Raw genomic sequence first — 1,142,208 nt, 5'->3', positions numbered from 1 at the left:
GGTATTTTATCCTTTTTGATGCAATTGTGAATGGAATTGTTTTCCTGATTTCTATTTCTATTGATTCATTGTTAGTGTATAGGAAAGCTACAGATTTCTGTGTGTTAATTTTGTATCCTGCAACCTTGCTGTATTCTGATATCAGTTCTAGTAGTTTTGGGGTGGAGTCTTTAGGGTGTTTTATGTACAGTACCATGTCATCTGCAAATAGTGACAGTTTAACTTCTTCTTTACCAATCTGGATTCCTTGTATTTCTTTGTTTTGTCTGATTGCCATGGCTAGGACCTCCAGTACTATGTTAAATAGCAGTGGGGAGAGTGGGCATCCCTGTCTAGTTCCCGATCTCAGAGGAAATGATTTCAGCTTCTCGCTGTTCAATATAATGTTGTCTGTGGGTTTATCATAGATGGCCTTTATTATGCTGATGTACTTGCCCTCTATTCGCATTTTGCTGAGAGTTTTTATCATGAATGGATGTTGAATTTTGTCAAATGCTCTTTCAGCATCTATGGAGATGATCATGTGGTTTTTGTCTTTCTTTTTGTTGATGTGGTGGATGATGTTGATGGATTTTCGAATGTTATACCATCCTTGCATCCCTGAGATGAATCCCACTTGGTCATGGTGTATGATCCTTTTGATATACTTTTGTATTTGGTTTGCTAATATTTTATTAAGTATTTTTGCATCTACATTCATCAGGGATAATGGTCTGTAATTCTCTTTTTTGACGGGGTCTTTGCCTGGTTTTGGTATTAGGGTGATGTTGGCTTCATAGAATGAGTTTGGGAGTATTCCCTCCTCTTCTATTTTTTGGAAAACTTTAAGGAGAATGGGTATTATGTCTTCTCTGTGTGTCTGATAAAATTCTGAGGTAAATCTGTCTGGCCCGGGTGTTTTGTTCTTGGGTAGGTTTTTGATTACCGTTTCAATTTCTTTGCTCGTAATTGGTTTGTTTGTTTAACGTTTGTGTTTCTTCCTTGGTCAGTCTTGGAAGGTTGTATTTTTCTAGGAAGTTGTCCATTTCTTCTAGGTTTTCCAGCTTGTTGGCATATAGGTTTTCATAGTAGTCTTTAATAATTCTTTGTATTTCTGTGGAGTCTGTCGTGATTTTTCCGTTCTCATTTGTGATTCTGTTGATTTGTGTTGATTCTCTTTTTCTCTTAATAAGTTTGGCTAGAGGCTTATCTATTTTGTTTATTTTCTCAAAGAACCAGCTCTTGGTTTCATTGATTTTTGCTATTGTTTTATTCTTCTCAATTTTGTTTATTTCTTCTCTGATCTTTATTACGTCCCTCCTTCTGCTGACTTTAGGCCTCATTTGTTCTTCTTTTTCCAATTTCGATAATTGTGATGTTAGACTATTCATTTGGGATTGTTCTTGCTTCTTCAAGTGTGCCTGGATCGCTATATACTTTCCTCTTAAGACTGCTTTTGCTGCATCCCACAGAAGTTGGGGCTTTGTGTTATTGTTGTCATTTGTTTCTATATATTCCTTGATCTCTATTTTAATTTGTTCGTTGACCCATTGATTATTTATGAGCACGGTGTTAAGCCTCCATGTGTTTGTGAGCCTTTTTGTTTTCTTTGTAGAATTTATTTCTAGTTTTATACCTTTGTGGTCTGAAAAGTTGGTTGGTAGAATTTCAGTATTTTGGATTTTGCTGAGGCTCTTTTTGTGGGCTAGTATGTGGTCTGTTCTGGAGAATGTTCCATGTGCACTTGAGAAGAATGTATTTCCTATTGCTTTTGGATGTAGAGTTCTATAGATGTCTATTAGGTCCATCTGCTCTACTGTGTTGTTCAGTTCTTCCGTGTCCTTACTTATTTTCTGCCTGGTGGATCTATCCTTTGGGGTGAGTGGTGTGTTGAAGTCTCCTGGAATGAATGCATTGCAGTCTATTTCCCACTTTAGTTCTGTTAGTATTTGTTTCACACATGCTGATGCTCCTGTGTTGGGTGCATATATTTAGAATGGTTGTATCCTCTTGTTGGACTGAGCCCTTTATCATTATATAGTGTCCTTCTTTATCTCTTGTTACTTTCTTTGTTTTGAAGTCTATTTTGTCTGATATTAGTACTGCAACCCGTGCTTTCTTCTCGCTGTTGTTTGCCTGAACTATGTTTTTCCATCCCTTGACTTTTAGTCTGTACATGTCTTTGGGTTTGAGGTGAGTTTCTTGTAAGCAGCATATAGATGGGTCTTGCTTTTTTATCCATTCTATTACTCTGTGTCTTTTAATTGGTGCATTCAGTCCATTTACATTTAGGGTCAGTATTGAAAGATATGTACTTATTGCCATTGCAGGCTTTAAATTCGTGGTTACCAAAGGTTCAAGGCTAGCCTCTTTAGTATCTTACTGCCTAACTTAGCTCGCTTATTGAGCTGTTATATACACTGTTTGGAGATTCTTTTCTTCTCTCCCTTCTTATTCCTCCTTCTCCATTCTTCATATGTTGGGTGTTTTGTTCTATGCTCTTTCTAGGAGTGCTCCCATCTAGAGCAGTCCCTGTAAGGTCCTGTAGAGGTGGTTTGTGGGAAGCAAATTCCCTCAGCTTTTACTTGTCTGGGAATTGTTTAATCCCGCCATCATATTTAAATGATAGTCGTGCTGGATACAGTATCCTTGGTCCCAGGCCCTTCTGTTTCATTGCATTAAATATATCATGCCATCCTCTTCTGGCCTGTAGGACAGAAGTCTGATGTTAGCCTGATGGGTTTTCCTTTATAGGTGACCTTTTTCTCTCTAGCTGCCTTTAAAACTCTTTTTCTTGCCCTTGATCTTTGCCATTTTAATTATTATGTGTCTTGGTGTTGTCCTCCTTGGATCCTTTCTGTTGGGGGTTCTGTGTATTTCCGTGGTCTGTTCGATTATTTCCTCCCCCAGTTTGGGGAAGTTTTCAGCAATTATTTCTTCCAAGATACTTTCCATCCCTTCCCTTTTCCTCTCTTCTTCTTCTGGTACCCCTATAATACGGATATTGTTCCATTTGGATTGGTCACACAGTTCTCTTAATATTGTTTCATTCCTGGAGATCCTTTTATTTCTCTCTATGTCAGCTTCTATGCGTTCCTGTTCTCTGGTTTCAATTCCACCAATGGCCTCTTGCATCTTATCTATTCTGCTTATAAACCCTTCCAGAGTTTGTTTCATTTCTGTAATCTCCTTTCTGGCATCTGTGATCTCCCTCAGGACTTCATCCCATTTCTTGTGCGTATTTCTCTACATCTCTGTCAGCATGTTTATGATTCTTATTTTGAATTTTTTGTCAGGAAGACTGGTTAGGTCTGTCTCCTTCTCTGGTGTTGTCTCTGTGATCTTTGTCTGCCTGTAGCTTTGCCTTTTCGTGGTGATAGGAATAGTTCGCAGAGCTGGGACGAGTGACGGCTGGAAGAACTTCCCTTCTTGTTGGTTTTTGGCCCTCCTCTCCTGGGAAAACAGCGACCTCTAGTGGCTTGTGCTGCGCAGCTGCGCGCAGACAGGGCTTCTGCTTCCTGCCTGGCTGCTGTGGAGTTTGTCTCCGCTGTTGCTGTGGGCGTGGCCTGGCTTGGACTGCTGCTCCAAAGTGGTGGAGTCGCGTTGGACAGGGAGCCCCTTCGCGAGGCGCTGGGTTCTCGCAGGTGTGGATGTGGTCTGGACGTTGTCCTGTGTCCTCTGGTCTTTATTCTAGGAAGAGTTGTCTTTGTTATATTTTCATAGATATATGTGATTTTGGGAGATTTCCGCTGCTCTACTCACGCCGCCATCTTGGCTCCGCCTCTCTACCCCTAATTGGATTGTTTGCTTTTTGTTTGTTGAGGTGCGTGAGCTCTTTGTATATTTTGGACGTCAACCCTTTATTGGATCTGTCATTTATGAATATATTCTCCCATACTGTAGGATGCCTATTTGTTCTGATGGTGTCTTTTGCTGTACAGCTTGATATAGTCCCACTTGTTCATTTTTCCTTTTGTTTACCTTGCCCAGAGAGATATGTTCATGAAGAAGTCGCTCGTGTTTATGTCCAAGAGATTTTTGCCTATGTTTTTTTCTAAGAGTTTTATGGTTTCATGACTTACATTCAGGTCTTTGGTCCATTTCGAATTTACTTTTGTATATGGGGTTTGATAGTGATCCAGTTTCATTCTCTTACATGTAGCTGTCTAGTTTTGCCTGCACCATCTGTTTGAAGAGACTGTCATTTCCCCATTGTATGTCCATGGCTCCTTTATCATATATTAATTAACCATATATGTTTGGGCTAATGTCTGGAGTCTCTATTCTGTTTCTCTGGTCTGTGGGTCTGTTCTTGTGCCAGTACCAAATTGTCTTGATTACTTTTGCTTTGGAGTTGAGCTTGAAGTTGGGGAGCGAGATCTCCACTTTATTCTTCCTTCGCAGGATTGCTTTGAATATTCGGGGTCTTAGGCGTTTCCATATGATTTTTTGAACTATTTGTTCCAGTTCGTTGAAGAATGTTGGTGATTTGATCGGGATTGCATCGAATCTGTATATTGCTTTGGGCAGGATGGCCATTTTGATTATATTAATTCTTCCTAGCCAAGAGCATGGGATGAGTTTCCATTTGTTAGTGTCCTGTTTAATTTCTCTTATGTGTTCCTTATAGTTTTCAGCGTATAGGTCTTTCACTTCCTTGGTTAGGTTTATTCCTAGGTATTTTATTCTTTTGGTGCAATTGTGAATGGAATTGTTTTCCTGATTAATCTGCCTTCTTTTGCAGTGATTCAATACTTTTTATCATTCCATTTCACCATCTTTGTTTTACTAGCTATAAGTCTTTGTTTTAATTTTTAAGTGGTTTTAAGGTTTATTATGTATTTTGATCTATTAACAATCTACTTTTAAGTAATATATCACTTCATGTATATGACCCTTACAATAATATTCTTTCATTATCCCTCTCCCAGTTTTGTACTGTTTTGTCACGCATGTCACTGCATTTACATAATCAGTATAGTAAAATCCCCACATTATCTTATTTTTGCATAAACAGTTAATTTAAAGAGATTTTAAAGGAGTAGAAAAAGGCGTCACATTAATCTACAGATTTACAATGTATGGTGCTCGTCATTCCTTTGTATAGATTAAGATTTTTACTTGGGACTATTTTCCTTCTTCTTGAAGACACCTTTTAACATTTTTTTATAGTTCAGGTCTGCAGGTGATGAATTCTTTCACCTTTTGCATCCTGAAGTTTTTAATTTCAATGTAATATTTCAAAAATATTTTTTGCTGGATATAGACTTCTACAGTGCGTTTTTTTTTTTTTTTCAGCACTTTGAAAGTGTGTCTCCACTGTCTTGGTTTACTTTGTTTCCAAGGAGATGCCTGATGTCATTCTTACCATTGTATCTCTATACAGCCTGTAGCCTTTTTCTTTTGGTCACTTTTAAGGTTTACTCTTCTTTTCATTGATTTTAGTAAGTTTGACTGTGATGTCTCTTGGTGTTTCATTCATGCTTCATGTCCTTGTGGTTCCTGGAGCTTCTTGGGTCTGTATGTTTAAAGTTTTTGTTAGATGTGGAAAATACCCAACCATTATTTCTTCAAATATGTTTTCTTCTCTCCACTTTATCACCTCCAGTTACATGTATATGGTTGCTTGACGTCCCACAGCTCTCTGATGCTGTTTTTCTTTCCAGCATTTTTCTTTGTTTCACTATGGAGAGTTCCATTCTACTATCTCTGAGTTATAAATGATTTTTCCCTATAGTCTAATCTCTTCATTTTATCCAGTGTATCTTTTAAAAAATAGTCTTAGTACTGTATTTTGTAACTCTACAGAAGTTCAATTTTATGTGATCTCTGTCTCTATTTTACATGTTAAAACATAATGTAATTTAAGCATTAAGTGTAATTAGTGAATTTCACCTTTTTGGGGTACTGAATATTTTTGTATGTTACAGGTGTTCTTGTATTTTTGAACTTTCTTCTGACATGAACTTAAATTACTTGGGAACTGTTAGGGCTAATTTTGCTCCACTACTGAAGCAATACTCTTCTAGTACTTATATGCCCCCCCCCCGCCCACCCCCAATCCCTACCCTGGCCCATAGGAACACAATTTCCAGTCCCGTTTAAGTTAAGCTTGGGGGATTCTTCCCGTTGATTCTTTGTGATATTTTTTCCTGATCCTTGGGTAGTTTCTTCACATATATATGCTGATCATTACTCACTTGAAGACACAAATAGCCTTATGTACAGATCTTCAGAGCTCTTCCTGTGAAGCTATTTAATCTGCACTATGCCCTGTAGATCTGTGGCGGTCCTCAGTGGATTCCCAGCTTCATCTCAACTCAGACCAGCCTTGGTTACCCTTCCTCTGCTTCAGCCTGTAACCTTTTCCTAGGCAGGATGCTGGGGCAGTCATAGGGCTCACTTCATTATGTTGATCAAGGATCACTGATTTGTACTGCCTGATGTCCAGTGTCTGAAAACGATTGTATATATTTTCCCAGTGTTTTGTTGTTTCAAGTGAGATGGTAAACATAGTTCCTGTGATTGCATCTTGGCCAAAAGTGGACATCTCCTGTAATACTTTTTCACCTACATTTTTGGCTACATTTTGCTGATAATACATACTACTCTCTACAAACAAATTAAAAATGACCAGAATCTTGGAAAGGATTGGTACAAGTGATGGGTCCTGAAGGTTGAACTGTATTCATATTAAATACATCTTTGGATCTTATTTAAGAAAGAGGAAGGATAAGATATGGCAGGAGGGAAACTAGCCTGATTAGACTCTTTGCAAGTGTAACATGGCCAGTGACAACCAATGAAGGAAGAAGTGTTTATAAAGACTGATTTCTTGACAGATCAGAGCTTCAAAGGAGCCACTCAGCTAGAAGCTGTACCCAGTGGATTTACCTTTGCCACCAGGGTAAGACAACCTGGAGTCTTGTGGTTCCTGAGCAGATTGGTGAAGGGATGGGGGTTGGGGTTCATCCATCCAAGAGGTTGCCTGTTGCATGGGAGAGCTCTCCTGTTCCTGCATCTGTGAATCTGTGTTGTATGACTTTTATCTTTGCTGTTCTAACTTCACGCTCCTATAATTGGCATGATGTGAGAGCAAGTTAATAATAGGAAACTTGAATAGAGGTTAAACATATACACCTGAATCAGGATAATGTGGTTATATTGGTTTCAAATGTACAGGTCCAAACTTCACATTATAAAACAAATGGTCATAGGAATGGAAGTACAGCATAGAGAATATAACCAGTAATATTGTAATATCTTGGTATGGTGTTGGGGGGTAACTACACTTAAATGGTGCACATTTAGTAATGTATGTAATTCTCGAATCACTGTGTTGTACATTTTTGGTGTTTTTGTGTGAATTGGGAAAAGGTGATGCAACCTGTGAATACATTGCTTGGCAAATGGCTCACTTTGGGGTTCGGGCTCCCTTGTCTCCTGGACTAGGCATCTTGGTGCAATAAATAAACTACACCATTGTCCATGGTACACCAGTGGCATGAGGCTGTTTGAACAATTCTCCTTCCAGCCCTAGCTAGCTTCTGGCTTTTCTGTTTGGCAAATAGAGGGCCTGGAGATCAGTGAAACATTTTTTAACTTTAAAAAAGGATGAAAATCTAACTGAAATCTTGAGCCAATATAAATATGCTGCAGAGGAATAAAAATATAATGTCCACAGACAACAGTCTTTTAAAGCTCGAAAGTATTTTGGAAATGATACAGTTCTTCCCTTCCCGCTCTTTAACTTTGGGACCCTGAGGATCCCAAAGCTTGGGGGAAGTTATAGCCCCAGGTCCAATTTAGTAAGGAGCCGAGTCTGGACCAGACTTGAATGCTGTGATTCGAGGTTTGTGTCCTTGCCATGACCCAATACTTGAGCACCAGCAATTTGCTTTCCAATGTTTAACTACCATTTGATTAAACTCAGATTTTTTTCCCCTCAAAATGCTTACATCAGAACCCATCTTGAAAACACAGATAAGTTCTCTGATTTAATGATTATTGGACTTACAAGCATCATCATTTTTAGTATTTGGAAAAATAACAATTTTCATTTCTATGGAATCATGGCTTCCAGAGGAAAAAATTTATTACTCTTGATGAACAAGATAATCTGAGTTAATGCAATTTGTGTTAAAAATGTTCTAAAAGTCCAATGTAACTTCATTGTCAGTGTGTGACTTTTAAAAATACTGCAGCCATTAAAACAGTGAGAACATCTACCATCACTAATAATGATTTTCTTTTCTCAGATCAGGTGGCAAAAGTTTAATGTGCAATTTAATTGCTTGATGATTACAATATGTCTTTTATTTTTTGCTCAAAAGGTCAGGGAGACATTGGTTTAGATGAAATATTAAGAATTTTGGTCAGAGTATTTTACCTTCTAGGAATAAAAGCTGCTTTAGAAATCATCTGGCTCTCCAAATCCTACATTGTGCCTAACTTCACACCCTTACTAATACAATTCATAAAATCCACAAACCTTAGTGCTAGATTTCATTTCAGACATCACTACTATCTCATTTTATTCAAATGTCAGACAACAGGGTTGCCATAACAACTACAAACGGACTGACTTTAAACAAATTCATTCTCAGTTCTGGAGGCTAGATGCTGAAATCAAGGCTTTGGCAGGGCCTTGCTCCCTCTGAACCCTCTGGGGGAGAATCTGTTGCGTGACATTGCTGTACCTTCAGGTGCTGCTGGCAATCCATGGCATTCCTTGGCTTACAGACACATCATTCCAGTTTCTCTCATTGTCACATGACAGTCTCCCTGTATGTATCCGTGTATCTCTTCTTGTAAGGACACCAATCATGGATTAAGGGCCCTAATTAGCCCAACATGACTTCATCTTAACTAATTGAATCTGCAGCAATCCTGTTTCTAATTAAGGTCATATTCACAGGTACAAGCAATATTTGAACATATCCTTTTAGGGGACACGGTTCTATGCATGACAGCATGCAGCCCTACTACTTCCTTGATACAGGCAGTCATTAATTACCTACCTTCCTGTGGGGCTCTTTGAGTTAGATCAGAGTGCGTGCAGGGGCACATCGTTTACAAAAACCATTCTTGTCCTTGCAAAGCTTATAATCTCATGGGAAAACTGATGGTAAGTCAAGGGATTTATATTCCTTACAAAAAATGAATATGAATAGGACATGGTCTACACAGAATGGTCAGGGGAGGCTTCTCTGAGGATAGTACATTTAAATGGACTTGAAGGATAACAATGAGCCAGCCATGGAAAAGACAAGAAGAATGATCCAGGTGGAGGGAAAAGCAAATACTGAGGCTTAGGGGAGACAGAGCTTAAGACTCTCTACGGACTGAAGGAACAAAGATGGGAGAATGATAGAAGATGAGGTCAAAGATGAGATGGGGTCATAACCTGATGGGCAATGAGTGGCTTCCAGATTTTTTTTGACTGCAATCCTACAGCCAAGAAATATGGGTACATAAATGCATGTATGTACAACTGGATGGTAAAAGAGGGGAGTGGGTAGTAGTTAGTTTTTTTAATATATTTTTTATTTTTTTAAATTTGGTATCATTAATCTACAATTACATGAGGAGCATTATATTCACTAGACTGCCCCCATCAAGTCCCCGCCACATACCCTATTACAGTCACTGTCCATCTGCGTAGTAAGATGCTATGGAATCACTAATTGTCTTCTCTGTGTTGTACAGCCCCCCTGTAACCCCCCCATCATTATGTCTGCTAATAGCAATGCCACCTTTTTTTCCCCCCATATCCATCCCTTCCCACCCATCCTCCCCAGTCCCTTTCCCTTTGGTAACTGTTAGTCCATTCTTGGGTTCTGTGATCCTGCTGCTGTTTTGTTCCTTCAGTTTTTTCTTTGTTCTTATACTCCACAGATGGGTATAATCATTTGATTCTTGTCTTTTTCCACCTGGCTTATTTCACTGAGCATAATACCCTCTAGCTCCATCCATGTTGCAAATGGTACGGTTTGTTTTCTTCTTATGGCTGAATAATATTCGATTGTGTATATGTACCACATCTTTATCCATTCATCTACTGATGCACACTTAGGTTGCTTCCATTTCTTGGCTATCGTAAGTAGTGCTGCAATAAACATAGGGGTGCATCTGTCTTTTCCAAACTGGGCTGCTGCATTCTTAGGGTACATTCCTAGGAGTAGAATTCCTGGGTCAAATGGTATTTCTATTTTTAGTGTTTTGTGGAACCTCCATACTGCTTTCCATAATGGTTGAACTAGTTTACTTTCCCACCAGCAGTGTAGGAGGGTTCCCCTTTCTCCACAAACTCCAACATTTGTTGTTGTTTGTCTTTTGGATGGTGGCGATCCTTACTGGTGTGAAGTGATATCTCATTGTGGTTTGAAATTGCATTTCTCTGATGATTAGCGATGTGGAGCATCTTTTCATGTGTCTCTTGGCCATCTGAATTTCTTTGGAGAAGTGTCTGTTCAGATCCTGTGCCCGTTTTTTAATTGGATTATTTTTGTTGGATTTTGTTTGTTGAGGTGCGTGAGCTTTTTATATATTTTGGATGTCAACCCTTTACCGGATCTGTCATTTATGAATATATTCTCCCATACTGTAGGATGCCTTTTTGTTCTATTTATGATGTCCTTTGCTGTACAGAAGCTTTTCAGCTTGATGTAGTCCTACTTGTTCATTTTTGCTTTTGTTTCCCTTGTCCGGGGAGATATGTTCATGAAGAAGTTGCTCATGTTTATGTCCAAGAGATTTTTGCCTATGTTTTTTTCTAAGAGTTTTATGGTTTCATGACTTACATTCAGGTCTTCGATCCATTTCAAATGTACTTTTGTGTATGGGGTTAGGCAGTGATCCAGTTTCATTCTCTTACATGTAGCTGTCTAGTTTTGCCAACACCAGCTGTTGAAGAGGCTGTCATTTCCCCATTGTATATCCATGGCTCCTTTATCATATATTAATTGACCATATATGTTTGGGTTAATGTCTGGAGTCTCTATTCTGTTCCACTTGTCTGTTGGTCTGTTCTTGTGCCAGTACCAAATTGTCTTGATTACTTTGGCTTTGTAGTAGAGCTTGAAGTTGGGAAACGAGATGCTCCCTGCTTTATTCTTCCTTCTCAGGATTGCTTTGGCTATTCGGTGTCTTTTGTGGTTCCATGTGAATTTTAGAACTATTTGTTCCAGTTCGTTGAAGAATGCTGTTGGTACTTTGACAGGGATTGCATAGAATCTGTAGATTCCTTTAGGCAGGATGGTCATTTTGACGATGTTAATTCTTCCTAGCTAAAAGCATGGGATGAGTTTCCATGCTCTTTCTCTTAAGAGTGTCTTGTAGTTTTCAGGGCATAGGTCTTTCACCTCCTTGGTTCGGTTTATTCCTAGATATTTTATTCTTTTTGATGCAATTGTGAACGGAATTGTTTCCCTATTTCTCGTCTGCTAGTTCATTGTTAGTGCACAGGAAAGCAACAGATTTCTGTGTGTTAATTTTGTATCCTGCAACTTTGCTGAATTCCGATATTCTAGTAGTTTTGTAGTGGAGTCTTTAAGGTTTTTTATGTACAATATCATGTCATCTGCAAAAAGTGACAGTTTGACTTCTTCTTTACCAATCTGGATGCCTTGTATTTCTTTTTTTTGTCTGATTGCCGTGGCTAGGACCTCCAGTACTATGTTGAATAACAGTGGGGAGAGTGTGCATTCCTGTTTTGTTCCCGATCTTAGAGGAAAAGCTTTCAGCTTCTTGCTGTTAAGTATGATGTTGGCTGTGGGTTTGTCATATATGACCTTTATTATGTTGAGGTACTTGCCCTCTATATCCATTTTTTTGAGAGTTTTTATCATTAATGGATGTTGAATTTTGTCGAATGCTTTTTCCACATCTATAGAGATCATCATGTGGTTTTTGTCCCTCTTTGTTGATGTGGTGGATGATGTTGATGGATTTTCGAATGGTGTACCATCCTTGCATCCCTGAAATGAACCCCACTTGTTCATTGTGTATGATCCTCTTGATGTATTTTTGCATTTGGTTTGGTAATATTTTGTTGAGTAATTTTGCATCTATGTTCATCAGGGATATTGGTCTGTAATTTTATTTTTTGGTGGGGTCTTTGCCTGGTTTTGGTAGTAGAGTGATGCTGGCTTCATAGAATGAGTTTGGGAGTATTCCCTCCTCTTGTATTTTTTGGAAAAGTTTAAGGAGAATGGGTATTATGTCTTCTCTATATGTCTGATAAAATTCAGCAGTGTATCCATCCTTCCTGGGGGTTTTGTTCTTGGGTAGTTTTTTGATTACTAATTCAATTTCGTTGCTGGTAATTGGTCTGTTTAGATTTTCTGTTTCTTCCTTGGTCAGTCCTGGAAGGTTGTATTTTTTAAGAAGTTGTCCATTTCTTCTAGGTTTTGCAGCTTGTTAGCATATCGATTTTCATAGTATTGTCTAATAATTATTTGTATTCTGTGGGGTCTGTCGTGATTTTTCCTTTCTCATTTCTGATTCTGTTAATGTGTGAAATTCTCTTTTTCTCTTAAGTCTGGCTAGGGTTTGTCTATTTATTTTCTCGAAGTACCAGTTCTTGGTTTCATTCATTTTTTTCTAGTGTTTTATTAATCTCAATTTTATTTATTTCTCTGATCTTTATCATGTCCCCCATTCTGCTGCCTTTGGGCCTCATTTGTTCTTTTTCCAATTTCAATAATTGTGACTTTAGACTATTCATTGGGGATTGTTCTTCCTCCTTTAAATAGGCCTGGATTGCTATCTACTTTCCTCTTGGAATGGCCTTCACTGTGTCCCACAGAAGTTGGAGCTTCGTGCTCTTCTTGTCATTTGTCTCCATATATTGCTTGATCTCTGTTTTAATTTGGTCATTGATCCATTGATTATTTAGGAGCATGTTGTTAAGCCTCCGTGTTTTTGTGAGCCTTTTTGTTTTCTTTGTACAATTTCTAGTTTTATACCTTTGTTGTCTGAGAAGTTGGTTGCTAGAATTTCAGTCTTTTTGAATTTACTGAGGCTCTTTTTGTGGCCTAGTATGTGGTCTATTTTGGAGAATGTTCCATGTGCACTTGAGAAGAATGTGTATCCTGTTGCTTTTGGGTGTAGAGTTCTATAGATGTCTATTAGGTCTATCTGTTCTAGTGTGTTGTTCAGTGCCTCTGTGTTCTTAGTTATTTTCTGTGTGGTGGATCTGTCCTTTGGAGTGAATGGTGTGTTGAAGTCTCCCAGAATGAATGCATTGCATTCTATTTCCTCCTTTAATTCTGTTAGTATTTGTTTCACATATGTCGGTGCTCCTGTATTGGGTGCATAAATTTGTAACGGTTATATCCTCTTGTTGGACTGACCACTGTATCATACTGTAATGTCCTTCTGTATCTCGTTACTTTCTTTTGGTTTGAAATCCATTTTGTCTGATACAAGTACTGCAACACTTGCTTTTTCCTCTGTATTGTTTTCATGAAATATCTTTTTCCATCCCTTCACTTGTAGTCTGTGTATGTCTTTGGGTTTGAGCCTCTTGTAAGCAGCATATAGATGGGTCTTGCTTTTTTATCCATTCTATTATTCTATGTCTTTTGATTGGTACATTCAGTTCATTTACATTTAGGGTGATATTGAAACATATGTAATTATTACCATTGCAGGCTTTGGATTTGTGGTTACCAAAGGCTCAAGGGTAGCTTCTTCACTATCTAACCATCTAACTTAACTCTCTGATTAAGCTATTATAAACATAGTCTGATGATTCTTTGTCTCTCTCCCTTCTTATTCTTCCTCTTCTGTTCTTTATATGTTAGGTGTTTTATTCTGTACTCTTTTGTGTTTCCTTTGACTGCTGTTGTGAATAGTTGATTTTATTTTTTGCCTTTAGTTAATATTTGGTTGGTCTGCTTTCTTTGGTGTGATTATTATTTTCTCTGGTGACATCTATTTAGCCTTAGGAGTGCTTCCATCTAGAGCATTCCCTTTAAAATATCCTGTAGAGGTGGTTTGTGGGAGGCAAAGTCACTCAAGTTTTGCTTGTCTGGGAATTGTTTTATCCCTCCATATTTAAATGATAATCGTGCTGGATACAGTATCCTTGGTTCAAGGCCCTTCTGTTTCATTGCATTAAATATATCATGCCATTCTCTTCTGGCCTGTAAGGTTTCTGTTGAGAAGTCTGATGATAGCCTGATGGGTTTTCCTTTGTAGGTGACCTTTTTTCTCTCTCTGGCTGCCTTTAATACTCTGTCCTTTTCTTTGATCTTTGCCATTTTAATCACTATATGTCTTGGTGTTGTCCTCCTTGGGTCCCTTATGTTGGGAGATGTTTGTGCTTCCATCATCTGAGAGACTATTTTCCTCTCCCAGTTTGGGGAAGTTTTCAGCAATTATTTCTTCAAAGCACTTTGTATCTCTTTTTTTCTCTCTTCTTTTTCTGGTACCCCTACAATGCAAATATTGTTCTGTTTGGATTGGTCACACAGTTCTCTTAATATTCTTTCATTCCTGGAGATCCTTTTATCTCTCTCTGCCTCAGCTTCTCTGTATTCCTGTTCTCTGATTTCTATTCCATTAACAGTTTCTTGTACCTCACCCAGTCTGCTCTTAAGTCCTTCCAGAGATTGTTTCATTTCTGTAATCTCCCTCCTGACTTCATCCCTTAGCTCTTGCATATTTCTTTGCAGGTCCATCAGCATGGTTATGAGCTTTGTTTTGAATTCTTTTTCAGGAAGATTGGTTATATCTGTCTCCCCAGGCCCTCTCTGTGGAGTTGTCTGTGTGATTCTTGACTGGACCTGATTCTTCTGCCTTTTCATGGTGATAGAGGTGGTTATAGGCTGGTGGTGTGTGTCAGGCTGGTGGAGGAGGACAAAGTGCCTTCCTACTTGCTGGTTGTCTTGCCCTTCTCCGCTGCCTGTGTAAGGTAGCCACACACCAGGAACAGCCTCTGGGTTAATCCCCTGAGCTGCAATGGGCAGGGCAGCCCTTGCGGTGGCCCAGAGCCATGCGGGGAGTGGCAGGCACGCTGGGTGTACTGTCCTGTGAGAACGTCACCCCCTTCATGCCTTGCCCTGGTGTCCTCTGTCTGTGCCGGGGAGCTGCACGCTGTCGTCATCCTCTGGGTCTGTGCCAGTTAGCCATGTGCAGGGAGGAGACTCTAAACAATTGCTGTGGGCATGGCCGTTTTCCGGCTGCTTCGTTGCTGTGGTGGGGCCGCGCCCACCAGGGGAACGAATGGCAGACTGCTTATCGCCATGAGGGGCTTCAGAACTGCGTTGCTACCCAGGTGGTTGGGGCACCTGAAGTTCCTCAGGATTTCCAGCCTGCTGGGCTGAGTTTGCCGGGACAATTCCGTCCAGCTTTGAAGCCCCTGTCCCTTTAAGACTTTCAAAAAGCACTTGCTTTTCTTTTGTCCCAGAGGACCCAGCTGTGGGGACCGGCTTGCAGATTTTACTTTTCCGTTTCTCTAATATCCAGCACACCGTGCAGTGTGTGTCTGTGCTCCTGGTGCAGATTACTAGGGCTGGTTATTTAGCAGTCCTGTGCTTCCACACCCTCCCCGCTCTTGAGTCCTTTCCTGCCGCCAGTGAGCTGGGGTGGGGGGAGTGCTCAGGTCCTGCCGGATCGCTGCTTTGTATCTTACCCTTTTCATGAGATGCCAAGTTCTTGCAGATGTAGGTGTAGCCTGGCTGTTGTACTGTATCTTCTGGTCTCTCTGTTAGGCATAGTTGTATTTGTGGTATTTTAAAAAATATATATGGTTTTGGGAGGAGATTTCCACTGCCCTACTCATGCTGCCATCTTAAGCCTTGACCAGTAGTTAGGTTTTTAATTCTATTTTGCAGGTAGCATCTCAAGATGCTGAATTATCATTTGTGGAGGAAGTTGGTGAAGGAATTGAAGGTGGTACTCAGCATAATGGCTTATGCAATAGGGTCAAAGGCAGTGCCAACAAGTGGAATGGTGAGGCCTGGGGAAGGAAAAGGATTTTATTGAAGAGGGACAGGATGTAAATAAATAGTTCAGTGTTTGACATACCCAAATTTCAGACACTTCTAAGTAGTCCAAGTGGATATGTCTCTTAGTGGTATTCCTCTGAAGCTCAGAGACAAGATATGGCCTGATAATACGAATTTGGAAGTTGATGACTATGTATGGATAGAATTTAAAGCCATGGAAATAGATGAGACTTGAAAAAAGGAAGTGGAGAGGGGAGGGTATGATTGGGGTAAGCCTTAAGAAACTGAAAACAAACCATGTAATCCTAATCATGTTAGTTTCCATCATCATTTTGTGCAGAGCACAGATGCTGCAAGGTGTAGTGAGTTAAGGCTTAGAATCCCAGCCCCAGTTTGTTGTAGCTGTGTGACTAGAGCAAGTTATTTAATCTCTCAGCTTCTGTTTCTACATCTGCACAATGGGAACAATGCTACCTCCTTTGCAGGTCCTCGGTAAGTGTTGGGTTTCTGTCCCTTTCCCTACAGGCATGTATTTCAGGGCGGGGACAGTGGGGAGGAGAGAAGATGTTTTAGAACAACCTAAACTTTAGTGCTTTGCTTAAAGCCATCCAAACAAAAATCACATTATGTAGGTACTTAACAGTGCAAGGCTTCCCCCTCTGTTAAGGGAATGTGTGTTCCTTTACTCCTCTGTTGGTGTGAATTGGGAGACTCCATTTGTTGCCTTCTGAGTCAGTCTCATTTTTGCTGTGCTGTATGCCCATGGGGATTCTGTTTAAGGATATTTATTTCTCATTTAAGAAAGCTCCTAAATGCAAGTCAGTTTCTTCATCTGGGACCCAATTGAGAAAAAAGCCATCAAAGACAATTTGGACTATTCTGGACTTCTGCTTTATATGCTTCAAGTACCTGAGGGAGACATGCGATTTTGCATGTTTATTTAAAAGCCACCAGTGATAAAATAGATCATGGCTATTGTTTCTATTTGGCAGGTCTCCATTGCGTTCACACTAGAGAGTAAAGTTCATACAGTAACTGAGTTCTTGCTCAGGTACTTAACAAAACTATGGACCTGCTGAGTCAGCATGGGAGCTGTGGGTGGGATGGAAAGAGATGGGAATGCAATTTTAACAGATTTCCCTGGTAATTCTTATGCAGATTATAATTTGAGAACCATTTCTGTATGCCAAAAAAGAAAGTTGTTATCCATAGTAGATCTCTCAAACAATAATGCATTCAATCACCTATTATTACTAAATAAAGCTGGCATGTAGAGCTCATGTTCCACAGAAGGCAGTGGGTTGCCCTGCCTCTTTTGACTCCAGCTTATCAACCGCAAGTTCCTAACATTTTTTGAACTGTGAGAAACTGGGCACAAATTAAATCTCGGTATATAAAATACAGTAATAACATCACATTTTCAACCTAAAAAACAAAGATTATTATTTAAGAAAAGTCTTATTTTTTGAAATGTGAATTACCCATTAAGATTTTTGTTCTGAAAAGGCAAGAGAGATGTAATGTGTGTGTATTTTACAAAGGTTTTTCTAGAAGGCGGGCAATCCTGCCTCCATTTAGTAGTCACAGATGCCTCAGCAGGCTCCCTGCCACCTACTCAGAGTTGTGCTCTCCAGCCATAAGTGGCTGAACATGTGGATTGCACAGCTCTGGGGGACGCCATTCACAGGGCAGTCATCACAGGTGTGACCATTTTTGGCAGACATCAGGCAAGTGCCTTGAGGAAGGAGTGCTATTTTTTTCTTAATTTTTTTTGTTGATCGTATTACATTGGTTTCAAGTATACAAAATAGTTATTCTACAGGTATCTACATTATTAAATGCTTACCCCCCACTATCATATCAACATAGAAAGATATTACAGAATTATAGAATATATTCTCTCTGCTGCAGGAGTGCCACTTGATCACACTGGGCTCTGTATGGGCCAGAAGGGGTGCCACCCCTGGGCCTCTAACACTTGAGTCTCAGAAGTTATTTTCCCTCAAGGATAACCTTGGTCTCAGTGTAAGCAGGTACTCAGATAAACTTCTGTTTTGGGGTTTGGCATGTTGTTTGAGCGGGACTTAACTCAAATGCCTGGTCTGTCTGTACCCCCACACCTTCCTTGTGACTTCTGTGAATTTCTGACCTTCTCGCTCAAGGTCTCCTCAAATCAGCTACTCTGTCCAAGTATGCTGCCTCAGTTTGACCCCATACCAGCCAGTTGTTTAGCCTTGCTCTTTACCCCATTTCATTTAACAAAGTCGATTTATGCTCATGATTCTGTGAATTCAGAAATGCTACTGAAGGTCGAAGGGGTTCTGTAGTTCCACACTACACTGTAACCATTTAGCACTACACTGGTTTCCCCACTTCTCTGGCTCCACCTTCTCCCAGAGGTCCATGATCCTGACATGTGACCCTTGGGCCTTCCTCTGTTGCAATCTGTAGACCAATACTCTCCTGGCAAGTACCTTTAAGCCTACCTTACCTAATCCACCTTGGAATTCTGGTGAATAAAAGTGTTCTAAAACAAATAGTGTATTCTAAATTGTGTTTTAATTTCTTCATTTTGAATAGGTTAGTATATTTGTATTGAAAATTCAAAGGCCACAAAAGCATAGTTTCCCTCAGAGGCAATGTAATTCGTTTCTTTTGTATCCTTCCAGAGACATTTTATTTATATGTAAAAAAGTTAATGTATATTCATTTTCTCTTCTTTTCATATAATTAGTAGCTTACCATATATACAGAGCTCTGAAATTTTGCTTTTTTCACTTAATATTAGGGTGACGTTTTTCTCACCTACTTTTTGTCATGGACTGAAGGTTAAGTTGTTCTGCCTTCAGTGGCCGACCTTGGGAAGGCATCAAGCTGCCTGTGGACGCCAGGGTCACTGGGTGAGCACAGTGGTGCCCCAGCAGGATGGGTGTGTGTGTGTGAGCCAACAGGCGCAGGGGTTCTAACATCCGAGAGGACTGGGTTGGTTTTTTAGAAAGGCCCAAGGAGAAGGTGGGACTTGACTGGAGACTTAAAGAAACTGGGGAGGGAACATACCTTTCACTGTCCTCTTGCCCATCAGCAGGTGACAGACACGAGCTGGAAGGTAAGATGGCTAATTTTCCCGAGGAAGTGGGCAAGCCACTTGGCAGGAGATTCAGATTCAGGCACTCTCTGGTGAGCTCTGGGTTGGAGCACTTGAAATATTGTAATTGTTCAAATTCTTCATTTTTGGGTTTGAAAAAATATAGACCAGTGGGGAAATGAGGTATTTCAGGTATAATTGTCTAGTGTTAAGTGAGGGCACCAGGAGATGCTTCTGGAATTTTTCTCTTTCTCCTGAGATTCAGTAACCCAAAATGTTTCCTAAAAATCCATCTTGCAGGACTGGGTAGGTCATTCCGCCTAAGACCTTTCCAGAAGATGTTAAGGTGCTGAGATCAAAACCACAGAGATGATCACTTAAATAAAAGGATGCAAGCTTCCTTTGCTTCTTTCAGGCTGAATAGCTCTGCAAGTGTCTGCCTTCTGTAAGCGTTTGTGTGTGTCCGTGCTGTGCAGAAGGGCTTGTCTGAGGTAAAGTGAAGTTCATGAGTCCAGACTGAGGTAAGCTGTCCAAAAGGGTGTCAGTTTGACCGCCTTTGTTGGTGGAGGTCACATTCCTGCTGTCTTGTAATTTTTTTTCATTTTCTTCTGAATTCATTTCTTGAGCTTGGGACTTCAAAAAGTAACAAGCTTTTAGAATGGCTGAGTATGCCTGTGGGCTCCAGAGAGCCCGACTTCCCCCTTTCATGCTCTAAACAAGACTCTGGGTCCTCATTTTCCAGGCTAGGTCCCATTAAACAGGAGCCAGGTCTGTTAATGCTCTCAGATGGTGGGGGAGGGAAATGAGGTTGAGAGAGCAAGAGAAGGGAGGTGACAGGGTGGGTCAGGGGCGTGGGGCAATGCTCATCAATAATGGCTGAGTTCTGAAGCATTCTTGAGCAATGTTAAGATTGTGCTTCAGTTTGAAAGTGCTGGCAAGTACCTTTGGTAATAGACATCTTTATACTGTGGCTCAGGTGCCCTTGGCCCAGGGATGGGCACCTGCAGGAACCTTCTGGGTCTTATGGAGGCTTGGCCTCACAAGCGGGCTCCATCTCCCTCCCGGTCTGCCCCACTGAGATTTGTTCTAGACCAGAACCGGTGTCACAGTGGAGCATAACCCAAGGGCCCAGAGGAAATACTGCAACGCTGAAGGATGGCAAGAACTAAGTCACGAGTGTCCTTGGACCTGGGGGGCCCACGTGCAGATGGATCAGGAGGGATTGAACTGAGGGTGGGAAGAATATGAGGATGGAAGGCGAGAGGTTATTGATAGGGGAGCCTTCCTGGCAGAGACATCTGGGCCTGTCCTGACACGCTGCTGGCTCGTTCTTCGAGACAGGGACAAGAGTGGTGGCTGACAGACAGCCAGGTGCAAAGCAGACTGCCTGGGCAGAGTGCGGGGCAGGGCTAGGGATTTATTGGTGAGGCTAGAGATCCTACCACTGACGCAGTTCCTCGAGAGAACCAGAGCACGCTCCCTCCAGCAAGGCGGTGAGGAGTGCGCTGGTGGGAGGCGTGAGCACTTCCGAGCAGCTTGGGTGGCTGCAGAGGACAGTATGCATGCTGCCCCCAGTTGGCCTCCCTAGTATCAATGGGGAAGATAGATCTTCTAGTGGCAGTTGCAAGGCAGATATAACTAACCTAATAGGGGAGGAAAAATGTCAGCGCTGGTTTATAATAATAACAACCTATATAATGTGGAACTTTAGACTTGACCTTAAGCAAGCTTTCCACTTCCTGTAGCGCAACATGCAGCAGCATTCCGGATCAGACTAACTAATCAGTAGCCCTGATTCCTACCCCCACTCCCACCACGTCCTGCTGAGCTGGCAAGCACTCTTCACAAATGTGCAAAATCCTCTCCATCCTTACTGCTGCTGCCTTGGTTCAGGCCTTCATCTGCTCTGGTGCGGGTTATCCAGGAGCCTCCTGTCTCTCCCCAGTCACCAACCTTTGTGCACAGTGGTCTTTCTAAACTCAGAGCTGCTCATTCCACGACCTGTGAAACCTTTCAGTGGCTTTCTGTTGCCCTCAGAGCAAAGCCCCTACCCTGGGGTGTGGCATGCAAGCCCGGCAGTTGAGTGGGCCTCTGCCCCGTCTCCCTGGGGGGGGTCAAAACTCAGACAGGAACCTGTGGGGCTGGATGGACCCTCGCCCACCCCTGACCACTGCAGTCTGCCACTCAACTCCTCTTTCTAACTCACATTCTGATTATGCCTCACCTTCAGAGCATTCATTGTCCCTGCCATTAGTCTGAAAAATACAGCCCTAACCTGGTACTCGGACTTTCAAGGCTCTCCTGATCTAGCCTGGTGGTAGACTGTGTTAACTGTTGGTTTTGTCTCCCGTTCCCTTTCTTCTGGTTACAGTTCCTATTCTATGGCAACAGGGCATGTAATTCTATGGGCAGGTAACCCAGGCCTGAGCAACCATTGCAGCCCATAGACGAGGACCCAGGACTGGCCCAGTGGGAAGCACATGTATTGGATGCCTTTGGTGAGACTGACCTACGGCTTCAGGCAAGAGAGCTGCTGAGGGGTGTGTACCTGCAGGGGCTGTTGGCTGTCTCCCTGACTATCTGGAGGAGGTTGGCCTGCACAGGGTCAGAGTGAGGCCAGTGTGCATTGCTGAGTATGGTGGAGGGAAGGGAAGAAAAAGAAATGGAGGCTATTTTTAGCACTCGGCTCTAGCCGTGCCTGAGGCTGGCAGCATCCCTGATACTTCAGCTATGAAAGCCAGTGAATTCTTTTTTTTTTTTTTTTTGAGTCAGCTAAATTCAACCGGCATTCAATTACTTCCATTGGAAGAATCCTTCCTAATGCAGGTCCCATCCATCTTTATGACCTATATTCCCTTTTCTTCCTTTGAATATATGGTCTGTGCTCTAACAAAACTCTGCTCCCCTCTGCTTGGCCCCCTTTCTTGCCCTTGCCTCCTCAGCTTAGATCACCATCTACTCATCCCCTCCAATCCCATTTCTGTATGTGCAAATGCCACTTCTCCTTCAATGCCCAATGCAATGGACCTCCTGCATGGAAAGTTCCCTCAGATATGTCTTAGTCTGTTTGGGCTGCTAGAACAAAATACCGGACTGGGTGGCTAATAAGCACCTAACTTACGGCTCATAGTTCCAGAGGTTGGGAAGTCTAAGACCAAGGTGACAGCGTGGTTGGGCGAAGGGCTCCGTCCTGATTTGCAGCTGGTGCCTTCTCAAGGTGGCAGGAGCTGCATCTCCCTGGAGCCTCTATTACAAGGGCACCAATCCCACTCATGGCCTGCGCTCCCTCCTCATGGGTTAAGCCCCACTTCCTAACACCATCATCTTTGGAGGGTAGGATTTCAACATATGAATTTGGCGGAGACACATTAAGCCCATAGCAGAAACCATCACAGAATAGATACTATTTCTTACCCTTTGTGTTGCAGCTTGGCCCTAAAGAGTCCAAGGTCATGGGCACTCCCGATGCTCAGGGAGCTGTGGCCTTGCAGGAGTGGGTACGCTGTGGTCCACCAGGGCTGCCCACACAGCCCCAGGACAAGACAAGCACCACACCATTTATCATAGAAATTGATTTTTTTCCGACGTGTATTACTAAGCTATATCCATCTTACTTTGAACTTGGAATGTGCTGCAGCACAAAAATCACAATAAGCATTCAGCAGCAAGGTCATTCAAAGGTACTGATTCTTGGAAACGTAAATCGCTTCATTCTGATCTCAAGTGAGAATCAAGAAGGGCTCTGCAGTTTGCACAAAACTCCCTCCAGCCATCTCAGCTTTTTGTTGCATGTTATTTGGTAGGAGGCCTAAGAGTCATAGTTAAGACCTCCCAGTTCACATTCTAGGCCTGTCCTTTTTTGGGGTCTATGAGTCAAAATCAATTTTGAAATAAACCAAATCAGCCCAATTTTGTCATCTCTCTTTTGTAAAGGGGGGGATAATAACATCTACCTCACATGGTTTTTGTTAAGAATTAGAAATAACCCTTGTAAAGCATTTAGTACTGTATCTGATAGACAGAAGATACTTAATAGATGGTTGCTGCTATTACTATTAATATTAGTAGTTATTGTTTATAAATCATAAGAACACTCAGATAGTTATAAACCAAGTGCTCAGAGGTTATCATGGAAGGAAGTGAGAAAGCTTCATGGATTTAGAAGGAAGGAAGAATGGGTAATGTTGGATTTCAGTAAGTGAACATGGGGACAGGCTTTTTGCTTACAGGGCTTGCTGTGGTCTGGAGAATATTCTTCCTGTCCCAAATTCACATCCAGAGCATGAATGCCTTTCCTGTTAATTAAGTTCTTTTTCTGACATCACCACATAGGTTCCCTGACCCTCCCGTTTAGGCTACAGTGATCTTATTCTATATTACATTTACATACAACAAAAACCCCATCAGACTGTTATAATTTTTGTTTTCAACTTCCATGCATATTTTAAAGAGCTCAAGAGGAGAATAATAGTTTCTTAGCTTTACCAGATACTTACCAGGTTTGTTTCTCTTCCTTTGTCCCTGGAGATTCACATTTCCTTCTGATACTGTTTCCCTACTGTCAGAAGAACTTCCTCCAGCAATTCTTTTAGAGCAGATCAGCTTGCAGGGAATTCTCTTAGTTTTTCTTCATATGAGAATGTCTTCCATCCTGAGGTGTATTATTCTAGATATAGAATTCTGATGGTTCCTTTCTTTGAGCCTTAAAAATTATTGCTCTCTTCTTTCCAGCCTGCATGGCGTCTGAGGAGAAATCTGCAGTTATTCAAGTTGTTCCTTGTAAGTAGCGCATCATTTTTCTCTTACAGCTTTCAAGACTATTTCTTTGTCTTTAGTTTTAGCAGTTTGATTACGAGGTGTCTGGGTGTGGATATCTTTGAGTTTATCCTGTTGGCGTTGCTGTGCTTGAATTGGTAGGTATTATGCTAAGTAAAATAGGCCAGGCAGAAAAAGACAAATACCATGTGACTTCATTTACATGTGGAATCTAAAAACAAAAATAATACAGAATTTTATTGTTGTGAACAACCATTTGATCAATAAATATGAGAGATGCCCTCTCAAAAAATAAAAATAAAAATAAAAGCAAAAACAAAACAAAAAATGAACAAACTAGTGGATTCATAGACACTGAGAAGTGACTAGTGGTTATAATGAGGCAGGGGTTGGGGGTGGGTGGGTGAAATAGGTGAAGGGGATTAAGAGGCACAAAACCTCAATCATCATATAAATTAGTCATGGGGATGAAGAAAAAAATTTAAAAAAAGAAAGACAGTACCTATTTAAAATATTACTACATCCCTATACCTATGCCAAATAGGTAATATCATTTAAAATATATATTCCAACATGAGAGATTAAACTAGGCCATTAATAAATACCATTTACTTACTATTTTGTATGTTATTGAAAGTATTTTATGATTGACTAATATTTCACAATGTGGATGGACATACTTTTATCATTGGACATTTTTTGTGCTAATTTATGTAATTGTGTCATAAATGTATGTCTCTATAATTATATATCTATATCTAGCATAACTTTTCCTACAATTCTATTTTTTAAAATTGGAATATAGCTGATATGCAATATTACATTGGTTTTAGAGGTACAACAGAGTGATTCGACAATTATATACATTACCAAATGTTCACCACAGCAAGTGCTACCCCTGCTACCAGAGCAGGGCACTGCGACATTCCTGGTCATATTCTTCCTGCTCTATTTCCATTCCTGTGACTGATCTATTTTATAGTCTGAAAGAACTCTATTTCTTTTCTATAGATTTATGGAATGAAGTTACTGGGTCAAAGATTATTCATGTTTTTCCTGTTGCAAATATATATGTATATGTGTATATAGTGTATGTATTTTGTCTGTGTGTGTGTATATGTGTGTGTGTATGTGTGTGTATGTGTGTGTGTGTGTGTGTATGGATAGAGAGAGAGGGAGGGAGAGTGAGCTGTGTGCAAGAGCACGCCAGATGGAAGTCTATCTCAAAATCTAGAAGAGAACACAGTGACTGGCACAGAATGGTGGCAGTGTCTGTAGGGAAAGAAGTGAGAATTTAGATGCCTTTGAAATAGTCCATAGAATTTCCTGATGGACTGGATATGGGAGTGATGAGAGAAAGTCTTCACAGTGTGGATAGACAGAACTTTGCAAAACGTAAATCTAAAATGTAAATAGTTTAAAGCCCTGCAATAGCTCCCCCTCGTGCTCCATAAGTAAACATCAAACAAATAACACTAACAACATATTGGGCTCTCCATAATCTCTCCCACGGCCAGTCTCATCGCACCCTTTTGCATTTTACATGCCACTCATAACCAAGCATTGACTTTCCACCTTTCATCCCCATACCCTCTACATCTCAGCTCATGCATTTTTTTTCCCCTCAAAAGTCTTTTCCAATTGTTGGTATATTTGTTTCTTGTGCCTGCTGGACAAATGGCCACAAACCTGGTTGCTTAGAATAATATAAATTTATTCTCTCACAGTTCTGGAGACTAGATTCTGAGTCAAGGTGTCAGCAGGGCTGCATTTCCTCTGGGGAGAATCTCTTGCTTGACTTTCCCAGATGCTGGCAGCCTCTGGCACTCCTCGGCCTGCAGCTGCATCACTCCAGTCACTACCTGTGACTTCATATCACCTTCTCTTCCGTGTATCTGTGTCAAATCTCCCTCTACTTGTAAGGATGCTTGTGATCACCAGAAAGTCCCGCCAGGTCAAGATCTTTAACTTAATCCCATTGGCAAAGACCCTCTTCCATTATAACGTTTACAGATTCCAGGGATTTTAGGCCCTGACATCCTTGGATGGCCATTAGTCAACCTCCGCACTTGTTAGATGCCCTTAGAAGTGCATGTTCCAGTGTGGTGTTCATTCCCATTCATAGCACGTGCACACTCAGAACCACCTATTTTTTTTTCTTTTTTTCTTTTTAAGGTATTGATATACACTCTTATGAAGGTTTCACATGAAAAAACAATGTGGTTACTACATTTACCCATATTATCAAGTCCCCACCCATACCCCAATGCAGTCACTGTCCATCAGTGCAGCAAGTTGCCAGAGATCCACTATGTCCCTTCTCTGTGATACACTGTTCTCCCCGTGATCCCCCACACAATGTGTACTAAACATAATACCCCTCAGTCCCCTTCTCCCTCCCTCCCCACCCACCCTCCCACACCCCTCCCCTTTGGTAACCACTAGTTCCTTCTTGGAGTCTCTGAGTCTGCTGCCATTTTGTTCTTTTCAGTTTTGCTTCGTTGTTATACTCCACAAATGAGGGAAATCATTTGGCATTTGTCTTTCTTTGCCTGGCTTATTTCACTGAGCATAATGTCCTCCAGCTCCATCCATGTTGTTGCAAATGCAGAACCACCTATTTTTGAGCATGTGTTCACACACAGATCTTCCCTCTATACTGGGCTTTCCAAGGCCTGGAATTGTATCTTATTATTACTCCTTGTTTTCCCCACCACAGTGAAGTTTGTAGTTCATAGCTGATGGTCAGGACATACTGGTAGGTTCATGAAGCAGAGTTTGTAACTGCTATGTGCTATTGGGACTTAATCATTTTATGAAAGTTAAAATAGGATTGGAATCTCAGACATCTGCCCAGGGGCTTTTCTGTTTGTTTACCTGTCCAGCTGTTGTATGAGACTATTTCCATTCAACAAACTGTTCGATCTGGTCTCAAGCCCAGTTAAAACCCTTGATAAACATAGCTATAGTTGGATAGAAGAAGAATAGAGCTGATTCTTGAACAACTGGAGGTTAGGGGTGCTGACTCTGCTATTGAAAATCTTCAGATAACTTTTGACTAATTAATTTAACCAATAGCCTACTGTTGACTGGAAGCCTTACTGTAACATAAACAATTAACACCTATTTTGTATGTTATATGTTTTATACACTTTATTCTTATAATAAAGGAACCTAGAGAAAAAAACTTTTTCAAATTTTTGCAAACCTCCAAAAATTTTTCCAATATATTTATTGAAAAAAATTCATGTAAAAGTGTACCCATGCAGTTCAAACCTGTATTGTTCAGAGGTCAGTTGCATATGTTTTCTTTTAACTGTCATATTAAATCTGGAATTTAGTAACTTTGAGGTTATCTGCTTTGCTAAAGAGGTCGATCATGCTGCCTATTTGGGACATCAGATCTCAGGATTATAATGAGGGTAGCAGGACCACCTACAATGGTCCTTCCTTTGCCATGTGGGCAGTCCTGGTATTGTGTCAGGAGGTGGGAGGACTGCCAGGGAGGGACTTGGAAGTTACTGTGACTTTGGCCTATAAAAAAATCTGTGCAATCCCTTGTCTATTTGGGTTATGATTTAGCTGAGCATTGGTTGGCTTACATGGTATGGGAGGAGGTCAAAATAATCTCCCAAGATTCTACTTGCCAAATGGTTTCTAATTTATTGACATTATCCTAGGACTTAGTTCTGCATGGCTGCAAGGAGAATAGGTTCTTGTGGCTGAAAAACAGATCAGTGTTGTGCTTATGCCAGCAGGTTTTATCAGTTAAGAAAAGGCATAGAATTTGATTTTCCACCTTTAAAATTAGTTTCCCATCATATTCTCTCTATGGTCTTTTGATTATTGTGAGCAATATTTGCACACAACAGTGCTCTACTTTGCTACATTTAGTAAGTCAAACTTATTAACCTACCTTGGTAGAGACTAGACACATTCAAACATTACACTGGTTAAAATCATATGTACTTTAAGATCTCTATGGGGCAAACTGTGGCACATTTAAAAATTCTTGAGTAAAGACTGGGTAATAGAAAAATTAATTTCCCCAGCTGTTACAGAAATGCGATGATTTGTAGTAATGATCTGCTGGACACAGAATCCTCTTGAATGAACTCTTTTTACTTATATCCTTCCTTGTGTACTGGCAGCTTGTCCTGAATATCCATTAGGTAGCCCAAGCCTGGGGAACACAGATCTCATTTTTATCAGTGAGAAAATCCTAAATGTGTTGACCATGAGGGATTAGACGGAGAAAATTGAAGTTGAAGAGGAGAGGGAACATGGAGAGAGCTGTAAGAAAGCTCTTTCAGCTGTGACATCTGTGACACCTTTAAACTTGCTGTCAGTTCTCCTGACAATTTTTGCAGCGACTCTCAGTAAAAGAGGCCTGTCCAGACTCCCCTCTGCTGTGTGCTGGGTGGCTTAGAGGGCCAGGAAGAGCAGGAGGCTGCTGTGTGCTCAGTCAGAGGCGGGGAGCAGGGCCTGAAGGAACTGGGTAGCAGAGAACAGTGTGGAGCCAACGGTGCCGAAGCTGCTTTTGCTGTAAACGAGGGTCGGCTGCTCACTGGCATCTTCTGCTCTAGCGGCCAGCAGCAGAGCTGGCAGGTGCCTGTGGGTGCTTTCTGAGCCCTCCCCGTCTGCCTACCAGAGCTGCGCCCCCTCAGGGCTGCGTGCTCTCCCCTGGCTCTCAGCCCACACCAGCTATTTCCTCTTCAGGCGAGACCTGGGATGGGTTAGAATGAGTATCTCCCGGGAGGCATTTGCATTTTAATAGGGAACACTAAAACAAATCTATTTTTACTATTATTTTGTAAGTACTGTTACTGAAGTGTAACACAGCAAAGTGCCCAAGTTTTAAGTGTAGAGTGTGAATTCTTACAAGTTACAATTTTTAAAGGCACAACCCAGATCAAGGTTAGTATGTTAGCAGCATCTTGTGCTACATCTGGATCACCCTGTTGTCCAAGGTAACTGCTCTTCTGATTTCTGTAACCACGAGTTAATTGTACACACATTTGATGTCATGATAAGGTAAATACTGTTTGGATCTGGTATCACTTGCTCAACTTTGTCTGTTAGGGTTATCAAAGTTGTTGCTAATAGCAGTATTTCCCTTTTTCATTGCTGTGTAACATTCCACTTTGTGAAAAAAAGCTCACAATTTATTCTGTTGTTGAACATTTAGGTTGACTTTGGCTATGATAAATATACTTCTGTGAATATTCTTGAGCATGTCTCTTTGGGCACATTTGTGCATTTCTTTTGGGTAGATACCTAGGAGTGGAATTGCTGGGTCTTAGAGCATGCATATGGTCCATTGAGTAGATATGGACAAGTTCCAGAGTGGTTCTACCAACTTCATTCCTACCAGCAGTATATGAGTTCCAGTAACTCCATATCTCACCAATATATGGGATTGTCAAGTTGTCGGTTTTTAAAAAAATTTTAATCATTCTGGTGGGTAGGTAATGGTGTCACATCATGGCTTTAATTTGCATGTCCATGGTAACTAGTGATATTGAACATATTTTCATAGACTTTTTGGCCATTTGAGTATTCTCATCTGTGTAGTGCCTGTTAATTAAGAATAGATTTCTGTGGCTAGTCTAGCTATCCATATATCATATGTAGGTGTATATATATATATATTACAGATAGATACACATAATTTTTAAAGCATAACTGGGATAACATACTACATGCTTATGGTAGATTGAAAATTGGCCCCCAGTTCTCTACCTCTTTGCAGCATGATTTTTCAAGTTCTCCCATCAAGAGGCAGAGACAACTCCTAAAACCTATGCTAGCTTTGTGACTACTTTTGGCGAATAGAATGCAGTGGAAGTGATGGTGTGCTAGTTCTGAATCTGGCCTCAAGAGGCCTGTGTGTTTCCACTCTCTCTTAACCCCTGCCTCTGTCATGGTAACAAGCCTGTTAGTCTGCTGAGGAATGAGGAGAGCTGAGGAACCTCACCTGCTAGCCAACTTAATAGGGTGGTTCTCCCTTAATAAGATAGTCCTTTCCTTTAGTCCTATTTAAGGAAAAACAACAAATTCAAACTTGGCAAATGAACACAGTATTATATTTTTAATTTGTATTCCTTTGATTACTAGTAAAATTGAATATTAAAAAACATTTAATGGCCATTGCTTATTCATATCCTTTGCATATTTTTCTCTTGAGGTATTTTCCTATTTGCAGAACTTCTTATATCGAAAGGACATTTTTGTATTGTATGCAGAAACATTGTTCCCTAGTTTATTGTTTCCCTTTAAAGTTTGTTTATGGTTTTTATGTAGTTAAATATATTGATATTTTCCTTTAGAAATCATTTCTTTTTGTGCAATACTAGGAAAAGTAGTCCCCTCTCTAAGGTTGTATAGTCATTTACTGATTACTTTTAAGGGAACATAAAAATTCAAAGGAATAAATCTCTGTGGAACATGGGACTTGGTAATAAGCTATTAAAGAAGACAATTTGGGCAGGGAGCCAATATCAATTAAAATGCTTTTATATGTCAGTGACAGAAACTCTGACTTAAGTAAGTTAAAAATAAAGACGCTTTATTTCATGTAACAAGAAATTCAGAAATACAACAGTTTCAAAAACTGGTAAAGTTAGCAGTGCAATGTTTTTTTTCCCACAGACCCAGTTTTTTTCCATCTTGCCACAGTGCCATTCTTGGGTGTTGGCTTTGTCTTCATGTGGTGCTTTTCATGGTCTCAATATGACTGCCAGGCAGCCAAAGGGCAACACACTTCCTTCTTTATTCTATCTAGAAGAAAGAGAAGAGATCTCCCTGGGTATTGAATAAATGCTTCTCCCTTCAGCATATACTGAGTATACACTGAGTTGTCTAAGGTCAATATAACTGAGCTGTCTAAAGTCATATGCTCATCCCTAGGTCAGTAATAGTGGCTAAGAGAATGCCAGCTAAGGAGTCTCTTATTTCAGTCAGTACTCTCCTTTGGGAGTTGGAAGTTGGATGAATAAATATATAACATAATTGAGGTTTGGATGGAAGGAGGAACGGGGGAGGGGATGTTGGACAGGTCACCAATAGTAGTCACTCCAGGCCCGTCCATGCATATTTCATATTGTATGCCATTTCCCAATTTGTACTCTTAAGAAATTTGTAGCCCTTTTCTTTTCCACGTAGTCTAAAGAATTATGGGCTTTGGATTCAGCTCAACCTTGTTTTGGATTGAGGCTCTACTTTTTATCATCTGTGGCATCTGCTGTATGTTATTCAATCTCTATAAGCCCCAGTTTCCCATCTGTAAAATGAGAATAATATCTCTCTTGATTGGTACTTAATAGATCCTCAATAAATGGTGTTTATCATTATGACCATTCATAAATCAGCTCATGATTCCAATTTCCTTAGCTCTATTTTGCTTCAACAAGACATTTGAGTCAATCTGTGGTTACTGTACTCTACATTATTTGCTTTGAGGCCAGTCCAAGAACTGACCTGGCTTTTCTTTCCAATAACATTTTCATTTGCCCTTCCCCCATCCTTCTATTTTTGTGGTATGCTTATGAGTTTGGGTGTTTTCTGCACTTCATACATGAATGGCATTGATATTGATTCTCCCTACCTGCCCCTCCCCTCTCCCCACCCCCACTCAGTAAATGATGTCTGACTTAAAGTTTTGAGGGCTATCATTTACAAAATGATATTTCCATCTATGGTAAAGTTGCCAACACTTGTTAAATCATTCTTTGGTTTAATAATAAAAACCAACTGCCTTTTCACATTTGAAGCTAATGTAAGCAGAGTTCTTTAATTTACATTACCTCACGCTTATCAAGTGAAGCTGAGCTCCTTTCAGGCATCGCCTGCTTTTGTGTGTGCTTGTGTGCCTTTCCCGGGCATGACACAAGGCAATCTGTCATCCTGGCAATGAGGAATGAGTCTCATAGAAAGGAGGATTGAGAAGCAGAAAGTCTCCTTGTACTGCCTGTCTGCTGATGACCTGGGGTCTCTGCACATGCCAAAGCAGTCAGCACTGACGCAAGGGTCATGACCACATGAGGTGTTTCTGCGGCTGGCAGCCATGAGGAGCTATCTGGAGTTGAGGCGTAATTTTGCTTTCCCTTCCACTGGTGGCAGTGACTGCCTCCCCATTTATCAAAACAGTGTATGAGCCATCTGGACCACCGTACTATACCCCAAAACATGCCACCCCATGGGTATATGTAGTGATTGTTGCTCATGGATTACCTTTACACAGAGGCAGTGTGGCCCCTACAATGTTTTCAGAAGCATCTGGATATTCCTGTCATCATTGTGTTTATTTTCTTCTCCAGGGAGTTGCCCCATTAAGCCATAGATTGGAAGGCCGCATAGACTAATGATTAAACTTACAGGCTCCAATCAGCCTATCCTAACTAGGTTACTGGCTATGTGACCTTGAATGAGTTACTCTCTCTAGGCTTCAGTTTTCCTATCGTGCAAAAAAGAGAACAATACCCAGTTGAGATATCATAGAAAACGATTTGTTCTTTGTCCCAGGTTCCTCAAACAGAGCTCCTAAAACCCTCATAAGTTCCTGAGTGATGAGGATGTTGGAGTGCCTTTTATTCTAATGAGGCAACTCTTGATGGACCCATAGACAGCTGCAGGATGGGGATCAGTCTCCAGGAAGACCAAGGCTTGATTAGAGGGTTGGGGATTTCACTCCCATCCTCCAAGCTCTGGGACAGGGAGAGGGGCTAATGGTTGAGTTCATTCACCAATGGACAACGATTTGCGCATGCTTGTGTAATTGAACCTCCATAAAAATGTCTAAAAAATGGGGCTTTGGAACTGGTGAACACATCTATGAGCCAGGACAGTGGTGCAGCCCAGCTCTACAAGGACAGAATCTCCCATGCTTGGGATCCTTCCAGACCCTGCCCTTTGCATCTCTTCATCTGACTGTTCCTTTGTATCATTTATAATAAACAGGTGCTACTGAGTAAAGTGTCTTCCTGAGTTCTGTGAGGTGTACCAGCAAATTGTTGAACTTCAAAGAGGGGGTTATGGTAACTCCTGACTCGTAGCCAAGTCAGACAGAAGTGTGGGTACCCAATATTTGCAACCTGCATTTGCCATGAGGGAAGGCTGTGGGACTGAGCCCTTAAACCTGTGGAGTCTGGTACTAACTCTGGTTAGTGTCAGATTGAATTGAATGGTAGGATCCCAGCTGGTGTTGGAGGGTTGGTGTGGAAAGGCCCACGTATTTGGTGTCAGAAGTGTAATGAGTAAAAACAGCTCCTACCACCACAGAGGACTGTTTTGAAAATAAGTGAGGAAATCCTGAAAAGTGTCTAGCATGGTGCCTGGCCCACAGTAAACCCTCAGCAAGGGGTGGTGTTGATAAGGGTTAGGATTTTTTCATCACAGTTGGAACAATTTATGGAAGGGTTATATCTGCTTATTCACTTGGAAATTATTGCTTTATTTCATTTTTTCCAATTTTAAAGTATTGTTCAAACATTCCACGCCCCATCCAATTTTTGATGCTGTGTTTTAGAGACCAGTCAACAACCACTCATTTCTCTATGGGATGGCATTGATACTTGTAAATAAATTAAGGAGAAACACAGCTTTGTAGATAAAGAGAGAAAAATAACCCATCTAATTAGTTGAAGGACTTTTCGGTTTGTTCATAATTTCCATTTTCCTCTCCTGGAAAGTCTTCTAGGGAAAAACCTCAGGCCTGATGTGGTCGTCTCCTGCAGAGTTACATGAGATCCTACATGCTGGGTAGCCCCTGCAGCAGGCAGGACTCAGAGGGAAGGCGGGGCATGGGTGGGAGGGTAGCCGTTACTTCCCTCAGAGTCTCTCTGGACTAGGAACAAAGTGTGTATGTGAGGAGGCTGGGTGGCCGATGGAGTTGACCATCCAGACACAGGCAGCTTGATCACCATAAGGCAATGAAGCTGGGTTTGGCATATGGCCTGCATATTCATCTCATCATGTGGGCTCTGAGATGAAATTAAGTGGTGGAAATCATGCTTGTTATGCCTCTAAAATGTCCAGAGGGCTTTTAGGTTGGCTGCGTTGTGTTCTTCTTGAGCAGTAGCTTTGCAGACTGGGCATTTCTGGGAAGGCCTGACAGAGATGGAGGAGCCGTGGGGCAGAATCTCCAGCCTGGTGCTGCTGAGGGGCTTTGTCCAGAAGGGGGTCCAGGCTTCTGCCTCTGTGTGTGGTCAGGACGATGTAACTCAGCAGCACTGTTGAGAAGACAGCTTTGCATGGGCTGTGGAAACATGCCTAAGGAGAGAAAGAGGTTCCCTGCTGCTTGTCACTTGGAGGCTGTGGCTGAGTCCCCTCTTGTCATGGGTGGGGTCTTCCTCCTATCCCCTGTCCCCAAGGCCACCGAGAGGGCACTGTCCTGCCTCAGCATTGTAGGGCCAGGTCTTGGAGGGGAGCTCTTGGGTGGCCTGTGTTTAGGGGAAACATCTCAGCATGCTGGGGTAAAGGCTCTGGACATCTAGAGCAGGGTTCTCCAGCTGCCATGTGGGTACATGTGCTCCTGGGGCTCTTGTGAGAGCTTGGAGTCTGCTTCAGTAGGTCTGGGGCAAGCCCAGGATCCTGCATTTCTAACAAGTTGCAGAGGGACGCTGATGGTGCTGGTTCTGGGACTCTTAGGTTGAGCCCTAGGGCAGAGGCTCTTAAAGTGTGGTCCACCCATCAACAGCATCAATACCCCTAGGAACTTTTTGGAGATGCATATTCTTGGACTTGATCCCAAATGTACTGAAATGGGAACTCCAGAGGTGAACCGAGCAATCTGTGCTTTAATAAGCCTTCCAGGTGATTCTGATGTTTGCTCAAATTTGAGAGCCACTGGTCTAGTATTCAGGTCCACTTTATTATTCTGAGGTCACCAATGTGTGTTTTCTCAGAAGTAACAGAGGGAAAACTTTCAGAACATTAATGTGTCTGTGTGACAGCCGAGTGTGAATAGAAAGTTCCTTTGGCAGATCACATTTAACAGCTGCTGATGTTAGCCGCCCACAGCCGGCTTTTTCCATTAGGCTAATAGTGGTGAAGAAAGGATGCAAAAATAAAATTTTAATTCACGAAAGAAGTCCATGTTCACTTTTTAAAACTCACACAATACTGAGCAGTATAATTGAAAAAGTGAAGTTCCCCCCTTTGAATCCCTCCAATTTCCTATGGGAAGTAACCACTACTCACAATTTGACATGTAACATACCAATTTTTTTTTTCACAAGTAAAGATTTGTACACAAATACAGAGAGCCCATTTTAAAATACATGAACTGTAGACTCCTGCATATTGTTCTCCATTTGTTCATTGCATCCACCTTCCATTGGTGTGTGGAAATTTCTGAAAACCTCAAGGACACAGGGGAGCCAAGTCTGTGATCGCCCCATGTTGGTGTGGAGGTACCCTGCCAGGGTCCTGCCCAGCGCTGAACTCCCAAGCGGGGAGCAGGGCTGCACTCCATGTAATATGCCTTCTCTCTGAATGTTAACCCACAGAGGGGCGCTTAGAATGCATGTGCATCACCATCTCCTTCCTCTTCTGACCTTCCTACACCCCACTTGTCTTTTCTTATTCCTGTTTAATAGGAACCAGTCTGGGCCTTATCTTGAGTGTGTTCTACACTATGAAAGAAACCTGCTGATCTCAGTTGGCTGGCTAGGCTCCTCAGAAAGGGTCAGTATCAGTTCCAGCTGGCAGCAATCCCTCTGCTTAGTTTTAACATAAACAGATTGCATACATTTTGTTGGACAGGCTACTCTGTATGCAACGTAAACAGATTGCATACATTTTGTTGGACAGGCTACAGGAGGCGGCTCTGGGATGAGCTTCCACAAGTTCTAGAACAGCACTGCAGGGTTAGCTCAGCAAGGGTGTGCTGCCTTTCCTGGGAAGTCAGGAAACCTCTGTCTCAACTGCAGGGCTGCCCAGCCTCAGCCAGCATGTAAGCCAGCAAACTGTGTGTCCTGTGTCCTGCCAGAGGAAAAGCCACCTCACCAAGGATTTGCAAATCTCTTGTGGTATGTCTGCTTGGTGGAAGCCAGGTGATGGGGGGAGCCTGAGATCTCAGGGAATCAGGGAAAAGTTGTCTTGTTTTCCAGCCTCTACTGTGTGCAGCAAGGCTAAGAGGGATTGGTGGGGGTGGTGGAATGGAAATGCATGAGACAATCTGCATTTAGTATTCCCCCAATACTGTTCTCATCATAGTTCCACAGCCGCCATGTCCTTAATCTTCATGGATTTAAACTCTTCTAGAACTCTTTGACTTGAAGTCCGTGTTACTTCTTGAGTTCAGAAATTTACCAGACATCATGTAAGGTGATGAGTTCTTTCATTTGTTCTCCACCAAATGCTCAGTACTGATATCTCCAGGCCGGAGTAGGTGCTAAAGGGACCTTGAAATGAAAAGGGAGAGACGCCTGACCCTAGGGAAGGTACAGTCTAGTGGGGAGTCATAGAAATAATAACAGTCACTACTGAGCAACTACTATATACAACTAATGGCTGCTGAATACACATTGTTTCATTTATACCTCATAACAGCCCTGCGAGGTAAGGGTGAGTTATCCTTTCTGACAAATGAACAATCTGAATTTCAAAGGGGTTGGGTAGTTTGCTCATGTCACAGTTAGCACATGGCAGGACTGGAATTTAGACCCAGAACTGGTTGCAATAAAAGCTGACATTCTTTGCGCTTTATCTCACTGTCTCCTGTAATTGCATAAGATTTGTAACACAAGGACACAGTCAGCTTAATTTCATTTTTATAGATTTAAACCAGGGGTTAGCAAATTATGGTCTGTGGGTCAAATCCAGTCCAACACCTGGTTTTTGTAAATACAGTCTTACCGGAGTATGGCCATCCTGTCTGTTGACATTTGTCTAAGGCTGCTTCGGTGCTGCAATGGCAGAGTTGAGTAGTTGAGACAGGCACCAAATAGCCTGAGAAACATGAAATATTTACTATCTGGCCTTTTGCAGTTTTTGCTGATTTAAACAATTCCAAGCAGACTCCTTTTTATCCTTAATCTTTTGAATAAGGTAACAAACTCATCATTTGAAGATTTATCATTTCTGACTATGCCTGTCTGTGAGCTCTCCCAAGCATCCAGGGTTTTGTGCAGGGAAGTCCATTAGTGGAGTGTACGTGGCCTTGGGTAGATGTGTGCTTGAGTACTGGTTCTGCCACTAATTATCTCCATGGCTTTTGAGAAAGTGCTTAATCTGCTTAAATCTATTTGTTCTCATTTATTCACTCACTAATTCAAAAATATTTATTGAGTACCTCCTACATGCCAGACAGTATTCTGTGTGTTGAGGACATAGCAGTGAGCAGAACAGCAAAATCCCTGTCCTGGTGGAGCTGGCATTCCACCAGGTGGAGGCAGATTCTAAGAAAAGAAGTAAGTATTTATAGCATGAAGGTGACAAGTGTCACGAAGAAAAATGCAGCAAAAAAGGGAACAGGATATTTCACGGTAGGGAAAGAGGGCAAAGAGAGGCTGCAATTTAAAAGGCTACCCTCAATGAGCAGGTGATGTTTGAGTAAAGACTAAAGTAGTGAAAAATCTATAAGAAAGAACATTCTAGGTTGAGGTGAGAGAAAGCACAAGACCCCAAGGCAGAAGCATGTCCAACATATTGAAGAAACAGCAAGTTGGCCAGAGGGACTGGATTGGGATTAATGAAGTGGCAGAGTAGGTGAGGGGGTCCAAGAAGTTCTGGGATCCCTTATCTCTGAGGTTTTGACTTTAAAGGTAAAGACTGTGGCTTTTACTTTTAATGTGATGGAAAGCCAGTGGGATTTTTTTGAGGAACAGATACCATTACTTGATATACATTCTAAATGGTCCATCTGGATTCTGTGTTAGGAAGAGACTGCAGGCGGGAGAGTGACCGAGGTGGCAGTGGGGCGCCCGGCGGGAGGTGACAACAGTGACCTGGAGGGGGTACGGTGGCGGCTCTGCCAGACGGTCGTGGTGAGCTGGTGAGGTGTGCTTGGCTTCTGGAAGTATTTTGAAGGTGGGTCCAACAAGATTTCTCAACAGACTGGGTATAGGGTGTGAGAAAAATTAAAGGTTTTGGTCCACATACCTGGCAGGATGGGGTTCTCCTTACCTGAGATGGGAAGACAGCGGTTGAAGCAGGTTGGGGGGGAAGATCAGGAGTTTGATGTTGGATGTGCTGAGTCTGAGAGGGCCAGTACAGAAGTGGGGATATTAAACAGGCACCTGGATGTATGAATGGAATAGTTGAAGTCAGTGTTACGGAGGGGATGCTCTTCTTGGTAATGACAGGCCCAGGGCATGACCCCAGGAGTGAGTGGCTGAGGAAAGGTGGAGGACAGGAGTGCAACAACCCAAAAAGCAGAATATTGGCAAGATCTTCCATGTGGATATTTAACCACCAGGAATTTTGATAAGACTACTGTTGGAGAAAGGGGCAGTGAGCCAGAACAAAAATCTTGGGGAACTGAGGGGAATGAAACTGGGCGGGGTGTCAGCAGACATCTGCCACAGGCGGGGCAGCGGGTGGGAGCAGTGCAAAGACTGGAGATACACCCCTGGGGGTGTAGGGTTTGGGGAGAAGAAAGGTCTGGAGTGGCAGTGAGGAGCAGAGGGTGGCTACCCCATCTCCAGCCTAGTGGCCTAAGGGTGTGAGGAAGAAAATGGCCATCACTCAGAAGGGCTACAGGACAAGTGGTGTCCTTGGGTTTTCGTCAGAGCACGGGGGAAGGAAATGGTCGTGGAGGAGGCCGAGGATAGCAGAGATTTTGCCTAGGGCTGGGTATGTCATCTGGCAGGGGCAATAGGGGATTCCAGAAACGGGGTTGGCAGACATGGGTCAGTAAAGAGGATGATGTGCAGATGCCTCAGAGCCCAGAGCTTCCTGCAGTGGCTCATGTAGCAGGGGTAGGGGACCAGAAGGTCGCCAGAGCGTGAGTAGCTGGCAGAGGGAGGGTGGGGTGTCTTGCCAGAGCATGCCAAGTTCTGGGGTTCCCTCTTGGCTCCAGCTAACGGAAGTGCCAAGGCTGAGGGAATGAGCCTGCCTTCTGTGTTTGGAGCTCCCTCCTAACTCCTGCCATCAGGGGCATGGAGGGAGGCCACAGCAAGGCACAGCAAGAACGCAGGCTCGCTTGGGGAAAAGCAGCTTGCTGGAAGGTCGTCCTGGGCTCTGAGGCCTCCCTGGACAGTAGCAATGGGAGTTCACGACTCTTATGTTCAGTTTCTGCTGCTAAGACTTGGTAACCAACATTCAGATTCTCTTGCTCTCAGCTCAGATTTGGGATTTAGACTTGCTCAGCTGACAGAATCAGGTGATACCAATGTGTCTTCTGGGAGCCACCTCTCTGGATTGTGGGGAGAAGATGGGGAGTTCAGAGGTGAGAAAAAGAACATGAATGTTCAGAACTTGCTGAAATGTCTAATTCATCAATCTTAAGATACTCATCTATAAAATGGGCAATAATAATAATTTCCTCATTCAGGTGAGCTGAAGATTAAATGAGATCATATATAGACAGCAGTTAGCACAGTGCCTGGGATCCAGCTGGCACCCCGTACATAATAGCCATTATTTTTATAATCATGACATTTAGTAATTTATTATAGTACTGAGGGAAAAATTTGAATTCTTCCTGCATGTGAATCATTCAGCTTGTGAAGAAGCTGGGGAGAAGGCATGTGTATGCTGGACAAGAGCAGGGCACTGGGGTCTGCCTAGGTCCCCACAAGCGCTCCCAGCTATGGGCATTGACATTTCAGTGGGGTGTGTTGTTCTTTACTTGGGTCTTAAGGGGCATTGCATTTCTATTTGTATTTTATTGCTTTGTATTGAGGACTCCTATGCTATAGAGGATTGCTTGAATATGGGGACCCCTGATGGTCTGGGGACTCATTCTCAGCTAATGCCGAGGGTCTTGGCTCGACTCCTTTTGGTGCCGCCTGCTGCGGCAGCCCCTTCATCTCCCTGACCTTCACAGCTGACCTCCACTAGCTTGCTTTTGTTTGGTCTCTCACTCAGTTTCTATTAGGACAGACCTTGAATGTGAGCAGCCATGCATTCACCCCTTGGAAAAGAATTCAGTCGATTCTTTTATTTAGTTATTTAGAATTTATTGGCTTATGTATCTATCTGAGCACTTGAGGATGAATGTGGACATGATGCAGAGGTATGCCCTCTATTGTGTGCTGTAAAGATCATAAATGTATTGATGGAAGCTGGGTGATAAGAAAAATGTGGTGTGTGCTGGAATAATTTTGGTTCCTACAGAGAAATCCTGAGGATGCCTGAGCGTAGTGAGTCTGTAATGGATTATTGAAGAGGAGACCATTATAATTCAGATCACAATGATTTGCAGCTACTGCAAGGTCACCGAGACCCTTTCTGTGATCTCCTTTGAACTGTCCCAGGTAGCAGAGAATGCTAAACTGTGAATATCAAATGCTGATTTTTCTGATTTCTTGCTTTATTGCTGTGGATCTTCCTGTAAAACATGGGCACAATTTTGGGGAATAAGCAGCTGTGGAATTGAGGAGCAAAAGCTCCACAGCATTTTTGACATGAGTCATAAATAACACATAGTTGTAACTTGGGAAACATACGGCTATAGAAATTCTTTGGGCATGTTCCTGATGATATTATTTGATCAGTTTCTTCCAATTTATCCTATCAGATGTCTGAGAAAAGTAGATAAGTGACTAAAGACAGGTGTTTTAAAATAGATGATTTAAAAAATATTGGAGTTTTTATGCCTACTCTCTAGTGCAGACCAACTCTCTGAAGCCAAGTGACTTTTCCTCATTATTATGGATAACAAATGATGAATCTACCATAAAAGCTTGTAACAAGATGACTCATGTTCAATCACGACTGCTCTTGAAGCGGGCATGGAATATACTGGTTGGTCCTCTTTAGAATATCATAGTTCTTTGTAACTTCACTCTTTTTCGTTGTAAAGGATTTCATGGCAAAATACATACCTTAGTACTCTAAGTGGATTTAAAGATACATTGTGAAATATTGCGTGGATATTAAAAAATGAAGTACATTGATTCAACTTTCCAGATTCTTAGAACAAGAAAATTTAAAAAGTTATCTGAAGTCATCAACCTGAGTTGTGAAGAACTATCTTTTTATCATGTTGGGCAATGTATTAGGGTAAATATGATATAAATGCCGGGTGTCATATAAGGGAAAAGATTTCGATTGCCACAGACCATAAAATGTAACACCCAGAGTATCTTATTAACTTAACTCTTGGTTGAAAAATAGAGTGAGCCTGCTTTATTCCCCATTCTCTGGCCCTGTTTCTCAGCCACACTGGGTCATTGCAGTTTAAACAGGCCACACTGGGGTGACTTACTAAGCAGCTTTCTCAAAAGACATCAAAAGAGAATAGACAGTGTTTATAAATGTATGTTTGGTGCTGGATCCAGCCCAGGAATCAGGATGCCCCTTCACCAGTCCACATAGGCACTTGTCAAAGCTGGTGTCCACGTGCACACGGAGGCTCCAGTAACTCCTGGGATTCAGCAGCCACTTGGCCCCACAGAGAGACCCCAGTCTACCCCCAAGCAGGCAGCATGGGCTCCTGCTGTAAGAACACAGCTGCCATTTGTGAGGCTTGAGATCCCTTCCCCACAGCCAGGGCGTTCCATCCCCAGGGATAGTTAATGTCCACCTGGGGGGCTTCAGGACAATGACCTTCATTTCCTCCAGCCGACTCACCTCCACCTTTGCAAGGCCCTCTGCCTGTCTGGAGCACCCCTCCCGCCAGCCCTTCTCCTGGCTGATCTCTACTTGTCTTTCAGAACTCAGCTGAGAGGCCAGTCCCGGGGAGCCCCAAGGCCTGCCTCAGAGGCTCTTGTGTGCCCCTGCTTCCTCTGGTGCAGCCCTTCCCTCTCCGCACTGGAACTTTGCTTTGTACTAACTGCCTCCACCACTAAGCAATAGACTATTTTCTTAGTTCTTTAAAAAATTGTTTCGTGTTTTACATTTAAATCTTTAATTCACATTGATTTTATTTTGGTATAAAACGTGAGGTAGGGGTCTAACGGTCTAACTTTATGGCCCTAACATTTACAGAACAATCCTTCCTTTAACCACTTTCTTACCGACTCTGAGAAAATCACAACCTATTCATTCAATGTTGATTGAGGGACTGTTATGTACCAGCCACAGTGGTTGATGCTGGGGGTGAGAAATGATTCTGCTCCTGACTTCAAGAACCTTTTTTTAAAAAAAAATTATTATTTTATTATTTTTATTTTGGTATCATTAATCTATAATTGCATGAGCAACATTATGGTTACTAGACTCCCCCCATCATCAAGTCCCCCCCACATACCCCATTACAGTCACTGTCCATCAGTGTAGTAAGATGCTGTAGAATCACTACTTGTCTTCTCTGTGTTGCACTGCCTTCTCCGTGGTCCTCCCCTACATTATGTCTGCTAATCGTAATGCCAAGAACCTTATATTCTGGTGGAAGAGACCTAAAAAGAAGCAGATAACAATTAGTCAGTTTATATGAAAATGCCATTTTTGTAGGTCAAGAATGGTCAAACATTAGCAGTTTCATAGAGTTTAATCCAATTCAATATAAAGTAAGCACAATGTCTCAGCTTGAGTGTCTCTGAAGATGGAGCCTGAGACAAACACGCGCATGTTGGTAGTTTATTTGGAAATGATTCCAGGGAGCAGGAGTAAGGGAGGGACCAAGGGAGTGCAGAGGGAAGGAGAGAGAACCAGTTCATGAGGATGCTTTCGGACGGGGTCACTGCTCAAGCCATTGGTGCTTGATCCTCTGGGACCTCTGAGGAGCTTTATGAAATGTGAGTCAGAACTGTCTGCACAGGGGACCGAGTGGGAAACCACCCGTGGGTGGAGGCACAGGGGTCACCTTCCCTGCACTTCCTCTGGCTGGCCATGGACGTGTCCAGTGGGTGTCTGTGGATGTTCTGGTCTTGGCACCAGAGAAAGTCTGGGCCAGGAAGCGGGAGGAGGCATGTGGTGTGGGCTGAGGAGAGGGGCCGTCAGATCACACCTGGCGAGGCTGGTTGACGTGGGCCTGGGTCTAGTCATTGCAGCAGCGGCTGGAGTTGAGGTGGGGCTGAGGCAACGGGAAGGGAAGTGGACGCAAACAGCAGTAGTGGTGTATCTAAGGAGGAAGGGCTACTTTTGTGGAAGTTGGGCTGGGAGGGAGCAGGACATGGTGATGAGGGAAATAGAAGAAGGGAGGGTTCAGCTGAAACTTCAGGTGGAAGGGGGCTGGGAAGTGAGCATTCTAGGTAGAGGGAGCAGCCTGGGCACAAGTCCAGAGGCACAGCTAGCACAGCACACCTGGGGAAGTTGAAGTAGATGGATTGGCTGGATTATAAATCCTGAGGGGGATGGGGCCGGGGGAGGAGGTGGGGTGTGCCAGGCAAGATAGGCAGGGCTCAGGTCAAGAAACTGATCTGGGAGGTGCTTTAGTTTGCTAGGGCTGCCACAACAAAGCACTGCAAACTGGGTGTCTGCCGCAGCAGAAATGTGTTGTCCCACGGCTCTTGGGGCTAGAAGGCCCTGGGCATGGGGTACTGGCCAGAAGTGCCAGGTACCGGTTCTGGGGCATTGGCAGGGTTGCTTCCTTCTGTTGGGGGTGAGGGGGAGCCTGTCCCATGACTCTTCCCTAGTGTCTGGTGCTTGCTGGCAGTCCTCGGCAGTCCTTGGCTTGAAGAAGCATCACCCCACCTCTGCCTCCATCTTTACGTGGTGTCCTTCTGTATGAGGGCCTGTCTCCAAATTCCTTCTTTTTATAAGGACATCAGTCATATTGGATTAACGCACACCCTGATGAGCTCATTTTAACTTGATTATCTATGTAAAGACCTCACCTAAAAAAATAAGGTTACATTCTGAGGTACTGGGAGTTAAGACTTCAACACGTGAATTTTAGGGGGATGCAATTCAACCTGTAAGAGGAGGTAATTCGGAGCATGTGTTGGGAGTCTGAGGTTGACTTGAGCAGCCTCTACTGGGTTCTGCTGAGCTGTCATCTCTCCTTCTCCCTACACTTTGCAGTGGGTATTTAAGAGTTTTGTTACTTCTTACACTTGAACTAGTTTCCCTCCCAAATCTCTCTGGTGCAGCAGTTATTTAGGGGTGTATATTAGAGAGAGGGTTTTAGAAAATGTCTTTAAACATCTGAATTTGCAACATCTTTCCAAGGCCAGATCACGCTTTTGTTCAAATTGTATCCCTTGGATTTGTCATAATCCCTTTATTAGAGAGAGAGAGAGACAGAGAGAGAGAGAGAGAGAGAGAGAGAGAGAGAGTGTGTGTGTGTGTGTGTGTGTTGTTGTTGTTGTTGAAGGTTGGCATTACTGAACAGCTCAGGTTTTACTAAGCACTGAGGAGGTACTGATGAGTTTTAGGCAAAAATGGCATGATAAAATTTGTATTTTTAAGATTATTCTGAAAGCAGGATGAAGAGGGAATTGAAGAAATCAAAGCAGGAGGCAGGGGATGCAGGCAGATGACTTGTGCAAGGATTCAGATAAGCAAGAATGACAGCATGAACTAAGGCTTGACTGCACAGTAGAACCCCTGGGAGTTTTCAAATATCCATGGTCAAGCCCAGACAAGTTAAACCACAATCTCTGGAGGCAGGACCTAGTCACTGGTACAGTGTTGTTAAAGCTCTCTAGGTGATTCCAAGGACTTATAAGGTCGAGGCTGTAAACCACTGAACTAAGGCAAGGCAATGGGGAAGGTCAACGGCAGGTAGGGTCAAGAATTAATGAAGTAGAACCACGGTTCTTGGCAATTGATTCAGTGAAAGAGTGATGGGCAGGAAAGATATTAAGGATGGCCTGGTGTTCTTGCTTAACTGGGCATTACTATAGCTAACAGTTGTACATTACATATTTCTAAAGGATTAGAATATTCTGAGGTACACTTAACACCAACACTATATTAAACATGGCTTAATCTTTCTTTTATTCTGGAGGCATTTGGGGATCTACCAGTATCTCTAGGGCATTGTTATATCCATAACGAAGTTTGTTCAGCATTATGCTAGATGTACACATAGAAGAAAGGGTCTTGGATGAAAAACCACTGCTATCACCATCTTCCTATGACACATTTCACTCACACTAATGTTCTGTTGAGAAACCTTCAGGGACCCTGATGTTTACATAACTAATTCCACATTCTTTGCCTGGAACTCAAATCTAGTGCATTCACCCATTCCCTAAATAAACCCTCCGCTCAGTCAAACAATTTTCTATGAATATTTCACTATAATAATTAGTATCAGTATTGGATTTGCGAAATGCATCAGGCACTGTTCAAGGCACTTAATATTATACTCCTTTTAGATCTCATAAGAACACTGTATGGTTGACTTAATTAGCTATCTTAGATGTGAGGAAACATAGGCTCGGTAATGTTACGTTGCTCTACAAAGTTTGCACTGGTAAGTAGCAGAACTGGGATTTAAATCCATGAGTATAGCCCATGTTATTTCTACGACACCACAGTGTCTCCTTTACTATGAGTGATTCTGCTTCTGCTATCTTGCATGTGTTGCTTCTTTATGATGTGGTCTTTCTCCAGTGCTGTGCTGGTAAATGTGTAATGACTGGCTTTCTCATTGTAGTTCTGACATGAAGGTTTGTTCATATTTTTATTTAGATTAATGAACATGTCACAATTTCACTGTTTGTCAGTGACATGAGGGACTTCTGTGCTGAATCAGATAGTCATTTTCAAGTGCTGGAAGATTTCTTCTAATTTCTGGTATCATTCACAATGTAACAACTACTGACATAATATATTTTAAAGTTTAATCTGCATTGTTAATATTTTTCCATTACTTTATTAAACCTACATAACCAACAAAATAATAGATCAAGCCCTGATTCATAGTGTTTCCAGATTTCTGCTGTGATGCTCCCAGCATATTGATTTATCTGTTATAAATGTAAGTTGATTTAGAAATATATTTATTTAATTGTAAATTTTTATTATTTAGTTTTTAGTGATACATGTAACAATTGGCTGACATTATTCCTGAAAAGTACAACAAAGAGATCTGATGAGACAGCTCAAACTGGGTCCTGCACATCCCTGATTTTCCTCTTCCTCTCCAACCAAACTCAGCCCATCTTCAACATTCAGCCAAAATTCTAACTTGGTACAAAACCTTCCAGCTACACCATCAGGTCTTCCTTTCCATAAATCCTTCAGTCCTTTTAGTTGATACCTGTCCTTAACACCTAACTTAGACTGTTGCTTCATTCTGTCTTTTGTTTTTAGTTGATCTGTTTCACCAATATAATCAACTCAGTGAGGGCAGGGACCTTGCTTAGTAACCTTTGCACTTTCTGACAATACTTAGCATCATCTTCACACACGAGGTACTTGATATTATGCTGTGAATTTAGTTGCTTTTTGGATAACTTACCCATGTGCAGTTGTATAATCTCCATTTGTCCCCATTTCATAAAGATGAGCACAAAAACACAGATCTGGCTTCAGGCACATGGGAGTTTATTGTGTTTGCATAGCTCAGACTCCACTGACTTTAGGGGTTCTTGCAAAATTAGCTTAGTGTGACCTTGACATGCACTGTTCACATCCCCAGACTCAACTTTTTTTTGGTGAAAAGATCATCTCTTGGGCCTCAGAGCCCTGGCAGCCCACAGCCAGGCATCATTGCTATATGGTATTACTTGCCTCCCATGAGTCACCTCATCCTTTTCTTATGCGGGAGTTCTGTCTACCTGTTGAATTTTGAATGAAAACCCAATGAACAGAAGCACTGCACTGAATTCTCTATTTTGTTCCTTGCTGAGCTTCCATGAATATAAAACACCAGCACAAAGGGAGAGTCAGCAGGTAGAGATCAACACTATCCATATTTAATGGAAAGGGACTCTGAATTCATTGATGGGAAAACTGTGCTAGAAGGCCAAGTTCAATACTTGCTTACTGAGTGGGCTTCTAGCAAAAAAGGAATAAACATCTTATAACAAATTTTCACGATTTCTGCTTTGAAGTAGTACTATTTTAATTCAAGGAGAAAAATCATCCAGTAGGTAAGGGATTAAGTAGTGCATGGGAAATTTCCCTAACTTACAGTGGAGTACAAAAGCAGGGACAGGGACCATGTACTTCACCAGGAATTTGAGCTCTCTGTGCCTGAGCTGGCCCAGATCCCCACCATTCTTTCCTAAGGAGGAAGACACTGAAACACCCACAATCTCTACCTTCTACCACAAAGAGAAAGGTTGCAAGGCAGAGAGGCCTGGACCCAGCGGCACAGTGGTCACCCTAGCCCCCATGTGTGGGTCCCCATGTGGAACCCGCAGCGGCTCTTGGCAAACTCTCCCAGTGAAAGCATGTCCCAGCACAGTTTCTGTCCTGGTCCTCAGTGGTTTTCAGCATCTTTCTGAGGAGACTCCTCCAGTGGCAACATGATCAGTAGCAGTGGCTTCAGTTACAGTACCTGAAGCTCTCAACAGCTATCGCTTCCAGAATCCTATTCAGGGTTCCTGGGATCTCTCCTTTGTCTCCAGACTAACAGGTGCCAGGTCTGTCTGTAGCTGGGCAGCCATCATCACTGCTTCAGCATCAATTATACAATTCAACACATTCTTACAACATCAACAAAGAAAATACGGAGTCTCACTGTCCCCCCCATTCCTACCACAAACACTCCTTAGTGGACGTGGAAACACCAATGAATATCTTGCCAGAAAGATCAGCAAATTTCAACCTACACTCAGTGGGACCATAGATTGCATTCTTGTTCTTATGGTGGCTTGCTCACTGAGATAGTTGTCCATTTATTCACTCATTCAACCACCCACCTGATATTTATTGAGCACCTACTATATGCCAGGCACCATGGCATGCAGAGTTGGACCTAGTGCTCCTCTTCAAGATGCTCATGGTCTGATAATAATAATAATAATAATATTAATAGCAGAAAATATTTATAGAATGCTTAGTATGTACCATGAGATAAATGCTCTTATTCTTCTCTGCTTTACAGGTGAGCAAACCAAGGGACAGAGAGTTTTAGTTGCAGCTAAACAAGTAAATAGGTAATTACCATTTCATGTAGCAGCCTGGTGATGCACGGAAGCCCGATGTGTGGGGATATTCTCAAGAGTCAGGTGTGATTCTAACCTACCCTGGCTATATAGTTGTACCCAGCCTAATTCAAAGATTTTCCAGAGGTAATAAAATCTTTAAAAGAAAAAAAAAAACTGCTTTTAGGAGAAACCAACAGGAAGGCAGTAACAATAAAACAAAGACATGTTCAGAAATGGAAAAAGCGTTCCATTTTACGATTAGAGTGACCTTTAATTTACATGTGTCTTCAGTGCTTCTGGCAAAACAACTCAATTCTTGGAGAAATGGTCTTTACAGTGATAAATTAGAAGGGGTCAGAAAGATGTGTGACTGCTAAAGAACTCTCAGGAAACCTTTTCAGAGTAGAAAAGAGCAGACATGGGGCCAGTTTCTCTCCATCTGGAAGAAGGCCTTCTGCAGACACAGAAGGGAGAGACTTGCAGCAGCCAAGCCGCCACCCTCCACACTGTGGGCTCTGCTGAATTTCATCTCCTGCTGAATTTCATCTCCTGCCGTGTAGGTCTCCAGCCGCCTCTGGTAGGTCTGTGTGTGAAGAGACACCAGGACCCCTTGTGCTGAGTTTTCAAGCACTGAGAGAGAGCATTTGAGTTCTGATCATGACCAATGAGATATTTAGAAAATACACACTCTGGCTATCGCCACATGATACCAAATCTCTTTCCTCAGAGAAGAAAAAAATGTGTGCAGTGTAAACCCCACCCCTCAGCTTCATGAGGTTGAAAGAAGTCCTTAGACCAACATATTTAGCCATTTGTTTTGTTGTCGTGTAGAGATAGTGGTTTAGTTTCTGTCTTTTGGTTGTTATTCTGCTTTGGTGATCAGCTAAGAGCACTCGTTCTGACAGCTGAATCCTCTTGGTGGTATTTTTCCACACCAGTTTGGGGCATGACAGAAATTTTTCCTATCAGTAAGAACTGAAGGTGATGCCAAAAGAAAGCAGCTTAATGAGCGATTGACAGTGATTCTACACTTATCTCTAGAAGAAAAGGGCTAGGATTCAGTGTAGTTTTGCAAGGCAGTAATTCTTTGTTGACTTTTTCCCTAACTGAAGAAACAGTTACAGTTAATCTCTTTCAGTAATAAAGGACATTTAACAAAAATATTTGTTTTATGCTAAGTGATTTTGGAGAGCTTGGCCAATTATTTTTGCCCTTATTTCTTCAAATACCCTTTCCTTCCCTTTCTCCCTCTTTCTTCCAGGACTCATTATGCATATGTTGGTATGATTGATGGTGCCCAATAGGTTTCTTAGATTTTCAGTTTCCTTCATTTTTTTTTCTTTTTCTCAGATTGGATGATCGTAGTGGACTTTTCAACTCCAAAATTCCTATTTGATTCCTTCTAATAATTTCTCTCTTCATTGATACTCTGGTGAGATGTTGTTCTCATGATTTCTTTAATTAGGCATGGTTTCCCTTAGCTCTTTGAACATAATAAAAATAGCTGATTTCAAAATCTTTCTCGAGTAACTCCAGTGTTGGGGTACCTTGGGGACAGTTTCTATTGATAGTTTTTTCAATCAATATGGTGTGTGGACCATATATTCTTGTTTCTTTCCATACCTCATAATTTTTTGATGAAAACTGGACATTTTGAATATTATAATGTGGTGAGTCTGGAAAATATTCTCCAGCTTCCCCAGGGTTCTTTGTTTCTGCTTGTTTTAGTTGTGTGTTTTTTCCTGACTTTTCTAAACCAATTTTTGAAGGTCTGTATTTCTGTCCTTTGTGCCCACTGAAAGTTTCTGTTCTGTTGCCTAGTGGTCAGTTAATAATTGGATACAGCTTTCCATGAATGTTTGGAAACAAACGATCTCCCTGTTGTGGCCAAGGGTCTCTCCGAGCATGTTGGGGTGCACCCTCGGTGATCAGCCGCAGGCTCCACTTGCTGCTCGAGCAGAAAGGCCAGGTCAGTTGGCGTGAGAGTGTTAGGCCTTCTCGGTCTTCTCTGAACAGGAGCGAATTCCTGTTTGTCTATGCGACCTTCTAGATTGCTTGGAGTATGTTGAAGCTTGCCAAAGCCCTTATTCCCAAACTATAGCCTTTCCTCCAAGCTTTTAGTTATTGTTGTTCCAACTGTTACCATTTCCGGAGAAAGAAGTAACTAAAACATTTGACTGTAAACGTTTTTGACAGATGGTCCTTGAGTAGAGGCTATAGTGCTGGGTGCGTTCCATTTAGGTGAGAGAAAACGTGTCGTTTGAGCTGGTCTTCCATGGAACCACCAGGCAGATTAGCTGAGGACAATTACTTCTCCTGAGGTGGTTCCAGCTCCCTCTGGGGCAGTTCTGGTACTGGGAATGTGGACTTTTACTTTTGAGGCTACCAGTAAGCTGAGGAACAGGCAACAGGCCTAGGGTAAGCTGTTGTGCCACGAAGGTCACCATGCTTACCGAGAGTCAGCCTTTTCTGCTAAGCATCCCAAAGTTTCAGCAGGCTTTCGGCCTGTTTCCAAAATAAGTTGGTTGTAACCATTTTGCCAGTGATTTAGTTATCTTTATGGATGACTGGACACTGGCAGTGCCTTACCCTGACATTTTCTTTTTTTTTTTTTTTTCCTTGATAATTATTTTTTATTGAAGGGTAGTTGACACACAGTATTACATTAGTTTCAGGTGTACAACACAGTGATTCGCCATTTATATACATGATAATTCTAGGTACCAGCTATCACCATACCAAGTTGTTACAATATTTTGACTATATTCCTTATGCTATACATTACATCCCGGTTACTTATTTATTTTACAATTGGAAGTGTGTTTATATATATATATATATATAATTTTTTTTTTTTTTATGAGGGCATCTCTCATATTTATTGATCAAATGGTTGTTAACAACAATAAAATTCTGTATAGGGGGGTCAATACTCAATGCACAATCGTTAATCCACCCCAAGCCTAATTTTCGTCAGTCTCCAATCTTCTGAGGCATAACGAACAAGTTCTTACATGGAGAACAAATTCTTACATAATGAATAAGTTACATAGTGAACAGTACAAGGGCAGTCATCACAGAAACTTTTTGGTTTTGCACATGCATTATGAACTCTAAACAGTCAGTTCAAATATGAATACTCATTTGATTTTTTTTTTTTTAAATAATTATTTTTTATTGAAGGGTAGTTGATGCACAGTATTACATTAGTTTCAAGTGTACAACACAGTGGTAGAACATTTATATACATAATTCTAGGTTCCAGCTATCACCCTACCAAGCTGTTACAATATCTTGACTATATTCCTTATGCTATACATTACATCCTGGTTACTTATTTATTTTACCATTGGAAGTCTGTCCTTTTTTTTTTTTTTTTTTTTTTTTTTTGTGAGGGCATCTCTCATATTTATTGATCAAATGGTTGTTAACGACAATAAAATTCTGTATAGGGGAGTCAGTGCTCAATGCACAATCATTAATCCACCCCAAGCCTAATTTTCGTCAGTCTCCAATCTTCTGAGGCATAACAAACAAGTTCTTACATGGAGAACAAATTCTTACATAATGAATAAGTTACATAGTGAACAGTACAAGGGCAGTCATCACAGAAACTTTCGGTTTTGCTCATGCATTATGAACTCTAAACAGTCAGTTCAAATATGAATACTCATTTGGTTTTTATACTTGATTTATATGTGGTTACCACATTTCTCTCTTTATTATTATTATTTTTAATAAAATGCTGAAGTGGTAGGTAGATACAAGATAAAGTTTAGTGTTGTAAGAGATAACATAGTTAAGAAAAACATAGTTTAGTGTTGTAAGAGAGCAAATGTAGATGATCAGGTGTGTGCCTGTAGACTATGTGTTAATCCAAGCTAGACAAGGGCAATAAAACATCCACATATGCAGAAGATTTCTCTCAGAACAGGGGGGGTGAGGTTCTAAGCCTCACCTCTGTTGATCCCCAATTTCTCACCTGATGGCCCCCCTGCGACTGTGCCTGTCTTAGGTTGTTCCTCCCTTGAGGAATCTTACCCGTCTCTGGCTAACCAGTCATCTTCCGGGGCCATACAGGGAAATGTGAAGTTGGTAAGTGAGAGGGAAGCCTTATTGTTTGAAAAGGTTAGCTTTTCACTTCTTTGCATATTTATGCCCTGTGGCTTCTATGCCCAGCATTTGTCTTGAGGTATCTTTACCACTTGGAGGAGTTATGATACTCGGTAAATTTGATATGAGGCACGAATTCTATTTAAGGGTTGTAATTAGGAAGGAAGAAGAAAAGCTATAAAAGTAGCAGGCGGAAGAAAACATGGGAAGATTGATTATTTCTTTGACAAATCTTCTTGTAGAGTAACTTCAGCATATATAGGTTTTAAGCTACTACTTAAATTGCGCACACACATTAACATAATAGGAGTATAGTTACATAACCAAAGCATATCTGTATTACCAGCCATCTCCAGTGAAACCAAGAAAACCATTAAGGCACCTTAGGCATTTGTGGAAGCTTATCTATGATATGGTGGATATTGTCCAACTGAACTTGAACAGTCTGAGAGAAATCAGACAAATTAAAACAACCCATTCCTGGGGACTGTTCACATGCCATATGTTCTTTTAACAGTAAATAGTCTGTAGTTGTAAGAGTTTGGAGCGCTACAATTTGCACTTCTCCAAATTCTTGGTTGAGTTCCAACAGTATAGATCCAGTCAAATTTGTTGTTTTACTGTATGCACAGGCCAGCTTAGATATCTCCTTCCTCATTCCCATGGCAAGTCCAGGAACTGGTGGGATGAGTGCATCTACAGCTGTAGCAGTGCGTGGATCTTTGTTGGGGTTTTTTGATGATCATCTTCGGGCATGAGTCTTCCAGAGAGTGCTGATGTTGGAAGTTCTTTTTCATATCGTATCTTAGTTCATTTTCGGGGTAGCCCAATTAGGCTTTGATCCTCTGTATAAACACAAACAGACCCTTTGCCTACAGTTTTATATGCCCTTTATACCCTTGCGTAGAACTCGTTGGAGGTTACCACACAGGAACTGCCCTTTTTTTTTTTTTTTTGCTTTGTTTTTGGTATCACTAATCTACACTTACATGACGAATATTATGTTTACTAGGCTCTCCCCTATACCAGGTCTCCCCTATAAACCCCTTTACAGTCACTGTCCATCAGCATAGCAAAATGTTGTAGAATCACTACTTGCCTTCTCTGTGTTGTACAGCCCTCCCTTTTCTCCTACCCCCCCATGCATGTTAATCTTAATACCCCCCTACTTCTCCCCCCCTTATCCCTCCCTACCCACCCATCCTCCCCAGTCCCTTTCCCTTTGGTACCTGTTAGTCCATTGTTGAGTTCTGTGATTCTGGTGCTGTTTTGTTCCTTCAGTTTTTCCTTTGTTCTTATATTCCACAGATAAGTGAAATCATTTGGTATTTCTCTTTCTCCGCTTGGCTTGTTTCACTGAGCATAATACCCTCCAGCTCCATCCATGTTGCTGCAAATGATTGGATTTGCCCTTTTCTTATGGCTGAGTAGTATTCCATTGTGTATATGTACCACATCTTCTTTATCCATTCATCTATTGATGGACATTTAGGTTGCTTCCAATTCTTGGCTATTGTAAATAGTGCAGCAATAAACATAGGGGTGCATCTGTCTTTCTCAAACTTGATTGCTGCGTTCTTAGGTTAAATTCCTAGGAGTGGAATTCCTGGGTCAAATGGTAAGTCTGTTTTGATCATTTTGATATACCTCCATACTGCTTTCCACAATGGTTGAACTAACTTACATTCCCACCAGCAGTGTAGGAGGGTCCCCCTTTCTCCACAGCCTCGCAAACATTTGTTGTTGTTTGTCTTTTGGATGGCAGCCATCCTTACTGGTGTGAGGTGATACCTCATTGTAGTTTTAATTTGCATTTCTCTGATAATTAGCGATGTGGAGCATCTTTTCATGTGTCTGTTGGCCATCTGTATTTCTTTTTTGGAGAACTGTCTGGTCAGTTCCTCTGCCCATTTTTTAATTGGGTTATTTGTTTTTTGTTTGTTGAGGCGTGTGAGCTCCTTATATATTCTGGACGTCAAGCCTTTATCGGATGTGTCATTTTCAAATATATTCTCCCATACTGTAGGGTTCCTTTTTGTTCTATTGATGGTGTCTTTTGCTGTACAGAAGCTTTTCAGCTTAATATAGTCCCACTTACTCATTTTTGCTGTTGTTTTCCTTGCCCGGGGAGATACGTTCAAGAAGAGGTCACTCATGTTTATGTCTAAGAGGTTTTCGCCTATGTTTTCTTCCAAGAGTTTAATGGTTTCATGGCTGACATTCAGGTCTTTGATCCATTTTGAGTTTACTTTTGTATATGGGGTTAGACAATGGTCCAGTTTCATTCTCCTACATGTAGCTGTCCAGTTTTGCCAGCACCACCTGTTGAAGAGACTGTCATTTCGCCATTGCATGTCCGTGGCTCCTTTATCAAATATTAATTGACCATATATGTCTGGGTTAATGTCTGGATTCTCTAGTCTGTTCCATTGGTCTGTGGCTCTGCTCTTGTGCCAGTACCAAATTGTCTTGATTACTATGGCTTTATAGTAGAGCTTGAAGTTGGGGAGTGAGATCCCCCCTACTTTATTCTTCTTTCTCAGGATTGCTTTGGCTATTCGGGGTCTTTGGTGTTTCCATATGAATTTTTGAATTATTTGTTCCAGTTCATTGAAGAATGTTGCTGGTAGTTTCATAGGGATTGCATCAAATCTGTATATTGCTTTGGGCAGGATGGCCATTTTGACGATATTAGTTCTTCCTAGCCACGAGCATGGGATGAGTTTCCATCTGTTAGTGTCCCCTTTAATTTCTCTTAAGAGTGACTTGTAGTTTTCAGAGTATAAGTCTTTCACTTCTTTGGTTAGGTTTATTCCTAGGTATTTTATTTTTTTTGATGCAATTGTGAATGGAGTTGTTTTCCTGATTTCTCTTTCTGTTGGTTCATTGTTAGTATATAGGAAAGCCACAGATTTCTGTGTGTTATTTTGTATCCTGCAACTTTGCTGTATTCCGATATCAGTTCTAGTAGTTTTGGGGTGGAGTCTTTAGGGTTTTTTATGTACAGTATCATGTCATCTGCAAATAGTGACAGTTTAACTTCTTCTTTACCAATCTGGATTCCTTGTATTTCTTTATTTTGTCTGATTGCCGTGGCTAGGACCTCCAGTACTATGTTAAATAACAGTGGAGAGAGTGGGCATCCCTGTCTAGTTCCCGATCTCAGAGGAAATGCTTTCAGCTTCTCGCTGTTCAATATAATGTTGGCTGTGGGTTTATCATAGATGGCCTTTACTATGTTGAGGTACTTGCTCTCTATTCCCATTTTGCTGAGAGTTTTTAACATGAATGGATGTTGAACTTTGTCAAATGCTTTTTCAGCATCTATGGAGATGATCATGTGGTTTTTGTCTTTCTTTTTGTTGATGTGGTGGATGATGTTGATGGACTTTCGAATGTTGTACCATCCTTGCATCCCTGGGATGAATCCCACTTGGTCATGGTGTATGATCCTTTTGATGTATTTTTGAATTCGGTTTGCTAATATTTTGTTGAGTATTTTTGCATCTACGTTCATCAGGGATATTGGTCTGTAGTTTTCTTTTTTGGTGGGGTCTTTGTCTGGTTTTGGTATTAGGGTGATGTTAGCTTCATAGAATGAGTTTGGGAGTATCCCCTCCTCCTCTATTTTTTGGAAAACTCTAAGGAGAATGGGTATTATGTCTTCCCTGTATGTCTGATAAAATTCCGAGGTAAATCCATCTGGCCCGGGGGTTTTGTTCTTAGGTAGTTTTTTGATTACCGCTTCAATTTCGTTGCTGGTAATTGGTCTGTTTAGATTTTCTGTTTCTTCCTGGGTCAATCTTGGAAGGTTATATTTTTCTAGGAAGTTGTCCATTTCTCCTAGGTTTCCCAGCTTGTTAGCATATAGGTTTTCATAGTATTCTCCAATAATTCTTTGCATTTCCGTGGGGTCCGTCGTGATTTTCCCTTTCTCGTTTCTGATACTGTTGATTTGTGTTGACTCTCTTTTCTTCTTAATAAGTCTGGCTAGAGGCTTATCTATTTTGTTTATTTTCTTGAAGAACCAGCTCTTGGTTTCATTGATTTTTGCTATTGTTTTATTCTTCTCAATTTTATTTATTTCTTCTCTGATCTTTATTATGTCCCTCCTTCTGCTGACCTTAGGCCTCATCTGTTCTTCTTTTTCCAATTTCGATAATTGTGACATTAGACCATTCATTTGGGATTGCTCTTCCTTTTTTAAATATGCTTGGATTGCTATATACTTTCCTCTTAAGACTGCTTTTGCTGTGTCCCACAGAAGTTGGGGCTTAGTGTTGTTGTTGTCATTTGTTTCCATATATTGCTGGATCTCCATTTTGATTTGGTCATTGATCCATTGATTATTTAGGAGCGTGTTGTTAAGCCTCCATGTATTTATGAGCCTCTTTGCTTTCTTTGTACAGTTTATTTCTAGTTTTATGCCTTTGTGGTCTTAAAAGTTGGTTGGTAGGATTTCAATCGTTTGGAATTTTCTGAGGCTCTTTTTGTGGCCTAGTATGTGGTCTATTCTGGAGAATGTTCCATGTGCACTTGAGAAGAATGTATATCCCGCTGCTTTTGGATGTAGAGTTCTATAGATGTCTATTAGGTCCGTCTGCTCTACTGTGTTGTTCAGTGCTTCCGTGTCCTTACTTATTTTCTGCCCAGTGGATCTATCCTTTGGGGTGAGTGGTGTGTTGAAGTCTCCTAGAATGAATGCATTGCAGTCTATATCCCCCTTTAGTTCTGTTAGTATTTGTTTCACATATGCTGGTCCTCCTGTGTTGGGTGCATATATATTTAGAATGGTTATATGCTCTTGTTTGACTGAGCCCTTTATCATTATGTAGTGTCCTTCTTTATCTCTTGTTACTTTCTTTGTTTTGAAGTCTATTTTGTCTGATATTAGTACTGCAACCCCTGCTTTCTTCTCACTGTTGTTTGCTTGAAATATGTTTTTCCATCCCTTGACTTTTAGTCTGTACATGTCTTTGGGTTTGAGGTGAGTTTCTTGTAAGCAGCATATAGATGGGTCTTGCTTTTTTATCCATTCTGTTACTCTGTGTCTTTTGATTGGTGCATTCAACCCATTAACATTTAGGGTGACTATTGAAAGATATGTACTTATTGCCATTGCAGGCTTTAAATTCGTGGTTACCAAAGGTTCAAGGTTAGCCTCTTTAGTATCTTACTGCCTAACTTAGCTCGCTTATTGAGCTGTTATATACACTATCTGGAGATTCTTTTCTTCTCTCCCTTCTTGTTCCTCCTCCTCGATTCTTCATATGTTGGGTGTTTTGTGCTGTGCTCTTTCTAGGAGTGCTCCCATCTAGAGCAGTCCCTGTAAGATGTTCTGTAGAGGTGGTTTGTGGGAAGCAAATTCCCTCAGCTTTTGTTTGTCTGGGAATTGTTTAATCCCACCGTCATATTTGAATGATAGTCGTGCTGGATACAGTATCCTTGGTTCAAGGCCCTTCTGTTTCATTGTATTAAATATATCATGCCATTCTCTTCTGGCCTGTAGGGTTTCTGTTGAGAAATCTGATGTTAGCCTGATGGGTTTCCCTTTATAGGTGACCTTTTTCTCTCTAGCTGCCTTTAACACTCTTTCCTTGTCCTTGATCTTTGCCATTTTAATTATTATGTGTCTTGGTGTTGCCCTTCTTGGTTCCTTTCTGTTGGGGGTTCTGTGTATTTCCGTGGTCTGTTCGATTACTTCCTCCGCCAGTGTGGGGAAGTTTTCAGCAATTATTTCTTCTAAGATACTTTCCATCTCTTTTCCTCTCTCTTCTTCTTCTGGAACCCCTATAATACGGATATTGTTCCTTTTGGATTGGTCACACAGTTCTCTTAATATTGTTTCATTCCTGGAGATCCTTTTGTCTCTCTCTATGTCAGCTTCTGTGCGTTCCTGTTCTCTGATTTCAGTTCCAACAATGGCCTCTTGCATTCTATCCATTCTGCTTATAAACCCTTCCAGAGGTTGTTTCATTTCTGCGATCTCCTTTCTGGCATCTGTGATCTCCTTCCGGACTTCATCCCATTTCTCTTGCGTATTTCTCTGCATCTCTGTCAGCATGTTTATGATTCTTATTTTGAATTCTTTTTCAGGGAGACTGGTTAGGTCTGTCTCCTTCTCTGGTGTTGTCTCTGTGATCTTTGTCTGCCTGTAGCTTTGCCTTTTCATGGTGATAGGAATTGTTTGCAGAACTGGGACGAGTGACGGCTGGAAGGACTTCCTTTCTGGTTGGTTTGTGGCCCTCCTCTCCTGGGAGAACAGCGACCTCTAGTGGCTTGTGCTGGGCAGCTGCGCGCAGACAGGGTTTCTGCTTCCTGCCCGGCTGCTATGGAGTTAATCTCCGCTGTTGCTGTGGGCGTGGCCTGGCTCGGGCAGCTGCTCCAAAATGGTGGAGTCGCGTTGGAGCAGGAGCTGCTGGGAGGCTATTTATCTCCGTAAGGGGCCTCCCTGCTCCCTGCAGCCCAGGGGTTAGGGTGCCCAGAGATCCCGGATTCCCTACCTCTGGATTAAGTGACCCGCCCTGCCCCTTTAAGACTTCCAAAAAGCACCCGCCAAAACAAAACAACGCCCACAAAAAAAAAAGAAAAAAAAATTTTTTTAATTAAAAAAAAAAAGAAAAAAGTTTTTAATTAAAAAAAAAGGTCATCGCTCGTTTTTCTTTATTCTCCGGTGCCATCCTCAGGCCTCTGCTCACCGGTCGGTCTTTCTGCCCTGTTTCCCTAGTATTGGGGTCCCTATCCCTTTAAGACTTCCAAAAAGTGCTCGCCAAAACAAAACAGTAAAAAAGCAAAAAAAAATGGTCGCGCGCTTTTCTTATGTCCTCTGTCGCCCAGCCTCCAGTGCCTGCTCACTGTTCTTGCTGCCCTGTTTTCCCAGTATCGAGCGCCCTGCACTCTGGCCCGGATGGCAGGGGCTGGGTGTTCGGCAGCCCTGGGCTCCGTCTCCCTCCCGCTCTGCCTGCTCTTCTCCCGCCGGGAGCTGGGGGGAGGGGCGCTCGGCTCCCGCCGGGCCGGGGCTTGTATCTTACCCCCTTCGCGAGGCGCTGGGTTCTCTCAGGTGTGGATGTGGTCTGGATATTGTCCTGTGTCCTCTGGTCTTTATTCTAGGAAGGGTTGTCTTTGTTATATTTTCATAGATATATGTTGTTTTGGGAGGAGATTTCCACTGCTCTACTCACGCCGCCATCTTCCGCCCCTCCCTCTATTCATTTGATTTTTATACTTGATTTATATGTGTATACCACATTTCTCTATTATTATTATTATTTTTAATAAAATGCTGAAGTGGTAGGTAGATACGAGATAAAGGTAGAAAACAGAGTTTAGTGTTGTAAGAGAGCAAATGTAGATGATCAGGTGTGTGCCTGTAGACTATGTGTTAATCCAAGCTAGACAAGGGCAATAAAACATCCATGTATGCAGAAGATTTCTCTCAGAACGTGAGGGGGGAGGTTCTAAGCCTCACCTCTGCTGATCCCCATTTTCTCACCTGATGACCCCCCTGCAACTGTGCCCGTCTTAGGTTTTTCCTCCCTTGAGGAATCTTACCCGTCTCTGGCTAACCAGTCATCTTCCGGGGCCATACCCTGACATTTTCATGGACGTCACCTTGCCCATTTTTCTTACTGGGTTCTTTGACCTTCATTATTGTATTTTTAGAAGTTCTTTATAAGTTAGATCTATTAACACTTTTGATCATTGGTGCAAACAGTTTTGCTCAGTTCATCATTTGGTAGTTTACTTTGTGGTGTTTTGACCTATTCAAAAGGTTTTGATTATTATGTTATCAAATTGATTAATATTTTCTCTTCTGGATTTTGATGCATAGTGAGAAAACTTTTCCCTCTGTCTAATTTTAGAGCAATTTACTTATGTTTTCATATGGTATTTGTAGAGCTTCAGGTTTTATATTTAAATCTTTAATCCATTTGGATTTTAATATAGTTTATGGTATGAGAAATGGATACAATTTTATCTTTTTCATATAGCTAGCCAGCTATATGCTCAGCACTTACTATCTTTTCTGATTTGAGATGTCTCCTTTATTGTATATTAACTTTCCATGTGCAATTAGATTATGTCTGGATTTTCTATTTTGTACCATTGGTTTTCTAGTCATGTGCCCATCACATGCTTTTTAATTAGGAAGCCTTTGTTTTATACAAGCTGGTTCCCTGTACTCCTCACATTGCTTTTCTTTTTTCTTAGGGTTTTTTTCCCTGATACTACTGCTTATTTGTTTTTTCAAATGAACTTTATAGTAAACTTGTTTTGTGCCAGAAAAAAATTCTGATGATATTTTATATTGGGATTGTATTACATTTATATTATTACCTTCATGATAACTGACATGCCAAAATAGGGTGCATCTCTGTATTCATTCAAGTCTACTTTTGGGATTTAAAGGAGTGCTTTGTAGTTTTCCTCTTACAGGTTTTGGGCATTTCTTACTAAGTTTTCACATAGGTATTTTATTTCATATTTTGATGTCATAAATGGAGCATTCTCTTTCATTTTAACTGGTTTGTGTTTGTCTATGTAAGACTTACTACTTTTCATACTTTAATTCTATTATCTGCTATTTTATTATTCTTTATAGTCATCTCTATACAGGTTTGGGTATCTAGATAGAAAATAACATCAGCTTCTGGGACATTATATTTTGGCAGTTTTAGCAGGGATTGTGAAAGCCCCATGGTAACAAAGTTCTGGACATAAGTATTCAGAAATAAGACCCATAAACCATGTTGTTTTCTTAAACATCCAGCATTTCTTGTGACGTTACTTTGACTTTAGGCCTAAGTCATACTCCAGAAGAGAAATAAAAAATGTTATCAGGACCCTTTGTGTCTACAAACACTTATATGTACACCCACGTGTCTACAATCATTTTGCTTTTGAGAAATAACTGTATGTACAGGGCCGAGTTTGTTCTACTCAATGGGGTCACTATGTAAGTTGGTGTGCCCTAGTGGGGAAAATGACATCAGAGCCCTCACCCGAGAGGATCATTCTGTGAACCTTCTTCAATTTTTACATGCAGTTTTGTGCTTACTGCTTTTTACACTCATGATAGACCTGTGGCCACTAGGTGGGGAGGTGGCCGTCTTATTCTAATACCCCAGAAAACAGGTACCGAGGCTAGTCACCTGGCTAAAAGAGGAGCAAAGAGCAGAAGTCAGATATCCTGTCTTAATGTCTGTTTTTTCCAACATACTCCTAGACCTGCAAAGCCTTTTTTCTGCTCTTAAAGCCCATTCCTCAGGAATCAGGAGCCGCTGCTCAGCATTCCCTATTATAACATCCCTCCGTATGGACGAATCCTGTGATTTTGTTCCCTTCTAGCTTCCCCTTCTGCAGGTTAAATAGCCCTGATTTTGCTCCTCTTAGAGTTTATCCCCCACCTCTTTTGTCAGTTTTAACAAAGAGGTTATGACTCTCGGGGTCCTGCCCAACAGAGCTCTTCCTCATTATTTTGTAACCTTTCTACCTCTTTACAGAGAGAGTTAAATAGAGCCTGTGGATCTTTGATAGGAGCGTCTGGCGGGCGTGCGCGCACACAGACGTTTCCCGGGGGCGCACCGAGGGCCCCGCGCCCCCGCCGCCACCGCAGGTGAAGGCGGCTGCGCCCGGCGTGTTCCCTACCCGCGCGTGCGAACGGCGCCCATGCGCGTCTGTGCCCCAGGGCACCACCCACCTGGGCTTCGAGAGCGCAGCTGCGATCAGAGTGTTTAGAGACGAGGATCTACTGGCTGATTACTGCAGGTGAACAATTCATTTTTTGGAAAGGCACTGTTCTTTCAGCTTGTTAATCATGTGTGAAAGTTATCCCTGACCTAGAATTTCGTTACTGCACCTGAGCCAGCCTGAAAATTAGAGAAATTAAATACGATAAAATGTGAGTAATAAAAAGAATAATCCTTGAGAGCTAAGTGGTGTTCGGGATGTTACAGCAGGAAGCATGTCAAGCATGCTTCAGTGGTTTTTAAAAAAATGAGACCAGATGCCAGTTTTCCTTCAGCACTCTTGGGTTCTCTTCCTGGCCACTCCTCTCTGTACCCACAAAAAAAGGTGCCAGATTTGGTGATGGGAGGGCCCTTCATCCATGAACCAGATTACTTTGCTTTTTCTCTTTTCGGGAGTGGTGTCACTGCCCTTCAGAGAACCTTGATCTGAGTTAGAGAAACGAGATCACGTTTTGCTGGAGCAACCTTTCCCTGTTCATGGACCAAGTCCCTCGGCGGCGGAGCACCTGCCCCTCTCTTGGGTCCCCTGGTTATCCTGTTACTAAGCCCGTTAGGGAAATGCAAGAACTACTAGCTTTTGAAAGGAAGACTCTCTTCAAGCTTAGTGTCATCTCAGGTCAAGAAGAGGAAGGAGGGGTTTGAGGAGGCCCCTTTGTGTTTCTCACCTTAGACTGAAGAACTGCGACTGCTACTGCTTTGTTATTTGCTCATAGAGAATTTGGATGAGTGGGGAGAAGTTTCCAGAAGGGAGAAGTGTGGGGACCAAAGGGAGAGGACTGATGAGGTTAAGTGGGCACCTGGAGGCCCCTGCCCCGGGCCAGGGCCGTTTGATGTGGGCTGTGTGCGGCCTGCTTAGAGAAGTCTTCATCTGTTTGAGGAAGCAGGTGGGCCTCTGCTGCTCCCTGACCAGGGAAGGGACATGGTACTTGTAGTGTTTAGATGATGATGGTGTAGAGCGCAGTCCGAGTGGCGGCAGGGACAGCGACAGGCGAGGACAGCACTGTCATCTATTACAATGGGAATTTTTTCTGACCTTTGACAGAAGGAAGTGGGGTTCAGTGTGGAAAATACTGGTCTGAGAATTAAAAAGTCTAAGTTTGAATTCTTGCTCTGCCTTTAACTAGCTGGATAATCTCTAGAAGCACTTCTCTGAGTCTCTTCAGAGTTTCAAACTGCATCTGGCTTGTACATCAGTTTTCAGCTGCAGACATGTTTATTTGGGCTAACTTTTCCACAGTCCCCACCACTTTGATCACATATAACTTGCTTCACACTTTTAACATCACCAACCACGCCCCTCTAGGTATACAATATCTGCTCTAAATCTTGTCAAAATAACTGTATTTGTGTTTGCCTAGGTTACTGTTGCCTACCTTAGGTTACAAGTTCTTAGAGTCAGGAAACTCTTCAACTTAGTTTCTTCTGGCAGAACATTTAGGGCAAATTAGTAATTTATAATTACTAGTTGATAATATTCAAGTTCTGAACATAGGCCCTCTTCTCTTTCCTTGTTTCTCTGTTTTCTGGGAAAACCTGCAATAGTTAGAGTATGTTTGGGGGACTTGTCATAAGGTTAGATTCTATTTTATTTCCCTGCTTAGTTTAGACAGTTTGTAGATTTAGAGCCACAACTTCACAAGGACTTGTGTTTGGAAGGAAACTGGTTCTGGCCCCCTTTGTTAATTTAGGACAGAACTTTGGGGATTGTCCTGAAGAGAGACTTGATGTAAAAGCAGTGCAGAAGAGGATCCCAGAGATTCTTAGGCTCAACACCTTTATTTTGCAGAGGTGACAGCTAAGCCTCTAACAGAACAAGGGACTTGCTTAGTGGCCCATATACAGAGCCCAGTGCGCCCTCTGTTGAACTCATGGCTTCTCCAACTCAGTGTTCACAGAATGTTCGTAAGAGGCTGTATTCTGCTTGGAGTTTGGCTCAAGATATTCATCTAAAGTTAATTAAATCTTGTGGATTGAATACCTATACTGAGTTACTAAAATTGCATTTTAAAAAACGGGGGTAATGATGTGTTCTTCTAGAACTAAAAATCTGTACACTAGGTTTATTTTCCCAAAGGCTAAGGTTTATTTTCCCAAAGGCTAAGTGTTAACTCACAGAAACCAGATAATTTAAAAAAATGTGAAGAGTAATTCAATTATCATAGAATTCCAAGCATTTAATCACATTTTGAGATAATCATTTAGTTATGGTAAATGCTTTTTGCTTCTGTTTTCTTTTCTTTATTTTATTTAATATAAGTTATTTTATTGTTCCTAAGAGGGTGTAAGTTTAAAGTGAATTAAAATGTTACATTGCATTTTCTTTAATAAAATGAAATTTAATTATATTGCATTTAATTCACTAAAGTGTTCATCTGAAGATGGGATTTTTAAGTGTTTTTTGAGTTACTAGAAATAGAACTTCTCTTTTTCCACTCACTCTCTTTTCCTTTCCTTTGCCCCCTCTTCTTCCTTCTCCCTCTTTCTCCTAAAGTAAATTCTCCAGTATTATCACCTGCTCTTGGGTTTACAAAGTTGTAGCATATTAGTGCTGGAAGGGGCTCTGGAGATCCCCTTGTCTAGGAGCTCCTGATCTGTGGTTCCCTTACACATGTGAAGTCCTAGGTAAGCTTTTGTGGGGAGCCCAAGAACCTTGAAATTTGTGTGCAAATTCTGTTTCTTCTGGGAAAAGGGACTATAACTTCATCAAATTCTCAGAGGGGTCTTTGACTCTGAGGTTAAATAAGTATCAGTGATGAGAAAAATACTGCCCAAGAAGTCAAAATAACTCATTCAGGATCACATAATTATAGAGTGGTAGACTCAGGTGTAGAAACTAGGTCTTTTAGCTTCCAGCACGAGGCTTTTTCTGCTACAATAAGAAAGCAGGCTTAGTTTCAATTTTAATGGAGTAGTTCATGTACAGTTGTTACATCTTCTTGAATCTGTATTCCAGGAATGGCTAAGGAATTAGAAATCAATTAGTAATAAAATCAGATTAATTAAAACATCCACCAATCCAAACCAACATGCTCTCTAAATTCCAAGTGCTCAAATTCCTTTCGTGTAAAATTTCACACCCTCTCGTGTGCCTGATGGCAGGTATGTGTGACGGCGAGTGAAAGAGGGACGAAGGGAGAGAAGTGAGGGGTGGGTCACGAGAACTGGGGTGTGAGGTGGGGTAGGTGAGGGAAAGAGTAGGGGGAACTTCCTAGTAAGCAAGTCATTTCCCCATTAACTTGTAAAGGTTGATGAGGGGCACCCTCCCTCAGAAGAACCCAGGGTTTCTTGACATTGCCAAAGTATTAGCCCTGCTATTGCTCCCATTCAAGAAAGCGGATCAGAAGGGAGAATTGCGACGTCCCCGACCACTAACTGAATGTCAAGAGTAAGGACCCTGGATGCCACTGCAAGGAGCACCAGGCCTCTGAGCACTCATAGAGTCTCCCAGCAGCTGGGAGAAGACAGTGTTTTCCATGGAACTCAGACCACTGCCCCTCCAGCCCTCCTTGCTGACTCCTAATGTGGGTGCTGTGAGCCCTCCTGTAGGCCGAGTGACCCAGGAAGGATCCTTTGTCGTGGTTTCCATGTTTCATTTTACTTGTTTCATCAGGTGGTAAAGAATTCTCACTCCCCTGTCCACATTAATGTAACTCATCATCTTTCAGATACAAATATCAACTCCTTCCCAAACGCTCTCATTGCGGGCAGCTCACTGATTAACAACTATGAATGGATTTTAAACTTTTCTCTGAGCAGAGAGGTGCAGTCTTCAGTACTCAGGGAGAATTGCCAATGGTGATAAAGATGATGGTTTAATCCTTTTTTTCTCACGCTCCAGTAGAACAAAGGCGAATCACGCCCAGGCAGTTTAATTATCCCTGTCATAAAGGAAGCTGTAATTCTCTGGATTCTGTTTTATTAGCAGTATTTAAAGATCTGCAGCGCCTCAGATTGCTCAGTTGCCAAACAGCTTGACATCATTTTCCAAAAAAAAGTTAAATAAAATAAAGAAAGGAAGCAAGGAAGACAAACTTAGCAAGTCCATGACAAGGCTGTCCCACAGCCCTGAGGGAAGGGCTCCGGAGACCTCAGATAGGTTCCCAGGGGGATGCTGAGGGAGGCCTCCTCTGCCCCCACCCTCCCACCCCAAGCCCACGGGGATCTCAGGCCTACGACCTCCATGGCTGCCGGCCTGGGTGGGTTTAACGCTGATGGGCCCTCAGGCCATCCTCTCCGTCTGCGATGGGAAGGGCGGGTGACTCCGCCACACTCCTTCGCTAGATTCATCCTCCTCTGGGCTTTCAGGGGCAGGCAGTGATTTTTGGCAAGACTGAGGCCTCAGCAGCAGAGGCATCTCTTCCAATTGTCTGCATTTTAGCAACATTCACTAAGCCTCTGGCTATGGTGGCAAGCATATGGTGGTGTGTTCTGGAGCACACAGCATTTGGTGACAGCCAGCCATTCTCAAGGTGGGAGCTGGGATGAGTTTTTAATAAACTGAGACCAGGATTTGGTCCATGGGAAAGACCATCTACCAGCATCCATTTTCTAGGTGGAGGGAGGAAATAGGGGACTGTACATAGCAGGCAAGCTTAAGCAGTTGTATATCCTTGGCATGTGAACTTAGAATCTGAATTGAAAAGGTAGGTATCACCCTGTGAACTCCCAACATGTGGACGGCCATTGTTATATGTGAGTAAATCAAAGCCCCTGATGGCAGAAACTTCTTTGAGTGACTTCCAGAGATTTTGTTTTTTGGCAGAAGCTTCTTTGATTGATTTTCAGAGAGTTTTTGCTTCATTGACATCAAGATTAGATGGAAGGGAATCCTAAATAGCCTTTCAGTAGTAGTATGTGTGTGTGTGTGTGTGTGTGAGAGTGCACATGCATGTGCATTTGTGTGTGTGTGAAGAGCCTTGCACCTTGATTTTGAAAAGACAGCCCTGCAACCTGTCAGGGCAGTGGCTGCGGGAAGGCCTCTGAGTGGTTAAGTAGACTTCTGGCTTATTTCTTACAAAGGTATCCACACAGATCAGTACAATATGACCATTCATACCATCACCCAAAACTAGACAACCCACTGATAGAATCTGGGAGGATGACAGTAATTACAAGGCAGATGGGGTTGGACTAGAAAAAATTACTCAAGCTTTAGAATTGTTTCCAAAGCAGACTGCCTGAAAAAAAGTCGAGAGATATTGCATATCCCATCATTTTGTCTTCTTGCTGTGACAACGTGGGTCCTCTGTAACTTGAAAATAATTATACTTCTTGGGTTCTTGTCTTTGAAACTAGAGGAGTATATTCTTTTTCCCAGGTGCCTCCCTTAACAATTTTCTATATCTAGGCAGAAACTAAAAATCTCAAAAATCATCTGAGCATGATGTGTGTGTGTGTGTGTATATTTACAATAGCACCATATATTCTGGGAGATGCAGTCTCATGAATAAAGCACTAGTTTAGGAGCAGAGACAGGAAATCCTTGGCAGCAATGCAGGCTGGGAATTCCAGTCTCACATGTACTCTGTTGGTTCAAATATGAGAGAATAAGGAAGAGGTACAAAGAAGGTATTTTGCTGTAAATCAGAGGTCATTACATGGAAACCCACACAAAACTGAGAATTAGTCTGGGAAATTGGCACATCACTCTGTTGAAAAACTCTGAGGCTAGTTAGATGTTTCTTTCAAGGAAGAGAAAACAATAATGTGGGCACATGAAAAAATCCTGCAGAACAAAGGAAAGAATAGAAGACCTGGGAAACTCAGAGGAAAAGCATACCTTTAGAAATTATCTTCCACAGAACCCAGAAGAAAATTTGGCAAAATTTTTTGACATTCTTAAAATGATTCAAGAAGACTTGACATCTGTGGATCATGAGAGAAAGCCAGAAGTAAAAAAGAGCAGAAATGAAAAAGCAGTTGGGTAAGATAAAAAGGGAGTTAAAAGAACTGAGAGAGGGTTGCTCACAGATAGAATGCAATTGCAGAATAAACAATTAAATTGAAGGCAGCAAAAGCAGAACTGAGGTGAAAAAAAGCTAAATGCAAGTGTCCCACAATCTATTTTAAAGAGAATATATAAAATGAAATCAACAATAATCTGAATTTCAAAGTCCAGCTTGCATCAAAAGTAACAATGAAGCAGAACTAAAAGTGGATAAGAGACTGGAAGAAATGTGCTTGTTAATTTCTTATCTCAACTATGGAAACTGTGAAAATACAATATTTTATTGGTTCTGACAGAGAAATATAGGCTAAAGAATTATTTATAGGTATTAAGTTATTTAGAACAAACTAATTTCCAGAACCCTGCAGAATATAAATCAAAACAAACTGAACAAGCATTAAAAAAAGAGGAATCTAGATAGTAAAACATATAAAACTAAATTAGAGTCAAGAAAGCATCAAGAATACTGTGATAAAAATAAGAACAACCAGATCAGTGGCAATCATAAATATAAATGGATAATATCCTTACTAAAACAAGTAGAGTTATCACATTGAACCAGAAATCAGAGTCCAACTTTATGCTATTGAAAAACAGTAGACCTAAAACAAAGTGAAGCAAATGTTTAAATGCAAAAGGACGGGTTGTAGGTATGTCAGATAATGAAAAAAAAGCATGTAATATAAATTGATAATGTAGAATTTAGGGAACAAATTAAGGTTATAGGAACTTTTAAGCTGATAAAATGAATTATTGCCAAAAGTATATAACTGTCACAAACTTTTATGAAACAAATAATATTGCTGCTAAATATAGATAGTAGATAGTGTTAGAAATCAAAAGAGAATCTGAACATCAATAATAAGGGTTACTCTCATATATATATATAGCCATATATAGTGTGTGTGTATATACATATATATACTACATATATATGTATGTGTGTGTGTATACACACATACACACCCTGATGTTTTTAGCATCCATGGAAATATTAAAATGACCTAGAATAGATCTTAAGGAAAAGAAAATAGATTTTCTGAAAACTAAAAATCAATAGAACAGAAACTCCAACCAATAATAGAAATTATAAAACACTTTCCTTAATAACTTTTGAGTCCAAGTAGAATTAAAAATTATAAATAAAGGTGGAATAAAAAAAGCACTGTTCCAGAGCCTCATTATAGTCTTGATTAAAATGTCACACTTTAGGAAATTGTGGAATCTTTTTTTCTGAATATCATTAAAAAAATACTCGAACAACCACATTTTTAGAATAGTTTAAATAAGACTTCTTATCTGTAAGGGTCTTCTGAGGTTTCTAAATAGATCTTCCAACCTCAGTAGGCTGCAGTTCTGCCACTTCCCCCAATTCAGGGAATTACTCCTTCCAGTGCAAAACGGAAACAGATAAAACTCAATCTCCAAAACAAACAAAAGCAAAAACCATAACAGTAAAACAAGACAAAATAGAACAAAACCCCAAAAAACCCTGAAACACAACATGTCAACAACACACTGTCATTACCACCATGATACCCCTGTGCTCTGGCACGGGTGCGAAAGCTTTTTCAAATGTACATCCTCTCCAGGTCTCCTTTGCCAGAGCCCAGTCCCTAATTTTTTTACTTATTTGCATCACTGGCCTGGCATTTAAATTTGCAATCTTATATAAAGCTGACAGCTTTTAACAAGAGATTCTTACTATCTTCATTTGGGCTAACAGCTATTATGCTGGAATTTGCATTCACAGAATCTGCTGGCGTAGGGCTGGGGCACTCTCCCAAAGCAGAAAGTTCAGTTGAAGGCTTCATTGGAAAGGCTGAGCAAGGCTCTGCCAAAATTCCAACAAAGGGTGGCTGTTCAACTTTGATTGAGAGGTAAATTAACTGTATCTTCCTAAAGCAAAATAGGGAAATGGAAGAAGCTTAAGCAATGACTGATAGCAGCCGTAGATTGGTTTTAATAAGATTTCCTATAAACAATTGTTTTCTGAGGTTTCTAAATATGTCTTCTAGGTATATTTATTTTCATTCATTTATACTTGCCTTGTTTAAAAATAATTTTAAGTAGTTACCAAGACTGGGGCATACCAATGGGTGAGGAATGGTCTGCCCCAGAGACGAGCAGAAAGGCTTAAGATCAGTAATAAAGTGAACTAACAGCCAGTCTGCTTTTTATTAGTACCTGCACTAGTAATTCTAAACAATATCAGTGATAAAGTCTTCCTCCTTGCCAATGTTGACCACTCCATTGTTTATTTAAAATGCAAACAGTATTTGTATCTATTTAAAATAGGTGTTTGCATTTATTTTAGATCATGCTTCAAAACTGTATCACTTCCTGTAAATTGGCATGGAGTTAGTGTCAGTGCTTCATGTGTAATACGAATTTATTTTCAGTGAAAAATATGTGTGAGATGCCTATAAAATAACGGGTCGGATTTCTGTGGGACTCAGCCCGTGACTGGCTTAGCTGAATTGCCTGGGTAAGCTGCCTTTCTCTTCAGACCATTGATCAGTCATCACCATTAGCCTTGTCCTACTTGCTCACTTTAAAGCAGAAATAGGAAACAATAAAATTATTGGCATGTGCTAGTGTTCCAAGCCCACATTTTTAAAAAAGACAGGGAACACCACACTAATTTATGTTTTAGTTCAAAAATTGCCCTGTGTATCCAGTGTGTAGCAGAACTGACATCATGTCACATTTAGACTCATAGCAAAATATTTGTTGGAAGGATTTTTCCTAAAATGGTGCACACCTATAACTTACTGTCTGTGTGTACTTAGACCACTTTAAATTAGACCTCAAGCCAACTCCATGTATCTATGTATCTCCTCATTGGTTCCTCCGCATCACACTGGGATTTTTACCTTCACTTGAAGTGAGCAAATGTCACCTTCTCATAAATACAGGATTTGCTACATGTTTCATTTAAGCTCTCTCTTGCCTTGAGAGGAAGGGGAAGCCTGCAAACTGGAAACTTTATTCTTTGGTGTCTTGTATTTTCAAAAGTCAGGAAGCAGGCTCCAAGAAGGCAGGATAACATAGTCACTTGGCGTGGAAGTACTAGTCATCTGCTTAGGTGGCTTCCTCAGGAAGGGGGTGAGCTCTTGACTATTCTTTGGGGAAATTAAGTAAAGTAAGCATATTTTAACGAAATACAGTGCATTCTATACAGCGTTCTTTTCGTTTTGAGCTACGGGCCTAGTGATATCTTATTTCTCCAGGAAGTTACAGTCCATTGCTCAACTTTCAGGTAGGAAACGACCCTCTCTTGCAGGAGTGTCTGCCTGTCCTGTGGGCAGTGGTGTGCATGTGACCGGGGCTGGCGGTGAGGAGTGATACTGTGCCACAGGGAGAAGAGTGGCAGATTTAGGACTGGACTGAAGATGTCACACTCATCAGCTGTACAAGCTGAACAGGTTTGCTCCCTTGCTGTCAACTCAGTGCCCTTCTATTGAGTTGGTCTGTCACCATCAGGTGATGAAAGGACTCAGGATAAAGCAGAAATGAGATCTGACCACTCAAGGTCCTTGTGTGTGGCCTCATTCAAGCTAGTGTTGCAAGGAGGAATGAGATTTTTGCTTGGCTCAGACTCAGAGCATGAGGACAAGTGCGGCCCAGATTCACTCCAGCACTAAAGGGAGGCTGTGGGCTGTGCTGGTGCTCATCCTTGCCAGCCTGCCTGTCGGGCTTATCATGCTCGCCACAGGTAGGGGGTTTTGACATCTGAGCCCAGTTGTTAATGCATAACCTATATAGATTGTTCAAAAGGGCTTTGGAAACACAAGGGCTGCAAGGAGAGTGACGCATCTGAGGAAGGAGATAGATAGGGATGCAATTTCCTATTCTACAAGCTTTCCTGTTTCCTGCCTTATCTTTTGAGAAAAAAAAGGAAGACAAAAATCCCAGACATTTTATAGATTGTGGTGGATTGACCTTGACAAGTTTTGAAGGACCACGAAGGACTGCATTGGAGTATAGAAGTGGCCAATTCTCAGAAGGCAGAAGGCGGCTAAATACCTTTTTAAATACCTCTTTACGGTGCAATTATGAGTATGACTTGGTATATCTAATATATCCTTATAGATATATTCAATTCCATAAATTTTCCTTGGTCACCTCTCCTTTCTTAATGCTCATGTCAGAACTCTTGAAAAATTGGTTCCCTCGTGTTCTCACACAGCCAAATACTCAGGCAAACGGCACAAGGGTTTCATTAAAACTGTTTAACAAGTGGTGGTACAGGCACCAGCTGGTCGACCTGGAGCCTGGATGACTCAATGCAGATGTACGGAGCTGGCACAGCTGCCTCGGGGTGCACCGGCGGGGCATCAGCCCCGGGGTGATGGGGCATGACCTGGGAAACTAGAATTCCTTCCTTAGCTACTCCTCCCCAACAGAAATCCTGAAACAAACAAACACTCTATCTCATAGGGTTGTGAAGGTAAACCTCAATACTCATTAATTCCCTTCTCCTTTGAACTCTTTGAAAGGAAAATGATTCATGCCTCTAAGCTGGCTTCCTGTTTTTTTTTTTTTAAATGAAAATGATCCATTCTATAAAGAGATGAACTGAAATTACTGAAATTTTAATAGTTATATCAGAATGTGTAGCTTGGACCTCACCACGGAGCATTTGCAGTTCATGCCCAGGGCCAGCCAGCTGTGAGTTGCGCACAGCTAAGGCGGTGTGCCACACCTTGACCTCTTTATTCTTTTCTCCACACGCACAGGCAGTCAGTTCCAAACATTTTCCAATGAAAGGGCAGCAAACAGGGATTGCTGAAAAGCACAAGCTGCTAAGTGAGCCCTCGTTCAGCTTTTCTTAGCAGATGACAGGCAGGGAGTTGTGTGGGCAGGGAAGGCCAGGAGAAAGACCCAGGGTGCAGGCTTCCTACAAGACCCAGTGGTTCCTGATTGTCCAGCAATCCCATAGGTATTCAGACTGAAGATAGCATCGTCTGGGACAAATATTTAGTAAGCCCCACTCTACCTTTGTGTTCTAGGTATAATAAATGGGGTGGCAGAAGGTTTTAGGTTAAGAGACCTAAAATCCATTTAACGCCTGGATGGACATCAGAATTAGGTGACAGATGAATCATGTGAGAGTCAAGGCCAGAAACGGTCTCTTGCTGAAGTGAAGATAAGCACTGATTTGCCAGTCTCTGGCTCATTTCTTACACTTCATAGTCCCCACATTTCTGGGGACTTTTTAAGTACCTACCTGGTAAATGCTCGTTAATTTATTGTGTTGAGGATTTTAGAATTGGATACACTGTTCTCTAATTTAGAAACATGCAGAACACATTATGCATGGGGATAGTGTATAAAGAGGTCTGCATCTGTGGGTTGGAAAGGAATTTAGAGGATTAAGGACAACTGTCTGTGAACAGCCTGTTCAGATGAGGGACAAAGGTAGTCTGTCCTCAGGCGCTGGGGCCTTGGTGTAGTCTGAGTGTGTCCATGCCTGCAGGGCCGAGAATATAGTAGTGCTTCAAGTCTGGGCATAAATAAACAAAAGCAGAGAGGCCTAGGCTTTGGCTTAAGTTTGCTGAAAGACTGATTGATGCCTATTAGGATTTCTAGACTCTTTCATCATGGGAGGGGGTAGGGGAGGGGATGAAGATGACAGTCCTGCCTTCTGTAAGTGTTCTTACCTGTGAAATGTAGGTGTTGGACTGTGCGGTTTGCGCTCAGGGCCCCTTTTCCATGACTACTTCCTACCCTGGCTATTTCCTATTTATTCATTCAACAACCATTACATAGTGCTGAGCACTACACAGAGCACTGTGGACAGGCCCTGCCCAGCCACCCCATCCCTCCATCCCCAATGTGCCACCAGCTCATTGGAGAGACAGCTAAATAAGCAGATGGTTACAGTCCAGCAGGGGCAGTGACATGCAGGTGGAGACCTGAAGGATGGTGCAGGGTGCTGGGCAAAGGGCCTGAGTGGGAGCACTGGGGGCAGCTGGAGAGAGACGAGCATGCCAGCAGAGGCCTGGAAGTAACCGGGCCAGCACAACATGTACTAAGGTCCTTTTGTTCTCTAATCCACAACCCAGGGAGGGTGTGGTGGAGAGCAGTAAAAAGAAGCCCCAGCTGAACAGACACTTCTCCAAAGAAGAAATTCAGATGGCCAACAGACACATGTAAAGATGCTCCACATTGCTAGTCATCAGAGAAATGCAAATTAAAACCACAATGAGATATCACCTCACACCAGTAAGGATGGCCACCATCCACAAGACAGACAACACCAAATGTTGGCGAGGCTGTGGAGAAAGGGGAACCCTCCTACAGTGCTGATGGGAATGTAAATTAGTTCAACTATTGTGGAAAGCAGTATGGAGGTTCCTCAAAAAGCTCAAAATACAAATACCATTGACCGAGGAATCCCACTTCTAAGAATTTACCTTAAGAATGCAGCAGCCCAATTTGAAAAAGACAGATGCACCCCTATGTTTATTGCAGCACTATTTACAATAGCCAAGAAATGGAAGCAACCTAAGTGTCCATCAGTAGACAAATGGATAAAGAAGAGGTGGTACATATACACAATGAAGTATTATTCAGCCACAAGAAGAAAACAAACCCTACCATTTGCAACAACATAGATGGAGCTAGAGGGTATTATGCTCAGTGAAATAAGCCAGGTGGAGAAAGACAAGTACCAAATGATTTCACTCATCTGTGGAGTATAACAACAAAGCAAAACAGAAGGAACAAAACAGCAGCAGATTCACAGAACCCAAGAATGGACTAACAGTTACCAAAGGGAAAGAGACTGGGGAGGATGGGTGGGAAGAGAGGGAGAAGAGAGGGGAGAAGAAAGGGAGCCTTACCGTTAGCATGTATAATGTGGGGGGGGCACGGGAAGGGCTGTGCAACACAGAGAAGACAAATAGTGATTTTACAGCATCTTACTACTGTGATGGACAGTGACTAATGGGGTAGGTGGGGGGGACTTGATGAAGGGGGGAGTCTAGTAAACATAATGTTCCTCATGTAATTGTAGATTAATGATACCAAAATAAAAAAAAATTAAAAAATAGAAAAAAGAAGAAAAAATTTAAAGTGCTGTGCAAATTAGAACACCAAGCATCATGCAAACAAAATCTATTTGATCTGTTAGCTTCTGCAAAAATCCACTAAGAGGGTTTTAAAAAACTAATTCTATATACACATTTTACACAACATATATTTATGCTATAAATATTTTAAAGAATGGCTTTTATGTAATTATTTCAATATAGTATCTTATTGATTTAATTGCAAGTAATGCAAATGTAGTCTTTCAGATTTATTATTGAAAATTATTCTCTACATGACTTAGAAAATGGTTAATTTCTTGGATAAAACATAGCATATTTAGAAGTCCAAAAGCCAAGTAAATCCCTTATTTCATTTCGGAATTTTGACAGATCTTGGCACAGTTCATTTAGATTTTCCACAGTTGCCTGATCTGTACTTTGTATCTTCTGTCTCATGGACGTCAGGTAACGATGTACTAGGCAGCACATCACGTTTTGGTAGTTTTAATCTCTTTTCTGTTTCAAGTTTCTCCATTCCTTCAAAACAAACCAACAGTATATTAACAATGAGCATACAAATATTTAAAGAGGTACATTTAAAAAATATTCACAAATTACAAACATTAATGCTACATTAAGCTACATTTTGCCACCATGTGTTACAAAATAATACTCAACACTTGTTTAAAACAAATATAGCCTTCATACTTGTTTTAGTCATTCACCTGTATGCTTACCTTGATTTATGAATAGTCTTAAGAATCCTCAGTTTATAAGAGGGATAAGCCAATTACAACCCACTGGCCAAAGGTGGCCCACTGCTGTTTTTTTTATGGCCTGTGAACTAAGAATGGTTTTTACAGCTGAACTTTTGTAATTAATTTGATGATAGGAAGCATTAATTTTGAACCCCAAGTAAACAAAATGTTATCTGTCCCATTAGAATTCCATTCTTTTCATTAATTGACTTGTAGTAGGAAAAATTATTACTCAATTACTGTTACACTGTTAATTTTATCAATAAAATTTTTGTGGGAAAAAAAAGAAAAAAAGAAGCCCCAAACAGGCAGGAGACCGGAGGTGGTTCTTTTCCTTTTTTTCTTCCTTCTTTCCATTCTATCCTCCTCCCTCCTTCCTTGCCCCCCTTCCCACTTCCTTCCCACCTTCCTTCCTTCCTTCCCACCTTCCTTCCTTCCTTCCCACCTCCCTCCCTCCCTCCCTCCCTCCCTCCCTCCCTCCCTTCCTTCCTTCCTTCCTTCCTTCCTTCCTTCCTTCCTTCCTTCCTTCCTTCCTCCCTCCCTCCCTCCCTCCCTCCCTCCCTCCCTCCCTCCCTCCTTCCTTCCTTTCTCCCTCCCTTCCCTCTTTCCTTCCTTCCTTCTTTGAAACCTCTCAATTTATATGCACTTTCTCTAGCATGGAAATGTGAGGACTTGAAAGAACCAGACAAGTGCTCCCCTAGCCAAGCACTCTCAGACAGGGCAGGTGGGAGGACGGGTGGCAGTTTGCTACCACCTTGCAGAGTGGCTCTCCACTACTCTAGCAGTGATCTAGGGAAGAGGGTCTTAGAGAGCGGACCACCCATCGGCAATATCAACAGTCCTGGGAACTTGCTGGAATCCAAGTTCTTGGGCTTGGCCTCAAATATGCTGAAATAGGAACTCATAAGTGGGCCCCACAGTCTGCATTTTAATAAGCCTTCCTGGTGATTCTGGGCATGTGCAAGTTGTTGCCCCCTCCCCTGCCTCTTTCCAGGAGGCTCTGGGAGAACAGCAGGTGTCTGGACAGAGAGGGAGAAGCCCAAGTGGAGCTCATGATCCATGGTGCCCCTTGACATGCAGCCACACTCCTGCCATGTACTGCTTCATGGTTCCTGGTCCCTCTCTCTGATGGAGTGGGTCTGGATCTGCATGCTGCATCTGTTGTGTGAGACTGGCTAAGTAGGGTTTTATTTTCTGTGAAGTGAGTCTCTTAGGGGTCAGAGGTGAAATAAGCAGGGAAGGTATCATGCTTGCATTTTACCATCTTTACTCACCATTGGCCTCTAGAAGAGAGTGGGAGTTGAATGAAATATTCATGATCACCCACACACTGGCTTTAGCATCCATTACCTTGGAGATGATCCTCGAATAACACAACTTTAGTGCTTTGGCTTAAATTCCCAAGCGTTTGTACAGAAAGCAGGAAGAGAGGGCGGTATTTGATTGGAACTCACTGCTGCTCAGGGACAGGGTGTTAGTGTGAGGATGCAGATGAGCAAGACGCTTCCAGGGATGCAGGTCCTGGACACCTCAAAGCAACACATTCAGAAATAAAAGGTATGGTTTGGAGCAACTTGACGTCTTTCCAAACCAAGTCTGGTAACCAGACTTCCTCTAGCATCTTCCCTCTCATACCTTGGAAGGTAGGCTTAGGAAAATGAGGGGAAATACAGCTTCTATTCGCATAGTAACACTGTGCTCTTGTTACAAGAGTGGTTAGTAGTGACAAGAGGAAGATTATTTGACTGTTTGGTAAGGAGGCTCAAAATACCCAAGCCTGCCCTTCAAGAGATCTGTGGAGGGGGATAGTGGGGAGACATCGTAGGATTGGTTAAAAAAGATGGGGGTGGGTGCTGGGGAAAGAAAAGAAGGCTGGCTAAATGGAAGGAAGAAAGATGGTGGGACTGGAGAGCAGTGGGAAGGGAAAGTGAACAAATCTGAGTGCTCCTTTAAACTCCATGCATTTGTGGGACTGCCTCACAGTGAGGACCCGACTGTGGCTTCCACCCTTGAGATGCCATCTGCGTGATTTGACTCTGGCCTCTTTATAGTTCTGAGCTCCTCTGCTTGGGTTATATGATCCCCTTGCACAAACACATGACATGGCCTTGAACATTCCTCTGCCATTTTGTCATTCTCAGTTTAATTCTTAATGGCGTGGGTGGGAAAGTGCCGCATGCACCCTTCCACATTCTGGCCTCTTTCTTCCGCGGGAGTTTGGAGTCTGTCAAGCGCATTCTCTCCCTGTTGGGCTGGGTGGCCCTCCCACCGAAGGAGGCTGAAAGTTGGGAGGAGGATGGGAGCATCTCCTTGACGGCAGCGGCACCTCTGGCTGCAGTGAGTGCTAAGTGTGACTGCAGGCAGCTCGGATTCCAGCCGCTTTGTGGCAGCTCCGTGGTACCAGCAGGCATGTGGGCTCCGTGGCTGCCGCCCACCAGCAGCGGTGGGAGCAGCTCCTGCAGCACGAAAGCCGAGTGTGCTGGCTCCCAGGTGGTGCCACCAGCAGCTTCCTATCTTTGGGTACAGCCCCCTCCTCCTGCCGGCTCCAAAGCCACACCACCCGGTTTCTCTTCTGTTCTTCCAGTCCTTCTACCACTTTTATAACAGGTTCCCTGCATTAGATCTTTTCCCCTTACAATATCCGCCAGGGGGTTTGTTTTCCTAAGTGAATACTGATCGAGGCAGTTATTTTGACCAATCCAAGACCATTCTGAGCTGAGAGCCCACATATACTTGTTTTTACTCTCTTAGCTTCCAAGTTCAGTATGGACTCTTCCTTTCATGGTTAAGAACCACAGATGTTATTATTGCAGGCTTAAATTTTTTTAAGGCAACCAATGAAAAGAGTGATGGACGTACCACTAAACTATAGTAATTAATCCAGGGAAGAAAGCGTAGGGCAGTAAACAGTGAGGGAAATTTGAACCTGAACTCAGTCCTGGCCTACCTCTGTCCTTATAATCACCAGGAGGTCAGCTATTAGACAAGCTTTGTCAAAATGTGAATGAATCTGTCAGCTGATTTATTGTGGAGTGGACTTGAGCCAACACCAGTTGCTCTACCAGTTCTCTTCATCTATACTCCATTTCAAAGTCAGATGGGATGGGTGATATGAGTATGGTTTAGTTTTGGAGAATCAAGCAGGACATGAGTGATTAAGCGGTAGTTTTCAAACACACAGGCACATATATTACTTTGTATATTCCAGGTGAGATTTTTTTGTTATTCAAGTAATGTTGATATACAATCTTTTATATTGGTTTCAAATATACAACACAGTGGTTCAGCAGTTCCCATATAATTAAATCCTCACCCCCACTAGTGCAGTTATTGTCTGTCAACATAGGGAGATGTTACAGAATCATTGTCTGTATTCTCCTTGCTGCACTCCCATCCCCGTGACCAATTTATATTGTGATTGAGAATTTTTATGTCCCTTTATCCCCATCACACTCCCAGCCACTCACCCCAACCTCTCCCCCATAGTAACCACCAGTCCCTTCTCAGTGTCTATGAGTCTACTGCTGCTTTGTTCATTCTGTTTTGCTTTGTTTTCATATTCCACAAATATATGAAACCATACTTTAAGAAGTATGGATACTAGCTCTTCCTTAAATGTTTGGTAGAATTCAGCTTTGAAGCCATCCCATCTTGGAATTTCATTTGTTGGGAGTTTTTTGATTACCAATACAGTTTTCTTGCTGGTAATATCATGTCAATTCAGATTTTATGTTTCTTCCTGGATCAATCTTGGAAGGTTGTATTTTTCTAGGACTTGGTCCATTTCTTCTAGGTTGCTCAGTTTGTTGGCATATAATTTTTCATAGAATTCTTTAATAATTCTTTGTATTTCTGTGGTGTTGGTTGTGACTATTCCGTTTTCATTTCTGATTTTATTTATTTGTGTACTTTTTTTCTTGATAAGTCTGGCTAGGGGTATGTCTATTTTGTTTATTTTTTCAAAGAACCAGCTCTTGGTTTCATTGATTTTTTTATTGTTTTATTCTTATCTATTTTATTTATTTCTGCTCTGATCTTTATTATGTCCCTCTTTCTACTAACTTTGGGTTTCATTTGTTCTTCTTTTTCTAATTTCTTTAATTGTGAGTTTAGATTGTTTATTGAGATTGTTCTTGTTTCTTGAGGTGGGCCTGTATTGCTATGTACTTCCCTCTTAGAACCACCTTTGCAGTTTCCCACAAACTTTGGACTGTTTTCATTTGTCTCCATGTATTGCTAGATTTCGGTTTTAATTTATGTATTGATCCATTGATTATTTAAGAGCATGTTTAGCTTCCGTGTATTTTTAGGGTTTTTTGTTTTCTCTGCATAATTTATTTCTAGTTCCGTACTATTGTCTGAGAAGTTGCTGGATACAATTTCAGTCTTTTTGAATATATTGAGGCTCTTTTTGTGGCCTGGTATGTGATCATGTACACTTGAGAAAAATGTATATCCTGCTGCTTTTGGGTGGAATGTTCTTTAGATATCTGCTAAGTCTATCTGATCAAATGTATTGTTTAGCACCTCTGTTTCTTTATTTATTTTCTGTCTGGTTGATCTATCTATTGATATGAGTGGTGGGTTCAAGTCTCCTAAAATGAATGAGTTGCACAACATGGATGGAGCTGGAGGACATTATGCTCAGTGAAATAAGCCAGGTAGAGAAAGACAAATGCCAAACGATTTCCCTCATTTGTGGAGTATAACAATGAAGCAAAATTGAAGAAACAAAATAGCAGCAGACTCAGAGACTCCAAGAATGAACTAGTGGTTACCAAAGGGGAGGGGTGTGGGAGGGCAGGTGGGGATGGAGGGAATAGGGGACTGAGGGGTATTATGTTTAGTACACATGGTGTGGGAGATCACGGGGAGAACAGTGTACCACAGAGAAGGGACATGGTGGATCTCTGGCATCTTGCTGCACTGATAGACAGTGACTGCATTGGGGTATGGGTGGGGACTTGATAATATCGGTAAATGTAGTAACCACATTGTTTTTCATGTGCAACCTTCATAAGAGTGTGTATCAATCATACCTTAATAAAAAATTTAAAAGAAAATGAATGAGTTGCAATCTACTTTCCCCTTTAATTGAATTAGTATTTGTTTTACATATTTAGGTATTCCTGTGTTGGGTGCATAGATATTTATAATGGCTATATCCTCTTGTTAGACTGACCCCTTTATCATTATATAATATCCTTCTTTGTCTCTTGTTATTTTCCTTGTTTTGAAATATGTTTTGTCTGATATAAGTACTGTTACTTCTACTTTTTTCTCTTTATTATTTGCATGAAATATCTTTTTCCATATCTTCATTTTCAGTCTGTGTAAGTCTTTAGGTCTGAAATGAGTCTCTTGTAGGCAGCGTGTAGGTGGGTCCCGTTTCTTTATCTATTTTGGCATGCTACGTCTTTTGTTTGGTGCATTCAGTCCATTTACATTTAAGGTAATTATTGATAGGTATGTACTTATTGCTGTTTTATTAATTAGTTGCTTTTATAATTCCTCTCTGATCCCTTTTCCTTACTTATAGACTTCTCTTGTTATTTGATGGTTTTCTTTAGTATTGTGATTGGATTTCTCTTTTTAAATTTTTTGTGTATCAATTATAGGCTTTACGGTCCCTGGTGTCCAGCCCTGCTAATCACCAGAACCCAATGCAGTGTGGGCTTGTGCTCCTGGAGCAGATCTCCAGGGCCAGGTTTGCAGAGTTCCTGAGTACCTATTCTCTACCAGCTCCATTCCTCTCCCTCCTATCTGTGGGCTGAGATGGAGGAAGGGCTTGGGTCCTGCTCCATTGCGGCTCTGCACTTTACCCTGCTCTGTGTGGTCTTCTCTTCTTCACCAGGTGCAGGTGGTCTGTTCTGCAGTCTTCAGGTTGTTTTCAGAGTTAGTTGTATTTGCTATAGTTGCTTCCTTGGTGTGTGTGTGTGAGGAGGTTTCCTCCTTGCTTCCTACTTTGCCACCTTCTTTTTCCCAATTGAGATGGTTTTTATTATGAATAGGAACAACAGTATAAAGATATCAAGAGGACTTAAACAAGAAAGGTGTTTATTGGGCTGTATCATTGGAAGTCCAGAGGTAGGGCAGGCTTCAGTGCTGGCTTAACCCAGGGGCTCTTGTCCCATTTTCTTGAGATCCTCTTGGCTTTTCCAGCATCTGTGGGTGGCCTTCTCCTGGAATTGTAGCAGGTGGACATGTCTAGAGAAAGAGAACAAGGGTTGCTTCTGGAAGCTCAAGAAGCCCCCAGGAAACCTGTTCTCATGTCACACATGTCCATATTTAGTCATATGTCCTTCTGTGACACATCACTGAGAAGTGATGGGAATAACTTTACCTTTGGAACATTCTGGAGCAGAGAATGAGGTCAGATTTCCTATATGGGCTGCTTGGAGGAGGGGTATTTCCTTGAAGGAAATGAGGGTTCTGTTAGGAAATGAGAAGAGGGGGAGGAGATTCTTGAATAATGAATACAGTGGGGCAGCAAAGCAGTGTTCCGTCCTTTTACTGCTCTAATTCTGAAAAACCTCTTATTGCTGTTGATTTAACTGATGCCTTACAATTTTTATTCATTCAGCAAATGCTTACTGAACCAGTAAATGTATGCTTGGTATTATGACAAATGCTGGAGATATAAAGAATAGTAAAAATATTGTCCTATCCCTTGAGGATTTTACAGTCTAGTGGAGGAGATATATAGGTGAACAAAACTATTATGAGAAATAAATATATGACAACATTGTTGAATAGAGATAACGCAAAGTTTTATGAAAACTCAAAGGAAGGAGCAACTAAATCTATGGGGAAGGAGGCTGAGGAGGAGAGTGGATGTCTGGGAAGATGGGGCACAGTCAGAAGGAGCAGCATGTGCATTGCTACAAAAGCATGGAAGAAAGTGGTGGAATGTTCTAAAATGTGCAATTACCTGTCTGTGCATGAAGCAGTGAACATGTGGGGGATGGCAAGGGATGAGGCCCTAGGATCCAGGTTGGAGAGACTTGGATTTCACCATATACATGGTAGAGATTCTGAAATTTACTAGGTAGAAGGTCACAGAATAGGGCTAGAAAGACTGGTCCAGTTTGGTTTTCAGAATGAATTGGAGGAGGCAAACCTGAAGGCAGAGAGGTTATTTCAATGGCCAAATGAGAAATAAAAGACAATGAGAACCTGAACTAAAAGGTAAGGGAAGAAGGGCCTAATCAGGGGAATGCACAGGCCTGGAGACTGCCTGGATGGGGGGCGGTGGTGGGGTGGGAGGTTGAGAGGGAGGTGAGAGAGGAGGGGCCGAGGATGAGATGAGCCCAGAACATCTGCTTAAGTGTCCAAGTGCTGACAGCATCCATTGAAATGGGGAGCACAGGAGGAGGGGAAGGCTGTCTGGAGGGAAGACGATGAGTTCAGTTTGGGATATAGGATGAAGTGTCTGCAGCACACCTAGGTGGCCATTCCAGCAGCATCCTGGAACAGGAGTGCAGGTTAGGAGAGGACCCTGGCGGTGAGGAGGACAGGGAGGGTATTTGAGACACACGTCAGGAAAGTGCTTCCTGACGAGGAAACATTCAAACAGATACTGGAATGAAATCGTGGAGCAGGCCATGGGACTATTTCATGCAGGTAGCCGGCCAGTTCTCCAGGCTGCTTTACCTAATAGCTATGGAGCTATGGCACCAAGGCTGGGAGGAAGATGCTCACTGACAGACACATAGCCTCCCCTCTCCTGTGGGTCTGTGGGTAGCCGTCTGTCCACCCATGAACTTTGGTGAGGCTTCTGGCCCTGACGTTGAGTGTGCTCGAGCCTGAAGGATTCTCCAGCCTCCAGCTATGCCTCCTCCTTTTCCCTCCTCCTGCTGATTCCTGCATGAGCCACTCCAGGTCTTCCCTAGGGCTTGGCAGTCGGCTAGATCTAGCTGGAGCCCACTTGGTGCAGATCCTGCTCCTGATCACTAGGGGGCTCTCCTGAGAACCTGAATCAGCCTGGAGGGCATCTAGGGCAAGGTGTCCTCTGAGGATGGTTTCTTGTCGGAATGTCATGCAAGGGATTGAAGCATTATACAGCTTATTCGAGCTCAAATCACATTTTTAATACAGGATTAAAAGACATCTCATCCAATAAATTAAATAACTAAGACAAAATCTCATAAAGGTCTTATTTCTCTACTGATCTTGGTCTTAAATTCTTTGTTGCATGAATGAATGAATGAATGAATACAATCCCAGAAATTTCAAAAGGGGTGAGAATGAGAATAAAGCAATTGCTGAGGCAATTGAAGCAAGTTCCATCTGAGTGTTATTCTCTCTCTATTTGAAAGGATCCTTGCTCCTGTCACTACTGATTTATACACAGTCCTTCACTGGCTTGATAATAATGGCCTCATAGGAAAGAGTGTCTCAGAAACTCAAGCTTGTGGCCATTTGAACACGCTGAGTTTTTGAAGACACACCGAAAAGGTATTGTCTTGCTACTTCACTGTCAGGGAATATGCTAGACCTGTAAGATGGGGTTTATACTAGCCAGGTTTGAATTATTTAATATAAAAGAACTGTAAGTCCAATAGGTAAAATTGGTTATTATTTTTGGATAAAAAGCGTATTTTTGAAGTCTTAATGATTTAAGCAGGAATATGCTGTTCATTCCTTTAACAAGGTTATTCTTGGTGCCTCCATCTCTTTAACATACTGGCTGCTAAATCAGGCCTGTTCCAGGCAATAAGCCTTGGATTATTGGTCTACAAATGCCATATTTTTGCTGCTACAGTCATTTAGTGCATCTCAAGGAAGTCATTGAGTGCATCATTCTTATATTAAGCACTGATTTAGATAAAAATGAAAAATACAACACGCCTGAAGACAGTCTATTCTTGCTGTTTCTGCTGTTACGTTTGTGCCATTGGCTGTCATCCCTCAAGACCTGGCCCTGGAGAATGGGCACATGAAGACAAGAACTGCAAGAAAGCTCTGCTCTGACCAACAGGCAGATTTGGTGAACTGATTGTTTTGCCATCCTAAAAATAACATCCTAAAAATATGATGCCACTAGATGTCACTAAATAACAAGCTTCTTAGAGCAGTCATGTTGGACCATTTAACAACCCCTGCTCCCCTGTTCTATTAATATGTTTGTACTGTATACACTTCCCACATCATTTTTTTCTGAATCTTTTACATTTAGTGTGACATCATTCCTGGGAACACAGCTTCATCCTATCCAGTGCCTGCTTATTCTTTGGATGCGATAACTCCTCCAGCCCCGCCTGTGTGGCAAGTGAATTCACATTCCACCTGCTCGTGAAGTGTGGTAAAAATGGGCATGGTTCTGTTCTTGCCATTGTGGGGTACTTGTTCTCTGATGTGTTTTGGCTGATTGATTACAATGTGCAAAAACGGGAAGCTCGATTCCCTGGCTTCTCATTTAGCCTCCTCAGAAAATGTGACGCTCTCCCAGAAATCACTGTGGCCATTTGTGGCAACCGTGTAAACTGTCTCAGGAGAGTGAGAGGCCTGTTCTGGTTTAAAGACATCTGTAGAAAAGGTCTTTGCTAAAACAAAACCCCTTTCTTTGATGCCCCTTAATCCCTTTATCTTTTTCTAGGCTTTCTTGTCATGTTTTCTGTGACAGCTCTCAGGGGACCAAAGCCAGCAGAATTTTCTCTGCCTTGGGAATATCTTCCCCCATCAGTAATTCAGACAGTAGGAAGGGGAACTTGTCATGTGTCCCAGAGGGGCCCTTTGATTGTGCATTTGATGTTGACAGCTTTCTTTGTCATGAAGAATGAAATTCAGGGGTGCGTGGATCACACAGTCTAAAGTTTGGAGTTATATCAGTCTGTACAGTTTACAGGTTGCTTTCAATTCTGTCACCTCAGTTTATTCTCAAACAATTAAGGAAGGCAGGCTGGGTGCATTTATTTCTCTTTCACAGAAGAGTAAACAGAAGGTCAGAGAGGCTTAAACAGCTTGCCCAAGGTCATCCAGATATAAAGTGGAGTTGTACCGCTCACTTGCATCTCTAGGTTCCTGGGCTCTGACATAGACCTCCCTGATTCCCAAGACACCAAAGCTGTTTCTTGCAATGGAATTGTTCAAAGCAACAAGAAAGAGACTTCCAGCAAAGCTGCTTCTACAAAGCTGGCAAAGAATCAGAGATCTGGGGCTAGAGATCTGGGGTTGGACCATTTAACAACCCCTCAGGGCAAGAGTAGAGGAGTCCTTGGTCCCTCTGCTGCCTGCTGTCCACCAAGGCCCTTATCCCAAGGCACACTATCATCTGGGGGATTGCTCGGTTGGCATGGCTTGCTGAAACTGCTATGTAAGAGAGATGCAAAAGATGGAGGATACAGAGAAAGCCTATAAAAATACCTCCCCAATTACAGGATACTTTGGGAAGAACAAGGATTCAAGATGCAGAGCTTGTTTTATTTAGAAAAGCAAAATTAAGGGGAATTTGAATATTGCTGTCAAGTCGAAAGCCACAATTTATCTTTTCCTTGGAGTGTAAGAGGTGGAAAGGGTGGAGTTGATGGAGGTGATGGAAACAGTGATACCATGCTTGAAATGCATTTTCTGCCTTCTTTCAAGTCTCTTTCTTGTTTCTTCGAACAATTCCATTTCTGCGAGGGTTGGGCATGGGTGGGGAGAGGCTGCTGGGGACTCCTTTCATCAGTATGAGGGCTACGGCTTGACCGAACTACATCTATAAAGCATTTTGCCAACCTGATAAAAAACACTAGCTGATCACTAAAATACTCTGTTCATCTGTAGAGAGTTGGGGTTCCTTTCCTGCTAAATAGAGACTTTGAAAAATACCACTTAATCAATGACGACGACTCAGCTAACTTTCAACTGCAGCTGATACTTGAGAATGAACCTGAAATCTCCTACTTATAAGCTGTAGGATGCTAGAAATAAGATTTGTTGAATTTTTTTCCCCCAGGGTACTTTCTGAAATACTGGTCTTTCCTCCAGATGCCTCAGTATTTCTAAGGTCCGGGCTGAGTGCCGTTTGAGGACTGGCAGTCGTGTTTGCCTTTGGTTTCTGGGGCTGGCTTTGCAGAACAGCATCTCCATTCTCCGTAGAGCCAGGGGTCCTTGACCTTGGCTGAACATTAGAATTGCTTGGTTGTGCTTTTTAAAATTGCTGATACCTGGGCTCCACCCTCAGATGTTCAGATTTAATTGGTTTGGGGTGGAGCCGGGCACTGCTATTTTTCAGGGCCTCAGAGGATTCTAACGGGCGGAGTTGAGAACCCCAGTGGTGGAGAAGCTCCGCTGGAGAAGTTGCTTTAGATGAAGTCCTCTCAGGTGGGGGTAACGAGAATCCTAGTCAGCATAGCTTTCCATTTTATTTTTTTAATCCAAATAGCTAAATGCAAGCATCCACTAATCAGGAATTATTTTATTAAAAAGCTCAATCACATTTTAGTGCTCAGTTGAAATACATACTATCACCTAGATATAATTTGTTCCACTATTTAATTCAGTGTTTCTCAAAGTGTATTTTATGACAATTCATATCAGGGGTGCTTGTTAACATGCAGGTTTCTGGGCCGCATTCCAGACCTACTGAATGAGGTGCTCCAGGTGGAAGCCCAGCAATCTGCACTGTGGCAGTTGCTCCAGGGGATTTGGGTGCAAGTTAGCACTAATGCTTAACTGGTTTTAATTAGTATTGATCCTGTTTGTCCTGAGGGCATTTGTAAATCTTAGTATTTATACTGCTTTTTTTTTGGGTTTGTTTGTTTTTTTTAAATGCAAGGCTTCAAACCTTGTAGCCCTCCATTGACTTCTCCATCAGAACCGTAAGCTTTTTCTATTCAGGCTGTTTGCTGATAGGCGGATTGCCTGATAATAATCTTTCTGGTATTCCTTACCAACTAAAAGTTTCCTTGTATCTTTCCTCAATGCTGTCACAAAGCGGAAAAATAAAATGAAGTAGCAGCGTGATGTCACTGGTCTGCTTAAAAATCCCATGACTGTCTATTTCAGTTGGTGGTTTCCCTGCCTTCTGGTGTCAAGTCTCTCCAAGTTTGCCCTGGTATCAGGAATCCCGTTGCTTAGTGTTTGCTGGTTTATTTGCATCAACCAGTCCCTTAATAACTATCTCTTACAGGATCAAACACCTCAACTTTTTAGCACAGCTTACTCACAAGAGTTTGGTGTCACAAAGCCAAGCTCTTTCCATGATGTTGAAAACTGAATTTGAGAGAGCACAATGCCATTGCAAATTAGCTATAAAACGGTTCCTCCATTCAGATGAAATCTTTCAGATTTCTGCTTTGCTGATGTCCCTCTCCTAGTTCTGGTTTTTCTAGCAGATTCTAGGTTCCTTCCTCATTCTTCTACTGTCATCCTTTCCTGAAATCAAGCTGCTTTGGATCTAATTCCCAGTTACACTGAAAAAGTAATATGATGACTTCCAAATCAAAGGGTCAAATTGAGCATGTGCTAAGAGACCCTATTCCCACATCAAACATATAGAAATGCCAGAAGAAAAATTATTCTAAGTCAAATTAAAAGAAGTCAAAGCAGAAATCTTAAAAATGAGAAATGGAGTCATTGAAATGAGAAGCTCATGGTGGGTTATATAATAGTTTTGACACAGATAAAGAGAGAAATAGTGATTTGGAAAATAGAATTGACATAGTTTTCCCTATGCAGTACAGAAAGCCCAAGAGATAGAAATATGGCAGAAATTAGGATACATGGAAGATATGATGAGAAACCCCAACTTCTATCCAATAGGATCTCAGCAATGACTATTTTCTAAATGTAAGACATATTGTTCTAGAAAGAAAAAGTTGGAATGCCAAGGATTAAAAAAGAAAAAAATCCTTTAGTAGATTCCATTATAGTAGAATGGCAGAATACAAAATCCTAAAGTCTACTGAATTACTTCCAAGGCAATGAATGGCCATCAGAATGACAACAGACTTCTCAACAGCAGATGCCAGAGGACAATTGTTACTACTCTGAATTTCGTTTCCAGAACTTTCATAGTCCAGAATTTCAGCTATTAAGAACTAACCTTAGCCTATTCAATTATCACCTTCTTTTTCTTTTCTGATTTAGAGAATCATTTATTTATATTCATTTTTTAAAGATCTGATTCTTCAAAGATTTCCAGTTTGAGTAAACATAATTTTTATTCAGAACAGACTGAAGCATGGTTTATATATTTATTTATTGCTGACCCACCAAAACTTGTATCTTTTTTTAATTGATGTATGGTTGATATAAAATCTTATGTTGGTTTCAAATATATAACAGTAGTTAAACAGTTACCCATATTATTAAATTTTCATCCCCTCTAGTGTGGTTACTATTTATCAATGTAGAAAGATGTTACAGAATCATTGACTATATTCTCCATCCTGTACTACCATCCCAGTGGCCAACTTATATTGTGATTGAATTATTGTGCCCCTTTATCCCCCTCCCCCTCCCCCTACCACCTGCCCCAACCCCTCCCCCTTGGTAACCACAAGTCACTTTTAAATATCTATGAGTCTACTGCTGTTTTGTTCCTTCTGTTTTGCTTTGTTTTTAGATTCCACAAATAAGTGAAATCATATGGTATTTGTCTTTCTCCACCTGGCTTATTTCACTGAGCATAATACCCTCTAGCTCCATCCATGTTGTTGCAAATGGCATAATTTCTTTTTATGGCAGAATAATATTCCATTGTGTATATATATGTACCACATATTCTTTATCTGTTCATCTTTTGATGGACACTTAGATTGCTTCCATATCTTGGCTATTGCAAATAGTACAGTGATAAATACAGGGGTGCAAATATCTTTTTGAATCAGGGATTTTGTTTTCTTTGGATAAATTCCTAGGAGTAGAATTACTGACACCATCTTATTCTTTAATAAATTGTGGTGGCCTCCAGTGATTAGTGGTGAGTGAGGTTCCCTTCTGCACAATCTTATCACCAGGTAGGATGTTATAATGAAAGCAAGTCTCACATCAAGTTCTACTACGCCCACAAATGTTTTTGGTAAGAAGGCACAGAAAGTACTCACACCTGTTCTTATAAAGTCGAGGAAGTTCTGATTCTGCTTCCTTTAGGCAATTCTACCATGCCTTGCATAAAATATTTCCTAGAGGCAGATGTGGCAATATTCTAGAAGGAGGATATTCCTGTTGGATCAAATGGCAGAGTCCTCTATTAATTTTTGGAACACAGGTCAAGAGGGAGCCCACTGCTCTGTAGGGAGGTAAGCTGTTGGGCTGGCCCAGTTCTATACCCTATTCATGTAGGAGCAGAGGAGGCATTTGTACAATATTTCTAACCAGTCCACCTAGCTTGACCACCAATTATTTTGACAATGAAAAGATATTTCTATAAAATTATGCTAATTAACATGCTCACTTTGTGGTTTTACATATCAGTATTTACAGTGTTTGCAGAAGTTGCCTCTAGGGAGTGAGTCTTGAATGGGATCTTTCAAGTTCTAATGAACCACTTTTAGAATGTTTATTATTGATTAGGGTATTTCTAATCTCAACCAACCATGACCATAGATTAAAACTAGCACACATGCATAGATATATGTCATGCTAATCTCTGCTGAAATATTTTTAAGTAAATTATAGTCTATATAACACCAGCCAAATGATATTTTTAAGAGTGAGGGCGAAACAAGGACATTTTTAAACATAAAAGAACTTGGAGAGATTACCACCCACAGATAGAAAGAACTAATAAAGGATATCCTAAAGCAGGAATGCAAGTGAACCTGGAAGGAAAGGATGGGATGAAAGAGTAAAGCAATAATTTATGTGTATGTTTAAAACCAAAATACAACTAAAATTCTGGTCATAAAACACAAAGATTTGAGACTAGATTAGTTTGGGAGGGCAGTTAAAGCAAGCCAAGATTTGGGAGGTGGAATATGGATATCAAGTAACTCTAGATTTAGTTGCAAAAATATAAAGATAAATATGTATTTGAAAATCTAAAGGGTAACCACTGAAAAATAGAAAGTGAAATCAAGAATGGAAAATAAAGGATTGTGAAAATTGTTTGAAAAAATGGACTGAAAGGCATACACTAAAGTCATAGTGATTCTCTTGGGTTAGAGGGTGAGGGTAGAGAAGGGGACATGAGGCTCATGAGAAAAGAGTGAACAAAATCATTAATTCTGCATCGGGGGCATGCGGACTTTTAAAATATTACGTGCCATTTTTTGGTATTGTTTAAAAACTAAGTCTTCAAACAAGAAAAACATATGTTGCAACTTTGGATCAATTTACATGTAGCTGCTAGGAGGCAATCAAGTGCTTGGGTGAAGAATGAGCCTGTCAGGCAAGGACCAAGTGTTTTAATTGTTGTATTAAGCTCATAGTAGGGGCTTAATTAATGCTGTAGGTGCAGATTTGACTCTGAAAACTCACCTGCTTTATTCCTGGAATTTCAGCCCCTCTGAACAACTTCCTTTCTCAGAAGGTCTGTTTGGTCTTGTCATTCTCTGCTGTTTATCTGCCCTTCCTGAGGCCCCTGCTCTAGCACACCCCAAAGTGATACAGCTAATCTCAGAATATCAGTTGTTTTCAAATTGTTTGGGTCCATGCAACCTTATAAACCCCTGTAGCGAAGGCTATAGAAGTTGGAAAGATTTGAGGGACGTACCCTCAACACTACTCCTTTCTAGCACTGACCTATGCCTGAGATGAGAGCACACATCCTTTACTTTTGCCTATCTGGAGGTGAGTTCCCTGCCTTCCTGGATGTTTGCGGTGGCTGTCATCTCTCTTTGTGAAGGTGGTATTATCCCGTTTTCTTAGAGGACTGACTAGGGTTCCCAAAGGGCCCTTCTCCATGACTACAACAGACCCTTCCCTACTGGAGGAAGAATTTTCTATCACAAAGGGTACTGCACAAAGAAATGGGCTACTGCAGGCAGTGAGCTTCAGGTTAGGTGATCAAGCTGGATGGCCACCTGTGAGAGATGGGGTTAGGCTGGAAGTCATAGAAGGTTCTAGCTCTGAGATTTAAGGATTCTGGGATCATTGATACTAACCCATAGAACTGGGTTTTCCCCTTGAAAACCTGTGTTTTTGTTTGTTTTTAGGGGATCTCTAACTGATACATGCTTGATGCAAAAAAGTAACTATTGGTGGAGATTCTGAGCTTAGATACCTTTCGGGGATATCTTGACAGAATGGTGAGGTGTTTCCCAATGCTTCTGAGAAAAGTGTGGTATAGACAATCATGTATGTCATCTGGGTAAAGCTCTGCTGCTGAAGTTTCTCCTTGTATTGCAGAACTGGCCAGGGACTCCTTTGGTGGAAAGCCATTTGTTTTGCACTTAGCAAAGGGAACGAAATTCTTTCTGTACTCTTTGATGAACTAGCCACAAATTAAACTTATTCCACTGTTCCTTGAAATTGAAAGTCACATGGCATTCATTTAGTATTTATTACCTGCCACCTTGCTTCATGAGTTATTTTTAGGTGCACAGGTTTTGTTTCCTTAATTCACTTATAAACTTCTAGAAGGAGGAACAGTGTCTTATGCTTTGTATCATCCATAGTGTCTTAACAGATTATTCTATACATACAGGTGCTGTGATCATTCATTGACTCTTTGGCAAGTACCAATATAGAACTTAATAGAGACGATCAGGGTTAGCCTTGTTTTAAAGAGGACTGTGTGACTGCATAAGAGGTCTGGTTTTATTTGTCAGTGCTTCTTGGCTTCTGTATCTCCACAGTCTACTTCTATGTGTTGTCCTGTGTATCACAGTGTTGTATAGTTGCCCATGCAAAATACAAATTGGAATGATATTCAAGAAGGAATTGTGCTAAAACAGCCCCCAAACAGTCAAGAAGACAAACGCAGTGCAGAAGAAAAAGTCAGAGTAAAATTAAGTATTCAAAGTCATGTCCCTCGAGTAGATTCCAAGACAAGGATTTGAGTGCATATAGCTTTTCTGGGAAGCCACCCAGGAACCTGAAAGAGAGAAGTGGAGAAGTGATGGAGAAGGGAAGGGAGGGGTGCGTGAAAGCCAGTCACCACCAAAGGTCCCCGGAGCTCTGTCTTGCAGGAGAATGGGAGCCAGCCGAGGATTTCCTTGGAGTTATCCCCCTGGGCGAGGGAGCTGGTATTGATTCACCAATGTTCCTCCATTCTTGGTTTGGGCTACTTGGGGCATTCATCCACTGGCTCGTCCTGCTTTCCCTGGGGTCAGCTGAGCATGCTCCCAAGGTCAGAGTAGGAGCCTCTCTCAGTCAATCACAGGGGGCTCCCCGAAGCAGCATTTGTCAGATGTGCGAGTGCAGCCAAGGGAGTGTGGCAGGCTGTGACAGGGCCCCTGCTGGTGTGTGTGCTGTGCTGCCCCCTAGGGAATTCTAGTGTGGAGATCCGGGGAAGACTCCTGCAGTCTTGGCCCATGGCCCACCTCTCTTTGAGAACTCGTTTGTCCCTGTCTAACAGCTCCACACCTCAGCAAGTTAGCTTTGGCTCAGAGACGGCTCCCTGTGCTGCTCTTTCCTGGGCCGAGGCACCCCGCTCTGCACCTGCCTCAGGCCACTTGACAGCACACTGGGGCAGCTGAGGGGAGATGGTGAGAAGGCTGTGTGGCTCTGACAGCTTCACCCCTGCTGAAGTGGACTTGAGGACGCGCAGCTCCCAGGACATTTGCATTCTAACTGGTGGTCCTCAGTCTCAGAAAAGCCTGCAGGATTCAGGAGAGCATGTCTTTACAGTGCAGTCTGGGCTGTTTGAGTCCAGAGGGTAAGGAGGCATTTGTGGCAGAAGCTGCAGGGTCACCCTATGCAAGCTGGTGGCTCTGGCCCTGATGCACACAGCCACAGCCCTCTCAGGCAGGGCACTTTAGGAACCCATTCTCAGACCATATAGGCATAACAGTCCCTGTCCAACCTGTCCCCACCCTGTCCCATTGACCTGCCGCAGTTCATTTTTCCTTACTGCTGTGAGTCCAGGCTTTAGTCCATACACAATACATAAATTAGTATGTTGAGCTCATTCTCACCTCCTAAAAACAGACAGACCTTCAGTTCTTTCTGAGATAATAAAGTTTAAAAGAAAATAAAAAGCCAACACAGCTTGTGTGTGGGTCCCGGACCTTGTTCTAATACAGGCCCTGTTCCTGAAGTGGGAACCATGGTTGACTGCTCAGCTTTCCTGCCACTAACGGGTCAGGACTGACGGCGCTTTCAAGGTCTAGAAAGGACTAGGCCGGGGCATTTGGATCCACGCTGCTGATTAAATACAGCTGAAAGGAATTTCTTTCTGGGGAATGTGTAAGGGGAGAGGCAGAGAGAGAGGTGTGTGAGATTTTTCATGTGTGCAGTGCTTCCTCTGAACCATAGCTGTGCCAGGGGCTGACAGACTTTCCGTGGGGGACAGCGGAGATGAGATCACACATATGACATTAAAGGAAAAATAACCAAAGAAGAAAACAGCAATAACTCAACACAGTCAGAAACAGCAACTACAATATCATCACCCACTGGCCCAACCCAACATGCGGAAGAACTACCCACTAAGACCCAGAGCTGCTGCCAATCCACACGGCACTTTGGTGCGAAATGGGAACAGGCAGCTTTTTTGGGCATGCAGCTCTACCTGGGCTGCATTTCAGGCCCCTTACCCCCCCTCCACCAAGCCCCCTGGTGCAGGGAAACCCCTATAGCTGTATTTGGGCCCCTGAAGGTCCACAGGTCAAATTTTCAGCCTTTTCTCAGCTTTTCCTTTTGATAAAGGCTCAGTAGCTACTTTTTCTTTTCTTTTGCTTTTTTAAAGGACTATGAAGCTGCAGCCTCTGACATGATATGTAGATAAAAGATGTTGATGTCACGGGTATAAGAGCTAGAGAAAGGTGTAATGAGAAGAGCTTAGACGATTTTCAAAGCTCCTCGGCAGTGCACGGAGGAACCCAGAGCTGGCCGAGTGCAGGGTGACGCGCCACGGCCGTGGGCTCCTGTTCGCGCTCAGGCCTCGCTCGGATGAGTGGGGCAATTGGGGGACTGTTTGAACAGACCAAAGGAAAATATCAAAAGGCAAATTGGAGCCAGAGAGAAAATGAATAGCCCATGATCTCCAAGGGAGATTACAGAGGTAATGAGAAAGCAGTCAGGTTTTAAAAGGCGCTGTTATTCCAAGAAAGGTAATTTTGCTCAACTTTTTTTTTTAATGGAAAAGAGGATGAAGAGATCAGCACCAGCTAAATCATCACTGTCAGATGAAAGATCAATCTTTTATTAGGAAACATTTCTTTGCATGCCCTTTTGACATTGAAGAATCTATGTGCTGTAAGGATTTAGGGCTTTATCAAAACTGTAATATGCTAAAATAAACAAAACCACCACATGCTGTTTTATTGGAGAAGAGCAGCCATAAAGAAAAATGGAAGAAAACTTTCAAGATGAATAGTGAGTTTCCCTATAGGAGCTTTGCTTTTTGTAAATCAGTTTTAAGATCCATACTCACGAATGTCTGCATATTCAGCAAACGCAGGCTTGGATAACAAGAGGGGCTGCCTTGACCCCTAGAGATTCAGGTATAAAATCCCATTCAGAGTCTCTCAGTGCCTGTAAAGCTTGGCTCCCCAGATAGGCTTCTTGCCGCGGACCACTGCTGAGACCTTGCCTCTGTCCTCAGGAGTCCGTCGTGCCCACCACACCTGCCTCTGCCTTTCCTGTTCCCCACTCCAGCCAGATGTCTGCAGGCTCAGGGTGCTCTTCATTAGGAGACCAAGTAAGAGGGACAAAAGAAGCCCTCACCAAGAGGACACAATCTGCCCGAGGCTTCCACTAGGCTCCTGCCTGCCTTCTGCCTTCACACCTCTCCTTTATCTCCCTTCACCAGGCCAGGACTACACGCCCGCCAGGTCTCCTTGTGACTGACGTATGTCACATCATGACCCCCACCTCTGACTTCCTTAAAGCTGTCCTGACTCACCCATGCAGTCTATTCCCATCCCTCTAGCAAGAGTTCTGCCACTTGGCAGGATCCCACTCCTGACCCTGGCTGTAATTCTGTGTCCACCACCTTTCATCAGCTCCCAGCCTCTCTATGCACGTCTGCTGACTGCTAGCTTTTCTCCACCTGCCTGCAGCTGTGTACACACCTCAGGGTCTGCCGTACTCTCATGGACAAACATGTTCCCCAGGTTACCAACCCCCTGGTCTCACTTATAAAACTGTCTCAGTAGGAAGCGTTCATGGTTCATTTCAGAACCCTGCCATTGACACAACTCTGCATTTGCTGGTGGCTTAGACCCCTTATATTCCACTCAATATTTTTTCTCTACCAAGTATCTTTATTACTCATAGTGTATACTCCTTTGTAATTTCAATTTATTCATGCACTGTTTAGCCTGTCTTTCTTCTCAATCTCTTTCTGCATGTTTGTAGCTTTCTTTGTCTCCCTGTTTCTGCCTGTCTGTCTCTATATATAGAGAGACACACACATATAGACATATATTTACATAGACATTATATATATTTTTTCTGGGGCTGGGGTAGACACTTTACTAGGCCCTGCCCAGATCCCTTTTACTGACTGGTGGGCCCATACTCCAGGTGGTCTGAGCACTGTCTGCTAACTCTCACAACTGCATTTCTCCAGACATTATCCACTGCTGATAGGCTAGCACATCCCACATCCCAGGCGAGGCCCATAGCCAGAGCCCTTCAGGCCAGGACTAGACTTTCCTGAGGTCACATCTTTGCTCAGCACTTTCCTTTCATAAACTGCTTCACTTGCTCCTTCATAGATTTTTCTTGATGAGCACTCCCTCAATAAATGATGTATGTCTGAATCCTTGTCTCAGGCTCTGCTTTTAGGGAACACAGCTTAGACAGAAACTCAGTTACTTCTCTCTGAAATGAAGTAGGAAACTGGATTAATGAGCTTTGATGTTCCTCCCTACTTGATAATCCTTGGTTCTTTCATTGTGCATTGTCTCATGTATCTTAGACAGACAAGGCTTAGAAGAACGTTAGTGATAAAATTGGAATAGCTGTGTTTCCATGTAGCTTACTAGGTAGTTGACATAAGCTAAGGGCTGTCTTAGCCAGTTGGATTACAACATTTACTTTGGTTACCTCTGGCAATAGGATTAAGACAAAGTGACTAGGTGGAGTGGTTTTTATTAGCATGTATACACAAAGTTCTTGACTTGCTGAGCCATGCATACATTTCAGGGTGCCAAGTTCCTGGAATATGGATCTAGTCAGTCACTCATATCAGCCTGACTTGGTACCTGTTGGTACCTAGGCAGACATTTGGAAGTCGTGTATGATGTTCTTCACATAGAGCAATTTTTAAGTCATTCAGAACATTAAGCAAGCTGTGTTCCAAATTATTTAGATCTAAATAATCTTAGCTGCTCATGATTATATTATTGACTATTTTCGGTCTTGGCTTGGATCATGGAAAAACTGAAGGTAGATTAGATCATCAAAGTTAATGGCACAAAAAATCCTACAAAAGAAAGTATCTTACCCCAAATCAAAACTCCTATAGTTCCTCCAGCATGATTGTTCTAACCATCCAACATCTCCCTTTTCTGTCCTTAAAAGCTAATGATACTTGCCAGAACTTTATTGCACTACCATTGTCAATGGTCAAGTAGCCATGAGTTACTTTTACTTTGGAAATCTTATTAAACTAAATTACTGGATGTAGGCTTTTGGTCTGGAATTTAAGACCTGACCGCTCTTTCTTCTACTGACTTCACCTCCTTAGCATAACAGACACTCAACACTCATGTGGCTGAAGAGTTTAGCCATCAATGGGAGAGAATTTTTTCTAATGGGTTCTATAAGTTGCTTAGAGAATACTCAGAAAGTGCTTGCCACACCTTATACATAGGGCCCCAACCCACAGTGTCCCCCCAAACACACATATCTAGTTGGCATTATAGCAACATTGAATTCAGAAGTAAATGGTACTGAGGTGCTAATGGCCCCAGATCTGCACACAGTCCCAGGCAGGGGCCTCCCAGGGAGCTTCTTCTGCCATGGGCTGCATTTTGAGCTCTGATTGGGGCTCTGGTGGAAGAAGGAAGGATTGTGAAGAATTGATGTCTGCCCAAGGGCTTTATACTAACAGCAGTGCCCTTTGCCAAAGGGAGCCAAGAAGAGGTCTAGGCTGTTTTTGCCCTTTTCTATGTAATCTCTTCAGGTCATTTTTCTAATATCCAGAGCCATCTATTTCCCAGGGCCCAGAACAAGCATTCTGGAATGTTCAGTGGAGCTAGGACCAGGAAGCAGAAGATCAGGCTCCAAAAACCAGTGTGAGCTTGGCTGAGTCAGCGTCCCTCCCAGCACATAGGTTTCCTCAGCTGCAAGAGAAGAGGTTTAAGAAGAATGTCCCGTTTGGCCAGAAAATTGTGTCATTTTAGAGATGGTAAAGCCCAAGAAATCAAGATAAACTTCCTCAGTTGGATGAAAACGGAGCCAGTCACTTCTCCAACTCCCAGGTCTGCTCAGAGTCACTCACCAGTGTTGCCTTCATCACCATAACTGCTTGGTGAGCACCTGCCAGGCTTGGCATACTTGGCCAGGCCACCGACCCTCAGATTTGATGATGTTGGCAACCCAAAGTCAGGTGAAGGATTTAGTTTGAAAGTAGACTTTGGGGCCCTTTAGACAAGTCCTGGTACCTAATTTGCATGTATATCTTATATATTGTGTGGTTTGAGTGCATGTGTAAAGGGAAATTAAGAAGTTTTGGAGTTCCAAGTTCCTTACATACCCAAAGGGAAGGGAAGGGGTTTGGTTGGGGTGGCAGTGGGCACAGACACCCTGGGACCTTCGCGCTGGGCCTGCTCTCTGCTCAGAGCACACAGTGGTGGAGATGGCGAGGGGGTGAGGAGTATGGCACCAGCTAGGTGATAGAAGGATGTGATATTTCCTAGTGGACATTAAAGGGCTGTGGACTACTTCCTTAAAAAAGCAGTGTGACCATTAGGCAGGGACACTACTGTAAATTGTTGCCCAGAGGTGAGAGAATACTTAATTCCCTACCAGGATGGAGTACAGAGTAGAGACCTGGGGAGAATCTTTCCAAAGGGCTTGGAGGGAATCACTTCTGGGTGCAGGGATGTGGAGGGAAAAGGAGAGAAGAACAGAGAAACAGAAACCTGACCAGAGTTTGAGGAGAACTTCATAAGTGAAGCCTTCCACCATACAAGGGTTAGTATGTACCTTTATGGGAGAAAGGGGCTAGCTCCCATTCAGTCTGCACTTCCCTTTGGGGCAGATAGCAGAGTTTTCTACCAAAAGGTCTAGGAATTGGAAGATTCATAAATTCTAAGTGGGAATTCAAGTTCATAGTCAGGCCCTTAAATTACAACTTGAATTCAGAGTCTCGGTTGTGATGGATGGGGTGGGGTATGAGGAAGACGTGAGCAGCTCACCTGAACAGATGAGTCATGGGAAAGACCGTAAGTCATCTGTCGCTCCCCTCCCTCCCGCCACAGACATCCCTCACATGACAGCCCAGACAGGTGATCATAGAGCCTGTTCCCATTCTTCCATTAAAAGGAAACTTACTCACCAAACCTCTTAACAAAGACAGACTTGAACATTCCATTTTGAACAGACTTAATTGTTAGAAACTGCTTCCTTGTGTGAAATTAAATATGCCTCCCCTTGGTCATAATTTTGTTCTCTAGACCTAAATGTTCCAGTATATTGACTTTCAACATATTGTCTTCAAATTCCCAAAGACAGCTATTAGCCCTCAGCCTCCCCCTTAACTCTCCCCCACCAAATGTGGGGATTTTGGTCCATTCAGTTGTTGATCATATATAATCGGATTCCTTCCTGTTTCTCTAGATGTTCTCTGGTTTGTCAGTGTGAGCTATGTCCTTTCTCCTTTCTTATCTTCATGGTCGAGGAGGGTGATAACACTGGGCTTTCCTGCGTGTGGACTTTAGGGGTTTTCTGAACATTTCTGAAGGATTTTCTGGCACAGGCTGGCCTCTTCTGTGCCTAGCAACCATCTGTGGCTGCCCAAAGGTGGGAGCTTTGCCCAATGGGAATACTGAGGCCTGGGAAGTTGAGTGTTCCCACCAAGTATGGAAGAACTAGGTTGGTAAAGACTTGCCTGTCCTTTCTGGGGATCTGCTACTCTCCAGAATGGTCCACTCTTCTCATTTTATCCCAGACTATGGTCTCCTAAAGCCCGAGGTTACAGCATACAATTAACTTTAGCCTAAAGAAGAGTAAATCATGCTGGCTTCTCTTACCTCTACTCATCCATCCACCCATCCACATATGTAATCATTAACCAACACGCATTGAGCACTGACTGTATCACAGGCATAAACTAGGCATGGAGGCAGCACCTGGGAGATGGGAGTTCCTGCCAACTAACCTCTCTTCTCTTCCTGAGCCCCACTTCTACTGTGAGTGACCAGAGATCCAAAAACCATTTAAGAAGATTCAAGATTAAGGCAGAGCCTCAAGAAGGCCACAATCTGAAGTATATAATCAATAGTTGGAGGACAAAAGGGAGCATCTCAGGCATGGGTAGGAATGGGAATAGGGAAATTGGCAGATAGGGCAAAATAGGAAACTTAGTTCAAAAACATATGTTTAGATCACCAATATGCCCTTTACTTAACTGAGATAGATATTCTGAATTTACTTCAAATTTATACAGTACTAAAAAGAATGAGAAGTTTTCACATTTTTCTTTACAAGGGGGCATGAATTTTAAAAATGCCAAGCACCCCTGGCTTAAAGCCAGTTTGGAAGGGTAGGCCCTTCTCTCACTATTTCTGTTCTCCCTTCCTCCTGAGATGGATGTAGCTATTTTTACTGTCATTGCTCATGGCTTACAGTTCACTGATTCTGATGAATGGGGAATCTTTTCCTGGCACACCCTATAGATCAGCTTCTGGGACCTTCTTTCCTCTGGGTCTCTGGATGCTCACAGTGGTGGGACTCTTGCAGAGGAAGAGAAGAGACCCTGTGTCTCCCTCCTGTGCCTCTACCCACTATCCAGCCATTCTGCAGACCACTGTCTCCAGGAGGTCCTTAAATTCTTGCTGCTCCTGTGACTAGGAACACCCACTGCTCTTTGGCCACCCAAACCCTTACCCTTAGAGAAAGTGAGTCCCGGTCTGGATGGCCAACCCAAACACTACTAACATTTCAGAGCATCATGCCCTGGATGCAGACACCCGGCAGCAGGGCAGCTCGTAGCAGGTAGGACGTGTTTAACAGTGGGCAGGGAAACAAGCAGGATTTGCAGGATCTCATGCAGCTGTCTTGCACCAGCTGCTGAAGTCAGAGAGAACACACCCTCCCTCCACGTTCCCACTTCTACTCCCAGAATGTGCTCTTTCTTCCAGGCAAAAGTTTCCCAGGTCAAATCTTAAAGATTTATCTTACTCTAGGTCCTGGGGTACATTGTTCCTTTAGCTAAGTAGCTGTCAGTTCTGGGTGGGATTTGCCTGTGACAAGGAAGACAGGGGTCAGTCCAGGCCAGCTGAATATTGAGTAAGCATTCAATAAATGTTGGTTGAATGGAAGGTGGACAGACAGCAATGGTCTTTGCCGATAGGATTCTTGAATTCTGGAAACGGTTTTCATGGAGGAGAACATTTCCTTGTATATTGAGAGTGATAACCTGGTGCAGAGGACTTACCTACTCAGGTAACCCCAGAGAAGCTGGGTGGGTGATGTGAATTAAGAAGTCTGGCATACCTACTGTGCCCATACACCAGGGTATCAGAGGAGCATCTGAGGTCTGAGCAGCTCATGAGGCCTCTGATAAGGTGGTGCGCTGCCATGGAAGAGGTGGTTAGTTAAAATGCCATCAGTTTCAGTAAATAGGAGCTGGGCTGGTTATATAACTTGCAGGGCCAGCTAAAAATGAAAATGTGGGGCCTCTTGTTTAAAAATTATTGAGAACTTTAAGACAAAGACAGCAGAACACTAAACTAAGCACAAAGCCTTCTAAATGTGAGACCATATGCAGCAACTCAGGTCACATGGCCATGAGGCTGCCCTGGGTAAGAGTCACGGCCTGTCCCTGTGTGGCTTCAGGAGGAAGGGGGTTCCCTGCCAAGGGGCAAGTTCTCTACAAATCTGGTGAGACCAAAGGAAGACAAGGGAAAGGGTTGGTTGGAGATCAGAGGCTTTTTTATTTCTCAGGGCAGTCTCTTTCCTAGCACGCTCCTCTTTCTCCCCATGCTCTCCACCCCTCCTTGTTCAGCTCTGCTCCCCAGCACTCTCTCTCTCTAGTAGCAGTGGCCCCTATCTCCTGGAGGAGCTCCATGAGTATGTCTCCGGTGACTGGCAGGTGCTTGACCAATTACATACCAGGAACAGAGGGGAGGAAAGAATGGCTGTTGCTCTTCACCCCTTACCCCAGCCCAGCGGTTGCGTGGAGGGACCCGCAGCTCTGCTCCAGTAAACATCACATTGTTGTGCAAACAGGCTCTTATGTGCATGTCACTATCAAGGCCAGGCAGAATTCTGGTTGAAAACTTCCATTTACCCATCACCCTGTTTTGAAGGAAGCTGAGCCAGCTCCTCTGTGCCACAATCTCTTTTTCTTCTTTCCTTGGCCCATCTGCATTAAGCCCACTTTGCTCTGATTCGAATCCAGTGTGTTCTGTCTTACTCTTTTGTTCCATTTTTAGCTGCGTACAATCTGAGGTTCTCCACAGCTGATAATGCAGTTGCCGTTTATGTAAGTCTACATTGCTCCTCTCAGAAGTGCATTATATATATTTAATCCTTTCCGAAACACTTGGTGGTAAGTACTTTTACCCCCATTTTATAGAGACACAAAGTGATTTGGTCAAGGTCACACAGTTTATAAATGACAGAACCAAAATCAGTATGGCTTAAAAAACCCAAGCCTTTTCCATTTTCCAACTGGTCTTCCAGGGCAAATTGTATCTTGTTAATTTGTGTCATCTGCAGGGCCTTGTACAAAGCAGGCCCTTAGTATGTGTGTGTGTATGTATATATCTGTATGTTTGTTTGTTTGAATGCCAGGGTTTGTGACGGGAGAAGCAAGCAGAGGTGAAACTAGAGAGAATTAGTGTCTGGACTTCTAGGTAGCACTCTACTTACTACACCATGGTGCTATTCTGCCTATTTCTGCTACTGTGTGCTAGGGGTTTCCTGGATTTTGGGGCTCTCTGACTTGCGTCTGATTTGCACATCTTCCTGCCTTTCAAGGGCACTGAGCTCATTCCAACCAAATGCATTCTCCCAGGTGATCTTCTGCCTAAATCTTATCTTTTCTCCAGCCTGGGAGGGATCTGGGCTGACAATGTAGAACTAAGAAACTTGCTGTCCTCTCTTTTCCCAAAGATTCAGCCAGAGCAGGTATGTATCAGTCATCTATCTGCTCACTCTCAGCCTCCCAGAGGGGCTGTGTCAAGCAGAAGGCAAGCCAAATTGCTACCATCTCTCCAGGAAAGAGGAATAAGAAAGGTGATAATTTTTCAATGATGCTAATGCTTCAGCTTGCCCACCCTTGTTAGGCAGAATGAACATAAGAGGTGAGGAGTATTTTAGGTAAGGCCACTGTGCATGGCTGAGGCCTTATTTTATGCTTCATTGGAGCCCCTTCTTTTGGGGAGCCTGCAGGTAATTGGAAGGGCAGGTTTGGCCAACACTATAGAATTCATGTGAAATAAAGCCTCATTGCCATCCTGCTTTCTGCAGCAAGAAACACACACACACACACACACACACACACACTTTGCCGGGCTTAACACACCTACCCCACCATGGTGTGGGCCAAAGGTCTTTGCCTTGGAACATTGCTGTGGCCTCTCAGGCCCCTCAACCAGACGCTTCATTAGGCCTGGTCCTTTGTGGCTTTGACCTCACTGTTACCCGGATTCTCTAAGACCGCCTGCATCTCTGAGTTTGCCCACAGATTTAAGAGTTCCTGGTTCAAACTCTCTTCTTGTTTTCCTTTGGATGGGATTAGGTTAGTGCCTTTGTGCAGCCTGAGATCTCACTGGCTTATGATGGAGAATAAATTGAGAGGACTCAGAGGAACATTCTGCCCAGTCTTACCGTTTGGGGAAAAGGAGGTTGTATTAGCAAATCTCTTTTCGAAACCTTCACTTCTGTATACAGAATATTCAGCAGGACAGGTTTTTACATAAATAATGTGGACAACTGACTATGTGCCTGCTGGACCAGAGGGGATTTCCTCTTTGGAATCACAGTTTAAATGATGCAATTATGAGAGCACTGCAGCCAACTGGAGCTTCCATTCAGAAGAGCTGTTCTCTTGAGTCCTTCTGCATGAGCTGGTTCAGGTCTCATGCTGTTTTACTCATCTCTGTTGCCATATTTAGTAGCAGCAGAGGAAGGGGAAAAAAGTGCACTTCTGATGTTTATTTGACCTTTGAGGTTACTTGTTCATCTGCTGAAAAGAACAAATCAAAGACCAAGGGTCTGTAAAATATTGCTCAGTGTATGTGGGTGAATATATGAGTATTTTTGTATGTACATGAGTGTACACTTGCTTTTGTGTGCTCTGTGTTAGAAGACGAGATGTGAGCACTAAGCTAAAAATAAAGACAAAGACATTTTATAAAGAATATTTCCCCTTTTCTTTTCTTTCCTCCCAAAACGTGCCACCTTTCAGCTTTAATTATACCTCCCGTGTACCGCTTGCTGAGAATCAATTACGTATGTCCACGCATACTGTTGCATGGCCTGGTTCATCTTCCAATAAATAATTGTGGTTAAAAGACAGAAGGGATGATCTGATTTCAGGAGTATGAAGGATGACAAGTGAGCTGAAATTTGGGTCACAGCTCTCTATAAATGTCTGGGGAAGGAGAATTCTGTCTACTGGACTTGTTGCTCAGACAATGCCTCAAAACCCAGGCAGGCAGCCACAGGCCATTAGAAAATCCATTTCTCCGGAATATGTGTCCATATAGGGAGGATGAGGACAAGGTGGTAAACGACTGCCCAAGATTGTAGCCACCAGAGACTGCTGATGAAAATTGTTCATAGTTGAAAGAGCAAATCGTTCTCATTTTTCAGTGATTGCACTGGATTTAGAAATTAAACCCAGTGGGGAGACTGTACCTGCCTGAGCTTTCAGAGAGGTGCTGGGCTTGTGTGCCTGTGAGCTGAGGGCATCTATTTTTCAAGCTCTGGGTCTCCGTGCCTGCCCTGCTATAGCTTCTATGTGACAAGCCTCAGGATTGGTGATCTCTTTTTAGCCCTACTTCAGGCAGAGAGGGAGCTAATTTTACCTTGGGCGGGGGAGGAGAAGGAGAGAGAAAAGATACTCAGATAGTAAATCCCAGCTCCCTTTTCTGGTTTGTCCACATCTGGGGGCTTTAATCCTACTTGTCAGGCTACACTTAGGGGTGATTTAAACTGTCCGAAGTAAAGACCAGCTCTCAGAAAGCCTTAAAGATTTCTAATTCGATTACAGTTTACTGAGTGCTAACCTGACAGAGTTGCTAGGGCACCTCCTTTTTAGCAAGGGTTGGGTTCTAAAGTCAGTGTGCATGTAGTCATAATTATGCTTGAAAGTCCCTTAACTTCCTTACAAAGTATGCTTCAAGATGCTTAGGCCAGGCGAAGCTGGGGAAGTGTCCACATTGGAGGGAAGGGCATGCATTGCCTTCTCCTCACAAGCTCATTTTGGGGCCTGGGCTCTTTGATGGAAGAGTGAGAGGTCTAGTAAGTAGGATTTACATTGTTCTGCTCAGTCTCATCCAGCCAGGTGGGCATTCTTGAATTTGCTTAAGGTAATTCCATGTAGAATGTAGTTTTATTGCACCAGTGGGTACTGCAAAAAATATGCATTTGCCTTGCATGCAAGAGAGGAGAAGGGAAGAGATGAGAGAAAGAGGGTTGTGGGGAGAGAGAGAGAGAGAGGTTGAAAACCTGGGTCTTATTATCCTCAGACTGAACTTGGACCTTCTGGCTTCACTCTGACACATTTACAGGGCCCCCAGCTATACTAATGTCTAATAATAGTGCACTGAAAATATGCTGAGCTCTGGGCTAAGTAAGCACTTTACGTATATTAACTCATTCAGTACTATAACTCCAGGAGGAAAATATGTTGCCAGCCTGGGGCAAATTACCTTTGAAGCCGAAATCAGTGAAAGGGAGAAATAAAGTGGGAGAGAACTTTTTTTTGCTTACAAGCAGTTACCCACTTCTGCTTGCCCATTTCTTTCTCAACCTGGCTGCAAAAAGGAACTCCACCAAACCTCTCTGGTCCAGATATGCTCTTGCTCTCCCTTGTAATCACCTATTGATATGGAGATGGAGTACTTCTCTCCACTCCTTGAAAACACCTGTTGTTATAGAGGTACACTAAGGCCAGGCAACAGATTCTGGAAATACTGCAATCTTACCCACAAGTACTTACAGTAACTCCAGAAGGTGAAGCTTTATCCCATTTTATAGATGAAGAAACAAAGTCTGAGAGCCCATTCACAGTTTTGTCCCTGCCATAGCTTAAGATGAAGATAGGTGTCAGGAACAAGTGAGCAGAGCTGCTGAGAGGAACTGGAACGTCTGATTTCTCCCACAGGGTGCAGTGGGAGGACTGTCTGCTTGTGCCCTGGGGCTCCGTGATGCAGCCAAACTTAGCTGCAGTGCCCTCCTGTCTCTGGGCTTACACAGAGGCCGTTCCCTCTGCCAGGCACTCCCGCCTCCTTTCACTGCAGGGGTTTGTCTCATCCCTCCTGGCTCTTGTGGCTGGAGCAGCGTCCCCACCCCCTCCCAAGGGCCCCCTTACTCTGCCTCAGCCTCTGCCCACATCCCGAGGCTCTGCATGGTGGGCATGCTGGCTTCTTCACTGTTGTCTCCACAGCGTGCAGCACAATGCCTGCCTCACTGTGCTTATTCGATGTTTGTTGAACAGATGTTGCGTAAGAGCTACAGTGCATCACTTCCTGTCCACTTTCTAAAATACAAGCACCTCCCACTCAACATCAGTAATCTGCTTCTAAAAATCAGATGTCCTGCACGAAAATGCTAATCAGAGCCTGTTCCCTACTATTTGAAATGGGAAAAATTATACTATGTTACACACTAATTCCAAATCCCTAACCAATTTCCTAAAATGTAACTGAAACACAGTAAAAGACCTAAATGTAAGTAAAAGGTTTCAGATTAGGATGTAAAATGCTTCAAACAGTCCTTCCTAATATCAGATTAATAATGTGGTTGTTGACAAACGGCGGCTCTGTGTGAGGTTTTCCTGGCTTTACATTCTTCAAGTTTTTCTTTAATACTTTCTCAAATTTTGGGGGGACCTGTACAACACTAAGCAAAAATTTGGGCAAATTATCTAAGGCTTGTGGTGATATGCTTAGGGTGAGGACACAACAGGCAGAGAATGGCTCACACTGAGTATGAAATCTTACCAACTGAATTTGAAATGTAACTTAAATCTTTCTTCGCACATTATTTTGTTAAAATGATGCATTGAACAACATGGATGGAGCTAGAGGGTATTATGCTCAGTGAAATAAGCCAGGCGGAGAAAGAAAGTACCAAATGATTTCCCTCATTTGTGGAGTGTAACAATGAAGCAAAACTGAAGGAACTAAACAGCAGCAGACTCACAGACTCCATGAAGGGACTAGCGGTAACCAAAGGGGAGGGGTGGGAGAGAGCGGGTGGGGAGGGAGGGAGAAGGGGATTGACGGGTATTAAGATTGGTCAGCCTCAGCCTCAGCTGAGCCCCAACATGATGTTGGGGGTGGGGTCGCAGGGAAGACAGTGTAGCTCACAGAAGACAAGTAATGACTCTGTGGCATCTTACTACACTGATGGACAGTGACTTCAGTGGGATGTGGGAGGGACTTGATTATATGGGTGAATGTAGTAACCACAATTTTTTCAAGTGAAACCTTCATAAGAATGTATATCAGTGATACCTTAATACAAATAAAATAAAATGATTCATTGAGTTTGGGTGTCCCGTCCAGCGGGACCTAGTTATTTGTGGGGACGAGGGAGATCCGACCTGAAAGAAAATGGGGGCGAGAGAAGAGCGAAGGCAAGACAATGTTCTGATCAAGCCTTCAAATTTTATTGTAAGACGGGGGTACATATATACTAATGTTCAGGGGCAGAGTGGGCCATAGGATACTTGTAAGCAGGGGATTGGCTGCACAGCAGGGATGGCGCAGCGAGTTACATTCTGATGGGCATATGATAATGGGGAAGGAGGGGGAGAAGAGTATCTCTTGGCGCGCGCGGGCTTTCTTGTTGGCGCGCGCGGGCTCGCAGCTAATCTCCAGGAAGTGAAGCAGGAACCTCATGAACTGTGGCCATCTTGTTGTCTTTGTGTGGCTCCCAACATCTCCTCCCTTTCTATTTATTTCAGAAAGGTGGGCCTTAATCGAGTGAGGGAATAGAGGCCTGGCTCCTCCAGTAAGGTAACATCTTGCGAATGTCTACCTATATGCTCTCGGTATCTTTTAGGGAGGAGAGGCAGAGCTGAAAGCCAAATTGCTAGCTGATATTAAGGCTTTATGTACATATGGATACCAACCTCTATGCAAGCCAGGCATATTCTCAGGGAGGACCAGAGAGGTTCTAGGAAGAACCCTCCCTTGCGGTACTTTGTCTCGCACTCATCTCGATGCCCATACCCTCATAAATGGTAATGGGGTATGTCTGGTTCTGGCCGACCAGCATATGGGCCACATTAATTACGGTGCCAGAATCGATGGTACCATGGTTGAGGTGCCTGTAAAGTTGAGAACTGGAGACCGGGAGCGTTGGTTGGCTCGGTATTAGACTCTTCATCACAGGCTGTAAGTCTGTGATAATGAACAGCAACTGCTGGCTTGACGAGCTGGTCAACCTGCTCTCGAATAAAGGCTGTTAGTTTTCTTAAGGCCCAAGGGCCAAAAGACACTAAAAGGAGGAGTCCTGCTAAGGGTCCAAGGATGGTGGGGATCAGAGTTGTGAGCCATGGGGACTTAGTGAACCAGGACTCAAAGGGACTTTGGCTAGCTTCTCGCTCTCTCTTTCTCTGGTCTAGCCTTTCTCTAAGCTTTGACATTGAATCTCTTATTATTCCGGAGTGGTCTGCATAAAAACAGCATTCTTCTCTTAAAGCTGCACACAGACCTCCATCTTTTAGGAGCAGTAGATCTAGCCCCCGTCTATTCTGCAAGACGACTTCAGAAAGGGAAGTCAGAGATTCTTCAAGTTTGGTAATAGATTGTTCTATGGTTTTTAGATCGTCGTCAATGGCGATTCTCAGCCCTTCATAGTTTTGGTTCCCCTGGATGATGGCAGCTGTCCCTGTTCCCACTCCTGCTGCAATTCCTACTCCCACTAATGTGGCTAGGGTCAACGAGACTAGTTCTCTCTTGTACCTATTTTTAGGGTCGAACTCAGTGACAAATGAGGAATCATCATGATATATAAGCCTTGGTACTAGTTGAACCATAACACAGAAATCATGGGAGGAATTGAAAACAGAGGTGGAAACACACGGTGTTAGTCCAGTGTTACAAGCCCACCATCCTTGACGGGGAGGGACTAGATACCTGTTCTCGCCTGAGGAAACTATAGGTAGGGTGTGATTACACAGACTTTTATGGGTTGAGGGAATTGTTCCTAAACATGTAGCTTTTCCAGTTACCTCAGTCAGGGTTAACTTTTGCGAGCCCCAGCTACAGGCTTCGTGGCTGGTCGTATTATTAAAATTGCCTAACAATCCTAGTCCTTCATAGTAAGGAGGTGAAGAGGAAAAGCATAACCAACAGGATTCGGTAGAATTTGGGTTGGTGGTATTTAGAACTCGGAAAGCTCCTTCAAGGAGGTTGAGAAAGCGCCGTCCGGTGCTAGGAAGGAAGGTGGGTCGGTTAAGAGTGGAGGCGAAGGAAGGGGTGGCAGCGTCTGCAGGTGGGGCTAGGGTTGGCGCGGGCGGGGCTGGGAGACGCGGCTAGTCTCGCAAGACAGCGTTGGGTCCTACTGGGACAGCTGGAAGAGGCTCTGCTTTAAGCTTGATTGTAAACGAGACTCCATTATCATAGCCACTCTGGTAGAGTCTCAGTCCCCATGTGGCCCCCGTTGTCCAACTAGTACTCCGTTTCCCAGGATTGGTGAATTCGATACGCAACGGGTGACACCATGTATTGCACGTGCCATCGTTGCCCCGATTTGAGTGGGTGTAATTAGCAGTGACTTTAATAAGGTCCCATGAGGAGGAGGGCCGCCAGTAGGTGTCACCTGAGGTCTCACAACTCCAGCTTGCACAGTAAAAATCTGATAATCCTTGACACTTCCAATTAAGGGCCTGGCTACGATGGTAACCAGGGCAGACATAGAAAGTGAGGGTTTTCAACTCTCTCCTCTTGCTGGGTTCTCCGCATCCTCCCCAAGGGGGCGATCCTAGGCTCCCAGGGGAGGAGGGGGGTTTTTGGAAGTCTGTGTGTCCTTCCAAACTCCAATTGGCTGCATCTATTGCTAATGTACACAGGTCGGGGTACAGGTCTGGCCACCAGGAATAGGGGTGTGCTATTTTTGACACACTCCAAACTACGTTCCCTGTCCCACTGATCACCTCCCAGGTCAAGTTGTGAGACTGCTGTGGGCTGGAACATCTGCCTGGGGGAAGGGAGCACAGTACCAGTACAATGGCACACAGTTCGAAGGCGATCATCTTAGGGGCGTTCTGCTGATCTTGAGCTGGAGAGGATTCTTGGTAGATTGGGCTCTCCACAACAGGTTTCACATGAGATGCGTGGATCCACTTCTTGCCTTCTGAAATTAAACAGAAAGGGAAGGCTTCTCAGGGGTTAACATGCCCTGGACTAGAGTTATTGTTTTTGCTTTTATTTGTGTCTAGAAGTTTAATGAGCCTATCTGGGAGCCATCGGGCATTTTGTGCCTTAGCATCATATATACAAGCATGTCCTTTCCCCCATATGAGCACAGGGTCAGGCCCGTGCCATGTGTTGGTCATCGGATCTCTCCACATAGCCTGTGCATAATTATCTGCCGTGGAGGGATGCCAAAGGCGATCAGCAGCGGTTTTACCCGCGGAGTCATAAGTAAGGAAATTAAGAACAAACAGTGCATGATTTAGGAGTGTCTTTGCATTACCTGTTTTCGGATAGAGTACTTCTCCCCCCGACTGAAGTTTGAATAACATGTTTTTAAGGGTTAAGTGGGCTCTTTCAACAATGCCTTGGCCTTGGGGATTATAGGGGATTCCTGTTATGTGCTTAATACTTAACTGCGCACAGAACTGTTTAAAGCTAGAGCTGGTGTATCCAGGCCCATTGTCAGTTTTTAAGATTTTAGGTGGTGGTAGATATGCCAGGCATGAGAGAACATGGGTAATAACATTTTTAGTTGCCTCTCCCGTTTGCAAGGATGCACATAGGAAACCACTACATGTGTCAATAGACACATGGATATATTTTAATTTACCAAAAGAAGGGTAATGAGTGACATCCATTTGCCATATCTCTCCTGGAACTAACCCCCGGGGGTTGATTCCGTTATGAGGCTCTGGGAGGAGAGTTAGACATCCTTGACATTGCCGAACTATTTGGCGGGCTTGTTCTCGGGTGATTGAAAATTTGAGTCTAAGAGTGTGAGCATTGAGATGATGTAGTTCATGAGCCCGTTGGGCTGCAGCCAAGGGTGAGTCTGACGTGACAGAGGCTACTAATTGAGTCGCCAGATCAACTCTGTCATTGCCTTTGGCAAGCGGCCCTGGAAGGCCAGTGTGAGCGCGTATGTGCCCGATGAAAAAAGGGGCATCGCGGTTTAGAATTAATTTTTGCAATTTTGCGAATAGGGGGGAAGCATTTGTAGAAGGACGTATATAAGGCACTGTCTCTAATAGGGGAACAGAGGTTGCTACATAGGCACTGTCAGTGTAAAGGTTAAAGGGGGCATCTATTAAAAGCTCAAAAACTTTGATTATTGCAGTTAGTTCAACAAGTTGTGCAGAAGAGAGGTCTGTCTGTATTCGAGTAACTTGCCCATTAATACTGAAAGCGGCTATACCGGAGGAGGACCCATCAGAGAACACTATCACGGCCCCAGCAATTGGCGTGGTTTTAGTCCTTTTGGGAAAGACAACCGGGGTCTTTTGAAGGAACTGGACTAATCTGTCTGCAGGGTAATGATTATCTATTGTCCCATGGAAGGAGGTGCAGCTAATTGCCCAATCATCATCATGTTGAATAAGCCATTGTAATTGAGATGTATTGTATGGGAGGGTTATAACTTCAGGGTCTCTCCCAAACAACTTGAGAGCTGCTTCTCGGCCTAAACGTAAAAGGGCAGCAACTAATTGAGGATAGGTAGCTAAGACTCTAGGGGGGGAGGCTGGCAAATGAACCCAAAATAGTGGATGGTTTTGCCAAAGGACTCCTGTAGGGGAGAAGGGGGTAGGGAAAATGAGCAGCCACAAACTTAGATGTGGAGAGAAGTAGCTAATGGTCTGTTCAGAAATAGCCTGCTCTACAATGGTTAATGCCCTTTGTGCTTCTGATGAAAGCGAGCGGGGGGAGGAAGGATCAGGGTCTCCACGTAGGACATCAAACAAGGGCTTTAACTCTCCGGTGGTCAGCTTTAAATAAGGCCTGAGCCAGTTGATGTCTCCTAGCAGACGCTGAAAATCATTAAGAGTGTTTAAGGAGCTTCTCTTTAACTGAATTTTTTGAGTGAGGATTTTATTAGAAAATAATTCAAAGCCTAAAAATAGTTGGGGGGGGTGGACCTGGACTTTTTCTGGGGAAATTTGTAGTCCTCGATCTCGGAGGGCAGTGACTAGCTGTTGACTGGCCGCATAGAGCTGTTGCTGGTCAGGACCGGCAAGAAGAATATCATCCATATAATGGATAATATACAAAGTGGGGAAGAGCAACCTAAAGGGGTCTATAGTCTGGGCTACAAACTTTTGGCAAAGAGTGGGGCTGTTGGCCATTCCTTGTGGGAGAACTCTCCACTGAAACCGGGGAGAAGGCCCTACACAATTGGTAATGGGTATACTAAAGGCAAAACGTTTGCAATCATCAGGATGCAAAGGTATGGAGAAAAAACAATCTTTTAGATCAATTACTAATTTGACATGCCCTTTAGGGATGGCTATTGGAGAGGGAATTCCCGGTTGTAATGCGCCCATAGAGACCATAGTCTTATTAACCGCCCTGAGGTCTTGTAGGAGCCTCCACTTGCCTGATTTCTTTTGGATTACAAAGATTGGGGTGTTCCAAGGGGATGTAGAAGGTTCAATATGTCCAGCAGCCAGCTGTTCCTGCACTAACTCTATGGCTGCATTTAATTTTGTAGTGGTAAGGGGCCATTGATCGATCCAGACAGGAACATCACTTTTCCAAGTAATCTTGTCTGCCTGGAGTGCAGGAGGAGCAACGGCCCTTACGAAAAATGTTTTTCAAACCCTAAACCTGAGCGGTCTATCTTAGGCGTGGCCAGTATCGGGTTGGGATCTCCCTGTTTTAGTTTGCCCAACCCCTGACCAGGGAGGTAACCCTGTGAAAGCATCTGCTGTGTTACAACTTCATTAGGGCTGCACATGATGACTTTCATTTGAGAGAGGATATCTCTTCCCCAAAGATTTACCGGCAACCCAGGAACTACGAAGGGTTGAATGAATCCGGTATTTCCTTCTTCATCTTCCCAGTTTAATAACTGTGAGCTCTGTAAGGTGTTTCTTGACTGCCCAATTCCTTGTAGATGGGTCAAGGAAGCGTGTAAGGGCCAGCTGGAGGGCCATGAAGCCTGAGATATGACCGTAGAGTCGGCCCCCGAATCTAAAATTCCTTCAAATACTTTTCCTTGGATCTTAAGTTTAAGAGTGGGGCGTTCTTTAGTAATAGCTTGGATCCAATATAAGTCTGAAGAACCTGGGGTAGAGGAGCCTCGCTGCTTATGAATAGCAGGGTGAGATGTACTTAAAGGGAGGGGGAGCGCCTGCGCAAGGCGCTGACCTTTCATAATGCTGACAGGGCACTGGGGGGCACTAGCAAGAATTTTTATTTCTCCAGTATAGTCATTGTCAACTAAGGAAGGGTGGACAATAAGGCCGTTTATTGTGGTGGAAGCTCGCCCTAAAATTAGAAAATAAATATCTTTGGGAGGTGGGCCATAAATTCCTGTGGAAATAATTGTAATTCCCTCCTCAGGCGTTAATATTGTTGAGGAGGAGGCACAGAGGTCAAGTCCTGCACTCCCGGGTGTGGCCCGATAGAGGGCGGGAGTGCTACAGCTAGGCTGTTCCCCGAGGCCGGCTGAAATGGAATTGGCTGGGGGGCCCGGGGCTGGCCCCTCAGCCCGTTTCCCTGAAAAGGGGGGGTGAAAGGATTTGTGGTACTGTAAAAAGGATTTGTTGGATTGTTACGGCACTCTTTGGCCCAGTGCCGCCCCTTATGGCAGCGAGGGCAAATACCGGGGACTGACCCAACTCTAGGAGGAGGAGCTGTGGTAGGGCATTGGCGAGCGAAATGGCCTGGCTGTCCACATTTAAAGCAGTTACGCATAGGCGGTGCGCCCCTGGGGAAGGAAGGAGGATAAGAAACCGGGGGAGTTTGAACAGCGGCACCTACAGCTAAAAGGGCTTGGACTTTGGATGTAAAAGGATCGACATCTCTACACATTCTCAGCATTTCATCAAGAGTTTTGTCTCGAGTCTTACCGCGGAGGACGGCTCGACATGCCGAATTGGCGTTTTCATAGGCTAGCTGTTTTACAATCTTATCATTGGCAGCCGCGGAACCAAGGGTCCTTTCGGCGGCCTCTAACAGTCTGCTAACAAATTCGCTATAGTCTTCTTGCGAGCTTTGAGTGATCTTAGTTAGAGGAGTGTTAGCAGTCCCGGAAGCAGGAAGTGATATCCAAGCGCCCAAAGCGGCATCTTTCACTTGAGATAAAAGACCAAGGGGAAGGCGCTGCTGCCTGGTTTCAGAGATATATCTGCCCTGTCCCGTAAGCTTATCAAAAGTCCAGGACGCTGTTGGGGAATGAGGGTCTTTTACATTGGCAGCAGCGATGGTCTGACAACGGTCAGCAAAATCTGCCTTCCAAGTTAAAAACTGACCACGGGTAAGCACAGCCTGGACTATACGCAGCCATTCACCTGGGAGTAAATGTCCTCCTCGAGACAGCGAATCAAGAACAGAAAGGGTAAAAGGGGCATTGGGGCCATAAGCTTTAACGGCCGCGTTCAGCTCTTTTAAGCTTTTGAAATGGATTTTGTGAAATTCTCTAGGGCCATCAGCAGGCTCGGCCGGCTCTGGCTCAGCCTGCTCCTCTCCCTCACTTTCTATTTCCTGAGCAGCAGGGGCGTCTTCGCCGTCGCTTTCAAGATCGCCCTCCTCCGGGCTATGTGTTGTGGAGGTGGGGCCAGAGCGGGCGGAGGCCCGGGTAAGAACAGGAAAGAGCAGTTTTTTAGGTTGTTTTTTAGGTTGTGTGGCTGTAAGCGGTTTCTTAGAGAGGCCCCTTTGCGAATATAATGCGGGACGAACTGGTTGGGAGACAACTAATTTTTGGAGATGGCAAGTTATTCTTTGTTCTACTATCTGTGCTATTAGGTCTTCAGTGCTGGTAGGGGGGCCAACAGGACCGGGAGCCGGAGGGGGTAGCGGAGGGGCCGACGGGGGCAAAAAGGCCGGGGCGCAAACATTGGGAGGCCGAATAGGGGGAGTGTGAGAGGCTCTTTTCAAAACTGGGGGTGTGTAAGAAGGGGGGTTAAGCGACGGGGCGGCAAGGGGCCAATCTGGGTTGTGATACTTGGCCGCCTCGTCTTCTAGTTCAGCTGCGTCTCCCGGATCTAAAGGCTCGCCATTTTGGCTCTTAGTCACGACTGGAAAAACTTTTTGTGTATCGACAAAGTCCGAATCTCGAGGGAGAGGCGGATAAATGCAACATTTGGGAGGGGTATCATGGAGGGCACCGAGCAAAGATGGTGTCGGGCTAGGGGAGGGGGATTTAGCTGATTTTGGGGCAGGGGGATCACTCGAAAGAGACGATTTTGAGGCCGCCCGAGATAGGGGGCGGAGGCAATATTCTGCCACTGACAAGAGTTGACGTTTATCAGGGTCAGTATTTTCAACAATATCTCTGATAAGACCCCAATAGGAAAATACTGAAACAGGAACAGAGTCAGGGCCGTTTTTGATAAGATAATCATTTAAATCTCTACCTACTTTCTGCCATTTTTTAGGATGAATTTCGGGGCCATTAATGATAAACCACGGACAGACTTCATCAACAAAAATAAAAAACTTTACCAAGTCTTTCTTTTTAACTCGAACTCCTCTCTCCCTAAGTGAACTTTTTAGGTCTCTTATGAAGACCGCTTCTTTACTTAATTTAGTTCCCATTTTCTTGTAAGGCGGCCGGTACTCACCAGGGACGACGACCTCCGTGAGCGGCGAAAGGCGTCTCCTATTGTTTCATCAAGAAGGGGTCTGCGCAGACGATATCTCACTCGGGGGTCCGCCTGTGAAGGATCCGCGCCTCGAGCCCCACGTTGGGCGCCACTTGTCCCGTCCAGCGGGACCTAGTTATTTGTGGGGACGAGGGAGATCCGACCTGAAAGAAAATGGGGGCGAGAGAAGAGCGAAGGCAAGACAATGTTCTGATCAAGCCTTCAAATTTTATTGTAAGACGGGGGTACATATATACTAATGTTCAGGGGCAGAGTGGGCCATAGGATACTTGTAAGCAGGGGATTGGCTGCACAGCAGGGATGGCGCAGCGAGTTACATTCTGATGGGCATATGATAATGGGGAAGGAGGGGGAGAAGAGTATCTCTTGGCGCGCGCGGGCTTTCTTGTTGGCGCGCGCGGGCTCGCAGCTAATCTCCAGGAAGTGAAGCAGGAACCTCATGAACTGTGGCCATCTTGTTGTCTTTGTGTGGCTCCCAACATTTGGGGAATGTAAATATAATTTTTTCTAAAATTAATACATTGCCTGAAAAATATTTTGTTATAGCCAATACCTGCCTGCTTTCCTTCTTTTCATTTATCCCTCCTTTGTAATTGGTTCTATAAAATTTTGGTATGACCTGTGAAGGGTCCAGAATATGCCACTGTGGCATAAGGATTATTTTGAGCTGAAGGAATCTGAAAAATCAAACGATTAGAAAGAGGATTTCTTTGCACTCCCCTTATCTGCCTATAGGGAAAATGGCAATTCCATGGCCAGAATCCTCCCCTGATACCCACTGTGTACATGCAGTGATGGGATACTGAGCCTACTGCGCAGGCGCATGCTTGCATACCTGTTGGTGATGAGCCATTATTGCCTGCGTTGCTATATAAAGAGCTTTGCCCAGTGCTAGAGCGGATCCCGAAACAGAAGCAGAGTCTGGAAATCAGAGCAGAGCATGGAGCAGAGCAGAGGGAAGCAGCAGAGCAGATCTTAGAGAAAAGAGCAGAGGCTGGAAGCAAGAGAGCAGTGCCTGGGGTAGAGGCTGAGCCGGGGGAACAGAGACTGAGTTGGGCTTCTACTTTAGACTGCGAGTGCAGACATGATCTAGCACTTGACCTGCTACTGTGAGAGTAAAGCTTGGTATGAGCCTGTTTTTGCCTCCAGTGTTCATTTGCCACTTTTCGGTCTCAGCGAATCCACAGCTTTGCCCAGAGCTGAAACCCTCAGGCAAGACAGTGCCTACAAGCAGAACCTTTCAAAAATTCAGCTGTCCTACCTCCCGCTTTTAGGAGGCTTCCCATAGTAGGAGGGAAGAGTGAATCCTGTCACAGAAGTCAGCACCAGATGCATAAACAGACCTTAGTGAAGCAAACCATACCTTCTGTTAGATTTCCCATACATTTCTTAGTCATTCCTCAATATTTATTGTCCCTTGAAATCCTAAGCCTCTGCTCTTATTAAGATGTATATAAGCTCCAAATTCTAACCACTTCTTTGAGCCACTTCCTTTTTCAGCTCCCACATAATTAGTGAATAGACTTTGTCTTTTCTCTTGTAAATTGGTGTTTTGTCAGTTTAATTTGCACAGCCCCGAACACTAAACCCAAGAGGGTAGAGGAAAAATTTTTCCTCCCTGATACCAAGAGATGTTGTAGTAGGAAAACATAAACCAGAAATAATTCTGCACTGTGTGCACTTATTTTTAAACTTTAAAAATTTCCCCATGTTCATGAATAGGACAGAGAACTGTCTTTTCTGAGGTTTGTATGAATGGTGATGCCTTGTGGTTCATCTGTCTGTCCTCTAGGGCCTGAGATCTGTACCTAACTCCAAGGCCATGGCTTTGAAGTAGGGCTGAATGCCAGTTGAGAAATCTGCCTGCATAGCTCTCAGTTCCTGGCCATCCCTCCATCTCTTTGGTCTGTGGAGATGCCCATAATTCTTGCCTCCTCAGTTTGATTAGAACACTACAGCCTTTGCTACAAAAGCAAATATCTTATGATAGCAGAGACACGAATGTTGGTTTTCCTCTTCTTTCAACTGGTAATAAAATCCGTAAATTTTAGCTTGGTTTAAAATGAAGACCCTGTTTCCCAGTTTCCCTTGCAGATAGGTGTGGCCATCTGACTGTCACCAACAGAAAGTGAATGAAAATGGTTGTCTTGTTAATGGGTTTCAGCCCGCGCAAGTTCGCTATGGATTCAGTGTGACCAAAGAAATTGACCGCAAAATGCTCTTTGGGGTAAAAGTCTTACAAAACTGCCATCCGGCCCATCTCTCTCTCCTGCCCAAGCAGGAACCACCGGCCCCCTCTCTCACTTCTCCGGTACAGAAAAGCCCTCTGTTGCCCAGGTAATTACCCATTGATATGGAGATGAAGATGCAAACGCACTAAAGCCTACTTCTTTACACCTCTGAAGGCCTCTTGATATGCAGATGTACCAAATCCAGGTGAAATATTCTGGAAATATTACAATTTTACCCACAATGGTATATGTCACTTCTGGGCTGGTAGTACCTTTGGAAGAGGTCAACAAAGATTCCTAATTTTGTCATTTTGAACAGTTTTGGCCAAGATGGGGCCTGGGCAAACTCCTGAGAGCTCAAAGTTGCACAGCTTCCTTTTAGTGAAACCAGAAACATGCTTGACTCAGTGCCTGGCATGAAGTAAGTGCCCAACAAATACATATGTACTGAATGAATGAGTGGATAAATAAATGACTAGACTACACAGAGACCTACGTGTTTAGGCTGAATGGCAGTCCTCTTTCATTAATGTTAGGCAGGAAAATAGATATGAGTTGGGGGTGGAAAGAGAACAAGGCCAGTAAAGCCCACTTAGAAAGGACTCAGAGTTAACCAGTTAAAAACAAAGAGCTCAGAAGGCCAGGAGCAACTTGACCTAGAATGTTGAATACTCCCCAGATAAAGAAAAGTACCTCAGCATAGTCTATGTTTTCACTGTGTCAATTAGAACATACCACTGTAAGATTTACTTTAGCACCTGCTAAAAGGCCCAGCTTATTCAGGAAGAATTCTATCTTGAAGCTAAGATTGCATTTTAATCAAACGGACAGTGGCTCAGCCCACCTTGGAGGCATGGCAGGCAGTCTTGATTGATAGGCTTTCAGACAAAAACTGATATCCTGGAAAGGAATCAAAGCAGTATATTGTGTTAAGTTAAAAAAAAAAGAAATTTAATGTCTTAACGAAGATGAACATTCTGGGACAATTTGGCCAGTCTGCACCTGGCCCTTTGTCACATTCCTGAAAATCTTCAACCGCCTATAAAACCCCAGACCCTAAACCTTAGGGGCACACCTCTGTCTCTGAGGTCACCTGCACTTTCTAAGTGCATAGCCTTTCCCCAATCTTTCAGCCCCTCTTCTCTGAGGTAGTCCACACTCCCCTTTCTCCTAGTGTGCACCTTTTTGCTTTAAATAAATGTCTCACTGCTCAACTTACAAAGTTTTGTCTCTGTGCTTTCCTGGTGATAACTGTCTTTGTTACTTTTTCTTTGTCATTCTAATTATCCATATTTAAGCCCAAACCTTCACTCCGTCTGTCCTATTTCAAGACAAGTAAGGAGGGGCTGGTGAGGGCTCAGATCTGGGCTTGCAAATTTACCGTCTGCCTGGGTGCCCTGGAGAGAATGGAAGTTTACAGTCATGCTCTTTAGTAGCCTGCCTGAAAGTCTCCTTTCTTTGTCTCTAGCAAGTTTGCAGAACATAATCTCACTCCATCCAGTGCTCTGGGGCTCCCCCAAATCCTGGGGTGGTAGGGACTCAGTTCCCACGCAGTGCAGATCCAAGCAGACACTGAACACCGGGTGACACTGGCTTAAGCACTTAGCAGGGGATGTTCCCCACGCTGAGTAGCAGTTCAATGAACTTCCTTTATTATTCTAATCTGTCATTCCCTGACACTCTTGCTTTAATAAATTCCTTCCGTACTTTTACTCTGACTTCCCTGCATCTCCAAACTGACCTGTCCCCCCAACAACTATGCGGGATGGACAACCTAGGAGCCACTGCAGTCCTAGTTCAGCTTGCAGTGGCCCCCAGGCTGGCTACTGCTGCCACCCACACCTCTCCATTACCTGTACAAGACCCCTCTAGCTCAGTCGTGGTAGCACCCTTCTTCTTTTGTGTGCCCGTGAATGATGCCATCCTACCTCCTTGTGATGTTTTGGGGCCTATGAAGAAACAGGGTTGAAACTAAGGCATGCTATTTTGTGGAATTTGCCAACTTGTTTTGTATCATAGCTAGATTCTTTATTTTAAAAACTTATTCTCTGGACCTTAGTGTAGATTATCAAATAAAGGAACATAAACCCATTCCTGGTATACCAAGAGGTGAGTACAATGCCAGGAGGGTAACAATCTTTTCCCTCTTAAGATAAAGTAGTCAGGCCCTCTCTGAAGCCTTCCAGGCCAGTTACTAAGAAGTGAAGGAGTTTTCAGATGTTGATTTCCTTGTACCTGGTGTCTACTGGGCTTGAACTTTGCTCTCAGTAGAATCTGGCATTAGGGTGAACAAACCTTTGGCATTGTGGCTGCAGGCATCCAGGGAGAGAAACCAGCCTGATGCTGGTAAAAAGAGGCCTGAGCAGCTGGCCTGCATCCTTAGCGCTCTGTCCTTGGATTTTATCTTTATTATTTGGAAACGAATATCACAAGGACATGGGGCCTAACAGCATTGATTGTCTTGATAGTTTGTTGATTAAGTCCAGGAGATGCTGGCATCTGCAAATATATCTTATTAGGTGTGATTGGGCAAGTAAATTGTCCCTGCCCTCCAGCATGGAACAATAATGAACTCTAATACTAACAACCAAAAGTTAATCACAGCACGTGCCAAGCCAGGCACTCTTTGTCTATGTGCAAAAGCTCTTTCCCACCATGGCTTCAAGGTGTTCAGCTCTGAGACTTGGAATAGGTGTTTTGAAAAAGAGCCTTCCTTTTAGGAAAACTGTTCCACATATTATTATTTTAATTTAATTAGGTTTTAAAAAGGTTAACCATGACATTTTAATAGCTTAAGCTCACATTAATATTCTGAGAATACTATTAGCCCAGCCACGTGTAATTCAAAAGGATGTTTTTCCAGAAAAGGAATTGGCTCTTAGGACAGTTATGAAAAAATAGCTTTCATTTGATTAAGATGGGTATCACACTATGCAAAGGCAGTTACTGAAATAAAATAGACATAAGATACTAAAATATGTTAAAGCCTTAGCTTGATGTTATTTATCTAGGAGAAAGGGAGACTGGGCAGTGTGTGTATGGAGATTAGTCCAAAGGCCACTAATTTCCTTCAGGCAATGATCAAATTAGCGAACTGATCTTGTGATGTGCTGTGTGTTGTCAACCTAATGTTTTATTTATTTGCCTGAGAGCTGCTATCTTCATTAGGGAGTTTAGAGAGCAAAGCAAGATGATATTTACTAGCCTGGCAAACTAATACACTGCTTATGTTTCTTCTTTTGCTACCCTGGTTAATCGTTTTTTAAAAAACAGCCATTCTCTATGCTAATGGATCCCATGGGAACAGGAGAAACCCATAACTTCCTCTAGAGGGAGGCAGCGCAGAATGGTTAAGTGCCTATGGCTACTATGTGCCAAGCATTGTGCTTGCCCTGGGGGTGCAGAGATGCTGAAGCTGCAAGCCAGCCCTCCAGACACACAATTAGCGGGGAGCTGGCATCAATTATGCGACTAACTCGCATCATACAGTGTAATAGGCACTGTTCTCTCCCCATAGCAGCACAGGGGACAAGTAATTAGATCAGCTTGGTGGGACTGGAGCTGGCTGCAAAGGTAGGGAGGAGCAGGGCTTGAAGGGCTAGAAAGATTTTGTCCGGAGAAGGAGAAGGGAAGGCCCACAAGGCAGACTGCTGCTTCAACCACTGGTTCGCCATTTGGGGTCCCCGACCAGTGGCATCGCCACCACCTTGGGCTTGTTAGAAAATGTTCTCAGGCCTCACCCAGGCCCTGCTGGATCAGGTCAGCACGAGAGTGTGTGTATGTCAGCAGTCTGTTTTAACCAGCTCTCCAGTGATTCCCATGTTTATGCAAGTTAAGAACATTTGTATTCATGCCCCCTCTGGTCAACTGTGAAAAGCATGATTGGACTAGAGCATTGAGTTTACTGCGGTGTGGGGTGAAGAGATGGGGTAACGCGTGATGACGTGGGCACGGTCAACTGGGATCGATTATGCAGGCAGGAAGGGAAGGACATTAATATTTATATTATCTGTATGTGGGATTATTTTTTTTAAATAATGACAGTTCTGAAGCCAGGTGACAGGAACTGACTCAAACTAGCTTAAACAAAGAGGAAATTTATTGAAGAGATACCATGATATCTCATTGCTGTCCATGGGAGAATTCAATATCAGGTCTCAGAAGATAGCTTTTTCTTTCTCTATTTCATATTATTTCCCCAGGATACATTCCCAGATGTAATACTGCTTCAAAGAGCGTGAACAATTTCATGGCTCCTGATGTGTATGGCCAAACAGCTTCTAAATGATTGTAGCAATATACGAGGCCACTGACATTAAACATAAACCCCAGTTTTACTGCATCCTTATCAACATCAATTCTGTTGTTCCTAACTTGATAAAGGGAAATGGTGCACTATTGTTGTTTGCAATTGATTATTAATGAAATCAAATATTTAAAACCATGCTTATTTACCAGTTGTATATCTTACTTAAAAAGGAATTTTTGTCCTTATTTTAGCAGGAGAGGATCCTTTCCTCTCCAAGGATTCAGGATAAAAAAATAATTCTAGCAAAATAAAGAGGAAGTCATATCAGTTTTGTGGCTATGGGGACTGTCACTGGGTACACCCTCATTACTTCCTCACTAGCAGCTGAAAGGTCCAAGGAGTGCTGAAACTGTGTCCAGATCCCAGCCCTGCCACATACTGGCCTTGTGATTTGCTGTAAGTTTCACACTCCTGTGAGCCCTCGTTTCCTCATCCAGAAAATAGGGATTATCTGCCCTACCTACCTATGTAACATTTTAAAGATCAGAATGAGGTCAGGTATTTGAAAATGCTTGATAAACTAGAAAGCACTATAAAAATGTAAGCTATCACTATGGTAACATTGGGTTACCTAAATGGAAAGCTCCAGGAGGTCACGCCAAGTCAGGACCTTTGCTGTTGACTTAAAGCAGAAGCATCCCTAGTCTAGTTCAACTTTGTCACTTTTCACACAAATAGGACTCAATTCATAGATGCAAATTCAGGAAAGACATGGGTGATGTTTCAGGTATTTTTGCTCCCACCAACAGGTAATGGGCTTCACAGATATGTGGAAGGACCTGGTATTTCCTTCCTTTCTTCCAGTGCCAAGCACTGGGAGTAAATAGTGAGCAAGAGCTGACTGAGTCCTCACTTTGGTGGAGCTTGTGTGATTATTCAGAAAGGTACGCTGCTCATGTGTCCCCAGGTTGACATGGGTCTTTGGTACACTGAACAGTGCTTTACAGTTTATAAGGTATGTTTATAGCAATGAATGCATTTGATTCTGCCACCTATGTTATGAGAAGAACTGAGAGACATAATCTTCTGAAGTCAGAGAGGCTGGGTTACTTGTCTAAGATCATGAGGAGAAAAAGTTGTGGGCTTGGCCCTGGGCCAGATCCCCCGTGCCTAGATTAGTGCCTTTTCTTCTGTATCACATTCATCAGTCCTTTGCTTTCTGATGTTTGCAGTGGGTTAAACTTAGCTCTGCTTTGATGAGGAAATGGAAATGATGAGATTCCCCTGCAGAACCCTAATTCACCTGGAAACTGGCTTGGCTTTTGTTGTGTGAAATGCAGTTCTGCATGTAATTAAGAAAAGAGAGGCCACAGCTAGAAATTAAAAAGTTGAAGGAAAATGAGGTGCTGTCTAGGAAGTCCCCACTCGCCTAAGAAGCCAGGCAGTGGGGTCAGAGGGGCTGCAGGGGCCAAGAAGGGGCCACTCCAGCTCAGCCCTGCTCTCTGACAAAAAAATGTCCCTGCCAGTCAATGGGATTACAGGAGATGCTTCTGAGGGATAAAGGGAGATAAGTGAGCCAGATAGAAAAGCTTGCAGAAAATTGAACAAAACCAGAAGATAAGATGGGCTAAAAAAAGAAGCGTGGGGAACCTGGGCAGGAGAATCAGTTTGTGATTCTTAGCCTCTTTTTGCTGTGGAGGGAGAGAAAAGGTGCTTTAGCAGGCTGTCTACACAGCCAGTCAGAGGGTAAGAGTCAGTCTGAGCCCTGGGCTGGGGATGGCAGTTTCCCTCGCTCTTACGCGCATCTCGCACACTGTGGTTGTACAGCAGATGAGTCACTGAACTGACAGACTCCGGACCCACTGGACTCTGTACCTCTGGTTAGCCAACTCACGTCACGGTATTGTGCTAAGCAGTGCCTGCTAAATTTCTGGTCAGTGTATGAAGGACCTCAAGCCACTGAGATACTTTTAACACAAAATAAAAAATGCCGTTACATGCCAGATATTCCCTGACTCCCAGTAAGTAAGGAGCTTATAAGTGGACTTTGGGGGAATTATTCTGTAGCATGAATCCACAGGTGAAACAGAGAGGTGTGGCAATTACCCTATAATTCAGGCAAAAGTGATTTTTAAAAAAAATCCAAATTTCTGAGAAATTGCTTCATTGTCTGCTGTAATTTTAAGGAAGAAAGGTTTGATTGTTGTCTCTTGAATCCCACATGCACTGTCATAAGTTGCCTTCCTGCAGGCAGAAATAGCCAGTTCTTGGGCTTCACCTTCTGATACCTGAAATAGGAAAGTACAAGAAGGGACCACTGTGCCCCATATCTCCAAGAATTGTAGATAGCCCCCATGTTTCTTCTCTACTCCGAGGTTCCTGCTTCCAGTGAATTCTTTCCGCATCTCTTCTAGTCTCTCTCCGGTACACACTGTCCTTTCTGCACATCATCTCCTGCACGTGGGCCCAGCTTCCCTCCTTCAGTTATCCATGGCAATGGTACACCTAGGCCATGATGTATGGCAGCCTTTAGTGAACCAGAGCTACTGAAGCAGGTTACACTGACCTACCACATAAGAGGTGATTTTCATGAAATCAGAAAAAATGGGTATTAGACACCTGTGTCAGTGGGCAGTCCTTACTCTCATTTCACAGTTCTGTTTTGGTCTTGCAGTCCCCTTCTCCTTCCTCACACCTCTTTTTTTCTCCCCTCTCCCCAGGCCCCTCCCTTGCACAACATCTTTGGAAACTGATTCCGAGGAGGAAGGAGTGAGACACCCGAGCTGAGTCAGCCTCAGTTACTCTTTTGCTTTTCACCAATCATGAGACACTCTGGGGAAGAGTAACTCCCAGAAGGAGGAATGAGACCCAAGGTGGAGAAAGGCCAAGAGTATTTCTCATCTTGAAAACTATCCTAAGCCTGTTGTCATTCTGTATTCTCAGCCTAGCCTGACCAGCTTTCATATCAAAATGTAAAACAGTGGCCAAAAAAGAGAGTCTGTGATTTTCAATGCTTTAGTTCTCAGATCATTTCATTGAGTAGAATCCTTTTGCTTCCACCTTTCTTTAGATGTCAAGTGTTACATGTCAACCAGTCGGCATCTTGAACCTTCACTGTTGGCTTGTATTTTCCTCTTATTTCATGACAACTGTAATTTAAGATAAACATTTATTGAGCATCTAATATTGATAGCTATGGGCTAGAAATGGTGGAATATACAAATATGATTAAAACATTCTTCCTGCCCTCAAGGGACTTCATTGTCTAGTAGAAAATAAATATAAGGTTGTGCTATAACCTTTAATGTGCTTCTGAAAACATTATCATACAACACCTGTGAAGTAGAGAAGGCAGATGATGATCTGACATGAAGAATGATGAAACAGAAACTCAGAGCTGTTAAGTTCAAGTTTGCACAGCTAATAAGTGATAGACCATAACTAGAACTGGGGCTTTGACTTCTGGACTAATTTCCTTTTTACTTCCTACACCACGCTGGGTGCATTATTTCCACTATAAGGACAGAAAGAGAAAGGAGTATTCTGAGAATTTTTGGGTTGGTTCTAGGTAGGGGGAAAACTCATCCACTCTTGGGGAAAAGAATACGGTATGGTAGGTGGGAGCCTTTCTCTTAAAAGGCAGTGTCCAGAGCTTCCTGGGTGGCTGAGCAGGAGGGAGGAAGAGATGGCAGATGAGACTGCCAAGCCTCAGGCTGCCTTCATTCTTAGGGAAGATCATTCACAAAGAAATCCCAGCCAGAATAATCTTTTAGGATGACTAGTGTCTTGCTTTCCATTACATTTCCCCTCAAGTACCAACACATTTTCTGGTGATACCTAAGAAACATATAGCCCAGATTTCTGTAGCAGAAGAAGATGATGAACTTTTGGATATTTAATGATTGCTGGCAAGAAATATGCTGCTGATCTGGGTCTGAAGAAGGTTATTGAATAGTGGTGAATGAAGGTCCAGATGGGGGACAGTGTGTGTATCAAGTTCACCTCCATGTTCTTGGAGGTGGGCAGATGAATTGGCCTCCTGGTTAAGTGTGTTTTAGGGATAATTTTCCCTTCTCTAGGCAATGATCAAGTTTGCAAGTTCCAATATGTTAAACAGTACCCCTATTTTTGCCTGTGTATGGAGTGATTGAGGAAATAATTTCAAAAACCCATACATAATAAAGGACAATGTTGAATAGTTAAAAAAAAAAGAGGCAGTGTCCAAATCCATGTCGGCCCCAATAAATCACAGCAGATGATTTTGAGGAGAATTATACCCCAAAGGATGTTTACATTTTTTTTCAGGTTAGCTAGATGTAAGTTCTTGTTTTATGAAGGTTGTTATCCTGTTCTTGGGAAGATTTGGTGGGGTGGATTTTAAAGCAAATCTTAATTGTGAGAGCTGAATAGTTGTTGACACCCCAGAGGTAAATAAATGTTTACTGGATGCACATTATTAGGCAAATTATTTAATGAAGTCTATTCTGACACAATTCACTATGTTTAAAAGTTCCTGTTGACTTCTCCCAGGAGGGGAAAGCCCTGTGACAAAGATATGAAAGATATGAAGATACGTATATGAATATACAAATCCTGTGAGGTGGTGTAATCCTAGAAAACAGAAAGGTAGAACAGATACCAAATTGCTCACCACTTCCTGGATCAGGTTTTCTTAGCAGCCTCATTTTCTTTATTCAAGGCTTTGCGTGTTCCAGAGTAGCCATCAGCCATATTGAAGTATATGGGTACTTCTGCATCCAGAGCCGCAAGGCAGAGAAATGGAGAGAACCTTTATGGCATTCTTGAGCTACCGAGCAGACAGCTCCCGAAGACTGCCCTACTTTTGGATTGGCTTCCTTATTGTTGGATCAGATTGATTTGAGGCTTTCAGTTATTTGCACAAAAACCAAACTAAAGTCAATAAGAGAACATTTATCTAATTGCCTCTTTTACTTGACTCTGTCATTAGCACAGATAATCGAGAGTTGGACAGCTCTGGGATTTCTGTCTCTGACAGTGCTGAAGTTCTACAGTGCTGTATACGTATTATCAAACGTGGGGATTCTTTCTCTGCTCTGGTCACAGACAGACGTCATGAAAATTGTGTGTATTAGGTTGTGGCAAAAAATTATGGTGTTTAGTATAAATTAACCAGCCTCTGGTATGGTGCCTGACGTGAATGCTCAGTAAATATTTGTTGACTGTCTGATCATAGGTCTCTGATGAATGTAATTCGCATTATCATCTCTCTCTTCAAACCATCACCATGATATCAAATACTATCCTCATATGGCTTACTGGGTTTAAAATATGTCCTATCATACTACTCAGTATTGTTTGAGAAATAATAGCATTGTTGTTTGAGAATAATACTAGTTACCATTTGCATTCTCTTTGTGTTGGATTTGTGCTAAGGGATTTTTTACACATTATTTCATCTCATCTTATTATAATTTGATAAGGTATTATTATCCGACTTTATAAGTGAGGAAATTGAAGCTTTCTCTTGAAGAAAACATTCTTAATTTTAATATTTTCAAAATTTTTAGTATTTTAATTCAATAACCAATGATGTCTGTGTTTTCTTTAAGAAATCTTTCCCTACCGTGAGGTCTAAAATACATTCACCTAGGTTCTCTTCAAAAAGTTTTAGCGGCCTTTGCGGTTCCAACATGGCGGAGCTGACGGTGGAGGTTCGTGGCTCCAATGGGGTTTCTACAAGGGGTTTATCAAAGATGTTCATGAAGACTCCCTCACAGTTGTTTTTGAGAACAACTGGCAACCAGAACGCCAGGTTCCATTTAATGAAGTTAGATTACCACCACCACCTGATATAAAAAAAGAAATTAGTGAAGGAGATGAAGTAGAGGTATACTCAAGAGCAAATGACCAAGAACCATGTGGATGGTGGTTGGCTAAAGTTCGAATGATAAAGGAGAATTTTATGTCATTGAATATGCTGCTTGTGATGCCACTTAAACGAAATAGTCACATTTGAACGACTTCGGCCTGTCTATCAAAATAAAACTGTCAAAAAAAATACTTTCTTTAAATGCACAGTGGATGTTCCTGAGGATTTGAGAGAGGCGTGTGCTAATGAAAATGCACATAAAGATTTTAAGAAAGCAGTAGGAGCATGCAGAATTTTTTACCATCCAGAAACCACACAGTTAATGGTACTGTCTGCCAGTGAAGCAACTGTGAAAAGAGTAAATATTTTAAGTGATACGCATTTGTGAAGTATTCATACAAAGTTGATGCTTATGTCCAGAAATGAAGAGGCCACTAAACATTTAGAATGTACAAAACAACTTGCAGCAGCTTTTCATGAAGAATTTGTTGTGAGAGAAGATTTGATGGGTCTGGCAATAAGAACACATGGTAGTAACATACAGCAAGCTAGGAAGGTTCCTGGAGTTACAGCTATTGAGCTAGATGAAGATGCTGGAACATTTAGAATCTATGGAGAGAGTGCTGATGCTGTAAAAAAGGCTAGAGGTTTCTTGGAGTTTGTGGAGGATTTTATTCAGGTTCCTAGGAATCTTGTTGGAAAAGTAATTGGAAAAAATGGCAAAGTCATTCAGGAAATAGTGGACAAATCTGGTGTGGTTCGGGTGAGAATTGAAGGAGACAATGAAAATAAACTACCTAGAGAAGATGGGATGGTTCCATTTGTATTTGTTGGCACTAACGAAAGCATCGGAAATGTGCAAGTTCTTTTAGAGTATCATATTGCTTATCTAAAGGAAGTAGAACAGCTAAGAATGGAACACCTGCAGATTGATGAACAGCTACGACAGATTGGTTCTAGGTCTTATACTGGAAGAGGCAGAGGTCCTCGGGGCTCTAATTACACCTCCGGTTATGGTACAAACTCTGAGCTATCTAACCCCTCTGAAACAGAATCTGAATGGAAAGATGAGCTGAGTGATTGGTCATTGGCAGGAGAAGAGGATCAAGAGAGCCAACATCAGCGTGACAGTAGGAGACGCCCAGGAGGAGGAGGCAGAAGTGTTTCAGGGGGTCGAGGTCATGGTGGACCACGTGGTGGCAAATCCTCTATCAGTTCTGTGCTCAAAGATCCAGACAGCAATCCATACAGCTTACTTGATAATACAGAATCAGATCAGACTGCAGACACTGATGCCAGTGAATCTCATCACAGTACTAACCGTCGTAGGTGGTCTTGTAGACGAAGGACTGATGAAGATGCTGTTCTGATGGATGGAATGACTGAATCTGATACAGCTTCAGTTAATGAAAATGGGCTAGTCACAGTTGCAGATTATATTTCTAGAGCTGAGTCTCAGAGCAGACAAAGAAACCTCCCAAGGGAAACTTTGGCTAAAAACAAGAAATGGCAAAAGATGTGATTGAAGAGCATGGTCCTTCAGAAAAGGCAATAAATGGCCCAACTAGTGCTTCTGGTGATGAAATTTCTAAGCTCCAACGTACTCCAGGAGAAGAAAAGATTAATACCATAAAAGAAGAAAACACTCAAGAAGCAGCAGTCCTGAATGGTGTTCCATAAACTGAAGAAGTTCCTAGTTTACAGTTCTTTCACATTACATTTTACAATAGTGCTTGTACAAGCTTGCCAAAGATAGAATATGGATCGCCAGTCTTTACATCGCACTTTCAGTTCCTCCATTTGGAATTCAGAAAGGGGAAGGATCCTGAAGAAATCATATGTTAAAACATACTTTGACACCTACTGTGTTATAAAATATATAATCAGATGTGCCTTGAGAATAGTATATGTAACATTAAAAAAAGTTGCTGGCTAAAAAAAAAAGTTTTAATGTTTTGTTTTTGACCTGTAAGACTCTAATTCATCTGGAGTTGATTTTTAAATATGGGATCGCTTAAGGATTCCCTTTTATCTTACTCCATATGGAAAATTATTTTATTTTCCAGCTCTGTTTAATTGACTTTCTCTTTTTCCCACTCATGTCTTAAACTCTGACATACATCAGTGATTCATGTATGTATTCACATAAGATATCATAGAGTAGCTTAAAATATGGCACTATATGCAACAATATGAAAGAATCTTTGCAATGTGATGGACTAATGAAGAGAATGTGTCATGAACCAAGGGCCATGATGAGCTGAATTCTGTCCATCTGAGGTCCTAGGAGAAAAGAAACAAACCCAAAGCTAAAAGAAGTTAAATGATTTGCCCAAGTTCACTTGGCTGGGAAAGTAGTAGAACTGGGACTTCAAACCAGTTTATCCAACTCCAGATGCCAACTTTTCCATTAGACAGTGTGGCATAGTCAGTTCACAACCTAAAAACAAACATATCGTTCTTTGTGAAGATTTTAGCATTTGAGACAGATCTACAAGTCCTGCTGGTGAGCAGGATACCACCCAAAGTTAGAAGTCTCTCTGTCTCGCTCCCTTGCAGGATCCTTGAGGTCCTCAGTCCATTTGTTATCCCCTCTCCCTGTGGCAGTATTCTGCCTCTGTCTCTTCCAGGCTCCTTTCCATCACTGAATATGCTTGGATATGCCCGCATCTTTGCATCTTGATTGAAGAAACACAAAAACCCCTTTGATCTCTTCCCCTTCCCCTCTCAGAGCTTGAAATACCCTGCCACAGTTCTTGCTTGGTTGTATTCCTCTTTACAGAAAACTCTGTAGGAGAAGGGTCAGCTGCCTTATTCACTTTTGTACCTAGTACCCAGCACAGTGGCCAACATACAGGAGGCCCTCAATAAATTTTGATCTAATGAATGAAAAAAAGGTGATACACTTACATACTGTTTACTTCTTAATGCACTATTTTAAATTTCTGCCTCACCCCAGGCTCTCAGAAAGGTCCTGTTGTGAGGCGAGGGAATTTAAAGTTACTCTGCACTGGGTAAGTGATAATTCAATAAGCCAGTATTGTTGCCAGGCACACAGTGACCATATGCTTCTGTTCTAGTGCCTGGGTTCTTGCTTCATTCTTGGTTAATAAGCTTCTGCCTCTCATCTCAGTTCCAGAAGATAGGTCCCTGCTCAGGTCCTCTGGCGGTCCTCCAGGGCACAGACCCAGCAATGAGCCTCGGTCGTCCTGTCTGACTTGCTGCCCCTTTCACCGCTGACGCAGTTTTGTTCTTCAGTCGACAGTCTGTGGATTCTTTGTGCAGCCCAAGCCCAGATGCCCTGACACACTAACCTCATTTTCATTCTTGTCTCCTGCCGGGGCCTTCCAGAGAGCTGCCAGTCTGAGTCCAGCTCACTCTCCTCCATGCAGCCAATCTGAGATGTTGCTGAGCCTCAGAGGGACCCAGCCACCATTTAGGATGTCCTTAGAATCACCTTAGGCAGAACGCTGATCCTCAGATTCTTGCGTTTCAAGGATAGAAGGGAGGGAGTGGAAGGTAGGAGAGTGGCCGAGGGGAAGCCCCAGGAGTTTTTAGCCTCAGTGTTGCTCTAGGTCCCCACCCTGACCCAGAGGACATTGTGTCATGGTGGGAATGGGTGGCCCAAACTGGGGAGGGTATGTGTTTGGGCTGGGGGGAGAATGTCTTATTTGTCTTCTTTTCCCCAACACCCACCCCAGAGCCTGACATAAACAGGGAGTCAGTCAATAGATGTTATTTAATGGTGTGAGCACATCCCAGTTCAAGCTGTGCCCCTCACACCGTGGGTGACACTGAACTAGTCAATACGTCTCTGAGCCTCAGTTTTCCCATATGTTAAATGTAGATCACAGTGACTCTCATGTTGTTTTAAAGATGGAGTAATTTAATACATTTAGGAAATGTGACATCAGTAACCTCCAATATTTCTCCGCATGTTCTCCTATTAGTAGGAAGTTCTAAATATGCATTCCATTATATGTGTGTGTGTGTATGTATACACACATATACTTTTAAATGACACATGTTCTATTATATATTTACATGGTATATATTTTTAATGGATGAGGCCAAAAATAAATAGACATTCTAATATATTCTTCCTATAACCCACTGGATGGTCTTGTGTACCCTTGGGGTTGTGTTTGTCTTACTGTGAAGATCATGGCTTTAAAGTCTGATATACAGTTAAGGGGAAAATGATAAGACGTTGAGCTGTTTTTACTCACAACACTTCTGACATCAAATGCATGGTGTTCTAACACCACTCCCTGACACTGGCTGGGTGTCCCACAGTTACATTTAATTTTGATACTATCTGTCAGGAGTTAGCATCAGACCCCATGGGTTAAGGGCATAGTCACACAAGACTGCACCCATATCTGATGCCAGTCACAAGTCCCAGACTGTTACTGGTACTTCTGACCAACCAACTATAAATTCATGGGGTTCCCACAACCCTCTTTCTAGGTTCAATAATTTTCCAGAATGACCCACAGTGTTTAGGAAAGTGTTTTACTTACTATTACAGGCTTATTTGCTGTTACAACTCAGGAACAGCAAAATGAAAGAGATGCATAGGGCCAGGTATGGGGGAAGGGGCAAGGAGCTTCCGTGCCCTCTCTAGGGACGTCGCCTTCCCAGCAGCGTGATGTACTCCTCAGATTGGGAACTCTCCAAACCCTGTTGTTGAGGGTTTTTTTCTGGAGGTTTCAGTACATAAGTATGATTCATTAAATCATTGCTCATTGGTGATGGAACTCCAGATTTACTCACTTTCTCCTCCCCGGAGGTGGTGGTTGGAGGGCTGACCTGTCCAGCCCTCTGATCACATGCTCGGTTCTTCTGGCAAGCAGCCCCCATCCTGACGCTGTCTAGGGAGCCATCCAGTCACTTCATTAGCATGAACTCAGGTAAGGTTGAAAAAGGCTCGTTATGAATAGCAAAAGATGTGCCTGTTACCTCTATCACTCAGGAAATTCTGAGGGTTTTAGAAGCTCTGTGTCAGAAACCAGGGACAAAGACCAAATATATATTTCTTGCTGTATTACAGATGTCTATGAATTGCTGTTTGTATTAGCATTTTAGTGACTAAAAAGTAATTCCCATTGCCCACTGGTATTTGATCAATGAAGTATATTATCTCAATAGTAAAAATACATACCATCCCATAGGATTCAGTAAAGTTACGTTCATATTAAATTTCGAAATGCTGATCATAAACATTTGTGTTTTTCCTGAGTTGGCTTTCAGACAGTAAAGGTTGCTCACCACTAACTTAATGTCACTAGTAACCCCTTGTGTTTCTCACAGATGTAAATTCTTGGCTTGTTAAAGCAAAATGCTCCCTAGGGTACTCTAAACAGATGTTGTGGAGGCATTAGCAACATCAGCTAAGAAAATGTCCCTCCTTTTTGCTCCATCAAAGAAGTTACATTGACAATAAGCTGGGGTTCACTCATTCTTTCATTTACAAATACTTGCCTAATGCCAGGCACTGGGCTGGTCCTTGGAAGCAGTCGGTTAAACACAAGTGATATGGTCTTTACTTTCATGGGGTTTACACACCAAGTGAGGTGAAAGACAGCAAACAGCAAATGAAGCAGTTATAGAGAGGGAGCGCCTCTGCGGGAAACACTCCCAGAGCTGAGATGCAGAACTGAGGGTGTGGGTATGCATGGGGCCTCCTGAGAGTCAAGGAAGTGTCTCCAAGGAGGTGCTGAGTCAGCCAGTCTGAAGGGTGAGAATCCCTCGGACAGGTGTCTAGGCAGCCATGGGACAGAGTGTTGGAAGGCATGGGGTGGGGGGACGGGTTTGGTGAGCTTGGGAAATGAAAGAAGGCCGGTGTGGTTGGACAGCGGTGCGCTAAGGGGAGAGGTGAACAGGCACAGCTGGGGAGGAAGACAGGAGCCATGTGCAGCAGGAAGGTGGAGGCCATATCATGGCTTACCTTCTTGAGGCATGGTATAGAATTGGGGTTTTATTTTAAGTGTAATGAGAGGTCACTGAAGGGCAGGGGAGGCAGTATGTAGGGAATATGCTACAAGTAATGAGCTGCAAGCACGGGATTGGGGGCATGATCCCTGTTAGCAGGTATGGTGGGTATGGGTCAAACCTCAAGTATGCTGTAGAAATTTAACCTAATTTTTTTTTCCTATAACAATTTAGCTTTTAAACTCCCATTCTTTTGGGCAGTGGAAATTTCATCTAGAGTCTAGATTGTGTAGGTTCTAGACAATTCAAGATAAATACAGTCACTTCAGTGTTTCCTTTATCATTTTAGGATTCTGCTCCGCCTGTTTTTTCTTCTCTTCCCCCCAGGGGTGCTCTGAGTTCTGGGGTTTATTAACACACCTTCATGGTCTTGAGGAACTGGGTTCTGCCCCATGGGCCTAGTCAGCCTCTGTACCCTGTGCTTCTCTGAGATGAACACTCCCTGTTGGACCTTTACCATCCTTTCTCACCCTTGTCAGGTTCTTGCAAATCAAAAATGCCTTGCTATTGAGACTATTACCTCTACTACGAAATTTTAGAAATATACTTAGAAACGTGTTGACTCCTGTCTTCTCCTTCCAAGAGGTAGGTGCAAATGCTTGACCCTCAGAGCAGGAGTGAGTGCAGTGCTCTCCCCAGGCCTGCGGGAGGAAGAGAGGAACAGCACAGACACAAAGAGAAGAAACACTGGCCTACAACTTCAGCTGTTCTCTCTACATTTTTTCCTAGTAAAGCTTTGAATAACTTTATGCCCCTCACTCAGTCCCCTCCCTCCACCTCCCAGCTATTGGTCTACAGTGGGGAGCTGTGGCAGAGTGCTAGCAAAGACATTCTTTTTGTGGGTAAGGTCTTTTCATGAAAATATTCCTCAGAGGCTTTCATTGCCTAAGGGACTAGGATGTTAGTGAGGAACACAGAGACAAAGAGGCAACCCAGGCTCTGCTTTGCAGTATCAAAATAAGATCTTGAAGAGTTGGGGTGGATGGGTAGGGAGGGTGAGGGGTATAAAGGAGCACAAAAATTCTCGATCATAATATAAGTTGGTCACGTGGGCCTCCAGAAGGAGCCCTGACCGGAGAGCCAGGGATTCCCACCAGCAGCCTCTTTTGCCTGAAGGAGCATTTATGAGATTGTGGTCCTGTGATGAAAATAACTGTCATAGGCAATGCCAAGCATTGTATCCCCCAGACATCCTTTGCTTTATGTAGTTCCTGCTAGGCACTTGGAAATGTGTGATGAATGAATAAAAATGTGCCTTCCCATTGTATGAGTTTTCTGGGACTGCCTCACCTGGTAGCTTAAACAACAGACATTTATCTCACAGTTCTGGAGGCTGGCTGTCAAAACCAAGGGGTTCACAGGGTTGGCGCCTTCTGGGGGCTCTGAGGGACAATCTATTCTGTGCCCTTCTCCTAGCTTCTGGCATGTGCTGGCATGTCAGGACATTGCCTTGACCTCTGCCCTCATGTTCAACAGCATTCGTCCTGTATTCTGTCTTCACAAGGGCATCTTCTTGTGAAGCCACTAGTCACATTGGATTAGGGGCCCCCTTCATCTTAACTAATTACATCTGCCATGACCTTAGTTCCAAGTAAAGTCACATTCTGAGTTCCTGGAGGTTAGGACATCGGCATTTGAACTTCTTGGAAACACAGTGCAACCCATCACAGCCATCTCTTTGAAATCCAACCTATCACAATGTCCCATAAATGCTGTCCCTGATACATGACTTAAAGCCACCCACTTCTCCCAGCTCCTCTTCTGCTCCTTAGTCTAGGCCGCCGTCAACATTCATCAAACTACCGTAGCCCATGGAGTTGGATCCACACTTCATATGTGCAGAAATGTAGCTTAAAAAATTTTTTTTTAGCTTTACTGAATTTCTACTTCCAGTCACCATGGTGACTGGTGCAGGAAGCTCTTCTGGTCATGCCCAGGCCAACTCAGTGAAAGTTCTCACTTTACTTGGAACTAAGCTCAGTCATATTCCAGTATTTCTCTCCTTGGCAAGACTTCCTGTTGAGGGGGTGTCATGGTGCCATGGCCTGTAAGAGGCACCTGGTTTTGGGGTCACTCTGGGCTGGCGTCCATATTTCACAGTGCTGTCTGGTCTTTATCACTGGCTCCTGGTGAAGATCCTCTGCTGTTATTTGCTGATACAGCCTGGCCCACATCTCAGGACTGAGCTGTCATCCATAGCTGCCTCTCATCCTCATGTCTGCAATACTCATCAAGCTGTTTCTCTGGAACCTGGAGAATTTTGTTGCTTTCCCTGCAGCTTCTGGGATCTCCAGGACCCCAGAAAGCTGCCTCCTGATCCGGTGGTCTGGATATTTAGCATAGCGACTGGTCCTCTCTGGGTTTATCTGCGTGGTCTGCCAGTGTCCCAGAGCTCCAGGTGGAAAGTAAGCACCAGCCTCTTTTATTCCTGAATTTCCTGAAACCTAATTGAGGTTTCCATTGACTGTTTTCACAGGAGGCACTGTTGATTATTATCTCCCAGACCCTTAGCTTCCTGTTCACCCTTGTATTCCCCGTACTCAGCACAGTGGCTAACATGTAGGTTCTTCACACAATGTGTGTTGAATGAATGATTCTCCAGCTATCTTCTGGCAAGAATGTGTGACATCTTGGGGGATGATATATCCCAGGAACCACAGTGTGGATAAATCTGCGGCTTTGGGGACACAGCAGACCCTCGTTCAGATCTGAACCCCACCTTTTACTAGTTGTGTCACTTTGGACAAGTGACATTTGCTCTAGAACCCTTAGCTTTCTCAGACATAGATGGGAAAACGACTTCATCAGGTGAGATTGGGTGTAAATCAGACAGTGTATATAAGGCACTTAGCATGGTTCCTGCTGCTTAATGCCCTATAATGGCTGCTTTTATGATTGCTGTGCTTTTTGTAGCTTCTGTGAACTCCTTGGGGCTTTCAGATAAAATGATTATTGTGAGCTCTACAGGAGGGATGAGTGCTGGTTAGTATCAAATCCACACTTGGCTGACGGTGGAGTTGAGTTCATCAAGCTGAGTTTATGAAGGCTCTGGAAAGGAGGGTGTGAGAGTGGCCAGGACTGACATCTCCATCCTGGGCACCCTGAGAACACAGGTTATCCTGGGTTTGACCTTCACACATTAACCAGAAGGATCCATGATTCTGGTATCTGTTCACATATTTAGATAGAGGGATGAAAAAATTATCCTGGTTAAAACAGGAGAACCACTGTTTTCTGTAGAAGGCACCTAGTGGATCTGAGCTTTATTTCAGGTTCTGGAAGCAGCAGAGATAGTTTGGGAGATTCTAGACTGTGGGGGAGGAAAGAGATATATTTTCCTGGCAGGAGTTTCTTTGGGGATTTAGGGTATAAGCTGCTCTGTGAACATTGGTCATGTGCTGTAATTACTGTAATAAAACTGGGCTCTTGTTACCTTCTCTTACTTCTTTCCTTCACCAGCTATGCTGAGAAGGTCCAGCGTGGGTGGGGAAGTGATGGCATCAGGTTTCTGTCTCTGGATCGAGCAGGTGCCAACTTGAAGGCCTGCTTCTGTTTTCCACAATTAGGTCTCCCTTCACCCGGGACATTTTCCAATTTGGCATTCTATTGTGAGCCCTGCACTTTTATTTTTACAGAGGAAACTGAAAGGAGTCTAGCAAATCTGAAATGGTAGGTGAGCTGGCAAGAATCCTGACCTCCTTGTTTCTAAAATGCACCAGAGGAAAATAAAATTGCACAGGAGCGGTACCCACTCACCAAAAATTGGTGTTGTGTTTATGGTGGAATTTAATGGAATGAGCAGTGAAGCAGAAGGCTGAGCTCCAGATGTGACTCCAACAATGACTGGCTGCCTTGGTTTGCTTGCTTTTAAAACAGGAGCAACAGTCCCAGATCATCATCAGGTAATTAAGCTCCTAATAGAAATAGTGGATAGCGTTTTTGTGAGCAGGATATGCTGGTGCTCTTCGTCACAGCAACCCTTGGAGGCAGGGTTTCTTACTTCCATTTTAGAGGGAGAGGAAACCAAAGCAAAGGGAAGCCTAATAATTTGCCCAAGTCTGTGCAGCCAGGAGGCCCTGACCTGGGCGGTGCTCTGCCCTGAGTCTGCCGGGCCCTGACTGTACCCTCACCCAGCCTCAGTCGTTAAGAGCTTCCCAGGCCATGGCGAGAAGTGTGAGGCCTGCCAGCAGTGACACGAGCTGGGGCTGTAGAAGGGTTATTTTCTTGATAAGGCAAACTTTACTCCATAAGGATCTGAATCTGATGTTAGCCATTTGTTGAGATCTTCCCATAACCATTTCTCTTCTCTTCTACTCTTAAGCAGAGTATACAGGAAAAGGACCTAACTGTTTTAACCTAATGTATGTAGCCAACATGCATACTCTGGGCCAACGCTGGCCCAGGTGCTTTGCCTACATTATTGAACTTTAGTCTCCTACCACCCAGGGAGACAGGAGTGATACTGACCTTTCTTTGTGATAATAAAACTGAGGCACAGAGAGGTTAAGAGACTGGCCCTGGGTCACAGAGCTGGGACCAAGCCTGGGTTTGAACTTGGGAAGTCTGGCTGCAGGGCCTGACCAAGAGTTCTGTGTTCCGACCCAGTGGAGCCTGCACAGTGGCATGACGGGGGCAGGTGCCCCTGCTGTGTATTGATCCCTGAGTCTGTGCTAGGACTCCACGAGCCTTCGCTCCCGTCATCCTCTCCCCAAGCTGATGAGTTCTGTGCAGCTGTCACCCCATTTTATAGCTCAGGGAAGCAAGACTTATAGACGTTAAATAATTTGCTCAGTATCATAACTCATAAGCAGCAGAGCTGAGGATCAAATTAATGTCTGTAGCATCTGTAGCACCCAGACTCATGCTTTTCCAGCCATACAACCCTCCCATTCCATCCTGGCTTCAATAAGAAGACCTTTAAAGGGTGCTGGTGATTAGAGTGGGGTTGCCCTCCTGGGGGGCTGGGTACAAGCTCCCTGTGTGCCATCATCCTGCTCAGCTGCTGTGCCTTCCACAGTCACATGTCTGGGCTCACAGTTCCCTGTCCAGAAAGGGTGAGCAGAGGCTGAGAATACTGTTGGCGTTACATCCTTTTCATCATCAGACTGAGCCCATCACTGGGGACATGGCACCACACCAGAGAGCAGAGAGACTGAATTTGGGGCTTGATACAAGCTCAAAGGACCAGTCCAAAGGGAGTCAGCTGGCTACAGCGCAAGGTCAAGGCAGGTGGGACCCAGAGGTACCCAATAATCATCTGAGGCAGGAGTGGAGCCGGATGGTGTTAGGCATTCCAACTCACAGACATTCTGTTCTGCTTGTTGCCTGCTGGCAAAGCCCTCCTCCCACAGCAAAGGCTGAAAATGCCAGAGGATCACCTTTCCAGACTCCTTTGCAGCTAAAGGTAGCTCCCAGACATAGTCCTCACCAGTGAGATATTAGAGCAAGTCCACTGGAAAGATTTTCTCTGATAAAAAGAGGGAGATATGTGAGGACAGCTCTCTCTCTATTGCATTTTTCCTGTTCAGAATTTTGTTGCATGAGGTAGAGCTTGTGACCATGTGGGACAAGACTTGGAGTAAAAGCTGAGCACAGCACCATGGAAGAGCAGGAAATGGTGACATAGCTAGGGTGCTGAAACAGTGTTGGAACCAACTACTTCTGCATTTTATGCTCTGCAGAAAAATATGTTTATGCCACTTTTATATTAAAGCCCTCTCAATGCCACGTTGCCTCAGATGGCCTCTCTGTATCTGTCACTGGTGCTGTTGGACCACTGACACCACCACCTGGCCATGGCCTGCAACGGGTTGCAGGTGAACAAATAGAAAAGGACCCATATGGGGAGAATGGGAAGGCTGGTCACACTGTGGGCCTCTCCCTCTCTCAAGGTCCTCATCAGGCTCTTTTGCAACTGAGTTGGGTTTCAAAATTTTTGGTTAAATCACATTCTTTCCTTTCTTGTAGCCTTAAAGCTATGTCTGGCTCAAAGACCATTTGTCTCTCAGACAACGTCCTTTGGCAGTAATTGGTTTGTTTTGCTGCTGCTGAGGCAGTCGTAACCTTGACTGACGGACATCAGGCAGCCTTGCGTGATTGCAGGCCATCAGAGGCCACAAGAGCTGAGCCCCTTGCACGCTTCCTCCCCATGCTGGGGTCCAGGCCAGAGCCACCGTGAACAGCATGGCTGCCTGCTGACTGCTTGAAAGGCAGAATTAGCATTCAGTAATTTGGAAGATGACCAATACCCAGTCCCCATTCTCATCTCTACTCTCTCATTGGAGCAGCAATTTGGTGTTCAAAAGAAATCTTTTAGTCGCCATTAATAGATAGCACAGTTCACAGGTAAGGCAGGGACCCCAAGAGTAGCCAAGTGCTCCAAGCAGTCCTTGGGGACTGGGCCACCCAGGTGTGGCTTGTTGTGACCCCACCATCCTGGTTCTTATGGCCCTTAGACCATAAGAAATACTACAGAGCAATATTCCTTTCGTTTATATGTGCTTCCTGGGAATGTGGCTGCTAAGCCTCAGGTTGCAGCTCTTGCTGCTGGGGAGACGTCTGTGTGCTCCTCCGCGTCCCGAGACTCCAGCCGAGGCTTCTCCTTTGGAGTCTTCCAAGCGTGAGATGCTGGAGTTTATCACACATAAGAAGCCAGTGGGTGCCTGGGGGCTGGGGCTTTTTTCTCATTTGGTGGGGCTAGAGTTTACTGAGGGCAAGATTGGGTTCTGGATGCAAGGAGCTTCAGAGGGAGCTGTGACAGGTGGTTGGGATGGTGGAATTGAGAAGAGGTGATGAGATGGGACTTTTCATAGGTACTTCCTGCCTGAGGTCTGAGATTCTGGTGTTCATGGAAGGAAGGCCAAGTCACACTGTCTGCTCTTCTACAACGTACTGTTCTGAGAGCTCTGTCTCAGCCAACGCTTGCTGTGCCTTTGGTCCCAGAGAGTCGGGGAAATCCTGGGGTGCTAGGGTGGGGGAGCATGGTGACAGCTTCCTGGTCTCCTCATGGGAACCAGCCAAGACATAGTTGGAAGAACGTCCGTCACCACTGGTTGCTGGTGGGGGTGGTGGGGTCTGTGAGCCAGTTACGGTCAGGATGAGCTCTCATCCCTTGAGACCTCATTAAGACCGAGGTCACTGATGTATCTCACTCCCATGGGTGGGCAAACAGCCTAAAGGACAGGAGAGAGGGGCTCTGCCCCACCTGGGTTACACACTTATTTATTCAGCTGAATAAATCTACTGGATAAAGCCAGTGTGGCAGCCAGGAAAAATTCTATTTCCTGTTATACAAAGATTAATGAGGTTGGCCCTGCCTTTGAGAATCTCAAATTCTGACAGAAGAGATAGAGTTCTATACAGATAATATAGTTCTTAGGGTATGTGTGTTAGTCATTTTCTTACTTTCCTCATGTCTCTGCTCCAGTCTTCTCTAGAATGTTGGAAATGAACTTGTGTCCCTCCTGCCACTTTTGACTTTCTCTTACCTGAGCGCAAGAAGTGTTTGCTGAGATGGGGAGAAATTGGCATCCATGGCCCCACCTTCTCTGTTGGAGGGAGTAATGTGTTAATTAAAGGTCACCGCTCCCTAAAGGCCTGCCCCCTTTTCTCCTCAGCATCATAAGACATCTGTCGAAGGAGGCCCCAAGTTCTCTAACTGCTCAGTGTGGCCAAGTGGGTAAGTCAGGTCAACTAGTGTGTGTGTGTGTGTGTGTGAGTATGGCAGTGTGTGGCATATTAGGAAGCTCATTTAGCCACAGGCCCATTGTTTTCTCCCACTTGGTTCAGCTGATGTGTAGTGATGAACTCATCTCTTTGACTTACATATGTGTTCCTCCATTGATTTCATACTTAGAGGGGAGGGTTATAATTTATTGTTTTCCTTAAGTCCTAAAACAGGATAAGTACTGTATCTGAAATATGAACAGGACTGTGGGGTCATAGAGGGAAGTACTAGTCAGGAATGCCTTCACAGAGGAGGTGATATTGGAGCTGGGACTTGGATGGAAGGGAATTTGCCATTTGGAGTCCAGAAGCTTGACGGCCTACATCTGATCGATCTTCGCCCCCACCTCATCTTGGCACAGGGCGGGGCACCCAGCAGGGGGCTGTACCTGTGTGGGAGAGACTGTCTAGGAGAGGGGGAGGTGCCTTCAGGACACCTCACAGGGCCACCCTCCTGCCATTCGCCTCCTACCCCCAAAGGTGTGAGGCCCACACGCATGGTGCAGGGCAAGAAGCACAGGGCCCTGACCCACGACTGGCATGCAGGTGAGCATGGGTGTGCAAATGGCTGGGCAGGAGCTCAGAAGGCAGAGATAAGAAGATGAGAGTGAAGTGTGATGAAAATCTAGGGACAGTTTAGAAATCTAGAGAACTCAGGAGCTTAGAACAAATGGAGTCTGAAGTTGTATACTTACCTGGAGGAGAAACCAAGGAGAATGGCTTAGGCAACAGGCAGCTCAGACTTTCTCTAGTACAGAGTGCCAACTTTGCAAGAGGATTTTTACTGGCAACTGGTAGTAGGTGGATGCATGAAAGGACTTCAGGAAAACCCACTGTGTGGGCAGAAAATCAACTTTAGTTGAAATAAGGACTGGATAATTATTATCAAAAAACTTTTTCTGTGGTTAATCATTTCACACCCGAGAGTTGGATTTTTTTCACTTGCGTAATTAGTGATTACACTTTCTACAGGATATTTTTCATATCAAGCAAACAATGGCCCCAAAGAAGAGGGAGAGTGGAGTTCGTGGAAAGAGAGAAGAGTCCTGTCAATGCAATGAGGGGGTGAATTGGGTTAAGCAAAGATACCCTGCTGGTACCCTACGTTACTCCCAAAGCATCACCAGGCATGAGCTAATTTTTGAAGTGCAGTGGAAATCCTGTGATAACACACCCTTTGGGATCTCCAAGTGATTTGTCTGTAGGGGACCTTTGCCTGTTCAGTTCAAGTTCACTTAACCCCTCTCTCTCTTTACCCCTCTTCCTCTCTCCCCAGCCCCTAACCCCTCTCTCCACTGGGTATTAGAAATACTCCGATGAGTAAGACTTGGTCTCTATCCTTATAAGGAGAGAGGAGGGTAAGTTGGCAGTGACAGGGCAGCAAGGCAGGGGCAGGAGGCTAGAGGAGCACACAGGAAGGGCTCCTAAGCAGGCCGGGAGGAAGGTCTCCGGGGACTTGCAGAGTAGCCCTGGTGTCAGAGATGAATGTTATGGGAGGAGTTTTCACCCTAATTACTAGGCTGGGGCTGTAGTCTTTGGAGCTGATGTTCCAAATCTGTTCTTCTCATCGTTCCACTGTCTTCCTTGGCATCTCCTCCTTCCTAACTTTGGACCACCTGCCTTCCCCATCCACTGAAGCTCCCACCGGTATGAGCATCACCCTGGCCTCCCCTGACGGTGCCGGTGGTGCAGCTGACCAGTGACCCGGTCACTCCACAGCCTGGCTCTTCTGGGCTTCTGTGTATTGACTCAGTGTCCCCAGCTTTGGGGATCAAAGCCATGCTCTGGAATGAGGGTGAGTTGTGAAGATCACTGGACACCGGATCACTGGCCTCGGACTCCGGGAGCTCTAGACCATGGTTCCGGGGTGAGCAGCGTGGTGTCCCCCTGTTGGGGGTTCTGGCTCTGGCTCTTGTGCTGGGCGCTCAGCCTCTCTCATCTCAAAGTTGCCTACTGCCTCTGTTGCTCTGCTCTCCCCAGCCCCTTCTTCTTCTTCTTCCATTTGAACATCGTCAAGGAATTTCTTCCCCAGTTCTGGGTCTAGTTGGCCTTTTTTGGATAGCACCAAGGTATGATAGTGTGTGTGCCAGGAGCCACCCAGTGTCTGCTCTGCCTGGAGTGTGACAGGAACACAGGTCTCCACGGGTGGGCTGGTACTGAGGATGAGTTTCCATTCCTGACCATGCCCTTGGTCCCAGAACTTGAAGCATTTTGTCTTAGCTCCCCGAGTCTAACCTGGTACTAGGTCTCCCAGAAGAATCCTGTCTGTGCTCCCAGTCTTGATTTCACCCTCACTGTGACATCACAGCCCACTGTCATTCACCTCTTACCTTCTCTTACTATTATTGCTTTGAAACAACATTAGGATGGACCACAAGGGGTATTTTTTCGCAGGGCGGAGGAGTGGCTTCATTTTATCCTATTACTCTACTTGTTACAGTTCTACATTATGTTCCTTTTTAAAATATTTATTTTTCATCATATAATCAGTTTTTTTTTCTAAAATGGGAACCAGGAAGCCGTAGGTTAGAGGTCCAGCTCACAAAAGCCCTGATTCCCCACATCTCCTGGCCGCTTCCTGGTAAGTCTCTGAGGTCCCAAGCCAGCCCGCCGGGGAGAGCCCGCAGTTATCCCACACTGGTGACACTCCTTTTGGTCACTTTGCAGAGCCAAGGAAGTGAGATTCCATCGAGAGGGCAGTAAGTTCAGTCTCAAAATAACCCAGTAGAGCTACTGAACACTGGTGATTTTTAAAGGGCCATCCGGAGTATATGCTAGTGTATTCATTGACTGTAATAGATCTCCAACTTTATGCTTCTGGCCAAGGAGACGTGTATTATGAACTGAGAGGTATATAGCAGTGTTTCTCAAGTTTCAGTCTTTCATCTGTTCACCTTTATCATTTTGACTTTATATCACCTAAACTATTATTTCCTTACCTTTGTTTAAATCAACTCAAACAATTATAGCATAAATACTTTATCTCATCCTAATCAATAGTATCTATGAAACTGTATTTTTGGTATATTACTTACATTTTTCCTAATTATATTAAATAAATTCAGAGTGATTATAAAAAGTATTTGCTTATATACAATAAATCCTCTTACATACAGGGCCACATATCATACTTTGTGTAACACAGACAGAGAGAAGCTTTAAGTGACTCGAATTCCTTTTACGTCACTAGAATCCATTCTATCCAACTGATTCTCCTCCACCTGAGATAGACTTTCTGAAGGATTCTCCTTGATGCAACTATTCCTGATGCTTTATCATGGTGGAAAACAAGGTCACTTTCACCAGAAACTTGAATTCTTCACAAGTGACTGAGATTCAAACGTTCTCAAATCAACAAATATTTGAGTGCTGACTATAAGCAAGGTACTATGTGAGGCACAATGGGTGGGATGCTCATGACCCTATCTTTAAGCTGCTCCCTCCCTGTGAGGGCACAGAGGAATGCAAAGTTCTGTTTATTATGATGTGGTGTTTTGCCCAAAGGCCAGTGAGGAAGTCTGTGGCTTAGGCAGGAGGTCTAAAGGGAAATTCTCCCTCTTCTGAAACCCAGACCATTTGACTACTCATCAGTCACATCACAGGGTAAAAATTGAAGCAGATGAAAGAGCCTGGGGAAGAAGAAACAAGGGAGAGGTGGATGGCCAGACTTCCTCATGCCCGTTTACATTCACTGTGGGCAGAGAGAAACATGGCTGGGTGGGACCTCTGTACACACTGTGACCTAGTTCTTTAGTAAACAAGATCTAGTCACATCCTGGAATCTCTAGTCCACAGCACTCTGTGATCCCTGTGTGGGAACAAGAGGGGATAATGGAGAAGCCTATCTATAGAAAGTAGTATCAAGACAAATCCCTGAAGGGTGAGAATATTTCCAAATGCATGAATAAATCTAAAGTTCCATTTGGGACAGAAATGTTGGTTCTTTCTATCATCCCCTCTATGGCCAGCCTCCACTCTGTACCGAATACAAAATAAGACCATAAATACCCACAGTAGGAAATTATTTCGGTAGGACCCTTGGAATATCTCTCCTAGGGTCTGGATCCCCACAAGATCTAGACATGTAATGAGACTTTCTTTGGTCATAGTCTGTTCTATAGAGCAGGGAAAGTATGTAGTCTTCCCTCTGAGCCTGGCTGGTGATTTGAATACTGCAATTTGAATGGGAGTGTCAGTGCTCCGATGTGTGAGATTGTCTTCTAGTTGTACATACGTTTTGCAAGCCTGTGTGTGAAAGTGTCCCTCAGCAAGAGTCAGGACCAAACTCAGCTAGTCCCGTTTGAGGAAAAGCTTTCCTTCTCCCATGTTCCCCAGACAGTGGGGATGAAGGGAAGAGTCCCTAGATCAAGTGGGGAGTTAGGGTTACAATTTCTCACTACTCCAGGCAGAATTATGCTCATGCCGACAGTAAAGGTCTGTTTCATGGGGTCAGCCTAAGGAGTGGGAGCTGCCCTGGGTCCGTCACTGCTCTTCCACTGACTGGGATGCTGCAAAATGTTGAGACGGCACCACTTCCCCTGTCTACTATCAGCATGAGCTCTGCCTGGAGTGGTGAGAAATTGTAACCCTAACTCCCCACTTCATCTAGGGACTCCTCCCTTCATTCCCACTGTCTGAAACATGGGAGGCAGAAGGAAAGCTGCCTAGGGTTTTATCCATACTGTGAGTCTGGCTTTGTGTGCCAACTCCCATTAGTGTAGAAGAAAAAGAACCTGCTTTACCTTTACCACAGGGATGAGTAAACTAGTCCTCAAACCGATGAATGCAACATGGACTCTGCCACCAGCCCACCATGTGTCTAAGGACCATGGGTGACTCTCAGACCGCAGGAACAAATGGCACTTCACCCACTTGCAAGGGATTCAGCTGGAAGTTGTCTGCAATCTAGCGATTGCTGAAGGCCACTTGAGACATCTGTCACTTGAAATAGATAGTGTAAGGGACATGCTCCATGTCACTTTCACTATATCCTCTAAGTACTGTCTGTGAATTAATTCAGGCATCCAGGAAACTGCACACCAGTGCTTTCAAGGTCCCTAAAGAAAGCGCTAGCAGGAGTGAAGACTCAGTGTTATGCTTTTGAAAATCCTGAGAGCTGATAAAGCAAAGGGCTATTTTGCAAGTGTTTTTGTGTGTTTTTCCTGTCTATTTTTGGAATTGTCACTTATTATATGATTCATGTAACATTTTCTGAAATTCATTGCTAAGAAAAAGCTTTGACCAGATTAATTCATTACTTCTCCCAACAAATCTTTATTGAATGTCTGTTGTGTGTCAGGACCTAATCTAGGTATTGTAACAGGTGAACAAGTTATGTTTTCTTTCATTTGATATAAGAACTATGTAACCCAAGGTATATTCAGTTTTCCTTTATCTGCAGGAATACCAAACTGAATTGAGAGTTCAAGTATATTGATTGTCTCTTTCTAGGTACAACTCTTTTATACTCTTCTCATTTTTATTATTGATTAAAGCTATGCTATAAAGAGATATATTCTCACTTAAAAATTTTCTCAGAAAAATTTTGTCTGCTTTATATACATCCTCCTTATTCCACTCCTAGGTATGACCACTATTATCTATGTGTTGGGTATCATTCCAGTTACTCAACACACACACACACACATACACACACACACTCACTCTCACACTGGCATACCAAAGGCGAGGAGATGGGAATGGTCCAATCCAGGTGCAGGCACGAAGGAGGTGCATTGTTAGAAAAGGATTGTAAAAAATAATAAAACCTCCTAGAAGTTAGTCTGCTTTTTATTAGCACCATGCACCAGCCATTCTAAACAATGTCAAGTATAAAATATTCCTCTCTATTAGGCTTGGGGTTGATTAATGATTTTGCATGGAGTCCCCTATACAGAATGGTATTGTTGTTAACAACCATTTGATCAATAAATATGAGAGATGCCCTCTCAAAAAAAAAAAAATTCCTCTCTGTCTACTAAACATAATGTTCCTCATGTAATTGTAGATTAATGATACCAAAAAAAAAAAAAAAAATTCCTTTCTGTGTGGTAGACTGCTCCCACCAGGCCACCTCCCGGAGTGCGATAACACTGAACACTCACACATAGGCAGATGCATTTGTATACACATATATATGCAGGCAAATGTATAAATATGTATTTGTACAACATATATCCTGGAAAAATACAAATGGAATAACATTATGCATTATTCTTACACTATTTTTCTGTTGATTTATATTGGCCTTCTTTCCACATCATTTTTTACAAATCCAGTTCCTTTTTTTCCTCCCAGTTCTTTCTTAATGACTGTCAGATATTCTGTTATGTGAATGTACCATAAGTTTCTTATCCAAGCCCTCTGTTTTCACTATTAGTATGATAATAGACGAGTTTGCTAATCCAGACTGATAGTCTTGTTTTTATGATGTAGATTTATCTCATTTACGTTTACTTTTAATAGCATGTATTTGTATCTCAATATTTAGTTATAGAACATATTTTCTATTTATATTGTTGCCTTACATTTTTTTCAACTGTTAGTTCTGTGCATTCTTTGTTTCGCTTCATCTTTCCTGACTTCTAATAATATCTGAGGCCTTGATAAAGTTAAAACTCTTTCCTGCTTCAATGTTGGACAGTTTTACACCACATCATGAAAGAGGAGGAAAATTTATATTTAACACTACCAGCTTTTTCCCCTCATCTCACTTTTTATTAATTTTTTCTATTAGCAAGATTTGCAACTTATGCATAACTGAGCTCTGGAAATATAGTTACATACTCAGGGGTCATCAGCAGTCCTTCCATCCATGGCTTTCCTGTTCATGATGTGACTTCAAACATTTTTATTTATCTTTGGGTTGGCTAGATTTTGTTATCATGTCTTTTTTTTGTTGTTGTTGTCATTAATCTACAATTACGTGAAGAACACCATGTTCACTAGGCTCCCCCCCTCACCAAGTTCCCCGCCACAACCCATTGCAGTCACTGTCCATCAGTGTAGTAAGATGCTATAGAATCACTACTTGTCTTCTCTGTGTTGTACAGCCCTCCCCATCCACACATTATGTCTGCTAATAGTAATGCCTCTTTTTTTCCCCTCATCCCTCCCTTCCCACCCATCCTCCCCAGTCCCTTTCCCTTTGGTAACTGTTAGTCCATTCTTGGGTTCTGTGAGTCTGCTGCTGTTTTGTTCCTTCAGTTTTTCCTTTGTTCTTATACTCCACATATGAGTGAAATCATTTGGTACTTGTCTTTCTCTGCCTGGCTTATTTCACTGAGCATAATACCCACTAGCTCCATCCATGTTGTTGCAAATGGTAAGATTTGTTTTTTTCTTATGGCTGAGTAATATTCCATTGTGTATATGTACCACATCTTCTTTATCCATTCATCTACTGATGGACATTTAGGTTTCTTCCATATCTTAGCTATGGTAAATAGTGCAGCGATAAACATAGGGGTGCATCTGTCTTTTTCATACTGAAGTGCTGCATTCTTAGGGTAAATTCCTACAAGTGGAATTCCTGGGTCAAATGGTATGTCTATTTTGAGCTTTTTGAGGAACCTCCATATTGCTTTCCACAATGGTTGAACTAATTTACATTCCCACCAGCAGTGTACGAGGGTTCCCCTTACTCCACAACCTCACCAACATTTGTTTTTGTTTGTCTTTTAGATGGTAGCCATCCTTACTGGTGTGAGGTGATATCTCATTGTGGTTTTAATTTGCATTTCTCTGATAACTAGCGATGTGGAGCATCTTTTCATGTGTCTGTTGGCCATCTGAATTTCTTCTTTGGAGAACTGTCTGTTCAGCTCCTCTGCCCATTTTTTAATTGGATTATTTGCTTTTTTGTTTGTTGAGGAGCATGACCTCTTTATGTATTTTGGATGTCAAACCTTTATCGGATCTGTCATTTATGAAAATATTCTCCCATACTGTAGGGTACCTTTTTGTTCTATTGATGGTGTCCTTTGCTGTACAGAAGCTTTTCAGTGTGATGTAGCCCCACTTGTTCATTTTTGCTTTTGTTTCTCTTGCCCATGGAGATATGTTCATGAAGAAGTTGTTCATGTTTATGTCCAAGAGATTTTTGCCTATGTTTTTTTCTAAAAGTTTTATGGTTTCACGACTTACATTCAGGTCTTTGATCCATTTTGAATTTACTTTTGTGTTTGGTGTTAGACAGTGATCCAGTTTCATTCTCTTACATGTAGCTGTCCAGTTTTGCCAGCACCATCTGTTGAAGAGGCTGTCATTTCCCCATTGTATGTCCATGGCTCCTTTATCGTATATTAATTGACCATATATGTTTGGGTTAATGTCTGGAGTCTCTAATCTGTTCCACTGCTCTGTGGGTCTGTTCTTATGCCAGTAACAAATTGTTTGATTACTGTGGCTTTGTAGTAGAGCTTGAAGTTGGGGATGAGATCCCCCCGCTACTTTATTCTTCCTTCTCAGGATTGCTTTGGCTATTCAGGGTCTTTGGTGTTTCCATATGAATTTTTGAACTATTTGTTCCAGGTTGTTGAGGAATGCTGTTGGTAATTTGATAGGGATTGCATCAAATCTGTATATTGCTTTGGGCAGGATGGCTATTTTGACTATATTAATTCTTCCTAGCCAAGAGCATGGGATGAGTTTCCATTGGTTAATGTCCTCTTTAATTTCTCTTAAGAGTGTCTTATAGTTTTCAGGGTATAGGTCTTTCACTTCTTTGGTTAGATTTATTCCTAGGTATTTTATTCTTTTTGATGCAATTGTGGATGGAATTGTTTTCCTGATTTCTCTTTCTATTGGTTCATTGTTAGTGTGTAGGAAAGCCACAGATTTCTGTGTATTAATTTGTATCCTGCAACTTTGCTGTATTCTGATATCAGTTTCAGTAGTTTTGGAGTGGAGTCTTTAGGTTTTTTATATACAATATCATGTCATCTGCAAATAGTGGCAGTTTAGCTTCTTCTTTACCAATCTGGATTCCTTATGTTTCTTGGTTTTGTCTAATTGCCATGGCTAGGATCTCTAGTACTATGTTAAATAACAGTGGGGAGAGTGGGCATCCCTGTCTTCTTCCCGATCTCAGAAGAAAAGCTTTCAGTTTCTCGCTGTTCAGTATGATGTTAGCTGTGGGTTCATCATATATGGCTTTTATTATGTTGAGGTACTTGCCCTCTATACCCATTTTGTTGAGAGTTTTTATCATGAATGGATGTTGAATTTTGTTGAATGCTTTTTCAGCACCTATGAAGATGATCATATGGTTTTTGTCCTTTTAGTTTATGTGGTGGATGATGTTGATGGATTTTCAAATGTTGTACCATCCTTGCATCCCTGGGATGAATCCCACTTGGTCATGGTGTATGATCCTTTTGATATATTTTTGAATTCGGTTTGCTAATATTTTGTTGAATATTTTTGCATCTACATTCATCAGGGATATTGGTCTGTAATTTTCTTTTTTGGTGGGGTCTTTGCCTGGTTTTGGTATTAGGGTGATGTTGGCTTCATAGAATGAATTTGGGAGTATTCCCTCCTCTTCTATTTTTTTGAAAACTTTAAGGAGAATGGGTATTATGTCTTCTATGTGTGTCTGATAAAATTCCGAGGTAATTCCATCTGGCCTGGGGGTTTTGTTCTTGGGTAGTTTTTTTTTTTTTTTTTTTTTTTAGATAATTATTTTTTATTGAAGGGTAGTTGACACACAGTATTACATTACATTAGTTTCAGGTGTACAACACAGTGATTCAACATTTATATACATGATAATTCTAAGTACCAGCTATCACCATACCAAGTTGTTACAATATTTTGACTATATTCCTTATGCTATACATTACATCCCGGTTGCTTATTTATTTTACAATTGGAAGTGTGTACTTTTTCTTGGTTGTTGTTGCTAGGGCATCTCTCATATTTATTGATAACAACAATAAAATTCTGTATAGGGGAGTCAATGCTCAATGCACAATCATTAATCCACCCCAAGCCTAATTTTCGTCAGTCTCCAATCTTCTGAAGCATAACGAACAAGTTCTTACATGGAGAACAAATTCTTACATAGTGAATAAGTTACATGGTGAACAGTACAAGGGCAGTCATCACAGAAACTTTTGGTTTTGCTCATGCATTATGAACTATAAACAGTCAGTTCAAATATGAATACACATTTGATTTTTATACTTGATTTATATGTGGATACCACATTTCTCTCTTTATTATTTTTAATAAGATGCTGAAGTGGTAGGTAGATACAACATAAAGGTAGAAAACATAGTTTAGTGTTGTAAGAGAGCAAATGTAGATGATCAGGTGTGTGCCTGTAGACTATGTGTTAATCCAAGCTAGACCAGGGCAATAAAACATCCACATATGCAGAAGATTTCTCTCAGAACAGGGGGGGTGAGGTTCTAAGCCTCACCTCTGTTGATCCCCAATTTCTCACCTGATGACCCCCCTGCGACTGTGCCTGTCTTAGGTTGTTCCTCCCTTGAGGAATCTTACCCGTCTCTGGCTAACCAGTCATCTTCCGGGGCCATACAGGGAAATGTTAAGTTGGTAAGTGAGAGAGAAGCCTTATTGTTTGAAATGGTTAGCTTTTTATTTCTTTGCGTATTTATGCCCTGAGGCTTCTATGCCCAGCATTTGTCTTGAGGTATCTTTACCACTTGGAGGAGTTATGATACTCGGTAAATTTGATATGAGGCACGAATTCTATTTCAGGGGTGTAATTAGGAAGGAAGAAGAAAAGCTATAGAAGTAGCAGGCGGGAGAAAACATGGGAAGATTGATTATTTCTTTGACATATCTTCTTGTAGAGTAACTTCAGCATGTATAGATTTTAAGCTACTACTTAAATTGCGCACACACATTAACATAATAGGAGTATAGTTACATAACCAAAGCATACCTGTAATTACCAGCCATCTCCAGTGAAACCAAGAAAACCAGTTAGGCACCCTAGGCATTTGTGAAAACTTATCAATGATATGATGGTTATTATCTAACTGAATTTGAGTAGTTTGAGAAAAATCAGACAAATTAAAACAACCCATTCCTGGGCACTGTTCACATCCCATATGTTCTTTTAACAGTAAATAGTCTGTAGTTGTAAGATATTGGAGCGCTACAATTTGCACTTCTCCTAATTCTTGGTTGAGTTCCAACAGTATAGATCCAGTCAAATTTGTTGTTTTACTGTATGCACAGGCCAGCTTAGATATCTCCTTCTTCATTCCCATGGCAAGTCCAGGAACTGGTGGGATAAGTGCATCTACAGCTGTAGCAGTGCGTGGATCTTTGTTGGGGTTTTTTGATGATCATCTTCTGGCATGAGTCTTCCCGAGAGTGCTGATGTTGGAAGTTCTCTTTCATATCGTTTCTTAGTTCATTTTCGGGGTAGCCAAATTAGGCTTTGATCCTCTGTATAAACACAAACAGACCCTTTGCCTACACTTTTATATGTCCTTTATATCATTGTGTAGAACTCATTAGAGGTCACCACATAGGAACTGCATTTTTTTTTTTTAATCATTAATCTACACTTACATGACGAATACTTTGTTTACTAGGCTCTCCCCTATACCAGGTCCCCCCTATATACTCCTTTACAGTCACTGTCCATCAGCGTAGCAACCTGTTGTAGAATCACTACTTGTCTTCTCTGTGTTGTACAGCCCTCCCCTTTCTCCCACCCCGCTATGGATGCTAATCTTAATACCCCCCTACTTCTCCCCCCCTTATCCCTCCCTACCCACCCATCCTCCCCAGTCCCTTTCCCTTTGGTACCTGTTAGTCCATTCTTGAGTTCTGTGATTCTGCTGCTGTTTTGTTCCTTCAGTTTTTCCTTTGTTCTTATATTCCACAGATGAGTGAAATCATTTGGTATTTCTCTTTGTCTGCTTGGCTTGTTTCACTGAGCAAAATACCCTCCAGCTCCATCCATGTTGCTGCAAATGGTTGGATTTGCCCTCTTCTTATGGCTGAGTAGTATTCCATTGTGTATATGTACCACATCTTCTTTATCCATTCATCTATCGATGGACATTTAGGTTGCTTCCAATTCTTGGCTATTGTAAATAGTGCTGCGATAAACATAGGGGTGCACTGATCTTTCTCATACTTGATTGCTGCATTCTTAGGGTAAATTCCTAGGAGTGCAATTCCTGGGTCAAATGGTAAGTCTGTTTTGAGCATTTTGATGTACCTCCATACTGCTTTCCACAATGGTTGAACAAGTTTACATTCCCACCAGCAGTGTAGGAGGGTTCCCCTTTCTCCACAGCCTCGCCAACATTTGTTGTTGTTTGTCTTTTGGATGGCAGCCATCCTTACTGGTGTGAGGTGATACCTCATTGTAGTTTTAATTTGCATTTCTCTGATAATTAGCGATGTGGAGCATCTTTTCATGTGTCTGTTGGCCATCTGTATTTCTTTTTTGGAGAACCGTCTGTTCAGTTCCTTTGCCCATTTTTTAATTGGGTTATTTGTTTTTTGTTTGTTGAGGCGTGTGAGCTCTTTATATATTCTGGACGTCAAGCCTTTATCGGATGTGTCATTTTCAAAGATATTCTCCCATACTGTAGGGTTTCTTTTTGTTCTATTGATGGTGTCTTTTGCTGTACAGAAGCTTTTCAGCTTAATATAGTCCCACTTGTTCATTTTTGCTGTTGTTTTCCTTGCCCGGGGAGATATGTTCAAGAAGAGGTCACTCATGTTTATGTCTAAGAGGTTTGTGCCTATGTTTTCTTCCAAGAGTTTAATGGTTTCATGACTTACATTCAGGTCTTTGATCCATTTTGAGTTTACTTTTGTATATGGGGTTAGACGATGGTCCAGTTTCATTCTCCTACATGTAGCTGTCCAGTTTTGCCAGCACCATCTGTTGAAGAGACTGTCATTTCGCCATTGTATGTCCATGGCTCCTTTATCAAATATTAATTGACCATATATGTCTGAGTTAATGTCTGGATTCTCTAGTCTGTTCCATTGGTCTGTGGCTCTGTTCTTGTGCCAGTACCAAATTGTCTTGATTACTATGGCTTTATAATAGAGCTTGAAGTTGGGGAGTGAGATCCCCCCTACTTTATTCTTCTTTCTCAGGATTGCTTTGGCTATTCGGGGTCTTTGGTGGTTCCATATGAATTTTTGAATTATTTGATCCAGTTCATTGAAGAATGTTGCTGGTAGTTTCATAGGGATTGCATCAAATCTGTATATTGCTTTGGGCAGGATGGCCATTTTGACGATATTAATTCTTCCTAGCCATGAGCATGGGATGCGTTTCCATCTGTTAGTGTCCCCTTTAATTTCTTTTAAGAGTGACTTGTAGTTTTCAGAATATAAGTCTTTCACTTCTTTGGTTAGGTTTATTCCTAGGTATTTTATTTTTTTTGATGCAATTGTGAATGGAGTTCTTTTCCTGATTTCTCTTTCTGTTGGTTCATTGTTGGTATATAGGAAAGCCACAGATTTCTGTGTGTTGATTTTGTATCCTGCAACTTTGCTGTATTCCGATATCAGTTCTAGTAGTTCTGGGGTGGAGTCTTTAGGGTTTTTTATGTACAGTATCATGTCATCTGCAAATAGTGACAGTTTGACTTCTTCTTTGCCAATCTGGATTCCTTGTATTTTTTTGTTTTGTCTGATTGCCGTGGCTAGGACCTCTAGTACAATGTTAAATAACAGTGGGGAGAGTGGGCATCCCTGTCTAGTTCCCGATCTCAGCGGAAATGCTTTCAGCTTCTCGCTATTCAATATAATGTTGGCTGTGGGTTTTTCATAGATGGCCTTTATCATGTTGAGGTACTTGCCCTCTATTCCCATTTTGCTGAGAGTTTTTATCATGAATGGATGTTGAACTTTGTCAAATGCTTTTTCAGCATCTATGGAGATGATCATGTGGTTTTTGTCTTTCTTTTTGTTGATGTGGTGGATGATATTGATGGACTTTCGAATGTTGTGCCATCCTTGCATCCCTGGGATGAATCCCACTTGGTCATGGTGTACGATGGTTTTGATGTATTTTTGAATTCGGTTTGCTAAAATTTTGTTGAGTATTTTTGCGTCTACCTTCATCAGGGATATTGGTCTATAGTTTTCTTTTTTGGTGGTGTCTTTGCCTGGTTTTGGTATTAGGGTGATGTTAGCTTCATAGAATGAGTTTGGGAGTATCCCCTCCTCTTCTATTTCTTGGAAAACTTTAAGGAGAATGGGTATTATGTCTTCCCTGTATGTCTGATAAAATTCCGAGGTAAATCCATCTGGCCCGGGGGTTTTTTTCTTTGGTAGTTTTTTGATTACCGCTTCAATTTCGTTGCTGGTAATTGGTCTGTTTAGATTTTCTGTTTCTTTTTGGGTCAGTCTTGGAAGGTTGTATTTTTCTAGGAAGTTGTCCATTTCTCCTAGGTTTCCCAGCTTGTTAGCATATAGGTTTTCATAGTAGTCTCTAATAATTCTTTGTATTTCTGCGGGATCTGTTGTGATTTTTCCTTTCTCATTTCTGATACTGTTGATTTGTGTTGACTCTCTTTTCCTCTTAATAAGTCTGGCTAGAGGCTTATCTATTTTGTTTATTTTCTCGAAGAACCAGCTCTTGGTTTCATTGATTTTTGCTATTGTTTTATTCTTCTCAATTTTATTTATTTCTTCTCTGATCTTTATTATGTCCCTCCTTCTGCTGACCTTAGGCCTCATTTGTTCTTCTTTTTCCAATTTTGATAGTTGTGACATTAGACCGTTCATTTGGGATTGCTCTTCCTTTTTTAAATATGCTTGGAGTGCTATATACTTTCCTCTTAAGACTGCTTTTGCTGCGTCCCACAGAAGTTGGGGCTTAGTGTTGTTGTTGTCATTTGTTTCCATATATTGCTGGATCTCCATTTTGATTTGGTCATTGATCCATTGATTATTTAGGAGCGTGTTGTTTAGCCTCCATGTGTTTGTGAGCCTTTTTGCTTTCTTTGAACAGTTTATTTCTAGTTTAATGCCTTTGTGGTCTGAAAAGTTGGTTGGTAGGATTTCAATCTTTTGGAATTTACTGAGGCTCTTTTTGTGGCCTAGTATGTGGTCTATTCTGGAGAATGTTCCATGAGCACTTGAGAAGAATGTGTATCCTGTTGCTTTTGGATGTAGAGTTCTGTAGATGTCTATTAGGTCCATCTGTTCTAGTGTGTTGTTCAGTGCCTCTGTGTCCTTACTTATTTTCTGTCTGGTGGATCTGTCCTTTGGAGTGAGTGGTGTGTTGAAGTCTCCTAGAATGAATGCATTGCATTCTATTTCCTCCTTTAGTTCTGTTAATATTTGTTTCAGGTATGTTGGTGCTCCTGTATTGGGTGCATATATATTTATAATGGTTATATCCTCTTGATGGACTGAGCCCTTTATCATTATGTAATGTCCTTCTTTGTCTTTTGTTACTTTCTTTATTTTGAAGTCTGTTTTGTCTGATACCAGAATTGCAACACCTGCTTTCTTCTCTCTGTTGTTTGCTTGAAATATCTTTTTCCATCCCTTGACTTTAAGTCTGTGCGCGTCTTTGGGTTTGAGGTGAGTCTCTTGTAAGCAGCATATGGATGGATCTTGCTTTTTTATCCATTCTATTACTCTGTGTCTTTTGATTGGTGCATTCAGTCCATTTACATTTAGGGTGATTATTGAAAGGTATGAATTTATTGCCATTGCAGGCTTTAAGTTTGTGGTTACCAAAGGTTTAGGGTTAGCTTCTTTACTGTCTTACTGTCTAACTTAACTCGCTTGTTGAGCTATTATAAACACAATCTGATGATTCTTTATTTCTCTCCCTTCTTATTCCTCCTCCTCCCTTCTTCATATGTTGGGTGTTTTGTTGTGTGCTCTTTTTAGGAGTGCTCCCATCTAGAGCAGTCCCTGTAGGATGCCCTGAAGAGGTGGTTTGTGGGAGGCAAATTCCCTCAACTTTTGCTTGTCTGGGAATTGTTTAATCCCTCCTTCATATTTAAATGATATTCGTGCTGGATACAGTAGTCTTGGTTCGAGGCCCTTCTGTTTCATTGCATTAAGTATATCATGCCATTCTCTTCTGGCCTGTAGGGTTTCTGTTGAGAAGTCTGATGATAGCCTGATGGGTTTTCCTTTGTAGGTAACCTTTTTTTTCTCTCTGGCTGCTTGTAATACTTTGTCCTTGTCTTTGATCTTTGCCATTTTAATTATTATGTGTCTTGGTGTTGCCCTCCTTGGATCCCTTGTCATGGGAGTTCTGTGTACCTCTGTGGTCTGAGAGGCCATTTCTTCCCCTAGTTTGGGGAAATTTTCAGCAATTATTTCTTCAAAGACATTTTCTATCCCCTTTTCTCTCTCTACTTCTTCTGGAATGCCTATGATTCTTATATTATTTCTTTTATATTGATCACTCAGCTCTCTTAAAATTCTTTCATTCCTGGAGATCCTTTTATCTCTCTCTGCATCAGCTTCTCTGCGTTCCTGTTCTCTGTTTTCTAGTCCATTAATGGTCTCTTGCATCTCGTCCATTCTGTTTTGAAGTCCTTCCAGAGCTTGTTTTATTTCTGAATTCTCCTTCCTTAGTTCTTGCATATTTCTCTGCAAGTCCATCAGCATGGTTATGACTTTTGTTTTGAATTCTTTTTCAGGTAGACTGGCTAAATCTATCACCCCAGATTCCTTCTCAGGGGAAGATGTAGCAGATGCCGAAGCTGTCTGGGTTAGTCTTGTCTGGATCATATTTTTTTGCCTTTTCATGTTGACAGGTGCTATTGACTGTCAGCTGGGAGGACCAAAATTTTCACTTACTACTGGCCTTTCTTTACTGGGGCAACTGCGACCCCTAGTGGCTTGTGTTGGGTAATTGCGTGTAGAGTGAGTCTTTGTGTCTTGCCGGGCCGGGAGGGAGAAATTTCCCTTTCTGTGGGCGGAATTTGTCTCAGGCTGCTTCTCTGCTTTCGCAGCGCCCGGTGGGGTGATGGATGGGGGGGCTGCTTGACTGTTTGCCTCCGTGAGGGGTCTCAGAGCTGTTGCCCAGGGGGTTAGTGCACCCGGTTTTCCCTGTAATTTCCAGCTGCTGTACTGTGACCTGGGTTTTTTCCGTCAAGCTGTTAAGTCCCTGTCCCTTTAAGACTTTCAAAAAGCCCCCGCTTTTCTTTGTCACAGGGGCATCAGCTTCAGCACCCGCTCAGAGGTCTTATTCCCTGTTCTCCCAGTATCCAGGGCCCCCTGGGCATATACTGTGTCTGCGCTCTGGCCCGGATGGCTGGGGCTGGGTGTTCGGCAGTCCTGGGCTCCGTCTCCCTCCCGCTCTGCCTATTGTTCTCCCGCGGGAGCTGGGGGGAGGGGCGCTCGGGTCCCGCCGGGCCGGGGCTTGTATCTTACCCCTTTCACCAGTCGCTGGGTTCTCGCTGGTGTAGCTGCAGTCTGGCCACTGTCCTGCGTCTTCTGGTCTCTCTTTTAGGGCTAGTTGTGTTTGTTGTATTTTCAAAAGTATATATGTTTTTGGGAGGAGATTCCCACTGTCCTACTCACGCCGCCATGTTGGCTCCGCCTCTTGGGTAGTTTTTGATTACCACTTCAATTTCTTTGCTTGTAATTTGTTTGTTTAAATTTTATGTTTCTTCCTTGGTCAGTCTTGGAAGGTTGTATTTTTCTAGGAAGTTGTCTATTTCTTCTAGGTTTTCCAGCTTGTTAGCATATAGGTTTTCATAGATTTCTCTAATAATTCTTGGTATTTCTGTGGGGTCTGTCATGATTTTTCCTTTCTCGTTTCTGCTTCTGTTGATGTGTGTTGATTCTCCTTTTCTCTTAATAAGTTTGGCTAGAGGCTTATCTATTTTGTTTATTTTCTCAAAGACCAGATCTTGGTTTCATTGATTTCTTCTCTTGTTTTATTCTTCTCAATTTTATTTATTTCTTCTCTGATCTTTATCATGTCCCTCCTTCTGTTGACTTTAGGCCTCATTTGTTCTTCTTTTTCCAATTTCGATAATTGTGACGTTAGAGTATTTATTTGGGATTGTTCTTCCTTCTTTAAGTATGCCTGGATTGCTATATACTTTCCTCTTAAGACTGCTTTCGCTGCATCCCACAGAGGTTGAGACTTTGTGTTGTTGTTGTAATTTGTTTCCATATATTCCTCAATCTCTATTTTAATTTGTTTGTTGATCCATTGATTATTTAGGAGCATGTTGTTAAGCCTCCATGTGTTTGTGAGCCTTTTTGTTTTCTTTGTACAATTTATTTCTAGTTTTATACCTTTGTGGTCTGAAAAGTTGGTTGGTAGAATTTCAATATTTTGGAATTTGCTGAGGCTCTTTTTGTGGCCTAGTATGTGGTCTATTCTGGAGAATGTTCCATGTGCACTTGAGAAGAATGTGTATCCTGTTGCTTTTGGATGTAGAGTTCTATAGATGTCTGTTAGGTCCATCTGTTCTAGTGCGTTGTTCAGTGCCTCTGTGTCCTTACTTATTTTCTGTCCAGTGGATCTATCCTTTGGAGTGAGTGGTGTGTTGAAGTCTCCTAAAATGAATGCATTGCATTCTATTTCCTCCTTTAGTTCTGTTAGTATTTGTTTCACTTACGTTGGTGCTCCTGTGTTGGGCGCATATACATTTATAATGCTTATATCCTCTTGTTGGACTGAGCCCTTTATCACTATGTAATGTCCTTCTTTATCTCTTGTTACTTTATTTGTTTTGAAGTCTATTTTGTCTAATACTAGTACTGCAACACCTGCTTTTTTCTCCCTGTTGTTTGCATGAAATACCTTTTTCCATCCCTTGACTTTTAATCTGTGCATGTCTTTGGGTTTGAGGTGAGTCTCTTGTAAGCAGCATATAGATGGGCCTTCCTTTTTTATCCATTCTATTACTCTGTATCTTTTGATTGGTGCATTCAGTCCATTTACATTTAGGGTGATTATTGAAAGATATGTACTTATTGCCATTGCAGGCTTTAGATTTGTGGTTACCAAAGGTTCAAGGTTAGCTCTTTAGCATCTTACTGCCTAACTTAACTTGTTTATTGAGCTATTATAAACACTGTTTGGTGATTCTTTGTTTCTCTCCCTTCTTATTCCTCCTCCTCCATTCTTTATATGTTGGTTGTTTTATTCTGTACTATTTTGTGTTTCCTTTAACTGCTTTTGTGGGTAGTTGATTTTATTTTTTGCCTTTAGTTAGTGTTTGGTTGGTCTTCTTTCTTTGCTGTGATTTTATTTTCTCTGGTGACGTCTATTTAGTCTTAGGAGTGCTCCCATCTAGAGCAGTCCCTCTAAAATACCCTGTAGAGGTGGTTTGTGGGAGACAAATTCCCTCAACTTTTGCTTGTCTGGGAATTGTTTAATTCCTCCTTCATATTTAAATGATAATCGTGCTGGATACAGTATTCTTGGTTCAAGGCCCTTCTGTTTCATTGCATTAAATATATCATGCCATTCTCTTCTGGCCTGTCAGGTTTCTGTTGTGAAGTCTGATGATAGCCTGATGGGTTTTCCTTTGTAGGTGACCTTTTTCCTCTTTCTGGTTGCCTTTAAAACTGTCCTTGTCCTTGATCTTTGCCATTTTAATTATTATGTGTCTTGGTGTTGTCCTCCTTGGGTCCTTTCTTTTGGGAGTTCTGTGTACTTCCTTGGGCTGATCGATTATTTCCTCCCCCAGTTTGGGGAAGTTTTCAGCAATTATTTCTTCAAATACACTTTCTATCCCTTTTTCTCTCTCTTCTTCTTCTGGTACCCCTATAATGCAGATATTGTTCCTTTTGGACTGGTCACACGGTTCTCTTAATATTCTTTTATTCCTGGAGATCCCTTTATCTCTCTCTGTGTCAGCTTCTATGCGTTCCTGTTCTCTGGTTTCTGTTCCATCAATGGCCTCTTTCATCTTACCCATTCTGCTTATAAATCCTTCCAGAGATTGTTTCATTTCTGTAATCTCCTTCCAGACATCATCCCTTAGCTCTTGCATATTTCTCTGCAACTCCATCAGCATGGTTATGACCTTTATTTTGAATTCTTTTTCAGGGAGATTGGTTAGGTCTATCTCTCCAGATTCCTTCTCAGGGGAGGATGTCTGGGTTAGTCTGGTTTGTATCAAAATCTTCTGCCATTTCATGGCGATAGACGTAGTTGTGTGGAGCTGGTGTGTGTGTGTTGGCTGGGAGAATGTCCCTTCTTGCTGGTTTGTGGCCTTCCTCTCCTGGGAGAAAAGCGACCCGTAGCGGCTTGTGCTGGGGAGCTGTGCGCAGAAGGGGTCTCTGATTCTTGCCCAGGTGCTGTGGAGCTCTGCAGTTGCTGTGGGTGTGGCCTGCCTCAGGCTGCTGCTCCAATATGGCGGAGCCCCATTGGAGGGGAAACGGCTTGGAGGCTGTTTATCTCCATGAGAGGCCTCCGAGCTGCACTGCCGCCCAGGGTGTTAGGGTGCCTGGGGTTCCCTGGGATTCCAGCTGCAAGGCTAAGTGTACCGGGACACTTCCGTCCAGCTGTGGGGTCCCTGTCCCTTTAAGACTTTCAAAAAGCACTTGCTTTTATTTGTCCCCAGGGTGCCGGCTGCAGGGACCCACTCACAGTTCTTACTGTCCTGTTTCCCTAGTGTCCAGCACCCCACGCACTGTGTGTCTGCGCTCCAGTGCAGATGGCTAGGGCTGGGTGTTCGGCAGTCCTGGGCTCCGTCTCCCTCCCGCTCTGCCTCCTCTCCTCCTGCGGGGAGCTGGGGGGAGGGGCGCTCAGGTCCCGTGGGGCCGGGGCTTGTATCTTACCCCCTTTGCGAGGTGCTGGGTTCTCGCAGGTGTGGATGTGGTCTGGATGTTGTCCTGTGTCTTCTGGTCTCTCTTTTAGGAATAGTTATATTTGTTGTATTTTCAAAAATATATATGGTTTTGGGAGGAGATTTCTGCTGCTTTACTCATGCCACCATCTTGACTCTTTCTCCCTTATCATGTCTTTTAAGGAGGGTTCATAAGTACTATATTATCAGATTCTTTGTACTATTAAAACCATCCTTTTGCTACCTTTTGATATAAAGCTTATATTTCTTGGGCCATAAGATATGGTCTCCATCACGATATCGCTTGAAATTGAGACTGTATTTCTCCTTTAACAAAAATTCCATTTTCTACAGGAATTTCTACATTGTAAGCAGTTGATTCATGTCTTCCTTTATTTTGGAAAAGTTTTCCTTTTTTGTTATCTTTGAATATTTTTTCTGTTCTTTACTTCAGAAAAATCAATTATGCATATGACAAACCTTCTAACCATTCTCCCCTCTATCATTTTCTCTATAATCTTTTATTTTTAAAAATCCCTTTTTATTTTTTATATGAATTTCTTAAGCTATACCTTTATGTCCCTAACTGTGTTGTCAGTATTATCTGCTTGTCTTGTTGCCTATAATATGATTTTCATTCCTATGCTTTTATTGTTGTCTTAAATTTCTTCAAGTGTTACTTTAGTTCATATTTTATATCCTTTCATTGTTTCATACTTGAGTCTTTGATTCTCTGGTTTCTTTTCTTTTCTATGTCTCTCTCCAAAGAGCCTAAGTTCTCTTTCTTTGGAAATAGAGTTGAGTATATGAAAATTTCTTTTCTGAGGTGATTCTCTTTCTGAGTAATTTTTCACAAAAATCTGCTTGTGTTTTGGTAGGTTTGTTTCTTCCTTGTTAGGTACCATCTTTACATGTGTCCCACGTTGCCTTTTTGTGCTGATATGTAAATGAGGGAAGCCTGTACAGGAGGGCACACGGGGGAAATTGTGAAAGCCAGCCTGGGGAAGTGCTCTCAGAGCTCCCTTCAGCTCTCTCCTCTTCTGCCAAGAGGGCACAGCTTGCCTCAGTTTCATGCTCCTCTGCATTTGGGGAGAGCAGATCCCCTAGAGGAGAGGTCACTGTGGCTCCAAGGAGAGACTGCAGCTCACAACTGATTGCTTAAGTATTCTTGATAATACAGATTTGCAGTACAAAATGATGTAGGTTGAGAAAGAGGTCTACCCCCACCCACACCTAATGCCTTACTGGTTTTTGTGTGTGTCATTCTGGATCAAGAGTCCATGCATATACATGTCTATTACTCAAATAGTAGCACAGAATACACATGCTTGAGTTTTCTCACTTAAGAATATATGCTGGCAGTTGTTCCACATTAACACGTGTCAGTCTGCTTCTGTCTTCTTAATAGCTGAAGAGCGTTCCTTCAGACTCACTAGGGCATACTGGATAATTCAGATGTTATCGGCCAGCGACAATTTCCGGTCATGATGATGGAGGACTTCTTTTCCTGTTTGTTTCTCCCATGTGTTCTCCCACCTCATGGGTTGCTCGAGTTGTCGGGATCTTCTGAAGACCTAGTAAGGGTCAGGGCACAGAGCTGGGAGTGACTTTGTTTGCTGAAGGTGAAAGGACAGTCAGCAGAGCCTGCTCATGCCTACGTCCACCCACCTCACAGTGCAGGACGAGGAGAAGCAAGGCCATGGCGACGTGATGAAACAGGTATTATGGGAGTGAACGTGCTACTCCAGATATTTTTGTTTTCTTTGTAGTTCCCCTTCCTACAGCAGGGACTGAAAACCCAGAGGATACCAAAGTATGTTTTGTTTTGGCCTATCAGATGGTTGGCTTATACAGCTGGCTTCCCTCTGTACTTAAAATGTTTTCCATAAAAACAATCTAGTTATATCTGACATTGTGACAAAAATAAGTCAACAATATCTGATAGATTAAATAAACATATTCAAGAAGAGTCATGATAAACTATTGGAAATTTTAACCTCAACAGCAGAGATTGTGAAAACTCAAATCTTACATCTTAATCTCTCCCTTTATATTTAGTATCCTCCATTCATAAAGACAAATAGAAGTTTCTTTGGGGGGTCATTTGGAATGCTTTCTCTGGTGAGGTAAGACTCCTTCCTGTGGTGCTTTCAGCGGGACTAGAATTCACCCTAAAGGGCGTCCCCACACCCGCCCCCTGCAGACCCTCTCCATACTGTAGTGCTGCTGGTTATGGGACTGCGGGAGAGGTGGGGTGCTCTTATTTAAAAGGATAGTTTAAAAATGTATTCTTTTTGCTTATTATATCTGACACTGTGATGAGCATCTTATGTGCGTTATCTTGTTTAACTTTCACAAACACCGTGAGGTAGAGTCAGACACCTAGCATCAAATTCTGATTTTGCCAACTCTAATTCCTGGAAAGATTATTTAACTTCTTCCTACCTCTATTTTCTCGTTTATAAGATGGGGATAGTGATAGCAGCTACCTCATAGGAGAGTTGTGAGGGTTAAATAAGGTGATGCATAGAGACTCCCAGCAGGGAGCCAGGGTCCTAGTCAGCACTCACAAATGTCTAATTATACTCGTATCATTGCTCTCATCACTCTCATTTTATAATGAAGAAATTGAGGCTCACAGAGGGAGTGTCTTTTGCCATGTTACCCAGCAAATAAAGTGGAGTTGGAACCCAGACCCTAATCTGGCCATTTGCAGAGACTGAGTTTTAAACACGTTGCTATCTGGGCTATTCACCACGTCTAATATTGAAACTCAAACTTGGGACTCAGAGCTTTTTGGAGATACCATGTGCTCCAACAAGACAAAATGCCTTTGAACTTTTATGTATGATAGATGCATTCATGAAAATTGTATTCATGTTGAATTGGTTTTTCCTTGGCTTTCATTATATACATAGTTTTGTGATTGTGCCTTTATTTCTTGCTCAATATTTTCATCAAAGACTCAAACACTTTTGGATACTATTTTACTCTCTGGAATCTTTATTATTCTTTCAGAGTTTTTATGTATTTACTACAAAATTAAGCCTCAGCTAGAGCAACTCATAGGAGAAGCTCAGTGACCATTTGTTAAATGTCACTAGGAATCTCACTAATATGTGTCTCTTCACTAATTAGTGCCATCCTAAAATGTTTTTTCTTAGAACAAAAGATTGCTTTTATGTAACACCATGTTGGTGTTTTTTTCTATTTATTTTATCTTATTTTTTTATTAAGGTATCATTGATATACAATCTTATAAAGGTTTCATATGAGCAACATAGTGGTTATTCTATTCACCCATATTATCAAGTCCCCACCCAACACCCCATTGCAGTCACTGTCCATCAGCATAGTAAGATGCTATAGTCTTCTCTGTGCTACACTGTCCTCCCTGTGACTCCCTACATTATGTGTGCTAATCATAATGCCCCTTAATCTCCTTCTCCCACCCTCCCTACTCCCTTCCCTTTGGTAATGCCTAGTCTCTTCTTGGAGTCTGTGAGTCTGCTGTTCTGCTTCTTCTTTTGCTTCCTTGTTAGACTCCACAGATGAGCGAAATGATTTGGTACTTCTCTTTCTCCACCTGGCTTGTTTCACTGAGCATAATACCCTTTAGCTCCATCCATGCTGTTGCAAATGGTAGGATTTGTTTTCTTCTTATGGCTGAACACTATTTCATTGCATATATGTACCAATTCTTTATCTATTCATCTACTGATGAACACTTAGGTTGCTCCCATATTTTGGCTATTGTAAATAGTGCTGCGATAAACATAGGGGTGCATCTGTCTTTTTGAATCTGTGATCCTGTTTTCTTAGGATAAATTCCTAGGAGAGGAATTCCTGGGTCAAATGGTATTTCAATTTTTAGATTTTTGAGGAACCTCCATACTGCTTTCCACAATGGTTGAACTAATTTACATTCCCACCAGTAGTGTACAAGGGTTCCCCTTTCTTTACATCCTCACCAGTATTTGTTGTTCCTTGTCTTTTGGATGGTGGCCATCCTAACTGGTATGAGGTGATATCTCATTGTGGTTTTAATTTGCATTTCTCTGATAATTAGTGATGTGGTGCATCTTTTTATGTGCCTGTTAGCCTTCTGAATTTCTTCTTTGATGAAGTGTCTGTTCAGATCCTCTGCACATTTTTTAAATCGGGTTATTTGCTTTTTGGGTGTTGAGGTGTGTGAGTTCTTTATATATTTTGGATGTTAACCCCTTATCAGATATGTCATTTACAAATATATACTCCCATACTGTAGGATGCCTTTTGGTTCTACTGATGCTGTCCCTTGCTGTACAGAAGATTTTAAGTTTGATGTAGTCCCATTTGTTCATTTTTGCTTTTGTTTCCCTTGCCTGAGGAGATGTGTTCAGGGAGAAATTGCTCATGTTGATATTCAAGAGATATTTGCCTATGTTTCCTTCTAAGAGTTTTATGGCTTCATGACTTACATTCAAGTCTTTGATCCATTTTGAGTTTACTTTTGTGTACAGACTAAGACAAAATCCAGTTTCATTCTCTTACATGTAACTGTCCAGTTTTGCCAATACCAGTTGTTGAAGAGGCTGTCATTTCCCTATTGTATATCAATGGCTCATTTATTGAATATTAATTGTCTGTATATGTTTGGGTTTATATGAGAGCTCTCTATTCTGTTCCACTGGTCTATGGGTCTGTTCTTGTGCCAGTACCAAATTGTCTTGATTACTGTGGCTTTGCGTAGAGTTTGCAGGGAGCATAATCCCCACAGCTTTATTCTTCCTTCTCAGGATTGCTTTGGCTATTCGGGGTCTTTTGTGGTTCCATATGAATTTTAGAACTATTTGCTCTATTTTGTTCAAGAATGCTATTGCAATTTTGATAGGGATTGCATTGAATCTGTAGATTGATTTAGGCAGGATGGCCATTTTGACAATATTAATTCTTCCTAGCCAAGAGCATGGGACATATTTCCATTCCTTGGTGTCTTCTTTAATTTCTCTCATGAGTGTCTTGTAGTTTTCAGGGTATAGGTCTTTCACTTCCTTGGTTAGGTTTATTCCTAGGTATTTTATTCTTTTTGATGCAATTGTGAATAGAATTGTTTTCCTGATTTCTCTTTCTGCTAGTTCATCATTAGTATATAGGAATGCCACAGATTTCTGTGTATTAATTTTGTATCCTGCAACTTTGCTGAATTCAGATATTAGATCTAGTAGTTTTGGAGTGGATTCTTTAGGGTGTTTTGTGTACAATATCATGTCATCTGCAAACAGGGACACTTTAACTTCCTCCTTACCAATCTGGATGCATTTTATTTCTTTGTGTTGTCTGATTCCCATGGCTAGGACCTCCCACACTAAGCTGAATAAAAGTGGGAGAGTGGGCATCCTTGTCTTGTTCCCGATCTTAGAGGAAAAGCTTTCAGCTTTTCGCTGTTAAGTATGATGTTGGCTTTGGGTTTGTTGTATATGGCCTTTATTATGTTGAGGTACTTGCCCTCTGTACCCATTTTGTTGAGAGTTTTTATCATGAATGGATGTTGAATTTTGTTGAATGATTTTTCAGAATCTATTGAGATGATCGTGTGATTTTTGTCCTTCCTTTTGTTGATGTGGATGATGTTGATGGATTTTTGAATATTGTACCATCCTTGCATCCCTGGAATAAATTCTACTTGATCATGATACATTATTTTTTAAATGTCTTTTTGAATTTGGTTTGCTAATATTTTGTTGAGTATTTTTGCATCTATGTTCATGAGGGATATTGGTCTGTAATTTTCTTTATTTGTGGTGTCTTTGCCTTGTTTTGGTATTAGAATGATGCTGGCCTCATAGAATGAGTTTGGAAGTGTTCCCTCTTCTTCTACTTTTTGGAAAACTTTAAGGAGGATGGGTATTAGGTCTTCACTAAATGTTTGATAAAATTCAGTGGTGAAGCCATCTGGTCCAGGATTTTTGTTCTTAGGTAGTTTTTTGATTACCAATTTAATTTCATTGCTGGTAATTAGTCTGTTTCGATTTTCTGTTTCTTTCTGGGTCAGTCTTGGAAGATTTTTTTTTTCTAGAAAGTTGTCCATTTATTCTAGGTTATCCAATTTGTTAGCTTACAATTTTTCATAGTATTCTCTAATAAATCTTTGTATTTCTGTGGTATTTGTAGTGACTTTTCCTTTCTCATTTCTGATTCTGTTTATGTGTTAGACTCTCTTTTTTTCTTGATAAGTCTGGCTAGGGGTTTATCTATTTTGTTTATTTTCTTAAAGAACCAGCTCCTGGTTTCATTGATTCTTTCTATTGTTTTATTCTTCTCAATTTATTTATTTCTGCTCTGGTCTTTATTATGTCCCTCCTTCTACTAACTTTGGGTCCCATTTCTTCTTCTTTTTCTAGTTTCATTAATTGTGAGTTTAGACTGTTCATTTGGGATTGTTCTTCTTTCATGAGGTAAGCCTGTATTGCAATATACTTTCCTCTTCAAACTGCTTTCCCTGCATCCCACAGAAGTTGGGGTGTTGAGTTGTTATTTTCATTTGTCTCCATATAATGCTTGATGTCTGTTTTTATTTTGTCATTGACCCATTGATTATTTAGGAGCATGTTATTAAGCCTCCATGAGTTTATGGGCTTTTTTTGTTTTCTTTGCACAATTATGTCTAGTTTCATACTTTTGTGGTCTGAGAAGTTGGTTGGTATAATTTTAATCATTCTGAATTTATTGAGGCTGTTTTTGTGGCCTAGTATGTGATCTATTCTGGAAAATGTTCCGTGTGCACTTGAGAAGAATGTGTATCCTGCTGCTTTTGGGTTGAGAGTTCTGTAGATGTCTGTTAGGTCCATCTGTTCTAATGTGTTGCTCATTGTCATATTCTATGCTCTTTATGTATCACTTAACTGACTTTTTGGGTAGCTGATTCAATTCTGCATTTGCTTTAGTAATTAATTAGTCTACTTCCTTTGCTGTGGTTTTATTTCCTCTGGTGACAGCTATTTAGCCTTAGGAGCACTTCCATCTGTAGCAGTCCCTCCAAAATATACTATAGAGATGGTTTGTGGGAGGTAAATTCCCTCAACTTTTGCTTATCTGAAAATTGTTTAATCTCTCCTTCAAATTTAAATGATAATCTTTCTGGGTAGAGTATTCTTGGTTCAAGCCCCTTCTGTTTCATTGCATTAAATATATTATGCCACTCCCTTCTAGGTCAGGTTGGTATTTACCTGAGAAAGTTATTTTCGTTTTGCTTTTTATAAGTGTGCAATTATATTTGAAGATAAGAATATATCTTTTGTTATTTAAAAATCTTTTTCAGAAGATAATGCTTAAAATAAATAGAAGCACAGTTGATTCTCATTATTTGAGGCAGTTGTGTTCTATAAAACTTGCTGCAGATCCAGAATTAGTGAATATTAACACATTGCTCCTGGAAGAAATACAGGGTTAGGTTCCTGTGAGCCTCTGATTGCATTTTCTTTAGTTGATCAGTACATAACCTTGTTTTAGGTGTCTATCTATTTAATGACACCTTATTAAAATATATTGTTGACTTATTAATACCGAACTTATAGCCAACAACATTTAACTCATGCCTGAATGAAATTTATCTACATGTGTTTTTCTCCTTAAGGCACATCACAGCCTTTTTGTTCTTAGGAACCCTATATAGCCCTTTGGCACTATATTTGCAAGCCATTTTAAACCAATAAAAAGCACAAAAGTGCAAAAAATGTGTCAGTTAACATACTGGGAAAAGGACACTTGCTTGCTGTATGAAGGTAAAACAAGAAGGCAGAGCATCACCTTGTTTGACCTCAGCACAGGGAATGTGTGAGTTGGGCAACTTGCATTTTTCACTGCTCTATGCATGTATGAGAATAGCTATGTAAGTGCCCCATGTATTGATTTTGAGGTTACAACCAAATTTAGCAAGCAGGTGAATTTGTAAATATGGAATCTGCAAATAATGAGAACTGACTGCATTTTGCTTTCAAATGTCCTTTTTTGCTCAGTTTCAACCCTTAATTTGGGAACTGAGGTAAGCTGATTGCATTAGTGGCTTCTGTGTTGGTCTCCCAGTATTGGGTTCTCTGCCTTGTAACTCTTGTTTCCCTCCTACTTTCATTCCTGGCTTGGCATGTGGCTTGGCTTGACCAATGGGATGTTCACAAATCTGGTGTAGGCAGAAGGTTGAAAAGTACACATGCATTTCCTCTTTCCCTCTTGGACCCCTAACACCAACATGAGAACATGGTGGGCTAGCCTGGAAGAGGGGTGAGAGACACATGGAAGAGAGCAGTATTGTCTCATACAAGGCCATTTAGACCAGCTGGCCTGCTAGCTGACCAAGGGTACATGAGAGAGCCCAGCTAAGATCAGCCGAACCTGGCTCAGATCAGCCGGCCCCAACCCCCACTCCCAATCAATAGATCATGAGAAATAATCAATAGTTTTTATTGTGAGCCACTATATTTGGGAGTGACTTGTTATGTATCATTAACTAACTGATACAGGAACTTGAGCATCTTCAGTTTTAATATGGGGCATTTAGAATTCTAGATCTTCTGGAAGAGCATCAGGCAGCAAGTTCAGCTGAAGATCAATGCCTGCCTTTCCATCAATCATTTCATTATAGGAGGGGAAAAGGATCAGTCATTTCAACACACACCAGGGAACATAGGAGGAAAATAATGGTAAGAAGGGAAAGACTTTAGTCTGAGATAGGGCTGATAGTAGAGTTTTTCATATCTAGCTTCCCAGATCTTGATGAGTAGCTGCCCATTCTTTTGATTTAACTTTGGCTTGGCAAAAACATGACTGTTTTTAAAAAAAAATTTTTTCCACTGGTAATGATGGTTAGTTTATTTATTTTGCACTGAAAGAAAAAAAAAGAGGCCACCAGGGAAAAGGAGGGGTAGCCGTGGAAAGAAGGGAGTGAATTATGTACAGAAAATAATTTCTCTTGTTTCAGTGTCATAACATGAAGGCAAATTCACGAGGGGTACAGTACATCAATAACTATAATATATTCCTCTAGAATAGCTGCTGGCCCCAAGGCATAAGAAAACTTACACTAAAGAATTCCATAAACCTTTTAAGTCACATTTTGAATCAAAATAATTTTCTTATAAAATATTAATTCTCAAAATGAGCTATAAAATACGAACACAAAATAGTTTAGGCTATTTTTATTTCCAGCAATAAAGCTAAAATTGCTTAGGAAGAAAATAGCACTAGAAGGTAATCCTCAGAGTCAGTAAATGAAAATAAGAAGAGTCTGTAATTCCCATGGAATTCACTCCTTTAACCCACTGTTGCTGAGCAGGTACCAGGTTCTGTGCTAGGCGAGGGGACTCCAGTCCAGACTGTCAGAGGGAAGCCTCAGAACACAACTGGAGCTCGAGGTGCAGCTTCAGGGTAACTCATCACTCTGGTTGTTCTGAACGTACTTCCTGGATATTGGCTCTTAAAAATGAAGAGAGATTTGAGCTAAAGACACAGTCAGAGGCAGTTATTTTAAGATAAAAAATAACACGTATTGTAGGAGAGCTCTGAGTAGAGCTGAAAATACTATTATTAACTGAAAATTACTTTACCAAAATTTATGCTAATATACTACTGTACAGTTAATGTTAAAAGGATCAGTTCCCTGATTTTTAGATTGTTCTGTTGGGATTTTTGGTATGACAGATCCTGGGACAGCATGGGCCTCTGGAGTCAGGCTCCTTGGACTCAAGTTTGAACTTTATCATTTAGTAAATCTGTAATTTTAGGTAGATTTCTTAACCCTTCTATGCCTCAGTTTCCTCATCTATAAAATGGAGATCATAAGATTATTTGCTTCATATATGTTTGCTGTGTGAATTGAATGAGGTGATATGTGTAAGTGGTCATTCAATGTCAGTTGTTTAAAAATACATGCTAGTGTCAACTAGGAAACCAGGGCTTCACCTGACATTTCCCAAACCCACTCCCCAACCGACCCCCAGTGCTGGCTCCAGCTCTAATGTTCACGCCCTCTGATTCCTTTCCCGAGTAGTAGATGAATTTCAGGAATACCAGAAGAGTCCTTCGCACCAGGAATGTGCCCTCCTGGTGAAATGTGAGACTGACACAAGTCCTTCCAGATTTAGCCAAATACCCTGAACCCACTTCTTTGTGTAGGAGACTAGAGGAAATGGGGCCCAGTTTGCCTCATGACTCCTCTGGGAACCCCATTCCAGGTTGCTGCTGAACCCCATAACCTACTTCCCTGTCCACCCAGGCCCTGCCAGTCTCCTGGGCCTCAACTTCCCTCCCTCAGCTCATCTGCTGAGACCTAGAAACTCCCTCTGGTTGCTGTGTCTGGGGAATTCCTGCCCCATCAGGGCTGGGCCCTGGTGATGGCACTTGCTGAGACCATTTAAAGAACTTATTTACATTTTTGTGAGATTTCTGTGTGCTGTACTTGAAAGTAACTGAACTATAATTCTTCACAAATTCACTCATTTGTATTTTCTCTAAATTAAAAAATTTAAATGGCCTACTTGTTTGCAGGTCCAAATCTCTGGGGATTTCCTGCTCAGCCTTAGGAAATCCTATGCACCTGGTGGGCTCTGCTGCCCCAACACACCTGAGTAAACTGAATGTATGTCCTTGTTTTCCTCTTAATTCCTTTCCCTGTGTATTCCAGTGCAGAGCCACCAGCAACCCCCTCTCAGACTTGCCACGCCTACCTCCTGATCGACTCTCAATAGATCAATTCTCATTTTGCCTTATTTAACTCATATGCTCTCTTGAGCTGCTGTTACACAAACAGCACAAAGTGTTGGGGGTCACCAGGGTTAAGAAATAATTCAGAGTCCCCCCATGAGGTGCACTGCGGGAAGGCTGTCATGCTACGTCGCCATCCACACTGACCTTCATTAGCCTTTCCTCTTCCAGTTAGCCCCCCTCCCTAAAGTACAGTGCCTCGCTCAGAGTTACATGGCATCTGGTAACAAAGTTAATTAGGAGTTAGGTCTCTGAGTAGTTTCTGCTTCCCTTAGGAAAAAAATTCCTCCTGTTTCCAGAAAATGGGGTTTAAAACAAAGTAAACAGAAAATGCTGTCATCGAGCATAATGACATTTCTGTGAGACAGAGCCGTGCGTGTGTGTTTATCTGGGAGAGATAAAAAGAATGGAGAAATACTGAGGGAGACTATGTGATATTATTTAAGTAACAATAAGAGCAATAATGGCTAACATTCACCATGCATATACAATATGCCATACATTGTGGCAAGAGATTTCCATATTTTATCTCATTTTGATTTCTACAACAGCACTAATATTCTTTAAAAGTTCTGTATGCCTACCATGTGCTTGATAAATAAAAAAGAACAGAGGTGTGGCAGGGGTAATATTTTCAAAATATGAAGCCAGTGCATTTGAATTCTTCTTCCCCAGAATTGCCTGTCAGTCACTTTCTCCCCCAGTGTGTCTGGGCCAGGTGGGAAGTGTTATGGATGTGACAAGGGAAGGATGGGATACAAAGGAAGAGGAAGTGGAAATCTTATTCCTTCCATCCCTGGAGGTTTGGAGGAAGAGAGGATAAAATGGGGGAAAGAGGTGGTAACAACATGTGGGGCCTGACCTTGCTTCCTCAGGCCAGAGTCCAGGGGGATGTGTGAATGGATGTTTGTGGGGGGAGCACTGTTAGGTCGAGGCAAAAGTTGGTAGCAGAAGAGATCTTGATGAGAGGTCCTGTTTGGGGCTCATGGAGAAGACAACGTAGCAGAATGAAGCACAACCTGGGCTTCCAGGCTGCAGGAAAGAGAGAAAGCTTGAGTGAGGCTCTGGAGCCCTAATGGTATGATATGGATGCAGAGTTCCTAGAGGTCAGCAGTATGACTGGCTAACTCCCTACTCTTCATTCCTTTGTCTTCCCAAGCAGCAGAATCCCAGGTGGGGGCAGAAATCCACTCAGTTGAAAGACTACATTATAAGCTAAATATGGCTATAGAGCTAAATTATGGACAATGAAATGTAAACAAAAGTTTGAGTGGAATTTCTAGGACAGCTCTTTTAAAGGAAGGCAACCCAGCAGGGAGACACTCCCCATTCTTCTGTTTATTGCTTGGAATCTGAACATAATGGCTGGAGCTCTAGCTGCCATCCTGAATCATGAGGTTATCTAGAACATAGAAGCATGCCCAGCAAAGCACAAACATATAGGAAGCCTGGATCCTTGATGACTTTACGGAGCTATAAACCCTGGACTATCTACCCCCAGGTTTTTTCTAAGTGGGAGAAATGAAATCCTATAAGGTATGTAGTGTCCACTTAGAGTCAGGCTGGAGAGATTGTGGGAGCAGGTGGGAGTGAGGAGATGGATCCACAGTGGCTGGGATGAAGAGAAACTGCAGCCAAGGACTGTAAGGCCTGCTGCTTAGTCTGCTGATTGAATGGGACTCACAGCCAGGTTTCAGCGGTTCACAGGTCCAGCAGGAGCCTAGCTGGGGCCATGTTAGCAGAGAAGGTTAGGCCCTGATTTAGCCAAGAGAACAGACCACAACACAAAAAACAGGCAGTAAAGGGAGAGCAGAGGAGTCTGTAGATGCAGGTAGTAGTAGAGGAACTTGCCTGGGTAGACGGATGTTCTTTCCCTATGGAGTTCTCCAAAGGCCAGCTGTCAACGTGGGGATGACAAGCAGGAGGCAGTGAAAAGCTGAAAGACTGGGTATTAATCTGAAAGGGACTGAATTAGCTAAAGTGCTTTAAATTTTGGATTGGGCTGATTGTCACTGGATTGGATTAATTTCTTTTTATAATACTCCCCAGTTGGCAATGGAGGTTGTGAGTAGGATCAGATCAGACACAGGGGAAATAAGATACTAATTACACTTGTTTTGCAGAAGTAAGTATAGTGCTGAATTGGCTTTACCATGGCATGGGTGTTATTATCCCCATTTCACAGATGAGGAAACTGAAACTTGGAGTAGTTCAATGTCTTTAAAGCCACATGGGTATTAACTATGTTCATATTTAATTTTTCTATTTCTAACAAATTTAAGTTTGGGACTCAATCTGCTTCAGTCCAAGAGAAGGACTGGGCAGGTTCTATAACCTCGATTTACTCACTCTGCATGTGTAGTGTCAGGTGGCAGGTCAAACCAGAAGTCATTCTCAGAGCCTGTCCCATTTCCAGACTCTTTTCTGCTAGATCATGTAGCATTTAGGAACTGCGTGATCTTGATCTGACCAGCACGTGGACATTAACCTACCATTCCTGGCTACCGAGACTATCAACGCATAGCTCATTTTGGAAATGAGAGCCCAAAGCCTGTAAATCCACATACAAATTGGCAAAAGTGAGTCTAATAGACTTAAAGGATACCCCACTCACTAAGGCGCAGCTGAAAGGAGATGAAAATGGCCGAAACTAAAACACTTATTCTGGAACCTTGAGCAAAACCTTCACAGTTACATCATTCACTGATCTGAGCTCACCTTCATTCATTATCAAATATTTTTTTGAGTGGTACAGATTGAATGGGGAAGAAAATAAATGGGAATAGCTAGGTAGAAGCTGATCTCTCAATGCTCTATGGTCCTTTTCTTGGTCTGCAATATTTCCTACCTCAAGTATTTCAATTATTCCCGAAAATTCTATTCAACTCCCTAAAATAGACATAAAAAACTCAGATATCTTATAAATTAAAATGTTTAGGGTAAGTAAAAAGATGTGAGTAGTGTTTACCTCCTATAGGATTGATACTTTTCATTTGTTGATTTCTAGAGTTTAGTTCTGTAAGCTATCGATTTGTATTTATGATTTATACTCTGCCTAGCTGTATTTATCCATGAAAATGGGAAATGAATGTCCACTTTGACTCAGCAGTTCTACTTCTAGGAATTTATCTTTATGGATATACTTGAACATGTGCTGGAATATATATATATACATATATTCACTGTAGCATTGTGTAAAATAGTAAGTCTGGAAACACCTAAATGTCCATGAATATGGAACTGATAGATTAAATTATAATATACCGTGGAATATTCTGCAGCCATTAACAAGCCTGAAGTAGAACTGTAGATTAACATTGAACCATTCCAGCTTACATTGTTATTAAGTGAGAAAATTCAAGGGACAGAGTTATGAACACAATGGGCTAATTAAAGTATTAGCCTAATTGGGTGTAGAGGAAACCAAAAATGAGAGAAAATATTTCTCATAATTATTGGAAAGCTTATGCTAGGTGAAAACCCCAAATTTGTGCAGTATTCCCTGAGTGTGAGTCTAAAATACAAACAGGCTTCTAAAATAATACTGATATTTACATTCAGCTAAACATTTTAATGCTCATGACTTGGCTGAGTTAAGCAGGGGGTTGACCCAGGAGTCCAGAGACTGTGGTGGCTGCTGTATACTGTCCTTGCTCCTCCACAGATGAGGCAGGAAGAAGTCTGGGAAGGTGCAAAATTTGGAAACCAAATTGGGACGGGGACAGGGAGGGGCAGGGGGAAGCTGGGAGAACAATGCCCTGGACTCCATAGGGTGGGTGGAGAGCAGTCTTTTCCCTTTCTTCTTTCTTTCCCTAATATTCTGTCAGTAGAAAACCTCCGAGGTTTTCTGCTGCAAACCCATGTTTGGAGATGGAGAGCTGAAGGAGGGAGAGGAAGAGAAAGCTGTAGCTCCTTCCCAGAGAGAAGTAGCTTCTTTGAGAGGGTAGGTCCCCCAGTGTCCCCATGGCCCCAGCTGTCTTTGTGTGCCTGAGTTTTAGATTTATTAATCATTCACTTGGACAGATTCATGGTGAGCAAACAACTCTATGTCACCATTTCCCTTGTGAATAGAGTGTGAACAGAATTAAACATTTGCAAAAGGTGGGTGACAGATGGCTGTTTAGAATAGTCATTAAATGAGACCTTTTGAAAAAGAGCACCTGGAATGTGGATGGTCCCTTTCCAGGGAGGAATTGTAAGCCTCACACTGTCCAGAGCCTACTTCTAGATGCTTCCCTGGAATGCCAAGTGACTTCTCCACAATTCTCCCCACCAGATCCCTCAGTCTCCCCTCCTTACCACAAATGAGGCCACCAAGAATCTGCTCCTTCCTCCAGCATCAGGGACTCATCCCAGACCGCTAAGGTCCTTCAATGTAGAGGATCAGTTTTCAGTTGTTGGGGAACAGATATTGGGGGAATATGGGCCCTAAACTCAGACGGAGCTGGCCTGTTCCTGGATTTTCTTCTCTTCCTCATTTTGTTTTGAAAGTGAAGTACTCAAGCGAAGATACTGAAATGTGTTCTTTGCAGAAACAATAAGCAGCCCTCATGAGGGCTGGGGTGCGGTAGGTACTGTGGACATAGGGACACCCCCAGAATTCCAGACTGCATGTTACAGCTGCAGGGGGCAGCTGGGGCTCAAGCTCTCTCTCTGCATGTTTGGGCTCCAAGCCCCCAAGCAGTGAAGTGCCATCTGAGGCTCCATAGCTGGTCCTCTGTACAGCTGAACATGAAGCCAGTTCTCTTGATTCCACAGAGGTGGTTGTTCCCAAATCACTCAGACACAATGATTTGCTGTGTGAGGAGGACGGTTTTCATTGGAGAAGGGAGAGGATCTACCCTGCCATTTATCTCATTCTTGGGCCTGCATGTCCCTCTCAGCAGTCCTGCCAACCACCCCTCCAGCCTCCATCACTTCTTAGGCGCCTTTCACACTTTGACTCAGAGTGTGGGTCAGTTTCCTGTGTGCGTCGTCCTCTTTCCTGTTGGCTTCAAGGAACACGCAAGTCATACTTCAAAGGTGCAGTAAGGTCTGACACAGAATGAAGGCTGTGAGCTTCACAGGGGCTCATGGGGCCAGAAAGTTACCACAGAGGTGTGCCTTGGCCTCCTGCCCCATGACACCTGCTTCTCTCAGCTCCACATGCAAGGGTCTCCCTGAGGCATGTGCATCAGGCCCTGCACCAGAAGGTTGAAGGGAAAGATTGCTTCTTATGAGCTTTCAGGGCAGTGGGGAATGGGGCTGATGCACTGAATGTGGGCCCTGAAGAGGGAAGGAAGGTAGGCCAGGCATGTCTCCAAGGGGCACCTGTTGGTGATACGAAGCTTGGGCTGCTCTGGATAAGCAGAACTGTGGAATCCAGAACCAGGGACTAGCTTCTGCCAAACTCCTGTCTTCTTAGATTCATAGAATTTTAGTGTAGGGAGACTGTAGACTGCAATACTCAATCTCCTACTCAATGTTCTACATGTCTCACCTGCTCACTCAGTGTCTATTTGTATACTTCCAGTGATGGATCTCTCACCACCTAGGAAGGAAGTCCATTCCTTTTGGGTCCTTCTGCTGCTATTAGCTAAAAATTTATCTCATTGTGACTTCTAGTTGAGCCAAGGTCTACTCATAGAATAACACATAACAGTTTGATTTAGTTTCCAGATGAAAACTCTTTAAATATTCAAAAGGAGGAACCAGGTACCTCCCTGTCTGCCCTACCTGAAGTCTTCTCTAGGCCCTGCATCCCTAGTTTCCCAGACTGTTGTTTGGACATGCTCCATCTATCAACTACCATATAGCTGACAGAGCATAGGCTTTCAAATCAGAGCATGGGTTCAAATCTAGGCTCTCCTAGTACATTAACCCTGGAACCTAAGCATCGTTACCTGAAAAGCCATTATTACATAAGCTCAGGTATTTGTGACTGGTTCAGAATATTCCCCATCAGTACAGGCATGTGTGGGCTCGACCCCACTCCTGTGGTGTCTGATGTGAATTAGAAGAAAACTAAGATCTTAACTACATTCTGTGCGGGCTCCAGGGAAGTTCCCCTGGGAGGTCTCTTGGACTGGCCAGCTAGTCTCTGGGGATGGTGACAGCTGCTGCTTTCTAGAGTGGAGGCTCCCGCTATGAATACTCAAAAGAAGCCTTTCACAAGGTTTTGTCCTTGTCCGCCCACTGTTCCTAGGTAGAGACTCCTTTGTCTTCTCGTGCAACTTTTCTTGGATAGCTTCTCTTTGATCAGCTCCCAGGCTCCTGGACACAAGAGTTCAAATCAATGGAAAGCTAGCTTGCCTTCTCTCAAGGAGTGGGGCTTAAACTTCAAGTATACCTCGCACGATAAAGAAAGGGAAGAAAAAGAAAACCATTGTGTTCCTATATTAAAGTAGTCTGAGCCTTCATCTCTGACCACAACAGCCACCTAGAGGGTTATTATGAGGCTCAGCAGCATGATACCAGAAATGCTCAGTGCATGGCCTGGCCTGGCCATGCATGGAGAATGGTCGATGAGTGACAGTCACTATCCTCCCCAGGAGTAATTCTGTCTCTGACAAGTGGGGGTCCTGAATGGAAAGCAATACTTCAGAAGCAGTTTGCCTCGGCAAAGTGATGTGGAACTATTTCCCTTAATTGGAGCACCCTTCCTCCACTGAAGCATGCTGAGACTGCAAAACCACTGTTGGAGCTGGTGTCATACCTATTGGGAGCTGTCATAAACTAAACTCCTGGAGTTATTTTTGCACACAAACCACATACAGTTTAGTCAGGTCTCTCCTGCTCTATTCTCTGCAATTAACTAAAAAACTTGTCATGTGTAATTTCATATTTAATCCTGTGTCATTTTGGTTGAGACCTTAGTTTTCTGATCTGGAAAATGAAAGATTCAGGCTCATGATCTTGAAGGTCTTGTCTAGCTCTAATAGTCTTGTATTTCAAAAGTTTGTGTCCATCCCTAGACTCTTCCAGGAATTAAAAAAAAACTGATATACAGTTTTACATTAGTTTCCAGTGTATAACACAGTGGCTCAACAGTTACCCATATCATTAAATCCTCACTTTGCTAGTGAAGTTACTATCTGTCAACATAGGAAGATGTTACAGAATCACTGGCTATTATCTCCATGCTGTACTGCTATCCCTGTGACAGGAGTTTAAAAAAATCACTCACATCCAACCTGTTCCTCAGCTCTGCCCGCTCTGCAAATATGGGACTTCATTCTCATCGGACAACTTCCAGCCTAGGACTAAAGAGTGAGCCATGCCAGAGGTGATGGTTAGTTTTACGTGTCAATTTGATTGGACCATGGGGTGCCCAGTATTTGGTAAAATATTATTCTGGGTGTTTCTCTGGGGTGTTTTCGGAAGAGATTAACAATTAAATCTGTAGACTGAGTAGAGCAATTGCTCTCCCCATTGTGGGTGGGCCTTATCCAATCAGTTGTAGGTCTAAATAGAACAAAAAGTCTGACCCTCCACTAGGCAAGAGAGAATTATTGCCTGATCGCCTTCGGGCTGGGGTCTGGGCTGTTTTCCTGCCTTCAGACTGCAACTGAAACTCTGGCTCTTCCTAGGTCTTAGGCCTGACAGCCTTAGACTGGAATCAGACCTTCGGCTCTCCTGGGTCTCAGACCTTCAGACTCTGATGAAACTAAGGCCTTGGCTCTCCTGGGTCTCTGACTCACCCTGCGGGTCATGGGACTTGTTTCCATAATCATATGATAATCGTATTATCCTTATATCCTTTGGCTCTGTTACTTTGGAAAACACCAGGAGAGGTTGCCTTCTACATTAACTGAGACTTATCAATCAACACCCTAAAACAAGGGTCAGCAAACAATGACTCCTGCCTATTTTTATAAATACAGTTTTACTGGAACACAGCAATGCCCATTTGGTTATGTACTGTTTATGCTGCCTTCACACTGCGGTGGCATCGCTGAAGAGTTAGGGTAGGGACCACCTGTCCTACAAACCCTGAAACAGTTACCATCTGGCTTTTTCCAGAAAAAAGTTTGCTGACCTCTGCTCTAGGATATAGTTGTTTGGTCTTTCTCACTCACTCATGCTTCTCTTCTTTTGGATTTGCTTCTTTTCCTTCTTGTCCATCTCTGAACTTGGACCTTTAGCTCCAAGCTGGTCTCTCCCATGCCACATAGGAATAGCTGCATTAGAGGAGATGAATTATTTCTAGAACAATTTACTGAGTGATCTAGAATTCCTAGTTCTGCCGCTATCAACTACAGATCAAAATACGAGGAACAGACTTAAAGAGTAAATTTAGGTGAGATGTAAGACACTGGTACCTACAGGCAACGGTACCCTTAGCAATTTGGGAGCTGTACTCAAGAGCCTTGAGAATGGCAGAGGAGTGACCAGCTTCATTGGTTCAGATATGATTCTATTCTCAGCTGGGAGGACAGATTAGTGTTTTCCAAAACGTGGTTTGGTTTACATCTAACAACATATAAGAAGATATTTTTAGATGATATTGGATCAACATTTCTTATTTTAGTATTAATTTTAATTAAATAGATATCCCAATTTTAATGTGTGTTAGGGAAAAGTATAACTAGAATATTTAAACTCTAATTTTATGGTTATTGTTCCCTAGGATATGGCTAAATAAATGCAAATCAATATACAGTTGATTTGAGGAAAACAGTAAGTGAATAAAATTACAGGCATTATGCAGAAGTGGCAAAAGTTACACGGGTTGTGCACAGGTGATGGAGGCTGGGGAAACTCTGAACTCAGGGGGGAGCCCCCACTGGAGTCTCTTGCTCCCATGACCTCTGTAAAAGTTTCAACATAATTTAGATCTCTAAGGCCTCTTTCTTCCACCCCCTGTCCTTGTGGCAGGAGAGATTTACCTGGCTAATGGGCTTTCCAGGTATTTGGTGAGGAAGCCGTGTAGCCTGACCTGGGGAATGAGTTCATCTCCCTGGCAGCAGAGGCGGCTTCTCATCTGCAGTGGGGCGGTGTGCCGTCCACAACCACTGATGAAGATCGAACAGCCAGGCCTGTGATGTTATTAACACCAGCGCCAGAACTGTGAGCATCTGCAAGTAAAACAAAGTGAGATGCCCTTCACTTAGGCCCAGGAGGACAATGAAAGCCTATGTGCCACTTGGATGGGAGCCAGAATTGGGTCTGTTGTCAGACTAAAGAAATTCATTAGGGGAGATCTCATAGCAAGGGCTGAAGAGAAAAAGGAAAGGGAGTGGGTCTTGATCCAGTGACAGCAAATTAAAACTTTGTCCTTTGCTTCAGGATGCACTTAGGACCCTGCTTCTCAAGCTGATTTATGACACAGATGCCTGAAAATTCCTGTGATCATTGAGCCATACCACACACTTCCTCTGGAGCCATGGGCCTGTTTGCATTCTGGAGTGGGAAGAAGGGGTTGTCATGATATCTCTGTGCAGATGGCAGAATTCTGAGTGGGTGGAAATGCTGCCCAGAGAGGACAAAGACCTCCAAAGTCCAGAGACAGGAGTATAACGATAGTTTGGGATCCAGATGTTAGTAAGATACCTGGTACAAGATTTGCAAATGTAAAGGGGGCAAGGCAGGTCACATAACTAGAAGGGGGCCAGGAGTTGGTGGTAGCAGGAAGGGGTGGAGTTCAGGGCTGCCTGGGGGCCCAGGCTACATTTAAAATGGGCATCCGCGGCTGGCACCAGGCTGCTGTTTGGAGGAAGGAATCCAGGCCCTTGTTTCTAGATCTCCCGGCATTTCAAGAGAAGCTATATTAAAAGTATATAAAATATCTCAATTTAAAAGCATTTAACTTAAATTTTTAAAACATATTTTGATCTATTTTTAAAAAGAGGAAGAAAAAGGAAATACCAGGCTGTTGAAACAAAACATGTTTATATGGGCCTGTGGGCCTCTGTGGTAAACAGAATAATGGTCCCCCAAAGATGCTCCCTCCTAATTCCCAGGACTGTAAATATGTTATGTTACATAGCGGAGGAGAATTAAGCTTACAGATGGAATTAAGTTTCTAATCAGCTGTCCCTGGGATGAGGATATTATCTTGGACTATCTTGGTGGACCCAAGGTAATCACGGGGCCCATAAAAGCAGGGGGGGTGCAGAAGAGTCAGTGTGAGAGGGACAGATTGTGACCAAGAGTCAGTGCAACGCTGCTGGTTTTGAGGTTGGAAGGGGCCAGAGCCCAGGGATGTGGGTGGCCTCTGCAAGCTGGAAAGGGCAAGAAAACACATCCTCGCCTAGAGCCTCTGGAAGGAAAACAGCCTTGACAACCTAGATTTCAGCCTTCTCATCTATAGAATCATAAGGTGATGAATTTATCACTACATTTGTGATGATTTCTTATAGCAGCATAGGGAACTAATACAGCCTCTTTCTTCAAATTCCAATCTAGAGGTTGAGTGGGGGCAGGGGGAGGAGAGTTCAGTGAAAGTAGGGGAACACTGTAGAACACTCCATTTGCTTTTTAAAGAATGAGGGATAGGTATTAGACTTGGCTGCTTGAATTACTTAGTGACCATTTTGATAAAAATACCTGCCCAGTTAAGCAGATGCATCTGACCTTTTCATTCTCAGATACCCAGCTCTGTCTTGGGGTGGTTTTGGAGAAATGACCCAGAGGATCTCTAGGTCAGTAGTCCCTCGTTTATACCACAGAGACCCCTCAGGGCTCACCAATATCGTGGGATTGGCTGTATTTCTCAGCCTCCCTTGCAGTTGGGTTGGGGCCACATGACTGATGGGATGTAAGCAGAAGTGACACAGCCTACTTCTAGGCCTGACCCTTCAATAAACCCGTATGATCTCTGGCATTCTCTTTCCCTGCCAGGGTGACCCTGAAGGCCGTGTGTTCTAGATAATTTAGCTCCAAGATGAGGGAGGGCTGTCCCACCTGTGTCATGAAATAAACTTCATAGAACCACCAAGATTATAGGATTGTCTATGGCAATATTATTTACTCATCAGTCACTGAGCCCAAAATGGACCAAACAAGATGGAGTAGATGTAGAAAGATAAGTGAGTTGGGAACTCAGGACAGAAGATGTGCATGGTTCAAAGATGGACCATGTTTTCCCAAGTGTGTGACCTGTAAACCACTACTGGGAACTGAGCATATGTAGGTGGTAAACAGAAGCACATTTTAAAATGTGAAATAGGCATGCATTTATTTGACTATGTATCAGAAAAATTTTACCTAGAATGTACGTCTACCCTATAATTTCACAGATATTTTTTTGGTTAGGTGTCAACTGGAAGTAGACTTAAAGAAAAATAATAAATAACAAATATACAAGTGGTACATAGGAATGGAATAAAAAATGCATAGTGGCATTTGTACTGAAATTTAGGACCATGAGAGTAGGCCATAGGAAAACAGACAAGGACTGGAGTATCTCTGAAAAGAGCAGGCAGTTGCCATGACTTTTGCTATAGATAAGTTTACATATTTAGCTCTAAAATTCTAGGACTTGAAGAGACTTAAAATAACCAGCTCTTTTTTGCCTTTATAGTGATGCCCAACTTCCTCATCCTGGCATTCAAGACCTTCTAGATGTCTAATTTAACAGTAACTTAACCTGCCAGTTTAATTTTTATTGGCTTCTGTACATGATTCTACCACTTAAATCCACCCAACTTGTAAGCTACCACTCAAACCTCTTTTCCTTCATGAAGCTTTACCTTACTGCCCCCAAGTAAAAATGATGACACCCACTTGAAAAGTGTTAAAGCACCTATTTCTGGTACCACCCAGATGTACTATCTTGAAGGGGAGTTGTTTGTATAAACATCTTGCCTTCCCATTTAAATTGTAAGCTCCTGGACAAGACTGATTTTATTCTTATGATATTTCTTTGAATGTTTCATACTTCCTGATAATATTGAGTAACACACAATCAGCACATTTGTTGTAACTTTTTGTGGTAAAACATCCGTTTCTTATGCTTCAGAGCTTTTCGAACAACAAGTCACAAATTGCTGGATAGAGCAGAATTGAGTTGTCCTGTGACATGAGGGTAACTAATGAGCTGTCTGTTTGAAGAAACTTCTAGGTGCTAATGAAGATGCCTATTGGGAGTGTTGTGAGGTTTGCTAGTAACTGGTTTATTAAAAGTGGTCATGTTGGTGAAATGTTTTAGTCAGGATGGTAAAGTAATGGTAGCTGCTGAAACAAATAGACTTCAAAATTCAGTAACAGAATTTCATTTCTCACTTATGTAATAGTCAAGGCAAGTCTGCTTTCTTCAATGTGGTTGTCCAGGGATCAAGGCTCCTTCCATTGTATAGCTCAGCCATTCTCTAAGTCATGTCTTCATCTGCATCTAGCTGGCAGAAAAAGAGACAGTAAAGAAGGTACTCTCACTTTTAAGACTCTGGTCAGGAAATGACATATATTGTTCCAATTCATTGTCCATGGGTGAAAAGTAGTCACATGGTCACATCTAAATGTCAAGAGGCTCAAATGTATCCCTAGCTGCTTCCCATCACAATTTTAAATTATGGGTTGGAGGACATGGACTCTGTGTAGATGGCTAACTATCTCTGGCACACAGCTAGGGCCAGTCCCCAGCTGTCTTCCAAGTTTAACCACCACTTAATTTGATTTACAAGGAAATGTGAGAGAGTTTGGGAAATAATTAGAACAACAGAGGAAGACCATGGAATAAGATAACCTGAGAAATCAATGAAACCTAAACAGAGCACATCTGGGTCCCTAAACAACTGTCTTAATTGTTTTAGGAGATGAAGAAAGGCCTGGCGCAGATACTGGAGGCCAAGTATATTGAATTCTGGAATGGAGAAGCATGCATGGAGTGTGGCTCTTTATGTCTGTGTGCTTCTAAGAAGAGTCGTGTTGGGATTTTGCCCAAATAGAGGAGTAAAGTTTGCCAGGAGTGGGCCAATTCCCATCTGGACCACTGGCCAGGTAATGCTGCTCTGGGATGGCTGGATATGGGAGAGATAACCTGACAGCACTGGCTTTTAGGTAGAACACTCTATTTTCTTCATTGCAGTTTTTCACCTGTTCTCTTATTTGAATTTTATAATGATTTGTTGTAATAGAGAATATTGCTCTTTAAAAGACTAGAAAACAGAGGCATGGAGATCACCCAAGGTGTCATGTGCGTGTTTGCAGCAGACTATACACTCAAGGCACATTCCATCACAACGCAGTCTCCTCTGGGAGACAGGTCAGCTCTGTCCTTCCGTCTCCTGGGTTATCTTTGCTGTGACCTTTTTCTCTCTCAGATATCAGTTCCCTGATTTCAATCAAAACTTGACCTTACCCCTTAGTTGCGCTCATGTACGTCTCCTAGAGGCATTGGTGTTTTCTTCTAGGCTAAATATAAAGAGATGTGGCTCTGCTAGTGGGCATCCTGTGGAGGGTACTGGTGAGCATGAGGGCTTGTCCCAGCACCTGTGAAACTAAACGCATGCTCCCTAAGCCAGTTTTGGCTTCAGCCAGCTCTGTTGTAACCATCACTTCTTGCCAGAACATAAATCACACAAGTCAAATTTTACAGCTGTGAAGGATTTTAGAAATCACCCAATCTAGCTATTTAGGTTTGCATAATACATCTATGAGCACTTGAAAAGATGCACACTCCCACTAGTGATCAGAGCAATGCAATTAAAACAATAAGACAGTTTTTCCCTGTCAGGTTGACAAAAACAAAAACATACCAAGTTAGCAGGGGTGTGGGAAAACTGGCTTTCTCATACACTGTTATGTGAGTGTAGATTAATAACAACCTTTGGTAACACACTGGCACATTTCAAAGCAGAAATTGAAAGAATAAAAAGTTAAAAAGCAATTTAAAAAGTGTAAATTCAAATAGCAAGAAAATTTCAAAAGCACAAGATTAAATTGACATAGCAAGTTCACATACAAGAATCCTGTACTTACGGAGGTACATAAAGTTATGTGTTCATGAATGTACATGATTAATTGTAATTGTGAAAAAGTTGAGAAAACCTAAATATATTTCAATAGAGGAGGTGCTGAATTAATTTAGAGGACATCCATATTGCTATATGGTGGGATTTTGTGTAGCTATTAAAAAGAATGAATTAGAGGTGTAAAATGGTAGAACTGCTTTGGAAAATACTCAGCAGTTCCTCAAAATGTTAAACAATTACTATATGGAAATGCAATTCAAAACCACAATGAGGTATCACCTCATACCAGTCAGAATGGCCACTATCCAAAAGACAAGAAATAACAAGTGTTGGCGAGGATGTGGAGAAATGGGAACCCTCCTACACTGTTGGTGGGAATGGAAATTGCTGCAGCCACTGTGGAAAACAATATGAAGGTATGTCAAAAAACTGAAAATAGAAATACCATATTACCTAGTAATTCCACTCCTGGGAATTTACCCAAAGAAAACAGAATCTCTGATTCAAGAAGATATACACACCCCTGTGTTTATTGCTGCATTATTTACAATAGCCAAGATATGGAAACAACCAGAGTGTCCATCCATAGATGAATGGATGAAGAAGAGGTGGTACATATACACAGCAGAATATTGTTCAGCTATAAAAAAGAAAGCAGTCCTGCCATTTGTGGCAACATGGATGGATCTAGATGGTATTGTGGTGAGTTAAGTAAGCCAGGCAGAGAAAAACAAATACCATACGGTTTCACTTATGCGTGGAATCTAAAAGCAAAGTAAAACAAAATGAACAAAACAGCAATAGTCTCATAGACACTGAAAAGATATTGATGGTTACCACTGGGGAGGGGTTGGGGTGGGTGGGTGAAATAGGTGAAGGGGATAAAGAGGCAAAAAATCTAAATATAAATTAGTCACAGGGATGAAAGTACAGCATACAGATTATAGTCAATAGTTTTGTAACTTTTTTCTATGTTGAAAAACATAGTGACTACACTAGTTGGGGTCAGCATTTAATAATGTAGATGACTGTTGAATCACTGTGTTGTTCACTTGAAACCAATATAATACTGTATATCAACTATGCTTCAATTAAAACAAAAGAATTACCATATGACCCAGCAGAATATAACCAAGAGTACTGCAGTGCATGTCCACATGAAACCCGTACACAAATGTTCATAGCAGCGTTACCCTGCTCTATCGTAAGAGCCAAAAGTGGCCATAGCCCAAATGTAACATCAGCTGGTGAGTGAGTAAGCGAAAGGTGGTGTATCCATACAGTGAGCTATAATTCAGCCAAAGAAGGAACAAAGCACTGACTGATGTTACAACATGTATCAGCTTTGAAAATATTATGCTAAGTGAAAACCAGACATAAAAGGCCGCATATTGTATGATTCCATTTATATGAGATGTCCAGGAGAGACAAATCCAGAGGGACAGAAAGTGGATTGGTTGTTTGCAGGGACTGGGGGAAGGCAGGAATGGGGAGGGACTGCTAGTGAATGCAGAGTTTTCGGGGTAGTGATGAAAGTGCTCTGGAATCAGACAGAAGTGACGGCTGCATAACTTCATGAAAAATATACTAAGAACCACTAAACTGAACACTTTAAAAAGGTTTGTGAATTACATCTCAATAAGAAAAAGACTGTGTTAGATCTGCTTGTCTGAAATAGAAGGGTGTCCCTCATACACTGTAAGGTTAAAGAACAAGATGTTGAACAATATTTAGCCTATTATTATAATGTGATGTAACATAACACAACGTAACATAACACAACGTAACATAACATAACAACATAACATAACATAACATAACATAACATAACATAACATAACATAACATAACATAACATAACATAACATAACATAACATAAATTATATCAGTTATGGTCCAACCAGAAAAATAAAAAGCCCTATGTGTATTTAAATAAGAGGAAATTTAATACAGGGAATTGATTACAAAGGTAAAAAGCACCCCTTCGTTGGAGAGACAAAGTGAGGAGGCGGCAGTATAAGAGCCCAGGTGTTAGGTTACCTGCTTACATGGAGTCTGTCCTGTGGGAGCTGAAGCCATGGAGAAATTACAGCCACCACCAGAGATGCCACAGGAAGCAGGGTGAGGGGGAAAGCTACCTTCCCTCATCACCACCTACTCATTTTTTCTATTTGGAAGCAGGAGGGGAGAGAACCTGAGCAATGTAGTTCCCTGAAGTACAGAACAGAGCAAAAGAGGACTGAGAGTGGATATAAAAGCAAATAGACAGTGGACCTACATGGTGTATCCCTTTTGCCGCCTGGCATCCATTCTCATCTGCCTGACAGGGGGTCTGTGTCGTGTAAACCAAAAATGTTCTTACCCGCAAGGGGAGACCTAAATCCCATCAGTTGTCATTATCCATTTCAAGTGCATAATTTCCAGTGGATATGATCCTTCCCAAAGCTCTGAATGTGGTTTCTCATAGTCTGGTGGTTTATTAATTTAATTGTAAAGCAAAACACTACTGACAACATAAAAAAAAAGGGAAAAAGAAAGAAAAAAGAATTGAATAATATAAACCTAGCTGCTAGAGTCATCATTTTTGTAACTGGTCATGAGAACGCAGTTGATATTGATCACTTCCTCTTCTCACTGCCCATTCCCTGTCATCTTGCCCTTAGCCAGAACCCCACCTGGACGGGATTCTTGATCCAGTGGGGAGACTAAAATCACAAATTCTGGAGGCTCAAAGTCTTTAGTGGTCATGCCTTTACTGACTATTGAATTCCATTGTTTTTGTACTTGGAAGAACCAGAAGGCATCTGACATTATTCCCCGGGCTCCATTCATGGCTTCTTTGCCTCCACTGTGTAGTAGCAACTTCATTTTCCCTTGATACTTGAAATTAACCCCATTCTCTGTCTGCTGATCCAGTGACACAAGGAAATCCAAACTGCTAGATGGCAGTTTCCTCACCTCTTCCCTGTGGAAGCCACCCTCCCTTGGGAACAACGCCATGATTGCAGGGGCAGGAAGCAAATCTCCAGGAATGGCTGTAGTAGTGAATGGGGCTGGTCCTTCCCCCCGGTCCCCACACCTTTGTGTTCTGCCACAGCAGATAAAGCACCAACCACGTACTGTAGTTTAAAGCACACATTGTTTCCTACAGGCCAGTACCCAACCTCGCAGGTGTTGTGTCCCATCTTGCCCTGTGACTGGGTCTGTAACAAGCCATTCTATCAGGCCAGCTTCTTCTGGGGAATTGAGCCAGATGGTAAGGCTGTGAAGCTGTTGCTGCATTTCCTTCACTATAAAATGTATTACTTGATCAGAATGTTGTGTGAAGTACCGTGATGATAAATGAGGCATTCTCTAAATCTGTGGACATTGGCACTGACAGAAATATGCAGGATCATTATACCAGGGAAGTTTGGGCATCTTGATGTAATTGAATGTAGGCAGTTGAATCCAAGTTTCAGTCAACCAACCAAGGAAACTGTTGGAACTTTTCCAGTTACATGAGCTAGAACATTGAGTCTGGAATCTTGAGTAAGTGTATCCTTATTGACAAATTCAGCCTCATCTAATGTTATTTTCTATTGAGGCTGTCATCTGTTTACACACCTGTTCTCCAGGTTTCCACTCATAAGAACTAACAAGATCTTACATTTCCTTTGAGTGTAAGATATCTTTTCCCGGAAGACACCTTGAGATTCTCCCCCTAGAGTATGGTGGGACTAGATTTTATTTACAGGTCCAGAGGCAATAAAAAATAATAGGAGTGGGTTCTCAGGAGAACATATGCCACCGCAAGGAGCTGCCTCGTAAGGTCATTGCATTACAAAGGCTTTACGCAAGGGAAGGCTAGTTTCTACAAATTGTAGGACTGACGGCTTCCACAGGAAAGGGGGTCTCAGGGTTTGCTGGTTCAAGATTATAAGTGTTGTCAACCCATCTAAATGTCCCCCTCTCCAGGCTGAGGATCGATCCCACTTCTTCTCAAATATTGCCCCGATGTTAACCTATAAGACATGGCTGGGTTTTGTGTTCAGCTTACAATGTAATTCTGTAATATGAGCAGTTAGGTTTTGGACCAGATTTTCAGATGTGTCTACCCAGCAACTACTAGAAATAAGAGATTCTTTTAAAGACACCGAAAGTAGCTCAATGGCTGTGTACCTGTGCCTGAGTTCATAGTTCCCTTTTTGTAAGCTCTGTACCTTTAGAAACATCAGGTCCCCTAGCAGCTTATTCCAGTTGAGTGCAGGAGTTATTTGATTTCCCAAAGCCTTGTCTTACCTGGCACGTTATCCCAGGCAAACTTTAGGTAATAATTTAAATAAAGACGTTGCCACTACCTGCCACATATTAATTCCATTTGCAAGGAGATCATCACTACACTCGTGCTCTAGCAGGTGAACAACCCAAACCAGAATTCTGTTTTGGGAATCTATTTCTCAAAACCACTCCAAGGAATCCGTCAGAAAACTAGAAACCTCTCCAGTACTTAAAATAGATTGAATCTACAATAAGGGGAATATACTTAATGCTAATGAACTGTTTATTAAGATGGTTAAGATGATTTTATGAGTGAATCCAGTAGAGGAAATTGGCTTCATGAGATGGAAGAACAGAGAAGCAAATAGAGGCCTTTGAGTTCATTCAGTGATCAGCAACAGTAGGAAGCTGCGACCGTCCCAGTGCTAAAGGAGAAGGAGAGAAGAGGACTGCCAGGCCTTCAGAATCAAGATCATACTCTGGGAGCTGAACCTGGTGGGCCTGTCACATAAGTGCTGAAGCTATGGAGGAGATGCATAGAAAGCAGAGAAAGGCTTCTTCCTGCCTCCTACCTCCAGTCATCCACCAGTGCTTTCCATTGGCAGAGCTGCCCAGGTGCCCAGAGATAGAGAAGATACGGAGCAGGGCAAGGATAAACAGGCAGTTGACCTGTACGCAGACCTCTTTGTAGGTATGTATAAATGCACAGAAGAAAGTCTGGAAGCGTTTACTCCAATGACAAACTAGACCACACCTCTCAGGGGGCTGCAGAGACTCCCAGACAGCCCCTCACCCGGAGCAGCTCATGCCTTTGGAGAGAGTGCCCTGCCGGAGTGCCAGAGCTGCTGCAGCTCTGGGCATGCAGGTGCAGTCAGCCACAAGGAAGTGGTGAGCGGACACTGGGCTATCCAGTCAAAATGGGTCACAACACTGCTTCTGTGGCCCAGCTCCGCCTTCTGTGGAGAAGAGCAGCAATGCTGGGAAGGCCAAAAGCAGAAAAGGAAAGGGCTCTCCTGAGTGGTGAGACGAGCTTTTAGGGAGCAGAGGCTGGGAGAAGAGTGAGTGCTGGAGAGGGGTGGGGAGGCAGGGAGGGCAGGGCCATTGGAGGCCTGCCACTGTTGTGTGAAATCCCGCCATGCTGTCCTCCGCAGGAGGGAGTCCAGGCAGGAGTGTGGGAGCCTCGGGGTATTCTGACGCCTTATATTTGACTGTGTCAGGTGCAACATGCTCACCTCAGCCTGGCAGTCAGCAGTGCCTTTAACAGCAACACAAACCAAACATGCGACTGCGTGGACACAGAGGGTCATCAAGGGCCCCGCTCAGGGAGTCAGTGACGTCGAACCGGTGCTTTCCTGCCAAGCAGACACAAGTCCAGCCACAGACATGGTCACTTCGTGACCCAGCCTCCACTGCTAGGGTGGCGGAGGCACCCTTGTAAGCCCCAGCCACTGCTTGTGTAGATCAGTGCTCTGCCTTAACTGAATTATGTGAATGTTTTTTTTGTGTGTAACAAAGAGGCAATTGCCTCAGTGGAATACATATATATTTTTTGTGGCTCTTTCTCCTCTGTATTTAAGGAGTCAAGGGCAAGGCAACCCTCAAATACTTTATAATCTTGGGAGTGCCCAGAATAGGGAGAGTGAAGAGTAGGGAGCAGTCCCTTCGCTTTGACAGGCCTGTGGGGTCCCTCTGGGGGCTTCATGACTCTGGTCCTGTGCTCCTCCAATGCTGGCTAGGAGCTGAGGTGTGGGTAGATGCTACAATACTTGGAATGTGTGCCTTCCCATCCTGGCCCCAGTTTGAAGGGGAAGTGGCTGGTCCCAGGCCCTGGGAAGCCCAAGGGAGGCATGGCCCACCTGCCTGTGTCAGCTGAACTCTGTTCCTTTCTAGAAACTCAAGGAAAATCTGTTTCTTGCCTTTTCTATCTTCTAGAAGCCCCTTTGCCCATCTCCAAAGCCAGCAATGTTGCATCTCTTTGTGGTGCCCTGTGGTGGTCCACTGAGGCCTGCCCATCTGCCACACGGCCTTGGTTTTAACAAAAACTGTCCCTGACCTGTTGCTCACTATCTGCTCTGGCCTGGCAAGCTGGCGTGTTTATCCTGTGGCTGACAGACTGTTGGAGATGGTTCCTTCATGGAGTATCGCACCCCTTTCAAGTTTAGTTTTCTTTTTGTCCATTATTTGTTTTTGCAAACATTTCAGGATTAAACACTCTTTCCCCTTCCAACCAAAACACATGCTTGCCTTCCCGGTGCAATATGGCAATCTTGGTACATGATCATCTCTGCACACTTTAATTTCTGAGTCCCAGGTGCTGACAACAGACTGGTCTCGAGTAACCTCAGGCCGCTGTGCTGGAGAAAATTGAGTTTCATTCCAGATTAGCCTCTTGAGTTTCTGTCTCTGAAAAGCTCATTTTCCATAAATCTAGGTTTGGATATCTTCAGGCTCACCTTGAGCATGCAACTGCATATTTTTTGCTCGTCTTTTTAATTATAACTATAGGTTTGGAAGCTTCACACACTATGTCATGTTTTGAGTAAGGGAGGAAGGGGAACAGAGTCAGCTTTGGGCAGACTTTAAAAAGTGTCAAATAAAAATTGTTCTTCTCTAACATAATTTCACTATTAAGATGCCCCTAGAAAAAAAAGGGCTAGGAATTTTGAAATGATTATCTTCTCTATTTCTACTCTTGCACACCTGATTTTTAAAAAGAAGACAAAAACAAAAAACTCTTTCAAAGCCGTTATCATGCTTTTCCTCTTTCTAGTGTTGCTTAATCCTGACTACTCAGGAAAATCACCTTGTGTGTTTGAAATTTACCCATGTGTTGTAGCCAGAATAATGGCCTCCTGGAGTTTTCTGTGTTCTAATACCCAGGACCTATTTTTAAGTCAATGATGAAGTTAATGATGAAGTTAATGATCTTGAGTTGTGGAGATTGTCCTGCATTATCCAGGTGGGCCATAAATGTAACCATGAAGTTCTTTCCAAGTGGAAAAGGGAGGCATAAAAAGAGAGTAAGAGAGAGAGGTAACTATGGAAGAAAGGGACAAAGAGATGCAACATTGCTGGCTTTGGAGATGGGCGAAGGGGCTTCTAGAAGATGGAAAAGGCAAGAAACAGATTTTCCTTGAGTTTCTAGAAAGGAACAGAGTTCGGCTGACACCTTGATTTTAGCCCAGTGAGGCACATGTTGGACTTTTAACCCACAGAACTGTGAGATGAATTTGTGTTAATTTAAGCCACAAGCTTACCATCGTTTATTACAGCAGCAAGAGGGAACCAGCACATCATGTAAATTCACTCCAATTAAACCTGAATTTGGAGAGGTGGGCCCAGGCATCAGTAGGTTTTGAAAGCTCCGCAGGTGAATCTCGTATGGTGGGACTGAGTACTGGTGGGCCGCCCTTTCTCCAGGGCCTTGTGCTCCTTGCTCCTTGGCCTGGTCGGCCCGCCCTTACCACCTCTCCCCGGACACTCACTCTTACACACCAGCTGCCTCCCTGTTGGCAAATCCAGCGACTCCTTTCTCCTCATTGTTCTCAATACTTGACACCCTTGGCCATTTCCTCTTGCTGGAACAGTCCCTTACTTTGGCTTTTATATAATGATGAATACCGAACAAATCTTTTGCCTAAATCTGTCTCCTGACTTTCAGAACCATCTCTTCAGCAGTCTACTTTGAACTCTGTGTCCCACATCACACTCATTTCCCTCACCTTCATTCCCTCCCTCCATACATGGCATCATTATCAGTGTAGCACCTGAAGCCAGAAGCCTGGGGCTGTCCTGTCTCCTCCACCCCCTCACCTCCTCCTCCCCTAAGTCTAATTAATCACCTCTCTCCTCCCACTTGGTATCACCCTAGTTCAGGGTACTTTTATCTCTCCTGGAATTATTGCAATGGCAAAAGCCATCTTTTAAAAATAAAAATGTCAAAACTCTACATGAAACACATTAATATCTCCCTCATTCTCAGGAATGAACTCCAAGACACACCATCACCTGTTCCTGTTTTCCTGTCTAACCTCAGCTCCTCCTGTTCTTGGCCTCTTTACCCCCATCCCACTCCCTCTCCAACTCTATGCCCACCCATTATGAGCTACTTCAGTTGTCTGAATTCACCATGCTTCCTCTTGTCCCAGCTTTGCAATGTCGGTCTCTCTTCCTAAAAGTACTCCGTTCTCACTCTGGGATTTTAGCTAAGTCTTCTCCAGGCATCAGTCTCAGCTCAGCTCTTGCCATGGATTTTTGTGCCTTTGGCTGTATTCACCCTTCTTTTAGCAACCTGATTGCCTTCTTGGAATTAACACTTATTTCCTTTGTGTATCTCTGGTTAGATGGTAAACCCGAATGTCTGCCCCCTATCACAAAACCTAAAGGGAGTGTCTTGCCAATGGGTTTCAGCCCTAGACAGGTTCAGTATGGATTCAGTGAGACCAAAGAATGACAATGGAACGTTCTTGGGGTGAAAGAGTTTACACCCAACTTTATTCCCACGGTGGCAGGTCAGTCACTAGAATCTGTCCACTCAGAGCGAGTCTGCATGCAGCAAGCCGGTCTCTGCCTCTGGGCCTCTCTGCCTGCACAGTCGTCTCAGTCTCCGTCCTCGGCACTGCCCCCACTCCAGTCTCTGCTCTCCTGCAGGTCTGCAGCCCAGAGCACTGGGCGGAGCTCTTCATACAGAGTCAATAACAACGTATTGCCCACACATGTGCAGTGGGCAAGCCGAACAGGGCCAGGGGAGAATCCTGGCCACAGGAACCTTCACTTTCTCCACAGAGAGTTAGCTCCTTTCTCTCAGGCCCTGGTACAGTCAGGTAGATGAGCTGTGACCTAGGATGGTCAATCAGATGCTTTCTTCCAGGACGTTGAATCTTGTGTAAGTAGTGCCAGGATTAAAGAAATTGGAATTCCTTCATGCCAGTGGCAGGGCTCTTACTGGACTGTTCTGCCTCAGACTCTGCTTAGGCTCCAGTCTGCTGACCCTTTGAAACTGCCTTGATTTGTCTTTTATAAGCCTAATTCTCAACTGTTCTCTTGATTCTGTTGGTACCCAATACCCTTTCACTACATTTCTTTATTTTTAAGTTAGAAAGAGGTGGGTTTTGTTCTTTGTTAATCTACAAAGTCTTCTATGGCTCCTTAGCCCTCCTATGGGCTACTCTTTTCTAGTAGTTACTATAATGTATTAAAATACCACTTTACTTCTCTGTTTTTCCTACTAAACTTCCAAGGGCAGGGACAATACTTTATTCATTATTCCATACCCAGAGCCAAGCCCAGTGGCTGGTATATAGTAAGTACTTAATAAGCAATTGATGAATGTGCAATTCCATTCTTTGACACGAATGAATGTGTAGTTACATTCTTTGATATGAACAGAATTAAGTGTGGGAAAAACTCATAGTCTATTAATTTTAATGTTTTCCAAACAGGCTATTGACAGCTTATATGAATTGCCACCAGCATTAAGGCTTCCGCTATCCAATGGCAAAAACATGCACATAATTATGCAGAGCCCAAACCAAACCAGGTAAAATCCAAACTAAAAATACCAAAACAAGGGCTTCTACTTCTGGGAAGATGGAGTAGACACATTTTCCCTATTCCACTAAGAACAACAAAAATTCCTGGATGAACATTAGTAATCACTAGGCAAATGCAAGTCAAAACCACAGTGAAATATTACCCTACGCCTGTTAGAATGGCTATTATCAAAAAGATAAGAAATAACAAGTGTTGGCAAGGATGTGGGAGAAAAAGGGACCTTTGTGTACTGTTGGTGGGAAAGTGAATTGGTACAGCCATTATGAAAAACGGTATGGAGGTTCCTCAAAAAATTAAGAATAGGATTACCACATGATACAGAAATTCCACTCCTGGGTATACATCTGAAGGAAATGAAATCACTATCTCAAAGAGATATTTGCACCCCCATGTTCACTATAGCATTATTCACAATGGCCAAGACATGGAAGCCAGCTAAGTGTCCATCCACAGACGAACTGACAAAGAGATTGTTAATAAAAATATACGTACAAGAGAACATTATTCAACCATTAAAAAGCAGGAAATCCTGCTTTTGCAACAACATGGATGGACTTTGAGGGCATTATGCTATGTGAAGTAAGTCAGAGAAAGACAAACACTACATGATCTCATTAATATGTGGAATCTAAAAAAATGAAACTCATAGAAACATCTGAGTTGTGGTTGCAGGGAGGTGCTGGAGGCTGGGGGAATTGGAAAGAGGTCAAAAGGTACAAACTTCCAGATATAAAAAAAATAAGTTCTAGGGATGTCATGTACAACACGATGACTATAGTTAACTGTTGTGTTGTGTAATTGAAAGCTGCTAAGAGAATAGATCTTAGAAGTTCTCACCACAAGAAAAAAATTGTAGCTATATGAGGTGATGGATGTCAGCTTATTGTAATCACTTCACAATATATACATATATTAAATCATTACATTGTACACCTTAATATTATGCAATGTTACATGTCAGTTTTATCTCAATAAAACTGGGAAAAAGAAAATTATGAGATAACCATAAAAATGTAAAAGTATACATTAAAAGTAACGTGTAATCAGTCATCAGGTAGCTGTAAAACTGTAACACAATGCCGCTGCACACCCACCAGAATGTCCAGAGTGAAATAGTGTTGGTGAGGATGTAGAGGAACTGGAACTCTCATACATTGCTGGTGGGGGGCTGTAAATTGGTACAATAACTATGGAAAACAGGCAGTTGCTGCTAAAGCCAACATGTACATACACTGTGACTCTAAGTAAATGGGAGACATGCCAGAATTCAGGACTCCAAGAGTCAACATAACAAAGGGGTTGCTTCCCCTCCAATCGATGTCCGGGCGCCAAACAATTCCTACAAAATCCCAGAAGAACTGTTTTGTAGATAGAGACAAGATTATTCTAAAATTTGTATGGAAAGGAAAAGGGACTAGAATAGTTAAAACAATTCTGGAAAAGAATAAAGTGGGAGGGATTGGTTTACATGGTTTCGAGATTTATACAATTACAGTGATCAAGACTATGCTGTTGGTAGAAGGATGGACCCACAGATCAACAGAACAGAAGAAAGCCCAAAACAAACTCACATGAATATGCCTAACTGACTTCTTACAAAGTTGTGTTGGTAATTAATGAAGGGAATACACACCCACAATGGCACTGGAGCTTGGATATTCATAGGCAAAAAAAAAAAGAAAAAAGCTTTGGCTCAAGTCTCATACCTTAATATAAAACTTAACTCATATAAATGTAATATGTAAAACTAGAAAACATTTAGAAAACAATATATTAAAGGAGCCAAGTGGTAAACTAAAACAGAATACTAAAAATATTTAAAGAATCCAAAAGAAGTCAAGAAAGGGAAGAGAAGAACAAAACATGATAGACAGGAAACAAATAATATGAGAGACCTAAATCCAACCGTATCAATAACTAAAATGTCAATTATCTAAACACATGAAGAAACCCACTTTATAAGTACAAAGACAGGTACATTAAAAGTAAAAGGATAGAAAAAGATAATCATGCAAACAATAATCAGGAGAAAGCTGGAGTGACTTTCTGGTATTAATACCAGCTAAGGCAGACTTGAGAACAAGGAAATGTTACCAGTAATAAAGGTGTATTATACAATGATTCAAGTATCAATTCACCAAGAAGATACCATTTTAAGTGTGTATTCAGGGCTTGTTGTAGTTTGACAAAAGAACTAGTCAAGTATTGTTCTTATTAACAGCTTCGGTATTGAAGGCAGAGCCAAAAGAATGAGTATGGTCTGTGTCAGAAATACAAAGTCCAGTTTACTGGTTCCTGTAATAGCTGCCAAAAGGAACTCCTAGATGTTTCTCAGTCAACAAAACATTCCTTGGAAGCAGTATCCTTATGCTGTCATACAAAGTAGGAATTGTGAGCAAATGTGGTAAATGGCTTTTGACAGGCTGGCTCCTGATTTCTGACCCTAAAATGTATGAATGTTAGAAGCTGTAAGTCAGGCTGGAGAGAGCAATCATAAATGACCTTCCGCTTACTGCCCTCAGTCCTGGTTTGCAGCATACCTCCTGTCTTCTGACTAAATGAGAAATGCCAAAGCAGTGGCCTTGGCAAATCTCTGAGCTCCCCCTCCTGATGGGCTGCGGGAGGCCTGGATGGGTGGGACTTCACCTGGCATGCCACTGGGAGGTATTTCTGGAGTTTCCTTCCTTCATGGGATGGAAAGTTGTTACCTGATTCTGATTCCTTCTGTATTTCCTCACTAGGTAAGTGAGAAGTGATAGGCTCGTGTGTCTACTGGCTTTTAACCCATCTGCCAACTGTTTCTTTGAAGTGCAAAATAGATTATATGCAGGGAAGTCAGTAATCAAAAAGACATTGGTAGATTGCTGCAATAAAATTAAACCATAAGATGAAACTATCAAGAGTAATCATCAAGTCAAATATTTATATTTGAAAGATTAGTTTCATGACAATCAGCATATAGGAGGCCAGTGTAAGAAACCCTGAGGAAACTGGTAGCGAAGTCACTATCTGAGAGGGAAAATAGTAAAAATCAACTTAAAATGGATAAGGTCAAAGAGTACACATGTACCCACCCATACACACAAACCTACAGACCAATCTCAGTCATGACAATGCAATGACCCTAAATAAAATATGTTCAAACGGAGCATATTTAAAGATTAATATTGCATGACCAAAGGGATTCATTGCATAAATGCAAGGATGTTTTAATGGTGTTTTTACTAGTATATTTCACATTAACAGATGTAAATAGAAAAATCTATCATTTATTTCTATGAATGTTGTGAAGGCTTTTGAGAAAATTCAATACCTATTCTTGATTTTTTGAAGAAAAGTTTTAATAAAATGGAATCAATAGATATTATTCTAATATGCAAAAACCCAGCATTATGCAAGACAGGCATAGAGTGGAATCATTCTTACTGAAATCAGGACCTAAATAAGGTTACATGATCACTAGTATTATTTATCACGGTCTGGTAGTGGTCTTCAGCACAGTTAGAGAAGAGGATGAAATGAGGGGTTTAAAAGCTGAAACAGAAGACATAAAAATATAATTATTAGCAGGTGACATGATTATTTACCTCAAAAATCCAAGAGAGAGCACTGAAATACTGTTAGGGAATTCAGTAAGATAACTGAACAAAGATCACATGTGGAAATCAATAGCTTTCATATATGCAAACTGTAATCCATCAGAACAAGAGACCCTAAGAACAAAGAGAAAATACATGAAGTACATATGAGTAAACTTAGCAAGAAATGTGCAAGATCTATAGAAAGATAACTTTAAATACTAGTGAGGATCACAAAAGGTGACTCAAACAAATGGATTGTATACTGAATTAATGGAGGGAATTGTATACTGTCATGGAATTAGTATCATCATAAGGATACTAATTCTAAGATACTGCTAAAATTATTATACATTTTCAATAACACGTAAGCTCTGGAGGGTTTTGGGTGAACAAGGCCAAGTTAATTCCAAATTTATATGGAAAAAAAAAATCAACAACCCAGGAGATCTAGGACATTTTTAAAAAGGAAAAATAATGAGAAGAGAGTGTCTCTACTAGATATGAATATAATCTCCAAAACAGTGTGACACTGAACCTTAAACAGAATAATGGACAAAAAGTTAGAGTCTAGAAATAAACCCTCATGCATGGAGAAATTTATTGTGTAATAAACATGGCTGTTCAAGTCAGTAGGTGGGCTGATTATTTGCTAGCAGTTAGCTCCATTCTTCACCTTCCATGTGCTCCTGTGTGCTGGCTGGAAGCCCAGAGTGCTTTATTTCCAGATTCCCTTATCCACTTCCTTTGGTTAGGGTCTATGAATGGGAGGCACTGGTGGTGACTGAGTGGCAAGAGGGAAGCAGGAGCCATTTTTATGCTTCTGGTGCCTCTTCTGGTAGTAGTAGTAGCATTGATGGTAGGCAGTTTGGGCTCCACCAGCATTAGTGAGAATGGTAGGGTTTCAGCAGCACCACTAAAATGTAAGTCACTGGGTTCCTGCTCAGTATCTGCGGTATGGTTCTAAAGAAAGCGGTGGCCATGCTGCCAGCTGCTCAGCAGCGAGCAGTGGCCTCCAGCCCCTGGGCTTCATGGCCATGGAGGACTGCCCTTTTCTCCCTTTTTCTTTAGCCTGTCCAATGTCTCTGTCATTAATTCATTGCATTAAATTCCCCTCTGCTTGAATTACCTAGGGTGTTTCCAGATTTCCTGATAGGACACTAATACAAAGAGAAAAATAACAAGTAATCAGTAAATCATATTGATGAAATTAGGCAGTCAGCCTCTGGAAAAAAGAGTTTGGTTCCCTACATTAAACCTTATACAAAAATACATTTTAGATCAATCAAAGATTTGAATATAAAAGAGAGAAACCATAAAATTATAGAAGAAAACATGGGGGATTTAAAAAATAATCTCAGAGGGAAAAATCTTTGTAAGATATTCCAAATAAGGAACACTGGAAAAATTCAGTAAAAAAAAACACTGTCATGATAAAAAAGGAAAGAAAGTTCCAGCGTAAAGGAAATCAACAGACAGGCAAAACATTTACAATGCATATTGATAGATAAACACCAAAACTCCCATAGAAAGATCAACAAAAGTTATGGACAGAAAAACTTACAGAAAAGATATGTGAATGATTATTTTTAAAAAGGCTCAGAATTTACTAGTGAAACCATCTTATCCTGGGCTTTTTTTTTTTTTTGCTGGGAGGTTTTTGATTTCTGATTTAATCTCCTTACTCATTATTGGTCTGTTGAGATGCTCTATTTCTTCATGATTCAGTTTTGGTAGGTTGTGTGTATCAAAGAATTTATCCATTTCTTCAAGGTAATCCCAACTTGTTGGCATATAATTATTCAAGTAGTTTCTTATGATTCTTATTATTTCTCTGGTATTGGTTGTAATGTCTCCTCTTTAATTTCTGATTTTATTGAGTCTTTTCTCTTTTTCCTTAGTTATTCTATCTAAAATTTTGTCAATTTTGTTTATCTTGGAAAGTGTTGGATATGTCCATTACCTTGATTGTGGTGATGGTATCATAACTTTTACATATGTCCAAACTCATCAAATTATACACAATTCTATATCAGTTATGCTTCAATGAAGCTATTAAAAATAGTCTCACTCATAATAAAGAAATGCACATTAAACCACAATAGATACCATTTCCACCTATCAGATTGGCAAAAAAAAAAAAAAGCTTGATAACTCACTGCAGTAGTTAAAAAATATATCCACAAATCCTTCGGTACTCTTCTTCCTCAAAAGAGGAAACTTAATTTTCTTCCTTCTGAGTGTGGACTGGACTTGGTGACTCGCTTCTAATGAATGAATCGTAGTACTCATGATGGTTTGTGCCTTCGGACACTAGGTCCTGAAAGGTCCTGAAAGGCATTGCCGCTTCCTACTTGCTCTCTCTCTTGGATTGCTTGCTCTGGAGAAAGCTAATTGCTCTGTCGCTAAGACACTAAAGGAGCCCTATGGAGAGGTCCACACAGCAAGAAACTGAGGCATCTGTCTGACAGTCATATGGGGGAGACACTTGGAAGCGGATCACCCAGCCCCAGTTAAGCCTTTGGATGACTGCAGCATTGGCCAACCCTGGAAGGGAAATAGAGGCAGAGCTGCCCAGCTATGCTCCTTTTAAATTCCTGTCTCACAGAAAGTGAGATAATACACTGTTTGAAGCTATTAGGTGCGGCAGTAATTTGTTACACGGCAATAGATAACTAAGAACTCACTCTGAGGTGAGTGCATGGGAATAGGCACTCTCATGAATAGCTGGTGGGCATATAAATTGTATCAGTGCTATGCTATGGAAACATATAAGGCAATATCTGTTACAGTCAAAATCTAATTCCACATCTAGAAATGCATCCAAAAATACACTTGCACAGGTGTGAAGTATTAATTAAGCAATGCTTTTTATTGTAGCATTGTTTGTAATGGCAAATTTGGAAGCAATCTGTGTATTGTTATTGGGACTAGTCAGAAATGATACATCCATATAACAGAATTCTATGCAGCTGTTAATATAATTCTGTAACAAGAAACAAAATAATGAACATACTACAATATCATTTATGTAATATAAAAAAATGTATAGATTTTCTTTGGATGGATGGCCGAGAGACTGACAATTGTGGAGGAGATGGGGGTCAGGAGTGGGAGAGAACTTTTCACTATATATCTCTTTTTGATATCTTAAAAAAATTCTTTTACCATGTGCATGCATTACCTACTCAAAATATCAAAGAATTAGAAAACTAAAACAGCTCATAAAACAAAACAACTCATCTATGTTGAGATAGTTGCTAAATGTGCAGCTGATGTTGAACTGGAAAACCCACCACAATCATGATGGCTAGGAGAATATATTCAAGCCTGGAATATAACTTAAGCCACTGTATTTTCTTCTGTCTGAAAAAAGAGTGGATTTCTAGGAGGTGACTAGGCTGCTTAGAGTCTAGGTAAAGTGAAGTTGGATGGTAGGGATTTATCAATGTTTACCTAGACCAAAGGAGAAAGGCCATGTCTAGCAGACATGAGTACTTTAGTACTAGGGAGGAATGTTTTATATGACTCAAGAACATTCAGTTCCCTTGGTTTAGATTCTGTGCTCAATCAAGCACACCTTTAATTACTAATTAAGCTTTCCTAGGTTTTTACAAGAGATCCTTTTCATATTAGACACAAGTATTATAGTTAGTGTAAAACTATGGACCCCATTAGAAAATTTAAAAGGGCATGTTAGCTCATATATTAATATAAAGAAGGTAGATTTATGTGAATTAGGTCCAGGGGCCTGAAGAGCAATGACTGCTCTGATATGATGGAGTTTCTTGACACACACAACTGAGGAGCAGTGTCCCCTTAGGCCCTGTTTTCCTCTGTGGCCCTTGGAGTAGCCAGCCTATTTTTCTCTTGGACTGTTGAGTCTTCTCTTTTTAAATGTGATAAGCATAAACAGAGTAAAAGGGAGCACATGCCAAACAGTTCATATCGAAAGTCCCTGTGGGATCTGATGGTGTGGCTCAACTAAGAAAAGGAGGTTGATGAAAGATCAGGTTCCATAATCATCATACAGCCCAGGTAATGGAAAGTCATCAGCCCATTGGATTCTTTGTTAGTGCATTTGGAAAATCTTCCACCTTTATGATTTGGGAGGAATATGACATAAAATCCTTACACATTCCCAGAATTTCTGATACCATGATAGAATATCACTTGCACTACAAAACATGTGCCCAGATTGAGGTTCAGATGTTGAAGTGTCATTGAGGTTCAATCACTAAATGATTTAAGTGACTTAACTGTCACATCAACCTGGTGGCATTAATCCAGGTTTTTTTTTCTGTGACCATATGACAAATTACTACAGGGTGCAGGCCTCCTGAGTCACTCATGAATAGTTAAAACTGCAAATGTTAACTTGGTGACTGTCAATAGTCAGTTGTACTGAGTGAGCACAGGCCTGGGTACTTCAACTGAAGAGGACTGGTAACTGACTTGAGATGAGAGGAAGTTTATATCTGTGCCCACTCACACATTTACCCATTCATTCACTTACTCATTCCTTTAAGTTACATTTATTGAATGTTTCCCATTTGCCAAGAGCTGTAGTACATTTTTTGGCAACCTGTAAGAAAGAGCTGAGGGAAATTCAGAGTCCTACCAGAAGAGAAGATGGACAGGGTACATGACGCTGTTTTCAAGTGTGTGAAGAGGGAGGAGGCTTCTCTGTGTTTTTCCAGAGGGTACAGCTAGGGAAAGTGGGTAGGTGATAAAGGACGTCAGACTTGGGCATAAACTAGAGAAGAAACTTTTGACTTTGGAATGAGCTGACCACTCATTCACAATGGAATCTGCTGCATTGCAAAACAGTGATCTTCTGGCCAGTCAAGGGAACTGCCAGAGATGGATCAGGAAGATGGGGCCCAGAAAGATGAAAGAACCTGGGAGAGAGAGCACGTGGCCAGTTAGCTGGGGTCTGGCTTAGCACCCAGGATGTGAGCCAGCCCAGGCCAGTCACCCCTTGGGATGTAATGATTTAACTTTTGTTCTTTCAACCTCAAAGCTCCACGAAATGTTTTAATTTATGATTTTGACGAAATACATGCTACAAGGCTGACATGTGGGAGTGAGTCCCTGAATTAGCAAATAAATACCCCTGTCTCAGATTTTGAAGTTCTATGCTTGTGGAATGCACAGTGAATCTTGTGATGTACATATTGCAATAGTTAATACTTATGGTAATGGGCAAAAAAGTAAAAAAACTAAGAAAGTGAGGGTTCTTATCAGGAGTACGAAGCTTCAGATAAATTAGAGTGGCATGTTAAATTCAGTGGTGACATGGACCTACGATGTAAAATTGTTCCATAGGATGTTCCACAGTTTCAGCAAGCTACCAAGCTACCCTTGAACAAGGGAAATGTTCAAGAAGAACAAGAGTATTCTGTACGCATTCAACTCTATTCCAGTCTCCTTTGATCTTTTGCTCCAAATAATTTGAGAAACACTGGTGTTGAGAACAGAGAAAGGATCCTGAATGAAATCTTACCTTTCAGGCGAGAAGTGTGGGCTGCAGTCGCAATGTCTCATGCGGTGTGGCTTCCCTGCAGGTCTATGCGGGCAGTGGGACAACCTGGCTCCATGTGGCTTAGATGTTCCAGGTTACTGTGATGGCAATTATAATCCTGCAGTGCAGGCACCGAGTTCAAGAGGTATCTGTTTTTCCCTGTGAGGAATAGGCCGATTCCTATCAGCTCTAGGCCTGCTGGCATTATTTCTGAGTCAACTACTCTTTCAGTTTTCCCCAGGATGCCAAAGGCAGTTCAGGCTTAAATACTGAGGACAACAGGACTTGGAGGGGATGTCCCCAGGCCCCCAAGTTGCCCTAGTGTAGAAGGTGTCAGAGTGCAATCCCTGCACCAGTGGGCCTTCATCACTTGAGAACTCGTTAGAAATGCAAATTTCCAATCCCCCTCCCAGATGCAGTGAATTGTAAACTCTGGGGGTAGGAAGGGTTTTAGCAATTAGTGTTTTAACAAGCCCTGGCAGGGATACTGAGGGTGAGCTGGAGTTTGAGGAAAGTGGACTGTGAGGAGCAGGAGGAGTGACTTGGGTATAATGATTGGTTTGATGTCCAACCTGGACTGCCCAGCCTTTTCTCCAGAGAGGAGAGCGCTCCTGGAAGCCAGCAGTCATCCACACCATCTCTGTCTGCAGCCAAAATCCAAAGGGTCTTGTGGATTTCCTGAACAGCAGAGCAGTAAGTAGGAAATGCTGTTAGATGCTTTCTGTTTGGCTCCCTGTGGCCTTGCCGAGGTTTAAGTGGCACCCAGATTTTTCATACCTGGAAAATGGAAATGTCAGCACATCCATGATAAGCAGGTTGCAGAAGTTGTGCCAAGACCCCCAAACCAGCTGCTTTTTGTGTATTTCTGCCTGCAAAGCTGTCAACAGAGCACTTTGGCCAATTCCAGTTCTACTTGAGAAAGCCCGCCCATTTATACGGTTCATACCTTTTATCACTGGAGCCTTACCAAATTAAATGTTTAATATCCAGAAGAACAACTTCTCTGCCTATGTGTGTGTGTGTGTGTTGCTGTTCATCTAGTAAATATTTCAGTCCCAGTCATTTCCCTCTTAGTCACTTGGTTCTTGTTTTTCTTCTTTATGGCAGGCTGTGTTTATGTGACAGCTGTTTTACGTTGATATAAACATGCACCCCACTCCAACTGAATAAATGTCAGGAGAACAGCAGGAAGCTCATTTCTTCCTGTTACATCCTATCCTTGCTATAAGTGTGTGTGCCCACTGATGACAAGTGCCATTTGCAGAGTCCACACCTGGAGGCTAAGAGGTTGTCCACATTCCAAGAAAAACCCAGGGACGAGGGAGGTGTGAGGCATAAACCCAGAGTGGACCTTCCAGAGGGCACTTAATCCCACCCACTCACTGTTTATATTATCAGTGTATCTATGAAGTAAATAACAAGGTTATTTATTTAAGGGGGGGTGGAGACACAGGGAAGGTGGGGAGGGAAGGGTCTGAATTCGCATCCAAGGCTCTATAGCAACACCCCCATGGTGGAGCAGTTTGTGACTGGGGGGAGAAGTCACTGACACTTTTGGTTCTTACCTGTTTTAAAACAAAATATCTGTCAGCTCTGAAGTGTCACACTTCCAGGTGGTCCTCTGGGTAGCAGATGGTTAACTGCTTAATGAAGTCTTTCTCTTTTCATGGACCGCAGCTGACTTCAGATGTTAACCCTGAAATCTTTGCTCTTTTCCCACAGTCTGAAGGAAGGGAAGAGGGAAAGAAGGGGGAAAAAATAGCAAAATGTTCAGAAATTCTAATCATGGGGTCCTGAACACATGTTCTCATTGGAAAATTAACTTGAAAAATTTGGGGTGTGGTCCCCTCTGGCTGGGAAGGGGTAGGGAGGCCCCCTGCGCACTCCCCCCACGGGGCCAGAGTGCTGGGGCCAAAGGACAGAGGGACCTGTGTGCCACCGCTTCACGAATGCCTGGTGACAGCCTGTATATAGTAATTCTGGGTTTTTGGCTGGAAGGGGGCCTCTTCCTATAAACCTCTCTCTAGTAAAGAAAGGACTATCTTTTGTGAATATATCAATCTGGGTTGGCCTTTACCTAGTTGGCAGAATTCATTCTGGTAGCATGTGTGTTTTTATACAAAACCTCTGTGTGTGCTAAATAAAGGTCACTGGAACAATAGGCAGTCTGTTTCATCCCATTATGTCCTTGTCTAGTCACGAACCAGTCTAGTCTCCAAAGCTCCCTGTCAATACGGGGCTCTGAAGGGGGCCCCACCACAGTGTCCCACTGTTCTACTTACCGTCATTTTCCTGAACAGGATTCAGGATCTTGGGGGAGCTGGGGTGGGTGAGATGGTAGCTAAATAGTGGGGCAGGGACTGACTCAAGCTCTTGGTGGGGCTTGTGCCCCCACGGGCAGTGCTGACATGGATTTGGGAGTGGGTGGGAGGAGAGATGCATGACAGTGTATGGGTTACAAAACAGCATTCCCAAAGGGGGATCCCAGGGCAAATCGGTGTGTTATTCCTCCAAATATTTTACCATGTAAAGTCACATTAGGCTGAATTCTAGGAGGGGGCTTGAAGGTCCCATGTATTGAGCACTTGCTATGTGGTAGGCATTGTTCATAATGTATTGTGTGAGTTATTGCTTGCTGTTGTTAATACAATGGATTCTCTTATTTAATCCTCTCAATAATCCTCCCATGTAGACAGTCTTATTGTCCCTAATTTCACAGTTGAGTGATTGGAAGTTAAAGAATGTGCTGGGTTGCATGGGTGGCTTAAGTGGAGAAACAGGGATTCTAATTCAGATGCTATAAATCCAGCCTTTACCCTTAAAGCACTGTAAGAGTTGAGTCTCAAATTTTAATGTTCACAGGAGTCACCTGGAGATCTTATTAATGGCAGAAACTGATTCCATCGGTCTGACAGGCTCCCACATGCTGCTGGCACTTGTGCGCTGCTCCAGGCTTCGGGCCACCTCTAGGCAGGAGTAAATCATTTGCCTAAGTACCCAGGGCCTGGTCTCCCTTCTCCAAGCATTGCACCACCTGCCCTGGCCACCCTCCCTCTCCTGTTAACCCAAGAAGGAGATAAAGGAAGAGCTTTCTGGAATTTCCACTGTGACACTCACTCCCAGGCTGCAGAGAAGGCCTTTCCATCCACAACCACAAACCACCTCCTTCCTGTTTTCATGCCCCTAGGGGCCGCAGGGCACAGCAACAAGAACATAGAAGTCACGCTGCTTAGAGCCGTAGGTTGACACCCTCCGTCCCTACCCTCAGTTCTGTCCTTATAACCTAAAGCCCATCTTCACGCCACAAGAAGACATTTTTGTGTCTCTCATTTGTTCTAGTTGAATGGAAACAGTTCTGGATTGGAAAGCAGGGGCTTGAAGTCTGTCCCCAGTTTATATATCTTCATTTGCTCGGTGACCGAAGCTAGAGACTTAACATTTCTAAAGCTTTCATTTTCTCTCTCTCTAAATGGAGTTAATAAAACGAATTCCCAATCTGTAGTTTAGGAATACTCCAAAGATTAGGGAACTTACATTTATAAAACAATTTGAGCTCCCTTGGAAATAAGTTCTTATTATGAAAATGTATAAACAATAATATAATTATGGCCAAAGTCTGTGAATGCCTACTATGGCATTCAGCCACTCATTAGGCTTAATGACCACTCTCCTTCCCTTTGGTTTTAAAAAAACCTCTCCTCATTACAGCATTTCCCTGAAGTGTTCAAAGGAAATGGCCCACTTGAAATTCACACTCAATTTTGCCATCAGTCAAGCCTCACTTAAGTGCCGAATCACTGCATTTCTAGAGAGGATTCCCCAGCCCAGCCCAGGCTGGGGCCGCGTGGAGCTGGGCTTCTGTACGGGAACAGTCAGGAGTGGGACCGTTCCTCCAGACACGGTGGTGCAGACAGGCAACAGACCCAGCCTGTATCTTTATTTCCCAAAGAACAGCCAGTCCTTTGGTGAGTTCCGGGACAGGTTTATATTCCCATCTGTGGACTAGGTAGGAGCGGTGAGAGAGAACTCTCTTGCCTGTGTGTAGAGCCCGGGAAGGACATTAGGCTGGGAGAATGTGTCTGACAGGCATTTTGAATCCCTTATCCAAAGTGCCACTTCTCACTTCCTCTTCAGTATGCAGGGAAATTGTTCTTGTCTTGGGGCAAGATTGCTTTATTCAGAGAGGGAGAAGTTCACTGCGCATATTGTCTGCCGGGGAATCAGGCGGTTTAGTTGCTGAGATGATGATTTATCCTGTACATGGGATGTCTTGATCTTTCAATCACTTCATTACAGGGTTATGCTTTGCTTTCCCCTCTCATGACATGCAGCATGGAGCTCTCCTGCCTTTTACCATTTGATTTTCAATTGTTTCCCTGCCACATGCATTACGACGCTCGGGTTCCCATTGCTGGTGACAAGGTTGAGGACTCAGAAGTCATTTACAGTAGCTGGGGCAGGGCTGCACAAGTCCAGGGACACTCAGAGACCTAGAGGCTTGGTTGGTGGGTTGGTTTCCTGCCAGACTATCTTCTTTTTTTGCATGTAAAGAGAGATGAAATGGTAGATGGAGTCCACAATTCTCCAAATGCCCCTCGGTCTAGTCACAGTTCACATAGACTGCCTGGAGGCTGGCCTTTCTGGATCGCATCTCTCATTCTTGGTTTTAATTATGTGCCCCTCTTCTCGGCACCCTCTTCTTCCTACTCACCTCACTTTCCTCTTTTTTTCTTTTTCCAAGTCCTTACTTTGTATCTGTGACAGCCTCCCATTTTCCTTGCCACCTTACTTAAGGTAATGGTTTCCAAATTGTTTTCCTCCAGTAAATCTCACCAATGAAATCTAGATGTAATCCACTGTGCAATCCCAGCACAACCCCTTATTTTCCTTCTCCCTTTTAGTTCCAGTTAAATCTTTGTCAGAATTGACAATTGTGCCTGAAATATGAAAATATGCCTACAGATACTATGGAAACAAAACCCCTTATAAAGTGCACCAGTATCATCTGGTTCTGCCTACACCGACCAGTGCCCTTTTCTCCCTTACTTCCTCCTTGCCCTCTCTAGGGAGCAAGACAAGTAAGGGCCTGGGGGAACTGATTAATTCCAAAGTTCAGGATGACCCATTCTTTTTTAAGTAAAAAAAATTTTTTAAATACAATCTAATATTGGTTTCAAGTATACAACACAATGGTTCAACAGTTACCCATGTTATTAAATCCTCACCCCCACTAGTGCACTTACTATCTGCCAACATAGCAAGATGTTACAGAATCATTGACTCTATTCTCCATGCTGCAGTGCTGTTGGATGGCCCATTCTTCATGGCAGGCCAGGATCTGACTCTTCCTGGTGAAGTCTTCTCAAGTTGCTGGCTACTGCAGGGAGCATGAGTTTCACCACCAGCTGGATCTACTTTTTTTAAAAAAATTAAAATATTAAAGCATTTTTCAGCTTTCTTTGAAATATAGTTGATGTACAATATTGTATTAGTTTCAGGTGTGCAACATTGGGACTTTACATTTATATACATTACGAAGTGATCACCATGATAAATCAACCCACCATCTGACACCATTCAAAGTTGTTAGAATATTATTAACTGTGTTCCCTATGCTGTACACTGTATTCCCATCTCTTATCTATTTTATAACTGTAGATTTGTACCATTTAATACCCTTCCCATATTCCACCCATCCTTGCATCCCCCCCAACATTGGCAACCACCAGACTGTTCTCTGTATCTATGAGCCTTTTTCTTTTTTGTTTTGTTCATTTGTTTTGTCTTTTAAATTCCACATGTAAATGAAATCATATAATATTTGTTCTTCTCTGTCTGACTTATTTCACCTAGTATAATACTCTCTTGGCATCCATGTTGTCACAGATGGCAAGATTTCATTCTTTATGGCTGAGTAATATTCCCGTGTGTGTGTGTATGTGAGTGTGTGCTTGTGTATAGAACATATACTTTATCAATTCATCTACCGATGGACACTTAGATAGTTTCCATATTTTGGCTATTATAAATAATGTTACAATGAATATAGGGGTGCACATATCTTTTCAAAGGAGTATTTTTGTTTTCTTCAGATAAATATTCAGAAGAGGAATTGCTGGATCATATGGTAGTTCTATTTAAATTTTTAGAGGGACCAACATACTGTGTTCCATAGTGGTTATACAATTTTGCATTCCCACCAACAGTGTACAAGGGCTCCCTTTTCTCCACATCGTCAACAATACTTGTTACTTCTTGTCTTTCTGATACTAGCCAATCTGACAGGTGTGAGGTGATACCTCATTGTGGTTTTGATTTGCATTTCCCTAATGATTAGTGACGTTGAACATCTTCACATGTTTCTGTTGGCCATCTGTATGTTTGTCATCTTTGATGTCTATTCAGGTCCTCTGCCCATTTTTTAATTGGATTATTTGTTTTTTTGATGTTGAGTCATATGAATTCTTTACGTATTTTGGATATTAGCCCCTTATCAGATATATCATTTGCATTTATCTTCTTCCATATGATAGGTTGCCTTTTTGTTTTCCTGATGGTTTCCTTTGCTGTGCAAAAGCTTTTCAGTTTGACATAGTCCCATTTGTTTATTTTTGCTTTTGTGGCCCTTGCCTAAGAAGACAGATCCAAAAAAATATTGTTAATATAGCTATCTAGGAGCTTACTGCCTATGTTTTCTTCTAGGAGCTTGATTTCCAATCTTACATTTAAGTCTTTAATCCATTTTGAGTTTATTTTTGTATGTGGTAGAAGGAAGTGGTCCAGTTTCATTCTTTTGCATGTAGCTGTCCAGTTTTCCCATCATTGTTTATTCTACCTCTTAATGGCTATTTGACCTTGAGCTTAGTATTCCCATGGGTAAAACAGGAATGATACTATGTAGTGGGATTGTTGTGAGGTAAAAAAATGAAGTAACTTACATAAAATATTTACTATAGAGCCTGGTGTATATTATGGAAATGATAATTTATTGATTCTTTCAGTTATCAAATTCCTGTAAAGCATGGAAAGAAGTTCCATTTAAGACATAAAAGTATCTTGTATGCCCCCCACCCCCTGCAAACAGTCCTTCAACATTATACTGAACTATTTGAACTGGTCAATTCACAAACCAATTCTCTCTTCTCCACCCCCAGCATTTATTTTTGGCGCTGGACACTGGTCTTTTCCAGCAACCTGAGTAGAGCTGGCATTGATGCTGCACAATTTAATTCCTTGAAGAAAATATCTCTTTTTCCTCAAGGATGTTTTTCTGCCAGTGAAGGGCATGATAATCATTATTGTTAGGATATGAACAAAAGACCCCTCATGGTTTTGGGGAGGGCTTTATGTATGTGGCTTTGGAATGCTCAGTTTTTATATTTATAACCACAAAGAGTTGACATCAAACAAACAAAATAGTTCACATTTTCTTCACATTAAGAGACCTCTCATTTATTTAATTCAGTACATTTGGTAAAATACATTTTTGAGAAAACTTTTCCAATGGTGGAGCCAGCTGCTAGGTAGTTTATATTTCTTCCTCATAAAAACATTTGGGACACTGGCCTGGTGCCTCATTTATATGTTCCTGCTGCTACTATACTTTAGAGGCACCAGTTTATTTTCATTTTAAGGGCTTTGTATTTTAGGGAATTGGGTTTTATTTTGTTTTGATTTGTTTTAGCTATGGATTGTGTGTGTGTGTGTGTGTGTGTGTGTGTGTGTGTGTGTTACGGCCTGTCAGCCTCTTCCCTCACTCCCTCCTTTCCTCCTAAGTATCTCTTTTCAAGGCATCTTTTCCCAAATGAATGAGAAATAGCCACATGCTTCTCAAACAAGCTTCAGCACCTATTAAATGCTAGAAAGTCTTTATTCATTTACAGTAAGGATTCCGAGAGCATGGCTTAGGGTCATGAACCCTGTCCAAGCTCTGAATCAGATTGATCAGCATACTGACCACATGTAGGCCAACTGCTCCATAGTTACCAACCCAGGATTTGCTTTGCCTTACTAGATTGGCCATTTAGCCTCAACAACTTAATTGTTCTGCAATCTAATAAATTGTTTTTCCATTATTATTTAGGGCTGTGGAAACAACCAATTAGAGAAGAAAATTATTGAATAAGTATACCAGAAAGACACTTGTATACCTCTCAGTCAAAATTAAAGTTAGGTCTACACTAAGGTTCTGAATGAAGTTCCTGGGTTGATCATTTTTTTTTTTATTGATTGAACTGCTTAATTTGGTCCAACTACCTATTAAATTGATCAGGTGACCAATTTGGCTGATAATGTGTATATGGCACTGAATTTACACACAGTTTATTCAAAATGGACACTAGAGCAAGTGCATTCATTCATTCATGTAGTCATTCATTCAGCACAAAGCATTGAACACCCTGTTGTGTTCTTGGTGTTCTAGGACCTGGGAGTACAATAAAGGACAAAACAGTCCCTGTGCTCATGGAGTTATATTCCAGTGGAGAAACAGACAATAAGCAAGGAAGCAAACAATCCATTTAGTAATTTAACAGATAGGTGCTCAAAAGAAAAAGAAATCATGAGATTGGAAGCAATAAAGGGGACAATTTAAATTGACTGGTAAGAACCAGGCAGCCTGCAAAGGTGACATCTGATCATCCACCTCTCAGAATGCTGAACCCACTCTGCTGTTTCTTTTCTATTGGTCTAAGCACGCTTTTCTGGGAAGAAGCCTGGAATTTTAGTTTTTAATCGATTTTCCTATAATCCATATGAAACAATTCCTAAGCTGGTCCACTACTGCTGTTTCTCAGGGCTTTTACTTCTGTGGGTTTTGAAAAATTGTAGAAGACGGTATAGATGAACAGATTTTTCTGAAAGCCTCAGAAAATATTTTATGATCTCTTCTTTGTTCATTCAAACATCTATTCTCCAATTTTTTTTCTTTCATTTGTGATTTAAGAGCTCCTTTTATTTTCCCACAAGATGATGGTCACTGTAAATAGAACTTAAGCAAGAGCTCAGGCAAAAGTCCATTTCAGGATAAAGAGATAAAACAGTTGTGCCACAAACAGCATCTCTTCCTTCCAAATCCCACTTCTCAAATAGCATTTTAGCTAAGTCCCCCACATCTTGCTCCAAAAAAGCAAAGCCTTTGAAATTCTTGTAGTTCCAAGCATGAAATGTGTCTGTTGTGAGTTTTTTACTTCATTTCAAAGGTCCTTCCCCCACCGCCCCACCCCACCATGAAATAATCTGAATAAAGTATCTGAAGCTGTTGGGATTTTTTCCAGCTTTTTTAGGTGAACTGAAGATGCTAATTGAATGTAGGAGTTTTTCCAAGAGGAGATCACAGTTGCACGAATGTATCAGTGCCTGTTCATGTGCATTCAACACGTCTGAAAGAGCAGGACTCACTGGGTATAGGGGTGCTTATTTCCCAAAGGCATAGGTCATTCTTCAGAAATAATACTAACAGCTAACATTTACTAGTCCACTTCATGTACCATTCATGTTCTAAAAACTTCTTAAAACTTATGTCCTCAAGTCTGCAATTACCCTCATTCTATTGATAGGAAAACTGAAACACAGAGGCAGAATAACTATCCCAAGAACACACAGCTGGAATGTAGCACAACCAGGAATAACACCCAGGCAGACTGGATCTCATATCCACCCTCTTAACCTCTACCTTATACTGTCCTTCAGTGCAATCAGTGAGGGCCTCGGGGCCAGGGTGTAGGCAGCGGGTAGGCCCAGGCGTGACGCTGCAGGTTGTGTGTACCCCCGCCGCCCTCCTGATGGGTTGATAACCTGTACTGACTGGTGGGTACCCAGGCTATATTATTGTTAAAAATTTTGATCCTATGGCAGCTTTAATCTATTTCCTTCATTCTCCAGGTAGAGAAGGAGAGAAACCTTTTTATTTCATAGTCTCCTATGAAAACATTACTGATTATTCCTTTCTCGTCTTCTGTGTTACTTCATCACCCCCTCCAGCTTCCCATAGATAGACAGACAGATATAGAAATATATGTTATATATATAATATATAAGAGAATATATAATATAATATATTGATGCCCCCTGGGGGTCCAACCTCAACCTATTTCTTTTCTGAAAGAATACATTCGAATATCTTCTCCTGGCAACTTTCAACTGACATCTCTTCGTTTCATTTATCACTGATACATCAATGATTTCTATTTCCAGGCTCTTCTTCTTTCCCAAGATACTGACCCTTATTTCAAACTGTCTATTGTCTTAACAGTTCAAGTTGAGCATATCCAAAAACACCACCCATTGTCTTTTTCCCAAATCCATTCTTCCTCCCATATCCTTCCTCCATTAACTCATCTTGGTTAATGCCAACATCACCAACCTGGCACCCCAAGCCTGTCTCCCTTGCCCACATTTTATTAATTATCAAGTCCTATTGACTTTATAGCTGAAATCCCTCAAATCTGACTTCTCCCCACTGTGGCATTAATGCAGGCTTCCTTATCACTCTCTTGGATTTCTTTTTTAAATACTGAAGTATAATGTGCATATAGAAAAGCACACATATTATTTAGTGTACACCTGAACACACCCATATGACTGACACCCAGATCAAGAAGCACAGTTACATCAGTCTTGCCTCCATCACTGCTGTTTAATGACTTTAAGACTCTGATACTTACCAAAGTTTAAATATCCAAGGTTGACGTAGCATTTCAAGCCATCACCAGGTAAGTATAGCTAACTGTGTGTAAATGATATAAGAACCCAGTTTAGTAAATGTGGGGGAGAAGAGTGTGGGCCACTGGGCAATTGAAAGATGAAAATTTAGCAAGGGTGGAGGTTCTGAGAGACATGGTTGGCGTGGCCAACCTTGGCCGTCAAAGACAAATGGCTGGCTGACAGCTTTGCTGAGGACAGGCTGGTATGGTAACTAAACAGGGTAATCAGACCCTCTCTCCCTCCAAATATTCTGTTCCCTCTTTGGATTCAGGTATTTGCTGTAAAACTCAAAGGAGACAGAAATAATAGCAGGAGCAAAAGTCAGGCTGAAACTCATGAGGCCTTCAAAATTAGAGTAGTTGAGACCAAAGATTGAAAACCCATTTATCTGGAATTACCTAATTCATATTAAATCAAATTCATTCTTAGCCTTGTAACAAATCAAAGTAAAAATCTCTGAATTGAACTGCATTTGTTCAGGAGCCACCCTGAATAGCTCACTCCTTGCTCATAATTAGGCCCGCAGGAAGAAGCCTCTCAGAGCAAAGCCCACTGTGAATTCATCATTCTTTTTCCCAACTTTCTCTCTTTCTCTAACTTGAGGATTGCATTTTTCACCCTCCACTAGATTTATGCTTTTGGCCATGAAAGCTGCATTTCCACCTGGTTAAATAGCTATTTGTGTGGAAAAACTCTCTCTAGCTTTCTTTATAGACATTAGAAGAATATTCAGATTTATTTTTGATGACTAGAAAATAGATTAATATTACTGGTCAAAAACTGTTTACAAGATCCTCCCCTAGGCTGGCTTTCATGCAGAGAACAACTGTTAACAGTTGTTCCATGCTGTGGAGTTATGCTACAATAATTTTTAAGCCCAATTGAATAGTGGGAAGAAATTTTCAAGTGCAATTTTGTTACTGTCAACTCTATCAGACTCTATTCAGTTGCCCCTGAAGATATCAACAAGCAACTCAATTGCATCCGATTTCTTCAGGAACAATTGGATTGCTCCTGAGTAACTCAACTGACTCTCACCTTCTCAGGCAGAATGCCGTTGTATAAACAATGAAGGACATGTTGTTAAAGAAATGAATACTCAGTGGGTGTTAGCTGGGAATTCATCAGATGCCTTTCTGCCTGCAAAAATTGTTGGACTGAAGCAAGGACAGAAAACACTGAAGATGTGGTAACATTTATTTGCCACACGTTTGTCCTTTTCACTAAACAGTGCACTATGCCAGGCGTCACGCTAGGTGGTAGAGCTTTAGAGACTAGGTAGAATGACCAGAGTCATTTACCTCCCTATCTTGATTCATTTTCTGGTTACGGTCTCTGACTTTGAGGGTGGGGAGTCTACTTTCCCTCCTGGATCTGTGCAATTGCAGGGGTGTGTAGGACTTCACCCCAAGATTTAGAGGTAAAACGTGATCATAGTTTAAACCAATCCCTGCATCACATTTTCCTGGCCACAAGTATTTATTCAAGAGATGCTTGTGATCTACTGATTCAGTTGGAGTGGGCCTTAGACTTGTAAGAGAGCTTTCCAAAAGGAGTCTTGCTTTTTCCACTTTCTGAAAAGACTCTTGCTCTTTTGTCCATATAAGAGGTTTTTTTGCTGCCACGTGCCTTTAACCACCACAGAGAGAGCTCCAGGCGTCAGGGGTCATCACAGAGTTTGAGAATTAAGCCGATGTAGCAGGAAGCTCAGCCAAGGGATGACAAAACCGTTACAAGAAATTATCTGTTCCTTAAATCTAATTGTACCTGAAGCCAGCCCTTTGCACTATACCAATAGCCCCAACTCCAACTTTTCAGTTCGCTGCAGGGTGAAATACTCAGTCGATCTAGACAGAAAAAAAGGCTGAGCTGGGTGTGTCTTCAATCTGAATCAACTCAGGGTCACAAAAAGTGAGCAAGACTGGTGGAAAGAGAGTGGTAGAAATAGAACAATATTTATGGGGGAAGGGAGTGGTTGGATTCTTTATTTTATGTACATATTCTCCATCTCCCTTCCCATCCAAATCCACAAGAATTATGCACCAGGATGAAAAACTTTTAAAATAAAAAAAGTTAAGATTTTTGACTGCATGGCCCCAAGCAATGCACGCAGCTCCCCTTTTTTCAGTGAATTGATTAGTTGTGTGAGTGACCCAGTCAAAGCAAGTAGAAACAGTCCTAAGATAAGGCCTAAGAATGCACAGTGCATAGGATGTAACCAGCTGTGCTGAAGGATCTTACTGTGAAGCAATGGGATGGGATGGAGTGGAGAGCCCCCTGTCTCAGCCCAAAGGCCTGCTTGCCTTGACAAAGAGGAGGAGTGAGAGCTCTGTGCAGTACAGCCAGAAGCAGGACAGTGAGGGGCTTGGTTGCTGGAACAGCCTAGAGAGACGGTGGGGGATGGCTGGCTCTGGATGCAGTTTGAAGGCCACACAGGAAGTTGCTTCTCTGACCTTAAGAGTTTGCCAGGAATTTGGTCTGTTTAATGAAATAAGAAAAATGGACTACCCAATAACAATCTAATAGGGGGCATAAAATTGTGAATCCATGTCATATGGCTTCAGATGTTGCTAGATCTTTTATACGGTGGTGACAGCTGCTACTGTGTGTGTGTGTGTGTGTGTGTGTGTGTGTGTGTGTGTGTGAGCCTTGGCATCACCATCTTTATCATGGTGATAAAAAAAAAAAGATTGGCCTCTTACCCTACAGCATATACGAAAATTAAAATAGATCAAAGACCTACATCCAAAATTCTTGGAAGAAAACAGGAGAAACATTTCACCACTTGAACTGGCAAGGGTTTCTTCAATACAGCACCAAAAGCACAGACAACAAATAGATCATCTGGACTTCATGAAAATTAAAAACTTTTATATACCAGTGGACAATATCAACAGAGTGAAAAGGCAGCATTCAGAATGGGAGAAAATATTTGTAAATCATCTCTCTGATAGGGGTTGATATCCACAATATATAAAGAACTCCTTCAACTCAACTATGAGAAAGGAACAACCTTATTTAAAAAACAGGCAAAGAACTTAAACAGATGTTTCTCTGGAGATCATATACAAATGACCAATAAACACATCAAAACATGCCCATATTGCTTCACACCCATTAGGATAATATGTATACCTATACATACATACATATATGTGCAAATATATATATAAACAGAAAATAAGTGTTAAAAAAGTTATGGAGAAGTTGGAACCCCTGTGTATTGTTGGTGAGAATGTTAAATGATGCAGCCCTGTGGAAATCAGTATGGGGATTCCTCAGAAGGTTAAAAGCAGAATTATCATATGATCCAGCAATTCCCCTTGTCAGTATATACTCAAAATAAATGAAAGCAGAGATTCAAGCAGATATTTGCACAACCATGTTCATAGCAGCATTATTCATAATAGCCTAAAGGTGGAAGAAACTCAAGTGTCTATCAGTGAATGAATAGATAAGCAGACTGGCATATACTTACAATGGAATATTATTCAGGCTTAAAAAAGGAAGGACATTCTGATGCATGCTACAACATGGATGTATCCTGAAGACATCATGCTGAGTGAAATAAGCCAGACAAAAGCATAAATACTGTATGATTCCACTTACAAGGTACCTAGAGGAGTCAAATTCATAGAGGCAGAACGTAGAGTGGTGGTTGTGGGTGGCTGGGGGAGGGGAATGCAGAGTCAGCGTTAATGGATACAAAGTTCAAGTTGGAAAAGATGAAAAGTTCTGGAGATGGGTGGTGTGGGTGGTAAGCACAATGTGAGTGAACTTAATGCCTCAGAACTATACTCTTAAAAATGGCTAAGATGGTACATTTTATGTATATTTCATTACAGTTTTTTTTTGTATCATTAATCTACAATTACATAAGCAACATTATGTTTACTAGACTCACCCCATCATCAAGTCCCCACCACATACCCCATTATAGTTACTGTGCATTAGCATACTAAGATGCTATAGAATCACTACTTGTCTTCTCTGTGTTGTACAGCCCTCCCCATCCCCCCATTATGTCTGCTAATAGTAATGCCTCTTTTTTCCCCCTTATCCCTCCCTTCCCACCCATCCTCCTCAGTCCCTTTCCTTTTGGTAACTGTTAGTTCATTCTTGGGTTCTGTGAGTCTGCTGCTGTTTTGTTCCTTCAGTTTTTTTCTTTGTTCTTATTCTCCACAGATGAGGGAAATCATTTGATACTTGTCTTTTTCCGCCTGGCTTATTTCACTGAGCATAATACCCTCTAGCTAAATCCATATTGTTGTAAATGGTAGGATTTGTTTTTTTCTTATGGCTGAATACTATTCCATTGTGTATATGTACCACATGTTCTTTATCCATTCATCTACTGATGGACACTTAGGTGGCTTCCATTTCTTGGCTATTGTAAATAGTGCTGCAATAAACAGAGGGTTGCATATGTGCATATGTCTTTTTTAAACTGGGCTGCTGCATTCTTAGGGTAAATTCCTAGAAGTGGAATTCCTGGGTCTAATAGTATTTTTATTTTGAATTTTTTGATGTACCTCCATACTGCTTTCCACAATGGTTGAACTAATTTACATTCCCACCAGCAGTGTAAGAGGGTTCCCCTTTCTCCACATCCTCATCAACATTTGTTGTTGTTTGTCTTGTGGATGGTGGCCATCCTAACTGGTGTGAGATGATATCTCATTGTGGTTTTAATTTGCATTTCTCTGATGATTAGCGATGTGGAGCATCTTTTCATGTGCCTGTTGGCCATCTGAATTTCTTCTTTAGAGAAGTGTCTGTTCAGATCCTGTGCCCATATTTTAATTGGATTATTTGCTTTTTGTTTGTTGAGGTGCGTGAGCTCTTTATATATTTTGGATGTCAACCCTTTATAGGATCTGTCATTTATGTATATATTCTCCCATACTGTAGGATGCCTTTTTGTTCTATTGATGGTGTCCTTTGCTGTACAGAAGCTTTTCAGCTTGATACAGTCCCACTTGTTCATTTTTGCTTTTGTTTCCCTTGCCCGGGGAGATATGTTCATGAAGAAGTTGTTCATGTTTATGTCCAAGAGATTTTTGCATATGTTTTTCTCTAAGAGTTTTATGGTTTCATGACTTACATTCAGGTCTTTGATCCATTTCAAATTTACTTTTATGTGTGGGGTTAGACAATGATCCAGTTTCATTCTCTTGCATGTAGCTGTCCAGGTTTGCCAACACCAGCTGTTGAAGAGGCTGTCATTTCTCCATTGTATATTCATGGCTCCTTTATCATATGTTAATTGATGATGTATGTTTGGGTTAGTATCTGGATTCTCTATTCTATTCCACTGGTCTGTGGGTTTGTTGTTGTTTCATCCATTTTTTTAAGGGAAAAATATGAAGCTGGGTTTTCATTAGGAAATAGTGAAAGAGGCAGATGCATGGGTAATACATGGAGAAAGGAAGAATTAAGCAGAAAAAGAACTAATGGGAGTGATCCTCTTGTGTAGTTTGGTGAATGGTTTTCATTATTTGAGAGTCAATTAGCTCTAATTTTTCAAAGGAACAATAAATGTATATATACATATCAGTGTTTTTTAAATGATAATACATTTGTACAATGTTTATGCTGTATATGTTACACTCAAGGCAGAATTTCTTGGACCCTGTATGTTCATGTTTAACTCTCAGACTTAATTCCACAGTAGGACATTTTAGAATCCATTTTACAGTGTAAAGTGATAATAAGAATAAGAATATCATTTGAATACTAGCATGGAGTAATTATCCAGGTTACCTTGAAATGGTTCACCATGCATTTTTATTGCTCTAACTCATCTCTGTGACATGGTGAAAATTTGATTCAATTATGGAAGATAATCTGTTGGGAAGAAGTGCCAGTGATGTTTTAAAAAGGAACTGTGAATTCAGGGATACTTTAATTTCAAAGTAATTAATTCCAAGGGGAACCTTTCTGAGATGAAATAGTGAAGTTATTTGGCCATGAGAGTTTTCACAGTCATGAAGAAAAAAGGAAGCACAATTCTTTCATTAAACTGACGTTGCATCAGGAAAAAGAGCTAAAAAATGATTGATTGCAAATATAATGTAGGGGATAGAAGCATCTGGTTCAGGCATAAATAACCAAGGCTCTTCAACATATGGCACTCATTTGCATGTATGCCTATGTACTCTCACCTTTTCAAATTGCTATGCCTTTCTCCAGATGGGCTGGTTGTTCTGGGTATCAGTGTGCAGCCATAGCACATGAGAGAACCAGTATTTTCCTGGCCTGTTTCTTTAAGAAGAAGGTGCTCAGTATTAATGCAGGGACTTGTGGCAGGTGTATGCTTCTGGCTCCAGCTCATCCATAATCCCAGCTGCAAACCCAAAAATGGGCCGACATTAATTCTAGTGGCCTTGATTAGAAGTCAGACTCTGAGCACTGAGGGCAGAAACACTTCAAAAGTTTAACTGAGGCTTAAATTCTCCCATTTCTAATGCAAAACTGAGAACCCACCTTTAGTAAAGTACAAAAACATGGGGTTTTTAAGGCCTGCATCTCTATAACAATGAGAGTTAGACTGAATTTAGCTTTAAGGAAACCATAGCAGACTAAACAGCCCCTTTGAAGTTGTGGCATCGGAGGAGATTTCCTTTCATTGGTGACTCACAAAGGAGAGGGGCAGCATTTCGTCCCCCTTACACTTTGCTGGTGTGTGGTCCTTATCATAACCCCCCACCCTCCCTGCACCCCAGCAGCCATGCAAGTCCAGGTCTTGGGCCTCTGCCCTTTGCCCAGAAGAGCTCACAGACTAGGACACCAAGAGAGATACATTGGCAGAGAAGACTATAGGTACCCAATAGCCCTGAGATAATAGAGGATAATGTTTCTTTTTCATTTAACTCTGGAGAAAAACATCCCCCTCCCTCTTTCAGAAAATGCCCCATTTGAACGTGCCTTTTCTCAATTTTCTGAAGAAAGGCTCTAACTCCATGGCACCGTCCAGAGTGCTCCACACAGCTTGATCCTGACTCAAGGCAGCTCAGTTACTCGGCCCAGCTCAGCTGTGACCTTGTGCATAATTTCAGGTTGCATCCTTGAGAATAACAAGTCCTTTGAGAATAACAAATCCTGTCCTTATAAACAGCCATTCTATCTTGTCTTGGCTCTATCTTGTCTTGGCTCTATCTTGTCTTGGGAGAAACTGCTCAACTTTTCATGACCCTTTCTCTTAAATCTAATTTTTAAGTCAAATGTTTCTTAGAATAATAATAAAACTAGCTGCTCTCTGAGCTAACTGGTTTCCTGCTTCCCTCTAGCTGGCATCCCACCACTAGCTGGAAGAAAAGTCTGACTTGATGTCAAGTGTCTAGGGCTAAACGTGGAGCTTGACTAACTCTAAACTCTTTTATATACATTATTTCTAACTTTTAAAATGAATATTTGTCTTTCCATTTTTTAGATTCATTGCTGACACATCTGAATTCCTGACAATAAAGGTCCAAGTCTTAATCTCTTTGCTGGGGCAGGAACCTCTATTTCTTGTTCTGATCTAAGGAAATGCAGCAATTGATTTAATAGAATTTTCTTCTTTAGAAATTACTTAAGTGGATATTTCAAGATTGTAGATATAGCATAGAGTCCCTCCACTTTTTTCATACTTGAAAAACTTCGTCTTGGTGTCTAATAATTTTTTTTTTTCGTAGATAATTATTTTTTTATTGAAGGGTAGTTGACACACGGTATTACATTACATTAGTTTCAGGTGTACAACATAGTGATTCAACATTTATATACATGACAATTCTGGGTACCAGCTATCACCATACCAAGCTGTTACAATATCTTGACATATTCATTACATCCCAGTTACTTATTATTTTACCATTGGAAGTGTATACTTTTTTTTTTTTGTGAGGGCATCTCTCATATTTATTGATCAAATGGTCGTTAACAACAATAAAATTCTGTATAGGGGAGTCAATGCTCAATGCACAATCATTAATCCACCCCAAGCCTAATTTTCATCAGTCTCCAATCTTCTGAGGCATAACAAACAAGTTCTTACAGGGAGAACAAATTCTTACATAGTGAATAAGTTCTTACATGGTGAACAGTACAAGGGCAGCCATCACAGAAACCTTCGGTTTTGCTCATGCATTATGAACTATAAACAGTCCGTTCAAATATGAATACTCATTTGATTTTTATACTTGATTTATATGTGGATACCACATTTCTCTCTCTATTATTATTATTTTTAATAAAATGCTGAAGTGGTAGGTAGATACAAGATAAAGGTAGAAAACATAGTTTAGTGTTGTAAGAGAGCAAATGTAGATGATCAAGTGTGTGCCTGTAGACTATGTGTTAATCCAAGCTAGACCAGGGCAATAAAACATCCACGTATGCAGAAGATTTCTCTCAGAACAGGGGGGGTGAGGTTCTAAGCCTCACCTCTGTTGATCCCCAATTTCTCACCTGATGACCCCCCTGCGACTGTGCCTGTCTTAGGTTGTTCCTCCCTTGAGGAATCTTACCCGTCTCTGGCTAACCAGTCATCTTCCGGGGCCATACAGGGAAATGTAAAGTTGGTAAGTGAGAGAGAAGCCGTATTGTTTGAAATGGTTAGCTTTTTATTTCTTTGCATATTTATGCCCTGTAGCTTCTATGCCCAGCATTTGTCTTGAGGTATCTTTACCACTTGGAAGAATTATGATACTCGGTAAATTTGATATGAGGCACGAATTCTATTTAAGGGTTGTAATTAGGAAGGAAGAAGAAAAGCTATAGAAGTAGCAGGCGGCAGAAAACATGGGAAGATTGATTATTTCTTTGACATATCTTCTTGTAGAGTAACTTCAGCATGTATAGGTTTTAAGCTACTACTTAAATTGTGTACACACATTAACATAATAGGAGTATAGTGACATAACCAAAGCATACCTGTAATTACCAGCCATCTCCAGTGAAACCAAGAAAACCAGTTAGGCACCCTAAGCATTTGTGAAAACTTATCTATGATATGATGGATATTGTCTAACTGAATTTGAATAGTTTGAGAAAAATCAGACAAATTAAAACAACACATTCCTGGGAACTGTTCACATCCCATATGTTCTTTTAACAGTAGATAGTCTGTAGTCTCAAAATTTTGGAGTGCTGCAACTTGCACTTCTCCTAATTCTTGGTTGAGTTCCAACAGTATAGATCCAGTCAAATTTGTTGTTTTACTGTATGCACAGGTCAGCTTAGATATCTCCTTCTTCATTTCAATGGCAATTCCAGGAACCAGTGGGATAAATGCAGCTACAACTGCAACAGCACCAGGATCTTTGTTGAAGTTTTTTGATGATCATCTTCTAGAACGACTCTTCCAGAGTATGTTGATGTTGGAACTTCTTCTTCATATCGTATCTTAGTTCGTTTTCTGGGTAGCCAAATTAGGCTTTGATCCTCTGTATAAACACAAACAGACCCTTTGCCTACACTTTTATATGCCCTTTATACTCTTGTGTAGAACTCATTGGAGGTTACCACACAGGAACTGCCCTTTTTTTTTTTTTGATATCACTAATCTACACTTACATGATGAATATTATGTTTACTAGGCTCTCCCCTATACCAGGTCCCCCCTATAAGCCCCTTTACAGTCACTGTCCATCAGCATAGCAAAATGTTGTAGAATCCCTACTTGCCTTCTCTGTGTTGTACAGCCCTCCCTTTTCTCCTACCCCCCCATGCATGCTAATCTTAATACCCCCCTATTTCCACCCACCCCTTATCCCTCCCTACCCACCCATCCTCCCCAGTCCCTTTCCCTTTGGTACCTGTTAGTCCATTCTTGAGTTCTGTGATTCTGCTGCTGTTTTGTTCCTTCAGTTTTTCCTTTGTTCTTATATTCCACAGATAAGTGAAATCATTTGGTATTTCTCTTTCTCCGCTTGGCTTGTTTCACTGAGCATAATACCCTCCAGCTCCATCCATGTTGCTGCAAATGGTTGGATTTGCCCTTTTCTTATGGCTGAGTAGTATTCCATTGTGTATATGTACCACATCTTCTTTATCCATTCATCTATCGATGGACATTCAGGTTGCTTCCAATTCTTGGCTATTGTAAATAGTGCTGCAATAAACATAGGGGTGCATCTGTCTTTCTCAAACTGGACTGCTGCGTTCTTAGGGTAAATTCCTAGGAGTGCAATTCCTCGGTCAAATGGTAAGTCTGTTTTGAGCATTTTGATGTACCTCCATACTGCTTTCCACAATGGTTGAACTAACTTACATTCCCACCAGCAGTGTAGGAGGGTTCCCCTTTCTCCACAGCCTCGCCAACATTTGTTGTTGTTTGCCTTTTGGATGGCAGCCATCCTTACTGGTGTGAGGTGATACCTCATTGTAGTTTTAATTTGCATTTCTCTGATAATTAGCGATGTGGAGCATCTTTTCATGTGTCTGTTGGCCATCTGTATTTCTTTTTTGGAGAACTGTCTGTTCAGTTCCTCTGCCCATTTTTTAATTGGGTTATTTGTTTTTTGTTTGTTGAGGCGTGTGAGCTCTTTATATATTCTGGACGTCAAGCCTTTATCGGATGTGTCATTTTCAAATATATTCTCCCATACTGTAGGGATCCTTCTTGTTCTATTGATGGTGTCTTTTGCTGTACAGAAGCTTTTCAGCTTAATATAGTCCCACTTACTCATTTTTGCTGTTGTTTTCCTTGCCCGGGGAGATATGTTCAAGAAGAGGTCACTCATGTTTATGTCTAAGAGGTTTTCGCCTATGTTTTCTTCCAAGAGTTTAATGGTTTCATGGCTTACATTCAGGTCTTTGATCCATTTTGAGTTTACTTTTGTATATGGGGTTAGACAATGGTCCAGTTTCATTCTCCTACATGTAGCTGTCCAGTTTTGCCAGCACCACCTGTTGAAGAGACTGTCATTTCGCCATTGTATGTCCATGGCTCCTTTATCAAATATTAATTGACCATATATGTCTGGGTTAATGTCTGGATTCTCTAGTCTGTTCCATTGGTCTGTGGCTCTGCTCTTGTGCCAGTACCAAATTGTCTTGATTACTATGGCTTTATAGTAGAGCTTGAACTTGGGGAGTGAGATCCCCCCTACTTTATTCTTCTTTCTCAGGATTGCTTTGGCTATTCGGGGTCTTTGCTGTTTCCATATGAATTTTTGAATTATTTGTTCCAGTTCATTGAAGAATGTTGCTGGTAGTTTCATAGGGATTGCATCAAATCTGTATATTGCTTTGGGCAGGATGGCCATTTTGACGATATTAATTCTTCCTAGCCACTAGCATGGGATGAGTTTCCATCTGTTAGTGTCCCCTTTAATTTCTCTTAAGAGTGACTTGTAGTTTTCAGAGTATAAGTCTTTCACTTCCTTGGTTAGGTTTATTCCTAAGTATTTTTTTTTTGATGCAATTGATAATGGAGTTGTTTTCCTGATTTCTCTTTCTGTTGGTTCATTGTTAGTGTATAGGAAAGCCACAGATTTCTGTGTGTTGATTTTGTATCCTGCAACTTTGCTGTATTCCAATATCAGTACTAGTAGTTTTGGGGTGGAGTCTTTAGGGTTTTTTATGTACAGTATCATGTCATCTGCAAATAGTGACAGTTTAACTTCTTCTTTACCAATCTGGATTCCTTGTATTTCTTTATTTTGTCTGATTGCCGTGGCTAGGACCTCCAGTACTATGTTAAATAACAGTGGAGAGAGTGGGCATCCCTGTCTAGTTCCCGATCTCAGAGGAAATGCTTTCAGCTTCTCACTGTTCAATATAATGTTGGCTGTGGGTTTATCATAGATGGCCTTTATTATGTTGAGGTACTTGCCCTCTATTCCCATTTTGCTGAGAGTTTTTATCATGAATGGATGTTGAACTTTGTCAAATGCTTTTTCAGCATCTATGGAGATGATCATGTGGTTTTTGTCTTTCTTTTTGTTGATGTGGTGGATGATGTTGATGGACTTTCGAATGTTGTACCATCCTTGCATCCCTGGGATGCATCCCACTTGGTCATGGTGTATGATCCTTTTGATGTATTTTTGAATTCGGTTTGCTAATATTTTGTTGAGTATCTTTGCATCTACGTTCATCAGGGATATTGGTCTGTATTTCTCTTTTTTGGTGGGGTCTTTGCCTGGTTTTGGTATTAGGGTGATGTTAGCTTCATAGAATGAGTTTGGGAGTATCCCCTCCTCCTCTATTTTTTGGAAAACTTTAAGGAGAATGGGTATTATGTCTTCCCTGTATGTCTGATAAAATTCTGAGGTAAATCCATCTGGCCCAGGGGTTTTGTTCTTTGGTAGTTTTTTGATTACCGCTTCAATTTCGTTGCTGGTAAATTGGTCTGTTTAGATTTTCTGTTTCTTTCTGGGTCAATCATGGAAGGTTGTATTTTTCTAGGAAGTTGTCCATTTCTCCTAGGTTTCCCAGCTTGTTAGCATATAGGTTTTCATAGTATTCTCTAATAATTCTTTGTATTTCTGTGGGGTCCATCATGATTTTTCCTTTCTCATTTCTGATACTGTTGATTTGTGTTGACTCTCTTTTCTTCTTAATAAGTCTGGCTAGAGGCTTATCTATTTTGTTTATTTTCTCGAAGAACCAGCTCTTGGTTTCATTGATTTTTGCTATTGTTTTATTCTTCTCAATTTTATTTACTTCTTCTCTGATCTTTATTATGTCCCTCCTTCTGCTGACCTTAGGCCTCATCTGTTCTTCTTTTTCCAATTTTGATAATTGTGACATTAGATCATTCATTTGGGATTGTTCTCCCTTTTTTAAATATGCTTGGATTGCTATATACTTTCCTCTTAAGACTGCTTTTGCTGCGTTCCACAGAAGTTGGGGCTTAGTATTGTTGTCATTTGTTTCCATATATTGCTGGATCTCCATTTTGATTTGGTCATTGATCCATTGATTATTTAGGAGCATGTTGTTAAGCCTCCATGTGTTTGTGAGCCTCTTTGCTTTCTTTGTACAGTTTATTTCTAGTTTTATGCCTTTGTGGTCTTAAAAGTTGGTTGGTAGGATTTCAATCGTTTGGAATTTTCTGAGGCTCTTTTTGTGGCCTAGTATGTGGTCTATTCTGGAGAATGTTCCATGTGCACTTGAGAAGAATGTATATCCCGCTGCTTTTGGATGTAGAGTTCTATAGATGTCTGTTAGGTCCATCTGCTCTACTATGTTGTTCAGTGCTTCCGTGTCCTTACTTATTTTCTGCCCAGTGGATCTATCCTTTGGGGTGAGTGGTGTGTTGAAGTCTCCTAGAATGAATGCATTGCAGTCTATATCCCCCTTTAGTTCTTTTAGTATTTGTTTCACATATGCTGGTGCTCCTGTGTTGGGTGCATATATATTTAGAATGGTTATATCCTCTTGTTTGACTGAGCCCTTTATCATTATGTAGTGTCCTTCTTTATCTCTTGTTACTTTCTTTGTTTTGAAGTCTATTTTGTCTGATATTAGTACTGCAACCCCTGCTTTCTTCTCGCTGTTGTTTGCTTGAAATATGTTTTTCCATCCCTTGACTTTTAGTCTGTACATGTCTTTGGGTTTGAGGTGAGTTTCTTGTAAGCAGCATATAGATGGATCTTGCTTTTTTATCCATTCTATTACTCTATGCCTTTTGATTGGTGCATTCATCCCATTAACATTTAGGGTGACTATTGAAAGATATGTACTTATTGCCATTGCAGGCTTTAAATTCGTGGTTACCAAAGGTTCAAGGTTAGCCTGTTTAGTATCTTACTGCCTAACTTAGCTCGCTTATTGAGCTGTTATATACACTGTCTGGAGATTCTTTTCTTCTCTCCCTTCTTATTCCTCCTCCTCGATTCTTCATATGTTGGGTGTTTTGTGCTGTGCTCTTTCTAGGAGTGCTCCCATCTAGAGCAGTCCCTGTAAGATGTTCTGTAGAGGTGGTTTGTGGGAAGCAAATTCCCTCAGCTTTTGTTTGTCTTGGAATTGTTTAATCCCACCATCATATTTGAATGATAGTCGTGCTGGATACAGTATCCTTGGTTCAAGGCCCTTCTGTTTCATTGTATTAAATATATCATGCCATTCTCTTCTGGCCTGTAGGGTTTCTGTCGAGAAGTCTGATGTTAGCCTGATGGGTTTCCCTTTATAGGTGACCTTTTTCTCTCTAGCTGCCTTTAAAACTCTTTCTTTGTCCTTGATCTTTGCCATTTTAATTATTATGTGTCTTGGTGTTGTCCTCCTTGGATCCTTTCTGTTGGGGGTTCTGTGTATTTCCATGGTCTGTTCAATTATTTCCTCCCCCAGTTTGGGGAAGTTTTCAGCAATTATTTCTTCTAAGATACTTTCCATCTCTTTGCCTCTCTCTTCTTCTTCTGGAACCCCTATAAGACGGATATTGTTCCTTTTGGATTGGTCACACAGTTCTCTTAACATTGTTTCATTCCTGGAGATCCTTTTATCTCTCTCTGTGTCAGCTTCTATGCATTCCTGTTCTCTCGTTTCAATTCCATCAGTGGCCTCTTGCATCCTATCCATTCTGCTTATAAAGCCTTCCAGAGTTTGTTTCATTTCTGCAATCTCCTTTTTGGCATCTGTGATCTCCCTCCGGACTTCATCCCATTTCTCTTGCGTATTTCTCTGCATCTCTGTCAGCATGTTTATGATTCTTATTTTGAATTCTTTTTCAGGAAGACTGGTTAGGTCTGTCTCCTTCTCTGGTGTTGTCTCTGTGATCTTTGTCTGCCTGTAGCTTTGCCTTTTCATGGTGATAGGAATAGTTTGCAGAGCTGGGACGAGTGACGGCTGGAAGGACTTCCTTTCTTGTTGGTTTGTGGCCCTCCTCTCCTGGGAGAACAGCGGCCTCTAGTGGCTTGTGCTGGGCAGCTGTGCGCAGACAGGGTTTCTGCTTCCTGCCCGGCTGCTATGGAGTTAATCTCCGCTGTTGCTGTGGGCGTGGCCTGGTTCCGGCCTCTGTTCCAAAATGGTGGAGTCGTGTTGGAGCAGGAGCTGCTGGGAGGCTATTTATCTCCGTAAGGGGCCTCCCTGCTCCCTGCAGCCCAGGGCTTAGGGTGCCCAGAGATCCGGGATTCCCTACCTCTGGATTAAGTGTCCCACCCAACCCCTTTAAGACTTCCAAAAAGCACCTGCCAAAACAAAACAACGACCACAAAAAAAAAAAAAATTTTTTTTTTAAATTAAAAAAAAAAAAAAAAAAGTTCCCACTTGTTTTTCCTTATTCTCCGGCGCCAGCCTCAGGCATCTGCTCACCGGTCTTGCTGCCCTGTTTCCCTAGTATTGGGGGCCCTATCCCTTTAAGACTTCCAAAAAGCGCTCGCCAAAACAAAACAGCAAAAAAAAAAAAAAAAAAAATGGTCGCGCGCTTTTCTTATGTCCTCCAGCGCCCTGCCTCCGTTGCCCGCTCACTGTTCTTGCTACCCTGTTTTCCTAGTATCGAGAGCCCTGCGCTCTGGCCCGGATGGCTGGGGCTGGGTGTTCAGCAGTCCTGGGCTCCGTCTCCCTCCCGCTCTGCCTGCTCTTCTCCCGCCGGGAGCTGGGGGGAGGGGCGCTCGGCTCCCGCGGGGCCGGGGCTTGTATCTTACCCCCTTCACGAGGCGCTGGGTTCTCTCAGGTGCGGATGTGGTCTGGATATTGTCCTGTGTCCTCTGGTCTTTATTCTAGGAAGGGTTGTCTTTGTTATATTTTCATAGATATATGTGGTTTTGGGAGGAGATTTCCGCTGCTCTACTCACGCCGCCATCTTCCGCCCCTCTAATAATTTTTAAAATACTGATTTCAGCTCAGATTCTTCTAATCATGAAACTCATCCTATATTACAAATTTATCTTCCAAAGATTTGTAATCTCCATGAAAATCCATCAACCGACTAGTAGATGAAAATGTATTTTAGGTCCATAATATAGTTCCTTGCTGCAGAGAAAACATCCAACCAACTGAAATACAAACCAACCATGTCTTTCTGTCTAACGTTTTTTTTCCCTATAAACCTAATTGTTGCTAGAACCTTTAATTTCTCTAGGAAACTGCCCCTCTCAGAGAGCTATACCAAATAGAGGGAGAGTACCGGGGATACTTTAGAGAACAAAAGATAAAATAAAGAGTATCTGTGTGAAACTTGTGTGACTGTTTTACTCTGGAAGTTGAATTATATTTGTCAAAGTTTTAAACAGTGGCTGTTTGTACACATTTCTGGAAAAACTTTGGAAATGCCAAATTACAGCAGTTAGGACTTCAAATAGTAGGCTGAAAACACAGTCAAATGTATTTGGTAAACATAACAGCTCCTTGTTTCTGTGGCAACAAAGGCATTGGAGAAATCTGCAGGGACAGTGAGGATGAAAGGCTCTGGGCACTTAGTGCTTTCTGGAATGGAGTCATGGCTCAGTACAGGAGTTTAGAAAGCCAGAAGCATCTGTCTATGTGGGCAGGGTGGAAAAGTGCATGAAATACACTCAGTCTGAGCTGTTTTCATTATGTATGATGCTTCAACTAAGTGGGTGCTGCATCTTTGATTAAACCTATTAGAAAGATTTCTTTTAAAAATAAGTCTCTATGTTTTAACAGGCATTATGAGGTTATAAGATTATCCATACCCATGATGGTTATTCATTAATTCAGTATTTTAGGGATTTTATGTGTTTATTAGGAGACAGAGAAAGTTCCCGTGCTTTTGCAAGGTGTTTAATTTTCTTTTCCTGTTCTTCTTCTCATTTTGAAGAAGAGGCACTAAGCCAGAAGTTAGGTAATGTGAACAATATCTAGCATAGTTTGTATATAGACAGTCTGAAAATATGGGAGATAGAGGGAGTCAAACTAATGCATGACTTACATAAATATTCATTAATACATGAACCCTGTGGGAAACTTCTCTCCTCCCTTTTAAATGCACCTTTTGCTTTTCTGCCTCTTTTTCATTCTTCCCAGATTATCTTTTCTCTCTATCTTTACCTATTAGTATTACATGACATTATTACAGCACAAAGCATATATTAATCTCTTTTCCTGGCATCCCTTCTTACTTAGTGTTTGTCCAGATTTTCTGTTTTTAACAAAGTCTTATTATTAATAATGTTGTTAAAGTCAGCCAATGAATATAACTATATTATAATATTGATGTTAGGTAGTTGATGGGTCCACCAAGACTCCACTTCGCACTTCCATTGGTCTCATCTGGTAGTGTGGGAGGTACATGTGCACTGAACAGAGTTCTCACTTTAACACACAGTTAAATACAAAGATGACCACAGTAACCTGTCTCTGTTTTCCTGACCTTTTTTAGATACAATGTCAAACAGTATTTCCCTCCTAAGGTCAGCAGCAGGACACTCACTGATGAAAGCAAGTGATTGGGAACCCAAGTAGTAAAGGGCAGTTTGACCATGCTAGCCCACACTGGTGATGGAAATGGTTGACACTGTGTCTCCAGCTGGACACTAGGGTGCCAGCCAGTGGTGCAAAGCTTCCAGGCCACTTGGCATAAGGGTTAGTGGGAAATCGGGGGAAATTAAGAGTAGTGCCATGAAATATGTCTAGAAAATAGAGGCTGAATACCTGTCACAGTGCATAGAGAGATCATTGGAATTCTTTTGATGTAACCCTTCTCTCATTTATTATATGGTACAAACCAACACTGATTTATCTTACTGCTTGGCAACATTTTTTGTTTTGAAAAAAATCATGTCGTGCATGAGCTTTATTATTTATGAGACAATAACACAAAAGCACCATCTCAACCAATTCAAAATGTCTACTTCAGTGGTTTTTAGTATATTCGCATTGTTGTGCAACCATAACCATTATCTAATTCCAGAACACTTCCATCATGCCCCAAAGAAACCCTGTACGTGTTAGCAGTCACTTTCAACTTCCTTCCCCTATTCTCTGGCAACCCCCAATATACTTTTTGTCTCCATGGATTTGCCTATTCTGGATATCCTAAATAAATGGAGTCACAGAATATGTAGCCTTTTGTGTCTGGCCTCTTTCACTTAGCATAATGTTTTCCACATTCATCCATGTTGTAGTATGTGTTAGTAGTTGAATAATATTCTTTTTATAATGGAATAATATTCCATTGAAAGCATATACCACATTTGTTTATCCATTAATTAGTTAATGGGTATTTGTGTTATTTCCATTTTGGCTATTATGAATAATGCAGCTATGAACATTTGCATACAAGTATTTGTGTGTATGTATGTTTTCCATTCTCTTAGATATATACCTAGCAGTGGAATTTCTGGACCTTTTAAAGGTCCAGAACTTTTTGGAACTACCAAGTATTTTCCAAAGTAGCTACACCATTTTACATTCCCACCAGGAATGTAAGGGAGATCCAGTTTCTCCAAATCCTAACACTGTTAATTGTGTGCTATTAGATTATAGCCATCCTATAGGGTATAAGTTGGTATCTCATTTTGGTTTATCTTGTACTAATGACTAATGATGTTAACTAGCTTCTTATGTGCACATTGGTCATTTGTATCTTTTTTTTGGGAGAAATATATACATGTATAATTAAAATCCCTTGCTGATTTTTTAAAAATTGGCTTTCTTTTTATTATTGATTTGTAAGAATTTATTATATATCTGGCTATTAGACCCTTAACAGGTGTATGATTTACAAATATTTTCTCCCATTCTGTGGGCTGTATTTTCACTCTCTTGATAGTGTCTTTTCATGCACAAGTGCTTTTAATTTTGATGAAGTCCAATTTATCTATTTTTTATTTTGTTGCTTATGATTTTGATGTCAGATTTAAGAAAACACTGTCTAATCTAAGGTCACAAAGACTTACACTTCTCTTTTCTCCTAAGTGTTTATAGTTTTAGCTCTTATATTCAGATTTCTTCATTTATTTTGAGTTAATTTTTATTTATGGTATGAGATAAGGTTCCAATTTCATTTTTTTGCATGGGGATAGCCAGATGTTTCAGCACTCTTTGTTGAAAAGATTTTCTTTCTCCAGTGAACGGTCTTGGCATCCTTTTCAAAAATCAATTGACTGTCATTACATAAGTTTATTGCTAGACTCTTAAATCTATTCAATTGATTTATATATCTGTCCTTATGCAAGTACCACACTGTTGTGATTATTGTAGCTTTATAGTAAGTTTTGATGTCAGGAAGGGTGAATTTTCCAGGTTTGTCCTTTTTCATGATTGTTTTGGCTGTTTCCTGAATGGCCTCAGTTTAGTGTTCAGCTAATGACTGGACAAAGCTTTCCTTCACTGCCTAGAACCAAACCAAATCTTTGCAGAAGGGCTTTGTTTGTGTGTTAGAGCATGCCTTCAGCACTTAGCCAGGAAGCTAACAACTCTGCCTCAGCCTTCACTTCCTGCTTCTGCAGCACCTCAAAGTCATCCAAAGGCGAGAGCTTAGGGGTGCCTCAGGTCTTTCTGAGCATGATCACGGCTGAACTTGCGCATGAACTGGGCATGAATGTGACTTTCTAAATTCCCACAAGTACATCAGAGCTTTCCTAAGCCCTTATTTTCTAAAGCATCTCACTCTTAACTTTCCTCCCAAGCTTTTGGTTGACTATTGTTTGTTCCAACTATTATTTATTGAATCAGGAAGTGGGACTAAACATTTGCTTGTAAAACTTTGCAACAAGGAGTCCTTGTCCCCATACCAGCTTTTGCATGGGATGATGGTTCCAGTCAGGGGAGATGAAGACCAGCCTTTGGAGAAACTCCTCTAGAGAGCCACCAAACAGATCAACTGAGAACAATTTGCAAATGATATCTGTTGGTATCAAGAATGAGGGTTGTTATTACCAAGGCAACTATTGAGCTCGGGAATGGGACTGAATAAGTTAAGGTGTCACAAAGCTCACTGTACTTACTGAGATTCAGCTACTTTTCTTAAATAAGTGCTCCCTGAGTTGCTGTAAGCTTTTGGTTAGTTTCCAACATTCCAAAAAAATTGATTCTGTTTGGTTAGTTTTTTAATTTCTTTTATGGGGGAGTGGGCGTTTAGAGTTTCTTATTACCCTGTTTTGTCTCAGCAATGAGTTTTTTTAAGAGCACATGTTTAATGAAAAATTAAGAATTGAATTTCTTACAAAAATCAGTGGTGAATGTGTAATCTGAGCAAAAATTCAGTCTTACTCACCAGGGAGTCAGTGGTGACATCTCTGACCACTTGGAAACAGAAGATACAAATTTGCTGAAGAACCTCCAATTTCTACTCGAAAAGTTGGTAGTTATTTTCAGAATATCATGTTTAAAGATAATTTAATATGTACAGCTGCAGAAGGTATGCTTACACATCACTCTATGAAGCATGACTTTCCTTTTGATAAAATGACTGTTGTTCCAAGTTAATTTCTCTCACTTTTATTTCCAAGTTCACATGTGCATGTGCAAGAAAATAAAGGGATAACTGTCAATGTGTTGTCTCCATTAGCAAAGAAAGAATTTGCAAATGTATAACTGATGCTTGTTTTATGTCCATGACATCAGATGCCTCAGACAGAAATCATTTGAGTTAATACCATTAGTGCTTCATTTTTTCCATCAGATTAATGGAGTTAAAGTCAAGCTTTTAGAAGTTCATTGTGTTGGATTTCAAATATCTGACATTAAAGTGAATTTCACTATAGATACAGTTCAAAAGTTTAACATGGAAGAGAAAATGATTTATTTTTGGAATCATAATACAAATACAAATTTTAGTAAGGCATAGAATTGGTAATAACAGTGTTCTTACTAAATTAGGAAACCATGAAGCAGAAACAATTTTGGAATTGGTTGTATGCATGTGTAATTCATAATTGTATGTTCAACAAGCTGCAGTACCCTACCAATAAAAATACAAGTTGTAGTTAATATTTACAAGTATTTTTATGTATGCACAGAGTAACTGAACTACAACATTTTTGTGATAAAGCTGAGGCTGAATCTGGAAACATATTTCAGTTTGGCTGTATGTGTTTTCTCCATTGCCATCATCAACTGAAATTAAGAAAATTTTGAGCCTTTGGAGGATTACAAATCCACCTAAGTGACCCACAGTGGTATAGTATTTTGTAAGTGAGTCTTTTAAATCTTGGTTGCATTTTGTTCAGAAAATGGCATTTAATAATAAACAGAAACAATATATTTGACAAGCTTTATCCTATAAAATTGTCAAAAAAAGTTACTATGAATTGAGACAGAAAGGTAGTACCTGTGAAAATATTGGGTTTATATATTTAAACATTTAAATTAAAAAGAGCAGATTTGAGAACATGTTCTATTTAGTAGAATTTGTTCTGAGCTTCCTATGTACCTCAGCCCCAGTACAGAGTATTTTTTCTCATCTGAAATGTTATAGTATACAGAGAAAAGTCAATTGAAGGTATCAACCATTCAAATTTAGTAACTTTAAATTCAATGTCAATAATATTACAGTACATTTTATACAAATTTAAGAATAATTATACTTTAAACCAAAATGCTTCTGTACAGCTAAGGGAACGATCACCAAAATGAAAAAGCTACCTACTGAATGGGAGAAGATATCTGTTAATTATACATCAAAGGAGGTTAATATCCAAAATATATAAAGAACTCATACAACTCAACAATAATAACAAAACAACCCAATTAAAAAATGGGCAGATGATCTGAAAAGACTTTTTTCCCAAAGAAGATATATAGATGGGCAAAAAGCACATGAGGAGATATTCAACATCACTAATTATTAGGGAAATGTAAACCAAAACCATAATGAAATATGATTTCACACAAGTTAGAATGGCTATTTTCAAAAAGATAAGAAAATAACAAGTGTTGGCAAGGATATGGAGAAAAGGGAACTCTCCTACACTGTTGGTGGGAATGTAAATTGGTACAACTACTGTGGAAAACAGGATGGAGATTCCTCAAAATATTAAGAATAGAAATACCACATGATCTAACAATTTCATTACTGGGTATTTACCTGAAGGAAGTGAAAACCTTAATTCAAAAAGGTATATGCATCCCTAAGTTTATTGCACCATTATTTACAATAGCCAAGACATGGAAATAGCCTATTCATTGTTGGATAAATGGATAAATAACATATGGTTCAGTCATATGGAGGAATATGACTGAGCCACAAAAAAGAATGCGATCTTGCCATTTGTGACAACATAGATGGACCTTGAAGTATTTTGCTAAATGAAATAAGTCAGACAGATAAAGACAGATACTGTATGACTTCACTCATATATGGAATCTGGAAAAACAAACAAACAAAACTGTAGACAGAAACAGAGGGGAAGGGAAGTTTGAGGGTGGTAGAATGGGTGAAGGGGGTCAATTCTAAGGTGATGGGCAGTAACTAGACTTTTGGGGTGATCACTTTGTAGTGTATACAGATGTTGAATTAAAATGTACACCTGAAACTTATATAATAAAAACTATGTTCATAGTTTTTAGTCATATCTGTTTCAACAGTGACATTCTATTAGAAACAGATATGATTAAAAAACTGATTAAAGCACATGAGTTCCAGGAATCATCATTCTATTTTTTTCTTTTGTATTCCCTATGCTGTACTTTTCATCCCCATAACTTATTCATTTTATAATTGGGAGTTTGTTCCTCTTTAACCTTTTTACTTATTTTGCCCACCCCCCATCATTCTGTTTTTTAATGTTCAGAGAATTAATATAAGGACTTTTTGAAAATTTAACATACATAGATATGTATGAATTTTATTTTGGATATATTAAAGTTCTCTAGAAAATTTTTATGTCTGAAAATAGTCTAAATAGAACTTTTTTTTTAAAGATCCACTCATATCAGTTTGTTAGTTAATAAAATTTTTATTAACTATTTTTAGTGCCTTTTTCACTCTCATTAAGGTCCTGGTTTGGATGATAAATTACATAATCCTAATTATAGTTATTAATCATGTTCTCAGAATACCTAGACTACTGGATTATTATGGTAAATTGATACATTATCTCTTCTCCTATAAATTCCACTGAAATGATCATAAGGACTTAACATTTCCCTGTATGGCCCTGGAAGATGACTGGTTAGCCAGAGATGGGTAAGATTCCTCAAGGGAGGAACAACCTAAGACAGGCACAGTTGCAGGGGGGTCATCAGGTGAGAAAATGGGGGTCAGCAGAGGTGAGGCTTAGAACCTCACCCCCCCGTTCTGAGAGAAATCTTCTGCATACGTGGATGTTTTATTGCCCTTGTCTAGCTCGGATTAACACATAGTCTACAGGCACACACCTGATCATCTACATTTGCTCTCTTACAACACTAAACTATGTTTTCTACCTTTATCTCGTATCTACCTACCACTTCAGCATTTTATTAAAAATAATAATAATAAAGAGAGAAATGTGGTATCCACATATAAATCAAGTATAAAAATCAAATGAATATTCACATTTGAACTGTTTATAGTTCATAATGCATGAACAAAACCGAAAGTTTCTGTGATGACTGCCCTTGTACTGTTCACCATGTAACTTATTCACTATGTAAGAATTTGTTCTCCATGTAAGAACTTGTTTGTTATGCTTCAGAAGGTTGGAGACTGACGAAAATTAGGCTTGGGGTGGATTAATGATTGTGCATTGAGCATTGACCCCCCTATACAGAATTTTATTGTTGTTAACAACCATTTGATCAATAAATATGAGAGATGCCCTCACAAAAAAAATATATATATATATATATATAAACACACTTCCAATTGTAAAATAAATAAGTAACCGGGATGTAATGTATAGCATAAGGAATATAGTCAAAATATTGTAACAACTTGGTATGGTGATAGCTGGTACCTAGAATTATCATGTATATAAATGTTGAATCACTGTGTTGTACACCTGAAACTAATGTAATACTGTGTGTCAACTACCCTTCAATAAAAAATAATTATCCAGGAAAAAAAAAAAAAAAGAAAAAAAAAAGAAATGATCATAAGGAAATAAAATGCTTATGAATAAAATTCCATAAAGCCAGAATAGAAGCACGGAGACAACAAAGAATATATGATGGCAATAAATTTAAGGCAGATGGATGGTGGTATCTGATTAGGAAGCGACAGAAGGCTTCAGTCTAAGTGACTGCAGAGGGGCAAGTCCATCACCTGCATACCCAACAGCCTTAGGACTTGTAGGAAGGTGGGGGCGGTGGGGCTGCAAACCAGGGGAGTGTCCGAGAGTCTGGACATGCAATCATTACCAGCTTTTCTCAACTAGGGTTCTGTAGGAGAATGAAGTCCTACAAAAAAATTGCTTGAGTGACCATTCTCAATTCTCCCCGTGATGGCACAAAGTCAGTGCTATTCTCAGTACATGATAGAGAAGTTTCTTCATTGCCACAATGGATGCCTCAGTGCATCAGAGCTTAAAACTCTTGCAGCATTCAGCTGAGAAAGAGCAGCTGGGCTCTTTAAGGCCTTCTGTACTCTGAGCAGCTACTGCTAAAAACACTGAATTCTGAGACCCCTGGCCCTTGTCCACCCACCAACCATATTTATACTTTCTTAGGCAGAAGATTGAAAGATGCTTCCTTGGGGAGACTGAGGAGATACACAAAAAGACCTATAAAAATTGACAGTAAAACCCTCCAATTGACAAGCCCTGCCCAGACCCAGAGTTTTCAAATCAACATTTTAGTTTCTCCCTCTCATATTTGAGCAATTGCATTAACAGGGTTCTCCAGAAAAACAGAACTAATAGAATGTGTGTGCACATGTATGTGTGTGTGTGTGAAGAAATTTATTATAAGGGTTTGGCTCACATTATCATACAGGTGGGCAAGCCTCAAGATCTGCAGGGTAAGTCAGCAGGCTGGAGATCCAGGAGAGCCAATGGTGCAGTTGCAGCGTGTCTGGCGCCTCACCCAGGAGAGCAAATGGCGTAACTCCCATTCAAAGGCAGCAGCTCCAAGACCCAGAAAAAGCCAATATTTCAGTTTGAGTCCAAAGGCGGGAAAGATTCCTGCTTCTTTGGGAGAGAATCAGCCATTTTGTCCTATTTAAGCCTTCAGCTGATTGCATCTGAAAAGTATGTAATAATTCCCAGGACTAAAGGGCTCACATCTCTAGACATAAAGTGTCCATCAAGTTCCTGCCCAAAGAATAATAATAATCTTTAAAAGATCTACATTAATGCACATTAAAGAGGAGAAAAAGCAGGTCACAAGTAAAACATCAGGAACCAAAATGACATCAGGCTTCCCACTGACACTACAGAAAGCTTGAAGGCAGTGGAGCAAGACCCTCAAAATCTGAGTAAAAGTAACTTGCAGCCTAAAATTCTTAACACAGCCAAATTATCAAACATGAGGGAAGAATAAAGACATTTCAGACAATTACATTCCAAGTTCCCTGTCTTAAAAAAACAATTAGAAGATGTTCTCTAAAACATCTGTTTCTGAAAACCTTGATCCTTGTAAATGGATGACAGTTTACAAAAAAGAAGGGAGTACATCAAGACAGGAGAGGACAAGAGTTTAGGAAATGGGTTCCAAAAGAGCAGTGAAAGGGAAGCCCCAGGGCAATCATTCACACTGACCTGGGTGTGAACCACTGAGACTGGAGAAGGGCAGGTGGGGCCAGGAGAGAGTCATCCGAGAAAGAAACGGGACCAGTAGATGACGTCCTAAGTCTGCTGAAGAATACTGAGAGTGCTTCTGCAGAGCTGTTAGAACTGTAGGAAGGATCAATGAAAATTGATCATACATAGAAAACTGAGCAAACAGAAAAACAATGAGGCCAGCTAAAGACACATAGCTTGGCTCAGCAATACACAATATCCATACAGCCTTTAACTCTGTTGGGAGGAAGACAATAAAGGAGAGGAACAGACAGATAAATGGATAAGTGAATCTGCCTGCCAAAAAATACCTTCAACAAAACGTTATTGTCCCCTACGCTGTGCCTGGGTCTGCGCTAGGCTGAAGACGTGCCCGCAAGGGTTCCGCAGTCTGAAGGGACAGACTGAGAAGTGACCTTTGCTAGTAAGATGCTCCCAGCAGACTACCCCGGGCCTTGGTTACAGCCTGTTCCTTTTTGAAAGCTTTGATCCTTTTAAATGGATTGCAATTTACACTTGGAAAAGGTTCTTAAATGTGTTGTGTTTCACAGCAGTATTCTTTTAATCTGGAGCATCTATTCTTTACTTATTTGTTATACATCATTTAGTGTTGTATAAATTGAGATGTCTCTGTAATCCTAAATCTCCTCTCCTAGTAAGAGAGAAAGAGTTCTATATTTTGAATCTTAATATGCTGCCTGAACTGCTTCACTGTCCCTTCCCTACTCTATACATACGTTACTGGCAGAAGACAAAACTCCGTTAGGTTTGCCGGATTCCTTGGGTCTGTCTCGGTCCTAGAGTTCACCTAAGGTTCATCCCATGAAGCACTTACAGTGGACTTTACGTGGAGGCCTGTATGAACCACTTGATCCAGAAACTAGATGGCTGTCCTGCTTGAATGCACCACGGGGAGGAGGTCTGGCAAGGCCTGGAGGTGGGAGACCACCTCAGAAAGAGAGGAGGACATTTGGTGAAAGGAAAAAGCAATAGAAGAGAAGCACTAGGCCTCTCCTTCAGACAAGGGAATCTAGAATAGTGCTCTATCCAGTGGAACTTCCTGTGGTGATGGAAATGTTCTGCATCATCCAATACCTTAGCTGTGGCTATTAAAGACTTGAAATGTGGTTAAGGAGACATAGGAGCTCCAATTTTATTTTCATTTTATTTTAATTCATTTAAATAGCGTCATGTGAATAGCGGCTACCATACTGGACAATGCAGGTCTAGAAAGAAGCTGTACGTGTTCCCCATTCATTAAGTTATAGACATAACTTTTTAGGATTTTCTGAATCCCTAGTGTTCTCTTGTTTAGAGACAAATAATAAGAATGTAGAATGACAAGGGTCATATTGATTGTATTTTAGTGAGAATGGAAAGAGGAAGACTAGAGATAGGTTTGGGGAATAAAATAACCCAAGTGGGAGGCTTTGGTAGCTAGAAATAAGAAAGGCAGAAGTATTAACCATCTCTGAACGAAGAGAGAGGGAGGAAGGAGGAGAGGGAGCTTAGGAAACCTGTCAGGGTGACCGACTGAGGCTGGGGGCTGCAGGCTGCCCCTTGCTGGGGTACTCAGCCCACTGAGAGATTATGCTACAAATAGGGTGAACTGAATTCTTTTATTCATTTTATCAGAACCACTCATTTATTTTTAAGTAATATTTCCAGTTTAAATACTTAAATTATCATGTGTAAATGAAATATGTTTCACCTTGGTTAGCATAATCAAGGCTGTAATTCTTTTTGAAATTAATAGGTGAAGTCTAATGTATGCATTTAACTAATTAACCATCTGAACACCAAAACATGTGCACAACAGCATATGTGTACACACACACACTGATAATTTTACCTTACAACTTTTCTGTAAGTTATTAGATGTTCCTTAGTTTATTGACTGAAAAAAAATATGAACAAAGACCCCAAGGAACCTCTGGTCACGTCTTTAGATGCACAAGCCGGTCCCTTGGCTTGGCAGGAAGGGCCTAACCTGCATGCTACAGTTTGAACACATTTCTCACGCGCACATGCACACGCACACGTACACACACACACACACACACCCCTGTGCTGCTTATTTTGCTCATAAGCCTTTGGGTTTGTGAATAGGATGCATAGATGACCTGAGCCTTCTGGGGGCTTACTTTCTCTAGGAAGAAATAACAATTTTCTTCAGTCCAGATTTGGCTAAATGACTTTTGTCTTCACAAAAGTATCAACATTTACTCTGTCGTACATCTTATAAGGCCAGGACCTGAATGATACTCCCTTTTGAAAGTAGAAAGTAATACAAATTTAAGTGATTCAAATTTGACTCACAACATTATTCGCAGGGCATGTTGCCTGGGAGAAGCCACTACTGTATCACAGGGGACTGTGGGAAGACTTCATGAAAACTCTCCCGGTTGATGAGAAAACAAGACACAATGGTGTTTATTTACAATGAGCACAAAAAGTTATGACAATACCCAAAGTAACATTCTTTATTATGTTTAGGACTTCAAATTGGATTCAGAAATCCTTCTTTCCAAAGTCAAAACTTTCTCAAGAAGCCTTCATTTAAAGAGCTCGGGAGATTGGCAGGTTAGCAAATTTCAGCAGATTAGAGAGAGAGGAAAAAAAGCACCATTCAGGCAAATAAAAACAGACATTTTTGGCAAAATGTTCTTCAGAGAGGCTAGAAATTTTTATTATCTTTCCTTCCTCAGCTCTTTCAGTACTTGTACTAGAAAATTACAAGGGTCCAGGGTCATGTAAAAGTCACATACGCTTGTCGGTTGGTGACAGTTATTGGGTCTGTCCTCTGCAGAAGTGTGAACTGACATGGCAGGAGAGATTCAAAAGAGCTGCAAGAACAGATCTTCCTCTCAAAGAAATAAATGAAGAGCATATTCATAGAATAACACAGGGAGCATATGAATAGAGTCAAATCGCTAGGTACATAAGTAATGAAGGCTCATTGGGTGGAGGAATTAAGAGAACTGGGTCAGGCTAATCAGGGAAAGTTCTTGTGAAGTGATTTTGAAGCCAGATTTGAATGGTGTGAGAGAGCTTAATGGAATGACATGAGAAAATACCTCCCCTATTGCTTGCCTGTCCCTGCTTGAGAATGGGGGTAATTTGGGGCTTGGATGCCCAGCCTCATTGGTTGTGCTGGTTAGTGGCATGGCCAAAGCACGGCGGCATTTCACCGCCAATGCAGTTGTGCTGAGCTGCAGGGCAGGCAGGGGACACGATGATATTCTGTGGTCCTTCTCTTTGAATGCTAGGTTCCAAGCCACCTTCAGATCAGAGAAGGTATAGATCTTTCTTAAGGAAAAAAAGAGGCAATGGAGGGCAGGTAGCTGTGCATCTGAAACCTGAGTTACTTAGGAAAGAAGGAAGGCCCTTGGGGGAGAGTGCCCACTGTGGGGTGGAACGAGACAGGAATTCAGGCGGTCCCTACAGGGTCGGGGGAAAGGGTCATGTCCACACCATATATCTGCTTCCGCTCACGTAAGATGGTATAGTGCTTCTCAAGCAGCAGGGATGGAGGTGGATTGGTGGGTGCTGGAGAGAGCCATGAGTTCAGCACATTAGTGCTATGATAGGGCGGAGTGAGAGCACGAGGGGTACCCAGTGATAGATTCTGTCTAGGGCATGTGTGAGGACCTGACAGAGTTTGAGTGACGTGTGACTTCTGAATTGGGCTCTGAGCACAGGGTTGTTTTGGAGGTAGAGAAAGCAGGGAGGGCCTTTCAGGTGGTGGGACAAACTGGTAAGAAACCATAAAAGCATGAAAGGGCTGACTCTGCAGCTGGGTAAAAAGACCCCTTCCATCTGGGCCTGGGAGAGAGAAGGAAGAAATTTTGGTTACCAGACTTGTTAAAGTCAAGCAGTGTAGTTGGTAGGAAATCCCAAGGGCGGGAGACCATGTCAGACTGCACCATCAGTGTGCCATCAGCAGGACCCAGGCTCAGCCAGCTCCTAGTGCAACTTCCTGAGTTCTTCAACAGATAAATTACAAGGAAAAGGGAAGGATTGAGGGAGTGTTTGCAAGTTTAAAGAGACTTAAAATACATTTTTCCTTTTTTTAAAGAGGCAAGACTATAGTTTTTATCACTTCGGTGAATAACTATATAAAGGAACACAAAAAACACTTCTATAAAAACAGAAAGGTCATTACTCTTGGAAGGCTGGGAAGGGCTTATAACTAGAGTGTGTGAAGGGGCTTCTGAGGTTGCTGGCAGAGTTCTGTTTATTGACCTGAACAGTAGCTTCAAGAGTGTTTGCCTTAATCATTCATTAAGCTTGATTTGTTTTGTGAGGTTTTCTGAATTTCTGTATAAGAAGTTTTAGAAATAAAATGAATGACGCTTTTCCAAGCGTGAACTGACTTTGATGCAGAGATGGGTATTATATATGGAAGCGTTCTTGGCTGAGGCCAACCCAGCACCGTTTTACCTGAGCCCTTCACAATGACAGGCAAGATGGAACATGGGCCCCTGGTGGAGATCAGCTTTGCCACACCCTGGCTGCTCAGAGCTCGGGCTGAAGGCACAGTGTGTTCTCCCTAGTGAGCCATCAGCTTCCTTACTCACCATTCCAAAAGAGCAACTTGTAGCAAAATACAAGTGAATAATAAACACTATCCATGATCCGAGGTTCCCCTGGCCAGAAGCCTCAAGGTTTTGTATCCTACTTTGGGTGCATAACTTAATTGTAGGTCATTTGCCTTAAGGTACAGCATTAACTCTTCACTTTGCCTTTTAAGATGGGGGTCAATATGGCTTTAGGACAGAGAACACACATGCATGAAAATCCCATCTTTTTTCTTTAACCAATAATCTGCATTGTGCAGGCCTGGTGGTGTTTCTGCTCACATCCCCTGCCACATTCCTCAGGCAGTGGTGCATGTGTGTTTTGTAGTAAAGGGTTAAGCATTTTAAACTGTGGATTCCAGCACTGAGTATACACAAGCACAGCAACAATAAGCAGGAATAATAATAAAGCAGTAAGTAATGTGCTTAAACAAATGTGTTCCCGATCCCCTTGTCTTCTTTTACCATCTAATGCAGATGTCTCTGTCCTTATTAGCCTGGTGCTGTGCTGCCCTGGCTGCCCTTCCCCTGGCGCTGGTGGAAGCAGCATAGCTTGGAAAGTGCCTTCCCATAAAAGAGGCTGTCAGACTTGCTTAAATGTAAACACATAAAAGTAACTAGGGACTGTTTTTGTGCACGTGATGCTTTTGATGTTGGTCCCTGTGGTCTAATTCTGCCTTGCTTGTTTTAATGAGTAAGGTTTGGACCTTACTGTCCTCATATGTATATTGACTTCTCACACAAAGGCAGGGAGGATATGGTATGAATAACAAATCAAGGATCAGATGCTTCAGGTCAACAGGGCCTTCACAAATGAACACTGTTCAATGTCATAGCCAAGGTCAATTGCAACTGTAATGCCACTTGGTGGAGGAAGGAAAGACTGAGAAAGCCTTCAAAGTGTGAAGGGGATTAGGCATGAGAAGTTAACCAGCCTGTGTTAGCTATTTTTATAAAAGAGCTCAATTTTCAATAGTTTCTGTGCAGAACTCTTGCATGGGATTTGTGGAAGAGTAAAACCTCAGCTTTTTTGTAACTTTTTGAATGGGCCATTCCAGATAGTCAAGCATTCTGAATAGCCAGAAATTCACCTAATTAAATAGAAAATAATTTTGAAAACCATGTTGGATGAAAAACTTTCTGGGAAGTGTTTAATATACTCTCCCAAATGACCCGTAGAAACAATACAGACTTGGGAGAAAAAGAAAGTGGAATCCCCACAGATCTATTTACTAATTACAGACTTGGGAGAAAAAGAAAGTGGAATCTCCACAGATCTATTTACTAATTGAGTGTCCTTGGGTAATGATTCTTACTGAGCCTCAGTTTCTTAACCTGTAATGTGGCAAAATTACATTATATATGTTAATTATTGCTTAACTGTACCACATACTCAGTACTCCTCACTGTTGGGTTTTCTTAGGCCACTAGACTGGCTCCAATCTTCCATATGTTAGAGAGATATGATCTGGGAAAATATCAATACCCAGAAAGGGTACAGAAGGGATAGAAAGATGTACCTGACTAAGCTGGGAAGATCCCTGGTGTAAGTGGTCCTAGAGGGAGTCAGGGCGGTTTGTGTGAAGCTGGCTCTGAGGGGAGCGGGCAGCATCCATGCTACGTGATCCAGAAGTTCTCCCTGGCCCTTCTCTTTCCCATCTGCCTTCCATGATCAGGATGCCTCGTTGAGGCTGGACACTGAGTCTTTAGAAATTTCCTCTCAAACAGGATCTTGGAGGATGTGGGAGACATAACAAGACACCACACAGATCCACCTTCAAGGGCGTTGTCCAGTGCTGAGCAGTACAATTAGCTGCAGCTTCCAGCTGTCCCTTCAAGGTCAGGCTCAGCTTTTGAGCCAAGATCATCATCTTCCTGGGGCATCCCTCAGCCAGGGCCTGAGCAAGTGGGTGGTAGTTGAGGGCATATGTTTTCCTTCATGGCCTCTAGTTAGTGCTAAGGAAGATGGTGGAGCCCGGGCTCAGGTATTTCTGCCTAGTGTTGTAGTCCTCCAGAGAGCAGCTTCCTGTGGGATGGCAGAGAGCTTGTCATGTCTGCATCACAATCTGAGACCAAGTGCTGTGGCCTGAATGTTTGTGTTCCCTCCAGATATGCTGAAGCCCTAACCCCCGGTGTGAAGGTATTAGGGGGTGGGGCCTTTGGGAGGTAATTAAGCCATGAGGGTGGAGCCATCATGAATGACATTAATGGTCAAATAAAAGAGAAAGGAGTCCCCTGGACCCTCCTACCATGTGAAGATACAATGAGACGTTGGTGGTCTGCAAACCTTAAGAGAGCCTTCACAGAACCCAGCCATGCTGGCCACCTGATCTTGGGACTTCCAGCCTCCAGAACTGTAAATTCCAGCCTCCAGATCAATAAATTTTGGCTGTTTGTAAGCCACCCAGTGGTTTTTTGTTATGGCAGAACAAACCCTGAAACATCAAGACTGCGGCAGGTAACACTGCCCAGTTTAATGAGGACAAGAAATGGTTGTGAGGACACAGAAGGGGAGATTTCCAGGCAGCCAGGCTACAGCTCCAAGAGTGGGCTTGTAAGAAAGAGGGTGATGTGGATGAACACTGTCTTTTTCACTATGGACTGAGGACTGGAGTTTGAGGGGATCCACTTGGGGACAGTTATCAGCCAGGAACAGAGAAAGACATGGCTGGGAGCGGGAGTCGGGGAGAGAACTAGTTGAACAGTGTTTTACATAGAGATGGTCTTCAGCTTGTGACAACTCTGCAAGTCCAATACAAATGAGAAAAAATTAAACCCACAGGTTTGGGTAACTTGCTCAAGCTAGTGAATAATGCAGGTCTGTCTGATTATAGATCCTGTGCACTGAGATATTTCTGGAAAGAATGAGATGAAGATTTATTACTTTGTCTTCTCAGCATCTTTAGCCATTGGAAATTGGCTGTTAGTCATGGAGCCCTGCCTTTCCCATCATGGGGCTGGGGAGGGAGTGGGTTTGGGGAGGAAGTAGGGCTAGGGAGGGAGTGGCAGGACTCAGGCTGGCCAATCAGATTACTCAAAACCCTGGGCTTAGTGAATTGTCTGGGAGCTTGTGACCCAAGGGGGCCAGAGTATTTTCAAGGATTGATAAGGATGCTCTTTCTTCTTACTGGAACTGGAAACCCAAAGATGGTGTAAACTTGGAGTGACTACTGGTGGCATGTTTCCTATCATTTGGAGTGAGCGTGTCTGAGGTTGAAGCCATGGGGATGATATAATTGAGAACACTTCAGATACATATGGAAATGTATTCTTTTTTGTTTCCTTGAACTGTTTTGACTTTAGTCCTGGCTGTTTAGTATCTATGTGTATTTTGACTAATACAAAACCAGTTGTCCAAGTTTATCCTGGTGCTAAAACTGATACTGTTTCTGAAAAATGTTTATCTGCTAATCAAAAACTAATGTGATCTTTTGAAAAATAAAAATGTCTATTTCTAATAGGGATGGCCTAATACTGTGTACTTAAGGTCTCTTAAGAAACCAATTACAATGTTGTATGTGTATGAGTTCCAAATACCAACTTCTCTTAGGTTTGTCAAGTTTCATGATGGAGTTAGGGTGTTCTATCAGAGAAACATCTAAATTTTGTAAAAAGTTGAGCATTAAAGGAAAATAATTAAAATATAACTATTGGGTAACAACACTGATATGGAATTCTCAGGGTTTGAGAAAAAATAAAAATGAAGATGTTTTAGATCCTAAACTTCAGTCCAAAATGATGTACTTCTTTCTGATAAGTTAAGGGAGTGTCATCCTTTGACATTCCTCATTAAAGATAGATATGGGTAGACATCTGGGAAAATCATCCCAGAAGTTAGGCTACCTAGGAAATGGTTAGTTAGTGCAGTGCTGCTGAGACTCAGGTGTGCCTAAGGAAGGGATTTTAGATAATTTCCTTAAAAGGAAGCTAACAATTTAAGCACAACTGTTGTAGTCTAAAGATATTCTAAAATGTTGAAAATGGGGAGATGTAAGGACAAGTCCTAATGATTCAATACAGAATGTTAAAAAAGGAAGGTTGTTGAGTATTAATTCTGACTTGACCTGTACTTGGGATAAAGATACTGTCTAAGACTGAAATCCCAATGACTTGCTTAACAAACCCTTCCAGACCTCAGGCCACTTTGATGCTGGGGTTCTTGTTTGCAGAGTCGAAGAATGAACTTAGCAAACAGTCAAAGTAGGAGAACCAGGGAGACTTTTATTGAGAGATACAGTGAGGGGACAGACAGAGCTCCTGGCATGAGCCAGGAGGGGAGGAGAGAGCCCATAGTGGTGCGTTGTCTAGGGGTTTTATAGGCAGTTGAGGATATTTGGGAACATGAAAAAAAGCTTAGGGATGTGGACTTGTTAAGTTGTCTCTGAATATTTAGAATTAACTTAACATAAGGAATTTCCTGCCTTGATTTCTCTCTGGGATACTGGCGTCTTGGTCTGGGAACATATCAAAAGGCCCCCTGCCTAGCTCCCAGGGTGGCTGAGGTATTGTCTGTTTGCTAAAGAGTAAGTTAAGAATCTTACTTCTTAAACTTCCTGGGTGTTAAAATGCAATCTTATCTTTAAGGTAGAATCCTTCCTGCCTTTTATTATGTTGTTTACAGCTGGGTCTGCATGCTAAATTAGTTGCCTAATTTGTAAAATCACCTCATCAGATCTGGAGGAAAGACAGCACATAGGCCTGGGCCTTTTAGCATGCTAAAGTGAATCTTACACATGATTACAAATGATTAGCATAATAAAAATATGTGCTACTCTTCTTTATCTGGGAAATATTAACTGATCTCACTGAAAAATGACTCTAGAGCTTAATGTTTAACACAGAGTTTTGGTAGGGGGCTTCCTTGCATGTAGTTACATTGCTCTGACTGCAAATATCCTGCCTTGCTTTTTCCAGAGGCCCTCGCCCTATTCTGTCTAAGCCCATGGTCCCTGTCTCAGCTTCATGGTTCATTGGCTTTAAAGGACAATTGAATTAGCTGTTGGGTGAGGTGGCTCCACCCTCAGGTACAGTAGTGCTTCTCCCCTCCAGTTCTAAGATGGTAGGTCTGGAATGGTCCTGAAAGTGCCTTCTAGAACTCTTGTTTCAAAGAATGTGGTTCTTATGTTACACAACTACTCCCTCCCTGCAACCTGGCCACCAGAGTTTGCTTTGAGAGAGGCATTCAGTCCTCAGCTTATTTGCAAAGCCCTATTGCCCCCTGACTGCTACCTCCCTCACTTCCCCAAGCTCTTTGTTCCACTGTCTCCCACACTCCCATCACTCAAGGCATCAACAGCTCATTAACATGCAGGGCATTTACAGTACCTGGCCCTGTTTTGTGTAGTGAGGGTATAATTGTGACAAGTTAGAGAAGTAACCGCCTTTTTAGAGTTTATATTCTCTGGATAACTTGTAAGCATATACAGGTTGACAGGTGGGAACTCCCTCAACTAGTTTCCCCATTTCATAAATAAACTCTGTGTCTGCACACATCCTGCCCCAGGTCTTAGTGGGAAGAGCTGTCCCCCTACCTGTTCAGTGCTAACTTTGCTACCTGAGATATTTCCCATCCTTTCCTGACTCCTCATGGCATTTTCTTCCTTAATCAATTCCTCACTCACAAATCTTTGACTTCTCCACTTTATTAGCTAGTTTTCCTTTGCGTATAAATATAAGCCAACTATAAGTGAAAGCCTCGCACAGCTTTGGTTGGGCGTGTTCTGGTCAACACAGGTAGGACGGTGCAGGTGGTGACTGCATGAAAGCAAACACACCTGTACAAATCACGGGCATAAATGCATTTTATTTTGCTCATGCATTATTAACCAGTTTCCTAGCTGATTTCCTTGGCATCATTTCCATCTTTAAAAATTTTCTCTATTGTTAAGCTCTAGGTATGTTTTACAAAATAGCTTATAATTGGATTTAGTTGTTACATTTAAAAAAATACAGTCTGAGAATAGGGAGCATCTATATTTGATGTAATTTCTGGTATATTTGAATTGATTTCTGTCATTATTTTGTGTTTTCCATATATTATTCTTTTGATGTTCTTCTGTTTCCTTTTCTGCCTACTGTTGGATTTGAATTTTTTTTTAATGAACTTTGAATTCTTTTACTGGTTTCAGAAATTAAACATTTCACTGCTGTTCCTTTGGTATTTTTTTTTCTTAAAAATTTTAATGTGTTCTCCTGATTAAAATCTAAATTGTTGTTGCCTAGTATTGTGGTTCAATTTTATTTTTAAGAAGTTCAGCGTCAGTTACTATTGCTGAAGCATATTTAATTTACCCACAGAAAATCAGTCTCTTTGCTTGCATTGCACCCAACTCCTTCCTTTTGGGTTCAATTTCCTTTTTTCTGAAGTACGCCTTCTATTAGTCTGTGTAGTAAGGGTATATGAGTTACAAACTTTTTCAGTATTTGTTTCAAAATGTCTTTATTTTGGCCTCATTCTTGAATGATAGGTTTTCCTGGTAGAGAACTGAAGGTTGCCTGTTATTTTCCCTCAGCCCTGTGAAGATTTGATTCTATTGCTTCTGGGACTCTATTTGTTGCTGATAAGAAATGTGTTATCAGCTATTTCTTTGTAGATGCTCTGTTCTCTCTGGTTGTTTTTCTCTTGATCCTTGCATTCTGAAGTTTCATTATAGTGTGGCCGACCCACTGAGCTTTATTTAAATTTATTTGTATTTATCTTGCTTGGGCTTCAGTGTGCTTCCTCAACCTAATGATCAAAGATTTAAAACTTCTGGAAAATTTGCTACTCTTTTCCAAAGTATTGGCTTTCCTTCATCAGCTCTGGAGCAGAGGTCAGTACTCTATGGCCCATGGGCAAATCTGGCCACTGCCTGTTTTTGCAAACAAGTTTTACTGGAACACAGCCATGCCCACTTGTTCGCATATTATCTATGGCTACTTTTGCACTACCACTGCAGAATTAACTGGTTGTGACAGAGCTTAAATGATCCACAAAGCCTAAGAATTTACTATTTATTTCTTTACAGAAAATTTGTCAATCTCTGTTGTAGACTTTCGTCTGGAACTTCTCTTAGACATAAGTGGACTTTTCATTCTATCCCTTGGGTTTGTTAATCTCTAGTTTCAATTTTATGTAATTTTATTTCTCTGTGCTACATTCTAGGTAAGTTATTTTTAAGTTCAGCATTTTTTGTTTTGTAAAGCATTTCTATGAATGTGTATCAGGATCTGGGGCTGGTTAGCTCAGACTGCCAGGTTTTCAGAATCAGAAGTATGCCTGTCACTTTAATCCTCCATCCTGACCTAAATACTCGTGGTGGCCACCAACAAGTCATCTCACCATCTAGCACCTTAGGGTTCTCCAGAGAAACAGAACCAATAGGAGAGGTACGCTTATTTTAAGGAATTGGCTCACAAAATTATGGAGGCTGGCAAGTCCAAGATCCTCGGGGTGGGTCAGCAGGCTGGAGACCCAGGTTATTAGAGCTGATGCTGCAATTCAAGTGCAAAGGTAATCTGCTGAAGATTCCCTCTTCCCCAGGGGAAGTCAGTCCTTTGTTCTATTCAGGCCTTTAACTGATTGGATGGGGCCTTCCCAGATGAGAGGGGGGCAATTTGCTTTATGCAAAGTCCACTGATTTAAATGTTCATCTTTTCCAAAAACACTTTCACAGAGGCAAAAGGAGCCCAGAGTGTCAGGGGTGGCAATCTTCATTTCTAGTTTAATGGAATCATTATTTTGTCTGCTGGTGGAATTATTCCTTCTTTGGGAACTAAGACCTCTAAGCCAGCAGAGTGTAAGATTACAGGGAGAGGAAGCAAACGTTCTGCTGGTCAGTCACTAGGGGTAATAAGGAGTGGTGGTGATCCCATGTTCACCGCTTGGCGCCTGGACTGTGAATCTGGGCTACAGGAGAAAAGCACTGTGTGTCAGGCCCTGAGTCAGGGCACAAATGGCCTCCTGGGGAGCCTTGCCCCAGCCTCACGAGATACTGCCATCTAGCTGCTGCTGTGACTGAGTCTTCAAAGGGCCATTCCATTGTTCTACCAGGCCAGCTGCTTTAGGATGGTAGGCAACACGGTAAGACCAGTGACTTAAGTAACTACGGGCCCATTGCCATACTTCGTTTGCTGAGAAGTGATTTCCTGGGACAGACGCAGCGCTGCGTGGAAGACCATGGCTGTGGATGCATGGCTGGTAGTTTTGGGAGGATCAGTATATGCAGGGAAGGCAAATCTATATCCAGAATGAGTCAAACTTTTTTTTCCTGGCACACATTCTAAAGCTGAATATAATCATAAATACAGATGATTGACTTGTTCCAGGTACCAGGAATAAACTGGAACTGTAGGAAGCTCATGAAAGAATTAACAGTATTTAAAACCAGAAACAATGTAATAAATCTTTATAAAACACCACTGAACCCACAAAAGGATTGAACCATTCATATTCTAGGAACCAACCTGAGCTACAGACATGATTGAGTAAAACCTCTACAAATATAAACTCCTCTCCGCTTGGGCTCAACACACCTACCTTCTAAAAGGAAACACCAGTGACCCATATTTTAAACTAAAACATACACTACTTTGAGTAAAAAAGCAAAGTCATTTAAAGCAGCTAATTAAAACACCATTTAAGCAATTACAATGGGTAATAGGATCATAAAATTGTTAGGAGCTTGTCACTGAAGCTTCTATATCATCTCACACTAGAAGTAGACAGGTCAGGCTTCCCAGACATCAGATAACTGAAGTCACTAAACTCCATTAAGTTCTCAAATTTCATTGTCCTACTGTTGTTTCTGAAGAGAACTAGAGCAAAAAAGAAAAAGCTATGGTAAAGAAAATATACCGTGAACTATGGTAAGAATCGGTCTGAAGTTTTAGGCATATGAGCTTAATGTTGGTCTGTATACATAAGCCTATGTGTGTACCTAGATGGTATATATACATGCCTAGGTATACCTCTGCGCCCAGATGGTCAACTACCTACCGAATACTTACATATGTCGGTGCTATGCCAGCTACTCTGGGGAAGGACAAGAGGCATTAAATATTATGAAGTGCTTCAGCATTGCTGAGAAGACAGGACTTAGACATACGACATTTAAAGCCTGATACAGTGTGTGTGACAGGGCAGTTCCCACGAAGCCATAATGCCTTCTCCGTGACAGAGCGCTGAGCAGACGGGAGAGGCGTGACTGCAGCCGCTGCCAGGGAAGATGCTGACCTCACCCTTAGAAGCTGTGAAACAAGGGATGAAGACACATCCAGAAATATTAGGTATTATTTGGTTCTAATTTGGATAAAATCTTTTTAGAACTTAAACCACCCAGTCATTGTGTTGCCTGGAGTTAAGAACTTCTGGACGCCTCACACTGCTGCTTTGCTCCAATTGTAAGTTGGGGTTCCTTTCTTTCTCTGGCAGTAAGTACATACCTCCAAGGCCTGGACCAGGCACCTCCAAGCAGGTGGTATAAAGTGGGACAGGATGGCAAACAGCTTCTGCCCCGAGAGCAGCATACATCTTGGTGCACCCTCCTTGCCAGTGCGGTTCTCCCGGACTCTGGAAGCCACACGTCGCCGAGCCTAGCCCCGTTGGCGGTACCGTACCCTCCTGCCTTTCCTGTTCTCTGGATGCTACGTGCCTGACTGCTGCTGGTGGCTGCTGCTTCTGCTTTTGGTTCCCTTGAGCACCGTCACAGTTTCTCTGACCTGCAATACCAACAGATCTCTCCTGTCTGTGGGACTCTGAGTCCTAAACACCACTCATGCCTGCATCCACTCTCCCTGGATTATTTCAATATATTATAGGAAGATAATCCATTAAGTCATTGCCTTTGGGGGCATAGTGTTGGCATTCTGCTCTTCTCAGCCTTTAAGTGTGGCTGTTCCTCAGGGTCCTGTCGTCAGCCCATGTACTTCACGCCCACATTTTCCCTGGACAATCTCATTCACCCTTGTGGCTTCCACCTCCATTTTTTCCCTGATGAATCCCTAGTCCCTCCTCCAGACTGCAGAGTATGAGCTGGCCAGGGATCTAAGTGGCAAGCCACAGAGGCTGAGCAAAAATGTGAATTATCAAAGAGATATTGTGTAGCTTCCGTAATTTTTGGAGAAACTGAAGAACAAGACTCAGAAAATGGTCTAGAAAATGGGAGGCCATAGCTAAGCCACATTAGTTCCGGGAGGTCCCTGCTCCCCCCAGGCACTAGGCACTGCAGTTTGCACTACCAGGGTTGGTGTTCCTGGCACCGCCAGAATGAATTTTCCACTGCTCTTGTTCCTAATTCAAAGTCTCAGATAGATACATTTGACTGGTCAAGCCTAGATCATGTGCACACATCCAAGCTGTAGTGGGGCTTGGAAAGCACAATTATAGCCTTTTAATATTTTATATTGAGATGTGGGCTGTATGTCATTGGGACTCATTCTCTGGGGAATTTCCCATCTACACAAAGCAGGAGACGTGGGCAATAGAAATAAATAAGGAAGAAAGGGAAGAAAAAACAAATATCCACCACAGAGACATTTATCCAGTTGCCCACTGTACAACTTCATTAGATTGCATACAAACACTTCAAATTCTGTGTGTTCAAAAGTGACATCTCCATTATTTACCCCAAATTACTCTTCCTACTCTCTTTCCTTTCTTGGTATCTAATGGACCTCATTCATCCAACCACTCAAGCCTCTAAACTCAGAGTCATTCTTAAAGCCACTAGTCATCAAATCCTATGGATTGTACATTATAAATGCTCCTTAAATGCTCACTGTGTTTACATCAGATCCCAAATTCATCCGTTCTTGCCAGCATTACACAGGTGCTCCCTAACCATTCTCCCAGCCTCTAAACATCACTTTCTGGCCCTCATAACAGTTGCCATCCCATTTGTTATGGGATTATTTGACTGTGTGTCCCTCCTCATCCTCTAATTCTACTTTCTTCTGCTTTGTTACTGCCATCTCTTCAGTCATCCAAAAGTAGAGCCGGTGAGAGAGCCATCCCTAATAATGGAATTAAGTTGTTTGATCACAACTCAGATTACCATTGCTGGCCTTTTCTCACTCTGGGATCAGGACCGTTACAGAGACACAGTGCTGCCCTGTCAAATCGACTCCTAGGAAGGAGTCACCTGAGAAGATGAGCGGCCAAGTACGTAAAATTTCTTAACAGGTCATCCTGACTTCTCTAGACCTTGGCTTGGTGCAGTGCTTATTCTCATTGTTCATCTGAGGATGTGGTGATCACCAAGATGGTTCCTGATTTATACTTCCTAGTATTTGTCTTTTTAGGCCTTTGAACCTGGGCTGGACCTGTGCCTCACTTTAACCAATAGAATTTGGCAGAAGTTACCTTGCTAATCTTGGGACTAAGTCTTGAGAAGACTTGGGAGCTTTTACTTCTGTGCTTTTGGGAATCCTGACTTGCCTTATTAGAAGCATGGCTCCCTGCTGGAGAGATCATATGGAGACTCCTCACGGAGAGGCCATATGGGATGAGGCCTTGAGACTATACGGGGACACAGAGAATTCCCAGCTGCCCCAGTGTCCCAGCTGTGCCCAGCCTTCCAGCTGTCTCCAGCGAGGCATCAATGAGAGAGCCAACGGGATGACCCAGTTTAATCAAGCCCCCAGATGACTGCGGCCCCAGCTGACATCATGCAGAGCAAAACTGTGCAGATGAGCCCATTCAAGCCGTTAACTCATGAGGATAGTAAGATGGTTGTTTAAAGCTACTGTTTTGAAGTGGTTTCTTATACTGCAATAGATAACTGAAACAGGGCTCATTGATTATGTGTGTGGTCTTCCTTAATTATTCACTTAACTGAATTCCACTTCCAGGCATTTAGCGTGGTTTTCTGTGGTTTAATATTAGATACTCAATACAGAATCCCTCTAGTTCACAGTCAGCACAGGGCTTTGATTTTTTAGAAGATGGACTCATTTATGGCCCTTATCAATATTTGAAGCCCAGACAAGCATGCATGTGACAAAGATACAAGCCTCTAGGCTGCAAACTGAACCGGCTAGGTTCACTCTGCTCTTCTTTTCTCCGTCAGACTTCGCACAGCACAGTGACGTTGGCCCAAGAAGATGACTGTTTAAGACATGGAAATAGACTGATCTAAAATTGCTTTGGTGAGAAGTGAGAACAACAGTAGATAGATGAGGGATGAAGTTTTAATTTGGAGAAATTTTATAAAATAATAAGGAAAATTGCAGAAACTCTCCAAGTCAAATTGTGTACGTGATGTATAGAGCTGTTATCATTTGACACACTGGCAGCAAGGCACTCAGTATACTCACCCTGCATAGAATAGAGTTGTCAGGCGGAAGTAGCTGCCCAGGGAGGGCCTCTAGTTCCCAGAACTCTGAGTCTACAAGTGGCCGTATGACTAGTTCTTACCAATGGAATGTCAGCAGAAGTGGTGTGTTACTCTGAGCCAAGATTTTTAAGAAGTCGTTATGCCTTTTCCATTCTCTTTTGCCTTGTGCTAGTTGGATATAAGTGATTTCAAGGCCCCAGGGGATGGCAGAACTTACAAATGGGAGAAACTTGGATGTATGAGTCATGGCAGGGAGGAGAGTCATTTGTCAAGTAGGAGCACCCACCTTGAAATGTTACATGGGAGAAAGAAATTTCTGTTGTGTTTGAGCTTTTACAAATTTGAGGTTTCTTTTTTGTTACAGCAGCTAGCATTCCCCTAATGAATCTGATTGTTCATTCATTTAGTCTTTTTCATAGATGAGATCACTACTAGTTTTGAAATGGTGGGACGTTCATTCATTTTCCTTAGCCTCTGTTGTCACATCTATAAAATGAGGCTGATACTATGGACCTCATAGGATTATTGTTGTACTAAATTAGATATTATGGTATTTCATTTGTTGAGCATTTCCCTATGTTAAGCACTTTATTTATACCTTATATCATTGAATTATCCCAATAACCCTCTGAAGTAAGTCCTATTAGTATCCATGTTTCACAGGTAAGAAGAGGGAAGCTCAGGTTACATTCTTGTCTGATGTTACACAGCTAGTAATGGTGAAACCAGGATTTCAACCAAGGCAGCCCGACTACAGAGGCCAAAGCACTAGGCTGCTACAATTAGGACCAGCATAGAGCCTGACGCATAATGAATGCACAATAAACATGAATTTTATTTTCCTTCCACTTCAAGGTAAGAAACAATACAAAACATAAGTGTAAACATATGTATTTATGGCTAAATGCACAAACACACACACAAACTTGTACAACTTTACTCACACTCATATTCAGCTTGGTGCATTTAAACTGGAAGTAAACTGGAATTTACTTATGTTCATTTCCAGCACTGTTTCACAGCATGTCTAGGTCCTCTCAGCTGAGAATGTTATTTTGTGCTCATAGCCCCACTGCTGCTGATCAAAAGGAGCAGCAAGAACACCAAAGAAATGGATCCCAAAATGACTAATGCATTTTGAAGTTGCCTGTGAAACATTCATGTTATCGACCCACTGGAGGAAAATTGGCAGAAAACCTAGCTTAGAGTGGACATTACTACAGAAAGTGTAGGAATGCTGGGTCCCTAAAGCCTTCCTTATTTCACTTACTATTGCACGTATTTCTTGAAGCAAACTAGTTTAAAGCATCTAGTCTGAGCTGTATTTTAGAAATAGACCTTTATAGTCTTGGTCATGCGGTATCTTACACACTTGAAGTACTTAAAAAAATTACAAACCATAATAGGAGTGCTAGTGCTTTCTCTAAAGTTATACCAGCTATTATTAGATTGTCTGCAGAACCAAGCTCAGAGTGCTTTTTCAAAAAGGTGCTGTAATTTCCCCCATTCTAATTGCTCTACCAAGAGTAATTTGTCTTCTGGGCTTTAGGGCTGCTGAACCACTTTCTACTTTCGCCTGAAGTTTCATCAAGGCAATATGCTTAATCAATGTTTGCTGATGTTTATGGTCTAATGCTTACTGACAGCAGGTACAAAAAAAGCCAATCCCCATCTGCATAAAATCTTGCTTAAATTCACCAGCATGCTGTTTTGCTGTAATTTTAGTAGACAGGTGATTTTTCATGGCACCTTCATGACTTGCTTCCCCCACCATAGCTGGCTCCATTTCCCTTCCTGCTGTTCCTAGAAACTGTGCTCTTCCTTGCACCACTGCGAGGTAGCTCCTTTCAGGCTGTCTCCTTGGTTTGCCGATGAAGTCTCCTTAGTGCTTGGTTTTGACATGCTGGTCCAGGAAATGGACTCTACCCCTGAGCAATTTAAAAGCGGTTGCTGATCCATCAGTTAAGCAAAGCCAGAGGTAGGCTATGGGATTGTACCTTTTGGATAACAACAGAGACCCTAAAATACCTTCATTGACCCAGAGGATCTATTTCCAATGGTACATGACAGAAGGGAATTTAACCAAGGGAAGTCCATTAACCTGAATGGCAGTCACTTTGCTAACCCATCAAAGCCCTGGAAACGTGCATTTAACTACAGCCTCCTCATCATTATTTGTTTACTGAAGCAAGGGAGGCGGCTCACCTTTCTGCTCCCCATTAGGGAAGGGTAGTTTGTAAACTGAAGACGGTGTTCTATGCTCCAGGCAGGCATTTTTTCATTTTGGCTTTTTCATTTCATTTGGCCTTAGATTCTTTCAGGCAAAGGGGACAGTTCATCTTCCATTTCTGCTGAGGAGGAAAGAAAAGGAGGGCTTGGCCTCCTGGAGAGACTCCTATCGACCCCTTGGGATTATCAGTGTTTTCATGTCTGTTCCAGTCCTGGCAACATGCAAGGTTGCACTGAAAATCACATGAGCTCCAATGTAGATCTTAAATCTTACAGGGTTATACAAACAGTAAAATAGTGCCTGAACTAAAGTTTTGGTAGCACCATATGTGGACAGCAGGCATGTTTAAATCTCAGGTGAGAAACAAATGGGAGCAGGATGCCATTTGGTAGCTCCAATAAAGGTAACAGGACTAAACCATGATGTTAAATGACTGTTTAGTTTGCTTGTTCTTAAAATGTGAAAATATACAACTGCCTAAACAAGCCCTCCAAATACTCCCTGAGGAGATGATACACATTTTTAAATGTCACCGTGTTGTGAATACTCTACTGCTTCTTTAGTGATTTGTCTTTCCCCGTCCCCTGCCATATTATTTCTGAAATACTACATGAAGATCTTGCTAAATCAGCTTAAAAAAATAAGAAGAGAAAAGAAGTGGGAGGGTGGAAATCAAATCTCTTGGGAGTTCAAAGCCCAGACATAAAACGACAAGCATGTGAGACTTAAACGAAACCTTGTGAGAGAATTCTCAAAACAAGGCACATCAGGATCAATAGAAATTCAAGATCCATTGTGCCTGCAGATCAAAGACAAGACCTATCCTAGTGAAGAGCATTAACTAACATCAGGGGAGATGCATCGCACTTACCAGAGTGAAATAGACACTTTCTTCTCTATAGTGATCAGGTTGGAGTTAAAGTAAAGATAACCCAATTGAGCAAAACAAATACATTTACCCATAGATTGGGATTAGAAACTGAGGAAAAGGTGTATGAGCTTGCAAAAGGTTTTCTAGAAGCTTAGGTACTAAAGATTTTAGAGGCTAGAGTTCACTGTCCCTGTTGGAGGAGCTATTCTACCTACCCAGGATCTATGTCCCATTGGCAGGTATTTTGTAGGAAGATTTCCTCTGACTGTGCTTCAGTGAGTAACCCTTGCTGCTTTTCTGGCAGATAAGCAAAAAACCTGTTCTTCAATTTTAATTTAGCAGACTTAGATACATGTATTGTTGGCTGAGAATCAGGACTATGGAGCGATGCTAACAGTCATGGTAGACAGACCTGGCAGGAGCAACTGCACAGATTTGTCCAGACTATTTAGAGACCTGCATGGGCTGGAGGGTTATAGACTGTCAGTACTCTGTCTAGCTGCCAAGAGGCTATAGTCATCTCAGTACTGGAACATTCAAAACAATGCTCAAAATGAACCATAATGTTCATGCATTAAGAGTGATATACATACCTAGAAAACTAAAAATATTACCAGGTGTGACTATAAAATTGGAGTCCTCTGATTGTTTAACTGCTTGGTTAAGAAACAATGCTCTCTTACCAAGACAAGACAGGGACTCATATTCCTGATGGCCCATGGTCAATAGTACAGTAATCCTTGCTTGATACCCCAGGAACAGAATGATGTAAACTGCTAAAGCACCATGAACAAGCGTGATTGATTAAAAGATGATTCAAAATGCATCTGAACTGCCATACAGTGGTTGTCAATCAGTAGAGGAAAATGGGACAATTTAGCTATCAATTGAATATTCTGTGATTATTGTTATGGGGAAGTAAATTATTGTCACCAAGGGGTACCTGAGAAAACTGAGCCACAGGGGGTTAAGATCCACCTACCTGCTCTACAGAATGGAAAGGTATGTCCTGGATGATAATCCAGTTTCTGATCTGTTGGTTACCTCACTGTAGCATAGTGCTTCATTCCTGCTCAATACATATTAGGGAATTTTGTTTTTTTTTTAACAGAGATAGTCCAGTAAATCTATAAATAGGTTAATGTGGAAAATGATCTGCATGGGACTCTAGACAGCTAGAATCTCTTTCCCCAACCCCTCCAAAAATCTCTCGGTTAATAAACTTTAAATGGAGGATGGGTGAGAAACCTTAAGGTTTCAGATTAAATTTGGGCCTCACCTTAATTTCTTTGGCTTTAACAAAGAGAGAATGCTGAATCAACACTTAGGATATTTTCTTCAACAGAGAAAGAACTGCACACGCAGTAGTCATCCTAGCACAGTTCTTGTTGAATGAGGATACAAAAGATAAATTAAATGAATAAAGAGGTCACTAATTTTTCTCAAAGTATTTAAAAATCTCCTAGTCTGATTATAGACTCATCTATTCCTCCTTGAAGTGCTTCAAATATTTGCTTTATATATTTTAACGCTATATTATTGTATACATACAAATTTAAAATAATTTCTCTTTCTGGTGAACATTTTATTGCTATAAGGTGCCCCTCTATCTCCAATAATGCTTTTTGCTTAAGTTTCGCTTTCTCTGATACTAAAATCATCACAGTATTTTTAATTTTGGTTAGTGATTAGATGCTATATATTTTTCCATGGTTTTACTTTCAATTTTTCTCTATCTTTTTTTTAATGTTATCTCTCGTAAGCATTGTATCTATTTTTTGTAAATCCTGAATGGTGATCTTTGTCTTTTAACTGAGACATTTGGTTCCCTTAATGTAACTGCTGTTATACTGAGATTTAAATCTACCATTTAACCCTATCCTTTCTATTCCCATTTTTCTTGACCTTTTTTGGGTTGATTAGTTTTTTTTTTTGTAACCTTTTGACATGACTCCATTAGTTGTTTTTTTAACATTTTTACTATGGAAAAAATAAACACACATCTTACAAAACTTGTCATCTTAGCCATTTTTTAGTGTACAATTCAGTGGCATTAATTACATTCATAATGTTATGTAACCGTTACTACTATTTTCAAAACTTTCTCATCACTTCAAAACTCCAGCCATAACTCTCCAGTCCCTCTTCCCTCAACCCCTCTTAACCTCTAATCTACTTTCTTTCTCTATGAATTTGCCTATTCTAGATATTTCACATAAGTGGAATCATAGAATATTTGCCCTTTTGTGATTTGCTTATTTCAGTTAGCATAATGTTTTTAAGCTTCATCCATATTGTAGCATATATCAGAATTTGATTCCCTTTTTGGCTGAATAATATTCTGTTGTATGTATATACCACATTTTGCATATCCATTCATCTGTGACAGGTAGAGTAGTTTTTATTATTCTATTCCTCACCTTACCTCCTAGCTTGGTAGGTGGTCTGATTATCTATTGTCACATAACAAACCACCTTAAAACTTAATGACCATTTTGGTTTGGTCATGATTTTGTAAGTCGGGGACTCAGGAAGGACTTGGCTGGGCAGCTCATTTCCAACTCGGACGGCGTGGCTGTGGGATCGCCTTCTGACATGGCTTCTTCACTCCCGTATCTGGTGCCTTGGTGCCGGGGGCCTCTCTTCCCTTCTGCCCACCCCTCTCTCCACATACGGTACCTCATTGTGTAGAGTCTCTCCACTCTGTGGTGCTTCTGATTGCATAGTTATTTTGGATAATCACACTTCCTAAATGAGGGCTAGCTTCCATGAGGCAGAAAGTGGAACTGTCTGGCCAGATCATGGCTTTTCTTGGAATGAACACAGCATCATGTCTGTTACATCATACTAGTCAGAGCAGTCACAGGGCCCGCCTAGGTACAGCAGAGTGGAGAATTGGGGTCTATCGCTTGTCAGGGGAGGGGCAAAGTCGCATTGTCAAAAAGCATGTGGGAAGATACATATTGCTGTGGTCATCTTTGAAAACACAATTTGCCTCAGAATATGTACATCATATAAGGCCAGACATTTCTTTACTACTTTCTTTGTTTTAGTGCTTGCTGAGGATGAAAGCATGTATACTGACTATGGTTTAGTGAATAATGTTTTTATCTTTTCCTGGCCAATGCAAATAACTTAGAATGCTTTAAAATCCCTTCATTCTCACATGTATCTCTTGTCGCCATGTATTTTAATTTATATCTAGTTTAAATCACACCAGAAATTATCACTACTTTATATAGTTAGTATTCATTTATATTCTGTCATACAAATGTAAATAAATAATATATTTTATTATGTATCTATTATATATTTATCTTATAAATATATAAATTATAAATTATTTTATAAATAATTTGTTTTATTATTTATTTATTATAATCCATTATAATAAAGCAACTCTTTGGCTGCTTTTCATTCCATCTTCAGTTTCTAACTGGGATTATTTTCACTGTTATTTAGTGTTTCCTATATGGTGTATCTGCCCATAAAATTCTGTGGGTTTAAAAGTTTTTTTGGTATTAAACTGTCTCTATTTCCTTTTCATTCTTGAAGGATTTATTTTCTAGATATATAGTTGACCTCTGAACAATGTGGGGGTTGGGGTGCTGATCCCCCACATAGTAAAAAATCTGAATATACTTCTGGCTCCCAAAAACTTAACTACTAGTAACTTGTTGACTAGTAACTTGTTGATAGCATAAAGGGTCGATTAACACTTATTTTATATATGTATTATAAACCATATTCTTACAATAAAGTAAGAGAGAGAAAAGAAAATGCTATTAAGAAAATCATAAGGAAGAGAAAATACAGTGGTATTATACTGCATTTATCAATATTGTAAGTTTATTTTACATGATCTGTTTACAAAATGAATTGTCTGTCAATACCTATATCAATATTGTCTTATATGATATAAAACACTGTAGATGGCATGCATATTACTAGCACTAGACAGCAAAAGTGAAAAGATAATGTGAAGAATAAATTCACATTTATTTATAGTTACAACAATTCAATGAAGAAACAGCAATATGATTGCTTTGTGGTAATCTAGTGTCATTGATACAACTGCTTCATGGTAGGCTTGACAATACACTAATGAATGAATTGTTATAAAGGTTTTATGGCTATAGTATTATAGTCATATTCATAATAAGTATTGGAAACATTGTCACTTTTTAAAAAATTGCTTACCTGTGATGATAGGCTGATACCCAGTTTTTCTAATTATAAGCAAGAGGCATAATGTACAGTAATGTAATTCTTTTAAACAAAGTTACAAAACAATAAGAAAAGGAACGCATTATTAATTTATATTAAATATCACTCCCCTTATGCCTATGTAAGGATAGACTACCTAGTTCCATGCAAGTTTCACGCATGATATTCTGTACTATGAATACTGAGACAATGATGACACAAAAACATTCATACAGTTCTTAGATTTTCACACAAAGACTCTCACACACACACAACAGGTAGGTTTACTGACGACAGCATGATGATTCTTTATTATTCATTAAATGGATGTGGATCGTCATAAAGGCTTTGTTTCATCCTTGTCATCTTCACGTTGAGTAGACTGAGGGGGAAGAGGAAAGGGAAGCAGGAGAGGCAGGCACACTTTGTGTAACTTTATGGAAATACGTTGTAATTCCTGTCATTTCTACGTTTTCATATCTTCAAGAATGTTCTTATACCAATCCTTTCACTGTTTGCTTTAGTTTTAGGGCCCATATAATAAAAAGGTCCATGTTGTAAAATAAGTCAAAAGCAGTCTTGAATAATAGGAATACTTGTGCCAGACTGTCTAATGTCAATTTGTTTTCTGGACCTGAATCTTCTATGTCTTCTTCCTCATCATCTGGCACTGGTTCGGAAACACTTGTTTCCATTAAATCATCTCCTGTCAATTCCTCTGGTGTGGTGTCTATTTGCCCTTGAACTTCTCCAAGATCCATATCTTGAAATCCTTCAACCCTGACCCTTTTTGCTGTATCCACAATTTCTTTCATGATTTCCTCTGTTGAAAATCCTGTGAAGTCATGCATAACATCTGGACATGGTTTTCTCCAGCAGGAATTTATTGCTTCAGGCTTGATGGTTTTTATGGCTTTTCTATAACAGTGATGGTATCTCCAGTGGTAAAAGCCTTCCAGACTTTCATACTGTTCTCTCTTTTGAGGTTCTCTTCCACAGTGCTGACAGTCTTTTCTATAGAGTACTGTATGGAGTGAGCCTTAGACGTTCTTATGACCTCTTGGCCTAGAGACTGAATTAAAGATACTGTGTTTGTGGGGCAAGTAGAACACTCTGATGCTTTCGCTGTTGAACACATGGGATCCTAGGTAGCCTGGGGCATTGTTCAATATCAGAAGAACTTTAAGAGGCAGTCCCTTACTGGCAAGGAACTTCTTGACTTCAGGGACAAATCAATGAAACCAATCCAGAAAAAGGGTTCTCATTGTCCAGGTCTTCTTGGTGTACAATGAAAAGACTGGCAGCTGTTGTTTATCTTTTCCCTTCAAGGCCTGGAGTTAGCAGCTTTGTAGATAAGGGCAGTCCTGCTTATAAATTCAATTGTATTTACATAAAATAGTAGGTTTAGGCTATCCGTTCCTGCCTTAAATCCTGGTGCTTTCTTCTCTTCCTTACTAATAAATGTGCTTTATGGCATTCCCCCACCATTCCCCCAGAATTGGGCACTTTCATCTGCATTAAAAACCTGTCCAGGCAGATATCCTTTCTCCTCAGTGATTTTCTTAATGGCATCTGGGAACTCATCTGCTGCCTCTTGGTTGGCAAAAGCTGCTTCTCATGTAATCTTGACATTTTTAAAGCTAAACATCTTTCTAAAATTATCAAACCATCCTTTGCTGGCATTAAATTCCCCAGTTGTATATCCTTCACCATCCTTTTGCTTTCAGTTGTCATATAATGACTTCACTTTTTCTCAAATCATATTAGCGTTTATAGGTATGCTTTTCTTATAGCATTACCACACCCACATTAAAGTTGCGTTTTCAAACCAAGATGAAAAGGTAGTTCACAAAAGGTGCAAGGTCTTCATGCCTATTGGTGTAGCTGCAACAACGGATTCACAAATTTCCTTTTTTTTTTTTGCAGTAGTCCTTATGCAAGATTTATCTTGAAATGGTGGGCAATTGGAGCTGCAGATCCCAGTTGACAATATGTATGAAGCAATTCAACTTTATCTTGTAATGTTTTGTTTTATTTGCTTTTTCAGGGTAGCATCACTAGTGGCACTTTGTATGGGTACTTTGTATCGCAAATATAGGATTCTATTTTGCAGTTATTTTCTTTGAAGATATCATTCTGTATCTTTAACTTCCATTGTTCCTGGAGAAAAGTGTGATATACATCTAATTCTTGCTTCTTTGAAGATCATATGACTCTCTGGCTGCTTTTAAGATTTTTACTTTTGTGTTTTGTTTGCTTGCTTTCAGCAGTTTTATCATGATGTACCTAGTTGTGAATTTCTATTGCATTATTCTTCTTGTCATTTGTGCAACTTTTTGAAAAGGAAGCTTAGTGATTTTTATTATTTCATTAATATGTTGGGGAAATTCTCAGCTATTATTTCTTTACATATTAACTGAACCCTTTTATCTTTCCTTTATCCTTTTGGAACTTCCATTACATGTATGTTATGCATTCGTCATTAAACCTCTATATCTCCTATATTCTTTCTTTGTTTTTCTTATCCTTTTTTGTTTCTGTGTCTCATTTTGGGTACTTTCTTCTTCCAGTTCATGCATTCTTTCTTTAACCTCTCTAACATGCAATTAAGCATGCAATGAGTTTTAAATTTCAATTATTACATTTTTTCCTCAGTTCTAGAATTTACATTTTGTTCTTTTAAAATATAGTGTCCAGATTCCACACAGTACTGCTTATAACATCCATTATTTCTCTTGATTCTAACTTACACTGTCTTGTATGTTCAGATGCCTGATTATTTTTATCATTTACTGGTCATTACATTTTTTTAAATGTAGAAATAACTTGAAGCATAAGAAAATTTATATTATTTTTCACAGGCAACAAGGAACTTGAATATCCCAGATAACCTGAATACTGATATAGGGTTTGGGATCATTTAAAGCTGGCCTCCAACCCAACTGAGAGCATGACTATTCTAGGGCACATTTATTCCTAAAATGTATCCCTCTGGGTTTCCAGCCAAAAGCATGGGAGTTTGTCAGCGTTCTTCCTCCACAGTGCGTCTTGAACTCCAATTTCTATTCCCTTGGCGAGGCTGATGAAATCTGTTTTTAACCTGTCAGTCTCTCAGATGATTCTTTTTAATTACCAGATGCTCCTAGAAGAAAAGCAGATTTAAATGCAGAGCTTAACTTTCTGGTTTTTCTTCACCTGTGTCTTTGCCCCAAAATTTCTTCATTGTCTTGTTAATTCCCCTATGCTTTCAATGCTCATCAATAAGAGGTTGTTCCACATTACCCAGCCCAACATTAACAGAAGCAGGAGTCCTATTCTCCAAGTATTTAATTTAATATTTATAAAACCAACTTTGAATTTTATCTTATCCCCACTAGAACTGGAACTGATTCAGAAAAAATGCTAATAATAGTGAAATATATGTTAGTTTCAAGTTAGTTTTTAAACATGATAGAATGTCTTAATTTTTCACAAAATTAAGGTAGTTTTAAAATTTCAGGTAATAATGACTACTAAATAACAAATAGACTAACTCATTTTAGTTTCCATAGCACTATTACCCACCATGTAAAATCTGACTTAGAAGACAAAATCAAACCTGTTTCAAATGATCTTTTATGCTTGAAGATAGAAGCAGAAAGCCGGTTTCCCAATGCAGAAAAGGTAAATCCAGCACTGCAAATGGAAAGGACAGTAGTTGGTAACTGTGTTCACAGCCCAAGTGAATAGTAATATCTAAAGAATACAGTTTATATAATTTAAAACTAATGATTGACCAATACCTGCTTATACAAGATGCTAAATTGTACAAGGAACACAAAAATGAGTGAGTCATAGGCTTTCCTATAGACGACTTAAAGGTTTTTTCAGAAATTTACAATCGTCTGTTATTCAAAGCTGATTCCTACCAGACATTGAAATATATATTACAAAGCCGTAAGAAAACAAAACAAGACAAAAGTATGGTACTTGTCAAAAGCAGATGCCCCCAAAAAACAAAAAAGAAAGCACATTAAAAGACTCATGAGTATCTGAAAACTTGGTGTATAATGAAGTGACATCCTAAATTAATGTAGGAAGAAGGGGTTAACTAATAAATCATGCTGGGACAACTGTCTTTCTGTCTGAAAAATACAAATCAATCCTTCACATCAAGTGGAATAACACCTAAAGGCAAAAGGTAAAATTATAGAGTTAATGGCAAAAAATTGGAGGAGAATATCCTTGTTACCTTGAATAAGAATTTTTTAAACAAGACTCAAAAAAGCACAAACTATAAAAGGAAAAATTGGTGAGTTTGGCTGCATCAGTATTAAAGATTTCTGAATAACAAGGGAAACTGTGAATAAAGTTAACAGCAGAGTAATCTTCTGGGAAAAGATATTTATAGAATCTAAAATGGACTTTTCATCCAAAGTATTCCTCCTCCTCCTTTGTATCCCTTGACTTCATTTTTCTTCATAACAACTATCAAAACCCAACATTATATGATTATTTATTCATTGTGCTTTTCCCCAATAAGTTCTAAGCTCTCTGAGGTCAGGGTGTTTTGTCTGTTTATATCCATTAGATTGGGAAAAACTCAAAATTCCAAAAAAAAGAGGAAGTATAAATTGGTGTGGCCATTTTGTGAGCACCATGATATGTTATGTGTACACAGTGGACTATTATGTAGCAGGCAGATGTAACAAACTAAATTTACATATAGCCATGTGGAATGAGGTCTTAATTCCTTTTTCCTTTCTCAAGTAATAGAGTATTTTAAATCCAACCATCATCTAAAAGAGGTAGACAAAAATCAGACAGAAAAAATGGTGGCTCTCTGGATTACATATTTCCTCTGAGTCTGTGACCCTTGGTAGGAAAAAAAATCCCCCAAATCTAACAAAGGCTTTTTCCCCTTAGCAATTTTGGCATCTTAAAACCCACCTAGCCTAATTAGTTTATTTATATACTTATTTTCATTTCGGGGGCTCATTTTCATCTGCTGTCTCTGCTCAGTTTCAGATTCTGTTTATTATCTATGTTGGGGAATTATGTGTGGCATATCCATTGTTGTTTCTGGATCTTAATTTGCATCATAGCTTTGAGAGTGGATGAAATTTATTAGATAAGTCCTTCTCCAATGGGAGATATTGTTAAAATGCAGATTCAGATTCATTAAGTCTGGGAAAGGCCTGAGATTTTGCTTTTCTGACAAGCTCTCAAGTGTGGCCAACACTGGGTGTTCTCAGACCATGCTTTGGGTAGCAAGGGTCACCAGGAACACCTTGGGTAAGGCATTGTTCTTAGGACATCTGAGAGCTGGTTGTGGGCCCAGGACAAATTCTAGATTTATGCACATTTACCAAAAGATGGCTGTGAGGGCATCTAAGGGTACTTGGTACTGTGTGGCAGTATAAGGGCTCGCACTGGCCACCCTGCAGAAAGCTGAACATGTGCCTCCAGAGAGCCCCACTGCAGTGGTGTAGTGGCGATGGCTGACGCCTGAACTGTCTGCGTATACCTCATCCCACCTGAAAGGAAAGGAGTGACACACAGCAGCAATTCACCGGAGAATTTCGCTTTATTAGGGAAAGGTGCTGGGTTATATAGGAAGGGACATGAGCTGATTGAGGTGTCACTTCTACGGGGCTGGTGGCTATTGGCTAGGTGCTGGGATTGGGAGGGGAGCGAGGGGTGATTGGGCTTCAGGTGGCGCCGGCGGGAACCGAGGACCCAGAAGAGAAGCAGGAAGTTCGCCATCTTATGGGTGGGGGCCCTTCACCACCTCTGTGTTTAGTGACATAATGTTGGTTGCCTGAATGCAGTCTTGGCGGTATGTGTACACCGCAGAAACTAGCCAGTGCTAGAGTTCAAGGCCTCTGCCCCCAACTCCTCAGAGAGCGGGGTTAGCAGCCAGCCATTGTGACCACAGTATTTAGCAGAGACTGCCGTTTCCTTCATGTGCCTCAGGGGTGGGAACAGTAGGTTCCCACCTTGGTTTCTGGTTGGTTGGAATAAGAGTCCAGTTACAGAGGAATCACCAATAACTGGTTCACCTAGAAAGGTATGACAGAGACAGAGGGAGTTATATGGGAGAATAGAAGTGAGGATTTAAAAAATAAAGTTCATTTTCCCTCCATCCATGTTCCTCACTCCAATCATATATAGGCCAACATTAAAAGAATATTATTTCTGCAGGGAGGGGTCTAAGCAGAAGCTGATGAACTCTTAAAAAACAAACATATCATTTCAAGTTTTCATAGAAATTAAAGTTAGGGAAGGAAAAAATAGAAAAATATATGATTTAGAACAGAAGAGCTTTCATTAAAGAATTAATAACATTGAAGTCTTTAGTGTTAGCTAGGATCACAGAGAAGTTAGTGCAGTAACTGGGGTGTTGAGTTCCTATTAACAAATCACGACAGGGCTTATTTAATGGCTCTAGACAAGTTTTCTACTGTTTTTTTTTTTTTTTGCCACATTTTTCTAACTTATAAAATAAGAGTAGAAGTAGCCTTTGCCCACCTCACTGTCTCACCAGTTCCAGAGCATGTTGGGGTAATAAATCAGGTTAAAGAGAAGTTAGTAAATACCTGTGAACTACTTTGATTTAGGAAGAAGTGACTGTGGATAGGTTATTGTTATCTGAAGTCAGAGACCTATGTCCTTGGGTGGATTCAGTTCCTTTCAAACCCAATTGGAGGGTCGAGTCAGTGTATGAAAGCAGCAGATGCTTTGGAAAACCTCGCTGAGCAGCCCCAGGAAAGAGCAAAGACTGGCTGACATCCCTCCCTGCAGCAACGTGCTCTCCTCGCTGGCACCATCCTGTATTCTACAGAGAAAGTCCTATAGGGAATCAGAACATCGGCTGCGGCCAGCTCAGGGCTTTCACTGCTGTCCTAGGCCTTTCTTACGTTACCATTTGAAAGCACATTTTAAGAGGTTGAACTTTGAGCTGCCTTTTCAAGGTGCCAGTCACATCACATATAATCTCTATTCTGATTCAAAATTACAGAAAAAAGCTAGTTTCAAAACATAGAAACCACTACCCTAAATTTACTAAAAACATATGTGCCTTCAAATATATGAGAGGTTGTTTTCCAAACTATTTCTAGGATTATCTCAGAGCAGTGGGATGTGATACCAATTTATTTACATATATATATATTTGCATGTCCTCTAATTTTTTAAAAAATGGAGATATATTATCAAAAAAGAGTAACACATATTTTGGGTCAGTTTTCTGTGTTTAAGTCTGTCATTTTCAACAGCACCATAAGACCTCAGACTCTTAAGACATCTTCAGCAAGGAGAGTTAAGGGATGTAATTGGATTGTCCACTATCGCTATAGAATTTCATATCTGAAATGTATTTTGAGAACATCTACAAAATAAGACTCCTCACACCTCTACAAGAGACTTTCTTTTGGATGAGGTACTCAAGTTTTAAAATAAACTGATTTGTTGATTTGAAAGTGAAGCTTTTTTGTCTCACCATCCTGTACTTCAGCTTCTGTTTTGTGCTGCTGCTTTCAGTCCTTAAAGCCCTGTAACTTGCACAGACACGGTTTGCCAGCTGGAAATAGTTACAGCAAAGTAAGTATTGACATCATCTGGCCAAACACAAAGCCAAGGACATGAACATGCCTGATGTATGTGTGTCCTCATTTACTTTGGAACACCAGGACACTACTCACAAAAAGTCACTTGTACTTTTCCACACTTCATCCCCAAACCTGCCTTCTACTGGCCAAAGGTTAGAGGGCTATACATGCTAAGGAAAGACAGGAAAACCTGCTGTGTTATATGAACTGAGCTGCTTGATCAGGGGAAGATTATGTATTCAGTGTTATGTTTGGAATATTTGACCTCGGATTTCAATTCTGGACTGTGTGACTTCACCTGGTTATCATTTTCATTTCACTGAAAGAGTCAGCAGAGCAGTGACCCCTTTGGAGATGTTGCCTCATCAGGCCTCCCCGCGTCCTCCCGGTGGGGGGTGGTCAGGCGAGGGAGAGGAGCGAAAGCGAACGTCAGGCTTCTCTCTCAGCAGTGCACCAGTTCGGAAAGGAACGTGGGCTCCTGAGTCCTTGTGGGGCTCCCACCCCTGGGAAACCCTCAAGGGATCAGCTCCTTTACTTCAGTGCACCCTTATTTCTGATCCCCATGTGGGGCCCAGGTGCCTTTTGGTGGAAGTTCTCTTCTTTGTCTCTCTCTAACCCCACAGTTTCCTTAATTCCCCAGTGTATCCCAAATCCTTTTTGAATTTAACTTAAACTATCTTATTCGGTCCCCTAAATGTCAACCTGTGGTATTTAATCTCTTTGTCCAACTTGTAAATTTTTTATCACGGGGATGGTATTTTGTGATTTCTGCCATTACTCACAGACCCTGCCAGCAGAGCACAGCGCCTGCCCACCTCCGCCAGCCTCCTCCCTCTCTATTCCCTTAGCGACACTATTTTTCTCATTTGTGCTTATTGCTTAGTGTGTATCTCCTCCGCTAGAAAGTAACTTCCCTGAAGGCACGAACTTTCTCTGTTTTATTCATTCCTGAATTCCAAGTGCCTAGGTTAGGTAGGGCCTGGCACATAGGAGGCCCCCAAAATATTCACTGAAGAAGAGAGCTAATGCTTATAGAAGGAGGTCAGGAAAGGTGTGGATGTATATTTTTGTTATTACCTATTGTTGGGGGTTGTTCTTTGGTTACTCTGCTCTGATTCAACTTTTTCTGCTCTCAGAGTGACCAAACAAAAGATCACAGCTGATGACCTCTGGGTTCACAGAGACGATGAGAGCATTTTAAATGGAGAGGAGATGAAGGAGGGCAGAGAAATATCAGAGGGGCCTGAATTTTTTATTTAGAGAAGATAGGTCTCTTGGCATTGAAGAGAGCTTTTCAGACCAAGTAACTCAGAAAAATACACCACCTGGCTGAGGGTCTAGGGAGGGCGCCACTGAAATGCAAATCAGAAGAGAGCACTTTGCATATCCCTCCACTCAAAGAATCCAGGCACACGCAGGACTCTGGGTGAGGAAACGGTGGGCAGAGAGGTGAAGTTACTTACTCAGAGTTGGCAGTGCTAACTAATGTCCGAGCTGACTTCTAGTCAGTGCAGTATACTACATAATCTTTAAGAGTTATTTTCTGAAAAATAAATCTACTGGAACCCCCACATCTAGTAAGCTTCCGCAGTTTCTCAGAAGCCAGTCCTGCAGTACCACGGCTAGTTTTGCGGCTAGTGATCATGTAGAATCAAGTCCAGCATTTTGTAAGCTTCTGGATGCGTCCACTCAAACCGGGTTATATCTGGGTTCAGCGAGGCAAACTTTACAGGAAGACTCCATTTCCTAAACTTGAAGAGCCCCTCATACAAACCCATCTGTCCCAGTAGGCCCTAAGGATCGCCTACTGCCAGTGAGGACGTGGATACCTCCCCCTGGGGTGCTCTTCAGGGCCCCCGTGGTGGCTGGCTTTTGAAAAGCTGAGCAGAGATAGAATCACTTGCTTCTGGGCTGACAACTGGAGTGCTGCTTCTTGATAAGACGCAGGGCAGGCATGCCCCGCACCTCACCTGTGAGCTCTGAGCTAAGGGGGAAGCTTTCTCTGCTCGGAGCTCTGGGTAATCCCTGCCAGTGGCGTGGCTTTCTGATCTTCTCTTCTCGTGGGCTGTGCTTGTGGACAGCAAATAAAGCTGGACTGATGCCGAGAGGTTTATAAACAAATTAAAACTCCCATTCCCACAGTTTGAATCAAGTTGTACTCTTTGTATTCATACGGTTGCTGTATTAAGGAAATTGGAACTTTGACATTATACATTCATTTAGGGGTGGACTACTTAGAAATACGTCTTTCTTAGTGGAACAGAAGCTACTGGCAAGATGATACTCAGAACCACCTCTTCATTCTCCTTTCTCCCTCCTCTAGAGTCACTCTTCCGTCTGTCCTCTTGCTGGGGCCCACCCTCCTCCCTGACTCCCCCTCCCTCGCCCTTCCCTTCCTTTCCCCTCCCTCCTGCCTGGGTCATAGGCTTGCCTGGGACACTGATAGTCGTCTGGCGCCCTCATCAGCAGGGAAACAAGTTCTTGGCTCCTCCACCATTGTCAAGATGTTCTTAAATCAGGTAATTTCTCCTTATTTAAATAGAATATTCAAGGAGGGGGTTTCCTCTTGTTCTGATAACAAATTCCCCCACAGCAGCTTAAGCCAGCCCCCTTCATCATGGTATCTCAGAAGTAAATGAGCCCTAAATATCAAGCTCTCAGCAGGGCTGAGTTACTTATGGAGAATCTGTTCCCTGGCTTTGCCCAGCTTCCAGAAGCCACTTGCACACCTTGGCTCGTGGTCCCTTCATCCACCTTCAAAGCCAGTAGCATAGCTTCTTCAAATCCAAGTCACCCCACCACCCCGCCCACACCTCCACCTCTTTCCCCCACCCAACTCTGCTTCCATCAGTCAATGTCCTGCTCCGACTCTGACCCTCCTGCTACTTCTTGGGAGGACCTTTGGTGATTACATAGGTCCTACCTGGATAATCCAGGATACTCTCCCCCTCTCAGAAGCCTTAACTTGAACACACCTGAAAATCTTTTTTGCCAGCCACAGTATACTTTTTACTATAGCTGTGAACCCAGAGCCCAGAAGCAAGTCACTGCCTCGAACATTCCTACTCAAAGAACAAGCAGCTTTAGATCCTCTTGTGGGAATGATGCAGTTGCCAAAAACAAAATAAATAAAATACCTGGCAGGGTCTTTCACGGAGACAGGATTATGGTTGCTCCTGGGTGCATTTCAGCGTCACAGTGGTTTGGTTTGGGGAAAGCTGAAGCAGCCTGCTTAAGCAGAGAGCTTTGGAATAAACCAAAGAACTTGAAGTCCAGCTCTGGTACTTGCTGTAGGACCTGAGGTGGGTTTGCTTAATTGTAATCTTTATTTGCTTAACTATAAAATGGGGTTAATAATTTTTCCCTCATAGGGCTGACAGATTAAATACAATTATGTGTATAACATGCCTAGTATGGTGCCTGACACATAGAAAATCTTTCATAAAAATCACTGTTTTACCTCTCTCCTTAGTGATTGGACTAAAGGTCAAGACTGTAATTACAGTGTGGCCAAAAGTAATTAGGCTGAGAGTAATCACATGGATGTTGAGCAGTGGAATTGTAAAATAAACTCAGAGGATATATTCACACAATCTGATGGGAACTGATGAAATCTATTTCTTCTCATCTGGCTTCAGTCTAATTACATTTTATGTCTCTACACTGAATGAGGATGTGTAAGGAAAGACTTGACTTGTCTCATGTCTCCACCTGAAGAATTATGGAAACATAATGGAATTTCTTTTATTCTTAATTTGACAGAAACATATCCTCTAAGGATTCAGTGGTTATTTAGGTCCCATCCAGAACAACCTCTCATCAAGTGTCAACACTCTCTTTTTTTTTTTGAGAGGGCATCTCTCATATTTATTGATCATATGGTTGTTAACAACAATAAAATTCTGTATAGGGGACTCAATGCACAATCATTAATCAACCCCAAGCCTAATTCTCAACAGTCTCCAATCTTCTGAAGCATAACAAACAAGTTTTTACATGGTGAACAAGTTCTTACATAGTGAATAAGTTCTTACATGGTGAACAGTGCAAGGGCAGTCATCACAGAAACTTTCGGTTTTGATCATGCATCATGAACTATAAACAATCAGGTCAATTATGATTATTCGTTTGATTTTTATACTTGATTTATATGTGAATCCCACATTTCTCCCTTATTATTATTATTATTATTATTATTATTTTTAATAAAATGCTGAAGTGGTAGGTAGATGCAAGATAAAGGTAGAAAACATAGTTTAGTGCTGTAAGAGGGCAAATGTAGATGATCAGTTGTGTGCCTATAGACTAAGTATTAATCCAAGCTAGACAAGGGCAACAAAACATCCACGGATGCAGATTTCTCTCAAAACAGGGGGGGTAAGGTTCTAAGCCTCACCTCTGTTGATCCCCAATTTCTCACCTGATGGCCCCTCTGCGACTGTGCCTGTCTTAGTCAACACTCTTTTTTGTTGAAGTATAGTTGATATACAATCTTATAGTGATTTCAAGTACACACCACAGTGGTTCAACAGTTACCCGTGTTATTAAACCCTCACCCCAACTAGAGCAGTTACTATCAAGTGTCAGCACCCTTTACTTATCTTTACTTAAATACTTTCCACAAGGAGAAGTTCACTAAACTTAAAAATAGTTCATTGCACTGTTGGCCAGTTCTTATTGGAAAGTTCCTCCTTAATTTTAGCCAGGAAACTGCTTCCCTACATTTCTATCTCTTGATTCTAATTCTGTCCTCCAAACTTAAAAAAAACTAGTACAATTTCCATAACAACAACCTACAGACACACCCACCTAAGTTAGGATTCCAAAGTTTCTAAAGCCATTTGTCACTTACTATTCCTTCAGGTCTCTCCAAGCCTTCTAATTCTCCTTCCTTTACTCTAATTTATCAGTGTCTCTCCTAAAATAAGTCATGCGGAGTTCAAAAGAGTATTCCAGATGTGGTTGTATTAGTGCGCAGTATGCTGGGACTTAGATTTCTGTTGGACCTGGATATTTCCATTGATAAAGTCTGATTTCATTAGTATTTTAAAAAGTAGTCTCATGACTCTGTCACTTGATTTATTCTGAGCTTGCAGTCAATCAAACCACCAGGTGCTTTGTAAACAAGCATTTGTTCCCCCCATCCTTACCTGTCCAAGTGATTTATTATAATGTTTGTAGTAAATATTATAAAATATTATAAAAAGATAGATTCAAGTGAAATGTGACCCAGAATCTTACTACACCTACATCAGCAATTATCAATTGGTCATGTTCCTATCTACTCCTTGCTCATTAACTTATAGAAACATAACTTAAGTTTTCATATCCTGATTTTAAAGGCTAACATATTAACATTTTCCCAACCTACATTATTTTTTTTATAATTATACTTTAAAATAGCTGCATTAAATTCTATAATAAAATGTAGTATATTTACTTAACATCCCCTGTCTTAAACATTGAAGTTGTTCTATTATTGTACATAAAAATATTTTCCTTTGGGGATATTTTAATACAGTCCCTGAAATCAAATGACTTTTTGGACCAAAACCAGGATTTTATATTTCTCTATTTTAAATTCTCTCCTTTTTAGTTTTATTCCTTGTCCAGACTTTTGTGGGATCACTTACCCATTCCAAGTCTTCTTTGCCCTTAAGATCATCTTTTAATTCAGAACAAATACAATAGAGAAGAAGACAAGGCTCTTGAGACTTTGTGATTTACTAACCATATTAATTCCCACTGTGAGTGCATAATCATCTCACCAGGATACAACAAGCTCTCTTAGTGCCGGCCTAAGGGCTCCTACTTCAGGGGTAGTTGGAAAATACATCCCCTCCCGAAATGCTCCTTTCTTACTGGTGAGCAGATGCCTGCAATTAATGGAGGCCAAGTTTGTAAGTTCCTTGGGGACAGGTTCTGTCGATTTCACTTAACTATATTCCAACCTGGTCATAGAAGGATCTTAGTGAATATTTATTAGTAGAAGGAATGAAGAATATAATTAAAGATAAGACTTAACAATTTAAATCTGCCTTGGGGAGATACCACTTCATTCACACTAATGAGTAAATTGCAGGTGGTAGATATTGCCCAGGGTATAGGTTTTCCCATGAGAAAGAAAGGGTGTGAAGCACTTCAGTCCTGTTCAAGAGAGGATGGTAATTGATTTGGGACACCTAAAATAGGTACATTATGATTCTGCCCAGGGCCAGGCTTGGGCTTAACAAACCCAGACTATTAGTGTTGCAACTAACCACAGAGATTTGGAACTTGTAGGGCCTATTGATTCTTCACTCAAGTGTATGGGATTTTTGTGGCCTTCTATAATTTCTCACTTGCTGGTCTGGTTTAGCTTAAGCTGAGGCTACCAAGCCACAGAACTTGCCTTCGATATTACTACAGAAATGTTTAGTTAGTGGGGGAGGAGGATGGTGGGAAATAGTAAAGACTTGATAGTAGTTGTATTGAAGCCTTGCTACTTCTTTCTGAAATGCTCACAGGGTCCAGGTGGAACACCAGTATCCTCCCCTGGTGTTCCACACTCCAGTGAGGGTCTGGCCTCGGTGAGGAGGAATGTTAGTTAGAGTGATCAACTGTCTAAGTCTGCCCAGGACTCTCCTGGTTTTAATACTGAAACATTCCATGTCCCTGGAGTCCCTCAGTCCTGGGCAAACTGGGACCGCTGGTCACCCTTGTCCCAGAGCTGCCAGTGGTCTTGATTGGAACCCCTGAGAATTAAATTGAAAAGAGGCTAAGTAGCCCCAGCTGCATGGTCCTCTTTCTCAGTTTTCCATCCTTGACAATGGTCTTTGGAAGGAAAAGGGAAGCTTCCCTGCCTGCTCTCTGCTTCTGGCTGAATCAGAGTTGTGTATGGTCTGTGACCTAAGAAGTCGTGTCAAAAGAAATTCCCTGTCCAAACTTATCTTCCCAACTGGCCTGTCAACTTGGCCAAGACACCTTTGAAATCTAAATGATTATTTCTAGAAAATCATGGAAAATCATCTAGAAAAATATAGAGTCATCTAGAAAATTATAAGCATTACTGAGAATGAACTCATTAGCATTTCTTTTCAGATTGGTATGGCTATGTTACCAAACCATCATTTAGAACAGAGTTTCAAAATTACAGGACCACAGATAGGAATATTTTGGTGGGGTCAGGGCAGTAAGTAAACCTGGCGTAGGCTGTGCCCGTGGGTGTCCCAGGGGCACATTCCTTCCAGCTAGGGTAGTAAGAAGCATGGATTATTGGCAGAAAGTCACCACCCCTTAATACAGTTTATGATTTGTATTGTCTCTGTCTTTAGGTTTCAGAACAGAGATACTCCTCCAATTACCAACCTAGAACTTGAACATTCATATGTTAGCCAGATACCGATTTTCCACCTGTCACTGCACAGCTGTGCTGCACCTGCACTTGGGCCTCACTTTCAGACCATGTATCTCTGGTGGCAGAACTTATGTCTTTCTTCTTTGCTTTTTCTCTTCTGTTTTTACAATTCACAGATCAATTCATTCCCTCTTCTATGCACAACTCTTGGGAACTTTTCTCTTTTTCCCCTTGTTTAGAGTTACCTCAGAAAAGTCTTTCTTTTGCTATATTATCTTTTCTTTCCCTTCCTGTGTTCTTTTTATGAGTACATACATTCCTATGTGTGTGTGTGTGTGTGTGTACACACACACACACACACACACACACATCTATGTTTATATTCTCACAGCCTGCTTATATACCCGTTCAAGTGAAAAGGAGGGGCAGAGGTTGGAAGTTGAATTAAACATAATAAAAACTCAGGGTCTTCAATTTCCAGAGCCCTAGAAAATGCTCACAAGATTTCCTTAGCAGTTTTTGTAAAAATCTCCATCTGCTCCTCTTCTCCACTAACTTAACAAGCTTTTCCTCAAGCATAAGTATTCAACATATATAGAAAAAATAACGTCCTACCCACTTTTTCCTTCTTTTCTTTTTTTTTCCTTTTTAAAAATGATGGCTGGCATTGTAGCAGCTCTCTTTGCATATGCAGCAATTTTGTGTGTTACATGATATTTTGGGTACTATGTGGAAATAGGAACACCATTTTATTAAGAGTGACTAGAAATAGAGGGAAAGCAGGTGGTAAGATGGTTTATAGAATGAGGCTAGATGTTCGAAACAATAAAAGGCACAAGCCCATCAGGCTTTTGGGCTACAGTCCTTTATTTATTATGGGAGGGGCCTCAGAAATCTTTTAAGAGCCTGAAACTTGGCACATGCTTGAAAATAGAGGAGAGGGCCCAGTATGTGTTGGCAAGTTCTATTATATTCCAGTGGGTTCTGGCCTGAGGCCATCATTGAGGGTTGGACTAAGAGGATATAAACCCTGCACGAGCCACAAGTGTTCAGAGTCGTGGGTATGTGTGCACGTGTGGCATCCCCCAGACCATAAGGAAAGAAGGTCTGCTGGTCTTGCCTGCCCGCTGGATCTGCTTCCCTGGGCCCTGTGCTGGAATGGGGAGGGCAGTTCTGGGCCACCTGAGTTCCAAACCACAGACTTAAACTGCATTTGTATGCTGGACACTTCTTGTATTTTACAAAGGTCTTTTTATTAATTCACATGGCAAACTTGTAAAACATAGCTATTATCACTATTTTATAGATGCTAAGTAATTTGCCCAAGTTAATAGTATATTTGACTTCCCTGTCTCTCCCTCAGCTCCAAAGAATCAAAGCCCTGTTGATTTTTCCTTCAACATACTACCCCTTACTCTTGCTTCTGTTTCATTCCACTGCTCCCCACCCATTCCAGGCCTGTGTCACTTCACGCCCACACCCCAGCAGTAGCCTCCTAGCCATCTCCTGTCTCCAGCTTGCCTCTGCTTCAGTATATCCAAATATTCAAAAATTGCTGCCAGGTTCAAAGTTAGAGTCAGTGTTCTAAGTCTGCTTTAGCTTTATCACTTCCCCATTCAAATCATCAGTGACATCCCCATCCCGCTGCAGGATAACAGACAAACCCTTTCTGCCTGACTTTCTAGGTCTTCCTGATGCTTCCTCAGCCTGGACCTGTGGCCTTCGTGCCCTCCACCCTGCATGACAGCCGCTCTCCTATATTCCCTGTCCCTTAAACAGCGCTTGCACACCACCTTCACACTTCTGCTTATTGCTTGCCCTACCTGAAATTCTGCCTCTTCTTCCTTCTGTCCATCTAATTCTTGGCAGCTCAGACCTCACCTTCCTATGAAAAGCCACCCTTAGGGTCTATAATAGCCCTCAGCTATTAATCATGTAGATCTGGGTGACACCACTTTCATTTCTGTTTAATATTGTTACTTTACCCTTTATGGTTATTAACTTCTGAATGAGTGTTCCCATTTTTCATGTTATTCTAGTTATGTAGGCAGCTTGGAGGCAAGAATCATGTTTTCTACTATTTTGATGTAGCAAGATAATGTCTTGAAATATTAATCTTTGTCCATTTGTTTTCCTCTTGTCCTTGCAAGCAACTTTCCCCCTCACAGGCAGAGGCATCTATATTGCCTCAGGGAGAAAAAGAGGAGCAAGAGAAAAAGCCAGAAACTTAATGTTCCAGGTTTCCTTTTTTTCTTAGCTTCTGAAACAGATCTTTTGAGAATCAAAAGGGGAAGTCTGAGGGCTTCTGCCATACCCAGGGTTTAGAGTGTAACTGTGGAATTGGCATATTGCCCAGGGTCCACTCAGCTGAAGGAGGCCTGCATCTGCCTCAAGATTTTTCTGAAACCTCTTCAAAACCAACCACATAAACACCTTCTGCCAATACCTGGTCGAGGACACTCCTAACACCACCAGCTCTGAGGAAGGGTGGAGGGGAAGATGGAAATGAGAAAGAAAAAACCCAGCACAGATTTGAGAGGACAGACATAGAAAACTCCCCTCTGTTACCTTGTATCCTGTATCTTGTGCTGTCCAAGAAAGTAGCCACTAGCCACGTTGTGGGTATTGAGTACTTGAAATGTGGTGCAATTTCAAAACCACACATGCCTAGTGGCTGTCATACTGATAGAGTGGCTCTAGGGTGCCTGACCATAGTCTGTCGGATCCCAGTGACTCACAGTGTCTAGCACCATTCTTGCACACAGTGGGCACTCAATATTTCTAGAATGAATTAATGACTCACACATTATAAAAGCAATACATATGTGTTGAGCACTGGTTCAAGACAGAACTAAGCCTCTTGGCCTCAATGTTCTCTGTTCCAGTGATCATATAGAAGCTACTCCGGTTTACACCATTAGAAAACTTTACAGGGACTGATTTTTCTTGGCAGGCATAATTCCCAAACTATGAACATCAACAGATAGCTAGCTTTGAAGCATGATCACTGCCCTGCTCTGAGTCTGAAAGCATCTAGACCCAAACTGCCAAAGCTTTACATTACTCTTTCTGTAACACCCTGAATGGAACTTGAGTAACATGCTTTTTCACTTCTTCTGGTTGAGTTTAGTGTTGTTTTATGTAACTATTTTGACCTGATTGTCCTAGGCCTTATCAACCCTTGGGTAAAGAGATAAGGTCATGTTGCTATTCAAGTCACAGCAGCTGTGCTTCAGCCCCTTTCTAGGCCTCTCTGGTCTTACTATTTCTGCTGCTGCTTTGTAAGAGAATGCTCTCGAACCAGGCACAGCTGGCTTCCCCAGGACCTGCGTCAAGCCCTTGGAGTGTCCAAACTCCTAGTATGGAGCAGGGCTGGCCACTTTCTACCTGGCCCCTGAAGCAGCTGTTCATGCTTTTAGTCCCACTACAGGTTTCATTTTGTTTTGTTTCAGTGAATTACAGATCTTTTTGCTTCTGACCCTCCCCATTCTATTGGGAATCAAAACGAGTTCATTGGACAGAAGCACTAGACTGAATTTAGTAACCAACAAATACTTGTGGATTCTGTTACGTGTAAAGCTTCTGTTTTTCAACCAGTAGATACTGAGTATATACCACAGTGCTTCCTATCCAGACATCTGGCCACACCCCCATCTTCCATTTGCCTTTCTTTCAAGCAGGAGACCTGAAAACTCCTGTGCATCTCAGCTCATGGTGATGGGGACACATCAGAATCACCATTTACACAAGTAAACAGACACAGAAACCCAGGTTGGGCTCAGCTGAGAATAATTACAAACCATTCCTTTAATTCAAAGATTGTCAAACCTCCAAGTGTGTATCAGAATCACCTGGAGGGATTATTAAAACAGATTGCTAGGCTCACCGGCAGAATTTCTGATTTAGCTGGTCTTGGGTGGGACCCAAGAATTTGCATTTCCAAGTTCCCACGTGATGCTGGTGCTCGGCTGAAAAATACTTGGAGGACTGTGCCCAAACTGCTTGGTGACCAGCCTTCTGGACAAACTCCTTAGGGTGCATGACAGTTCTTCAACTTTACGTAAGTATTTACATGCCCTAAACATTGTCAGTAATGAGCGTTCTTGCCTAAATCCAAGAAGACAACAACCTTGATAAGAATTCTCAATACCTTCATTTTCAGTTCTAAAAAAATTATCAGTTTAGGGTTTCCATAAGCTCTCAGACAACTTGCTTTATAAGGTGGTAGAAAGCAGTGATTCATTGAGGAGTCAATACATTGAGTAATTGTCTTGTCAATGGGTTTCAGCCCCTGGGGAAGTTCGCTATGGATTCAAAGTGACCAAAGAAAATGACAGCAAATGTTCTTGGGGTGAAAGGGTTTATTACCCGGCTTGTTCTCCCGGTGGTAGGTCGAGCACTAACATCTCTGACTCCGCGCAGAACACTGGGCTGAGCTCTCTATACAACACAGTAATAGCTTATTGCCTAAAGGTGTGGAAGCAGTAGCCTAGCAACAGGCCAGTTACATCATCAGGTGGTTTAAGTTCAGTGAGGATCCTGGCCATAGGAAACCCAACTTCCCCACACTCCACGCCTCCAGGATTCTTGCCTTATAATCTATACACTTTCAATCCTCCACAATGGTCCCTGTGTGAGAAAGCTGAAGCACTGTAACCAGATTCCACAACAGCAACAGAAGATAACAACTTAGAGATAATAACAAAAATTAAGATACAACAAGATTTTGATACAGGTAACAAAAATTATAGTAATCCTCCAGCCAGAGGAGGTTCCCAATCCACAAAGACCTTAGGGGCAATAAGACACATGTTTCAATGACACCAACATAGGCAAATTTTGTCCATCAGGTAGGATGCATGCAAGAGAGTGGTCCTGTGATAGGACTGTAGCAGGAAGGTGGTCCCTTCCAGGTCTAGTATACCATACTTTTACTCCTTTCCCTGTGGGGGTTACTGAAGGGTCTATATATAGTGCTACTGGAGGTGCATGCACTGGCCTTATGATAAAACAAAACTCCCCGTTAAGATGCGCCTGCCTTTTGGCCATTCAGGATATACTACTGTGACCTCTGGGGGCACTCTGCTGTTATTCCAGGAATACACAGGAGGCCAGCTTCCAGGCCTTGTTCCCAAGGTGGCAGGAGAGCCAGCCATCATTGGTCCGTGTGTCAAAAGGTCCAAGGCCAAGTCCACTCAATGGAGTTTCTGGGGTTCAGTGTAGTTGGTGCTAGCAGCAAGAGGTTATTCTGGTGGCCAAACCTCGGCTTCAGTGATTCTTCCTTGGTTTGTACTTGCAGTTGTATAGGGGAGGCAGCCATATGTGTTAACATGTCTATGGGGCTCAGGGCTGCCTTTCGGGGCCTCTTATTGAAATGCCGTAGCAATGTCCTTAAGCAGGCTGACCATCCCCACAGACTATTGGTTTCTGACTTCAGTCTGGATTTTAACAAGCCATTGTGCCTCTCTATCATGCCTGCTGTGGTAGGATTGTATGGCACATGAAACTTCCATTTGATTCCCAGCTGTCATACCCATTCTTGCAGTGTATGTCCAGTAAAATGGGTGCCCTAATCACTCTCAATTACCTGTGGTTGGCCATAGGTGACAAAGAAATGCTCCAGGTCTCTTTTGGTCATCTGCTGGTCTGCACAACGGGTAGGAAAAGCAACCAGAAGTCCAGTAGCTGTGTCCACATAAGTCATGGCATACCGATATCCCGCTGACACAGGTAGAGGTCCAATATAGTCTATCTGCCACCTGACAAGGGGTATAGGCCCCTTAGCTATTGTCCCATGTTGCTGTGGAACTCGGTGTAAGTCCCTTTTGGAGCCCACAACACACTCCTGCCGGGCTCTACTAACTTCTTTGAAGGTCAAAGGCAAGCCCCACTGACGGGCTACAGCACACATTGTCTTTTGCCCTGCATGCAACAAATGCTGATGTAGCCATTGGGCTACATCAGAGGCAGGCTTTCCTTCTAACCAACGTATCTGGGCCAATTTATCTGCTTCATCGTTTCCTGGGGATGCCAGTGGCAAATGACCTGTCAAATGGTATACTGTAATTATTTTAGTCTGACCACAGGCCCATAAGTCTTGCCACAGTTCTTGCCCCCAGAGGGGTCGGTGACCAACCAGCCAGTTGGCATGGTACCAGGTTGGTAGCCACAGGGTCAAGCCCCGATAGACAGTCCAACTGTCTGTGCAGACAACTATAGGGGAGGGCTCCTGGCTGATCACAAGCCACACGGCCCACAACTCTGCCCATTGGCTGCTCTTCCCCTCACCCTCTTCCATCCATATTGTCTCAGTCTTAGGATGGAAAGCTAAGGCCCTCCATTTTGGGGGCTGCCTACAGCTGGAGCTGTCTGTGTACCAAGCATCTTCAGGTAAAGGGGCTCTTCCCTCCCGATAGGGACTCTCTGCTACTAATAGTTCAAAAGCAAGTTCTGCCTGCTTTTCACTAGTATATGTCACTGGCCCCAGTAAGCATTAGAGTTCTTCACTCAAGGGGCTACTAGAGAGGGCACTATGCTGCTGCAGGTAAGCACCCCACTTGGCCAGTGTGGGTGTTTGTGCTACACCACTCCTTGACTTTTGGGTCCAGTCTTGTATGCACCCCAAGATAGGATAGGTGGTTATTACCTTTATTGGGGCCATTCCAGTGATGGGTTCTGTAGCCAGCAAGGCATCATACATGGCAGCCAGTTGTTTTTCTGTCAAAGTGTATCATACCTCTGCCCCTTTCCAGAGTTGTGACCAGAATCCAACTGGTTGGCAAGATCATTCAAGCCGCTGCCAGAGACCTCAGCCATAACCGTCTTCTGTCACATGAACGTCCAGCCCACAGGGCCTTGATGGGTCTGTCACACTCAAGGCCTGCACAGCTTTGACTGCATGCTTTGCTGTAGTAAAGACAGATGCACATGTCTCATCCCAGTCCCACCTGATGCCCTTTTGTACCAATGGTATAAAGGCTTCAGAATTTGTGTCAAGTGCAGGATAAAGACTCTCCAGTAGCCTAGAAGACCCAAAAATTCCTGTAGCAATGCTACAGTTGTGGGGGTAGGAAAGGCCTGGACTTTATCTATAAATGATTCTGGTATAACTTTGGTCTTACCTGACCAGACCACCCCCAAGAACACCCCCAGACCGCCCTATTCCCAAAGGATAAACCAGGTTCAGCCTTCGTGCTATTCACAGTCCATCCTTTCTCCTGTAGATGTTGCAGCAGTCTAGGTGCTGCACCTTCTAGATCTGAAAGAGAATCGGATGTGAGCATGACATCATCAATATAATAGTACAGCCGCACCGATGGCAGTTTCTTCCATGTAACCAAGTCCTTGACAGATGGTGGGGCTGTGGAGGTATCCCTGTGGAAGGATGGTGAAAATCCATTGCCGTTCTTCCCACATGAAGGCAAACTGTTCCTGACTTTCCTGCTCAATGTCAATGGAAAAGAAGGCATTAGCTAGATCTGCCATGTAATGGTATGTTCCTAGTTCATGGCTGAGGGTATCCATCAAGCCTGCAATAGAGGGACGGCAGCATGCATAGGGGGTATGACTTTATTCAGTTCTCTGTAATCCACAGTCATACTCCAGGAGCCATCTGGCCTTTTTACTGGCCTCACTGGGGAATTGAAAGGACTATGGGTGGGCTTTATAATACCCACCTTTTCCAGTTCCTGGAGAGTTTCTCCAATCTCTTTATGCCCTGCAGGCAGTTTGTATTGTTTGGTATTAGTCACCTGCCGAGGCACAGGCAAAGCTATGGGCAGGTGCCTAGCATTTCCCCTCAGAACTGCCTTCACCATACGTACTCTCAATCTGAACTCACCTGCAGTGGTCTGCAGCCATAGACACTGCAGGATATCAATCCCCAAAATATACTCAGGAATAGGAGATACATACACAGTATACTCTTTTGGGGGTAGATGCCCTATTCCCAAAGGGATCTGGGCTTTTTTCACTTCAGTAGCCTTCTCCCCATATCCATCTATGATAGTGGGAGTCCTGGGAAACCACTCAGGGTTACCATGAATCAGTGAACATTCAGCCCCAGTGTTCACCAGAGCCAGGACATGTTGTATGTTCATTGGGGACCAATGGATAGCTATTTCAACATGTGGCCTCTGGTCCCCCACTGGTTCCCTCAGGGCAGATACCGTGACCTTCCCCTCAGTCAAACCGTGTTCCCCAATCACCTTCCTGTGTGGGCTCAAGTGAGGTTGGTTTGTTTTCCAGCAGGAAGTCTTACAAACGCACAGGCCAGACTCGTGGTTCTGTCTCTGACCTCTGCCTCTTTGGTCTTAATGGCTGGAACTGCTGCTCTGGTTTCAGCTGTTGCCATAGTTCTAGTAAGATCCTATTTGACCTCCCATTTAATTTCCTTCCATCTGCTCCTGCCCGTATTAAATCAACCCACATCTGGGTCCTCGTAACCTTCATAGGGCCCTGTGAATTCTTCTTGTGAGTAACAGGTCTTATTTCTTTCTGGATTCTCATTGCTTCAGCCTCTCCTAAGTCTGCTACTGTACGTGTCACCTCGCTTATGGGATGCCCTAAGTGAGGGGAAAGAATGGCCACTAGAGACCCAAAGAGGGATGTAGGAGCCATCTGAAGTACAATATTTCTCATCCCAGTAGTGAAAGCCTCTTCATCTGGGTCATAATTCTTTGGACTATAGATGGCATTTCTTATGCCTAGCTATCGTAGCACCTGTTGGAGTTCAGCATATGTCTGCCATCTAACAGGAGAGGATGGCAGATCATCCAGATTGGGCCACACAGCATGAAGTGCAGCCATAAGCCAATTGAGGAGGGAGTGACTCCCTGGGGTCTGATGTGCATTTTGTAATCACTGCCTCAAGGCAGGCTGCTCTGTCAGGGAAGACAACTTTCCCATCTCTGATCCCGAAAGAACAATTCCATCCACCTCTAAGTCCCACAGACGCAGGAGCCAAGCTGATATTGACTCTGAGGGCTTCTGCCTAAACCAGGAGCCCAAATCCACCAGTTCAGCCTGAGTACAGGGGCGGACCATAGAGTGCTCCACAACCTGGGGAGGGGGCTGCTCCTCTCCTTGGGGAACTTTCAGCTGCTGGGTCTTTATTTTCCTTACAACCACTGGGTGTGCTTTCAATACAGTAGGCACCAGTGCCTCCGGCACCACCCCTTCATCCTTCCCCAGCTCCTCTATTTCTGGGGCTGATGGCACCTTTCCCTCCCCTCCCCTGAGTGCCTCCTCTGCTACAGCCTTTACCTTTTCTACTGTGCCTCGCAGCAATGCTACCTCAGTCTTCAGAAGCTCTCTTACCTTTACCTCAATGCTGCGCAGCTGATGTTCTCGTGCCACCTCCGCCTGTGCTTCCCTCAGGAGTTCGTCCTTTTCCTTGATGGCCTCTTCCTCCTTCAGAACACCTGGCAGCACTGCCGTCTCATCTCCAATGGCTCCTTGCTGCCGGTGCTCTCGTGCTGCCTCCTCCCACATCAATACCATTTCCTTCCTCAGGGCATCCACAGAAGTCTGCAGCTCGCATTCTCGTGCCGCCTCTTGCATCAATGCCACTTCCCTCCTCAGGGAATCTACTGAAGTTTGCAGCTCGTGTTCTCGTGCCGCCATTTCTTGGGTCCCTTCTGTAGACCTTTTTAATACTGTGAGAAGGAGCCAACCCACAGTCCCCACTGCCTCACGGGCACTCTCTCTCAAAAGACCTACTTACTATACCAAGGGCCACCCCTACAGCCTCAGGTGTTACCTCCACTTGCCTCCAGTCCTGGGGTGGGGCCCAGTCCTCTAGGAGGCAAGCCACCTCAGACCACATACCCACTGGGGGACAATCCACTGTCTCCCCATTCACAGGGGAAGCCCGCTGAAGCACCCCTCCCATAAGGGCAGCCTGTCTTTTTCCTTGGTCAACAAAGAACCTTGCCGGGCGGACTACGCCAATTGTCTTGCCAATGGGTTTCAGCCCCAGGCAAGTTCGCTGTGGATTCAGTGTGACCAAGGAAAATGACGGTAGAACATTCTTGGGGTGAAATGGTTTATTACCCAGCTTGTTCTCCTGGTGGTAGGTTGAGCACTAGCGTCTCTGCCTCTGCCCAGAGCACTGGGCTGAACTCTCTATGTAGCACAATAATAGCTTATTGCCTAAAGGTGTGGAAGCGGTAGCCTAGCAACAGGCCAGTTATATCATCAGGTGGTTTAAGTTCAGTGAGGATCCTGGCCATAGGAACCCCAACCTCCCCACAGTAATTTAAGCAAATCTCTGTGATCTCACTGTAAAAATTTGACTGATTACCCAGAGCTCTGTCTGCTATGAGCCCACAGGAATGGGTCCACTGTTAGGTGGAGATTGTTATTCTAGGTATATGTTATGCCAAAACAAGGTAATACTTTTCATTATTTAGGTGAAATTTTCCCCAAATCACAAAACATTACTCAGTTCATATAACCTATTAAAAATCCAGTTATCTTACAGATGTTTTATCCACATGACTTTAAAAGGTCAGATGAATGAAATTTTCAGAATCACCATGTGTTTTGCTGTAAGGAAAACAAAGCTCCACTTGAAATGCCTTAGGAGCCTAGATGGTTCTCTGTGCTCAATCACCCTTCTGGTCAATAAATTCTACTTTCAGTGACCGAACTTCACTGTTCAATTTAAACTCATTTCTTCTTGTTTCTATCTTGTATAATGGGAGTGAGCAATACTGTTAATTATCTATTGATAATTACTCTTAATTTATTTAAAGACAGCTAGTCACCCTTCTTTTTCTTTTTCATGCAAAATTACCTCCAACCCTCTATAAAGTGTCCCTCATAGATCCTAATTTCAGTCTCCTTAATTTGTTTGTGATTGTCCTTCGTCCTTTAGACCCTATTTTTTTCTAGGCCCTTTTAAAAAGCCCAGGCTCAAACTGGGAATCCCTGTCTGCTGATGGATGTGCCCTCATCACACTAGCCCTGAGCAATGAAGACCCCTTATCCTGTGATTTCTGGATCCCCTCACCTTGTTCTGCTAAGCCTCCATCCCATAAAGTGGTAACGTATCACAGTCACATCTCATCAAGTTTGAGGGGCATGGTGACTGTCTCACCTGAGGGTTTCATCCCTCACAAGTTCATTCTTGATTCGTGAGACTGAAAAATAACTAGAGAACGTTCTTGGGGTGAAAGTGTTTATACCCCACTTTATTCCCACGGTGGCAGTTCAATCACTGAATACCGTCCACTCAGAGTGAGTCTGCATGCAGCAAGCCGGGCTCTGTCCCTGGGCCCTTCTGCCCCTGCAGCCATCTCAGTCTCTGTCCTCTGCGCTGCCACCACTCCAGTCTCTGCTCTTCTGTAGCCCTGCAGCAGCTGTGTAGGCCATGCCACCGTGTTGCCCAGAGCACTGGGCAGAGCTCTTTATATAGAGTCAGGAACAATGTATTACCCCCATGTGTGCAGTGAGCAAGTCTACCAGGGTCAGGTGAGAATCCTGGCCATAGGAACTTTCATTTTCTCTACAGTGATATTGCAGTTTCATTTTTAATAATTATTTAAAAAATATATTTGAACTCAAAGAAGCCATTAGATTTATACATATTGGTTCAGTCCACAGTTAAGTAAAAGTAATATTGGGTTTAGTTCATGAACATATCTGTCTGGTTCATTTTCATTGGGGGTTCATTCTGATTTGTTTTAATGTGTTTTACATACAAGTTAAGGCAGTTCTCATGAGTGATAAAAATAATATTAAAAAAAATTTTTACTAAATACTTGTTTTGTTTAAGAAACCTATTGCTCTAGGGAAAAATCAAGATATAGATAACAATTGCTGTGTCCTTCATTGTCATTTTCTACTACTGCACTGGATACTGAGGCATGGGGCCCTCTAGCTGCCTTTCTTCAGTGGGTGCTGTGTGGCTCCAATCCCTTGACAGCAGATACCATTTTTCATCATTCTTCTAGTTACAATAAAACAGGATGAAGATGAGGTCTCTCCTCACAAATTACACTTAGATTAGAATATGGTATAAGAAACTTAATAACTGGTGCTTTCATTTCTGCCTGCTCATCTTCTGTGATATTGTTATACATTTTACTTCTTCATATGTATATTTTGCATTTTCAGAATATAATATTACTTTTATTTTAACAACTACTTTTTTAAAAAGGAAAAAATATTTTCTGTTTATCCACATATTTGCCATTTCTGGCTCTCTTTATGCCTTTATGCATTTCCATCTGGTGTCATTTTCCTTCTGCCTGAAGAACTTCCTGTAACATTGCTTATAATTCATGTTAACTGGCAATGAGTTTTGTTTGTCTGAAATAGCTTTAGTTTGCCTTCAATTTGAAAGCCTTTTTTTGTGGGTAAATAATTTTACATTGCTATTTTGTCCTTTAAACATGCTTTAAAGATGCTTTAAAGATGACTTTCCATTGTCTTCTGACTTGCATAGGTTCTGATAAGGTGCTTGCTATAGTTCTTGTCATTATTCTTCTGTACATGCAATATCTTTTTTTCTCTGCTTTAAATTTTTTCTGTCACCAGCTTTAGTAACTAATCATAATGTGCCTTTATGCTTATTCTCAAATTTAGAGCTTCTTGATTCTGTGTGCTTACAATTTTTATCAATTTGGAAAATTTTGATATTTAAGTTTTTTTTGTTCCCTTCCCCCTTTTTTGTGAGATTCCAAATGCATGTGTATTAGCCCATTTGACACTGTTCCAAGGTCACTGCTGCTCTTGCTCATGTTCTTTCAGTAGTTTTTCTGTTTCATTTTGGATATTTTTTTATTATACCTTCATAGTCATTGAACTTTCCTCTTCAGTGTCCAGTCTTCTATTAACCACATACAGTGTATTTTTCATTTTACAAATTGGTTGGTATTTAGTAGTTTATTTGGGTCTTCTTTATCTTCCATTTTTCTCCACATCATGGTCGTATTGTCCTTTACCTTCTTAAACATATGGAGCATATTTATAAAAGCTGTTCCAACTCTTTTTAGATTCTTGTCTGCTAGTTCCACTCTACCCATCATTACTGGATCTGTTTCTATTGATTGAGTTCTCTCCTGCTTTTAGGTCTTATTTTCCCACTTCCTTGCATGCCTGCTCATCTGTTATTGTATGCTAGATGTGAATTTTACATTATTGATTGCTGGATTTTGAGGTATTCCTTCAAATAGTATTGGATTTTGTTTGGCACATAATTCATTTACTTGGAATTTATTGAAAACCTCAGAGACTTCCTTTTAAATGTTGTTAGGACAAGTTCAGAGCAACCTTTAGTGTAGGCTAAAGAATATCCAACAATGCTACTCTGTCTTGTAGATTATGATGATCACTTTCCATTCTTGCTCTATGGGAACTCTGGAAATTGTTCTGCTTATTCCTTCTTGGTGGTTATTTTCCTGGATGTAGCTGGTTTCTGCTCAGGTTAGTATTCGGCCAAAGACTCAAGGGGATCCCTCAGTAGATTTCTCTTTGTGCAACCAGTACTCTGACTGATAAATTCTTTCTGCCTTGGCTTTCCTGAACCCCAGAGAGTGACAGAAGCCCTATCCCCAGCTGTCCACAAGGAGCTGAATCCTGCCAACTGCCACATAAGTGAGCTTAGAGGTGGATCTTTTCCCAGGCGAGCATTCAGATAAGACCACAGGACTGACCAACACCTCACCTGTAGCCATAGGAGAGCCCCTGATCTAGAGGATCATTCTTGATATTGGTAATTTGGTAATAGGTGAACCATGCTTAGAGTCCTAAAATATAAAAATGGTGGGAAAACAAGTGTGTGCTGTTTTAAGCTGTTATGTTTTGGGGTAACTTGTTACCCAGCCATAGGTAAGTAATGCAGTTAGAAAATTATTGTTCACATATGCTGTTTTTGTTCTGTCATTTAAGACAGAAGGATAAATTAGGTCTTTGGTACTCCATATTTGTCAGAAAGAAGTCACAGATCATTCAAATTAAAATCACTAGAGGTGGGGGACCTAGACATTCAGTAGCATGTAAAACTTGCCAGGTGATTCCAATCTACAGCCAAGCATGAAAGCCACTATCTTAGATCAGTGATTCTCACCACTTAATGTGCATATGAATCATCTGAGCATCTTGTTAAAATCAAGATTCTGATTTAGTAGCTTTGGAGTGGGACCTGGGATTCTGCATTTGCAACAATCTACCAGATCATGTTGATGCTGCTGGTTTGTGGACCACACTTCAAATTGCAAAGACCTAGATTATTGAGTGCCTCTGCTTATTTCATCTATTGAGAGATTTGGAACAAGTTTCTTAGTATCTGTATCAAAGGATATTTGAGTAGCTCTACCCTCTTCCTTATTTAAAAATACCATTCTCCATTAACTGATGTCCAATTCTTTAATTCAAAAAATATTTATTTTCTATCTCTTGATGACACCTGCTTTGCTACATGAATGAGATGCGGTACCTACCACCCCTATCCCTCACCATCTGAAGCCATTCTCAGTTTGGTGGAGGAAGCAGATTTGCTGAGAAAGTACATTCTAAAGCAGGTTGGTATGCTGGTATGCTGCAAAAATAGCACAAATTAATCAAGAATTCTTTTTTTAGGGTGCAGTGGTCAAGAAGGTGTCAAGAAGAGGTGATGTTTGAGGTAACTTCAAAGATATGAATGTTCTTCCCGTTGTGTAAGTTGGGAGCAGCTTTCCAAGAGAGTGAATCCTAGAACATCTACCTGTCTCCTCCCACTGCTTGAGAGCTTTAATCTTGGTGTCTTTTGCTCCCATGCAAATTGGACTCCTAGTGGTCTGCCCTGAGGTCTCATACCCTGAGACAGGTATGCAGATTAGGTCCCTACTGAAGGCTCACCATCTTTACCCGCTGTGTTAAAGGAAACAAATTTAGGAAATATCTTTTTGTTTTTAGCCCAATTCAGTTTTATTATAGAAAAGTTTCAGCTGTCAAAAATTACCATATTTCATTTTTATCTTTGCTTATTTCTCAGAGGGTGGGATGGGGAGTGGAGCAGAGAGGCAATGGCAACTTCACATTTTTTAAATCCATAGCTGAATATCTGCCATTTCCTTCCTGGAAAATTATTTGTTGTGAAACCCCTTTCAACATTCTCCTCAAATATTTCAGATTAACTAATGAAAGTAACACATGAATTTCACAATAGAGAAAACAAAGCAGAAATTTCTAAGCTTTATTCTACTGGGATCATAAGCAAGAGATTGTGAGTTTCTTCTGTGGAACATCCAGTACAATATAGGATTATGAACTGACAATAATGCAGACAATAACCCAGAGTTTTTCCCCTCTTGGTGGAAGAATTAGTCCCTCAATATTGTTCCACAGTTTTTCAGTAAGGATTAGAGAGGGGAACAAGACTATCCTCCTCATAGTTAAAACATAAGGCCCTTTGCTGATACCATACATCTGAGTCTAAACCCAACTCAACAATTCCAGAAAAGGTGTGGTAGAGAGATGAAATCTGATAAGTAGTCCAGCAACATCCTTGCACCCACTTACAAATTATAAGATATTGGAATCTTAGAATCAAAGAGGGAAGTTTTGGTATCTAGGTTTGGAAGGTTTATTTTCTTTTAATCATAAGGACTCACTGTTGACCCTCTCAAAGTCTAAGAAAAGAATCCAAGTGAATAATTGCTCTCTGATGTTCATAATCCTGATTTTGAGAGTAATGAAGTGAGTAAGTAGGGCAGTGTATCAGTTAGCTTTAGCTATGTAACAAATCACACCAAAATTTAGTGGCTTAAAGCAATAAACATGTATAACTTCTTACTATTCTGTGGGTTTTATGGACATTTCTTATCGGGCCGGTTTAGCTGAGGCTGGATGATTTAGGTTGGTGTCATTCAGATGTCTGGATGATTCAGGAATGACTGGGATAGAGCCTCTATTCATTAGGTCTCACATCCTTCAGAAGGCTAGCCCGGGCTTGTTCACACAGTGTTGGCAGAGCTCCCAGAGAGCAGCAAGATATGTAAACTCCAATAAGCAAGGAGTTTTCAAGCTTCTGCTTGCATCACATTTGTAATGACCCATTTGCCAAAGCTAGTTGCATGGCCACACCCAAGTTTGAGTAATGAAGAGATAGATCCACCTCTTGGTGGGAAGAGCAGCAAAGTTACATTGAAAAGGACATGCAGATGAGGAATTGCAGCCTACCACAGACAGCCACATCATACTGTCCTGTTTTCATCACCCCAATTAAATCATCCCATGCATCTGTTATTCCAGCCAACTGAGTAAGTGCAGACTGGGCACTAATGGTAATTTTGAGAATTACTTGCTGTCAGTCTCCAACCACACACCACACACATGGAGGTTTCTGCTGCATCTAAGTCGCTCTTGTCTTTTACCAAAACACCGAACATCTCTGGCCTTCATACATGGAGATTCATTAGGCTAGAAGGTCCACCTACAATATTTTCATCTAAAGAAGTCCTATGCATAAACTAATCCCTAATTTTCATATCATGGCTGATGAATCTTTTCACAATCTCCTCGGGTGGATCTAGATGAGCTCTCACTTCTCAGATCACACTGTTCATAACTATAGGGTGGCCCTGTGACATCACATCAAAACCTTTTACCTATCACTCCCACTGGGCTATAAATCCCAAAGGTCAGGGAAGGCATTTTGTCTCATCTATCATTGTATTATTCCTGGCACCTAGCCCAGAGTGTGGCTCACAATAGACAACCCAGTAACTGTAGATTATGTGATACAGAGCATAAATAATGCTGTATTCAGGTAGTATATGGTCTGGTTGGAAAGACAATACAGTCAGACAGAAATCAATACAGATTTCTCTTACCCATGCAGCGAAAAGATCTGGGAAAACATGTAGAGAATAATATAAATTATTTACTATAAGAATCGAGGGAAGGAAAAAAATTTCCTGATTCAGTTTATGGCATCTTATCAACCTTAAATTCTTCCCTTTCCAACATTTCTTTTTGTCTCCCTCTAAATTTAATCTGTCATCATTTCTATTGCTCTGGAAACAGACACTTTGGGTTCTAATTCTTGTCACTTGTAGACTTTGTACAAGTTATTTAACCTCTGAAAGTCTCCGTTTCATCATCTGTCTTTTGAGGATCCATGAGGATTCAATAAGTTAAGATATTTTGCACATGCAATTGTGGGGCCCAGAAGCACAAAGCCTAGTATCATCTTGGTAAATCTGCCTTTGTGCAAAGCATGGGTGTTTAAAAGAACAGGGAATGTTCAGGGAACCACAAATTGTCTAGTATTGCTGGAGGAGTGCTGAGGAGTTTGGACTTGATTCTTTAAGCAAAGGGTGGCTAAAAAAGGTTTTGAAGCAAATGTAAAGTAAATGTAGTGGTCAGAATTGTCCTTTAAAAAGGACAATCAGGCAAAGGTTGCAGTGTGGTTTAGGGGGAAAAGTCCTGAGAAGGTGATTTGCACTAGTTTAGGAAAGGAATGGCAAGGGCCAAACAAAAACAGTAGCACTGAGCTAGAAATATAACAGTAATGGTATTATGAACATCAATAAACCTAACATGTACGGAGCACTACAGTAGTGCTAAAGCATGTGTTAGCTTTTACTGATGTTCCCACGGTGATACGAGGCTTATGCTTCTGAGCCCCTCATTTGCACAGGCAAGTCCTGGCATGTGCTCCAGGACTCAGGGAAGGAGCAGCCTGGCCAGGGGCCCGAGCCAAGGGGCACTGTCCCGCTCTGGGGCAGCAGTCCCGGGGCCATAGGCAGAGCCAGCAGGCCGCCAGCACTGCCTCCCCATCTGCCCAGACCTCAACAACAATCTGCCCCTCATCGAGCATCCAGACCCTGTATTTGACCCCCAGGGGAAGATCTGAACTAGAAGCTTCTTTTGGGGTAGGCCCCTACTTGGGGGCCGCTGGGACTTAGCTCCACCTCACATTCCCAGCCCCAGCCCGGGGCCACCATCAGGAAGTGGGGAGGTGCTGGAGCTTTCCTCTGCCTGAGCAGGAAGCTGCAGAGGAAGTTACAGATGAGGCATGGCTAATAACAAAGTTGTGAAACCAAAAGAAACTTCTAAAACCATCGAGAATAATAAAATAATATTTCTTTCGCCCATGGCAGCAGAAAGACTGAATTGTCTTCCCAGTCTGTCTTTGCAGAAAATAATAGTACAAAATAAGAGTAGGAAGATAAAACATAGGGGAGAAGGTATCACAGAGGTGGTTCAGGCAGTTAATTCACTAATAATAATAACATAGCAATATGTGGCTCTTCCAGGCTTTGTGATGTTCATTGTATTTACCAGCTTTTGAAAATGGGTAACTTTACCTAATTTGTATTTGTGAAGGTGCATTCTTTTTCAATGGAGAACCCCAAATAGCATTAGTTTCAGGTGCCATAAACTGAATCTCCCTCTGGAGCACGAGGCTCCCTCTTCACAGGACGCTCCTTGTTTCTGAAGGTGCAGTTAAACGTTGTCACCTTGAACAGAACTGACCTCCCCTGGGCTGTCACGGTGCCTTGTGTGTGGACTATTCCTGCTGCATGTAGCACATTGTCTGAAAGTCACTCGTTACCTCCTTCTGTGGACTTCCTCAGGGTAGGAGGCTGCTGTAACCCATCTTTGTGTTCCTTACACTAAGTGTTGTGTCTGTCACAAAATAATTGCTCCACAAATGTTTCTTGAATACACAAATGAATAAATAAATGGATGAAGAGCTGGATATACCAGATGAAGAATGGACATAATCATGGAAAGTTTCATGGACACCTGGTATATGCATGATATCTTGAAAGATACTCACTATATGACTCGGAAGAGAAGAGGAGTATGGACATGCTAGGTAGTGAGATCAGGTAAATGAAAGGCAGGTCAGCCTGTCAGGGGTTATGATAGAAAGAAAGGGTGACTATAAAAGGAGCTTTCTGAGATGATGAAATATTCTATATCTTGATTATGGTGGTGGTTACATGAAACTATACATGTGTTAATATGTGTACAACTTCACATCAAAAGAAAAAAGTAGACTTATTGTATGATTTTTTAAATGAAATTTACATAGAAACAATTAAAGCCAGATAAAACCTGGTATTTGTAACAGACAATAGTGAAATTAATGTGATGAAAATAAAGGATTAAGCTTATTACCTGCATAATATTTTTAAAGTAAAATAAAGTGATTTTTATTGGGAAATGGTGGGAGATAAAACTGAACAGGCAAAATGATTGGGCCTTAAGTCAGATTGATATTTAACTTTGATCCAATACATAACAGAAGGACATGCATGTTAGGAGATCAATCAGATAGCAGTTTAGATTACAGGGATGGAAACAGCAATGACAGTCAGAGAGCAGAGATAGTTTGAAGGGAAGAGCTGACAAGAATTTTTAAGTTTATGGGATATAGGGAATGGAGAGTGTCAAAGATAACTTCAAGATTTCACATATGATATAGGGGAACAGTGAGGTGTCACTGAGAGAAATGGTGAGATCTGACAGGGAAGGAGAGACGAGGTTCCTGGAGTACAAGAGGCACTGGTAGGAGGTATGTCACCAGCCGCCATATTCCCTGCTCTGCTGAAAGAGATCATCCCTCAAGGGAGCTCATTCATCAGTGGACTCCTTATCATGTATCGGCCTCTGTGCTAAGCACTTTTCTTTCTTTAATATTCTCAATAACCCTATGATGTCAATGCTCTGTTATCTTCATGTTATAATTAAGGAATTGAAGCTTGGAGGGCTTACGTAATTTTCCCAGTTATAGCTAGGAAGAAGAGGTGCTAGAGTACTTAAACTTCGTTTTAAATTGAAGTATACTTGACATATAATATTATATTAGTTTCAGTTATACAACATCATAGTGATTCAGTATTTACACGCATTATAATATGTTCACCACAATAAGTCTATTACCATCTGCCATCATGCAAAGTTATTACAATATTGTTGACTATATTCTCTATGCTGTACTTTACATGACTTATTTGTTTTATAACTGGAAGTTTGTACTTCTTATCCCCTTCACCTATTTTGCCCATCTTCCCACCTCCATCCCCTCTGGCAACCACCAGTTTTTTCTCTGTATTTATGTCTGTTTCTGTTTTGTTTTATTCATTCATTTTTTTTTTTTAGATACCCCATGTAAGTAGAGTCATATGGTATTTGTCCTTTTCTAATTTATTTCACTTAGCATAATACCCTTTAGGTCCGATTGTGTTGTTGTAAATGGTAAGATTTCATTCATTTTTTATTTATGACTGAGTAATATTCTGTTGGGTCTGTGTGTGCATGTGTGTGTGTGTGCGCGCACGTGTGTGTGTATCTCACATCTTTATCCATTCATCTATCAGTGGATCTTTAGGTTGCTTCCCTATCTTGGTTATTGTAAAGAATGCTGCAATGAACTTGGGGGTGCATATATTTTTTGAATTAGTGTTGTCATTTTTTTTTTCCAGATAAATACCCAGAAGTGAAATTGCTGGATTGTATGGTAGTTCTGTTTTTAATTTTTTGAGGAATCTCAATACTGGTTTTCGTAGTGGCTGTACCATTTTGCATTTCCACCAATAGTGCAGAAGGACTCTCTTTTCTCCACATCCTTGTTAGCCCTGGTGATTTTTGTCTTTTGGATAGTAGCCATTCTAGTAGGTGAAAGGTGATATCTCACTGTGACTTTGATGTGTATTTCCCTGATGATTAGTGATGTTTATCATCCTTTCATGTGTCTTTTGGCCATCTGTATGTCTCCTTTGGAAAAATGTCTATTCAGGTCTTCTGATTATTTTTTAATTGAAATGAAAAAATGAAGATTTAATTCATTTTTAATTTAAATGAAAAAACTGCTCATTTTTTTCTGGTGTTGAGTTGTATGAGTTCATATATTTTGGATATTAGCCCCTTATCAGTTGTATCACTTGCAAATATCTTCTCCCATTCTATATATTGCCTTTTCATTTTGTTGATGGTTTCCTTTTCTGTGCAAAAGCTTTTTAGTTTGATATAACCCCACTTAAAAATTTTTGTTTTTGCCCTTGCCTAAGGAGACAGATCCAAAATAAGCTTGATTATATATTATATTATATCTCTCCAATCCCTAAAACCACTTTTAGGTTCTATTTATTTTAAAATATTATTAAGAAAAAAATACTTAAAATGGTCTTTCATGCTTAAAGATATGACAATTTCTATGAAAGTGGCTGAGAGCCTACATTTACTTTTGTTACTTCACTTTGCACTAAGCTTTGCTTAGTGTAATAAGACAAGTTGTATTGTCTTTTGTACACATATCAGAGCACAATTACATCTTTGTGGTCAAAGCTTCTCTTGAGCTCTGAGGTGCTTACAATTTCAATCTTCCTAGAACTCTTGGTATTTCTGTCAGGAAGATCCATTTCCCAGAGTTTTCTGTAGTTGGGTCTATGGACATTGAGAGTGCACACTCTGTCCAAAATATGAGTGTGTACTGCTGCTCTCTGGCCAGGTGGGCTTACCCATAACTATGTCTTGTCTTTATTTTCCTCTAGTACGTGGCTTTCTGTTTTCACCAAAATCAAGGATGAGTGATACAGTGAGTCATATATGTGATCATCATGTTTTCTTGACATTTCACAAGGGAGCCCACAGATACTTATATATCTTTCCATTCTTTTAGCTGGTTCTTCTTACATAGAACAAGAGATCAGAGCAAAGGGATGTGAATCACTTAGAAATGACGAACAATAGCCTCAGGCAGGGAAAAGAGGTATGTCAGGTGTGTGGTTTTTTCCAACCCTAAAATATTTGCTTTCAATGCACTTAGCAGGGTTATAATTATAGGGTGTTAAACTCTTGGAAGTGTCATGCCTACTCAGCACTCCACTTGATGATTATTTTTTAAAAATCAGCTGTATTGAAATACAATTTACATATTCACAATGTGTGCTGCCATCTTTATCTAATTTCAGAACATTTCATACCCAGTAAGAAGGTCTGTACCCACTAGCTGTCATTTTCCATTCTTCCCTCCTCCATCCCCTGGCAACCACTAATCTGCTTTTTGTCTTTATGGATTTGCCTGTTCTAGACAATTTGTAGAAATGAGTTCATATAATGTGGTCTTTTATGAATGGCTTCTTTTACTTAGCATAATGTATTAAAGGTTTATCTATGTTGTAGCCTTTATCAGTATTGTATTACTTTTTATGGCTAAGTAATGTTCTATTGCATGGATATACCACATATTGTTTATCTGTTTATCAGTTGATGGGCATCTGAGTTGTTTGCACTTTTTGACTGTTATGAATAATTCTTCAGTGAATACTCATGTATAAGTTTTTGTGCAGAAATAGATTTTCAGTTGCCTAGGGTGTATTACCCAGGTGTAATATTGTTGGGTTATATAGTAATTCTGTATTTAGATATTTGAGAACTGTTAGACTGTTTTTCAAAGTGGCTGTACAATTTTATATTCCCACCAACAGTATATAAGGGTTCCAAAATCTCCATATTCTCACCAACACCTGTTATTATTTGTGTTTTTTAATGTAACCATCCAGTGGGCATTAACTAGCAGCTAATTATGGTTTTTAATTTTATCATAGTGAAATATATATAATATAAAGTTTATCATTTTAACCATTTTTAAGTTTATACTTCAATGACATTAAGTACATGCACAATATTGGCAACCATCATTACTGTCTACTTCCAGAACTTTTTCATCACCACAAACACAAACTAAACTACCCATTAAACAATTACTCACCATTCCCCTCTCTGCCCTCATCATTGGTTCGGTTTTTGTTTTCCTGATGGCTAATGTTTTCATAATGGTTGAGCATCTTTTCATATGCTTATTGGCCATTTGTATATCTCCTTTGGAGATAGGTCTGTTCAAATCATTTCCTCATTTTTAAGTTGGGTTATTTGTATTTTTATTCTTGAGTTATAAGAGCTCTTTATATATTCTGGATACAAATCCACTATCAGATACATGATTTGTAAATATTTTATCTAATTCTGTGGGTTGTCTTTCACTTTCTTGGCATAGAAAGCACAAAAGTTTAAAATTTTGATGACGGATTATTTACTTACTTTTTCTTTTGTTGCTTTTACTTTTAGGGTGATATCTCAGAAACCATTATCCAAGATCACAAAGATTTGTTCCTATATTTTTATCTCAGAGTTGTATAATTATTGTGCTTACATTTAAGTCTATGATCCAGTTTTCAGTTAAGTTTTGTATGTGGTGTGAAATATCCAGTTGTTGCAGCACGACTTGTTGAAAAGATTATTCTTTCCCCATTGAGTTGATGACACACTTATAGAAAATTCCTTGACCATAAACAGACTTTCACTTTGATTCCATTGATCTATATGTCTATCATTTTGCCAGGCACACATTGTCTTGATTAGTGAAGCTTTGTAGTAAATTTTATAATTGGGAAATGTGAGTCTTCCAACTTTATCCTTTTTCAAGCTTTATTTAGCTCTTCTGGGTTCTTCGCATTTTCTCATGAATTTTATGATCAGCTTGTCTATGAAGATGGGATACCTTTCCATTTACTTAGATTTTCTTTAAATTATTTCAGCATTTTTTAAAGTTTTTAGTTTGTAAATCTTGTGCTTGTTAAATTAATTCCTAAGTATTTTATTCTTTTTGAAACTATTATAACTGTAATTGTGATCCTAAGTTCATTTTTGGATTGTTTGTGGTTAGTGTATAGAAATACAATTAATTTTTGAGTATTGATACCATACCTTGTAACCTTGCTGAACTTGTTTATTAGTTCCAATAGTGTTTTTGGTAGATTCATCAGGAATTTCTACATATCAGATAATGTCGTCTTGCCAATAGAAATTGATCTACTTCTTCCTTTCCAGTCAGGATGCCTTTTATTTCTTTTTCTTGTTTAATTGCCTTGGCAATGAGTATTTTAAACCCAGTTTAAGAAGAGTAAGGGGAATTTAGAATTTTTTTTGTCAGAAGAGGAAAAGGTCAAGAAGTTCAAGGCCAATAATGTCTAGGAATCTAGTATTTTGTGAATAAATCAATTTGTTGATGTTCTTATTTCTTCATTTCCCAATTAAGCCATCTATCTGCTTTCTCTGATTTCCCCATATAGGAAAGAAGGTGTATTTAAGGCAGATTTTTTTCTTCTTCTAAAAAGTGTTTTCTCAGATATTACCCAGTGTTTAGATGATCAGCATTCATCCAGTTCTCATTTGCCTGCAACTCCTATATTATCCTAAACCATCATACTGAGTACAAAAGGAGGAAAATGTAAATTTTAAGTAATAGAAACCAGTGAACTTAGGCTGTTTTTCATTTATATAGCTGGACTGGAATCCTCAACCACCAGATTAGTGACTCAGCTTTTCATTTTTGGCCTCCTCATCCTGGCTTGGGATATCTGCTTTTTTAAAAATTCCCATCTATGTCAGTGTTGGGAAATAAATGTCCCAACTTGATGTGTGTATTCATCATCAGGCTTTTGCTGCACATGTATTATTTAGCCTTCTTATTACCTGGCCAGTGTAGAGAATTTAAAGTGTCAACATAAATCTAATTTTAATTTTCTCCTTTTAACTGAAAAATATGTCTAATTATAAGAATGCATATAGACTACAATGGGAGAATATTCAATTCCTCCTAATAACTCTGTCAAGTCTGAAATCATGTTATTTTTGGAGTTACTATATTGTACTTTAAGCTGGTAGGACTTTTTTTAGGGAAGCAGCTATAAAAAAATGGAAAGAATAGCAGTCCTGGGTTCTGGTTCTTCTTCTGCAGTTAACTAGGTGTGTGGCCTTGGCTAAGGTAAGCTACTTGAGATCTCTGTGCCTGAAATGAAGGGATTGGACTAAAGAATCCCTGCAAGGTCTGATCTCCTGTGATTTGTGAGTAACAAGTGTCATATGCAAGCCACTACCAGGTCATTGGAAGAAGTGCATAACTTTCAGAAAGCATAGTGCACTTGCAGTATAAACATAGCTACCAGGGCACCAGGGCCTCTTGAAGGAGGCTTCCTGTGGGGTTTGATTTTAAGTTCTTATCTATGAGCTTGCATAGTCTTTCCCTTCAGAGACCCCACAGGGATTTGTGGTCACCTGACAAGATGTCATGCCAGAGCATATGTTCTACATGAGGATTGGTTTTCCTGGAAAATTCTTAAGAACAGAATGCATCTAAGCAGAAGGCAATATAAACTCACAGTCTCCTGAATATTGCTAATATACAACCTAAGAATTTCCTCTTTGATGTTCCTCCCACCCCCAACCTATTGACCATCTGAGGTGGGAGCTAATTGTCCAGGTGAAGGCCCAGAGAAGATCCCAGTGCTGTGGGCTGAGAATCACTGCTTACCAAGGTGACTGCATGTCCTGGTATACACAGAACAGAGTCCATTTGTATCTGTTATTCCAGACTAATTATTAATAGAACTGTTTCCCTCTAAAGACTCCCGGTTTAGATAATAAATTAGATAATCACCATAAAACCATAGTTATTCTTAGGTCCATTTACTCAAGTGTTTTTTTAGTGGTACAATAATTTAAAATATTAAATTAAGTCCCCTCACTTGCTTCATTTTCTTGCCTTAATAACAGTATTAGTTTCCATTTATTCTGTTTCCATATGCAGCACACTCTGGGCCAAGATTTTACTTATGAAATCTTATTCAGAGCACCTTGGTAGGGTGAGAATTATCAGCTCCCTCTACAGATGAGGAAACTGAGGCTCTGAGAGGAAAGTTAGCAGATACAGAATTTGAACCTAGGTCATAAGCATCAGAAGTCTTGCCATTGTGTCTCTTTGTGTTCAAAACCAAAACAACATATTTTCAACCTTCATGAAATGAAAATGGTTTCATTTGTACTTCCAGACTCAGAGTGCTGGTAATAAAATTAATGAAGCACTTCAAATTGGCATTGATACCCATTGCATTCTGTTCATTAGTCTCCTCTTCAGGAAAATGGAGCTATCAATAGTTCCTACCCCGTCAGGGTATTGTTAGGATTAGCTAATACACGAAACGTGCTTGGAACAGTGCCTGACACATGGAAATACTGCAATAATTGTTAGTGTTACCATCATCATCACCATGGTCATCATCACTGTCACCATCATTATTCATTCATGAATCAAGTGCCACCAGCGTGTCTGACACACTGATAAAGCTCCTGCCCCACTGCTCTCTGCCATTCTCATCTTGTGTCCACAACTGCCCCACCTTATCCTGCCTGTCAGTTTCCTCTTACCTTCCCATCTGTCTCTAGTTATACGAACTTTCATTAATATCGCCATGCTGTTATAATTTCAATGAATACAAAATAAGAATTCTATGTTTTTGCCTTGGAAATATATGTTTTTATATGATTTATGCAACTTTCAAAAACTGAATGGTTCTGAGGTAACACTTGAAACATAACCTGGAAAGGAACTAAGGATCCACGATGATTTCCCAATTTTGCAGTAATTCCTGGTGTCATTTCGCTCCTCCGTTTCTCTCTCTCTACTGTGGGCAGAGCACCGGTCTCTAGAGTCTTAGGTGGAAGTTGCAGTGTTAAGATGAAGCATTGGCAGTTAAGTGATGAGTTGATCTCAGCATCATAATGGTTGGAAAACTTGAAAAGTTGTTGAGAATCGTGTATAAACCTATTTTTAAAGTTAAAAACAACCTTTTTCTTATTCCCCCCAAAGATTAACATGTTCATTGTTATACAAATTCCTTGTGTGTGTGTGTGTGTGTGTACTTTTTCTTGTGCCTGTGTATGTATACACATACAGAGACATAAACAGAAATGAGATGAAACTGAAGTAGTTTTGCAGTTCTTTTCTACTTTACAAAGTATTTTTAACCTCTTTCTATTTCAGTAATATTCAATCTGTTTCCAACTTTGTTTGGCAGCAGAAGTAATATTCCAAAAGGAATCACTGATATGAAACAGATAAAATTGAAACTTTTGAAGCACAAATGTGAGATCCAGGGCCCCACCCACTCGGGCTCCCACTGGTTTTCTTCCTTCCCTTCCTTTCATCCGTCATCCCTGAGGCGCCAAGGAACACTGTGGACCCAAGGGTCATTACAGATATGCCAAAATATATTTAACTAATCTCTCTTCATTTAGATTATTTCCAACTTTTTTAGGTCATAAACAACACTGCAGTGGATATCTTTATAGCTAATCTTGGCACATATGCTTATTTATATATTTATTTCATTTGAACTTCTTTACAAGCAGAATTTCTGGGTCAAAGCGTAAGCATATGTTAAGGTTCTCTCTTCAAATCAATATTGTGAACATTATCTTTTAGAAAGTCTGTACAAATTAACCTGCTAACCCTAGGTATTTACATTAAAACTAAAATCCTGGCTGAATATATTGGTTGACAGCAAAATTAGGAAATGTAGAATCCATAGCAGATATGGCTAAATTAATTAATTTGAAGAAGAGAGACAAGATCTCACAGCCCCAAAAGGATTTTGTTTTTTTTAATTAAAAATTCTTTAAAAATTTTGGAATCATTAATATACAACCACATGAGCAACATTGTAGTTACTAGATTCTCCCCATTATCAAGTCCCCACCACATACCCCATTACACTCACCATCCATCAGTGTAGTAAGATGCTATAGAGTCACTACTTGTCTTCTCTGTGCTAGATTGCCTTCCCTGTGCCCCTCCCATGTTATGTGTGCTAATCATAATGTCCCTTATTCCCCTTCTCCCTCCCTTCCTACCTACCCTCTCCAGGCCCTTTCCCTTTGGCAACTGTTAGTCCATTCTTGGGTTCTGTGAGTCTGCTGCTGTTTTGTTCCTTCAGTTTTTACTTTGTTCTTCTACTCCACAGATGAGTGAAATCATTTGGTGCTTGTCTTTCTCCACCTGGCTTATTTCACTGAGCATAATACCCTCTAGCTCCCATGTTGTTGCAAATGGTAGGATTTATTTTCTTCTTATGGCTGAACAATATTCCATTGTGTATATGTACCACATCTTCTTTATCCATAGGATTTTGTTCTTTAATGCTTGCAGAGAACTTGAAAGCAAAGGCCCTACCCTCATAGAGCTTGTATTTTACAGTAAATAATAATATTAATAATAAAAAAATGTGCCCATTTTTTAACCAGGTTATTTGTTTTTTGTTGTTGAGGTGTATGAGTTCTTTATATATTTTGGATGTTTACCCCTTATCAGATGAGTCATTTACAAATATATTCTCCCAAAAGTAGAGAAGCTTTTTAGTTTGATGTAGTCCCATTTGATTCATTTTTTATTTTTTTTCCCTTGCCCAAGGAGATGTGTCCAGGAAAAAACTATCCATACTTATGTTCGAGAGATTTTTGCCTATGTTCTCTTCTAAGAGTTTTTTTTTTAACTCCTTGTGACTTTAGTTAAATTGAGAATGACATCGCACTTACAAGATAAGCCAAAAAAACAAAAGTCAGGGTTGAGGGGGAGACAGCATGAGATGCCCTCTACTTGTTTCTTTTTGCAATTGGTCTCTATTGTAAGTGGTTTTTTTGTTTGTTTGTTATAATTAATCTACAATTACATGCAGAACATTATGTTTACTAGGCTCTCCCCTTCACCAAGTCCCCTCCACAATCCCCATTACAGTCACTGTCCATCAGCATAGTAAGATGCTGTAGAATCACTACTTGTCTTCTCTGTGTCGTACAGCCCTCCCCATGCCACCCCCCACATTATACATGCTAATCGTAATGTCCCCTTTCTTTTTCCCTGCCCTTATCCCTCCCTTCCCACCCATCCTCCCCTTTGGTACCTGTTAGTCCATTCTTGGGTTCTGTGAGTCTGCTGCTGTTTTGTTCCTTCAGTTTTTCTTTGTTCTTATACTCCACAGATGAGTGAAATCATTTGGTACTTGTCTTTCTCCGCCTGGCTTATTTCACTGAGCATAATACCCTCTAGCTCCATCCATGTTGTTGCGAATGGTAAGATTTGTTTTCTTCTTATGGCTGAATAATATTCCATTGTGTACATGTACCACATCTTCTTTATCCATTCATCTACTGATGGACACTTTATGATTTCATGACTTATATTCAGGTCCTTGATCCATTTTGAGTCTACTTTTGTGTATGGAGTTAGACAATAATCCTGTTTCATTCTTTTACATGTAGCTGTCCAGTTTTGCCTTCACCAGTTGTTGAAGAGGCTGTATTTTCCCCATTGTATATTCATGGCTCCTTTATTATATATTAATTGACCATTTATGTATAGGTTTATATCTGGGCTCTATTCTGTTCCATTGATCTATGAATCTATTCTTGTGCCACTACCAAACTGTTCTGATTACTATAGCTTTGTAGTAGAACTTAAAGTCAGGGAGCATAATCCACCCAGTTTTATTCTTCCTTCTCAGGATTGCTTTGGCTGTTTAGGGTCTTTGGTGGTTCCATATGAATTTTAGAACTATTTGTTGTAGTTCATTGAAGAATGCTGTTGATGTTTTGATAGGGATTGCATTGAGTTTGTAAATTACTTTGGGCAGGTTGGCCACTTTGACAATATTAATTTTTCCTACCCATGGGTGCAGGATAGATTTCCAGTGCTTTTCTTCTTTGATTCCTCCAGTTGTGGTCAGTGGCCAATGGCCCTACATTAGCATTGTGCATAAATTTGAAGTATTTTTTAACTAAAACAAGTAAAAGTCTTTCCATAGATAATTTCCTAGATAGAAATCATCCTTCAGGTTCTTTTCTGCCATAGGTTGCAAGAGACTCCTAACTCCAGGCCCAGGGCTCTACCTGGGCACGGGTACTAAACTATTGTCTTCTCGAAGACTTCAGGTGCACCTCATCAACTTGACTCAACTCTCTTAAAGATTCTCAACACAGCTACACACCGGAATTTCTTGGAGAACTTTAGAGACAGATACTTGGATCCAGCCCTGATGCGATTGGCCTTGGGTGGGGGCTGACCATGGTACTGACTGTTTTAAGAGCTTCTGGGGTGATACTAATGTGCAGCCAGGACTGAGGACCTGGGCTTAACCCACTACTTCTCTGATTTCATATTTTTGTCTAAGAGTAGGGTTGAATGTAAAATAGTTACTTTAAGGAAACTAGGAAAAATAAAGAAAGAGATTAGAGGAGAAATTGTTTCTCTATTTTAGGAGTGTCTGTTTCACTCCCTTAAAATAAAGTATAAATACTGGGACAAGATCAGGGTTCTCTGTTATTAAATTAGCTGGAGGGAGGCTGAGAAGTGTGGCAAGGTGATGGGCAAGGTTGGAGCAGACAGTATGAAATTAATATCAGTTTAACATAAGTAATGCCTTCTTACAGCATCATTGATAAATGGCTAGAGTGGTGACAGCAATCATTCCAAGCTAAGTTATTGGCAGTTCAGAAGAAGACCTGGCTTTTTCCTCTGGATAAAGTGCTTAATTACTTAATTTGTCTGGGATCTCATTGTGGAGCTCATTACTAAATCCATCAGGACCCAGAGGGTGTCAGAATGATTTAGCAGTCTTATAAATTTCTCCATATTATCTAGTAATTCTCATTGTATGTTAAATACTTCAGAATGACAGGAAGATGTAACATATCAAAATGACTAGGAATGAATTTGAAAACATCTTTTTTTTTAAGAGGAAGAAAGTACTGCAGAAAGAGTCTTTTAAATCTCCAAATTAGTATTTAACTAAGTTAACACTAGACCTGTTCTTGTTCAAGCCCTTGATTGCTTTATGAGAACTGATTGTGTATCTCAATTTAAGCACCTTGGCTAAGGCAGGTTACTAACTTTCCTGTCTCATTCAGAGATACTTTATATTAATTATTTAAATACATTTTAACGGTTAAAGTTTTGCAAATTAGACAGGAACCGACAAAAAGAAAAGGTATGCTCTTTTTCTTACATCAATACATTACTCCTATTAAAAATATCATTCCCACTAATGTCAAATGGTCTTTTGGTACCTAATGATCTTGACAAGAACAAATACAACCATGTGGATCTGGAATCAGGAGAGAGTAGGGTCATTTATCTGTTGTGCTATGGGAGAGACATTTTCTTTTTCAATTTTCTTCCTCCGTTTTCTTATTACAATTACTGTTTGGGTTCATTATGACAACTCCCATCATTATGACTTTTCCAGCTCACAAGCTGGAGAAAGATTAATGGTGGAAGAAAATACAGTCTTTGGCATTCGAGCTACTTCTAGCTGTTAATATAACAGAGCAGAAATACATGAAATCCATTTACAAGATTTATGTTTGTGATGGAGAAAGTGGTGCAAGGTATAAAATGTTAAGATGTAGAACCTGAAGTGTTGGCAGGTGGCATGTATATTTCATTCATTCATTCAACAAATCTTGAACATCCATTATGTGTGTATGTCATGCATTGAGATGAAAATAAAAATAAACCATAATAAGACCCACTCTGGAATGGATGTGGGGTGGGTAGGAGGCATGGGAGCCAGAGGGCCAGGAAGCTACTTACCTGGTTTTGCCCCTTCTGAAAGCTGGGAATTTTATTCTAATTATCTAGCAGGAGCCTCTGGGTCTAGGCGTCTATAATAATGATAACTAGAGGTTAACACAAAGCTTTGCTGAGAATAATTGAATCTATAAATGAGAAGTGTATATTTACTAATTCATCCTATAGTCCACAATCAATAAAGGCTCTATAGTGAGTCTGACATAAGCCTTTGGTTTCTCCTCATCAAAGAAATGGATAATCCTTTTTTAACTATTGCAACAAAGAGAAAAGTTCTGGTCCAAACTGGCTTCTTTTCTTTTAGTGGAGTTGGAGATCTGCGTGGTGTCCTCCCATGATGTGTTTGGAGACGCCTTCCCTCCTGCAGATCTCTTTTTACTAGCCCCACAGAGTTTTTAAACTTTGCTTCTTCACCTTGGGAGGGACTCTTCTGAGTCTTGTTTACAAGAGTTCTCCAAAGATTCTCTCTGTGGGATTGTCTCTCAGTCCTATGGTTTTGGGCGTGGCATTTGCAAAATCCTTTGAAGCAAAAGAGTCATTTCCTACTTGGAGGTATAACTATAAATGCCTTTGACATTGCTAAGAAATAGGGAGTCTGTGACATTTGTTGTGCAACACCATGTAACACTCATCCAGGTAGAAATAGGTTAGGAGTTAGCTCAGGGGTGTTGCCCTTTAATCACTTCTTGCTCAACTTCATGGAGGTTATTGTCAACACTGTGTTAGGCACTGGAAATTCAACACAGTCAAGAAGAGTGTCCTTCTCCCTACGGAGTTCACAGTCAGGTGAGGGACTCAGACAGTTACAGAACCTGTGCTTAGAGCTCTGATGGAGATGCACAGGTGGTGGGGTATGGTGGGATCAAAGAGAAAGGCTAGTTAATTTAAAAAGGCTAAAAGCACCTAAAATTTTGCTGGATAGCACAATTTTTAGAAAGTTGATCATTTCAAAATAATCTTGGAACTTTCTCCAAGATTTTATAGTTTTATATTAAAATATAAACTGGTAAATCTTCTAGTATGTGTGTCAAGGAGGCATCCTTCAATTTCATTAAGTATTAAAATGTGAGATATATCAGGAGGTGGTCAGGGAAGATTTTCTGCCAAGATCCTGCCAGAACTGAGGCTTAAGGAACGAGTGACAGTAAGCCAGAGAGGAAACCAAGGCACGGAGAGAGACTGTTGTCTGCACTCAGAAAGGCTGGGAGACAAGAGGTGGCGGGTAGGAAAGTTGGGTCAGTGCTTCCCAGGTGGCTTTGGGAGGGGAGCCTAGCAGGGAAGGAATGGGGCTGGAAAGGTAGATGGGTGTGAACATGGAAAGCCTTATGTGCTGGATAGGGGTTTGACTTCATCTTGAAGGCAATGGAGGAAGGGGAGAGAAAAAGGCCTTTGAACAGGAATGGGACAAGAGCAGATTGTACTTTGTATAGGACAGTCTGGTTGTACCCAGGAGGATGACTCAGAGGGACAAGACTGGAGGCAGGAAAACCGAGGGGAGGCTGATACAATAAATGGAGAAGGGAAGCTGGTGGGCTGACTTTAGACAAGGGCAACGGAGGACAGAAAGAATTATGGGCTAGAGAGATATTCACTCAGACTGGATTTGGGGACTGGCCAATGAAGGGATGAGGGAGAGGGGGAAATCCTATTCAGCCTTGACCGTCAACCTCTGGATACTGATTCTGACAAGACTAGCAGTAAGCAGTCACTGGAAGGAAAGGAACTATAGCAAACTAAATAAACAGGTATGTTCCTTTCCTTTATCATCACCACATTAAAAAATTTTTACATCATTTTCTCATTTACAACATTTCTAAAATTGTTATTTCTTTTGCACAAGTGATCTGACAAGGTTCAAAATTGTACACACCTTAATAAGGTGTGCACTGAGAAGTCTCACTTCCTCCGATCTGCTGTTTGTTACGTATCCTTGCAGGGTCTTTATGCAGATGTTAGCAAACCCAAACACATATTGCCACCTTCTTCCTCAAAAGACAGCAGCATACTTTGTATAGTATCTTTACCCTGATCTTTTGTTTGGCTTTGCTTTATTTTATTTATTATTATTTTTTTAACCTAATAGTATATCCTGCATAATTTCCTATATCATTATAAATAGAGGCTTCCTTATGTTCTTTTTACAAGTTCATAGTATTCCATGGTATGGCTCTACCTTGTTTATTAAACCAATTCCCAACTGGTTCAATAAACTTGGATTGTTTCCAGTCTTTTGCTATTATGAAAAATGCTTCAGTAAGTAGTCTTATACATTCACCATTTCATATGTGGGCATGTGTATCTGTCAAAATGAGCTCAATATATCAAAAGGAAAAAGCTTTTATAAATTTGATACTTGGTATGATCTTTTAAAAGTTGATCATTCCAATATATTCAGGAAACTTCAAGATACTCTGTTCTTATATATTAAAATATAAGCTGATAAAATTTGCCTTATGTTTGGTGTGATAGCATCCTATTATTGTTCAACTTTGTTAACTGTTATTTTTGTTAACTTTTAAAGTGGCACATGGATATATTAAAGTTGGTATTTTTGTGATGCCTATGAAAGTAACTTGGGCTATTCAGAGCATCACAAAGCCAGGGCTTTGAATCACTGAGGTTCCATTTTTTTGGTACCAATAAATAAGAAATTAAAGTAATCATTTTATGATTTTCCCCTCATACTTTTTATAACACCCAACTTTCTAAGAGATAGCAGGTCTTTGATGCTAGCAAATCATGGATAGGCAAAAAGAGATGCATTCATTATATGTTCAGTTTCTCAAGACTGCTTCTGCTAGTTTTTTAAAAATCAGATGTTGATCAAAACAAACAGAAACAAATTTTAAGAATCCTTCCTTGGATCTGGAATGCCTTATAGGTAGAAATTAGTTTTAGATAAATGCGTCTGGTTACACACATTTTAGATAAATTTGCTGTGCAGATAATATAGTATTTCCCTTCGAATCTCTGCTGCACGAAACCAGCCTCTAGCTTAGATCTTACAATGCAAATCTCGTGAGGTTTACTACCCCAAGGAGGTACATCTGTTCTTTCTACCAATGATGTGGATTGGGAGGTTGGTATCTCAAATAATTAGTCTCTCTGTCAGCTGGGGGCACAACATTTCCCTTCCGGCATTATAGGAATTGAGGAGCCCTGCCTATCCTAACTCCATGTCTGGAGTTGCAGCCTGTTGAGTCTGTGGTGGTTCCACTTGCTTTTGATATTTAGTCCATAGGAAAACTGAGAAGATAGTGAATTTCTCTAGGTAGGTCTTACTTAGAAGCACAGATATTGCTTAGATTATGAATATTCTTGAGCCTTCAACAGGAGAAGAAAGAAAATGCTGTGGCCAAAGGGTGGGGGCTATCTTTGGTTTCCTCCAGGTCTGACCATTGTTAACATACACCCCCTCCCACCCCAGACCTACCCAGCATCTGATGTCTGTTGACCTCATTGTGCACTAACCCATCTTGCCCACCCCTCTGCCCAGAAGTTCATACATCTTGCCTCTCCACATTGAACTGGGATGGTACCCTCTGTCCTTTGCTCTCTCTGCCATAATTCCACTGCTGTGTTCTGTCCATGAGATGGGGACTCTGCTCTATCCCAACAACCCTTAAAACTTACTGTGCTTCAGAATTACTGGGGTGCTTGTTAAATTCCTGACCACTTGTCCTGTGTTTATGACTTGAGAGATCTGGGTCAGGGCCTAGGAATCTGCACTTTAACCCATAGGCGCTATCTTACACCCTGGGTGAGTCTGACTTGGTGAGACCACACTTGGAGCTGCCCTGCACGCTGCTGTGCTGTTCTTCTGCCAGGAGACCTGGGTTTAGCTTCAGCTCTGCTCTCGTCCATTCTGGGCCTTGGGCTCAGACACTCTGGTTCCCTGTGCTTTTATTTCCTCCTCTGAAGCATGGGGAGCAGGCAGAGAAATTGCAGGGGAGATCTTAACACTCCCTTGCCCTGCTGTCTTTCCTTATCACCTGCAGGGCAAACCCCAACTCTGGACAGCCCTCTGATGTGCCTTGTCTTCCCTGCACCCCATCTTCTAACCCCAGGCTGACTGGAGCTTGCTCAGCCAAGCTCTGGATGGTGCAGATACCCCAGTGCTTGGCAGCTGGCTGGCTCTCTCATTCTGCATGAGCACCATGCCAATTGTTCTCCCTCCTCACACTTCAGACCCAGCCATTTTCCCCACATCTTAACTCTTGAACTCACCTCCCAATGCACAGAGAAGAATAGAAGCTATGAGAAGGAAATCCATTAACTTCCTGTCACCATACCTATAGGCATGCCTGCTTCCACACCTGCCCCTCCTGCTTCCTTCCATCACATCGTCTCTGCTCCAGCTAAGCCGGTGTCTTCTCCCGTCTTCCGGATGTCAGTGCTCAGTGCCTTCCTGACTCTCCTGGATCTTCAACCTCTTCTTTCTGCAAGTATATTTCTACCTCCCAGAGATTAGCACTGTTAAGTCTTTTTTAATATGTGTACAAGCATACATTTTATACACCATTGGGATTGTTATCAGTTACAGATCAAACAAGGGAGCAGAGTCACTATGCTATGGGATTTATTGTAGGGGTTGGATTTTACATACTTGCAGGAGGAGAGAAGTGAAGTTCCACACTGGAGATGTTAGGGGAAGGCAAGGGTCATTAACCAGTTAGTGATGCTGTGCGCATTAGCCTGGATTGTCCAGGTGGGCCCAGTATGATAATAAGTGTCCTTATAAGAGGGAGGCAGAAGGAGATTTGACCCCAGTAGTAGGCAGTGTGATGATGGGTGGGGCGATGTGAAGAAGGGGTCATGAGCCAGGGCATGCAGTTGGCCTCTGGAAGCTAGAAAAGGCAAAGACACATTCTCCCCTAGATCCTCCAGAAGGAACCAGTCCTGCCCGCACATTGGCTTTAGATCAGTGAAACTGATTTCAGACATCTGGCCTCCAGAACTGCAAGAGAATAAATGTGTATTGCTTTAAGCCACTAAGTCTGTGGCAGTGCACGAACTTAGAAGCAAGAGGAAACAAATGCACACATCAGGCACAAAGTGAGGCCACAAAGGGAGCACTTCTGAAGAGGACTATGGAAGGCTGGTGCCCCTGTGTCCCTTTGTCCTCTGTGGCTCTGCAGACAAGCATTGGGGGCTGGCTCTGAGACCACTGTTGGCTGGTCAGGAAGACCAGAAGCAAGAAGTGCTGGAGCAGAGTGGAGAAGAAAGAGACTGATAGACACCTCTGCTCTGTCCTTCACTGCATCGCGCCACAAACACCTTCAGAAAGCAGTGGTGGCTTTGTCACTTTGCTTTCTGGATCCCACACCAGTGCATTGTTTGGCTTGCCTTAACCGCTACAGAGAACAGAATTTGTAGTTCTGGGATGCGTAGTTCCCAGATTAACTGAGCTGGCAAGCACATTCCAATGTAGGGTCATATGGTTTTACAGATTTTCATCTCGCTCCCCATGTCCCCCACTTAACATTATAGCAAGAGAATTGTCCTTTATCATTGAATATTCATCCAAAATAATTTGGAAGTAATTTCTGATGACTCATTGTTTATTAACCATCTCTCTTTGTTTGTATCTTAGGATGTTTTCTGTTTTTCTAGATTGCAAATAGCACCACAGTAACTCTCTGTGCAAATAAGTCATTGTCAGTACCTGACATCCTGGGAATGGATTCCTAGAAAGGGATTACTGAGTTAAAGGAAGTGAATTTCTACAGATCATTGTGGTTCTTGCCAAACTATGTTCCAGAAATAATATATCAGCTTTCATTCCTATTAACACTGGGCTTTGGTAAGCATTGAATATTATATTTTAAATCCATTTAAAGAGGCATTTCTTGACTATTTTAAAACTGAGCTGAGCAACACTCATTTCCAGTTGTCTGGATAGACTGGTGACACTTTCCTCTCTTTACCTCTATGGGTGCCTGCCCCATAGACTGGAGTCTTGGTGAAAGGGGACAACCTGCCTTGAAAGGGAATCCAGCATGTTTCAGTCAATAACTTGGGGAAATACACTACTTAATATTAAATATGCCCTTAATAAACACTTGTATACAAGGAAAGATGCTCTTCCTGTTTCATAGAGAAACAGAAATATAAATGAGAGCAAGTAGCATCTCCAACTATAGTTAGCAAGTCCCTCCCTAGCAGAGTCATGATTAGCATTTGCTTTCCTGAAGTTTTCAATCTTGATTTAAGACATTTCAAAGTATCTATATTGTACCAAAAACTAGATTCTGCATCAAACATGGGAAAGGCATAATCTTTGGTTTACTGCTAACACACTAAAACACATTACCTGGCTAATTCCCACTGCAAATATTTGAATTAAATTGGATAGTTTTATGGTACACTATTTTAAATGATCTTTTTGATTCTCAGCTTTACTGCAACAGAAGTGAAAAATAAAACCTGGTTGCATAATGCTGATGTGACCCAAGGAGAAAACCTCTCTCATCAGACAGTTTCAAGCAGGGGATGATTAAACAGTCAGTCTACATGTTTTCCCAAATTTATATTTCAGCTGAAATGTAATGGTTAGATGGGTAAGCAGTAATTGGTACATTGAGAATAGAAATTAGTACTGACTTATCTTCTCTCCAAACTGCAAAGTGTATTTTTTATATATAATCTCAGAATGCTAATAAAATGATCTAGTTTCCATTTTTCAAAATTAGAGATGCCTGAATTTCTTATGGGTGGTTTGCTATATGAAAGCCTATGCTAGAGTTATCACACTGTCTGAGGCCTTTAGGGAGTTTCTGCATTAAGTGAGCCAACCAACAAATGAACATCCACTTAACACGTATAAAAGCCTAGAAGGCTGAGGTACAAGGGACATGGCAGAGATGATCACTGGTCCTCAGAATGGTCCCTAAGGCAGCAGTATCAACATTGCCTTGGAACTGATAAAAAATGCACATTCTCAGAGCCCAGCTCAGACCTACAGGATTTGAGACTCTGGGGACAGGGCCATGCAATTTGTGTTTTAATAAGCCCTCTGATGCACCATGAAGTTTAGTTAAGATAACCAACTGCTTGTCTAGGGTGATACCTTCATTCTGCAGGTGAGGATGGTGAAGTCCCTGAGAGGTTAGGTATCACTCCATAAATCACATGAGAGGTGAATGGCATAGCAGGACTCCAGTGCATAATCTCTAGGCGATTTCAGTAGTCTTCCTACAACACGTACTTTCTCCAAGATGTTCAGTGAGGATGAAAGTAGTCTTGCATGCACTACCAATGCAGCCAAGCAGACTATGTGGTGCTGTATTCTAGAAAGGAAAACTTAGTGCTACGAGAAGCAAAATATACAAAGCTTAGACACTGAGAAATACTTCAGCAGAACAGTCAACCAATGTCAATGACTAGATGAATGAACTATTACTGTACCTCTTGATTAGGGAAAGGTCTATATTGAGATCATCCCCACACAAAATTTCTCCTAGAGATCTATATAAAGTCTGCCCCCACTTATCCATCTTATAAAACATAAAAAACTGGGTAGCTGTACCCCTTTGAGGGAATAACCTTGTTCAAATGGTCTTACTCACTGGGGGCAGGGAAAAAAATAGGGGAGTTTTGCCAGACTGCATCTGCACAGTTTATCTCTCTATGACCTTTAACCAAAGGGAACTTTTCTTTATCTAAAGGGACTCTCTGCTATAGTAACAATTAGAAGAGAATTTAATGTAACTGATTTGGGGGATGTTAAGAATCTGATAGATGATAAAGGACAGAAAAAAACCAAGTCATTTCTAACTCATTTTGTGACCTTATTACATAATTTTCTCTTCATTTAATGAAGTTATATTTTACCAGATGGAAGAAGGGATTTATTTAATTGAACATTTTTTTATAGTTAGCAAGGACCTTTCAAGTCTTACAAATATCAAGGATACAATATCTCCATTTCAAGTTTCCCAATTTGGAAAGGATCAGATGACCCACGTGGCATTGTCTTTGCTAAAATATAGGTCTATATGTACAATGTAAACACATATCCAAAATACCCAAGGCATTGACACTTTTCTTTAAACTATGGATGTGATCTATTTCTTAAGAAAGGCTTGCAGCAAATACCTATGGAGTTCTCATATAAATTCATGTGTACTGTAGCATATTACAGACTTTTCTGCAAAACCAGGATGAGACTGTGGGCAGAATATTACAAAACAGCCCAATAGAAATAGAAATAGAAATAGAAATAGAATGTGAGCCCCATATGCATTTTAGAATTTTGTAGTATCCCCATTAAACAGTACCAAGAAAGTAGTGATTTTACAGCATCTTACTATGCAGATGGACAGTGACTGTGAAGGGGTATGTGGTGGGGACTTGGTGAAGGGGGGAACCTAGTAAACATAATGTTCTTTCTGTAATTGTAGATTAATGATACCAAAAAAAAAAAGTACCAAGAAACAGGTGAAATTAATTGTAATAATAGTTTCATTTAACCAAATAAAAGCCAAAATATTATTCCAACATGTAATCAATAAATAATTCCTAACGGGAATTTACATCATTTTTGTATTCTCTGAAATCCAGCATGTACTTTATACTTTCACACATTTCAATTCGATGAGCCACATTTCAAGTGCCCTTCATGACTGACCCCTACCTGCCTCTCAGGCCTTGTTTCCTGCTGGCCTCCTCTCTGCTCACTACACCCCGTGAACTTTGTCCTTTATTCTCCCCCTCTAACCCGCCAAGTTCATTACCATCTTAAGGTGTATCTTGATGTTCTGGGGTCACTCTTCCCTCAGGTCTACGTGCCTGCCTCTTTCTCAACATGCAGAAAACTTACCCACTCCACCTGAGCTAAAGCAGCAAGCCCCGTCCACTGCAGTCCAGGCTTTCCTGTGCAGCCTTATTTGTATCCTCTTCATGGTGAATACCAGCACCTGAGACTGTTGTCTATACATGCTGCTCTGGATGCATGTTCATGCCCTTCCCTCCCCACCTTCATGTGCTGAAATCCTAACCCCCAAAGCTGATGGTACTAGCAGGTGGGAACTTTGCGTGGTGCTTGGCTCAGGTGTGTGGAGCTCTTATGAAGGCCTTGTGCCCTTATGAAAGAGACCCGAGTGAGCCTTCACCCCTTCCAGTGTGAGAGCACAGGGAGAAGTCTGTGATCTGGAAGTGGGCCCTCTCCTGGCCATGCTGGCATCCTGATCTCCAGCCTCCAGAAATGTGAGAAATACGTTTTGGTTGTTCATAATCTACCCGTCCTGGTATTTTGTTAGAGCGGCACAAACTGATTAACACACATGCTTGAGACGCATGTTTACTGCTTGTCTCTTCTGCCAGCCCTACCTTCCCTTTGAGGGACCCCCTCCACCTTTTGGACCGCGCTCAGAGCAGTGAGCGCTGACATGCAGGAGGCACTTGCTAAGCCAGACTGACTGAATGCTCTTGGGCATTTCACCAAATGTGCTGAGCCTCAAATTATTCTGTAAAATAATAAGTAATAATTATGTAAGTCCTTCCTACCTCACAGGGCTGTGTGTGAGGGTTGAATCAGAATTGCATGAAAATACTTTGGATACAAAGCTAGTTGTTATTATTTTTATGAGAGGATTACCTCATGATTCCTTTGGACCATCCTCCTGTTTACATATTTCAGGGTGAGGAAAATACTGTAAATGAATGGCTGAGTTCTATACCCTATATACACTGGCCTAAGAGAGCATACAAACAGCCATTCTGTGTGGTTATTCAGGGAAACCAATGCTCTACTGCTGTGTAGGACAAACAACACCCTTTCCTGTCCGCTTATTCCATCAATGAAAGAGGACCTCATACAGCTTCACAGAAAAACAGTGATTCTTCTGGTGACAATGAGGAATCTATAGGGAAGTAGAGCTCCTTGCCCTTTGCCCTCGCCATGGGAGGAGGACAAGAACAGAGCACTTGCCATATTTGCTGAGAGTGTAAAATCCCAAATTCCAAATATAGGAAACTGGACTTCAAAACTGGCACATTTCACGTAAGTCACTTAATGGATAGCAGAGGGTGATAACTTTACCACCTCTTAACTAAGCTGCCGAATAAGAAATGTCCTCAACTAAATAACTGTCTTTCTTCCTTCCTTTATTTTCTTCTTTCCCTCCCTCCCTCCCTCCTTCCTTCCCTTCCCTTCCCTTCCTTCCTTCCTTCCTTCCTTCCTTCCTTCCTTCCTTCCTTCCTTCCTTCCTTCCTTCCTTCCTTCCTTCCTTCCTTCCTTCCTTCCTTCCTTCCCCCTCCTCCCTCTCTCCCTCCCTTTCTTTTCTTTCTTTCTCTCTTTGTAATATTCTTTTTTAAAGACTTAATTCATTTAAAGCAATTTTATGTTCACAGCAAAGTTAAAAGGAAGGTGCTGAGATGTCCTATATATCCCATGCACCGCTCATGCATAGTGAGTTAGCAACATCACTTACCATAGTGCTCTGTTTGTTACAACTGATGACCCTACATTGATCATCGTAACCTCCCAAAGCCCATAGTTTACACTAGGGCTCACTTTGGGGCTGTACAGTCTATGGGTTTGGACAAATGTATAATGACCATTGTGGTATAATCCACAGAGTATAAATTATATAGAGTATTTTTACTGCCCTAGAAGCCCTCCGAGCTCTGCCTATTCATCCCCTCTGATCTTATTCTGCCTCCATGGTTTTTTCTTTTCCAGAATGTCATATAGTTTTAATTAATAAGTGTATAACCTTTTCAGATTGGCTTCTTTCATTTGGTAATGTGCATTTAAGTTTCCTCTATGTTGTTTCATGGCTTGATAGCTCCTTTCTTTTTTGCAGTGAATAATATTCCAATATCTGATGTATCAGACTTTATCCACTCGCCTGGATACTAAAGGACATACTGGTTTCTCCCAAGTTTTGGCAATTATAAAGCTGCAATAAACATGTATGGGTGTTTGTGTGGACTTAGATTTTCAACTCCTTTGGGTAAATACCAAAGAGCGTAATTGCTGGATCCTATGGTAATAGTATGTTTTGTTTTATAAGAAAGCATCAGACTGTCTTCCAAAGTGGCTGCACATTTTGCATTCCTACAAGCAGTGAGTGAGAGATCCTGTTGCTCCCAGCCCAGCTAGCATTTGATGTTGTCAGTGTACCAGATTGTGGTCATTCTGATAGTTGTATCAGATAGTTGTATCTCATAGCGGTATCTCATTGTTATAATCTGCATTTCCCTGATGACATAAGATGTGGAGCATCTGTTAATTTGCTTATTTGTTATCTGCATATTTTCTTTGGTAGGGTCTGTTCAGGTTGTTGGCTCTTTTTTAATCTGATTGTTTTCTAATTGCTGAGTTTTAAAATTTCTTCATGTGTTTTGGATAATAGTCCTTTATCAGATTTACCAGTCTTTTGTAAATACTTTCTCTCAGTCTGTGGCTTATCTTCTCATTTTCATGGCACTGTCTTTTGCAGAGCAGAAGTCAGTAATTTTAACGAAATCCAGCTTACCCATTGTTTCTGTCATGGACCATGTCTTTGATGTTGCATCTAAAAAGTTATAGCTGTACCCAAGGTGATCTAGGTTTTCTCTTATGTTTTAGGAGTTTTATAGTTTTGCATTTTATATTTAGGTCTATGATCAATTTTGCTAATTTTTGTGAAGGGAGTAAGGCCTGTATTTAGATTCAGTTTTTTGCATGTGGATATTCAGTTGTGCCAGCACCATTTGTTGAAAGACTATCTTTGCTCCATTCTCTCTCTCTTTAAAATGTACATCTTTAGCAACTTTGCTTAATGTTATTTTGAGAATTATTTCAAAAGCAATCAAAATCCTTCTTAAACTAAAATACAATTTTCCACTGCCTCAACATTTTAAAACCTTAATCTCCTTACAAATTCTTTAATGCAGGAAGTTTCTCCCACTTAAAATTGTCATTTTCTTGTTGCCCTTTAACTTGAATGTTAGTTTGTCTAACATAAAATGTTCTGCTCAAAATACTTTCACCTTAAAATTTGAGGAAGTTTCCTAGTGTCTGTTAGCATCCAGTGTTTCTGATGAGAAGTTTGATGCCAAATTGATTCCCATTTAAGCCATCTTTCCTCACTTTCTCTCTCAATGGAAACTTTCTCTTTATCCTTGGTATTCAAAAATGTCCTCAGTGTTTGTCTATTCCAACCTTCTTAGCATTCTGTGGGCTCTTTCAGTCTGAAGTCATGTGTCATTGCTCAGCTTTAGGAATTTTTCTTATATTATTCCTGATTTTTGCCTTTGATATTTTCAGTATTCCCCCATTCTGGAGTTCCTCTTAATCACTCCCCCTCCCATGGTTACATGTATTTCTACATGATTTCAGCCGTAGTTTCCTCTACCAATGTGATCACATTATCTTTGTTTCCTCAGGGTTTCTTCAAAATTTCTGGATTGCTGATAACACATTATTTCTATGTTTCTAGGGCTGATATTGTGTGTGTGTGTGTGCGTGTGTGCGTGTGTGTGTGTGTGTGTGTGTGTGTGTGTGTGTGTGTGTGTGTGTGTGTGTTGTTTGCTTCTTGGAATTTGAGACCTGGTATTAGAACTATGTGATTTATCTGCCATATTGAGCCAGGTTCCCCAGTGACCATTTCTCTAAGGCTGGATCCTGCTTGTCTCATATGTGGAAGTTCCCTACTTGGGCTTTCACTACGTCTTCCTTAAACTTTCAGAAGATGTATGATTTTTGTGCATGAAGAAAAGAAAAATTAATCCTTTACTGCTCTGGTTTTATGTAAGATAACCTTTTCCATTGTAGTCTGCCATATTCTTTTTGAGGTTCTGCTTTCTGTTAATAGTTTTGACTGTTTTTAATATTCTATTATTTTCAGTACAATATAAACACAGTCATCATAGGCAGGATGTGCTTCAAATTTTCATCCTGTAATTCTTGAAGATCTTTAAAAGAGATAGTTCTTTTATGTAGTTCAGGGATGGAGGTAGGGGCTTTTAAAAACATGCTACTTAGAGAATTGACCTTGTGTCAACAATGCCTTTATAAGCTCTTAACATTTTAAGGGGAAGAAAGATCATTAAAGAAAGAAAGCTGGCATGCTTCTCAACTCCAAAGTCCTGGGAACCAGTCAAAGGAATAATAATGTTCCTGCCAGAGTAATCAGAGCAGATACAGCTAATAGGTTTCAACTTGAGTTGAAACAAATGATTGATAGGGGCTGCCTGAAGCACAGCTGTGTTGGAAACGATTTTGAGGCCACATCTGGGTTCACAGGACAAAGTGTGATTAATGATGTCTGCCATGGTTGTGAGAGGAGGTAGTAGTGGTAGTTATGCTATGTATTTCTAATCCCTGAATCTTCTGACAAATAGAAGTATTCATCCATGAGGTTGCTGGATTGCAGTTGGAAGACTATGGGCATATTCTGATAGCATGGAGATAAGATGCTAATATTATTTGGACTGATTTTATTCAACTTATAGTCAGAATAATTTCCTGTCTTGCCAGAGCCAGTAAGTTGAAAAATAAAGTATGTCATATTTAAATACCTGCTGTGTGGTTCAAACTTAAGCACAGGACCAAAATGCATCCCAGTGTAGACACAAATAGGATGTTATACAAAAAATGAGATATTGGGCTGTTCAAATTATCATTCTTATAAAAATCTTCCTGTGGCTGAGAAGGCAGGTTAGATTCTTTTTTATTTGCTTTATTTTATGTTTCATTCAACCAATATAGAAAGATATAAAGAGGAGGGTGGTATTTATCCATAATGTTTCCAGAATTATTATTACTAATATTTTGGTGTGGAACCTTCTAGACTCTTTTTTTTTTAATGGGATTGTGTTTTTTAGCCCACATTTTTTATTTAACAAAATATAGCTCTTTCTAAGTTAATAATAAATACCACTGCATTACAGTATTTAATGGATCAATAATACTTTATTGTGTGAATATACCATCATTTATTTAATCAAACTTCATAGATTGTTTCTCATAGTTTGATATTACAGATAACACTTCAGTGAATATCCTTCTTTATATTTGTGCGCTGATTATTTCCTTAGAATAATTTGCTAAAAGAACTGGGTCAAATTTGTAAATTTTGTTTTCTTTATAAGAGTTTTGATACTGTCTTCCAAAAGTATTAACAGTATACTTAATAAATCTTGAAGAAAATGGCATGGAAAGCACATTGAAATTGTTAAGATCACTCCTCTGAGAGAAGAGCCTGAACTACTCCCCCAACAGACGTTACACAGTCTCTTTTGTACTTCACAATATCATATATCTTGATTGTAGAGACCATTATAATTCACAACAGCAGCAGCCAATTCAGAAGCAGGGAGAAGCACTGGGGCCTGTGAAGTGGAGCCAGATACTGTTACAGGGGGTTGCTTCATCCTACAGAGCAAACAGCCGCCCGGTTCCCACTGTCCCAAGACGGCTAAGCCCTTGGAAGGAACTGAACACGCTTCCTTGTACTTCCTAAGACATGCGAGGCTATGTTGACAGATTATGCTGGTCCCAGTTTCACCTACTGATCATCTCTGAGGCTGCCTGCAGGCCTGTGGAGTTTGGAAGGCTTGAAAATGGAGGGCTGGTGATGTCTGAAGGAAGACTAGGCTGCAGTTCCCCCGGTGTGTAGGTAGGGTGTTGCTCCTCACAGTGAACATTGTAAGGAGGTTTGACTTAGGGACCTCCTTTAGGGACGACTCAGATTATTAATAGGTCAGGATGGCGTGTGTCCTTTTATCTAAATGCCTTTCCCCTATTCATCCTGAGGCACATCCCTCTTTATCCCATTCCATCATTTTCTTTTTCCTTGAAGTACTGTTTGACCTTCAAAAGTCCCCTTTGTCATTTGTGGCACCTGAATAAATGTTTATTTGCTGTTATGTATAAATACTGGAAAAAATAAGGCACAGTTAATAGAATCATAAATCATAGCTAGTGATACCTATAAAAAGTGGGAAATTAAACTTCAAATAATCTACTCCTATGTATTTTGGGGGAAAAAATTGTCTTTGTCTCATTTTCAAATAGTAGCATGAATATTTAGTGATCCCAGCTTGAAAGGTTTCATTCTGTCCATAAATTGTTGTGTTGATGCCTTTTAAAAATTGGTAACCAAAGCAACTAGGCCTACTACTTCTGCACATTGGAATGCACAGTGAGCTAGAAGGCTCCATGGAAGACTGTTAGCTCACATGATTTGCAGGGTGAGTTTCCAAACACACCCAGTCTGAGTAGGTGGAATGAACAGTCATTATCAGTGATAACTGAGTTTAGTTTCAGACTTAGAAAATCCTAGTGGCAGACATACATGCACACATACACGCAGACATACACATCTCCCAGGAGACCAGGAAACAGTACAGTTTTTCACATTCTATTTGTTTTCTAAAAACATATTAATAGTACACATTTTTTCTTTCTTTCAAAAAGAAAAGGTAAATAATATAAGGGTAGAAAACAAAAACAAAAACAACCAGGAAATTAGAAATACATTGAAATCTTTTTCTGGAAATCTTTTACTCTCAGTTTTATATTGAGAATTAAAAAAAATTCTCCTTACAAATGTACATTGCAGGAAATTTGGAAAAAATAGATATTTAAAAGTTTAAAATATAGAATTGCTTCTATTTCTACCACTCAGATACTACCCAAATATAAGCAGTTGTGTTTTCTCTTCTATATATCCATATCTAGATAGATAGATAGAATTTACCTTTTTCCTTTAAGTTTGGATCAGGTTTTATACAAACTTTTATATCTTGTTTTGTTTACCTAAAATTTTATCAGAATTTCCTCAAATTATTTGATATTTATTTAGCAACTATTTGTAGTGTGTCAGACATTTTTTCAGGCCCTGGGGATATATTTAAGAAGAAAATAGACAGGGTTCTTGCCCTCTTAGGCAGTGTAGTCAGGTGGGAAGCCATGCAATTAGAAAGCAAATATAATAGAATGAGGTTAAGTGTCACAACGTGGGAATTGAAAATTTGAGAGTAGCTCCTAACTTTCTAGAACAGAGCAGATAGCTAAAGGGTAAGTAAAGCTTAGCCGGCAAATGTGATTGCTTTTATGGCTACATAATATTCCATAATATAAATATTCCACAATTTAGTGAGTCTTTTATTATTGGACAGCTACATTGTATCTGATCACTTGGCATTATAAATGCTACTAAAATGAGCAAGCTTGTAGGTGAGTCTTTGCCAACATTGCTATTTCCTTGTATCAGATTCCTAGAAATTAAATTACTAGGTGAAAGAAAATATCTTTCCCAGTTTCTTGATATATACTGCTGAATGGCTTTCTAGAAAGGCCACACTCCTCTACATCCACACCTCAGGACATGATATTACCCATGATGCTACTCTCTTGCTGCAATTGAATGTTATAATTAAAACACAACAACAAAAAAACAAAACCCTCCCAAACTGATAAGTAAACAATATATTTCACTATTTCATCTTTAATTACTGGAGAGATTAAATATTCCTTTTTACATGTATTGGCTTTTTAGGTTCCCCATTAATATAATTTTCTCTTTAGGCCCTTTACCCAATTTTCTATTGGAGGCTAATTTTTTGTGTGTTTATTTTTAAGTATTATATTTATATTAAGGATGATTTAGTGTGTATGTGGGTGTGTGCGTGTAGGGGTGATTTTAGGAATGGTTTGCCATCCAGATGTGTCTGTCACTTTTTGTGTCTCAATTTTTTTGAGAACTATTTTTATTTATTTATGCCTTTTTTTACTGAGGTACATACAATAAAATGCACAAATCTTAGTGTACAGGTCAATGAATTCCGATCTGTATATACTCATGTAACCATTGCCCAGTTCAAGTATCATTCTCACTAATATTTCTCCTCTTTTTCCTCCTATTTTTAAAATTTTAATAAACTCTATGATGAATATCCATACATATAAATTTTTTAATACATTTCTGATTATTTTCTTAGGATAAAAATGAGAATTGGGCCAGCCAGGGGAATTTAATCCCAAACATTTATATTTTAAAAAACTGATAATAATACTGTACATATTTATTGCCACCCAGATTTTTCACTTGGCAAATATGTGAGCATCATTCCATGTCATTAAATATTCATTGAAACCATGATTTTTCTTTTGTGGCCATATGATAATTTACTTTTTTGACTATGCTATCATTTATCATTTTTTAGCCATTCTCTCTTATTAAATAATCTAGTTATTTCTACTTTTTTGGTTTTATAAATATTGTCACTGCAATCATCCTTGTATCTATTTTTTATTTAATTAAGGAAATGCAATAGAATAATGATCTTTCTCAACCCATCATCCAACTTCAATGATTACCAACACATGGCCAATCTTGTTTTGTCTACAACCTCCAAATCCCCACTTCGCAGTGGACTATTTTAAAGCAAATAGCCCAGGACATTCGTGTTTCATATGGCACAATAGGAAGACGATCATTTGAGGAAGATAACATTACAGGGTCCTTTTGTTGGACATATGTGAAATTTTTAACTGGTAGTTTAATAGAAAAAGTATTAGAAAATTCACAAAAGTAGAAAATAACATTGTTGTAAATGTGGCTCTCGAGTAAACACATGGTTCATAATTTTATTTTAGTAAATTTAAGGTGATGCCTGCTTGTCTGAGGGCAAAGGGGTCATCATTTGGCTTCTCTGGCCAAAGACTGAAATAGAGGAAGCAAATGCTGCCCCTCCTAGGTAAATATCACTTCTGCCTCTCCACAAATGGGAAAGCAAGAAAACATTAAAAATAGCTAGAAGACATATTTACTTTATAAATTGTATAACATTTTCCACAACTTCATTTTATGCCTTTAGCACTGAAGCTGGAAAGAAGAAGAGGGATGTGACGGTTCCTACTAGGAGAAAAATTGCTCAGTGCGATCCTCTAGGAAGTTAGTAAGAGCCGTTTTGGGTGCAGCGCCACATGCCCACGCAATTCAAGCTGTGTGAGGGAGACTAAAGCTGTAAACACATCCCGAAGGTATTAAGAGATCAGGTATCGAACAGTCACTTTCCTTTCTGTAATTCGTCTGTGTTATCTCTGAACATAAAACTACTAGCTCCTTCCTCATCCACACAAGCTACGTCCACCCCAAACCTCCTTCCCTACCTTTTGTTAGTCAACAAATACTGTATTAATTACTCACAGGCACCCCAGCAATATATTAGACGCTTGCTTTTAAGTGCTTTTACCTACCATAAACATTACAATAAAATAATTTTTCCCAACCATAAAACTATTATTTCCAAGTTACGCTTTTTAAACCATCCATATGCTTCCTTCCGTCTTCCCTCATTGACTTTAAGCACTTCCACCTCTCTTTGCAGCAATTAGATTCAGTGTTCTTTTCTTCTCTTGTTTCTTTAGCAGCCTTTTGTTTTCTTGTTAATTCCTACCACCATTCATTTATTTTCAACAATTTTGTTTTCCCAACTTTGCTGTATTTTCAGGCTGCCACCTAAGATTTGATTGGCTCTTACCCTCTAATCAATGTCTCTACTTTCTCTTCTTGTAAAAGCAAAACAAAAACAAAAATACAGTCAAGGGCATGAATTCACCCCTGAAATTATTGCTTTGCTTTTTCTGCTGGTTGAAAGTTAGCCCAACTAAGGTGACATTATTTTATGTCTCTTTTTTTAACAACCATAAGCTCTAACTAGAAAAGGTAACTTTTGATAAGCTTTGCTTTGTAATTCTAGCCCAATTTAAAAGCAATTTTACATATGAAATCTTGATTTAGGACTGGATGCTAGATGGGAAAGAGGTTTCCTCTGAAGAGTTGGAGAGGCTGCTAGATGGAGAACTTCCTCCTAGGTTGGGGAGGAGATTGCCTCAGGGCACTCATTCTGTAATTGCATATGTATTACTGTCCAAATGAATTTTCTCTCTCTCAGTTTCCACGAGGTTTTCTGAAAAAAGAAATGAACAGCAAAAGAACATGGATAAGCTCTATAAAAAAAGACCCACAGACTTTGGTTTCTAAAAAGAAGAGTTAGAACTTGTGAGAAAATGCTTTAGCAGTAGCCTGGAAAAATAAGCAGTTACAGGAATATTTTTAATTAGAAATAGCCAAAGGTGTTTCAATTGGGCAAGAGGTCCAGAAATTTGAGGTTTGATTCTTGGGAAGGTAAAGGTAAGTTAATTTTAATTCAACTCAGGATAAAACCAGGATTAAATTAAGCAGTGATTAATAACAAAGATAATGAGAAAGGAGGACATAATTGTATCAAGATTCTAACATTTCCTTAAAGTACATCCTAATTATATGTCCTATTTAAACAGAGCAATTAGCAATATGAATAAATATTTGTACTTGTCTGTTTTAAGAGTTTTACTTTCATGTAAAGAAGCATAATTATAGGGAAAATCATGCTAATCTTTATTTCTTACTTAATAATGCCTATGGGACATCATTTTGGGGAGCCCAAAGTGATAACCAACAACACTCTGACAGCTGTCACTATTTATAGTTTAAATGTTTATAGTTCAAATCCTATGATGGAATAAAGAGTCCTTGAACGATTGACCTTGGAAACCTAAATTTACAAAATTATAGCAAAGTTAGGCCAACTATGTTGTCTGTCTCATAACAGACAAAAAAAAAATCATCAGCAAACATTTCAAATTATATGATTTGATTACTTACTATGTACACAGCCAGTATAATTACACTTTTGAAATATTACCTGATATGTTTTTTGTCCTGTTTTCTCCTCATTGTATCAATGGCATTTATTGGTCAAGAAATAGTGAATACAGTCTAGAATAAAGCAGTTTTCTGTTTCAAAAAAATCATTGAAGTCCAAAGCAAAGAAAGTAGTCTGGAAGTCAAAACACTTGATTTGCAAGAGCTCTTAAGGCTCTTAAGAGAGAGTGTAAGTTTGGGGAAGAGATTCTGAAAACTTGGCTTTGCGAATGATAGTCTATGCCCTGAGTCAGTGTTGTGATATAGTAATATTTAACAGTGTTTTTCCTTTGTGGCATCAACTTCTAGAATTTGTACCATGAACTTTAAAGAAGCTCCATGTCTACTATGCTCCAGGGTGGTAGAGTAGGAATGACTGAGGGAGATGTCAGGGTGCCCTGGAATTGTCTACCATGGAGGATGAAGTAAGCAGCTATGAGGAGGGCAGAGAGATGACTGGCCTGAGAAAGAACAGGTGATTCAGGTAGTGTTGGTCAATAACTAGGCCACAATGGGGCTTAGATATTAGAATTGGATAGAGTGATGACAGAGGTACACAATCAAGATCTGGAGGGATGAGCTATACTTGAGCAGAGTCTAGCATGAGCAGTGGGCATTGTGGGAACAGATTTCCTTCTGGGACCATGTATCAGCTCTCCTGGAACCATTTCCTTGGGGGAGGACAAAGGGCAGTGAGTAGAACCTGGATCTGAGCATGTACAAAATATATATATATTTATATAGTCTTGCCAATGGGTTTCATCTCTGGGCAAGTTCACTATGGATTCAAAGAGACTGAAAAAATGACTGTGGAATCTTTTGGGGTGAAAGGGTTTATACACAACTCTACTCCCACGGTGGCAGCTCAATCACTAGAATCCCATCCACCTCAGAGTGAGTCTGCATGCAGCAAGCTGATCTCTGCCTCTGGGTCTCTCTGACCCCACAGCCGTCTCAGTCTCTGTCGTTGGCGCTGCCACCACTCCAGCCTCTGCTCCCCTGCAGCCCTGCAGCCCAGAGCACTGGGTGGAGCTCTTTGTATAAAGTCAATAGCAATGTATTGCCCACACGTGTGTAGTGAGCTAGCGGACCAGGGCCTGGTATGAATCCTGGCCACAGGAACTTTCACTTTCACCATATATGTAGTTTAAAATAGAAGGAACTACATTACATGAATGGTGGCAAGATTAAATCTGTCTGCACAAATCTGGACCAGAGAGTTCATTTCAGTTGACAAAAAATAGTTTCCACTTTACACATCTAAGTCTTGTTACTTTGTGAAACTCAAATTTGCAACGTAAGTAATCCCTGTTCACAAAGAAGTTAGAAGAGAGAGACCTTAATACCGCAAAGTGTTTTAAAATAACAACACAAGACCACAATAAAAGGCATGTCAGGGATGTTCCCAGCATCTGCCTGACTGTTACGCATTTCTGCCCTGTTTTATGTGGCCCCGGCAGCATTTGGCACAGCTGAAGCTTCTCTGCTCCTTGACTTGAGGGGCCCACCAGCTTTAGTTTCCTTGTTTATTCTCTCATCTTTCTTTGGCTCTGAAGGATGCTCCTTGTTTGTCTTAGGGTTCTAGCCCAGGCTCTCTACCTTTACCCAGCCCAATTCCCTGAGGAATGTCATCCACGCTCATGGCTTTCCCTCTTATCCACGTTGCTGTTGACTCCCTAACCTAAATCTCCAGCTCAGAACTCCAGGTTTGCATACTCAGTTATCTGTAGGATAATTCTGCCTCCATGTCCTGCAGTCTATAAAAACCAGTATTTCCAAACCCATCTCTCTGTGGTGCAGTGTCTGGCACAAAATAAGTGCTCAAATATTTATGGTAGATATTATAATTGCCTTTTTTTTTTGGTCCAACTTCACCAGACTGTAAATGCCTAGTGAGCAGGAATAGTGTCCTTCTCAAACCCTGTTGCCTCCCTAGCATCCAGCACAGTGTCAGTCACTTAGAAGATGCCTCACTGCTTCCTGAATGACTGAGGATGGAGGATAATTGCTTCGAGTTTCAAGGTGTGAGAGGTGAACCTGGTATGAGGGGGTCAGGGAGAGAGTTTATAAGAGCGTTCTAATTACTGCTGTTGTTTAACAAATTACCCCAAACTTGGTGGTTTAAAACAACCATTTAATTTGCTCCTGATGTGGAGGTCATGAATTTGGGCAGGGCTTCACAGGGCAATCTTTCCCCAGGATGTTGACTGGGGCAGTCATCTGAAGGCCCTGGGCTGAACAGCCAACATGTCTCCCCTGACCAGCCCTCATGTTAGAGCTCATACACGGCAGACTGGCAGCCAGAGTGTCTAGATGTGGTTCCTCCAGCATGGCAGTCTAAGGTTTTGGATTTCATACTAAGTGCCTGGCTGTCTGACAGCAAGCTTTCCAAGCCAAGCAGGTGAAAGACACATGGCATTGTGGACAAGCCTTAGAAGTTACTCAGCACCCCTTCTGCTGCATTCCATTGGTTAAAAGTGAATTGGTTAAAAGGTGAACCCAGATTTAAGGATATGCAACCTAGACCGCATCTCTCAAGGCAGAAGTGTCAATGAGTTGGAGGACAAGTTTTAAATAGCCTACACGGGGACTGGATTGTAGTTGCATTTTGGTGGATATATAGAATTTGAATAGTTGCATTTGAGTGGGTGGAGAGTAAGGCTAAAAAGGCTTCTCTGTTATAGGTACTTATGGGGAACAATACTGGATTAGAATCTGAGTCACAAACAATGAATAGTCCAGTTTGGCATGAATGTAGGTTTGTGGAGGGAGGCCTGGGAAACGAGCCTGGGAAGATAGTGGGGCCTTGCAGGCTAGGCTCAGAATCTTGGTCTTTATCTTACTGATATGCAGGAGTGCGGCGTGGTTGAAGCTGTATTTCTGGAAGATTAACCTGGTGTGGGAACACAAGATAAATTAGAAGCATTGGACTATAAGCTAGGAAATCATTAGATGGCTATTGTGGTAATCTTAGAGGTGATGGGGACCTGAGTCAGGGAAGCAGAATTTAACATGGAAAAGAAGAGATGAACAGGAGAATTATGTGGAGGAAAAATCAACCAGACTTGAAGACTGATTGGCTATACAAGGATCCTGAGAGCTGCAGTGCTGTCTGCTTCCTATAGCAGAACAACATGGCTCAGGCTTCTGTGTGAACGACAATCTGAGGATTCTTTAACTCCTAGGAAGGTAGCTCCTACTCCTACATTAGGCATCTAATTGATTAAGTGCAATTAATCTCCATCCAACAATAGAATGTGTAGAATAGACTGGTTTGTGATGACAAGCTCCAATAGTTCGAAGAAAACATCAAAGGGAAGCTGTTTTCAAAATTTCTCCTTTGTTTCCCCACCCTGTCTTATCTCAATATCATGTTAAATCTTTATTTCATAAAATATCACCATAATTGCAATTTTTTCCATATGAAAACCACTCAGGAACAAAAGCAACACAATAATAATAGCAAGAACAACCACCAACAATTGAACGTCATACCATCTGACATTTTACCCTATCTGAGAGGGGCCCTTAACTTCCCTCATTGATAATCCATATTTCCTTCAGTATGAACAGGCTGAGCTGTAGGAATCACTCAGTGTTTTTCTTTATGGCGTGTTTCCCAGCTTTGAAATTAAGTTTACATCTGGTATTAATAGATATTCATTACCTTCCTAGAATGCCATTTAAAAAACTGATTGCTTGGGGACTAGACAGCAAAGAAGGAGATATTTCACACTCAGATGGTTGACCCTGTTCATAAAATGCTACATTTAGACATTTTCCTATATTTATGGTGTATACTGCTACTTGTACTAGTGGGCCAGGGTAACCCTTCTGGTCTCCTTTGCATCTTTCTGTTTTAAAACAATCATTATCTTGTTTCTAGCATAAAGCTTTTGTGTTCTATAAAATAAATTGCATGTTGACAGCAAGACATAAATAATGAATCATCTAAAGCAACATTCTTGCTAGCTAACACAAGTTGAGAGACTGATTTATACTGGAACTTTTTATTTTTAATACACAAATGGAAAGGGGGAAAGAAGCACCCACTAGGAATGAAAAACTAAGAAATAAACAAGCTGTTCTTCACCAAGAACATCCTGTGTGTGAATGCCTGTGAGGCTCAGAAATCACTCAGTCCTAGAAGTTGTAAGCCAAGTCTTCTCTGAGGTGCTTTTCTTCCCCCAAAGAAGTCATAACAGGCATATATATATATATATATATATATATATATATATATATATATATATATATATATATATAGATCTATAATGCCTTTCTGCTGGGGAAATGAAAAGTACTTCCAAAACAATCTCATAACACTGTGATGGAGGAAATGATGACAGGTTTTCTATTACCCCCATCACACAGGTGATGGAGGCCTTGACAAATGGAGTCAGTGACAAAGTCACAAATAGATGCTAGACTTTCTGATGTACAGCTAGGACTTCAGAAGTTAAATGAAAAATATGTTCCTATTTTGCTCAGCCTATTCTCATCTTGTAAGGAGACCCTTTCTCACTGGTTTTAACCATTGCTCATTCCTACACAGACATGTGGTTTTTTTCCCTCAAGAGAGGCCTCCTGACTCAAATTTTAAATTTGATTCTTATTACAAAGTGATATCACAAATCCTTAAGTACTAAGAACTAAAATCACAAAAGTTAGTTGGAGTGTAACCTGCCTTTACCCCAACAACAGCTTTACAATCAGTAATTGATCTACTATGACATTGGGCAGTTACAGGCATTTGTTACTCCTTGGGGGTCATATGCCCCTTTGAAAATCTGGTAAAAGCTATGGATGACCTCCCCAGAGAGATGCACATCTACAATTATGAGGGCACCTGAAGCCAGTACCACCCTTTGTAGGTCCACAAATGTCCCGGTTAAGAACCAGAAGAGCAGAGCATAAGTCAAGGGCGACCTTGGATTAAAGCCTGGCCCCACCTTCCTGTGTGACTTTGAGAAAAACTATTTAATTTCTCAGCACTAATTTATTTACCTGTAGAGTGGGAATTCTACCCTGGAATTGGGGTTATTGAGGAAATTAAGTACATAACACATATAAAGCATTTAACACAGGGTCTGGCATATAGAATGTGCTTGGTATGTGATAATTCTTTGTCCTTAGGAGATATTTAGTGGGGAAATGACAGATGTTTGCAGCAGTCACCCTGAAGCTGATGCTCAGGCCCACTTCTATGGCTGCAGACATTATCCAGGGGGCAAATTAGTACAAATGATCAAAGGCTGGAGTTTTAAAGTCCAAATTCTGGTTTACCCAGCTAGCCAAATCTTTTGACACTCTTTCTACATTATGATGGTTCCCCATGGTGTGAACTCCATCTTCTCAAGATAGAATGCAAAGCTCAGCTTCCTTTGCCTCCAGGGGGTGGTCATGTGACTAGGGTTCTGTGAATCAGATGCACATGCAGAGATGAAGATGCAGAAGTGATTTATGTGAGGAAGCAGGTGGGGTGCAGGCATCCATTTTGCAGGCACAGATGGTGAGATAGACAGTGTAGTTCTGGGATAATCAGGAGCAGGAGCAGCAATTCCCTTACCAGCCAGTTCTGCCTGAGGTTCTGGAGATTCTGGAAGCTCACTCCAGAGCCTGTTTCTTCACCTCTTCCAGAGACTCTGTGAGCATTCTAATATCTTTTAATAAATCACTCCTACTTTAACCAGATTGAGCAGATTCTGTGGTTGGCAACTAAGAACCCTGACTTTCACAATGCAGTTTCCCACCATTTCATTCCACCTTCCTCCCTGCCACAATAATTCCTCGCATTAATTTCGCAACAAGGCTAAGCCCTAATATTCTTACATAACAGTGGCGTTTCCATAGTAATAGGCTCTCTATAAATAAGGGCACGGGCTCTCCCCACCTAGATCCTGAGTAGTATCCTTGGGCTGCCTGCAGGGAGGCTCTTGTAGCTTTCAATAGCCTTTCCTGCCTTGCCAACAGGCTGGACCAGTAAGTAGGCTCAGGGGCTCCCCATGTATTCCTTCCACCCTGTTCACACATAACATGAAACAGTTCTCATCAGTTTGGTTGTTTTAGGAAGACAGAATGAATATAGGGCAGCCAGATACCAGTTACATCTACCATTATGTTTGTGCTCCAAGTGCTAGCCATGGGCCTCCTCCTGGGGATAGCACCTCTATCATTACTTATAGTGCTGCCCCCACCCCACCCACCCCAAGGCAGTCCATTTGATGAGGGCAAGATAGGAAAAAATTATTTTCCTTGAGTAAGGAGAAAGGCGGGAAGGAGGAATTCGGCCATTGAGGGTTATCACAGTAGTTCTCAACCTTGGATACCATTTGATTCATCTAGGACTTTTGATTTTTAACATTATATTTTGAACAAATTTTAGATTTACAGAAAAGGTACAAATAGTACAAAGAATTCCTTAACACCTCTTACCCTGGTTCCCCTAAGGATAATATCATATATAACCATAGTGTAATTATTAAATATAAGTGTTAAATTGGTATAATATTATTAACTAAACTATAGATCTGATTCAAACTTGCCATTTTCCCCCCACTACTATCTTTTTTTGTTCCAGGATCCTATTGAGGATCTCACATTGTATTTCATTGCTACTTCTTAGTTTCCATAACAGTTCTATATACTTTCTTCATCTTTCATTACCTTGACACTGTTGAAGAGTACTGATCAGTAGTTCTGAACAATATCCCTCAATTTGAGTTTGTTGTATTTTCTGATTGAAGTGAGGTTTTTGCATTTTTTGTCAAGAATACCACAAAAATTAATGTACATCATAGCAAGGAGTTCAGAATGTTGGTATCTTATTGTCAGTGATATTTATGTGGCCAAGTTAGTGTCTGCTCGGTTCCTTCACTGTAAAATAACTTTCACTTTGTATTGCTAAGTATCATGGGAGAAGTATTTCAAGTCTATGTAAATCCATTTTCTCTTCAAACTTTTGCTTGCTAATTTTAGCATATGTTTTTGTGTGTTTCCTGCAACAGTTACTCCTTTGGTGTTTGCCTGATGGTGAGTCTCTATTTCCTTCTTTCTTTCTATATTTATTAGCTGGGATTCTATTGTGCGAAAAGAGCTCTCTCTGCTCCTCCATTTTTTCCATTTCATTATTTATATTCATTATTTGTACTCATGGTTATTTATTTTATTCTATGGTTTAAAATCCAACACTGTCATGGTTTATTTTCTTGCTCAGTTTGTTCTAGTTTTGGCACTGGGAACTCCTTTAGACTGGTATCTGTGTTCTTCCAACAAGGTCCTCTCTATTTTTGAGCATTTCCTTAATTTTTAGCACCATGAATTGCTCCAGCCTTATCTTGTGCTTGCCTCCCTTAGCCCTAAAATCGACCACTTCCCACCTAGGAAACTTGTTAAATTCTGGTGTCCAGGCCCCAACCCAAGATAAATCAGAAGATCTTGGGGATGTCATGTCAGTATATTTTAAAGTTCCTCAGGCAATTATAATAGATAGCCAGATTTCAGAAGCAAACCAGAGCAGTGCTTTTCTAACTTAACGTGACTATGAGAACCTGTTAAGATTCTGAGAGAGTTAAGTCTGGAGCAGGGACTGAGAATCTGCATTTCTTACAAGCTCCAAATCTGTTTATTGGCAAACCACACTTGGAGGGGAAAGGCACTAGAAGACACTCTTTCCTCAAATAAAAAAGCCTTAAAAATTACTTCTAGGGCTGCAAACTTATTCATGGCTGGGAAAAGGGTTGCTACTTGCTAGATTCCTACTCAGCATCATTTTATTTTCTAACTAGTTGGGGTTAGTGGTGGAAGAAACTACTTGCTATGCAGTGTAGACAGAATCAAGGAGATTGCTCTAGGAATTGAAAATGGAACATGGAACCCGTTGACTCTGAAAGCAAAACACTATCATGAATAAAAATGAGTAAATGTGTTTGCTTGTTTTCTATTCCCTTAACAGGCAAAGAGTACTAAATAAATCTTTCTGAAAAATGAAGACTGATAATAAAAAAAGAACCCCTCATGCTGAAAACAAAAAAAATCCCAGATGTGAATATCTATCTTACCATCTTGGGAAGACAAACACAGAAGATTGGTGTTTTCTGTGGGAAATAGGTCACCATTTTGAATTTTTAAAAACAGAATCCTCAAGGGAACATTATTCTCAGTTCTTCGTGTGTATTAGCTCAGTTTTTCCAGTTGTTTTCTGAACATGCAATTCCTGTCCAGCTGCTCAGCTGCTTGCTCTCCCCAGGGTGGCTGTTCTCCATGAGAATAAGAACAAAGAGGTCCAGAGAGACACAAACTGCCAGTCATCTGTGCAGTACCCTGCACATTCACCCATACAAGGGCTCTTTGGTCTCCAAACTAGGGTTGTCGTCAGTGATCTTCACGTTTTAGTAATACTTGGTGCTTTACTTGGGTGATGCTTTAAAAAATGCTCTTCCCAGACTTTTGAGCGGTCCAGGGAACTAGCATACCCTGCTCACCTGCTTGCATCCTGGTGATGTAATGCCACTGTTCCATCTAAACAACCAGATCAGTAGCATCCTCCCTTTGGGTACACTGCATGTGTCTTTTCCTTTGCTGACTTAGCTTAGTTTATCTTCCTTCTCAACCTGTAGGCTAGAGACTTTAATAGCTGCAATTCCCATTAATACTCTTCCTCCACTGTCCTTTTCAAGCATCATTTAAAAATTCATCTACTTATCTTCTGGAACCTTGTTCTCAACCATTCCTTTCCTAGAGCCTCAGACACAAGCAAAAGCTTGAGAAGCTGTGAGAGCTTTTTCTTGTGGCTGGATGGTCAGAAACTGCCATGGTCTGTATTCTGCTATGCCCTCTGGTAAAATACAGAAGTCCCAGACTAGACACCTCATTAGCCACCTTTTTATTAATGTTTACTTCATCTTGACATTCCCTTCATTGGTCAGGGGGAGCAGGCAAATCCACAATTAATAAAAAAACCTACCAAAGGCTTTTTTCTTTATCACCTTCACAATCCAAAGATAATGTAATATTTAGGATTCTTTTTTAGTGTATTAAATAGTCAGAAACATATTTACTTATAATTTTGTAAAAATGTTTGTATAGAGTTTATGATGCCCTCATTTCATGTTGGTAAGAAAGAAGGGTAATTGATCTCAATTTTATTAAACCTCAACCTAATCCTTGGGAGAAAGGCCACAACAATGGTAGTAGACTAAGGGATCGATGACTTGTGCTCAGACATCCTCCTTCTCAGAGACAGAGCTTGACAGTCCCGCTCGGCCCCGCGCATATAGCACAGACTGACAGACAACTGAGACTCCCAGAGGCAGTATCTCCCTTCAGTTAGGAGAGCACAGGAAACTGAGGCAAATGTTCGACCACCAAATGCGGCGAACACTTACTGAGTGCCTGGGGGTGCTTGTCCCTGAACCAGTCACCTGGGAACATGTCCTGCAAAATGTAGGGACCCCGATTACCTTGGCATACGCTGACCTTGTTCTTCCCAGTCTGAAGGCGAGTCTGATTCTGTCATGTGAAGCTACACTATCAGTTTCTCAGGAGTTATGACTAAGTCATTTTTATTTTTCTGGCTCTCATCTACAGTGACAATGAAGGAAAAAGGCGACACTTTTATGCCCATCTCTGGTCCCAAAGTCTCCAACATTGGGGACATTTATGAGAAGTTTTCTTGGTGGGGAACTTCCGTAGCCACCAGGGAAAATGTTTATAATTTAATTAATAAGATAAGAAAGGTGAACTGTAGGATTTTGAGAAATCAGAACTGACTTTGGCCCAGTGGTTTGGTCAAATTTGTCCATAGGTCTAATTGTGATACCTCTGGGGAACTATCCTGACCTTCAGATCATCTTCTATTTATGGAGTCATCCTTTAAGTTCACTCAGTTCTGGTCTGGAAACTCTCAGCCTGAACCAGTCAAATTTCCCTCATAGGTCAGCTGTTGAGATAATCAAGTACACTGCTTTTGACTGCATGTGTCAGAGTGGAGTGTGAAATCCATTTTGCTGATTTTATTGAAAATAAAAGGAATAAATATAAAATAAAAATATATAAAGCATTTTTATTTTCAATAAAATATAAACATTTCAGACTGCATTGCTTTTAGGAAGGATAAGTATTTTTTCATGGAATTTTATTGTATGTATGTATGTGTCATGAATTGCAATGTAAAATATATTTCTTATTTAGGCTTAAGGTCTAAAAAGTTCAAGACATATATGGCCCTAGTACTTGACTTTGATCCATTATGAGGCTAAGAGCATGAATGCTTGGGCCAAACTGTCAAGTTGGAATCCTGGCTCCATTACATGCTGGCTGTGTGACTTTGGGGGAACTACTTAAGTTCTCTGTGCCACAGTTTTCACACATTTCACATATATAGTATGTGAATAGTAATACTGGCTACTTCTTAAGGTTGATATGAAGATTAAGGAAACTAATTTTCATAAACTGCTAAAAACTTGCATGGCACATAGTAAATGCCTTATAAATGTTTGTAGGAAAAAGAAATCTGTTCCACAAGTATCTTTTTATATCCTTTTATTTATTGAACCAAGACAACAGAGTTTCTGCCCTATGGATATTTGGAATCTAGCACATACATATGTTATTTGAAAAAGTTTTCTGTTCAGAATGGCATTCCTGGAATATTTAAGGAACAGTGTCTTGGAACTAGACCTCTGGGTTCAAGGCACTTTTGTACAACTCACCTGATGTGTGATCTTTGGCAAGTTCTTTGATCTTGCAGATCCTCATTTTCTTTGTCTACGAAGAGGGGCTAATAGATTTTACTGCATAAGGTGGTGCCTGGATTAAATCAGCTGATCATGGAGCTCAAGCGACAGTAGCCACTATCATTCTTCCTGTTAGTAACTCAGATCATGTCACTGCTCCGTTTTCCCTGATGCACTGAAAAACCCCTCCTCCTCTTTCATGTGAATGGCTGACTTACGTCCTCATTTCACTTAGTCTGTAGTGAATCAACCACATAGGGGCTCAGATAAAGACCAATACTCCTGACTAGAAAAGCAATCTTGAGGCCCAGGATTGTATTCAGACTGCCCACTGTGCTCTCTCTTCAGCCTTGCTCTCACAACTTAGCCAAGTCACTGGAATTGTCCTTTTGCCTCAGCAGGTTATCACATCCCCGCAGATAATTCTGAGGTGTCACAATGCAAGCTTGACAGCCAGATTCCGTTCTGCAATATGGCTGTCTATGGCAGTAGGGTCACGTCGTATTTCCTTCCCCTTCATCTTGGGTGGAGGGGGAACTAAGTGGACAAAGCTTGCTGTCCAATATGATGGAGCACTTTGTATGATGTATCACTTGTAAATACCATGATACATAAAAGGGCTCATTAGTTGAAGGGGCTTTCAACTAGATCCTTCAGCTTTTAATGACCTTTGGTAAAACTGTTCTGTCAAAGAGAAATCTAAGATTCTTGAGAACTCCTGAGCTTGAGGACCTGCTAATTGCTTTTCTGTAAGTCTCCTCTCTTTCCCTGTTCTTTAGCACTATCGCAGCTTTAAAAAATTAATAAGAGTTATATTTCTGCTTGACCATAAGCTCCTCATGGGTAGGAACCTGCCTTATTCATCTTTGTATCCCTTGCAAGCACCTGGCTCACATCTCAGTCAATGTCTGTGGAACTGAATCTGGTGGAGTTTATATAACAAGTCACAGGGAATAAGACTGGAGGTGAAGGCAAGTGAGGAATCATTCATTTTCTCCTGCTGAGCTGAGTGTTTCTGGCTTCTGAGAAATTCAAGTCATCTTATCACCCTGAAGGCTGTCACCTCCAGCCCTAGGGAGGGCCTAATGGTGATTCTATTGGTACCTTTGATCAAAGTTCTTTTTTTCTAGTTCTTAGAGGTAAGTGCTGCATCTTGCTGGTTTACAATCCAGGGCTAGGAGAAAGTAAACTGAAAATGAGAACTCTTTTCTTCCCCTTCTTGGTTGATGAGGGGTGGGGGACAGGCCCCCAGAAGGCTCATTTTATTTGGCTTTGTTCAGGATTTGGCAGAGGGCTGGGCACATTCTTGGTCCTAATCAAGTACAAGGGCATCATTTGTTATTTTGCTGCCTTTCAAAAGGTGCAAGGTGCAAGTCTTTGACTTTTTAGTTTATTAACAAAGGCAGAGAGAGAATAGTCTTTGGAAAAAACTGTCCTTGTGTCTAAGCTAGACATGTATCTATTTGCTCTCTCTGTATTTGCTCTAATTCTGCCCATAACCAGATAAAACAGGAATAAACGTCTCCATTGCCAGTTGAGGAAACTGAGGCCCATGAGCTTACATGGAGAATACGGGATTGGAGATCAGCTCCGTTTGGATCCACCACGAAGTTCCCCTGTAAGAATATAGTAATTTACCCTCCATTTGCCCCATGGTCCCAAGCACATAAACCGGTGAGAATTATGCCTGGGCTTGCTTGGGCTTACCCCCCCTTATCTCTAAACATCCCGACCCTCCCCCAAAGCAGCAGGCCCAGCGGATCCACAATAAAAGGCACCACGCTGCCCTGCTGCCCTCTCTCTCTCTCTGTGTCTCGCTGCTCTCTCTGTCTCTCTCACTCACTGCTCTCTCTCTCCCTCTCACTCTGCTGCTCTCTCTCTCTCTCTCTGTGTCTCTCTCTCGCTGCCCTCTCTTTGTCTCTGTCTCTCTGCTCTCTCTGCTGCCCCCCCTCTCTCCCCACCCCCCCTCTGGGGCAGCCACTCTCTCCTTCAGATAATAAAGTCTCTTGCGTGGGCCAGTGTCTCCTGAGTCATTCTGGGAAAGGAGGGTCGCGGCGAGATACCCTTTCACCCCCCTTTCTCCTCTATCACGGTGTGTGTGTGTGTGTTATCCTTTCACCCCCCTTTCTCTATCACGGTGTGTGTGTGTGTGTGTGTGACCCTTTCACCCCCCTTTCTCCTCTATCACGGTGTGTGTGTGTGTGTGTGTGTGTGTGTGTGTGTGTGTGTGTGTGTGTGTTTTCTCTCGTACTCAAAGCCCTGTGTGTGTGTGTGACCCTCTCACCCCCCTTTCTCCTCTATCACGGTGTGTGTGTGTGTGTGTGTGTGTGTTTTCTCTCGTACTCAAAGCCCTGTGTGTGTGTGTGTGTGTGACCCTTTCACCCCCCCTTTCTCCTCTATCACGGTGTGTGTGTGTGTGTGTGTGTGTGTGTGTATGTGTGTTTTCTCTCCTACTCAAAGCCGTGTGTGTGTGTGTGTGTGTGTGTGTGTGTGTGTTTCTCTCGTACTCAAAGCCCTGCTACCGCTCCTTCTGGTCAGTTTTCTCCATTCCACTTCTTCCAAACAAACTCGGGCTCTTCTGCAACGTCTCATCGCCCCCTCAGCCATCTCCCGGCGGCGTTCCAAGCACGGCCAGCTACTTCTCCGCTGAGTCCGGAGTCCCGGCCTTCGGCTCCGATTTCGGGTCCACTCCCACCCTCCAGGGCACCTGCTGCTTGCTCTTCTCTGGGGTCCCACGGTTTCGGGGACCCCAGTGGCGGGTCTCGGCCCCGCCTCTCCTACCTGACGCCGGTGCGGCCGGTGCGCCGCAGCCTCCGCCCACCGGCGCGCCTGCGCGGCCATTGGCTCCCCAGGCCTCCCGTCTCCTCCGCCAGCCCCGCTCAGTCCCCAAGGCTGGTTCTGCCCGAGAAGCCGCAGTCCCGGCGGCTCGGGCGCAGCGCGCGGCTGTGGGGCGCAGAGCGCGGACCCTAGCCGGCATGCTCTGGCGCGCGCGAGTCCGCGGCGACCGCCGCGTCCAGGCGGCTGCTCACTTGGCGGCGGGCCCCGGGGGCCGTGCCACGGACATGTAATCGCCGGCGGGGCTCCGCGCAGCCCCGGAGAGGCAGCGAGAGCGAGCCGGAGCCGAGGACCCCGCCGTTTGCCCCGGAGGCGCTGAGCGCGCGCCGCGCCCCGCCGCCCCTCGGCGGCACTTTGGGCCCGTGAGGGAAATGGGAGAGAAAGTTTCGGAAGCTCCGGACCCGGTGACCCGCAGCTGCAGCGGCCGCGGCGCCTGGACTCCCGCCCCTGCCCTGGCCGCCGCGCCCTCGCCGGGTGCTTCTTCGGCCGAGTCCTCCTCGGGTTCAGGAACTCTGTCGGAGGAAGGCGAGCCCGGCGGCTTCACCCGGGCGCGGCAGCCGCCGCCGCCAGCCGCGTGGGCTCCCGCGCGTGCGGCGCTCGAGCTTGGAGTCCCCGCGCCGCCGCCGCCGCCGCCCCCGGGAGGACCCTCCCCGCCCGCGCCCGGGGGCAGCAGCGCGTCCCAGGAGGAGCAGGACGAGGAGGTGGGCACGTCTTCCCCCGCCTCGCCGCCTCTGGGTCCCGGGGCCGGGAGACCCCAGCCCTCCACCCCGCGCGGTCGGTGGGCAGGGCTCACCGGAGCTCTGCCAGTTGGGAGCCTTCCTGTGGGGCATCGACTTCCCCGTGGCTGTTACCCCCGCGTGTGTGTGTGTTTCCATGTGCTGCCTTATAGCATGCTTTTAATGTCAAAGCAGCGAACTCCTTAATATCTGTAGCTGCTACGGTGGGTCTGTGCATGGGTGTGATCTGGACTCGCGGCTTGTCCCCACAACTAAGGTCTCATTCTCCGGAGTGGGAGTTGCTTCCCATCGGAGCCCTTAGGCCGAGGGGAGTGTGGTGAGCACGGACGGATAATGTGTTGGGGGTGGTGGACGGGTGAGAGCGGTACCCGCGAAGTTCCATGGCGAGGTTTCAGCGTCACAGGCTCCCAAGAGCCCCCGCGGGCAGTTTTGGCTGGTCCCGGGCGCGTCGGTCGTCGGAGAGAGGAGCATTTCCAGCTCTCACCCGGCGGTGCTGATGTGCGTGCTTACAGCGCCCCTTCGGACCCATTCCAGGGTGTCTAGGTGCGCGCTGGCAGCCAAACTGAATTGGTAACGCCCCACCTTCTTCGGGGGACTGTACCGATCCTGGTTTCCTGGAAGGATGTTCATGCAAAACTTGTGGGTTGCATCCTGACACATTGAGCACATGACTTCAGTGCCCTCCCGCCTGCTTTCCCTGGCTTGTTCTCTGCCCTTGGGGTAGTTTAGAAAGCACAAGGTTCCTCATGTCATTTAGGTTGTTTGCTTTGGACTTTTCTTGTGAGGAAGTCATTTTGATCAGGCAGGGCTATAAATAAAACATCACCCCACACTAACTCCTTGTGAAGTGAATTCCTCAGTGCCAGGGTGAGTTTCCTCATCGCTGATGAGGTTAGCTTTAGTAAATTATTGTCTTTGTGTCGCAGGATGCAGAGGCCAGTTCTCCAGCAGTATTCCCCTGGGATCCTGGCCTGGAGGCAAAGACTGGATCTGATACAGATGAGAGCAGTCAGGTCCTAGTGTGGCGGATATGGAGCAAACCCTAGCTGGTGGTTGGTCAAGCTTCCGGCAGTAACCATGACCCATTTCCCATGTCCGGGGAGGAGTGCAAGGATCCTGGACAGGTGTCTCGAGATCTGCTTTCTAGAACTGTTTCTTTTCCTGAGTTCTGAGGCTTTGGGATGAGTTGTTTTATTCCTTTGAGGTTCAGTTCCATGATCTGTAAAATGAAAGGTATGAACCAATAAACTTAAAGTTCATTTCTGCATGAATACTCCCTTTCTCTGATCAGGAATTTAGGATGGGTCCAAATTTCAGATTGATCCTAGGAACAGGATGCCAAGAGTTAAGCTTAGTGCCACACCACCACAGAGCTACCTGACCAAACCCTAGACTGAACCAGGGTTCCTCAGGGTTACATCTCCTTTAGAAGATGTCAGGTATGCCCCCGATATTCACCCTGCAACATCTGCCTCAACTTTTAAAGATGAATACACTTGTCACTGGGCAGCTGGGGGTGTGCCCTTAACTTTTTGATTTACCACTAGAGTCTAATTTAGTGATGCCATTGTTAGGGAAAGATGGTAGATTTAGTTGCCCTGTGTTTTCTGTAGCTAGGATAGTGCTCCCAGGGAAATGATATGGGCCCGATGGGGGAGTCAGGAACTTCTCGCTTTTGATCTCGATTCTGTAGCTGATTTATTGTCTGGCCTCAGGGTGACAGTGTTTTACTTTCTCAGAAGTGGATATAATGATAGCTTATTTCACAGGCGGTGTGGAGAGGAGTGGTTGATTGAAACCCATTTTGGAAAGTGGAATGACTAAGTAACTTTGGTCAGTCTTTGTAAAATCTCAAAATTGGATGTAAACTGATACAGTATTGCAATTTATTGTGTAACTTAACCTGCGGCAGGGGATGCTGGAAATAGTCCAGGAGTGGAAATCTTGACTGGCTCTAAGAATTTAAAGCAAAACTAAAGTGGTAGAGTTTTTTTCCCCCTCAGGCATACAGAAGCGATAGTCTTGGTAAATGGTTGAAGTCCAGTACATGTTCTGATTCCTACACCGGTGATGTTGTGGTTCTTAACTTTTGGGTGGGGTAGGGTGGTGGTGGGGAATGTGGGCCTTTTTGAGAATCTAATGAAAGCTCTCCACCCTCTTCTGGGAAAATACACACAGCTATAAATACTATACCACAGGGTTCAGTCAGGAATGCTGGTTACAAACGCTGAGTTTAGTTGAAGACATAGGTTTGACTCCAGCTCTGCCACCTTAACTAGATACAGGATTGTGGGCCACCCAACAAATGGAAGCTGAGTTTTTCATCTCTTAAATCGGAATGATAGCAAGAGAGTTGTTAGACATATTTATACACCACCTAACTTAACCTTAGCACAGTATCTAACATATAACATCGAGTGCTAAATAAATTAATATTTCAAGTTCATTTGTGATAAAAAAAATTTGTGATGTGGAAGTACGAGTTTGGGCTGGCTTGTTTTTTTATTTATGCATAATTAATCTACTACTTTCAGAGAACCTGAGGCTGTGTCTATTTAGTTTATTCCCAGTTTTTCATATAAGCTGGGAAGGAGTTTTTATTTTTATCAGGTTGTTTTATGTCAAGGCACTGTTAGTGTAGTGTTGGGTATGCTGTAGCAAGACTCTGAGTATAAAGCGTTAAAAGGCTTAAGTGCAACCCATAAAGTAAAAAGAGGTTCATAAGGTTTTAAAATTGTTATGTTTAGCTTGGAGAGTAGTTGTTTTCCAAAGTCTTTTTATACAGTAACTTATTGCATCGGTTTTCAAAAGGCAGCAAAATTCAAGTTTCTAGTGTCTTATTGCAGTGCTAATTTTTTTGGTGACCTTGTTAAAGCTGTTTTGAATATATCTAGTAGTGTCAGTAGCGTCTGACCTATTTCCTATTTTATCTTACTGTCAATATTTGTGTAGACTTACAAAATCTCATATACTTAAATCAGCCCTTTCAGCGTTTGGTGCTTAAAATAGTTTATCATGGAGGTGATTGTAGTTTTTATATGTTTAATGTCAAACACATGAGAGTTAGCTATGGTGCATGACTTTTTGTTTAAATAAACTGTGTCTGACTTCTACCATTGCTTCCCCAAGCCTGTGGATAGGGGGTCAGTGGGTGTTGAGGGGCAGCAGGCTGCATTTCTGATAATTCAGTCGATCTAGATTGGAGGACTGTTCCTCTGGCAACATTTCTGAGATTTGCGTTTTGGGAGTCTGCCCTGTCTCTTGTGACAACTCTAATAAATACTCGGGTGTTGTTTGCTGTGTGTTAGTGAACTTGAGGGCAGGAATTGTGTCTTTGCTTATTAGCACAGTGCCTCTAATATTAGCAGGGGCTCAGTATATATATATGTTGAACGAATGAGGAAAAAAATGACATCTTGAAAATAGTTGCACATTTGATTGAAGGTGATTGTGTGTGTATTCGTTCAGTCTGTTGTGAAGTATGTTTAAACCTCAAAATCTCCTTGGAACAAGCCTCATGGATCACATGTTATGAATAATTTTTTTCAGGTAACTTTTGAACAAAATCACATCATGGAGGATCCACTCAGAACAACCTTTGAAGGGACTTGTGTATTAACTCTATTTTTCACTGTGTATATTAGAACTGAAACTTTCAAGGATTCTTAGAATGGCAGAAAAAAGACTTAGTGGTTAAAAGGATATTACACGTAATATAAAGTGGCTGATTTATACTCCGTTACAATAAAGGGTTTGTTTTATTGGCAAAAGTTGGAAAACAGTTTCTCTCATTAACAATAGGGACATTTACGGGATGTCTTTTAACTGCTCTATTATGTGGGATTTAAGGTTCAGGATTGCTTTTAATATCACTTTGGAGGTGTGTTGTTGGGTCCCCTACATGATAGTAATGTGGTAGATGAGTTTTTAGTGTTCATTGGTAAAGAGAATAAATAGCAAAAAGCAGCCATGAATTCAGTAAGCTTTTCATTGAATTTATATTTTATTAATCACAGCAGCTAAGTTATTTGAAAAAATATTTCATAAATCTTTACATATTTATTATTTAGTCTACTTTTTGATTTCAGAAAAATCAGTCAATCTACCATTATCAAAGTTGGATGCTTGTGAAGCAGCTGCCTAGGCACTGAGGACATTAAAGTGGGCAAGAGAAAGATAGTTCTGGCATCCCAAAGCTTCTAGTGTGGTTGGGGAGAATGTTACTGAACACATGGCTATTTGTTAATACGGTTCAAAGGTGGGAAGTGAGATCCTGGGGAACAGGCCGTGAAGGGAGCGAGTGCCTGAACCGTGTGATTCATTCAGTCTGGGAAGTAAGAGCTGCCGCACTGAGGAAGTAGCTTTGGGGCTGAGGCCTAATGGATGAGCAGGGGTTACTTGGGAGAAGGGCAGGAATGAGAGAGATGCAGGTAATGGGAGGCCCCGAAGCAGGAGAGAGTATGGTGGGTCTGTGGGTCTGGCCCTCAGGGGACCCTGGGTTGTGTGATGGGGAGGAGAGGAGAGAGAGCATGGCCTCAGATGACACTTGCAAGAGAAGCAGCAGCTGGGTCATACAGAGACTTTGGACTCTCATCTAAGGCACTGGAAGTTCATTGCAGGATTCGAATCAAGGAAGTGACATCATCAGATTTGTATTTGGGGAAGGGCCAGGCAGCGTGAAGCCCACCTGCTGGGAACTGCTGGTGTAGCCTGTTTAAATGTTCCCCAAGGAGGTGGCATCTTACTAAATGGTGTGTGAATGGAACAGGGGGCTCATTCCTGGTGGTGCAGGTACTCCAGGTAAACACATAAGAAATATAATGTGAAGAGAATTTGGGTCTATACCTGAGAATATTTTGGTGTGAATATTAAGGCTGCTTTTCAGTGAGATAATGCTTTAATCCTAGCATTTTCTTGAAGGAAAACTTTATTAACATTGATAGAGACTAAGAAAAGGGCCTTGCAAATAAATACCTGTTACTGTAGTTAATGGCCAGGTGAATAGAGGGGAAATCACCCTGATACTGTTGAGATTCCCTGTTGACAAGAAGTGTGGTGTGGTGAGCTGACACATGATGAGAATCTGGCTTGTTGGCCTGAATTTTCCTAGAGAAGGAAGAATCGGCATCAGAAAACTAAGACTTTTACCCTTTCCACCTCTGGTCTGAAGTATTCTAGGAGATGACAAATATTTATATTTCATCAGTGTTTTATAGCCAGTGACAAAGGCCATCTATCCCCTCAGACTTTAGCAGATACAGCCTGGGATTCCAGTTTGTCCCCATGAAGAATGGCATGGAAGCACTGCAGTGCGGGTGCAAACGTGATGACCTGTAGAAAGAATCCTGGTAGAAAATCTCTCAATGAGAAGGTCCATGACCAGGTGGCCTGGCATTAGAAAAAACTGAGTGGGTCATGTGTGTGTGTATGTATGTGTGCCCACAAGCACATGTGTCACTTAGAAGAGATGTTTGTACTCTTAGATGAAAGACAGCCTATGCCATTGATAGTCATGTCCCCACTTTCCACAGTGTTACCTGGAAAGGACTTGTGCCCCTTTCCTTCATCTGTCCAGGGTCAGCCACCAGTTTTGGGCCAGGCTGCAGTGAAGGTATGGACTAATGACCCTGGTTCAGCCACTTCTGGGCCAAGTGGCTCTGGAAAGGTTAGTAATACTGAGACTGTTTCCTCATCTGCAAAATAGTCATGTCAATAGTTATTGCAGAGGATCATTATGAGAATAAATGAGATGTTTATATACAGTGCCCAGTATGATGCCTGGTACCTAGTATGCATTCTATACTAGTGTTTGCTATTCCTACTGAGTATGGAAAAGCTTGTTTATGCATAATGTCAGTGCCATAGCCAGGACTAATCAGGAGTCTACTGGTCCCCTTCCTGATGGATTATGCTACCGGCAAATTTTGCTGATAGTCTCGGCAGACCCTTTCACTCGTGAGTAGATGGCATGTGTAACATAGTTATCACTTGTAATTCCATGGACAGAACATATCTAACGGTATACTAACAGCAAAGCTTTATGGTATATGCTTCATTAACCCTTCTATTAAGACACTATCTCTCTTTTGTTCATGGAACCTGCTCTTAGTGATCATTTATTAAATAATATCCTAAAAGACTCTATGAACATGTAAATGACTAGCTGCACCCAAGTATGTAATTAGAAGGCAGTATGTCAGCCGTGTGATGAGGTGGGGGAGATGACCATGTACTTCACTTAAGCTTCCTAGGTAATGATTTGGGGGCTGAAAAGGGAGTAACAAGGAAACACAGTGATTTTTCTGGAGGCCCACTTTGGTTCATAAAAGCATGGTGGGGATGGGGTGAGGCAGGCAGTCCAGTGGCCACCCCAACTTCGTAGAGAGGAAATCTGTTAAAAATACGATAGAACTTTTAAAAAGTGCAGGAACTCAGTGTGTACATTTCTCAGCAAATGTTCTATTTTGTCCCTTTGGGATAGTGTAAACATTCAGTTTTTAAGGCAAAAATGCAAATAACGTAGGAGCACTTTTGATGCAATTTAAATGCTGGCGCAGTGACTGCCGCTCACCATCCCCCGTCCCTTGAACCTTAGTGCTCTGCCCTGTGTGTCTGCTCAGGTTGACATTTACACAACTTTGCATCATTTAGTTCAAAGATTCTTGTTTCTTTTATGTCTCCAATATTTTTTCTGGTTTCTTATCTGGTAATGTTATTTTGGGTGAAAGCATAACATAACATGATTAGGCAGAACTCTCCTCCTCTGTCAGCTTCTGTGCACTTGTTTCTTCGTCCTCTTTGCCTTTCTCTCTCAATGCTCTCACCTGGTTCAGATTCTGGGGAAGAACTGGACAGCAGTCACCTGTGCTTCCAGGGTTAGGTGAGAAAACCCTTCTGTAAAGGTGAAAGGTTGGTTCAGTACCATGGTCAGCGGTGTACAGGCCTTACAGTCACATTTAAATGTATAGAACTTGGGTGAAATTTCTGGTAGCTCTTCCAACTTCTCTTCAGGAAAAGCACTCACTACTTAGTTAATGATTTGAATTCATAACTAGACGTGTGTGTCTGTGAGACAGCTTATAAATTTGTACCCTAGGCCTGTACTCTTTTGCTAGCCCATCAATTCCTCTCTGAGACATAGTCGATATAATTTGATTATGGTACTTGCTTCCACTGAACCTTTCAGCCCAAATGCTTTATACTGATATTGGGGGCAGGGGAAGGTAGGGAGAAGAGAGGGAGGATGGAAAGGAGACAGATTGGCTCTCCTTTCTTAACTAATTTCATAGGCTATCTTGTGGAAAATGGAAATTTAATTTTAATCTTCTTGACTTTATAATGTATCCGTGTTTTCAGTGGTTGGCAAGCTCACAGGTGCATCCGGTTTAGTTTGGGGAGTTGAGTGTACATGAACAGACTCACATCAGCTGTGGGCCTTTTGGTCTCTCCCTTAGAACTTGGTCAGCTCCTTTTATATATGCTGTGAAGTTAGGTATGTAGTTCCCTCCTACCCAATGACTTTGTGCCTTTCTATATTTACTTTAAAAATAATACCATCGTATCTCTGGCTTCTGGTGTAAAGATGCATCTTCTCAGGCATTTCTCTTTGCAGACATGGATGCACCTTCTTCAGTGCTGGAAGGGCCCCAGTGCTTCATCAGTGCCAGGGAAATAAAGTAAAATTGGGTTAGAATTGGTGGTTAAAATCTTATGTTGCTATGCACTGTCATTGAGATTTATATTCACAGAAATTACCAATTTAAAATTGCTTCTTAGGGCAATCATTGCTAGTTAGACTACATTAAGTTGTTGAAATGGAATGCAGTTGCGATTAAATCCATTTTGTATATCAAAGTTAAAGGATTATTTTCACAAATAGGTGCTTTATGAATAAGTTGGTTCCTTAGGAATATGTCTAGCTCCTCAAGATATAACACAACCCACAAAATTTGCGTTGTCACTCCCATTAGTTTAAGCTGGAGTGCTTAATTGAAATCATCTGAGGCTTAACTGAAATCACCACCCAAGGCTTCTCCTTTTAAATGGGCAGCTCAGAGGATGCTCACTTAGGTGCAGCCATGAAGAGGAGGGGGAATTGCTCCAGAGGCGAGGGTAGTCCCAAATGCCGGTTTGGAGAGAAAGGACCATTGAAAAGTTTTACTTGAGCAGAACTTCAGAATCATTTCAAATGAGTAAAGAACATATCAGGAAGACCCAAGACAATGCTGACCTTCCTGTTCTTGTGGCTCTTATCAGACTGGTAAGTAGAAGCCCTGGGTCATCAGTGTGGCCTCAGTTTAAAGACAGAGAGTGTGTGATCATGAGAGCAAAGCAGAACCAGAAGCCAACTGCTTGTCAAATAAGAAAAGCCTGCCTTCTCTTTGCTCTATGTTTTGGTACTTTATTTCTCTATTGTTTGAAATTTTACCTTTGTAACTTCATTTAATGTACCACTTTATATCCTTGAAATTGTTATTTGGTCTACGGACATTGTTACCCTCATAAACTATCCCAATTCGGTGTTGGCTGGGAAGAGTAGTTCAGAAAATGCATCTAAGATCCTCAAAGTCCGTGGCGAGGAGTGGGTCCTTGGCACGGTGCACATTCTCTGTTAGGACAAGAGAGAGAATGGAAATTACAACTATGAACTCTCTTGATTTTCTTTATTAAAATGTCAGTATCACTTCTGTTTTTAAGAATTCTATTTTGAAATTAAAACATGTTTCCCTGGAGCAAGCTGAGGGCAGCTGTTAAAAATTACAGAAAAAGACCTGTTGGGAAGAGTCACACCATTAGTGTAGCAGCATTACAATTTGTAGCCTGCTAAAATCATACTGTTTTAAATTCCTTTAAGATTATTTCTGAGTCATCACTTTCTGTGTATTAGGTTACCTGTCATTCCTTGTTCTAATTCATTCCTGTTTCTTTCCTCCCCTTCTATCTATAGCTCGGTCATCGGAATTTTAAAAAGAATACAACAAACCACGTTAGTTGGAAATTGTAGTAAAGTCTTTAGTTAGAATGTTTGGGGTCAAGGAGGCTTTTCTGGTTACTGAATTTTAAGATTCACCAAAATTAATTTGAAAGTTCCCATTCTCGTTTTGTTACTTACCTTCCCCACCTTCCCCCATATGATGGTGGTATGGTTTTCTTGCCTTATTATTCTCTACTCAACAAGCTGGATTTTTTTCTAAGTGATTGGACACCTTGTAATGCTTTAGGGTCTTCACTTTGGGCATAAATCATTTTTGAAGACTACCAAAGATGTAGAAGTGTGTAAGAGGTTAGAAAGTGAGGATAAGATTGCATGTGCTATTAACGAAAGACAATCTTGATTTCATTAACTTTAAAGGTTGAAGATAGAAGGAGAGTTCTGTTTCTGAGGGTTGCGCTGCATTATATTTGTTCCTGAATTCTGCCAGATCTTGTATGTAGGTAATATTTGTACAGCACTTAACAGTTTGCACGTCCTTTTCTGATATTATTTCATTCGTTTTCTCATTCCCATTGTGTACACATTTCTTTTCATAGTCTGGTTAATAATTAATCTCTCTCTCCCACTAGATTGTGAGTTCCTCAAAGTGGGAACAATGTCATTTCCACTCAAATCCCTGCAACAGGGAGAGCGCCTGCTGTATAGTGAATAATAATACATTGAACAAAATTGCATGGAGACAAATTGTTAAAAGACACCATTGAGTATTTTACATGCATTTATTTGTTTAACTTGTACAGAAGTCTTTTTAAATTTAATTGATCATTCAGTTGGTCCACACCACCAACTATAGCTAAGTGACCCTCTCCTCATCATACAAATGAGAAAAATAGAAGTGACTGTGAAAGGAGCAGGTGTGAGACCATTGAGGAGCCTAGCACAGTGTGGCTGTCATGTGATGTCACATGGCAATCAATGATGGTTGAATGAATAATCGTTAAATGAATGAAAACACCGCTTAGTGGGTAGTGCCTATCCTTTGGCATTAAGAGTTTGGATTTAAATGTCTGTAAAACTTCAGATCTGGGCTAATACTTAAAGCCAGGTCATCAGTTAATGGGCTGAGTGGGTTTCTACAAATGAAGGGTTTCACTATAAACCAATTCTTTTTTTCCTGTTGGCCTTGGGAAGTTGTATTTTGCTGGGGTAATCTCTAGTTCCTCATTACAGCCACATTTGTAGCAGTAAGTCATTTTTGGCCATATATTTAAAGGAATTATTTGAATATCTGGTGAAATATTGACAACTAGCCTCAAAATACTAAGTGATACTGGGTTGTGCTCATTAGCGCTCAGGAAACAGCTGCTGTCCCTGGAAATGGGTTGTAGGAATCCTGGCAGTTTCACCAGTAGCAGTGAGGGTTGGTGTGGGAGTTAGGAGGCCTGAACTTTGCCTTAGATTCTTACTAGGCAAATTGTTAGCCTCCATGATATTCACATGTGAGAAATGAAAAAGTCCTTTTCAGCTCCAGCTTCGGTTTTATGTTTCCCTCTTAATATAGAAATATTATTAAAAAAATTTAAAGGCATCATCAGTGGATAACGGAACTGTTCATGTTTTCCTTTGAACAAACTTGATAGTCAATTGTGGTATTTTTCGATTAGTGAAAAGGCACAGACTCTTGGAAAGATTTCTTACAAGGGCAGTTACTCATAGATTCTTCTTCCTTTCAGATTAGGATTTGAACATAGAAAATGTTACATGTTCCACTCTGATTCATTTAAAAAATTTATTTGGTATGTTGCTGTCAGTCATCAGAATAAATTAAGGATACTGTCTTTTACCTCCCCATCGTTGCAAAGAAGTTTAACTCTGGGTAATAAAGTCGGTTTTATATTTCTTTAAATGCTATGGCATACTATTACATGCACCAGAAATTATTGTTCTATGTGAAAATATGAGGGATGGTTTTTTTCGTGCTAGCTCCTGGAAACTCGGACTGCAGAATTGGGTCTTTCTCCCTTAGAGCTATTTGCAAATCCTTAAATCAGTGGTGGGATCTTTTTTTTTTTTTTTTTTTTAAACCATAGGCTCTAAGCAGAAGACTCAGGTTTGCAATTTGCTTCCTGCCTGGAATTATTTTCTTTGGGCCATATGTCATATGAGAAGTCTGTCATTCCCATACCCTAGACCAGCAACTTGTGATTTTTTAAAAATAAATTTTCATTTAAAAGATCTACATGGTCTCTGCTTCCTGTAGGCAGAGAGGACCCTCTTGTACTCTTCTGGATCCTAGTTGCCCAGCCCTTGAAGTAGGTAAGGTTGTTTGCAAAGTAAAACCAGAAGCTATCAGGGTTACTTTGTAAGTTTGTTTGAAAGTCAGCTCTTTGGAACTCAGAGTTGTGAAGTCCCATAGAGATGTAGTTTTAAATTATGATTTGGTGTCCATCTCAGCCTACAAAAGCCTAGTTGTCTTGCCAATGGGTTTCAGCCCTGGGCAAGTTTGCTATGGATTCAATGTGACCAAAGAAAATGACAGCAAAACGTTCTTGTGGGTGAAATGGTTATATCCAACTTTATTTCCAGGTGGTAGGTCAGTCACTAGAATCCCATTCACTCAGAGCGAGTCTGTATGCAGCAAGCCAGTCTCTGCCTCTGGGCCCCTCTGTCCACACAGCCATCCTCTGGGCCCCTCTGTCTGCACAGCCGTCCCTCACAGCTGTCCTCCGGGCCTCTCTGCACAGTCATCACACACAGCCGTCCTCTGGGCCTCTGTCCTTAGCGCTGCCACCACTCCAGCCTTTGCTCTGCTCGCCTGCAGCCTTGCAGCCCTGCCGCCGTGTTGCACCCAGAGCGCTGGATGGAGCTCTTTTTATAGAGTCAACAGCCATGTATTGCCCACAGGTGTGCAGTGAGCTAGTCAACCACAGCCAGGTGAGAATCCTGGCCACAGGAACTCTCATTTTATCCACACTAATTAACCCCCAGAATGGGATGATAAAGTCCTAGAGATGCAATAATCGTGCTAGAAATGGCCAAGGAAGTGGAATCTTGGATCTGAAAGGTCAGAGGCTGCTTTGCACTCTGTTTTCTGCAGAGATGTAGAGCATACCTTGGCTGAGGGTCACCAGAGCCTGGGCCTCTGACTGTCAGCAGTCCTGTCATCCTCTTGTCTTGTCTGTAACTCAAGGTTCCTTTGAGGTCCTGGGGGGCAAGCTTGTCTTCCCTGTAGTGTTGGTGGCAATATAGCAGCTTCTGGAGGTGGATGACGGGTGCAAGTAATCACTGGTTGTTAATTGTCAACATGTGCCCACGTGAATGAGCAGGGCCCTGTCCTCCTGGGTGGTGTTAGGGCCCAGGTGGGTCAGGGGAGAGGCAGCTTGCACACTCGTCCTCCACTCTAGCCACCAGGTGGCTCTGGGGATCCTCCAGGAGGTGTGGCAGTGACTTTTCTTTGTCCTGAGGACAGCCTCATGGGTGCCCAAGACTCCTTCACATACGGGAGCAAATCATTTTAACCCAGAGCACAATGTCTCCTGATGCTTTTCAGTTCCGTTCTAACCAGGGAGGGCTGTGAAGGCTCTGAATTTAAGGCAGATGGTGTTTACCTCAGAAAACCCATCAAGATGCCTTGTAAAAATAAACCGAGTATTATGAGTAGAAATAATTAAAATTAGGGGCCGTTTGTCCAAAACCTTAATTTCTTTGCGCAATAAAATTTCTTTGTAGCACCAACAATGTTCAAGTTTGCATGGTCTGTCTCTTCCTCACCAGCAGGCATTCAATTCTACCATGCTTTTTCTTTTAGTTTAACTCGGTTAATAGGATTTAGAGTCGCTTTAAGTGAGGTTTAAATAATTGCCATGTGTCCTTGTCCTGTTGGGGAACTTACAGGAAAATGTGTGTTTTTAGGGGTCTCTTTCTTTTCTGAACCTAAATCCACAGAATTTGCTGCAGAGTGGCCACATTACTCCGACAGAGATCATTGTTATTCACCGTGCCCCGAGCTGCCAGTTTTCCCCTTTCCCTCCCCCATCCGCCTCCCGCCTCTCCTGAGAGGGTGATGGCCCAGCCATGGACAGGCACCCTTGGTTCTCTTAAGGAGCTGGAGGAAGCCCGTCCCAGCGGCTCACAGCCGGGATCCAGCAGTGAGCATGGGTCCAGCAGGGCTCTCACTGTCCATTTGGGGACCGTCTGTGGTGATTAAAAGGAAAGTGAAACACTGGTTTTTAAAAATGTTAAGTGGAGGTTTACCAAGTGGTCTCACAACGTTGAGTGTAAGCCCTGCTGAGCCGCATCAGGCGGTGCTCGCTTCATATTCCTGAGGGTCCTGCTGTCAGATGGGCACTGTCTTGAATTGTTCAGACACTGTTACCTGTAGTTTCTAGAAATTTATTTTGACACTTAGGGACATCTAAGGATGTAAATTTAATTGCTGCTGCTTTCTCTATGGACCTGGGTGAAAGTGGCAGATTATAAAGCAAAATTGCCACTAAGGTAAGTCTTCTGAAAATTAAGTTTCACAGGTGTTGAAGATCTTGTTTCTAAACTTGTAATGTGGTTTAATGACTTTTAAAGCATTACCTTCAATTCTTGGGCAGTCAGACCAATGTGACTCTTGATGGGGGTAGCTTTCAATTTGTGGTTAAAATAGCTGCTCATTTAGCATAGCCTAGAAAACTGTAAGAGTGGGATTTTGTGTATGGGGCTCATTTTAACCTAAACTAGCAGGCTGGAGCTCTTTATTTGGTGTTATTAAAATACCGGGGTGGTGAGTGAGCTGAGTTAGGTCAGCTTCTTATGTGCGGGATTTTTTTGGGTGGGAGGGGCAGCATTTCTTTCTTCCCCTTGCCTGTTGCCTGTACTTTGAAGGGAAGAAAGGGAAGAAATATTAGCATACTGGATGGGTGGACATAGGGTCCTGGAAAGTGAGGGTGTTATCTTAGCATGCTGTTTCAATAATAGGTGCTGGGGAAGAGTCCTCACTGGAGGGGAGGTATAGGACTCCCCCCTGGTCCCTGGGCTGCTGCTAGAGCTGGTGGGGTGGAGTTGGTGTGAAAGTTCCTGGTGTTTTTCTTTGCCAAGAGGTATTAATTGAGCCTTGTTTCAATAAGTTTCTAATCAAGAAACCTTCTAAGAGTATTTTTTTAAAGATTTAAATTTTCCTAGATAATTTATGTTTACAACTAAGATTATTTTTAGTCATTGTCTTAAGGAGCTTTTTGTTTATGAGGACAGAGTTTGAGGGGAAAGTATGTTTGGTAAGAGTTTACCAGGTAAGCCGTTTCTGGTACGATCTCTGGAGCAGAGAGCTTTCTTTTCTTGGATTGGGATATCTTTTGGTTACTCATTACTTGAACTTAAAGCTGGAATTTCACACACCCCTCAATCTTTTTTGTTGTTTCTTCCTCCTCAAAGTGTATTTGGAAAACATCATGGAGGGGCTCTCACCCTCTGTGTCTTTGGCAGAAATGCTGGTCTGTGTCAGAGTGGAACCCTTGACATAGCTGAGGACTTGCCTAGTGGCCATGGCAGCCACTGACCTGGGAGCTTTGAGACCTTGGAGCTGTGTGGACTCATTGTACATCCTCGGTATCCACAGCCTCACCGATTTATGAGGGTAGATCTTGAGATTTTATAAGGTGGCTTCTCCAGGCCTCACATGTGTCAGGGTAGCTGGTTCCCAGCGTTTGCAGTTGGGGGGAGAGAAGGGAGCCTACTGAGACAAAACCTACTCTGGAAAGCTCCTGGGACTTTGTCTCCTTCAGGATTCTGCAGGCATGGGGCAAAGTCCCTTCACTGCAAGTCAGTGAGTGCCAGTTGTGGCCTGCCAGTGTGGAGGCCATGTGTGACGTGGGGGCAACTTCCAAAAGCCACACAAAATTACAAAGCGAGGCAGGGTGGTGGGCACTGGAGAAAAGGCGCTTATAGCATACATGGGGAAACCTTAGAGGAGATGGTGGTACTTTGAAATGTCCAAGCCAAGGGCAAGCGACTGGGGCAGTTCTGCTTTTAGAATTAACATTAAGCTCTCAAGTGGGCTTTCTTTTAGCACAGTTATTCTCCTTCTGGTGGCCAGCACATCTTCCCTCAGGAAATACAAGAAAGCAGCCTGTGAGGCTCTGTGCCGGTGTCTGCCCACTTCCACTACTTGTTCAAAGATTCTCTGTCCCAGTTTTTTTTTTTTTATTATAACACTGCATGTACTGTGGACTTTGGAAATTTACAGCTACAACTATGTTGTTAATCTTACTCAAAACTGTTTATTCTGTCCATGTAGAGCTTGCAGATAGCTGGTTAATGCATGAAATGATAGAGTAGAAGCTGTTCCTGTAACACTGGTATCATCTAGCATGTGAAGTAGGAGTTTATTGGCCCTTATTGAGAGGATATTTGGGGTCTCTAGACTCTTTGACTCTCCAAGAGGATGATGAGATCCCACCATTCATTTTCAAAGCTTAATTGATCTTATTGGAGGTTTTCAATGTTGCAGAAGACCAAGGGACCCCCAACTTTTCCATCCTTTGGGGAGCAAGTTCCTTTTTTGAGCTGGCAGATTTCTTTTGTGCCAAAAAGACATAATACTTCGCACACTTCCCACCACAAAGGAGCTGCTAGAACAGTGGTTTGGGGAAAGCAGAGACATCACAGTCCACATGCAGGGAGAGGTCCCAGGAGCCCTCCTGTTAGGTGGGGGGTGCGGGGGCTTGTGTTCATCTGCAGCTAAGGACAAGGCATCCTTTCCCCATGCACTTGAGACCATCTTTTTAAGCAATCAAACCTCTCTCTTGCTCTTTGCCTTTTCATTTCTGTGATATTTCAAACAGGAACTGGGAAGGTTGTTAATTCCTTGCCTTGGGGATATTCACCTGGCAGGAAATGGAAGCAGTCTGAAGTAAAAGTTCTTCAGCATTTATAAGAAGTCTACACCTATAGAAGAGAGAATGTGGCACCTTTCTGGGTGAAGGATGGTTCCCTTTGAGGACAGAGAAAGAAAGAAAGGAGATTTCTCCAGATGGGAAGGAGGTCTAGGTTGGTGGCCCTGGGATGCAGGGCTGGGGATTTAGTGACCTTGGTGGCAGCATGAGGCCAGGGAGGAGGCCACTTGCCCTTTGGTTGGGCCTAGGAAGGCTGAATTTCAGACACCTGGGCTTTCTCCCTTGGCCTAGATTCCAGTTCCCTGTGATGGGCGTGGGAGCACAGGTGTGTTGGGTTTCAGGGTTGAGGTGTCAGTTGCCCATGAGGATTCAGCAGTGAGCATGATAGACTTACCTTTGTGTGGCATCCCGGGAGTAACTCTGAGGGATCATTTTCTTACCATGGGCCTCGAAATCAGAATTATCCTGATTGTAAGAAAAGTTGACTTTGTGAGTTGAGGTTTAATACTTGCACCCATGATCCAAACTTGGGTTCCTGAAAATGCCTTGATGAGGTGCTATAGCCACATAAACTTAAGATCTTCATCCTGCCCTTCTGTGTAATTTTGCTAAAACTTAAATTATGGTGAGCCAGACAAATCAGAAGTTCGTGAGAGCTTAGTTTCTCATAGCTGGAAAGCGTTGAGCTGTCTTCCTTCTCTCCCTTTGGCAGCCTCCAGCAAGTTAGTGGCTGCCTGCACTGGGCATTACCCACAGGTCTGTTAATGCACTGACCTCGTGTTGTGATATCTTCTTCCCTCACAAGACTGAGCTACACAAGAGCAGAGACCCTGTCTCATTCATCTTCATAGCCACAGCAGCTCTGCCTACAGTATGCAATAAATCTTTAAGTAAATTAATGCATGGAAGAAACTTTACTCTGCAGCTTAAGGGGAGTTGAAGCTCTGAATTTGTGCTAGCACTGAAAGGCTAAGACTAGAAGAATTCCAGAATAAGTCCCCTAATTTCACCTCATGGATTGCGATTGAGTACAGCACGTGAATTTCTCCCGTTCATTCTGTGTTCCCCTGTCTAAGGCAAGCAGTGTGGGAGTTCCAGAAGAGATGGTTTAAAAATTTTTGTTTTAGTTTTAAGTATTGTATATTCAAGTTCTATATTAGAATCAGTTTCTAGAAGTCTAGCAATGCTGGCTGGCGAGTCGTCACCAGTTAGGCAGAACTGACTGGAGTAAGCAATTCAGGCTGTCTGGACATCCAGGTCACATCTCAGGGCTCCTGGTTCATTTGCTGACAGGAGAGGGTGATGCTCAAGGCCAGCCTCCTTGGAGGTGAAGGGCTTCTGGAGGGCCCTGGGGAAGCCAGGGTCTTGCTATGTCAAGCTCCTGGGATGAGCAGCTGGCTGGGACCTCCATGTGATTAGGTGTGATCACTTTATACTCCATCCACTGAAAGGGCAAACATTTACAAATGTTTATAAAAGCAAATCCTGGGATAAAGACCAAGACTTCCTTGTGTAAATAGTTGGTAAGTATTTTCCTTTCTTTTCTTTTACTAATTAATTTCCCTGACAGCATTGCTGGTGGCTCTTTTCCACAATTGGTTGCTGAATTGCAATGCTCAATTATCTGTGTAATAACATGCTATAAAAACATTAAAAAGCCAGGAAAAAAATGGCTTCAACCAAAGTGGCTGAGCCTTGAAAATAGACACCTTGCACACTTACATCTAGGCTGAGAGGAGAACATCAAATCTGTCATGAATGATTTAATTGACTGAATTTCTTCTTAAAAGGTAAAATAAAGCAATAGGGTATGAAGCACTAAAATTACTTTCAGATACAACCAGAAGCACTATCTCATTCCAATGTTTGTATTTTCTGATGCTGTCAATTAGAAGTGATTCTCTGTGGCTATCAAGCTTTTAGAAATGTGGATCATGCATTTCAGAATAGCCCGTTTTGGAGACTTGCTGTATGCTGTCAGTGTACGTGTGCTTTGAGGACATGGTATTAAATTCTATGTGCAGTCTTACAAGGAAGGTCAGAGTATGTCCATTTCACAGTTAAGGAAAGTGCAACTTGAAGAAATTAACTTGCTCAGCTTGTCTGATATCAAAACCAGTGCTCTTTCCCACAGTGGGTCAGTAAAAGCAGAGAGGAGCTGATTTGTTTTTCCTTTTGTTAGTTGTTCATGAATGCATTTACCAATTTATTGTGCCAGTTACATAAAAAAATGTAGAACAGAATTGCTGAACCCTGCCTGAATTTCTGGCCCAACAAAATTGTCAGATGACATGAAACAGTGGTGATTTTAAGCCACTAAGGTTGAGGATAGACTGCAAGACCATAGATAAACAGTAATAAGGACTGATGAAGGATGCTCATCCTCTTCCCGTAGTAGCCCCCCTCCCCCCACAGTACTACCTTTAGGGGGTTGTACCAGGGAAGCACAGATGTGGACAGATCGATGCCCATTAACAAATAATATACCTAAGCAAACTAATAGAGGGAGAAAGGCAATGCTTGAGAAAGCCAGGAGCACAATAAGCAAAATATTTACCCTGTCCTTGAGGCAGCTGGGATTGAATAGGGAACTGAGTGCTATGGCAGTGTTTTTGGTCCTGGTTTTGAGCACATTGGACAATGTTTGGCACTTTGACAATGACAGGTTTTGACTAGGAGATCCTAACTGTGCACCTGTGTCTGATAAAGGCTACCACGTGGTTCTGTGAGTGGCCAGGGGCACAGAAGAAGCAGTGGCCTCACTCCTTTAGGTGTATGGAGAACGGTAATGTTTACTGCCCTTTCCCATTTACCCAGAGCCTGTTAGGAGCAGGAGCTGTGCTGGATGCCTCAGAGGCATCCTTTTCATCCTCACTGGGAGTCCGTGAAGTGCAGAGAATGGGCCCCATTTTACAGGTGAGGAAACGAGCCTTACAGAGAACTTGGGTAGTCAATACCTGGTCTTCTAGTTTGTGACAGAGATAGGATCTGAACTCCTCTATTAGCCTTTCAGGTGTCTGACTTTTGGTACTTGGATGTTTTTGACTTTCAGCTTTGACCCAAGGGCTTTATGTAAAGGATACTGACCACTGTCGTCAGAGTAAGAAAGAGCCATGCATGCCAAATTCTATGTCCTGTATTGTTCATGGATATTTTGTAATTTGTAGAAGACTCCATGTTTGTGAGTGTGTGTATGTATTTGAAAGCATGATTCTGTACAAATTTATGGCCTCACCACAAGGTAACTTTAGCACAAACATTAATGTCTCATTATAGAACTAAACACTTTTCTCTATCCTGAGAAATTATATACTGGTTTAAAAGACCTCAGAAGAACTGAATGTGACTTTTGATGTTTATCATGATAATTTTTGAGTGGGTCCTCAAATAGCAAGACAACTATTAAGAAGTGTCCTTCCCATTAGGAATAACTGTGCTCTTCACTTCCTTTAGTAATTTGAGAATTGCTAGGGCACATTTTACCAAGAGAAGGAATTTTTTTCCCTGACTTTGCTGACCTGCTGGATATTTGGGGTTGAGGAGAGAATAAATGAACAGAGAAGACTACCTCTTTCTAGGGCATCAGTATTCTATCATCTTTTTAGCCAGCAAAAGGATGTTGTGTGACCAACGTACCATTTTTGAATACCATATTCTCTTCATGGCAATGCCTGGAAGGCCAGCCTGTCACCCTGAGGCAGGCCTATAACGCATGTGGAGGATGGTATGGATAGTGAAAGGAGTGGCAAGAAATCAGTGGGCAAAGAGAATAAAAATTATCTAGTATATTTTTATCATCTGTTGGTGTTTTGAACCTCAAATACACATATGACCATTATACAAGAGTAGGTTTTACAAGGGTAACCGGAGTAGATAGTTTGACATTTGGGGCTTGCTGGGCTTCCTGCTCTTGAACCTTGAATCCCTCAACTTGATGGGGACGCACTGGGTGCTGAGTTATGGCTGTGTCACCCACTCAGCAAGGACTTGGCAAGCGAGAGCCTGAGGGTGTATGCATTTCACTTACTTGGGGCTGTCATGTCTGATCAACCTTTTGTTAGAAGCATTTTTTCTCCTTGAAAACTCATAAAAATTCATGTTGTAAAATCAGTGCCTGCAGGATTCTGCAGTTTCATTGAGCTGCTTATAACCTTTTCTCCTAATAAATATATCATCCCCCTCATGCACGGGGGTACGGAGGTGTGTTTGTGAATCTATGTAGGAGGCTCATGTATATGCCGGAGTAGGTTTGCTGAGGGAAATGAACTAATTTCCCCCCAGGTCAATGTGACTAAGATATTTCTATGCATAGTCTCAGAAGATTTTATTCTGGTGACTATTTCAAATGTTTTATTTTTATCTTGTATATGTTTTACCAGATACCTTTCAGCATATCTGTTTATTTTACTGCTACAATTATGCTTTGCTTACTTGTGTATATGGGAAGAAGTAATTCCAGAATTATTTGGAAAGAAAAGATATCAGAATTTTAGTGTTTTAAATGTAGGCCCCCTTTTGATGGAGGAGAGGGGCAATGTTTAAAAATTACTGATGCCCTATAGTTACAGTACATATGGCCAAAATCCTATAGGAAAAGCCTATTCCATTGTGTTTAACGATATAAGCTGAAACTTTGATAGAGTACAAAGAGGACAGCTTGTCCTGTTCTGCAGCACTTTTATTATAAAGCAATTTTACTCTATTGTGTGTATATTTGTGAATGGGGAAAGAGGAATTCTACTGATTTTCCTCCACCTAAAACTTGTATGGTATTATGTCTGCAAACATGTTGTAAAAGCTCTACAACTTCTGAATTTTGAATAAAGTTATATAAGACTTTATTATGAATGAAGAAGTTATCCTGTGAAACTAGGGTGGCAGACCATCTGTAATCCATGCTGTTAGGGCAGTCAACCCTAACTGATGGCCTTGGGAAAGACAAAACATGGCTTTTAGTAAAATAAAACAATATGTAGCATTTCTGATAGAAGTGAAGAATTTAGCTCTGTGGGCAATAGTCACATTTATGGAATGTTAATTAGCTGTAAATTGTGACTTTTTAAATGAATTTTATAAGAAAATACTTGTATATACTTATTCTTCTTTCTTTCCCGTCTCTGTCCATCCTTTTCTCCTACCTCATATGAGGACAGTTCTGTTTTGGCAGGTCCTTATTTTTTCTTATGTCTCATCAGAAGTGATAACTCACTTTGTTAGAGGGGCAGTGATTGCAAAGTGGAGGATTATAACTCCAAGTGGGGCTTAATCAGCCTGAGCAGGTGCATTCGAAGTAAGATATACTGTTTTTAATGCAAATGTCCCCCCTTATTCAGAGGAAGGAAGACATGGATAGGAATTGACATAGCAGTTAGAATTGTTTCTAAATAGATTTTTTTCCCCCTGAATTCTCTAGGCACCAACAGTAGTATCTCATTAATAAATGGAAGTGAAATATAAAGGAAGAGAAATTGAGGTTGACTATCTTAATTTTTTGCTCTGAGGGATCACGACTGATTAAGAAAAATGAAGTCAGAGGCTTCCATAAACACACAGGAGCCTCAGTGGTATAGTGCTCATTGTAGAGTGGAATTGGATTGTGGGACTCCAGTTAAGAAGGGCCAGTTACATTAAAATGCCTGAAGCTCTACTGTAAGGCAGCTTAAATGTCATGAGACTTAACAGGGTGCCTTTATAGTGAGGGGCTGGAATTTTTCCTGTCCTTCCTCATCTTGAAGTATCCTACTGTTTGAGAAGAAGAAAGAAAATGTTCGAGTAATATCTAGGGACCAGGGCATGCAGATTAAACCAGGACTTTTCTGTTAGGTGAATAGAATCTTTGTGTCAGGTGTAATTCTGCTTTGCATTTTAGTTGATTTTGGATTTCAGAGGAACACAATGTAATGACTGAATAACATTAGCCATAGTCTAGTACGTGGGTAATGGTAACATGAGTGTCTATCACACTGTACTTGTATTTTTAGATATTTTTCTGTACATTTCAAAAATAAATGGCTTAAAAGTCACCAATGTATCCTTTTAACTTAACCATATCAGCTTATTTTTCATTCATTCCTCTGTGTACTCAACAAATACTTATTAAGCAGGTACTTTGCACCAGTACTGTTACTGCCACTGGAAATACAGTGATGAACTAAAGAGGTCAAAGTTCATGATCCCTTGTATAGAAGGGAAGCAGACAATATGTTAAACAGTGCGTTAGAGTGGGGGATCAGAAAATTTTTCTGTAATATTCTAGTCCTTGTGGGCTGGGTGATTTCTGTCCCAACCACTCAGCTCTGCCTTTGTAGCATGAAAGCAGCTATAGGTGATACAGATGTGAATGCACATGGCTGTGTTCCAACACAGTTACAGACTGAGGTGGTGGGCTAGGTTTGGCCCATGGCCCATGGTTTGCAGACCTCTTTTAGAGGGTAGGATACTCAGAGGAGAAAAGAGGATGAAAGGGAAAAAGGAGTATTGGGATGTGGGGGCTAGGGATGTTGAGGATTTTGACAGTGTGCTCGGGGAAAGCCACGCTGAGGGACTTAGGTAAAGATCTGAGGGAGGTGGTGTGTTCAGCCATGTGTATGTCTAGGGAGAAGGATGGTCCATACAGAGGAGTAGCCAATGCAAGGGCCCTGAAGCAGAACATTCCTCGAGAATTCAAGAAAAGGCCAGGATGTTTGTAGCTGAGTGGGCAGAAGAATGGTTGATGAGATTAGAGGCAAAGGCTGGGGATGTGGGACAAGGCCACATCATGTAGCCTTGTAAGACCCCCCTCCCCCCATTTTTTAAAGTCAGCTGGTCACTGGAGTGTTTTGAATAGAAGGGTGAGCAATCTAATTTTTAGCAGGATCAGTGGGTTCTGAATCGGTAATAGGCTGTAGGGGAGTTGGAGTGGAAATCTAGAGAACCATTTGGGAGGTAATCAAGGTAATCAGGTGCATGAGAGGATGGTGCTTGGACCAGGCTTCTGATCATAGAGGTGGTGAGAAGCAGCAGAGTTCTGGTGTGTGCACTGACCATAGATGGGCAGGATTTGCTCAGAGTAGAAGCGGAATATGAGAAATGGAGGAGATTTTGGCCAGGTGAACTGGAAGAGTAGGGTTCCATTGATTGGGGAAGATAGTAGGATAGCCAGCCATCTCACTACACAGAGCCCCTGGCTTGATAAAGCACACAGGCTGAGATCAAAGCTAAGCAGGGTTATGTCATCTCTTGAATTTGTATGTGCCCTGGTGGCCAGAAGTACCCTTGTCCAAGGCTACAGTCTGAGGCTGTCCATGACAGGGCTGGTTCACAGCCTCCAGTCTGTTGCTGAGGTTTGCTCTGTGCTATATTGTGGCACCCTGAGAGTCCTGAACTCTTTACCAGGCAGGTGCAGATTCCACTTACAAATTCCTTGAGTGAATCATTTTTTTTTACTCATTTTTTTTGACCCATAAAGCTATTGCCAATGGGTCACCAAGCGAGCCCTCAAACACAGGTGTGTGGGCTGATGTCTCGGTGGATTTTTTCAATAGAATCACGGATTCCACCCATTCTTCATAGTTCTTGCTGTGTTGCTTGGGTAGGGTGCAGTACTCTCCCACTCCACTGTTACCATGCGTAAGAATAACATGTGAAATTCAGTGTTAGTAGCAATTTAGGACAGTCATGCTTGCTTAGAGCATTCTGTAAATTGTCTGCTAAAATATTTGCAGATTGTTTCATAAATGCATTGCCCAACTTATGACAGTTTGAGTGCAATAATTATTTAAAGACTAAGTGGTGGTTTCTACTAAGAAAGATGATGCTTTGGTCTTGTTAGAGAGTTATATGTCATCAGTGCTTAAAATGTTCTGATGGATGGTATAGGTATTAAGTTTCCTAAAGTGGTGGGGTTGAGATTTTTATTGGACATCCAAGTGGAGATGATAATTGAGTCTGGAGGCAAGGAAAGCCATGGGCTAGAGAGAAGTGCTGCGGGGTCACTGGTGATCAAGCCATGGGACCAGTGGGATTACTGGGGGAGTTAGCATAGATAGGGAGTCAAATACTGGGACACTTTGGAGCTTACAGGTAGGGAGATGAGCAGCTAGCAGAGGAGACTAGGGCGAATGGCCAACGAGGAGACTTAAGAAGAAAACCAGTGGTGTCCTGGAAGCCAAGTAAAGATGGTCTTTTGAGGAAGAGGATGTGATCAGCCATGTTCAGTGCTGCTGAAAAGTCAAGGAAGAGAAGAGGAGATGAAGAAGGAAGTGGGTTTTCCCCAGGATGGAAGTCTTCTGTGACCTGGGTTAGGGCAGTGTGGGTAGAGTGGAGTGCTCATGAAAGAATTTTTAGGTCCATGGCTATAAATTAACCTTAGCATGTACAGTTGGGGTAGCTGTGACCTGTATAATCATTGCCATTTTTCTTCTAACCATATGGCATCATCATCATTATCTTAGTATTATTAAAGAAAAAACTTTCTACAATAAATTGGAGAGCTTATTCATTAAAAAAAAATACCTGAAATAGGAAAATACACAAAACTTTCATTGGTCTTTCCCAGTTAACCCATGTGACCTTGCTCTTATTTGTTGCCATTATAGTTTCTGTGGTTCACACCATGCTTTTTAAGATTTGTGAAAATTGGGAGAGATTTACTATATACCCTTCAGCTCCTTTTAGACACAGTGCCATTTGTGCATCTTTTTTTTTTTCTTTTCCAACATAGATTACAGAGCCATGAAATAAGGAGGGTTCTTGTCAGTAGATCAAAGGTGTAAGGGAAATTGTTGCCCATCTATTGAGCCAAAATCACATGTTGATTGCATACAGTTACCTCATGACATGGTCAAGCTGAATTCCTCCCCCTGTATCATAGAGGGAATGTTTAACTGTGCTTAGAGGATATGTTAATTGGGAAATTGGAGCAAAGGGAAAATTAAAGATAGAGAAGAAAGAAATTAAAAGTCATGGAGAGGTTTGTGTATAAGAATATATGGAAATGGGTCCTATATAGTGGCTGGAAGAGGGCTAAAACTTGATTCTGAATTTCCTAGTATTCTAGCAACTTAGGCTAAGAGGAAAACATGACTGTTATGTGAGTCAGGCAAAAACAGGCCAGTTATTTAGGTGAGGCACAGCTTTTCTTGGTATTGAGGTATGAGAAATTTTCCCACAACATAGGAAGTGTGGAATGATGAGTGTACAATGTCCTCCACAATGTCCCTGCAATAGATAGTCCTGAGTTATCTGGAATTACCTTACATTAAGGGATAATGCTAAAAGCATGATTGTTAGGGATGCAAACAGTGCTGTGGTTTTTAGAGAAAACCTGTGCAACTGATATTTGATGTTGTCAGTTTCAGTCATCTCCATGTGTTTTGACAGTTGAGTAAGGAGAATACAAGCAGAGGTCTTCTTTTGGGAGATAAGGGGCCTAGTGGGGCTGTGTGATTATAGTCATGACCACTGACACTGAGGATAGGAGGCAAGGGAAGACTGTGCTGCTTTCTTACTCCAATCTGTTTAGATAAAAACATACCTGGCATATAAACATGTTCTCCCTGCCCCCAGATTCCTTTAGAAGGCCTGTGTAAATTCTATTTTTGCCACTGATGGCTTTAGTCAAAACTAAAGGTTGGAAGAAATCCATTTCCAGAGGGGTCCTGCATCTGATCCCTGTGTGGTTATCTCTGTGATGAGCCTGGGGAGAGCTTGGACTTATCCACCCACCTGTGGATCGGCCTTTTCCTATGTGAACCTTTTTCCTTCCAATCCCAGCTGTCTTATTCTCCAAGTTCTAGCAAATTACTCAGAGCATTTAATATGTAACGTTATGAACAATTTCCACCTGGGCCCATATATCTCCATTTATATCAGTGAAAGAATTTCAAATAAAGCCTCAGTGTCTTTTACAGTGCATGCAGCAGCTGCGGCCTCCAGTCTCTCGTTCACCTCCTCTGGTCTAATTTGATATTTCGTGGAACATTCTGAGATATTGTCAGGCCACTAATAATTGTCTGCTTACACTTGTCCCTGGTTGCTGGGGGCTAGTGCCAGAATGGCTGAGAATGTGTGCCCTCACATTAAAGCAATTTATTAGAAAGCTAGTGGTTACTAATTTTAATCAACTGTAAAGAATGCCTGTGAGTCCCTAACACTATTTGAATAGGAATGCATTTTTATTTTGGAACTTTGAAATACTTGAATTAACTATTTACTGAGCTACAGGTAACAAAGGGCTTTTTCAGAAGGGGTTGGAGGATTGAACAACCATTTTTAACTCCCTAGGTCTGATCTTAGATGAGAAAGGATGATTTTAGGGCAGTGGTAATCATCTCTGGTTGTCATTTGAGTTTGGGGAAAGAAAATTCTCAGCCCCACCCCAGACCAATTAAATTGTCCTCTGGGATTGAGCCTGGATATTGCTTAAGATCCCAGGTGATTTGGAGGTGCAGCCAGGGCTCAGAACTGCTGCTTGAGGATGTGGAAGCTCTGGCTGTCCGTGTGCAGTGATGTCAGACCATCACTGGGTGTAAAGAGTTGACGGGGCCCCCAAAGCGATGAATATTTGTTTCTCCAAATTTATCATGTTAAAGCTACATCCTGTTTTCATGAATGTACTTAGGAGAAGTATATCTCTACAAGTTCAGTGAATAATAGTAGTAATTTGCATATCATTATTTTGGGGTAGTATCTGGACTGCAGTTTATCCCTATTCTACCTTGAAAAAGAGACTTTGTCATACATCTGTAAGCAGCATAAAAAAGGTAATAAGGGAAGTAGTATTAACATAGGAGATAAGACAAATTTATAAGCACATTAGAGCATTGAAATTCAAACATTTGTTTGTTTTTGCCATTTCCTCTAAAGGCTCTCTAGCTGGCAAACCTCATCAACTAGTTTTTATCACCGTAAATCTATAGTTAAACTTGGACTACCTGAGCTATTGAAGATTATTCCAGGTCTTTGTTTTCTCTTACAGCTTAGAGTTTACATCAGTAGAGAGGATCAGAACTTAAAAAAAAAAAAAGGTCCTGTACAGTAATCTCTCTATCCCTGCTGCCTTACAGATTTCTAAGGCTGCTTAAACTGCTTTACATTGACTGACAGCTAGCATGACAGCAGTAACCAGGCTGGGCTGCAAAGGTGCTTCATTCAGGAGCACCTGGGAAGGTGTATAAGGCCGTTTGTCTTTCTGCCAAGTGCCCTCAGACTGTTGTGCTTTGTTTTTTCTAGAGCAGCCCCCGCTTCTTCCTTTTTAATTTGTTGCCTCTAATGTGCCCTGGACTTGGAAGCCAAGTGATCAAATTAGAATTGTGGGTCCAAAACAAATAAAGAGGCTGTCAGGAAGGATCTAAGGACCCTTTGAAGTAATAGAATCTATGAATTGCAGCAAATGGATTTCACTGCCTTTCTGGTGGTGGTGACTTCTGGTCCTTTAGCACTGTCCTAGAAAGATGAGCTCGAGGGCTGACTTGTAAACAGGCATAAGGAGTTCCTGTATGTAAAGCATTCAAGTGGGGCTGTAAATGAAAAACATTCTGGAATTGGAATTTTCATGTTTTGTGTATACTTTTCTCTCTAAACAGAATCTCATTCCAATATGCAATCCTGCTGGGGGGAGAATACACACATATGCATGTGAAGGAGCAAAGCCATAATGGGGCTGGATGGCACAGTGAGCTGTGGGGGTCCAGTTGGGAGAGTGAATGTGAAGACTGACTTGACGCCTTTTATGTGGTAGTTGGTGTTCTAAGTGCTTTCCATGTACAATGACCCCCCCATAACATGCTCTAAAGTACTGTAACTTTGGATATAAAACTGTTGGTGATCGTTGGGCATTATGGAGCCAGGCTGATGGCAGAATATTGCCCTATACCTAACTTCACAACAGCAAGGATTTGTATTTTATGTGAATTAATATTTTGGACCCTTCCAATAGTGTTGTGATGAGATCATATTGTAGTAGTTAATTCAACCCTTGAAACAACCTGTGAGGTAGGTGTTCTCACCATCCCCATTTTACAGATGAGGAAGCAAGCAGAGAATTTAAATAACTCAGTTTCTCAGTTAATAACTGGCAGTTTGGATTTGAACTGAATCTGGGTGATCTGACTTGAGACCCCATACTCTCACAAGTATGTTGTACGCCTGGAAGGTGCCTGAGGGTATTCTGTCTTTAGGAACTCAGTCTGACTTTTCATTACTGACAACAATGTACTGAACCTTTCCATGCACAAATTTTCCTTTTTGCCAGGAAAAAAATCCCATGAACAGAATCCTAGGTGTTATGGGTTGAATTGTATCTGCTGGAAGTTATGTGTTGAAGCCTTAACCCCCAATAGCAGAGAATGTGGTCTGATTTCAGAGGCATCGCTGCTGATGTAATTAGTTAAGATGAGGTCATACTAATCTGATATGACTGATGGGGAATAAATGGGGGCAGAAATTTGGACCTGGCCATTCAGATGCAGAGAACGCAGTGTCAAGTTTGCAGTTAACATTGCAGTAAGATGAGGAACGACTGGAAGCCCGGGGAGAGGCCTGAGGCCTGGACACATCCTCCCCCGATGGCTCTGCTGACACCCTAACCTCAGGCTTCTGGACTCCAGAACTCAGACAATACATTTCTGTTGTTTAAGCTGCTGTTTTGTAGTACTTTGTTATATCAGTCTTGGGAAACTAATGCAGATCACTGGATAAAAGAATTCTAGGTTGAAGAATAATCCTAAACTCATTGCTATTCAGTATCTTTCAGAAATTCCGATTGAGAGACTGTAGCAGAGATGCCCAGTATTTCCTGCTGATCCATACCCTTTCTCAGATAGTGGTTCCTTCCCCATCTGTCTGGGGCAGCTTTCTTTACCCTGTGATCTTGCCCCACAGCTGACTGGACCAGGCTGGGCACCTGGCTCCAGGAAGAGCAATTAGATTGGTTCTTCAGATTATTTGGAACTGAGATACAGAGAGTGCTTAGGGAGCTGAGTTTTGGATCATGAGAGCAGTGGGGGTTAAGGCCACCGTTTGGGGGCAGCCTCAGAGAGGTCATTTGTAAGCAGGTGAATAAACAGCAGCTAGACTCAGTAGTGGCGGAGAATGATGCAGAAATGGAACAAATACAGAGACCAGAGGCTCTGGAGTGTACAAAAGAATTTTAGAGCTGATGTCTTCCTTTTTGATGGTGTACAACTTCTGGGTTCAGTTTTTCTTGCCCAGTTGTCGTTATTGCATTTGAAGTTGGGGAGATACCTAAGCAAATGCTTTTATTAAATTCCTCATAAGGAGGCTCATGTGAGTTTCAATTCTTGTAACCAAATGAACCCTGACTAAACTAGAGAATTGATCTGTAGAAGGTTGCCTGAAGTATAGGTAGTACATATATGTCCCTCTGTCATCCCCAAACCTGTACTTGGATTGAACCTCGTCACCAGAAAGCTGTATGTCAGGACCATGTCCTCCTAGAAGTATAGTGACAGACTTTCTTTTGTTCTGACGTGCTCAGCATTCTCATGGCCAGGATGGGTATTGCCAAACCAATTTTCTAAACAGGATGTATCAATCCTACAAACTTTGAGCATAACTATTTTATTGCAACTTAACCAACAATGAGTAAAGTAATTAAAAAAAATTGGTGACCTTAAGTGTAAAAAGAGTGTGTGTGTGTGTGTGTATATACACATATATATGTGTGTGTGTGTGTATGTAGTACACACATGTATTAGTACAAACAATTTTGGCTTTTTTTCTATTTGCTGACCAATAATTTAAACTTTTTATATCCCACTAACCATTTATCTTTTAATACCCTGGTGTTTATCTTGCAAAATTGTGGATTTGACTTAGGAATTCCATAGAGTTCCTTCCCAAAATAATAATTATAATTTCTATCCAAAGGGTGCACATACTTCATGTTGTTTTATATGAGGAATTGCATATTTAAGGACCTGTAGTCTCTGTTACTACCACCATAGGTGATGGGATCTGCCAGGCCAGAGGCATGCCACAAATCAGGAAATAGGGGTAAGAAAGGAATCTTGCCTTGGGACTGTCCCCAAAAACCTGGCCTTGGGAGCAACATGAATCTCCCAATGGACAAATGGTTTTGCATAAGTGGTGTACCTGGAGAGTATCTTCAAAATAAACATTCCTTGCTTGCAGTCTTCAGGATCTGACTCTGGGGGTGGGTAAGATTTCCATAACAGTTATATCCTTGTAGAAAGATGACATGCCTTGTCTGATTGGATATGTGCCTTACAGTTTGATTTTTAAGTATCATCCTGCATTCCTCGCACAGAACCTGTAGAGACGGAGTCAGAAGTGACAGCAGTCCTTTGACTCACTCCACCCTGGGGAGATTTACTGCTCTGTTCCCTCACGATTAGAGTTTTCTTACTTTATCATCAGAAATGTGTGACAGTTGCCATATTTTAAGTTGTAAATTTGGGCTTCTTAGGCTCATGTTAAGCCGCAGGCAGGTCTGAAGCATAGCTAGGCTGCTACTGACACATCCACTGCTCATCACCCTCTGAAGAAGGCTGTTGGAAGGAACATGTTATTATTTCCTTAGCATTTCCTATTTATTCTTAGAGTAGTTCTGCTGGGCTTGTAGAAATTTGGGGAGCATTTTAAAATACCAATCCTAGTGATGCCATTGATGTCATTGGTACAAATTATGGTGATATTATTATTGGAGGACAACATAGTGGTTGAGCAGGATCTTTGGAGCAAGCAGACCTGAGCTAAAACCCCCAAATGAAGTGGGGTGGGAATGTCTGTCCGACAGGGTGTGTGTGGCAGATGGAGATTGTTAGCTGTTTCACTCCCCTGCGTCTTTCAGTTGTCTGCCTAACACCCCTGTGCATATTATCTGCAACCTGTTGCTGTCTTTCCCAAATAGCTTATCCAGGTGGTTGGTTAAAAAGTTCTATTTAACTTACCTTGGTGAAGTTGTGTGAGTGTGTGTATGTGTGTAATGGTTGAAGCAGGTGCTTGGTAATAATATAAAAAATACTTTCCAGTCTAAAAATTATTCTGACATTGAGATGTGGAAATGTATCTTATACAATTCAGGTATTGTTGGTAAGTGTAAAATTGTGTTTTATTATATATTACATATATAAATGTATGTATATACATATGTATGTATATATGTGTGTATATAATATACTTTACATGTTATATAGATTAAATATACTTTGTTTTATATAATATTTTATGAATAAATATATTTCATACAGAGGAGCTTGAATTTTTTATTTCTATTCATTAACCAATAATTTATACTAGTTTTCTTTGTAGTCTCTTCAGATTCCCTGATTAGTGATGATGAATGCTAATTCCTGGGGGTTTGGCAGCATACCTAAAAGCAGCAGAATCCCTTTGAAGTAATCTATATTTAAGAGCATGTGTACTTTGCCTTCTGTCTTATATATGTTAACTTTCAAGAATGACTGCTTATCACTGTGAAGGAATGCGTTAGTCAGCTGTTAAGATGTCTCATGTTCAGTCTGTGGCCTACCTGTACACATCACCTATCAGGTGCACTTTGTGTACAGGTACCTTAGCTGAGAAGCCCAATTCTGGAGTTTTGGGTACCCATTTGCCCTTGTTTGGGAGAGAACCCCAAGTTATTTTTTGAGGGAAATCTGGTATGGCTGTAGCTGTTTCCTCAGATGACTCTGTACAAAGGTGAGAAGACCTTCTATTCAGGATAAGTTTCTCCATGCTACCACCTGCTAACACTGTTGATTAATGTGTGAAATACTTCTATTTGAGGGCAACTGAAGTGTCCATTCTCTACCACATACTTTATGGTGAGGCATTCATAGCCATTCAGGTGTCTAATGCTAGATAGGTAGCATAAATGAGAAATTTTCCTGAAGAATATGTCGTGAAGTCAGTGTTCTTTAATTAAAAATATTTCACTGTCACCATGCCTTATTTGTGCATAATTTGGTCCAATTATTATTTACCCAATTGTGTACTGGTCTTAGACTCTTCTGGCATCCTGTTGGATTCTGATGCTGAAATATTAGAATTTAGTTACTGAAAACTTCAAAATACAGTGTCATAGAATTCAAGAACTTTCCTAAAGTGTTTATTGGAAGCTAGGTTTTTTTCCAGCTAGGGTGCCTGCTTTTGTTTCTTAATTTTTTTAAGTACATATCCTCTAATTCTAGATACTCTAAAATTTATTGCAGGTCAAAGCAGCTCACCAAAGGGCTGAGTTCCTGAAAGCCTAGCTTTAGACCCTTGTAATTCGCTCTTCTGAATGGTGCTGTGGCTGGAGGCTGTCCACTTGCACTGAGGCACACTCCCTAGTGTAAAAATCCCTTGAAGCCCTTATTCACTGTAAGGATCCTATTATACAGTTGCCTCTTTATGAGGACACAGGGGAGAACTTTCTCCTTGGTCTTGGTCCTGAGAGTCGTGTGCAGCAGAGTAACCAGTTTGTTTTTCAGAACATTGTTTTTCATGTAACTGGTCCTGTTTCTTTCTTGTGCCTCCACTGAATGTGCTAAAGTCTAATTTGGGCCTAGTTATCTGCAGTGCACAGAGCCTCAACTTATGTTTTCTGTTTTTTTTTTTTTTTATAAAATTAAACCCAGTCTTACCTTCATCTTTGAAAAAAAATTTTTCTTATCCTTTTTCCCCCTTAATCTGATTTCTTTCTTCATAGAAAAATACTCACATTTTGTGAACTGCGTTAAGTGTTCTTTGGTACACAAAGGGACAAAATAACTCTAAGAAGCCCTCGGTGACTGGAAGCAGTTCACCGTAGTCCTCTCAGCAGAGATCAGCAGTGGCCAGTGCAAGCTGCTGGCCCCTTTGCAACTGTTCCACCTAGGAGAGTGTGCGGGGGCTGAGCCCATGGGATTCCCTGGGTGACAGAAACAGGCCCTGGCCAGGTACCCAAACAACCCAGCCTGGGCCAGCCTGAGCCCCTTTGCTTCCCTGTCCTAGGAGAGTGCTTTTCAGTGCTCCATGTCAGTGGGACCCTGGTGGGTCTGCCCCATCAATGCTCCAAATATGAACAGACCTGCTGAAAACTGAGCCCGCCTCTAGGATGTGAAACTTGCTGTCTTAGTGTTTTCTTTGAAAATCTTAGGATCCAGTTTCCCAAGTGAGAGAAGTCTATAGCTGCTTGTTTTTGTACATTAGGTAGATCAGTCCACCCAGCTAGATTATGCTGCAAATACATCCTCCTACTCTTTCTGACTTAAGACAGCACCAGGTCCAGTGTATTCCTCAGGGGCACTGTGGTCACCTGGGGATCCAGACTCCCTGAGCAGCCTGTGTTTCTAACCTCGGTGGTAATGGTGCCAGAGGCTGGGGGTGGGCTTGAGTCAGACATGCTGGCCTGGAAATGACTTGTGTCACTTCTGCTCACAACTCCTTCACTAGAACTTGCTACATGGCCTACAACCAGAAAGGGCAGTATGGCCAACCACACTGCTGACTGTCACACTAGCTTTCACAATTAGGGTGATGTGTTTTGTTGTTTATACTCCTCTTTCTACCTTCGTTCCCCTCAGATAAGTTTTCCAGTCTGAGTGAACTTTAAAACAAATGGAAAGTTTGGGGTGGAAATTAGCACAGTGATAAGAATGGGAGCCAGGCATGCCATTTCTGCAATGCATACCAAAATGAACTGTGTATTTGAAGATGGGCATTAAATTGGAAATGAAACTTGCTAGCAGCCTATGTGAAAAGAGAACTTGTTAGAAGGAAATCCGGTCCGTAAAATGTGGATTCTTAACCCAGAGATGGGGGAGATGTCTCCGAATTCCATGAAACTGTATGCAAAGTGCAGTGTGTGCATATGGAGAGAGGACTCGTGACTTTCATGAGGTTCTCCGAAGCATGTGTTTGAAAACCACTGCCATCAGATGCGTACAGATTCCTGTAGTCAGAAGAAGCACTACAGACGTGTGACACTAAGTTCAGGTAGGAATTCCTCTCAGGGTAACATACATTCCCCTCACTTGCAGTAGAGCCAAAGATGAATTTCACAGACATGTTTAATACAGCACTCCACAATGTGGGCTGATGGAATTCCACTGAGGCTAATTTAGTAAAAGCAAGTATATAAGGGATTGAGAGTTGTAAGGTTGATACCCAGTGGGGGTGGGGTTGGGACAATAAGTTATAAAGCTGAAACTGCTTCTCTGCTGATCTAGCCTAATCTAGATGCAGAATAGAGAAGAAAAGGTGGCCACATCCATTAGGCCATGATCCCTAAACCTTGGCCAGGATATGTTCTAAAGAGGAGGGCATGCCACCTTGATTAGGAGACAGCTGAGAGTGTGTGTGTGGAAGAACCAACACTGTCCTTAGAAATTGTCTTTCTTAAGACTATGCATAGCTTTCATCTTATTCTATGATGCAGAGCATCCTAAACACAGGAATTGCCTTTTTTAAAAAGATACTTTTTTATTTTAAAAGTTATGTTATTAAAAATATAGGAAATTAATTTATAAAAATAAGTCATTTGTAAATGACCTAGAGGTGACACTTGTAGAAATGTTGGAAGCCTTCTAGATTTTGTGTACATTTATGTACTTTAAAAAGAAACCAAGGCCTGTGACGGTCCTCCAGGAACTGTCCAGGCCATTATACAACCCCTCCCCACCTACGAGCATCCAGAGCTACACCTGGCCCCTTGATTTGCTTGGGAGCCCCTGACTGGACCCAACAGAAGGGCTCGTCCTGTGGTGGTGCTCCGGTCGCTCATGCAGCCCATCCCATTTCAGCATCCATGCTTTGTCCCCCCATACCTCTGATGTGTGATTTCGTTGGTCACACATCTTTCTCTATAGGTTGGTTTTTAAATTACACTAATTAAAATTTAAGAAACACAAATCAAAACAAAGGCTTATTTAAATATAACCTTTGCTGCCTAAACAAGTTTGTAGAAAACCACATAAACTTGTAGAAGCCCTCTGGGGTATCCTCAGATGCAGGACTAACTCTAGTGGGCCCTTCCCTACATTTCCCTACTCATTTACTCCCCGAGTCCATTCAATCCACCCTCTACCAGAGGACCATTTTATGTCTCATCCTTTCTCCCATTATCTTTTCCTCTCCTTTGTCACTTTTACTTAATTGCTCTGCTTTTCATTTTCCTTAAAAAGTAAAAGGAAGCAAAACAAAAAAGAAACCAAAATGTGGCTCATAATATACATATACATTTCCATCTAGCTTTTCTGTTTAATATGTCTTAAGCATTTTTCCATATCAGAAAAACTAGACTTTAGATTTCAATGATTTCATATTGGATGGATGTACCATAATTTAAGTTCCTTATGGACATGTGGATTATTTCCATTTATTAAAAAGGAATTTTAAATCATGCTTTGATCGTATACTATCACATGAATCTTTGCATACTGTGTGATCTTCATCTTAGGGTAAATTCTTCTGAGTTGAATTGTTGGGACAAAGAGTAGATGCATTTTTATGATGTTGGCTATTTGAGCCATATTGTTCATCAGAGAAGCAGTATCATGGATGTGAGTGTTTCTCATACTTTTACTGTAAAAAGTGGCGGTATATTTTCTTAAAGTTTGTTAATTTGATAGATAAAAATACCCCATTGTTTTAGTTTACACTTCTTGCATTATTAGTGAAGTTGAAAATTGTATGTTTGTAGGCCGTTTATTTTTTTCTCTAACTTGTTTATTTGTGTCCTTTGATATTTTTCTATTGGGTCTCTTTTTTCATGTTTTATAAGAATCCTTATATTTTTAGAATACTGATCCCTTCCTGTCATTTTTGAAGAATGATATATTAATGGGGGAAATTACCTATTTTATTTTAGCTTGCAATTTTTTAAGACTTTCTTCCTCCTCTATTGACATATCTTCTCCCTTTTCTTGATTAAAATTTTATTGATTCTTGTCTGTATAAAAACTCAAATTAACTACCTAATCACTTTTATGAATCTTCAAGTGTTCCTTTTTCTTTGGCTTTATAGAAGCTTCCACTCAGGGATCCCTTAACTTTCTGTGTGTCATGAGCCCCTTTGGCAGTCTGGGGGGGTCTGGGGTGTTCCAGGCAGGGGTGTTCCAAGGAAGGAGTGGTGGGAGTGATCTGCTCTGGGTGCAGGCAAAATTCCTAGAGAGAATTTAAAAAGAATACTAAAACTGGCAAAAAAAAAAGTTGGCCTCCTTTTCATTGTCACCTTTTACTGGCAGTTTTAAATGAGCTGAAGGTTAAATGCTTCTCCTCGCCAGGATGGATCTCTTCCACCTCTTTCCCCTTCATTATGTCACTAGTGTGTGGGCCCATGCAAGACTTTAAATACATAGCAAAATACAAGGGTTACAAAGGAAACCAGTTATGTTGAAATAGTTATCAAAATATGAAAAATGTACATATAAAACTTTGCTTTATTAAAGCATTGACAAGATCTAGCAGTGGATTTAATTGTAATTTTAAAGTGGTAATGAGGGTAAGTATTTCAAGGTATCTAAATTATAATGAGATGTGAAAACATCTGAAGATTTCTATTGGTGACAGAGACACAGGTATTACAACTGGGGCTATAGCTTATAGCCCACTTTCAAAATGGGTAGAAGTTGATGAAAAAAAGATAAAATTGTTTTCTCATCCCAATTCATGGCCCTTAGATTCTGTCTTTGGATTGCTTGGGGGTCTGTGTACCAAAGATCCTTTTCTAAAAGGTCCCAGAAGCCTTCACGTTAAGGAGTACTTACCTATCATATGGTACAGTGAAGCAAAACCAAGGTTTGGGCTGGATGTTCAGTAGCTCTTGGGTAGAGAAGAGGTGGAAGGACTGAGTTACCAAGCGAACAGAAACAGATGGAATGCTTGGGGAGGCTGAGATTAAGTCTGCTAATACCCCATGAGAAGTGCCCTGTGTACAGTGCATTATGCTAGCCAGTATGTGAGTGGGGCTCAGGCCCTCTCTCCAAGAGAAGTTAGTATGATGGCTGATGCACAATTACATGTAAGTTGAAGTGATAGAGGTAGGCTTAGTTAGATGAGATTGTCAGGGAGGGCTTCTTGGAGGAAGTGACATGTAAGCAGAAATGTGAAGGGATGAGGGGGAGCTACCCTTGTAAAGAATGGGAGAAGAGCACAGTGAAGCGTTTACAAGCCAAGGGAACCACAAGTGCTGAGGTTGTGGGGCAGAGGAAGAGGTTGGCACATTTGAGGACAGAGGAGGCTATTGTGGTTCAGCATGGGGGCCAGGAGAAGAATTTAATGAAAAAGTTGGGGAGGAAGGCAGGGCTGATCATGCAGGACCTTGTATACAGGACTTATGAGGGACTTTAACACTTACTGAGAATGGAAGAAAGGTTCGGGAGGGGGGAACCATTAGAGTGAGAAAGAAACACAAGAACGACAAGGAACACCTGGCAGTGTGTTATGCCCTAGGAACCAAGAGGAGAGTATTTCCAGGAGGGTGTGGTCAATGTGTTGATTGCCACTGAGAGGCAGGTTATGTTAAAAAAAAAGAAAAAACAAGGGTGGGAACTTGGGGGAAATAAAGAACAGAATACTTGGTGGAAGGCAAGGAATGTGGAAGAAACAGCTTGTTTTGTTGCTTTGACTTTGGAACTAAGCAAATGTCTTAACATAATTATAAAGCGAAATTTAAATTTAAAAGTCATTGTGCCTGTAGTTAAAAATAATTTATTGTGCACTTAATAGGAGTTTTACTCTCTTAAATTTTTTAATGTTCTTACCACAATAAACAACAACAGGAATCCTTAGAAATCAAAAGAGAAAGAAGAATGATTTATCTTGCCTTTTCAATTGGAATTGTACCTCTGAGTAACTAAATAATAAATTTCCCTTTAGACAACGATTTTAGCTAATAAATGAGGAACAACTGATCTAGAATATTACCATTTTGTAAACCCTAGTTAAATAATGGATTCAGCAATGATCATTAATAGTTGCTAACATCACATGGAGACAACCACACATTGTGTACCTCCTGATGGAAGTAAACACCACCACCTAGTTGGATTCTAGCAACAACAATAAAATTCTGTTCAAGTCTCTGGATCTGTCAATTTACAAGAAATTATAGGGCAAAGAGGAACCTGTTAAGTGATGCCATGGGGATTCAGTCAAAAACTGAACCATGGGAAACTCTATAGGACAAACCATATGATTTCTTTGACAATTTATAAGAACATGGAGTAGGAACCTAAAGATTACAAAATACTTACAAATATATCAATCAGTTGCCGTGTATGAATGTTATGTGCATCTTAGTTCAAACAAGCTAAAAACATTTTGAGACAATGGGAAGTTGAGCAACAACTAGATATTTAGTATTGAGGAATTACTATTCAGTTTTTTTAATGTGATGTTATTGTGGTTATGTTTAAAAAGATTTATCTTTTAAAGAGATAGATGAAACTTTTATGGATGTAATAAAGTAATGCTTGAGAAGGTGGAGAAGTGGGTAGGGACAGGAAACAAGAATGACCAGGAGTTGATAATGGAAGTGGCATTACTATCCTCTCTACTTTTACCCAAGTTTGAAATTTTCCATTTCTTTTAAAAATGACTTACTCTTACCTTCATGAATCACTAGATATAATTATGGTATTACTCATATTTACATATGCTGAGAACATTCAAAACTAGTGACTGAAAGCTTTGTCAAATACTGGTTCTGAATCGTATTGCACTCTTTCATATGATTCTCTTAAGTTTTTTTTTTTTCTGGGAGTAGGAGTAGGATGGACATGGAATTAATACCTTGGAGGATCATTTGCTGGAGTTTCTATGTTGTCTTTGCTTATGTATCTGGAAAACTGGGAAGAAGAGGCACCATGCCATTAACCTAAAATTGAACCAATAGCTTTTGAATATAAATCTTCATGTACATATGAATTTCTGAACATGTAACATTTAATTTCTCTTTTAGTGGACTGAATGATTGTTTAAATATATATATATATATATGAGGCTGACAGTCTTATGCCCAGATCTGTATTCTAGGAGAGATGGGTTTGGTTAGGTCAGTCATCTGACAAAGAAAGAAATATGAAAAACACTTGCAGGATAGACTTAGAAAAAAATTCACTTGATATGTTTTTGTTTGCTTCTTATAAATTGTCAATTGAAATCTTCTGGGAAGACTTCTGGGAAGAAGGGACTGTTTAGAGGGTCCTGGAAAGGTGCTGACTTCAGAAGGTTTGCATGGCAGTTGCCTTCCTATTGAGCTATTATCTCTTGAAGCTGTTGATGTGTCCTATGTGGTGAGATAGTGTATTATATTATATCCATATATATCATCAATTAAAAAGTTGTGTTTTTGAACATTATCTAGTCACATGTAAAGTTCAAGGTAGCAAAAGGAGTTAAGAAGAGTGAAAATCTAAAATTGAAATAAAACCAAATGGATAAATGGATATTTTGAGGCTTTTAGTGAGAGATGTTCTGTGATATTTAATTTATTGTGCAGAGGATAGTCACCCTATATTCTGTTATCAGACCAGGCATCAGGCTGTTGTATTTTTAAACTTCTCTTTGGTGTCAGCTGACTTTTTTTTTTTTTACACCAAGTTTTCCCTTTTGATAGTCCTTTTGTTTCACTGGTCCACATGAATTTTTATTTTTATTTTTTTTAATAAACCACAAATTTCTGTGAGCTCAATCTAACTAAAAAATTTAACTATTTCTTCTGCTTTAGTCATCATTAAGTACAAATGCAAATGGAAAATCTATTTACATTCTTAAACCATTGCTGATGTTTCTAAGGGATTTATTGGGAGACAAAGAAGAGCATGGCTTGATTTTTATCGTATTCAAGTGACCCAAATAACTTCCAGAAGTAGAAAATGAATTTTCACTAAGAGTTGTAAAAATTCATAATATGCTATCTGAGTTACTGTGTTCTGCCTTCTAGAGTCCTTTATATAAGTAGAAGTGTTCAATTACAAGCTTTTTAATATACTGTTAGGGAAAACTTAACTTTAACTTGTTCCTTTTTTTCAGATTTAAAAGGAAATATTTTAAAGATTAAGATTCCATTAGATATATATATATGAACAATATTAATAGCTTTTAAGTTCTTGGGATAGTTGCAAACAGCTTTATGTAACAGGGATCTTTAGGGATTATATTTGAAGGATATCTGGGAGATTATTAGCTTTATTGCCAGTTTGCATTTAGGCAGAGGAAAGGATGAAAATAGTTATTATAAAACATTTATTGTGTCAAAGTCTGCACTCTTCATAATCTTTGTTAATACATTACCACCATCTTACTCTAGTTGCTTTGTTTCTTAATTCACATTGAGAGAGCAATCTGATTGGCTCAGATCAGGTTATGGATTTCCCTGAGAGAGGTACCCATACCTTGTGGATTTATTACTGTTTCAGAATGTGGTATTTCATATGTTAGGATTGGCTTCTAAGAGCTACAGGTGGGGATAGTCAAGACAACAGAAGCTGGGATACAAACCAACAATCTATATCCCAAACAGGGGAATGGAAGAGATGACTTCAAGAGCAGACTTCTGATGAATTAGGATTCCTTGTTTTGGAGAGCAAATTTGAAATAGTTGATTTTCTTTCTAGTTGAAATTGAGTAAGATGTCACACAAAATTTCTTAGCTCTCTGAAATGGACTCAACCATTTCACAGCCAGGCTTTAACCTCTTATCAGTAGGTGGACATAACCCAATCTTTCTATATGGGGAGGTAATTTATCAAGAGGTGGTTCCCTGGTGACAGTGTCAGAGTATGAGAACGAAGTGGGACTTAAGAAACCTCCCAGGATAAGAATTAGAGGTTGGGTTGATTGATGGGCTTGAGGGAGAGGGGTCGTGGTGATCTCCCTCCCATAGTCACATACCAAGTGTTGAGTATGAGTGTATTTTTTTTGCAGAGGGAGATCCTAGGAATTTCATTACAAATATCACAGGGCCCTGTGACAAGGAGAGATTAGAACAATTATCAAACCAGCTCTTGCATGTTACAGATGATGAAACTAAGGCCCAGAGAGATGGAGAGCCATACTGCAAATCATTTTTTTGAGTCAGGAGAAAAATTTGGTTAAGATCTAATTTTGTTACTCTTTGTTCATTGTTTTTATAGGCACATTGACTTTATAGACTATTATCTAAAATGTGGCATCCTCAATTTCTTTCTTTCAGGCTATGAGGTAGAAGGAAAAAAGTTGCACCAAGCAAAGGCCAGTGCTGTTTTAATATTATGAAAACTAAGCTAGGAGTGGTGCTGGCCATCTGGAATATTTATTTCAGTTTTATTATTTTCAACTACATATGTTCACCATTCCCAGCCAGTGAAACATGGTTAGAGAAGCTGTTTTTATGCTTTCATTAACTTAATAGATTTCTGCATGTAAAGAGAGACTTTAATGCACTCTTTTTCTCTCAAATAGTGAAGTGTCTAGAAAGTGCTCTTACAGTATTTGTTTAGCTGCCCTTTCATTATTAAAAAAGTAAAAGTGAAATAGGTCTAAAGTTATGTGCTTTTATAATAAACCATTGTGGGGGTATTAAGATTAGCATGCACGTGGGGGGGGGGGTAGGAGAAAAGGGAGGGCTGTACAACACAGAGAAGGCAAGTAGTGATTCTACAACATTTTGCTATGCTGATGGACAGTGACTGTAAAGGGGTTTATAGGGGAGACCTGGTATAGGGGAGAGCCTAGTAAACATAATATTCATCATATAAGTGTAGATTAGTGATACCAAAAACAAAACAAAACAAAACAAAAAAAAAGGGGCAGTTCCTGTGTGGTAACCTCCAATGAGTTCTACACAAGGGTATAAAGGGCATATAAAAGTGTAGGCAAAGGGTCTGTTTGCGTTTATACAGAAGATCAAAGCCTAATTGGGCTACCCCGAAAATGAACTAAGATACGATATGAAAGAGAACTTCCAACATCAGCACTCTCTGGAAGACTCATGCCAGAAGATGATCACCAAAAAACCCCAACAAAGATCCATGCACTGCTACAGCTGTAGATGCACTCATCCCACCAGCTTCTGGACTTGCCATGGGAATGAAGGAGATATCTAAGCTGGCCTGTGCATACAGTAAAACAACAAATTTGACTGGATCTATACTGTTGGAACTCAACCAAGAATTAGGAGAAGTGCAAATGGTAGTGCTCCAAAATCTTACAACTACAGACTATTTACTGTTAAAAGAACATAAGGGATATGAACATTCCCCAGGAATGGGTTGTTTTAATTTGTCTGATTTCTCTCAGACTGTTCAAGTTCAGTTGGACAATATCCACCATATCATAGATAAGTTTTCACAAATGCCTAAGGTGCCTAACTGGTTTTCTTGGTTTCACTGGAGATGGCTGGTAATTACAGATATGCTTTGGTTATGTAACTATACTCCTATTATGTTAATGTGTGTGCGCAATTTAAGTAGTAGCTTAAAACCTATACATGCTGAAGTTACTCTACAAGAAGATATGTCAAAGAAATAATCAATCTTCCCATGTTTTCTGCTGCCTGCTACTTCTGTAGCTTTTCTTCTTCCTTCCTAATTACAACCCTTAAATAGAATTCGTGCCTCATATCAAATTTACCGAGTATCATAATTCTTCCAAGTGGTAAAGATACCTCAAGACAAATGCTGGGCATAGAAGCTACAGGGCATAAATATGCAAAGAAATAAAAAGCTAACCATTTCAAACAATAAGGCTTCTCTCTCACTTACCAACTTTACATTTCCCTGTATGGCCCCGGAAGATGACTGGTTAGCCAGAGACGGGTAAGATTCCTCAAGGGAGGAACAACCTAAGACAGGCACAGTCGCAGGGGGGTCATCAGGTGAGAAATTGGGGATCAACAGAGGTGAGGCTTAGGACCTCACCCCCCCGTTCTGAGAGAAATCTTCTGCATACGTGGATGTTTTATTGCCCTTGTCTAGCTTGGATTAACACATAGTCTACAGGCACACACCTGATCATCTACATTTGCTCTCTTACAACACTAAACTATGTTTTCTACCTTTATCTTGTATCTACCTACCACTTCAGCATTTTATTAAAAATAGTAATAATAAAGAGAGAAATGTGGTATCCACATATAAATCAAGTATAAAAACCAAATGAGTATTCATATTTGAACTGACTGTTTATAGTTCATAATGCATGAGCAAAACCGAAAGTTTCTGTGATGACTGCCCTTGTACTGTTCACTATGTAACTTATTCATTATGTAAGAATTTGTTCTCCATGTAAGAACTTGTTTGTTATGCCTCAGAAGATTGGAGACTGACGAAAATTAGGCTTGGGGTGGATTAATGATTGTGCATTGAGCATTGACTCCCCTATACAGAATTTTATTGTCGTTACCAACCATTTGATCAATAAATATGAGAGACGCCCTCACAAAAAAAAAAAAAAAACCCATTGTGAACTGCTTGGAATTATCTGGCAGGATTTGCAATTTTACTTTGAATTTTTCACTTTTCAAATGTTGAAAGCCTTTATTTTGCCCTTCAGATTCTAGTCCATTCTACCTTTCTTTGCCTCCCCCTCTGATAGGACATTCTTCCCAGATTTGAGGTTCTTTCCATCTTTGGTTTTAAAATATTTTACAGAGAAATATTTTCTTTATTCATGTAACACTTAAAATAGTTGTACCTTTTGCTCCATTTTGCTAATGATCTGATTTTACTCTAACGTGTTCTGAAATTGGAATTGATGGCCTAGAGAATTATAAAGCATTTGCTAACAATAGACACAATGCACCTTTTTGTACATCTAACCTTCCCTCCCCTCAGTTGTTTCATGTTCATTCCTTCTTCGGTGGGAAACCTTATAAACCTTTCTTTCAGTCATATAATCAGATATCTGGATGAAAGAACTTTTTGGTCATTTATCATTGATAAAGGGTATACTTTAAAAAATGTTCTGTGATAAATCATTTTGATTTTAGAACCTAAGGTTTATAATGGAAACCACTGGTTACAGGCAGAATCAGAAATTGAATTGTGACAGCAACATATATTTTAAATCTCAATTATAGACTCTGGTTTTAATCCTTATTGCAGAAGGCTTGAACATCTCCAGGTGCCAAAAAATCCCTTCAATCATTAGTTTTAAAAAGTGACATTCTATTGCTACTTGTCATTTTTGCTTATATAGGAAGAAAGTGTAAATCCAATACAGTTTTTTTTTTAAAAAGCTAATATTTTAGGAAAGAATACAGCATTTGCTACATTCATAGTAGAGACATTATTAATTTCTTCATTAATCTGTGTAACACCAAGTAAGTAATACAAAACCAGTGTACCCCTTATAATCCATTTAACTCTAATTCATGTTTCACTTACTCCTCAGCTTCTTTGGATGACGTTAGATGTGCCCTGAGCGCTTTATGAAACCATTTATAATGACAGTAAGAACAGGCCAAAGAGCTCCAGTATTCTACAGCCCCAAGCAGCTTTCCTAGGTGACAGAAGCAAATGTCACACTTGAGATTGACATCATGTTTCCTTGAATGCCAGGCTTAAAGCCTATAACTTCTAAAAGCTTATCATTACCAATGTGATTGACAATTTAAATTACTTTTAAAATAACCTTTAAATAAGGTATCCAACTAGCTATTCGTGTAAGTCGTTCTTGTTGATTTCAAACTTGGAGATTTGCCCTCTGTTTCCAAATGCAATACAACATTGATCGTTTTTTTTTTTCAGTGCACTTAACTGCCATTGTAGGACTAAGATTTGGGATTATGAATGCCAGTGCTTCATAAACACATTTCTGCATAACCTTTGTATACTGAATCCCTGGCCAAGTAAGCAGTCTTTTCATAATCCGTGTGCTCATTCCCTCCTGAAAAACTTGGATGTTTTTCAAAAGTTTGGCTTTAGAATCACAGGTTGGGACATCATTTAAATAGTTTGTACTTCCACAATGGATTGTAAAATCTTTAAAGAGATGGTGCATTGGAAAAGCCCTCTCCAAAACTAGTTATTCAGGCCTTGGACCCTCTCTTCCCACTCCCGAGTTGCTGCCTTATGTCCTTGAATCCAACATCTAAATAATTTGAAAACATCTAGTAAGACATCTTTACCAAATGACTTATCTAGGTGTTTATTGTATACTGAAGGTTGAAAGTTATCACCATGCCATCTGTTTTGCATGGATCATCCAATTCTTTAAAAAAAAATTGCCTAGAGTTACCTGCATTTTTCAAATAAGGACAAAAAATGAGAAGTTAAAATGCCCTAAATAATCCAATCTAACTGGCCTAAGTGGCTTGTAGTTTGACTGAGGACTTAGTGTTTATAAAACCAAATAAAATTCGTGTGACATGGAATGATGGTTCTCAGTCTCCCTGAATGTCATCCAGGAAGTAGAAGCCCCTCATGCACACATGCATGGCTACCTTCTGAGAATGTATTGGACCATTCAGTTTTCATACCTCTACTTTTGCTGTCTAAAACATAAAAGGAAAAGGTTGAGTTTTTCAGTTGAACTTTAGAAATACAGGAGTCAATGTAGGAATCAGACCTAATGCTAATAATCTTCACTTCACATCTGATTAGTCATTGACATATTGATGCTCTACAGTTTGAGGGGAATAATGTCTAACTTAAGTGGGTAATGTAGCCTGTGTGAGTGTGAGAGAGATTGAATCACACTTAGTGTTCACATACTGTCTCAGACTTTGTGGCAATGTGGTGACTTCGGCCATGATATTTTTGAAAAATGGTGATTCTGAAGCTGCTTTTTGTATCTAGATCCTAGTCATTTTGAGGAAGCATTACTTAGATTTTTTTTTTAACTAGGGTTTGCTGTGCTATGATTAGAACAAGATTTGGGAAAGTTTAGCTTGGCATGGCAGAGATTCAGCTGAGCAGAAAGCAAATTTGGTGAAAAAAAGAATGAAATGTATAGGGTATTCAAGAGTAAAGTCCAACAGAAGCAGAAAAATAAAACAGGGTGCCTGGGTTACATCTCTTCCAGTTTACATTTTGGTTTTTATACTGGAAATGCCTGGTGTATATTTAATGGTAACAGAGAAAGACAGTAATGGCTTGGGGATTTAACTTACTTTTTTTTTCTCAAATTAAGCGATTCTATCCTGCTGTGGCATTCCTACTTTTTTCTTATTTTCCAAAAATGGCCATATTAATTTAAATATTTCATAGCAGGCTCACAATGTCAGAAGAAGAGATGGGTGCTTGACCGATCTGTATCCTAAAGTATTTCTCAGTGAGAGCCTTGTCAAATATTTTATTTTCCTTTGTGTTTCAATATTTGAATTGTCATCTAGTGGGATGGCTTTAGTATGCATGATTTACCAGTGTGACTAAAATGAAGTTGGTTTTTACATTACTTGCAGAATAGTCGTGCTTGTAGAATTAATTCTTGAAACAAAAATCTTACAGTAAGTTGCTGCTTTGTTGTATGAATTGAGGCTGTTTAAATAAAAAGACCAATATTTAAAATACTTTTAGATTTCATTTTTCTGTTTACAGTTGGTTTCAGCTGGGTTATTTGGACATATATTTATGAGTATAAGAGGTTATGCTTTAGGTTTTAAGAATATAAAGAACATGGTGTTCCTCACAGGGACATTCTCTCCCTTGGTGGGAGCACAGGGCATTCCTACTTTTTGTGATGCAGTGTTCCCTAGAAGCTCCCGTCCAAATGCTGAATTAGTCCACTTGGATGTCATACCAGTTTATTGACAGTGCTTGTGCATAATTGTGCCTATGAAATGCTGAGTAAATTTGAGCCATTGAGTTTTGTTTCTGGGACATGGTCAGAGTTGTCTGGCAGGTTAAATGGATGTCGTATCAAATGAGAGATCAATTGGAGTAATCAGTGTCTGAGCAGAAATGTTCGGCCAGACTCTGTGCTTAGCCCTAGGGGCTGCACAGAGGATTAGGACCTCTTCCTAAGAGCAGCCTCCACCTGTTGTAGGGAGAGCAGAATGGGCTGTACCCTCACCCAGCTGGTATTCCAAGGCCAGCTAGGATGCATTGCAATTTAATTGCTTGTCAAATCCTCCATTTTTCCTGAAGATTCTTTCTTTCTTCATACTAGCACCTTACTTCATTACTTAGCCTTAGTTATCTCAAATTAAACTGGCAGATTATTTTCAGTTCAGAGGTCACTTTCACTGGGAAGCCTTCCTGGGTCCCTTGAACTGGCCCAAGTGCCTCTCCTCTGTTCTCTAACGCCCTGCCCTTCTGTTCACCACCCTTCAGCCCCCTGCATTATATGTCACATGAGCAACACTGTGGTTATAACATTCACCCATATTATCAAGTCCCTGTCACACACCCCATTGCAGTCACTGCCCATCAGCGAAATAAGATGGTATAGAGTCACTACTTGTCTTCTCTGTGCTATACTTCCTTCCCTGTGAGCCACCTACATTAATGTGTGCTAATCATAATATCCCTTAATCCCCTTCTCCCTCTGTCCCCACCCACGCAACCTCCCCACCCCACAGCCCCCTATCTCCTTTCCCTTTGAAACCACTAGTCCTTCCTTGGGTTCTGTGAGTCTGCTGCTGTTTTGTTCCTTCACTTTTGCTTCGTTGTTATACTCCACAAATGAGGGAAATCATTTGGTACTCGTCTTTTTCCACCTGGCTTATTTCACGGAGTATAATACCCTCTAACTCCATCCATATTGTTGCAAATGGTAGGATTTGTTTTCTTCTTATGGTTGAATAATATTCCATTGGGTATATGTACCACTCACTTCTCTATCTATTCATCTACTGTTGGACACTTAAGTTGCTTCCATATCTTGGTTATTGTAAATAGTGCTATGATAAACATAGGGGTGCATGTGTCTTTTTGAATCTGGGATCTTGTTTTCTTTCGATAAATTCCTAGGAGTAGAATTGCTGGGTTGAATGGTATGTCTATTTTTTTTAGTTTTTTGAGGAACCTCCATATTGCTTTCCACAATGGCTGAACTAATTCACATTCCACCAGCAGTGTAGGAGGATTCCCTTTTCTCCGCATCCTCGCCGGCATTTGTTGTCTGTCTTTTGGAAGTTGGCCGTCCTAACTGGTGTGAGGTGATAACTCATTGTGGCTTTAATTTGCATTTCCCTGATGATTAGTGATGTGGAGTATCTTTCATGTGCCTGTTGGCCATCTGGATTTCTTCTTTGGAGTAGTGTCTGTTTAGATCCTCTGCCCATTTTTTAATCGGTTATTTGCTTTTTGGGTGTTGAGGCATGTGAGTTCTTTATATATTTGGACATTAACCCCTTGTCAGATACATCATTTATGAATATACTCTCCCATACTGTAGGATGTCTTTTTGTTCTACTGATGGTGTTCTTTCCTGTACAGAAGCTTTTTAGTTTGATATAGTCCCACTTTTTCATTTTTGGTTTTGTTTCCCTTGACTGAGGAGATGTGTTCAGGAAAAAGTTACTCATGTTTATATTCAAGAGAGTTTTGACTATATTTTCTTCTAAGAGTTTTATAGTTTCATGACTTACATTCAGGTCTTTGATCCATTTCAAGTTTACTGTTGTGTATGTAGTTAGACAGTAATCCAGTTTCATTCTCTTACATGTAGCTGTCCAGTTTTGCTGACACAAGTTGTTGAAGAGGCTGTTATTTCCCTGTTGTATATCCATGGCTCCTTTATTGTATTTTAATTGGCCATATATGTTTGGGTTTATATGAGGGCTCTCTATTCTATTCCATTGATCTGTGGGTCAGTTCTTGTGCTGGTACCAAATTGTCTTGATTACTGTGGCTTTGCAGTAGAGCTTAAAGTCAGGAAGTGTAATCCCCCCAGCTTTATTCTTCCTTCTCAGGGTTGCTTTGGCTATTTGGGGTCTTTTGTGGTTCCATATGAACTTTAAAACTATTTTTTCTAGTTCATTGAAGAATGCTATTGGTATTTTGGTAGGAATTGCATTGACTCTATAGGTTGCTTTAGGCAGGATGGCCATTTTGACAATATTAATTCTTCCTATTCATGAGCATGGGATGTATTTCCATTCCTTGGTGTCTTCTTTAATTTCTCTCATGAGTGTCTTGTAGTTTTCAGGGTATAGGTCTTTCACCTCCTTGCTTGGTTTATTCCTAGGTATTTTATTCTTTTTGATGCTATTGTAAATAGAATTGTTTTCCTTATTTCTCTTTCTGGTAGTTCATCATTAGTATATATAGGAATGCAACAGATTTCTGTGTATTAATTTTATATACTGCAACTTTGCTAAATTCAGTTATTAGTTCTAGTAGTTTTGGGGTGGGTTCTTTAGGGTTTTTTATATACAATATCATGTCATCTATAAACAGTGACAGTTTAACTTCTTCCTTACCAGTCTGGATGCCTTTTATTTCTTTGTGTTGTATGATTGCTGTGGCTAGGACCTCCAGAACTATGTTGAATAAAAGCAGGGAGAGTGGGCATCCTTGTCTTGTTCCCAGTCTTAGAGGAAAAGCTTTCAACTTTGTGCTGTTAAATATGATGTTGGCTGTGGGTTTGTCATATATGGCCATTCTTATGTTGAGGTAGTTGGCCTCTATACACATTTTGTTGAGAGTTTTTATCATGAATGGATGTTGAACTTTGTCATATGCTTTTTCAGCATCTATTGAGATGTTCACATGATTTTTTCCTTCTTTTTGTTGATGTGGTATATGATGTTGGTGGATTTTTGAATATTGTACCATCCTTGCATCCCTGGAATAAATACCACTTGATCATGATGGATGATCTTTTTGATGTATTTTTGAATTTGGTTTGCTAATATTTTGTTGAGTATTTTTGCATCTATTGTTCATCAGATACATTGCTCTGTAATTTTCTTTTTTGTTGTTTCTTTGCCAGGTTTTGGTGTTAGAGTTATGCTGGCCTCACAGAATGAGTTTGGAAGTATTCCCTACTCTTTTCCTTTTTGTAAAACTTCAAGGAGGATGGGTATTAGGTCTTTTTTAATGTTTGAAAAAATTCAGTGGTGAAGCCATCTGGTTCAGGGGTTTTCTTCTTAGGTAATTTTTAAAATTACCAATTCAATTTCATTGCTGGTAATTGGTCTGTTCAGATTTTCTGTTTCTTCCTCAGTCAGTCTTGGAATGTTGTATTTTTCTAGAGAGTTGTCCATTTCTTCTAGGTTATCCAATTTGTTAGCTTATAATTCTTCATAGTGTTCTCTAATAATTTTTGTATTTCAGTGGTTTCCATAGTGATTTTTCCTTTCTCATTTCTGATTCTGTTTATGTGTTAGACTCTCTTTTTTTCTTGATAAGTCTGGCTAGGGGTTTATCTATTTATTTTCTCAAAGAACCAGCTCCTGCTTTCATTAATTCTTTCTATTGTTTTATTCTTCTTGATTTTATTTATTTCTTCTCTTATCTTAATTATGTCCCTCCTTCTGCTGACTTTGGGACACATTTGTTCTTCATTTTCCAGTTTCGTTAATTGTGAATTTAGACTATTCATCTGGGATTGTTCTTCTTTCTTGAGATAAGCCTGTATTACTGTGTACTTTCCTGTTACAACTGCCTTTGGTGTGTCCCACAGAAGTTGGGGTATTGAGCTGTTGTTTTCATTTCTCTCCGTATATACTTGATCTGTTTTAATTTGGTCATTGATCCATTGCTTATTTAGGAACATGTATGTTAAGCCTCCATGTGTTTGTGAGCCTTTTTGTTTTCTTTGTACAATTCATTTCTAGTTTCATACCTTTGTGATCTGAGAAGTTGGTTGATACAGTTTCAGTCTTTTTGAATTGCTGAGGCTCTTTTTGTGGCCTAATATGTGACCTATTCTTGAAAATGTTCCATGTGCACTTCAGAAGAAAGTGTATCCTGCTGCTTCTGGGTGGAGTGTTCTGTAGATGTCTGTTAGGTCCATCTGTTCTAATGTGTTGTTCAGTGCCTCTGTCTCCTTACTTATTTTCTGTCTGGTTGATCTGTCCTTTGGAGTGAGTGGTGTGTTGAAGTCTCCTAAAATGAATGCATTCCATTCTATTTCCTCCTTTAATTCTGTTAGTATTTGTTTCACATAATTGGGTGAGCATGGCATTTTAATCAGTCTCTCAGTGGTTGCTCATCAGCTTCTCATTTTTAGGCCCTATGCCAGTTTACCCTTTTTTGTTTTTTCTTTAAATGCCAGTCTCACCTCTTCAAATAAATGAATTGACCAAACTGTGATTTACCATGTGTTTTGGTCAGCCATTGCCACAAGAATGTTGAATAGCTCTAAAATTGGCTTGCTCAGTCAGGATTTGTTCTCAGACTTAGGGATTTCCTGACTGGCTCATCTAGGCTGGGTTCACCTGGTGGCTCTTCTAGCTGTGGTCTGGCTGGACTTGTCTCCTTCCTGTGAGTTGCATTTCAATCTGCTGCATATGTGTTTCTTCCGGGGTCCCTAGTTGAAAGGGTCTATAAAGCATTTCTTATAGTGATAGAAGCCCTACCAGCTCTCTGGAAGAAAATACAAACCTTGATTTGTCTATTTCTGTGTTGTGTATATTCCTTGCATGGTTGATTTCAAACTACCAGTGTGACATCACTGGAAGAGCTACTCACTAGCATACCATTATATAGTATTTTTCATCATACACATACAACAGACAACCTCAAAAGCACATGTAATAGTAAAATGTAAAATTGCAAGTTAAGAATTTTGAGTACCTTTGTTTTTAATGTAATCTATTTTTAAGTTTGTGATTTAGTTTTCATTAAATGGTGTGTTTAACAACCAGCCTATGAATTCCTGAAAATTCAGCAGTGTTGCTGAGGTGATACAAGCTGGCTCCAGTACATTCCTTGGTTAGTACAAATCCATGATGAGCAAGCAAGCCTTGGCTCAGAACTGCCACATTGTCTCTTCTGTTTATATCCCATTGGTCAAAGTAAGTCTTAGGGCAGAACTCAAAGTAAATAAATAGGGAAACACATTACTTCTAGAGGGAGGAACTGAAGAGTCACATGACAAGGGGTGTGACTAAATGGAAGGTGATTCAGTTTATCACACCATGTTGCCTACTGGCCATGTTACATATTGAAATAATATCTGTACTATGTTAATTGCATTTGACCCTTTTTGAAATCCTTAAATCATACTTCTGTGGGAGCCTCCTTAGATGTAAATTCTTTTAGCAGATTTACCTGTTCCTTTTTTTTTCAGTTTCCTACAGTGTAACAACTGTTATTCAGGAAAAATACAGGGTTAAAAAATGAAGTCTAAATTTTTGCTCTTTATGTGGGGCATTGTCTGGTAGCTATATAAAGTAAGATTATTTCCTTAGAGACTGTTCTTTTATCATTCAGTATATTCTTTCATGTTTATGCTTTTCCCTCTAAAGATTCCTGTCTGATATTAGTGTTCAGTTCCATTAAAGTTTTGACCCTACGTGTCCTAAGTACCATTGATCTTCATCAAATTTGTCAATCCTTTTTTTGATGGTTGATTCACTTCTAATTTGGGATAGTACTAATTGTGATTATTATCATTGATGAGTTAATTAGATAAATTTCAGCTGTATTAGTTAACAGTGGGTAAAACATAGATTACTTTTAAGGCAAGGAAAGTCTTTAGGGACTTTTTAAAAAGTTTGTCTCAGATAAAATACATTGTATAAGATTTAAAGAATTTTTTTATTTTGTCAATTGCATTTGTATTACTGTATTATCTACCACTGTGTAACATACACCCCCCAAATCAGCAGTTTAAAACTACATTTATTTTCTCCCAGTTTCTAGTGATCAGAAATCTGCATGTGTCTTAGGTAGGCTTTTCATAAGGCTATAACCAAAGTGACAGCCAGGCAATCTCATCTGAATCCTCAGGAGGGAGAGGAGCTACTTCCTAGCTCACTCATGGACTTGTTGGCAGGGTTTAGTTCCTGGCAGCTGTTGGACTGGGGGCCTCAGTGCCTCACTGGCTGTTGGCTAGAGAACTCCTCCAGGTCTTGCCACATGGAACTTCTCCATAGGCAAAAGCCTCAGCCTTTTCATAACCTGATCTTGGAAGTGATACCTATAACTTGCCATGTTCTCTTCATTAGAAGCAAGCCACTGGGTCCAGCCCACATTTAAGGGGAAGGATCATGTAAGGACATGAATATGAGGTGATAACAATTTTTGGGGCCTACCTCAGTTATATTGTTGTATCTGATACTTTATAAAATTCCTTTTTTTCAGATTAGGAAATGAGGGATTGGATAAGTTAAATAATTTGTTTTAAAGTCACAGTGTCAGCATATAGTATAACTAGTTCTTCAGCTTGGAATCTTCTCCATCCCAGAAGACAGTTTGAAACCTGAGGTCAGAGTAAATGCTAGGGTGTAAACTGCATGAAGGAGGTGTTTATTGTTTCATATTACCCTTTAGAGTGCCAGAAATGCACTGTAAATAGTATTTCATAAGTATTTGTACTAATGAATGACTAAATGCAATGATAGTGTGACTTTCTAAGCTGTTCCCATTCCTCTAGTTGTTTTTGTGTTTATTTCTTTACAAAGATATAGTACAATATGACACATTTAAATATTTTTCAAACTTAAAAAAATAACTCATTAGTTTGGATTATTTATATTGCTCCAAACTGTTTAAAATTAGTTGCTTTCTATTGCCTGAGTCTGAAGACTAAAGTAATATAGCTAATTTGTCGGCAAAGCATTTAAAATTAGAATTTTGTCTTTATTTCAGAATAAGGTATAAAGAACAATATGATAAATACCCATAAATATCCATTTATCTATCTAAATATCCATGTTACCTAAGAAACACAATTTGATCTTTAATGCCAGTTGAGAGAAACTGACATAATTTTCCTATGTTTTGATAGACCTTTGGCCGTACTATGTCTTAAGAGTCTTACACTTTTTTATATGCATGGCTTTTGGGAGTTGTGTATAAAGTAATACTACCTTTAACTTTCTTTTTTAAATTAAGGACAACAAATTGTTCTATTTCAGGCAAGTACTCCATTGCTTGCTTCTGTTCTCTAAGTACCAGTCTTGAACATTTGAATTAGGGTAATTTTGAGCTTTGCCTTGTTAATGTGGAACCTGATGACTTTGAGAGACCATGTGGCTTTGTCCTTTTGCACATCTTTAGGGAGTAGTTTATATAGTAGTCCATAGTTGTTCCAAGGAACAAGGCTGTTGTCCATCCATAATAGGTTTTCAATAGTTTGTTTTTAGGATCAACCTCATTTAGCCAGCCTTAAGTGTTAACAGTAGGTATAAGGACAGTGTTTGTCATTAATAGTACTGTGTTGTTCTTATCTCTCAGTAGTCATGTATGTACATTCATCTGGGGCAAAGAATGCTTATTAATTTGTATACCCACCGAAGCCATATAATTTCCCCTTTCTGTTTTGCTTCTCCTTTTCTAATGTAGAATCGGTAGTTGTGGGAACTTGTGCAGTCATCGGTCTTCATTACTTCTCTGTTCTCACTCTCATTATCCTGGTGACTGCCATGTCTTTGTTGGTCTCCTTGCCTCCAGAATTTTTTTACCTGGTTAATTGTAACTGCTGGGCTAATCTTCTCCCAAGGCCAGCATGACACTCCCCAGAGGTTTTATTTGGACATGGAATCAAATGTAAAGTCTTCCTTCTTGTATTCAAGTCCCTTTCTAATCTGGCCCTTCACAATCTATTCCCAGGCTGCCCAGCCAGCTCTCTTTTCAGCAGCTTGAGTCTAGCATATGTCATTGTCACATAGACTGGGCTTATTCACCTTATCTTAACTTGGCATAGGCTCTGCTAGCATCCTCTCATCGTGCAATGCCGTCTGCACTCCTTTCCAGCCCTAGTTTAATTCATCTGCCTAAAACCAGCGTGGGTCTCACTTCATCCACAACTCTGATGGTTGTGCTCATTCAACTCTTTCAACCCAATTCCTTTCCTCTTGGGTGCTTGTAGTCTGTCTCATGCCTTTTGTATATTTTTTTCTAGTTAATGTGTCTTGTTACCCAAATTAATTGTAAATTCTATAAAATTGTAAGTTTCCCAAACAAAATTGTTGGTGTTAAATTGTAACTTTAATAAGGGAGGACCATGTCTATACTGTTTTCTCTCAAAGGGCCTGATGCAGTGTTGAATCACAGAAGCATTCCAGATTTCAATGGTTTACTCAACAGACATTTAAATATGTTGAATATCTTTTGTTTTATGAGATGCTGTACTAGATATTTGCCCTCCATTGATAAATTAAGTAATGTCCTTATGGGGCTGCAGACTGGTCAAGGAGGCAGACATTAAATAATGTGGCAACTGCTGTGGAGGAAATAGTGTGCTGTGATAAAGAATAGGAGATTTGGGATGGAACCTTCAAGGAAGATGTCTCTGGGAGATAATACCTCATAAAATTCTGGTGTAAAAGCTTTGTGTCTGAGAAATAGAAGCACATGATAATTCTCCATTAGGCATCCAGAAGGAAGAGTGGCATCCATCAAACATCTTGTAGCCTTGCCTTCTTACATGACAACCAGAGGGGGTTTGGTTATGAAGGACTGTGATTGCTGTGGAGTAAATCAGTCTCTCCAGAAGCTCCATGAAGGGACTGTTGACCCAGAGGTGGTGATGGGGCAGTCAGAGAAGGGACTGGAAGGGAGCTTGAGAACAAGGACAGTGTTGTGGAAATTGCTGCCTTAAAAATGTTGATTCAGAGAAGAGATGACAAGGCGAGGGAAAGGTTCAGATGGACAGGGTAGATAGGAAAAAATGGAAGACATAACTGGTGCTAAAGTCTTTTCTGAGTACAAAATAAGTAGCATACATGAAAATGAGGTTTTAGCGGAAAGAATAAAACTGTATTAACATGCCATTGTAATAGAATGAAATAACAAATTTGCACTCAGTACATCCTGATTTCCTTTTGTTTGTTAGGAATTTGTAAACAGACTCCTTCAACTTATGCTGATATTATGGGTTTGTATGAAAACCTATAGAACTAGTCCCAATTATATTTGTTTCAATACTATAATAATAACTAGTGAGTGCTTTACCAAGTGCCAGGCATTAAACTAATGCTTTATATTTGTTACTTGATTTAACCTTAACCACAAATATCAACATTGTGAGGCAGATGCTGTTTGGCCCTTTGAATCAGCTCAGACGTGCTGTGATTGGAGTTTTAGAACTTTGGTGTTAAATTCTTCAGAACTGTCTTTAGTGTTCAGGTATTAATGCTTTCTTTAGAAGGTTGCTACACTTGAAAAAATGTCTTACATGTAGAATCATGGAATTTTCATAGAATAAGCTTAAGCATTTTGTCGCTGAGGGAGTTGAATGACAGAGAAGTGAAAGTGGTTTAGTCAAGTTATGTGGCTAGTGGTAGCAGAGCTCAAACCAGAACTTAGGTAGGTATTCAGTCCCCAGTCGGTAATAAAGAAGACACAGAGCCAGGCTTAAAGATGGCGACATGAGAGGTGAGACAGAAACCTCCTCTCAATACCACATATAATATGAAAATATAGCAAATACAACTAATACTAAGAGAAGCAGGAAAGAAGGCTGCGATAGACTGCCTACATCTGGGAAAAGAGCAGACCTCATGGAAAAGGGTAAAGTACCAAAGCCATGATTTGGAGGGACCTAAGCCCTCCCCCCCTCAGCTTATGGGCTGGAGGAAGAGAAATGGAGTGAGGAGTGAGTGGAGGCTGAACACTCAGACCTGGAGATCAGCTGTAGGAGCAGGAACCTACATTACATGGTGGTCTGGAGATTAGTGGAATTGGAAAGCAAGACAGGTGAAATACTTGGAGAAGCTGAGATTCCAGCTGCTTGTGGAGAACAGGTACTCACAAGTGGCTGCTCTGGGACAAAAGAAAGGCAGGAATTCTGAGAGACTTCCTAACAGTGAAGAGGGCTGCTAAAGGGGCAAGGACTGCACAGAGCTTGCTGCTCAGGAGAAAGGACAGGTGGACAAAATTGTCTCAGCACACTCAGCCTAGCAGGTTGGGAACTTTCTGGAGCTTCAGGCCCTCCATCCACCTGGCTTGGCAATGCAGCTTTGAGGCCCTCCACTGCAATATGTAGCCTGCTGCACCCTCCTCCTGGCTGACACTGGCTCACAAACCTGCTGCACCCAGCCATTGTGCAAGGCCAGCCAGAGGGCGGCCCTGTTACTGCAGCTACAAGGGCATAGCATAGAGGCTTCTCCCTGTGTGCTCTGCCCACTGGTGCTGGCAGTGAAGGAAGGCACTGTGGCTGGGAAGCAGGAAAGCTCTTTCCTCCCAGCAGGCACCAGAATCGCTTACTTGCTTGTGACTTCCTCCATCACCCCAGGGGCTGAGCAGATCCAGAGAGTAGAGGTTCTGGGCACTAGAGGGCACCACCTACACCAAGTTATTTTTACAAATATGAAATGTCAAGAGAACCTGGCACAAACAAAAATCCCACGAACACCAGAAAGAGGGCCAAGTGAAACTCAACTCCCCAATCTTCCTGAAAGAGATTTCAAAATAAAAATCATAAACATTCTCATGGAGCTACAGAAAAATATTCAAAACCTCAGGGAGGAATTCAAGAATGAGATACAAACATTGAAAAATACAGTATCTGAAATGGAACACACAATGGAGGGATTTAAAAGCAGATTAGATGTAGGAGAAGAGACAGTAAATGAAGTAGAAATTAGAGAAGAGGAATATAAAGAAGCTGAGGCACAGAGAGAAAAAGGATCTCTAGGAATGAAAGAATATTGAGAGAACTGTGTGACCAATCCAAATGGAACACTATTCGCATTACAGGGGTACCAGAAGAAGAGAGAAAAAGGGATAGAGAGTGTATTTGAGGAGGTAATTGCTGAAAATTTCCCCAGTCTTGGGAAGGAGATAATCTCTCAGGCCATGGAGATCCACAGATCTCCCAACACAAGGGACCCAACAAAGACAACACCAAGACATATAATAATTAAAATGACAAAGATCAAGGATAAGGACAGACTATTAAAAGCAGCCAGTGAGAGAAAAAAGATCACATACAAAGGAAAACCCATCAGGCTATGATCAGACTTCACAACAGAAACCTTACAGGCCAGAAGGGAGTGGCATGATATATTTAATGCAGTGAAACAGAAGGGCCTTGAATCAAGAATACTCTACCCAGAAAGATTATCATTTAAATTTGAAGCATGGATTAAACAATTTCCAGATTAATAAAAGTTGAGAGAATTAATTTATCTCCCACAAACCAACTCTACAATGTATTTTGGTGGGACTACTATAGATGGAGGTGTTCCTAAGGCTGTCACCAGAGAAAATAAAACCACAGTAAAGAAAGTAGACCAATTAATCACTAAGCAAATACAAAATAAAATCAACTACCCCCAAAGTCAGCCAAGGGATAGACAAAGAGTTCAGAATATACCTAATATATAAAGAGTGGAGAAGGAAGAAAAAGCAGGAAAAAAATAAGAGAACCTCTAGATTGTGTTTGTAATAGTATACTAAGTGAGTTAAATTAGACTCTTAGATAGTAAAGAAGTTACCCTTGAACCTTTGGTAACCATGAATAGATTGTGTTTGTAATAGTATACTAAGTGAGTTAAATTAGACTCTTAGATAGTAAAGAAGTTACCCTTGAACCTTTGGTAACCATGAATCTAAAGCCTGCAATGGCAATAAGTACATAGCTATCGATAATCACCCTAAATTTAAATAGACTGAATGCACCAGTCAAAAGACATAGAGTCACTGAATGGATAAAAAAACAAGACCCATCTATATGCTGCCTACAAGAGACTCACTTCACCCAAAAACATACACAGACTAAAAGTGAAGGCATAGAAAAAGATATTTCATGCAACTAATAGGGAGAAAAAAGCAGGAGTTGCAGTACTTGTATCAGACAAAATAGACTTTAAAACAAAGAAGGGCAAAAATCAATGATCGTCTCCCTAGAATCTGAAAAAGTATTTGACAGAATTCAATATCCATTTATTATAAAAACTCTCAACAAAATGGGTATAGAGGGCAAGTACCTCAACATAATAATGGCCATATATGACAAACCCACAGTCAGCATCATACTTAGCAACAAGAAGCAGAAGATTCTTGTGAACAAGACAAGGATGCCCACTCTCCCTGCTTTTATTTAACATAGTACTGGAGGTCCTAGCCATGGCAATCAGACAATACAAAGAAATAAAATGTACTGAGACTGGTAAGGAAGAAGTTAAACTGTCACTGCTTGCAGATGACATGATATTGTACATAAAAAAAACATAAAGAATCCATCCCAAAACTACTAGAACTAATAACTGAATTCAGCAAAGTTGCAGGATATAAAATTAATACACAGAAATCTGTTGCATTCCTATATATACTAATGAACTACCAGAAAGAGAAATAAGGAAAACAATTCTATTTACAATTGCATCAAAAAGAATAAAATACCTAGGAATAAACCTAACCAAGGAGGTGAAAGACCTATACCCTGAAAACTACAAGACACTCATGAGAGAAATTAAAGAAGACACCAAGGAATGGAAATACATCCCAGCTCATGAATAGGAAGAATTAATATTGTCAAAATGGCCATTCTGCCTAAATCCATCTACAGATTCAGTGCAATCCCCATCAAAATACCAACAGCATTCTTCAATGAACTTGAACAAATAGCTTTAAAATTCATATGGAACCACAAAACACCCTGAATAGCCAAAACAACCCTGAGAAGAAAGAATAAGCTGGAGTGATTACACTCCCTGACTTCAAGCTCTACTACAAAGCCACAGTAATCAAGACAATTTGGTACTGGCACAAGAGCAGTCCCATAGACCAATGGAACAGACTAGATAGCCCAGATATAAACACACACATACACGGCCAATTAATATACAGTAAAAGAGCCATGGATATACAATGGGGAAATGACGGTCTCTTTAACAACCTGTGTTGGCAAAACTGGACAACTACATGTAAGAGAATGAAACTGGATTACTATCTAACTGCATGAACAACAGTAAACTCAAAATGGATCAAAGACCTGAATATAAGTCATGAAAGCATAAAAAACTCTTCAAAGAAACCATAGGCAAAAATCTCTTGAATATAAACATGAGTAATTTTTCCTGAACACATCTCCTCAGTCGAGGGAAACAAAAGCAAAAGTGAACAAGTGGGACTACATCAAACTAAAAAGCTGTACAGCAAAGGATACCATCAGTAGAACAAAAAGACATCCTACAGTATGGGTGAATATATTCATAAATGACATATCCGATAAGGAGTTAACATCCAAAATATATGAAGAACTCACATGCCTCAATACCCAAAAAGCAATAATCCGATTATAAAATGGATAGAGGCTCTAAACAGACACTACTCTAAAGAAGAAATTCATATTGCCAACAGGCACATGAAAGATACTCCACATCACTAATCATCAGGGAAATGCAAATTAAAACCAGTGAGTTATCACCTCACACCTGTTAGGATGGCCAACACCCAAAAGACAAGGAACAACAAATGCTGGTGAGGATGCAGAGAAAGGGGAACCCTCCTACACTGCTGGTGGAATGTAAATTAGTTCAGCCATTGTAGAAAGCAATATGGAGGTTCCTCAAAAAACTAAAAAAAAAAAAAAGAAATACCCTTCGACCCAGCAATTCTACTCCTAGGAATTTACCCAAAGAAAATAAGATACCAGATTCAAAGAGACATATGCACCCCTATGTTTATCACAGCAGTATTTACAATAACCAACATATGGAAGCAACCTAAGTGTCCATCAGTAGATGAATGGGTAAAGAGGAAGTGGTACATATACCCAATGGAATATTATTCAGCCATAAGAAGAAAAAAAATCCTACCATTTGGAACAACATGGATGGAGCTAGAGGTATTATGCTCAGTGAAATAAGCCAGGAGGAGAATGACAAGTACCAAATGATTTCACTCATTTGTGAAGTGTAATGATGAAGCAAAAGTGAAGGAACAGAACAGCAGCAGACTCCAGACTCCCAGAAGGGACTAGAGGTTACCAAAGGAGAAGGGTGGGGGAGGGTGGTTGGGGAGGGAGGGAGGGAGGGAGAAGGGGACTGAGAGCATTATGATTGGCACACATGGTGTGTGTGGGTCACGGGGAAGACATTGTAGCACAGAGAAGACAAGTAGTGACTCTGTGACATCTTACTGTGCTGATGGATGGTGACTTCAATGGGGTGTGGGGGGACAACACATATGGGAGAATGTAGTAACTACAATGATTTTCATGTGAAACCCTCATAAGAGTATATATCAATGATACCTTAAAAAAAAGATAAATAAATTTAAAAAAAGGCACAAAGCGTATTTGAGAAACAGGAAGTTACTAGGAAGAGCAGCAATATGGTTGTTAAGAGATTTCAGTTCTAAGAGTGAATTTGCCAAAGATCTTAGTGCTGAGGTAACCTTTTGTCCCAAATTTCTTTTCCAGGAAACCAATCCTGGGGCAGGTCCTGCCTGCCCCTACAGCAGATGTTTAAACCCCAGGGGGCTCTGAGGAGACAATACAAAGAGTGCTTCCTGAGTAGTTTCTCTCTTAAGGAGTTTACACCCCAGTTTAGGAAAGAAGATGCATCACTGTGTGATTGACATTTGCTCATGTGTCATAATGCAGTGTAAAGTGCCTGTGTGTTAATATTCACACTGTGGAAATCGGCTCATTATTAAACAGGCCAGCCCAGCTGAAGTGTGGTAGAACCTATTCTGAGTGCAAAGAATGGCTTGATTCATAACTTTTACAGTGTTTTTTAAAAAAAAATCCCCAAACCTTTAGTGATACATCCTTCTTTTTTTGAACTTGGAAAATATTTTGTTGAAAATTTAAGCCCTTAGAAATATAGTGGTTTTAAAAATTCAATAGTGGTGCATGAAAGTTGGGAATGGCATCTTGAAGGAGATGAACCAAGAACTGATCTGATAAAAGGGGTACATGTAACTTACCAGAGACAAGAAGGGCAGACTTGGTTGTAGGCAGCCACACATGAGCCAGAGGCATGGAGAATAGGACTCTGCAGAAGAGCTGTGAGGTGGAAACTTTTCTCCTCTGTACTTGTGTTAGTAATGGGCTGCTGCATATCAACTATTTCTTAGGGTTTTTTTTTTAATAACCCTGAAATGTGAAAGCTGTCTCTATACTATCTTTTATAAAATTTGTCTTCTCTGACATATTTCTTCAGAAATTGCCAGTTTGCTTGCTGATGATGCTGGGAATGTTGTTAAATCCTTTTCCCTTATATCTACATTTGACCCTTTTCCATTTCTTCAGTAATTGAAATAGCTTCCTTGGGTATGTTAGCTCTATTTAATCGTGGAAAATAAGCTTGTGCGTGTCACCCATCAGTCACAGGGTTATCTAGTCTTTTGTAACTGGGGAAGAGGAAGCCTAGAGGAATACTGATGAGAAGACAACATGGGTGGGACTCTAGATTCGATTAAAGAAACTCTGATAACCTCCCTTGATTAGGTTCGCTGGTTTTCCCATGTAATAGGCACTTCTAAGATAGCCTGCTTTATTGGCTAGAGGCATGCTTTTGCATTGCAAGTGCATCATCTTATGTGACTGGACTTCGTGAAAAAAGAATACCCCCCAATTTTAAAGTTCTCTGAAGTGTTACACGCGTGTATATTTTATAAATTACTAAATGAAATGTTTTCCTTCTCTAGTGCCTTGGAAAGGAAAAAATGCCTTTGTTTATACCTGTGAGACATAATTCTTAGGAATGTAATGCATGTAAGTTCAAATATTGGGTATAAGAGTTTCATTCTTCCCAGGAAAAATTGTATTTTGAGAGCCCATGTATCTTATTTTGCCCAGTAGTATTCAGTGTGTTTCTTTTATATAGTTACTTATTTTGGCAGTCATAGAGTAAATATTATTCACTGTATTTCTGAGGAGATTCAGCAAAGGTAGGAAAGTTAAAATTGTTTGTTCCAGAGGTTTTATAAATTATTCAGACTTTTAGGCCAGTTGCTGATCAGGTACATAAAACTGATCTTTGCTTTCTATTAATGGCTGGATTTATTCCCCCTTCATTGTTTGGGTATTTGGAGGTCCAATCTAAATCAATGACCTAGCTAGTTTACTGGGTGACAAGCATAGATAAAAATTATCATTGTTTTAACAGAGGTCAGGGTCTTATCACCAAGGAGAATATCTTCAGCATCTCTAATAGGTTAACAGTCTGCAGCCTGGTTACAACTGGACAGTGCCCAGAGACCCCTTAACATTCTAACTCTATCCTCATCAAATAAATATAATGCTACCATAGTACTCCTTGGAGAAGTTGCATATTCTGTGTTAATGTGCTAATATTCCATTTCCCCCTGATTCAGTAGCAATATTATTCTTCAGCATTTTACAACAAAGTGAAATCAGTATTTGTAGTATAATTCCCTGTATACATTACTAGTTAATTGAATTTTGCTTTTGTAAATGTATTTTGGTGAATGAAGGTTGTGTGTGGGTAGTATTAGCAAGGGAAGTTTAATTTCCTCTCAGACTGGGTTCTGCTTGTTTCTATATGCTTTTTCTTCCCACTTTGCTGCCTGTCATTTTCCTTGTTAACCATGAAGATGACTGGAAAGTGTGCCTTTGTTACTGATGGGTGTGTAGGTACTTTAGCTCTATTCCAAAGTGCAAAGACATAGAACCTGTTAAAAAGTGGAACCCACCCACAGAGGCAATGGCAAAACAAAAAATAAAGGAGGAAGTTCAGAAGTTGAAAGATATGTTTTTAAACATCCCCTGTGTTGCTTTTATATGGGGGAATACATTTGTATTAAACCATACAAAGAATGACTATATACAAATTCATTGTTGACATAAACATGTATTTTATGGATACCAGTAAACTTTGGTTTATCAGTTTTCATTTTCCAGTGCAAGATGCTGCTGGTACTGTCACTTCAGAATCAGCCAATCACTTCTGAAGAAAAGTGTAACTGGAATATGTACAGTATATAAGGAGAGATGAGGAGTAGGAATAGATAAATACAGGTGACATTATTCAGCTCTTTTTGTTTTGTTTCATGAAAAATACATAGATTAACTGTGTTGTTATTTTAGACATAATTGTGAACATACTCTTGATTCTCCAGCTATATATTTTTTGGTTGATCTGTTTAAACTAAAAAAGAATGCAGTTCCATTCTAGAGAAAACAAAAAGTGTCACAAAACTGGCCTATTTCCAACAAACTTTTATGTAAGCTTAACTGTTAATTGTAGAATGCTTATGGTTTTTTTTTTTCTCTTTCCCTTTAAATCAATATCAAATTAAGCCTAAGCTAGTGGAATTGTCGAGGCAACAACTGGCATACAGTCTCTCAAGAAAACACTTCACTGAGAAGAGAACCAGTAACCAGTATTTTTAAACTGAACTTGTAGAAAAGTGGTATTTTATAAAGAAGCATTATGAGTCTGCAGGGTATGGTGGGAAAAGGCCTGGTCTTTGAATCTGGATATTGTCTATTCTCTAGGCCATTCATTCAGTGATATTTGCATGCCTGTAGGTGCCAGACACTGTGCTCTGGCTGAGGGGGCAGCAATAAATAAGACATTTTATCCTCACAGTGGCCTGCAAGGTAGGTGGGAAAGCAGTTAGTGTCTGATACCTGGGAAGTAGCTGGTTTGGGACTTGAACTTGGGTCATCTGATTTTTAATCTGTTTTCTCTAAAATGTCAGCCATACAGTGTCTACTTCATCTGGATGCTGTAGCTTCATCAGAGAGTGTATCTGTAAACAAATGCCGAATTGCTTTTCAAATGTAAGGTGGCCTTGATATCCAGGATTAAAAGGTTTCTCAGCAAAATGGTGAGCAAAGCAACCCTTTATTTTCCTTTAAAGATTCTATTTAAAGTCAACTTAGCTTTATGACTTAGCTATAAGTCATAACCTAAAATTTGATGCATTTTCTTCATGATATTGGGATAGTCAATGCCATTGTGTAATCAAGGAATCTTTTAGTCATTCAACAAAGTTTGACTATTTTTTCCATGCACTTTCATAGACTACAGAGATGTAAAGATGAAGGAATTGTCTTCATGAGCAGTTGATAGCCATATAGGAAACAACAGATACATGAAGATATTGTTGTAAGGCTACATAAAGTGTGCTGTAGTGAAGGTATCAATAAAGTACTGAGGGCATAACCTTCACAGAATGGAGAAGGTAATTGGTTCTGTGTTGTCTTGGGTCAGTAGGAGTTTTCTGGGGGAAAAGTGGTGGAAGGACTTTGTTGGCATATGGCAGAGTGCTTGTAAAGACACACAGATATTTTTGAACACTGTGCATTGCCCAGGGCTTGGAAATCACTGAGGAATGAGATGGTCATGAGCAATAGCCTATGTGTTCCCCAAAACAGAGGGCTGTGGGATTGTAAAGGTCAAGCCTCACATCATCCCTAGCTTGACAATAACCTAGACTTATTTAAAAGAACATCTGTGAGTGTTCAGTAAAACTGTCTTCAGTAACTTGAAATTTGTGCCTTCACATTGCAAGTCAATGGTTTTTTGCAAGCTTTTGGAAGGATTTTAATTTTGGAGACTCAATTATTTTTTGACAGTTGCAAATATTTTGGAAACATATACAAATAATCTCATTAATTATGAAGATAAAAAGAATATAATTAAATTCTATAATTCAAGCTCTTCATTAATGAGGCTTGGATTTTGCAACCATTGTGTGAAAATTTTTAGTTAATTTTATTTAATAAAAGAATGTGTCTTCTTAAAATTTTAATTTCTTTTAGCACCAGACAACAGTTAATTTCTGTTACTTGAACAAAAAATTGTTCAAGAGAAACAATTAATTTCTCAGTACTGTTGCCTTTCTAAAATGTGAAAAATCAGATACTAGCATGTAGTTCCTGTTTTTATAAATATGCCAAGTTAATAATTTTAGGGAAGGCATTATTAGCAAAAGCTATTATTTCCTCTGATCCTTTACTCCCCAGTAATACCTGTCTGTATCAGTTTTATCAAGAAAACTTGATAAATCAAGAAATACAGCCTTCAGTGAACTAGAGAAAATAATCCTAAAATTCATATGGAACCACAAAAGACCCAAAATAGTTAAAGCAATCCTGAGAAAGAACAACAAAGCTGGGGGGATTATGTAACCTGATTTGAGGCTAGACTCCAAAGCTATAGTAATCAAAACAGTATGGTACTGGCATGAGAACAGACCCATAGATCAGTGGAACAGAATAGAGAGCCCAGATATAAACCCATGCATATATGGTCAATTAATATACGAAAAGGAAGCCATGAATATGCAATGGGGGAAAAGACAACCTCTTCAACAACTGGTGTTGGGGAAACTGGACAGGTACATGTAAGCAAATGAAACTGGATTACTGTCTTACTCCACAAAAGTAAACACAAAATGGATCAAAGACCTGAATGTAAGTCATGTAAACATAAAACTCTTAGAAGAAAACATAGGCAAAAATTTCTTGAACATAAGCATGACCAGTTTTTCCTGGACACATCTCCTTGGGCAAGAGAAATAAAAAATGAAAAAATGGGACTACATCAAACTAAAAAGCTTCTGTACCTCAAAGGACACCATCAGCAGAACAAAAAGGCATCCTACAGTATGGGAGAATATATTTGTAAATGACTCATCTGATAAAGGGTTAACATCCAAAATACATAAAGAACTCATATGCCTCAACACCCCAAAAGACAAATAATCTGATTAATTAAAAAATAGGCAGAGGACCTGAGTAAACATTTTTCCAAAAAGAAATACCGTTGGCCATGAAAAGATGCTCCACATTGCTAATCATCAGGGAAATGCAAATCAAAACCACAATGAGATATCACCTCACACCGGTTAGAATGGCCACTATCCAAAAGACAAGAAATAACCAGTGTTGGCGAGGATGTGAGAAAAGGGAACCCTCCTACACTGTTGGTGGGAATGTCAATTGGTGTAGCTACCATGGAAAGCAGTGAAGATTCCTGTATGACCCAGTAATTCCACTTCTAGGAATTTACCTGAAGAAAACAATCTCTGATTCAAAAAAGATATATGCACCCCTATGTTTATCACCACATTATTTATAATAGGTTTTTTTCCATACGTTGGCTAAGTGTCCATCAATAGATGAATGGATAAAGAAGATGTGGTAGATCTACACAATGGAATATTATTCAGTCATAAAAAATAAATCCTATCATTTGCAACAGCATGAATGGACCTAGAGGGTATTTTACTAAGTGAAATAAGCTAGATGAAGAAAGACAAATACCATATTATTTCACTTATGTGTGGAATCTAAAAACAAAACAAGACAAAATGAACAAAATAGACTCATAGACAGTGAAAAGTGACTAGTGATTACCATGGGGTGGGTTGGGGTGGCTGGGTGAGGAGGGTAAGGGGATAAAAGGACACAATAATTCTCAGTATCATTTGGTCACAGGGATGGTAGTACAGCATGGAGAATATAGCAGTGATTCTGTAACATCTTCCTATGGTGACAGATAGTAACTGCACTAGTGGGGGTAGGATTTAATAATACGGGTAACTGTTGAACCATTGTATTATATACTTGAAACCAATATAAGATTGTGTATCAATGATACTTCAATTAAAAAAAAAAAAGGGAAAACAACCTGAAGAATGGCTGTAACTGAGAAGAGGTTCCACTTTCCTCACTGAAGGAAAAAGTGAAGTAGGCAGTATATCCTGATGCTCCCTTGGGGATCCAAACCTTTCTGTCCTTGCTGTCAGCCATCCTTCATGTATGCCTGTCCTATCATTGTCATATGATGGCTACTCTGCTTCTAGTATTGCATTACATTCCAACAGGACAAAAGAGACAGGTAACACACATATTCTTGCTATCTGACTGACCAAAACCCCCAATAACCAATTTTTTATTCACATCACTGGCCACAACTATTATATGGCCATTCCTAGTTATAAAGAAGTCTGGAGAAGTTAGGTTTCTTTCTTTTTTCTTTAGCTGAGTATATCACTATTCTGAAATAAATCTGGACTCTGCTAGTGAGAAAGGAGAAGAGAATATTTGGTAGGCAACTGCGGTGTGTGTCACCTTACCCAATTCTAAGTATCTTCAAATGCATGCCTCTTCAGAGCCTGGATCTTTCATGCGTCTGCCACATCACCTGGGAGATGGAATTAGTATTTCTGCCAGCATGAGGATGGAATGAAAAAGAAAATTCAAGTAAAACCAAAGTAGACACTTGCATTTGCCCTTTAAAAATGGGGAAATTAAATAGACTACACAACGAATTTCTTAATATTTTTAACTGAAGGCTATGTTCTCAAATATTTAGCAAGATGAAATTCTAAGAACTATGGTCAATTTTAGATCCACCTAAGTTTTTATTAAAAAAAAATAAGATGTAATAATGATTTCCAGTATAAGCCTGTTCTTTCCCCCCTAAAACATACTTTTGGAATGCTAACCCAACAAGAAGGGAGCCATGCTTTCAGGGTGACATTTTTACAGTGGTGGTAGTAATTACAACAGGTAGGTTTACCCTATACCATGCCTAGCATTTAACGTACTATTAAACCCTTCCATTTTTTTTTTCTTTTATGAGTACCTAAAATGTGTCAGGCACTATTCTAGGCTCCGGGGATACAGCAGTGAAGAAAAGAGACAAAAAAAATCTCCCCCTTCATAGAACTTGAACATGTAATCCAGAGTGTTAAGTGAGCTCTTCATAATCTAATAATTGGATTGGGAGAGCCAAAAACACCTCTTTGGGCTATTTATTGCCTTTCCATTTTGCTTTTCTGTCTTCGAAAATTTTTTGGCTGTGTGTGAGATATAATGGTTAATTAATTTAGCTCTGTCTTCAATTTCAGAGGCAAAATACAGGCAATCAAAAGTTGTGAGCAGAAATACGTTTTTAGAATCTGTCAAATCATTTCATTTTAAGCTCTTCATTTCACATTTCCATCATGTAAAGTACTTTAATTACAGAATCCTTTTCTTTTCCTAATTAAATATTGTAATACAGTCAAAGATTTTAGTTCTTTAGGCACTTCTTAATGTGTTCAAGAGCACCTAATATTCTGAACTTTGGGCATGTAAACAGTTTATTTTAAAATCAAAGGGAGAGTGGTATGTTTAAAGAGCTACAGTCAAGTAATTAGAATGCTGAGCGTGCTGGATGCCTTTTATTGCTTCCATCTGTTTAAAGATAATAAAAAGAAGAAATCGGAAAAAATCTAGGAGACTGTAAATTGTTAGCTACAGAATGTGTTTTTTAAAAAGAAATATTTGAGTGGTCTGTTAAAGGTACTTATTTAGTTATGGATTCTTTGATCATTTGATCTTTCATTGCCAAACTCTCAGTATTATGTACTTGTGTTGTATAGTAATTAAGATGTGTGCAGTTTTTAAAAATTTTTTAAAAGTTAGAAGTCCTAGGGCAGATATACCTTTGTTAGGAATGGTCTTCATCTGTTCATATAAGTCAAGCGGATATAAATTAACTAGTTAACTTGGTATATTATTATTCATTCCTTCCATCAACAGTTATTGACCTCCCATATGCCATGCCCTGATTTCTCAGTAGTGATCAAAACAGATGAAATTGCTGCTTTTAGGGAGCTTGAAATCTAGAAGAAGGGGATAGTTAAAATTAATACAGCACAAAATTAAATGGCAAATAACTGCTACAGAGAAAAATAAAGCAGGGTAAGGGGGATAAGAAGTGATAGGAGGAATTGCCTTTTTTTTTTTATTGGTCAGTTATATGAAGTCTCCTTGAGAAGGTGATATTTGAATAAAAACCCAAAGGAAGTGAGGGAGCTAGTCACATGGCTGTCAAGGGATAGGATGTTTAAGATGAGGGAATAGAATATACAAAGTCCTGAAATGAGAGAATGTCTCACTTCTGACTTGTTCAAGGAACAGCAAGCAGACCACTATGGCTAAAGTAGAATTAGCCAGTGACAAGGAAGTTAGGAGATGAGCTCAGAGAGATAATGGGGAAGATCACAGGGCCTTATGCACCACTTTAAGAACTTTTGCTTTTTATTCTGGTTGAAAAGAAAGGCTAATGGAAGGTTTTGAACAAAGGAGTGAATGATATTTTCTTAAGTTTTAAGCCAATATCATGCTGGCTACTGTGGCAATAGATTGTGACAAACAAGATAGAAGCAGGAAGAGACCAGCTGGGAAATTACTGCAATAATACAGGGGAGAAGGGATTGGTGCTGGAGCCAAGCTGGTGGCAGGAGCAAAGGTGATGAGAGGTGGTTGCATCCTGGGTGTATTTTGAAAGTAGATCCAAGGGTTTACTGATGGATGGACTTGGATTTAGGGTGTAAGGAAGGAAGGAGATAAGAATGACCCCAAAGTTTCTAGTCCAAGGAACGAAAATAAAATTGACATTTACCAAGATGTGGAAGACTATTAGAAGAGAAGGTGATAAAAATAAAGAATTTTGTTTTGGACCTACTAACTTTGATGATATACTTATGAAATAGTCAAGAGTAGATACCAAGTAGGCAGTGGGAGGTAAGAATGTGAAGTTGAGAGGTCAGGGTTGGAAATACTAATTTTGGAGTCATCAACATCTAGGAGGTATTTAAAAGCATGGATGAAGTCATGAAGGTAGTGAGTATAGACAGAGAAAAGAACAAGGAAGATAAGACTTGTCCAAAGACTAAGAAAAAAAAGACTCATGGGGAATTTAGAAGAACACAAACTTTAAAACAACTCAGTATGTTCAAAGGATTAAAAGACGGGATTGAGACTTTTGTTAGAGAACTGTGCTCCTTGGTGTTACACAGAAGAGCTGAAAACTTATGAACACACAGAAACCTACAAGGTACTTAATGTCATTAAAAAACTTGGAAAAAGACGTTTGATTTTAAAAGCATCTTGTAATGTCAAATATCTTATGTTGGCAAACCAACTTTAATTTTCCCCAGTTTTAGCTGAGCTAGATGCCCACCAAAGATGTGCATGAATATTCTAATTCTTTCAAATCCTTGAGCCTTAATTTTGTTTAATGTAAACATACAGTATATTTTATGTAATATCTGGTTTGCTGTGAATCTCAACCATGTTAATTAACACTGGATACAAATAATGAAATGTAACTGACTTACACATAATACCTGGGTTTCAGCTCGTGAGGCTTCCCCAGATCAGCACGTAGATGTGTGTAGCCTTCCCCAGCAACCCTTCCCATTCCCTGAGAGAAATTGTTCCTCACCATTGACTTCTGGGAAATAATGATCTTTCTGTATTGAAACTTCTATTGGATGATGTGTCCTTCCTTTTTTCCTCCTCCTCTTATCCTGTAGTCAATTTTTATTTTCTTCCATTGCTTGTAATCACTGAAATGTTCATCTTTTTATTTGAGCTTATTGCAAAATATTTTATTTGAATGCATTATATATTTTTATTATATCTCGTATTGCTTGTTTTTATTACTTGCATTTTTAAATACAGTTGATTATTGAACAACATGGGGTTTAGGGGTGCTCATCCCCCTGTGCAGTCAAAACTCCGTAACATTTGACTCCCCGAAAATTACCTATTGATAGCCTACTGTTGACCTGAAACCTTACCAATAACATAAATAGTTAACACATATTGGGTATATTGGGTATGTTATATGTATTATGTATTCTTACAATAAAGTAAGCTAGAGAAAAGAATTTGCAAATTGTTCCAGATCTCTAAAAATTTTTCCAATGTATTTATTGAAAAAAAAAACCCTGCATATAAGTGAATCAACACAGGGCAAACCTCTATTGTTCAAGAGTCAACTGTATCACATATCCCCAAGGGTGATAGAAGGAAATAAGAAAAAGGATATGTAATATCTTAAGATGAACATAATATAAAGATTTCCTACTTTTTTCTGCTGTATACAGTGCTTCTAAGATCATTTACATGGCGCTGCGTGTAAATGTAGTCCGTGTCTCTTAACTGCTGCCTGGGCTGCATTTACCACATTTGTTTTACCCACTGTGTCACTGATGGACACTCAGGTTGCCTCCTGCTTCTTGTAACCCCACAGAGGCATGGCCCTCTTTCCCTAAGGCTTTCTTCATGTGCCGTGGACACACCTTCATGCCTTGTTACTTCCTTGCTCCTTTGCCTTGGGAGAGATGCATTGGTCAGACAGGCAAGCACTGTCAGAGGCTAAGTTTTTTCAGAGTGTAGCCTCTCCTAGACCCCCAAATGGAAGAGAGTCTCCCCCTTCCCCACAAACAATGCTCCCCTGAACATTCCTGTTCATGCTGCCTGTGATCCTGGGTGAGAATTTCCGTGGGACCAACATGTAGGAGCAGAGCCACAGGGTCATGGGAGAATGATGTGCATTTTTACTTAAATACTGCTGGAGCACTCTCGAGTGGCCACAGCAGGCACAGATCCCATCCCCCTGCGATTTTGTGAGATTTCCTTGTCCTGACATACTGGCCTGCACATAGGATCTTGTGGCTTCCCAGTGTTCATCCATCTGATGGGTCCAAACTAATTACTCTTGTTTTAATGAGCTTTTCTCTGATTACTGGTGAATTTGAGCACGCCGACAAAAGTATATTTTTCTTGTGTGTTTTTCTCTTCAATAAACTGCTTGTTCACATCCTTTACTCATTTTTCTACTGGAGCCATCTTTCTTTTGTTGATTTGTAGAGGTTTTTTTTTGTACATTGTAGAAGGAAATGAACCCATTGGCAGTTTTATACATCTAAAATATCTGCTTATATTATCTTGGCTATTTATTAAAATTGTCTGTATGTCCTTTAGGCAGAAATTTTGAAGTTCGATATTATCAAGGTCATTGCTTTTGTTCTTGTAGATTCCTAGGCCACCAAAATTAAGGTACAGCATATTGTGGAATCACTGTGCCTTTCTGTGACATAAGTTGCTATATTTTTATCTGTTGGAAATATAATAGTCTAGATATTTTTAAGGCAGAATAGTCAAACAAAGTAGAAATAGAAGTTGAAAGTTTTAGCCTCTTCCCTAGCTTTCTAGCCTTCATCTTTGATTAGCATAACAACGTGGTTATCTACATGAAGCTACCTTATATTCTTATGTTCAGTTAAAAACTAAAAAACAGCATTATATACTATAAGGTTCTTTTAGATTACCCATGTCTGAAAAAGTCATGAAATGAAAAAGTCTATTTATTCAGCTTTCTTTCCCCCAGAAAAGAACTTTGACATGTAATGTGAAAGTTAAAACTTGACAAGAATGTGGCTAATTAAGTCATGGAATCAGATATTCCTTTAAAATTGTAAATGAACATAATATACGGGAATTTTGAATGTCTGAACTTGGGAAAAATGACTTGGGATTAAATATTTTATTGACCTCTGCTGGAACAGAGTGTAATGACTAATTTTGGGGTAAAGGAGAGGTAGTAGATCTTCAGAGAGTAACTGGCTTCCTTTTGAATGTATCCAGAGGCCAATCACCTGTCCATTTTGTTGTGAGGGAGTTTCTGGACCCTTATGGTCAAAGACCATTTAGATATTAAGAGAAAATAAATGGAGATAGACTATTTCTTAGAGTGTCTGTATGGATTACAGAGAAGGAAAACAATGTTGTTTTGTTTTTGCTTTCTTATAAGGAGAATAAGATGATTGGGAAGAGTAAGAACAAATCTTGGTAAGAGGGATTAGATACCTAAAATGAGTGGAAAGATTGGGCAAAAGCACCTTTTGGTTTAAATGAGTTCAGATTCTCTGTTTTGGATGAATTGCCTCCCCTTGTCCTGAGAAAACCTGTAGAAGGAATTGCTGAATTCAGAGTTCACCCATCTTTCAGCACTTCTGGGAGGTGAGAATGGTGCCAGAAGTACAGATAGTGATGTCTAGGTTTTGAAACGGATTAAGAGGTGGATTCTGCTATATTCATATGGACTCCAGGCAGAATTCTAGACTGACTAATAGATTGTGAGGCTGTTATCTATCAGTCAAGAGTTTTTGGTCTCAAACAGTAGAATCCAATTCTGAATAACTAAATACAAATGGGTCTTACTAAATGATGTTGGATATCTCAATGGGAAAACTAGAGAGCCAAATTCAGAGAATGGCAGACACCAGGTGAGGCCAGACAGGTGAAAACACAGGCAGCCGATGCTGAGGGAAAGAGGCTGTGAGAAGGCTGCCGTGGGTGGCCTGCTGTGAGACACTCGCTGCTGCCTGCTGGGCCCGGGCTTCACCAGCAGTGTGTCTCCCACATTGCCTTTGCTCTGTGCTGCTTGCTCCACACTCAGAGCCCCAGACGGGCAACTACAGTGCCGTCAGGATGTCCGTGCTCAGCTGCCTGTGTGCTGGGAGACTGTGCATATATTTATATGCACACTTTTCCCCTTCCTTACAAGCAGGTGGGGTTCCTCATCCCCACCAAGTCTCTCTCACTGGCAAAACCCTCAAATTTTTAGAAATTGGAGAGCCAACGGGAATGGCAGATGTTCTCTACAGTACTTGTAGGAAAGGAAAGAGAGTGCCATTGGGAAGCAGTGTGCTGGGCCGTTCACCACAGATGGAACTAATCCTTTTTGATGGGATTCCTCAGTTATGATGGTACAGAAATGGTGGTTCTGAATTTTAGAAAGACCTTTGCTAAACTCCCCCATCAAAGTCTCATGTACAAGTCGTAACTGATTGAACATCTGATCCCAAAGAGTGTTGGGTAATTTGATGCCTTGAGTCATCTCAACAGGGGAGAGTCTGGGCTCCTTAATGACTCAGCCAAGAACATCAAGGGATGCTTGTCAAAACTGCTTTTGAAGTTAAGTGGGAAGAGACAGGTAGTGAGTGCATCAGAACAAACAGCAGAATCTAACTGGGTGAAATTTAATAGGGAATAAGTATTACATCTAGGTTGGGTGTTCAGAAAACTAGGCACATAAATGGGATGAATAACGATGTTTTATAGCATCTCATGTAAAAATGCCTTTAACATTTTGGTTAAATGGAAGCACTGTATGAGTCAATAGTCTGACATCTTTTTTTAAAAAACAAAACTCCTAAGGTGATCTTACAATATGTTCGTGGAAATGAAGTGTCCATCACAAGGGAGAGTTTTTTTCCCTCTTCTCTTCTGTGTGGATCAGATGACATATGAAGTATTCACAATTCTGGCCACACTCAAGCATGTGGTTTTTTTTTCGTGGCAGAGAGTGTCCAAATGCAAGTGGATGTAAAAGCATTGCATATGCAGGGCAGTTAAAGGAATGAGTTGTTACCCTGGAGACACGGTTGCTCAAACACAAGCAGGTGCCTGGAAGCAGGAGTGGGTGGTGTGACCACTGAGGGCAGGGCTGAAGCTACAGGACACCAGTTGCGAAGAGAGAGGTTTCTAACAGCACTGGCCACCCCTGGAACAGAAGTAGTGAGTTGCACATCACTTGTGACCACTAATTGTGACCAACTAGGGTATTTAGCCACATTACTCTCATAGGCCTTGAGATTCACTGATTGTTGAAATTCTCTAAAGCTCTTTCCTCACAGGGCTTTTGAAAAATTTTATATCTGCGTGAGGTTAGTGAAAGGCTCAGAATAGCTTTCAGGTCAGGGCATATTTATCATAAAGCTGGAAGGGAAGGTCTTAATAACGAGCAGCATGAGACGATAAATACTTGATTTGAGAAGGTGGGATCATAAACCAATCAGCACAACACTTGCTGAAAGGAGGTTTTTTTCCTTAATTGGCACCAGGCTGCCCTGACACAAGTGGCAGCTTTTCAGGAGGTTTACAGTTTTCCATTAAAGGTGGTTTACTTTAAACTTTTTACCCTTAAGATGTCAGTATGTTAGAATTGCCTATCTGATGAAGTAATTTCTCAAGGTAATTGCGAACAGAGTTTAACTTGCTGGGGACCTAGAAAAACCTCCCTTGTACTTTAAAAAATAAAAACAAGTCGCAAAATAATGGTTCTGTCAAGAAAATTATCTATTGATTCATCTTCCAGTATTGGGAGTGGGGCTCAAGAGTTTGTTCATAAAGCATCTCCTTTTTGAAGGTCATTTAGGGGAGGAGCAGTATTCAGGGTTTTGTATACTTTGTTGCCCACATCGATTGCCATGTTCCTCAGTAGACATTTACTGAGTGCTTTCTGCAACCATTATTGCAATGGAGGAGAGTTCTGGCACAGATACCCTGGATGGAAATTAAAAGTTTAAAAGGGGGTGTTTTCAAGGTTCTTGGCTTTTACAATGCAAACAAGTGTATGTGTCTTCTCCAGCAGTAGTGTTTATTGAGAAAGATTAGCATAAAAGTAGTTAGCTTGCAGTCAGGTTTAAAAATTACAGCCTTGTAAAGGATCCCCAAGTTACAATAGCTGGAAACAGGCAATCACCAGAAACTGCACTGTAAAAGTCTGCTCTGATCCCAGGACAAATGTTACTCCTTCGGCTTTTCTCTTCACTCCAACTTCTTTTTTCATTTGTTGTGGGATAATGAAAGGCCCTCTGAGGGTAAACACTGCCAGCTTTCCATTTTGGATTTGCTCAAAGTTTATGCATTTGTACGCTGTTTCAAGATATGGTCAGCAGCATTTGTCAAATGCCTCTTCTGTGTCTGGGCAGCAGTGATGACTGAAAACAATCTCTTCTGCAGCTCCGAGACTAGTAGGAGAGTGAGAAAAGGAAATCTGATCTTGTTACCTCTGCTAAGCCAAGGTGCCCGAGCTGCCTGGGGAAAGGGTGTGTATTTGTGGAGGTGTTCCCAAGGAAGTGACGTTAGCCAGGCACGCCGATGGGAGGGCAGCTCCGGTGCAGAGGTTGGAAGTGGGAGGGAGGAGGGCTCAGAGGTGCAATTGGACAGGCTGCACTTCAGGGTCTGGTTCTCACGGGGAGTTTTTTCAGAGTCGCCTGGTGAACTGGTTGGAAATGTGGATTCCTGGACCCAATCCACCGGCCTGCCCTCTTCAGATAAGATATGGGGCCAGGTATATCTGATTAAGTCTGACAGTGTGAGCACCCCTTCCGTGGGAGTGAGAGCACTGACAGAGGTAAAGCTGGTGAGCTCCAGGGCCAGATGAGGCTTTGGAAAGATTACTCTGATGTGGAGACTGAGTGGAATGATGAGGCAGATGGGATATTGTGATAGTTCAGGAGACACATGCAGGAGGGATTAAAGCTATGGCTGGGATGGGTGAAGAAGGGCAGATTTAAATTGTCTTTAGGAGATACAATTGACCAGATGTAGTGATCAACTGGATGTGGCCAGAGGGAACAAATACTTAGCTGCTGGTCAGAATCAAGGACACTTAGTGTTCAAAACATGCTTCGGGAGCACTGGTGTGACAGCAGCCGTGGTGGCAGGCATAGGCCCAGAGCAGCTTCTGTGTGTGAGCGTTTGCCATCTCTGGTCTCCTAACTGAGAATGAAGTCAATCAGAAACCTTATGTGTAGACCCCACTGAAGAGGAGGCTTAGTGAAACTCCCAGTTGCCAGAAAGTCTGCCCCTTGTCCTTTACCGCGGGTTAAGTTGGTTTAGTCAACTGGGCATTGCTAAGGTGAACCTGTTGTGTGAAAAGAGGAGCCGCACCAAGGCCACTGTGCGCTCTGGGGCATATCCAGGTCCGGTGGGCTCTGCAGCAGGCGCTCTGTGCGGGGCTGTCTGGCTCTCACCTTGACTGATGCCGTTGAGCTGGCTGATGGTGGAATTTATCATCGTCCAAAGCCCATTCTCTGAGTCACTAAACTCAGTGCAGACTTTTTCTTTATGTTACAGCTGATATTACTTACATATGTGTTTTCTGTTACACTTAAATGTATGAACTCCCTGGGCATAAATTAGGTCTCTTCCCCTTTGGTAATGACCGTTCAGGGTTGCCTTGAGGAAGGATGGGGAACCTTCTATCCTTAGCACAGAGCCCAGTTTTAATTGTCTGGGCTGTGCCTCTGGCATAAGTCTAAAGTGATGCCCCTAAACAGAAGGGTGAGTGGGGGGAAAGGCTAGGATACACTCCATTGTAAATCTGGGTCCCTTTCAGGTTACTAGTTCCTGGTTCCTTTCATACCAGAAAGATATGCTAAATTGAGGCAGAGTTCTCTCTTCTTTTTTTTTCAATACAGGATTCACAGGTTTGTAATTTATTTGGTTGTCTTAGAAGGAAATAGGGGACGAACAGGTCGCAGCTGCCCGGCCTGCATCTGTGCCCATCCCGAGTCCTCCAGAGTGCGTCCCCATCTCACTGACAGTCCCCACCATGCTTGCGGCCAGCGCCCCCTCCCTGAGTAGTTAAAAGAGGGAATGAGAATGTCAAATCAGACTTCTCACTGAGAGTTGGTGCTAACCACAGGTCTTACTTTAGGGCAAGACCTTTCCCCTCCAGCTTCTATAAATCCCTTATTAATTCAGGTGTTTTATTTACTGAACAAACAAGCTGTGACTTCACAGAGAACAGTGAACCAGCTCTATGTCAGGGTGATGGGTAGGGGGAAGCTCTTTGTGCTGCTGTGTCTGTGCTAAAGCCCCAGTTTCCTCCATCTTTATGGTGTCACCCCCACAACCCCATCCCCAGGCAAATCTGAAGTAGAAAAAAATCAAGACTGTAGTGAAATCCTGGTGGTTTTGATGAAAGTTCTTTTCACTGGAAAGATCTTTCAGAAGCCTTCTCTAGACACTTGAGCAAGTGCATCTGGAAACAAGCCGTCTGTTCGAGAAACACAAGGGCACAAGTCTCCCTGCCATTTGGGCCCATAGTTGACACCCTTCTGTGAGGTAGCCTGCCCCTCTGACCTCCCAGCCATGCGGCATGTGACTGTGGTCACGAGGTGGACCATGGCAGAGAATGTATTCTAGTCCATGAGGTATCAACAACCTGATACTCCCAAATCCAGTTCTACCTCACTTCTCATACCTGGGCCCATAAATATGTATACCAAAGGTGCTAACTTTGAGAGTTCATAAAGCAAAAATGTTTTGGGTTTCCAGGCTTACTATCAAAAGCACTTCCCTGTTCATAATATATCAGAGCTAGAAGGGACCCTTGAGATCATTTCCAGTCTCCTCATTTAACAGAAAATGAAAGAGATCCGGACAGATGAATAACTTATTCCAGGTCCTATAACTTCTGAGCAGCAGTAAGGACTTGAACCCAGGTCTTGGGCCCTTTGTCTAGAATTGCTTCCCCAGCTGCTGGGTGGGGATGGCCTGAGTCGTGTTTGGCCCAATGTGGCCAGAGCCACCTGCATCAGATCACCTGGGCCCACTGAGAAGTCAAGATTCCTGGGCCACACTCCAGAATGACCAACTCAGCATCCGGGAGGGGTGGGGCTGGCAACCTGTATTTGAGACAAACTTCCCAGGTGACTCTCTCCACATTGGCCCTGAAAGCTGCTGACTTGGAAGCTCAGGATTTAACTTTGGCTCTGCCCTTCCCACATGCAACCACAGACTTAATCCTGAATGTGCCTCTTTGGCCCTAATTGCTTTATATTTGTGCTTCTCATACTGAAGGCTTGGCTAACAGTTGGAATGGCAGGGAGGGCCAGGATTCTCCAGGACTGTGTAGTGGCTGTTTAACACTGACCCACCTGGACCTCTGTCATCTTCTCTCTTCTCCCAAACTACCTCTTCATAAAGCGCCAAGAACAAACTTATTTTCAGTTGTCACTGGTTTCCCACACATCGCTTCTCTCACTGATATTCTTCTCTCTGCACCCCAGGCAGCTTATCATAAACTCCTCAACTTGGCATCATTTTGGGGGATGGGTGGTGATGGCTGCAGCATCAGTAAGAGACTGGTAACTCAAAAGTAAGCAGGAAGACAGGACAGCTGGGCAGCCAATTTTGTGTGTGTTTTAACTGCTTCATCTGTAGACAGGTGTCCAGGCTTGATTTCAGGTCGTAAACAGCCTTGCTCCCTGACCTGTGTGAGAGCATCCGGGTGGGACAGGTCTGCTGTCAGTCCCTGTGGTGAAACTTCTGCACAGGCAGAACTTACAAGGCCATCCTTTAGGTCAGGGCCAAGAGCAGTTGTGGGTGGACCCACACCCCAGAAGTGGATTGGAATGTGTCAGGACACACCTGGCCTGAAGTGCTTGGTGCCTAGACTATGGGGGCACTGAGGTTAATTTCCTCAGTGTTTTCATTAATCCCAGTTATAAGTGCCTTCATATGCTTGTGAGTCCCCTAAGGACGAGAGGAATCACCAGGACAGTAAATATTTTCACCCGTGAAAGATGCTGTGTCAGTCCTGATGCAGATCTCAGGGACCTGCATCAACAGGTAAGCTAAAAGTAAAGGTGAGTTCAGTTTAGTTGGGAATCTGGGGTCAAACCTGGTTTGGATTCTAGACTTACTGTTTGACTAGCATTAACTGGGAAAAGAGGATACTAGTAATGTCCCTCAGAATTATTACATGAGATAATATACAAAGCATTCAGTATAGTGCCTGGCATAGAGTAATGAGGGAATAAATGTTATATATCATTATTGCCTGAGAGAAAGTGCCATTGGTAACAACCAACTTGATGATGATAATGTAAAGAAGTGAATGGGGCATAGGGGACAAATAATTACATAAGTATGCAAAGAAAACCATCTGAATTTTATTTCCTTAAAGGCTGATCTTTAAAGAGGTTGGTTGTGTTCTAGATTGTTCTTCAGCTGTTCCCTTGGCTGGTGGTGATAGGGGCCCTGGATGGAATGACAGGGGAAGGGATGGTGGGCTGTTGGAGGAAAGGAGGATGCACCAAAGGAGACTAACACCCAGGGCTCAGCTAGAAATGAGATCCTGAGTGTTAAAAATGGGAATTTACTTCCTTCTCATTGATGAGCAGTTACATTGCTAACCCAAAACACATGCCCTCTTTCTCCAGGGCCTTACCAGCCTTGGTTTGGCTGCCATTTCCCCCATTTCCTTTGGCCATTATTCTGGTACTTGGGACTCTTACATGCATCTGTTGCCTGTTGACCACCTGTATTTAAAAGGCACATATAGTTGTGTATTCCCAGAGGATCACCTGAGACTGGGATTTGGCTTGCCCCCAGGATAAGCTAGACCCCTGGGACATCCTCCAGTGCCCGTTTCTAGCTCTGGGATAACCAGGAGGTCAGGGTTAAACATCAGTGTTCCCCTTGGCATGTGCAGTGGGCTGACTTGATGCAGAAACATTCACATTGACTTGGCCCCCAAGCATGCTATTCATGATGAAAGTAGAACTGGAGTAGAGGGTGGGGTTTGTGCTGGGGCGATCGGTAGTGCGCCTTAGAAATCACAGAATCAGAGCACATTAGTTTTTATTTTTCACCCTAGTCTCTTAGATTTTGGAGAAAGGCTTCACTGCCTTAAGTACTAACAGGGCAGTGTGTTGTAAAAGGCACGGTAGTGTTAGTAGCTATTTACGGGAGGTCAGTGAGTGTTGTCCCACATTTCTGATGAAAGCTGAGGCAGTGTTTGCTCTGCAGAGCCTGCTTCAACATCTTCCCATCCAAAAAGGACACAGATCTGGCTGGCCTTTTTCCTGCATGGCCATCCAGGCCAGCCTGCCGACAACACATGAAGACTGACAGTGAAACTGGAGGAAAGGAAAGGAAGCTATTGTACAACTGTCATGGGAAAGTGTAGTTGTTTTTGAATCTTCCAGCTATACCAGGAGTTTTTTTCCCTTCTTTTGTGTTCTGTTCTCAAAGAGCACTTCTTAATAATTCACAGTTACCAATTAAGTAGAAATTTCATTTGAAGCAACAGTAGGTTCAGTTAAATGTGTTTGGAAATCAGGTGCATAAATTGTTCTGGAAGGAATTTATTGTATATACACACACATACATAAATACAATGAATGTCAATGGAAGTGCATGTATACATTTTATACAAACACATTCGGCTAAAAGTCAGGGCTGGAAAATTGCCTAAAGGGCCAGTTACCAGTCACATGTCTAATTACTCACACATAAAATGTGACAATTGCTGTGTCACTTATAGGCAGAGGGGTTTTTATTCTCAGTCCGGTGTTCCTGGAAAAAGTGAGGTCTAGTCATTATTGAGGGCTTCGAGGACAAGAGTTAAGAGGTGCTCCCTCAACAACTGCTGTGCTCCTGAGGGAGGTAAAGGGCATCGTGCTGGCTTTGGAGATTCTAGCAGTTCTTACAGGGTAAGAACAGGAACAGATGGGTGTGGGCTTGGGCATGTGGACTTAATCAAGTAATAACTACACACAGCCAATAACTTTGAGTTCTGCAAAGATAATCTGGTAAATTCTGAAGGATCAGATAAAACTGAAATAGCCAGAGTCAGGGCATAGGTATTGAGAAATAAAACATTTGCATAGTCGTTTTGATGGAGACAAACATAGTTGACTGCTTTCCTTTTTTTACTTTCTAGAGAACTTTTTTCTAAAAGAAATCATTGATAACAGAAGAGGGTAGATAGGGAAGACTCCCTCCCCTGTCTCCCCCCCCCCCAATAATGGTAGTGGTTGAGTAAGTGTTTCATAGAATCATACTGATTCACCATAACTTTGCCCTTTGTTTCATCTTGGGGAATCGTGTTTCACATAGAGGTCTTATCACTGTGTCCATTACTACAGAAAGGGGATGGACTTTCTACTGAGATTTGCTTTAGAGGACAGAGTGAGGCTTGACTCCATTAGACCACAGAGGTAAAAAACTTGGCAACTAGTCAGACCACTTAGGTTAAAAATCTTGATCCTGGCAATGCTTCTGTGGTCTTAGGTAGTGTTAACCTCTTTGAGCCTCAGTTCCTATTAGTAAAATGGGAATAAGAACATTACTTAACCTTGGTTATAAGTTTAACTGAATTAATATACGGTACGTAGGTAGAACAGTCCCCAGCATGATGATCTGCTTTCAACAAAGGTTAGCCATTAATAGTTATCACTACTGTTGTTACTATGTTTTTTTTTTGCAGCTGGGTACACTTTCAAAAGTCTATGAAATTTTTAGAAAAATATCTTTCCCTGAGTAAACAACGTGAAGACTCATAATGAATTTATTAATTTGGAGGTTTAAAAAAATTAAATAAATAGTTTGCCATGTAAATAAAGCTATTTTACTAAGGTTTAAGGAAGGTCACTATATATATTTCTCAGCTATAGGATTTTCTTTCATTTGTTTGGCTGCCATGATGGGACTTAAAAGTAGCATATTTTACAACATCAAAATTCCAATTGTGTTCTTTAAGTTGGAATAGGCTTTCTTATTAGACCATAATCATCTCTTACGCTATGCTTCTGCCCCATTCTCTTCCTTGCATCTTATGCCTTTTAAAGTTCTAATTTCTAAGTAAGTTCTAATTTCTCCTTACTCCATTTCATGCACTCTCAGCCATACCGTTTGTGGGGAGAGATTGCAGCATGTACATTTTTGATATCGCCATATAACTAATTTGGTACCTTATATGGGAAAGCATTTATTTAAAAAGTGTAGAAGTACAGCCATCATATATTTCAGCCTCATTTAGCTAAACTTTTTCTTTTATTTCTAGGAGTTCTGAATTGGTTGCCATTTGTAAGGCTGAAAGTCAAGTGTGCAAAGAATGTTCTGTCTTTAAAAAACAAAAGTGTTTTTAGTGGATTGGTAGAAATCCTAATTAGAATTACCTATCTGAAGTTGTTTGGCTTCCCAACTTGTTTTCCAGTAGTTATTTTTTAAAATGACAAGGTTAACTTTAAAAAAGACAGTGATCCTGAATTCAGGTGGTATTTTCTGTGCTATTTGAAGAGGATGTAGCAGTCTTCCAGGTGCATACATGTGGTACAAAACATTACCTTGTGATTGTGCTCCATAAATTGGACTGTCCTTATGTCTAAATCTTATATCCATGAGAATTGTCACAGTTTTCCACTGTTGGGTAAGCCATTGACTTGGTTTGGACTTTAGTACACCATGACTCACTATCCATCTAAGGTCATGCTAGCTTCAAATGTGTTTTTTTGGTACAGTGTCCCACTAGGTCCAGGCGCCTCTGCCTTGGAGCGTGCCTATGCTAAGTAGACCAAAGGGGGTGACCTAGTTTCCAAGGCCACTCTACAATATTGGTGACACTGCACACATCAGTAAGGGTACCTGCAGTTTTGACACACCCACTCAAATAGGTATGAAGCAACCTTAGGAGTGTTCTGGCAGCCATACCTCCTGAGCATTCTCTGGAACCAATTCTGCTCATGGTTTTAGAACAAGTTTGGATGAGCTGAAGTATACTGGCCAAGGTAATTCCGGGCCATTTTGTAGGGCTGAAATCTGCAGAGGCTGAACCCTCAGGGATGGCCGGGACCCTGTGGTATGGTGAGAGGGTAAGGACGGACAATAAAAGTATTGATCTTTCCACAGACTCTCTGAGATGGTTGGTGAATAGAGTGGTATCTTTTCTAGTACTTGAGGAAAGCATGATTGCTGTATTATACAAGATTAACTTACCGAAAAATGATTCTTACTTAAGGCTCAGTAATTTCAGGGTCTGAGAACTAGGGTGATATTCTGGGTTCTTAATAAGGCGGTGGGAGAGATGAGGAGAGATATTTCTTGGATCAGGACTGGCCAGTAAGACCAGCAGTACAGATCCTGTGAGGACCATCTTGTGGCAGCTCTTGTGTGGGGACTAGAGATGTAGTTAATTGAAGGAAATCATTTTGTGAAATTTGGTTTAAAAGGCTTACATTTAAGTTTATGTCCCTGACCTTTCCTTATCAGAATGGAACCACAAAAGGGCTTCTTCCAGGCATTTCAACATTTATCCTGTCCTTGGAAAAAACTGAAGTTCTCTAAAGAGCAATGTCTTAAGAGTCAGTAACTGCTCTGCTTAAACAGTTTCTCTTTTTCAATTTAAACTTGAGTGAAAATGAAGACACTTGGTTACTTTGATCTTTTGAAAAATTCTTCATACTCATGAATACCATTAATTGCTACTTAGTCTTCTTTACTTCAGGCTATCCAATCTCTTGTTGCTTTATCATTTTATCTCAGGTCTCTTCTGAAACATGTCAGGAGCTCTTAGAAGACAGAGACCAGGGCCAGATTCAATCTTCACCCTGATCAGGGTTTCTTCAGTCCCAAGAAGAGGGCATAGTCCATCCCTGGGAGCACTCACATTTCCTGAGCCCCAGGGATGACTCTGTGCTTTTGTCTACTGTTGTGACTCATATAAACTGATTCCCCTTACCCTTTTCAGTTGAACTTTTCTGTCAGCGGTGTCTCTCTTAACTCTGCTATCCTTCCTAAACCTGCGACTGCTCTGTCTTCTCTGTAAAAACTTCAGGCCAGTAATCTAGTTTGTTTGACCGCCCTTGAGCTTAAAAATCCAATGACTTCAAACTCTTTGGAATTCTAAGCCTGTCCTTATCCAGGGTATGCTGATTACCTTCAAGGTGTTTGGCCCTGAAGTTGATGAATAATATCTCCAGTGACTGTGCAGTCTTAGCTCTCTGCTTCTGATTAAACAGCTTACTTTTTATCCTAACATTGATTAAAATGTCCAGTGCCTGGTCATACAGTATATCGTCCAGTACTAATGCATGGAAAGCCTAAGTGTCACAAGAGGGTAATAGGATCTCAAATTATATTCTTTAGATCCTACTGAGTAGTAACATGGCTCTTTGAGGGCTCTGCTTTTCACATGATTTGGGTAAACCTAGAATTAGCCTCCTCTGTCAGAAAGCTTTAAGTGTTTTATAGGCGCATGGCATGGAAACTTTTTGGAGCAGTTAGAATCCTTACAGTTGCATTAATCATGATAAGCAATAACTAATCTGTGTGGGGAGATGGAAAAGCTCTGATTCAGGAAAACTCTATTCCTGTTCCCCTACTTACTGGGCATGTGACCTTTTGGATAAGTCATTTAGCTTTTAATGTCTCAGCTTCTTCGTTTGTCAAATGAGAACCATGCTACCTGCCTTGCCTACCTCACAAGATTGCTACTTTGAGGATTAAATAGTGAATAAAGAAGCATTTGAAGAACTTTGGAACATTTTGTCAGCATAAGGTAGGTACTGCTGCTATTTAATAAGCATTTATCAGTTTGCAATCTGGGAAGGAGATTAATTTTTGTTTCTCATATTATTTTAGAAACCATAAGACCCTCCCTAAGGAACTGTGTACGTTTGTTTTCATTGCCCAAGACTGGAAAGTATTTGTTGTTTTCTTCTAGTTATTGCTTCCTGGGCTTGAGCTGAAATTTCATAAGTCGTTAGTCATCAATTATCAGGGGATTTTCAAAATCCTTTTGCTTTCTTCAAATATTAAGATGTTTTGAAAAATACCTTGTTCCCTTCTCTTGCCCTGATTACCATCACTGCATCCAGGCAGTTGACCCTTAGTGGGTCTTCCTAGTGTGCCTGTTTGGGCTCTGAAAGGAGAAAACAGTTAAAGAACTTTTTATCAAGTGCTCTTGAAAGTTGGAGGGGGTGACTTTTAAGAGAGCCAGAGCAATAGAACTTCTGGTGAAACTGTGTCCACTTTAGTAATCTTGTTCCTGTAATGATGAAAGCAGGACTGTGTCCACTGATGAGTCAGCTGATTCTGCCTTTCTGTCAGATCTTTCCCCAGCATGATGAGGCCCACGGGACATCTTGAAGTAGAATATTGATCTTTAGGTGGGTAAATAAGAACTGGACGTTTTTATTTCACCACACCTACTGTGTGATTGTATATATTTCTCAGCTATAGGATTTTCTTTCATTTGCTCAGCCTTTGCTAAGTGACGACTGAGAGCCTGAGAGCACAGTGCTTAAGAACTGCTGTCTATCCTAGGAAACGTCAGCTCTAAACCTGCCCCACCTCCACAATCTCGGCTTCAGACCCTCCATTATTTGACTACCACTTCCTGTCATGTCACTCAGGGGCATCCCTCCAATCCACTGGCTGTGCCTCTGCTAACAATCTCTTACCCGTCCCTTGGCCAGTCTGCCCTCCTAACCCAGCTCCAGAGTATGTCATCTAGAGTCTGGCAAATCCTTGTCCCTCTGTCTTCCTCTCCCACTGGACTGGCCTTAAGGCAGCCCAGACTACATCAAGTCCAAGCGTTTACCCTGCAGCTGAGTGTGCTGTAGACAATCACGGAACCAAGCTCCCGGGCTACCGTCAGCTCTGCTAAGCTAGTTCATTCCAGTCCTGCTCTTGGAGATGACTCTCTCCTCCGCTCCCCTCTCCTTCTCTCTTCTCGCTTCTCCTGCTTTGCCCACTCCTGCCCGCCCGCCCCTCTTCTTCAGGCTCCTGTGACCCTACACGCCTGGTATATCTTCTCCCTTTACTAGTTGCTCTTCTGTCCCCCAGACTCCCCACAGGAACCTCTTCCTCTCTCTGACCTATAAGGGTTGGAGTAGTTCAGGGCTTTTCCCTGGCTCTCTGCTCTGTCTTGACATTTGCCTTTAATAATCCATCTAATCTCTTGGCTATAAATGCTCCCATAAGGTGGTGTCTCCTGCCCTGATGTCTCCCTTGATCTTCAGATTCTTGGTCTGTCTGCTTGGCATCTCCATTTGGATCTTTAATGGGCATCTTAATAAGCACAAGACAGTTCTTGGTTCCCCCATCTCATAGTGGCATCACCACGGACCCTCAGCCCCCTAAATTGTGTCTCTTTCTTCATTCCCCTTGTGTTATTAACATAACCCACCCAAGTGCTGCACGTTCAGTGGTCTGTACCTTTAGACTGTCCCCTTCTCATCACCTCCACTGTCATAACCCTCGTCCAGGATGCCACTTTCCCACCTGGGCTCTTGCATGTTACTGATCTCTCTGATCCCACTGTTTCCTTCCTGAAGTCCATTCTTCATTTATCAGCTCACATCTTATTTTAAGTATAAGCTAAGTCATGTCTCTCCTCTGCTTAAAATCTGCTCATGGCATCTCAGTGCATTTAGGATAAAACCAAACTTCCTTGGCCACCTCCCAGTGCTGTGTGATGCAGTTCCCATCACCCACTCTGGCCCTCTCCAGCAAGGGCCACCCCAGCCACACTGGCCCACTTTCTTCCCTCATTAATACCTAGCTCTCATCTCAGAGTCTTTGATTTTGTTGTTATATCTTCCTTAAATGCTATCTGCCTTTGATCTTGCATCTCCTCATCACTTAATTCTCAAATATGGGCTTCCTCAGAAAGCAGGGCTTTCTTCAGAGAACCTGTGTCCTCTGAGATGTGCCTGTGTTTGTTGCTGTTCATTCACCTGACTTTATGGAAGTTCCAAAGGCGCCTTGTCTCGCTCACCTCTTCATCAACAGTGCTTGTCTCATAGTAGGAGCGTGATATGTATGTTTGTGTGAGCGAACCAGTCAGCGTGCAGCTGTGACTGTGACCCTGCACCATATAGGTTCTGGGTGGTTGCTGTCACAGCAGTTTTGGGTGATCCCTGTAGTGTGGGTTCTCTTTGCCCTGACAGCTGTGTCCCTGTTTCCTTCCCTTCCAGTCTGGTAGGGTAAGGTTATTAGGGCTAAAATGGAAACTGATTGCTCCATTGGGAACAAAGAGAATAATTAATTACAGTTTGAAAGTAGAATTGTAGTAACTTTGTATTTCTTACCACCAAGATATTTTATAGAAATTTGCTGTTGATTCATGATGGAAAATTCTGTTTATCTCCCACCATCCTAACCCTATGCAAATTTTTGCTCTATCTCTTCTTTTTTAGTATTCAAATAGTCTTTAATCTTGGCAAAATCCTGTAAACCATAGATGTTTTGATATGCATAAATGTTTTGACTTTTGTGTTTTGTTAAAACTTGCTAAAATTGGGCAGCCTATTGAATTTTAGAAGCCAAGAAGCCACAGAAGCAGAAATAATTGCTTATTGGGAGGGTTTTATCAATAGTCAAAATATTTGTTACTTTATTTTTCTTTTAAAACTTCTCCATGCAGTTCTTGTGTAGACTGTTCAGCAAGTTAGACCATTTAGAATTGTTTTTCTCGCCAATTTTCCTCTGTTGAAGATACGCCTGTGTGACAGTGTGTCTTCTGCATGTGGCCTTTGCCTCGAGTATTCATCTGTTATGGTGCAAAGGAAAACCACTGGGAGCAGGTGCTCTCCCTGTGTGAAAGGAGGTCATGGCGGGGCAGAAATCGATCATCTACCTCTGTATTAGAATTTCTGGTAACATGTTCAGGTATTTTTATTTTCTGAAACAGGTTGCTTAATTTATTGCCATTTAAGTCTTTAAATATTAATACACTAAGAAATAGACCTTGGGGATGATTTAAGACTGTGATTAACAAATATGTTTTTAATCTTTTTTGTTGCATTCTAAGTGCTGCTTATGTCTTCTATTTATAATATGATAAAGTTCATTCATTATAGTAATGATTAACAAAATCATTACTATAATTACTAAAATATTGACTACCATTACTAGCGACTAACACTATTGAAGTCACTACTAATGCATATTTTAAACATATTTCAACACATGGTGATTAACTAAGTTTGAATTTTAGTAACTGACTAGAAGTTGGCTATTACTACATAGGTGGGATGTGCATGCAGTGATTCTCATGATCCAGGTGATAAATTATACATGTTGCTTTTCTATAAATTAACCTTAAATGCATTCTGAGAGAGTATGGTACTGATGCTCGATGTCTTGTAATGCCTGGCTGTGTTTTCTCTGTGTTGTTTTGCCTCTGTTCCATTTATAATTGGTATGGTGCATCCGTGTGTCTCTCCTTAGAGAGTCCTGTACCTCTTAGAACTAATTGTCTGTTTCACTTAATGAGTTTCCTGCTGGTCTGTATCTCATATCAACAAGCCAACCTACATTTACCTCTTTAGCTTCCTGTGGTCCAATAGATCTTGATTTTCTAATCAAGCACCATTGAGTTTCTCAAGGGATTAAGGCCACCGCTATTTGAATTAAGGTGTTTCTCTAGTTAGGGTTTCACTTCAAAGAACTTTCTTTTGAATAAACAGAACATAAATAATGTAAAAGAAATAAATTTGAAATGGTAGGAATAAGATCAAGTCTTAAGGCTGGTATTTCATGGCTTTGAACAAATTGCTTATCCTTTAACTTCTGTTTCCCCTTTTACCAAATGGAAAGGGTGATCATACCTACCTCGTAACTAAAAAATATATATATATAATATATGAATATATAAAAATGTCATATTAATATTAGTTTTCACCTCTCAGAGGACTCTGCCATAATATGGACTTATAAAATCAAAAACTTAAAAAAAATTAAATTCACATACTGGTCAAAATATACCAGCCTTTTGTATTCATTTTTATTTTTATTCTGTGTGTTTTTTCTATTACTGAAAAAAGTATTTATTACTTTATAATTTTTTTTCCCAAGGAGAACTGTTTTCTCTAGATAATTGAGCCCTGAATGAGTACTACTCCCAGGATCCAACTCTGAACTTTTATGATTGAAAAGCCCCTAACGTTGACTTACTCCTTGGCTCTTTCCTCTTTCTTCCTTAAGGGACTGGATGGGAGCTCCTGGCTGCTGGGCCTGCTGGGAGTATTAAGTCTCCTTGTGCAAAGCAGAGAATCCACCCCATGTGCTGTCACCTTACTGAAGTGGGGCTCACTCTTTTTATTCAATCACTCCCACCAAGAATTTATTAAGAACTTTCTGTGGGCTAGGCTCCATTCCAGGCCCTGGAGATGGGTCTTCCCTCTTATGGAGCTGACATTCATGTATAGGGAATGTAGAGATGGGCAACACAAATAATTAATATGTCAGCATTCAGGTGGTGTGAGTGCTAAGATAAAAACAAAGCTGGGTAGAAAGATCAGAGGGGCACAGTGTGTGTGTGTAGTGGTGGGGAGTGCTACTTTAGGTACATTGGTTAGGAAAGGCGTTTCAGGTAGGGTGACGTTTAGTGGAGGCCAGAAAGAACTGAGGGGCTAGCTTTTAGGATATCTGTGGCAAGAGCCCTCCAGGCAGAGGAATAGTGAGTGCAAAGGCCCTGAGGTGTGTGTGTGTGTGTGTGTGTGTGAGAAGAAAAAGAGGTTAGTGCAGATTGAAAGAAGTGAGCAAGGAGGGACCTGACAGTAAAAAGACCAAAGAAGTATCAGTGACCCAATCACATAGGGCCTTGAGACTATTCTTAGAATATGGGCTTATATAACTGAGTAGATGGAAAGCAAGTAGAGGATTTTGGTCAAAGGAGTGACATGATATGACTTACATCTTGGGAGAACCTTTCTGAATGCAGTGTTGAGAATAGACTACAGGGAATGTAGGGATGGAAGCAGGGAGATCAGTGAAGAAGCTGTTGCAACAAGGGGAGAACTGTGTTTTTGACCAAGAAGAGGTGAATTACGACCAGAATTTGGACATACTTAGAGGGTAGATCCGTCAGGGTTCATTATGGATTGAATGAACATCCTTGTAGCTTATCTCTTCTGACAAGGTGGCTGGCATATCTCACATCATCTCATTTCCCCCACCTCCATGAGTATATTTCTCAAAGGTAGTTGTGGGGGGTGGTGAAGGAGGGGTGAATATGTCCCCAGACTTTTAAGAATTCCTTTGGTACTTGAGAAAGGCTTGATTCCCAGCAAACAGATTTAGAAAGATGACACTGATGTGACCAGAGTTCTTAATTTTAAGCTCACTTTGCACAGCATTTATGCCATAAGCAACCTTAAAAATGATTCCTTCTTTTTTTTTAAAAAAAGGTCATTAAAAATGTCATGATAATATTGAAGGTATTACGTGGTATCTGAAAGAAGTCTAATCATTCTCATGAAAAATGCTCTACATTCTGAGTAATATCTAGGCGGACTAGTTTGAATCAGTGGTGGGAGTGGGGATATATGGGTAGAGAATAGGAGCAGCAAGATCAGAATTTTTTTTCTAGCCAAGTAACCCTGCTTTCTTGCGGTGATCTCTACAGGAATGTAGCAATGCAGTGCTGTTTTGGTCTTAACAGCTTTATTGAGGTATAATTCATATATCATAAAATTCAATCATTTTAAGCATGTAATTCAATTACTTTTAGAAAATACAGAGTGGGGCAGTCATCACCATAATCTAATTTTAGATCATTTCTCTAAGACTGTTTGTGCCCATTTGCAATCATTCTCTGTTCCATCCATCCAGTGGGGTGGTTTTTTTAATTCTTAGGAATGTCCAAAGTTCAGAAATAGCCATTCAGTTTGTATATAAATGATCAAAGCAGGAAAAAGTTGTGTTTATCTATGCTTCAGTTTGATCTCTTTTGGCCATCAGAAAATGTGAGCTGTCTTGGAACACAAAGATCATATTTTAAGTCACAAATTTTATAGGAACATGAATCATTTATCTGTGAATACCACCAGGTTGTCCATATTTTATACAAAGTGCAGGAATGTTGCAGGTGGGTGAGGTCAGTTGGTGTGATTTTAGATTGCCAGGGTTGGAGAGACCAGAAGGCTCAAGTGGGAGAACTTTCCTCAACATTACCATTGTTCCTGGGTTACTGTGTTCAGAGTTTATGATTAAGACACAGATACCTTGTGTACCTATTTTTTTTTCCTCTGGTAATGTGTCTCATTTTATTTTCCCATGTCTGTCTGGAGTGCTGAAGTCATCCTTCTAAAAGCAGACTGGGTTGGACTGTTCACCAGAAAAATAGTTGTAGGGTATTGAATACTTACTAAATGCTAAGTGTTCAGCTTCAGTTTCCATCATCTGTGAAATAGGGATCCTAACACCTACCTCATGGGTTGTTACAAAGACTATTAATGTATACAAAGCACTTAGTCATGTCAGTAAAGAAATAACTGTTCAGTATTCAGTGGCCATTGTGATAATTAATAACTGTTCATTCTGTTGGTAGGATTATGCCTAGTTCTGAGCTACAGGCTAGACTTTCTATATCCTGCAGCTGCTTTTCCAGCCATCTGCTTTCTTCCTGATGCTTGCTGCTCTACCTTCCCACTCTTAAGAGCCTGCTTCAGATAAAGGTTGCTCCTGCTCCTCCACTTTCTTCTTTCATATCTTTTGTGTCTTCTCTTACCATACGTAAGAATCTGGACCTTCCTGCCCTTCAGGAAGAAATTTCATATATTTTAGGGTGCTGGATGTCCTGCAGGAGTTACTCAACCCAGCACAAGGGTTCTGGGGCTTCCTGGTCTGGGATCAAGCTGTGAATGTTTGGTGCCCCACCAGGTCACAGCAACTGCCCTGCTGCAGCATCAGGGCTCCTCTGGGGAACTAGTTTTTGGATGAGGATCCATTCTAGAAACGCTCCAGAAAACTGTCTCTGGAGAATGGATATTAGATGGGCAGATTTCATGCTTTTTATTTACATGCAGTCCTTTAGAATTCTGCTTGCACAAATTCATTTGAGATCATTGGAAGATTAAACTTCCTGTGTGCTGTCTGCATTTCCCTGTAGCTTCCCTTTTTCTGTCTTTAATGGGTATAGCATGAACATGTTTGGAATGATAATACCAGAAACCTCACCATAATTAAATACATATGCTGCTTTAGTTCTACAAAAGTCCCAGGTGTGCTTCTAATCTCTGCTTTACTCATACATAGAGATTTTTTTAAAGATAAAAACAAAAGATATAAGTGATAAAAAAAAATCTGAGCCAAATACATAATTACATAGTCGAATGCTGTGGTATGATATTGGATGGCAAAGTCAATGTTTCACAGGAACAGTTTCAGGTTCCCCTGAGCCTGCTCTGATGCCTCCATTTCAGATGCTGTAAATGAAAACCTTATTGACTACAGACCTGCATTTTCAGGATATGTTCTTATAGCCATATGCCTGGCATTTACCATTAAATATTATTTAAAATTTGGGCACTCAAAGCTTTATGATTTTTAATCAGAAGATGTGTTTCCATGGTTCCCTTAGAATATTCAGTTGTCTGTACTGAGGGTTAATCAGTTACCCAAAATAATGAATAAAATCAAAGCCTTTTGCATATCATAATAATAATAGCTAACATTTTTGAGTATTTGCCATGGGTTGCACAGTGTGTTGAGGGCTTCATGTGGATTAGTTTGAGTTGTCATCCAGTGCCTCTCGGAGGCAGGCACTGCTGTCTCTAGAATACGGGTAGGGAATCAAGGCTTAGGAAGGTCAAGTGCTTTCTCACGGTGTCTCCCATGCTGTCCATGGCAGTGCTGTGGCGTTAGCAGAAACTCTATGTTGCTTTGGGCCTTAAGCTGTACTCGGTATACGCGTCAGTTGGGGAGTTTGATGAATGTGAAGGTTCCTAGGTGTTCCTAAAATTAAATTAGTAAGTCTAGGTGTAGCCCAGGAATCTGCATTTTTAAAAAGGCTCCCTCTGTGATGCTAGTTAAGTTGATATACTGAATTCTCTGAGAAATATTGCTCTACTGTCCTTAGAGTCCTTTCCATCTTTAACAGCACAAAGGACTTGGGGGGAACACAGAGATGCTCATGCTCTAATCCATGCATGTGATGATGACTGTAATCTATGCCTGGGCACAGAGGACTCACTAAAAATCACAAGGTAAGTTGGAGGACAGAGTGAAGCACAAAATCTACTCCTTACTCATAATACCATGTGAAATGGGAGGGTAATTTATAATTTTAAATTTAATATAAATTCATTGTAAAAGGAAGCAGCATTTGAGCTTATTAAGACATGTTATCCTATATGTTCTTTTAAGGAATGCTTATTACTTGTCATAATGAATATTGTCCATAACTTCCTTGTACTGAATGATATTCTGCAAAGACATAGAAGTTTATAGGAAAATGTGTGTTCTGAGTAATGATGGAAGAGAAACATAGTAATTTTTTTGTTCTTTAAAATGATTAGGTAAAACCCTCAAACTAATGATTCCTAAATATTCTTCATCTTTGGTTAGTCCATTTCATTCTTCAGACCAGGCATTTTGAATAATTGCCCTTCTGTAAAAAGGGGATTTAGTTCTCTGAGGATGATCCAGCCCAGTTTGACTCTGATTTATAAATAGTCATAGCTGAATTACTCATTTTCTATTTAGTGTTTTGACCATAAGAAGCTTTGCTCTAGGCCTCATTTGAATGTCTAATAATAATAATAGTAATAATACAGTTTCTTTGAAATCTGGTATAAGTCAGGAAACTACAAATGCAGTGCTAGCTTTTCAAAGCTATTGTAATTTCTGTTAACGTTTTTTATTAAAGAATAATTGGCATGCCATATTGTATTTCAGGTGTACAACATAGTAATATTTATACACATTACAAAATGGCCACAATAAGACTGGTCACTTTCTGTCATCAAAGTTGTTACAATCTTATTGATTATATTCCCTTTGCTGAACATTACATTTCCATGCCTTATTTCTTTTATAACTGGAAGATATACCTCTTAATCTCCTACCTATTTCATTCACTGCGCATCCCCACCTCAGCAACCATGAGTTTGTTCTCTGTACCTATGAATCTGTTTCTGTTTTTTTTATTCATTTGTTTTTTGGAGTTCACATATAAGTGAAATCATACGGTATTTGTCTTTCTTTGAATTATTTCACTTAGCATAATACTCTCTATGTCCATCCATGTCACAAACGGCAATATTTCATTCTAAAAAGCTATTCTAATTTGTACTTGTAATTATACCCACTGTAACTCTGAAAGCTTTGTGGTGCTCCTAGATGTTCAGGCAGTAAGGCTCCAATCGTGCTGCCCTAAGTCATTTTCCTACAGGAAGGCCTCTGCCTGAAGAGACTCCCGTCTGTCTTAAGAAGAACCAGTAAGAGGCCAGGGCTGTTCTGCTCCTGAATTCCGGTCCCTCCTCGTGGAGTCCTATGAGCTAGCTACTAATACTGAAAGTGCTAGAAAAGGCTGGCTCTTTTGTGGACTGGAAATACTGGAGTGACTAGTACACAACAGGTTCCACCTTGTTACTCATTTGTGAGCCTAGTCAGTTTTCTGGCACCTTCTGTGTGGAGCCTCATACCTGAGTTGGTCTGCAAGTTGGGAGAAGATGGCCCTTGGTGGGTATATTAGTCAGCTAGGGCTACCGTAACAGAGCATGGGACTGGGTGGCTTAAACAAGAGATATTTATTTCCCCATGGCTCTGGAGGCTGGAAGTCCGCGATCAAGGTGTTGGCAGGGTTGGTTTCATTCTGAGGCCTCTCTCCTCGGCTTGCAGATGGCCGTCATCTCCCTGTGTCCTCACACGGTCTTTTCTCTGTGCCTGTCTGTGTCTTAATCTCCTCTTTTTATAAGGACATCAGTCATTACATTAATGAATAATGACTTCATTTAACTTTATTTCTTTAAGGACCTTACTTCCAAATATGGTCACATTCTGAGATACTGTAGGTTAGCACTTTAGCATTTGAATTTGAGGGGGAGCCCATACCAGTGGAAAACATTATATCCTGGAGTGATGGAGTCTAAGAGCATATACTGTGGTAAAGAACAGTGCCTTTCAAGCTCTTTGAAGCAGTGGAACTCTGTGTTGACTTCATAGTGTTGATTTTTTTTGTTAGCACATGCTCAGTAGTGCTTCATGAAATAGTTACCGCAAGGACAGAGCCTATTTTAGCACCAATTGTAGTAACACCTACCGTTTGAGTACCCACACATACCAGATCTTGTACATATCAACTCTGGTCTTTCCAGGGAAGGGGAGGGTGCTTGTAGATCCATTTCACAGATGAGAAGACTGAAATTCAAAGAAGTAACTTCTCTGACTTGACACAGTTACCAAGTGAGATTCAAACTTCTGCAAAGCCTGCCCTAGTTTTACTATACCTTGCGGCCTCTGAAGCATGCTTGATTTTATTATTTGTGGAGAGAGTGCAAGGCTTGGAGTTGGAACACAAGGTGAGAGTGTTGGTTACCCACCGAAGTTTGAACAGTTTGGCTCAAAAACCCAGTCTAAACTTCAGTTTCTTGATTAGTGGAGTGATATGGTGTTAATAATGGCTTAAGGATTAAATGAGAGTGTGAATAGGACTCACAGAATCAAAGTAAGCTCTAAGTTATGTTGATTTTTGTTGGTAAAAGCAGAATTGCATAATGTCACAAGAATCTGACATTGGAGTGCATCACACCTGACTCTGGAGAGCCACTTGAACCCTGAGCGTTGCCTCTTCTGAAGAAAGGAAAACAGTGGCTGGAATGTGGTGGCCAATGTAGACTGTTCTGGCCTCTATGAGGATCCAGTTTGCTATTGCCTTTCTGCTTTGTCTAAACTTGGCCCTCTGTTTGAGTGGGAAACATTCATTTTCCCCAAGGTGATAGTGAACTACACATTTGGCCATTGTTAAGTGAGATGGGCTGTCCATTGCAAACCCATTTATTAGCCATTCATTATTAAAAACAACAATAACATCCCAAAAAGTTGACTTTCAGTTCCATGCATTTCTTTTGACCATAGTGAACTTATTTCTTGGGGTGGTGGCAGAAAACATAAATTACCAGGAGAAAAACACGACCTTATAAAATGCTAAAACTTTAAAATGAGAATATGGGATAGATATGAAAAAGAATCTATACTGAGAGATAATTATAGGCTGTGCATGTAGAAAACATATAATTTTCTCTACTAGGACTTCAGCTCTGTCTCAGACTTAGGTTTCTTCTTTCATATCTCTTACTTCTTTTTTGTAAAAGTACCCAAAATGTTTTTTGCAGGTGACTGCTTAGAGAAATTTTCTATGAAATTTTTCATTTTCTGTTCTTCTGTTAAAAATGACACATTTCATATTTCCAGAGATACACCAAGAATATCACAGACACCACCCAGAGTTAACTGCTGTTGACATTTTATTTTGTCTCAGATATTTTTTTTTTCAGATTTTCAATTTTCTGAAGCTTAAAAATTCTTTGCTGCTCTACCTTAGAGGCATTAGAAAATGTATGTTTTGGGCTTGACTCTGCTACCTTAAGGAACTTGGAAGCATCAAAATGTATTTTTTACAGCCAAATTAACACAGACTGGCTATATGTTCATTTCCTTTTAAGTGTTACAATAAAACTTAAATTCAGTTATGTGAATTCAATGGAAATACAATGAAATTCAAAAAAATTCAATGAAATTCAGTTGTACAATGTTCATTTTACATCTGAAATTCGTGTTTGAGTGCAGTATTCAGTGCAGTCTCATACCAATGCATGAAGCTGACGCTGCTTCACCAGAGGCCAAATGTGGGAAAAAAAGAATCACCAGAGTGTTTGAGTCCCTACTTGGGGACTTACCAGCTCTGTGATTTCTAAACTCTCTGAGCCTCCTTTGGCACCTGGGTGTTGCCCACAGGTGATTTTAAGCTTGAGAAAATGAAGTGTTCTGCCAAAATTTGGTGCCCTACAAGATTGTGGACTGTGAACCGTTTCAACCTTAGAACTGACTTTCACCTTTTCAATCTGGGAACCACGTAGCCTGATACTCTTGGCTGTAATACTAAAAGGGAAGAAAAAGTGCTGGTTTCTGCTGGCTATCCTTACTTTTCTGAAGTCAGAACTGTGCAGTTGGTGTAACCTTTCTCTGCTTTGATCCTCCTGATAGAGCTTTGAGTTGAGCTGCTTCTGTTTCTTTCCTGGATTTATTACTTCTTAATTATAGAAACTATGTGACTTTGTGTTCAGATTCATTCTGCTATGATATGCCACAGGAACCAATGGTGGAGATGTGTTTTTTTAGACAGGGAAATACTGTATGTTTTAAATCCGACCATGATATGTGGTTTTGGTTATGTTTTGTAATGTATACCATGTCGAGATCAAAGTATTAATATTTTATTTTTCTTTGACTTGATAAGAGCACAAAAGAGAAGGACACAGTGATAGCATGTTGACCTTGTTAGCTGGGCCAGCCTTTTCTCACTGATTGTTGCTTTTCCCCTTCGTCTTTCTTCCACAGAAGTGAGTCTACAGACACGTGTGCATCTTCCTTAGACCAATGGATTTACTGGAGCTCATCTACTAAACTCTTTCCCTACTTTTGTTAGTATAAAATAATAGATTGAGTTTTTAGAAAAAAGGAATTCTAGGTAGGGAGTCCTTTTGTTGCAAAAACATACAGTCTTGCTTCTGTTAGAAACATTGATTTATGATTGTTTGTCAGAGGCCTAACTCTTCCTGTTTGCTTATCTACTGTGGGGGTAGAGTCGGGCCTCCTTATCTTTGTTTCTTTCCCTCCCTGTGTGAGAAGGTCCAAGCTCTGGGATTGCTCCCAGCCAGTGCTTCCCCAAGAGGGATTTATTTTATGAGTCATTTGGATCTGATGATTAAAAAGGATAAAAAAGAACAAGATTAAAAAAACAAAACGAAACAAACTCTTGTTGATGTATAACATTGGGAGAAAAAAGTATACACATTTTGTATGTGTAATTTGGATTTTCTCAGAGTGCATTATAACTACCTAACCAGACCCAAATTAAGAAAGAGATGGTTATTCTAGATTTCCCCTTGCTTCCCTTCAAGTGAGTGCCAGTTCCCAGAGATAACTGCTGTCCTGACCTCCAGCCCTGTGTGTTAGTTTGGCCTGTTACTGCCCTTTATTTAAATACTATCATACAGTAAGTCCCATTGTTTACCAAATGCTTTGTCTGGGATAATCCTGCTTGTTGTTTTGTATAACAATATTCTCTCATTTCTGTATATTATCCCATTGCATTAGTTTCCTGTTGCTGTCATAACAAATTATCACAAAGTTAATGCTTTAGAACAGCACAACTTAATTCTTTTATAGTTCTGCAGGTGAGAAGTCTGAAGTGGGTTTCCCTGGGCTAAGGTCAAGGTGCTGGCAGGGCTCCTTCCTACTGTAGGCTCTCAGGGAAGAATCTCTTCCCTTGCCTGTCCCAGCTTCTAGTGGCCACACCTGTATTGCTTGGTTTGAGGCCACTTCCTTCATCTACAAAGTATGTCATTCCAGTATCTGCTTCCTCTTCATCTTCTGTCCTCAATTTCTACCTTCCTCCCTCTTATGAGAATACTTGTGAATACATGCAGGGCCCACCCGGACAAATGCCACATGGCAAAATCATTAACTTAACCCCACAAAGTCTTTTTGCCATGTATTGTCGTATTTACAGGTTCTAAGGATTAGGATGTGGAATTTTGGGAGGGGCACATTATTCTGACTACCACCCATTCTAATAGTGTGAAGGTACCATCACTTATTTATCCACTGTGTTGTTTTCAGTTTGGAGTTATGAATCATGCTGCCATGAGCATTCTTATCCCTGCTTTTTTCATGACCATTATACATACATGTGTGCATGTGTGCACACACACATACACATTCCATTGTGTACATATCTAGGATCAGATATAGGGTAATATGTAAGTTCAACTTTATGAGTTAGTGCCAGTTTTCCAAAGTGTTTATACCAACTTATATTCCTCCTAGCAGTGTGAGAGAGTGTCAGATATATCTTATAAAGAATAGAGCATGGTTTGGACTTGGAAGCTTTATTCCAGAATTTAATCCATCGATAGCTCCCATTTTAGACCCTTTGTACATAATCAGGACTTTCCAAAGTGTGTTTGTAAGAACAGAGTCCTGGTAGATACTATAGGAGATGAGGCTCTTCTTTTATCAAATGAGTTGGGGAAGCACTGGGTGTATTACTGGGAGATGCACTTTGTAGATGGACATGTTAAAGGTTTTAAGCCTGTTTTATTTTGTTTGACCTTGAGTTTCCTAAGTGGATTTAACTTTGACTCAGTTTCCTTCTATTGAGGTCTCAAAAAGTGTTCCAAGGAGTATCCTTTGAAAATTCTAGAATAAACCATAACTCAGGATGATTTCTTATTAAAGATCTTTTTGTAAAAAGAAGTTTCAGGTTCACAGAAAAATCCAGAGGAAAACAGAGCTTTCCTAAATATTTATTCCTTGCTCCCACACATGCATAGCCTCTCTTATTAACAACATCCCCCACCAGAGTGGTGTATTTGTTACAATCAATGAGCCTATAGTGACACATCATAATAATCCAAAGTCCATAGTTTACCTTCAGGTTCACCCTTGGTGTTGTATATTCTGTGGGTTTGGATAAAAGTATCCATCATTATAGTATCATGCAAAGTAGTTCTCACCTGTCTGAAAATCCTCTGTGTTCCACCTGTTCATCCCTCCTCTCAAGCCCTGGCAGCAACTGATTTTTTTACTGTCTCAATAGTTTTGCCTTTTCTAGAATGTCATATAGTGGAATCATTAAATATGTAACATTTTCAGAATGGCTTCTTTCACTTAGTAACATATGTTTAAGGTTCCTCCATATCTTTTCATAGCTGGATAGCTCATTTCTTTTTAGTGCTGAATAACATTCCATTGTCTGGATGTTCCAAAGTTTACCCATTTACCTAGATACTGAAGGACATCTTAGGTGCTTCCAACTTTTGGCAATTATGAATACAGCTGTAATAAACATTCCTTATGGCGACATAAGTTTTCAACTCCTTTGTATAAATACCAAGGAGCACGATTGCTGGATCACATGGCTAAAGTATATTTAATACTGTCAGAAACCACCAACCTGTCTTCCCAAGTGGCTGTGCCAGTTTGTACCCTCACCAGCAATGAATGAGAGTTTCTTTTGCTGCACACCCTCACCAGAATTTGGTGTTGTTAGTGTTCTGGAATTTGGCCATTCTGGTAGTGTGTAGGGCATCATATTGTTTTTAATTAACATTTCATGGATGACATGTGATGTGGGCCATCTTCTCATGTGCTAGCTTAACCATCTATGTATCTTCTTTGGTGAGAACTTTGGCTGACCATTTCAGACTTTGGCTGATTTTTTTAATTGGGTGGTTGGTTTGTTATTGGTGAGTTTTAAGAGTTCTTTGTGTATTTTGGATAGCAGTCCTTTGTTAGATGTGTCTTTTGCAAATGTTTTCTCCCAGTCTGTAGCTTATCTTCTCATTCTCTTGATACTGTATTTTGCAGAGCAGATGTTTTAAATTTTACTGAAGTCCAACTTATCAATTATTTCTTTCATGGATTATGCCTTTAGTGTTTAGAAAGTCATCAGAGGGTCATCTGTGTTTTCTTCTGTGTTCTAGGCGTTTAATAGTTTTGTCTTCTACATTTAGGTCTATGATCCATTTGGAGTTAATTTTTATGAAGGGTGTAAGATCTGTTTCTGCATTCATTTTCTTGCATGTGGATTGTGTTCCAGCACTATTTGTTGGAAAGAGAATCTTTGTTGCATTGTATTGCCTCAGCTCCTTTATCAAAGATTTGTTGATTATATTTATGTGGGTCTATTTCTGGGCTCTCTGTTCTGTTGTTCTATTTGTGTTTTCTTTTGCCAATACCATATGGTCTTGATTACTGTAGCTTTATAGTAAGTCTTGAAATCAGGTAGCACCCGTCCTCCAACTTTGTTCTTCTCTTTAAACTGTGTTTGCTCTTCTGGGTCTTTTGCTTCTCCATAAGAACTTTAGAATCAGTTTGTCAATATCTGCAAAAAATAACTTGCTGGGAATTTAATTGTGATTATACTTAATCTGTAGGTCAATTTGGGAAGAACTGACATCTTGGCAATAATGACTCAGGATGAGTTTTATTAAAAAGTAACAGGAAGTTGTTACACAGTGTTGGGGGGGATTCATCACAGAAGACAGGACTTTGGGACACATGGCCTACCCAGTTTTCTTTTAGAAGGTAAAAACACTAGATCTTTACATTATGGGGAGAATACTCAAAGACTTATTTGTAGAGGATTAGAAACCATCAGAAAATGGGTTGAAATTGCTTCTGTTTAATTTTCCTTTAGTGAGGCTGTGCTTTTGGGGAGAATTGATATTTGCTTTGCTGTAATACTAGATTTTGCACCAAGGAGCCGAGTGTAAATACTAATTTCTACTTACTGGGAACAGTGTTGGGGGGATTCATCCCAAAGATTTTGCCCCTGGTGTACTTTTTTCCATCTAGGACTCTGTATACATTTTTTTGCTTCTACAATTTTCACTTCTCTAACCCAGGCTGCAGTTGACAGAGCATCTTGCTACTTTGTTCTTTCTCTTGGTCTGTTGTTTGTTTGCATTGCCAGGTGGTCCTCATAGCTCCTTGTACCATCACAGAAGACAGGACTTTGGGACACATGGCCTACCCAGGAGTTCCCCAGCTCTTCTGCCTCACACAGCCCCATTTCTTTCCTGGGTTCCACGTTAATCTCCTCTGGCAATGGTTTGGTAGAGAGGAAGGGGCTTGGATTAATGGGGCCATGGAGGATGAGTAGAAGCAGCACTGGTAGTGGGGAAAATATGTGGAAATTGACATGACCAGTGTATGTATACCCCTGAGCAGGCTCCATGATCACCTCATCCCCCTGCCTTGGGACAGAGACCTGATATGGAACACATTGCTCAAATAGCGTTTTATACTATTAAGTTTGGGGTTAACTGTTTACCCTCTTTCCTTTTGCATTTCTTCTTCAATTGGCTATGAGCTTCACTAGGCTTTTTTTTTTTTTTTTATGTTTTAGCTTGTACATTACTTACTGTAAACTTCTCGTGATCATGGGATAAATGGCCCTTTTTGGGGAGTGTTGTGATGCTTTTATCAGTAGATGAGTTGTCAGTGTTTATCTGTCCCTACAGGGTGAGGCCAGTGGAGAATTAGCACTGAGGTTCTCACCTGGTTGGTGACCTCAGGGTGGTGAAATGGGCTCTGGCCCAGAGGGCCTCTTAAGTCACTTGTTGATGTGGCCTTGTTCTCTCTGGTGATGATGACAATAGTTAAATCATAATTGTATGTGCTTGATAATCTTATAAATGCCACACACACACACACACACACACACACACACACACACACATTCTCTTTATCTCAATCCATGCTATTTTCATGAGGAAGATACTTTTATTGTCCCCATTTTGCAGATAGGAAATTAGAGGCACAAAGCCTCAAGATCACCCAGCCGGTAAGTGGAGGACCGGGTATTCATACTCACATCCTAGAGGCCACATTCTGAATTCTTGTGCTAGACTGCCTGTGCCTGCCTGCACAGCTGGCCCATCCAAGTAGTTCTTCACTGTGCTTTCCAGTCTTTCTCCACCCCTCACCTACAAGGGGAAGGCCACATCAACAGAGGATTCATAAGTCAAACCTGTGCTTGGGTGCAGATTGGTGACTCCCTGATGGCCTAGGAGACTCCACCAGCAGTCAGTTTTTGCCTGGTTGCCATGTTGCCCAGGTAACTGGGACTGTGTGCCAGGTTCTGGTGTTCTCCCCTCAGGGAGCCTGAGAACTGGGTTCTCTGGCTTAAAATCCCAGGACCTGAGAACAGACCTCTCCCTTAAGAGGAGAGCATGAGAACTCTTGGTATGTGGGGCCTGATCTGGGGTTGACAGGACCATCATGTGGCCTGCAACCAGAGTCACTGCCTCTTCTCTCTCCTCTGCCATCTGCGTGGCCCCTGCTTGTCCTTGGCAGGTGGAGCATTGCCTTCTGCAAATCCTGTTTCTCCACTGAGAGTGATTCCTCACCTTCCCTCTGCATTTTCTTAAATCCAGTATCAAAATATAATGCTGCAAACTTTCCACCATTGCTCTTTCTGTTATGTTCTTGTTGTTTTTCTCGTTTCTTAAAAATCTCGCTTTCGGGATGGCACATTCTTTGTCCCTTTTTTGGGAGACCTGCTCACGAATGGTCACCAGAAAAGCCCTCAGGTTTGTCGGCTGGATTTCGCTGCCGGCGTCCTACCTGAATCTTTGCTGAACGGACAGAACAAGTTGGATCCTCTGTTGTGCATTCACCCTTCTGGCGGCATTTGAATCTGTTGCCTCTACCTAAGGACAGGCCTCTGGTGCTCTGCTCCTCGAAGTCAACAGACTTCTGGGGGTACTGGAAGACTTGCCCAGAGGTACGAGGCCTATGCAGACTTGGAAATGTTCAGATTTTCACTTTCTCCATGTAATCTTTACTAAAACGAATCTGCCCAGGAACACACCTGTCCCAATGGGTAGCCTGACTTCACCTCTCCCACATCTTCCATGGTGTATTGTTACAGGAAATCATCTTCCCCACCTCCCAGGGTGCCAGGCAAAGGGACAATCAGAATATTGGCTTGGTGTTGAGGAAGGGGATGAATTTAACAACTTGGAAAGTAGTACTTTTGCAAATAAAGTAGCTTCCATATTTTTAAAAAAACAAAATTGAAAATGACCCTAAACCGTTGGTCAGGGAACAGTGATTTATTATATAAAGTTATGTTTAAATATCAATGATTTGGGGGCATAAATCTCAGAAGGAGCTCAAAGATTTAAGTGCCACGGTATAATGAAACTTCTTCCATTCCCCTTAACTTACTTAGATGAGCAAGGTTTTTTCTTTTTTCTGTTTAATTAAAAAAAAAAAAAAAGGAATAGAACTGCTGTTGAAAAAGTTCTAGTAATAAAAATTATTCAAAGGTACATGAACTACTTGGAAAAAATAAGCCATCACCACTCATCTCTTTGAGAAATACATTTCCAATAAATATAGATGCTTATATTTAATTTAATTATTGTAAAATTAGATATTTGTCGCCCCGGAAGATGACTGGTTAGCCAGAGACGGGTAAGATTCCTCAAGGGAGGAACAACCTAAGACAGGCACAGTCGTAGGGGGGCCATCAGGTGAGAAATTGGGGGTCAACAGAGGTGAGGCTTAGAACCTCACCCCCCCTGTTTTGAGAGAAATCTTCTGCATCCGTGGATGTTTTGTTGCCCTTGTCTAGCTTGGATTAATACTTAGTCTATAGGCACACACCTGATCATCTACATTTGCCCTCTTAGAGCACTAAACTATGTTTTCTACCTTTATCTTGCATCTACCTATCACTTCAGCATTTTATTAAAAAAAAAAAAATAATAATAATAAGAAGGGAGAAATGTGGGATTCACATATAAATCAAGTATAAAAATCAAACGAATAATCATATTTGACCTGATTGTTTATAGTTCATGATGTGTGATCAAAACTGAAAGTTTCTGTGATGGCTGCCCTTGCACTGTTCACCATGTAAGAACTTATTCACTATGTAAGAACTTGTTCACCATGTAAGAACTTGTTCGTTATGCTTCAGAAGATTGGAGATTGTTGAGAATTAGGCTTGGGGTTGATTAATGATTGTGCATTGAGTCCCCTATACAGAATTTTATTGTTGTTAACAACCATGTGATCAATAAATATGAGAGATGCCCTCTCAAAAAAAAAATTAGACATTTGTCTTATTACATTCCATTAATAGTTATAATGGTAATTTAATGCAGATGAAATTTTTAACAATTAGAACCATTTGGTCACCATAAATAAAAAATGTTAATTTTTATAACAAGTTTTGCACAGAAGTATGATAGTATGATCAATAAGAAACCTTAAGGCATAGAGGTACTATATTATAATAAAATTATGTGGAAGAAATAGAAATACAAGTTTAAGGAAAGAGGGAAGTATAAATGTTAGGTATCAAATCACTATGGTATTTAGATAACAAAAGGCACATTTAAAAGCTTAATTGAAAGCCGTTTCATTTAAAAATGTCAGTATTTATAAAATGTCATAAATTCCATATCATTATTTAAACTAGCAGAACAACTTTAGATGTTGACTTGAAATTGTGTTAGGGCATTTATAGTTTTTCAGATTTCTTTAGATGAGTTTGAAAGCAAAAAACATGTGTAGACCACTTTCCAAGGAACCTGACCCAGATAAGTAGGGCTGTGACATCCCTTGTTCCATTGTTCTGGTGTGTCACCTTGACCACATTCGTCACTGTAGTGGAGTCTCATGACCAGAAGTGATGTCACCTTTATCAGTTAAATCTTTCCCTTCAGTTTTGTCTCAAGCCCCAGTAAGTCAACATTCATTCAGTAATCACCTGCCTCCAATGTGCTCAACATGGGTCACACAGATGGAGAGGGCAGAGTTCTCCTTCCAGGAGCCTGATCTGTAGGGCAGACTGGCCGTGGGATCCTGTGCGACAGGCACTCCGTGTGAGGAAGCCAAGTTGCCATGGTGCACTGGACCACAGGAGGCGGTCCTCCCCTCCGAGCTTGGGCTTCATTCTGAACTGAGCCCTGGAGGATGAGGATGCAGGACTTGACTCTTAGGCCAGGTGAGGGAGGATGGTAAGGCAAGAGGCATTTCTGGTAAAAACGCTGCTATTAAGATACAAAGATGATGGCCACCCCCAACCCTCTCAAAAAAGAAATGCCTATTCCTATGGTCTTTTAAATATTTTCTCTTTAAATAATTTCTTATCTAGGCAAAGAGCAAAGTATTTTTAATATTATAAAGTCATAGCTTATGCTCCTATCCATAAAGAAAAGACTCCTTTGGCACTTTTAGCTTTGACTATTTTCTAGCAAATTGTGGGTAGGTAGCATATCTGATGTATTAGTTTTGACATATGGTTATACCAGTGCAGCCTTAGCCAAGCCGTCTCTGGGGATTACAAAGGCATAGAGTTAAATTTCCCAAGTTGGAAAAGAAGCTTTTAGAAATGGGTTTCTCACTCCACTCTGAGTGACTTTGCTGCTATTTCCCTGGGGAGGTTGCTAGGCATTTAATAGATCTCCATGTTTGGAAAATTCTTCCAAGCATTTCTTAGGTGGATTTTTTGCCCCTTGGCCTCAGTTTGATGCTGTGGAGGCTGCATCTAATCTCCTTTATGTTCATACTTATAACATGTTTCTAGGAGACTATCCCACCTATTATCACTGAGCGAAGCCTCAGGTATTAATTGTTCTAGTCATTCTCGGTTAGGCACAGCCCTGCTAAGAAGAAAGGAAGGAAGGCGGCTGTGGCTGGACGCGGGCCTGGTTCCCACCCCCTCCACAAGGCTGTCAGCTTGCCTCCATCCCTGAGCTCTCCCTGGGACATAAGGGACTTCGTTTCAGCTGTGATGACGATTTGTTGCTCTTGGCCAGGGCTCAGTGGCTCATATCCTGTGTGCTTTAAAAAATGTCCTTCTTTCAAAGACTTCTTTCAGTATTGATGGGGTTTATATTGTGTGACAGAAAAAATACATATTTAAAGCCAGTGTTTTGTTAGCTTTGCTAGGGAAATACAGCACAAGCAAAATGAAAGGGACTATATTAGAAGGTATTTTTTGAAACACCCTTAAAGCTTGCCATTAAGTACAGGTTGTTAAATTATAACATCTGCTCATTAAATCAGACACATGACTGCTTCTATCTGCTGGTGTTTTGTTTTGGGGCCTTTCTTAGAAAAGCTTCTTTTGATATCTACTGAACCCAACGGTATGGGGCCAGTGCAAACAGAGGCTGGCAATAGTGTGACTGGCTCAATGTGCAGAGGTGGCCTCCTGAGGGTGACTGATGCTGGCAAGGTCACATGGTGCTAGCGTGGCTGTGGTATCTCTCCCAGGTGGCTGTTTTTGGCAAAGGGCTATGGGCAAAGGACTTTGAATATATATAATTCAGGGTTGTTGTGTGTGTTTGAAAATAATACAATTTAATTAGTTCAAGAAATATCAATGTGAGCTTTACACTAACACCCACTTCCCCCAGAGTTACCTGGAGTGCCCTCTTACCATAACGCTTGATCCTTTTACCTTCCTCTGTGTTTGTATGCTGCATTTGAGGTCTTGTTCCCTCTTGGTCACTTCTTCAGGTATTCACCCTTGGGTGCCTCTTGCTTGACTTCCAGCTGAGTTCTTCAATGAAACTTTGCATTTTCAAAGAGTGACCTTATATTATTATTAGTCATACCTTTGTATTTCATGTGCTTAACTTCCTCGCTTCCAACTCCCTCTTCTTTTTTATTTTTAACACCAAGTACAGTTGTATTGTGGCAGTTTGTAAGTAACATCCAGTTTCGTGCATTCTCTGGAGGATGAGCAGTGGATTTTTCAGGTTCAGAATGCTGAAGTGGGCTATGGACGTGAACTGCCTGGGTTTAGGGATTGCTTTCCTTCCGGAGGCTAAGAATCCAGGCACTGTGGATGGTATGAGGCTGATTTGCACTAGGCGTTACTACTATCAAGAAGACACCACTTTGGTTTCTTCCTTTTGCTTGGTGGTGTTAAAAGCTTTCTCAGATCTCAAGAGTTGCAAGTGAGGATGTGACTAATTCTTTTTGGAGGAAATATAAACCAAAGCATTCAATTCCTACTGGGCTTCCTTCTCAATGGGAAATGATGGTGAAATAAAGCCAGGAAGGAGAAACTAGAGTTTTTAAAGTTTTCCTTTCCTCCTTAGGCTGAAGAATTTTCTATTTGTAAACAATCCTGGGTAAACATTAAGGCCACATGTTTAGTGGGTTATACATTATCCTAGGTTGTTTACAAAATGAGATGAAATAAAATAATCTTCACCATTCAGTGTTTTATAGATCTGCTTTTTTTATTCATTGAAATTTGGACAAACACCAAGATCTACTACATTATTAAAACAAAATACAATTAAAACAGACCTTTTTTTCTTAGAGTGTTTGTGTTGTATTTCAGAAAACTTTGTGGTCAACTTGTCTGAATTGATCCTGTAGTGTTTTTAAACATTGGTGGTAATCATTGGACCATTACCTCCCTTGACGACAGACAAGAAAGAGTTACCTTTCTATAGAGATGTTAAATGTCAGTGGTAGGAACAGACCTTCTTGTTTTAATACAATAATAACAATAATGACAATAATAAAGCAGCTAAGATTTATTGAGCACTTAGTGGTTGAGGCCAATGGGAAGGCATCTGGTAGTTCACTGTGAAATAGGATATCAGATTTGATTAGTGAAAGATAATGGTTAATGTGAATTTACTGGAACTTTTTATCAGGAATGAATTTTTTATTTTTTTCAAATACAGGTTTGGCATCAAACAATATGATCACATTACAGTTGATTGTGGCTTCATAATTATAGAATTTTTCACTTACATTTATTTAAAACTAAGATACTTTTATATTTCTTGTTCTATTTTTTCAAGTTTTTACATCAAAGTTATGCTGGGTGGTATAAAATGGGAAACTTTCATTGACTTTTTTCTATACCACATGACATTTTAAATAGCATAAAAATTCTCTTCAAGATTTGATAGCGCTCCCTTTTCAAATTGTCAACATCGCTATTTCCGTGCAGCCTTTGAATTGTTCAGAGTCTACTGCTTGAGCCAATTTTGATCATTTATGTATTCTTAGGAATTTTGCTTTCATGTAATGTTTCAAATTTACAGCATAAAATGGTATATATTCCCTTATACTTGTATGAAATCTCCTTTGTCTCTGACTATATCCGTTTTCTTATTTCCAATGTTGTATAATTGTATTTTCTCTTTCTTGATGAGCTTTACAAGAGGTTTGTATATTTTATTGATCTTTTCAAAGAACCAGCTGTTCTAGTGCTTGTATTCTAATCCCTTAATTTCTGCTTTTATCTTTTTAATGATTCTTTCTTTTGCTTCCCTTATGCTTGATTGGATTTTTTTTAGCTTGTTGAGCTGAATAATTGAGTATTTTCTTGTTTAATAATGAAAACGCCTTTTTTTGAGGTGACTTTTGCTAACCACCTCCTCAAACTTTAAACATCTCTCCTTCCATCTTCACTCTTAGCTGATAAACTCGATTCCTGTGTTGGTGAGGAAATCAAAACAGAAGAGAGTTTCCAGAGACTTCCCCACCCATCATCTTCACTCCTACCCTCTCCTCCTGCTTTTCATAGGTAACAATTCATGCTAGTTGTACTCTTCACATGCCTATCTAAAGCCCGTGCCTCCACAAGTGTCCCGTTACATCTCCTCTTGCCTTGTCAAAAGACTAATGGGGGAGTTGAGATGTTGTGTAAGGGTACAGACTTTCAAGTACTAGATAAATAAGTTCTTGAGAACCAATGCACAGTTTATGATTTGAAGTCTATTATAAACTTCAAAGTTGCTAAGAGACTAAGTTTTAATTGACCTCAGCACAAAAGAAGAAATGATGACTATATATAGTGATAGAGGTGTTAGCTAACATTACGGTGGTAATCATCTTGTAATATGTAAATGTATGAACATATGGTGTACCTAACACAACGGTTATTTGTCAAGTATATTTCCAAAAAAACAACCCAGCAATTCTCCCTTGTCTTATACCTCTGGCTTACTCTTTCCTGTGTCTTCACACCAGCATGCTGTTACTGCTCCATCTTATATAAGCCTTCTCTTGCCTCTGCTTTTCCACTAGATGCACAAAATTTCTTTGCTCTACTGTGTAACTCTACTGAAATAACTCCAAAGAGTTGTTTCTACTCATAGTCTCAAATTCATCTTCCCTTAGTCTGTCTTGAACCCATCAATAAGGTTTTCATCCCCTCACTCCATAAAGACTGCTCTTGCCAAGGACATCAGTGACCTCCCCATTGTCATAGAATGACAATGGTCAGCTCTCAGACCTCATGTAATGTGGTTAGTCCTTCCCCTTTTGTCACACAAGGTCCTCCCTTGGCTTCTAGGACGATTCAGGCTCTTAGCTGTCTTCCTGCCTCACTGCTGCTCCTTGCTCTCTTTTCCTGGTTCTTCCTTTTACCCCTGACCTCTTAGGTAGGAGTGTCCCAGAGAAATTCTTACCCTCCTCTCTTACCTACATTTACTCTCTCCTTTGGTATGATGGCTACCATCCATATACTCATGGCCCCTACACAGCTATCTCCAGCCCTGACTCTGCCATACCCCAGGTGAGCATATCCAATTCCCTGCTCCACATGTCTGTGGATGGCGAATAGGTGTCTCCAACTTAATGTGTCCCAAACTGAACTTTTCATCTGCCTCCAATCCTGTCCCACAAATCTCCTCTATGTCAGTAAATGGCTGCTTCATCTCTCCAGTTGCTCGGGCTATGCTGAAATCAGCCTTGACTCTTTTTTTTCCTTTCTATGCTGTGTGCAGGCCTTTGGACAATTCTCTTGGCTTTACCTTCAAATATATTAGAATGTGCTCACTTCTCACCTTCTCCACTGCCACTACCCTGGTCTGAGTCACCATTGTCCCTCTAAGTACCATTGAAGTCTCCTGTGTGGTCTCCCTGCTTCCATCACTTTCCCTCTCTGGTCTATATGCTCAACAGAGCAGCCGGGGTGATCCTTCAAAAATGACAAATCAACCCACTCTTCAGCTCCAAACTCTGCAGGGGCTCCACATTGTACTCAGAGTGAAAGCCAGGGTTCTTACATGAGACTTGGCCTTACTGAATCTGACTCCTCAGCTCTTACCACTGCTACTTGCCCCTTCCTCACTCCCCTCCAACCATGTAGCTTGACATTCTTCAGGTATGCCAGGCGTGCCAGTTGCCTCAGCTCTTTGCTATGGCTGTTCCCAGCCTCTGTTAGAGGTTCTTCCCTTAGACATCCAGGACGCTAATTTCCTCAGCCTCTTGAAGCCTTCAGCAAATGTCACCTTCTCCTTGAGACTTACACTGAGCACCCTATTAAAATGGCAGCCCCTCCCCTCAACTGCCAGCCCCATATACCTTGCTCTGTTTTTGTTCCTGCTTTTCATAGGTAACAATTCATGCTAGTTGTACTCTTCACATGCCTATCTAAAGCCCGTGCCTCCACAAGTGCCCCATTCCATCTCCTCTTGCTTTGTCAAAAGACTAGTGGGAGAGTTGTCTATGAAATTGTATAACTTTATTGTATTTGTTTATTGTCTGCTTTCCTCATTAGCAGATAAATTCTAGGAGGGCAGAGATCTTTGTCTCTGTTTTTCACTAAATGTGTTCCAAGCATGTAGACCAGTGCTTGGCACATGGAGGGAACCGAATGAGTATTGGTCAAATGAATGAAGAATAAAGGCTGTGATTTGGCTCTTGAGAAATATTGCCTGCAGCTCATAAATTTTGATGTTCAACATACTCATTGTCCTTATTCCTAAATAGTTTTCTGGGATTTGTAGTCTCGTTCTGAGTGGAGAGTGATGACTGTTTAGGAAGGCACACAGAGTGTGGGAGAGGTGTGGGAGAGCAGTGCCTTCTGAGTTTACTTCCCAGCTGAGGGTCTGGGTGGGGAATGGGGCAGCTGCTGTATGTTTTAGCTGAAAAAAGATGAGCTTGAGTCAGGGAAGTGGTAGAAAAATTATGATGCAACTTCCCACCTTTCAAAATAAAATCTACTAGTGAAATGAAGTGAGGGTGTGCTATGAGCAGAAGCATGGGTGTATTTCTGTCTTGTCATTACTGTGGAGACTTACAAGATTCTGGCAGTACTTTGTGTTTTCCACAGGCTTGGTTTTTTAGAGGCACTATGACTGTTCACTCCTTTCTAAATATTAAGTAACATTTTAGTGAGAAGTTGGGAGAGGCAGCACCAGGACCTTAGATGGACACCGTTTTTAATCAGAAATCACTTATGATGGGAGTTCATGGAAGCCTTTGTCCAGAATGTTGGTTGACTGTTTTTAAGTCCTAAAGGGTTCTTCTTAATATGGGTTATTCAAAGTAAACTTGGAAGGCACTGCTTTCCCACATCTCTCCCATACTCTGCCTGCCTTCCTAAACACAAAGAGATGCATTTTAGAATTGACTCTAGCCCTCCTATTAAGCCTAATTTATTAAGCGGTCTGAGCCAACAGCCCAGAAACAGGCTTGCTGCACTGCTGGAGCGAGGGCAGTGCTGTAGACCAGCGCTGCCCAAAGGGGGCCTGGCTCTGGCACTGCTGACCTTGCCCTTGCTGATGACTTCCTTCTAGAATTCTTTAAAAAATGATAAGAAAAATATGAACTACCTTTCGTTCTCGATCTGGCATAGAGGTATAAAGAATTTGGTAAATTAAGCAAAAGTGCTTACTCCCTTAAAAATTTGAGCTTTCTTTGTGGCTGCATGACTCTAGGAAATGGGAATATTCAGAGATGATACTTGTGTGCTTTTCCCAGGGATTATTCAAATTGCTGCCATTTTACTTTTTAATCAAATTACTAGATAATATTTATCTCACTTAACCAGGTCAATTACGAGGAGAGACCAAATTACTTAACCAAATTGTATTTTTATTAAAACATTATGCTTTATGAAGCTGACTTCTGTTGGTCTCCAATTTTCAAAAAAATGAAAATTCTTTAGGGAGAACATTTGGTGGTGGTGAACTTTACACCAGGTATACTGTCACCTAAGCAGCCACTGGGGTACCTCCTCTTTCTCTCTTTGCTTAAGGCATGGCCAGGATATTTCTGGGGATGGTGAGCTGAAGGGAAATAAGGGAGAGTTTGCAATATAAATATAATATTAATATAAAACATAAAATCATTTTTAGTGGAATTACTTTCAGTTTATTTCAAAGCAAATATGGTGATTCCACATCAGCTCATCTTACTGAGCAAGGTATTACTTTTCCTTCCAGCAGAGGAAAGAGCTCTTGGTCATTCTTTTCTCTTTCTTTTTACCAAAGTTATATCAATATTTAATTCTTGATATTTTGGTTTTAAGTTGTTGATTTAAAAATACACTTATAAAGTGTGGAGCACAGAAATACAAGGCAGGGTTTTGTGTATTGGACTGTTGGACTGTCTCCTTGCTTAACCAAGATGTCACTGAGCAAGTTTTAAACTCAAATACAGTACACTATCCTGGAGGCATTCTGACTGTTAGTGATAAGTTAGGGATTTGGGTTTGGGTCATTCTGGCCCTAATTTAGAAACTTCTGAGTATGTTTATGGATTACAAAATGTAGAAACTTTTACATTGTGTTATCTTAAGTGGCCCCTCTGTAGGATTTAACCATCCATTTGTTTCTCTTTAACTGATCCATTTTGTTTGTTTTTGTTTTTGAGAACAGTCAAAATTGATTGTTTCTTTATTTTTCACCTAAGTCTGCTTTGCTCTTAATGCAGTATTAGGTCATTTTGAAGAAATACTGCTACTTTTCTGATCTTCTGATATTACTGTTTTTTTTTCTTTCCATATTTTTGTCAGTTTTAATTTATATCTTAAGGATAAAGTGACACATTTTCTTATTAGAACATCTGGATTAATCTTTTATTTGGCCAGAAGTAATATTTTTTCAGTGCTTCATACTTTTTTCTGGTTTAAAGTATTGTTCACAAATCTGTGTTTTAACAGAAACTGCCATAGTACATGTAAGATTTAGTTTTCATCTTCAAGAACATATGCATATTTCATCATTCTCCCTACATTCCTAGTCTGATTTTTAAACGATTATAAATATTGGATGTGTCCATGACTTATTATCAAATAAAAGATCCTTCCTCCAAAAAAAATAAGATGCCTGACAATTCATATACTTCAAATGCCTTCAGAGCTTTAATGATTCTAATACCAACAAATGGGATGCTGGAAATATGGATATTAAAAGCTCTTAAGCTTTATATCTTCAAGCCAATTTGGGGATGCCTTTTTAAAAATAGTATTTACTTCCAAAAGATCCCTGTAAATTCCTTGGATAGCCTGCCCAGACCCCAGTTTGTGATACTCTAAAATTTCTGCTTTCCTTTTAGTCAGCTATCTCTCTAGTCTTCCCTTTCTTTGTTCCTGTGTCCACTAAAGGAGTATGAGGCAAAACACAGAATGTGCCATGTGAGTTTCTAGTGTCACTTTTTAAATGCAAACATTTATGTGTAGCAACTCTGAAGCAGGAAAAACTTTGGAGATTCAAAGCCAAATTAGTCTCCATCTCACATATTGATGGTATTATTCACTCACTCATTAAGCAAGCACTTACTGAGGTCCTCTTATGTGTCAGGCACTGGAGTACATCATTAATAAAACAGACAAAAAATAGAGCTGGCATTCATAGTATGGAGACAGACATTAAACAAGATACTAACTTAAAGATATGTATACATATACTAACATTGTATATGTATATGCATGTATATGATATGTGTACATGTAACACACACTCTCATCTATATAGATTAGATAGTGGTAAGTGACAAGGGTTGAGAAGAAGCTAGGCAAGGGAGGTGGGAGGAAATGATGGGCTATAAACTTAGATAAGGCGACCAGAGAAGGCAGGGAAGCTCTTGGTGCGAAGGTGACATTTGAGTAAAAACCTAGAGGAAGTAGATAAAAACCTTCCTGCCTACTGGAAGAGACAGACACACAGGAAATCTAATTTTCATGTGGCAAGAGATCAGACAGACATGATACAGGATGTGCTTAAGCACATCTCAAGATCCCTGCTCCAGAATGACACAACGAGTAACACCTAGTCATATAAATCAATCTCTTTGGTTTATTTTGTATTATGTTGTACATCATTAAAGGTCTAAGTACAAAGGATATGCAGTCTGGATAAATAAAGTAATTTACTAACTATTTTGATTCTTCAGAGACAACTACTAATACAAATCTGAAAGGTAAAAAATACCCACATTTTTTTGTGGTTTAACCACATTTCAAAGTTCCTGGAAGACTCTTGAGAGCAAAAGCCTCTGAGTGTGGTCTCAGAGGAACAGCATGAGCAGAGGCATGGAGGTGAGAGACAGCCAGGTTATGCAGTGTGTCACAGCTGCTGGGTGTTCCTGCTGGGTAGCGACTGAGGCTGGCGATGTAGGAAATGAACTTGGAAGGTACTGGGGTTTGGTTTGTGGAGCACCTTGTATGTTATACTGAGGGAGTTATAATTTGATTCTGTAAGCACTGAAAGGTTTTAAATTGGATATTGACAGGGTCAGATTTGTATTTTGAATAGATCATTCTGTTAAAGGGGTGGAGGTTGACTTAAGGGGGCATGATAGTATAATGGAGATTGATTTGCAGGCTGTCCTACTGGTTCTGGTGAGGATCTTCAGATGTTGACCTTACCTAGGAAATGGTATGCAATGGAGAGGGTGAGATTGGGGGTGTAGAGGTCAGGATAATGTAGGATGTAATCTCAGCAGATCTTTTTAGTTGCATGTGAGGCTTAAAGGTGAGAGGAGTCAAGCAACTTTTCCAACCTATGGTAAGAAAAGCATTTTATATCATAACCTAGCACATGTACTCATATACGCACCTAACTGATTACAGAGAGTTGCTGAAACAAAGTTTCATATAAACAGTCTTTACCTTGCTGTGTGTGGCATACTCATATATTTTCTACTCCTGTTCTGTTTTGATTTCTTTAAACTGCTGGCCTTGACTTGATAAATTGTTTCCACTGATGAGTCATGACCCATAGTGTAGAAAATACCTGCAAAGGCTTCTTCAGGTTAATTTCTAATAGGCAGGATGTTTCCCCCTCTCTTAGTTCTGCAAGGGCTCATGGCTCCAGATGCCTATTACCCAGTGGAGATGGGGAGAGGGATAAGGTAGCAAAAAGTATTGTTTCCAAGTTCAGTACACTATAGAAGCATTTGTTTGAGGAGATAGTATGCTGAGCCAACTGATGACCTCTTGGTGTGGGACAGTGAGAGAGCTGCACACAATATGTCACTGCCAGTTGCCTGCATAATGTATCTCTGCTGAGAAGGTGGTTAGTTGTGCTGGAAACATTATTTATTTATTTATTTATTGCAGGGGTGAGGGGTGTGGGGACTGTGAGGAGAGAAATGGGTGTCATCTTTCTTTTTTCACTTTGCTGCTAAAATGCCAGAATTGCAGAATTTGGGGTGCTGTTTTTGTGGTTTTTGCCTGCAGGACTCTGGGTTGGGTCCATGTTTGAAACCATTGTTGGTTTTCTCTGACAAAATAACTCAAGTTTTTCAGCTTTAAAATGGGGGTTAATACCATCTACCTTGTTTATTTCATGCAGATTAGATGAGATAATATGTAAAAAGTAGTGACATGTAGGAAACACAAAAAATGGTTACTGTTATTTTCTTCACATACTAAAGTACTATTGACACTGAACTAATTTATTTTAATTAACACTAGGAACGATGTGGAACCATTCAGAGTTTCGTATATGGAATAAGCTAAAATTAAGTTCTTCTGTTAGTATGCGCTAAACATTTTAAGAGTTTAAATTCCCAGGAAAAATAAAGGTACATTTGAATTTAGGAAGGAAAGATATTAAAGTACATTCAAGTTGAGATGGTTCTATTAGCAGATTCTGAAGGACCTTGGGTCTTTGGAATAATATTCCCTGAATTTGCTTAGAGTGAATGAAACCTTTAAACAGCATTGGCTTTCTGCTGCCTAAATGGCATATAAATGTATATAACCTTGGGTACTTTAATATCTTTGCTATAGTCCTTTGCGTGGTAAGTTTCCAGTGCATTTTGACTCGTTCAAAGCCTATGGAAATAGGTGACAGTGGACTCCTCCACCAGAAGCATTTCACTGGGACCAATTTTTACATTCTCATTAAGTGAAATGTAGAAACCAGGTTAAATGAACATTTTCTTTTGGAAGAAGATGGCAAAATGCTCCTTACCAAAAGTCACATTGGCTTTCTTTACACCAGCAAGTGTTAAATGTGACTTCATATTTCTGTAAACACATAAATACCTGAGGTTAGTCTGCAGTGTTTGGGTCCAGTATGGGGACTGAGGAGGGGCAAGCTAAGGAAGGAGGAGGGGGAGGAGATTGTCGTGCACTATGTGGTTCCTGGGTCTCCTTGCTGACCATTTGCTTTGTGGTAGTTCTTGCTCTGTCTGTTTTGTAAACACAATACTATATTTTTAGTGAGGTTAACTGAAACAAAAACATAATATTCAGTTCTTCAGTTTGCTTTTTTGGAAAAGAGAAGGAAGTGGAGCAGCACTTAACTGACCCATCTAAAAAGAAGGATAAGCTTAGTGTGTGTTTTATTCCAGTGAGTGCAATGGTCATATGATTAGGAATATTCAGTTATGGATTTTGTGTTGCAGTCTGAGAAAGAATGGTCTGGTGTTTATTGATGCTGGGCTTTGAAGGCGGGATCTCTGTTAAATGATGGAGTACATTGGAAATGAGGTGTGTTGGGTGTGTGTGTGTGTGTTAATGTGGACATTTAAATTACAAATGGAGTATTTGAAGGAGATTGTTTAAGTGAAATTAAACAAGTATGTTGATTAACTATAGTCCTTTGAATTCTATATATTTAAACAGTTTGGTTCATGTTTTGCCTCTATTAATAGTGCATGCCCAAGCATTTGGTGTGACTACAAGCATTTTTTTTTTAAATAATGAAAAGTATATTAACTATGCAGGCCCTTCATAGAGCAGTGTTTTAATCATTCTCTATTGATTTATACATGACTTCAATGCTGCATATGGAAAGCCTCTTATTCTAAGTCTGCTTTACTTAGATTCTCATTCTCTCTACCTGACTTGCATAAAGCTTTGGACCTCTCTTACTTTTTTTTTTTCCCTGTAGGAAATAGTCATGATTAGGAAGCCACAAAAGGCCAGCTGCATTGTTACTTTCTCTCAGCTTTCTGAGGTGCAAAGCACAAATAATGGGCTTACAGAAATATTGTCATTGTCCACAGTTGATAATGGGCATCAGAACTTATTTAAAATTAATAAATGCTGAGCTTTCAGCTTTGGCATAAGCCTCAATGATTTATTATAAGCTGCTGATGCCAAGAGAATGTTTTGCATTTACCAAAGGAGTGGGGTAATGATGAGAGGACTGTCAGTGGTGCCTGCATTCCCTGCAAGGGGAGCATTTAGGTTGGTCGTGAGCAGCCTGGAGAGCAGCGCCTGCTCTTTGAACTTACGGTTCTTGCTACAAGCTGGCCAATACAAAGGGGAATATTTTACTTTTTTCCCTTTTGTCTTAATGTTAATTTGAGTGCCAGGAAATGTAGATCTGGTTGATGTGGATGAAGGATGCCTACATGGACTTGAATAAATGAATCGAATCCCTTGCCCTCCACCTGCAACTTGTAGAATCTCATTTGGATTGAAAGACTAGAGCTGGATTTTACATATGAAGAAAACTATGCTCATTTCATTATTATTCATGGTCAAATCCCCAAGTCTCCTCCCTGAAGAGATGTATTCTTCCCAGCAAATTAAAACATCCTTTTTTTTTAGAGACCAAATGATGATGGTGTCAACTATTGATGAAGATGAATAGGTAATTCTTTCCTCAATTTATACATTCCCTTCACCCACTACAGTTCAGGATGGGGTTTGCTCATTTAAACCAAGATCCAATATTTCATTTCCTCTCCTCTCTGTAGGTTGTACACATTGTGTTAATCTCTTGGCTAGGTAATGTAGGAAAACATTTGAAAGTGTGATAGCACATTATAAGGGCATTTGACATAAGCATATTTGCTGATGACAGACTGCTGATCGGTGGTAATTTAAAGGGATTCTGAGCAGTAGTTAAGGTAGAACATTGTCCTTGCATTAGTCAGTTAAGAACAGGATAACCTAAATTACAAATATCTTTCAAAGTTCCTAAGTAAAATATAGATTTTAGAAGCTGTCTGTCATGTGCATGTATATATACCTTATGCTTATCTACTGTTTTTTTCCCCCTAAAACAAATTATCATAAAAGAAGACATGAGTTAATAACATGCCATTTTATTTTATGTACCCATATATAGACCCTCAAAGATGGAAAAAAGTATTTTTAGACACTGTAGAAAATGAAAATAAAAACCGTGATTAGGACAGGATGTTGGCTTTCAAGATTTTCAATATATTAGTGATAGAAACATATCAAATCCTAATCTAAACAGGTATTGGAACTTCAATCAGTTTTGTCTTTGGGCATGTGACCTAGTTACACATACTCCTTAAAACAGGCATTAGCCCACCTCTGAAAATTATTGGACGAGTTAAGTTTTCATTTACATAAAAACATCATGGATGTGCCCCAGGTGAATAATTGGTGTTATTTTAGAGCTCCCAAAGAGATGCGCAAATGCATGATAACACTTCAGTGACACACTTTATGATATTGGGTACAGCTTAGCAATATCCAAAGATAAGAACAGCTGTTATCTGCAGAGCCGCTGAAGTGCATCTGTCTGACGTTTGCATACAGAACAAGGTGTTTCATGATAGTCTAATTAAATCACCTTTCTTGTGAATTTCTTTGATTCCTGGTTCAAGAGTATCCAGTGAGATGGCAGCCTACCCATTTTTTTTTAAATAACCTTTGCTTTTGTTATTGTTTAGTTAGGTTATAGCTACTCATTTCTAAAACATGCATAGAAAAAAAAAGTGCCCATCATTCTACTCGGCTTCCCTATGACATTTAACCTGGTTCTTTAGAACAACTGTCCTATTTTACTTCCAAATTCTCTTAATTAGTAAAGACAGTTTCTCATCTGGTTTAGATAGATCTTCTAGCTCCTCCCCCTCTTCACTATTGGTGGCCTCTTCTTTGTACTCTCATTTCATTTACCATTTCTATATTGCTGACTCCCAGATGGATTGCTCCTGCCTTGATTTTTCTCCTCCTCACAGCTGGAATTTCACCTGTGTTCTCTACATAGCCATTGGGGTGGCCAAACGCAACTTCAATTCCACTTGTTTAAAAACAATTTTTTTTTTTTTACTTTTGCTCCCCCAGTTGCCCTGTTCCCCCAAGTCAGAACCCTTGGGCAATCTGTGACTCTCTGTTTCCTTCAGCTTCTGGCCAGTTGGGCTCAAAGGTTTGTCACTTTACTTTCAAAACCTCTGCCAGTCTTCTCTTCCCCCTGCCTGCTGATGTCCCATTCTTGCAGGCCCTCAAGAGCTGTCCTCACTGTCCCCATTTCCTGACTTCTTCCACTATGCAGTTCACCTCCTGGAAAATTGCTTGTGTTGTCTTTCTAAAGTAAGTGCCTGATTTATTCTGTTTCCTGGCTTTAAAAATGCCTGGCTTCTGGTTGCCTTCAAGATGCAGCTTGCCCCTGTCAGCACTCTGTGCAAGACTGTGTCCCCTCCCTTTCCAGTAGTGCCTCCCTCCCTCTCAGTCCCTCTCCCAGCCCCATGTTCTGGCTCCACTGTACCCAGCATTCTTCCTACACACTGTAGTTGCCTCAGCCATTGGCTGTGATCGGGAAGTTTTCTTATATGGCCTCTTCTTCCTTGAAGCCTTTGTTGATCAAGCAGAGCTGCTCACCAAGTCCTGTGTTCCATTAGCACTTTGTACACATCTCTGTCCTAGTACTTGTCACTTTCTACTGTAGTTTACTTAAGAAGCTATTTTTTGACCTGGGTTAATTAAAGGCAGGGACTATGCTTTATGGCCTCTGTACTTCTGATGCCTGGTTTAGTAGGGAAGCAACATTTGATTCACTGAACTGAGAAGCTGAGTGAATGTATACTCAGTCTGCACGTGGCTTCAGTGTCCAGATGTGTGAGGGCACGGGGACACAGCCAGCACCCGGATGTGGGAGGGCCCTCAGACACAGACTGTCCGTCTTCTATTCAGGTGCTTAGCCATGGCCCCTTCTAGCTAATTAGGGAAAGAAGCAGATCAGACGGAACCTGTGTGGTTTGTTGAGGGTTGATCAGCTTTCTTCTCGTCTTCCAGCTACATCTTTCCTTTAGTATTTATGTCATTTGGTTTCTAAAGCTCCTCGTTTTTAAAAATGTGAGTTTCTTTCTGTTTCCACTGAAAGTTGTGCTGTTCCCCAGGAGTCCCTCCTCTGCTTTTTCTGACCACTGTGTCAAGGTCTTCATTATGTTCTTGGTGTCTGTGCTTCAGAAACAGCCATGGCTGCCATTCCAGGTCCATACTTGCTGTCCTGCAAGTTCACTTTTCAGTCCACTTTCTGCAGAGTTGTCAGGCATATCAGCTGCAACTTTTGTTTTCAATAACAAAAGTGGTTCCCTCTTGTCTGGCAAACCTAGAAATTCCCATACAAGGCTTTATTTTCAACAAGTCTCATCAATTCTTCTGTCTCTCTTTCTCACATACATACACACACACACGGTTTGTAGACCGTTTTCCAATTCCTACCATAGAAGTTCTTATTTTTTACAGCAATACTCTTTATCCTACAGGTAAGAACCCATAAATAGGTCATAAGATTAACTTAATGGGTCATAATTGTATTTTTTAAAATGAAATTATAATGGGGAATATCAGAAAATGTGCATTGAAATAAGGCTAAATTATTGCTCTCTGAAATGTTTCAGTTGTATACCTACTGGTTTTGGTGAGGTTTGTGGTAAAAAATTTTGAAAGTTACTGAGGTATAGTAATTTAAAACAATTAGTTTCTTCGATATTCAACTAATAGCATAATTCCTTCATGGATCCTTTTGTGACAAAATAATGAGTTGATACATAACTCCAACATATCAGCATTGCTATTGCCTTCCTTTTTACTGAAATAAAAAAAATGTTTCTAACTGCCTTTCTCATTTCTGTACATGTTACCTTTGCATTTTTATGAGAAGTTTTTATGTTTAGTCACGTTTTATAATTCTCTCATAGTTCCTGGGTATATCTATTAAAATTCCCCAATTATAAACTTTGTTTGGATTTTTAGAGCATTCTGAACAACAAGTAGAACAAGAGATATTAGAGAACAAAAGGAGAAATAAACTTAGATGATTTGTCCAATTCTTGAATTTTACAGGTAAAGAAAGTGGTGCTTTCCAGAAAGGTCCTATTTTCAAATAGACCTGATCGCCATTTCTGAGCCAAAAGGAAATAGGAGGCTTGTAATGAAAATGAATCTCTAGAAAAGATAATAATTGAATGAAAAGTAACAATATATCTCAAAGTGCTAATGTTATCCCTTTCCCTCAGTGCTTATGATTAAGTGCAGCATGACTTTAATCTGTGGCTATGGAAAATATGTAGGCTATCGGTATAAATAGATAAGTATATTTGACTTTTTCCCTATCCCTCACCACTGAATTCCTGAAGACTAACACATGTCTTACTAGTTTAGCCCTCTCTCTTTCTCTGCAAGGCATGTGTGGTTATTAGGAACCCAGTTAAATGTTGTTATTGGCTGGTAGGGAAGAATCATCCAGACCTTCCCTTCCGCTGGCTTGGTAGCTCCTGAGCTGCTTCAGTCTCAGATGGAATTCAGAGTATTATGGGCTATATTGTGTAACATGGGGCCATTTCTCCATTGTACGCACAATTCTTAATCTTAACCGTATTCTATCTCCTTTGTATCAATTTACATTCTTTTCTAAATAGAAGAACTTAACTAAAATAGTTCATCTCTGAGTCTGTGTACGTTCTGTTCAAGACGTGGATTCACAGTGTTTTCTGGGTGCTCACTGTCTTGAATAGTGCTGCCCAATAGAACTTTCTGACATAATGGAAATGGTTTATATTCTGCAGTGTCCACTGTGGCAACTATCAGCACATGAGGTATTTCAGCTCTTGAAATGAAGCTAGTACAACAGAGGAACTGAATCTCTTTAAAAGTGAACTTAAACAGCCACATGTGGTGAGTGGCTGCTGTGCTGGGCAACATAGTACTGGAGGCTTGAAAACACATCAGTTTATGTTTCTTATGTTTCTTTCCTTGTTTCTAGCTGTGTCCTTACTCTTATCACCCTTTGCAGTGACATTCTTTCTCTCTTTGTTCTAGTATTTTCTTGGTGCTTTCATCTGATGCAACCTGTTAGCATTCCAAGCTCTGCCCCACAGAGCATCCTCTGCCCTGGATCCTAGAAGGTGTCTCTTGAAAGACACTGCAGAAACTGTGAGAAGGGATTGTTTAAAAACTCCCTGGGGCCTAATTCACTCGTCCAGGTTTTATTTTTGACAGCACAAATACAGTTTATGTAGAGAAACAGAGTTTTTCCAAAAAAAAAAAAAATGAAATTTTTTTCTACTCATATTTTAGTCAAAAATTATTTAAACCATTAAAACTAAGGAGAACTGCTCAGCTTTTATCTTGGAGCCACAGAAAATGTTTTATATTCAGAATTAGTTGTACAAAAGAACTACACTTAGTATATAGATGAGGTCAGCAATGCAGATCTTAACAAATGTAGGTTTCACGTAATTTTATTTCAGTTCAATTGCTGTTTGTAAAAAGTGATGCCAAAAATATTAGTAAATGTTACCTTTCCATAAATATTACTTTTACATTAATATGTGCATTTCATCCTCTACAATATCTGGTATTAGATAAGAAAGAAGGTAGATTTTGGCCACTTGGAAGAAAGATGAGGTTCAGATCCATTGTTATGTATTATGTAATTCATTTATTAAATAAAATTCTACATTTTATTTTTCTCTCCTAGTAGAATAAGAAATGCTTACACTAGGATCCATGGATCTTGAGAATTTATGGATAGCCTGAGATTGCTAGCAAAACTTTTTATTGATCTGGGTATGTGTTTATTTGGGGAGGGGAGCTATAATTTTTATAGGATTCACAAATAGAGCTGAGACCAGAAGGTTAAGAGTCACTTACTAGATTGAGATAGTCCTAATTATCACTGTGTCCCCCCATTCCTGGTATAGCACCTTAACAGCAGGCTCTCCATAAATACGTTTGGAATGGTGCTGAAAACCATTTCTTTCATAGATGATATACTGCCTTTCTTTTTATTTAGGCAAAAGGAATCTATGATGGTCTTTATTTTGTAGTGCATCTGATGTTGGGTTTCCATTATCTACCTGATATAGTGACATGGAACATTTAATCCTAGAGGAAATGGCTGTGGGATTCAGGGAGTCTGGAGAAGCAAATTTCCCCATTTCCACTGCTTGCTCTCTGTTAAAGCTGACTCCAGTGCAGACCTCAGCACCTCTTGTTTCAACTTTACCTGAAGCCTCGCACCATTATCCCTTCCTTTCCAGTCCTCATTGAGGACATTAGTGACTCAACCCTTTTTCAAAGTTAAATCATGGGAAGTTTAACGATCATCTCCCTCCTAGCACTTAAGCCCAACTAGGAAAGAGACGGACGATGCAAAATGCCAGGAAATGGAGAGTTCTTTGGTAACCAAAGCACATGAATTTTTGTCCTTTCTGTGTGTGTGTGTGTGTGTGTGTGCATGCACGTGTGCATGCCTTGGCATATGTGTCCTGTCCAGCCTGCTGAAATGCACAGTTGGAGTTGTACTTTTACTCTGGGTCAGTCACTGAATTACTGTTTAATAAAATAGTAACTTACTGGGAAAATCAAATGCAAATTCTGAGGTAGAAAGGTAACAACAACTACTGAGTTGGGGAACATGACTTTGGGTCAGTGGTTTCCCCTTCAGCACAAGCAATACTCGTGACTTGCTTTTAAGGAACACAACATGGCAGAAGCGATGGTGTATAAATCCGAGGCCAGAAGGGATTCCCAATGGGGTTTTCTACTAAGGACTTTAAGTTTTTTTTGGAAAAAGTTCAAATATAAAAAAAGAAAGATACGAGTGGTCATTCCACAGTCCTACATTCAGTATGTTAACACCGGTCCATTCCTCATTTTGCGGTTATGGTGTTCAAGAGTTATTCTGAGTCATACTGAAGAGTAAGGCCTATCATAGATGGTGTACTACAGAGAAACAAAACTGGTTTTCCCATGTGGTACATGGAAGGCTGTTTTCAAACGATCTAGGTAGCAATGAAGGGAAATAGTATTCTACCCATAAATATGATGAATAAGAAGACCAAGGACCAGTGAGTGCTATACTTGGCCAAACATGTTTGCATCCTCCCAGTTATTTCTGGGCCATCTAGGTCAGTGTGTGGTTCATTCCACAAAGTCATTGTGAACATGTCACTCATACAACATACACAAACATGCACACACCCTGGATAGAGGACACTAGATATATAGGTTATCTTTTGCTGTGTAAGAAATTATCCTCAACCTTGGCAGCTTAAAAAACAAAAAAACACAAAACCAATCCCAAAGAGTTACTACTCCAAGCCTTTTTGAATTAATAATTCAAGAGCAGCTCCATTGAGTGGTTCTGACTCAGGCTCATTCAAAGGTTGCAGCCAGGGCTACAGCCATCTGAAGGGTTGATTTGGGCAAGAGGGTCCACATCCAGGATGTGTCCCTCACCCTGCTGGCATGCTTGTGCTGGTTGTTGATGGGAAACCTTAGTTCCTCACCATGCGGGCTTCTCCAAAGGGATGCTTGAGTGTCTTCATGACACAGCAGCTGGCTTCTTCCAGGTAAAGTTATCTGGTGAAGACAGAGGGTAAGAACAAATGGATGGACGGAGATGGGGAGGGGGAGGGAACAAGGAGGAGGCCACAGTGTCTTTTATGGCCAAGCCTCGGATTTATACGCCATCGCTTCTGCCATGTTCTGTTCCTTAGAAGCAAGTCACAAGTATTGCTTGTGCTGAAGGGGAAGTTTATTAAGGTCTACTTGAACGGAAGAGTACCAAAGAATTTATGGACATACTATGAAACCACCACACCTACCCATCATATTTATGGGTAGAATACAATTTCCCCTTATTGCTATCTAGATTGTTTGAAAACAGCTTTCCATGGTCTAGTGTTCATCCATACACCTTGATTCCTTAGACCTTCTACTTACAGGCTCGTCCCAATTCTGGGGTCCATCCTGGAGGAGCTCCTTCATCTGTCAGGTCTGAGCTTTACTGGAAAGAGCTTTATGCTCTTTAGAAGCTTCCAAGTGAAACATCTATAAGACAAACAAACCTTTCTCTTGCCAATATTGATCACCTCTCACAGCATAACTTCTAAGTCACTCTCTCTTGACTTTGTTCAATCAAAGGGACTCTTCAGGAATGCTTGAGGCAGATATGCAAGGAAAGGAAGCAAGGTGAATAACAACCCCATCCTTCCATATGCATTTGAATTAGAGTTCTGCTGAGAAACAGAGCCCAATTAAGTTAACACACAAAATAAGCCATCACTGCGTCCTTTTCTTTAATAACAGTTTTTTAGTTTTTACCAGGAGGAACCTGGAAATTGTTCCAAATTAGAATAGTGTGCATTGTGAGTAAACCCTGGTCTAGTCAGAGCTCATTATGCTATCTGAGCTCTGTAGGGAGCTGACACATTCAACCACAAATTTTTATCGAGCACCTACCCTGTAAGGAGGGTTGGTAATCCTGGATCCTCAGGGGCTTAAAGCACAAAGTTAATTTCTTGCTTATGCTTTATATCCATCAGGAATTTGCTGGGGCTCTATTGGTATTGTCCACACTCTGGGACAGGCTTCCAGAACAGCTCCATTTGGAGCAAGCTGTTGATGCTGCAGAGTTAGATGAGGGCTCCGAAGGGTCTCACACCCACAATTGCATACTTTAGCATGGACATGACACCACTTTTCCTCATACTGGCTGGTGAGACCTGGTCATGTGACTTTCACCAACTACATGGGGGCAGAAAGTACAATATTATTGTGTGTCCAGAAGGTAGAGAGCCCTAAGTAGTTTGTGCAGCACTAATGGCTTAACATATCTATGTACCAGGCACTGTTCTAGCCTCTGGGCATTCACCAACAAAACAGACCCTGAGCTCTACTTTCCTGAAGCTAATCTAGTTGGGGAGAGAGGCAATAAGCAAAGAAGTAAAATGCAGTAAGCTAGGCAGGGATGCTATGGAGGGAAGTGAAGCAGGAGGGTAGAGGGCATGAGTGCATGTGTGTGCACACATGGGTGTGAGCAAGAGAGAGAGAGGGGTGTTTCTGTATTCTAGAAGTATTTTTAGGAGGCCAGAGTAGGTGGTTGTGACTTGTCCTTCAATCTGAAGATGCTGGGACAGGCTTGCCTCTTACTTTCTGATCGTGGTGGATATTTAGCTACTGCCAGGCCTTCTGCACTGGGAGCCTCCTACGTTCTTAGGCTGTTAATAGATCCCTTTAATATAACTCTTTTGACCTTTTTTTCCTAACTTGATTAGGTACCATTGTGGATGGTTAAATTTTGGTTATAAGATATTGTGGCTACATAAGATTCTGAAATGAAAGGATCCTTAAAAGGTTTTAGGTAGATTATTTGCCTCTCTTTGAGCAGGTATTGAAGTCTTGAATTATTGATAACTTCATCGTCATTTTTGTATAGACCTTTTTTCCTCTTGGTTTTAATTAGCTACAGTGATAAAAAGTGCTTTATTGTCAAGAAAAATATGTCACTTAATTACATTTCGGTGATTTGTATAAAGTCATTTCTAAGTTTTCAAAATGTTTCTGAGAATTGACTTTCCTACTTTTTTCTATATTCTTATTCATTTGGGAAATGGAAAGAGATTAGAAAAGTCCCCATTTTAGGACAATGTCATTTCTGTAACATAAGGTGTAAAATTACTTTACCCTTCCAGATAGTTCTGCAATTACCAGCTCCCTGTGAAGGAGGCAGACACCCACCTCTCAGCCACATCTTTCTCTGGTTCTTGCTGCAGAGACTACTCATTTGTTTTCCTTGACCTCTCTACAGCTGTGGGAGGAACTCTTGGGAGAAATGAGGAGATGGGGAAAACCAGTTTGCCTCAATCAGAAAGGAATAAAAATAGGGCATAAGGAATGGCTGGGCCCCTTCCTGACCTGGTTCCAAGGAATGTGTTCAGAGAGCCAATCCTCCTATCAGTTGACATGCGTGGAGGCATGTGAACCAAGTCTTCCTGCCATTCCCGCTCAGTGGTGCATCTCCTAACTCCTTGGGAGTACTTGTCATCTAACCATATTCTCGGATATAAGCAGGCATTTATTCATGTGTTACGTATACTAAGTGTTGACTATGTGAGGTCTTTTGCGAGTGTTGGGGGCACAGATAAAATATTAGGATTCATAGGGGCTGCAGGCCTATTAACCAAGAGTAGGATTATGTTTTCATGGGAAAATGCTAGAATAGAGGAATCAGCAGAGCATTTTTGTAACTGTTTTCCATGGAGCAGGGGAAGTTACTTTCCCTCACTCTTGCCATTCTTCCATTCCACTTTCCAGGAGGTGGTGTTTATCGGGGTGTGCTCCTTGCTCTCTAGCATGTGTTGCGTTGCAACTTTGTTGAGAACGATTGTTAGGTTTCTTAGTAGTATTGTATACTGAAGGGCACTCTGAGAGATTAGTCTATGCCCCTGTCTGGGGAATGCCTGGGAAATTGTGTTTAGCCACCATCAGTGCCTAGGGCTGCGATGCCTTTGGAAAACTGGGAGTGTAGATGGGTAGTTGGGGTTGCTTTAGGACTAATCAGGTGTGCTCAGAACCCCATCTTAACACTTGTGAGCAAAGCGCTAAGGGCTGTGTCTTAAAAAGACGCAGAGAGGAGACAGGGTGGAGGATATCAGAGAACATAATCTGAGGTGGGAGAGAATAGGAAGTTGCTGTATATCTTGTTTCAGGACATTGGATATGATGACTGACATTGAGGAACACAGTGTAGTGTTGTCTCTTAAATTTATACCTTCTCTGCTATAGAGATGACTCAAGTACTTCCCACATCAGGAAAGCAGAAGTCCACATGGAATATGTTGATTTTTCCTACTTCGATATTCTTACAAAGCATCATCTCCCAGAAACAGAATATGCAGAGTGTTTACATCAGTGCCTGGCACACAGGCCACCTGTAAATATTAGGTCCCTCTCCTTTTTTCTTTTGCAAAGCTATTTCCCAGCATCAGTGCATCTCCCATGGTTTGGGTTTGCCCTGAAGTTGGTCTTAGGCTTATGCAATGCTAGGAGTGGAGGAGGTAAAGAAGTTCAGGGAGAATGAAGTCGAGAATGGAGAGTGGGAAAGGAAGCAGGCCCAGTGACAGAAGCCTCTTCCCCCAGCCCAGGGGGCCTGAACTGGGAGCAGCATAACAGTAATGTTAGCAGGTTGTCTGTCTGTAGTGGGTGACTGTGCTGGTGTTGCCTGCATACAGATGGAATGGGAAGTATTTGTGGGAAGAGCATGGGTCTGACAGCCAGCCATGGCCCTCTGTCTATATTGGTCCCCAGCTCTGATACCTTGGGTAAGTCACTTAAGCTCCCCAAGCTTCAGTTTTCTCATTTGTAAAGTGGGGATGAAAATAATACCCTGTCACGGGGTTGTGAAGGTTAAATGAGATGACATGCTTAAAGCACTAGAATGTCCAGGCATGTTGCGTGTCCTGTGCCTTGCCTGGGGAGGGACTGGTGTGTTGAGACTGGGGCCAAAGGGACACTGCTCAGCCTCCTCGCTTGCTTCTTCTTGAACATGCTGAGCTCACTGTCACTTCAGGGCCCTCACAGTTGCCCTTACCCTGACTTGGAGGCCTCTGCCCCTGCATGCTCCCCTCCCTCCGTCCTCTCAGGTCTCTATTCCAGTGGCCCTCTCAGAGAGCCCCCCTTTCCCCCCACATAATAGAGTGGCTCATTCTCCTCATTTCTCTGCTGCTTCATCACCTTTATTACCACCCAAAGAAAGGGGCCTTGCTCTGCTCACTGCCATCTGGACAGTGCCTGGCTGGTGCTTACCATGTGATGGATCTCGGTGGATGCATTGGAGAAATCAGGCCCTGGCACACTTGTTCAGTAAAGGGCCAGATAGGGAATATTTTAGGCTTTGTGGGCCATATGGTATCTGTGGCAACTACTCAACTCTGCTGTTCAAGGCAGAGTGTGGACAGTAAGCAAACAAGTGAGCATGGCTGTGGCCTGGTTCACTTTCATTAGGCATGTGGGCTGCAGTGTCCTGATCCCCAGGCTATCAGGGGACAGTGCTGGCCAGGAGATGGACCTGGAGCAGCTGTGGTGTTTTGATCTGTGTGGACATGGGGCTTCTGAGCAGTAGGGGGTGATGACAGCCATTAGAGGAACCTATGGGAATGGAGGACACAGCAAATCCATTGCCCTGATGGGAGGCAGCCTGGCTTCCTGTAGCCATTATAGAAATGGAGGGGTGTGTGTATGTCACCTATCAAACCAGTCCAGTGGGCATGGCCTTGTAAGTGAGAGCATAGCAAAGGAATTCATGGTTTAAAATCCCCATATAAGGAGAAGAAATCTAATCTATCTTCTTTTAGATTCAGGCTTGTACAAACAAGAGTCCTAGATTTATTGAAAAGAAGACTGTCTGCCCCTGCAGAGTGAGTGCTCTGCTCTCAGGAATATCTCGCCCTTACACTTGAGACTTGCCCGAACTTAGTGTGTCTGTAGATTCCAGCCTTTAGCTCCACACATATTCAATAGAGAGCCCTTTAGCCAGTGAGTCTCTGGCCAGAATGGGAAAGTAAAGACACGGGGCATGGGAGCCAGAGCTGGGTCAGACGGCAACTGCAAGTTGCTGCCCGGGTCCCTCTGCCCAAGTCCGTCTCCAGCGCCGTTGGTGTCAGGGTGTGTGCCTCCTGACATGCGCACGGTTGGCGCCTCCAGCGGGTCAGGTGCTTCCTGGGTGCTTGTGATTGGCTGGTTTTGTTTTTGTCCTGCAGTGGGAAGGGAAACAGAATTGCTGCTGCTTCATGGCTAAAGTTAGGTATCTTTTTATTAATAGGTTTAGAATTATTATTTACAGACATGGTTAAAAAAAGAAAAGGCTAAAACTCTCAAACCTCTTCAGCTGTTCTTGGTTGCTGTGTTGGTCTTATTTATGCAACTCTGCCCAATCCTTGGGGGCTGTTTGGAGAACTCAAGGGAATCTTGACTGAATTATTTTCTGTTTTTACTGCACTGTGGCTTCTGAAGAATGCTTTTTTTTAGCAGAGTTATGAACCTGCACCCAAAGGCAAAATCTTTCCCTTGCTTGATTTCAGATAATTGCTGGAAACATCTTGATTTGTCCTTCGCTCCTGTAACCGGGAGAAAAGTCTTTTTTCTGGCAAGCAGTGAGGGTCAGAGGAGAAGTCTGTTTGGAGCCAGATCTTTTTGTGAAGAATAGATAAAATCCTGTGAGGAGGTTCCACTAATGGTTGGTCAGCCAATCAGATTTTGAGAAGACAGCATAATCAGTAATCAGAGGATCAGAGTGATCAGGTTCCTTAGGTATTTGTGACCCTAATGAATAGTAGAAAATGAAGACAAGATGCATTCATGTTCTGCACAATCTACCAAGCTATAAATTGCTGTCCTGACTCCCTCACTGCATTTCCCACCTCTTCCTGTTTTCCTCTTCTATGTCTGTTTGTGCCATTTTCTCCTCATGTTTCTCTAGTGCAGGTTACCCTGGGGAACTGGCAGGTTAGCCCTGGCCTGACTCGGGGATTGGGAGTTCAGGTGGTGGGCAGTGCCTGGGATTCAGCCCTGGGATGTGTGAACGGGACGAAGGAAACTTGTGATCCTAGCACCATTACCTTAAGTTCTAAAGCAAGCCCTAAATCCAGGGTGTGGCTCCAGCAGAGGTGGGGCAGACATGTTGCAGTTCACGGGGCAGGTAGGCAGGCAGGCAGAGGCGTTGAGACCCCATGCCATGCCAGGCTCTGGTCCCCAGTGGGCTGCATTTCAGAGTCAAAAATCAATGCAAGCCCCTAGGCACAAGGCAGCCCTCAGACTTCAAGTTCTGGGGGCACAGACCAGGAAGACTTGTAACTGAGAAGCAGAGATTCAGCCCAGGGAAACGGGGGAGACATCAGGGCAGGAATTTGTAAGATAGAAGTCCAGGAGTAAGATGGCTTTGGTGCTAAGCCAGGGAGCTATTGGTCTTAGACTTTACTTATTTGTAATTACAGAATATTTAATAATATTACAATTATTTAATACTTCCATTTATTTATTATACTGCCTTATTTGTTATTCATTATTTTTTGCCTAGAAGATTGGTCGTAGGCTGTATGGTGGGACACGCTGGAGTGGTATTACTGAACAGTAGTTGTAGTGCTTGATCATTTTCTTTTATGGTTCTGATAAAATGAACTAGACAGGGAAGGAGGAAGAAAATGAACATCTGAGTTGCTTCTCTTGCTGGAAGCTTTACATTGATCAGTTAATGCACCAGCATCCTGTAAGGAGGATAGAATTTTCCTTATTTTATAGATAATGTTACCACTTTATCTATAATCTGCTCTCAGGAGTCTTCTTGGACCTTGGCTGGAAAAGGAAATTAAAGTCATCTTTGTGAGGTTTCATGTGCTTTGTCATTGTGAGAAGACTATTTGAAACAGTGGAAGCAACAAGGGCTTTGGGTTTAGGAATTTAGGGCTTGATTCCTTTTGTACCTCCTATGGCTGATAACTTTGGAGGGGTTAATCTTTCTGAATGTTTCTTCATTGTTAAAATGGGAATACTACCACCAGCCAGCTGATCTTACTCTCGTCCAGAGTAGGGAGGCGGGCACACAGTGACAGGTTTTGTGGAGTCATGAGGATTTTCCACTCTGACTTTAAATGGAGGGTCAGGGACTAGTGAGGAGTGTGTTCTCTTCCTGCTTTGTTAACTGTGGTCAGAATCTTGAGTTATGTTGCTAATGGGGACATGATGATAACCAGGGAAATTTAATGACTTCAGATAAGTAAACAACTTCAGGCAAAGATCAGATTCCTAAATAAAGATCAGGGAAACATCTAGAATATTAAAATGACAGGAAAATAGGTGATATATGCAGTCAAATCAGTTTATTTCCTGTGCTTTCCCCAGTGTCATTGTTCCTAAACTAAACTTTGAGAAGTGCTGTTTTAAAAAAACGGATATAATTTTAGCTTTTTGTTTTTAAAGAACATCTGTAGACTGTTGAACTTATTACTTAACATACACATCACAATTAAATGCCTGGTGTGTGGCACTCTGCCCTGGGGTCGGTGATGATGTTGCTGTCTCTGGTGGTGGTGGTGGTGGGTGGTGTGTGTGCGCACACATGCAGACATGTTCATAAGCAGAGGAATTGACTTTCTTGAAGTTGAGTTGACAGAAGTGAGATAGTGGTATAAAAGTGCTAATTTACATATTTCTCTCTGACAGGAAGAAAGAAAATCAATTCTCTTAAAAGATGAAACTAGTGGTGCAGCTCTGTTTAGGTGAATACCATTGTAGTTTGATCTAATAATGTATTTTAGGATGTTTCTGAAACACTTTTTACATTGCTAATTGAAGTCTGCAATTCAAAGAATTAATTACAAAACTGAAGATGGAAAATGATACTGGTATATGGTCATCTTCCAGTTTAAATACATTCTGTTGATGTTTTATTTTTCAACACATGGAGAAAGTGAATTGCAATGAACAGCTAAATAGGTTGGTAAATTAATGTGGAAATTTATTTGCTTAACAGGAAATTATTTGCTTAACAAATCTTGTTGACATGAAACAACTTTTGTTAAGATTCCACCTATGCTTTCCCTCTGTTCCCCATATTGTCCTATAAGGTTTTAAGATGACCTACAATAACCCACAGTTCAGCAAGGTGAAAACTTGAAAATAGATGAAGATAACAAAAGAATATCAAGTGTGAAGCAGAGTCTCTTAGTATTGGCATGATTGACGTTCTACAGGGGATAATTCCTTGTGGTTATGGGCTATCCTCTGCATTGTAGAAAGTTCACCAGCATCTGCAGTTTCCAGCCAGAAGATCCCAGCAGTTCCCCTGCCCTCTTCCCCAGCCCCAAGTTGTGAAAACCAAGATGGCCAAATGTTCCCTAGGCAGCAAAATTACCACGATTTGAGAACCACCGGTGTAGAGGGTGTCTTAGTTTGTACTATAGCAAAAGACCATAGCCTGGGTGGCTTAGAAATAACAGTTATTTCTCAAAATTCCAGAGGCTGGGCAGTCCAAGGTCAAGTCCGTGGCAGATTCAGTGTCTGGTGAAAGCTTGCACCCCAGTTCTTTGTGGTCCTCTTCTGACTGTCTTCTCATGGTGGAAGGGGCTAGAGAGCTCTGTGCACTTTCCCCTAAAGGTGCTAATCCCATCCTTGAGGGCTTTACTCTCATGACCTAATCACCTGCTAGGAAGGCCTACCTCCAAATACCATCACATTCAGGGGTAGGGGTAGGGTTCAACTTATGCCTATGGAGTTGGAAACACAAACAGTCTGTAGCAGGTGAAATCTGGAGTGAGGTTGGGTGTAGCAGCCAGTTCCATGGAGTCTCGATGGAGACTGGACATGCCACCCTTGCTGGTGATGGGCTTCAGGCTCTACACTGTGACTTTCAGTGGCTGAATTAGAGAAACATGATCAGTTACACGGTTCATGGGGTTCCCAGGATAAAATCAGACCATCACCCAGCAGAAGCACACCTGTTTCTAAGGCAGAGAACTAAAAGCATTTTCGCTCAGTTTCTTATCTCCCCAACAAATGAAGCTGGCAGGGATTTTTGTCTTCTTTGTCCATTGCTGTACCCAGAGGAATACCTGGCACACAGCTGCTTAATAAATATTTTTATAAAGAGATGAGTCTTTCTAAGAAAGATGTTTAATATAAGCCCTTCCTTACGTGTTTATAGAATAGAGTGGCAGGATTTATAGGGCTGTTTCTTACAGTATCATTAAATGGAAGCATGCATTCTGGGTGCATAATCCAAAATGAATGTCAGCAAAATCAATTCCATAGGCCCTGCAAAATGTGGTCCAAGACTGTAGTTCTCTCAGTGTCTAACTCCATGTATACAGTTAGATTTTAGGATGTTGGGGGAAGGGAGGTTGCATATTCTTCAGGCAGTGCCAAGAATGTGAAATGTTTTCTCTTATCTCTGTTTTTGTAGTAGTGTGGAGCAGAGATAAGAATGCCTGAGAAATGTCTCTTGGAAGGGCCAGGTAAATAGCCATATGCTCTACCAGCCAACAGGCTAAGAGAAGGGGAGGCCTGAGCTGAGCTATGGGAACAGTTATCACCAACATTATTAGCTCTTGAGAGCTTGTTTGTGCCATGCACTGTGTCAAGCTCTTTTGATCTGTTATCCTGCATCGTCACCACCCCTGAGATCCATACTTCAGAGAGGGGTTAAGTACCTGCCATAAGCATGGTGTTGGGATACTGTGCCTGACCATTCAGACCTGGCTTAGGCTCACCTCTGTACTGCTCTGACTCTGCATGCTGAAAACCCCAGAGCAGTGGGTGATCACAGCCCAGGAGTTTATGCTCTATAGCATGGCATGAGAATTACAGCCTGAAATAACTTGAAAGCAGTTCAAACCAAGTTCTCATCTGAGCCATAAAGGAAAAAAAGAAAACTCAGTAAAATTACCATCAGTTTAATTTCCTTGTAACTGTCTATGATGAGGTACACATGCAGAGATGTTTGTGAATGAGGTGACTTTCTATATGGGACTGTTTATAACCACCACAGCTAAACCTTTATTGTGCACTTACTATATTCTATGCATTGTTTTAAGTGCATATATGAATTCTTTTAATCTTCACAGTCACCTCAAGAGATAGGTGGTAGTGTTATTAACATTTTGTGGATGTCAAAATGGGCATATAAAAAGTTAATTGTCCTAATAAGGATGTAGGTGTTGGCATCCCTAACACTGCTGCTGAATTACTATGAGTCCAATGATGACTGGCTTAACTTTAGAACAATAGTTTATCAAATTTTAAAATGTTGTTTATAGGTTTGGGTTTAAAAGTAAATAAAGTCCAGTTTTGAAATAGTCATTTTCAGGTTGCCAATTTGATTACCTTTTGGATGGAAGCAATAGAGCAGTTAATTAAAATTATAAGCAGTCAATACAGTTATAATTTAAATTTCAAAATTTTTTTTACTTATGATGATTTGTTTTCATATCTATGGTTTCTTAGAATACTTACTATCAAGAAACAGAGTAACAATGTCTTTGTAACACTGTAACTAGTCAGTTTCTTTCTCTTTATTTTAGCATAAAGAAGATTTTACTGGTGAACATTATATATGCGGATGACATTGGTGATACCTTTGAACTAATGAACTTTGGCCTTAGGGCGCATGCATTCTGGATGGGTCTTTAAAATGCATGTGCTACATCTTGGAGTGGATGAGGAACTGCTGAAAAGAGGAATGGGGGTAGGGAAGGGCAAGGATTGATAGACACAAGTGAACACGCTAGTTAGGAGATAGTTAAAAGGTTGAATAATTCATTATTTAGTAATCACCTTCAGAGGATGCAGTGTTCAAAAATTAGCATGTTATATATAGAAAAGATTCCTTGAGAAGATGGCGTTTGCTCTAACCCAAGAGTCTTTTTCATACATGAAGTATTCAGTTTTGTCAAAATGCTGGAGATTCACTTTAACATTTTCATCCAAAGTAACATTTTATATAATTCTGTTTTTTTCCAACAATAAAAACCTTATTGCATGTGTTCCTTATTTTTGTGTTATAGTTTAAAGTAAATACTAGAGATTTGCAAATTATTTGTTCCTTAAATACTTACAGGGTGCCTTTTATGTAGAACAGTGGACAAATAGACTAGAACATAATTTCATGTAACTTACATTCTAGTAGGAGAAGGAAAATAAACAAATATAGAAGATCCAATATGTGGTGATAGATGCTATGGGGAAAAATAGAAAAGGGAATAAAGTGGTGAGCATGCTCTATTATGTAAAGTTGTTAGAGAAGGCTCCCCCTTAAAGAGTAATATTTTTATGGAGACCTGGAGGTTGGGTGGGGAGAGCATGGTAGCTAATACCTGGAACAAGTCCAGCAGAGGTAATGACCAGTGTGAAGGTCCTGGGTGGGAAGGTGTCTGGGGCATCTGAAGTCTGACAATAGGCGAAAGTAGGTGGAATGGAGTGGTAGGAGCTGGGGTCAGAGAGGGGGAGGTGCAGGTGTTAGGGCCTCGTATGGCACTGTCAGGACTTTGGATTTTGTTCTGGGTGGAGGGAAATTCACAGGAGGACTCCAGCAGAGGATTAGGAGCACCTGCTGTTTGGTGTTTTAGAAGGACCCCTGACTGCTGGACTGAGACTAGGATTGAAGCAGAGAGATGGACTGGGAGGCTGTTGCAAGAGAAATCCAGGGGTAGAAATAGTGAAATGATAGGATTCTGGCTCTGTTTTGGAGGTTGAGTTAGAGGATTTGCTGATTGGACATGGAGTAAGAGAAGTTTAGAATAACTGTAAGGTTTGTGGCTTGAGTAGCTAGATAAAAGGAATTGTTTACTAAAATAGGAAAATCCCTTTATGTTCTTATGATTGTTATTTAGAAATTGTTAAATTAGAGGACTTGTATGCTTGGGCATGAAAGTGTCTGGAGATGAGGTTGGAGAACGTTGTCAGTTAAGAAGGCTGCAAGTTTGACATTCAGTGAAAGTTATATGCCCTTTTAGAAAGAGATGGAGGATATTACTAGTGGATAAAACCATGGAGGAAGAAACCTGTGGTGCATGTTTGGAGAGAGTGGCAATAGAGGTAATGGCAGGAACTCTATAGTAAGATCAAGTCTCATAAATAACTTGTCTTTACTTTTAATTGATTTTCACTGATAACAGAAGCCATAGTGTAATTGTAGTGGATTCTTCTGTTTTTCTCCACCTGATAATTGTAAAACAGAAGACAATGGCCGAAGAGATGATAAATACAGAAAATATAGATGTAGAATTTTGGGGAGTAGTATTTCTATAAGACTGATGATTTTAGAAATTTTCCCCCAAATCTGCATGAGACTTACAGTAATTGTATACCTCTTGTTCTCTAAGATGCTTCCATGTTTCCTGTGATAAATTGCTAGCAAGAGCAGTTGCTAATATGTAAGTGGTATGTTTGATCTCTCTGTCTGATTTCTAAATTCAATAAAACACAGTTGCACCTCTTCAAGCTGTTTTGCGGCTCTTGGGACTAAAGGAGATTAAGAAAGCTAACATAGGAAGTTTGAGCAAATCTAGTCCCCCGCAAATCAATATTTGCTATTGGTGAACGAAGTAAGGACATATTTCCAGAGAATGTGTTTCAATCCAGGATCCTTTGTGGCTAGCTGCGTGCTGGGTGAGTACGTGACAAGGGAGTAGCGCTGGCTCTCCACGAGCCCACTGTTGCTTAGTGAGGGAATTTAAAAGTGTTTGGTGTAGTAAGTACGACAAGCTCAGGATTAGATGCCCTGGAACATCAGTGAGGGTTTAAAGACAACCTCTGTCTTTGGTTGAACTTGTAGTATGAAGGCCTTGGGAGTTTGGAAAGTTGGAAAGCATTAAACTAAAATCATTTAAAGGGCAGTGTCTAAAGTGTGATATGTTTGATGTCTACCATAAGCTCCAAGGTGTGATGAAATGTTTTTAAAGGGAGCATGAGTATTTGAATCAGGACAAAAAATGGAAAGTAAATTGCAGGGCTGTAGTGGACCATTTTGAGAAGCTTTGACTAATTGCAGAAAGAAAAGGAAAGCCACTGACAATGCAGCAAATTTGGAAAAATGATCTATTTAGCGAGAGCCCTGCTGGGAGTGTGATTTGATGAGAAGGAGGAAATGGGATCCTGGAACCATGGCACTATGCTTATAGGTTTTTCTGCTTATATTGTGTTTGAAGCATTTGCAGCCCTCACCATTCACTGCCTAAATTTTCCCAGATTTAAAATAATACTCCCTTCTTGGGATAGTGATTCTGATTAAAAACTCAGGTTTATAGACTAAGAACTTGTGGCTATAGGTATGTGGTGAAATAGATTTTCTTGTTTTCCTACCCTTTCCCCTTGATATCCTTTTCTTTCTTTTACATTTGTTTCCTGTCATTTGTGGCTGTGTTGGAGATATGTAAGGAAATCACATAATTCCTATTTAGGAATTATCTTCTTTCCTCTGCTTATTTTTCTACCCTCTGTTAATTTGTGATATAACAGTCTTCCCCAGAGAAATTAATTGTAAGTCTGCAAGCTGAAAAATTTTTCTTCAGGTGAAACTATAAGTAGCAGAAGTTGGTGAACCTTACACAATAAATATTTATATTATATGCAGCTGTCACTAGTAATTAAGAGAAAATAACTAATTGGAATGGGCCTAACTTGCTTGATTGCTCTCAGGGATTCCTGGTGCATGTACAGGACTAGCAGCCGGCTATTAGGGAACATTTTGTGGAATATCGATGGCACATTGCCACCTTGTGGCTGCAAGTTTTCCTTTTAATGTAAAAGAGCAATTTTTAATATTAAGTCTAAGTGATACAATGTTATTTTGTATCTTTCCTAGTATTTATACTTTACCTCCATAACAGAAGATTTGAGACACCTTATAACAGGTATGCTACAGGGTAGGAGAATTTCGGAGAATGTCCTTATTCTTAAAAGAGTCATGTTGAAGTAGTTAGGGGTGAAGACTCACAGTGTCTGTAACTAAGTCACTGGGATGGGGGCAGGAGGAGAGAGCGCGAAAGCAATATGGCAAAAGGTTAACATGTCACCACTGGTAAAGGGATTATGGGTGTTTATTGTGTTTTTCTTATAACTTTACTGGCATTGCCCATTTTCTTCTGAAATTCTTCAAATTAAAGAAGAAAGTGGCAGAAAGAAAATAAGAAAACACAGGGTTTTCTTTAAATGGAGCCTAGAAGGAGGCAAAAAGATCCTCTCCATTGTATAATGATCTGACTACATTTGGGCCACTGACGGGACGTGCATTTTCTAGTAGCTGATGTGTTGCTGTCCAGGGCTCCCTTGCACACTTCATTGTCCATAAGGTGGAAGGGCAAAGTGTCTAAGACTAGACAGAAATTCCTCCTTGAAGGCCTTGCTAAGTAGGGCACAGATGTAATGAACAGCAGTCTCTAAATACTTTCCAAAAGTACATCTGGAATCCCTTTTCCCCACCGATTAGGCTTGATCCTGGAGTGGCTGTGCTGTTAGTTCTTCAAGGACCTTTCATTAAAATACTAAGTAGAACAAAACATAGTTTGAAAAAAACTGGCAATGGATTTGAGATGGTACTTTTTGACAAGTGTTTAAAACCCAGCTGTTCTGTGTTATAAATGAATATAGCTAAGCTTAGAGTAGACATCTTGTAATAGCTGAGACAATGAGGTATGTTTCATCTCAACTGGCTCTGGAGGAATTGCTCATAGGCAGGGTCAAATATCTTTTTGTGCCATGGTTTTGATTGTGCTATGGTGCATAGACAGACAAATGGATGACTTTGTCCCTGAATGTTGTCTTCCTATGAATATATCCATGACAGTCTTAATCTGAAAAAAATTCAGGCAGCTGTAAGCAGATGACTATCTCTCTACCCTTGAAAACAAAATACATGTCAGTGAAACATCCCTAAAAATGCCTGGCTTTGAGCACAATTACCCAATTCTTTTTTGTTTTTAAATTTCTACAAAGTTAGCTTTTTTCTTTGGCAGTTGGGATTTCCATGAATACCTTTTGTATTTCTTTTTTGTTCTTAATGACTACCTGGATGTATGTATGTACATGAATATTTTTGTCTTTAATAATATCTAGGCATATAAATGTATATATGCATCTATACTTACTTGAAGGTGAACATTTTGGAAGATGCGGTCATATTCAACTATGAAAGGTTTCCTTATAAAAGCAGGGCAGACCTTGGAGTAATGTTGTAACACAAGGGATTCTTTTGTAAAAAGCTGTCTCTTGAAGTAACTTTGGTTTCTCTGATTCTTGTGACAGATTTTCTTTTAAAAAGCTATAAGGTGATGTAGGGATGTATTGATTTCCATTAAGGACTGTGGTGCTTAGAAATTTCCCTTCCTTACGTACATTTGTGAGAACCAAAAGCTTGTGGATTTTCTTTTGTGAACAGCTAAAGAAGTGATTTATTGATTCCCAATAGAGCAATATTCTTCATTTTTTCAGAAGATTAAAGTCCACAGAAAGATACATATCTTAGTGACTCAGAACACACACATGTGTAACTTAAACATTCCATCAAACAGTAGTTTCCCTTCCTTCATTGGACTTTGAAAATTTCTGTTGCATTAAAATGAAATACTGGTCATGTCTACTAAATTTGATTCCATGACCCACTGACATGACTGACAGCTTGAAAAACAGTGGCACTGACATGTTGCAGCTGGCCAAACTTTCTTCCAGATAAAAGAGAGAACACTGAAATCCTGAATTCTCTAAACTAAGCAAATTAAAAACAAGGTCAGGAGAGAGGGATTTAGACAAGGAAAAGAAAATAAAGTGTGACTGGTTGGTCTTCCCTTCTGGTGGTACTGAGCGACCCCAGCGAGTGACACCACTGTCCTTCTCTCTGCAGCTGGACCACATATTATCCCCGCCACCCATGCCATTTCGGAAGTGCAGCAACCCTGATGTGAATTCCGGCCCTGGAAAGTCACTGAAGTTTAAAAGACAGCTGAGTGAGGATGGACGACAGCTGCGGCGGGGGAGTCTGGGAGGAGCCCTAACTGGTGAGTCAGAGGCAGTGTGGAAGAGGAGGGACTGCATTTGTGCACTGAAGGGTCCCAAACAGTGTGGAGGTCCGCGGGTGAAAACTGGCCTACTTACGAGTAGACCTGCCTGGCTGCAAACCATTGGTCATCCAATCCAGAGAACAGTTAAATGGGGGATTTTATTAGCAATTTTTACTGAAATATAATTTACATAGCTTAAGATGTACCCATTTTAGTGTACATATGGATGGGTTTGGGCATATTTATACAACAGGGTAATTACCACCACATCAAGGTATAAAATCTTCCCTGTGTCCCTTTTTAACCATTCCCATCCCCCGCCCTGAATTCTTGGCTTCAGGCAACCGTAGATCTGCTTTATGTCACTACTAGATTTATTTTAAGTATTAATTATTAATGGCATCATGTTGTGCAGGCTCTTTGTGTCTGGCTTCTTCCACTCAGTGTGTGTTTAAGATTCATCCGTGTGTTGGTGTGTATCAGCAGCGAATGTGGAACTTTATGAGAAACTGCCACACTGTTTCCAAACTATCATTTTGCATTCCCACCAGCAACAGATGAGCAATTTAATTGCTTTGCAACCTTGCCAAGCTGTGGTATTGCCTCTCTGTTTAACTTTAGCTATTTGAATGTGTAGATAGTTGTATCACATTGTGGTTTTAATTTGTGTGTTCTTAATGACCAAATGATGTTGATCATATTTTCATGTGCTTATTGGACATTCATGTATCTTCTTTGAAGTGTCTGTTCAAATCTTTTACCCATCAAAAAATACTTTTTTCTTTCACTCATTTTTTTTGTGTTAAAATAAAAAATTTTTCAAATCCAGAAAACCCACAAATTACTTTTATTTACCTTAAAGACATCCAACTTAAGGCAACTTAAAGCAGTTTTTAAAAAATAATTATCATGTGAATTTTCATGTTATTAAACTCTGAATCACTAAAAGTTAAATTTATCTGATTTCATTAGGAGTGCTTTTTCTTTACTTATAAATATTTTTGAAGAAACTTCGTTTTTTAACCCCCCCACACAGAGTTTTCTCTACATATGACAGTCTTGTCTGGAGGTTAATGTGGTCTGGGAAATAAATTGAGTTATTCACATTTTTTTTTTTTTTTGAGAATTAGGGGTTTTGATTTTTTTGGAGATGAAATTTCTGGGAACAGAAATGCTTCTGCTATATGCTCGATGGAGTCTAGAACATTGGACCCAGTGTGGCACACTGCTGAAGTGGAGGGTGAAACTGACCTCAGGCCCAGGGGAAGAAATTCATCCAAAAACTGTTGCACTTAACCAAGCTTAAGGCGAATGTTCACACTTGAGTTTTACTGATGTTCTTTCCGTGCTTGTTAGGACATTTTCATTTGCTTTCCTTTTATAAATGCAAACTATTTGCTTTTTTAAGTGGGGTATCGTAGAGATTATTTAGTCCAATCCTTACTGTATAGGTGGAGAAATTAAATCTTAAAGGTTAAAAGGCTTACCCCCTGGCTTAATAATTTTTATAGAGGAAATTTACTTACTTTGGTTAAATTATTTTTGACCTAGGAGGGGCACTAATGATTTCCTACAGTTTTTGCAAGTTTACTTAAAGCTTTAACACAATGCAAGCATATAACTCTTGAGGCAGATACATGATCTGAAACATGAAATTTGGCCCCAGCTTTAAAAAAAATAAATAGCTGGTCTTGAGTCCCATTTCATAATCTCGACAACTCTAGCAATTCTATTCTTAAACAATTTAGCTTGCTATACAACCATTTTAGGTAATTAAATCTTAAGTCAGATAATTAAAAGAATATTTAATAGTCCTTTGGAGAGTTTAAAAGAAATCTCTGGAACATTAGCCTGTTTCTAAAAACAGTTGCTTAGAAGCTGTATTGGAATATGAAGGTAACATTCTTTAGTCCTCTAGGTAGCTTAGTGGAGGGTTTAATGAAGAAAAATGTGCAAAGCACTTAGCTCACTTATGGGTGGCTATCAGTACTATGTGCATAATGAGTTGAATTGGAGTATTTGCAGTTCATGGAGAACTTGTGCTTGTGAACATCAGTTTGGATTGCTTATTGACTGGATTTCTACTTTGTGTCAGGCACTGTGCTAGTGTCACATGTTGGAGCAGAGAGAAGAAAGTGTCACCACTGATCTTTAAGTAACGTGGTTTCCATTATTTTTAGGCAACTATATATAATCATATATAACCTTACCTTAGGGTATACCTTGTAACTAAAATTAAGAAACTGGTTTGGCCATCAGAAATTTGTGCCTGATATGTTCTGTGACATAAAGGCCAGCCACCCTCCTATTGCTTAGCTTTGTTTTAATCCAAGAATTTTTCCCTTGAGCAGTTTTCACTGCCTTGTTTAAAACAAAAACTTGTTTAAAACAAAGTTTATAGTTTGAAAATTTGCCATCCAATTATCCTTGATAAGTTTGACTAGACTCTTCTCTTTGAGAGGAAGATCTGTGATGTTTCACCTATTTATCCCTAACAATGACAGCCAACATTAAGAGCTTACTATATGGCAGGCACTGTTTTTAAGGGGTTGCATTTATGCACTCTTATCCCCATTTTATGAATGAAACACTGAGGCACAGACAATTTGAGTAAACTGCACAAGATCATGGTGCTCCTAGATAGCAGAGCCAAGATTTGAACCTAAGCATTGTGGCTCCAGAGTCCATGCTAGTAACCACTACACTATTCCTAAAATAGTAGGTATTCAATAGGTTTCCAGTAAATTCCAGCAGCTTAATTGGAGTGAATTCTAGGCGGGAAAAATCTTTGCTCAGCTGAAATCTGGAGCTGACTCAATCTGCAGGGTAACTGGTCCCTTAATTACAAAAGTAAACTGAAACTAGGCAATTAATACATATTAAACATTTTTAAATTTACATATTTCTTAAGCCAGCCACTCTTTTTCTCAGATTCCATCACAAGGAAATAGTTGTGAATATGTGTGGAGAATTGCCTCTAGTTATATTTAGAGCAGTACCATTTATTATAATTAAAATTGCATATCATCTAAATATCTGGCAAAAGATATTGGTTAAACATATTATGATATACACAAAAATGGAAAGCAATTGTAAACATTAAAAATCATGTTGTAAAATTTTTAACACTGAAAGTGGCTCATAATATATTTTTAATGTGAAATCCCATTGTTGAATGCTCTCAAAGTATCTCTTATTTCATAGGATTTCTTTCTTTGTAATTAAATAATTGTATATTTAATGAGAGGGAGGAAAATAATTCCTGTCTGCTAAGGAGTTTTCTGAAACCAGGGTGGTGGTTGATTGGGTTCCCTTTATTAACAAGCGCATGAGGGATGCTGTGGCCTTTCTGTAGTTGTTTTTGCATTCTGGAATTTGATCCATGAGACACTTTTTGCCTGAGTGTTTTGTGGCATTAGGTGGTAGATCAGTTGGCAGCAATAATACTGCATAAGTTTCAGTGGCAGACAACAATAAATCTGTCTTTCTTTTTCATATGGGTGTTGGTCAGCTGGGTTTTGGGTGATTTAACCTGGGCTTTGCTGAATTGGTTCTAAAATGAAGTTTGGGACCAAGTGTGCTCCATGTGTCTGTCTTTTTTGAACCAGCCACTACTCCAGGCATCGTGTTCTCCTGGTGAAAGACAGGAGCATGAGAGCAAAGGCCATTGGCACAGGCGTGTCTCCTGCCTCTGCTGGCATCCTGTGTGCTAACTTTCTGTTGGTCAAAGCAAGTCACAAGGTCAAGCCCACAGTCCAGGAGTGGAAGCATGCTCCCCTCACCATGACACCTTGGCAAGGATGCAGATAAAACACTGCTAGAGGGGAGTAAAGATTTGGAACCAATAATCCTGTCTGTCATAGTTTGCCTTTCTTTTTAAAATAAAAATTCTTGTATTTACCTATTTTTTTCAGTTATAATGGTTAATATGTATTCAATGTGAATAATTAAGAAAATACAGAGCACTATAAAGAAAAAAACCCCAAGGGCTATATAATTCCACCATGCATAAATACCCATGGTTGAATTTCTGGCATTTTCTTCCCTAACTGAAAAGTTTTGAGTTACTAAGGGTATTAAAGGAAAAAACAAACTTTTTTTTCCTTTAAAAAAGGACCTATTTGCTGGACTGGCATTTAAATAGACCCAGAGTTTATTACGCTCAGCCCTCCCTGACATTTTTTTTTTGAGGTTGATGGTGTTTTCTGTCTTCATGCCCCACAGCTTGCTCAGTAGGCACCCAGAAGCATCCTGTAAACATTGACTGAGCTTTGGAGCACCCCCCACCGCCGACCCCCACCCCATGAGGAAGAGGAGCATTATTCTCATCACTATACAGACTCTTAAGTCTGGGCATGAATGTGTGGTAATGTGCCTGACAGTTCACAGCAAGGAAGCTGCAGAATGAAGGGCAGAATCTCAGAATCTTGAGTCCTGCCTTCTTGATATGCAGATGAATGCCCCAAGGCCCTTGTCCTGTGTTCTGCCCCTGTGACAGGTGTTGCAGCCCTAACAGGAAGGGAAGGCTCCTTTTCCTCATGAAGACAGTTGTAGTTTTAAAAACATATTTGGGCTGTTTGGAATGTAAAACAAAGAGGAATCTATATCTGTGTATAGTTTGCATATAATAATAAATCAACTTTGTAGACTGTATAAACCAGAACTTCTAAAACAGCTAGAACCATGGTGTTCTATCTTGGGGGAAAAATTGAGAGATGTTTCTTTCTTGGACTGTGGAAATTGGTTTGGAATAACATCTGAAAATTCAAAAAGCATTTCAGAGTGAATTTTTACTTCAAGAGGAAAAGTAAAAAACAACATAGTCCCTCAAGATATTTTTTTCTTCTAGAATTAACCTGGAGGCCTTTGTGTTTGAGCGCTGGGTGGGGCAGTTAATGGGTTTCTCATAAGAGAGGCCTCCTTAGCTTAGTGCAGGAGTCTGACATAATTCAGGTAAAAGTGAATTTACATAAAATATGACTGTTTTATGGGTAGCCTTAGTAGTTGGTAAATACTATACCTAACTACACTTTTTTTTTTTTTGTAGATAATTATTTTTTATTGAAGGGTAGTTGACACACAGTATTACATTACATTAGTTTCAGGTGTACAACATAGTGATTCAACATTTATATACATGACAATTCTAGGTACCAGCTATCACCATACCAAGCTGTTACAATATCTTGACTTTATTCATTACATCCCGGTTACTTATTATTTTACCATTGGACGTGTGTACTTTTTTTTTCTTTTTTTTTTTTGTGAGGGCATCTCTCATATTTATTGATCAAATGGTTGTTAACAACAATAAAATTCTGTATAGGGGAGTCAATGCTCAATGCACAATCATTAATCCACCCCAAGCCTAATTTTCGTCAGTCTCCAATCTTCTGAGGCATAACAAACAAGTTCTTACATGGAGAACAAATTCTTACATAGTGAATAAGTTCTTACATGGTGAACAGTACAAGGGCAGCCATCACAGAAACCTTCGGTTTTGCTCATGCATTATGAACTATAAACAGTCAGTTCAAATATGAATACTCATTTGGTTTTTATACTTGATTTATATGTGGACACCACATTTCTCTCTTTATTATTATTATTTTTAATAAAATGCTGAAGTGGTAGGTAGATACAAGATAAAGGTAGAAAACAAAGTTTAGTGTTGTAAGAGAGCAAATGTAGATGATCAGGTGTGTGCCTGTAGACTATGTGTTAATCCAAGCTAGACAAGGGCAATAAAACATCCACGTATGCAGAAGATTTCTCTCAGAACGGGGGGGTGAGGTTCTAAGCCTCACCTCTGTTGATCCCCAATTTCTCACCTGATGACCCCCTTGCGACTGTGCCTGTCTTAGGTTGTTCCTCCCTTGAGGAATCTTACCCGTCTCTGGCTAACCAGTCATCTTCCGGGGCCATACAGGGAAATGTAAAGTTGGTAAGTGAGAGGGAAGCCTTATTGTTTGAAATGGTTAGCTTTTTATTTCTTTGCATATTTATGCCCTGTAGCTTCTATGCCCAGCATTTGTCTTGAGGTATCTTTACCACTTGGAAGAATTATGATACTCGGTAAATTTGATATGAGGCACGAATTCTATTTAACGGTTGTAATTAGGAAGGAAGAAGAAAAGCTATAGAAGTAGCAGGTGGCAGAAAACATGGGAAGATTGATTATTTCTTTGACATATCTTCTTGTAGAGTAACTTCAGCATGTATAGGTTTTAAGCTACTACTTAAATTGCGCACACACATTAACATAATAGGAGTATAGTTACATAACCAAAGCATACCTGTAATTACCAGCCATCTCCAGTGAAACCAAGAAAACCAGTTAGGCACCTTAGGCATTTGTGAAAACTTATCTATGATATGGTGGATATTGTCCAACTGAACTTGAACAGTCTGAGAGAAATCAGACAAATTAAAACAACCCATTCCTGGGGAATGTTCGCATCCCTTATGTTCTTTTAACAGTAAATAGTCTGTAGTTGTAAGATTTTGGAGCGCTACAATTGCAATTCTCCTAATTCTTGATTGAGTTACAACAGTATAGATCCAGTCAAATTTGTTGTTTTACTGTATGCACAGGCCAGCTTAGATATCTCCTTCCTCATTCCCATGGCAAGTCCAGGAACTGGTGGGATGAGTGCATCTACACTTGTAGCAGTGCGTGGATCTTTGTTGGGGTTTTTTGATGATCATCTTCTGGCATGAGTCTTCCAGAGAGTGCTGATGTTGGAAGTTCTTTTTCATATCATATCTTAGTTCATTTTCGGGGTGGCCCAATTAGGCTTTGAACCTCTGTATAAACACAAACAGACCCTTTGCCTACACTTTTATATGCCCTTTATACTCTCGTGTAGAACTCATTGGAGGTTACCACACAGGAACTGCCCTTTTTTTTTTTTGGTATCACTAATCTACACTTACATGATGAATATTATGTTTAATAGGCTCTCCCCTATACCAGGTCCCCCCTATAAACCCCTTTACAGTCACTGTCCATCAGCATAGCAAAATGTTGTAGAATCACTACTTGCCTTCTCTGTGTTGTACAGCCCTCCCTTTTCTCCTACCCCCCCATGCATGCTAATCTTAATAACCCCGTACTTCTCCACCCCCCTTATCCTTCCCTACCCACCCTTCCTCCCCAGTCCCTTTCCCTTTGGTACCTGTTAGTCCATTCTTGAGTTCTGTAGTTCTGCTGCTGTTTTGTTCCTTCAGTTTTTCCTTTGTTCTTATATTCCACAGATAAGTGAAATCATTTGGTATTTCTCTTTCTCCGCTTGGCTTGTTTCACTGAGCATAATACCCTCCAGCTCCATCCATGTTGCTGCAAATGGTTGGATTTGCCCTTTTCTTATGGCTGAGTAGTATTCCATTGTGTATATGTACCACATCTTCTTTATCCATTCATCTATCGATGGACATTTAGGTTGCTTCCAATTCTTGGCTATTGTAAATAGTGCTGTGATAAACATAGGGGTGCACTGATCTTTCTCATACTTGATTGCTGCATTCTTGGGGTAAATTCCTAGGAGTGCAATTCCTGGGTCAAATGGTAGGTCTGTTTTGAGCATTTTGATGTACCTCCATACTGCTTTCCACAATGGTTGAACTAACTTACATTCCCACCAGCAGTGTAGGAGGGTTCCCCTTTCTCCACAGCCTTGCCAACATTTGTTGCTGTTTGTCTTTTGAATGGCAGCCATCCTTACTGGTGTGAGGTGATACTTCATGGTAGTTTTAATTTGCATTTCTCTGATAATTAGCGATGTGGAGCATCTTTTCATGTGTCTGTTGGCCATCTGTATTTCTTTTTTGGAGAACTGTCTGTTCAGTTCCTCTGCCCATTTTTTAATTGGGTTATTTGTTTTTTGTTTGTTGAGGCGTGTGAGCTCTTTATATATTCTGGACGTCAAGGCTTTATCGGATGTGTCATTTTCAAATATATTCTCCCATACTGTAGGGTTCCTTTTTGTTCTATTGATGGTGTCTTTTGCTGTACAGAAGCTTTTCAGCTTAATATAGTCCCACTTATTCATTTTTGCTGTTGTTTTCCTTGCCCAGGGAGATATGTTCAAGAAGAGGTCACTCATGTTTATGTCTAAGAGGTTTTTCCCTATGTTTTCTTCCAAGAGTTTAATGGTTTCATGGCTTACATTCAGGTCTTTGATCCATTTTGAGTTTACTTTTGTATATGGGGTTAGACAATGGTCCAGTTTCATTCTCCTACATGTAGCTGTCCAGTTTTGCCAGCACCATCTGTTGAAGAGACTGTCATTTCGCCATTGTATGTCCATGGCTCCTTTATCAAATATTAATTGACCATATATGTCTGGGTTAATGTCTGGATTCTGTAGTCTGTTCCATTGGTCTGTGGCTCTGTTCTTGTGCCAGTACCAAATTGTCTTGATTACTATGGCTTTATAGTAGAGCTTGAAGTTGGGGAGTGAGATCCCCCCTACTTTATTCTTCTTTCTCAGGATTGCTTTGGCTATTCAGGGTCTTTGGTGTTTCCATATGAATTTTTGAATTATTTTTTCCAGTTCATTGAAGAATGTTGCTGGTAGTTTCATAGGGATTGCATCAAATCTGTATATTGCTTTGGGCAGGATGGCCATTTTGACGATATTAATTCTTCCTAGCCATGAGCATGGGATGAGTTTCCATCTGTTAGTGTCCCCTTTAATTTCTCTTAAGAGTGACTTGTAGTTTTCAGAGTATAAGTCTTTCACTTCCTTGGTTAGGTTTATTCCTAGGTATTTTATTTTTTTTGATGCAATTGTGAATGGAGTTGCTTTCTGGATTTCTCTTTCTGTTGCTTCATTGTTAGTGTATAGGAAAGCCAAAGATTTCTGTGTATTGATTTTGTATCCTGCAACTTTGCTGTATTCCGATATCAGTTCTAGTAGTTTTGGGGTGGAGTCTTTAGGGTTTTTTATGTACAGTATCATGTCATCTGCAAATAGTGACAGTTTAACTTCTTCTTTACCAATCTGGATTCCTTGTATTTTTTTGTTTTGTCTGATTGCCATGGCTAGGACCTCCAGTACTATGTTAAATAATAGTGGAGAGAGTGGGCATCCCTGTCTATTTCCCGATCTCAGAGGAAATGCTTTCAGCTTCTCGCTGTTCAGTATAATGTTGCCTGTGGGTTTATCATAGATGGCCTTTATTATGTTGAGGTGCTTGCCCTCTATTCCCATTTCCTGAGAGTTTTTATCATGAATGGATGTTGAACTTTGTCAAATGCTTTTTCAGCATCTATGGAGATGATCATGTGGTTTTTGTCTTTCTTTTTGTTGATGTGGTGGATGATGTTGATGGATTTTCTAATGTTGTGCCATCCTTGCATCCCTGGGATGAATCCCACTTGGTCATGGTGTATGATCCTTTTGATGTATTTTTGAATTCGGTTTGCTAATATTTTGTTGAGTATTTTTGCATCTACGTTCATCTGGGATATTGGTCTGTAGTTTTCTTTTTTGGTGGGGTCTTTGCCTGGTTTTGATATTAGGGTGATGTTAGCTTCATAGAATGAGTTTGGGAGAATCCCCTCCTCCTCTATTTTTTGGAAAACTCTAAGGAGAATGGGTATTATGTCTTCCCTGTATGTCTGATAAAATTCCGAGGTAAATCCATCTGGCCCAGGGGTTTTGTTCTTTGGTAGTTTTTTGATTACCATTTCAATTTCGTTGCTGGTAATTGGTCTGTTTAGATTTTCTGCTTCTTTCTGGGTCAATCATGGAAGGTTGTATATTTCTAGGAAGTTGTCCATTTCTCCTAGGTTTCCCAGCTTGTTAGCATATAGGTTTTCATAGTATTCTCTAATAATTCTTTGTATTTCTGTGGGGTCCGTCATGATTTTTCCTTTCTCGTTTCTGATACTGTTGATTTGTGTTGACTCTCTTTTCTTCTTAATAAGTCTGGCTAGAGGCTTATCTATGTTGTTTATTTTCTCGAAGAACCAGCTCTTGGTTTCATTGATTTTTGCTATTGTTTTATTCTTCTCAATTTTTTTTATTTCTTCTCTGATCTTTATTATGTCCCTCCTTCTGCTGACCATAGGCCTCATTTGTTCCTCTTTTTCCAATTTCGATAATTGTGACATTAGACCATTCATTTGGGATTGTTCTTCCTTTTTTAAATATGCTTGGATTGCTATATACTTTCCTCTTAAGACTGCTTTTGCTGCGTCCCACAGAAGTTGGGGCTTAGTGTTGTTGTCATTTGTTTCCATATATTGCTGGATCTCCATTTTGATTTGGTCATTGATCCATTGATTATTTAGGAACGTGTTGTTAAGCTTCCATGTGTTTGTGTGCATCTTTGCTTTCTTTGTACAGTTTATTTCTAGTTTTATGCCTTTGTGGTCTGAAAAGTTGGTTGGTAGGATTTCAATCTTTTGGAATTTTCTGAGGCTCTTTTTGTGGCCTAGTATGAGGTCTATTCTGGAGAATGTTCCATGTGCACTTGAGAAGAATGTATATCCCGCTGCTTTTGGATGTAGAGTTCTATAGATGTCTATTAGGTCCATCTGCTCTACTGTGTTGTTCAGTGCTTCCGTGTCCTTACTTATTTTCTGCCCAGTGGATCTATCCTTTGGGGTGAGTGGTGTGTTGAAGTCTCCTAGAATGAATGCATTGCAGTCTATATCCCCCTTTAGTTCTGTTAGTATTTGTTTCACATATGCTGGTGCTCCTGTGTTGGGTGCATATATATTTAGAATGGTTATATCCTCTTGTTTGACTGAGCCCTTTATCATTATGTAGTGTCCTTCTTTATCTCTTGTTACTTTCTTTGTTTTGAAGTCTATTTTGTCTGATATTAGTACTGCAACCCCTGCTTTCTTCTCACTGTTGTTTGCTTGAAATATGTTTTTCCATCCCTTGACTTTTAGTCTGTACATGTCTTTGGGTTTGAGGTGAGTTTCTTGTAGGCAGCATATAGATGGGTCTTGCTTTTTTATCCATTCTGTTACTCTGTGTCTTTTGATTGGTGCATTCAACCCATTAACATTTAGGGTGACTATTGAAAGATATGTACTTATTGCCATTGCAGGCTTTAAATTCGTGGTTACCAAAGGTTCAAGGTTAGCCTCTTTAGTATCTTACTGCCTAACTTAGCTCGCTTATTGAGCTGTTATATACACTGTCTGGAGATTCTTTTCTTCTCTCCCTTCTTGTTCCTCCTCCTCGATTCTTCATATGTTGGGTGTTTTGTGCTGTGCTCCTCTAGGAGTGCTCCCATCTAGAGCAGTCCCTGTAAGATGTTCTGTAGAGGTGGTTTGTGGAAAGCAAATTCCCTCAGCTTTTGTTTGTCTGGGAATTGTTTAATCCCACCGTCATATTTGAATGATAGTCGTGCTGGATACAGTATCCTTGGTTCAAGGCCCTTCTGTTTCATTGTATTAAATATATCATGCCATTCTCTTCTGGCCTGTAGGGTTTCTGTCGAGAAGTCTGATGTTAACCTGATGGGTTTTCCTTTATAGGTGACCTTTTTCTCTCTAGCTGCCTTCAAAACTCTTTCCTTGTCCTTGATCTTTGCCATTTTAATTATTGTGTGTCTTGGTGTTGTCCTCCTTGGATCCTTTCTGTTGGGGGTTCTGTGTATTTCCATGGTCTGTTTGATTATTTCCTCCCCCAGTTTGTGGAAGTTTTCAGCAATTATTTCTTCTAAGATACTTTCCATCTCTTTTCCTCTCTCTTCTTCTTCTGGAATCCCTATAATACGGATATTGTTCCTTTTGGATTGGTCACACAGTTCTCTTAATATTGTTTCATTCCTGGAGATCCTTTTGTCTCTCTCTATGTCAGCTTCTATGCGTTCCTGTTCTCTGGTTTCAGTTCCATCAATGGCCTCTTGCATCCTATCCATTCTGCTTATAAACCCTTCCAGAGTTTGTTTCATTTCTGCAATCTCCTTTCTGGCATCTGTGATCTCGCTCTGGACTTCATCCCATTTCTCTTGCGTATTTCTCTACATCTCTGTCAGCATGTTTATGATTCTTGTTTTGAATTCTTTGTCAGGAAGACTGGTTAGATCTGTCTCCTTCTCTGGTGTTGTCTCTCTGATCTTTGTCTGCCTGTAGCTTTGCCTTTTCATGGTGATAGGAATAGTTTGCAGAGCTGGGACGAGTGACGGCTGGAAGAACTTCCCTTCTTGTTGGTTTGTGGACCTCCTATCCTGGGCGAACAGCGACCTCTAGTGGCTTGTGCTGCGCAGCTGCGCGCAGACAGGGTTTCTGCTTCCTGCCCGGCTGCTATGGAGTTTATCTCCGCTGTTGCTGTGGGCGTGGCCTGGTTCGGGCCTCTGCCCCAAAGTGGTGGAGTGGCGTTGGAGGGGGAGGGGCCTGGAGGCTATTTATCTCCGTAAGGGGCCTCCCTGCTCCCTGCAGTCTAGGGGTTAGGGTGCCCAGAGTTCCCCGGATTCCCTACCTCTGGATTAAGTGTCCTGCCCTGCCCCTTTAAGACTTCCAAAAAGCACCCGCCAAAACAAAACAACGACCACACACACACACAAAAAAAATTAAATTAAGAAAAAAAAAAAAGTAAAGGCAGCTCGTTTTTCTTTATTCTCCAGTGCCAGCCTCAGGCATCTGCTCACCGGTCTTGCTGCCCTGTTTCCCTAGTATTGGGGTCCCTATCCCTTTAAGACTTCCAAAAAGCGCTCGCCAAAACAAAACAGCAAAAAAAAAAAAAAAAAATTGGTCGCTCGCTTTTCTTATGTCCTCCGGTACCCGGCCTCCGGTGCCCGCTCACTGTTCTTGCTGCCCTGTTTTCCTAGTATCCAGGGCCCTGCACTCTGGCCCGGATGGCTGGGGCTGGGTGTTCCGCAGTCCTGGGCTCCGTCTCCCTCCCGCTCTGCCTGCTCTTCTCCCGCCGGGAGCTGGGGGGAGGGGCGCTCGGCTCCCGCGGGGCCGGGGCTTGTATCTTACCCCCTTCTCGAGGCGCTGGGTTCTCTCAGGTGTGGATGTGGTCTGGATATTGTCCTGTGTCCTCTGGTCTTTATTCTAGGAAGGGTTGTCTTTGTTATATTTTCACAGATAGATGTGGTTTTGGGAGGAGATTTCTGCTGCTCTACTCACGCCGCCATCTTCCGCCCCTCTCTTTAACTACACTTTTATATGCCCTAGATTTCTTTATTTTTTGTGATACCATCAAAAAAATTCCACATAAAAATTAAGTGTGTTAGGATAACACTGCATGCTATTTAACAAGAAACCAAAAAATGTCGGTGGCTTAGCACAACATTCCTTTATTTCTTACTCACACATATGTTTTGGGTTAGCAGGTGACTCCCTCATGGTGAGTCTGGGACCCATGCTCCTTCCATTTTCTGGTTTTGCTTCAGGTACTCTGCTTCTAGCTAGTGGAAATGGAAAGAGAGGAGAGACCATCCTGACTTCTTAAAAGTCTTAGCCTAGGAAGACACACACTTTGTTTCCATTCACATTCTTTTGTGAAGATCCTGTCACATGGTCACAGCGAAGGCGAGGCTGGTGATGGCGAGAGGTCATGAGAATGGCCTCCGCTGGGCTGTTGCCTCTAAGTCCAGCTACACAAGAGGTAAGGGCAATATGGCACTTTCTACGTCAGGGAAGACTGAGGAAGAAATAAAGCTTTTAATAAAGAAATGGGATGTGATTAACTTCGTTTTCAGTATGTAAAACTGACATGCCTATGAGACATGCTAAACAGGCATGTCAGGTAGAACTCTGCAGTTGCAGAGGGGAGAGAATAATTTTGAGAAGGAAAGGACTGGCTCCACCTGAGGGAGTAAGGTGAGGAAAGAAATTGTCATTGGGGGTATAGGGAATGGGGGGTAGCATAGGGCATACAGTCAACATGTAATATCTCTGTTTAATGACAGATGCTCCCCATGATAAAGGTAGTTAGCATTTAGTAATGTATACAATTATTGAATCACTATGTTGTACATCTGCAACCAATATGACATCATATACCAACTATACTTCAATAAAAAATTGTCACTGGGTTCAGCAATGCTGTGACTGGTAGCCCTGGGGTGGGTGGTGAAGTGTAGAGTGCAGGGGGTTAAGAGCCACTGGTAACTGGGAAGGTAGAAGGTGGTAGTGTGCTGATAGGTAGGAATGTAGTGTGCTCTTTTGAGAAGCAGTTCTGTGGAAGGGACTGGAGCAGTAGGGTGTGAGCTAGAGCAGTAGGGTCAGAAGGAGGCATCTCGGTGGGAGCTGTGGGAGCGCGTTCATGAGATGTTGAGGATGGTACTGAGGAAAGAAGTGAGGTGCTTTGGAGGAACCTGGCAAGGTACCCAGAGCATGTGTAAAAGGGTTGGCTTTTTATAGGAAATGGGTGCTTCCTCCATTGTGATAGGGAGGAAGGCAAAGAAAATAGATGTGAAAGCAGGTAACTTTTGTCCATGTACACCTTGGATGACTGTGCAGCATCTACAGGCATGATATAGTGATGCATGTGACAACCTGGGTGAATCTTCAGGGAATTCTGCAGAGTGAGGAAAAGCATGCTGTCTAATTGTTTTTTATAACATTCTTGAAATGACAAAATTACAGCAGTGGAGAACTTTTTAGCACTTGCTGATTAGGACATAAGATTGTAGAGGTGGGAGGATGTAGGTGTGGTTACAAGTGGGAGCCATTAGGAATGCTGTGGTGGGACATACTTCCTCTCATGATTAAATCAATGTTATTATCCTGCCTGTGACAGTGAACTCTAGTTTTGCAAGATGTTACCATTAAGGGAAACTGGGTAAAGGATACTTGTGGATCTCTCTTTATTATTTCTTAAAGCTGCATGTAACTCTACAGTTATCTCAAAATGAGAAGTTATATTTTTTAAATGTGTTCTTTCCAGATCACTGATTTAATAAATTTTCTTTTAATAAAAAGCAGGTAGTTGAATAGATTTGGTGGCTTCACTTGTCTCAATGCATTACAAGTCCCTGGGCAGGGTCGGAAAGGTTATACAGGATTTGAGTAGAGAAGACAGTCAAATAGTCTTGGAGAGTAGGAAGGGGAGCTATAAAGGTAGTAGGATTTCTTGGAAGTATTGGCAACCCATTTAAGGTCTAAGATCATGAAGTGAAAGTAAGGTCTATTTACATGTTTGAGGGAAGGTCCAGGCACCAGGGGAGTTTGTGTGCTGAGAACAGTCGTTTTGCAGAGCAGAGTAGGGAGTCTGATGAGAGCCATGTGAGATGGCGGTGGGGAGGGTGCTGCCGAGCTGTGGGAGGGGAGTTTTGGTGCCCGTGGTGGCACTTCTCAAGGTAGAGCTGAACCCCACGGGAGCTTGGGAGGAGGACTGGATGGTGGGGATCTGGGTGTGTGGGGGGGGGGGAGTGTCAGGAGTGGACAGTGGATGGCTGACTTTGACTTCACCAGCCCCTCAAGGAGGACTGAAATGTTAATATTTGGAAATGTGGCAAATTTTTAAACTTGTGAAAGGCAACGATATTTACAATTGTTATAAATGGTGCTCCCTTGTGATACCCTCAGTTTGGGTTTTTGGCTCTGGGCCTATGGGGGAAAAACCTCAGACCCACAGATAATTCACATTTATAAGTTTTACTAGCTTAAAAACACCCTACTTCTATTTGTTTTGCTGTTTCTCAATACTTAGAGAATCTCTGGGCTGAAGGCATATAATTGAGGGTAACAGTTCTTATAAGTTGGGTTAGCATTCTGTTTTAGAATGAGGAAAATTGCTGTAGTTCATCAACAATAGTTTATGAAGCTGGAGACTGTCTCTACCCATTTTTCTGAGTCATCAGACAATCAAGAGGCAACATTCTGAGAGAAAAATAAATTTATTGAATTAATTTATCAAACATTCAAGTTCTTAAAACTCTTTAGAGTAGAAAATTGATTTCAATTTTTTGGCATTTTATCTTATTGAAGATTTTGAGGGGCACATTCATGTTCCTTTTAGTTTTCTCTCCACGGATTATTCCTTTTTTTTTTGTACTTCCCTGAAAATGTTTCATTCTGATAGGATAAGTTGAGGCCTGGGCATGGCTGGTTTTCCTATCCTTTATGCATGGTGTACTTTAGGTTCTGAAAAGCACACAGATTCCAAGCCTGTCTGCTCAGTTCCTTCTATGTATGGTCTATAAGAAGCAAAGTAGTTTTGGTTTCCTGTGACTCTTCAGGATATATGAGCAAGCCACAAAAGCTGAGTTGATTATATTACAGTAAGAACATGAAACAAATTTAAATAATAAATAGTATTGACAATTAAATTCCACACACAAGGCTTCTTGAGTTATTGGGGAGGGGGAGATACAGCTGGGGCAGGCAAGGAAGGTGGTGTGTGCTGCCATTTGCTGCCACGCTGGATCCCATGTACACAGCTGGACACTGGTAACCAGCTCTCCTGGTGACATGCTCATACCATGTGCAAGCAAAATGCAGGGCGATTGCACAAAAATGTGTGCAAGGTGCTGACTACTCATGTGCTGAAATTGGTATATTGGGCCACACCTAAGTCCCCTGGACAACACAGGTGTGGTAGTGCGTAGGGGAGATGTAGATCAGACAGAGAATGGGATAGATGAGTTAGACTGAGTGGGGCTTGAACATAGAAATCAAGTAACTTGGGCTGGGTAGAGATAGCATCTTGACATCTCTTCCACTGCTCTTTGGAGGTGTAACAGGGAGGGCATGAAGTAGGGACCAGAGAACCAGACTGTAGTCACAAGTCAGCCTCTGAGTAGCCATGCCTTTGCTTCAGGTTCTCAGTTTCCTCATCTGTGAAATGTGTGGGTTGGACCAGATGCTCTCAAGGTCCCTTTGAACATGGGTGGTACGTTTTAGCTACCAAGATGCGAGAGAAGGCTAGTTTTTGCAGAGACTTCATTTTCTCCAGTTTTCCTTCATTTTCTCCCTTCTTACTTGCATAATTTCTCCATTGTTGAGCGAGGAGCCCACCTTCTCCTCTAGGGATGCATGTCAGTGATGGCCTGTCACCGTCCTCTGAACAGAGCACACCAGGCCATCCATCTCTTGTTGGAAACTCATTTTCAGTGGCTAATCAAAGACCAGGGATGTAGACTTTTTTTAACTTCCTGGATGGAAATGGAAAATTAAGCTGATTTTATGTCAACTCTGCAGGAAAAAGAGTAGGCAAAGAAATGCAAATGCCACCAACTGGGAAGTTTAAAGATTTATAAAAATTAGTGTTTCTGATATATTAATGACTCTCGTGGTGGGAGCCTACATTTGTCATTGTCATGCTCCATTGTCATTCAAGTACTTAATCAACACATATTGTCAAGGCTACATTTGTTTTCCTGTGTCTGCCTAGCATGATCTTTCCTGTTTTTTGACAGTACTGTCTCAGGCACCTGCAGCATACTGGGGCCTGAGGGAGAGCTGAGGATGAGGTCTGGCTATCAACTCATTGCTGACTTGCTCACTAGAGGGTATAACTTTTGAAAAGAGGACATTGTCATTTAAATGCCTGTATCCCTTTCTGAATGGCCACCCGGGTGGAATCATAGCCACTTTAAGTGATTAACACTGAACCAAATCAGGCTGAAGAAGGATTTCGCATAAGGCTTCAGAGCTCCCAGTTTCCCAGTCTATAAAGGAGAGGAAGGTAGGTATGTTCAGTAACATACATGGGCATTCATTCATTGTTAATGTGTTTACTCGCACACATGGGCACTAAGCCCTTGGTTTCTATTTAGTGTCTCATAATATAGGATATGCCTACATTTTTGCCCTGAATTACTCTAGAGGACAGCAACAATTATATATGTCATTGCCCTCTTATTAAAACCTCTGAAACAAATTTCTCTGAGCTCAGAACAGGAAAAGAGGTTACATTAGTCTGATAAATTTGAATTCTTTCTTTTGTTAAGTAATGATTGCTGGCTAACCTACTGCATTTCTGTCTTTGTTTTGATTGCCAGGAATCTCAGTCAAAAACATTTTCTTGTTTTGTTCTTGCTCCATTTTACTAGCTTTTGGCTAGTATATATACACGTAATATAAAAAATAGGGGGAAAATAATAATGCACAAACGCAGAGCAGTGAGACCCCCCCTCACCACCTTAGGGGTATAAAACAGGGAAATGGAGCCCATGATCCTTCACTATATTCAAATTTCATGCCAAACACCTTCATATTATCACTTCTGATGAATCGTCCACAGCCGTACTTTGACTCTCTCCTCCCCCTACCATCTGATAATGTTCTCTTTTCACAGGCTGGATCACTTTTGGCTCTCTCCTATTTGTGTACATGTCATCCTACGTACTAGTTTACAGATTCCTTGAGGACCTTTTCCTTGTATCCTCAAAGCAAAGCGTCTGGCATTGTAAACACTAAGTGCTCAGTAAATAGGGTTGCCAGATAAAATACATGACACTGATTAAATTTTGATTTCAGGTGAACAACTATTAATATTTTGGTATACTTATATCCAAAGTAATATTTGGGGCATATGTATTCACATGTATTTGGATAAAACTTATTTAGGCATCTTGTATTTTTATTTGCAAAATCTTGCAAATCTGTGAGTAGTTGCTGGAGGATTCTGTGCCGAGGCATTATCAGATACGTTGTCTCATAGGTACATGCATGGTTTGAAAGGCAGTGGACTAGAGGCCTACGCATAGACATAGGTACAATATCCTTTTATTTTTCTCCCCCTCTAGCTGCTTAGTCACCTTGGAGACAGGACCATCTTGCAGAAAACCCCAAGCAAATCTGATATGAGATTTAATCTTTAATGTGTGAAATTCTGTGTGCATATGCCTCACTTCTGTGCTTTCAGCAGTCATGGTTCTCTCTGTGGATTCAAATAATAGGAGATTAAATGTGTTTAATGGAATGGCTATAAGAAAATGATCAGGCTCTCAATCTCGAGAGATGACCATTTGGAGGGTATTTGGAACAACCAGACCCTCCCCTGCCTGACTCAGCACCACAGCTCACTGATTTCCCTGTAAGTGTGGCTGAATTCCTAAAAAGCGATGTTGAATAGCCTAGTGAGGCTATTTCTTTAAAACATGATGCACTGACCCTGGAGTTCAATGCTACTTAACATCATCTAGGCTTTCAGAAGTCAGTAGCTAAATAATAGACCAGAAATGGAAAGGCTGAATTCCCACCCTACACAGGCCACTAATTTCCAAGCAGGGCTGAGGCAATCATGATGCTAATCATGGCCTTAAGTTTTTTCTTCTTAAAAATGAGAGCAATGTTACATTCTGTTTTGTAAAGCACTCTGTAATTTGTTAGAATGCAGGTCAGGGCATAGGGCTGTGCTTCGGATCATGGGGGTTCCTAGGTCATGTTGCTTGTACACCAGGTGGAATAGACATGAACTTTCCTACGGGAGGAGGGAGAGCAGATCATACAGTCCTGAACTGAGATCTCACCCCAGAAAACGGTCTTTAACAAACTGCCATCTGGAGGGGCTGGAGCTATCTACCATGTCGTATTTTTGAAGAATTACTGTATAATTGTGTCCAAGTTTTTGCCCATTAATCAGCATCAACAAACATTTAAGACAAAAATATTACATTCCTTAGGGAGTATACATAGACATTGTTATTGAGGAGGAAGAATTTGAGGTCTCTTTGGAATAAATGCCAACAGAGAGCTAGAAACTGTTGCAAAGACGTATTTGTGGAAATACACTGCTATGTGAATTAGATTGTAGACAGAAGTTTCCTTGAAACAACAGAGAACTTGTTAGGAGATTTGGGCTTGTCTGGAAAGTTCTGCTGAGATTGGGTCGTGGACTTTATTTTATCCCCTCTGTGACTGCTTTTGTTCTTTTAGTTTCTCTTGTAAAGCTCCTGCTCCCAACTCCTGCTTGGCCTCTGTCATAACTGTTTAGATGTAGGACAGTTGTCAGAAATGTTTAGCGTCTCGGGGCTGCCGGTGACACTTGGGTGTGGCAATCAAACATCTTAGTATGCGAAAGAATGTTATTGAGTAGGATTCATAATTTCTCCAAAAAGGAAGATATTAACTTGTCCTTTAGTGTATTAATGTTAATTAGCTTACTTTGAAAATATATAGTATCTCTCGGAGCTGTTGGATACTTTTGGAGATGGGTTTTAGAAAAGTAATTCAAAGCCAGGAGAAATGACATGATCTCCATATAAAGTTTAAGTCCATTGAGTCTTTTTCTTTATTGTTACAAAACAAACACCTGAACCAAATTTGAATATTCTTTTGGGCAATGTGGAACTAAACAACAATGGAAAAATATGAACCCTGGGAGAAGTATAAATGAGACACAGAATGGAGAGTTAATCTACACAGACATAAATGTGTGATCCTGTGAATTCACTACGTTCTGGGCAGGCAGGTTGTGGGGCTACAAAGATAGATGAGATGCAGTCCCAGTGACACAGAGTGTACAAAGTAGAAGAGAATGTTGTGTACAGAAATAAACGGCGCTCTGTACACATGCAGCCACATAGAAGCAGATGGTATGAAGGGAGAAGGTAAGGCTCGTAGTGCCCCTGGTTGTGGATGCAATGCCGATGGGATGCCAAGATGGATAAAGCATCCTGGAGGGGGACCTGAGCCACCGCTGAACACAAACTGTGTGTTCAACAGTGTGCCGGGCACCTGATATGTGTTACTTACTATCATCATCACTAGAGGTCTGGAAACGGAAGCCCAGAGCAGGAGAGGAATTTATCCAGGATACCCTAGCTAAGAAATGGTGAAACCAGGATGAAAATCTGTGTCCGACAGGCTTCGCATTCTGTGCTCCTGAGTCCACTTGGTGAATAGAATGAGAACCAGTTATCCCCGAAGGCCTGTGCTGAGGCAGACCCCAAGGGGGGCACCCTTGCCAGGAGGACAGCAATGGGAAGCAAAGGGGATAATAAGTCATTATTTATTGTGGGCCTTCTACTTGCAAGATGGCATGTTAACGTTCTGTTAACGTTCTAAATTAGTCCTCATGGCCACCTCCATTTACAGAGTGCTCATGGGCAGCTGAGGCTGAGGAGGTTAAGAAGCCAGACTAAGGGCACACAGCTGCTATGGGGTGGTGGTTGGGCTTTGGTAATGGGTTTGAATTCAGCAGTTTCATTTCATGAGCTTAACAATTATACCTCTTTCAAAGATCCTGAGGGGCCCACAAACATGTTTAGATGGGATGTCATTTGGGAAAGGATTGGACTAACTAGGTTGGGAAGGCAAGGAATGACGGGAGGACAAGGAGAACATTGAAGAGTACAAGATACTGGTCCTTAGGAAGGTTGTAGATAGGCGTAGAGGAGGCAGACGGGGGAGAGGGAGGCGAAAGAGGGAGAGAGAACGGGCAGCTGACAAGTAGTTTAACAGCTGCTCCACATAGCCGCAAACTGGCTCTGAGAAAAAAATGGTTCTATTTATTTGCTGTTTCCTTCCATATATCTTCCCAGCAGCATTCATCAATATATGTCATTTCCCAGGAGGTTTAGACATGTCTAGCAATTCATTCTGCTGAATTATATTTCAATACTCGGATGGAGGGAGGCCAGATTGCAGATGTTAGCTCTGACTTGTGCCCAGCGTCGCTTAGACGCGGCTACCACCCAGCTCCTGCGAGCCCTCACTCAGAAATTCTGAGCAACACTGCTTGGTGTCAGATTCTTGTTACCATGTTCTCATTAGAATAGGCTCTATTTAATACTTCTTTAAAAAGCAATTTTAAGTTGTCACGTTAGCCTTTGGTCTATATAACTTAGGGCCAAACCACTGCATACTTTTTGATAAGCATTTTAAATCCAGACAATTGCCATCTGAAGGGAGACTCTCCGGGTGGTCTAGGTGCAACAGGGAGCTGCTGCCGGGACCTGGGTCTCACTGTGGAGTGGGTGAGTTGGCTGGGTGTTGGTACATCGAAAGGCAGTGATGTGAGTACTTGTAATAATAGAAAGACTGAAGCTGACTGAGCTCTGTTTCACATATATTAACTCATTTGATCCTAATACTTTTCTTTAGTAGAGTATTTACTGAGAGTGGTGATCTTGGTGGGTGAGAATAAATATTTCTTCTTTAAGAACAGGTTAAGGGAAAATAGAAAAATTCTAAGTATGGATTTGTATTGTTTCCAGTTAAGGACATATTGTGGGTTGGCATTTTTGCCCTTTTATTATAACCGGCAAGGATGACAGGGTGGCTCTGTGCTTGATGGTGAAAAGACCAATGTACCTTCGAATCCTCTTGCCACATTGCTCACACTGCAAGTTCCTTTTGACATAACATGGCCCCTGCAGTTGACAGGAGCAGCTTGAGAAGTTGCTCCATAGCCTCATGGTTTGTCCAGAGGCTTTATTTTCTGTGTTGTAGACATTTATGTTCTGTTATTTTCCCACAGTCCCAGCTCTCTCATGGTATGGAATTGGGCCTTAGTGACTCCTCAAGACATGTGTCATGTACCCAGTCACTCTGGTTTTGCCCCAAACTCTTACCTTCTACCAACTGCTCTGCTTGCAACAAGCACCCTTTTAAAGTGTCCCCCTAACTGTGTCACCAGGCCCTTGTGGTTAGAAGTGCTGCTTTGCCATTTGTGTTAAAGATGGAATGCTGGTGATGATATTCTAAGAGGTGAAATGGGGCATCTCTGGTGGATTTGAGTCTTACAGCAAAACAGGAGTTATGAGATAGCTGTATTGAGAGATTAATTTGATTCAGACGTTGGCATCCCATCGACATCACCGCTCTGATGACCACCCTCCTGAAAATGTGCATTATCTCTCCACTCAGCATTCAGTTTCCTGGCTGGGTGAAGACCCTTGGCTGATAGGCAGTGATGTCTTCAAGGACTTAGGGTCAAGGCTGTGCTTTGGACTTTTCTTGTGTGAGTAAACACATGACACTTTTTTCTTTTTGAAGGCTAGAACAGCAGCTCAATATAGGAGTCAGTGAACTTCAGTGCGTGCCGGTCACAGGTCTGTTGGTTTCTCAAATTATATTTATTTATGCCATTAAAAAGGATGATTTAGCAGCACTGTCAGTGCTTGTCTAGGTATAGTCAGTCTTTTGCAGTGGGGACAAGAAATTGGAAGTCAGTCACCCATGTGAGAGGAAGATGAAGGGGAGCATGTCCCTGTGTTGTGGAAGCACGGCTGAAGATGAATAAAAAGAGACTATAACTGCCTGTGAGTACGACAGTCACGTGATGAGGGAACCAGTGTTTAGGAGTGAGCAGCAGGGCATAGAAGATTATCTTAATGATGGAACACACTTCAGGGAGATAGCTGCTGACTCATGGGTTCTGCCCAGATTCAGCCAGTGACTTACCGTGGTCTTTCACCTTTTTCCATTTCTAAAGTTAGGAGAGTTCTTGGAATAACTCAGTTTCTCTGACTTGTAAATAATTCAAAGGGCTTAAGTTACGAAGTGTAACTTTCAAACGCAGGTGTTCATGTAGTTTAATGTGGATACCTCCTCTGGGACAACAAAAAGGACCCCCTTATTTTGTCCTCTGGAAGGTGCAGTAGTTTTGGCTAAGCAAGGGGAGAGTGGTTTTATGTGTGTGTGTGGTAAAATATGCATGACAAAATTGACCATTTTGATAGTTTTTCAGTGCACAATGATGGCATTAAGTACATTCAAAGGGCTTATTAGGTAGAATTTGCAAAAGCAGGTACTTCTCTCCTTCTCCCTTTTGTGGCCCCTCCACCTCACCAAAACCCTTGTGAGCAACATGGGCCACCTCAGCTTCCTTTGTTCCTGGTTGACACCTTAGAGAGATAAACTTTTTTAGAGGTTTTATGTGCAATTGAGGACCAGAAGCCATTTTGAAAGACTGCTTTGTTTTGTAGTTACTGGGTCTTATTTTCCCTTTGATGTCCTGTTTGTAGTCGAGAAATAACCCAATATGTCAGACTGTGACCTGACTGCTAAATCTATGTTGCACTTCAGGTGATAGGGAACTTCTTTACTGGAAGCTTTTAAATCTAGTCAGGTACCATTATTCCCTGATGATCAAGTAGTTCTCCAGAGGCCATTTTTAATTCTTTATATAGCCATTCTGCTAAAATTATTGCTGACCTGATATTTTCATATTTCAGAGGGATACTGGAAGCTTTGGGGTGCTTTGAAAGCATGTATCACATACTTGAAAGCATGCATTTAGGGAAGTCTTGTTGTTTCTTGGAATTCATGATGGAAACAAAGGAAAACATTTCAGGAAAGAGACCGAATGTTGCTTGAATAGAACCAAGGCACAATCTGAATCTAGGCTCAGTAATCTACTTATTTTAATATATAATCTTTAAAGGCAGTAGATCTTCCCACTCTGTTAAGTAGTGGCCCCATAACCAAAATAGTAATAATAACCAATCTAAAAAGCCCATTTAAATAACATCTCTATGGTTAAAGCCTGACAATTCCAGCTTTAATATGCACCTCTATTTATTGCCTGTAAATTTCTAGTTATGTCAGTAGAAAATGTTTAATTAAAGCTTTAGTAAACATATTGGGATTTTAGAAATGTGTTTCTGAAGAACACAGAGCTGATCAAAGTTCCAGTTGTAACAACAAGCTTGATTCGGTATTAAAACATGTCAGCCAGATTGCAAGGCAAGCTCACCTCTCATATAACAAATTGGGAATGGTATTATCCATTAATTTCCACCCTGTGCAGCTGAATAATGCAGTTGACAGATGCTAATTTTCGCAAATTGTAGGCAGCAAATGATGCATGAATACAACAGCAGCACACTTTTTAGAGGCTCTTGGTCGTCATCAGAAAGCAGATTTATACAAAGTTTGATGTAATCACTACCAACTATGGCACGATGTTAGTGCCTTCTAATGACTGCCTTAACTCCATCTGTTGTCCTCTTTTCCCTATTAACACTAATGGAGGTCTAGGCAGGAATAAAACATCCCATGTGTTGTGCTAACAGACCCTCCGATTTGTAACATTTATGTGATTCCTAAGGACAAGACTTATGCAAGAATAATGGCATCTAGAATCTAACTAGTGACAGGATTCTAAACATTTCAATGTCTATGTGCATAAATAGTTCCTAATTTTATTATTTGTTCCAGTGGCTTAATAACATTTTACTTCTTGTTCACTTTATAATCCACTGTATTTTGGGTAGCTCTTTGCAATTTCTTATTTTTGAAGTTTATACCTATTGAATGTCATTGTATAATTTATTTTCTCTTGAATTTACAACTACCCCATAAGTTTATCCCTTTTTTACAGCCGAGGAACCTGAATAAGTGATGGAATCTGACCATGACTAGAGCAGTTAACTTTATCCTTACTGGCAAAAATCTTTATGTCCTGTTGACTTTGAAGAAAATATAAGATACGGATCAAGTTAAAAAACTTCACACGCAGCTCAAAAGCTGAAGAGTCATTGAACAACAGAATGTCTCCTTCTGGGCTAGGGTCTGCCGAGGCAGCAGAAGAACTGAAGTCTGGTAGAGTCTCTCCCTGACTGAGCTCTAGCCAGGCTCCTCCGAGCTGTTGCTCCCCTGAGCCGCACCCTTGGCAGATAAAGACTAACAAACTAACAAACACTAACATAATTTCTAACAGCCCAATGCCACATCTTTAAGGATGAGTGCAGCCCCCTTAAAATGCCTGCCTGAGAAAATTCAAGGCTGCCAAAATCATTTCTTGTTTTGGCCAACAGATAGGGTCTCCATCTCTCAGTTTTGTGGGAGGAGAGAATCCTGACCTTGGTGATGCCAGCAGGCTGACAGAGCTGGCCTGAGAGGAGTCACCCTGAGTGACCCTTTGCAGTCTTTCGCTTCCCAACTTGACTGAGCACCTGTTTGCTGCTTGCCCTACTTCATCATTCTTCTGTTAAAACACCCAGTTACTTGTGTACAGATCAAAGGTGAGTTTAGTTCACCCTGGACTCTTTCCCTATTGCCGTAGATTAGTGACTAAAACCTGCCCTCACCACTTTAAGTAGTGTCTGGCCTTGTTTATCTTTGACAAGGCACTTCTTTGCCTTATCACTGAGATTAGACTTACACATGAGCTAGCAACAAATAAAAGTGTAAGTGGTAATGTTGGGCTGAGTGATTTCAGAGAAGAAGACAGCCTATGTGGTGCTGCTAGCAGTTGTCTGTGCTCATTTTAAAGTGCCCTGTGAGATCAAACAAAAACGAAGTGTTCAGAGTGTGGTTTGGAGTGTACGGAGAGAAGGAAAGTGGCTCTAGTTCCTGGAGCCCATCCTGTGCCCTTAGTGCTGGTTTTGGATCTGCCTGGAGTGTGACTTCCCACTGGAGACCTGCCAGCCTCATGGAGCAAGGGTCCTCCGAGTGTTTTCATCTTCTGCACTGAGGATTTATTGAGCATTGTCTCTGCTTCTGGTTTGCCCTCCCACTGCCAGAAGGCGAGCTTTCTCTGGTCATACCTGCTGTGACTTCTATGTTGAGGCTGTGATGGAAGTCCTTGTAGATCCTTTTTGCTCCCGTTATCTGTGGAGCATCTCCCTGGCTCCCTGCTTCCTCAGAGACCCCTCCCTGATGTGGCCATAGGAACTGCCTTTTTGAGGGCTGGAAGGAATGTGCTTCTGGCTAGTTTGCCATTGTTTTGCCAATGGGTTTCAGCCCTGGGCAAGTTCGCTATGGATTCAATGTGACCAAAGAAATGACAGTAGAATGTTCTTGGGGTGAAAGGGTTATACCCAACTTTATTTCTATGGTGGCACCTCAATCACTAAAATCCCATTCACTCAAAGTGAGTCTTCATGCAGAAAGCCGGTCTCTGTCCCTGGGCCCCTCTGCCCACACAGCCATCCCAGTCTCTGTCCTTGGTGCTGCCACCGCTCCAGCCTCTGCTCTCCTGCAGCCTTGCAGCTGTGCCACCGTGTTGCCCAGAGCACTTAGCAGGGCTCTTTATATAGAGTCAATAACAACTTACTGCCCACACATGTGTAGTGAGCTAGCCAGGGCCAGGTGAGAATCCTGACCACAGGAACCTTTACTTTATCCACAGCCATGTTAGCTCATGGAGCACATTTTTATAGGAATCATTAAAAGCAATAATATGTAATATCATATGCAGAAATTAATAGAGAATAATTTGGTAAACCCACATACCTGCTGGCCAGCTCTACCAGAGCTTAGTATCTGCTACATTCTTCAGATACATAAAAAATTAATATTAAAATGTATTAAAATCCCAAGTGAAAACTTAATTCTTTAAACTTTTAAATGTAATAGACCCCATTATTCCCTGCAGACATTCTTAAAACAACAAAATATTACAGCATACTCCTCCCTGAACCCATAGCTCATTTTCCCTGCCAGAGATCACTGCAAGTCTGAACTTGCTCTTTATACTTTCCAGAAAGAAGAACTATTCTTTGTTTCAATATTATTCAGTATTTCTCATTATTTCTTTTGTCATCTGGTCTAAGAAGTCATTGCCAGGTTTTGTTGCTGTGGTGCTGGTGGAAGATGTATTGATGGAGTTATAAAGTTCTGGTGGTAATATGAATAGTGGTAGTGTATCGACTGCTTCCCATGGCCCAGATGGAGTACATGAAATGCATTGTCTCATTTAATTTAATACTGTCTGCTACCATTTCCAGTCTATTCAGATGATTCTCCCTCTATAAATACAAGTCTATATTATTTTTCTGATAAATATAGAATCATCCTACCTTTACTTAGAGCTTGTTCTTTCACCTGAGCACATATGAAGAATAATTTCCTGTAATAGGATTTGGGCTTCAAAGTAAGAATCCTGGTTTTATCCACTTATTAGTCACACACCCTTTTTTTTTACATAGCCTCTTTGGGTTTTAAAGAAAATATTACCTAGTACCCCTGAGGGTTATTAAGATGTTGCAGTGCCTGGCATATAGTGAGGTCTCAATACATTTCAGCTATTAGGCTATACTACAATGAAATTTAAGAAAATTATTTGTTCTGTTTGATCCTTTCTGTTTAGGCCTTATCAACTGTTGATTAAATAGTGTTGTTTAATTGAATTTTAGTCAATAAACTAAACTTTAGTCAATAAACTTGGCACTTGCTAAGTGCCAAGCCCTGTCAGGTACTGGGGATACAGAATTAAATACCTGTTTCTTAACTTCATTATTTTCTACTAAAGGAAATAAAAGACTGATTTACAGACTTCTTCAGTGTACTAAAATGTTTACCTTAAAAATTTTTCCATGATTATATTAAATTCTTCAAGGGTTTTTGTATCTACACTTAATCTTCTTTAAAATTAAGCATCTGGAGCAGAGCAGTGGAGAGGCCAGGGTAGATTCTCTCCTTCATATAAACCTTGAGGTCACGTAGCTTTTACACCTCCTAAGAGGCCTCTCTCTGAAAAATGAATGATGAAAATAGAACACATAAAATATAGGAAAAGACACAGAAGGCACTAGAAAAAAATATGAACTCTGATTATGGTGGGGGGTGTATTTTTAACAAAGTGATGTTCTTCAAATAGAGTTGTAGCCCATGATAAAGAAATTATTTATTCACATAATACTGGTGTTAACATTCCTAAATGCAGTCTGTAGTTTGCTTGTCCTTCTTTCTTAATGTCCTACTTTTGTGTCTAAAGGGTGCAGGTTTCCCCAAATCCCTCTTAGTAGATGTGGATAAAATGAAAGTTCCTGTGGCCAGGATTCTCACCTGGCCTTAGTTGGTTAGCTCACTACACACGTGTGGGCAATATGTTGCTATTGACTCTATATAAAGAGCTCCGCCCAGTGCTCTAGGCAACACAGTGGCAGGGCTGCAAGGCTGCAGGAGAGCAGAGCAGAGGCTGGAGTGGTGGCAGCATCAAGGACAGAGGCCAAGAGGACGGCTCTGTGGGGTATGGCTGTGCCAGCAGAGAGGCCCAGAGGACAGCTGTGCAGGGGACGGCTGTGCCGGCAGAGAGGCCCAGAGGCAGAGACGGCTTACTGCCTGCAGACTCACTCTGAGTGAACGGGATTTTAGTGATTGACCTGCCACCATGGGAATAAAGTTGGATATAACCCTTTCACCCCAAGAACGTTTTACTGTCATTTTGTTTAATCACATTGAATCCATAGTGAACTTGCGCAGGACTGAAACCCATTGGCAAGACAGTAGAGCTTTTAATACATGCTTGAAAATAAGGCAAGGAAAAAAAAATTAGAATTCTAGGCTTCATAAGTAACATATTCTGCATAAAGGTAGATCTGAATGTTTTTCATCTGGTCACCAGAACCACAGAGGGTAATTATATTTGAATTGTCAATGATAGGGTTTTATACTTCAATAAATTGGTATTTGCTATAGTTACTCGCTTGGAAAAGGTCATATTAAGTGAGGGTTGGTGGGGAAAAGCAGGTGACAAAAATCAGTATGTTCTCACTTTTGCAAGAAAATACAGGTTACAGAAAGAATGTCTGCCAGAAAAATACTGACATGTTGACAGTGGTTTTCCCTGGTGTAATTTTTTTTCTTTATATATATTTATGTTTCCTACTTGTAAGTGAAAATAAACCAAACCCAAGCAAAAAAGATACTTTTAATTTTTGTTGCTGTTATGGCCAAATAGCTAACACTTGCTGAGTGTTTTACTTATAAAATCCTCTAATCCCCTCAATAACTTTACACAGTTGATCCCATTGTCTCCATTTTAGAGACGGAAAAACCAAGGCCAAGTGAGGTTGACTAACTTCCTTCTCCAGTGTCATTCAGCTGCAGCTCAAGATCTCAAAAGCATATCTACTTTTCTCTAGTATCTATGCTTTCACTATATAAAAAGGGTGAAAGTAATTTTGGCAAAACTTGTTAATATATTGCAATAGTTACTAACCAGTGGGATATGCTTGTGAAGTGCATGCCAGAGGTAAGAGAGTGAGGCTTTTTTACAAGGAACAGATCTGCTGTGGAAATTCAGGGAACAGGTGTTACCTCTGCTGCAGGGCCACCAGACACATGTGCTGCAGTCCCTCTTGATTCTGAAAGGTGACAAGCTGGAGTCCCCACACATGCAGCTCTTGGATGAGTTTCTTTGGATTGCCTGTCTCCTCTGTGTTGTACCTATGTGTTTTCTGGCAAAGAAGTGGCTGCTTGTTCTTTTATCATTTAACAAATATTTAAGGAGTACCTGCCATGGCCAGTCATTTTGCTAGTATTTGTGCAAAGCAGATAAAAATCAAACATGGTCTCTGCTTTTGCTGATCTTCTAGTTAGTAGGTGAGTATTTATGTCCATCCTATCTTCCTGAAATCAAAAAGCCTTATATCTTGTGCACTGATAACCAGCCTAGTCTGTGTACTAAGGAAGTAATACAGTGTTAATTGGTTCAGCTGACTTTCAAATGCATATACATATATGTTAGAGTTAAAGGTTGACGTAAATGCTCAGTGAACCTAGACTGACAATGATCTGATTTATGCCAAAGGACAAATGATCTGATTTATGCCAATGGACACAGTTGGATGACCGCCAGTGCTTCAGAGAGAGAAGCTGGGAGAAAGAAGCACCTGCCCCATTTCATCTTGAAAGAATTCCACCTCTTTCTTTTGTTGGTCATGATCTATACTTTGTAGACTCTTTTCTGATTCCTAGATCATTTTCCATATTAGATATCCAGAAAGTACATTCATAAGTGCACACCTTTATTTCTGTGGTGCTGAGAATGTGTTTGTACTTAGCTGTATACTCATTATATTCCTGCGGAATAGGCAGAAGTAACAAGACACTTCATCCTGCCCTGACTGAAAATGACAGATGCTGGAGATGACGAGGTTTACTTGGGTTTATGTTGGAAATCAGGGTCAGAAATCTTGACAGGATCTACTGACTTAAAACAATTTCCCTCTTGTTGCTACTCATAAACGGAATTATGGAAAATGGCAGAAGAGTATAGACTGATGGCCGAGAAGGGATCTGCCGTTGCTACGGGAGCGCTGCCATTCTGCCTGCTGCTTACATTTTCTTCTCTTTAACCCCAACAGGGAGGTACCTCCTTCCAAATCCAGTGGCGGGGCAGGTGTGGCCGGCCTCTGCAGAGACGTCTAACCTCGTGCGCATGCGCAACCAGGCCCTGGGCCAATCAGCGCCTTCGCTCACTGCCAGCCTGGTGAGTGTCCTGGGGCGCTGTCTGCAGTGGGTGAGGTTTGTCCCTTCACCACTTTCCTGGGGACAGTTTTAAGTTTATTGAGTTTAATTAGATTTGAACTTAATCCACATTTAACAATAAGCACAGATTTGGCAATGTGAAATTCCTTGGCTTCAGTGTGCTAATTTTTAACAAATTCCCTCAACCTAATTTGAAGTACTTCTGTCAATTTGACTGTCTCCTCTCTTCCCTGAAAAGATATGAAAATATTTTTAAGCTTTTTATTAACTTACTTGAAAAATGTTTCAAACTTACAGAAAATTTGCAAGAATAAGAAAACCACACAGAACACCAGTTGATCCTTTACCTAGATTCAATCATTAATCTCTTGCCCACTTGACTTCACCATTTACGGTGTATACATATATATATGTAATATATATATGTATATACACAAACATAATTTTTTTGAACTGAGAGTAAGTTGTATCTATCATGGTCTGTTGGTATCAGAGTTATCAACTTCAGTAAATTTATGTCTGATAAAAGGCTTTTATCTACTTTGCCATCTGTATTTCAATTTTATTGATTGGTTTAATGTCCTCAGTAGCACTTTTCTTCCTTCAGTATAGGATCCAGTCTAGGATCATGTATTGTATTTGTTATATCTATCTAGTATCCTTTAATATGGAACATTTCTACAGAGTTGCTTTGCCTTTCATGAATTAACATTTTGAGTGTACCCGCTTCCATTTTTTTAAATGAAGTATCTCTCATATTACATGTGTCTGATATGTCTGATGTTTCCTCATGGGGAGACCCAAGTGTTTGCATTCCAGGCCAGAATAGGACATTGGTGATGCTGTGTCCTCTCAGGGCATGCCATCTGCACGTGCGTGATGTCCATCTGCCCCTCATTGTGATGTTAATTTTTAAAATCCAGTCTAGGTGTTGCCTGATTTTTTCCACTGTAGTTAGATTTTCTCTTGAACTCCATAAGGTGGTTTTAGGCCATGCAGACATGCTTCTTTCACCTCATCAAAAGTTTCCCCTTGATTTCACATCCATTGGTGATTCTTGCCTGAACCCCTTTTTTCTGTGATAGTTGAAAATGGTCATTATTCCAACTTAAGCATTCTTTCCACATTTACTAGTTGGCACATGGCATAAACATATGAGTATTTGTTAGCAGCATGAACTTCTACATTCCTCCCTTTTTTTCCTTCTAATGTTACACCTTTACTTTTTACCGTGATGCTTTCTAGAATTTAATTTTCTCGTGGGCCCATTAATTCTCCTTTAACTTTGGCACAGCCTAGAAGTCTGTTCAAGTTATTTTTGCATTGGTGGTAGGGGGTTGTGTGGTATGGGAATAGATTTTTAAACATCTTTTGCAGATGAAACAAGTAATATGTAAATCAGTACATTATGTTGCCTTGTAACTTTACATGCATTAGTACAAATTATATTGGCTATTTAGGAATCATTCGGTAATGCAGAGAGGTTTGATTTAGGTCTAACTTCTAGCCTGCTTTTGCCATTATGTAACTGTCTAAACTTGGACAAGTCACTTTATTTCTTAGATTTTATCACTTCATCTGCAACTGCAAGATGAAAAGAGGCATCCAACAGTTTCTGGAATTCAACTTTGGAATTCCCTGATTCCACTTTCAGAATAATAATGATGCTGAATGTACTGATATTTTATGGTTTCAAAATTGACTATGATCTATAAACCAAAATTCATCTTTTTCCTCTTCTGAAAAGTTTAAGACTTATTTTTAAAGATAAAGTTAAAGCAATGGTAGCATTTTCCTCTATCCCATCCCCAAATTCAAAGTTACTTTTTCTTCATGAGGAATTTTTTAAAAGCGTATTTTACTATAGGCATTTACTTTCTAAGGAAAGAGGAAAATTCCTCATAAAGAGTTTTTTTTTTTTTAAACGGAGGTTCCTTTTGGGCCACTGCACTATTATTATTAACACAAGTATTAATCCTGTATGTTAATTGCCAAGTAAATCAGTCTGATTAAAACGCCACTGTCACAAAGTAATGTGTCTTATTATCTAGTATTGGTAGATACTCAGACACAGAAGCTGTTTTGTTCATTAGTAAAACATATGTTAAGTGTCCTAAGATATTTGGGAATAAGATACAAAGTTAAGGAGAACTACTAATAGAAAACGCAAGATTACCCCTCCATCTGTCCAACTGATGTTCTTATCAAAGAGTTGCTTAAATTATTTAGTTTGTCTACACTGCAAGTTTTTATAGTGTTTGCTTAAGAGCAAATCCAGGGAAAATGCTAAACTACCATAGAGAGTGAACTGAAAATAGTACCTGACACATAACAAGTCTCAAATGTTAACAGTATTAATACTTCTGTTATTATCCTATTATGAATAATTTGGATCCAGAAGCCAGACTGTGATTAATCATTTACTGCTAGAAAGTGAAAGTTTAAAATGTAACCCTCATCATATCTTTCCTTTGGAGGTTTCATTACTTCCTAATTGTAATTTAAGGAAAACTGTGGGCTGTTTGACCAAGTCTTTTGTCCCCCATCTTCTGTCATATCAAAAACTGCAGAAGCTGGAGGAAGGCTGCCAGGCAGAATATTATCTTGATTTCTTCTTTGTTCTGCCATGATCTGCCTGGTCTCTATGCCATATTGGTTATTTCAGTATTTCACTGAGTACATATTAATGAGTTTATCTGCTTTTGGTACCTTTTGCGGAACCATTAAAGTTAATCTGTTTCATGTCTCCTGGATTGGATTACATCTAAATTATCTGTGCTGATTACAACTAAAATTTTTGATAGGGAATGGTGCTGGAGACGTGGAAATGTACACCTACTAGAACCTACTTTCCATTTCTTTTTCTTTTTCCTTTTCCTTCTAAAAAGCTGATGTTTCTGGAGGTGCATTGTACAATAGAACATGCTTCAGATCCTCCTTGCCACTATCCTCACCTCCACTGCCCCCATCTTACAGCTGGACATCAACTTTCCTCTTGACTCTCCTTAGCATTTATCACAGTGCCCCTGTGCCTTAGTTCTTTATGCCGTATATCCCGCTGCTGGACTGCAAGCTCCCTGAGGGCAGACTTCTATCTGGTCTGACTTTGTTCTCCTCAATGCTTCTAGCATAGTGTCTCATCTGTAGAAGGCATTCAATAAATAATGTTGATGGAATGAACAATTATTCCAGTAAAGTGACAGATTCCTTTCAATACAAGGTGAGAGTGATGGTAAAATTTTGTTTGCTCTAAGGGGTGGCCTAATAAGACCATCCTTTTGAAACTCTATGGTTTTGCCATTGAGTGTGCATCTTACAATTGTGATTAGCCTTAAAGTCCATGTAATGGGCCAAATCCCAATTAGTTCCACATCAACTACTCAAAAAATATGTTGATGGCATTGTGAAGAGATTATCAGTGTCCATGTTCAAGGAAATTGACATTAATCTGCTTGTAAGCAGTCATATAGTCACACTGGGTTAAACATTTTGTTGATTTAGTGAAGAGGTAAGTTGAAGCAGGGTGTGTATTCAAATGTGGAAAAATCAGAAACAGGAATCAATGTGGTTTATGTCCAATGACAGCATTGCATTTGATATAACAAAATTTCATATTCAATACAACAACATACATTTCAGAATAGTATAGACCCTCAACCTGAGAGATGTTCATAAGTTAATAAGATATAAATGGAGGCCTCATGGTTTGGTAGGTATGAATTTTAGTAAATGCATGACCTGTAGAGATTTAAATGCTACCGGCAAGCTTGAAGGTAATGCTAACTACCTTCTCAAGGAGGAGATTAATTCCTAGCCTGAAGTATCTAGTTTTCCTTGGCAATGCTAAATGTAGTTGCGCTCCCTCTCCCAGACACATTGGGCATTTCAGATAAATGGCATGTTGCCAATTCATCCTAGGTAGCCTAGTAGCTGGCAGAATACATGCTCAGCCAGTGTCCGCCTGCTGGGACACCAGCCAGGCATGCTGATGAAGTGTCAGAGAGACACTTCATATACATTAATCTGAAAAGGAAAAAACTCATTTCCCCACTTGCTTCCTCCATCTTTCTGTCCTTTCCTACACGCAAGGGTAGTTCATCAAAGAAGTCATAGTTGTCAAAAGTAGGGGGAGTTATACAGATGCTGCTTTCGGGCAAGAAAGATGGAAATTTTGGGAGGCAAAAGCAAGATCACTAGTAACTTTCTTTTCTGTAGGAAAATAATGTTGTGAGCTTTGATGATTAGAATTTAGAAATGGTGTATGTGGCCATCACAAGAAATATTCACTTTTGTAGTTTGGAATAAAAGATGAATGGTAGAAGCACAGTGAAATAGAGTTGCCAGTTTTTTCCCCCAGTTTTCTGTTTGATTTGAATCATGAGCTTCATCTGTTTTATTTGTATGACCATACTCATCACCTTCTTTCTTACTGAGGTCTTCCTTGACTATCCTGTTTGAAACTGTTCCCCATACTCTTTGCCACACACCCCACTTAGTTCACTCATTTTTCTCCATAGCTTTATCCCCTTCCAGTTTACTTATTTTATTACATCTCATTATCCTAATGAAATATAGGAGGGCAGGGATATTTTTTCAGTTTTCCCAGCTATTTCCCCAGGTCCTTGAATAGTGGCTGGCACACAGTAAATGCTCAGTAAGGACTTCTTGAATGCAAACACAGTTCCTTTCCATACACTTTTAGTGCCCTAGAATGAACTCTTGTTCATTTATTTTTTGCCTTTAATCTGTGATTAACTTTTTAGGTTTATATTATTTAGCCTAATCAAGAAGCTGTTCTTCAAGCCAGACAGCAGTTACTATGGAAACTGTATTTGGGAATTAACCTATAATTGCTCAGTTGGAAAATGGAAATGAGCAGGAAAAGAAGAGTGGTTTAAAGATCAGCTCCAGTTTCTACCACTTATTAGCTGTGTGAGCCTCAGTTTCTGCATCTGTGAAGTGAGGCTATTGGTTGTGGTGATCTTATTAAGGTAATTGTGAAGATCAAATGAGTGAACTCTTATGTGGTACTTTGTGCAGTTCCTGTCACTCAAGAAATGCTGGTGTTTGTGTACCTGGGGTTGGTAGGAAAAGTATTTCTTGGGGGACTGTCAGGGTTAGCTGAGATGGTATTTTCAGATGGGAGGGAAGTAAGCACTTTTCTATCAGATCATTTAATTTGAGATAGAAGTTTAACCTTCCTGTCCTTGCCTTCTTGCACAGTGGTGGACCAGCTTATTGTTTCTTTCTTCCTCATTTTCTCTCAAGATTCATCAATCCCACAAAGTGGAGGATATCTTTCCAGAGCAGCTAATTTTTTTAAGTGGGGTGAAGTACTTTCAGTTAATGTTTTTCAACTTCTAATGTTAGGTTCAGTGGTATAATATAATGTTTCTTCAGTGGCCCTCCTTTGGCATTGTATCCATTTCTTTTAATGGAAAAATTATGTTTCATGATGTACTATAAATATTAAAACCAAACTATTTAAACTACTGAATAATATATTCAAAGAACCTCGATGAATATTCATCTTTTACATTTGCAAAAATGCATTATGAAGAGTCAGGGAAAATTCACTAAACGTATGCAAAAGTGCATTTTTTCTTTTTAATTCACTCAAAATGTACCGACATAATGTCAGCACTTATTTAGGGTACAGACTTTATTTGCAGTCATTTAATATTATATCAATACTTCATTAGCCTTACAGCTCAAAAACAAAAACCTGAGCTGAAGTCCAATTAGTTAGCTCTGTGAGAGTATCTGTTAAATATTGATGTAGGAACAATTTGAATGTCCTTGGATAAATTGCTTAACGAAAGTTGTAGAATACAACTATGAATTAGCATTTCTCCTTAGCCATTATGACTCAATTTAAAGGCTACATAATATTCCAGTATATGGATTTCTCACAATTTATTAAACTTTTTCTCCCTTCAGGTAATTTCCAAGTATTTCCTATTGCAAATAATGATGGTGAGCAAGCTTTTAATCAGTTCTTGTTCATCTCTAATTATTTTTGTCACGGTAGTTCCTTGAGTGGGATTACAGTGGGAAAGGATATGAGGATTACTGAAGTTCTCCATACTTTTGCTAAATTTGTTTCCTGGAATGCTGTACAAATTTATACTTACATATATTGAGAAAGTACATCTCACTACACTTTGGCCAGGAGTCTTCTAAAAAAACAAAAACAACACTACTAGTTTATTAGGTAAAATAATTACTTTTTAAAATTTATGTTTGATTTTTAGTGAAATTGATATGGTTACGGGACACACTGTACTTATACCAAAGCGCCGGATAAAGCAAGTATGAAATCAGGGTTATCCATGCTTCCTCCTGTAACTTCTTCGTTCCATGCCCTAAATCAGCTTACCATACCAACAGTGGTGACCTGAACTGCTCTGGGGATATAAGAACTGCTGAGTGTGATCACAATATATGTAGCTGAAGGCATTATTCCACAGTTCAGAATTTTTTTCATCTGGAAAGTAGTAATCTCAATTGTGAAATAGTGCCTTCAGCTGTGGACATTATAATCAGAGTCTCAGGAGTGCTTGTATTCCAGAAGTAATATATCTCCTAGTTATTACACTTTGAGCTAGGTTGTGTTTATAGTGAAGGGATGAATTTTCATAAGTCAATGCTGAAATAGCAAGAGGGAGCCCTGAGCAGATTATTAAAGGTCAGGCCTAATCCATGAAGATAAATCTCATTATAGGCCCACCTGGGTCCATCCACAGAGTAGCTGGTTTAACCAGAGTCTGTAAATCAAAGATCAAGTTTAAAAACTAACTGTAACATCCTCGCTATAATCCAACTACTGCCTCTCTGAAGAGGTACTCTACATATGCCTTCTTACTCTAAACATGCTTGGGTGCCATGAGAATAATAAGCAGAAAGTACACGAAGTGCATTGTGATTCAGTCTATGAATGAATGGGAAACTACTTATTTGGGGGAGAGATTTTTTTCTACAGTGAAATTCAACCCCAAAGTTGTCACTTAAAACTTCCTGTCCTAGTGCTCTCTTCCTCATATTTTGCAAAGATAAAAAAGATTCATTACCCTCTGTATGTGCTGTCCGTCTTAGGAAGGACAGGGTGCCTGCCAGAGCAGTGCTCTGTGTGGGGGTGCCTACACAGACTGGTCAAGGATGGAATTCCTGTTATCAAAGTCATTTGAGAGTCAGTGAGATGAGTGGCACCCATAAATATTCTTTGGGATTTAATTACTTACCATCACAGAGGGGAGCAGAATGAATTTCTAAGAGCAATGCCATATATATATATATACATATATATGTATATATATATATATGTATATGTTTCTGTGTGCTTGTTTATGTGTGTTGTGTTAGAGCTTAGGTTTCATTTATTACCCACTTACTCAACCAGTTTACTTATCTAGGAGCTGGCCAACCTGGTCACTACACATTTTGTGCTGATCCTTAGCGTGGTATCTTGGAGGACCTTATAGTGGATCCTTCCTCACTGTACCTTGAACATGGAGGGCAGTGCCTGGTAAGATTTTAATACTTAGATCATGGTTGTTTATTAATAAATGTTGAGGAGGTCTTAATTCCAAGTTTGGATAGTTTTCTGAGGCTCCTGTTGTTCTGCTCCCCTGGAGCTCATATTAACTGAATGGTCAGGCTGTCAAGGATTTGATTGGGGTGTATGTCCGGGGAGATGGTCGAAAGAAAGGCGGTGAAGCAGTCGCAGCTGCCATCGTGGAAGTGGCCCTGGCTGCGCTGGTGATGGACACTCTCTGGGGACTCCTGGTGGGACACTGTTTGTCTTCTCCCATGAGAAAACGTCAGTGTTTGGTTATCCGCTGTCTTATTGTCAAAAGGATTCTGCAGCTCAGGAGAGACCAAGAAACCCATAATAATTAGTGGTTTGTGGGAGGGGAAGTATTGGAACATTTCCTTTCTTTGGAGACCTGAAAAATTATCATTTTGCTTATAGGAAGTTCCTGCTTATTGTGGCTCTGGAAAAGCAATGTGCTTCAGTATCTTCCCTGCCTTGTTTTTCTAGATATACTTTGGTGGTTAGTGGAATGAATGGTGTTGGTAAATTAAACTTATTCCTTGTTTATTGGCCCCTCCAGTATCAATTTGGTGTTGAATGCTGAATCTCTGTTTCCTCTTATGCTCATGTACCAGGTAATTGACTACTAATAGAGTTCCTATTTTACTACTATTAAAACCTACATGGAAAATATGTGACTCGTGGTCTGGCTTTTTAAGGAGCTTCTAAGCTAGTTGAAATAAGACTTCAGAGCAATCAGAGAGCAAAGTAGATAATAACATGCCAGCTAGTTTGCAGCTGTGAGAATTTATAGACCAGAAGAATGACATGGGCTGCAGATTTCTGGAATTGGTTGGGATGCTTCCAGGCATAGTGAAACTATGTACATAGTGGAATGGGGTAGGAGGTGGCGGGTAAAGGTGGACAGAGTTGTACAGACAGTGATGTTTTTTCTTAACATGAATGGTTATAGAATAGTCAAGGACCACATGAAAACTCAGAGGCCTGTGGATGTCAGTGATAGAATGATTTCTGACTTAATCTGAACCCTGGAAGATCACCACCACTGCCATCTTTCTCTGTAAGAAGACTCTTTTAGTAAGAGGTGGATGGGGAGCCTTCCAGCACCCACCCAAGGGATTCCTTTTCGCTTAGGAAATCTCCCAGGTGAAAAGCCTGCTACCTTCAGCTGTTTCAGCCAAAAGGAAATAAGTCTTTATTTTTGTTAGATTCAATGGCCAGATGTTAATAGTGGCCTACTGGATTATGAGATCTTTTCTATGTGTTCTGATGCTGTTAATTTGCTTTTAAGTGCTTTTAAGCAGTGTGGTGAGTCCAACTTAGCTATTTGTGATGTTCTAAAACCTTTTATTGTACAGGACAAATGTTTGTATAAGTTAGTTACTTCCTCCCCACACACCTTTTATGGGAATTCCTAGATACAAGCAGTGATAAATTTTAGTCTGATAAATAATGTGATACCATTTTGTCCTCACCTCTTACATAGCTGTGATAAAAAAGTCATTAATGAAATTTTAAGGAACTTCTGTGTTTTCCTCATTTTTCTGGAAAATGTATGTTGCCCTGGCAGACTCACTTGAGGTCAAGCGTTTCTTATCTTCATGTGCTTCTAATGTTTAGCAAAGTAGCCTGGGCTTGTAGTTAACCACTTCCCATTTCCCAAAGGGCATCAGATTCATTGTCTTATGGCATTTCTTGTTTGCAAAAGAAAATAACTCTCTGTGCAACTCCCTTCTCTTTGCCAGTGCCATTCTGTACCTGAGAACATACAACTTCCTCTTTCAGGAAGCCTTCCCTGACATGCCTCCCTATTCTCAACCCAGTCTGGGTTATATGACTTTCCTTTGAATTGTGGTAGCTGAACGAAAGCATTTCTTATGAAGGACTGAGAGGGTCTCTTTGCTTGCCTTCTCCTGCTTCCCTCAATGGGCTGATTGCCTAAAGAGCCCAGGAAAATTATGTGTAGCTAATAAAGATGTGAGTCTGGAATATTTCATTGGCTGGTCTCTTAGGTTATGCTCATAGCACTTCTCTACATTTTAATTGACCTTTGAGAACCTTCCTTCTGAAAATAAGTCCCGGAATTGGCAAATTTTATGGATGGAACAGACCCTGGGTCACCCTTCTCCCCTTGCCTTAAGAGATTGTGTACTGCAGTGGCCTTTATCTAAATTGTGATCATTTTTTACAAGCACTTGATTTAGAATTTAATTATGGTAGGCAGTTCAGAGTAATGTTTAAGAGCATGGTCTCCAGAACAAGGCTGCCTGGGTTGGAATCTGGACTTTACCACTTACTAGATGTGTCACCTTGACCAAGGAACATAACCTTCCCGTGCCTCTGAAAAATGGGAGTATTACTGGTACCTGTCTTAATGCTGTTGCTGGACTCAAGTGACGTGGCATGCATAAGGCATTTGTAACACATAGGAAGAACACAATAATGTTAACTGTTGTTATCATCTTGTTCAAGAGTAGTAAACTGACATATTAATAAACCAGGGAACTAAAGCTTTATTAAATGCATATCTAAAATTAATGGTTTAAAGAATTGATGAAGCTGGTTTTGTAAAGAAAAGTTCTCTGATTATTTTCAGATAACTGCAGGTCTACATTTTCTGTAGGGTAGTTGATAAGGCATGAAGCTTGTTTCAAATTAAACATTCTGGAGGAAGTGTAATGTGGCCTTTTTAACATGAAGCGAACTTTTAGGGATGATGTTATTAAGTAATAAAAAGGCAACAAGAAAAAAGAAACCACAACTGCTGTCTATTTATTCCTCTCATTCACGAACACAAAATTACCAGCGTCCTTCATTTTGTATAAATATATGACTTGCTTTTTTTCTGAGTGACAGTTTTTATACCACTTCCACAGTGCCTCTCATATTTGGACCTTTTGAAAACTAGTATCTGTTTTTGATAAAAATGTTATTCATATTGCTGTCATTTTTTGCCATTGCCAAATTTTGCCTCTGTCCAGGTGTCACAAAGTTGGAGGATTTATGTTTGGCCTCTAACATTTTTGCTGGCTTGCCCTATTATTAAAACATTTTTGAGTATGCATGCCTAGTATGTGAATATATTTTAAAGTGATTTCTATGTCCTTAGATGTACATGGTGGTATTAAAGGGTATTTTAACAGACTTGTGACTCTGCTGGAAAGCACTTGGACAGTGGCAGCAGGGTTTCAGCAGGGGCCGGGAGGCAGCTCAGCTGCCAGGTGCGAGCTATTTAGTTGCCACCTCATGGAGAAGTCCAGGCAGTCTGAGGGTGGGAGATGAGAGAGACAGGATACTCTGAGTGCTGGGGGCAATGGCTGTTTGCCCAACTTGTTACGAAGTATTTTAGCTGTCAGAACTGGCGCATACCAGCTTAGCATCAGCCTGAATATCCACTTTGGAAATGTACTAAAACCAACGAAAATGAGGAGACACAGAAAACAGAAACTGATATTTTCATATTTTTTTCCTAAACCCCATTGGATTATATTGTAGCCTGAGGTGCCCATATCCCAGTGTGTAGATCTTGGAATAAACTACAAGGTCTGCATTCTAAATCTGCCTGAGTAGAGCTTAATTAATTGCTTTAAAGGAGTTTTGAATATTCAGTAAGGGCAGCCTTTTCTTTTTTGTAAAGTTTATTTTACTTTTACATGAAGGAATACCAAATCTTTGCTACACGTATCATTAACTGCCACTAAATTGACTCAAATGTTGACAGTTATTGTGAGAACTGTTTCAAAAGCTAATTATGTTAATTAGAATGTAACATAGCAGTAATTGCATGTATTCAAACATTATACCATCACTTTCTGTGTTTTCTTCTCAGATATAAGACATTAATTCATTTGTTGCTTGAAAAGCTGCAGAATTATAGCTAAGATAACAAATAATTGCCAGCAAATAAAATTGGTTCTTTAGAAATACGCTCTAATTGGTGAGCTATGTAAAAGACAGAAACAAATGTTAGCATGTTAAGCATATAAATTAGAAACATTGCTTATGAAATCCTTACTTTTGGGCTTTTCATTTAAATAAGCCTTCTTATTGCAATTAATATCATTTGGTTTATGACCCTTGAAAATATATTCCCTTTCAGCATTTCTTAGAGTTCTAATTTAGCTTTCTTATACATGTTAGATGATTTGCAATTTAGATTTTAATTTGATTTCCATTCTTTAAAATGCCATTTTTCTTGTATTTCATTTTTATTTAAGGCGTGATTCTCTGTATTCACCAAAGCTAGGCATAAACAAGCTACTAGAAAAATCAAGCTTTTAACTGAGCTGAGAACATAAAACATTTTAATAGGAATTTCACATAACTAAACTAAGTATTTGAGAGCCCAACCAGAGAATTATGGCTCTTTGGAAATAAACTTTATGAGACTTGGTGTTCCTAATTTACCCTCTGTTGTAGCCCTTTGAAAAATAGCATTTCTATCATTGATTTTAAGTCTTCACCACTTCTTACATACATGGAATGTTAAGTATGCCTCTGCATGATTTGGGGGCCATATCTACTTGAAGGCAGAGTTTTGGTTTCTGTAGTGTTTTAGGTTTTTGAATATATATTTTTTCTATTGAGAGTTTTGTTGTGAGTGTCCCTTTTCTAATTTAAGTGTGTATGGGTCTGCTTTTGTTGCCAATTGTGACCCACATAAATCAGCCCAACACTTTTGGTGCCATGACCTTAATTTCTGTAGAACTGGCAATATACCTTTCTCTTCTAAGTGGACTCATGGTCTGGCTCCAGCGTGATGTGCTCGGAAGGGAAGAACTTCTTAACCCCTCTTAGAACAATCACTCTGTAATTCTGCTGGTAGCGTTCTGTTCTGCCTATTTCTCTTCAAAGATTTCTGTTCAACATTTATGGGGCTCTTGCAGTCCTTAGCATACAGGCCCTTTGTCTTGCTTTATTTACAAACTGTTCTACAAAACATAGCAGATGATAAAAAGACTAGCATATTAGGGTTTGGAAAATTTAGGACTGGATTCCAGTACTGACATTTCTTGGCTCAGTAATTCTGGACAGTTGTCACTTAACCTCAAGCCCTGGTGTCCTCATTAGTAAAAAGGGAGTGGTTAACCCTGTCAGCATTATAGTAACCATTAAAAAAATTACACATTGAAGCTAGCTGCTAAGTAGTATGCATTCTTTGTGTTTCTGTATTTCTGGGTTTCTCTGTGTTGCAACTGGTTAGTTTGTCTATTCTTGTGTCAATAGCATTACTTTCTTAATTACTATAACTTCATAACAAGTCTTATTAATAACTAGTCAAAAAAGTTCCTTTGTCATTGTTTTTTAAGAGTGTTGGCCGTTTTTGGCATGTTTATCTTCTATATAAATCTACTTGTGTAGTTCCACAGTCTGATTAGATTTTGATTAGAATTACATTAAATCCAGAGATCAATTTGGGAAATTGATGTTTTTATGATGTTGAGTTTTACTATTCGAAAGCATAATATATTGCTCCATTTACTTTGGGCTTCTTTAATGTCTTGATCAGAACTTGTATATCCTTAGTTAGATTTACTCTTAGTAATTTTAAACGACATCCTATAAAAATAAACATGTATGCCTGTTTGCAAATGCATGGAAATTTAGTTGGCTTTTGCATATTAATTTTTAAATTAGTCAACCTTGCTAGTTCTTAGTGATTCTTATTTATCTGTAGGTTTAGGGGATGGGTGTTTCTTGAAGACAATGTGGACAATGATAATCTGCAAAAAACAGCAGCTTTATTCATTCCTTTTCCAATATTTATAGCTTTTATTATTTTTTAACATCTTAATTCACTAACCAGGACCTACAGGATTATGTTGAAAAGAAGTGGTGATGTCATGCATTCCTGTCTTGTTCTTAGAGATATTTTGAACATTTCATATTAAGTATGATGAATGCTATAGTACTTTTTTTTTTTTTTTGAAGCTCTGTTTCAGGTAAAGAAAGTCTTGTTTTTGTTTGCTTAGATTTTTTTTTAGGATGTTAAATGCTTTTTCCTGGTCATTAATCTTATATTAAAAATACAGCATTGTCATGGCAAATAACTTTAAAAATACATTTCTGCATTTAGTTTACCAGTATTTTGTTCAGAATTTTGCCATTTATGTTTATAAGTGGTATTAGCTTGTCGTTTTCCTGTCTTGTATTGCCTTTGTTTGGCCAACAGGATAGATTGGGAGTGTACTGGTTATTCCTGCAATGCTACAATACCGCTGCATAATAAACCACAGTTTCTCCATGGCATTCACCAATAGTATTTATTTCTTGCTAGGGGTCTGAGGGTTGGCTGGGCGACTGCTTTGGGCTTTGAATCTGTGGGTTAGCTTGACTTACATCCAGACTGTAGGTCAGCGTCAAGTCTGTTCCACATGCCTACTTGGGGACTCAGGATGAAGGGCAGCACTTATCTGTAGTATGGTTTTCTCACACTGGAGTTTGGGAGCTCCTTGAGTGCTGGGCAGAAGCATTGATTCTTTCTTAAGGACTAGGCTTAGAACTGACACGGCATCACTTCTGCCCAGTGTGAAAGTAGCCATGAGGTTAAATCAGCACCAGTGAGGTGGAGAACGGGAGAGAAGGAAGTGTTTGCTGAGCAGTAATTTCCTCTGCCACAGGCAAATTTCTTTTTTCTCAGCTCTGGAAGAGTTTGTGTCAGAATGTGTTGATCTCTTTGTTAACTGTTCTGAATGTTATCTAGAAACCCATCTGGACCTGATCATTTCTTTTCAGGGGTACTTTTGGCTGGTCTAATTTTTTAAAAAGTCATAAGACTATTCAGATTTTTTATTTCTTCTTGAATCAGTTTGATATTTTGTAATTTTGTGTGAATTCATTTATCTTAGTTTGAGAATTGTTTATTGAGTTCCATCTGCAGTTTTAACTCCCTTCCCATTCTTAATATTGTTTAGGTGTGTCTTCTCTCTCTTGCTCTTTTTTTCCCCCTAGTTTGGCCAAAGATTTGTCTATTTTACTAATTTTGAATGGCTTCTGGATTTCATGTCATGCTTAGAAAGGTATTTTTTTCCTCAGGTTTTCATATTTTCTTTTGTTTGAATGTTTAATCTCTACTGTTTAAATCTCTATTTGGAATTCATTTTAGTTAAGGAGTAAAAGAGCAGTTTAGCTTATTATTCATTTTTTCCAGTGGCTCTCCAGTTATTGTAGCACTATTAGGGAGCGACTTCTCTTTCTTTCCCTCTAATCTACAAAGTCACTTTCAGCATAAACTAAATTCCCAAGTACATTATTAATATGTTTCTTGACTCTGTTCTGCTCCTTTGATTTGTCTTCCTATATTTATATCATTTAATCTCATCCTTGTAGTTTCATGCTATTTTTAACATCTAGTATAGGTTCCACATAATTCTTGTAGTTAAATTTATTTTCGGTTACATTTAAAAGACTGCCCCTCATTTAACATTTCTCTGTCTCTGGAAATAACTTCCTCATTTTCTTTGAAAACCAGTGAGAGGGAAAAAAAATCATCCCTTGTAAAATATTAAACATCTGCTGCTTTTATAAAATCGTAGTTCTTCTGGGCCATCAGTGAGAAGAGAAACCGTCTCTTTTTCTGTCAGGTTTCCATGTTCAGCCTCCTGACCTGCACAGTGCCTGGTGTCAGGGCACCATTCATGAGGCTTAAATGTGGAGTGAGTCCACACATAGCCCTGGACCTGGCTGCTCCCTGGAGCAGGACTCTCTGATTACTGCAGCCTCCAGCCTAAGAAACTGGGGTCAGCTATGGCAGGTCCCCAAAGGCTGGGGATGTTTTCCGAGACAGGAGTTGGGGTTGTGAGGTTCAGCATTCCCCCTACCTGTGGAGATTTGCTATGTCTGCTGATCTCAGGGGCTGCTGTTTTGGTTTCATGAAGGGAATGACCAAGCTTTCTTACAGCTTGCAGTTGTGAAATCATAAATGCCACCATCTGCCAGACCAGCTGTAGAGATGTCCTCTGCTATAGAAACTTTCTTGGTGGCAGTGTCAGAGAACCAACAGTCGGAGAAGCGAAAAGCTAATGCCCTACCCCTTTGCTGACAAGAGCTGTTTTCCCAAACTGTTTTTGTTCAGAGTTATTCAGATCGTTCTTTGCCTCTTGTACTGTGGAGAAGCATGTGCTCAAAGGGGGATGGGTACTGACAGCAACAAGAATAATTGTCACCCCTCAAGCCTGACAACCCCTGGATTCCTCAGTCTGTCAGAGGAGGGAGAGCTTGAGCAGGACTTGAATGGTCCCCACTTGTCTGGCATTTTGAACAACTCTGCATTGATATAAAATTAACTAGATGCGGCTGAAGTTGCTGGTGGCAACTGTTCTCACTAAAATCTGGTGCTTATAACCTGTCCCACAAGGCTGCAGAATGGGACAAACATGATTCTCAGTGATGACCACTGGCCGAGCCCGTCCTATTGACAACTCTTCTTTAAGAGGGAGAGGTTGGGAATCCAGTACCAGAGCAAAGAGAGCCACCTCTTTGATGGGGTAGAGCTTTATTTACCATTCTGTCCCAGGGATCTTAGATCCAGTTTGTCAGCTGGGAAATTCAGGATTAGATAACTTCTGTGTTAATTTTTTATTTTAAAAGAGAAGTTAATTTTTCTGTCATAAGATGATAAGTTCCCATAGCAAATTTAGAAAATTTTCTTAAAAGGTAGGGATAAAAACTGCATAATATACAACCATTCTTAACATCTTTTCTCTAAACATAGACTTTCTTTTCCTGCCTCCTAGTAATCTGTGACACTCCTAGGCACTTTTCATTGCTCACATATCCCGTTCTCCCGAAGATGCCAGTCTTGGGTTCATTACTGGCCTGATGTTAATTCTCTCTTTGGGTCTCTTGCGCCCATTTTCCTTTTCTGTAGTTCATGACTCTGCCAGTGGAAGGCTGAGGGGCTCCGTGTCTCAGCAGGTGCTGACCCTTTGTCACTGGTGCCACATCTGACCATTGCTGTCCTTTTATTCATGCAATCTCTTCCTTCCCATTCTAATTCCTCATGCCGGCCTTTCCTCTCAGAGAGGGGTTTACATTCTTACCTCATGGGATCTGTGGAGCTGAAGGCACGCTGGTTGGGCGTTTCCTCCATGCACGCCCTCTCCTCAGAAAAAGAAGACCCTGGTTCCTGAAAGAAAGTGTCCCTCAGGCAGCTATTCCCTAAGCCTGTGAAGCCCTCCACCTCCACAGCTACCAGCCCTTTTGTGTGGCTGCGCTGATATCACGCTGATATCCCAAGATATCTCTAGATGGCAGCATCTACCTCCCTGTGCCTTGAGGCTAGACTAGAAAAGAACAGACTAGCCCGAAGGATGATGTTCAGCATGTCCGCTTGGTCTTTACAACACAGGTCTCCCCTTGCCCTTTCTTCTGTTTCCAAGTGTGTTTTCAACCCCACGGAAGTCAGGATATCAGACACAGCCTTTTCCTGGGTTCTTCAACAGACTCCAGCTTGCAAAGCCAGACACATGAATGGAATTTTATTCAGTTGTATTTTGTCCAGTGGAATTTTGTTGTAAAGAGCATTGTTTGAAAATGTAGCCTGAGGTTTTTGTTAGTAGTTATTTTTAAAAGAATGTTCATGAGGGCTGGTGGTAGTGCTGCTGGAACAACACAGGGGAGTGGTGGACACTGGGCCTGGTTCTCCTAATTGCTGGCAGGTCCTTCGTGTTGTGAAGCTCTGAGTTTTGGAGCAACTCAGTTTAACATTGATGTCAAGTGTACAGCCCCAAACCAAATTATGTTTCCCAGCTTGGCATAATTTAAAGATAAATATAATGTGAGTTGAAAGGAAATATAGGAGAGTATTCAGCCTTCTAAAAAATGTTTGTTACTACGTTGAAATGTTGGACCAGTCATAATTTTAAAAATTAACCTTGTCTGTCCCCCCATGAAACTGTGGACTCATGGAAGCCCAGCAGGGCCATGTCTTTGGGGCCTCTGTCATCCTCCATCAGGACTGGCAGGCACAGGTCTCTCCGGAACCTAGCTTACACTAACAGCATCCTCTTTGCCCTGCATTTGTGCATGGTGCCTCATGCTGTAGCACAAACCATTTATCTGAGAATATTTAAACACACATTCTCTCTGCCTTAAGTTCTGTGTTCCAGTGGAATTGTGTTGAGTTGATTTAAACAAAATATCAAACAGCTCAGTGAGCGCCTGCATTATATTGGATGTGGTGCCTGTGGTCCTGGGTCAGCCTTTTCTCCGCTGCTGTGTAAATTAAACCCAAGCAAAAGAGATCAGCTCAGCTCTGAATCGTAAGATGCATTGTTGTACTTCACTGGGAAATGCACAGGTTGAAGAGGTATTCCTTTTCTGAAGAATATTTCAAAAATGAGACCCAGGGTTTCTCCCAGGGTCAGGGGAGATCATTCCTAATTCTAGCCCCACTGGAGTTTGCTCGTGTGCCAGCATGTGCCCCTTCACCCTGCTTTTTCCTTTCTTCGTGCGCTTCTCCAAAGTTTGGAGCTTTCTTGCTTCCTGCTGCCCCCCCACAGCACCCCCACCAAATGCAGCATTTAGACAAAGAGCTTTGGACTCAGGCAAAGGCAACATAACTCATCTGGGAGGGAGTTTTTGCAAAGCTGCCTCTTCAGTGATCACTAATTGGAAATGCTCTTACCACGTGATATTTTTCTGACATCATAGGAGAGCCCTAAGTTCCAAATAAACAAATGGGATTTGCAGTCATCTGTGACACCAATACACACTCAGAACTGTAGAGTTATGATTAACAAGAGATCAGTGGTAATCTCACAGTACCCTTAGTTGGGGGATAATCTGCCTGGGAAGAGGCGAAAAAACTCAGCCATTTCACTGATGTGATCCTTCATCGCTGCTGATTTACACTTTAATAGTAACTTTAAACAAATTCAGGAATTTAAGAAAAATAGCCCACAGTGTTACTACCCCTGTTGACAGCATTTTTACAGAAAGTCATATATACACAATAGTAGAAAATTACAAGAATACAGAAAGATGTCAAATAAAAAATGATTCTTCTTGTCCCTCTCCCCATAGGTAATCATTGCTGATTGTTTCTTGTTGCAGGAAAAAGATAGGCATCCATAAATGTATACAATTAAAACTTTTTTGGAATTTTTGAAAACTGTTGCAGCTCCACTTTTTAATCTAATACGAAGATATCTCAGCACATGCAACTCTACTGTGTCCCTTTTAATGGTGGTACAGTATTTCATCACATGGCTACACTATCCTAAAAATTGCCTGACCAGTCCCTCAGGGGTAGACTTTCAAATACATGAGAAAGCCCTGCGGCTCTGATCTCTATGGTGTGTGTGGTGAGAATGCTGGCACACCATTATTTTTAGCTGCAGGATGATTTGTGGTTGCTGGTGAGGTAAGTTTTCTCCCAGTGTTTCATCAGGATGACTTAGAGTGCATTGTATTATAGCATAGAAGTACTAGCTCTTGTGTCAAATGTACTCAGTGTTCTTGCTGGCTTAGGAGTTTATTTACCCTTGTTATTATTTGCTTCTATAAGGGAGAAGTTTATTTCTCCCTTACCTAGAGGTCATTTTAGCAGAGATGTGCTCTGTTCCACACAGTCATTCAGTGACTCAGGCTAACGGAATTTCTGCCATCTTTACATTCCTTCCAAGGTCTTCCTGGGTGTAGACACTCAAAAATTTTCCATATAAAATAATGGTAAGTGTTACTTCTCTTCATGCCATTTCCACTTCTGAAAGTCTTCATAGTGACAGTCTTCTTGCAGATAGCTCTAGATACCCAGGGAGTGTATGGGGAAGAATCTCATGGGAAGTGTTAATGCGCCAGATCTGGAAGAGTGACAACCACCTACCCCACAGTCCATTGTCCAGAACTCAGGCTTGTGACCACCCTGACTGCAAGGGAGGCTGGGAAATGTATTCTAGCTGCCTTCCCAGAAACAAAAGGAAGTGGTTAGATGAACAAGTAAATAGCCAGTTAATATGGACGAAAACATGAGTGGGAGTGCCACCATAACATCAGTTGTCACTGGAAGGTGACTGATGGCATCTGGCCGCCTGACTTCTCCCTTGACCTTCATGGTACCTGCGTTTTGAAAGTTTGTGTTAGGCCGTTTTGCCTTTATGAGAGATGCACATTAGTACCTGTTTTTGCTAACTGAAACAAAGGCAGAGAGGATTTTCACTTTGTGAAAAAAGGTGGAAGGTAAAAATAGCTTTCAGCGTTTATCTTGAAGCAGCCCTTCCAGAGGCAGGGCACACCCCAACAGTGAGAGTGGCGCCACGCCACCACATCTTTCCCAGGAACTACACTCAGCATCTCAGCACATGGCTTTGAATTCTGTGAACATCTGTGTTTTATCTTGATTTCTTTTGCACATGCATTAGTAATATGTGTCCTAAAGTATCAGGAAAACCTAAGAGGTTATTTTTTGTGTCTGGTAATGCTCAAAAATTTTCCATATAAATTAATGGTAATTGTTGCTTCTCTTCATGCCATTCCAGCTTCTGAAAGGCTTCATAGTGACAGTCAACTTGCAGATAGCTGGGGATGGAGGGGACCTGTATAGAGTATACTGCTAGTAATTTCAGATAGGGTGCTTTCCCCTCTGCTTTACAATTCCTTCCGCCCCCTGTATCCTCACAGTTCTTTAGCAACTATGATAGAGCATTAGTGTATGCAGACATCTTAATTCAAATGTGTGACTGAATTTGAGACAAAGAGGTAGCAGAATGGGATGGGAAGGTGTTTTCTGAATTCCCCAGGGGACTTCCCTGGGACGGAGGAGTGCGTGGGAATGCTGCCCTCGCCCTGTAGCACAACTGTGTCCATTCCCTCTGTCTTCAAGTATAACTAGTTGCAGGAAAAGCATAGCTGGGGGCTTTCCAGGTGCTGACTTTCTGGAATAGAGGGGGGCCAAGCCTGCACAGGAGCTGGGTGGAGGCCCAGGGTATCTGCCAGGCAGAAATGGCTCGTGTTGGCTTCATTGTGCTGCCACCCAGGCTCCCTGACACTTGGTCCCTGAGCGCAAGAGAGAGATGTCAGTCATGCTCTGCTGCCCCTTGCCTCTGCTGCAGAGGAATTCCAGTCCGGCTGTGGCAAAGAAAACAGTTTATGGCTCCATGCAGCCTGATCATTTGAGAATTAGTAAAGATGATGTATTATTCTGTTTCAGAACTTTGTTGTTGTTTTAAATGTCATTTTAGGGTTGGGGTGAAAAATAAATAATGGCTACATTCTTGGCATATGGGTATATTTCCAATGTGAGAAACAAGTGTTTAAATGACAGACTTGTCTAAACATGTTTGAACTTTAACTGAGAAATTATCCAAGAAATACTGTGAGATAGACACGTTTGTCCTCTTGCACACCCCCCTTCTTCACCACTTTTTCTTGTGTTTTTCAAGTAAGTTGAATGCATATTGAAGCTTGGGAAAAACCTCAGTAATTTTGATGTGAGCATATAAAGTACATTCTAGATAGGTTAGTATCTGTTATCTTAACCTTTTAGTAGTCAGTCATGTCCAAGTTTAATCTGGTCAGTATCTTGATTTGGCCAAGTGTTGGGTCCTAGTGAAGTAGTTCATAAAGGCGGCAGATGGACACATTAAAGGAATAAAATACTTATTTTGTTACTCTGAAATGATGAAGGCATTGCACACTCCTTAAATGTACCTGTCAGGCTTTTGGATGCTTTTGATGCTGTGAAAGGAGAAAATATATTAAAAAAATAGCTGCAAATGCAACAGGGACTGATGGACAACCTGGTGATGGTAGGAATCGATGCTGTAAACATGTTCCTGTGCTATAATTTATCAAAGCACCTCCACATATTTTACGAAAGGGGCTCAGGAGTGCTCTAATGTTACAAGTGAAGCAATTGATGGCTGATGGTAAACTGCTTCTTATTCACAATCTAGGTCTGTGTTTTGATCCAGAAGGCAGAGAACAGCAAACAGCAACATAAGGGGCCAGAGAGGGCCAGTTGGGTAATGGTGAGATTGTCTGCATTAGAACGCCATCGATAAGTATCAGTACAATGTAGCCAGTAGGTGCTGAGCTGACTCTGCAGCTCTACCAGACCAGGAAGCAATCAATAGAAGACATATTGCTGAAAACTAATATTCTGCTGAATTATGTGTATTGATTCAAGGATTTTGAAAGTGGCCAAAGATAATTTTATGAACAAGGGCATTTGTGTTTCTTGAGCAGAAGACCGAAATAACAGAGGAAATCCCATCTTTAACACAAAACCTTGAAACATGGCTCAGGAAATGTGCAACTTGCGTTGTGTATCCTCAGAGGGACCCCACACCTAAGTTTGCTTAGAGAGGTGGTTATCTTACATAGCCACACGTAGTAAAGAGCTTCATTTGCTCTGGCCGAACCTGTTTTTCATAACTAGTCAGAAGAAACATTAACAGCATAATCTACGAAGAGGCAAGATAGAAATGCTGGCAATGAGTGAAGCATGGTCAGACCTTTGAAGTTGGGGGGCATAAGGCTGGGGGTGGGAAGAACTCTGAGAGTTTGGGAACAGAAGGTTCTGGTTCACCCTGAAAGACAGCTCCCCTGCATTGCCCTCGGACGGTAGAATGCCGGGTGGCTGTGGGTGAATGTCAGTGGGTCTGGGGAGCTGCTGCCCTTGATCATGCCTGGCTGCCTCGTACTCCCTTCAGTTCCTGTCTCCCTGGCTCTCTCCTTTTCCTTTGGAAGTCCCACCTCCCTTGTGGTGAAGTATATTGTTTATGGAGGATAAAGGTGAATGGTGAGAAGCAGCAGCCTCACTGGGTCTCAATTTTCACATCCCTAAAACAAAGGGTGTGAAATGGATAATTTCCAGCTCTGGACCTGAATGATTCCAGGTTCAGTCAAGACTGACTGATCTTTTGAGCATTGCCTGGAAAATGTTGATGAGAACTCTTTTTCAGGTCTAAGAATGTTTAAAGAAAACTAATTCTTGATAAAATACTATTGGGAAATCTTGCTCAATATGTAGTTACTGGCCATTTACCAGATCTTGCTGGGAGCTTCTCATTTCAAGATTTTTCTTTTAAGTTGAAAGCCATTTTTGTCTGCATGATACCTTCACAAATATAGCAAAAATTATAGCATTATTAGAAACTCTTCTTGCATGTGCAATGAAACACTACAGCTAAGTCAGCAACTCCATGCTAAGATGTTTGCAGTTGATCAATTGAAGTGAAGAATATGTGTATTTGTTGTATTCTAACTTTTCTATAGTTGAAAACTTCTAAATATAATATTGAAGGGTAAAAATGGGCAGGTGCACATTCTCTTCCCTTAAGGAAACTAAGATTAAAGGGAATGCTAAGTGACTTTCCCAAGGGTAAATCAAAAGTTAAGAGTAGGAACCTGGAATGGATTCTACTTCCAGTTACCATTCTTGTGCTTTTCTTTTTAGGCCATATCTCTTCCCCAAAGGAAAGACAGAGGTAAGAAGGAGTTTCCTCCAGGTACTTCTTCTGAATAGAATGTCTCTGAGCTTGGCAACACTGTTGTGCATTACACTTAAAAACTACCCGAATGGGCAAAACAGGAATTAGGTACCTGTCAACTTCATAAAGTGGCTAATTGAATGGCATTAGACAGATATTTCACCCATTGAGAAGAAATAGGTGTTTGTAATTCTGAACCTAGGCTTTTTGTTTCTGACAGCTTTAAGCAAAATAAAGTGTTCATGGTAAGCAGTATTCAGTAATGAAGGAAGGAATGTTAGATTCAAATTTGGTAGTTGGAAGGGGAGACAAAATCAGAATGGCACAGTGCACTTGTGCTGTTTTTCCCAGTGGACTGTGTCGTGGAAGGGCATGTGAACAGTGCCAGAGATGGTCTTTCATGATCCTCTTTGTCTAGCAGCCCTGGAAATTTAGGAGAGACTGAATGCTCCCTGTACTTTGAATACTTCCCAGGCCTTTGTGGGTTAAGAGGAAAGATGGGTTTCCAGGGGCAGCTTTACACAGACAGATGGTGGAATTTGGCACCTCTCATCTTCTTGAATCTCAGTGAAGGAGGGTCTCCAGATATTTTTTAGAGTTTTGGGACATTACCTGGCCTAGTAACAAATTATGAAGTCAAAATATCTCTTTATGATTGGCACATACCTCTTTGACGTTAGGGCATCTGAAGACAGCTAAGAGCTGGTTACTTCGTGTGGTCAGCACTGGGCGAGCTCCGTGAGGCTCATCAGCTTCTGTCCTGGTGTCAGACAAGCACTGTCCTCTTGTAGGTCTTTGATAGCCTTTGGTTGCCTCCTTGGTGCCCCATCCAGCACGATGAGTGGCTGATAGGCCAGAGACCAGCACTTCCCATCAGGATCCTTCAAAACATCACCACCTAGAGCGTCCTTGCTGGGACAGACTCTGCAGACTCTGTGTTTCCTGGTAGGGTAACCATTCCTTGAAAAATATTTTCGTAATCTTTATCTCCATGAACTAAGACAATCAAGAGTTTTAAAAGCTGGGAAAAGAAACAAGGTGAAGTGCTCTGATATAATAAATGGTATTTTGTCCAGTAGGTGGCGCATCAGCCAATCTCATTGACAACTGATGAGAACTAAGTATGTTGAAGATTTTTAAAAAGATGTATCCATAATGCATGTGAGTGAAAGGTATTCTGTATGCCCCATGTGCAAGGTGGTTCACTAAGTCAATTGGAACAAAATGGGTGGACTATTTAAAACTAATTCCCTCATTGTGAGAAAACGGTCAGGAAGAACTTCATAAGCTAACATCCGGTTGAAATTAAAATTGTTTATCATGTCACATGGGGATTATTTTCCATAACATTTGGTCTGCGAATCACTGCAAGTACGAGAATGCTGTTAATCTTGATGCCATTTTGAGTTTTAGAAAATAATGTATGGTGGATGTTTTGGTATCTTAGGTTCACATATTTGACTTATGGTCAGAAAATGTTGAGTACTTGAGCTGGAGAAATTCCTTACAGTAACTTTTAGAAAACATTTTAATGGAAAATGTTAGGTGTAACTTCTTGAAGGCATAGACTTCATGTGACTGGAATGCATTATTAGAAATTTGTATTGCATGTGTTGTGAAACACCACAGCTGAATCAGCAACTCCATGCTAAGAGTGTATTAGTTATGGTTTTTATACTTAAGAGATGGTTAAGGATTCTTCTTTAGAAGCATGCAAAGGAAAGCAGCATTTTCATTTCTTAAATACAAGTATCCCTTCTAAAAACCAAGTAGGAAATTGGCAACATATTTCTAAAACAGGCACTTCAGCAGGCAAATAAGGGTTTTTAAAAACCTTGCTTTCCAGTAAAGTTTTAGAATTTCATTATATATTTTCCCCTAAAGAAATTGGTATTTTTCCTACAGCTTAGGTTAAGGAATCTCTGTGTATTGTTTTACAAAACTGAATCAGATTTAATCTATTAATATTTTCTGAAGGTAAAACAGGATATACACATCCTATCGTATCTTGTTTTCTTTAGACGACAGTTAAAGAATACAATTAGTGGGCACCTCACAGATGTCCTTTTTTGCTGTCTCAGAGGAGGTGGTGACAGGCATTCACGGTCATCAGGTGAGGCATGAAATCATCACCAGAGCCCAGGTGGCCTTGGAGAAATCTCAAAAGGAAAAGATGGAGGATCCTGTTTGTTTTTGATAATTGAGTCATGTAATACATTTAGTAAAGCCAAGACAGGCCTTATCCGATTCACTGAGTTTCAGTTTTAGAGGAAGATTGTACCACAAGGTCCTTGTCTTTCCATGATATTGCTAGTCTTTGGTGAAAAGAGATTAAAGTCATATTCCTTTATGGCCACAGGAATCAATCCTTCCTTTCCCTCGCTACTTCCCATCACCTCTCTTCTCCTTTTCTCAAGATTTATAATCACTGATAAGGAAGTAGTAAGGTCTATGTTACTACCCCACTTAGTCTTCCTACGCCCTTTAGACCAGTGGTTGCCCAGCTTCTCGGCACAGTAGAATCTCCTGGGGAGCTTCAAAAAACTATGATGCCAGAGGCCCACCCCAGGATACTGTGATTTAATTGGTCTGGGTGTGACCTTAGTTTTTGGAATTTATAAAGATCTTTATAATAACAATCTTCTAACGTGCATGTGAATCTGGGACCCTCCATTTAACTCGTCATCCAAAATCTCCCTCATTCTCCACACATCCCTCGCAGCCCATCCATCCTTTGTACTTGTACAGTACCAGCAACTTGAGTTGATGTCCTCGTGTCTCTGCTGATCTCTCTGTGTTTTGTTTGTTTATTCATGTGCCTTGGGATCCCATGGCTGTGTTCTGGTGGGACTGAGTTTTTCTTTGTTCCTAACATCCATCATAATGCCTTACTCATAGTAGATGTGTAGTGATTGGTTTTTGAATCAAGAGGATAAAATAAAAAATATAGTAATACAATGATTTAAACAAAGCAATCAATGCGCTTCTGACTCAGGACACTTTTATTGCCCAAGTAGATATTTCTCCTTTACTTTACTTGGAGAGCATAGATTTCCTAATCTCTTTTCTTGAAGCAATGATAACTATATAAAAGTAAAGAGAAATGTATTCTGTTGTGTGTTATTAGCTTGAATCACAAAAGCCAACTTTAGATAAGGGGACAAAGGAAGGCTAAGCCTTTATTCAATAAAGCTCAAGGAAATGAGTGTTAAGTGTTGTCGATTTCTAACAGAGTAATTCTCTATCGCCTTACTGAATATTAATTTATCTAATTGATGATAATCTGGTCAATTTATTGTAGCACTTAAAATGCAAATCAGTTACCATATCAAAATATTCACTGACATGCCTGAGACTTTTTATATTTTACTTTATTTTATTAGGTGATAATGGGAGGCATAATTGTTAATGTTGATTCTGGCAAAATACAATTAGTTTCTGTGAAACACATTGTGCATTAATGATATCATTAAGATTAATGAATATAGATGAATGAGCTAGGATTTCAAACAGAACATAGTGACTTTGTGTAAGTCTGTAAAACTTGAGAGAGATTTCTTTGATTTTTAAGGATAATGTGCTACAGTCCCTGCTGCATTGTTATATAGACCAGAGAGGAACTAAATCTAAGAAACTAAATCAGCTACCAGAGGGATCACAGTTTTTAAACACTTACTGCCATTTTGGTGGGAAGACTGTTGTATATTGATTTCAGTTAAAGCCACTCATTAGTTTTACTTAAAGAACTATTTTAAAGACAGCTTTTAAAGAAAAACAGAAATTTCCATGTCTTGTATGTATAAAAGTGCATGTATATTTTGGTGTTTTTTTTTTTAAGTAAGGGTCATTGTTCATTAGAGATGATTTCATTGAGTTCTTTTATGTTCCAGATGTTCTGCAATAGACATGTATTACACTTAGAATTTTAAAATTTTATTAAGAGAGCTAGATAAGTGTTTATTTTTCCTGACCTAGGAGATGGAGAAAGGAAAAACAGAGGCTGCTCATTGGGTCTCAGGGAAGAGGGTCTCAGGTCATTTAGTCATGGACTAAATGCATAACCTAACCCCAAGAATCATAAGGTATTTTGAAGATTAATGCATGACTTTATGTTCTCATAGTGCAGAGAGAAATTTTACCACTAAAAACCACAAACAAAAAACAGATTTATATATAGTCTGTGCACTTGTATTTTAAACACTGTGTTTTCAACACCCTCTTGCTGACCCAGATATCCCGTGTCATTGGGTGGTGCTTAGCGTTCCTTCTTGGTGAGTATACCTCCTTGGTCTGACCTTCATTTCATGTTTCTGTGTCTCTCTCTCTCTGACTATGTATGCGTGGGTGCCTTCCACTTGTCATTTTCTTTGTGTGTCTATTGGAAAGTTTTGTGGGCAGCCCCTGCCTCTGAACTGCTATTGGAGCGGTGGTAGGATGGATGCTGAATGTGTAATTTGGAAGGTGGTTTCTGTCCGGGCACTGAGACCCAGCCTGAAAATCTGAGTTCTTTTGTTTGCTCTGCCTTTTACTACTTTCATGACCTTGGGCTCTTCTTTTAACCTCATTGCCTCACTTTTCTTGTTGGCAAATTGAACTAGTCTCTTCCCTTTCTACTTCATAAGAAACTGATGAGGATTAATGAGGTAGAGTCTGGAGCACATTTTGTGTTTCTCTGAACAGCACATTTAAGGGAAGCCAGAAGACAGAGTTAATATTGTAGAGAAGTGGGACACGGTGCCTATCATGTGGTGTGATGGAGTCCAGGGAGTCCTGCCTCTCCATCATCCCAAAAGGGGTGTCAGGCAGCAGCCCCCTTTCTGTTCACTTCTGAACTGGATGACATGTTGGGAAGAAAAGCACACCAAATCTGGGATGACTAACAGCATTCGGGGGAGTCTCTGACTTCTGCCTGAAAGAAATCTAGTTGTTTTTTAAGTCATTTTTATATACCTCTCAGACCTGTCTGGCTCCTCAGTATTTATAGAGAAGTCACCGCAAGTGCTTGGCCATGTGTGCCTCGTGAACAAGATCTGAATGCAGTTCCCGATCACAACCTCAGAATCAATCTACCTGATGCCTCAAGGTGGAATAAGGCTGTACACATGACTGTTGGAATTTTTTAAAAGAGTCAGCTTGTACAGGCTTTTCAGATCCATATTGTAATGCAAGTCAATGTAAACATACGATGTACACAGAGTGCTTGATTACTTCATGTATGGATTCCCGTCCTAATTTTATTTAGCATGCTGTCTTTGGTCAATCAGATTTTAAATTTCAAGGTGACTAGCTTGGTTTTTCCCCTTAGGAGACTTTCCAGATATTTTTTCCCACCCTGTGTTTACTTTTTTTTTGTGTGTGTGTGAAGTTTAGCTAGGTAATAGCACAAGCAATACATTTAACCAAGAACATACTTTCTAGTCATTGTGGGATTGGGGGAAAAAGAGTTTACTATGTGTGTAGCCTGAAAGTGCTTTAATAATCTCTGCTTCAGTAGCTATACTTGGACTACAGATCATAGAGTTCAAAATTTCAAAAATTATCTTTCGTCATCTTTTCTCTTTAAGTATACCTTGCACTTTAGGAATGATTTTAAGAATATCTCTCTGCTTCAGAAGCTCATAAAATACTTAGTTGATGGCAGGAGTATTATCACCATAATATCATATGGACATACTTGTTTGTAAAGCTCCTGCAGTTGATAGGCACCCTATAGTGGCATACTGCCAATGTTACTTCATTCATCTGCTGCCATCTTGATCTATATGTTAATATGAAATTATAGGAGTTTGCTAAATATTAGTTCATGGTCCCAGTGTTAGCTGTGTATCATTTAGAGATGAAGGGACATAATTGAAAAAAATATATTGGAGCTATTTCCAAATGTCAGATCTTCATAAATGCTCTCATATGAAAAAAATGAAGTTGTATTAGCCAGTTTTATTAGAAATGCTATATTTTGTTGGATCCGTGTGTTTGCAAAGTAGAGAATATTTTCTTACTGTGATTGATGTGAGGGCATTTATGAGGATAGTCTGCTATATTTCATATGTATATGAGAATGTCATTGTTAAAATGTTCAAAAGAAAATTATGTATGTGATTTATATTTTATTATTTCCTCCTAGGATGTAATTTTTTCAATACCATGATTCCTGTCATATTGTCAGTAGTGATTTGATGGCTAATATGCCAGAAATAATTAGATAAGAAAAGGTGATGCAGACGTTAAGACGACGTAGCTTTTTTGTGAAAAGCCTTAAGTGAAATCATGCATGTTACATTGTAGAAATCACCAATTGCATACATTTAAAAGGTCTTCAGGGTTACAGGCAGGATAGAAAATGGAGCTAAATGCAGGAAACGTGGGATGCAGCAGAGTTCATAGTCCTGTGCTTGCTACTGACACCACCTGCAATTTTTGCTAAATGAAACTTTGGTTTTAGAAAGTCTTCCTCTTTGGATACATCCAGACTTTTGTGTATTGTCAGTGGGAAGGTATTAGAGCCTCTTTTCTTTTGAGTTGGAAAAATTCTTTCTTTTCCTGGAAGGTATCCTGTCCTTTGTTTTAGTCTCCTTCCTCACAGGTTTAAAATTTTTCCTTTGGAAAGAAGAAGACACTTGGAGTATGAACTGCTGTATCTTTACCTTTGTTGACCTTAGAGATTAGAATTTTATTTTTAAATTTCAAATGATGATTTAAAAATAGAGGACAAGATTTATAATTCATAGTTTCTGTGTTTATTACTGAGTATAGTATCTCTTGAGACTTAAAATAGAATGGAATCTATTTCCCAGTGTCTTTTTACTTTTGAACATTAATGACACTGTAGTAAATATCTTGTTCACTTGTATGTTACTTTAAAAGTACTAAATATTTTTAAAGACTAGATGGTAGTAATGTTGGACAGTAATACTGTAACATTACAGTATTATATGAGACAGGTATGAAGATGAGTCAACTACAGCCAAGTATTTATTTACCCTGTTCTCTGGGTTAACATGGGGAGCGTGCAGTGCAGCCCCCATGCCTCAGCCCCTCCCTGGCTTCAGAGCACCCCTCAGTCTGACATGGGAGAGGGCCAGGCGGAGGGACTGCTGAGATGCTGCGCTCACTCCCCAGTCCTCACACGTTCCTGGGCAGGACAAAGGAGGCTTGAAGCCCAGAAGGTAGCTGAGCAGCATGTGCAGCGACGATACTGATCAAGAGTTTGGGGACGAGGCTGGGGTTGGTGGGGAGGGGCCATGGGTGTGTCTGGAGGGAGGGGCCTGGCTGCTCTTATCTCGAGGGCGGAGGGACCAATTTCCCAGAAGATGGCTGCCTTCTCTTCCGCAGCTTCCTGATCCTAAACCCACAGTAATATCTTCATTTTACACAATAGAAACTAAAGCTCAAGGAAGTTAAGGGACTCGCCCTGACCTACCAGGTGTCTGGTGGAGCTGGGCTGCGCCGGCCCTCGGAGCAGGGCACTTTCTTCCCAGGATGCTGGGGAGTCAGCCTTGACTCCGGGAAATGAAGGGAGAGGTCGGGCTTGGGATTTCCCCTTTTCTTCTCGGCCCTGCTCTGAACGGGGCAAGCAGCCGTGCCTGAGTCATTTCATCTGGAAGGAAAGAGTGATTTACGGAGTGCCTTCAGTGGTAAATTCCAGAAAAGGTGTGGAGTACCAGACTAGAGAATTAAGGGCTGCTGGAAAGCCCGGCAGGTTCATGGGGGTGTATCTTGTGCCTGGCACAACAATGGAAGTGGTGCCCTTGGTTTTGTGGAATTCACATGATTACTTTTTGTTAAGTACATATGTATGTATGTTATATTGAGACAATAATTTTGTGGCTAGAAGGGTGAGGAGTTGTTCAGACTGAGAGCTCATAGAGGCCAGGAGACAAGAATGTAGAGGCCATACGCCATACCTTGTCTCTGGCCACCTTCTTCCTCCACCTTTTCTTGCCTCGGCTAGCTCTTCAACTTCCATCCTGAAGCAACTGAGACCCTGCTCTTCTGTCTCAAAGACACATGGATTCCAAATGTTCTTTCTGGTATGTTCTGACCATTGATAGCTTAGAACCCTAAGAGACAATAGGATGGTTAGGAACCCATCCTTGGAAGTCAGTCTGTTAGTGTTTGTATCCTAGTTCTGCCTTTTTCTTGGCTGTATGATCTTAGGAAGTTAGTGGGCCTCTTTGAGTATTAGTTTCCTCATCTGTAAAATGGGAACAATAATAGTATCTAATTCAGAGGGCTATTGTGAGGATTCAATGAGATGACTTGTATAAAGTACTTAGAGCAGTGACTGGCATGTGTATATGATCAATAAATGAGGGCTACTATTAATATTTAGAAGTAAAACATAAAGGAAACTAAAGAGCAAACATTAGAAAGGAATTTAAGTATGAACACTGAAATGTGCATTTTGAACCTATCTCACAGCTGCATTGGCCATTGGCATTCAAGGTTCTCTTTGCCACTTAAACTGACACAGAAGTGTGGTTGTATTCACAATTGTGGGTACTTACGTGCATCTCATGAATGGTCTGTTCTTCCTTTGTAACTTTTTATGACCTTTGCGTTACTTTTTTTTTTAAAAAACAGCACATACATTGGCCACTGGCATTTATCTTCTGAGTGGTAAACGAAATCCATGAATGGATGGAGGGGTTTATCCACCTGACTATACTGACTTACTTCATGAACAAACACAAATAAGACACATGAAACCGTCATTTATTATCTAAAAGTAACGGACAGGATATGTGACTAAAGCATTCTGTGGCTATTTGCCTACCTTGCCAAGGAGTAGTGATCTCAGCCAAGTGTGCACAAGAATAAGGAGGGATCCCCCCGGAGTTGTCGTGGGACCAGTGACTGCCTCCTGAGCACACTGGCATGATGGGGTAATGGTGGTTGTTTCTGACACCCCTGCTCTAGTTGATGGGGAGGAGAAACCTCCCCCTCCACCAGAAAGCATCCTTTCATTCCCCTCAGACTTCGGCTCTTTTGACTTCAGGATAGGTGGTTCAGGAATAAGGAGAGCTGCTGGCAGGGAGTGGACTCGGTTGGTGGAGTGCAGCAGGCAAGGTTAAGTCTGGCAACTTCCCTTCTTTGGTTTTTTAAAAAACACAATGTTCCTCACAGCAGTTCCTCAGTGAACACTGAGTTGCTGAAGAGGGAGTAAAATCAGAAGGTAGGTTTATTTTAGGGTAACCAATATGCAACTACTGAAGAGAGGTGACTTGTTTCTAAATTTGTGTAAAGTATCTGACCATGTAAATCAGGCAGCAAACCTGTATCCTTATGCCAAAGACTTCACTGGGGACAGTGATTACAGAATCTTACCGTATCCCTATGTGAAGGTGTGTGCCAGTGCTCACCCTCTGCCCCTCAGGTTTTTCTCAACTGGGGTTTGGAGTTGTTTTTGTTTCCATGAGTCATTTATTGTAATAATTAACAAAATTTAAGTTTTACTCTTAGTACATTTTGAGTATTTTGAGTATTCGTTGAAGCAAATTATACCTTCAATAGAGTGTGCAGTGGCATATCAATACACATAATTGTAAAAATATCAAGTACCAAGAACTCTCTGGCTTCAGATTACAATCAGTGACTCAACCTGCCAGATTTTATTTGAACACACATGTAAATGCAGTATACACTGAGGTTGATACTTTGTGAATTGACTCACAATATTGTGAACATATTCCATGAAGGTATAAAATTGCAGGAAAAATGAATTTATTAGTGGAAATTAGGCTCCTTCCTAATTATTACCTGTGAATAGTGTCATCATTTGAAGTTTTATTGCATTTTAACACATGGCTTATCTTGATGAGAAAATATATAGCAAAGGGTAAATGTAGCAATTTTCCTTTTACTATTCCCTCTGCTAAGCCATTATTGCTTCGTGTTATTTTTCAGCAGCCTTTCATTTTTGTCCCAAATGTTTTTGCCTCTGGCTGGTTTTATTTCTTTAAAACTATGTATCTCTTCTCAAAGTGATGCATTTTGACAGATAATCGATACTTTTCATACTCGATTTGATGGTGCAATGGTCATAATCCTCATCTTAGACTTAGTTAATGGTTGAATACTAACCTAGATTTTTGTCTCAAAATATTCCTTTGTTAAGAAATACTTTTCCCCCTTAACCAAATTCATTTTTATCACTCCCCCACCCACCACACAGCTCTAGCTGCCAAATGCCTAAGACACAGGAAGTCCACTTATCTAGGAGACATATCGCTGACTTTTTGACAGTGTGTCCTCAAAATGCCTTCTGATAGCACTTCCAACTTGTTTACTTAATTAGTCACAGCAAAGGTACTTCTGAACTCTACTTTTTTTCCCCTCCTGGCAACCTATGATATTTATTTCAAGGGGAAAAGTCTTTTCCCTTCTCTTCCCCTATTGAGAATTTGGTGTCCTCCATTGGATCCCACTTTTTCTAGAAGTTCCTGCACATTGAAGAGCACAGTCCTCAGAGCACAAACGTGTATAAGGACACCGTGCTTGGCTACTGCTTTGAGAAGTTCAGCTGCTTGGGTCATGACTTTTTTTCCCCCTAAGACCAGTTAGGACTTCCTTATGCCTCTGTGGGAAGATAACAGTGACACTCTAAATTGGTAAATATGCTGACCTGCTGCCAAGCCACTTGTCTTAGTCTAAGACAGTACTTCAGATTCAGGGAACTGTTTATGCTCCCCTCTCAGGAGGGCGACTTGAGGGAAATAGGGTAACAACTGCCATGTCTTTTGTTTCCATTGAAGAAAAAGATCTTCCTTTTGCAGGAAAACATTAAGGTACAGGTGGGCTTGTCAAGGATGGGGATCTATTTTCACCAGCTTTGCAGATCGCCCACAGATAGCAAGCTAGTCTCTCCCTTCCTGCCCTTACTCTTTTTCTTTTTCTTTTTTCTTTCTTTTCTTTTCTTTTTTTTTTTTTGTCCTTCAATTTAAACAAAATATATAGTTTAAAAAAATCCTTTGTAAACAACTCTACTAGAATTTCTTGGTATGTTTTAGCTTGAATGATGACCAGTTTCATGCTATTTCTTTGCTTTTAGAGATGACATTACTTTTCCACATATGAAAGAGAATTAAAAACTCTCTGGGATTTTCTTGCTTAGTGGAAGAATATCCTGACACCTTTCTCTGCTGATGCTTATGCTAGTGCTGGCATTTCGTGACAAGGTTTCTTTTTGCATGTCTGGAGATGGATGCAAAGACCGTTTGGGAACATAAAATGCAATCAATTTTCCTCAGTGGTTAGAGTCATTAATCCCTGTGCTATTTTTAATGACATAATCTAATCAATTGATAGCAAGCCTAATAATGTGGGGACATCCAGAAAGAGACCAAAAGCTAGTGGAATAATAGCAGGTGCATGAGAAAGGAACCACTAGACACTTTCTTCCCCACCCCCATATTTGTAAATCACTAGTTACCTGGAGTAGGTAAAATCCGGGAATTACTGATATCTTTTTTTAATTTGCTTGCATTCCTGACTACCTTTATTTCAAGAAAAAGACTTTGTACAATGGGTAGTATGAAGAAAGATGTGGTTCTTAGGCAAATTGCAGATAGCTCTAGGATCCGCCTCTCAGAACCAGACTACTCTCTCAATTTAAATATCTTTAAAAAAGAAATCAATGGGGAATAATTTATTATAAATTGGTAGTATCATATATTGTTACTCCTGTGCCAGGTCAGTAATGAAAACTTAATATTCATCTCTTGGTTGCCTTGAATTGAAATCAGATGAGGATGAGCAGAGTAAACAAGCTGAAACAGACTGTGAAATTGCACATGATGGGAATCTTTTTTTTTTCAGCTGTTTATAGACTATAAATAGGTTAATATTCCAACTAATGATGGCTCTTGGAATTTCTTCTCCCTTTCTATATTTTGGTCAGGTATCCACAAAACTAAGTTATTATCATGAGGGAAATTATGATCTCAAATGTTTGTATCTTTGGGCTAGGAATTGACTGGCAAGGTATTTATGTAAATGAATTAGCTTTCCTGCTGGGAGGTGTAAAGTGTTTCTCCAAGGCTGGAGAGTACCCGCCTGAGCGCTCTGTTCTCAGGCTGCGTGCGTGTGTGTTCTGCTACATTTTTCCTTCGGTGCCATCAGAAAAGATGAGCACCAGGCAGGGTGGTGCTGCTTGGCTGACCAGCTGTGCTCTAGTTTTTCACCCTCCCAATCAGCGGCTGCCTTTTACAGAGGTGTCTGTCCCCCCTGAATTACTTAGCCACTTTGACCTTACAGTTGCTTTAGAAGGGGCTTGACCCAGAGCCACTGCTGAAAGTCATTTACTGGTTTCCCAGAATGGCAGGACTAGAATGTTGAAGAAGAAAGAAGTAGGGATCCCATGAGATTTTCTGTCTTATAGCAAGAGGCTCCTCTGCCTGGATAAATGCATTAGGTGCCTGAGCCCACTTGCTGCGCTCTCCCACAGAGCTGCAAGCATCCGTGATCTCTGAAGTTGCTGGAGTGAATAACTAAGCGGGACCAGCTGACTCCGGGCTCCAATCAGCTAGAGCGTGATGTAAGTGTTTAGCAGCTGCCGGGCTCTGAATTAGCGTGCTGAAGTAGAGGTAGTACAGCATGGCTAGACTGTTGTGAGAGGCTCAGAGAAAGCGGAGGGGGAGATGGATGAGTCCAGCATTCTAAGACGAAGAGGGCTCCAGGTAGGAGATCCTTCCATTCTTGAAATGTAGCATTGTCAGTGGCCTGCCATTGAGGATTTCCAAGTTCCGTTTTCATTCCTTTACTGGGCACAGATATGTGTACAGTTCTTAGTATCCACTTGGCAACACGATCCGCTAAGTCTCTAGTTACAGGGTTTAGTGACACATCCCAGGGCTCAATGAGAAAGGCTCTTTTGTCAAAGACAATAGATGGGACTTTCAGTTTGATACTTTGTTGGTTGTTTGTTTTTCTGCCGGTTGCTCAAGAACAGTTAAAGCGTGGCCGGCAGTGACAGCCGATGAGCCGGTGTGGCATTCTGTCAAGTGGCTGGGAAGTCTGTCGAGGGTAGCAGCAACTCCGCTCAGTTCTGGGAATGCAGGATTCAGTTTTGTGTCCGGCCCCACCTCCGAGCGGCTGCAGCATCTGTCTGACTGCCTTGCAGATGTGTACAGCTGCCGGGAGCTTCCCTCTGTCAGTGAGATGAAAGTTCCTGCTGGCAGCTCCAAGTTCACTGTAATTTGTTTATGTTGAGATGAGAAAAGATAGATATCCTACTGCCTTGTTTCGTGTGCCCACATTTCTCTAATTAAATTTCTCTGACTTTAGTGTGCAAATGTATTCCAAGTCAAAACTTGGCAAATCAGGAAACTTGAAAAAAACATCCGCTTGGCAGTGTGTACGTTTAAGGAAGCCAAAACCTAAGTATGTTCAAAATTAGTATGTTTAACTCCTTGATAACTCTTTTTCATGTACATAAGTAATATTTTTCTGTGGAAGAATCTAATCATTAGCCATTGTTAAACTCTCATTGATTATTTTTGAAATTAAAAAAAAAGGCATGCTGGACAATACAGACTGTATGGCACATATAGAAATACCCCTTAATAGTCTTTGACACACAACAGGTTTATCTTGAAAGTGACAGTTATTAATACTAATAGGCATCTTACTGTAGTATAATATTGTTAGAGATAAACTGAAGGATTATTTGCAGGTAAACAAAAGGGGGATTAAAGAAATTGGGGTTACATGTCATCCATTGTTCCAAACCTGAGTAAACAGACTGCCTCTTTAATGACTTTCAGTGTGGTCATTGTTTTGAATGTACAGTGTGGTTAGTCACTGCTGTGGATTTCCTTTTCTTTGTTTTCATCACATCTATAAAGTTCTGGTAATGCACAGCTGTTTGTGAAGGGTCTACGTCCTCTTTGGGGTCACTGGCTAAATATGGAAAGGCTCTTTGTTAAAAAGATGATCCACTCTATTCCACTCCTAATGCTTCAGATTATTAGTAAAATGATGGCAGTTCTGACGAGAGTTTTCTCTTTCCTTTAATTCATTTGAGACAGTTTTGAAATGTTTGTTTGATAAGAAATCATTTTTTGTGGTTCATTTCTGCAATGTGTACTATCAGAACATCAGAGGATATAGTTGAAACATATGGTGGTTTTGAGGGGTTTAGATTTTGTAGAACCTTTAATGTTAGACAAAAATCATTACTGTGGTTATTTAAAATAATGGAGCTGTTTTTTATCTAAGACTTGCAAGAAAACAAACTATCAATAGAGTACATAGAGGACTAGCTTGTCACAGTAGTTGACGCACTTACTGTACCTAGCGTAATCTGTACAATGGGGGAAGAATGTCTGCTTTTTCTTGTGAATGAAATGAGTCTTCATGGTGTGAGAAATAACATTACAAAAGTGCTTGAAAGTTTTGCCATCTCATAGATGCAACTTGTTTTTGGCTTAAGCAGACCCTGTTTTTCTCTTATTCCCATTCTACCTAATTGTTTTTAAAAAGCCATTACATATACAGAGTAGCTGTTTCAGAAATTCCTATGTAAGGAAACTTTTTACAAAATACAAAATTTAAATATTTATTTGTATTTAAAAATATGTTATTAAGGAGTTCGTGAGAGTAATGCCACCTAGTGAATTTAAGATTTTAATGTACAAATATATACTATGTGAAACATTTGAACTGTGATAGTGAAGTATACTGGTGGTAGTGAAGCTAGGTTGAAACCTGTATGTTTGTATTTTTGATTCTGACCCTATTTTGCTAGGTAGTCTTGAGCAAGTCATAAGCGCTCAGTGTGGGTTTATTTTTCTGTAAAATGCACATGATAACATATGGCTTAGGCATACTAAATAGGACATAGGTATGACTCAGTTTTCTTAAAGGTAAAGGCCATATAATAAATATACTACAGTAGTAGGTACTCAATAAATATTGTATTATTGAAAACAAGGGACAATCTGTATCTTTATAACATTCTGTATCATTACTACTAAGATGAGTTCTATTTTTCCTCTGTGTTTGCTGTTTGATTTTGTCTTTAAGATAGGAGAATCATCAGTAAAGACAGTAATTATTATTTATTTACAGAGGTCATTACAATAGGCTACAGGATTTTATGTAATAGGAATAAGAGTCTACTTGTGTGCCACACTGAATAGATGATAGTATGTGGAACAGGCCAATACTTTACAAACTTAAAGTGTAGTGTTAAAAATCTGGAGCACACAAATACTCTAAATCTCTAAAATTTAACTTTATAATAATGCAGTATGTATTTAGTATAAAATAATACAGATGGGTTTAGAACCTATTTTTAGAATTTCAGTACTGCTAGCTCTTAAAAAACAGAAAAAAGTAGTGTTAAAAATTTGGACTATGAAAAATTATTTTTAGTCAGGACATGTAATTTCTCAAGGTATGACTATCTCATAAAATGGTTACACAAGTGAGTTGTTCATCTTAAGTGACTGCACTTTTCCATCCTGTAGACTGTATTAATATTTCCAGTATCACTGATGGCAGTTCACTCACTGCCTGTGAAATGAGAATGAGAGGAGGAGCGCCAATGGCTTTTGATGTTAGAATCTGGGAAACTTTTCAGGTTGCATCTCAAAATATGGGAAATTCTGACGGATGGATGGGCTTGAGCAGACCTTGGACTTGGGGCAATTTGAATTTCTAGACAGGCCTAATTTGTCAAAAGATAACTGGCTCCTTTTGGGCCTAATATCTCTCATACAAGGATCATATTTTTTAACTGTCAGGGAAATTAATTGTTTCTGTGATTTCCATTCTATGTTTCCTTTTTATTTGTTTTAACAAAAGTGTCCCTATTCCTAATATGATAGAGAGTAGGGTGGAGAAAAATGGACAGGCATCATTTAAGCAGGAAGGGGTCACACAGGAGGAAAGGGTATTCCCAGAGAGGCCTCCTCTGATTCCTTCCTATCGTCCTCTTGTGCTTTGCTTGCCTGGGTCATCTTTTGTGGATTTCCTTCCTCCCCAATTAAATATTACCATTTCCATCCACTCCACATTATCACGTACAGCTATAGTGTTAAACATTTTTTTCCCCCTATGTGATGCAACTAACAACTGGATGTTTACACTGTAGACTTCCAGATTTGTGTTTAGGCTTTTTGTTTTGTTTCCCCCTTAGCCGACCTCATCCCTCACCCTTATTTGAAACAACAAGAAAAGCTAGTGTTCTTACCTTGGCCTAGGCTCTGATTTTTCCACTGGCCTGGGTCTGAAATTCAGTTTGAAGGCAAAGAAGCAGGTGGATGCTTACATTCTGACTCAGTATCAAAGTACGTGCGTTTTGCATGCTTGAATGTAGGTCACTCAAATCAAAGTCTCAATGTTTCTTCTCTGTCACCTTTAATGCAATTATGGGTGTGTTTATTATATATACCTGAACTTTAATAACTGGATCATTATGTGGGTCTACTACTCTGTGCTTATTCGTTTGAAGACTCTGAGTGGTTATAGGAAAGAAGGAAGAGGGTTATAAAGAAACATTTGTTATAATAATAGTTTGGGATCAGATACTTTTGTTCTTCAGAGATTCTAGAAAGGCAAAGAGTTATTGTTGGGACAAGAAGAAGTTAAGAGTACCTAATTATAAACCAATTGCTGTATTTCAGTGGTGTTTCTTATCCACTGAATGAGTTCTGTGTCTGCCTCTGAGATAGAAATAAAGTGCTATAGTTTCAGTTTCTTGATCCACATGGGTTAAAGATGGGGTGCCCTCAAAATCTTAGGCTCACTCAAATTCTATTTTGTACTCAAAGATTTGTGTTTTTTAACAAGCGTTTTTTTTTTTTTAACAGTGTAAAATAAATGTGAACACTAGCTCTTCTTTTGCACCTTCTCCTCTGGTATACTTGATAAGCTAGAAAATCATGATCTCTGCATTTCTTTTAGGGAGATACTGGTTCTCCAAGTCATCCTGGTTCCCAACTTTGATTTCTCCATCTGTTGCCTGCTGTCACATATCCATTCTTCCATAAAAATATGTCTAAGTCTAGGCCCACCCTCTTCACACCTGAATTCCTGAAATGTCTGGTATCCCTCTGTATCCAGGCCCTTCTCTCATCTGCCCTACTTGTCAGCCTAGAGCCCCACGTCTAGCCCTGGGTTTAAAAATCCTCACCTGACTTAATTATCTACTGAGACTAGAGTAAAAACACACATTACTCTGCTTTAGCCTTGGTCTTCTGTTTTTGGTCTCATCTCTCTGCCTTCCAAACCCTTGTTCTATTCCCCTCCCCTCCAGACTTCATGTATCCCCTTTACCCTTAGTGTTCTTTCTTTTCCATATTTTGCCCAAATTCTTTCTGCTCTTTAGGAACCAAAGTAAGTTCTAGTTCCTTCATGAAATTTTCCATTATCACTGCATTCCATTCTGAACTTTATAATAGTTATTGCCTCTTTTATTTGCACACTTAATCTATTGCACGATGCATTATTTTCATATTATTTCATTTGAGTGCCTTACACTGAAACTCTGAACCCATTGAGGACTAGTGGTTCTCGAGTTGGGTATATGTTCAGCGACAATGAAAATTCTATAACTTTAGATGTGGTGAGTTTTCTAGCCACATATGTGAAGTGGAAATAATAAATGACATGTTAAAAGATTGAAGGAGATTATAAATCTTTTAGCACAGTGTCTGGTACATAGTACTTGTTCAGTTAACCTTGATTCGCTTCCCTCTGCATTGCTATGGAGCCTAGCATAGTGTGACTTTGAATAATTAAATATGGGTGTCAGAAGGTTCAGGCAATAAAAATATGCTGTGTATAAATTAGATAATTTAAGGACAGTTTAACAAAAGGGACTATTTAAAAAGATGTGGGCTGGGTGTAGGAAAACTTTAAGGGATGGCACAGTTCCGGGGGCTAGAAACAACGGGGAGCCTCTGATGTCACAAGCCCTGAAGAAGTGAGGGAAGGAGCAGCTACGGAACCTGGCAGCAGAGAAGGTGCTGTGGAGGAAAGGCCATGGTGCCTCTGCAGGGGGTGCCAAGGGGACTTCTTAGGCTTATTTTTCTCTGTCCTTCTGAGCTCTTACTGGTGCTTCGCATCAGCAAAACCGAACTGGAAGCCAGAGGGGCAGGGCGCCCATACATGTCTTCCATGCAGACGGACACCAGGGTTCAGTGTAGGGTGGAGAGCGGATCTCAACGGGCAATTGAAGTACGTGCAGCTAGTTTATAATGAACGTGTGTTGAACTGCCCCTTGTTCTTAGTGTTTCACCAGCCAAAGTCACTGTTCAGGTTTTATAGTGCAGATCTCTAGGGCCTGAACTGAGTTCAAACTTTTGAACAGATTCAAATCTACATTTTTGTGAAAAGTCATGGCCCCTAACTGTATCCCTCTTTGTGTAATGATCTTCCCAGTCAGGCTCTTAATCCTCCTGGGAAAATGTTGGTCCTTCCCCTTCCACTGCAGTGTCGGAAAAACAAGGCTCTTCTCTGCATCAGTAATGCAGGCTACCTGCCCTTCAGGTCCCTCAAACAGTCTTGGTTTTGAATTGCTGTGCTCTACAGATCCTGGCTCAGCAAAATGGAGGGTGAGAGGAATCACCCGGGAGGCCTCTTCCCACACATCTTGGGGCTTCCCTGAGGTCTACTTGACAGCTGGTCCTGTGGCACTTAGCCTGTCCATCTCTGTTCTCCTCAAAATCCTTCACAGAATTACAACTTCACATTATGCTGGATTTTACTGAGGGTTGCTGAAAGAATTGGCTGTGAGAGTACATCTTTGTGCTTTCTGTAAAACTGCCCTTGAAGCCCTATCTGTTATGTGGGGTATTGTCTCTTATATTATGCCCACATGATAAATTAGCTTTGAGTTCGCTGCTCAAAAAGTTTCTTCCTCCCTAGATGAACCGATTTGCTTCTTTTAATCAGATAATGAAAGCTGCCTATGTCTTTCTGTTTTTTCTTAGCTGATCAGAACAGTTTCATACTCAGTTGTGATAGCTTTCTAGATAAAATTAGCCACCACTTCTTCACTGTTTTGCTCTTAGTTTCTTCTTTTAAGAGCTGTGTTTATTTTGTCTTTTTAAAATCTTAACTTATTTATTTTATCTTTTTAAATCTTAACTTGCCTGAAAAGATTTCTCCAAGTAGATAAGATGTAAAAATTTAACCATGTTGCACTTAAACATTGAATATATTTAAAAGAATAATTTTAGAAGACAAAGGAGCCTGAAGAACCAGCTGATCAATAAGCTAGATCAAACTATAAAAATTGTGAATTCCATGAACTTACAAAGATCAATATGCATTCAGCAACCAATCATTTGATTGTTGGCACCAGAATCTGAAGATATTAGGGGCTGGAATTTACTTGAAACTTGTATTTCAAATAAATTATGAGTAACGACAGCTTTTTCTACTGTCTCAGAAATCATGTGTTTGTCTTGGAAGCAGCGAAAAGCCGGAGATTGGCAAAAAAACTCCTGAGACACCCATGTTAAAGGACAGTGTGGCCATTAAAATCATGCTTTTGACAAATAGTCCGTGATAGGTGGAAAAGCTGACAATAATAATGTCCAGTGAAAAAGAGAGGTTACTAAATTATATACATGATGTTTTTCCAATTGTCTAAAAATGTGTTGCACACACACACATGCATATATGTGTGTGGGGCTCAGGCAGGAGAGAATGTGTGTTTGTGTGTGTGTCAGAGAGCCCAGTGGGAGGGAAGGAAGGAGCACACATGGCATGTTCAAGGCTATCTCCGTCACTTAGCTATAGGATCTTGGCCAGGCCAGTTAATGCCTCGGCAATAAAATATACTTATTCATAGAGTTGTTGAAGATGGATTAAAATGAGGTGCACATGTGATTTCACTTGTATGTGGAATCTAAAAAACAAAACAAATGAGACAAATAGACTCATAGATGCAGAGCAGACTGGTGGTTGCCTTAGGGGAAAGGGCAGGGGATGGGTGAAATCAGTGAAGGGAAAAAAAATCATTGAGAATATTTGATGCCATGATCTGGGCGATGGTTACTTGAGTATATTACAAAGGTCAAGGCTCATCAATCTGTGCACTAAGATCTGTGCATTTTATTGTATGTACCTATGTATAAAAATATCAAAATAATAATAATGGGATATAAAAAGGCTAAAAAATATCCATTATAGCTAACACTTATTAATAGTCTGTTTATTGAAAGATAACAGAAAGAGAATGCACAAAAATGTTAATGCTTTATATATTGATGGTGAGATCATAAGAACTTTTTGTCTTTGAAATGCCCTATAATAAGCTTGTATTACTTTTATGATCTGTCAAAAAAAAGTAGGATTGGGGGACTAGTTTTAATTATTTTGTTTCACTGTTTATGAAAAAACATTGTACTGCTTGCTCACTAACATCAATGAAATGCCCTTAGAGACTGTTTTTTATTTTCTGCATCTTTTTGGAATTGAAAAAGATAAATTCTAATGTGATATGTAGGTCCAAGCCTTAGGATAGTGGTTCAGCGGAGGCTGCCCTTTGGAACCACCTAGAGAGCTTTCTATAGCCTAAAGCCAGGGAGGGATCTGCATCAGCTAGATGAGTTCTTCCAGTGGTGTGCAGCCAGGGTGGAAGCCCACTGCTCCTCAGGGATTACGTGCCCATGGAACCCCAAGTCACCGAACATACCACTTATGTATCTGCAAATGTAAGGTTGGACAGACTTTTGAAGTGCATCAGAGATACGGCCTCCTTTCTTCCAGCAAGACCTAAGTTGGTTTTTATGGAGAGGTGAGTGGAGGGGTGGATGCACTCATTGCATTTGTCTTTTGACTTCCCAAAAAAAGGCTGTTGTAGTAATATGAGAGCTCTGACCATTAACCAACCCACCTTGGGGGGTGGGGCAGTTATTATAGGTGTGGCTGGAGGCAGTCACAGACTGTTACCTGAAAGGACTCAGGGAACTGGTGGTGTCCAGGTGCAATTTTACATTTTTAAAATTGCAGGCCCAGGTTCCATGATTTACTTCAGGAAACCTGCTGGAGGGCATGGAAAGACAGTTGCTTTGCCCCTGAAGCGTTCTACTGCTAGACATAACAAACACCAGTGATTTGGAACCCTTATCGTAGATACTCTTCAGTAGTATACTTGCTTGACTCTCAAAACGTTTGCTGTTCTCCTTAGACTGTGAATGTGAACGCTTTCGATTCAGTCCGTCAGGGACAGAGCTCCATTCTTTGCCTTTCTTTTAATAAATGTTTAATAATAATATCAGCAGTGTATATAGAACAGGTTTGTGTCAGAGGACTGACTGAGTGTCATGTCTTAAATATACACCATTGCACTTTTATCCCAGGCTCCTGCAGTACACAAGTGAGCAGTGTATGGTAGTGACCTGTGAGGAGTTTATGGTGCAGTGGGGGAGACAAACACAGCAGTTTCTGCAGCAGCCATTCGCTGCCCGTGCCAGCCACAGTGTGGGGGCATGGGTGGTGGTGCAGCTCTCCTGTTGGGGATCAGAGGGCTTTGGGGAGGTGGAGGTGTTCTGCCAGATGGGGAAGGATGAAGAGGCACTGACGAGGCAGGAAGGGTGTTCCAGGTGGGGGAAGCAGCTTTATCTGCACAGATGTGGTGGCATATAGGGTGTGGAGCTACAAATAGTGCATGCGAGAGGCAGGAAGTGTTGTGCGGAGTCTCAGCAATGATGCCGTATTGAGGGATTTGGACATTATAGTCTAACAATAGGGAACTATTGAAAGATTTTTATGCAGGGTACAGAAATATTTTACTAACTGTCACCTATTAATGAAGAATGCCTGGAAAGAGGCCAGGAACAGCCAGAAACGAGGAGGTGAGAGGTGCCGGATGGACACCTGGGCAATGCTAAATGGGGACAAAGCAACTGAAGGTAGAATGAACAGGCCTTGGGGGCCTCTTGGGATAGTTTAGAAAAGAGGTGGAAGGAGTTGGAAGCGAACCCCCAGGTCTCAGGCATTAGGTCTAGAAATAAATAAGAACAAGAAATAAAAGTGATTTGTTTGGTGGGAAGGTGATTGGCTGGTTTGAAGCACGTGTAGGAAAGAAGCCTTCTAGGTAGAGGTGTTGAGTAAGCAGTTAGGTACATGGACTTAGACTTCCAAAGAAAGGTCAAGCTTGGATATAGAGTCTGAAGTCACCTGCTTAAAAAAATTAATTGAGCTAGGTTGTAAATAAAAAGAGAACACAATTTTTCCCAGACTAACAGATTTCTGTTAGAAAAGTTTTCAAAAATTACCCTAATGTGCATTTTAACACTTATTTTGCAGGACTGGTTAAAAACACATAGCAAAGTAGTTTTATGGTGTCAGGCCATGAAAATAATATATCCAGTTTTGAAGATATGTATTTTAAAAAAAAAATCTTTTTTGGCAAATTGCTTCCAACTTTGACAACTTGTCAATGAGTCTCCTTTCACTACAATTTTGAAAAAGTAAAATGAAACATTTCAAAGTAGAGGCTGCAATGGAAAAAGCAATTCATCCTTAAATGAAGGTGATGAGGTTGGGTACCATATTGCTTGAAACGGTGAGGGAATTTAAAACTTGAGTGAGATTACATCAAATTCAGCTAAGATTTTTGTTCCATTTAAATATAATTGAAGATAGGGGGTTCAATCAGTGAAGACACATGGCATATGTACAATTTTATCAATTTTCTGATACACTGTTTCCAATTCTGTGTGTACACACAGACATCAAGTCATATTGATAAAACAACCGAAGCCTTTTGGGAGTTAGAATGTATTACAATGAGCTCAAATGACTGTAGAAAACAAAGAATTTTTTAATGGATTTTTTTTTTTTTTAGCTTAGTGCTTAAAGTTAGTGAGATATCAGTTATGCCTACAAATAGCTAATTTTACATGCTTTTCATCATAATTATTTTCATGATGAGATATTGGTAGTTTTATATTTTCTAATTGCCTATTCTCTTCATTTTATCATTGCTGTGAAGGTGGAGATGGGATAATACCATTGATTTGGTGATTTACACTTTTCCATTAAAACTTTATTCCACATATAAATTGTTAAGCTTACAGGTTCATTTTCCATTAACTGTTTAGCAATCTAGCTAAAAGCCCCCATGGTAAATACAAATTGAATTTGGATCATGTGAAAGATGCAATTATTCTCTTAATTTTTCATTAACTCTGTAATAGAAGTATACATTCATTCCCTTCCCAGGCATCATGGCCTCATGGTGGGCAGAGGTCTTTCCCCAAACTTGACTTTGGGCTCAGCTACGTGACTTGCTTGGCCAATGAGGTCTTAGGGAATGTGTCACAAGCAGAGGCTTGAATATGCTTGTGCAGTTGGACTTGACATTTTGCACTTTGGTGATTTGCTGTGGGAAGAACACGCCTTCATGAGTAGCCATTGGCTGGGTCCCAGAACACATCTCCGTGAAGCTGATCTATATAAACCTACAGCCAGGAGCCAAACCCACATCTATCTGCAAGCCTGCAAATATGAGAATAAATGTTTACTGCTGTAAGCCACTGGTTTGGTGTTGGGTGGGTGCCCAGTTTTATGATGATAGTGGTGACTAATATGGGGGCAAGCTTGTGTTGTGGTTAAGAGCAGTGGCATTGAAGTCTGCTAAACCTCTGTGTGAATGTTGATCCACCCCTTGCTGCCTTTATTATCCTGGACATGTTGCAGTCTTCCACCCTTGAGTTTTGTCATCAGTAAAATGAGACTATTTACATTCCAGGAACTTTGTAAAACTAAGATGCATGCATGTAGATTACTTTGAAGAGTGTCAAGCAGATCCTAAGAACACAGTATGTAGTTGTGGCCCCTGTTACTGGATTTCCAGACAGATGAGCCCCTCTCCTCCTCTGCTGCCCTTGCACCATATAACTTTGCCACGTCCTAGCTGTGTGACTCTGGAGCAGGTTAAAACTTTTGTGAGGCTTAGTATTCTTTTCTATAATATGAAAATACTAACACTTACCAGGTTGGATGATTATGAGGACTACAACAAAGGTAGGCAAATATCTAACTGTCTTAGTTCAGGTTGCTGTAACAGAATAACACAGATGAGGTGGCTTCAACAACAGACATGTTTTTCTCAGTTTTGAAGGCAGAAGTCCAAGATCAGGGTGCCACAGATCCCCTTATCTGGTGAGAGCCCTCCTCCGGGCTTACAGATGGCTGCTCCCTGGCTGTAATCTCACTGTGAAGGCAGAGATTTCATGTCTCTTCCTTTTCTAAAAGGACATTAATTGCATCCTGAGGGCCCCACCTTCATGACCCTAATTATTTCCTAAGGCCCCCCCTCCAAATACAGTCACGTTAGGGCTTCAACGTTTGAATTTGAAGGGGACACAAATGTTCAGTCCATAATACTAACTATGACTAAGTGAGTGGGTATTTAGTAAAAGCAGCTTTATTATTATGTTCACTATCCATATATTCCTTCATTTATTCATTAAGCTCAAGTCTCCATTCCTGGCTCTTGAGTTCCTGCTGTGAGCCAAGCATAACACCTTGCACTTCTGACTTGTCTCTAGGTTTCTAGACTCCCTGTTTTTATTTAAAGGAAAAAACAAAAGATGGTGGAAGGCAGGAAATGAAAGAACAAAGGTGCTGCAATTGGAAACATGTTACAATAATGTTTTCAAATGTGCAATACTTGAGTATTGTACTTCTCCTGTGAGCATTAAAAGGTCACACCTTTGGAATAAGGGAATTTATTAGGGGTAAAGAGTAGCTAGTCAGTAAAGACTTGACTGGAAGATTGAAAAATGCTAATTAGAAGAAATTCAACATTCCAGTGCAGTATGGAATCACAAGGGGGCTCATATTTATAGCTGGTCTATATTAATCAGTGTAGTGGAGCTGGCATCTAAAATGCCTTTGTTTTAAATGGACAAAAATCGCTAAACATATCCTTTTACCTGCTAGAAAATGTTTTGATCTGTTGGCTCTCTGTCCTATGATTTTTGCCTGTTCTTCTCTTTTGTACGAATCTGTTGTGTGCTGCCTCGTCTATTTCACTTCTGGGTATGTGTTCACTGACCATATTAGCTATTAGCTCCTGGTATTGTATGCTTCCTATCCAGAATTTGTTCCACAGAAAACCTGTGTCCTCAACATACTTGCTTTGAAATTATTTTGGTTGGTATCAGCTGGAATAGGTTTTGAGACGCTGGATATTAAGTTCTGCATGCCACTTTCTCTAGAAGCTAATTGACTGATGAGGAGTGGAGGAGAGATGAGAGTCTATACATTTGACCAATTTCACAGAGCTTACCTTGCAAGTGATTGAAATGCAAATATAGTCTACACTTAGAGACTTGAAGAATTCACACGTTCAGTTCTTTGTTTTCTTCTGAAAAATAAGCATTCAAAATTCATGCACATTTTATTATTCATGTGCTTTATATTTAGGTTCCGCTTGCATGTCTAGATAAATCTTATCACCATTATTTAAAATTTCATGAATGAAACTTTGCATCTCTAATGTTACACTAGCCTAGACAATTTTAACCAATCAAAATAATTTGAAATGCAGCACTTAAATGAGTTCTGCAGATATGCATTTACATACACACCTATGTCATTGCCTTTTCTAAAGCTGTTTTTATTTAAATCTACTCTATGTAAAGTGGGTAAGAATTCAAAACCACCTTACTTTGTTTTGCCACAGAAAAACCTGAATTGTCAGTGTGCGGTGCTTAAAAGGCTTCCTTGAGATAGAGTGTTGATGTCAAAGCACTTTCCTTTGATAGTCCTCACATTAGTAGTCCTGAAATAGGATACTCTTTCCTGTACTGTCCATTCACTTGTATTTTCAAGGCACTCATCCACCCTTTTCATTTGTCAAGTTTAAAAGAATATTATCTGTCAGCAAGGCAGTTCCTCTGTCATTTGATCTGCTGTACAACTTAGTCTTCCTAGAACAGCTAGTACTTTCAAGAACCTCTTTTTTCCTAAGCTGTGGCCACTTTACTCATAACAGAGGGGAGAATGATTTCCTAGCCAGATCCACAGCCCTCCCTACCCAGACTCCAGTCTGATACCTTTCCACACTGGCACTCTTTCTGATGAAGCCTTTGATATGTGAGAAGCTGACTATCCAGTATTATGTTTGGAAGAAGAAACATAAACTTAAGTGAAATCCTTCATTAAGCCATGTGTCCTCATAGAGGAATATTGGTGATGATTTGAATGAAACTTCCTGTCCCTTTCTGGGAGCCATCTGGAAATAGACTTTATCAGGTCTCTTTGCACTCTTGAAGGTTCTGTAAATTCCAAGTAGGATCAGTTGTTCCAGGAAAATAACAAATGTTCATAGGAATTTTGATACAAAATTGGGCTAGGGTATATATATCTGTGCCCATGCTTAGAGCAGAAGGGAATTGCACAAATTACTGTGATAATTACTGGACACTTTTTCTCTTCTGAGTTGTCTCAGTTTTCAGCCCTTTTTAATTTTTCCCAGTCCCTCAGGTTTGTTTAATGGATATGCTGGTGGGGAGTGGTGGTGGTGGTGGTAAGCAGTGGCTGCATCATTTCCTGCCTCCTCACACTAAGAGGGTGTCTTTTGTTATAATAGTCCTTCCTGTCATTGTCAGATGCTTTTCTTAAGTCCTCAACTGAAAACTGGTGTGAAGTCTGGCATTCATCTTTAACTAAAGGTCCCAGTCAGTCAGTTGTGTGTGTTTGTGCATGTGTTATGGGCTGTTTGTTTCTGCTTTCCACAGTTGCCCACCCTGGGTTTTCTCAGTTAAGGACTGTGACCTTTAAAACCTCCAGGCATACACTTAATTACTCATCTTTCTATCTTTATTTAAAACAGCATTGCTTTGGACATAGTATAAGAATGTTGATTTGAGAAAGCATCTTTGAATTATATATACCTTGCTAAAAACAGTGACTGGCTACATTCTTCTGGCGCCTTCTTTTTCTGCTGTTAACTTACCCTCAATGGGAAGTGCTTTAGCTCTTCATCATTGGGCTGGTCTCAAGCGAACATATATTCACTCACCAACAGATACTTGTCATATGTTTTTATTTGTGCAAGGCTGGGAACATAAGGGCAAACAAAATCAAATTCCTGTCCTTTTCTGGGAGCTTTTGACCCAGAATTAGAGAAGGCATATTAGTAACTAGACAACTGAATGCAGAGTGCCCAATGTTGTGATGGTTAGCCTGGCACAGAGTAGTTGCTGGGTGCATGGATGGATTGGATGGATAGGGTGGAGATCTAGGGCGCATGTAAGAGGCTGTGCGATGAGGGAGTTATCAGAAGCATGACATCAGTGATACAGATTTTGCAACTGATATCTGTTCGTATTCTATTCTGTTCATGTTGCCTTTCAGGAATTCAGGGGGGGATGCCTAGCAAACAAGAAGGCTGTGTATGAGCTTGGAAAGGGGACAAAAATGGTCTGAAGATAGAGAGCTGGGCGACATTATCACTCAGGTATTGACTGAAGCCATGAGAGTGGGTGAAATTACCCAATGAGAGGACGAAGCGTGAGTAAAAAGGAGGACCTAAATAATAACTCAGAGCCATTTGGATCCCTGATTTTTAGGGACACTTTATTAAGAACGAAATTAATAAATAAAAAGACTTATTTATTCATCAGTATTTATTGGGTCCTACTCTGCTCTTAGAATATCTATGGCAATCATCGACAAACATATTTATTGAGCTTCTGAGTGCCAGGCACCATTTTATGTGCTTTATGTGTGTCAGTTCATTTCACTTCTATAAGATCCCCTGAGAAAAGTGATGCTATTCTCAATTTTCAGAGGTGAAAACTGGGAGTTAACTAACCTTTCTGGGTCTCAGAGTTCATACAGTTAATAAGCAGTAGAGCTTGGCTTTCAAACCTAGATGCCAGATTCAAATCTAGGTGGTTTGACCACACTCTTAATGATCTTTGATTTTTTTTTTTTGCCTTACTGAGGTAGGCAAGACAGACAGCCCAACTGATAATTATCATCTGTTATGACAAGTTCAGTAGAATTTATATCCAGGATGGTGTGGAAGCCTGGACATACAGACGGTAGGGTATCCATGTGATGGTAGTAAACTGGATAGAAATAGTAATGAGTTCCACTCATCCATACTTTTTTAATGGCCTTGAAGAGCTAAACTGTGTTGTATTTTTGCAAAAATAAGCTTGGGTATCAGTTCTGGATGTTTTATCCATGGAAGGCAAGGTGAAGTAATGTCTGCTGTCCTAAGAGGCAGGCTGGCTTGGGTTATGAAAGTGTAGCTAATTCATGATTAGAGATAAATGACTTGGGTCTTAGATATGCTAATCCACAATTGCAAATTGTAAATTATACAATTTTCAGAAGGGGTATATTATGGTTTAAAAATCTCTTGAATAGTTAAACATGCTCTCGAATCTTGGACGGATTTCATAAAGTAGTTCGTTTATAAAGCCATGCTAAGTGAAGTAAAACAAAAAGATGAAAGATTTTAAATTTCAGTTGCTATTTAATCTCAGTTCTTGGAAGATATGGTGAAAGACATCCAAGGGACTCTGGAGATACAGTGGTGTCTAGGAATAGGTACTACTTTTATTACAGAGTAATTTTGGGTTGGAGCCTATAACTTTGTATAGCTTAACCCAAATTGAGATGTTAATGAGTTTGAAGTTGTGGTCCCCTGAAGCAGAGTATCCCCAGGTATCCATTCCCCACTTGCTTCTTCTTAGCAGCCTCTAATTTCCATTTGGGGGAATCCAAGTGGTTTCAGAAATGTTGACTCAGGTCCGGACTGGGGGAAGCTCACGGTGTAGATTGAGCTGATCAGCATATTCTGTCCCATGGAGCACAACAATTGCAGGGATGACATGTGGCCTAAATGGAGGCTAGCAGAGTGGATTTCTGTCCCTTTACTGGGAATTCTGAGGCAAAGATGCTTTTTTTTGATGGGCATTAATTAGTAACTACATAGTCCCAAGAGTAACCCAAAGCTGTTTTGGGTATATGAAGAAAGCTTGCTTGAGGAAGATGGCAGTGCCTAGAAAAGTAGGTCCAAGAGATGCAAAGGAACCAAGGCCTTAAAGTATGGTTCCTGAGTCAAAGCTTGTCTGCAGCAAAACCTCTTACTGGACTTTTCTGTTACACCAGTGGGTAAATCCTTTATATTGTTTAAGCTGCTTTGAATTGGTATTGTGTTACTTGGGGAAAAAAAAAGGCAACCTCACTATTTTGTACTTGTTTATTTAGTTATTATTTGCTTAAGATAGTGATTTTTCCTTTTGCATGTTTAGAAATTTTTGGTGCCAATGTAAATTTAATGTTTCTCCCCTCTAAAATATTTTCTATTTTTCTTCTACAAAGATCGTTTTATTTGTTATTTTACAATGTAAATATGTTTCATGAATGAAGAGATGCAAAAAAGATGGTGCTAGTGAAGGAATGAAAATTTATTTCAGTGACATATGCAATAAAAATAATAAAATGTTTTCTTCTTTGGAGGATCAGTATGTGCTATTACTCTGCTAGCCTCTTAAAAGCAGACAGATATTTTGTTTGTTTACCAGGTAAAGAATTATTAGTCATGAGTTTATCAATGATTGGTTAGCCTAAATTGTTATAATATTTATTCTAAATGATTTGATGGTGATATATAGTTGATGTGGCAAGTCAACATAAAGCTTTATATTGCTACTGCTTTTTATCATTTTTGCTCTAAATAAGTGTTTGCATCTGTTGTCTATTAGATGCAGTTGTGTGAGGATTATGATGAGTGATTTTTTTAATCTTCCATTTCTTTTCCATCCTTTTTTCCCAGTTTTCCTCTTCTTTCCAGTGCACTGACTATGAAATGTTCTCAGATTTGTGGCCTGTTCTGCTCACAATGGAAGATCTAATTCCACAGATTCTCTTGCCAAACCACACGTATGTCTGTGGCTGTGGCATTTGTACACACACACTGTAGGCAGCTTGGAGGGCTGGTGTGCTCAGAGCAGAAGTCTGGGTCAGACAGAGGCAGCCCACTCTGCTGCTGCGCCCTGGCTTCAGGGGCTTTTCACCTGGATATCGTGGAATTTTGGTGAGGCTTGCAGCCTCTGCAAGATAGGAAACCTGTTAGACTCAGGGAAAGTGATTGTGGTAAATGGGGTGTCCCTGTTCTGGCTTCCCTTGGATCTTCAAGCATCTTTGAATTGGGATGTGCCCAGATGAGTTCTTTGGCCTACAGGTTAGCCTGAAGCATTTTTTGGAGATGATGGAGATTTTGAGGGGTCTGTCTAACTGCCCAGTTTGCTCCATTCTGCTTCCTATCCTGGTGGAAGGCTGAAGAAGCAGCAGAAACCTGAATCTGTGTCAGATGTTCACCAAGGAAACACCTCTGCCCACGGCCTGGAGCATTCTGCCTCTCTCTACCTTCCCTTTGCTGCCCAGCTCTGCTGTGCCCACATCCTGTTCCCTCCCTGCCTCTGCTCTCCCCTCACTTTCCGCTTCCTTCTCTTTCCCTCCCGCTCTTCTCTACTCCCCTCTCCCTCTTTCTCTGTCCCATCTCCCTTTTCTCTAACCTTGTCTTTTTTTATTTACTCCACCTTCTCCTCTCTGTTGAGTTTCCTTGGACATTTTTTTGCCCAGTGCTGCAGTTTTCCACTTTAAACCCCCAAGCTGGTGTGAAGGGTCCCCCTGCAGGCCCCCTAGTTCAGCTCCTCCAGACTCCATCAAAATGGCCTGGTCTCTTGTCTCTCTCCACCCCAGGAGTCTATAAACCTCTTGAGATATAAGAAAATTGTCTTGTCCCCTGTTAGATCCCAAATACATGGTCAGACATGTGATGTGGTAAATGATCAATTACGCTTATTTTCAAGGAATAGATTCCAGGTGATTTTAATTCTGTGTTTTTGAGCTATTATGAATATATTTTATGTATTAGTTTTATAATCAGGATAGGAAGTTGAAAAAGGAAATATAATTTAACAAAAGCTGTGTGTGAAATAAAAGAGTCTCTCTCAAGGTCTGTTCAGATGTTAATGGGGTCTTTCTTAAAAAGCATATTACCTCACAGGCATGAGGCGATTAATTTTAGTGGTTACATCAGCCAGAATGAAGATGATAAATTCAAGATTCTTGTCTCACTGCAGAAGTCCAGGTCAAGAATTTGCCTGATTGGCTTTTCATTGCCTCTGTCACTCTCCCAGGGTCTAGGTTTAGAGCTTTTCTGTAAAAAATGTTCCTTTTTTTTCAACAGCTAATGCCTGAGGTGCATAGCATCACAGAATAATAGAATTTTATCAAGTCCAAGAGAGAAGCCTTGGATTTAATCTAGCTTAATTCCTTCATCTTCCAGTTGAGAACACTGAGTTTCAGAGAAATAAAGTGACTGAACCAAAGTTATCAATAGCGAATATCAGAATCAAAGTGTTTTTGTTCATAGCCTGATCCTGTGCCATCCTATGCATAGCAAACGCTCAAGTTCTTTTGTTTGACTCCATTGAACTTTTAAATAATAAATTTTTGAATAAGAAAGTCGTCCTTGCCTAACAGAAATGATCCCATTTTAGAAGGCTCAGTTACTATCCTTGAGTGAATCTATGGTTTAACTTAACTGCAAAAGCCTGTCCCAAGTTGTTACCACCCTTGTTTTCTAGACTTTGAATAAATACATATTTCTTAACTGATCAATTTTATATTTTAGGAGAGTGAAGGGAAAGTAAAATACCCTCAGGGGTGAGAAACATGAGATATATGTGTAAAGCCCACTAGGGAGTGGTCAGTCCTGGGTCACACCTGAGGGCACACATCCTGCCTAAAGGCATTCATATTCCATTCTTGTTGGAGCCCCCCTGAAACAGACCATGTCTATTACCTTTGAACTGCATGTGTGTAATTCCTTCCAAAGGTAGGCCCTCAAAACAAAACAAAACAAAACACACCCAAACAAACCCTTTTTTAAGCCTTTTTTTTAAAAAAACTTGCAAAACTGAGTCCAAATGGGAAGGATCTTCTCTTGGAATGGGAAGAGTGTTTCTCTTGCCAGTAGAGGTTGCTTAGGCAGTATTTATACTCCTAAGTATTTCCCCATAGTTAGTAATCTCAGTTCTTTTATAATTTAGAATGGTTTAAAATCATTTTAAAAACAAATGGGATTTTAGCACAATATTCTATCTTGGCCATTTTTTTGTGTTTATAAAAACCAAAATCGTATCTATCACCCTATATAGTTATATGTATCTATGTAAAGACTCAGCAGAAAGGCTTGGAGAAGAGAAAAAGAATCCCATAGAGCATGGCCTTGACTAGGGTTGAATAGGAGAGTGGGCAGGGGCAGCAGTCTAATTGATTAGGCTGCCAGGCCATTTGAGCCAACCTGTTAGTTACAAATTTTTGTTAATGCAGAATTTAACACCCATGGCAAGAGCCCAGAGGGTGCTGCAAGCAGCCTCAGATGCATTCATTTTTGTGCTGGCCATTGTTCTTAAAGGACAGTTTAATTTGTGTGAGATACTGTTCCCGCTTGCTGTCTCCTTCATTCCTTGGAAATGACTCTTTAGAGTCACCATTTTCTTAATGTTTTAAAAACCGGTGCAACATATCTAAAACCCTTTTTATTTTTATTAGCACCACATATCACTGGATTATTACAGTGTGTACTCCTCTTGGCTGAGTCTCTGTGTCAGCATTATCTCGGTGCAGATTTCCTTTTGAAGATGAGCATTAATTGTGGAAAATTCTTTTTAAGAAGTTTCTATCTATACCCTTCCTCTAGGCTATTTCCAGACTTGCTAAGTGCTACCTAATTTCATTGCACTGTTTATATTAAAGCTAGATGGGTTCTGGAGGAGCACCTGGTCTGATCGTGTTGATTCCGGGGGTGCTTGTTTGCAGAGTTGAAGAATGAACTTCACAAACACTCAAGGTGGGAGAGCAAGGCAGAGATTTTTATTTAGAGAGAAAGCGAGAGGACAGAGCTCCTGGCTCACACCAGAAGGGGACAAGAGAGCCCTGGGGTGGTGCTGTTGTCTAGAGGTTTTATAGGTGGTTGAGAGACAGAGGGCTAGGGATGTACACCTGCTAAGTGGTCCCAAAATGTTTATCTTTGAAGAGACATTATTAAGTTTCTTATTAGTCTTCCTGTTTATTTACAAGAAATTTACTGCTCTTATTTCGTCCCAGGATGGCAGCTTCTGGTCTGAGAGCATATCACTTAAGACTGCCTGCTCCCAAGGTGGGCTGAGTTATTGTCTGTTTGTTAAAGAGTATGTTAAGAAAGTTACTTTTTAACAAATTTGGTTTTAAAATGCAATTTTATTTTCAAGATGGAATCCTTCCTGTCTGTTTTAGGCTTGCTTGGTAAATTGCCCAGGTGGCAAATCAGTCGACTAGGACTGGAGGAAGAAAAGCAGCACCTGTAAAGTCAGAAAAATGAGCTGGGCCCCCCAGCAGACCAAAGCAAATCCCACAATGGATTATCTTGCTTTGTTTTTTCCAGAGGCCCTCACCCTACTCTGTCTAAGCCCATGGTCCCTGTTTCACTATTATGTATAATCTAGCCCAAAGGGTTATCTGATGATAGCTAAACTCCTGTTATTTTTAAAGAATAACAATTTCCATTAGCAGTTCTGGTATTGGGCTCAATGAAGTGAAATATTTTGAGAGTAATAGTAACTTTCTACAGTGTAATGGATGCCTATTATATATTAGGTGCTGTGCCAAACACTTATACACACACACACACACACACACACACACACACACACACACATGTAGTTCTAACCCTCACAATAACCTGGTGAGGCATTATTAGCCCCATTTTATAGAAGAGGAAACTGAGACTCAGGCATCTTAAACAAATTGATGTGACATCTTAGGGCTTATCTTTGTGGATACAAACCTGCTGCTCTGTTTTTAATTTAAAGTAATATGGGGAGAAGGGTTGGGTGAAAGACATTCTGCATAGCTGCAATACACTAATTTGTGCTACATTTCCCCCCTAAATTCTGAAACACAGGTAAATCTTTTATATGGTAAATATCATTGCAGTGCAAATTCACAAGGCTCAATTGTGCGTACTGAGTTTACAAAAGTCACATAGAAAGGTGTTAGTACTGTTTGAAGGATACCCTTATAATGTGTGAACTGTCTTCCCTCCCTAAATAGAGTTCCCTTTATATTCCTTTCCATGACTGAGGAAAGGGGTAGGTGGAAAATGAGATGAAGAGTACAGATCAAAGCATCTGAAATTGGAAAACAAATTTGGATGACATATTCTTCTTGTGTCATGGTGGATGGCATCCTCTGGTTGAAACCCAAAGTGAGTCTAAGAGAGAGTGGTCAATAAATTTTAAGTTCTTTTGTGATTTTTTCCCCCCTCGTCTGTTCTGGTTTTTATATTCCGTATCCTTTTACCAAGACTGGTGGAGAGTCAGGAATTACTACTAATGAAAGTTAACATTTGCTCAAGCCAAGGATGGTTAAAGGGGATTGTAGGAATTTTGAAGAGGCATGTTGGGAAAGGCTATGTAACCAGTGTGATAATTTAATTTAGATAATATTCTAAAAGATCTACCTGGGATAAAGTTAATTATTCTAGTCATAGGGGCTTGGCAGGTCTGAGTGTGGCTGTGTATCTTTAAATTCTTCACTGAAAAATCATTTCTCCTTATCTTTCTGTATTCCAAATGGTCATGTTTCTTTCAAATGTTCCTACACCTGTTTGTAATGCTATGAGAAAGCTGGTGGTATTTTTTTTTTAAATAAATGGGATTAAAGAAACATTTTTTATTTTTATTTTATTTGAATAAACAAGAAAGCATTCCCGTTTTTATCAGTTTATTCTTTCTAGTTACCATGATGTGAAAGGGAAAAGTACTATCACAAAAGATGGAAGTGTCATAAAAGTAATATCATTCAGTGATGTTTAAGTGTTTGTCCTGAGTTTGCACAGTGGTTACTGAGTCTCTGATATCAGAGAGTAAGCGGGGAATGTACACTTGCAAGTAGTTGATTTGTAAAGTATTACACAATGTTTGGACATAAAGTTTTCCAACTTACTGCTTTGTGGGTTTTCTGCCTGTGGAATAGTTTTTTGAATGAATAGAAGGAAAAGACCTAATTCCTGTAAGAATTTTTATGGAGAAGAAAATCAGAATTCTTTTCTAAATATATACCTTATGTTTTGAACAGATGGGACAACCTTTAGGTATATTGCACTGAGCACAAAGCGCATTAATGTAGCAAAGACATGTAATTATACATTTAATAAACTAGATAGCAAAATTAAACATTTATAACAAGTCATAGTTTAAAATAAGTTGTGAAGTTACATAAACAGGTTTGGCACAAATTTTGCAAGGTTGCCTTTTCCAAGAAGGCAGGGACAGTGTCTTTTTAAGTTAACTTTTGTCCACACTGCTTAGCACATAGTAAACATGTACTGAATGAATATGGCAAAGAACTAGAATTAGAAATTAGACATGCTTCATCTAGACTACATCCAGATCAGTGGTGTCTTTTAGTCGTGGTTAGTGTGTGTATTGGTTATCTATGCATGCATAACATTATCCCAAAATGTAGCTTCTTCAAACAACAACATAATTTTTGTGGGTCAGGAATCCAGGTGCAGCATAGCTGGGTGCTCTGGCCGATTATCTCTCACAAGGCTAAAATCCAGGTACTGGCTGGAGCTACAGCCATCGCAAGGCTGGACCGGGGTATTGCGGGGGGAGACTTCCAAGGTCATTAAAGTGGTTGTGGGTAAGATGCAGCTCCTTGTAAGTCATTGGAACAAAGGCCCCATTTCCTGGCTAGGTGTTGTCTGGAGACCATCTTCTGTTCCTTGTTGCGCTGGCCTCCCTGCAGGGCAGCTTAGTTCTGCAGGGGTGAGCAAGCTAGAGCCCAAGAGGAGCAAGCGAGACAGAAGTCACTACATTATGTGACCTGATCTCAGATGTGACCTCATCACTTTGTTGTATTCTAGTCTTTAGAAGTGAATCACTAAACTCCACATGCAAAGGGAAGAGCTGACAGGTATGAATACCAGGAGCCCAGGATCATTGGGAGCCATTTTTTATTCTGCCTAGCAGAGTTGGAAAAGGGAACAGATTGTGTATGGGGAGTGATCACCCTGCTTCATGACATTACCTCTTTCATGCCTGCTGTTAGCTCATGTCACATTTATTGTGTGTGTCAGAGTATTCTTCCTTACAAGATTGTAAATTTCTTGACGGCAGAGACCATATCCTGTTAATTTTTGTCTGCAGTACATGTTTGGCACTTAAATATTTCAAAAAAAGTAGTACAATAGTAGTAGAATCTATGAAATAGAAAAAATGTATTTTGAGCTGGACTAGATGGTGTTCGTTCTCCTAATTTGCCTTCTTCAGCAAGCAGAGCTGGAGACAAGGACTAGCGGGCAGGTAGTAGAGAGATGGGAGGGAAGCCAGTGTAGGACGGCTGCCTCGGCCCCTGTGAGTGCCACTCCACAGCGACCTCTTGAGACTCATGCTGAGAGAGACCCTCCCAGAATTGTCCATTTGAAGGACTTTTGGAAGAATCTGGAACACTGTCCCTGGTCCCTGGTGGGCTGATGGCCATCCCACAGGAATTAGCCCCTCCTCACTCTGGGCCTGGCAGGCTTCAATGGTCCCGGAGAATGCCAGGGGCAGAAGCAGAAAAATACATGTGATGTGTGTTTTGAGATGAGACATTGTTAGTGCCAGGTTAGTCTGAGCTCGCTCTGAGTCCCCACCATCCCCACCGCAGCTGAGGGTTATATCAGGGGACGTGGGGGACCCTGAGGAATGTGATGCAGGCTACCCATGCTGTCAGCTACACTTGCAGTGGGGATTGAGGCCCTGTGGCAGGTAGGGTTGCAGGGAGCCCTTTGGGTCAGGATAGGAAGGTGAGGGGCACCACTGGCCCTTACCTAGAATTTAAATGGATAAATCCTTGTGTACAGTAGCTTCTAGAAGGTCTATTCTTTCTACTCTTTCCATTTGAACAAAAGGAAAAGTGAGATAATGATCTCAGTTCTGAAGAGTTATTAATTGCCCTCACATATGCCAGTCAATGACAATGCTGTCTGGAGGAAAAGATTAGAGATTCCTGTGTGTTGTCCTTATCAGGAAGACACATACTGACTGATTGCCTTTCTGATTTTAAATCTGATTTCCTTTTTATCTGATTTTGAATCAAATACTGTGTATCTGCACAAAGACAGCCCTTATGCCCATATTACTGTAGGAAGATCTTTTGATTGTGCTTTTTATGAGATTAGAATGTCCTTGTTTCATATACTGACCTAGACAAGAGTCACAATTACATGCTTACATGACCAGCTGTTAAATGTGGTCTTATAAAAAAAAAATGGAAAAGTTAATAAAATACTGAAACATATAGAGAGTGATGAACCACTCCTATACCTGACATCTAGAATTTAGAATTTACATTTTCTCATTTTTCTCCAGATAGTATTTTTAATGAAAGCAATAGAACATTATTAATAAGAAAACAAATGTAAAACATTAAATATGACATGACTGACAACTTCTCCCAGGCCTTTGTTTCCTAATCCACCCTCCCTCCCAGAAGCAACCCCCATCATAAATTTGGTGTGTGTATTTCCAGTTAGTGTTTTTATTCTCTTATATGTATTTTGCATGTTTTTTCATTCAGAATTTTTTTTGATAGGTCTACATTGATTCGCATAGATTTAATTTTAAATCCTGATTCATTTTATCTTAGGAATATACCACGTATTCTTTTATCCTTTCTCCTTTTAGTAGACATGTTAGATGTTGCTAGTTGTTTACAGTGCTTTGATGGACCTCTGTGTAAGAATCTCTTGCTTCTTGTATGTAAGGATTGTTCTAGGGTATGTGCCAAGATGCAGAATTAATGGTTTTTACGGTGTACCCTTTTTCCACTTTAATTGATATTGCTGAAAAATTTGTCAAAGCATTTGAACCAATGGACATTTCTGCTGCAGTTTCTGTTTTCTCTCATCATTCATCAGCACCTGGCATTTTTTGAGACTGATTTTTGCTATTCTCATGGATATAAAGTAATCATTTTGCTCTTTTATTTAAATTACACCAAAGTTGTGTATCTTTATGTCACGTGGCCATTTGGGGCTCATCTCTAATGCTGGGCCATATCTTCTGCCAATTATTTTTACTATTTTTCCCATTAATCCCTATATTTTATACATTAGAAATATCCTATTTCAGTCAGTCCCCGCCTTTAAAATTTATGATGTAATTTTGTCATAGAGAAGGCTTAAATTATAATGCAGCCCCATTCGTTGGTCTATTTTTAATGAAATGTGATTTTCATACCTGTTAGGAAATATGTTCCTACTTAAAGATCATAAAATACCTCATACTTCATTTTTTTCCTTCTAAAACTTTAAAAGGTAGGTTTTGACATTAAGTTTTTTATTCATCTGAATCTTTTTTAAAATATGGTGTGTGGTATGGATTACATTCACTTATTTTTCCAGGTGGAAAGTGAATTTTCACCATATCATTTACTGAATTAGTGTATGTTTTATTCCTGTTTCTTACTCTCTCTCTATTTCTACTATGTTCCCAACTGTGTAAGGGTCTGTTTTGGGGTTCTTTGGTTGCCCCAATCTGTTTGTTTATTCTTTAGTGAATACCACATGATTCAATTACTACAGTTTTATAATAAATATTCTGTAGGGCAAGTCCCTATTTTTGTTCTTTTTTATTCAGAATTGATTTGGATATTTTTAGACAGTTAAGCTTCAAAGTGCATTTTAGAAATCATGTGTCTAATTCCACCAAAATATATATCTGTGGAATTTGATTAGAATTCCAATGGCTCTTCAAATTAATTTGGGGAATATTTGAATCTTTCCGTCTATATTCGGTATATGTCTCCATTAATTCTGGCATTAATTTGTACCCATTAAACTATTTAATAGTTTCCATTATTCTATTTATCATTTTATCTAACAATGTTTCCTGTACATTCTTTTTTTTACTAACATCTAACATTGTATTAGTTGATGATATATGTCACAATGACTTGATATATGTATCTATTGCAAAATGATGACCACAGTAAGTTTAGTTATCATCTGTCACAATACATAGTTACAAAGTTTTTCTTCTGATGAGAACTTACAAGAACTAATTTTTAGCAACTTTCAAATGTACAATACAGTAGTGTTAACTGTAGTCACCATGATATACTTTATGTCCTCAGAACTTATTTATCTTATAACCATAAGTTTGTACCTTCTGACCACCTCCACTTATTGTGCTCACTCCCCCTTCCCTGCTTCTGGCAATCACCATACTTTTCTTTGTATCTATGAGATGATTTTTTTTTTACATTCCACATATAAGTGAAATTAGATAGTATTTGTCTTTGTCTGACTTATTTTACTTAACATAATACCCTTAAGGTCCATCCATGTTGTCACAAATGGCAGGATTTCCTTACTTTTTATTCCTCCGTGTGTGTGTGTGTGTGTGTGTGTATCCTATCTTTTTTATCCATTCATCTGTCAGTAGACACTTAAGTTGTTTCCATGTCTTGGCTATTGTAAGTAATACTACAGTTAACTTGGGAGTGCAGATATCTTGGCAAGGTACTCATTTTGTTTCCTGTGGATATATGCCCAGAAGAAGAATTGCTGGATTATATAGTTGTATTTTTAATTTCTTGAGGAACATCCATACTGGTTTCCATAGTGGTTGCGCCAGTTTATGCTCCCACTAATAGTGCTTGTGCAGGGGCTCCCTTTTCTCCACGTCATCACCAACACTTGTTCTCTTGTCTTTTGATAATAGCCATTCTAACAAGCAGAAGACATTTAAAGCTCATTGCGGTTTTGATTTGCATTTCCCCGATGATTAGTGATGTTGAGGACCTTTTCATGTACTGTTGGCCATTTGTATATTTCTCATTTTTTAATAGATCTATCCCTATATAATTTGTGATTTTTGTTGCTATTATGAATTCTTTTTTTTCCTTTAATTTTTTCCTATTGGTTATTGCTGGTTTATACAAATAATGTTTTTTTTTGGTATTGACTTTGTATCTAAAATCTCTTTTGAGCTTTTCCAATAATTCAAAAAGCAGTGTCTATAGACTCTCAATGTACTTTGATAGAGATATTCTATCAGCTGCACATAGAATAGCTTCCCAATTATTTTCTCCTTTTTCTTACTGCATTGGTGAGGACTTCTCATTCATTGTTTAATCATAGAAATACTGTAACAATTCTTGTTGCTGTGTGGCTGGAGAATTCCAACCTCATCCTCATAGTCTGCAATCGTTCCTTTTGTAATCCTGTTAGACATACATTAAAATTTCTTATTTGGCTCTCCATATTGGTAATTAACCATTCTGCTTTTTGGTATTTTGGTGTTTCTTAAAACTGTTCTATATTTAAGTGCCAGAATAATGGAATTGGTGCTGGTGTAATAACTTTATTTAAGACATAGGTCAGTGGCTTCATTAATTTTGGTTCTCTCTCCCACACACCTTGCCTTGCCACATCCAAGCCTGGTACCTTGCCCATAAACCTTCCTCTTCTACCAACATAGGACTAGATTGAAGAACTTTCTCTTGGCTAACTCTTCAACTCACTGGCATCTTCAGACTAGGTAACAGTTTTCCAAGGGGCATCTTTACCATCTATTTTAACCAAATTCAAAGTTAATTGGAAAGCAGTGATACTAAAGAATGGATTAAATGTAGCCACTGGTTTTGAGGAAGCCAGGGGAAGGCTTGTCACTGAGTGTGATGTCACATGAAGTGATTGATTTAAATATAAGGAGAAGAATATAAATGGGGACAACTCGGTCCATGAGCATCTCACTCTTCTGAGAGTGAGTGACAGCAGTGGCTGCATGAAGAGGGCTGTGCTGCACTGCTTAATGCTCTTGCTCCTGGAAGTCAGGACATTAGGGCGACTGTAGGTCACACTGTTTAAGGCTCTCTTAGAACTGGACTTTTATAGGCTGTAAGGTTGGGTTTTAGTAGGTATTTGCATGTCTTTTACAAAACATGTCAGACTACTTGAGGATGCTGAACTTAAAAATCTAAACTGATAAATCAGTGCTATCTTGAATAAAGCGGTTTTGTATATCTTGCTACTGGTTGATTATGGCCAATGAGAGATTCTTAGGAGTGGTGGTTGAAAGCACAGACTCTGTGGCCTATGTACCTGGACTTGAATCCCAGCACCACTTCTTACCAGCTCTTTGACCTCCAGTACATTTTAAAACCTCTTTATACCTTTATTTGCTAATCTGTAAGAAGGGGGTCATTATAGAGCCCATTTCACAAAACTATTACAAGGATTAAGATAGTTAATACACATAATATGCAACAGAGCCCAGTGCCTGGTAACTGCTGTATGTGATTGTTAACTGTTTAACACTCACAAGAATGCCTACTCTCCCCTAAGGACCTTGCCACTTAATTGAGATGATAAAATTCACTGTCCCAACTTTTTTTGTTGTGAAGAAGAGAGGTGTACATTGAGAGTCCTGTTACTCAAAGCTGTGAGTCACAGAATACCCCAGTTCCTTCAGGAGTGCCTAAGTCCTCCTTTAGGATTGAGGATGAAGGAGTTAAAGACAAAAGTCTTACAGTGTTTCTTTAAATATCTGTTTGAGCTGCATAAGATTAGTACGTTTTCCTTGGCAAAGAGCACCTTTTCCTTTTTTTGCTGGAGTATTTTTTCGTCAGTGGACTTTCTTGTTTTTCTTCCCAAACACTTCCTCCGCTTCTCACTTGCTGTCATCTGCCTCATTCTCTTCCCCGTGCTTCAGCACTTCCCTCCCACCACCTCCCATTCCTCTCACTTAAAAAATAGTAAGTGTTCATTGATTGTTTAGCATGTTTCCTTCCTGCTTTGCAGTCCCGTGGGTGTCTGGGACAATAAGAGTGGGAGTGCCCTGACAGCATGGGAAAGTCACTGTGTCACAGGAGATGAATGCCACTTCTACAATGCGATCAGGATACATGACTGACGGGGCAACAGAGCAGTGCCTGGGTCTGGTGCTGTGGATACAGCTATAAAGCCATCTGCTCCTGGTCTGTAGTCCCTGCTGTTACTTACAGAGAAGCCCAGGATCTGCCTCATCATTGGATAACTGGAGGCTCCTGCTGTATGCTTCTGCTGCATATGATTTCTTTCTGTGCAGGCAGAAGACCTGAGCCATTGGTGATCCCCACAAAGCCTGGAACTCCCAGGTCTAGGCTCTCTTGCTGTGTGTAGTCATAAATGTAGAAAATGCTCACAAGCCTGACAAAATCCGTTACTTGGAGTTTGTAACTAGAAGTGAGGTCGGCCAGTATTAGGGATGCTATAAACCAGCAGATACTGAAAGCTATCATGATACCTTTAATGGCCAATATTTATGCCTTATGCCAGGCATGTGCTGAAAAAGGTATATGCATTATGGTATCTCATAACCCTATAGAGGCAGCTGTTACCCCCATTTTACAGATGCAAATATCTGTGGGTCTTTTGGACCTTTCCCCTTATGACCAAGTGCCTTCCACACATGCTGTGTGGCACACACAGGGCAAATCCTAGCAGTGGAATTACTAGGGAGAAGCCAAAATACAATTTTCTTATATTATCCAGATTAAAGGACATTTTGGTTAAAGAGGGGAGAATGGAATTATAGCAATGCAACCTGAACTTGAGGATGGTTTTATTTATACCTGTTAAAAAAGTTCATATCTTCAAAGCATCCAGGGCCTTATTCATGAGAGGAAGTGACAAGATGACCTTTCATCTATATCACCACTCAACAATTTATAGAGATTATGCTCTGGTTAAAGACGTAATTTTCATTGTGTTATGGGTGAACAGTGTTATAGCAGGTGTTCAGTGTTTTAATTGTGACTGGGGGATTATGTAGGCCCTTAATCAGTTTCACATGTGAACCTTTGTGATCGGCCACTGCAAGATGAGACAGAGGTCAGTTAAAAAGGAGCCTACCCCAATCTGAAAAGCCAGGCTGGGTCCCCCTTCATGGGACCCTGGTCATTTTCCCCAGGCCTGCCAGAACAGAGGAAACAAATCAAAACAGCTTGCAGGAGTCTTGAGCATCCCGGTGCTTAATTTAAACCCCTATCAAGTCTAATTATCAGAGCCATATTACTTGCTCACAATAATTTGCTTTGGGTACAACTCAGAGCTATGTTGAAAATTTTATTTTGCCTTCAGATAATTGGTTTACCTTTAAATTTTTTCCCCCAGATTTCCCTGTGGAAAATTGGTTCTCTTAATTTAGGTATCTTGTAATTTTTCTCATTAAAAAATGTGTGGCATGTGATATCATTAGATTTTTTCCCTAAATTGAAGTGACTTAAGTGGGTTGACATATGTGCAGCACTATAATTGTGCTGTGTTTTTGGAGCTCAAGTCAGTAATTACATCCATAAACTTACTGTCTATGGTAAAATACGTTAACTGGTCTTTGACATAGAATTCGTTAATTTGAATCAATATATGATGTACTAGAATGCTCTAACAAAGGATCATTGACTGATGGGTATAATATTATCTAAAACCCAAACATTTCTCTATGACCAGCAGTAAACATAAACATTTCTAAATAGCTAGTCAATCCTCTGACTTCCAAAACACACATATTATGAAGCTAATAAGAAATGTGAACTATGACATGAACCCAATAATTGAATTTACTTGCTTTTAAAACAGGCTATCCTGTATATTTTTGATCTTTACAAGATTAGGGTATGTTACGGAGAGGGTGTAGATAAAATGAAAGTTCCTGTGGCCAGGATTCTCACCTGGCCCTAGTTGGCTAGCTTACTACACACATGTGGGTAATACGTTGCTATTGACTCTATATAAAGAGCTCTTCCCAGTGCTCTAGGCCACACAGTGGCAGGGCTGCAAGGCTGCAGGAGAGCAGAGCAGAGGATGAAGTGGTGGCAGTGCCAAGGACAGAAGCCCAGAGGATGGCTATGCTGGCAGAGAGGCCCAGAGGACGGCTATGCTGGCAGAGAGGCCCAGAGGCAGAGACTGGCTTGCTGCATGCAGACTCTCTAGGAGTGAATGGGATTTTAGTGACTGACCTGCCACTGTGGAAATAAAGTTGGGTATAACCCTTTCACCCCAAGAATGTTCTACTGTCATTTCTTTGGCCATATTGAATCCATAGCGAACTTGCCTGGGGCTGAAACCCATTGGCAAGACAGAGGGTCTTGGACTTTGAAACCTTAAGTGCTTCATGGCTAGTTATGGATATGGATGCTGAAGTCTCAGAAGGCTACTGACAGGTTGGCATCCATCACCCACTGGTGGCTGGGAGGAGACTGGCCCTTCCTTCTTTTCCCACTAATCCTCAGAGAGTACAAGGTCTCCCTTCTTCATGGAATCTTAGCAAATGCAGTGCAGCCCAGCTTTTCTACTTTTGTAATGTTAAATAACTTTAAAAGGCAAATAGAAGTGTAGCAAGGTTGGGAAATAAATTTGAATTCAGAGTAAGAATTTCATCAGGAATCCAATCCCAAGATTTTCTTTTGACTTAAGACTGCAGACCTAACAAAATTACATTAATGTGAGACCTTGACAGAAGAAAAATCCCCATTATTAGATATGTGGTGCTTCACAGATAATACCTAGTTCACCCCTTCAGCATTTCTGGGAAGTGAGAGCCAGAGAGGAAAGTAGCACGTGGCTTCTCTGCTCAAACTGTTTTCCTCTCCTCCCATCTGACCCCCGGGCCCATCCCCAGCACCTCAGTGCCAATGTCGATGCCCTTTTCAGCACCGCAAAGGCCAGTGTGAAGGTGGAACAGCACATGCAGTTCAAGAAACTGGGACTCGGCAGAGAAGGGAAGCAGTCACTCTGGTGCAGCTGTTAACTGGGGCTCAGTGATGCTGTGGGTACCTCCTGTCGCCTCTTGAACCTCCAAACCCTTCGCACCTGCCCTGACTCTCTTTCCCTGCTTCTCTTCCTTTCTCTCCCTCCCTCTCTCCCCTCTCTCCCTCTTTCTTCCTTCTCTCCTTCTACCCACCTCGTCTGTGCACCTGCAGCTAAGGGCCTCATGCTCTCTGGTGGCTGGGAGGGTTTGGCCCATAGGGAGCAGGAGATTGAAGGGCAGAAGGGAGAATAGAGAAAATGACACAAGCCATTGGCCTCTGGCTCCCTTCCTGCTGGCTGAATGCTCCTCTGAAAGTAAGGGCACCTGTCCAGTGGCCCTCCATACCCAGCTCTCTGTTTCAGGTTCTGGCAGCAGCTTCCTCCCCTTGCCTTTACTGGCCTAGGGGTGGTGAAGGAGCCTTATGCCTTTTATTCCTTTGTCAAGTAATTCCTTTGTCAAATTTTTCTTAAACCACCCAGTCTGATTGTGCCCTCTGTTTCCTGCAGGAGCCCTGGCTGAAACACAGGGTGTGGATGACCTGGTGTAATTATGCATCATACATAGAAATTGGCTCCATTTACTGGTCTGATATTTATCCAGCATCCACCAAGTACCAGGTAGAGAAGAAATGAGACAAAGCTCCTGTGGAACTTACAGAGAAAAAGACAAACACATGCATGTGCAGTATGTCAGGTGCTAGTAACTGTTAAGAAGTAAAGGAGAGCAAGAGGAAGAGGGGTAATGGGGGGTCCTGTTCTTGGGGAGGGGCATTTGAGCATTCCTGGATGGAGTAGACAGGCATGCTTTGCAAAAAGACTTAAAAGGAGTATTTCTTAGTGAAGGGAATCACAGGGCCCCTGAGTTGAGAAGGTGCTTGAAGAGCTCTAGGAATGGTCCAGAGAATAATGTGGCCTGCGGTGGGGTGGAGACAGGCAGTAGGGCCTCAGACAAGTACCCAGGGCTGGGTTGCATAAGACTTTGCAAGCCCTGGAAGGACTTAGGGTGAGTAGAAGGGAAAGATACTGGAGGGTTTGGAGGCAAGTGACATTATGTATATTTTATTAGGGTGGCTTTGTCTGCTATTCAGAGAATCTGCTCTAGGGAAAGCAAAAATGGTAGGAGACAGACATGAGGCAGTGTCTGGAGTCTGGATGACTTGGATGGTGTTATGGGTTAACTTGTGTCTCTCCCTGCCCCAAATATATTGAAGTCCTAACCCCCATACTTGAGAGTGTGACTTTATTTGGAATAGGGTCTTTACAGAGGTAATCAAGTTACAAGGAAGTTTTTAGGGTGGTTCCTAATCCAATATAATTGGTGTCCTTATAATAAGGGGAAATCTGGACTTGGAGACAGACAGACATAGAGGAAGGATGATGTGAAGAGAAGGTGAGCACGGCCATCAGGAGGCCGAGGAGAGAGGCCTGGGCAGATCCTTCCCTGCCAGCCCTCCAAAAGAACCAGCCCGGCTGCCCTCTTGATTTTAGACTTCTGGCCTTCAGAACCATGAGGCAATACATTTCTGTTGTTCAGGCCTTCCAGTTTGTGGTATTTTGTATGTCAGGTCTAGCTGACTGTTACAGATAAATGGCTTGATGAAGCTGATAATGGTAAAAGTAAGCAAGGTTGAACTTGAGAAAATGATGAAGTTAAAATCAGTAGGATTTGCTGTCATAACTAGGTAATTGGTCAGAGCAACTGGGTAAATGGAGGTGCCTTTTCCTGGAGATTAGGGACACTGTGGAGGACAGATCTGGGGAAAAAGTAAAAAACTGGGTCATGGACGTGTGAAATTTGCAATCCCTATTTGACACATCAGAGTAGGCAGTTGGAGTCAAAGGGAGATGTTAATGGCAGTCTTAAAGGCCAGCTTAGGGTGACCATCCCTCCATTCCCCCAGAAAAGCTTCAGACCCTGGGCTGCTCACTCCCATTGCCTGCCAAACTGTGGTGGTGCTGTGGACTCCACTGGCTGCCCACAGATGACTCTAGTCAGTACACAGGTATTTTTATAGAGCAGTTAATATATTTATCTCAATATGTTAAAAAAAAATAGCACAAGAAAGCCATCATTTCAAGGTGTTATTACTTAGGCCATCATTAACAAGTGAAGTGTTTGTTTTTTTAAAATGGAGCCATCTTCTAGAATAAAACAAAATAATAGTATGCATAGTAGATGTAATAGTACCCATTGTACACAGATATGCGAAAAAATCAGTAGGTAAATGACTGAAGTTTGGGAGTCATAAGGAGATACAAGGTGATTCCTGTCTCATCACAGCTTAACAACCATTCCCTTGGTGTGCTTTTTAACTGCAGGGGAAATCATCGATTTAGTAGGTAAAGACCAACATTGGTTAAAAAAGAACTAGACTAGATGAGAAAACAGACTGCATCCGTGGTCGTATTGGCAAGTATTGTTTCATGATGTCAAATGTATTTCTCACTGAGCATCACAGTGAGAAAATTAAGAGAGCCCAGTGTCTTGGGGTCTGTTTTCAGAGGTGGAAGTATCCATTCCCTGACCTGCATTTTGGTGGCTCTGCTCTTGAGCCAAGTTGAAAAACCTGGGTTTGAAAGGAGACAGGAAAAAATGATTGCTTTCATCTTTATGGGATTTGTTCCACTGACTTTAGAAGCCTATGATATCATTGTTGAAAACATGCTCTAGTTTCTAAATGGCACATTTTTTCCATGTTCATTTGGGGTTTTGATCCATATTTTGATAAGCCTGGTCATTGTTTAATCTCCCTAATTTGTGAATTCTTTCAATCCATTTATTTTCATGCATGATCCTAGATTGCTTTATTGATGCACCGGGGCCCCTTTACTAGTGCCTGTTTGCAACTGCTTTGGTGTAATTAAATATAGTTTTTAGGAAGAACTTCAACTGGGGATGAAATATATTTATCATGGACAATAGGATGTCTCAAAGTTGGATTAAAAAGTTTATTCTTAACTGAGAAGGCATGTAATTGTTTTCAGAGTTAACACTCTTCTGAGTAGACTTTACTTTTAAGAAGTCTAGAATCCCTTAAACAATTTTGTGACTTTGATTTCTTACATTAAAATATCCAGGCTGCAAAAATACCTAATAATAGATTTTTTTAAAATAATGGGACCAATACTAAAATTATATATCTGCTGAGTGTTAAATTTTCCTTGTGGCTCTAATTCTGAGATAGGTTAATTTACACTGATTTAAAGAATTAGGCATTTAAATAATCTGATTTCAGGCACTAAATTCTCTGGGCACCCATTACTTCGCACCTGATATATTGTTGCCCACAGAGCATTGTTGTAAGTATGTTTATGCAATGCAAATTAAGCTAAAGTACAACACTTTCAGATCTGCAATGTTTAGGGAACAATAATTTCTTTTAAAACTATGATCTGCAGTGTTAAGGGATGTTCATAATTCCTAAAATGACTTGACTTAACAGGAGAAATCTTGATGAAAGCATTTAGCATGGAGATGAAATATGTCTCAAGTTTCCAGATTATGCACATGTCAACACTTCTTCTGTCATCTTTTAATAGTTTGTTTACATAACCCCGGGCTGCTACTTTTATTACTGGTGGTTATAGCAGCAAAATTATTTTAGTTACGTTGACCTAAGCAATATAATGTGCTTCTGTTTCCACAAAACTAATGGTGAGGATTCCAGCCCTCCTTCTGCCCCTTCTCCTTGGTGTAAAGAGCCCCTATTTACATATGTAAATAAGCCATTCAGTTGAGAGGCCTGTGGGGCCCACCCAGGTCCAATCTGTTATTTTGCTTATGTTGACAACATTAGCCAGGAGGTAAATGGTACCAGGAGACTGATGTCTCAGTATGGAATGACAGATACCAGAGTCTGAAGGCTGTTATTTAGGAGGAAAAATGGTTTCTTGGGACTAAGAATTTGAGACAAGAAAATGAAGTCACAAATTTTGTCTTTCATGTTAGCCTGAGTGATAGAATTTAGTGTTTTTCTTAACATGGAACACTATATGTACAAATTTGTTATATAGGGATATTGAGCACTGTTTGCTTTTTAAAAAAATGCAAAGTATTTCATAACTGAGCTGATACAGTTGATTATGCCCAAAGGTAGGTTGTTTGTACCTTGCCTGGATGTGTCAGGGAATCTGGCCTGTAACAGGACTGGGCAAAGGGAAAGAAAACACTTAAATTAAGGTCTCCCCAAAGAGAAAAAAAAACAGCTATGTCAGCTTCTAATGAATTAAATTCTTCTCAGGTTTCTATCTTGGACCTCGCTATGTACACCCTTCCAGAGCCTCAGTATCATCAAAATAATATGACCATTTTATTGAAAATTAAGATCAGTTTAAATGTAATACATGCGTCATTTGGAGGAAAACTTGCTGTGAGCTATTCATAATTCCTTTGTTTTCACTCCATATGCAATTCATTAAAATGACACCACTCCTCCACACTGTTCTTTGCTTTCTATTAAGATATATTACTAGAATCTGTGTAAATATATTGATTATTTCACAGACCTATTTGTTCACTGCAAGCAGACTATTGTTACAGATTCAATGTACTTGATAATAAATGATATACAATGGAGACCAGGTTTCAAAAACACACCTATTCCCATGTCTCCGCTTGAAGGATGTGCTTACTTTCTTTATAACAGCCTTCCACAAAACCAGTAGTTTAAGATTCAGATTCAAGGTTTAATACCAACATCTGCCCCCTGCTGGGACCATGGTACAATTAACTAATTTAAAAAAATAACATTTTCACCTTGGAGTCTGAAGAGCAATAAACCACAGGCCCAGGATTTAGTTAATTTGCACATTGACTGTAATTGTGTATTTAACATCGAGATTTATTTTTTTCCTGATGAGTGGGAGCCTAGCACTGTGCATTGGAACTCTTAAATCGGTTGTTATCATTCCATAGGGAGGCTAATAAGGGCAGGTAATTCTCCAGATATATTAATGAGGATAATTATTTACATCTGATAACTTTTTTAGGGAGAAAAAAAACTTTAAAACTGCTTTCTGATAAGCCATTAAATTTAAATGAGAATTTTCAAGTCAAGCTAAGAAAAGTAATCTGTGCTTTAAAAAAAACTATTTCTCGTGTAAAAACTATTGATTCTATTGAATGGGTAACCATACCAGTTTTTTGGGATTTTTTTGCTTAATATTCAGTGACTGAATGAGCATCATTTCTGCTATTAAAGCTTTGGTAGATTTTCTAGGTCAACTGAGATTTAAAACTATTTGCTTGCATTTTTTCAGAAGTGAATAGGGAAAGAATGCATATTGGCAGGGCAGTTACAAGGAAAAACAATCCTGACTTGCAGTCTGCTACTTATGACATGTCCTTTTTGAAAGGTAAGCATTATACTTCGGACACCAGAGCAGTGATTGTTGGCAATTCAAGTGGGTATGATTGATCCATGTCTTAAAAGTAATAGAGCTGTTTATTCCTAGAAGAAAAAGAGAAGAATTCTTAAGTATTGTAATAAAGACATTGCCTTTTTACCTAAGTAGCAGGTTTTCTTCACTCTCCTCTGAGATGTGCAAATGAGCAAATGTTAACATTTATCTGAGGGTATTTTGCTCCTGGGTCTCTGCCTTGGACCAGAGGCTTTAAGTCCGGGATTTCTCTGAGACCCTCTCTCTGTTGCTTTCATCTCATGTGAAGTCAGTGCTCATAGCAGATAGAGCTGGTTCTTAAATTCTTGTTTATTATCGTACATCTTTGAAACTACACTATTTATGGGAACTCTTATTCCGGATGTCCCCTTTAAAATATAGTTTCTTGAGGTTTTTTTTTTTCCAACAAGCTGTATACTAAAATTTGTGCATTTTATTGTATGAACCTCAATAAAAAAAAAGAAAGAATTCCAAGATGGCAAAAACAGGGCATCAAACTCAGCACACAGTTCCTTGAGTTTTTTGGGTGTGTGTGTTTGGCATGGAATGAGTAATGGGGAGACATTAAGTCTTTCTGTGTGATCCAACACACACACACACACACACACACACACAAGGGTGTTAATAGGGTTGGTTTAAGGAAGGAATACCCTTCTTCAAAGGTTGTTATAAACTTAATGCACAATCCCTTTTTGAGCCAATACAATTTAATTTCATACAAAGGCAGAGTTTTTGGTGGCTGTCAGACACCAGGAATTTTGCCAGGATGATGGAGAGAGGAGCTTCCAAGCAAAGCAGATTTCCATGGTTTTGAGGGAGACTGATTTCCCTATCATTTTGATGACATCCAAACAGGTGGTGAGTCTAAGTCTGAGAATGCTCCTTAATGCCTTGTTATTCTAGGAAGATTGACTTCATGTTCAGGGGAATCATGTTTCAGTTTTCCTAAGTATCCTTGAAATACAATTAGAGCCAGTATCTGATAATAGAAAAATGAAGATTTGATGGGAAATGTCTTGATACTGGGCTGTGTTCATGACTTCAGTATGCACATGCCCGTACAAGGCTTTTTAACAAAAGGATTTGCACGTGGGGGAAGCTGTGGTGGGTTTTTATTAAATTTTAGCTAAAACAGAGAAGTACAGTGCCGTTAAATGCTGTCCCTCTCCCTTTTCTGACCATTTCCCATCATCCCACGCCCACCTTCTCCCCTTCCCTGCTTGTGTTCATTCCCCATCTTCCATTCACTGTCAGGAAGGGCAGCCTCCGAAGAGCCATTTCAACTCAGCCCGACATCGCCAGAGACTAGTGGAGCCAGCTGCTTCAAAAGTGAGTGTGTCCCGTCCGCCTGGCGGGTGTGCATGGTTATGTGGTCCCCCTGCAGAAAAGGCGGTGGTGGGGTTTCATTTATGCTGGTGCATTTGAAGGTCTTAGGGAAGGCTTCACCTGCTCTATTAATCCAAGACCATCCACACCAGTGTTTAACAACCAGCCCTGAATACAAAAAAAAAAATCTTGATAAGTGGTATTTGCAGGCTTCTGTAATGTAAATACTCCTGCTGGTGCATAGTTTTTCCACTGTACAGATATAACTCACATAAATACTAGTAAAATATGAGAAAATAGTTAGGAACTGAATCAATTTTGAGTGTCCATTACCTTTGTTTTCAATATAATGTGTTTAATTGTAAATTTAGATACTTTTAGTATAATAATGGCTGTATTTAACACAATGGCTGGTATAATTCTTGGAAATTCACCGAGCTGGTAGGGGTGGGCTCTGGTGTAGCGGTTATCTGTGTTATGTATTTGCAGAGAATAGTCTGAAGCTGATCTGGTCATGCCCAACTATTAAATTCTGTTGGACAAATAGCAACAGCCAAAACGGCTGAGGTTTTGGGCAGGGATTTGCTAATCCCACTCAGCTCAAGTAAGTCACGGGCCAGTTCTGCTGCACACAGACTTTTGTTAAATAACCATTCTCTAATGAACAGGCACAAAACATTCTTCTAAAGTCAGTGAAGTCCCTGCTCTCTGGCCTTTTATCCTCCAGCCAAATCTGTTCAAAATGCTTTACTCAAGGCCAGTGACCTGACGACTTTCCAGAGGCCGCATTCTCTCACGTTTATAGTGAGTGTCAAGCACCAGGGATTCTCTGGCTCAGCTGCTGGACCGAAGGCTATTGAGCAACTGGGCCTCAGGTACTAGTCCTAAGAGTACAAGTTGGGACCTCCCTAGATTCTTATGCCCTGTTCACTCAAGGGTAGAGGTGTCTAAAATGATTTTGCCAATTCACTACTTTAAATTCCACATGTTTCAACAATGAAAGCCTCTTTCTAACATCCATTATGCTGACTAGGAAGCCACTGATTTTGATTTCAGCAATGAAAACCCACCTCAGTATGCCAATTGGCAAAATCTCTGGTGTTGACTGAGGTGGAGATACATCTGATATGATGCTAGTTGATCACCTTGGGGAAATGAGTTCCCATCAGGGCTGCTGACTGTGTAGAGTGTATAATTGTAACCAGTATGTAATATCACATTGCCTACCTATGCTGAAGTATTTAAAAGTGGACTGCAGATGTCACAGCCCCTTGTTACATTTACATTTACTAGGGTGCCCTGTCCCCAAGCTCCAGACAACTCGCTTCAGCTCAGGGTCCTTGTGATGAAGTTGTGGAAATTCTGTTGGTATATGAGGGGAAAAAAATTAACTAGTTTTGAATAAGTTGGGTAGTTTCATCATATAAGAGGTGAATTTTGCTGAAGTAGAGCACAGTTCAGGGTATACCAGGTATACTTTTTGGGCCCTACCTGAGAGGTTTAACTGAAGAGGCTCTAAAACATCTTGTGAATTAAGTGGTCCACTGTTAAGCACAGTGTACACACAGTGTCAGTGGAGCTTTAAGGACTCAATCCACCATGTGCTTTTGTTCCTTCTCTTTCTTTGTTCCTGTATTCATTCCATTCTGCCTTGGCATTTTCAGAAATACTGTGCCTCGCCATGCAGTTGTCACATATTATTACGCCTGTAAGGTAGCTGATTTTCTTCTGTTGGTGGCAAGTCTTCTTGTTGCATTTTGCTTTGAGCAAGAATCATGACTTCTTTTTCTAGACAAGCTCCAAGAGGAACTCATTAAACTGCTATAAAGAAGATGTGTGGTACTTTAATGTGCTATGTGAATAGGTTTAGCCATGTTACCAAATAGCTTTTAAAGGTTAGATACTTTCCTCCCCCAAATACTGCAGTACTAGAAACCTGAGAAAGGCCTAAATCCTTGTAAACCTTAAGCACTGTTGGAGGAAGCCATTGTTTGCTGTGTGGATATGTTACTTGGACAATAAATAGCAAATGGAAATGAGCATCTGTAGCCAGTGACCTTTCATTATAAGCACATTGGTTTTAGAATCTGCACTGTATCATTTTCAACTCAATAGCCTGAATCATAGTAAAGAACTCTTGCAAATTACAGGTGCCTATGTTCTGGGGGTCAGTAACAATGGTAAGCCAACTGCCAGATCTTCTAAGAGCATTGATTTTGTTGTGAGTTGGCATTGTGTAATCTTAGAAGTGTGATTACGTAGGAACATTTGGTTTCCCAGTAGCAATACAGAGTGATGGCAAGAATATACTAGACAGGGTTGTACCTTGGTCTTGGTTATAAACCAGCTCGGTAAACTTGGGTAGCCACTTAACACTGAGCTCACATTTCACTCGGTATCTCTTCTATTAAATGAAAGTATGTGAAATGTCCTCTTAATCAAATTCTGGAATTATTTTTCTTTTCTGTCAAGGCTATTTATAACTGGATCCTTTACCATTTAGTCTGAGATTTTGGAATGGCATTTCTCAATCCTAAAATCCCTCTGCAAATGGCATCATTCCTCATTACTTGCAAAGCATTATTATTAAGCAGTCTTCTATCAGTGTCTTCAGTGGATGTTAATTTTTAAAACAGAATTACTTTAAAGCTATGGGGAAAATGACCAGAAATAAGAAGCTCATTTTCTGTTCAAGGGGTTAGCTTTTTTTTAACCCCAGATTTTTCTTTTAGACTTAGAAAGCCTTTTGTGTTTTGAGCATAGGAAAACAAGCTTTTAAGTTTGTTTTATTTGAATAAGAGTAAAGGATTGGGGAGAAATCAAAGGTAAGTAATATACCTCTGATTGGCTAAACCTGTCTACTGGGGATTTCTAAAGTGGCTTTCACTTTGAGAATATGCTCACCTGTGTATCCCCAGTATAAATGCTGTAACACAGTAAATGAACAAAAAATGAAACACAATGGGAGAAAGGAATAATAGTTCAAAGACCACAGAGCAGTTATTTGTGGAACTGGTAAAGGCCTCTGTTAAATAAAAATCAATTTGATATGGGAGCATCAGGAACACGATCTAGGGAGACAGGAGGTGGACACAAAAGAACATGAGAATGTACAGCAGATTAGTTTTCAAATCCTCTGGCATTTCAGCACAAAAGGATGATGAAGATTTATTCTAGATGAGCTGTCATTTTCCATTGGAAGCTTTGCTGATCCAGAATAAATAGGCTCATAAAGATTGTATTTAAATTTTTAGCTTGTGAGAATGGTGGTAGGTAGAGCATGTAGTAAATTTCAAAATCAGAAAATGTTATAACTAACATTCTATCCTCCTTTAACAAACAAACCAAACTACCCAAATATACACATAGTCCAACCAAAAACCTGCCTATAGTTCTAAGATAGATGGTTTCAATCTGCCACAGGGCTTGAAAATCCATTATACTATTTCTCAGTGATTTCTCTACCTTTTTCTAATGAGAACAAGGTTTATAAAACCTGACTCCCCTGCTGGGAAAATCAGCCCAGAGCTATCTCAAAGCAGATGGTCTTCTTTTCTCACTACTATAAACCTTTTAGGATTGATCCTTTTTTCATTTTTACCTATCTGAAGAGTAAATGTCTTTGAGACCTTAAAAACCTCCTGTTCATAAGGGACAAGAGACTACATTGACTAGAGTGTATAGTTGCCTAGATGATATAGAATAAAGGCAATGGAAATTGTGGAATTGTGTTTCTGTCTTTAGTAGCAAAAGAAAATACGTTAATTTTTTTAAGCACTAAAGGGATAGGCTTTAAGATATCTGCAGTTTTGAACCTTATTACGCATTGAGTTTCTGGATTCGAATTACTTTCCTATTCCCAGAAATTTCAAGTCTTAAGAAATACTTTTTTCCTTTTTGGAGTAGGTAATATTTGTTAGTAGATTTAAGGATATGGTAAGATGGGGAAGGGATTGGGAAGAATGGTTGGACATAATTGTTCTGGGAGTATTTTAGTAACTTAAAATGTTGTTTTGTGTAGACTTTTTTAAAATTATGGCATCATTAATATACAATCACATGAGCAACATTGTGGTTACTTGATTCCCTCCATTATCAAGTCCCCACCACATACCCCATTACAGTCACTGTCCATTAGCATAGTAAGATGCTATAGAATCACTACTTGTCTTCTCTGTACTATACTGCCTTCCCCATGCCCCCCACTACATTATGTGTGCTAATCATAATGCCCCTTAATCCCCTTATCCCTCCCTTCCCCCCACCCTCCCCAGTCCCTTTCCCTTTGGTAACTGTTAGTCCATTCTTGGGTTCTGTGAGTCTGCTGCTGTTTTGTTCCTTCAGTTTTTGCTTTGTTGTTATATTCCACCGATGAGTGAAATCATTTGGTACTTGTCTTTCTCTACCTAGCTTATTTCACTGAGCATAATACCCTCTGGCTCCATCCATGTTGTTGCAAATGGTAGGATTTGTTTTCTTCTTATGGCTGAATAATATTCCATTGTGTATATGTACCACATCTTCTTTATCCATTCATCTACTGATGGACACTTAGGTTGCTTCCATTTCTTGGCTATTGTAAATAGTGCTGCAATAAACATAGGGGTGCAGGTGTCTTTTTGAATCTGGGATCCTGCATTCTTAGGGAAAATTCCTAAGAGTACAGTTCCTGGGTCAAATGGTATTTCTATTTTTAGTTTTTTGAGGAACCTCCATACTGCTTTCCACAATGGTTGAACTTATTTACATTTCCACCAGCAGTGTAGGAGGGTTCGCCTTTCTCCACATCCTTGTAAACATTTGTTGTTGTTTGTCTTCTGGGTGGTGGCCATCCTTACTGGTGTGAGGTGATATCTCATTGTGGTTTTAATTTGCATTTCTCTGATGATGAGGGATGTGGAGCATCTTTTCATGTGCCTGTTGGCCATCTGAATTTCTGCTTTGGAGAAGTGTCTATTCATATCCTCTGCCCATTTTTTAACTGGATTATTTGCTTTTTGTTTGTTGAGGCACATGAGCTCTTTATATGTTTTGGATGTCAACCCCTTATTGGATATGTCATTTATGAATATATTCTCCCATACTGTAGGATGCCTTTTTATTCTATTGATGGTATTCTTTGCTGTACAGAAGCTTTTCAGTTTGATATAGTCCCACTTGTTCATTTTTGCTTTTGTTTTCCTTGCCTGGGGAGATATGCTCATGAAAAAATTGCCCATGTTTATATTCAAGAGAGTTTTGCCTTGTGTAAACTTTTTTGCAAAAGCTTTTCAGAGTGATACTTTTTTTTTTTTAGTTTTTATCAGTAAGCATTCTTGCATACTTTTATATTTGTGAAAGATTGTCATACATGGTAGAACCATTTAGACTTGTTATATTTTCTTAGCTCTACTCAGAATAAGTGTAAATTCTTAACCGCTTTATATGAATCTACTTGTAGCTGGTGCTAAGTTCCTAAACAACAGGTTGATAGTAGTAAAAATATAAATATTTCCATCAGGTTCAGAGTGATAGTTTTCTAACAGAAATTTTTGAGGCAGCTTATAGCTTTTGTTTTTTTTTACATCAACCATCCAGAATTTATCTTTGGTCCAAGCTAAAATGGTCATGGATCACATGTCTGAAACTTATTAGCTGTGCCTTTGGTCTAATTATTTAATTATCCTGAGTCCTTCATTTCCTCATCTGAAAAATGGGGAATGAAATAATACCCATTTCATCAGATTATTTTAAGGAGTACTTATTTTTGAATGCCTGCCCTACACTCAAGCAATGTGTTATGCATGAGGAATATAACTCACAGGATTTGATTCTTACGTTTGAGAATGGAATTTAATTAGCAAAGATATAAAGCAGAGGCAATAATAAGTTACATGGTAAACAGTGTCAGTGTGGTGCTGAGTTTGAATCAAGGGAAATATTGACAGCAATCAGAAAAGGTTTCCTGGACCTGTTGAGTTTTCATGTGGGTGTTGAAGGAGGGAGAGCCTTAATGTAGGCACGAGCATTACACAAATGTGCATAGTAAACCTATGCACCGGACTGGAATGGAGGGATGTGACACAGGTCAGCCTGGGAGGCATGCTTCTGTCATGGCCCTCCTTGGTAGGATGTGTGCAGGCTTTGAGATCATACAGACCTGTGTTGAGCTCTGTGTACTGACTGTGGTCCTGTGAAGGCTCTTGTTTCCTCACCAGTCCAGTGGTAGAATAATGCTGTCTACCTTTCTAAGAATTGCTATAATTAAATGGTTTGGTGCAGCCATTCCACAGAGTCACCAGGCTGCTTGGAGGAATAAGTGGGCACCACTTGGATAAATTATGCGTCATCTGGCCCTGTGAGGTGGCAATCCCAGTCTGGAAAAAGCAGCCTCTGTCTGAGGACACGTACACTGCTGCTTCTTTCAGCATTGCTGTTGCACCACAAAATTTGGGGGTAGTGCTGTGGGTGAGAGAGTGATGGGGAAGATAGGGTGGATGCTATCCTGAGACACCCCGCAGTTAGAAGCACCAGCCTGAAGGGACTCACGGCAATGACAGAACCTAAAACATGTTACTGTGTGAAAACAAGTTAAAAAAATAAATTCTCTAGTACTGTACCTTTAATGTCAATTGCAAATACAAGCACACTGCACGATTTGCATTTTCTGGGAGCTCATACAGTTTGCTGACTGTCCATCAGGTATGTTAGAAGGTCGCTTGCAGTCGGGGAAAGAGTGGGCGGCACAAGAGTGGAAAGCAGGTGTACAAGCAGATAAACTGATGGGTGACAGTCATGGGCTGTGGACTGAGGAGGGGTATTAGCCCACCCCTCTCCTCTTGACTCTCCCCCAGCAAAAGGAGATAGGCCGAGACGTTATGTCGCAGAGGAGACCTAAGTGCTCCAGAAGCGGAAGCAGCCACATGTGAGGGAAGCGTCACGGCATAGATAAGGCTTGCTGACGCACCTGCGGGGTCGCGGGTCTGCTCACAGGCCCCCTCGCTGCCGCCTCAGGAGGGACGTCTGTTTTGCAGGTGAGGAAACTGAAGCACAGTGAAGTTAAATCGCTCGCACGAGGTCACACACCTGGTAACATGGAAGCCAGGATTCAAACCCAGTCAGTCTGGCTCTTGAGTCTCTGTTTTTTACTATTAGGCCTTGCTGCCTCGCGATGGGCGTGATTGAAGTGGGGAGGGAAGAGCAGACATTTTCCATTTTTCGTGGTGCCCTTACGTATACATTCAGAAGCTTGAGGAATGTCCATAAACAACAATTCTGGGTGACTGACACACACATCAAAAAACAGAACAGGATGAGCAACCCTGAAAAACAAAACCTTCTGTCAGTTTTACTGGGCTCTAAGTTATAATACTGGGAAGCAACATCATGAAACCATAACCTTTTAAATGAAAAATATTCTAAAAAATTGCTACAGGTATTGGGCATTTCTAAGGCATGGGAAAAACTCCCCTACCTTTTCATTGATTTTACCACAGTTAGTTGCTTCTGTTATACCTGCCCGAGGGTCATAGACACCTCATGAAGGAAAGCAGAAAGGCAACTTCCTGTTATCAAAGGATAAACTGAGCTGCGGGCATTAGTTAGACATGACTAAATAAATAGATAAACACCTACCATGGTTTTGCTTATAAGACGGACTTAGCAATGGGGCAGATTGATGATATTGTCATCTCTCCTTTAGTGATCCCTTAACTTTACTGAACAGGTATCTTTGATGAATCTCAACTCCTGTGGGCCTCATTTGCCAGTTTACAGGACAGAGCTGTGATAACAAACATCACACTGAAAGGCTGTTTTCCCATATTCCAAATGACCCATTTCCTTCCTCCATGTTCAAGAAGAGTCTCATGTTGCATTTTGGGGTTAAATTTAAAATGTTGTCTGTCTACCTGGCCAACCTGCGCATAACAGCTTACTGCCTTTGGCAGAGCAGTGCTGAGAATTTAAATAACTTGCATAAATTCACAGAGCTAGTAAAAGGTGAATCCAGGATTCAGACCCAGGTGGTCCGCTCACTTAGCCATCGTGCCACATGCTTTGCCAGCAGCATTCAGGAGGGGCTCTGCCTGTTTCCCAGGGGACACTCTGTGCTGGGCAGCTATTTCTCAAGAGTTCAGATAGAAGGCAACAACACTATACCCACCATGATGTTCTTTCTGCCTCAATTGCCAGAGAGCTCTTTCGGCCTACACACCACTCTCCCACCTCCTGACTCCACACTGTGGGCCTAGGTCTTGCTCCAAGGCTGCAGGAAAAGAGCTCATTCTCCTTATCATTCCTATGTGCCTGTCTCAGATTATAAGGATTTTTTTTCTGTTGGCTTTCACAGAATTCCAGACCCCTAACACTACAACCAAATAATGGACAAAGGGCACCCCAGCTTATTCAGCCTAACATCTCTCTACTCAGGCACATCAAGTAATTCTAAGGAAAGTGTATTCTACTTATTATTTTCCATGATGCTATCTGTAAGGTATGATATAAACATGGTATTTTAAAGCACTCAGAATTACAGGGCTAAAACATGTCTTTGGGATTCGGCTCCAGTGACCATCCATTTGGTGGCCAGGGACTGTGGAATTTAGTGCTTAGACATGAAGGTGAGACTAGACAGCTGCCTTTTGAAGAATCATTCCCTAATCACTTTTAAAACATCTTTTTTGGGAGGTATAACATATATATATATATGTATATATATATATATACATATATATATATATATGTTGTTTCTGTAAGAGTAACACATACCACAAAGTACAGATAACAGTGAACTTTCACATACTGACTCTACCCATGTAACAGCACTAAAAAACAAAAAAACAAAGAAAACCCCAGGACTTTACCAGCACCCCAAAAGACCTTCTTGTGCCATCTGTATAGCATTTTTCAGAATGTTAGAAATTTCTGTTGTTTTTGTTTTCCACATATTATATCTTTCCTGATATTGCTTTCTAACATCCTAATTTATTGTCCAGTAAAATGATATTTTTTTCCTTTGTTTTTAAGAAAAGGATGGGATTGTATTTCAAAACAGTGGTAAAATGAAGAAAAAGTGTAAAGATCACAATAATTATGGGCTTTTAATATTTCAGTTGCTGGAATTTCTATTTCAAGTCCATTTGAATGTTGTGACCAAAAACGTTAAAGGGGAAAAACTATTGAGTTTGGCCTGTTTCTCTCCTAACACAGATTTTCACAGCAATTATCTTTTTCCTTTTTTCTTCAGCTGGCAGAGTTTAAGTGTGCATATTTGAATTGTTACAGGCCAACCTCTCTTGTCTTTTGTTGGATTTTTTTTTCCCCAAGGGCTTAAAAAAAAAATGGTGAATTACATTTGTTGACTTTTCTCAGAATCATAAGAATTGTGTTTGCCAAACAATTGTGTAACAGGCAATTGGCCAAGATGAGATTAGCAATTTATTTGGAGGAAGGGTATAGGAAATCTTTTTAATTTAGAGGTAAAAAGATCACACACAGAATGGGTTCAGTACAGGTAACCCAATTTGGATAGAGAATTATGAAGAATTACTGAAATTATCCCTTTGCCTTCAAGGACTTCTGTATCCTGCTTGCCCCTATATCCATCCCTCTATCCCTCAGGCAAAAAGGAAAATCAAAACATAACCCATAGCTATAAAAAAGTAATTTAGACCTTTAACCAGGAAACATCTTCCCTGGGGATTCTGTGGATTCTGAAAGAGTTTTGGAAAGAGTGAGTTTCTTAGCATTTCTTGAGAAGAGCAAACTGCACAGCTGAGATGAACTTGCTAGCCAATGCTCAAGAGATGGTGATATGCTTTTGGAACTTGAGTAAGTCAAGTTTCAATACTGTCTTGAGTGTCGTAATAACTCCATTGCCTGCTTTAACATTTTTTCAAGTTGTTGTTGTTATTTTTTGTGTAGTACTCCCTTCCTATTACCTCACACACATTTACTTACTTCCTGCCTGAAAAAAGAGATTTGACTATGATGTGCCCAAGTATGGTTTTCTTTGTATTTATTCTACTCGGGATTCACTGAGCTTCTGATATGTTGATTGCTGTCCTTCATCAAATTTTGGGAAGTTCTTGGTCATTATCTATTCAAAATACCTTCTATCTTATTTTCTCTCCTTTCTCCTGGGACTCCATTAATACCTCTGTCAGGCAGTTGGGTATTGTCCAATAGGTCATAGATGCCCATTTTTAGTTTTGTTTTTGTCTTTTGCTTTATTTTCTAGGTGGTTCATTTTGGATAATTTCTATAATTTTGACTTAAGCTTTGCTTATCCTTTCCTTTGCTTCATCCTTACCAGTCAGCTTGTAAGCCCATTTCATCTGATATCTTTTGATCTACCTGCTCCCTTTTGTTCTGTCTTATTATTATACTTCCTAACCCTCTGCAGAAATTTCCTACGTCTTTATTCATGTTGTCATATGTGTTGGTCACTGTATCCTTTGGCACAGTTATTTTTGAGTCTTTATGTGGTAACACCAATATCTTGGCTATCTCTGCATCTATTTGTATTGCCTGTTTCTTTTCTTGACCACAGGTCACAATGATACTCAGACCTGGCTCAAGTAGAGAACAGAATGACTTAGTGCTCCTACTCAAGTAGTATGACACTTGAAGAGACACACCTTTTTCTGGAGCTAAATATTATTTACCTCATTTTCGACTGTTTTTTTTATTCAAAATGTTTGGCACCTACTCAAAATTATAGATACATGAAGATACAAAATCTGTTTCTGAGGCTTTCTCTTCCACTTAGGATATAGATGATGACAAGAGACTGTGTTGTTATCTGAGCAATCAAAAGCAGCTACAAAATCATAGTTAAATCATTTAAAATGCCAAGGGCATATGTAAACATTAAACAAAGAGTAAGTTCCATAAAGTGATAAGCTCTTGAAGGAAGAGGCTCATGGCTAGCTGTCAACCATGGCATGGTAGGAGAAAGAGGAGCCATACTTATAACACACTTTTCATGTCTGGCCTTACTTCATATCTTCCTTTATGTTGTAGAGAATAATGGTCCCTTGTGATTGTCTACATCCTCAGTAGAAGTCTCAGAAATGAGAAATTTGCCTGAGAAGATCAGGAATTTCATTGATAGGGAAAAGAGAACAAAGGCTACTGATAAATAGGAGCTCAGTTCTGTTCCTCTGTCTCTGTTATAAATACACAGATATGGTAACAGTATTTACTGGGTTTATCTTTCACGTGAACTATAGGCCTATGTTATGGTAGTCATATGTTTTTATGGTGTGTGTTTAGTACTTTAGAGATTTGATCACTGGTGTGCAGGAATTTATGTAGCTCTTGTTTTCAACCTTCTGTTAGATTTGTTGTGCAGTCTTGTGAGGTGTACCAGGGGACGCTTTATTGAATTACAGTACAGGGCACTCACTTGTCACAAATTCAAAGTTAGTAAGTATAGTAATTGGTATATTACATGGAAATAATTCCGTTTCTGCTTTTCTTATGATCATCCTACCGTTGTACTAAAATGAGGGCTCAGTTAAACTCATATTTCTCAAAGTATGTTCTGTGTACATGCCTGAGTGGTATTTCCCCTAAAAGTGTCCCATGGTCCCATTAGTTGGGGAGCACTGAAGACCAGGCCCCTTACTCTTTTTAAGTGCTGGAAATTGTAAAAATATTGGGGAAATGTTGCAGTAAGTAAATGCTCTGAGTTCTATTTAGTTGGTTGTTCCCCAAGTTTATTTGAATATAGAACCTTATGCCAAGGAATGTTAAGTTTTTCTTGTCAAGTAATACCCATTAACGAAGTTGTTTGGGAAATGTTGAGTTAAATGGACTTGTGTTGCTTTTTATTTCAGGGAATGTGAATAATTCACATTGGCTGCCATTCTGTATACCTGGAAAACATCTTCCCCACTGCTTTCTGATAAGGCAGCTTTCATTTTTGGAGGAAGAAAGAGCTCTAACCCAGAAGCCTATCTGATTACAGCATTCCTGTTCAGGGTCTCCTTTTTGGGACTGTTAATGGTGTAGTGCTATGGCATCGTAGGGTGTGCTGGTCTCAGCTGCCTAACTTGTCCAAGGGCTGTCCTAGTTTGCTAGTCCAGGGAAATAAGCTAGGTCAGCTGTCATATCCCCCCAAATGAAAAAAGACAGCTAGCTGCCTTGACTGCAATTGGAAGGAAAGGTCAATCAATATATTACCTCTCCTTGTGTGTGTTCCTTGCCTGCTGCCTGAGTCGTGTGTTCTCACTAGTGGTGGCAATCTCTTCTGCTAAATTTTATTTTAACCTTGCAAATAGGTTAAAGGATGGGCACAGTTAATAATGATTTCTCTCATACACCTCTGAGCATATTATTTGGGCTGATTCTTGCTCCCCCTTTTCCCTAACCTCCAGCCTGCCCAGTCCTGCTTAGAAGGAGAGATATGCAAATAGCTGGTTTTATTTATGTGGGAATTTCTCCTCGAGCTGTCATGCCCTTGCACAGACAGAAAGCAAACATTTTTGTAATTTTTGACAGTAGCTGGGATCTATGTGGAATAGGGGTTTTTCAAAACATTTTTCAGTCAATATGTTTACTTACTTCACCAGCCATGCAGTGTGATATGGTGCATCACCAGTACTTGAAATAGACTGCAACAGGAGGTCAGAATGGAGCATAGATTTTTCTAACACAGCATGTTAGATGAAATGATTTTGTGTACTTTGAAGTGGAAAATTCAATCAGAATTTTCCACACTTTTTAGTGAAAGCAACACTGTTATTTATTGATGAAAGGTAGACTGAGAAAAATACAGAATGCAGAGTAGACAATAAATCTAGCATTATTCCTGGCCATGACAAGAAATACTTTTCTCTGTAATTTAATGAAAGCTACATGAGATAAAAAGCATCTGCTTAAAATACACTCTATAGAGTGCTTGCAACACATGCCAACTTGTTTAGCATGTGTGTGGATAAAAATGGAATGTGGCTTTTTAAGAAGTTTATTTTTCATGGAGATGGACTTGATGCTTGATAATGGGCAATTACAATTGCTCAGGTAATCTATTTTGACTTAGTTTTAAAGTAGCAGAACTCATTTTGAAAGCACCGGAGAGTATCAATAAGAAATTCAAGAAATTAGGTTCTCTAAGCTTTAATTCAAGTAGGCTTAGAGAATCTTTAAATTTATTGCTGGTTTCCTCTGTCCTTTGGTGCACAGAAGATATATCAGCATTAACTACATACTATGTAGATGAGCAGTTTACACTTTTAAATTGTACAACCTTAGAGTTGCAATGTCAGAGCTGTGCATGAATATTTAAGATAGAGTAATAACCTAATATTACTGTGTTCGATGTGTGCCAGTCACTTTTCTAGATACTTTATGTGTATTATTTAATCCTCACAACACCACCATGAGCTCTTACTGTCTATAATTTTCAGTGAAGGAAGAAAGCCACAGAGAGGGTAAGTAATTTGCCCAAGGCTGTACTCTGAAACCATTCTTATGAGCCTCACTGCCTGGCTGCCTCCTGGAAGCCCCCCAACACATTCATCCTGGTAGACCTAAGAATTCATCCTGGGGGGCCTAAGCATGCATGGATTAGCAACTTAATTCAATTAGCATATAGAACTTTTATACTTAGATTTTTTCTTTAAAAGAGACACTTATGGAATCTAAAGAATCCAAACTTGAAGAAACTGAGGAATGGTGGTTACCAGGAGATGGTGGGTGGGTGAATGGGAGATGCTTAAGGGTACAGGCTTGAGACTAGTAGATAAATAAGTGCTGGAGATCTAATGCACACTACAGTGATTATAGACCACAAAACTCTATTACAAACATTAACGTTGCTAACAAACTAGATCTTAATTATTCACATTACCAGAAGAAATGGTAATTATGTGTCATGATAAATGTGTTAGCTAACGCTATAATAGCAATCATATGGCGGTATAGATGTATCGTATCAATATGTTGTATACCTCAAACATATACAATGTTATGTCAGTTATATCTCAGAATAGTTTTATGGTATTGTCATCTTTTACTTTGGTTGTGGGTTTTTTAAAAAACTTTTTTACTTATCTGTAGGTAGTTAGTCCAGAATCAGTCATCAGTTGGGGCTGTCCAAGGTAATCCAGTATAATTCCTTGTGAGAACAAATAGTAAGCATTTCAGTACAATGAGATCTAGTATGCTTTTTATTTTTCAAAGGAAGAACCTAATGAGTATAATAAAAACCAAAGTGGAAAACACCCAAGCTCACCCCTGAATTACAAAAGGCAGCACTCACTTATGATATGGGAAAAATCTTCCTACTGGGAAATTACTTAATTTTTCAGTTAACAGAAATAAGAGGCTACCTTATGAAAACTTTCTTAGGTCTCAATTTAAATATCCACCCCTACTCTAGTCCTTATGATCCAAAACCATCACAAGGGATTGTCTCGACTTTGAGAAGGATCCTGTCTTTGCAGTAAAAACAGAATTCAATCTTTGGGAAGAAGCAGTTAAAATGGAAAACCTTTTATTACTTTTGATGCTAAAAAAAAAGGAAAGAACTTCACCATGTTGTAATATTTTCTGCTAATTAACTGTCACAAATGTGATGCTGTTAAGTTTGGAATATCTATGGTTAACTTCAAAGTCATTAACATGCACTGTGTAGCCCTCCCAAATCTATTTTGGAAACAGTAACCACATTGAGAGATCTGCAGTCAGTATTTCCAAGCCTTTTGTTTCTCACAGAACCTAATCCTAATTTAAGGAACATTTGGTGGTTTCCTTTGGGGAACAAGCACCAGGCCTTGCAGTGCTCAGAGCTGGTGAGCCCAGGGCTGTCTTGCTTCTTGGCACACTTTTGGATACCCTGCTTCCAGGCCGACTTGCCATATTCAGTACTAACAGTTTTTGGAGAGAATTAGAAATGTATTCAGCTGCAAATAACAGGAAATTCAACTAACAGCAGCTTAAGTAAATAAAGATTTATTATTTGTCGCATAAAGATGTTTGTTGCTGAGTGTGCAGGGCTGGCGCGGGATGGTAACAGTGCCATTGAGGCCACTTCTGTCCTTGCTGGGCTAACCTCTCGTGAGGCCTCTGACCTTGGCAAGTAACAGCATGACTTCTCCAAGATCAGTTTCCCTATCAGAAAAAAATGGCGATATGGTGATAATACCTCCTATAATTGCAGGGCCATGGTAAGGCTTGAATGAAATCCTGTGTGAGAAACACACACAGCCGGGCCTGACGCTTGCTAGAACAGAGCGGATTGCTAGCCCTGCCGCAGATGCCGTAGCAGTGTGTTTTCACAGTGGTGATGAAAGGGGAGCTGTGGACGAGGAAATAGGGGAACCTAATTCACTCAATCCCTTTTCTTCAATCTTGGAGTTCCCAGTTCCAGCATACTTCCAGCTGATGTGATTTGAAATAGCGCGTTGGAGAAAATGTTTGGTGAAAAGTCAGGTACAGCACCCTTTAGCAAGTAGGACCTCTTACTAAGTAAAATATATCCTCTACAAGCCAATTGTTTATTTTATTCTGTGACCTCTGTACAATAAATTTCAAACCATTAAAGGCTTAAGTCAAATTATTGATTATTTGAATATGTGTGTCATTAATCTCCCATCGCCCTCATACATTTTATATGTACATTTTAAGTGTCGTCTTTTGCATTTAGATGGAGAAGAGTGGTTAGAAAAAAGCAGATTGGGGGGGTATTAGTTTCATATAGTACTTCTAGAGCTCCCTTGAGCTGATTAGCCAGTAAATCTCTACACTAAAACAGGCTTTCAGAAGAGTGACTGCTAGATAAATTCCGAGGTGTCCTTAGTAAATAAAAATGATTAATCTCAGCTGAATAGATTCACTATCCTGGTCAAATAGTCTCATCCAATTCTGTTTCCTGGTTCTATAAAAAGCCCTTTTCTTTTTGTATTAAGATTGTCTGTAATTTTAATGGGACATTTGAATTATTATGTGATTTTTAAGAATTGGTTCAAAAAAGGATATTGATTCTTTAAATTAGGGGTGGTTGAAATGTTGTTTATGTGGATACTGATCTCCTTTGATGGAACCTGAGAATCACTATCAAGAAAAGTTAAGTCTCTAAGATATACCTTAAAAAGAAAAAATGATCACTTACTGGTGGACTCTGGATTAGACAGTGATGTCAGTGTGGAAATGCAAGGAAACCAAAGGTAAAAGTGAAAAATCTGTTAAGCAGGGTTCTTTCTAATTGCTTAATTTTTATTCCTGGTCATTGATATTCACTTCTTTCCCAGGGCATTTTCCTGGGTAATGAGAAGATTCTAAAATCAAATAAGGCTTTTGAACACTGTTCTGTCGAAGACTCCTATAGGTTTATAGTGATCCTAAGAGGTGTTTCATATCCAGTATATTAACTAGCTTTTTAGAAGCTTATGAACATTGTAGCTTTTATTGATTCCAGGGAATTGTACCCAACAATAAGCAATAAAAGTCAATGATAACTTTCTTTCCATATAGGGGTGTGCAGATCAATATTTTGAATTTACTGTAATTTGCTGGTAATGGATGTAAGAACTGAAAAAATTGTGGAGCCTTGTGGGGCACAGCTGTGCGACGTTGCCTTTTTCTATAAGCTCACTGTAGGTCACAGGCTTTCCTGAGTAACAAGAAACCAGTTAAGTGGCAGGGCAGCTACTTGTACTTATCAAGAGCCTTCCTCAGGCTCTTCTAAAGGAAAAAAGAAAACCACAAAACTTGTCCACGATGACCTTAATTTATGGGCCTCAAGGATTTCTAAGCTTGCCCTGTCTTAAAGGCAATTAAAATTCTAAATATCTAGCACTATGTTTGATCTCCTGCTAACGGAATTTTCCTGCTGATTAGTAACAGGGTGTGTGATTTCACTGCAGCCTGATTTGTTCCAAATCTTCTAATTGTTTCATAGAACTGTGCCCAGGTTCTGCATTCAGAGAGGAGTAGGTAGAGGCCCTCTCCGCTTTCTTTGATTTCACCCATTTCTGCCTGTATCAGATCTCTTCACTTATGCCCCAGTGCCTCATCTAATGTTAGCAGGAGGCTGGAGAGGAATAGCTGACAGTCTAGGGTTCTGTCATGTTTAGTTGCTGTGCTAACTGTGGGACATGTGTTCTTTTTAATTCAGCACATTATGACATAAATTATAACATCCCTTATTTTATGATTGAGGAAACTGAGTCTTCGAGAAGTTACTGAAGTTTTTAAAAGACACTTTCTAGCATTGACTTATATTGGAATACAGATAGATCCGAACCTAATTTTGTTCATTCAATCACTGTGAAAGGTACAGTTGGCTTAAATAAGAATTATTTTTTTAGTGTAAAGTTCAGTTCCTCTGATTTTCATTATGAAGGACTGTGGCAGAATTCTCTAATTAAAATAAGTTTCCTTATTTAAAAAGCACACACTTCCACTTGAAGGAGAGGATCTTGTGTTCTTTGAGAACAAAATGGACACAAAATACAATATCTCTGTGGGTTGGAAGCTACTAACCTTGAGGAAAGAAAGGCACTTCACCGTTAACATAGTAAACAGTACAGGAGAGAAGTTAGTAGTTTGAGTACTAGTTAGTACTCAACAAGCCCCACTGAGAAGCATGGAAATGTTGACTAATGAAGCAGATTTCCCTACATAACACGAATTGGATGGCTGTATGTATACTAATATCTGATTCCCAAGTTTGATTTTTGATGTCACAGGTGTAACATGTTAGGAAGCATCAAAAAACATAGTAATTGGCTGGTAAAGGAAGCTGTTTCATTTGCTCATTTACTTGGGGTTAGCTGATAATTTGATTTGGTACGCTTTTTCTACTTTAAAAGATCTGTGTTAAAGTAAGCGTGTTTGTAAGACTTTCCTTCAAATAAATCAGAGTCTATAAAAATAATTTAAGTGTGAAATTTACTTAGAAAGAGCGGCAAAAATCTGTGTTGCATCTCTTCTTTCTAAAGTAATGTCCAGAGCGTTAGCAACTATGAAAGCAGCTTGCTAGCCTCCATGAGGCAGTCCAGGTGCAAATATACCAAGTCTTACTTGGTGATAAAAATAATTAAACTGTCCTGGACTCAGACTGATGTGGATTCCAACAGCCTAAACCATTTACCAGCTCTACGACCTTGTGTGAGTTTAACCTGTCTGTGCCTCAGTTCTATAAAGTGGAAATAATCAAGAACATTAAATAAGGTTATATATGTCACCACCTAGTAAACCTTGGGTACTGCTATTAAACAGATGAACTTAGTAAGGAAAAACAATTCTCACCATTTGTGTAAAAACGTTTAAAGTAGAAAAGGAGTTGTGATGATTGATGTTTAGCTTCCATGCAAGAAAGACTTGGTATGCTGACCTTTGCTCTAATCTTACTTTTGCAACTTTATCTCATATTCCTGCCCATCAGGGACCCACTGGTCTAACCTAAATGGCTTTGCCATTCCTTCATGCACATTTAGATTTCCTTTAACTTCTGAAAGCTCCCAGTGCTTTTGAATGGCCCTTTGTCCTAATCCCTGGATGGCATGCTACCCTTAGCTCCTGAGGTTCTAAACCTTTCCAGAAGTTAAGCATTTCTGCTGAACTCCTATAAATCCTGCACACGTGTTTCTCTCTTGAATCTGCCCCTTTTCTCCCTCCCACTGTCTCTTCCTGGTTCTGGCCTGCTTCCCAGACAAGCACGTCCAGCCATGTTTCCTCGACAATTGACTAAGCCTCCTAATTCCTTTCCCATCTGTCCTCTGTAAGCCATTTGACACCCTGATGCCAGAGTGATCCTTTTTAACATGCAGCTTTGGCCATCTTATTCTCCTATTTTAAATGTTCGATGAGCTCCCCCTTGCCCCTAGGATTAAGGCCTACTCTGACAAATTTACCTGTGATTTGGCCCTGTCCCTGCCTCCGTACTTGCATCCTGCTGGTGTTTCCATTGTACTCGCTGTTCCTGCCATTCCAGGTGCCCTGGGAGCTGTGTGCTGTTGTCTCTGCCCTCCCTGCCTACTTGGGTTCCCTCCTCTGGAATGTCCCTTTCCTCACCCACTCCTGCGGCTGCCCCACCAACTCCCAGACGCTGCTAAAGAAACACAGGCTCCAGTGTGGTGTCACTTGGGAATATTTGAATTGCAAGGAGCAGAAAACACAAGTTAAACTGGTTTAAACAATAAAGGGACTCAGTTGGCTCATGTAACTGAGAAAGCCAGGTAGAGGCAAGATTAGATCCCAGACACCCGCCAAGACCCAGTTTCTAGCTGTCTGCTCTGCCACCTTCAGTGCTGCCCTGCAGCTGCCCTTAGCTTCCTGAGGGGAGCGCCCCTTCTATCCTGCTAGCTGGCTTGGAAAAGGGGAGGGGTTCTTTCCTAGGAGCCTGGAGCAAATACTCTTTGAGGTCTTGTTTCCCTAGATTGAATTAAATGCCATCTTTGAACCAATTATTTTAGCCAAGGCAGTGAACTTGGTTATTAGCTTAACTTTGAGCTAAGCCTTGAGGTTGAGAATAGTATCAATTCCACCAGATTTTATCATGAAGAAGGGAGAGCATTGTTGAGCAAGAAACAGTCTTGATCCTCCTCCTCAAAAAAACTGATCATCCCGTCTCTTGGTAATGTTGCATGCTCTAAAAAGACCTCGATTCCAGGCCTTTCCATACTATCTTTTACAGCATGTGAAGTCTTTTATCCCCAGTGCCTGGCAGAGCACCTGCCACATTAGTGCCTTTATTAAAAAGTATATAATTGAATAAAGGAACCCCATTTCACTTGCTTTAATCCCCACATATGCCACTTGCCCTTGGCGGAATATTTTGGCTTGTGTTTCTCAGATTACACAGCTCCAAGGGAATTGCTTCAGTTTTATTTTGCTCTTCTTTTAAAAGGTACCTGTTTGTACCTGTACCTTTCTTCCTCTTTAGAGAAGAGAACTGCCCCTATAAAAATTATTATTGCCAGCCCTCTCTGCATGTGTACTCAAGCAAACCCCTCTCAGTCACTCACTCGCGGGCATTGTCACAGTGGGGAGAGTACAGGAAAAACTTGGGACTGGCTGACATAGGTTCCGATCTTGCTTCCACCAGCTCCTGGCTTTGTGACACTGGGTAATTGCTCATCTCCTCTGTGCTTTCCACAGAAAGACTTGGTGTCTTTCCAGGCAGCCAGGTGATTTTGTTAGGAAATTCATAGACTCAGGTGTTGATAAGCTCTTATAAAACTGAAAGAAACAGGCACCCGCACTATAACTCAGAAACTTTGTCTATGGAAAGGGTGAATGAGGCTAATGCTAAGTCTTAAGGATGTTGGCTGTTTGTTTGGTTTCATGGCAGAAGAAGCCAACCTGGAAAGAAAGGAAAGTGGTAGCTACATTCAGTTTTTCAAAGAAAGTGAGTATGTGGTTTTGATCAAGTAAAATTTATAAGAAAACCCAGCGAGTGTTTTGTGTGTACCCCTTATGGCTTATTTCACTGAACTTTGCTACCAGAAATATATTAAAATGCATAATGTTTATAGGCAAAAAAATAGAGTGTAATAAAACCTGTAAGAAAGGGGAGGTCCCTTAGGACTCTCCACTCCACCCATCTCACATTTGTGCTAAGGGATCCTGGTGGTATTTTACAGGGTGAATGGTTTGAATGTCCAGATGTGTCTGTAGAGGTCTGCCTGCTGCTTTCCTAGCTTTACAGGGTGTTTTTTTGTTTGTTTTGTTTTGTTTTATTTTAGAAAACCTTGTACTTTATGGGAAGTGTGCTAGATTTTTCAAGGTTGTTTGAATGTAAGCCACTTGGCCTACTGCTCTGATTTGGAACCAGGTCTTCGTGTAAGATGTGGTTTTGTGCTATGAACTTTTCTGTCCTCTGCTTCTGCCTTCACAAGTGACTCTCAGAAATGGAGTCCAGGAAACTGGGGCCAAAAGTATTTCTTTAGGAGAACCAATCCCTGGATGAGCCTATATCCTTAGATAATTTTACACTGTCAGGTAGGAAGAATTCCATTTAGAGCTGTCTTTCCTTGCCCTACAGTGCTTCCCACTTGCAAAGGAAATAACTACAAACCTTAATTAAAACCTGAGTATGGTAATGACAGCTAGAAAAGTAATATTCCATAAGGAGAGAAATCCAAAGGCAAATAGTTTATGCAGACTTACAGTCCTTCCCAGGACTTGAAAGTACCTACCAATCTCTGCTTATACAAACAACTCTGCAGATCTCCAGGGGTGGGGTTCAGGCACTGGTAGTTTTAAAAGCTCCCTGGGTGGTAGTAATGTGTTGCCAGGCTGCATTGAGAACCACTGCCTGAGCTGAATTACCTCATCCCCTTTTATTTTCTCTCCCCTGTTAGCATTTACACATTCAAGTTGTGCTGCAAAACCTTGCACCTGATGATATCTCTTTGGGGGTGCATGTGCATGTGAGTGTGTGTGTGTGGGGGGGTGTTGCCAGCTAGCTTTTAAATCTGTTTCATTTTGTTTCTGGTGCATCCTTAACAGCACCTGATACAGTGCCTTGCACGTCTTGGCTCTCTGAACTCTCTCCTTAAATTAATGGTTTGTCTGTTATCTCAGAGCAGTTGTAGTGACCCTCAGTGATAGGGTGAGGCCACTTATGACCAATTAAGGAATGATGATAGAGGGAAATATATCAATTTTAAATCTAATGGTTTCTGGAAAGTAGTGAGGAAATGACATGTGCTAAACCTTGCCATTCTATTTGTTTTCAGGGTTTTTGTTTGATTTGCTTGTTTGTTTTTGGAGGGAAGATTGGTTGCCGATTCCTTTTTTTGGAGGACCTCCCAGAGTATGACTCTTGGTGGGCCCGCCCCACTTCCCGTTGTGCTGGTGAAGGGGCTCCTATTCCTTTTTCCTGCTCCCCTGGCAGCTGGGGCAGAGAGGTGCAATCATGCTAACAGTTACAGGGAGTGGGACTCTGCCTGGAGTGATGGAGGGCAGGGGTGGGGATGGTTAAGAGATCTTTCCAGGAGGCTGAGCTTGCCTGGAGCGTGTGGTGTCCTAACTAGGCTGTTCCCAGGTTTCAGTTCCTGGTTCCTGCCCATTTTCTGACCTTGTCTGTGCGACCGTCCCGTCACCTGTGAGACAGCTGCTATGATCTGTCCAGTAGATATTTTTACTTGCTAGCCCCATTCAGTTCCTGTTGTTCTTAAGAACCCCAGATGTTGGGTAGCACTGCATCATTTAGTGACATGTAGTGAAATTCTCCTGGCTTGTAAATTTTCAACGTTGACATGCTATGGCCCTGTATAAAGGTGTGACTCATTTTCTATCTGTTCTTTCTTCTCTTATCTCATCCAGGCATGGCTTTGCATACTGTCATGGGCTGAGTTTGTTCTCCTCTGTCCTTGTCCCCACCACAAGAAAGAATCAAAGTCAGAGACACAATAGCAAAGCACAGCGAAAGTTTTATTTGAATACACTCCAAGGGAGGAGTGGGCCAGAGTCAAAGTAGACAAAGGCGTCAAACTTTTAGGGGAGGGTCGGTTTATCATGTCCTAGCTGGGGGCACTTTTGATTGACAGGATGAGGTTGTTTGATTGACAGCTCAGTTACACACCCCATTCCTCTTGATGCTCATGTCTTTTCCCAAAATGTACACAGAAAAGCCCATGGAGTGGGGAAAAACCACAGTTTTATTTTAAGGAAATTACGAGGAGGTGTGGTTTGGATGGTTCTTAGTTTTACTGGACTGTGCCCCTGCTGGGACCTGGTTCGGCCTGGTTCTGATAGGCAAGAAGTTACCTGCCTGTGAAGCCTTTGTTGCCTCACGTGGGACCCCTACCTGCACAGTTTGTGTGGGGTTTTTGCCTTAAAACTTACCTTCCCCTTCACCGGCTGCTCTTGTCTGTCTCTCTGCCTAAAAATACTGTCCTATATGATGATGACTCTGAACTCTGTTTCCAGCCCTGACCTCTCTACTGACCCCAGGGTCCTATATCCAACCACCTGTTTGGAAATTTCTATTTGGAATTCTTCAGACATGTTGCACACAACACGTTCAAATGGATTTGTTCTTCCCTCAAACTGTATCTGCTCAAGCCAAAGACCTTGACTCTTCCCTGCTTTCTCTTTCATATTTCACATCCAGTTTTGTAAATTCTATGAAACCATACCTCCAACCCCTGACCACTGCTCATCACCTTCAGTGATGGTCCTAGCCTCCATCTTCTTTCACTTCAACTACTTCTATAACCTCCTTAAAAAATGCAATCTAAATATTGCCTTAGAATAAGCTGACAATATTTACATATTGTTTGTTCATTCCTCCCCTCTCTAGCCTACACCCACCCCCACCCATCTTCCTTTTTTTCTTTCTTCTGTCTCTTCTCTTTTGAGATAAATTATTTCAACAATTTTTAGAAATTCTTTTAAGATTTACAGAAAAGCTGCAAGGAAAGTTCAGAGAATCTATATACTCTGTCACCAGTTTCCGCTAATGTTAACATCCTATATAACCTTAATATGTTTGTCAAAATGGAAATTGGCATTGGTACATTACAATTAACTAAACTACAGATTTTATTTGGGCATCAGTAGGATTTCCACTCATGTCTCTTTTATGACCCCAGATCCTACCTTTCATTTTGTTCTCATTTCTCCTTCATCTCCTCTGATTGTGGCAGTTTCTCAATTGTTACTAGTTTTTCATAGTTTTGGCAGTTTTCAAGAGTACTTGTCAGATGTTTTGTAGAATGTCCCTCAGTCAGGGTTTACCTGCAGTGCTTAATAACATACAAGCAATTTCTACAGTGGTGATTTTTAAGTACCATTCAATAAGTATTTAATAGCTATACATACACAAATAAAACAATATGGCTGTACATGCCACAGGTGTTTTCATGATTAGACTGGCGTGAAGGATTTTTAGGGAAAATACCACAGAGGTGAAATCCCTTATCACATCATATCAGGGGCACACAGTGTCAACATGATTTAGCATTGGTGTTGTGAACCTTGATCACTTGGTTAAGACCATGTCCATCAGGTTTCTCTATGAAAAGTTGCTATTATTCCCTTTCCCTACTCTATTTTTGGAAGTGAGTCACTAAGTCCAGCCCACTCTGGAGAATAATTAAGCTCCAAGTATCTACATATATCTACATATGTTATTTGTAATATAATATATGTAAATCTTCTTACCCTTTTTAATCATGAAGTGACACATCAGTTAAAAAAATAGTTCAGAGTTTCCCTGAACACCTGTGGCATGTATAGCCATATTTTTTTATTTGTGTATGTATAGCTATTAAATACTTATTGAATGGTATTTAAAAATCACCACTGTAGAAATTGCTTGTATGTATTAAGCATTGCAGTTTTCTCCATTGCCTTCATGAAAGAAACCTGTTATTTTCTCCTTCTGAGACAGAGGTTGGCCAGGGGAAAGGGGCAGAATCATTTTTTTACTGCCCTTGGTCTTCTTTTCTTCCTGGACTCTAGGAATTCTCTTCCTGGATTTGAGAAACCTTCATGTGTCCTCAGCCTTATCAAGAGATCACGAAAAGATAACAGAGTTCTCAGACAGGATTAACGCTTCTTCACCTTTATTTTCAACATATGTTTTTGCTAGTTAGCACTTTTCAAAAGGGGGGCAAAGGAGATCATAATACAAATAAGTAATGATACACAGCCATTCTGTGAACTCAAGTGGCTGAAAAATCAATATCAATGAAAATAATTGTAAACATAGTAATATTCTTAAATATATTCTTACAACTTCTTTAAAACTGTGGTGATTAATAATTACTTTTTGTTCAGATTGATGCTTCTTAGCCTTTTTTTTCTCTTTTCTCTCTCTTCTTCCCTCTAATTCTTACCTGATACTGAACTTTTAATGTGCATTCCAAATATACTGAACACAACTTTGGTTTATGACTTGGACCAATATCATATGTCTTATCTAATTATCTAAGTATGTGTTAATGACCTTATCCTGACATTAAGAAAATAAAATGATACACACACACAGTGCCAGAGGGGCTTGGGCAGTAAATGCCATGATGCTGTCATTTATGTCTGACTGGTGCAGACTTACCAGCGTGTGGTGTCCAAGCAGCCGCTCCTTGCTCAGCCTGCAGCTGCTTAGCCCTCCTGATATTTGCAGCCTTTTGCAGCTACTGTTCACAGGGTCTTGGCCACAGCACATTCATTTCTCTCACTTTATTACCATCACATCTGATTCCAATTTGCTACCAAATTGAGTTTCCAGTCCCGTGCCTGACATTCAAGCCGTCAGGTGGATTAGCTCCTTCGGCTTGGTTAGCATGGAAGCTTCAGGTCAGTTGACAGTGGCCTATTAAATGTCCTTTGCTCCTCATCTTGAAACCTCGGCTGCCGTCCCATGGAGCAGCAGTGCTGGGTTACCCACTGTAACCTTTCTTCTTGTTTAGAACTCATAATTCTGGACCGATTGGAAATGCTTCTGATTAAACACAGGGTTGGTTTGTATACCTTATCTTGCTTTCTCAGCAGCTTCTCAGAGTACAGTAGCCAGCTTACAGTCGGGTCATTTGGTGGAATATGATTGAATGAACTATTTGGGGATCATTCATTTGGCCTTTTCCCTCTTATATCTTCTGAGTGATCTATTCGCATGTAGAGTTGAGATAACATCTGACTTTTTATTATGTTATTAATGATAACACCTCAAGCATCCCTCCTTTTCTTTTTAAGCTGCTGTCAGATCAGCTTACCAGATAGCAGTTTACTCATTTGTGCTCTAGGCCTTTTGCTATGCAGTGGTTCTCCGTAATTCCTTTCCAAAGAAACAATCTGGTAAACAATTACTTCTGAGTAGTTCTTCTCTTCTTCCTTTTATTTTTTTAACCTGCATACAAAACAGATTTCTCAATGCTTATCATAACCAAAGATACACATATAGAAAATTACTTATTGGTTTCCTGTTTAGATTTCAGTTCCCAAGGAAAACTGTTTCAGTCAGAGGCTTTTCTCTTGTCGTGAGGGGCTTTAGTAAATGAGGTATATTTATGTTTCAGAATAAGGCACCCAAGTTTAGCAAACACTGTGATTTCTTGAGGATGAAAGAAAAAAGCGAAACAACAACAGAAATGAAGCATTTCTCCACTGAACACTACAGCCCTTGAAAAGAAAATTTCCAAAATAGTTATTGGAAATAGGAAGAAGACACTCTAATCCTAAAATTGTTGATGGTGTCTTGCAATTAGCCAGTGATATGATTATTATAACTATCAAAATATATTTGCCCATTAATAAGTCAGGCATCTTATATTTAAAGCAGCATCCTCCCCTCTAATCTGCTGTTCTCAAGGCCATTTTCTGCAGGCTGTGCTAGAGTAAATGGCACTGTTTAGAAGACAGATCTGAGTCCACCGTCCATGACAAACATTTAAGGATCCAATAGAAATAGGGGACAGGAAAAGTGAGTTTGAAGCTGTGGGGGAATCACCTTTCAAAAGATGATGCTCGGGTTCCTGGAAGGCAAGAAAATAAATGATAATTATGGGAATGAAAAACTAAATTTAGTCGAGTCTTTGAAATTTACAGTGTGCTCTTCTTGAGTGTAAATAGCCAGATGACTCATTGCTTCCTGTCCTTTAATTATTGTCATCAAGTCATCATTTTTGAGGGCCTGGGCTTTAGACCACTTCATTAGTGGGTGGAGGGATTTCTGCCTCCCTTTTTGCCTGTTTAGTTGGTTGGGCTGTTGGCTTGTTTGTTTCTCTGTTTCTCTTTCACAGCCTCTTTATAGACAGATAGATCATGATCTTTATTTTCTGTAAGTGTGTGAGCACAATTTTAAATCTACAAAGCACTCTATTAATTGTGTTGCTGTCTGGTTATTGTTTTAGAGGTTCATTAACCTACTTTTAAATATCCTAAGTCATAAATCACATTTGTTTTAAGAAACAATACCAGAAGAAAATATTATGCTTTTCTTTTAAAGTGTAAATTTTGGTATTCATAATGTTTTATATGAATTTATTTCTGTTGGGAGCAAATAGTATGATTTAACTGACATCTCCATTTCACCTTTTATTTAACTATAATCCTGCAAAATTTCTCCTCCTCTTTATATCTGTTTCATCTTCGGATAAATCCTTTGATTCTTCAGATTTTCCTTATGCTCAATTATATGGCCATGTAACACAACTCAGTATTTTACAGTTGGTGCTTAATGTCTTTTCTGGAATTTAGATAAACTGTATTTGTACTTTAAGTACAAAGTATAAAGAGAACAATGTGGAAGGAATTCAGCATAAAATTGTAAGTTTAAAATCTTTTCAGTATAGAAAATGCCAAATCAAGCATAATGAAGGATGATATATTTTATGTTACCCATTTGGTGTCCTAAGTAGTCCAGGGTTAATGTAGTATCTCACATGTATGTTTTGTTTTTTCTTTTGCAGAAGGAGCTGAGTCTCCCCAGAAGAGGAAGTTTGTAAGTAACAAAATCCTGTTTCCTTATTTATTTATTTACTCATTCACTCATTCATTCTTTATTTATTTATTTTTGGGACAGTTTGTAATGTGATTATTCTCTTGACTTGTTAGGTTTTCTGTGGCAAATGGAAGATTAATGATAATCCATTGAATTAAGAAAGCAAACAACTTTGCATTTATTTATAAATACCAAATATTACTGATTTCAAGATAGTTTGAAAAGTGTCGAGGGTTTGTTCCTAATGAACATTGTAAGCCAAAATTGATATTTATTCCTGGGAGAATCTTGATTTAAATTAAAAGAAAATTCTATTAAGTAATCAAGTAAAAACATTATTTGGTCTGCAGATAGTACAAATTGATCTGAATAAAAAATTAGTGCTCTTCTGTGATTTGGAAAATCTATGATTGTTCTTTGTACTGTGGATTTTATGCAGAGTAACTGACATATTTTTGTATTTGAATTGGTGAGGACTGAGTCAGCTAAATGTTCCATTATTAGACCTAGATCTTACTGAACTGATCCATGTAATGCTGTTGTATTAAAATAGCAGATTTATGAACCTTGACTTGAGTGCTTTTTGGTGTGTTTCAACCTTTTTAAGGCTAATAATATATTTGCATAAGTCATAGTACTTTTCATTAGCAAGTGGTAGAATGAAATTCATTGCCTTTTATAAATTTAAGGAAGATTTGTTATCAGTATTGTGTAAAGGCTGGTCTAGAAATATTTGGTTTGGCACCTAATTTATGGTGGAGAATTTAGTGGATGGGACAGCATCCTTTATAAAAAATAAGCATAATATTGAAGGTAAACTTATGCAAATCTTAACTGGGGTTAGAAATATATATAGTGACCATTGAAAGATAGAATTCATTCTGTTGACCAAATTTTGGAAGATTTCAGCCTTCGCATCTAGGAACCAAAAACTTCATCAGCCGTGCGCATCATATCATTACTATTCACTTTGGTCCCAATGTTTTTTGGGTTTTTCTTTTTTTTACTAATTTAAGCTCCTGGGAGGACCCTGGATCATTATTTTTGAAGAATGTGCCTAAATAAATTTCCATTAGCTCCCAGCCTATATGTTTGTGTATTAGAGGTTAATGGCCTACCAGTGTGCCATAGAAAATGTTCTTAGAATCAAAAGCTTCCCTACCTCTGCATCACGATTAGTACTCTTTTCCCTAAACTTGGAAAAGTACAACTGTTTTGATATTTCCCATCATGATGAGAAATAAGAAACAAGAAAAATCGAAGTAAAATATTATGAACTACCTTTATGAAAGAAAAATCTCTTTTCTCTTGTACTTTTATTTAATGCATAAAGCATCCTAGGCTTTAAAATTCTGTTTCAAAACTTTAGAACTTCTATCAAATCTTTCTTGTAGCCTTTATAATAGATTGCACTTTTTTCCCCCTCTTTTTGAGTTAATGTTTCCTTCAAATCCTGATTAAGGGGATGTTAGCAAATTAAATCCCCCCATATGTTTAAGGGCCGTATCTCCTTTTGCACTTCTGAAGTCTCAATTCTGTTAATGTTAGTTGATAGCCATGAGTTGATGGAGGAAATATATGATAAAGAAAATATTTAAATCTGTCTATTTGAGAGCATCTTTGATCTTTAGTGGAGGAAAAGGATGATGGCATAAGTTTGTTTGGAATCCGTGCTTGGAATCCTTAGAAGAAAGATAGAATTACATTTAAACCATTTGAAATTTTCTCCCTCATAAAAATAGATTGATCTATCAAATGATGGGAATAAAGCATAGCATATATATCAACCTCTACTTTTTTATAGTGGACCTGGAAAAAGCAATACCTCCAAGTGAAGCAAAACAAAAATAAACATGCTATGTTGTATTTTCTACTAAATACAAATATTCCCAAAGAATTAATGATGTATAATATAGATGTTCTGGGACTTAATGCCGCTCAGCATTTTCAGTGACCACCATACAGAATGCTTGTAATTACTCTTCATGCAAGGTTCTTTTATGAGTTTAAGCAAACAAAAATACTTTAAAAAATAAATGCTAGAGTGATTTTAATACAAACCTAATGACGAAGGGCACAGTATGTCTTCATTAGGTTTTGGCGCTAGCCAACATAATGCTACCTGATTATTAAACCTGTGAACATTTCCTCAGTTTATTTACTGCATTGATGCTTCCTGCCTAAATGCCTCCCAGAAAGATTGAGTATTTGAAACTGCTGTTCTGTTGAGTTTCTTTCCATGTTAACAGTGAGCAACTACACAGTGTGACGTATTCCTCATTGTCTAGCGCTTACACAGCAATGTGATTGAAATTGTCAGAGGGTGTATGTACCTTTAGAAAGACTGTTCTCTTGGAAGGAGTCATCTGATTTTGTTGTATCTGCCTCTTCTAATTATATGTCTTGAAAGATAATATTTTAAAAATGCATTTTCATTATTCAGACACTTATGCATTTATTCGATTTTTTAAAAAATTAGTTGTGCTTTAAATAAGCTTAAAGCTCATTTATGTCTGGGATCATATTTTTAAAATATATGTTTTATATGATATAGATAAAAACTTTATATATGTATATAAAGTTTATAAATATGTTAAAGCTTTTATAAGTAAAAACACAGAAAACAGGCCTCTCTTTTTATTAGTAATTAAAAGTATAAAAAAGCAAACTGTGTTGTGTCTAGGAAAAAGTAACTCAAAAACCTGCTAATCTATAATTTTATGATCATTTTCTCAAGAACTATCTGGAAGTTAGTGTTTCATATAAGGTTTAAAAGCTTGCAAAGGCAATGACTGACTTTTTTTTTTTTTTTTGTGGTGCAGAGGCCAACAGATAAAAGAAATCAGGGGAGCTGCCTTCCAAGCAAAATGTTACTAAATAACAAGTTATCCCAGATCAATTTTCCAGAGGCTTTTCCAGCCCTTTACCAACTCCAAGGCTCCATATCCCATCTCTAGTCTGGTTTTCTACAAAGCTGCATTTGAGCTTGTTCTTTTTCCTTTCAAAGACTAGTCATTTGCCAAGGCTCTTGATCCCAGGTTCTCCCAGCACTTTCTCTTTCTCCTTGGAACTAAAGCTGCCATATTTTCCATTCCCCTTCCTGTCAGCTACCTGTCGAAATCTATGTATCCTTTGACTAAATCATGATGTAGTCCTACAGTGAAATACTATATAGCAGGTAGAATGAGTGAGTATAATTATCAAAAGTATAATTATGAGCAAAATCTATAAGCAAATTCCAGATACAAGATAGTATTACACTGTAAGATTTTTAAAAATGCAAAACAAGATATTATATTGCTTCTGAATATAAACATTTACAATAAAAGTATAGAAATATGCACGGGAAGCCAAACTGTAAAAACGTGCATGGGAAATAAATGCATTGATATGTACAATAGAGCTTCCATATCAATGGAGGGAATGAAAGAAATGGGATTGGAGAGGGTACTACAGGAAGTTCCATGTATATCATTAATGTGGTGGGATGTACTTGGGTGTTTATAACATACCTTCTATATTTTGATGTTCTTGAAATACTTTATTTAAAATGCTCAGTAGTTATATGAAGTTAGAATTAAAACTGTCTTAACCATATAAGTTTGGAGACTTAAGAATAATTTGAAGAAAAATTTTAGACATGTTAATCTACTTTGAATGAAAGAAATGAATTGATTTTTCATTTTGTTTTTTTGTCCCATGATAAAGATTGGTCCAGATGAATATAAGTTTACAATAACTGGTATATTTGCTGAGTCAGGTATGTATTGGTTAATGTCGAAACATCATAGGGAAAATTAGAAATTTTGGTATTCTTGAAGTGCTTGTGATCTACTCTGGAGGTGGAGGAAATGAGGCATATGAGATGATAGCGTATATGATGGTACGTTATAGCATTAGCTGCAGAACTAGGTAGGTTGCTGTGAATTTCTAGCCTTTTAAGACGATTCTTTGTCTTTCACGATTGCCCATAACAGTTGTGTACACAGGGTAAATGTTTGTAAAATGATCACCCACCAGTCTGTCTCCCCCTGCTAGCCTGTGAGCCTCCCAGTGGCGGGAACTCACACGCCTTTTTTCTCCCCAGTAACAACTATCAGTGTCTGCTGCTACCTGAGGACCAACAGTGATCCCAGGGTTGGACAGCTTATGCCAGATCTTTCTTGGTTTAAATTCACTGTGGCACACATAGACTTCCTTGACATTATTTTGTTTTTCTAATGACAGTAAATCTAAACAACGCTTATTTATAAAAGCGCTCAGAATGTTGCGGGTCCCTTATCTAGTCTTCACCCATATTCAGAACTTGGGTCTAAGTGGAGAAACTCTCCAGGAGGTATTTGTTTTCAGGCAGGGTAAGTGGGAAAGGGTAAAAGCCTGAGGTGTGAGCTAACAGATAGTTAGGGGCCATACCAAGTATCCCTGGCAGCTGCCCATTATTTTTAAAAGACCCCTTTGTGTTTTGTTAATTGCCCAAATAAACAGCTCTCCAGGACAGAGAGAGCTGCTTTTTCATGGAATTCCCAGGAGAGAGGAGCCAGAAATTGGTTGGGGCCAGCTCCCTTGCCACCTCCAATCTTGCTTTCTAATGATCTTTCATATTACTCCCCATGTGAGAAGAAGGAAACCACACCATCTATCTTAGTCAGTAAATTCCCCCTGCTACTTAAAATAACCTTTGCTGAACATCTTTTAATTATGAGCATGAGTGCATTGTTTCATGGAGCCCTGTATGTCTGGGATCCATAAAACTATCTGCAATTATCACTTTGTTTTAGTAGAAACAGTGAGTGCCACTTGGTCAGTCTCCTGGCTTTATGGTCTCTGGCTGTACACCTTTAAAGGAGTATGCAGCGGCGGGAACCCCAGGTGGGAGCAGCATCTTGTGGGCACAGAAGTCCTGGAAAAGTGTATTTCTGCTGCTGAGGCATTCCTGGGAGTGTTGGGCTTACTAAAAGGCAATTTAGGAGTTTTCTTGGCTTATTTTAATTTGATCTAGCAATAGTAACTATTCCTCTAGTATCTATTAATTATTATCTGATAACTTCCTCTCTGAGGGTTTTGTTCCTTCTCCATTCACCCTTTCCATTCATAATTATTACTGTGTTCTCAAAGTGCTTGGGGCCTCTAGGGCTGCCCTTGGAATAAGCAGGGTAGGTGTCTATCGGCATGCAGTAGTTGGAAGGTCAGCCAGTAAGTCCACCTCCCTGTTCATAAAAAAGACAGACATCTTAAATATACCTACCACAGTGACCAACATCCCTTAGTAGAAATTCATTACCTTGAATCTTAAAGATATTTTCTTGTCAGCGTCTCATAGAAATGTACATGTCTTTGGGCAGGGTGTCACTGAGCTGCATTTTTATAGCAGAAGATGTTCATTAATGGGATGCTGCTGGTGGGCTGGTGAGAGAGGGGCTACTGGATAGGGGAGCAGCTGTCGAGAACCATTCTGACACACATATAAATTAATAAGTGTGTGAAAATGCAGGAAAAACTGTCCAGGAATGGATTGGAAGATGAGAATGAGCAGCAGGGGCAAAGGGTGGTGCCCAAGAGTGGTCAGGACTGCAGAGGCCTCGGGGCCTGAGGGTTACCACAAACGCCTGTGGAGCTGGGCCTGCAGGACTTGAAAGATAGTTTCTCTCACTATGGATGCATTGTACTGAGTGCCCCGGACTAGGGTATTTCTTAGGTTGGAATTCCTCATTTTGAAACATGGTAGGAAGTGACCTTCAATGTAATTGAATAGGCATGTGTTGATGTAATTGGCACATAGGGGTCTGTGAATTTTTTATGAAGATTTACATTCAGGCCACTTGTGTCTCAGCCAGAACATACTACCTTGATGAGCTATTAAGAAAAGTAGTGTGAGTGAAATGAGGGTATTTCTGGAATGCCAGGAGACGGAATCACCTTGGTTTTACAACTGAGTTGAATTAAATTTATGAGATTGTCAGCAAGGTGATGACAACATTTCCTGAAAGAGAGGGAAAGGGCTTAATTCAAGCAAACTAAAGGACATGGAAACCGTATTTGGAAAAGTTTTAAAATAAATTTACTTTTCTTCTTCATAATTTCTTCCTTCCCACCCCCACAAATTTTGAAGCAAGAATTCAAAATACCTATTGTCAAAGCCAAATGGAAGTCCAGTGTCATTTTGAATGTTAGAAACCCAGAAACAAAATGAAGAAAAAATTGAGTGTTGCATCTGAATTAGCATTTAAAGTGGCATGTTTATATGAAAAGAGAATGGTGTAATATATCCTGAGAGTAAAGAGAGGATTTCAGACTGTGAGCGAATGTCAATTGCATTTATATATTCATGGCATGGCCAGTCTGGTATTTGGCATGTCTTTGCAGCGTCCCTTATCATACCAGCATTTGTCTTCTGAGAAGTGGGTAGGGAGCAGACCAGGGAGGTGGAAGGAATGCAGGTCTTCTCTTCTTACCTTTGAAAATTATAGGAAGACCTTAGTTCTGTTCAGGGGAAGTGGGTTAGGTCACCCAGGGAGGTTTATCAAAATAATGTGTGCATTTCCAAATGTGCTTGGGAGTGCAAATCAGAATTCATGTGTGTGTTGGAGGTGGAGGCAGGGGAAGCCAAAGGCTTGTGGACTTTGAGCAGATTCTCAAGGTGAGCATAAATGTTGCACTGGTGTTGGTAGGAGAGCCTCAGGGTGTGTGTAGCAGCCAAGTGGGTTTCTGGATACCCAGTGGAATAACTTGTTAGCAAACCTGAGTCAAACAGGAAGTTGGGGAGAGTGTTTCAGTGAGCAGCACCTTTTCAGCAAGGCAGGTATAGGGGAGCCCACTGAAGCAAGTAGATACCTGTGCTTTTCTCACTAAAATCCACCTTCTCAGGTATGCTTATTCCATAGGCAGTTCAGAGGATGGACTCAGGAGCTGCTCTGCAGGGACTCAGTCCTATCTCTGCTGTTTAACGAGTGTTGTGACCTTCACAAAGCTATTTAAGCTCTATGGGTCTCAGTTTCTTCATCTGTAAAATGGGTATACTACTCACCCTGGAGTGTTTTGAGGATAAAATTAATTAATATTTGTAAAGTGTCAGTGCCTGGCATGCAGTACATACTATGTTAGTGTTAAATAAAACACTGGGAATTAAGCCCCCCACCCCAAATCACTTATTTTTGTCCTATGTAGTTAAGGAAAAGGCTGCAAAGTAGGCTGAGGATGTTTCTGTACAGCCAGAGCATTTAAGTAGTGTTTTCTGAGGGGCTGTCCAACTCTTGTGTTGATGGAGAGGAGTTAAAGATGGCAGTTGGCCCCCTATCCTTGGGTAGATTCTTTCACTTGTGTCCTATAATGGTAAACTCTGGTAACAGGAAGTTTTTAGGTGTGCGACGGAGATGGAGCCCACACATGTTCTGGCTTTTTATCATCAGTGTTGTGAGGGAATTCCTTGTGCTCAGCAGTCCCCCTTCCAGAATAACCCATCACTTCAGACCCACCCATCCTTCTCAGCGTGGGTATAGTTCACTTCTTAAAATTGTGTTTTGACACAAACAGGTGTAAGGAAAATGAAGTGGGCTATTATAGATGTCCATGTGGAAAATTTTTATCATAGGATTTCAGAGCTGGAAGAAACCTTAACAGAAATCTGATTCAAAATATCTTTGATAAGTGAGGAACTAACAACTCAGAGGATTTGAGGTTTGCTTTTGCTCAGATAGTTCCTTGACTGAACTGTGAACAGGATTTAGGGTTCCTGCCCACCAGGCACTGCAAAGTAACCTTTCTTGCTTAAGAGCAATACAGTTGAGGTAGGAAGAGGTAATCAACAAGGGTGTAGGTATGGTATGTTGTGTTTTAAGACATGAATTTTAGCATCGACATCCCACAGAAGGGATCAAATAAAGGGTAGACCTCTCAGAGAAGGCTTGACTTCACCATGCTCGTCTTGGCTTCTCTGAACAGCTTGGAAAGCATGGCCTCAAACTCTGCAGAGTTTACACATACAGATTGCAATCTAAAGGAAAACCATGAGATGCACGCAAGTGCTACAAGGACGCTAAGTGTCTTCAGACTGATGAAGGGAATAGTGATGGCCACACCACTGAGGTGTGGCAGGCCCGGCTGCAAGTAACTGGCAGTTCCCAAATGTGTCTGTTATCCAGTGAGCCATGCGAACAGAGTGGCTGAGTCTGTATTGTTCCCCTTAGTCTGTTATGCCAACATAACACAGGCCCTCTGAAGGAGCACGAGAGGTGGCGGGAGCTGGGAGGTTTCACTTGTGTCTTGCTGCTTCTCCTCAGAATCTCTGCTGTTTTCCTCTGCTGTTCTGACTCCTGAGAATTAAAAGCCCAGCTCTTTTACTTTTTATGGCAGTTGACTATCAGACCTAAGTAGCTGGGAAAACATTTTAGGGTTTCTCTCTCTGCTTTTCTGCAATAGGATCCTCACACCTAGAGGATTCTGGTGGGTCATTTCTTTCACCTGGTTACACATACCCTGTCTTTTAACATGTTTTTATGTAAAGTTGCCTCTTCTGGGATGAGGTTGAGGACTTCTCCATGGTTATGTTTTTGAACATAAGACATGTCTAGAGAAGGTACCAGCAACTGTACACTTTCCTTAGTGGACTTCTGGGCTCTACCTCACCTCATATGTCAACCAGATAACTTGACTAGTATGCTCAGGAAATTCTGTGCTGATGGTTTTCTCAACACAGTTGCATGAGAGGAATAGTTTTATAAGTATATTCTATGAATGTTATTTGCATGTGTAACTAGATAGCATTAGTTTGATGGAAGGATAAATTTTTGTGTTTTTTTAAGAATGAAAATTCTAATGATGATACATTCAAATGTGCATATTATATTGAGCGAACGATTTTTAAATGCCTTTATTCTAGAACTACACAGTAATCTTTCAGGAAATGTTTGCATATTTTGTAGATGCTTATGTGAAAGTGTTTTTACTCTACTAGGAAATATTAATTTGACATATGCTTTGTGCTCTTTATTGTGCAGGAAAAATGATTTCTAACTTTTGTTGTGTCGTAGGCATCAGTGGGATTAACCTTGTGGTGACGTTAGCACCGAGTGTTGAACTCTGACTAAACCCTTATTTTCTAATTCAGTCTTTCATTGTTATTATTGATGGTGGTATGTGCTTTTACTCAGGAAGGTCAGCTTTGAGGCAGAGGTCATCTTTTGAATTTATTTTTGGAAAACTGTGGAGGGTATTTGCTTTGAGAAGTTGGCATCATATGACATTATGGTGTAGGTGCTGTGGAACAAATGATGTTTATGGCAAGGACAGTGGGGACCTGGCCCCTAAGCTGACAGCAGGACAAAAGGAGGGAGATTTTTCTCCTTTTCTCAGCTCCCCTTAGCCTCTCTGTTGAGGCACTAGATGGTATTGCTCTGCATGGGGCACATGAGTAAGTTCACCAGGGGTTTTATATTTCAGGGTGTAAAGTATAGTGTTTAGTATCTTAACAAATCAAGAATCAATTATCTGGGAGAATAAGCAGAAGGTTTTTTTATGTCTAGGATAAATTAGTTTAAACACTAAAACCAGGCCTTGTGTATTAAAACAGCACTTGGAAGCGATGGGGTATATTTAAAAATGCATTTGACATCATATACTGAAATGAAATTAGTATATGGATTTTATATTTTAGGGGAACAATGGTGGCTTTTAGGTAAGATTCCAATGTATTACCAATTCATATGTAAATGCAGTTGATTCTGATAGAATCACAGGGAAAAATGTCAAACACCTGGTTAAAAGCATGTTACTTAATTATTATGTTTGGAAATTCAGGCCACTTCTCTCTATTCTAATTTTTTAGATGATGGTCAGACATATCATTAAGACTATAGGATGGTTGGTGATGGTGGTAATTGTCTCAGGAGATAATTAAAAGGACAATTACAGCAAAGATAGTTCAAATTGGTTTTTCTTGAGACTCTATCTAGCCTCTCCCTGCCAAACACATAGCTTTTAACTACTATTTAACTTCACTAGGCTGTATCATCTTAAGCACCCAGAACTCTGAATTCTATTTCTATTACCGCACAACAGAATTTGAAACAATGAAAAACACCCCAAAACCCCCAAAACAGCTTCCTCCCATGAAATAACATGTAACATAAACCAATTTCAGCTGTCCCCAAAGCAGTGTAACCCTGTGAGGTTTAGCAGTTAATGTTTTCCCAACAGCTAACAATCCTTCTCCCACCCCTCACTTCTTTAAAAAACAAAACAGCTTTTTTGAAGTATAATTGGCATACAATAAACTGTATTTAATTTAAAGTATGTAATTCAATAAATGTTAGCATATGTTTATACCATACCTGTGGAACCACCACCACAATCAAGGTAATGAAATACCATCTCCCTACAAGTTTCCTCTTAACTGATCTGTTATCACTGCCTACACCCAAAAATGCTCAATCAGGCAATGATTAATACCTTCCATACCTAAGGATTACTTTGCATTTTCTAAAATTTTTAATAAGTGGGATAATACTGTTTGTACTTTTTTTGTCTGGTTTCTTTCACTCAGCATAATTATTTTTAGATTCATCTATATTATAGCATATGCTAAGAGTTCATTGATTTTTACTGCTAAATAATGTCCTATTGAATGGATATACCATAGTTTTGATTACCCATGCACTTGCTGGTGAACATTTGGGTTTTTGGCCATTATAAATAAGGCTGTTATACCTGATTGGTAAATTGTCTCTCAGCTTGTGGCTTGTGTTTTCAGTCTCTTTACAGCATCTATGAGAGCAGAAGTTTTTCATTTTGATGAAATATAATTTACCAGTTCTTTAAATAGTTGTGCTCTTGGTGGTGCATCTAAGCCATCTTTGCCAAATCCAGGGTCTCAAAGGTTTTCTCCTATGTTTTTTTTCCAGCATATTTACAATTTTAGATTTTTACATTAGATCTATGATTCATTTTGAGTTAATTTTGTATATAAGGTGAAATATGGATCAAAGTTCATGTTCTTGTGTGTAAGTACCTAATTGTTCCAGTACCATTTATTGAACAGGCTATCCATCCTTCACTGAACTGCTTTGTACCTCTGTTGAAAATCAATTGGCCAGATATGTGTGTGTCTATCTACAGACTTTCTATTGTGTTTCATTGATTTATTTGTCTTTACATCAATATGCTATTTTGATTATTGTTTTTTTAATAAGTTTAGATACCAGATAATGTTAGTCTGCCAACTTTGCTTTTTTTTTTCTTCTCATAGTTGTCTTGGCTATTCTAGTTTCTTTAATTTTAAAATCAGTTTGTCAATTTCTGCAAAAAAAAAAACTTACTGAGATTTTTATTGAAATTGCATCAAATCAATAGATCAATTTGAGAAGCTGTGAAGACTTTTCTAGTGGTTATAATGAAATTCTGGTCCTAGAGATGAATTAAGGGAATAACATATGAGTTGATACAGTGTAGAGAGATTGGAATGGAATCATCCCCCAAGATGTACTGACAGAGAAAACAGCTGACCCAGCCAGGGGAGACTGAGTTGAGGAAATGAATGACTGTAAATGAGCAAGTTCTTGTTCAGAAAAATCCTGTCAGAGCAGCCCCAGAGAAGTAGTTGGGTGGGTGGTCCTGGGAACAGCTCAGGTAATGGTTTCAAGCTGACATCAGAGGGAATAAGCCACATTTCTTCTGGATGGAACTGCATGGGGAGCTCAGGCTTTGCACATCCAAGGAAGAGCAGAGGACGAAGAGTGTGATCAGGCACAGTTCACGTCCAGAACCTCATGTGTTCCTGCCTAGTAGAGGAGAGGGCCACAAGGCCTGGGAGGCCATGGTGTAGGGAACGCGGAGACGATTGTCATCATTGTGTATGATTGCTGCAGTGACTGGTGGCCTAGAATAAAGGTTCTCCACCAGGATTGATTTTGTCCTCTAAGGGAACATTTGACATTTAGAGACATTTTTGATTGTCACTACTACTGGGGTTGGGTTTCATTTAGTGAGTGGAGGACAGGGACGCCACAGAACATCCTACAACATACAGGAGCACCCCTACCCCCAGAAAAGACTTATTTACCCAAAATGTCAGGAGTGCCAAAGTTGGGGACCCCTGGTCTAGAGAAGAAGGACCAGAAAAGAGGGTGAAATGACAGAGTAGAGCTGACTGACTGCTCTGACGCCTCATGTCTGTGTTGCCTCTAGGAGAAACAGGGTTCTGTGTTGTGACTGAGAAGTCACCCTGGATGATCAGGAATTAGTTTGTGGAGGGCTTTGGACATTGTTCCAGGTGACACCTAATAATATTGTCAAATAAGTCTAGTTTAACACAAGCATGTCTTGGCAAAATAAATGTAACAAATGTGGAGCTGAGTTAATTCACTTAAGAAGAAAATACTTGTTTGGATGTGGCACTGCCTGCAGATGATTTTATCAATTGGGATACTTGTGATTGCAAGTAATAGAAAACTTAACTCAAAGTGGCTGAATAGAGGAAACTCACAGCTCCTATAACTAAAAGGTCTGGGCCTTTTTCAGGAGTTGATCCAGAGGTTCAGTGTTGACAGAAGGACTCAACTTCTCCTTCATACCACTGCAGGCTTGCTTCCTAGCTCATTGATGGCTGCCTGCGATTTTCAGGGTTAGTCATTTTTTTCTTTTTCATTCTCATCAGGACAGGATTTTTCTTCCCCTACCATTATGGGTTTCTTCTTGATGGGGTCATCTTAAGTTATGTTTTCACCCTTGAATATCATAATATTTATAGCATTCCTCTCATTAGCTTACACCATTGCTATCCAGTGTGGTAGCCACTAGCCACATTTGGCTGTTGAGCTCTTGAAATGTAGCTGGTCCAAAATGAGATATGGGGAAAAAAGTGAAATGCCTAATTAATAATGTGTATATGGATTACAAATTGAAATGATAGGATTTGGGGATATATTGGGTTGGAATACAAATACATTATTAAAATTACTTTCACCTATTTATTTAAAATTGTTTTATATGTGACTACTAGAAAGTTTTAAATTATATAAGTGGCTCCAAGTTGTATTTCTGGTGGACAGGACTGGCCTAGACCATTCAAAAGTCCCTGGGAATGGGATAGAGTCTATCCCACCTAAACCACATGGCTGATATACATATGGGAGAGAGATGGAATGGATGTTGGGCAAGCAATAAAAAATGAACACAATATGGTGGGAATGTAAATTAGTTCAACCATTGTGGAAAGCAATATGGAGGTTCCTCAAAAAACTAAAAATAGAAATACCATTTGACCTAGCAATTCCACTCCTAGGAATTTACCCAAAGAAAACAAGGTCTGATTCAAAAAGAAGACACATGCACCCCTATGTTTATTGCAGCACTATTTACAATAGCCAAGGCATGGAAGCAACCTTACTGTCCAATAGTAGATGAAGGGATAAAGAAGATGTGATACATAGACACAATGGAGTATTATTCATTCATAAGAAGAAAACAAATCTTACCATTTGCAACAACATGGATGGAGCTAGAGGGTATTATGCTCAGTGAAATAAGCCAGGCAGAGAAAGGCAAGCAACCAAATGATTTCACTCATTTGTGGAGTATAACAACAAAACAAAAACTGAAGGAACAAAACAGCAGCAGACTCACAGAGTCCAAGAAGGGGATAGTGTTTACCAAAGGGAAGGGGGTGGGGAGGTGGGTGTTGGGGAGGGAGGGATAAGGGGATTAAGGGGCATTGTGATTAGCACACGTAATATAGGCCGGGGCATGGGGAAGACAGTATAACCCAGAGAAGACAAGTAGTGACTCTATAGCACCTTACTATGCTGATGGACAGTGACTGCAGTGGGGTGTGGGGGGGACTTGATAATATGGGTGAATGTAATAACCACAGTGTTGTTCATGTGAAACCTTCATAAGATTGTATATTAATGATACCTTAATTAAAAAAAAATGAACACAGTGGTAAGTGTCATAAGCAAAGAAAGGAATATTTGTTTATAGGCTGCTATTTTACCAAAGATAAATGGCTGGAAATACTACTGTTACCACTAATAAAAGCTAATCATTTTTTCTTAAATATATTTTTGAGAATTATAAAATTAATATAGTGTTTATAGTAGCTAGTGAAACAGCACAAAGATTCACTAGGAGAGTAAATAATTCCTATCCCTTCCAAGCCCTGTCTCCCCTCACAAGGCTGGGCAGCCATTGCTCATCTGGTCTGTGTCCACCCCTTGCTTCATGTACCCGAGTGCCTTCCTGAATGGTGTTCTGTTCAGTGGCTGCTTTCTTCCAAATGGGATTACAGCTCTCCTTCCTCAGTTTGCTTTTCTCACCTTATCAATCTGCCAAGTCTGTATCTACAGATTTATTCCATTCTTTTTAGTAGATATAGAATGTTCTCTATTACAGGTATATCACATTTCATTTAACTATTTTCCCATTGATGGGCATTGGTGTTATTTTCAGTCCTCCCTCTTCCTCTACCCGACAACAGACAATGCTGCAATGAACGTCTTTGTACCTATATCCTTACATACTGGTCCTTTTTTTTTCTCTATAGGATAGATTCCCAGAAGTGGAATTGCTTGGTCAAACGGTATGTGTGTTTTTAATTTTAATAGATATTACTAGATTATTTTTCCCCAAAGAAGGAGCTGTTCATGTTTGCACGTACGGGGAACCATTTCCTACATCCTCACCAGCACTGGATGCCCCGACTCCTTTTAATTCTTGCCAGCCCAATCTCTGATCATTACTTTAATTTACCTTCTCTTCACTACCACTGATGTTGAGTATATTTTCATATGTTTATTATCCACACAAATTTCTCTTTTCTGCATTTCATATTCATTCCCACTTCCCATTTTTCTATATGATAGTACTTTTCTTTCACAATTCCTGGACGCTATTGTGTTTTAGAAATGTTAATCCTTTGTTATATTTGAAACTACATCTTTACAGTTCTTGTCTCTGTGTATGATGTGCATTGCCAAATGAAAATTGTTAATTATTATTTAAGCAAATATGTCTGTTTTCTTTATTGCTTCTGAGGTGTTTTGCTCAGGGTGATGTCATCCATCCCAATGTCATACAAATATTCTCTTAGATTTTCTCCCCAATTTTTTAAGACATTCAAATCTTACTCCAGTTTTAGGTTTGTGCATGATATAAGGTAGGATTCTATCTTTCTTTTTTCCCCTAGATGGATAACCAGTATCTTAAATCCTAGTTATTACTAGAACTTTTATTTTTCATGGGATTGGAATGTTACACTTGTCACCTATAAAAATGACATATATATTTGGATCTATTTCTGGATGCACTATTCTGGAGCCTATTTCTGTGCCAACACCATTCTGTTTTAAATGCGGTGGCTTTCTAGTGGGTTTTAATGTCTGGTAAGTTCTCTTTCATTGGTCTGTTCTTACTTTTCATGGTTATTTTAGGCACTTGTTTATTTATTTTTTCATACTGTTTTGGTTAAATTAAATTTTAAAACTTAAAGGTTAGGGAGCTTTATCTTAAATGTTTTGAATATAAAAGGTAATATATTAATGTATAACAAATGGAAGCAAAAATTGAACATATCTCAATTTGGGTATCTTTTTACTTAATATTACAGTTGGAAATATTTACTAATAGTCTAAGGGTTACTTCTGTGAATTTTAATTCTTTAAGTGTGATTTTACTTTACTCTGTGATAATTGAACAATTACCCCAAGATGCAAAACTGGGGACACAGGCACAACATAGTTTAATCTATCCAAAAATTAGATTATCACATTAAATCTAAAGTGATTAAAATATTCAATAACCATAACCCTATAAATAACTTGTAAGTCTTTCTATATACCAAACTATTAAGTATACCTGTACCTCGATTGGTTGAGGATATGTAAATATGTGAACAACGAACTGTAACAATGTATAAAATAAACTGTGTAATTTGCAGTCTTTAATGATTCAATTCTTTTAAAACTTTATGTTGACTTTAAGTGTCACACTTATAATTTTGGGTAAAGTTGTCTAATATTTAAGCTTTTGGCAATTTAAATGATTATCAATGTGATATTAACTAATTGTGTTCACTGACATTCTTAATTGCTCTGGAAATTTTAGTTTTTATGATAGTAAGGTAATAAATACTTTTGTATTTTTCTAAAGGCACTTAAAATTTTGAAGGTAAACAATACAACTCCCTGCTATTGAAAATAATAGTAATATTGTGTTGCACAGTAGTCTTATAAATGAACAGATATACAAACACATGTGAGGTCTGTATTTTGCCTATGAAAGTAAAGGGACACCCCATTTATATTCTCCCCATGTTTACTTGGTTAATTAGAAAAGAAAACGTTAGTTCTACAGCAAAAAAAAAAAAGGTAAAATAATTAATGTATTGTGATTATTATTGAATGGTATACTTGGAAAAAATACAATTATGTTTTTAAAAGTGAGATTCTGAGTACTTTCAATGGTATTATAATTCAAATAGATTAGCGTGGCAGTTTTTTGCATTTTATTAATATTTTAATAAATATTAAAGATAGTAATTTAGAAAAGGGGGAAATTAATTTAAATTATTCACATCAAGATCAAAAAAAGACTTAGTGGAGTTAATTTTAAACTTTCTATGTGAACTTACAGTCTTTATTAAGTCAAAACCAAATATAATTGCTCTGTTTGAATTGGTTACCTTTGGCTTCCATTCAGTACTCACATGAAACCATCCAATAGACACTCTATGTACCCCAATTTTGGTCTCTAATATTACTTTCCACTAGTAGCATCAATACACTTCTCGGAATATAACTTGATGCCGACAGGGAAATGGGACAGGGAAAATTTCACTGGTTTTGGAACAGGTTGGTTTGTTTTTTGTGTTTTTTTTTTTTGCTTAAGAGCAAGGATTCCTTCATTAGTGTTTGGAGGTGGAACTATAATGGACAGTTGAACCAAACTGAGGGAACTTCTGCTGGCCAAGAGTGGAAATGTAAGTGACAGAGGAAATGGTAATTAGAAGCCATCTCACAAGTTGAGCCTACCAAAAGCCAGGAGTAGATCATATTATATCTAAGGTGAGAAATGATATGAACTGTGCTGAATAAAAGGTGTATCATGTTTACAAATAAGCTGTGTTTTGATCAACCCAAATTATGTTTCCTGAACTCAGGTCTTAATCATCATCAAAACTGAAAAAGTTGATAAACATAAATATAAAAAGTATAATTAGAATATATTTTAAATATGATTATGCACGTATGTTAATTCTCCATTGTTAAACCTAAAGTGAAATTGATTTTGAATACAGGCTATGACAGGCACTTGAAACCACAGTAGAAAACAATAAGGGTATCATAAGATTAATAGTAAAACTTTTTTTTTTTTAGAATTTTTTCACATATTTAAGCTGTTCATTTGTTCCAGGACTGCCTAATTCCTGAAAAATTTGGAAGAGAGATTTATTTAAATTAGGATAGAATTCAGGCTTTATAAAACAAATAAACATAAAAAGAGATTTATTTAAATTAGGATAGAATTCAGTCTTTATAAAACAAATAAAAAAAGAAAACAAACAGTAATTGGTGACCAGGGTTTGGAGTGACTATTGGAGTCCACAGGCAATAAACAAAGAGTATTTTATTCTTGAAGCCAGGAAATGCTCTAGTTTTTGAGGTGTACCAACATATTAAAAAAGCCTCTATGATTCAAGGACTCAATGTGATAAACTGGGACAATATGAGCACTAGAATAATTAAAACAATGCCCATACAACTTGAGGAATAAGGAGGAAAATGCCCCCCTAACTGTAACACTGGGTAAAAAGAATCATGTATGTCGATTTAAATTATTCAACTAAGGTTATGTTGACTCCTCTATCTTAAAGACGGTAAGCCAGTGATGATACTACTCTGCTGGCCAAAAACAATGGTGCCTCCAATAACATTTTGGTATTATGTTCAAAGCTGTATTCCTGAGGGCCAGGGATCTCCTTCCTGGGCCTAAAGAGGTGAGGGAAACTGGAAGTCCCCTTAATTCATAAGTATTCATAATCTAGATCAAAACTGAAATAAAACAACTGTATGTGATATGGTACCTTTAATAGGTGCAAGAAGGTCTTACAAATCAAGGTAAATATGTTGTATATGTTAATTACCAATTTAAGACAGGTCAAGGTTGCCTGCAAATGTGACCAAGGTAAAATGTCACTTCACTTAACGTTGTTCCAATTTAACACCATTCTCTTATCCTTGTTAAAATGTTAACATCATTAAATACTATCCTCCTGTTTTAGGCACTATCTGAAATTGTCTCAGAATATCACCAGTTTCCCATTTTTATTTTGCCTTAATCCCCCACTAGAATATATTAAGCCTCCCACACATACAAGGTCAACCCAAATATTGATGAAACAAGTGCAGTGCCAGTTTGCAGCTTCCGCGTTGCTTCCGTTGGCGACAGGCCTGCCCATGGGAGAGTGCGGGAACACCAGAAGAGATGCAGTTCATGTGGTGTGAGGTCCCACCCCGTCCCTGGGCTCACCGCAGAAATTATAAATCAGCTGTAATTGTGACCCGAACACTTGTGTTTTCTGCTGTCAGGTCTTCTGGCCATTAAGAAATGTGCTGAGACTGCTCCATTTATTCCAATGAAGCCACTGGGTCAACAGTCAATGACCTTTATTCTCTGTGTCTTAATGAGAAGAATAGCTGCCTCTTTGGGGAAACCTATTGTGAGCTGGTGACGTTTACCGCCAGCTGCATTTAACTTCCAGGTTAAGTTCTGTGAAAGGATGACCTTTTTTAAATGACACACATTAACTTTGGCCCTAGTTATTGATCCACACAATATTTTTCTACATCTAAATGTTTAAATGTCAATCTCCTTGAGTTTTCTGTTGCCATTTCTGCTGATATTCTAATTCTAATGAATGGGATAACTATTTGAAAACAAACAAACCCGTTGGTTCCTTCTCCTAATACTGGATTTGTAAAAAGTCAGCTTACTCTCTTTTAAAAAAATAGGATTACTGAAATGTCTGAATAGAAAACTTCAAAAGTGAATCTGTCAAAATAATAGAAAGTAAAGATATTTTAAATATAATTGCAGTTGTATTCAGTGGTGGGAAAAAAAAGTCAAAGCATTTCTCCTTAATGATGTCCTGAGGTGTGGAGCATTCTGTACGAATGAGCGGTGCATTCACAGGAAGGAGGGCACCTCAGCATTCTCCAATTTGGGGCAGCATATGTCCTCCAACCTCTATTTTATCTGACCAGGTCCCCACCAGATCTGTTAAAGCCCCTTCATTTTCATCATCTTAGACTTCCAGCCATGGAGCATAAGATCGCATTTGTAGGGACCATGTGACCGAACACATATTTTCCTTTACATGGTGCTTTCAGAAGAATCCTTTCATCTCTTAGATGGTTAGGCTCCTTGGATGTCTGAACAATGAAGAATCTGAGCGAGTTATTTCTACACGAGAACCCTGGGAGCCTAACACACTTTGAAGTGGATTGCTCCCCACTGTGGGGCCACAATGAAAAGTGAGATGTTTCATAGTCTACATTGATGTCTGCAAAGCCAGATGGCTTTGAAAAATGAGCCCAAAAGCAGTATAACTAATTAAAAGAAATGCCAGGTAGTTGAAGGCTTTCGTGCCCAATGTGAGCCTGGCAGAAAGAATTGTTCTCTTGGGGTACGTTAATACTGGAGAATCGTGCTCTTGAGTCTTTAGGGGTGAACCAATGACAATTGAGACAGGTGTTGGCAGCCAGACCCTTCAAAATGAAGGCTGAACAAAGAACAGCCAGCCGTCCTTGGGGAGAAGTGCCTTGAAAAGGAAGCAAGCTGGCCAGTGACCGAAGTGCTCTGAGGGTTGTAGGTATTTATTTGGAGGCTGTGGCTCACAAACTGCAAGGTATCTTCTCATTTTTGGCTTCTTTTGTTTGTGGTCCTATATCTGCATCCTCCTGAAACCCTGAAGGTTGCATTGCACCCTGCCTCATAGGGACTGTCACTCATCCCACTTCCCTGTAAAGTGTGAAGGAGTCTGTTGAGGATGTCGGAGCTCTCAATTTTTTTGTGCCCATATAGAAATCATCCTGTGCACATTCGCAACTCTGAGCACTGACCTTAACCTGAGAACACACTCTCATATATTTCAAGTTGTTGAAGGGGATCTAATGAAGCTTGGCCTTGTAGTTGGAGGGATTTAGAGACGTAGCAAATTGTTCTCTGGCTTCATAACCTGCCATTTGATTCTTGGGAAATGGGGTTTGGAGCAGAAGGTAGAGAAAGCTCATCTTAGGATGAGCTTTAAAAACATATCATAGAAGAAGTAGCTGGCGCTGGGTGCAGTTGCTTTTCCACCATCAGGAAACACTTTAATCCTGCAATGTCTGCCATATGGCAGAGGTTTCAAAACCAAATAGCCTCACTGCTGCCTTTTCTCCCTGTTGCTGTCTCCTCTCATTGACTCATCGGGTTTGGTGCTGATTTGCTCGCAGTACAGGGGCGGAGGACCAGGAACCTGTGTTCAGTTGAAATAGCTAATTTCTGAAGAGATTGTATGTATTGACCTCTCTGAACTAATGTGGAGCCTTTCAGAGAGGGAAGTAATTCAAACCTGGAGGCATTTCTATCAACTGTTTTTAGAGAATCAACTGATGGGTCTCCCTATTACTGTGGTCTGTTTTTTGAGTAATATTGTAAAACGTATGGTATCTTAATAAGTTAGGACTGATTGATCTTTTGTACAAAATAATAACTTAAATAATACTTAAATCAATCACACAGGTGACCAAAGGAGAAGAACTAGGAAACATAGAAGGAAAATATACATTCAAAATCAGCCCATATTTTATCCTTTAAGAAAAGATAGTTTGAAAAGCAAAGAATGTAGTTTTCACTTGTATCTTCTGATGCATTAAATAATTTTTACTTTAGGTATTTTCAGTGTCACAGTGTCTTAGAGTTTAAGAAATGGGTAGCATTTTGTTTTACAGTAAGGACTCTTAGACCATGAAGCATTCATCATTTTTCCTGATTATTTCCAGTGTAGGAAAATATAGTGGTATAAAGAAAAGTTTTCATCCATAATCTTACCATGTAGAAATAGTCCCCACAAGCAGTTAGCATATTTCTTCTTTTCAGGCTGTTACTCTAATTTTTGTTACTCAGGGTTTATTGATTTTGGGCGTGCATTTTCTTTCCAGCCAGAGAGTAGTTTCTGTCGCTGACCAGTCATATATGAGCTGATTGGCCTGCTTGCCCATGAAATTTGCTGTATCTTCAAACACAAACAGCCAGGAGAACAAAGTGCTGGACTGTTTTTAATGGTCATGTATAGTTGTTCAGGGTACTGAGGCATTTCCTTATTTTCAGTAATTTGTCTTATAAAATTCCAAATGTTAACATTTTTTTCTACAGCTGTTGGTGATATTTGTTTAGGTTCAGGAAAGGTTTTGTTTTTTATGTGCAGGAAATCACTCTGAGCAATACATTTTAATAGGTTCCAGTCATCAGCAAAGAGATGCTAGATTCATTTAGGGAATACAACATATTTTCTTTGTTTTACTTTAACACTTAGGGCTTCTTACCCAAGTTGTGATTTGTGGAGTGATCTGTCGATCAGGGAGGTTTTCCCAGAGTTCCTCAGGGTATATCGTTAGTGTGGCTGCACGCATGCTGTCCTGATGGAATGGTGGCTCCCCAGTGCCAGGGAGTTCGGTTCCCTGCTATATCCTCTATGCCTAGAAACATGTCTAGCCTGTAACAGTTGTTCCATATGTATCTGTAGAATACTGCTTTGTGTGTTTAAAATCATGTGTCTCTTTTACCGATTGACATGCTCATGGACAAATCCATTAGTTGATGGAGCAATTATTGAATTCCTACATTAGGTTGTCCTGACTTTTAATAAACCTATGCTAGGTTCCAAACATGATGGCAGACGATGGGTCCCGTACCTCATATATTTGAGGCTAGTGCAATTTTATTTTACTATTTGCATTTTTTTATAAAAACACAGTGCTATTCATTATCAATTAATGTTCTCATGTTTTTCCAGTCCTCTATATAAAGGAGTTTGATTTAAATTTAATACTATCCTAAATTCTAATTTATCCATTTTGGTTTTCTCTCAAGGAGAATTGTAAGGATAGGTGATGTAGGCTTCCGTTTACTGATCCAAATGGAGGAGTGTCAGAAATAGATGCCTATTCAAAGCACGTCTGCCCTTGGTCTGCTTTGAACTCCCTATGTCACAGTTTAACTAGGGGGAGGGAGCAGGTAACACAGGTGAACAAAAGAGGTATTAGTTATAGGAATAAAATTAAGCTATTTGTAGTTACTACTGTCATGGTTTGAATACATTTATCTGACAATCATTCATTTTGCTAGATGAGGAAAAGGAAGAGTTTTAAAAAAAAAGTAACCAATGGGGCTACAACTAAAAAGCACCATTATTTTAGCTTGTTTTGTAGTAAAAGTATAACGACATCCATGAGAATGATAAACACCAAATTCATGTTAGTGGTTACCTCTGGGGGCAGAGGAAGAAATTGAGATCACAGAGGGGCCCTGGGGGTTTAGCAGTGATGGTTTGACTTGTCCAGTTGAGTAATTGATACACAGATAGGTGTTCATTATGTTATTTCCTTAGATTTTTTTTATTGAAGCAATAAACGATGGTGAGTGGACATGCATGGAGGTGAAATTTCCTCCAGTTCACTTTTGTCATTAAAAGGTTTACTTTCTTTACCAGCTTTTTTAGCCCTGCCATTGTCAGTGTCTTCCAGACAAATCTTGTGGCAAAAAAGACCAGGAAGAAGAAAGAAAGGAGAGGTGTTAGGGGAGCAGAGAAACATGTTGAAGAGACCCTGGCAAGTAGGGTGCACTTATGTGCTGAGCTTGTTGAATCATCAAAAGTGAATAATCAGATTAACCTCTGATGCATAATCATTTACTCTTCTTGCCCTAACTCAGATAGTTTTCATCTATGTAAGTCTTTGGCAGCTCCGTATCTGTACAGTTCTGTCATGTGCACAGACTTTGAGACATAGTAACCCCACTGAGCAGCATTTAACTTCTCATTATCTTGGTCATAGTGGTAGATGACTTTTGTTGGGGTGGAAGGTCCTGTGGCTCCCCCTCACTCTCACCCTGATCAACAGTGAAAATTCCTGGAACCATCCCTGGAACCTATATGGCTGGAACCCCAGGTGTGTAAATGATGGTGGCTGAAAATCATGAGCCCTGAGAAGTACCTTAAGGCACCCACGGGATGTGGACATTGAGAGAAGGGAAGCACTGTGCCAGACCCACAGAGGGGTGTGAGGATGGGTGTGCTCGGGCCACCATAACAGAAGGCCACAGACTGGGAGCCTTAGATGACAGAAACTCCTTGTCTAACAGTTTCCAAGGCTAGAGGTCCAAGATCAAGGTGGTGGCAGGGTTGATTCTTCGTGAAGACTGTGAGGGAGACTGTTCAGGTCTTTCTCCTAGCTGCTGGGGCTTGGCTGCGCCTTCGGGCATTCCCTGGCCTGGAGATGCAGCACTCCATCTCTGCCTCCATCCTCACGTGGCCTTTCCCATATGTGCATGGCTCTTTGTGTCCGAATTTCCCCCCTTTAAAAGGGCACAGTCATACTAGGTTAGGGCCACCCTAATGACCTCATCTTAACTTGATCATCTGTAAACACCTGTCTTGCCAATGGGTTTCAGCCCCGGGCAAGTTCACTATGGATTCAGTGTGACCAAAGAAATAGTAGAACATTCTTGGGTGAAAGGGTTATACCCAACTTTATTCCCAAAGTGGCAGGTCAATCACTAGAATCCCATCCACTCAGAGCGAGTCTGCATGCAGCAAGCTGGTCTCTGCCTCTGGGCCTCTCTACGTACACGGCCATCTCAGTCTCTGTCCTCAGCACTGCCTCTGCTCCAGCCACTGCTCTGCTCTCCTGCAGCCTTGCAGCCATGCCACTGTGTCACCCAGAGCACTGGTCAGGGCTCTTTATATAGAGTCAGTAATCACATACTGCCCGCATGTGTGTAGTGAGCTAGCCAACCAGGGCCAGGTGAGAATCCTGGCCACAGGAACCTTCACTTTATCTACAACACCCTATTTCCAAATAAAGTCCCATTCACAGGTATTTGGGATTAGGACTTCAACATCTTTTGAGGGGGGGGCACAATTCAACCATAATGCCCCTCCATTCTAATCCCTAGTGTTCAAATCTGGAAGGCAGGTTCCGCCTGCTAGAAGGCACTGTCCAGCTGAAGCCTATGGTGGTCTATGGAATGTCTCATCTTTTCTCACTAAATTCCCCTGAACAGGCTCCATAGCCCCGCTGACAGTGAAAAGACAGGAAAAACAGGGATTTTTCCTGTGAGAGAACAACTGAAAGGTACATTTGCCAGAGAACAAAGCCATGAAGAAATATGAGCTGCCCCTCACTGTTTCTTTTTCCTTCTGTCCAGACTCTTCTGTACATCTCATTAGAGGAAAGACTGATCTATGGAAATCCAGTCAATTCCACTTAAGATGATGGCAAATGAATACTGTTTCTACTACATTACCTGAGAAATAGGCCTTTGTGGATAAACTTGGAAACCTCCTCAGCTACTTAAAACATTATATCTCTGAGAATGTGGTCTGGTGTCTTAACCTTACTCTGCACCTTCAGAGCACAGCCTGGTATGTTGTTGAGATGAGCTGGGGGACAGAGCTGACCAGGACTAGATAGAAGTCATGGCAGCTTTCTTCCCCCATGTCAGGGTGCTAGGGGGCAGGTGCAGAGGGACACACCGAGCAAGTGCACTCCTCCCGCCTGGAAAGCTGTTGCCCCACTTGGCAGTAGTGTCTCTTGGTGAATAAGGCTGGACTTCAAATTGCCTCTAGGATTCCCGAGACTGGGCTCATGCCCAGAACTGAAACCAGCTGAGACACTGGCAGAGACATCAGGCTGTATACCCAGCATCCATGATTCCCTTCTGCTTTTCCGATAAAACTGATTTTTGCCAGGGTGGTAATGTGCTCAACTAAAAGACTATACTTACTGCCTCCTTCCCTTATAGCTGGGTGTAGTTATGGTATTACATTTTCGCTCATGAGATCTACATAGAAGTTGCTTGAGGGGTGAACAACTGGTGGGGATCCTTTTTCTTTTGTTTTACTTCCTCTTTCCTGTGTGGAATGCATTTGTATTGGCTACAGCTCCAGCAGCCATATTGGTCCCTGAGGTAAATGTGAAGCTTAAAGTAACTTGAGTCTGGTGAGTATGGTAACTACACCACCAGCCCTGGACTTCCTGCTCCTGAGCCTCACTTACATACAAAAGCAGTTAGTTATTTCATTTAAGCCATATTTTGGATTACCAATTACCTGCAGCTGTAGCTAACTGATCCAGAGACCCTCTCCATAGGAGCCTCAATCACTGCCCTTTAGAGTATATAGTATGTCAGAAAAGAAAGACTGAACCAGGGACAGTGAAGAAAAGATAATTTCTTCATAAGACCTAAAGAGGAACCAATCTGCTGTGCCTCAGGACTTCTCTGCCACACGGCATCTTTTATGGGAGTAGAAGAGAAGACTCTATAACTGTGAGCCTTCTAACTGCTTCCTATTTATTCAAAACAACTATATCTTAATAGTATAGATGGTGTTTAGCATTACTGTTTTCCACCAGCTAACGTTTACCGCCAGCCCCATCCCCATCTTAGCACCATTAAATAGAATGGTGAAACACTATGTTGAGTACCTTCAGTTTTTACCAACGTTTGAGAAAGTTGAATAGAAATTAGAGAAAATAATGTGCTAATGTTAGCAATCAGAAGTGTAGTTTTTACAAACTTAATGCAGCTGACACCAGAGGGATTATTTGGCTTTCTAAGAAGGACTGATATTTAGCTTCAACCAGATATGCATTGTACTTAGACTGGTGGTATGTATAGCTGATTATGCATGAAAAGAGCAAAATTAAACGATGTAGGGGGAGTGGAAGTTTATCAGTAAGGGGTGTATGAGAAATATTAAGGAAGTTTGACATTTTTTTCTCTCTCATGGAATAAAAAATTCCCTGATAATAAATATTTGACTCTTCAACATGGTTTCAGGAATATCTGAGGCAGGACAGTAGAAAATTGCCTTTACATGCAGATTCCCTTATTTTTTAGCAACAGATTTTCTGATATAATATAGTGAGTTGGGAGGAAGCAAGGATGAGTTAGCCTGCTTTAGAACTCTACAGTGGTGGGGCTATGAGGAAGGAGAAGCAGAGATTTGTAAAATTGTTGTGGCAGAACTAAGGTTATATGCTTGCTGTTGTGGAGAAGACCCTTTCCACACAGCTGTGTAGGGTAAATAAGGGTTTTCCTGAAGCTTTCTTTATCCATCTTGAATTATTCATGTTCCTCTGCATCTCTGGATTCACAGCTAGCCCCTAGAGATGAACATTTTCATGGAGGTCCAGATTTAGGGGAAACATAGCTTCTTAGAACTTACTTTATATGTAACCAGGCAAAATCATTTTCTAAGTGTCTCGTTTAAAGGCACAATGATGTGAGGCCTTAAAAGGTATCTATGGCTTGAGGAATTTACCAGGCAATTAGCACTGTCCGTTTACACTTAGTGGAAATATATAAAATGGCATATTCTCTCACTGAGTATTTTTCCCTTATTTTATTTTTATGGGGCTCCAAATACTTACCATGGCTTTCAAACGTTCACCCCCCTAACCTTATTTCCTATTACCTTATTTCCCTGCCCATTACTGATTTCATCAGTTGTGTATTTACTTTGCTTGGTGCTTCCCAGGACCCTAATTCTTTGTGGTCAGAGAGGAATTCCTGCACTGGTTTTGGACGCATGTCTTCAGTTTGGAAGGGGCAGGGCGGGGCAGAGAGCAGTGAGGTGGGTAAGAGGGGCCTAGCTTGCTCTGTTGCAGTTTCTTAACATAGTGCTGATGAAGTTACTATAGTTGACACTTGTAAAACAAGATTTTAGAAGTAAAACAAGATTGGGTATGATGTTCCATTGGACTTCATATGTTTCTAGTTGTTAATCTGTAGAAGTCTACAAAGTTTGAAAATGGTTTATGTTTTATTTATCCATACAATACCTTGCCTCTATCACCAAAAATATTCAGAGCATGTTGAAGGCAGTGTTGCTGCCAGGCAGGCATGTATATATTAAGATGCTGTGAAAAAAAGGGACAGAATCCCATTTCTCAAATGCTGGACTCTTTTGAGTTGCCCACTGAAATTCTAACCAGTATGGGAATACTGACACCTGGTGATCCTGTTGGATGGTATCAGCAGTTTTTAAAGTACATGGAAGAAACCGAAAGCCCATGTTTTCTTCAGGAAATTATAGAAACACACTAAAAAGAAGTTAGCATATATAATAGACAAACTGCCTTTCATTAACTATCCCTTCTGAATTGCTGTAATGAAATCCTAACCAGTGATGGCTTTTTATAGATAAATCTGTTTGCCAACTCTAATTTGTATTATTTGAGAGGTTTTTGGAGGTGAATAGGTAAGAAGTCTTCATCATGGAGAGCTCTGTCACCTTTACTGGGAAAGATGCCAAAAACCTCATCAGTTTTATAAGCAATTGACCTTATCATTGGGAATTCTTTGCCATGGAGAGAGGAGTTCAATCCTAGAAATGAGCATCTTGTTTTAACCTCTAGTTTGCTTACTCAAATAATAATTTCTTAAGAGATGCCTTTTCCCATAGGCTTTAGTTTCATCGTTTTATTATAGTTGGATAGTGTGATTTCAGAAGGGAAGGTGACAAGAATTCCAGGCCACCCCATATGTTGTGTATTTCACCAAGTAACACAGTTTTCTCATGAAAATAGAAGGGAAAAGGAGAGGGGGAGGGAGGTAAAAGAGATGAAATAAACTAGTGTTGAAATTGTGCTTGCGCTGTGAGTTAAATCTGCATGACCAGTTCTTATTTAGGGCCAGAAATGATGAAACCTTGATCTGAAAGCTGCAGTAGGAACTGAGTAGGCGATGAAGGTTTTCTCCGTATTGGGGCTGATAATCAGTTGTGCATGGATTGATGATTAGTTCTGTTCCTCAGAGCATGTCTGCTATCTTTGATATCTACTTAAGCTATGTGAATAATTTGCAGTTTTTATTTTTATTTTTCTATTAATCTTTAATAGAGTGGATTTGGTATTTTCTCTATGACAGGCCATGAAACTCAGCAATTAAATCCTTTTATTTGTTGAAAGTCGGCACTTGGTTAAAATAAATTTCAACAAAATGTGTTGGGTTTTTCAAAATACTGCATACTTGTTCTTCTGCAACCAGTAAATGTAATTTTTTCCTAATTAATTCTAATCCAATAGTCACATCCTTTAATTCTCAGCTAAACAGGAATTGTATTTTGAAACTCATATACCTGGAAGCCAGAGATTTCCTTGGGCTTTTAAAGCCTAAAATGACTAACCTTTTTCATATCATTTATTGCTACATTTAACCATCTATAGATTTTGTCAGTTGGAGTAAAGTAGGTATTTGTATTTCTTGTATTGACTCCTGAAAGTGAATAAGATTTGGAATTGTGTATACTTGTATTTGAGCAAAATTTCCCCAGCCAAACCTATTAGTAATTGTTCCTAAATCTTTTACTGATCCAGCAAGTTATTTTCAAATTTTTGGTCCCCACCTATTTCTTTACTAGTTCTGTGTCATCATCTCATTTCCACTTAATAATTAAAATGAATGATTCACCTCTTATAAACTATTCTTATTCTTTAGTTATTTAGGTGTTCTCATTCTGTTATCTGTGAAGAGCTTTCCAGAATCTAGAAATTCCCTGAAATTGTACATAAATATGCGTGTGTGTTCTATAGCTTTCATCTGGTTCTCAAATGCCTCCTAGACTGCCCAAAGTTATGGATTGTTTTGTTTCCCTCAAATGTACCTATTCTCTGTACTGAACTGTTTAGCTTTCTGGGGTAAGGTACTTGGTCTCACATAGTTCTTTGCAGACTCTATAAGTAACAGAGAGGCAATGTGTACAGATTGCTGACTGCTTTCAGTGCTTTCCAAATCAGTGTAGTTTGCGACCTTACATTTAGAAGTGTCCCTCTGATTTGAATGATGGATGAACTTCTTTAAGTGGGAGTTATTTTCACACCTACAGTGTTGATGTAAGTATATTCATTTTAGTGATAATTATGTATGAAAGAACAAGTCAGATATAAACTTGTGTTGAATGGTTTTACCACTACAACTAAAACAAATTAAAACAAATACAACAAAACTGCAAAAAGCAACATTTAAAATAATATCAATTTAATGTTACATACTAATGATACTTGGCTGAGACTGAATCACTTAGCAATATGAATATGCTGTTGATAGCTACAGCATCTGCTTCCTTCATTTTTTTTTGATTTGGCATATTTATCAGATGCAATGTAAGGTTCTGTTTGCCTAAGACTTTCTGATTGAACCCTTTCATGGCAGTTCCATAGTGCTCCATGGTGACACTTAGCCTTCAACTTCATTTGTTATGTAGGCCTCTGATCTATTCTCATAGCTCAGGGAAATTAAAATAGGAGTACTTGGTTGATTTGATCATTGACACAAATGGAAATTTGGCACTGAAATCACGGAGCAGTCTGAAATTAAAGAGTAGTCATTACACAGTTCATGTTTTTTAAGACTATCAATGAAATGTCAAGAAAATTGTTTAAAAATGTATTATGAAAAAAAATGTATTATGTATTTATACTTCCCTAAGAAACATTTTCAGACTGCAATTTGAGGAACAGAGCAAAGAATATTGGTGAAAATTACATTTAGGCCAGCATTGGTGCAAATTACATTTAGGACATTAATGGATGTGACTTGATTTATAAGTAGACTGATTTAATAGTTACACTTAAAATTGGTGAGTCTTGGTTAAGCTGTGTATTCATGCTCTTTACTGAAATAATTATTTGTACCTTTGTATTGTTTTGTATTTGGCTTTGGTCATTCAAAATCCAGCCTTACTTTTAGCTATCTCACCTACAGCCCATAAACTAACCTGGCAGCAGAGGGGGGGATCCCAGGGTAGGGTGGGGAAGAATGTCAGCAAACGACATTTTAATGAGTTAAAAGGTGGGAGACCTTACAGTGAATGGAAGCAGTGCTCTCAGTGGGCACCTGCTGCTCATTACTTGGTGATTCCCTACTCCCCCTAGACAAGTTCCCCCTAAACACCTGTATTTGAGAGCTATAACTGCTGTAGTTAAAATCATAGGCTTTTTTCCAGGAGGTAAGGCTGTCTTTCCATCCAGTGTGCCACTTGGTAGCTTATATGGCTTGGCCTCTGTTAAAGTGGGGATGATAGAAATGGGACCATTTTGAGGATTCAGTGGGATAGTACCTGAGAAACACTCTGCATGGTACTTGGCATATGTTGGGCACCAATAAATGTTTGTGGACTCCTAATAGTATTACTAGTATGGTCAGAAAAGTATTCAAGTGATCTGATTTTCTCATTCATTTTTTATACAGGGTGGACAAGTAACGATCTGAGCAGAGATTTTCCAATTTTTCAGCTTAGTCATTTGATTCTGACACTATGCAGTGTGATGGTTTTAATATAGAAGTTGTTATATTATTATTTTAGCTCCTTTATAAGAGGCAGTTCCATCTTCGAAGATGCCCATGGAGGCCAGTTGTACTGTAACCTTGCCAGCCTCCTTGCTAGCCACTGAATTTGCCCTTTTGTCCTTTTCCAATCTGGTTATTCCTCAGCTCCTTTAAATTCTCTGAGCTGTCTTTCCAGTTCTGTCCTTTCCTCCGTCCATCCTGAAGAGCCCGTGGTGAGCCCTGCCAGCTCAGTACTCAGTGTCACTCTCAGTACTAATGCAGCGGGAGCTGTGTTTGGTGCCATCCTTTGAGCCCCTTACTTGCCAGGTGCCTCTGCACAGACATTCTTCTCTCTGCCCTGAATTCTGAGGCTAAATTGTATTATCTCCATTTAACTGATGTGAAAACCAAGACCCATAAGGTTGTTTAACTTGCAGCTCATAATTGATAGAAAGAAGATTCAAACTCAGATCTTCATTCCTCCTTTAACTACCCCGTTCTTACCATTCTGTTATTCCCATCATAACAGGAGAAAGAGTTCATTTAGAGGCCATGCTTTTGGAATGAATTATGTCATTGAGAACTTATTTATAACAGCCTGAATTTAAACCCTGGCTTTGCCACTTAATAGCTCCATGTCCTTGGGCAGGTTACTTCATGTCTGTGGTCCTTGGTTTCTTCATCTATACAGTGGAGATAGTCATAATGGCACCTGACTCGTGGGTTATTATGAAGGCTGAATGAAATAGTATCTGTAAAAACACAGTTCCTGGTGTATATTAAACATAATGTAGGTGTGCTAAGCATACACAGTAAAATTATTTTACAATGTAAGTCAATGAAAAATTTTTTTTATTTCTCTTCACAGCAATGTCTTTTTCTTTGGTAATCCTTACCTCTGAGCTATGCTACTACTGTCTTTGCTTTTAGAAATTCATAAAATTGAGTATTTGGGTCCTTGGTCTTATACTGTGATCATTAGCATTATCTTCTTTGCTACTCAGAAATAACTTTTCTTCCATTCCTCACTTCCTCAATCCCATTTACTGGGATCGCCTCTCTCCTCAGCACAATGCTGGCATAAAGTGAGAAACATGAAAAACATGTTAACATGTATTAAAAAAAAAACTTTACAATGGGGAAAGAAATACTTGAGCATTCATTTACTCCCTCCTGGTTGCTCAGCACTTGTCATGAGCTCCTTTTCACAAAGGAGTAAAATTTAGGTCTCAGAAAGATTAGGTCACAGTGCTCCAGCTTATTTTTCTGACTTTACAGGTGCTGCTTTTCTTCCTCCAGCCCTAGTCAAGTGATTTGCTACCTGGGCAATTTAACAAGCAAGCCCAAAACAAACAGGAAGGATTCCATCTTGAAAATAAGATTGCATTTTAAAACCCAATTTGTTAAAAAGTAATTTTCTTAACATACTCTTTAACAAACACAATAACTCAGCCCACCTTGGGAGCAAAGCAGGCAGCCTTGAGTGATATGCTCCCAGACCGGAAGCTGCTATCCTGGGAGGAAATCATAGCAATAAATTTCTTGTAAATAACCAGGAAGACTAATAAAAAACTTTATTTCTTCAAAGGTAAACATTTTGGGACCATTTAGCAAGTGTATATCCCTAGCCCTCTGTCTCTCAACCGCCTATAAAACCCCTAGACAACGCACCACCCCAGGGCTCTCTTGTCCCCTCCTGGCCTGAGCCAGGAGCTCTGTCCTCTTGCTTTCTCTCTAAATAAAAGCCTCTCACTTGCTCTCCTACCTTGAGTGTGAAGTTAATTCTTCAACTCCGTGAACAAGAACTCTGGCATCAATCACACTTATACAGTAGGTTGTGTGTGCAAGTATTTGACAACTATTTTGATCCTGCAGTTTTCTTTAACCATGTTCTTTTAAGTCTGAATAGAAAGATGGCTTATAAGGCTTATGTCAAACTAGTATCCACATGTTAAGGAAAATAGTTTCAAAATGATGCAGCCTCCCTTTTTTCTCTGTATCCCATCTTGAGTTCCATCACGTTCTTCCTGTCTTTAAAGCATGCTTGGAAAAGAGGGAGAAACATGAACAGTTCCCAGGGAATCCCCACAGGAAGAAGGAACCACTCTCAAGCTGACATTATTGAAGAGAATCAAGATGATGCTCATGACGGGAATACAGGATGAACTGTGTCTGGGGAAGGTCAGATTGAAGGTGACTGAGAATTGGAAAGAGAGAGGAAGGAATTGCTGGGTTTATTTTTTTTTAACTCTCTCTGTTGCTTTGGCTTCAGTTTTATGACTTAGTGCCATGCTTTGTGACTTTGATGAAATTATTGAGCTTAATGGATGTTAGGACCGAAGTATTGATGTTTGCCTACATTTAAACATTATTTTTAACCTTAAATTTTACTTCCTATTCATTTATTGCGTCAGGTAAAATAAATAAGTACATTCTATTCCATTTTGATCTTCATTTCAGGTTATTTGAAATGTATGGCCAACAGCCTTCGAAGGAATGGTGTGGGTGCTGGGTGTTTTATTCAGTGTATTGCTGCTCTGCCCTCCGGTACAGCTATTCAAATTGCTATGTAGGTGTCTGAAAGGTGGTCGTGGATTTTGCCAACACTAAATGACAAGTGGCGAATATTCTAGGTGTATCGGAAATTACTGTTGCAGCCTCTATTTCATGGAAGTTTGTTTGTTTCCCATGTAATGCTCAAAGTTCAGCCTGAATTCTTTAGTCAAATATACCTTGCATGTAGTGTTGTGGAGCAAAAGTAATTTAGAAAGCAATTACGAGTTGGAAATGCATAGAAAGCACATAGTAACTTTTTAAGCAGATTGTTTTTAATAATTCTGTGCCTTTGGGACAAATGGCATTCTCTTTTTATGCCCGCCCCCGCCCCCCCCTTAGGTTGTCCACTTCCTTTTTCATTGGCTGCAGTGAAATCTTTCGAAGATCATTACTATAGTGCCCCCTAATGAAATGTAAATAAAATGAATGATTACAGCTTCATTATGGGTCCAGTATTTATGAGGCTCCTGCTAATTTGCTGCATAAATTTAAGTATGTGAGTAAATTTTCTTAGGAACAGTCAATGTGAGAGTATTTTATTTTTCTTCCCTATTTTTTATGATGTACTAATTCTTTTCACCTCTGAATTCTTTATCGTTGTTTCTGCCGTAGAAGAAGTAGGACTCTGGAAAATGGATATATATTTTTTCTGGGTGACGTTTATGGTCCCTCTAGGGTTTGGACCAGACCCGAGTTTTTGCCTGATCCTGCCAAAGGAACACTGAACTAAAGGAACACAGCTTTTCTTTTAATTCCTATACCATGTCCATCTCTGCATAAAGAAAAATGTATGAATGTTTCTCTCTCTTCTTCCTTCTCTCAGTAAGTACATCAAATCTCAAGCCTACTTTTATGGAAATCAAAAGGGAGTGGGTTAACACTATTCTCTGACTACTTAGGGATTGCAGGTTTTTAAAGCTCTCTACTTTGCCAGTTTTGGAAACTAGCCTCCCACTCACTTTACTAAACGCTTTTCCCTGCCGTCTTTTCTTTCTAGAAGAATTATTATAATGGAGTTACTATCCGACAGGCTCTTCTCTGCTGTAAACGTTGCCCATCCTACAAAGCATTTTCTGTCAGGTGACAGAATAATCCTGAGTGCTCGTATGTGTTACTAAAGCCTGGTTAAGGGCCTCACAGAAAAGAAAGTTGCATTTTAGCTTGGATCTGAGATCATGGTGCATTTCACAATTAATGTTGGGTCTCAAGAATTCTCTTTGAGGGCAATAGCCTGTGACATGTGGAGGCAACTCGGGACTGAAATTGGTAAAGATACATTAGCATTTATTTGATTATTTTGTGTGGTCTGAGGTCTTTTTTTTTTCTTATTTCTCTCTGCAAGATACAAAGATGATAGGTTTCTCATATGAAGTAACTGTCCTCAAGTGTCACAGGTGCCATTCCATTCTGAGCAGCACATTTGTAAAGAAGGGGACAGGGTGATGAAGACTGGTGCCTTACAGGACTTGAGCTCCCAAGTTGGCTGAGAAGAGAGCCCAGGAAAGGTTAAGATGAGAACCCATGTCCCATTCTGAGTCGGGTTATTTGTCATGAAACCAAAGGCTGAGATCTCTTGGACTTTGGGGGTGTAAGAGTTCCTTGCGATCTGATTCCAGGTTTTAGGTTCTCTGGGGAAGGGTGCAGCATTACAGCTATTCACATATAAACTCTCTGCGTGATGTCACCAGAGGTTCCTCTTGAGTTGCTCTCTGCTGTTTAACATGATGACAGAATGATCATAATTTGTGGTTTTATACTAATACATTTCTACCTCCTGATACCCAAAGGCTTTATGTTGCCTCCATCCAGTACTGCCCCTGGCCCAGGGCAGGGCAAAGCACTTTCCAAGCTATGTGACTTTTACTGCTGTTTACAGGTGATGCTGTATGTATCACTGGCCTGAGTTGAGTTGAGTAAAACATGGCGTGTTGGATTTCTCAAGATAGCCCAGAGTAATTCTGATTTATCTAGTCCAGAATGGTAAATAAGCACTCTAGAAGTAATCTCCCAGTTGAGTTTGATGCCTTCTCCCCTGTGACTATACTTTTAATAATATTTGTTAATTATTAATGAACTACTTCATCAAGTATTTATTGAATGCTCCCTATGTGTGAGCACTGTGCTAATCAAGCATTTATTATAAAATGAAGAGTAAAGGCATGACCTCTGCCCTTATGGGGTTTATATTAATATATATTATTTAAAATGTACCCTGATCATGATAGATGCCCTGAAGGAAAAGAGCAGAATGTTCTAGATGAGGATAATTGGGGATCTAATTTAGATTAGGAGGTCAGGGGAGACCTCTTTGAGCAAGTGACATTTGAGTTAAATGTTTTAATTTGGGAAAGTAGAAGAAAAGCATTCATATAAGATAAAATTTGGGCAGTTCTCTTTCATCACAGGGTTTTTCAAGCAGTCAAAACCATAGATCCTTTATATATGTTTAAATCTTACAGTGCTAATAACCAAGCAATAAATTTTAGATGTTACCCCCCAAAAAAACCAGAATAATTCAAAGAGTATGAACTATTTATAATTAATAATATATATGAAGGGAAAGGATATTAGGGACAAACCATAAATATTGTGATAAAATGGTTGAACATGGAAATAGTAGGGATTAGAAACAAGTGTACCACTTGAGAATAAAGATACTCATTTTGGAAATAGGAGCGATCTGAGTTAAGACCAACAAGCTTTGAGTGAATTACTATGTGACAGAGAGTAGTTCCACATGACATAGAGCCACTGTGTAGAGTTTGAATAAGATGCCATGCCAACCCTCTGCAAGTGTCCCGTTTAGTTCAAAACAAATGCTGTGCTTCAACAATCCTAAAAGCCCAAAACATGTAATACACTGTTCTAAGAGGCACTTGCATTTTGGGAATTAGCAGGTGTTTTAACAATGTTATCAGAATTAGGTCAAGTAAATAAAAATAAAGTTAATTAGGATTTGAATGGATCTATACTTAGTGTAATACACTATAAATGTAGACTGTATCTTCCCATGCCACCTTCCAGTACTTAAAAAACATTTGTCAAATCGATCCTTTTTAGGCTACAGAAGGCAATCTCAATAAATTATCCAAGGCATGCTATTAAAGTTCTCTTCTCTTCCTAGCTGGGTGACCTAGGACAACTTAATTACTACCTTTTTTTCCCTCCCTTTTCTTACTTGTAAAATTGGGGTAAGAATGCCAATAGGTGGAAGTATATGAAATTGACTCATAAGTGCTCAATGTTACAGTACAATACTAAAAATTAATAATGTTAATGTTCTCAAAAGTTTTGGAAATAACGTTCTCCTAAATAAACATTGGTAAACGAAAAAAAATTCTTTAGAAGATAATAATGATCATCCCAAATATTATAATTTTAAAAATGTTTTCAAGTTCTCTTCAAGAGAAAATCAACAGTTTGCAATGTGGTTTTAAGTACATTTCTTTAGAACACATTTTGTATTTGCAGGTGACCCATTCTACATTTATGGTGGTGATCACTTGATATTCTTGCATAGTTCATTGATCTCTAGCTTGTATGAGATGCTTAATTTCAGTATTTCCTAGTATTCTAAAAAGGAGCTGTATTTACACTGACAGATTATGATTGTATTTATCAATTTCTGGAAGAGATGGTAATTATAGAGGGATGTTCAGGTTACCAAAAAGTGGTATTTGTGTTTTTAACTGTATTCTCTTTGGTTTTCTTCTTTGGGTTCATGATGCCAAGCAGGCCCAGCTTCTTTGTATTTGGTGGGCAGCTCTTACAAGCTGAAGAAAAAACAGTTGACTCTGAGGTAGATGAGATAGGGCATATTCTTTTTAAGAACTTGTAAAAAAATAAACGTTGATAAAGATGTGAAATTATGGTATTAACAGCACCATGTAATTCTCTTTGCTTTGCTTAGCTAATTGAAAGAGAGAGGAGTAAGGCCTCATTTTCTCTTTTGTTCACACAAAGTGTGTGAAGTACAAACAGCTATGGTAACCACAAAGCCTTAGTCTTTCCAGCCTGCCAGTTCAACTCTCTTATTGTTTAGTAAAACCTGGAATATCAGGATGAAAATATAAAGACTTCTGTTAAAACAAATAAGTTTGGGCCAACTTGTCCCTCTTCTCTTCCTTTCTTCCACCAGAATATAGCCAATAAAATGTTTTCCATGAAATTCTATTTTTAAGCCAATAAAACATTTTATAATAAAGCCAGGAAATACTGATTTTCTTTATTATTTCCAGTACTTGGCACATAGTAAGTATTCAATGAATGTTTGCTAAAGGAATGATAGTTATCAAATATGCAGTGTCTTTAAGAAATACCACTTATTATTTCACTGCTGTCTGGCCTCCATGGCATGCATTGTACCCAGTCATGTAATTCTTAATATTTTCTTACCATGACTTTGAATGGCAGAGAAACACAGATATCTGATTCATCTATTATGAGTTGTCAGGTCATCAGGGCATTTTATAATAACTAAAGGGTATGCTTGACTTGGAAGTATGCGAGACTTACTGGGGGCGAAAATTTCAGAAAGATGAGGATTTTTCAAAGAATAAGGCCTTCAGTGATGATGCAGACATCTCTGCCCCTTTCACATTGTCCTCCCCATGTTTTAAAACCCATACCTGTTGAAAACATTTCCTTAAAAGAGCTTCACTATTGCATATGGCCTTTTATGTTTAAAATTCACTAATTATCATATATTAATTTTTCCTCCTTTCAGTTATTTAAAATTTATCATTCTCCCTATTTTGAAGATAAGATAAGATTTTTCTTGCATTTATGGATCTTCACATTACCTCTTTTTTTTTTCTCTAGCTTACTTTATTGTAAGAGTACAGTATATAATACATATGAAATACAAAATGTGTGTTAATTTACTGTTTGCTACCAGTAAGGCTTATGATCAACAGAAGCCTACTACTAGTTAAGTTTTGGAAGAGTCAAAAGTTATATGGTACTTCTCATCTGGGTGTGTGTGTGCATGGGAAGTGTTGGTGCCCAGACCTTGCCCCTGCATTGTTCAAGGGTCAACTGTGTTTGATTTGCCATAGCTGAACCTGATCCCATCTTCATCCTTCTTTGCTGGATTTCAGATACATCTTAGTACAATTTCTTTTTTTATTTGTTTGTTTGTGAGGGCGTCTCTCATATTTATTGATCAAACGGTTGTTAACAACAATAAAATTCTGTATAGGGGAGTTAATGCTCAATGCACAATCATTAATCCACCCCAAGCCTAATTTTCGTCAGTCTCCAATCTTCTGAGGCATAACAAACAAGTTCTTACATGGAGAACAAATTCTTACATAGTGAATAAGTTACATAGTGAACAGTACAAGGGCAGTCATCACAGAAACTTTCGGTTTTGCTCATGCATTATGAACTATAAACAGTTCAAATATGAATACTCATTTGATTTTTAAACTTGATTCATATGTGAATACCACATTTCTCTTTTTATTATTATTATTTTTAATAAAATGCTGAAGTGGTAGGTAGATACAAGATAAAGGTAGAAAACAGTTTAGCGTTGTAAAAGAGCAAATGTAGGTGATCAGGTGTGTGCCTGTAGACTATGTGTTAACCCAAGCTACACAAGGGCAATAAAACATCCACGTATGCAGAAGATTTCTCTCAGAACAAGGGGGGTGAGTTTCTAAGCCTCACCTCTGTTGATCCCCAATTTCTCACCTGATGACCCCCCTGCGACTGTGCCTGTCTTAGGTTGTTCCTCCCTTGAGGAATCTTACCCGTCTCTGGCTAACCAGTCATCTTCCGGGGCCATACAGGGAAATGTAAAGTTGGTAAGTGAGAGAGAAGCCTTATTGTTTGAAATGGTTAGCTTTTTATTTCTTTGCATATTTATGCCCTGTAGCTTCTATGCCCAGCATTTGTCTTGAGGTATCTTTACCACTTGGAAGAATTATGATACTCGGTAAATTTGATATGAGGCACAAATTCTATTTAAGGGTTGTAATTAGGAAGGAAGAAGAAAAGCTATAGAAGTAGCAGGCGGCAGAAAACATGGGAAAATTGATTATTTCTTTGACATATCTTCTTGTAGAGTAACTTCAGCATGTATAGGTTTTAAGCTACTACTTAAATTGTGCACACACATTAACATAATAGGAGTATAGTTACATAACCAAAGCATACCTGTAATTACCAGCCATCTCCAGTGAAACCAAGAAAACCAGTTAGGCACCTTAGGCATTTGTGAAAACTTATCTATGATATGGTGGATATTGTCCAACTGAACTTGAACAGTCTGAGAGAAATCAGACAAATTAAAACAACCCATTCCTGGGGAATGTTCACATCCCTTATGTTCTTTTAACAGTAAATAGTCTGTAGTTGTAAGATTTCGGAGCGCTACAATTTGCATTTCTCCTAATTTTGGGTTGAGTTCCAACAGTATAGATCCAGTCAAATTTGTTGTTTTACTGTATGCACAGGCCAGCTTAGATATCTCCCCCTTCATTCCCATGGCAAGTCCAGGAACTGGTGGGATGAGTGCATCTACAGCTGTAGCAGTGCGTGGATCTTTGTTGGGGTTTTTTGATGATCATCTTCTGGCATGAGTCTTCCAGAGACTGCTGATGTTAGAAGTTCTTTTTCATATCGTATCTTAGATAATTTTCGGGGTAGCCCAATTAGGCTTTGAACCTCTGTATAAACACAAACAGACCCTTTGCCTACACTTTTATATGCCCTTTATACCCTACTGTAGAACTCATTGGAGGTTACCATACAGGAACTGCCTTTTTTTTTTTTTTTTGGTATCACTAACCTACACTTACATGACGAATATTATGTTTACTAGGCTCTCCCCTATACCAGCTCCCCCCTATAAACCCCTTTACAGTCAATGTCCATCAGCATAGCAAAATGTTGTAGAATCACTACTTGCCTTCTCTGTGTTGTACAGCCCTCCCTTTTCTCCCACCCCCCCATGCATGCTAATCTTAATACCCCCCTACTTCTCCCCCCCCTTATCCCTCCCTACCCACCCATCCTCCCCAGTCCCTTTCCCTTTGGTACATGTTAGTCCATTCTTGAGTTCTGTGATTCTGCTGCTGTTTTGTTCCTTCAGTTTTTCCTTTGTTCTTATATTCCACAGATAAGTGGAATCATTTGGTATTTCTCTTTCTCCGCTTGGCTTGTTTCACTGAGCATAATACCCTCCAGCTCCATCCGTGTTGCTGCAAATGATTGGATTTGCCCTTTTCTTATGGCTGAGTAGTATTCCATTGTGTATATGTACCACATCTTCTTTATCCATTCATCTGTCGATGGACATTTAGGTTGCTTCCAATTCTTGGCTATTGTATATAGTGCTGCGATAAACATGGGGGTGCACTGGTCTTTCTCAAACTTGATTGCTGCATTCTTAGGGTAAATTCCTAGGAGTGCAATTCCTGAGTCAAATGGTAGGTCTGTTTTGAGCATTTTGATGTACCTCCATACTGCTTTCCACAATGGTTGAACTAACTTACATTCCCACCAGCAGTGTAGGAGGGTTCCCCTTTCTCCGCAGCCTCGCCAACATTTGTTGTTCTCTGCCTTTTGGATGGCCGCCATCCTTACTGGTGTGAGGTGATACCTCATTGTAGTTTTAATTTGCATTTCTCTGATAATTAGCGATGTGGAGCATCTTTTCATGTGTCTGTTGGCCATCTGTATTTCTTTTTTGGAGAACTGTCTGTTCAGTTCCTTTGCCCATTTTTTAATTGGGTTATTTGTTTTTTGTTTGTTGAGGCGTGTGAGCTCTTTATATATTCTGGACGTCAAGCCTTTATCGGATGTGTCATTTTCAAATATATTCTCCCATACTGTAGGGTTCCTTTTTGTTCTACTGATGGTGTCTTTTGCTGTACAGAAGCTTTTCAGCTAAATTTGGCCCACTTATTCATTTTTGCTGTTGTTTTCCTTGCCCGGGGAGATATGTTCAAGAAGAGGTCACTCATGTTTATGTCTAAGAGGTTTTTGCCTATGTTTTCTTCCAAGAGTTTAATGGTTTCATGACTTACATTCAGGTCTTTGATCCATTTTGAGTTTACTTTTGTATATGGGGTTAGACAATGGTCCAGTTTCATTCTCCTACATGTAGCTGTCCAGTTTTGCCAGCACCAGCTGTTGAAGATACTGTCATTTCGCCATTGTATGTCCATGGCTCCTTTATCAAATATTAATTGACCATATATGTCTGGGTTAATGTCTGGATTCTCTAGTCTGTTCCATTGGTCTGTGGCTCTGCTCTTGTGCCAGTACCAAATTGTCTTGATTACTATGGCTTTATAGTAGAGCTTGAAGTTGGGGAGTGAGATCCCCCCTACTTTATTCTTCTTTCTCAGGATTGCTTTGGCTATTCGGGGTCTTTGGTGTTTCCATATGAATTTTTGAATTATTTGTTTTAGTTCATTGAAGAATGTTGCTGGTAGTTTCATAGGGATTGCATCAAATCTGTATATTGCTTTGGGCAGGATGGCCATTTTGATGATATTAATTCTTCCTAGCCACGAGCATGAGATGAGTTTCCATCTGTTAGTGTCCCCTTTAATTTCTCTTAAGAGTGACTTGTAGTTTTCAGAGTATAAGTCTTTCACTTCTTTGATTAGGTTAATTCCTAGGTATTTTATTTTTTTTGATGCAATTGTGAATGGAATTGTTTTCCTGATTTCTCTTTCTGTTGGTTCATTGTTAGTGTATAGGAAAGCCACAGATTTCTGTGTGTTGATTTTGTATCCTGCAACTTTGCTGTATTCCGATATCAGTTCTAGTAGTTTTGGGGTGGAGTCTTTAGGGTTTTTTATGTACAGTATCATGTCATCTGCAAATAGTGACAGTTTAACTTCTTCTTTGCCAATCTGGATTCCTTGTATTTTTTTGTTTTGTCTGATTGCCGTGGCTAGGACCTCCAGTACTATGTTAAATAACAGTGGGGAGAGTGGGCATCCCTGTCTAGTCCCCGATCTCAGAGGAAATGCTTTCAGCTTCTTGCTGTTCAATATAATGTTGGCTGTGGGTTTTTCATAGATGGCCTTTATTATGTTGAGGTACTTGCCCTCTATTCCCATTTTGCTGAGAGTTTTTATCATGAATGGATGTTGAACTTTGTCAAATGCTTTTTCAGCATCTATGGAAATGATCATGTGGTTTTTGTCTTTCTTTTTGTTGATGTGGTGGATGATGTTGATGGACTTTCGAATGTTGTACCATCCTTGCATCCCTGGGATGAATCCCACTTGGTCATGGTGTATGATACTTTTGAATTCGGTTTGCTAATATTTTGTTGAGTATTTTTGCATCTATGTTTATCAGGGATATTGATCTGTAGTTTTCTTTTTTGGTGGGGTCTTTGCCTGGTTTTGGTATTAGGGTGATGTTAGCTTCATAGAATGAGTTTGGGAGTATCCCCTCCTCCTCTATTTTTTGGAAAACTCTAAGGAGAACGGGTATTATGTCTTCCCGGTATGTCTGATAAAATTCCAAGGTAAATCCATCTGGCCCTGGGGTTTTGTTCTTTGGTAGTTTTTTGATTACCGCTTCAATTTCGTTGCTGGTAATTGGTCTGTTTGTATTTTATGTTTCTTTCTGGGTCAGTCTTGGAAGGTTGTATTTCTCTAGGAAGTTGTCCATTTCTCCTAGGTTTCCCAGCTTGTTAGCATATAGGTTTTCATAGTATTCTCTAATAATTCTTTGAATTTCTGTGGGGTCCATCGTGATTTTTCCTTTCTTGTTTCTGATACTGTTAATTTGTGTTGACTCTCTTTTCTTCTTAATAAGTCTGGCTAGAGGCTTATCTATTTTGTTTATTTTCTCGAAGAACCAGCTCTTGGTTTCATTGATTTTTGCTATTGTTTTATTCTTCTCAATTTTATTTATTTCTTCTCTGATCTTTATTATGTCCCTCCTTCTGCTGACCTTAGGCCTCATTTGTTCTTCTTTTTCCAATTTCGATAATTGTGACATTAGACCATTCATTTGGGATTGTTCTTCCTTTTTAAAATATGCTTGGATTGCTATATACTTTCCTCTTAAGACTGCTTTTGCTGCATCCCACAGAAGTTGGGACTTAGTGTTGTTGTTGTCATTTGTTTCCATATATTGCTGGATCTCCATTTTGATTTGGTCATTGATCCATTGATTATTTAGGAGTGTGTTGTTAAGCCTCCATGTGTTTGTGAGCCTCTTTGCTTTTTTTGTACAGTTTATTTCTAGTTTTATGCCTTTGTGGTCTGAAAAGTTGGTTGGTAGGATTTCAATCTTTTGGAATTTTCTGAGGCTCTTTTTGTGGCCTAGTATGTGATCTATTCTGGAGAATGTTCCATGTGCACTTGAGAAGAATGTATATCCTGTTGCTTTTGGATGTAGAGTTCTATAGATGTCTATTAGGTCCATCTGCTCTACTGTGTTGTTCAGTGCTTCCGTGTCCTTACTTATTTTCTGCCCAGTGGATCTATCCTTTGGGGTGAGTGGTGTGTTGAAGTCTCCTAGAATGAATGCATTGCCTTCTATTTCCCCCTTTAGTTCTGTTAGTATTTGTTTCACATATGCTGGTGCTCCTGTGTTGGGTGCATATATATTTAGAATGGTTATATCCTCTTGTTGGACTGAGCCCTTTATCATTATGTAGTGCCCTTCTTTATCTCTTGTTACTTTCTTTGTTTTGAAGTCTATTTTGTCTGATATTAGTACTGCAACCCCTGCTTTCTTCTCGCTGTTGTTTGCCTGAAATATGTTTTTCCATCCCTTGACTTTTAGTCTGTACATGTCTTTGGGTTTCAGGTGAGCTTCTTGTAAGCAGCATATAGATGTGTCTTGCTTTTTTATCCATTCTGTTACTCTGTGTCTTTTGATTGGTGCATTCAACCCATTAACATTTAGGGTGACTATTGAAAGATATGTAGTTATTGCCATTGCAGGCTTTAAATTCGTGGTTACCAAAGGTTCAAGGTTAGCCTCTTTAGTATCTTACTGCCTAACTTAGCTTGCTTGTTGAGCTGTTATATACACTGTCTGGATATTCTTTTCTTCTCTCCCTTCTTATTCCTCCTCCTCGATTCTTCATACGTTGGGTGTTTTGTGCTGTGCTCCTTCTAGGAGTGCTCCCATCTAGAGCAGTCCCTGTAAGATGTTCTGTAGAGTTGGTTTGGGGGAAGCAAATTCCCTCAGCTTTTGTTTGTCTGGGAATTGTTTAATCCCACCGTCATATTTGAATGATAGTCGTGCTGGATACTGTATCCTTGGTTCAAGACCCTTCTGTTTCATTGTATTAAATATATCATGCCATTCTCTTCTGGCCTGTAGGGTTTCTGTTGAGAAGTCTGATGTTAGCCTGATGTGTTTTCCTTTATAGGTGTCCTTTTTCTCTCTAGCTGCCTTTAAAACTCTTTCCTTGTCCTTGATCTTTGCCATTTTAATTATTATGTGTCTTGGTGTTGTCCTCCTTGGATCCTTTCTGTTGGGGGTTCTGTGTATTTCCGTGGTCTGTTCGATTATTTCCTCCCCCAGTTTGGGGAAGTTTTCAGCAATTATTTCCTCTAAGATACTTTCCATCTCTTTTCCTCTCTCTTCTTCTTCTGGAACCCCTATAATACGGATATTGTTCCTTTTGGATTGGTCACACAGTTCTCTTAATATTGTTTCATTCCTGGAGATCCTTTTATCTCTCTCTATGTCAGCTTCTATGCGTTCCTCTTCTCTGGTTTCAATTCCATCAATGGCCTCTTGCGTCCTATCCATTCTTCTTTTAAACCCTTTCAGAGTTTGTTTCATTTCTGCAATCTCCTTTCTGGCATCTGTGATCTCCCTCCAGACTTCATCCCATATCTCTTGCGTATTTCTCTGCCTCTCTGTCAGCATGTTTATGATTCTTATTTTGAATTCTTTGTCAGGAAGACTGGTTAGGTCTGTCTCCTTCTCTGGTGTTGTCTCTGTGATCTTTGTCTGCCTGTTGCTTTGCTTTTTCATGGTGATAGGAATAGTTTGCAGAGCTGGGACGAGTGACGGCTGGAAGAACTTCCCTTCTTGTTGGTTTTTGGCCCTCCTCCTGGGATAACAGCGACCTCTAATGGCTTGTGCTGGGCAACTGCGCGCAGACAGGGTTTCTGCTTCCTGCCCGACTGCTATGGAGTTTATTTCCGCTGTTGCTGTGGGCATGGCCTGGCTCGGGCAGCTGCTCCAAAATGGTGGAGTCACGTTGGAGGGGGAGCGGATGGGAGGCTATTTATCTCCGTAAGGGGCCTCCCTGCTCCCTGCAGCCCAGGGATTAGGGTGCCCAGAGATCCCCGGATTCCCTACTTCTGGATTATGTGTCCCACCCTGCCACTTTAAGGCTTCCAAAAAGCACCCACCAAAACAAAACGACCACAAAAAAATAAAAATAAAAAATTTTAAATTTTAAATTAAAAAAAAAAAAAATGTGGCCGCTCATTTTTCTTTATTATCCGGCACCAGCCTCAGGCATCTGCTCACTGGTCTTGCTGCCCTGTTTCCCTAGTATTGGGGTCCCTATCCCTTTAAGACTTCCATAAAGCACTCACCAAAACAAAACAGCAAAGAAAAAAAAAAAATGGTCGCTCGCTTTTCTGGTGTCCTCCGGCACCAGGCCTCTGGTGCCCGCTCACTGTTCTTGCTGCCCTGTTTCCCTAGTATTGGGGTCCCTATCCCTTTAAGTCTTCCAAAGAGCGCTCGCCAAAACAAAACAGCAAAAAAAAAAAATTGGTCGCTCGCTTTTCTTATGTTCTCCGGCGCCCGGCCTCCGGTGCCCACTCACTGGTTCTTGCTGCCCTGTTTTCCTAGTATCCAGGGCCCTGCACTCTGGCCCGGATGGCTGGGGCTGGGTGTTCGGCAGTCCTGGGCTCCATCTCCCTCCCGCTCTGCCTATTCTTCTCCCGCCGGGAGTTGGGGGGATGGGTGCTCGGCTCCCGCCGGGCCGGGGCTTGTATCTTACCTCCTTCGTGAGGCGCTGGGTTCTCTCAGGTGCAGATGTGGTCTGGGTATTGTCCTGTGTCCTCTGGTCTTTATTCTAGGAAGAGTTGTCTTTGTTATATTTTGATAGATATATGTGGTTTTGGGAGGAGATTTCCGCTGCTCTTCTCACGCCGCCATCTTCCGATCCATCCCACATTACCTCTTTTAAGTCTCTATAATTATGACTCACCTGAGTGTTCTTGGTCTTAGGGTCAAAAAAGAAATCCTTTTCTGTGAATTACTCTTAAGATCCTGGATCAGAGAAGAAATCTTTTTTTTCCCGAGCCTCAGAAATGTTCTCAGATTTCTTTCCTTTTACTCTTTGAAGGAGAAAAGGGACACCTCTCATCCTTCATCCACACCATAAGTGTCTCTTAAATTAAGGGTTCAGAATGTGCATCTGCTGTGAAGGACACAGTTATCAAGTGCATGTAGAATGAGGGAATAGAGACACCATTCCTCTTTCACTGGTCAAGCGGAATCCTGGAAGTGGACAGATTTTGCATCTATAATTTATAAAATTCTCAGGGAACTTGTGTGAAAAATGCCTTACTTGTGTAATTCATAGCCTGAAAATTAAAAATTATTAAAAATCAGACATCATTAGGATAGCCTATTAAAGAGGGCCTTTCTCTAATAAGGAACTCTGCTAATGTGGGTTGAGCTCTTGAAAGAAGATGGTGAGGCTGGTAACAAATCAGCCCACATGAAATTAAGGAACTAACCAAAATGGAAAGTAGTAAAGCATGATGGTATACTCCATGCCCCTGATAATTTATTCAAGTAGGAGATAATCACGATGTTGAGTATGGAAATAGAAGAGCTCTTACATGTGTTTGTTTTTTTATCAGTTATGACCTCTAAGAGAGTGCTTTGCAGTTTGCGAAGCTTTTTCACAAGTCCTGTATCAAACTTAATTTTTTGTCTATTAGTCATTTTTGACAGAGTTTTTCAAAAATTTCCCCCAGTGTACCTTTTGGGTTACATATCCAACATCTGACTTTATGCAATATGTTTTCCAAAATGCTGTTGAAAATCATTTTTGTTGTGAATTAAAAATGTTGAATAAATTACCTAGAAAAATGCTCCTGAAATCACTTTGTCAGATAATTCAATGTCTGTACTTTATGATCTGGAAAAGTGTAGGGGACTTCAATAACAAGAATGAAGTAGTTGGGGTCAGAGAATCAGATTTACAATCCTGGCTCAGTTACTTCCTGTGTAATGCTGGGCAAGTGCAGTCATACCTCAGAGATACTGCAGGGTGGGCTCCAGACCACTGCACTAAAGCAACTCAAATAAGTGTTTTGGTTTCCCAGTGCATATAAAAGTTATGTTTATACTGTAGTCAGTAAGTGTGCAATAGCATTATGTCTAAAAATGTACATACCTTAATTAAAAAACACATTTTTGCAAAAAATGCTGTTTATCTGAGCTTTCAGCAAGCATAATCTTTTTGCTGGTGGAGGGCCTTGCCTCAGTGTTGATGGTTGCTGACTGATCAGGGTGGCAGTTGCTGAAGGCTGGGGTGGCTTTGGCAATTACATGAAGTAAGACAACAGTGAAGTTTGCTACACCAGTTGAATCTTCCTGTCTTGAATGATTTTCTGTAGCATGCAATGCTGTTTGATAGCATTTTACCCACAAGTAGAACTTCTTTCAAAATTGGAATCAGTCCTCTCAAATAATCTTCACAGTATCTTCACTAGGAGTAGGTTCCATCTCCAGGAACCAATTTCTTTGCTCATCCTTCTAGAAGAAGCAACTCCTCACCCATTCAAGTTTAATCATGAGATTGCAGCTATTCAGTCAAACTTCTAATTCGGCTTCATCCACTGAAGTCTTGAATCCCTCAAAGTTGTCCATGAGGGCTGGAATCAACTTCTTCCAAACTCCTGTTCATGTTGATATTTTGACCTTTTCCCATGAGTTATGAATATTCTTAATGGCATCTAGAATGATGAATGCTTTCCAGAGTGTTTTCAATTTACTTTGCCCAGATCCATTAGAAGAATCACTATGGCAGCTACAGCCTTTGAAAATTGTATTTCTTCAATAATACTTGAAAGTCTAAATGACTCCTTGATCTGTAGGCCACAGAATGGACGTTGTGTTAGCAGGTATGAAAACAACATTAATCTTGTCCATCTCCATCAGAGCTCTGGGGTGACCAGGTGCATTGTCAGTGAGCAGTAGTATTTTAAAAGAGGTCTTTTTTTCTGAGCAGTAGCCCTCAATAGTGGGCTTAAAATATTTGGTAAACCATGGTGTAAACAGGTGTGCTGTCATCCAGGCTTTGTTGTTCCACTTATAGAGCACAGGCAGAGTAGATTTAGTATTATTTTTTAAGGGCCCTGGAATTGTCAAGCATTAAGTGAGCATTAAAGTCACCAACTGCATTAGCCCCTAACAAGAGAGCCTGACCTTTGAAGCTCTGAAATCAGGCATTGACTTCTCCTATCTATGAAAGTTGTAGCAATGAAAATCCTACATGGTGTCTTGTTGCAACATAAGGCTATTTTGTCTACACTGAAAATCTGTTATTCCATGTAGCTACTCTCATCAATGACCTCAGCTAAGTCTTCTGTATGACCTGTTGCAGCGTCTACGTCATCTCTTGCTGCTTCGCCTGCACTTCTGTGTTATGGAGATGGCTTCTTTTCTTGAACCCCATGAACCAGTCTCTGCCAGCTTTACACCTTTCTTCTGCAGCTTCCTCACCTCTCCTGGCCTTCATAGAATTGAAGGGAGTTTGGACCCTGCTCTGGATTAGGCTTTGGCTTAAGGGAATGTTTGATCTTCCCTCCAGAACACTAAAACTTTCTCCGTATCAGCAATGAGGCTGTTTTGCTTTCTTATCATTCATGTGTCTGCTGGAGTAACACTTTTAATTTCCTTTGAGAGCTTTTTCTGTGCATTCACACCTTTGGCATAAGAGGCCCAGCTTTTGGCCTGTCTAGGCTTTCAACGTGCCTTCCTCACTGAGCTTAATCACTTCTAGCTTTTGATTTAAAGCGAGAGATATGTGTCTCTTCCTTTCATTGGAACACATAGAGGTCATCATAGGGTCATTAACTGGTCTAATTTCAATATTGTTGTGTCTCAGGGAATAAGGAAGCATGAGGAGAGGGGAGGGAGAGAAGTGAAGGAAACAGCCAGTCAGTGGAACAGTCAAAATGCACACACCTATCAAGTTCACTGTCTTAACACAGGTGCAGTTCACGGTGCTCCAAAACAATTACAATAGTTCATCAAGATCAATACAACAAATACAATAATAATGAAAAAGTTTGAAATATTGTGAGAATTACCCAGATGTGACACAGAAACACAGAATGAGCAAATGCCTTTGGGAAATGGTATAGATAGACTTACTTGATGCAGGGCTGCCCAAACCCTCAGTTTGTAAAGAATACAATGTCTGTGAAGTACAATAAAGTGAGCACAATAAAATGAAGTATGCCTATTATCTTAGTCACAGATAGCTCCATCAAATTTACCCCTTTACATTAGGATCATATTATTTTCTGTATATATATGAATTTGTATTTTCTTATGGACTTTTCCTTTTATTCCATTTTCTGTTTTCTCTCATTCTGATTTAATTTACTTTTTTTACTTCACTGTTAATAAAACAGGTAGTTTTTGAGGAGCATATGTGTGTATTTTTATGTATTGCCTCAGATGCTACATAGAATGATGCAGACTAAAAATAACTATTTAAAAAGAGCCAGTATATTTGAGGAGTGTGTGAGAAAGCTGTAAAACCTCTAAAATAGATTCTTTGCTTGTATGAGAGATGCAGCTTGCGATTTTGAGGAATCCCCAGATTCACAAGTTGGAAGAATTTTCACAAACTGTGCATCCTTGGGACCAGCACTTAGGTCAAGAAAGATTGTTCCTTGTACCTCAGAAGTCCCCTTCGTACTTCATGTCACTACCACCCGGCATGTCCCTGCCCCACTCCACAGCCCCTATCCTGACTTCTAATAATATAGATTGGTTTTGTCTGATTTTGAACTTCATATTAGTAGAGTCATAGAATCGGTACACTTTCTTCTTTTCATTTCTTAAAATTGTGGTTAAATATACGTAATATAGAAGTTACCATTTGGGCTATTTTAATAGCACAGTTCTGTGACATTAAGGACCCTCATGCTGTTGTGCAGACATCGCACTGTACATCAACAGAACTTCTTCATTTTTCCAAACTAGATTCCATACCCCTTGAACCCAAACTCCCCAATTGCCCCTCCTTCCAGTCACTGGCTGCCACCCTCCCACTTTCTGTCTCTGTGAATTTGACTCTCTAGGAACCTCATGCAAGTGGAATCATATGTTTGTCCCTTTGTGGCTGGTTTATTTTACTTAGCATATCTTCAGGGTTCATCCAGGTTACAGCTTATTCAGAGTTTCCTTCCTTTTTGTGTCTCTAACGTATTTAATCTTTTCCTCTATTGATGGGCACCTGGGTTGCTCCCACCTTTGGGCTATTATGAGTAATGCTGCTATGATCCTGGTTGTACAAACATCTATTCAAGTCTCTTTCATTTCTTATGTATGTGTACCCAGATGGCAGTTCTGTGTTTAATTATTTAGGGAATTGCCCTACCATTCTCCACACTGGCGGCACCATGTTGTGTTCCCACGGGGTAGTCACGCTCTGCCTCAACATTGAGCAGGTGAGATTCTTCCGCCTTCCTGCACAGTTAGGTGGTTCATTCTCATTGTTACATAGTATTCCGTTACATAAATGCACCATAATATTTCAACCATTCTACTGTTGATGGGCGTTTGAGTTATTTCCAGTTCAGGGCTATTGCAAGTAGGAGAACTCTTGCAGCATATTTTAAAATTAGGTCTCAAGGTTCTGTCACCCTGTATACTTGTTTTATTTTCTCACATGGAAAGGAAAGTGGTTAAATTGAAGAAAATATTTTTGCACTGACAAAATTTGCAGGTTATATCACTTGATAATTTTTAGTGTCACAAGTGGCAGAATATCCAGTCCACGCTGGCCTAAGAAGACTTGTTGGGTCACATGACCACATAGTTCAGGTGTCCATCTCCAAGCATGCTTTGATCCGTGGCTCATAATGAGACGATTTCATTCATGCTCAGTTCTGTTCTTGTCTGCGTAGCTTCTACGACAGATAACAAGTGTGTGGAAATTAGGCAATGTTTCAATAAAAGTGAATAAAATAAAATCCAGAGATACAGCAAGGGATTACTGGTATCTCTGGCAGCTATCTTTTCTTTCTTTTTAAAGTTAATTTCATTCTCATCAAAATAATGTATACAGATAGTTTTAAGGTTCCATAGTACTAACAGGCTTATGAAAAACTATAGGATTTGCATCACCTCCCCCCCCAACCACCCTCTAGGACTGCTTCCTTGAGAGAACTCATTAATGCTCGGAGCACTTTGTTTTATACTAATGGTCTCCATAGTTCAGAATAATGCATTTATGTTGCTCTTTTATTTATCAGTTGTGTACATTATATGTTGACTTCCTGTTACAGAACATGAGAATTTATCTTTCAATTTACCTCTTCTACTTCAGTTTTCCATTCCCCAACTTACCAAGTTACGTCACTCTTACAGTATGATTTTAGTTAAGTCAATATTCACTGTTTGCATTAGTTCAGTTATGGATATATTAGTTTCTTATTGCTACTGTGACAAATAACCACAAGCTTTATGTCTTAAAACAACACACATTTATTATCTTATAGGTCTGGGGGTCAGAGGTCTGAAATGGATCTTAGAGGGCTAAAATCGAAGGCTGCTTTTTTCCAGGAGGCTCTAGGGAAGTATCTGCTCCTTCCCTTTTGCAAATTCTTGAGGCTGCCCGTGTCCCCCACTCTGCCGCATCACGGCAGCCTCTGCTTCCCTCAGGTCCCCTTCTCTGACTCTCACTCCCTCTCTCCCACTTTTCCCTTATAAGGATCCTTGTGATTACATTGAACCCACACAAATAATTCAGAACAACTTCCTCATCTCAAGACCCTTAATTTAATCACGTCAGCAAAGTCCCTTTTGCCGTGTAAGGTAATATATTCACAGATTCTGGGGGTTATGTCTTCAGAGGGGTCATTATTCTGCCTTCCACTATATGTATTTTTTTCTTCTCCTTCTCCTCCTCACCAATGATTGTATCTCCCCCTGACCTTTATAACTTTGTGTTTCTTATCAATAAATAATTCCTCTGTCCCTCCTGTCCCTGCAGTTTATATAGTGTCATGAACCTTACACTACTGTCCGGTAGAGCTACAATCTCCCTGTTTATACTTTGCACATTGTCAAACATGTCAGGTAATTTTCTGGTTTCTCCCCTCCTCTAAGCCTCTTTCCAAGCCCCCCATCTTTCATTCCAAGCTGGACTGTGTGCTGTCAAGGTCTTCCACGTGGCTGTGCTCTTGGGATGGCCTTTCACCACCATTTCCGCCATTTTGGTGATTCTGCCCACTTCTCTCTGTGCACTACCCTCTCCTCATCTCGTGCATTTCTCTTCAGTGGTTTACTTCATTGTTTAGGCAGAGAGTACCCTTCAGTAGTTTCTTGAGAAAAGATGTAGAGGTGATATATTTGATACCTTATATCTCTAAAGGTATCTTCAGCAAGCTATATAGATGCCAACAATAAACCCTCCCTGTCAAGAAAGGGTCTTACTGGTTTGGGGAAGGAAGGAAGAACAGGAGGGCACAGGTGAGGTGGGCAGAAGAGTGGAAGAGGTTTCTGTCCTGATGTTTACATATTGAGTACCTCTAGGACTGGGTCCTGTCTGAGTCACCTGGCTTCTCTAATGTCTTGCTGATAGGAAGCACTTACTATATGTTCTTCGGTGAATGAACACATACAGACAACCTCATATTACCTGCTCTGTGAGGTGGTGGAGAATCCTGAGACACCATTAACAGCTTCTCACAAAGGCCTGCTTGAAAAGTTAATTCCAGTTATTAAAGATAGCACTAAAATCGAAACCTGATTCTTTATCTGCTTGACCTATAGAACATAAAATGGATTCCTCCTTTAGTTTATTCTGTCCTTCCTCTTGCTTCTCCAAATGATACAATTCCTAAGAACCAAACTTATGTATGATTCATCTTTGCATCCTCTATAGTGCCATGCTTTATATAAATGCTCAATAAATATTTGTTGTGTTTCTACATGTCAGAACACAGCCTTCTTTATGTCCATGAGATGATCCAGCCATGTCCCAGCTTCAAAGTATTTGCAGCTGCTCTTCTCTCTACCTGTGGTCTGCTGTTCTGGACTTTTCATGAGCTGATTTCTTCTCATCCTGCAAAACGAAACTTGAGCATCAGTGAGCCCTCCTGGCCCCGATCTGAGGGTGCTGTCTGCTCCCTGGGTGACTGCCTGTTGTGTCACCTGTAGTGGCACCTGCTCAGCACCTGTCCTTATTGGAGATGATTTTGTGTTCTTCATTTCCCTGACTTAAAGGGACTCCACAGATGGGACTTTCTATCTCATCCATTGCTGTATTTCTCCAGCCCAGACAGGGGTTGCTGAATGAAATGTATGAAATGAATTGTGCCAGCTAAGAAGAGTGACACATTTATAATGTGGTCTTTTAGTGGATTAGGTCACTGGTAGAAGAAGAGAGAACAATTTCACCTTCTTTGAAAGTTTTCCTTAGCTGTGTACACCTTTTAAGAATGTGTAATTGAACATTCAGGGAGAGCTGTGCTCACTGTCACACTCACCATAAGGTTGTGTACATTCCTGGCAAACACCTTGAATCTACAGGAGGTAAAATGAGACAATACTGGACTGCAGAGTTCTGCCCTTAAATTTATCTGAGAAGGCTAAATCCTTATGTTAAATCCCATCTGCCGTGTGCCTCAGACCCACATATCTGGCTCAGTCTGTGAGCCCGGCCTTTAAACCATGGCCTCAGCAGCTGTGGAGCCTATTTTGTATGTAGTCTGGGTCATCTTGCTTTGCAAAATTCCATATCTAGGTTGCTGCTTGGGTGTGGCATGGAGGCCCTGGTAATTAGGTTTCTGTGACTTAGAAACACTTCTGAGGCTCTGGCTATAAAAAGCCATTTCCCCGGAAAAGAGGACAGAAGCATATACAAATGCTTAGGTTAATAGTATTGTTGATGGAAATAGGGAATGAGAAATGAAACCATAAGACAACTCCTTGTTTCCCCTCAGCTAAGTGCAATGAAATCACAACCCAGATGTTTCAAACCGGTTAATGATGCTGATGGTCCTGCAGAATTTGGCTCTAGTCTGTATAGCAGAGTTCCTCGAGTAGCACTATTGATTTGGGATTGGATAATTCTTTGTTGTAGGGCTGTCTTGTGCACTGTAGGATGTCTACCTGCTAGACGCCAGAAGCAGCAACTGCCTGCTCCCCATTTATGACGACAAGCCTGTCTTCAGACGTTGCTTCCCTGGGTGAGAACCACTACTCCAGAGGACGAGTAGAAGGACTCAGCCTAAAGCTGTGCCATGGGCTTCTTCAGAATCCACATTGCCCCTGTGACAGTGGTGGTCCCATCCTAGAAGAATAAAAGGCTGCTGGACTTTAGCCTTGCTGTAGATAGGTCTTCTCAGTCCTACTGAAGTAGGATAAGCCAGTGTCCTCCCCTCCCACTGCCTCACACCCAGAAGGAGTGTATGCCTCTGGTGTTACCTGAGGTCCTCCCCTGCACACATGAGTATGGCTGGTCCTTGGCCTGTGCCTTCCGGACAGTGGGAGCCTTTCTAAGTTTTCGTGGAATCTGAACATGTCCTGATTCTCCAGTTTCTTGGGGACCAATCTCTGAGGTCATTGCTCTGACACTGTTCAGCTGTCTAGCACTGTGGAGAGCTCCAAGTATAAGAAAAAGGTGGGTAAGTGTCTTTCATTGGTGGTTTCAGTGATATAGGGAGGGTCCTTCAGGCATTCTTCGGTGGATATTTACTGAATACCTGTATGGACTGTTCTTGGCACTAGAGATAAAACACACTTCTTGAAACCAACATTCTTATAGGGGAGATAGATAATAAATAAATACAAAATATGTAAGTGGTGATAAGTGCTGAGGAGAAAAATACTTCGGGATAAGAAGGAAACATTGGTGTGGGGGAGGCTTGCAATTTCAAATTGCATGGTCAGAGTCTTAAAAGATGTTGTGGAGCAGGCTGTCTGGACATCTCAGGGGGAAAGGAGTTCCAGGCAGAGGGAACAGTAGGAACAAAGGCTGTGAGGTGGGAGGTGAAGAACAGCAAGGGGCAGGGAGGGAGGCGGGAAGGGGGTGGGTGTGCATGTCACGTGGAGCTGTGTAGGCATGGTAAGAACCCTTCTTCACTTTTTTATTAGACAGCATTTCAGATGTGTACTAGAGAGAACAGTGTAATGAACCTCTTGTCTGCCAGGTTTAATAAAGAGTAGCTCATAGACAGTTTCCCTTTTTATATAGCTCTCCCTCTGTAGATTATTTTGAAGTAGAACTTAGACATGTTATTTTTATCTGTGGATATTTGTATGTGTATCTCTAAAAGCTTGGGAATTAAAAGTGATCCTTATCCCAATATTATACTTAAAAGTAACTACCCTTGTATTTATCAGATACCCAGTGGGTGTTTTATGGGTATGTATGTATATTACATGGATCATTTTCTAAGTGTTTAGGTGTCTGTTTGATATCTGGACTCAAAAAAGTCCATAGGCTAGAATTAGTTTATATCTCTTAAGTCTTTGTAAAAATGTCTAGGTTCTTCCTCTATCTCTTTTATTTCCCCAATTTGAAAATTTTTACGAAACCAAGTCATTTCTTGCTTTTGCTGGCCTCATCAGTTTGTCCCTATATTTCCTGTAAGTTGGTATTTTTGATGTAGAGACTTGGTTGTATTCAGGGGTGATGTGGCTTTTTTAGCAAGACTACTTCATATGTGTTGCATCGAGAGTCAACAACACCCAGTTGTCTCTCTCTCTCTGTGATGTCAAGTCATGGCCTAGATCCATTGATTTGTTAAGGTTTGAAAAAATAGAAATATCCTAATTTTATCATTCAGTCTTTATTCACCAGTGGGAATACTTTTCTACAAAGAGAACCATTTCCCCATCTGTGAAGTGCAGTTCATAGGGAAACCAGGATAAGTGCTTGGCTTTTTTCCTTTGCCAGTTTTCAAAACTGATCTGGTGGTTCCCTCATATCTCCCAAAGGCGACCCTAACTGGCTGGCTTCCTTCCTTCCTTCTTTGTCTTCTTGAACGCATGTGCTATTTGAATAAATACAGGATGGAACTTTCAGGCTTGCAAAAGATATGTTCTCCCTTTCCTTTCTTATTCATATTGATTGCTTTTGTAAAGAGTATAGCACTGTGATGTTCTTAAAAATCCGCTTTCAAAAATAAAAATACCAGCTCCCGTCTCTTGTATTTCCAGTTGCTATTGTCCCATTGTAGGATTCTGCCTGCTCACACAAGTCTTTGCCTCACCACAAGTTCAACTTCCCCCACATTAATGCAGTTAGTTTATTCCTCTTTCTGATGATTGCCATATATAGGAAAAAAGCTAATTGTTTTCTTTCGGCACTATTCCCGTGTCTTTCTTGTGGAACATGAGTGATTTTGTTCAACTACCAAGGAAAAAATAAGTGGAACTTCCTCGGGGTGGCCAGATCCTACTTGACAGTATCACTGGGAGGTGGGGAATAGCTGAGGTTTGCTGAGATAAACTCTTTTACAAGTATGATACTGTTGCTTTATTTTTTTTCCCCCAGTCTGCTTGGTGAAAGGACTTTTCATTTCACTGAGGTGAAAACTGGGTCTGTGAGTGGAATGACTTTCTTTTTTTAAAAAAAAGAAAAAATCAGAAACCAGTTACTTGATATGCAGAGCTGAAAGCCTCATTCTCTTAACGAAATCAGTGCGGTGTGCGCTGCCATGAACCCGAGGAGAGCGGCTGACATCTCTTGATTGCAGCTGGAGGTGGAAGGACCCAAACTTGCAGGATCCCCCTCCCCCTAGAGAGATTGTTAGTCCAGTCCTCACAGAGGTTCGTTTTGGCTCTCTGTCATCACCGGGAGGCTGGCAGGGAATGTGTGTCATGGTTCCAATAGAGTGTGGTGACATATCAGAACCATGAAAGCCCAGCGGGAGAGGCTACAGATTCCGGGGCTGACCTTGGAGTAAGTATTGTTTGTTTTTAATATTTTAATGCTTTCTGCACGGCACTCGCTTTCCTGTGACCAATAGCTATTTGGCATTTGTTTGTACTGACAGCCTCAGAGCACTGCAGTGTGAGGTGGGGGAACATGTCTTAAATGCATGGCATCTGGGTTCAGCTAATGTGGAAACCCAGACCCAGCATTTTGCACTGCAGTCAGAGGAAAAGCATTGCTGCATATTTAAAGTTACTAAACCTCAGTGCTGGAAACCTCTTAACAGCTCATTGTGAAAGAATGTATCAGCAGGCCATGGTGTGGCTGGCTTTCCTCCTTCTGTCTCACTGTTTGTTTATCCCCAAGCTGCCTTTTCCTAAAGAAAGGCCTCTGTCTGCATTGAATAACAGAAGACACTGCAATGGATTAGAGTGCAAGAGAAAGGTGATTTGTAACATTCATTAGATGTGATCCATGTTTTATCTGTGCAACAGAATATTAATGGACTGTAGTGCATTTGAATCCTCTCTGCAGTCTCCAGCCACTGCATGCAGTGTGTTTACCTAGTTGAGCTCTGTGTTTGCTTAGCTGTTTTTTATTTTTTATTTTTTAACCCATTAACTCATCCGACTGCCTTCTGATTTGATGTGGCCACATGAAAATGCCCACATCTAATTTGTGGCGCAGAAGTTAAACATCTGTGGTGCAGGAAGTGTCAGCAAATTTTTATTTTAAATCTGTTAGGCAAAGATGCAGAAGCTGTGAGTTAGTCTGTGCTGACACTCTTAAAATGATAAACAGTAAAATAGAAATGCAGTAGAAAAATAGAAAAATATCCCTTTTTCTAACATGCAATACAGATAGAAAATTACCTTTCAGTTGAAATCTGTACAATCTCGCCCATTGCATGCTGGGCCACTTCCAGGAAGAGACTGAGGGAAGAAAAGTGTGCCCAGTTCCAAGTATTCATTATTCCTCTTGAATTCCGTAGGTGCACCGTACTAGGGAAATAATTTCCTTAATGATATGTAACAAAAACACCACATTTCTAAAGTGATATGCATACTTTTCTAAGTAGTCCTTGCTCTGCAATTGTACATTGATTTCATCCTGGTGAGTACGCACTAGTAAAAAGTTAGAGGGCTCTTACACCCTGCTGGCCAGAAGTGGCATTTTCATGGTAGAGATACAGTGCCCATGGCCCGAATATTTTGTCCCCATCCCCAGCTCACCGTCCATGTGGAGTATCTTAATGGCACACAGTCGTTCCTCTATGGGACCCTCCTGTCTCCAGCCTTCGGGAAGTGCACAGCTCAGATGCCCAAGCTCTGTGCTGAAGACCCAGAAGCGTTAGCCCCAGCTTTGCCTTCACCTCTGTTTCTGGTTGTGCAGATCCCTTGTTTTCCTTGTATTTAGTATATTATCATTCCACATGGTGCTTTTTCTTTCTTTCACTTTTAGTGTCTTGCCCACATTAAGATGAGACAATTCAAAGTAAACTTCTTAAAATACAAACTCAGTTGTATCAAATGTTTGTTTATGATTTGAACGGCAGAGGTATGCCACAGATTTTACGACTCTGCAGCAGTGATGGTGACTCAGGACATACAGGTCAGCTAAACACACGGAGTTCCCTGGATTTTGTTTTTGTCTCAGGCTATCCCCTCGGCCTAGCTTGGACCCTGGGAGGTGTTACTGTGTACTTAAAATAGATGACTCCTCCACCCAAGGAGCTTGACACAATAGAATAGAGGGTCCCTCTTAAATGTTATTGTAGTGTTAGCATGAAATTTACTTTGAACATTTTGTTTACCTTGAAATGTAAAATTATCCTTAGATGGACAGAGCTGATTTTACATTCATTCAGAGAGAAAGCTAATTCTGCAGTCTTTGAGTATATTCAGCTTCTAACCACTGTAGAGAAACATTATAATGGAAAAATCTTATCATTGATCTTATTAAAAGCATATTTATTGCATATAATTTTAATTATTTTCAGACTTTATAATAGGCCAAATATGTGGAACAGTTTTTGGATGTTCTCTCATGAGATGTGACTGTTTTTCTTTAGGAGAGTTTATGCTCTAGGTACTGCAGCCACTAATATCCCAGCATATTTTATAGACCGTAGATGCAACTCAGAATTCTCCATTTGACTTATTGATAACATGAGACAGTTTCTGATTTCTATTTCAGAAACTGAAATCCTGCATGTGAGACACCAAATATATAAGTATTTCAGAAATTAATAAATCATTAATTTATTCAGAAATTTCTGACATGTAGGTAGCCTATGTGTGGCTTTCCAGTTTCTGAGAAAGTAGGTTGATTTTTTTTTTTTTCAATTTAAGTATAAAATTAGGTTCATAGGCACTCTGTATCACACACACTTCTGTGTCTCGGCCTGGAGACATGGGGTGGCTTCAGTGCCTGTGCATGACTATTTTAGGACTGGAAGGGACAGATAAGACTGTACTTACATTGAATGACGGCTTTATCAGTGGCCATTCCTGAGAGTTTTCCAATGAGCTGCTAAGTTAGAGTACAGTATGCTTAAGAGCAGCAGCTTTTAAACATGCTCTGAATGTATAAGGAAACCAATTCCTAATTGACCAAGTACTGGCACCAAAGCAGAGAATGATTTTAGAAGACCAACTTTTCATATGGAAATATTTTCATAAATAAATTGGAGCATTTTGAGCAATAATTTTATACTTCAGTTTAAGACAAATACAGCCAAGTCTCAATTATCCATTCAACGGGAAGCAAGGATGGCATTGAGAATTTGATAAGTCCAAATCTGATGTTAGGCACTGTTGCCATTTCTCTGTTCAGTGAAGGGCACAACCAGCTTGAATCAACCAGTATGCAGCTCCATTCCAAGATCCCCTCTCTAAGGTAGGAAAACATGGTACAGTTTAGAGTCGTGGTCCAACTGAGAGGCAAAAGAATGTTCTTTAAGAAACTCATTGTATGATAGCAGGAATTTCTAGCGCTGACTTCAGCCTAAGAGTTGGTACCAGAATACACAGGTAATTCTAATGTTTATTTTGCCACATACAAACAATTGGGAATTGACTAGTATTAACTTCATACTTTTGATCAATCTATTGGCAAAATTTTTATATCTGATACATTTCAAAAGTTAAGATATCTGATAAGTTTCATTTCTTCCCTAAAAGGGGAGAGACATGAAGCCAAAGGAAAAAGATAAGGGACTGTAAGCTCACTACCTTGTGATGAATATTTGAGAGCTGGCTGGTGAATAATACACTTGGTGATGTATTCACTAATGTGTGGGCTGATAGGCTGATGGGGGCAGGGATTATAATGGTCCACTGACAGGTAGATTTTGAAAAAACCTTTCTAGAGAGTATAAAATAATTTATAGTTACATGTAAGAAAATTTGAAGTTATCTATTGTAAATATAAGTGTAAAGAACACTTTTGCCATTGTCCCTGAGGATTATAGAAAATGTGGTTGGTGCTTTTCATTGCAAAGTGTTTAAAAACATCTTCCTATTTGGAAATGTTTGTGACTTTGCTTTCTAAAAACTACAGAATTTAACCTGACTTTATTGTCTGATGACTACTTCCCTGTAGTTCTTCCACAAATTGACCATTGATTCATTATTAGAAATAGAATATACTCAATATAAAACAGCACTGGATTTTCTTTGCAAACATCACATGTCAAAGATATCTGCCAAGTTGTTTTGTGACAGAGAAAAGGGCACAAATGAAAATGGCAGCAGTAGTTGGGAGAATGTAAATTTCAGCATGAAGCATTGTGCTTGTTCTTGATTTTAGAGCTGAAGAGGGGCAAGGGATTAGCTGATTACCTAGTGGTATTGATAGGCATGCCAGAGTGATTCTGGCCTAAAGGGAGCACAGTCCCTTAAATGAGCTATGCTATTTTTACTGCCATCATTTCTCCCACTTGGAATGACATTATTTTAACTTTCAGTCTCACTCCCAGGAGCCTGAGTCCCACCCCATCCAGCCCAGGCAGTCCCTGTAGTCCTCTCTTGGCGTTTCACTTTTGGAGGTAAGCGTGCTTCGGCGCCTGCCTGGGGGTGCTTTGTCTCTTCCTTCTCTTCTCCCGATCCCACATGAGAATTGGAACACTTTGGACTCTGCAATATGCCATGAACAGTTTTTTCTTAACTTTCCTCTTAGTGTTAACATACAGAATTAGGAAAGAAACTGGTTGAGTTATTTACTTGATGACTAACAGGAGCCCTGGGAAAAGGCATGGGGATTACCCTGTTTATCCTATCTTACTAATATGTCACTTAATGTCCAGTGACTAGTTAATCTATTTGGCTCCTGTGTGTATATTACAGATTTTCATATTGCTTTCTTAGGAAGTGATCTGCACTGAATTCTACAAATTTTAATCCATCTTTTATAATGATAAAATTTACTATGATTTCTGGAAAATATTTCCTAATTCGTGTTAGAGTATTAAAATGTCTGTTGCTATAAATTGCTTTATATCCTGATATTTGGAGGACAAAGTATTTAAACTTTCTAAAAGTATTAGTATTTTCCAACCTTTTTTAGAAGTCCCCAGCCTCTCCTTCATGGGCTGAAATAAATTCATGCTTCTCTGTTCTTTATAGAAGCATCTCCAAGGAACTCCACTTGCATTTTAGCCCAGTTTTTTGCAAGAACCCATGATAGAAAATACTGTTGGTAATGCATGCGTCGTGCATATGTTCTGCTAGGATTTTCATGAATTCAGTATCTATGGAGATATTAGGTCTCCTCATATCTAATTAGAAAATATACATAGAGTATACCCAGCCTCTGCCTAGCCTTTTTTAATCCAAAGGGACAAAATAGCATCAAATTCTCGGTTGATGGATTCACTTAAATTAATTTTTATTAATGAAATTTTTTTATTTCATAAATGCAAATGAATGAAAACTTTGCCACTCGTGACCAGTTCCTTAAAAATACCAACTTACATGATTTATATTTAGGTGATATTGGTGGGACAATTTAATAAATATGTTTCTTTCACTTTCCTAAAGTAAGACTCGACTAAAATCTCTGAAGAATTGACTGGAGAAATGAATTAATGGCTTTGAACTTTGGTTCTATTCTTCTGAAAGGATTATGTTTATTATTGTAAAAAGTGACTTTCAGCATGAAAGTTCCATGTAATAGCTTTTATAAAGCATCCTCTGGATATAACAGATCCTGAAGCATAGGAATCTCTTTCTGATAATCTAGAGAATTTCATTGCTCTTGTAATTTGTCTGTTTTTGGTGGTCCAACCAAAAGTAACTGAATTGTCTTCTGAACCTTTTTCTTCAGTGTAACCTGTCTTCATTAAATGCTCACATTTCTTTTCCTTTAGACTATGGCAAATGAAGGTGCTATCAGGTGTGGGGAAGGAAGGAGGGTCAGCTAAATGCTGTGGTAGTGCAGAGTGAAGTTTTGTGAAAATAGTTATGTCGGTGAAGTTTTGAAGAGTGTGTTTGGAGCAAGATATTTTTGGAACTGGTGATATTTGAGTTGGGCCTTGAAAAATCTTGGGGTTTCAGTGGGGAGAGATGGTGAAGGAAAAAACTGGACAAGGAATAATGCAAGGAAAGGAGATGAGAAAGTGTGGTACATTGTAGAAATGATGTGTGTAGCTAAAACATAGGGTGGGTGAAGTTGAAGAAAAACATGGAGTTGTACAGTGATTGATATGGACTTAAAAATTTAGGATTATGCTCTGTAGGGCCTTGAATACTGAGCTAAAAATTCTGACTTTAATTTTGTAAACATTCTAGAGTACTGGAAGATTTTTTTAATAAGGGGTCTCATACTAAGAGATCTGAGCTCATACTAAGAAAGTTTACCTTTACCAGTATTAAGAGTAGATAGAATTTTAGGTAGAAACTCCAATAATGTTGCTGGTACAATATAACAGGTCCTGGATTAGGACAATTGCAATGAATTAAGTTAACATTTGCAAAAGGCTTTTGTATATATTGTCTCATTCAATTTAACCCACCGGATGCTACTGTAAGCCGAGAAGGAATATTGCTTCTGTTTACAGGTGAAGCTATTAGCACATATAGAGATTAAGCATCTTAAGAAGCCTAGAATCCACAGAACCTTTGTTAATGAAGACCATACTGTTAATAAAGCATGGGAATTGAAAAAAAAAAGAAGCCTGGGATCCAAAATGAAGTCTCAGATCTTTCTTCTGTGACTAACTTTACACATACACATTGTTATGAGATCATTTATGTTGAGTTTTAATTATCTGGTTTAGGTAGACCTTGTGACCTCCTTTAGTCATTTTCATTTCCCCAGTGCCTCTCTCAATACTTGGAATGTAGTAAGTGTTTGAGCAATGTTTATTAAAGACTCCATAATGGAATGTATTGGAAATAGAAAATGCATTAGTTACAGTGATGCTCACAAATCAACCACCAAATAAATCTACAATGGCTCTAATGCAAAGAAACTGTATTTTCTGTTCACAGACCAAGAGTGTAGGAGAGGTTCTCCACACAGTCATTCAGGGATTGGTGGTGGTAGTGGAGCAGGCAGGGGCTGTGGGTGGGCTTCAACACATGACCTTCAAGGTTGCCCTGAGTTTCAAAATCCAGGTGGTAGGAAAAATAAAGAGCATAGGAGATTGTGTGTGTGCTGTCATACCTGAATGTGGAGCGTATCATTTTCACTCATGTGCCATTGCCTAGAGTTTATTATTCTGACAATACCTAAGGACAAGGAAGGCTGGAAAATACACCTGTGTCCAGGAAACAGAGGAAATGCATTTGGTAAATAGCAAGCAATCTTTGTCACAGAAGTTGGTGAAAGAAAGGGGTTCATAGTAGATATCCCATAGTTAATTTTGAATTGAATGATCAACACTAAAAGTTCTAGCATTAATTGAATGGGACCCAAGAGAGTAGAATTGGAGAGGGAGGAAGACACAGTACTGATGAGTCTGGTCTTTAACACCCTGAGACTACCTATCTCTAGGTAGGGATATATGGTTGGGAGCTTAGAATTGGGCATTTCTAATGGTGTGGCTCCCAAATGATGATTTAATATGAATTGTAGAGTTTCCAAATATGTTCATGCTATTACCACAAAACAGCATTTATTGCATCCCTGCAAGCAGATGTTTTTTCTTTCATTGATTGTGATGGATCAGATTTCTCCTTCATCCCTTTTTTTATGAGTAGGACTTGAAAGTCCTGGGGAGAATGATGGTGGTGAGCATTAATAGTGTGTGTGCCCTTTGGAGGTGCTGACACACAGTGTTTCTAAATTTGGCAATGGAAGATTCTGTTCCTTTCATAGTAAAGCCCTGGCGGCAGCCTGTGCTAGACAGGAGTTAGTTCTCCAGCCCAGGCTTCCTGAAGGTTGCCCAGAAGTGAGAGATCTGCACCTTTCAGTGCAGCTGTCACTGAATGAAATTTTCGTTTGGCGTGTCTCAGGAATGAAACCTGCTGCTGTTTCCTTGGGGCCTAATGCAAGGAAAATTTGGGCTCAGTATGAGGGGAAGGATTTTCCAAGAAAGTTTTCTGAATGTAGAATGGGCTGCCTCATCAGATCATCAGATTCATGCCCCTGGACATTTCCCAGGAAGGCCAAGTTTCCACTTAGCTAGAAAGACGTGGAGGTCATTCTTGGATTGAGCAGAATATCAGACCATATTATTCCCAAAGGTCCATCCATCCTGAAATTTTGACACCTTTGTCATCTTCTAGCAGGGTTGGAGTAAGAGGCAAACTACATAGTTTATCCATACACTAAGAAAAAATGTGGCCCAAATATCAGTACCAGTGTGACAGAGAACATCTTAAAAACCTTTCCCTATTCTGAGGCAGTCATTACTCAGAACTTCCACAATCCCCAATACTTAATAAACTGAGTATAATTTAGTGACTGTTCATATGATGACATAATTGTCTCATGAGTAATGTGGACGTGACCCATGCCAGTTAATGATCCAAACTGTGGTGACATAGCAAGATTCAAAGGAAGTGACCTAATTTTATAGTCTCAGCATCTTTCTTGGCACCCAGCATGCCTTGCTCTTAGTAGGAACCTGTTAAGTAGCTGAAGGCTGGCTGCCATTACTCAGTGACCACACTTCAGTCATGACAAAGCAATGTTTTCTTGTATTTGCATTTCATGCTCCAACTTCTGAGTGGGGTGGCAACCAGTGCAGCATCGGGTGAGCTCCCAGTTTACTTCTTTCATGCTTTTGGTATCCTCTCCCTTTGGTTCGTGGAGCCGCAAGGTGGTAGACACAGACTCAGCTGCACTGGGACTGGCAGTAGACCAGGTATTCAATTTCTTCTCCCTCTATCTCCCAAGTCTCCCCTCCTAGTTTCAGGTGTGACTGAAGTCACAGTTGCCACATTGCTGGCAGGATATTGTATTAGTTTCAGAGAAGAGTATTGTCACTGTGCTGTAAACTCCATGAGGAGAGTGTTTTTGTCTATTTTTTTTTCACAGATACATTCGTAAAGCCTAAAATAGTGCCTGACACACATAGTAGAGGCTCCGTAAATATGTACTGGTGGAATGAAATGACTCTTATTCCCTGTCACTCAGTCTTGTTCTGAGGTGTTTACCTGTGCCCAAAACATGGTAGACACTTTTATAGAATATATGCTTTGAAATGTGCTGACATTTTGAGAGGCAGGACATGCATTTTGATTCTCCCATAAATATTAAAGTATAACCATCAAAACATAAAAACTGACCAGGCATCGATTTTAAAGTAAGGTTTGAGGACAAGATAGGAAAGCATCACTGAAGAAAGGGAAACCTCAGTATACTAGAGACTGTGCCTGGCTATGGTGAGGGACAGAGAAAATGATCTAGAGGTCATGGCAGATCACACGCTGAAGAGGATACGTCACTTTGAGGCAGGGTAGTTAGAATATAAACTCCACAGATTGGAAGCCTGTCTCCCTGCACCTATAACAGCACTTGGCTTATAGTAGATACTCACGAAAATTAATTAGTTATTGTCAGTGAATGTGCTTTAAAGCAACAAGAGAGTTCTGAATTGGGGGCTTTTAGGGGTTGCATTAGGAAAATTAAAGCCCTTCAGTGAGTCTGTATTCCCTCCTGGTGTGATTCTAGTCTAGTCTAGAGCTGGGCCCCTGCTGCTCTTTTTCTCAGGGGTTCTTGTTCTCCAGTGTACAGGCCCCACCTGCCTGCCTAGCTTCCTTCATCCATGTTACCTGGCAGGCCCTGGAGGAGGGTGTTTGGGATCCCAGGGGAAGTGCCTGAGTCTTGGTGACTGTCCCCACCAAATACAAGCTTTGTGACTTGTGCATGTCATGAACTTCAAGAACCTTCATTGTCTTCATCTGCAAATCCCCCATCTCACTGACAGGAATAAGAAGAGAAGCTTATAGGTATTTAGTGTGATAAGTTTGTATCAGCAAGAATGGGACCCGAGGTGGATCCAGGGGTAGTGGGAACGTGAACAGTTTAGCAGAGGCGGGCCTCAGGGACAATTGCCACCTTGTCCAATTTTGGCAAGAGCTTGTCCGCTTGTCCTGTTGCTGCTAGAAAAGTTTATGGCTTCCCACAGCTACATGAGTCCCCATCTCCTCACGTGTCACCATGGCGAGGGGCAAGCATAATAAGCTTTACCAAATACACGGCCATACGTTGGGATTTTGCATCTTCTTTTTTGCGGGGAACCTGTAAGTGTGGGAGGGTCTCCTGACTGCTAAACCCTTTTAGTTTCATTTCTTTGAAGGATGAGCTGGACTGTTTGTCTTTTTTATTCTGTTTCCCTCCACTTTCACTTCGTGGAGAACGTTGACAAAAATCAGAAGACACTGGTACCAGATGTCAGTTTTTTCCTACTCTACAGACACCAGTTCCTGTGCTTTTGTGAATGTGATAGTTTAATGAATTATGTGTCCCTGAGTGTTATTTCTGAGTTGTGATGTGGGAGTGAATCTGTTGGGTACAGACGCTCTGAAGGGTGGCTCTGCTAAGCAGAGATGAGCTTGGCTAACAAGGAGCATCTTGCTGGTCCCGTGGGTGGGGGGCTGGCAGAAGCGAAGCAGGTCAGCAGCCTCCGGTGTCACTGGAGGGGAGGTGTGGGCAGGCCGGTGAACACACATCTCAGCCCACCCCGCTTTTTGGCGATGCCATCACCCAGAGGCTTCTGTTGCTTATAAGAACCCACAGGAGAGAGGACGAGAGGATGTGTTCATGCTGCTCCAGGGCAGGCAGTAATACTTGTGCAGGAATGGGAAAGGCAACAATAATAAACTTACTGCAGAAAGAGTTTCCTTTGATTTATTTTTGAGAATACATTATTTTTTGAAGTGCTGTCATCAGCTTCCCTGCTTGAAGTTACTGAGCCTAGGGATGAAGTCTTGGGAGGTCAAATGGCAAGTAGAGCAATCAGTCCACTCAGGCCCCTGGCATCACGAGTCCTTCTGGAGCTTTGGCGCGTGCCTGCTAGTGCCTGCGTTTCCAGGCACTGGGAGCCGTTCTGGGGCCTTGGATTTCATCATCATGATTCCCAATTTTTTGTTAATCGTTCCCTTTTTCCTACTGACTTTCCTATTGGGTTTACTGATTTGGGTGGGAGCCCGAATAATGGAGATCCGCATGTACAGTGGCTAGGTTTTCGTCCCTGACCCAGAGCTTGGTCCACACCCGGTGCTGGGCTTAGAGCTTCCTGTGTATTAGCTCACGTAGTTCTCACACCATGTCTGTGAGGCAGGGGATGCTATTGTCATGTCTGAAATGTGAAACTGATGCACAGATGTGAAAACTGAGGCACAGAGAAAGCAACTTCTCTGTAGTGACCGCTCATCTCACTTTGTCCAGGTTTGGTTCCGTGCGTGCCTGTTACCCCAGTGTTGAGTATTAAAAGTGCCCCCGGTCACTTACAAACCCTCCAAGTTTGGATAACAAATTGTACTTGCTCATCAATATCTAGAAAAAAGCCTGCTCTGGGTGGAACACAGGCCTCTGCAGGGAGAGCCCCCCTCTTACTCTGCGGCGTAAAGTTGCACCGTCTCCATTTCCTTCAGCACACTTCAGTCTGCAGTCGTTTTAAATTTGCATTCCAAGCAGAATATTGTGTTTACAGGAGAGATGATTTTGCCTGTAGCTCATCTGTGTGGCTCCCTGTATAAGTAAATTTGTCAGCCCTCTGTTGAGAGTGTAGTTATGGGTATGGGGAGCAGGTTTTGAGTTGTGGTGCCCTATTTTTCTATTTAAAATTTTTTTTAAATTTAATTTTTAAAAATTTCATTTTAGAACCATTGATGCAGTGTGGATTAAAATGGTTTCATTTGGAAATCAGGCCACAGGCCCAGTGGCTCTGATAACTGCTGCAGCTCTACCCTGAGCAGTCTGTGCCTGCTTCCCTGAGCCAGGGCTGGCTCCCTTCTGCCCTGCTGGTGACAGCGCCTCACCATTGCTGTGATGGGCCCAGGCCCTCTGAGCCCAATTAAAAGACACACTTTTAATTGGGCCTGAAGGAGGAGCCCCATCCCATGTGCAAGGAGCCAGGACATGTCCTTCCTGCCACCCACTGTTAAACTCGTTTGTCCCCGATCACTCAAGAGCAGTTATTATTACATAGTCTTTCTGGACCAAATGCTGTGACTTCTTTACCAACTTTCTGAATTTTGGTTGTAAAGTATTTTGAAATTACCCTATGGGGCCTTAGCAGTTTTCTCTTATTTACTACATCACGTTGGGGCAAATTTTAAAAATGACTTTTGCTGTGCATGTGTATGTGTGTAGTGTGTACATGTGTGTGTTGGGGCATAGTTTTGCCCTGTTCCATTCTGTTAATGCATTGCTTTGAGACTAAGAGAAATACAGTTCACACTGTTTTTTAAAGCCTATTTGCTATGCTTAAAATGTGGCTGCAGCTATTAACACCCACCCTATTGATAAAAGACTTAAGTTGTGATATTCTCTGAAAGCATAAAATGGTGATGATAATGTGAAGCTCAGAGGTGTCTGTGTCAGAGGAGTGATACAAATGCAGAATTTAAAAAATATCTCAAGTTTCTCTAATAGTAACATGAGGATGATACCACCTCTGGAGGTGGTATAAGAATTAATTAGCTAACATTTGTGAAAAGTTCCAAGATGAGTGTTCAGTTTTATATTATTAGCTTCAGATTGTTCTTAGAAACCCAGCATTCAAAATGAGTTACAAAACCCAACCCTTGTATCAAACATGTTGTACATTCTAATTGGGCAGGACAGTGAAGGATAAGATATCATGAGACCGGGACAGCTGTACAAATGGCCCCAGGTGAAAAGGAGATGCGCTAAACTTCATGGATTCTTGTGCTTTGCTATCACTTTTGCCCCGATGATATGCTGAGCCAAATTACTACTGGATCCAGTTAACAACGCAGTATGGTGATACCCCAGAGTGAGAGGACGTGTATTTTCTGGCAGTCACATTAGAATTGCTTTTCCTTTCTTCTTTATGTAAAATAGGAATTTGGCTCAATCTTAACCAAGTTTTGAGTCAAAAAGTCAACTTTAATTCTTTGTGTGTGTGTGTGTGTGTGTGTGTATCTGTGTTTATGGGTGCAGGTGTGTATGTGATCCATAAGAAAATCCTATTGATTCCAGTCACCATCTCCTTTCCTCACCACCTCTGTAGCCCACCTTAGTCTGAGCCCCTGTCATTTATCCCTGGATGTTTGTAATAGTCTCCTACCTTATGCCCCTGCTTTAGTTCAGCTCTGCCCCCCTGCAGCCTGGTCCCCATCCAGCTCTCAGAGTGACCTCCTTAGCGTCAGGCATCCTCTGCCGGGAACCTCCAGTGGTTGCCCTCCTGTCTTCCATGACCTGGCTTCTTGCAGCCTCGCACCATTTCCTGCAGCCACACTGGACTCTGCTGTTTCTTGACCGCTACAGGCATGTTTGTGTCAGGGACTATTGTCCCTGTTACCAGGATATTCTCCCCCTACCCTTTTACCTTTTTCAAAAAAATTCCAAACCTCCAAAAGAAGTTGGAAGAGTAGTACAGTTTGAACCAAAGTTCACCTTGATCCACCAGTTAACACTGGTTACGTTTGTTTCATCTTCCTGCCTCCTTCCCTTTTAACCCTTATATATAATTAAAAATTTTTTTTCTGAACCATTTGAGTGTAATTGTAGACATTCATGTACTTAACTCCTAAATACTTCTACATTTACCCCTAAGAAGAAGTATATTCTCTTTCATAGCCATAATATCATTATATTATTTTTATACCTCCCAAGTTGAACATGATCACAGTAACCAATATGCAGTCCATGTCAGGTTTCTCAATTGTGTTCCCAAATTTCTTTATAGTTGTTTTTTAAAAATCTAGGATCCCAAGATCATATACTCCATTTAGCTGTCCTATCTCTTTAGTCTCCTTTAATTTAGAACAGTGTTATCCCCTCCTTTTATGTTTCTTTTTCATAACATTGACATTTTTCAAGAGTATAAAACAACTGGTTTGTTGACTATTCCACAATCTCAATTTAGCCAATGCTTTCTTCATCATTAGATTCAGGAGACACATATTTGGCAAGAACAGGTGACAGTGTCTTCCCCACAGCATAACACTGGGGAAGCCTAAAATCTGGTATGTGCCAGGCCTTCCCCCTGTGGTGCCAGCCCTTTTGAATACCTTTTTTTCAATAAGCTTTCGCCTTGTCTGATTTTTTCTTTCACTGATGACCATGCTTGAATCAGTTATTATATTGCTGTTTGTCAAATGGCAGTTTTCTGATTCTATTATTAGATGGTGTTTTTCAGTTAAAGAAGAATTTTTTCTCTTTCCTCTTCCCTGACTTTTAGGAGTATTACTATTGATTCATGCATTTTAAAAGATTAAAATGGAAAACAAATATATATTTGGTGTGTAATAATCCATGACCCTTGTTCCTCATTTTGTTGGTCAGGTTGTCCCAGAATTCATCAGTGGGAAGCCTTTCAGGCTGACTTCTGGCTCTTTCTGACATGACCCTGGGGCACATCTTCATTTTCTGGCACAAGATATTCCAGCAGAAGAGGTGGCTGAACACTCTCCCACCTGATCACCAGTCACCTGATCTCTCCTTTACTTCCTTAGTATCACTGCAATGGAGGGGCCTTCCCCATCCCCTTAGGAGAGCCCCCAACCCTACTTTAATCCTGCTTTACAATGTTCCCTGGGATGCGTATACCTACTCTATACATAGCATTTGTTCGTTGTTTTTCTTACCCAGATAGAATGAAGACTCCAGACTGGCAGGGATTTGCCTATTTTGTTCACATCTGGCTCCCTGGTGTCTGGTACATAGTACATCCTTAACAAATACTTGTTGAAAAAAAATGAGTGAATGAATTTAGTCCCATCTTGAGCATCAACCTCTTCCAGATCAGTCAGTTGCTGCTTTTCTGTTCTTGATGCTGAGTTGAACAGGCAGCAGGAAGCTCATGCTCATTTGTCTGGAGTTCCTTGCAGTTTTGCTTCTCATCTGTCTCTAGCCTTTGGATTCTGGTGATATTTGGGACTATTCCTAACAATGCTTCACCAGTGACACGGAGTACGAGGCACTTGCAGGGACAGTAGACACATTTATGATGCAGTCCCTCCATCTCCAGTTCCTCTGAGCAGAAGGTCTGGCTATTTTGGAAATAAAAAATGAAACACTTGACATTACATAGGAGTTTTACATGGGATCTAATGCTGGGAACTGAAAATTGAGTAGAATAAGGTTTTATTTTCTAAATGAACAAATCATTTGCTCTGTACACAATACCTTAAAAGCCTTCATGGGATTAACAGGATAAGATTTGTTCTTATTCTCAAAGAATTGCTATTCTAGCTGAAATGATGAGAAAGAAAAGAATATAGGTCAGGAATTGTACGTTAACACTGTAGTTCATGTTACGGTTGGTGTAGTGGGCTGGGTGGTGGCCCCAGAGATCTCAGATCCGAATTCCTAAAGCTGTAAATATCATCTTATTTGGAAAAAGAGTCTCTGCTGATGAGATTAATTTAAGGGTTTTGAGATGAAAAGATTATGCTGGATTATCCCAGTGAGTCCTAAATCCAGCCACAGCTATCCTTAGAAGAGAGGGGCAGAGGGAGGCTTCCCACAGAGAAGCTGGAGGAGGCAAGGAACAAGTTTTCTCCACTAGGGGAGAGCGTGGCCTTCCCAGAGGGAGCATGGCCTGCCCGGGAGGGAGCGTGGCCTGCCCAGAGGGAGGGTGGCCTGCCCAGGAGGGAGCGTGGCCTGCTGATACCTTGATTTTGGCCTATGATACTGATTTTGGACTTCTGGCCCCCAGAACGGTGAGAGAATACATGTTTTCTATTTTAAACCACCATGTTTGTGGTCATTTGTTACAAATATAATGCTAAGCTCCACATTCGCTCATTTTCATTGTGACCATCCAGAGATCCTGTGGGAGCCGTGTGGGGGGCACTTTTACCACCACTTCACAGGAGGAGGAGAGGGGTTGAGGGGGTCCTGTGACACGGACCAGCATTTCTGAGTCTCAGGCCAGTGCCCCTCTCACTCTGGTACCTGCCTCTTTCTATACCGAGAGCCAGTGAAATACAGACTGCGGGTAAAGGTAGTTCATAAAGGAGACCACTGTGGCCACAGGACTCCAGGACAGCCGGGTGAGAGGTGGGGCCCCAGGGGCATCCATAAAGGGTTTCCCATAGTCCAGGGGACTTGTTCCCCTTCAAGTGCTGTTTTGATCTTCCAGATTTGGGATGCCTTTGAGGATGCTTATGCCCATGCATCTGTATTTGTGTGGAGGGGAGAATCCCTTGCTGTCTAGCTGGCAGTTTCTTTTAGCCCCATCTCACTGAGTCATTGCCTCTTCCATTTCTATGTGCCTGGTGGCTTCTTGGCGTGTGATAGGCAGTGGGATCTGGGTAGGCTCCCTGCACAAGGTTCCAGATAAAAGCCATGGAATGAACTCTTCCAGACCTCCCAGGCCTTACCCCTTCCTGGAAAGTGTTGGTTTGGCTCACTCTTTCTCCCCAGCAGGCATTAAAGTTGTCCTGTCACAGCCCCTGCTGCGGCTCTGTGCTGTGGGCTTCATGGCCCATGCTGCTGCTCCTCTGCGTACCCCAAAGGTGCACCTTCATGCCTCCTAATTCATTCCACAGTCATTTTGCTTCTGAGAGCCAGGTGTGGTGCTGGGGAGGTGAAGACAAATGAGACCCCATCATTCCCCTTGGGAGCTCTTGGTCACTTGCTGAAAACAGACAAGACAGACAGGCAAGCTTGGCCGAAGTGCAATAGCAGAAACAGGGTGATGATAATCCCAGGCTGCCCCCTCTACACAGACACTAGGAGAGCAAAGCAATGTGTTTAATAAAGGGGGCTCTGCAGGCTTATGCAGGAGCCAGGACGTGAAGAGAATCTGTTAACTGTGGCATCCAGCAGGAGGATCTGGACCATTAGCATCCCTACAGTGTAGGTCTGATTGCCTTGCGTATGATGCTGGTACTATGCTTTGGTTTGTCCAGCCTTCACCTGGTGCCTTTCTGGAATTTACAGCACTATCTAGGAGCCTTGATCATATGGGCTTCCTGTTTAGCTCAGTGGAGATGGAGTATGGATAACTGAACGCCGTCCTCAACTCCTTTGCATCTGTGTTCTTGTGTCAATGATGGGAGGTATAGAAGGAACTAGATTTTGTAGACATCGTGCAGAAGTCAGTGGCCCGCAAGCTTGAACGAGCCAGTATGGCAGTGGATGGTGTGTGGGGTCAGCACCAGGGATCCAATAGATGAGCTCACCTTTGTGATTCGGGGACCTTTCTCAACACCATGCATTTTGTAGAAGACCCCACAATATCTCGTGATTTAATGTATCTCTTGATTGAGACAAGGTCCCAGAAAGTGACTGTGAATTCCAGAACATTTACAATTGTCTGATTTATTGATCACACTAGCAGCTGTAGACCATCAAAAAAAAATGTTTGTGCCTCCACGTGTGGCTTTGTTAATGATCCTTCAGGTTGTACTCTGAGCTTATGTCGACCATTGTTTCTTTCAAAGAGGAAAACAGATTATAAAAACCACTGTTAGAGAAGTAAGTGAGATTTCATTTGATGCTATAATTTTTTGTGAAAACAGAACTGAAAGACTTTGACAGACAATGTATTTATTGTTTTGTCATTCTGTGCATAATGTTGTGCATCCCAGTGGCATTTTGATGAAATGGCAGCGACTGCAGAGGGTTTGAACTCAGTACTTGGAACTCTATGAGTATCCTGTCTCCTAAGACATTTTCCTTTTTTGTCTCTTGATTCTTTGGTGCTTCAAAGAATTGTGTGGTGTTGCTATAAAACCACACATAAATTTTCAGTTGATTACTTTGAGACACTATTTTATTATATGTATACATTTGTGAGTTTGGTTATGAGTAACTGTGAAAGAAGACATACTTTCAAATTATTGTGATCATTTTAACAACACTACTAAAAGCAGAAGTAATCTTGTCCAGTAAAGTAAAATAAACTCCTCTAATCTCCCCTTCTCTCCAAAAATGATAGTTTCTTAAGTGCTTCCAAGATTGGGTGGCTTGTGAGTAGTCGTGATAAGGGTGAGGTTTACTAAAGGGAGGAAGACCTGAAATGCACCTGTTTGAGTTTACCCTGTGTTTTAAAATCAGTTCTTAGGAAGTCATCTCAAAACTATTTGTAAGTTGCAGCATAATCAGTCAGCCAATATAACCAGCCCTGGTTGGATCACTCTAATAATATCATGAAAGATATTGAGAAGAAAAGGTGTTCTGATTTTTCTCAGGACTTATTTTGCTTTGAAGTGACAATTTAGTTAAGCCTAAGCACCTGAAAAAATAAAATGTAAAGGGTTATGTTATGAAAACCACATAAGTGGCCAAGCCAGAGGATTCAGGAATTTAGGAGCAGTATTTGAACTGGACCATGAAGGGTGATTAGGGGCTAAGTGAGAGGAGGAGGGAGAGTCACGTGGGATGACCCGGGATGGGAACGACAGGCAGGACGGACTTGTGTTCAGTGCGAGGAATAAACCCGTCTGCCTGAGAGCCAAAATAAAAGTAGAGTTTGGATAGAAGGGATTTCAGGGGAAAGCAAGGTTGGGAACAAACTGTAGAGTGTCTCACATGCCAATCTATAAGCCTGGAGTTTTATTTTTTCAATGTGAGATGTGCCTGAGGTTTTTAACCAAGAAATTTGTATGATGAACTTGGTAGAAATCTAAGTAAGATCTCTGCATGGGAGAGCATGGCATGAGCAGAGTGGAGGAAACAAGGCAGAGAAAAGGAAGAATAAAGAACAGCTAGAAAGACAGTGTCAGAAGGGGAAAGAAGGCCGTGCAGGGTGTTCTGGACGGTGAGGCACCGGGACAGGGTGAGGGATGGAGGGGGCATTGTGTAGATCAGAGGGCTGGTGGTATCTCAGCAAGAGCAGGGGAAGTGAGGAGAAAAATCACTTTGCGAGATAATAATTTCACTTGAGCTGTGTTTAGTAATGTCAAATCTGAAAATGGTATCATAATGGCCAAGTAGAAACGTCTAGCATGTTCCTGGAGATGCTTCCCAGGGCTGGGACATCTCCAGGACTTGATGTGTGATGTGGATGAAGGTGTGGCAGGCGTTAACCGAGACGCTGAGGCCTCTTTCAAACTGCAAGTGGGGAGGCAGCTGATCTGGAAAATCCCACTTGCCACTTGTCCCTGTGGTTTGGGTCTTGACTCAGAAAAACCAGTGAACCCCAGGTCAGGGAACAGGGACTAGCCCTGGGGAGGCACGTTCAGCTGTAACTTACAACTGAGTGTCTTAAATGGGCTTAAGTCTAGGGTTCTAACTTGGAGAAACAACTGAAATGCCTTAAGTTCCAGTTTGACCCAAAGCCTCGAGGCTCCTTAGAGATGCCCAGGAAGTTGGGCAGAGAAACTGCTTCTCCTTTTGATGCCAGTGAGAAACCAGAGAAGCACTAACAGAAATCTCTCTTTCTTACTTGTGGAGGTGGACTGCAGGGGTGTCCCTTAGCCAGGCCATTGTTCTTTTCTCAAGAAGCCACAAGGACTAGGCTAAAGAAAAAACAGTGCTGCACCGGCATCCCAAAGCTGCACGCAGCTGAGTGTGAGAGAGATCATTTGGGCACAAAAAACTTTACAGGGCAACATGTGTTAAGTTGCTGCCTGTTCAATGCACTTCGTAATGTAGCAGAACATGTGACTTTGAGAGCCTTGCTTATTTTTAAGCCTGTGTGAGACACTTGCAAAATGTTACCTAGAATAGCTGAATGTATTTGAGGAATGAAATTACTTAATATTGCTGTTTTTATTTACTGGAAATTATCAGCTTAAAGTAGAAATTTTCATTTTGGAAAGCCATTTGTCTATAAGTCAGTTGTTCATTCCTCTATTTTACGGATAGCTAATAATAGGTACTTTCTGACTACTCTTTTGTAAGATCCACTCAGAACTCCATGTTGAGAAGGATTCTGAGGCACTGTAGGGGGCTTAGCACTGAAAACTATATAATTAGTCTGCAGGACTTACTATGGTGATGGTTGGGACAAAGATGGGGCTGGAGGCACCTATGCCATAGATTTACCCAGTAAATTGTATTCTGAAATTGGCATAGTTGCATTGAAATTATTTAGACAGAAATTGACCTAGATGATTCAGATGTTTCTAAGAAAATGTTCCTAGTTTGTTATGTTTGGAGAGCATGCATTCCATCACCCTATAAGTTGATTTAGGTTGTTGAGAGATAAAGAAGGTTAGGGCTAGCCTTACTTTTGCCCCACTTAATGTTGGGATTTCATTTTTCAAGAGACTCTCTGATCCACTTTGATTCTGGGGGCCATGCCACAGTAATGCTTCTGAAGAAGCATTAAAAACTCAGCATCTCTGCCAAGATCAATTTGGCTCAGTAACTATAAAGTACTGTCCAATTTAGGGACACTTCTCACATACAAATTCTAATTGCTTTCTCATAAAAGCCCATCAAGGTTATTCTTACTGTTTATTTATTTGAACTTTAACCCATCATTTATTTCTTTACAATGCTTGAGGCAGCCCCAAATAATATGAGGCCTCTACTTTGTGGTAATGAACAGAGCAGGTAGTTATTTAGCATTGTTCCCATTTTATAGGTGAGTAAATCAGGATTTATAGAGGCTAAGTTGCCAGGATCTGGTTCCTCCTTGGCCTCGCACATCTCAGCATTTTGCAGGTGAAATGTAGAATTCTTTGCATTAATTGAAATATTGAAATGCAATACTTTTCCTTTAACATCATTGGCCTCATCCCATTCTGGATTGTGGCACCTCTGTGTGTGTGTGTGTGTGTGTGTGTGTGTGTGTGTGTGTGTGTATGTATACTCATCCTTAACTCCTCCATTTTTCTTAAGGAGACTGAAGTTGATTTTAATAAGGATTTGTAAAGTGTTTCACTTGGCACAAAGGGTCACTCAGAGTTGTAATTGAGTGACATGAATGTGGACATGGTTACCTGCATAGGGAGGAAAATTGTGTCATTAAAGAGTAAGGATCACAGGAGATTTTTATTATTTATCAAAACATGTATATCTGAAGTCATCATGACAATCTATTGGATTCTCTTATTGGTAGTCAGGGAGAACCAGCGAGTCCTAAAAAAATGACATCGATAAAAATCACTTAAAGAGCTGACATTAGAAACAAAACTCATGCTCCTCTTGAGAATGTCATACTGCAGCTTAAGCCCAAACCCTGGGCGGTCTTGGCTTAGTAATAGCATGTTGCTTTGACAGCCTTTTGTTCTCCCTAGCTGATATTTTGGCTGCAGATATCAGCACATCAGTTAATGTGCTTTCCCTCCTCTAGGAACTTAGTTGACTACAGTTATGTTAGCTCATGTTTTCTCCCTCATTCAAGTGACTGTCTGCAGTTTGTTCAAAGGAGGTTGCCAGCCTGCAGCCACCATTGGAGTATTGGGCCCTTTTGCTGGTGATTAATTTGCCTAGCTACATAGGGTTCATTGTCTGGTTAGATTTAGTTTTAATATCAATCTAAAGCATGCTGAAACATGTATCAAGAAATGCTACCCATTCATCAAAGGGTTCTAGCTTTTATTTAGCACATACATTTAGATCACATTTTTATTTAGGGAGCTCGGGGTAGATAGCTTAAAGTTCCAATCTTTTGCTACCAGGGAGGTTTTCTTGTGCTGTCAAAATCTATGTGTAGCTTCTCCCTTAAGAGAATATGAAATGTTGCTAGTGGTTAATTTCTGCTGCATGGCAGCACTTGTGGGTAAAACCCCAAATCAAGTCATTGTATAGGTTTAGTTCTGAAGACATTAGTTGATGTCACTTATCTTTGTGGTGCTTGTTCTCCATGATAACAGATGGCTGCCAGATAGCTTTGTTCCATAAATCTGAATGTGTGACTATGGATCTGATTATTCTTATGATCTGGACAGAAGCTGGGATTTGGGGTGCATAGACAGTCATTCCATTCAGTATACCTAGCCCTCCCTCTGTGACATTTTAACCCACAATTTGTAAGGCACATATACCTTTGTCACTTGCTTTAAGGGACTTGGGTTACATAGTATCTCTGAGCTCCAGTTACCTCATCTATATAGTGAGGAAGTTAACACATATCTTTCAGTGTTGAAGATGATTGAATACCAGGCACAAAGCATATAACTAGTAAATACTAGCTAACAAGCTGATAAGGAAGAAGGGGCTTAGAGTTACTTTCTTATGTAATGTTGCCACTTGTCAACAGAGGGTCTGTTCAGTTCCCTCTGCAAAATGTTATTAAAGATAGAAATCCTGAAGAGGTACAAAGAGGTAACTTAAGACATCGGGTTGTACGCATAGAGTGTAGAATATTATTAAATGTAAATGGCAAGAGGACAGGGAAATCCTCGACCATGTGTCTCAAAATCTTTTGGCCAAAAATCTCGAGACACAGGCGTCGGGTGTGACCTTCACTCTTACAACACTCATTCATTTTGAGCACCAACTGCTGGCAGGAATGTGTTCTAGGCTCTGGGGATACAGCAGTGGATAGGATGGAGAAGGTCTCTGCTCTCATAGAGCTTATATCCTAGTGGGATGTGTGGAAGCAGGGAGAGAAGACCTACCATAAGCAAACAAGCCAGAAAAACACTGGAGAGCAACAAGTGATTTTCAGAGAAATTAAAGAGGGGGGTCTGGTGACTTCTTTCTCTCTGAGAGAGTGACAGGCAAGCTGGACCTGAATGACCAGAAGGTGACAACCATGAGAATACAAAGCAAAGGCACTCCAAGTGGGAAGAACACCAGGGCAAGAGCAGCCTGGGGAAGGGAAGATGTGTGGAGAAGGGGGGGAATGGTCAGGGCTGCCACTGAAGGACTCCGAGAGTCAGAGTCAGGGCCTGGCTTTCCCCTAAGCCTGATGGGGAAACATTTGAGGTTCTGAAATAGGGTAATAACAATATGATTTGCATTTTTAGAGTTTCATCTAGCTGCTTACAGTGGGTGGATTGAGCTCAATTTAGAGAGTTAGGAAGTAGTCTGGGTGAGAGAATGGTGGCTTGGACTAGGGGTCAGTGGTGAAGTTGGAAAGAAGTGACTGATTCAGGCTGTAATCTGAAGGGAGGATGCAGAGGACTCAGCAGGGGATGCATTAGAAGAGGAGGTATGGGGTAAAGAGTGAAATCAAGGGAAGCTCCTCTCCTAGGTTCTTGGCTGGGATTACAGAGTAGATGGTGAATCTATTTACCAAGGTGAGGAAGCCTTGCAGGGGAGCAGCCTGTGAAAGAAAATCAAGAGTTTGGTTGTGTTTGTTTTAAATCTGAGATGCCTATATGATAAGTATGTGGACTATGTAATTCCAAGGAAAGGTTAGGTCTGGAGAAGCAAATTTGGGACTTGTAGGCAAGTAGTTGGTATACATGGGACTAGATGAAGCCACCTAGTGGGACGTGGCTCCAAGACAGATTCCTGAGACACTTCACAGAAAAGAAGCGAAGGAGTTTGAAGCAGGAGAACGGCCCCCATGCAGAGTGATACTGAGCAGTCAGTGCTGATTCGTGCATAGGCTATGGAACTCAGGGGCCTGTTGGGGAGCAGACAGGTGGACGGTGAGATGCAGGTGCTAGAGAAACGCTTAACAGAGGACAGAGGTCCCTGTGATACCAGCAACTGGAGGGCCTAGGTTTTCCTCCTGGGAAAATCAGGGCTCTTGTCATTGCATGATGCCTTTCCCTCCCATTACCACATCAGGTGCATCTTTACTGCCCGCCTTCTGTGAGCCATAGGCCTGAGGTGGCTTTACCACTTTCCTTCACCTTCAACCTATAGCCTGCCTGTGCCTGTCTGCATAATTGAAAAAGGCCAGTAGGATGGGTACGATAGGAGGCTGAGCTTAGAGAAGGGGTAAGCTTTGGGTAGGTGGAATGAGGATTTGGTGGATGGGGACGGGAATAGAAACAATTGAGATAAAAATAAATCAGTGATGTGTTTAACATGGAAGTATGAGTTCCAGTAGTAGGATGGAAATCAGGGGAACTCAGGCTTCTCTTACTACTTGTATCACACCTCCTTCTAAAAGAGGTTTGAGCCACCTGCATGTAGATGCACACTGCAGGATACTCACTCGTCCTACAAACACATATCAGTGGCAGTAATGACCCCGCAGTAGAGGCTGGGCTACGGAATTGAATGACCCACCCTTCCCTTGGGGAGACAGACATAGAAACTGTGACCTGTAATATAACAACAGACAAGGGGAGGGAGGATTCATCCTGTCTGAATCGCTTTCAATGGGGGACTCCCAGAGTAGATGCTGTTTGGCTGTAGAAGTATGACAAGATGTCTCGGAGGAAGAGAGGGGTGAGTAGAGAGGCCGGGAGGTTTGTGGTCTCGGCTTGGGAGTGTGGGTCCTGTGAGCACAGGGGGAGAGAACTGAAGGAGGAACTAGTCTGGGGTGAGGCTGGAGAGGGCGACCAAGAGAGAGACCAAGCTGGGCCTTATTTTTATAGGCAGTAGGCATCATAGGTTTTGATTTTAACTTTTTTGGTTGTTTAAGAATAATTTATCAGTGATCATACTACCCTTTGGTTTAAAGATGGGTTTTTCAAAAATACTTTTTAAAATAAGACTTTATTTTTTGGAGCAGATTTAGATTTACAGCAAAGTTGAGGGAAAGGTATAGGGATTTCCCATATACCATATAGCCCCCTCCATTAACACAGTCCCCAACCAGAGCGGTACATTTGTGCAGTCGATGAGCCTACACTGACACATCACCTTCACTCGGTCTGTAGTTTACATTAGGGGTCACACTTGGTGATGTACATTCTATGGGTTTGGACAAATAGATAATGACAGGTATCCATCATTATGATATCAGAGTATTTTCATTGTCCTAAAATTCCTCTGTACTCTGCCTATCCATCCTTCCTTCCCCAAACCCTGACAACCACTGACTTTTTTTTTTAATTAAAGTATCATTGATACACAATTTTATGTTGGTTTCCAATACACAACACAGTGGTTCAACATTCACCCATATTATCAAGCCCTCACCCCCTCCAGTGTATCAATGTAGTAAGATGTTACAGAATCATTAACTGTATTCTCCATGCTGTCCTGCTGTCCCTGTGACCAACCTATATTGATGACCACTGATCTTTTTACTGTCTCCATAGTTTTGCCTTTTCCAGAATGTCATTTTGTTGGAATCGTATAGTATGTAGCCTTTTCAGATTGGTTTCTTTTACTTAGTAATATGCATTTAAGATTCCTCCATGTCTTTTCATGATTTGAAAGCTCATTCCTTTTTCATACCGAGTAATATTCCATTATCTTTATGTACCATCGTTTATTTATTCACCAACTGAATGATGATCTATTGATTGCTTCCAAGTTTGGGCAATTATGAAAAAAGCTGTAAAAGCATCGGTGTGCATGTTTTTGTGAGGACCTAAGTTTTTAACTCCTTTGGGTAAATTCCAAGGAGTGTGATTGCTGGATCTTATGGTAAGAGTATGTTTAGTTTTGTAAGGATCATAGGTTTTTAAACAGAGAAATAACTGATCTTTAACATAGAAAGAGAATTTGTAAATGTGTGTATCAGTCTGTCTTTTCTTCTGCTTATTTCTAGCCAAGTGTGTCCAAAGCATATCACCCCTTAGATGAGTTGTATCACATCAAATAAAAATGTCTTAAAGTCATATTCTTCCTTTCCAACACCATCTATATTTTGTTTCATACACATATGCATGTGTGTACTATAATATACTTCTCAGTATCTTGAATCTGAAGTTAGGTAGATTTATTGATTCTTCCTGGTACTTTATGTGTTAAAGAGGATATTTTTTGGTGTTTGTCTACTTAAGAGCATAAACAAATAAATATACTCTTCAATGGTGTATTTTAGATCAGAGGTTTTATTCAAGTCAAGTGTGTATATATGTGTTTATACAGTTCATGTGAAAGAAATAGGAGAGCCTTGTTTTAGGAAGATCATCTATGCCTTGGGTAACATTTTTTAGCCTTTTTAAGTAAACTTATAAGGGAAAAGTGAGTCACACTTTTACAGTTTATTTGATGTAACCTTCCTTCCTCAGTATACAGCACATAGTGTAGGCTGATGAATCATGTGCAATGTGTTTTTAAACTCAGAACCTTTCAGAAGGGCTATGTGGTCAAGTGGCTGAAATGGCTTAGGACATAAACTGCTAAAAAATAATTTCAATACTCTTAAAGAAAATCCAATTCCCTTTCTTATATATTCCTTTTATAACAAAATTGTAGTGAAAGATGTAATAGTTTCTCTCTTTTTTTTTCTTTCTCCTATATCCCTGAGAAGTTAATGGTTTAAGGAAAATACTCCAAGCCCAACAGATAATGTCAGATATTTGGTTTGATAGGATTAATATTTACTGCAGAGCGACAGTGGGAGCACTGTCCTAGTTTTAGGGATGATTATGTAAACTAATGATCCCCGTCCACTAAAAAACTTAGGGAAAATAAAAGCTATTTATCATGAGGATTATACTGTCTACACATAGAGGACACTGAAGTAGGTATTAAATACTTGCAATGGGATTACATTTATTAAAGTTCCTCTTTTTGTGATTCTAAGGTTAATAGCTATGACACTGTACAAATGTTTAACATTGCTTTATTTGTAAAAAAAAAAAAAAAAAGGAAAAAGGAAAAAAAACCCCAGTGGTTTGTTATTCTGTGCCTTGCTCCCCACTGGTTTACAACTGACTTTCCACTGAAGTTTGCCATTCTCTGAATTATTTCCATTACACAGACCTCTAAAGAATTAAAGTTGGCTGGGGGAGTTGTAATTGTTTATTTCAGCCACTAGAGGGAAGTGACTCTATTACTTTTTCTGGGGGAAAAGGTGTTTAATCTCGGATCCTGTGTTTACTAGTTGACCCTTAACCCAGAAGAGGCTATCCTTAGCATTGACAGCACCCCTGATCCTATCCCAGATAAGACTCTCTGGGAAGGAAAAGGCAGAATTAAGGACATTGGTCTAGAACTTGGTGTATGGGTAAGTTCGCCGGAGCTGAGGGCTGCCCCCACTTCCCTCGAGACAGCTCCCAGTGGATGAGCAGCTTTGCTGGGGAAAGTGAGTAATTCTTCCCGAACCATTTCACCTGTTAGTTTTGACGTAACAGTAGCATGATTAATATTTGTAGAATACCAGCCACTGTTCTCAACACTTAAGAGATACTAACATAATTCTATCAATAGTCCTATGAGGTAAGTACTCTTATTCTCATTTTACAGAATAGGAAACTAAGGCACTTTGAGATTAAATACTACCCAAGATTACAGAACTAGTAAACGTTGATGCTATAATTACAAAACACAGTATTGACGCTGGGCAGTGACCCCAATCTCTGTTCTCTACCACCATGCAATACTGTCTCTCTGTACACACATAGTTTCCCAAGCATGAAGAGGCATTCATAGAATTTTGACAAGTTTGAATCTGCAAAAGGAAAAGATATTTTGCTTCCAAAAAACACAAAAAGAAAACTGCAGAATTGAAATTTGTACCATATTTTATCTGTGAAAACAAACATTTTTTTTACATTTTAACATGTTTGAAATCAGGTTGTGGCTTATTGCTTTATTAGAGGAAGTACAAAATTTGTAAATAGTTTATCAATTTCACTAATAGCTAAGTTTAATAATCACAAGCATGTAATATTTGAAAATAATTTCTATTTTAGATCTTTGCAGTTCATGAGAATTCCAAGTGTGTGTGATAATTGCTTAGATATGGAGTAAAAATATAAAATACTTGAAATATGTGTCATAGGAAAGCAAGGTTTAATGTGGAATGTGGTAATGTTTGACAATACATCAGATGGAGCCTCCAAATGTAAGCATTCCTAGAACCTTGATATTTTTTAAGTGGCCCTGAATGTGCCTCTTCTGTAATTCTCAGAAGCACCTTTCAACCATGTCTGTCTCTCCTCGCTCTCCTTGTGCGTAATCTGGCGAAGGCTACTTATTTTCCCTTCAGGAACCCAGCTATTCTCAAGGCTTCAGAAATAGTAACAGTATAGAACATCTGGGAAGAGCTGTTTGTCTTTAGAGCTATTTTGCCCAATCATTGATCAGCCTGAGTTCTCACTGTCACATTGAAGTATGTGACAGCCCAGAATTATTCAAGCAAATCCGGCAGTGTCTGTGGTATTTTGGAATGGAGGCAGCAATTTTGGTTTGGCCAAGACTCATATTGGCACACAGTGTAGCCCTGTGAAAATACTATTTTGTATGGTAAAGTGTTATTTTTTTCCCCTCACTGACATTCTTAATCCAGCTCCTTTTAAGGAAGGAAATAGAGTTCCAAATAAACTTCTTAAGGGAGTTCCCAAGAATTGACAATTAACACATATTCACACTAGGCAAAAGTTTTTTTCAGTTAAGGAAGAAGGAAACTTTTTCTAAAATAAGCAAAACACCAACAACAATTTTTAGTTGAAGCGTAAAAGAATTTTTAAACAACCATCTTAGATCTGTTCTAAATGACATTTGTAGTCCATGTCTCATTTTCATTTTTTTTTTTAATCTATAGTCAATCACAGAATAGACTGCACACACACCCTGAGAATTTTGCTTCTGTAACTTTACTCTAGGCCTCTCCCTCAGCATATTTCTCTGCTCTCCAGCAAGCCCGCACAGGTTTCATAGAGAGATGCGGAAAATGTGATATTCAGACTTAGAGTTTGCTAGGTGTTGACAGCTCTATGGAATGTTCAGAGTGGCAAGAAGTTAACATAATGTCATACAGTCAAATTTATGGATTATTGGTGGGTTTCTATTACTCATGCCTTACTTCTTGTACCAAAGAAATAAAAATACATCTTTATATGGAAACTCTTCATTTTGTTTTGAAATTGATAATAAATTTAGCAGTATATTCTATTTATGCAATTTTCATACCCAAATTTAAAGAGACATATACCCCAACTGTTCTATTTTTACTTCATTTCTAGTTGATAATAAATTTATCTGGTCATATTTCTCTCTGATATATATATATTTTAAGTTACCTAACTAGTCTTGGAAACTTCTAGATATGAATCTTTCCTAGAGTTTCCTGGAATCTGACAAGTAGATTAGATGTGATTTCATTGTGGATATGGATTTATTTAATTTTATTTACTGGGCTTTTCCTAGGAGAATAGCATGTTTCAATTTTAATTATTCCTTCCTGAAAGTCTGATTCTTCAGATGAAACAATAAACAAGGTTCAGAATTGTGTCAGAACTTCTCAAGACATGACTCTGAAACGTAGGGCCTTAAATTCCTACTTCACTCAAAGAAGCAATTATGCCCTAATCTATTGTGTGTGTGGTAGGGTAGGAAAAGGTGTATTACAGACTCCAGATATGAGACAGTCTTCTGATACCTGTTATGCATTTATAAAGACTGGCTATCTGGGTTGCATATTCTGGTCTTCTCATCTGTTCATTGTTGCCCATTTATTCATTATTTCATTTGCTTCCCTTGGAAGCAGCACATTGAAAAAAATTGAATAATTTATGGCATGGCTAATATTTATGGGACACCACAAGACTTCTTTTCCCTTCCCCTCCAAAATTGTCCTTGTTTGGATATTTATGTTAACCAATGGACTCAACTCATAGATCACATGTTGACTGATAGGTATTAGACAGCCCGACCCCCAGAACATCCATTACCTGTCTTATATTTTAAAAGTACATGCTACAATAGCCTTTCTGATTTGGGAGATCAGGCCAGTATGTGCCAGTTACGAAAATTATATGCAGCAGGCTTTACTCCCCAATAAAGCTGAAAGTAACCAAAAATACCTCAAGTTTTAGGCACCCTACAGATATCTGGCAGCTCACTGAAGTATATTTCTGGGACAGAATCACTAGATTAATCTTTCTGAGCCATAAATTCTGCAGTAATGTTTTGAAAGCTGTGGTGCTAACAGGATAAATAGAAGAAATTTTTATTTTGAAGGGGAGAGAAAGGACTTTGATAAGGTAAAATGCCATTCATGATATTTAAGGATTATCTTTTGTTTATCTTTTAGCCCCTAGCAATTTGTAGTATAGTGTGTCTGAGCAATTGAAGGTGATCCCTCCCTGAGCCCCCACCAGAGAGAGCTTGCCCCCTTCCACTTCACTGTGTTGGTTTTGTGTGAAGCAGTATTATCTGCAGGTATTTGTTGCTCCTTTGGGGAGGATGAGTTCACAGTCAAACAAATCAATATAATCATGGAGTAAGTTACTAAAGACCAAGCAATTACTGTTAAAAATATGTAATGCATGCTAACATATTAAAACAATAATAGCAGAAATGAAAGATAAAATAAATCACTTAGGATGAACCGTTTTTAGTTTTCCGTGGTGCCTCTACATCTTCTTCTATATAGATTTTATATGATTGTAATTGTATCATAGTTATGTTTTATTGTTTTGTTCATGGAATATATCACCATGCTATAATATAATCTATAATGATCATTTCTGTTGGCGACGTATTAGTAAATGAGTCATCTCCTTTGATGAGTGGAATGTGGACAGTGGTGTCTATATCAAGGACTGATAGCCTTTCCAGTATGAGGTTTTGCATCTTCACTTTTATTTTTCTCTAATGACAAGGGGTGGGGAGGTGACATGAGGGCACGACTCCTGGGGAAGCCCGCCCCCAGATTCTGGTCGGTTATATCATCCACTAAACTCTGACTCCTGTAGTTGGATATGGATGCTGCCCAACTCCAACTCCTTTTACCTTTCTCTAAAACTTTGAATTCCCTTTAAAATGTAAACCCAGATGGATAGTCACATCTTTAGGATATCAACTAAAACATTAATTCTTAGTTAAACTCTTAGATGGGATTGGTTGACTGTGGAATAAAACAAGATCAAGGTGTAGGAATGGGCATTTGCCGAAGGGGAAAAGAGGTGTTAGGAAAAGAGATGATGGTCCGAGTCTCTGGACTGGTGGTCAGTGTCACTCAGATTGGTTGTGTCTGTTCATCTTTGCAGTTCATCCTAAATGGGATGGGAAAGTTGGCATACCTGAGGCAGGGGCCCAGCTGGGAGGTGGTAGCCAGCAGATCACAAAGCTTGAACACTGCTGCTGTGGTCCCTCCACCCTCAACTGTCCCCTGCAGTCATGGCAGGGTGTTGTCTTGTCCCCAGAAGGACTGAGTTTCCAGCCTTGGGAAGGTCATCCTGCCTGTGCTCCCGTTCTTAGTCATCGTTTCTATAGAGACGATGTGACTCTTCATTTCAGCCATATTTGTTGTGAAGGAAAGTGAAAAACTAATAGTGTTTTTGGTTCATTTCTAATGAAACATTCAAAGCTACCTAAAAATCACAGACTTAAATTTTTATTGTTCTTCTTATTAATCATTATGAAGCTTGTCAGGAATGACAGTACTGTAACAGAAGATCATCCAACCGGTTGACAAAAGGCAGCATGGCTTTGGAAGCATCCTCCTAGGGCTTATGTGTACCAGCTGGAGAAACAGAAAAATAGCAGGTTTGTTGCTGTTTAACCTTAGAAAATAATGAGCATGCATCCATGTATTTTGCTGAGTATCTGCTGTGTACTTTGAGGCATAAACAAATGAATAGAACCTGTCCTTGCACTTGGAGAGCTTACAGTCTAGTGGAGGATTGGAGCTACAGTACACAAGCACACTTCACAGTAGAATGACTGCTCTAGAAGAGGCATATATATATATATGCATAAAGCTCATTGGAGAACCAGGAGGAAAAAACACTTATGTCTGCAGGGGAGAGTCAGGCAAACTTTGCTAAAGAAGTGACCTTACAGCTCACACTTGAAACATGAGCAAAAGTTCTCCAGGCAGAGGAAGTGGAAATTCTAGGAATGAAGAACAGTACATGCAAAGGTGATGAGGTTTGGCAGAGTGTCTGGGAGCTTAAAGTAATTCAATATTTCTGACAAGTACATGTTTTATCATTATTGGAGCACAAACTGCAAGGGCACACTTGTCAAAGGACCAACCAGGGCCTGCAGCATAAAGTATTCTATTTAGAGAGATTTGGGTTTTCCTATGAAAAACCTCTCAAACTTTAATGTGTAGAAGGCGGCCCCGGGCACTTTGGTAGAATGCAGATTCCTGGGCTTCACCCCAGAAATCCTGAATCCATGGGTGTGGAGAAGGCTCCCAAAGTCTGCATTCCTCACATGCACTCCAGGTCATTCAGTGATGGTAGGAGAAACTGTATTTAAAGAAATATTGCTTGAACAGTGGGCAGCCATTGCACTCTGTTTCCTGGGAGAGTAAGATGACTATATGTACATGTTGGAGCTGGGCAGCTTTGGAGAATAGTTTGGAGTAGGGAATGGGAAGGGGATTGTATTAATCTAGGCAAGAGATAATGGAGGCCATGAACAGGGTGTAGCCAGTACAGCATGGAAACCTGTTGTTCTTTTATTACTTTTTTTATACACTGAAAACTTACCAAATTTACTTTTCTCTCATTTTCTGATTTTCCAAGCTGGTTTACTTTTTCTGCCACTTTTAAGTGAGATTTGCTCTACTGTCCTCAGTTTTCTATTCTTGCTATATACATGTCATCTGGCCTTGTTTTCCTTTTATTCTGGGTGCATTAGCATTCTTTAAAATTCTGTATGTACTTCATTTCCCAAAAGCCACCTATAGAGATAACTCTTACTTTGTGTTGATAGTCATCCATCACCCATTTGCTACTATATTGGATGACATGATTGCCTATTGTTACTGCCCTTATTAACTGGAATAACTGATTTTTGAGAGTTTTTGATAACCATGAACTTTAATATGGTCATCTTCTATGACATGTATGACAATATATTGTTTCAAAGAATCTTCCTATGGTTGGTATACCAGAAAGTCGGTCTTTGCCTTTTAGTCCTCACAGTCTCACTAAGTAAAGACAGTAAAATCTGAGTTATCTGGCTCATGGAAAATGAAAAGTCTATGTATGTTGGGGAGTAGGGAGAGGTAATCCCAAATTATAGCTAATGTAATTCTTTGCAATTAAGAATATCATTTTTTACTGCATACATGTTTGGCTGATCTTAAAATTGAGCTTGCTTTTCAAAAGTACATGAACTTTCTGAGCAATGAAAGAAGAAAGCTTTCATATACAGCACAGTGGAGTGAAGCAGGTTGGTCAAAATTGCTCACATAAAATGCACAGCCTGACCTATTGGCAAATAACAATATATATATTCAACACAAAACAAAGCACTGTGTGGATTTATAACCCAGTCAGCTTTGAAAATCCCCATTTGCCCAGCTGGCAGGACAGGTAAGGATTTATGTACAGAAAACAGATATTTTTCATTTTTATATTAAAAAATTTCTGGGACGAGAAGAGACTTCTTTTTTAAAGTAATTTTAATATTTGTTTCCAAGGCTTACAGAGCTTTCATATATGCATTTTATTTTGTTTGTCAAAAAGTATCAACTTTTACGAAAATGGCCAAGTAGAAGTATGTTCTCAAGTTTGTAAACTCTTTGAAGTATTCTAAAATTTTGGAAATTTTAGGTCATGAGAAATAGGTCATGAGAAAAAGACTGTGAAATGTGTGGCTTCTGGAAATTGTAGGTTTTTTCCTAATTAAAAATAATATAGACTTGTTGTAACATAAAAAGTATAAAGAGGAATAAAATCAACCATAATCTTATACTCATAGATTTCCACTAAAAATACTTTGTTTAGTTCCATCTTTTTTATTCCTGTACATTCATATATGTTATGTTTTAAAAAACTATCATAGAACTCCATTTTTTTTCCTTTTTAAAAGATTTCAAGAGCATTTCCCATTAATTACATTTTTTTTCACAAAAAAGGTAGAATTCTCATTTTAATTAGTGGATCTCAGTTCTTGCAAATACTCTTAGAACAATCAGGTAACTAAGGTTTTGGAGGAAAACAGTTCTTGTGTATGAAGAGCTATGATATGCTTCATTTTTCTGTAAATAACTCTATAGGCTGGATTGACAAACACTGCCACAGAAACAAAATTTTTTCTTAAAGCCATAGAGCCCTGCATTTATATTTACAAAAAGCCATAAAGAAACATTATTGCATTTTTTTAAAACATTGTTTTAGTTTCCTGTGGCCACTGTAACAAATAATTACTGTTAACAAATTACAACAAACTAAATTGCTTAAAACAACATATATTTATTCTCTTAGAGTTCTAAAGGTCAGAAGTCTGAATCAGTTTTTCTGGGCTAAAATCAAGGTGTCAGCAGGGCTGTGCTCCTAGCAGAAATACTAGGATACAAAATGTTTCTTTGCCTGTTCCAGTAACTAGAGCTGCATTCCTTGCATTCCTGGTTCAAGGCCCCTTCCTCCATCTTCAGAGCCAGCAGTGTAGCCTCCTTCTGTGTCAGATCTCCTTCTGCTTACCTATTATAAAGACGCTCATGATTACATTACATTACCCCTGGATAACCTAGGATAATCCTCTTGTCTTGAATCCCTAATTTAATCACACGTGCCAAATTCCTCTTGACATTTAAGGTATCATAGTCACAAGTTCCAGGGATTAGAACCTGGGTGACTTTGGAATTTATTATTCTATCACAAAGGTCTGTATTGGTTTTATATTATTTCATTTTATGGCTGTTTCAGTATTAACAACTTCCTTTGTCTTGTACCTTTGAATCCCCCCACTCCCAATATTATTCTAAGAAATTCTGGACTTACTTTCTATATGCATTAATCTTTTATGCACACTTGATTATATATGCACACTTAATTATATTTGCATAAATTCTAGGATGTCATTTTATAGTAAAAATATATACTTGTCTATGTATATCATGTATTTTTATAAATATATATATATATATATACATGTACACATATTTATAGGTATGTGCTTGTGTATATGTAATTGTATCTCTGTGTGTATGCATTCATTCTCCAAATTGCTTTCCAGAGAGCTGATATTTACCTTTTTGTCTTCTCACCAGCATTGAGTATTATCTTTTCTAATCTGTGCCATTTAAATAGGTAAAAATATCTGATTGATGTTTTAATTGCATTTCTATGATAATTGTTACAATGAACAGTTTTCATAACTAACTATATTTATTCAACTAAGGTCAAATTAAAAAAAAATTTTGTTGGCATAAAAATAGCATAACAATAGGTATCAATACTAAATCTTCCTTGAGAATGCCTTGGCTAAAAAACTTTGTCTTCACTGACATATTATCCTCTGATTTGGGAAATAATTCAAATCAACTTCCACCATGAAATTCTGATTGTTACAGGATCTCATGGTTTCTACCTCTAGTCTGTATATGCTCCCTATGTTGTACTTTGATGGAAGCTCTTAATTCTTATTTTAATGGGATAATTTTCCATAACTTTGGATGTCTGACCTGAAAAATATTCAAAAAAAGGAGAACTCATACATTAACCTTAATCTTATATTACAAAAAGGTCTTAGTGTCAGCTACTAAAGAGCTAAATATAACTACACTGACCCACTTAAACCAAATTGACACTACTTATAATTGCACTGTAATTCATGCTCAGGAGCTAGATGAGAAATGCTGTACCTTAGACCCAAGCTTCTGGATCAAAAAACACCATGTCCTTGAAGTTAACTCCAGACTGAGTCTTTAATGCAATGATTAGTAACTAAGGGTAACTGTTACAGCCAAAAAGCACTTAGCATTTCATACAAACTAGTTTTATATATATATACACATAGCTATATATGCATAGGCACTATTTTCTGAGATTTTGAAATTGGAGACAATAGATCTGCCTAACAGATATAGCATATATACACAATGGAGTGGACTCAACGAAACTCAGAGGAATAGACCAAAAAAGCTTTTAAAAATCTTTTAAAAATATAACCAGGTGAGTCTTTAAAATACAAGGATTCTCAACCTACCTTTGCCGTCAAGAATCTCTCTAACCCTAAGCAAATCCTTCCTCCCTTCTCCCTTGCTTGACATTCATCTTGATGGTTGTACTGAGGATTTAAAGTTGCAAAGGTACAGCCCCCATTCTCAAGGAGCTCTTACTGTAAGAGAGGATGATCTGCAAACAGATTTTGATTTTGATACAGTGGTAGGTTTTCCTGTAGGAACTCTCAGGAGCAGAGCTCAGTAGAGGGATACTTAACCCAGGTGGGGATAAGAAGGCTCACAGAAGGCTGCCTAGAATAAGTGGCAAGTTGGGTCTTAAAGCAAGGTAGGAGTTAGCCTGCCTCTTTGTCAGATGAGGGCGTTGATCTCCGAGCCTTGCTCTGGGCTCCATACTGGATTGCATAGCTCTGTGAGAGGGCAGTGCCCCCTGTGGTTTATTGGTGCATCTTCCAGACAGTGGGTTTCAGGATGGTTTAGGAGAGACATGCTCATCTCTGTCTCTCTCCCAGGAGTCTCCTTCTTACAGAATGACCCCCCCTCCAGCACTGTAAGGATGATACACCTTTTTTGTCCAGTTCCTTTCCAAGCAGATGGAGCTCTGTCAGTCTAAGCTATAGGGCTTCTCCCAGGACCTTTCCCTGCTTGAAGGTCAGAGGGTGGAGAGCTAGGGTGATGTGTTTACAGGCAGTGATTATGAAACCCTCCCAGTCCCATGTGCCAGGCACCATCATGCATGTACTACCCTATTTGTCTATCATATAAGTCAAGGAGTCACCAATTTAAGAGAAGGGTGCTTCATTTCCCTTATCTATTTGTTCACACCTCTTGGATTTTGTGAAGTTATTGGTTATTTTCTACATTTTCTGAGCCTCTGATTTTTCTGGGTTCCAGGGAATACCTAGGAGAATGTTACATGCTTTTCCCATTCTGGCCAGTCTTCCTCATGTCCTTTCCCTTCTCAGAACTTATCCCTCAACTTGCCCTTGGGGATTATGTATTCTCTGCTCATCCTACCAGGAAATATAAATTGATTGTATTTATTTTCCTTTGTTTCATCTATTGACTTTAAACATCTGGATCTCTCTACCTTGTGATATTGCTTAAAACCTTTTTTAAAAAATATTCCAAGGATAATGTAGCCCTACTTACTATTTATCTCTTGGTTTTCAGCATTCAGATCTGTCCCTACAAGTTAATTTGTATTTTTCTTTTAATCTTCCTTAATAGTTTAGTAATATGAGCAGAAATAATTGCTTAATAACACTACAAGAGGCTACTTTCAACCTGCTCCCCATTGATACAATTTTTTCCCATTTCTAGCTCAGCCTTTAAGCTTTGTTTCTTTAGATATTCAGTGACTGCAAGAACCACTCATTCAGGATGGGCAGTTTGCTGTGCTCTCAAGCAAGACCCTTCAGCTCTCAAGACAGCATTTAGAAAGTGACCATTGTAGGCCTGTAGGTGTAGAGAGAAGAGGTAGTCACTTCTAGGTGCTATAAACACACAGGCTGGATGGAAGTCAATTTAGTTTATAGCAGAATCCCTACGCTATGCCAAGATCAGGGAGAATACATTTGGAAACTCAGTATCAATACCACTTTCCGTAGTGTTTTCTCATTGAACAGGACCTTGAAGACAGAGTGTCAGTGCAGGGAGCTGACAGCCTCCCAGGCTGGACACCTGTGCTAGAAAACTTTGTCTCCCATAGTGTCTAAGTTCAAAGGAAGGATCTAGGAATATTATCTTTAATTCTGTTCTGTGTAGGGCCGGGGGAAACCCTGCTAAATTGGCATGGAGCAGAGGGTGGAAAGTAGAAGAATTCAAATCAGTGAAAAAGACCTGGGATTTTCTTTTATGTAAGAAAGAGGTTGAATAGTAAACAATTTGACCCCTTCTTAAATACTCATTTCATCCCCAAACAGCATTTCAGTAGCATGACAAGCTTATTTTTCAGTCATTTACCTTTTCTATAAAAACAATGGCTGTTAATATCATCCTGATTAAATGAATGAACCTTCAGATTCATAAATGTTGTCTGTTACTGTGTAGGCTTTGTTGTTGTGCAAAAGTAGAAAATCTTGCTGAATATCTGTATATTGACCTAGACCAACTGTAATCTTAAGAATTTCCAATAATCTCTATTTCCTCTTAGTTCTATAGCCAGTCTTTTACTGCTCTTGAAACTATACTCTAGTTTCTGCCCATATAATTGTCGTAAGAAAATGTCAGTAGTTCTGACAATTTTCATTCTTGTGTTTACTGACTATGTTACCCTCTGAATCATAAGTTCCCAAATCAAGTCAAACAGGTTAGAAGACAAGTTATGCTTTAGTTCACACCTACTCTTATCTTAAATGAGTGTGGGAATATATGCATCAGCCACTTTTACTCTATTAAGTAGTGCATTTCTTCCTCATGCACTTTACCTATTTTTATTTTATTTTATTTTTCTTTACCTATCTATCTATATTTTGGATATAACCCAAATTCTCCCAAGCCTTTTAAGAGCAAAAAATGTATTAAAGTGTATGTAGTTTAAAGTATTTATGTCTTTACCCATCCCTCTGAAAATCTGCATGGTGGGTTCCCTAAAATGAACAGAGTGGAGATAGTAATGCCATCTATTGCTTATAAGCAAGGATATTTCTCATTCAGTTAAAAGAAGAAATAAATGTTTATGTTGTTGGTTTGTCTGCTTTAGTTGCTATCAACTGCTATCAAGCTGTTGTTTAAATACATGGGCTTTTCTAGAAAGATCACAAAGAATACAGAGTCATCAGGCCTTGAAACTATGCAGAACTTGAGTTTCACCCACTGCATCTCCTTCAGTTACCTTGACTCAAACACCCTCATAGGAAGTCCTTCCTTCTTTCAGTCTTCCTCAGCTTTGGATACCAAGACTTTCCCACATAATAGTTATTTCCGTATTCAATAACAGCTGTCACTGGTTCTCTAAATTTTCTCTTTCTCCACTTTCAACTCAAAGTTCCTTCAATCCATCATTTTTGCAGCACAATTTCAAGACCCCTTTACCATTTTGATTGTTCTTCTCTGGACAGCCTCTAATATGTAAGTTTCCCTCCCAAATTCAGACCCCTAATACAAAAATTTTTCCTTGTGTTTCCCTTTGGGGGTGATATAAGGGGGTGGAATTCAAAGAAAGGTTCCTTTGGATTTGTGGTCGTGACATTTCTTAGCCATGCTGAGATCTGAGGCATGTTAGCCCTTCTGTTTCCAGTTATAGAATATAGATAAAAATGAGTCAATAAGAGAAAGTCTTTGGAATTTAAAAATATCCTCATGGGATTCTTAAGAGGTTCAGATACTTTGAGAAAGTCAATTGACCTGCTAATACTTCTAATTTCAGAGCATCTTCAAAGAAAGAATACATGCCTGAGCATCTGAAATGTGTCCATTCAAAAAACGTTTATTAAGGACTCATATAAATCAGGAACTATCAGATTTTAGAGATATAAAAATCAATAAAACATCATTTTAGCCTTGAGGAACTCACAGACCAATAGGGAAGGCAGCAGTAAATAAGTCACTAATAACATGGTGTGGCCAGCACTTCAGTAGAGGCGTGTTCAAGGCACCAAAAAAGTAGACAGCACGGTGTGGGGTGTCCCCTGCTCCAGTCTTACATATCTGTCATCAAAGCATTTCTTTAGTTTGTGCATATTGCCAACATGTATGTGCAGTGTATTGTAGACGCTGCTTAAAGAGGTTTATGTATGTCATCTCATTTATGTCAACCTCTATTGGTCCTGTCATGGACTTCATTAAAAATGGGGAAAATAGGCAGAGATTAAATGCCTTGCCTAAGGTCACAGTAAGTGTTGGAGCCAGAATTCAAACCTAAGATATTTGCTCTAAACTAATGCTCTGTACCACCTTTCTCAGAGTGAGATTTAATCTGGAACAGTGGTTCTCACCCAGGGGTGATTTTGCCTCTGGCAATGTCTACAGACAATTTTGATTGTCATAACTGGCCTCTAGTAACACAGGTCAGGGATGCTGCTAAACATCCTCTGACACATAAGACAGCCCCCGAGAAAAGAATTATCTGACCTTGAATGTCAGTAGTGCCGAGGTTGAGAAACTTGGCTCTGGAGCTCAGGTAATACTTTCTTTGTGTCAGTCTTTAAAAAACAACTTTTCAACTACTTGAAAAAAGATATGGCTTAGTATGGACCAAAATATACTGGACTAAGCCCCTAAGTTCCTGGCGAAGTGTATTTTGTCACTTGTAAAATTGAGGAAATACTGCTTTTTTTGTCCACCTTTGTAGATTTCAAGGATCTGAGGAGGTGCGGTGAGACTATGAGGAGATAATGCATTAAAAAGCCATGTGCAAGAATTTGTCATAAAAAATTGTTAGAGTCCTTGGGGTGAAAATATTTCTGGGGGTGGTGGGATCACAAGAATTGGATAAAGATCCTAAAGTGGACTTGTCAGCTGAACACCAACCTCCCCTTCTCAGCACCTTCGTATTTCTGTGAGCATGTTCCCAGTATTTACTGGATGAACTAAACCATTTTTTACATGTTTTTGTTTATATGTATGTATTTTTTAAATTTAGCATCTTTGCCATGTTGCACCAGATTTAAGGCAGTTAGGTTTTTTCTTTACATACTTTTACACCAGCATATGTGGGTTTGGGGAGTTATTTGAATACCATGCCTTTCTTCAAAATGAATAACCATAACATTGATTCAACGTCCTCTTCCTTCCTTCCTTTCAAGCTCTAACACAGTTGGAAGGAAAATAATTCTAGCATTTGTTCAATAAATAAGTGTAGTTACAGGTAGTGGTTGGCCATTTCCTAGGTATGTCATTGCCGTCCATGAAGCCAAACAGGTATGCACTGTAGTAATTCATCAAATGGATGTAAACTCATAAATTTAGTTCACTGAGGTTTCAGGTGAGTTCGGCATCCCACTGGCGTGCTTTTCCTACACAAAAGCAGCGTCTCAGCAGGGTCATTACTGACTTCCTTGCAGTGTTTTAATGGTGATCCGTCCTGCAGTGAATCACGACCACTCTTCAGGTGTGCGCAGCGCGCTTCCTGGTGCTGCGGAGCCGTAGGGCGATTTATTTATTTATTTCAGGGGACCGATCCATTCGGGGCTCCGGCCTGGGGGCGCGGCGGAGGCGGGAGATGCTGGCATCCTGCTTGGCCGGCCGCGTGCAGGTCTCCGCCGGCTCCCTTTCCCGGGAGGCCCCGCTCCCCGGGGACCCTCTGCCTCTGGGGAAGGGTCCCTTCCGCGCAGCGTCAGCCAGGCTGAGCCTCCATCCACGGGGGTCTGGCTCAAGTCCGCCCATAGGCCAAATTTCTAGAAGTGCTTTTAACTTTCCTTTTTTTTTTTTTTGAGGATGGGGAGAAGAGGAGCTCTTTCTATTTAAATTCTTCTCCCTGTATGTAGACACCAAGAGGAAACGGCACTGGGCATGTTCGGATATTGAATGGCTTGCTGATAAGCAACAGCCTCCCGGAACCAAAGACTTAAATAGTCGTCTCCCCACCCAACCCCCCGCAGGAGTTGCAAATGGTATCTGCCAAACAGATGACAAAGTACGTTGGACTGAATCACACTCAGACAGCGTTTTGAGCAGAACGCACGGCCCAACTCCTGTAATTACTGTTTATAGCTGGCCCAGGCTGACCAGGAGAGGGCAAACTCAAGAGGAAATAAAGTTTCCTGAACCTTGGAGAAATGGCTGTGTGTTAAGTAAAGGCTGGGGCGGGTACTTCTTAGACATGCTCCAAGTTGTTCTTGAGAGCACAGTTCACAGCACGTTTCTTCTGGAGGAGTGAGGGGATAATTGGGATCTTTTTTTCCCTTTTTTCCTTTTTTCAACCCCCACCTCTTTCTTCCCCCAACTCCTGTTTTGGCCCTGTGGCCTTGAACCCAACGTACTGAATTGAAGAGAGAAAGAAATGGATATGTCTGACCCCAATTTTTGGACTGTGCTCTCAAACTTTACTTTGCCTCATTTGAGGAGAGGGAACAGGCTTCGGCGAACACAAAGGTAAAAACGCGGGGTTTCTTAGCTGGGAGAGGGGATGCGTTGGTTTTCCAGGCGGGTGGCCTGCCAGAGGCCCTTGGTACCTGGGGTTTTATTGGGTGACAGTTTGAAAAGTTTATACCCTGCCAGGCAGCAGTGTTTCAGGTGTTCTCTGGCCCTCGCGGATTTCCTGGGGAATCCTGATGACCATACTTGGAGAGTTCTCGTTTGGAAATGTGGGCTATAAGATCCTGAGTTGTGAGTGGTGGGAAGAGAAAAAGGAAAGGGAGGAGGAGATACTTGGTCTAAGTCTCTCTCCTTGATCTGATCGTATTTATCCATTTCGTTCACATAGACATCGGAGGCTTCTGAAAGACAGAGAGCCTTTCAGATGTTCCCTTCTATTAAATATGTGACCTTTATAAGATGCAGATGTACAGTGCAAAGATAGCCCAAGTTAGCCTGTTTCGTATTGTCTGCTTAAAGAGACAGGTCTGCATAACGTTGCCTTTTTCTTTTTCTTTTTTTACCGGTTTGCTGACATTTTATTGCTAATACAAGCTGGCCTTTTCATTTTGTAATACACGTTTGGCCATAGGTGGAGGGACTTTAAAATCAGGATGAAGCTCATGCCACAAGTGAAAGGTAGTTCTGCGTAAGTGGCTGGCAGTTGGGTTGAGAAAATACAATTTTAAAGGTCTTTCCCCTCTCTGCATATGGTGTCCAGTACAGAAAGGTGGCATCATTGTGGTTTTAGAGTGTTACATTCTCTGAGTTTTTCTTCAAAACTTGCCTTGTACATATATGTGAACATGCATGGAAGCTATGGAGCAACCATATAAACAGGATGTTGGCCATCAGATTTGAAGTGTCATAAAAAATTTCATAGAAAAATTCTCTGCTCCAGTGTGTAAAGAACACAAGAAAATTGTTCGTTCTGTTTGGTTATACCTATAACTTTTTGTAGTATAAATACGGATCCTTTGGAAAACTTAGTTTTTCTTTTTGAAATTTCCCATGGTATTTCATATATTTCAGAAGCGTCCTAGAATACTCTCATATGTCCTATGTATATGCACAAGTGTATATGTAGCCATAAAATACACATATGTATGTGTGATATCATGCATATTTTAAAGTTGTACTTACCCTTTAATGCACCTATAGAGTTGCTGGTACTGCTAAACCATGTTAGATTCTAAAGTTGTGCCTTTTAATAAGGTGACTAAGCTTTACTCATTCTGCTATATATGTTCAGAGACATTATCTTTTGGTATTGGTTGTTTTTGTACAATCTGTGTCATCCATGCATCAGCCCCCCACCCCCACCCCAAACAACTCATCAGTTGAGATAATGCTATATATGGACAGGGCCACTATTCCTCATGGGTAAATTCATAGCTTCCTTCCAGTTCAGTTTGTCAGGGGTCCTTAAATATTTCTGAGGGTGTATCCTGGCTACGACAGTCTCTCCTCTCACCTGGACCCAGTTCCTGAAGCAATCAGGCTGCTCTGACATCACACCTGTGTATCTGCACCCTTGGAACCTTGGGGTCTTTTTCACCCCCTCTATTTGTTGATAGTATTATTAAGAGAGTCAAGTGCAGGAAGACTTCTTAGGCTGGTCTGACCCTGGCCTTAGGACAGTCCACCTCGGGATTCCAATTCAGACAGTCCACTGTGCAGAGGGCCTAGATTATGAAGTAACCTGAGTTCTTCCCAGCAAAGTGGGGGAGTGCAGGAGGGCCATCTCCACTCCCCAAGACGGGCCCATTCAGTTCAGTAGAAGAGGGGAGGTGGACTCTCTTCTCTCCCTTGTAATAGAGGTTGTTGCCACTTGTTTGTTACTGGGGATTTCCAGCGTTCATGGAGTTTGGAAATAGGTGTCCAGAAGATCATCACCACATACACCTACTTATCTGTTGGTCTCACAACACTGGCACTGCTTTATATTTATTATGTAGATTTGGAAAGATGAAGAGCCTGTGTCGTCCTCTGCAGGAGAGTGTGTGTGGCTGTTGTGTTCGCTTATACAGTGACCAATCCGGTCTTTGTCCTTCCGTAAGGACACAGAGCATATGCTTACAGTGTGGCTCTTCCCAGTCCGGGGCCTCCCTTCAGTGCTAAAATCTTGTATCTCCCTCCGAGTCCCACATTAACCCCATTCCTTACCTGGCTGATCAGGTTCCCTAAATCTGCCTTTTCAAAAGGACCTGCCATTCCCAAGGTGTCCTCTCCTTTCACCAGCCTCATTGAGGGTGTGCCCCATGTCCAAGTGAGGACACCTCACCCTCAGTCAGATGTGCCTGAAGCCCTTGGAATCTCTCTCCTGCCCAAGCCCAGCTTTTTTCTATATACCCACTGATGGATCATGCATGTTACAGCTTTTAGCCCTGCTACTTATTCTGGTGAACATGGTAACCCAGAGAGCTGCATCTTCACCTTTTCTTCACTAGCAGCTTCTTGCATCTGACAAAGAGTAAACTCTGGCTTCAGACTTGTGAATGAGCATCTTAGAGTTCCAAGGGGTAGGATGTGCATACCACTTAGACAAATGAAAGAGGCTGGATGGTTTCAGATTCTTTCTTTGAATCTGTATCACGGGAGAGACTGTCATGGAAGCCTGTGTTGCCCCATCACGACTGCCTTGCTGGTTCAGCGTGACACTGGTTTGTTGATTGGCACTGTCAGAGGAACACTTTATGACCGTTTTTCTTCCAACTCAGAGCCCTGCTGGGGCCTGTACCTCCCTGAGTTCTTAGGGAAAGAAGTCTATGGACTTAGTCCCAAGCCCAGACTCTTACACAGGACTCGTGAACTGAAAGCCTGGGTCCCAGGTGCTGCACCCCAAAGACAATAGATCGCTCCTCTGTTCTTTTCTGTCCTGACTATGGCGGGCTTTGGGTCAGCTGGACGCCACTGGCTTTGCTGTTCTGGCGTAAAGCTCAGATGCTTCTCTAGAAACAATTCCTTATATAAGTCTGGCTTTGCCCTTCTCTCCCTCTCCCTTATTTCCTTAAGGCAGTCTTGATAACAGCCATTCACCTGCTGCTTTGAGGGGTAGAAACCTAGGCTGACTGGACAGATTATTTGAACCAAATTTTGTTGTCTGAAATGGAAGCAATAATTGCATGCTTTAGAGACTGCAGAGTTCATCGATCTGCAGATACTCCATGCACTTGCAGATCCCCTCATGACTGCGAATGGAAATGAGTTTGCCTGCCTCACAGTGACCATTTATGTTATGTGACCGCGGTGGAAGGGATCAGGTTTCTCTCTCTTGTGTCACTACTGTGTCACACTGTAGAGGAAGTGCCACCACTGATTTCTATATGTTAATGCTCAGTTTTGAGGGGCACCTTTAGTTTTGTTGATGTGCAGTCTAGAGAATATAGAAGATACTTGATTTTTAGCCTTAGAAATCTGTCATGTTTTCACTGGGCTAAGGTGATAATCTCCACACATGGCACCTAAATCAGCAAAGCTCTTATGCATGCCAGTGGACAGTTGGGGACTCAGTTGATCACTGAGCAAGGTGCCACATGTATTTTTTTGGAGAACTCATGGGATAAGAGGGTTTTTTTGTTTTGTTGCTGAATTCACATTACTCGGCATTACTCAGAATGAATTCACATTACATTCAGGGATCTTAAACTTACTGCTGTATCTGTTAGAATGTGTTGGATATTTGTGCACACTGCATCTTCCCTTCAGAAGCATCTATAGTGTTTGGTGAGTTTTTCTTTTTTGTTTTGCACGTGAATGTAGGTCTTTAAAAAGTATGGAGACTACACGTCTCTCCTGCCCTGACATGTTGGGTATTAGTAAATATGTACTCACCCATTTTTTGATAACCAGCTAAATCCACACTTATGGAGCATCTGTTGTGTGCCTGGGCTCTGTGACCTAAAGTTGAGAGGCAGGGGATTGTCTTAGTCAAAACATGCAAATGAATCATTGCAAGCCAGGGCAATAGAAAAGTATTTACAAGGTATATATAAGCCATAGGAGTGGTCAGTGGGTAAGAGAGACTTTGGTCTCAGGGAGCCAGGAGAGGCACCCCATAGAAAGGGCACACCTCAGGGAGGTTTTGGAGGACAGCCTGGTATTTATCACACAGAAGGACAAGGCCTTCCCATGGGGCAAAAAAATAGAGTGTACGAAGACACAGTGGCCTTAGCAACATTGGCTTCAAGGGACTCTACGTAACTCAGTAGTGCTAGACTTAAAGAACCAGAAGCATAACTCGGTATTGCTGAAGCATGAAGTTTGAAGGCAGTATAATAAAGCTCAATGGTGGAGAGTGTTGATCAGAGGCCGGTTTACTCGGCTTCAAATGGTACTGGGTAAGTTAACTACTTTGGACTTTAATTGCCCCATTCGTAAAATAGGGACAAGTAAATTATTTATCTCATAGGAGTGTTGTAAAGATGAGAATGTTCATATGTGTAAAAGGCTTAATGTAGTGACTGGCACATAAAATTTCTAAGTAAATCCTAACGACTAATATTGTTGCTATCATTCCAACAAGGGGATGAGTGGCTGGCAGTGAGACTGAGGAGAGCTGAGGTGCTTGGTGTTGGGGGGTGGGGGGCAGGCATGCTCAGCAGCCCTGGGTAGTTAGGTCTGGGAGGGAGGCGGAGGCCTAGAAGCCAGTTAGTAAGTTGTTGCAGTAGCTTATCTGAAGGTTTTTGCAGGCCTTTTAAAAAGATTACGGTGAGATTCTGCCTTTGACAGGGGTTAGGGATATGAAATTGATAGGAGTTGATGAGCCACTGGCTCTCAGGGATGAAGAATGATACCACAGTGGCCCTGGGTCTTGGACGTGGAGAGTCAGGAAGGCAGAGAGAGCCGCCTGCACATGCACGGGTGCGAGTGGCGAAGACAAGAACTTGTCCTTGCCCTTTTATCCCCAGAGCTGAGTTAATCCACATTAATTGAGTGTCTGTTGTGTGCTGAGCACCACGAAGCATTCCTTCCTTCCCTCAGCCCACATCTCTAGCAAGGGATACAGTGGTGGACAAGACAGACTGCCTGGACCTCACAAATAAACATCTAAATAAGTCAGTTGCCAGATGGTGGTCAGTGTATCTTTGGCTGTAAGTAAGAGCGAAGACGAGAGAGTAGTGGTGTATGTGGAGGGCTACTTTAGGTAATATGGTCAAGAAATGTCTTTGAGGAGGTAATATTTAAGGCGAAACCTAAGGGATAAGAAAGAGCATCTGTGGGAAGAGTTTGGAGCTGGCGTCTGGGAACAGCAGAGCCTCTGAGGCAGGCAGTTGGATGTGTAGGCCCAGGGCACCAGAGAGGCTAGACCAGGAATAATAGGCTTGGGAGCCATCATTAGTACCATCTGAGAAATACGTTAGATTAATCTGTGGGACAAGTTAAGATGCCCCTTTTATGCAGATAGGTACAGGAAAGGAGACTTGGAGGGAAGGAAGCCTGCAGAGTGTTGTCACAGAGATCCCAAGAGAAAGGTCAACACTGCCAGTCCACGAGAGACGGAAGGAGCTCATGCGGTGTCTGGCAGCTGGGACGTCATGGCTGCCTGCAGCGTCCCTGCCGCAGGAGAGCTGTGGGGTGAGGGAAGAGTGAAGAGACAGAAAACAGTGGTGAGGCGAGGGGTGGTACACACCCTCTGTGGGCAGCTGAATACAGCAGTGACACATCGTTGTGCCCTAGCCTCTGCACATTCACAGCTGGCCTGTCAGCCGCTTCCCTGAATCATATCCCTTTACTCACTGTTGCTCACTTTATTGTCTGCTTCATTGCCCAGATAGGCAGTGACAGTTTCCTTTCCACCTCCTCACTGGAAGCTCAGGTTCTTTCCGCGGCCTTCTGGGTATCTCCTCTCTAGCGTGTTTACACAGTTGGAGTTTCTCTTTCTGTATGTCCCTGGCTCTAAGGTCATCGTCTTCCACCCCCTTGCCACTTGGTCTGCTCTGCCTTCTCCACTACCTGCCCCTCGGGGGCTGAAACCTGGCGCACTCACCCCTCCTTCTAGCAGCCTCTCCACACCTGACCTGCACACTCTGCCCCTCCCCAATCCCTGCACCCATTCCCTCCTACCCCTCCCTTAGCCTGTACCAGTTTCGTAACTGCTTCCTTTCATCCTTCTCCTTTCTTCATGCCCTTGACTGTATTTTCTGCAGGTAGGACGGATCTGCCTATCACTGTGGGGCTCGCCCTTCAGTCCTTCTCCCACAGTTGGAACAGTGGTTCTGCTCCCTGAGGCCCTCACTTTTGAGGTCTCCTCTGCCAGCCTAGGAAGGGATGCTCCTAGGGAAAACAGGAAGCAGAAACCCTACCGGGAACTTCCAGCAGCGCTCTGATTTCTCATGGACCAGAGCAGCTTGTTCTCATGGATTCTTCTCGTATCTTGCATCCTCTAAAGCTTCCCAGATAAAAAGGACGTGAGCATGAATATGCACAGTTTGAAAACATTGCTTTTAGACTCTAGTGTAAAGCTTACACTAGGAGGTTACAGATTGTTTTGCCTCTTGAATATGTAGGTCTTTTGCAAGGGAAGTGGGAGGGAGGGAGAGAATGAGATCGGGGAAGAGAAACATGGTGAGTATAAGAAGTAGATTTCAAATGAAGTTCATTAAAAGAAAACCGTTAGAATATGTGGCACATGCTCCATGGGGAGGCATGGTTCTGTTTGTTGCTGTGACTGGTCAAAACAGGGAGGGAGGGCTGTGTGTATTTCAGTAAGGTCATGGGAAAAAGGTAGAACATGATAGTTGACCCTTGAACAACACAGGTTTGAACTGTGTGGGTCCACTTATATGTCCAATTTTTTTCAATATTCATATATTGGAAAATTTTTTGAAAATTTGTGACAATTTGAAAAAACATTTTCTTTTCTCTAGCTTTATTGTAAGAATATAGTATATAATACCTAAGACCTACAAAAATATGTTAGTCAGCTATTTCTGTTATCGGTAATGTTTCTGGTCAACAGTAGGTTATTAGTAAGTTTTTGGAGAATCAAAAGTTATACTTGGATTCTTGAATGCAAGGGGCGTTGGTGTCCCTCACTGCTGTGTTGCTCAGGGGACAATTATATATGCTTTTCTGGCTTGTCTGCTTCTCTTTACACATAGTCTGTTTTTAGAAGGCACAAGTAATCGCTTTAAAATAGGGGAATCATGAGCCTCAAGACAGAGATCATCTGCTGTTGGGCTAAAAACTGACAGACGTTGGGGTTAAGAAATCATTTGAGTCCCTGTATGGAGATGGCCCATAGAGGAGAAAACTTGGAATAGGGCTCGTTCTGAATAATTTAGGAGATTCCTCCTTTATTGGTTGAAACAGAAATAGTCTGGTTTCTCAGGGAAATGTGGCTGGAGACCCTGAATCCCCACTCACCCGCATACACACCCATCTCTAGCATGAGCGAGCATGCACAAAGCTATTTTAATCAGAGCTGCCTTTACTGTGTAACCTAGTCACTTAGGAGTGACATCATGGTAACTGAGTCATCCCTTTGAAAGTTAAGTAGTAGAGCCAAGATATTACAATGGTCCTGAGGTGACCTGGATGAAAGTAGCACAGGGTGTGCATAAAACCATTTATTAAAAGCGAAGTCAATCTCTGTCAGTAGAAGTCTTGGCTACGTAGTAGGAAATAGGGTTTTTGTGATAGGTGGCACATTTGTAACCAGAAATATCTCTGAATAAAATTTCACATGGTTGTTAATACTTGCAGTTCTGGTAGTTTTTTTTCTTTTCCTCTATCTTGGTAATTAGGATGGGGTTCCCTTGTGAACTTGGCTGTGAATTCTGAAAATGTTGACCTTAAACCTTATTAATAGAATGAGAGGACCTGTGGGAATCCTAGCTGCGCTAATGGCCATTGGACATGCCTATTAGAGAGGGTAATTACACCAACATCAAACTGAAACATAATATGGTTTTGTTTTAAAGAAAAAAGGCCCAACCAGAGAATGTAGGCTTTGATCAGCATTTGAAGGTGAAATAGATTACAAAGGAGAATAGACAGTCATTAATGTTGATCTCTTATCTTAAGCTCCCCATTGTTTGCTTTATTATACATCCCTGGTACTTTGTACATTCTGCTGATTTTGTGATTTTAACATTTATCAGTGACTCTGGTTTTGTTAGAGTTTGGGATCTCTTAGGAAACTTACCACAGGCTAATGTACAGGCAAAATCCAGATCTTGACATGTGGCAGAGCAAACACGGTTTATAGTCTCAAGGTCTTGGAATAAACTTTTGGTTCTTCCAGCGTCAGGTTCATCAACATGTCCCTGGAAACTTTCTCATCTGACTTGGAAGTTTAAATTGCAGGTGTCCTTTGGAGTTAAAGTATTAAGTTCTGAATGAATCACCTGGGTGGAGGAGATGAGGACGTTGTGCAGCTTGCTGAGGTTTCCCAGGGTCACAGAATCTGAGAAGGAAGAAAACTGATGGATTTGCAGCCTCATTTTGCTATATGAGTAGTTGCTGAAGCAGTCTTTGCTGTGCTTCGTTCTGTCTAATTTTAAATATTTACAGTGCATGTTGATGACTTCGGATCCTGGTCTTGACCTTTTTGCATTTCTCCCTTGAGAATCACTATTAGAATATTATCTAGCCACTGCCAGATTTCTTAGCTACTAAATCCGAAGAAAATCATTGAACCTATTCTTTGCACAAAAATCACCCCTGTCCCTTTAACATTCATAGCTATGATGGGTATCTTTGAATTAAAAATTATAATTATTAAATGTTTTCCTTTTACAAATGTTTGGGGGCGTTTAAGGGACAAAAGTGTGTTTGTCCTAGGAAAAACTGCCAGCTGAATAAAGCACTCTAGGAAATACGGTAAATGAAACCTTTGTTACTGTAAAACAATAGTCATTAAGTGATTATTATGTAATGTTATTTCTGCAGTCTGATTTGGAATGGCTTGTTGATCTTGGAACTTGAGATACAATTCCTGTAAAAATATTACTTTCACTTTGCTAATCTCAGGATTTTTGATACAGAATCAAAAACTTTTTCAAGTAGATTGCCCAGTTCAGATGCTGAGCTTTAGAGGTACTGAAGCCATGTTGGGTAGATTTTTTTCCATGTGAAGAATACTTTTATCTGCTTGGTGTTCTCCCTTCTGGTATACATCCAGATAAACACAAATTATTTGCCTATCCAAAATGTGGCTCATTGTAAAATTAGCCTGTGCTTGCTCAACCACTCCAAAGAGCAGACAGATGGCAAAACAGCTGATAGGCACTCACCTGACTTGGTAGATTGAAAGGGTGATTATGAATTTGCATTTTCTGTAAATGATAGGTCCCTAAGCAAAGGAGTTTTTTACCTCTGGCTCAAATGGCCATAGTGGACAGTGGCAGGACAGGTAGAGTGTGGGAGAGTTCAGTGTGTGGTAGATCATAGCTCTTCTTATGGATTCTGTGAAATGAACTTCTATGCTTAAGAATTATATTTCTTGTCTATTTTAGGATTTGATATCTGGACCACAGAGTTAGTAAAGAATTTCTGGTCTACAGAGGTAGTAAGGAATGAAGTGGCCATATTTTTATGTGACTTGTAAAATTTGTATGTAGCATTATTTTTCAATAGATGTTTTGTCTTGTCAATTTCAGGTAGGTTAGCCTTGCAGTCTAGGTTTAAGGTGAAAAATGGTTAGTGGTTTTTATAAGCATTCTTAACACAGGAATCCAGGCTCAAGATCAGAGGTCTGCTCTCTTCAGTCCACTTCTTGGATATTTGTGGTTTTGATGTCATTTTACCAGTATTGCCATTGTCAAGTTGTCTTCTTGGCAGATGGACTTCAGTTTCTTTGAAATTGTGACTGATTACTTATCATTTGATGGCTTTTTAAGGAAACTTTTTAACAAGAGAAACTGGTTTGTCTTACTGTTGAACATTTTAACTTTAAAATTAGTGTCTACCTTCTCACACCAGATCTAGGGTGATTTTGGGGTCAAAAGGTACAGATAATTTAGCTGGTTAAATATTAATGTGATGCAACTCTTTGATGCCATTCTTAGGAAATGCACCCATTCTGTGGAATGGGTCCCAGGATTAAAATCCATGAGGAAAAGAAAGCATTCTGACTCTTGGCACTGATAGACATATTCAGAAATGTTGTATTCAAGCCAAAGTAAATATATATGCCCTTTACACTTTGAGTTAGCAGAAATCCCCCCTAAACACTCTTTTTTTTTTGGAATTAAGGAAGTTCGTCATGACCTATTGTTCCAGAAAGATTATAGTTCTCATTTTAAGCCAGTTTTCTAGTTCCCATGTAAGTGACATGCCCAGCCTGGAGCCAAGGAAACAACGTTCGCTTTTCAAACTTTTCATTCTTTTAGGTGTGTCCTGCAGGCAGTGGCTTGTAGCTGTCCCTTCAGCCACTTAACAGGTTTGATTTCAAATCTATTTAATAAGAAACTAACATGTTTGGAGGGATTCATGGCCCAACATTTATGGATTTTGTTGGGAAGTTCCAGGTGTGTATATATCTTAAACTCGATGTTACGGCCTGTAGACTAAAGTGACTGTGATTTGATTTGGTTTGGTCTGGTCTGGTTCTCGCTTCCTAGTCATGGACTGAATTTCTTAAGATGTTTTGGGGATTGGGTTGGGAGGGGATACCCCATCCTGAAGACCGTGCAGCAACTCTTTCAATTCCTTTCCTTTGGCTGCTTTAGAAACAGTGAGGAGGACTCAAATGATTATAAACTGTGCCAAAGATAGAGAAACCAGAAGCCAATGGCTGGGGAGTCACCTCTGAAACCTGGGAAGCTGATTGCATTTAAAACACTCGGCGGGGGTTATTTGTGAATTATGTGCTTCTGTGTGCTTCCCTTCCTGCTTCGTGGCTTGTAGATGAGCCTGAATCACCTTCTGAAACTTGATAACCTAATAACCCAGTTTGACTACATTTGACTCCTGTGGACGGGGTCTGGGGATTTACCACACTGCATCATTTATTCACTTAAGAACCAAATATTTATCAGGTATCTTTTACATGACCAGAACTGTGATTATCACCTGGGAAACAAAGGAATGTATTGAATTATACTTTTCCTTAAGTAGCTCAACCTAGTGGGTTTAGAAAGCAATGTAGACACCTAATTCCAGTAGCATGTAATAACCTGTCTGAGCTCTACCAATATCAGCAGAGGAGAAGTGAGAAGGACTTACGGATCTGCTGAGGCAGTTGGGTGTATGTCATCCCATTTAATCCTATCTATAATATCCATTGCAGAGATGAAAAAATTGAGTCTTAGAGAAATTAATGTAGCTGTCCCCAAATCTCACCAGTAGTAAGTGGTAAATCTGGATAAACACTTAACTATACATTCCTTTGTCCAAAGGAAATGCAGCGGTAACGGTACTCAGTTACCCAAAATAATATTTGTGAAGTAAGGTTTTAATGCCTTATTTTTTATAGTAGAGAAGTTTCCTGGCAATTTAGAGATATTTGTGGAATATGGAGCCCTGATAATTTTGATCTTTGCTATAGAAATGCTACCTGCTGTTTGAGAGAAGAAAGTGGAAAATAGAAGTAGGTTCTACTTTCTTTTAAAATGCCACCTGCTGATTCTTTTTCCTATTAACAGGAATTGTGTATGTAGTCTCCTATAATTTCTTCAACTGAAAGTATCAGTTTATAATATATTTGAGTGTGCTTGTGCTTTTAAAATTGAGGTTTTCCTTATGGCAGAACTCTAAATAGCTGCTCTCTTTCCAGGCCTTTTGAGTGAGAAACACTCTGCTGCACCCATAATTGTATTTCTGAGATTTCTCTCTTGTGTATTTTTAAATCCTGTGCATTCACATGAGTTTATATATTATGAACACATCTCAAAATCCTTGCTAATCTTATAGTAGCACATATAATTCCTTTCACAGAAGGGACAAAAATTTTTGCAATAAAACTTAGAATACAGTATGAATGCCAGAAAGGATCTACTGGAATTTTAGAGATGAATGCTTATAAGCTGCTTCTTTACTTTTTAAAAATATAGTAATTCCTGTTAAATATGCTAATGCTAACTATGTTTTTAAGGAAATGAGTTGATGGCAGTCAGTTAAATACCTCTTTGCCTCTGGGAAAATCATGGTATTTAGAGAACTAAGAATTAACTGCTTTGTTATGCATCAAACACAACTCTATAAGAATGAAGTATAAATAACCTGCAATATATAAAAGGCATAAATATTGTGTCCAGAATTCTCTAAACCACAAAAACCCTTCAGTGGCTATCTCTTAGCTCTTGGTGGTACAATATGTGAGCTGCTTTTGAGGAATGGCTTCCCCTTCATGAAGAGAGGGTGGAGGAAGCCTTCCCTCCAGAGCCTTCTTTAAATGTTCAGGATTGTGTTTTCCATTTCTGTTAATCCAGGCGCAAATCTTCAGATTCCTACTGATGTAAGGTTTACCACTTCTGTTTATTCACTCTAGAAAAAGAAAGTCCAAGCAAGTAGGTGTGTTTTGTTTTGTTTTTAAATAATAGTTTATTGAGGGACAATGTACATACAGTACAATCATCATTTTCAAGTGTGCAGTTCTGAATTTTGACAAGTATACTTATATAACTACCACCACAGTTAAGATAAAGAATATATAATATATAAGATATAGACCACGAATACAGGATTAGCATAAGCTGTTCTGTTTTGCTTTCCCCTGCCACTCCTTTTTAAAAAATTATTTCCATGTTTTATTAAGGTTTGACTAGTTCTTACCTTAGTGTCCTTTTTCTGTCCCAGGATCCCAGTCAGGTGACTATGTTACATTGTGTCATCTGTTTTAAAAATCATTTTAATGAGGAAGATGACTAATATATAGCTTGATTACTTAGGTGATATCAACTAGGTACCAGGAAGATGTATCAGAATGAGATATTTGAAAGAAAAGTATAAACTACCTAAACTGTGTGGTCTATTATTAATATGTAATAGCCCCTTTGATGTATATAGCTAAAGAAGTTGTAAGAGACAGAAAAGTAAATGTAACTAGGAAATAGTTAAAAATAATTTGGGGTTGTTCATTGGGGAGAGAAACAGGGATATGAGGTGGAAGATTTTTAAGGTATGTAGTTTAAGACATAGATCATGCTTGTTATAAAATAAATACAGAGATCCAGAAGGAATCTTGGAGTTTTTCAATGAAAATGAAGATAGAACAAAACACACATTTTGCAAAAGATAATTCAAATAGCATATTTGCTTTGTAAAACAATTTGTTGTGTCTATCCATTTTTATTGTGTTTTATACAGCTTTTAAAATAAAATTTAATCCCACACATGCTCAAGACAGATACTAGAGAAAATATAGGCAATCATGAAGAAATAAATCACCCCAAGATCTAGTCCTCTCACATAACCACTGTTAGAAATGTGGGGTTATTCTTGCTAAATGTCATTTGTCTGAGTGCATGTGTGCACACATGTGGACATATATACCACAAAATTCATAGTTTATTGTGCTTCCTGTTTTATGAGCTGCTTTTTTCCCTTGAGATTCTTTCAAAAACCCAGCTTTACAATGGTAAGATTTCCAGAAAATTTGAGAAATACCTATACTATACAAGAAGGCTTTTGGGCCTGGGGGGTGTCCATAAAGTGGGGATGTATTCAAACCCAAGCTCTGAAAGCTGCTGAGCTAACGCACAGCCTCACCTGGTGTGGGAGTGTCCGCGAGGCCAATGATGCCAGTGATCTCACATTGAATGGTCTCGCATTTTAGGTCCTATTTTTCTACACCTGTATTCAGATTCTTCATGACATGTTCCTTTAAATATACTAATGATAACTGAGAAAGATTCCAATTACCATCTCTCCACAGGCTTAAATGTTAAGCCTCAAGATCTAAACTTTATCCCTTATGTATGTAAGCCGGCTTGCCAGATGGCAGGCCAATTAATAATTTTTGCAAGGTGTAGAAATATTTTTTCTCCATAGGGGAACAATGAATCCATCTGTTCCACATCTTCCTTTCCCCTCTGTCCTTTGGGGAAAATCATCATTTAATTTTCAAAAATAATTGTGCAACTCTCCAAGTGATACTTTCTTTTTAAGGGAGATAATTTGAAAAATTGAAGGTTTTCTTCATATAAGGATTTAGGAATCCTATGTCATGGACTAACATATGTGGACTTCTAAGTTTTATCCATGGTATCACTTTTTTTTTTGAATATTGGTCATACAGAATCCTATGTCTAAAAAAATTGATTCATGGAAGACATAACTTGGAAGAGACTTTCAGGAGCATCTAGTTGAACCCCATTATTACAAGATGAGGAAATTAATGTTTAGGTACCAAAGTTTCAAGCTGGTAAAGTAACTTGGAACCTGGATGAACTTGGAACCTTGGTCTTCAGATTCCAAATTAGGACAACCATGGTGAAAATAGAATCTTTGATTTCTCATGGGGAATAAAAGGAGTGAGCACCTTAAATAAGGTTCAGCTAGAAGAGGTGGCACCCTCGCTTTGCCTATTCTCTCTTGAGTTGCAGGTAGTGAACTCTACACGTCACCCCAGTTTCTTTTCCTACTCAAGCGGCAGTGCAGATCAGCAGGTACTTGACTGTAGGGTCTGTGTGTTGCCTCCAACTCTCATGGACAGTTGCTGCACCCTTGTTTTTCAAGCACTTATTTAGTGTGTGATCTGGTCATGGAATGAATGAATTAGTGAATATATGAATATCAATGGGATTGTTTGACAAAAATCCTCAGGAAATGTTGGAATTCTAGAAGAGTGACCACATTATAGCCGTGCCGTTATCTGACACATTGTAATCCAGAATTTGTTTCCTTTTCCCTTACAGTATGAAGGAGTTCAGTACTGAGTATTCTGTAAGTTTCTTTTGGGAGGAGTGTTTATTCTGTAGCCCTGTTTATCAGAATTTTTGCTCTCTTCCGTATTTTGTCATAGATAGCCACAGACTGGTTCATGTTCAATGAGAGGAAAGATTTAGACTGATTTTTTTTTTTCTTGGGCTCAAGTTGACTCCTTCTTCATCTGTATTCAAACAAAGAGATGCTTTTCTTAAAGTAGAAGTTCAGACTTTGGATTTCAGCAGACCTTGGTTAGAATCGTGATTCTTCAGCAAACTAGCCATGTGACCTTGGCAGGTCACCTTATCTCTGATATTTGGTTTCCACATTTTTAAGTAGGAAGAATATCCAGCAAACCACTTTCTAGTGCTGTAAATAAGAGAAATTGTGAAGTGCTTAGGTCAAAGTAGGCCAGCTACAGCCTACATACCGACTAAAATCTGGCCTACCACCCATTTTTGTTTGCAAAGCTTTGTAAGAACTCAGCCACACCAGCTCATTTAGGCAGTAACTATGGTTGCTTGTGCTCGAGCAGCAGAGTGCAGTATTGTTGCATGGGACTCTCGCCTGCAAATCCCAAAATGGGTACAATCTGGCCCTTTCCAAAGACTTTGCCAACCCAGGATGTACAGTAATGCCTAGCAAATAGAGGCACTCAGTAAATGTTCATTTCACCTCCTTCCCATTGAGTATTTTGATTTCAGTCTTTCTCTTTAGGCACTCCTTAAAAAAAATAGTTGAGGTGTGGCCTTCTCTACTGATCCATCCAAAGCCACTACCTACTTCTGGAGTATGGCCAGAGCCTTGCACCACAACACAGGCCAGAACACACTGAGAGAGGCAGCTCTGTGGTCCCCACACCCTGATATATAGCATGTCTTGACTTGAACTGGGTGTTTGTGCATGTTATAAGAATAGAATTTTCTCTGCTTCTAGTGTAAATACAGGCATGCTATTTAGATTGCAACATGTCCCAATTTAGCTGAGATCATTTCTCACTGTTTATTACTAGGTGTGTTCAATCTATAATTCTTCAAAATGTTTCCAACATGACACCTAAAACCCATATTTTTTCATTTCTACCTACACCAAAAAAAAAAATCATTACAAATTATAAATACCATATTTAGCAAATAACCTTCTGAAATCTTAAAGCAGGAGTTTTTAAAAGCAGTTCTGGGTCATTTGAAAGAGAAAATTCTCAAAGGAATGATAAGATTTTTTTGTTTATATTGTTTTACGTTTTAAACAGAGTGAACTCAGAGTTCCTCAGCAGTTTTGATTAGGGACATCCTGGTGTCTAGTAGAAAACCAGACTGGGAATAGACTGGTAGGACATGCCTAGTGAGGACTCTGATTGAAGGCTACGCTCCAACTCCCACACATAGTGGAGAGAAAGAGGGGGGACTTCTGAGAGCTGTTAAGGGCAATTATGCTTGCTTGTTATGTTTTATTTTAAAAATGTATTGAGGAATGGGTTCTTTTTTTCCAGAATAATAAAGGGATTTTTTTAGTATTTTAACATTACCTTGTATCTTAAAAAAATATTGTGAAGAAACTATAAGTGCCTTCCCTAAAATTTTGTAATATCTTTCTTACTCACTTTGTCCTAGCACATTTTAGCGCTCCTAGTATGTCTATTCAGGCCTGCTAGCATTTATCCCAACATGTTGTAATTTTGTGTGTATTTCTCTGAATTCCCAGTTGGTTGTGAATGTCTTGAGGCAGAGACTTTATGCCAGCATAGTGCCTGGCACATAATAGACACTTAATGAAGGTTTATTGAATGAAAGCACTCCACAGTGAGCATATTCGTGCATATAGCTTTTTCTGTCTTTTGGAATGATTGTCTTAGGCTAAATTCCCAGAATAGAGATTTCTAGGCCAAAGTGATGTGAACATGTTTATGAATCTTGATCCATAATGCCAAGTAGCTTTTATGTCTACTTGAGGTTCCTTCCAAGTTTGTAAGTCTCCTGTCTCACGGCACATTATTGTTAGATTGGCAGTATGGTGCTCCATATTTTCTCTAGCAAAAAAAAAAAAAAAAAAAGATAGGAGGGTACATCATCACCAGATTCAAGTCTGGAATAAACACTGCATATGCTTTAGGATGAAATACTTCTAAAAGAATGAAAATTCCTCCTGTGGAACTTGAGGAATGGAGGGAGCCGGGGAGCAGGGGCAAGGTATAGGACTGAAGTACTGTTATAGGGGCAAAGAACTCCTGGAGTTTTATTTATTTATTTATTCATTTATTTATTTATTTATTTTTGAGAGGGCATCTCTCATATTTATTGCTCAAATGGTTGTTGACAAAAATAAAATTCTGTATTGGGGACTCAATGCACAATCATTAATCAACCCCAAGCCTAATTCTCAACAGTCTCCAATCTTCTGAAGCATAACGAACAAGTTCTTACATGGTGAACAAATTCTTACGTAGTGAATAAGTTCTTACATGGTGAACAGTGCAAGGGCAGTCATATCACAGAAACTTTCGGTTTTGATCACGCATTATGAACTATAAACAATCAGGTCAAATATGAATATTCGTTTGATTTTTATACTTGATTTATATGTGAATCCCACATTTCTCCCTTATTATTATTATTATTATTATTATTTTAAATAAAATGCTGAAGTACTCCTGGAGTTTTATTACTGCTCTCAACTTTTACTATGTTGTCATCAATATTTCAAGGAAGAAATTGGATATTTTTTTTGTTTTTCCCCCCAACACATTTAATGTTCAAATATGTAACATTACTAAAATGCAGATTGTTGTTAGTGCACACTGCAAGGTCTGCTTTTATGAAGGTTTGAAACTGTCTAATGTATCATGCATTTCCATCTTCCATTGATCTGATTTGTGTGTGAAATAAGCTAGAGCTTCCCTGCTGTGATGTCAGATACAGTAGCTTGTTTTGAGTTTGATTTTTCCTCTCCCTCAGCTAGTTTTTGGCAGGCTCATACATTACCAGTGATAAGTAGCCACATCTACCTTTGGTACAAGGATGCAATTGATGAACACATAGAGTCACCTAAATGCTATCATAGAGATGGCATATGAAGTTTCTGAGGCTTACTGAATAGAGTAAGGACAGTGTTCAATTAGAAATGTCATCTGTGAAGATTGAGGATTCTAGTGAATAGGAAGGCTCAACAGATACTCTGAAGAATTTGTGAGCATTCTGTAATATATATTCCATTGTGTATATTTTCTCTTCCAGCTTAGCTTAAACCCATACTGAAAACCATGACATCACTCTGTAGAGATAGTGAGATGAAGAAATTAGAAAAACTTCCTACATTGCTGGATCTGGCTTTCAGAGAGTATCCTTCATCTTTCCCAGCAAACCAGAGTCTGTGGACCTTGACCTAGTTAGACGTTTAGGAGAATCTTTGAGGAGCCAACAGTTACATAATAGCTCGTGACCACGCTTTGGTCATTCCAAGCCACAGCTGAAAAGGACTCTGAGCAGTGAAGTCACTGTTTCTGGATCCCCATTGCTTAAAGTCCTTGTAGAAAGGTGACTGTGGAGAATCAAGTGAGGAAGTCTTCCCAGGAGTCCTGCCTGGGTCCTAATGTTTAGACATCGCCAAAATGCAACTCCTTTATGTGGATTAGAGGGAAGATGCCAGAGGCCTAAGAGCAGGCCCTCCTAACACAAAGAGCTTACTTTAACTCATTTGAGATAAATAATTTTCTTCAGAGTTTTTTTATAAGCATACAGGGCAAGGGCAGGATGGTGGGATAATTATGGTTAGTGATATTCTGAGCATTTGAAAGACTGCTTAGCAAATGTAGCATTAATGTACTTCCTAAACTTACATTCTGTATTCATTCCTTTTAATTTTTTTCTTATCATTGGTTCAGCTCTTCTCCAGTCTATTCAAAACTTTGATTTATTAATTTTTTCAGATTAAAAAAATTGTGATAACATATGCACAATATAAAACTTAACATCTTCACTACGTTTAAGTGTACAGTTCAATAGTGTTAAGTGCAGTAGTGAGCAATCTCCAGAACTCTTTTCATTTTGCAAAGATGAAACTCTGTGCCATTAAACAACTTTCCACTTCCCTCTCTCCCAGCCCCTGGCAGCCACAATTCCACTTTCTGGCTCCATGAATTTGACGACTCTCAGTACCTCATGTAAGCAGAATCATATATAGTATTTGGTTTTTGCAAGTAGCTTTTTTCCCTTAGCATAGTGTTGTCGAGGTTCATCCATCTTGTATATGTGTCAGAATTTCCTTCCTTTTTAAGGCTAAGTAATAGTCCATTGTATGTATATGCCGCATTTTGTTCACCTGTTCATCTGTCGATGGGCACGTAGGCTGCTTCCACAGTTTGGTTGTTGTGAATGATGCTGCTGTGAACATAGGGGGTACACATCTCTCTTCAAGCTCCTGCTTTCAGTTCTTTTGGTTTACACCCGCAAGGGGAATTGCTGGGTCTGTGATAATTCTGTTCTTAATTGTTTGAAGAACCGCGGTGCTTTTTTCCCATAACAGCTGTACCATTTTACGTTCACAGCAACAGTGCACAAGGTTTCCAGTCTCTCCACATCTTCTCTAATACCTACTGTTTTCCTTTTTTTTTCTTTATAGTTGTCATCCTAATGGGTATGAAATGATTGAACTTTTTATTTTCACTCATGTTTTTTTTCCTACCTTTCTGTGACCAATGGGAAAGAATTCCAAATGTTTTTCCTAGAAAGGATACAGAATCTCCATTCTAAGTAATGTATAAATGCTGTGTGGGGCAGTTGAGGGTAATCCCCTTAGATGATAAATAGGTTTTCTGTTTCTTAGATGTCTAAATTCTGTCATCCACCTACCTGTATTTAAACTTGCTGTTGGATACCTTGAAAGAAGAAACTTGTGGTAACAAGTGAGTGTAAGAAGGGACAGGATGATGGCTCTGGGAGCCCAGTGCCTCCAGCAGTGCCCGGAACACGTGTACACCACATGCTCCTTCTTTTGGGGATCCTGGCCTTTTTTCCTTTTTCTTTAAAGCTTGAATCAGCTGAAGTGATAAAATACAATGAAAGGAGTCCTGCAGTATAGCCAGGGACCTTGTTTCTAGTCACATTTCTGCCACTGACTGGTCGGGGGGCATTGGGAAGTCTTCCTGGGCCCTCCACTGCTTAGCTGTTTGTTGTGGAGATCATGGATTCCCTTGGCACTGTGGTGAAGCTCATGGAGCACCATTCAGAATAACGTTTTGAAATGCATAAAAGTACATACATAGGATTATAAAGGAAACCAGTCATATTGACATAGTCATTAAAACATTAAAAATTGTGTGGCACATGTGATTCTTAGCACATCAGATATCAAGATTTAGGGGTATCAAGATTTAGGGGCAGGTCTGGGAACTACCATAATTTTGAAGTGATAATGAGCCTCAATGATTTTTTACTCTATCTGCAGCAACTGTAACATGGTATGAAAATATATGTGATTTCTAATGGTGACAAAAGCAAAAGGACTGCTAATGTTGTGGATGTCCACAGAGGAAGGGACATGTTTCAGTTCATGGTTAGTGAAAACTGAAAGACAGTCCAAGCTGATAGACCAAATAAATTCTGTGCATAGACCCCTTAGAAGTCCATGGAACAGCTGTGTCAGATGCATGCTGATGTCCCTGGCAGCTCATGCACTGTGGTGGTAAGGAGAAAGGCTGACCCACATGGCCTCTCCAGTTTTTCAGAACACTGACTTTCCTGCCATGAAGGGAATTATGCCAGAAAAGTAACCTTCTTTCACCTGGCTGGAAAGTAAGCAGGGAAAAATGTGCTCAGTTTTCATCTCTTTTACTTACCATGTGGCTAGGAAAGCCTAGGAGTTTATTAAAACAAACCACAACAAGAGAGTGGTGGGGGCATTTGTCACTCTGATCATTTGCCTTGGGGGAGCCCAGAGGCCAGGGCTTGTACACATTGGCTGCCCCCGTTGCTCTGTGTGTGGTAAGTTGTGCCGTTTACTTGAGTTAGAAGAGCCTGTGTCTCTCAGCATCTTACCGTCAGAGAATCATCACCTCTTTGTCATGGCCACCTGCATTCCCCTAATTAAACTGGCCATGAACATAGAGAAGTCGTGTGTTGTACGTACCTGCATACGAGGTATTGCCCAGATGGAAACTAAGGTCTTTGAAATAAAAGGAAGTTCAGGACTAATAGTGATAAAGCACTGCTCATTTACTCATCTTAAAGTTGTTTTCTTTCCTAGAGTTTGTAAGTGTATTAACGATGAAGGTCTGAGTCTGTTCTGAATAAGAGGAGTGGCAAGCAAAATTTATCATGATCCTTTCAGAAGATGGAGGCCATTTCTTCTCATTACCTGCTTACCATCTTCAACTTTGCATTTCAGAGAGAAAATTGGTTTTTTGGAAGAGAGAGAATATGAATGGTTTTAAATGTCATGCCACTTGCCTATTACATATCATCTCATAATACTGGTTTCTAATGGAGAGGGGGATTCTTTCTGGGTTTGAAATTGTGTTATAAATGCCTCCATATTAATCTAATATGCTAGCTAGACCTGGGAGTTCATGCTAATAGACCTGGGAGTGTTGTGTGTTGAGCAAAATGTTGAGATGCGGTTTGTTCATCTGCTAGTGAAAGGTAATTCTCGTGACCATAAGGATGCTATTAAACATGGAATCATTTTCAGGTGAAAAGATCCCCTACCAAATTAGATGGGAAGCTTGAAGCCTAGGCTGTAAGCAGTTTTTCCTCCCTTAGTTGCTGCTATGGATCAATATCTTTTATTGACTGTTCTAGGGTTTGCATCCAATTTTCTATCATGGTCATTTATGCTAATTGGCATGAAACACAATAATTGTAAATCATAGCCCCTTAGGCACATATTTCCCTCCTGTAATGCTTGAGACCACAGAATTCTGTTCAAAAGAGATGAAAAAAAGAATTCCATCATTTTTTTAGTGACTCATGAAGCTAACATAGATGTGGATGGCAAGGACTCCTTCCCTCCTTATCTTTGGGCTTCACCTTATATTTTCATTCTGAATGCAAATGAAAATGAAACTCCCAATGAAAAGAAATCAGGTTTAAATTAGCCAGTTACCTTTATTTGTGAAAAGACAAATATATCATGTTAAATATGAAAGGTAGAATGACTCTAATATACTCTATTTTAATGTTTTTGCATAAGATTATTAAAAGTTATCTTCAGGAGGGCATGTTTAGGTAATTATTGTAAATTATCAGAGTTATTACTTGAAGATATATAAGGGTATTTATCTACATATTTAATGATATAATTCAGATAATTAGCATAGAAGACAGCAGTTTTTTGCTTTAATGTTGTGCTAAGATGGTTTGAGTGCTGTTCACATTTAGTTGTAGTACAGAACTCATTGAAATATACAGTTATTATAAAAACAAAGTAAAATATATCTGTCTTGACCAGTAGCTCATACGTAAGTGCTTTATTCTCATCAGAGTCCCAACTCTGCTGTGGAAGCAGCCGACTCCAGCTGTATGCCGTATCTCTGTACACTCTGTACACTCCATATTAATCTAATATGAATGTAAATGTGTTTTGCACATAAGTATCAGAGGGGCTGGTGGGACCTTATGGTACAATTCCAAAAAGAAACCCCATTTAGTGATGGCCCCTGAATGCCTAGTTGCCTCTGTCCTTTGAATTGTGTGAAAGATGGGGGAACTTCTTTCTAGTTTTCTTTAGATTATTTCAAATAAAAACTTAACTTGTCAGAGTGAAAGGTAGAAGCTCTTCATTTTTAAACATGATAAGGCTTTTCCCCATGAGAATTTTGGTCTAAAAAGGTTTGTGGATTGTCAATAAAGAGAGAATTGGGTGAGGAGGTGGTTGTTTGGTTCCTGGTCTATTGTAAGCAGTTCAGATATGAAACATCCTTAATTCCTGGAAGACGCTCCTTGGGGTAACATCGTTGTTACTGTCACCTCTGAGTTTAAGAAGATATGCCTAAAGCAGGGAAGGTTCTGTTTGGGAGGAGAGGCTTGGAATGTGGAGTTGGGTGCCCTCTGCTCTCAATCTCCTGTGCCTGTTTGTTCATGGATTCAGTAAATATTAGTTGAGCACCTTCCTTATGTCAGGCGTTGTGCTGGGGAGGAGACCAGTGGTTCCTGCTTCTTCAAAGTTTGCAGTTTCCTGGGGAATGTGATAGAGGTGGGTATAGGAGGAGGAAGACAAAAAGGATTAACAAGAATTTACAATATCATGTGTATTATATGTCTGTGCTTACCTCCTCTTAGCCATATCATGGTTGGGGTTGGGGGATAAGAAAGAGTTTGAGAGCATCCCGTGGACTTAACAGAGAGCAGGCTGTCGGGGAAGTAAACCAGGTTGGTGGGTGATAGAGGAGTCAGTGAAAGGTGGGAGAGAATATTCCAGGCAAGGAGACAAATAGATGCACCAAGAGATGGAGTGAGATTGAGGAGAAATTTAACTAGATAAATATGAGCCTGGATTTTACTCTTGGGGCAGAAGAAACTACTGAAGGGCTTTATGCAGGGCAGTGATAAGATCACATTTGTCCGTTGGAAAGATTCCTGGAAGTGGAGGATGAATTGGAATTGGGCTAGGAGGAAGCTTGGATTCCAATCAAGGGTCAACAGGCTTCCGGGCCAGGGAGGGTGATGACGCTCCCACCAGGTGGTTGGCTGTGCGGACGAAGGGAAATGTTCAGGAGACAGAGTGCATAGGCCTGAGGATCCACTGGGTGATTAGCATGAGGAAGAGTCAAAGAGTGTGTGCCCTTATTTCTGCTATAGGCTGTGGGATTGTGATATCAGGCACTGAAATTGGGGACACAGGAAGCAGGACAGGTTGGGCAAGGATGATAATTTCAGTTTGGGATCCACTGAATTAGAGCTTCTGTAGACACCTAAGTGGACAGGTATAGCTGACTGTTGAGCACAAGGGTCTGGAACATAGGAAGGAGTTCCAGGTTGGGGATTCAGAGCCATCCACATAAAGATTAATGAAGAGTGCTAGAGTTAATTAGTGTTGAATATTTCTCTTCTAAGAGTCTCTCAAGTATTTTGGGCTGCTTAGACCCTGAAGCTAATCTTTTGGCCTGTCTGTGTTTCCACATGAAAGGAAGTGGAGGTGAAGGTGGAGAGATGATTTGTACATGGTTAAGTAGTGTTTTCTAGGCAGGACAAGCCATAGAACCACATACATGTGTGTTTTCTTTTGCTTTGGAGTAGTGTTTGGGACTGAAGCATCTTGGATCATAGGAGAAACCTACAGCTATTGAAGTTTTATGGTACTGCTGGCATTTTCCAGTAGTTAAAAGTATATTGGAGAACTTCACCTTTGTATGTTCTTCCTGTAAAAAAAAAGCAGCAGCATGGAAAGAGATGATAGGAGTTGAGTGGGAAATTGTTGCAAAATTCTGTGGCATGGTGATAGTGTTTATTGATTGTTGGGTTTCATCTCTTTTGCTGCTTCTACTTAGAAATCCTCATTGGCAGCATGATTTCTGGGTTTACATAGAGGAAATGACATAGACAGAATGGTAGGACTTTCGGAAGGAAAATGTGTTTCCTCATATGGGGAAAAGGACAGGAAGAAAGGCAATAGAAGTTGAAGTTCACTCTTGTTAGGTTTATAACCAGATGTTAACCTATCACTGAAATGGCTGTGGCTTTGAAATGTAGACCTGCCATGTATAGATCTGTTCAAAGTTGATCCCAATGAATCTGAAAATAACACTTATACATTACTTTTATATTTTGAACTCCTCTGAATTATATACTGCAGAATTTCATGTAATGAAACTTTTTGTTTAAAATATGTAGACATGTTTGAAATTGAAATTTAATACAATTTCGTGATTCAGAATGAAATGTGTACTTGGGAACTAGAGAATCTAGAGAATTATAAATACAAATTCCAAATAAAGTACATATTTTTGTTGTCTAAATATTTTGTATACATCTAATAAATATCATTCATCCACATCCTTATAGGTCTTCATTTTACAAATAATTTCCCAAGGCAATACAATACAAAAGGTCTGTAATTAATTTAGCAATTCCAAGATAGGATACCTCTGTTCTTTTGCCTTATAGTCTCAGCGGCAATATTTTATGGCTTAGGATTGTTTTCCTTTTAAACTTCAGCTCCAGACAGGTTAGTACTGAGTGAAAGCTCTGAGGTGACCAGCTGATGGTTATTGGATAGCTCTTATAAAATGACATATTCATCAGGTTGGTTCTTGAGGAGGTAACCATAGCCCTGGTGGCAGAAATAGATCATCTGAGTGACCTTTTAACGCAGGAAAAAAAACAAAAACAACAACCACCTTTCCATTTCTGTAAATCTTTATTCCAGAACAGTCTTGAGGTAAATCAGGCAGAGTCTCAGAGGTGGTATTTGGAATAAGACCTGTTTTGTGTAGAGGGATGGGATTGTTGTTTTAAACCCCTCCGCTCTATTTTGTAGTCTCAAGTGGCTTTAGTTTAAACAGTGAAACCATAGGAACTTTATATGCTTGGAGCATCTAATGTCTTAGGAATGTTCTTTGCCTCAGTGCTTTGCTATCTTGAATGTTAATGTCACTCTCTTAACAGTGTCTCATTTTATAGCGCTTTGGGTATCTCAACAGCTATATTTTTATTTAGTACCTTGATTCAGTAGAGCATTGTGCTTAAAGAGGCCAAGGTGCTGATCCTATGCCAGTCAGCTTTTACAGAGAAAATTATTTTTCCTATAGCTTCAGCTGGTTCTTCAGAACTGGCTAATAATATTTGATTACTTTTGTTCAGAGTATGATGAAGCTGCCTAACTCATTTATTGCCCTGGAAAAAATGAAACAGGTCCATTGGGTGGAATCTTTCCAAATGAGGACAATATTTTTTCTTATGTGAGGAAAGCATTTTTTTCATCTTTGACAACACAAAAGATCTGTAATTAATTTAGCAATTCCAAGATATGATACCTCTGTTCATAGTTAAAAGGTCACTCAGATGATCTATTTCTGCCACCAGGGCTATGGTTACCTCCTCAAGAACCAACCTGTTGAATATGTCATTTTATAGCAGCTATCTTTGACAATCTCCCACTAGAGTCAAATGCATGCATTATGTCAACAAAGTTATTTTAATGTGAGTTCCTGGTGTGTGGACACCATCCGTCTCCGCAGTGCTACCCCATCCTGGTGTTCTCTGCATAGACAGAAACTGTCAGCTCATTGGCTTGTCTAGCAGAAAGCGCTGGACATTTCCCAGAATGGATTGCAGAGGAGGGTCATCTCTTGTCACCTCTTTAACCTGATTTATTGCCTTTAAATTTTTTAATAAGGACATATTTTAAGTTCTGTCTGGGGGCTGAGAACTCTGGTCATTCATGCAGTGAACTTTGAATAAGTTGGTAAGATTGGCTGGACCCTATTATCATAATGGATGGTGACTATTTGACATTTACAGTGGTATGCTCCATTTGCACTAAAATAAATGAATTTTTGTTTTGAAATAATTTATCAGTATTTTTTCCTTTCAAACCTAAAATAGAGATCATTTGCACAAATTAAAAACTGCAAAACTGCATGCAGACTTAGTGAAGATATATTGAGAGTGTGTTAATTGGTGTAACCTTATTAAACCGGAATGCACTGATCTGTTAGCTGGGAAAAAGCAGGAATCAAGTAACTCTTACATACCTAATATCTGTTGTTAGATTTACTAAATATACAGGTATTTTTATTAAGTGTATATTATTTGTCAGGCCTATTGACCTTACTGCCTCTTGGCATGCTTACAAGTCAGGATGGCAGTTCTTCCTGCTGACTCAGTTTTATTCCAACTTCTTTCATAGAGAACTGATTTGCACAGCTTTTCCAGGTGGAGAATTAGATCACTGGTATCCTTTGCTGCCCATGATACATGTGGAAATGAGTCAGTGGAAAATTCACTTACTCATCGTGACCTACTTCTGTCACTTGTGTTGAAGGTATGCTCATTTGTCAGAAGCCATCTGTCTGCCTTCCAGAAACTCTTGCTCTTTTACTGCTTTAACCCCTTAGCATATAGGTTCTCTTAGAATATTTACAGTTACCTGAATCTGTTGATCAGTTATTCTGTTGTACATGTTATTCATTTTTAGATTGAGCCCCTAGAGACCAAAGGTAGAATCTGACTTTGTATAGCTCTTAGCATATCCTGATCCATGATCACTGCTTTTTAATGAAGATACTGGGCTTTTGAGGAGAAACTGTACAATGGTAACTTTCACTAATTTAAGAAAGGAAGATTCAGTAGGCCAGGGTTTATTATGACCAAACCCTGTCCTCCCCCATCATCAGCAAAACTTTCCTTTTCTCATTTTTTTAAGCTTATTCTTATATTCATGTATTCACAAAGGTTTAATCAAGTGTGCCTTCATGCCTTAGGGTCACAAAAAGAATAAGATAGATGCTTGGTGGCAAGGAGTTTACGATCTCTAGTATAATTACGAGGAGTCTTTCTAGCGTTAAGACAAATTTAAACACCATTTTAAATATGGGGAAGTACAGAATATTCCACATCAAGACCAAACTAAGGATTACTTCTCACCTAAACTTTGTTATTCTCAGCATGTTTTGTCTCTCTTGACTAGAGGGTTTACCCATTCCACACAGTCATTTATGTCAGTAAGTGAAATGGTTTACCATGGAACTAAGCAAATGATGAGAGGATTTGTTGAGAATAACAGAATTCTAAATTCCAGAAAAAGAAAATGATGTATGTTATATATTTTAAGTACAAATACATGTATGTGTAGCATCCACTAACAACATATAATAGCTCAGATTTATTGCTGTGTAGTTCATGCTCATAGTGTACATACCTCAAAACATTAGAAGTTATATACTGTATTTACATGCTAAACAAGAGAAATTGAAATTTAGCATTATTTAACATAACTCTATTGTCTTAGAATAATACAAAAATACTTTTCACACTGGCCTAACCATATTTATAGACTCTGAGATTAAGAATCAAGAGTCTTACTTAAAGTAAGCATTTAGAGGAAGTAGATGGAAACAAGCATTTGCTGAGTAGAATGGTATTCTTTTAGAAATCCATCTCATTTTAAGCAGTTAATTAGTTCTTACTGGGAACAACTCACCCTGAAAAAGACTCTTGCTGACTTGATAGCACTTTTGAAAAAGTGGCAGCTATTAACATTAAAATAACTAAGTGGAATTTTGTTCTCTGCTAACTGATGAACTTGTGAGCATTACTTTATTTGGGTCTTAATTTCTTTGTGCTTTTTTCAGACTGTTACAGATACCTCTCCTTTTTGGGGATATTGCCTAGAGAAAAAAATCAGTATCAGGTTGAACTCATTGGTCATGATATATTGCAATGTAAGCGTGGTTTTATTCTAGAAAATGTTCTATGGTTTTTGACCAAGAAACAGAAGCCTCTGGTCAAAGTTCTAAGTAAAGCAGCCTAATTCTAAAGTAACTGAAAACTAGTTAAGCAGAGTTACAATGCTGAAGCAGTGTGTGTTGCCCTATCAATTTTTGTCACATTAGAATGACCTAGATTTTGCAATATCATAACTGATTAACCTTGCCTCTACTGTGGAAAAACAGTCGGCTTGTGTTCATTTTCTCATTATAGTTGTCCCCTTTATGTTTGCTTTTGCAACCACTCTCTGTTATAACAAAATAAGTTAAAGTTCCAAAGGAAAATATTTGATTTATTGGCAACTAGTATGGCATTGTGAGTCTGCGTCTGCCTACACCATCCATCTGGAGATGCACATCAACAAGGAAGTCTAAGGACAGGTGTCTGTGCTACAGTACATTTCTTTATAGGTATACCCCTGTTGGTCTGTTTCATTCTCAGTGAAAGAGGTCTTCATAGCACTGACTTTTCACATCAGACCACATTCCAGACAAGAGATTAGGGCATAAGCCAATTGGACAGAGACTTAAGTATGAAATGTCTTATCTGGCTTTGTGCAATCTCTCCATTTAAAAGGATTTACCCAAAAGGCTTATATCTTTCTTGTGGTGTCATCACAAGCCACACCTAGAGAATTTAGAATTGTTGCTTAGCTTTTCTTCAGATGTTTTCTGCCTCTATGTAATGTGTTGAAAAGCAATATATCCTTTTTGGGCCCTGAACATCTAATATGACTGAAATGCTCTGTCACCACAAAAGCATGGCATTTCGGCAGCCTTTGGAACAGACTCAGGAGGGAAATAGCTGGGGTCTGTGCCAAGTGATTATTAAGGGCATTTGGGGTGGGGTGTGGGGTGTATCAGCAATGATTCCAAAACCACAAGGTTTCTCCATTCTCTCTGTGGTGCTGGCTTCCTAATTTACATTTTGTTCCACATCAGTTCTACAGCGACAGATTGTATAGTATATTCCTGAGATATCTTAGGCTGTGTTTTAACAGACGACTTGTTCCATATCACTAATCCTAATACTGGGAGATTTATGCTTTCTTAACATGTGACAATATGTGATCCTAGTTAGATTCAGCATCGCAGCTTCAACTTTGTAAGTTTTCTGAAAATTGAATGTGAGACACTTTATATTCCAATGCAATATGGTAACCACCCCCTGAATATAAATCCAGTTATTAAAGCTGCAAAAGGAGTGACTATATTTAACAATGAATGCTGGGAAAAGATGATGTCTGAGAGTCCTTTATTATTTTAGAGTAGCTGGTTGTCTCCCACTGTAAAGGTTGTGTACTCTGTGCGGATATTCTAAAAGGATAGTCTTCATTTATGAGAGCAAATAACTGGGTTAATTTATAAACAAACAAAAAAATGTTTCATCTGCAGGACAGCTAGTTGCGAGCAAACCGTTGAGATCACCATCATTTCCTTTCCAACCTGCAACTCCAGGGTTGCATGTGGACTTTTATTGGCATTTTATGTCAAAAAGACCTTCTCCTTTTCAGCTGGCTTTGCTATTTGTTGAGTTGACAAGCCTGCCAACGTCCAGCTGTGCTTCCCCCACATCATTAATAACTATGAGGAGTGGGCCTGGCCTGGCTTTGATCAGCAGCGCCGTGACTGTACAACCAGTCACTGGATTGTAAAAGGGGCACAGACAATTCCTTCCATGAGCAAACTGTGTGGTCAGTGTTCTGTGCTTTGGTTCTGTCTTTATGTTTTAAATCAGAGTCTGTGGAGGGATGAGCTTTTGCTAAAATAATACAGTGGTATTTATTGCTGATTTCTGGAGACAAACAGTTTTCTGGTGTCTGGGTTGCTGTGAGTTAGTGCCAGGTGGTACGTCTCAACCAAGGGAGAGCTGGTATGTCATTTCTTCCTATTGTAGCTGCTTTCTCTTTTTAAAAATAACTTTACTGTGGTATGGTTGACATACAGAAAACTCTGCCTCTTATACAGCTCGGTAAGGTCAGCAGTAAGGATACTCCCGTGCAGCCATCACCGTCCGTGCCGCACTGCAGCTGCTCGGTATAGCCTTTCTGATAAGGTCAAGTGACGTGGAAACCAGCAGTTGAGTCTCCTGTAGTCCCAGCTCCTGTGGGCAGCTGAGGCCTCTGCTAAGCTGGGCTGTAGCACTCCTGGGTGCTGACAGTGGGCACGAACAGAGCGAACGTGGCTCCTGTGCTTGACTCTGTCCTGTTCACCTTTAGCCCCCAGCCTTGTACATGCCCGCCGTGGGACCCACCGGCTCGCACCTCCTAGTGCCCTGCATCAGAAAGGAGTGGGCACGGTCCTGGCCACCCACGCAGTCGGATACACACCCAGCCCCTCTGCCTCCTCCCGTTCCCTGCCCTGGTGTCCGGAAAGCTCACCTCGGCTTTCGGCCTGGGCACTTCCTCCCCTTCCATTCCCTGCGGGAACCTCACTCCTAGACTCATCAGTGCTCAGGGAAGGGCCTGGGTGGAGACATGCCTTCACGGTGCCTCCTGACTTCTGCTTCCACTCTTGAAACCAAAACCCACCGCAGACCCTCTACAGCTCGGGAGCCCAGTCTGAACACAAAGACTTCTTGGAATGGGGGAAGGAAAGCATTCTCCTCTGGTGGGAATACCACAAATTAGTATCTCAGTAAGTTACCCTGTCACAGGGTACATTTGTCATCACTCTCTGTCTCCCTCTGTACTTCTTGGGAATCGTGGATAGCAATATTTTAAAAAGGCACCTGTTTTTCTTCTTAAAACACATATTTTTCCATATTAAGAAGCCACAGGATTCATGATTCAATGTTTTGAAAACAGAAGCACAAACACACACACATTTATATTCCCCTCTTCCTGCCGCTGAGAAGTAACTACCGTTATTATTTATGTGCATTTCCTTCCAGTTCATTTTCTTCATAAACTATATATTTTAAAACATGTTTAATATCAGGCCTTGGACTCTGTTTCTCACTTCAGTCTTTGTAAGCATTTTTGGAATAATATCCCACCTTGTGGTTATAGCAGAACTTACCTCAACTACCTCAGTCAAGGTTTTTAGGAAGAGAACCAGACTGAATTTTGTTCTACAGCATCCTTTCTTCTCTGTCATCTCAGAAAATGGTCAGATAAGGGATGTGTGTGTACAAAAGAGGGTGGATGGTAAACTGGCTTGATTAGAAACAAACAAAAAACATCCACAGAGAGGAGGCAGTTAAATCTAGGTGGTCACTGAGTGATCTTAAGAGAAAAGTGAGGGAGCAAGCAGGGAGGTTTTCTCCGAAGTTCCAGCTGTTTGGTGCCCAGGAGGAGAGCCGTCCTCTGAGCCTCAGGCCTTGGGAGTCTTTGGCTCACCCTCTCCTCTCTCAGTTCTGGACTTTTTCTTCATTTGGTTTCAGGCTTGTGTGACTCAGGAAGAGCTAGGACTCTCTTGTGGGGTAGATTAAAAAATATATGTATTTCATTTAGTACATGAAAGGCATTTGGAGAACAGAATGACCAAAAAATAAGCCATCCTAAGAAAAGTTGCCAGCCCTATTTCTATTCCTGAATCTTATCAATTTTTAAAAAACATTTTTAGAAGATTAGGCAAGTGGTTTTCTTCATTGCTGTACAAATTGATTAACTCTTTCTCATAGATGAGTTAGAAATTAATCTTGAGGTTAAAAATCATATCTTACAAGAGGAGGTAGCAAAGTAATTGAAGTTTTTTCTCTAAGAGGAAATTTTAACAGTTGAAAAATGACTATCTCTAAAACAAAGCTGTGAAAATGAGGGCCAGGAGCATTCATATTCCATTAATTCTTCCTAGGTATGGTGCCGGACTCATTGCTGGTATTTTTTTTTTCCAGCTAGAACATAAACATTAATTATTGGTTCTACTGATATTTGATGTAATACAATAATTTAATTATTATTACAGTTATGTATTATACCATATATAATTATTGTATACAATTATAAAATTATTCCCATGTTAAGTATCTTTCTTTTTATAGTACTTAATTGAGAAAATGCCATAACCTAAGATAGCAACAGTTTGCCTACCCAGATATTAAAAACTATCCTTAACAGTTATATTTCTAATTTAGATGATTATATGTTGATTTATATTTCACTTTATTTTAGTCTTTAGTCTTTTTTAAAAAAAAAATGACTACCTAGTTTCTGTCAAAACCTTGGATAGGTAGATTATATTTTTTTTTTCTTTCAAACATACAGTATCTCCTAAATGAACAATGGAGCTATTTAAAAACTCAGGGAAATGTCTCTTTCCCATGATTTCCTGATTACAAACTCATATGCACATCTCTTGGGTCTTGGTACCAGTCTTCCTTTTGCCTGAAGCAAAGACACTCTTTAAACAATGTTGGAGGAGTTTTGGTGGGTTAATAAAGCTGTACATCAGAAAAACAATTTGAAAACATGAAACCCAAGTTGATGGTGGTTATATTGGTGGAAGTGGGTAGGGGGTAACTTTTTTGAAACTGTTTGTCAGCACATGCTAGTTTCTAACTTGTAGAAAAGTGGCATTGCCTAATGCTTACCACTCATCTGCTTTCTTTTGCATTATTTCAAAATATTGAACCTTGCAGATGCACAATACATAACTAAGGTGTTTGAGTGATTTTTTTTTTAACTAAGAGGAAAGATTTTTGTCTATTGAAGAACATAGCATCAAATTTTTGGTGTGCTGGCCTTGAGGCAGATAGCTAATGGCATAATTTGGTATAAATGTGTGAGTTCAGAAACTTTAGTGTGTACTGTAACAAACAGTGTAGCTAATGTCTGAAGACCTGGACAGAAAACACTCTCTGCTATGTAAGTGAGCCCTACAATTTTACGATTACACTGTGAATGAAAATATGATTTGACTACAAAGCCAAAGGAATGACTCACTTGGTAGTTATTGACAGGTTTTATTTTCAAGACAGCTTAGCTGCATTGTTGTCTTCATATGTATTTTGCTCTTTCAGTAGGATTTAGGGCCTACTTAGAAAAATAATGAGCAAAAGTAGCCAATGGAAGATTTTACATTAATTTCTTCCATAGCATCAATGATTTGTTTTTCAGTAAGTTGAAATTTCCTGATTTCTAGTCTTGATATGCAGTTTAATTTCATGTGTGCAAGTCACTCAGGATCCTTTTCAGTATGGAAATTTTATACAATAGGCACCATCTCTCTATACACCATTGAATTTCTACTTAACAAATGCTTTTGTGTGAAGGTCAAGGATTCCATAACTTTAATAAACAGGAATCCAGGAGTACAATGAACAGGAACTCTCTGAGTCACTACAGGGAATGCAAAATGACTTAAGATTGGATGTCTGGTGAATATAGTGAAGAAGTGGATTTGGCGTGTTATTCTGGAACTCAGGGTACTTACTAATAAGGGCCAAATCCCAGACCAGGGACAAATGAGGTCACCTCCTTGAACACAAGTCTGAACCAATGAGAAATCAGGTGGCCCTGCCCATAAGAGGCAAGCCAGCGATTTGAAGGTGAGTGAGGCTAGAATTAACATTTTCCTTAGTAACTGGCACTCTCATAGCATGCTAACCTGTCTGAACTCCTGCCATAGTTTTAATGCAGTTCACACAATTTAGTGAAATCTCTTTCTACACACAGACACAGTCTCCTACATTCTCTCTTAGAGTCTGGAGGTCTCTGGGGAGCAGAAATGGGGGAAGATGTCAGACTAAAGGAATGACATCTTGAAAGAACAAGTGCAATGGAAGACTCCAAGATTTAGGGTCACAAGTGTGTACTGTAACAAACAGTGTAGCTCATGTTAATAGAAGCTGTAACACATAGATAATATAATGTGGAGTTTGTGTTGAAATATATCATTTGTAAATACTTCAACTTAAAAAAGTTTGTCTCAGTACTATAGGCAATATACTTTATGCTTTACATATTACGGTAGCCAATTAACTTCCTAGTGCATATTATAGTGTGGGCCATTAGTCCTTTTCTCCAAAGCCAGGGCATACTAAGATCTTTGCATCAAAAATCTGACTTTTGTGTTTGCAAACACTTAAAGGGTCAGATACCTAGACATAGAGAAGAAAAAAAAAATCTATCTATCTATCTATATATTAAAAGGGGTATGATCCAGAAATTTGGATTTAATTTTGAGATTTACTAAGAACAGTAGAACGAAAAAAATCTGATTCATGCATGTGTAAACACAATTATCTTCTCCAGTTGTGTCCTACAAGACCAGCTGGTTCTAGCAGAGATAAGGAAGAAGTATTTGCTTACCATAGATAATCTGTGTGTTGGGTCATCTGCCTGTGGCATGCTCGAGAATACACTATGGAGGAGGGAAATGTCCAAATCATGACCCCTCACCTGTCTACCAACGGCCTGAAAACTGTGTATGCACGTATATCCCAGGATAAAGAGCATGCTCCACTTGGCGACACTGCATATCACTCCACCTGGGTCAGGCTTTCTGCCGCCAACGAATTTCACAATCTGGTGTAAATCTTGATAACACCACCTGCATCTGACTGTCAGGCTACAGGTTCAAAAATCTCGTTTGATTGGTACCCCAAGAGCATTTCTATCTCTTAGGCATGGATCCATAGAAATCATTATTGGGTTTATGAGGGACTGCAAATAGTTCTTATTCTCTGTCTTACAGACATTTTAACAAAATGTTTTTAAAAATTGCAGGCTTTGAAGGCATACTGCTTGGGTTTGGGTTCCAGGTTTACCCCTTATTAGCTGTGTCATCTCAGACAAATTTCTGAACATCTCAGATCTTCAGTTTTCACATCTATAAGACAGAGATAAAAGTAAGTCCTAACTCATAGTATTGTCATGAAAATTAAACCATTGCTTGACATGTATTAGACACTTAGTCAGTGTTAACAGTGACTGTTGTTCGCATTTGGGCAGACCTCTCTGTGAAGCAGATCGTGATTAACAGCAGTGAGCAGAGGTGGCTTGATGCCCACAGTTTTGACAGTTGGTCTGAAACACTGAAGTCTGTCGGGTACAGTCCCTTGCTGTCCCTTTACCTTGACATTGCCAATATGAAGCCCTTGGCCATGCTTGGATAGATGCTTGAACTGGTGATTTTGGCTTTTGTTTTTCTCTGTTTCTAAACCCAACAAATCACCCTTCTTACTGTTAAATTCTTTGTATAACTTTGTTAATATTTACATTTGTCATCAACTTGCCATAGAACCAGCCTCTTTTGCTCTTACATAATTCATTGTATTGATTTTAGAAGTTAATTCTGTGGGTAATCTTATGCTTCTCATTCCAAGATCCTTGAGAGAAAGCCTTAGTATTGGATTCTAAGTATGAACACATGTATGCAAGAGAGAAAGACGAAAATGTGTTATTTTGACAGCTAATATTTATGAAACACTTGCTGTGTGTCAGGCACTATGATACTTTCTTTATCTAAATTCTCATTTCAGTCTACGTAGCCCTCTGAGGTAGTTCACATCCTTATCCGCATTCTACAGATCAGTAAATTGAGGCTTACAAGGGTTGGCATTTGAAACCAGATCTACCAATGGCAACTTGTATTTCATATCTGCACTCTGCTAATTAACCAGTCCATGAAACTGGAAGAGAACTGTCTCTTCATTTATAGACTATTGTATGGACACATGAGAAGTAGTTAAGTGTGTCTGTGCATCGGTCCGTTGCAGATTTCTAAACTTTGGGTGTGCCCTGGTCATGGGATCCACAGGGCCTCTTGTGGAGGCCCCGTTGGCCACTTGGTGGCGGTGCTGCCTCGGCGACCACCCTGTCACCTAGTGGAGCTGCAATGTGGCCACTCAGCCCGCATAGGCACGAGCAAGGCAGCGTTGACCTACAGATGGACATCACACAGCCGCAAAGCCCGCGTCTTCTGGTGGCTCCTCAGCTCTTCTGTCTTCAGTGACAGAATTGGTTCCTTGTGGCCAATTTCATCTTTGCAAAATGAGAGACTAAGAAAACATCAGTGGATGCAAATGAGAAAAAGAAAAGACATCTGTCAAGTTAATTAAGGGAGAACATTCCTTTGGCCTCTTGTGGTTTTTTTTCTGTGCTTTCCACCAAGGTGGGCTCTTTTTTCCTCCTTAGAGGGCTGCATCTCTTTCATGTTGGAAACAAATAGGTGGGGACTAAGTGCTGTAAGGATGGGATGAGCACACAACTAATTTTAATATCCATTTGGCAGTTTTCCTGTTGTTTCTCCATTTTGGAAACATTTTCTTCTACTTCTGGCCATTATCACAGCTTTGACATTTGTGTCATTAACAGAATGTCATTTTGCAAGATACTGAATTAGGCGCAGCCAGCAACAAAACGTACTGAACAGAAAGATAATGGCTTTTTGCCACATGACTTCTACTCAAAGAAAAAAACAAAGTGGAACTCTGATGTGACTCTATGTGTGCGTATGTTTATATTCCAACTGTGGAGGCCCATGGAATCAGGGATAGTCAGTTGTGGGCAAAGCGTTATGCCAAATTGCTGTAAATGAAAAATGCCTTAGAACTGGAAGGGTGTTAATAGTCATGCTGTTCCTTCCAGGCTTGACATAAATTTCTGTTGAGTGTCATAAAAGGAGATCCAGTGGTTATAGAAGTGAACTCCCCTCCCTTCTTGGGTCAGACAGAAGGAGCAGAGCTTTTGATTTTTATGGATAGTATTTAGCTATATAGCTAAATTATCTACTAGACGGAAAAAGATCCATAAAATTTAAATGTCCCTAGGTGAGCACCTTAAACTGAAATTTAATTTCTATATGGAGAAGCCTGGAGTGGGTAAAATAATATTGCATCAATTTAGCTGTTTTACATTTGTCCAGATAAGATTTAGATATAAGAAAATCTTGCAATCCGGCTTTATAAAGCTGTTGACCATTTCTTAAAAGGAATAAAAGTAGGTCATAGTAGGTAAAGGGAGAGAAGTTAATAGTACAGTTTTATTATGGTATTTTCAAAAAGGCAGATTGGAACATTGGGTTTAAGCTGTTGTGTTTACTCTGCTTTGGTTCTGCCACCACTTTCGAAGGCTTTTTAAAGATTTATTTCCTTTTCAATGGCCAACAGAGAGTATTCCAATGCAATTAAATTAATTTGATCATGCTGATTTTTATAGTTGGACTTTGAACTTGGTTTTCTGCTACTTAGAAAAAAAGTATCAATTTGTCACTTATATCCATTTTGAGTGTGTAACATGAGAGTTTAAAAAGCATGTAAGTATGCACATCCTCCCCCCGCCTCTGCCCACCCCAGCACACATACAAACACACACATAAAGTGGAGGTTTAGAAAAGCATCAGTTTGTATTTTATTTGTCCTTAACTCCCCAACATGTCTGTGGACTTACCTTTTGTCACTCACTGCCCACAGCTGCCCTGAGAACAGCCAAAGGCTTGGGTGTCAGTTCCATTGTATTTGACCCTGACTCTATCCAGTTACAAAATTGGGTTCACAACCCCCACCCTTCCCCCATCTGCCTCTTATCAGGCATTTAGATAGCCCAGCCAGGTGAGAGAACACTTCATTCAGCCTTGTGGGACAGATTAGACAATAGTTCTGAATGACTCCACATAGTGTTTTGACCACATCAGCCCTTGGAGCAGTTGCCCTTCCACTCTTAAGTCAGGATTAATTACCTTGCCTTCCCAGCACTCTTTCTCATCCTCATCCCAAATAGGAGCTTTATTCTGTGTCTTTGATACGGAGTTTGAGCTGTTGTGTTCTGTGTTACTAATCCTAAATCCAGAAGCCATATCATCATTGGCTCTTCCAGCCCTGGGTGTCCTCATTCAGCTAGATGGCCTGCCCTGCTGTTTAGGATTACTGAGGGTCATACAAGTACTATCTATGATTCATGTTGTAGGTAAATTGCACCAAAGAATCCACAGATATTGAGACCCTTCTCCCTTTAACTACTTTTTACTTCTAACATTTTCAGAAATTGAATTTACTCCAGTACTATAAATCCCACATCATTACCAACACCTACTTGACTTTGACCATTATGTTATGCCCCTTTTGTAATTCTACCGATTATCCCATTGTAATTTTATTCAGAGTAATGTATATATAAATTTTCCCAGTAATATGTTTAGTACCATACATTCAGCACCACAAATCTGTCAGCCTTTGTGTTTTCTTAGTTATACATGACCTTGATCAATTTAGTAGTATTAGAATATAATATCATCTTAGATCTGTTTAGTCTCTTAAGTTAGATGTGTTTGTCCTCCAAGTTAAATTATAAACTTCTTAAAGGCAGGAACCATGTTTAATCCTTTCCAAACATTTATAGAACCTCTATTCAAATTATGTTTATTTTCTGTATTTTTCTGGATATCCAAAGAGAGTCACCATTATATAATTTTTGCCCTCAAGGAACCTACAACCTTCCTAAATTATAAGGTAGCTGCAGGTGGAATCCCTAGTTATGTTTGCTGAATGAATGACCACAGAGTGGATGCTATGCCAGTGTCTCTGTGGTACAACATGGTGAATGTCAGCTACCCACTGGCCACGTGCTGACATGTGACATCAGCGCTCACCATGTCAGCCACATAGAAATAGCTGTGTTGGTATGTCTCACTTTGAAATAGCCCCCAAATGGAATAACGAAGAAGTGGGTTTTTAAAAATGTTTTTGTGTCAGGGAGATAACTGAGATTAAGGGATTATGGAAGATCTACGAAATGAATGTACAATTTGTCAGGCATAATATATACTATAAAATTCTAGTGCTTATTGGTTATGAAAATAAGTTTCAAAGTTGATTAGGATTTTGTCTTACACTTTAGACAGAAACAAATTTTTGTTTGTACCTCTCTTCCAGATTCTGCCTTAGAATACAGTTATCTGTGAATTAGTCTTATCACTTGTTTTATACTTAAAAGCTTTGGAATGTTTTTTTCATCTTATCTCCCATAGTGCTTTGAACATAGGAAAATACATTCCATAACTATTTTTTGTACTGAATAGTGTCTTGCTGATAACTATTACATACAACCATCTCTCTCCCTCTGTGAAGACAGAAAATTTGTGCAGACCTCACCCCTCCCTGGGCTTATCTTAATGAATTAAATAAAGCCCCCCAAAATACTGTACACAGTAATATATATTTTTTCCTTAGCTTTTCTCAGAATTTCTGAAAACGTGGAGACCTATTCCATCCTTGGGTATGTAATTAGACTAAATTTTTTGCTGTTAGGTGAAAATAGTATATACAACCATTCATTTTCCATTTTCATTGTAATTAATGCCTTTCAGAAGAAGGGTTTTTTTTTTTTTTTTTACTAATGGAAAAGTTAAACTCAAGTATCAAACCAATAATATCAATAATAAGCACTCATAATTACATACCCCGGATATCTATGAGTTTGGTCATTATGCTGAGGCAAATACATAAAGATATGAAGCATGCAGGCTTGGTAGTCAGCACAGTGTCAGCAGTTGCTATTCATCCAGGTTTTTGGAGGCTTTGCAAAAGAACATGGACTAGTATAATGCTTGCATTGAATTTTGGGGCCATTTTTTACATGAGTTCATTTTTAAAATACTTTGGAGTAGCATCATAGAAGATGAGGGTGATGACAGATGCACATCCACTTAACTTCCTAACTGTTCTCCCTACTTCCTCCTCTGGGTATTTCAGTCTAGCAGCCAGAATGATTCTCTTAAAACCAAAGTCAGATTATGTTCAAAACCTTCCAGTGACTTCCATTTTCATCCAGATTAAAAACAGCCTCCATACTAGGGCCTGCGAACTGCCACAGATCTGCCCCCTGCCATCTTCCCCTGCCCCTTCCCACTGCCCCTTCTGCTTGCTTCTGGCTCCACTCCTGCCTCAGAGGCCTTTGCACTCACTGAATGCTCACGTGCTTATACTTCCAGTCTTACTGAGTATCACTTTCCTGGTGAGGCCTTTCCTGACCACCCATTTAAAATTGTGATTTCACACATCTGTACTCCCTGTCCTGCTTTCTTTATTGTTTGCTCCTTATACTATAAGGGTCATAACCATCTCCAATACTATACATTTTACTAATTGTTGTGTCTATTACCTACTTCCTCCTCCAGAATGTAAGCCCCTTGAGGGTAGCAGGGATTTTTGTTTGTTTAGAATAGTACCTAGCATATATTAGAGAGTCTCAAAAAGGAATTTATGAAAGCCTGGATGGATCCTTAACTTTGTGGGCCACAAGTAAGACACCCTCAGTGTCCTAACTTCACCTAAATAGCAAGGAATGTCACAGAGACAGAAATACGAATGCTTTGTTCTCTGCTGCCTTCAGCCTAGTGCTGATCTAGCTAGCTAACCAGGTATGGCCTTGTTGTGCTGTTCTGGAAAAGGGGTAGAGCTTTAGACTTGGGGAAGGTTAGATTGATTTACATATGAAAGACAAAAAGTTACTGCTGGGAGAAAACAGGAAATGGAGATCAGGGATAGGAAGCCTCTGAAGGAATAAGCAAGATTTGGGGGAAAAGTGTCCAAAGATTTTAATTTACGCAAAATATGCTTTATATTACATAATATAATTTTTCTCTCAAATACAGTCTCAAAGATATTTTTCAAGCCTTTTGAAATCAGATTTGCAAATACACAGAGATATTTCATATTGCAAAGAGGAAAAGAAATACCCATGATATATATATATATAATTCTAGTGTATTTAAGAATTCTAAAATTTGCTTCAAATGAATAATCTAAAAAAGGAATGAATTAGACCCATATTTATGTTGCCATGGTTAAATCTCAAAAATATAATGTTGAGTGAAAAAAGTTCACAGAAATATTAAATGAACATGTGTCAAAGATTTTAAATTATTAATTAATGAGGGCAGCAGTAACAGTAAAACAGGTTCAAAGGAGATTTTGAGAAAGAGATGTATATATATAAATATATATAATATATATATGGGGTTCATATATTTCAATCAGGAATGATGAAATGAATTTGCTGGGGCATGCAAAGCTGGTTAATATCTCAGTAGGACAATGTTAAATGTTTGGGGGCATCTTCCCATGGAGTGAATATTGAGTGTATCTATACTGTGCAAAATTCACACCCTTACAGAATCAGAAAATCCCCTGGGGGGGTGTGGCGGGGATGTCCACTATATGAAGCCTAACAAGCCACTGAAAGGAAAGTCACTCATCTCTTTTGCACAACTCCAATCTTTGTCAGTTTTTTTTCTGATATATGATACCAATAGTGAAAATATAAACACGAACAAATGTTGTTCAGAGGTATGTGTGTATGTATGTTAAAGTACCACAACGGGATGGGAAAACCACAAGCCACAGTCCTTTTAGTAGTTGCTTGGCTGGGAAATGGAAAATGTTCATTGGTTTGCGTGTCAGGGAGTACATTTCTCCCTGTCTCTAATATATGTATACATTATTTAGTATATGTGTGTGTATAACATATACATATATCAAAAATGGGAAACAAAATATGACAACATGTTCCAGTTGTTCACTGCAGGTGACTGTTGGATTATTATTCTATATTTTCTATATTTTTAAAATTTCTAAGACCAAAAAAAATTTCTGACTATTTCTCTCATCTCGTCGAGTGCCTTCATTGTAAAGATATGCCAGCAGCAGCCCACCTGGTTTGTAACGTGCACTCAGCAAGGCCACATTCACTAGACAATGTCTGCCTCCTGGCCACGCCCCGTTGTTTCCACCTCAGTGTTCTTTTTGTGGAAGGAATAGTTGAATATTCAGATTCTGTTAAGGTATTAGAAACTAGTTAGCAGCTGTCCATATCCAGTAAAGCTCTGGTCTATAATTGGTCTCCTGAGAAAATTTATCAAGATGAATTAATAAACTATAGTCTAGCTTTCAGAATTACTGGGCCTTATGCAATGAACTATATGGTCACTGCCTCTCAGTCATGGTCAGTCATGTGTCCCTCTTGAGTGCTGACCTTTCAAAGTCAGCTTTGAATGTTAGAAATTACAGAGGTTTCCCCTCTGCAGCTTGTCTTGCTGTAATCAGGTATGATCAGTATTCATGTTTCAAAATGAATGTAATTTAAAATTAAACTGGATTTCAGCTACTCAGAACAGTTGCAAAAGGCCACAGCCTGGTAGACCACCCAGCTTTTACAGAACTGGCAGAGGATAATTAACAGGTTCTTCTGCCAGGAGAGATGTGACAGATCCAAATGTGAACCGTGCAGGTCCCTCCAGGCCTTTCAGATGGAGGCCAGCCCAGACTGGAGCCGATTATAGGTGCTTTGGACCAAACATGGATACATTCCCTCCCCTCCTTTAGCTTAGTAGCCCATGTTCCCCTTTGTCCTCACACTGAGTTAGGCCTGCCTTAGACGATGAAGCACTTGCTCCACCTCTGTCTTCCTAGCAGTGGAAGGTGCTGTTGGCAGTAATGGGGTTGGAGAGCTACCTGTGAAAGGCTGGGGTGACAGGCACAGTGAACTCGGAGCAGGAGTGGTGCTCTGTTCAGCTCTCACTTCACCTCTTTCCAGGGAAGAACCAAGAAATGAGGTAAAAAGAAATGCTTACCTGGCATCAAGAGCTCCTGTGGCAGTCCATTGCTTATCTTGGCCTTTGTCTCAACTTGTATGTGGCTGTCTTCTCAGGTGAAATTCAGATTTTGCAAGTAACGCCTCTAACTGTGCCTTTATATCACCTTTCAAATTAAGAGAACGAGTTGAGTGTGTTACCCACAGGTAAAGTAAGTGTCTCCATGTGTCGCCTCAGCTGGAAAACTGAGAGGAGGAGCTGCTTTGGGGGACGTGGGTGCTGCAGTGTTTGACTTTCAAATGGAAACACAGGCAGGTGGCGGGGCTTTGTTTCTTCTCAGGGAATTCTTCAGAAAGAAGGCCTTTGGGGATAGAGAGAGAACACTTGAATTCAGAACTGTTCTTCAGTTTCATTTTTGCAGCCATTTACCTGTGTTCCCAATACTGAAAACTGGAGGTAATGCTTGACAAACTCATATGCCTAGATGAGGGTAAATTTTAAATCAGTTAAAAGTTTTCTGGTACAATAGAAGTGAAGGTTGGACATTACCTGTTTTTCCCTTGGGTGACAACTGTTTGAGAAAAAGCAAGGCTGAATCAAAGAGATCTTGATTTTGCTCCAGTTGGTGATATCATCACTCTTTTATCACTTGGACTGAATGAGTGTGGTGTGGTCGCCTGTACCTGGGGAGCTGCGCTCAGGCTTAGATGCTGTGAACTTCTCCTTTCATCAGCAGCAGAACGTGATGACCTGGATGAATAAATAATGATGACAGAGGTCAGCTCAGCATTTTGTACCAGTGTCATTACTGTCATGGGCAGTGCCACTTTTGCAGCAGTCCAAGTAGTGAACACTCATAGGTCCTGCCCACTGGGAGTTTTCCTGAGGTGTTAGATGCAGGTTTTAATTCATTTACAGGGACTTAGGTGCCTTGAACCCTAAGATTAGGTGCCTTTCAGAGATGCCAGAAGCAGGTACTATAGGAATTGGATGACCTCCCCTCCCCCAGCCTTGGAAAGTTATCTACAGAATGTCTCAGTAGGGTCCTGGGAGTGTGAGTTTCTGTGTGTGTGGTGTGTGAAGACCCAGCTATTGGGGGCTAAATACAGGATAAGATAACCCCATCTCAGCCTGTATTTTGTAAAGTCTGATTTTGCAATAATTAGGAACACTTAATGTTTAAAAGCTTCCTGTTTTATTGTTCAGAGATTCTAGAAATTTCCAAGTCTGTTATCATTTTAATACTGTCTCTACCTTCTATAGATCCATACAGAGGTTAAAGAAGACACTTTTGGCTTTGATTGTTCATAGGGTTTGTCAATAAGATGTGCCTCTGATTATTAAAGGTTTTATGTAACACAACTACCAGTACCTTAAATACAGGAAACTGTTCAAATTCTGAGCAGTTTGTTTTTAACGTGTTTTAACTTGCTCATATAGTCATAGATGAAAAATCCTGTTTTTTCTTTAACTCTAAATTGTACTTATAATCATCCATTTTTAAAGACTATAAATCTTTACAGAGAGTAAGCAAATATAGGATAAATGTAACATAAACTTAAATATTTTTTATCTTTTATATTTTCATATTTTCTATATTGACCAAATATATTCCATTTTCAGGTTTTATTTAGACATTTCTGAGCTTTTTTTTTTTGAATCACATTTTTAAAATCAGTACTTCTCCATCCCTTTTTGGTAGACTTTAAATAAGTGATACATTGTGAGAATGTTTTGTTTGTGGTTTGTTTTAAATCTAAATTGTTAGTTATTTGATTTGTGGTAGTCTATTAGTTATTCTATATATTTCTTAGGAAAACTAAATTTTTTTAAGTTTTCTTCAATAAATAGTATTTTCTAAATTTTAGCTTAAGGTAAGTCAGCAAATTTTGCCTATATCCCTATTTAACCTATTCATTAGATTATTGTTACTCTTGATACACATTTCTTATTTGATTTACAAATATAAATGTTAATAATTGACTCATGAGAAAATCTTCATAAATGATTTAAATCAAATGTTAAATGTAAAAATAATACAAATAGCCAATTTTTTTTAGTGACACTTAACCCATATTTCAGTTAATTTGCTCAAATTAACAAATAACTTTGCTGAGATTTCCAGGGCATAAATCTGTCACTTATAATCTCTTTTATTAACATCAGTATGTTGATGTATTTTAAATTCCTGTATTGAAAGGAGACATTAATGTGAATTAACACTAAATACATTATATAGTATCTTTTTAAAACAATCACACTGATTTAATGATTATGAATTTAATAGGTTGAATATGGTTCTTGATAGATGAGTTGATAATATCACAATCTGCCTTCATAATTAAGTATCAAGGGTCTATTCTTATTCAACAACTTCTTTAAGGCTGAGTAAACATGATCTTAATTAAACTCACAGATAATGCTAGGGGATGTTGATTGCTCCAGTAAGGAAAATAAAATGATGCAGCCTGACCTTAAGATATTATGAATATGTGAATGTTGACAAATGATAATAAGCAGCAAACATCTTAAGAGGGAGGATTGGTTTCCAAGTTAATATTGCTGGAAGAAATTGGGTTTGGTTTTAAAACATATTATTTGAATATGTAGAAATGTTCCTTTCAAGTGTTTTATACAAACTCTCAAATATGTCCACTCTACCTAATTCAGAAGTCAGGTGAAAATTCCTGTTTCAAGAACCTGCTATAACAAAGGTACACTCTGAGTTAAGAAGGCCTTACAATAAACCTTTAACAGTTGTTGAGGCTAACCCAAGTGTAGGAGGGTGGAGTCACAGTGCCCTGAACCTTGTTAGGTGAATTGAATGAGGTAACCTTTTAGGTAACCTTTTCTTATCTTTTTCTTACTACTGTACTATAATAGAGGCTGAAGTGACAATCTGTACTGAACAAAAGCAAATGTATATTAGATGATATCCACATCATCATCAACCAGTTGTGCGTTTATCTTATTCTTTGAGGTTTGTGAAAGTTACTCTGGAATCAAAATAGCCATTCTGTAACTTCCTACTAGCAGAAACAGAAACAAATAATTGACCTGTGTCCATATGTAGCAGTTTATTTCTATTCACTGAGTACCAGCATAAAAGCAGTAGGTAGTGTGCCTGTGAAAAAAGGCCTTGTTATTTTAATGCAAACTGGAATTGGTTTTTATGATTCCAAAATATTTACCTTAATGAGGAATTTGTAGTATGCAAGATGAAAAATGAAGGCATACTGAAATACCTAGACCTTAGGCATCGGCTGTTTTATTGACAAAAGGTACCAATAGGAAATTTGTCTAAATAATTAGATTTTTAATTAGTGCATCATTGTAAGATTAATGTCATTGCGCCTCATTGCATGTAATTTTGTATTAGAAATTTCATGTCAACGAAGATGCTACCTGTGGTTTGCTGATTTCAGTCCTTCATTTATCACTTGTGTGTATGGCATGTCACGTATTTGCAATAACTGAAGAAGGCATTTCATTATAGCTTCACTGGTGGTGAAGAATGTTGGTATAACACTCTGTGAATACATTATCTTTTCTAATACTCAAGAGGCAGACACCCCTCATGTATTAGTGAATTGATATTAACCTGCAGACATTTTAGGCATAGCATGAACAGATAGATTGTTGGACCTCTAGCCTATGCCTGTGTTGAATATACCTGAACATTATTGATGTTAAATTCTCTTTTTAACACAGGATTTTTATTTTCCTTTTGACAGTTGCCGAACAAGCAACCGGAAAAGCTTGATCGGCAATGGGCAGTCACCAGCGTTGCCTCGGCCACACTCACCTCTCTCTGCTCATGCAGGTAATTAATTACCCTATCTTGCATTTTGTTTTACTTCTGTTTGCCAGTTTTTAAAGTAATCCTGGCATGTGAAAATTGAGGTATGTCTTCATATCTTGTTATCTTAGAATTCTTGTGGCCTTATCACTAAGTTGTTCTTTCTGATAAGTTAGCCCAAACCTCCTCCTCTCTCTCAGAGTGTTTGGACTCTGAAATTGGGGATTTCTTTTTCTGTGGGGTTCCTTTTTTCAATTACTTATTTCTCCGTTTCTAAATTTGTAGGTGATGCAAGACATATTTCACATTAGAATTATCTTTGGGAAATGCAGACATGTTAATTCATACAAAAAGAGCTAATGTTAAAACTGATGGGGAGGAAAAATACCTTTTTCTAATGCTTCAGTGGGAGCCCTGGAACCAAAGACAGATTAACAAAGAAAAGCATACAGATTTAGTTAACACAACTTTTACATGACATGGAAGCCTTCATAAGGAAATGAAGCCCCAAAGGGTTAAACCTGAGTATTCTTATGCTAGGTTTGATGAAGAGTGGAAAGTCATGCCAAGCTGTCCTAGGACAAAGGTGAGCTAAGTGCAGTAAGCAGGGGAGAACGTGACAAGGCCTGTTTACTCAGATTCCTCCATGTCCCTTCTCTTCAGAGATAAGGATGCTCTTCTCCTCTGGGTGTAGGGAGGGCGCCACTCATAAGAGGGATTCATGACCTGCCTTAAGGGAAGGTCCAAAGTCCGTCCTACACCTGCCATTTCTCAAACTCCTTTAGCTTAAAATATTCAGTATATCAAGATGCCATATTTTGGAGTCATGTGTTCTAAACTCCATCAGAACTTTAAAGCATTTTTCTCCCTAAAGTTGAACTCACCTATTACTTATATTAACTGTTGTAAACAGCACGATATGAGTAGTCTAGGACATGTCTTCTCTTTTGTGTGCACAAGAGTTTATCTGGTTTTACATGACAGTGGCATAGATAACTTACCTATTACACCCATAAACACTGTAGTGACAATGAAGATTCCATAGATGAGGCCCTTGGCCTCAGGTACTAACTGCAAGGAAGGTGAAGCTGTAATACCCAAACTGTATGGTAAAGAGTGCTCTATGTGTCGTGTGGTTGTTCTGTTCTGTTTTTTAAAGTTCTATCCAACATAGTGCAAAGAAGAAAAGGATTCATTCCAATCAGGAAAGTCTGGGAGAGTTTGAAGAAACCACTTGCTCAGAATGTTGAAAGATGGGCAAGACTTTGGCATGGAGAAGTGGGGCGAGGAAAGGGACGTTCCCAGCGTGTGGCTAGAGTGTGGGATGTACGCACATGACTGTAAGAGAACAGAAAGTTGGAAAGAGAGGTGCAAGTCAGGGAGTAGAAGGAATTTTTACTTTTGAGCTCCTTTCAAGGCCTTTGAGGAGGATCTGTGTTTTAAAGTGTTTTCAGGATTGTGAAGAATGATAGGTTGAAAGGATAAGCAATTAAAGCCCTACCTCCCTTGTACTTTTGTGAAAACTAATTTAACACTGATGGGCTTTCAGATTATGTCAAATTTATATTTAAAAGTAGGTCTACGCAAGTAGTGACTCTATAGCATCTTACTATGTTGATGGACGGTGACTGCAATGGGGTGTGTGGGGCAGACTTGATAATATGGGTGGATGTTGTAACCACAATGTTGACCTTAATGAAAAAAAAAAGTAGGTCTGTGATTCCCCCAGAAATCAGTTGTTTTGCTGAGGGTGACTCTCAAGTTGAGAGCGGGCGTTAATCTATAACATGTTTGGGGACAAGGGAGAGACAGGTGATCGCTCCTTTGGAATGAAATTTTATTTTATATATATATATATATATATTTATATTATATATATAATAATGCATAAAAGATGGTAAAGGAAAAAGATAAATAGGTAAAATTGATACTGTAGCAAGACACTGAAGTCCACAAACACACCCAGGTAAAGCTTTAGAGAAACTCTTGCACATACACACGAGAAGATGTGTCCTAAACTGCTCATAGCAGCACTGTTTGTAATAGCTGACCATTTGAAGCCACCGAAAAATCTATCAGTTGGAAAATGAATTGTAGCATTGTCATCCAGAGCACATTGTGCATATAGCAAACCAGTGGATAGTACAGCTCAGAGATGCACGGACGAGGCTCAAAGACAGTGTTGGACAGCAAAAATAAGAGGCAAAAGAATATTGCTTAACGCCATTCATATAAGGTTAACACAGTGCTGCATACAATGTTTTGTTTAGGGATACGCACACACTTATATACATACACATGTATATAGGCACTTGTAGTAAGAGTCTAAAGGAAAACATGGTAATTTTAAAGACCAATTTCATGATCGTAGTTACCTCTGAGAAGATGTGAGTAGGTTATAATTGTGGAGAGGGGTAAACAGTTGGTAATATTATATTTTCAAAACTGCGTGCTATGTACACAACTGTTTATATTCTTACCATTTATACTTTGATGATTTCTGTTACATTGTTCTCATAATAGTAAAAGCTGACAGGATCATGCAAGGCCAAATACCTTACTCAGTGGCTGGGACTGTATATTTTTTTCATCTTTACATTCCTTCAGCACAATGCCCAGCAGTGTATACTAGGTGCTAAGCAAATGATGGATCCCACTTCTTACATATAATTCAGTAGTGGTTAAAAAGATGCAGGCTTACTCCTCGTTGCAGTGTTCTGTAGCAATTGCACCATACTTTATGCTCCTGCTGATCAGTCTGTGATTGCTGTGATTTTCTTTAGTTTTCATACTGAGATTAGAGAAAATGTGATTAAGACTTTAATGATCCTTTTAATTATTTTTCTTTTCTCGGTATAGACTTAGCTAGAATTCTTTTCCCTTCAAACGTAATTTTAATATCTGATCAAAGGAGTGGGCAGAGACAAACCTGTCTTTCAGGTTCTGAGAGTATTTGTCCTTACGTTACAGAGCCCACAGGTCACAGAGCCAACTAGGAAGCTATAGAAGTCAGTCAGGTGAGCAGTGACATTTATCACAGTCTGGTAGATTCCCATTTCTGTATCAGTAGATGAAAATGCAAATTGAATAAAGGACCAGTCCTCATGTCTTGATCATGTGAAATGCCTCCTCACTCACCATGCCTCTGACTTCTTCCTTCCTATTACTGACTTCTCTGTCATATGTTTGATACCAGAATGCCAGGCAGGAGTTCCTAGATGTCTACGTGAAAGACAACAGAAAATAAAACTGACACTGCTCAGTGCTTATTGACCCCAAAGATAAAGTCACACTTTCTCTTTTTCTTATGTGGGGTAAGGATTATGTGAGTTGAGTTAGACCACTCAGCACTGACACATGAATTTATGCCCAAACAAATGAATCCGTAGAAATGGGAGCATTAATTCATTTGTTGGCTGTGTCAGTAGTGCTGTAGGATTCTGGAGCTTATCTCCACAAGCAAAACAGGGCCTGTTAAGAGCAGGGATCTCTTAAAGCACAGGGAACGAGACAGGCTATTTAAAATAGGAAAGGTAGAAAATTAGAGGCTCCTAGTTCCAGAAAGATGCTATGCACGAAATTTAATCCAGAAGCCCCAAAGGAAGTAGTGTGTCTCTCCTAAAATGAAAATTTCTATGTAATAAACAAAATCAAAAGAAAACAAAGTGTGAAAAATATTTTTATGCCCATAGCTGAGTAACATCTGATTGGCTTAGCTGAGCCTGCATAAATTGGTAAGAAAATGGTGACTATGCCAGGAGAAAAATGGGCAAAGGATGTAAATGGCGTTACACAGAAAAAAAAGGCCAACAAAAACCTATGAAATGATGATTCATTGCAATCATATGAGAAATGTGAACCAGAATAATGAGCTGGTACTGTTCTCCAGTACATTGTCTAAAACTTCATGAAACTGATGGACTCCAGTGATAGCAAGGCTGTGGGGTAGTCCCATTCACAGGGCAAAAGTGTTGATATGAATTGAAACAACCTGTTTGGATAGCGGTTTGCAGTAGTGGTTAAAATTTCCATTTTAAACAATTGCATTTACCCTTTGGCCAGCAAATCCATCTCTAGGAATTTATCTTACTGATATTCTCTCAGAATATATGTCCCAACAGAAGATATGTGTAGCGTTGCTTGTAACTAGCAGATGGAAAGATAAATCGTTAACACTTTATTATTTAATGTGTCCTTTAATAAGGGACTGGTTTAGTAGAAAATGATTCAGCCATATAATCCAGCACTGCGTGGTTGTTGTAAAGAATGAAGTGTGCTTTTATGTTCTAATATAGAAAGATGCCTAAGATAGATTGTAAAGTAAAAAACACATTGTGTAATTTTATGTGTGTGTGTTTTAGTGTGCATATGCACACTTGTGTATCTTCATGCATATTCATAAGAAGTATTTGGAGAGAGAAAGAAGAAACTTAGCAGTGTTGATCTTTGGGGAATAGCAAGGAGGGAAATTAGCATGTAGTGGCTTGATAATAAAATAAGGCTCTAAAAATAAAACCAATAAAAAAAAATAATGCTTACATTAGTTTTCTATTGCTGTGTAACAAGTTACCAAAAAAATGAGTAGCTTAAGACATTACCCATTTATTAACCTTACACTTCAATAGGGCAGAAATCCAGGTAGGCTTGACCTGTTTGAGCTTAGGGGACTTCAAGGTATCATAAGGCCAAAGTCAAAGAAAGTCATTATCTCCTAGTTCCCTGGGAACCCTCACCTAGTTTTTCTGCACAGGGTATCATAACACCAAAACCAAAATGTGAGTTGGGCTGGGCTCTTATCTGGAAACTGGAAAGAATCTACTTCCATGCCTATGCAGGTTGTGGACAGATTCATATCCTTGTCATTGTAGGACTAAAGTCCCCATTTCATTCTGGCTGTCAGCTAGAGGCTACTTCCAGCTTCTAGAGGCTGCCCTCCTCAGTGTTCATGGCCACCAGGACACACCCAGTCATTCTCAAGCCGCAGATCTCTAACTTGTCCTGCTGCCGAAAATTCTTTGTTTTAAAGGGCTCATCTGATTGGGTCAGGCCCACTGAAATAATCTCTGTTTATTAAGGTCAACTAATTTAGGGCTTTTAATTACATGTGCAAAACCCCTTCCCCTTCATAGTAGTTGACTGTTTGCTTGAGTGACTAGGGATAGGAATCTTGAGGAGACCATTTTTAGGATTCCCCTAGTACAGTGCCACTTCCATATTGTATTTTGATTCAAATGGTATAAGATCTAGGAGTGATACAGAGGATGAGCCACAGACTAGATGTAAATAAATAACTGAGACCTGCTGACTCCAGGATTTTAGAATCCTACAGGCAGGTATTACCCAATTGGCCCAAATACCTAACCTTTCCTATCCAAAAATTGTTTTGCTGGGGAATCTGCAGGGTACTACTTAGATTCATTCCTCAGGGTTTCTGGAAGGAAGGATAGAAAGGAGTCTCACTTTCTTATTGGACAACTCTAGGAATTTTTAAAGACAGGAAATATCCCTAAACCTCTAAGTTCACATAGGCTGTTAAATTAGTATACAAAGGGAAAACTTTCACAAATTATTTTATATGTATGTGTATATATATAAATAGCATATAGGGACCTCATTTCTAAGGAATAGTCACTACTGTATTTACTGCTGCTCTGTTCACCAAGCCCCTCTGCAAAGATGTAACGGAGCTTAAGGAGGTCCACAGAAGTGAAAATAATCAGAGAACTGGAGAGATTGTATGAAAACAATACAGCTCCAAGTAGAAACTTGAAAAACCTAGAAAAGCACTTGGGTAGGCACATGGGGGTTGGGTGACAAAATAAAACACCTGCATCCTCTCTTCAGAACGAGTTCCTGGGGACATTTTGTCACACATCGCTCACCTTTCCTCCTCCCCACCTCCACCCTTGGGGCACTGGTTCAAAGGACACAGCAAAGCCTTTCAGTTAAGGTTGTTTCTAAGTAGACAGTATGAGATACCAGGTACATTTTTTCAGTAAAGTTTTTATTTTGTCAGTAAATCATGAGGATCCTTCCCTTTTGGACTTCTTTGAGTGTCTCTTTTTGAACTATGCATGAATATGGTCTCAGCTTTACCACCTGCTCTGCTTGCACTTACGCTCTGTCAGTTGTCCTAATTCATCAGGTGTGACACTAAATTTCACGGGGGTGAAAGGTGATGGTTTTGCAGACAAGCGTGCTGATGCAAAGAATTGAAAGTCAATAAGCTGGTGATGAAGTAGCCAGAGGAAAAAATAAGCAAGGTGGACTAACGATTTCGGAGAAGATAGTCTGGGATAGAACTGGGTTATTTAGTAAGCTCTCCAGGGTGCTGGAGACGTACCAGAGAGCATCCATGAGGTTGGCGAGAACTTCAGAATGACCCACTGCTTCGTTAATGTGAGCCATGGCCTTAGAAGATGTGTGGGTGGGCAGCAATGGATTTAGTAAAACCTGAAATTTTGGTTTTCAGTGCCAATCAAGTCCTTAATCTGCTTTCCAACATCTGCATGATTGTACCATTTTAAAGATAGGATAAATTTCAAAAGCGCTTTTGTAGGCTATGTCTCCATGAATGACTCTGATCTTCAAGACTGGTATGGCTAAACAGTAAAATAGGACATTCTAGTTGTAACAGTAAAGCTGATAATTTGTAGAAAATATGAGAAATTACTTGAAAAATATAAATCCACTATAAACCCACTACCCAGAGATAGCCTCTGTTAACATTTTATTGTATCTCTTGTCTTTTTCCTGTATGTATTGTGTGTGTGTGTGTGTGTGTGTGTGTGTGTGTGTATGTAGGTAGGGAGGTATCTATACATCTATACGTGAGACTAAAATGTATGCTGAAATTTTTGTTTTACTCCACTAATGTTACAGTTTCTCAGGTTCTGTCAGTATAAGCCAAACAGCATAGTATTTTTTCCAGTTTTATTGAGATAAAATTGACATATAACATTGTATTAGTTTAAGATGTACAACATAATAATTTGATAAGTGTATAATTTGTGAAATGATTGCCACAATAAGTTAACATCCATCACCTCACATAGTTACACATATTTTCCCTTTAACGAGAACTTTTAAGATTTACTTTTAGCAACTTTCAAATATATGATGTAGAGTTGTTAACTATAGTCAGCATGCTGTACATTACATCCCCAGAACTTATTTATCTTGTAACTGAAAGTGTGTACCTTTTGACTGCCTTCACCTATTTCACCCATCCCCATCCCAGCCTGTGGTAACTACCAATGTTGTGATTTTCGATGTCTTCCATTCTGTTGTTCTCTGTATCTGTGAGGTCTTTTTTTTTTTTCTTTCTTTCTTTCTTTTGGGAGGAAGGGGTGTTCCATATATTAGTGAGATCATACAGTATTTATCTTTCTTTGCCTGACTTATTTCACTTAGTATAACACCCTCAAGATTCATCCATGTTATTGCACATGGCAGGATTTCCTTCTTTTTGCAGCTGAACGGCATTCTGTTGTACATATATATACCAAATTTTCTTTATATATTCATCTGTCGGTAGACACTGGGGTTGTCTCCATCTTGGCTATTGTAAATAATGCTGCAGTGAATGTGGGGGCTCTCTTTGAGATAGTGAATTCATGTCCTTCAGATGTATAGCTGGAAAGGGATTACTAGATCATATGATATTTCTCTTTTTAATTTTTTAAGGAAGCTCCATCCTGTTTCCCGTTGTGGCTGCACCAATTGACATTCCCACCTACAGTGTACAGGGGTTCCCTTTTCCCCACATCCTCTGCAACACTTGTTATCTGTCTTTTTTATAATAGCCATTCTAATAGGCATAAGATGAATATATTAGTATTTTTAATGTACATGTTTTTATTAATCTTGTGTAATCTAACTGATATTCTTTTCTGATTTGCTATTTTACTCTTTTGATAGTTTTTTTTTTTTTGAGTAACATAAGTTTTTCTTTTCCTTATTAAAAAATTTTTTTTCTGTGGTCCAGTTTGTCAGTCTTTTTCTTTCTGATTTCTTCAGTTTTTGTCGTCATTGTGTCTAGTTGTTGTAGAGCTGCATTTTTTAAACAAAGCTAGTCTTGCTGTAAGGATCATCTGCTCTGATCTCACTGTGTCCCCTCATCTTGACAAGTTACCAGTGACATGCTTCTTTGCCTTCTCATACTCTCAGTCTGCCCTCTAGGGCGATGGTTTTCCCAGGCACTGAGTGAGTTTTTGAGCAGCAAGAGTTTTTCTGAAATTCTTCCTAAACTCTTTAGGTTAGCCTACAAAGGGAGAAAGATAGCAAAGAAACAGCTTCTCACAACTCCCTAGATGACTAGGGAGTATTCACGTACATATTTGTGCTCAGGTGCTGTGGTACCATCAGGGCTTGTCGCACACAGAGGGGAAGCTGTCACTCGTGAATCTTGGTTTGCTTGTGGGAAACAACTTAGACAATAGAGATAAATGATCCTTAGGTGTCAGTGAAAGATTGCTGATATCTAAGACACCCAGTATGACACAGCCAAGAACATAGCCCTGAGTGTAATCATGCCTTTGGTTCAGTTATTTTGTGACTTTTATTCAAAAGGTTTTATTCAGCAGGTTTTCCATGTTTGAAACATTATTTACCAAACTGTTTTAAATCTGCTTTGTAGATCTTCAGTAAAAATGTTCGTTCTGTAAGGCGGTGACCATCTCTGTCCACGTAGACATGTTGTACAAGGCAAATGGTTCCCTTACTTCCTTATGTTTGGGAACTAGGACAAAGCAAGATTATGTGCTCATGGAGTCACAGCAAATTGATTGTTAGCCTTAATAGAAATTAAGTTTCTGGATGCCTCATATAAGCACCCTTTCTTAAAAATGATAGAAACTTTCTTTTTTTACTCGAGTAATTTTTGTCCCTCATTATTATTTTTTTTTCTAATTGTAAGCACATCAGCAATATCAATTTGTAAAACCTTGTGTTCAGTCCAGGGCATCTCAAAAGTTTCATTTTATATAGGTTAAAATTGGCAAATGGTATGGCTGAATCTAGTCAACCTTGCCTAGAACATTACCTTGGGATCATCTGGTTTTATTAAAATTTTCATGGGCCTAGACCACATTTCTCTATCTCTGTGTGTCCAAACTTTATGATTTCACAATGCATCAGCTCTGTGATTTCAACCATTTCATAAATCTGTTTCTCTGAATTATGGAGAATACCATCCTTCTTACTCCATTCTGCACTCACAGTTTTATTTTTTAATCCTTAGCCTTTGTGTAAATTGCCAATTGTTGGCTTGAATAATGGCACAACTTGCCCTTCCTGCTTACGGAAAGGGTGATAAAATCGGGTGGACTGGCGTCAGTCAGTGTGTTTTCCTAGTTTTTGGTATTGCTTTGTGTTGAATCACTAATGGAGGGTATATACCAACATTATTAGTATTTGTTAATTCCTTCATGTGCCCCATCTGCCCTGTGACCTGCATTTATCATTTTGGTCCTTTGAGAAGCCCACATGTTTATATGTAATCTATTCCTAGTAGTACATTAATGACTGACATCCTTCATTTTTCCCCTAATCTCTAATTGTGGAATGTAATCTGAGTGGCCTGATTTAGCTTTTTATTCTCTTCTTTGTTATAAATTGAAGCTTTTGGAGGCTGCCTTCTGAATTTAATTTTAAAGTTTCCTGTGTCAACAAAAGTGGTATTAGGTGGTTTTGTTTGGTTTTTTTTTTTCTGTAGAACTTGGGTCTCTTTGGCAGCCACTCAAGATTTTATTTCCTCATAAACTGGGGTGGGGGTGGGGGGCTCTTCACTCATTTTTAAAGTGATAATTTTGCAACTTTTTTGCATTGTGTCTCAATTATGGATTTTCTTTGAATTTTTGGTTGCTAAAGTACCAATTGGATTTTAATTACATGTTTTTTGAGTTAGAATTGACAGTATTTAGTGATAGATTAGATGGGGGGTGAGACAGAGTTGGTCAAAGGTGGCTTCCAGATGTCTTTCTGGGAATATGGATGAGTCAAAATGGCATTTGCCAAGATGGAGGAGACAAGAACAGATCTGAGGTAATGCTGAAGAGTTTGCTTTGCTGCATTTTGGGTTTAAGATGCCCCTGAGCATCTAAGTGACAAAAATAAACAAATGTTTTATGGCTCTGAAGCTCAAAAGTTGAGTCAGTGCTGTTGGTACCAGTTTGGAAGCCACTCATTCGTAGATGGTATTTAAAGCCTTGGGAGGGGCTCGAACCGTTGAGGGACAGAGTTTCAGAGTGAGAAGACCACACAGGACCTAGGGCTAAGTCTGCCGTGCAACATTTAAAGGTTCTGAGGGGACTAGGAGCCAGCAGAAACTGAGAGGCAGGAGGGAAAGAGAACACAACGTCTTGGAATCCAAGAGAAGACAGGGCTTCTCAAAAGAGGGAGTGGTAAATTTTTATATCAAATCAGCATTTCCTATCAGGTACTTAATAAAAATGTGTGGAAAGAATAAATATCTGTTTACAAAGAAATGTACAGAGCTTTGTTTCACTTTGATGAACAAAAATGCAGCATACTCCTGAATTGAAGGCAAGGTTTGTAAGAGAAAGTCCTCTTAAATACCTAAGTACTTACAAAGCCCCACATATTATAGTACACTATCTTAATTTTATTTTGAAACTAGTTTCAGCAAATCTTTTATTTACCTTGCCCATAATATAATCTGCTTCAACCTTTGCTAAGGGTGGAGGGGTGCTTGCCTCATACTCTTCGGCAGTTGAGTTGCTGTCCCACCTCCTGACTCCTCAGAGCAGGCCAGCGGGGCGGTGCTGCACCAAATGAGGAAACCTGAACTGTTCTCTTTGTCAGAAAATACACACAGGGAATTCTGGATGTTATTTTTTCTTTCAAAATAGAGATTCTTACAAGTTTTAGAAGGGAAAGAACTCTTGAACAACTGAAGTCTCAAAATAGCCAGTTTTCTTGAAAGTTAGTGGAGCAGAAGAATCCTTCTAATTTCAAATCATATAAAATATTACAGTCAGAAAAAAGAATTATCACCATAGACATTTTCAGACTTAGATCTCATATGGTATAATTATGTATTTCATTGTTTTAAAATAGATAAATGACCTGTGTCATTATATCTTCTAAATTCCTGGAGGTTTATATATTTGAATTGTCCACACACATATCCTTTTTTATCTACTTACTGAAAAATAGGAGATTGCTTTGTGTTGAGGGCTGCTTATCCTGAGATACATGATAAATATATGATAACCTAGAAAGTAAAAAGGTGCATTTAAAATCTTTGCTCCATCACGTCTCACCCTGCAGGGTTTCACAACTTGATGGTCTCAGTCTGACAGCTCTGGCGACTGTTAGAGTGACTTTAGTTTTTCTGCTACTGGGGTGCCGCTGGCACACTCTTCACCAGCTTACCTCCAGCTTATTTCTGAACTTGGGTCAGAAGTCCTCAGTTACCCGTAACTACAGACTGTCTTCTTCAGCCCATTAGCTGGAGAGAGTGTGTGGATTTGCAGCACAGAAAATGGTCGGTTCCACAGAGATAAAAGAACTTGGGGCGGGGCGTCGTGTTGGCATGGAGACCCAGCCAGCTCTCTGCTTTAAGTGCCCTTGCCCTGGGTAGGGAGCAGGATGCTCACCACAACCAAAGTAGCCTGTACCTATTGTCAACCAGTAAGGGAGGTCTACAAGTCGATATTTTAAATCCAAACACATAGGCTAAAGAGCATTTTCTTAACTGTCAGGTACATGCCATCCCTATTTTTGAACTTTGGCAGAAATACAATTTCAGCTTTAATGATGCTTTAATGCACATTTTTGTATTTACAGCAGCAATATTTGAGTACTTCTCTACAAAGCCAGGCAAATCACAGGCTTTTCAAGTCTAAGCCTTTATATTAGGAATAACGGTGGATAATCACAGAGTTCGTTATGAAATGTCAAGGTGTACATACACTGTGGCGACCATCACAAGTTCAGAGGACTCATCAGCAGGGAAGAAGAGCCTGTCAGCACCCCTGCACTGGAATTGATAGCTGATTTGGTTTCCCGAGACCAGGGAAGAGAGACGTGGAGAAAATTTAGAAGAGCATACATACAAGAAAAGTCATGTAGTTTTAGGAAGAAGGAATGATCTTTGCTTAAAAAGAAAGAAGTATTTTAGGTTTAAAAAAAGTCTTAAAAATCTTGTTTTCTGTTTACAAAAGCTGTACTTGTTTATTTTGGGAAATTTGGAAAATACAAGAAAGTATAAGGAAGAATATAAAAATCATCTACATACTGATCCATCACTCAGAATTAACTGCTTAATATGTGGGTGTTTGTCTGAATAAGTATATTTTACATATCATTTAATGACTTCTCTTTTTCAAATACTTGGTTCTCATAAGTACAAAATATGCCATTTCATGAGTGTGCCGTGGTTATCTTCCCCTTATGAATATTTCGGCTGTTTCCAGCTTTTTGTTTTTCTGAGTAATGTTGTGGTGAATAGCATTACACATAAATCTTTGTGATCAACTCTTGATTAGTTTCTCAGCTTAATCTGGGAAGGTATTCTTTAAAGTGCTGGCCTTCTATTGTCTTGCATTTGTGTAGTGGGGTCATCCATTGTTGTCTGACTTAGATTTTTGAGGCCCTAAGAGTCAGAGATTGTGTACATAGGAAGTGCTGTTTAATGCTTGCTGCAAATGACATTTAATATGCATCAAGAATGTGTTGTGTAGGCACCAAAATAACTTTATGCATATCTAAGTACATCTCAAGTGTGTTCTTTCTAGGTGAAACAATAGCTAGTTCCATTAAACTTCCAGGAACTTTGTACCCAGTGACATCACGGTGACCTAGTGAAGTCAGGTAAGTGAGGAAGGAGCTATTGCACAAAGCTGCAGAGCTGTTTGCCCTCTCCTCTGGGTGCCTGCTTTCCCAGGGACTGAGGGTTTAGATTACAGTGTAGAAACATCCAGCTACCACGTGACTCAGTAATCCTGCCACCCAAACCCTGTTTTTATCTTGAGATCTCCAACAACTGATAAAGTACTAAAGGGTGTATGTGATAAACACTGGCTGTTAGGGCAATGACTTGGATTTTAGCTCAGCTGTGCAACGTATCAGCAGTGCCTCTGTGCAGATTGCTCTCCACCTAGAGAAGTAATAGAACTTGCCTTTGCGGCCTCATAAGATTGCTTAAATGTGACAGTATTTGCAATATTATAAAGTGCCACAACAGTGTGAAGTTTTAAGAAACTAGTGAAGTATTTTTCTAGGCAATTGGAATTCATCCTGTTAAAATGGTAGGCTACCATTATATAAGTATGAAGCAAAGAAAACACAGGATGTTGGCATCTTCAAGTAGGATGCAGACCATGGGATGTGGCATCCTTGTGACAGTCTCTGCTAGGACACACTTGCCGTAGTCCGTGATATTTTCATTTTTGCATACTAGCCTTTGGAGATTCCTCAGCTGAGGGCTTGACTCTGGTTTGGAGCAGATTTGGGACACGAATGGCATTTTTTAAAAAAGTCACCGCCTGTGGATCAGAACCACAACATACCAGATGGGCTGCCTCAGGGATAGGGGTGGAAGGGTGGTTTGGGAGTGGGGTTCCCAGTTCCACACTCCACCTTTGTTTCAGCAGAGAAGATCAACCTTTGTAACATTTTGGCTAGAGAAGTAATCTTTTGCTTGTGCTAGAGATGCAGGGTGTGTGCATGGCGTCATGCACACAAGCACATTTAAAAACCGTTCTAGGAAACTGAGACCCCAGGCAGCCAGGTGTTCAGGATCCCATGGCTTGTTGGTGTCGGGTCCAGGTCTGGAACCCTGCTTCCTGGTCACCGCGTCTCACACCTCTCCCAGGGAGGTCCTGGAATCTGGCCCTGAAAATCAGGCCTTCTGGAGGGATCATGAATGGCCTTGGTATCTGCACGGTGAGCTTCAAATTTACTCTTTTCTCATGGGCCTGACAATGTCCCGATCAATGGTTTTCTTCATTTATGTTTCTTCGGTTCTACTCTGTCAAAGAACTTGAGTCCCCTACCTGAGGAGGGGGAGGGGCTCACTTTTTGGCTCACTTTCCAAAAAAAACACATAGGTTTATAGGTTTTTTGTTGTTATCATTAGGGTTTGTCTTAAGGATAGAGAAAATTCCAGGCTATTTTAGGAATGAACTATGTTGTTGTGGTGCATTAAAAGAGTAACTGGTTACTCAGGAGATAAGCAGGGTAATGGTGTAACTAACAAGTCCTTGTGTGACCAAATCAAGGTCAAGGATGGTCAGCAGGAAATGCAACCTACCTAGAAAATGTGTGTACGTTTTCCTTTGATATAATGAAGTGTATTTTAGGTTAATTTTCTTAAAGTTTTATGGTGGTCTGCTAGCAATCAAGGATGACTTTGAACGATTATCTTCACTTGGCTTTCATTTCATTTTCTGTTAAAGGAGATTAGATTATATGTATTCTAATATTATTTTTGAATACTTCTTCTAAGGCTGTACCTCCATATTTCTAGTTGTTTTGTTTTAAAGGAGTTTTTTTCACCCTGTATTCTCAGGATTCTTTCATACTGGCCTTCTGTTCTTCATTGGGGGCATGCTTTTAGCATTCTAGGGTCCGATGAGAAATGATCTCTCAGCATCTAAAATATTGAAGAAGAGAGGGTAGGACAGCAGGCTGGATGCTGCAGGCCTCAGGCGGAGAGAGGGGACCTGCCTGGGTGACCCACAGGCATGTTTTGGGCATCGTCACTTTTTCCATTTCGTCTTCTGAGGATGGGTGTTCCAGTAGGAAGGACTTTGGATGGGAAACTTGTCCCAGGCACTTTGAAGGCCATGCCCTTGTTTATCTGGAGTAGCATACATATTAGTTTGTGGTAAGTATATTTATAAACTGGAAAAGTTAGGCCTTAAATGCCTCCTTTCGCACATGTGAGAATGTCCCAGAACTCTACAGTAGTTACCAGAGTGACCAGCTAGGGAGGGAAAGGAGGGAATGTGTGTGCATGTGTGCATGTGTGTGTGTGAGAGAGAGAGAGAGAGAGAGACAGACAGACAGACAGACAGACAGAGAGAGAGATCCTCAGGCAAAGAGCATGCCCCCTTCAATGCAATCATTTTAAGTAGGCCAATGGAGGAAATGAAGCAAGTTCCTTAATTGGTAAAAAGCCCACTTCCATTTGGGATCTAATTTGGCTTGGGAATGGACACATTCTGACATCCTTGAAGTTGAAAGAAAGAGAATATGTGAGTTGGTTCACATTTGGTACTTTTGAACCATTATTTCAGTAGAAAACCTTGGGTCTTAAGCTTACCACTAGTCATTTCATCTGACAGTTTTGATTTTCAGAAGAGAGTAAGGCCAAATGCAAATTCTTCTGCCCCCTCCAGGGACCCAGGCCGACTATTACCATCCAGAGATGCCCGCACCTCCCCTGACAACTTCTCCAGGGCAGTAGCAGTCCGCTTTGTCAGTAGTTCTGCGGAGTTGTTTTGTTTCATCCCTCCTGCTCTTATTGTTGACAAAAGTGATGGATGCTCATTTCTTCTGATAATATGAGGCCCTAAACATTTCTGTCATGAATATGTCCCTATCTAACCTGACCTATTTACCATTTCGTTTAGTGAAATTGTCTTTACTAGGAAGATAGAGTACCTACATTTTAGTCACAGATATTAACATACCTCATAGTACGTGAATCGTCTTCTGAAAATGGGTGTTCTTACAGGTTGTGTGTTTGTTAGCTAATCATGCTTTTCATTGAAGTATCCTTATGATCCCGCCATTCTTATTTTGTAAAACTGCAGTAACTGTGAAGATTAAGAATATAACAACGCTTGGTCACATCTTTAGGAAGAATTACTCCTGCATATAAGACAAAATCTCATGATTCAAAACAGTCAACTTAGAGCTAGACCTCAGACACTGACACCCCATAGGCAGAAGACAGGAAATGGGTTTCACCCCCTGTACTGCATACCCTGGCCTCAGACACTCAGTCCCTGTGCCAGCGACCAAAATCTCTAGCAGGCACCTCCACCACGAGAGAGCTGCTTTTTGAGCTCATCAGAGACCTCCAAACAGCCTGATCTTTCTTTATTAGATTTGAGAAACCATACTTTCTGGTATTAAACATTTACATCAGATAAACAGGTTGTTCATTCATTAATTTATAATAATGTGTCTTTTTGGTGGGGGACCAGATAAATGGAACAAAAACAATAGTCAAAGATACTATTAATGGAGACTTACCTAGTTGGAAGAAAATTCAAGTAACAAAACAAGAAACAGAGAAATAAAACTCAGTCCTAGATCTGTGACTTTTAAATTTTTAAATAATGAAGGAAAAATACCAATAAACATCTGAACAGAAAAATAAAAGATTGCTTACAAAGGAATAAAATTCCTTTTTTTATCCAGCAGGAATAAAATGCTGGCCTCAGACTTCCCTTTCACAAATTGCTAGGTAATTATTTGGCCAAAAAAGTCTTATTTGCTAACATATTGTGCTTATGTGTGTTTGTATGCGTGTCTGTATGTGTGTGTTAATGCATTATTATATATTTGAGGTCACATCAGATATACTTTCCATGTCTTTCCTAAAAAACTCAAAGATATACAGATGACTGAGAGAGAAATTAAATTGAAAAAACTAAGGAGTTGGAAAGATGGGACATAAAGTGCTTTTATGAGGATTAATAGAAAAATGAAAGTTTGAAAAGATTCCTTAAAAATGTGATAATATAAATAATGTTTCACTAATAGCAATATAGGTCTAGATTTCATACTGACTGAGATGTGAAGTGGATGCGTGGCAGAGGTGCACATATGCTAATAAGGTCCTTGATTGACTCTGGGGGGTGGGGCAAGAAATGAGATCTACCCTGTATTCCTTTTGAATTCATTATACATTCAAATATGCATTCTGGTATTTTTTTTAAATGTTTAAAAATATTAACTTACCAGCATGAAGAGCAATGATTTCCTTTTATGTCACAGAAATAAAAAGAAAATACACAACATAGAGTAAGAAGACCACAAACCCACTTCACATTGAAATATGTTAAAATTCAATAGAACACTGTGAGGCTTATTTGCTATGAACTACTGCTATATACTACTACCAGAATGCTGAATGATTTCCTATTATGCACACTGCTAATACGTGAAAGCTGTGCATCAGATGTTTGTCTGAATAGGTGTTGAAAGAGCACTTTATAAAATTAAACATCCATTTCTGCTAAAAATTCTTTAGAAAATGAGAATGAACAGAGAATTCCACAGTGTAGTAAGACATACCTAATATAGACTAATGGCTGATATCTTACTTTAGCAAAATTCTAGCGACATTCTATTCAAATCTTTCCCCACTAATATTTAACTTTATTTTAGAGGTTCTTTGCAGGCAGTCAACACATAAAACTGAAACAAAGTCTGTAACTCAAAGGTGGTAATATTTGTTATTTGGATGATATAAATGACCATGAATATCCAAGGGAATTAAATGCATGAATATTAAAATTAATAAAAGCATTCATTAAGTAGATTGTATACTGGATGAATATGTAGAAATTAATATTATTTTATATTACTAACTATTCTCAGTTAGAAATGATGATGAAAGAAAGGAATCAATTCAGGATAGAAATCCATTCTCTTTTCCCATATCTTCTTCCCCCCAAAACACCAGAGCATAAAATGCCATGTCTTTCAAGTAACCAGAAAGAAACTTGAAGAGAGTCTGTGAAGACACAGCAAAACTTTATTTGTAAGCTAAACTATTTTTGAATAATGGAAAGATATGTCATGTTCATTAGAGAAAGGGCTAAATACTATAATCTCCCCAAATTAAATCAGCTTTAAAGCAATTCCAGTCAGAATCCACATGAGTATGTATGTGTGTGTGTGTGACTCTCCCCATCACTGCAAGCACCATGTTCACAGTGTCTAGTATAAGCGGAGGAGGAATTTCTTACAGCATATTAGGTAGCCATGGAGTTGTCAGGAGGGCCAGAGAGAGAGCATGGAAGGTAACATCGCCTGGACAAACACAGGACAACACCACGGCCAGAGCAGGTCTTGGCCACTGCTGTTTCTGGTCCCTGGATTTCGGAAGCTTGGACACCACTCCTCCCCGAGAGGGATGCTTTGACACCTACTTCCTCATATTGCCTTCTTTCAAGCCAAAATTGAGTTTAGACTTAGCCGCCAGAGCCTTCACTATGCTCTAACTGCAAGGAAAGCAGGAAAAGAGAGAGGTGGTATCAACCCTGGGGAGGCAGGTCTCGTGACATGGGAAATTCCTCCTGTGTAGGGAGGCTGCCTAGAAGACACTAGGTGACCATGAAGTGGACAGGTGCTCACTATGGTGACTTGATGTAATGACTCTGGAGTGCATTTGGAAGACAAGGAAATTCAGCAAGTCAGACCTGACTGCCTGAGATTCACACACATCATAAAGTGATAACAATGCAAGCAATCATTCACACTTGAAATAGAAATTGACAAGGATTGATGATGATATGAGGGAAACAGCATACCACTGATCAAGAAAGAGTTTAACAGCAAATGGTATTACAAAAATTGGCCTTTTACACAAGAATGCATGAGGTGAGCTTCCTTCATACTATATACTGAAGTGGTTTTTGTGTGGATTTTAAATTAACTATGAAAGTTAAACCTAAAAAAGTCAAATCAATATTTAATATGTTTAGGATGGGAAAATAATTTCTGAGCTTGAAAAAGGAGAAGAAATTGATAAGGAAAAGATTGATAATGTGAGTGTGGGTAAAATTGTATTATTTCCAGAATATCTCCCTGTTCAGAGGTAGAGAGAAGTATGGCTTTAGTGCATTTGCATCATTTCTCAGAGGTGGAGAGAAGTTCATCTCCATATCAGTGGGTAATTCCCTAGGCAGCTGAGGGCTTATCTGTACCTGAGAGGTGAGGGCAGGGTCAGTTTTGCTTCTGCTGGAGCAGGAAGAGAGAACCAGCCCCAGACTGCAGTTGTAAGCAATCAACTGATTTTAAACTTTATTTCTCCCTTTGACTGATTTCAGTTTTTAGAGGTATTTTGCCCCGGGATTTCCTCTCCCCAGACTTACAGTGAGAATATTAAGAATCCAAAATTTGTAAGTTAGAAAACACCATAAACAAAATTGGAACACTAACAAATAACTGAGAAAATATCTGCAACAAGTTTAATATTATGAAGTCATAAAGAGCTCTTTTACATGAATGTAAAAATGAAAAATTCTATTGCCCCTCTAAATAAATAGGCAAAGAAAGTGAACAAAACAGCTTACCAAAGAAACAGAAATGACAAGTAAACAAATGAAAAGTTCGGTCTCCTGCTAATCAAATAACTGTAAAACAGAATGATGAAATACCTTTTTTCACCTGATTTGTAAATACTAAAAAGCACACAGGGTAATAATAATTTCTGGTGATGATAATGAGACAGGTATTGTCAGTATATTAATGTACATTTAGAATCTTTTTAGAAAGAGTGATATTTCATGTCAACCCAAAAACAGTTCATATCACTTGAACTATTATCGGCACTTCATGAAGTATAATTTAAGGAATTAATTAGAAAAGCACTCAGAAATATATATTTCAGGATGCAAATTTAGCATTATTTATGATAGTACAAAAATGAAAAACAACCCAAACATTAAATAGTAGGAAGAGTCATGCTTAAATTGTAGTCATTCTGTATAATGAATAGTTTGTGGCATATGAAAGTTAGTAATTGTAACCTGATGATAAAGAACAGGATACAAAAACTGAATATGGCTTCTAATCTGCTTTAAAAGCATGTTGATGTATACATGTGCATGCTACCGAAAAACAGACTGAAAAAAACCCACCATGACATTATGTTAGTAGGATTACCAATTTCATTTTTATAATCTAATGTGTTTTCCAAGTTCTCTACCATGAGCATGTGTTACCTTTAGAATCAGGATTTTGAAAGTTATTTTTAAAGTGAGCAGTTCCTCTTCTATGGATGTTAAATGTTCACCAGCAAAATCCCATGTGCGTATTGCTTCCACCCTCACCATCTGCCTCTAGTTTAAAGCAGTTAAACAGTTTTATGTTTAGCATTTTCCAATATTAGTAGCAGTACTCAAGTTATCCCCTCAGCCTAATTTATCCTTAGTCAGCCCCATGGTGGTGATGGGCATATGCTGCTGTCTTCTATCTAAAATCACCTGGAAGTCATGCCTCTGCCGGAGGGTAGCATAGGATCTGGGGGAAGATTTTTTTTTTTTAATGACATATATTGCTGAGTGAAAAAGGTCTTATTTCTTTCTGGTTTGAGTTAATTATGGTTGGAAAACATGATAAACTATTTAGCAGAACTTTTTCCTTTATTCTTTAGTAAAAATGATGTTGTTCATTAAAAACATCCTAAGTAAAATTGTTCTGTGCTAAAAGATTCAAAAAGTGTAAACCCTCTAGCTGATAGAGGAAACATTTTTGTTTTGCTATAGCTCTGTATCATAAAATGTAAAAGCTAACCCCTCACTTAGGTATTATCTCAACCGTTTTCCTCCTGATAGCACATTTTTAATATTACGCTTTTAAATCATTCTATTAAATGATGGGCTGTTGTGACATTTGAGATTTCTTTTAAAATTATAACTTGATAAATTAATAACCGAGTGTAGATGTTATTCGTTATCCTTATTTTTATGCCTGGGTAAAACAGAGCCAGCACTTCCTACACCAGTACCCTTGGGAAACTAATTCAGGTCCAAATTGGCAAAGGTTCATGGATGATGTACTCAGGCATGACAGCACTCCCATCCTCTGCCCCACCAAAACGATGCTCTCCCTGTGGTCAAATCGAATGAGTTCTTTGTACAATATTATTCAGCCTGAGCATCCTGCAGGACTTGATACCAGGAAACACTTTCTACTTGAATATTCCTCTTCCCTTGCTTCCCGCAGTACTTTCTTCTTTATTTCCATCCTTTGTCGCTCCTTTTCATTTCCTCATCCATTTTAACTATTGATAACCTTTGAGTTACTTTTTTTAAAATTATTTTTACTAAAGTATCATTGATATACAATCTTTTGTTAGTTTCAAATATACAACACAGTGGTTCAACAGTTACCCATATTATTAAATCCTCACCACCTCCAGTGCAGTCACTATCAACATAGTAAGATGTTATAGAACCTGTGACCAACTTATATGTGATTGTGAATTATTGTGTCTCTTTACTGCTTTTACCCTCCCCCTCACCTGTTTTAACCCCTCCCTCTTGGTAACCACTAGTCCCTTCTCAGTGTCTGTGAGTCACCTGCTATTTTCTTCCTTCTGTTTTTCTTTGTTTTTATACTCCACAAATAAGTGAAAGCATATGGTATTTGTCTTTCTCTGCCTGGCTTATTTCACTGAGCATACCCTCTTGATCCATCCATGCTGCTGCAAATGGGAGGATTTCTTTTCTTCTTATGGCTGAATACTGTTCCATCGTGTATGTATACCACATCTTCATGTATTCATCTACTGATGGACACTTAGGTTGCTTCCATATCTTGGCTATTTTAAATAGTGCTGCTATAAACATAGGGGTGCATATGTCTTTTTTTTTTTTTTTTTAATTATTATTTTTTATTGAAGGGTAGTTGACACACAGTATTACATTACATGAGTTTCAAGTGTACAACACAGTGGTAGAACATTTATATACATAATTCTAGGTTCCAGCTATCACCCTACCAGGCTGTTACAATATCTTGACTATATTCCTTATGCTATACATTACATCCCGGTTACTAATTTATTTTACCATTGGAAGTCTGTCCTTTTTTTTTTTTGTGAGGGCATCTCTCATATTTATTGATCAAATGGTTGTTAACGACAATAAAATTCTGTATAGGGGAGTCAATGCTCAGTGCACAATCATTAATCCACCCCAAGACTAATTTTCGTCAGTCTCCAATCTTCTGAGGCATAACGAACAAGTTCTTACATGTAGAACAAATTCTTACATAATGAATAAGTTACATAGTGAACAGTACAAGGGCAGTCATCACAGAAACTTTCGGTTTTGCTCATGCATTATGAACTATAAACAGAGTCAGTTCAAATATGAATACTCATTTGGTTTTTATACTTAATTTATATGTGGATACCACATTTCTCTCTTTATTATTATTATTTTTAATAAAATGCTGAAGTGGTAGGTAGATACAAGATAAAGGTAGAAAACATAGTTTAGTGTTGTAAGAGAGCACATGTAGATGATCAGGTGTGTGCCTGTAGACTATGGGTTAATCCAAGCTAGACCAGGGCAATAAAACATCCACGTATGCAGAAGATTTCTCTCAGAACGGGGGGGTGAGGTTCTAAGCCTCACCTCTGTTGATCCCCAATTTCTCACCTGATGGCCCCCCTGCGACTGTGCCTGTCTTAGGTTGTTCCTCCCTTGAGGAATCTTACCCGTCTCTGGCTAACCAGTCATCTTCCGGGGCCATACAGGGAAATGTAAAGTTGGTAAGTGAGAGAGAAGCCTTATTGTTTGAAAAAGTTAGCTTTTTACTTCTTTGCATATTTATGCCCTGTGGCTTCTATGCCCAGCATTTGTCTTGAGGTATCTTTACCACTTGGAAGAATTATGATACTCGGTAAATTTGATATGAGGCACGAATTCTATTTAGGGGTTGTAATTAGGAAGGAAGAAGAAAAGCTATAGAAGTAGTAGCAGGTGGAAGAAAACATGGGAAGATTGATTATTTCTTTGATATATCTTCTTGTAGAGTAACTTCAGCATGTATAGGTTTTAAGCTACTACTTAAACTGCACACACACATTAACATAATAGGAGTATAGTTACATAACCAAAGCATATCTGTAATTACCAGCCATCTGCAGTGAAATCAAGAAAACCAGTTAGGCACCTTAGGCATTTGTGAAAACTTATCTATGATATGGTGGATATTGTCCAACTGAACTTGAACGGTCTGAGAGAAATCAGACAAATTAAAACAACCCATTCCTGGGGACTGTTCACATGCCATATGTTCTTTTAACAGTAAATAGTCTGTAGTTGTAAGACTTTGGAGCGCTACAATTTGCACTTCTCCAAATTCTTGGTTGAGTTCCAACAGTATAGATCCAGTCCAATTTTGTTGTTTTACTGTGTGCACAGGCCAGCTTAGATATCTCCTTCCTCATTCCCATGGCAAGTCCAGGAACTGGTGTGATGAGTGCATCTACAGCTGTAGCAGTGCGTGGATCTTTGTTGGGGTTTTTTGATGATCATCTTCTGGCATGAGTCTTCCAGAGAGTGCAGATGTTGGAAGTTCTTTTTCATATTGTATCTTAGTTCATTTTCGGGGTAGCCCAATTAGGCTTTGATCCTCTGTATAAACACAAACAGACCCTTTGCCTACACTTTTATATGCCCTTTATACCCTTGTGTAGAACTCGTTGGAGGTTACCACACAGGAACTGCCTTTTTTTTTTGCTATCACTAATCTACACTTACATGATGAATATTATGTTTACTAGGCTCTCCCCTATACCAGGTCTCCCCTATAAACCCCTTTACTGTCACTGTCCATCAGCATAGCAAAATATTGTAGAATCACTACTTGCCTTCTCTGTGTTGTACAGCCCTCCCTTTTCTCCTACCCCCCCCATGCATGTTAATCTTAATACCCCCCTACTTCTCCCCCCCTTATCCCTCCCTACCCACCCATCCTCCCCAGTCCCTTTCCCTTTGGTACCTGTTAGTCCATTCTTGAGTTCTGTGATTCTGCTGCTGTTTTGTTCCTTCAGTTTTTCCTTTGTTCTTATATTCCACAGATAAGTGAAATCATTTGGTATTTCTCTTTCTCTGCTTGGCTTGTTTCACTGAGCATAATACCCTCCAGCTCCATCCATGTTGCTGCAAATGATTGGATTTGCCCTTTTCTTATGGCTGAGTAGTATTCCATTGTGTATATGTACCACATCTTCTTTATCCATTCATCTATTGATGGACATTTAGGTTGCTTCCAATTCTTGGCTATTGTAAATAGTGCTGCAATAAACATAGGGGTGCATCTGTCTTTCTCAAACTTGATTGCTGCGTTCTTAGGGTAAATTCCTAGGAGTGGAATTCCTGGGTCAAATGGTAAGTCTGTTTTGAGCATTTTGATGTACCTCCATACTGCTTTCCACAATGGTTGAACTAACTTACATTCCCACCAGCAGTGTAGGAGGGTTCCCCTTTCTCCACAGCCTCGCCAACATTTGTTGTTCTCTGCCTTTTGGATGGCCGCCATCCTTACTGGTGTGAGGTGATACCTCATTGTAGTTTTAATTTGCATTTCTCTGATAATTAGCGATGTGGAGCATCTTTTCATGTGTCTGTTGGCCATCTGTATTTCTTTTTTGGAGAACTGTCTGTTCAGTTCCTCTGCCCATTTTTTAATTGGGTTATTTGTTTTTTCTTTGTTGAGGCGTGAGAGCTCCTTATATATTCTGGACGTCAAGCCTTTATCGGATGTGTCATTTTCAAATATATTCTCCCATACTGTACGGATCCTTTTTGTTCTATTGATGGTGTCTTTTGCTGTACAGAAGCTTTTCAGCTTAATATAGTCCCACTTACTCATTTTTGCTGTTGTTTTCCTTGCCCGGGGAGATATGTTCAAGAAGAGGTCACTCATGTTTATGTCTAAGAGGTTTTTGCCTATGTTTTCTTCCAAGAGTTTAATGGTTTCATGGCTTACATTCAGGTCTTTGATCCATTTTGAGTTTACTTTTGTATATGGGGTTAGACAATGGTCCAGTTTCATTCTCCTACATGTAGCTGTCCAGTTTTGCCAGCACCACCTGTTGAAGAGACTGTCATTTCGCCATTGTATGTCCATGGCTCCTTTATCAAATATTAATTGACCATATATGTCTGGGTTAATGTCTGGATTCTCTAGTCTGTTCCATTGGTCTGTGGCTCTGCTCTTGTGCCAGTACCAAATTGTCTTGATTACTATGGCTTTATAGTAGAGCTTGAAGTTGGGGAGTGAGATCCCCCCTACTTTATTCTTCTTTCTCAGGATTGCTTTGGCTATTCGGGGTCTTTGGTGTTTCCATATGAATTTTTGAATTATTTGTTCCAGTTCATTGAAGAATGTTGCTGGTAGTTTCATAGGGATTGCATCAAATCTGTATATTGCTTTGGGCAGGATGGCCATTTTGACGATATTAATTCTTCCTAACCACGAGCATGGGATGAGTTTCCATCTGTTAGTGTCCCCTTTAATTTCTCTTAAGAGTGAGTTGTAGTTTTCAGAGTATAAATCTTTCACTTCTTTGGTTAGGTTTATTCCTAGGTATTTTATTTTTTTTGATGCAATTGTGAATGGAGTTGTTTTCCTGATTTCTCTTTCTGTTGGTTCATTGTTAGTATATAGGAAAGCCACAGATTTCTGTGTGTTGATTTTGTATCCTGCAACTTTGCTGTATTCCGATATCAGTTCTAGTAGTTTTGGGGTGGAGTCTTTAGGGTTTTTTATGTACAGTATCATGTCATCTGCAAATAGTGACAGTTTAACTTCTTCTTTACCAATCTGGATTCCTTGTATTTCTTTATTTTTTCTGATTGCCGTGGCTAGGACCTCCAGTACTATGTTAAATAACAGTGGAGAGAGTGGGCATCCCTGTCTAGTTCCCGATCTCAGAGGAAATGCTTTCAGCTTCTCGCTGTTCAATATAATGTTGGCTGTGGGTTTATCATAGATGGCCTTTATTATGTTGAGGTACTTGCCCTCTATTCCCATTTTGCTGAGAGTTTTTAACATGAATGGATGTTGAACTTTGTCAAATGCTTTTTCAGCATCTATGGAGATGATCATGTGGTTTTTGTCTTTCTTTTTGTTGATGTGGTGGATGATGTTGATGGACTTTCGAATGTTGTACCATCCTTGCATCCCTGGAATGAATCCCACTTGGTCATGGTGTATGATCCTTTTGATGTATTTTTGAATTCGGTTTGCTAATATTTTGTTGAGTATTTTTGCATCTACGTTCATCAGGGATATTGGTCTGTAGTTTTCTTTTTTGGTGGGGTCTTTGCCTGGTTTTGGTATTAGGGTGATGTTAGCTTCATAGAATGAGTTTGGGAGTATCCCCTCCTCCTCTATTTTTTGGAAAACTTTAAAGAGAATGGGTATTATGTCTTCCCTGTATGTCTGATAAAATTCCGAGGTAAATCCATCTGGCCCGGGGGTTTTGTTCTTTGGTAGTTTTTTGATTACCTCTTCAATTTCGTTGCTGGTAATTGGTCTGTTTAGATTTTCTGTTTCTTCCTGGGTCAATCTTGGAAGGTTGCATTTTTCTAGGAAGTTGTCCATTTCTCCTAGGTTTCCCAGCTTGTTAGCATATAGGTTTTCATAGTATTCTCCAATAATTCTTTGCATTTCCGTGGGGTCCGTCGTGATTTTTCCTTTCTCGTTTCTGATACTGTTGATTTGTGTTGACTCTCTTTTCTTCTTAATAAGTCTGGCTAGAGGCTTATCTATTTTGTTTATTTTCTCGAAGAACCAGCTCTTGGTTTCATTGATTTTTGCTATTGTTTTATTCTTCTCAATTTTATTTATTTCTTCTCTGATCTTTATTATGTCCCTCCTTCTGCTGACCTTAGGCCTCATCTGTTCTTCTTTTTCCAATTTCGATAATTGTGACATTAGACCATTCATTTGGGATTGCTCTTCCTTTTTTAAATATGCTTGGATTGCTATATACTTTCCTCTTAAGACTGCTTTTGCTGTGTCCCACAGAAGTTGGGGCTTAGTGTTGTTGTTGTCACTTGTTTCCATATATTGCTGGATCTCCATTTTGATTTGGTCATTGATCCATTGATTATTTAGGAGCGTGTTATTAAGCCTCCATGTGTTTGTGAGCCTCTTTGCTTTCTTTGTACAGTTTATTTCTACTTTTATGCCTTTGTGGTCTGAAAAGTTGGTTGGTAGGATTTCAATCTTTGGGAATTTTCTGAGGCTCTTTTTGTGGCCTAGTATGTGGTCTATTCTGGAGAATGTTCCATGTGCACTTGAGAAGAATGTATATCCCGCTGCTTTTGGATGTAGAGTTCTATAGATGTCTATTAGGTCCATCTGCTCTACTGTTTTTTCAGTGCTTCCGTGTCCTTACTTATTTTCTGCCCAGTGGATCTATCCTTTGGGGTGAGTGGTGTGTTGAAGTCTCCTAGAATGAATGCACTGCAGTCTATATCCCCCTTTAGTTCTGTTAGTATTTGTTTCACATATGCTGGTCCTCCTGTGTTGGGTGCATATATATTTAGAATGGTTATATCCTCTTGTTTGACTGAGCCCTTTATCATTATGTAGTGTCCTTCTTTATCTCTTGTTACTTTCTTTGTTTTGAAGTCTATTTTGTCTTATATTAGTACTGCAACCCCTGCTTTCTTCTCACTGTTGTTTGCTTGAAATATGTTTTTCCATCCCTTGACTTTTAGTCTGTACATGTCTTTGGGTTTGAGGTGAGTTTCTTGTAAGCAGCATATAGATGGGTCTTGCTTTTTTATCCATTCTGTTACTCTGTGTCTTTTGATTGGTGCATTCAACCCATTAACATTTAGGGTGACTATTGAAAGATATGTACTTATTGCCATTGCAGGCTTTAAATTCGTGGTTACCAAAGGTTCAAGGTTAGCCTCTTTAGTATCTTACTGCCTAACTTAGCTCGCTTATTGAGCTGTTATATACACTGTCTAGAGATTCTTTTCTTCTCTCCCTTCTTGTTCCTCCTCCTCGATTCTTCATATGTTGGGTGTTTTGTGCTGTGCTCCTTCTAGGAGTGCTCCCATCTAGAGCAGTCCCTGTAAGATGTTCTGTAGAGGTGGTTTGTGGAAAGCAAATTCCCTCAGCTTTTGTTTGTCTGGGAATTGTTTAATCCCACCGTCATATTTGAATGATAGTCGTGCTGGATACAGTATTCTTGGTTCAAGGCCCTTCTGTTTCATTGTATTAAATATATCATGCCATTCTCTTCTGGCCTGTAGGGTTTCTGTTGAGAAATCTGACGTTAGCCTGATGGGTTTCCCTTTATAGGTGACCTTTTTCTCTCTAGCTGCCTTTAACACTCTTTCCTTGTCCTTGATCTTTGCCATTTTAATTATTATGTGTCTTGGTGTTGCCCTTCTTGGATCCTTTCTGTTGGGAGTTCTGTGTATTTCCGTGGTCTGTTTGATTACTTCCTCCCCCAGTGTGGGGATGTTTTCAGCAATTATTTCTTCTAAGATACTTTCCATCTCTTTTCCTCTCTCTTCTTCTTCTGGGACCCCTATAATACGGATATTGTTCCTTTTAGATTGGTCACCCAGTTCTCTTAATATTGTTTCATTCCTGGAGATCCTTTTGTCTCTCTCTATGTCAGCTTCTATGCGTTCCTGTTCTCTGATTTCAATTCCATCAATGGCCTCTTGCATTCTATCCATTCTGCTTATAAACCCTTCCAGAGTTTGTTTCATTTCTGCGATCTCCTTTCTGGCATCTGTGATCTCCTTCCGGACTTCATCCCATTTCTCTTGCGTATTTCTCTGCATCTCTGTCAGCATGTTTATGATTCTTATTTTGAATTCTTTGTCAGGGAGACTGGTTAGGTCTGTCTCCTTCTCTGGTGTTGTCTCTGTGATCTTTGTCTGCCTGTAGCTTTGCCTTTTCATGGTGATAGGAATAGTCTGCAGAACTGGGACGAGTGACGGCTGGAAGGACTTCCTTTCTTGTTGGTTTGTGGCCCTCCTCTCCTGGGAGAACAGCGACCTCTAGTGGCTTGTGCTGCACAGCTACACGCAGACAGGGTTTCTGCTTCCTGCCCGGCTGCTATGGAGTTAATCTCCGCTGTTGCTGTGGGCGTGGCCTGGCTCGGGCAGCTACTCCAAAATGGTGGAGTCGCGTTGGAGCAGGAGCTGCTGGGAGGCTATTTATCTCCGTAAGGGGCCTGCCTGCTCCCTGCAGCCCAGGGGTTAGGGTGCCCAGAGATCCCGGATTCCCTACCTCTGGATTAAGTGACCCGCCGTGCCCCTTTAAGACTTCCAAAAAGCACCCGCCAAAACAAAACAACGACCACAAAAAAAAACAAGAAAAAAAATTTTTTTAATTAAAAAAAAAAAAGGTGGTCGTTCGTTTTTCTTTATTCTCCGGTGCCAGCCTCAGGCCTCTGCTCACCGGTCTTTCTGCCCTGTTTCCCTAGTATTGGGGTCCCTGTCCCTTTAAGACTTCCAAAAAGCGCTCGCCAAAACAAAGCAGCAAAAAAGCAAAAAAAAAAAAAATGGTCGCGCGCTTTTCTTATGTCCTCTGTCGCCCAGCCTCCAGTGCCTGCTCACTGTTCTTGCTGCCCTGTTTTCCCAGTATCCAGGGCCCTGCACTCTGGCCCGGATGGCTGGGGCTGGGTGTTCGGCAGCCCTGGGCTCCGTCTCCCTCCCGCTCTGCCTGCTCTTCTCCCGCCGGGAGCTGGGGGGAGGGGCTCTCGGCTCCCGCGGGGCCGGGGCTTGTATCTTACCCCCTTCGCGAGGCGCTGGGTTCTCTCAGGTGTGGATGTGGTCTGGATATTGTCCTGTGTCCTCTGGTCTTTATTCTAGGAAGGGTTGTCTTTGTTATATTTTCATAGATATATGTTGTTTTGGGAGGAGATTTCTGCTGCTCTACTCACGCCGCCATCTTCCGCCCCTCCCTCCATATGTCTTTTTGAATCAGGGGTTTGGTTTTCTTTGGGTAAATTCCAATAAGTGGTATTACTGGGTCAAATGGTATTTCTCTTTTTAGTTTTTTGAGAACCCTCCATACTGCTTTCCACAGTGGTTGCACCAATTTACATTCCCACCAACAGTGTAGGAGGGCTCCTTTGGATTGCTTTTGTCATCCTTCCGCTTGTGACTGTCACTCCTTGGCCAGGTCTTCTGTTTCATGCACATGCTGGTTTTTCCTACAGCTTTATCTTGGGCCTGGACATTTCTCCTGAGCACGTTTCTGTTCACTGGAGCTTTCTCTAGCTGATTTGTCCCACCAGCACCTCAAATCCAGTGCTATTCAATACCAAGTTTATTGTCACCAACCCTGTGTATTCTCAGTTATAGGAACATCATCTACCTGGTCATCCAAGCAGGCAACCTCAGCATCATTTTTTGTTACATCTTCCATGATGTTTTACTTTCCCTCTGAAATGTGTTTTACACCTGGCCTCTCTTCCTAGCCATTGGTTCAGGGTTTTTATAGTTGAATGAGAGCTGGGCCCCTTCTTTCTGCATGCTCTTGCTGCCTCTGTGCACCTTCATCAAGTCTTTATTCTGCATTGAAGCTTTTTTTAAAAAATCTTTTAAGACATGAGCTTAATTATATATTTTAACTCAAGAAAAACACTCCATGGTTTGTCATGACATACGTAAGTGTAGTGGTTCCCAAAGTGTTCCCAGACCAGCAGTAGCAGCACAGGGAGACTAGTTAGAAATACAAACTGTAAAGCTCCAACGCATACCTACTAATTAAGTAACTGTGGGGTTGATACCTAGTAGTCTGAGGTCTAACTAATCTTCAAGGTGATTCTGATCCACTCTACAGTTTGAGAATTATGACACTGGGTTCTAAAGTCTGGCTGCATATTAAAATCACCCACAGAGCTTAAAAAAATACCCACGTCCTAGACCAATTAAATCAGAAACTTTATTTCTCTGACTTGGCTGTCAGTATGTATCTTTTTAAAAGCTCTCCAGGGGATTTTGATACATATCATAGGAAGGTCAGAGAACAACATGCTCTGTAAAATTCACTTTCTTTAGCAGAATCTACCACAGTGTTTCTCAATCTTCAATGCACTTAGAAGTCACCTGGGAAGCTTTAAAAATGACTGATCCTGCCCCCACTGTAATCCCTGTTCTGATTTAATTGGACTGAGGTGTGACTTGGTTGTTGGGGATTTTTTTTCGTTTGTTTAAGTTCCCTGGGCTATGATGTGAAGCCAAGGTTAAGAATCACTGTTCTAAAACTAGGATTCTAAAACTTAAGTGTGACTAAGAATCACATGGAATACTTGATAAAAATAAGGGGCCCCAGGGTCCCACCCGGGTGAGAAGTCATCTGGAACACTGCCCTAAAGGCTATTTCCAACTGGCCCTCAGATTTTTCTAGTTTAATCTTCATCCATTCTCTATACTCCCTACCCCCCACTACCGTGTCCTAATTTCCTGCAACTCCGTGGCATCAAATTACTTGGCATTCTTTATATATTCCTTGCTTAAATCATTGGAGAAATTATAGATTAGTAAAGCCAATAAATGGTCATGAATTTGTCAACCATTTGGAAAAGAAGGAAACTGGACTACTATTTCCTTATACCAAGTAAGTCCCATATAGGCAAAGAAAAAATAATTTTTTTAAAGTAAAAAGAAACAGTGAAAGTATTAGAAGAAAATATAGTTGCATTTAGAAAGTAATTTTGGAGTGGGAAAGTCTTTCCAAACAAAGTAAAAAACCCAAAAGCCATAAAGAAAAATGGTGGATAAATATGATTAAATAAAAATTCTCCAGGGAAAAATTACCATTAACAACATTGAACAATAAGCATAAATGGGAGGAACATCTTCAATCTGCTGAAAGAATTACTTAAGTCTGCAAAAACACTACAACAAAAATCAATTTTAAAAAAGTAGAAAAACAATTCAGAGGAAGAAACTATGAACCAGGTAGTTTGTACAAGAAAGAAATGCCAATGCTTAGTTAGCATATTAAGAAATGCTTCACTCATAATCTAAAAAAATACATATCAAAAAAATGGATGCCACCAAAATCTGAAAAATTCAGGATTGGTAAAATTGAGGAGAGATAGCACCCCATGTGCCACTTGTGCTGCATCAATTAGTGCAGTGTCTTTGGAAAGCAATTAAGCTCTCTGTACCAAAATTAAAAAAAAAAAAAAAGAAAAAAGATTTGTGGAGCCAGCAGTTCTGCATCTAGGAATTTAGCTGTTGGATATATTCAAAAACTGGCATCCGTACACTGAGGGTAGGGAAAGACTAAAGAAAGAAGATGATTCCAGTTTGGTAGATGGCAGGTTTAATAAGCAATGGAACATACTTACGAGGTTTGTCTCAGGCAGCTGCAAAATGAGTGGGTCTCTGCACCGCCCCCCCCAGAACCTCAAAGAGTATAGAGAAGCCTTCACTGGGTTCAGTCTTGTGCTCAGTTCAGATGGTGTCAGCAATACTTACTCACTCAAGGCTTCCACCTTGAAAAAGGCTCCCACTGTGGGAACAGAGGTCAGAGTGTACGTCCCAAGGATAGAGGAGAGAGTAAGGAGCCTCCAGTTCCAGCGTGAGGATCAACTGGTAGTCTTCTTGATACCACCTCCAGCAGGTATTCCAAAGATATTTATTGAATCATCAAAATACTGAAATCTATCTAATATCCACTAATAGAAGACTAAGTAAGTTATGGTATAAGACATACTGGGATTTTAATTTGATGCTAAAAATGATGACAGAGGTTTAGATGAGCTGATATAGAAAATTGTAGATACCTTTAAAAAGCAAGTATAAAACTTCATATATATAAAACCTTATGTGTATATATAAAACATATATAGTATGGTATTTGGGGAATTTTTTTATATCCGTAATACATGCTTGTACATCTCTACGTATTCCAGGATATTTTTATACCTTTTCAAAAGAAGTTACACCTGAAGAGTAGAACTGGGGGTGGGAAATTAGGTATGGGGCCCCAAAGCTTGTGGCAGTACATGGTACATAGTACATAGTAAGTTCACAGGTGTTTGAATGAATCAGTGAGTGGGAGTAAGAGGCTGGAAGAGATTTTTAGTCTTTATTGTATACCTTCTTGAACTACTTGAATTTTTTAATTTTTTCTTTGTATATATAATAGCTTTTGTAATAAAATTAAAACACGTAAAAATGTGCTGTTTACTTTTGGGAATCTGTCCGTTTGCTTTTTCAGTTTCCTCCACTTCAGAAGCCTTTCCTTTCTCTTTTGCATCTACCGCTTTTCTTCAAAAGGTTCAGATCAAAGGTCACCTCTGCGCAGCCATCTATTCCTTTCTCTTCTGAATTCCAGGTTTCCTTACTTTGTATGTACCACCATGAGTGCATATCCCATTGTGTTCTGTTGGGTCATTCTTCCCTGCCTGGTGGGTGAGAGCACTGTGGCCAGGGAGAGTCTGATTCATCCAGCTTTCTCCAAAGATTACCAATCATTGGCCATATTGTAGCCAAAAAGGAGGAAAATGTTGCAATACTTTCCTGCCCAACTGCTAAGCACTGGTCTGCCTAACAGTCATACTTGGCCTCACACCGGAAGTGATTGGCTATTTCCAACTCCTTGAGCATTCTTAGAATATAAAGCCCTAGCCTAAACATGGTCTCCAGAATTTCCAGTGTTTCATTTCTGCCAGCATCACAGTAGGAAGCCCCCAATATCAGTCATGTTTGACTTAATGGATTTAGCATAATATCTCACATATTTTGACTCTTTTTCCCCACAAGCTTCGTTGAGATATTTTTGACATGTAACATATGTAAGTTTAAGGTATACGATGTGATGATTTAACATACATATATATTGTGAAATGATTACCACACTAAGGTTAGTTAATATCTCCATTCCCTCACATAATTACCCTTTTTTTCCCCTGGTGATAACGTTTGAGATCTAATCTGTCAATAACTTTCAAATACATAATATAATACTGTTAATTACAGTCACAATGTTGAACATTAAATTCTCAGAATTTACTCATAGCTAGAAATTTTACTCTTTGACCAATATCTCCCCATCCCCCAGCCACTTGCAACCACCATTCTACCCTCTAATTCTATGAGTTCGGTTTTACAGCCTCCACATGTAAGTGAAAACATATAATATTTGCCTTTCTCTGGCTTATTTCACTTAGCATGATGCCCTCAAGGTCTGTCCATGTTGTTGCAATAGGCAGGATCTCCTTCTTTTTTTGTGACTAATATTCCAGGGTGTGTGTGTGTGTGTGTGTACATACGTATATACATATGCTACAATTTCTTCCTTCATTGATGGATGCTTAGGTTACCAGGTCTTGGTGATTATAAATAATGCTACAGTGAACATGGGGGTACAGACATCTTTTCAAGATAGGGACTTCTTTTTCTTCTGATAAATATTCAGAAGTGGAATTGCTGGATCATATGGTAGTTCTCTTTAATTTTTTAAAGAAACTCCATATTGTTTCTGTTAGAGGCTGCAACAGTTTACATTCCTACCAGCTGTGCTCGAGGGTCCCCCTTTTCCCATGTCTTTGCCAACACTTGTTATCTCTTGTCTTTGATTACAGTCATTCTGACAGGTGTGAAGTGATATCTCATTGTGATTTTGGTTGCATTTTCCTGATAATAGTGATGTTGAGCATTTTTTCATGTACTTGTTGGCCATTTATATGTCATCTTTGGAAAATGTCTATCCAAGTTATTTGCCCATTTTTAATTGGATTGTTTTGTTCTTTGGTTTTGTTTTATTGTTGTTGTTTTTTGCTATTGTGTTGTATGGGTTCCTTATATTGGATATTAACCCCTTGTCAGATAGTGGTTGGCAAATATATTCTCCCATTCAGTAGATTGCCTTTTCATTTTGATGATTGTTTCATTTGCTATGCTGAAGCTTTTTAGTTTGATGTGGTCACACTTGCTTATTTTTGCTTTTGTATTTAAGCTTTTGGTGTCATTTAAAAAATTATTGCCAAGACCAATATCAAGAAAATTTTTCCCTATGTTTTCTTCTAGTAGTTTTATAGTTTCTAGTCTTATATTTAAGTAAGATAAGTATTTGTCAAATGATTTAATATACCTAAATTTGTACCTGTTATGTACCTATTTTTTTCATTCAGAGGGCCTTAGAGACCCTATTGCACACTTTAAGAGAATAATCACAACTTTTTCCCTTGCCTCAACATATCCCAACATACATGAAGGGTTCAACACATTATAATGGTTAACTGTGACTCCTTAAGATAATGATTCTTTAAAAATGGTATTTATGCATTCAGAATCTCAGGGTTGTACATGGTTTGAAACAAGCTCACCTTACCCTACCCATCAGTTACTTAGGATTGGTGCTAAAATATATCATGGACACATGTGTAGAGCATAAATAGAATAGGGCCCTGAATGGATATGTCCTTATCATGGAAAAGGGCAAATTATATTTTCTGCGTAAAGGAATGATTAGAATAATTAGAGTAATCTTATTTTTGCTTCTGATAATTACTTGTTGAATTGAGACCCTATACCTTGATTTTAACTGTCCTAATAACTTTAAATGTTCCAATATTACATGTTCTAATATAATGTTCTAACATCTGTCTATGAAAAATGGAAGTATGAGATACACAGCTTTAAGGCAAATACTCATTACACTGTTAGGTATTGAATGAAATAACCTGTATTTGATCTTTGAATAATCAAATGATTAGTTGATAGTAAAAGTATAGCAAGATTATTAATGAATGTTTTCTTCCCTATATTTTCCTTTTACAAAGGCTTTTATTTTAATCTAATCCAGGAACATTGGAATGATACACAGCTTAGCCTGGGGGTGTTTCTGTTTTAGAGGAAGGGAGAAATTGTGGAAATAGAGTTAGTTTAGAGGAAAATAGCACAAAGGTTTGAGTAGAGGAAGTGAGTAACCTAAAGGGACTGTGGGCTGGTGGGATTTCCTGAGTGTTGACATGGTAGGATGCTATTTGTTTGCATTGTTAGGGAAGGAATTTCAAGTCTTAGTTCTGTTTTGAGAATACTTGGAGAGTGAAATGAATGTACAAAAGGGACATTGCACTAGTATACCTGAGATAAGATGGAGAAAGTTGAGTTATAGAAGGAAATGGTGAAGCAAAAAAAAAAAATCCAAGACTTCCTGGTTAAGAACTCCAAAGGATTAGTGGAAGTTTTGGTTAAGAACTCCAAAGGATTAGTGAAAGTTTTGGATTTGATTTACAGTTTACAAGGAAATGTCAAAGCTGTGGTTCTCAACCCTGGCAGCATAGCAGAGTCACCTCATTTAAAAGGTGTAGGTAGGGCCTGAATATCAGCATCTTTAATGCTTTCCAAGTGATTCTCCTCTGCGCCCCAGATTTACAACTGTTTATTGGTTACTGTCTAAGGACATGGAAGAGGAGAGTGAAATAAAAATATTGGAAGAGAGTCTTAGGGCTAGGGAATTTCCAAGATATGTATGGTTTATGAGAACTGAAAGTCATAATTTTGATTTATTAGATACTTGGCATATAATATATTTTATTATGAAGCAATAGAATTCAATGTCTTTGATTCCTTTAAGTCTGAAACTATTTCTGGAGTTAGAAACTGAACTGATTAACTGACTAGTAAAAGAAAAAAGATGTACACATATTTTGCTTCTTTCAGATAGAATTCCTGTGTACCAAAAGCCAAGGGAGTATATAGCATTTGTTAAATGAAGCCACTTTAAGTTGAATATTTATTTTTTAACCAAGAGCTGAAAGGAGGTTTATAAAAGAGAATACAGTTAGATTGTGATTATATGCCATCTATATGGATGTGTAGCATGTCATTTAAATACTTTGTTTTTGATTAGAAATTACTCAGCAGTTGAGGAAGTTGAGACAAACAATCTGAGACAAACCAATTTCCTGATAGTATCCACCCCTCTTCTAGGTAAAAAGGAAAATTCTTCATATCCTATTACATTAAAGAATTGAAAACCCCTTCATGTAAGATAGAACAAAAAAATGATGCACACCTTAGGTTACATTCTTTAACTCAGTCTTTTATCCAGATTCAGAAATTGATCAATTATCCAGGATTAATGGATCAAGTTTTAGAAAATGGCATGAAATTTAGGAGTGTCTTTCCCAGTGGCTATGTTCTTAGCTCCCTTTCCTTTACCTTACAAATGCTACTCAGTAACTAAACAAAAGCTAAAAGTAATCTCTTCTCTATTGCTGAGAAGATGAATTACTATAGATGGGAAGAAAACATACAACTAAAAATCAGCTTTCCTCATCACTCTTGACATTCACCAGTCTTTACTCAGGATCACCTTGAGATGTGACATCAATTCAGAGTAATAAGGAAGGGTCAATGCAAAGCTAAAACATTCTCAGGAACCCATTACAACACATCTCTGAGGGATTCGTGTCAATGCCACAGCATTTCAAATACAGTACACAGATTCCAGAGGAACAGCTTCGTGAAATGGAGACAGTGGGCATCTGTGTGAGTCTTATGACATAGAAATTGACCTGTTATTGGGTCTCTCTTCTCTCCCTACATATGTTCCACCTATAACCTCATCAGTCATACCTTAGAAAGCATGTACGTTTGTCAAGAATCTATTGTGACATTGTACATTCTCTATATAGTATCATCATTGAGAGTTTGCTTTTAGGAATTCTGATGCAGGTAAGGGTTTTGTCTTAAGAAAATTTCTTTTTCACATAAGGATCCAGACTGATTTTGATGAGTCTAGAGTTGGTGATTTACAGATCTGCTTTTAACAGATTTTTACCTCTTTTTGTCTTGTTCGCCATTTAATTTCTTCTATCAGGTAGCTCAGCTCTGTGCACAAGAAGAACTTAATATATAATGATTTAATTAGAAAAAAAGTATGTTTTCTAGTTAACTGTATAATAGGGACTAAGGCATTGAGAATTCAGTATAGATTCATGTATCTTTACATATAACCAGAGTTTATTCCTTATCAGCATTTAGAACCATAAATTGGTAAGGGGAAGAGAGAAATGGAGTAGAATACACATGTCATATTCCATTCAGGGGACAGAATAATTGAAATGATCATTACACAAACTTCAGTATTTAGCCTATAGAATTTTCCTTCTCTCACTAGCACTATTGACTGGTTTGAGTTTCTGAAACAAATCAGGACTATTAAATCTGTTAGGTGCTAAATAATTTGAACTGGAAAAATGTTATTTGCTCTTGAGAATGATAAAAACTGTAACAGAATTTTAAGATATTTAACTTACAAGTGTTACTTGTCTGCAACTAAGTATAGCATTGCTATATATAATTGTGTATAATGTGCAATATGAGTATTTAATATATTTTAAATATTAAATATCAAATAGATGGTGTCTCCATAAATAAAAGAGCCTAAAGCCTACCCAGGTATTCAAGTCTTGCTCCTAATTATCTCTCTCACTCTTAAGCCCTTTCTCCCCCGGTCTTCCCCATCTCAATTCATGCTACCATCTACCCATTTGCTTAGTTCTAAAATCTAGGAGTCATCCCTGTTTCCTCTCTTTCCCCCATCATTCCACTGAATCCAATTTTTCAGCAAATCCTGTTGACTCTACTGCCAGGCATACCTGCGAGCTCCGGTCACCTGTCCGAGCCATCGTCATTTCTTTCCTTGTCTATCCTGGAAGCCTCCTAACTGATCTGTTTTCACGAATCACGTCTGCTTCAAGCCCATTGGCCACAGAACAACTAGATGGATTTTTCTAAAATGTAAATCAAGTCATATCTTCCTCTCTATGCAGTGGAGAATTAATGTGTATTCGTTGAGTTAATTCATCGTTCAGATGACAGTGAGTAGTGCTGGTGGCTCCTGAAGGATCAGTAGGCAACAGTAGGGGGCAGGGAGAACTAAAAGAGGCTCAGGGAGCCCAGATATTATGAAACCCTTGGTTCATGATGTATAATTCTCTCTTTAATTCGGCCTGTTCTAAATTAGTGATGTTTTGAACACTGTATAACAAAATAGTGTCCCTAAGTCTTCAGAGACCAAGTAGATAATACAGAAATCAATTTTTTATTTCAAATAAATGAAAGGCATTAAGCATTACTTCTATTCCTTGGCTTGCTGTGAACACGTCACAGCCTACCGGGGACAAGTCCACTGAAGGCCAACAAGGTTTTTCTGTGTCTACTTAGATGCTAATCAACTGCCCAGGTTTAATTAATATTCTGCAATTATATCTGGAGAGGAGCCAGTTTCTGAGACAGTTGTCCAAGTGCAAGGAAGATTTCTGTCTCTTCTTGCATCAGCTGGCTCTGGTAGGACAGATGCAAACATCTCAGGTGATTTGAACTAGTATTTTTCAAAGTTCACTCAGCTGGAGGTTCCTGCATAACTGGTCCAGTGCCCACTTATCTGCTGGCATTCATCTTGCAAGGGGATCTGGGTCTGATTCTTTGACATTGGGTCTTCAGGTTTTGAAGCAGTGGCAATGAGATGCTGAGAATCCCCTACAAAGTAATAAGAAACACAGTACTGATTGCTGTGATGAAAACTGTCAAAACTCATTTAAGTGGATCATCAAGTAATGACAACAAGGATTCAAACAGGGGCTTACTCTTTGCTCCACCACGAGTTTCAAATGGCAATTACCATTAATTCTCAGATTCCCTCTGTCCTGAGAGAAAATCAAGGCAACCAGAAACTATCATTTTGTGAACAGACAGCTATTAATAGCACATCAATAATCTATAGTGGGTATAGCATATGTCTTTTAAAAAGATTTGCAGCTCATTTCTCTGTGGTGAAGACACAGGACTTCTCCAACCTAATTACAAAGCAATCAAACAATTTAATTAATCTGGAAATCACTTTCTTAACAATAAATGCCTCTAAAATGAGGCACCCTGTGCAGTGCCCTTAGGAAAAGTACCTTTTTGATATGCTCCACATGTGTTAGCCAGACTACCTCCTCCTGGGGATTATGGCGTTAATTACCTACCTAATGCCTGACCACTACTGAGGTTGACTGTACTGGGTCGGAAACATCAGCAGCGATACCGACAGTCTGTAAATAGTCCTAGCACTCAAGCATCCAAGAGGTAGCAAATCCCTGGGAGCAGCAAGCTTTGAGTTATAAGCAAGTACTGCACATATGGGCAGAGAATTAACTGGCACCAGTTTTCATTTGAGAGTCTCTCAGGTATTGCTTTGCAGATGGAAGGATGAATTCAGAGAGCAGTGCTGTGAGCAGTGAAGGTCACATATAGGGCTCTGGTTTCAGTCCTGGGGAAGTGCTGTGCATGACCACAGCAGCCTGGTGTAAGGCATGCTTTTGAATTTGATCTGTTCTAAATTAATGACTTTTGATCATTGTATAACAAACAACATCCCTAAGTCTTTGGAAACCAAGTAGATAACATAGAAATCAATTTTTATTTCAAAAAAGAACACAGACTTCAAAGATTGACTTCTGTCTACCTAATCTGCTCATCTTGTGATTTCTCCCTAAGGGAAATTGAGGAATTTTCTACAATAAATGATACAGATATCTACAGAATATTCACCTACCCTTTTCATCTCCTATCACTCGCATGCCACTGCTCTCCCAAATTCCCTATTAATGAGGCAGTCATGCTCCCAACCTACCCGCACTGGAAACATCTGTCCCTTTTAGTCTCTGATCTTTTTCATGACTCAATTTCTAATCCATCATGAATTATGTGTGGTTTGCTCACCGAAATACCTTGTCTGTTGGCCTAATCTAGCCACTGCCCTGTCCGTCCAGCACGTTCATGCTTGCTTAAAATCTCTACCGCCTCCTTCTCACCTCCAAACCTCTCTGAAGGCCTCCCCTTAGTTTGTGCCAATAAACATAGTTCACAACTCATTGGCCTTACCCAGCTCGCTTTCCCTGCTGTGGTAAAGCCTGCCTCGGCTGCATTGCCCTGCGTGTTTGCTGTGTTTGGGTTGTTTCCATCCCCTTCCTCAAGTTCTTCCTTTTCTTCTCTTATCTCAGTCTTGCTCAACTGTCCTCAAATTAAGCTGTAGTCTCTAAGGAATGATCAGGTATTCTAGTTCATTTTCTGTAATGTCCCACTGCATGTAGAGCCTTTTGTGGTACATGGGGTGTGTATGTACATGTGCACACAGATGCGCATGTATGTGTGTGCATGTATTTACATTTGCATTTCAACCTAGCTCCTCCATCTGACATGCAATCAGGAGAGAGATCTGTTAGATGATAGGTGGCTCTGGAGTCTGAAAGCTGAATAAGTAGAAATTTGTGTTTGATTCTACAGCAGTGTAGGAATAGATGTAAAAAAAAGGAGGGGGTGATTTTTAAACTGATGGGCCTGGGGAGCACAAAATGGGAAGGCAAAACCTGAAGATTAGAAATAGTTAAGGGCAGCCTTGTTTTGTTTTGTTTTTAGAGAGCAGAGTTAAATTAACCTACCTCTCTATCTCTCTCTTTGCCCATTCATCCTCAAAGCAACGGGTCACCATGTATTATAAGATGCTACATGGCTTCCTGAGGACCACTCATTAAAATCTCTAAAAGTGAAAACGGTTTAAGTTAGTTCCTTGTTTCTGCCTTCTTCAGATTCTTTAAAATATTTAATAAGCTCCCTCTAGTCCTTCTAGTTGATCTCATTCTAATCTCCAGATATAGTGTTCTCCTTACAAAGAAGACAGGGCTAAGAATTAGGTGCCCAGTTTCAATGGCCTTTATGATTTATTCTCATTGAATAGGGTAGCAGGGATTGTTCTCAAAATGCCCTGGCTTCCAGCAGTCATTTTTTTTGTTTCTCCTAATGATTTACCCATAGTTTGTTCTACATGTGGTGTGGGCAAAGTGAACATTTCTTCCAAACAAAAAAAAAAAACAGAAATCTTTCTGGCATTAGATTTGTTTCCCTTTAGGAAACAAAATGTTTAACAATCTTAAGTTAAAATTAAGACCTTTTAAGAAATATGAAGAATGATGTACAAACTAAGTTGGAGGGAGGTGGGGGGAATGAAGGCTATTGAGAGAAGCTGTAAGAACTGAATTTAGCTGTGTAAATAAATGGACAAAAAGAGTCCTGGAACATTGGATGGGAACAGCAGAATCCATTTCTCCAGGGGTCCAAGGAACAACAGATGCAAAGGCATGATAAATTTCATTGCAGCAGAGGGAAAAATGTTTCTTGATTCTCTGTCCATAAAGAAATGGGCTTTTCAGTGCTTCTCAGTTAAATGGCTTTAATTGCGCTGTCTGTCATAAAGTTAACAGCATCTGTTGAAGACATCATTATAAAATTTGCAACCTAAAGTTAATTGAAAAATTTCAGTAGAAGTGTAGCCAGTCCAAAAGTCCTCAAGGTAATACTAAACTTGCCCTCTTTAATGTAGGTAGTCTATTCTTTTTGCACACAGGTAGTAAATTATTTACCTTTACAGCTAGGTACTGACTTTAATGTGCAATCTTGTATTCCTTACACCTAATTACAATTGTCACTTCCACTATGAAGTCAGTAATGCGGGAACTGGCTTGCCGTTCAGGATTAAACATGCCTTCCTGATTTATTTTCTGTGTTCCAAGAACATACAGGATTATTTTGCAAGCTTTCCTCACCTCCTTATTTAAACCAGCTACATTTCCGGCCAGTCCTCAGATAATTCTGCCAATCTAATTAAACATGCAGAGGGAAGCAGAGTGGACTGGAGTGTCCTGAACTTCCCCTCACCAGCTGCCTGCCAAGCTTTCTCAATGATCAGCAGCAGGTTGAGTGTTCTAATGGAGAAAGTAACAAGCCCCCGAGGAGCTGCCCTCCTTACAGTGAGCAACCTGAGCGCCACCTGCCTTGGAAGGACTTGGGGAGAACACCCTGAGCCAGCCTTTGTGTGGCTGTGGCTTTTAAAGGCTGCCTGGCCAGTCACAGCACAGCTGCTTAGGAACAGAGGGACTGTTGAGGAAAATATTGATGAGGGCTGATCCTGCTGGACCGCTCTGGCCATGCTGAGGTAGATCTGGGTCATATGAGAAATAAGTCCAAACTGCTGGGTTCTTCTTAGTCTTTTATAACTAGTTCTGATACTTCTACTTTTAAAATAAGTACTTTGGAGTCTGAGGATTTATTTTCAAGAATTCAGACTATTTATTCAGTTTCCGTAAATAAAAAATACTAAGGCTGCCTCCCTAAAATAGAAAGCCAGTCCCCCTCCCCTGCTGAAGCATAGACTTCCCCGTCCATCTTGCTCTTTGAATGTTAACGTCTGAAAGAGTCAGAACCAAGACATTTGTATATTCATTATTCTGTAGGATGGAGATATTTAGATTATTAGATATGTGGAAGACTGCTGGTTGGAGAAGTAGGGAAATGTGTTTATTCATTTATCTTGCACCCTTGGAAAGCCGTGCTGGAACTTAAGCACCACCCCCAGCCCTGGTCCCTGCTCCAAGTAAAAGAAACATCTTTGAAGAGTGGACATTTTACAAAAGTGTACAGAAATGTGTTGCTAAAGAGAAGAGGATTCTGAATGTGCATAATGATACAAAAACAAAATCATGTTGTAAATTATTTTCATCTTTCTCTCTACAGGAAATAGCCCTCAAGATAGTCCAAGAAATTTCTCCCCCAGTGCCTCAGCCCATTTTTCATTTGCACGGAGGTAAGCATTTCCTGTGAGTGGAATAATAATGTGTTATGTAGAGAGTCCCTCCCCCCAACTCTTATGCCCCCTACATCCCTGCCCTCTGTCTTTTGTGGTCCTGCTTATTATCACATAGAGCCTTCTCCTCGGCAGCACCTGCCAAAGGTAGGCCACCATAGGACTTTGTTATACACATTCCTGCTTAGACAGGTTTAATAATACTTTCTGCCTCGTTCTAGAGTTATATGTGCCTCTCTTGGTCGCTCCCAGACGGTGGGCTCCCAGTGAGGGCAGGATATGCCTGTTGCCATCTATTTCCCCAGCCCAATACAGTGCCTTGTACAATGCTTGACAGATTTCTACTGTATTATCTGAGGTCATATTATAAGGACTTGATTCATCTCTGTCTCCTGGTGTACTTGCTTTTATTGTTGTTTAAATACTTTTTTTAAAATATAAAATGACCATTTTTGGGATCTCAAGGTATAAACTCTAAAGTGCCTCTTTACTTCTGAGCATCAAGCCAACAATCTAGTAATTCCCCTGAGATATAAATATCCACTCATGAACAATAGGACATTTTATCTTTTCTTTTCCTATCTTGGTTAGAATTGGGCACCAAATATCAAAGATCCATGGCTCATATCTGGGTCATTTAGTCATGAGGAAGTGTTAGGGATAATGAGCATATGCTCTAATATCAAACCTTTTCAGTTATGGATATTCTGTGATTTCTCCAAGTTAGAGGAGTCTACACACCACTTCTCCCGTGTTCTATACATGCAATCCATGTACTTTACTCTGTCAGATTCAAACCTAACCCTTACCCTTTCACATATACACCTGTCCTCTTCTGCCCAGGAAAAACACACAGGAAACAAAATGTCCATGTCCCTTCAGCCAGGTTTCTGAATATTCAGGATAATTTGGTCTATAATGTGAATGCCCTAGACAGTTGCTAAATTTTCCTCAGAGAACTAACCACATTTTCAAGTGGATTAAAGTAGTGCCTAATAAAGACACATACAAAAGTTAAAAGAATAGTTTTGTTTTAACACATGTTATTAATCAGCAAAACCTGCAGCATCTTCACTGCCATTTGCCAGCATGAAATTCATTTTATATTAATAAATCCAGATTAAAAGATCCATTGGCAGCATTTTCAGAATTGTCTGTAATTAAGTCTCCCTTGTAAATATCACACATTCCCCACCATATGGTAAATGCCCAAGTGTGTAAGGTGCGGGCCCTCTACCATGGGGGGAACACCAGAGTAATTAAGACAAGATCTCCAGGGAACTTCTGGAGTTTCCCCAATTCCAGATTCTGCTCTTTTAGCTCATTGTGTTAAGCGCCGTAAAGAAAATGTGAAAATTAACTGGTCCACAAAGCCTCTGTTTGCCCAATGAATATTAATTCATGATGGTGCTACTCTTCTAAGTGAAAAAAAAGAAAAATCTTATAAAAGTTGATAAAAAGAACCCACCATTAAAAAAACACCTTTTTTTAAAAAAAGGGAGTGCATTTAATTACTTTAATAAGAAAAATGCAAATATCATTGCAGCATACATTTAAACATGACAGCAATCACTCAGTCCTGCCAGATTCATAAAAATGGAGAGAATCTCATAATTAAGTGGGTGACTGGAGGACAGATAAATCTGGTTTCTATGCTATAAAAAAATTATACAAAACCCCAGACATGTTAATTTTTGACAAACCATAAACCGTGACAGAAGATTATCACTGGAGACCTCTAGTTCATTTTGCATGAGTTTCCAGATGGAACTCCTTTCACACTCTTCAGAAACTATTAATTTAGATTAGTACATGAGTGATCATCTTTTTAAACTTTCATTCAAGTAAACAGAACCTTGTGTTTGCTGTGAAACCCAAATCGGTGTATTTTTATGTCACATCTGGTGTCTTTCTCTTCCATTTTAAACTTGATTTTCATTCAGGAAACATGGAAACTCCGTTCATGGCTCTTCATTCCCTTCCATCTGGTATGCATTTCTGAGCCTTCAAGAAGTACTGCCATTTGAGACCGCCACATTTCACTATTTTGTATATTTAGTTCCACTCTGTTGTTTTTAAAATTATTCTTGTGTGAAGAGATGAAGATCAGGTTTATTAATCTGTTCTGATCTTATTTATCCCATATGATAATGCTCCCCCAGTGGACATCTCCTGTACTGTAAGAGTTTAATTTCAAACTGGAAAATATGATGACACACACTTTCCCTGTTATGTAATATATATCTGGTGTAAAATCATCAGGTTCATTTTTTAATACTGAGTTAAAATAAAAGAATGAAAATAAGCATCGTGGTAGCATAGATTTTGCCTGGAGCAAGGAAGCATATTATTACCTCATTAATAACTGTGGTACTGATGTACAATCCATCTGACTGTGGAGTTACTTAACAATTTTTTCCTTGGTGGTAAGATGGGGTAGTAACTTTGTTCTGCCTTTTCCAGAAGTTGAAGAGGGTTTTGCATTATAAATTGCTTTTACTCATTGGAAATGTAGAGCCCTGAAAAAATGCCATGGGTATCTCCTAGTTGCCTAGCTGTATTTACCAGGTAAAATCTCTCTCTCTCTCTGTATATATATTCTGTTTCCACAGGCAAATGACTTAAACATTCTTGCCTGCTGAGTTCAGGTCATTAGATACTTGTTGATCACTGGTGGGGAGTTACTCCTTTCGTTGGTCACATTATATTGGCATAGTTCAAATTGTTCCAAAATCATTAGAATATAAACTGTATCCCTCCAGGGTGACTGTAACAATTAAATAAAGAATATTGTTTCCTTTTCATACAGTTATAATAGCCAGGTTGATATTGGGACTTTTCATTCTTTCTTTATTGTACACCATATTAATCCAAATTTCTGTGAGTAGTGTTGAAATGTTTTTTTTGCCAGCCTCTTTGTATCCTGTGTTCTCATCTGATGTTTTTTCCTTCTTCCTTTTTCATTTCATGTAACATGGAGATTCCCATCCACAAAGAAAATGCTTTTTTTAAAAAAGCCTTGTTGCTTTGGCAAGAATATAGTCTTATCTTCAGATAACATGTTATCAGTAGTTACTGCAAAGAAAAGACATGATTGTTCATAGGATGCAAACTGTACTTGTGTGATAGCTTCCCTGACAACAGGGCATGCTCCCTCTGAAGTGCTGTATACCACATGTGTAGTAACCTCTGGTGTGTAGATGTCATGGTAATAAAAATGCAGTGGTCCTGTGTGTTCCATTTGAGGAAACAGACATGGACAGCTGAGGGGACTTCATGAGACATGGGTTATTCTGGTATGTGGCTGTGCAGAGTACTGAGCCATATTCTTGTTAAAACATTTTTTCGGGGTGTGTTCTCTGGAGTAAGCAAGTGTCAGTTGTGCTTCAGATCTAATATGAACACGCCTCCTCTCGGAATTGTTTATTCATCTGAAATGCCTTCATTGATATCTGAAGGAAAGGGGAGTTAATGAATCAAAAAACAAAATCATGGTGGGGAAATTGTGTCCCTCACTCTTTCAGAGACTAGTTTCTGATAACTGCTATTGAATGGACTGAATAATTCTTTGTAAATCATATCCTTTTCCTAATTTAAAGAATTGGAGATGTTTAAAATATAAATTGCAGGTATGGATTTTCAGGTCTGGGATAAATAGCCAACTAAAACATGACTAGCTTGTGTCCATTTAATTGACAGTTGAATGTCTTTATAAGCATGTTATTATAAGTATTTTTTTATTAAATTTTTAACATTTTAAATTGTTCAAAATATTTTTTAAAGAACATATGGCTTAATTCTCCTCATTTTATCTGGTATATTTACAAGCATCTTGCTTCTTTTTTTAAAAAATGTATTTGATTCAATTGTACTCCAATCATGGTCACAGTAATGACATGTAAACTTTTACTGAAATCATTACGTTGTAGTGCTTCTGTGATTTGTCTGCTTGAATTTCTCTATCTTGTCTTTGTGGACCATTTGCATTTATTTAAGACAATATCCATGAAAGCCTATGATTATATTTTTCCCTGAATATAATTTAGACTAAATGTTGGTTTTTACATGAACATCTGATTGTGACATTTCTCAAATTCAATTTCAATGCTGTAGAATTCCCTACCTTCAACTGCTTGTGAATGTGTCTGTGGTAAATTTGGTCCACTTTTTTCTCTCACTTGATGTTAATGTATTTATGAATTACAAACAGTCTATAATATGAGACTCCATCTAAGGATGCAGTATAGCTCTTGATAATGTGTGTTTTTCCTGTTCTCCCCTTGGCAAATGTGCATGTATTCATTTTCATGGTATTTTATGATTTTGAAGGCATCATCTTACTTGAAAATGTTAAAAAAGCAATGGCTCAGGAATGCCAGAGATTACAGAAAATTTGCTTTCTGGTGTCCTTTTCCCTTAGCAACAGTGTTGTCTCTATTACTTCCTTAAGTCTTCTGAGGCCCTTGTAATGACCTTACTTCATAACCAGAGTCCAACTCAGAAGCCCCCATCCTCTCACTATTTGGAGATAGAAACTGCTCTCTTCAAGACTTCTGGCAGCTTTGCCTCTATGACGGGCAGGCAACTCTGCTCTGTGCATTGGGGTCTGTCACCCGTGGACAAGTCTCCTTCTTTTCCCGCTGTTCCTGGCAGGAGCCCGGCTGCGTCCCCATGAGCTCAGCCTGAGGCTTTTGCTGAGCCCTTTGTGAAGTCAGGTCATGGCAGAAGGCAGGAACACTTAGAGATTCTCAGCATAAGGTCAGTTACTCTCTTAGTGCTAAGTGTTTTTTGCCACTTAAGGCTTGAGCCAGCTGTGAGCCCACAGATCCCTTGTTCCCTGGATGTGATGAGGAGGCCTGTTCCCCTGAAAATAATAAGCAGAAGGTCTTTCATGCAGGAAAGTCCCCACAGGCCCTTGTGCCGTGCTGGAACTCGGGCCCTTCCAAAGATCACTGCCCAAGTTATCAGTTTCCAGATAAGGGTGTTTTTCCTCCTCCCTTTCTGTTTTTATTTGCGTGAATGTGCTGAGCCTGACCATTATAATTAGCCTTGCTATTCATTTTGTCAAAGTGTGTTAGTGAGAGATCAATAAAATGGATCAGCGCATTCACTTTCTACTTGTTTGGGTGTATTGATTCAGTTTAAATAAAAGTCAATCTGCTGTATAATGTTTGTTTACTCTGGCCCTTGCTGAACATTTCCACATCCTCGCTGACTGTGTTTGTGTCATGTGTTTGACTAAAAATACTCAGTTTCCCTGGGGTTCCCATGTAACAGTACTCCAGCGTTGGCCTAAGCGAATCTTAATTTCTCAATAGGACTGATGGACGCCGCTGGTCCTTGGCTTCTCTCCCCTCCTCTGGCTATGGGACAAACACGCCCAGCTCTACCGTCTCTGTAAGTGCCTAATATTTTCCTCTCCCTTACAACAGTAATACAGTGCTCTCTTAGTCATACAGTGCTCTCTTGGGGCGTTTCCCGGTAGGAAGAAGATAAATCCTGCATGTTTGCCACTCTGAATAGGTCACTCATCGAATGATGAGCTGAGAAACTTTAAAAGGACATGCTGTTTGCTCCAAGCTTTTAAACTATGGTGCACAAATTTGAGTAAGTCCCAGGATCACAAGTTTGGACAAGATTGGGAGCTCTTGTTTTAATCCCATTTGGTGTAGTTTCAGGGGGGAAATGCAATCTGGTTTTATTGCTTTAGTTTCACACCAGTGGTATTAGTACTGAAAATACCATTAAACTGTGATGGCCTGGGTCTTTTTTCCTTGTGTGACTTAGATGCAGGCTTTTTGTTTTTTTATTTTTTTTCCTCCTTCAAAGAAAAAAAAAATGGCAAGCCTTAAATTTGTATGTGCCTTCTAGGTAAGAACTTACTTTTAAGGAGAGATTAAAAGAATTTATGTGAAGATAAATGAAAAGACAAGATGAAACCATGACATTGGTGGGGAGGGGGTGTGGGGGAGGATCCTCTTGCCCCAGACTGTGACACTTCTGCAAGAGCCCCAGCAATTAATAGAAATGGTTCAGTTGGTTAGATACATGTGTTCTCAATTTAAGTAATGTTGGAGGATATCTGTCTCTGCAGACCTTTAGAAGCCGGTGGTCATTTAGAAAGACCTGGCATGTTGTAGGTGTTCAACAAATACTTAATGGAGTTGTCCAGCCAGGAATGTGGGCCTGATTATTTTAGAGCCCCTCTGATCCATTTCCCTCTGCATTTTGTCAAAATGTGTGGTTTATTGTGTAGGGCTATCCATCTATTGTTTTTGTTTTTTCATGGACCCCAGCATAGTCAGCCACTTAATAGTTTTGAATTGAAAAGAAACTACAGTTAAATTTATAAACTCGTATCACCACTGTCTTATGTGTTCCCAAAATTCATGTTCCGATGTAATACAATGTGGGTTTTCTGGAGCACCTTTAAAGCTGACTTGTTAAAATCTGTTGGGTTATTTTTAACCATCTCCTCAGCATTTAATTAAGGAGAAGTAATTTATTTTCCGATGCATTATTCTATTTTGTTGTGGTATGTGAGTTTATTGCCCATTTAGATCATTTTTGTGAAACATCCTGACAACCTTGTGTGGTTTCAGTGGCAGATCAAACTCACATCAAGAAAGGATGCTTGAAACTCCTGAATGGCTTCAGTGGATAAAATTGTCACTGAATTACACTGAAGTCAACCTTGGTTATATGCCAGTAACCATCATTTGTTATTGGCCCATACTTAGATGAGGAAAACATGGACAACCACAGTGTGAAAATGAATTCTAAAATTGATTGACTAAAATGAAGAAAAAAGTAATATTCTAAATTTTAAGTGGTGGTCTTTTTTCCCCAGACTCTTGGGTATCTCCAGTTAGAACCCAGCCCCCAGTAAACAGACTGTCTGGCCCTTTGGTCTGTGGCTTTCCCATTATATGTTCTCATCTAATCCTCCCCATTCCCAAAATACATATCATGTCTCTTGACTCCAAATTCTTTTTATTTCAACCATGTGACCTTGCTTTGACCTTCATGCAAGTTCCATTGTAGTTTGGATGTAGAAATTTCTCTTTTGCAAGAAAAATAGAGGAGAGTGGAAGATCTTTCCCCTTTCCACCTTTAACTAATGAATCATGCACCATTTATTTATTTATTTTTATTTTTTATTTTTTATTTTGGTATCATTAATCTACAATTACATGAAGAACATTATGTTTACTAGGCTCCCCCCTTCACCAAGTCCCCCCCTCATACCCCATCACAGTCACTGTCCATCAGCCATGCACCATGTTATAAAGTGAATCTATAATAAAAGGAGTGAGTGAGCTACATAGAATTGGATTCCATTTGGTACAAATAATTGTTGAAAACAAATTTTTTATAAATATTATGTGCTAGGCATTAGTCTAACTGCTTACAATGCATTGCAGTCCTTGTTTACTCCTGGCAACATACTGTGTAATGTAGTTGCTGTAGTTCTCTTCAACTTATGGATCAAAAATGTGAAGCACAGAGACTGAACTGAGGGGTTATTTGCCATCCCCCTTGCTTTATCAGTAAGAATACAGTAAGTGGTCAAGACCCCAGGCTCTTGGATCTTTTTAAGGAATTTACATGGTATTTCTTAAAATCTTGTAATTAAAAACCTGACTTGGCCATCTGTCAAAATAGAGTCATCAGTGTCCCTGACTTCCATATGTGCCCAGAGTGGCCTCTTGAGACAATTTTTAGTCATTCACGCATATTCTGTGTTTCTAACAGCATCTAACCAGAAGTAAGACAGCTTTTCTCTTAAGTGTTTATTTTATTGAAGAAAGTGGTATGATATAATTGTTGATCTCATACACCTATGTTTTCCTTCAAAATGATATTTTAGCTTTCAAAATCATTGTTTTTGCCCAAAGACAAAACTGTTAAATTTGGGGAGTGTGTAGGTGCTTCACACCTATAAAAGTTCAGCTGTCTTTTCTGCTAGTTGTTGATAAAAAGATGAGCGAAAATTTGAAAAACTTCTTCTTATTTCCCATAAAGGACAAGTTTTGTGTTCTTGTCCTTTAAATATTAAGGCAAAAAATATGCAGAACTGCTCAGTAGTTGTGTTTTTTTCTTCTCTAAATCTGAATCGCCTTTAGATTCTCATTTTCTGGGTTAACTGTTAGTCATTTAGCCAATCTGAAATGCATTTTGATTATTTTTTTAAGTCAGAAATATACAGTATATACAAATAAAATTACAAACACTTTGAAAACATAGCCTGAGTTTTAGAGGTAATAGTGTCATTTGCTCAATTCCATAACTGCTTATGATGAAATGAAAACATCCTGTCTTTGTCCTTTGGATATAATGGAAATGAGAAAACTGGCAAGTGTTAAAAATGCTATATTCTGAAATTAGATGGATTTGATCATATGAAGTTAATCAGTTCTTCCAAAGAATACTTAGTATTGCAACTTCTTTTAACTTCAAATTTTTCAGTTAAAATTAATTTGTGGAACTTTTCCATGGTAATATCCAGATCAGAATTTTTTATTTTAAAATAAGCAAGATGAAATTGCAGCAGTAGGAGGACATTCCCCCATATATTTTTTTGCCAGATAAGTTACTTTCTCCTGAGGGAAAGAATGGAAATAGAAATATAAATACCTGTATATGTGAGGTATGACTATAAAATGATATTACTTTTAATAAATAACAAGTAGAAAATTACACATGTGTAAGTGTTCTGTCCTTTGCAAAATGGTTATCTGGAGAGATTAAATGATATCATCTCTCAGAACATTTTGGGGGAACTCTTCTATAGGTTTTTTTTTATGTAAATCTTTACTCTTTGAAAGTGGATTTGATTTATGCAAACTAGTTGAGTGATGACTCACTGTCACCACACTTAGAAGACAAGCTAGAAATGTAAAGTAATGAATGAGACTCAGTTTACTCAGAAACTCCCAGAGTAATTATTGAAACTCTTCTGAAAGTTGTATTCCAGGGTGTTTCAGCCAGTGGAGGTATCTTTTCAGTAACCTTATGAGGTCTTAGGGACAATACCTCTCCCCTCTGTTGTCCGGAAGCTCTTTTCACTGGCTTTGTGAGTTTTTCGCTGAGTCCCTAATCTCTGCTGAAACAGAACCTCGGATTTCTTTGTTGTCCAATATCGACTTACTTTTTGAACCCTGTTTGGTACCTTTTGAATCCCTGGGCCTTTTTGCTGGCCTACAGTTGTTCCCAGGGCTGTAAACCCATCCTGGTGTCACTTGCGTTTAGCTTCACCCTATTCCCATTGACCCCTTGCTTGTTCCAGCTGAGGTGAAAGAGGCCCACTTCCCACAGAAGCTACTTTCCTTCTTGCTCCTTTAAAAGTGTTAAGGTTATAACATTTATTTATAGCACTGCATCATTCATTTTAACATATTCCCCAGCTGTAAGCCCAGGACGCATACCTTACGGAGTTCAGTTATATTGTTATACATATGGTATAACCACAAAATTTTCCTCTTGGAGTTAACACATGTTAACATTTTGTTACATTTGCTACAGCTGTTTTTTTTTTTTTTTTGATAAAATTATTTTGTTTAATAAATAAAGATTATCAAAGATACAGCTAAAGCCCCTGCCATCCAATCCCTTCTCCTTCCTCCAGAGGAAACCACCCTCCTGACGTCACTTGGTGTCGTTCTCATGCAGTTACAGGTCCTTGAATCCTGTGAAATTTGTGAGCTCAGTGTGTCTTGGAATTAATTTTCACATTTTAGAAAGGTAACATGATCCCTGTACTGTATAAAACAGCCCAGCAGCAACTGGGCCAGAAGCTCATAATCAAATATATTAATATTTCTACAGCAACCTGAATCAACAAACTAAGTGGATTAAATACATACTTTAAATAGCTTTCCAACAGTTCAGTTGATGCTTTCCACCAAAAGGGATTACTGTAACCCTCTGAGGAAACACCTGGGATTGGGGATTCTGAAATCTTGAATACAGGATTGTGGACATTGATTTACCTTTGAGACACATGTGTGAATTCTTAATTCTGTTTTTCTGTTTGCTAATTTCCTTTTCTTCTCTCACTGCTGATTCTCTCCTGCTTGCATTGACTTTATTCTTCTTCTCCCTGATTTCTTGAATTGATTTAGTTTATGTGTTTTATTTCATTATTCATAATGAAAGTATGGAAGACTACCTTTAGTTTCTGAATAGAGCTTTGGTTTATCTCCTAAGTCTTTCAAGGAGTGTTCTCATTTTATAGTTTATAAAATCTCATTACCTTATAAAAATTCCTCTTTATATCAGCGTATACTTATAAGGTATTTTATAATTTCAAGATATAAGGATATTTTTAAGCTTTAGTCATTCATTACTAATGTTACTGCATTTCAGTACTTGAGTGCTTAGGAAGTGTGTTCTTAACATAATGACAGATATTTTTAAAATAAATTTAAAAACCTGCTAGAACTGAATTTTCAGGTTGTATCTTTCAAAATATGCTTATTCTAACCAGGCTTCCATTACTAAAAAAATTCTCAATCTCTTTTGTTAGAATTGCTTATACAGTTCCCAATAAAACAAAAACAACAATTTCTTTGCTTTATAATTATTTTTCTGACTGATTAAAAGCAGTGTTTTTAGCCATTCACCTTTTCTATCCTACCTTGTCCTAAGTATTGAGTGACAATTTTCAAAAAGCAAATCTATACAGAGCGATTAAAAAAAAAAAACTCCCCACAACTGAAGCTCTTAAAAAAAAGTCTTAGCCAAAGAAACAAAAGTTCCAATTTTTAAAGTAATGGCATTAGTAAGAAAAGCATCTTCTTCATCCCTTCCCCTTTATCCAAAGTACATATTAATGGTAATTGTATCAAAGGACAGCATGCTTTGTAAAGTGAGATCTCATTACCTTATTTATGATCACACATCATAGACTTCATTTTATGTGATTTAGCTAAAAGTCACAATGTTTGATTGTGAGCAGTAGTAGCAAGGGTGCTATACTTAGTTGAGAACTAATTGCCATTTAATGCACCCAGATTCTCACTCCAACTATCACTTTCTTGCTTTGGCTTTGACTGGGTCCTGTCCATTTTCAGAGCCTGGGTTTTCTCTAGGAGAGGAAACTATCTTTGGGAAATTGTCTTATAGACAAATGAGATGAATATGGAAGGCATCTTGACCTCTCTGAGAAAGCATCAAGAGTTACAACTAGTTGTTGTAATCATAGCATGAAAAGGAAACAATATAAAATTGTGATGTCACTCAAGTTTAGTGCTTTGATCTTACATTCTTTTGAAGAAGTTCTTCTTAGGTGGCCATCTAACCTCACTTTGGTTTGTTTTAGTCATCCTGTTCCTCCCAGGAGAAGTTACATCAGTTACCATACCAACCAACGGCAGATGAATTACACTTCTTATCGAAACATTTTTGTACTACTGAAAGCATTGCCGCGGAAAACAGATGCAGGAACACACCCATGCGCCCCCGTTCCCGAAGTCTGAGGTGTGTGGACCCAATTGAAAAACGTTATTTAATTGGATTATGTTTTCAACCATTTCAAAGGAAGACTTTCGGTTCTCTGATTCATTTATGTGTGAACTGATTTGTGAACTACTATAAATACAGTGTGATTTTTTTTTCCATCTATACATGATATTGTTAATTATCATGGAAAGGCATCTTACTATTCTTCTTTTAAATTTTCACAGTTTGCTAATTCCTGAAGTAGCAGTAATCATGATGGGCTAAAGGGACCAACTGTAAAAACTTACAGCCACTGGAAATTACAAGACAATCTAATTGTGGTGCAGTAGCAGTTCATATTCTTTTTTAAGAGGGAAAGGGTTGGCTGAAAAGGAAAGACAACAACATCAGAAGGATTTTTTTTCGATTCCACATTATAAAAGTTCACCCAGATCTTTTAGTCTTTCTTCCCATGATAAGTTTTAATTTCTCCAGACTATTAATAACTTGTTAGGAATTTGCATCCCTTACATTTGTGGGTGCCAAATATTTGACATTAAGTAGGGCCAGTTTAATTTGACCTTTTTTTAATCTCTCACACGCACGCATGCGTGCACACTCCCTCCCCCCAGAAGGGTGTGGCTTTGGGTGAGGTGCCTGTGCAGCTGAGGCTGTCCCTGAAGGCACTGGCAGAGAAAGGCTTCTGCACTTCCAGCAGCTGCTCCAGCAAGTCCTTCTCTGCGGCCTGATCAAGACAGCCCGTCTCTGGGTCCACCACTGTATGACATTTTGGTGCTATAGAATTGCTGCACTTTCATATATTTAGATTTTATTATAAAAACCATCAGGTATTCAGTTGAATATCAGTTTACTGAGAAGGGTTTTGTACCTTTGTATCTTTTGTATTTAGTATCATAAACTGATAGGAAAGGTAGCCGTAGCCACACTTGGTAATTGTGAGATGGATGAGAATATTTTGAAATGTGGAATGAAAGACCAATTTTATGAATTTCTTCAGAGGCATTGCATTTTACCACATGGGTGCCCTTCTGGTTTTATGAAAGGAGTTCCCAGGATAAGTAACGCAAGCTGTACTCCCAGGAATGGACATACTCACACTTAAGTTGTGCAACTACCACTGGGAAAGAACAAGAAATAAGGAACAACACACAACAGTTCCATGCCTGTGTTCCTTGTTGTACATAGCATCCCAGATAAATACTTGCTAGGCTAGAAAATGGATTTCGTTGGTGATACCTGTGCCATGGAAGACTTACACATCTCCAGTGCTACGTGTCAGAGCACAGGTGTATGATAAAGGTGTGAAATTACGCTGTTCAGCATGTCCTAGACGTTACTGTTAGTAGCTACCCTATTTTGTTTCATATTGCAGTTCACTAATTGGTTTCCAGGTTTACACAATCGCGTGCTACATATAGAATATAATCTCAATTTCAGTGTGTCTTCTGAACTAGTTTTATATTATAGCTATAATTATTTTGTGGCATTTTACTTCCTGAACTTTCTTTTAGATCCTCCTCAGGGTGTCACTGCTTGTGGCTGTGTATGGGTACATGTATACTAATGACTGATTTTGTAGTTTATTACCTAATATACTTTTCTTATGTAGTACTTTTGATGCAACCAATTGTTTATAAATAAAAAGCTTATTCTCATTTCATGCTGTGGCAAGTTTAAAAGGGTAATTTGCTTTGCTTGCAGCCCTGGACGTTCTCCCGCCTGCTGTGACCATGAAATAATTATGATGAACCATGTCTACAAAGAAAGGTTCCCAAAGGTAATGAATTGAATCGAAGATGCCTAGCATCTAAACAAATAGGCAACATAGGTTTAGCATCAGTGAGGTGGTTTGGTTATGGGAAGTAATGGTCATGTATTAATAACTTCATAAAACAGTACCATGCCTTCTTAGATAAAATCACTAAACATTTTTTAAAACTGCTGAGAACTAGCTACACTCTCTGAGTGGTGAACTGGCTCTGAAGGAAATCCTGCTGGTGGCCTGGTAAGGTGCTACAGGGAGTCCCCTTTAAAAGGCCCCTAGACCCCTGTGTTCCTTGTGCCCATGTTCCAGGCCTGAGGCTATGTTGTCAAGCAGAGACCAGTTATCGTCCTTAGACACCTGTAGACTGGTATGTCATGAAAGTCTTTATTGTTTTTAAATCTCACTTTTTCTGTGATTTCCTACCTCTTCAGCAATTATATATTCAGCCCTATTAATATAGAAGGGCAGATACAGTTGCAGTGTTCCCTAGTGGACTGGAAAATGGAACTTGGATCTAGCCAGAGAGGACTGGGGACAGGGTTGCTGCCAGATGCCCTGACCGCAGGGAGCTGCTGCGGATAGTCCCCGGGGCCTCTTTTCCACAGCTTTCCCACCAAAGTGCTCCTCACGTTTGAGAGAAGGCAGTCTTTCCTTGTTGTTCCTGCTCCTCCCCCACTACCTGTGTAGCCTTAGGCAAGAAAGCCAAAGGGAACCTTTGGTTTCATAAATCAGTAGAGTATTTATTATTTGTAATGAACCCAACATTGATGTCATTGATTAAAGCCATCTTAGCTATTTATCACATGCCACTTGTTCACCAGGAGCAGATCCTGACTCTACCTAGTCAGTGCTGATAAGGATTTTAGAGGGGGCAGGAGGGGGAGGGAATCCCCCTGCTTATACAACTTACACAAGCCTATACAATGTAAGCAAGGAATATTGATTAGGCAGGAGGGGATCAGAGAGAACGAAATGTAAGTTAGAAAGGAAGTTTTAGACTTACATTACCAAGGGAATTCCGTTGGCCTTGCACACAATATAGCTTTGTGAGGAAAGGGTAAAGATAGTATTATAAGGTGCTTATTCCTAGTACATGAAAGCCTAGCTAAGATAATCAAACTCGTAGCTCACCCTGCGGAATTCTAGCAGCAGTTCTGATTTTTGAATAGGTAAAAACATAACTATTTGATAATTTTTGACCGTCCAGCTGAAAAAGCCTAAGGTCTTAAATGAAAGCATAGCAATTCGCAGACATGCTTGAGTTATTTAAAGAAACGTGCACAGACCATTTTACATTTGATAGGACATAGAAAAAAGTAATTATCCCCCTGGGATACTCAGTTGTCCTTATAAACCTCACATCCTTCTTCCACATGGTCAAGCTGCAGCTGCTTCCTTTCTTTTTTCCAAATAGACTTTATTTCTTAGAGCAGTTTTAGGTTCACAGCAAAATTGAGCAAAAGGTGCAAGAGTTCTTATATAGCCCCTCGCCCCACACCTGCACAGTCGCCTCCCATCACTGTCCCCTAGCAGAGTGGTCCATCTGTTACCACTGATGCGCCTGCACTGATGCGTCCTCATCACCCAGTCAGTAGTTTACATTAGAGTTCACTCCTGGTGGTACACATTCCGTGGATTTTGACAAATAGCAGCAACAATTTGTACAATCCATTACAGTATCATGCAGAAGTAAAGCTTCTTTTAAATATAATTTCTGCAATTCTATTTAATAACTTGTGGAGGTCTCTGAAGATGCTAGATGAATATGGTGATCGAATTGTCCGCATGTGCTTCCCTGTGTTACATCTGTGTGTGCGTGTCTTCTCTAGGCTACAGCTCAGATGGAAGAACGTCTTAAGGACATTATCACCAGCTACTCTCCCGACCATGTTCTTCCTCTAGCAGATGGAGTGCTTAGTTTCACTCATCACCAGATTATTGAACTGGCTCGAGATTGCTTGGATAAATCCCACCAGGGTCTCATCACCTCACGATACTTCCTTGAATTGCAGCACAAATTAGACAAACTGCTACAGGAGGTATGAACCATATACCTTAGAAAGTTTTCATATTTCTTGTGCTTTTGCCCTGAAAAAAATAAAAATTGCATGAGAAACTTGCTTACAAGTTTTAACAAAGAGGTGGAGTTCATATTCCAGTGAAGCAAAGAAGAAGAAGGAGACGACTTCTTGTTATAAATTGATTCTTGTCATCATTTATAGTAATAGAAAGTTAATGTAATAACCTTTACGGGAACCTTGGGACCCAACAATCTGTAGCTCTAGGATAAGTGGATTGTGAAGGATTTTGAAGCAGTGATTTCTGCTCCCCCTTAACCGTTAAGTTATAAATTGCCTGAGAGTATGTGCATTATTCTGTGATGCTATCTAGTTCTAGTATCTGGAAAAGCTAAATGGAAAATTGTTGGCTTCTTCTAGGCCCTGTGTCCTCTTAATTAACCTGTATGTGGTGTTGGGTGGAAAATGGCAAGGTATATTTTCATTAGTGTCAGTTCTTCTAAGAAAATATCCAATTTCTAAAATGACAGATAAACACAGGACGTATGTAGGCCCAACACTTGCATGCCTTGCTCCTGATAACACCTGGGACAGGAAGGAATGTGTATGGTAGGATGGAATTAGCACATCATATTGCTATTTGGACTGAAATTGGATAGCTGCAGCCTATAAGTACTTACTGGTACTTACTGGTTCCTATTTAGCCTATATATTTGAATATATATATATATATTGTATTTCTTTATCTCATAGGGCATAAATTATGGCCATCTAAACATAATCATATGTGGATTTCTCTAAGCATGAATATGTAAATAATTGCATGGAACTGAAGGAAAATATTAGCGTCCTGGTTCTCTGGCAATCCATCCATCCTTGCCTCTGCTGAATTCAGTTCCTGCGAGATGAGAAGATCCTTCTGATTAGCAGCCACTATTTCCTTCTCTTTCCTATTCAAACCTCCCAACAGGTTTCTACATTCATTCCCATTTCTCATATTTCAGCCTATTGCAGTCCATTAAAGCAGTGCTTCTCAGACTGTTTTGAGGGGGGACACATTGTTTTTTGTGTTTGTTTCCAATTTGTCTGGGACCATTTCTCCTATAAATTAAAATGAAAAGTAATTTATAGGAAAATGACGGTGCATAACAATACACCAGCAATATAGAATGTAGGTGTGGCTAAATGCTTAATCTAATCACTGCACTCACCTTAGCAGAAGCAGATGACATCTCGTGGACCCGCACCAGGCCTGCTGCAGTGCTTGTGTGCGCAGGGCCATTGTTTGCGTGATTCCGTGTGTGACTAGGATGGTGTGGGACTTCTAATCTCCTCTCACTAAACTCGCTTTTGCCCACTGTCCTCCTTACTGCACATCTACTGGACACTGAAACAGGCCTATTTTACTAGAATATCATTTCATTCAGCAGTGTTAAAACCCTGTTTTTCTCTCTTGTTCCCTCCTCCCCTTAAGACATTCTTTTATTCTTGGCACCTTTGTTCCTTCTCCGCCCTTCCAAGGGCACCCCTTCCAACTTGTGTTTTCTGAAAGTGCTGGCTTGACTGGAGCCTGGCCCACCGCCCCTCCCCTGTGCCTGGTGACCTTGCTGGCTGTCTCAGGTTGGGGACCTGTGGCCTCTGCTGGCTTCCAGTCTGTAGCTCAGTCCAGCAGCCCTCTCTCGGATTTCAGATTCATGTTTCTGCCTGCCTACCTGGACAGCCCACTGAGGCAGCAGACCCAACCTGTCCGAAATTAAACTCAGTATTTTCTCACCAAACCTGCTTCTTCTGCATCCCGTCTTCGGAGTTGCCTGCTAGTAATACTGGGTCATACTAGACTCCCTCATTTCTTTCCATCAAATAACCACTCAGCTCTCTTTGTTTACTTGCTAAATATTTCACTAATTCATCCCTTCTGTTCTATAGCCACTACCTAACTCAGGCCCTCATCCTCACTGGTCTGCCTCCTTCCAGTCCTAACCCCTCAGATTCATACTTCTGTGCACCTGCAAGAACATCTCTATCTCACAATACTCTTGAGTGGCTCCACTCTGCCTATAAGTAAAAACTGTAACATGGCCTGTTAACTGCAGTACATTGTAATGGTCTGTTTTAGGGTCTCACTTCACCATACAGTGGTCTCTTTCAGGGGCAAGGATCACATCCGAATCTTCGTCTCTAACTCCCCAGACCCTGGCGCTGTGCCTGGTACTTACTGGTCCCTCAGTAACTATAGAAGGAAAGGAAGGAAGGAGGGAGGAAGAAGATAAGCCTGTGTACACGCCATTACAGTTGATCTGTTATGATTTATCATCAAGTAATATAATTCTGCTGCCCTTTTAATCACATCAGCTCCTGGGAAATGCCAGAAACTATGTATATTACTTAATGAAAATACCTCAAAAGTTCCATTTGTTAAATGGTCCATTTTTAATCAAAAGAGGCAGATAAGAGAGGGACTCTGTAGTCAGCCTCTATGAGATATTCCTTCCTTAATCCCATGGTTCTGTCCCAGGATGTTACCAGTTTAGACCTGTTTTTCATTCCTTAATAGACATTCCCTGGAAAGGGCAGAATTGATATTCAAAGCTATGTCCATTGAAATCCCCCATTTAATTTTTTTTCTATATGATGAACTTAGGTTGTTCCATGCCAATGAAAAAAAAACTCAGGGTTCAAAAACCATCTAAATGTACCATATAAGAGATTAAAATTTGTTGATATTTAGAGAAATTCTATTTTGGTCAGAGAAACATGCATACTTGTGGCATAAAGAGCATTGTTGGGTATGAATAAGAACATTTCTTGTTTATCTTCACAGATAAACATTTTCCTTCAGTCCTGTAAAAAATATAACTGCCTTCAGAGTCACATTTACAGGGCCCTTCCAGAGTTGGAGCTGAATGGTCACAAGGGAACCTGTCCCTTTTAGATGAAGCCAAATTGTGGGAACTTGCTTTGCCTTCCGCAGGATGCAATTGTTGTCATTTCCCAGCTTTGACATGGCAATCTTCTGCATACCCAGGCGAGATCCCCTGGAGGTTTGAGCAGCTTGATTTAAGTGATGCCATTTGAAAGTCTCAAGGTCTAGGTCAATTCCAGATGAATGCTTTTATGTCTCCATTCTTTTTTTTTCACCAAGGTGTGTATAGCCAAAGAAAATAAAATACATGGGAAGCTATAACCTACCCTCAAATCTGAGTCTCAGTATTTTTCATAGTGGCCAACACTGAAAGTACATACTCAGGGTGTCCATTGGCGTTGGCAGCCAGGAAACTATTTCTCTTCAGTCGCTAAGTGTGTTGTTTTATTCTGTGATGTTTTAACAAAGGTGATGTTTTAACAAAGCGCCCCACCCCACCCGCCACCCTCCATTATGTTTGTAGATAAAATATTATTTGAGTTAATATAACCCATTTTATGTTTTGGCCTTAGTTATGGCTGGTAATTATTAGAAGTACAAAGTAGGAATGAACTGATTCTTTATACAGTTTCTAAAATGGACTTTGTATCATCGAAATTGACTATTTTTAGATTTTTTAAGATACAGAATATAGTTTTCCTTTGATTAAATTACCAGAACATGTTCAGACTTTTTAGAGTTTCTTTCTTTTCCCAAATTTACAAAGTGTAATTATTCTAGTAAGAGGTAATTCAGTATCTAGCCCAAATTGTCAGTCAAGAAGTTAAGTGGGTTTTTGGTGTCCTCTTTAAGGTCTTCTGTTTAGTTTTGATTAGGGGTAAATTATAAAGAAAACATACAGCCGTATTTCTTGGAATGCCTTATATCTTCCAAAATCTGTTTTTGTTACAAAACAAAAATTGGAAAGAAAACTTAAAAAGACAGTTTAAACATTACATATATCTCCTTATATATGTTCTAGCATCTTTAGTGGTTACTAGGACCTATAATTATAGTTAACTAGTTGGTTTCTTTGAATGCCTTCTATTCTGTAATTATTCACCAATGATCATTTTCCTTGCTTTTTTTTTTCCTTTAAATGTTAGCTGCCTTGATATGCTCTCTTACCCACAATTTGGAAAGTTGTCTTTGATTTGATGGCTTAAATTCCGTAGACATATTACCGCTAACATAATCATTTTTCATAAATTTGGTTTGTCAGTTCTTTTCCTGAGGGCTCGTCCTTGTCAGAGTAAAGCACCTTCAGGAATGATTTTAAATGTCTATTAATGTGTCTGTGAAATTAAATTCTATTGCACCAGCATTGCTGTGATATGTATTTTTTTAATCCTTAGGGGAAAACAAATCATAACAATTTAAAAATAAAGAAAGCCTAAAAGTGAACATGCATGGAAGTTTACATCTAAACTTTTAAAACTTTGGCTCTATGTCTGCCTACATACAGATTTACCTCATTTGTTTAAGAAAATATAATTGAAAATTAAAATGACTCATTAAAATGACTTTTGTTCTCAGGGTATATTTTGTGCTTAGATTTCACATGTAAGCAACATGTAAAATAAAATTTAAAAAGGTTTTAAGTCAGTTAAATTTTAATGAGTTGAGAGCTTAGGTATTATTCAATATGTGAAATCAAATTCATATGTTTATAGCCACATATAAACATTGTCCACCTAAAATTGAAATAAGTAGTACATACATCTTCATGTTATAAAATAACTAATATATAGGCTAATCATGTCGTATATGTAAAATATATTTCATGAATGGGTTCATGCCCAGGAAAACAAAAGCAGTCCTTTACTATGTTAGCCATTTCATATATTTAAGATATTACATCTGGAGAAATCCAGGGTCCTCATCAGCTACACATTTCACTTGTACTATATACTTAATGTGTCATACACTTTTAGTATCTCTTTCATTCATGGTTCACATTAAGAGCCCAACATTGGATTTTTGACACAGAGAATAAATCAATTTTGCAATTAAAATTTAGCTAGTCGAGTTATTTTATAAATATAGAACTTTAATAGTGTCCATTTATGAAGAAATGATGTCTGCTTATCAATCTAAATATTCAAAATCACAATTTTTTAATATTTGAAGTTATTTAATTAGCATGCTTTGCTGGTTTTCTTTCCCATTTAATGGAGCAACTCTGTGTCATCATTCTTGTCATTGCTATTTCATAGGCACATGACCGTTCAGAGAGTGGAGAATTGGCGTTTATCAAACAGCTAGTTCGAAAGATCCTGATTGTTATTGCCCGCCCTGCTCGGTTATTAGAGTGCCTGGTAAGTTGCCCCAGATGTGACTGCATTATTTATGGTTAAGTATGAGAAAGCAGTGACCATCGGAAAGCTCCAATTTCATTTGGCTTCAAAGACCAGAGTTCAGTGCAAAGAGTCAACAGGAACTACAAATTGTGAATGTGCATGATGACATCCATATGCGACTTACCTTCTGGTTTCAAGTAGGAATGCTAGGACTTGTGCTATATTAAGTGATAGTTGTATCACATTCTGGTCAAAACTGAAAGACGTTCATGAAATAATGTGCTTAAACTTATCTCAACATAATGACTATGTTACAGCTGATTTAAAACACTTAGTGGGACCTAACTTTTTTGGAGTTGCCAAATGCAAAGAGAGGGAAATCAGAGATATGGTATATATTGACCTGAGGTTATAATTATTATTTGTTTTTAAAATGTGGCATGTTAGAAATCAGTGCTGGTAAGCCACCCTTTGGGAAGATACAGTAGGGCCTCATCCAGACCTGAAGAAATGAGACTTCTAGAGAGCAGTTCATTTTATCAACTATATTTTCTTTGGCCAGTGATCATTTTCCTGTTTTAAAATTTTTGTTCTATATGAGTTTGATTGAGATTTCAGTCAACACTCTGAATAAATATGAAGCTTTGAACATAATAGTTTAAAGGGATTTAACATACTATCAAAACTCACTTTTAAGCCATTTTAAAGGATTTATAACACTGTATAAAACAGCTCTTTCAGAATTATATCTACATATACACATAAACATATATGATGGTTTTGCTGTGATTTGGCCTTATTTAAATGAACATTGCTTTTTATAATAGTGAAATGTTCACAGCCCTGTAAATATATACCAGTGCATAGTGAGACATGGTAGAGGGAAAATCTCAAGGAGGAAGGTAGGGGCATTGCAGAATGGGTCTCTCCATCTGCGGCCGGGAGCCTTAGAAGCACAGAGTCAAAAGCACCATTTGACATTGACTATCTCTGGAAGGGTAAAGGGAAAAAAGTACACTGGATGCCTGTGAAGAAGAGGAGAACTGTGACATGCAAATACAGGCATAAGGAAGGCTTAATTTTTATTGTTTCTCCTTTGAATTATGCAATGCTTATACTTCCTATAGTTGTGTACTTTGGGGGGAAATACCAGTTAGCATTAAAACTCGTTTCTCTGGACAGCAGCAGATAACGCTTAGAGAAGATCTTGCCTTAAAAGAGGAAATGGATTTTTTACAATAATCACTCCTAATCAAAAGAGATAAAGTAAAAGTATAGCTTCCCAAAAATAGAAACAAGTGAATGTAGGTTTGAAAATGTTGCTGCTTTCAGCACTGTTTAAAGTTCAGATGAAACAGGAGTTTCAGAGTTGTAGGATAGGTTTTCCCCAACCGCTGGAAGTTATGCCTGCAGTCCAGGCTTGCCCTCTTTCATTGTAAGTTCATATAAAGGGCACTGAGTGTACACATTGGTTTGGCTTTACTGCATTTGCAGCAAGCTCTTGTATATGGCCTTTAAAAGCTGTTGAGTAATTCTCAGGTGAAATGTTGATATTCCCAAGTTGCCTATTTTGGGCATTCATCAAACTGGGAAAAATTGTGGGGAAAAAAAATCTGGCAACTGTAAGTGAAAATAGAAACTGTGCTTTAAATCTATAACTCAAATTGCTTACAACACATAAACCCACAGCATCCTTCTAACATGATGTGATATTCAAGATTTATATTACAGAGAAAGTAAAATACATAGAAAAAAATGTGCTACCAAATTTTAAAAATAATGGTTATTGGAAGCATTAATTTTGTATTTTTATTTCTTTATTTTACCTTATGTGAATGCTAAAAATTCTAGAGTGTTTTGCTAAAAAGTGGTAATTTTGAGATTCTTCTTTCTAGCCTAATACTTTTGAACACCTCTGTACTGAGTTTTCTGCAAAACCATTGAGAAAATCTTTTCTAACATCACTCCATTTGTGGCTATTTGTGCTGAGAGAGAAACTGAATCTTCTGGATGAGATTCCCAGATTTTATAACTTTACTGGAAGGGCACAATTAAAAATTTGGGCCTGTTCATTTTCAAGAGGATAGATGTCTTCAGTGGAACACAGTTCCTTCAGTTGCATTATGTGGAAATTGGAAGTGGTCATTATCTTGGGGTTACCAAGTGTATAAATGTATTGCCTTAGGATGGGAATAGGCTTCAAATATGAAGTAAGAATGATATACTTTAAAAAAAACATTTGCCTCCTCTTTGCATAAATACCCACCAAGCATGTATATCCAGTGGATTTTATTGTGAAAGGGATTTATGGAATAAAAGCTCAGAAAATTTTGGCTCAAAGAAGTCTCCATCTGTGTTTGTCTTCTGCTAGGAATTTGATCCTGAGGAATTTTACTACCTATTGGAAGCAGCAGAAGGCCATGCAAAAGAAGGACAGGGTATTAAAACTGACATTCCCAGGTACATCATTAGCCAGCTGGGGCTCAATAAGGATCCTTTGGAAGGTAAATTCCTTGGTTGGGCTGACTTTTTACTTGCTTATGCCCCGTGATCTCATAAAAGAACTTAGCAAATCTTGACTTTTTCCTCATGTTTTGACTTTGTCTAATGGAAAGTCCAAATTTGGGGGCCAGTTGTGATTTGAAGGAAGAGCTATAAGTTGACTCCTGAGGAGCAAGTGAGCAAGGCCCATTTATGTTTATCTGGAGTATGGGGACAGGCATTGAAATCCTTGCAGCCTGGCAGCCTGGCAATGCCAGAGTATCCTGGAAGAATGTACATTTCTGTCCTCTCTGAGTGATATTTTTCTCTTGCAAAGCTTATTTGAAAATGTTGCCAGATAAATTAATTATAATTAAAAATGACATTTAAATGTAAAGTAATTTGGGAGAAATGTTAACTGATGATAGATTACTTTAAATCAGGTGCAGGGTTGGTAGATACATTTTGCTTACTTATCCCGAAAAGTGTGAAAAATAGTCATATACAGGAGAGCTAGTGGGAAAAGAATGATTTTTAAAGCTTACAAAAGGATTTCTGATTTTCCAAATGAAACCATAGGCCTAATGCTGTTGAATACACAGAAGAGGAAACACCCTGTTAGTGATTTTTTTCAAAATCTAATATTGGTAAACCACTCCCACCCACTCCCACTCCCCACCTTTTCCTGTTCATTATTGTTTGGGATTGTCATTGAAAACACTTAGGTTATATGCTGCCTACAAAGACACAAAAACAATCAGAGACTCCTTCATTAAAAATCATCTTTCCGGTTCATTAAATTGAATTTGCAAACAGTGTATATCTTACTAAATTGTTTGTAATGACGGTAACTATTGGCACAGAGATTTTCCCATCTGAAGCCAGGGAACCTGCTGCTCTCTGCCCTGCTCTCTTCCTTCCCCTGCTTTGTCTGCTCTTACGGCCGCCGAATCTTTGCTTCCAGGGAAATGATGCATGCCTTACTGGGAGATAATGCCAGATAAATTTATACTGTACCGAAAGCAATACCACAGCAGATTCATCACTTATCATAGACTGGTGACTGCTTTTCTGAAAAGTTCCCTGGGGAGAGATTTTTCCCCATGGCTTTTAAATTACCATCTTTACCTTTTTGAATCATGAGTCTTCAGAAATGGTTTAAATCAATAAAATAAAAAGGGCAGATGTTCAATGGTATTTAGATGAGTTTTAAAAATCTCTTTAGGCATTACAAAATGATGCCTCAGCTTCCTGCATCAAAAGCTGACTCCTTGTTCCATTCCATTACTACCCACTGCTTTCAAATAATATGTATTTCCCAGATAATAGTTATTTAGCAGAGATCGTATTTAAATCAGAACCATATTTTAATTTGGCTTTTTTTAATGAAAATAATTGGAGTGGGGGAGGCTGTCAAAGTGTATTATAGTGAGTCTTCACGCTGGTAGAGGTAGGGGTTGTGTCAGCCTTTGAATTGTGGAGCGAGTAGCTCTTCACAGTTTTCTTACCTGGCACTTTGGTAGGTGAGTAATCTGAGGCCCATTTATGTAGCTTTATAGAGTCTTTTAAAAAAATTGAATAGTGATCTTTGACAAGTTTCAAGTTTAGTAACAGAAATTTATTCCTGGGAGTTGTATTTTTACTTCTTGACAATTTCCTTGATCAGATCTGAGTATAGTTTCTAATTTATTTGTTATCACTTAAAATGTGATGATTACAAACTCGAATCTATCTTTGTTTGCCCTTCTTGTCAGCATTTACTGTAACAGACCTAAAGCCTGACCTTTGAAAGTTAGGAGTGAGGGTCCAGAGTGGAAATGCCAGGGACTGTGCCCTGGTGCCCACACTGCCGCTGTGTGGCCTTGACCTCACTATCATGAGCCTCCGGACCACAGTGTTCTTTCCTTAGAAATGGTGTAATGGTACCTATTCATAATGTTGTTTTCAGCATTGTGTTAGTTCATCTTTGTACCCAAGATGTAGTAATGCTTACTAAATATTAGCTGTTTTATTTAAGCAACATTAAACAATATTAAAATTGCCCCTTTCTTTGAGAGCCCCTCCAACTGAATACATTGTAGCTCACCTCCTACTCCATAAATCTAAAGCACTAGTCACCTAGGATGTTGACATCATTTGAATGACACCAAGAAAGCACATAGTTTGTACTGAGCTCATTTTTATTCTTGAATTTTCCCCACAGGTAAACTAGGACATTTAGTGTCAATGTCCAGTTATTTTAGGGTCTGGTTTTTGTCAATTTTTTTCTAAAGGCAACATCCCAGTGATGTGTAATCTCTTCCCAGAAAGGATGATTATGTTTATAAGAACATGAATACAAGAAGTAAAAGCCTAAGAAATAATTCTAGATGCATACAAAAATTTGTAACTAAAAACAGTAACTTTTTATTATGCATGTTTAACTTGGAAAAACTAGAAAGTCAAATTACCTATATACCTGCCACTCAGAGATAGCTCCCTATCAAAGTTTTGGAGAAAATTCTTTTATGTTCTTTTTTAATAAAACATGTTTTGTTTTATTTTGTGTTAAAAACCAAATGAACAATAAAATGAATTAGGTTTTCCATTTACTTATATGGACTCAAGGATGCATTCCATTGTGGACTGAGCAATTAGACTCCTTTGTCTCTTTGAACTAGACCACCAGGCTGTACTTAAGCTGATATCAAGCATGTGGCATTCAGCACAGGATTGAGTACTTTACATGATCAATATAATTAATAATAATAAACAACAGTCATCATGCAGAGCACTTCATATTTGTTAGTATGCTGAGAGCCTTGCATGCATGTCATATACAATACTCATAAAAACCTAATAAGAGAGAAATCATATGTCCTCATTTTACAGAGGAAGAGCCTGAGATTAAAAGGCCGCTAATAAGTGCTGGCAGAGGTGGTAACCCAAGTCTTATCTCCAAACCCCTCTTACCAGCTACTGTTACTTCCCTTCTGACAAATTGCAAATTCTTAGTATACTTGGCAAGATATCTCTCAGAAGATGTGAAGGAATGGAACATGTAACAATGCCCACCACAACTTGAGAACCAGCTCAGAGCTATAGCCAGTGCATCTTTAAAGTCTGCCGGAGCCTGGGAAAACTTGTCTCTCTTGTCAAGTCATTGACCCCAGACCCTTTCCAAGTTGTGGTGATTGTGTCAGTCAGACTGTGAGCTGGAGCAGTGTCCAGGTGTTCATAAGAAACATGATTCCAGAGAAGGGCATGTGAAGAACAATTTCAAAATGCCAGTTGCTGGTTCTTGTCGTTTTAGATTTTACATTTTCCCATAGATACATTGGAGTACAGAGTAAATTTTTCTTTACTAGTGAAGAAATTATTTGTCTTTTATTGTAGCATAGTATTCTTGTTTACTTGCAAAGTCCTATTTTTCTTAAACTTTTATTTTATTGTACTTTTTTTTACCCTTAGAAATGGCTCAGTTGGGAAACTATGATAGTGGGACAGCAGAAACACCAGAAACAGATGAATCAGTGAGTGTAAGTATCTTTCTTGATGAAGTATGGTATTGTTTTTTCTGTATATGAGCATCTGGAGATTTTGGCTATGTTAATTATTTTTTGAGCAAATATTTATTGTGCTTCTATGTGCAAGGCATTAGGCATACAACTTCAGCCCCTCTTTTCAAAGAGAATCAAATTGATGACAGATCACTCACAAAAAATAAAAATGGTAAACTTGAAAAAGATCTATGAAGAATTAGGGCCATGTGCTACTAGAACATAACATAGAGAGATGTGCCTTAGTCTTGCCAGTCCAAAAAGATCTCTCCCAAGGAAATGACACTTGAGCTGAGCTATGAGAAGTTCTGAGGATAAAAAGGGGGAGAGGGAACATCCTGGGCGATGACTGAGAACAGGGAGCAGCGTGCATCTGAGGGCTATGAGCAAGGGGGCCCAAAGGAACTGGGGTGCTTGGGCCAACACTGAACACAGACATCCTTGTTGATCTTTGTCAATTTTTTTCTTTCAAAGAACAATGGAAAGAAAATGAGTTTTGGAGGAAGTGTATATGGGGGAAAGTGGACAGGGAGATGACCCAATCCGAGTTATGGCTGGACAAAAATCACACTGACTGCAGAGTAGCAAGTAGGTGGGGTGAGGGGAGCCAGGGGGTGACCAGGGGAAGCCCCTGAAGAGGCTGCTGCAGTGGTGCAAGGGAGCGGTCCTGGAGCAGGTGCCGGTCTCCCTGACGCCAGAAGAGGATCCAGGATGGAGCAGGCTGGGGGTGGAAGGAGGGGCCGTTCTGTAGCCTGGGGGTAAGCACCTAGGTACTGGAGTCAGATTGCCTGGATTTGAAACCTGGCCCCACCTCTTATTAGCTGTGGGAATCTCTCCTGCCTCAGGCACCTCATCTGTGAAGTAGATATCAATGATGATAAAAGATTAAGTGAGATAGTCTGCATAAAATGGTTGGGAAAGCACCACATAGTCAATGCGAAATAAACGGTACTGCTTTTGGCAATTTTATCCTCTCTTAATTTTGAATGTGTTGAGCTGGAAGTTTGAGACACCCAAGAAGAGCCAACAAGTTTGAGACACCCAAGAAGAGCCAACAAACTGGCAATTTGTAAGATGTGGGGGTCTTCTGGCACTCAGAGGGAGTTTTTGGTGGAGATCTAAATGCCTTAGGAGTCGTCCACGGGTATAAGTGAGGTCACTTGGGCAGGGAATTTCATGAGACAAGAGGGCCTTTTACAGCCCAGAGCTAAGCTGTGAAGAGCAGTAAGTGGGGATGTTGAACAAGTGGTCCCAAGTCTTGAATTATGCTGTCTGAGATGGAGCTTTGGCAGGGGATGACCATCCCTTCTGTGGCCAGAGGCCAAGGGGAAATAGAGGAGAGATGTGGTTGTTTGAGTTGAGGAGGATAAGTAGCCCAGAGGCCAGAGTGTTGGGTGAATTCTCTGTGCAGACACAAAAGTCACCAGAATAGTGAGAGATGCAGGCAGAGAGGAAAGTGGGAAGCTGGGTGCCCCAGTCTTCCAGTGAGGGGGACAGCAGGGTCAGTGGATGACAGTGCTGAGTGGAGGAGGGTGGCGCATACCTCAGAGTCATGGAGTTCTTGCAGAAATATGGAAGGGAATCCTGGCCTCTCCAGAGGGAGCAAAGAGGCTTTTAGACCCCCTCAGTGCTAAGATACATGGGGTATGAGAATTCTTTAAAAAAAAAAACACTTTGTTTTTCTTGTCCTTTGAACTAAACTTTTTAAAGAGCTATCTTTGTGAAAATTAACATCTCAGCCATGGTAAGACTGGAATGGTAAAGAAAAGCAGGCATTCTCTGCTCGGGTGTCCCATTCGTTGCCCACTACTTTTTCCAAACAAGAAAGGTTGCCACAGGAATGGAATAGACCCACTCTGGTCAGGGACAGAAGAGGCACACATCCACCAGCCATGGATAGACACTCCAAACCTGTCTTTTCTGGCTGACAAACCAGAATTAGGGTTTGGAATTTGGGACTTAAAATCTCAGAATTTTAGAAGACTAAGATGAAGCTAACTTGAATCATTTGTAATGGTAAATTGAAATTGGGAATTCTCAAATGCTTGGTGCCTTTATCTCCTGGAAATGGGGGTTCACTTAAATAAAGCTGAGATATCATCCTGAGGAGTAGTTGATCAGCATTGCTCTGGAAAATTGATCTTTCAAGCTATCCCCAGGTTCCTTTGGCTAGAATACTGCACTTCATCATATTAAACAACAGAGCATTTAATGCAACTATTATTTATTTTGCTGTTAAACCATTTTCTTGAATTCTCAACTATTTTTCCACTTCTATATTTTGTTTCTAAGAGCTCTAATGCTTCCCTGAAACTTCAAAGGAAACCTCGGGAAAGTGATTTTGAAACGATTAAATTGATTAGCAATGGAGCCTATGGGTGAGTAATTCAAGGAAACTTTCAGTTGTATTTTAACACACCTCAGTAATATATTCTTAACATTTATCTTAGGCCAAATAGGTGTTGTTAGGAACTTCAGTTTTCAGATCTCTATTCCTTCATTGCTAGGTGTAATTTGCAGCCAAAATCATCTTCCAGTGGACACTCCAACAGAAAACATATTAAGGGACACTGGGAGATATTTTAGATGGTTGGGGAAGAGGATATTACAAAGTAAAAATTTCTAAAGGGAAAATTTTTATACATTGCCTGCTTCTCCCTACTTTATTCTGCCCTTTTGGGTTCAGAAGTAGCTGATTCTTATTATAGTTGTGTATACATATGCTATATACATACACATACACATCTGGAGATAGACAGATATAAATCAATATAAATTCATATATAAGATTACTACTTGAGAATTAGCAAGTACTTCCTATCTAGCCAGAGTCAGCCTTGGGAGAAAGGTACTTAAATAAGAAGATTGGTTGAAAATTTAGAGCAATACATTTATTTTAGTCTTTGTATTACAAAAGGATTTTTTTTCAGTTGAACTCCATGCTATATAATCTGATTAAATGGTATAGGGTCAATAGTGACAAGATCCTTCTGCATTCCTAATAGTTTAGAAGGTTAATTAATACACAAAGTATGGCCTGATCCATTTTAGACAGCCCAAGACCTCTAGTTTAATTAAATATTAATCCCAATTTCATCTGTGTATGAAGAGCAATAAACAATCCCATAGACATTTATTGCTGCATTTTTCTTACATATGAGCAGATGAGATAAAAGTGATTTTTCTTATGCCACAAGAATGTTTCTCCTTATGATTTTTTTTTCACCTCTAATATTTTCCACATCATTAACTTACTGAAGAACTTAAATATTTGTGAGTCCTTTACATGCTTCACTGATTTATTTTCAGGATTATGTCAAATAGCACATTTCTTGATGTGCCTTATAAATGCTTTCTAATGTTTTATTTCTGAAATATTTTCTTTCCTTCAAGGACCTCCTTGAAACTTGTTTTACCTAAGAAAATTGTTCTTGCATGCAGTTGTTTGTGGGTTTTAGTTAGTCCTTGTTTTTACGGGCTTTTTTTTAGTTTTAGACATTATTTGAGGATTTGTTTCTTCATTAGGGAGAAGACTGAACTTTGAATGGGTCTGTGGGTTTGAGCACTGCTAGATTTTGTGGAATCTGGCAGTGGAATTCTGGAATGAGATGATCTGTAAAGCACCACTTTTATAAAATTTGGGCATATATCTTATCAGTATTTGAAGTTCTAATTGGTTGAGTAAACTCATTTTAGTATAATTAGACCACTGTATAGTAGATAAGGTATATCACACTTTGGGGAATGGTTGGGAATATACAAGAAGTTAAACAAGCTGTGAATCAGTGAACACCCAGGACGCAGGCCAAGTCATTAATGGGCTTACAAGCTGCCTGTGGAAGCCTCTGCCGATAAGCCAGAATTTTTTTTTTCTCTTTTGCTCTTCTCAGATTTAATTTCTTATTACATTTCTGACAGATTTCCTCCACATTTTAATTATTTTTAATTTAAAATTTGAATGGAGTTATACTCATTCACCCACCCAGTCAAAATGCTGATTGTAGGCTTATATGAACTGGCTAATAAGCGAATGGATCCCTCCCCGAGTGGATGAACTGGAGCAGTTAGCAGCTTTCTCAAGAAGACATCTGTGTCACAGACTCAAGTCAGTGACTCCGAGGAGCACTGGTTCCACGACTTCTCAAAAATTGGCTGTGCTAGAACCCTTTCCGTAGAAAGAGCTGTAACACGGCATGGGGTTCTCAACATCTTAGTGAGTGACAGTTCATGTTACAAAGCCAGTTTGGTAACTCGATAAACATCTGATTTCCTTTTCTGCTTAACGTGTTTTGGATCCCTGACTGGAAGTTAAATATCCCTTTATGCCAACATGGCCCTTTATAGAAGGGATACACTGACCATGTGCCAGGCACTGCACTAGGTTCTTTAGATACGTTCTCTTCTCCCAAGAGCCCCATGTGATGGTGACATGATTCCCACTTAGATGTGGGGGAGAGGCTTAGAGCATGCTCACACATGCTGTGATTGCTAGCAGAGCTCTCTTCTCCTCCAAGGACTCTTTTATTATAACTTTTACCCATCATGATTAGGGTATAGAAGTCCTTCTGTTGAGCACTTCCACCTGGATTTTTAAATTACAACTTTGAATGTTTTCAAAGTGAAAGAATAAATTGACTTAATATTTTAGAAAGTAAAAACAACTAAATTTGAAAGGTGCAACATTTCTCCCCGCACCTAGCTCTACTTTATAGCCTCACTGCATGTTTTTTTTTTTTACCCCTGCAGGGATAAGTGTCATTTACCTGACAGATCCAGGTGTGCAAGTTGACAGATGCACCCCTCTCCCACATGCTCTCTCCCTGTAAATTGTCCTCTCAGCTTTCCTTTAACATATGCACGCTGGTTCCCACATGCAGATTTGCTCACATAGATTCGTGTATTGGGCTCTCAGATTCATGCATAACTTTATATACATTAGACATCCACACTCCCAATAGGACTGATTCATTCTGCTCTAGACCCTATCGGCTTCTGATTCTGTTTCTCCCCACCCTCCCACTCACTTCTGCATGGCTGGAGTAAAGCTTGGCTCCCAGAGAACAAGGGTTCCCAGTTGTCCCTCCCCCTGCATCACCTCCTGCCCTTGGGTTTTCCTATTTCACAGGGAGGTCAGTGCAGAGAAAGAAACAGAAGCAGCAAGAAAGCAATCCTTGGGGCCAGGAAGCAGAGAAATGTGGGGCTGAATCAGTTCAGCCCAGCTTTATAACCTTGTGAGGTTTACAGCTCCGCTTAGCAATGTTAGATGTCTGTCAGCTGCTGTTTGTCTGTTTCTCTCTACTGACTTAAGTATATTTGGAACATCAACTCACAGGAAAAGATGAAAGGTATATGTGAGAGAAAACATTTATTACTAAATAAACTAATTTCAGCATTAAGATAATATTCCCAAAGTGGTACAGAAATGTAGAATCTGAAGAACATAAAGCAAACAGAAGTCCAGCTATAGAAAATTCTAATTAAGACTTGCAGCTTGATCAAGATATGTGCATCCTAAGGCAGGGATATCCCAAGCTACCTCTATAGGATTAATTTCAGTTGGTTTAGGTAAACTTCCCTGAGGTTTAACTGATTATTTTAAGGGCATCCTAGCAAGGGAAGGCAGAAAGTAAAGTCAAATTTTATGAACTGATAATCTGAGAATAAAGATAGTCATTTTTCACACAGTGCCATCAAGAAACCCAATCCAGATGCTGGTCAAATTGGACCTGAAGCATCCTTCTCTTTTATTCTTTCTTAAAATCATAGACAACTCTGCTCTTCTCCCATTGCCTGTTGTTCTCAAACGTACTGCTGAGCAGTGAATTATGTAAAAAACGGTGATGGTTGATTGAAAATCAAAGTGCAACCTTCTGACAGTCTAAAAGTGAAGTTGGTAATGTCGGATGTCTGAGAATCCTTAGCACTAAATTTAATATTAAATATTGGAAAACTGTATCCTATTTGACTCAAAAATAGGCAAGCGCTTATATAACGATACTGGGTTTTTTTTCCTTTTAAGATCTTAAATTCTAGATTTCATTTTAAAAATAGATGCTCTGTCTCAAAAGTCTCTCTTAATAACAATGTTTGTCTTATTTATTTCCCTCATATTTCAGGGGAAGCCAAGTTATGTTCTGTTTTCCCTATGTATCTCTGTTCTGCTACCAGTAACCAAATAGGAGAAGCTCAAGGGTTTTTTTGGATCTCGATTATATCCAGTCAGTTATTAGAAAAAGAAATACCACAAAAGCCTTTAATCTGATTTAGAAAGAAGGAGTTGGTTGGTTGGTTAATTAAAAAGTTGGTCAAAGTAGGAAATAATTAGAACATTATATGTACTTTAACATTTTAATTTAACCTAAATATATATAAAATTATAAGTCTTTTCAGATAAGACCTTTTCAAGACAGCCATTATAAACCATGTTATAATACTTTCAGTTTTTCACATTTAGCTTCTTTAAAAGCAAAGCAAGATTTGAGCAATCTGAATGTAGGAATCTAGATTTTTATCTTCTCAACTTGTGAAAACCTTCTCACCCATACTAAATCAATGGGAATTTTATTTAGTAACTCACATTTATCAGTGCTTTCAAAGCATTCTATTTAGTTTTCTTATAAGCAATAATGTTTCTCCTTTCCATACTCATGTTTCATTAGTTTAAATATCTGTTTAAGTCAGTTAATCATGATATCAAGCCTAGTCAGAAAAACAGGTATGGAAATACACCCAGCCAGTAGGAACCCAGGTGTTTGGGTATCTGGAAGAGGACTGCTAGGCCATACAGGAAGCACGAGGTGGCCAGCCTGCCAGCTCCTGTGTCAGTTTGTACAGTGGAAATAACAACGCTAGATTATTCCTTGGGTTTGTTTGGTAGAGTGTGGATAAAAGAGTTTTTTACTGTACAATGAAGGAAAAAAATAGAAGACTAAAGAAATGAGGATAGAAAGAAAGGAAAAGAGCAAAAAATAAGGTGATGTTTAAACAGAGATACCAAGAAGTGTTTAATTTATATCAGTAATGGGAAAAGATGGATACAAAGAGAAGACAAAGATAAAGATACACCCACTTGAAAGAAAAATGAATTTCTAGTTGAACACTGAAAGGAAAAATGTGAATATCAATTAAAACTGAGATTGAATATACTTAAATTTATGTCAGTGGATTACTCTGATACATTGGTTCAACAGGAATATAGGGTGTCCTAGATCTTGCTTGCATTTATTTTTATTTTTCAGGGACAATGACATTAACTAGTAGAAAATGCATCTCAGATCAGATAACCCCTTGTTTTAGGAGGCAGACCACTCGAGGGATTGCTTTTTAAGTAAATTTTCACTTATTTGACAATTGCATTTGTTACAAGACAGCCTCATGAAACCTATTACACACTTTTAATGATTGATGGCTCCGTAGGTAAATTATTATTTACTTGAGCATTGTCTAACCTGAGAGTTCAAATCTGTTCTACCATAATCATAAGTGAGAGTCACTTAGGAGAAGAGGAGCCAAGCCAAGATGTTTTCCTTGTTGCTCATCTTTTCCAGGTGGGGTTTTAAGACCCCTCCTCCTCATTCTTTTCTCCACATCATTCAAAGCTTCAGGGAGTCCACTGTCTTTACGCAGCCAGAATTGGTTTTATGGAGTATTTCAGTAAGGTTTATTGCAGAAATTCAGCACAGCCTGCTCATTTTGCAATAACATTGCCTGACACCTTGACCATGGGTCAGATGGAGCAGAAATTCAGTGTATTGTTGACTGCTTTTTATATCAGGAAACACATTGCCTGTTAGGACAGGCATAGGTATAACCCGTGCTGAGGTCTGTAGGAGGAAATACGCTACTCTTTATTGCAGGACAGCCTCATATGACCTATTACATGCTTCTCAGTTAATCTGGAAATTTCATGGGAAGTAAATTACTCTCAAATCGGAAGCCAACTACACTAAGTAGCTGTGGTTCTTTTAGCAGAAGCTAAGGGTGCCCTATAGAAAATCACTGCCTTAGTGAGGCAAGGAAAAAAATGCTTAACATATATCTAATGGAAGAAAGGATTTAGCTCATGGTATATATGTACTTCTGTTCATTCTTTCCTGCTCTGACTTGTGTATTGGATTTTGTTTTGTTTATGGGAAAACTGAAAACATATACAGCTAGCTATTGGAAAATAGCCCTCTGGAGACTGTCCATTTCCCTCCTTTGACAGTGAAGATGTTTTTGATGCCTTATGTCTGACCTGTGACCTTTATTGGATGAATTAAAAAATAATCAATATAGCCAAAGGGCTTTGGCCTGGAATGGAATGTTTGTAGATGCCAGCATAGCTTGTGTGAGCTGAATTCCAGCTTCCATGTGAACTTTTAAAGTTGATGACCAGTCACAACAGTTTACTGTAGAAACACCCTGTCTTCCTGTGATCCCCAACTCCTGTGCTCCTTTTCAGGGCAGTCTATTTTGTTCGGCATAAGGAATCTCGACAGAGGTTTGCCATGAAGAAGATCAATAAACAGAACCTCATCCTCCGAAACCAGATCCAGCAGGCCTTTGTGGAACGGGACATACTGACTTTTGCGGAGAACCCCTTTGTAGTCAGCATGTATTGTTCCTTTGAAACAAGGCGCCACTTGTGCATGGTCATGGAGTACGTGGAAGGTAAATCAGTCTCTGGCACAGAGAACGTGATGCTGCACCCAGAGCTCCATACTTGCTTTGTGGTCGAAGCTTTCTCTGTGCCACACACACAATGGGTCATATCCACCTAGGAACTGAAGCCAGGCAATGAGATGGCTCGATTCCCAGTCATTATCTTGCAGTAATTGCTTGTAAAGTGCCTGCTCTACTTTAACAAAGGGAAAATTAGCACAATTTGGAAAAAGGTTGTTTTTCTTTTCAAATAGCTTTTAATCCTAACTATCTCTTCTCAATTGGTCATTGAAGTTAGAATACAATTTTTTCTACTTTTTTTTTTTAATCACATAAAGGCATTTGTTACAATGATCTTAAAAAATGAATAAAAATACATCCTTTTTGGTCTGTAGTATAAAATTAAAAACAAGTTAGGGGAAAGGAGGTACAATCAAAAAAGTTTATCTTTTTTTTTTCTTTAAGTTTGTGTTTTGCTTTTTAAATGCTTCAAGTGATCTTATTTCTGTCAGTTTTACATTAAGCTTCTGAATGTTTGAGTGGCCATGACTTGTTGGCATAAACAAACTTAAAATGAATAGTAAGGACCAAAACAATTTTCAAGGCATCTAATTTAGGTTCTTGTTATTGAACAGAATTCTGAAACTATAAAACTTAAACATTAAATATCATTTAATTCAACCTTTTCATTCTGCAGATGAGTGAACTGAAACCCAAGGAGTGAGACCTACTAGATATTTAGTGGTGGATACAATACAAAAATATAGCTTACCTGATTTCTTTCCATTGTTCTTTGCACCCCACTGATACTTTGTTTTACTAGTCTTTGCTGTGGTTATTTTAACAACAATAATTAACATTTATCCCATGTTTATATGTGTTGGCAGTAGTCTAAATTCTTTACATAGATTACCTCATTTAATTCTCACAATAATCCTAAAAGGGGTGACACTATTACTGTCCTGATATACAGGAAAGAATCAAGACAGGTTTGCCCAAGAGCTCTGCCTGTAAGCGTCAGAGTTAGGATTTGAACTCAGCAGGCGGATTCCAGGATCCATGTTTTATACTGGTATATTTTAATTTGTTACTGTATTCCTAAAATTATGACAGCAGGTCTTCAAATTTCAGTTCCACTTCAGAGCCAAATCTGCTCTCATAAGAGTACTACTGCTTAAATAAAAATCTGTATTTCCTCCACACCACACCACATCTAAATTAGAAACATGATTACCTAACACACAGAGTCTCCAGTAATGAATGTGATATGCTGTGTCTGTCCCTGGGTGCCCTTCCAGTTTGAAGTCCTGCAGTCTAAACCTATGGCCGTCTCCAATCCTAGCCGATGCTATGCCTGCCAAGTCTTTTTCTTGTGTTGTACAGGGGGTGACTGTGCTACATTAATGAAGAACATGGGTCCTCTCCCTGTGGATATGGCCAGGATGTATTTTGCTGAAACGGTTCTGGCCTTGGAATATCTACATAATTATGGAATTGTACACAGGGATTTGAAACCAGACAAGTATGTATAGTGGTAAAACATACTTTTCTTTTCACACAGTGCAAAAAGTTTTCTTATGTCTGTAAAAATGTTTTATTTTAACACTGCTTTGTATGTTTTAAAATTCTAATGTTCTCTACTAAGGAACATTTATTTAGGAACATTATTTAGTTCCTTATTTAGTTTTCTAAACTGTATATATACGATAATTTGTGTATAATCCTTAAAAGGCTATGTTGTTGGTAATAGTTTATAAGAAACAAAAGATGATTGATTATAAAGAAAAAGATAATAAAGCCAGGATTAGTTAATTTTTTAAGTTTTTTTTTTAATTATGCAAAGTTTTGAGAAACTGTAGAATGCTACTAGTTGTTTTCTGGGTAGTTTTTGCATTTAGTATCATATTTAGATACTTCTTTCCTACTCTAAGATGATATGTTTGATATTCTATTTTACTCACAATTTAATTTTTAATTCAGTTTTTAACTTATATGATGTTCATTTTGGTGTCTGCTTTGAGATATAGATAGACCTTTTCCCCCAAATGATTAGCTGTTCACCTTGGTACCATTTATTAAATGTTTCATGCTTTCTCCACTAATTTGGGATGCCCTGAAAATATTGCATGTTAATTTTAAAGTGTGCTTAAAATTTTATGATAAAATTAACTCATGCTCATTCTAGAAAATATTGAAAGTACAGAAAAAGAAAGAAAATATTTCATTCACAATATTACCAAATAAAGACAACTATTATAATTTTGGCTTATTTACTCCCACTAGCTTTTTTTCCCCAACTTCTCTATCCCTTTAATGTTTTAATTAATTTTTTCCCCTTAAAATGAAAAAAATCTAAATATAAATTCATAAAGCTGTCAAATGTGTATACTTGGCATGTATAAGAAATGTATGTTTTATGCCTAATGAGTGGAAATTTAAATATAACTGGAAGTTGAAATCTGAAACAATACATTTTTCCTGTCCAAGTTCTTTATCTTATGTCTCATTTGAAACACAGATGGGTTGCTTATCTTAGTTCCTGATATGTGACAAGGATTATTGGTAGCCCTTTCTCTCCTATTTTCTTATTCTGAAAGAGGAAAGATGTCAGAGTTCCTTACTTGCATTTTTTCTGAGGGTTTCAAGTTGTAAATGGTACTGTATGTGCTGCTTCAACAAAGATTAGCTGGGTCTGGTCCCTGGCCCTCTCTTTTGAATGACACTGGGCTGCCAGATACATGTATTAACATATTCATGTGACTTAATCTCTTCACAGTCTGGGTTTTATAGTAAGGTTGATACCTTTATTCTAAGTAGTCATACAAATTGATGGTGGTGAGGGGAGTTAAAAAGAAAAACTGAGCTTCAGAGTGAATGTTGTAATATATGTCCTTCTGCTTCATAGTTTGTTGGTCACCTCCATGGGACACATAAAGCTGACAGATTTCGGATTATCCAAGGTGGGGCTCATGAGCATGACTACCAATCTGTATGAGGGTCATATTGAGAAGGATGCTCGAGAGTTCTTGGACAAACAGGTAAGTTAGGCATGCTGTTCAGTTCTATAGAGAAACAGAGTACGCTATTGCCAGGGGAATGCAGAGTCAACTTGATAGGCTGTCTTCACATTAGTACTGGGAGTGTAGATGTCTGTATAAGCCTTACATTTAATAAAGTGCAAATTGCTTCCATTTTTCTCCTTGGGCCTCTTTGAACTGTCCATTCCACCACATTCCTCCCCCAACATTATGGTCTATTAGCAAGATGAACGATCTAATTGCACACAGTGAGAATGTGAGAGAGACAAATGGAAAACTGTCTTTGTAAGGAATTCAGGAGTCTCAGTAGAGTACTCGTGAAACTCATGATGCATCGTGCAATCACGGGGGCTAAAATCTGAGCTATGGCCCATTTCCCTTTAAGCATGCCTCATTACCATGTACCCACAATCTGTTCATTGTAAAGTTACTTAAGGTAAACACATCTCAACTGTCATGCTTTTATGAAGTAACCAGGGTGTGAATATATTTTGGTCATAGAAATACTTAGACTATCCCCGATAGTCACAGATTTTAAAATGCATTATTATTTTAAATTTACACAAATGCTTTTAATATTGTAAGAAAAGTAGAACTACCAAACAGGATCAAACCCTCAATTTGCGGTTACAGATTACACCTGGTTTAACATTAGAGCAACTGTAAATTTCCATTTTATGGTATTTAAATATTTCACTGCCTTCATTTTTGTAGATACCAACTTATAATTGCTGTTCTTAAGTTCTTTGCCCATGTTGGTTCCATGTGGTTGAGCAGATGCACTCTGGACACCGTAATTGGTGTTCAGCCATCTTGCTCATTTAAGTCATGTCTAATATTCCAGTTATTCTAATACTGCAATCGTCTTCTAGGTCTGTGGCACGCCTGAGTACATTGCACCAGAAGTGATTCTGAGGCAGGGCTATGGGAAGCCAGTGGACTGGTGGGCCATGGGGATCATCCTCTATGAATTTCTGGTCGGATGTGTGCCATTCTTTGGAGACACTCCAGAGGAGCTGTTTGGACAAGTCATCAGTGGTAAGTATCATCAGGAGTTATCTTTAGGTCACTGTTGGGAAGCAACTATTTAATGCAATTCTGTGGAGTAGTACCATCTTTACTACTTAAATGTTAATCTTTATCGAACAGTTTAGCCAACAAATTAAAAGAACTTACTCATCATAGCACATAACTGACTCTCACAGTCTCAAGAGAGCTATTTGTGTTGAAAACTGATCTAAGCAAGTTTTGTTAACATGGAATTTGGAAATGAACTAGCAATGTAACCAGTTTTTATGGCATGCTTTTTCTGTAAAGGAAATTGGAGTGGGATTTGCAAATGATCTCATTCACGTCCAGTCTTCATTTCCATGATAGGAAAGTTGCACCAGGGAAGAAAAGGTTAATATGGGTAACAGTTACATAAATGGGAAGAATGGCTAATGACACAATGAAGAAATTAACAAAAATGTAATAAACCCTAAAACAAATGTCTACCAAATAATAAATAATGAGAATGGGAAGGAAGCAAATTTAATCCACAGATTGTTAATGATTTCATTGGTAGTTGTTATGGTGTAATGTTATTTCTGTAACAGCTGTTCATCTTTCATTTAAAATTCAATAACCTTTAGATCTTAACCTGAAAGCTGACCCTAACTATTGTTATGCGGCTTGTGGCAAAACTAAATGATAATTAAATAGGCTCCATTACTACCCTACCTGCTGTTTTTATAAATTTCCCCAAGCCTCACTCAGGCCTCTTTTCCACAAAGTTTGTGAGCCTTCACTGACATCTCCATCACCCACCTCCAGTCCCCTCTGGACTGTGCTTCCAGAGTGCCACAGTGGAAATAGGGGGAAGTTTATTTTGGTGTGAGGAGCCCCTTAATCACAGCATTATTTTCTACCGCTGATTTTGCAAGCCAGGCATATTTGTAAACTTTAACAAAGTAGATTTGTGGGTTGCCTGCAGTGTATAACCCTTTTATGCAATATCTGAGCTGTTTATGGATTTATAACTAGGCTCTTGTCTGATATACCAAGGCCTGAGTGGCAAGAGGAATCAACTGTTTAATTAACACAAGCAGCAAATGCTGGCTTTGTTCTTGATGCCTTACGGCTGAGATACATATTCATGTTTTATTTTCCAAATCAGATTTAAACTGCAGCAGAGGAAGCTAGAGGCAGGCACACACAGAAATAACTCATGTTTTATTGCATTTCCATACACACAAGCATGCACACCTTATCTTCAGGCAAACTCCTTTTGAATGTAGAACATACAGTAATATTTATGACAGATTTTAAATACTTCCATTACTATGATTACTCTGGAGGTTTTTTTCCTTCCTTAGGCTTAGCATTTTGACCTTTCTTTTGTCACTTAAAATGGTTATTTTTACAAAATTATTTTTTGCTTCTTGAAGCTGAAGAACTGTTTGGATGTGGCCAAGCTCTCAGCTGAGGATAGTAGGAGAGAAAACCTTACGTTCCACACGAAACACAGGTGTTTAGAGCTTCCATTATATTAAGTATTAAGTCCTCTTAATAACCAAAGGGAGCAATTTGTTATGAGCCAGTTCTGCCAAAGGAAAATTAATCAAAAAGGCATTGTTGAAAGCTGTGCTATTCAAGTTGTGTGAAACAGTGCCTCTCATACTTGACTGGGCCTAAGCATCAACTGAAGATTTTGGTAAATGCAGACTCTGATGCAGTCTGGGTGGAGCCTGAGATTCTGCATTTCTAACGAATTCCTTGTTATGTCCCTGCATTAGGAACTGGGCCCCCATTTGAGCAATAAAGTTGTCAACTACTTTTCTTCCTTCTAGATGAGATTAACTGGCCTGAAAAGGATGAGGCGCCACCACCCGATGCCCAGGATCTGATTACCTTGCTTCTCAGGCAGAATCCCCTGGAGAGACTCGGAACAGGTTAGAGTGCATAGGTTTTAATTTTGCTAATATGCAAGAAATGATGTCTGTATAGAGCACGCAGAGGTTTTTGTTGGTGTTTTGTGTTTTTGTATAGGAAACGTCTGTTTTGTTGGTGTAGAACATGACTGCAATACAGTATAACAATAATATTTTGGTTTTTTTCCTGGTTCAGAGCAATAAGTACACAAGGAAGATTGGTTGGTTGGTTGTCTTTGTTTTTTGAAATGCAGAAATTATTCTTAATTTGTTTCAACAAATAAAAGTTCTCTGGAAGAAAACCTCAAGAGCACATGTAACTCTTCTCTCCCGAAAAGCATGCATCTTAAATAATTTGAAACAGAAGATTAGAGATGTGGAGCTTTTTTTTGTTGTTTAGGTTCTTTTAAAAATATATGTTCTCAGAAGGATTTGACCCAGCATGTTACTGTGTACAGGCTTTGAACAGATTATCAGTACTTGAACTAATTACTAGAAATGAGTGCCTGGGGTTGAACCACGGGTTGTCCCCTCATGGTGATCAGCACTATGGCCTAAGAAGCAGAGAATTAAAAACCATTGACTTTCAAGATTAAGGAGATAGATTTGTTTCTTGCTGGTTATTTTTCCTGGCTCTTCTGCTACAGTTTTTGTTTGTTTGTTTCTGCCCTTCTTTGGCCTGTTCTTCCTTATATTCTCAACAGAGATCCCAATATAGAGTCTCAGTGTGCCCTAGTATGTGAATTTCTCTAGAGATGCTGATTATTGAATATAAATGCACACACACACTGTAATAGTATCCAAAATTTTTATCAGGGAAAATTGTTGACTCATTGGGTTGTTTCCTCTGGGCTATTCCATTTCAATAGGAATATCAGAAAATACTGAAGAAATAATTCTCTCCCCTATTTCTTCCAAGACAAAAATCATTTGCCAACAGCTCCTCTATTGTTCTCCACCTTCTCTTGCTTGGAGGGCTCTCTTCTTGCTTGGGCATGGAAAACTGTGTCACTAGAGCTTATGATGATATATTAAAACCCATGGGCCAAATCTTTACTTTGTAAATAAAGTTTTACTGAAATGCAGCAATGCTGATCATTCATCTTTTGTCTGTCCTTCATGCTACAGTGGCAGAGTTGAGCAGTCATGACAGACTACCCATGAAGTTTAAAATATTCGCTGTTTGGCTCTTTACAGAAAAGTCTTGTAGACTCTGCATTAAAGAATCAGAGAAGGATTAAAATCAGGGCGCAGTTGGGAGAACTTTTCTGAGTTGGGTCTCTTACCAGGCTCCCATGCGAGCCTTTAACTAGGAGGGGCAACATAAATGGCACTTAAGGGCACAGACTCGAAGGCAAATTGCCTGAGCATAATCTCAGCTGTGTGACTGTGGCAGGTTTTTCCCTTTCTGCCCCTCATTTATACATCTGTAGAATGGAGCTCACAGTGGTACAAGCTTACAGGACTATGAGGAGCATAAGAGGTCATCCACTGTGGCTTGTAGGACTAGGTGTGACCCGGTCCTGCTGCTGGTGTTGTTGTTTTTTCTGCATGTATAATCTCCTGCTTCCCCTTGGACCTATGAGATCCAGAAATGGTGGTGGCATGCGCTCTCACCTTTGCACTGACTGAACTCCAAACAGAGTAGTTTAGGTCTCTTCTTACCCTGTTAGGTTTTCCTTCACTCTGGAGTGACGAGCAGCCTGATATCCCACCCTCCGTGGTCTGCTGTCGGATTTGCTTTACGATTCAAGAGATACAAGTAGTCATCAAAGAACTGGTGTCAAGACTGTATGGTGCAGAGTTTTGAGGAGTGATTTTTTTTACTCACTTGAGCCAAATAGGAGAAGCTGCGGCATTTTCAGATTGTCCTGCAACAATACAAATATCTATTTCTATGTCCTATTGGCTGTCTCAGAGAAGTGTTGCCCTAAGTTAGGGTTAAAAATATATTAGAATCAGAACACTCCTTTGAAAGAGTTCCCTTCCCCCTTCAGTGTGGCTGTATCAGCTGGAGAATTTTCCCACTTAATATTCTGCCCATTTCCCTCCTCTAAGAATACTTGGATTCTTGATTGGCCTTGATTTCATGAGATAGGGCTATGAAGATGGTCAGCATATCTACGTTTATGTATTATATGCTGCAAGTCATCTCTGCACCTTTTCTCCTTGACTGCTACTTTTAGTCTTTTCAGGGTGTGACGGTTTGAGAAACAAATCTAGCAGAAGCTCAAAAGAGACATTTGAAAGACCCTGCCCAAGCTCTTAGCACTGTCAGGAAGTGCTTGCCAAACAGGCAGGTCCAATGTGACAGGTCCCAGTAGGCCCAGAGAATGAGGCTGAGAATCCCACAGGCCTGCCTGCTGCTTCCAGTGACAGCATTTTGGATTTAATGCATATTTAGCGGGCAAAATAATGCACTGTGAAAATGTGCGAATGCACATTTGCCCGAGAGACTAGAAAGGCTGAGAAAAGGAGTGTGAAGAACATAATGGATGTTTAAGAAACTTCCATGAAAGGAGAGAAAAACTCAAGAGAGAACATTAGTGTCAAATGTGACTTGCAGTTTGGGAACTTGTCCTACTTGAACTACACTTTTGAACTTTTAAGAGTATTGGGTGGCAACCTGGCACATGGGACTTTCTTGCTTCTCAGGTATAAGTGACTCCCACCCATGTACTAGCTGGCTGGTCTTGAGCAGTTTTTTCATTGCCCTGAGTCTCAGTTTTCTAAAATGGGTATGTTATATACTTCACAGGATTATCATGAGGACTAAATGCAAGTGTGCTCATGAAGGTACCTAGTACACTAACCTCATACATGATAGGAGGTCAAGAAATCATCAACTTCCCTTCCCTTCCTGGTGAATTCTTACAATGAGAGCCACCTTTTACATGAGTTCCTGTCTCACATGATGTGTACTTGGCCCATAATGCCATCATCCACCCTGCGCCATCATTTTAGCCCAGAGGTAGTTTTTCCCCAGTGTGTCCCTTTCATTCTTTTGTTCCCCATCCCTCCAAAAGCACATAAAAAACAGGACCCAGTGATAAGCAATCTCTTCTCAGTGGAGCACAAAGGCCAAAGGGTGAGAACCGTGAACTGAATCAGTAGTGGGGGCTGTGACTCCTTGGGGAGGACCTGCATTTGTCATCGTCCACAGAGATAACATACATGTTCTCACTAACTTGAGTCCCAAAGATTGGCTAGCAGGGAGCAAAAAACTGGACCCTCTGGATTTGGTGTGGAGGTGCTGTTTAAGCTGTTGGCTCTAGAGAACTGTGCTTTTCCAGGTAAAGTTGAGTGACCTCAGAGTATCAGAGCTGTCACTTGGTGTGGCCCACAAGCAGCAGCAGAAGTCATTGCAGTGTAGCGTGTGGTGGGCCACTAAGTTTGACTCTGTGGACAAGTGCCACTGGCACAGTGATGCAGTTGGATAAATAACTGTGTGAGCTCTTTTTGCTTCTCCGAGATAGGAGTGCTAGAAGAAAATGACTGGCAGCTGTGTTTGGGGACATGGGTTGGGCTAGATGAGAGCTAGGATGCATGGAAGACTAGAGTTAGACTATGCAGAGGTCCTGGGAGAATAGCTTTAGGAATTGGCTCTCTAGCTCAGTTCCCCAGGATTAGCAGTTGTGAACCCATTTGCAGATCGATGCAGGAGAGATGGCAGGGTAGGCTCTGAGCCAAAGCATGCCTTTCCCCTTTGTGGCACATGGCAAATGGCACATGGATGGACCTAGGTGCTCTGAGACAGACCTCCGCTCAGCCTCTCTAACCCTCCCTCAGCTGAGTGACTTCAGCCCAGCATGCTTATAGCTTGTCCTTGGTTTCCCCATCCAAATGCAGTGGATAATGGCTACTTCATGGGCTTAACTTTTAGTGATTTAATTAAAAGAAATAAGATGCCTCTAGCATCTGGTCCAGTACTTGCCCAGGTCAGCCCTCACATCCCAGCTGCTAATACTATTGCTGCTGGGATCAGCATCAGACGTAAGGGTCGTGCTGGAAACATGGAGAATGCTTGGTGGATCCTGGATATAGATTCTAATCAAATGGGGTGATTTTCCCACTTGACTCCTTTTTCTCTATCCCATTGTTTTCAGATCACTAGTTTGCCCAGGCTGGGTTTGGAGCTCCCACCAGTACCTTGTGCTCCGAGGGCCCTGATGGAGACAGAGTCAAACATCTTTGAACCACACAGGCAGCTCCCCTGCCCCAGGATCCAAGCCTATGTTGTTTCATTCAGCTTGCACTTCTCAGCCTATGTCTTTCCTACCCCCTGAGGGCGGGATGAGAAGCCTGGGTGACAACTGCATTGAAGAGGCATTTACATCACGCCTAGGAGGGCTTCTGGCAGGGAGGCTGGTTAGAGCCTGGTATTAGTCTTGGGAGAAATTTCTCTGCCTTGTGTTTTTTCAGGAATGATTCTTCCTAATCTCCCTCATCAGCAAGACAGGGCAGGGGCCTGAGTCTCATGCTATGCTTTTATATAACATATACCTTATACATGGATTAAAGTAAAATATTTTGATGGGGCTTGCCTTTCAAAATTACTCCGTAAAACCGTAAACTAAATTAAAAACATTGCTTCACTGAGTTGTGCTATCATGCTGACTTGGCAAAAAGAGGCCTAAAACTTAGGAATTGTGGTTTTCATCCCATGCTGTATAAATCTGTCAAACAGATTTGCCAGTTTCCTACTGAAGAATTTGTAATCCACAGACTCTGACTCCCGCTTATGTTAATGACTCCCGCCTATGTTAATGATCAATCCAATAAAATTGAATGGTAACCATTATATTTAAGATTTTACCTCCAGAGGAAATATTGCTGTGAAAACATTTTGCACCTTGTTAGAATTTCTTTGGGTTTGTAATGAGCAAGTGTGCTATGGGTCAATGTGTGTCCACATCCCCAGGTTCAGCATAATGTGATTTTAAGTGGCTGCATCATTAACCTTTGAAAGATGGAGGCTGTCTTGGAAAAATTAACAAAGGAGAAACTGTGCCTTAGTGACTGCTATTACCAAATCAGATCTTCTGCTGATAAATTATGCATAAATTTGTGTGTGGGGGAGAATTGGTTGTAGAAGGAAAAAGTAAGATTTCCATGACTTCTTTATTTCTCTGTTGATGGAAATGTTGTTTTGTTTTGTTTTTCTTAAAAAACTGATGTTTACATTTGCTTGGAGTTTAACACTTTCCCCTCATCCTTCCCCTCCACTTCCTACCCCAAGGTGGTGCCTATGAAGTCAAACAGCATCGATTCTTCCGTTCTTTAGACTGGAACAGTTTGCTGAGACAGAAGGCAGAATTTATTCCCCAACTGGAATCTGAAGATGACACAAGTTATTTTGATAGTAAGTACATTATCTGATATAAAAAAAATTGTTTGGCCTTGGATTTGTAGAAAATCATCTCTGCTTTTGATAGAACCTTCCAGTCTGAATCCCTAAATGTAATGTTGCTTTGATAAAGAAACTCATAATTAAAATATCTGAATGAAAAGCTGAAATTCGGAGTAACTGGAACTGTTCCCAAACATTTCTCTGCAGCTCGGTCTGAGAAGTATCATCACATGGAGACTGAGGAAGAAGATGACACAAATGATGAAGACTTTACTGTGGAAATAAGGCAGTTTTCCTCGTGTTCACATAGGTTTTCAAAAGTAAGTGAAATATGGCATAAACATATAGGGCCTCTCTGGGCGAATCTCAGATAACCAGCCAGATAGTTGGTGCCCCACATCCTGCTGGACAGGATTGTAAAAACCACCTACAGTGTTTGGGGGCTTAGGGGTGTCTTGTACTTAAAATTCTTTGTGCTTAGGAAAAGTGACCCCACTATCTTGATAATCCAGAGCCCCCACCCCTTCTCTGTCTCTTGTCTCTGCAGATTAATACCCTTTTTCCTGAAACACTGCCTTGCATTTGTAGTCCTGTCTTTGGAGTACCCTCCAAGCCCTGGTCCCGCTTGGGGCTAGGCTGTGAAGGGGACCCCACATTTCTTTCATCTTATAGTGAAGAACTTTGAGCTCATTGTGTGCAGATTCCCTCCTAGTATTACAGGGAATACAATGCAAGGGAGAAGGCTTAGTCCTTGACATGAGCTAACACACATGGGATAGTGGACTGTGGAATGACAGTCTTGTAACCATAATAGAAAATGTCACATTAAGGAGGCAGCAGGAAGCCAAGCTAGAGTTTGGAAATGGGAGAAGATAATAAAATCAATGTTTGAGAAAGATGCTTTTTACTGACAGTGGTAGGATTAAATAAACAAAACAAAGAAACTTGATAGTCCTGAGACAAGGCAGGGCCCTAGGGAAAAGGATATGAACTTACAGGACACCCTGCCTCCCTTCTGCTATTTTCAGTAGCTCTACATTTTCTGTTGCCATGGCATTTTACACGATCATTGTTTAGTTTTTCTGTAACATTTAATGGTTTTAAATTGTCCTGTATCTTTTCCTAAGTGACTGCCGGGAATACATGTGTGCGGTGGCCGGCACTGCCCTCCCTATTTACAGAAAGGACAGAGAGTGGTAGGGATTTCCCTGGAGGGGGTGCTGGCGCGTCCGTCCCAGAGCCAGGACAGAAGCTTTGGTAACACTGCACGGGGCTTTCTCCACTGCCTGCTCTCCGGCTCATCAAAGCTGGCCTCTGAACTCTGTTTCCTTCCTGCTGTCTTCTGTTCTTTAGCCCCCTTCCTCCTAACCTCAGTAGATGATAGGAGGTCTCAGGGCCATTCCCCGGAGAACAGCACACAGCTGACTTGGGCAGTAGGGGTGCTTTCTGCACTGGGGTCTCAGCTCCCTACTTAAGCTTCCATTTTTCCTATGGGACAACAGACATCTCAGGTTTGCCTAAGCTCTGATCTGCTTCAGAAATCCCAGTACCAACATATGAAGCTACCTGTCGGCATATGTGATTTATAAGCCAAACAAATACCTCCGAATCATAACCAAAATGTACTGCATCCTCCCCACACATGCCTTGAAAACAGGTCATTTACTCTTCTCTTTGCACTCAATTCCAATCCATAGTTCTCCTTCCCACCTCTGACTGGTGGCCATTAAATCATTTTCTCTGTGATTTTCTTTTTCTGATTGACTTCATGTTTAAAAAGTCATCTAAGGTGTGCATTGATCCCCAGACCTAGAAACCCCAGTGCATCTATGGATTTTTTTTGCAGATACAAAGTCTTGAATGAGATATGGCAGAAGGTGATGAATTCATAGCTCACCACTCCAAAAGAAAAGAAATTGTCCATTTACCTTCATCTCAAGATTCACATAAATTAGCATTATAAAGTACCTTCTGGAAACACTGTCCCAATTCAAACTTTAATCATGCTCGCAGGTTTTTCTCCCAAGATTAGGGTTCTTTTCTGACAAACTCTTTCAAAAAGGTATTAACAAGCACTATTTGCGTTCCAGGTTTTCAGCAGTATAGATCGAGTAACTCAGAATCCAGGAGAAGAGAAGGAAGACCCTGGGGACAAAACCAAAAGCACGACTCTGCCGTCTACAGAAACATTAAGCTGGAGTTCGGAATACTCTGAAATGTATGTGAAATGTCTGTTAAGAAATATCATAAGCAGGAGCTGCTAGAGCAGCATTCCTTAAACTGAAGTTTAAGAATTTAAACTCTATGTGCATCTGAGTGACCCAAACGGCCTGTAAAAACACGGATGGCTGGGCCCGTCCGCAAAGTTTCTGATCCAGTAGATCCTGGTGGGAGGTGGGTGGGCTGAGAATGTGCATTTCTAGTAAGTTCTAATGAAGTGCATTTCTAATAACTGCTTATCTGTTTCATTTTTACCTGGTTTCTTCCAAAATTCACCTTGAACCGTTGCCTTGTATGAATATATACGTGACTTTGTTTTGGTTTTTCATTAAGGCAACAGTTATCCACATCCAACTCTTCAGATACTGAAAGCAACAGACAGAGACTCAGTTCTGGCCTGCTTCCCAAACTGGCCATTTCAGCAGAGACAGAACAACGTGAAGCTGCTCCCTGCCCCGGAGACCTCCACGAGTTGCTGGAAAAGCCAGCCCTCCCACCTGCAGAGTGTGCCCAGGAGGAGCCTGAAGTCACCACCCCCGCCAGCACCATCAGCAGCTCCACCCTGTCAGGTGAGGCCCTGGACACGCCTGCCCTGCAGACACTGTCCGCCATGCTGAGAGGAGACTGCTGGTGTCCTGAATCCCAGGGCTGGCCTAGCTAGGCGGAGACGTTGGCTGTTTTATGCCACCAGCCTCCCACATGGTCCCACTTCTTGGCCTTGGGAAATGAGCTCTTAAGACCTGAGGTCAGATGTCTCAGCCCCCTCCTTGATGCATGGCCATAGAGCAAACCATCCTTGCCGCAGAGCCAGCCTTCGTTTCTGCAGCTGGGCTTCAGGGGGACCCTTTGATGGCAGTCACAGCACACTAACTCAGCATGTTCTCTGTTGTTGATGCAAAGACATGCCTGTGGAGTTGTATCTAACTCAAATTTAGGAGTAAGGAACAATGTCAAATAGTCAAATGGTCAAAGTTACCCTCAAAAATTTCTTAAATCACCCATAAGTTATAGTTTAAAACCATCATTCCCTCTACAGTGTTGAAATGGGTGATTGTTGCTTTGAAGGAGTTGCTTTTTGATATGCGGGCCTTGTTGCCCCAAATAACTCAGCTTTCCACACTGGACTCTGAGCGACTGCAGCAAGATGTTTATGCTGTGGGGTTCACAGTGCCTTCCAGGCCTCTAGGACTGAGAGGGGAGCATGGAGTCAGAAATACTAACCCAATTCCAGTTGGTGTTTGATGTGCATGTGCAACAAGACCACAGATGAAGGTGACCTTCCCAGTCTGTGGGTGTCTGGAGTCAAGGAACTCCTGAGGTGTCCCTGGCTGTTCGCAAGGCTGTCAAGGGGCTTGGGCCCTTTCTGTGAAAGCTCTTTATAATGTCACTTGGTAACTGTCACTTCCTGACAACAGGAACAGTTACCTTCACAGGCTTTTAAAATGCCTAATATATCATGGATATTTGCTGGTCCTTAATAATGGAGGTGTCCTCACTAGATAATCAAACTTGTACTTCCCTTAGAGCAAGCCCTTCAGGTACATTAAAAATACTATTTGGTTTATAAAAAGGTTATGTGCAGTTTCTCCTTCCACAGAGCAATGTGCATTTATACTTAAAAATAAAAAAGATGGGTATGGCTCATGGTTGGTATAATAAATGTTTTCATTAAACCACATTCAATATGCTGTATTGATAAGCATGATTCCAAGATTTTCGTGAGCATATTTTTAACTAACTGAATATTCATAGAGTAATTTTTTAAATAATTTAATCATTCAAACTTTATAGGCTGGGTTTATTTCAGCTTCACTAAAAAAATTGGTTCTGTGGAGCATCACATGTGCTTCTAGTTTACCATGAGGAAAAAGAACGTTGGGTTTTTTTCCTTCTCTCTCTCCCTCTCAGTTCTGTTGCCATGTAGGATAATTCCACTTGTTCTGACTCTTTATAAATCTAAGGGAATAGCAACGTAGAAATACTGTAGAAATAATGTAGTAGTCTAAGATTCCTGGCCATTTTTAGTTCATCTTGGTAATCAAATCAAATATCTCAGTATTTTTAATTTCTGGTTATTAAGGTCCCTGTTTCTTGGCTTGTTATCTCACTCTGAGTAGAGTAAGCTTACCTTCATTTAAAGTTGATTCTTAATATGGTGAGTTGTTTATGATCTGTTAGTCCCTTCAGCCTCCTATCAAAAATGTAGGAGGTAGAGGGAGGGGAATGGTGTCTAAGCATTTGATTGATTACTTTCATAATTAAAAAAAAAATCTGCCTAGGTCCTGCCATGCATTTTGATTAATAGATTCAAGCCACCTTTCTCTCTGTCTCCCCCATATACACACTAAAAATAATCAAAGACCTTGGGGGCTGCACAGAATAGAGAGATGAGCTGATTTGCTAATAGCCAAGGGTAATTAGGGAGTCTGAAAACCGTGACTGTAGTAAAATTAAATTTGTTGATTTTTATATTGCTCCACCATCAAAAAGAGAGAACCCTTGACATTTGCAGAACATTAAGGTGACATTATCCACTATTGGCAGACAAGAAGCACATGCTTACATGCCATGCTGTGCAATGAGATGGCGGAGGCAGGAGGGAGGGAGGGATGATAAAGAGAACATTGTATATTCACACTCTGGCATTTAGGGAAGTACAGCTTTTTACCTGTTTCTCTTTTTTCACGACTACATTGTGTTTGAATCAGTGAAAAGTAAGTCTTTTGAAGCCTTAGGTACTCTAATGCACCCAACAAATTATTCATCATAAAGAGATTTAGCTTTTCATTTTACACTTGCCAACGATCCCATCCAAACCAAATTAGAAAGGAGAAGGGAATATGTAACTTACCCAAAAGTAAGCCTAAGATTATTGAGATGAGACTTTTGATTGGTGAAGCAGCTTTTTCAAGTCCTTCAGCAGTTCATTTCTTTACTTAAAAGGAATGGAACAGATGTTCTGGTAAGTGAGACTGAATTTGACCTATAGGAGTAGAAAGATTGTTGATATTTGCCTTGAGATTATCTTCCTTCGTAGGTTGGATGGGTGTCACCTGGAAGACCGTGTGCCTAGCACAGTGACTGGCCAAGAACGGTGCAATGCCCAGGCCCACTGTCCCACTCCCCGGGCTTTGGTCCTGCCTGTGGGGTCTGTGTCACCTTCTGTGAACTGGGACGAAACTGTAACTTTGCAGTGGAGTGGCATGTATACAACAGTGTAACAGAAATGCTAGTGAGGTCTGTGAGACCTAACTCATTCTTAGCAAGAATGTCATATCAGCACTTTAAAGTGTGCTGGCTGGTCTTTCAAAGCATCGTTCATTATCATATTAAATTCTCTGTGTGGATTGTGTATCTTAAGGTGATGATTAGCATTGATGATTTTTAAAGCACAGAGAACTTACAGCATTTAGACGTAAAAATGAGATAAGCACTTTTTCTTTTCCTGGACAAAGATATATTATCAGTGATTTAAAAAAGAAATAAGGGGAAAAAAAGAAAACAGCCTGTGAAAGAAAGTAGGAGAAACCAACAAGGGGTGGCCATGCAACTTTTCTCTGGGAGAAAATATCACTTTAGCTCAGGAACTTTCTTTACTCTTAGCCTAGTACACTCACCAGACCGAGGTCTGTGATTTTCCATTTCTGCATCCTTACACGGTTATATTCTCTCAGGATCCTCTTCTGAAGGAAGTCCTAATTTTTTTAATGAATAAACCAAAACAAAAAACAATATTCCAGTTTATATTAGGGGTAAATAAAATTAAAAGTAAAGAAGCATGGCTGGTTCAGAGGGGAAGGGGCCCTCTCAATGGCCTAATAACTTCAGGGCAAATCAGCATATGACATGCTGTCTAGATTAAAAGCCAAGAAGACATAATGAGCCACTGAGTAATGTAGCCAGTAATACCTCTTGTCTCCTCCTGTGAAATGTACAAGGAGCTTAGAGTGAAAGGAAGTATATGGCATGAGAATGAGAGGAGACACGCTAGGTGTGCGGTGTATTCTAGGAAGACAGTAGATGAATGCAGGCTGAAGTCTTCATGAAGTGATTAATGATGTCCTTGTATCAAGACCACAGTCATTAGTATTGTAGGGTAAGCACAGCGTGCAGTGGGTGGCCATGGTGCTCACAGAGTGATGATTGCCTGGCATGGCCCTTCATGGTGATGGCATGGCAGGAGTTGTAATTCTCTACAGGGTTGTAAAATACACAGTCTAGAAAACAATTATTCTTCTAGTTTAATGGACTTGTTGACTGAGAAGTAGCAGGCTTGTGTACAAGCAAAATGAACCTGAATGGACACCTCTCTCATCTCTTCCTCCTCCATATCACCTTCCTCAAACCAGTCATGTGTTTTTAATATCTACCTGATGGCTTGTGAGCCACATGGGAGTGTATTTCCCAGCGTTTGTCCTTCTTTCTCTCCCTCTTCCCTTCTGTCCATCTCCCCTATCCCAGAGTTTCCTGAACGTGTTTATCCCTTCTTCTTTGTACAGTTGGCAGTTTTTCAGAGCACTTGGATCAGATAAATGGACGAAGCGAGTGTGTGGACAGTACAGATAATTCCTCAAAGCCATCCAGTGAACCCACTTCTCACGTGGCTCGGCAGCGATTAGAAAGCACAGAAAAAAAGAAAATCTCGGGGAAAGTGACCAAGTCCCTTTCTGCCAGTGCTCTGTCCCTCATGATCCCAGGAGGTAGAGAGACCACTACTCGCATGAAGTTGTGTGACTTTGCATGCGGTCCTGACCCCCTCCCCTGGAATGCTGCTTGAGATCAAGGTTGCTGGAATCTCTGGGCCTCCGGGCCTCCCATGCAGCTCGCCGGCTTGTTCCTTCCACTTCCTTCTGCAGCCAGAGATGAGGCAGGCTTCCTTCCCACAAAGCCTGATTTCTTTTTTTGTTTTTTTTCCTTTTCTTTTCTTTCTCCCCCACCTTCACAAGTCAAATGATAAATTTGCCTCCTCTGAATAATTTTTCTTCACCAGCTATGCATCATGTATATACTTTACAAAGCTGTTTACAGCATCTGTGTTGGAAAGCTAAGTATAGTTTTAATCATCTAATTAATGAGGAAGTAGACACAGAGGGCCTAAGTTTTTCATTACTGGGGATGTGGAGAATCAGACAGCAGTGAAATTAGAAGTTTGCCCTACCCTGTCTGTTGAACTTTGCTTCCTCCTACTGGTAGTCAAATCATTTTCTGCCCTGTATTGGAAAACTGGGCTTGATTATTGTTTTGTTGAATTGCAGTATTTTTCTACAACCTTGTTTTGCCTCTGCTAATCACCAAGTCTGTAGTAATTCCGCTGGCAGAAATGAAATACACACCCTGGTGGTTATGTCTTACCACTCAGATGACAGCAAGAGAGTGGTAATGGCAATTGAATTATATTTGCAGATGGCATGCATTTGGAAGAATACAGACTATGTATAAAATGGATTGTTTACATTTTTGAAACTTCATATTTGTTCACAAAGAAGTTTGATATAAACAAATGCTTATTTGGGGGTAGTACTCCAGCCTGTTTGTTTCCTGGGAGACATCCCACTTAGCACCATCAAACAAATACTCCCTAGTTTGAATGACTGTTGAGAACCCATAGGCACTGGCCCCAGGGCAGCTGCAAGTCGGGAAGGTAAGTGTGGTGTGGCCAGGCCCACTTCTGAAGGCTGCTGAGGAAGTCCACATCTTGGTAAACAAGAACAGTTATTCAATTTGGGGAGATAAGGGAAACCTCCATTAAGCAAAGGATCAGGGGCCTGGCCTTCAGCAGTTTGAATCTGTGTGTGTCCACCCTCTCCTCTTCCTGCTTGCATGGTTTGAAGTTCCCTGCCCACCTGCGTGTGTCTCTTCCCTGGCCTTTTGATTAGACAGAAGGGAGCCAGCAAAAAAAACTTGCTACAGATGTCAGAGTGATGGAGCATGGAGAGTGATACATTTAGCTTTGTTCTACTTTGGACAGACAGAAGAATTGGAACAAAGGGTAGTATGGATAGGATACTTTCAGCTTACTGTGGCCACAGTGGTACTCCCACACCTGGTGAGCCATCAGTTGCACTGGTCGCTTTATAGTCTGGCTCCATCCAGCTAAGCTCACATTCAAACCTCAGCATCTTTTATAGATGATTCTTTTTCTCAAACATACACACACTTTAACTCACATGACCAGTTAGGATTTGTTTAGAGTCACATAGATGGAAGAGTGATCTGAACTATCGGTTAAAAGTGTGTTTCCTTGTAAAACAAGGAAAGCAGAGTAGAATTGGTTTTGTGGAATATGAACTGAATTTTTCTTAAAATCTATCTATTTCATCTACATTGTTCTCTCAGACACCTTGTTAGAATCACAGGTAGTAAATGAAAACAGTCAGTTGTTATCAGTAATGAGGAGTGATTCTCTTATAGAATAGTTGACATTTTCGTGTTTTCTTGATCAAAATTATTTCATTAGTGCTAGTTCAATATTCTTGTAAAAAGCAGCTGGTAGATTGAGAATTTGCTTTCTTGACTATGTGTATTTGAAAAGGACCATGTTAAAGTCATTAAGGGCAAGATTTGGAGCCTGAGAATCTCGTACTGTAGTCCATACGGTCTTCTCTGTGTGAGGATGGACTTGAAATCCATACTTACATGATTTGTTTCTTTAATTAAAAGAGAATGTATTAAATAAAGTATCACAGCCAGATAGTCATTAAGTTTTGTGAGTGTTGTTATTAGAGCAGAGAACTAAGAAATTATAACTTTGGAGTATTGGAAATGAGTTAGAATAGAGATACTTGGAAGGTTTCCTTGACAGACTTCTGCTTTGAAATCCATGCTAGTTACCAGTATAAATGTTTTAATATTATTTTTACTTTATTGGAAACAAGTAGATTTACTTTGCAAGCATGCTCCCATGGTGAGGGTGGACTGTGTGGTTTGCATGGTGAGGATCAGCCTTGACAACTGGCTTCTTTGTTGCAGATATGTTTTCTGTTTCTCCACTGGGGAGTCCGATGTCTCCTCATTCCCTGTCCTCAGACCCTTCTTCTTCACGGGATTCTTCTCCTAGCCGAGATTCTTCAGCGGCTTCGGCCAGTCCACATCAGCCCATTGTGATCCACAGTTCAGGGAAGAACTATGGTTTCACCATCCGAGCCATCCGGGTATATGTGGGAGACAGCGACATCTACACGGTGCACCATATCGTTTGGGTAAGCCCAGGAGTTGCCCAGCCCCGTGAGGTTTCACTCCCAGCCAAATGTTTTTCCTCTTAAGCTGGCATTTGGGACTTGTTTCATGCTCTTCCCTTTTGTCTATGTGGTAGAATTGAATTTACCAAAAACTAATCCTTTCTCATAATTCTGTCCAGTTTTCATATTTGACTGCCCATTCTGCATGCCAAGCTGATGGAAATAATCAAAGACAGTTCTATTTCTACCCTTCTTTTATTCCTTTTTTTCTTATTTTTTTTTTCTTGGCCTTTAAAAAAAAAGAAAACTACTTTCTCAAAATCACCTGAAATTTCTTAAGGAACCACAGAAATTATCCTATTTTAGAATGATGACAGAAAAGGAAAAATGACCATGTCCTATTGATTTCCTCTTAGGAGCTTAGGATCATTTGCTAATTCATTCAGAATATTCTGCCAGAAGAAACAGTAAATGTTGAGATGGTAATTTGTTTGCTTACAATTTCTACTCTCCTCTTGGACTTAGAATGTAGAAGAAGGAAGTCCAGCAGGCCAGGCAGGACTGAAGGCTGGAGATCTGATCACACACATCAATGGAGAACCGGTGCATGGGCTTGTCCACACGGAAGTTATAGAGCTCTTGCTAAAGGTAGTATCTTTCTTATGTCATGGCCATACAGATGAAGCAAGTATCTAGAAAGTACCTTGTTTTTTGTTTTGTTTTGTGTCTTCTATACTTGAGTTCTAGAGTTCTCTATGGCTCACTCATACATACTCTGTCTGATTACTGAGAAAGTATCCATAGTTAAGCATACTTTGTAAAGACAAAGATTACATGAATGCTCTGGTTTTACAACTCAAAAAACGTCTCCCTATATCTGCATAGTTGCATCCTGATTTAATTTTGCTTTTTATTCTAAACTGCAAATAGTAAGAGTTCTGTTTGCTTTGTGTACCTCACATAGCAAAATCTGTTTGCAAATCACCTAACCTAACGGTGATTTTTCTTCAGAACACCTAGTAGGTTTTATTCTAGTATCATAGCAGACAAAGTGGTGTTAAACTGTGAGGTCAGATCTGAAGGTTTAGTCTGAGAGTTGGATTTCCTTTGAAAGATAGAATTGTGAATATTTATACAGATATTAGAAGTGGTAGAAATATGTAGTAATGGAAGAAGAGGTTCTAGCAATCATTAAGCCTTCCACTGTCATATAAATGAATTTGAATATAGATCAATTTCTATTTAGACTAAACTGAATAAAGCTTGTGGAATAAGAAAATCACAATAAGCATGAATATCAGTGGAGAGGGAGAATGTATACAGATTCCAGTTCTGCTGACTATAGAATAGAAAGTTATAGCTCGTTATGGATCTGTTTAAAAGACAAATTTGTGTTTGATTTTGATTTTTTTCAGAAAAGAAGACTATTTGTGATCAGAAATACAGTCTCTTAATTGGTGGATTATTTTACAAATAACAGATTAATGGATGACCTCTTGCTTCATGATGACTGGGAGGGGATGTCAGGGCTACCAGACAGAATCATAGCTCTCACATAACAGCCTACTGAGAGTCATTTGAATAATGTAAATTCAGACTATTTCTAGAGCACTCGCTCTGAGGCAGGTACATAGTAGATGTTGGTACAGGGGAATTAAGGTCCTTGCCCACAAAGAGTACAGAAGATGTAGGAGATGCATGTAAACAGATACAGTTCAACTCGATTAGCGAGGGCTATAGTAGAGGGAGGAATGTCATACTTTTGGAGAGAATATTCTGAATGGGGAGAGGGATCACAGGCAGGTGGCATTGAACTGGACCTTGAAAGAAATTAGGAATTTGGAAGGCACTGCAGGGAAGTACCTTTCAAAAGTAAGTGCAGGTAAATGACTTTTCTCCTTCCTTCTTTATCATCCTGCAGCCAGGGCAACTGCATTTATTCTTCAAAAGAGTCAAGGTCTGTCCTAGGTTCCAGGAATAGTAATAGCATTCAGAGGTTCACTGTGAAGTAGCAGATTGTAGGGAAATATCACCATTGTAAAATTCACAGCATTAATGACGTTTGGTTCTTGGGCTCAAAGCCCATGGGAATTGAGGCCATGCTTTGCTGTCATCAGTACCTACAAGTTGTCCCCCTAACTCTAGGCAACTTTCTCACCATGGCATACTATTGATCACTGGAGGGATAGAGCCACCCATTGTAAGGACCTGGAGTTAGGTATTTTTTTTCACTCTGTCTACTATATCCAATATATAATAAGCCTTTCCAGTTGGTTAGGAACTGTAAAGGTAGGCAGAGGTGCTGTCTTCAAAATGCTCCTTGAGCTTTTCTAGGATCTCACCCTGTTTTAGATAGTATCTTTGTTTTATAAGTGAACTTCTCTTAGTTGTTATTCATCCTACTAGAGCTTTTCCAGATCTGGGCATCAGCAATTAAAAGAAAGTCAAAGGGATCTTAAATGGTCACATAAGTTTGGCCTTCCACTTTCTTTGTAACAGTATTATGTTATAGGTAGCATAGTTTCAGCTACAGCTATCTTGATATCGTTCCATATATCTGCTCATAAAATCAGAAGAAGAAATAATAAACTGAAATATATATATGTATCTTTAGAAAATATGCCTTTTTTTGCTGAGACATATTTTATCATTTTCATAATTTATAAAGTATTTTAATACGATTTTAAAACCATATTCTGGATTTTAAAGCCTTTCTTTCTGCTTCTGTGATATTTGAATTTACATTTCTCCTAAAGGTCTCTGGTAAGGCCTCTTGGCAGACTCAGATGGTCCACTTAAAGCATTTTGTCGTTACCGGGTTGCGGAGTGCCTTTGTCCCTGAATCTAGTCAACTTGTATCTCTGAAGTTTTGTAAACAGGCTGTAATGGGAAGCTGGTGTGCTCTGTCACAGATCCTAGCAGAGGCTCCTCCCCCTGGCTCATAAAGGAAGTCCTCAAGAGGAGTAACCAGTGTAATGACACAAAGAAGATACAAACAAAGGATTTACTGATCTTCCCAGTGAGCTGTGTAATCATGCAACTTTATTCCAAATCTAAACAGTGATTCTTGGACAAAGTACAAGGTGGCTAGTATCACTGCTGGGCCCCTCCATGCCATCACTGGCAGAATATCAGGGTAGTAGCTCTATTTTGATATTCTTGGATGCTGTTACATGATATGTAATGCTTGTAAACTGCTTCACAAAATCTCATGGCACTCTTAGAAAAGGTAGAAGATCCTTCACAAACACATCTATGTTTATGTTTAGAAACATATACAATATTGTGAACATAGTAAGCATTTTCTATGTTTCATGTCTTCACATTTGGTCTCATTTACCTTCACAACTTAAAAGTGAACCTGCTTTGGAAGCACTAACTTACAAAGTCACTTTGTATCCCAGATCCATGGGATTATAGGATCTCAGTTTACCCCAGTGAAATATCCAAGACCACCGATAAGCTAACATGGAGCCAGCCTGAGAGAAGAGGCTGGTTGGCCTGAGTTCTGCTCTTGCATTCAGTACAGCTAACGTGCACTATTTCCCTCCCACTGTGCACTAATTGCACGAGTAGTTTAAAGTAAAAGTGAACTAACTGAACATTTAACAGTCTGATGCCCCCATTTTTCCTTGTCATTTTTTAACAATTGCCGCAGAATTTCTTTAACAAGAAGTCGCTCCTTCTTGAAAAGAATTTGTCAAGGATAACCTGACTGAGTAAGCCACACTGTGCCAAGTTCAGGCAGCACTTGCTGTAGCTGATGGATCCACCAGGTGGCAGGCTCCACGATTCTCATCTATTTTAAGTTATTTTTCCAGTCACTTAACCATTTTCATAATCATTAATACTTCCAACCAAATATTCACACTCTGAATCTTTTGTGTCTGCTTTTCCTCTCAGGGAAGTAATCTTGCTGTATTTCCGTAAGTCAGGTGAACTGTTCTCTGGAACAGCCATATGTCGAGACAAGAAATGGAAAACTGGGTTTGGCTTTTGTAGGGGAAGGGGACATTTGTACAGAGCTGAGTGATATGCTCTGATCTGGCAAGCCCTGGTCATAACAATTTTCTGATGAGAAACACTTATGCTGTTTTTATGTCATATAATGTTTATGATATTGTTCTATCTCTTCAGTTTCTTCTTGACAATCTGTACGTTGAGCATTCATTCCTTATATCAATCCAGTGTCTGGTTCACGTGACACCACTCATGATGTACAAGCTAGGTACTGTGCCAGGAGCAAGAGAGAGAGAATCAGGGTGTGCCTTGCCTATCAGTAGCCAGCAGTGGGGTGAGGGGCATGAGAGCTAGCTTTGGCCTCTCCCCCTGGGCCCTGTGCCTGTGGAAAGAAGAATCTCAGTGTCTCTGAATCCATTTTCTTTATCTTTAATGCAAGGATAGCAATCCCTTCCCACCTTAGAGGGTTGTGGGGGAAAAATTAACAACCCTTATGACTTGGTTGTGAAAATAAAGTAAGGGAATACATGAAAAGTGCTTTAATACTCAAAATGTGCATTTACAATGCTAGGTGCCTCTTAGAGATAATGATTTAAAAGTCATGAATTAGGTTAAAAAGAATAGAATTGGACTCAGGCATCACAAGGTGGCTCATGGGGTAGGATAGCCCCAGTGATCATTGTGGCACTGTGTGTTGCTCTGAATATGAATGTGGGAAAGAATTGAAAAAACTTCAGTGAAAGGTGAACTCCAACCACATTTGCTGCCCTTTTCCTTCACCTAAGGCACAAAGGAAAAAAAACTAAAATTTTAGCAAGGCCTCATCAGTCTGAAAAGAAGACCCCATTCCAAACAACCTTGGCAGGCCTTCCACCCTTACAAGCTGAATTTTATTTAGACTAAATCGAATACCAATCTCTACTATCAGATAAAGGCTAATTTTAAAGTTTTGGCATTTGCATATAGAACATATAATTTATTCTTTCAGAATGAAAAAATTTTTTTCTCTTGTTCAAGTTCAAATCCCATTTCTCTAAAATATTTTTTTTACAATTATGACAGTAGTAATGGGATTGTATGTTCTTAAATATGAAAAGAACTCTAAATTCAGTAATAAAATACTAAGACTTTCTGATACAAAATAGGATGTAGCACATGAACAAATCATTTCCTTAAAAAATACAAACAACCAAAATAAATGAGATAATATCCAGCCTTGCTAATAGTCAAAAAATGAAGATTAAAACTTGATATAACTTTTTCCTATAAAATTGGCTTGGCAATTCTGACAAGCCTGTGGTAAGATAGCATACTGCTAGTGAGACTATAAATGGGAAAAAAAACATTCTGGAAAATAGGATATCAATATGTACCGAGAGTCTTTAAGAAGTTCAGTAGACCCTTGGATTCTGTGTTATAGGTCTAATTACATTGTCTAAGGAAAATGTCAGAGGTTAGGGCAACGGTTATAAATAGCTATTTCAACTCTTAAAAGAATTGAAAAGTAGAAAACAATAATAGGGAAATAGCTGAATTTTGTTTCACCTATCTCATGGAATATTATCATAGAGCCAATACAAATTACATTCTTAAAGAATATTCAGTGATGAAGGGAAAGTCTTCAAAGTAATATAATGTGAAATACAAAAACAACATAAAACTAAATATTAGAGTAATTAAGATTAAAATTATTTATACAGTATGTCTTACATATGTGCATAATTTATACATGTCTGAAAAAAGACCAGCAAGAAATACACTGAAATATTACCAGTGTTATCTGTGTGGTAGGTTCCCAGTGACTTTTATTTTTTTTATTTAAACTTGACCATTTTTTTATAACAGCATGTATTATTTCCCAAATTGCTGGCAGCAGGGAGTTGGGGGATGGAGTAGATGCTAACATTCAATCAGTCAATCCCTAATTTTTCAGTCCCCCGTCCCCACCATACTTAACTCCCCATCACTTGTTACCACTTAGAGGGAATTGGTAGGTGTTTTCCAAGAACAGGTCTTTTACAGGCCCTTTTCCTTATACTTCTTGTCTTTTCAAGGTGGTCAGGACCATGTGTGACTCTGAAAGGACATGTTTCCCCCTTGGTTATTAAGAAATTGAAGAAGAGGTTATTGATAGAGTAGCGAGGGGGATTAGTCCTGCCCACCTGCCCCATCCACCCCTCATCCTGCTTTCTGTCTCCATTCTCAAGTCTGTCCCCGGGGCCTGCCCAGCAAGCGCCTGCCCCAGGGCAGAGTGAAAGGGCCCAGAAACCCACCAGGATTTACCTCACCCGCCATGACCTGGTTAAAGAAAGGCCATTTCGTACTCACTGGCATAAACTTTCCAGCTCTACGAGGAGGCAAGTTTTATGGTGTTAGAAAAGGAACCTTTTAAAATAATTAAAAATACCAGTCTCATTCAGTATTGCTATTCTGTGATTTCTAGGTCAAAGGAAGAAAAGGACAAAAGAAAAAAGAAAAATCAGCCATGAGCAGACAGACCTTGGGCACATATATACTTAATCCACATGAATGAAGATAACTTATTTATAGAGCCGTTTCCATGTGTGACACTCCATGCTAAAGGTTTTACAATGGCCCTACATGATCCTGAGATGAGCCACTATGAGGCAGGTCTGATCCCACCATTAGTACACGAGGTTGAGGCAGAGGAAGGAGAAGCAACCTGCTCTGGTCACAGGGCTCCAATTTGAACGCAGATTGTGGAGTCCAGGGACCACCCTCTTAAAAAGAAACCTCACATTTTGCCTTCTGCCCCATTTGTATTCTGTCAGACTTCACTGCTTGAAGGGTTGAGAAAAATGGAAGGCCTGTTGTATGTCCATCCTTGTGCATTGTTATTTGTCTTTGAATCTCCAATTTCTGTTGTCATCTTGTTTCATCACAGCATTTCCCTTTAAAACCTCCCCATTTTCTTTTATAGAGTGGAAATAAGGTGTCAATCACTACAACCCCATTTGAAAACACATCCATCAAAACAGGACCAGCAAGGAGAAACAGCTATAAGAGCCGGATGGTGAGGCGGAGCAAGAAATCCAAGAAGAAAGAAAGTCTAGAAAGGTTAGTTGAAGCACTATTTTTGTGAGGTTGGTATATACCCATGCTGGAGGAATGTTTTTCCTTAATTTAAATGCTTACATATGAGAAAGATGTATTTCTGTGAGAAATTATATGCTGTGGTTCACATACACTTATATATTAAAGTCCATAACAGCATTATGTTTTGTAGTGAACAGATTTACACAGTTATATTGTAGAACCTTTTTCTCATGTGTGAGTACCATGAAAAGCCCTTTGCTGTTCCTTAAGCCTCTAGACTTCATTACGTTTGAGTTGGATTTGAGGAATTGGACTTCTGGGCAGTTTTTAGCATTAAATCCACATTTGATAATGTCCAGTACATTATCTAACAACAAACAGTTGCTATTTTTTAAATGTCAGATATTCTAAAATAATTGTATCCTTAAAGGATCCAAATAAGTCTAGAAATGAAAGGGCCTTGGTTTACCGACTGAAAATCTAACCAGGTTACATGTTTGCAGCCTGGGTACCATGAGTATCTTTTTGTGCTCCATGCAGACACTGGTAAGATTTGGGTATGTGTTCCTGGTGAGGACATTCCTCGTCAGGCCTCTGTCTGATGTGCTCCCTACACAATGCCACAGCATCCCTCCTTCACCTGCGTGGATCAGATGTATCCGATTGTATTAAGGGGATTTTTTATAAGAATGTAGAAATAAAAGCATATGAGAAAAGGAATGCTTATTAACTCCAGGAAGGACAAAGTTACAGAAAAAAGGAAATGGAGTTATGCTTTATGTGGCCTAACTGTGAACAAGACTTATAATGCAAAATAAAGAGAATATCAGCCTTTTTTCTAACCAAAAACTTTGCTTTAGCTCTATTGAGAGGAATAGAAAAGGGAAGTATATTTGGTAAGCAGGGGGAAGGGAGTTGTAAGAGCTTAATTCTCATTGCCTATGGTAGGAGATCAACATACACTTTCTAAAACCAAACAAATAAAAAGTAGTGTTAAGTGTAAGCACATTAGCACTATGCAGACAAATGGGAGAAGAAACAGCTAAAGGAGTAGAAAGGGATTTCTCTGGGGAGTGGGCAAAAGACAGAGTTGGGTGGTTGTTATTTTTCATTATAACTTTATAAAAATATTGGACGCTTTAACCCAGGTATATTTATTACTTTGATTAAAATTATATACGCACACAAATTCTGAGATCCTTTCTTTTAATGTGTGCTGTATATTTTGATTGTGCTTTAAATCGTATTAGAACACACTGTTTCAAGGGTTAGCATTAAACTCTTTGCTTATGCTCAGTGGGGATGAGTCATGCTCACTTGGCCGTAAGGAACTCTGTACCCCCACCTGCACTTCTAAGCCATCTGAGGCTGTGCTTTTTGAGCACTAAATACACATTTGCTTCTGCTGCTGAACGGTGTCCGCTGGCCCTGCTGATATGATAAGCATCAGTTCAACTTTCTCAATTTTCCAATGTAAATGTACAGCCTACATTGTTATTAGGAATATTCAAAAGTCCACAATGGAATAAGCACAGCAAACTGCCCCTCAGAGATAAAGCATGTATCAGCATTAAAGAATTCTATATCCAAGATGCTGATTTGTATTATCTCTTAATTAAATTGTATCAGTGTATCTGGGGATGTGGATTCAGAAGCTTTCTTCAGGCAAAGAACACCCTTCTCATAAACCTGACAAATAAATAAATGAATATATGTTTAACATATTTTATATTTTTCTTATTTTCCTAACTTTCCTTAATGTGTTTGGAACTTAGAGAAGAGAGCTGCCATTGTATTCTATCAAAGACTTCCTTCCTAAAACATAAAAAAAAAATTTATATAAAAATGGGGTCTTCCTTTTTAATTAGATCTGCCATCATGTTACTGTCTCTGGCACAGAGGTGTGGATGAGCCCACTGGGATCGGGGGGAGGCAGGAGTTGTTCTGAACATACTCTGACCAATTTTCTCCTCTTTCACTCTAGGAGGAGATCCCTTTTCAAAAAACTAGCCAAGCAACCTTCTCCCTTACTCCACACCAGCCGAAGTTTCTCCTGCCTGAACCGGTCCCTGTCATCGGGGGAGAGCCTCCCGGGGTCCCCCACTCACAGCTTGTCTCCACGATCCCCAACGCCCAGCTATCGCTCCACCCCCGACTTCCCGTCTGGTGAGTGAGTCTCAGGGCTGGACAGCAGGAGAGCTGAGAGGAGGTCACAGTCACCGCCTGGGATCCGGAAAGACAGGAGCCTTATTCCAGTTGAAGGAAACAAAGTTGAAGATGTAAATGATAGAGAACAGGACTTACAGGGAGGTCACAAGATATGGCTATTTGGACCATTAAAGTAAAACAAGAAGCATTGGGTTAAACCTCAGTGTGGGAGAAGTTTATCTGCCAAGTGCTGACTCATTGGTGTTAGATGCAGGGACAATTAGCTGACCTTTACCTGACCTCACCCAAGACAGTCTGGGCTGGAAGTCAAGGGAAGGCCGTTGCTCACAACATTCTGTTTTCTCTTTCCCACCCACAGGTACTAACTCCTCCCAGAGCAGCTCCCCAAGTTCTAGTGCCCCCAATTCCCCAGCAGGCTCAGGACACGTCCGGCCCAGCACCCTCCATGGTCTGGCCCCCAAACTCAGCGGACAGCGATACCGGTCTGGAAGGCGTAAGTCAGCGGGCAGCATCCCGCTCTCCCCGTTGGCCCGCACACCCTCTCCAACTCCTCAGCCCACTTCCCCTCAGCGGTCACCTTCACCTCTGTTGGGACACTCACTTGGCAATTCCAAGATCGCGCAAGCCTTTCCCAGCAAAATGCACTCGCCTCCCACCATCGTCAGACACATCGTCAGGCCCAAGAGCGCAGAGCCCCCGCGGTCCCCGCTGCTCAAGCGCGTGCAGTCGGAGGAGAAGCTCTCGCCGTCCTATGGCAGTGACAAGAAGCACCTGTGTTCCCGCAAGCACAGCCTGGAGGTGACCCAGGAAGAGGTGCAGCGGGAGCAGTCCCAGCGGGAAGTGACGTTGCAGAGCCTGGAGGAGAACGTGTGTGACGCGCCTTCGCTCAGCCGGGCCAGGCCGGTGGAACAGGGCTGCCTGAAACGCCCCGTCTCCCGGAAGCTGGGAAGGCAGGAGTCCGTGGACGACCTGGACCGAGAGAAGCTGAAGGCTAAGGTGGTGGTGAAGAAACCAGATGGCTTCCCGGAGAAACAGGAATCCCAACAGAAATCCCATGGACTTGGTAGTGATTTGGAAAACTTCTCTGCTTTCAGGCTTGAAGAGAGAGAGAAGAAAATATATCCAAAGGCTTTAGAAAGGTCAAGCCATTTTGAAAACAAAGCAGCTCTGCAGGAGGCCCAGGCCCTGGGCAGCCTGCTGAAGGGCACGCTTCACAAGCAGGCCAGCGTGCGGGCCAGTGAGGGTGGAACCGGGGATAGGGCAGCCGCTGGCTGTGGCCTGGCACCGAGGGATCACAGCCGGGGCACCTGTGATTTCAAACGGGCCTCTGCTCCCAGTGCCCTCCAAGAAAGTCTGTGTCACCCCACAGACAGATCCTCCCCCGGGAAGGGCGAGAACAAAGAAAAGGCCTCCCAGGCCAAGGAGTGTCTCCGCTGTGAGAAGTTAGACAGCAAGCTGGCCAACCTTGATTACCTCCGAAAGAAAGTGTCACTTGAAGAGAAAGATGATAACCTCTGCCCTGCGCTCAAGCCCAAGATGACGTCTAGTGCCCATGAATGCCTGCCAGGGAACCCAGTCCGGCCTGTGGCTGGGCAGCAGGAAGCCCCACCAGCCTCTGAGAGCCGATCATTCATCAACAGTGCCCATGCAGCTCAGATTAGTGCCATCTCTTTTGTCCCCATCAAGGCCTTGGCTGGCCGGGTAGACAGTGGAGCAGAGAAGCCAAGCCTGGTTGCTCCTGAATCACCTGTCCGGAAAAGCTCCTCTGAATATAAGCTGGACGGTAGGTCTGTGTCGTGCCTGAAGCCAATTGAGGGCACTCTGGACATTGCTCTCTTGTCTGGGCCTCAGGCCTCCAAGACAGAGCTGCCTTCCCCAGAGCCTGCACTGAGCCCCAGCCCAGGCTGTGAAGTGAGGCCCTCTGTGCCACCGGCTCTCCCCAGCGGTGGGGGGAAGAAGGGTGAAACTGTGGGTCAAAGGGAGCCTTCCCCTGCCAACTTCAAGATGAATAAATCCTACTTGCTTGAGCCTCGCTTCCCACCACCCAGCCAGGGGCTCCAGAGGCCACCAGCGGCTCCCCTGCCTGCCCCAGAGCTAACACGGGACAGGACAGTTTCCCACGCTGCCGGGAGCCCGGTGGCCAGCATGGAAAGCAACCGGCCGCAGAGAGAGGGCGGCCCCAGCAGGCAGCGCGACTGCAGCCGCGACATGAAGCTCCTCCCCTTTCTGGGGCAGAGCCTACACTGTGCTGACGGATCCAGGCCATGCAGCACGCTGCCACCTGGAGGTACCCCTACCCCGGAGAAGCCAAACATGAGAGAATCGTTGGAAAGGGGCCTTCCCACAGCCAGAAGTGAGCGGTCTGCTGCAAGCGCTGATGTCCGCAGAGACCCTTCCTTGGAGCTATGTCTTCCAGATGCTGCTAAAACCAGCGACACCTCCAAAGGTCTCCCCTCTGTGGGAAGGGCCCACCCAGACTTCTGCGCACAGACCCAGGCCATGGAGAAAGTGTGGGGGCCTTGTGGGAAAACAGGCCACAAAGATGGCCGAGATGAGCGGAGGCCACCGGCCAGAGGGGACTCCTCTTTAAGCTCAGCCCAGACTCCTTGTGAGAGGGAGCCGGGCAGGGGAAGAAGGGGAATAGAACCCAAGCCGGAAGCCCCTGCTGGGCCATCTCTGCAGGCACCTGGCACTGAGAGTGGGAAGGATGACCTGCTCTCCAGTTTCCCACCTCTGCAGAAAGACAGTCCCAAGGAAGCAGAAAGGAAGGACCAGCCTCTACAGAAGCATCTCAGCAGTATCTCTCAGTCCCCATCAATCACCAAAGAACTGCCTGGCCTGGCTGCTTGGCAGCATTGCAGTTCACCAAGCCCGACTTCAGGCAGAGAGCAGGGAGGCAAGCCTCCTTGTCCCGCAGAACCCAGCCTGGGCCTCCAGGGCCCTCCTAAGCCTGCTGCTGTGCACAGTGAAAGCAGCAGCCAGAAGCCTAGGCCTGGCCCTGACCCAGGCCCTCCAAAGTCTAAGCACCCAGACCGGCCCCTCTCCTCCCAGAAGCCGAGCATTGGGGCTGCAGTGGGCAAAGAGCCTGTTCCTCAGCCCCCCAGTGGCCCCAGCCGAGAGGGAAAAGGCAGCAATAAGGGTGTATTGGACATGCTCCCCGCCCTCTCAGGCTCCCAGAACACAGCTAGCAATGTGTCAGCCCCACTGCACAATGAAGGGGGTCCTTTAGACACCAAGTTGAAACCCACCAGTGGGGAGCATCCCCCCGAGATGGTGGAGAAGCCTGTCCATCTGCCACGGCAAGGACACCCAGGGCTTAGTGAGTTGGTAGACCAGAAACTTCCCACTGTCAATGAAAAACAAAATCTGTCTCCAAAGCACCCCAAACCGTCCACTGTGAGAGATTGCCCCCCTCTGTGCAAACAGACAGACAAGAGCCCAAGTCTGCAGGCCAGCATCACAGACAGGAAGTCGGAGGGGAAGAAATGCACAGAAGCACTTTATGTTCCAGCAGACAGCGGGAAGCTGGAGGCCACCCTGTCCCTAGCACCCGGGGAGGCCAGGCTGAAAGGCACAGAGAGGCCGGCAACGACCGGGAAAGGGCTGCCAGAGGCCAAGGGGAAAGGGCTCAGTCCCCAGAAGCCACTGACTGAGGCAGGCAAGCCCAGCAGCATGAAGCGGTCCCCCTCAGCCACTGGGCAGAGTTCTTTCCGCTCCCCTGACCTCCCGGAGAAGCCTCTGAGCTGCTCCTCTAGCTTTCCTGGGGCCAGACCAGGAGTGCAGGAGGCCTCTACAACCAGCAACAGCACCTCTTCTGCCAAGACCAATGGGGCCGCAGCTGAGCCCACAGCCTCCAGCTGCAGGGACCATAGGAAGGCCCTGCCTGGGGGAGAAGGCAGAACCCAGATGACAAAGAGTGACTCCTTGCCGTCCTTTCGGAGCTCCACCCTCACTCTGGAGCTACACCAGCCCAGCCCAAATGTGGGGGGGGGCTCTGGCCTCCAGGACAGGGCCCTCTCAGTAACTGCCACCCTAGGAGAAGCCAAAGGGAAAGAACCTGCTCTAGGCCAGCCACCTCAGACTAGGAAGCAGAATGTGGGCAGAGAGGTGACCAAGCCATCCCCTGCTCCAAATGGGGACCGTCCGGTCGCTCTGCCTTCCGAGAAAGACTCTGTGGTCCGGCAGAGGCGGGGCAAAGAGAGTTGGCGGAGCAGCCCTCACAAAAAGGCCTTGTAATGGGGCAGGCCCCAGGGCGGGACTGGGGAGACACGACCTGAATGTGTAACTGAGTCTTGACTACCTTCTGAAACCAGCATTGTGTGGGACTGGCCGCCAGTCAGAGCCTGGAGCCTCACAGATGAAGGGAGAGAAAAGGAAGAGCCAGAAAGAGGGGACCTTCTTCCAAATGCCTTCCCAATTGTAACCGGTAAAACTGTTACCAGATAGTGTTTGTACAAAAAGAAAAAAATCTTTGCTGTTGAGGGTCATTGAGGAAAAAGATTGTCTCTGTAAATACCTAGCAATGTGTTTGGTTTGGGATGTAGAGTCTATACTTTGCTGCTGATGGTGTCATTTACTACAGCTTTTTTTTTTAGTAAGATTTTTGCTTTACCACTTACCATAATGTAGTAATGAAGCAAAATGGTTAAAACTGGGTGTATGTGAAAGTACGGATACACCCATATCCGTATATATACACATCTACCCACATGTTTTGGTCCGTGGTTTAAGGGAATATTTCAAGGCTACGTTTTTCTAAGTTAAAACATTATACATAGAGTTAAAGCTGAAAGAAAGCCCTGAATACAGTAGATGGTGAGGTTTTATGTGTATTTTTAAACAAGATTTTGATAGTACTATATCTGGCTACCTGTATTTCCAGCTCTTAAAGCAAGAGCTACTCTAATCGCTGCATTTGGAATTCCCCTTTCATTAGTAATGGCCGAACAAATGGAGCTAGCCGTTTGCATTTGAGTGATTCTAATGGACATTTTGATCCTGGGTCCAGCTGTCTGAAAGGCTAGCTGTCCTTGCCCATGGGTGTGTATGTCAGGTGTTCACCCTAGGTTTAGCGGGGGCTATAAACACATGTCGTTTCATTTCTGTTCTCTTGCTTTCCCTTCTTTTCATGCTCTTAAGCTCAGGCCTTTATGCTATGAGTCACTAGTCCAAGAAGCACACATTTTGTAGTAGTCCTGCACCAGCCCTGCTCTTGAATGCAAAGGAAAATTACTGGCTGCACACAAATCCACTAGTACTTAGGTTGAGTAATAAGCATCAGGCATTGGAAGAAGTTTTAAATTTGCTTTTCTGAGGAAGTGGGGGTGGATTTTGGCATCATAGCATATATATTAAGGAATAATCAGGACATCAGATACATTTTAATACATAGCTGGGGCCTTATGTTGTAGATGAAGCTTGCTGTTTTTAGCAAGTTCCTGGGTTTCACATTCATTTCTGATGCATCAAGTAGCTCCGTACATTTCATAACATGATCTCTTTATTTGTATGCAAAGAAAAAATATTAATAAAGAGCAGCATTTTTGTAACAAAAAAGACTTACTGGAGCTATTTGGTGCTTGAATGTGACTGTCCTTTTTACTTTTGCTAAGCCTTATTTAAATGTTGTATACCATGGAATATGTAGAATTTGTCAAATCATTTTAGTGCTGCGGGGGGGTTTTTTGTTTGTTTCTGTTGGCATTTTCCTGGTGACTTGTTTTGTATTGTAAGACTGCACTCACAGACATAAGTACTAAGGCACTAAGAGAAAAGACACACAGGTAAGTATTTATAAGGTGCTTGGGATCCATAGCAGAATTTTTGTTCTATTTTATTTTGTAAGAGAAAAAAATTACCACTAAATACTAATCCAGCACCCAAACTCCCTCGGGAATGTCTTGGTATCTTCCAGCTATAAAATTGTTCCTCCACGCACAGCATCATATTACAGCCTGTGGATTGTAAATCATTTAGCGAGGCTGTAAATTCTGCTCCAAAAACAAGGGCGTAACATAGCAACCGCTTGGCTGTCCTTCATTGTAAAATAAACTGGCAATGGCAACAAAGGAGTGTCCTCTTTGCCTTTAATGTTTCTTCTCCATGCAGTTTTAGCCACTCCCATCACTGTCTTGTAAAACTGTAGGAGAAACAAGTATTTTAGATGAACTTAAATGGGTTTTAAAAGTGGTCTCAACGTTTATAATTCATATCTGTGTTTGGCGGTTGTCATAACCCATTCCTTCTGCACTCAGACATCACCACAGGTCTATTGGGGATGTAGTTCATGGTTTACAGCCTTTGCTTTGTTAACTGTCCAGTTTCCTTTAAAGCACAACTAGCTGCTTGTTTACAAATGATATTTTTATGTATATTTTGTACAGTGTGTTGTCATTTTTGCCAAATATGTTTTTGCATTTTGGATGAGTACAGAGTACTTAAGGTTGCATTCCTGTAATGCCTGTTTGTTTTTGTAAACCTCTCCACAATCAGCTGGTAGAAATCCTCCTGTGTTCTCTGTGGTCAGTCTCTTGTGATTGTGAGATGTGCTCCTTGGTAGTAGTACTCCCAGCTGTAGATTTACCAGCTTAAAGTTTGTTAGACTCTGTGCAATAAAGTGTTTGCGGTCTTATTTTCTCTAAGATATTCCCTATGGATGTTATAATTGTTGTATATTGAACAAATATTTATACTTATGCAGTTGCATAACACTGAAATAAAAATTTAGCATGAAAAGATAATGACTAATAAATTTTTCCTGCGTGCACACATCCATCCCATCCCAAACGTTCCTGAATATGACTGTGTTATGGGAAGCAGGAGGTTTTGGAGATTGCTTTTTGTTGAGTAGTATAGTATGCTAGTCTTTTTTCTTTACTTACACAAACGTATTCCACTCTTCAAGGTAAGTCTTTCCTAGCAGCTCAGGGTAGGCACAGATTTTAAGTGCTGACCTCTGCATGCAAATCCATCACCAGTTAGCGTTGCTCTTTGACCAGCTTTTTAACAGCAAGAGTGGCTTGAGCTGACAAGTCCACTTTCTCTATGCCACCTTGTCTTCTACCAATCTTCTTCCTTGCCTGTGGTACCTACGAGTTTCTATGCCAGGCCTCTGTCATCCCTGCAGTTTCAAGAAAAGGAATCCCTTCTCCTTGACGACACCTTCAGTTCTCCCAGAGCTTTGCTCCCACAGTTACCATGGCGTCCTCTCATCTTTCTTTTCCTCTCCTCCTTTCTCCTTCCTCATAATTAAAAGCCACTGAAGCCATCGGGAGGGAAAGAAGCAACCTAACTCACATTGTCTACCTACTAGATATATGTGCTTAGTGGTGGGCAAGATGCTTGTCATCTACCATCTCATTTGAGCCCCAACACAGTTTTCAAACAGGATGGTGGTAGCGGCCCCATTTTACAGGTAAGGAAACAGGCACAGACAGGCTATATAATTTGCTTAACACACACCCTGTAAAGAGAGCTTGGATTAGAATCCTGATTTTTCTGATTCTAAAGCTCTTGACCTTTCTAAACTAACAGGTATCATGTAACTGAATTCAGATCCAGTCTCCTCTGAATGATCTTAGCCACCTCATTTTCTCTTTATTTTATTTACAAGCAGAGAAATCATTTGGTGCAAAACTACAAATTGATGATTGGTGGGAAACCATAAGCCAAGGAAGCTAATCGTTCTCTGTAATAGAGCTACTTTATTAGTTCTAATTAATCAGTGGGCAATTTCCCATTTAGCATTTTTGGTTCACAACACATGTAAGATGAAAAAGTGTAACTACATTAGCTATGGAAATTTGCTTCCCTTAATATAGGCCAGGCATTAAGGAACTCAATGGTAGGACAGTTCTCTAAATTTAATTTCCTTCGTACTGGTTTTAAGTCATTCCTCAAAGCAATCATTTTGTGTTACTCCTCTCTTTCTATTCCCTACCCATTAATATTTTACACATCTCATATACCTAGGAAAACCAGAAATGACCACAGCTCTGTTGAACCTCAATTTCATTACTTTTTGCATATTGGAAGTTAACCATTCTGGCCCAGGTTCAAGTTCTCTGACAGTTCAGACATCTCAGTCCCTGGACTGGAGTTATTAGCACCGGTCCTCATAGAAAAACATGCCGCAGCATTTCCCTCATTTTGGGGACTGTGCATTCCAAAAGACAAGATTGTCGTGTCTTATAGCAACCCACGCTGCCTGTGGGGCTCTCAGTCCCAATACTTGGGTGCAGGCAAGCCCTTCAAAAAGGGACTCTGCTCCCAAGACTGAAGGTCCCTGTACTCTCCGGGACATGCTAGTTAAGTCTGTTAAAACTTGGGGAAGAGGAAGATGTGCTGCATATGGTTACCAGTTATCACCCCCACAACTTTACACAAAGAGTCTGTTGATACTGTAAAACTGAGAGTCTCTAAGAAATATACACCTGCTGTTCAATTCACCACTGCCCAGAGATGGCTGTCAGCAGCCGGGAGGTAAAGAATAAAAATGTTTGCAAGGCCTGAAGCAAGCATGTTGCAGCTACCAAGTCTTCATATGTCAGGCTGGCATCACCATATCCTCCAGTCCTAAACTGTCTAAATAAAAACCCTTTGCCTGAAAGTTCTGTCCCTTTGGAATACATACACTGTTAAACAGCACTGTGCTGAAAGGGACTTTTCTGGGCTAGAGACAGACTTACTTTTGTCAGGACTGAGGGCAGGTCCTAAAACTCCCACCCGCATCCATCAGTGCGGTGCCACCCCGGGGTGGGAGTGCCGGTGGCTCCTCAGCCTGCTGCCCCATGCCGGTGGGGATCCTTAGAACGACTATCACTCCCTCTGTCTTAAGGGAAAGCAAAGAGCAACCCCTAACACTTGGGCTTGACCATTTGCACTTGAAAACACAAAGCCTTAGAAAAAGGCTGCTGCCTTTTTCAGCACCTGTGAATTCTTACAACCAATGACCTCTTTATGACTCTTGTACCTTTGTAAAAACAAACAAAATTAAGTCTTTAAAAAAAAACCTTCACTTGTTCTTTGTTGCACAATACATGGTCATGGAAGACAAACTAGAAATACAGAAAAGCAAGATGAAAAGTGTTTGCATCACTGCAACCCCACCAGCTACTCTGTCATTCTCTAAGTCAATTTTTTATTTTTCAAAAAAAAACTGAAACAACAGTGGGCATGATGTTTGGTAACCTGCACTTCTGCTTAGTGTTAAATCATAAATATATTGAAATACCTATAAATGTTCTTCTGCAATATTTGTAACGGCCACATGGCACTTCATTTTATGGACAGGCCATATTCTCGTGTGTGCATGCAGGACAGAACCTCAGGTGCAGATGATCAAGGTCATCCTGTTCTTCAGTTCTTGGCAAACCAACCTTGGCTCATGCCCAGGTTCGTTTAATTTATCCTACACTCCCTTTCATCTCCCCTCCTGCCCCATGGACAACTGTGTTAATGGTTTATCTTTTTGTGTTCTTAGGAAGTACAGGTATCATTGTTTTGTATGCATGTTATTTTTAATTTATAAAAATGATCATGTTAATATGCCATTTTGGATTTTTTTTCTATCAAGCCCTATATATATTGGCTGCAAACTGGCCCCACCGCACAGAGGGCAAGGAGAGACCAAAGAAAGAGGCAGACCACTCCAGATGGGTAGGTGGCAGTTTTAATAAGCAGGGGAACTTAACGTATGTGGCTTATTTTGGGTGTTGTAGGATGAGATCTCCATATCTGCCCACAAGAATCTTAAAAATTGTAGAAAGGCCTTAACTGGATTCAGTCATGTATTCAGCCCAGATGGTCTCAATAGCACCTTCCTATCTCAAGGCTCCATCAGTAAAAATGGCTCCCATTGAAGAGCATACAGCCCAAGGATGTGTCGGTGGGGGCTGAGGAGCCTCCCATTGCCAGGATCTAGCTTTAGGTCAACTGGTGGTCACCTCCTCTTGGTGACCTCTTACACTATGTATTTGAGACTTGACTATATTGCTTGGCTGTATCTAATTCATCGCTTCTAACTACTGTATAATACCGCGTGGTAGGATAGTAGGAGTCTTCCACATTTTGCCTACCCATTTTCCTAGTGATGAACACTCAAAGTGCTTTGAACTTGCCCCTCAATAAATAATGCTGCATTGAATATCATTGTGGAGATGTAAAACTTTCTTGGGAGATATGCCCAGAGAAGAATTTGTGACCCACATATTTAACTTGACTAATTATTGCCACATAGTCCTAGAATGGCGGCACCAGTCTGCAACCATATGCAGTGCATGCATCCCATCTATGCTATTACCCAGATTTCTCTTTTTACCAGTGTAATAAATATAAAATTTTATCCCATTTGACTTGTATTTTGTTAATTCCTAGTAGAACCAACATGTTTATTATGTTGTTATTCCACCCCTGAACACAGCATGTTTCATTTGTTAAGATCATCCCCGAATTTATTTAATCATTTATCTATTATTGGATACTTAGGTTTTTTTCCAGGAATGGGAGAAAGAAAAAAGGGAGACCCAAGCTGTTTAGAAAGCCCATGGAGCAACATGAAGGAGAAGGAGGAGATGGATGGAAGCTCTGGTGGCCGCCCTCCTCTGTTCACCTTGGCATGACCTAATGGCATGTCATGAACAGTTTTTTAGAGAATATTACCTAACATAGGGGTGGGGCAGATAAGAAGAGGATGGTCAGTGAAGTTCACTGGCTTTTCCTGAGCAATAACTTGTAGATTAGTTGTTTCCTTTATTCCAAGACTGATAATGCTCAATAAATGATTTCAAATTGTAAATAGCTGGGATGGAGTGGGTAGGGATGGATGGGAGGGGGTAGTTTAGGGGCAGACCCTGTGACTTGGCAGTGTTGGCAAAGAGACTCTCAGGCTGCCTGCCTAGGATACCTCACACTTGGATTTGAAGGCTCCATAGCCCTTTCTTCCCCTTTTCCTCAGAAATTTCCTCTTACAGGATAGGAGCAGTTCTTTAGTTCATTTGACTCATGAAGCCTAACGCGTGCTACTACTATTAGTTGATTTAATTAAGATTAGGGAAGGGTTTTACATGAAATCATTAGGCTGAATGCCCAGGGACAGCTCTCATCTAACAGAACCCCAGTATTGAGTGGAGCACAGGTGCCTGTTTCATAGAGAGCCCCTGGGTGATTCTGGTGATGAGCTGGTACCTGGGAGCTCTGGGACACAGGGCCTGGCCATTACTCTGCAGCCTTCAAGCTAACCCCCTTCATATTAGATGACTACTTCTTAACATATCAGGCAATCAATTCTAGACCAACATGGAGAGCCCCCAGTCATAACTTGCTTAGAACAAACCACATCCTCTCTTGCTGTTATTCAAGTAAATTTACTCTTTTGCATTCTAGGCAGATAAAAAACGATGTCAGCTATACCCCTCTAACTAATGATACACAAAAACATTAAAAAAGCCACTTATTTCATACTGTTTTGTAAACTTCAAAATTGTAAATAACTCTTATTGGGGAATTGGACAAGTAAAAAGGATATGACAGTTTCCTGTCTTGGAATTTTACAGGTAATGCCTGGGTTTTGGTCTGTGCTGTGTTCAGTTAGCAGTGATGGCTGCTGGTGCTGGGCAGAGGTATAATTTGCTCCCCGACTGTGGGAGTTGCAGCTCACGCACAGAGTCCTCAGTGATGGAGGCCAGTCAGCTTTTATGGACTTCAATGCTATTTGCTTCAGTACACTTTGAAATGCAGGGTCAGCTCATGGAGCTACAACATGCAATAATAACACATTTTTATAGGAGTAGCTTGTCAGAGCAGCAACAACATGTGATACATAAAACCAATAAACACACCATGTCTGCAGATTCTATCCTAGTAACTACAAAGCAATAAAATTGACAGCAGCCATCAAAAGGCTCCCTTTCTGACTTTGTAGGGTGAATTTACTGTTGGTTAAAACAGTAGCTGTCACAAAGCCTTAGATCAATGTGCAGTTATGGAGTAGCAAGTTGTGTGACATGGAAGGGGCACATGCCTGATAAAGCAAGATGGGCAATTGCATTTTGCTGGGACTTAGGACCCTATAGTCTTTCTTGTAGTAGAATCTGCATCAGAGATATTCTATAGAATGCTTTTTTTGTTTTTCCAAGTTACACATTAAATGCTATGAAGGACAGTGTGGCTATGAAGTGGTAGGTCAGCAATTAGTATTTCCTTTCTGAAGCTTAAATCCTTAAGTCAAGGAAGAGCTTAAATATGCTAGAATACCCAAGAACTCTGTGGGTTGGTGCTTAGACTGAATTTTTAGGGATGGGCTTCTATGTTCTGTGATATGAAGGAAGGAAGGAAGGAAAGCATGAAGTAAGTAATGATGGAGAGAAGCACAGAAGCAGAGGAAGAGAAAAGGAGAGAAGTAAAGGAAGAAACCTCGCCGGAAAGGGAGAATAGCAGAGAGACGAGGGAGGGAAGGAAGAGACCAGTGAGCATGGGTTTTGCCTCCCCATGGTCATCGCCAGGAATATCTCCCAGAGTTTCCACAGCTGATCATCTAATTTGCTGCAAGCAAATGAGCAAAAATCAGCAAAGCAAAATATGTGTCCTGCCACATTCCTGCTTGAATTCCCAAAGGTGAATGGCTCCTGGGCAGGGTGGGCAGCATGCGTTGGTGGGGCCCCCAGGGGTTGCTCCTCTGACTGGGACGGTGGGCCATCTGAGTTTTCTAAACCGATTCTGCCTTTGTTTTCCTGTAACAAGGGGATTCTCCCATTACAGCACAGGCAGCCCCTTGCTCTGCACACCTAGGGAGCCTGGCCAAGGCAGCCTTGCCCATATCGGCATCCAGTCCCTTCTGAGACCAAAAGTCTACCAGAAAAGTCCTTGGTCACTGCCAGACTCAAGGCCAGTACCAACCCGGCAGTGGCTCAGCTTGGCCACCTCAGAATGCTGCCCCACCATCCTAGGTGCAGGGAAGGAATCAAGGTGGGGATGGGGTATGTCCCAATGTCCTCACACGTCCAGGCACATTCGTTCTTCTTTAACACACATCCCTACAGGACTGCCTCACCAGAGCTCCCCCAGGAAAGCTGAGGAAAACACCCTTCCTCAGCACCTGTTTTCCCAAACACTTGCCAGATAGTCAGAGCAGCCGATTGTGATATTGCATTAGCAAAGCAGTGCTCTGCTTGGCCTCTCTCACCAGGCCCAGACCACCTATGCCTCAGGAAGATTTGCTACCCAATCAGCTCTGCCTCCTCTATTAGCTTTAAAGGGAAGTATGCCTTTAAGCCCAGGAGTTGGGAGTTAGCTGAGGTTGGGAGAACTAGCTGTAAAATCATGGACACATCTCGCTGCTTCCAGAAAGTAAAGGGGAAGGAAATGGACACTTTGAGTACAGCTGAGATAATGTGCATGCTAATAGGCCCTTAGTAAACTGCAGCCAGGAGCTTGCTGGGAATCCCCACTTCGCCCTAGTCCTTAGGGTAGGAACAGGGTTAGATACTCACCTTGGGTGCTAAATTGAAGGGGGCACCAAAAAACTCAGTAATGAAGATAAATCATATTTCAATGCAACATTAAATAAAAATCGAAACTAATGCAAAATAGTCACAATGAATAAGATATCAAAATTTTAGACAAAGGCAGGACTAGTCTTACCGATTTTTCCGTTTGCCTCAGGCTCACATGTGGTTCAGCATGGCGGTGTTATGGATACTGCCTTTGTTTCAAATTTGGGTATTTTATTTATCATAGATATTTTGGACATTAAAGTTTTAAAAATACTGTATTAAGAATTTTTTTTTTGTCTCAATTACTGAGTTTTTTTGGTTCACTCTTTCCCTTAAATTTTGCACGCAGGGCAAGTGCCTCACTCACCTTACCATAGCCCCCACCTGGTGTCCTTCACTAAGAACTTCTGGGAACACTAGGCACCCCATCTACTGCTACTAAAAAAAAATTCCCTAAGCCTAGTTGAATATTTGCAGTGAAGACTTACGGCTTCCCTTCACTATTCCTTTGTCTTTCCTGCCCTTTCTGGGGTTACAGAAGTAAAGGGGAGTTGGTCCCCAAGTTTCCACTCTGTTATTATGTCTTACTATTATGCCCTCAATCTAAAGGCTAATAAATTCTGGTTGGATATTTAAGTTAATTTTTGATGTTCAAATGGAATTATAACTGTTACCACCTCTACCCTAAAATTGGTTATGAAATTTAAACAAGGTCTTACAATGCAAAAGCTGAGGAACATGAGCTAGCTCTCAACTGTCTTGTCTGCCAGTGCAGACCAGAAGATCAAGCCCTGCATGAATGACCCTTTGGACCTTGGGAAGCCCTAAATCATAACACTGCTGGCTCCCCTGGCCTTTCTCTATCTGCATTCAGTAGTCTTGTCCCCTCTCTGTGGTGGGTACAACCTTTACTGACACTCCCAGCCTCAACAGAAACTCCTCAATAAGCCAGCTCATTGTATTCACAGCAGCTTGAGTGTGAGATGCTTCCTTGGTCTAGTTTCCATTATAAATGTGCTCTCTTGATCACTCTCCCAGGTGAATAGGCTTCTGAGAGCTGGCCTGGGAACCAAACCACCATTTATCTCATGGTTCCTGCGGGAAAGAAGCTTCTAAGAACCAGACATCCAAATGAGAAGAACGTTTGGACCACAGCCCACTTGTAAGTCAGTATCTGTAACGTGAGTGTGAGAACACCAAATAGGCAGAAAGAGCCTCCCTGGTTGTGAAGTGAGGGTGGACTTCGTAGCAAAAACGTTAACCTGGGGAAGAAGGGAGCTCCTGGCAGGGGTGTCTTCTTTTTGGGGGGTAGCTATTTGCACCTCAGTGACATTGTGGATAATTTAGAGACCCAAGGATTAAGGAGATAAATGGAGTCAATTTGAAGGCAAGATTAATTTCTCAGTCTCTTAAATTCATTGTATTTTCTCTTTTTTATTTAAAACAGCCATAGAGACTTTATCCTGAAGCTTCCCAAATGGCTATGTTACTGAGTGCTCAGACCCAAGCACAAGGCTGAAGCTCTGGGGGAGAGAGTCTAGGAGCTGCGGTCCTCAGCACTGCCAAGGTGCACCAGTTGGTGATTTCCTTTTAGAGTCTGGGTGGGAGGCGCTTCGAGGCATGTGCAGGAGAGGAAGGAAGATGGCTCCCTAGTGGGCGCCTTTCCCTGCCAATGGGTCCTCAACTGTCACCTGCCTTCCGTGCGAGGAGTGGCTCTGGGTCTCCCACAGCTGCGTCTGGCCCTTTGGCCCTGGTCAGCTTACCTTCCAGGGAGATTCATTAATTCTGAGATCCAGAAGAACACAATGAATCCCTGCCCAGTTCCAAGAACCTGAAGAGTCTGGTCACTAACAGACAACTATTCCTTTGCTTGGCACAATTTTGCTCGACACATTTATTTGCCATCTCTAGAAGCCTTCAGCACTAAATATTCTGGTATTTGTGCCTAAGAAGGAATTTAACTGAAAAAATGAACAGAGTAGTGAGCAACAATAAAAATACTACAAGAATGAAAATGCCCACAGCCGTAATCCCACAGGATAGTTTGACATCAGACAATTTAACTCCCCTTAAAGATGAAGGGTTTGCACACAGAGTCTCCTCAGAGCCCTCCAGTTTTTGCAGATTCTCTTTGTACCATGTTATGAAATGAATATTTGAGCAAGTACAGTCCAGGGGATTGTGACTTAAATTAATGGTGCTCTGCTGGGACAAGATGGGGAGGAGATGGGGCGGGATGGTGCAGATGCTATTGGTGGCCAGATTGAGGTAGATCCCCTTAAGATGGCTGAAAGCATTGATGCTATTGCCTGTCAGGCTGTTGTGGCTTAAATCTACATGACGCATTTTCCCAAGGCTGTGGAATGCTTGCTGGTCTATGGAGACAAGCTCACAGGAGGATAAAATCAGAATCTCCAAGCTGCCCAATGTCTGAAGTAGGTTGGTCTTTGAGATACTCCCATCTTGAAAGCGATTCCTCTGTAGATTCAAATGGCGGAGATCCAGCAGGCCTGCTAGAAGGTGCTGATTGCTGGTGTCAAGATGGCAGTGAGAGAGATTCAGAACCTGCAGGAGATGGAGGTTTTGGAAAGGACTCTGTGGAGCATTAATGTGCAAGTGGGTGAATGAGAAATCCAGGAGTTCTAGTTGAGGGCATTCTTTGAATGCCTGGTTCTGGAGAGTAAGGGGCTCATTGAAGCTCAGGTTTAGGTACTGCAGGTGGAGTAGTTTTCTGAGCTGCAGATTGCAGCAGTCAGAAGCCTCTATATCATTGTGGCTTAAATCAAGTTTCCGAAGATTTTCTAGTTTTTCTAAACACCCAGTGCCGAGGTCAAGTTTCCTCACATTGCCTTTGATATAGAGGTCTGTAAGGGATGGGAAACTGGCAGCATTGATTTCACACAATTGGCCAAAATTATTTGCATTGAGAACTAATTTCTTGAGAGAGTTCATACCCTTGATGCCAGAGGGTAACCCTTGCAAGCGAGTTGCTGTCAGATCCAGTTCATGGAGTTGAGTGAAGCACTGAAACATGGTAGATGAGATGTCAGAGAAATGGCGCTTCTGTAGGTTGATGCTCTCGACCATCATTTCACAAAGTCCCTCAAGCATGGCTAGAGTAAGGTCTTGATCATCAATGTCCTCATATGTCCCCAGCCAGAGAGAATGAGTAGTGGAGTTTTGCAGACCTTTTAATATAACAGACAGATTAGGAGACCCTCCAAATTTCAAACTCTGGAACATTTTTGAATGGAATGCCCCAGGCTCAATGCCTTTAACATCATTTCCATTGAGGTTAAGGCTTAGGTTGGTGGCCTTCTCCAGAGTGTTCATATCTTCACGAGAGAGGTAGTGTACCGCATTATTCTGAAAATCCAGGACTTTCAGATTCTGTGTTGGGAAGTTTTCTGGGAGCTTAATGGAAGAAATATGGTTGCTTCCAAGATGCAAACTTTCTAAGTTTTCCAGATTGTGCACTGGGATAAACTCAAGATTGGATATTCCTGTTTGGACTAAGAAAAGATGCTTCAGTGATGTGGGTCCATTAAGTGATGTTTCTGCCATGAATATCAGGGGATTTCCAGTCAATACAATTGTGTTCAATTGATGATGGCTTTGGAAAGTGCCTTCATGTACCCAGTTAATCTGGCACCTTAAAAGATAATATTCAATAATAATTAATTAGAGAAAAGAAAAAAAGAAACTGTCACAGTGACCTATATTAACAAAGCCATCTTTTGTATATAGCAAAAGCAGCTTCCATTATTAAAGTAAAACTTAACTCTCTTTAGTACCCACAGATTGCCTGTTGAATTAGTGACTTACCTTAGTTCTAAACACTCTGATTTAGAACTTTTTCCAGATATCTTGCCCCTTTAGAATTTTCAGAAGTTTGTGTTTGTAATCTAGGTAACAATTAATAGTGTGATTATAGGCAAAATTAAACTCTTACTTACTATTTTAAGTAATACACAATATGTCATCTATAATATATAATATATAATATATGATATGTAATAGAAGAATCTGTGCCATCCTAGCAGTCACAATTTTTCTCAACTTCTGTTTTTTTCATCTATGAAGTATAGAAATAATGGTTACTTTGTAGAATAGTTGTGGTCAAGAACAGTTGCAATGTATATGAAAATGATCCACAGAAATATGAACACTAAAATTTCAGAGAAACCCATTCTGACATTGTACCTAAAATTACTGGATCTCACACACACACACACACACACACACACACACACACACACACACCTCCCCTAAAGGTCAATAAGGGAATTCCTTAGAAGTGCACTGAGAAAAGGAAGGTTGAATCCTTAGGAACAAGGGAGCCTTGGAGCGAGCCTTGTCATGTCTGCTAATATCTGCCAGTCCCTGGTGGCCCAGAGCCTGGTTTTTAGTGAGCCACCTGTGCCAGCGGCAAAAGACAAAGCTTGGGGTCCAAGCGGGATAGGAAGTCGTATCAAAAACCTGTGAACTTCCAAGACCCTCCCTCAGAAGGGATCCTTTTAGTGGGTGACCTTAAAAAAACAAAGCTCACAGAGAGAGCCCTGGGATATGCTCATCTTGACCTCTGTTGGGGAGGAAACCACAACAACAACAAGAAAAGTCTCCTCTGAGATCCCTTAACTGTAACCTTCCACTTGTGAGGATGGTGGCCTGAATTCATGCTATACCTCTGCGGGCCTCCCAAAAGAAACCCAAACGGAAAATTTAGTTTAAGGTGATCCTGTGGTTGTAGTGACTTCAGGTAACTGGCAGAAGTAAACAAAAGCCTTTTCTGGAGTGATGTACATGGTTTTAATAAGGAAAACTTTCAATTTTACATAAAAGTATAAAGAATAGTACAAGGAGCCTTCATATATCATATGTCTATCACAAAAACACAACAGTTCTTAAGATTTTGCCATATATGCTGCTTTGCTTCATCTATTTCCACCTCTCTCCCCTGAACTGTTTTAAATCAAATTCTAGACATCCCGTACATATTTCAGTATGTGTTTCCAAAAAATATAGGCTTATTTTCTATAACTATAATGTTATTGTTTGCATATATCAATATTAATAATTCTTTGGTATTATCTAATTCCAGGAAAGTATTTTTAAAAGATTTTCCCAAAAGATAAATGAGCTCAAAATAAAAATTCACTGATCACATAAGGGAAAGGCATTAGTCAAGGGTCAGTTAAAAAGTGCAAAAAAAACAGAAAAAATGTTTATCAGAATCAGGTTAAAAAAACAGGAGATACAATAATTATCATACATATATATGATATATGTGATACATAAAGAATATACAATATACCTGATAGGTATTATCAGAATATATGATAAATATATTTACAGTAACCATATGTTTGATATGTTTAAAAGAAACAGCTCCAACAATATGTTGAAGGAGCAAAATATTAAAACTGATCTATTTGTACAATGAAAACTCAATGGATCTTATTGAAATGGAGAAGTTAATTGAAATCAGAAAGCCAATGTTTAGTTTATATAGGAGATTAGACATAGCTGAGGAGGATATTAATGGACTAGAAGTAAATATGAGAAAGTTATCTACACATAGTAAAAAAAAACCCAAAGAGATGGAAAACAAGAAAGACTATTTAGATGAGAAGATGCAATATAAGCCTAATTAGACATCCAGAGGAGATAAAAGAGTGAGGGGAACAAGCCAAGGTTCAAACAGATAATGGCTAGCATATTTTAGAATTGATGAAAGACAGCAATCTCAGATACAAGAGGCCCAACAGTCTATATGATGTGTTACTGTGATATTCCAGAATGCCAAAGACAAAGAGAAGCTACTGAAAACCCTCAGGCAGAGAAAGGTAGATCACCTCCATATGAACAATGCCTAAATAGGTAACTACCCAACAGCAACAATGGAAGAGTGGGATGATAGCATCAAAGGGCTGTGGGAAAACCTGTAAGGCTAGAGTCGTATGTCAGAGAATGCTGTCTTTCAAGAATCAGAGGGAAATAAAGCCATTTGCTGAAAACAAAAACTGAGGGAGGTTAGTATAAACAAATTCTCACTAAAGAAATTTCTAAGTATGTACTTCAGAAAAAAGAAAAATTATTGCAGAGAGGAAGGTCTGAAAAGCAAGATAGGAAAGTGAGCAAATGAAATAGAAAACAAGTCAGTAAGGCTAAAGAAACAAGAACTTTTAAATAATATAAATAATGCCCAATTTGTGGCCAGATAAAAGGCAGGGGCTGGAGGGAGTGGAGGAGGAAGATTTTAGAAAGTATGAGGTCATTTTTTTTTTATCACTTATTGAAAATAGTAAGAGGACAATTAGAGTCCTTCAGCTAGAAAAGCTATCCTGGCCCATTCACTCCTTAAAAATGTGGTCAAACTCATTTCATCTAAAAATGAGAAATGGTGATAGAGAGGGAAAGTAAATTTCCTTGGGGCATAATAGTTGCGTAGCAGAATGACCTTTGTCTCTGCCTGAAAGGGCAAGGCTTTCTCTCAATTGTTTCTAAGCACCTGCACCTGAAGTCTTGGCTGAGGAGGTAGTGTGGGAGTATCTGGGGATCTCTGGTCAGGGAGTCAGAAGAGCAGAGTCCCAGTTTCCTTAATCCACGACCTTACGCAAGCCCACAGAATCTTCTTGAGCCTCCATTTCCTCATCTAACACGAGCTGGATGGTAACGTTCACCATGTCTTCCTCCCAGTGGTACTTATACATGTGAAGTAGTACCATGGATGTGAATGCTTTCCCACTCTGCCAGAGATTGAATTGAACCACCAAAGAAACGGACCTGTTGACAAGAGTGTAGGCTCTGTCCTCATGAGGGCCCTCCCCTCTTGCACACATACATGCTGCATTCATTTCTCTTTTGTTTTCTTCCCTTATTTTCTTGTGATGCTTCTGCCCACTGGTTCACAAACACTGGTTCAGCCTTTGGAGTCCTGCTTTTGTCTCTAAAACCAAATAATGGGACTCTTACTCCCAATTTGTAGGAAAAAAAAAAAAGTATATTTGTGTTTCTCCTGTAAATTTTTCCTAAAATATCATCACCAAACTATGCTAAAATGTAATTTAATATGGCATCTGATTTAGTACAAGATTTGTTTTCAGTGTTGTTATCAATATTAGAACTTCCTAAACAGCACTGCTGGCACAATCTAGTTTGAGAACAATCCACTTTCTTCACCATTGATTGGGGTTTTTTAAAATTACATTTCACCTACACAGAAATATTTCACAGGAAAGAATAAGCATGCAGGATAAGTAGATCATCCCTGTGCCCCCAAAGAAGTTCCTGGAAACAATTTGAATACAATTTGTGTTATTACTTTAGTAAAACATCAACTGCATACAAGGAACTCAAACACATACCTGGTTAAATCCAAAAAGATAAGATCTGTGAGTCTGCTGAAAGTTGTATTTTCAATTGTAGGCAAGAAATTAAAGCCAAATTCCAAAAATTCTGTCATGTTTGGTAGAGTGTCAGGAATTTCTCTGAGACCTAAATTTTCACAGTTATAAGTTTTGTTGGCTTCTTTCTGATAAGAGAAACACTGTGAATTAATATCACACCTTTTAATTTGATTGGCAAGCAGAATTACATATATTTTATCCTCAAGCAACAATCTCATTTCTAGGAACCTTTACCAAATATGTACTTGCTAAAATAAAATGATTTTATGTGTAAGATTTTTTATTTTAGTATTCTTTCTTGTAATAGCAAGAAGTGGGCAACAACCAGACTATCCATCATATAGGATTAGTTGCACAAAATATGGTACATTCACAAAATGGAACCTTCTGCAGATGAAAATGGAATGAGTAAGATCTCCATACATGGATATGGTATGATATCTAGGTATACTGTAAGGTGAAAAAAGCAAGGTGCAGAGTGTACACATAGTGTATATAGTATGTGGTATGTAGTATATACTATACTATATAGCACCTTTTCTGTAAGAAAGGTGTGTGTATATTTTCTTATATTGGTAACACAAAGTCATGGCAAAATAACCCAAAATGTGGTTGTCTTGAAGGGGAGGGAAGGCACCAGATAGAGGAGGAAGGATGGAAACAAGACTTCTCTGAATATACTTGGTTTTATAATAGTGATTTTGGATGCATGGAAATGTTTTATTTCTGTTTGAGGATAAACAAATCAACTGTAGATAAGCATCAACAGAAGAGGACAATGAGACATTCCGTATGTTCTGATGTGACACAATATGGAGAACACAGAACCACCGGTGCAACTGAAAAAGCAAAACTTGAATCCAAACAAGGCTTAAGGCCTAAAGTCCGGTGAATGATGTTGGTGGAAGTGGAGAAGAAGGAAGAAAGGAGGACAAATTGCTCTTGTCAAAAGACACAAAGGGATATAAAGCCACTTAAGAGACAACCTGCAGGTAATAGAATAGCCATTGTTTAGCTTCTACTTCAAGTAAAGCATTTAGGAAAAGACATTTTATAGACTATCAGGGAACTTTGAGAATAGCATATTAGAGGATCTTAAGGACTTGGTATTGATAAGTGTAATGTTCTTATATTTTTGAGATACATTTTGAAGTATTTAGGGGTAAAGTGACATGATGTTTCAGATTTGCTTTAACATACTCTAGCAAAAAAGAAGGGAAAAAGTGGAAAGATGAAATTAGTGGTCAAAATGTTGATGGTTGTTGAATGTTGAATGATATATACATATAGGTTCCTAGTAAGTAACTACTTTTGTATATGTTTTAGAAATTTTCTTCCTACAACATTCAGACAAACCAGCAGTGTGGCATAGACCTTAGGTCACAAGGCCGCACGATCAATCTTGAAGTATGATTCCAGTTTGGATCTCTGGGGCTGCAGGTTGCTGACACCAGGCTTTGTCTTTGGAGCACAGCCCTCCACAGAGGTGCGGAAGACTTTGTCATCCTGGCCCCCGCAAGACTCAATTATTCAGAAGTCTGCCAATCACTGCTTGTTAGATGCCCTGACTCAGGTTATCAGCCGTGGACTACCTAAGTAAGGGTTTGTTAGAAGTCTGTAGAATTGTGGGGTCATAGTTTATCTTCATGCTGCCTTAGGATGAAGGGAAGTGGGGCAGGTGTGAAGGTCTGATGGGGTAATTTTTCATAATGAGGCTCCTAGCATAGAAAGAAATGATCTCTAAGGAACAGTGCAGTGGGGACCCATCTTTAAGATCATCTCAGATACCTTGTGATTTTGTCTCATTTTTCAGATCCTGCCTTTCCCTATACCACTCATTTGTCTCACCTGAGATGCCATTGAGACTGCCATGGTCTGGAAAAGCCCTGCCCCCTCAAGCTCTACATCAGCCTGTTTCCTCAAACTGGGTTGCAAACAGGCCTGCTTAGTGGGAAACAGCAGGCTGCACACATCCTCCTTTGCTCAGATGGGTGAAGTTTTAGAGATGTTGCCATTTTAATTGCCTTTTACCTTCCTCACTCCAACTGCAGCTTACTGATACACTTCTTTAGTTACAGTGAGCACTGCAAATTTTCTTTATTGTGACAATAATATTACGAATGTCACTGATGAAAATGCCATATTTCTATTTCCTTGTAATCCATTCTTCATTTTATAGACCCAGTAGTGCTCCAAGCACTGCCAGAAATCCATCTAATGTCCTGGAGAGCACACTTTGCACTTAAAACTTACATTTAGCTGACTGGCAGGAAAAACACGTGTTGCCAGATCCCTCTTGGGTGCCCCTGAACATGGACATGACCCAGAGGGAAAATGCGTGTGCAGCTGCTGTTCCAATAGCTCTGAGGGTTCAGACCAGCTTCGAGGGGACATTTTTCTTTTCTTATAGGCATAGCTGATGTCACACACACTTGGAGAAAGGGGCTTTTCCTAAATTTGTCTTGCTCTGTTCTGGCCCTACAGCAGAAGGCTCAACGCTGGCGATTTCCTCCTCCTGAGTGTGTAAGTGCCCGTGACACCTGAATCACTCCTCTTTCAGGCTTTACTAAGCACTTTACTGCATTAATGTGATCAGAAGGTTGGGAATTGAGCAGGGCCTCTGCTGAACCAGTGGCCTGAGGGAGTTCCTAGCAAATGAAAAGGCAGGGAAATGAAGTACCTATGTCAACCCTGTGAAAAACTGAGAACCAGTGGACAGCACTGCCAACGAGTACTGAGAAGCCCACCCCAAGCCTGTATCATGCTAATCTCTAGTCAGGGAGAAACTCCACGGAGCTCTGGGCCCTTGATCCCTGGGAGAAAGAGGCAAACAACAAGAATGATAGCTTATAAGGGATTTCAGAAAGCAAATACATAGCAGAGAACACACATGACCCCTCCCCTCTGGCTTTCACATTCACTGTCCTGCGCTGCAGAAAGGACCATTATGGGTGGGACACCAAGCTTCCTGTGCTCTGGGATCATTTAAGCAGCATTGAGTCGTTTTTAGTTTTTTGCATTTTTTCAGACAGGAAGTATTCACACACACATACACACACACACGCACAATTATTCTTACTCTTTTTCAGTAAATTGCAAACATCATGACTCTTTGCCCTAAATGACTGAAGAAGAAGGGTATTCCCCCTACAACCACAGTGTGGTTACCAAATCCAGAATAGTTATTTGTTTAATTGAAGTATAGCTTAAAAATTCAGAATATTTAACATTGATACATTGTTATCCAACTTATAGTCTATATTCAAATTTTGCCAATTGTCCCAATATTTCCTCTATAGTAATTTTGGTTTTTCCAAACTAGGATTGTACGTTGCATTGAGTTTTTCATGTCTCTTTAGTTTTTCTTTGATCTGAGGTAGTTTCTCAGCCTTTCTTTGTCTCTTATAGTACTGATCTTTTTAATGAATACAGGCTCATATTTTATAGACTGTCCCTCATTTAGGGATTGTACCTTTCCTCAGTATTTGACTCAGTTATACATTTTTAGGTAGAAATGCCACATCAGTGAGGTTGTGTGTGCCTCGCTGTCAGGGTCTGTACTGCAGCGTCCTGAGAGTGACTGATGCCCAGCACTGGGTTCTGGGGCAGCACAACAACCACACACAGCACAGGAAAGGACAATATGCAGAAATGTGATACAGTGTGGCCTTGGCCACTTTGCCTAGGGCTGGCCTGGCTGCCAGGCCACGTATTTAGTTGCTTTTCCAGGCAGACACCCACCATTGCTTTTGCAGCCCTTGCAGTTTTTCCGAGCTCCACATGACCACTTCCTATGAACTCAGCCTCCATTCTTTAGACCTCAGTAAGGGGTCAACTTCCAAAGTCATTTTCTCACTTATCTTGTTTTGCTGGTTCCATCACACACAGGACCCTTCTTGATCTGAACTCATACAGCCAGCAGGGCTGTGCAGGGCTGCCTGGCCCATGGCTACCCGTATTCCAAGGCATGGGGCATTTCCTCAGGGGTCCACTGTGCTCTGGGACTTGTGTTAACCACTTTGTCTCTAGCTTAATGTCAGAGCCTAGGCTTTTTGCAGAGCTGGACTCCCCAGTGTTATATCTGTTGTTTGCAAATCCCTTTTCCCTCCAGGTATTCGTTTACATTTTTTCAATCAGGATCTCATTTCTCTTCTTTCTGTTGTAGCTAACTCTGTGCCCTCTCACTGTATTTTCTCTCCTCGCAGGTGTTGAAATCACTTTCTAATTTAGAGCTCTTTGAGTTGCACACAACTGCTGATTCCCACCTTTTCTCATCTGCACTAGGCACGTGTAGCACCGAGGCCCCCCATGCACATGGAGTCTGGGTGCTGAACCCCAACCCTCCATCAGTATCAGTCCTCTATCTAGAGGTAGTGATTTGACTGAGCCAAATCCCAGAGTAACAATTTCTCTCTGAAAATAAAACAGTCACAAGAGGGCACAGTCCAAAAACTTTGCTGTTAATCGGATTCTTCCAGGCAAGGGGTATTCCAGTTACATGCAGTTCATTTTCTGTCTTGAATCAGACTGCTTGGGTTCAAAGCCCAGCTCTCAATCATAATGTGTGAAACACTCACAAGAGGAGTAAGCATTTCCCTGGATCATCACAGCATCATGTCATTGTCTAGAGCTATTGGGAAGCCTCTGTATCCATGAACTTGGAGTTCTTCTAAAAGAGAGCTCTACCAAGCACCCCCCACTCTAATACCTAGGCCTGAGGACTGCCTCCCACCATAGTTTTGAGGGGACAGGAGAGCCGTGAGGAGCCCATGAGAAGACACACACTCCCAAATAATTATTCAAGAGCACAACTAAAATGTTACCAGAATTCATTTAATAGAACACTGTATTCCAGCTATGTTTTACATATTTGTCAGCCTCCAAAGACCTTGTCATGCATCTAATTTTGTTATTTATGATACACATACACACACAGGAAGAGAAAACATAGCATTTAACAATGGAAAATTCTACATGGGGTATTTAGGGGTGTTCACTATATTTTTAGAACTTGTCTAGGTTTGAAACTTTTTTCAAACAAAATGTTTTGTTAAAAAATTCATGTAAAGAAAGTACCTTTGGGCAATACAGTTGGGGGCAGTTGAGAAAAGGAACTTCTGCTGACAGTTTTTTTAAATGTTGTACATGAACCATGTATAAAATGGAAAATTTAACAAGTAAAAGACACAAAAGGAAAAGTAAGTTCGTCTTGACTCCTACCTCACATCCTATGCAAAAAAGCAATTTTACCTATTTAGGTTATATATCAAATGTGAAACCTATATAAAAACAAAATAAAATTTCCAGCAGAAAACATAGGAAAATATTTTCATGGCCTTGGGGTAGGCAACATTTTCTTAAACAGGACATAAAGATATTGAAAATAAAAGAGCAGTGATAAATCAAGTCGCATAAAACTGAGGACTTCTGTTAATCAAAAGATATCATTAGGAGAATAGAAATGCAAGCCACAGAGTGGGAAAAGATATCTGCAATCTGCTATGGGACTTGCATCCACAATACATACAGAACCCCTACAAAAAGAAAGACAACACAAGATAAAATTAGCAAAGACTTGAAAAGTCACTTCATACACACACACACACACACACACACACACACACACACACACACACACACGCACACACACACAGCCAACCAAAGTCTGAAAATGTACTCAATTTAATTATTCATTAGGAATATAAAAATTAAATCCCATTAAAATGCCACTACCCATCCATTAGAATGGTTATATTTTTTAACTCTGCAATAGCAAATATTAGGGTGTGGAGCAATCAGAACTCATACCTTGCCAGTAAGTATAAATGGGTATCAACACTTTGGAAAATTATTTGGCAATACCTACTGAACTTAAACATATGTATTTTTAACCCTGTGCCCAAATGCATCCATTCCCTGGTATACAACTAATAGAGATTTGTACATTTGTTTACCAAATACGTAGATAAGAAGCAGCAGCATTCATAAGAACCAAAAAATTGGGAACAATGCAAATGCCCATTAATATAGTATAGATAAATAAATGGTGCTCACTAATACAACAGAAGAGCATTCAGCAATGAAAATGAACAAGTGATCACTCCACACATCAGTATCAATAAGTCTCGTATATTTAATGTTGAGTGAAAGAAGCCAGACACAAAAGAGACACTGTATAGTCTCACATATAGAAAATTCAAAAAGAGGCAAAATCAATCGTGGTGACAAAAGTTAGAGCGCTGGCTGCCCTTGGGGGCTAGAGAGGAGCCATTGGGGGCTTCTGTGTGCCAAGGAAGTTCTATTTCTTGATCTGTGTGCAGGTGACGTGGATGTGTTCACTTGGTGAAAACTCAGTGAACTATACACTTAGGATTGGTGGACTTGTATGTATGTAAATTTTACCTCAATAAAAGGGTTACTAAACTCCAAACAAAGCAAAACAAATTAAAAACCTTGTTTTCAGGATAGGGCTGATAAGCACATGGTGCTCCTGTAAACATATATACAATATGTGGTTAATTATGCTTAAAGTGGAGGGAAGAAGAGAAGAGGAAAGGAAAACAAGCAGGAGGGATGGGCAAACTGGGGTGATCTGCACTTGAAAAAAGTACCAATCCTTAAAAGCTCTCCTACTTTTATCCCACTTGCTGGCAGCCTAGAAGTCCCTTATCTTCAGGAACAAGGTCTCATTCATGTCTGTTCCTCCCAGTATTCACATAGAGTGGGGGCTCAATGAGCAGCCCCAGGACCCTGCTGCCAAGAACTCATACGAGATAGAGGAGGTTAAGGAAAGTGTAGATCCGGTGCTGAACAGGCCCCAAGGCGTTTGAAAGCAGAGTCCCTTCAGAGAGCTGCTGCAGGGGGGCTGCACTGAAGGTTCCAGTCTCACCAGACTTAGACAACAAGGAAATCTCTTGCTGAGGCAGGCCTCGAGATCCTGGATTCTCAGGACTGCTCCTGGCCCCTGAATATTACCAAAGGCCCTGAAATGGCAGCAAAAGGACTAGGGTGCTCTCCCTGCCTCTTCCCCCTTTCCACTGCCAAAGCAGGAACCATCTGCAAAAAGAGCTGGCAACTCTGGAGCCCTAGTGTCAATAGGAAGCTAGACTAAATAGGCCCAATATTTCCTTGGGTTTCCAGAATCTTCCAGGACTCTCTTGTGGGCGTCAGCAGGGCTGCACAGGCTTTGCAGTGATGTAGGGATTTAAGAGTTGTGCTGGCCAGTTTAAGACTGGGGTGTGTAAAGTAACCTGCTTCCCGATGAACTGGGATTTTATGGTGATAATGTCCCATCTGAGGATGTTGTCGGAAGGTGGATGGCAAACCAACCTGATCGGTGAGGAGGTGGTGTCCCCACTCCCTCCTTCCTGTCCTGCCACCTACCAACCTGAATGATGAGGGATGGCCTTCTGGGGCTGGTAAAAAATCTCTTACTCATCCCCTTCAGGTATGGGCTGAATTGAGTCTCCCCAGATTCATATGTTGAAGTCTTAAACTGAGTAGCTCAGAATGTGACTTTATTTGGAAACAGGGGCTTTAAAATGGTAATTAAATTAAAATGAGATCATTAGAGTGGGCTCTAATCCAATGTAATTGGTATCTTTATCAGAAGAATAAATTTGGATGCAGACTCATACAAAAAGAAGATGCTGTGAAGACGGGGAGAAGACGGCTGTCAGCGAGCCAACCAGCACGATCTCAGAGGAAACCAACACCTTGGTCCTGGACTTTTAGCCTCCAGAACTGGGAGAAAGTAAGCTTTTGTTGTTTAAGCCTCTAGGCCGTGGTGGTACTTGTTATGGCAGCCTGAGCAGTCACATACCTTCCCAGTTGTACTTTGCGCAGGGCTTTGCCTGCTCAGCCTTACCATTCTCCGGAGTGTGACTGCCAAGCCCCTCCTCTCTGCACTGTGCTACTCCTGCCTCTTCCTCATCTTTCAGCCCCAACCTGGGGAGGCAGCCCACCCAGCCACCAGGACTGATGGTCCTTCCCGTCCACAGCCTTGTCTGCCAGACCACGTGGTGCTAGAAGTTTGCTGGGCTCAGAGACAGTGGGAGGAAGGTTGGAGCGTTTTAGAAGATGGCAAGAGACTGAGGCCCTTCTCCTCCTCTCTCTCTCGCCTGCTCTCCAAGAACTTCCCACACACTGATAAACATTGTTGCCGTTGAAAACAGTGGATGCAATCTGGCTCTGTTCTAAGGTGGTACTGCTGTGGGTCAGTGAAACAGATGGAGGGCCGCCCAGCTCGCAGAGAAAGCCAGACTCATTCAGAGTGACCTTTACCTGCTCAGAAAGGTGGCACAGCTCATCTTTACTCATCCCCACCCATGAGTCAGGAAACCAAAGGACCGTTTTGGGTAGTGGCCACGTGCTGGAATGTTGGACAAACAGCACCTCCATGCAGGAAGAGGGTTGGGGGGCTGCTCTTTGCACTGAGACCTTGTCAATATCTTATGCCTCAATTAGGATTGTTTTGAGGGAATTGTTTACAGAGGAGGAAAACTATCACTTCTTTCTACTAAGAATCTATAATCATCCTCTGGCTGATTTTCCACAATAAAGAAAAGTTTCCCACACCCTGTTGCCCTTTTAGAGATGGTGGATGTTGGGACGCCAAGGCTCACATGGGACTGCGTGCTGACTCTCAGCATTTCGGGGCAGTTTAGTCTGGGTAAGAATAGACAGTTTGCACTCACCTCCGTGCACATCTGGTCCGAGGAGGCGATGGCCTTGCAGCCGGCAGAAAGCAGCACTGCCAACAGGAAGCAGCTGCCGTGGGGAGCCATCACTGGGATGCGGCAACCCCAGCTTGAGGGGCTCACCTAACGCTCAGAAACTAAACCAAACTCTGATGACCTCGGCAATTAAGCAGCCAGCTAGGTGCTTAGAAGGGTGATCTTAGAACAAGAAATTCTGTTCACAGCTCACCGAGTGCTGGCTCTGTGCTGCAAAAAAGGAGAAGTTCCTTTTGCATATCACACATCCTTGCCAAAAATAGCTGAAGACCCAGCCTGAGAATGGCCGAGTGTATTTCCTGGCAAACACAAAGCCGTTATGCAGTCCTCTTGGGCTGGTCACATGGACTCTCAGTGTGATGGTCCCTACTGGCTTTAGGCCAGCTTCTGGGTTTGGCCAACTCCAGTAGCTTCTGGTCCCCCTCCACAAGAGGGGCTGTGGAAAGCAGGGGGCTTTCCTTACAAAGGAGGCCACTTTGTTAGTTGTCCTAGGTGCCTGGGAGCGGTGCCAGGGCATGCAGAGGGCAGAGCACTTGGTGGGGACAGATGGAAAGGCTGGGTCCTGTGCTGGCACTCGCTGAAGCTGGGAACCGGAGCAGGAGAGTAGGGGTGTCCCTAGAAAGGGAGTGTAGTGGCTCCTGCCCCTGTGCTGCTGCCTTGGCCAGCTGGTCTGCACCCACCTCTGGTCTTAGATAGGAGGAGAACAAAGCCCTCCCTCAATCTGGAGATTCAGGCCTGCTAAAGCAGCTGGGGTGGAATCCCTTCTTTCTCCATCCGAACCTGACCTCGTAAGGGACACGTTTATATACAGAGCACTCTGGCTAAGAGAGAGCAGAGTTAAGAACGTCAGCTTTGGCTCTACTTCTTAGAAATGGCTTTGAAACAGGATTGAATTTAGCTCATTATGGTGCAAGATGTGGTAGGAATTAAAGAAAGTTAAGGTTCAAGCATTCCTCACTAGGCTGGACTTGGCTACTCAGACATTGTTCTCCAACCCTCTGGCACATAAGAGGTTCTCAGCATTAACACTCCCCCATTCTATTTCCAAGAGCCCAGTTCTTAGCATCAGAGTTCAAAATGACTTGAGATAGTACCACGACCACCACTGCTGTATTACTCCCACTCCTATACTACTTCTACCATTATAGTAGTGACTGTTTATTGAGTACTTACTATGTGTCAGACCCTGGGCAGTTTGTTTTTTTGTGTATCTCCTTATCACATATTCTATCAAAGAGGTGCCTTTATTTCCTCCATTTTTTAGAAATCAAGATGGATGCTTTGAGAAATTAAATGACCTCTCCAAAGCCATACAGCTAGAAAGTGATGGGTTAGGGCCTCAGATCCACACAGCCTCACTGCAGAGATGGTGCTATTACTCTCCATTGTTTTAAGAAAGAATTTTGCCTCCTGAAGAAGCTGAAAAATAGTGGGGTGAAGAAAGTCCTTCATCTAGAGACTTCTGAGCAGATGCTGAAAAGCAAAGGGGTTTGCAGAAACCAGGTGCTTGGCACTGTGCTAAGGCTACCAGAACAATTCAGATTTTTCTGGTCGCCCTTAAAATGCTGTCCTCATCACCTCCAAAGGTGCTTCTGGCAAAATAGAGTCTAAGCAAAACAGACAACCAACAACCTTTCTTTAAAAAAGGCATGCATCTTGGTGTAATGGGAAGAGCTCTGGACTGGAAGGCGTCTAGTTCTAAGACTCCGATCAATTGTTCACCAACTGAGAGAACTCGGGCAAGTCATTGCGCTTCTCTGAGTCTATTCACCGCCTGAAAAATACAGCAGGAATCCCAATTCCTGTCTTGCTGACATCACAGAATACTTAGGAGGATCAATGTAATCATATACATGAAAATGCTTTCTTAACCTTAAAGGCCTACATAAATAAGAAGGTGGGACAAAGACTCCTCTGTGTAACCAGTTCCGATGTCATGTAAATATCACTCTCAGGAAATTGTCTCCAGCCATAGGGACAATGAAAAGGCATATTACTTTCCTTCTTGAAGAAAGTTTTGATGGCTCAGTTAAGGCCATAAGATTTTGTCATTTTTCTGAGGCCACACAATTTGCATATGATTTGCATGTGTTTGCATAATGAATTCAAAAGACTCACTGCAAGTGTATAAGAGTAAAAGAAAATAAATGAATGTGAGTGACCTTCTGCCACAGCATTCAGATCAAATATTCAGGGCATAATACCTTGAAATATGAAATAGATTAAAATTTAAACTATTGCAAACAGATGGGAAGATAGGTTTTAGAGTTCAGAGACAAGAATGAAACCTTTATTTGGTCCCAGGTTGTAAAGAATCACATACTCTTAAAGGTCACCCCATCCTAATGATTTTCATGCCTGAATTTTTTTCCTACACACCCCTTTCTCTACCTCTTTCCAGAGACAAAAACATATACATTACATTTTCATCCAGTCTTTTCTGAAATGCTTCAGGTGACAGAAAATTTACTATGCCCCAACAAATTGTTTTGGTGAATTTTGACTGTTTAAAAGGTTTGATCTTGTACTAAACTTCCCAAGTCTTTCCTCTGACTTGTCTACAACGGTCTTGTTTCCTCAGGCTAACAGACAAGCTCAAGCCCTCTCCTGCTTGCCAGTCCTTCATTGTATTTGAAAACAGTTACGCCCTTGAACCACCTCCTTTCTAGGTTAAAAATTTCTATTTCCTTCAACTGTGTCACAAGTTCATGCATTATAACCCCTAACAGTTTGTTTATCTGAATTTTTTCCGGATCTCCCAAGACAAGCACTGACTTGAATTCCAGTCCTTGAATTCCAGTTAATTACCATTAACTAGTTGTGCGTTATTGGAAAAATCTTTCTGTGCCTTGATTTCCTCACTTGTAAAATGATGGAGTTGGCCTGGCTTACGTATATGGCACTTTTTCCCCTAAAAATCCCATTACTCTATTTTAAAACAATGAATTCCATTTTACTTATGTCACAGTCATCTGCTTGTGCCAATGAAATTGAGTTACACTTGCTTTCGATTGACAGTTGCTCTTTCTTTCATACTCCAGGTGGTCTTACCCCTTCATGGCAAACATTTAAAAAACGGAGAGAGCAACTTGGCAGGAGCAATGGGCGTGCTGACTGCTGCAGTCGCAGTTCACTCACAGTGCCATCAAGGGATAGAAGAGCTGCCATCCATTCTAAGAACCAGCTCTTGCAGAGATGGGGAGAGGGAAAGGAGATGGTGAGAAAAGGAATGGGAAACTCATTTTTTTCTACTGACCAGTAGCCATGTTTGTGGACAAACAACATATTTGTGGACACCAGAAGTTTTCACAAAGTTCAGGTACCCTTATGTTACATGTTTTCATACAAATAACAAACATCCTTTGTTTTTGTTGCTGTTATTCTGTCCTTTATTCCACCTGTTTTCTATGCTGTTCACCCAGCAGGTCCATCAGCTGCCACCCCATGGGTGACTCCATAGAACTGCCTACTGTCATGTCTGAAAGGCCTGTACCCTCACTTCCTTGTGTTTCCATGTGATTATAGTCAGGACAGTGACTTGGCATTTTAGGGTACCTTGTTTCACTCTTCAAGCCCTTTCTTAACAATAACCCAAAGGCTAATATACTTTCTTTCAAGGGTGTGCAAGCCAAGATATGCCTTTTCGATCCAACTTTAGCAAAGTAATTATATGTTTAATTTCCATTATGGCTTATAGGGACCAGCTGGTGTTCAGCTGTCTTTTCTTTTAACTCCTGTACGTTTAGTTTTTGTTCTGCTTTTAGGTCATGCCTCCTTTCTCCATCACATGCCCAACCCCAATCTACTTTCATGTAAACGTCTACTTAGACTTGAATATTCTAATGCATTTTGTGGTCCCTTTTACTTCCTATCTTATTTCTCTGCATTTGTTTATCTTACCAAATTCTGACACAAGGTACAGAGTCACACAGGTCAGAGGTAGGCTCCTCCCACCCCCCTGAGGACTTGCTGGTGTCCTGCCTTGTGCGCACATCAGATGGGAGCCCTCAAGGCTTCTTGTCCTGCTGCTTTACTGTTGGTTTGCAGCTGATGGCTCTTGTGAGGTCACTAGGCTACTCAGAGCAACCTCTTCTCACATCTGCTGGAGTTCAGGCTTGCTTAGGTTTTGGCTTCACAATGCTTCCCCTGATCCTCCTGCTCCTGAACTAGCTATTTCTCTACTCTGGTGTTAATGGCACTGTTGACAACACCACCCCAGATAACAAAGCAGGTGCAGTAACTTCACAGGGACATGCAAACCTAGCACCTGGGACACCCCCTCCCATTTGTCACAAAAATTCCCCCAGGCCTTTTCGTATCTCAGAGTCCAAAGAGAAAGAGGAAAGAGGGAGTCCTTCCTAGCCTGATGGCAGACAGTGTGCATATCCTACCCCAGCATTCATCTCCTCCCAAGATGACTGATACTGGAAATAGCCACTCCCTGGGGCCTGCATTATAATTATTGAAAAACTAATATTGAAACATTTCCCCAAATCTAGGTTTCTCTATTATCTGTGGTCATCCAGTTACACATATATAGTTCTGGAAATATGTGTGACATATTAGAATATTTGTCAAGCTTCAACTTCTAATTAACCATAATGTAGATGCCATTCACTAACTCTCTTTCATCTGGTGTATTTTATGAAGGCAGAAATGTTAAGGCATCCTTAGGGTTTTTCTCTCAAGCTTTAAATGAGTATGTTAACAGGCAGTAGGATACAGAGACTAGAGAGTAGTACTGGGAGCTGGGATTCTGAGCTAAACCCTCAACTCTGAAATAAAGTGGTCCTAATAATGGTACATTAACATCAGAAATTTTAAAGCTAAAAACAAGCTTTAAAATAAACTAATGGAACCCTGCCATTTTTTCCTTTAAGAATGTAAAAGAACAACATGAACCTGACATTCCCAAGAGTTGCGATTATTCATATTATTATTAAACCATTTACTTTTAGCCCTTCTGGAACATTTTTCACAACCTGCTCTCGTCAGGCTTTTTACTGCGAGCATTATATTAGATGAAATTCCCATGGCCCTTTTCAGTGAAACATGGAAGGAAAGGATTTTCTGAACTAGCAAAGACATAAGTGGCAATTTCTGTAAATGGCAATATGGCATCTTTTCATTCTAGTGAATCTCAGAAAAGACCATCAGCATGAGTGGAAGCATTTTGTTGGGGGAATGGTGGTAGTTTGAGGGGAGTTCTGCTCATTCCCCTGCTCCGTGTGGGGTGCTGACTTCCTCCTGCGAGTAGGATCAGCAGCAGGCAGGAATTCAGTAGCCTTCATGGGTTTCCATCAACACACTCAGCTACCTATGCGGCCCTGATCAGGTCATTAGCCTCAGTGTCTCAACTTCTATAAACGAGAAACACCATCTGCCTTACTTACCTCTCAAGAGCACTTGTGAAAGAATAGTCCATAAAGGACTAGGAAGAATTATTTATTATTTCTAAAATAAAGCATGTGTGAGTGCCCAAGTTGGTTCCTTGTCTCCATTCAGGTTTGTGTCTCTAAGGAGCAGCTCCTCAAAAGCCAAAGCAAACCCAGGGACACAAATAAACCAGAAAACTAATAAAATGTACGCAGGGAGCTTTACTAGGTGTTAGGCACTCTTATAACACTTGACATGCATTATTTCATATAATCTTCAGAACAACTTGTTTCATTAGATCCTATTGTTATCTCAGATTTATAGGTGAGTAAACTGAGCCGTAATGGTTCAGGACTATGGACAAGGCCATAGGTCAGAAAGTGGAGGATCCAGGACTCCCAACTGGCTCCATCTGATCCCTATGTCATGATCTTACTCCTCACCACACTGCTTCTCCAGAAATTCCCTTGCTTGTAGCAGAAAGGATTCCAGAACCCCAACCATATGGCAGGAGATTTGCATGGCACTGATGTTCCAGGCATTCAGGTTCAAATTTGGGACCTCTCAGTTTGCCCTCATTTGCCCAGACACTTCCTGGCACTTATATGACAACTACATTTTCATAGGATAGAAAGAGTATTTGGAAGAGATGTCAGCCTTAGAAATTTAATCATGTGGGCTGAAAGCAATCAAGATGCCATCTGGACAGACTCTGACTTCCTGCCCAGAAGATAAAGATATCTGGACTTAGTAAATGCCAAGGACATGCTGACTTAGTCCCTGGGTCTGTAGGCTGCTCCTCGCTTCAAGCGGATGCATTTTCTCAATTGTGCAGAATTTACAGCTCTGAGCTACTGCTGGGGCTGCTGCATGCCTGATGCTGTTGACCACTGGGGGCTTCTCTGCTCACAACCAATCATCACTGTGAGCATGGTGACTTCCCAGTGCAAAGGAGATGGATTGACTGAACAGCAACTATAAATTGTCCTCCTTAATGATGGAGCAGGAGGTGGCTTCCCCAAGCCCAATTTATTGTTGTAATTAGGGCACATCAAGACAGTTGATTGGTAAATAGGGCTGAGAGAAAGTGTTTGTACATACAAAGAAGCTATTTAAGGTGGCTCACCAGGTTTGTGTATCCACTGTATGCATACTGCTGCTGCTCCTGTGAGGGGGGCTTCCTCCAGCCACATGAATTCTCGAGCAGTCATCCAGCATGTGGGTACCCTGTGCAGATGATGAAGGAATGTGGAGAACAACTGAGGATCTAGAAGGTTAAGATTCTGCACAGCGAGCTTCCATGGTGACATCTGAATACTTGCACATGTTTTCTAAACATATTTCTATAGATGGCATGAATCTCACACACCAGCTTCTGTCTATGTTAAAGCAGAGCTTGGTCTCTTCAGTAAATGCCCAAAGTCACTGAATTCAGCAGGACTAAAGCCAAACCCTCCCCCTTTCAGTCCCCGAGAATAAGGCACTGCTTGTCCCTACTAGACTTGTGAAACCGTAATTCCCGTAAATGGCACTAATAAGACCTATTCCAAACAGTTCTCTCTCAGCTCCTGCATAGTTAGAACATATTGAAGGTTTTTGGGTTTCAGGGTAAGATTTCCTAGTCTGGGGCAACTTATGCTGGGAGTTTTTTATTTCAAAATCATGAAAAATATTGTGTCTGTATACCAAGTTACTATTGTTTCTGACTTAAAAACCAAATGAAACCAACCCCAGTAGTAGGAATATATCAGTTCATATGGAGAGAGAGAGAGGTGGTCAAATTCTGGCAACCCTCCATTCAGGAAAAGGGCCCTGTGTTCCTTCCCCTTGTCTGTCTCACTGGCTGTATTTATTTCCTTGCCCATCTCCCCTTTTCATTTCTGTTACATTGCCTTTATGACAATCTTTCTCTTGAGAGGTCTGTCTGTTTCATTGGCATTTGGTTCTTGCCTCAATGGTGTCTGCCTTTAGTTGTCTTCCACTCAGATTGTCACATTCCTTTTTACTTTTGAGCCTCACTTTCTGTTATGGCTTTTAGTTGTCCTGCCACCCCATTTGTCCCATACTTCATAACTTTCTCTCTGTGAAATCATCATGTTTCTTGGTCTCTGGTAGCCCCAGGCAGCACCCATTTGCCTTTCTCTTCTTGTTTCAAAGACATCATTTTTCTAAGTGTTTGTGGGCTTGCCCAGAGGCCTAATCAGGAAAGCAGGCGGCACAGTTGGAAAGGGAGGCTGCCTCTGACCTCAGCCCTGAACTCTGTGTGCTTCCTGGCCCCAGTGGTCCCCTGAGCTTGGCCGAAGGGATGTTCCTGGTTGGAGGTAAATCAGGGAGTGGTTGGCCCTGGGTATCTGGGACTCACCGTGCCCCACAGCCCTGACACTGACTAGTGTGGTAGGCAGTTTACCGCTAATATGGTACAAATCTAGCTTTTGGCCTTTTCGTTTTCAAATGAGATGTAAGTATGTGGAACCTGTGGGGAAGAAAATAGGTACTCAAGAACTGGTCTTGGGGTTTTCAGTAAGGGAGAGAAAAATTCATTTTCATTTTTTATTGCTGAATAAACATATACTGTGATAAGATGAGCCATAAACAGATATCAAGGTAAGAGAAAAAGTCTTCACATAGATATACGACGAACAGTGGCTGAGTATGGGAAAATTGCAAAATTATAGCTTCATTTTTGGGTTAGTCTTCCTCTTTGGAACATAATTTGTTCCTGTTGCAGTCTATTATGAACAAAAAAGAGAAGAAGAAAGAGGAAATTCCAAAACTCCCCTTTCGTTTTCTAAATAGAGTTTAATTGGCTTTAAACAAATCTACCATAAAAATTTTAATTTGTAGAGCTGATAAAAATACGATTAATTCATCAAAGGAATCAGTTTTTCTGTTGCCACACTGCATTATAGTTGTTAAAGCTGCTTAATGTCCTGATTTTTCAAAATTTAACTACATATATCTGCTGCAAAAAGTGAGGCTGACTTGTAGCTTTGAAACACGTGCACATTAAATTTTCAAGAGCCAGTAAGAACCCAAACAAATGACAAAAATACATTTTCTTCATGTGAGTCAATAATGTCGGAAGCACTGTTGAAACTGACTTTGAGCCGTCCCAGGCTATGGTCTTCTGAGATGATGGCACAGCCTGGGTGGGGCAGGGCAGGTTTGTCGTGTCTGGAGAGGTCAGTGTGACATCAGAATGGTGTGTGGATGGGGGAATGGCCAAGCAATCACCACGACCAAGACCCATGACAGGTTGTTACTCACAGGTTGGCCCCCCGCCTCAGCCCCTGTTTCTCTGCAGGGCACGGAGGGTGGGATGGTTCTGGGGCGGTAGGTGGCCCATTCTCAATCCAGAATTCCACCAGGATAATAGCCTGACCGTGTTTCACAGTTTCAGAATAGGTAGGCCTTTTGTTGGGTTGTCACTTTTTAAAAAATACTTTCACCTGCAAAATTGGGATTGGAAGTTGTTTGTTTTTCTAAATTATGATTAAGGATGCCAACTGTTACCATCTTCACAATGAAGTATAGAAAATAATAATGCCTAGGACATAGTGCTTATTATTGTCAGGTACTGTCCTGAGCACTTTCCAGATATTATCTCATTTAACTTTTATGACTACACTCTGAATAGTCATTTCAAGGAAGCCAAATTAATTGCTGTTTGGCTATGTGACTGAAACAGAGCTTGAACCTAGAGAATTTGACACTAGATATAGCACAGGAGAAGGAAGGTGGCAGGGAAGTGTTCAGAAGGGAAAAATCTGTCAGAATAACTATTTTGCCCAGTGCTTTGAAGAAACCTTTGAACTCTGTTTTTAACCCTCCACTCCCCTTCTGCAACTGCTCAGGACAGAACTAAGGCAATGTGCCTGAGAGCAGAGAAGGATCCAGCTTCATTTTCTAATTTAATTTAATTTAAGTTTTTATATCATTTTTATTGAAGTATAGTTGATAAAATTACATTGGTTTCAAGTATATAACATAGTGATTCAACACTTAAATACATTATTCAATGCTCATCCCAACTAGTAACTAGTATAGTTACTGTCAACAAAGAAAGATATTATAGAACTATTGCCTATATTCTCTATGCTATACTTTCATCCCCATGACTAATTTATATTATGAGTGAGATTCTGTGCCTCTTTATCCCCATCACCTATTTCATCCACTCACCTCAACCCCTCCCTCATCATAACCATTAGCCACTTCTCAGGGTCTATGAGTCTACTGCTGTTCGGTTCCTTTTGTTTTGTTTTGTTTTTAGATTGCACATATTAGTGAAATCATGGTATTTGTTGTTTTCTGCCTGGCTTATTTCGCTTAGCATAATATCCTCTAAGTCCATCCATGTTGTCCCAAATGGCAGGATTTCTTTCTTTTTTATGGTTGAATAATATTCCATTGTGTATATGTACCACATCTTCTACTGACAGACACTTAGATTGCTTCCATATCTTGGCTATTGTAAACAATGCAGCAATAAACATAGGTGTGCATGTATCTTTTCAAATAAAAGATTTTATTTTCTTTGGGTAAATCCCTGGAAGTGGAATACTAGATCATATGGTATTTCTACTTTTAGTTTTTTGAAGAATCTCCATACTGCTTTCCATAGTGGCTGTACCAATTTATATTCCCACCAACAGCAAAGGAGGGTCCCTTGTTTCCACAGAGAAGGATCCAGCTTTAAAGTGAGCAAATGTATGTGGTGGGGGCTCTGGGTGAAATTTGAGAGACCCTAACCAGCCACCCTATGGCCCCAGGACTTGGATCTACTTTGCCTTTGGGCTAGAATGGCAAATGTCCATTTGACCAGGTGCTCATGATCAAAAGCTGAACAAGGTGAGAGAATGCTAGATCATTGCTCTGTGACTTCCAGCTGAGCCTCATTCTCCAGGCTGTTTTCTTGTCTTATACTCCTCATCCAATTTCTGGTTGTCTCATTAAACGAAAGTCACACTGCCTAGGCTAACTCTATACTCCTGAGAAACACTGTTTAATAGAAACATAATAGGAGCCACATACATAATTTAACATTTTTTGGTATCCCGCTCTATAGACTGAATCTGTGTCCCATTGAAATTCCTATGTTGAAGCTTCAGTCCCCAGTTTGATAGTGTTTGGAGGTAGAATCTTTGAGAAGTAATTAGGTCATGAGGGTGGATCCATTCTGAGGCAATCTGTGCTTTTATAAGAAGAGATACAGAGAGATGATCTCTCCACCACCAAGTGAGGGAGGACACAGTAAGAAGGTAGACGGTGGCCACCTCCAAACCAGGAAGAGGGCCTGCACCAGACACCAAATCTGCCAGCACTTTGAGTTTAGACTTCCGAGCCTCCAAAACCAGGAAATAAATATTTCTTGTTGAGGTCACCAAGTTGGTGGTATTCTGTGGTATCAGCTTGAGCAGATCAAGATGCCCACATTAAAAATATAAAGAAGCAGGTAAAATTAATTTTAATAAAATATTTTATTTAGCTCAATATATCAAAATACAATTTCAAGCTATATAAATCAATAGAATCAATGTAAAATATTTGTGAGATATTTACCTTTTAGTTTCCATACTGATTTTCACACTTATATTGCATCTTAATTTTGACACTACATTTTCACTGGGAATTGTTAGCCTGCATTTAGATTTCACAAAATTTGCAGTTGAAAATGGAGTGTCATATACCCAAGTTGTTCCAAGCATATTAGTGTTTTTCAGTAGAGTACCAGTTTTTATATTTAAATGAATTAATTGAAATAAAATTAAATATTCAATTTCTTAGTTGCACTTGCCACACCTCAAGTGCTCAAGAGGCCCATGTGACTGGTGGCTCCTGTACTGGACAGCATAGGTCTAGAGGCTAGGGATAAATGAACATAAACAACCATGCATTCGTCAGTTCACATTAAACAGTGACCTGAAACCATCATTTATTTACTATTCTTTTCCTCGCTGGTCACACTGGCACAGGAAACGTAGGTAGGCCAGGAAGTTTGGGTTTGGGGTGCTAAGTGCTACCAGATTAGTTCCTATTTAGTAAGTATCCAGTTACTGGCAGTTACTTTGCAAATGTTAACCCTGCCACCTAGTGACCATTTTCCAAATGTCACTTGGAGAATACCATGTAGAAGAAATCCTGCGTTGACCTGTGCACTGCCGCCCTTCCTGACAGCTCTGGGAATTTCCCTGCCTGGGGAACCTCATGTGACACTGTGCTTCTGGCATGTTATTACTGTTTGAGGGGTGCTTTAGTCATGCCAGTAGAATAAGAGCTAAATCATCATTCCTCCTGTACTTCCCCACAACAATGATGGTCTTGGAGTACAATGAACATGTCTCAAGAGCATTCTACCAGCCAAGTACTGTGATGGGAGGAGATGACTTCTGTCCCCACAGAGTTAGGGTCCCTTGTATACTGGCTTCTATTACAGCTCCTGAATCTTCTGTTTACTTATATGTCTTCCTCCTCCACTGTGAAATCTGTGAGGGCAATGCCTTGCTTATGTTTCTCCCCACAGCCTAGTTTGGTGTCTGTCTGACAAATGTTAGTTGAAGGGAGTAATGGATGATATAGCTATACATTCACAGTCCTTTCTAGCTCTCAGTTACCACAATCCTCCAGTTGAGGCATTTTTGCTTTTCCACTCTCAGTAATGCACTATGTTATCTTTTCTTCCTTTTCTCCAGTTCTCTGTGCCCCCTCACCCTTATTCTATTCTATGATCAGCACATGCTCAGCCCATGGCTTTGTCTTGAATGTTGGAAATACAAAGGTGAAGTTGGAAACTTACTGATTTACACCCACCAAACTTGCAACCCACCTGAGCCTGTGCCTGATCCTCCTTGAACCCATTCCCATGCCCTCCAGATGTGCTTTGAATCCCATGGACCAACTTGCTCGAATCACCTGGGAAGTGATTTAAAAATAACTAATATCTGGATCCCAACTCAGGATATCTGATGCCATTGGTCTTGGGTGCAGGTTGGGCATTGAGATTTTGAAATTGTCCCCAGGGAATCGTAAACCACAGCTGAGATTAAAATCTGCTCTCTGCATGCTTCCCTTTTCTGCCTTCTTAGGCTTCAGCAGGTAACCTCACCCTTGCTTGCATTTCAAATTGTTTACACTTTGTTGGTTCCTAAGTCATACACAGTGCCCTAAACTATCCTATCTAAAAATAAGAATAAAAATCACTCCCTGGAATCAGTATCCCCAGCAACTACCTGCTCTCTTTATTCACTTTCTAAGCCAAACAAACTTCAATGATAAGCTGTCCATAGAGACTGTTTCTGCTTCCTCATCAACCATTCACTCAGAAATCTACTCCAGATTGGATTCTCCTCTAGAGTTGATCACCCTGTCATTCAAAAACACTCAACGTCCCTTGGCCTCTAAGATCCTGTGCTCTCCTATTTCTTTCTCAGGCTACCTTTCTACCTGACTTCTTAATGTTGGCAGTTCCTCAGGATGTAGTACTTGGCCATTGTGGGGAAAATGGAAGTTCCTATGGCCAGGATCCTCACCTGACCTTAAACTACTTGATGGTGTAATTGGCCTACTGCTAGGCTAATGCTTCCATGCCCATAGGCAATAAGCTGTTATTGACTAAGTCACTATATAAAGAGCTCTGCCCAGTGCTCTGGGTGGAAGCAGAGATGGAGAAGGATTATGGATCTGCAGACTGTTGGATGCAGACATGATTCTAGTGCTCTGCCTATCCACGGGAGAATAAAGCTGGGTATAAACCCTTTTACCCCAAGAGCATCCATTGTCATTCCTTGGTCTCACTGAATCCATAGAGAACTTGCCTGGGGCTGAAACCCTCAGGCAACACAGCCATCTTTTGTACTGACCATTTTTCATACTTTCCAGTCCCTGGAACCTCAGGGTTATTACACCTGCTCAGACCACTCCATCAGTCTCATACCTGTGTAGCCAAATCCTGACTTGGCCTGTCTCTCCATTGGCTGTGAAAAAAGCATCTCAGATTTCAGGATCCAAATTGAATCTTGATGCCCTCTCTGCCTTATGCTTAACATGCTGCTGTTACAGTGGTTCCCATTTTGTAGTTCCTGAAGCTTCAGTAACAAATAACTATAAATGGGTTGGCTTGAAACAGCACACATTTATACCCTTACAATCCTGGCGGCCAGAAATCTATAATCATTTCCTCTGACCTGAAATTAAGCTGTCAGCAGGACCACACTCCCTCTGTAGACTTTAGGGGTGCCTCTGTTCCTTGATTCTTCCAGTTTCTGGTGGTTTCCAGCATTTCTTGGTGTATTAGAGTTTTCCAGAGAATCAGAATCAATTGTGTGTGTGTATGTATGTATGGGTGTAGGGACAATAGAAATTACCATGGCCAGGATCCTCACCTGACCCTAATCTATTCACCTACTGAGCACATGCAATGCTTGCAGGGGCATGCTTGCACATGTCTGGGCAATGAACTATATTGACTCTGTATAAAGAGCTCTGCCCAGTGCTCTGGGGATGTGGCGGTGGAGAGGTCCAGAGGCAGAGATGACCTTCTGCATGCAGACTTGCCTGAGGTGAACTTCCCTTTTCCTCAGCTTTTTTATTCTATTCAGATCTTCATGGATTGGATGAAGCCCACCTATTTTAGGATAATCTGCTTTACTCAGTGTGAATAAAATGTAAGTTCCTGTGGCCAGGATTCTCACCTGACCCTGGTTGGCTAGCTCATTACACACATGTGGGCAATACGTTACTATTGACTCTATATAAAGAGCTCCACCCAGTGGTGTGGGGGTGACATGGTGGCACGGCTGCAAGGCTGCAGAAGAGCAGAGCAGAGGATTTTTGTGATTGACCTGCTACCGTAGAAATAAAGTTGGGTATAACCCTTTTACCCCAAGAACGTTTGACTGTCATTTTCTTTGGTCACTTTGAATTCATAGTGAGAATCCATAGTGAACTTGCCTGGGGCTGAAACCCATTGGCAAGACACTCAGTTAATATATTCAAATGCTAATCTCATCCAGAAACACCCTCACAGACACAGACAGAATGTGTCTGGACAGCCCTTGGCCCAGTCAAATTGATGCTCAAAATTAACACTCACACTTGGCTTGTGGCTCCACCACTCTACTCTTTAAGGCTCACCAATATAATCCATAAAAACCTCCTGATTTCAAGATTCTTAGGTGGATCACACCTGCAAATATCCTTTTTGCAGATAAGGTAGCATTTACAGGTTCCAGAGAGTGAGGCATGAGTATCTTTTAGGGGACCATTATTCAGCCTACTACCCTAATTTATGCAAAGGGCACTTTAATCTACCCAATTTCTTAAGCCAGAATTTTGGGACTCACCTTTGTCATGAAATCTCCTCAGTCTCATCTAATCCATTGACAACCCCTATATTTTCTATCTTCTAAATGATCTTGAATCTGGTTACCTCTTTCCATCTCCTCTGCCACCAACCTAACCCAAAACATAATACCTTTCCTGGGTATTTTAATGGTACACTTATGTCAGTGATAATTCTCTCTTTATCATTATAGTTATTATCTGTCTCCTGTCACTAAATTGTAAACTTCATGAAGGCAGGACTATAAATGTTTTGTACATCCTTGTATTTTAGAACCTAGCACAGTGCTTGGTATAGGGTAGGTGTTCGGTAACTACTTATCACATGTATGAATGGATGGATGATACATTTCCTACCATGGAGGAGCACCTAGTCTGGAATAAAGGGGCCATTCAATGGTTTTTGACCCTAAATTACTTCATTTGTTCATTTAAACTCTTTGTATTGAGAGCCATCTATATGCCAGACATTGTAGTAGGCTCAAAGGAGTCAACAATTTAACAAATTGTGTAAAACTCCTTGTTCTAGTGGAGCTCTGCATTTTAGTGTGGGAAAAGACAGAAAGCATAATAAATATATAATAAATGCATTCTATGTATGTATATGTGCTGATATGTGACATTAGGAAGTGACAAATGATATGAAAAAGAACAATTCAAAGAGGATTTGTACACACTTGTAAATTTAGATAGGGTAGGCTTTCTGAGAAGTTGACATGTGAGAGAAGGCCTGAGGAGCCGAGGGGGAGTTGTGACTGTATCTGGGGGAGGAGCTTCCCAGGCTGAGGCAACTGCATTTGAGGAGGCAGGAGTGGTCCTGGTCAGCTCAACCAGGAAGAGGAGGCCAGTGTGGCACCGGTGGGTGAGTGAGGCTCAGAGGAGGAGATGAGGCCCAAACAGATGTGGGGCCAGACTATTGGATCTTGTAAAGCAGCAGAAGGACTTTAGCTTTTCCTCTGTGTAAGACAGGGAGTCATCATTGGGTTTCCAGCAGACAAGGGACACTATCTGACTTGTATTTTAAAAGTATCCCTCTGGCTGATGTGTGGACTGTAGAGGAGCAAGAGTGGAAACAAGAGCCCTGGGGAAGTTATTTCAGTAATCAAGGCAAGAGCAGATGGTGGCTTGGACAGGGTGATAGCAACAGAGGTAGTGAAAAATGGGCGGAACTTGGATATATTTTGAAAATAGAGCCAATAGGATTACCTGATAGATTTGATGTGCAGAGAAACAGAAAGATGGAGGAAGAGAGAGAGACATAGAGAGAGACAGAGAGAGACAGAGACAGAGACAGAGAGACAGAGAGAGAGAGAGGTGTCAAGTATGATACCAAGGTTTTTGGCCTAAGCAACTGGAAGCTAGACTAAATTCAGAGTTTTGTCTGGAACTCCTTCCTCAAACATTTAATTCACTAAAGTCACTGGAACAACTCAAAAGCCATGAACTTTCCAGACAGCTGCATGGAGTTGTCATCCATCCTTCCCTGGAGAGTGTCTGATCCTTTCCCGAAACGTATGCCTGACTCTGCTCTCACATCTGTGCAAGGGGGCCTTGGACAGTTCGCCTCAGCACACTGCTCAGCCCACAGCCCACAGCCCATCCGTGAACAGACTCAACTGCAGCCTGGGTCCTCCTCTAGAGGTTGGTCTGAGCCCTGACACCCTGTTTGGGGTGCCCTGCTGACCCTCAGCTTCGTGTTCACACCCAGGGCTTTAAGAGGTTGGCCTGATTATTATTTTACTCACAAAAGTTTCTCCTTGTCCTAGTCCAGAACACTTGAGGTCATTCAGTAGTCGCTGGGTCTCTTTTGGTCCAGGCAGCCTGGCAAAGTGCCACTTTAGGTAACTATGCCCTGTTTTCTCAAATTATTCCTGTATTTTTAATATTCTCATTGACAGGGACTTTGGGCTAGTCTATATGACAGGCTCAGCAAAAATACCATTTCGTTAAAAATCTGCAGCTGTTATTTATGAAAGAAGCTCATTTTCCCTGTGTGTGTGCAGTTATGCGGGCATGTGTATCCGGTGCTACAGGGCTTTGGAAAGTGTTTTGGCAGGTCAGTGTTAAGAACAGTTGTCGTAGTTGGCTATGACAGCCCCCGTTTGGACCCAGTGCCTCCGCCCCAACCATAAGCCTCTCAACAAGTAACATGAAGGGGTCAAGCATCTCATGTTTCTTCCTCGATTGAGCCTCAGAAGTGCCTCTGTTTCTCCCAGTTTTCAGTTGCTGGGTGGACCCTGTCTGTGTCTGGGAGCCCACACAGGTTCGCGTGCTTGAAGTCTCTGGGGAGAGTGAATTTAAACGGACGGCTATCTGCTCAGGATGTCAGTGTTTGTTTAAGCCACCAGCTTTCCTCGGGGCCGCAGCCTTGTACAAGCTCTCGCACGTTCCACAGAGGACCCAGGCTCTCAGTACTCCAGGGGCTCTCGCGCAGCCCGACCAGCGCGGCCGCCCCACCCAGCCCCCACTCGGTGGCGGGACTGCCGAGATGCATTCTGGGTACCAGGGCCGGAAGCAGGGCAGGATGACGGCTGGTCAGGTGGGCAGACGGGGCAGCGGGAAGGGCCGCGGGCCCCGCTGAGGAGCTGAAGACGGACGGAACCCAGGATGAGTTCCTCAGCTTTCCTACACAGGCGCCCAAACTGAAAACTGCGTATTAGGGGAACAGAGCCTTCCCAGGTCGGCTCCCAAAGCCGCTCGACCACGCAGCCTTGCCCTCGTCGGATGAGCCCCTTAATTTGCACCACCTGTGAATTATTTGAGTAGAGTCGTCGGAGAAGTTTGGGACAGGAGCTCAATGCAAGGGACTCCACGTTATCCTCTAGAAACACCCCATGACCTGGAACACAGCTGAGCCAACTTGGGCAAAACTGATAGGGGTACAGATTCAACACTGCTCATTATATCTGGGTGAACTTATCTTTGTTACCATGTAATCAAAGTGCAAGACGGTGTTTTTCTCAGTTTTCTGAAAGGAGTTGCAGCAAAACCCTTATGAAGCCTTTACTCCTCCATGTATTTAGACTTGGCGGGATCAGAGGGAGGTAGGTGTGATTTTACTGAGGAGAGAGCGAGCTCTGGTGTCAGCGTTTCCAGCAAATGCCACACAAGGGGAAGAGGTGGCAGCCAGGTCTGCAGGAGGGCTGTCTCAGTTTGTGAGTGGGAAGAAGCACCTCTAATCTCTTGTCCAGCAGAACCACAGAGTTCTCCTGTGTGCTTCTGAGGTCTAAGTGGTATAAACTCTTGAGTGTGGGGAAGCTCCATGTGAAGGGTTGTTTATTTAGCATTTACTATGGCCCAGGACACCATTCTAAGGGCTCTGCATGTATTAATTTAGATTTACAAGTTACTGAATATTGTCAGGAACAAAACCCAAGTAGCACAAGAGTGTACATTGTATTCTTTTTTTCTCTAAAAAAAGTAATTATATTTTATATACATTTGCAAGGAAAGGGAAACTTGTGGAAGGGTACCCCCCAAACTGGTCCAGTGTTTGTCTTTGAAGAGACTGAGAGACTTCCTCAACTGAGGAACTATGGTGTCAGAAGGAAAATTTCATTCAGTATATTTTGTTCTTTTTGAATTATTTTTAACCATGTGGGATGTATTTCTGTTTCAATAAAAAATACTATGTTTACCTTTAAGGAGAATGGAATGAAAACTTCATAGTCCAAGGCAACTTTGTGGATCAGATGCTGTGGGCTGAATCTTGGAGGAGGACAAGTCTAAGGTAATACAAGGGATGTAGAGGTAGGGGCAGGGTGAGAGAACTATTTTGACACAAAGGAGCTTGCTATCCTGTTGACCAAGCAATAGCTCTAATCTCCAGCTGAGAGGAAACTAAAAATAGCAGTTAAAGTTCATTTGACATGAGCCAGTGTTAAGCTAAAATGAGAAATGTGAAATTGCACCCACAGCATATGTATCATCCTCATTCCAAGACAAGCAGGCCTCACTCTCTTATACTACTAGACTCAACTCCAGGTGGAGAAAACCTATGATGTAATTATTATTATGATTACAGGCAGTCTCGAGACAGGCCCAGTCATCTGGTCCTTAAATATATAAATGTAAGTCACTGTGCCAGCTTTGTGAGGGGTCTGAGACAAATGAGACCCAAAGCCTGCCACCCCAAGGAACCTACCATCTTACTGAGATAACACATGCAACATGAATCCTGATGGAGGTTCAGCTGTGCTAAGTCCTGCCAGGGGAATGCACATGGGGTTATGGGATCTCGGAAAAGAGAAGGATTACATTAGTCAGGAGGCATTTGGGACATTTAAAAAAAGAGTCTGCTTGCCATTTCAGATTTTGGTAGAGGGAAGGGAGGATATTTCATGCAGGAGAGGGGTTTGAGAGATTGAGCTTTGTTTAGGGAATACATTGTAAATTTGGTTGAAATGCAGGGTGTTAGAAAGGGAGTGGAGGGTGACCAGGCTGAAAGGGTCGGGAAAGGTCAGCTGGTGAGGGCCTTGAGTTCCATTTTGTGTAGGCAATATGGAGCCATTTAATTGTTCTGAGCACAGGAGTGCCAGGACTTGAGTCCTTCAGGAAGATAAATCTGGCAGCAGCGTGGAGGTGGAAAGATGAAGGACCTGGGCCTGGAGATGGGTTTGCAGGTGCTGGGCTCAGTTGCCCAGCTGAGAGCTGGTGAGAGTCAAGGTGGAAGAAAGAAGAGGTGAAGACATTCATGATAGATTTTGCAGAGGTCCCAGAAGAGAACTGGGGACTGATTGGGTGTCAGAAGAGAGGGAGCAATTGGTGAAGTTTTCAGGCTGGTTGGCTAAGAGGAAAGAGATGAAATAAGTGGATTTGGTGGCAACAGTGCTGAGGAAGAGGATGAGTCAGCACAGGGCATTTGGGGTTTCTTGCAACCAATCCGCAGAAGTTTGAGAATGTAGTTGAGGAGAGAAGCTGGAGATTTTTTTGGGAATTGAGCTCTGTAGTGGGAATAGTTGAAGCCCCAATATTAGGTGATCTTTGCAATTAGAGGTTTTTGAAAGAGAAAAAAAATAATCAAGCAAGATAAGCCTAAGAGGAGACATCCTAAGAGGAGACATGACAGAACAGTCAAGAGACATAGAGTCACAGAATCTTCTTTATGGAAGTTTAACACAGGAGTTTGTGCTAAAACGTGCCCATCTCCCAACACTGAAGAAAGTGAGATGAGAAAGACCACTGTTTATGGCAGCTGTATTGTGACCGATAACTTTTAAGAGAACTGATTTTGGAGAGTGTTGGGTTTGCACAGTTTGCAAATTGCAGGGCCATAGGCTGAATCCAACCAGAAGAGGTATTTTATTTGGTCCTCAATAGTTAAAAAATTAATTGCTAATATTTAAAAATGGTTAGATTTCACATAAAAATCCCAAATCCCAAACATAAGCCACCTAGGGCCCCCATTCCTCCTGGGCTGGATGCTGGCTGGAACCCCTGATTTGGGGGTGTGGTGGGAGGGCATTTGGGAGGTGGGCAGTGGGAGTTTGCTCCCTCCAGTTTGCCTCATTTGCCTCAGTTGTACCCAATCTCCTTCTCACATTTCTGCTGCCTGTCTGCGCCTTTGGTCAAGGAAAATGGAAGTGGTGAGGAAATATAGGTCATTTACTCTATCAAGTAGACTATTCCTTCAAAAGTTTGGAGAATGACATGCAGAAGAGAAAGAGGATAGTCAATCAGGGTGCCAAAGAGGAGAAAATGGGTGTGTCAGGGTAAGGAGACTCAGGCTCTATGAGGTGTTACCCAAGAGGAAGGATTTAACTGAAGAACAGGAAACTGAAGAGGGAAGGGAGAAAATGAATGGATAAAACCAAAATCATATGTGGGAGCTGAGGAAGAAACAAGGAAGGAAAGGTACCTCTCTGCTTCTGAAAGAGGAGAAGCAACAGAAATGGCAAGAGGGGGCAACTTTGTGATGGAGAAGAGGGAACAGCACGAGAAGAGCTGGGGTTAATTTTATGTGTGTCTGTGCTAATGGGGCTGAGGCCAGGGCGGGGCCAGCACAGGTACATAGGATTCTGGGAACAAGGCAATAATTTAGCAGCCTTCAAGTGGATATTTTTTAACTATTTGTCCAATAGTCATTTAGTGTGAGGAGAAGCTGATTTTCTCTTTAAAAAATTGTGTACATGGGTTGATATTTAAAAATTAAGGTTTATTACATATCTGGAATATAGCATAATATTTTTAGACTTAGTTGAAGTTATCTTTCATCACAAACTCTCTGATTATAGGAAAAATTACATGAACAGTAGTAATTTGTTTAAATTACATTTAAAAATACATTTTTTTACTTCCATGATAGCAAAACAGTCCCCATTTTTCTTTAGCGTGTTCTCTCTCTCTTTTTGGAAGTTTTTTTTTTCCAAACCAGACAGTTTCATAGGCATCATAGGTGAATGCTTCAAATTGAAATACTAATGTGATCTGTTTGCTCCAACTAATAATAATTAATAATAATAGTAATAATAATAATAACTAATAATACTCCTACTGCCTCCTATAGTTCTGTGTTTTGTTGACCCCTTGGTGCCTACCTTGGCTGTTGTGTCAGTTCATCTCAAGAGCTGACACTCAGTCTGTGAGAAAACCATTGAACTCACTAGCGTGTACCACAGGGAAAGGCAATACCTTGTGGGATGCTTTTAAATACGCACCTTGGTGGGAGCCAGGAGTGGGCTGATATCTGAGGTCACTGGCAGTGTATTGCAGGTTTATTCCCATGTTGGTTTAGTATACCGTCCTGATAAATTGGTACCTGTAGTAGGTGCTGGGATGGCCCACTCCTTCATGTGGATTTGGGTGGGGTTTCAGCTGTAATGTGGAATCACTTTGCTGTTGGTATTAGAGCAGATGTGAAAGTAAGTCCGTTCAAGGCAAACAGAAGGACCACTAAGCCTCCGAGAGGGACTTGCAGGTTTGTGGCAGAGAGGCACAGGGAGAGACCAAAATGATTTTCTCAAGAGGCCAGCAGGGTGAGCAGTGAAATTATAGGTCCTGCCCGTTCGTGCTTGGCCAGAATCCAGTGTGGTCTGCTGGTGGCTTGGAGGGTAAGGGACAAGTGAGGACGTATAGGAAGCTGAAATCAGGTATCAGACTTCTAGTCTTTTGGTGAAATATTCATTTTAGTGAAATATTTTTAATGTTGCTTTTTAAAAATACAGCCGTATGAAATGATAATTTTAAAAATGCTTCTCTGTGGTATGTGAACTGCTTGGAGCACTGTCACTATAAGCTTGATGTAACTAAAAATACTCCTGTTTCCAAATTGTTGTTGGTCTGATATGAACATCCAAATTGTAGCCATTTGTGGCAATCCTCAAACGAATAGATTTCTCATGTGAATAAACATGACACATTATTTTAACTTTCATTGTAACTTTTCCATCAATCATAACTGAGTAGCATTGGTCATTCATACCTGCTGAGGACTGGCAACTTGCATAGATATAGTTAGAACTTGTTAGAAGTTATTTGGTCAGCTTCCCAGAGGGATTAACATTAGCAACATTATGATCATGGCTGTCCCTCAACCTCCCTAAGTCTTAGTTCCCTTATTTTACAAGGTGCCAGGGTAGGGGGCATGGGGCGGGTCTCTGAAACACTTTCCTCTTTTGAATGTGAGAGAACATGACAATAAACTAGAGTGGTATTTAGGACTGAGTTTGGAGATGCTGAAAGATAAGCTGAGGCATAGGAAAATACTGGAGTTTACCTGAGCAAATGCGGGTTCTAGTTGGGCAGAGATAAATCAGAGGGAGTTAGGAGCTCCGGGGAAAGACTTGTAGAGACAGTCCAGGAGCAAGCACCTAAACGATCCCATGGGCCGCTGCTGAGGTGGTTGCCTCCCTGGGGAGAGCCTAGGGGCTCTTTGTGTTTGGCTTAACCTTGAGGCATTTACAGGCTTAGGTTTGGATTTGCTTATGAGGCCACTAAGGCATTAAAACCACTGCAGTCTAATGGTCTCCTTGCTTAATTAATTCAACAAATATGCCGAGAATAGGAAGGTAGTAGCCCAGATCTGTTAGGTTATAGTTGATGTTTGTCTGGTTTGTGTGAGCAGAGCTCAGCCATTTGTAGCGTCACATCAAAAATGTTCTAAGAAGACGTATTTAAAGTTCCTTATATTGGAATACACATTTTGAGGCTAGGTACAGTACAGCTGCTCAGAGAACACAGGGAGGTCCTGTATAATAGTGTGTATGGTATATTTATTCTTATTTTGTAGGACTTAGGACATGGTATCACTACTTTAAGTGATTCTGGAGCTTGTTTTTGCTTCCTTGTTTTCCAACATGTTGTGAGAGCTTCCACTGTCCAGGACCTGGCATCAGGACCCATGAATGGGATGTGTCTTTTCTGAAATGACCTCACTCCTCAGTCCCTGCAGGAATGGAAACTGCTGTGGGAAAATTCTTAAGGAAAATGTGTGTATAATGCAGTTGCGGTTTTACATCTTTTCTCTGCCTGTTGGTGCGGTCAGCCTGTAGGCACTGTCCTGCTGGTGACCACTGTTGTACTGTGGATCATCATGGGGGAATCCTGGGGAAAGAAAACATCACTGATTCTACCTGCATACCCCCTTCCGAGGGTTGGGATCCCACTGGCCACGTCAGCACATTACTCTTCTCCACAGAAAGGCTCTCATCCAGCACTATTCCTTAGGTATATACTACATTTTTTGACTGGATGTGTACAGTCTTAGTTTGGCAGTCCAGCTTTTTTCTGTCTGCTTCCATCTGGCCAATTCTGCATTGGAATTTGGCTGCACTTAGTGAAGGCTGTAAAATGTAGCTGTGAACTCTGTTTTTTTGATGTTTAGTTACCAGGTCCCTTAAAACTTCACTCCTTTTGGTCCCAGCAAAACATGTTTCCCTAATATTCCAATATCATTCTTTCTGTTTTTTTTTCCCCTGTGGTTGGTTTTTCTAGGGATACAAAATGATGACTTTTTTTGCTCATTCATTGTCTGTTGTTTGTTTTCTATCTCATCAGTACTGCTCCTGTTTTGGCTAGGTAGTTGACTAGTTTTCATTTGTTACATTGGGGAGCTGCTTTCACACTGGTGTTAGGGGATTACAATAGCTAATGATAACTAAGAAATAAAATAAGCTACTTGCTAGACAGATGTCCCTGTGTATAGGGAATTGTGTCATGCATTTCACACAGATTTCCTGTGCTAGGTAGGTATTTTCCCGATTTGCGCTGATGGGGCGGACCTTTGGAGACTTCTCATGCTTTGCCTCGTGTCACACAAACACCAGTGGCTGACCAGGCATTTGCGACCAGCTAGGTGTCGAGCTTGTGAGCGTTCCACTGTGCCATGCCATCTCTCCACAGGGACTTCAGGGTTTCTCCTTGAGTTGGTGGCTGTGTTTTCTCTTGTGTGTAGCTTTTTCTTATCTTTCCAGTCACACTTATGTGCTCTTCATGCAGAACTCCATTCCCTCTGTCAGAACATACCCCTTCTGATTTAAACCTCCATTAAACAGACAACAACTCTTCAAGCTGCTGTTTCTAACTAAACTTTACCTGGTTTTGATTAACCTCCTCCACTGCAGGTGTTCTGGTCATCACACGTGTCCAGATGAGGCCTGAGCGCATGATTTCATCCTTAAAGATACTACAGTTAGTTACTAAACACTAACTTTTAAACACAGAATTATAGTTTTTAATAATTCATACCTAATTTCCAAAAGTCTCCCAGGCAGCTTAAAACAGCATATGCTTTATATACATTAATTCTTTTCCTCATAAAACACCCATTAGATAAGGATTATTATTCTTTCCCAAGTTTACATAATGAGACAGGAGCAGGTTCAGATTCATGCCTCCTTTCTCCATTGCCCAAGCTCTTTCATCCACTCCTACCTGTCTTTTACTAAGTTGTTTATAATATTAATTACCAGATACCTCTGTTATATTAGTACTTCGAGATTAGCATTAGCATTACTGAGTTTCCTGGTATAAAAGAAACTCACACATATACACACACACACATACAGTAAAGTTGATGAGGAACTTTACACTAAATTAAAAAGTCAGACTGTAATTAAATGAAAAATATTTGTAAACCACTGTAATTCAATTCCAAAATGTTTTACATGTTTTAAAAGAGAATTACTTGAAGCAGGGAGTCATATCTCATGCCACTTTTGCCCCCTCCATGGACAGGTCTTAAATACCAGTCTGAAAATGATCTCACCTATTTGCAGAAAAACCTATTGACCAAAAGGTTCCTAACTTTTGTGTATATAAAAGTGTGTATAATACAGTAATCCCTTATCTCTATTTGTTTTTGTTTTTTTTTTTGTAGATAATTATTTTTTATTGAAGGGTAGTTGACACACAGTATTACATTACATTAGTTTCAGGTGTACAACACAGTGATTCAACATTTATATACATGACAATTCTAGGTACCAGCTATCACCATACCAAGCTGTTACAATATCTTGACTATATTCCTTATGCTATACATTACATCCCGGTTACTTATTTATTTTACCATTGGAAGTGTGTACTTTTTTTTTTTGTGAGGGCATCTCTCATATTTATTAATCAAATGGTTGTTAACAACAATAAAATTCTGTATAAGGAAGTCAATGCTCAATGCACAATCATTAATCCACCCCAAGCCTAATTTTCATCAGTCTCCAATCTTCTGAGGCATAACAAACAAGTTCTTACATGGAGAACAAATTCTTACATAATGAATAAGTTACATAGTGATCAGTACAAGGGCAGTCATCACAGAAACTTTTGGTTTTGCTCATGCATTATGAACTACAAACAGTCAGTTCAAATATGAATTTTTGATTTTTATACTTGATTTATATGTGGATACCACATTTCTCTCTTTATTATTATTTTTAATAAAATGCTGAAGTGGTAGGTAGATACAAGATAAAGGTATAAAACATAGTTTAGTGTTGTAAGAGAGCAAATGTACATGATCAGGTGTGTGCCTGTAGACTCTGTGTTAATCCAAGCTACACAAGGGCAATAAAACATCCACGGATGCAGAAGATTTCTCTCAGAACAGGGGGGGTGAGGTTCTAAGCCTCAACTCTGTTGATCCCCAATTTCTCACCTGATGACCCCGCTGCGACTGTGCCTGTCTTAGGTTGTTCCTCCCTTGAGGAATCTTACCCGTCTCTGGCTAACCAGTCACCTTCCGGGGCCATAAAGGGAAATGTAAAGTTGGTAAGTGAGAGAGAAGCCTTATTGTTTGAAATGGTTAGCTTTTTATTTCTTTGCATATTTATGCCCTGTAGCTTCTATGCCCAGCATTTGTCTTGAGGTGTCTTTACCACTTGGAAGAATTATGATACTCGGTAAATTTGATATGAGGCACGAATTCTATTTAAGGGTTGTAATTAGGAAGGAAGAAGAAAAGCTATAGAAGTAGCAGGTGGAAGAAAACATGGGAAGATTGATTATTTCTTTGACATATCTTCTTGTAGAGTAATTTCAGCATGTATAGGTTTTAAGCTACTACTTAAATTGTGCACACACATTAACATAATAGGAGTATAGTTACATAACCAAAACATATCTGTAATTACCAGCCATCTCCAGTGAAACCAAGAAAACCAGTTAGGCACCTTAGGCATTTGTGAAAACTTATCTATGATATGATAGATATTGTCCAACTGAACTTGAACAGTCTGAGAGAAATCAGACAAATTAAAACAACCCATTCCTGGGGAATGTTCACATCCCTTATGTTCTTTTAACAGTAAATAGTCTGTAGTTGTAAGATTTTGGAGTGCTACAATTTGCACTTCTCCTAATTCTTGGTTGAGTTCCAACAGTATAGATCCAGTCAAATTTGTTGTTTTACTGTATGCACAGGCTAGCTTAGATATCTCCTTCATTCCCATGGCAAGTCCAGGAGCTGGTGGGATGAGTGCATCTACAGCTGTAGCAGTGCGTGGATCTTTGTTGGGGTTTTTTGCTGATCATCTTCTGGCATGAGTCTTCCAAAGAGTGCTGATGTTGGAAGTTCTTTTTCATATCGTATCTTAGTTCATTTTTGGGGTAGCCCAATTAGGCTTTGATCCTCTGTATAAACACAAACAGACCCTTTGCCTACACTTTTATATGCCCTTTATACCCTTGTGTAGAACTCATTGGAGGTTACCACACAGGAACTGCCCTTTTGTTTTGTTTTTTTTTTGGTATCATTAATCTACACTTACATGACGAATATTATGTTTACTAGGCTCTCCCCTATACCAGGTCCCCCCTATAAACCCCTTTACGGTCACTGTCCATCAGCATAGCAAAATGTTGTAGAATCACTACTTGTCTTCTCTGTGTTATACGGCCCTCCACTTTCTCCCACCCCCCATGCATGGTAATCTTAATACCCCCCTTCTTATTCCCCCCCTTATCCCTCCCTACCCACCCATCCTCCCCAGTCCCTTTCCCTTTGGTACCTGTTAGTCCATTCTTGAGTTCTGTGATTCTGCTGCTGTTTTGTTCCTTCAGTTTTTCCTTTGTTCTTATACTCCACAGATGAGTGAAATCATTTGGTATTTCTCTTTCTCCGCTTGGCATGTTTCACTGAGCATAATACCCTCCAGCTCCATCCATGTTGCTGCAAATGGTAGGATTTGCCCTTTTCTTATGGCTGAGTAGTATTCCATTGTGTATATGTACCACATCTTCTTTATCCATTCATCTATCGATGGACATTTAGGTTGCTTCCAATTCTTGGCTATTGTAAATAGTGCTGCGATAAACATAGGGGTGCACTGATCTTTCTCATACTTGATTGCTGCATTCTTAGGGTAAATTCCTAGGAGTGCAACTCCTGGGTCAAATGGTAAGACTGTTTTGAGCATTTTGATGTACCTCCATACTGCTTTCCACAATGGTTGAACTAACTTACATTCCCACCAGCAGTGTAGGAGGGTTCCCCTTTCTCCACAGCATCGCCAACATTTGTTGTTGTTTGTCTTTTGGATGGCAGCGATCCTTACTGGTGTGAGGTGATACCTCATTGTAGTTTTAATTTGCATTTCTCTGATAATTAGCGATTTGGAGCATCTTTTCATGTGTCTGTTGGCCATCTGTATTTCTTTTTTGGAGAACTGTCTGTTCAGTTCCTCTGCCCATCTTTTAATTGGGTTATTTGTTTTTTGTTTGCTGAGGCATGTGAGCTCTTTATGTATTCTGGACGTCAAGCCTTTATCGGATGTGTCATTTTCAAATATATTCTCCCATACTGTAGGGTTCCTTTTTGTTCTATTGATGGTGTCTTTTGCTGTACAGAAGCTTTTCAGCTTAATATAGTCCCACTTACTCATTTTTGCTGTTGTTTTCCTTGCCCGGGGAGATATGTTCAAGAAGAGGTCACTCATGTTTATGTCTAAGAGGTTTTTGCCTATGTTTTCTTCCAAGAGTTTAATGGTTTCATGACTTACATTCAGGTCTTTGATCCATTTTGAGTTTACTTTTGTATATGGGGTTAGACAATGGTCCAGTTTCATTCTCCTACATGTAGCTATCCAGTTTTGCCAGCACCACCTGTTGAAGAGACTGTCATTTCGCCATTGTATGTCCATGGCTCCTTTATCAAATATTAATTGACCATATATGTCTGGGTTAATGTCTGGATTCTCTAGTCTGTTCCATTGGTCTGTGGCTCTGCTCTTGTGCCAGTACCAAATTGTCTTGATTACTATGGCTTTATAGTAGAGCTTGAAGTTGGGGAGTGAGATCCCCCCTACTTTATTCTTCTTTCTCAGGATTGCTTTGGCTATTCGGGGTCTTTGGTGTTTCCATATGAATTTTTGAATTATTTGTTCCAGTTCATTGAAGAATGTTGCTGGTAGTTTCATAGAGATTGCATCAAATCTGTATATTGCTTTGGGCAGGATGGCCATTTTGACGATATTAATTTTTCCTAGCCACGAGCATGGGATGAGTTTCCATCTGTTAGTGTCCCCTTTAATTTCTCTTAAGAGTGACTTGTAGTTTTCAGAGTATAAGTCTTTCACTTCTTTGGTTAGGTTTATTCCTAGGTATTTTATTTTTTTTGATGCAATTGTGAATGGAGTTGTCTTCTTGATTTCTCTTTCTGTTGGTTCATTGTTAGTGTATAGGAAAGCCACAGATTTCTGTGTGTTGATTTTGTATCCTGCAACTTTGCTGTATTCCGATATCAGTTCTAGTAGTTTTGGGGTGGAGTCTTTAGGGTTTTTTATGTACAGTATCATGTCATCTGCAAATAGTGACAGTTTAACTTCTTCTTTACCAATCTGGATTCCTTGTATTTCTTTGTTTTGTCTGATTGCCATGGCTAGGACCTCAAGTACTATGTTAAATAACAGTGGAGAGAGTGGGCATCCCTGTCTAGTTCCCGATCTCAGAGGAAATGCTTTCAGCTTCTCGCTGTTCAATATAATGTTGGCTGTGGGTTTATCATAGATGGCCTTTATTATGTTGAGGTACTTGCCCTCTATTCCTATTTTGCTGAGCGTTTTTATCATGAATGGATGTTGAAGTTTGTCAAATGCTTTTTCAGCATCTATGGAGATGATCATGTGGTTTTTGTCTTTCTTTTTGTTGATGTGGTGGATGATGTTGATGGACTTTCGAATGTTGTACCATCCTTGCATCCCTGGGATGAATCCCACTTGGTCATGGTGTATGATCCTTTTGATGTGTTTTTGAATTCGGTTTGCTAATATTTTGTTGAGTATTTTTGCATCTATGTTCATCAGGGATATTGGTCTGTAGTTTTCTTTTTTGGTGGGGTCTTTGCCTGGTTTTGGTATTAGGGTGATGTTAGCTTCATAGGATGAGTTTGGGAGTATCCCCTCCTCTTCTATTTTTTGGAAAACTTTATGGAGAATGGGTATTATGTCTTCCCTGTATGTCTGATAAAATTCTGAGGTAAATCCATCTGGCCTGGGGGTTTTGTTCTTTGTTAGTTTTTTGATTACCACTTCAATTTCATTGCTGGTAATTGGGCTGTTTAGATTTTCTGTTTCTTTCTGGGTCAGTCTTGTAAGGTTGTATTTTTCTAGGAAGTTGTCCATTTCTCCTAGGTTTCCCAGCTTGTTAGCACATAGGTTTTCATAGTATTCTCTAATAATTCTTTGTATTTCTGCGAGATCTGTCGTGATTTTTCGTTTCTCGTTTCTGATACTGTTGATTTGTGTTGACTCTCTTTTCTTCTTAATAAGTCTGGCTAGAAGCTTATCTATTTTGTTTATTTTCTTGAAGAACCAGCTCTTGGTTTCATTGATTTTTGCTATTGTTTTATTCTTCTCAATTTTATTTATTTCTTCTCTGATCTTTATTATGTCCCTCCTTCTGCTGACCTTAGGCCTCATCTGTTCTTCTTCTTCCAATTTCGATAATTGTGACATTAGACCATTCATTTGGGATTGCTCTTCCTTTTTTAAATATGCTTGGATTGCTATATACTTTCCTCTTAAGACTGCTTTTGCTGTGTCCCACAGAAGTTGGGGCTTAGTGTTGTTGTTGTCATTTGTTTCCATATATTGCTGGATCTCCATTTTGATTTGGTCATTGATCCATTGATTATTTAGGAGCATGTTGTTAAGCCTCCATGTGTTTGTGAGGCTCTTTGCTTTCTTTGTACTGTTTATTTCTAGTTTTATGCCTTTGTGGTCTGAAAAGTTGGTTGGTAGGATTTCAATCTTTTGGAATTTTCTGAGTCTCTTTTTGTGGCCTAGTATGTGGTCTATTCTTGAGAATGTTCCATGTGCACTTGAGAAGAATGTATATCCTGTTCCTTTTGGATGTAGAGTTCTATAGATGTCTTATAGGTCCATCTGCTCTACCGTTTTTTCAGTGCTTCCGTGTCCTTACTTATTTTCTGCCCGGTGGATCTATCCTTTGGGGTGAGTGGTGTGTTGAAGTCTTCTAGAATGAATGCATTGCAGTCTATTTCCCCATTTAGTTCTGTTAGTATTTGTTTCACATATGCTGGTGCTCCTGTGTTGGGTGCATATATATTTAGAATGGTTATATCCTCTTGTTGGACTGAGCCCTTTATCATTATGTAGTGTCCTTCTTTATCTCTTGTTACTTTCTTTGTTTTTAAGTCTATTTTGTCTGTTATTAGTACTGCAACCCCTGCTTTCTTCTCACTGTTGTTTGCCTTAAATATGTTTTTCCATCCCTTGACTTTTAGTCTGTACATGTCTTTGGGTTTGAGGTGAGTTTCTTGTAAGCAGCATATAGATGGGTCTTGCTTTTTTATCCATTCTATTACTCTGTATCTTTTGATTGGTGCATTCAGCCCATTAACATTTAGGGTGACTATTGAAAGATATGTACTTATTGCCATTGCAGGCTTTAAATTCGTAGTTACCAAAGGTTCAAGGTTAGCCTCTTTAGTATCTTACTGCCTAACTTAGCTCGCTTGTTGAGCTGTTATATACACTGTCTGGAGATTCTTTTCTTCTCTCCCTTCTTATTCCTCCTCCTTGATTCTTCATATGTTGGGTGTTTTGTGCTGTGCTCCTTCTAGGAGTGCTCCCATCAAGAGCAGTCCCTGTAAGATGTTCTGTAGAGGTGGTTTGTGGAAAGCAAATTCCCTCAGCTTTTGTTTGTCTGGAAATTGTTTAATCCCACCGTCATATTTGAATGATAGTCGTGCTGGATACAGTATCCTTGGTTCAAGGCCCTTCTGTTTGATTGTATTAAATATATCATGCCATTCTCTTCTGGCCTGTAGGGTTTCTGTTGAGAAATCTGATGTTAGCCTGATGGGTTTTCCTTTATAGGTGACCTTTTTCTCTCTAGCTGCCTTTAACACTCTTTCCTTGTCCTTGATCTTTGCCATTTTAATTATTATGTGTCTTGGTGTTGTCCTCCTTGGATCCTTTCTGTTGGGGGTTCTGTGTATTTCCGTGGTCTGTTCGATTATTTCCTCCCCCATTTGGGGAAGTTTTCAGCAATTATTTCTTCTAAGATACTTTCCATCTCTTTTCCTCTCTCTTCTTCTTCTGGAACCCCTATAATACGGATATTGTTCCTTTTGGATTGGTCACACAGTTCTCTTAATATTGTTTCATTCCTGGAGATCCTTTTGTCTCTCTCTATGTCAGCTTCTATGCGTTCCTGTTCTCTGGTTTCAATTCCATCAATGGCCTCTTGCATCCTCTCCATTCTGCTTATAAACCCTTCCAGAGTTTGTTTCATTTCTGCGATCTCCTTTCTGGCATCTGTGATCTCCCTCCGGACTTCATCCCATTTCTCGTGCATATTTCTCTGCATCTCTGTCAGCATGTTTATGATTCTTATTTTGAATTCTTTTTCAGGAAGACTGGTTAGGTCTGTCTCCTTCTCTGGTGTTGTCTCTGTGATCTTTGTCTGCCTGTGGCTTTGTCTTTTCATGGTGATAGGAATAGTTTGCGGAGCTGGGACGAGTGACAGGTGGAAGAACTTCCCTTCTTGTTGGTTTGTGGCCCTCCTCTCCTGGGAGAACAGCGACCTCTAGTGGCTTGTGCTGCGCAGCTGCGCGCAGACAGGGTTTCTGCTTCCTGCCCGGCTGCTATGGAGTTAATCTCCGCTGTTGCTGTGGGCGTGGCTTGGTTCGGGCCTCTGCCCCAAAGTGGTGGAGTCGCGTTGGAGCAGGAGCGGCTGGGAGGCTATTTATCTCTGTAAGGGGCCTCCCTGCTCCCTGCAGCCCAGGGGTTAGGGTTCCCAGAGATCCCCAGATTCCCTACCTGTGGATTAAGTGTCCTGTCCTGCCCCTTTAAGACTTCCAAAAAGCACCCCACAAAACAAAACGACCACCAAAAAAAAAAAAAAAATTTTTTTTAAATTAAAAATAAAAATTTTTTAATAAAAAAATAAATAAATAAATAAAAATAATAAAAAGTTGGTCGGTCGCTCATTTTTCTTTATTCTCCGGCGCCAGCCTCAGGCATCTGCTCACCGGTCTGGCTTCCCTGTTTCCCTAGTATTGGGGTCATTATCCCTTTAAGACTTCCAAAAAGCACTCACCAAAACAAAACAGAAAAAAAAAAAAATGGGCGCTTGCTTTTCTGGTGTCCTCCAGCGCCAGGCCACCGGTGCCTGCTCACTGTTCTTGCTGCCCTGTTTCCCTAGTATTGGTGTCCCTATCCCTTTAAGACTTCCAAAAAGCGCTCGCCAAAACAAAACAGCAAAAAAAAAAAAAAAAAAAAAAAAAATTGGTTGCGTGCTTTTCTTATGTCTTCCGGTGCCTGGCCTCCGGTGCCCACTCAGTGTTCTTGCTGCCCTGTTTTCCTAGTATCCAGGGCCCCCTGGGCACGTACTGTGTCTGCACTCTGGCCCGGATGGCTGGGGCTGGGTGTTCTGTAGTCCTGGGCTCCGTCTCCCTCCCGCTCTGCCTGCTCTTCTCCCGCCGCCAGTTGGGGGGATGGGCGCTCGGCTCCCGCCGGGCCGGGGCTTGTATCTTACCCCCTTCGCGAGGCGCTGGGTTCTCTCTCAGGTGCGGATGTGGTCTGGATATTGTCCTGTGTCCTCTGGTCTTTATTCTAGGAAGGGTTGTCTTTGTTATATTTTCATAGATATATGTGGTTTTGGGAGGAGATTTCCGCTGCTCTACTCAGGCTGCCATCTTACGCCCCTCCCCCAGCAATCTCTCTCTATTTGTTTTTAATGTTACTAAATTTTTTTTTAGTCTCCACCTCTGGATTATGAATTCCTTGTAATGGAGATATGTCTTCTCATTTTCCCTGTCTTTTCAGGGAACTGATCAGGCCCATATTATCCTCACAAACTAGTGGCAGACCATTAAGGGTGCTCTGAGTCCATGAGAAGAGACATCCCTGAGTAAATAGGGGGAAAAATAAGACCATCTTGATACTTGGCAGGAGAAACTTGTCGTGCAACAGGGAAGCCAGCTGCAACCTCACTGTCTGCTCACAGGGCCTCTTATTTAGGCTTCAGTAACCTCAGATGTAGAGATTACAGCACTTCATGTCACTACCCTCCCCCCACTGTGGAGGGGGACACTTGGCAGGGTCACAAGGCATCAGTGAGCAGCCATGACTCCAGGTTGTGGTGGATATGCAGGCAGATATTTGTTTTTTGAACGAGACAGGCTGTCTCCTGAGATCTGACCAAAAGTAGAACTTGGAGGAGATTCAGCTGGCTTTGGTTCAAACTAGACAAACTGAAACAATGCTGACAGCCAGAGGAAGAAGTCTCACGACCCTGCTAGAAATGCTTACTCACCTTCAGCCTGAAGTCTGTAAACGCTTAGCATGAGTGCGCTGGCAGCCCGAGAGCCCTTCTGTGCTCTCTCATTGCATGGCACTCTGAATGCAGGTTCTTTTATGAGGAAGAATAATGATTGAAAATTTATAAATAATAACATTAAGTGGTATTATAGTCATGTGAACATGTCCTAGGTAGAAAAGACAGAAGCATAGTCACAATGTAGAAGAAATGAGGTTGTAGAAAAGTAGCCTAAACTCCTTAGAGAAATCCTAATGCTGCGATTTATTGGAGTGTTGACCAGGACCCGAACGTTAGGCACATCTAACTGTCTGGATTCAGATGGGTGGAAAAAGTAATGCCTATAAGAGGGAAATAAAATGGAGCAGAGAATTGGCAAGGATGCTGTCCATGCTTGTTAATACTTTGGAAACAGGTGGTCTGCTAAGGCTACTGGCAACCCAGCATGGCCCTCTGGACCTGTTGTCTAGTACTTGTGTGTTATATAGTCCTCATCCTGGGTCAGGGCATGAGGGTTAGCTTGCAGCACAGCAGCCAGGCTAATTCCAAAGCTTCTCTCTCTGTCTCTGTCTGTCTCTCTCTCTCACACACACATTTGTACGAAGAAGGGCAAGATGAGGCATAGAAAGTGTTTTAAGTTTGAGATCTTTAAATGAGAGCCTCTTTGTTAGTGAAAAGCAAACAAAACAAACTGGCCAGGGTCAGCATGCTCTGGAATGTAGAATTGTTTGTCACCAGTCAAACAGCCGCCTAGTGTTGGGTTTACATAATGTTTTAGCAAACCTAAACAGTGAGGACATTTACCATTAACACTTGGGCTGAGCCATAAAATCAGAATGGGGAAGATCAGGGTCACTACCTCTGATCCTTAAGGCTCTCAGTAAACAGCTGTGCCCAGGGCAATAGAGCTATTTAGACCAAGTCATACACACTTATTGAACACCTAGTATTTTGTCAAATATTCTGTGGATAGGGAGAAGTAAAGGTCCAAGCCACTTCACAGTGCGCGCCTTCCAGGACTGCACTGAGGTCTAGCTGGTAGAGAAACAAATAATGGTGAGGTATCATTGTTAAAGTGATTTTCACTGTAGACAAATACCCTGTATGAAGATACCAGAAGGGAGTTCCAAGTTCACCTATGGCATAAGAAAATGTTCCCAGAGAAGTTGAAACTTGAAGGAAGAATAGAAGTTTCCCAGGACCACAGTCTGGAGATAATGGGGTAGGAGCAGAGGTGCATGCTGGACAGAAGGAAAAGAAAGTGCAAGGTGTGAGGAGCATGGTTATTTCAGAAACTATTAACTATAATTCATGTTGTCAAATGTGAGGTGGGGAGTAGCAGTCAATGGGGTGGTGGAGGGAGCAGCCAGATCAAGGGTCTTGTATATACGTCAGACTAGGTGCTTATGTCATATCCTGTGTGAGGAGGGGTGCCAGTGAATACTTGGAGCTGAGGTGATGGCTTGGTCATACTTGCTCCTTAGATCAGTGCAGTGGCCTCAAGGAGGACAGCTGGGTGCATAGGTGACTGGAAGCGGTGAATCAGTCCTTTGCTGGGGGAGGCAAGTTTGCAGTGGACACTTTGACTGGGACACACTGAGGAGTCGTTAGACCCAGGTGAACGGTCACCTGCACAGACAGCCATGGGATTCATGGTGGTGGTCTGGGGATGGGGGGTAGCGATGGGAGAGCAGAAGTGGGATGTGTGTTTAGCCCTAGCTCCAAGCAAATGCCAGGGCTCAGGAGTGGCTCTGGGCAGTCCTGCGGCCTCACCTGCCTTCTGAGAGCCATTCTCAATGCTGGGCAGTGGCTTCACCACTGGTCTGGGGCATCAGGGACTGGATAGCCAGGATGTGTCAGCTTTTTAAAATAATTGAAGTATAGTTGACATAATACTATATAGTTTCAGGTATATAACATAGTGATTCAACATTTACATACATTGCAAAATGCTCACCATGACAAGCGTAGTTGCCATCTGTTACCATACCAGGCTATTACAACATTATTTACTATATTCCCTATGCTGTATCTTTTATCCTTGTGACTGTGTGAGCTTTGTGGGGTGCATCTTATGTCTCGCTGCTCTGCTAGTGTCTGGAGCACAGCAGTGGGTCTTAATAAATATTTGTTGGTTGACGAGAGCCTGGTTCGAATATAGGAGCTAAATGCAGCAATGAGAACATCATGCAAAAGCCCTGTCCTGGAAGAGCACATATTCCAGGTGGTGTGACAAGCAATTAGCAAAAGAAGCAAAACATATAGAAAGCTAGATGGCAAAATATGCTGTAAAGAAAAAATAATGTGGGGATGGTGGCTTGCAAGTTTAAATAAAATGTTTAAGGAAGGTTTCCCTGAGCAAAGGCCTGCAGGAGATGGGGGCCACCCATCTGGATGTGAGGGAGGAAGGCATTCAGAGAGGAGGGAAGAGCCAGGGCCAAGGTATCCCACCAGGTGTGTTGTCAGCATGTTGGGCAGCAGCAAGGAGGCCTGCGGGGCTCCAAAGTGCTCAAGGATGGGGAAAGTGGGTGAGGGGAGGAGTAGGGCTGGGGCTTGGCTTTTTCCTTCCATCTGAGTGAGAAGGAGTGACCACTTGACTCTCAGCTACCCTGTGCTCTGCACCTTTCTCCTCTCTTGCCCCTTCCAGTCACAACTCTCAGGTGCTCACTGTGGGACAATAATAGACAGCTGGGCCGATGCATGCAAAAGCCAGTGTCACTTGAGAGAGAGGTAGGAAGCTTGCTCCATAGTAAAAGGGCCTATAGCAATCAAACACAATGCTTCCATTTTTAGGATAAGGAGGAAAATTGGAATGTGGACTAATATTAGGTGATATTATAGAATTACTCTTATTCTTCCTAGGTCTTCTCACCCTGTTAAAGTTATATAGGAGAATGTCCTCATACTGAAATATGTAGGGGTGCAGTGTCATAGTTATTGACAACTTTGAAATGGTTCAGCATGTGCACACACACACATGACCAAACAGATACATACATATATTTACAATGCCAAAATATGAACAATTATTGTATCTAAGTGGTCAGTGTACAGATACTGGTTATACAGTTGACCCTTGAACAACAAATTTTTTTTTATCATTAATCTACAATTATATGAGGAACATTATGTTTACTAGACTCCCCCCATCACCAAGTCCCCCCCACATACCTCATTACAGTCCCTGTCCATTAGCGTAGTAAGATGCTATAGAATCACTACTTGTCTTCTCTGTGGAACAACATAAATTTGAGCAGCATGAGTCTACTTACAAGTTTTTGGAGGGTCAAAGGTTATATGCAGTTTTTAGACTGTGCTGGGGAATTAGTGCCCCTAACCCCCACATTGTTCAAGGGTCAGCTGTACAAGTCCCTCAACTTTCATTTTAGAAAATTTTCATATTAAAAAGTTGGCAAAAACACTCTCTGCTATGGTCCATTTCTTGTGGCTCTACTTTTGGTTGCTGTTATTCATTCTCATGAGATTCTGCCTGGCCCCTTAGGCAATTTGTTTATTTTGGATCCAAAATGTTTGTATCTAGAGACTTAAAGTAGACATAGGACATAGGACTTCGGTTGGGATGTTGGGTGGCATTCCAAACCCTTTTTGGATGGCAGGTCCTAACAGGGCAGGACCATAAGTCAAAGGATGGGGGACAGCTTACAATTTGAAGTATATGCTTTCCCCTGATGTTAAGGATCTAAATTATTCCACTGTTTACCTGCATGACTTGACAAAAGTGTAATGTGACTTAGAAACTCAGCAACTATCCGGGAAATCTATTTCTAGTCTGGCAGTTACCAAGCACTGTCAGGGGTTTGGGCTCTGGAGTATTATATCCCTGGTTTGATCCAGGGGCCAATCTGTCTGAATATTAGAAAAGCTCAACTGTCCTTTGCATGGGTCACATCGATTCCATGTGGTCTTTTCCACATGGAAGCAAGTAACAGTGCATCCAGAAAGCTTGGCTTAGCCCCTTTGGGTCTCCTGATGAAACTTCAGTGTATGGTTCATTTATACACATACACCCTCAACCAGCTACACAAGGCAGAAAAATAAAAAAAAAACCCTGGAAAATAGCTCAGATCTCAGAGAAAAGAAGAATATAGATGGTAGTATATAAAGAACTTTCTAAAGAAGTTTCTTTTAAAAAGTATTTTGCTGTAGAATAACAATGAAAGATAAAAGTCATTTGAAACTAAGGGAGGAGGTAGGAAGATGCTCATGATTTGTATATTTTTGTGTTCTCAGTATAATAATAATAATAATAATAATAATAATAATAATAATAGCAACTACAACATCATCCAATCTTTACTGAGTGCTTATTATGCACCGCCCATAGTAGGCACTTTTCATGCTTAACTAATTTAACCATCATGACAACTCTGAGGTAACTACCATTATTATTTTCATTTTTCAGGAGCTGAGGTCCAGGGAGGTTAGATAACTTGCATGAGGTCATGTGGCCAGTAGTTAACAGAGTGGGTATTCAAACTGTCTCTTGAGGAAAGCTAAATAAAACTCTACCCTGTTTTCCTAGAGCCATACTTCCATTTTCTCGTCTTACTCCCTAGGTAAGGCTTGTTCTGGTCTCTCTGCTGGATTAGAGTGTTGAAAATGCTGGTCCCGCAGATTCCTAGCAGGCCAGGCCACTAGGCAGCTTCTTTAGAGGACTTGTTCTCAGGCTGTGATTCTGGACCTTCGGGCACCAGAGGTTTACTGTTATCATTAACAGTAATGTGCTATGTGCCATGCCTTATGCTATACACTTCACGTTTTATTTCAGTATTAAAAAAACCTTTCATGACTCACAGTTAAAAAATAATGCACAGTAGGACTGTTATAAATATATATTTGGAATAAAAGTTTCACAAAACACTGTATAATATACTTTTCTATATTCCATTTTATTCTTTTCATCAAAAAAAATGCTGGTTGGGACATGTTAATAGATTCTGTGTCCTACTAAATCATTTATAGCTCATTGTTTAACAAAAACACTTCTTATTTCAGTTTTCACAGTGTCTTGCCTATGGCTTTCAGCTCTGGGCAAGTTCACTATGGATTCAACGTGACCAAAGAAATGACAATAGAACATTCTTGGGGTGAAAGGGTTATACCCAACTTCATTCCCACTGTGGCAGGTCAGGCCCTACAGTCCCTTTCACGCAAGCAAGTCTGCATGCGGCAAGCCGGTTTCTGCCTCTGGGCTTCTCTGTCTACTCAGTCGTCTTCCGGGCCTCTGTCCTCCGCGCTGCCCCACTCCAGCCTCTGCTCTGCTCTCCTGCAGCCTTGCAGCTCTGCCACCATGTTGCCCAGAGCACTGGACTCTTTATATAGAGTCAATAGCAATGTATTGCCCACACGTGTGCAGTGAGCTAGCCAGGGCCAGGTGAGAATCCTGGCCACAGGAACTTTCATTTTATCCACACACAGTAATCTTATGAAGTCAATATAATTTTAATACCCATTTTACAGATGAGTAATCAGAGTTAATTTGTTCAAGGTCACCCAAAGAAACTAAAGTCAGACTTAGGATTATATTCCTTTTCAAAATAGATGTCAGTTATATTAAAAAAACAGCTTTCCAAATTCTTACCTGCTTAGTGCACTGTCTGTGGCCTGCATAATACCAAATCATGCACACATGGGTATATGAGCATTGTTCTAGGTCTAATACATGCAGAGGGGGTTGTGATTTATAAATCTTAAGTACTTCTAAGTAACTTGAAAGTCATGGTAGCTTTTAGTTATACATGTTTTCAATTATCTGTTAAAAACTTGCAATTTCTATCATATGGATATCTGAGGAATTCTTTGAAATCGGAGCTGCTTTTTTTCCAGGAAATAGATTGAAACATGGAGGCCACACCTTAATAAGTGTGGCTAGTAGCCTCACCTGGGAATTTGTGAATTACGTCTTTAGTTTCACCAGCCTGTGATTGAGCTTCAGCATATGTGTTAGCTGTTAATAGGCAATAAACTGTAACAGTATTACCAGTGCGTATGAATTGTCACAAATAGAAACTACTGATATTTTCATATTACCTCATAATGCTGCAGAAATTTAAAAATACCATTCATGCTCATCACTGCATCAGAATTATGCCAGTTATCAGAGTCACCGCTAGGTCTTGATATTTAGTGCACTGATAAAGAAGCACATGTGTTAGTATATCACAAAAGTTCTGTAGTGTTTTGGTAGTTTCATTTCAATATAATTTTATTTTATATGTTTAAATACATTAATATTTAGGAAATAGAAATAATGAATGGGTCCCCAAGTCTCACCAGACTGCGAAAGTGGGCCACGGCTCCAAAATGAGTGAGGCCTTGGCTGAAGGAAGGTGCAGGGTTTGAACATAGGCTGATGGTCTCTGGGTGCCTCTTTAGAAATGGGTCATACTTCTAGCCACCCACCATCCACATCACTTATTATGAATATCCTGGCAAAGGGAAAAATGGGATACTTGCTCATTGTCGGTGACGTGGAAACAGAGGCACAGCAAGTTCTTTGGTCCTTTAAGTTTTTCTCTTGTCTTTGTGTCTGTCCTTTCATGTTCACTTTCATATCTTGCCCTTCTTCATTGGTTTGACTCTAGATCTTATATTTGCTACACAGATTCATGTAGGGAGTTTTAGAATTACAGTTTTTCAAGTTGGGAAAATCAACTTTGTTTTTTGGATGCCTATTGTTCTTGGTCTCAACAAAAAACCTAGGTGACTGATTCTCTCTTTGACAGGGTGGGGAAAACCTACATTTCTGGACAGAGTCCTGGCCTTAGTCTTCCTGAATTATCATACTGCTTTGAAGAAGTTAAGAGCTGAGGAAATGACCAGTGGTTTAAATTATTTCTAGGCCTGCATTGTAAAGTGCTGTGAATACTAGATAATAAATAACAGGCCTATACCCTCACAAAAGTCTCTTCTTTGATGAAGCCTCTCAATGGTTTTCTTTAAGTGTTATGTTAAATTTAGCCATAATATTCTGTGCATTTACAGAAAAACTGGTTATTGTATGTTCTCTGAATTGAAATGTTTGACAGAGCTGACTTATTTTAATTTTGGGATCATCAAAATATACAAAGTTTAATTTACCTCTGAAATTCTTTTGAGATTATATAAATGCCCTCCCTCGATGTTATCGGAATTATCTTTCTTAACAGCAAATTGAATAACCCCCTTCCTTTTTTCCAGTCTTTCCATATTCTGTTGCCAGTAGAATGGAGTGGAAGGTGCTTAGGAAGGGATCCAGGGCTTCATGGTCTGAGCCCTGCTGCCTCTTCATGGCTGACCGTTGCCCCGCAGGGTACTTCTCTTTCAACCTTTCTAAATTCCTTGTATTTTCCTGCATACATTCTGTTTCTCCAATTTCCATGATTCCTCGTAGGCAATTCATTGTCCCGTCCTGCTTTTTTTTACTTTCTGCAAAACTCCTATTGGTGTTTGGAAACCTCTCAAGCACCAACCTCTTTCTGAAGACTTCCCTTATATTGACCTCCATTCATTACTACCCATTCAACAAAGGTAGGAGAATCTGTGTTCACAGATTAAATGGTAGTGTTGATCTGAATGCATTAAAATGGTTAATTCAGAGTTGCATCCTTCTTTAAAGTGGGATTCTCCTTGAGCCCCAAGACAATGTCTTTGTTTCTTTGCTATAGGGGACTAGCATGAGGCCAGTGCCCATCTGTTGTTAGGTGAAGGAGTATCGTTATCATGTCAACATAGTGGTGGTGTGTTGGGAGGATGGAGTAGTCAAATGTAAGCATAACACACTGTTGGGGCAGTTTGTGGGCCCTTCCTTATATCCTCTTTGCCTACCTTATGACTCTAGCAGTTGTTGTGAGAACTGTATGCAGCAGTGACCTAAGCTCCTTGCCTTACTGGCACCACGTAACTCTTGTGAGCCACCCTGGGGCAGCTCAGAGGGTATTGCTTGCAGAGGCCAGGCCAGCCATTCTGCCCCATGCACACCCTGGGAGTGGGAGTGAGCAAAACCCCACAGGGCCGTGATGGAAGCTGGCGAATAAATACTCCCTCACACCCTGCCGTACTCCTCCGGAAGGTACGGGGGCTCATTCCACAAGGCAGCTCAAAGCAAAACAGAGGGATGCCCATACCAGTGACTAGCTCAGTGAGGGGCCTTGGATTGGCTTCCCCTCCTTCCTGGTGTCAGTCTGCCTTGCCTTCTACTCCTGTCCCTTGGACTCATTTCCTAAAGTAAATTATCTTTTCTTAGGCTCTACTTTTGGGGGGGATCCAGACTATGACAGAAGCTCTGATTTAAAGCTAGCTCAACTACATTTTATTTTTCTTAGATTGAGAGAAGTTTGGAAACTATTTGCAAGTCTCATAAAATAGCCACTAAATAAAGATGTTATGGAACACAAGTAAATAGGATATACAAAATTTATATTGTATATAAATGTGCTATAAAGTATGAAATATTTTGTGAACTAGGCATTCTTATTGCTTCAATTAGGAGACAGACTCAGACAATTGCTCAGTTTTGTAAAAATACTTCTCCATAATTCTACAGCTGTGTCTTAGGTGGTAACTGAATAGTGATGTTTTTATCACAGCTGTACAGTTGATGAGGCCCTAGACACAGCAGCTTTCTCAGAGCAAGTGGTGAGGCCCTAGAAGACACATGTCTTTCCCATAGAAGGTCAGTGCAAAGGAGCTTGGGTGTGAAACCCTATGCTTATACCAGTGGGCTGGGTGGCTTACTGTGGTGTAGACATGTGTGTATGTTAATGATTTTAAATATCACAGTCCCTGGAGTATAAACATAAAAATGACATTTTTTGAAAACTGAAAGTTTTGGGCAGTAAAATTGGCATCTGAAACCCTGTATATTACCAGATGCTTAAATCACAGAATTTCAGGATCTTTTGCAGCAAGAAGAGACATTCAAGGTCTTTCAGAGCTGGGACCCGGATAATGGTTTCTAATAAAATCAGGACTAGAATGCAGGCCTTTGGAGTCCCCCTCTCCTGGTTCTTCTTGTATACCATACTGTCTTCTCTTGAGGATCCTTCTTTTAAACCAGAGGTTGGCAAACTTTTTCTGAAAAGGGCCAGATAGTATAAGTCAGGCTTTGCATGCCAATGATTGCTATTGATTGCCAGTGTCACATGAAAGTAGCCACAGAGAATACTTAAATAAATGAGTCTGGCTGTGTTCCAGTAATGTGTTATTTACAAACCCAGTGGTAGGCCTGATTTGGCCTGGGGGACTATGATTTGCTGACCCTTGTATTTTATTATTGGGGTCCTGGTGATTTCTGCTTGGTGGTCACCAAAAGACTACTGGGTCCTAAACAGTTAAAGCTGCCGCGCAGCCTGGTGGTGAGCTGGGCTGTTGCATCATGGCCCACATATGACTGGGTTTCCTTCCGGGTCTGTGTATGGTTTGTCTCTGAGCCAGCAGCCAGGAAAGTGGGCCTGGCATCCACAGCACTCGGGTTTCCAGAAGAAATCATGAATTCCCTTCCCATGCAGATAAAGGAAGAGTTGTACCATGGGAGAACTTACTGGAAAGCCATGCAGGGTCACCGGGAAGGAAAAGGAATTCACTCCTTGGCCACATCCTCAGTCTGGTTGGGAGTCACTCAGACCTGGGAGGGTCAGGTAGGATAGTTTTCTGATTTTGGCAGACCTCCAGGGCTCTACACTCATGGGGGGCAATACACTGGGTTTTGGTGGCTTCTGTGGCCCACTCAGAGCATCTAATGGTCGCTCCTGTCATCCCTTCTTCCTCACATAGGGATGTGAGTCAGGTATCTAATTCCCTCCACTCTCTCACCCACATTTCTCTTCTGCCAATGCTAAGCTTTTATTCCTGTTAACCAAAAGACAAAGATTGTCTTCTCTTAATTTTATCTTCCGCAAAATTTGACAACTTGACTCTTGAGTTCCCCACCCTATACCCCATCTCTGGGACCTGGTTACCAGGTCTGGGGCTCTAGAAGACAAACATCTTTCCACAGAAGGTCAATGCAAGGAGCTTGAGTTAAATCCTATGCTCATGCCAATAGACTGGATGTTTGTTCCAGTGTGTATTTATATGTGTGCATGCATGTGCATGTGTCTGTGTATCTGAGCATGACCTTTAAATCAGGAGGTCACGTTCCCCTTGGGTCTCTCTGCTCAGGGAAGTTCCTTCATCAGCCTGGGTGCCTGGATATTCTCTTGCTATTCTTCTCAAATTTTCTCTCCATTCTTTCCCTCTCATTTTTAACCATGTGCATCAGTATCACCGTCTGTTTCAAAGTTGAAAGAGTAAAGGACTTTCAAAGGCTGGATTAAGTTTTCAATGAGTTTAATGTTCTAATCCTGGGTTGATGACCAACTGGCCAGACCTGACTGGTATAAGCCCCTAACAAATGCCTAAATCCTTGGAATTGAAGTGATTTAGGGAAAAAAACCAAAAAACATTATTATTATTCTTTTCCCCAGGTAGCACTGCGGGCCCTGGGGAAAGGGATGCTGATAGTTAAGTGAGGGGAAGCAGAAAGGAGGAGGAAGGAAGGAAGGAATATTTGATTATTTCTTCATAAACAGCCAATCCCTTTAGCACCTGGCTGTGGTTCCTGCTGCTGTGAGAAGAATATCAATGGCTTTAATATTCTATTGTTGTTGACTGGGAAGCATTTGCTTGCTGTTCTGAGCTGCCTGGCTGTCAGACTGGCAACAAGGCAGAAAATGTGGATATAAGAGGAAAAGTCTAGCCAAAATAATTTATATCAGGTTAGCTTTCCCTTTAAAACCCACTTTGAAATTCTTGCCTTTCTTCCTTTGGCTTCTTAATAAATCTCTGGTTGATTTTTAGCTCCACTTCTTGCTCCTGAGGAGTGGCATGTTCTTAAGTGTGCAAGTTCTACTGTTCTGCTCACATTATTGCTTTTTTGTTGGTTTTTAAATGGCCTACTTTGTTTTTGATGAAATCAGTATCTTCTTCAGTAACACTAATACTGAGGAATGATTAATGAATGCGAAATGAAAAAGCAGCTCAAGAAACAGAATCAAAAGGTGGGGGAAGAGAAATGAGGGTAGGTAGATGAATTTGCAATAGGTCATTACCACAAGGTGGCGCTGCTAAAACACTTCATTTTAAAGTCCTGAAAAGGGTGGCAAATTAAGAAGGAAAACACAAAATTAAAGAACCTTTCACATAGAAAATACTTTATAGCAAAAGAGTGGAATTTATGTGTCTGATACTTATGTGTGTGTGTGTGTGTGTGTGTGTGTGTGTGTGTGTGTGTGTGTGTGTATTGAAGATGTATTTATTTTAAGAAAGGTAAATGTTTTGGGGAACCCTGATGGAATTGTTTTGTGTTTGTTTTTTGAGGGAAGTGTTTCTTGATTGATACTCTTGTAATTCAAATATTAAATATTTGTATTGACCAGATCTTTCCTGGAATCTTCTGAAATGTGACATTGTAAATATCAGAATGATGGGCTAAGTTTACCATTCCTTAATCTCCTTTCATTCTACACGGAGAGCTTGCACACTAGGGACATTTATTTGAAAACAATTAGTGTCCCATTAGGGGAAACACGAATCCTGCAGGGTCTCAGATGTTCTTGACTGTTTTGGGAATATGGCATTTGGAAAGCAGGTAAATTAATTCTTGAAAAATGATTCCTTACTTTAAAACATGTTGTCTATGATATGACTCCCTTGATGCCAGTACCATTGTTATTAAAAGTGAACGTTTTCATGTTTGTGCATTCTGTGTGGGCATAGGACATCCATTTACTGACAGAGAGATGAAAAGCTGATATTTTGCAAGTTTGCACTTTGAAAGTGGGGTGTTGGTATAATGGTCCAGATAATTTAATTCTTAAAGGTAGGAGTGGAAAGCTCTCTGAGGCGAGTGAGTAGAAGCAGGCAGAACTTTACCTGATGCTCCCTTATTTCATCCCCATGGCAACTCTTTGAATCAGATGATGTTAATATCTCCATTCTCAAGGAGAGGCTCTGAGAAGTTAAGTAGCCTGTCAATTGTCACAAAGCTACTGTGAGGCAAAATCAGGAATTGAGCCTAGAAATTATTCAAGGGAGAAAAATGCAAGAAAGTGAAAAAGAAAAAGTCTAGGTTGTCATGTAATTTGTATTTAGGTAAAACTGGTAAAATAATGTGGATCTTTGTGAAGGAAAAAGAGACCTGCTCTGTTCCAGTGGTGGCTTCCCTGACAAGCAGATGAGGGCTGCTGTATTTATAGTAACACATACACAGTCTTCTACTTCTTTTATATAATTTTCATCAACTTCTCTCTCAGCATAACTGTAACATCTTCCACCATCCACAGAGCAGGAGGCCTGAGGGAGACAGTACAAGCTGTTCGTGACAACTGTAGCATGTGGTACCCTACAGAGAATTCATAGCACAGAGACACTGACCCAGCTAGAAATACTGTTCATGTTATAGAAGTGAGCTGGTTCCTGCTTAGGGAAAAACGATGTTAATGAGAATATGTAACTCCAAGACGGTGATACATTCTAGATACTCAACATGTTGGCAGAATCTGAGCCTACAGCAATACAAAAAAATGAATTTTGTTTTGAAGTATCTGACTGTATATTTATCACTAGACTTTATAATGAATTATACTTAGGGTAGTAATTTTTAGCCTACATTTTGCAAAGGTGCTTCTGTGTCCATCAGGGAAGTTAAAAGGAGGGAAGTGCTGTGTATGGGGAGGGTGATGGTATGTGTGGAAGGAGCATAAAGGGGGAAGGGGGATGGCTTTGGCCATCCTCCTGAACTTATTCTGGAGCGGGCAGACTCTTTCTGATTCATACAGTTCTTTTGTATATGTGGAATATTTACTTTTGGTGGTCAAGCCTCATAGTGCATTGGGGATTAAGTGACTTACTTAGGACAATTCACCACAGTCATACTTAATATAGTCAAATATTTTGATGATTTGAAAAAATTAGAAAAGATTCCTGTGTTCTGTGACTATCAGAATTGAATGTGATACAATAGTTGAGAAGTAGAAAAATCATTATGATCTCAGAGAGATGCATCACAAAGGAATTGCATTTCTAATTTGATATAAAAAAGGAACAAAACTCATTCTATGATGACAAATCTTGAACCAGCGGGAGGGAGATTAAGATAGAAGTAAGAGCAATTAAAAAGCATTCTGACAGAAGCAGAAGACCTGGGGTTTATGCTGAAGTTTCTAACTGTTCTCTGGTGGTTCTGACACACTGACAGGAGTGCCATTTATTTTGCTGTTCCTTTGCTCACTTATGCTTTTGTATATATTATGAAAGGGTCTCAAATGCTTACTATAGAGAAGTAAGTCAAAAAAGTTGGATCAACCAACAGCTGCAAGACCTCTTGGCATATGAGGAAGGTGTGTTGTTTATTTCTAGCCTGTTAGCTGTGTTTTCAGGACAACATCTTTGGGGTGGAAAAACTGCTACCTGCTTGCTGCAATCTCACTATTGCCATTTGCCTGTTGCACTAAAGAACTGCTGCAGTTGAAACGTGGTGTCCCTTGGTCTAGCTCCCAGCTCCTGGAGACACAGGAAACACAGACAGGTACTTGCTTGATCCCCAAGGCTGCAGGCATTCCTGGGTGCATGTCATGCAGTACACATTGCTCTTCCTGTGTCATGCCCACATCCAGCTGTTGGGCCCTCACCCAGAAGGCTTGGGGGATATTTGGAAGAATTTTGTTGGTTTGGGCTCGAGGTCAAGCAATCTGTTTTAGACCTTAGGAAACTTAGTTGAAGGAACATTAAAAGATCTCATAAAAGAAGTTTGGAGTGTTGGCTAGCAGTTGGTTTGTTCATGTGACTTAGGAGTCATACCTTATCTTGGTATTTAATCAGTTAATGAATTACTTCAATGTGATATCTCCTTTTTTTCTTAAAAAAAAAAAAGTTTTTCTCTGACAGTAAATTGTTGCCAAGAATGTAGCAGAGTCTTTGGTGATTTCCTGTGGAATATGCCTTTTGCATTTATTTTTTAATGACACCCTATCCCTCCCCAGGAAAAGGGACATTTTAGGGAAAATAACCAATGCAAGGTCAGGAGTCAAACTGAGATTTTGGGATTCCAAGTTCAGTACACTGTTTTGGCATTATTAATAGCCAACCAAGTATTTGATAGCTAATCAACGAGAACTTGGCACCGTGACTCCATTTTTGAGATTCACAAAACACCAAATACTATTAGGAAGTAACACCTGAAGCATACATTTATTACTAGTCATTTGTTTATACAAAACCTCATCCCATAAAGGAAGTGAGTGGTCTACAACATACACATACAATAAATAATGGTAAAGTATAAAATGGAGGAGCTGGTAGAGGTCAGGACTAAAAGCTGATGTGAATTTAATCGAAGGACTTCAAGTATGCTCCATGAGGGCTCATCAGCTGTTAGGAGCCAGCTTCCTATGTGGCAGGAAGCCGAGCTGAAGCCAAGTGTGTAAGGACTGCAGACTGAAAGCAAGGAACACGGAAGCTCTCCCTAACAGAAATATCCTCCCAGAGTGCTCAGAATTTTCACCACTCCTTATGACTTCATTTCTCTGCACACTAGATAGACTAACGGGGTTGATTTATCTGTACATCAAGTCACCATTTGTTGTTAGAGAGTGGGGAGTGAAGCACGTACATTTTGTTGGCAAAAGCGGGTCAGGTTGAGAGCATAACACCCTGAGGCTGGGACTCAGGTGGGCCATCCAAGGACCTTGTACCTGGGGTGGGAGACAGCAGTAAGCAGGCTAGGAGCTCTGACAACAAACAAGTCTATTCCATAGTTTTGTTTTTTCCTTGAATTGGTCCTTGTGTAATGAGATTACAAAATAAAAGGAAATAAAGGATTTGTAATTGCTTTGTGAAGAGCTATGTATGCTTATTTCTAGGAAAAGAAAAAAACTTACAAGAAGATACATAATGTTTTATTTGGTGTTCTAATATAATAATCCTATATAATCACAGGATTACTGTAGTAAGGCCAAACCAAAACACAGGGAAGCAAAGAAGTCAGATTAGCATGATTTTCAGTCTTGCGTAAACTTTCATGGGTCATATTGTGATAGAGGGAACAGGTGTCTGCAAACCACCTGAGGTGCCCTCTCTGCGTGGCCTTGACAGTGATTCAGCCAGACCTGGGGGGCTTCCTGTTGCCGGTGGGGAGATGCTGTGCCCAAACTCAGCTTCTCACAGGATGGGTGGCTTTTCTCCCAGCAGGGAGGCCTGCAATTCCACATGGCCTCAAGACAATGCCAGTAAACAGCTGGCATCTAGCAGCTGGAGTCTGTCTGTACGTCCTGCAGCAAAGTCACTTTCTTCTGAGTGCAAAGGTATAGTGAAGAGGGACTTGGGTTCCTTCACTGGAATTAAGCCACACTGCTTGTCCAACAGGGTGCCCTGGCCACCTCTCCATGGGGATAGTGGGTGACTTCCTCCTTTGCTCTTGCTGAACCAGCTGTACAAGCCTCCACTGTTCTAAGCAGAGCTCTTTCCTTAACTCATAGTCCGTGATGTTGCAGTTTCCTTTAAGCTCTGTATGTGACAGTTTACAATCCATGGGACCCCCGTTCAGAGCGATTGTCGTAAAGTCAACAGGAGTAGTAGTCTTTTATAGCCCAGGTTTAAATTGTGGCCCAGAGTTCACCCAAGTAACATAGAGCAAAATGGCATCTTCTTCAGGATTAAAAATCCTCTTGTGTTCAGGGTTAGCTCTCAACCTGGAGCTAATTGACTCTTCTTAGGCACCTTTATAGCCTCGCAGGGTAAAATGCTCTCTCTGCTTAAATTCTAATCTCATTTCTGATAATTGTGTTGCTCTCTGTAGGTAAATACTAATGAGGCCATAAGATGAAGTGTTCATGGTCAGATTTCATCGTGACTCCTGAATGATACAGAGCACTGCAGGTGCTAATGTCAGCATGATCTTTGTCACTAATGATTATTTATCTGGCACAGGCTGGGTGCTCTGCTCTGCTGACTGCATGCTGAGTGAGCCCGGCATTGGTAACAAAATGGGTTCGAATGTCATGGAAACAGTAAAGCCTTATACAAATGTAAAGTCATCTCTTATTTATTATTCCTTTTATTGTTATTATTGTTGTTGGAACATTGGTTAATTCAATTCTGTCCTCTGAATTGAACTTTAACCAGGATCAGTTTTTATGACAGCTAAGGACACTGCCCATGAATGAGGGAAAATGAAGGATTGAATTCATTTTCACAAGTCTTTCTTTTAACTTTTATGTCTGAATATAGTAGGACCTTGTTGTTTTTCTTTATTTTTTAACATAGTTTATTGTGTAAATTCAAATAGGTCATGAGTCCACAATGTCCCCTAAAATGGAACATCTGCTTCTAATCAAAGCCTTGTATGTATTCAGCTCACTTAGGCTGTCTGTCACTTTCAAATTAACAAAATATTTTATTAAACTTTGGAGAAAAATCTAAATCATTAAGTGAAATAAAACACTACTATTTAAGTTGAAGTGCTATACAAAGATAAATAATGATAATAGATTGAGAATTATACATTGTAGGAAGACTTGATCTTTTTAGTTGTCTTTTTTTTTCGTTTATTTTAGCACAGAACTTTATTGATCATTGATCATAATTTTTGGTTCAAGACATGTGGTTTCAATGTTTTTAATAGAATAATGAACACCCGTTAGCCCACTGCCCAACCCCAGCATGAGGACATCACCAAAAATAAAATCCACTGTTCCTGTTGCTCTTCCTGGTAAATTACCCTGTGTCGTCCCTCACTACTTGGGTCATCATCATCATCATCATTATCATTTCCTTGAGCTGAGCAAAAATTGCAGATAGATTTTTAAAATACACTGCTATTGTATTCCCACAGGCTATGTAAACTGCATGCCATAGAAGATTAGCTGATACAGCCACTACTGGATACTTCTGGTCAAGCACACACCAGCGTGCTCCTCTGGGAGTCCCCTGTTTGTGATCACAGCTTTGGCCGCATAAGTAATAAGAGAACTGTCGTCCTCACATGCATCAGCATCCTATGGTCCTCAGTTTTCCTGGCCGTTTAGTTGCAGTCCTTGGTTGATGAATTTGTTCATCCATTCAATTATTTAGAGAATATTTATTGGGAGCCCAGCACTGAGCGTGGTGCTGGGGTTACAGATACCAAGTGGGGTGGCAGAGTTACAGAGATCATTATAACTGAGAGTGTTGAGTCTGAGAAAGCTCTGTGCAAAGGAGGTTGTTTGGACAAGAGAAGGCGAGGGCCATTCTCTGTTCAGGGGGTGCTGGGGAAAGGCCACCAGTGGAGGTGATGTCTGAACTGGGGATTTGCCTGATGAAGAAGGTTTAAGGCAACACTGCATGAAGTTACCCTAATGGAGAACAGGGAAGGACATTTCAGACCACGCCTTCGCTGCTGCTTTCTCCTCTGAAAGCCTGCTGGCTTTGTCAAGTTGTTTACACCTGCCATGAGCCAGAGAATGACAAGGTATAAAACTGCACAGAGACCCAACCCTCAGCTGGGGTTTATTCTGTATATAATACTATTAGAGCTGAACTCTGTGAATAAATGGAAAGATGCACTTGTATTGTCTCAGAATGTGCAACGGGCAGATATAATGAGCAGCAAGCACATAATTCCAAGAAGCCATTGTGGTTTCAACATCTTTACTGGCCCCGAATATAAAAAACGTCATTGTATACCAGGAACATTGCAATGCCATTCTAAAGTAATTGTCCTTTTGCCTGTGTACAAGCACTCAGTTCTGTGTTTTTACTACAATGGAAATACAAAATGCACTTGGAAAAACCCCCAGAACCAAACAGAATACAGCGTCCCCTGAGGTTTATCCTTCATCTTTTTGCTAGAGATTATGGGGGACAAAACTAGTAAACAAAGATTAGAAAAGCATAATTTGGGTGTACAGTCTATGTAATGATGCTATAGTAACAATTCTTTGTTTCTTACAGTAATCAAGTCAAAGACGATAATAATGTGATTCTGTAGGCCAGAGCAGACGGCAGATTTCTGCGGACCTGAGTTTCAATTAAATTTCTGTGGCTTAGCCACAGGAAGCCATCAGAGGTTAAAGACTTAATTTTTCTCAATGTTGTGTCCTGAAGAAAAATGATCAGTATGCAGTTCTCCTAACTGCCTCTATGTCTTGTAACATTTTATTTTCTCTGCTTTCTCCTGCCATTGTCATTATGGCTATTCATTATCAGTTATGATGAATGGGCTGATGCTGTTTTTGTTTTCACTTTCTGGAATTATTCTCTAGCTGAGGAGGGTCTTCCTTGGTGCTGGGGGATCCCTGGCTCATCTGGACTGGCCCGATTCTGTGAAAAGCTCTCTTTGGTAGGCATCCAGATTAGGTTCACAAACTGTACTTTACTTTCTCTTACTCTTTATGAACCTTAGTTTTAAAATAACCCCCATCTCATGGTAGAAAAAGGCCATTCAGAAGTTTCATTTAAATTTTTTCTCAGCAGAGAGAGGCTATTTTTAGGGACTGTACTGAAATTTATTTTCATGTTTCAAAGACCCCACCCAGGACTCAGCAGGCAAAGGTAAGACATAGCAGCAGCCAGTATTGAGGGCAGGGCACAATAAAAATGACACTTTGAAGAATCTGAAGGGTTCTTTTCCAGGCTGAGGCTTTATATTTTTCCAGAGTATTGGAATGGTATTGTCTTATTTCACTCCTTTTGCTTCTGTAGGAGCCCTCTGAAGGTGGAGATTCTGATATTCTGCATTTTGCCAAATAATAGACACTTATCTTCAGGATCTGTAGCCTGAGAACTAGTCACAATTTGTAATTACACCTGCAGAAAGTGGCGGCTGGAAACCCAAGAACCAGGGTTCAATTTCTGTATCTTCCTTTGACTTTTAGCAAGTGGGATTAGATTTTTTATTTAGTCACTTTTTCACTGATAAAAATAATGGATGACGCCTGTTGACCTCTTCCACTTTGTGGAACAAAGTGAGGACATGGTGGGGCAAGGTGAAGAGAGTCCTTGTCCATCACCCCACTAAAGGTGGGGGAGGGATTTATCCCTTCCCTTCCCACTGAGGACACAAGTTCACAGAACAAAAATACCGAAAATCTCCCTTGAGTGACCATTTTACATAAAGTCTTTAAGTTTTACTGAATTCCTTACAAATCATAAATCATTTCAACCCTATGTTGTTGGCACTATTATCATTCCCAATTTACAGACAGGAAGACTAAGGCACAGAAGAAGGGCAGAGGAACTTGCCAGAGGTCATTCAACTGGTAAGATATGTAACAGGGATTCAGACACAGCAGTATGTTCCGGAGTCTGCACTCTGAAACTCCACACTGGGCTGGCACCCCTCCTGCCTAGTGCTGTTTCTCTAGTATCTCTTGGGAAAACATATGCTGCATATTTTTCTTTCTTTTTTTTTAAACAATCTCATGTAACCTCTCGTAATAGAGGGTAATCTATAATTTTATGTCTACTGCTTTTCAGGTAGAATTCAAATAGAGTGAGCCTTGATCCTAAGTAGGATGGTTCATGACTGGAAAGTTGCCACAAATGAGGATTGTTAGCCTTTTCAGTGACCAGCCTACACTTTCTAAGATTTAGGAACTTATGTCCATGTATTTAAATCCCCAAAATATAATAAAAGAGGAAACAAAGTAAACTGGAACCCCAAAGGAAAGTGTACAAAATCAGTGGTGGTATTTTGATAGTCAAGGTCAGAGAATCCATTTCCGTTTTCAGAATGAACCACTTTTACTATGTTAGACTTTACAGCCTTATATAATTTATGTACTTCCCTGATGTTGGAGCTCATGGAAACTCAGTGAAATTGCTCTCAGAAACCACAATCATTGATTTATTTGAATTTTGGGTCCTCCTCTGGGGAATATGTTTAATGCTCCCTTTTATAATTCCAGTGTGCTGTGTGGCATCTGAGCAATGAGTATTTTCCCTTCATTTAATCTAATATTGAGACTCTCTGGGCACTAAATTCCATAGCTCCCCAGGTAAAACCCAGGTAAAAAGGCTAGTTGGTAAGTGAAAATAGCTCAGGAATGGGCAAAGAATAAACAAATTTTGAGTACTTACTATGTTCTGGAATTATGCTAGTGTTTGTATATTGCTTCTGATTAAACTCCCAAACCAATCCTATGATCCAGTTACTAATCATTCCATCTTATAACTAAACAACAACAACAACAACAAAACCCCCAAGACTTTGAGTGCATTTCCCAAGGACTGAAATAAAGAATGGAATTGAGATGCAAACACAGTTCTGTCTGGTTGTAAAATATGTGCTGCTTCCACCAAACAATGCTCACCATGACTCAGAAAGTGTGTTTGTTTATTTATTCAACAGCTTTTTACTGAGCACCTGCTATGTGACAGATACTCATCTAGTCCCTGGCGATCCAATAGTGTTCAAGAGAGAAATTATGACTATTCTGAGATCTTGGCTTCAAGATGGAGTTGGGAGAGACAGATTGAGGGGAGATGACACACAAACACAAATTTAAATTTTGTGGTAAATGTTTTTATGAAAATAGGAGGATGTGATAAGATAGTGATAGGATTACTTTAAATTGGATGGTAAAAGAGGATCTTGTTGAGCAGGTGACACTTAAGGTGAGCTTTGAATGGGCAGAAGGAGCAGCATTCTGGAAGAAGAGCTCCTAGGCAAAGAATGGTTTGCAGAAAGGCCCTGAGGTAGAAATGATATGTGTGACGCTGAAAGAAGGCAAGGGTGGTGGAGCACATCGAGAAGGGAGAACAGGTAGGAGGTGTGGTTAGAAAGGTACGTGGGGCCCAGATCATGTAGCACCTTTTTGAACCTAGTAAGGCATTTGGATTTAAGAGGCCCCTGGAGGGTGATAAGAAGGGATGTGCTAATATTTGTTCATTTTTGAAATTCAAAGAATAAAGGGGGAAGTGTGGAGTCAGGAGGATCAGTTAGGAAATTACAATAATAGTAGCCCAGGCAAAAGTTGCTGATGGTTGACCAGAGTGGTGGTGGAGATGGGGAGAAGTGGACTGTTTAGGGATGTGTCCTGGAGACTAACTGATGCCTCTTTATACTAATTTGTGTCACAAATGAAGTACGTGACTTTTGTATGACTTTAATATCTTTGGACTTCAACTTTACCCTTGTTAAAATGAGGGCAACTTGAATTCCACTTGTATCAGTCTAAGTATCACAACAGTCAGTTGTAAAATATAACAAGGAGAAGAGGATTTTACTCATATAATAGCGTACATTATAGTATATATGAAAAAAAGTGAATGTGTTATTGAGAGAAAGCAATGTAACTTGAATAAATAGACATGCCTTGCTTATTCCTGGAAGGAACAATTCATTCAAATTGTATAGCTATTACTTCTTTCAAATTATTCTAATGATGTAACAATTTTAACTGTAAATCCTTTTTTTTTTGCAAACTGACAGAATAATTCTTAAATGCATTTAAATGAATAAACAGTTGGTAATAATAGAAGGAAAATTGCCCTCTGAGACATAAATATGACTTATGAAGCTATAATACCTAAAATAGATAATAGTGGCATAAGAATCAGGAGAAAAGTCTATGGAATAGAGTAATAATTCCAGAAATGAATGTAAGTATATATAAAGTTTTAGTATTTTTAGTATAAAATATTTTAGTGTAAATACTTTATAAGTATAATATATTTTAGTATAAAATAGTAATTACAAATGAGTAATGGATTTATAGATCATTTAGTAATTGGTGTTTGGAAGTTTGGTTTAATAAATTGTAAGAAAGTACATCTTATACCAAGAAATGCTAAGTAAACTAAACATTTAAATGTCAAAAATACTTTGAGGTGCAAGAAGAAAATTTAGGTATTTTTATAACCTTCAAATGGAGATTCTTTTTAAGGATGATGCCAACAACAGAAACCAAAAATGAAAAGAAAAATTTTAAGTTCTTTGCAATGAAGAAAACCTAAAAATTAAAAATAAGTGAAGAAATTGGGAGAAATATGTTTGACACCTTTTTTTTTTTGCAAATGATTACTATATAATGAGCCCTGAAAGAAAAATGAGTTATGGACATCAGTAGATATTTCACAAAAGAATTAACACTAATAACAAAAAAGATGAAAATGTTCCACTCCAGTACTATTAAGGAAGAGCAAATAAAAGATCAATGAGATCTTATTTCCCTTTTCAAATTGGCAAAGATGATAAAATGCTAATACCCAATGTTGGTAACGTCCTGGGGAAGAGGATGTTCTTTAATACATTGCTAATGGGAATGAAAACTCACAGTTCCCAAGGCAATTTTGCAATATATGAAACAATGTATATCATATTTCTAGGAATTTATTTTAAAGATACAAGGATGTGTGTAAAAAATCAGCTATTAGAATATTCATCAGAGTATTCTGTAAGAAAATCAAAATGTCCACAGAGGATTGATTATATGCATTATGCAGTAGGGATACCAATGGAAAATAATCATTAAATAGGATATGGTAGAAGTATATTTTTTGATGTAAAAGACCTCCACAATGTATATCAAATGAAAATACAAACTTTATACCATGGTATGTTCAACACGAGCTCCACCCATTTTTGTTAAATTGTGGGTGTACATACAATGTATCTTTGTAGAGGAGACTTTGTTGTCTCTGAGCAAGTATGATAATAATTGCTGTTGCTCTCCTTTTTACATTCTAATTAAAAAGTTTCTATCATGGCCATATTTTAAAGCACTATAGCTAAGGGCATGGGCTCTGGGTGCAGATGGACCTGTGCACATTTACCAAATGTCCTTTGACACTGGTTAACTAACTAAACCTCAGGTTTCCACCTATAAAATATACATCATAATAATACCTACCCAATAGATGGCTGTGTTAAAATAATGCATAAAAAGTGCATAGCATATTTTTGTCACAGCTATTTCTGTTATTTATTTATATTCATTTTTTACTGTTGATATCTTATCTATAATAAAAAATACCCTTTTAAATAGACGGATTGATTACACAATTCAGTGAAGACTGGATAAACATCAGCTCCTCTTGGAGGTTCGAAAACTATAGATTAATATTTTTAATTCTTATCTATCCCAGACATTATATCTGGATTGCATAATGCAAGTTGCCACCAGCCGAAGCAAGACACTTACCACTCCCTCATGGAATTATAAAACCGTCTCGATGTTACTGTTTCTTGATATAATCTCTGAGAGTCCCACATGCTTTACAGTTTCAATTGGTCAACTGTGAAACTACTTGATTTTAGAGGGGAAAAATAGACTAAGATTAGTACTTGACAACACCCCTAAGTAGTCCTGATGTTTCCCTAAGTCATGGAAAAGCAAAATAGAGCATATTAAAGCAACAGTGAGAGCCCTTTACAGGTTCAATTTGGTGTAAAGGTTTGTGCTACATACACATGTGCCTGTGATACCTTCTGAAATTTGCCCAGAAAGGGGTGGGGGGCCAGTCTGTGTAGTATTAATCACTAAAGGTGTCTTTGTTCAGACCTATGGTCATGCCATGCATGTTTCAAGAAGTATTTTCCAAAGCATATTATCTCTTACACTTTTCTTCAGTTACAATACAGTTGTCTGTGACTTTAGATAAGCAAGGATTAATTACACCTTAGATGAGTGTTTAATTATTGTTAAACTCTTGATTCCTTGTTTTTCTTTTCTCTCTTGCTCAATTACTTTTTCCTCTTTATCTGTGAAGCACATTCATCAAAACTGTTATAAATTTTGCATCCAGGGATGAGTAGACTTAACAATTGTAAGGAGTGCTTTATCCAGCCTTTTTTCATATTTTTGATATATAAATACATTTGTCCATAGGAAGACTGGAGGGGGTGGTAGGATGCTGTGAGTTCCAGCATCACTTTGCAATGTTAGGGAATATCCCCAGAATTTTTTTAAGTGGCTTTCCATCTAGTCCTTTATGCTATGAGTTAAGAAAGCAGATAAATCCCTGGAACTGGCTGGTGGAATTTTTTTCCATGAGACATTCATTGGAGTTACAAAGGAGCTGGATCTAATAAGATATATGCAGTCTGACAAGTGGCTCATTTAACTTAAAGTGGAAAAATATAAAATAATGGGAACTAGGTCAAAAATGGCAGAAAGGATTAGAGCTTAAATAGAGACAGGCTTCCAGACAATGAAGGGAAGAGGATCTGGCAATAATAGTGTCTGTATAACCTGGCCCATCAGCTTCATGTCTGGCAGTAATTAGGAGGCCAAAGGAATACTGCAATGAATCAATTGAGGACAAGAATGGAAAAGAGAAAGGGTTAATAGACTCTGTGGAACTGGATGGCCTTACAGAGGAAGGGGAAGGCTTGCAGGAAGCAGTCCTCTGAGTTAGGAGGAAACAGCAGGGTAACCTCCTTTGTGGGTGGCTGGGTGATTGACACATAGGAGAAGAACAGAAAGAGTAGTAGATGACAATAGTGGTGAGAGGTGCATGAGGTTTCCTATTACAATGATCTGTTGTGAATTCAGGTGCCACCACCCCATGACATCTTCAGGTTCTTCAGTTTGCCCCTCCGGGTTTTGTGGCCCATCTGTCACTGATGATTTCCATTCTTCTCCTTGAAATTAGACTTCAAGAAGAAATCACTTGTTTAGTAGGGACCTTCTTTGTTAGGACCCCTCCATCTTACCAAACATCCTGCTACTGAGTCTTTCCTCTTTCAGCCTCCTGTCTCGCAGAGAGGCCAAGCACATTCAGACATGACAGCCTTTTGGACTTTAGCACTGAGTTCTTCAAGATTTGCCAGTCTGTTCCATTATTTAGCCAGAACTCATACCAGCTGGGTTTAAGAGTGCAGCTGGATGTCTTTCAAGGCTCTTCTGAGCTTCAGCTGCAGTGTATTTTTGTGTGTGTTTGTCTGCATTAGGGATGCCAGTTCATGCTGGGAAGCTGAGCAGGAATCCTTTCTCTTCTACTTGCTCCACAGAACACCATGCGCAAGGAGGTGTCCAGTCCACACTCTAGTCAGGACTGCTACAGAGGCAGGGGAGTGAACTGTGCAAGAAGAACCATAGGCACAAATAGGCCTGCTGAGCTCTGGAATCAGAATTCAGACGGGCTCTTCTCCGGCATTTGAAACAAACACAACATCCCAGGAGGACAGGAAAAGCCCAGTCCACATGACGCCTTTATTGAGGAAATCCTCAGCAGGGGTGGGGTGAGGCTCTGAGATATGAGAGGAAATATCAAAGAGCCGAGCTGTACAAGGTCTGTACTAAAGGAGGGGAATTAATTCTCATTGGTCACCTGAGATGCCTCTGGTGTCCTCTACCAGGAAGGACTTAGACATTGGTGTACAAATACTTATCCTTATTGTGAGTATAATCAAGTTGTTTACATGGACATTGTCTCCTAATAGTACTGCTCAACAGTTTGGTGCCTAGTTATGGGACAGCAAACAAGGTGATTTGGAGATTTGTTTCATATATGTCTTTGAGGACACTTCCTAGCTACCAAGATATATCTATGCAAGCTCTGCTATCCCTCTGAAACTGAAGTTAATTCACTCAATCAGAAATAAGCATTGCTTGGCTTGTGGAGAGGTATAGCCTTGAATAAAACAGACATAATTTCTTGACATCGAGACTCATACATTCTTGTAAGTAGTTAGGGAATACACAAAATAAGGTATTACTAATAGACTATGATACACAGTGATCAGTGGTATATAAAAGACAGGGGTGTGGGGGGTGGGGTGCATTTAATCGTCTTGAAATATCCAGATATCTGGCAATATGCAAATAATTTGGATGTCTGGGTGATTATTTCAAGTTATCTTGTAGGTATTCAGTTTCTCTGAATAATAATATTCTTTGATTTATGTGGTGCATTATAATTTTCAAAGCACTTTCATGTCCATTATTTCCATAGACTGTGCCTCTGCCAATTTCATGTAGATAAGCAATTTTCTCTGTTCAGGCGTGGATTTGAAATGTATTAAATTTGGACTTTATAATATATCTAGGTGACTTACAGAAAAAATGTTCCTTTCCATCTTGAGAATGTTCTACCGTGAATTTCCTCAGGAAGCCAAAGAGCGAGGCATCTCCCCAGTGGCTGGGTGGACTCTGGAGCAGCTCTGGAATGAGGAGACGTCATGGAACACATCAGCATGTCAGTGCTCTGCTACACTGTCTGGCATATTTATGGGAATTTTCCCATTCCTTGCCCATGTATGAAAGCATGTAAGTGACAGAGAACCCTGGTAACCATCACAGTCACATATGTAGGGACACCCCACAGGTGGGGTCATGCCCAGGCCCTAGCACCCCATCTCCAGCTCGGCTGCTCATTTCTCTTTGGTGGTCCTGCTTGCACGTCAAGGTCGTCTCGTCTAAATGAAGCTCATCTTCCTCTGTCTGCCCCATCCAACCTGGCTTCTTCTCTTGAGTCTTAAATCTGAGGATTCCTTAGATGCCCTCTTTCACTTCCACACAGACTTAGAAACCTGCCCAGTCTTCCTATCCTTTCCTCTACTCTCCTCCAGGCCAGTTCAGGACTTGTGAACTCTGAGCGAATGACTGAGTAGTCACAATGCTCTCTTTCCTGGTCACTTCATTTTCATGTTCAGGTACGACCTTCTTTTCAGCCTTACATCCTTTGTGAGTGTAAACCTCAGGCTCTGAGCAGTCTGAAAATTCTTTGCACTTTGCTCTGTGCATTTGTTTGTAGCCCCTCCCATGGGTCTCCAATGAGAAGAATCAGCCTCCTTCTCTTTGCCAGCTCTAAATCTCACTTATCCATCAAGTTTTTGCTCAAATGCAGCCTCCTCAAAGATAGGCTTGCCAGATGAAATACAGGATGCTGAGTTAAATATGCATTTCAGATAAACAAATACATTTTTACTGTAAGTCTTTCTTAAATATTGCATGGGACTTACTTACACTAAAAAATTGTTCACTGTTTATCTGAAAATCAAATTTAACTGGGCATCCCGTATGTTAATTTTCAGAATCTGGCAACTCTACTCCAAAACGTCTAATCTGGCTACTCTGACTTCTGTATTTCCCAGAGCTTGATGTCCAGGAAGACCTATAGCACTTCACTTACTATGTAAACTTTTTACAAGATTGTGGAGTATAACTAGTAAATTAAAGACTAGCACTATTTGCATTCTTTAACTCAGCGATTACTGAAAACCTACTATATGCCAGGAAGCATGTAAGGCAATGTGGACAAAAGGATAAAAATTGCCCTTGTTCTCATTAGTACGTGGCCAGAGCAGCAGGTCCTGCCTGTATACAAGTACAGCGCAGCATTTGGTGGCCAATATGCTTGCTATGGGGTGACTTCTTGCAGGAACTGGTCTTGAAGGGTAACTAGGTGTAGGGGAGGCAGCAAGAAGGTCTTTCTAGGTAGAGAGAGAAAGATGTGCAGAGGCCCAGGGGAGGGAGAGATTCGGTTGTGACAAGGACGTTGGACAAGATCATCGTTGTTTGAGGGAGAATGTGTCATGTAAGATTACATATGTTGTGTCTGGAGGTCTGGTTATTAAACATTAACCAGCACACCACTGAAGAGGTTCAGCGAGTGAACAAAACCTGGATCATGAAGATTTTGCATGTTATGCTCAGGAGGCTGAGCTTTACCCTGGAAGCTGTGGAGAAACACCAAACCATTTAGGAAGTGATACACTCAGATTTGTATTTCCAGAAGATAACTCAGAGGATGGTTTCAGGGGTCAAGACTGGAAACAAAGAGACAAATTTGGAGGCAGCTACACTGTTTCAGCCTTGATTTGCAGAGAGTGGTGGGATTAGGGAGTGGACACATGTGAGATAATGCTAAGAGCTTAAAATCAATAGGACCAGTGGCCAGATAGTATATGTAGGGTGATGGAGGAGGAGAAATGAACATTTCTGGCTTGGGCTTCTGCAGGGGTGGAAGAGATATTCATCAAGGTAGAGGGTACAGGAAGCAAAGCTTTGGGGTGGGAATTAGGAGGAAATCCTTCTGAAGGTGTTTTGTCTCACACTTGGCATTTATTATATTTGGCTGCCTTTCGTTGCTTATCTTTGCATGAGCTGTCTCCTTTCCCCAGGTGGACTCTGAACCTTTGAGGTCCTGGACCATAGTAACCAACCATAGCTATGCTTGTTATGACTCCCTGCAAGTTCACCTCACCACACATGGAGCTCCATGAGCCCTGAGCTAAGTATGTCAGCAGCTGCGACCAATATGGTCTGCACAGTCGAGCATGGTAGGAGCTTTGAGCCAGGACACAATTCATTCTGAAGATGTGTTTCCTCTGTGAGGGCAACTGAACACCCGAGGTGACCTTGCCCCCTTTGGGAGGTAAGACCGTGTCTCACAGTGGCAGCAAGAGGCTGCAGGTCAGTGGGTGATGACCGGCCCTCAGAGACCCTGCTCGCTCTCTGCAGAAATCGATAAATCCTTCTAGAGGAAGTAATTCCCTCAGGATCAAGAGAGCCCTCTGCATTCCTGAAATCAGGGAAGGCAGAATGTACAGGGATTTCTGAGAAAAGTGTGGAGAGAGCATGATCCCTGGGTGTTACTATGCAGCAGAGGACTTTTTTTTTTCTCCTCTGAATGGTGTTCTTTGCTCTCGAGTTAACTCATGCACTGGATTTGATCCAAGTACATTTTGTTTCTTGATTTTCAGCCAGGCTTCTCTCAGTTGTGGTGCATTCTCCTCTTTGCTCTCCTCCTTTCCGCATCCCCTTCTCTCTTTTTATAATTATTTCAACTTCATGTGACTGAACTGATGCAGAGGAAAACCTCCCGGCTTAGGTAGGGCTTCCACTGGAGTGAGGGCAGAGGGGCTCTGAATGGCCAGCCCCTCACCCAGCGATGGCTGCACAGGAAGATCTGTCTGAGAGCAGCTGAAGCAGAACGCATTTGAACTCTGCCCCTGCCGAATGATTCCCAGATGTGTCAACTCCAGCCTCCCTCTGTTCTCTGACTGTAGCCCTGCCAACATACATCTGCAGATTTCTAGTGCACAGGAAACATGAAAGAGTATCTTTTACAACATCTGCTCTCTTTCCCCAGCTCTCTCCGTCTTCTCTGACTTTGCCCTATATTTCATCTCCCCCCTTAAATAAAGTCATTAAGGAATCACTGCACCACTCTCCTTGGCTGCAGAGGCAGCTCGTCTGTCTTCCCCCAGTTCTTGGCTCTCTGGACAGTTGACCAGAGCACCACTAGAATCACCAAAGTTGAATACTGGGCGTGCTGCAGGAGAAAAGAACTGAGTTTTCTCCACTGGGCTGGTGCCAGCCTGCAAGCTGCAGAGGTTTCAGCCATGTGGAGGACAGAGCCCTGAAAGGTGAAAACCCAGGTCTCCATGAAATGTTTCCCTGCTGCACATCCTTGGAGAAGGTGAGGTCTGCTTTCAGAGTGACCCTTTTTCAGTGGATGTTCAGTTTCCTGGCACAAACAAGGCATGCTTCTGTACAGTTGGAAGTATTTATGTGCAGAATGAGTTCCTTATCTCTTCCTATCTACTGGGGTTTTTTGCCTATCAGGAGGACAGAAGAGAACTTGGTCTTCATGTAACTCAAAAAGAGAAAAAAGAGTGAGAGATCCCATTACCAAGCAGGAGATTTTTACCAAGGTGCTCACTTTCACTAGGAAACAATTTGATTTCTGTATAAATAAATGCTTGACCTTTATTCTGCCCTTCATTCATAGGTATCCCAAACTCTCTCCAGCTCCATCCCAGGGTGCATGAAATGGAGCCAAGTGACAAAATCTGGGAGAGGAACACAGGGTACATGATGAAAAGGGCCTTTGGGTTCAGGGGCCAGAGAGAGGAACAGTTACAGGTGAGAGGTCCCTGCCAACTGAGGCTTGTGCTGTAGGCATATAGGCCCACCTGGAAGGCAGTGCAGATCCCCAAGGTTAAAGAGAACTGCTCTTGATTATCTACCTGGAGTGAGCCTAGAAGGTGCCTTAATAGGCAACTCCCTGGACTCTGGGTAAGACTGCCCTGCCCTCTGACCTGAAGGGCTCAGTGGAGAGTGGGCAACATTACATTCTGCTTTAATAGTCCCAAGTACCTCAATCTCTGGCTGTCAGTTGAAACCCTAAGATTTACTGGGTTATTGCCCTAGTAGCCTCCTTATCTGAAACAATTAAAAAACAAAACAAAAAACATGTCAGCCTCATACTTCAAGTAAAGCTTGTTTCAGAAAACAAGGGGAGGAGATAAAGCTGTCCATGGAAATCCTCTTCTTGCACCCATATTTTTCCATGCAGCTCCCCCAAAGACATTGGAACAATCCTGCAGCTACAGCAGCAACTTCCTAAAGAGGAGCAGACTCTGTAAACTCTTTCACATTTTCAAATAAGGGTGGGTGGGTAAAGAGTAAATAAGCCTTTCCTTTTGCATGAGAACTTGACCTTTGCTTAACTGGATAGCTCTGTTACTCTGGCAACTGCTTAAGGGTAGAATGCACGCTGTATTTCCAGGCAACATTGCTGATGATAAAAATGATTCTTGACTGGTAAATTGTGTCTGGACTAGGAAGAACTATAAAGAACCATAAATTCCTGCTAAGGATATCATGCTTTAAGCTTCCCTGAGTGTGGTGACATAACAGGTGTCCTGTGGGGGTGATGAAAGCTATGTCTAGGGAGTTGTTACAGGAGATACTGGCTACTCTGGGAGTGAGGATTTTAAGTCGAGTTAGCTTCCACACCTGTCCAGGGTAGATCTTATCCCTTGCGCCTGAGCTGTTCCTGAGAAATAGTTAGTGCTGAATGGCTGTGCGGGCTGATGTATGGACTTTCACTGAGGGACTCCCCTGGTGCTGCCCTGATGAGGACCTGTGGTCCTGCCCTACATCCTTCTGATAGACCAGTGTGGCCTAGGATCATCTGATTATCTTGTGAGCATGTCTAGTTCAGGCTAAGAAGATCCTCTGTATAGAGAGTTTAAGTGATGTGTTCCTGTGGTATAGAGAGTTCCTGTTAATGTGTTACTCCTTTGTGGGGTAATTACCCTTACAAAAATGGACTAGTGGGTGGAGTACAAGCTTCGGGTGGCAGAAACCTGCTCAGTGTGCCTCAGATCACACCACTGGGCATATTCTGGCTTTAGAACTTTCACTCCCACCTCAAATGATGCCCAGGGAGAAAATAAGTAGTATCTGATTGTCTTGCCAATGGGTTTCAGCCCTGGGCAAGTTCGCTATGGATTCAATGTGACCAAAGAAATTGACAGCAAAACGTTCTTGGGGTGAAAGGGTTATACTCAACTTTATTTCCAGGTGGCAGGTCAGTCCCTAGAATCCCATTCACTCAGAGCAAGTCTGCATGCAGCAAGCTGGTCTCTGCCTCTGGGCCCCTCTGTCCGCACAGCTATCCTGCACAGCCATCCTCTGGGCCTCTGTCCTCAGCACTGCCACCCCTCCAGCCTCTGCTCTGCTCCCTTGCAGCCCTACCACCGTGTCGTGCCCAGAGCACTAGGCAGAGCTCTTTATGTAGAGTCAATAGCCATGTGTTGTCCACAGGTGTGCAGTGAGCTAGTCAACCAGGGCCAGGTGAGAATCCTGGCCATAGGAACTCTCATTTTATTCACACTGATCTTGCTTTGCATGGATCTATTACACAAAACTGTTAGTACTATAAAGATTGCAAAGGCCTTCCACTTGGCCCTTCTTACCATAAAGGCTCTAAATTAAAAGTTGAAGGATCCAGTGTAAGGGGTTTCCATCTTCTAAGTTTATCTATCCCAATTGTAAACACCATTACTGCAGAAAAAACTCCTGGTTCCACCGTGAGGTAGACTTGGACCAGAATTTCATTTATCACCTGTCCTCCATACTTTCTTATCTAACCAGAGAACAATAGTAGATGACACTTTTGATTTCTTGGTAGCAGTTTAAGGTTGAAACATCTTTGTATTTCCTTTCCCCCAGTGCACAGGTAGTCTGGTGAATGGCCATAGGTCCCTTTGGGAAAGGACTGGGAGAATATTTGTTGTATATACCTGTAATGGACTTGCAGGGATCTTTCTCAAGGAGACCCAGCCTCCCCTTCAATCAGTGGGCTCTGGGTCTATGAATTAATTGAACTGCGAACCCAGGTGGAGGGCCAAGGATTTCCACTGTAGCATCTGACTTCAGCTTTCTGCCTTCTAGATTTTAAGTTCATTAAAAAAAAAAAAGTCAGGAGATACTATACTGCTGTCTATTTATGTTCTTCTTAGAATACTATGATTCATATCAGACATCATCACAGGCTTGAAGCAAAGCAATGCCGGGTTGCACCTTTGAAAAGCTAATTATGATACAGTGCTTTTGCTGCAGCAATAGCTAGAGTTTGAGGTGGGAGTTGAGAAGATTTAAAAGAGAACACAGGTGTGTCTGATACACCTAGGCCGAGGTCAGAGTCAGTGCTGGTCTCAGGTGATTTCTACCTCTCAGCATTGTTTAGGCCCCTTGCCTTGAATCACTTGCTTCTAGCCAGTAGGATATGGCAGTGTTCAAGGGCTATCTCTTCTGTGACTAGGTTACAAAAAAATGTGACTTCTGTCTTGCTATGTGTGGATAAAGTGAAGGTTCCTATGGCCAGGATTCTCACTTGGCCCTGGTTGGCTAGCTCATTACACACGTGTGGGCAATACTTCATTATTGACTCTATATAAGGAGCTCCACCCAGTGCTCTGGGCAATACTGTGGTACAGCTGTAAGGCTGCGGGAGAGCAGAGATGAGACTGGAATGGTGGCAGCGCCGAGGGTGGAGACTTAGATGGCTGTGCAGGCAGAGAGGCCCAGAGGTAGAGACCAGCTTGCTGCATGTAGACTCGCTCTGAGTGGATGGGATTCTAGTGACTGACCTGCCACTGTAGGAGTAAAGTTGGGTATAAACCCTTTCACCCGAAGAACATTCTACTGTTGTTTCTTGTTGTTGTTTTTTTTGGTCTCATTGAATCCACAGTGAACTTGCCTGGGGCTGAAACCCATTGGCAGGACACTGGGAAATCCTCTTTCATGAAGCAAGTTGCCATGTTTGAGAGGTCCACATGGCGAGGAACTGAGGACAGCCTCCAACCCACAGCCAGCAAATAACTGAAGCCTTCAGTCCAGTAGCCCTGAGGAAGCCCTTGCCAACAGCCATGGAAGGGAGCTTAGAAGCAGAGCCCTCTGTAGTTAAACAAGATAAGACCCCAGCCCTGACACTTTGATCGAAGCCTTGTGAGACAAGTCCATCTGAGACATGCCTGCATTCTTCACTCACAGAAACTGTAAGATTAAAAAAAAAAGTGTATTATTTTAAGGTGATAAGTTTTAGGGCAATTTATTACTAGGATGACCAACAGCGCCAGTTTACCTGGGACTATTCTAATGTTTTAGCACTGAAGTTCCTTTTTTTTTTGAGGTATAATTGACATATAACATTATATTAGTTTGAGGTACACAGCAGAATGTGATATTTTTATGCATTGCCAAATGATGGTCACAATAAATCTAGTTAACATCTATCACCTTATGTAGTTACAAAGTTTTTATCTTGTGTTGAGCACTTTTAAGATTTACTCTCTTAGCAACTTTCAAACATGCAGTACAGTATTATAAACTATACTCATCATGCTGTACATTACATCCCAAGACTTCCTTATGTTATAGCTGGAAGTTTATATCTTTTGATCCCCTTCACTCCCCTTCCCTACAACCAACAATCTAATTTTTTTTTTGTTTTTTTTTTAGATTCCACATATAAGTGAGATCATATGGTGTTTGTCTTTCTTTGTCTGATATTTCACTTAGCATAATACCTTTGTGGTCCATCTATGTTATTGTAAATGGCAAGATTTTGTTCTTTTTATGGCTGACTAATATTCCATTGTATACATATACCACATTTTTTATACATTTATCCATTGATGGACATATCTTGGTTATTGTAAATAATGCTGAAATGAACATGGGGTGCAAAAATCTTTTTGAGTTTTTTTTGTTTTCTTTGAGTAAATACCTAGAAGTAGAGTTGCTGGGTTATATGGTAGTTCTATTTTTAATTATATGAGGAAACTCCATACTGTTTTCCATAGTGACTGCACCAGTTTACATTCCCACCAGCAGCACATGAGGGTTCCCTTCTCTCTACATCCTTGTCAATGCTTGCTTGTTCTCGTCTTTCTGATAATAAACATTCTGACTGATGTGAGATTGCATCTCATCATGGTTTTGAGATGCATTCCCTTGATAATTAGTGGGCTGAGCATCTTTTCATGTGTCTGTTGGCCATTTGTTATATCTCCTTTGAAAAATGTCTGTTCAGATCCTCTGCCCATTTTTAATTGGATTTTTTTTTTTGCTATTGAGTTGTATGAGTTCTTTATGTATTCTGGGTATTAACTGCTTACCAGATACAGGATTCACAGATATTTTTTCCCATTTGGCAGGTTCCTCTTCACTTTGTTGATGGTGTCCTGGGTCATGCTGAATGTTTAGGTCAGTATAGTCCTACTTGTTTATTTTTGCTGTTGTTGTTTTTACTTTTTTGTGTCAGCCTCAAAAATCATTGTTAAGACCTATGTTGAGGAGCTTACTACCTTTATAAATTCTAGGGTAATTTGTTACTAGAATGCCCAACCACCCCGGCTCGCCTGGGACTGCTCTAGTTTTAGCATTCAAAGTTCTGAGGTTCAGGGAACCTCGCAGTCCTGGACAAACTGGTGTGGTTGGCCACTGTGTGTGTGACACAGCAATGGACAACTCATACACTGATGCATCTATTACTTCTCACTTATGCAGGTGTGTATCCCTTAGATTTCCAGAAGTGGGCTTTTTGGGATCTAAACAGTAAATTTCATCCAGAATTTTATTAGATATTACCAGATTTCCCTTTACAGAGGTTGTGTCCTTTTGTACTCCCATCTCCAATATGGGATTACCTGTTTCTCTGTGCTTTCCCAGCAGCTTGTTCCCATTATACATATATTTGGTTATTAATTTAATATTTGTGTAAGTAGAAGCTGACTTAAATTATCTTAAAATAAAGAAATGCACTTAAATATTAATTAACACTTGTAGAATGAAAGTACGTGATTTGTACTTTGTTGCACAAACTCATTTCACTGAATTCACAAAGAAAAACAGATGAATCTGAGTCCTGTCATCCATCATGGGTATGCATGTGTGTCTTCCCTGATCTCCCTCCCCCCATAACTTGATTTCATGGAACTGACTGAACTTTCAATTTCGCATTCAGTCTAGTGCTCCATCCTGAGTGGAATTAGCCCAAATTACATGTTTAACTTCACTGCTGGACTAGGGTACCAAAGGAACCTGTGATGTGGTAGAGGGAAGAGAAGATGGAGGGTAGAATGGATCCCTTTGTGATTGCTAGCAGATTTGGCAGATCAAATGTCTATATTCTCAGGCAGTTAACACAAAGGAATGAACATGGCTGGGTTAGGAATCGATGAACTGGTGAGTGTGTACTTTGCCTAAATAATCAACTTTAGCAGCCCTGTGGCCATGGAGGAATGCAGGCCCAGTGTGACCATTATAGTTTCTCAAGGTAAACTGAAATTGCAGTTGAGAAAAGTATTTAATTGTGGCTCCTTAAAATAAAAAACACAGAATGCAGCAAAAACATATCTATAAGCCAGCTGTAGCCTGCAGGGTGTCAGTTTGGGGCTGTGGGAATGTGCAGAAAGGGGAAATAATCATTTACTGAACACCTTTGGGTCATTTTTTTTTTTCAATAATCCTAATGTGAATGTATTATTGAACTAATTTTCCTGCTGAGGACACTGGAACTCGGGGAGGGTTAAGTAACTAGTCTAAGGTCGTATAACAAAACTGTGGCAGTTCCATGCCCAAGTCTTTAGATGCCTGTATCTCTATTCTTTCCATCCTACCAAGCCAAGGTCATGTTCTCCATGGTGTGAATGATCTTTGTTTTCCCCAGAGAATGTTCCCAAGCTGAAATTAAAGGCAACTGAAGTGACTCCTTGTTCCCTAAACTTTGTTCTCTAGTAGCATAAACTGAATGGATACCTTGTGTTTATATTGCTTGTGAAGTATCCTTGGGGTGGCTCTGTGAGGAGCATTCCATGGAGCGTATGTACAGTGGCTGCCTTTCAACTGGAAGTGCATGCAGCAAAACTGTGATTTGATTTCCCTTGAACTGGCGTAAGCCCCTCTTTTAAGAAACATTTTGGGGGTGAGAGAAACTCAAATGAGAGTAAAATTAGATTAGGGTCCCAGTATGGACAAACTGCTCTGACTTACGTCCCATACCTGGAAGTGCTGTGGTCTTGGTTCTTATGCCTTCTGCTCATAGTCTTTGCATATCCCCAGGTTACTCCTCCAGGACAGTCTGGGGGCTGGTGTGAGTGGAGGATTTGTGAAGTGGTGTGAATGGGGCTCTTGTAACAGAAACTAGGCTGTGAAGGATCAGGCCCAGGGGCAGTTAGTTACACCAGCTGCTGGCCCCCTTATATTTTGCAACCTGAAGAGGCTCTTTTGTTACATCATTCTTATTTTTATCATTTGTTCTAGCTTTTCTTTTATAAATTCTGCTTTAACCACTTCAATCAGAAATACTCCCTATTTTTCTCCCCCTGCATTTTAGTTTTTCTTTTTCAAGGTTTTATAATTTGCATCTTTATACCTGTTTTGTAGATTTAATTTTGTTTTTGGTGGTCGAGAGAAAAGTGTCTGAATTCTTTACAGTGCAAAAAAGTCAGGCTCTACAAAATATAAAATTAACATAGTTTAGGGAGGAAGTGTTCTGCTGCTCTTTGAGCACATCGAGTATCAATCTAAGAGGGTGGGGGAAGTTAGTTTGACTGCGGAGGTAACTTGTTGCTGATTTGGAACAAGTAACAGCTGGATACATTTTTCATTCAGTTCTATGGACATAGAGGGTGTGATTTACAACTTGTACACTTCTACTTATTTTCAGTTTAACTGAAAAAGAAAAGAGCAAAGATTAGTGTACTAAAGTAATAGAAATCTCCTATGAGATCAGCAAATTTGTTCTCAAAAAGCTAACCTGCGAGAGAAATCAAGCTATCAACTTTTCATTTTTAACTTTGTCTAGTTTTCAGTATCATTTTAAAAATTGGTTAGATCCTTGGATCAGTTAGGAATTGTCTTTGAACAATTAGGAATTCTGCTACTAATAGAAACTCAGAATAGTAGTGGCTTTAACAAAATAAGGCCCTTTCTTTTCCTTTCATGTAGAAGAGAAAAGCAAGCAATTTAGGACTCATACAGGGGCTCCATGGTCATTAGGAACCCAGGATCCTTCTATCTTTTTTTTTTTTCCTTCATCCTTAGTGTGTGGCTTCTATGTTCAAGGTTACCTTACTGTCAAGAGATGGTTGCTGGAGCTCCATCTATCACTTCTGCCTTATAGACATGAGGAAGAAGGAAAGGAGGTAAGTAGAGATGCCTGCATCCCAGTTGAGTGAACTCCTTTTGAAGACCTTTCCTTAAAATGTTCTCCACTGACTTATGCTTAAATCTTGTTGGTTGCCTGTATCTATAAATGAGGTTTGGAAATGTGTTGGGAACACTGCAGTGTCTGACTGTGGAAGAAGGGAGAATGGTGTTGGGTGGACACATAGCAGCCTCTGCTGCAGTTTCTGTGCTTCTGTTTCTCCCTCTGGGCAGGGCCAGCATGCAGATGTTACTGTGAGGGGTTGGGGAATGGTCTTAGCCATAGGTACCTGGATGGGACCCGCGGTTGAGAGAGAACTCACTTTTCCAGGCCACATGGAGAGGGTAAGGTAAGGAGTCTAGTGCCAGGTCTTTCTGGCCTTAAGGGGTCTGAACTTTGAATTTGGATATTATGCCGCTACCTGGTTGGCAATAAAGTGGGAATGTAGAGAAAAGAGATGATAGAATTTTTTCAAAGGTTAGGTCAGAATAATGTCATAAAAATAGGAGCCTTTTGTGTATTGCTTCTTTCACTTAAAGTCATATTTTGAGATTCTTCCATTTTGTTACATATATCAGTAGTTCCTTTTTCATCGCTGAACAATATTCCTACACATGATGTAGCACAATTGATCCATCTCCCAGTTGATATTCACTTGGGTTGTTTCCAGTTTTTGACAATTATGAAAAAAGATATTATAAACATTTGTTTATAGTTTTCTGTGTGAACATGTATTTTGATTTCCTTTGAATAAATACCTAGGAATGGGTGTTGCTGGGTTGTATGGGAATGTAGGCATAACTTTGTAAGAAACTGCCAGTTTTCCAAAGTGACAATGCCAGTTTTTAATGCCCGCTGGCAATGTGTGAGTGTTCCAGGGGCTCTGCATCCATGTCAGCCCCTGGTAATGCCAGTATTTTGTTTGTTTACATTCTAATAGGTGTGTTGTGACATCTCAATATTTCTTTAAGGTCTATTTCCCTAATGACTAATGGTTGTAAGAGTCTTTTTATGTGCTTATTTGCCATATGCATCCTTTTGATGAAGTGTCTCTTCAAATCTTTTGCCCATTTTAAATTAAGATTGTTATCTTGTTAAGTTATAAGAGTTCTGGTATTCAGAATACCAGTCCATTAACAGATATGCATTTTTTGCATACTTTCTTACAGTATGTGGCTTCTCTTCTCATTTTCACAACTGTGTTTTATGCAGCAGAAACTTTTAATTTTGGTGAAGCCCAATTTATCAATTTTTTTCTTTTATAGTTCATTTTTTTGTGTGTCCTATCAAAGGAATCATTGTCTAACCCAGTGGTTCAAATAAATTGTGTTTTTATTTAGAAATGTTATAGAATTGGGATTTTATACTTAGGTTTTTGTATGATGGCTTAAGGTATGGATTGAGGTTCATTTTTTGCATATGTATGCAAAATTTTCCAGCATCACTTGTTGAAAATCCTTTCTCCTTGACACCTTTGTGAAAAATCAGTTGACCATGTGTGTCCATCTATTTATGGACTCTCTCTTATTCTTGTATGTGTTTTTAATCCTTTCACCTGTATCACACTATCTTTTTTTTTTTTTTTTGAGAGGGCATCTCTCATATTTATTGATCAAATGGTTGTTAACAACAATAAAATTCTGTATAGGGGACTCAATGCTCAATGCACAATCATTAATCCACCCCAAGCCTAATTCTCGCCAGTCTCCAATCTTCTGAAGCATAACGAACAAGTTCTTACATGGTGTATCACACTATCTTGATCATTGTAGCTTCATAAAGAGTCTTGAAATTAGATGTAAGAGCTCTCTCTTGTGAAATAATAGAACTATCCACACACCCACTCTTACACACACACACATGTATATATACATATATTGGTTTCTGGCACAGAGCTCCTAATACCCTTGTAATTCTCTAAGTGAGTAGAGCACTGGGAATGTTTTGTTCTAATATTTTGTCAGTGACCCTGGTTCCTGATCTGAGCCCCTAAATCCCTTGGGATTTCCTGGGTGATATGAGTGTCTTTTGTTCCAGTGAGGCAACTCTGGGTAGATTCCCAGATGACTTCTGGATGGGTGCTGGTCACCAGAAAGACTGAGCCATGATTAGAAGCTTGGAATTTTCAGTCCTTCTCCATTCTCCACAGAAGGGTTACAAATTCTCCAGAGAAGGATTAAAAACACATACAAGAATAAGAGAGAGTCCATAAATAGATTTTCTATGTAGATAATCATCAACTGTGCGTACATGATGGAGCCTCCATAAAATCCCCAACGTATGGGGTTCTGAGAGATTCCGAGTGGGTGAACATACGCTGGTGCTGGGATTGTGGCGTACCGGGGAGGGCGTGGGAGTTCTGCTCCCTGCCCACATACCTTGTCCTATGTATCTCTTCCATCCGGATGTTCTTCTGTATAGTTCATCATACCATTTTATAATAGATTGGTAAACATAAGTATTTCTATGAGTTTCGTGAGCCATTTTAGCAAATCATCAAACCCAAGGAGGGAGTTGTGGAAACTGCTAACATATAGCTGGTTGGTCAGAAGTGCAGGTGGTAGCCTGGGACATGCCATTGGCATCTGATATGGGGGTGAGGATGGGACTCAAGTCTTGTGGGGCTGAACCCTTAATCTAAGGAATCTAGTGCTATCTTTAGGTGGATCAATAGTATCAGAATTGAGTTAAATTGTAGGACACTCAGCTAGTGTTGCACATCTGGTGCCAGATGTAGTGTGAGTAAAGGAGAAATGCAGAAGAAATGAGGTTTTCAAAACACCCATCTTTCCTTTTATTTTTCAAAAGTGTTTTGGCTTTTTAAGATTGGTTGTTTTCCATGTAACTTTTAGAATCAACTTGTCAATTTCTTCAAATAAGCTTCTGGGGTTTTCACTTGGGTTTGCAATGAATTTACACCTTAATTTGGAGAGAACTGCCATCTTAACATTATTGAGTCTTCCAATTTCTGAACATGTTTAAGCTGTTATTTAGGTCTTATAAATCTTAACAAATTCGATTTATAATTGTTTATTTTTTATTTATAGAAATTGTAATTTTTAAAGATGTTAGCCTTGTATTTTGAAACCTTGCTAAATTTACTTACTAGTTCTAGCAGCCTATTTTTTTTCAAAATCTTTTAAGATTTTCTATGTAGATAATCATACCTGGATGTAGAGGCAGGTTTATTTCTTCTATTCCAGTCTAGATGCCTTTTATTTCTTTGCAGTGTTACTGCACTGGCTAGGACCTCTAGTAAGATATTGAGTAGAAGTGGAAAGAGTGGACATTCTTGCTTTATTCACAATTTTAGTCAAAAAGCATTCATTCCTTCAACATTAAGTATGCTATTAGGTGTAGGATTTTCTATAGATAGCCTTTATCAGTATGAGGAAGTTCCTTTCAATTCTTAATTTGCTGAGAGTTTTTAATCATGAATGAGCATTGAATTTTATCAGTTCCATTCCTGTCTCTGTTGAGATGATGGTAGGGTTTTTATTCCTTAATCTACCAATATGATGTATTATATTGATAAATTTTTTAATGTTGAGCCATCTTTTTCTTCCTGGGATAAATTCCACATGGTGATGGTCATTATTCTATCCATATATTGTTCAATTTGTTCATACTAAGGATATTTACATCTCTGTTCATACATCCCTGTTCATGAAATATATTAGTCTGTAGTTTTCTTATAATACCTGTTTTTGGTTCTGGTATCAGAGTAATGTTGTCCTTAACTCACCATTACTGATTCTACTTATTAAGTATTGTCAAAGTGACTTTTGTATTTTATTTTATTCCCCATCCCCATTAATTTAAGTATATTTAAATATATCACTAGGACCATCTTCACTAAGTGACTAAGCTTTCTTCTCTGAATGACTATTAAACATTTACCACAAGCATGCTGAAAATATGAAGTGTCATCTATCTGCCTATCAATCAGCCCTAACTTCCTAAATATGTCGATAACAGGACAGAATGGTGTAGTGGGAAGAGCAGTGTTTGCGTGAGAATTTGGAATGGCCGTCCTTGTTTTACTTCGGCCTTCCTATCTGCCAGTATTTACTGGATGAATTCTGTATTCTAGCAACAGTGTTCAGGTAACTTTGTACACTTTGTCTTCAGTGTTTCTTATACCATCTATATAAGGAGTTCATATTTTTCCACTCAAAGGTGAGGAAATTGAGGCTTAGTGAAATTAACTAGCTTTTCCAAAATAATACAGCAGGGATTTGAAGCAAGTTTGCTCCATCCATTATATTGACCTTCCTCCACAGCAGCTTCAAGCCCTTTAAGACACAGAGAGCCCCTTCACCTGACCCCAGTGACTTCCGACCACACTGTTTTCTCAACGCTGCAATCCTCAGGAGTCCTGGCCTAACTTTCCCTCCACACCTTCTCGCTGGTGCTCAGTGACATGGAACAAGGTCCTGGTATGGGCAAAGTTGTATAGCAGGTGGTGGCATCCTCACCTTTTTGTACCAGTTTCCTCTTTTAGACCCAGAAGGTGTAGCTCCCTTCTAGTGAGGCAGGGGTGGGAAATGCCTGTGGGCTGGTAGAGCTTATAAGCATGTGAAGTACTTAGCAGAAGACCCCTGTCCCCACACACTTTAGGTCACATTAGGGACAGAGAACCAGGGGCAGGAAGTGGCAGAGACGGAAGAATGAAGTAGCTAAAAGGTATGCAGCAGCTCAGTGGGTGGAAAAGGGCGAGTGAGGGGGTGTGTCTGAGTGACAGGAGCATTCAGTGGGTCTCCTTCCCCTAGGTCTCTTATGCAGAGTATGTAGCTCAGAGGGTGTGGAGCATCTTTCCTGGCACTCTGAGATGTGCCTGTTATGATTTCCTTCCACAAGGTAAGTTAATGGAGCCCTAATAGGTAGAAGGCATCTTGTGGGAAAAGGCCACGATTTAGGAACCAGTGGCTGTGGAGCAGGGTATCCGTGGGGGTTTGGAAAGCTGAGGAGGCAGAACTGCTCATGGAGGCTCCCTCATTTCTGCATTCTGCAGTTCCTGCGCTTCTTTCTGAAGAGCTGCCTTGATCATGTTCATGGGGCCTGTTCATCTCAGACCCAGGAAAGCCTAGAGGTAACACAGCTTCCTCTTCCTAAGGCTCACCCCTTCCTATTCCCGAAAGCCTAGGTGGTTACCTAATCAGAGTAATTATAGGAAGGAGCTTTAACTAACATTCTACTTTGGAAAGACTTTGGAGTATATGTATATGGCTGAATTTTGACTTCTGAAGATGTAGTTCAAATGTCCTTTCTGCTGTTTGCCCCCTGCCCCTTTGGCAAGGTCTTTGCTGTTCCCATGGTCCTTTCTACGTGCTCCTGTCATTGCACTTACCATGCTGTATTATAATCCTGGGTTTAGGATGTAGGCTCCTTTCCAGCTATGCTATCAACTCCTCAAAGGCACATCTTAGTCATTTTTCCCCCAACCACACTCAGACTTGTATGCTCCACCGCATATTCCTCACACCTCACCCTGGTAGTTGCTCTACAGTAACATTTAAATGTCATTTACTCAGGAGAGTAAATGAAAGAAAAAAATGTACTTGGGCTGGATATAAAACTTACACCTAATTAGAGAATTTACAGGAAGAAACAACACCTACAGGACACTGATTTTCTTCTCCTGCCCCTGGTCCGGCAGCAGCCATCCTGCGACGTCTCCTATTGCCCACTGCTTTGGAGGTGCTCAGGCTCCAAGGCCCCAGGATTGGCCCTCTGTGGTGCCTTGTGGCATTCCTTCTCACCAGTTCATCTCTGCCATTTTTCATCCCAGAACATCCTAAATGCCAAGATTTTAGTTGCTGAAAATTGTTGGTACTCAAGATCTTTTGAGTGGTTGGACCCAGCCACCCTCCTTGTTTCTTCAGTAGGAGAAAAGGACCATTCTCTAATCACCTGAAAATTTGAAACTAAAGAAAAGCAAAAAGAGAGATGAAAGTCACCCATAACATACCATCCAAAGATAACTACCACTAATAATTTATTACATTTTCTTGTTCCTTGTTTTTAAAAATGCATTCCACAGTCAAAGTTTGTATCTTGTTTTGTCACTCTTCATATTTTATCAAGACTATTTTCTTCTATCTTTAAATATCATTTGAAGATAAATTATTAATGGCTGTTGAACATTCTATTGTATGGATTCAGAACAATTTAGCCAGCCCACCATTGTTGGACATTAAATTGCATATAGGATAGATTCCTAGAGTTGGGATTTGGGGAAAATTGAGGTATTTTAAAGACTTCTCATATATATTGCCAAATTCTTTTACAGAGAATTTGCCCCAATGCACACTCACACAAAAGGTGTCCGACTACCTCAGCAAAGTATTTTTTTTGTTCCTATCTTTGGCAATTATATAGGCAATAAAAAGCAGTTCCATGAATCAATCAATTCATTAACTAATTGAAGTTTGAGTCTTAGCTCTGCCACTTAACTATTTATATGACCTTTGGCATCTAGCCCTTTTTTCTATTAACAGCAAAGTGGGGAATTTAATAGTACAACTAGTAAAATGGGTATAGCCAAAATGGCTTCTTTGTTTTTATATCAAGGTATTTTGATGGTTAAATAAAGTAAGAAATGTAAAACTATTCTGTGAACCATAAAGCACCATCTAAGCATATTAAGCCCTGTTGCATGACAAGTAATTTTCTAGGCCCTTGTGGGAGGAGGGATGTAAAGAATATATGGAACATAATTCTTACAGCTGGAGAACTTTAAAAATTGATGCTGTTCAACATGGGGCATCATTAGATCAAACATGTATCCAGGATTTTCTGGAAATATCCTCCCTCTCCCTGTGAATTCCATGCATCAGACAGTGTGTGTCAAGTTTTGATTCAGAAGTATATTAATCACAGACACAACATCTATTTTATAGGAAAGTTCATAAACTTCATTAAGGCTAATAGGCTTAGGGATTATTTCTGTAATGTTAATTTTTTAGATTTGAAAGATGCAGAAGTCTAGTGTGAATATATTACTTTTGATTTTGGTGAGCCTGAAATATAGGGGTGTGTGTATGTAAATGGATGTTTACATATATATTTTTTTAATTGGAAAAAAAATGCTCTTTCTGTTTAGGAATAATATTCACATGATCAGTTTCATTTTTCCCTCCTTTGATATAAAGTTGATTTTGAATCAACTAAACACAAAGGAGTGCCTTGTTTCAAATGTTTACTTTCTTTTTCTTTTTTTTTACTTTCCAGAAACTTGATCTAGTCAAGCGAGAATCTTCAATCTTAGCCAAAAGTTTGTTCTGAATTATAAGTAGATATTATGCATAGCCTAATCCTAGAGGAAATTGTTGTTTTTGGAGATAGATTCTATATAAAATAAAGAGCATTTTCATAAAGAAAATAAGAGAATATGGTTTCTGCAGTATTATTGAATGGGGCGACAACTTTAGCCTATTGATGTCCACATAAACAGAAATACTGAAAGGGGAACAAACATTATTCTTAATGATTACTACATCAGCTGCAATCAACAACAGGGTTAATTGATTTTGATAGGGAGTGTGCACACCGTGTCTTCTCATACAGAAGATTTTTAAATGGGTGCATCACTGAAAACAATACTGTGTGTCAAATTCTTCCTGTTTTTTTTTCTCAAGTAAACAATAAGCAGAAATCTCTTTAAGTTGTGTTTCTAAGGGCCTGCTGATCTGACTGTGCTCAATGTGAACATAAAGTCTAGCAGGACTTTCTAGCCTCTTGGGCTCCCACCTGGATTCTGAGACCTCCTTGGATGGGCTGGAAATTAGATGGGGAGGCTGAAAGAAATAGGGCTTTTCCCCATTCCTGCCCACCCCTCTCTCTCCTTTTATCTCACTCCTCTCCTACCACCTAGGGGCTCTCTGCATCCTACCTTGGGGAAACTGAAGATCCCAGGATGCGCTGGAGTTGAAGGCCAAACACTTCCCTTTCCCACCATGCAAACCTGCCCTCTTCTGGCTCTGCCCCAAGGCCAAGTGGGAGTTGTGAGACACAGATTATGTAAAAACAGAAAAAAGTTTTCAATGGCTGATTTACTGAGTAAGTAACTCAAAGAGTATGTAGACTAATAAGCAATGCCCTGGTTAGTCTTAATCATTCCTGCAGATGCTGGAAGTGGGGAGAGCAGAAAAAATCTGAGTCAAGATTTGGAGGTAAGGTTCACCTCCATCATTGCCAGGATCTGGTATTCTCCTACCTGGATATACCCTTGGGTGAACACGACATCAAGGAAAGAAATGGGACCAAAGTGTCCCCACCCTCCCTCACCTGCCTGCCAAACAGATGCCCTTTGTTGCAGGGATTCTCAGATGAGGTATGGGAGGATAGCAGAACCTCCAGAGACTCTGAGAACTATATACTCCTAGGAATTTCTGCTGCAGTGTGCTATGAACCCCATTACTGAAAATCATGGCCCATGTGAGTGATGGTTTTGATAGAAAAGTTTCACATCCTTTAGGTGGGTAGGGTTGGAAAGAAGGTGAGAACAGCTTTCCTGGTGGAATTTATAATTCTGGGGTCTTTGATCTTGTGCTGATTTGACAGCCAGACTAGCTCACTCTCTGTGAGAGTCAGGTTTCACCAGAGAAGCAGCACCAGTAGGAAACAGATAATATTATGAGGAATTGGCATAAATGATTGTGGAAGGTGAAGTCCATGGGCAAGCAGTCTTGGCGAGAAGATCAAGAGCAGGTTAGAACCTCACAGATGTGGGCTTAAGCTGCTACTCAAAGTTAGGCAGTAAAAGCAGAACCTCCCATCATAGACCCCGGTGCTACTTGGAATATGGCTCAGGGAATGCCCAAGCCGTTAACGGGCTCCAAACTGATTAAGTCAGGCCTACTAAGTTGGCCTACCAAGTTTACTTAAAGTCAGCTGGTTAAGGACTTTAGACCCACAAAATCCCTTCATGGCAGTGCCTCAATGTGTGTTTGAATAACTGGGAGAAGGTGAGTGTGTGTACACTACAAAACGGCTGCTGCCTTGAGAATGTGTGTGTGTGTACATTACAAAATGGCTACTGCCTTCCCTCTGGCCTTGTAGTTTGACTTAGCCAGTTTGACATCTCAGAAAACCACTGTAGTCCTCCCTCTCTTCCTCTTTCCCTTCCTTATTTCTTAAAGAGATTCAAAACTTTTAAAATTTGAGACTTTGCATCCAGGCATTTCCAAGGTACAGACTGGACTTTTAGAATGCTTTTTTTGGGAAAATCCATGCTGTAAGCTAGGACTATGTCAGCAGGTATCCTCCATGTTGGGGTGCTCTTTTGGCTTTTTCCCTCTATCTCAAGATGCCTGTTCATCCTTAGACTTAAGGCACTGGCTGCTCTGTGTGCTGTCTCCACCCCCAGATCATTCCAGGCTGGGCTGTGAAGTCCAGGAGCAAAGATTTATGTCACTGGGAAACCAATCACTAAGCACTCAGAAGAATGACTTAAATATGGAAATCTCTCCCCCGTCACCCCGTCACATCTGTGCACATGGAGCAGCCACAACAAGCAAGGCTATAAACAATGGCAATTGTGCCGACTTCACGGCGCACACAGATGGAGGCAGCTTTTCAGATTCATTTTAACAAAGGGATGAATCTAACTGGTTGTTGGCCAACAATCCCACATTGTCTTCCCTCCGCCCTCCCAAATGGGGCAACATTCTCCCAGCTCTGTGAGCACTGAATGCTTGGGCGTGAGGCCCTGTGGGACAGTCAGTGGACCAATGCCAACTCCCCAAGACCCAGACTTGCTTCACACTTGATCTGAACATTATAAAAGCAGGGCAGCATTAAAAGCTTCAATCCAAGTAATTTTCATCTTGGGGGAAAGGTGCTTTTATCAATAAGGCAAGTCTGGAGGTCTGCCTGGGGTATGTGCAGAATGTGTGACAGATTACTCAGCCCACGACTGCAGACTGGGAGACCATTTGCCTCTTTTTCCCTCCTCAATGTTTAGCCGATATAATTGCACATCTGTGTGATTAGTCTGTTATTTACCATGAGATAATAGTGGGGCCCAAGCAACTTGAGAGCAGGAACTAAAAATTCACAGATCATTTACTTTAATGGCTGCACAACCTTGGAAATGATAGGAGGGTCAGAATCCCATGACAGAGTAGTTTATCTCGGGCGTCAGCATCCAAGGGTGGCATGGCCTCTGGGTTCTCTGCCTTGGTAAAGGAATCTCTAATGCGGGAAAACTCGCCTCTTTCCTTGCTGTCCTGGGATACTCAGATGCTCCCTGTTATTCACTCTTTCCCTCTTGTGATCTTAGAGACAGATGGGCAACTTCTCTGCAAAGAGCCAGATGGTAAATATCTCAGGCTTTGTGGGCAATAAGATCTCTGTGGCAACTATTTCAACGCTGCCATTGTTTCCTAAACCTCAGCCACAAGCAACATGCAAATGAACAAGTGGGGCTCTGTTCCAATAAAACTTATGGGCATTGAAACATTTGAATTCCATATAGTTTTACATGTCATAAAATACTCTTCTTTGGATTTAAAAAATGTAAAAACATTTTTAGCTGGTAGGCCACATTGGTAGCAGGCTAGATCTGGCCTATGGGCTGTATGTTTCAAACTTTGTCTCAGAGAATATCTGGATGCCACTTGTGATTTGCAAGGGGAGGCACCTTCCAGACGTAAGGCTCTGATATTTGGCCAGAAGCCCTAAACCTGGCCTGTGCCACCCCGGCCTTAGTACTGTCTGTTTTCTAGAGTCACACTTACTTCCTTGGCATCTGGTGTAGGAATGGACTGATGATAGAAAAGTTCTCAAAGAACCACAAATTCAAGGGCAAATATCTTTTTTATTTCGACTTCCATTTTTCTCATGTTCATTGTGGTTTAAAAACATTTTCTTCTTAACCACCTCTACTGACAGTCTTGTTGATTTTGAGGATTGTAGTAGTTTCAATGAGATAAGCTTGCCACTTAGATTTTGAAGTGTGCCAAGTCACTGGATGCCAACATACCGATGGGGCTGTTGTTCTGCTGGTGCAGTTCAGCCAGGCTGGTGCCCAGTGGAGCCCACTTAGAAGCTTCATCTTGTCAGTTTCTCTGCTCTTGTCTCTGCAAAGAACACCTTTCTCTGATGTCTTTTCATTTTCACTATGATTTCCTGCTTTTGTGAAACTTTAAATGAAAGAAATCAGAATTTGTGTCAGACATGATTCTATACTTGAAAATGTAATAAGCTTTTTGAATAGCATTCCTTGTATGAATTTAATCACAGCTTATAATTTTTGTTTGCTTTAGGTTTAGACAACATTTAACATGTTTTTAATTTTGCTACCTCTACCCAGCGGATTTCAGTCCCTGTAGCCTCAAATAAAAGACCAGTATAGGGGTAAAAGAAAAATCGAGAGTGGGTCACAAAGGCCCCCGGTTGCCTTTGTCTGCATTGATTCTGACCTTACAAAGGAGCTCAGAGATAAGCTTACAACACTTTGTCAGCCTTTTGGCAGAGAATAGGACTGCTCCAATAATGGCCTCTCCCTAATTTTCTTTGGCAAAGGAAGACAGAGGAAATAGTCTTGTCCTTTTTAATGCACTGAAGTTTGGAAAGGATTTTGAAGTACAGTTTATAGTAAATTAGATAAAAAATCATAGTGTCATTCTTCACTCCAGTAACACATGGCCTCTGAAAGTGCTCAAAAGCTTTATCAGTTGCATGCAAAACTTCAGCAGGAATTCATTGTCCCTCAGCCTGCTCAGATGCACAGCAGAGCCAGAGCTAAGCTGAGTTGCCAGTGGGCCAGAAAGCAATCAGTGGCTCCAAAGAATATCCAGCTCTGAGCTATTAGTACCTGTTACCTGTTCAAGGTCATTCTTACCACAAGGGAAGCAGCTTTTCTGTGTTCCACCCACTCACAGGAGGTGGAGACAACCTTGGGTGCAGCACAGTGTTTCCTAGCCCACAGGGAGGGAGTACCAGTGGGGATCAGGATTTAATAACAGCGACTAAGAATTTATACTTCTTCAATTTCATGCTCACCTGCAACTGTGTCATGGTGGCTTCTGTGAGTAGAGGGACTTGGTGGTATAGGAGCCACAGTCCTAGGCACACACCCCTGTCTTTCTCACCTTATGCTTTCCCAGCCTGCATCAGTTAGTCATGGTTTTGCTTCTGCCTCGTCTCTCCGCCCCCCACCCCCAACACACATATGCAGGGGTGTACGTGTACATGTGTACACAGGTATAGTGCTCATTCATGAACTACACAAAGAGTGACTACACCTAGACCTGCAGGGGACAGGAAAAGCCCCTTTCCATAATAAGTGCATCCCCAGAACCTTTGTCCCAGGTACCTGTCCCTCTCATTTGCTGGCCAAGCGAATACTAGGAAAGGTGGTTTGCATTTCTGTTCCCTAGCTCATCTTCCATCAAGAAACAGAATGATTTGTTTTGTGTAAGATACAAAAAACATTAATTTACTGTATCAGATATTGATTGAGTGATTAAGACATGACTGGCACTGAGGTAGAGATAAGGGATAGAGTGATGAGGATAAAATGATATGCCACTTATTAGTTGTGTGACCTTGGGCAAGTCACTGAATTTCTCTGGGACTGGATTGAATCTCTAGTATTGGCTCTTTCTTTACCAATCTGAAAATTCAACAGAAATGGGGGAGGAGAGGGAAGTATAGCTTTGGTGTCTATGGCAGAGGTGACTCTTGAAAGGATCTGTTCAGTGGCAATACTATGAAGAGGACTGAGTAAGAATACAGCAAATGGGAAACATCCACCTGGACATGAGAAGAAAGGTGAATGTTAATGCAAAGTGTAAGTCCTGGACCTTCAAAAAGGGATTATTTACTTCTTTTAAAATAAGCTCTTCTGCTGTGTAGGTCATTTATAGGCGAAACTGGGGACAGGCCATGGTGGGGAGGAAGGAATTCCCCTCTTTGGCTGGTCCTTGCCTAGGTCTTGTGTCCCTTCATTGAAAAGACCAAGAGACCTCAGTACCTTTCAGCAAATGGGTGCTCCTTGAGTTTTGAGAATTTAGAATGGAAGTGGAGTGTAGGAGGAAAATTGAAGGTCTTGGAGCCAATTAGAGCAGCGTTGTGTCATACTTCTTAATGTTTTGTTGTATCTGTGTCTTCCTTGTTTTTACAAAGGGGCTGATAGATTGTGCATGTGTGGGTAATGATTTGTACTTTTCCAGGGGCCTCATTTGCATGCTTATTTCATTCTACCAGGGAGGTAGGTGGATAGGAAGGTAGGTGCCAATTTGCACCAATCCTTTGATAATGGGCTGTCCTGTGAACAGCACATCATTGAGAAGTTTTTGGATTAGGGCCCTAGTATATCTAGGGTGAGTTTTGAATTGATGTTTTAGGAGTCCATCAACTTTGAGCCCATCCATACTTCAGACTTATAGCAGTTATGTGTGTTATACACAACACAATATTCTAATTCTACATATAATGTGAGCTGGACCTATCTCTGAGGAACGTGTCATTGTATTTCTCATTACCAGCATAACAAGCTCTTGGAAGCTTCAAGCATTACTGAGGCAGACATGGGGGGTTCTAGATGCATTGAGCTAGTACTTCTCAGGTGTTTGGCTTTGTAGATAAAGTACCTAGTGCATAAGTGTTTGATTCTTCCATCTTGTTGTTTCTAACCCTTCAGGATGAACTTAAGAATGAAACAGCAATTTCTTTATTCTCCAGCCTGGTAGAATTTTGAAGGAGTCTTGCTGTATTGCACACTGAAAGCCCTCATTAGCCATGCAAGTGCTTTAGAAGGCAGGGAGTGACTCATACAAGGTTCAGAAATAGTACTGAGGAAAATTGCTTTTATGTAATTTTTTTTCTCAGAGTGTCATGCTGTGAATACTTATCATCTCAGCAGAAACACATGGGAAGGATGGCATCTTCCTGGGCCTGTAGGGATTCTCTGTCTTCCAGAGCCATGTCGTGTTCCAGGCCTCCCGGGGCCACCGACAAGTGGAGGGCAGCTGTTGAGGCACAACAGGGGAGTGAACAAGTGACAGGAAGCCTAAGAAGTCACTTCCATCTCGATTTCAGCAGCATCACATCCAGCACACATGCCCAGAGAGGTGACACTTCAGTTTACTTTCTGTTAGTTTTGTTTTGCTCCCCCAAATAAACTCTTTAGATCTTTTTAAGTTGAGGTAATATATATGTAACATAAAATTTACCATTTTAACTATTTTAAGCATATAGTTCAGTGACATTAAGTACATTCACAATATTGTGCAACCATCACCACCATCCATCTCTAGACCTTTTCATCTTTCCAAACTGACCCTCTGAAGACCTTACAGAGCAATTCCCCATTCTCCTCTCCCCAGCCCCTGGCAAACACCATTCTACCTTCTGTCTCTATGAATTTGACTACCATAGGTAACTCACATAAGTGAAATCATATACCATTTGTCTTTTTGTGACTGGCTTATTTCATTTAGCATGATTTCTTCAAGGTTCATTCGTATTGTAGCATGTGTCAGAACTTCATTCTTTTTTATGACTAATATCTCATTGTATATGTCATATTTTGTTTATTCATTCACCTGATGGTGGATACTGGATTGCTTCTATCCTTTAGCTATTGTGAATAGTGCTGCTATGAATATGGGTGTACAAATATCTGTTTGAGTCCCTGCTTCCATTTCTTTTGGGTTTATATCCAGAAGTAGAATTGCCAAAAATGGGCTCTTAACAATGAAAAGAATAGGTCCTGAGGGAAGTAGATCAATTACAGTTTTATTGACACACTGGAAGAGAAAGAGCGGGAGGTGGATGATCTAGGATTCTCAACCTAGTAGGACTAGTGGAGCCACTAGCATAGGAGGGGTGGGGAAGGTGAGAGGGGCAGGCGTGATGTTGAAAGAGGTCAGGCTATCTATGAGTTGAGGATTAGGCCTTGAAATACCCCTTGATGAAGTTGTGGCCAGCTTCAAGAGAGCTCTGGAAAGTTGAGCCAGGGTCCACATCTCCAGGAGCCCTTCGAATGCACACCACCAGGTGACCTCACAGAGGAACTACACAGGTTCTTCTCCCCTGTGCTGCTAGAAGGCCTGCCACAGACAGCCATGCCCCTTGTCCAGAGATGGTCCAGGATGTCAGCTGGTTTTCCCATGTGAGAAATGGGGATGTTCTCAGAGGTTCTGGGCTTATCGCTATTCTGGGGAGGTAAGGATAGGCATATTTCCTGCAGCTTCCTGGATTCAATTGGGAGCCAAATCTGACCCTGGCATTTAGCACATGGCTCCTAAGGGGTCTCCAGAAGGTGGATCTGCTGTGTGCACCCTCTCAGCTGTGAAATGCCTCTGGGTGAAGGGCAGATGAAATGGGTGCGACCTTGGAGGTCATGGCGAAGGTTTAGAATAGTCACTTTTGGTGGCCTGGAGTGATCTGCCTTGGCACAGGGACTTCCCTCATTGGGGCAGGCCCAGCCAGTGCCTCAAGGACCTGCATTCTTGTTGCGTGCTGACTTCTCCATTAAGCAACAACTGCAGCATCCCAGATAGTGAACAATCTTGGAAAGATTAGCATTCTACATACTTGGTTAAAAAAAAAAATTATGCAACTGGTGTTCTACTTTTTCCTAGAATCTTTGCCTCTCTAAGGGACTATTCCTTGCTCTTGCAAAGTGAGGGAAGCAATGATCCAAAAAAATATATCGGTCCATAGTAACTTTCAATTATCACCCTAGCCAAGTGATAGATACATTACATGCTCTGGAATTGGAGAGCCCACCCAAATCCTTGCTTCATGGCTTAAAAAGGCCCCTAAAGGGGTCCTTCACAATACAATACCATAAACTTCAGGCCTATATTTCAAGAGGGTTCATTAGTCAGTGGCAAGTGGGGGATTGGGCTTCATGACAACTTGGAAGGTTTGCTCTTGATTTGGAAAGAACAGCAGCCCATGTTCTGAACAGAGAGAGGGAAAAGGGGACCGAGTTCTCAGCTGAACACTAATGGGAATAAGATGAAGCTGCATCACACAGATGCCCAGCCAGCACTGGAGAGGACGCTGTGCATGGGGCAGCCGGTTTGAGCATGGTCACATTAGGAGCATACTGACAGGGATAAATGAAATGCTCACTTTAAGAATATCCAGGCAGCTCTCATCAGAACATTCTTTTCCCAGAATTTAAAGAACAACCCCCTCACCAAAACCACCTTGTATATAAAAACAGGGGTACTCTTGTTTAATTATCTAGGTCTTTCACATTTTGCCTTCTGGTCCTTTAGCAGCTGAACATACCAATTTTTATGTAAACTATCTTGGGGATGAGATTTAAACAGAAAGGGTAGAAATTTCTTTTCATGATTCACAAAGCAGTAGAAATAATTCTGCTTTAGGAATTGAGGGAAATGGAGCTAGTTTTGGCTCTGCTGCAAATTTGGCTGTTGAAGACTAGAGATATTATTGTCCCATTGAGCCCTCTGCTTTTTCATTTTATAATGGGGCAGGAGTGGGTGGGCAGTGGATGGTTATGTATCTTTTGCTCATGATCCAGAGGCCTTAAGAGATCTTGTGAAGCCTCCGAAATAGTTCACAATGTGTTATGTCTTTGTGCATATGGGCAGTTTGCTGAAGAAGGCTTATCACTTTGTCATAGCCCCTAAAGTGGTCTATGGCTTCCCAAATGTTAAGAACTCCTGAATTGGATCCCTAAATATTTTAACAGTCTTTGAACATGCTGCTGCACATCTGCGATTTGAAGATGATTGTGGTTTATTGTGAGAGGAGCTGCGATAGTGTTATCCCTAAGTCTGTTAAGTTTTCTTTGTAAGGTGAGAAGAGTTACAGGTATGTGCTCTGATCCACTCTTGTTTCCTGGTGTCTCTCTGGGGAAAAATAAGAAGTAGGAAATGTGAGTCTTTAGCCCCTTTAATCTCCCCAGCTCCTGACTGTGCCTGTGCATCTCAGCGCTGCAGGGGGCTCCGACAGCCCCGCTGTGCAGACCAGGAAGGTTTCCGCTCTAGCCTGCCCTTTGCCGCAGGGTCACCTTCATCCTCGCTCCACTTCTGCCCACGCTGATGCATGTTTAACATCCTTGTCATCAAATAATTGACTGTAATTGAAAAGCTAAATGGGGGGTGATCTTCAGGTAGGTGAACATTTTAATACCCCCGGGATACTCTCTGCTTCTGGCAAAGGAACATCTGCTGAATTATTAACCTCTGGAGAAGGAGGTGGAGGTGGAGGTGGAGAGGTGCATTCTTTCTGAAGAGGAGAGTTCCTGGAGTAGATTACCATACTGGGTGAACTTGCTCCAGTGGCACATCAGACCATTCTGCCCACGAGCATTTCAGAAACAAAATGCAATCAAATGATCCTCTGTTTGACATACACAGAATTCACTGTTTCAAAACACTTCAACGTGATTTTTGTTCCTTTAGATATCTTGTTCCAAGGATTTTGTCCTGCCCAGCAGGGGATTACTGAATATTCTGGGAACTGCGTCTTCTGCCCTGAGTGTGACCTTCTCAGTGCAGTGCCATGACCCAGGACAGCCACAGACAGAGCATGGGCTCTGTGGTGGGAGATCGGTCTTGCTCTATTATTAACTGCTATTTATGAGACATCATTAACAGCTTTGCTTTCCTTCAGTTGTGGGAAAACTCATTTCCCTGAAATGGCACCTGGGATTGTCCATTTCTTAGGTTCAGGGCTATGTGAGCTGACCAGTAGCTACAGCACTGCTGTTAAAGAGACACTTGTATCTGATCTGGACAAGTTGCTAAAGCACAAATGGGGGGGGGGGGGTTTGCAATTAGTGAGACCATCCTTTGTTTCTTACAAGTGCTCTAATTTTGTTTTCAGAGGATAAAAAATTCTATTTAAGTCATTTGGAATTCTGAAAACCATGGAATTGCTTGTCCTTCCTTTCTCTCTCTTCCTCCCTCCCTTCCTTCCTTTCCTCCTTTTCTTTTTCTTTCTAATGAAAGTTCTTTTCCATCTAATATATATCAAATACACAAGTTTAAAAGAATGATTTTGTGGCTACAAACTCATGGCTTCCATTTTATATCTTTTATCCATAGTGTTTCAGGCACATAGCAGCAAGAAGTCATGTGACTCCACAATTCAGTTCATTCCTTGGCAGGATCTATTTCAGTGAAGTTTGAAAGCTGGGACAGTTCATCATTTCTGTTTCACTTAGTGACTCTCTTTTACCAGCTCTAGTGTTTTCTCTAGGATATGTTAAAGAAAATGTATAGAAACATTTCTATTCACAACACATGTTATCAAGGCCCTCTTGTGGGATGACGTTTAACTCTTTAACAGGGGCTCTTTGATAGCTAAAAATTTGGTGTTCAGCAGTTACTGCTTTTTGAGAACTCCAAGTACACCCAGCATTGCAGTTTTTGAAACAATCGTCTCTTTTCTCTGGTTTCTCATCTCACTTGGCTCCCAAAGAGACATGAGACAGGCCCTCTGTTTCTGTTTAAGTAGAACAACTGACATTTATGGCCCAGCTGAAGTAGAGAGGTGGGTTGACTGATTCAGGCTTTTTTTTTTTTTTTCGCTGAAAATGTGATAAGAGTTTCTCAATGTTTGTTTAATCTTAATTCAGTCTCCTTTATAAAGATCCTGGTTTATAGAGAGAAAGAAAACAAAGCTTCAACATATGTGTTGTACTTGGAATAAGAAAATTTAATCCTTGGAAAAATGGTATTATTTCAGATTGCAGTTAATTACAGTATATTCAGACTGTGGTAGGAACATTTTATTTTCCATTTAATATTCAGTTCACACAATCATGCATTAAAGTGACCCTTTAAGTGCATATTTTCCTAATTTTCTTTAGGCTATATTTATTTTATTTGTCTGAAACCCTAGTGGCCTATGTAAAGTAAACCAGATGTTTTCCATTTACAGAGTTGCACCTGACAGATCCTGAGCAGGTTTTCTGGTGGCCAGCTGTTTGCTCGAGCTCTCAGTATCAGTATGTACTTTCACTGCAGAGAACAAATAAAAGGCTCCACTTATTGGGTTCTTACATGCTGGGCCCTGTGATTTAACTGATTTATCACTTATGTGATCTTATGGGGTGGGTCTTCTTACTAGCCTGCTACTTTATTGAAGAGAAAACTGAGGGTCAGAGAAGATAAATAAATTTTCCAAGGTCACAGAGGTAGAAATTAGAAAGCAAAACTGGGGTGTCTGACTGAAAAACATACTATGTTATATAACTTTGTCCCAAATATCTGTTGAGCCCCTCCTGTCACTTACCATATGAATAAGTAAGATTGTCTTGAAACTCACCCCATCCAAAAGTCTAAGGAAATGTCCAAGAGCATTTGTGAGTTCTTGGGGAGGTATCTGCTTTCCAGAAGTGGTAGTTTATCTTAGTGAATAAGAGCATGGGCTCTGGAGCATGTGATTAACCTATCTGTGCCTCATTTATGACATGGAGATAAAGAATGGCTCCTACTTCAGAAGGTTGTCACGAGGATTATACTAGTTCATCTGTATGGCAACTCTCGCCAGTCAGTCCTTACGATTACTATGCAAGTTACTTCTGGACATAGGGTCCTGCTTCTGCTAAATAACTTCAGTATACAAAGGGTCTAATCCTTGGGGAACTGGGTCCCTCAGCCAGACCAACCCTGACACACAGTTCTGTCTTTCTGAATTCCATAAAAACAAGGAAGAGATGTTTATTGTTGCTGTTGGTCCTCATTTTCCTCCCTTTCTCCCATGTTCCAAAAAGTAAGAAAAGTGCTGAATTAACTGGTTGGGTGTTTTCTAATATCAAGATTAACAAATGTCTTAAAATGTTATTTTTTTCTTTTGCAGTGCTAGTGAATTTTGAGAGAATCCTTTCCTTTTCTCTCACTTACCTTTTGGAATAGTACATTGATCGCATTGGCCTCTTAGCTGTCAAACAGACTGAACGTGAAGCCCATGGGGAACCTTTATCTGACAGCAAGCCACTTCCCTTGGCAGGACAAACTTAGAATGCCACTCATCTGGGGTCCATCTCTGTTCCTTGGTCTGTGGCCACTAGAGCAGGACACATGCATAGGGTCAGGATATATCTCCAGATGGCTTCCCTCCCTGCCATGTGGGAGCTCACTGCCTCAGGGAAGAGAAGCAGGGAACAGACAAAAACGTGGCCGTTGGCTAGAGGAGAGGAGAACCTGGGCAAACAAGAGAGGAGCTGATTGAAGCTGGACTGACCCGATAGAAATACAGTTCATATAAAACTTACCTGTGTGTATGTTCATGTGAGTGTTTGTGCACACTCACATACTTATTTACACAATTATTTTTATAATTATATAATTAATACTTATAATTTTGTTTAGGACATTTGGAAAATATGGAAAAACCCAAAGGGGATAAATAAAAATATCCACAGTTTCACCATCCAGAGAAATCTTTGCTAAAATATTGCTGAGTTTCTTTCCCGTTGTCTTTCTATAAATACATACATACATATATAACATAGATTTTAAACCAGAAATGACCCCATATGCCTGCCCATTATTGATAACTCTACTTAGGCCAGAGTAAACTCAATTTTTGTTGTTGTTGTTGGACATGGGGAATTTACTCACTGCCCTTCTCTGATCTTTAAAAATGTTCTCAGAGCCTATGTTCCTTTCCCATGAGCTCAGCATTTAGTTTAACCTGCTCAGCTGGTTCATGTGGATCTCAACATTTGTATTCCTGCTTACCTTCTGTAAGGATGCTTTCTTGCCCCTTTAGTTAAGTCTAAACAGCCTCAATTATTTGTGTCTCACAGACAAGAGTGCCCATTTGAAAAAGTTTTTACACATGGCTGAGCAGAAGGAGACACCTACCTGAGGCACCAATAGGTTGATCACATGCTCCAGAGCCCATGCTCTTAGTCACTAAGATAAACTACCTCTCCTAAAAAGAATATACTTTCCCAGAAACTTATAAAATGCTCTTGGACACCTGCTCTTCCTTCACAGGTGCCTATGAAATGGGTTGTTTCAGCATTCGAAAACAAAACAGTGTTATAATACACATGGAGGTAGAAGCCTAGGTTCAGGTTCATTTCCATAGCCACAGATTTATCATCTTTAAAATAGGATATTAAAGGTGAGTACTTGACTCAGGATTATTGCAAGGATTCAGTGAGTAACTTGAGAAGTATGCTCAACACAGTGCACATGAATATAATGGTTCACCAACAGAAAGACTATAGAACACAGTGGTATGCAATATTCAAGGATTATTTTCCCAGGGCGAACCATACAAGATGGAACTTTCCTGCAAAGAATAACTGACATGAGGGTGAATTAAAATGGAAGTAATATACCAAGAAAAAGTAGCAATAGTTACTTGAGTCCTTTTGACATTCCAAGCACTTCACAGGATTTCATTTAATTTTTGCTGCAGTCCTATGAAGCAATACTACTACTTTGTCAGAATATTTGAAATCCCAAAATCTGGCTTAAATGATAAGAAGATCCTTTCTCTTTCATAACAGGAAGTTCAGAATTATTGCCCTCTTCATAGTTGGTTGATTCAGTGATCCACAATGTGAGGCGCACCCCTGACTCTTTCTCTGTCCTTTGCCACCTCCTGCATGGGCTTCACTCTCAGGCTAGAAGCAAGATGGTGGCAGCAGTTCCAGGAATCATAGCCAAATATAGCAAAGCCCAGAGATCATCTCTTTGTGTGACACTCTTAGAAGTGAGAGAAATTTCCCCCAATGTCTGCAGTAGATTTTCCTTCACATTTTATTGTTCAGAATCTTGCCCCTTTCCAAATCAATCATTAGAAAAGCAAATAGTTAAGTTAAATCCTAGAGTTAAGGGATGGGATTAGGTGCTCTGAGGCTCATACCTGCATGAGAGGCGGTAGGTATCTGGCAAAACTGGGGTGTTGTTAAAGAGAATGGATGCAGGGTTGGCACCCAAAAGCATCCAATTAAAGGACCATCCCTATTTTTCAGATAAGGAAACTGATTCTCAAAAAGCTGAAGTAAAGTATCTAATATCTTGGTGCTAAAAGGGTCAAATTATAATTCATGATTCATCTGACTTCAATAATTACACATTTCTGAAACAGGTAAATATATTGCTGCCTTGGTCTTTTTGCAAATACTCAGACCATCAGAGTGCATTTGAAGCAAGATTCCTTTAGGAGATTGTAAAAGCTTATGGACCAACTGAAGCCTAACACTGAGCAGTGTGGAATGCTGAGAACACCGTGTGTAGCCAGCATGATCTGGCACAGAGCCAGAAGTGGGACAGCACCTTTGGAAAAACAGTGGAGGCAAAAAAGCTAATCCTTCAACAATGACAGGTTGTGCAAAGAACATGTGTCAGAGTCCAAGCTGTTGAAAGGATAGACAGACAGACAGTAATGTCCCTATCATACATCAATGATGTGCCAATGTCAGCTTCTAGGCTCTGTATTCTTCACAGATGTTTACTTTGCTGTTCATCATGAAGTTAAATAGAGGTAAACACTCTTCTCATCAAGATACCTGGTGGAAAGGAAAATCTTGAGGAATCAGAGTTTAGCCAAAGGCTTCCAAGTTAGAACCAGTTCTTCCACAACCAGGAGCTCTAGCCACATTCCTATCCCTCTGATGGCTCTGTTCACTGCTTTCCCTTTGTGAGCCCCTGGATTCCATCCTTGCCCTTTGTGGGTAAAATTGCAATATTTCCAGAATCTCCTGCCTGGCTTTAGTGCATCTCCATGCAATAGGTGTTTCCAGGGGGTGAAGAGGAGTAGTTCATCTCCATATCAATAGGTAATTACAAGGGTGAGCTAGGGCTCATCTGGATCAGAGAGGTTGGGTGGGGGCCTCTTTTGCAGCCTGGTCGTGAGAGACTTGGGGGAGCAGAAGTGGGTGACTGTAAGAAATAAACTTTATTTCTCCCTTTGACCGATTTTGCTTTCAAAGGCATTTGCCTGGGACTTTCCCCCCTGAGTGAATACCTTCTCCTCACTTTATATCCTCTCCTTGACTCTGTCTTCAAAGATAGTCCAAATGCCAGTGATCTTTAGGACTGTTTCTGACTCCTGCCTTTTGCCTAATCTCTAGGATTTGGTCTTAACTACCTATAGACACCTTCATCTGATCACCTCATGGTCGTCTCAATATGTCCTAATAAATTCATATCTGTTCTCATCTCTACCAAAACCAAAATCAGGACATTTGCTTCTATTCCAAAGTCTTTTGAATTAGGTAGTGTAGGAGGGAGTGTTTGGGGGCATTTTCACTACTGATTTCTAACTGACATCCAGTAAGTCATCATGTCCTGATACTTCTACTTCTCCTATTGAGCCATCTCCATTTGTCCATCCTATAGACTCTGTCCTAGTCCAGGTTTTCATCCTTTCCTGCTTGAGCTGTCTTAGTAGTTTATGCCAGTCTTCCCTCCCTGTCTCTCCGTCCAGCAAGCCCATCCTACACACTTCCACTGAAGGTATGTTTCTGAAACACAGTTATAATACTTCACTGAGTCAACTCTGGATGGATTCCCCAGTGTTTACAAGACAAAGTTTATCCTCTTCAGAATATTATATTGTGGGTGAATTGCAATATTTCCAGAATCTCCTGCCTGGCTTTAGTGCATCTCCATATCAACAGGCGTTTCCAAGGGGTGAAGAAAGGTAGTTCATCTCCATATCAATGCATAATTACCTGGGTGAGCCAGGGCTTATCTGGACCTGAGAGGTTGGGGGAAGTATTACTTGCTTCTGCTGTAGTAGGAGAGAGAGAGAGATGCTGGACGACTCCTTGTATGCAATAAACGGGTTTTAAACTTTATTTCTCCCTTTGACTGATTTTGGTTTCAAAGGCATTTTGCTGGGGGATTTTCCCCTCCCCGGATTTACATATACAAAGCCTTTTACAGTCTTGTCCCAGTTTGCCCCTACAGGACTTTCTTATTCCTTAGAGAACTAATACCAATCTTTCAGGACGCAGCACGTGTATTTATCCAAAATTCCCCAGATACAATCCATTGATTTCCTCGTCTGTGCTCCTCTAGCACTTTACTTACACCCTAACACAGTGCTTGTCGCATAATCTATGTCTTGCCAATGGGTTTCAGCCCTGGGCAAGTTCATTATGGATTCAGTCTGACCAAAAAATGACAATGAAATGTTCTTGGGGTGAAAAGGTTATACCCAACTTTATTTCCACTGTGGCAGGTCAGTCACTAACACTCAGTGTGTCTGCATGAAGCAAGCCGGTCTCTGCCTCTTGGCCTCTCTGCCGCACAGCCGTTCTCTGGGCCTCTGTCCTTGGCGCTGCCACCACTGCAGCCTCTGCTCTACTTTCCTGTAGCCTTGCAGTCATGCCACCGCGTTTCCCAGAGTACCGGGTGGAGGTCTTTATATAGAGTCAATAACAGCGTATTTGCCTACACATGTGTAGTCGGCTAGCCAACCAGGGCCAAGAGAGAATCCTGGCCACAGGAACCTTCATTTTATCCACAGTGTGTCTTTTCTTTTTAAGCTGTGATCCTCTGAAGTGGGACGATTATGGTTTTCTTTATATTTGCATCTCCCATTCAGTTAGTAGGGCCTGAAAGATGTGTTGTTGGAAATGAAATAACTTATTTTTAGCCATGTATCTATTTAAGGTGAACATTCCAGGTTAATTATGAAACCAGTGGTTATATTTCAGTTCTTAACTCTTTTTGAAACCTTGGCTTTGCTCACAGAGGCACACATACCATTTGCAGCAGCTCCTATTTTGGGTGTGATCCTCACTGTAGATAACAAGGTGGGTGGCCGTGCCCTGGGCCTGTCCTGCTCCTTGGAAGTCCCTGCTCCATATAATTACAGTCATGAGAACTTTCAGTTTCAACTTCATGCTATGTGTCAGGCCTTGTTCCTCATTGTTGCACCTGTATTGAGTCATTTATTTTAATTATTTCAGCAACTCGATGATCTGGGTACCACTGCTCCCCCAATTACAAAAGAGGAAACTGAAGCCCAGAGAGGTTAAGAACTTGCCTCAGATCATCCCAGTCGATAAGTGATAGAGCAGGAGAGAAACTGTCTTGTTCCAGAGCCAAGGATCTTGACCACTGATGGGCTCTGCAACACTAATGGCCTCACTTTCATCTTATAGTCACAGCTAATCATTTATTTTTACCCAAGACGTTGCACCTCAGTTAAAATCATGAGTGGTCAGGAGCAAATATGAGTATGTTTGAATTTCTTGCTTCTGGCACCTCCTAGCTGGGACTCAGTTCAAATTAACAGATTCTTCTATTGGTACTTGGAATCAAGACTTTTCATGTCACACTCATCTAAGTTAACAAATGACTACTTCTCATGAAGATGGGGAATGACATCTGGTCATTAATTTGCTAAAATGTTTTCCCCATTGTGCACTTTAAACCTCTTTCTCTCTTACTCTCTTAGTAACACACCATCTTTATCCTACCTATCCTGATAAAAAACAGGGAGCCTTGCTATAAACTAGAAATTTGTCCACTTAGACCCTGAAGAAAAAAGTGAACTGAATACACCCCCAATCAACAGCCATTAAAGGAGGAGGCATCTAATTTTTCTGCTAGGATCTGAACCCAGTCTGAACATTTCAAACCCTCAGACTGAAAATTACTAGACTTTTGTATGTGAATTAGGGAGTTGGTGGGGGGAGGGTAGTATAGAAGTAAAAGCGTAAAATCAAATCTACTTTTCAGCATCAGTGTTAACCATCATTCTGCTTAGACTCTGGAGAGAGGAAAAAAGACACTGTGGCTTCCAATAGAGCATAAACTGCCCTGTGGCTGCAGGTCTCCCTTACTCCCCTCTTCCTTGCCTGTCTGTCCCTCTTTCTCTTCCCTACCCCTCTCCTTCCCTCCTTCCCTTTTTTAAAATATGTAATTAGTCCACAGTTCTTTCTTTGTCAGTGCTATTGTACAATCATTTTGCTGTTCCTTTGCACTTATTCTGAGATCATTTCTCACATTTGTGCATTCTCTGTTTATCTAGAATGCACGTAGCTCATCTCAGTATCTGCTTGTTTTTTCTCCACACTACCCAGTTAGGGTACAGTGTCCCATATAAAATATATACTAAACAGTGGCTGCCTCTGTGGATGGGGAGGCCCTGTTTTCCTGGGCCAGCCTTCCATGGCTTCCTGTCTGTGCAGGGGTGACCACGCCCTTCTTTGTTTGGTGGGTCTGTATTTTTGCCTCTAATCATGTGTCCCTGCTTAAAATCAGTGACATTACTGTGAGGGCTGCTCCTGAGAAGTAGGAGAAGACACTGGCTTGGAAAAAGTCATTGATTTGTAGGACTGGAATAATTTAGGCTGGATTTGTTCAGATTACATGAGATAAGCCTCAAGGAGCCCTTAGAAGAGAATTTGGCAATTTGGATGCTAACCAATGATTTTCCCCTTCTTTTAAGTGCTCCCTAACATATTTTCCTCCACAACACTCAAGACCTGTTCAGGCTTCCCTGGTGAAAGTAATGCCTTCAGATGGCATAGGGAGGGAGCTAGATTACAGAATGTGTCAAGTCAAACTCATTAGAATCCATTTGGCAATTTAATGATGTTTGTTAGAGTCTGTGCTGGCAAGTTCTCATTTTACTATGCATCATGATGGATATTAGAATACTGAAATCTCATTCTCTTTCTGGGAGGCAGAGAGAGGCAGGGAACAAACAGAACACACATACATGCATCTTTGATGCTTTACTCTTCCCTGGAGTGTGAAGGGGAAGGGACGCCACATTTTTGAATTCCCAGTCTGTTGGACATGTGTTCCTCATGTGCTGAGTTGCACCAAGCAACCTTCCCTATCAGGTCCAGGCCTTTTGTAAAATTCTGAGTGTTGGGAGACTTTTCCAGTGTCACCCTAGGAGGTTACAGACTAACTCCTTAAAATCAGAAAAATGGAACTTCCATGCTGGCCAACTGAAGCACAGAATGATTCATTTCCTGTCATTAACAGAGTGAAAAAGATGTGGTTCACAAAGTTCTTTAAGCTGGAAAAGAGCATTATGCTAAATACTCAATTTCCTGATGGATGGCATCAGCCTTCCTAATTTACTCTGAGCAGCAGCCCTGCCTTTGGGTATTTCCAGATTCTGGAGGCTGTTGGAACTCATGCTAAGTGGCCCAGGTGCTCCCTGTGCAGTAGGGGCGGGGAAGAAGGGGACATGACACTACCTCAGCCCCAGATTAAAATAGTGATGCCTGCTTTCTCCTGAATGATGTATTGATGTTTAATCCCCAAGTTGCTGTAGAACCTTTCTAAATATTTAAGGTCTCAGGTTAAAACTTTGTTCAGGCACATCTGGGCACAAATCAACTAACACAAAATAACCAAAACAAAGCAAACAAAAACCAAAACCCATCCTCCCACTGAAAATTGCAGTGGTGAATATTATTTATAGATAAACCCTTCTTGGGAGATCTTTCATCTAGAAAAACAAGTTTGCATCAAATAGTCTGTTTAATTCACTTTTTGGTACAGTAAGATTATGTAATTACAGTTTTGAATGTATAGAAGGAATACTTTTCAAGGAGCTTGAATAATTTAATCTTTCTTATTTATTTACAGATGCTCTCATAAGAAATAAGATGGTAACTAAATTTCCCTTCTTATATGTCACAGAGAAGTGAGTGATTTGTCTAGGGTCACACAGCTAGAGATGGAATCTTGTACAAAAGCATTTAAAAACATATATGCTCAATAACTGTTGCATACTGTCAGCACTTGACATTAATAATGCGTCTCAAGTAACTAGTAATTTCTGTGTATAGGGCACCTGAAAAATACACCTCAGGCTGCAGATTGGGGTTCAGCCTTGCCTATCTCCAGGGCTTTCACCTGATGCATCTAATTTCACCAGCCCAAGAGCTTTATGAGGCTGCATTGCTATTCCCATTTCAGAACTGAAAAAATTGAGACTCGGGGTCATATAGGTTCCAGACATGGTGATAAGGTTTGGATTCAGACATATCTGACTCCACTAGACCAGCAACGTGCAGAGCATATGAAAGCTGAGATATCTGGGCATGAAGCAGATCAGCAGGCAGTGGGCTAACTGACATCTGAGGGGTCAGTATTCTAAGAGACAGAAGAGTAAACACTTGAGATACAATTTGATTTGCTTGTTCTCGGTTATGAGAGAGAGAATTGCTAGTATGTGTTTCCTTCTGGCCAGAGTTACATTCTAAGAGAGCTAGGTTATGCTAAATACTCAATTTCCTGATGGATGGTTGAAAACAGGGTTTTGTTACGAGTGGGGAAAGGAAAGCAGGAAAGGAGAGCAGGGTGGTTGAAGAGAAGGCCCCAGTGTGGCCTCTGTGGCCCTGTTTGAGGAGACATCTGAATTTGGTTGAGAATGCTGGGCAGAGAGAGAAGAGCACTAAAGGCAGCTGTTAACAGGATATAAAGAGTTTTGAAGGGGCCCAGGAACCTCCTCACTTTAAATCAGACAGATAGCAATACTACCTACATGCCAAAATCCCAGAGAAGGAAATGAAAACCTGAGAGAGAGGAGGGAAGGGCTTCAGAAATGCCAAGTATGGTGGAGTTCCAGTCCCAGGCCCTTTTTGCTGAGCCAGGAAATCTCTGGCTTAGGAATCAAAGTGCTCCCACCAGTATCAGCATCACTTGGGGTATTTTTACAGATCAAGTCTCAGGCCTTCCCGCAGACCTGTTGGATAGGGAATGCAGGGGTGGTGTCCAACATTCAGGTTTTAGCAAACTGTCCAGCTTTTGGATGCACCTAGGCTTTCAGAAGCACCACTCTTAGATGTACAGAGCCAGAGCCTTCAGGTAACAGGCTGAAGAGAAGCTTGTCATTACATTTATTAATGTGATTGTTTAATTAATAGTTATGAGTCCTACTAGGCTGTATGTTCAGACTGTGTGCCAGAGCTGGCTGGATACTTGCAGTCTAGTCTACTCCTCTGGGTACATAGGAACACTACATTTCCCAGCCTCCCTTGCAGTTAGATTGGCCATGTGATTGGGTTTTGGCCAGTGGAATACCATGGAAGTAAAATAATCCACATTAAAACCTGGGTCCTAGTAGGTATACTGACAGCCTGTATGGGACTATGAGAAATAGATTTTTATTGTAGTAAGTAACTAAGATTTAGGGGCTGTTTCTTGCAGCATCTTCTATTAACAACTTTGGTGAATACAACACTGTATGTAAGTAAAGAGAAGGCAAGGACCAGTCGAGTTTTGCTCATGATTATGTCCAGGGATGATATTCAAAATGTTAATAGATGCCATCACACTGGGACCAGTCATTCCACACAGACACTTACTGTAGTGCTAGGTAGGGTCCTGGAGACCCTCTGTATTTCCAGGTGTTAACCCTTTGGTTGAGGGCTTGGGGGAACTCCAGGGGTTCCAGAGTTCAAGGATGTTGGCTGGGGTAGTGGAAGAACATCAGTAGTGTTAACAGCCCACACAGCTGTGGTAATACACACCAATTACATCAGTAATGCTCAGCACAATCGTGGTGCAAGTATGTGTCCAAAACATACCTTTCTTTGGAGTTGAAAACATAATTTGAATATAATGTAGTTAGGGTCCTGATTGAGCACTGGGGATACAAATAGCAGACATATGTTTGTAGTCCCTCCTGGTATAGTTAGTTTACAGAATCAAGACATATCCATGTGGTCTCCATGTGATCTACTTCTTTGCCCTGAAAGATGGAGGAGGACCTCCTGTTAGAATTGTGAGTCCTTTGTTGGGTTTCTGAATCCTTTTGGAGGTTAATGAAATTTATGAGTTCCCTTACTAAAGGAATGTACATCTACACATAAATGCAAGGATGTGGATACTGTTTTAGGGAGTTCATGTGTCCTTTGAGCTCCATCTCTAGGAATGAAGAGTAAAACATGGGAAAGAGCAATTCCTGGTAGGGGCCAAGTGTGGGCCAACACTGATTTATTTGCCTTTGAGTAGAGAATATATGTAACTTGTAAAAACAGGACTTTTGAGGTTTTTGCAGCATCTGTAACTTCATGATGTCTTATTTTTCTCAGTTCTTGTCTTCTTGCCTGTTGTAAATAGCAACATAAACTTTCAAAACACAAAAGAGTTTGTGGCTTTGTATAGAAATGGATATTAGCATTATGTCATAATTTGCAAATTGAGTTTGACTTATACACCAGAGCAGTGTATGAAAACCTGCATATTATATCCATGTACTTCCTTCTCTGTCTCAGATTCTTCTGAGAGAAGCAAGTGGTTCTGCACACTGCCAGACCTTGTTTATTTGAACTTGCCACCATAGGGGGACCCACCTTCCTGTTCCCTAACTGGATATAAAAAGTGTTGGATGGCGAATCCTGCAGATCTAAAGGGAGGAATTTCTGGCGGGTGGGAAGTTGAATGATTCACTTCCTGATGTTAGCAGTGAGAAAACTCTCATTCATAAATGTCCTCTCACTTTTAGTAACTTTAGCTTTAGTAGATTTTTATTACTGGATCATTCTAGAACCTGACAAGTCTTTGGCATGGTCTGGAAGGATATGAGGACACTTGTTATTCCAAGCGCAGAAGCCACTTCAGGGACCAGAGATAGACAGTCATCCTGAGGCAGAGGTCAAGGTGATGCTAGACAAAATGAAGTGGCAATTTTTTAAGGTAATATGAACTCAAAGATAACTCCTACCAAAGTTAAAAGAATGTTGTGTTTGCCTAGCCCTGTTGCTGTCAAATGAGCCCCCACTTTTTCGTGTCTGAGAATTGAGTATTTTAGGTAAAGCCATTTAGGGAGCCTCTGCGATTCGCAGATGAACCTGAAGTCCTGAAAGATGAAAGGACTTGCTGGAGGCCAGTGGCTGTACAGGGGCTGGCAGTGCTCCTGCTTGACTGGGGCAGGGTTTCCGTGGAGAGGTGTAATGCGAGTAAAACCAGAGGGCTGCTCAAGGGAAGGGTGGGGTGGATTTGGAATGCCTCAGCAAGAATTTGTGCTCAATTCTATGAGCCATAAAACATTACTCAAAATCTCTGAGCATGAGAGTGAAGGAACTGGTGCCAGGATTGTTCAGGAGATAAGCCAGGAGTGCAACAGACTGGGCACATTTGATGGGCATGCTGAAACAAATCACCTACTTAGTAATTTCACCTTTGACCTTCCATAAGTTTGCTCTTCAAATGCATGGCGGTCCTGGCACCCTGGAGGAGCCCCATGCACATGTGGTGGGCTGGCAAGGCTGAGTCATGGGTGGGGGTTGACCAGTGGAGGACATGATGCCAGGAATGAGAGAGGTAAAGTAAAGGTCAGGAGTGAGTTAAACTAAACGGGGACCAGAGAGAATGTCAGAGGTCACACAATCTGGATCAGTCAGAAGCTGAGATGTTTGTGGGATTTGGAGACCCTTGCAGTGCTGCTTACTAGAGCCAGGATGGGAGGGCAGACTACTAATCTCCAGAGAAGGAACTGACATGCACTGGGCCTGGGGGACAGGCTCTGTGCTTTACACCCACTGGCTCACTGCAGGTCTGTAGCAGCCCAGGCTCTGTGTAACTGAGTTTCAGATGCTTATTCTGAATCACACATCTTGACTCTGCCAGTGTTGGAGTGAGGACTTCTGGGAACTGAGTGGAGCTGAACTTGGAGGGGGAGCTTTGGTTTTCACCCTGGCATTACAGGAACTGGTGGCTGGTCTTTCCTTCAGGAGCAAGCCTGCCTTGCTTAATAGAGATTCCAGCAGGTTCCAGAGGAACTCAAGACAGTGAAAGCTGGGGTTGTGTCTGACTTCTTTCGACATAGCATGATGGTTAGAAATCTGATAACCGGATGTGTGTGAAGTCAGGCATGCGCTCAAGGCTGGGCCCCCTTTTCTCTCACTGGGATCCCTGTCACTCTGTGAGGTGGAAGGGTTCTTTTGTTCCTTAGGAAGAGAGAAGGAGAGGGCGGAAAGTGGTCGGTCGCTGGTCATGAGAGAATACTTTCCTGGAGAAACTCCTTCTGTGTTTCTCTATGGACCACTTACAAAGACTGCTGAGGGGAAAATGAGCTCAGGAGTCAGAATGTCTGAGTTCTAGCCTGGCTCTGTCACTAATTGAATTCATGGCCTTGGGTAAGGTTTTATTTATCCTGAATCTCAGTGTACTTTTCTCTAAAATGGGCTAATAGTAATAGTTGTCCCCTCATACATTTGTGTTCAGGATTGAATAAGATGATATAGGAATAGATTGGTGCCAGATGTAGCAGAAGCCCCCCAAAAGTCAGCTGTGACGGTGATGGTGTAATGATCTTGCAGTTAATACCAGCAGCCCACTACTGCCCATTTCCACTTTAGCAGAGGGTCATTTCTCACATTAGCCTGGGAGGGTGACACTCAATAGGGATATTTTGGTGGGAATTGACCTTATAAAGAGAGAGAACTTTGGGGGGCTGCCTGGAGGAGTGCACCACTCCTACAAAGTACTTCATAGCTGGTGAGACCAGTGCTCTGGGCTGACTCAGTGGAGGAAGTGAGCTGCACAGTAGATGTTGGGGAGAATTTCCTCTCCAGCGTATGAAACTGGTGAAACAGTGGATCAAGTGCCCAGGGTGGCAGTGGTGAAGGGATGAGGTGGAGGGTGAAAGGCGAGAGTGGTGGGAGACAGCACCACCGTGTAAAAACCGAACCAGTACCCCAACTCAGACAGGAGAAAGTTCATGAATCTGCATCAAGAGCCCCCTGTAAAGGCCATATGTGCAGCCCTATGAAAAAGTTTATTCCCCAGATGTGACTTTTTCATACAGCTAAAACAGCCTTGACAAAGTTGAGCCAGGTGGTGGGCAGGTAGGGGTAGTCTGTGAACTCCTGTGGAGTCTTTGTAAGGTGAAGAAAATGTATAAGAAGTATCTCCAAAGCCTCAACAGAGCAGTAATTGCAGATTTTGTATAGTTCTAATGAGAAAGCATTTTAGTTTGGCACAACCTGTCAGTGCTGTGCGCCCTGAAAGCTCAGTGGTATTTGTCTGCTTGGCTTTTGAACTCTGTGAAGTGGCACAGCAATCCCAGTAATCACAGGAGATTTCAGATTGCCAGTGGGTTTATACCAGAAACATCTTAGCACAAGGCTTACGAAAACCTCATACTCTAATTATGTTCTGAAAAAGGTCACTAGGTGGAATTTCCTTAAGAAGGATTCTAGTGTTTCACATGGAGAGGCCAGCAGGCTGAGGCCATTTTGACATCCTATTGTAAAGCCAGCTTTTTTTTGGTACAATTTCCATGAAAAAGTGGTGAAGAGTTCTGTAGCCATTAAGCCTATGTGATTTTGGAATACTTCTCCTTCTAGCAGCGGGGCTTTGGTAAAGAGGATTCTAAGAGAGTGATGTATGTAGGAAAAGACAGGTTTTGAAGATTTAAAAATGACAAGCATCTTGGGGATCATGTGAGTAAAATTCTATTGTGTGATTTCTTTGAACTTCTGGGTCCTTGAACTGAAGTTTTAAACTTACCACATTGCAACCTTTGGGAACAGAGTACTGCACCTCTCTCACCATGTCATGGTTTATGCTGGGGCAGAAGAGAACAGAAGACAGTCCTATTCCTCAATATTCACACTATTTTGGTTCAGAGAGAGTGAGTTCTCACTTGAAAGGATGTGTGCATGTGCGTATGTTTGTGGCATTTTTTTGTGTCTTATACCAGATGTAGCAATAGTACAATAATTACCAGTTTGTATGAAATCACTAAGGCCAGGAGAAGCAGTAGATGAAAACTTTAGCCAGACTGCAGGTGCCTGAGGTGTGGGCAGGCAACAAATCTATATATGCCTATTTTTAAAGTAAGGTCTAGTTGGTTTGAACATGTGGGTGGGTCTTATTTCAGTATTGATTGTCCTAGAGGATGTGTAGGACTGAGTTTACCTGGTTAGACGGCCTTACCTGGCAGGGGAACAGCTCTAGGAGGTTTGAGGGCAGATTCTATGTCAGAATCAAGGCTCTTTCTAGAGCCAGTTCACCACTGGAGCTGGTTTCTAAAATAACATTAATACTTCCTACTAACTATGTGTATTGAGATCCATTTTAGGGTTTCTATTCTTTCTATTCCTAATAGGATAGGACTTCTTAGGTCCAGTGTCCAAGGCCCTGAGTGCCCTGGGATCTGACTTCCGCCTTTTAGCAGGGCTTCTTCCTCCTCAGCCAGCCACCGTTTTCCCCTCCCTCCTACTGTTGACAGTGTTAGTGATTGCTTGTTGGATATTTCTCTCTTCATCACATTCTCTGGTTACTTTATTCCTGGTAGTATTTTGCCTTTTCTAGGATGGAATATGAAAGGCCTGTTATTTGGTCCTTTGGAGGGTTTTGCTATTTGCTGGTGTGGCCTGTACTGTACAGAAAAACACAGTGTGCACTCTTACGTTCATTTTGCCAAACACTTCAAGTTCTTCCCTCTCCTAGGTGCATGTGTAGGCTGCATATCCTAGGGACCTGGTCGGAGGGGCCGTTTGAGTAGGCCTGGCCAATGAGTCGTGAACAAAGTAATGAATCACCTCTGGGGTAACTGGAAGGTTTCACCCAGGATTTCCACAATCTCCCTCCTGGCCTTAGTCCATTTACATACCAATGGATGTTTACCACATTCTCTGATGTGGAGCCTCTGATGCATCGGGGGCAAGGGGTGGAGAAAAAATGGCCATTCTCTTCTCCCCTCCGTTCCTGGTACCTAACTGGTCTGGTTTTCTCCAGTCACTAAGGACCCACCCATGGAGTTCATGCTGGAAGGGACAGGCAGGGGGAGCAGAGAGTGAGGGCTGCAGCCGGAGGGGACCAACAGTGCTGAGCCTGGCTACTGAACCCAAGCAAGCTATGAGAAATAAAACCCCTTCACCCAACCTGTCCTTCCACTGTCTTACTTTGGTTTCACTGGATTCATAGGGAACTTGTCCTGGGAGGAGACTCCCAGAGCGCAACCTCAGAGCCTGACTATTTCATTGCCAATGTGGGACCCTCTGGGGTACTCTCTTCTCTCTGGGGAGAGCTCAAGATGGTGATTTGACTATGATAAAGAGACCTTTTTTGCTGACCTATGAGAAGTACCCTGCATTGCTGTTAAGTTCCTAAGATTTTGTAGTTATTTGTTATGGCAGTATAACCAGACCCCCTGACCAATTTAGGCAGTTACCTTTTATGGGAATTCAGGGTCTTCTTTCCCTGTTGTGGAGTAGGCTGCTATGATTTTAAAGGTTCCAAAAGGGCTATTCTTCCTTTGAATAGCGCCATCTCATAGCCCCTCCCTGTCCCTGAGCTTGCCACACTTAGCTGAATTCATGTGACTAGGTAGAATGAGTCTTTCTGAACTTTTGCTCTCTAACTTTAAAGTAGGGGGTTGGATGAGATGACTTCCAGGGCTACAGTTGGTTTTTACTGTGTGTCTCAATAGTAAATTGGTCTCCTAGGTGCCTATTCTGGCAAGGCTATCAGCCTGAGATGGGAGGAGCAGAATTTGGGGATCTTTCTTTAAGCTTAGCCACAAATGCTTCTGCCCTCTGCCCATTGTATCTCCAAGGTCTTTACATGTTTTATTCCTTCTGACATCATTTAGCCACAAGGAGCTCAATTATCATCTCATCAGGGAGGACTTCCTTGAAACCCAGTGTAGCACAAGTCACTTTCATGTCACCCAATTTCATTCTTACCAAGGCCCTAACAGTGCTTGCAGTAGTCATATATATTTATGATTTATCATCTGTTTCCTCCTCCAGAAAATAAACTACATTGGAGCAAGGACCTTGTCTTATTTGTTCATTGCCATATGCCCCACACTTAAAACTGAGCCTGGCACATAGAAGCCCTGAGTAATAGTGGTTGAATTATTGCCTGTGCTAGGGACTGTGGAGGCTAAAGGGAACAATATATGGGAGCAGGCCCAGATGTCACAGGAAGCAAGCTCCTGCCTTTGTGCTTCCCCTTCTGCATAGAGTATGCATACAAGAGCTGGTGTGTTGGCAACATAATCAAAATTAAGGCGTTTTCTCTGGTGGCTCCTACAATTGGAGAATGAAACTCATAGAATGCATTCCTATCAAGGAAAAGTCTAGGGGTTTCCCAGCACAATCTGTGTGCCTTTGGGAGGCAGGGCAGCAAATGGAAGACAGAAAGCAATGGCCTAGGACCCCAGGAGCACCGGCAGCCTGTGTGGCTCTGTGCCTGTGGCCACAAATGAGGCCTGGAGTGAATGCTGCTTTATTTATTTGCTTAGAATGATTAAAACCCTTTGAAGGAAGGGCTTTTAAAGAGATGTCTCCACTCCCAAGATGCCCACTATATACACCTGGCAGTAAATTTCCAAGGAGGTGTGTAGACATTGGTTTCATAAAATCCTGGTTTTCTTTTCTTGATTCATTATTTATTTGAAAAATATATGGCTACTGAGTAATAGCCAGAAGTGAAATAAAACCCTGACAACAGAATCCCTCTTGGTTTTGTATGGGAGACTAGACTAGCTCTTTAAATAGCAATCCAAATTGCCTTGCAAAGAGTTGGAAAGGGTCACTTTAGAAGCAGAGAGGTATTCTTTTTCTCACTTCCAGGTGATATGAAAAATAAAAATCAGAACATTGAAGAAATGGTTTTTAGAGTCCTTGATTTTTCTTTAGAAAATGCTCACTTATTGCTAAACATCTGGTCTGGGGATCAATAGTGTAGTCCTACAACCTACATGGATAGTGGGCAAAAAACTGGCGAAGCAACTTGAAGGAGGGAGTCAATTAAATTGGCCATGTTTTGTTATTTAAGCCTTTGGAGTCAGTGAATATGAATGTCTAATTCAGAAATTTGGATTAATTTACCTTTAAAAAAATTTGGCTCTTATGCATTATGCATTTTTTATTTTCTTTCTCCAGAATATGGAGGGCATGGCCAAGTTACTGACTCCACCTTTCAAAGCTAAGTCATCTCTAGCTGCATGAGAGGACTTCCCACCACCCAGGGGATTTGGCCTGCATATGATATGGCTGGCAAGCATGCTGGACTTACTCTGGGCTCTGCAGAGAATTGGGCTCAGCGTACTCTCAGTACAAAGGCCAGTTTATTCAGGCCCCACTATTGGCAAAGCAGCAAATTGCTCTTTTGTGAGAGTTGGGGTAATTACAATTGGTTTTCTGTTCCTTGATGGACACAATAAAGAATAAAGAGGCAGGGTGGCCTCTTTTCCCTGAGCCCAGGACAAGAATTTAGGAGATTGCCTCCTGCCTCCAGCTCTCCCACTAAAGGCCCTGGCCTTTCTAGTCAGTCAGCCAAACCCTCTGTGACTCAGCTTCTTTCTTTGCAAATTGGGGGTGGTCAGATTAATTTGGGAGCTGTGAGGCATGTTTGAAAAGGCCTTTGAAAATGTCGGCTCATGTAGAATAAGTGGCTATCGTCTGTGGTTTGGGAACTGGCACAAAGGTTGGAGAATTTTCCTTTCTTGGGTGGAGGTCTGTGACTTTCTGTACAGAAAGTAGGGCTGGTCTGGTGTAGAATTCCTCTGATCCCATCCCCTTCCTCTTAGGGAAACTGGGTCCCATGAATGGGACTCTACTCCCTGCAGTCAAAGTCCATAAGCCGTACCATACCATAAATCTCTTCTTACCTCCTTCTATTTCACATAAAAACACACTCCTTTTTAAGTGTCAGAGAATTTGTACAGATAGCTCACAAAAAAGGAAATATAGTAAGTAAAGCATTATGTAGAATAAATGAATAGCTTTGAAAATAACTGAGGAAATGAAAATGAAAACAACTTGAATAAGCAGAAATAACTGAAGCTGATCAAACCTAGTAGGCTAAGGGGACAAATGCACATTAATTGCTTTGTTAGTGGCTCTCTATTGTTCTGTTCTTTCTGGGCAGTGATCTGGCATACCACAATAAATGTTATACTTTACATCAAGCTAAAAAGCTTTTGCACAATGAAGGAAGCCATCAACAAAATGAAAAGGCAACCTAGTGAGTGGGAGAATATATTTGCAAATGATTATATCTGATAAGGAGCTAATAGGCAAAAAATATCAATAATTCATATAGCTTAACACCCAAAAAACACTTAATCCAATTTAAAAAATGGGAAGAAGACCTGAACAGATATTTGGAACACATTGAGAAGATGTTCCGTATCACTACGTCAGGGAAATACAAGTCAAAACCACAATGAGGTATCACTTCACACCAGTAAGAATGTCTAGTGTTTGTGAGACTGTAGAAAAAGGAAACCCTTGTGCACTGATGGTGGGAATGTAAAATGGTGTAACCACTATAGAAAAAAGTATGGTGGTTCCTCAAAAAAATTAAAAATAAAACTGCCACAAAGTCCAGTAATTCTACTTCTGGGTATTAACCCAAAGAAAACAAAAAACTAATTTTATAAGATATATTCACCCCTGTGTTTATTGCAGCAGTTGTTAATATTAAATATTACTATTGAAATAAAAATATTAAATATTAATAGCCAGGATATGGAGATAACCTAAGTGTCCATTGATAGATGAATGGATAAAGAAGTAGTACATATATACAATGGAATATTGCTCAGTCATAAAAAAGAATTCAATCTTGCCATTTGTGACAACATGGATGGACCTGGAGCTTATGATAGTAAGTGAAATAAGTCAGAGAAAGACAAGTACCATATGATTTCATTTATATGTGGAGCCTAAAAAAACAAAGAAACAAACAGAATAATAAACACAGAAAACAAACTGCTGGTTGCTGGGGTTGGTGGGAAATGAGGGGATAAGTGAAATAGGTGAAGGGGAGCAAGACTGTGAAATGTACTGCATAGGGAATATAGTCCACAATATTATGATAACTTTGGTGACAGATGATAACTATACTTATAGGGGTGAATATTTCATAGTATATATAAATGTTGAATCACTATGTTATATACCTGAAACTAATATTAAATGTCAAGTACACTTCAATTAAAAATACAAGAGTTACATGCTTTGAGGAATATACCCTCAAAAGAAAGAAATTATGATTTATTTAAAAAATGTCCATAACAGTGAGGTGGGCATATTAATACATATAAAAGGGGTCAGTTGCCAAATGATGATCAGTAGAGTAATAGTTAACTAAACTCTGGTTCTTTATTACTATGAAATGTTATATGTTATGTTTTGGTGAGGCTCCAGAATAGGGGACAGGAGTAAGGGGGCTACTTGACTACCACTACAAGCCGTTGTCACTGGTAGGAGCTTATCACTTTCATAAGGCCTATTGGAACAGAAAGAACCATAATGATTGCTGTTATATATAGTTAATGAAATATTAGCACTTAGGTTCATGCAAGGACATGATATATGTGACATTTATTGAACAATACTTTGTAAACAATGATTATAATTTTGAAGGCATTTCTGGGTCCATATGACTCTGCAAAATGTACTCAGACTGATGAAAAATGTGTATCAATCTGTTTCAATATTTATTATAAAATATGAAGTTTTACAATAAAATTGATAATAACAAAGTAAACAAAGCAAGCCTCACCATTTTCCAGGATGTCTCTCCAGAACAGAGATGGGGACTTTTGCTCTTTTATTCCTTAGTACCTGGCACAGTGCCTGGCACATAAGTGCTTGTTGTACATTGGCTGAAAGTTGTTGAATGATATCCAGTTACATTAGGACCAGTTACATTAGTTACATTACTTTCTGCCAATGAATCTGTACAAATACATCGACTAGCTAATATATAACCCTTCTCCTCCCTACCTTCCTCACTCCTATCCAGGTTAGATTCACATGTAACTGAAGGGTTCTTAAGAAAAGAATTTAATACCAGGAATTAAAAACAGCATGTCAGGAAGGGAAAAGGACTGGACGGTTTTGATGATAATTTCTTTTATTTGCTGTTCCAACTATACAATGAAGATCCTTGAATAAATGTCTCCCAGTAGGTGTGTGTCCTGGCTAAACAATAATGAGAGACTGATATCTTTTTATCATGATGTACCTGTGATGTCCTATTGTGACCCACAGAGGAATAGAAAGCCATGCAGGAGTCTAACTGAAGTAGACTTCTGAATGGTCAGGATTTTCTCAGAACCTCATGTAATAAGCTGAGTTTTTCCTTGAAAAAACTCAGTCCTTTTAAGGCAGGAAACAAGGTGGCCTTTGAGACCATAAGAGGGGGATACTTTCTCTTCTACTCTGAAGGGTGACAGCAATATCACGGTGTCGGAGGGGAACGGGTGTCTGCATACAGGATGGTTGAGAAAGAAGCTCCTTCTGTGATAGTCCATCTGACACTGGTGTGGAGGTGTGATATTTTCTTGGAGATGATGTGAGTGTGTATGAGAGTGTGATAGTGTGTATGTGAGAGTGAGTGTGAGAGTATGTGAGTGTGAGTGTGAATGTGTGTGTGTACTGAAAGTACACTGTAACTGATCAGCATCCTCCATGGAATGACTGCCTTTTCTGCTGCTGCTGTGATTAGAATGATTACTTGGTGGTGTTGAAAAGAGCAGGTCAGCACCATCCTTGTCAACTGCTGGGACAGTGCAGTGAACTAGGCACATCCTTTCCCCCACCGAAACTGGGTGTCCCAACAGCTTGATGCAGAATAAAGGCCTCAGGGACCTGTGGAGATCTAAGCATGGGTAGCCTAGGTAACAGTGACAAAGAATAAATAGAGCTATGTGTGACATATATGGAGAGAGACTGTCTGTAAATCACCTACTGGGAACCTGACATTCAATTTAATCAGCAGAGGTGGAATCTTAGTCCAGATTTACTAGAAAATAGCCCAAGGGAGAAGCTTATGTACTTCCCTTTGCTTTATGGAAGGTATCATTCCAGGGAAGCCAGAGGGAGACGAACAAAAAGTATAGCAGGGAGGGAAGGTGAGAAGATACCAGGGGATGTGTTACACAGCAGAGCACAGCCTAACGCGTGAAGCACAGCGGCTGCTCAGTCACGTGGGATGTGTTCACAGAAGCCTTACGAAGAGGTGCTCTAGAGCTGCGCGCTGCCCCTGCACTTCTGGGCTGTGTAAGTGACCGCTGTGGGAAGCAGCTGGAGCAGCCAGGTCTTCTGTGGCCCAGCTAGTCGGTGCACCAGCTTCTCCTCCTCCACTGTGGCCTGGGGACCTGCTGGCCATGGCTGTGGCAACAGCACCGGCAGCTTCAGATGTTCCAACCATGGGGACATCTGGCTAAGAAAGAAGGGACAAAGCATGTGTCTAAGACCGAAGGCCAGAGCAGCACAGACTTAGTCCGCTGCAGGTGGGCACATGCTTAGAGCTCCACAGGTCCTTTATTCTGCATCAAGCTGTTGGGATACCCAGTCTCAGTCAGGGGGAGAGAGATGCCTAGTTCAGTGCACTGTCCCAGCAGTTGACAAGGATTGTGCTGATCTGCTATTTTCAACAATACCAAGTTAAGTTTCTGACAATGACAGCAACAGAAAAGGTGGCCATTCCATGGAGGATGCTAAGTTTGATTTTGTGTTTTTCTTTCTATGAGATAATCACCAGGACTGATGCCCTGCTGAGTCAGCTTTCTTGAGAAGGGAAGACAGTCACTTATTCTTGATAAGGGAGCTTGAAGGTATTTAGGATATTTAAAAATAAGAGACCTACATAAAAAGATGCTCAGCATCACTAATTATTAGGGAAATGCAACTAAAAACCACAATGAGGTATCTCCTAATATCTGTTGAGGTGCCAATTGTCCAAAAGACAAGAAATAACAAGTGTTGGAGAGACTGGAGAAAAGGGAACCCTCATACTCTGTTGGGGAATGTAAATTGGTGCAGCCACTATGGGAAACAGTTTGAAGCTTCCTCAAAAAATTAAGAGAAGAACTGCCATATGACCCAGCTCTTCCACTTCTGGATATTTAACTGAAGAATACAAAAACACTAATTCAAAAAAAATATATATGCAGCCCTATGTTCATTGAGGCATTATTTAGAATAGTCAAGATATGGAAACAAATGTCCACTGATATATAAATGGAGAAAAGATGCACTATTTGTATACAACAGACTCCTATTCAGCCATGAAAAAAGGAATCTTGCTACTTGCAACAACACAGAATGACCTTGAGGGCATTATGCTAAGTGAAATAAGTCAGAGAAAGACAAATACTGTATGATTTCAGTCATATGTGGAATCTAAACAAGACCAACGAACAAACAAAACAAAAACAAACTTACAAAAACAGAACAGACTATAGTGGTTACCAGAGTGGAGGGGGGTTGGGAGTGGGTGCAGTAAGTGAAGGGGGCCAACTGTATGGTGAGGGACAATAACTAGACTTGTAGTGGTCACTTTGTAGTGTATACAGATCTTGAATTATAAGTCTGTACACCCGAGACTTCTATATTAAAAAAATAATAAAAAATAATAAATGATAAAATAGTGTTTATATCACAACTTAGTGAAAAGGGAGCTATCCAAGATCTGTAATTACCCACACAGCTTGATTTAATTCCTAGTTATGAATGAATTCCCTTTGTCAAGGTAAAATGAGGGAATGCAGAAAGTGGAAGAATAAAGGAAAGGGTTTTAAAAAAAATGTTCCTTGGTAGTTATTTTGTTTGTTAGTAAAAATGTGATGGCACAAATAATATTACAGGTTGGGAGGACTCAGCACATGCACTGAGACATACGCATTCCAAGGACTCACCTTTTGGCAGCATGTGGAATATAACTGAGTCAAGAGCACTGAGCTCCAGCCCCTCACCCTCTGTAATGTCTTAGGTCATATGTGTGTGCTGCTTGGAGAGTAAATAACTACTGGCTGTGAAAACTTGAATGAGAGTATGTCATAGGGTGTGAATGATGATTGTATTCTTTCAGTCAACCACCAATAAACATTTACTAAATACCAACTTGAGTCTTTGATCTAGGTCTTTGGCTTTTGGTTTAGGCCCAAACTAAGGGTTTATCTTGATATTGTGTATTTTTAAACTGTGAGATTAGAGTCAGTCAATAAACATTTAATTTAGAATGTTTGGCATTTCTCCCATGAGCACTGCCAGTTAAATATAAGATAGCAAGATTAAATTCTAATATGTCAAACATTTTCCTGAAGACTTGATTCGTTTTATGGGTTTATGATGCTACCAGAACATCACATATGTAATCTGTTTAACTGGCCTAGTCATGTTGGTGAATTTATAGCAGTACCTACTTGAGATGGAAATAGCATTAGGCCTTAAAATGAATACTTGATTTGGAATGTGTATCACTTAGGACCTAATCAATGAATAATAAGAAAATTTTTGTTTTCATGTGTGTAGAAGGAGTTTCATATTATTTGGAGATAGAATAAGAGGTCTCTGGGTTTTGTTTGATTTCCTGTTTTTCTGAGCTTGGACAAAATAAGCATCTATTTTCTGCAGTATCCTATGGCATTTATCACATGCTGTTTCTCATTAAGGCTATTCATTTTACATCATTCACTTTTTCATGAAGGTTTTAAGTAACTGGAAGTCAGTGACTGTATCTTAGTCCCCATTGTATCCCTCGTAGGATACTTAATTTAATAATTCACGCATCTTGACTGGGCAAGAACTAAAATTATCCAGAATGAGCAAACGATGTGTTTCAATTACCGCAGAACTTTGCCGCGTTTTAGAAGTATTCTGACACCTTGCCTTGAATCACATCTCAACAAAGATTCTTATGTATATTTCCAAGCAAGTGACCATTTTTGAATGTCCTGTATGCAGAACCACCTGGGAGTAGCATCGACTCACAACTTTGCAGTGACACTGAAGATATGTTCCAAGGGTGCTGATTCCAGAGCCCCTTGGTTGCGCCTGCTGACATCCTAGATCCTTGTGGAAACCGTAACTGCCTGCAGGCCTGCTTCCTCTGAGCAGGTTCCTTTATTTATCTGAGAAACACTGGTTCATGTGTTACATGAAAACTAGGCTGAGCCTAGGAAACTGGTAGAGAGAATTCAGAAGTGCTTTTGGGGGGAAAACAGGGGACCCAAATTCCCATGGAGACAAGTTTTAGATTGAGAAGTACTATTACTGCTTTGGTCCTGTGTGTCCAGCACCTGAGTTTCTGCTGGGGGTCATGGTAAAGGTTACCATGTTCCCACTAAGAGCTGTTAATGCCTGTGACGTTCCAAAGCGATGCCAACAGACAAGGCTTATCATACAGACAGTACTCTGGAGCTCAGAGTGAAGGTTTTAAAGCCATTTTTACATATTCTGAGGAGTCATCTTTGTTTGGCTCTATTTTTTTTTATTGATTTGAGCCATGAGCCCTCAGTTACTCAGCTGAGCCTTGTAGGCAGTGTTTGAATCGAGGTCAGCCTGGACATCAGTGATCATCTTTCAGCCCAGTGGAGTCTTGAATGTACAGGAGGTAGGAGGCTGTATCATCCCTGACATACTCAACATTTAGGGGATGGGGGTGTATGGATATGTGTGACCATGTGGTACTGCTTTTCTTCTTTGACTTTTCAACCCCCTAAACCTTTTTGAAGGGTATCCCAGTAAGTCCAAGCTGCCTAATACCTCTTCCCTGGACACTTTCCAGGGTTTTGAGGAAAGTATCCCTGGGGAAACTGCATTTCCTCTATGCCCAAATGGAAGGAAGAAAAAATGTCCTCCAGCCATGCCAGTAGGTGTTGGTGAGTGCTCAGAATAGCGGCCTTTGCAGGGGTGTTATTTAGCCCTTCCCTTTAGGGGAACCTATCCATGCAGGTAGGTTCCTAAAGTGTGCAGGCTCCTTCTCCCCTTGCTGTCATGAGTATGCATGAATTTGGCTATAATTAGGCCTTAGAACAGGTGCTATTAATCATATCATTGCCAGGGGACATGATACGTGGTACCACATAACCACAGGTACAAGGTTTTATCCACACTTAGAGCTACTTGTTTTCATTTACCAAGAGACTGTAAAGCAAGGCCTAGCAAATACCTGCTTTCTGTTGAAAATAAGGCTCCCTCAGGAACAGACGTTATCTGGCATGGGAGGACTTGTTTCTTGTGCCAATGATGATTTAACAACAGCAACTAGAAAGTAGCCTTGGTACCCGCTGCCTGTTGCCATTTCTCATTATTGTCAGAGTGTCTTCAATTGCTCAGGGGTGTATTTTTTCCTTGTTGTTATTGGTTTAATTATGGCAATGCCATCCTATGGGAGAGAACTAATTAACCTACTGTCAAGAAATCAGCTCTGCTCTATTGCATATGACATGAATGGCTCTGTGTATTTCAGGGCAAGTTTTTAGAGGTACTTTTCTGTTTTGTTCTAACTGTTGACACCTTGAGAGGAAATAGTTTCTAGAAAATACAGATGCATGTAACTCTCTGAGGTTGATAGAGGTGTTATATTACTGTTAATAATCATTATAAATAAAATAATGAGAGAGGGTTATTTTAGTAAACTACAAAAAGCTTCTTATGGGAGTGCTTACTATCTGAAGTAAGTGGGAAGGAGCTCGTGACACGAGGAAGGGGAGCAAGGGGGATGAAGGGGCAGAAAGCTGACATTCACTGGATGCCCACCACCCGCCAGGCACCTCATAGCTCCACAACCCTGCAAAGTAGGAATTTATTCTCATTATACAGATGAGAAGAGTCAGGGGTCTGAGAGGTTGTAAGAGCAAAACACAGCTAGTGGTCACTTTGAGACTGGCTTGATTTCAAAGCCTGGGCTTTTCCCACAAAACAGTGGCAGTCACGTAGTGCTTGATGCCTTCCTATGCATTCTTCTGTCCATTATGACATTTCACTGTTCACGGATTTTCAACTTGTGGCTTACCTGTAGCAAATGTTTAGATCTTTATATGATGAACTATTTTAGCTTATTCCCTATTCCATTTTATATCCCAAGTCTTGTTTGTTTTTTTCTTAGTCCCATTTCTTAGGCCAACTTATATTCTTATGTATTTATGGCAACTGTCTTAACTCCTTTTGAAAAAGCATAAGGTATAAAGAAATAAAAATAATTTGCACAATAACCCTGTAAGGTAAATGTAACCATTCTCTTTATTTTATATTAGAGAAGTCACTTGCTTAGGTCCTACATCTATTAAGTAGACTTGGACCCTGAACCTAGTTCTTTTGATCTCATGCTTATTTTACCATACCACATAGCTTATTAAAAAACAAAATACTAATGATGGGGGGAAAAAGCACCAGAATCAAGGGCAAACTGAGTACATAGCTTATGGTGAGGGACAAAAGAATAATATACTCTTTGAGAAAAGAAAATGAGTAAAAAGGAACATTTTTACCTACATGGTTAGGCAAAAGCTAAGCTGGACATAGAATATTATTAGACTATTTCTATAGATCAAATATACATTAATTTTTGTAACCTATCTTTGTTGTTTGGGTCTATTGGTTCACACAAGTAGAGGGATGGTTTACATACCTGAGTTGGTGACCAAGATCTTAACTTACTTTGCTGGACTCTTGAGTGAAAGTGACTATCCCTGTTAGTACTGTTACTAAATATTTACCTACTATCTTCTGTGCATAAAGCACTATATATCATTTTAAGGCACAGTATCTTCTCTGTTGAGCTTAAAAAATAATAGTAACCTTACATCTATTGTAAAACAAAGTAGTGCACAAATAAGTGTTACTTCCTAACAGATAATACTCAAATTCACATTTATATATAAATAGCCTTAAGTTTCAATATTTGAGACCTCTTGATAAAACCCTTAGGTTTCAGACAACCTCACCTTCTCCCACTGTGTAAATGAGAAAACTAAAGCACAGAGAAGGAAAGTTACCCGTTAGGCGATAGCCTCTAAGCTCTGGGTGTGAAGGTTAGACTTACCTTGCAGACATTTTTTAACCAATTTCTGTACTACAAATCCATGTGGAATTAGTTACTTCACTGTGGAATAAGCAAGTAGAGGTGACCTGCTGCTTAGAGTTACGGTTCCCCATTCTAGTCTTTTCTCTATCATAAGAAACCTCAGTCATCCCACCTATGGAGCTAAAAGGCTTCTTCTAGGAATAAATAGCTTACGAGCCTTGGAGGCAATACATAATAATGACGTGTTTCCCTTTCTCAGTTGATATAGTAACACTGAAATGTTTTGGTCAGATTTCAGGCACCGCTGGAGCCGCATTTTCTCGTGGGGGGGTCCCATACACGGGCATGGCTGTCTGCTGCTGCTTCCACCTGAATTAGGTTTAGAACAAGAAGTTGGCACTGGGTGTGTTTTCTTTTGCTCTTCTCTCACCATGCTGCCAGCTAGGTAGGATTTTTTTCTCCTTTTCTTACAGAAACATTTAAGTATTGGGAGTTTTCACTCTGTCTAATGTGGTGCTGGAAGGGAAAGACCTTAGGTCTGTAGCCTGTAGCAAGGACTCTTGAATTTACCCGGGCACTGTGCTTTGTGGGTAATGCACACCTGGTAAGTTGAAAGTGGAGTTTTAATTCCCAGTTCCCATTGTCCTATGTACATATGACCCATGGAAACCACAGAGCTGAAGGAGAGGATGTGGGGGTGGTGGTGGTGAGGATGAGGACCTGGCAGTGCTTACTGGGCCAAGGCAGAATCTGGACCTCTCTGTATTAACTGTGGCCATATTGCCCCGATACCATGTCATCTCGATTGCTACCTTGTTTCTCTTTGGATACAATTAGGAGGCATTTATCTCTGGGAGCTGCATTAGGAAAGGCCATTCTAAGAATGAAGACAATACTGAGAATGGAGAAAAAGGAAATGAGAGGCCAAATAGGTCCTAGCCCCGTTGTTTGAACCCAAGCTAGAGGCTAGTTTGAAATCTGCCCTCTTTCTAAATTTTCTAGTAATTGATTTTAAAGAAATTTCCTCTATTTTCTAAGCCTTTATGAGCTGGGATTTCTGTTGATTGTAGCTGAACTGATTGTCAGCCTGCAGGGATGATTTCCTAGAGAGGTTGGATGAGGAGTGGACAGGCGGAAGGCAAAGCACAGTGCTATTCCAGAGCTTCACAGTCTCTTTGGTTGGTTTTAGATTTCTTCTTCAAGTTTATTTCTAGAGTTTTATATATGTCATTTGTTTCCTATTTTATGCTGTTCCCAATTGCAAATATGTCACAATTAATTTCCCTTTCTCTTCTTCTTGTAAACCTTATCGTTTTCTTTGGAATGCTCTCAGACACCTCTTGATGTTCTGAGGAGCTGTCACTTAAATGCCTCTCTGGGATCAGACTGATTTTAACCATGAGAATTGGCATCTTTGAGATCTCATGAAAAAGGGCTCCAGATCAGCATTCCAGAACTGGGACTTGCCATCCCCTTGTTTCTTCAAGTGAATGTGGGCTACAGGGAAACAGAATGATGGATATACTGTGGTTCTTTGATATTGTGGATGATCATTTAAAAAAAAATAACTTCTTATTTTGGAATAATGTTAGATATATAGAAAAGTTGCCAAGACAATGCAGAGAATTTCCTATGCACTCTTCATCCAGACTTTCCCATTGCTAACATCTTACATTACCAAAGTGCATTTATCAAAAACTAACAAACCAACATTGTCATAGTACTATTAAGTAAACTCCAGATTGTATTTGTATTTCACAAGTTTCCACATGAATGGCTTTTTCCTGTGCCCGGATCCAATCCAGGGTATTACACTGCATTTAGTTTTCATGTCTCTTTAATATCTGTTCTGTGACAGTTTCTCAGTCTCTTTTTGGTTTTTAGCACCTTGACAGTCTTAAGGAGCTCTGGCCAGGTATTTTGTGGATGCTGCTCATTTTGGACGTATCTGATGTTTTTATTATGCTTAGGGTGGGGCTACAGCTTTGGGGAAAGAAAACCACAGAAAAGGTCTTTCCTTATCAATATGACATTTTCTTGGGGGTACATGATATCAACCTGACTTTTCACTGATGAGGCTAACCTTTCTTATTTGGTTAAAGTAGTGTTTTATCAGGTTTCTCCATGGTAAAGTTAGCACTTTTACTATAGTCTTTGGAAGCAAATCACTGAGTCCAGCCATGCTCAAGGGGGGAGGGGTTTAAGGTTTACTTTCTGAAGGGAGTATCTCTTCTTAAAGCTGTTGGAGTTCTTGTGTAAGAAAGATTTGTCCCCTCTTTCCTGAATGATATTTTGAGATGTCAGTGTAATGGAAATCTTCTGAGTCAGTAAGAGGTCTAGTGCTGTTTGTTTGGGAGAAGTATAAACTTGAATTTTTCCACCTGTTTTCTTGGGAGCATTAGGAGACATGAGAAAATTTCTGGAGTAGTCATTTGTGGAACTCCCAGACAAAGGGACCACACCCTTTAAATCCTCTCTTCCCTTTGTCCAAGCATGTTTTCCCCATATACCCACCTACAGCCTGTACCACTCCTTCAAGATCATACCCCTGGTATCCAGGACACTGGAATTCTCTGCTCAAAAGGCCCTGAGCCCACTTCCAGGACCTCCATGGTCCCGTTTCTCCAGAAGGCAGACTGGGTTGCTGATGTGCAAGCTTCTAGTCTTGAGGGTTGGTGAAATGGCTGCTGTGGACAGAGTCTGAATATGCAACCTAGGTGTCCATGTGTGTGTGGATAGAGGTGCAAGATAGGGCTGGGTTTGGGAAGACAAGGGTACAGTCCACAAGGCAGAAGTTGGATTGGTTTTCCCCGTATAACATCTTCTGATGTCATGTTCCAGTTTAAATGCTAAGGATTCCAGTTGACAATTCAAATTTGGAATCTGGCCATCCAGGTTGTTGAAAAGGTTTATCTGTTATGGTAAAAGAATTGAGCATATTTTATTTAATAGTTTGCTTGCCCAATTTATAATTCAGATGTATGTTATGTGGGCCTTCATTTATACTCTTTCCCTAGGCTCTAAAAATATTTGAGGCAGGCCTGTTTATGCTAAAGGTGAATGGAGAAAATGTTGGGGCTTTTGGCCATGATCTGCAACCCCCAACTGCAGCACTTTGGAATGCCATGCCCTCCAGACAACAGCTCTCATTGTGTCTCTGGGGACTTCATTGGCTGTCACAGTTTCCTTTAAATTCTTGAGAGTCGTGAGTTGAGGGACTTCTCTGCTGTCATAGAGGGCTTGTCTTTGCTTTTGTTTATCTAGCATCCCCTTTTTCCACTGAAGTCCCATTTTCAGCTGTCTCCACCTATCTAACTTTCCATTATCTGAAATTCAACTTTTTCTGTGTAGTTTTTCTTAATTCTATAAATCCCTTCTTTAGAAATGTGATATTATTACTCGTTTGTAACTTTGGGTTTCCATAGGTCCCTGCTTTATCCCTCTGGGTACTTTGAATGTAGTTCTGATGTGAGGTCACTAGGTAAATAGTGGCTCCTGGCCTAGGGGTCTGTGCTGTCCCAAACTCTAGGTTCTACCAAGGCACAATTAATTGAGAACTTAGCGTGGTTTCATACTGAATGTGGCTAAGTATAACTATTCTATTTTAAAATCTATTTCAATAAGATATGTATTAGAACAAAGCTGAGAGAAATGCTTTAGATATAAATAGATGGTTATTCAGTAATCATTATTGATTCCTTAATCAAGTCATGATTTTCTCCTAGGTTTATTAGAATTTTTCTTCATCTGAAAATCACTTATCTGATGTAAAAACTTTTGGGGGGAAAGATGAGCAACTCTAGGATTTTAGTAACCCTAGGAAGTACCAAAACCAAGCAGTCATGTCCTGATCAAAGAGACTGACTGGTTCTTTCTTCATGGTCACTTTTCTCTTCTAGCCATGCACCATGCATGGGGCCTTAGTGCTCCTTTTTCTCATGATTGCTTCCTGTTTAATTAAAAAAGATATGTATAAGGGTTAAAGTATCAAGGTTTAAAACAGAGACATGAAATGATTTCATTGTAACACTTGTATCTATTTTCAATTTTATACAGTTTAAGATTTAGTTATAGTCTATCCTGCACTATTCTTTGTTTCATTCATTCATTCATTCAACAAAATTATATTAAGCATCTACTATATTAGTCTGTGTTCTAGGTGCTGAGGGACACAGATAGAAATTATTGCTCTCATGAAACTTCCATTTTAGAGAACCCACACAGTAAAAGGAAATAAGTAAAATACATGCTCTGGCAGATGGTGTTAAGAGTCACAGAGAAAAATAAAACAGAGAACACTGCCAGCAAATGCTGGAGAATGGGGTAGGGGTCTGGAGTTTAAAGAGAATGACCAGGTAGGACTTACAGCAAATGTGATATTCCAGCAAAGATGGATGCAGGTAAAGGAGCAAGGCACTTGGACCTGAGAGAAAAGACATAGGAAACAGTTCAGATTCCTTGAGGGAGCAGGTCTGGCATGTTTGAGAAGCAGGGAGGAAGCTGGTGGTGCTAACAGTGAGTCATGGGAAGTTAGAGAAGGTGAGGCTGGGGTGCCATGTGGGGACCAGTGTGTGTGGGCCCTGAGAGACCACTTTGGCTTTCACTCCAGTGAGATGGGAACCATCAGAAGGGTTTGAGAAGAGGAATGATGTGAACTGACTTTGTTTTCAAAGGGTCAGTGTGGTACTCAAGGAGAAGGGTCCAAGCAGAGCAGGAAGAGAAACAAGTGGCTGCTGCAGTAATGCAGGTTGGGGATGATGGCTTGGCCCAGTGCGGTCATGGTGCTGGTGGTGGGAAGAGGTGGATAGAGATGCATGAATATGTATGTGTTTGTGTATGTGGATATATTTTTATAACAGGCATGTTGAGTACATCCTCCAGTTCACCCATTTAAAGTGTACAACTCAATGGCTTTTAGTATATTCACAGATTTGTGCATCTATCACCACAATCAATTTTAGAACATCACCCCAAAAGAAACCCAGTACCCCTTAACCATCACCCCTCAACCTCCCTATTCATCTCAGCCCTAGCAATTTGTGTTCTGTGACATAGTAATCTATATTCTGTCTCTATAGACTAGTCTATTCTGAACATTTCACATAAATGGAATCCTAAAACATGTAGATTTTTGTGACTGGCTTCTTTCACTTAAGAGAATGCTTCCAACCTGGATGTATTGTAAAGATAACATTGAGAGAATTTATTGACTGATTGGATGGTTAGTGTCAGAAAAAAGAGAATAAAGAATGATTTCAGTGTTTTTTTTTTCTTTAGATAATTATTTTTTATTGAAGGGTAGTTGACACACAGTATTACATTAGTTTCAGGTGTACAAAACAGTGATTCAACATTTATATACATGATAATTCTAGGTACCAGCTATCACCATACCCAGTTGTTACAATATTTCGACTATGTTCCTTATGCTATACATTACATCCCGGTTACTTATTTATTTTACAATTGGAAGTGTGTACCTTTTTTTTTTTTTGTGAGGGCATCTCTCATATTTATTGACCAAATGGTTGTTAATAACAATAAAATTCTGTATAGGGGAGTCAATGCTCAATGCACAATCATTAATCCACCCAAAGCCTAATTTTCATCAGTCTCCAATCTTCTGAAGCATAACGAACAGGTTCTTACATGGAGAACAAATTCTTACATAGTGAATAAGTTACATGGTGAACAGTACAGGGGCAGCCATCACAGAAACTTTCGGTTTTGCTCATGCATTATGAACTATAAACAGTCAGTTCAAATATGAATACTCATTTGATTTTTAAACTTGATTCATATGTGGATACCACATTTCTCTCTTTATTATTATTATTTTTAATAAAATGCTGAAGTGGTAGGTAGATACAAGATAAAGGTAGAAAACATAGTTTAGTGTTGTAAGAGAGCAAATGTAGATGATCAGATGTGTGCCTGTAGACTATGTGTTAATCTGAGCTAGACAAGGGCAATAAAACATCCACGTATGCAGAAGATTTCTCTCAGAACAGGGGGGGTGAGGTTCTAAGCCTCACCTCTGTTGATCCCCAATTTCTCACCTGATGGCCCCCCTGCGACTGTGCCTGTCTTAGGTTGTTCCTCCCTTGAGGAATCTTACCCGTCTCTGGCTAACCAGTCATCTTCCGGGGCCATACAGGGAAATGTGAAGTTGGTAAGTGAGAGGGAAGCCTTATTGTTTGAAAAGGTTAGCTTTTTACTTTGCATATTTATGTCCTGTGCCTTCTATGCCCAGCATTTGTCTTGAGGGATCTTTACCACTTGGAAGAATTATGATACTCGGTAAATTCGATATGAGGCACGAATTCTATTTAGGGGTTGTAATTAGGAAGGAAGAAGAAAAGCTATAGAAGTAGCAGGTGGAAGAAAACATGAGAAGATTGATTATTTCTTTGACATATCTTCTTGTGGAGTAACATCAGCATGTATAGGTTTTAAACTACTAATTAAATTGCGCACACACATTAACATAATAGGAGTATAGTTACATAACCAAAGCATACCTGTAATTACTAGCCATCTCCAGTGAAACCAAGAAAACCAGTTAGGCACCTTAGGCATTTGTGAAAACTTATCTATGATATGGTGGATATTGTCCAACTGAACTTGAACAGTCTGAGAGAAATCAGACAAATTAAAACAACCCATTCCTGGGGACTGTTCACATCCCATATGTTCTTTTAACAGTAAATAGTCAGTAGTTGTAAGATTTTGGAGTGCTACCATTTGCACTTCTCCTAATTCTTGGTTGAGTTCCAACAGTATAGATCCAGTCAAATTTGTTGTTTTACTGTATGCACAGGCCAGCTTAGATATCTCCTTCTTCATTCCCATGGGAAGTCCAGGAACTGGTGGGATGAGTGCATCTACACCTGTAGCAGTGCGTGAATCTTTGTTGGGGTTTTTTGATGATCATCTTCTGGCATGAGTCTTCCAGAGAGTGCTGATGTTGGAAGTTCTTTTTCATATCATATCTTAGTTCATTTTCGAGGTAGCCAAATTAGGCTTTGATCCTCTGTATAAACACAAACAGACCCTTTGCCTACACTTTTATATGCCCTTTATACCCTTGTGTAGAACTCATTGGAGGTTACCACACAGGAACTGCCCTTTTTTTTTTTTTTTTTTTTTGGTATCATTAATCTACACTTGCATGACGAATATTATGTTTACTAGGCTCTCCCCTATACCAGGTCCCCCCTATAAACCCCTTTACGGTCACTGTCCATCAGCATAGCAAAATGTTGTAGAATCACTACTTGTCTTCTCTGTGTTATACGGCCCTCCACTTTCTCCCACCCCCCCATGCATGGTAATCTTAATACCCCCCTTCTTATTCCCCCCCTTATCCCTCCCTACCCACCCATCCTCCCCAGTCCCTTTCCCTTTGGTACCTGTTAGTCCATTCTTGAGTTCTGTGATTCTGCTGCTGTTTTGTTTCTTCAGTTTTTCCTTTGTACTTATACTCCACAGATGAGTGAAATCATTTGGTATTTCTCTTTCTCCGCTTGGCTTGTTTCACTGAGCATAATACCCTCCAGCTCCATCCATGTTGCTGCAAATGGTAGGATTTGCCCTTTTCTTATGGCTGAGTAGTATTCCATTGTGTATATGTACCACATCTTCTTTATCCATTCATCTATCGATGGACATTTAGGTTGCTTCCAATTCTTGGCTATTGTAAATAGTGCTGCGATAAATATAGGGGTGCATTGGTCTTTCTCAAACTTGATTGCTGCATTCTTAGGGTAAATTCCTAGGAGTGCAATTCCTGGGTCAAATGGTAAGTCTGTTTTGAGCATTTTGATGTGCCTCCATACTGCTTTCCACAGTGGTTGAACTAATTTACATTCCCACCAGCAGTGTAGGAGGGTTCCCCTTTCTCCACAGCCTCACCAACATTTGTTGTTGTTTGTCTTTTGGATGGCAGCCATCCTTCCTGGTGTGAGGTGATACCTCATTGTAGTTTTAATTTGCATTTCTCTGATAATTAGCGATGTGGAGCATCTTTTCATGTATCTGTTGGTCATCTGTATTTCTTATTTGTAGAACTGTCTGTTCAGTTCCTCTGCCCATTTTTTAATTGGGTTATTTGTTTTTTGTTTGTTGAGGTGTGTGAGCTCTTTATATATTCTGGATGTCAAGCCTTTATCGAATGTGTCATTTTCAAATATATTCTCCCATACTGTAGGGTTCCTTTTTGTTCTATTGATGGTGTCTTTTGCTGTACAGAAGCTTTTCAGCTTAATATAGTCCCACTTATTCATTTTTGCTGTTGTTTTCCTTGCCTGGGGAGATATGTTCAAGGAGAGGTCACTCATGTTTATGTCTAAGAGGTTTTTGCCTATGTTTTCTACCAAGAGTTTAATGGTTTCATGACTTGCATTCAGGTTTTTGATCCATTTTGAGTTTACTTTTTTATATGGGGTTAGGCAATGGTCCAGTTTCATTCTCCTACATGTAGCTGTCCAGTTTTGCCAGCACCATCTGTTGAAGAGACTGTCATTTTGCGATTGTATGTCCATGGCTCCTTTATCAAATATTAATTGACCATGTATGTCTGGGTTAACGTCTGGATTCTCTAGTCTGTTCCATTGGTCTGTGGCTCTGCTCTTGTGCCAGTACCAAATTGTCTTGATTACTATGGCTTTATAATAGAGCTTGAAGTTGGGGAGTGAGATCCCCCCTACTTTTTTCTTCTTTCTCAGGATCGCTTTGGCTTTTCGGGGTCTTTGGCGTTTCCATATGAATTTTTGAATTACTTGTTCCAGTTCATTGAAGAATGTTGCTGGTAGTTTCATAGGGATTGCATCAAATCTGTATATTGCTTTGGGCAGAATGGCCATTTTGACGATATTAATTCTTCCTAGCCACAAGCATGGGATGAATTTCCATCTGTTAGTGTCCCCTTTAATTTCTCTTGAGAGTGACTTGTAGTTTTCAGAGTATAAGTCTTTCACTTCTTTGGTTAGGTTTATTCCTAGGTGTTTTATTTTTTTGATGCAATTGTGAATGGAGTTGTTTTCCTGATTTCTCTTTCTGTTGGTTCATTGTTAGTGTATAGGAAAGCCACAGATTTCTGTGTGTTGATTTTGTATCCTGCACCTTTGTTGTATTCCGATATCAGTTCTAGTAGTTTTGGGGTGGAGTCTTTAGGGTTTTTTATGTACAGTATCATGTCATCTGCAAATAGTGACAGTTTAACTTCTTCTTTACCAATCTGGATTCCTTGTATTTCTTTGTTTTGTCTGATTGCCGTGGCTAGGACCTCAAGTACTATGTTAAATAACAGTGGAGAGAGTGGGCATCCCTGTCTAGTTCCTGATCTCAGAGGAAATGCTTTCAGCTTCTCGCTGTTCAATATAATGTTGGCTGTGGGTTTATCATAGATGGCCTTTATTATGTTGAGGTACTTGCCCTCTATTCCTATTTTGCTGAGCGTTTTTATCATGAATGGATGTTGAACTTTGTCAAATGCTTTTTCAGCATCTAAGGAGATGATCATGTGGTTTTTGTCTTTCTTTTTGTTGATGTGGTGGATGATGTTGATGGACTTTCGAATGTTGTACCATCCTTGCATCCCTGGGATGAATCCCACTTGGTCATGGTGTATGATCCTTTTGATGTGTTTTTGAATTCGGTTTGCTAATATTTTGTTGAGTATTTTTGCATCTACGTTCATCAGGGATATTGGTCTGTAGTTTTCTTTTTTCGTGGGGTCTTTGCCTGGTTTTGGTATTAGGGTGATGTTAGCTTCATAGGATGAGTTTGGGAGTATCCCCTCCTCTTCTATTTTTTGGAAAACTTTAAGGAGAATGCGTATTATGTCTTCCCTGTATGTCTGATAAAATTCTGAGGTAAATCCATCTGGCCTGGGGGTTTTGTTCTTTGGTAGTTTTTTGATTACCACTTCAATTTCATTGCTGGTAATTGGTCTGTTTAGATTTTCTGTTTCTTTCTGGGTCAGTCTTGTAAGGTTGTATTTTTCTAGGAAGTTGTCCATTTCTCCTAGGTTTCCTAGCTTGTTAGCACATAGGTTTTCATAGTATTCTCTAATAATTCTTTGTATTTCTGCGAGATCCGTCATGATTTTTCCTTTCTCGTTTCTGATACTGTTGATTTGTGTTGACTCTCTTTTCCTCTTAATACGTCTGGCTAGAGGCTTATCTATTTTGTTTATTTTCTCGAAGAAACAGCTCTTGGTTTCATTGATTTTTGCTATTGTTTTATTTTTCTCAATTTTATTTATTTCTCCTCTGATCTTTGTTATGTCACTCCTTCTGCTGACCTTAGCCCTCATTTGTTCTTCTTTTCCCATTTCGATAATTGTGACATTAGACCATTCATTTGGGATTGTTCTTCCTTTTTTAAATATGCTTGGATTGCTATATACTTTCCTCTTAAGACTGCTTTTGCTGTGTCCCACAGAAGTTGGGGCTTAGTGTTGTTGTTGTCGTTTGTTTCCATATATTGCTGTATCTCCATTTTGATTTGGTCATTGATCCATTGATTATTTAGGAGTGTGTTGTTAAGCCTCCATGTGTTTGTGAGCCTTTTTGCTTTCTTTGTACAGTTTATTTCTAGTTTTATGCCTTTGTGGTCTGAAAAGTTGGTTGGTAGGATTTCAATCTTTTGGAATTTACTGAGGCTCTTTTTGTGGCCTAGTATGTGGTCTATTCTGGAGACTGTTCCATGTGTACTTGAGAAGAATGTGTATCCTGTTGCTTTTGGGTGTAGAGTTCTGTAGATGTCTATTAGGTCCATCTGTTCTAGTGTGTTGTTCAGTGCCTCTGTGTCCTTGCTTATTTTCTGTTTGGTGGATCTGTCCTTTGGAGTGAGTGGTGTGTTAAAGTCTCCTAGAATGAATGCATTGCATTCTATTTCCTCCTTTAGTTCTGTTAGTATTTGTTTCAGGTATGTTGGTGCTCCTGTATTGGGTGCATATATGTTTATAATGGTTATATCCTCTTGTTGGACTGAGCCCTTTATCGTTATGTAATGTCCTTCATTGTCTTTTGTTACTTTCTTTATTTTGAAGTCTGTTTTGTCTGATACCAGAGTTGCAACACCTGCTTTCTTCTCTCTGTTGTTTGCATGAAATATCTTTTTCCATCCCTTGACTTTAAGTCTATGCATGTCTTTGGGTTTGAGGTGAGTCTCTTGTAAGCAGTATATGGATGGATCTTGCTTTTTTATCCATTCTATTACTCTGTGTCTTTTGATTGGTGCATTCAGTCCATTTACATTTAGGGTGATTATTGAAAGGTATGAACTTATTGCCATTGCAGGCTTTAAGTTTGTGGTTACCAAAGGTTCAGGTTTAGCTTCTTTACTATCTTACTGTCTACGTTAAATCTCTTGTTGAGCTATTATAAACGCGGTCTGATGATTCTTTATTTCTCTCCCTTCTTATTCCTCCTCCTCCCTTCTTCATATGTTGGGTGTTTTGTTCTGTGCTCTTTTTAGGAGTGCTACGTTCTAGAGCAGTCCCTGTAGGATGCCCTGTAGAGGTGGTTTGTGGGAGGCAAATTCCCTGAACTTTTGCTTGTCTGGGAATTGTTTAATCCCTCCTTCGTATTTAAATGATATTCGTGCTGGATACAGTAGTCTTGGTTTGAGGCCCTTCTGTTTCATTGCATTAATTATATCATGCCATTCTCTTCTGGCCTGTAGGTTTTCTGTTTCTGTTGAGAAGTCTGATGATAGCCTGATAGGTTTTCCTTTGTAGGTAACCTTTTTTTTCTCTCTGGCTGCCTTTAATACTTTGTCCTTGTCTTTGATCTTTACCATTTTAATTATTCTGTGTCTTGATGTTGCCCTCCTTGGATCCCTTGTCATGGGAGTTCTGTGTACCTCTGTTGTCTGAGAGGCCATTTCTTCCCCTAGTTTGGGGAAGTTTTCGTCAATTATTTCTTCAAAGACACTTTCTATCCCTTTTTCTCTCTCTTCTTCTTCTGGTACCCCTATAATGCGGATATTATTCCATTTCAATTGGTCACTCAGCTCTCTTAAAATTCTTTCATTCCTGGAGATCCTTTTATCTCTCTCTGCATCAGCTTGTCTGCGTTCCTGTTCTCTGTTTTCTAGTCCATTAATGGTCTCTTGCATCTCGTCCATTCTGTTTTGAAGTCCTTCCAGAGCTTGTTTTATTTCTGTATTCTCCTTCCTTAGGTCTTGCATATTTGTCTGCAAGTCCATCAGCATGGTTATGACTTTTGTTTTGAATTCTTTTTCAGGAAGACTTGTTAAATCTATCTCCCCAGGTTCCTTCTCAGGGGAAGATGTAGCAGATGCCGAAGCTGTCTGGGTTAGTCTTGTCTGGATCATATTTTTTTGCCTTTTCATGTTGACAGGTGCTATTGACTGTCAGGTGGGAGGGCCAAACTTTTCACTTGCTTCTGGCCTTTCTTTACTGGGACAACTGTGACCCCTACTGGCTTTTGTTGGGTAATTGCATATAGGCTGGGTCTTTGTGTCTTGCCCGGCCGATATGGAGGCGTGGTTTGCCTTAAGCTGTTTCTCTGCTTTCGCAGCGCCCGGAGGGGTAATGGATGGGGGGATGTTTGGCTGTTTACCTCCGTGAGGGGTCTCAGAACTGTTGCCCAGGGGGTTAGTACACCTGGTTTTCCCTGTAATTTCCAGCCACTGGGCTGTGATCTGTGTTGTTTCTGTCTAGCTGTTAAGTCCCTGTCCCTTTAAGACTTTCAAAAAGCACTCGCTTTTCTTTGTCCCAGGGGCATCAGCTTCGGCAGCCGCTCAGAGGTCTTGCTGCCCTGTTTCCCTAGTTTCCAGCCCTCCACGCATGCACTGTGTCTGTGCTCTGGTGCGGGTGGCTGGGGCTGGGTGTTTAGCAGTCCTGGGCTCCGTCTCCCTCCCGCTCTGCCTATTCTTCTCCCGCCGGGAGCTGGCGGGAGGTGTGCTCGTGTCCCGCCGGGCCGGGGGTTGTATCTTACCCCTTTCACCAGGCGTTTGGCTCTCGCACGTGTGGATGTAGTCTGGCTGTCGTCCTGTGTCTTCTGGTCTCTCTTTTAGGATTAGTTGTATTTGTTTTATTTTCAAAAATATATATGTTTTTTGGGAGGAGATTCCTACTGTCCTACTCACGCCGCCATGTTGGCTCTGCCTCTTATCTCAATTTCAGTGTTTTTATTTGAGCAACTGAGATGGGGAGAATTGTAGGAGATATACATTTGCAGGGTTAATAAGAGTTTATTTTTAAACATGCTAATTTTAGATGCCTATTAGATTCTGGTTGAGAAAGTATATTGATGTTTGCTATCTGATTTAGAAGTTTGGGGCAGGGAGGTTGGCTAAAGAAAACAATTTGGGAGTATAGCTCCAGGCTGCATGTGGTTCTCAGCTCTGGGCAAGTTCACTCTGGATTTGGTGAGACCAAACAATGACAATGGAAAGTTGGGGGTAAAGAGTTTATACCAAGCTTTATTCTCATGATGGCAGGTCAAGTGCTAGAATCATGTCCGTCTCTGCAAGTCTTCTTGCAGCAAGTCTGTCTCAGCTTTTGCCTCCATCCTCTCCACTGCTGGGCACTGGGCAGATGTCTTTTTATAGAAACACAGTCAATAAAAGCTCACTGCCAACACATATGCAAAACTGTGCCTGTGAGCATTGCATGTGTGTAGTGGGCAAATAAATTAGAGCCAGGTGAGGATCCTGGCCATGGTAACTTCCATTTTCCCTATAGGGAGTCATCAGTATATATATGTGAAGTTTGTATTAATGGGACTGTTAGTTTCTGGAGGTCAGAGACCATTTTGTATACTGATGTCCTGCAAGTTATAGGGATCTTCCTTACAGACATCTCATGTTCATGTTAATGAATAATTGTACAGAGGTTGGCCCCATCTCCACTTCTGCCAACCTTGAAGCTCAACCCTGAAGCTCAACCCAGATGCCAGTTTCTACCTGAAGGAAGCTTTTGACCAGCCCGATGCAACTCTTTTAAGCTATCATGTCCACAGTATCGGAGGTGCTCAATCTGGAACTACTTTCCTTGGCCTGTTCTCTGCACCATCATTTTCCCTATGCAGAACTCTCCTAATTGGTCTTTTTCTTTGTTTTATTCTTAATATGATATTGTCTTTTCAATTACATTAAACCATGGGTTGCTGGGTTAGCCATTCCATTTCTCTACTTTATTATCTTGCTGTAGAACAACCTGAGGAATGATTTTTTCTATACAGTCAGCCTGTGACCATCTCACCTCTTACTCTACGTCTAAGGCAATTTCTCATTCTGTGCATAAAGACTGTTTGGGCTGTCTGAGTCTGTTGGGGGGGGGGGCTGCCCTGTGTACTGTAGGGTGTTCAGCACAATATCTGGCCCCTATCCATCAGATGTCAGAGTACTCCTCCACCTGCTGTGGAAACCAAAAGTGTCTTCAGACATTGCCCATTGTCCCCTAGGGAGCAAAGTCACCTCCTCTACCCCTATTTGAAAAATACTTCCCTAAGGGAAGTTGTGGTAATTGTGATGATAGTCTCTTCCAGGTCTAAAATGTGATTATTTTATATCTACTTTAAGCAGTTTTTCACTCATATGTACACCCAACCTTTAAATTCCTTCTACTGTACTTGACTCACAGGACTATGATTACTTTCATGTTTTTCCTATCTTAATTTCTTCATTCTTTTTTCCTCCCTCTTCTTAGTTCATCTAAGAAGACATTTGTGAGCCATAGAATGGTGATACTAGTAGAAAATAAGTGTTAAATGTAAAGCACACCTACATATTTTGCAAGAAAAAGGAAAATCAGGAGTATTAGTTAAAAGAAAAAGTGGCCCTGAAGAATTAATGCTACCCATCTTTAAAGCTCTTAGAAGTATACAAAAGTCAGAATATGTAATATCATTTATTACTACCTCCTAACAGTTTTGTGATTTAAACTCTTTCTTAAGCACCAGCCTCAAGTTGAATAAAAACCCAGTTTGGATTTAATTTAACATCACTGTGGCTGTTTGGTAGTAGTATAAGAGTATGGCTTCCCACTCTGGAGTCCAGTTTTGCTACAGAGGAACTGAAGGTATTGTTTTGGGGATAATACACTTATAGCTCCAGTAAATGAATTCGAAATGACCTCTTGGGAAATAGATTATAAGCTGGTGACAGCATCTGCTTTCTGTGATTGACTTACAGCACAGAGTTGGTGCACAGAGGCAGGCAGTGCTCTTTGTCAAACTGAGAGTGCTCCATTGTGGCTTTAAAACTATTTTGTTTCTAGCTCATGAATGGAGAACTGAACCCCTTCCTGGCATTATCCAGTGGCATCACTTACATTTTTTAGTAAGTGCTGCTTTGCTGGGTATTGTAAGGAGTTAAAGTAATAGGTCCTTAACTAATGTTCTGCATATAGAGGCAGGCAAGAAAAATAGGAAAATGTACAGAAAATGCAGATATGTATAACTACATCTGTACTTTCATCATCCCAAAAGCTAAATAATCGTTGCTGATGGGAAGAGAATGAATAACAAGAGCCAAGTGGGGTTAGTCAATAATCTCCTAGAATAAATTGCTAGAAGCAATTTGTAAATCAAAAGCAGAGCTAGTACAGGCTGATAAATAACGTTACTTGATCTGAAGAAAGAACCTGCTTCTCCTCATATGGGTAATTGTATCAATACAGAGAAAGATAACTTGGCTTTCCCTGAACTACAGCCAGATGATATAAATCAATTACATGTTCACAGGCACCCTGTCTTACAGTCACCTGGCAGGGATATGAGGAGCAGCTGACCCCAGCTCGAAATTGCTTGGGCAGCTTAATGATTGTTTTTGTACTTAGCACGCATCTGTGCAGGAAAGCTCGGGCTCAAAGCAATGCAGAACTGCTTTCAGATTTTTACCACACACACTGATTACCTTGGGATCTTGTTAAAATGCAAATTCTGATTCAGTACGTTCGGGTTGGGTTTGGATTGTTCCTAATAAGCTCCAGGGAACACACTTTGATTAGAAAAATACTGGGGAGAAGGAGAGTCTACTTCCAGAAGAGAGAAGTGGAACTTGAAAGACATGGGACTAAAAGTAAGAAATACATGGATTTAATCTTTTTCTTCAGTTGCTCTTGTTTTGGATTTTTTCTTTCCTTCCTTCAAGGATTTCTACTTCTTCCCTTCACTACTCCTGACCCTTGTATACCCACTAGGCCAAGAGATTCTGATTCAGTTGCTGTGGGTTGGGGCCCCAGCATTAGTGTCTAACTGTTCCCTGGATGATTGTCAGATTCACACTGATTTGAGATACACTGTTGTATCTTATAAAAGAATTAGATTTATCTTTGAACCTGTCTCAATTCAACACATAGAATTGCTATGTGCATTTAAATTCTTAGTAAATTATTTTTTTGATGATAAACTATGTCTACTAAGGAGCAGAGTTTATCAGTGCCCAGTTTGGCTATCCTACGAAAAGCAGCGTGTGCCGCTGTTACCTGGGTTTCTGGGCACTTGTGGTGGCTTCTTACACCTTCCCTGTCCATCCCCACACCCAACTGCTTCTCTAGGTCCTGGAGAGTCTGTTGGCGTCACTGGGAGCTTGTTATTGGGGCAAAATTCAAGGCCCCTGTCCCAGACCTACTGAACCAGAACTGCATCATATCAGGATGCCTGCTCTCATACTTGAGCACCTCATGTGGAAATACTGCCTTTGTCATGATCCTGGCTGTGTGCTTGGGGCCCTCAGCTCAGGACTCCAGTGCCCTGTTGAGAGCAGAGGCATCTGCTGTCCTCCACCTGCTCTTCCTCTCGGTACTCATGTTGCAGTCTTCAATCAGATGGCAGAGAAGCATTGTTCATCTGGTGAAATCACTCACTTGGTGGGTGGAAATCCTTCCCTTATGAAGCCAACTGCTGGTTAAATAAATTTGCTCTTGGCTCTGCACTGATTCCTGGGTGCCAGGGCATGTTGGGGGAAGGGAGGGCAGCACTGAAATCACACTTCGGTCGGTTGGTTCGCTGAGCCTGGCTGGTTCTGGTTCCTATCGGGTGTCTTGCACTCTCCTTGTTGAGCTTCTGCTCAGGGATAGCCTCACAATTACAGTACTTTGGGTCACTGTCACTCCTTTCTTGAATATCATCTTGACAGCCCAGATTTCATAAACATCCCTATTGATGAATGGAAGTGTCTGTACTCAAAAGTGAACATGCTGAACGCAGCTGAGACCATTTTTCCTCCTGTAGCTTCCTGTCATTTGTGGTGTTCTCTTCATAAACCACAGGGCTCGGCAGTAACTAGCAGCTGTTTACAGAGCTCCAGTGGTAACTGGGGAAAATTGGCTCTGTTCTCTTAGTATGGTGTGGGAATATACTGACATCCGTTATGTACAAGCTGGATAGGGGGAAAGCAATTCTTGTCAGTTTTGATACATGTTCAAGACAGGGGAGCATGTGAAGGAAGAACACTTCTGTGGATGAGAACAGAGTGTTATGGCAAGAGCAGACCTGCCCCCTGGAAGTTCATGGCACTTGGGCTTGGAGAAGAGGGGGACAGGCCAGATCTCCGTGGTTGGGATGAGAGGAGCACACTCCCTGGAGAGTCTTGCCTGGAGGGAGTGCTGGGGGCTAGTGTCAACTCAGAGTGCTCCACCTTCCACCCTGGTCATGATCTATCACATAACTCATTTTGGTTTCTCAAAAAATTGATCACATTCTCAAGTAACCCTATTTACTTATGTGTTTACTTATTGTTTTTTTCCACTAGAATTGCAGCTATGTGAGAATAAGGACCTTGCTTGTCTTGCTCATTGAAATACTTTTAGAGCTTGGTACTGTGACCAGAAAATGTTAGGAGCTCTATTAGTTTCCTGTGTCTGCCATAACAAGTTCCTGCAAACTGGGTGGCTTTACACAACAGAAATTTACTCTCTCCTGTTTCAGGAGGCCAGAAGTCAGAAATCAAGGTGTGCAGGCACTCGTTGCTTCTGGAGGCTCTAAGGCACAGTCTGCTCCATGCCTCTATTCTAGCCTCTCTGGTTGCTGGCAGTTCTTGAAGATAGTTCCTTGGCTGGTAGCTGCATCACTCAATCTCTGCCTCCATTCTCACCTGGGCTTCTTCCCCGTGTGCATCTCTGCATGTCCTCTCCTCTTAAAAGGACATCAGTCATTGGATTTAGGATCTACCCTACTCCAGTATGACCTCATCTTAATTACATTTGCAGAGATCCTATTCTGAGGTTCTGGGTGAACGTGAATTTGGAGGGGACACTATTCAACCCACTATAGTGCTCAAAAACATTCTTGAGTAAATGAGTCATATGAGGTTTTCTTTGACCTTCAGGTTAAAGCCCGGGAGGAAATAAAGAACGAAAAGCAAGGGAGGGACTACCTTCAGTTCTAAATGATCTAGCAGGCAGCTCAACCCTGTCTGCTGATTACAAAAGGTCACTGTTATCAGGAGTCCTCCAGGTGGAAGAGTTTGGGGAGGAAACATTGTTTTTTACTATGGGAAGTTTGGTGGATTTCTAAGCAGAGGCAGCTATGGCATTAGCAGGGCTCTGGGGCAGCGCCACATGTAACTGGGGGCTCTGACGCTGGACCCAGTGCCAGACTTGCCTGGAAGCTTAGTGAGCTGAGGTCACTAGCAAGGAAGAATGTCAGAGAAGATGAGAGTATCTTGAGAAATTCTTTGAATTAAAACTTGTTTTGAGAAAGCACCCAAATCATCATCATGAGAGAAGTAAGAATTTAGTTGGATTTCTTTATACTTTTGTTACGGTTTTTTGGATTGTTTTAATTTTGAATTTCACTGGGCTGGGGCACTGCAATTCTCAGTGCTCTCCAGTGGGTCAATACAGGCCATATTGAACCCCAATATTTCTGAAGCCTCAATCAGAATAAAGCAGGGCGCAAGAGAGAGAAGGGCTCTTTCTAAGCTGTTGGTAAGCTGTTGGCAGTTTCTGTTTAGTTAGAGATTTAAGTAGGCTCCTTCCGTTTGTAAACTGGCTTACAAACAATAAAGTCCAAATTAAGTCCAAGACACTGAGGAGTCCAGAGACTCTGCTTTATGATATGAAGTCACTTTTCTTGAGGCCAGAGTTGTATCTCTGAACCAGAAGGGCCAACCAATGGCCAAGGGAGGGAGCTGTGTTCTAGTGGAAATTGCCAGGGGTCCTGGATTACTTGAAGCCCAGTGAGAGTAGAGTACCATCTCCTTACCTTCTCCCATGATGTTTTGGCAGGTCTGGGTGGACTGAGGCAGAAGCTGTTCTCACCACCTGAGGAGTGGCCTGGTCTGTGGATCCTTGGGTAGGTGATGTCCAGTAGCCTGTTTAAGATTTTCTGCATTGTTATTCTCTTGAATATCTCCTAACTTGTCTGTTGATAGACATACCATCCTGATCTCAGCCATTCTTGATGCTGTTAATGCTCAGGGAGAAAGACAATAGCCCAGAAAACTAGTTGTGAGTTGGCAAATAATGACCCACAGAAGGGATGAGCTGTTGAGAACAAGATGGCTGATTAATGTGGTGGGTGACAGCTAGGATGGATTTGTGTGATGTGTAAGTATCTCCAGAAAGATTCAGAAATAGTTGAGGGAGGAAAACTTCCCAAAGACTGGGCTTCTTGAAATTCTGTAGAGTGGCTTCTCAGGCTGCTGGGTGCTAAAGACAAGAATGACTCCTTACAGCTAAGGACATGGGAGACATGAATTGCACACTCTAAGTCATATTCTTCCAGAGTTGCTTATTTTTAACTTTGATATATCCTGATTGAAATAGTCTGTTGCACTTTTTTCCCTCACTTATCATTTCTCACTTGGTGTTTTTAACTGACCACAGTTAACTGGCTTCTCTAATTGATCTGTGTGTTGCTCATAAAGTGCGCCATCAACCACTGCACCAGCGAAGTGCGGCCGAGTTGCCGAGGTCTGGCAGCCAGCTTCAGCGATGCGGTGTGTGGGACTTGTGTGGGACTGGGACTTTGCCAAGTCCTGAAAGGCAGTCAGTGATGTTCACTCACAAAAATTCTAGCTGTGGTAAAGCATTGCATGGAAGAGTAATTAGCATGTGATTTGGAAAGTGTTCCTTAATTTAGAGTAGCTGTATTGGTTTTTACATAAAAGTGTCTTGTTGAGTGGACTCTGGGAAGAACACTTCAAACCATATGTCCTCTTAGAAAATCACTGGTAATTTGCACACATTTGTATTGTATGGTTATCATACTGGTGAGTAAAGTGGAGATGTAGTGACTGACCTGTACCCTCACCTTAATGTGAGGAGGTTTGTTCTGTTTCAGGATGAGGGAGGCCCAGGGCTGAGTGAGGTCCTTGCATGTACAAAAGCCTCTGTGGATACCTAGTTAATCTCAAGAACCCCCTCTGCTTCAGTCAATGACATCTTCTGCTTCCCAGCAGAGGTTCAGTTTGAACTTTTTATGGGCTCTGATAACAGCTGGGGATTCCTTTCCCCTTCTGTTTTCCTGCCACCCACAGCCTCCCAAGAGGCAGGATAAAAGAGAATGTCACCGCCTTTCCTTTCTTCTCTGCCTTTGATTTCCTCCTCTTCCTTTGTGTTTCTGAAAAATTTTAAAACAAGCAAACAAATAACATACAGCTCATCCCCTTCTGGGCCTCATGCGCCTTTCCCTCTTTATGGTCCTACACCATTTTCCTGCTGACTTCTCAGTTCTTCATTCTCTTCTCTCTCTCTGTATTAGTGAGGATTTGGGTTTGGCTGCTTCAAAGTAGAACAAATAACAGTGGCTCAAACTAAATAAATGTTTATTTATCTCACATGACAATAGATGCAGGTGGGTGACCAGAGGGGACTGGGCAGGTTGGCTCCAAGGGTGTCTAGGCACCCAGGTTTCGTTTGACTTGTCCTGCTACCCCTCGGGGTACTGCCCTCATGCTCCTGGTTAGTGTTGGCCCTCTGCGACCCTCATATCCAAGTTCTCCCTAGAGGGAAGGGGAAGGAAGATGTGGAGCTAAAGAACAACCAGGTAGGCTCTGGAAATCATTCTCAGCGCTTCCCCTCATCTTTTTGGCCACATCTAGCTGCATGTTGGGTTGGGAGGGGAAGTCTATACCTGGTGGCCAGGTTTCAGTTAAAACCAAGGGGTCTTATTGTTCAAGGAAGGAAGTAGAGAATGATGTGAGGGGACAAATATCTGTCCCTGCCATACCATTTATGCTATTGAACTATATACTGAAAATGGTTGAGGACTAGGGCAAAGCAGAGCAGACTGTACATTGCTAATGGGAAAGAAGGAGAGTGATAAAACTTTCGAAGTCCAAACATGTTAGTTGCCCAGTGCTTGCCACATAAATGCACAGACCCTAGAACTGCCACTTAGCAGCCTCTATGGGGAGCACAGGAATTAACCATCACGGGCACTGGTTCCAAACCAGCATGGTTTCTCCCTCTCACTTGCTGTTAGACTGAGCAAGTGACTTCCTTCCCTGAACTTGGATTTCCACATCTGTTAAGTGGTAGTAATCATACCTCCTTTTTGTGATGGTGAGGGATAATACATGAGAATTGATTCTTCTTGTGCCTGGTGCAAGGTGACCCCTCAAGAAATATCTGGTGTCATTTCCCACAGGGTAAAAGTTGTTTTGGAAGCTGTATGTGATGTCCCTACAGTAGAAATCCTCAAGTGGAAATGGCAGTTGCTGTAGTGCCGTGATGGAATGGGGTGGGGTGGGAGCTCTGCGGTGAGAAGCTGGGGGAGCTCCTCATGGAGCCTGAAGCAAGGGACTTTTTCAGGGTGTGTAGACTGGGTGTGATTTCCAAAAGGAGACTCTGAAGACAAAGATTCGACAGCAAGTAACCTATTTGGGAAGTGGCTCCAGGAAACAATGGTAGGAAAGTGGGGAAGTGCGAGAAGAAAGGGAAGGAAGCCAGTGGGGGTCATTGAGCAGGTTACTGCTGTGCTCAGTCCTGTGGTGACTGTGGGGCGCAGTGTAGAAAAGTCTCAGGCCAGCCCACCCGAGGAGCTAGTGATCCACCAGCTTCCACCAGTTATCGGTAGTCACCCACTCCAGGGGACTCTGGCATTTCTGCCTGCCTCGTCTTCCAGCTCAGTGCGCAAGAGAAAGCTGTCAGGCAAAGAGCCATAGGTGCATGCATTGGAAGTCAGTGCTGAGGGGACATCAGTGAGGCACCCACAGGGTGGCCTTTATCACACTAGATGGCCTCGGCCAGGGCATACACCTCCTACCTGTGTTCTGGGCATGGTGTGTGTAAAGGTGCTGGAGGATATACATCTGTGCTGTGACTGTGTACTTGAGGATAATTAACTCATTTGCAGTTTTTAATTACCAGATCCCTTTGGTAACTGCCATGAGTCAATGTCCATGGCCTTTTATTTTTCCTTAAATGGAGGTTGATGTGATGAGTGATCTTGTACCTATGGATCAAGATAACTTGGCAGTTTATTTCGCAGTCTAAAGGTAAGAGTCCTATTCTTCATAATCATAATTATGATCTTCAGGGACTGAGTGCTTTCACAGTACTGGGAACTGTGCTAAACACATAACTATTTGATCTTATGGAATCCTCATGGCTTCTCCATGCAATATGCATTATTCCCATCTACAGATCAGGAAGTTGAAGCTTAAAGGTTGGGACAAAATATTGGATGATTACTTCTTTGCTTTTATGAGGTAATAAATGCTCATGCCATGAATATACTCGGGAGTCTAGGCAAGTTTGTATAATCTCACCTTAAACTCCCCAGAAGGAAGATAACACACACCTGCTTAGAGACCTCCATCTTGTTCTGCTTTTCCTAAATTCTGCTTCATTGCCTCCCTCTTTTATTTCTTACTCCCTCTATTTTTGCTTCTCAAATAACTTTCAAACCTAGCAGAAGAAAGAAACTGGCCAGAGGTTAGGCTTGTCAAAGCACTAGTGTGTGCTGAGGATGAGGCAGAGAAACACAGGGTGTTTCAGAAGGGCTGCTGGACTCAGTGTGTGGAGGTCATAGGCAGTCTCTGGGATTCATGCAGAGTGTGATCTGTGCAGAAGGCAAGCCTTTCAATCTACTTTAAAAAATAAATCTAGTGCTTCCAAAAGATCTTCTTCCTATTGAATCAGAGTGCAGATCCATCTGGCTTTCTGGCCAGTCTACCTTAACCCTCAGAGCTGGCCCACCTGGATTGCAGCTAAATAGATGTGATGTGTTTTACATTCGTGGCCTGTTTTCTAGGCTGCTGTTATGTGTGGAAGAGCAAATGGGGTTACATGGACATATTTCCAATCTGTTAGCTCAACATTTCACTCATTTTATATAGACTGGTAAATAGCCCTCAGATGGTAATGAATTCTAATTGTAGCCAAGGAGGAGGAAAAAAACAACGGAGCCAGTTATTTAGATGTGCAAAGCTCCACTTGCTGCAATCCCATGGAGCAATCTGGTCCTTCAGAAGTCTGCTACTGGGATACATAATTTCTAAATGGACTGATTGAATAAGCTTTGGGTGACTCTGCTGAGTGAATGTATTGGTGAAAATCCTTGGATGTTCTGTGAGATGCCTGTTAGCAACTGGTCACTCCCTGTGGTTTCTGTCCTGTAATTGTGTGCAGCAGGCTGGCATGAAGAGTGTAACCTTCCTTTGAGGTGTGAAAATGCATTAATTTGTGCTATTACTTTGAAGTCATGACTAACTGGAGTGAGCAATGTGGAATTAATATACACAGATAAGTCTGCACTGCTAAGAGCCTTTTTAACTGCTTCTTTCCTCCCTTTTCCTGAAAGCATCCTTGCAACTGCTTCTTTTCATGCTTTGAAGAAGCAAATCTCTGTCGTAATTTATATATATACAAATGAGCTTTAAAAACTTTTGGTGATATAGGTCAATAAAACACCATCCTTTTTTTTTCAGAAGTTCGTTCATTTATTCATTAAATATTAATTGAACAATAACTGAGCTGGGCCCTGTGCTACATACCACACATAAAGACAAAGAAGATATAATCCCTGCCCTCAAGGTGATCATTGCATTACTCATAAAATGAGTTACCATATTGCATGAATTTTTGGGTGTAAATAAAGAAGAAACTATTTGTAGTTCATACAGCTTATTTAGATATAAATGATAACCTCTTCAAAAGCACTAATTATATATAAGATCTTTTACTAGCATGTTTGTGCTTGCTTTGCACAATAAAGATATTAGAGAATACTTTTTATTATGTATTAATATTCAGACTCTAAATTACTCTGCTATAGGCCTGCAGCACAGAATTTAATTATATTTTTACTGTATTGAGGGAAATTACAAAGCCCAAGGCACAGGTGTGTATTATTGCTGGCAACTCTACAGACTCACTTGCATTAGCTTTATTTTTCCTTGTCACATTCTTTTTGAAGTGAGAGGTGTCTCTTCCCCTAAGAGTAATTCCTGTGCTTTTCCTCCAAATTTAATGAGGTAAATTCCTTCAAGATATCAGTGTTCTAAACTTTCCACATTTAAAAAATCCCCTTCCTGAATGCCATGTCTTTTCCTGTAACTGCCTTACTTCTTTCTTTCTCTTTGTAACCAGTCTTCTAGAATGAAGTTATTTACCCAGATTTTCTCCTATTCTTCTCTGGTTTCAATGCAACCATCTACAAGTGTAGCCCCATCACTCCACTGAAAAGACCTCCATCAACTCACTAATGACCTTCTTGTTGCAAAGCTAATGAGTATTTTTCATTCTGATTTTATTTTATTTCTCTTTACTGTTGATACTGTTGATCACTCTCAGTCTTTTTAATTAAGGATATATACAAATGTAATACAACTCAAAGTAAAACATTCCGTCAACAGTGGAGATACAATAAGTAGTAATTTATAGTTCCCTTCTCTTTCTGACTCTCCAGTCTCACTTCCTTAAGGGTCTCTTTCTGACAGTCTCTTGTGTCTTTCCAGAAATACTCAATTCAGATTGAATATGAAAAAAAATAGGAGATTATGCCACATATATTGTTCTTCATGTAGTGTATTTTGAACATCTTCAGTATCGGCATATGTGAATTCCATTTGTGATAACTGCAGTGTATTGTTGTGAACTCCCTCCTTCTGAGAAGATCCTGCAGTCCACAGCACAGCAGTGTTCCTTCTGCATCTGTAGGCATCCTCTCAGTCTCCTCTGCAAGGACCAGTTCCTGGGCTCTGTTCTAGAGGCTCAGTGTCTTAGCTCTCCTATTCACCATGGGAGATGCCATCTATTCCCATTCACTATTATATACTGTTCTCTCTGATCTTTACCTCCTGTCCAGATCTTTTCTCTAACTTCCATACTTATTTGCCTACTGCATACTTCCCATGAGGAACTCAGCTTATTGTCCTTCTCTGTTTGCATTCCCTGACCCTGCTTCTTCTCTCTCATTTCCTATCATAGTGAATGTTTTCCCATCCAAAAGATTGCTAATGTCAGACATATGGAGTCATCCTTCATTACTCTTGATCCTCAACTTTCACATGTAATCATCAATTCTATTGATTCTAACTCCTAAATATTTTTTTAATATAACTGCTTATATATAACTCTATTGTTATGCCCCATTATAAGCCACCATGATTTCTCATCTAAATTATTACAGTAAGCCCCCTAATAAATAACTCTTCTTTTCCCTCTATAGTCCATTCTCCCCACTTAAGAGGCATATTTCTAATACACAAAACATGACAAAGTCTAAATATCTTCATGTAATGAATAAAAGACTTCAAAATTCAAACCTTGTTTGTCTTTCTGGGCTCTTATGCTACTACTTTGTGTCTGATTTCTGCACAAGCCAGACCGAACTTCTTTTGGAGGCCTGAGTGGACCAGGCAATCCATCATCTCTGAGCTTTTGCTCATGCTGTTCCCTTCTCCCAGAATCTTTCTCACCTATCCACATTCCTCTTGCTGCAACCTCTTCTTCACTTTCTGGCCTCAATTTAGATTATCACTTCTTCCTAGAAGATTTTCTTCATTCTCCCTGAAACCTGGTTCTCTACCCATTTCACATGTCTACATAGAGCCCTCTTGCCACTGTCCCCATCACATGCCTTGAACTTGTCGAAGACAACAAAACAATCATGGTCATCTTATTTGCAGCTTTATATCTCTGTACCTACTGCCTAGCCAGAGTAGATTCTCATTAAATATCCATAGAGTAATTCAATAACTTAAAATGTTGTCTTATTCACAAGATTTGACAATATTTTCCTGATTTTCTTTCTGTTGATTGGGACAGAGATGTATTTATACAGTGTCCTTCCTTTCTCCCAACCCATTTATCCCTAAATTACACATTTTTTATTTCTTTAGGAACTCAAATAAGAACTGGACTCCTAGGTCCTTAATAGATTTAGGAAATACTTTATAAGCTTTTCCAGCATTTGCCCTGTTTATATGCCCATCTCTCCTGTGATAGTGGCCTCTGAGGGCACAGATAGCCCAGGACTTCATCTGCCCTTGGTGTTGGGAACCTCTGTACATTTGACCTGTCATAGTCATGAGACTGCAGTATCATTCTTATTCTCAATGGATTCCATAGCCAACAGATGATGATGATGGCATTAGCCTAGCAAAGACCTGAATGCTAGAATTCTCACAAGTTGATTACATGCCAAGAGAAACTGGGAGGATGAGAAGAATGTAATGTGTCAAAGAAAATAAAACATGCCTGGCACTTTACTACAGGGTAAAAACTAATTACTGGCAGGAGAAAATGTGTGTGGCCAGAAGGGTGATGTGTCTCTTGGGCTCTCCTTTCAGGGTACCACCTGCAGTTACTGTATATCCTGGATTTAATCACTAAGGCCAGCCTGGGGCCAGATGACAGCAGCTTACTGAGCTGTCAGCTGCTTTGACTTAGTGATGGAGAGGTGTGATGGATTCATATAATATTCAGAGTGGAGAATTTGTAAGATTTCTGATGAACATGGGGAATGGGAATGAGAAAGATTGGGAATAGGTTTCTAGCTTGGGTAACTAGATAAATCATGGTTTCCCAAAAGCATAGAAAGCAGCATAAGAAGTAGGTTTGAAGTTAGAAGATAAGTAATGTGATTTTAGACATTTTTTGTTAGAGTTCCTGTGGATATTCAGGTGGAGATATTAGGTTGTGAAGCTCATGAGAAGTATTGTGCTAGAGATACAGATTTTGGGATCCTTGGCATATAAATGGTAACTGAAATCAGAACACAGGAAAAAAATCAGTTTGTAATTTTCTCTACAACTGGTAGTTCAGGCAAAGGTCTCCCATTCAACTCTGTGAACACTTTGCTCCATTTTCCAAACCAGGTTTTCCCTTTTCTGGGTCCAACACCATCTCCTGAAACCCCAGCACAGATAAGAAATCCTTTATGCCTGTCAGGGGTGATCTTAGAGTGAATATGTGTAGCATGACAAAAGCAGAGAAGCCCTTTGGCTTTAGAGGTAGCTGGAGGCAGAGGAACTCACTAGGAAAACAGAGAAGGACCTCTCAGAAAAATGGGAGGGACTCTAGGAGAACCTATGTCACAGAAGTTAAGGCAGGAGAGCTTCCAAGAAAAGGAAGTAGTGAAGAAACAATTCCTCTGAATATCTTTCAGACCTGGTAAAATCTGGGTTGTCTTAGATGCATTCTCCCAGAAGATAGTGACCATAATTGCTCTATGTCTTATTGTAGGCTAGGGTAATTTTTCATCTTTACAATGTTTCTAGAATGTACCAGAGTGAAGCGAGATGGAAGGTTTCCCTAGGGGAAATCTGGTATATGGAGGAAATAACTACTTTGGGAAACTGCATTACAGTAATTCACCTACCAAGTCCTATCTGTGGATGGGAGGCTCAGTCAGCTTTTACTCAGATCCTCATGCCCAATTTCTACCTTAAGATAGATGGCTTTTCTAAGCATGGCTCTGTATTTGAGAGCTCTTGCCTTGGTTATGAGAGAGCCTCCCTTTTTGCCATAAAGTTGAGTACATGATAATTCAGGATGACTATTGAGATTTTATTTTTATCTTCATTAAATATAACTTAGTTTTTCTTTACATTTTTTAAATAGATTTAAATTTTTTAGAGCAGTTTGAGGTTCACAGAAAAATTACGGCAAATTAATAATAGAGATTTCCCGAGAAAAAGGATTAAAGATGGTGGCGTGAGAGGTGAGACAGAGAACTCCTCCCCAAACCACATATAACATGAAAATATAGTTAATACAACTAATCCTAAAAGAGCAATAGGGAGGAAGGCTGTGCCAGACTGCATACACCTGGAGAACAGAGTAGACCTCACAAAACAGGGTAACATACCAAAGCCTTGATCCGGTGGGACCCAAGCCCTTCCCCCACCCCAGCTCACTGGTGAGAGGAAGAGAAACAGAGCAGAGAGGGGGTGGAAGCCTAGGACTGCTGAACACCTAGCCTTGGAGCTCTGCTTTGAGAGTACAAACCTACATTGCATGGTGCTCTGTAGACTAGTGGGATTGGAAAGCTAAGACATGTGGAATACCTGGAGAGACTGAGATTCCAGCCATTTGTGGAGGACAGGGATCCACATCCAGCTGCTCTGGAACAAAGGAAAGGCAGGTGGTCTGAGAAGCTTCCTAGCAGTGAGGGAGCTGCTGAAGAGGCAGGGATTGCATGGAGTTTGCTGCTCAGGGGAAGGGATAGGTGGACAAGGTTGTCTGAGTGGGCTCTGCCCAGCAGGTTGGGAACCTTCAGGAGCTTCAGGTACTCCATCCCCCTGGCTGGCTACTCAGCTCCAAGGCTCCCAACTGTGATACGCAGCCTGCTGTGCCTTCCTCCTGGCCTGCCGGCACCAGCTTGCAAACCAGCAGTCCCTGCCCTGGCATCGGGCCAGCCAGATGGAGGCCCTAACTATGGCAGCTACAAATGCAAAGCAGAGGCTTACACCTGTGTGCTCAGCCCACTGGTTCTGACAGTGGAGACAGGCACTGCAGCCAGGAAGCAGGAAACAGCTCTTTCCTCCCCCCAAGGCACCAGTGCCACTCCTCTGCGACCCCTGACATTACTCCAGGGGCTGGGCAGCTCCAGAGACTAGAGCTTCTGGGCACTAGAGGGTGCCACATACAAATATCAAACGTCAAAAGAACCTGGTTCAACCCAAAATCTCACAAACACCAGAAAAAGAGCCAAGTGGAACTGAACTCACCAGTCTTCCTGAAAGAGAGTTCAGAATAAAAATCATAAACATGCTCATGGAGGCACAGAAAAATATTCAAGAACTCAGGAATGAATTTAAGACAGAGATTCAATCATTAAGAAATTCCATATCTGAAATGAAACATACAAGGGATGGATTTAAAAGCAGATTAGATATAGTAGAAGAGACCAGTAAATGGATTAGAAATTAGAGAAGAGGAATACAAAGAAGCTGAGGCACAGAGAGACAAAAGGATCTCTAGAAATGAAAGAATATTCAGAGAACTGTGTGACTAATCCAAATGGAAAAATATTCACATTATAGAGGTACCAGAAGAAGAGAGAGAAAAAGGGATAGAAAGTGTCTTTGGGAAGGTAATTGCTGAAAACTTCCCCAATGTGGGGAAGGAGATAGTCTCTCAGGCCACACAGTTACACTGATCTCCCAACACAACAGACCCAAGGAAGACATATAATAATTAAACATGGCAAAGATCAAGGGTAATAACAGACTTTTAAAAGCAGCTAGAGAGAGAAAAAAGATCACATAAAAAGGAAAACCCATCAGGCTATTATCAGATTTCTCAACAGAAACCTTACAGGCCAGAAGGGAGTGGCATGATGTATTTAATGCAATGAAGCAGAAGGGCCTCGAACCAAGAATACTCTTCTCCCAAGATTTTCATTTAAATTTGAAGAAGGGATTAAACAGTTTTCAGATAAGCAAAAGCTGAGAGAATTTACTTCCCACAAACCAACTCTAAGTATATTTTGGAGGGACTGCTATAGATGGAAGTATTCCTAAGGCTAAATAGCTGTCACCAGGGGAAATAAAACCACAGTAAAGAAAGTAGAACAATTAATTACTAAGAAAATGCAATATCAAATCAACTACCCCCAAAGTCAATCAAGGGATAGAAAAAGAGTATAGACTATGATATCTAACATATAAATAATGGAGAAGGAAGAAAAAGGAGGAAAAAAAAGACCCTTTAGGTTGTGTTTGTAATAGCATACTAAGTGAGTTAAATTAGACTGTTAGATTGTAAGGGAATTACCCTTGAACCTTTGGTAACCATGACTCTAAAGCCTGAAATGTCAATAAGTAAATACCTATCAATAATCACCCTAAATGTAAATGGTTTAAGGCACAATCAAAAGACATAGAGTCACTGAAAGGATAAAAAAACAAGACCAGTCTATAGCTGCCTACAAGAGACTCACTTCAAACCCAAAGACATACACAAACTGAAAGTGAAGGGATGGAAAAAGATATTTCATGCAATTAATAGGGAAAAAAATGCAGGAGTTTCAGTACTTGTATTAGACAAAATAGACTTAAAAACAAAGAAAGTCACAAGAGACAAAGAAGGACATTACATAATGATAAAGGGGTCAGTCCAGCAAGAGGTTATAACTATTATAAATATCTCTGCACCCAACACAGGATCCACCTGCATATGTGAAATAAATACTAACAGATTGAAAGGGGGAAATAGAATGCAATGCATTTATTTTAGGAGACTTCAACACACCACTCACTCCAAAGGACAGATCAACCAGACAGAAAATAAGTAAGGAGACAGAGGCACTGAGCAACACATTAGAAAAGATGGACCTAACAGACATCTACAGAACAGAAACTCCACCCAAAAGGAACAGGATACACATTCTTCTCAATTGTACATGGAACATTTTCAAGAATAGATCATATACTAGGCCACAAAAAAGAGCCTTAGTAAATTAAAAAATATTGCAATTGTACAAACAAGTTTCTCAGACCACAAAGGTATGAAAATAGAAATAAATTACACAGAGAAAATGAAAAAGCCTACAAACACATGGAGGCTTAATGACATTCTACTAAATAATCAATGGATCAATGACCAAATAAAAACAGAGGTCAAGCAATATATGGAGACAAATGACAGCAATAATTCAACACCGCAAAATCTGTTGGATGCAGTGAAGGCCATGCTAAGAGGGAAGTATATTGCAATACAGGCCTACCTCAGGAAAGAAGAACAATTCCAAATGAACAGTCTAAACTCAAAATTAACGAAACTAGAAAAGGAAGAACATATGATGCCCAAAGTCAGTAGAAGGAGGGACATAATAAAGATTAGAGCATAAATAAATAAAATTGAGAAGAATTAAATAATAGAAAGAATCAATGAAAGCAGGAGCTGGTTCTTTGAGAAAATAAACAAAATAGATAACCCCCTAGCCAGACTTATCAAGAAAAAAAGAGAGCCTATACACATAAGCAGAATCAGAAATGAGAAAGGAAAAAAAAATCACAACAGACACCACAGAAATACAAAGAATTATGAGAGAATACTATGAAAAAATACATGGTAACAAACTGGATAACCTAGAAGAAATGGACAACTTTCTAGAAAAATACAACCTTCCAAGGCTGACCCAAGAAGAAACAGAAAATCTAATAAACCAATTACCAGCAACAAAATTGAATTGGTTATCAAAAATTACATAAGAAGAAAACTCCTGAACCAGATGGTTTCACTGCTGAATTTTGTCAAACATTTAGTGAAGACCTTATATCCATCATCCTTAAAGTTTTCCAGAAAGTAGAAGAGGAGGGAATACTCCCAAACTCATTCAATGAAGCCAGCACCACTCTAATACCAAAACCAGGCAAAGACACCACACACACACACACAAAAATTACAAACCAATATACCTGATGAACATAATTGCAAAAACACTGAACAAAATATTAGCAAACTGAATTCAAAAATACATCAAAAAGATCATCCATCATGATCAACTAGGATTTATTTCAGGGATGCAAGGATGGTACATTTGAAAATCCATCAACATCATCCACCACATCAACAAAAAGGACAAAAAAACCACATGATCATCTCCATAGATGCTGAAAAAGCATTGAAAAAAAAAATTCAACATCCATTCATGATAAAAACTCTCAACAAAATGGGTATAGAGAGCAAATACCTCAACATAATAAGGGACATATATGACAAACCCACAGCCAACATCATACTTAACAGCAAGAAGCTGAAAACTTTTCCTTTAAGATCAGGAATAAGACAAGGATGCCCACTCTCCCCACTTTTATTCAACATAGTTCTGGAGGTCCTAGCCATGGCAATCAGATAACACAAAGAAATAAAATGCATCCAGATTGGTAAGGAAGAAGTTAAACTGTCCCTGTTTGCAGATGACATGATATTGTGCATAAAAAACCCTAAAGAATCCACTCCCAAACTACTAGATATAATATCTGAATTCAGCAAAGTTGAATTCACAGATACAAAATTAATACACAGAAATCTGTTGCATTCCTATACACTAACAATTAACTAGCAGAAAGAGGAATCGAGAAAACAATTCCATTATAATTGCATTAAAAAGAATCAAATACCTATGAATAAACCTAACCAAGAAAGTGAAAGACCTATACTCTGAAAACTGTACAACACTCAGGAGAGAAATTGAAGAAGATACAAATAAATGGAAACACATCCCGTCCTCATGCATAGGAAGAATTAATATTGTCAAAATGGCCGCCCTGACTAAAGCAATCTACAGATTCAATGCAATCCCTATCAAAATACCAACAGCATTCTTCAATGAACTAGAGAAAATAGTTCTAAAATTCATACAGAACCACAAAATACCCTGAATAGCCAAAGCAATCCTCATAAAGAAGAATAAAGTGGGGGGAGGATTACACTCCCCAATTTCAAGCTCTACTACAAAGCCACAGTAATCAAGACAGTTTGGTACTGGCACAAGAACAGACCCATAGACCTATAGAACAGACTAGAGAGCCCAGATATAAACCCAAGTATATATGTTCAATTAATATACGATAAAGGAGCTATGAATATACAATGAGGAAATGACAGCCTCTTCGACAACTGGTGTTGGCAAAACTGGACAGCTACATGCAAGAGAATGAAACTGGATTATTGTCTAACCCCATACAGAAAAGTAAACTCAAAATGGATCAAAGACCTGAATGCAAGTTATGAAACCATAAAACTCTTAGAAGAAAACATAGGCAGAAATCTCTTGAATGTAAACATGAGCAACTTTTTCCTGAATGTATCTCCTTGGGCAAGGGAAAAAAAAAATGAACAAATGGGACTACATCAAGCTAAAAAGCTTCTGTGCAGTAAAGGACACCATCAGCAGTGCAAAAAAGCATCCTACAGTATGGGAGAATATATTTGTAAATGACATATCCAACAAGGGGTTTACATTTCAAAATGTATAAAGAACTCACATGCCTCAACACCCTAAAAGGAAATAACCCTATTAAAAAATGGGCAGAGGATATGAACAGACACTTCTCCAAAGAAGAAATTCAGATGGCCAACAGGCATATGAAAAGATGCTCTACATCTCTAATTATTAGGGAAATGCAAATTAAAACCATAGTGAGATATCACCTCATACCAGTTAGGATAGCCAACATTGAAAAGTCTAGTAACAAGAAATGCTGGCGAGGATGCAGAGAAAGGGGAACCCTCCTACACTGCAAGTGGGAATGTAAACTAGTTCAACCATTTTGGGAAGCAATATGGAAATTCTTCACAAAACTAAAAACAGAAATACCATTTGACCTGGGATTCCACTCCTAGGAATTTACCCAAAGAAAACAACTTCTCAGATTCAAAAAGACCTATGCACCCCTATATTTATCATAACACTATTTACAATAGCCAAGATATGGAAGCAACCTAAGTGTCCATCAGTAGATGAATGGATCAAGAAGATGTGGTACATATACACAATGGAATACTATTCAGCTATAATAAAGAAACAAATCCTACCATTTGCAACAACATGACTGGAGGCAGAGGGTATTATGCTCAGTGAAATAAGTCAGGCAGAGATAGACAAATACCAAATGATTTCCATCAGTTGTGGAGTATAACAATGAAGCAAAACTGAAGTAACAAAACAGCAGCAGACTCACAGACTCCAAGAAGGAACTAGTGGTTACCAAAGGGGAGGGGTGGGGGAGGGCAGGTGGGGAGGGAGGGAGAAAGGGATTATGGGGTATCATGACTGGTACACATGGGGTGTGTGGGGTTGTGGGGAAGACAATGTAGCTCAGAGAAGACAAATAGGAACTCTGGCATCTTACTACACTGATAGACAGGGACTGCAATGGAGTATGGGGGGGACTCAATAATAAGGGTGACTGTAATAACCACATTGTTTTTCTTGTGCAACCTTTGTAAGAGTGTCTATCAATGAAACCTTAATAAAAAAGAAATAATAAAGATTTCCTATATGTACCCTGCCTCCACACATGCACAGCCTCCCCAACTATCCCCAACTATCAACATCCCCCGCCAGAGTGGTACATTTGTTACAATTTATGTACATTGGCACCTCATTATTACCCAAGGTCCATAGTTTGCATTAAGGTTCAGTCTTGGTGTTGTACATTTGTATTTGTATCAGCAAATGTGTAAAGACACGTATGTAACCACAAGGTGCCTTTTGGCCTGTATGTTTTGACTAGGTTACAAAAATAAGCACTACATTTTCAGTTTAGAAAAACTTGAATAATGCAGGAAATAGATTTCCTTAATCCATCTTTTGAGGAAGAGCTATAGGGCAATATCTGCTCTGCACATTACTTTGTAATTTTTTAAAAATTTATTTTACATTTTGTTCAGAGCTGTTTTGATGAGGCTATGACTTGATATTCTCTGAGAATAAACAACCAAGTCAAAATGTCCTGGTTTGGTATTAATGAACTAAAGGACATGCTGTATTGCCTTACACTGACAACTGGAGAAGGACATTTCAGGTAGGAATAGGGTGGGACAGACAGCAAAAACAGTGTTTCCAAGTGTGGAATCCAAGTGTGGAATCCAAGTGTGGGGTGGTTGTTTCAGCTGCTTGTGGCCATGATTGTTTTAAGGACAGTGAGAGGGAGTTATTGTGTTAGGCATTGTGCTTCTTCCCACACACATATTTTTATGTAGGTAGCATTATCCTCATTTTACCCAAGAGGGAACTAAGGATCAGAGAGAAGAACTTGTCCAAGGCTACATCGTGTAGGTTGCAAACATTCTCAACTCATAAAGTTCCCAGTGCAGGAAGATTTCTTAACAAAAAGATGAGGTGTACATTTGATTTGGGGAACACAATGCCTTTATCATAATGTTATTTTTGTTTGAGCACCAATAACCACAATATTTTTCCAGCGAGACACTGATGTTTCGTTTTTTTCCCCACTTGTTCTAATGAGTCAGACTTTTAAGAGCTTAAAAAGGTTATTGAATAAACTGTCCTTGTGAAAACACTCTGAGCTTAAGAACATTTGACAACTTCAGCTTATGTTAAAGATGAAGAATTATGTTTTTAAGATAATTACACGTTCCTTTTGATAAAGCAAAAAACATTCACAAACACAGGCATAATTTCACATTGGTCTGCTGAGCTGGCTACTGGCTGTGTTGAGCTTCGGTAACAACTCTTCTACTCCCTAGGGAGAAGTGAATCTTGCAGGATCACAGTGGGTGAAGCAGACTGGCATTGTGGATCACTCTTCACGTGTAACTCAACACTGCCTTAATTTAGGAAGCCATGAGTGAAGACTCATTGATGGAAGGAAGGGCATATAGGAGGCGCTGGGAAACATCTATAAAGTTGTATAGCTGCTTGCAATGTATTATTTCAAGTCTCCGAGAGCTTCCATAATTTGCACTGGACTAAATTTAATATTCATTGACTATTCCTTTTCTGTGTCCTTTTTGTTTGTTTATATATTCCAGACCTCTCTACTTCCCGGGGCTATCTGCATTCATTATCTTATACCAACTATTAAGTACCATCTGGAAACTGATGGCTTTCAAACTAAGTCTTTAGCCCAACCTCTCCCACAACTTCCAAACTCATTTCTAATGGCCTCTGACATTTCCTCTTGATGTCTAATAGACTTACAAACTCACATCCCAAATGGCCTGATCTCCTTATCTCTAACCTGCCACCTTCCATCAGCCCACTCTTTCTATATCTTAGAAAAATTTGTTTTTCCATGTTGCTCAGGCTAAAGGACTTTTGAGTTATCCTCAACTCTCCCTTTCTCATTAAACCATCAACAACAAATCCTATTGGCTGTATCTTCATAACATATTTGGAAATCAACCACTTCTTACCATCTATATTATCTCTATCATCCTGGTCCAAGCCATTCTCTTTATTTTTCTTTCACCATCTTTGTCCCTACTGTCTGTTCTCAATACAGCTGTCAGAACAATCCTTTTAAATGAGATTTCAGATGTTATGTTGTTATGCTCAGAAGTCTCTGGTGGTATCCTTATCATTTGGAGCACAAATCAGAATCCTTACAGTGGTCTGCAATGCTCACGACCACCACTCCATATCCTCTTGCCACTTCGCCTGTGGCTTACTTCACTGTAGCCATACTAATCTCCCCACTAGTCATTCAACATGTCAGGTATAACTTTCACTAGGAGGGGTTGTTAAAACAGATTTCTGGGCCCTACCCCTACAGTTTGTGATTCATTAGGGCTGGGGTGTGTCTGGTTATTTGCATTTCTAGAAGGTTCCAGCTGGCATTGTTGCTGGTGTTGCAGGGATCACACCTTGAGAACCTCTGGTGCTATGCTGATAAACCAGATCTCTGGGCCAGTGGGCAGAAGGCCTGATTTATACTGTGTGCTGATTTCTGTGATGTGACTATTCTCACTCTGGCCAATTTCTAGCTCCCACCATATCATCTGGCTTACAGAATTCCTGAAAATTTAGCAATTGGCTTTCATGAGCATACCATTAGAATGGAGCTGTTTGTCTAGAACAACAATCCAGGTTCTGCTTCAGGGAGATGGCTAAGGAAAGGATTGATCACTGTTTCTAAACTTAGTGTATACCAGTTACTCTTCAGGTCGTGGAGTGGATATAAAATATTTTATTGATCTTATAACAAATCTATAAGATTATGTCTTGCTATTTCTATTTTTTAGATGAGGAAGGTGAGAAGTGAAATTATTTTTCTGGCTCACACAATGGAAATTTAAATTCAGGACTGCCTGAACCCAAATATCCTCTCCTTCCCCAAAAAGAAAAAATAGTACCTTGAGTCTCTTTGAGTAGCACCATATCATTTCAGGGCTAGCTAGTGAAAGAGGTGCGAAGCTAAAGGTAACCTGCAAGGTTGATGCAGATGTAGTCTGACCTTAGTGGCAACTAAGTTCTGTCCAGTTAGGTTTTTAGAGGGGAGTCCTAATGAGTGAACCTATACATGAAGTAGGCTGACTACATGGAGGCTGCAGCCCTCAGAGCTGATCAGAGCCCATTGGCCAAGTGCAGTTAGAGAACATGTTCCTACTCTCAGTTCCTGCCTGATGATCCAGGAACTAGTCAGTGCAGATCAAAGGAGACTGCAAAGCTCATATATTGAGAATTCTGCTGCCAGGTGCTGAAATAACCTTCCTTTGAGGGCAAGTAAATTCTCTCAATTGATGGGACTGAAGTTGCTCCAGGCAAAGTCCCCACTTGTTTCCCTGCTTAATTGCTTCACTCCCCTCATTCTGGATTGAGCTTCAATCACTTTACTTTGTAAGCTTGGAACCTCTGAGACAGGTTTCCACTGGCATGCTTGCAAGCAATGGGGGCAGTTATCCAGGCATCAAAATTGCTTTTCTCAGGTCTTTTCTAGCCAAGCTCAGCCTCTGTTCCTCAAATTGCCTGGAACACTGCCCTCTGCCTCACCATCCTGTGCCTGTGGAGACCTGGTCTCCTGCTGGGCGGTCCTGCTACCTGGCCTGAATGAAAAGACTCCAAGTCTAAATGTTACAGGCCTTATACTAATCCAGATGTATTACGACTACAAAGCAAAGTCCAGTGTGATGGAAATCAGGTTGCATATTTTGAGCTGCTTCATTCTTCACACTGCTTATTAGGCAATTAGATGAGGAGCTTCTAGGTCTCTGCTGCCCCTGAGGCATTTCAGTGGGGGCAGAAAAATGACCTTGAAGATCAGGGGAAGTTCCATCTCTCTTCTACAGATGGGCAAGCAAGGGAGATTGCATTTATTTTATTACTCATTCATTCATTTATTCAAATGCCCTTAGAGCAAGTATGATGGAAAACTAGGGGAGGGAGACTTCACTCTGGCTGTTAGAGAATAGGGGACACTTCTTTGAAAGCTTTAGGAAGGATTTTTGGACATGATAGGTGGAAAGAAGGGGGAGACCCAAAGCAGTAATGTGCCCCAAATATCCAAATGTCAGAATGTTTTTTTTTTTAATCTACCCAGTAGGATAATAACTAAGTTAAAGCCATCAAGAAAAGGAGTTTTCCTGACTTGTTCTGCTCCATCTCAGGGCTTCCTTATAGTCCTCAAGGTGGATTGAGAAATGTGCTGCCATTTCCCTTTCTCCAGGTGGGCCTCCTACACCTCAAGGCCAAAGAACAGAAAGCAACCTAATGCTATTCTCTTTGGAGTTCATATCACTACTTCTCACCTGCAGGTGTTTGTTGAGAAGACCTAATGATGAACCAAGACGTCACCTTTAGTAATACAAAACCTTAGTTTGGATGGTGTTTGTATGACTGTAGGCAAGATAGCCTGTTGAGGGTGCACCCAGACTAAGCGCCCTCACCCACCCAGTACTGGCATGAGGAGGGGTGGTGACCTGGCTCCCAGAGTGGAAGGAGCAAAATGCCAGGAGAAGCAGGCTTAGTTAATTTTCCACTGCCTTTCACTTCCCTGGGGTAGAGGGAGAAAAGTAGGGGAGATGGACAGGATTGTTACTCCAGTGGAGCCTCCGCTACCAGGAACAGGAGGAGTGAGGAAGAAGTGATTGCCATTAATATTATTCACTGGTCCGAGAAAGAAAAGGCGGCCTGGATTGTGGTTGTGGGGAGTGTCCTCAACAGAAACAAGATGAACTTCCACCAAGCAGAACCATTATAAAACATTTCCAGCCTGGCATTTCTTTTTTTCCCCTTCCATAAGGTGCTGAAATGGGAACATATATCACAGAAACTTTAGTCCCTGGCAGGCCATCCTAAGTGGGTTCCATTGACCGTCATTTCTGGCAGTCACGAGTAAGAAGAGGTAAAGAGAAAAGGCCTGGCTCAGTGAGAGACAAGCCTCTGGGGCCTCTGAGGCTTTGTGAATAAAGTGGATTTAACTTGACTCTGTCTCTCCAGGACCTTATTAAAAGAAGAAAGAATAATGGGAATTTTGTGTGGCAAGAGTAGAATAAGGCTGAGTTTGTACTCTCTTAAACATTTAAAAGAGAACGAAGGAAAGAAGGACCAAATATGGAACTGGAAGTGTGAACCTTCATCGCTTTCATCAGTAGCCATCTGGCATGCAGTGTTTTGTGGCATTTCTCTAAAATGACTGGCAACCTCCAACAGTTTCCTTGGCACCATCATTGAGAAGCCTCCGTTCCTAGCAATACGCTAGAAATAGTCAAAGCTCAACACAGGCAGGTAATGATACTTACATAATCAGCACCTTATTCAATGCCAATGCGGTGAAGCCCTCATCCTTGCGTGATACTGCAGATGCCTATTCTGAACACTGCACTGCCTCTGTCTCATGAGACTTCTTGGAAGACATTCCAGTAATAGGGAACAGTCACAACACACACACACACACACACACAGAAAATCCTTCCCTCTGCGTTCACAGCACTATATTCACATATCCTTACAGCTCTTACTGTGTAGTCCTCTAATTATCTGTTTATATAGTTGTCTCTTGCAGTAGCTTTTAGCACTTACAAGAGAGAAAATACATCCGTTTGATCTCTTTATCCTCATCATTGAGCACAGTTGCTCAAGGAAGATTTTGGATGGATAAGTGTTTCAGCTTTACACATTGTACCCTTAGTGCAATTGCTTCACAACAGATGAAAATATTAAATCAGGTGAAAATAATAAATCACAATTTTCAGAATATAAATGAAACTCTTAAATTTTTCAAGAATAGATGTTTTTGAAGAGGATTTTTTCCCCTTAAGAAGTATGGACCTACCTCAAGGTGCTATTCCAGGAACCAAGCAAACACCCAAACCAGGTCTGGCCAGTGACCCTAGGACACTTTCCACAAGCACAAATATGTGTGTTCTGGTGCTCCAGCCAACATTTGGAACTGGAAATTTGATTTGGCTGACTTAATCCAATAATTTATTCAGTCTTTTGAGAGACCAAACTGGATCTCTTAGCTTTTGGGAGAGAAAAAAATGTTCATGTGAATAAAATCATACACATGCAAATTTGAAAGGTTCATAAAAATTTATGATGATCTTGTTTAAGTTTACCCTATGCTAGAGAGAAGAGGGAACACAGAGAACCAAGATTTGGACAGAACTAAGTTCTTGGAGGAAAGGAGCACATAGAGTAGTAAAATCCTTTAATAATTCTATGAAAAAATAAATTCTGATTGAGCAAACAACTTTCATTCGTTCAATGTATATGTCTGAATAGAGCTAGATATACTTGTTTTATGTTACACCTGGTTTCTAAGTCTGCTGCTCCATGTATATACCTTTGGGTACACATGCATGCTATTTACTCACTAATACCCAATGATGTCAAATGTCATGCTAAGCAAAGCAAATGCATCTAGAAACTAGGTAATGGCTAAGTTATGTGTAACAGTGTTACAGCAAAATTCCAGGGCAATTGAAGAACTTGGACTGTATCTTACATATTGTCATCATGGTTTTGATTTGCAATCGAATCTTCTTGTAAGAATTTTCAGACTATTAATGCTGTGATGTGGAGTAAATTTTTTAGTAGGCAATGCTTCCTGAAACTGTGTAGGCTTTGATCATATTGTGTGGCATTTGGATATTCTCCAATATCTACCTTGCAGAAATTTCATTATTAAAACATACAGGTAAATACCAGGAAAATTTGGAATATTTGTACAGAGCATGCATTTTCTACTTAACTGCCCCCAAAATAACAAGGACATTTGGTTAAACTAGCTAGTAATCACCTTTAGAAAGCTGTTTCTCAAGCTTGGAAGCCCCATATGTTTCCTTTTAAAAGCAAAGGAGAATTCCTAAAGATTCCCTTGGAGGTCCTTGGAACCCAGATTTATTGACATTGACTTAAGAAATTACAGTTTTAACTTATGAAAATATCTTTTAAAAGGGAATATCAAAAACTTATGCTTCCTCTGATAGTCAGTTAAAGAAATATATAGCAATCTTTTGGTAGATTTTTTCCAGTCACAGAGAACAAAGGGTATACCTATAAATGGGTTCTGTAGATCTTTTCCTTCTAAAAGTTTGGGTATTTTGACTCTCAAGTAATTGATGGAAAAGAACATATTTCTCATCTCAAAGACTAAAGGTTAAAGAGAAGTAAGTAATTTTGAGTTGTATATGCTTATATTAAAACATGTTTTAGAAATATTTTACAATGTGTTGTACAGGCATTTCTCTTAAAGCTTGAGTTTACAAAATGCAAGTTATTAAACTGCAAATCAAATATAATGTCAATTAATTGAAGGACACAAATTGAATAGTGAGAACCCAACCCATTGTTTGGGAATGTTTGGAATTTATAACTAGTACCCCAAGAGTAAATCAAAGCTCTGCAGAAAAAGTTGAAGTGCTTTGTTTGAATAGCTGGCATTTGTTTTTCTACTTCTTGTTGGTGTTTGTAATGGAATTGCTGATGACATTGTGGAGGGCAAAGATGATAGAGGAGTCCCCTGAGTGTGAGAATTGAAGGGTTTATAAGAAAACATTTACCTTTGTTCAACTTATTTTTAGCTTGCAATAACAAAATAGATAATAAAAATGATTTGATTATTAGAACACTAATGGAAAAAATTTTCATGTAAACATGAATTTCTCTTGCTTTTACCAGAGTTTCCTCTCTTGAAACAAGTATTATTTTTAACATTTTATGAATTTGTGAAAGTTGGAACTGTTATGATACTAACAAACAATTTGGTTTTAATGTTACTTTTTTATTGATTTATAGTCGATACACATTATTAGTTTCAGGAGTACAACATAGTAATTTAATAATTATTCACATTAGGAAATTCTCACCACAATAGGTGTATTGCCATCTGTCACCATACAAAGTAATTACAATACTATTGACTATATTCCCTGTGCTGTACTTTCCATCCATGGACTTATTTTATAGCTGGAATTTTGTGCCACTTTATCTCCTTTGCCTGTTTTGTCCATCTCCATGCCCTTTCTCTGTGGCAACAGTTTGTGCTCTGTAGTTATGAGTCTATTTCTGTTTTGTTTGTTCGTTTTAGCTGTTAGATTACACATATAAGTGAAATTGTATATATTTTTCTGTCTGACTTATTTCACTTAGCATAATACCTTTCAGGTCCATCCATGTTGTCAAAAATGGAAGGTTTCATTCTTTTTTATGGCTAAGTAATATTCTGTTGTATATATGTGCCACATTTTGTTTATCCATTCATCTGTCAAAGTACATTTAGGTCACTTCCATATTATTGTAAATAACACTGGAGTAAGCATAGGGTTAAGTATATATTTTCAAATTAGTGCTTTTATTTTCTTTGGGTAAATACAACTGGAATTGCTGAGTTATATGGTACTTCTATTTTTAATTTTTTGAGGAAGCTCTGTAATGTTTTCCACAGTGGCTGCACCAGTTTGCATTCCCACAGTACATGACAGTGCATTAGAGTCCCTTTTCTCTATATCCTCACCAATACTTGTTATTTCTTGCCTTTTTTATGCTAGCCATTCTGACTAGTGTCAGGTGATATATCGTGGTTTTGATTTGCACTCCCCTGATGATCAGTGATGTTGAGTCTCTTTTCATGTGCCCGTTGGCCATCTGTAAATCTTTTCTTCAGAAAAATGTCTTTTCAGGTCCTCTGCTCATTTTTAAATTGTATTATTTGTCTTTTTGGTGTTGCATTGTATGAGTTTATATATTTTAGATATTAACCCCTTATTGGGTATATTATTTGCAAATACAGTCTCCCATGCAGTAAGTTGTCTTTTTATTTTATTGATGGTTTTCTTTGCTGTACAGAAGCTTTTAGGTTTGTCCCACTTGTTTATTTTTGCTGTCCAGTTTTCCCAACATGATTTATTGAAGATACCATCTTTTCCCTACTGTATATTCTTGCTTTCTTTGTCATACAATACTTGAAGTAAAAGCATGGGTTTATTTCTTGGCTATTTCTGTCCCACTGGTATATGTGTCTATTTTTGCAACAGTACCATATTGTTTTTATTAACTGTAGCTTTCAGTATAGTTTGAAATCAGGAAGCATGGTGCCTCAGCTTTGTACTTCTTTCTCAAGATTGCTTTAGCTATTTATGGTCTCTTGTGGTTCCATACAGATTTTAGGATTATTTACTCTAGTTCTGTGAAAATACCATTGGTATTTTATTAGGGATTGCATTGAATCTGTAGATTGCTTTGGGTATTAAGGATATTTTTACAATATTACTTCTTCCTATCCATGAGCGTGGAATATCTTTCCATTTCTTTGTGTTGTTTTCAATTTTTTTAATCAGTCTTACAATTTTCAGAGTATGGGTTTTTATTTTCTTGGTTAAATTTATTTGTAGGTATTATATTCCTTTTTATGTAATTGTAAATAGCACTGTTATCTTAATTTAGTATATAGAAACATCACAGATTTCATATATTGATTTTGTATCATGTCATCTTCATATAGTGACAATTTTATTTCTTCCCTACAAATTTGGATGCCTTGTCTTTTTCTTGCCTGATTTCTTGCTCTAGCAATTTTATTTTAGAATTAAGCTCTTCACTTTATTTTAAAATCCTACAAGCTCTCTATTCCCTTGTAAATGCTGACTGATTGGAAAAAGGTTAGTAACTCAGTTGCATACAGTTGAATGCTAGCTGTTCAGACCATGTATCATTATGATATGATGGCTATCTAGTGATGACAAACTCATTAATTCAAAATACCCATACCTGTAGAGAAAAGTCAGTATTTAAGATTTTATATGTCCTGAACATCATCTTGGGGTTTTTCTTCTTTATGTCCCTACATTCTGCTGTAACTCCTAAATACTTAAAAATAGGCACTTTCATTTTACCATAACATCTTCTATGCTGTTTCATCTATTTAGAATACTAGTTTTTATCATTTCAGTGTGGCAAAATTTTGCCCATTTATGCTACTTTAAATATCATGCTCTGTAAATCAATCATCCCTGTATTTTTTTCATGCCATGTTGACTATGGCACACTATTATTGGACTTCTATTGTTTGATAGCTCTTTAGCAGAGTGAGAGAGCTGATTTTGGAGTCACAATATACAATAGTAGATTTATAACTTAGTCTCTTAGAAACTGGCTGTGAGATCTTAGGCAAGTTATTTAACCACTCTTGGGCTCAGTTTTTTCACAGTGAGATGGGATTTACCACCCTTCAGGAAGCTTATGAAGCCCAGGAAAAATATAATGTGCAGCATTGTTCCTATCACATACCCCACACCCATTTCCAAAGCCTATTGTAATCTTTTTATAAATAGGTTATCCAATTAGGGCCTGATACTAAGGAAGTTGAGGCCTTTGATCCCTAAATGAAGAAGTTAACTATATCTCCAAATCACTGAGATATCTGTAGACATAGGAATTATTTAGAAATGTTTGTCATCACTCTCTGAGTAATGTGGGTAAGAGAAAGAGAAAAGAAGGAGAGGTGGGGCAAAGACTATTATCTGCCCAGCAATTGTTAAAAATAGTTAATTGGTATGTTCACAAATTAAAGGTGGGAATTTTACTTTAGAAGTTATATCCTAGAAATGATACTAAAGCTAGAAAACTGATAAATCAGATAATCAGAGAGTAATAAAATGGAACCCATGAATCCTAAATCTTAGCCCCTTGTATTGGGTATCCTGACTGTGATAGTTAATTTTGTATGACAATTTGGCTGGATCTTGGGGCCCAGATATTTGGTCAAATGTTATTCTGGATGTTTCTGTGAGTATGTTTTTGGATGAGATATACATTTAAATTGATGGACTTTGAGTAAACCAAATTGCCCTCTCTAATGTGGGTGTCCCTCATCCAATCAGTTGAAGACTTGAAAAGAACAAAAGGTGACTTTCCCCACCAAGAGAGAATTCTGCCACACACTGCGTTCATATTTCATCTGCAACACCAGCTCTTTCTGCTTCTATGGCAGACTACTTCTGGTCTCAAACTACAGCTCTTCCCTGAGCATCCAGCCTGCCAGGCTCCCCCATCAGATTTTAAATTCACCAAATCTCTACAATCCCATGAGCAAATTCCTTAAAATAAATCTCTTCTCTGTATATAAATATATATGTGTGTGTGTATATATATATATATATAATTACTGTATATATAAACCTGTTTCTCTGGGGAATCCTAATACACTGCCCTGTAAGACCTGTAATTTTTAAATTGATGACTATTTTGTCACTCTTCTCTTGTGGCATCACTTAGTAAACTCAGCCCAACTTTTACCCACTGACTTTTCAGAGGGTCTCCCAGAGTGTCCTAACCTGTTAAACTGTGTGCCTGTTCAGACTGCCTGCATCAGAGTTACCTGGAGACCTTGCTAAAATTCAGATTTCTAAGCTTCACCTTGGACATACTGAATCAGACTCTCTCTGGGTGTGACTTGATGATTTGTATCTTTGTCCAGTTCTTCTGACTCTTGTGAACATAAAAGTTTGAGAACCACTGGTTTCTGTGGCATGTGTTTTTAAAAATTTTTCCTGGACAGTAAAATTGCTAGAAAAAGAGCCTAAATGTAATTAAGACCAAAACTAGTAAGTGAAGAAGAATTCAGTAGAGAATAACAAATATTTAGATGATGAATTTATATGGATTACATTTTTTCTTATATATGGGCTATGGGAGGGTTATATATGTTTTAAAAATATAGGATCTAGTTGTTATTAGATGGGAGTATATGAAAGATTCAAATTTAAACATCACAGAAATAGCCCAAACTGTAATTTCCTTTAAAAATTTTTTAATGTGGAATAATTGACTTATAACATTATTTTAGTTTCAGGTGCACAACATAATGATTCAGTATTTGAATATACTGGAAAAGGATCACCACAGTAAGTCTAGTTTACATCTGCTCCCATACATGGTTCCAGATTTTTTTCTTGCAATGAGAACTTTTAAGATCTACTCTCTTAGCAACTTTCAAATATGCAATACAGTATTGACTATGGTCACCATGTTGTACATTATATCCCATGACTTTATTTCATAAGTCAAGTTTGTACTCTAATTATTTTATTTAAGAGAAAGTGGGGAAAATACTAAGGAAATGTATAAAGATGCAAAAGAGAGTAGAAGGTGATACTGCAGCCCATGAAGAAGCAAGTGGCTGTGGATGGCGGCAGGTAAAGATGGTCTGTAATTTGGGGCCTGGTTTAGAAATGCTCCTGCTGGACTGATGGAGCACATAGAGCATCCAGCTTCTGGCTGTAGCCAGACCTTAATTCTCTAAAGGAAGGTGGGGGAAAGGAGAAGAAGGGGGAACCCTGTCTGTTGTGTAGATGGCCAATTGTGTAATGCATAACATATGGGATATGCTTTTTATCAACACTTTGCCAAAAAGATTTTGACCCACCTGGTTATAGAAATGAGCGGGTTTGCAAAACAATTAGCATATGGAATAAATTATGAAGAAGGTCATTTTAGCCATCTGGCTTACTGAAACTCCACATTTTCTATAACCCTAGGACATAAGAAGAGCAATTCCCATAACGGATTAAGGCCAATAACATTTGAAAAACAGCTTATTTTCACCCAGTGTGACCCTTGTATTTATTAACATGGCATTGATTTCCTGTTTGCTTTTTCTGAGTCAACATGGAAAAATGATCTTTAGTCCCTAAAAAAGTCATGAGGGCAAACAGACAAGTGAATGTTGATGAAAGAATCTAATTCTTTATATTTATTTTGATTTCTCTGTGTGTTATTCATATGGGTTGATGAATTTTTCAGAGACTCACTAGTTATGTTCAAAGTGCTGACAAGAAGTGATGTTTAGCTTAAGAAGCTCATAAACCCTATTTGCTCTCCCTTTTATATCCAGAAAGTTTTGGAAATGAAGGACGCCATACAAACTCTTTGGAAGTTGAGATTACATAAGATATTTTTAAATCAGAGGGATTAGACTGACATGTTTTACTCTTCATAAAAATATAGTCAAATTATTTAACTATTTTAGGCAGAAGGATCTGTTAGTTTAAAGATCTATAAATTTTAAATTTATTGTTTAAACCTTTGGGAAGAAAATTAACTATGAAAGTGAGTCCAAAATCCTGTAATTGCTATTGAACAAACATCACATGCCTCAAATAAAAACAAAAATTAGTTGTAAAACTTGAAGACATTTTGAATTTTATCTGGTTTGTGGGTCAGGGAGAAAAATAAAATAAAATAATGCATCAGCAAGGTTGTTCTAGTCCAGAGGTTGACAAACCATGGCCTTTAGGCCAAATCCTGCCTACTACCTGTTTTAATGCAGCATGTAAGCTAAGATTTTTACATTTTTAAAGGGTTGTAAAAATATAGTAAAGAAGAATATGCAACAGAAGCCATAAATGGCTGCAAAGCCTCAATATCTACTATCTTGCTCTTTTCAGAAAAAGTTGCTGATCCCAATCTAGTCTAAATAAGACAGAATTTAGAACCAGTCTATCATCTCTGTGATCACTGGCAAACTGCATGTCTGCTCTGAGTTGGCTCTGTTACCTATGATTTTTGGGATGTTTAAACCTGACAACCTCACAAATCAAAGCAAGTGGTAAGAAAATTTGAAAATCATTACCTGCACTATTAGCAGGTAATACCATCCAAAGCAGTCTCCAAGAGTTTTGATGGGACTGGTTTTAAATTTGGGGAAAGGAATAATATGGACTTTTCTTTTATAGTGACTTTCTTTTTGGGACAACGCTTTTCATTAAATTGTTTGCTCTGAGCACACATTGGACATTACCCCCAAGTCACTCTGGTACTTTGGATCAAGTCAGAGCTATGGCTCATCATTGTTGGGAACACAAAGTATTCCTTCGTAGATTGTGCCAGTCATAATGAAGGCCGAAGTGACTGTGTGTCTAAGAATGGGGAGACTATTAAAACTATTTGAAATCAAACTTCTTTTAAGCACTCTCACTTTGGAGTCATGAAGGTGACACAAGGTCTTGGCATTGGAAAATTACCAAGGCTGAGACACACGTCAAATGCCAACATTGAGAACAGGGAAACAGTGGAATGAAGATGAACGTCCTCCTGAGAACTCAGAACAATGAGGATACTTGCAGTCCAGGCAAATAGACCTGAGGACACCTATCAGCCTGGGGGCAGCGAATGAGACAATTAAGGAATCAGCAAATCAAAATAGTGAGAATGATGATGCATTCAGTACTTAACACACTCCAGAGCCGGGCTAACCACCTTCTGTACATTACCTTGTTTAATTTTCACAACTTTGAGTTAGACATAATTATATCCATTTTAGGTGAGGAAACTGACCAGGGTTACAGAGAAGTGAAAGAGCTTATATAAGGCCAAACTGGATGAGAGTAACCAAGAAGTTCATAGGAAGAGAAGAAGCGGGGACAGAGTGAGCAGGAAACTTAACTGGCCTCAAGCCCTGAAACCTCAGTTGTGATGAGTAAAAATGTGGAGTTTACTGCGTTGGTTCTCACCCTGGTGATTCCTTATTCTAAATGATTTAGACTAAGGGCCCTGCAAACCTGGTGGTGATTACAAACCTGACTAGGTACTGAATTTGAGGCAGGAGGAGGAGGCAGAGGTTTAGAGAATGATTTTTGTTTAAATAATCCACTCATGTGCAAATTAGTGAAATGATAAAGAAACCAATTTTTCTTTCTTGAATAAAGTAGGTTTTTTGTTAGGCACTAGCCTAGTTTACTTGAAAGTAATGAAACCTCAAATATTTTACAATTCACATTGTTGTGGATTTCTGCCAATACAGTTCTCAACGGAAAATGATAATTGAAGTAATTCAAGGGAGGGCTAGCTGGGCATGTTCCACCCCATTCCTGTTCACTAATATCTCAGATCTTTGTATCATAGTATTTCATTGTGTTGGACATGGAAGAGATTTCAGGGAACATTTAGTCCAACCTGCCTTATTACTCACAGAAAGAAACAGGTGGGCAAGGCCACATCACATGCCCAGGGTCACACACTGCCTTTGGCAGTGTTGGAGTGGTGACAGTGAAGTGTGCACCTCAGATGTAAGCTGGGTTGCCTCTGAGTGCCCCACCTGTGTTCAGGATAGACAGATCTGCACCCTCCATATAGCATATGCCCTGAGGAGTCTAACTGGCCACTTGGTGGCAAAGTGGCCATTTGGGCCTGTCCAGGCAGGGCCAGTGATTTATCCTCACAGAGATAGATACTTACTCTGGGTATGTTTGCCTTTCCTGTCTGCAGAATCTCAGCCAGCACCGCTATCTAGGGACTCACAGAAAGCCTGACTGACAGACACAGATCTGACCAGGATCCTACTTTACAGCAGAGGAGGAGTGGGTGTAGGATTGTGATCATAGGATCCACTCATCTCATCACATACCATAGTGCCTGCGACCTAGGAGCTGACCTCAAAGAGCTTCGGCAAGGCCATCGTAGGGCATGGCTAAAGCACTAGCTTGGAGGCAACTCTATGGAAGGGAGGGGTACTGTCCTTCAAGATGCATACATACATGAAATCAGAGCCCTCTCTATCCATGTCCCCAGTAAGAAAAATATGTGAGTCTGGGAAATAAGGGATGGACACAGGAGTGGATCCACTTACCATCACTCCTCATGACCCGCTGGAGATTTTGTGCTTTCTGTCCCTGAAATTCTGGGCTTGCAGGGTTGAAGAGGATGACCTTCTGCCACAGGATATAGGCCCTATTAAGCTCAAGCTTCATGTGTTGCCAAAGCACTCTGAACAACTTGTGTCCACGGGCCAGACGGCAAGAAGGAAAGTCCATATGGCAGGGGTAAGTGCCCCTGACCAGCAGGGGAAGTAGGGAGGAGTGTATGTGGCACCTTTTTGCCAATGTGTGTAGCCACCTGAGGCCCAGAAAGGTGTGATTCCCTAGAGGAATGAAAATTTGGGTCACACTACCAGATAAAGCCTCCAAGATCTCCTTGGAGAGATGATGGTAGAGGGTGCAGGAATTTAGAATGGACAGTGGAGGAGGGAGAGAATGAGAATCAGTTGTGAGCCCCACTAACCTCCTTGAGTAAGAAATACCAACCAACAGTCATGGAGGAGCTGCTCCTAAGCCTGGGTACAGAATAAATCTGTGCAGCACAAGTGGTGTGGGTGGCCATTAAAGTGAACTCTCAGGTGTCCTGCTGTGGAAACATAAGGGACTGATGGCTGGCAGCTATCCTTCTGGATCCACCACCATGTTCCCTCTGGAGCCTCACTTTCCATAGGCTCCTCTCAGCCAATAGACTGAGCACAGTGAGGGACTAACGCAGCCCCTTCTCTGCAAGTTTCCTCTGATGGGCACCTTTGGCTTCATTACTTCCCATTGGCCTGGCCAAGAACTTCTTGCAGCTGCACTGTAGTTTGGGACTCTTCCTGCCCAACCTCCTTCCATCCTGCTCTCCTTCACAGGACTCAGATCTGCTTTGCAGTCCCAAGAGTGGCCCTTACTTTCTCTGGCTTTCTTCTCTGTGCCCTTCACAATTTTTGCTCCAATAAATCTTCATATAGCTAATCCTGTCTTGCTTTCTGCTTCTCAGAGGCCCAGAACTATGACAGCAGTGCTCTTTATTCTCACAGTCTCTTGTCTCTTGTCCCACTCACTGGGTGTGAGCTACCTTCTGGCCTGCAGTTTCTCCTCTCCCTCCCAAGAATGCTCAATTCTCCCAACCCAAAGTTTCTCCCTTTGGAGTGGACTCCCATGGAGTGGACACCTCTCAAGGCCCTTTTTTCCCTTAATTTCTGCTACCACCTGCTCAAATTTTTACTTCCAGAACCTTGAGGTGACATCTGTAAGCCATCCTCAGGAGACTCCATGCTATCTCCAGTTCCTTTGCTCAAAGTCCCCACTCTAGAACTGCTTCATGGGGAAACCTGCCTCCTGAGGGACATGCTCAAGGTGTGGCGGCCAGTCCTGGCCTGCAGACATATGTGGTCCCATGATGTCCTTATATATTCAGCATTCTTTATAGGTATTCAGTTAAAGTTTCCTTTTTATGGATGAGGACATAAGGGACAGATCATTTAAAAATCTTGCCCGTGAGCCTATAGATAATAAATCCTATAAAGCAGAATTTGAAATAAGGAAATATGTGAAAGAGAGAAAGAAAATCATAATTAGAAGAAATTGGGTCAAACTTTTTTTTTTATTTTAAAGAGACTTGAGTCTCCCCCTCCCCTCCCAATTCTGGACCTACTTTTTTATTTTTTTAATTAGCAAAATGCATCTGGGAGACCAGATGATTTCCTGTTTGTTCATTTATGTATTTGCTTGTTTGTTTATGTGATGGCAGCAAAATACCCAAGTGTAGAATTCTCTGTGACTCTGTCTTTCTTGCCTTCTCTTCTCTCAGCTCTTCTTGGGTTGGCTCCTAGAGCGCTGAAGCTCCTGGGCATTTTTGGTTTGCGGTTTACCAGCCCCAACCTATGACCCTGCAAAACTCTTATTGCAAAAAGCAAAAATTGGATTGTGTTCTGTCTCATTCTTTGTTTTTAGACAAAAATAAGGAGAATATACAAACTCTTGTAAGACCTTACACAACACAAAGCTGGGACAGATGGGTGGTTTTTTTCATCTGAGTCTCTGGACACCATGTGTGAGCCCCCTGACAGCACCACACATGTGCAGGGTAGGGGTGGTGATGGAATGTTCTCAGTGAAGTCCCTTCGTGTCACCAGCTTGGGGCCCTACTGACACCCAGCACGTTGAAACAGTTAGATGGAGCCTGGAGGATTTGTGCAGGTGGGGCAGAGCAAAAGGACAGAAATAGCTCATCAGCTTTTAATGTCTAGGCAACTAAAGCAGGATTAACCTTTTTTGGCTTTTGTGCTGTTGAAATTCAGAAAGCCGTGCACGTCGCCCAGCTTAGAAGCAGACTTGGCTAAATAAGATTTGTATGTTTCATGAATATTATCCTAGATATACACCATTAGTTAAAAAGAAATAATGCCCCTGAATTGAAATCTATATGTTAATTTAAAATTATGTTGGAATTAATTGGATTGATACTAGGAGGATAAGAATCTTTGTCAATTTTTTTCAAGCTGTTTGGTGTGTTCATGGGGAAGGTAAAAAGCCACAGACATTTTCTCCAACCTCATTTTTCAGTGTATCGTGGATGATGTCATCTTTCTTCCAACAAGATAATTAAGTAATTGATGGTACTTGTTATTTCATTGTCTAACATGGCAGCAAGCACTTTAAAATATATGTCAAGTTTGAGTCTCTATATGTCTTCTAAATGGCTAAGGATGAGGATCACTTTGGGGGACATAATAATTGTAGACTTTACTACATACCAGGTACTTTATTTTCTATGTAAACCTATTTAATTCTTAAAACATCCCATGTTAAAATAAGGACTCTGCCATTCAAAGATGTTAAGTAACCTGCCTGTGGCAGGCGGCAGAGCCAGCATTTAGACTCACATATCCGGTGACTCCAGATCCAGTGCTTTATTCCTCCTATATGTTAATGTATTTATTCTGGAGGCTCCATGGAAAAGTGTAAAAGACCATGAGCTCTGGAGGCAGGAAAAACCCCAGAGGCATGTCTGCTGCTCCGATGGTTGTAGGAACCTTGGAAGCCATTTAGTCTCTCTCCGCCTCTATTTCCTTACCTGCAGCGTGGTGACAGCTGCTGACACAACGAGTTGTTTTAGTGATGACACAGACAGGTAAGCTTTCAGCATGTTGCCTGGTATGTGTGAGCTCCCACTCGGTGGTGCTGCCTCCCAGCTCTTTTTGTTGTTGCTGGTCCCCATCTCAAGTTGCACCATTGGATGTTCTTGGTGGAGGAACTTGTGGGGAATAATTTTTTCAAGTATCACCTTTCTTGAAGTATACTTCAAACCTCCCCATGTTATGTTTTACTTCATCTCCTCTTGTAATGGAGTTTTATTATGCACAAGCAAGGTTTCATATGAAAGGAGAAATAAAGTTGTTTCTGGGCTGGTTGGATCCTGATCAGTAGCCACTACCTGTAGGGCAGAGGGACTTGTATTATATCCTTGGTCAACAGCCTTGTATTTTATCATTATCTGAGCTCCTCTAACCATTGTTCACCTATTGGAGGTTTTTTTTTGTTCCTGTTTTTCTGCAGATCTGACTAGGTAATGTAGGTCAAAATTAAAAACTCAATGGTGTTAGGATTTGGATATTTGGAGAGCTAAGCTATAGAGTGAGATCTCAAGGATAACTTGAAGAGGCTGGCTCCACTTCGGATGACAGGCCCTGTGTCCCTTGCTGGGGGTTGTGTCACAGGGAGAACTCCATTAGGAAGGGCTTTTGGCCCTTCACTGACCCACCCCTTGGATGGACCCTATGTGGACCCATCAACTTCCTATCTGTAGGAAAAGAGGTACAGCCCATTTTCAGGCCATGTACTAATCACTGCATGAGCTAATCTGAATGTTTAATGTAACAACTGTGCATATTGGTGGTTCCAGAATCTTAGACTTGTTCCACAGTAAGGAAACCACTTATCAAAAGAGTTGTGAGTTCATAATTTGATGCATATGCTTTTTTCTTACTGTTGACATTGTTCTTTTTCTTCAACTTTATCTAATTTTGGTAATTCCAGCTACCTATTGTCCTAGAATAGGTTATAACTTTTATTTTCTGAAAAATAGTTATTCCTCTTTACTTATACAGTCTCCCCTAGATGCCTAAGCAATATGCATTATTTTAAAGAGAACACTTGTGAACATTTAACAGAACCATTTTCTGGCTTTGTAGTAGTACAATTTGACCTTAGGGGAAAATCAAACTTATAATGTCCGTTATCCTCTGCATCCATGTAATTTTCATCACTGTCCATGCTGCCAGTTGTCATTAGAAAAAGAAAATATCACAATGTGCTGATTTGATTACATAAACATTTGGCTCTCTCCACACCATGTGCATACCATCATGTGAAATATATACAAAGGCTGAGGCCTTTGTAACCATGGATTCATTCTGTCCATCCACTTGATTCCTCTTTATTGTTTTGCTTGGAGGATGGCATTTGTGCATAGATTACTGTGAAAATGCCCATTAGCACCTAGGGAATCTGAGAAATGGCTTGGGCAGATGTAGGCAGCAGATGTTGATTTGGGTTAACAGCCTCTTTGTGTCAGTGTCCACCTTCTGGAGCTAATTGAAAATAATATTGTTTGTTCCATCACTTAGAACTTATCAGCTGTGTGCATAAGTATGTTTTTGTGTAAGTATGTATGAACCTAGACAAAGATGTGAGATACATAATCAGCTTTTAGCATTGAATATCACAGGTGGCTAGGATGGGAGTGATTATTAACTTTTTACACATACAACTTCATTTGATTTGTTACATCAGACATACAGTTCTTTTTTAAAAAACCCAATAAAATGAAACAAAAGGCAAAAATATAATGTTCTAAATAAAAAATTATGAACTGAATATGTACTTAAGATTTAATGTGCATATAATTCACCTACGGACTTTGTTAATTTTGCACTCTGATCCGCTAGGTCTGGAGTGGGGCCTCTGTTGCTGTAGTTCTACCAAGATCCCAGGTGATGCCAAAGCCATGGACCAACCCATAGGCCACACTTTGAATAGCAAGGATTTAGGACTGGAAGTAGATGACGGGACTTGATCCTCATTATGGAAAACAAGAAGAAGAAAATAGTAGTGTTTTTTAAGTTCTTCATTAGTTCCTCCTACAAAAAAAAAAAGAAAAGTGAAGATTCCAGTACTTCTCAACTCTGTATTAACTTCATTTCTTCACACCAGATTAAAGAAATGGTTTATCAGGCAGTTGATTTCTGCAGCACAGTGCTAGGACTGAGTAAGTATCCCATGTAAGCAATTATGTTCAAATCAATCAAGCATGCATTTACTCTAAAAGCATTTGCTTTAGAAGAATTAGTTGCAACCTATGTCCTCAAAGAATTTATGCTTTTTTGTATAAATAAGATATAAAAGTCACTTGTGTGTGGTAGAAAGTAGTGTTGTTTGTAGGAAAGTAAGAGGGCAGTTGAAGACAAGGATAAAGTAAACTGAAGGGGCATGCAGAGAGGGCTGAGATCATCTGGGCGTAAGGCCGAATTTGGACAAGCTTCAGATCCTGAAGGGTTGGATGCTGTGGAGAGAACAGGCTGGCTCCTTAGATGAAGTCATTGTTTCTAGAAGGTGACTCTTAGGTGCTTGAAGGCAGCTTAGAGTTTTTACTAGCTTCAGGTTTCCTGCAGCCAAAGTGGGATTAGCTACTGATCAGTGAGAAATTGCTGACTTAGGATCAGCTCTGTTTAGCAAAAACTAATTCTCTTCATCACATCCTCATATTCAATTACTCTGACAAAAATAAGTATTTGGACTGTGTCTGACAGATGGTCAGCTTTCTTTTCTCTAGAGGAGCTGTTCATTAAAGTGGATTAGGGAGAAAAATACTTGATAGGAAATGTATAAATAAATGAATTACTTATTTTATCTTTGTGCTGTTATTTGAGGATTCTGTAAGGGAAATAGAAAAGGACAGAAATACTGTTTGACTCAAATTCCTATTGCTGTCACAGCAGATTAGACAGACAGTTTGCTAGACTGCCTACATCTAAAGATGCTGCACTGCAAGCATGGCTTCTGGTGTGTTAAGTTCATGACTTATTTGGAGTATGGTCTTAGTAGTATTTTATCCATTGTCTTTTTTCAAATAGTAGCTTTTTATAAATATTACATGATTTTGCAATGTTTACTTTGTTTGCACATGACTTTATTTCATTGAGGAACTCATTTTTTCCCCCTGTGGAAGGCAAAATATAATTTGCATGATATCCAATGAGAAGAAAGATGGAAATTCAATTTAAAGCAATTTTTCAATATTATGTTCATGATATTGGGTTTAAACTATTCATATTACTATATGCAATTAAAATATAGCTGGTTGTCTAACATAGGAATGGATTTTTCACCTTTCTAATTAGCTGAGATGAATTGGTAACAATTTTATTCATGGACCCAGTCCAATTAGTGACCAGTGGCAGTGAATATGAACAAAAAAAATGTCAGTATATGAGTATTTACAAAATAATGTTCACCTCACAAAATCAGTAAATTCAGAATTAAGTTTTCTTTGAGTAAAGAATTTTGAATGACCATATTTACTGATTGTATTATTCAGACTTAGCCTTTTAAATTCTATGCAGGTGCAGTTTTGGAACATGAAGGAGTGAGATTAGGGATGGGGATATAGACCCCAAGCAGAGCTGAATTGTCCAGAGGCTAAGGGCTCAGCTTTGGAGATGGCACTGAATTCCAGGTGCAGATCCCAGTTCTCCAACTTAACAGTCTTTGTGATCTTGGGTGAGCTGCTTAACTGAATTTTCTCATCTTTAAAATGATAATCTAACATCTGACAAATTTAGAGCAATTAGTAGGTTCCTAGTATTTTACATGGGCTACTTCTTTAATGATCACTAATAGGAGCAACTTCACGGAGTTATGGGAGGGTGGAGAGTAATGAGGTAGTGCCTATAAAGTACCCCATAAAAGTTAGTGGCTGCCAGTTATAGTTGTGATTTTTGTTGTTCCTCTCATCATCACCAGTATCTGAGATGGAGTCTACATTTAAAGGTGAATAACTCCTTTTCATTGAGCAGAGTCCATCATTGGCTGTGTTTATCAAAGCTAGCAATTTGTAAAGTGCTGATTGATAGAGAATATGTCTATGTTGGATATGGTTGAAAGATATACATTGTGCTTTTTATTCTTCTACAGATAACTTAGAGTCAATTGCCTCCTGAATTTATCTGTATAATCACCTGGTACAAAACCCTCCCCAGATATCCACAGTTTTGTTATACATTGTGAGTCCTGAAATAATTGTATGTGTTTGACAATGACTTAGCAAGAAAACATGTATCTTCAAACTAATAAGGTGTTATTGGTAAAAAAAAAGATGATGGGTCCCTTGAGCTCATGTAGGATTAGTGTATGACCATTAACCTAACTACATATCTGGTTATCTAAAATAAGCAAAATATTCTGATGGTACTAAGTAAAAATTAGTGTAACTCATACATTCATTTAACAGATATCAAGTGCTTCTCTATGGCAGGCATAGTTGTAGGTTTTGGAGATACAGCTTGTGAATACCACAGACAAAAATACCTGAACTCACAGAACTCACATTCTAGTAGAGGAGAGAGACACAAAGACAGATCATAGATACATACATGTATATGTTGTGTGTGTGTGTGTGAGAGAGAGGTAGAAGAAGATAACAAAGTTGGAATAGAAGAGTGAGGGTTGAAATTTTAAATGGGGTCCCTGGGAGGACCACTCTGAGGTGGTGGCATCTGCCAGTGATAAGCTCAGTCATGGACTGTTAGAGGAAGAGCCTTTGCTCTCTGTTGAGATAAATGACACCCACAGTGTATTATTTTGGGTGCCCCAAAATATTCACCATCAGCTCTCTTTCCCAGTATATTAATACAATGTGAGTGCAAGTTAGCTAGGATGACTGACTGACAAGGGACAGATGACTGATAACCTGATGGGGCTGCATATCTCTCAGCCAGTGGCAGGTAGCTGGCACCGGATGGTTCTGGAGTTTGGGGCTGAGTGTGGTACAGCTCAGCCAGCAAGCGCTAAACATCACAAGCACCTGCAAGAGTTCTGTTTTGTTATTATATCTTCCCTTCTTCCAAACAGTGTTGGGTTTTCCCCAGAGCTCCTTTCTCCCAGCTCCTTGGACTTCCCTGCTTCAGAAGGCCCGGGCACATCTGTGGCACTGGAACTATTTTGCGTTTAGAAAGAATGTGGGAGATGAATGGCTTTTAAACTCTATTGTGTATTGGGAGCATATATCCTACCTCCTTGAAGAAGTAATCCAAGTTTGCCAGCTGTATTTAAATCATATACTCATTCTACTTTTTAACACCCCATCTTAGTAAACATTTTGTCTTTGTTTTATTGAATTTTGGTATTTTTGAAGTCAGAAGAAATGTTAACAACTGGTGGATTTTCTGTGTTCACTTTGTGAAAGGAAAAAGGACTCATCACACCTGAAAAATAAGTTTATTCAATTTTAGTTCTTTTAACTGTAGATAAAGTGTTGAGATAAAAGAAACCTAATTTAGGATAGGGTAGGGGGTGGGAAGAAGGGCTTGTGGCTCCTCCCTCTGTGAACCACATGGGAAATTGCCCCATGAAAGATGGAGAGTCTTTCCTGTTGCTGACGTAGAAACAGTATCAAATGTTGAAAACACTTTCTACATGTACCCCAAACTGAACCTCACTAAGGCTTTTAAAATATGAATCAATTTTAGAATCTCTTAAATGTTTCTTAAATAGGAAAACTAACATTTCTAGAAAGGGAAAATGATCATAGTGATTCTTATATTTGGCCACAACAAATAATGGGGAAAATAGAAAAATGAAAGTCAGTGAAACTCTTTTAAAAAAATCTGTTTTCCCCACTCATTCCAATTTTTTTTAGTTTTTTAAAACAGTGTAACTACCTTGATGTTACTTTCAAATTTCATTTTGCAGTTGGTTCCTCTTGTTTCTCATTTATTTTCATTTTGTCTTCTATATTTTTAAAGTTGTAATAGAATCTGTTTGCAGCTGCTGTTTAATATGGAATCACGAGATTTAAGCATTTTTATCTGTATTGAAAAGAATAAATGAACCTGTATTTCCTTGACAAGGGATCCCTTATGCCCAATTGCAACTTCCATTTGCTGCCCATTAATGTAATGGGTTTCCGCCTGCACATCAGGGAGAGTCCTTTGCCCTCTTCCTCTACATTCCTACCCCCACAGAGCTCATCCTTTTTTGGTATAATCATCATGCTTGCATAGATGACTTACAAATGATTTTCTCTGGGTCTGCTTTCTCTCCTGAGCTCCACTTTCATTTCTGTCTCTTCCTACTGGCTTGGTGGCGTCACCCATAACTTCACTCATGTGTGCGACCCTGAGCTCTCACCTTCTTTCTTTTTAGCTCCACTCAAGGTTTCCATCTTTCTTTCAATATGTTCCCCATTTTCACTGCAGCTGAAAGCTTCAGCCTGTCTTTATGCTTTCCTTTCCCTCCTGTCCCCGATATACAGAGCACCTGAACCACTGGTTCTTCTCATTTCTCGTTTGTCACTTCCCACTACCAGCACCCCAGACCTTGAGGCTTTCTCTCCTCATGCCCCGATTATAGTGAAGATGGCTTGGCTGATCTCCCCTTTTTCCCTGACCCACCTCTCCTTGCTCATTTCCCATCAGGTTAATATGTACATTAAAAACGAGACTACACCTTAACATTATTGTGTCCCCAAAAGAGGAATTTACATAAGGAAGCATTTATAATCTGTGTTTTCAAAAGGACAAAAGGTCATCTCTGATATTCACCATATGTCTGGTTAGAAATTTGATCTCGACATTGTGCAGGCTTTGTGAAAAAAATGCGACTCAGATATATTAATATTCAGTGATTAGTTGTTGGCTAAGAGGAACTCTAAGGTTTTTCTCAACTTCTAAATTTCTCAGCTAAATTTCCATGATGATGGTAGTATAATCAGGTTCTACATGCATGGCACAATGTGGGAAAATGTATAATTTAGATTGCTAATACACATTTTATTTGAAAAATATTTAAATAGAGTAAAAGCACCTTTTGTATTAATTTTCCTAGTTAAAGATTTTTAATTTGCAGTCATACATTCAACTGTAAAGAGAAAAAAAATAGACTTATGTAATATCTGTTTTAAGCAAATATTTAAACTCAAGAAGAAATAATTCAGTCTGCCAAATGATCTTTTAAAGAAACCAGAGCAGGAATGCCTGAAGTTGACCAATAGTCATTCTTAGTCATAGTAGAATGAAAATCATTTACTCTGAGGAAAGAATCATAGTTTATTTAACCTTCTTTTCAGTGTGAAGAATTTGGGAACAGAGCACATGTATCTTTTAAAATGTTTGCCTAGAAATATGACACCTATGCTTTGGATGGAAAACAGTACATTTTTGCTATGCCACAGTTACAGATGGACTTAGTTTTAAAACAACACTTTATTTAATAGCAAATAATGACAACTACAAAACAACAAAACCCATCATCACCACCCGAAAACTAATGAAGAAGAAACCCTATACCTATCCAATTTAGATGCACTGGTTTCTAATGCTGCTCCACTGGGAAAGGGAAGTTAACACTGTATTGTTTTTCAGCTAACTTCTTTCTTCCATCCAACTCTGCACATACCACCCATCTGTGAAAGGAGCCCTAAGAAGGCTGTTGGATGGATGTCTTCAGAGATGATTCATATTTGTTTCTGCGTTCTGTGGAAATTTTAAATGCTTCTCTTCTGCAGGATGTGTGAATCTCATGAGACTGTAGCTCACTCCAGGAAGGCGAATTCCTGTCTTTATTAAGGGGTTATCACACACATCTCCCTTTGTATCATGTAATTGAGCAAATCCTTAAGAAATATGGGCCATTTTAGTGGCATGAATTTACGTTCAAAATCAGAGGAATCATGTGGTAGAATCATTTTCTGTCCAAGCCACTGATGCCTGGATTGTACCCCAATCCCTTCCCAGAAACTATTTTCACTAAAGTTACTGATAACTTCCCAAATTGCTAAATTCAATGGACATTTTACTCATGTGACCTCTAAGTGGTTAATTATTCCCTCTCTTTGAAAAATTTTATCTGTTGGTTTTCATAATATCACATTCTTTTAAATCCTTCCTTCTTCTCGGACAGCTCTATCAGTCTCCGCTAAAGGTGTCTCCTCTTAGCTGGCAATGATTGTTGGAACTCATCCTGGGCCCTTTTCTGGTCTTATTCTATACTCCTCCTCTTGAATTTTCATATACATCTTTCTTTAAATCCTAGTCATATATAGATAAATCTCAATCTCAAGCTCATATGAAGACCAGAACCACTTATTGGAAAGGATATTCTGAAATTCACTTGGGTGTGCCACTGACCTCTCAGTCTTTTCCTGAAAGGTGCTCTTCCTTGGTCCTCCTGCTCTCAGGACGTGGCGCCTCTATCAGCCCGCTTGTGGGAGCCAGAAACTGGAAGTCGTCTTTGACTTCCACCTCTCCTGCTTCCCCACATCCTGACAACTCTTTTCCTAGCATATGTTGCATCTCTCTATGTCTTTCCATCTTTGTGTTCCCCAACATGGATCAGCTCAAAATCACCTTTCTCCTGCACGTGCTTTCGCAGCTTCTTGCCTCAAACTTCCTAATTGTTCCTTGTCTTCCTCACAGCTCTTCAACTCTCATACCTAAGTCCTCTCACAATCCTTTACCTGTACTGCATTCAGAATGACTTTTTACTCTCAAATTGCATGTTCTCCCATTATTTGAAGCTTGCAGTGGTTTCATATTGCACTTGCAATATAACACAAACATGTTATCATGGCTGGTGCACAAAGCAGTCTGAGATCTGACCCCTGCCTACTTGTCTGGTCTCAAGCTGTGCTTTTTTCTTCTTTGGTCAGGATAGGTTCTAAGTTATTCTTTTCTGTTGTTGTTGTTAAAATTCCCCCCTAACTTTATTGGGATATAATTAACATAATATTATATAAGTTTAAGCTGGACAATGTGATGATTTGATAAACGTATATATTGTGAAATGTTTACCACAATAAAGTTAGACAACACATCCTTCATATCACATAATTACCCTTTTTTCCTTTTTGCTGTTGTTATGGTAAGAATATTTAAGATCTATTTCACAGCAACTTTCAAGTATGTAATGCAGTATTGCTAACTGTAGTCACCATACTTTACCATACATTAGATCTCTGGGATTTATTCATCTTACAACTAAAATTTTGTACCCTATGACCAACAACTCCCATATTCCACACCCACCAGTCTACTCTCAATTTCTATGAGTTTGATGTTTTAAGATTCCACATATAAATGAGATCATATAATGTTTGTCTTTGTCTGACTTATTTAGCGTAATACTCCAGGGTCCATTCTTGTTGATGCAAATGGTAAGATTTCCTTTTTTATGTCTGAATAATCCATTTTGTATATTCTATATCTCTATCTACCTATTTATTTTCTTTATCCATTCTTCTGTCTATGAACACTTAGGTTGTTTCCTTATCTGATTATTGTGAATAATTCTGCAGTGAACATGACAGTGTAGATATCTCCTTGAGGCAGTAATTTCAGTTCTTTTAGATATATACCCCAGAAGTGGAATTGCTGGATCATATAGTAGTCCTAGTTTATTTTTTTGAGGAAACTTCATACTGTCTTTCATAGTGGCTTTAAAAATTTACATCCCTACCAACAGTAAATCAAGGTTCCCTTTTCTCTATATCCAAGTAAATATTTATTAATATTAAAAAGATAGAGGAGGGGCAGAAGATGGCGGCGTGAGTAGAGCAGCGGAAATCTCCTCCCAAAACCACATATATCTATGAAAATATAACAAAGACAACCCTTCCTAGAATAAAGATCAGAGGACACAGGACAATATCCAGACCACATCCGCACCTGAGAGAACCCAGCACCTCGCGAAGGGGGTAAGATACAAGCCCCGGCCCTGCGGGAGCCGAGCGCCCCTCCCCCCAGCTCCCGGCGGGAGAAGAATAGGCAGAGCAGGAGGGAGACGGAGCCCAGGGCTGCCGAACACCCAGCCCCAGCCATCCGGGCCAGAGTGCAGGGCCCTGGATACTGGGAAAACAGGGCAGCAAGAACAGTGAGCGGGCACCGGAGGCCTGGCGCCGGAGGACACCAGAAAAGCGAGTGACCATTTTTTTTTTTTCAATAAAAAATTTATTTATTTATTTATTTATTTATTTTTTTTGTGGTCATTGTTTTGTTTTGGTGGGTGCTTTTTGGAAGTCTTAAAGGGGCAGGGCGGGACACTTAATCCAGAGGTAGGGAATCCGGGGAGCTCTGGGCACCCTAACCCCTGGGCTGCAGGGAGCAGGGAGGACCCTTACGGAGATAAATAGCCTCCAGGCCGCTCCCCCTCCAACGCGACTCCACCACTTTGGAGCAGAGGCCCGAACCAGGACATGCCCACAGCAACAGCGGAGATTAACTCCATATCAGCTGGGCAGGAAGCAGAAACCCTGTCTGCGCGCAGCTGCGCAGCACAAGCCACTAGAGGTCGCTGTTCTCCCAGGAGAGGAGGGCCACAAACCAACAAGAAGGGAAGTTCTTCCAGCCGTCACTCGTCCCAGCTCTGCAAACTATTCCTATCACCATGAAAAGGCAAAGCTACAGGCAGACAAAGATCACAGAGACAACACCAGAGAAGGAGACAGACCTCACCAGTCTCCTGAAAAAGAATTCAAAATAAGAATCATAAACATGCTGACAGAGATGCAGAGAAATACGCAAGAGAAATGGGATGAAGTCCGGAGGGAGATCACAGGTGCCAGAAAGGAGATCACAGAAATGAAACAAACTCTGGAAGGGTTTATAAGCAGAATGGATAGGATGCAAGAGGCCATTGATGGAATTGAAACCAGAGAACAGGAACGCATAGAAGCTGACATAGAGAGAGATAAAAGGATCTCCAGGAAAGAAACAATGTTAAGAGAACTGTGTGACCAATCCAAAAGGAACAATATCCGTATTATAGGGGTTCCAGAAGAAGAAGAGAGAGGAAAAGAGATGGAAAGTATCTTAGAAGAAATAATTGCTGAAAACTTCCCCAAACTGGGGGAGGAAATAATCGAAAAGACCACGGAAATACACAGAACCCCCAACAGAAAGGATCCAAGGAGGACAACACCAAGACACATAATAATTAAAATGGCAAAGATCAAGGACAAAGAAAGAGTTTTAAAGGCAGCTAGAGAGAAAAAAGTCACCTATAAAGGAAAACCCATCAGGCTAACAGCAGACTTCTCGACAGAAACCTTACAGGCCAGAAGAGAATGGCATGATATATTTAATACAATGAAACAGAGGGGCCTTGAACCAAGGATACTGTATCCAGCACGACTATCATTCAAATATGACGGTGGGATTAAACAATTCCCAGACAAACAAAGCTGAGGGACTTTGCTTCCCACAAACAACCTCTACAGAACATCTTACAGGGACTGCTCTAGATGGGAGCACTCCTAGAAAGAGCACAGCAGAAAACACCCAACATATGAAGAATCGAGGAGGAGGAATAAGAAGGGAGAGAAGAAAAGAATCTCCAGACAGTGTATATAACAGCTCAATAAGTGAGCTAAGTTAGGCAGTAAGATACTAAAGAGGCTAACCTTGAAACTTTGGTAACCACGAATTTAAAGCCTGCAATGGCAATAAGTTCATATCTTTCAGTAGTCACCCTAAATGTTAATGGGCTGAATGCACCAATCAAAAGACATAGAGTAATAGAATGGATAAAAAAGCAAGACCCATCTATATGCTGCTTACAAGAAACCCACCTCAAACCCAAAGACATGTACAGACTAAAAGTCAAGGGATGGAAAAACATATTTCAAGCAAACAACAGCGAGAAGAAAGCAGGGGTTGCAGTACTAATATCAGACAAAATAGACTTCAAAACAAAGAAAGTAACAAGAGATAAAGAAGGACACTACATAATGATAAAGGGCTCAGTCCAACAAGAGGATATAACCATTCTAAATATATATGCACCCAACACAGGAGCACCAGCATATGTGAAACAAATACCAGCAGAACTAAAGGGGGAAATAGACTGCAATGCATTCATTCTAGGAGACTTCAACACACCACTCACCGCAAAGGATAGATCCACTGGGCAGAAAATAAGTAAGGACACGGAAGCACTGAACAACACAGTAGAGCAGATGGACCTAATAGACATCTATAGAACTCTACATCCAAAAGCAACAGGATATACATTCTTCTCAAGTGCACATGGAACATTCTCCAGAATAGACCACATACTAGGCCACAAAAAGAGCCTCAGAAAATTCCAAAAGATTGAAATCCTACCAACCAACTTTTCAGACCACAAAGGCATAAAACTAGAAATAAACTGTACAAAGAAAGCAAAGAGGCTCATAAACACATGGAGGCTTAACAACACGCTCCTAAATAATCAATGGATCAATGACCAAATCAAAATGGAGATACAGCAATATATGGAAACAAATGACAACAACAACACTAAGCCCCAACTTCTGTGGGACGCAGCAAAAGCAGTCTTAAGAGGAAAGTATATAGCAAACCAAGTATATTTAAAAAAGGAAGAACAATCCCAAATGAACGGTCTAATGTCACAATTATCGAAATTGGAAAAAGAAGAACAGATGAGGCCTAAGGTCAGCAGAAGGAGGGACATAATAAAGATCAGAGAAGAAATAAATAAAATTGAGAAGAATAAAACAATAGCAAAAATCAATGAAACCAAGAGCTGGTTCTTCGAGAAAATAAACAAAATAGATAAGCCTCTAGCCAGACTTATTAAGAAGAAAAGAGAGTCAACACAAATCAACAGTATCAGAAACGAGAAACGAAAAATCACGACAGATCTCGCAGAAATACAAAGAATTATTAGAGAATACTATGAAAACCTATGTGCTAACAAGCTGGGAAACCTAGGAGAAATGGACAACTTCCTAGAAAAATACAACCTTACAAGACTGACCCAGAAAGAAACAGAAAATCTAAACAGACCAATTACCAGCAACGAAATTGAAACGGTAATCAAAAAACTACCAAAGAACAAAACCCCCGGGCCAGATGGATTTACCTCGGAATTTAATCAGACATACAGGGAAGACATAATACCCATTCTCCTTAAAGTTTTCCAAAAAATAGAAGAGGAGGGGATACTCCCAAACTCATCCTATAAAGCTAACATCACCCTAATACCAAAACCAGGCAAAGACCCCACGAAAAAAGAAAACTACAGACCAATATCCCTGATGAACGTAGATGCAAAAATACTCAACAAAATATTAGCAAACCGAATTCAAAAATACATCAAAAGGATCATACACCATGACCAAGTGGGATTCATCCCAGGGATGCAAGGATGGTACAACATTCGAAAGTCCATCAACATCATCCACCACATCAACAAAAAGAAAGACAAAAACCACATGATCATCTCCATAGATGCTGAAAAAGCATTTGACAAAGTTCAACATCCATTCATGATAAAAACTCTCAGCAAAATGGGAATAGAGGGCAAGTACCTCAACATTATAAAGGCCGTCTATGATAAACCCAAAGCCAACATTATATTGAACAGCGAGAAGCTGAAAGCATTTCCTCTGAGATTGGGAACTAGACAGGGATGCCCACTCTCTCCACTGTTATTTAACATAGTACTGGAGGTCCTAGCCACGGCAATCAGACAAAACAAAGAAATACAAGGAATCCAGATTGGTAAAGAAGAAGTTAAACTGTCACTATTTGCAGATGACATGATACTGTACATAAAAAACCCTAAAGACTCCACCCCAAAACTACTAGAACTGATATCGGAATACAGCAAAGTTGCAGGATACAAAATCAACACACAGAAATCTGTGGCTTTCCTATACACTAACAATGAACCAACAGAAAGAGAAATCAGGAAAACAACTCCATTCACAATTGCATCAAGAAAAATAAAATACCTAGGAATAAACCTAACCAAGGAAGTGGAAGACATACTCTGAAAACTACAAGTCACTCTTAAGAGAAATTAAAGGGGACACTAACAGATGGAAACTCATCCCATGCTCGTGGCTAGGAAGAATTAATATCGTCAAATGGCCATCCTGCCCAAAGCAATATACAGATTTGATGCAATCCCTATGAAACTACCAGCAACATTCTTCAATGAACTGGAACAAATAATTCAAACATTCATATGGAAACACCAAAGACCCCGAATAGCCAAAGCAATCCTGAGAAAGAAGAATAAAGTAGGGGGGATCTCACTCCCCAACTTCAAGCTCTACTATAAAGCCATAGTAATCAAGACAATTTGGTACTGGCACAAGAGCAGAGCCACAGACCAATGGAACAGACTAGAGAATCCAGACAATTAACCCAGACATATATGGTTAATTAATATTTGATAAAGGAGCCATGGACATACAATCACAAAATGACAGTCTCTTCAACAGATGGTGCTGGCAAAACTGGACAGCTACATGTAGGAGAATGAAACTGGACCATTGTCTAACCCCATATACAAAAGTAAACTCAAAATGGATCAAAGACCTGAATGTAAGTCATGAAACCATTAAACTCTTGGAAGAAAACATAGGCAAAAACCTCTTAGACATAAACATGAGTGACCTCTTCTTGAACATATCTCCCCGGGCAAGGAAAACAACAGCAAAAATGAATAAGTGGGACTATATTAAGCTGAAAAGCTTCTGTACAGCAAAAGACACCATTAATAGAACAAAAAGGAATCCTAGAGTATGGGAGAATATATTTGAAAATGACACATCCGATAAAGGCTTGACGTCCAGAATACATAAAGAGCTCACATGCCTCAACAAACAAAAAACAAATAACCCAATTAAAAGATGGGCAGAGGAACTGAACAGACAGTTCTCCAAAAAAGAAATACAGATGGCCAACAGTCACATGAAAAGATGCTCCAAATCGCTAATTATCAGAGAAATGCAAATTAAAACTACAATGAGGTATCACCTCACACCAGGAAGGATGGCTGCCATCCAAAAGACAAACAACAACAAATGTTGGCGAGGCTGTGGAGAAAGGGGAACCCTCCTACACTGCTGGTGGGAATGTAAGTTAGTTCAACTATTGTGGAAAGCAGTATGGAGGTACATCAAAATGCTCAAAACAGACATACCATTTGTCCCAGGAATTGCACTCCTAGGAATTTACCCTAAGAATGCAGCAATCAAGTATGAGAAAGATCAGTGCACCCCTATGTTTATTGCAGCACTATTCACAATAGCCAAGAATTGGAAGCAACCTAAATGTCCATCGATAGATGAATGGATAAAGAAGATATTGTACATATACACAATGGAATACTACTCAGCCATAAGAAAAGGGCAAATCCAACCATTTGCAGCAACATGGATGGAGCTGGAGGGTTTTATGCTCAGTGAAACAAGCCAAGCGGAGAAAGAGAAATACCAAATGATTTCACTTATCTGTGGAATATAAGAACAAAGGAAAAACTGAAGGAACAAAACAGCACCAGAATCACAGAACTCAAGAATGGACTAACAGGTACCAAAGGGAAATGGACTGGGGAGGATGGTGGGGTAAGGAGGGATAAGGTGGGAGGGAGAAGTAGGGGGGTATTAAGATTAGCATGCATGGGTGGGTAGGAGAGAAGGGAGGGCTGTACAACACAGAGAAGGCAAGTAGTGATTCTACAACATTTTGCTATGCTGATGGACAGTGACTGTAAAGGGGTTTATAGGGGGGACCTGGTATTGGGGAGAGCCTAGTAAACATAATATTCGTCATGTAAGTGTAGATTAGTGATGCCAAAAACAAAACAAAACAAAAGGGCAGTTCCTGTATGATAACCTCCAATGAGTTCTACACAAGGGTATAAAGGGCGTATAAAAGTGTAGGCAAAGGGTCTGTTTGTGTTTATACAGAGGATCAAAGCCTAATTGGGCTATCCTGAAAATGAACTAAGATACGATATGAAAGAGAACTTCCAACATCAGCACTCTCTGGAAGACTCATGCCAGAAGATGATCATCAAAAAACCCCAACAAAGATCCTCGCACTGCTACAGCTGTAGATGCACTCATCCCACCAGTTCCTGGACTTGCCATGGGAATGAGGAAGGAGATATCTAAGCTGGCCTGTGCATACAGTAAAACAACAAATTTGACTGGATCTATACTGTTGGAACTCAATCAAGAATTAGGAGAAGTGCAAATTGTAGCGCTCCAAAATCTTACAACTACTGACTATTTACTGTTAAAAGAACATAAGGGATGTGAACATTCCCCAGGAATGGGTTGTTTTAATTTGTCTGATTTCTCTCAGACTGTTCAAGTTCAGTTGGACAATATCCACCATATCATAGATAAGTTTTCACAAATGCTTAAGGTGCCTAACTGGTTTTCTTGGTTTCACTGGAGATGGCTGGTAATTACAGATATGCTTTGGTTATGTAACTATACTCCTATTATGTTAATGTGTGTGCACAATTTAAGTAGTAGCTTAAAACCTATACATGCTGAAGTTACTCTACAAGAAGATATGTCAAAGAAATAATTAATCTTCCCATGTTTTCTTCTGCCTGCGACTTCTATAGCTTTTCTTCTTCTTCCTTCCTAATTACAACCCTTAAATAGAATTCGTGCCTCATATCAAATTTACCGAGTACCATAATTCTTCCAAGTGGTAAAGATACCTCAAGACAAATGCTGGGCATATAAGCTACGGGGCATAAATATGCAAAGAAATAAAAAGCTAACCATTTCAAACAATAAGGCTTCTCTCTCACTTACCAACTTTACATTTCCCTGTATGGCCCCGGAAGATGACTGGTTAGCCAGAGACAGGTAAGATTCCTCAAGGGAGGAACAACCTAAGACAGGCACAGTCGCAGGGGGGTCATCAGGTGAGAAATTGGGGATCAACAGAGGTGAGGCTTAGAACCTCACCCCCCTGTTCTGAGAGAAATCTGCATACGTGGATGTTTTATTGCCCTTGTCTAGCTTGGATTAACACATAGTCTACAGGCACACACCTGATCATGTACATTTGCTCTCTTACAACACTAAACTATATTTTCTACCTTTATCTTGTATCTACCTACCACTTCAGCATTTTATTAAAAATAATAATAATAAAGAGAGAAATGTGGTGTCCACATATAAATCAAGTATAAAAATCAAATGAGTATTCATATTTGAACTGACTGTTTATAGTTAATAATGCATGAGCAAAACCGTAGGTTTCTGTGATGGCTGCCCTTGTACTGTTCACCATGTAAGAACTTATTGACTATGTAAGAATTTGTTCTCCATGTAAGAACTTGTTTGTTATGCCTCACAAGATTGGAGACTGACGAAAATTAGGCTTGGGGTGGATTAATGATTGTGCATTGAGCATTGACTCCCCTATACAGAATTTTATTGCTGTTAACAACCATTTGATCAATAAATATGAGAGATGCCCTCACAAAAAAAAAAAGTACACACTTCCAATGGTAAAATAATAAGTGACCAGGATGTAATGAATATAGTCAAGATATTGTAACAGCTTGGTATAGTGATAGCTGGTACCTAGAATTGTCATGTATATAAATGTTGAATCACTATGTGGTACACCTGAAACTAATGTAATGTAATACTGTATGTCAACTACCCTTCAATAAAAAATAATTATCTACAAAAAAAAAAAATAATAAGATAATGTTACTTAATAACAAATAATTACAATAGCAAATAAAGTCATTTATCTTGTGTTTAGGTAACAGACCTTCTTACAGGTGCAAAGTTATATATCGTTGTAGTTTTTATTTGGATTTCCCTGGTGTTTAGTTGAGCACCTTTTCATGTACTTTTTGGCCATATGTCTTCTTTGGAAAAATGTTCAGGTCCTTTGCCTATTTTTTAATTGATTTTTATTTTTATTTTTATTTATTAATTTTTTGCTGTTGAGCTGAATGAGTTCCTTATTTATTTTGGATATTGACCCCTTATCAGATATGTGGTTTGCAAATATTTCCTCCTATTCACTAGGTTGCCTTTTCATTTTGTTGATGGTTTCATTTGCTGTGTAAAAGCTTTTTAGTTTTAAGTAGTCTCACTTGTTGATTTTTTGATTTGTTGCTTGTGCTTTTGCTGTTATATCCAAAATATCATTGTTAAGATGGATGTTAAGGAGATTTTCCCATTTTCTTCTATGAGTTTTATGGTTCAGATCTTATGTTGAAATCCTTTAATTAATTTTGAGTTAATTCTTGTGAGAAGTATAAGTTGGGGTTCAGTTTCATTCTTTTGCATGTGAATATCCAATTTTCCCAGCACCATTTATTGAATAAACTATTCTTTCCCCCATTGAGTATTCTTGGCTCCCTTGTCAAATATTAGTTGACCATATATGAGTGGGTTTATTTCTGGGCTCTCAGCTCTGTTCTATTGGTCTATGTGTCTGTTTTTATGCCAGTGCTATGCTATAGCTTTATAGTGTTGTATGAATTCAGAAAATGTGATGCCTCCAGCTTTGTTCTCCTTTCTCAAGATTACTTGGTTATTGGGATCTTTTTGTGGTTCCATACAAATTTTAGAATTGCCTTTTCTGTTTCTGTGAAAACTCCCCTTGGAATTTTGATAGAGATTACATTGAATCTAATGATGTCTTTGGTAGTGTAGAAATTTTAACAATATTAACTCTCATCCATGAACAAAAATATTTTTCTATTTGTGTTGTCTTCAGTTTCTTTCATGAATGTTAGTTTTTTGGTGTATAGATAATTCATTTTTTTGGTTAAATGTATTCCTTAGTATTTTATTGTTTTTGGTGCAATTATAAATAGTATCAGCTTTTAAATTTCTTTTTCAGATAGCTCATTGTTAGTGTATGGAAACATAACTGATTTATGTATACTGATTTTATATTCTGAAATGTCCTTGAATTCATTTATTAGTTCTAACAGTTTTTGGGTGGTGTCTTTAGCATTTCCTCTATACAAGATTGTGTCATTGGCAAACAGACACAGTTTTACTTCTTTCTTTCTGATCTGGGTGCCTTTTATTTCTTTTTTTTGCCTATTTGCTTTGGCTAGGACTTCCAGTGCTATGTTGAAAAGGAGTTATGACAGTGGTCCTAGCTGTCAGAGTGTATTCCTGTGATTGCAGTGTCTCACTGTGGGTGTTTGCACTGCAGTGGAGGCTGCTAACAGGAATCAGGGCCAGATCTAGGCCCCAAAGCAGCTGTGGAGGCCCTGGCTGTCCACATGTAACCCTCTGGCTCTAGGATCTCAACCAGATGCCCAAAGTTAATATCAGAGAAAAATCCTTTCCTTAAATCTTGAAACATGCTTTTTGCATCTAATGGGACTTGGATTCCCATTCCTGGAACTTTGCCTGGAAATACCTACGTATATTTTAGTAATCAGCCTAAAAGTTACCTCTTCAAAAATTTACTCCAACTAGGTCTCCCTGTTATAATGTCTCATTAATGCCTTTGTTTTTCAGTATTTTCAGGCTTACCCTGTATTTATTTGAGAGGTTATCCCTCTCATATTGCACTTCCTAGTGTGAAAAATACTTTCACTGGTCTGAACTCAGTAAGTGGACATGGAGGCAAAGAGAACAGTGGAGCAAGGCTTTAATAGCAGTCTTGAAAGATTGGGTGTCTGGTGAGCATCCTCACCCAGGGTGGTTACAAGCATTCTATTCCTTAGCACGCGAGTCCCTCCCCTGGTTCCTCACTGGCTGAGCGCTACAGGGTTCACATTCCTTCCCAGACATCGCCTAAGCAAGTTATACCCACATTAGGCTTTCTTTACATTTGTCTTAATTTTATTGGCTGGTTCAAAAGTTCTTTTTCCGTGAATATGCACAGCCTGTTCCTTCTCAATTTCCTTTCCCCCTTTCAGCCTGAGCAACTTCCTGGCATATACTTTATCACATGGGCTTTTCATCAATACCTCATTGTTTAACTGTTTAAACCTCCTGGTGGGAATAAATCACTTTTAGGTTTTATGCTTTTTCTAACACTAGGGTATTTCAACCCTGAAGTTTTCTTTTTTACTCTAATTTTTGTTTTCTCTTTTCCTAATGTCCATATAAATACAATGGTGCTCTGATTGTGTACATCTCTTCCAAGCTCCCAGGTTAGTGAAATATGTTGGTAGCTTGAAATCAGCCATGGTGAGAATATTTACACCATGGATATTCAGTTGTCCCTCTCTCCAGCTAGCTGTTAAACCATTTACCACCAAACCATCGCCCACATACCTACATATATTTACTGACCAATTGCATCAGACATCTTACAAACTGACTTATACTTTATCTCATTTAATATAAGAATTATATCATAGGTATTGTAATATCCTCATTTTACAAGTAGGAAAATAACTTGAAATTGCCAGATTCTCATTACTTGTAGAACATATATGGCACTTAACACATGTTTTTATACAATTGAAAAATAACTTGGTGATGATAGGCCTGCAAAAGAAATATTGCTTATCCTTCTTCTGTCCCTTTAATAAGTAAGATCCTGTTGCTGACCCCTTGTAATATTCAGAATGTTAGCCTTCTGTTTTAAATGTTTTTAAATTATAGGACATATTTCTGTTGTCTTGGTATCCTAACTTCTGATACCTTCCCCAAAGCAACAATAAGTAATACAAGATAGTTGAATATTATCTAGAAAGCTTAAGAGAAATAAATATGAGCTAAAAGTTATATAAAAAGTCAAGTTGTCTGTCAAGTGTGAAGGCTACAGATTGACATGAAATAATCCAGGGAAATAGAGCTCTTGAATAATCTACTATACTATGAAATCTAGCCAAAGGGTGAATCAAAATAAAGAGCAAATGGGAAAGATGTTGAAAAGAACTGATACTAATCTTTGAACACTTTTAATTTAAAACTTGAAACCACTGTGAGGAGTTTGATTGTAGAACTAAATCTAAATATTAAAAGTGTTGAACTAATAAAGAATATGTGAAGGAGGTTAGAAGAAATGTAAAATTAGTACTTTATCTTTTATAGGGTGTCAGGATGTTTCTGTGTAGCTGCATCTGGGGAGGTCTCTCCCTGCACACTAGGTGCAGCACTAGGAGGAACCCCAACCTGGATGGGGGAGGGTCTTGACTCTGAGCAAGAAAGAATGCTCAAGCAAGTCAGACGAGTGCAGGTAAGGAAGGAATTCATTAAAGCAGGAGCAGCAGGGAATGGCAGCCGCCTTGCAGGCAGCAGAGAACAGGTAAGTGCAGAGGGAAAGGGAAAGTTCTTGGCCTAGGGAAGATTCTCTTGCTAATCCTGATGCCAGGTCACTTGACATCCTGTGTCTAGTTGGATCTGCACAGCATGGGGACTGGCCCCTACTGCTCCAGGATCTGGGGAGCCATGGAGCACAGGATGGAGTGAGATTATGTACTTAGAACTTCCCAAAGAAAGGAGATGTTCAGGTAGACTACTAAGAGCTGATCACACAGCTGCAGTTTCCCCCAGGTCACCCAGGTGACAGAAATTCACAGGTCCAAATCTGAGCTCTTAGCAGCCCCTTCCTATTTATTAATGATAAGGAAAATATTCAACACAGCCATCAAGGTCAGCAGAACACTCCCAGCCCCCCTCCCCTCCTTCTCTGGGCTCTCACTCCTCTCGCTCCTCTTTTGCCCTGTTTGCTGCCCACGCCGAGATGCCACATATAAAAGTATAAATTGCTCCTCTTGCTTGTGCTCGGGGCTCAGACCTTTGGAGATTACTATCCTCTAAGCCTGCCCGTGTAAAATAAACCTCCATCTTTCAAGACCTCTGAGTGCTGGTTCGTTCTTCCGTCAGCAGTCCAGTCCAGGTGTTCCAGTTTTTCATAACATTAGGAGTAAAGCAGAGACAGAGTGTGAAGACTTGGAAATAAAATGAAATAGCAAAGGGCAAACAGCAATAATTTGAGCAGTGAGAAAGCTTTATTTGAAAGTACTCAAAGAAAGGAAAGTGTGGACATCCTCAGAGGAGGAGGTGCACTGAATGTTTGGGGACTCTGTCTTTTAAGGCTTTCAATAATGGGGCAAAGGGCAGAGGGGAGGTTGTTGGGCATAGGCTTGACCTGTGGTCTCAAGATGCTTATCTCTGGTGAGAGACACTATGTCTCCTTTCCTTTATTATCAGTCCTCCAGCTGATTCTGCTCAATAAACCCAACACAAGGGATTTATTTATCCTGTTCTTCTCCAAGGTAGTGGTTACCCTCAAAGAGTGGGGATATGTCAGTTAAGACTGCCTGCCCTGCCTTAAGGTAGACTGTTGGGTTATTGTCTGATTACCAGAGAATATGTTAGGCATTTTACTTCTCAACTCTCTGCTTTTTAAAATGGAATCTTAGTCTTAAGTTGGAGTCCCTCCTGTTCTTACCATACTGTTTATATTTCAGCATTTTTCATCATAGGCAGGAAAAGTCAGTCATGATGCTTGTCCCATGTCCCTGCCCTACCTCAAGGATACTGCCTAAAGTTAAAGAAAAATTGTTCTTATTTCTTAAAGGCTTTATGTATATTTTTAACATTGGAAGAATCTGTCTAAAACTTTGCTATTTCTTTACTATCATTTTACCTCTGTTAATTCAAGTAAAATTAAGCTCAAGCTTTTTATTCAAAAGTGGAATGTAGAATATGGATATATTTTAATAAAATTATCTCAGTCTATTCATAATCCATCTTCCCATCCTTTGCTTGTCCATATTCACAGAGATGTAGAAAGTTGTCTACCAACCATGAATGGTAATTTGGGAGGTTGAGGTGATTTTTAAAATTCTGTGTTATTACTTGATTTACTGTGAGTAGGCATCACTTTTATAAAACAGTGCATCCTTTTCTCCAATAATCACCAAATATTTTTATTACCTTAAATCTGGTGATTACGAAGAATTTTAACTTAGACGAAGTATCACCTAGACAATAATTTTGTTTTATATACTTTAATTAAACATTGGTGAAAAATGAATCTACCCTGAGCCAGTCTTAATATATAAGTAATTTGGATATTGGAAATTAACTCTCTTGTTTGAGTCCAGTTGAGGAGTAAGATTTATACAACCTCTGCTCTCTCCATTAGTGAAAACACTAGTGAGACATCCCAGGGCATGTTCCTGGGAAACAAATGATATGACCTCCCCCTTTGGCCACCTTTGACTAATTATGCTAATTATAAAACATGCTGCAGGGAGCAAGCAAGCATGATGACTTGAATTTCACTCTAAGAATTAGTTTTGAGTTGCTAAACAGAGGCAGAGAGTGGACTAATAAACCCTTTTCTATATCTGTATTAAGTATCTATGCAAAGAGAAAAGTTGATCCTATGTTTAAGAGAGATTGCTTTTAATAAAAGACTTTATAAATAAGACATAAAACCAGTGGTGAACTCAAGTACTTGGTACTTGATGTATTTTAAGTGTTTGAAAGTATTTTGAAAAATACTGTTCTCATTAATTGAGAAATTGTACAGTGTTCCTCACCTAACTCCATTCTGCCCCCTCTCCACCCCACCCCGCCCAAGCTACCTTGCCCTTTCTCCAAGGCAACTAACTGGCATGTAAAGTTTTTTGGCAAATGAGTCAAACAACATGAAAATATTCATTTACTTGAATTAGTATCCATTAGATAAAACTGCCAGTGTGCTGGTGTAGTTTTTCAGCATGTGCTGACACACAAAAAGCCAGAGAAGGAATTTTTGAAAGCTAGTAATTGTGAAATAGGGTGGCATTTTGGGCTAGGATCTGTCTCTGGCTGGGATGCTGGTCACTGTGGAGGCATTCCTTGCCAAGGCTTCTGAATGCTTGTCTTTTTCAAGGCTGCTCTTTATGAATAAATCATGAACTTCCAAAGGGATCGTGCAGCCTTTTATTAGTATGATTTTCTCCTGCTTTTCATTGTAAAGGTAAATTCTACTAGCTGTGTTATTAAAGAATCTTTCATGGACTACTATACAGACCTAACTACTATCTTTAACATTTATTTTAAAGGGAAACATTGACCTGACTTTTAAGTTCAAGTTTACAAATAAAATTTTGGAACACAGATCATTTTAAAACTGGATTGCTAAAACCGTACAGTTCTTTATTCAATTTATGCTGAGCACCTATTATAGGAAAGGCTTATTGGGAAGAAACAGAATGCCTGCCATGGGGGTACGGGTGGGCGGGCCTACAATCTGTCAAGAAACTTGTAATTTGGTGAAGTCATTAACAAGATCTAACAGTGTATGTTTGAGAGCTAAGTGGGATGTATCAAATATACACATCATTGAAGGTCAGAACCCATAAAATTATTCAACTGAAAGAATATAGTGCAGTGTGTCCACACTTACCTTTACTTAATCTACTTGCCATGTCCTTTCATTTATCAGAGAAGAGCTATACATAGGAAATATTTAAAAACTATTTTCCTATATTGAAATTCTGAGAAGTTTTCCTGTGGATATAAAAGCACGAGCTATACATCTTGTTTATGCTTATGCTATTACAATTCTACATTTTGACATATTGTGCATGTTGAGTATTTATTGATTAGTGGTGGTTGGAAAGAATATCATATGAATCCTTTTTTAATAATAGTTTTTAAAAGTCATTTGGATCTGCACTGATGACTTGCATCAAATTTAAGTGTGATGTAGTTATTAAGAACAAATGATCATAGAATTATTCCAGAGAGTTTTCCCAGGAGAACTGGATTTGTGGTTCTTCTCTTCCTGCTACTGTTCAGGGGAGTATATAGCTTACATACACTGGAGCCATGTGAACAGTAAGGCATTCATTCTTTTGCATACTGTCAGGGCTAGCTATAGAAAACCTCAAAATGGGTGGCATGTATTTCTTCCCCAGTTCCTCTCTGGAATCTTCTTCATGCTGTTCTGTGTCTTTCCTGTTACTACTTTTCCCTGTGGGTATCCAGATAAAGCTCAGTTCTTCTACCTTTCCTATAACTTATCCTTTTGGTATTGTAAAGTAAAAATCTGAAATGTCCTAAAATTAAGTGACATATAAGTGCCAGAGAATGAAGGAGAGAGACAAAGTAAGGTAATCAGTCAATAGCCACAGGCCATAGTTAGTCAGGAATTCCACATTCCTGGAGGAAGTCATTTCAGCATTATCTGGAAGGTCCCCATAACCACCTCATCCCCCTCGTGTGTGAACAGTGTCTTACCATCAACAACCAGTCTACAAGACTTCTCTATGAGCTAACCACATATCCCCAGACTTTTCCCCATTCCACCTTAGCCTACCTTCCTTTAGCTAATATGAATTTAAAGAACTTTCTTTCCTTGAGACACCTTATAAATGTTTTTTGAATTTGGTGGACAAGTTGTTTCTGTCAACTGGCCTTGCTGCTGGTAAAGCAGAAACTTCTGTCCTAGGACTCTTTCCTTTTACTGCTAATACCTGTAAAGGCTTAATAATCCCTTTTATTGCAGAGATCTCTTGGTCCCTAGAGTTTTGAACCTGTAAGATAGCCAACATTCATTTCCTTACCATCCTCTGTCCTAAAAGAGTCCTGGTTTGGTTTATATATCCACCTTCTTCCCATGTGCTTCAGGAGAGGTTTATATATCCACCCTATGGCCACGTGCTTCAGGAGAGCCTGACCTGTCCCCAGCAAGTGGATTCTGATTAGGTTAAGCCAATCTTGACAGTTCTGGTTTGTTTACAAGTGACTGGTTCAGGCATTGGCTTGTGATATGTTTTAGGTCAATGCTACATAAGTATTCAGTGGGCTTCTAGGAAAATCTTCCTTGTTCTTACAAAAGATTATATATGTGTGTATTATATATATCTATTTCTTCTTGCCTGGGATAATTTTCAACTTGGATATGATACCTGGATTATCTACCTTTTGACCTAGGGTAGGCTTAGAATCTGAGCAGAGTCAATACGCAGAAGAAAACAAAACCTAAAAATTATAAGAAGATAGATGTAGAGGTAGAGCAGGGGTCTGCAACCTTTTTTGTGTGTGAAAGGCCAGATAACAAATATTGTAGGCTTTGTGGTCATATGATCTGTGTCACAACTACTCATTTCTCTGGCTGCAGCACAGAAGCAGCCAAAGACAATACTTACATGAAGGCCAAGGCTGTGCTCCAATAGAACTTCAAATACCAAAAAAAAAAAAAAAAAAGCAGTAAACCAGATTTGGCCTGTGGGCTGTAGTTGCCAAGCCTTGAACTAGAACCCAGCTTGGTATGTATTATGATCTGTTTCTGTTTACACACTTGTGACACTAAATGTGTGTGTGATTTTCCTTACACCAACCAATTCTCCAACTCTCCAGATACCAACTGGATGTCCTACAATTCAATTCAATTCTGATGCTAACTGTTGGTAGTTAGCCAAACTCCACAGGTTAAGGGCCCAGTCCCACAAAACTGCCTCTACCTTAGATGCCAGTCGCAAGTCGCAGACCACCAGTACATCTCATCAACTGGCTATAAATCAAAGGGTTCCTACAACCCCTTCCTCAGGGTCAATAGTTTGCTAAAATGGCTAATAGAACTCAGGGAAGTGTTTTCCTTACTACTATAGATTTATTGTGAAGTGCATACTTCAGTAACAGATAAATGGAAGAGATGCATAGGTCAAGGTATGGGGGGAAGTATTCACAGAGCTTCCTTCCTCTTCTGTGCATGCCACCCTCCCAAGCTCTTTGATGTGTTCCTCAATACAGAAGCTTATAAAGTCTCATTTTTAAGAGTTTTTATAGAGCTTGATCTCTAGCCTTTCATTCCATTTTGGAGATTGGTGGGTGGTGCTGAAAATTCCAACCTTCCAGCCATTGGGTCTTGACTAGCCCCATCATAAAGCCATCCAGGGCCCCCCCACTAAGCCACATCATTAGCATCAACTCAGGTGATGGGAAGGGGCCCATTATGAGAAACAAAAGCTGCTCCTATGGCTCAGGAAATTCTAATGGTTTTAGGAGTTCTGTGCCAGGAACTGGAACAAAGACCAAATATACTTCTTATTATATACCACAGTATGTGTAGAGCTTCCCTATATTTGTACTTCTTTGTAGGTGAGTCATAAATTTTCAAATTCATTAATTAGGCATTTGCATCTGAGTTTTTTGTTACTTGTAGCCAAGGGCATCTTCAGGATCAAGATCTAGGATGACGGGATAAGACCCATCTCCTCTGCTCCTAAGTAGTGCTGACATTGCAAAAAAAGGTTTGCAAACAGTATCATTGCCTTTGTTGTTTAATCTACTTTTGTTTCTAAATGACTCAAATCTTAGGTCTAGCCAGAGATAACCAGAACTCTAAATTGGTAGATGGGTACTCTAAGGGAAATGAGGCTTCTGGAGAACCCTTACGCCATGTGCTAGAAGTCGCTCCCCTTGCACGAGGGACAGACAGTGTGTCTCACTGGATGTGTATGCTGGTTGGTGTTGTCGGGACTACTGACCATTTCTAGAGGTGGATGCTTCTATTACCTTTTCTCACAGAAGGTCTGAATGTGACATCTTTACCATTCCCTATCAGTGTCACTTGTGAGCTTTGCAAGGCATTTGAAAAGTTTATGTGAATACTATTTAGAAATGGTGAAAAATGTTCATGTGAGGAAGGAGGCTAGTAGTTCCCTGAGAGACATAATCAGGATGTTCAGTGACCAAGTCCTTCCTGGCTTGGTTACTTCTTGCTCCTAGGCTTGGTGTAGGTCTTCATAATGTAACTATGAAGTTTATAATCAAATTCTTCTGGTCACTTTGGAGTATACCAGGAAGGTTTAATATTGTCATATTTTTCCTCAGGGGGCTGCCTCTTTTGAGTAATTCCATGTTGCTATGCCTAAAATAGCAGTTATTCTAGACTTACATTTCTCTCCCTCTCATACTGTATTTTTAACTAAAGTGAGTACACAGTCTCTGAGAATCATTGTGTAGGAGGTCCAAGTATTATTCTTTTGAAGTAGATGAAAGCTAGAAGTAAGGACAAATGAAGTAGAAGAAAGAAAACTTAATGCTAAAGACAGTGAAAGAAACCTATTAAAACTTTCAGAACTCAAACAACCCGCTTGAATAAAAGGTCTAGTAAACATAAGATCGTGGCCAGCAAACCTTCAGGAGCCTTCAGGTTGACTTACTCATCCCTTCTGCACTTGGAATTGGACCCTGCACTCAGTTGCCCTTGTTCTGCTATTTAGATCCTACCTTTGTCCTCCAGATATACAGTTAAATTATTTTTCTTGGTTGTGGTGTATCTCAGATGCTTAAAAACAAAGCAAATGGTGTTAGTAACTGCTTGTGTTAGCAAATAACACATCCTTTTATGAGGACGATGGTTTTACCATGCCATGTCCTCTGTTTTGACCAGCAAAATTACAGTCAACAGTTACTGCAAAACCAGCAGTAATGATCACAAGAGGTATTTCTTGAGAACCACTAGTTTATCTTACTATGGCAGGAAGTTCATGTGGGAATCTCATCAATATGTCTGCACAGTGAAATTTAGACTTTGTTTTTCCTATTCCAAATGAAGCTTTGTTGTTGTCTCTGCCTGTATCTACCCTAGAATTTCTGAGTTGACCAGATAGAAAGGAGAGTTTACAGTCCAGGGTGTGACTTAAAAATACAAAACAAAACTTCAAGTGTCATCCAATACCTGACTGTATCTTTAAATCTGCAGGGAAGTCTTTCCCTGATGAATTATAATTCAGTGAGTTTGAATTTGATCTACATATGGAAAGTGGAAAATATAAAATATCAAGTTGAATGTCAGAGAGCAGGAGGCAGCCCAACTGCGATCCTTTTCCTCTCCCAAGGTCAAAACACTGCCTAGATGGTTCCTAGCTTGCAAGGATAGCCAGGAAAGGATCCTTCTGCCATGGCCTCTTGTTTTATGTTCCACTAGTTTTCCAAGTTTCCAGAGCTGAGATGTTCGAATTAATTGAATTAAGCAAAGAATAAAGAGGCTTTGGCTCTTCAGAATTTTCCCTTAGAAATCAAAATATAAATTTTTGTCATTAGAGATGATGGTTATATGAACCATTTGTTTCTCTAAGCACAAACAGCAGCTGGGGCTGGAGTGGGGCTCAGGTGGGCCTGGGAAGGAGTGGTTGTAGCCCAGGGGCTGTATTTTACCTGAAGGGACGTAATCTCTATCTGCTTTCAGTTCAATTCCCCTTGTTTTTTCTTGGTAAGTACAGAGGAATTTAAAGTGGAAAATTCTTTTTCTATTAACTTAAGGAGAATAAAGCATAATAATTTATTTTTGTATTTATTAAAATCTCATTTCAGTACACTGTGATAGGAGTTAGGGATATATTTGCCAGGATAAGGAATCTTGTCTTCTAAGACTCTCTCTGGTCTTCGTTCTGCATATCTCAGTTCTCTGCTGTCTTTATTAAGCATAGCAAAATGTTGGTACAGTGTACACCCTGAAGAGAGGTATGTATTTTGTATGGCACTTGAGAATCTGGATCAGTTCTTAATTTGATCCAAGACTGAGTTGACATTGTAAGCATACATCTTGTCAGTTCCTGGAGAGAAATAATCTCCATTACTGAAGATGCTCATTTAATTTCATCTGACCTCATTGGAAAATTTATATTACAGTATAAGATGGTAAAAAGAGGATTGAGACTCCCAGAGAAGAAAGCCTGTTGCTCATCCCTTAATGTTATATTCCCCAAGGCTCTATTTTCTCCTTTCTTAAAGACTCTTGTGGACATTTTCATCTGCAACCAAGCCTCAATTTTTTCCTATATGTGCTTGTGATTTCCAGAATCTATATCTCCAACCAAGATTTCTCTCCTGTAATCAAACACTATATATGCAACTATTTCATCAGTTTCTAGTTAGATGACCCATAAGACTGTTTAGAACTCAAATCATTACCTTTCCCCTTTAATCAGATGTTCCTCCTATGTGCCTTAATGTGGTATTGATAGTTACACCATACACCCAGTTGCCCAATTGTCCATTCAACCTCAGGAGGATGCCTCATGTTTATTTACTCTCTTCATTCCCAAAGTCACCTCTCTAGCTCTAGTTTTTATCATTTCTCCACCCATCTATTGTCACTATCTCCTAGATTAATCCTTACTTCTGCGTGTCAACCCTGAACATCATTATTTTTTTCAGATTTACTGAGATAAAATTGACTAATAAACTGCATGTATTTAAAGTATACAATTTGAGGAGTTTTGAAACCCTCATTATCACTTCATCCTCAAAAGGTCCATGTGCTCTTGTCCCTCACTCTCCTCCCTACACACCGCTGTCTCAGGGAGCCACTGATCTGCTTTCTGTTAATTTTAGTTTGCATGTCTTAGAATCTGATATAAGTGAGATGTTCTTTCTTTTTCTGACTTCTTTCATACAACATAATTATTTCTTCCCTTTCAAGTAGGATTCCCTTTGTTTTTTATTGCCTTTGGTAGAAGCACCTATACACTGTTGAATAAAGGAGGTAAGAGAGTACATCTTTGCCATGTTCTTGATGCCAGTCTTTGAATGTCAAATGTAGTTTTACCTGCAGGTTTTACATAGCTTTTATCAGGTTGAAGAATTTTCATTCCATTTCTAATTTGTTATTTTTTTCATACATTGTAATTCTCTATAATAAGCCCTACAATACATAATTATTTTTGCCTTAGTCAATTATCTTTTAAATAAATTTAAGAAAATAAAAAGTCATTTCTAGTGCTCTTCATTCTTTTGGTAGATGCAGATTTCCATATGGTATTACTTTCCTTCTGCCTGAAGGACCTCCTTTTAATATGTGTTGTAGTACAGGTCTGCTGGCTATGAATTCTTCAACTTTTATGTGTTATGAGTAAAACTGCACTTAATCTTGGTTTTAGAAAGATATCTCACCTGAGTATAAAAATTCTAAGTTGACAGTTTGTTTTTTCTTTCAGTCCTTTAAAGATGTTGCTCAATGCCTTTTACCTTACATTGTTTCCAAGGAAAAATATGCTGTCATTCTTGTCTTTGTTCCTCTATATGTGACATCTCCTCCACCCTCACTCCCTAGCTTCTTTTTTGATTTCCTATTTATCATTGGTTTTTAACTAGTTGGATTATTATGAGCCTTGGTGTTATTACATGCATGTTTCCTATGCTTGAAGTTCATGTATTTTCCTGAATCTATGAATTAATAATTTATATCCATTTTGGAAAATTTTGTCCATTATTTCTTCAAAATTTTTTTCTATCCAACCTCTCTTTTCTTTCCTTCAGGGACTCAATACATGAATATTAGGGAGCTAAAGGTTCTCCCACAGCTCACTAATGCTCATTTCAATTTTGGCAGCAGGGAAAGTTTTTATTTTCTGTGTGTGTGTGTGTGTGTGTCATTTTCGGTAGTTTCCACTACTATGTTTTCAGGTTCATTGGTACTTTCTTCAGTACTGTTTAACCTTCTGTTAATTCTATCCAGTTTATTTTTCATCTTAGACATTGTATTACTATTAATTTTTGTAGAAGTTCAATTTTGGAGTTTAAAAAATCTTTTGTATCTTAACATCCTCAACATTCCTCTACTTCAACATTTGGAATATAGTTATGACTTTTAATGTATTTGTCTACCAAGTCTTTGTCATTTCTCAGTTTCCATTGATTGATTTTATTTCTCATTATAGCAGTATTTCCCCCTTCCTATGTTAAAGCCTGGAATATCTCTCAACAGAGGAATCTAGGCAATTACAGCTCAATTCATTTTTACCATTTTTACTCTCTCAGGAGTCAATGTCTGGCACTGTTACCAGTGTCTGAAAACCTTGTTTCATATATTTTGTCTAGTTATTTTTTTAGTTGTTTCAGGCAGAAGGTTAAATCTGGTTCCTGTTATTCTATCTTGGCCCAAAGTCAGCATTTCTTTATAATTTATTTTTTGTACTATTGCCTGAATTATTGAATGGAGTCTCTAGTCTAATTTTGTAATTCTCCTACTTAAAAGCCTTGGGTGATAACTTCTTACCTTTAAATCAAGTTCTAATTTTTATTAGAGTATCTAAGCCCTTTCTAAGCATCTGTGTCTCTTTTCACACTCATTTCAGGCCACTAATTCTCCTCATCTACATCCCACCTTTTACACATAGACTTCCTATAACCAACTACATTCAGTTAAGCACAATTGTTGAAATACATCTAGTGTTTTTCCAAGTCCTGGGGTTTTGGTCATGTTTTTTCTTTGTACATACCCCTTTCCCTTCTCAGGACACTGAGCTCTTACCTGCTCTGAAAGTTCACACAATGTAGTTCAACTATGATCTCTTCTGTAAAGACTTCTGTGGTGTTTCATTTTTCCTAGCAAGATGAATAGCCTGGTGTTCCCTCACTAAGATATTTCTGTTCCTTATGGCTCTTACCATAGTTTCCTTCACAGGACTAAGAGCTTTTCTAAAGCAGCACTTGGCAAATTTATTCTGTAAAGGACCAGATAGTAAATATTTTAGAATTTCAGGGCACTACATGTCTTTGTTGTATATTATTCTTTGTTTTTCTTTACAATTCTTTGACAATATAAAGGGTTAGCTTAGCTTGGAGGTCAAGCAAAAACATGCTGCCACAGGCTACAGTCAGCTGGCCTCAGCCTTAGAGGAGAGAGATTATATTTCACCCAGTCGCATGCCTGACCCTGAGAAGGAGCTCAATAAAAATGTGCAGTTCTGTAAAAAATATGAAAAATATCCTATAATACTTGAGTGCTTCATATGTGACTGTAACTCTTCTCTAAGAAGTTAACATAGGTTATATCACTTGGTTTGCACAAAATCAGGTCCTATTGTCAGCACCATTTTATAGATGAGGCAGCTGTGGCATGGAAAAGTTGAGAAACGTGCCAAAACCCATGCAGCTGCATGTCTTTAAGGAGTTAGAAAAGGAGTAGGACTGGGGCAGGGGCAATTGTATATGTGCTTCCTGTGTTGGGTTAGGCTCCCAAAGACGACAGATTGTCCTGGCAATTGATGTATTCAGCATCCTTCTCTCTGATGAAAAACAAATGTAGATCAACATGTATCTACAGAGTCTTTGACCTAAAGATTGCATGAGCTTCAAGGATAAGTAAACACATCTGCTAAGTTTTAAGTCTATCATATGGGAAAAAATAACAACGTTATCTGAGAAGATAGACATTACTTTTTTAAAAACAGTCTTGAATGTGTTACCATCATCATTTTTTCCCTTAAAATTTAGAGAACTCCTGTTCCTCTTTAAATATTATATCCTTCAAACAAAACACTGTTTAAATTAGTTTTTTTCAAAGCATATCTGTTTGACTTAGAAGGTGAAGAAAACATTATTTGAAGCCACATGTTTTATTTCTTAAATTTATTGACCAAAAAGGAAAAGATAACTGTCTTTGTGTTTTATAAAAAACTTTACCTCATGGCTGACAGTTTGTGACAGAATGAATAAATGTGAGCTGATAGTAAGAATTTCAGTATCCTTTTTGGAAATACCAAGACCAGACTCTTTCGTGTAGTGGAATTGGAATTCCAATCATCAATCAAGTCACTGTCGTGAACCAAAATGCCCTCAAAGCAGCTGCCATTTATAATGGACTGATAATGATCTTTATAGGAAAAATTACAGTGGCATAAAAAGCACCTGGTGTCAAATTTAGCTTTTTCAAAAAGCAGAGGCTGTTTCACTGCCATAAGTTTAAGCAAGAATTATTATTAGGCCAATTTAAAGCAAATTAGTAAGTGGTTTGGGATTGAATATATAATATATTTACATCAAGAGCAGTATTGTGAAGATAGTTAATTTTCCTCCCTGGAAATTAAATGTGTTTTATCAAATGGCATCTGAGCTCTTCCCTGCTCTGAATTTCACCAGCCAGAAGATAGGAGAGGGATGCAGGGTACAGAGGCACTGTGCCGCGGTGGGCTGCTGCCTAAGCAAAAGGGCCTTGTCTCTGAAATTATGTGACTGGCATTTATTTCAGTTTCTAAATATGAATCTCCTTGTATTTTAATCACTGAGATTTCTCCTTCCTTCTAGCATTTTATGTTGCTTATGCCACTGTGTGTGTGATCCCTTAACATTGTTATTGACACCCAGACAGACAGCAGTAATATAAACAAACAAGAAAACGATGTGGTGGTGGCATAAATGCAGCTAGGTTTATGAGGTGGTCCCTGCCTATTCTCCCAAATACCAGGGTCGTCTCTGGGAATTAGGGAAAATTGGAGTTGTAATGTAGTTTGCCATTCCTCGAAAACAGACTCCTGTACTGTGCCCTCTGAGGACACATCTTTCCTCATCACTGGCTCAGCTTAAGTCGGGTCTTCCGGCTGAGAGCTGAGAGGATTGGGCTGAGTCAGCTTGACTAGTTGGGAAACTTGGGAGGGGACAGTTAGTGAGTCCACATCCTTGGCTTACCTGGCATAAAGTCACACACCTTCCCACGGGGTTAGCTATCCCACAATGGGGACTCTTTTCCATTACTAAATTCAAAAATGAATTTCCCACATATCTGGGGCATGCTAACACATGCAATGGCAGGCAGGGCTGAGAGGTCCACAACTGGTGTTATCTAGTAAATGAAGTCATGGGATCACCATTGGACTTGTGGAGTTGATCATTTAGTAATGTATTTCCAGAGAGCTGAGCAAATACTATAGGTAAGTTGGGAATGTTTATTTTACTTAGTACAGATTTTACTGTTCTACTTATTATTTAAATATACAAGCAGTGGCTCCTGAAAGAATCAGAATCTAGGTAAATGAGTTTCTCATTTCTGCTGCTTTAGCGTGAATTATATTCAACAGCAAATCAGACTTTCTCCATGTGATTGGTCATAGGTCAGTCCCTGTGCACATGACATTGATTCTTCGGGATCACTGTGAAATATCAGACCCGCTGGGAAGGGCCTTCCTGCATGGCTGCACACGTGGCTCTCTCCTCTCTCCTTCCCTGGACATCTTCATACGTTCCCTGTTGGAGCCACTTTTTCATTCGTTTCCATACTATGCCCTCCAGGCTGATTCCCTTTCTCTGTGGGCAGTGTTGGCTTCTAACCCCTTCTGTGCCTCATTTCCTTTTCTTTTCCATGGAAATGTTCCACCAGGACCCAACCTTCGGTTCTTATCCCCGCGCTCTCTGCTTGGCAGAACCTTTCATCCTCATGAGTTTGTGTCACTGGCCCCAAGTCTCCCTCAAATTCCTGGCCTCCATTTGTTGGCAGTCACTACTTACCTTCATTCATGGATGCCATTTCAAAGAAATAGGCCCTAAACTCATACTCTGTCTCCTATACCACACTGCCCCGTCCTCCTCCATCTTTAGACAGTTGTTTTTCCATCTTGCTGGCATATCAGCATCAACTTCGATTATTACTTCTTCCCTGCCTTTCGTCATCAGTCACTGGCCAAGCTGTGTCAGTCTTACTTCTGCAGGGAAGCAGTGAACCAGAATGGCTGAGGAATGGCATTCTAGAACTGAGGTTGAAGCCCTTAATGTGTGACCTTAAGTAATTTTAACCTTTCTGTGCCTCAGTTCCTGCATCTGTAAAACTTAAATAATAGAATTCACTTCATAGCACTGTTGTGAGGATTGCATGAGTTGTTTCCTTATTCTCAGAAAAGTACAGGGGGTGCACAGTAAACCCCCAACAGATGTGAGCTGTTATGATTAGAATTCGTTTTTGCATGTCCCTCCCCTCTTTTCCTGCTCTCCCTGTAATGGTACTAATCCAGGCACTTGTTATTTGGTGGACACTGAGGAAGTTCCTAATTGACCTCTTTATCCCCAGGATCTCCTCAGTCCAATTCACCTTATATTCTGCTGACAGGTCAGTCTGACAGATGGCAAAGATTTTTACTCTCCTGCTCAAAAAGATGTAATTTAGAAAATAAAGTTCTTAACTTTTTTGTTCTATGTTGAAGATTCTGTACTATTTCCCGTTCTCACTTACCAGTATTGCCTTGCAGGGAACTTTCAGCCCAGCCAAGGTGATGGTTTTACTTTCCTTCAGCTCTGCACTTCCCACCTTGCCTTGGCTCGTGGCGGACTGTCTGCCAGGACTGACTTCCTCTTCATGCTCTTCCTTATGTGGCTAAGGCTTCCTTATTTTCGAAGGTCTCCTCACAAGGGTCTATCCAAGGAGACTTCTTTTACCACTTCTTGGCCCCATAGGAGGTAATGGGCCCTTTCCTCCGTAGCAACTTATCTGTATAACTCATGGTTCTTTTAACTTTCTGCTGTGTGTTTAGTTACTTAAGTACCTTTATTATTCTTAAGTTTAGAGCAAATTTATAGTTGATACAGCTTTAAATTACTCACATTTATATCATGCCTCATTATATAGCCAGTGGTCAGGACACAGACACAGAGTGAATGAATGAGTCTCTGTGGGTCTGAGGACCCAGTAAAGGGCACTCAGTTAGTAAATGACCAATATGTCGAAAAAATCTCTTGCACAATTTGAAAAAAGAAACAAAGAAGATATTTATTATTTATTCCCAGACAACATTATTTATTAGTCATGGTCAAGCCTCTCTGACTCTTTCTAGTAAGAGTTGCATTTTTAACTTATAGAAACCACAGCATTTGGAAGTCAACATAGACTTGGGGGTGTGGTCCAACCCCTACAGCCCAGAGGGAGAGTGATTAATCCTGGGTGCAGATCAAGAGATCAGCAGCTGAGAATCTCCCTAGCTTAGACTGCTGATGAGTCGTGTAATCTTGGGCTAGCATGCTTTTCTCTCTGTTGTTTTAAAATAATCTCTGTTGTTTAGTAGTAATCTCAGAGTTTAAATAAAGTTCCTTTCAAACTCCAAAATAATTTCCAAAGGGAAAATTTATTCACCATCTATAAAGAGGTCATAATTAGCATAATGGCACATTTTTAAAAATGAGACAATTTAGACTGCCCGATATTTGTGATACCATAAGAAGCAATGGAAATGCTGGAAGCAATGGGATAGGAATCCATTAGTGTAGACAGTTTCTTCCTGAATGACAATAGCCATTTCACAAACTTTTCATAGGTAGAACTGGTCATTTGCACACTGCCTTCCCTCCCCTTTTTCACAAAGTCACTATTTTTTTCCTAATTTCTACAAATTTCAAAGAGTGATTTTCCTCATCTATAAAATGTAGAATATAAAGTTGCCCTCATTGTATTCTTGTGAGGTTAGTAAGAAAATATGTATGAAGCACCTAATGCAGAGCAAGTTCTTAAATTATTAGTCCCCCTTTCTTCTTTGTCCCCAAACCAAGGCATAGCAGGTGCATAGAATATATGTTGCCATTCCCTATTTTATGCCCAAATTAGACATGTCAAAATATTCCTAATATATACCTCCTGGCTGAGCCCAAGGATGGCTTGGAATCCCTTTGATTACTATGCTCCAGGCAGCTATTACCAATCAGTTGGAGTTCACACATGAGATAAAAATTATTTGTCGTCTTGTCATAATGGATACATAAAGTATGATTTTTTTCCTAATTTCTAAATAGGTTCAGCTACATCTTTCTGCTTAGTTCCCACTCCATCTCAGTCTAGCACTTTGCCTCCTGACTTTGTTTCAGTTTCAGTTCCAGCCATGTTCTCTCTTGATTTTTTTTTTCTTTACTTATATTTCAAAATGGTTCCAAGAGACCAAAGATAAGATTTCCTAGGCTTTGGCTATCGAAAGTTATACTATGCTGAGTTGATTGTAGTAACTTTGGTTATTATTCCATTTTCTTTTCTTTTTCTTTTTTTTTTTTTTTTTGAGAGGGCATCTCATATTTATTGATCAAATGGTTGTTAACAACAATAAAATTATGTATAGGGGACTCAATGCACAATCATTAATCAACCCCAAGCCTAATTCTCAACAGTCTCCAATCTTCTGAAGCATAATGAACAAGTTCTTACATGGTGAACAAGGTCTTACATAGTGAATAAGTTCTTACATGGTGAACAGTGCAAGGGCAGTCATATCACAGAAACTTTCGGTTTTGATCACGCATAAAAGAAACAGTATTTCCCTTTTGTTTTAGCAAAAAATATGAAAGATTTTTAGTTCAAAACACCTTTTTTAAAAGTTTGAACACCAGACTGAAAAACAAAAACAAAAACAAATTAGAACCTGCATGTAACATTATATAGGCAGTTCCCTAAGAAACCTTAGTTTGAAAATATTCTCTCTTTGAATTTTGGATATTCCTTGATAATTTCTAGTCCTTAATTGTAATCTATATAAACCAGAATAAACCTCTCTGCTTGTTATAGTTTACAGGAGATAATTCATGAGGAGTGTTCGCTTAACACTATCACTGAGAAAGGATTCAAAGATCACTGAAATTATCATTAATTTATCCACGTGTAGTTTTAATGTAAAAAACAAGGCACTTAATTCTCTAAATTTTCCACTGGGGAAACAGCATCTCATTTCCGTCTTCTGAAAGAATGTATGACCTTTGACAAAAATCTCAAACTTAAGCAAAAAATTGCTTAATGAGCTAGTTTGCCAGAATTAGTGAGAGATATAATGAAAGATATTTTACATTTGGACCCTCTTTTAATTTTTTAATAAAAGAATTGCTTTCAAATATTCTATAGAAAGCTAAGGTGATTTTTTGAAAAATAACCTAACCCGAGGAAATGATATAATGGAACTGATGGTACAATTTTAGCTCAGTTAGCATTAGTGGTATGTTTTAAATTTAAATGTATCTCAGTGGAAAGATACATATTAAACTGTTAAAACAATGTATCTTGATGTTGTTAGGGATAGAATTAGAGGCAGTGAATCTTTTTATTTATATATTTTTATATTGAGTTTTTGCAGCTATTATTTTTAATAGTAAATCTTCAAAGACCATCATATTTTTGATACAAATCATTTTTATTTTGGCCTTTGGTAAAATTATGATGGTAAAATTGTGATCTGTCTTTCTCCTTACTCTGTAAGATTTGATTCCATTTTCCTTTCTCTTTACCGTAGCATCCATGTTATTTTTCTATTAAATTTACTGCCAAAAGGGTATGAGAAATTCAACACTCCTAAATATAAATTCTAAGAGCATACATTTTTGCCCTTCTAAAATATATTTGCTGTTCAACAAAGATCAAAGTCATGAGGTCACACATAAAGATCCCCTTGCTTGAAATTCTTTTATCTATCAGCAAGAGGATGGTTTTTAGGTGAGGAAGACCTCTTGACTCCATGAATGTCACATCATTTAAATATTGGAAGTGGTCTAATCTGCCTTGCATGTAAATAAGGACCTTGCTACTGAACCACATGACAGTATTGTAGACTTACTGATGCTGGTGATTCTGCACTGAGATATGTAGACATACACATTTATAGGTTTTCCCCCTGCCCCCTTCAGGGAAATGAGGAGCTGTTGTGGTTTTGAACAAATGAATGACATAATCTATCCTAAATTTGAAATGATTACTCCAGCTGTTGAGTGGAAACTAGGCTGTAGGGGAAAAGAGGATTGGAAATAGCTCGTTTAAAAACTGCAGTAATCTAGTTGAGAGACGATGGTAGGTTGGTAGGGGAATGGTAGTAGTAAACATTGGTCAAGTTGTGGATATTTTTGAAAGTTGAGCCAAGAGGCTTTCCTGGTGAAATGGCTATAAAATGCAAGAACCAATGATGACTCCAAGGTTTTTGGCCCAGGCTGGAAGGGTGAAGTTGCCATCAACTGTGATGGTAACTGGTATTTCACACCAATTCTCCTTAAGAAGGTACAGGAAAAATTCATCTAGAAAAGGCTAAGGGAAGTATTGGTCCTGGTTTTGACTGTCTCTCTCTCTCATCTTTTGGGTCTGAATAGTCCTCCATCTTCTTCCAATTTGTATCTGATTTAGGTCAAATGAATAACCTGCTTGTATCAGGATTAATAGACGAACTGAAGATAATTTTTTACCACTCTCTTCAATTGCTGAAAGATCAAATTCTAAGTCCAGAATCTTCATAAAGTGCTTTAATAAAGCTATGATGATTTAGGTTCTGGTTAGTATTCACACATCTGCATAGTCGTAAAATTTAAAGAGGTGCCACTCTCTAATATCTGCATGCAAACAAATGTCTGTTGTAGAACCCTGGAAATTTTTGAGTGCCTGTTACCACCACAGTGCATCAGTGTTGCTGTATTTAAATGCTACCATCAACCCAAACTGCACTGGCTTTTTTTTTTTTTGTCATTTAAAATTTTTTGCCCACTTATGCATAAATGACATCCAACTAATCAAGCCATTGGGAGAGATCTGCCAGTTATATACCATCATTTACTTATATTACCCATACCAAGAACACTGCCTGTTTCTTATTCATCCAATTAAGAAGCAATAGAAAAGATATTTGTTCATTTCTCCTTTAAAAATATTCCTTATCTGTCCAGGACTATAGGACAAATAAGATTTAAATTTTCTAAGAATATTATTAAACTTTCTCCTTGATACCCCAATGACATAAGAACATTTTATAATTATATTCTCTGAGCACAGTTAAAAAATCAATGGAAACCAAACTGAATGGCTGTAAAATGTTCTGGAACAACTGTTAAACAGAATCAATAGACTGAAAAGAAGAGGACTGGTGATGCTTTATACTGACAATCTTTTAAAAAGGGATATGAATAGAATATTTTTCAAGGACTAGGTAGGATAAAGCTGTTCCCTTTAACAAACTATTTTAGTCCTTGTGTAAGTTTCCCTTTTTCAGCTGATTAGTATTCCTATTAATCACAATGTACTAAATAACCTTTAATAAAGAATTTTTACTTTGATGCATCACTAAAGGGCCCTTAATGAAGGCAATACAACAAATGATGTAATTGTTTTGAATAGGACTGGCCTCTTGAAACTAGTGGCTCTCTAAGCCTCCTTAGACCTCTGTTTGTTCAGAGAGGAAAGTAAGCAACAGACTTTCCTATAAAATGCTGAGCATTAATAGTTAAAAGAAGTATTAGACCTCTTTTTTTCTTATCTCCACAGCTCCAGGCAGGAGACCATTTATGACTACTTCTTCGTGAACATAGTATAAGTGGGGTGACCATTTGTCCCTGTCACGGTGCATGACTCTTGGCCTTGCATATTTATTGAAACTGTCAAAAGCTTCCCAGTTTGAATAGTAAATTATATGATCATTATAGCCGTAAGAGATTCTGATCTCCAAAGAAGTTGCACTTTGATTAAATGAATGGGCTAAATGTAACTTTAAAGGTTACCAGAGATTCATGTATATAGAGCTGATAATCATGCACAGGAACAAATTTAGTCTGTTTCAGCAATCCAGGTGGTCAGCCTCCTGTAGCCATGCCATAGGAAGCCATCTTTCCAGGTATGGTTTGCTTTTTTCTTCTTTTTTGTCTTAAAACAAAGCAAGAAGTGTTGCCACCAAAAATGCCTGTTTCTGTTTTTTTTTTTCTTGGCTGGGTGGGAGTATTGTGATTTAATGAAGATTAAAAGTAGGTAGGTCCCAAATTTCAGAATTTTAGACATTGGAAAGTTTTAGATATTTAAGAGTTTCTGTTCAGAGATAGCTGTTGAATGTGTGTGTGTGTGTGTGTGTGTGTGTGTGTGTGTGTGTGTATGAGTGAGTGAGTGTATTCTCCTTGGGATAAAAGGAATTTATAACCTCTTGTAAAGGTCTTATAGTTACATCTGTGACAGAATTTACTATCAACTTATCTTTCCTCCATTAACAAATATAAAACTGGATGAAATATTTGAAGCACCTTTTAATGAGGCTTTGGAAAACACATGTGTGATCCTTGAGAGAAGGGAAATAAACAAGGTAAATGCCACATTCACCCTGGCTTTCTGTGTGAGGGCACTTTCCAAGTGATAACACATGGAAACACATAAAACAGCCATCTTGCTGGGCAGTGAAAATAGTTTCAAAATTTGTGGGGTGTTGAAACTTGCAGGATGGGACATTAGAGTGTAGGATGATGTACAGAGAAAGAATTTTAGAAATATGAATTTAGGATTCTCTGAGTCTATAGCTGATCATGTATAGGTGAGACTGCCAGTTCTGGCAGAAACAGTTATTTTGAAAGTAGCATAGGGTTGAGAGATGTTGGAATTCTCAACATTCAGAGGAGAGGAACCTCAACATATTTGGTGTTTGAGGTGCCAGAAAAGACATGTTTAGGGTAGGCTAATTTAGCCCTATTGTAAGGGTTACTCTAGTCTTGCCCTAACAGTCTTTTATCAAAGTCCTTGACAGGATAAAACCTATCTATCAATTTTCTGCCTTAAAGAAAAAAAATTAACTAGCTTTAAGAAAAAATAACAATATCTAGACTCTTAAAGATGTAGCATTCACAGTGTCCAATAGAAAATAAAATATTTTTAGAGAAGTGAAAACACAGGAAAATGTTAACCATAATTTAAAAATATTCAATAAAACAGACCCAGAGATAACATAGATATTTGAATTATTAGACAAAGTATTGAAAAGCTATTACGAAGATTAGATAATTTAAAAGAGCTTAATGAGTCAACAGGTAGAAAATCTCAGCATAGAAATAGAAATTATAAAAATAACCAATGAAAGCACTAGTCCTAAAAAATACATTATCTGAAAGGAACAATTTAGTGGGCTGGCTTATTACCAGATGGGAAGCTTAAGGAAAAAAAAAAAATCACTGAATTATGTGATGGCACTAGAAATTATCTTAACTGAAGCACAAAGAAGAAAGAGGAAGAAACTTAAAAAATAGACTTAGCCTCAGCTACGTATTGGACAAGTTTATCAAACAATGTAGCAGTGTTCAGTTTGAATCTTAGAGTGTGGAGAGAAGTATTTGAAGACCTAATGACCAAAACTTTTCCAAATTTGAAGAAAAATATCAACCAACAGACCTAAGAATATCTGCAAACCCCAAGTAGGATAAACATAAAAAAAATAACATGTAGGTACACCGTAATCAAGCTTCTGAAAGCCAAAGATAAAATATCTTTATCTAGAGGAGAAAAGACATATTATATAAAGGAAAACATGCTAAGAATTACTGATGACTTCATGGAAAATAATGCAACCCAGAAGACAGTGAAATGGCATCTTTACTGAAAGAAAAAAGGTCAACCTATATTTCTTCACTCATTGAAAATATCCTTCAGAATTTAATGTGAAGTACTGACTTTAAAACAAACAAAAACAGACACTTACCAAAATTGTTAACAGTAATTCCTCAGACTCAGAAAATGACCGGTGGAAACAGATCCACATGAAGGTATACAGAATGCCAAAAAAGTAAATATTTTGAGTAACTGTAATTACTTCATCTCCCTAATTTTCAAACTTCTTTAAAAGATAACTAAAGTAAAAATACTATTTATAATTTGAGATTTAAAACATTTGTAGAAGTGAAGAATATGATGATAATAGCACAAATAACGTGTGTGTGTGTGTGATTTGAACAAAACTACCAACTAACTTAGCCAAATTGATATTTATAGAACACTTCTTCTAACAACTGCACAGTAAAGATTCTTTTCCAGAGTACACAGAACATTCATCAAGACAGATTTTATGCTGGGCCATAAAATAATTACCAATAAATTGCAAAAGACTGAAATCTTACTAAGATAGAATTACACTAGAAATCAGCATCTAGAAGACATTTAGTACATTTACAAATATTTGGAAATTAAACAACACATGTCTAACTTGGTCAAAGAACTCATAAGGAAATTTAAAATATTTCAAATTGAATGGTAATGAAAACCAAAACAAAAAGTTGCGTGGGATGCAGATAAACCATTAGAGTGATTAGAATGAAATTTATTGATTTAAATTCTTATTTTTGAAAACAAAAACTAAGACTAAACATATAAATATATAAAAGATGTATGTATATACATACACAAGTATCATATATGTGTTACATATGTAAAATATAACATTGATAACCAAGTAGAGTTTATAGCAGGAACACATGACTGGTTATTATTGGAAAATCAATAATGTAATTCATCATGCTAACTGAATAAAGGGAGAAATCATATAATCATCTGAATAGATTGAGTAAAGCATTTGACAAATTCATTATATAGTAATTATAACAGCTCTTAGAAACCTATGAATTGAAGCAAACTTCCTCAATCTGATAAAACTCTTCCTTAAAAGACCTGCACAGAAATCAGGCTTAATGAAGAAAGACTAAGTGTTACCGCCCCCTCAAATCAGGAACAAGGCAAGAATGTCTCACTTCTATTCGACTTTGCACTGGGGGGCCTAACCAGCACAATCATAGAAGAAAAAAGTCATATAGATGCAAGAGGAAGAAATTTAAAAAAAATAATTAACAGATGAACTTATTTTAAACATAAAAAATCCTATGGAAACTTTAAAACAACTACTGGAATTAACAAGTGAATTTAGAAAACTGTAGAATATAAACACCCAAATTGTTAACATGTCAGCTTTCCTCAGCTTGGTGTATAGATTCAATACAATCCCAATAAAGATCCCAGCAGTTCTGTGGTGGTAGTTGTTGGAATTGACAAGGTAATTTTGGAGTTTATGGGAAAAAGTGCAGCACCTAGAATAGAACAAAGAACAAAGTTGTAAAACTTACATCACTTGATTTCAACATAGACCATGAAGCTACAGTAAATGAGACAGTATGGTACTGAAATAAGGTTAGGTAAATAGATCAATGGGAAAAACTAGACTCAGAATTATGCAATTGATTTTTGACAAGTGTTCCAAAGCAATTCAGTGAAGAAAGGAAAGTTTTCAATAAACTGTGGTGCTAGAATGATTAGATAAATGTATGGGAAAAAAAAGCAAACTCCTATCTCATATCATAAACGGAAATTATCAATAAAAAATAAATAGGCTAGCAGAAAATATTCACAAAACCTAAATCTGACTAGGTACTTTTATTGAGAATATATAAAGAATTCCTATGACTCAAAAACAAAAAGACAAATAGCCCAATTAAAAATTGGGCAAGACTTGAACAAACGCTTCACAAAGGAAAATATATGAATGGCCTATATAAGTATAAAGCAGTCATCAATGCAATTAGTCATCAGGGAAATGCAGCTAAAACCACAGTAAGATACCACTACAAAACTACTAAATTGGCTAAAATTAAAAAGACTGATCACAGCAACTTTTGCTGAGGACATGGAACAATAATACATTGCTGGTGAGAGGGTAAAATGTTGCACCTTCCAAAGAAAAAGATTTCGCAGTATTACACTTTTTTTTACAAAGTTATTAAGCATACCTGCACTACGATCCTTCTCATTATTTACCCAAGAGGAATGAAAGCAATTGTCCCTAAGATTCCTTAAGGTGTATTTATGGCAGCTTTATTCTTAATAGCCTATAACTGAAAACAACCCAAATGTCTATCAGCAGGATACTGGACAAATAATTGTGGTATATTCATATAAAGTAATATTATTAAGCAATAAAAAGGCACAAAGTACTGATACACCCAATAACATGGATGAATCTAAAAAATACGCTGAGTGAAGAAAGCCAGACACACACAATGTACATATTGGATGACTCCGTTTTTATGAAATTCTAGTACAGGCAAATCTATTCTATGGAGATAGCGATCTGTGCTGTTGCTTCAGTTGGAGGAAGAAAGTGACTGGGAAGGGGCATTCAGGAAAGTTCCCTAGGAAATGTAAACATTCTGTATTTTAATAGGGCTAATGGTTACACAAAATGACACATTTGTCAAGATTCATCAAACCGTACAATTAGGAATTAAAAAATAATAGGAAAAACTTAATGACCATAAAAGAAGAGTCTACTACCTCCTCAGAGAGTACACCAGAAGGAAAGGGCACTTCCTTCACCTTGAGGGATGAGAAGAGAGGGGAGGGGGAATCACCTGCAGTTCCAAGCTGAAATTCACTGTTTCAGCATGAAAGATGAAAGATCTGTGAGATTTCTTGGCCCTTGGTCACTCCAAGTTGGGGGGTGTGGTGACATAGAATCGAGGTGTTTTGGATCAGTTACAAGGTGACTCAGAGTTCATTTCCTTTCTGATTTATAGCTCATTTTTGAAAGTGTTATCCAGAACTAGCTTGAAAGTACAATGGTAGATTGAGCTCTGTGCCTTAAAGGCAGCACCATCTCTGCTATCCTGAGTGTTTGTGTCAATTGTTAACCCCTGTAGACTTCAACTGTGGAATAATATAAATTCCGTTAGATGATACTTGTCAAGGATATTGGGATGTAGGAATGGAAAAATGGTGAGGAAAATACTGGTCATTATTTCATGATTGATACAAGTGTGCACTCTTCCTCTCACAATGAACCTGGGCTCTTAAAGTAACTGACTCTCATGTTGACTCTCATGTAAGCGTCTGTTTTGTTGGTCATTCTGGGTGTGTTTGCTCAAGTACCAGAGTAACTGTTAAAGCAGTGCTGGAGCACTGAGCTCTGGTTCTTCCTTCATGATTTTTTTCAGGATTTAGAGGTTACCTTACTTTCTGGAAAGACATGCTTTTAATAAATAGCATTTTTATAAGCCTTGAAGCTCAGATTGAAGATGGGACTTCTGGGAGGATTTTTTATTTAGAGAGAACAATTAAAACCATAGTTTGTTTTTATTTTTAGATTCTTCTAAGACTCAGGATAAAAAAGTATTGTTAAATTAATATTTAATTAAACCAAGCTATAAACATGGAGATTTCTTCATTTCTCTCCCATAAGCCTCTGAGCTTTTGCCCTTCAGCTCTTAGCTGTCCTGGTGGGCATGGCCACCTTTTGGGCCTGGTGATGATGGTTGTATCCCTTTAAGACCCACCTCCGTTGGGGCTGTGGTTAAGCCCTGGGTCTTGGTTACTCCCTCTTGTATGCTTTGACAGCCAGACTGTGGGCACCTTGAGGGCAGGGCTGCACTTTACTCCTCTTTAACTCCAGGTATAGTATCTACTGCACCATGCTAAGTGTGTGCTGAATACAGGAATAAATGAGAGAATAAGTCACTGAGGAAATTAAGCTTGTTGATTTCTTAAAGTTCATTTAGGCTTTCTGGAAAAGGTGAGTTTTTTTTTCTTTAATGAAACATTTTGTAAAAGAACCTCAATTTTATGTAGGGCCGTAGTATGTTTAAACTATTATTAAGTTTGTTTTTATATCTGGAATGAAAAATAGATAGGAATACTTTTGCTTATGTGGCATAAAAAGAGTCACCCTTTTCATTCCCTGCAGTCTTGGAGCAATGTCCCAGCCGAGTTCTTAGCTACCAAATATGAGGCCATTTTCACCAACAAGCTAAAGAGCTTGGTATAAGCACATGATACGCTTATTTGGCTTTTGTGAAAAGGATTATCCTGTCTAATGAGGAACATTACCTCGTATTTATTCTTAGGCTACACTCATGGTCAGCTGAAAGGCCAACATATGTTTGCCCTAATTTTATTTCTCAGTAGAGATGGGGTTCTTAGGAGCTAAAACACCAGTATTGTGTATGATTTATAAATAGGTATTTCATATCATAGGTATACATTTTCAACCCAACTACCACATTGCAGGGCTTCCTGACTGGGAAAGTAGCAAAAGTATACTTTGTAGAGTGTGGGGAGGAGGAGGCAAGACTGCCTGGATATTGTTGTTACAAACCCAGCACTTTGTTTTGGGGATTCTCAGTGTTCTTACAATTACTTATACTATATTGTGCTTTCCCGATGAGACTCTGAGCTACACAGTGACTGGGTCACTGTGTTTTGTCAGTCTGTATCCCCTACATCCTTGCACTTTGTGAGCAGTTAATAAGTAATTGTCCAATGAGTGAATAAATTAGAATATGCAGTGCAGATCAAATGCTACTTAAAAGTAATCTTTCTATCCTGATACTAAAAAAGCTAATTATGTAGTGTTTTATCTAGGAAGTTCTTGCAACACTTACTTTCCACTTATATTGTAGTTATTTAAGTGCATATTAAATCATACTACCAGATTGTTAAGTTCTTGTCCAGAGGAAATATTTCTAATTTACCTTTACATTTCCTTCAGTGCCTCCACACATTCAGCAGTCAATCAGGTTAGTTGTTGAATGAATGAATCACAAGGAGCCCTGTAGAACCTATTAACATTCAATAAATATTTTACTAGGAAAGCAAGGAATTTTACTTCCATTATATCAAATCAATCAAGCATTTAGTCAATGACCCCTGCTTTTCTTTCTGGATATGTGACATTGGCGTGTGCAGGCTCTGGAGGATGTTGTATATAAGTAGAATGTACTATGGACAGCACATCCCTCTGAATTCCTAATTCCATTATTCAGAACTTCTTTAATTATATTGCCCTTCTATTAGATAAATGTGCTGGTTCTCATGGAGTGCTGAAAGGCAAAAAATGCTTTTATTTTCTGTTGATTTACCCTATAACTGATCAGCATAGAGATTCTGGTTATTAGAGAATCAAATTAAGCCTGTGGCCCTTGTGCTATGGACCTTGAGTCTGTAGCATCTAGCCTGTAATGATGGAGGCAAAAAGGAAGTGAAACAGCGATTGCTCCCACCTTGGGGAAGACTTTTGCAGAGAGTGCTGTGAGCCTTCACTGACTCCTTAGACAACCTCATTCAGCCTGAGATTATGTATATCTCACCCCAAGGAAATTCAGTGTGCTAGACCTTCCTCCAGAGTGTTTTCTGAGATAACTTTGAAAATATTTAAGAACAAGTGGCCTATCTCTCAGATGGACTGGAGAGGTGCCATGTAGGTTTTAAGTCCTTTTTGTTGTGGGAATGGGAAAAATTGCAAAACAGAATGAGGGACAGAGATTAGCAGAATGTTCTATGAACAGAAATAGGAATAAAAGAGTAGTAAGAGGAGAAACAGGAAAGAAAGAGGAACCTGCATGACCCAAAGGCCAAAGGCATGGGTAGTTTCAAGAAGGCAAAGTTAAAGGACCACTTAAAGGATGCAGAAAACAAGGACTGGGGGGTAAAGAGCAATTTGGCTTGTGGGGAGGAGGCTGATATAGACTAAAGTGTGCCATTTAAGTAGTATGCTAATGAGGAAAGCTGATTGGAAAGAAGGTAATGAAGAAACAAGTGGTAAAGAAATGGAAGCAGTGACTATAACCCACTTATTCTAGAAATGTGGCCATGTTCTGTGAAAATAATATTTCGTGTCTGTTACCTTTATTTTTCCATCCCGTTGGCTCAGTTTGAGTTATAAAAACTTTTCATTTGGGTCAGAGAGGGAGAAGAATTTCCTGTAGCTGGGGAATTTGGACAGAGCTGGCAAGGTCACCTCTTAGGCCATCTTCCTATTCGACTTTTCTTTTTTTTTTAATTTTTTTATTTTTATTTTTTATTTATTTATTTATTTTTTGTGAGGGCATCTCTCATATTTATTGATCAAATGGTTGTTAACGACAATAAAATTCTGTATAGGGGAGTCAATGCTCAATACACAATCATTACTCCACCCCAAGCCTAATTTTCGTCAGTCTCCAATCTTCTGAGGCATAACAAACAAGTTCTTACATGGAGAACAAATTCTTACATAATGAATAAGTTACATAGTGAACAGTACAAGGGCAGTCATCACAGAAACTTTCGGTTTTGCTCATGCATTATGAACTATAAACAGTCAGTTCAAATATGAATACTCATTTGGTTTTTATACTTGATTTATATGTGGATACCACATTTCTCTCATTATTTTTAATAAAATGCTGAAGTGGTGGGTAGATACAAGATAAAGGTAGAAAACATAGTTTAGTGTTGTAAGAGAGCAAATGTAGATGATCAGGTGTGTGCCTGTAGACTATGTGTTAATCCAAGCTAGACAAGGGCAATAAAACATCCACGTATGCAGAAGATTTCTCTCAGAACAGGGGGGGTGAGGTTCTAAGCCTCACCTCTGTTGATCCCCAATTTCTCACCTGATGGCCCCCCTGCGACTGTGCCTGTCTTAGGTTGTTCCTCCCTTGAGGAATCTTACCCGTCTCTGGCTAACCAGTCATCTTCTGGGGCCATACAGGGAAATGTAAAGTTGGTAAGTGAGAGAGAAGCCTTACTGTTTGAAAAGGTTAGCTTTTTACTTCTTTGCATATTTATGCCCTGTGGCTTCTATGCCCAGCATTTGTCTTGAGGGATCTTTACCACTTGGAAGAATTATGATACTCGGTAAATTTGATATAAGGCACGAATTCTATTTAAGGGTTGTAATTAGGAAGGAAGAAGAAAAGCTATAGAAGTAGCAGGTGGAAGAAAACATGGGAAGATTGATTATTTCTTTGACATATCTTCTTGTAGAGTAACTTCAGCATGTATAGGTTTTAAACTACTAATTAAATTGCGCACACACATTAACAAAATAGGAGTACAGTTATATAACCAAAGCATACCTGTAATAACCAGCCATCTCCAGTGAAACCAAGAAAACCAGTTAGGCACCTTAGGCATTTGTGAAAACTTATCTATGATATGGTGGATATTGTCCAACTGAACTTGAACAGTCTGAGAGAAATCAGACAAATTAAAACAACCCATTCCTGGGGAATGTTCACATCCCTTATGTTCTTTTAACAGTAAATAGTCTGTAGTTGTAAGATTTTGGAGCGCTACAATTTGCACTTCTCCTAATTCTTGGTTGAGTTCCAGCAGTTTAGATCCAGTCAAATTTGTTGTTTTACTGTATGCACAGGCCAGCTTAGATATCTCCTTCCTCATTCCCATGGCAAGTCCAGGAGCTGGTGGGATGAGTGCATCTACAGCTGTAGCAGTGCGTGGATCGTTGTTGGGGTTTTTTGCTGATCATCTTCTGGCATGAGTCTTCCAGAGAGTGCTGATGTTGGAAGTTCTCTTTCATATCGTATCTTAGTTCATTTTCGGGATAGCCCAATTAGGCTTTGATATTCTGTATAGATGCAAACAGACCCTTTGCCTACACTTTTATATGCCCTTTATACCCTTGTGTAGAACTCATTGGAGGTTACCACACAGGAACTGCCCCTTTCTTTTTTTTTTTTTTTTGGTATCACTAATCTACACTTACATGACGAATATTATGTTTACTAGGCTCTCCCCTATACCAGGTCTCCCCTATAAACCCCTTTACAGTCACTGTCCATCAGCACAGCAAAATGTTGTAGAATCACTACTTGCCTTCTCTGTGTTGTACAGCCCTCCCTTTTCTCCTACCCCCCCATGCATGTTAATCTTAATACCCCCCTACTTCTCCCCCCCCTTATCCCTCCCTACCCACCCATCCTCCCCAGTCCCTTTCCCTTTGGTACCTGTTAGTCCATTCTTGAGTTCTGTGATTCTGGTGCTGTTTTGTTCCTTCAGTTTTTCCTTTGTTCTTATACTCCACAGATGAGTGAAATCATTTGGTATTTCTCTTTTTCCGCTTGGCTTGTTTCACTGAGCATAATACCCTCCAGCTCCATCCATGTTGCTGCAAATGATTGGATTTGCCCTTTTCTTATGGCTGAGTAGTATTCCATTGTGTATATGTACCACATCTTCTTTATCCATTCATCTATCGATGGACATTCAGGTTCCTTCCAATTCTTGGCTATTGTAAATAGTGCTGCGATAAACATAGGGGTGCATCTGTCTTTCTCAAACTTGATTGCTGCGTTCTTAGGGTAAATTCCTAGGAGTGGAATTCCTGGGCCAAATGGTAAGTCTGTTTTGAGCATTTTGATGTACCTCCATACTGCTTTCCACAATGGTTGAACTAACTTACATTCCCACCAGCAGTGTAGGAGGGTTCCCCTTTCTCCACAGCCTCGCCAACATTTGTTGTTGTTTGTCTTTTGGATGGCAGCCATCCTTACTGGTGTGAGGTGATACCTCATTGTAGTTTTAATTTGCATTTCTCTGGTAATTAGCGATGTGGAGCATCTTTTCATGTGTCTGTTGGCCATCTGTATTTCTTTTTTGGAGAACTGTCTGTTCAGTTCCTCTGCCCATCTTTTAATTGGGTTATTTGTTTTTTGTTTGTTGAGGCATGTGAGCTCTTTATGTATTCTGGACGTCAAGCCTTTATCGGATGTGTCATTTTCAAATATATTCTCCCATACTCTAGGATTCCTTTTTGTTCTATTAATGGTGTCTTTTGCTGTACAGAAGCTTTTCAGCTTAATATAGTCCCACTTATTCATTTTTGCTGTTGTTTTCCTTGCCCGGGGAGATATGTTCAAGAAGAGGTCACTCATGTTTATGTCTAAGAGGTTTTTGCCTATGTTTTCTTCCAAGAGTTTAATGGTTTCATGACTTACATTCAGGTCTTTGATCCATTTTGAGTTTACTTTTGTATATGGGGTTAGACAATGGTCCAGTTTCATTCTCCTACATGTAGCTGTCCAGTTTTGCCAGCACCACCTGTTGAAGAGACTGTCATTTCGCCATTGTATGTCCATGGCTCCTTTATCAAATATTAATTGACCATATATGTCTGGGTTAATGTCTGGATTCTCTAGTCTGTTCCATTGGTCTGTGGCTCTGCTCTTGTGCCAGTACCAAATTGTCTTGATTACTATGGCTTTATAGTAGAGCTTGAAGTTGGGGAGTGAGATCCCCCCTACTTTATTCTTCTTTCTCAGGATTGCTTTGGCTATTCGGGGTCTTTGGTGTTTCCATATGAATTTTTGAATTATTTGTTCCAGTTCATTGAAGAATGTTGCTGGTAGTTTCATAGGGATTGCATCAAATCTGTATATTGCTTTGGGCAGGATGGCCATTTTGACGATATTAATTCTTCCTAGCCACGAGCATGGGATGAGTTTCCATCTGTTAGTGTCCCCTTTAATTTCTCTTAAGAGTGACTTGTAGTTTTCAGAGTATAAGTCTTTCACTTCTTTGGTTAGGTTTATTCCTAGGTATTTTATTTTTTTTGATGCAATTGTGAATGGAGTTGTTTTCCTGATTTCTCTTTCTGTTGGTTCATTGTTAGTATATAGGAAAGCCACAGATTTCTGTGTGTTGATTTTGTATCCTGCGACTTTGCTGTATTCCGATATCAGTTCTAGTAGTTTTGGGGTGGAGTCTTTAGGGTTTTTTATGTACAGTATCATGTCATCTGCAAATAGTGACAGTTTAACTTCTTCTTTACCAATCTGGATTCCTTGTATTTCTTTATTTTGTCTGATTGCCGTGGCTAGGACCTCCAGTACTATGTTAAATAACAGTGGAGAGAGTGGTCATCCCTGTCTAGTTCCCGATCTCAGAGGAAATGCTTTCAGCTTCTCGCTGTTCAATATAATGTTGGCTGTGGGTTTATCATAGATGGCCTTTATTATGTTGAGGTACTTGCGCTCTATTCCCATTTTGCTGAGAGTTTTTAACATGAATGGATGTTGAACTTTGTCAAATGCTTTTTCAGCATCTATGGAGATGATCATGTGGTTTTTGTCTTTCTTTTTGTTGATGTGGTGGATGATGTTGATGGACTTTCGAATGTTGTGCCATCCTTGCATCCCTGGGATGAATCCCACTTGGTCATGTTGTATGATCCTTTTGATGTATTTTTGAATTCGGTTTGCTAATATTTTGTTGAGTATTTTTGCATCTACGTTCATCAGGGATATTGGTCTGTAGTTTTCTTTTTTGGTGGGGTCTTTGCCTGGTTTTGGTATTAGGGTGATGTTAGCTTCATAGAATGAGTTTGGGAGTATCCCCTCCTCCTCTATTTTTTGGAAAACTTTAAGGAGAATGGGTATTATGTCTTCCCTGTATGTCTGATAAAATTCCGAGGTAAATCCATCTGGCCCGGGGGTTTTGTTCTTTGGTAGTTTTTTGATTACCGCTTCAATTTCGTTGCTGGTAATTGGTCTGTTTAGATTTTCTGTTTCTTTCTGTGTCAGTCTTGGAAGGTTGTATTTTTCTAGGAAGTTGTCCATTTCTCCTAGGTTTCCCAGCTTGTTAGCATATAGGTTTTCATAGTAGTCTCCAATAATTCTTTGCATTTCCGTGGGGTCTGTCTTGATTTTTCCTTTCTCGTTTCTGATACTGTTGATTTGTGTTGACTCTCTTTTCCTCTTAATAAGTCTGGCTAGAGGCTTATCTATTTTGTTTATTTTCTTGAAGAACCAGCTCTTGGTTTCATTGATTTTTGCTATTGTTTTATTCTTCTCAATTTTATTTATTTCTTCTCTGATCTTTATTATGTCCCTCCTTCTGCTGACCTTAGGCCTCATCTGTTCTTCTTTTTCCAATTTCGATAATTGTGACATTAGACCATTCATTTGGGATTGCTCTTCCTTTTTTAAATATGCTTGGATTGCTATATACTTTCCTCTTAAGACTGCTTTTGCTGTGTCCCACAGAAGTTGGGGCTTAGTGTTTTTGTTGTCATTTGTTTCCATATATTGCTGGATCTCCATTTTGATTTGGTCATTGATCCATTGATTATTTAGGAGCGTGTTGTTAAGCCTCCATGTGTTTGTGAGCCTCTTTGCTTTCTTTGTACAGTTTATTTCTAGTTTTAAGCCTTTGTGGTCTGAAAAGTTGGTTGGTAGGATTTCAATGTTTTGGAATTTACTGAGGCTCTTTTTGTGGCCTAGTATGTGGTCTATTCTGGAGAATGTTCCATGTGCACTTGAGAAGAATGTATATCCTGTTGCTTTTGGATGTAGAGTTCTATAGATGTCTGTTAGGTCCATCTGTTCTACTGTGTTTTTCAGTGCCTCTGTGTCCTTACTTATTTTCTGCCTGGTGGATCTATCCTTTGGGGTGAGTGACGTGTTGAAGTCTCCTAAAATGAATGCATTGCAGTCTATTTCCCCCTTTAGTTCTGTTAGTATTTGTTTCACATATGCTGGTGCTCCTGTGTTGGGTGCATATATATTTAGAATGGTTATATCCTCTTGTTGGACTGAGCCCTTTATCATTATGTAGTGTTCTTCTTTATCTCTTGTTACTTTCTTTGTTTTGAAGTCTATTTTGTCTGATATTAGTACTGCAACCCCTGCTTTCTTCTCACTGTTGTTTGCTTGAAATATGTTTTTCCATCCCTTGACTTTTAGTCTGTACATGTCTTTGGGTTTGAGGTGAGTTTCTTGTAAGCAGCATATAGATGGGTCTTGCTTTTTTATCCATTCCAATACTCTGTGTCTTTTGATTGGTGCATTCAACCCATTAACATTTAGGGTGACTATTGAAAGATATGTACTTATTGCCATTGCAGGCTTTAAATTCGTGGTTACCAAAGGTTCAAGGTTAGCCTCTTTAGTATCTTACTGCCTAACTTAGCTCGCTTATTGAGCTGTTATATACACTGTCTGTAGATTCTTTTCTTCTCTCCCTTCTTGTTCCTCCTCCTCGATTCTTCATATGTTGGGTGTTTTGTGCTGTGCTCTTTCTAGGAGTGCTCCCATCTAGAGCAGTCCCTGTAAGATGTTCTGTAGAGGTGGTTTGTGGGAAGCAAATTCCCTCAGCTTTTGTTTGTCTGGGAATTGTTTAATCCCACCATCATATTTGAATGATAGTCGTGCTGGATACAGTATCCTTGGTTCAAGGCCCTTCTGTTTCATTGTATTAAATATATCATGCCATTCTCTTCTGGCCTGTAGGGTTTCTGTTGAGAAATCTGACGTTAGCCTGATGGGTTTTCCTTTATAGGTGACCTTTTTCTCTCTAGCTGCCTTTAACACTCTTTCCTTGTCCTTGATCTTTGCCATTTTAATTATTATGTGTCTTGGTGTTGCCCTTCTTGGATCCTTTCTGTTGGGGGTTCTGTGTATTTCCGTGGTCTGTTCGATTACTTCCTCCCCCAGTGTGGGGAAGTTTTCAGCAATTATTTCTTCTAAGATACTTTCCATCTCTTTTCCTCTCTCTTCTTCTTCTGGGACCCCTATAATACGGATATTGTTCCTTTTGGATTGGTCACACAGTTCTCTTAATATTGTTTCATTCCTGGAGATCCTTTTGTCTCTCTCTATGTCAGCTTCTATGCGTTCCTGTTCTCTGATTTCAATTCCATCAATGGCCTCTTGCATCCTATCCATTCTGCTTATAAACCCTTCCAGAGTTTGTTTCATTTCTGCGATCTCCTTTCTGGCATCTGTGATCTCCTTCCGGACTTCATCCCATTTCTCTTGCGTATTTCTCTGCATCTCTGTCAGCATTTTTATGATTCTTATTTTGAATTCTTTGTCAGGAAGACTGGTTAGGTCTGTCTCCTTCTCTGGTGTTGTCTCTGTGATCTTTGTCTGCCTGTGGCTTTGCCTTTTCATGGTGATAGGAATAGTCTGCAGAACTGGGACGAATGACGGCTGGAAGGACTTCCTTTCTTGTTGGTTTGTGGCCCTCCTCTCCTGGGAGAACAGCGACCTCTAGTGGCTTGTGCTGCGCAGCTGCGCGCAGACAGTGTTTCTGCTTCCTGCCCCGTTGCTATGGAGCTAATGTCCGCTGTTGCTGTGGGCGTGGCCTGGCTCTGGCAGCTACTCCAAAATGGTGGAGTCGCGTTGGAGCAGGAGCTGCTGGGAGGCTATTTATCTCCGTAAGGGGCCTCCCTGCTCCCTGCAGCCCAGGGGTTAGGGTGCCCAGCGTTCCCGGATTCCCTACCTCTGGATTAAGTGACCCGCCCTGCCCCTTTAAGACTTCCAAAAAGCACCCGCAAAAATAAAACGACCACCAAAAAAAAAAAAAAAGAAAAAAATTTTTAAATTAAAAAAAAAAAAAGTTTTTAATTAAAAAATAAAAGGTGGTCGTTCGTTTTTCTTTATTCTCTGGTGCCAGCCTCAGGCCTCTGCTCACCGGTCTTTCTGCCCTGTTTCCCTAGTATTGGGTTCCCTATCCCTTTAAGACTTCCAAAAAGCGCTCGCCAAAACAAAACAGCAAAAAAGCAAAAAAAAAAAATGGTCGCGCGCTTTTCTTATGTCCTCCAGCGCCCAGCCTCCAGTGCCCGCTCACTGTTCTTGCTGCCCTGTTTTCCCAGTATCGAGGGCCCTGCACTCTGGCCCGGATGGCGGGGGCTGGGTGTTCGGCAGTCCTGGGCTCCGTCTCCCTCCCGCTCTGCCTGCTCTTCTCCCGCCGGGAGCTGGGGGGAGGGGCGCTCGGCTCCCGCGGGGCCGGGGCTTGTATCTTACCCCCTTCGCGAGGCGCTGGGTTCTCTCAGGTGCGGATGTGGTCTGGATATTGTCCTGTGTCCTCTGGTCTTTATTCTAGGAAGGGTTGTCTTTGTTATATTTTCATAGATATATGTTGTTTTGGGAGGAGATTTCCACTGCTCTACTCACGCCGCCATCTTCCGCCCCTCCCTCGACTTTTCTATTTCGGAACATTAAATGATGATGAGTGGTTCTGTTTTGATGTTAGAACTCCTTTCATGGTTTCCACAGGCAAGGAAATGAGATCTGAGTTCTAAAGGGGCAAAGTGATTGAAATACAGGGAAGGGGTGGGGAGGAGGAAGCTTGTGGAAGACAGTTGAAAAGACTTAAGGTTTGGGACATGAGGTGGTGGAGGCCAAGGGCAGTGCGTTTATTTTAGAGGCAGAGATTCAGGGGCTCAGTGCTTGTTGTTGGCCTGAGGTGGGAGGGACGGGCCTATTTGTTAATTCTTTCTTAGTGAAAGTCGAGGGAAAAGATTATTATGTTGGTGGTTTTTCTCCTGAGTTCCTGTGGCTGCACTTGCCCCTGATTTAGACTGGGAAGGGCTCAGGGGCATTTTTGTAGAAACTAGTATGTTTTTGAAGGAAGGTCTGTTTACCATTTGTCTCTTTTGCTGCTTCATGGATAGAGTAGGGGGAAGATTAGTGGGTGACTTACAAGGTCAGGAAGCCTGGGTTCTGGTGACCATTCTGTCTGTTACTGGTCTTATGACTTCCATCAAACTACCCAAACATCTCTAAGTCTTCATTGCCCTGTCTGTAAAATGGCTTTAGTGATACCTGCTTATCTTCTAGATTGGTCGGGACAGATGAAATATATTAGGAAGCTCTTTAAAACCAAATAGTGCATTATAAATAAAATGCAGTGTTATCAAGCAAGAGAAGAAGGGAAGTGGAAGACAATGGAGAATTGAGTCATGGATAAACATCCCTTCTCTTTCCCATTTACTCTCATCCCTACCGGGTAGTTGTGAACCAGCCTCCTTCCTGGACCCCGTAATTGAGCTGAACTGACTCCTCACTAGGCCAGGAAGTGAGAAGGCAGGTTACAAAGCAGGACATCAAAGTTCTGGGATTCCGTCAAAGCTTTAGTTTGTACAAAATGCCTCTCATGGGGCCCTACCACATGTTTAGCACCCATAAATGTTTATGTTCTTCCCTCTTCTCAGCTTCTCTTCTAGCCATACACTAACCTTATTAATGCTACTCAGAGTTACAGGTAGGTTTGAGAGCCCAAAAGCATACATGACATTAGGCCATCTCTTTAAGCAGAAAATTATAACAGTATCTTTTACAAATTTCGTCAAAATATGGTCAGTAGAGCAGATTACTGTGGACAGCTCAAGGCATTGAAGGGATCTGTAAAAGTGAATCTTCCTGAAGTTTAAACATTAGCTTCATACAGAATCTGCCTCAGATGTTGATGAAATACCCACTGCTCTGTTCAGCAATTCCTGTGTGTTGTGTGTGTGTGTATGCTCAACTGACACATTTGTTCACATTTATGCACACATACAGCCTCTTAAAAGAACTGCATAGTGTGTATACTTCCTGACATTTAAAACAAAGTGAGTTAAAAATAATTTTGGTTTGAGAGTTTTATGAAAGTCATTTAAAAACCTTGAACTTTAAAATATCACAGGTGAGAATCCCTGCTTCAGGTCACTTTTTCTTAAAGCTGCCTGTGAAGCCCAACTTATAAAATATTTTACTTAGGTTGCAGAGTATTTTGCTATTTTTTCTGTTTGTAGTGATAGAGCAAAAAATAACTTGAGTCATTTAGTGCAGTCCACTGCCTTCAGCAGACTGTATTGAAATCATTGCTGGTAGGCAAGAAGCTAGCCCACAGAGGAGCCCCCCTATCCTAGCTTTACATGCCACCACTCCTATTGGGACTTTTCACCTCTGAGTAACCAGTAGTTTCCAAGGTGTAACAAGAATGTCACATGAGCTGCCATTCAGAATGTACCTGTTTATTAAGGCCAGGAAGATATCTGGTGTTTGTTTATTTCACAGTTAAGAAAAACTGTCTCTTTGAATCTCACTAGTCTATTTCCTATTTTGTTTGTTGACTTTATTTTAGTTAAAACTTACAGAACCCTTCAGCCTGTGTCAGAATATTGCCAGTTTCATTTGAGAGTCATCCACCATGCACAACCTTTAAGACAAAATCTGTAACACAAAGCCTATTTTTCTGGGAATTGATGGGCAATGTACTGTGCAGTTGCAGAGAGAACTCAGTTTGTGGTTTGGCCTTAAGCTATTTTACCTTTATTATAAAAACCCAAAAAACTTGGAAAATGAAAAATGTAGAAAGAACATAAGAATTACCAATATTTCATAATCTAGATATAACAACTATTAACAATTTGATGTCTTTTCTTCTATTTTTCCAATTTATGATATACATAGATATTTGCAGCAAATAGTACATTTTTTCACCCTTTCCTTCACTTGGTAACAATAAACATTTTCCCATATTATAAAATTTATTAAAAAGTGTTGATACAGAAATGATTCTTAAGCTTACAGATATACTTTTGTTTATTGCTATTTCTCTTGGATCTGTTTCTTTATGTAGGGTTTGTAGAACATTAATAATAGCTTCTATATTTCTTTAAATTAAGTAATATTCCTATATGTTTTCATTTTAAGTCTCAGATAATTAAAGTTTCCCAGTATATCCCATCCTCAGAGATAACTATTGTTAACAATTTTGCATGTACCATTCTAGACTTTTCCTGTGCATTTGCATTTATATATGTGAACATTTAGAAAATAGATTTTTGTAGTTTATGCTTCTTTATAATTTAACAAATCCTTTGCTGTTGATTATTCAGATTGTTTCTAATTTTTATTATCATAAATAATAAATAGCTGCTCGACACGTAAGTGTTGAATGCAACTCTGATCCTTTCTTTGAAATAAACTCATAAGGTTATTGGGTCAAAGCATATGGTTCCCTGGAGATAATCTTAAGAAGATAGTATATACTGATAACACACCTTTCGTCGTCGCAAACTGGAAAGCTTTTAGTGGTGAGTGAATGTATGCATCTGTCTAGTAAACAAGAAAAAGAAAAGCAATGGGAAATTTAGGGAAAAAGTTATAGAAGAAAACCATGGGACAAGCTGAAATGTAGTATTATTCTGAGTTATTGTATGTAAGACAGTGGTTGATGAGACCATAAAGCCAAATCTTTCCTTGATATGTAATTCAGGGAGGAGGTAGACTGGTAATCTGAACGCACAAATAATTCCTCTGTGTTTAAAACTGCTGTAACCACCACTAGCCTCAGGCATCCCCAAATAGTTTTTTCCTTCATTTCATGGATTATTTTCCTTTTAGTTTAGCATTCTAGTATTACCTTTCTTGAGAACTTCTCCTTTCAGTAAAATTAATGTTTTAAAGTGTATTGTGTGTTTCAAAATAGGATGGGATATTTTTTTGTGGTTGGTTATGAGATGGTTTAGACTCCTGCTTTTTATCACAGAGTTGACTTAATTTTATTACTTGAAAAATAGAAATGGATGCTTCTTAATGAACATGTATTAAAAATGCACATAAAGATACATTGTAATCCCAGTTCATAATATTTTACCTAACTGTTTTAATTTGGAAAAAAATTTATTGAGAAATAATATTGCTTGCTACAAGGAAAGTTTTACTGGATCTTGAGCAATTCCTTCAACTTCAAGACAGCTATATTCTTTTGCTAATTTCAAGGAAAACTGAGTTAAATACTTTTATTTTGAAATCATGTGTAATGTGATTCATTTATAAATTATTATTTTAAATCTGTCTAACTATATGCATAAAAAGTCCGGAATGTTTGCCAAATGGTAATGGTATTTCTGGGTGATAGAATTATGGAAGACTTTTTGCATTATTTCACTATTCTTTATTTCTTGAATTTTAAATGTATCATTTTTATAAAACTATGAAATGATTTTTTAAAAGTACTGCATCAATTTATACTTCTAGAATCATTGTATGAGAGCATAAGCTTTATTATACTTCTACCACATCTTTTTATTTTAATATTAACTCTTGGGTGAAAAAATTGTTTCTCTGTTAGCTAGATTGGATATTTTTCATTATTTTGTTATTAACCATTCCTCATTGGTAGATATATTCTTTGTACAATTTTCAGCATTTGTCTAGTCAGTGTCTATAGCATGTACACAAATTTAAAGACTGAGTGTTTTCCCATTCATCATCTTTTCTTTAATTGAAATTTTTATTGAGACAATTGTAGATTCACACACAGTTGCAAGAAATAATATACAGCAATCCCTTGTACACTTTTCCCAGTTTCCCCCCAGTGGTAACATGTTGCCAATCTGTAACATAGTATTACAACCAGGATATTAGCATGGACAGAATTCAGAAATCTTAACTTAGATTGCCCCAGTTTTACTTGCACTGTGTGTGTGTGTATATATATTAAGAGTTCTGTACAATTTTTTCACCTGTGTAAGTTGGTATATTCACCACCTCAGTTTATAACCATAGCCACCTCCTTCTGGCACTCCCCCCTGCAAGCCTCTGCTACCACTAATCTGCCTTGCATTTCTAAAATTTATCCTTTCAAAGATGTTATAAAAATAGAATTCTGCAGTATGTAAGCTGAACATTTTGTAAAGTTGAGGAAAACTCAAATGCCATGTGCCAGTGTTGTTTTTTATTTATTTATTTTTCTCCTCTCACAGCAGAGAGCAATTTATCCAGCCCCCCTTGGCTTCAGTTTTCTCTTCTGAAACTTTTGGCTTCTAGAAACCCTCTGCTTTTCAAAGACTTTCATTCTCATTTCAAGTGATTTCTGGCTGTTAGAAATAGGTTTTGAAGTATAGTAAGAGCATGGAATGGCTGTAGCCAATGTGGAGAGGAAATGAAATGAAAGCCTGTCTTAAGTTTTGGGAGTGAGAAAGCCCCCAAAACAGTGAGGGTACACTCAGTATTTCAGGACTGTCAGAATTCCCCTCCTAAAGTGTGTCTGGGGACATGATAGCAGTTCATGCCTGAGGTGCATTATCAAGACAACATAGCAAAGTTGTCAAAAGCTTGAAGGAAAGGAATAGACTCCTTTTGCTTTGCTCTCTTTTATCAAGGGAAGAAACACTAGAGCCCTGTAGATTGCCCCATTTTCCTAGTTTGCCACTGTATCCAGATGCCTAGTATCCTGTGGGCTCCACAAGTCCTATGGAATAAAGTTCCCTGCCTGGGAAAACAGTTCCCTGCCTATGATTCCCACCGTTTCCAAGACTCTAGATAGTTTGCTTTTGTATGATTGTCATATGTTGAGAAATTAAGCTATTTTCCCCTTCTTGAGTTAGAACTTTAAGATAAAATCAAGCTTAAATAAATTCATAAGAAATATCGGTAAAGTGCAATTCAAATATATTTTTATAGGAGAAAAACAGATGAATATTATACTGCTAAAGTAGATATTTAACATCAGGGCATTGTTACTGCCACGGGTAGCATTTAATTCCCCCAAATCGGGCTGTGGATGAAATACATTTTATTCTTTTCTCATGACATTATTTATCATTTGAGCCCTCATTTGTCTGGGAAGTAAAAATAAACTGGCTTCGGTCCTCTCACTTCCCAATTTTTTTAAGCTCCAGGGTTTATCCAGGGGTATGTCAGTGCTGGTATTTGTGGGTGGGGGAAAGTTAAACATTAATAAGACTTGATTAAGACCTTACGATCTGATCAACATTTAAGGAATGTTTTCCCTCCTCTTGTTAGGGTATCAAGACTGACCTTAAGTCTTAGACTGAAGTCAGTAGAGTGTTCCTTGGAATCCATGTATACTTCTAGCAGGACTCTCTTCTGCTCTGCCTCTGGGGCTGGGGGGAGTAGGTGTGGACGGAGAGGCCCCTCCTCCCAGGCAGCTTTCAGAAATTCCATGAGGGGTTCACCACCAGGCAGGTCTTCGTGCCCTAGCCTGTGCTCTGCCCAATCCCTCTCAGTCTTCATTCCTCCCATACCTCCAAACCCCTCCTTTCCCCAGTGCTTTACCTTAAATATCTATTAGGAAGAAATGAAAGGAAACTAACATGTATAGAGCATTTACTGTGTGCCAGTGTTAGACTTTGTCCTCTCTTTAATTTCTTCCAAGCCTTATCCTCTTAACCTTGACAGTGTTTCCAGAATCCAGCCACTGCTGCCCATCTCCCTGCTACCACCCTGGACTGAACCACCACCCTCTCCCTTCCCTGATTACTGCGGTGGCCTCCTGAGTGGACGTCTTGTTTCTGTCTTTGCCTTTCAGTTAAACCACAGCATGGAAGCCCGAGTGATCCTTTCATACCAGAAGTCAGACCACGTCTTGCCTCTGTTTAGAATTTCCAGAGGTTCCCATCTGATGCTGAGTAAAACCCAACACCCTTACAGTGGGCTACAGGGTCCTATGTGATCCCCACACCCCTAGTTCTCTGACCTCATCCCCCACCATTCACTCCCTCCCTCCCTCATTCTGCTCCAGCCACCCTGGTGTCTTCATTATTGTATGAAAGTACAATACATTCCTGCACCAATGCCCTTGTACTTGCTATTCCTTCTGGCAGAAAGGCTGTTCTACCAAATATCTGCATGACCACCTGTAGGCCATTGATAATTACCTTATATAAAAATGGAATACTCTATGACAGCACGAGGCAACTATTTTTTATTATTTGTCTCCTTGAACCCTGCTCCTCGCCCCAAATACTGTGTGCTCCAAGAGGGCATGAATATTACCTGCTTTATGCACAGCCAGGTCCCCTTCTCCTGGAAGAGCACCTGGCACAAAGGTCTCCATTAATGTTTTGGAATGGATCAAAGAATGAATAATGAATTTAAACAATAATCCTAGAAGGTAAATACCTCATTTCTTTCAATTTTTTAAATTATGTATAACTGATATACTATCTTATGATGGTTTCAAATACACAACACAGTGGTTCAACATTCACCCATATTATCAAGCCGTCACCCCTTCCAGTGCAGTCACTGTGCATCAACATAGTAAGATATTACAGAATCATTAACTGTATTCTCCAAGCTGTACTACCATCCCTGTGACCAACCTATATTGTGATTGTGAATTATTGTGCCCTTTTATCCCCTTCTTCCTCTGCCCTATTCCCACTCTCTCCATCCCCTCCCCTTTGGTAACCACTAGTCCCTCTCAGTGTCTATGAGTCTCCTGCTATTGTGATTCTTCTGTTTTGCTTTGTTGTTTTCTTTTTAAATTTTTTATTAAGGTATTATTGATATACACTCTTATGAAGGTTTCACATGAAAAAACAATGTGGTTACTACATTTACCCATATTATCAAGTCCCACCCACACCCCAATGCAGTCACTGTCCATCAGTGTAGTAAGATGCCACAGATCCACTATGTGCCTTCTCTGTGCTACACTGTTCTCCCCATGATCCCCCCACACCATGTGTACTAAACATAATACCCCTCAATCCCCTTCTCCCTCCTTCCTCACCTGCCCTCCCACATCCCTCCCATTTGGTAACTACTAGTTCCTTCTTGGAGTCTCTGAGTCTGCTGCTATTTTATTCCTTCAGCTTTGCTTCATTGTTATAGTCCACAAATGAGGGAAATCATTTGGCATTTGTCTTTCTCCACCTGGCTTATTTCACTGAGCATAATGTCCTCCAGCTCCATCCAAGTTATTGCAAATGGTAGGATTTGTTCTTTCTTATGGCCAAATAGTATTCCATTGTGTACATGTACACATCTCCTTTATCCATTCATCTACTGATGGACACTTAGGTTGCTTCCATAATCTTGGCTATTGTAAAAAGTACTGCGATAAACATAGGGGTACATATGTCTTTTTGAATCTGAGAAGTTGTATTCTTTGGGTAAATTCCAAGGAGTGGAATTCCCAGGTCAAATGATATTTCTATTTTGAGTTTATTGAAGAATCTCCATATTGCTTTCCACAATGGTTGAACTAGCTTACATTCCCACCAGCAGTGCAGGAGGGTTCCCCTTTCTCCACATCCTCGCTAGCATTTGCTGTTCTTAATCTTTTCGATGCTGGCCATCCTTACTGGTGTGAGGTGATATCTCATTGTGGTTTTAATTTGCATTTCCCTGATAATTAGTGATATGGAGCATCTTTTCATGTGTCTGTTGGCCATCTGAATTTCTTCTTTGGAGAACTGTCTCTTCATATCCTCTGCCCACTTTTTAATAGGGTTATTTGCTTTTTGGGTGTTGAGGCGTGTAAGTTCTTTATATGTTTTGGATGTTAACCCCTTGTCGGATATGTCATTTACAAATATATTCTCCCATACTGTAGGATGCCTTTTTGTTCTGTTGATGGTGTCCTTTACCGTACAGAAACTTTTTAGCTTGATGTAGTCCCATGAGTTCATTTTTGCTTTTGTTTCCCTTGCTTGAGGAGATGCGTTCAGGAAGAAGTTGCTTATGCTTATATTCAGGACATGTTTGCTTATATTGTCTTCTAAGAGTTTTATGGTTTCATGACTTACATTCAAGTCTTTAATCCATTTTGAGTTTACTTTTGTGTATGGAGTTAAACAGTAATCCAGTTTCATTCTCTTGCATGTAGCTATCCAGTTTTGCCAATACCAGATGTTGAAGAGGCTGTCATTTCTCCTTTGTATATCCATGGATCCTTTATCATATATTAATTAACTGTATATGGTTGGGTTTATATCAGGGCTCTCTAGTCTGTTCCATTGGTCTGTGGGTCTGTTCTTGTGCCAGTACCAAATTGTC

The 1,142,208-nt window shown here is 40.4% G+C and overlaps 3 protein-coding genes and 3 long non-coding RNA genes across 26 annotated transcripts; 4 read left to right on the top strand and 2 right to left on the bottom strand.

The window, feature by feature from the left end:
• The first annotated feature begins 36,371 nt into the window (after window positions 1-36,371).
• LOC130681477 (uncharacterized) lies at window positions 36,372-74,440 on the top strand. Its single transcript, XR_008994656.1, has 4 exons — window positions 36,372-39,187; window positions 60,610-60,728; window positions 61,515-61,775; window positions 73,796-74,440. It is a non-coding gene; the product is annotated as an uncharacterized LOC130681477 (long non-coding RNA).
• A 53,612-nt stretch (window positions 74,441-128,052) lies between these two features.
• LOC118913728 (RNA-binding protein FXR1-like) lies at window positions 128,053-130,190 on the top strand. Its single transcript, XM_036887920.2, is given in 5 exon segments — window positions 128,053-128,104; window positions 128,107-128,322; window positions 128,325-128,369; window positions 128,372-129,745; window positions 129,748-130,190. Coding segments are annotated over 5 exon segments (1,851 nt in total). The 5' UTR covers window positions 128,053-128,067; the 3' UTR covers window positions 129,927-130,190.
• Window positions 130,191-346,400: 216,210 nt separating this feature from the next.
• On the top strand, window positions 346,401-882,631 carry MAST4 (microtubule associated serine/threonine kinase family member 4). 19 transcript variants are annotated; one of them, XM_057494684.1, is made up of 32 exons: window positions 346,401-347,005; window positions 489,265-489,418; window positions 520,328-520,452; window positions 594,922-594,996; window positions 622,347-622,378; window positions 636,912-636,947; window positions 683,587-683,667; window positions 767,461-767,549; window positions 810,827-810,896; window positions 816,215-816,293; window positions 822,220-822,377; window positions 824,061-824,136; window positions 825,954-826,163; window positions 831,261-831,362; window positions 833,716-833,848; window positions 837,276-837,343; window positions 839,657-839,742; window positions 845,808-846,016; window positions 847,391-847,529; window positions 848,913-849,045; window positions 849,918-850,083; window positions 851,877-851,978; window positions 857,197-857,319; window positions 857,515-857,627; window positions 859,398-859,525; window positions 859,861-860,096; window positions 864,027-864,227; window positions 866,497-866,726; window positions 867,231-867,353; window positions 873,607-873,743; window positions 875,707-875,888; window positions 876,250-882,631. In XM_057494684.1, the coding sequence occupies exons 1-32, from the start codon at window positions 346,676-346,678 to the stop codon at window positions 880,125-880,127; spliced, it is 8,004 nt and encodes a 2,667-aa protein (XP_057350667.1). In that variant the 5' UTR covers window positions 346,401-346,675; the 3' UTR covers window positions 880,128-882,631. The 19 variants fall into 19 exon arrangements, with proteins under 19 accessions (XP_057350667.1, XP_057350671.1, XP_057350675.1 ...); XM_057494688.1 differs by lacking the exon at window positions 636,912-636,947; XM_057494692.1 differs by lacking the exon at window positions 594,922-594,996 and having other exon boundaries at window positions 346,402-347,005.
• On the bottom strand, window positions 655,329-669,499 carry LOC130681466 (uncharacterized). Its single transcript, XR_008994647.1, has 2 exons — window positions 668,658-669,499; window positions 655,329-660,318 (listed from the first exon to the last, which is right to left on the bottom strand). It is a non-coding gene; the product is annotated as an uncharacterized LOC130681466 (long non-coding RNA).
• Window positions 882,632-890,778: 8,147 nt separating the features above from the next.
• On the bottom strand, window positions 890,779-905,794 carry CD180 (CD180 molecule). Of its 2 annotated transcripts, none has more exons than XM_036887894.2 (3): window positions 904,613-905,476; window positions 896,749-896,915; window positions 890,779-893,033 (listed from the first exon to the last, which is right to left on the bottom strand). In XM_036887894.2, the coding sequence occupies exons 1-3, from the start codon at window positions 904,658-904,660 to the stop codon at window positions 891,305-891,307; spliced, it is 1,944 nt and encodes a 647-aa protein (XP_036743789.2). In that variant the 5' UTR covers window positions 904,661-905,476; the 3' UTR covers window positions 890,779-891,304. The 2 variants fall into 2 exon arrangements, with proteins under 2 accessions (XP_036743789.2, XP_036743788.2); XM_036887893.2 differs by lacking the exon at window positions 904,613-905,476 and adding an exon at window positions 905,487-905,794 and having other exon boundaries at window positions 890,782-893,033.
• Window positions 905,795-922,507: 16,713 nt separating this feature from the next.
• LOC130681449 (uncharacterized) lies at window positions 922,508-1,044,052 on the top strand. 2 transcript variants are annotated; one of them, XR_008994609.1, is made up of 3 exons: window positions 922,508-923,284; window positions 923,886-923,970; window positions 1,042,758-1,044,052. It is a non-coding gene; the product is annotated as an uncharacterized LOC130681449 (long non-coding RNA). The 2 variants fall into 2 exon arrangements; XR_008994612.1 differs by lacking the exon at window positions 1,042,758-1,044,052 and adding an exon at window positions 973,876-973,973.
• The last annotated feature ends 98,156 nt before the right edge of the window (window positions 1,044,053-1,142,208 follow it).

This window comes from Manis pentadactyla, chromosome 2 (assembly GCF_030020395.1).
Source record: "Manis pentadactyla isolate mManPen7 chromosome 2, mManPen7.hap1, whole genome shotgun sequence".
NCBI lineage: Eukaryota > Metazoa > Chordata > Mammalia > Pholidota > Manidae > Manis > Manis pentadactyla.
This window is presented reverse-complemented; position numbering and strand designations above follow the sequence as displayed.

What these genes read in the sequence shown, in the direction of transcription:
- MAST4 (XM_057494684.1), top strand. Translation starts at nt 346,676, where the DNA reads ATGGGAGAGAAAGTTTCGGAAGCTCCGGACCCGGTGACCCGCAGCTGC. An exon ending in AGGAGGAGCAGGACGAGGAG is followed by an intron (nt 347,006 to 489,264) that starts GTGGGCACGTCT and finishes TTCTCTCTGCAG; the next exon opens with CTGGACCACATATTATCCCC. An exon ending in ATTAGCAATGGAGCCTATGG is followed by an intron (nt 839,743 to 845,807) that starts GTGAGTAATTCA and finishes GCTCCTTTTCAG; the next exon opens with GGCAGTCTATTTTGTTCGGC.
- CD180 (XM_036887893.2), bottom strand. Translation starts at nt 905,576, where the DNA reads ATGGCTCCCCACGGCAGCTGCTTCCTGTTGGCAGTGCTGCTTTCTGCC. An exon ending in CGGACCAGATGTGCACGGAG is followed by an intron (nt 896,916 to 905,486) that starts GTGAGTGCAAAC and finishes TTCTCTTATCAG; the next exon opens with AAAGAAGCCAACAAAACTTA. An exon ending in ATCTTTTTGGATTTAACCAG is followed by an intron (nt 893,034 to 896,748) that starts GTATGTGTTTGA and finishes TTATCTTTTAAG; the next exon opens with GTGCCAGATTAACTGGGTAC.